Here is a 1,150,347-nt window from a genome sequence, read left to right on the forward strand (position 1 = left end):
GAAACCACCGACCGAACCCTTTCGCCCGTGCTCATCCAAGAACGACATGATTAATTAGGCCCCGTGGCATACGCCTCACGAGTATTAGGCCCAGTCAAGCATGGATTTTCTGCCTGCGAAAGGCACCTGCTCGCAGTTATTTTGGGCAGTACAATACTTCGCCTACATTACAGGACTCAACCCCATCACCATTTTAACTGAGCACACCCCAACACAACTCCTACTTGATGGCAGACTTAAGGGTGGCATAGTTCGCCAGATCCATGCAGCCCGTTGGACCATTCTCTTACAGGGATGGGACATCACAGTAAAGAGGACAAAAACACACACTTTCCTCGCTGATAATTTACACTATGCCGGCATCCCACATGAGTGTGAAATCATCTCCACTAGACACAAGGACCCTTTATACCTAAGTCAGCTCCCCCGAAACCAGGTACTACACCCCAGAGACCCCAGCCCTCAGACGCGGGCGCACCCCTTAGAATCTATGTGGATGGCTCCTCCACAGTTTTAAACGGAAAAAGAATTACCGGTTGCGGTATTTATGTAGAGGACGCGCAGGTACACGCCTTGGAAGAGATTTCATTAAAATTTCCAGAACATTTAGACTCACAGGCAGCAGAACTAGCAGCCTTAGTATACATTGTAGACCACCCTGACTCGTTCCCGACCCCAGCCGACATATATTCTGACAGTTTATATGTCTGCAACAGTTTGACCGAATTCCTACGCCTGTGGGAATCTAGAGGATTCGTTTCCGCAGACGGAAAGCCCCTGCCCACAGCCCCATTACTCCAGCATATCCTAAAGACAGCTAAAGTAGGAAATTTGGCATCATCAAAGTTCGTAGCCATCATTGTTCTTCCTCCCCCCCCCCCCCCCCCCCCCCCCCCCCCGGTAACGTTAAGGCAGACGCCCGAGCAAAGGCAGGTTCCAGACATGGTCACTTTTGGGAACCCCCCCCCCAGAGAGCACCCCTATACAGGCGGTTCAGGTCTCACAGACCAACATTCAGGATTTAACAAAGGCCCAATCTGAAGACGCACAGCTCAGGGAAGTTTTAAAAGGCAACTTCCCAACCCCTATGATAAGTACAAAAACGCGTTGACAACACATGACGGTTTTATTTTAAAAGATGGAATTTACGTAGACCCCAGCCAGGACAGGAATCAGATTATTTGTCAATTCCATGACAACAATGGACATCAAGGCATAGACGCCACCCTAGCCCACCTCAGACCTCTCTGCTGGTGGCCTGATTTAAAAACTAATGTGACTCACTACGTTGAGGACTGTTTAATCTGTGCCCAGAACAATCCGGACAGATACGCAAAGAAAGGTCAGCTGAGTCACACCAGCCCCGTTAATGGCCCCTGGACGAATTTGCAAATCGATTATATAGGACCCCTAACCCCCTGCAGGAATGGTTTGAAGTATGTGTTGGTGGTCATCGACACCTTCTCAAACTGGGTGGAAGCTTTTCAATCCAGACAAACACAACCAAAACGACAGCCAAAATCCTCACTCAGCACATTTTTACAAGATGGGGTCTTCCATGCAGTATAGAGACCGTTCAGGCACCCATTTTACAGGACAAGTGATGAAAAACGTCCTTACAATTTTCGGAATCAAACAAAAATTCCACATTGCATACCACCCCCAATCAAGCGGCATAGTAGAAAGAATCAACAGAACTTTAAAAGCGACCCTCAGAAAAATGGTGCAACAACACAACAGTACCTGGGATACAGTTCTCCCGTTTGCACTAATGTTCATAAGAAACACGGTATCCACGTCCACAGGATACACCCTCCACACCCTCATGACCCGACGGCCCATGAAAGGGACCGAATATTTGTCAGGACTGGATTTGGCCAGCCCCACAGTCACTACCCTCACGCATGAGAAAGCAGTTCAACAGATTTTAGAAAATGTGAAAGCAGCCCAGTTTGCAGCAGCTGTGAGACTTGGGACACGCAAGAAGCAAAGCAAAGTTTGCTTTGATAAGACAGTACACGCCACAGAGTTTGTAGTAGGACACCAAGTCATGCGATCCCTCTACAACTCCAGTTCATTCCTTTCCCCAAAATCTGCCAGACCGTACTCCATCTCTGATAAAGTCAGCCCCTCTGTATTTCAAATCACATATCCTAATGTCAAGTCTGCGTGGTTCCACATAAACCAACTTAAGGCTTATGGCTCGCAGAACAACCATGCACACCACATCTCGCTTGCAGCAGCAGATGAGCACGCCTCACCCACGAACGACATATTCCTACCCTCCCCCAACCTGTCCAGTCATCCTCAGACACAACTATGACTCCACCCACAGAGGCACCACTCCGCCTCTCCCTTCCTCCAACCGACAGCGACAGTGATAGCGACAGCCCCAGCACACCATGCTACGATTACACCCCTGCACCAGGCCCCACTCCCAGCGACTCCGAACATGATTCCAGCGACCCCTTTGAAATAACGTATATTAAAGCCCCTGATCCAGACCCACCGCCCGACGATTATGGACTAACCCCTAGCAGCTCCAACCTCCATACAAAACACTGGCACCAAGACAATTCGTTCAGCCTCATTCGGAATGATGAGATGAACTCCAATTCGCCCCAAACAGCTTTAGCATGACTACTCCAGTCACGAGTATGGCAACCGGGAGAAGATGATGGCATAGAGTCTGACTCCCACCAAACGAATCCCTTTGTGACTCTGTTCACTATTGAGCAATGAGGTGTCCAGATGATGGTAAAAAGGAACCAATGGAGAGTTACGGTGTCCTTTCTGATGGAACCTGCACCATGTTTGTTATGTATGTTTGTTTGTTACTGTGAATGTTAAATGTTGTTTGTTAACTCAAGGTTTTCATGGCCACACGCCACCACTCTTTTAATGCCGCTGGCAGTTAAAGGAACTAGTTTGTCCGCAGACAACCGATCATAACTGTTCTTCAGCTTTGAAGGTAGAAGATAGCAACAAATGCAACCCCCACGACGATCACAAATTCTTGCCGGTCGCTCAGGCAGTGGAGAAATGGCACTGGTCCCCGCCCTGCCTGAGGACCCCCCTCTGGTCAGCTACGCTCGGGTAGAGCACATAAGGCACTGCTCACCGTCCTACCCGGGGATTCCACCCATTCTTACCCACCGCAGCCCATATGCACCCCATTTGGCACTTTTACTTCAAAACTCTTTTGTTTGTTTTATGGCGACCCTTAGGTTGCTTTCCATGTGCTATTTACATCCTCAAACACTGGGATGGTACATTCTCCGCATCGATAGAACAGGCTGCGAGACTGCTCGCGCTGTGTTAGTATTTCCTTCTCGGATGTCGTGTCCCAAATATTTGGTTTTTAAAAAAATGAGGGAGTCACAGATGGTGACCAATTATAATGAGTAATTGGCAATAAAAGGACAGACAGACAGACATACGAGATCTTAAACAAGATAATAACAGAAATTATGCTTGTGTCCACAGAACTCCGGAACCACAGAAGCTTCAAGAAGACTATGAAAGGAAGAAGAAGAACATGAAAACAGCCATCATGCTCGACAGTTGGATCTTTACGGGATCCCTACAATTGCACGCGGAGGCGGCCCCCCTGACCCCTACCACACAGGCCGTGAATGTTTCCCTGCCATACACTGTACCCAGAGATAGTAACCGATACACCGACCTGGTGTCACAGGTTCATCACCTGGTATTCCGTCCTAAGCTGTAGAAGCACTATTAGTAATTGCGATACCCTGCAGTGTCATTCAGACCCTAAGACTTAGGAAATGGCGGAGGAAAGCCTCCTACACTCCGGTATACACACTCATATCCCCTATTTTCAGACTTCAACAAACCCCCAACCCCCTTTAAGTGAATTCAAGTGAATCAGTTTTTTTGAGTTTGTGCTAATAAAAGAAATTTAAAATTCTGTGCTTGACTGCCAAGCCAGAAAGACCTGTGTTGCTGCTACTGTACAGTTTAAAATGTTGTAAATTCTTTTGATTGATTGAGAATAGTTTCAATCAAGGACAGTTAAAGGTACCAGGGTTTTTGTTTTGTAATGCATGCCTGAATGTCATAGCGTCCCATAGAATTTTATAATTGTGTACATAAAGTAATTTAGGTAAAAGTTCCAATCCATAGGACAGTGTGGCGTAGAGCCTATCCTTGCTTCTGGGTGCCCGACTTAGAAGGAGAACGAAGAAGATGCAGTAATTTGATCCTTCACGCTTCGCGTTGAGGATCACAAGGAGGGAGTGTAGCCATCTGGGATGGCCACTTCCAGAATACAACAGGTGCCTTGACTGCTCAGAGGAGGTAGCACACACAGAGGCACGAGTTGGGCTGCCGGTCCTGACACTGGCCGGGCTCATTGGGGGATGGGCCACCTGGGACACTCAAGCAGTAGCTGGGCCATTCAGTCCCGGTCGCCCCAAACAACAGCCGCTAAAAGTTCGCAGTGCGGAAACCCAGCAGGCCACCTCCAATATCTGATGTATCACCTCGGGTTCCACCGAGGTGTTGCGTTAGCGCCCGTAAGGCCAGAAAGGTAGACACCAGTTAAGTTGGCACAGGTGCAGGGCATAGTTTAGCGGTTGATCAGCTGGTCTGGGCTGGCTCGCAATGAATGTAGGGAACTATGGACAATGTGTTAGGAAAGCAAGCAGGCACAGAGCCTGTATGCGTATTGGGACGGCAGCTCCCAGATGAGACAAACTGCAGGTCAATTAACATATTGATGGCCCATCTCTGGGAACAAAGGAAAGACACTCAAGCAACCGATGAAGCTCCAGACCCCCGGCGCCAGTTCCCCAAACCAGAAGCACAACAAAACCCAGGCCAACGGCCACCAAAGACACGCCCAGCCATCAGGGCACCCACCCCTTTATTGGCCAAGATCAATACCAGTGATCAAGAAGCAGCCCAATTAATTGGGGCCAAGTTTAAGGCCCGCCCAAAAGCGCACGAAGCCCCTCCGGGTATAAGATGAAACCTCCGAGAGAGAATCGCTCTCTTGGATTTGGCTCTCAAAGCGGAGAGACCCATCCATCAGCTGCACCAGAAACAAGTAAGTCCAAGGTCAACGCTCGCTACCAGATGGACGACCTTAGCTGTTCTCCTGTACACCCTTTGAACCCAGCAACCTCAGATCCGATCAAAGGCCATTGTTTCTCTGACTGAGTGGGTACCCGAAGCTAAGTATAGGCGTTAGCGTTAGAGATAGTTTCATTCGTAGTACTTTGTGCATGAGTAGATATTACTGTGTGTGTAAATAAATAGTATTCAGAGAATTTACAGTGCAGAAGGAGGCCATTCGGCCCATCGAGTCTGCACCGGCTCTTGGAAAGAGCACCCTACCCAACCCCACACCTCCACCCTATCCCCATAACTCAGTAACCCCACCCAACACTAAGGGCAATTTTGGACACTGAGGGCAATTTATCATGACCAATCCACCTAACTTGCACATCTTTGGATTGTGGGAGGAAACCGGAGCACCCGGAGGAAACCCACGCACACACGGGGAGAACGTGCAGATTCCGCACAGACAGTGGCCCAAGCCGGGAATCGAACCTGGGACCCTGGAGCTGTGAAGCAATTGTGCTAATCACTATGCTACCGTGCTGCCCATATTGACTTTGAACTAACTAACTGGTGTATTGGCTCTTTGATCAGTATTCGGGTTTGAACCTTGTGGTGGTATTGAGAGCTAACTGGCGACTCCAAAGCAAACATAATTAGGATTAAGGAAGACGACCATATTGACTGCCATATTCATAACCAGAAAAACACGGGCAGCACGGTAGCATGGTTTCTGCACTTAAATTGAGGGGTAATAGATATAGGACAGACGTCAGAGGTAGGTTTTTTACGCAAAGAGTGGTGAGGCCGTGGAATGCCCTACCTGCAACAATAGTGAACTCGCCAACATTGAGGGCATTTAAAAGTTTATTGGATAAGCATATGGATGATAATGGCATAGTGTAGGTTAGATGGCCTTTAGTTTTTGACTTCCCATGTCAGTGCAACATCGTGGGCCGAAGGGCCTGTACTGCGCTGTATCGTTCTATGTTCTATGTCTTGAGTGAGTATTTTGAAATCTCCGTATTCCTTTGAGAACTGAGAAACCCTCAGATTGAGGTTTTAACACCAAATGGAAAGAACTCCAGTTGCCCAGTAACCAAGTCACTGGCCACCATTCCTCAATCCCTTGAAGCCGATTTGATTTTACAAAGTCTCTGTTCAATGCCTGCCAAGCAGTCTAGAAGCAGAAAGCCCATTCTGCCACAATGTCCTTCATTTCCAGCATTTTTGTGTGTTGCTGTCTCCAACCAGGACCTCATCTGGACTGAGTTCCACCACAAAGGGTCTGTGCTGACTCAATGGGCCGAATGACCTCCTTCTGCACTGCAGGGATTCTATGAACAAGTTTAGATTCTCTCCCCTTTCTGCGACAAAAGGAAACCTTCAAATGAAATCTGGACAGGATATTTCCTGCCTGTTTTATTTATTGCCACATAAGCAGGATGGCCCAAATTTTCCAGCCTTTCCCAGTGGCAGGATCTTCCTGTCCCGTCAATGGCAACCACCCCCCACAGCGAATTTCCCGGCGGCAGAGTATGAGGAGTGTGCAAAACCCTGTGAACACCAGCGGGACCGGAAAATCCTGGGCAGGATTCTCTGATCCTGAGGCTACGTGTTGACGCCGTTGCGTTTTACAACGGCGTCAACAAGCCCCCAGGAGCTGCGTTCCTGCACCCGGCGGGGCCAGCACAGCACTGGAGCGATTCACGCAGCTCCAGCTGCCAATACCGGCATCAAACGGGCGCCGCGAGTCTGCGCATGCGTGTTGTGGCCGACGCGAACTCGCACATTCGCGTTACGACCGGTGCGAACTCGAGCATACGTGCTAGTTTCCTTCTCTGTGCCGGCCCTGACGCAACATGGCGGAGAGTTATGGGGGCCCGGCGTGAAGTAGCCAGCCCACTGAACGCGGACCAGGCCACGGTGGAGGCCCCCCCCCCTTCCTGGGTCGGGCCCCCCTCCCCCCCCCAACCAGGTTGCCCCCCCGCAGGATGGATGCCGAGGTCCCGCCGAGTAGGAGCATCTGTGAATGGCGCTGGCGGGACTCGTCCTATCTCAGCGTCCACTCGACTCACCCCGCGTGGAGAATCGCCAAGGGGGGCTGCCGATTCTCTGGTAACTGGAGAATCGGCAGACCGACGTCGGAGCGGCATCATGCAAATCGTGCGTCCTCCCCAGCGATTGCCCGGCGTTAGAGAATCTCGCCCCCGCCTCCAGCCAATGGCAGGCCGCCTCCGCCAATAAAAAATACGTCAGCCAATCTCCTGAAAACATTCCTGAGAGGCCTTCTTATACCAAGTGACTAAATATCATAACCTGAATGACACAGTAATATTTGAAAACAAACTCACACCGTTAGCATTTGCAATACTAGTTTATTGAGAGCCTGTCAGGAATCTGATGAAAGTCATTAAGGAATTCAGCGTTAAGAAAAAATTATTGTCAGAAATCCCTGGTATGATCAGTGATTAATAATATATATTTTTTTTTAATTTAGAATATCCAATTCATTTTTTCCAATTAAGGGACAATTTACGGTGGCCAATCCACCTAACCTGCACATCTTTGGGTTGTGGGGGTGAAACCCACGCAGACACGTGGAGAATGTGCAAAGTGATTAATAATATTGCCCTTACACCAAGCATTAAATGTTGTAAATTGGTCCTTTCATTGAATATTGGGATTATATGAATTTCTGCTTGCTGTACGTTGCATCCAATTGTCGGTTGTACTAGCAAGAGACACACATGACAATGTGGCTTGTGTTAACGGTAGAAGATCAGGACAGCTGCTTCTGTCACTGCCTTAGTTGCACTCCACGATTTTCCTGTGCCGTAGCCATCCCAGTCAAATGCTGCAAAATCTCCACACTGCCTTGGAGAACCCTCGGGAAAGTATCCTCCACCTCCAATACAGACCTAGACATAAATAATTTTAAATAAATTAACAGTCAAGTCCAGTGACATCCCGATGGACAAAGGCACCCAGTTACTGTACTATTGAGGCATAGGCTGAACTGTGCTGATCAAGAAAGCTGCAGGCACAAGCAGGAGGAGTTTGTTACTCCCATTTGGGTTGGGACAGTGTTTGGTTAGAAAGAGGAAAATTAGCCTGGATCGTTTCCTGGTCCTTGGATCGTGATTTTTGCTGTGTGATCTGTGTGTGGATTCTTTTTGCCTTTCCTTAATTTCCATTTGCTCACCCGTACACCCACTTGCATTCACTCCTTTATCATCCCTTTCAACTGCAGGCCCCTCACTTACATGTTCCGAATTGCAGCCTTTGTATTTCACTCCAGAACACATGGCTAGTGCTGCCCTTTCATTGTTGAACACTCTGAATTGCACAAAGCCAGGGTCAAATTCACCTGCAAACACACAAAAGAAAATCACAAAATTATTTAGATATAGAAATTAGGCTTCTACAGCTCTGGATATCACACTTCAATGGATTATCATTGCACAAAATTGATAATATCGATATTTGTATACCATTTTGAATAATTAATTGAATCCCTACAGTGCAGAGGGAGGCCATTCAGCCCACCGAGTCTGCACTGACCCTCCAAAATAGCACCCTACCACGGTCCACTGCCCCACTGAATCCCTGTAACCCGACCTAACCTACACACATTTGGGCACTAAGAGGCAATTTAGTTTGGCCAATTCACCTAACCGGCATATCTTTGGATGAGACTGGTCTAAAATACTTTGGCCTCCCCGCGCAGGGTGTTTCTTGGCGGTGAGAGGCTGCCTGCCATTGGCTGGCAGTGGGATCTTCTGGTCCCGCCATTGTCAATAGGATCTCCCATTGAACACAGCCGACGCTACCAGGAAGTCTGTGGTGGGGGTGCGCCATCGGCAGGACGGGACGTCCCCACTCAACATGTCTGCGCTTATTTGATTTATATACAAACGTACCAATTCGGAGCAGGAGTGGCCAGTTGTCCCTCGAAACAGACACGCAATTTCCCCCCTTCTTTTTTTTTCATTTTTGGAAGAAATATTAAAAAACAGTCATAGAAACAGATACTCTTCATTAACAATATCCAAAAGTTTCTGTGAACTAGCCCCTCTTATTGTAAAACAGTCTGGCAATTGATAGCCACTGTTGACCCATTTAAATTTTGCTCCTCCTCTGTCCAACATCTTTGCGATGTCTATCCTTAATCTTTTCTCATTGACACTTTTTGTACAGTGCTTATTTTCCCACAGGGATTTATTGTCAATGTGATATTCAATAGGTAAATTTCCCAAATCGCCTAATCCCAACATTTCTGACACTGTCTGAGATATATAAAAGGCTGTATCCGCCGACTCTACAAGGCTTAACGTCTCAGCAGCCAAAGTGCTTTTGACCACTCTCCTTGTTTTCTTTGTTTCCCACACAAGAGGGCAACATTTACCATTGATGCTCAAAAGGAAAATTATAAAACCTTCTGAACTTGAAACCCCATCACATAAATCTGCACAGAATGCATCACAATAAACTACGAGTTTCATTTGCTTAAGGTCACCTAAAACAGGGAACCTCAAAACACACTCCTGCATTTTAGTTTGACCAACACTTTATTTGCTCTTATTATGCCATCCACTTTGGGATCATTCATGTTTGTCCTCAACTCTAAGACATTAAAACTCACGTCCAGTTTAGTCTGTCTACCTAACCAATTCAGTTGCCTAATTGAACTTCACAGTTGCTCTTTTTCCAGCTTTGAAAGCATTGTGTCTTTTTGTGAAACCCGGCCATGACTAATTGCTATTGGACTAATGCTTTCTGAATAAGATTACTGATGTAAAGTTGCCCCTAACTTAGTCTGTCTGATTTCCAGTCCAATATATTTAATGCACCGGAAGCCTGACTTCCGTCCCTGAATTCTTTCCTCAAACCAGAGATTACAATAGCTTTGAAATTACTAGTCCCACCCCACAAAAAATCATCGACATGAATCATAAAGATGCCAGAAAGATTTCCTTTATAGTGCCAGTAAAGCATTGCCGGATCTGCTTTCAACTGGCAACAGCCTAATTAACAAAAATGACCTTACCAAAAAATACCAGACTCTAGATACATAATTTAATCCATATACACATTTGTTCAACATCCAGAGTACCCCTTCTGTGTTAGCTGCTTCTTTAGGAGGACGGAGAAAAATGTCTCTCTGGAGCTGATGCCCCTGCAAGAAGGCAGCTTTATTATTTATAGATTTGCATTCCCATGCCTTTTTGGCTCATAGAGCCAGGAAGATCTTTAAAATAACCTTTCCCACCGTAGGTGAATCTACCCTTAAATTCTGATCTTCTAAGTTTTCTTCAAATCCCCTTGCCACAAGCCTGGCCTTTGCCTTATAAGTTCCATCCGGCCAGAAAGAACTTTTCCGTGCAAATTGGATTGGATTTGTTTATTGTCACGTGTACCGAGGTACAGTGAAAAGTATTTTTCTGCAAGCAGCTCAACAGATCATTCAGTACATGGAAGAAAAGGGAATTAAACAATTCAAGAAAATACATGAGAATACATAATGGGGCAACACAAGATATACAATGTAACTGCATAAGCATTGGCATCGGTTGAAGCATACAGGATGTAGTGTTAATGAGGTCAGTCAATAAGAGGGTCCAATCCATCTGTGGGACAGAGCTCTTTTTCCCAATCCGGTACTTTTGTATATACCCCAAATACATTCCAACTATGCAGTTCTTGCTTTTTGGCATCTTTGATAACTTTTTCATCTAATTTATTGGAAGCCACCAAAATCTCACATGCATGTGGGCTTCTACTCCTATTAGTATTCGTAGTCTTACTCATGTTCCGAGATCTTGATAAACTACGTTCCCTCTCCTGCCTGGCATCTTGTTCTGTACTGCTGCTGCTTGATCTTTCCCTTCTGCTGTGGGATGTACTTTCAATAGTTCTCGACCTTTTCCTGCGGACCTGTTCACTATCTGATGTAATATTTGAACTGGCACTGCATTTCTGTTCCCTCCATTTTTGAACTTTGTGTTCCCATTCCATTATCTTGACTCCCTCCACTGAATGCTTTACATTCAACCAATATTTATACTTTCCAGTGGCCTTCCCTGCTCTACTAATAACAGTTGCATCCTTCCATTGACTAGACCCTTCAGGCAAGTATGTCACTTTTGTACCGACTTTTGGCAGTTGTCCTTTCGGGAAAATGGCCTGTTCTAATTCATCAGAGGTGTTGTGTTCCTCTACAGAAACCCTGTCTATATCAATTAACTGGTCCTCATAGTTCTGTAACATGCGTGTACCAGTTTACCCTAGTTCCTCTTCATGTCTGTCTGCTCTTTCTAACTTTGAAAATATGTAATCTGTACCCATTATCCTTTATGAATGTACCCTAACAGTTTGATTGCCATGTTGCAAAATAATTGTTTTTCCATCTATGTCTATGATCTTCCCTGGGCCTTTCCATTCATTAGAATTGTCTCTCTTATAGTATACTATGTCTCTTTGCTGAAAAACGTACTTGATGGTCGTACATTATGCCTTAAAGCTCTGTGAATTCTTTCAGAGACAATACTGTCCACATGCCTGGATGCGTGCAGCTCTAACATCACTCATGAAGATTGACATCATCCAGGACAGAGAAGGCCGCTTGATTGCCACCCCTTCCACAAATATTCACTCCCTTTACCACTGAGAAACAGCGATAGCCATGTGTACCATCTATGAGATACACTGCAGGACCTCACCAAGGCTTCTTAGGCAGCATCTTCCAAAGCCATGACCATTACCATCTGGAAAGACAGGAGCAGCAGATACCTGGGAGCGCCTGGGAACTTCCCCTCCAAGTCATTCACCATCCTGCCTTGGAAATATATCACCGCTCCTTCACTATTGCTGGGTCAAAACCCTGGAATTCCCTTCCTAACAGTCTCTGAGTCATAGAACATAGAACAGTACAGCACAGAACAGGCCCTTCGGCCCTCAATGTTGTGCCGAGCCATGATCACCCTACTCAAACCCACGTATCCACCCTATACCCGGAACCCAACAACCCCCCCTTAACCTTACTTTTATTAGGACACTACGGGCAATTTAGCATGGCCAATCCACCTAACCCGCACATCTTTGGACTGTGGGAGGAAACCGGAGCACCCGGAGGAAACCCACGCACACAGGGGGAGGACGTGCAGACTCCACACAGACAGTGACTCAGCCGGGAATCGAACCTGGGACCCTGGAGCTGTGAAGCATTTATGCTAACCACCATGCTACCGTGCTGCCCCATCTTCCCTAATGGAACTACAGTAATTCCAGAAAGCAGCTCACCATTACCTTCTGAAGGGCAACTAAGGATGGGCGATCAATGCTGGACTTGCCAGAGATGCCACATCCTGTCAATTAATTTAAAATAATTTTTGGATACATGACGTTTTCTCCCACATTCATCATGTTAGATCAGAATTGTCAACGGTACTCTGGATGCCGGCTGGCTGGCACCAGCTTCAGTATAACCTCTATGGATCTGAACGTAATTTCTTTAGCTGCATAACCTAATATCTTATTTGATTTGTTTATTGCTGACTCACATTTTGTACATCATGGAGGGTGATGTCCTTAAATGTTCCCCTTTTATCCCCATTCATGGAGTATATATGTCTTCTACCTTTTCCTCAAAAATGATCTTGAACACATCCAAAGATTGTTGGAAGCAGATTCAGTATTAACTTCCAATAGTGAAACTGATGTATACTTGAAAAGTTAAAATTTCCAGACCATGGGATAAGAACAGGAGAGTAGGTGCAAGTGGATATGGCAGGATGTCACGTGCAACCTTGTACTTCTCCGTGTGGAATTGCATTTCCAATCAGTCTGCCCAAAAAACAATTCTGTTAACATCTCTTTAGCAAATTTTGTATTTGGCCAATTGAAAGGCATTTAACTGTGACTTTCACATCAATTGTGCGGCTGATCCTTTATGGATAACAGACTCCAAAGGAGAAAACTCTTTGCTTTTTCCAAACTTTGCAGTGAGCTCTAAGCAATCATTTTAAAGACACGGCACTTTAATGCGAGATAAAGAGAATATTTTACATTTACCATGAATAATAGGCCCATAAAAACTTTTTGTCTTCTCCGCATTACCAAAGTCGTAACTGATAGGACTTGAAGGTCCATTATCATCTGGACATTTCCCTTTGTTGTATTCGACAGGGTATTGCTGAAATGAAGCATATTTTTCACAGATTGAACGACCACCTTCACAGACTTGTCCTCCTATGACCCTCCTCTTCCTGTGTCCACTTCTCTGACTTTCTCTGAACTTTGCAATTCCCCCCTTACCAAGTAACATCTTCCTGCTGTAACTGTATAGGACCTGGTGAAACCACATCCAGAGCACAGTGGGCAGTTTGGCTCCCTTATTAGAAAAATGATTTAAATGTGTTGGGAGCTTTTCAAAGAAGGTTCACTTGACTCGTTACTGGGATGAAGGGCTTATCTTTTAAAGAAAGGTTGAACTGGTTAGGTCTATATCTATTAGAGTTCAGAAGAACAAGAGATGATCTTATTGAATCCTATAAGACCCCGAGGCGGATGCCGGGAGGATGTTCCTCGTGTGGGAGTGACCAGAATGAGGGGACACAGTTTAAGAATAAGGGATCTCCCTTTGAAAATGGAGATGAGGAGATTTTCTTTCTCTGAGAGTGGCATTAGTCTGTGGAATTCTCTTCCCAGAGAGCACTGGAGGCTGCATGATTAGTATATTTATCCAAGGCTACGTTGAATGGATTTTTTGGACACGAGAATCCAGAGTTTCAGGGGGGACAGGCAAGAAAGTGGAATTGAGACCACCACCAGGTCAGCCATGACCTTATCGAATGGCGGACCAGCCTCAAGGGGCCAAATCCACTTCTATGTTTAAGAGTGATTTTCAATGATTTTATGTAATGTTACCCACAGGGGAAGAAATGAGTACTCCTGTTAAAATGCTTGTTTTTTGCAGTTAAACCCATGTTTAGCTGCATTTATAAAACTACTGTAGATTACCACTCCTAAATACATCACGGAATATTTCAATAAGAGAAAACAATAATACTCTTTTAAAATGCCCAATTGCCCTTGTTCGAGGAAGATTTTAAAGTTTATGGCAGTGCAAATGAATTTTGAACTGTAGCCTGACCAACTCATGTTTGAGCCCCTTTTAGATGCAATTTCCCAATTTCACGCATGGCCAAAATCCCATTCCTTTTTCAAAAGTTACAATGAAATTGAGGAAATGCTGAAACACTCACTTTGAAAAGCTGATGCAGATTTCCCCCGTACCCTTGCAGGAAGCTGGTTTCAGTGTGATAGCGGAGGATTGCTGCATCTTTCCAGTTCCTTACGGGTGTGTCATTGGGCACGTGCCAAACAGATATGTCTGAAGCCGTTATGTCGTAGTAACCTGGATTCTGTTTGGAAACAGACACAGTTAGCCAGAGCAGACTTCAGGAGCATCAAAAGCATCAGTAACTAAGGGCGACCGCTTTCAAAGTCACATACTGCTGCTGAGTGTGGAGTTGATAATACAATCAGAGGATGGCTGCAGCATAGAAACAGGCCAATCAGCCCATCATTTTCACACCAACTCTCTAAAAGAACACATCAGTTATCCCTCGTCCTCCACCCTTTCATCAGAGTCCAGTATATATTTTCTCTTCAGGTGTTTATTGAATTCCCTTCTGAAAGCAACAATTGAATCTACCTCCACCACAGTCTCTGGCAGTGTTTGGATTGGATTGGATTGGATTTGTTTATTGTCACGTGTACCGAGGTACAGTGAAAAGTATTTTTCTGCAAGCAGCTCAACAGATCATTCAGTACATGGGAAGAAAAGGGAATTAAACAGAATTCAAGAAAATACATGAGAATATGTAATAGGGCAACATAATATATACAATGTACTACGTAAGCATTGGCATCGGATGAAGCAGACATGGGTGTAGTGTTAATGAGGTCAGTCCATAAGAGGGTCATTTAGGAGTCTGGTGACAGTGGGGAAGAGGCTGTTTTTGAGTCTGTTCATGCATGTTCTCAGACTTCTGAATCTCCTGCCCGATGGAAGAAGTTGGAAAAGTGAGTAAGCCGGGTGGGAGGGTTCCTTGATTATGCTGCCTGCTTTCCCCCGGCAGCGGGAGGTGTAGATGGAATCAATGGATGGGAGGCAGGTTCGTGTGATGGACTGGGCGGTATTTACGACTCTCTGAAGTTCCTTGCGGTCCTGGGCCGAGCAGTTGCCATACCAGGCTGTGATGCAGCCCGATAGGATGCTCTCTATAATGCATCTATATAAGTTGGTAAGGGTTAATGTGGACATGCCGAATTTCCTTAGTTTCCTGAGGAAGGAAAGGCGCTGTTGTGCTTTCTTGGTGATAGCTTCGACGTGAGTGGACCAGGATAGATTTTTGGTGGAGTAGGGGGCTAAGTACGCAGCCTTGCGGGGCACCGGTATTGAGGACTATTGTGGAGGAGGTGTTGGTGTTCATTCTTACTGACTGTGGTCTGTTGGTCAGAAAGCCAAGGATCCAGTTGCAGAATGGAGAGCCAAGTCCTAGGTTTTGGAGCTTTGATATGAGCTTGGCTGGGATTATGGTGTTGAAGGCGGAGCTGTAGTCAATAAATAGGAGTTTTCCAGTTTCCAACCACTTGCTGTGGAATAAATAGGAGTTTTCCAGTTTCCAACCACTTGCTGTGGAAAAAGCTTTTCTCATATTGTTTCTGTTACCAAATGTTGCAACTAAGAGTGTTTCTTGTGGCCTTGCTGGCATCAGCAGAGGGGCTCCCCATCATGTACAGAGATCACTGGCTCAAAGGAGGCAGCTGCAACCCTGTGACATTCCACAGACCATAAGAGACAGAGGTGGGATGCCTCAGTGACTATGGGTATGAGAGGCCATGATCAACACATTTCCACTGTGGGTTCCCCCTGTGCTTTGATTGGCCTATCAAATGACATCCTTGATACTTTTTTAATGAACTTCCAGTCTTCAGAGATGTGAGGCGGGTGCGTTCAGAGGCTTCTCCCAAATCTCTCGCCATTATTCATGTGTTTTACTTCTTACTTCCCAGTCACTCACTCGTTTACTCCTTCACATGCAGGGGGACATTGCAACATTTCAGTGTAACCCAACTAACCTTTTTGTACTTTTGTGCTTAGAAGGAACTGGGCACCCTGTAGACATCATCATCCCATAATGGGCGGGATTTACCGGCTGTTGATGCGGGCGGGGCTTCCTGGCGACGAGGCGTGCTTTTAGCAGGAAATCCTGTTGACAATGGCGAGATCACTAGATCCCACTAGCGGCCTCTCTGCCCAATATTACTTGCCCTGCTATGTCTATCCACCTTTTTTCATGTTTTTTATTTCAGATTTCCAGGGTCTGCAGTATTTTGCTTTTCTATTATTGGCTCTTATTTATACTCCAGCACTTCAGTTTTATTCATTTTACCCAGGTCCTCTATATACCCAATCCAAGCTAACTGAACATCCAATTTCTTCATTCCTCTAAACACTTTCAGAACCTTATTCCTGCCTCACCTTTTTCCCGGTGGAAACAAATCAATTTTGGTGAATCTCTTGTGACTCACTCCTAAATTCCACAATCATTACAGAAATTCTGCCCTAATGCTCTCCAGCACTCCAATATCCTTTTAAAGGAAGTACTTGTGTGTCTAGTTCCATAACCTACACAGATTAGAAATATTTTTTTCACTTCACAATTGAATCCATTCCAGTCCGTGCCTATTTGGGCGGGATTCGAGGGTCTAAGCATTCCAGCCAGTGGAGAATCGGAACATTTCATGTTGCTGCTAGGAGCACAAGGGATACGCGATTCCATCTCTGCAAATGGGCCACCAGGCTGCCCACGTGCATCCTGCCCGAGTCCAGATTTTTCAGGCATGTGATTCGCTGAGGTCAGGAATCCGATTGAGAAGCTGGAACAACTTTTAAATGCTCCACTCATCCCAGACGCTCATTGCAGCCAAGACGATGGCTGCCAAAAGTCACACTTCCTTGATGCGGACATCCATAGGATGTTGGACGCCATTGAGGGAAGGAGGGACACTCATTTCCCCAGGGTGGGGTGGAGACAACAGCGGGTTGTTATGAATAAAGCCTGGGATGATGTGGCAGATGTGGTGAATGCTGGCAGGCTGACCAAGAGGACTGGCATACACTGCAGGAAGAAGAGGAACAACCTCCTTCAAGCAGCTCGGGTAAGACACTATCTGTGTGACCCTGGCATCACTCCCGTCCTTGACCCCTGACATCGGGGTAGCACAGTAGCACAGTGGTTAGCACTGTTACTTCACAGCACCAGGGTCCCAGGTTCGATTCCCAGCTTGGGTCACTGTCTGTGGGGAGTCTGCACGTTCTCTCGGTGTCTGCGCGGGTTTCCTCCGGCTGCTACGGTTTCCTCCCCGAAGTCCCGAAAGACGTCTGTTATGTAATTTGGACATTCTGAGTACTCTCTCCGTGTACTCGGAATGTGGCGACTGGGGGCTTTTCACGGTAACGTCATTGCAGTGTTAATGTAAGCCTACTTGTGACAATAAAGATTATTATTATCATCTGCCCCCAAATCCTTATATGCCAGTGATACTCCGCCTACCAGCATATCCCTCAGGACCCTCCCTCCAGGAACCCCCAACACATGCCCTCCTCTCCTTGGCCAGGCACCTTGTTCCCATTTACCACCAGCTCAAAACTGCCCCCCCCCCCCCCCCCACCCCCCGATAAATCTGGTGTGCTGGGATCTCACTGTGTTGTTTCTGTGTCCCCGAGTATAAAGCTGGGCATCATTAAAGGGAGTGACAGAAGACGGATGGGGACATGCCCGACATACGGGTCCACACGGGCCATGGAACTTGTGGGGGAGACGGGGGGAAAGCCGTGGCTGACATGGAGTTCAGAATGCACTGAAGAAGTGAAAATCCAATTTAACTTTATTCAGATGTCTTATTCAAGTACGTTTTTCATCTCCCACAGCCCGGTCCTCCCCAACAGCTGACCCCATGTCCTTTGTCTTTCAGGTTCCCCATCAGACAAGGCTGGGCCGTCCAGGGTCGTAACCTCCCTCCAGACCCTCAGAAGACTCCAGCGCAGACCACTGGGGAAGACACTGACTTCATGGCACAACTTTCACCAGCACAATCCACCAGTGCAGAGACTATCACTTTGCTGGGAAATGTTAGCAGTTCGGCTCCTGGGTCACCCCCTGGGCAGCACCACACACACATGCCCCCCCCCCCCCCTGGGCAGCACCACACACACATGCACCCCCCCCCCCCCCCCTGGGCAGCAACACACACACATGCCCCCCCCCCACCCCCCCTGGGCAGCACCACACACACATGCCCCCCCCCCCTGGGCAGCACCACACACACATGCCCCCCCCCCCCCCCTGGGCAGCACCACACACACATGCCCCCCCCCCCCGGGCAGCACCACACACACATGCCCCCCCCCCCTGGGCAGCACCACACACACATGCCCCCCCCCCCCTGGGCAGCACCACACACACATGCCCCCCCCCCCCCGGGCAGCACCACACACACATGCCCCCCCCCCTGGGCAGCACCACACACACATGCCGCCCCCCCCCCCTGGGCAGCACCACACACACATGCCCCCCCCTCCCCTGGGCAGCACCACACACACATGCCCCCCCCCCCCCCGGGCAGCACCACACACACACGCCCCCCCCCCCCCTGGGCAGCAGCCCCACACACACATGCCGCCCCCCCCCCCCCTGGGCAGCACCACACACACATGCCCCCCCCCTCCCCTGGGCAGCACCACACACACATGCCCCCCCCCCCCCTGGGCAGCACCACACACACATGCCCCCCCCCCCCCCCTGGGCAGCAGCACCACACACACATGCCCCCCCCCCCCCCGGGCAGCAGCACCACACACACATGCCCCCCCCCCCTGGGCAGCACCACACACACATGCCCCCCCCCCCTCCCCCTGGGCAGCACCACACACACATGCCCCCCCCTAACCTTACTTTTTAGGACACTACGGGCAATTTAGCATGGCCAATCCACCTAACCCGCACATCTTTGGACTGTGGGAGGAAACCGGAGCACCCGGAGGAAACCCACGCACACACGGGGAGGACGTGCAGACTCCGCACAGACAGTGACCCAGCCGGGAACCGAACCTGGGACCCTGGAGCTGTGAAGCATTTATGCTAACCACCATGCTACCGTGCTGCCCTCAGGTGATCACATCAGGTGGATGTAGGAACATCTGAGGGAGCAACTGGTTGGAGGGCTGCCCAATCCCAGGGAGCAGCTGCCCCAAATACAGATGTCGCGCTTCTGGAAGAGGTTATCCCATCAGTGGTGCCGATATAAACTCAGAGCCAGAATGTACAGGATGGGGTGTCAGCTATATTCCAGTGCCTGCAAGTACAACTGGAGGAGTGCAATCGCCTTCAGGCACAGGAGATGTTGCCGACAATGCATGGCACCCAGGCCAACACTGAAAGGGGCAAGAAGTCAGAGCCTTGTGTCAGGACGTCCAAGGCTTAGGACTGTGCTGTCCATGGCTGAGGCACAGGACAGAAGGGCCCAGCCACAGGTGTACATGTCCCAGGCGCAGAAAAATGAAAATGAAATGAAAATCGCTTATTGTCACGAGTAGGCTTCAATGAAGTTACTGTGAAAAGCCCCTAGTCGCCACATTTCGGCGCCTGTCCGGGGAGGCTGGTACGGGATGGACAGATGGACATTGCGGATCACCAGAGCTTGGCCCATTCACACAGGGTCATGGCTGAGGGCATCTGGAGCATTGGCCGGGCACTGACTGACCTTAGCCAGTCACAGAGGGATATGCCCGAGGCAATAGGGGGACATGGCTCACTCACAGAGGGGCATGTCCCAGTCACAGAGCACCATGGCTGAGGGCATCAACACCATGGTTCAGATGAGAGTGGCACTCCAGGATTGGCAGTGCCAGATGATGCTGAGGCCTCTGGAGCTCACTACGGCTCCCCCTCTGCCCCATGGAGGAGCCCAGAGTCCAGCAAGCATCCCGAGGGAGGAGGAAGTGCTGGGGCCCATCAGGAGGCCTCTCGCAGGGGAGGCAATGGAACACTGCAGCTCTTCTGAATCCTACCCCCCTGACACTGGTGCATCTGATGGGCAGCAGGCAGAACAGGGCAACATATTGTCACCTGTGACACTCAAAAGTTGACTAGGCCTATCCAGGCCCAGGCCCTCCAGAGGACAGCCGCCAAGGGCCTCACAGGACAGAGGGCAAGACAAGCAGCTGGCCGACCCCACTCCTGATGTGTAATCTGGGGGAAATCTTGAAGGAGCGAGAGGCCACGGACGATCAGGGAGATAGATGGCACTTACGTTGGCTCAGGTGAAGTTGAACATAGTGAGTTGGGGAATGTCACCAAATCTGTAAATAGCCCCATTAAACACTTTTCCACCACCAGTCCGATCTGCCTCTCACTGTTGTTCCACGGGTGGGAAGGTTGGACTGGGGCTGGGTCTTGGGCTCTGACGATTGGGGGTGGGAGGGGGTTCAGCTCACTTTGGACCCATGGATGTCCCACAGGCATCCAACCCTCACCAAGAAGTGACAGGCCATGGGACTGTGAGACTGCCTGGTATGACAGCTTCCCCAGTCTATGAGCCCAAACCGTGCCCAAGCTCCCCGCCCCCTCCCCCCCACCGTCCCGAAAATAATGTGGCCCATGAGAAGGTGTCCTCACTGCACACCCATGGATGATCCAGGTGGATAGGGGTATGTTAGCTAAAAGACAGGAGTCAGACTTTGTCAGACAATAAGGAGCACCAGAGATCATCTCACAGTGAGTCATCAGCATCCTCCACCCCGCAGACTCACGCTGCTGATACTACCAACCCAGGCCCAGTATCCTGTTGTGCTGGTCATGGGAAGAGGTGAAAGGCTCAGGGGGAGGTGGGGTGAAAGGCTAAGGGGCAGTTGGGGTGAAAGGCTAAGGGGCAGGTAGGGGGAAGGTGAGTTATGAGACAGAAGGGACTGAGGGTGGTGGGGGTGAATGGTGAAGGTAGCCAGTGAACAATATACCTCCTTGTGCCCCCTCAAAGTTCATGGTGCCAGAATCCAGTTTGTAAATACTTGCACCAATTCACTCCCGAGTGACTCCCAGCTGGGAGCAGCATATCGGGGTGGGGGAGGGTGGTGCTGGAGATTTGGGCTTCCGGCCCATTAATCATAATCAAATGTATGCAAAGGATCTGTTTGCAATGTTCCCGCCACTGCCGGGTGGGAATCCCGCTATGGCCGGCGGGGTGGAACTGGATTTAGCCGGCTGGCACCGATCCCATTTTTCAGCCAACACAGGATTCTCCGCCCAATCAGCATTCCCGATCTTAGCAGCAGGAAACGCAGAATCCTGGCCATTGCTTCAGTCAGAGATCAGTACTTACATTTCTGTATCATCTTTGTTCCTTTGTTAATTCACTTCCCTTTATCTTTCATTTACTTTGTATTTACCTTTCTACTTTGTAGAACTTTATGTCCACATTAAAAACCATCTGCCCTCTCTTAGTCCATATATTAATTATCAATTTGACTTGTCAGGTTCTTGGTCACATTTGTTCAATGTCATCAGGAAATTACTGAGATGACTTTCCCCCTTCTACTTGTTAGGAGCGTGAACTTTCCTTATTTCTAACCCCTGGGAGGGCATCAATTCCTCGTTTACTTCATTTGATCAAAACACAATTTGTTTTAATGAAGTAACTTTGGGGCCTTTTTCTTCTTCAGAAGACTTCACTTGCAACATCAGGAACTTGCATTGGAATAACAGCCTTTAATAGGCAGTGGATTGTGTCAGCACTCGCCACCCACATTGTCATCTCATGGAGTCAAATAGGAGGGAATTTTCTGCACAATTTCTCTTCCTAAGAGATAGTCAATTAGTGAATCAGCAAGACTACAAGAGGCAAGTGAAATGAGCCAATTGGGCTGCAGAACTGAATGGGACAGTTCAATAGATGTCCTTCCTCTTTTATTACAAAGCTCAGCTCCTCCAGTTAGAATTCCCATTCTTTCCACATTTGTCTTCATTGTTTCAACTCTGTTCAGCTGTCCCATTACCATCAGCCATTATGAACCATGTATTTTTTAAACAAAGAGATTTTACAAAAGCTTATTACCTTGAAGTCATCACTAGTTGCTCCTTCTGGTGAACCAAACGTTGCATAGTTGGCCCATGACCTTTCTCCTGCTGGGTTATTAGCATTATTCCCTTGTTGGCTGGACCAGCGGTCCCCATTGGTGCATTTCCCGTACATGTTGTTCTCGTGGATGCTTGCAACAAGAGTCCAACCACCTCCATTACTGGTCATGTCACAAAAGGCTTGGTAGAATTCACCATTGCTGCTTACCAAGGGTTGAATACCATCTACGGTGAAAAGGATAATATTTGGGCAAATAAGTTGAATCAGAGTGTTGGAGAGCAGACATGGCTCAGTACATTAAATATATTTTTTAATTCATTTTTTGGGAATAGGGCATCGCTGGTTAGGCCAGCATTTATTGCCCATCCCTAGTTGCCCTTCAGAAGATGGTGGTATGTTGCTTTCTTTAACCGCTGCAGTCCTGAGGGCTGCCAGCCAGAATCATTGTGGATTACCGCTCCCACCTCATTTCACATTAATATACTTGTTGTGGTACCTGTTATTGCCTCGGCACAAAACTGCTAGAATGCTGTTATTGCACCTGTAAGCATTGAATCACCTGAAGAAAATCAGGTGGGAGCATTGAGTTCACATTTCTTTTTAATTTTTCCAATTAAGGGGCAATTTAGCATGATCAATCCACCTAATCTGCACATCTTTGGGTTGTGGAGGTGAGACCCACGCAGACATGGGGAGAATGTGCAAATTCCACACAGAGACAGTGACCCGGGGCCGGGATCAAACCTGGATACTCTGTGCCCTGAGGCAGTACTGCTAACCACTGCCACCGTGCCGCCACCCCCCCCCCCCCCCCCCCACCACCCCCGCCGACAGATTTTTAAGGGCACAGCAATGTTAAACGCAAGGCTTTTCCAAATTACAGGAGGGAAACTCGAAATATCTGGGGCTGGATTCTCCATTACACAGTGCCAGAAACGCGAATGGCGATCTTGCAGAAAAGAGCACCTGATGATTTTCGAGGTCTGCACCAGACGCCAATTCCAGCACTATGCTCCGGTCCCTCCCTCTTGGCGAAATTGAAGTGCGTGTCCCATGATGGCGGATCCATGCAAAACTGTTATTTGCACGGATCTTAATATCATTAGCGGGTTGGATACATATGCCCAACTTTTCCACAGTGCCAAAGGAAAAATGTTGGAAAATCTCAGCAGGTCTGGCAGCATCTGTAGGGAGCCAAAAGAGCTAACGTTTTGAGTCCAGATGACCCTTTGTCAAAGCTAAAGATAGAGAAAGTGGGAAGTATTTATGCTGTGGAGTGAGAATGAAAGTTGATCCGCCCACCTCAGGGAGAGGTCCTCCGGAGAGCCTGGAACTGGATGGGCCCTGCCAACCATCGGGTATGACAGGTGACAATGTGCCACCCTGTTCTGTCCACTGCCTATCAGATGCGCCAGTGTCAGGTGGGAGGTACTTAGAAGCTCTGAGGTGATCCAGCACCTCCCCTGTGGGGTGCACCGGGATGGGCCCCCTAACTCCTTCTGTGACTGGCCAAGGTCAGTCAGTGCCCGGCCAGTATTCTTGATGCCCTCAGCCATGGCCATTTGTGACTGGGCCAAAATCTGGAGCGCCACAGTAATGTCCATGTGGGCCCGGCCAGGTCTGCCTCTGATGGGCTCCCATGTCCTGCCTGTCAGCCACCGACTGCACAGTGTCGCCCAAGCCCTGGACATCTTGACCTATGGCTCTAAACTCTTGCCCCAAGGTACCACTGTGGATGCCACCTGGTCAGTGTTGGTCTGGGTACCATGCAATGTTGGCACCATCTGCCATGCCTGACGCGGTTGGACTCCTCCAACAGCATCTTCAAGTACTGAAACGTTACTGCCGCCCCTCCTGTAGATCCTGGTTCTGCATCTGCATCTCCATCAGTGATGGGATCATACCTTCAAGATGCATCTGCCAGGACTACAGCTGTTTCCTGTGATTGGACAGCCCTCCAACTGCCCGCTCCCACGGGAGTCCCGACCTCCACCTGATGTGCTGCAGCATGTGGGAAGTGCGCACCAGAAGGTGACCCAGGAGCTCTTCACGATTCCATTAATCTTGATTAATAATGGGATCGGGGGTTACAGGGTTAAGGCAGGAGAATGGGGATGAGAAACATTTAAGCCTTGATCAGATGGAGGAGCAGACTTGATGGGCAAGGACCCACTTGTAGGTGAGTTGGGGCTTTGGGGATTGTTCAGGGTCTGGTCTAGGGGTTGGCCGATCAGGTTGCCATTTTTATCTATCCCTGCACTGAGGTGTTCTGACAAGCGGGGTTGCTCAGTGCAGGAAATGGGACTAAGTCCGGCCTCGGCCACACGTTCTCCGCTGAGGGGAACCGAAATCTAACCGATGTCGTGTCAGATAGCGCTGTGTTTCTCGGTGCTGCTGAAGATACATGCAGCGGAAGGCGCTCGCTATGGGATATAGTTTCCATTTGGTCTCCCCAACAGAGGATTCCGGCCCTGCTCACAGCTGTAATTTTGCAATTTGGCATAATGTGAGGAAATATGTGAAAACCAGAGAAGGGTGGGCGGGATTCTCCGTTAGCCAATGCCGAAATCAGGAATGGCGATCGGGCGGAGAATGGCTCCCGACGCCAACATCGCGGCAGGGGCAGGTTTGACGCCGGGTCGTGAGGCTCCGCCCCCTCCATATCGGCATCATTGGGATGCGCGCCGTGCGCCGTCGCAACCGTTTGCATATCATTATCGGGCCCAATGGCAATGCTCCACCTCCAATGGGCCGGGTTCCCGAAGAGTCGTGATCTTGGCATGGCGGCTGCAGAGAGAGAGAGAGAAGGCGTGCAGTCGTGATCTTGGCATGGAGGCAGCAGAGAGAGAGAGAGAGAGAAGGCGTGCGGACAGTCTCCAGCACCGCCATACTCCGCCAACAGCCATGCCACTTCCCGGGGGGCTTCTGCTAGGGCTGAGGGGTGTAGTGGAGGTAAGATTATGGTGAACAGATACCCGGGCCAGCACAACCAGCACCATCTTTTTGGGCGCAATCAGTGCATGTCTGGGGCTGTAGGTGTGTACGCGCGGCTGCGGCTTGTCAGCCTTGCATGTGTCCATTTCAGATTCGGCAATTCTCCCACCATTTTTCACCCCGGTGCTAACCCCTCACCGGCAGCCGAATTGCTGCAGGTGTGGCACCAAATTTCCGTCTTGGAACCCCAGGGATCCTCTGTCGGCGTCAGCACTCAGACACAAAAACGGAGAATCCAGCCCGGGTGTCTTTCTGATGATTTTAAATAAAACAAATGTTTATCAAACAATGACATACACAACAAGAACGTCAACTCGAAAGATGCTCAACAACTCAATGTCTACACACAGTGGCCGGAATTCTCTGGGATCCTCTTTTCCCGCTGGCAGAGTAACCCCACCTGTGGTTTTCCCGGCAGGATGGTGTGCCTTCAATGAGAAATCCCATTGATAAGTGTTGGGAAGAGAGAATCCCGCTGCCGATTAAAAAGAAATATGGACTCAATGTTCCCACCTGATTTTCTTCAAGTGATTCAATACTTACAGGTGCAATAACGGCACTCTAGCGGTTTTGTGCCGAGGCAATCTTGGTGCGCTGCCGAGAAATATACGGTTGGGGGACTGGTGAATCCAATGTCCCTAAATTTACCGAGTTCCAAACCTCTTTATTTCCCTAACTTCAGAGCTGATCCTCCCCAAACAATACCCGATTGGATTTTAAAAACTACAGCAAAATCTAGTAATATTTAACACATCAGCATTTCTGCTGACGTCAGGCAGTACAGCTGGATGTTGAAGCAGGCTTTTCCACAGACACAGCTTTCTGGGATTCAACACAGCTTTTCCTGCTGCAGGCTGAGGTCATGAAACAGGGAACCAGCATACATTGAAATTGCTCCTGAGACACTGTTTTCCGTTTTAATCTTCCCTTATCTGAATGAGCTTCCTCAGAAATCCCCCTTAATTACCTTAACTTTATGAGTCTATCTTTTACAAAGTCATTGTTAACTTCACTCCTCGTCTCCTTCTTTGAATCGCTAACACCTTACTCAAACAAACACACAACTTTCTATTCTCCATTGTTACCAACTTGCTTTAGGTAAACATTTACTTACAGGGTTGCTGTGCTCATCAACATATCAAAAGCACGAGTTCTTTCAATCCAGCCAAACTGCCACGACAGCGTTTCCATTTTAAATAGTTTTTAACAATAAAAGCATATACCCAGCAGAACACGTTCGAAATTTATTTTATCACAATTCCCTGAGAGGATGACATACGTAATTTCAGATTAAAGTACTGAGTTAAAGAAAACCAGGCAGAGATACCCTCATAATAAAGGAATTAAATGTATAAAGTATCTTTCATAGCCCTAGAATCTCACAAATCTCCTCATAAGTGTAACATAAGTGTAAGAAACCACCTTTGCCACAACCAACCCTTCATCCACATGTTAATTCCCCTGATGTGTCTGCTCCTTTGCCAATTTGCATGTGGCTCTGGCAATAATCCAGAGATTATTTCAAAGTTTTGCTTTTTAATTCCTCAGCAGGACCTCCTCCCTTTTCCCTCTTGATGACATTTATTTCAACATGGACCACAATGACTGGATTTTCTCCCTCCCTTTCCATGTTAATCTCAGCCATGACATATCCCTTACCCTGATACCAGGTAGGCAACACATCAGTTGGAATTATTGTTCTTGGTGCTGAGGAAGTGACTATGAAGTGTTCAATCACTACCACATTTCCATTCTGCTCTTGCCCATCTTGGACAGCTTCCTGAGCCATGATGCCTTGGTGTGTTGTGGCTTTCGGTGCTGCAGGTTTTCACCATATCCTCACAGGTAGTGAGCACTTTGTGTGTTTGAGAGTAACAGTGTGTGTGGGATTCCTTCTCATCCTCTCCTGAATGTTCGCCTGCCGGATCCCTCTAAATCGCACCCTCCCTTTCCTGAACATGTATTTCCATTGGGATGTCGCTATAGTCTAGATCAGGGGTGGGCAAACTTTTCCGTGCAAGGGTCACATTCAGAAATTCACAATTTTAAAGGGCCGCATAGTATATTAAGTAAAATAATTACTTCACCCGGTTATGATTCTGGGCGCCTCATATAGAACATAGAACAGTACAGCACAGAACAGGCCCTTCGGCCCTCGATGTTGTGTCGAGCAATGATCACCCTACTCAAGTCAACGTATCCACCCTATACCAGTAAGTAACCCAACAGCCCCCCCCCCCCCCCCCCCCCCCCCCCACCATTAACCTTAAAAAAAAATTTTTTTTTAAAAAACTTTTTATGACTTGGTGGGCCGCATAAAGACCTTTGGCGGGCCGCATGCGGCCCGCGGACCGTAGTTTGCCCACCCCTGTTTTAGACCTTTTAGTGGGTTAGATTGCAGTTCAGTGTGGGGAAGAAGACCCCTCGCTGCGTCAACAGTTCCCTTCCAAGCTCCAAAAGCTAGTGATTCCAAATAAACCTGTTGGACTTAAACCTGGTGTTGTCAGACTTCTTACAGGTATAAAAACACAGCAGAGAATCCTTGGAACGGCGCACCCCTTAGCATAGTAATGCCAAGCTGTCTGCAAGAGTTCTGATCATCCTTGGATTGCTTTCAAAATCTCAGACTTATACACAAAAAAAACACCTTGATTGATCCATGACTACCACATGGCACTCATTTTAATAGGGGTCTGGTTGCTCCTGAATATATCGATGTATATGTTTTACTATTTAATATTGCCATATTCAGTTTAATTACAAGGCGGGTAGTGATTCTCTCCCCCCTCAAAAAAAACTATTCATTTCAATATATATGTCGGTTTTCACAAGTGGTGTTAAAACCACAATCATTTCTTTTCTTGGGGGAATGAACCTATGGCGGCTACACTGTCAGAAAACAAAATGAAGGAAAATCCAAAAATGCCGCCCGGATGAGACAGGAAAAGGAAAATAGTGAATTTTATTAACTGACAAAATTATTGCCACTGCCATCTGGAACAGCCTCCCAACTGGACAAAGCCTCCATGATTAGACTGACAACCAGCTACTTAAAAATGAGACTGGTTTTTTAAATCTTTTTTTTAATGACTTGGTGGGCCGCATAAAGACCTTTGGCGGGCCGCATGTGGCCCGCGGGCCGTAGTGTGCCCACCCCTGGTCTAGATAAAACTGTAACAAAAGTCTTTCCTCTCCTTTACATGTCAAGAGTTTCTCCAACTAACTTCCCAGCTCAATGATTCTGAGCCAGAGAGATCTGAGATGGAGAAATCTGCTGGAGACGTGTTTGTTCCGATCAGTCTCGCCATCTACAAACTCCCAGTCCGGACACACAACGTGTTCTGTCATATCTCTGGCCATTGGGATTCTCTTTTCCTGATGGGAGTGCACCTCCATCTGCGGTATTCCCTGTGGTATGTGGTAGCTTCAATGGGAAAATGGCGGGAAGAGAGATACCCGCCACCAGCGAAGGCCGCGCTGTCGAGAAACATGCAGCTGGGTGATGGGAGAATTCAGTATCCCTAAATTTACCGAGTTCCAAACTCCTTTATTTCCCTAACTTTAGAGCTAATCCTCAACCAAACAATATCCGATTGGAATTTAAAAACTACAGCTAAAATCCAGTAATATTTAACACACCAACATTTCTTCTGACGTCAGGCAGTACAGCTGGATGTTGAAGCAGGCTTTCCCACAGACACAGCTTGCTGGGATTCACACAGCTTTTCCAGCTGCAGGCTGAGGTCACGAAACAGGGAACCAGCATACGTTGAAATTGCTCCTGAGACAGTGGGCGGGACTCTCTGAGCTCGTGCCGGGTCGGAGAATTTGCGGGGTGGCGTGCGAATCCCGCCACGCCGCTCTGATGCCGGGCCACCAATTCTCCGGCAACCGGAGAATCGGCGGCAATCGCACCAGCACGGTTGCCATGGCGCCAGTCGGGGCCGTTGAAAGCGGCGCCGGTTCTCCGCGTTTCACGGGCTGAGTCCCGTCGGCGTCATTTGCCTATGGTCGTACCCTGCGGGACCTCAGCATTCTGGCTGCTGGGCCGTTCTGGTGGGGGGGGGTCAGGGGGAGCCGACTCCGGGGGGGGGAGGGGGGGTGCTCCACGGGCAGCCAGGCCTGCGATCGGGGGCAACCGATCGGCGGGTGCGCTCATGACAATAAGCGATTTTCATTTCATTTCATTCTGGGGGTGGCCTATGTTCCTCTGCGCCGGGCCCCTGTAGAGATCCGCTATGTTGTCCGGGGCTGGCGCGGAGGCGGCTGTGGCGTGCATGCGCGGACCCGTGCCGGCCGTGTAGAGCCAGCTTTTGGCCCCGGAGCAGCACACAGCACTCCATCGCCGTTCTGGTCCCCGAGGAAGGGTAAAATGACTGGGCCTGGAGGCCCGGTTAGTGTTTTCCCTTTTAATCTTCCCTGATCTGAATGAACCTCCTCAGAAATCCCCCTTAATTACCTTCATTTTGTGAGTCTCCCTTTTACAATGTCGTTGCACATTTTACAAAGTTCACTCCTCATCTTCTCCTTTGATTCTATCACACCTTACTCAAACAAACTCATGACTTTCTATTCTCCATTGTTACCAACATGCTTTAGGTAAACGTTTATTTACAGGGTTTCTGATCTCATCAACATATCAAAAACACGAGTTCTTTCAATCCAGCCAAACTGCCACGACAGAGTTTCCAGTTTTAAATAGTTTTTAAAAATAAAAGCATGTACCCAGCAGAACACATTCAAAATTACTGAATTCCCTTGATTTTTCATTTTATCACAATTCCCTGAGAAAATAACAATGGTAATTTCATATTAAACTGATGAATTAAAGAAGAGCAGGCAGAGACACCCTCATAGTAAAGAATTTACATGTATAAATTATCCTTTATGGCCCGAGAATGTCACAAATCTTTTCACAGTTAATATAAGTGTAAGAAACAATTATATTTCAACATGGGCTACGATGACTGGATTTTCTCCTTCCCTTACCATGTTCATCTCAGCCATGATATATCCCTTAGCCTGGTACCAGGTAGGCAACACACCTTTTGAAATTATTGTTCTTGGTGCTGAGGAAGTGACTATGAAGTGTTCAATCACTACCACATTTCCATTCTGCTCTTTCCCATCTTTGACAGCTTTCTGAGCCATGGTGCCTTGGTGTGTTGTGGCTTTCGGTGCTGCAGGTTTTCACCATATCCTCACAGGTAGTGACCACTTTGTACGTTTGAGAGTAACAGGGCGGATTCTCCGACCACCATCGGGATCGGAGAATCGCCGGGGGCGGCGAGAACCCCACCCCCATTGGCTGCCGAATTCTCCAGCGCCAGGGATTTGGCGGGGGCAGGAATTGCGGCGGTCGGCGGGCGCTGGCAGCGCCCCCTGCCGGCATATATTACACAAGGTATTTGCCGGCAGGACCTGACTGCGCGAGCGGCCTCCGGGTTCCTCGGGGGCGGGGGGGGGGGGATCTGGCCCCGGGGGGTGTCCCCACGGTGGCCTGGACTGCAATTGGGGCCCACCAATCCGCAGGCGGGCCTGTGCCGTGGGGGCACTCTATTGTTCCGTGTCAGCCGCTGTGTTCCTCCACGATGGCCGATGCGGAGATGAACACCCCCTGCGCATGTGCTGGGATGATGCCAGCACACGCTGGCGCTCCAACGCATGCGCCAACTCGCCGCCCTTCGGCGCCAGTTGGAATGGCGCCAAGCCCCTTCCCCGCCGGCCTGCATGAAAAAATGAAAATGAAATGAAAATCGCTTATTGTCCCGGGTAGGCTTCAATGAAGTTACTGTGAAAAGCCCCTAGTCGCCACATTCCGGCGCCTGTCCAGGGAGGCTGACACAGGAATCAAACCGTGCTGCTGGCCTGCTTGGTCTGACTTAAAAGCCAGCGATTTAGCCCTGTGAGCTAAATCAGCCCCAGCATGGCGCAAACCACTCCGGGGGCCAGTCTAGCCCCTGAAGATCTGGAAGATTCCACACCTTTGGATGGCCCTACGCCGGAGTGGTTCACGCCACTCCTCAGCGCAAGGGCCTCCCGCCCTGCCGGGTCGGGGAGAATCCCGCCCACAGTTTCTGTAAGATTTCCTTCTCATCCTCTCCTGGATGCTCAGTACCCGGCTCACTATAAATCACACACTCCCTTTGCTGAACATGTATTTTCCATTGGGATGTGGCTGTCATCTGGATAACACTGAAAAGAAACTCTTTCCCCTCCTTTACATGTCAAGAGTCTCCCCAACTAACTTCCCAGCTCAATGATTCTGAGCCAGAGATCTGAGATGGAGAAATCTGCTGGAGACGTGTTTGCTCCGATCAGTCTCGCCATCTACAAACTCCCAGTCTGGACACACAATGTGTTCTGTCATATCTCTGAATGGACTTTAAAAAAAAGTATTTTGTGTCTTTAATCAACAATCACTTGCGGTTAAATGAAGCAGATTAACTAGTTAAACCATAAACATAACACAGTATTTACACCTTTTATACCTACCCAGCTCTAGTTTGAAGTACTGCTCTGGTTTAGAGAAAGACTTACTGACCAATCACCGACCTGCTTCCCTAATTAATGCCTCTGGACTTGGTCTTCAGCTTTCTCTCTCGGACCACTCCTCGTTCTGTAAAAGGGCCCCTCCTCCCTCACTGTGCAAAATTCCCTCGTCACCAAATACCCAGAGTTTAATATTTACTCAGTCTAGCAGAACTACAGTGAACTGGACTCAATGCTACATTAACCTCGCATACTTTTCCATACGTACCTTTCCATTTTTCAAACAAAAAATCATCAAGGAAATGTTTTTGATTCGATCTAAGAATTTGAAGACATTTTAATTGACACTTCAGCGTAATATTGAGTGAACTTTGTGTTGACAGAGGTATTGTCCCAATGTTTACAGAGATGGCGAGGGAGGGTATGAGTGAGGGTCTAACTGGCCAAAAAGCCAAGTGACACACAGATGTGGAGGCCTTCCAACCTTCATACCATAACCATAGCAACAGTTTTCAGTCTCAATTCCTGCCCAGGAGCCTGGATGGTGCAGGAATAAACACGGCCACAACTACAGACTGGGATCTGAAAACCAGGAGACCAGAGAGATCATGAATGAAGTGTGGTGGGAAACCTTTGATCAGGAGGATGGAGGGACGGAGCTCCTTGATTGAAAGAGGGGGGAGATGATGGGAGCCCATGTCAAAGTTTAGTGGGCCATTATCGAGAGGGGGCAGAGATCAGGAGTGGGGGAGATAGCACGTAATCAGGTGTGGGGAGCTGAGATAAGCTTCACAGTTGAAAGTGATTAGAGGCCACAGTTGGGATGGGGAACCTAATTGTGACCACAAGGGCAAATGGAGCCTGTGATTGGGAGGAGTGAGAGGTTAGTGAAGTGGAGATGGGAGAGATCTGCAACTTGGAGTATGGACAGGGCCAACAGTTGAGGCAGGAAGGGGTGGAATGATTGGCTCGACTGAGAGGCCCATGGTCGATGTGGGGAGAAAGCCACAATTGGAAGAGGGAAAGGCTGAAATAAGAAGGGGTGGGTGCTTGTGATGGGGAGGGGGAAGTCCTGTGGTCAGGAGGGTGGAAGTACCCCAATCAGGACAACGGATTGGGAGGGGGGAGGGGGGGGGGGTAAGACTTAGTAGGGTGGAGAAGGCCAGGATTGCTACAAGTGCAGAGATCTGTGATTGGGAGAGAGCTGGTTAAAGGTTTATTTTTGCAGCCAGGGAAGGCACACCTGTTCCTCCTGGTCCTAGTTCCTGCTTTCCTTTCACTATTAAATTTCCTGAAACTTGGAGTGAATAACTTTAAATTGGCTTCGTAAATACCTGGCAGGAGCTTGATTTAAACAAGTTAATTAAGTGTCCTGCTTCTCCACAACGACATGTGTCACTGAGGGAGTGTGTGCAGCATTTTGAGATTGTGTTCAAGATATTTCGCTCTTTAAACTCTGCCCTGACCACCTTCCCCTATCATGGGATGTGAGGCGGTGTTTGTATCAAGACCATTAACATTATGAAACAATTTCATTTGTTCTTGAAAACATTTACCTTGGGTGATGTGATATTTCTCCTTGAGCTCCTTGCAGCTTCTTGTTAAATTGCAGTGCTGATTGGTTTTATCTCCACAGCCACAATCCTGTACCTCTAAGTTGCCAAGTACATTGAGAATTGCAATGTCACGCTTTCCAGTGTCAGCTTCACCTTAAACCAAAAAAGGATATATTTTGTATCATTTGATAGTGTGAGATAGAGAACGAAAGAGAGAGGCCTGTTGCAATGTGGTGATGACGGTGAGGGGGATGTTACAGAGAGTGACAGACAAACTGAGAAAGGGACAGAGGAGCAGATACAGAGAGGGACACAGACACAGAGATTGGATTCAGGGGGGAGGAGAAAGAGACAATGTCAGGGACCATGAGACAGAGAGAGAAGACGTGTCGGTGAATCAGGAAACAGAGAAAAAGACAGATGCCGAGAGAGACAGAGATATTGACAGCAAGAGATTTCCGGGACATGGAAAAGGAAAAGGATAAAGAGAGAGACAATGTGACAGATGTACAGAGCGACTGAAAAGAAATCGGTGCATTGATGGTGAAGGAGACAACAGAGCCAAAGATAGAGTTAGAATCTGAGAAAGAGTGGGTGAGAGAAGGGAGAAACATCCAGATTGAAAGAACCACACGTGCTGACATGCAGAAAGAGTGGAACAAAAAAAGAGAAGTCAGAACCACACAGGCCGAAGGACAAAATGGAGGGAGAAGGAGGTGTCCATTCAGAGGCTCTACAGTTCAGAGGCTCTACTTGTCTTCTGGACATTGCTGAGTTGATTGTTCTTCTGGTGTGAATACCACACAGGTTCTCTCCAGAGAGCCAACACTCTCCTCACCCAATGACATTTCAATGATCATCTGACAAGAATGTCTGCAGGAATATGAACTCTGGATTGCATGTCCCTTCCCAAGCTCTGGGGTATAAGGACACCCAGGCTGAGAAAGGATCAAATGGTAGAGACGTCGATCCAACTTGAATTGTACAGTCTACCCACTGCCTTAGGAAACCAGTTTCAATTCATAAAGCAAACAAAGGGTTAAATATGATGGCATCGTCACTCACCTTCTACATTTTGAGCAGGGGATTGTTCAATATTGGTAATGACAAAGAGGAGAAGGAGGACGGCCTTCATGTCTTCACAACAGCTTTTCTGTCGCTAGCTATAACTCTGGAAAAGTTAAATCAACAAGGGCCTGATTAAAAAAGTATGTTAATTGCAAACATTTTGAATGTTGTATTAACTCATTAATTCTACATATTGACATGATCATAGAGGATCATAGAGTTTTATAGCATAGAAAGAGGCCCTTCGGCCCATCGTGTCTATGCCAGCCATCAGACAATCCCTGCAGTGCAGAAGGAGGCCATTTGGCCCATCAACTCTGCACCGACCCTTGGAATGACCACCCTATTTAGGTCACACCAAATCCGTAACCCCACCTAACCTTTGGACACTAAGCAGTAATTTAGCGTGGCCAAACCACCGAACCTGCGCATCTTTTGGACTGTGGGAGAAAACCGGAGCAGATGGAGGAACCCACTTAGACATGGGGGGAAAGTGCAAACTCCACACAGACAGTGACCCAAGGTCGGAATTGAACCCGGATTCCTGGCGCTGTGAAGCAGCAGTGCTCACCACTGTGCTGCACTGCAGTAACTTGCCAATTTTCCATTGACAACATCTTCAAACCTGTAATCTCCACCATCTTGAAGCTGCAAGTTTGTTTCGAAGTCAGACACCATCTATATTGCTGTTCTACGCCTGTGGCTGGGTCAAAAACCTAGTCTTCGATTCTAACAGCACTGTGTATTTACCGTCAAGTCAGGTCCAAAAAGAAATATAGAGGAAAGGAAATATCGGGTTCAGAGTTAGAGATATAAAAATAAAAAGATATATATTTTAATATAGGTATCCAAACAGCGTCCCCATACCATGAAAGAATAAAACTCCAGACTTGTGGCAAAGAGGTTGAGTGACCATAACGTACACTTGTCACATTTTCAAAACGATATTTCGACTTAAAATGGCTTAATTGCCAGTGTCAAATTTATTTTGTATTCATGTTTAATTATCAGAAATTAATATCACTCAATGCAATTAAAGGTGGAGCCAGACAGCAAGGCCAGGAAGTTAATTAGGGCACAACTCCAGCAGCAACCTTTTGACTTCTGTATTTAACCTTGACGCCAGTTCCTGTGGGATTTATGCTGAAATAGCAGCAAGGACTATCAGCTGCAAATTGACAGCAAAACGTAGGCCATTATAATTTATAAAATTAACACCTTTCAAAGTTCCAATACTTGGTACATACTATCAATAACTGGTACATGAACATCGATATTTAACGCTCCCACTCCCTGAATTAAAACTCTGTGGAAACAAAAAGAAATGCACTTTTCCAGATGCCTGATTTTAGAAATTCCTACCTGTCTCGACAACTTGACGACAAATGCAACTACACAACTGACACAGGGGGGACTATTATACTGAACAATCAAGTGACCCCCCTCAATCTAACAACAGGTGACGGATAGATGGATTTTTGAAAAGTGACAGCAGTTAATTGTACTGTAGGTATCCTGATATAATTAACAGGATATCGAAGACAAAGAGAGAATTGTTTCTTATCTCTGTATCTGAGCACCGAGGCAGGTTGTAACAGTGTGACCGGATTTTTAATGTTTACAAATGTATACATATCCGTGCCCTAGCCTTTATCGCTATTTTGTGTCCTGCCAACTTTATTTTAATAAATTTTGAGTACCCAATACATTTTTTTTCAAATTAAGGGGCAATTTGGCGTGGCCAATCCACATACCCTGTACATCTTTGGCTTGTGGGGGTTAAACCCATGCAGAAAAGGGGAGATTATGCAAACTCCACACAGACAGGGACCCAGGGCCGGGATCGATCCCAGGTCCTCAGTGCCGTTACCCATGCCAACTTAACTGGTGTCTAACGTTCTGGCCTTATGGCCCTAATGCTACATCTAGCTGGATCCCCAGATGGTACAACAGGAGTGGAAGAGGCCTGCTGCGATTCCCGCCCTGCAACCTCAGCCGTCTTTTAGGGCGCCCCGGCCTGGGTGGGGCCAGCTGCTGCTCGGGTGTCCCAGGTGGTGTGGTGCAGCCCTGCTCTGCCTGCTGCCTACCAAATGTGCTAAGGACAGGAGGGTGGGAGTCCGAGGTGCTGCGGTGTTCCGGCACCACCCATGCAGGAGTTACTGACACAGACCCCATCACCTCCTCCTCCCTAGGTGTGCGCGATGACCCCCGGATATTCCATGGATAGGGATGTTTGGGGTGCTAACCCCTAAGGCCATTCCTGGAGGACCACTCGACATGGGTCTTCATGCTCGCAGCCATGGAAGCACAGGGAGTGGACCATCTCCATCTGAGACTGTGCCACATCATGCTACGACTGTGCCAGACCTTCTTGACCTGTGTCACATGGGCCAGTGACCGCACCATCTCCATCTGGGACTGGGCCACCTCCCTCTGCCTCGGTGCCACGTCGGCCAGCACCTGGCAATGCCACCAATGTTCTCAGCCATAGCCCACTGTGACTGGACCATGCTCAGCAGGGCCGTTGTACTTTCCAGGTGGCTCTGGCACAAGGCTGCCCGTGAGAGGTCAACCCTGTCCTGGGCCTCAGCTAGCGCCTGCACAGCATGCCCTAGGCCCTGGACATGCTGACCTTGCCCCAAGGCCTCCACCGTGGATGCAACCCATGCAGTGTTGGTCTGCATGGCACCCATGGTCGGCACCATCTCCTGCTCCTGCACGCGGTTGGATTGCTCCACTTGCACTGCAACCCCTAGCCGACAACCAACAATCCCTCGCCTACAACCCCTCATGTAGCCCCTGGCTCTGTGACTGCATCTCCACCCTAGATGGGACTGTTTGTTGCTGAAGCCCCAAACCCTTCTGGGCAACAGCTAGTCCCTGGGGACAGCACACCCTCTGACCGTCCACACCCTCTGGAGTTCTTACCTCTGTTATGGGCGAGCATTTAGAAACCCTAAAATATTGGACTTCGGGTTGCGGCTATGCGGAGCTAAGCCGCACGTTCGGCAGCTCCCGCTAGAAACGGACTTTGAGGCTCTTTTCAGGGCCCCCAACCGAGCTTTTTCGACGATTCCTGATGTGGGAAGGGGTCTGCAGTAGATCCCCAGGGTTCTATGGTCCGGACCAGGAGTGGGGTGAGCAGTAAAGCAGTGGAAGCGCCCCTGGAAAAGTGGGGGAAGGGAAACAAAATGGCGGCCGGCGGAGCCCTCGAGGAGTGGAGGCAGTGGGCGCAGGAGCAGCAGGAGACTCTTCGGCGCTGCATCCAGGAGCTTAAGGTGAAGCTGCTGGAGTCACTGAAGGCTACCACCAGTAAGCTGCTGGAGACTCAGACAGCCCAGGGGGCCGCAATCCGGGAGCTGCAGCAGCAAGCCTCCGAAACGGAGGATGAGGCCACGGCCCTCGAGGGGAAGGTGGAGATGTATGAGGCGCTCCATAAAAAGTGGCAGGAGCGGTTCGAGGAGCTGGACAACCGGTCGAGGCGGAAACATTTACGGATCCTGGTCCTCACGGAGGGGCTGGAGGGGTCGGACCTGACGGCCTATGTGGTCATTTTGCTGAACTCACTGATGGGAGCTGGGTCCTTCCAGGGGCCCCTGGAGCTGGAGGGGCCCACAGAATACTGGCCAGGAGGCCCAAGCCGAATGAGCCGCCGCGGGCGGTGCTGGTGCGGTTCCACCGGTTTGTTGACCGGGAGTGCATGCTTCAGTGGGCCAAGAAGGAGCAGAGCAGCAAGTGGGAGAACACGGTGGTGCGATCTACCAGGACTGGAGTGCGGAGGTGGCTAAGCGGAAGGCCGGGTACAACCGGACGAAGGCGGTGCTCCACAGACAGAGTGTGAAGTTTGGCATGTTGCAGCCGGCGCGTCTGTGGGTCACGTACAAGGACCGTCACCATTATTTTGAGTCCCCGGAGGAGGCATGGGCCTTTGTGCAGGCCGAGAAATTGGACTCAAACTGAGGGTCAGGGATGGGGGTTTTGTATGTAAATGCAACTGTGTCTAATTTTATTTTGGAGGGGGGGGTTCTCTGTTTCATGCAGGATGTGTGTTGGCTTTAGGGTGGGTGGAGCGATGTCTTTATGTCTTTTTGTATGGGTCTGGTGGACGGGTTCGGGCAGGGAGGTAAACTGGGAGTGCGGGGAGCTGGTGGTGGGGACCGGCAATGGGAGCTGCCCTAGAGGAGGCGGGGTTGGGCAGGGCGAAAGCGCGGGCTTTCCTCTGGTTTCCCGCGCTGCGGGGTGATGGGGGCGGGGTCGGGGCTGAGAAGTGCGGGCCTTTGCTGGTTGTTATTTTCCCGCACAAGAGCGGGGGGGGGGGGGGGGGGGGGGGGGAGAGGGCGAGCCTGCTGATGGACATGGAGGAGGAGGAGTAGCCCCACGTGGGGAGGGGTCGGAGGTGTGGCGGGAGTCACCGGGGTCAGCAGAAGTTAGCTGGCTCACGGGACTGCTATTGGGGGGGGCTCAGCTAGGAGGGGTCCTAGTCTGGGGAGGGGGGGGGGGGGTGACGGGTTGCTGCTGAAATGGCCAGGAAGGAGCTGGAGCATGCAGGGGGTGCTGGGGGTGGGGGGGTGGGGGAGTTGCCGCCGTGGGGAACAGGCCGAGCGGGGGGCGCTGGCCAGTGGCGGGCAGGGGATGGGTTATGGCTAGTCGGCAGGGGAGGGGGGCAGGGAGCCCTCTGATCCGGCTGATAACCTGGAATGTGAGGGGGCTGAACGGGCCAGTCAAACGGGCCTGGGAGTTTATGCACTTGAAGAGGCTGAAGGCGGATGTGGCCATGCTCCAAGAGACGCACCTGAAAGTGGCGGACCAGGTTCGACTGAGGAAGGGATGGGTGGGCCAAGTATTTCATTCAGGGCTCATGAGAAGAATCGGGGGGGGTGGCGATCCTGGTGGGAAAGAGGGTGTCGTTTGAGGCGTCAAATGTGGTGGCTGACAGTGGCGGGAGGTATGTGATGGTGAGTTGCAAGCTGCAGGGGGAGCGGGTGGTGCTGGTGAATGTCTATGCCCCAAACTGGGACGATGCATGATTTATGCGGCGCATGTTGGGCCGCATTCCGGATCTGGAGGCGGGGGGCCTGATCATGGGGGGGATTTCAACACGGTGCTGGATCCCCCATTGGATCGATCCAGGTCCCGGACGGGTAGGAGGCCGGCGGTGGCTAAGGTGTTGAGGGGGTTTATGGATCAGATGGGGGGGATGGATCCCTGGAGGTTTGCGAGGCCAAGGGCCAGGGAGTACTCATTTTTCTCCCACGTGCATAAGGCCTATTCCAGGATTGATTTTTTTGTCCTGAGCAGGGGGTTGGTTTCGAGGGTGGAGGATGTGGAATACTCCGCCATTGCCATTTCAGATCATGCCCCGCACTGGGTGGACCTCAGGACTGGGGGAGGAGAGGGACCAGCGCCCGCTCTGGCGTTTGGAGGTGAGGCTGCTGGCAGACGAGAAGGTGGCCGGGAGGATTCGGGGGTGTATTGAGAGGTACCTTGAGGCCAACGATAATGGGGAGGTCCGAGTGGGGATGGTCTGGGAGGCATTGAAGGCGGTGGTTAGATGGGAGTTGATTTCCACCCGAACCCATAGGGAGAGGGGGGAGCAGAGGGAGAGGGAGAGATTGGTGGGGGAGATGGTGAGGGTGGACAGGAGATATGCGGAGGCTCCGGAGGAGGGTTTGCTGGGGGAGTGGCCTAGCCTTCAGGCCAGGTTCGATCTACTGACCACCAGAAAGGCAGGAGCTCATTGGAGGAAAGCACAAGGGGCGGTTTATGAATACGGGGAGAAGGCGAGTAGGATGCTGGCACACCAGCTCCGAAAGCGAGACATGGCCAGGGAGATTGGGGGAGTGAAGGATAGAGATGGGAAGGTGGTGCGGAGGGGGGTAGACATTAATGGGGGTCTTTCGGGACTTTTATGGGGAATTGTACCGGTCTGAACCCCCGGTGGAGGGGGGGGAATGGGGCGCTTCTTGGACAAGTTACGATTTCCGAAGGTAGAGGCGGGGCAGGTGGAGGGACTGGGGGCGCCGATTGAGCTGGAGGAGTTGGTTAAAGGGATAGGGAGCATGCAGTCGGGGAAGGCGCCGGGGCCGGATGGGTTTCCGGCCGAATTTTTTAACATGTATGCGGACCTGTTGGGCCCCCTGTTGGTTCGGACCTTTAACGAGGCAAGGGAGGGGGGGGCTTTGCCCCCAACTATGTCACGGGCGCTGATTTCCTTGATCCTAAAGCGGGACAAGGACCCTCTGCAGTGTGGGTCATATAGGCCGATCTCGCTGCTAAATGTAGACGCCAAGCTGTTGGCAAAGATCTTAGCTACAAGGATAGAGGATTGTGTGCCGGGGGTCATTCACGAGGACCAGACGGGGTTTGTAAAGAGAAGGCAGTTGAATACCAACATACGAAGGCTTGTGAATGTCATTATGATGCCGGCTGTGGAAGGGGAGGCGGAGATAGTGGTGGCATTAGACGCGGAGAAGGCCTTTGATAGGGTTGAGTGGGGGTATCTGTGGGAGGTGCTGGAAAGGTTTGGGTTTGGGTAGGGGTTTGTCTGTTGGGTGAGGTTGCTTTATGAGGCCCCGATGGCGAGTGTAGCCACGAATAGGAGGAGGTCGGAGTACTTTCGACTGCACCGGGGGACGAGACAGGGGTGTCCCCTGTCCCCCTTGCTCTTTGTGTTGGCAATTGAGCCCCTGGCCATGGCGTTGAGGGAGTCGGGGAACTGGAGGGGCCTGGTGCGGGGTGGAGAGGAGCATCGAGTGTCGCTTTATGCGGACGACCTGTTGCTGTATGTGGCAGACCCGGTGGGGGGAATGCCGGAGGTGATGAGGATTCTCAGCGAATTTGGGAGCTTTTCTGGGTATAAGCTCAACCTGGGTAAGAGCGAGCTGTTCGTGGTGCACCCGGGGGATCAGGAGGAGGGGATTGGTAGGCTCCCACTGAAGCAGGCAGGGAGGAGATTTAGGTACCTAGGAGTCCAGGTGGCTAGGAGCTGGGGGGCCCTGCATAAGCTCAACCTCACAAGGTTGGTGGAGCAAATGGAGGAGGAGTTCAAAAGGTGGGACATGTTACCGCTGTCGCTGGCGGGTAGGGTGCAGTCCGTCAAGATGACGGTGCTCCCGAGGTTTTTGTTCCTGTTCCAGTGCCTTCCCATCCTTATCCCGAAGGCCTTTTTTTAGGAGACTTAACAGGAGTATTACGGGATTTGTATGGGCGCATGGGACTCCGAGGGTGAGAAGGGTGTTCTTGGAGCGGAGCAGGGATGGGGGGGGGCTGGCACTGCCCAACCTCTGTGGGTACTATTGAGCTGCCAACGCAGCGATGGTGCGTAAGTGGGTAATGGACGGGGAAGGGGCAGCATAGAAGAGGATGGAGATGGCGTCCTGTTTGGACACGAGCCTGGAGGCGCTGGTAACGGCGCCATTGCCGCTCCCTCCAACGAGGTATACCATGAGCCCGGTGGTGGCGGCTACCCTCACAATTTGGGGGCAATGGAGATGGCATGGGGGGAGGTGGGGGGCTTTATGGAGTCCCCGATACGGGGGAACCACCGGGTTGTTCCAGGGAGCATCGATGGCGGATTTCTGGGCTGGCACAGGGTAGGGTATTAGGAGGTTGAGGGACCTGTTTGTGGATGGGAGGTTCGCGAGCCTGGGGGAGTTAGAGGGGAAGTTTGGGCTCCCCCCGGGGAACATGTTTAGGTACGTGCATGTTAGGGCATTTTCCAGGCGGCAGGTGGAGGGGTTCCCTCTGCTGCCCCCACGTGGGGTACGGGACAGGGTGCTCTCGGGGGTGTGGGTTGGAGGAAGGAGGATTTTGGACGTATACCGCGTAATGCAGGAGGTAGACGAGGCCTCGGTGGAGGAGCTGAAGGGTAAATGGGAAGAGGAGCTGGGTGAGGAGATTGAGGAGGGGACGTGGGTGGATGCCCTGGAGAGAGTGAATTCCTCCTCTTCCTGTGCGAGGCTTAGCCTCATACAGTTCAAGGCTGCACAGGGCCCACATGACTGGGATGAGGATGAGTAGGTTTTTCGGGGGCGAAGACAGGTGTGCTAGGTGCTCGGGGAGCCCAGTGAACCACGCCCATATGTTTTGGGCATGCCCAGCGCTGGGTGAGTTTTGGAAGGGGGTAGCAAGGACGGTGTCGAGGGTGGTGGGATCCAGGGAAGCCAGGCTGGGGACTCGCAATTTTTGGGGTTGCAGTGGAGCCGGGAGTGCAGGAGGCGAAAGAGGCCGGTGTTCTGGCCTTTGCGTCCCTAGTAGCCCGGCGGAGGATCTTGCTTCAATGGAAGGATGCGAGGCTCCCAAGCGTGGAGGCCTGGATCAATGATATGGCGGGGTTCATCAAATTGGAGAAGGTGAAATTTGCCCTGAGGGGATCAGTACAGGGGTTGTTTAGGCGGTGACAGCCTTTCCTGGACTGAACGGTAGGGAAATAGGCCGGCAGCAGCAGCAACCCGAGGTGGGGGTGGGTGGGAAGGAGAATTGTGTACATGGGTTTGTTCGATGTGGCGGGTGTTATCTCTTTCCTTTTTGTTGTTTGCTTCTTTTGTTTTAGTAGTTGCTTTTGTAGTTGGGTGGTTGTTGTTCTTGGGTTTTTACCATGGTTGTTTTGTTAGTATTGTTTGTTTGTTTATATTTTGTGAAAAACTTAATAAAAATTATTTTTAAAAAAAGAAACCCCAAAATATATTATGAAGTCAACCTGACCTGCAACCTTTATGTTGAATTTGGCTAGGATGAGCACAAAAGCCTTCCCTTCAGGTGTGATTCAACAGTCATCCAAGACACTTAAATCAAAACAAGCTTTAGTCCAAGAACTTAGTTAGCATTTATATGTATATATATACAGCAGGAATTCTTATCACCATGTTTTCTAGAACTGGGATTTTTGCTCAGTAATGATAACAATGAGTTTATTCTGCAGCATGGCCTTGTAGTGTGTAGTCAATTTTCTAACTGACTTCTGTATCTGATCCTTTCCCATGCTCTCAGCATTTTCTGCTGTCATGGCCAATATATGACTTTTAATAGTATAATGTCACTAAATCATTTCTTCCTTTAAACTTTTATTACCTATAAGAAAAGTAGATTTCTATCAGTCTGACTGCTGTGGACTCAGGGAACAAAAGTGTTTTTTTCTGTCTTTCTATGTTTTTATTTGAAAAGGTTGTTCCAGTAAAAAACCCATTGATTATAGCTACCTGCTTTGTCGCGTAAAAATATAGAGTTTGCTTTCAGCAAGTGTTTAAACCTGCTGGTGAGGCAGGTTCAGAATCTCAGGGAAAGCCAGTCTTCATCAAATGAGAAGGCAGAGTACTGAGCCACGCCCTTGAAAAGGCATTTTTGGTTTATTGGATTTTGTTTTTGAATTGGAACAGTTAAGGGAGGATTCATTAAGCGTTATACATAGATTACTGTAGCCGTGGGATAACTTTATGTTTGTAATTGATAAAAATTCCCAAGTCCACATAGGCACCTACGACATAGGTACGAAAAGGGATAGGGGTGTAAGGCAGGAATTCAGGGAGCTAGGGTGGAAACTTAGATCCAGGACAAAGAGGGTTATTATCTCTGGGTTGTTACCCGTGCCACGTCCTAGCGAGATGAGGAATAGGGAGAGAGAGCAGTTGAACACGTGGCTAAAGGGATGGTGCAGGAGGGAGGGTTGCAGATACCTGGATAATTGGGGCTCATTCTGGGATAGGTGGGACCTCTACAAATGGGATGGTCTACACCTGGATCAGAGGGGTACCAATATCCTGGGTGGGAAATTTGCTAATGCTCTTTGGGAGGGTTTAAACTAATTCAGCAGGGGCTTGGGAACCTGAATTGTAACTCCAGTGTACAGGAGGTTGAGAGTAGTGATATCATGAGTAATGTTTCAAGGTTGCAGGAGTGTACCGGCAGGCAGGAAGGTGGTTTGAAGTGTCTCTACTTCAACGCCAGGAGCATCCGGAATAAGATGGGTGAACTTGCAGCATGGGTTGGTACCTGGGAGTTCGATGTTGTGGCCATTTTGGAGACATGGCTAGAGCAGGGACAGGAATGGATGTTGCAGGTTCCGGGTTTTAGATATTTCGGTAAGCTCATGGAAGGTGGTAAAAGAGGGGGAGGGGTGGCACTGTTAGTCAAGGACAGTATTACGGTGGCAGAAAGGACGTTTGATGAGGACTCGTGTACTGAGGTAGTATGGGCTGAGGTTAGAAACAGGAAAGGAGAGGTCACCCTGTTGGGAGTTTTCTACAGGCCTTCGAAAAGTTCCAGAGATGTAGAGGAAAGGATTGCAAAGATGATCTGGATAGGAGCGAAAGTAACAGGGTAGTTGTTATGGGGGACTTCAACTTTCCAACTATTGACTGGAGACGCTATAGATCGAGTACTTTAGATGGGTCCGTTTTGTCCAATGTGTGCAGGAGAGTTTCCTGACACAGTATGTAGATAGGCCAACAAGAAGCGAGGCCACATTGGATTTTGTACTGGGTAATGAACCAGGACAGGTGCTAGATTTGGAGGTAGGTGAGCACTTTGGAGATGGTGACCACAATTCAGTTGCGTTTACTTTAGCGATGGAAAGGGATAGGTATATACCGCAGGGCAAGGGTTATAGCTGGGGGAAAGGCAATTATGATGCGATGAGGCAAGACTTAGGATGCATAGGGTGGGGAAGGAGATTGCAGGGGATGGGCACAATTGAAATGTGGAGCTCGTTCAAGGAACAGCTACTGTGTGTCCTTGATAAGTATGCACCTGTCAGGCAGGGAGGAAGTGGTCAAGCGAGGGAACCGTGGTTTACTAAAGTAGTTGAATCACTTGTCAAGAGGAAGAAGGAGGCTTATGTAAAGATGAGACGTGAAGGTTCAGTTAGGGCACTCGAGAGTTACAAGTTAGCTAGGAAGGACCTAAAGAGAGAGCTAAGAAGAGCCAGGTGGGGACATGAGAAGTCTTTGGCAGGTAGTATCAAGGATAACCCTAAAGCTTTCTATAGATATGTCAGGAATAAGGGAATGACTAGGATAAGAGTAGGGTCAGTCAAGGACAATAGTGGGAAGTTGTGCGTGGAGTCCGAGGAGATAGGAGAGGTGCGAAATGATTTTTTTTTGTCATTGTTCACGCAGGAAAAAGACAATGCTATCAAGGAGAATCCTGAGATACAGGCTACTAGACTAGAAGGGCTTGAGGTTCATAAGGAGGAGGTGTTAGCGATTCGGGAAAATGTGAAAATAGATAAGTCCCCTGGACCGAGATTGCTGATCCTTTGCCTTTGATCTCTATGTCGTCATTGTCTACAGGAATAGTGCCAGAAGAGTGGAGGATAGCAAATGTTGTCCCCTTGTTCAAGAAGGGGAGTAGAGATAACCCTGGTAACTATAGACCAGTGAGCCTTACTTCAGTTGTGGGCAAAGTCTTGGAAAGGTTTGTAAGAAATAGGATTTATAATCATCTAGAAAGGAATAATTTGGTTAGGGATAGTTAACACGGTTTTGTGAAGGGTAGGTCGTGCCTCACAAACATGTTATTTTTTGAGTTCTTTGAGAAGGTGACCAACAGGTGGAGGAGGGTAAAGCGGTTGATGTGGTGTATATGGATTTCAGTAAAGCATTTGATAAGGTTCCCCACGGTAGGCTACTGCAGAAAATACGAAGGCATGGCATTCAGGGTGATTTAGCAGTTTGGATCAGAAATTGGCTTGCTGTAAGAAGACAGAGGGTGGTGGTTGATGGGAGTTCAGTTACTAGTGGCGTACCACAAGGATCTGTTTTGGGGCCACTGCTGTTTGTCATTTTTATAAATGACCTGGAGGAGGGCATAGAAGGATGGGTTAGTAAATTTGCAGATGACACTAAAGTCGGTGGAGTTGTGGACAGTGCGGAAGGATGTTAGAGGTTACAGAGGGACATAGATAAGCTGCAGAGCTGGGCTGAGAGGTGGCAAATGGAGTTTAATGCAGAAAAGTATGAGGTGATTCATTTTGGAAGAAGTAACAGGAATACAGAGTACTGGGTTAGTGGTAAGAATCTTGGTAGTGTGGATGAGCAGAGAGATCTCAGTGTCCATATATATAGATCCCTGAAAGTTGCCACCAGGTTGATAAGGTTGTTAAAAAGGCGTATGGTGTGTTAACATTTATTTGTAGAGGGATTGCGTTTCAGAGCTATGAGGTCATGTTGCAGCTGTACAAAACTCTGGTGCGGCCGCATTTGGAGTATTGCAGTTCTGGTCGCATTATAGGAAGGATGTGGAAGCATTGGAAAGGGTGCAGAGGAGATTTACCAGGATGTTGCCTGGCATGGAGGGAAGATCTTATGAGGAAAGGCCGAGGCACTTAAGGCTGTTTTCGTTAGAGAGAAGGTTAAGAGGTGACTTAATTGAGGCATACAAGATGGTCAGAGGATTAGATAGGGTGGACAGTGAGACCCTTTTTCGTCAGATGGTGATGGCTAGCACGAGGGGACATAGCTTTAAATTGAGGGGAGATAGATATAGGACAGATGTCAGAGGTAGGTTCTTTACTCAGAGAGTAGTAAGGGCGTGGAATGCCCTGCCTGCAACAGTAGTGGACTCGCCAACATTAAGGGCATTTAAATGGTTATTGGATAAACATATGGATGATAAGGGAATAGTGTAGATGAGGTTTAGAGTTCGGTGCAACATCAAGGGCCAAAGGGCCTGTACTGCGCTGTAATGTTCTATGTTCTATGTTTGATCACACCATATTATGGAATTAAAAAACATTACCAAGAGCAAATGGTCCCTTGGAAATATAAAGAGAGTTTGGGGGGAATCTACCCGAATATTCCTTCAGCGTATGAAAGGTCATAACAAATTACAGAGAGGAAAGTTGGCAAAGCCGTCAAATCTGTTTTTAAAACCTCAGCTATATCTCAATTCTCCAAAGCAAACAACTCCGCCACAGGCGAAAGCAGAAATAATTCTAACCAAGACCGCACCGGTATCAGTTCCGGCATTGCTACAAGCCACTGCTGACATAACAACTACGAATAATCTGATAGAGACTCCACAAGGGAGGTCTGGCCAACAAGACTATATGTCCGTTCCGGGTTCAAGGGCCCTTGTCCCCGAGGATGAGCTGCTATCTCACATTGAGGCCGACCATAACATGCTGCAAACCCCAGGCTCCGAGATTATCACTACACGAGGCTCCAAACAAAGGAATCTAGTTAACTTGAAAGATAATAGTGGCATAAAAGATGAACCTAGTGGCAGGGCAAGTGTTATACGACTCACCCCATGAAGCACCAAACAGTTTAAAGTTAAAGCGACAGAAACAGCTGAAAACTATGTAGTAAGATTCAACCCACCTAAAACTGACTGAGGCACAGCAACCCCAGCAGAAATTACTCCTCCTCCTCCGGTAACACCAACCCTGACCAGTGTTCTTATTCTGCTAGACAATTCCAGAACAGAGAGGGAATGTCTTTTTTGTGGTGAAGGCGGCCATTTTGCAAATTCATGTCCTTTCAGATTGCAGGGGTTCAGATTACATGACTACAAAATGGATTCCTATGACCAAGACCCGTCCCAAGTCACGTATCAACAGGATACGTACAGGGGTCTACATAGTGACAAATTTGATGACAATGACGCATTGATCTACATGTTTTAAAAATTAACCAAAGAACAGTAGAGGGCGCATGTTCTCCAGGCCATAAAATAAACAACTGGAGCCACACACAATTTGGGCAAAGGACAAAAATAATTGTGGCCTATTCAACATGGAACCAACATCACCAGTTTTGAAAGAAACTAATTTTTACTTGCACAAAGCAAACACCGTAATTCCATCATCTTTGCTCCTTGGGAAAGAGCAAAAGGGGGGGGAGAAGATGAAAAACATAATTATGTGGAAGTAACAGAGGCAACTTCAGCCAGGAAGGCGACAGCCAGCCAACACAATAGTTCCCTGCCAGGAACTATTGACTTAAGAAAGCCAGACAATGATGCTTTACTTAGTTATTGTCAAAAATTAACAAATGTTGTCAGTTCTGCTTCTCACCAGGTTTTGGCGGCCCGGCGAATCCATCTACAGGGAATGTTCTTATTTGAAGTGCGCGTACCAAAATCAGAAACAGCAGAATGGTATATTTTTCATTTACTGGAAATGAAATACAGGCTTGTGCCTCAAAGGAAAACTCAGCTTGTGAAACAGCATTTTTGCAAACTTTAAACCAAGGCCATTCAAAGTTGGTAAGGACAAGTACAAAGAAGCTGCCCTAAGCATTCAGTAGGCAACCCATGTTTAGGTCAGACTGTTCCAAAACAAATATAATACGAATTTGGCAGCAATACAATTTTAACTCCCCAGTCCATTTGGGTGATAAAAAAACGTTGATCACGTAGAGAGACGCAGATGGCATCATTCCATGTTCTTCGCCCACTCTCCACCCCATTTGCTTCTGTAGGGACGTTAACAATTTCAGCAGGCATGTTGATCTGTTAGGATGGCACTTGACAATTTGCTAGCCAAAAAGGGTGGCACCTGTGCCCTGATTGGTGCAGAGTGTTGCACCTACATCCCAGATAATACAGAAGATGTCAAAGACTTGGCAATACACATCCAAGATGGAGTTAAAAAACCTTAGCCAATCCTCTGATTACACTCTTTGGGGATGGCACAGGAATTAACATCATTCAGGGACTTTTCCTATTTATGCATATTTGGATTTATCATTTATGTACTGATATTGCTGATCAGATACTTTGGCTAATGCATGCCTACCCATTGTGCTCCACCAATCCACATGGTTCATAATAATTAATAAGCACCATCAACCAATAACATCAAAATGATCAGTTTCTTTTGAACTATTATTTACTGCATTATTAATCATTTTATTATTGAATTATATAATCAATTTTAATATTCATTTTACCAATTATTACTAAATCATTTACTCAACTTCAATTATTAATGATTTGCTCTTTTACTGTATAATCATTTACTTTGTATACATGAAATAATACCAGAATGTTTGTAACGCTTTGCAAAGCTTTGCCCGCTCCATTGTTGAAGGCTGGTCTCAAACAAATGAACCATTAAAGACAATGTGAATGAGTTCCTGTACACGCTTATCTCTATTCTATTGCATTTCTTCCTTAATTTCTATTTTATTTTGATTCATCTCATTTAATCTTTTGAGTAATCAAAGGTTCCCTCCCTGTCCGTGCTCTTTATTGAAGTCCTGCCCCTCTCTCGCGCTCTTTACTGAAGTCTCGCCACTCTCTCCCCACGCTCTTTATTGAAGTCTTGCCTCTCTCTCCGCGCTCTTTATTGACGTTCCACCCCTATCTCTCCCCGCGCTCTTCATTGATGTCTCGCCCCTCTTTCGCCGCTCTTTATCAGTGAGGTTCTACTCACTCACTATTAACTTGTTGTTGTGAGACTTTAACCATTCAGGCAATAGGGGACAATCTAGTGATATAACACAGGAAAAGTTTATTAAATAACAAAAGTAATACTTGACAAGCTAAGCAGCAGCTTTCCTGGATAGACTTGTTTTTTTTTACATATACGGGTAGTTGTGCAGCCCACAACAGGTTTATTTATTTCTCTAAATCACCAAACCAGTAACATGGGTGTCCCTGGCAAGCATGATAGAATCATAAAATCTAACAGCACAGAAGGGGACCAAAGGACCCATTGAAGTATTTTAAAAGGCCGACAGACCGAATAGCATACCCCTACACCTTCCTATTTTCCTCAACTCTCTTATTTATCGGACACTGCCAGCAGATCAGTCAGCATCTGAGAAGGCAACAGATGAGTTCACATTTTGCGGAAGGACTCTGTGTCGTGATCCACGCGTGAAGTATCGTCTCATCCGCCCTGTGCAATTCCTGCTGGGTGCTGCCTGTTGTTGCACATTTCCAACATCTGCACATTTGGGGATTTTTGTTTTGTCTTTTTACTTCCCTTTCAAATGTATTTTACTTCCTGACTCATTTTCAAATTCATCACACCTGGCAGCTCAAAGATTCCACTTTTTTAACTCTTTCCAAACCACAATCCATGTTCATGATCAGTGATGGTTTGAATCCTGATTGGCTCAATCAGTACCTGATCAGTCACTGATTGGTTTTGGTGGTGCATGATCAGTTTGTGACTGGTTTTGATGGTGCATGATCAGTTTGTGACTGGTTTTGATGGTGCATGATCAGTTTGTGACTGGTTTTGATGGTGCATGATCAGTTTGTGACTGGTTTTGGTGGTGCATGATCAGTTTGTGACTGGTTTCTCGAGTGTGAGGTTAATATTTTATATAATCAGTCTATATTCTTTTGATGTAATCTCTTGACTGGCTCTCTATTGTGGTCAATTACTTGTCCCTCTCATGATAGCTTTATTTGTTATTTCATTAACTTTTGACTTTATGACTTCCGACTGAGATAACCAGGGTCTGTAAGGTTATTTTGGTATCCACTTTTTTGAAATGAGAAAGCATATGATGTCTAGCTCCATTGATTAACATTTGGACTCATTGTCCCAAGTGTCTTATTGATGTTTTAGTGTCTTGTAGAATTCTAATACGATTCGGCACCTATCAATATGTTTTGGTAATGAGAACCGCTTCACTGTTAAATGATTTTGCATTATCTGCCTGTGCTTGGCACAAATTAATAAGAATAAAAATATTCCCTGAGAGGGTCGGTGCAGGGGTTTTTCAGGCGATGGCAACCCTTCCTAGACCTCTTGGATCAGAGATAGAAACTGAGGCCGTGACAGCAGCAACCCGGGAGGGCGGGAGGGAGGGGGGGGGGGGGAGGGGGGACAAAGACGAAGGAAGTACGGTAGCGGTGGTGGCACGGGCAAGGCCTGCCCGAGGACGCTGCTAGAAATGATAAGTTGGTCTGACTGTCGGTTCGCGGGGGGGGGGGGGGGGGGGGGGGGGGGGGGGGGGGGAGGGACGTGCGAGTAGGGGGGGGGGGGGGGGGACTTTTTTTTTCTTTTTCTTGTTAAGTAGGGGGGTTTGATTTTGTTTTGTTATAATTTAAATGTAAATGTAGGGGGGGTTAAAATGTTTGTATTTTGAAAAATTTCTTCAATAAAAATTATTTAAAAAAAAAAGAATAAAAATATTAAAAGAGTACAGAGAGGTGCATTGCAGAAATTACATAAAATGCATATAAAATCAGATGATTTGTGTTGAAGTTGAAATACCAAATACAAGAATAACATATTACATATTCAGAAAAATAAACTCAAAAATAGTGCCACGTTGTGAAGGAAAGTGACTGTTTCTTCTCTTAAAACATTACAAGTTAAAACAACACTAATTTAGTGTTAAACACATCTTCACACAATAAGCTTTCTGAATCTCAGGGCATACAAACTAATAAGTTTTGACTGCTAGGGAGTATGATGGTCCCAGACCAGAGCTACTCCACTATGACATCCTTGCAGTAGCACCTGGGAGCCATGTGGTGTTTCATACTTGTCAAGTGTGGATGTGACTGCTAACAAGGACATAGTCATTTGACATACTAGTGTCCTGCATTGACTCCAATTCAGCAGAATATTTTTACATATTTTACATAGAATTTACAGTGCAGAAGGAGGCCATTCGGCCCATCGAGCCTGCACCGGCTCCTGGAAAGAGCACCCTACCCAAGATTAACACCTCCATCCTATCCCCATAACCCAGTAACCCCACCCAACACTAAGGGCAACTTTGGACACTAAGGGCAATTTATCATGGCCAATCCACCTAACCTGCACATCTTTAGACTGTGGGAGGAAACCGGAGCACCCGGAGGAAATCCACGCACACACGGGGAGGATGTGCAGACTCCACACAGACAGTGACCCAAGCCGGAATCAAACCTGGGACCCTGGAGCTGTGAAGCGATTGTGCTATCCACAATGCTACCGTACTGCCGTGATTATATTGGATCAATTGTTATGCCACTCTGGGCAAGTGCGCTTTCAATTGCAACCCCACGTGCCCCACAGTCACAACACAAGTGAATTTGAAATTCCCAAAATCTTTGGACCTTGGCTGCCCAGTAATTCCAGTCACCAGGTTTGTAAGTTGAAACACAATTGCTATTAATTTATAACACAATTAACGGTGAAATATACAGCAGATACAGTTGGTTAAATATTAATAAGTACCTAACTCCTACTCTAACTTGCCTCGCCACCCTCTGTACAAACATGAAAGACAGACAAACGCAGAGGGGGAGGGGAAAATGTAAGTGAAAGAGAAAAAAGTATTTGCGTCGGATGAGTCCCTACAGGCCTGCTTCCCAGTAAGCTTGGGAGTCACAGTCCTTGCTTTCCACCCTGTACTCTCAATTTTCCTGGTGACACAGAGTTCCTGTTCCATCAGGCGTTGCTCTCAGCTAGGGGCCTGCCTTCATGCCATGTTTTCAGGAATACAACACTCACAAGATTATTGGAGAGAGAGGGAGAGTTAACTGGATCTTATTTTGAAGTGACTTTGCAGCGGTTTTCTGGAAAGGATTTTTCTGTATCTTTCACCTTTACTGCTAGAACCAAAAGTGAAACTAAAGTGGAACCACATGGCTCTGAGAAACATTTCAGTGGGATAATATCCAATCATCACCCGTTACCGGGCAGAGCGCAACTTTTTGGCCCCACCAGCTACATCAATCAAACCGAGTCATCCCTGAGGCCCGCTAATTCCAACCACCAGTCTAAAACAGCACAGTCTTTTGCATCCTGCTGTTTCAATTAAAGGAACATGCCAACGCCTCCTTCTGCATGAATTAAAATGGCAGGGTGCCTTGAAGACATATGTGCATAAATTATCCATGGATCAAAAATGCAATGGCAAAAATAAAAGAAAGAGGGAAAGAAGTGAATAGACAGGGAATAAACAAGAAGGAATAGGAAGGGCCCTTATACACCCCCCCCCCCCCCCCCCCCCCCCCCCCCCCAAGAATGAAACTTCAAGACACGGCATTTCATTCTGACGTATGCAAGACTTACATCACAAACACATATCCATCCCCAGTAAACAAGTTTCCTCCCCGGTCTCTATATTGGTAACTAGTCAGCCCTCAAACTGTGACAAAACATCCGCAGCCACGTTATCCTTTCCGGGAATTAACATTGAACTGTTATAGTAATAAACTCCAACAAAATAATCTTGCATTCCAAGTCTTAAACCTCTCTATTAGCATAAGTGGATTATGGTCTGGAAAATTCTGGGGCGGCCAGCACTGGTTTGTCCTCCAACATGACCGTCAAACTTTCAATCTCTAAATGGCATTCCGTACCACAACGGTTTTGTTTATTTCTGCAACATGTCCAAGATGCATTGGGTTTCAATCTCTAACTGAGCCAGTCATTGTGGTTTTAGTCGAGATAGATGGGGCTTTAGTGGTTCAGAGTTTCTCATGTCTACACTATGAGTAGCTAACAGAGTTCTTCCTGCGTGTTTTCCTATATACTCTTTCAGTACCTTTGTTAGTCTTTTCTGATTGTCCAAAGAATATTTAACCAAATTTCGAGGATCTTCTACAGTCAAGCAACAAGCAGCGGTGTCAATACTGAGAGAAATATTGGGTTTATTGTTAAGCGATAACCATTCTTCAACCCTCCAGCTTTACATTCTCTTGTGGCCTTCACATGGTTACTGTCAGCAGCAAGTGCACCTGAGGGTTCTCCGAGTTGTTTGATTGTACATGCACCGTTCTTTGTGTTACATCTTTTACCTCCTCATCAGCCCTCATCTCTACTTAGTAATACAGACTGAAACAATTAGTGCTTTCCAGATTTGAAGAAAATGAAATGAGATTTCAACTCTTCTTTACTTTCAGAATCAGAGGATGGCATGTTATTGACTCCATGAACTTTCTGGTTTTTGGTAATGGATGCGGTGTCAGAACTACCACATGGTCTCCATCCACCTTCCTCTTAATTTTTAAAAGGAATTGATTACTGATTACCACATCCCCTTTGCTATCTGTTTCCTTAACCTGGAAGAGGCACTGTGAACCTTCACAAGGACGTGGGTTAACCAGCCGTTTGCTTGGTATCGCATCACAGTCTGAACTGTCCTCGTCCTGACTAACTGATGTCTTGCTATCATGTATACCTTCCTTCAAAGCAATCATGTTCTCTCTCAAATATTTGCACCTGAAATGAATGGCAATGGGTTTACTACAAAAGGCTGTAACAAATTACTTTCAGAAAAGTCCAATTCACATTCTTCTTCTGATTTGCTGTCTTTTTTACTAGCTTTGGAAGAATTACTTGCAAATTGTTCAAGATTAGTTAGTGACAAGTCTATTCGGTACCAACTGTTTATCATTACTTCATAATCGGCACTGAAATTGAATTCACAACAGGCATCTGACTCTTCAACACTGTCATTACTATTAGATTCGGGCTCCTCTTTCCTAGGGTCACCTCCAGTCATAGAGTTCTCAGAATCTGGCTCTCCATTAGATTTTATCTTTGACAAATCTCTGTGAGGAATAATTCTCATAGAGATAATTTCATCAGTCACAGCCGAATCAGATTCACTACCATTGCCATTTGATATGTGATCAATGTCTTTCAACATTTCTTTCTTTGAGTCACTTACTGCCCAATGGGTTTTCCTAATGAGTTTTCCGCCCATGAGGGGCGTCAAGGTAGCAGTGGTTAGCACTGCTGCCTCACAGCGCCAGGGACCCAAATCAATTCTGGCATTGGGTCACTGTATGTATGGAGTTTGTACATTCTCCCCGTATCTGCGTGGGTTACTTCCGGCTGCTTCCGCTTTTTCCCACAGTCCAAAGATGTATGGAGTAGGTGGATTGGCCATGCTAAATTACGCCTTAGTGCCCAGGGATGTGCAGGTTAGGTGATGGGGTTGCAGGGATAGGGCAGGACATGGATTGGTGCAGACTCAATGGGCCGAATGCCCTCCTTCTGCATTGTAGGGATTCTATGATTCTATAACTCCTACATGACCTACCATTGGTATCTCATGTGCGATCTGCAGTACTTATCCAACTCTCTGTAATCATGGGTAAAGCTACAATCTTCACTCCTGCCAAATCATTCCTCAAAAGTAAGTCATTCTTCCTTCCACTGGGAATTCCTTAACCACTCTACAACTATTGGACCTGACACTAAATCACACTCCAATTGTACAATGGAACCAGAATGCATTCTCCACCTATCCCCATCACTAATACCTCCGCTTCCATTGAGCTCTCTGGAGGGAAAATCAGATCTTTCTCCAGTACGAGAGTTTGAGTAGCATGTCCCGTAGTATTTTTCAAACCCTTTTGCCCGGGACCCATTTTTACCAACCAGCCATCCTTTGGGACCCACACCAGCCGACCCTCGCGATCCATGTCGGCCGACCTTCGTGACCCACCATTTTATATACGCATATCGGGTGCATAGTTCAGCCGGTTCCTTTGTGCTGTCTTCATTTTTGTGAGGACAGAAAATCCAACCTCGCACATGTAAGTCGTTGCTTGCGACTTGTGTCGTGTTTTAATGTGCTGTCACAGCTGAGGCGCAGAAGTTCAGTTTCTTCATTTGAAGTCAGCTGCAAGTTAATAATTGATTCTGGGTTCTCAAACTCAAAGGGATTTTTCACCCACCTCTTCTCTCTCAAAATCTGACATTTCTCCTCTGGAAAGTAGTGACAAAAGCTGTTGATTAGCGCAGCCAGGTGTGACTGAGTAAGGCTTGCCAGTCTATGGACAGTTCCCTGACTAACACTGTTTTCTGCGATGTATCGTAGCAGTGTGGGGAACATATATAGTTTTGGCTTTGCATTCGCAATTGCCAAACTTTCAATTGCTTGGAAAGCTTCAATTTCTTCACAATGCTGAAAGCAATGATCATCCTTCCCTTGCAATTTGAGGTTCAGTTCATTTAGAATTGAAATGGTGTCTGCAAGGTAAGACACAGTTAGCATCCATGTTTCATCAGCAAATGAATCAGCCAGAGGGGACAATTTCTCAAGGAGTAAAGCCTAGAATTGAATCCTCAGTTCGTAAACTCTGACTAACGCCCAACCCCTTGACAGCCAATGTACTTCTGTGTGGAACAATAAATGTGTGTGCTCAGTCCCCATATCAGAACACAGTCTCAAAAAGCCTACTTTTGAGTGCTCTGTGTTTTTTTTTAAATTAGAGTACCCAATTATTTTTTCCAATTAAGGGGCAATTTAGTGTGGCCAATCCACCTAGCCTGCACATCTTTGGGTTGTGGGGTTGAAATCCACGCAAACACGGGGAAAATGTGCAAATTCCACACGGACAGTGACCCAGGGCCGGGATCCGAACCCGGGTCCTCAGCGCCGTAGGCAGCAATGCTAACCACTGTGCCACCGTGCTACCCCTAGAGTGCTCTGTGTTTAATTAAATTCACTTTCACAATTCCTTTCAACACCACTTCAAAATCGAATGGAATTCCTTTCGATGCCAATACCTTATGGTGAATAAAACAATGATTCCAAACAATGCCCAGACCAGCTGCCTCCTGAGTCCTTGTTATAACTCCGTCCTTTTTCCCAGTCATGTTGGCTGCTCGATCGCTTGCGATTCCTCTGTAATGAACCTCATTGAGCCCGCACTTTCCAACCACGTAACTATTCAATGCTTCATAAAACTAGTGGTAGCATTGTTTTTTCACAACGTCAGGACCCGGTTTCGATTCCCCGTTTGGATCACTGTCTATGCGGAGTCTGAACGTTCTCCCTGTGTCTGCGTGGGCTTCCTCCGGGTGCTCCAGTTACCTCCCACAAGTCCCAAAAGACTTGCTTATTAGATTAATTGGACATTCTGAATACTGCCTCAGTGTACCCAAACAGACGCCAGAGCGTGGCGACTAGGGGCTTCTCACAGTAACTTAATTGCAGTGTTAAAGTAAGCCTACTTATGACACTAATAAAGATTAATATTAGAAATGCTGGCGTGGTGGCAAATAGATTTCTCTCTTTCTTTCTCACTTCAAGGGTTTCTGCTGCCACCTGCTGGAGATAGCAGAGACACAGCACAGTCAAGTTAGATTACGTTTCACAGAGTCCATCATAGAATAATAGAATTCCTACAGTCCAGACGGCCCATCGTTTCTGCACCAACCCTCCAAAAGAGCATCCGTCCTCGGCCCATGCCCCAGTAACCCCGTAACCCCACCTAAACCCTTGGACACTATGGGCAATTTAGCATGGCTAAGCCATGTAACCTGTGTTGTGTATGTAATTTGGAATAACACAAGCTCCCACTTGGTGCAGTCTTGAGTAAAAGATGCTCCAGGCTTTGAAGTGAGTTCAATGTGTTTTATTGAACTGTTAGCACAGTTCTCAATAAGTTCTACTCTCTGCTAATCTAAATGTAGTAATTCAGTCTAACTGAACCAGCCTTGCTCTAAGCCACGTGCTGGGGTGTGATGCTGAGGATACACCATGTCTCACTCTGTAGCTGTTGGTCTGTGGAAAGAGGCAGGGTGTGAGTGCCTCATCCCTTTTATCGTGAGATACCACCCCTGAGTGTGCTGACTGCTCATTGGTCGTGTCCTATTCTATGTGTTCATTAGCTGCATGTTTTCATATCATGACAACCTGCACATCGTTGGACTTTGGGAGCAAACTGGGGCACCCGGAGTAAAACCACGCAGACACGGGGAGAATGTGCAAATTCCACAGACAGTTCTCCAAGGTTGGAATTGAACCCAGATCCCTGGGGTTGTGAGGCAGCAATATTAACTATTGTGCCACCGTAACACCCCATAGTCTCATCAAAGATGTGACACTAGTACAATTCCCGGTACAAGACATTCTTAAGCCTATTAAGATGGGATTTCATAACCATACCTAAAGAACATGTCTTTTTTATTAGTGGTTCATGGGATATGGTGTTGCTGGCTGGGCCAGCATATATTGTCCATCTCTGAGGGCATTTAAGATTCAACCACGTTGTTGTGATTCTGGAGTCACATGTAGGCCAGGCCAGGCAAGGACGACAGATTTCCTTCCCTAAAGGACATTAGTGAACCAGATGGGTCTTTACAATAATTGACAATGGCTTCCTGGTCACCTTTAGGCTTTTTAAATTCCAGATTTTTATTTTATTCAAATTTCACCATGGCAGGATTCGAACCCAGGTCCCCAGAGCATGACTCTGGGTGTCTGGGTTACTCATCCAGCAATAATGCCACTACGTCGCTGCCTCTCCTATTTCTGACTAAGATTTACAGGATGCCCTAGTCAGAGGTGGACCGGGGCTGGAGTTAGGGAAGATGAAACACCTACCTTCCCCCAGAAATAAACTAGATAAACAGTCACTCAGGAGGGGAAAAGTACATAGGTCAAAGGAGAGCTTTATGGATCCATTTTGCCTTTGGTCTAAAATAATGGTTAGTTCAAGAATACCGAGGACAAAAGAGATAGTCACTGCCAGCTGAGGAGATCAGCATCACTTTGCTTTTTCTCCTCATCTGATGCAAGATTGAAAAACCGTCTCACCTAGCACAAGTCACTCATCTTCTGTATCTATTCTGCTTCTTAGTTCCATTTGAACTGTCGCTCCTCAATAAACCACTTCAAACCTTTGAACTAAAATGTTTCTAACTCCTCAACTTGTTTGATTAATCTGTTACTGCTGACCAAATTTTAACCCCAGGGTAACATGCAGAATTCAAGGTCTTCGTCCTGGAGTCGGACAGGTGAAGAGATGCTACGGCTCCACAGGGGTGGGGCGTTGGAGAGGAGGGGCGGGTTTGTTGGGTGGGAGGGTTCCAGGAGGCTCACTAGGACCACCCATTGAAAGGATTGGGAGTTCCTAGCCATAGAGGTGAATTCCTACAGCCTGGCCCTGAGAGTCTGGCACCAAGTGTCACGAGAATTCTAATGGCCTCACATGGATAGTCAAGGTGAGAGAATACATCTTCACATGACAGCTCCTATGCAACCCAGAATAAAACTCTCATGCTGCTCAATGCACCACACGCACAGGTAAGGCAAGAAATGTATTTTCATTAAAACTCAGGTGAAGCAACCAGAGCATTGACCTTTTGGAGAAACCAGCACCTTCTTTACAGCCCCACACACTTTCCGATGGACAACAGAAGCTCCTGCAATTGCTCGAAATATATTGTTGACCTTATCCTGTGTGAGAAGGAATACATACATTGACTGGGAGAGAGTGGGGAGCAGTGAAAATGCCCAAGCCTTCGGATGTTGAAGCCCCCAGCATGATCAGAAAGAGGTGGAGCTGCTGAGGAGCCACAATGCTGAGGTTGTGGCAGAAGTCGAGATGGATGGGGAGAGTCCACAGGCAAGTGGGAACCAATCCCTTGTCCATTCATCAATACATTCCAGGATGGTGACAGAAAATTGCTATTCCTTTCCCATCACCTCTCCTCCCCCGCAGCAAGCACAAAGATTCTAATGACCTGGTTTACTCCAAACAGGCAGCAAGATGAGAGTGAAGGTTACTACTTTGAAGTAGTCCGATTGGGACAACCCACAGAGAAGGAAATAGAGGAGAGTTCTCTGTCTGGGAAAGTGAGGTGGAGCATCCTCGGCAGGATATGGGGGGACAGGATCCTGGTTTCAGAATCATAGAATTTACAGTACAGAAGGAGGCCATTCGGTCCATTGAGTCTGCATCGACTCTTGGAAAGAGCACCCACTTAAGCCCACACCTCCACCCTAACCCCGTAAACCAGTAAACCCACCTAACCTAAGGGCAATTTTTTTAGCATCGCCAATCCACCTAATCTGCACATCTTTGGACTGTGGGAGGAAACCGGAGAACCCGGAGGAAACCCACACAGACACAGGGAGAACATGCAGACTCCGCACAGACAGTGACCCAAGCTGGGAATCGAACCTGGGACCCTGGCGCTGTGAAGCAACTGTGCTAACCGCTGTGCTGCCGTGCCGCTGTTACCCTACGTACTAGAAAGGCTTGGCTCCTCCATAACTCTCCTTATGGGGAATGCAACCTCAACCATTAAGGCAGAGACAGGGTCAACTGAATCTCCTAGTGAATGGGAGCATGGTGGGGAGAGATGCTGTGGTTGTTGGAACCTGATCAAACAGGTTTCCATGGGCCTGGGAGGTGTGAAAGGTGGGGGAAGGGATCGAAACTGGGAGAGGTGTTTGTGAGAGGAAGTGGCTGGGGGGGGATTCTGGGTGGGGGGGGAGAGAGATTTGACATTAACAAAAGGATGGGGCCGGCCAATCCAAAGACGTTGGGCCCAGATTATGATTATAGTGGATAGGAGGGAAGGAGGTGAGAAACCCCCGGTCAGAATAGTGACGTGGAACGTGAGGGGGTTAGGGGGCCCAGTGACGAGATTAAGAGTTTTTGCGCACTTGAAGAGTTTAACGGTTGATGTGATGATGCTGCGGGAGGTCCATTTGAGGGTGAAGGATGAGATGAGGCTTAGGAAGGGTTGGGTGAGTCAGGTGTTTCAGTTGTAGGGTTTGATAGTAGGACTCGGGGGGGGGGGGGGGGGGGGGGGCGGGGGGGGGGGGGGGGTGGTAGCGATATTGTTGGGAAAAAGGTTGAGGTTTCAGATGGAGAAGGTGGTTGCTGATCAGGGGAGGCAGGTACGTGGCAGTGATGGGTGCACTAGATGGGAGGTTAGTGGCTCTGGCAAGCGTATATGGCCCCAACGGAGATGATGCAAGTTTTGTGAAGAGGATGCTGCGTGTCATCCCGGATTTGGATACCCATGAGCTGATAGAGGAACATAGTGTTGGAACCAAAGATGGACAGGTCCCAGCCGCGCTCATTGACCCAGTCACTGGGGGGCGGGGGCGATGGCGTTAACTGGACTCATGAGGGAGATGGAAGGAGAGAACCAGTGGAGCTTTTTATATCCAAGGGATCGAGAGTATTTGTTTTCCTCCCCGTTGCACAAGGTGGATTTGAGGATTTACTTTATTGTGCTGGGAAAGGCGCTGTTGGCTGGGGCTAAGCGGTGGGAGTACTCGGCAGTTGTGATCTCGGATCACGCACCGCATTGGATGGATGTGGTTTTGGAGAAGGGGGCAGCCCAGAGGCCAGGGTGGAGAATGGATGTGGGGTTATTGGCGGACTGGAGCTTCTGTGACAAGATTGGGAAGGTGACTGAAGGCATATAGGGTTTAATGGCACAGGAGAGATCTTGCGGTCAGTAGTCTGGGAGGGTCTGAAGGCAGTGTGAGGGGGGAGGTGATCTTGTTTAAGGCTAAGGTGGATAGGGAGGAGAGGGAGGAATGCCAATGACTGATCAAAGAGATTTTGGAGAAGGATCGAAGGTATGTGAGGGGCTCCGGTCTCCTGACAAAGAGGAAGGAGTTGCAGGCAAGGTTTCATCTATTGTCCACAGGGAAAGCAGTGTGCCAGTTGAGAAGGATGAGGGGAGCTGTGTGCGAGTATGGGGAGAAGGCAGGACGTTTGTTGGCCAGTCAGTTTTGGAGGGAGGCCACAACAAGGGAGATAATTTGGGTGCGGGACAGGACGGAGAAGTTAGTGGTGGCTCCGGATCAGATTAATAAAGTGTTCGAGTAATTTTATAGGGTCCGGTCTAGATCGGAAGTACTGGAGGAGGAGTGGGGGATGAGGGAGTTTCTACGTGGACTGGAGTGACTGAGGTTGCAAGGGGCAGAGACAGCAGGGTTGGAGGAGCCTGTGGAGGAGTAGGAGATGAAGGTGGTAATTGGGAGGATGCAGGCAGGCAAGGCAGCAGGACTCAATGGGTTTCCAGTCGAATTTTATTCAAAATTTAAGGACAAGCCGGCACCGTTGATGGTGGGAATGCTTGAGGACATGATGGGTAGGGGTGTCTTGCCACGAACAATGGGGCAGGCTTCCATCTCACTGTTGTTAATGGGATGAGAGAAGAGCTAGCTAAGGTAGACTGGGAGCAAAGACTTTATGGTGAAACAGTTGAGGAACAGTGGAGAACCTTCCTAGCGATTTTTCACAGTGCTCAGCAAAGGTTTATACCCACAAAAAGGAAGGACAGTAGAAAGAGGGAAAATCGACCGTGGATATCTAAGGAAATAAGGGAGAGTATCAAATTGAAGGAAAAAGCATACAAAGTGGCAAAATTAGTGGGAAACTAGAGGACTGGGAAATCTTTAAGGAGCAACAGAAAGCTACTAAAAAAGCTATAAAGAAGAGGAAGATAGATTATGAGAGTAAACTTGCTCAGAATATAAGTTTCTACAAATATATAAAATAAAAAAGAGTGGCTAAGGTAAATATTGGTCCTTTAGAGGTTGAGAAGGGAGGTTTAATAATGGGAGATGAGGAAATGGCTGAGGAACTGAACACGTTTTTTGGGTTGGTATTCACAGTGGAAGACTCAAATAACATGCCAGCGACTGATAGAAATGAGGCTATGACAGGTGAGGACCTTGATAGGATTGTTATCACTAAGGAGGTAGTGATGGGCAAGCTAATGGGGCTAAAGGTAGACAAGTCTCCTGGCCCTGATGGAATGCATCCCAGAGTGCTAAAAGAGATGGCTAGGGAAATTGCAAATGCACTAGTGATAATTTTCCAAAATTCATTAGACTCTGGGGTGGTCCCGGCGGATTGGAAATTAGCAAACGTGACACCATTGTTCAAAAAAGGAGGTAGGCAGAGAGCGGGTAATTATAGGCCAGTTAGCTTAACTTCGGTAGCAGGGAAGATGCTGGAATCTATCATCAAGGAAGGAATAGCGAGGCATCTGGATGGAAATTGTCCCATTAGGCAGACACAGCATGGGTTCATAAAGGGCAGGTCGTGCCTAACTAATTCAGTGGAATTTTTTGAGGACATTACCAGTGCAGTAGATAATGGGGAGCCAATGGATGTGGCATATCTGGATTTCCAGAAAGCTTTTGACAAGGTGCCACACAAAAGATTGCTGCATAAGATAAAGATGCATGGCATTAAGGGTAAAGTAGTAGCATGGATAGAGGATTGGTTAATTAATAGAAAGCAAAGAGTGGGGATTAATGGGTGTTTCCCTGGTTGGCAATCAGTAGCTAGTGGTGTCCCTCAGGGATCAGAGTTGAGCCCACAATTTGCATCGATGATTTGGAGTTGGGGACCAAGTGCAATGTGTCCAAGTTTGCAGACGACACAGATGAGTGGTAAAGCCAAAAGTGTATAGGATACTGGAAGTCTGCAGAGCGATTTGGAAATTTAAGTGATTGGGCAAGGGTCTGGCAAATGGAATACAATGTTGTCAAATGTGAGGTTATCCATTTTGGTGGGGAAAACAGCAAAAGGGATTATTTTTTAAATGATAAAATATTAAAATATGCAGCTGTGCAGAGAGACCTGGGTGTGCTGGTGCATGAGTCGCAAAAAGTTGGTTTACAGGTGCAACAGGTGATTAAGAAGGCAAATTGAGTTTTGTCCTTCATTGCTAGAGGGATGGAGTTTAAGACTAGGGAGGTTATGCTGCAATTGTATAAATTGTTAGTGAAGCCACACCTGGAGTATTGTGTTCAGTTTTGGTCTCCTTACCTGAGAAAGGACGTACTGGCACTGGAGGGTGTGCAGAAGAGATTCACTAGGTTAATCCCAGAGCTGAAAGGGTTGGATTACAAGGGGAGGTTGAGTAGACTGGGACTGTATTCGTTAGAATTTAGGAGGATGCGGAGGGATCTTATAGAATCATATCAAATTATGAAGATAATAGATAGGATAGATGCAGGCAGGTTGTTTCCACTGGCGGGTGAAAGCAGAACTAGGGGGCATAGCCTCAAAATAAATGGAAGTAGATTTAGGACTGAATTTAGGAGGAACGTCTTCACCCAAAGGGTTATGAATCTATGGAATTCCTTGCCCAGTGAAGCAGGTGAGGCTCCTTCATTAAATGTTTTTAAGATAAAGATAGATAGTTTTTTGAAGAATAAAGGTATTATGGGTTATGGTGGAGCTGAGTCCACAAAAGATCAGCCATGATCTCATTGAATGGCGGAGCAGGCTCGAGAGGCCAGATGGCCCACTCCTGCTCCTAGTTCTTATGTTCTTAGGTTAAAGAAGGACAAGGATCCGGTGGTGTGGGTCATATAGCTCATATCTCTGCTGAATGTAGATGCCAAAATAATAATAATATAATTGTAATATATTATAATTATAAATTATAATTATAATAATATAATATAACTTGTGTCACAAGTAGACTGACATTTCATTAACATTGAAATGAAGTTACTGTGATGAATGTTTTGCCGTGATTTTTGTTTGCATTTCAATATCTGCCAGTCTTTTTGCCTGAGGCTTTTTTCAGAGGGTGGACAGGTTGATTTCCATTTGTTTCAGGGGAAGGTGGCCAGGATTAGGAGGGTGATACTGCAGAGAGGACAGCAGCCGGAGGGCTGGGGGGGGGGGGGGGGGGGGGGGTACGCGCGCAGCTGGGGGGGTTAGGCCTCCCAAATTTCTTATATTATTATTGGGCGACAAATGCAGAGAAGGTGAGAGACTGGAGCAGGGACGGAAGGGGGTTCTGTGGGTAACGATGGAGGTGGTCTCATGCAGAGGGTCAGGTTGCAGGAGCTGGCAATGGCACTGCTCCCGATGGCCCCAGGGAAGTATATGGTGAGTCCGGTGGGGGTGACCATGTTGAAGATATGGGGGTGGTTTAGACAGCACTTTAGGCTGGGGGCTGGGTCGGGGGGATGATGATTAGGGGGAATCATACATTCGAGCCGGGGCGTATGGATGCGAGGTTGCTTGGATGGGAAGTAAGGGGATTAAGGAAATCCGGGGCGTATGGATGCGAGGTTGCTTGGATGGGAAGTAAGGGGATTAAGGAAATTAAGGATCTGTCCCTGGGAGGCGATTTGCGAGTTTGGAGGAGTTGGGCGAGATGTATGGGCTGGCGTGGGTGAAAGGTTTTGGGCATGTACAGGTGCGGGGCTTTGCGAGGAAAGTCTTTCCAACCTTCTCGAGAGCGCCTGCCTCCTCCTTGTTGGAGGCAGTGCTGTCAGTGGGGCGATTGGAGAGGGGGTCGTCTTGGTGATTTATGAGGAGGACGTTAAGGCTATGTGGGAGGAAGAGCTGGGGGCAGCGCTGGAAGAGGGATTGTGGTGGGAGGTGCTGCAACTTGGTGCGCGAGGTTGGGGCTGATACAACTGAAGGTAATATACAAGGCGCACCTGACCAAATCAAGAATGAGCCTGCTGTTCGAGGGGGTGGAGAATGTCTGTGAGTGATGTGTCAGGGGCCCTACGAACCTTTATAATATATTTTGATCCTGACCGAAGCTGGAAAGGTTTTGGAGGAGGTGTTCAATACAATCTCGGTAGTCTTAAAAGTAGATGTGGAACCCAGTCCCCTGGAAGCAATACTCGGGGTGTCTGACTGGCCATGGATGCAGCCAGATACAGGGACAAATATTTGAGCCTTCGCCTCGCTGATTGCTCGCAGTAGGGTCTTGTTGGGGTGGAGGTCAGCTTCTCCACACTGTGCCTTGGCGTGGCTGCAGGGTCCTGCTGGAGCTTTTGGCTCTGGAGAAGGTGAGGTTCGCACTGACATGGCGAGTGAGGGGTTCTACAATTGTAGGGGTTTGTTCATCATGCCCTTTCGGGAGTTGGTTACCATTGACTGCTGAGGGAGGGGGGAAGAGGTTTGGGGGTGCTAGGAGTTTTTGTGTGGGGTTGTTTTGTATTGTAAAATTGGTGAAAATTTGCTGTATAAAAGTACTTTTTAAAAAAGCTGAATCTCCTCAGCCTGGCCCCAGCATAAGCACAGATAGCTAGGCTCAGAGAGAAATTCCAGGTTGTGATAGCACCCGGGCATTCGAGTGCATGTGAGTATTTACAGCTACACAACAGAGCACAATGTTCAACCCCTCTTCTCCTCTTATGCCCTATAAAATGAAATTAACTCACCAGCCCTTTAGAACAATGAATCAATCAGATCAACATCTGTTAGATACTGTCCCTCATCATTCCTTGACTAAACACAGTGGGTACCTGGTTCAGAACTGTGGTGACCATCACCTCTGATGCAATATGGGTTCTTTAGATGTCTCAGTGATAAGTTCTTGAGACTTGAATATTTGAACATGGGCCATTTATTATTAGTCTTTAACTATTTTCAGATCCCAGATTACTGGCATGCATGATGCTGCTTCTCGAGTGTTTACTCCAGATTGTTCTCTCAGTCTATTACCATGTGGCTCTATACATCATACTGTGGGTGGTGCTATTTTCCAGCCAATTTGATTCACTCCACATGAAATGGATGAAGGCACTGGATACTGCAAAGGTTATGGGCCTGAGCAGTATTTCGTCAATAGTACTAAAGACATTTGCTCAGGAACTTGTTTGCCACAAACCAGCTGTGTTGGTGTAAACGTTCTGCTTTGGTAATGTGCTGGGATATGAATTAATGCCTGCTTATTTTCTGCTTTGGCAGTGTATGATGGGATACTTGGCTATCTGAATTAATGCTTGCTTTTAAGTTGCTACATTGTGTTTTCTGCTGAGATGGTTAACTTTGGACTAAGTGTGACTCTAACTGATGTATCCTCCAAAAACAATGGGTCAGTGATGACCAGTGCTCTATGGACTGCAGGAGCTGTTATTCCAAGCTGTCAAAACAGATGCGAGAGGAAGGGGGGGCCTCTAAATCCACATCCAGGACTAGCAACTTATGACCTTATGACTGGCGACTCATAACCTTAAGACCTTGTGTAATCACGAGCCCAACATATTGATTGGACGAATGTAACATACTGTATTATGTAAAGAATGATAACTATATATGGTAAGAACTGCGATACTAAGCAAATTGATTGGCTGTATGTAAATGAGAATGCAAACTAATTCTGCTTTTGAAAGTGTATATTAATCCAGTTTAAGCCCCAGCTCAGAGAGAAAGTGTGCCGGCAAGATCGAGGGGTCTAGGACCTTTCTCCCAGAGCGCTGCAACAATAAATTGCTTCTTTTGCTCACGTTAAGGTCTACTTGTGAATATTTTCACGCAACAAGCTGTTACAGTACAGCTACAACACTAGCATCTACCCAGCAATGTGCAAAATTGCCCAGGTATGTCCTATACATTAAAAAAACAGGACAAATCCAGCCTGGCCAATTACCTCCCATAAGTCTATCGATCATCAATAAAGCGATGGAAGAAGTCATCAACAGTGCTTTCAAGCAGCACTTGTTCAGCAATAACCAGCTCACTGATGCTCAGTTTGGGTTCCACCAGGGCCACTCAGCTCCTGACCTCATCACAGCCTTGGTCCAAGCATAGACAAAAGAGCTGAACTCCAGAGATGAGGTGAGAATTAGTGCCCTTAACATAAAGACAGCATTTGACCAAATGTGGCATCACGGAGCCCCAGCAAAACTGGAGTCAATGGGAATCAGGAGGAATAATCTCCACTGGTTAAATTCATGCCTAGCACAACGGAAGATGTTGCGATTGTTGGAGGTCAATCATGTCCAGTTTCAGGACATCACCGCAGGAGTTCCACAAGAGTGTCCTCGGCCCAACCATCTTCAGCTGCTTCATGAATGACCTTCCTTCCATCATAAGGTCAGGAGTGGAGATGTTCGATGCTGATTGCAACATGTTCAAAACCATTCACAACTCCTCAGATACTAAAGAGTCCACGTCCAAATGCAACAAAATCTGGATAATGCCCAGCAGCAGTAACAAGTGGCAAGTAACATTCATGCCACTCCCGTGCCAGGCAATGACCATCTCCAACAAAAGAGAATCAAACCATCACCCCTTCACATTCAATGGCATTACTATCACTGAATTAGCTGGTTGCTTGTAGGTGGTGTTGTGTTCCATGTTCGTTGTATAGCAAGGAATTTACCAAACTATTTGTAACTTGTCCAAACCAGGATCTTTATTAAATTAACATTCTAGTGGCTACCATTGAGCAGAAACTGAACTGGAGTAGCCATATGAATACTGTGGCTACGAGAACAGGCCAAAGGCTAAACATCTTGTGGTAAGCAACTCATCTGCTGACTCCCAAAATCTGTCCACCACCTACAAGGCACAAGGCAGGTGTTTGATGGAATACTCTCCACTTGCCTGAATGAAATGAAAAATGAAATGAAAATCGCTTATTGTTACGAGTAGGCTTCAATTAAGTTACTATGAAAAGCCCCTAGTCGCCAAATTCCGGCGAGGCTGGTACGGGAATCGAACCGTGCTGCTGGCCTGCTTGGTCTGCTATAAAAGCCAGCGATTTAGCCCAGTGAGCTAAACCAGTCCCTGAGTGCTGCTTCAATAATTCTCAAGAAGCTTGACACCATGCAGGACAAATCAACTCACTTGATTGTCACCCCATCCACAAACATTCAATCCCTCCACCACTTTCCAACTACAAAATGTACTGCAGGAACTCACCAAGGCCAATAATTCTAGGCTTGAGATGGTTTTATCTGGGATGTTTGTCTGGTTTCCCTGCAGACCCAGCACATTTCAGATTCACAGCAAAGGATGTGCCAGGCACTCACTGATTTCAAAACATTAGAACAGTTCTTTCACTTCAGCAAACAGGAGAGAGAGAGGGAGAATTCCTTTCACTTCCAAGGTCTAAACACTTCTGCTAAGTTCTCTCAGAAAGCATCACGCAGGAAATAATCACTGATGGTTGTCAGGCAGAACACTGTCCCTGGCCAACCCACCGGTTGTCAGTTAACCAATCAAACTGACTACCTCACGAACCTGATTCCTAAGATCCACTCGGTGCCGAAGAATCTGGCTTCTCCATCCCAAAAATAAAACCTGGGAACACAGTGTCCTGGCAAACAGGCTATTTCAACAGAGTCATCTGCTTAAAGGCACATCCCAATTATGGGTCCACGGACTAAAACCGTAAGATAAAATAAAATAAAATAGGAACAAAGAAAATAAACAAGAAGGACCCTTACAATGTTTAAGGGCAGCACGGTAGCATGGTGGTTAGCATAAATGCTTCACAGCTCCAGGGTCCCAGGTTCGATTCCCGGCTGGGTCACTGTCTGTGTGGAGTCTGCACATCCTCCCCGCGTGTGCATGGGTTTCCTCCGGGTGCTCCGGTTTCCTCCCACAGTCCAAAGATGTGCTGGTTATGTGGATTGGCCAAGCTAAATTGCCCGTAGTGTCCTTAAAAGTAAGGTTAAGGGGAGGGGGGTTGTTGGGTTACGGGTATAGGGTGGATACGTGGGTTTGAGTAGGGTGATCATTGCTCGGCACAACATCGAGGGCCGAAGGGCCTGTTCTGTGCTGTACTGTTCTAAAAAAAAATGTGATATTAATTGGAAGTTCCCATTGCTGTCAACCATGTTGTAATATGAGTTATTTCGATGTTTCAATGATGAGAACTTGAGACTTGTATGTTTAAACATGAACTGTTTATTGTTAGTCTTAACTATTTACAGATCCCTGGTTACTGGCAGGCATGGTGCTGTTGCCATGCAGGTGGGCTCTTCCTAGAGTGATCACTCTAGACTGCTTTCTCAGTCTATTACCATATGATGCTATATTTCATACCATGGGGGTGGTGCTGTTCTGTTCTCCAGTCCCAAGTTAATGCGCGTTCTGCCGAGCACCTTTACATTATAATGGTATGCAGCCAAATAATACAATAACCTCCACTGTAATGGACCTGCTGATTGTGGGCCAAGGCTTGAGATCATCCCACAGCAGGTCACACAGTCAATCAATTACACCTTTACTGAGGTGCAGGCAGTACATGTCCAGCCTCTCTAACATCTCCTTGGAGGTCATCTGGAGTCTGTATAAACTGTGGCGGGGGGGGGGGGGAGGAACCTTTTTTAGTCAGCCTAATTCTTTGTCCTTTGGGTCTCCAGAGCTCCTTTTCCTCCTCCTCATCGTCCTCCTATAATCAAACAGACGAATAAGATTGTCATAAAATGGTCATTCTTCAAGTTCAGCAGAAGTTGATTTAGCAGATATAACTTGCATGTGAGTAATAAGCTCTCAATATCAGTCAACATGTTTTTTGCTACTGCACAGAATAGGGAAGCACAGACTGATCCAAAGAGAGCTTTGTGAATCAAGTGCTGAGTTGGGAATTAGGTGCAGAGTGAGAAGGAGGTACTGCTTTTTATTATTTTTGTTTCACTTCCAGTAGCTGGTGAGTATTGTATCAAAAATATTGCTATTACTTTAGCTAACTGAATAACTACTTAAATAGATAATGTTAGACAGACAACTGATGCTGTGCCATGACTGCAATATGTGTGAATCTGTAGTCCCGGACAACCATTGCTGCTGTAAGCATTTGCAGCTTGACTATTTTGGATCAGCATTGCTAAATTGGAGTCTGAGTTGCAGACATTGTATGGGACTGGAAGGAGGAGAGCTACCTGGTCACCTTGTTCCAGGGCAGTCACTTTTGCTGTGGCCTAGCACTGATCATTGCGGCATGTTACTAGTTACAACTTGCTAACTTGAAATTGTCCCATTTAGTCATTGTCTTTGCCTTCTGTCCTTTAACCAATCCTCTTTCCATGCTGTTACATCACCCAACTCCATGACCCTTTGCCTTGTGATTTAACCTTTTGTGTAGCACCTTATCAAACGCATCAATCGGTTCCCCGTTGACTATCATACTCGTAAAATCATCAAAAACCTCTGATAAATTTGTATGTCCCTTTTGTAAAACCATGCTGATTAGTTCTAATCATACAATACTTTCTGAGCGCATTTGACAAAAGATACCAGCAATTTCCCACTGACCGATGGGTTAACAGGCTGTATTTTCCGGTTTTCATTCTCCCGTCTTTCTGGAATAGCAGTGTTACATTTGCTAACTTCCAATGTACAAGGATTGTTCCAGAATCTCGGGAATTTTTGAAATCACAGTCAGGCACCCACTATCTCTGCAGCTAAGTCTTTTCGAACCCTAGGATGGGTCCTCGGGATTTGGAAGATTTTAGTTTGTTGAGTTTCTCCAATATTTCTTCTCTGCTGATAGTTATTACCTTAATTTCCTCACTCTGGTTAGCCCCGAGGTCACCCTCTATTTCTGATATACAACTTGAGTTCCACATTGTACTTGGAAGACACATACTCCAATCACAAACAAGAAACTTAAAATTAAACAAAGCCAATTACATTGGCATGAGAGAAGAGTGTCTAAAGGTAAATCGACTAAAAGATATGGCTGCAAATGAACAGTGCAAAACAGCTGGTTTAGCACAGTGGGCTAAGACAGCTGGCTTATAGTGCAGAACAAGACCAGCAGCGCGGGTTCGATTCCCATACCGGCCTTCCAGAACAGGCGCCGGAATGTGGCGACTAGGGGCTTTTCACAGTAACTTCATTGAAGCCTACTTGTGACAATAAGCTATTACTATTTAAATAAACAGTTTAAAATGTTCAACAAAATCCATTCCATTGAAAACCAAAATAATCAGCGAGAACGATCCATCCATGGCTCACTAAGGAGTTTAAGGGTGTATTTTGATTAAAAGGTTATAATATTGCAAAGAATAGTAGCATACGCCAGAAATCAGCAAAAGGCAACCAAAATGTTGATCAGCATAAAACAGATAGAATGTGAGAGTAAACTAACCAGGAATATAAAAACAAACTGTAAGGGCTTTTCTTTGTATATAAAATGGAAAGTAGCTGAAGTAAACATTGGTCCCTTGGTGACAGAGAAGGAGAAGTTATCATGGGGATTCAGGAAATGGCAGATACATTGCACACATACTTTGGGTGGAATCTACCAATTTTGTTTCAAATGTCAGCTTGGATGAGGAAAGCGCTGCCAGCAACGTCGGCTTTTGAAAGATTGGCGCACTCTTTTTAAAGGACAGCCCGATTGAAAAAGTATAAATATAAAGGAGGAACACCCATGGAACCCCCAGGCAATGCCAGGGGCAGTTCCAGGGGGCAGTGCCCCGGCAATGTCAAGGGGCCATGCCAGGCCAGTGCCAGGGTAGTGCCCAGGCATGACCATTTCACGCCTTGTGCACCTTCGGCCGAGTTCTGTTTACCTGTGGCACATTGTGGGAGACATGTTGTGATTCACGTTGATGTGCCCTCATGTCAATGTGAATGGACAGTCCAGCTTCATAGAATTTACATTGCAGATGGAGGTCATTTGGCCAATCAAGTCTGAACCGGCTCTTGAAAAGAACAGCTTACTTAAGCCGTAGACCTCCACCCTATACCTTTAACCCAATAACCCCACCTTACCTTTTGGACACTGAGGGGCAATTTAGCGTGGCCAATCCACCTAACCTGCCTTCTTTTGGACAGTGGGAGGAAACCGGAGCACTTGGAGGAAACCAGGCAGACACGAGGAGAAAGTGCAATCTCCACACAGACAGTAACCCAATGCCGGAACTGAACCTGTGACCCTGGAGCTGTGAGGCAGCAGTGCTAACCACTGTGCCACCATGCCGCCGATGTGCTTGATATGCATAGTCAATTAGATGTAAATGGGGATCCAGAATTTTAAAGTTGATGTGGTGAGTGCAATCGAATGGGGAAATCCCACCGGCTTAAAGCCGTTTTGGGTCACCTGTTACCCCTGCCGCCCTTCCTGCCTCTCAAGAACGGGGAAGGAAAATCCTCCCACTTTGTGTCTGTCTTCACAGTAGAAGACACAAGTTACATACCAGAAATATTGGAAGTTAATTGGAAGTTGATTGGAAGGGATAGAGAAATCAGGGAACAGGGAACTACAGGGGCAGCAGGGTAGCATGGTGGTTAGCATAAATGCTTCACAGCTCCAGGGTCCCAGGTTCGATTCCCGGCTGGGTCACTGTCTGTGTGGAGTCTGCACGTCCTTCCCCTGTGTGCGTGGGTTTCCTCCGGGTGCTCCGGTTTCCTCCCACAGTCCAAAGATGTGCGGGTTAGGTGGATTGGCCATGATAAATTGCCCGTAGTGTGCTAATAAAAGTAAGGTTAAGGGTTGGGTTACGGGTATAGGGTGGATACGTGGGTTTGAGTAGGGTGATCATGGCTCGGGCCATTGAGGGTCGAAGGGCCTGTTCTGTGCTGTACTGTTCTATGTTCTATGTACAGGCCAGTTAGCCTGACATCAGTTATCAGGAAATGCTTCTTCTTATAATCTTATATTAAGAAAGTCTTAACAAAGCACTTAGAAGATTATGGTATTAATATACAATGTCAACATGTATTATGAAAGGAAAATTTATTGCATCTTTTTAATAACATAATGAGTTATGATAGATGAAGGGAAACCAGTAGATGTTGAGCTGGATTCTCCAGTCCCCCAGCCACATGTTTCTCGACGTCATGCCGTTGGCTGCCGGCGGAATTCTATACTCCTGCCCCTTGTCCATGGGATTTCCCATTGAAGCCTCCCCATACTTTGGATGGGGTGTACTGCCGGCGGGGAAAGTGAATCGCAACAGTTGGAAAATTCCGTCCGTAGTATACTTGAATTTCCAAAACGGTATTTGATAAGGTACCATAAAAAAGGCAATAGCCAAACAAAGGGCTTATGAATTTGTGGATAATATATTATCATGGATAAAGAAAATAAAGTCGCCATAGTCCCAGATGGCCATAGGCTGCTATCTCCTTTGAGGTGGAGAGCTGACTGGTGGTGATTTAACCTGAGGATCACCACACTTCAGGCAAGGGGCAAGGGTTAGAAGGTGGACCTTCAAGAATAACCTCAGCCAGTGCAGGAATTGAACCCACACTGTTAGCTTCACTCTGCATTACAAATCAGCTCTCCAGCCAACTGAGCTTACCCAGAGAATTGGCCAATTGACAAATTAAAGAGTAGGGATAAACTGGCCATTTTTAGATTGACAGGCTATAACTGGTGTATTTCCCCATGAATGAGCATTACAGGCTCAGCTATTTATAATCTGTATTAATGCAGAGAGATGAAGAACCGAGAGCACTATAGCTAAGTTTGCTGATGATACAAAGCAGAGGCTGTAAATAGATATAGAGGTCAAGTGAGTTGACAACAAGGTGGCAAATGTAGTGTACTATGGGGAGGTATGAACATATTCACTTTGGTCGCAAGGTATAGAAATGCAAAATATTTTTAATAGCCAAGAAAATAATGTTCAGAGGGGTTTAGGTATACTCATACCAAGGAACACAGAAATTGAATATGCTGCAAACAATACCTGGAATACTTTGTGCAGGTTTCGCAAACTGGACATATACCCTCTGGAGTTTAGAAGAATGGGAGGTGATCTCATTTAAACTAGATTCTGAAGAGGCTTGACAGGGTAGATACTGAGAGACTGTTTCCCTGGCTAGGGAAATTAGAACACAGTGGCACAGTTACAGGATAAGAGACCAATCATCTAGGACTGAGGGGAGAAATTGCTTCATTTAAAGAGTTCTGAAGCTTTTTAAAACCCTAGCCCAAAGGGTTTAGGATACTCCATTGTGTAATATATTCAAGGTTGAGATAAAGTTTTGGTCTCTCAGAGAACAAGGGATCTGAAGAGTAGGCAGGAAAGTCAGTTTGGAGCTTAAGATCCGCCATGATTGTATTGAATCATGGAGGAGGCTCAATGGACCCATACTCTCTATTTTCTCCAGCTTTACATGTGTTCTTATAACTATGCAGCAGTCCTATGTCTTCAAGTAACTTATGGTCAGCTGATTATCTCTAGATTAATGTGACCTCAACTGCCTGTGTGTGAAAATCTGGGCACAATTCAATGAAAACAACACAATTGGAAAAAAATTGCCTTTCAGTCCTTGGGGTGTGCCCAGTTTGGGGAATTGGTTTGATCAAAGGTTTCAATAGGCAAATTCAAAAGACCATGAACATTTGGGCACATTCTATTCACTGCCATGACTCATTTAGGTCTAGCATTCCACTATTTGACTGTTTGACTGGGTTCTGTCCAAATTAAGCTGTTATCTGTGCAGAAATCAGGCGCAAGTTCAGTGTACAGATTTAATGCTGTCTGCCATCACAGAGGTTGTGAATGGGCGAAAGAGAGGTAGTAGAGAAATTGACCCTCTATCAACAGCATGGACACCATGGGCAGAATTTTACGCTGCCTCAAGGTGGGTTCAGAGGTGAGGAGAGCAGGCGGGAAGCGGAAAATTTAATGGACAGGATCTCCCCCATGCACCCCCCACCCTACCAGACCCGCCCACCCAAACCCATGGCCTTGGCCTGGAAACCCGTCATTTTACCTATTCTTGCCACTTAAAGGCCTTTTCCCACCCAAACTAATTTTTTAGGCTGGCAGGAGCAATTGCGGATAGAGTGGGAAGCAAGGAAAAAACTTTCTCTATCTTGGGCTGGAATGGTGGGGTGGTAGGTGGAGTGTGCCTCAAGGCCCGTTCAGAGTTGAGGTGCTCTCATAGAATCAGAGAATCATAGAATTTACGGCCCATCGGGTCTGCACTGGTCCTTGGAAAGAGCACCCCACTGATGCCCATGCCTCCATCCTATCCCCGTAACCCAACCCGACTCAAACTTTTGGACACTGAGGGAAATTTAGCATGGCCAATCCATCTAATCTGCACATCTTTGGACAGTGGAGAAAACCGGAGCACCCTGAGGAAACCCACGCACACACGGGGAGGGCATGCAGACTCCACACGGACAGTGGAAATAGTTCCCTCCGGGACTTTGGAGCTCCGGGCCTCTCTCCCCATCTAGCCTATCCCCCAATGCCGCGATTAGCCTACTCCCGATCCCCCAGGGCATCCCCTAACCTCCTGTCCCTGGGATTCTCAGACTTGCCTTTCCAACAGTCCCTAGACTTGGTCCCAGGCAGAGCACTGCAGGTACCACTTCTGGCCAGTGTAGCGATGTTTCCTGAATTCTTGAATCATCTATCTGTAATAATAATAATAATAATAGTCTTTATTGTCACAAGTAAGCTTACATTAACACTGCAATGATGTTACTGTGAAAAAACCCTCATCGCCAAATTCCAGTGCCTGTTCGGGTACACGGAGGGATAACTCAGAATGTCCAAATGACCTAACAGCACGTCTTTTTATTTTTGTGTGTTTAAAGTGATTTATTTGTGCTTATGCTTTTTTTCCATGTGCTTGACTTTTTTATGTATTGTTTGATATTTTGTTTCTAGGTTTTAATTCAGTTCTTATTCAAGTGTATTCAAGTGAACAATTAGCAATAAAGTTGCATTTTTGACACCTCCCACCAACCGGAATATTGATTCTTATTAGATGGTAAAATAAGAAATAATGTCAAATAAGAAAAACAATTTGGCGAGCAAGCCAGGAGTGTTAGAAGGAAGAGACCGAACACCACACTGAGGCATCGGGAAGTGGATCGGCAGAACAGAGGTAAGAGACCCTCACTTCTCCGGCCATTTAGAGTTGAATGACCTCTTACGCACCCCTTACAAAAATGTCCAGGTTGAAATTGGCCCACGTCCCAGTAACAGACAGGCGTCTGATGATGGTATAGATATATACTGTATGGCGTTATAGATATATATTGTGATCCCCCCCCCAACTAGACGATAGTCTACGACTTGAGGCCTGGGGTTAGAAAATACTATTTTGGAGTTGAAATGGCAGCTGGAAATCTGCTTACAACTTCTAGGGGCAGCCAAGCCCCATCAGATATTTCTGCAGAATAAATGTTCCAGATAACAAAGACTCATACGGAGCAGCGATTTGACTTGGCTGAAGCCAGTACAGCGATTGAGGAAAAGTATAGTACCTCCACGGGACAATTGTCTTGGGAGATATTAAAAGGGTCTGGGGAAAAAAAAACATATATGAAAGACCAATTGAAAGCACTGCGTGGACATATCCAGGCAAGGATCATAGGCTTGCAGTTTAGCAGCGATCCAATTTGAATTCTTCAAAACAAGCCAGGTGTTAATTATTTCAGCAGGCAATTGATTGATTTTTAAATTGCCTAATGTGTCTAAATTACTCAATATAAGGTTTAAGTGTTGATTTATGGGAACTTAATGACGCCAGTTAAAAGCAGAATTTTTTTTTTTAAATAATTCTAATTGAAAATTTTTTACAAAATATATAACAACAAACAGTAACAAACAATAATAAACCAACATAATAAGCATAACACCCCCAAGACCGTAACAACGCATATGTCGAGCCCCCCCCCCACACCCCAAACCCTGTAAACAAGAGAACTTGAAAATAAATTAAATTAAATAAACATAGTCAACACCACCCCCCCCTCCCCCCCCGGGTTGCTGCTGCTGCTGACCTAGTTCCCTATCGTTGAGCCAGAAAATCGAGCAAAAGGCTGCCACCGCCTAAAGAACATCGCGTACAGCCAGTTCCCTGTGTTCAGCCGCAGTAACCGCTTGGTAATTACAGTCATTGGACAAATTATTGAGTTCCCTTTAGAAATTTGGCGAGAGGGCGGCACAGTGGCAGAGTGGTTAGCATTGCTGCCTACGGCGCTGAGGACCCGGGTTCGAATCCCGGCCCTGGGTCACTGTGTGGAGTTTGCACATTCTCCCTGTGTCTGTGTGGGTTTCACCCCCACAACCCAAAGATGTGCAGGGTAGGTGGATTGGCCATGTTAAATTGCCCCTTAATTGGAAAAAATGAATTGGATATTCTAAAATTTAAAAAAAAGAAGAAAAAAAAAAGAAATTCGCCGAGTGATTCTGTAGGCCGCTGGCGGCGAGTCGTGAACACATGGCGAGCGTAAACTTCATTAATAGGCCTTACATATATTTTATCGAGAACTGCTAGCGCCGCAGTATATGAACTGGCCGAGTTTAGTTGCGTCGAGTTTCTGTGGCTCACCCTCATGTGCAGTAGACTTAGCTTCTGATCCTCTGTCGTTTCATCTGTGCTCGCTTCTGCCAGGTAGGCCTTGAAGCACCGGATCCAGTGGGAGAAGATTTCTTTAGCTTCTGCATCCTGCGGGTCGAGTTCCAGGCGTCCAGGCTTGAGGGCCGATTCCATAATCGATCTTTACTGTTCTTAAGTCGATTAAATTGATGGAACCATCAATTCACCAGACACGTGTTTCCGATGTGAATCTAGGCTTTAATCGACTTACTTCAGAGCCAGCCTGTTACCCGTTGATGAACTCATAGTGAACTCAGGCTGACTCTGGACAAGGGTATTTATACAGCTGCACTAGGGGGAGGAGTCGTGGGCGGAGCCAATGGTGGAGCCCAGTACAAGTTCCTGAGTACTCCCAGCGCTACTCCCCCTAGTGGTAGGATAGCGCTACAGTGGTAGGATAGTGCTTCCAAAGACAGTGTGAATTATCATATATATATATATTACATTCACCACAGTTGTGGACTATAGTCAGACCATTAATCGGTTTACGCTCCAAGATGCTTACCCCCTCCCCAGGATTGCAGACATGGTGAATCAGACCACCCAGTATCGTATTTTCTCCACGGTGGATCTGAAGTCTGCATACCACCAGCTCCCAATCCGCCCGGAGGACCGCCACTACACGGCGTTCAAGGCCGATGGCCGCCTCTTCCATTTCTTCCGGGTTCCCTTAGGCGTCACGAACGGGGTCTCGGTGTTCCAACGAGCACTGGACCGAATGGTGGACCAGTACGGGCTGCGGGCCACGTTTCCGTACTTGGATAACGTCACCATTTGCAGCTATGACCAGCAGGACCACGATGCCAACCTCCATCGATTTCTCCAGACGGCCCAGAAACTCAACCTCACTTACAACACGGAGAAATGCGTTTTCCACACGACCAGACTAGCCATCCTCGGCTATGTCCTGGAAAAAGGAGTCCTGGGCCCCGACCCGGACCGTATGCGCCCCCTCTTAGAACTCCCCCTCCCCCATTGTCCCAAGGCCCTCAAACGGTGCCTGGGATTCTTTTCATACTATGCCCGGTGGGTCCCTCAATATGCGGACAAAGCCCGCCCACTATTTAAGGCCACACTTTTCCCCCTGTCGGCTGAGGCTCGCCAGGCCTTCAACTGCATCAAGGAGGACATCGCCAAAGCGGCCATGCGGGCGGTGGATGAATCCGTCCCTAAGCACAAGCCATTGTGGAGGCTGTCCATCACTGGAGGCACTGCCTCGCAGGTAGAAGGTTCACCCTCATCACCAACCAAAGATCAGTTGCCTTCATGTTTGACAACTCCCAAAGGGGCAAAATAAAAAATGATAAAATCCTGAGGTGGAGGATCGAACATTCCACCTACAAATACGATATCATGTATCGACCGGGGAAGCTCAACGAGCCCCCAGATGCCCTGTCCTGCGGCACGTGCGCTAGCATGCAGAGCGACTGCCTGAAAGCCATCCACAATGACCTCTGCCACCCGGGGTCACCCGGCTCGCCCACTACGTCAAAGCCCAAAATCTGCCCTTCTCCACTGAGGAGGTAAAAGCCATCACCAGGGATTGCCCGATCTGTGCGGAGTGCAAATCGCACTTCTATAGACCAGACAGGGCCCACCTGGTCAAGGCTTCTCGGCCCTTTGAACGCCTCGCCATCGATTTCAAAGGGCCACTTCCCTCGAATAATCGGAATGTGTACTTCCTGAATGTCACCGACGAGTTTTCCCGCTTTCCCTTTGCTATCCCGTGCCCCGATATGACCTCCCACACAGTCATTAAGGACCTGCATAGTATCTTCACCCTGTTTGGTTTCCCCAGCTACGTACACAGCGACCGGGGTTCACCCTTCACGAGCGACGAGCTGCGTCAGTACCTGCTCGACAAGGGCATCGCCTCGAGCAGGTCTACCAGCTATAACCCCAGGGGGAACGGGCAGGTGGAGAGGGAGAATGCGACGGTCTGGAAGACCGTCCTACTGACCCTCCGGTCCAGGAATCTCCCGGTCTCCCATTGGCAGGAAGTCCTCCCCGAAGCGCTCCACGCTATTAGGTCTCTCCTATGTACAGCCACCAATCAGACCCCTCACGAGCAGCTCTTTGTTTTCTCCAGGAGCACTACCACGGGGGCTTCGCTCCCAGCATGGCTGAAGACAGCGGGCCCGGTCCTCCTCCGGAAGCACGGCAGGGCACACAAAACTGACCCACTCGTAAAGAAAGTGCTTCTACTACGCTCAAACCCCCAATATGCTTTCATAGAGTACCCTGACGGCCGTCAGGACACTGTATCCCTCCGAGACCTAGCGGCGGCAGGATCGAATCCCACCACTACCACCGCCGAGGTACCCCTCACACTACACCCCACCCAACTCGTCGCGCCCCCGCACCTACCTGGTCGCTACACATGTTCTGCGCACCCGCGCCCACAAGCTTCCAGCGCCCCCAGTCCCCAGTCGAACCAGGCGGGTACGAAGCTCGGACAGAATCACCCGCGGAGTCCGCCATCGTACCCCAACCAACCGTGATCGTCCAGCCACCAGAAGAGGCTGCAACCCCGGTGCTCCGCCGATCACAACGGACAACTCGACCACCGGACAGACTCAATTTGTACGCCATCACCCCCGCCGGACTTGATTTTTTCACAGGGGGTGAATGTGGTGAATTATAAACACGAATAATCCACACTGTATTGTACAACATGTGTTGAGCTTGTACCTTGTGCTCGATCATGTGTAGTTGCGCGGCTCTACCCATAGGGGGAGATGAGGAGCTTGTACTGGGCTCCACCCTTGGCTCCGCCCATGGCTCCGCCCATGGCTCCTCCCCCTAACCGGAAGTATAAAGGTTGCTGTTGTGAGCCTGCCTGCCATTTCATCAGGAGTTCATCTTGTCACAGGCAGGCTCTGCGGTAAGATGATTAAAACCACTGTTCGCTTCTAACCACGTGTCGCATGAATTGATGGTCTCATCAGGATGGAAGATGATGCGGGAGGATTTAAGGGTGACAGTGGGAGGTTAAATGTGACACCTAGGGTCAATGGTTATGGGGAGGGAAGGTATGGTGATGATAGGAGGGGTAAAGATGTTGGACTCAACTTCAAATGTTACTCACAGCTGAGCAGCGCCTCATGGTGGCAAACCTGAGATGCTTCATGGGAGTTGGGTCAATGGGGGTAGGCGGAGTTGCAGGCCGGCTTATCTGGACAACTGAAGGGGAACCCCAGCATGTAGGGCATTGGGGCAGATGAGTGTGTGAAGGGAAAAGACTCAGTATGCACAGGAGCTTTCTTGTACATGGCTTGCAGGGGGTGGAAAGTGATTCCAGAGGGAATTGGGGTGTCCCTCAAAAGATGTGGTGGGTGGTGGGGGGGGGGGGGGGGGGGGGGGGGGGAGGGGGAGAGGCATGCACATGCTTAAAGGCTATCAGGAGAAAAACACAACAGACATGATTAAAGTGCAAACGAACTATATTTACAGAAGTGCAATAAATTTAACAAGATAGTGCACCCGTGCAACCACTTGTGAAATCAGAACTTCCTCATTTTCATTTCCCCACCAAGTCCTCTCAGTGTTCCCCTGACACCTGCAAGAGGGATGGAGGCAGTCTGTCCATCAGTTGGCCCTGTTTCTTTGGATGACTTTGGTGACTGTCCTCTGGAGGCCCGAGGCTTGGAGGGCCCTGGCTTCCATTGGCGACCCTGCTTTTGTGGAGCTGTAGAAGCATAGTGCTGCCAGGGCACAACTGAGCCCGGCTATTGTACAACCACCAGGGCCCAGGAGACCGGGTTGCAGGGGTTTCCAAACACCTAAACCATTAACCGAGGATTTAATTGAGTGTTTTGACTTTTTTTTTGCACTCTTCTTTCCCCATCAACTTTACACTTTAATGCTTTGGCATTAACCTCAAAACGTTTTGTGAGTGTCACGATCGGTGAAGAGGTTTCGTGAGGGTGCGTTCAGTCGAGCAGGGCAAAGAGAATGAACCTCACTCCCCTCTTTTTAGTGCTTTAAATTTCCTGGGCTATTTTAATCAGACGCATTTTGTTTCTTTCTATTTGAAAAAAATTCCTTGGGCTGGATTCTTCGATTTTGAGACTATGTGCCGACACCGGCGTGGGAACTGTGGCGTTTTACGGCAGAGAAAATGACGCAACTGCTGCACCAATTAAGCTACTTTAAAATGGTGCCGCATTTGCCGGGTCTGTGATTGGCGCACATGAGGGTCACACGCCGCAGCTGCACTTAAACAATCCCTCCCCACGCACACCGTCCCAGCCAACAAGATGGCTGCAAGGAGAGCAGCGCCACGGTTCAGGGGCGCTAAGCTGGTCACCCTCCTGGATGATGTGGGGGAGAGGCGGATGACCCTGTACCCTGGCCCAGGAGGAAGGCCATCAGGTGTCACCGTTCACCGTGCCTGGGCGCAGGTGGCAGAGGTGACCAGCGCCGCGGGCAACGCCGCCTAGACTGGCATGCACTGCAGGAATAAACTCCATGACCTCAGAGTCGGCAGCGCTGTGCTCCTGGCACTAACCTTCCCCCACCCCCCACCCCACACACACACACCTGCAACCCAGTCCCTCCCACAGAGGGACGGCTTAACCCCTACCCTGCCCCACATGCCAGCACCCATGCCAGCTGCCATGGCCGGGTGTCCTGGCCACTGAGGCCACAAACTACCCAACCCCTGGGCCGCTTGCGTCGGAACTTCTAACTGTTGTGCTGCTTTTTTCTAACCCCCCCACCCAGGAGAAGGCCGCGTACAACCGCCGGGAGCTGGAGATGACTGGAGGGGGACCACCAGAACAGCAGCCCCTCACCATGCCCGAGCAGAGGGCACTGGACATGGTCGGCGGAAAGGGAGGTAGCCGAGGTGGAGTTCGGCGGCGGGAGAGCAAGTGAGACCCTGCGTAGTTACGGATCCCCATGACACATCTGTGCTGCCCCCCCCCACCCTCACCCCCACCCCCTCCACACCCCATCAACCCACACCCCCTCACCTCCCTCACCTCCCAGCCCCCTCACCCCACACACCCCCAACCCGCATCTCCCTACCTCCCTCAGCATCCCCAACACCAGCCCCCCCCCCCCCCCCCCCCCCCCCCCCCCCTCTAATGATACAGGTCGTCTTGTGTCTTATAGGACCTGCTGGAGATGGTGCCGGTCCATCCGGAGCCCCCCCCGCCCCCAGCCTGTGCCAGAGCCGGTGCCCCAAGACAGTCGTGCAATGACGGGGAGTGCAGCCCAAACACCAGCCCTCCACCCGAGACTCAGGACACCCCGGAGGTCGGGTCGGAGGAGGACATGGACTTCGCGTCACAGCTGTCTCCCACACCCTCCACCATCCCAGAGACTATCGGTTGGGCACATTAATGAAGAGGCTCCTGGGACATTATCTGGTTTGCACCACACATCGCATCCGGTACAGCAGGTGGCGGTAGGAGCAGCCGAGGGCTGGACAGTTGGAGGGCAGGCTGGCCCCAGGAACCAGCTGCCATCCAGACGGGTCACTTGCTGCTGGAAGATCCAGTCCCAGCCACAGTACAGATGCAGTCAGAGACCCAGGGACTACAAAAGGGGCAGCCAATACCTATGGGCACAGGTGGAGGAGTCTGCATGTAGGAGCAGGGTGTGGTGCCAGTCATGCGTGCCACCCAGGCCGATACTGGGTGGCATCCACGGTGGAGGCATTGGGGTAACAGTTTCGGCTATGGGTCAGCGTGTCCAAGGTCTGAGGCGTTCTCTGCAGGCACTGGCCGAGGCCCAGGACAGGGCTGCCCTCTCACAGGCAGCCATGTGCCAGAACCATCTGGACATCGCAGCGCCGCTCCTCAGCATGGCCCAGTCACAAGAGGCCATGGCTGGGAACATCAGCAGCATTGCCCAGGCGCTGGCCAGGGTGGTGGAGACACTGGGCAGGGTTGCCCAGTCCCAGAGGGTGGTGGCCCAGATCCAGAGAGAGGTGGCCCAGTCTCAGAGGGAGGTGGCCCAGTCATTGGCTGATGTGGCACAGATCCACAGGATGGTTGCACAGTCGCACCGTGATGTGGTGCAGTCCCAGATGGAGCTGGTCCCTGAACCTGGTCGAGACCAGAGAGGGCCTCCAGGACTGGCAGCTCCAGGTGGCGGGTGGGTGCCTCAGAGGATAGCTCCGCTCGCAGCCCCATCCCATGGAGTAGACTGGGGGCCGTTGGGCACTCTGAGGGGGGAGGAGGTGATAGGGCCCATGTCAGTGATTCCTGCAGGGGAGGTGCCGGAACAGCACAGCACCTCGGACTCCCAGCCTCCCAACACCCCCCCCCCCCCCCCCCCCTGTCCCTGGTGCACCTCGTGGGCAGCGGGCACAACAGGGCGACACACCACCGGGGACACCCCAACAGCAGCCGGGCCCATCTAGGCTGGGTCACCGCAGGAGGCGCACGCCAATGGGGACCCTTGTCGCAGGTCAGGAGTCACAGCAGCCCGCCTCCACTCCTGCTGTACTAGGAACCACCTATATGTAGTGTTGGGGTTCGTAAGGCCAGAAGGTTAGACACTAGTTAGGTTGGCATGGGTGCAGGGCACGATCAGTCATAGGCGTTAGGGCACAGACTGTATATATTTGTCCACAATAAACACCTGTTAACACGGTTGAAACCTGCCTGTCTGATGGGTGTGGGGGTGGGCTGGTCCAGGCTGTGGGGGTTGTGGCGGGGACCAGTGCAGGCCCTGTGCCCCCCCCCCCTCCCCCCACCCGGTGCCCCGACCTTCCCCAGCACCCCAGCCCAGGGATTTGACGGGACCTTGTGATGGACTGGCCAGCTCGCATGCAGGGATCACCCAGGTGGAAGGTACTACTGTGGACATGAGTCAGACATTGTCATACGATGTTGGGCACCAGAGCTCATCGCAGAGCGGGTTGTCATCATCCTCCATCCCATGAACCCAGTGCCCCCAGCTTCAGGCACTGCAGATATGTATAACGGAGGGGTGCGCAAGCAGGCAGTTTGACAGTATGTGAGGTGAGAGAGTGGGGTCTGGGATGTGGTGTCCATGCCCCTGGCCAGCAACCCCCGCTCTCTCCACCCCCATTCAAATCGAAGAAATTGAGAAGGTTGGCCCTCGCTCCTGTGTCGAGCTTGCATTTGATCAATGTGGCATTCAGCATCACTGAAATTGTCCATCTGTCTTCGATGGTATGAGCATCACTATCACTATTGCTGCAGCTGGTAAGTCTTCTTCACTCTTCATATACAGGCTATCGTGTCCTTAGTCAAAATCAACGAAAAACAGGTCTTCAATGGACATCTCATCAATCGAGTTGACTGGTCCTGCTTTGTCCTCTGTTGGATGTGAAAAGCATTGCTTCGCAAAGTGATTTGTTCTGCCACACTTGGAACACACCTTCCCAAATGCTGGACATTGGCATGGCCCATGTCGATTGCCACATTGCTGGCATAAAATGGCAGATCCGGTCAGCTGCTTAAATTGGGCGTCTGCACTGTGCCCACGTTTCTTATTCGACTGAGTCATAATGCTTATGGCGCTGGCGTCTTCTTCCAGATTGGCACCAAAATATTTTAGGTTGAGCGTACTAATCTCCTGTGCAGCTAGCTCGCTTGTATGGCAAATCTTGATCACGCTTTCCCGAACACTATCTGATCACTGATCATCGACGAAGTTAACATATTAAAATTGCATGCCTGCATCTTCAACTGCAAGTTGATTAAAACGATCAAAAGATTCGCCTGCCTTCTGGGTATGTGTACAAAATATATAACGTTCAAACGTTTCATTTTTCTTCGGGGAGCAATGCCAATCAAAACATTTTATTACTTCATCAAAGCTCTTGCTATCCTCTTCGCTGTCGAATGCAAAGGTGTAAATTTTGATGGCTTGAGAGCCTGTTACCGTGAGCAGCAATGCAATACGCCTCTCGTCAGGCTGTGCCTACAGACCAAGGGCTGCAACATAGTCTGAATTGCTGCTTAAAAACATGACAATTCTCATCTACATTACCGGTGACTTGAAGCTGATGAGGTGCCTTCAGACCTTCCATTTCTAACTTCACAGTCTTTCCGTGCATTGAGTTCCAGTTGCCCATAGTTTACCAGATAGGTGGAAAATTTTGTTTCTTTCTTCGACCTGTTTAGTCACCTCTTCATCTTCAATTGTTGTATATTCTTGGTACCATGTTATGTTCTGTGTTGTGGCCGTGGTAAAGATGCACACAGAACATCTAGTTCTTTGACCAGTAAGATAGTTTATTTACAAAATGAACACGTGGAAAGATAACTAACGAACGATAATACGAACGGTAACTAATAATTGAATTCAGCGGATTCTCCTGGAGTTACTTCTCGTGTGACTGTCCTCTAGTATGACTTACTACCAACTGCCGGGTCACTGGAGTCACATGGTGGATCTCTATTACCACCTGCTGATCGGAGGTCATATGGACAACTATGTACATTGCTATGCATATGCATATCACCACATCTAGCCCTGTGTGGACTGATAAGGTGTCAATGAGATGACTGATCCAAACTAACTCTGGCCTCCAATCTCTGGTGTGGCACACTAAAGACTAGTCAGTTGTTCACGTCAATGAGTGAATACCTTCTGTCCCGTTATAAATTCCAATTCTGGTGAATACGTGACTGGCCTTCATTGATGGAATGCCATATATGATGCAGCTTTGCCTCCTTCACTATTGCCGGTATTCTTGCGTGGAACTCTTGAAATGCAGTAACTGTGATGTGGAGCCACTGAGTTGTGATGATCCCTTTAACAGTGCTAATGAAAGCATTGGCTTTCTTTCCAAGGTCTTCCTCTTTTCTAACTAAGGTGACTCCTGTTCAGTCCTGCAGCACCAAAAAGTTAGAAGGTGTCCCCAGAAGGGGCTCCTTAGCCCAACAGTGCACTCCTCCCAAACTGCTTCATTTGGCAGGGAAGGCACAGTGGCACAATAGTTAGCACTGCTGCATCACAGCGCCAGGGATCCTGGTTCGATTGCGACCTTGGGTGACTGGCTGTGTGGAGTTTGGATTGGGTGGGTTCCCTCCGGGTGCTCCGGTTTCCTCCCATAGTCCACAATGTGCAGGTTGAGTAGATTGGCTATGCTAAATTACCCCTTAGTATCCAAAATGTTAGGTGGGGTTACCGGGGGGGGGGGGAGGGGGGGGGGGGGGGGGAGTGGGCCTAGGTAGGGTGCTCTTTCAGACGGTCGGTGTACACCATCTTGCTGCACCACAGTAATGACGCTGGCTCAAAATGAAATCATAAAATCCCTACAGTGCAGGAGGTCATGCAGCCCATTGACCCGTAGAATGTGCACTCTACCCATGTTCACCCTGCCCTATCCCCCAACTGAACCTGCACATCCCTGGACACTAAGGGGTAATTTAGTATGGTCAATCCACCTGACCCGCACATCTTTGGACTGTGGGAGGAAACCGCAGCACCCAGAGGAAACCCACACAGACACAGGGTGAGAGTGCAAATTCCACAGTGACCCACGGCCGGAATCGAATCCGGGTCTCTGGCATTGTTTTAATAGTGAGCCTCCTGGAACCCTCCCACCCAACAAACCCGCCCCTCCTCTCCACCGCCCCACCCCTGTGGAGCCGTAGCATCTCTTCACCTGTCCGACTCCAGGACGAAGTCCTTGAATTCTGCATGTTACCCTGGGGTTAAAATTTGGTCAGCAGTAACAGATTAATCAAACAAGTTGAGGAGTTAGAAACATTTTAGTTCAAAGGTTTGAAGTGGTTTATTGAGGAGCGGCAGTTCAAATGGAACTAAGAAGCAGAATAGATACAGAAGATGAGTGACTTGTGCTAGGTGAGACAGTTTGCCAATCTTGCATCAGATGAGGAGAAAAAGCAAAGTGATGCTGATCTCCTCAGCTGGCAGTGACTATCTCTTTTGTCCTCGGTATTCTTGAACTAACCATTATTTTAGACCAAAGGCAAAATGGATCCATAAAGCTCTCCTTTGACCTATGTACTTTTCCCGTACTGAGTGACTGTTTATCTAGTTTATTTCTGGGGGAAGGTAGGTGTTTCATCTTCCCTAACTCCAGCCCCGGTCCACCTCTGACTAGGGCATCCTGTTAATCTTAGTCAGAAATAGGAGAGGCAGCGACGTAGTGGCATTATTGCTGGATGAGTAACCCGGACACCCAGAGTCATGCTCTGGGGGCCTGGGTTTGAATCCTGCCATGGTGAAATTTGAATAAAATAAAAATCTGAAATTTAAAAAGCCTAAAGGTGACCAGGAAGCCATTGTCAATTGTTGTAAAGACCCATCTGGTTCACTAATGTCCTTTAGGGAAGGAAATCTGTCGTCCTTGCCTGGACTTGCCTACATGTGACTCCAGAATCACAGCAATGTGGTTGAATCTTAAATGCCCTCAGAGATGGACAATATATGCTGGCCCAGCCAGCAACGCATCCCATGAGCCACTAAAAAAAAAGACATGTTCTTTAGGTATGGTTATGAAATCCCATCTTAATAGGCTTAAGAATGTCTTGTACCGGGACTTGTACTAGTGTCACATCTTTGATGAGACTATGGGGTGTTACGGTGGCACAATAGTTAACATTGCTGCCTCACAGCCCCAGGGATCTGGGTTCAATTCCAACCTTGGAGAACTGTCTGTGGAATTTGCACATTCTCCCCGTGTCTGCGTGGTTTTACTCCGGGTGCCCCAGTTTGCTCCCACAGTCCAACGATGTGCAGGTTGTCATGATATGCAAACATGCAGCTAATGAACACATAGAATAGGACACGACCAATGAGCAGTCAGCACACTCAGGGGTGGTATCTCACGATAAAAGGGATGAAGCACTCACACCCTGCCTCTTTCCACAGACCAACATCTACAGAGTGAGACATGGTGTATCCTCAGCATCACACCCCAGCACATGGCTTAGAGCAAGGCTGGTTCAGTTAGACTGAATTACTACATTTAGATTAGCAGAGAGTCGAACTTATTGAGAACTGTGCTAACAGTTCAATAAAACACATTGAACTCACTTCAAAGCCTGGAGCATCTTTTACTCAAGACTGCATCAAGTGGGAGCTTGTGTTATTCCAAATTACATACACAACACAGGTTACATGGCTTAGCCATGCTAAATTGCCCCATAGTGTCCAAGGGTTTAGGTGGGGTTATGGGGTTACTGGGGCATGGGCCGAGGAAGGATGCTCTTTTGGAGGGTTGGTGCAGAAACGATGGGCCGTCTGGACTGTAGGAATTCTATTATTCTATGATGGACTCTGTGAAACGTAATCTAACTTGACTGTGCTGTGTCTCTGCTATCTCCAGCAGGTGGCAGCAGAAACCCTTGAAGTGAAAAAGAAAGAGAGTATCTATTTGCCACCACGCCAGCATTTCTAATATTAATCTTTATTAGTGTCATAAGTAGGCTTACTTTAACACTGCAATTAAGTTACTGTGAGAAGCCCCTAGTCGCCACACTCTGGCGTCTGTTTGGGTACACTGAGGCAGAATTCAGAATGTCCAATTAATCTAATAAGCAAGTCTTTTGGGACTTGTGGGAGGTAACTGGAGCACCCGGAGGAAGCCCACGCAGACACAGGGAGAACGTTCAGACTCCGCATAGACAGTGATTCAAACGGGGAATCGAAACCGGGTCCTGGTGCTGTGAAAAAACAGTGCTACCACTAGTTTTATGAAGCATTGAATAGTTACATGGTTGGAAAGTGCGGGCTCAATGAGGTTCATTACAGAGGAATCGCAAGCGATCGAGCAGCCAACATGACTGGGAAAAAGGACGGAGTTATAACAAGGACTCAGGAGGCAGCTGGTCTGGGCATTGTTTGGAATCATTGTTTTATTCACCATAAGGTATTGGCATCGAAAGGAATTCCATTCGATTTTGAAGTGGTGTTGAAAGGAATTGTGAAAGTGAATTTAATTAAACACAGAGCACTCTAGGGGCAGCACGGTGGCACAGTGGTTAGCATTGCTGCCTACAGCGCTGAGGACCCGGGTTCGGATCCCGGCTTTTGAGGAATGATTTGGCAGGAGTGAAGATTGTAGCTTTACCCATGATTACAGAGAGTTGGATAAGTACTGCAGATCGCACATGAGATACCAATGGTAGGTCATGTGGGAGTTATAGAATCATAGAATCCCTACAATGCAGAAGGAGGGCATTCGGCCCATTGAGTCTGCACCAATCCATGTCCTGCCCTATCCCTGCAACCCCATCACCTAACCTACACATCCCTGGGCACTAAGGCGTAATTTAGCATGGCCAATCCACCTACTCCATACATCTTTGGAAAAAAGCGGAAGCAGCCGGAAGTAACCCACGCAGATACGGGGAGAATGTACAAACTCCATACATACAGTGACCCAATGCCGGAATTGATTTGGGTCCCTGGCGCTGTGAGGCAGCAGTGCTAACCACTGCTACCTTGACGCCCCTCATGGGCGGAAAACTCATTAGGAAAACCCATTGGGCAGTAAGTGACTCAAAGAAAGAAATGTTGAAAGACATTGATCACATATCAAATGACAATGGTAGTGAATCTGATTCGGCTGTGACTGATGAAATTATCTCTATGAGAATTATTCCTCACAGAGATTTGTCAAAGATAAAATCTAATGGAGAGCCAGATTCTGAGAACTCTATGACTGAAGGTGACCCTAGGAAAGAGGAATCTGAATCTAATAGTAATGACAGTGTTGAAGAGTCAGATGCCTGTTGTGAATTCAATTTCAGTGCCAATTATGAAGTAATGATAAAACAGTTGGTACCGAATAGACTTGTCACTAACTAATCTTGAACAATTTGCAAGTAATTCTTCCAAAGCTAGTAAAAAAGACAGCAAATCAGAATAAGAAAGTGAATTGGACTTTTCTGAAAGTAATTTGTTACAGCCTCTTGTAGTAAACCCATTGCCACGTGCAAATATTTGAGAGAGAACATGCTTGCTTTGAAGGAAGGTATACATGATAGCAAGACATCAGTTAGTCAGGATGAGGACAGTTCAGACTGTGATGCGATACCAAGCAAACGGCTGGTTAACCCACGTCCTTGTGAAGGTTCACAGTGCCTCTTCCAGGTTAAGGAAACAGATAGCAAAGGGGATGTGGTAATCAGTAATCAACTCCTTTTAAAAATTAAGAGGAAGGTGGATGGAGACCATGTGGTAGTTCTGACACCGCATCCGTTACCAAAAACCAGAAAGTTCATGGAGTCAATAACATGCCATCCTCTGATTCTGAAAGTAAAGAAGAGTTGAAATCTCATTTCATTTTCTTCAAATCTGGAAAGCACTAATTGTTTCAGTCTGTATTACTAAGTAGAGATGAGGGCTGATGAGGAGGTAAAAGATGTAACACAAAGAACGGTGCATGTACAATCAAACAACTCGGAGAACCCTCAGGTGCACTTGCTGCTGACAGTAACCATGTGAAGGCCACACGAGAATGTAAAGCTGGAGGGTTGAAGAATGGTTATCGCTTAACAATAAACCCAATATTTCTCTCAGTATTGACACCGCTGCTTGTCGCTTGACTGTAGAAGATCCTCGAAATTTGGTTAAATATTCTTTGGACAATCAGAAAAGACTAACAAAGGTACTGAAAGAGTATATAGGAAAACACGCAGGAAGAACTCTGTTAGCTACTCATAGTGTAGACATGAGAAACTCTGAACCACTAAAGCCCCATCTATCTCGAATAAAACCACAATGATTGGCTCAGTTAGAGATTGAAACCCAATGCATCTTGGACATGTTGCAGAAATAAACAAAACCGTTGTGGTACGGAATGCCATTTAGAGATTGAAAGTTTGACGGTTATGTTGGAGGACAAACCAGTGCTGGCCTCCCCAGAATTTTCCAGACCATAATCCACTTACGCTTATAGAGAGGTTTAAGACTTGGAATGCAAGATTATTTTGTTGGAGTTTATTATTATAACAGTTCAATGTTAATTCCCGGAAAGGATAACGTGGCTGCGAATGTTTTGTCACAGTTTGAGGGCTGACTAGTTACCAATATAGAGACAGGGGAGGAAACTTGTATACTGGGGATGGATATGTGTTTGTGATGTAAGTCTTGCATACGTCAGAATGAAATGCCGTGTCTTGAAGTTTCATTCTTGGGGGGGGGGGGGGGGAGGTATATAAGGGCCCTTCCTATTCCTTCTTGTTTATTCCCTGTCTATTCACTTCTTTCCCTCTTTCTTTTATTTTTGCCATTACATTTTTGATCCCTGGATAATTTATGCACATATGTCTTCAAGGCACCCTGCCATTTTAATTCATGCAGAAGAAGGCATTGGCATGTTCCTTTAATTGAAACAGCAGGATGCAAAAGACTGTGCTGTTTTAGACTGGTGGTTGGAATTAGCGGGCCTCAGTGATGACTCGGTTTGATTGATGTAGCTGGTGGCCAATGAATGGGGCCAAAAAGTTGTGCTCTGCCCGGTAACAGGTGATGATTGGATATTATCCCACTGAAATGTTTCTCAGAGCCATGAGGTTCCACTTTAGTTTCACTTTGGTTCTAGCAGTAAAGGTGAAAGATACAGAAAAATCCTTTCCAGGAAACCGCTGCAAAGTCACTTCAAAATAAGATCCAGTTAACTCTCCCTCTCTCTCCAATAATCTTGTGAGTGTTGGATTCCTGAAAACATGGCATGAAGGCAGGCCCCTAGCTGAGAGCAACGCCTGATGGAACAGGAACTCTGTGTCACCAGGAAAATTGAGAGTACAGGGTGGAAAGCAAGGACTGTGACTCCCAAGCTTACTGGGAAGCAGGCCTGTAGGGACTCCTCCGACGCAAATACTTTTTTCTCTTTCACTTACATTTTTCCCTCCCCCTCTGCGTTTGTCTGTCTTTCATGTTTGTACAGAGGGTGGGGAGGCAAGTTAGAGTAGGAGTTAGGTACTTATTAATATTTAACCAACTGTATCTGCTGTATATTTCACCCTTAATCGTGTTATAAATTAATAGCAATTGTGTTTCGACTTACAAACCTGGTGACTGGAATTACTGGGCAGCCAAGATCCAAAGATTTTGGGAATTTCGAATTCACTTGTGTTGTGACTGTGGGGCACGTGGGGTTGCAATTGAAAGCGCACTTGCCCAGAGTGGCATAACAATTGATCCAATATAATCACGGCAGCACGGTAGCATTGTGGATAGCACAATCGCTTCACAGCTCCAGGGTCCCAGGTTCGATTCCGGCTTGGGTCACTGTCTGTGTGGAGTCTGCACATCCTCCCCGTGTGTGTGGGTTTCCTCCGGGTGCTCCGGTTTCCTCCCACAGTCCAAAGATGTGCAGGTTAGGTGGATTGGCCATGATAAATTGCCCTTAGTGTCCAAAGTTGCCCTTAGTGTTGGGTGGGGTTACTGGGTTATGGGGATAGGATGGAGGTGTTAACCTTGGGTAGGGTGCTCTTTCCAGGAGCCGGTGCAGACTCGATGTGCCGAATGGCCTCCTTCTGCACTGTAAATTCTATGTAAAATATGTAAAAATATTCTGCTGAATTGGAGTCAATGCAGGACACTAGTATGTCAAATGACTATGTCCTTGTTAGCAGTCACATCCACACTTGACAAGTATGAAACACCACATGGCTCCCAGGTGCTACTGCAAGGATGTCATAGTTGAGTAGCTCTGGTCTGGGACCATCATACTCCCTAGCAGTCAAAACTTATTAGTTTGTATGCCCTGAGATTCAGAAAGCTTATTGTGTGAAGATGTGTTTAACACTAAATTAGTGTTGTTTTAACTTGTAATGTTTTAAGAGAAGAAACAGTCACTTTCCTTCACAACGTGGCACTATTTTTGAGTTTATTTTTCTGAATATGTAATATGTTATTCTTGTATTTGGTATTTCAGCTTCAACACAAATCATCTGATTTTATATGCATTTTATGTAATTTCTGCAATGCACCTCTCTGTACTCTTTTAATATTTTTATTCTTATTAATTTGTGCCAAGCACAGGCAGATAATGCAAAATCATTTAATAGTGAAGCTGTTCTCATTACCAAAACATATTGATAGGTGCCGAATCGTATTAGAATTCTACAAGACACTAATACATCAATAAGTCACTTGGGACAATGAGTCCAAATGTTAATCAATGGAGCTAGACATCATATGCTTTCTCATTTCAAAAAAGTGGATACCAAAATGACCTTACAGACCCTGGTTATCTCAGTCGGAAGACATAAAGTCAAAAGTTAATGAAATAACAAATAAAGCTATCATGAGAGGGACAAGTAATTGACATAATAGAGAGCCAGTCAAGAGATGACATCAAAAGATTATAGACTGATTATATAAAATATTAACCTCACACTCGAGAAACCAGTCACAAACTGATCATGCACCATCAAAACCAATCACAAACTGATCATGCACCATCAAAACCAGTCACAAACTGATCATGCACCACCAAAACCAATCACAAACTGATCATGCACCATCAAAACCAGTCACAAACTGATCATGCACCACCAAAACCAGTCACAAACTGATCATGCACCACCAAAACCAGTCACAAACTGATCATGCACCATCAAAACCAGTCACAAACTGATCATGCACCACCAAAACCAGTCACAAACTGATCATGCACCATCAAAACCAGTCACAAACTGATCATGCACCACCAAAACCAGTCACAAACTGATCATGCACCACCAAAACCAATCAGTGACTGATCGGGTACTGATTGAGCCAATCAGGATTCAAACCATCACTGATCATAAACATGGATTGTGGTTTGGAAAGAGTTAAAAAAGTGGAATCTTTGAGCTGCCAGGTGTGATGAATTTGAAAATGAGTCAGGAAGTAAAATACATTTGAAAGGGAAGTAAAAAGACAAAACAAAAATCCCCAAATGTGCAGATGTTGGAAATGTGCAACAACAGGCAGCACCCAGCAGGAATTGCACAGGGCGGATGAGACGATACTTCACGCGTGGATCACGACATAGAGTCCTTCCGCAAAATGTGAACTCATCTGTTGCCTTCTCAGATGCTGACTGATCTGCTGGCAGTGTCCGATAAATAAGAGAGTTGAGGAAAATAGGAAGGTGTAGGGGTATGCTATTCGGTCTGTCGGCCTTTTAAAATACTACAAGGGGTCCTTTGGTCCCCTTCTGTGCTGTTAGATTTTATGATTCTATCATGCTTGCCAGGGACACCCATGTTACTGGTTTGGTGATTTAGAGAAATAAATAAATAAACCTGTTGTGGGCTGCACAACTACCCGTATATGGAAAAAAAAACAAGTCTATCCAGGAAAGCTGCTGCTTAGCTTGTCAAGTATTACTTTTGTTATTTAATAAACTTTTCCTGTGTTATATCACTAGATTGTCCCCTATTGCCTGAATGGTTAAAGTCTCACAACAACAAGTTAATAGTGAGTGAGTAGAACCTCACTGATAAAGAGGGGCGAGACATCAATGAAGAGCGCGGGGAGAGAGAGGGGTGGGACTTCAATAAAGAGCGCGGAGAGAGAGGCAAGACTTCAATAAAGAGCGCGGGGAGAGAGTGGCGAGACTTCAGTAAAGAGCGCGAGAGAGAGAGGGGCAGGACTTCAATAAAGAGCACGGACAGGGAGGGTACCTTTGATTACTCAAAAGATTAAATGAGATGAATCAAAATAAAATAGAAATTAAGGAAGAAATGCAATAGAATAGAGATAAGCGTGTACAGGAACTCATTCACATTGTCTTTAATGGTTCATTTGTTTGAGACCAGCCTTCAACAATGGAGCGGGCAAAGCTTTGCAAAGCGTTACAAACATTCTGGTATTATTTCATGTATACAAAGTAAATGATTATACAGTAAAAGAGCAAATCATTAATAATTGAAGTTGAGTAAATGATTTAGTAATAATTGGTAAAATGAATATTAAAATTGATTATATAATTCAATAATAAAATGATTAATAATGCAGTAAATAATAGTTCAAAAGAAACTGATCATTTTGATGTTATTGGTTGATGGTGCTTATTAATTATTATGAACCATGTGGATTGGTGGAGCACAGTGGGTAGGCATGCATTAGCCAAAGTATCTGATCAGCAATATCAGTACATAAATGATAAATCCAAATATGCATAAATAGGAAAAGTCCCTGAATGATGTTAATTCCTGTGCCATCCCCAAAGAGTGTAATCAGAGGATTGGTTAAGGTTTTTTAACTCCATCTTGGATGTGTATTGCCAAGTCTTTGACATCTTCTGAATTATCTGGGATGTAGGTGCAACACTCTGCACCAATCAGGGCACAGGTGCCACCCTTTTCGGCTAGCAAATTGTCAAGTGCCATCCTAACAGATCAACATGCCTGCTGAAATTGTTAACGTCTCTACAGAAGCAAAAGGGGTGGAGAGTGGGCGGAGAACATGGAATGATGCCATCTGCGTCTCTCTACGTGATCAACGTTTTTTTATCACCCAAATGGACTGGGGAGTTAAAATTGTATTGCTGCCAAACTCGTATTATATTTGTTTGGAACAGTCTGACCTAAACATGGGTTGCCTACTGAATGCTTAGGGCAGCTTCTTTGTACTTGTCCTTACCAACTTTGAATGGCCTTGGTTTAAAGTTTGCAAAAATGCTGTTTCACAAACGGAGTTTTCCTTTGAGGCACAAGCCTGTATTTCATTTCCAGTAAATGAAAAATATACCATTCTGCTGTTTCTGATTTTGGTATGCGCACTTCAAATAAGAACATTCCCTGTAGATGGATTCGCCGGGCCGCCAAAACCTGGTGAGAAGCAGAACTGACAACATTTGTTAATTTTTGACAATAACTAAGTAAAGCATCATTGTCTGGCTTTCTTAAGTCAATAGTTCCTGGCTATTGTGTTGGCTGGCTGTAGCCTTCCTGGCTGAAGTTGCCTCTGTTACTTCCACATAATTATGTTTTTCGTCTTCTCCCCCACTTTTGCTCTTTCCCAAGGAGCAAAGATGATGGAATTACTGTGTTTGCTGTGTGCAAGTAAAAATTAGTTTCTTTCAAAACTGGTGATGTTGGTTCCATGTTGAATAGGCCACAATTATTTTTGTCCTTTGCCCAAATTGTATGTGGCTCCAGTTGTTTATTTTCTGGCCTGGAGAACATGCGCCCTCCACTGTTCTTTGGTTAATTTTTAAAACATGTAGATCAATGCGTCATTGTCATCAAATTTGTCACTATGTAGACCCCTGTACGTATCCTGTTGATACGTGACTTGGGACGGGTCTTGGTCATAGGAATCCATTTTGTAGTCATGTAATCTGAACCCCTGCAATCTGAAAGGACATGAATTTGCAAAATGGCCGCCTTCACCACAAAAAAGACATTCCCTCTCTGTTCTGGAATTGTCTAGCAGAATAAGAACACTGGTCAGGGTTGGTGTTACCGGAGGAGGAGGAGTAATTTCTGCTGGGGTTGCTGTGCCTCAGTCAGTTTTAGGTGGGTTGAATCTTACTACATAGTTTTCAGCTGTTTCTGTCGCTTTAACTTTAAACTGTTTGGTGCTTCATGGGGTGAGTCGTATAACACTTGCCCTGCCACTAGGTTCATCTTTTATGCCACTATTATCTTTCAAGTTAACTAGATTCCTTTGTTTGGAGCCTCGTGTAGTGATAATCTCGGAGCCTGGGGTTTGCAGCATGTTATGGTCGGCCTCAATGTGAGATAGCAGCTCATCCTCGGGGACAAGGGCCCTTGAACCCGGAACGGACATATAGTCTTGTTGGCCAGACCTCCCTTGTGGAGTCTCTATCAGATTATTCGTAGTTGTTATGTCAGCAGTGGCTTGCAACAATGCCGGAACTGATACCGGTACGGCCTTGGTTAGAATTATTTCTGCTTCCGCCTGTGGTGGAGTTGTTTGCTTTGGAGAATTGAGATATAGCTGAGGTTTTAAAAACAGATTTGACGGCTTTGCCAACTTTCCTCTCTGTAATTTGTTATGACCTTTCATACGCTGAAGGAATATTCGGGTAGATTCCCCTCAAACTCTCTTTATATTTCCAAGGGACCATTTGCTCTTGGTAATGTTTTTTAATTCAATTTCCGCATTTGCTTCGGACAAATCAAATTGTTGATTAATAAGAGATTTGAGATCTCTGAAGAAATTTTCAGTAGACATAACTGGTGGAGCTCGGCTGCCCCTCGAGACCAAGGGAAGCTCTGCAGCACCCTTGGAAGCAATGGGGGCTTTTTTAGGACTATTGTCCCCCATAACTCTTCCGCAAAACTTAGAAGGAGTGGGGACCTTTTTTTTCCGTCCCCTTTAACACTTCCACACAACTTAGAAGCAGTGGGGACTTTGTACTATTGTCTCTTTTAACTCTTCCGATAAATAACTGACTAAAGTACTTGCAACCCCCCCCCCAATATCTCAGCCTTTTCTTCTAAGGTTCTTCTGTCGGTAGGGGAAGTTCCACAAGCCGCTGCGGCTTGAGACTTTAATTCAGGTAAAGTTGATGTCTTACCTCAGTCGAGCCGATTTTCGGATCGAAGTCGTCCGGTCTGCGATTTTGCCTTCGGGCCGCGCCATTATTTGGGGGCCTCTCCAGTGCAGTCTGCCTTCAGGCCATTTCGTTCTTCCTCCGTTCGTCCGACTCCATCAATTCTTCCCTCTACCATTTGCCGACTACTCCAATTGATGGATCTGTACTTTGTTATTATATTTATGTGTGCCGTACTATATATTAATCTACAGAACTCAAGACTGAGCTTCTTGGGAGAAGTCAAGTATAGCTTTATTTGTGTCAGTTTTAAAGTCTACTGATCAAGTCAAATTTTATGCGAGTACAGAATCTAGAAAGTTTCTTTGTCCAACGCAAATACAGATGGTTGAGTTGAATTCAAAATACAATTCAGTTTGTGGTAATTTCTTCAGATCAAAATGCACAATACAAAAATGAAACAAAAGGAAATAGCGGTTTGCAAAGCAAAGTAAAAGAATGGGTTTCAAAAGTTAGGTTAAAGATCATTTCGGAGAGAGCAAAAAAGGTTCTCTCCCGGTCTCTTAAGGAAATCATAATGTTTTAAGGTTCTATCCCCGATCTGACTGTGATTTGGTTAAAATAATTATAATTCATCAAATTTAAAGAAATGTCTGTCTATCAAATTTTAAGAGATAATGTGTGCTGAGAATTTCTGTATGTTTCCATAATATGGTGTGATCAAACATAGAACATAGAACATAGAACATTACAGCGCAGTACAGGCCCTTTGGGCCTTGATGTTGCACCGAACTCTAAACCTCATCTACACTATTCCCTTATCATCCATATGTTTATCCAATAACCATTTAAATGCCCTTAATGTTGGCGAGTCCACTACTGTTGCAGGCGTGGCATTCCACGCCCTTACTACTCTCTGAGTAAAGAACCTACCTCTGACATCTGTCCTATATCTATCTCCCCTCAATTTAAAGCTATGTCCCCTCGTGATAGCCATCACCATCTGACGAAAAAGGGTCTCACTGTCCACCCTATCTAATCCTCTGACCATCTTGTATGCCTCAATTAAGTCACCTCTTAACCTTCTTCTCTCTAACGAAAACAGCCTTAAGTGCCTCGGCCTTTCCTCATAAGATCTTCCCTCCATGCCAGGCAACATCCTGGTAAATCTCCTCTGCACCCTTTCCAATGCTTCTACATCCTTCCTATAATGCGGCGACCAGAACTGCACGCAATACTCCAAATGCGGCCGCACCAGAGTTTTGTACAGCTGCAACATGACCTCATGGCTCCGAAACGCAAGCCCTCTACAAATAAAAGTTAACACACCATATGCCTTCTTAACAACCTTATCAACCTGGTGGCAACTTTCAGGGATCTATATATATGGACACTGAGATCTCTCTGCTCATCCACACTACCAAGATTCTTACCACTAACCCAGTACTCTGTATTCCTGTTACTTCTTCCAAAATGAATCACCTCATACTTTTCTGCATTAAACTCCATTTGCCACCTTTCAGCCCAGCTCTGCAGCTTATCTATGTCCCTCTGTAACCTGCAACATCCTTCCGCACTGTCCACAACTCCACCGACTTTAGTGTCATCTGCAAATTTACTAACCCATCCTTCTACGCCCTCCTCCAGGTCATTTATAAAAATGACAAACAGCAGTGGCCCCAAAACAGATCCTTGTGGTACACCACTATTAACTGAACTCCCATCAACCACCACCCTCTGTCTTCTTACAGCGAGCCAATTTCTGATCCAAACTGCTAAATCACCCTGAATCCCATGCCTTCGTATTTTCTGCAGTAGCCTACCGTGGGGAACCTTATCAAATGCTTTACTGAAATCCATATACACCACATCAACTGTTTTACCCTCCTCCGCCTGTTGGTCACCTTCTCAAAGAACTCAAAAAATAACTTGTTTGTGAGGCACGACCTACCCTTCACAAAACCGTGTTGACTATCCCTAACCAAATTATTCCTTTCTAGATGATTATAAATCCTATTTCTTACAAACCTTTCCAAGACTTTGCCCACAACTGAAGTAAGGCTCACTGGTCTATAGTTACCAGGGTTATCTCTACTCCCCTTCTTGAACAAGGGGACAACATTTGCTATCCTCCAGTCTTCTGGCACTATTCCTGTAGACAATGACGACATAAAGATCAAAGGCAAAGGCTCAGCAATCTCGGTCCAGGGGACTTATCTATTTTCACATTTTCCCGAATCGCTAACACCTCCTCCTTATGAACCTCAAGCCCTTCTAGTCTAGTAGCCTGTATATCAGGATTCTCCTTGATAACATTGTCTTTTTCCTGCGTGAACAATGACAAAAAAAAATCATTTCGCACCTCTCCTATCTCCTCGGACTCCACGCACAACTTCCCACTACTGTCCTTGACTGACCCTATTCTTATCCTAGTCATTCCCTTATTCCTGACATACCTATAGAAAGCTTTAGGGCTATCCTTGATACTACCTGCCAAAGACTTCTCATGTCCCCACCTGGCTCTTCTTAGCTCTCTCTTTAGGTCCTTCCTAGCTAACTTGTAACTCTCGAGCACCCTAACTGAACCTTCACGTCTCATCTTTACATAAGCCTCCTTCTTCCTCTTGACAAGTGATTCAACTACTTTAGTAAACCACGGTTCCCTCGCTTGACCACTTCCTCCCTGCCTGACAGGTGCATACTTATCAAGGACACACAGTAGCTGTTCCTTGAACGAGCTCCACATTTCAATTGTGCCCATCCCCTGCAATTTCCTTCCCCATCCTATGCATCCTAAGTCTTGCCTCATCACATCATAATTGCCTTTCCCCCAGCTATAACTCTTGCCCTGCGGTATATACCTATCCCTTTCCATCGCTAAAGTAAACGCAACTGAATTGTGGTCACCATCTCCAAAGTGCTCACCTACCTCCAAATCTAGCACCTGTCATGGTTCATTACCCAGTACAAAATCCAATGTGGCCTCGCTTCTTGTTGGCCTATCTACATACTGTGTCAGGAAACTCTCCTGCACACATTGGACAAAACGGACCCATCTAAAGTACTCGATCTATAGCGTCTCCAGTCAATAGTTGGAAAGTTGAAGTCCCCCATAACAACTACCCTGTTACTTTCGCTCCTATCCAGATCATCTTTGCAATCCTTTCCTCTACATCTCTGGAACTTTTCGGAGGCCTGTAGAAAACTCCCAACAGGGTGACCTCTCCTTTCCTGTTTCTAACCTCAGCCCATACTACCTCAGTAGACGAGTCCTCATCAAACGTCCTTTCTGCCACCGTAATACTGTCCTTGACTAACAGTGCCACCCCTCCCCCTCTTTTACCACCTTCCATGAGCTTACCGAACTATCTAAACCCCGGAACCTGCAACATCCATTCCTGTCCCTGCTCTAGCCATGTCTCCAAAATGGCCACAACATCGAACTCCCAGGTACCATCCCATGCTGCAAGTTCACCCATCTTATTCCAGATGCTCCTGGCGTTGAAGTAGAGACACTTCAAACCACCTTCCTGCCTGCCGGTACACTCCTGCAACCTTGAAACATTACTCATGATCTCACTACTCTCAACCTCCTGTACACTGGAGTTACAATTCAGGTTCCCAAGCCCCTGCTGAATTAGTTTAAACCCTCCCAAAGAGCATTAGCAAATTTCCCACCCAGGATATTGGTACCCCTCTGATCCAGGTGTAGACCATCCCATTTGTAGAGGTCCCACCTATCCCAGAATGAGCCCCAATTATCCAGGTATCTGAAACCCTCCCTCCTGCACCATCCCTTTAGCCACGTGTTCAACTGCTCTCTCTCCCTATTCCTCGTCTCGCTAGGACGTGGCACGGGTAACAACCCAGAGATAATAACTCTCTTTGTCCTGGATCTAAGTTTCCACCCTAGCTCCCTGAATTCCTGCCTTACACCCCTATCCCTTTTCCTACCTATGTCGTTGGTGCCTATGTGGACTTGGGAATTTTTATCAATTACAAACATAAAGTTATCCCACGGCTACAGTAATCTATGTATAACGCTTAATGAATCCTCCCTTAGCTGTTCCAATTCAAAAACAAAATCCAATAAACCAAAAATGCCTTTTCAAGGGCGTGGCTCAGCACTCTGCCTTCTCATTTGATGAAGACTGGCTTTCCCTGAGATTCTGAACCTGCCACACCAGCAGGTTTAAACACTTGCTGAAAGCAAACTCTATATTTTAAGCGACAAAGCAGGTAGCTATAATCAATGGGTTTTTTACTGGAACAACCTTTTAAAATAAAAACATAGAAAGACAGAAAAAAACACTTTTGTTCCCTGAGTCCACAGCAGTCAGACTGATAGAAATCTACTTTTCTCATAGGTAATAAAAGTTTAAAGGAAGAAATGATTTAGTGACATTATACTATTAAAAGTCATATATTGGCCATGACAGCAGAAAATGCTGAGAGCATGGGAAAGGATCAGATACGGAAGTCAGTTAGAAAATTGACTACACACTACAAGGTCATGCTGCAGAATAAACTCATTGTTATCATTACTGAGCAAAAATCCCAGTTCTAGAAAACATGGTGATACGAATTCCTGCTGTATATATATACATATATACATATAAATGTTAACTAAGTTCTTGGACTAAAGCTTGTTTTGATTTAAGTGTCTCGGATGACTGTTGAATCACACCTGAAGGGAAGGCTTTTGTGCTCATCCTAGCCAAATTCAACATAAAGGTTGCAGGTCAGGTTGACTTCATAATATATTTTGGGGTTTCTTTTTTTAAAAATAATTTTTATTAAGGTTTTCACAAAATATAAACAACCAAACAATACTAACAAAACAACCATGGTAGTTGTTAATGGCAAAATATAAACAACCCCTATCATTGATCCAGGCCTCCACGCTTGGGAGCCTCACATCCTTCCATTGAAGCAAGATCCTCCGCCGGGCTACTAGGGACGCAAAGGCCAGAACACCGGTCTCTTTCGCCTCCTGCACTCCCGGCTCCACTGCAACCCCAAAAATTGCGAGTCCCCAGCCTGGCTTCCCTGGATCCCACCACCCTCGACACCGTGCTTGCTACCCCCTTCCAAAACTCCCCCAGCACTGGGCATGCCCAAAACATATGGGCGTGGTTCACTGGGCTCCCCGAGCACCTAGCACACCTGTCTTCGCCCCCGAAAAACCTACTCATCCTCATCCCAGTCATGTGGGCCCTATGCAGCACCTTGAACTGTATGAGGCTAAGCCTCGCACAGGAAGAGGAGGAATTCACCCTTTCCAGGGCATCCACCCACGTCCCCTCCTCAATCTCCTCACCCAGCTCCTCTTCCCATTTACCCTTCAGCTCCTCCACCGAGGCCTCGTCTACCTCCTGCATTACGCGGTATACGTCCGAAATCCTCCTTCCTCCAACCCACACCCCCGGGAGCACCCTGTCCCGTACCCCACGTGGGGGCAGCAGAGGGAACCCCTCCACCTGCCGCCTGGCAAATGCCCTAACCTGCATGTACCTAAACATGTTCCCTGGGGGGAGCCCAAACTTCCCCTCTAACTCCCCCAGGCTCGCGAACCTCCCCTCCACAAACAGGTCCCTCAACCTCCTAACCCCTACCCTGTGCCAGCCCAGAAATCCACCATCGATGCTCCCTGGAACAACCCGGTGGTTCCCCCGTATCGGGGACTCCATAAAGCCCCCCACCTCCCCCCCCCCATGCCATCTCCATTGCCCCCAAATTTTGAGGGTAGCCGCCACCACCGGGCTCATGGTATACCTCGTTGGAGGGAGCGGCAATGGTGCCGTTACCAGCGCCTCCAGGCTCGTGTCCACACAGGACACCATCTCCATCCTCTTCTATGTTGCCCCTTCCCCGGCCATTACCAACTTACGCACCATCGCTGCGTTGGCAGCCCAATAGTACGCACAGAGGTTGGGCAGTGCCAGCCCCCCCCCCTATCCCTGCTCCGCTCCAAGAACACCCTTCTCACCCTCGGAGTTCCATGCGCCCATACAAATCCCGTAATACTCCTGTTAAGTCTCCTAAAAAAAGGCCTTCGGGAACAAAAACCTCGGGAGCACCGTCATCTTGACGGACTGCACCCTCCCCGCCAGCGACAGCGGTAACATGTCCCACCTTTTGAACTCCTCCTCCATTTGCTCCACCAACCTTGTGAGGTTGAGCTTATGCAGGGCCCCCCAGCTCCTAGCCACCTGGACTCCCAGGTACCTAAATCTCCTCCCTGCCTGCTTCAGTGGGAGCCGACCAATCCCCTCCTCCTGATCCCCCAGGTGCACCACGAACAGCTCGCTCTTACCCAGGTTGAGCTTATACCCAGAAAAGCCCCCAAATTCGCTGAGAATCCTCATCACCTCTGGCATTCCCCCCACCGGGTCACCACATACAGCAACAGGTCGTCCGCATAAAGCGACACCCGATGCTCCTCCCGACCCCGCACCAGGCCCCTCCAGTTCCCCGACTCCCTCAACGCCATGGCCAGGGGCTCAATTGCCAACACAAAGAGCAAGGGGGACAGGGAACACCCCTGTCTCGTCCCCCGGTGCAGCCGAAAGTACTCCGACCTCCTCCTATTCGTGGCTACACTCGCCATCGGGGCCTCATAAAGCAACCTCACCCAACAGACAAACCCCTACCCAAACCCAAACCTTTCCAACACCTCCCACAGATACCCCCACTCAACCCTATCAAAGGCCTTCTCCGCGTCTAATGCCACCACTATCTCCGCCTCCCCTTCCACAGCCGGCATCATAATGACATTCAGAAGCCTTCGTATGTTGGTATTCAACTGCCTTCTCTTTACAAACCCCGTCTGGTCCTCGTGAATGACCCCCGGCACACAATCCTCTATCCTTGTAGCTAAGATCTTTGCCAACAGCTTGCCGTCTACATTTAGCAGCGAGATCGGCCTATATGACCCACACTGCAGAGGGTCCTTGTCCCGCTTTAGGATCAAGGAAATCAGCGCCCGTGACATAGTTGGGGGCAAAGCCCCCCCTCCCATGCCTCGTTAAAGGTCCGAACCAACAGGGGGCCCAACAGGTCCGCAGACATGTTAAAAAATTCGGCCGGAAACCCATCCGGCCCCGGCGCCTTCCCCGACTGCATGCTCCCTATCCCTTTAACCAGCTCCTCCAGCTCAATCGGCGCCCCCAGTCCCTCAATCTGCCCCGCCTCTACCTTCGGAAATCGTAGCTTGTCCAAGAAGCGCCCCATTCCCCCCCCTCCACCGGGAGTTCAGACCGGTACAATTCCCCATAAAAGTCCCGAAAGACCCCATTAATGTCTACCCCGCTCTGCACCACCTTCCCATCTCTATCCTTCACTCCCCCAAACTCCCTGGCCGTGTCCCGCTTTCGGAGCTGGTGCGCCAACATCCTGCTCGCCTTCTCCCCGTATTCATACACCGCCCCTTGTGCTTTCCTTCACTGAGCTTCCGCCTTTCTGGTCGTCAGTAGATCGAACCTGGCCTGAAGGCTAGTACATTCCCCCAGCAATCCCTCCTCCGGAGCCTCCGCATATCTCCTGTCCACCCTCACCATCTCCCCCACCAATCTCTCCCTCTCCCTCTACTCTCCCCTCTCCCTATGGGTTCGGATGGAAATCAACTCCCCTCTAACCACTGCCTTCAATGCCTCCCAGACCATCCCCACTCGGACCTCCCCGTTGTCATTGGCCTCAAGGTACCTCTTGATACACCCCCGAACCCTCCCGGCCACCTCCTCGTCTGCCAGCAGCCTCACCTCCAAACGCCAGAGCGGACGCTGGTCCCTCTCCTCCCCCAGCCTGAGGTCCACCCAGTGCGGGGCATGATCTGAAATGGCAATGGCGGAGTATTCCACATCCTCCACCCTCGAAACCAACCCCCTGCTCAGGACAAAAAAATCAATCCTGGAATAGGCCTTATGCACGTGGGAGAAAAATGAGTACTCCCTGGCCCTTGGCCTCGCAAACCTCCAGGGATCCATCCCCCCCATCTGATCCATAAACCCCCTCAACACCTTAGCCACCGTCGGCCTCCTACCCGTCCGGGACCTGGATTGATCCAATGCGGGATCCAGCACCGTGTTGAAATCCCCCCCATGATCAGGCCCCCCGCCTCCAGATCCGGAATGCGGCCCAACATGCGCCGCATAAACCCTGCATCGTCCCAGTTTGGGGTGTAAATATTCACCAGCACCACCCGCTCCCCCTGCAGCTTACCACTCACCATCACATACCTCCCGCCACTGTCAGCCACCACATTTAACGCCTCAAACGATACCTTCTTCCACACCAGGATCGCCACCCCCCCCGATTCTTCTCATCCAGCCCTGAATGAAATACTTGGCCCACCCATCCCTTCCTCAGTCGAACCTGGTCCGCCACTTTCAGGTGCGTCTCTTGGAGCATGGCCACATCCGCCTTCAGCCTCTTCAAGTGCATAAACTCCCGGGCCCGCTTGACCGGCCCGTTCAGCCCCCTCACATTCCAGGTTATCAGTCGGATCAGAGGGCTCCCTGCCCCCCTCCCCTGCCGACTAGCCATAACCCATCCCCTGCCCGCCACTGGCCAGCGCCCCCCGCTCGGCCTGTTCCCCACGGCGGCAACTCACCCCCCCCCCCCCCCCCCCCCCCCAGCATACTCCAGCTCCTTCCTGGCCATTTCAGCAGCAACCCGTCACCCCCCCCTCCCCAGGCTAGGACCCCTCCTAGCCGAGCCCACCCCCAATAGCAGTCCCGTGAGCCAACTAACTTCTGCTGACCCCGGTGACTCCCGCCACACCTCCGACCCCTCCCCACGTGGGGCTACTCCTCCTCCTCCATGCCCATCAGCAGGCTCTCTCCCCCCCCCCCCCCCCCCCCCCCCTTGTGCGGGAAAATAACAACCAGCAAAGGCCCGCACTTCTCAGCCCCGACCCCGCCCCCATCACCCCGCAGCACGGGAAACCAGAGGAAAGCCCGCGCTTTCGCCCTGCCCAACCCTGCCTCCTCTAGGGCAGCTCCCATTGCCGGTCCCCACCACCAGCTCCCCGCACTCCCAGTTTACCTCCCTGCCCGAACCCGTCCACCAGACCCATACAAAAAGACATAAAGACATCGCCCCACTCACCCTAAAGCCAACACACATCCTGCATGAAACAGAGAACCCCCCCCCCTCCAAAATAAAATTAGACACAGTTGCATTTACATACAAAACCCCCATCCCTGACCCTCAGTTTGAGTCCAATTTCTCGGCCTGCACAAAGGCCCATGCCTCCTCCGGGGACTCAAAATAATGGTGACGGTCCTTGTACGTGACCCACAGACGCGCCGGCTGCAACATGCCAAACTTCACACTCTATCTGTGGAGCACCGCCTTTGTCCGGTTGTACCCGGCCTTCCGCTTAGCCACCTCCGCACTCCAGTCCTGGTAGATCGCACCACCGTGTTCTCCCACTTGCTGCTCCGCTCCTTCTTGGCCCACTGAAGCACGCATTCTGTGGGCCCCCTCCAGCTCCAGGGGCCCCTGGAAGGACCCAGCTCCCATCAGCGAGTTCAGCAAAATGACCACATAGGCCGTCAGGTCCGACCCCTCCGTGAGGACCAGGTTCCGTAAATGTTTCCGCCTCGACCGGTTGTCCAGCTCCTCGAACCGCTCCTGCCACTATTTATGGAGCGCCTCGTACATCTCCACCTTCCCCGCGAGGGCCGCGGCCTCATCCTCTCTTTCGGAGGCTTGCTGCTGCAGCTCCCGGATTGCGGCCCCCTGGGCTGTCTGAGTCTCCAGCAGCTTACTGGTGGTAGCCTTCAGCGACTCCAGCAGCTCCACCTTAAGCTCCTGGATGCAGCGCCGAAGAGTCTCCTGCTGCTCCTGCGCCCACTTCCACCACTCCTCGAGGGCTCCGCCGGCCGCCATTTTGTTTCCCTTCCCCCACTTTTCCAGGGGCGCTTCCACTGCTTTACTGCTCACCCCACTCCTGGTCTGGACCATAGAACCCTGGGGATCTACTGCAAACCCCTTCCCACATCAGGAATCGTCAAAAAAGCTCTGTTGGGGGCCCTGAAAAGAGCCTCAAAGTCCGTTTCTAGCGGGAGCTGCCGAACGTGCGGCTTAGCTCCGCATAGCCGCAACCCGAAGTCCAATATTTTAGCGTTTCTAAACGCTCGTCCATAACAGAGGTTAGAACTCCAGAGGGTGTGGACGGTCAGAGGGTGTGCTGTCCCCAGGGACTAGCTGTTGCCCAGAAGGGTTTGGGGCTTCAGCAACAGACAGTCCCATCTAGGGTGGAGATGCAGTCACAGAGCCAGGGGCTACATGAGGGGTTGTAGGCGAGGGATTGTTGGTTGTCGGCTAGGGGTTGCAGTGCAAGTGGAGCAATCCAACCGCGTGCAGGAGCAGGAGATGGTGCCGACCATGGGTGCCACACAGACCAACACTGCATGGGTTGCATCCATGGTGGAGGCCTTGGGGCAAGGTCAGCATGTCCAGGGCCTGGGGCATGCTGTGCAGGCGCTAGCTGAGGCCCAGGACAGGGTTGACCTCTCAAGGGCAGCCTTGTGCCAGAGCCACCTGGAAAGTACAACGGCCCTGCTGAGCATGGTCCAGTCACAGTGGGCTATGGCTGAGAACATTGGTGGCATTGCCAGGTGCTGGCCGACGTGGCACCGAGGCAGAGGGAGGTGGCCCAGTCCCAGATGGAGATGGTGCGGTCACTGGCCCATGTGACACAGGTCAAGAAGGTCTGGCACAGTCGTAGCATGATGTGGCACAGTCTCAGATGGAGATGGTCCACTCCCTGTGCTTCCATGGCTGCGAGCATGAAGACCCATGTCGAGTGGTCCTCCAGGAATGGCCTTAGGGGTTAGCACCCCAAACACCCCTATCCATGGAATAGCCCGGGGGTCATCGCGCACACCTAGGGAGGAGGAGGTGATGGGGTCTGTGCCAGTAACTCCTGCATGGGAGGTGCCGGAACACCGCAGCACCTCGGACTCCCACCCTCCTGTCCTTAGCACATTTGGTAGGCAGCAGGCAGAGCAGGGCTGCACCACACCACCTGGGACACCCGAGCAGCAGCTGGCCCCACCCAGGCCGGGGCGCCCTAAAAGACGGCTGAGGTTGCAGGGCGGGAATCGCAGCAGGCCTCTTCCACTCCTGTTGTACCATCTGGGGATCCAGCTAGATGTAGCATTAGGGCCATAAGGCCAGAATGTTAGACACCAGTTAAGTTGGCATGGGTAACGGCACCGAGGACCTGGGTTTGATCCCAGCCCTGGGTCCCTGTCTGTGTGGAGTTTGCATAATCTCCCCTTTTCTGCATGGGTTTAACCCCCACAAGCCAAAGATGTACAGGGTATGTGGATTGGCCACGCCAAATTGCCACTTAATTTGAAAAAAAATTTATTGGGTACTCAAAATTTATTAAAATAAAGTTGGCAGGACACAAAATAGCGATAAAGGCTAGGGCACGGATATGTACACATTTGTACACATTAAAAATCCGGTCACACTGTTACAACCTGCCTCGGTGCTCAGATACAGAGATAAGAAACAATTCTCTCTTTGTCTTCGATATCCTGTTAATTATATCAGGATACCTACAGTACAATTAACTGCTGTCACTTTTCAAAAATCCATCTTTCCATCACCTGTTGTTAGATTGGGGGGGGGGGGGGGGGGGGGGGGCGGCGGCACTTGATTGTACAGTATAATAGTCCCCCCTGTGTCAGTTGTGTAGTTGCATTTGTCGTCAAGTTGTCGAGACAGGTAGGAATTTCTAAAATCAGGCATCTGGAAAAGTGCATTTCTTTTTGTTTCCACAGAGTTTTAATTCAGGGAGTGGGAGCGTTAAATATCGATGTTCATGTACCAGTTATTGAAAGCATGTCCCAAATATTGGAACTTTGAATGGTGTTGTTTTATAAATTATAATGGCCTACGTTTTGCTGTCAATTTGCAGCTGATAGTCCTTGCTGCTATTTCAGCATAAATCCCACAGGAACTGGCGTCAAGGTTAAATTCAGAAGTCAAAAGGTTGCTGCTGGAGTTGTGCCCTAATTAACTTCCTGGCCTTGCTGTCTGGCGTCATCTTTAATTGCATTGAGTGATATTAATTTCTGATAATTAAACATGAATACAAAATAAATTTGACACTGGCAGTTAAGCCATTTTAAGTCGAAATATCGTTTTGAAAATGTGACAAGTGTATGTTACAGTCACTCAACCTCTTTGCCACAAGTCTGGAGTTTTATTCTTTCATGGTATGGGGACGCTGTTTGGATACCTATATTAAAATATATATCTTTTTATTTTTATATCTCTAACTCTGAACCCGATATTTCCTTTCCTCTATATTTCTTTTTGGACCTGACTTGACGGTAAATACACAGTGCTGTTAGAATCGAAGACTAGGTTTTTGACCCAGCCACAGGCGTAGAACAGCAATATAGATGGTGTCTGACTTCGAAACAAACTTGCAGCTTCAAGATGGTGGAGATTACAGGAGAATACAGATGGAAGAGCTAGACAGCCAGGGGCTGTTTAGCTCACAGGGCTAATCGCTGGCTTTGAAAGCAGACCAAGGCAAGCCAGCAGCACGGTTCGATTCCCGTAACAGCCTCCCCGAACAGGCTAGGGGCTTTTCACAGTAACTTCATTTGAAGCCTACTCGTGACAATAAGCGATTTTCATTTCATGTTGTCAATGGAAAATTGGCAAGTTACTGCAGTGCAGCACAGTGGTGAGCACTGCTGCTTCACAGCGCCAGGAATCCGGGTTCAATTCCGACCTTGGGTCACTGTCTGTGTGGAGTTTGCACTTTCCCCCCATGTCCAAGTGGGTTCCTCCATCTGCTCTGGTTTTCTCCCACAGTCCAAAAGATGCGCAGGTTCGGTGGTTTGGCCACGCTAAATTACTGCTTAGTGTCCAAAGGTTAGGTAGGGTTACGGATTTGGTGTGACCTAAATAGGGTGGTCATTCCAAGGGTCGGTGCAGAGTTGATGGGCCAAATGGCCTCCTTCTGCACTGCAGGGATTGTCTGATGGCTGGCATAGACACGATGGGCCGAAGGGCCTCTTTCTATGCTATAAAACTCTATGATCCTCTCTGATCATGTCAATATGTAGAATTAATGAGTTAATACAACATTCAAAATGTTTGCAATTAACATACTTTTTTAATCAGGCCCTTGTTGATTTAACTTTTCCAGAGTTATAGCTAGTGACAGAAAAGCTGTTGTGAAGACATGAAGGCCGTCCTCCTTCTCCTCTTTGTCATTACCAATACTGAACAATCCCCTGCTCAAAATGTAGAAGGTGAGTGATGATGCCATCACATTTAACCCTTTGTTTGCTTTATGAATTGAAACTGGTTTCCTAAGGCAGTGGGTAGACGGTACAATTCAAGTTGGATCGACGTCTCTACCATTTGATCCTTTCTCAGCCTGGGTGTCCTTATACCCCAGAGCTTGGGAAGGGACAGTATGCAATCCAGAGTTCATATTCGTGCAGACATTCTTGTCAGATGTTCATTGAAATGTCATTGGGTGAGGAGAATATTGGATCTCTGGAAGAACCTGTGTGGTATTCACACCAGAAGAACAATCAACTCAGCAATGTCCAGAAGACAAGTAGAGCCTCTGAACTGTAGAGCCTCTGAATGGACACCTCCTTCTTCCTCCTTTTTGTCCTTCGGCCTGTGTGGTTCTGACTTCTCTTTTTTTGTTCCACTCTTTCTGCATGTCAGCACGTGTGGTTCTTTCATTCTGGATGTTTCTCCCTTCTCTCACCCACTCTCTCAGATTCTAACTCTATCTTTGGCTCTGTTGTCTCCTTCACCATCAATGCACCGATTTCTTTTCAGTCGCTCTGTACATCTGTCACATTGTCTCTCTCTTTATCCTTTTCCTTTTCCATGTCCCGGAAATCTCTTGCTGTCAATATCTCTGTCTCTCTCGGCATCTGTCTTTTCCTCTGTTTCCCGATTCACCTCCATGTCTTCTCTCTCTGTCTCATGGTCCCTGACATTGTCTCTTTCTCCTCCCCCACTGAATCCAATCTCTGTGTCTGTGTCCCTCTCTGTATCTGCTCCTCTGTCCCTTTCTCAGTTTGTGTGTCACTCTCTCCAACATCCCCCTCACTGCCACCACCACATTGCAACAGGCCTCTCTCTTTCGTTCTCTATCTCACACTATCAAATGATACAAAATATATCCTTTTTTGCTTTAAGGTGAAGCTGACACTGGAAAGCGTGACATTGCAATTCTCAATGTACTTGGCAACTTAGACGTACAGGACTGTGGCTGTGGAGATGGACACAATCAGCACTGCAATTTAACAAGAAGCTGCAAGGAGCTCAAAGAGAAATATCACATCACCCAAGGTAAATGTTTTCAAGAACAAATGAAATTGTTTCATAATGTTAATGGTCTTGATACAAACACCGCCTCACATCCCATGATAGGGGAAGGTGGTCAGGGCAGAGTTTAAAGAGCGAAATACCTTGAACACAATCTCAAAATGCTGCACCCACTCCCTCAGTGACCCATATCGTTGTGGAGAAGCAGGACACTTAATTAACTTGTTTAAATCAAGCTCCTGCCAGGTATTTACAAAGCCAATTTAAAGTTATGCACTCCCAGTTTCAGGAAATTTAATAGTGAAAGGAAAGCAGGAACTAAGACCAGGAGGAACAGGTGTGCCTTCCCTGGCTGCAAAAAGAAACCTTTAACCAGCTCTCTCCCAATCACAGATCTCTGCACTTGTAGCAATCCTGACCTTCTCCACCCCACTAAGTCTTGCCCCCCCCCCTCCCTCCCCCCTCCCAATCCGTTGTCCTGATTGGGGTACTTCCACCCTCCTGACCACAGGACTTCCCCCTCCTGATTACCAGCACCCACCCCTTCTTATTTCAGCCTTTCCCTCTTCCAATTGTGGCTTTCTCCCCACCTCGACCATGGGCCTCTCAGCCTTGCCAATCATTCCACCCCTTCCTGCCTCAACTGTTGGCCCTGTCCATACTCCAAGTTGCAGATCTCTCCCATCTCCACTTCACTAACCTCTCACTCCTCCCAATCACAGGCTCCATTTGCCCTTGTGGTCACAGTTAGGTTCCCCATCCCAACTGTGGCCTCTAATCACTTTCAACTGTGAAGCTTATCTCAGCTCCCCACACCTGATTACGTGCTATCTCCCCCACTCCTGATCTCTGCCCCCTCTCGATAATGGCCCACTAAACTTTGACATGGGCTCCCATCATCTCCCCCCTCTTTCAATCAAGGAGCTCCGTCCCTCCATCCTCCTGATCAAAGGTTTCCCACCACACTTCATTCATGATCTCTCTGGTCTCCTGGTTTTCAGATCCCAGTCTGTAGTTGTGGCCGTGTTTATTCCTGCACCATCCAGGCTCCTGGGCAGGAATTGAGACTGAAAACTGTTGCTATGGTTATGGTATGAAGGTTGGAAGGCCTCCACATCTGTGTGTCGCTTGGCTTTTTGGCCAGTTAGACCCTCACTCATACCCTCCCTCCCCATCTCTGTAAACATTGGGACAATACCTCTGTCAACACAACGTTCACTCAATATTACGCTGAAGTGTCAATCAAAATGTCTTCAAATTCTTAGATCGAATCAAAAACATTTCCTTGATGATTTTTTGTTTGAAAAATGGAAAAGTACGCATGGAAAAGTATGCGAGGTTAATGTAGCATTGAGTCCAGTTCACTGTAGTTCTGCCAGACTGAGTAAATATTAAACTCTGGGTATTTGGTGACGAGGGAATTTTGCACAGTGAGGGAGGAGGGGCCCTTTTACAGAACGAGGAGTGGTCCGAGAGAGAAAGCTGAAGACCAAGTCCAGAGGCATTAATTAGGGAAGCAGGTCGGTGATTGGTCAGTAAGTCTTTCTCTAAACCAGAGCAGTACTTCAAACTAGAGCTGGGTAGGTATAAAAGGTGTAAATACTGTGTTATGTTTATGGCTTAACTAGTTAATCTGCTTCATTTAACCGCAAGTGATTCTTGATTAAAGACACAAAATACTTTTTTAAAAAGTCCATTCGGAGATATGACAGAACACATTGTGTGCCCGGACTGGGAGTTTGTAGATGGCGAGACTGATCGGAGCAAACACGTCTCCAGCAGATTTCTCCATCTCAGATCTCTGGCTCAGAATCATTGAGCTGGGAAGTTTGTTGGGGAGACTCTTGACATGTAAAGGAGGGGAAAGAGTTTCTTTTCAGTGTTATCCAGATGACAGCCACATCCCAATGGAAAATACATGTTCAGCAAAGGGAATGTGTGATTTATAGTGAGCCGGGTACTGAGCATCCAGGAGAGGATGAGAAGGAAATCTTACAGAAACTGTGGGCGGGATTCTCCCCGACCCGGCAGGGCGGGAGACCCTTGCGCTGAGGAGTGGCGTGAACCACTCCGGCGTAGGGCCATCCAAAGCTGTGGAATCTACCAGATCTTCAGGGGCTAGACTAGCCCCCGGAGTGGTTTGCGCCATGCTGGGGCTGATTTAGCTCACAGGGCTAAATCGCTGGCTTTTAAATCAGACCAAGCAGGCCAGCAGCACGGTTCGATTCCCGTGTCAGCCTCCCTGGACAGGCGCCGGAATGTGGCGACTAGGGGCTTTTCACAGTAACTTCATTGAAGCCTACTCGTGACAATAAGCGATTTTAATTTCATTTTCATTTTTTCATGCAGGCCGGCGGGGAAGGGGCTTGGCGCCACGCCAACTGGCGCAGAAGGGCCGCGAGTTGGCGCATGCGTGGGAGCGCCAGCGTGTGCTGGCATCATTCCAGCACATGCGCAGGGGGTGTTCATCTCCGCATCAGCCATCGTGGAGGAACACAGCGGCTGACACGGAACAATAGAGTGCCCCCACGGCACAGGCCCGCCTGCGGATTGGTGGGCCCCAATTGCAGTCCAGGCCACCGTGGGGACACCCCCCGGTGCCAGATCCCCCCCCCCCCCCCCCCCCCCCCCGCTCCCGAGGAACCTGGAGGCCGCTCGCGCAGTCAGGTCCTGCCGGCAAATACCTTGTGTAAGATATGCCGGCAGGGGGCGCTGCCAGCGGCCGCCGACCGCCGCAACTCCTGCCCCTGCCAAATCCCCGGCGCTGGAGAATTCGGCAGCCAACGGGGGCGGGGTTCTCGCTGCCCCCGGCGATTCTCCGATCCCGATGGGGGTCGGCGAATCCGCCCTGTTACTCTCAAATGTACAAAGTGGTCACTACCTGTGAGGATATGGTGAAAACCTGCAGCACCGAAAGCCACAACACACCAAGGCACCATTGCTCAGAAAGCTGTCAAAGATGGGAAAGAGCAGAATGGAAATGTGGTAGTGATTGAACACTTCATAGTCACTTCCTCAGCACCAAGAACAATAATTTCAAAAGGTGTGTTGCCTACCTGGTACCAGGCTAAGGGATATATCATGGCTGAGATGAACATGGTAAGGGAAGGAGAAAATCCAGTCATCATAGCCCATGTTGAAATATAATTGTTTCTTACACTTATATTAACTGTGAAAAGATTTGTGACATTCTAGGGCCATAAAGGATAATTTATACATGTAAATTCTTTACCATGAGGGTGTCTCTGCCTGCTCTTCTTTAACTCATCAGTTTAATATGAAATTACCATTGTTATTTTCTCAGGGAATTGTGATAAAACGAAAAATCAAGGGAATTCAGTAATTTTGAATGTGTTCTGCTGGGTACATGCTTTTATTTTAAAAACTATTTAAAACTGGAAACTCTGTCGTGGCAGTTTGGCTGGATTGAAAGAACTCGTGTTTTTAATATGTTGATGAGATCAGAAACCCTGTAAATAAACGTTTACCTAAGGCAAGTTGGTAACAATGGAGAATAGAAAGTCATGAGTTTGTTTGAGTAAGGTGTGATAGAATCAAAGGAAAAGATGAGGAGTGAACTTTGTAAAATGTGCAACGACATTGTAAAAGGGAGACTCACAAAATGAAGGTAATTAAGGGGGATTTCTGAGGAGGTTCATTCAGATCAGGGAAGATTAAAAGGGAAAACACTAACCGGGCCTCCAGGTCCAGTCATTTTACCCTTCCTCGGGGACCGGAACGGCGGTGGAGTGCTTTGTGCTTCTCCGGGGCCAAAAGCCGGCCCTACACGGCCGGCACGGGTCCGCGAATGCACGCCACAGCCGCCTCCGCGCCAGCCCCGGACAACATAGCGGATCTCTACAGGGGCCACCCCCAGAATGAAATGAAATGAAAATCGCTTATTGTCATGAGCGCAACTGCCGATCGGTTGCCCCCGATCGCAGGCCTGGCTGCCGTGGAGCACCCCCCCCCCCCCCCCGCCCCGGAGTCGGTTCTCCCTGACCCCCCCCCCCCCCCCCCACCAGAACGGCCCAGCAGCCGGAATGCTGAGGTCCCGCAGGGTACGACCATAGGCAAATGACGCCGGCGGGACTCGGCCCGTGAAACGCGGAGAAACGGCGCCGCTTTCAACGGCCCTTGACTGGCGCCATGGCAACCGCGCTGGTCCGATTGGCGCCGATTCTCCGGTTGCCGGAGAATTGGTGGCCCGGCATCAGAGCGGCGTGGCGGGATTCGCACGCCACCCCGCAAATTCTCCGACCCAGCACGAGCTCAGAGAGTCCCGCCCACTGTCTCAGGAGCAATTTCAACGTATGCTGGTTCCCTGTTTCGTGACCTCAGCCTGCAGCTGGAAAAGCTGTGTGAATCCCAGCAAGCTGTGTCTGTGGAAAAGCCTGCTTCAACATCCAGCTGTACTGCCTGACGTCAGAAGAAATGTTGGTGTGTTAAATATTGCTGGATTTTACCTGTAGTTTTTAAATTCCAATCGGATATTGTTTGGTTGAGGATTAGCTCTGAAGTTAGGGAAATAAAGAGGTTTGGAACTCAGTAAATTTAGGGACATTGGATTCACCAGTCCCCCAACCGTATATTTCTCGGCAGCGCACCAAGATTGCCTCGGCACAAAACCGCTAGAGTGCCGTTATTGCACCTGTAAGTATTGAATCACTTGAAGAAAATTAGGTGGGAACATTGAGTCCATATTTCTTTTTAATCGGCAGCGGGATTCTCTCTTCCCAACACTTATCAATGGGATTTCTCATTGAAGGCACACCATCCTGCCGGGAAAACCACAGGTGGGGTTACTCTGCCAGCGGGAAAAGAGGATCCCAGAGAATTCCGGCCACTGTGTGTAGACATTGAGTTGTTGAGCATCTTTCGAGTTGACGTTCTTGTTGTGTATGTCATTGTTTGATAAACATTTGTTTTATTTAAAATCATCAGAAAGACACCCGGGCTGGATTCTCCGTTTTTGTGTCTGAGTGCTGACGCCGACAGAGGATCCGTGGGGTTCCAAGACGGAAATTTGGTGCCACACCTGCAGCAATTCGGCTGCCGGTGAGGGGTTAGCACCGGGGTGAAAAATGGTGAGAGAATTGCCGAATCTGAAATGGACACATGCAAGGCTGACAAGCCGCAGCCGCGCGTACACACCTACAGCCCCAGACATGCACTGATTGCGCCCAAAAAGATGGTGCTGGTTGTGCTGGCCCGGGTATCTGTTCACCCCAATCTTACCTCCACTACACCCCTCAGCCCTAGCAGAAGCCCCCCGGGAAGTGGCATGGCTGTTGGCGGAGTATAGCGGTGCTGGAGACTGTCCGCACGCCTTCCCTCTCTCTCTCTCTGCTGCCTCCATGCCAAGATCACGACTGCACGCCTTCTCTCTCTCTCTCTGCAGCCGCCATGCCAAGCTCACGACTCTTCGGGAACCCGGCCCATCGGAGGTGGAGCATTGCCATTGGGCCCGATAATGATATGCAAACGGTTGCGACGGCGCACGGCGCGCATCCCAATGATGCCGATATGGAGGGGGCGGAGCCTCACGACCCGGCGTCAAACCTGCCCCTGCCGCGATGTTGGCGTCGGGAGCCATTCTCCGCCCGATCGCCATTCCTGATTTCGGCATTGGCTAACGGAGAATCCCGCCCACCCTTCTCTGGTTTTCACATATTTCCTCACATTATGCCAAATTGCAAAATTACAGCTGTGAGCAGGGCCGGAATCCTCTGTTGGGGAGACCAAATGGAAACTATATCCCATAGCGAGCGCCTTCCGCTGCGTGTATCTTCAGCAGCACCGAGAAACACAGCGCTATCTGACACGACATCGGTTAGACTTCGGTTCCCCTCAGCGGAGAACGTGTGGCCGAGGCCGGACTTAGTCCCATTTCCTGCACTGAGCAACCCCGCTTGTCAGAACACCTCAGTGCAGGGATAGATAAAAATGGCAACCTGATCGGCCAACCCCTAGACCAGACCCTGAACAATCCCCAAAGCCCCAACTCACCTACAAGTGGGTCCTTGCCCATCAAGTCTGCTCCTCCATCTGATCAAGGCTTAAATGTTTCTCATCCCCATTCTCCTGCCTTAACCCTGTAACCCCCGATCCCATTATTAATCAAGATTAATGGAATCGTGAAGAGCTCCTGGGTCACCTTCTGGTGCGCACTTCCCACAGGGTGCAGCACATCAGGTGGAGGTCGGGACTCCCATGGGAGCGGGCAGTTGGAGGGCTGCCCAATCACAGGAAACAGCTGTAGACCTGGCAGATGCATCTTGAAGGTATGATCCCATCACTGATGGAGATGCAGATGCAGAACCAGGATCTACAGGAGGGGTGGCAGTAACGTTTCAGTACTTGAAGATGCTGTTGGAGGAGTCCAACCGCGTCAGGCATGGCAGATGGTGCCAACATTGCATGGTACCCAGACCAACACTGACCAGGTGGCATCCACAGTGGTACCTTGGGGCAAGAGTTTAGAGCCATAGGTCAAGATGTCCAGGGCTTGGGCGACACTGTGCAGTCGGTGGCTGACAGGCAGGACATGGGAGCCCATCAGAGGCAGACCTGGCCGGGCCCACATGGACATTACTGTGGCGCTCCAGATTTTGGCCCAGTCACAAATGGCCATGGCTGAGGGCATCAAGAATACTGGCCGGGCACTGACTGACCTTGGCCAGTCACAGAAGGAGTTAGGGGGCCCATCCCGGTGCACCCCACAGGGGAGGTGCTGGATCACCTCAGAGCTTCTAAGTACCTCCCACCTGACACTGGCGCATCTGATAGGCAGTGGACAGAACAGGGTGGCACATTGTCACCTGTCATACCCGATGGTTGGCAGGGCCCATCCAGTTCCAGGCTCTCCGGAGGACCTCTCCCTGAGGTGGGCGGATCAACTTTCATTCTCACTCCACAGCATAAATACTTCCCACTTTCTCTATCTTTAGCTTTGACAAAGGGTCATCTGGACTCAAAACGTTAGCTCTTTTGGCTCCCTACAGATGCTGCCAGACCTGCTGAGATTTTCCAACATTTTTCCTTTGGCACTGTGGAAAGGTTGGGCATATGTATCCAACCCGCTAATGATATTAAGATCCGTGCAAATAACAGTTTTGCATGGATCCGCCATCATGGGACACGCACTTCAATTTCGCCAAGGGGGAGGGACCGGAGCATAGCGCTGGAATTGGCGTCTGGTGCTGACCTCGAAAATCATCAGGTGCTCTTTTCTGCAAGATCGCCATTCGCGTTTCTGGCATTGTGTAATGGAGAATCCAGCCCCAGATATTTCGAGTTTCCCTCCTGTAATTTGGAAAAGCCTTGCGTTTAACATCGCTGTGCCCTTATAAATCTGTCGGCGGGGGTGGCGCGGGGGGGGGGGGAGGGGGGGGCGGCACGGTGGCAGTGGTTAGCAGTACTGCCTCAGGGCACAGAGTATCTGGGTTTGATCCCGGCCCCGGGTCACTGTCTCTGTGTGGAATTTGCACATTCTCCCCATGTCTGCGTGGGTCTCACCTCCACAACCCAAAGATGTGCAGATTAGGTGGATTGATCATGCTAAATTGTCCCTTAATTGGAAAAATTAAAAAGAAATGTGAACTCAATGCTCCCACCTGATTTTGCTTCAGGTGATTCAATACTTACAGGTGCAATAACAGCATTCTAGCAGTTTTGTGCCGAGGCAATAACAGGTACCACAAGTATATTAATGTGAAATGAGGTGGGAGCGGTAATCCACAATGATTCTGGCTGGCAGCCCTCAGGACTGCAGCGGTTAAAGAAAGCAACATACCACCATCTTCTGAAGGGCAACTAAAGATGGGCAATAAATGCTGGCCTAACCAGCGATGCCCAAATCCCAAATAATGAATTTTAAAAAATATTTAATGTACTGAGCCATGTCTGCTCTCCAACACTCTGATTCAACTTATTTGCCTAAATATTATCCTTTTCACCTTAGATGGTATTCAAAGCTTGGTAAGCAGCAATGGTGAATTCTACCAAGCCTTTTGTGACATGACCAGTAATGGAGGTGGTTGGACTCTTGTTGCAAGCATCCACGAGAACAACATGTACGGGAAATGCACCAATGGGGACCGCTGGTCCAGCCAACAAGGGAATAATGCTAATAACCCAGCAGGAGAAAGGTCATGGGCCAACTATGCAACGTTTGGTTCACCAGAAGGAGCAACTAGTGATGACTTCAAGGTAATGAGCGTTTGTAAAATCTCTTTGTTTAAAAAAAGAAGAAAAAGGCCCCAAAATTACTTCATTAAAACAAATTGTGTTTTGATCAAATGAAGTAAACGAGGAATTGATGCCCTCCCAGGGGTTAGAAATAAGGAAAGTTCACGCTCCTAACAAGTAGAAGGGGGAAAGTCATCTCAGTAATTTCCTGATGACATTGAACAAATGTGACCAAGAACCTGACAAGTCAAATTGATAATTAATATATGGACTAAGAGAGGGCAGATGGTTTTTAATGTGGACATAAAGTTCTACAAAGTAGAAAGGTAAATACAAAGTAAATGAAAGATAAAGGGAAGTGAATTAACAAAGGAACAAAGATGATACAGAAATGTAAGTACTGATCTCTGACTGAAGCAATGGCCGGGATTCTGCGTTTCCTGCTGCTAAGATCGGGAATGCTGATTGGGCGGAGAATCCTGTGTTGGCTGAAAAATGGGATCGGTGCCAGCCGGCTAAATCTAGTTCCACCCCGCCGGCCATAGCGGGATTCCCACCCGGCAGTGGCGGGAACATTGCAAACAGATCCTTTGCATACATTTGATTATGATTAATGGGCCGGAAGCCCAAATCTCCAGCACCACCCTCCCCCACCCCGATATGCTGCTCCCAGCTGGGAGTCACTCGGGAGTGAATTGGTGCAAGTATTTACAAACTGGATTCTGGCACCATGAACTTTGAGGGGGCACAAGGAGGTATATTGTTCACTGGCTACCTTCACCATTCACCCCCACCACCCTCAGTCCCTTCTGTCTCATAACTCACCTTCCCCCTACCTGCCCCTTAGCCTTTCACCCCAACTCCCCCTTAGCCTTTCACCCCAACTGCCCCTTAGCCTTTCACCCCACCTCCCCCTGAGCCTTTCACCTCTTCCCATGACCACAGCTCCCATTCCTACCCTGAGGGTCCTTTCAGCACAACAGGATACTGGGCCTGGGTTGGCAGTATCAGCAGCTCGAGTCTGCGGGGTGGAGGATGCTGATGACTCACTGTGAGATGACCTCTGGTGCTCCTTATTGCTGACAAAGTCTGACTCCTGTCCTTTAGCTAACATACCCCTATCCACCTGGATCATCCATGGGTGCGCAGTGAGGACACCTTCTCATGGGCCACATTATTTTCGGGACGGTGGGGGGGAGGGGGTGGGGAGCTTGGGCACGGTTTGGGCTCATAGACTTGGGACGCTGTCATACCAGACAGTCTCACATTCCCATGGCCTGTCGCTTCTTGGTGAGGGTGGATGCATGTGGGACGTCCATGGGTCCAAAGTGAGCTGAACCCCCTCCCACCCCCAATCGTCAGAGCCCAAGACCCAGCCCCAGTCCAACCTTCCCACCCGTGGAACAACAGTGAGAGGCAGATCGGACTGGTGGTGGAAAAGTGTTTAATGGGGCTATTTACAGATCTGGTGACATTCCCCAACTCACTATGTTCAACTTCACCTGAGCCAACGTAAGTGCCATCTATCTCCCTGATCGTCCGTGGCCTCTCGCTCCTTCAAGATTTCCCCCAGATTACACATCAGGAGTGGGGTCGGCGAGCTGCTTTTCTTGCCCTCTGTCCTGTGAGGCCCTTGGCGGCTGTCCTCTGGAGGGCCTGGGCCTGGATAGGCCTAGTCAACTTTTGAGTGTCACAGGTGACAACATGTCGCCCTGTTCTGCCTGCTGCCCATCAGATGCACCAGTGTCAGGGGGGTGGGATTCAGAAGAGCTGCAGTGTTCCATTGCCTCCTCTGCGAGAGGCCTCCTGATGGGCCCCATCACTTCCTCCTCCCTCGGGATGCTTGCTGGACTCTGGGCTCCTCCATGGGGCAGAGGGGGAGCCGTAGTGAGCTCCAGAGGCCTCAGCATCATCTGGCACTGCCAATCCTGGAGTGCCACTCTCATCTGAACCATGGTGTTGATGCCCTCAGCCATGGTGCTCTGTGACTGGGACATGCCCCTTTGTGAGTGAGCCATGTCCCCCTATTGCCTCGGGCATATCCCTCTGTGACTGGCTAAGGTCAGTCAGTGCCCGGCCAATGCTCCAGATGCCCTCAGCCATGACCCTGTGTGAGTGGGCCAAGCTCTGGTGATCCGCAATGTCCATCTGTCCATCCCGTACCAGCCTCCCCGGACAGGCGCCGAAATATGGCAACTAGGGGCTTTTCACAGTAACTTCATTGAAGCCTACTCGTGACAATAAGCGATTTTCATTTCATTTTCATTTTTCTGCGCCTGGGACATGTACACCTGTGGCTGGGCCCTTCTGTCCTGTGCCTCAGCCATGGACAGCACAGACCTATGCCTTGGACGTCCTGACACAAGGCTCTGACTTCTTGCCCCTTTCAATGTTGGCCTGGGTGCCATGCATTGTCGGCAACATCTCCTGTGCCTGAAGGCGATAGCACTCCTCCAGGCACTGGAATATAGCTGACACTCGGTCCTGTACATTCTGGCTCTGAGTTTATATCGGCACCACTGATGGGATAACCTCTTCCAGAAGCGCGACATCTGTATTTGGGGCAGCTGCTCCCTGGGATTGGGCAGCCCTCCAACCAGTTGCTCCCTCAGATGTCCCTACATCCACCTGATGTGATCCACCTGAGGGCAGCACGGTAGCATGGTGGTTAGCATAAATGCTTCACAGCTCCAGGGTCCCAGGTTCGATTCCCGGCTGGGTCACTGTCTGTGCGGAGTCTGCACGTCCTCCCCGTGTGTGCGTGGGTTTCCTCCGGGTGCTCCGGTTTCCTCCCACAGTCCAAAGATGTGCGGGTTAGGTGGATTGGCCATGCTAAATTGCCCGTAGTGTCCTAATAAAAGTAAGGTTAAGGGGGGGTTGTTGGGTTGCGAGTATGGGGTGGATACGTGGGTTTGAGTAGGGTGATCATTGCTCGGCACAACATTGAGGGCCGAAGGGCCTGTTCTGTGCTGTACTGTTCTATGTTCTATGTGCTGCAGCATGTGTGTGTGGTGCTGCCCGGGGGGGGGGGGGGGGGGGGGGGGGGCATGTGTGTGTGGTGCTGCCCAGGGGGTGCCCCAGGAGCCGAACTGCTAACATTTCCCACCCAAAGTGATAGTCTCTGCACTGGTGGATTGTGCTGGTGAAAGTTGTGCCATGAAGTCAGTGTCTTCCCCAGTGGTCTGCGCTGGAGTCTTCTGAGGGTCTGGAGGGAGGTTACGACCCTGGACGGCCCAGCCTCGTCTGATGGGGAACCTGAAAGACAAAGGACATGGGGTCAGCTGTTGGGGAGGACCGGGCTGTGGGAGATGAAAAACGTACTTGAATAAGACATCTGAATAAAGTTGAATTGGATTTTCACTTCTTCAGTGCATTCTGAACTCCATGTCAGCCACAGCTTTCCCCCCGTCTCCCCCACAAGTTCCATGGCCCGTGTGGACCCGTATGTCGGGCATGTCCCCATCCGTCTTCTGTCACTCCCTTTAATGATGCCCAGCTTTATACTCGGGGACACAGAAACAACACAGTGAGATCCCAGCACACCAGTTTTATCGGGGGGGGGGGGGGGGGGGGGGGGGGGCAGTTTTGAGCTGGTGGTAAATGGGAACAAGGTGCCTGGCCAAGGAGAGGAGGGCATGTGTTGGGGGTTCCTGGAGGGAGGGTCCTGAGGGATATGCTGGTAGGCGGAGTATCACTGGCATATAAGGATTTAGGGGCAGATAATAATAATAATCTTTATTGTCACAAGTAGGCTTACATTAACACTGCAATGACGTTACCGTGAAAAGCCCCCAGTCGCCACATTCCGGTGCCTTTTCGAGTACACGGAGAGAGTATTCAGAATGTCCAAATTACGTAACAGACGTCTTTCGGGACTTCGGGGAGGAAACCGTAGCAGCCGGAGGAAACCCGCGCAGACACCGAGAGAACGTGCAGACTCCCCACAGACAGTGACCCAAGCTGGGAATCGAACCTGGGACCCTGGTGCTGTGAAGTAACAGTGCTAACCACTGTGCTACCCCGATGTCAGGGGTCAAGGACGGGAGTGATGCCAGGGTCACACAGATAGTGTCTTACCCGAGCTGCTTGAAGGAGGTTGTTCCTCTTCTTCCTGCAGTGTATGCCAGTCCTCTTGGTCAGCCTGCCAGCATTCACCACATCTGCCACATCATCCCAGGCTTTATTCATAACAACCCGCTGTTGTCTCCACCCCACCCTGGGGAAATGAGTGTCCCTCCTTCCCTCAATGGCGTCCAACATCCTGTGGATGTCCGCATCAAGGAAGTGTGACTTTTGGCAGCCACCGTCTTGGCTGCAATGAGTGTCTGGGATGAGTGGAGCATTTAAAAGTTGTTCCAGCTTCTCAATCGGATTCCTGACCTCAGCGAATCACATGCCTGAAAAATCTGGACTCGGGCAGGATGCACGTGGGCAGCCTGGTGGCCCATTTGCAGAGATGGAATCGCGTATCCCTTGTGCTCCTAGCAGCAACATGAAATGTTCCGATTCTCCACTGGCTGGAATGCTTAGACCCTCGAATCCCGCCCAAATAGGCACGGACTGGAATGGATTCAATTGTGAAGTGAAAAAAATATTTCTAATCTGTGTAGGTTATGGAACTAGACGCACAAGTACTTCCTTTAAAAGGATATTGGAGTGCTGGAGAGCATTAGGGCAGAATTTCTGTAATGATTGTGGAATTTAGGAGTGAGTCACAAGAGATTCACCAAAATTGATTTGTTTCCATCGGGAAAAAGGTGAGGCAGGAATAAGGTTCTGAAAGTGTTTAGAGGAATGAAGAAATTGGATGTTCAGTTAGCTTGGATTGGGTATTTCGAGGACCTGGGTAAAATGAATAAAACTGAAGTGCTGGAGTATAAATAAGAGCCAATAATAGAAAAGCAAAATACTGCAGACGCTGGAAATCTGAAATAAAAAACAGGAAAAAAGGTGGATAGACATAGCAGGGCAAGTAATATTGGGCAGAGGGGCCGCTAGTGGGATCTAGTGATCTCGCCATTGTCAACAGGATTTCCTGCTAAGAGCACGCCTCGTCGCCAGGAAGCCCCGCCCGCATCAACAGCCGGTAAATCCCGCCCATTATGGGATGATGATGTCTACAGGGTGCCCAGTTCCTTCTAAGCACAAAAGTACAAAAAGGTTAGTTGGGTTACATTGAAATGTTGCAATGTCCCCCTGCATGTGAAGGAGTAAATGAGTGAGTGACTGGGAAGTAAGAAGTAAAACACATGAATAATGGCGAGAGATTTGGGAGAAGCCTCTGAACGCACCCGCCTCACATCTCTGAAGACTGGAAGTACATTAAAAAAGTATCAAGGATGTCATTTGATAGGCCAATCAAAGCACAGGGGGAACCCACAGTGGAAATGTGTTGATTATGGCCTCTCATGCCCATACTCACTGAGGCATTCCACCTCTGTCTCTTATGGTCTGTGGAATGTCACAGGGTTGCAGCTGCCTCCTTTGAGCCAGTGATCTCTGTACATGATGGGGAGCCCTCTGCTGATGCCAGCAAGGCCACAAGAAACACTCTTAGTTGCAACATTTGGCAACAGAAACAATATAAGAAAAGCTTTTTCCACAGCAAGTGGTTGGAAACTGGAAAACTCCTATTTATTGACTACAGCTCCGCCTTCAACACCATAATCCCAGCCAAGCTCATATCAAAGCTCCAAAACCTAGGACTTGGCTCTCCATTCTGCAACTGGATCCTTGACTTTCTGACCAACAGACCACAGTCAGTAAGAATGAACACCAACACCTCCTCCACAATAGTCCTCAATACCGGTGCCCCGCAAGGCTGCGTACTTAGCCCCCTACTCTAGTCCCTGTACACACACGACTGGATGGCAAAACTTGGTTCCAACTCCATCTACAAGTTTGCTGACGATACGACCATAGTGGGCCGGATCTCGAATAACGACGAGTCCGAATACAGGAGGGAGATAGAGAACCTAGTGGAGTGGTGCAGCGACAGCAATCTCTCCCTTAATGCCAGCAAAACTAAAGAGCTGGTCATCGACTTCAGGAAGCAAAGTACTGTACATACCCCTGTCAGTATCAACGGAGCCGAGGTAGAGATGGTGAGCAGTTTCAAATTCCTAGGGGTGCACATCACCAAAAATCTATCCTGGTCCACTCACGTCGACGCTATCACCAAGAAAGCACAACAGCGCCTATACTTCCTCAGGAAATTCGGCATGTCCACATTAACCCGTACCAACTTATACAGACGCACTATAGAGAGCATCCTATCGGGCTGCATCACAGCCTGGTATGGCAACTGCTCGGCCCAGGACCGCAAGGAACTTCAGAGTCGTGAATACCGCCCAGTCCATCACACGAACCTGCCTCCCATCCATTGATTCCATCTACACCTCCCGCTGCCGGGGGAAAGCAGGCAGCATAATCAAGGATCCCTCCCACCCAGCTTACTCACTTTTCCAACTTCTTCCATCGGGCAGGAGATTCAGAAGTCTGAGAACATGCACGAACAGACTCAAAAACAGCCTCTTCCCCACTGTCACCAGACTCCTAAATGACCCTCTTATGGACTGACCTCATTAACACTACACCCATGTCTGCTTCATCCGATGCCAATGCTTATGTAGTACATTGTATATATTATGTTGCCCTATTATGTATTCTCATGTATTTTCTTGAATTCTGTTTAATTCTCTTTTCTTCCCATGTACTGAATGATCTGTTGAGCTGCTTGCAGAAAAATACTTTTCACTGTACCTCGGTACACGTGACAATAAACAAATCCAATCCAATCCAATCCAAACACTGCCAGAGACTGTGGTGGAGGTTGATTCAATTGTTGCTTTCAGAAGGGAATTCAATAAACACCTGAAGAGAAAATATATATTGGACTCTGATGAAAGGGTGGAGGACGAGGGATAACTGATGTGTTCTTTTAGAGAGTTGGTGTGAAAATGATGGGCTGATTGGCCTGTTTCTATGCTGCAGCCATCCTATGATTGTATTATCAACTCCACATTCTGCAGCAGTATGTGACTTCTAAAAGAGGTACATCGTGGAGGGTGATATCCTTAGTTACTGATGCTTTTGATGCTCCTGAAGTCTGCTCTGGCTAACTGTGTCTGTTTCCAAACAGAATCCAGGTTACTACGACATAATGGCTTCAGACATATCTGTTTGGCACGTGCCCAATGACACACCCGTAAGGAACTGGAAAGATGCAGCAATCCTCCGCTATCACACTGAAACCAGCTTCCTACAAGGGTACGGGGGAAATCTGTGTCAGCTTTTCAAAGTGAGTGTTTCAGCACTGCCTCAATTTCATTGTAACTTTTGAAAAAGGAATGGGATTTTGGCCATGCGTGAAATTGGGAAATTGCATCTAAAAGGGGCTCAAACACGAGTTGGTCAGGCTACAGTTAAAAATTCATTTGCACTGCCACAAACTTTAAAATCTTCCACAAACAAGGGCAATTGGGCATTTTAAAAGAGTATTATTGTTTTCTCTTATTGAAATATTCCGTGATGTATTTAAGAGTGGTAACCTATAGTAGTTTTATAAATGCAGCGAAACATGGGTTTAACTGCAAAAAACAAGCATTTTAATAGGAGTACTCATTTCTTCCCCTGTGGGTAACATTACATAAAACCATTGAAAATCACTCTTAAACATAGAAGTGGATTTGGCCCCTTGAGGCTGGTCCGCCATTCGATAAGGTCATGGCTGACCTGGTGGTGGTCTCAATTCCACTTTCTTGCCTGTCCCCACTGAAACTCTGGATTCTCGTGTCCATCAAAAATCCATTCAACGTAGCCTTGGATAAATATACTAATCATGCAGCCTCCAGTGCTCTCTGGGAAGAGAATTCCACAGACTAATGCCACTCTCAGAGAAAGAAAATCTCCTCATCTCCATTTTCAAAGGGAGATCCCTTATTTTTAAACTGTGTCCCCTCATTCTGGTCACTCCCACACGAGGAACATCCTCCCGGCATCTGCCTCGGGGTCTTATAGGATTCAATAAGATCATCTCTTGTTCTTCTGAACTCTAATAGATATAGACCTAACCAGTTCAACCTTTCTTTAAAAGATAAGCCCTTCATCCCAGTAACGAGTCAAGTGAACCTTCTTTGAAAAGCTCCCAACACATTTAAATCATTTTTCTAATAAGGGAGCCAAACTGCCCACTGTGCTCTGCATGTGGTTTCACCAGGTCCTATACAGTTACAGCAGGAAGATGTTACTTGGTAAGGGGGGAATTGCAAAGTTCAGAGGTAAGGGGGGAATTGCAAAGTTCAGAGAAAGTCAGAGAAGTGGACACAGGAAGAGGAGGGTCATAGGAGGACAAGTCTGTGAAGGTGGTCGTTCAATCTGTGAAAAATATGTTTCATTTCAGCAATACCCTGTCGAATACAACAAAGGGAAATGTCCAGGTGATAATGGACCTTCAAGTCCTATCAGTTACGACTTTGGCAATGCGGAGAAGACAAAAAGTTTTTATGGGCCTGATACTCATGGTAAATGTAAAATATTCTCTTTATCTCGCATTAAAGTGCTGTGTCTTTAAAATGATTGCTTAGAGCTCACTGCAAAGTTTGGAAAAAGCAAAGAGTTTTCTCCTTTGGAGTCTGTTATCCATAAAGGATCAGCCGCACAATTGATGTGAAAGTCACAGTTAAATGCCTTTCAATTGGCCAAATACAAAATTTGCTAAAGAGATGTTAACAGAATTGTTTTTTGGGCAGACTGATTGGAAATGCAATTCCACACGGAGAAGTACAAGGTTGCACGTGACATCCTGCCATATCCACTTGCACCTACTCTCCTGTTCTTATCCCATGGTCTGGAAATTTTAACTTTTCAACTATACATCAGTTTCCCTATTGGAAGTTAATACTGAATCTGCTTCCAACAATCTTTGGATGTGTTCAAGATCATTTTTGAGGAAAAGGTAGAAGACATATATACTCCATGAATGGGGATAAAAGGGGAACATTTAAGGACATCACCCTCCATGATGTACAAAATGTGAGTCAGCAATAAACAAATCAAATAAGATATTAGGTTATGCAGCTAAAGAAATTACGTTCAGATCCATAGAGGTTATACTGAAGCTGGTGCCAGCCAGCCGGCATCCAGAGTACCGTTGACAATTCTGATCTAACATGATGAATGTGGGAGAAAACGTCATGTATCCAAAAATTATTTTAAATTAATTGACAGGATGTGGCGTCTCTGGCAAGTCCAGCATTGATTGCCCATCCTTAGTTGCCCTTCAGAAGGTAATGGTGAGCTGCTTTCTGGAATTACTCGGGTAAACTGGTACACGCATGTTACAGAACTAGGAGGACCAGTTAATTGATATAGACAGGGTTTCTGTAGAGGAACACAACACCTCTGATGAATTAGAACAGGCCATTTTCCCGAAAGGACAACTGCCAAAAGTCGGTACAAAAGTGACATACTTGCCTGAAGGGTCTAGTCAATGGAAGGATGCAACTGTTATTAGCAGAGCAGGGAAGGCCACTGGAAAGTATAAATATTGGTTGAATGTACATCATTCAGGGGAGGGAGTCAAGATAATGAAATGGGAACACAAAGTTCAAAAATGGAGGGAACAGAAATGCAGTGCCAGTTCAAATATTACATCAGATAGTGAACAGGTCCGCAGGAAAAGGTCGAGAACTATTGAAAGTACATCCCACAGCAGAAGGGAAAGATCAAGCAGCAGCAGTACAGAACAAGATGCCAGGCAGGAGAGGGAACGTAGTTTATCAAGATCTCGGAACGAGTAAGACTACGAATACTAATAGGAGTAGAAGCCCACATGCACGTGAGATTTTGGTGGCTTCCAATAAATTAGATGAAAAAGTTATCAAAGATGCCAAAAAGCAAGAACTGCATAGTTGGAATGTATTTGGGGTATACACAAAAGTACCGGATTGGGAAAAAGAGCTCTGTCCCACAGATGGATTGGACCCTCTTATTGACTGACCTCATTAACACTACATCCTGTATGCTTCAACCGATGCCAATGCTTATGCAGTTACATTGTATATCTTGTGTTGCCCTATTATGTATTCTCATGTATTTTCTTGAATTGTTTAATTCCCTTTTCTTCCATGTACTGAATGATCTGTTGAGCTGCTTGCAAAAAAATACTTTTCACTGTACCTCGGTACACGTGACAATAAACAAATCCAATCCAATTTGCACGGAAAAGTTCTTTCTGGCCGGATGGAACTCATAAGGCAAAGGCCAGGCTTGTGGCAAGGGGATTTGAAGAAAACTTAGAAGATCAGAATTTAAGGGTAGATTCACCTACGGTGGGAAAGGTTATTTTAAAGATCTTCCTGGCTCTATGAGCCAAAAAGGAATGGGAATGCAAATCTATAAATAGTAAAGCTGCCTTCTTGCAGGGGCATCAGCTCCAGAGAGACATTTTTCTCCGTCCTCCTAAAGAAGCAGCTAACACGGAAGGGGTACTCTGGATGTTGAACAAATGTGTATATGGATTAAATTATGTATCTAAAGTCTGGTATTTTTTGGTAAGGTCATTTTTGTTAATTAGGCTGTTGCCAGTTGAAAGCAGATCCGGCAATGCTTTACTGGCACTATAAAGGAAATCTTTCTGGCATCTTTATGATTCATGTCGATGATTTTTTGTGGGGTGGGACTAGTGATTTCGAAGCTATTGTAATCTCTGGTTTGAGGAAAGAATTCAGGGATGGAAGTCAGGCTTCCGGTGCATTAAATATATTGGACTGGAAATCAGACAGACTAAGTTAGGGGCAACTTTACATCAGTAATCTTATTCAGAAAGCATTAGTCCAATAGCAATTAGTCATGGCCGGGTTTCACAAAAAGACACAATGCTTTCAAAGCTGGAAAAAGAGCAACTGTGAAGTTCAATTAGGCAACTGAATTGGTTAGGTAGACAGACTAAACTGGACGTGAGTTTTAATGTCTTAGAGTTGAGGACAAACATGAATGATCCCAAAGTGGATGGCATAATAAGAGCAAATAAAGTGTTGGTCAAACTAAAATGCAGGAGTGTGTTTTGAGGTTCCCTGTTTTAGGTGACCTTAAGCAAATGAAACTCGTAGTTTATTGTGATGCATTCTGTGCAGATTTATGTGATGGGGTTTCAAGTGCAGAAGGTTTTATAATTTTCCTTTTGAGCATAATGGTAAATGTTGCCCTCTTGTGTGGGAAACAAAGAAAACAAGGAGAGTGGTCAAAAGCACTTTGGCTGCTGAGACGTTAAGCCTTGTAGAGTCGGCGGATACAGCCTTTTATATATCTCTGTCAGAAATTTTGGGATTAGGCGATTTGGGAAATATACCTATTGAATATCACACTGACAATAAATCCCTGTGGGAAAATAAGCACTGTACAAAAAGTGTCAATGAGAAAAGATTAAGGATAGACATCGCAAAGATGTTGGACAGAGGAGGAGCAAAATTTAAATGGGTCAACAGTGGCTATCAATTGCCAGACTGTTTTACAATAAGAGGGGCTAGTTCACAGAAACTTTTGGATATTGTTAATGAAGAGTATCTGTTTCTATGACTGTTTTTAAATATTTCTTCCAAAAATGAAAAAAAAAGAAGGGTGGAAATTGAGTGTCTGTTTCGAGGGACAACTGGCCACTCCTGCTCCGAATTGGTACGTTTGTATATAAATCAAATAAGCGCAGACATGTTGAGTGGGGACGTCCCGTCCTGCCGATGGCGCACCCCCACCACAGACTTCCTGGTAGCGTCGGCTGTGTTCAATGGGAGATCCTATTGACAATGGCGGGACCAGAAGATCCCACTGCCAGCCAATGGCAGGCAGCCTCTCACCGCCAAGAAACACCCTGTGCGGGGAGGCCAAAGTATTTTAGACCAGTCTCATCCAAAGATATGCCGGTTAGGTGAATTGGCCAAACTAAATTGCCTTAGTGCCCAAAGATGTGTAGGTTAGGTCGGGTTACAGGGATTCAGTGGGGCAGTGAACCTTGGTAGGGTGCTATTTTGGAGGGTCAGTGCAGACTCGGTGGGCTGAATGGCCTCCCTCTGCACTGTAGGGATTCAATTAATTATTCAAAATGGTATACAAATATCGATATTATCAATTTTGTGCAATGATAATCCATTGAAGTGTGATATCCAGAGCTGTAGAAGCCTAATTTCTATATCTAAATAATTTTGTGATTTTCTTTTGTGTGTTTGCAGGTGAATTTGACCCTGGCTTTGTGCAATTCAGAGTGTTCAACAATGAAAGGGCAGCACTAGCCATGTGTTCTGGAGTGAAATACAAAGGCTGCAATTCGGAACATGTAAGTGAGGGGCCTGCAGTTGAAAGGGATGATAAAGGAGTGAATGCAAGTGGGTGTACGGGTGAGCAAATAGAAATTAAGGAAAGGCAAAAAGAATCCACACACAGATCACACAGCAAAAATCACGATCCAAGGACCAGGAAACGATCCAGGCTAATTTTCCTCTTTCTAACCAAACACTGTCCCAACCCAAATGGGAGTAACAAACTCCTCCTGCTTGTGCCTGCAGCTTTCTTGATCAGCACAGTTCAGCCTATGCCTCAATAGTACAGTAACTGGGTGCCTTTGTCCATCGGGATGTCACTGGACTTGACTGTTAATTTATTTAAGATTATTTATGTCTAGGTCTGTATTGGAGGTGGAGGATACTTTCCCGAGGGTTCTCCAAGGCAGTGTGGAGATTTTGCAGCATTTGACTGGAGTGGTTACGGCACAGGAAAATCGTGGAGTGCAACTAAGGCAATCTCAGAAGCAGCTGTCTTGATCTTCTACCGTTAACACAAGCCACATTGTCATGTGTGTCTCTTGCTAGTACAACCGACAATTGGATGCAACGTACAGCAAGCAGAAATTCATATAATCCCAATATTCAATGAAAGGACCAATTTACAACATTTAATGCTTGGTGTAAGGGCAATATTATTAATCACTTTGCACATTCTCCACGTGTCTGCGTGGGTTTCACCCCCACAACCCAAAGATGTGCAGGTTAGGTGGATTGGCCACCTTAAATTGTCCCTTAATTGGGAAAAAATGAATTGGATATTCTAAATTAAAAAAATATATATATTATTAATCACTGATCATACCAGGGATTTCTGACAATAATTTTTTCTTAACGCTGAATTCCTTAATGACTTTCATCAGATTCCTGACAGGCTCTCAATAAACTAGTATTGCAAATGCTAACGGTGTGAGTTTGTTTTCAAATATTACTGTGTCATTCAGGTTATGATATTTAGTCACTTGGTACAAGAAGGCCTCTCAGGAATGTTTTCAGGAGATTGGCTGACGTATTTTTTATTGGCGGAGGCGGCCTGCCATTGGCTGGAGGCGAGGGCGAGATTCTCTAAAGCCGGGCAATCGCTGGGGAGGACGCACGATTTGCATGATGCCGCTCCGACGTCGGTCCGCCGATTCTCCGGTTACCAGAGAATCGGTGGCCCCCCCTGGCGATTCTGCACGCGGGCCGAGTCGAGTGGACGCTGAGATAGGACGAGTCCCGCCAGCGCCGTTCACAGGTGCTCCTACTCGGCGGGACCTCGGCATCCATCCTGCGGGGGGGCAACCTGGTTGGGGGGGGGGGGGGGGGGGGGGGGGGGGGGGGAGGGGGGGCCCGACCCAGGAAGGGGGGGGGGGGGGCCTCCACCGTGGCCTGGTCCGCGTTCAGCGGGCTGGCTACTTCACGCCGGGCCCCCATAACTCTCCGCCATGTTGCGTCGGGGCCGGCACAGAGAAGGAAACTAGCACGTATGCTCGAGTTCGCACCGGTCGTAACGAGAATGTGCGAGTTCGCGTCGGCCACAACACGCATGCGCAGACTCGCGGCGCCCGTTTGATGCCGGTATTGGCAGCTGGAGCTGCGTGAATCGCTCCAGTGCTGTGCTGGCCCCGCTGGGTGCAGGAACGCAGCTCCTGGGGGCTTGTTGACGCCGTTGTAAAACGCAACGGCGTCAACACGTAGCCTCAGAATCAGAGAATCCCGCCCAGGATCTTCCGGTCCCGCTGGTGTTCACAGGGTTTTGCACACTCCTCATACTCTGCCGCCGGGAAACTCGCTGTGGGGGGTGGTTGCCATTGACGGGACAGGAAGATCCTGCCACTGGGAAAGGCTGGAAAATTTGGGCCATCCTGCTTATGTGGCAATAAATAAAAAAGGCAGGAAATATCCTGTCCAGATTTCATTTGAAGGTTTCCTTTTGTCGCAGAAAGGGGAGAGAATCTAAACTTGTTCATAGAATCCCTGCAGTGCAGAAGGAGGCCATTCGGCCCATTGAGTCAGCACAGACCCTTTGTGGTGGAACTCAGTCCAGATGAGGTCCTGGTTGGAGACAGCAACTTACAAAAATGCTGGAAATGAAGGACGTTGTGGCTGAATGGGCTTTCTGCTTCTAGACTGCTTGGCAGGCATTGAACAGAGACTTTGTAAAATCAAATCGGCTTCAAGGGATTGAGGAATGGTGGCCAGTGACTTGGTTACCGGGCAACTGGAGTTCTTTCCATTTGGTGTTAACACCGCAATGAGGGTTTCTCAGTTCTCAAAGGAATACGGAGATTTCAAAATAGTCACTCAAGACATAGAACATAGAACGATACAGCGCAGTACAGGTCCTTCGGCCCACGATGTTGCACTGACATGGGAAGTCAAAAACTAAAGGTCATCTAACCTACACTATGCCATTATCATCCATATGCTTATCCAATAAACTTTTAAATGCCCTCAATGTTGGCGAGTTCACTACTGTTGCAGGTAGGGCATTCCACGGCCTCACCACTCTTTGCATAAAAAACCTACCTCTGACGTCTGTCCTATATCTATTACCCCTCAATTTAAGGCTATGTCCCCTCGTGCTAGCCACCTCCATCCGCGGGAGAAGGCTCTCACTGTCCACCCTATCTAACCCTCTGATCATTTTGTATGCCTCTATTAAGTCACCTCTTAACCTTCTTCTCTCTAACGAAAACAACCTCAAGTCCATCAGCCTTTCCTCATAAGATTTTCCCTCCATACCAGGCAACATCCTGGTAAATCTCCTCTGCACCCGTTCCAAAGCTTCCACGTCCTTCCTATAATGAGGCGACCAGAACTGTACACAATACTCCAAATGCGGCCGTACCAGAGTTTTGTACAGCTGCAACATGACCTCATGGCTCCGGAACTCAATCCCTCTACCAATAAAGGCCAACACACCATAGGCCTTCTTCACAACCCTATCAACCTGGGTGGCAACTTTCAGGGATCTATGTACATGGACACCGAGATCCCTCTGCTCATCCACACTGCTAAGAATTTTACCATTAGCCAAATATTCCGCATTCCTGTTATTCTTTCCAAAGTGAATCACCTCACACTTCTGTACATTAAACTCCATTTGCCACCTCTCAGCCCAGCTCTGCAGCTTATCTATGTCCCTCTGTAACCTGCAACATCCTTCCACACTGTCTACAACTCCACCGACTTTAGTGTCGTCTGCAAATTTACTCACCCAACCTTCTGTGCCCTCCTCTAGGTCATTTATAAAAATGACAAACAGCAACGGCTCCAGAACAGATCCTTGTGGTACGCCACTCGTAACTGAACTCCATTCTGAACATTTGCCATCAACCACCACCCTCTGTGGCAATTATTCAATACAAATGAGCATAAGTGCTGCTTTGTTTATGCAAGAATCTGTAAATAGTGGTTACACTAATTGTTCAAGTTTTGTTTTATTGGAAACTCCCTTCCTCATCAGTAAATAAATGCACAAATATGCCACAAGAACAATGGCACATCTGAACAACTCCAGAATCACACAATATTCAGATGTGGGGTTCAGTGAAGATGGCAGGCAGCTTCATTAAGTAGCTTGATCAAGGTTGGATTGGCCACTCTGCTGAGGTTCCATACAGGACTGTTGGTATTGTGAGATGGCATCAAGTACGAGCCAAGCACATTCCCACAGCAGGACAGCAATGAAAAATGAAAGAGTCAGAGCAGACTCGCACTTGCATTTCTCCTGACAGTTGGTGATGAACTTGGTATTCATAGAACTGGAGAACAGATAAAATAACCCAGTGCAAGGTGACAACTGTGGATTAAAAAGGTCATGGCTTCCAAAAGAAATTTCAAACCACTTCCATTAACAAAATGTCAGTATATTGTCAGTATGATTGCCCTTCTTTAGCAATCATTAAGTCGTTAATTTCCTTCGATTAAATACATTAAAATATCAAGTTATAATACAATACTATCACCTTATTACCCAACAATTGATTGCAGTGGATTCCAATTTAAATCACTGCTTGCAACCCTTTTATACTTGTGAAACTATTTAAAATTAGATTCCAGCCTCATCAGCTGCAGCCTCATTTAACCCACTAACGTGCAACATTTCCAAATGCAAGATGTTTCTGGTATAAGGTGTTGCAGTGGTCACTCTTAAGCAATGCACAACAAAATCTACAAAGAGCTGTTACAGCACTGCAGACATCCCAGACCACATATAACAAAAAGACAAATCCGGATCTTCTCCTTGAGATGCTGGTGCAGCAATGTGTATTACATCATTGTGTATGCCAATCAGTAAAGAGTATTATGGTTCCTCCTATTGCACTTTGCTCTTGCCCAGTGTTAACTGAATTAGGTGTGCAAATGCTGAAGCAATGAAAAATATCCTGTGTCCTGGGAGATTCCAGAGGACATGGGCTGATGTATCTTATTTCTTCTTGTTTGGTGGACGGTACTTGGATGTTCTGTGCTCTTTTCTCTCAAATTTGTCATGTCCTTCCCTGTGGAGATAAATTAAGACGATAATTGTTTTAAAGTTACTCTATTCTGTTAGGCTCAGGGGCAAGATCCAAATGTAGAAATAAATGCCGAATGTCTCATGTTAAATATAAAATAGTTTACAGGTTAGTGTTATTTGTCACCTTCTAACCAGTCAAATTGGCCCTCGGTCTCTATTGCAAAGATCTCTGTAGGCATGGTTAAATTCTAGTGCAGGCAACTAAAGCATAAGCAAGTTGAAAAGTATTAAATAGAAATTATAACACAGAGGTAGACCATTTTGCCCAGCCAATCTTCATTTGTGTTTAGTTTCAATGAGCGGTAATAGCTCATATAATCCCATTTCATTTTATTCTCCCTCTCCTTCACCCATCTCACCTATTGTAAAGTGATGACAATCTGTTTCAATTAATGCATTTTACAATAATAAATGTCGCCACAGTCCCAGAGGCTGCTCTCCCCTTTTGCAAGATGACTGGAGGTGGTGATGTAACCAGAAGATCACCACACCTCAGGTGAGGGGCAAGGTTGAGAAGGCGGGGCATTCGTGAATGACCTCAGCCGGTACGGGAATTAAACCCTTGCTGTTGGCATCACTTGACATCACGAACCAGCTGTCCAGCCAAATGAGCTAACAGACTCCCTTTATTATCCCTGTATATCCTTAAAATAATTTTACTGCTCTGTGCTAAATCTCGTCTTTTGTCTGATATCTATGGCTTCTTGTTCTATACCTCGTAACCATGGTAAAGTTTCTGGTTCTATCTATTTTGTCTCAATCCTTTATCATTTTAAACATCTCCAGTTGGGATCATGCTGTAACCTTCTAAAGAATCCGGGAGATTTGTTTTAGTGTGGCTAGGTGTGGAGAATAATCAGTGGCAGAGGCGTTACTGATGGTGGTGGATTTGTGAAACGCTCCAAAAACTGAGGAAGCACCTGGAGATGGTCAACTGGAGAAAGACGGCACGGTGGCTAGCACTGCTGCCTCTCAGCTCCAGGGTCCTGGGCTCAATTCCGGCCTCGGTGACTGTATGGAGTTTGCACTTTCTTCCCCTGCCTGCGGATTAAGGGGATAGGGTGGAGGTATGGGCTTACATAGGGTGCTCCTTCCAAAGGCTGGTGAAGACTCGGTGGGCTGAATGGCCTCCTTCTGCACTGTAAATTCTATGATTCGAAGCTGTTAGTCAACCAAACGGGGATACGGGATCCATTGGATTCTTGGAGCAATGTAGACTATTTTCCATTAGTACTGTGATTTTGTGGGAATCTGTTGTGTTAAGTATAAAATGGGAATGAGCATCTATATTTAAAATATAAGTTTCTACTAAAATAAAATAGTATTCAGTCTCGTATAGCACTTTTAGTCATTTGTTACAATAAAAGTTTAAAATGTGAAATCTCAATGGGTCATCGTTCACCTAGTAATCGGAAGCTCTAATCTTTTGAAAAATTGTTGGTCTGTTTGGAAATCTTAACACTATAACCCTAAACTTGGTCACATGAGCCGGTTAGTAATTATGACTTAACCGATTATTAAACTCTCATTAACTGTGTTTTAAAGACAACTGAAAGGTAAAATATCACAAACTCTAGCTTGTGGCCCTTCACTACGTCACTTTTATTTCATTTGTGCATCTGCAAACAGGAATGAACATAGTGCTGAAGGTGCGAACTGAACAGAATTCTATACAGCATTTCATCATGGCTTTGACTGAATTGCCAACATGCATTAAGATTTGGTTTTCATTTTGCTGGCACTGGGTATGTTAAATCTCTTTAAGCTCTGCTTCTTCAATGTTCATTAATCCCAATCCCCCCCTCGTCTCCCAATCCCCCCCCCTCGTCTCCCAATCCCCCCCCTCGTCTCCCAATCCCCCCCCCTCGTCTCCCAATCCCCCCCCCTCGTCTCCCAATCCCCCCCCTCGTCTCCCAAACCCCCCCCCTCGTCTCCCAAACCCCCCCCCTCGTCTCCCAATCCCCCCCCTCGTCTCCCAATCCCCCCCCTCGTCTCCCAATCCCCCCCCTCGTCTCCCAATCCCCCCCCTCGTCTCCCAATCCCCCCCCTCGTCTCCCAATCCCCCCCCCCCTCGTCTCCCAATCCCCCCCTCGTCTCCCAATCCCCCCCTCGTCTCCCAATCCCCCCCTCGTCTCCCAATCCCCCCCTCGTCTCCCAATCCCCCCTCGTCTCCCAATCCCCCCCTCGTCTCCCAATCCCCCCCTCGTCTCCCAATCCCCCCCTCGTCTACCAACCCCTCTCGTCTACCAACCCCCCTCGTCTACCAACCCCTCTCGTCTACCAACCCCTCTCGTCTACCAACCCCACTCGTCTACCAACCCCACTCGTCTACCAACTCCTATTTTTTTCTTTTATGCAGTATTTTGTGCTTATTGATGTTCAATTTTGCCCACCATGGTTCTAGTGACTTGTAAATATACCTACAACTAACGCACTGTAACCTCTCCAATCTGGAACTCTGAAATTTGCAAACATTGGTTGTCCAGAATTTTTGTAGCAGGTCCCCACAGCTCTCAAGACAAGCTAACCATTACATCAAAATTGCTCTGGACCCACTGGATCAATACCGCCAACAGCAAATGGAGTACGGTGAGCCAAAAGTGCTCTTTAATCTAGAAAACATCTTTATCAATGGACCTGGAATGTTTGTGCACAGGCCAAAACTGTGACTGACTAATGTGCCCAGAGAGGAAAGAATGGAAGTTCATGCAGATGAACTGGGAAGGTGAATGACGGCTTCAAACTTTGCTGTGTTTCTGCTCCTGCTCTGTAGGTTCATTACCCAGAGTTGGCCACTCTGCTTTGCAAGCACCGCCAAAAGTCGAAGAGAGGTGTGTACACGTGTGTGTTGTTAGTGTGATGCAAAACGTTAAATGGTTTCGGTTTCATTTTTGGCTGTTATGAGCTTTGGTGCCTAGAAGTCTAAGTGGACCCATGGCTGAAAGATTATGTATCTGTGGGCACATAATATATAATGCACATTTTAATGAGATTTTACAACCCCTGAAGTTGAGAGATGTTGAAGAAAAAACAAAACATAGAAAAAAAACTGGAATGTTGCCGAACGACAATGGTCAAGTAACATAGATACACAGAAAAAGACAGAGAAAGCTCAGTGTGTGCCAGAGTGAAGACAGGAATTTTTCAGCTCTCTGAGAAAAGTGCAAGGCTAGTGGGGCAGTGATTAACTACAGTCAGTTTATAGGACTCAGTAACATGATCAGTTTAGCGGTGATGTTACTGAAATAGTGAGCTTAAAGTGCAGTCTCGAGTGGGACACATGTTGGATGAGAATCATCAAGTGAATGGTCAAGAATTCAAGGGAACCGCTTGCTTGTGTGCCAGTCCCAAGCAAGAAGCCTTTGTGTCAAGCTAGTGATAACACTCATTTGTGTGTCTGTGAAGATATTGCTGGGCAGAGGAATACTGGGAATTTAAATTATCTTATTGTGCTTGTACGTCTACCTTTCCAATTTTTTGCCTGGTGCAATATGCTTCTTTCCTACTTTAATAAATAGTTTATTCTTACTGTGAGAAAGCTCATCAACTCACTCCCGTGAATTTGTTCAGTAACTTGCCTTCACAGTTTTCAAACAAAAAGTAGGATCTATCAAGCAAGGTTTCACTCTGGGATTTGACTTGTTCAGTATAACACCAGCTGAGATTGTAACAGTGTGTGTATATGTGTGGAGCTGTTTATGCGTGTTAAAATGAGGTCACATTGGAAAATAGTTGGGAAGTAGCGATGTAGAAGGTACAGATTAGCTAATAACTTGAGATAACAGCAATAATCTTCAAATTCATACTGAGAATACATTACGATTTACAAGCTTCAAAGAACATTTCTAAAGGAATGCGTTGCTTAACAGTTGACGATGCTCAATTATTTCTGGGCCCCTGGGCATTAGCTCATATTTTTAAAGCCATGATGTGGAGATGCCAGCGTTGGACTGGGGTGAGCACTGTAAGAAGTCTTACAACACCAGGTTAAAGTCCAACATGTTTGTTTCAAACACAAGCTTTTGGAGCACTGCTCCTTCCTCAGGTCAAACATTCACCTGAGGAAGGAGCAGTGCTCCGAAAGCTAGTGTTTGAAACAAACATGTTGGACTTTAACCTGGCGTTGTAAGGCTTCTTACCATATTTTTAAATGAATGGTTTTGAAAACATGCACCGTGGTCACTTTACATTAGTTTTGGCATTTTTTTTGGTCTCAGTTTCCCATACTTGCGGCTAGATATTCTAACATTTTTCTATAATCCAGAAAATTCTAAAATCGAGAAATGCGTCGGGTCCCAAGCATTCGAGACTGGAGAAGTTGCAGTGTAATTCCTCAGCTGTTCTACAAAACCTGACCATACCACAACAACCCTCATCCCAATTTTGCATAATCTACTGAACTTTACAAACTTGCATTGAATTCCACATCTAGGTTGTTTAAGCAGACTAGAAACATTAAGGCTCTCAGGACTGAACCCTGGACATTCACGAAATACATCTCCAGTCTGACATCATTCCCTAACATAACCTCTCATTTGCACTCTTATTTTCAACCAATTTCCTATCCTCCTCAGAGTTTTGCCAAAGATGCACATTGTGTTAAGATAGTACAACAATCCTTTACCAAAAGCTTTCTGACATATATCATGCAGTATTTCAATGACCACTTGGGGTGTCACTTCCACACAAAAAAATCCATACAGCAGATAAATTGAAAGTTTATTTTCCAAAAACATGCGGTTGACACACCAGATTATTTTCCCTATGATTAATTCTATTATTTTATTGGTTCCACCTAAGCATATAGAGCTGTGTCAGCACATGTATTGTACACACACAGTTGGCACTGGTTTATTTTTTAGCCAACTGAAAATAGTTTTCAAAATAGTCAAAAAAATAAAACATTTTTTGAAATAATAAGTATTCCAGTATCAAAACTCTGTTGTGAAATATATTATGTTGGGATACTTAAACACATTGCTGTATGGCAAAATGCAGAGATGCATGCCTTCATTTATTTGATCAGCCTTTAAACTTTGTTTTGGTAGTGGACAAGACCCCAAAGCATGTTAGGAAACTGGATGAGAAGCCCCGACCATATTAAAACAAACAAACTTTATTTTTAACACAGGACCAATTACATTAACATCACAGAAAATAGCTTACAATCAACAGTTAAACAACTCTTGACAATAAAAGGAAATACTTTAACTTATACTTTCTCTATCTTCAATTAAGCAAAGCCCATTCCAGGTCAAAAAACACTTGTAAATAAAGTTAGCAAACACAATGATACTTGCCATCCTCCATGTACAGAGTTATTTTCAGCAAAAGAGAGACCTTTTCAGACAAGTTACAAGTCCTTCTGTCATGAGCAGACTAAAAGCTAAATCGCCTGCACAGATCTGGCTCTTCCCATTAATTACATTATCGCGATCCCACTAACTGTCTTATGCCATCTCACCAAGGCTAAGCACCCCCGTCCATTATCTAAACCCTACGGAACCTTGTTTCTATAAACAAAAGCCCATTAATCCTATACAGGCAAACAGGGAATGCAGCAAAGGTTTACCAGGCTGATTCCTGGAATGGCAGGACTGTCATATGAGGAGAGACTAAATCAGTGAGGTTTATATTCATTGGAGTTTAGAAGAGTGAGAAGGGATCTCATAGAAATTTACAAAATTCTAGCAGGGTAGATTCAGAAAGAATGTTCCCGATGGTGGGGAGTCCAGAGCTTGGGGTCATAGTTTGAGGATAAGGGGTAAACCCTTTAGGACTGAGGCGAGGAGAAATGTCTTCACCAGAGAATGGTGAATCTACCACAGAACGTAGTTGAGACCAAAATGTTGTGTAATTTCAAGAAGGAATTAGATATAGCTCTTGGGGCTAAAGGGATCAAGGGATATGAGGGGAAGACAGGATCAGGGTATTGAACTTGATGATCAGTGAATGATGGAGCAGATCGAAGGGCCAAATGGCCTTCTCTTGCTTCTATTTTTCTATGTAATTAAATGGTTAGAATCAAGACAACTTTGAATTACATCCCAGCTGGTAAACTGGTGTTCCTACCTAAAGCATCTCTGGCAGTAGAGGTCTCCATCACAATCACGACAACGGAGCACAGCATCACTATTGCAGATACAGCACCAAGGTAGTTCCTCATCACTGTCTGATGGCTCAGCAAATGGCTCAGTGGATGGAGAACGTAGCTGACAGACACAAATTGTAATTTCACATTTAGTAAACAAATTTGATACTTTTAGCATTAGAAAACATACAAAGGCACATCACAAGAATGCTATCAAACAAAATCTGGCATCAAGTCACACAAGGCATATTAGAATAGATGACCTAAATCTGAGATGTAGGTTTTAAATAGTGTCTTAATGAAGGGGAGGGGATTCAGAGACAGTGAAGTTTAGGTACGGAATTATAGAGCTCACAGCATAAACGACTGCCAATTATGGAATGACCAAAATCAGTGATCCAAAAAAGGATGGGAGTTGAGAGGCACAGACATTGTGAAGAGTTATAGGGTAAGAGTTCGGGAGGGTCAAGGCCATGGAGAAAATTTGAAGCAAGGATGAGAATTTAACAGTGGGTAAGATAAGTAGCACAAAAGACATATTACTTCAAAAAATAATAGTATGCACCATATTCATTTATTTAACAATAGAGCTGTTCTATACTTTGCTTACACCATATTTAGAAGATCAGAGCCGGGATTCTCCTTTCCAGGGACTAAGTCCCCATTCCGGCAGGAAAACCGGCGCCAACAACTCCGGTGTCAACGGGCTCCCAAGGTGAGGAATTCTTACCTGTTTCGGGGGCTAGGTGGACGCTGGAGGGGTGGGCGCCACTCCAGCTGGCCCCGAAGGGACTGCGTAAGTTCACGCATGCGCGGAACAGCCGTCGTGATCTTGCGCATGCGCAGAACGGCCGACGTGATTCTGCGCATGTGCAGACAGGCCGTCATATTTAGGCACATGCGCAGGGGGTTCTCTTCTCCACGCCGGCCATGGCGGAGCCCTACAGGAGCCGGCACGGAAGAAGTGCCCCCACGGAACAGGCCCACCCGCAGATCGTGGCCCCCACCGCCTCCGGGTCGGATCCACCCCCCCCCCCCCCCTCCCGGAGGACTGCCCACGCCGACTTACCTGCCAAGACCCGCCACATGGGACCATGCGTAATCCACGCCGGCGGGACTGGCCAAAAACGGACGGCTGCTCGGGACCTGGAGAATTGCCAGGGGTGCTGCTGCCAATGGCCCTCGACCGGCATGGTGTGAGGCCCACCCCACCCGAAAAACGGCGCCGGTGAATGCGGCAGCCGGCATCGGGGTGGGATTTGCGCCGCCGCCCCCCCCCCCCCCCCCCCCCCCCCCCCCGGGATTCCCCGACCTGGCCCGGGGGGGGGGGGGGGGGGGGGGGGGGTCGGAGAATCCCACCCCGTATGTTAATGAAAGGAATCTGTTGTGAGCAATTTTTGCCAGTGTTACACAATTAAGCAGTAAGAGTTCCTGGTAGGAGCCAGGAAGGGTACAGTCTTCATTTACAATCATAGATTTAACATACAGATTATCCTGCAGGACAACATTTTTCAAAATTGTTTATGATTTGCTCCAGGTTGGAAAGGCTCAATTCTCTCTTTTGTCCGGGGAATTGCTAATACAGCCAACTTGTCTGTCCACTGGAATTTGAAGATGGATTCTTCAAGTCATTTAATAAGATTTGCTACTTGGACTGGTAGATTTCAAATTTCACTCAACATGCACACCTAAAAGTGATCTGAACAAGCTAATGCATCAAAGTAAGTGCAACAGTTAGGTTGGAAGGGATAAGCAACGCACCGCACCTGAATCAAATTTAATGTGCTGGACATGCATTTATAAAATGTAATTATCCCTGGTTTATTCATTGTTCAGAAACTACTAGCTTGTATGGCATATATTTTTACATATTTCCCTCTTTCCTCCTATCACTTCACATCAGACAGTAGGCCAGGCTGACACTTGCTTCCTCACCTCTGTAGTGCCAAGGATGACACTCTCAACCCGACAGGGGGCTCAGTGACTCTTTTGAAATGACATATATGACTTGGGGGGGGGGGGGCATGGTAGTCAGATGCCTACATTCCATCAGTTACTTATAGGGTCTTTAAATATTTAATTCACTAAAAAAAATTAAAAGTCTAAGTTAAATCGTTAAAGGGTAAAAATACTCAAAATCGTGTGATAGAATAAAGATATTATTTTATACATGATACTGTAAGTTAAGCGAGTCAAGACTTGGGTTGCAAATCAGACAGTGAAACTTGAAATATGTAAAAAGAAATTGTAAAAAAGATAATATTTGGTCCATAAAAGTGTCAGTTATCAGTTGTTGATGTGTTCAACAGGAGCTGAAGGATCTCCTACAGGGCTATCTGTGTAACAAGGCATCCTATTAATCTTTTCATTCTTGTTGGCCAAACCTACTGCACTTTTCCCTTCTTTTTCACTGTCCCCATACCACTCATTCTGGCCCTCTGGTCAACACTCAAGAGCCACTTAATGGAAGGACATCTGATCACGACCTCAAAGAATAAGGTTTCATTCTAGTCAGAAATCACACAATGGCCAAGATTGGGAAATGCACAAACTCGATCATTCCTTGAACCCTTAATTATTTTCAATTGATAAAATAAGTCCTCGTGGATCAGAATGGAAAATGATTTAAATGTCACATGCTATTTCCAGAAGTTCAGGAAGGGAACCCATGTCCTTAGAGACAATGTTTGGTCCACCTGAGAGACTACATGATTTCTGTGAAATCTGCTGTGTTCAAAACTGCTGTGTGAGCAGTTAGCAGAATTTGGTTCATGGTTACCATTCACCAACATCTAATGTGCAGCAAATCAATTAAATAATGGAAATTCTGGGCAGCCCGGTGGCACAATGGATAGCACTGCTGCCTCACAGCGCCGAGGTCCCAGGTTCGATCCCGGCCCTAGATCACTGTCCGTGTGGAGTTTGCACATTCTCCCAGTTTTTGCCTGGGTTTCGTCCCCACAACCCAAAAAAGATGTGCAGAGTAGGTAGATTGGCCACGCTAAATTCTGGCCACATTAAACTGCCCCTCAATTGGAAAAATTAATTAGATGCTCCAAATTTATTTTTTTGAAAAATAATGGAAATTCAATTAGGGAGAACATCAGTGAAGAGATAATTGACTAAGATCCATGGTTGCCAAACATTGTGATCAAGGACTGGAACCAGTTGGATCTGTGGCACCCCCTTTCTACGTCCTCCAGAAGACACTTGGTATTGAGAAATTGGATTTGTTTTTTTTTAAACCCCAAAAAAGGGAATTCAGTACTTGGATAAGCAGTTATTTGATAAATTTGAGGAATGGAAAATAGGTGAATTTGCATGTTCAAAGTAGGGACTTAAAACTGTTCCCATATTTAGAGCGAGTGCTAGCAAATATTGTAGGTCTACTATGCCGCAAGAACAAGCCTCAACTCCAACACAGAGGCACATGCACTACTGCAATAATGTGCCCTAGCCTTTTTTATACCAGCTTCAAATTGCAAATGCTAAAGGAGAAAGGAAAGGATTTGCATTTATATATCACCTTTTGCAACGCAAGAAATGTTTGATGATTGAGTGATAAATATTGGCCACAAAATCTCCTGCTCTAGTTTTAAATCGTTAAAGGAGCATTGTCCACTAGAGGGCGAACAAGGCCTCAGTTTAATCTGACTGATGGCACGCCTCCAATAGTCCAGGACTTCCTCAGTACTACGCTGAAGCCTCAGCCCAAATCATGTGCTGGAGTCTTTACAACAGGGTTTGAACCTGTAACTTCTAAATAAGAGGTGGAAGAGCTAAGGCTATCACCTTCGGAGTAAGAAGAGATGTTGGATTTATTACCCCCTCGGTGAAATAAGAAACGTCAGAGTAAATTACCAAGAAAGTTAATTAAATTGGACACTACAAATGGGTTAAGGATCAATTGGATGAACTATTATAGAGAAATACAGCACAGAACAGGCCCTTCGGCCCACTATGTTGTGCCGAACTTTTGCCCTAGGTTAATCATAGAATTTTGGACACTAAGGGCAATTTTTCATGGCCAATCCACCCAACCTGCACATCTTTGGACTGTGGGAGGAAACCGGAGTACCCGGAAGAAACCCACGCACACACGGGGAGGATGTGCAGACTCCACACAGACAGTGACCCAAGTCGAAATCGAACTTGGGACCCTGGAGCTGTGAAGCAATTGTGCTATCCACAATGCTACCGTGCTGCCCTTAAGAAGAAGTTAATCTACACTCCATTATTCTACCCTAATCCATGTACCTATCCAATAGTCGCTTGAAGGTCCCTAATTTTTCCGACTCAACTACTTCCACAGGCAGTGCATTCCATGCCCCCACTACTCTCTGGGTAAAGAACCTACCTCTGACATCCCCTCTACATCTTCCACCATTTATCAAATTTATGTCCCCTTATGATGGTGTGTTCCACCCGGGGGAAAAGACTCCGACGGTCTACTCTCTCTATTCCCCTAATCATCTTATAAACCTCTATCAAGTCGCCCCTCATCCTTCTCCGTTCTAATGAGAAAAGGCCTAGCACCCTCAACCTTTCCTCGTATGACCTACTCTCCATTCCAGGCAACATTCTGGTAAATCTCCTTTGCACCTTTTCCAAAGCTTCCACATCCTTCCTAAAATGAGGCAACCAGAACTGCACACAGTACTCCAAATGTGGCCTGACCAAGGTTTTGTACAGCTGCATCATCACCTCACGGCTCTTAAATTCAATCCCTCTGCTAATGAACGCTAGCACACCATCGGCCTTCTTCACAGCTCTATCCACTTGAGTGGCAACTTTCAAAGATCTATGAACATAGACCCCAAGATCTCTCTGCTCCTCCACATTGCCAAGAACGCTACCGTTAACCCTGTATTCCGCATTCATATTTGTCCTTCCAAAATGGACACCCTCACACTTGTCAGGGTTAAACTCCATCTGCCACTTCTCAGCCCAGCTCTGCATCCTATCTATGTCTCTTTGCAGCCCTCCTCACTATCCACAACTCCACCAATCTTTGTATTGTCTGCAAATTTACTGACCCACCCTTCAACTCCCTCATCCAAGTCGTTAATGAAAATCACAAACAGCAGAGGACCCAGAACTGATGCCTGCGGTACGCCACTGATAACTGGGCTCCAGGCTGAATATTTGCCATCCACCACCACTCTCTGTCTTCTATCGGTTAGCCAGTTTGTTATCCAACTGGCCAAATTTCCCACCATCCCATGCCTCCTTACTTTCTGCACAAGCCTACAATGGGGAACTTTATCAAATGCCTTACTAAAATCCATGTACACTACATCCCCTGCTTTACCTTCATCCACATGCTTGGTCACCTCCTCAAAGAAGTCAATAAGACTTGTAAGGCAAGACCTACCCCTCACAAATCTGTGCTGACTATCCCTAATCAAACAGTGTCTTTCCAGATGCTCAGAAATCCTATCCCTCAGTACCCTTTCCATTACTTTGCCTACCACCGAAGTAAGACTAACTGGCCTGTAATTCCCAGGGTTATCCCTATTCCCTTTTTTGAACAGGGGCACAACATTCGCCACTCTCCAATCCTCTGGTACCACCCCTGTTGCCAGCGAGGACGAAAAGATCATTGCCAACGGCTCTGCAATTTCATTTCTTGCTTCCCATAGAATCCTTGGATATATCCCGTCAGGCCCGGGGGACTTGTCTATCCTCAAGTTTTTCAAAACGCGCAACACATCTTCCTTCCTGACAAGTATCTCCTCGAGCTTATCAGTCTGTTTCACACTGTCCTCTCCAACAATATGGCCCCTCTCGTTTGTAAATACTGAAGAAAAATACTTGTTCAAGACCTCTCCTATCTCTTCAGACTCAATACACAATCCCCCACTACTGTCCTTGATCAGACCTACCCTCGCTCTAGTCATTCTCATATTTCTCACATATGTGTAAAAGGCCTTGGGGTTTTCCTTGATCCTACCTGCCAAAGATTTTTCATGCCCTCTCTTAGCTCTCCTAATCCCTTTCTTCAATTCCCTCCTGGCTATCTTGTATCCCTCCAGCGCCCTGTCTGAACCTTGTTTCTTCAGCCTTACATAAGTCTCCTTCTTCCTCTTAACAAGACATTCAATCTCTCTTGTCAACCATGGTTCCCTCACTCGACCATCTCTTCCCTGCCTGACAGGGACATACATATCAAAGATATGCAGTACCTGTTCCTTGAACAAGTTCCACATTTCACTTGTGTCCTTCCCTGACAGCCTATGTTCCCAACTTCTGCACTTCAATTCTTGTCTGACAGCATTGTATTTACCCTTCCCCAATTGTAAATCTTGCCCTGTTGCACGCACCTATCCCTCTCCATAACTAAAGTGAAAGTCACAGAATTGTGGTCACTACCTCCAAAATGCTCCCCCACTAACAAATCTATCACCTGCCCTGGTTCATTACCAAGTACTAAATCCAATATGGCCTCCCCTCTGGTCGGACAATCTACATACTGTGTTAGAAAAGCTTCCTGGACACACTGCACAAACACTACCCCATCCAAACTATTTGATCTAAAGAGTTTCCACTCAATGTTTGGGAAGTTTAAGTCACCCATGACTACTACCCTGTGACTTCTACACCTTTCCAAAATCTGTTTTCCAATCTGTTCCTCCACATCTCTGCTGCTATTGGGGGGCCTATAGAAAACTCCCAACAAGGTGACTGCTCCTTTCCTATTTCTGACTTCAACCCATATTACCTCAGTAGGCAGATCCCCCTCAAGCTGCCTTTCTGCAGCTGTTATACTATCTCTAATTAACAATGCCACCCCCCACCTCTTTTACCATCCTCCCTAATCTTGTTGAAACATCTATAACCAGGGACCTCCAACAACCATTTCTGCCCCTCTTCTATCCAAGTTTCCGTGATGGCCACCACATCGTAGTCCCAAGTACCGATCCATGCCTTAAGTTCACCCACCTTATTCCTGATGCTTCTTGCATACACACTTCAACCCATCTCCTTGCCTGCAAGTACTCTCCTTTGTCAGTGTTACCTTCCCCACTGCATCACTACGTGCTTTGGCGTCCTGAATATCGTCTTTCTTAATTGCTGGACTACAAATCCGGTTCCCATTCCCCTGCCAAATTAGTTTAAACCCCCCCGAAAAGTACTAGAAAACCTCCCCTCCAGGATATTGGTGCCCCTCTGGTTCAGATGCAACCCGTCCTGCTTGTACAGGTCCCACCTTCCCCAGAATACGCTCCAATTATCCAAATACCTGAAGCCCTCCCTCCTACACCATTCCTGCAGCCACGTGTTTAACTGCACTCTCTCCCTATTCCTAGCCTCGATATCACATGGCACCGGCAACAAACCAGAGATGACAACTCTGTCTGTCCTGGCCTTTAACTTCCAGCCTAACTCCCTAAACTTGTTTATTACCTCCACACCCTTTTTCCTACCTACGTCATTGGTACCAATGTGCACCACGACTTCTGGCTGCTCACCCTCCCCCTTCAGGATCCTGAAGACACGATCCGAGACATCCCTGGCCCTGGCACCCAGGAGGCAACATACCTTTCAGGAGTCTCACTCGCGACCACAGAATCTCCTATCTATTCCCCTAACCATTGAATCTCCTATTACTATTGCTTTTCTATGCTCCCCCCTTCCCTTCTGAGCCCCAGAGCCAGACTCAGTGCCAGAGACCTGGCCGCTGGGGCCTTCCCCCGGTAGGTCATCCCCCCCCCAACAGCATCCAAAACGGTATACTTGTTTTGAAGGGGAACGGCCACGAGGGATCCCTGCACTGTCTGCCTGTTAGTTTTCTTTCCCCTGACTATAACCCAGCTACTCTTGTCCAGTACCTTGGGTGTGGCTACCTCTCTGTAACTCTCCTCGATAACCCCCTCTGCCTCCCGGATGATCCGAAGTTCATCCAGCTCCAGCTCCAGTTCCTTAACACGGTAACATTGGAGAAAGATTAATTGAAAAACATGTTGAGAAGCCAGGTTAGTAAGTTTAGTTTATGAAAAAGGGAATGTGCTTGTTCTAAAATCTCTGGTTCTAAGCACATTCTGTAATCAAACTTGAACTGTCAACAGATGACAAGTTTCATGCAGTTGACACATTCCTACCAGGCACTGTCTTGAAATTGCCCAATCTCATTTTACCCAGCACTATTTCTAGCTGTTAGAAATGTTTCGCATGCCAGTGTTTTTTGACCTAGGCGGTATTTACCAACCAACCCGCTGCGTGTTTTCATTTTTTATAAATTTATTTTATTCCAAACATATTCAAAAGTACAAAAACTTGAATCAAAAACATGATCAACACCCTCACAGTTCGTGCAAAATTTTCCTCTTTTCACCCTCTCCCCTCCTCCTCTCTCTCTCCCCCCCCTCCCCCACCGCAACTTAAACAATTTCTCAAACATGGCCCCCACTGTGTCTCAAAGCCCTCCGCTGATCCCCTCAAATCAAAACTGATCTTTTCCAGCCGGAGGAAATCGTACAGGTCCCTCAGCCAGGCGCAACTCCTGGCGGCATTGCCGATGGTCAGTCCAACAATATCTCCCACCGGGCAATGGGAGGCAAAGGCCACAACATCGGTCTTCCTCGCTCCCAATCAACTTCGGCATTTCCGATACTCCACAAATCGCCACCATTGGGTCCGGCCCGACCTATACCCCTATAATCTTCGGTTGTGTCCCGAATATCCCCTCCCAGTACCTCTCCAACTTCCACAGCCCCAGAATACATGCATGTGATTTTCTGGTCCTCGCCCACACTTCTCGCACTCGTCTGCCACCCCCTGGAAGAACCCACTCATCCTCGCCCGAGTCACATGCACCACCTTAAATTGAACCAAACTCATGGGTTGTATTTACCCAAGGTATCACCTCATTCCATAGTCCCCATCCTATCTCCCCCCAAGCTTCTCCCATTTATTCTTAATCCTCACCACCTGTGCTCCCCCAGTCGCCCAATATATCACCAATCCTGCCCTCCTCTTCCACATGCGGAAGCAGGAGCCTTTCCAATAGGGTGTACTCCGGCAGCCTGGGAGACCATCTCCATTCCTTCCACCCAAAGTCCCTCACTTGGAGAAACCTGAACTCGCTTCCTCCACTGTCTCTCGCAGCTCTTCCAGATCTTCAAACCTCTCCTCCAGGTACAAATCCCTCGCCCTCACCAACTCCAACTCCCTCCACTTCCTATATGTGCCATCCATCTCCACCGACTTAAACCCATGGTTCCCACACAACGTTGTCAGCACCAATATCCCCTGAATCCTAAAGTGCCTCCTCAACTGATTCCACACCCTAATTGTGGTTTGCACACCAGACTCACTGTGTACCTCCTCGGCACCAGCGGAAGCGAAGCTGTCACCATGACCCTCAGGCTGGACCCCCAACAGGATTCTTCCTCCATCCAAACCTGCTCTAACCCCCTCCTTCCCACCACCACCTCACCTTCTCTGCAATCGCCGATCAATAGTAATGCAGCAGGTCTGGTAGTGCCAACCTCCGTTTCTGCCTATGTAACAGGGCGGCCCCCTTTACCCTAGGTATCTTCTCGCCCATATAAACTCTAAATTCACTGTGTCCGGTTTCCGGAAAATGGCCTTCGGGATGAAGATTGGGAGGGTCTGGAATACAAACAGGAACCTCGGCAGCACATTCACTTTAACCACCTGGACCCTCCCCGCCAATGTCAGATGTAACATCTAAAATACCCCCTAATCTCCTCCACCAACATTGTCAGGTTCCATTTGTGCATTGTCGCCCATTCCCCCAGATACCTGAACATGTCCTGGCTACCCTAAATGGCAATACCCCCAGATTGGCTCCCTGATCCACCACATTCACCGGAAACACCTCACTCTTACCGACATCCAACTTAGAACCTGAGAAGGCCCCGACCTCTCCAGTATATCCATAATTCTCCCATTCCCTCCATCAGGTCTGACACGAAAAGCAACAGGTCGTCTGCGTATAGCACACCCGGTGTTTCCTATTCCCTCTCACAATCACTGCCACTCTACTGACCCCCTAAGGGCCATCGCCAAGGGCTCTATCGCCAGCGCGAACAACAATGGTGACAGCAGACACGCCTGCCTCATTCTCCTATGCAGCCCGACACTACCACATGTTTTTCAGCGGCAGAGGCGGCCCGCCAGGGGGATCTGATGATGCCGCCGTTGTCAACAGGATTTCCTGGTGACAGCACCCAATGTTCCAGGAAACCAGTGCGCTGGCGTGGAATCGGAATTTTCCGCCGGCGTAAACAGCCGGTAAATCCTGCCGGTAGTCTTAGCTGAAAACATGTCTGAAGTATCAAAAGTAGTTGGAACACGGAATTAACACTAGATGATCATCATAAAAATTATCAGCATCCACTTGTTTACTCTGATCTCCAATTAGAGACATTGAGCGCAATTTAACAGAAAGGTGTCCAAGTGTCATTTCAGGCGGGTTTGGCTGGAAGTATCTCCCTGGCTCTGTCGGCGAGTTCCACACCGTTATCTAATCACACGTAGACACTTTTTCAAATCCTGGGGAGTTTATCCCCAGGCTCGCCCACATTTAGAATTATTTTTACTGGAGAGCCAAACCCGATGGCCAGACTGGCTCCTCCGAGATCGCGATGCCATTTTGAAATAGTGCCCAATACCTAAATGAGCTTGAGTGTCTCCAATTCTTGGGAAATGCCTCCCCCAACACATATGAGCATTACCCCACATACCTCAAGTGAGGACACCTTGCAAGGGGTCACTGGGGAGGTGGTTAGATCATGGGAGACCGTTAGATCGGGGCTTTTCCCGTTAATGATATGGAGATTGGCCTTAATTGGTGATTATTGGTCTCTTGCCGTGTCTGGGCGGGATCTAGATCACACTAACAGGAGCACATCGGTTAGATCAGAAACCGATCAGCACCTGGCGTGGATTCCAATTCTGCCTGCTCTCGCCATATAGCCGGTTTGCCCGATCCGCGCAGGGTGTAACATGGCCATTAAATCATGCCAAATACCTTCTTCCTGGTCGGTGTGGGCTGGGCTGGTTTAGGGGGCTCCACGGGGATGTTGTAGCCACTTGCTTCATCCAGGGCAATTTCTTCATTAACCTAGAAGTACAAGTATTGCAATCAGTCTCTGGAGGATAGCATTGTAACGGGAGCTGAAAATCTATCGTTAGATTATAAGAAACAACTGATAAACAAATGTACCTGTTCAAATAGTACCTATCAATCAATCATAAACAAAATATTATTCTGTTGTTTAAAAAGTTGAAATAAAAACTAACGGGCAACAGTCACATGCCAATGGTGGCGCAATAAAAAACAGGGATGTGCAAGGTGCCACTATTGGAGAAGCACCAAGATCTGTGGGGAGAATGTTGTAGTACTACTGGAAAGAGGAAAGAAGTCATGGATGGATTTGAAAATAAGGAGAGGAAGTTTAAAATCTATCCCGTTACCTGTAACATTTATATGTTACCCACTTTAAGGAAAGATCTTGTAGTCATTTAGTATCTTTCACTATTGCCTCAGCGATCCAAACCCACTTCACACCCAGTGGCGTTCTATTGAAGTGTAATCACTGTTGCAAAAGAGGGAGATGTTTTGGGTACAGAATAATCCCTCAAACAGTAATGAGATAAACAACCATCTTATCTATTTTTGTTGTGATTGGTTGAGGCCAAATGTCAGTCAGAACTCAAGGAGAACTCCTTTGATTTTCTTCAAATTGTGCCATGAAATCTTTTATGATAACCGGGCTTTGGTTTCATACCAGTTGAACAGAAATCTGATAGAATCCCTACAATGCAGAAGCAGCCATTCAGCTCATGAAGTCTGCACCGATCCTTCAAAAGAGCACTCTACCCATGTCCACTCACCCACTCTGCGGTGGCATAGTGGTTTTGTCGCTGGACTAGTCATCCAGAGAGCCAGGATAATGATCTGGGGACACGTGGTTCAAATCCCACCACGGCAGGTTATAGAATTTGAAATTCAATAAAATATCTGGAATTAAAAGTGTAACGATGACCAGGAAACCATTGTCGATTGTTGTAAAATTCCATCTGATTCACTAATGTCCTTTGGGGAGCAAAATCTGCCGTCCTTACCTGGTCTGGTCTCCATGTGGTTAACTCTTAACTGGCCCCTAAAGGGCAATTAGGGATGGGTAATAAATGGTGGCACAGCCTGCGATGCCCACGAATAAAAAATAATCCACGAAGCCCTATCCCTGTAACCCCATAACCTAACCCACACATAACCTGGACATGAAGAGGCAGTTTATCATGGCCAATCCACCTAACCAGTACATCTTTTGACTCTCAGTTCTTGTTTATATTGTAGGTGGGCTTATGTGAGAAAATTTGGCATTCCAACCAAAACTCCATTCACTCTCAGTGGCAACAGAAAAATCCCAGCTGTGAATGAGAACGGAAGGTTTCAGCCTGAGCAAAGAGTGACATTACTATATGCAACAAATTAAGGAAAGTTCATTGTGATCTACTCAGGCCCCCAATTCATCTAAAAAGCCAACTTCTCAAATCATCAGTTGGCAAAACAATAGAAGTTAATTTTCTCTCCCTGGGTTTTTAAATATTATGCAGCAATTTGGAGTGTTTACAAAGGAATACATCTTCATAAATCAATTAGCTTCCAACTAAATGGCTCAGTAAACTGATCGCTATTCTGGGATTGAATTTACCCTTCCCCCGGAAGAGATGGGTGAGTGTGCAGGAGTGATGGAAGTCAACTATGTGGAAGAGGAAAATATAATTTTAAAAAGGATAAAAAGTCCCCATATGGGCAGGAAAGTTTCAACTTCCATGGTGCATCCTTCTCATTACGTTGCATTCCTCAAAGTCTGCATCTTTGCTGGACCAAACACAGACCGTATTAAAATTCCCTCTTAAAATACTGCAGATCAGACCTGTTTAAGAATTCGCTTGGTGAGCAGCTCTTCATTTTCTTCATCGCTGTCCAGCTCAGTATCTTTCCAGTCATCCACAGCTGCTGTGAGAACAGAAAGTAGAAAAGTAAACTTTTCAACACATCTGTTGCATTCTCTCTCTCTCTCACCATTAACACTGGGCGGAATTCTCTGACCCCCCGCCGGGTCGGAGAATCGCCGGCGGGCCGTGCGAATCACACCATGCCGGGACGTGATTCTCCTCAGAGCGGAGAATCGGTGCCACAGGGACCGGCGTTGTCGGCGCCGCGCCGGTCGGGGTATGCGACAACTCTCCACCCTGGGCCAACACGCTGATTCTCCGGCCCAGATGGGCTGAGGGGCCGTCACCAAAAAGTTGAGTCCCACCCATGCCGTTCTAACGTCCTCTAAGCTGGTGGGACCTCGGCGATGAAGGGTCCGGAGGCAGCCTGTGGGGTGAGGGAGGGTCTCCGTAGTGGCCTGGCCCGCAACTGGGGCCCACCGATCGGCAGGCCAGCCTCTCTGCCTCCTTTCCTCCGTGCCGGCTCCTGTAGCCCTGCGCCATTTGGTGTCGGGGCCGCGCGGGGAAGAAGGCCACTGCGCATCCGCTAGTTGGCGCCGGCCCAACTGCGCATGCACGGACCCCACGGCGCCGGGTTCAGGCCGGGATCGGCAGCGCTGTACTACCCCACTGTGGGCCGCAGAAGGGGGCCCAGGAACGGGCGCCGACGCCAGAGTAAAACACTCCCGTTTTTACACCGGCGTCGGCATTTAGCCGCCCAATGGGAGAATGGCACCCACTGTGTTTGCAAACATGTCCTCTAACACCAGTGGTGACACATTCATTAGCCCAGTGGGACAGACTCAATGACATATCATCTGGAGTGTGTTCATTTCACTGCTGACAAAATGACACAATTCAGAGAATGTCAACTTTACCATGGTATCTGTGCACTCAATTACAAATTCTGAATTACTGCAGCCTATAACTGGTATCTATTATTCCACATATAAACCACCTAAACCTCTCAATTAGATGCCAGCTTGCAACATTCTCAGATATGTGCAACATGCTATATATAAACGATCAGAACCTCCAAACCAGATTTCAGCCCTTAACACTCCCATCATTCTATTATATAAACCGCCTGAATCCCTTGGATTGATTCTAGACTAACTCCCAGGTATGCATATTCTATATATGATAAAAGCAAATTACTGCGGATGCTGGAATCTGAACCGAAAGAGAAAATGCCGGAAAACCTCAGCAGGTCTGGCAGCATCTGTAGGAAGAGAAAAGAGCTAACATTTCGAGTCCGATGACTCTTTGTCAAAATTAACAGACAAATAAAGTGGGAAATATTTATACTGTGGAGTGAGAATGAAAGATGAGTCATAGCCATAGAAACCCAGGGAAACCGGGTGCTAATGGCCACAGAAACCATGGGGAAAGAGTGGGCTAATGGCAGTAGTTGAAGGTCAGAAGGCTGTAGCGTGCCTAACTGGAAGATGAGATGTTCCTCCAGTTTGCGTTGCGCTTCACTGGAACATTGCAGCAGACCAAGAACAGATATGTGGGCATGGGAGTATGGTGTCTGCTGCAATGTTCCAGTGAAGCTCAATGCAAACTGGAGGAACAACATCTCATCTTCCGGTTAGGCACGCTACAGCGTTCCGGCCTGAACATCGAATTCAACAACTTCAGATGATCAGCTCTAACCCCACCTCAACCCATTCGTTTTCATCCCATTTCATTTTAACTGTCTTTTACCATTGCTTTATTTTGTAATATATATTTCATCCCCCCCCCCCCCCAATCTTATCCACCTTCCCTTCACCTTTCTCCTCTTTGCTTCCCCTTCCCCCACATCTACAGTTCATCCTCTGATGTTAGTTTCCCTGCTGTTTGGCCTTTCACACCTTTTGTTCTCCTTGGGGACTGTGTATAAACAGCAAACTTTGCAGCGAGGTTGCAAAGGAGATTCTGGCCTCTATCCATCACTCCCCAACCATCACTCAGATGCCAGACAACAGTAACTTGAAAGAAAAACAACCCGAGTCTTATGAAAGGTACTTATTCTCTGCATATGACTATCTTTTCCCTTCATAGATGCCGTTTTGGCCTTTTATGTATTTAAATGTTCTAATTTTATGTAAGGCTTTCAGCATTTGCTCAATATTAAATAATGATCACTTGGGCCTACCAAGTACTAATTGTTAGAAATTGAGACATGCACCAATTTCTTTTGTTTAAAAATTATTCAAAAAAAACCAAACTCTCTGAAACCCTCCCCCGTCCCTCCGTGCGACGCAACCCCCAACAGAAAGACACCCTACCCTAGTTGCCTGCACCCCCCCCACACACACACTATGGTCCCTAAAGGACAGGGCTTCAGTTCAATCTGCAGAATCAGCGACATGGTGCTAAAGAAGGAGACCCAGAACCTCACGAGCTTAGGACACGAACAGAACATGTGCACATGATTAGCTTGGCTCCTCCCACACTGCTCACACTCTACCTCCATGCCCGCAAAAAACCTGCTCACCCTGCATTTGGTCAAATGGGCCCGATGCACTACCTTCAACTGTATTAACCCTAACCTCACACATGATGATGTTGCATTCACCCTACACAGAGCCACGCACCACACACCATCCTCTAGCTCCAACCCCAACTCCTCCTACCACTTAGCCTCACCCCTTCCCTCCACAGACACTGCCTATTCCATCATAGTTCTGCCATAAATCCCCGATGTGCTCCCCTCCTCCGTCCTTGCCAGTGGCAAAATCCTCTCCAACAACGATGAAGGAGGTACCAAAGGGCATGTTGGGAAGACCTTTCATTGTTAAGTTGCGAACCTGTAGGTACCTGAAACCATCTGCCAATGAAAGCCCAAATTTCTCCGACAACACCTCCATGCTCGCAAATTGTCCCTCTAAAACCAAGTCCCTTGTCCCTTCCAACCCCATCTCCTCCCATCCCCTAAACTTGTAATCCAACCTCGCTGCCACCAACTTCAATACCTTCCTCAATTTAAAGTGCTGCTGAAATTGTCTTGATATCTTCAATGTGGAAACCACCACTGGGTTCGTTGAATATTTCTCTGGAGAAAACAGCATGAGGCCGTCACTAACACCGTTAACCCCGACCCCCTACATGACCCCGACTCTATCTGCACCCATATCCCCAAACCATCCCAGCACCTTCTCCGCATTCAGTGCCCAATAACAATACATCAGACTCAGCAATGCCAAGCCCCCTGACTGCCAGTCCCTCTGGAGGACTGTCTTCTGAATCCTAGACACTTTACCCGCCCATACATTCATACATTCCTTCCTTTTAGTTTGGAATTGAAGGTACAAATTCCCTCCTCCAAGTCTGGGAGCTAAAAATCTTTTGAGGTGTTCCTTTCCAGAGGAATTGCCGGTGTGTGACGGACCAGGTCACAGAATTGCCAGGCTGGTACGTTGGCTGGCGTTTCAAATAGTGGAGGCAGGGGAAAATATTTTCATTCATTGCATTCACCCTATCCATCTGTGTAACTATTCACCCAAGTCTCGTCAGTATATACTAGTTAAAATCTGCAAAGGGGACAAGAAGAATGCCTGGGAGCGGAAGCCTGTGGTACATACTGTAAATGAGAGTGTGAATATAAATACCTACAGAAAAATGTGTTAAGACTACCCCAAGGTCATACATCACATACAGGTTCCATTAATTTCAATCTCCCCTTTTACTGAATAACTGTTGGAAACACTATTGCCGGAAGGACATCCTCAAACGTACAGCATTGTTAAACCCCGCATGCAGTCTTCTGGATTGCAACTCAGAGGGCCACATTCAGTGCATCTTGGGCCTGCCTACTGTAGAAGGAGGGCCTCAGCAATGAGTAGGTTCCCACCATTCTCAGTACCATCTGAAGGACGTGGCATCCTTTTTCCATGCCCTTGCTCCTCCCCACTCTGTGACAAAGGGCAGCACTTCCCAAAACATGGGGAAATTAGGCTAATGAGAATGAGTGATGTTCAGCTCCCATCTGGAACTGGAGTAATATCAAGCAATCGGGGGCTCAATCTGGCAGGTTCGCTCAGCAAATCTGCCAATCCGCCCAAACGCAGCAAACCATTGGCTGACCGTGAAAGCCAAAGACCCCATAACAGGCAGGGCCATTCCCCCTCAGCCATAGGCTTCACCAGTAACCAGAAAGAATTGCACATTGTATGCTAAAATGAGCTAAATCAACACCTAACCAAGACTGTTTCTAGTGCAAGTAGTCAACCTGAATGCACCACTGTCCTCCAACAACAAGCACTGTGTGATCAAAACATACAAAGCTGTTATAAATGATGTAAACATACAGTTAAAGATACAATGGCTTCATAACTAAATCAGTGAATGTTCTTTTATTTAAAACTAAATAAAGAAATCATGCAGATTGTAGCTTTCCAGTTGGCTTTGTAACTTTGAGCTTCCTGCTTGTGACTTTACTGCAATGCAAGCCCAAGGTCCAATTTCCAGTTATTGCTGGATTAGTCGAGCTCAATCAGAAGTAGAGGGTGAGGCACAGGTAGTGGTGTGAGAAGCAACTGACAAACAGTAACATGAATTATTTTCAATTACACACTGAGAATTGCACATTGTATGATTGAATAGCTCAGTGTTTGGATTCACAAAGGTTTAGAGCCTCTTAAGCACAATGGAAAATTGGAAAAACAAGGGGAGAAAATATTTTGTTTCTGCACCACTAATATTTCACTGGCCTTCACTGTCAATGTGTTAAAAGTTTGCATTGTCACACCTATTGAATACCATTATGGGAACACCATCACTGCATTGCAGATATAAACAGCATTGCCAGAAGCACATTCAGATTTTTTTTTTTTTTAAATCCAGACATGCACTGGGCTCATCCAAAACGATCTGCACTCACCAGCATTTGGGTCCTCTCCTTTCAATGTGGCCAGTCTCTTAGATATCTTTAATACTTGCTCCTTATGTAAATTGTCCTGCTTCAGCTCAGCTGTCGCCTGGTGCAGCAGATTACTTTTCTCTTCCTCCAAGCGTTTGGTGTTATCGTCAGTGTCACTGTTGAAATTACGCGGATCGATTCCTTTATTCAGGTCATTCATTGGACCATCTATACTCAACACACAAAATGTTGTGCTTTGTTATGCGTTGCTTAGTGATATTGCGAGGTGAATTGGCCCATGTATCGCCTGTTCCTTTCAGTCAACACAGTCACCACATAAGGCTTGAAAATGGGGTCCAAGAGGTGCATGCACACTTCCAATGCAATGTCCATTACTATTTGCCTCAAATACCCTATGTGGCTCCATGTTCCTTTGGGTGACAAACTTTCTCCTGAATTACTTATTGGTTTTATTAATGATCGCCGAATATATATATTGGCCCTCTATTTTTTAAATTAAAGAACAGAGCTTCACAAAGCACAAAATAAAGGTACAGACCAGAGTGGAAGAAAGATCTTTTATACAACTTGCCTTCAATGCCAGAGCCGCATTTTTGGTCTATGGCTGCTTCTTCCGACATTTGTTTGAAGAGGTCATTGACTTGTTCCGTTTGAGTCCTGTTATCAGGAGCTTGATAATTCTACAGCAGAAAAACAAGGTTCAGCTCATCTTGTAACACACCTTTGCAGAAAGACCCCCCACCCTAGTTGCGTACGCACGCACGCACGCACACACACGCACACACTATGGTCCCTAAAGGACAGGGCTTCAGTTCAATCTGTAGAATCGGCGACATGGTGCTAAAGGAGACCCAGAACCACACGAGCTTAGGACACGAGAACAGAGAACCCTAAAGTGTATCATGGAGTTCACCTGACCCACAACTTTTACTAGATTGTGGTATGGGGAGCACACGGCCCACTCTACAGGTGTGGTACGCAGAAATGGAAAAGTTTTTTTAAAAGCAAAACAATGTTTATTCTATGAACTCAAGTTAACCTCTTTAAAAACATACAGTGAACATCTTAGCAACCATTAATTCAAATACAACCCCCCAAGACTACAACACTAAGTAAACCTTTAACCTTTCCGTTTTAAAGAAATGAAAAAATGAAAATTGCTTATTGTCACAAGTAGGCTTCAAATGAAGTTACTGTGAAAAGCCCCTAGTCGCCACATTCCGGCACCTGTTCGGGGAGGCTGGTACGGGACTTAAAATACGCCTTAAAAACAAAACCTTTATCAGAAGCACACAAGGTTAAAGTCACTACTGTTATTAGTTTTAAATCACCAAGATCGATTTACAGTCTTTAGATTACAGAGAGGGATTCATACACCTTCTGGCTGTGACTGCAGCTATCCAGCTCTGAAAACAAAACTAAAACACACCCTGCAGCCTGCTCAAAAACAAAAGTAAAAAGCTGACAGACAGCCCAGCTCCACCCACTCTGACATCACTGCAGTAGTAAACACCCATATCTTAAAGGTCCTCTCACTACAGATATTTATATACATACCCAGTTATAAACACCCATTTCTTAAAGGTACTCCCACATGACAGTAACTGAACTAGTGATGTGGTCGGCTACGCCTTCACATCCGGGAAAGAGGTCAAAACTAGTCCGGAATGCTGGGATGAAAGTTTCATTATGATTTATGGCTATATGGGTTTGAATTGAAAATGACCAGGCATTCTAATCCAGTTCTTGGAGTATGACTGTACAAATCAGCATTAATTTAATAAACCAAGAGAGACCATTGTCTAACTGTAGTGGGAAATGGGTAAATTAGCACAATTAAGCAGGAGGGGATCACTTAGGTCATAGATAATAATAATAATTAATAATCTTTATTATTGTCACAAGTAGGCTTATGTTAATACTGCAATTAAGTTACAGTGAAAATCCCCTGGTCACCACACTCCGGAACCTGTTTGGGTACACAGAGGGAGAATTCAGAATGTCTAATTTACCTATCAAGCACGTCTTTCAGGACTTGTGGGAGGAAACCGGAGCACCCAGAGGAAACCCATGCAGACATGGGGAGAAGGTGCAGACTCCACACAGACAGTGGCCCAAGCCAGGAATCGAACCAGAGTCCCTGGAGCTGTGAAGTAACAGTGCTAACCACTAAGATACTAATCCGGCACAACAGGTGGTGTTTTCCTCTGCTTCCAAATACGCCTGATCTACAAACGTGATGCTTCAGTGCAAATTGCAATATACTGCCAAAAAGAGCAATATATAGCTGAACTTCATTCTAAGTGGTATAACAAAGGATCTCTCTCAAAACTTTGTCACTGGAAGCAAGGTCATACTTAGGAGTAGCCAGGTTGAGGAAGGCTCGCTGCAAGTGATAAATCCTGATACATAGAAGTGCCTGGCCTTAGGCTTAATTCTTATCACAGCTGACATGTAAAAAGGACAAACTTCTCACAATGTCCCTCAAAGTGAACAAGGAAGTTGTTGGATTTCGCCTCAACCATGTTATTCATGATTGAAGACAGACACATAAACAATTTAAGTAACTAAGTATCATGGGAGTCTCTGGTTCTTGAATGGGTTAAGAACATTGTTTTGGGAAATTCACTTTTCTGTATTAATATTTACTAAACCGAAGCAAATATATGAACAGATTCAAAGCTCTTCATGTGACTCAATGCCTCAGAACATTGACCACTCTTCACAGGTAACAGGAGAAGGTTAAAGAGTAAATTCCTAGCATGTGCAGAGCCAAGCCGTTCACAGTCAGGGTATTAGTGAAGTTCAGGTTCAAGATCAGGGCCCAGTCAGTGACTTTCCAACAAATAGACTTAAATTTGGTCATTCAATGAGACCCTGGGGGACCGCCAGGAACCATATGGGATCCTCTCCATCCTGCATTGCATTTCCTGCTACTCTGGTATGCAAATCTTCAGAAATAGATCAAAGACAGCAGCATTCATGGAAAATTCACGATGTTAAGCCTAGTTCATTCATTTTTTCACTTTTTTCCATTTGTTTTCTGTCAAAATGTAGGCTTAGTTGTGTCTTTAGGCCAGGTACAAAACAAAACAAGCTGATAATCTGCATTTTCAGAACTGTACAAAGAAAGACTAGGTCCTTACAGGTTTGGGGGCCTGTGAAGGTGGTGTCTGGCCCTTTAACTGGGCTAACCTGTCCTCCATCTCCACCGTGGAAGGTATGGGTCGCAGGGGGTCCTTCTTCAGTGCTGCTAGTCGCAATTCAATCTCCCCCTGAGATGGTATAGATTCTGCAACATAAAAGAAAAGGTCTAACCAGGATGTAATCCACCCTATCCCCTGTCTAAGGTTGTAAATGTATTTTGACAATCCAACTAGGAACCAGCCCTGATAGATAAACCTTGGACCAACCGTAAGTTTTCATGTCATGACAACATTCCATATTGTTTCTCCAAATTGGTATTCTTGAATCTTGCACTCGGATTGGGGAAAAGAAAATACTTTTCAAGGCACTGTCAACAAACAGTCTATCTCAAGAATGGCACCAGGGCAATTTCCATTTCAACAGAGGGAATTTTAGGGTGATTTGCTGGTGTCATAACAGTGACTACACTTCAAAATGACTTCATTGCCTTTGGGACAACTCAAGAGCACAAAAGGTGTTATATAAAAGCAAGTTTGTTCCTTCTGATTTGATAGAGGCATTTAAAATCTCAAGGTGATTTGCTTCAACACACAAAATCTGTTGCACGCTGCTCTACCTGCAGCCTTAACCCCAATATTGGAACTGAATAAAATCTTTGATTGAATCAGTGTGTCACTATCATTTTCCACCTGAAGCATCTTTGAGGTTTCTCTGTGAGATTAATACTCTATTGAGGACAATTATTTATTGTGAACAGGCAGGCACCCTTGAGAATTAAACAGACACCACCCCAAAATACTGTCTTCCAGCCCTCAGGGACGAGGATAAGATCCTATTAATCTTGGGTTTATTTTGAGATCAACTCCCTGAGGTGAAAGGACAGTTTGCAATTTGCTGCTCTTTATAGCTTCAAGCACAACATTCCTCAATTTTGTTTTGAAACAACAAACAGACTAGAATCAAACATCTCCCTAATGTCACACAGAAAATTCTGTTTGGAAAGTTGTTTCTCAGTCTGTCCGACTGAGGTTTTCTTACATGGACTATACTGCACCTGATATAAAGCGGTTAACAGAAAACCAACTCAAAAAGGCAGAGAAACCGCTCAAAAAGGTAATGTTAGATAACTAAATTTAATCACTATAGAATCACGGAAAGAATCGACTTGGCTCATCATGTTGTGCTGATTCTTTGAAAGACTTGTTCAATTAGTCTCACATCCCTGCTCGTCCCCCAAAACCACTGTAAAAGTGTTCCCTTTAAGTATTCATACAATTCCCATTTGAAAATTATTATTGAGTCTGCTCCCAGCCTTTCAAGCATTGTAATCAGGGTCATAATAACTTCTGTTACTTTAGCAAATTACCTTAAATCTGTTTAAATCCTCTGGTTACCTACCCTTCTGACACTGGAAACAATTCCTCCTTATTTACTTTCTCAAATCCCTTCATGTCGCTACGAACCACAGTTCACAAACACCTACTGTGTTCTCCAAATCAGCATGTGTAAAACCTTGAAAGATCCACCAGTTCCAAAATGACATTCCAGGTTTGTTCACTTGTGCCCCTGTTGAGGACAGTGTTTTGTGAGCTGTTTTTCAAAAAATGTTAGCCTAATTATATTCCTTGTAAAATGTTATGATTTGTAAGTTTACAATTTGGATAGACATGGTTTCTATTCCTCCAGGCTTTTGATTCCTTATCCCTTCTGGTGGGATCTTATCTTGACAGTGTGTTCCAAGATGCCCAATACAGAGTAGGGAAAGATGACAAGCAAAAATCAGGGAGAGCGACTCTTGTGGGTCACAAGTCTCTGCTAAAGTATCCCTCTCTTACTACCCTCATCAACATTGTTAAAATGGCATTGCACACTCACACAAAAAGGTTTGAATCATACAGCACCTCACCTATTTGCTGAATACACAATCAATTCCTTTGAAGTGTAAGGAAATTGCAATCTTTTGATCCAGAGGTGAGGATGCACCACGCTTTGGGTTCTACAAAATACTGCATGCTTATCAAGATATCCAGAGTTTCTCTTGACTTCCAAAATATGCAATTAAATAATCCCAATAATTATCAATGGCACTTACTTGGTTTGGTTTCTCCCTTCAGCTTCTCCAGTCGTTCAGCAATGGCTCGGTCTTCTTTGGATAGACCTCTGTACTTTGAGGTTACGCTTGGTGCCTGACTGGTCACTTTGTGGGCTGCAGTTTGGTCCTGCTGTTTAGCCTCGAGAGCAGCCACTCGCCTAGATCAAAGGCCCAGAGAAAAGCTTCACAGGTTTATCATAAGAGAAATCGGCTGTAGAGTTTTTATTTGTTCAAGGGCACGTAACCCATTCATGAAAAGCTCAGGTTTATCAACAATTAGTAACAAAGAACTAATACTTGACTTGACGTTTTTGGCATCAGTGCTGTTACAATGTTCCTCTGGCACTTGGGCTTAACTAAGTAGTATTCAGCACAGAGTCTCACTCTATGCAGATGATCTGCTCCTCTACATCTCGGACCCACAAAGCAGCATGGACGGAATCATTGCGCTCCTGAAAGAGTTTGGAGCCTTCTCGGGCTACAAAATCAACATGAGCAAAAGCGAGATCTTCCCAGTACACCAGCAAAGGGGGGGGGGGCAGCACTAAAGGGGCTGCCGTTCAAACAAGCCCGACATAAATTCCGCTACCTGGGGATCCAAATAGCCCATGACTGGAAAGGGATCCACAAATGGAACCTCACCAGCCTGGCGGAGGAAGTAAAAAAGGACCTGCAAAGATGGAACACACTCCCACTCTCCCTCGCGGGGAGAGTCCAGACGATCAAAATGAACGTATTGCCCAGGTTCCTCTTCCTGTTTAGATCCATTCCGATCTACATCCCCAAGGCCTTCTTCAAAGCGCTGGACAAACTTATCATGGCGTTCGTATGGGGGGGGGGGGGGGGGGGTAAAAATGCTAGGATCCCAAAGAAGGTCCTACAGAAAACAAAATCCAGGGGGGGCTAGCCCTCCTGAATCTACAATTCTACCACTGGGCGGCAACAGCCGAGCGAGTAAGGGGATGGATCCAGGAGCCAGAAGCCGAGTGAGTGCATGCGGAGGAGGCCTCCTGCATGGCGACCTCCCTCCGGGCCCTCGCCACGGCAGCACTCCCATCCCCACCCAAAAAACACTCCAGCAGCCCAGTGGTGACAGCCACCCTCCAATCCTGGAACCAACTGCGGCAGCAATTTGGCCTGAACAAAATGTCGGACAAGGCTCCCATCTGCAACAACCATAGGTTCAAACCAGCACTGACTGACGCCACCTTCAAAAGGTGGTGGCAGGACGGGGGGACACTGACAGTCAGGGACCTATACACGGACGACAGGATCGCAACACTGGACGAACTGACAGAGAAATTTCGGCTAGCTGGGGGGAACGAGCTACGGTACCTGCAGCTCAAAAACTTCCTACGAAAGGAGACAAGGACGTACCCACAACCGCCACGACAGACACTACTGGAAGACCTACTGGACGCAAGTATCCTAGAGAAAGGGAACTGTAGCGACATGTATGACCGACTGGTAGAAAGGGACGACACCGTACTGGACGCAACAAGAAGGAAATGGGAGGACGACTTGGGGATGGAGATAGGGTGGGGACTCTGAAGCGAAGCACTGCATAGGGTCAACTCCACCTCCACGTGGCAAGGCTCAGCCTGACGCAACTAAAAGTGGTACATGGAGCCCACTTAACGAGAAACCGTATGAGTAGGTTCTTCCCGGAGGTGGAGGACAGATGTGAACGGTGCCAAAGAGGCCCAGCCAACCACGCCCACATGTTCTGGTCTTGCCCCAGACTTGTGGAGTACTGGACAGCCTTCTTCGAGGCTATGTCCAAAGTGGTGGGGGTGAGGGTGGAGCCATGCCCGATAGTGGCGGTCTTCGGGGTTTCAGACCAGCCAGATCTATTCCTGGGGAGGAGGGCGGACGCCCTTGCCTTTGCCTCCCTGATCGCCCGCCGTAGAATCCTGTTTGGCTGTCGGTCAGCAGCACCGCCCAAAGCTGCAGACTGGCTGTCCGACCTCTCGGAATCTCTCCAAATGGAGAAAATCAAATTCGCCATCCGAGGGTCGGACGACGGCTTCCACAGAACGTGGGAGCCATTCATGCAACTGTTCCGGGACCTGTTTGTGGCCAACGTACAAGAGGAAGAATAGTCGGGGGAAGGTAGCCGGGGGGGGGGGGGGGGGGGGGGGGGGGGGGGGGGGGGGGGGGGCTACGGGGAGTTTGATGGCTAGCTAAGGCCCAAAACCAAACTAAATAAATGCTAATAAACATGTGCCTCGGCCATATTGGGGAATGTAAAATATGTATGCCGGCTAAAGGGGGGAGGCCACAGTTATTATTACGAAGATGCTTACCTGTAAATATATATGTTAATTTTTGCGTGTTCTTTTTTTTCTCTCTCTCTAACAATTTGTAATTTGTTCAATATAAAACATGAAAACTGAATAAAAAACATTTATAAAAAAAAAACTAAGTAGTATTCTCTACAAAGTAGGAGAATTGCTAATACCTCTGATTTATGCTCAGTAAATGTGCAAGAACAGTTCTAAGGCCAGCTGTACAGTTTAATGGCAGGAAAAGTGAAGAAAGGATAATAGGGTAATGAAATTGACAGATGGACCAAGCTTTGAGCTTTCAAAGATAAATGAACAATGTTCAGCAACCCACATTGGGTAAACGTATCGCTTATAGCACAAACTGGGAAAGGTGACTTTAATTGTGAAGATACCATCATGGTCTCAGTATTCTTGAGCTCAGTGGCATGAGGAAGCCTACACAGTTTTTACTTCCAATTGTTATCCAATGATCTTGATGAATAGTTTACTTACGAGAATATATGAGGACAAGATTGTGCTCAGTTATGATGCCACCCATAGTCAAACTGCCTGCCAGACTCACCATCTGCTCATGTAGAAAGATTGGACAGAACTGTCACCATTAGTGGAACCGAACATCAGCAGGGATCATCATCACTTTCAGGAGAGAATGGAGATAGAAGGTTCTTTCTTTGGGTCTCCTAAACCAAGCACGTATCTATTGGTACCTTTGCAAAAGTGATTCATTATGGTATCAGCAGATACCTTGGCATGTGGAAAGATCAAAGAACCCTGCTGTCAGTGGACTATCTGTTTAACCACTGAACCCATATTGTATGAGCTTTTCTGTTCAGAGGATAGAATGGATGCGATGAGCAGAGAATTTTTTTTGTGATGAGCAGAGATAAGATGAGATTTTGATAAGAGTAGGTAGGGAGAAACTAATTCCACCGGTAGGAGGATCACTAACCAGAGGACATAGAAGTAAAATAATTAGCAAAAAGCCAGGGAGTTGGGTGGGAGGATCAAGAGAATGTTTTAGAATCAATCATCGCTTATTGTCATAAGTAGGCTTCAATTAAGTTACTGTGAAAAACATTTTTTACATAATTGAGTTTTTGTGAATTGGAATGCACTGCCTGAAAGGATGTGATGGAAGCAGATCCAATAGCAACTTTCAAAAGGGAACTGGACATATAGTATAAAAGGAAAACTTTGTAATGTTTGTAATGTTATTGAGAGCAGTGGAGTGGGATTAATTGCTAGTTATTTCAGTGAGCTGATTCAGGGATGGTGGGCTGAATAGCCTCCTTCTCTGGATTCTGTGGCTAGCTATGGAGGAAGACCAAGAAAAGGAAAAAAAGAAAAATAGTAAACTTGTACTACTTGTTTTTTTTTTCATATTTACAGGATGTGGGCTTTGCTGGCTTGGCCAGCATTTATTGCCCATTCCTAATTGCCCTTCAGAAGGTGGTGGTGAGCAGCCTTCTTGAAGTTATGCAGGCCATGTGGTGTAGGGAGGGAGTTCCAAGGTTTTGACCCAGCAACAGTGAAAGAACAGCGATATGTTTCCAAGTTAGGATGGTGAATTATCTGGGGGGGGGGGGGGGGGGGGGGGGGGAAGAAGAGAGAGAGAGAGAGAGAGAGAGCGAGGAGAGAGAGAGCGAGAGAGAGAGCGAGAGAGAGAGCAAGAGAGAGAGCGAGAGAGAGAGCGAGAGAGAGAGCGAGCGAGAGAGCGAGAGAGAGGGAGCGAGAGAGAGAGAGAGGAGAGCTTCCAGGTGGTGGCATTCCCAGGTATCTACTACCCTTGTCCTTGTAGATGACAGTGGTTGTGCATACAGAAGGTGCTGCCTGAAGAGCCTTGGTGAGTTCCAGTGCATCTTGCAGATGGTACACACGGCTGCCACTGTGTGTCGGTGGTGGACGGAGAGCATGTTTGTAGAAAGGATGCCAATCAAGCGGGCTGCTTTGCTCTGGATGGTGTTGAGCTTCTCAAGTGATGTTGGAGCTGCACTCATCCAGGAAAGTTGGGAGTATTTCATCACACTCCTGACTTATGCCTTGTTGGTGATGAACAGGCTTTGGGGAGTCAGGAGTTAGTCACCACAGGATTCCTAGCCTCTAACTTGCTCTTGTAGCCAGAGAATTTGTGTGACTAGTCCAGTTCAGTTTCTGGTCAATGGTAACCCCCAGGATATTGATATTGATAATTCACTGATGGCAATGCCATTGAATGTCAAGGAGTGACGGTTTGATTCTCTCTTATTGGAGATGGTCATTGCCTGGCACTTGTGTGGCACGAATGTTACTTGCCACTTGTCAGCCCACTTGTCCAGGTCTTGCTATATTTTGACATGGACTGCTTCAGTGAGTGAGGAGTCGCAAATGGCGCTGAACATTGTTTAATCATTAGCAAACATCCACATCTGACCTTATGTTGGAAGGAAGGTAATTAATGAAGCAGCTGAAGATGGTTGGATCTAGGATAATAACCCTGAAGAACCCCTGCAGTGATGTCCTGGGACTGAGATGATTGACCTCCAACAACCACAACCATCTTCCTTTGTGCTATGTATGACTCCAACCAGTGGAGAGTTGCACACTGTCTCCTGAGATTTTCATCCTTAATCCCACATGTCGCTGAGTTTCAACACCATTACGGAGAAGCAGCAAGGGAAGATTGGCTGTTGTCCCACAGGGTGGAAGGGAGAAACCACTGGTGCTAAATTGAGACATTTACATGTGCTCACACTTTGTCCATTTCCAACCTGAGGGGCTGTACCATTCTCATCGCAGTTACCCTGTTGCTCATGTTACTAATATAAACAGGATCCAGCTGAAGGCTGAAACTACAAAGCAAAATAAGTCGGTTGATGCTGTCAGGTCTGCTGAGATTGTTCAACATCTTCTGTTTTTGTTGCAGATTCAAGCATCTGTAGTAATTTGCTTTTATCCTGGTGTTGGGGAAATTGTCCTGCTACCTGATGTTGGAAATAGGTCTCAACATGAGACTGAATGCGTCTAGTTGTTTTATGTGATGCTAGCAGATTGTCCAAAGATGGGCGGCACGGTAGCACAGTGGTTAGCACTGTTGCTTCATGGCGCCAAAGACCCAGGTTCAATTCCCGCTTGGGTCTCTGTCTGTGTGGTGTCTACACGTTCTCCCGTGTCTGCGTGGGTTTCCTCCGGGTGCTCCGGTTTCCTCCCACAAGTCCCGAAAGACGTGCTGCTTAATGAATTGAACATTCTGAATTATCCCTCTGTGTACCCAAACAGGCGCTGGAATGTGGCGACTCGGGGCTTTTCACAGCAACTTCATTGCACTGTTAATGTAAGCCTACTTGTGACAATCAAGATTATTATTAAGTCTCACACCCATAAAGAATCGTGACCCGTATTCGCTGTCAAATTATTTTCTAATTCGTAGTTCCTTTTACCTAGCTTTTATCCATATCCCTGTTAATTGTTCAGTGGTAATGGATGAGTTGTGGACCCCAGCAAGGTGTGAATGCTGAAATTTTGAGAGTTTTACACAGTCCCACAAGGTATATCCCATCACTTCTCGCTGTCTTTGCTTTACATCATGTGTATAATTTATTTCAATAAGATAGATTTTCTTTAATTAGAAAATGTGTTTCTTTTAGTGCTTCAGAAAGTTGGCTCGTTTCTCTCAAAAATCTAACTAATAATTAATTATCTTTGGGTTTTATCCTTTGCCACTTTTTAACATTCTTGACTTCAATGTATTTTCTTGAATTCTGTTCAATTCCCTTTTCTTCCCATGTACTGAATGATCTGTTGAGCTGCTTGCAGAAAAATACTTTTCACTGTACCTCGGTACACGTGACAATAAACAAATCCATTGTCTCCTTTGATCTCTCTATTTCTAAAGCCACCTTCAGGAAACTGATTTGTCAGTATTTACTGCTCAACCACTCTTAAGTCTCGGGACGGCACTATGGCACAGCGGTTAGCACTGCTGCCTCACAGCTCCAGGGACCCGGGTTCAATTCCATCCTCGGGTGACTGCCATGTGGAGTTTGCACTTTCTCCCAGTCTCTGCGTGAGTTTCCTCTGGGTGCCCAGGTTTCCTCCCACAGTGCAGGTTAGGTGGATTGCCCTTAGTGTCCAAAAAGGTTAGGTGGGGTTGTGGGCTGAAGTAGGGTGCTCTTTCCAAGGGTCAGTGCAGACTCGATAGGCCGAATGGCCTCCTTCTGCACTGTAAATTCTATGATTCTAAGTCTGTCCAAAACTTGCATGCTATCTGAAGATGTTCTGCTCACACGTTTTACTTCCTAGACAAGTTACATGAAAAAAAGCTTGCATCCGAGGTTATTTCTCCCTCGTTATTTTCTTCCCTTCCCAAAATTGATTTTGCCCATTTCCTCTACAGTCGAGATTCTGAACTGAATAAGCCCTTACTCTTGCTCCATCACCCCACTCACAACAGCATAAATCTCATCCTATTTCCAGTTCTCTCTAGCTTTGACGAAGAGCTATCCAGACTCAAAACATTGGTCATGTTCTCTCTCCACAAATGCTGTCAGACCAGCTGAGACTGTCCAGAATTTTCTACTCACTTTTTGTAGTTCTCTGGTGGAGACCACCTGGCAGCACTGTCCTGTTTCCCAGGTCTGTGAAAGAATGAACAACAAATATTTTCTAAAAAATCCTCTTATTACCGTTTTCATACCCTCCCTTTTCTAAGTACTATTTCTCAGTTGGAAGGATGGGCAGTAGCCTTTCTCTTAGGAGTAAAATTAACCTTGTCTGCGTGTAAGGAAGTGTCTCCATCCTTTGCTGCTTCAAGACAAACCTTATAGAGCAGTCAGGGGCACTTGGTCACTCCGTGGTGCAGCACACTGACATACCAACCCAAAACACAGCTAGGTTGCCTGTAACAAGTAACACACGATCTAAGGGTAAACACGATTTACCTCATTCACAACACACTGTCATGCCAGTGACTCTGCAACATGAAGTTGAACGTGTTTCTTTAATTTGTGCCTATAGCGGTGGTTATTTGAAATGGAATCTTTAGCATTGACAAGCTGAGGCCACATTATTCCGTTCCTTGCTTTACCCTGTCTGTGCCATCAAGAGATGAGATTAATAACTCAATTTTAAGCTCCCAAGTTCAGCACAGTGATCTCTTTTCAGTTATCTCTCCGTCGGTCCTTCTCCTCTGCTGTGACGCCATTAGCGAGAGATCAGTTCTTTAACTTTGTTGACTGTTCAGATTTCATTTTGTAATGGATATATGTGATTGTTAGCACATGTGTGTGCTGCTCATGAACTCTTGAATACCTTGTGAGGGTTCCGTGGCACTGTCTGCAGACTTTTTGCTGAGTATTTCCACAGCGAGGGACCAAGGTGCTGTAGCTGAGACATGATGAACAATACGCATGGCCGCAGTTCTTGCATCCAAACTGCCAAAATAATTAACATTAACATTAGTTAAGTACCTTAGTTACAGCGATGGCATCAGAGGATTGGGGAATTACAAATGTTGTACCCTTGTTCAAGAAAGGGCATAGGGAGTGAGTCAATTAGACCTTAGTGTGGAAAGCATTTAGAAACAATAATACAGGACAAAATTAACAGTCACACAAACAAGTGTGGATTATGAAAAGCAAACAGGTTGGTTCAAGGCAAATCTTGGTCAACTAACTTGCTTGCGTTTTCTGAGGCTAATGAGGATAATGTGATTGATGTGGTGTACATAGGCCTCCAAAAGGAATTTGAAAAAGTACCACATTGTCAGGAAAGTTGAAGCTTATAGAATAAAAGGCACAGTGGCAGCAGGGAAAGGAAGTTGGCTGAGTGACAGGAAACACAGAGAGCAGTGATGAACACTTGTCTTTCAAACTGGACAAAGAGGAAGACAGTTCCCCAAGGGTCAGTGTTGGACCCCTGCTTTTCCTGATACATGTTCATGACATGGACATCAGTGTACAGGGCACAATTTGAAAATGTGTCGATAACATGAAACTTGGAAATATTGTGAAATGCGAGGAAGAAAGTATTGAACGTCAAGAAGGGATAGACAGGTTGCTAGAATGGGCAGACAAGAGGCAGATAAAATTTAATGCAGGAAAGTGTGAAGTGATACATTTTGGCAAGAACAACAATGAGAGGCAATATAAAATAAATAGTATAATTCTAAGAAGGTTTAGGAGCAGAGGGACCTTGGGTATATGTGCACATATCATTCAAAGTGGTAGGGCAGGTTCGGAAATGGCTAAAAAGGCATGTGGGCGTTGAAAATACAGTATAAAAGAAAGGATATTATGATAAACCTGTATAAGCACTGGTTCCAACAGCACGAGGGCAAGTTTTTATTACATGCACAGTTGTGATACATGAATGCAAATGGATTTATTTTCCCCACCTTCTCAACACTCCTTTACAAGATTATGAATGGGCAATTTACTCATTGGAGTATTATTAATACCAACCACAGTTAATGCCTAAATTTGCACAAAAAACAAATGTAAATATCACCGCAGTCCCAGAGGACAATAGGCTGTGCTCCCCTTTGAAAGCTGACTGGTGGTGACATAACCGGAGGGTCACCACACCTCAGGGGAGGGGCAAGGTTGAGAAAGCAGGCTTTTATGAATAATTTCAGCCAGTCCGGAATTGAACCCGTGCTGTTGGCATCACAAATCAGCTATCAAACCAACTGAGACACAGGCAGCAAAGCTGTCCTGAAGGCCCAAAGTTGATGTCCAGCAGAGTCGGATTGAAGAATATTTACAGCACTCGCTGTAGTAGACCAATTCAGTTAAAGGTCCATTGAAATTGACAGATGGGGGAGGAGAGACCGGGGACAGAACGGGGGAGGAGGGAGTCCTAAAGAGTGGAAGAGAGCCAGGGGGTCCTCAAGAGCGGAAGAGAGCCGTACCTTGGACGGTGGGTCTGTGAAGTTAGACCTTGGGGTGGGGAGGTGGTGACAGTAGTTGGAGATGGAATGACAAAGGGGTTAGACCTCAGTATAATCTTTATTAGTGTCACAAATAGGCTTACATTAACACTGCAATGAAATTACTGTGAAAATCCCCTAGTTGGCAAACTCCAGCGCCTGTTCGGGTATACTGAGGGAAAATTCAGAATGTTAAATTCACTTAACAGCACATATTTCAGGACTTGTGGGAGTAAACTAGGGCACCCAGAGGAAACCCACGCAGACATGGGGCGAACATGCAGACTCCGCACAGTGATCCAAGCTGGGAATCAAACCCGGGTCCCTGCCGCTATGAAGTAACAATGCTAACCACTGTGTTACCATGCCTCATAAGGGAGGTTTGGGCCTGCAGGGGGAATGGGAAGGCCAATCCTCTGGTATGTGTGTGGGGTAAGGGTTCTCCCTGTTTATTCGCTTATTTCCCCTTTTCTTTTATTTTTGCCCGTGTTCACTGTTGCGTGTTTACTGCCCGTGCTGGGAAAACATGAACTTGCCTCTTTCCTCAGGAGAGTGAATTTGGACGCGCAGCCGTAGCATCTTCCAGCCATCTTCAATCGGCGTTGCTGTGAACCTCTACAAGACGTAATATAATGTGTAAAGAAATAACCTGAATACTTTGAGTCACATTACATCTACCACCCTCCGATATACTGATAGAACGCGTCATCCGGTTGCGTCCATCAGTGAACTCAACCCTCTCTCTCCGTCACCAGGGCCACCGAACGGAAGCAAACCAATTCTCAATGCATGCCGGGCGATATAGTTTTACCTTCCCGCAGCAGACGCGCAAAGTCTCAGGAGTTGGAGTCGCGTGAACTACATATCCCAGCGTGCATCTCGGTTCATCAGCTGGGTGTCTGTCGGACTACAATCCCAGCGCGCCCCGCGAATGCCGTGGCTTCTTCTGGGAATTGTAGTCCTTTCTGGAGCGGGATTGCTACAGATTGAGCGACAAGACGGAACCTGGGGAACTACAATCCCGAAGGCATCGCAGCTCGCTAGGCCCTTGTGTTTGGGACTTGGGGTAGAGTGTGAATGTTAGAGGCCTGAACAGAACGTTTGCAATCGGGGTGAAAGGAAGAGCCAGAATCCGCTACCCGCCTCTTGGTTACTCTGAGTGAGTGTGGGAAAAATGGCAGCTAAAGAAATCCTGCAGTTAGACCTCTACTCGCTGCTGGAAGTCAGTGAGGACGCCACTAGTAAAGAGGTAAGGAAATGTCTGTTAATGGTTTGAAATCCCCGCCAACTCGGTTCAGTCACTGACTCTGAAGCCGGGTATTGTGCTGCCTGTCAGGAGGCAGCCTTTAAACTGCTCATTTTGTTGTAGCCGGCAGAGTCAGAATCACAGAATGGTCACATAACAGAAGGTCATTCGGCCCTTCGTGTCTCGCCGGCTCTGCGATTGAGCAATTTACCGAGTACCGCTGTTCCTTTCCAGGTATAATTTTCCAGTTCCCACTTGAGTGCTTCGGATTGAACCGATCTCCACCACACTCTCGGGCAGCACGTTCCAGATCTGAACCACTCAAGTGGGCGAAAATGTTTCTGCTGGTGCCTTCATTTCTTATTTTGCCAATTAGCTTAAATCTCCCAGTCTTGGCCCTTCCACCAGTGGGAACAGATTTCCCTTATCTACGATGTCCAGCCCCCCTCATGATTTTGAATACCATTATCCAATCTCCTCCCAGCCTTCTCCTCCCCAAGGAAAACAACCTTGACTTTTCTTTTTTTTTTGATTTTTGTTTTTAAATTTTAGAGTACTCAATTATTTTTTCCAATTAGGGGCAATTTAGCGTGGCCAATCCGCCTACCCTGCACATCTTTGGGTTGTGGGGGTGAAACCCACGCAAATACGGGGAGAATGTGCAAACTCCAAACGGACAGTGACCCAGAGCCGGGATTCGAACCTAGGTCCTCAGCGCCGTAGGCAGCAATGCTAACCACTGTGCCACCGTGCTGCCCAACCTTGACTTTTCTGACTGATCTACGTAGCTGAAGCACCTCATCGCTGAAACCATTCTCGTGCATCTTTCCTGCAACCTTTCTTAATACCTTCACATCTTTCCTAAAATGGGAAATCCAGAGCAGGATGTGATACTCCTGTTGAGGCTGAACAAGTCGTTTTATACAACCTCTTTGCTCTTGTACCCTATGCTCCTATTAATAAAGCTTAGGATACCGTATGCTTTATTAACCGTGCTCACAGTCTGCACCTTTGATGAGTTGTGTGCATATACACTCCGAGCCCTTTGCTTCCTTTAGAATTGTACCCTTTGTTTCTGTTGGCTCTCTATTCTTCCTAGTGGGGATGTGTGGACCTGAGGAAGGAGCAGTGCTCCGAAAGCTCGTGTTTGAAACAAACCTGTTGGACTTTAACCTGGTGTTGTAAGACTTCTTACTGTGCTTCCTAGTGAGGGTAGAAGTCAAGCATGTGGGGAGAATCCCAGGATGGGGGGTGGGGATGTGGGGAGAGTCATGTAGGGATCGGCATGAGTATTTACAATTGTTACCCAGAAATTAGAATAGGTTTTACTTTAAAAAAAATTAATTTAGAGTACTCAATTCATTTTTCCAATTAAGGGGCAATTTAGTGTGGCCAATCAACTTACCCTGCATATCTTTGGGTTGTGGGGGAGAAACCCACGCACACATGGGGAGAATGTGCAAACTCCACACGGACAGTGACCCAGAACTGGGATCGAACCTGGGACCTAGGCGCCGTGAGGCATCAATGCTAACTACTGTGCCACCGTGCTGCCCTTGAATAAGTTTTACTTCTAACTTTTCCTGGGTAGCCTTTGGTGTAACCTTGTGGAACCATCCGAAGTTTGTGATTTAAATTACATTTTGGGATGGCCCCCAATGTCGGGCAATTATCCAGAGAAAGTTTGCGCCTCTGGGCAATTGTCATTGAAACGCTTACCTGGGACCTCCGAGAGGGAGTCCACAGCAATTCTTTGGGGTAGCCCCTAAATCCAATGGTGCGTAGCTTGGAAGCACAGCCCAATATGTCATCTGCAGTATGTCTGCTTCCTTTAATTTGAAAAGCAAAGCGCTGACCATAAACAGCAGGTGCCACAACATTGATGAAGAGAAAAGACAGATTGTTGTTTCGGGTGGAGACTCATCGTCAGGATTAAGGTAATAAAGGGTACTTCAGTTTAAATGAGCTTGCAAAAGATGTTTGGTGAAGTGCAACGTAATTACTTGCCAGCACGGTTGAAACACATGGAATAAAAGAAACAGTGGGAATAAAAGAAACAGTGGGAGCATTGATACAAAATTGGCTGAGTGACAGGAAAAAAGGAGCAGCGGTGAACAATTGATTTTAGATCTGGAAGAAGGTGTTTCCTGGGGTTAGCACGGTTTTTCTTGATATATATTACTGACCTTGTATTCGATGCAGAGGGCAGAAATTCAAAATTTTCAAATGATGCATCTTAGAAAAACAGTGGACCATGAGGAAGATACGAATTAGGAGCAGGAGTAGGCCACCGGCTTTCAAGCTTGATCCATCATTCAATAACCTCATGGCTGATCTGATTGTAATCTCAGCTCCATGTTCCTGTCTAGCCTAGTAACCTATCATCCCCTTTCGAATCAAGAATGTATCCACCTCTGCCTTATAAATATTGAAAGACAAAAAGCAGAGAGTTCCAAAGACTCTCAACTCTCTGAGAGAAAAAGATTCTCCTCGTTTCTAAATGGGTGACCCCTTATTTTTAAAGAGTGTTCCCGCAGGAGGAAACTTCTTCACCCACATCCACGCTGTCAAGACTCCTCAGGATCATCTTGTATGTTTCAATTAAGTCACAAGCTTCTGAACTCCAGTGGATACAAGCCTAACATGTCCAACCTTTCTCCATAAGACAACTTGCCCAATTAACCTAGTAAACGTAGGAGGATAGTGATAGACGTCAAGTGACCATAAACAAGCTTGCAGAACGGGTGAACAAGGGGCCGTTGAAATATGCAGAAGTTAACAGGGATACATTTTGAGAATGAGAAAAGGTGAATTTAAACTAAAGGGTACATTTCTAAAGGTGATACTGTTAGGAAATAGAGACAGTTTAAGTGATCTATATTTAGTATTATAAAATAAGGTTTAAGTTTAATTTGTTTCTGTATTTGTGCGCTAAGAGAGGGTTAACATTTCAGTTTGCTTCATTTTTAAGAGAGGTGTCGCTGGCCAGGCCAGCATTTATTGCCCATCTCTGGTTGCTCTTCAGAAGGTGTTGGTGAGCTGCCTTGAACCGCTGCAGTGCCTGAGGTGTAGGAACACCCACAGTGCTGTCAGGGAGTGAATTCCACGTTTTTGACGCAGCGACAGTAGAGGAATGACGATTATATTTCCAAGTCAGGACGGTGTGTGAGTTGGAGGGGAACCTCCAGGTGATGGTCTTCCCAGGTATCTGCTGCTCTTGTCCTTCTAGATGGTAGTGGTTGTGGGTTTGGAAGATGCTGCCGAAGGAACCTTGGTGAGTTCCTGCAGTGCATCTTTCAGATGGTACATACGGCTGTCACTGTTCACCGGTGGAGGAGGGATTGAATGTTTGTAGAAGGGATGCCAATTAAGAGGACTGCTTTGTCCTGGATGCCGTTGAGCTGCTTGAGTGTTGTTGGAGCTAGACTCATCCAGACAAGTAGAGAGTATTCCATGACGGGTCTGATTTGTGCCTTGTAGATGGTGGACAGGCTTTGGGGTCAGGAAGTGAGTTACTTGCTGCAGGATTCCTAACCGTTGACCACAGAATTTATACGGCTAGTCCAGTTCAGTTTCTAGTCAATGGTAACCCACCGGTTGTTAGTGGGCGATTCAGCCATGGTAATGCCATCGAGTGTCATGGGACAATAGTTAGATCCTCTCTTATTGGAGATGGTCAATACCATGTTACTTGCCACTCAACAATCCAAGCCTGGATATTGTCCAGGTCTTGCTGTATTTGGACATGACCTACTTCAGTATCTGAGGAGTTGTGAATGGTGCTGAACATTGTGCAGTCATCTGCAAACATCCCCACCTCTTTCTTTTAAATAAATTTAGACTACCCAATTATATTTTCCAATTAAAGGGCAATTTAGAGTCGCCAATCCGTCTACCCTGCACATCTTTGGGTTGTGGGGGTGAAACCCACGCAGACACGGGGAGAATGTGCAAACTCCACACGGACAGTGACCCAGGGCTGGGATTCGGACCCAGGTCCTCAGCGCCGTAGGCAGCAATGCTACCCACTGTGCCACCGTGCTGCCCAAGAGCACCCTACTTAAGCCCACACCTCCACCCTATCCCCGTAAGTCCACCTAATCTTTGGCCACTATGGGGAAATTTAGCGTGGCCAATCGACCTCGCCTGCATATTTTTGGACTGTGGGAGGAAACCGGAGCACCTGGAGGAAACCCGCGCAGACACGGGGAGAAAGTGCAAACTCCACACAGTCACCTGAGGCCAGAATTGAACCCGGGTCGCTGGAACTGTGAGGCAGCAGTGCTAACCACTGTCCCACCATGCCACCCAATTAGGACTATCCAGGTAATCCCATTGTTTTGGCCTGTTCCTGTCACATGGAACTTATTTTTCCTCCTCACCTCTATTTCTTATCCCACTTGTCCAATCTCCTCTGACCTGTATCTTCAGCTCTTCTCCACGATCCCAACACTAACCACGAATCATTCCCAGTTTAATCGTCTTTTTTCACCACAGGTATTGTGTCCTTCACCACCTCCAGCCCACCTAAGCCCCGTCCTACCCCTTGCAGCCCCCCAGGACAGACTGACCACAAGAAAATAGCAGGTTTGATGAACCATTATTGGGCTGAAACATAAACTCTATAGATGCTGCCAATCCTGCTGAGTGTTGTCAACTTTGTCTGTTTTTATTATCCAAGATCTCTGCTTTCAAACCTTTCCAGTGTTTTTCTCCTTGTTCAATTTATCAAACTTTCTTGTAAATCCCCAGGGCCTGAGAATCTGCATCCCAGAATGCTTAAGGAGATGGCTCTGGAAATAGTGGATGCATTGGTGGTCATCTTCCGGGATTCTATAAGACTCTGGAACTGTCCCTGCAGATTGGAGGGTAGCACATGTCACTCCAATATTCAAAAAGGGAGGTAGAGAGAAAGCAGGGAATTATAGACCAGTAAGCCTAACATTGGTAGTAGGAAAAATGCTTGAATCCATTATCAAGGACTTTATAGTGGAACATTTAGAAAGTAGTGGCAGGATCAGGCAGAGTCAGCATAGATTTATGAAGCAAAAATCATGCTTGACAAATCTGTTGGAATTCTTTGAAGAGGTAACCAGTACAGTCGACAAGGGGAAGCCAGTCAATGTGTGAATTGCGCTTTCACGTATCTAATCGTCAGTCCAGAAGTAAAACACTCGAACACGTCAGTAACGAATATTCGTTTATTCACGGCCGGGACAAATCTCTAAGCAGTCGGGTAACCACCTTCGAGAAGTGCCAAAATCCCAGAATAAGGACTGTATTTTTATACATTTTACAGCTTAGGGGTGGTCCCCTTAAATTCCTAGATACACCTATGATTTGGCAAGGATCCAGAACATGTACATATATGGAATTATTCTTCGAGGTCGGGAGGTTATTTTTGACATAATCATTAGCACAAGTCACTATTAATATTATTACAAAGGTTTTTGTATCCCATGGCCATCTGGCTTAACTCATTCCAAAGCCCATTCCTCTTACATCTCAATGTTTATTTGTTTCAACTGGTCAAACGAGCTTAATTGCGCTATCTCTGCAATAAAGTAATGCTTCCCATTCATTCCATTCTTTGACTTTTTGACCTCTCTGCTTTCACAGATGCGGGTCAGAACATTAAATGGTACCAAAGCCATACTCCCCTTTTTCCATCCCATAACCTTCTGACATCTCTGCTTTCACAGATGCCGGTCAGAACACGCTCCCTTTATTTCATCCCTTGACCTGTTGACATCTCTTTCACAGAGCTTTTCAGAACTGTTATATTAACCCTATCAGCGAAGTTCCAAATGAAATCCACTTCTACATTCCCCCCTTTGATCATTCCATGATCACATAACACTCAGGATACTTTAGATGGAAATGAGAGCGAGGCGGAGGTACTCCTCCTCTACTAGGCTCCGGCAGGATGCCACTTCCTCATATAGGTCAGGGGTAGGTGGAACCAGTTTTTCTTTTTCGTCTAGGGCGGATCTCTGAAGCATCTGTGGTAATGCAGTGGCACCCAAACGGTTGCATAGGCATTTCACACCAGTAGCTATGATACAGAGCAACAAACAGATGGTAACGAAGATAATGAGCCCATGGAATAGGTAAGTGGCCCAAGAATTGGACCACATCCAGCTCCACCAGTCAGCCTGACCGGCGAGTCGCAAGCGCTGTACTCCATCTCTGATATGGGTTACCAGACGCGTGATATTCTCTGAACTGTCTGGAATATAACCCATTCAGCCGTCTGTTCGATCGAGAAAGGAACAGATATCAAGGGAATGCCTCCATGGGCATGGGTCGGGACCTGTGTACATACCCAGCAAGAGGAGACACCCACTTTCTTAGCATAGACATAGGACATACACAGAAATGAATTTGCCGTTACATGGTGCGTTGCCCGCTTCCTTCTGGAAGGCGAGTAGGGGTGAGTAGTCCTTGATGGTAAAATTTGTACCCTGTCCTTATCGATGCACCGGTGGTTCCACCTGCATGTGCGGCGATCGTACATTAGAACCATGTACGTAATCAGGAATCGGCGCTTCTGGTCGTCGGGAGGAACGGTGGTCGGGCAGGTTTTGATAGCGGTGGTGATCCATCGGAGATCTGTCGTTGTTCCACATCGTGGGGTTCCTTCCCGGCACATGGGTGGGTGTCGGCTTCCGTACAGGCATCTCCTTCTTTCGGATGCAGCGAGAGAGAGCAGGGTGGCGAGTATTGTGACGGTGAAGAGGGACTTCATCCTGGTACTCGTGTTCCTAGGACTTAAAGGAAAAGTTTAGAACATCATGGATACTTAATTAATTTACAATGGTGCATATGTACCCATGCGTTCCGGCCCTCCACTTTTACTGCAGTGGGGGTAGTGAGTAGAACCTGTAGGGGACCATCCCATCGAGGTTCCAAACCTTTACGTGTCCAATTTCGAATTAGGACATAATCCCCAGGGTTGATGGAGACGTCATGAGTAATGGATGGGACTTCTTCCTGGGTGGCACGAACTCGGGAGTGTAATCCTTTCAAAATTCTAGTTAGTGTTAATATATAATTAGCCATCTCGGTAGTCATGTAATGGAATTGAACATTCCGTGGAACACTGCTGTCCCCAGGCGTTCGAAAGGGTCTGCCATATAGTATTTCCGCTGGGCTTAGGCGAGTTTTTCCTGCGGGGGTGGCACGTAGCTAGAAGAGTGCTAAAGGCAGGAGTTTGAGCCAAGTGGCCCCAGTGTCTGCTTGTAGTTTAGCGAGTTTAGTCTTTAGAGTCTGATTAGCCCTTTCCACCACTCCAGCGGCTTGTGGTCTGTAGGCACAATGAAACTGTTGCTTTATTCCAAGCAGAGCACAGAATTCCTTATTGATTTGACCTATGAAGTGGGGACCATTGTCAGAGCTCAGCCGGGCTGGAATTCCAAATCGCGGAACAATTTCTCGCATTAACACCTTAACTACTGTCGAGGCCTTGTTATCCGTAGTCGGGTAGGCCTCGATCCATTTGCTAAAAGTGTCCACAATGACTAACACATATTTATAGCATTGACATCTTTCCAACTCAATGTAATCCATTTGTAGGGTCTCAAATGGACCCTCAGGTAAGGGGGTTGTGCCAGGATCACAGGGGACGGCCTTACCGGGGTTGTGCTGTTGACAGATTAGGCACCGACTGCTAATTTGTTGGGCCATTTCTTGCAGTCGTGGGTGCCACCAGCTTTTTAACAATATGTCCCCTGTGGCACGAGCTCCACAGTGAGTTGCAAAGTGTACACATTCGGTCACCCAGGCTGCTAATGCATCGGTCATACATGTTTGTCCTACCGGGGTGACCCACAGCTTATTTTCGATATCATATATACATCCTAAGTTTTTCCACATATTTACAGCAGTTGCAGGAGCGTCCTCCTGCATTTAGATTATGTCAGCAATGGTTGGCATAGGTTTTTCAGAGGGAGACTTTTCCGGGGGGGTTTTAGTCTGCCTCATCATTCTAGGCACCATTAGTTTGCCAGATTTAGAAATTTCTTTTGCCTTCTCGTCCGCTCTCCTGTTGCCCGTTTCCACCAGTCCCGTGCCTTTTGTATGCGCTGCGCATTTTATCACCGCTATCTTGTCTGGGAGCATAAGGGCCTGCAATAACTGGGTTACTAACTGCTGGTGTGAGATGGGTGTACCAGCGGAGGTTAGAAATCCTCTGTTTTTCCATAATTGCCCGAAATCATGTACTACCCCGAAGGCGTATCGGGAATCTGTATAAATATTAACCTTCCTCCCCTGTGCCACTATGCATGCTCGTATTAACGCAAACAATTCTGCCTGTTGGGCAGAAAAGGGAACTTCAAATGCTGCTGCTTCTACTACGTCACCGTCTTGATCGATGATTGCATAGCCAGATTGTCTATCCCCCCTTTCGCCGACGGAAGAACTTCCATCGGTGAAAAAGGAACAATCTGCACTTGGGAGGGGTATATCGGAGAGGTCGTCTCGAACCGAGGAGACTTCCTGCAACAGTTGCAGACAGTCATGAGTTGGGTCGAGCATGTCTGTGGGAGGATGCGTCAAAAAGTCAGCAGGGTTGATAGTGGTGCAGTGGGCAAACTGGACTTTCGGGTTATTAAGGAGAGCAATCTCATATTTGTTCTGACGAGCCATCGTGAGATGCTGAGTCTGTAGCTGTCCCAAAAGGGCCGTAACAGAATGGGAACTATAGACAGTGATATCTTGTTGGAGGGTAATATTAGCAGCCGATTGCAGGCTGTTGTAGATAGCTGCAAGAATTTGAGTACAGATAGGATAGCCAAGGGCTACCGGATCGAGTTTAGAGGAGTAGTATGCAACCGGGCGACAGCGGTCGCCGTGGCGTTGGGTCAGGACAGCTGTGGCGCAGTCGGCAAGGACTGTGCAATAGAGCTGAAAAGGGCGATCATATAAGGGTCGACCAAGGGCAGGGGCCTGGAGGAGTGCCTCCTTGAGGCGGTTCTGCTAGTGACTGTTTGTGATCACCGGGCACTAGGACCCTGCGGAGCCATGCAGTGTCAATTTCAACGCAGCAGTTTCGAAACTGCCCAGCACAAATTCTTTATCTGTTTATTCTGAGACCAATGTAGTTCTGAACATACTGAGTTACTCATAATACTGATCACATTCCAGTGGCGGAGGTGGCTGTGGGGGCTGTGGAGGCTGTGGGGGCTGTGGGGGCTGTGGAGGCTGTGGGGGCTTCTGACGTCCCCCGCAATTGAACAGAGGTTCCTCATCCCCATCGTCCCCCTCCTCCCAACCTTGCTTCGCATTGCTGACCGGCGCCGGGGTAGGAGTAGCATTCTTACGTTTCTTATATTCTTGACATTCCCTTTGTAAGACCTCTACTGTTTTAACAATTCCCCCTTTTGTGAGGCCAATACCCAATTTTGAGGCATTTGCCTGCCAGCTAGCCAGTATAGATGCATCTTTCACTAACTGACAGTATTCCCTCCACAAGGCAATTAATTTCTTTGCGGTGGAACCGCGATTGGTTTTCCAGATTACTTGTTCGGCCTCCAGGACAGGACCCAAATCTTTAGGTCCCCCCAGAGGCCATTTATCTTCGCCTAGGCTCTTATGGAGGGCCCCCGACAATTGTCGGAGTTGCTTAGAATGTTCAGGGTATTGTTCACACAGAGTTTGGAGCGCACTGCCCGAGTCATTACAAGTGTCTACCGTATTACCCATGGTGGAAATCTAATTCGGTAGACAATTGGAAAATTAAACGATTTGTAATCACAGAAATAAAAGTTAACTATTAAAACGAAAGCAATTTTTAAAATCAAATCTGAGAGGAGACGATATGCCTGAAATGAATAATTAGTTGTAGTAAGATGTTTACATCAAAGATACTTTTAAACTATCAAAGTGAAACAAGCCCATATACAATACAGTCGTTAAAACTTAATAACTCTTCGAAAGAGAATATAAACCCAGGGAGCAGAAGCAGCAGCACTCTGCAACAGCAACTGGAGAGAGAGAGAGAGAGAGAGAGAGACGCAGCCTGCTGGAGAAAGACAAGGAAAGCAGCCGAGTTTAAACAGCTAATACAACTCAAGAAGACCAGATTTTAAGTGGTTATTAGCTTACTTCACTTCCTTAATAACGCAGGACCCAGGACACCAATGCTATTAAGGGGTAAGTAGGTAAAATTCTTCGGTGAAGGTATGGGTTATACCGGGGGATAGGCTCCGAGAACCCCGCCCGTAACTTCCAGAGAACGCTGCCTGGAATCACGGCGGCAGTCCCGTCCGGAGCCCACAGCCCGGAATCGTCCCCTAGCAGTCCTGAGAACCCCGCCCGTAACTCCAGCGAACGCTGCCTGGAATCACGGCGGCAGGCCCAGGCTGCCCCTAGCAGTCCTGACAACCCCGCCCGTAACTCCAGCGAACGCTGCCTGGAATCACGGTGGCAGTCTCAGGCTGCCCCTAGCAGTCCTGGCAACCCCGCCCGTAACTCCAGCGAACGCTGCCTGGAATCACGGCGGCAGTCCCAGGCTGCCCCTAGCAGTCCTGACAACCCCGCCCGTAACTCCAGAGAACGCTGCCTGGAATCACGGCGGCAGTCTCAGGCTGCCCCTAGCAGTCCTGGCAACCCCGCCCGTAACTCCAGCGAACGCTGCCTGGAATCACGGCGGCAGTCCCAGGCTGCCCCTAGCAGTCCTGACAACCCCGCCCGTAACTCCAGCGAACACTGCCTGGAATCACGGCGGCAGTCCCAGGCTGCCCCTAGCAGTCCTGGCAACCCCGCCCGTAACTCCAGCGAACGCTGCCTGGAATCACGGCGGCAGTCCCAGGCTGCCCCTAGCAGTCCTGACAACCCCGCCCGTAACTCCAGCGAACACTGCCTGGAATCACGGCGGCAGTCCCAGGCTGCCCCTAGCAGTCCTGACAACCCCGCCCATAACTCCAGCGAACACTGCCTGGAATCACGGCGGCAGTCTCAGGCTGCCCCTAGAGACGATAACCGCAGGGTTCACTCACTTACCCTCTTTAAAACGGGTTCGCTGGACTGACCTGGATCTCGCAGAGGCTTCTCGACAAACCAACGGCAAGGCTGAGCAACGATCAAACTAGTAGTAGGCGAATACCAAGGTGGAATTAAATTTTTACTCACGTTGGGGGCCAAATTCGTCCTCTACTTTGAACGAGCTCAGTCGATTATGCCGGTTAGTTGCGCAGACCCCTCTGGAGATCCCCGTACGGGCCACCAAATGTGAATTGCGCTTTCACGTATCTAATCGTCAGTCCAGAAGTAAAACACTCGAACACGTCAGTAACGAATATTCGTTTATTCACGGCCGGGACAAATCTCTAAGCAGTCGGGTAACCACCTTCGAGAAGTGCCAAAATCCCAGAATAAGGACTGTATTTTTATACATTTTACAGCTTAGGGGTGGTCCCCTTAAATTCCTAGATACACCTATGATTTGGCAAGGATCCAGAACATGTACATATATGGAATTATTCTTCGAGGTCGGGAGGTTATTTTTGACATAATCATTAGCACAAGTCACTATTAATATTATTACAAAGGTTTTTGTATCCAATGGCCATCTGGCTTAACTCATTCCAAAGCCCATTCCTCTTACATCTCAATGTTTATTTGTTTCAACTGGTCAAACGAGCTTAATTGCGCTATCTCTGCAATAAAGTAACGCTTCCCATTCATTCCATTCTTTGACTTTTTGACCTCTCTGCTTTCACAGATGCGGGTCAGAACATTAAATGGTACCAAAGCCATACTCCCCTTTTTCCATCCCATAACCTTCTGACATCTCTGCTTTCACAGATGCCGGTCAGAACACGCTCCCTTTATTTCATCCCTTGACCTGTTGACATCTCTTTCACAGAGCTTTTCAGAACTGTTATATTAACCCTATCAGCGAAGTTCCAAATGAAATCCACTTCTACAAATGTGGTATATTTGGTCTTTCAGAAGGCGTTTGACAAAGTCCTGCATAAAAGATTATTGTGCTAAACTAAAGCGCATGGGATTGGGGGAAATGTATTGAAGTGGATAGAAAACTGGTTGGCAGAGAGGAAAGAAAGAGTAGGAATTAATGGGTCCTCTTCAAATTGGCAGGCGGTAACTAGTGGGGTACCACAGGGATCGGTGCTGGGACCCCAGCTATTCACAATATATATTAATGATTTGGATGAGTGAACAAAATGTAACATCTCAAAATTTGCAGATGATACCAAGTTAGGTGGGAGGGTGAATTGTGACGAGGATGCAGGGATCCTACAGCATGATCTGGACAGGTTAGGTGAGTGGGAAAATCGATGGCAAATGCAATATAATTTGGATAAGTGTGAGGTTATTCACTTTGGAAGCAAAAACAGGAAGGGAGATTACTACCTGAATGGTTGTAAATTGGGAGAGGGAAGTGTGCAGCGGGACCTGGGTGCCCTTGTGCACCAGTCACTGAAGGTAAGCATGCAGGTGCAGCATGCGGTAAAGAAGGCTCTTTGTATGTTGGCCTTCATTGCAAGAGGTTTCAAGTACAGAAGCAGGGATGTGTTGCTACAATTATACAGGGCCTTGGTGAGGCCACACCTAGAGTATTGTGTGCAGTTTTGGTCTCCTCTGAGGAAGGATGTTCTTGCTCTCGAGGGAGTGCAGCGAAGGTTTCCCAGACTGATTCCAGGGATGGCGGGACTGTCATATGAGGAGAGATTGACTAAGTTGGGATTGTTCTCGCTGGAGTTCAGAAGAATGAGGGGGATCCCATACAGACTTATAAAATTTTAACAGGACTAGACAGGGTAGATGCAGGTAAGATGTAACCAATGATGAGTGTGTCATGACAGCACTGGGAAATAAGAAAATTAAGGGTCCAGATTTAGGTAGGGATAGTAGATGGTGCATATTGTAGAAGGGGATTTGGAGGTGGTGATATTCCTGTGTTCTTCCTGTCCTTGTCCCTTTAGGTTGTAACGGTCATGAATTTATGACATGCTGTCAAAGACGTCTTGGTGAATTGCTGCAATGAACCTTCTAAATGGTATTACCATGCCAGTGATGGAGCGTAAGAATGGTTAATATGTTGAATGGAGTCAATTAAGTGAGTGCTTTTTCCTGGATGGTGTTGAGTTTCTTGAATGATATTGGAGCTGAATTTATCAGGCAAGTGAAGAGTATTCCATCACCTTCCTGGCTTGTACCTTGTTTATGGTGCACACACTTTAGGGAACCAGGGGGTGAGTGATTCACTACAGAATGCCCAGTCTCTAACCTGCTCTTGTGGACACAATATTCATGCGGCTAGTCCAGTTAGATTTTGCAACCTCCAGGATGCTGAGGGTGTGTGTTTGGCAATGATAATGCTATTGTATGTTAACTGAAGATGGTTAGATTTTCTCCTATTGGAGATGGTCATTGGCTGGAATTCCGTGGCGTGAATGTTAGTTGCCACTTATCATCCAAGACTCTATCTTGTACAAATCCTGGTGGAGGCTGACATAGACTGCCTCAGTATCAAAGGAGTTGTGAATGGAATTGAACACTCTACGACCATCCATGAACACCTCCACCTTTGACCTTATGTTGGAGGGACCATCTTGACCAAGCAGCTGAAGACGGTCAGGCCTTCAAAAACTACAACCATCTTCCTTTGAGAGTTTTTCCTGATGAAGCATTGATTTTCATTTTGCAATGGCTCCTTGATGCTATACTTGGTCAAATACTGCCTTGATGTCGAGGGCAATCACTAATTTCACCTCTGAAATTCAGCTTTTTGTCATTGTTTGGACTAAGGCTGTAATGAGGCCTGGAGCACAATTATCTCAGTGGAACTCAAACTGAGCGTCTGTGAGCAGGTGAGTAAATACCGCCTGATAGTACTGTCAATGACGGCCTCCAGCCGATGATTGAGTCGGGTGTTAGGGCGACAGTTTAATAAATTGAATTAGCTGCTTTTTGTGGACAAGACATAGCTAGACAACTTTCCATCTTGTTGGGTAAATGCCAGTGTTGTAGTTATATGGTAATGGCTTGTCAAGAGAGGTCTTCGGCACTATTGCCTGATTATTGTCGAGGCCTGTAGGCTTTGCTGTAAACTGTGTGTCTATCTGATTCTTGATATCACGTTGAGTGGACTGAATTGGATGGAGGCTGGATTTTGTGAGGTTGGGGACCTCAGGAGGAGGCCGAGGTGGATCATCCACTCGGCACTTTTGGTTGAAGGTGGTTCCAAGTACTTCTGCCTTGTATTTTTCAATCACATGCTGAAATCCACCTCTGTGGACCATGAGGATATTTATGGAACTTTTTTCTCTCAGTAATTGTTGAATGAACTAAAAACCATTCTTTTTTTAAAAAATTCCAATTAAGCAGCAATGTAGTGTGGCCAATCCACCTACTCTGCACATCTTTGGGTTGTGGGAGTGAGACCCACACAGGCACTGGGTGAATGTGCAAACTCCACACGGTCAGTGACCCGGGGTCGGGATCGAACCTGGGTCCCCGGCAGTGTACGGCAGCAGTGCTAAACATTGCCGACCTCTGACAACCATTCATGATTGGATGTGGCAAGACTGCAGAGCATTGATTGGATCTGTTGTATGTGCCATTGCATAGCTCTGTGTCTCGTATGCTGCTTTCACTGTTTACCATGTTTGTAGTCTCATGTTGTAGCTTCACCAGATTGTTATTCTTGGTATCTTTCTACACTTCATATTAAACCAGAGTTGAACCTCCTCTGGCTTGATGACTATGTTAGAGTGAGGGTTATACCAGGCCATGAGATTGCAGATTGTGGTAAAATACAATTCTTCTGCTGCTAAGCACCTACAGCCCCTCATGGATGCCCAGGTTTGAGTTGGTAAATCTGCTCTGAATTTATTTCATTTAGGACGGGGGTAGTGCCATTTAACATGCTGCCCATTGTGAAGCTGGAACATTGCCTCCTGAAGGACCCGTGGGGCAGCACAGTAGCATAGTGGTTAGCACAAATGCTTCACAGCTCCAGGGTCCCAGGTTCGATTCCCGGCTTGGGTCACTGTCTGCGGAGTTTGCATGTTCTCCCTGTGTGTGCGTGGGTTTCCTCCGGGTGCTCTGGTTTCCTCCCACAGTCCAAAGATGTGCAGGTTAGGTGGATTGGCCATGCTAAATTGCCCTCAGTGTCCAAAATTGCCCTTAGTGTTGGGTGGGGTTACTGGGTTATGGGGATAGGGTGGAGATGTGGGCCTGGGTAAGGTGCTCTTTCCAAGAGCCGGTGCAGACTCGATGGGCTGAATGGCCTCGTTCTGTACTGTAAATTCTATGAATCTATGAAATACTGCCTTGAACAAATGCAAATGGTGAGGAGGAGGTTAAATCGGTTCCTCCCTTGTGTTCGTTCTCTTACTGGTTTATGATTTTTCCAGAATTCCCTAGTTTCTAGAACAGTGCCAGCCAACTTGAAGTTAGCAAATATAACAACGTTATTCAAAGTAAGGAGGGAGAGAGAGATCTGGGATCTACAGACCAGTTACCCTGACATCAGTCATTGGAGAAAGTGTTGGAATCTATTATTACGAAAACCTTAACAATGTACTTAGAAAATCATCGTATGATCCAGCAAAGTCAACAAGGTTTTACAAAAGGGAAATCCTGTTTGACAGATTAATTCGAGTTTTTGTGTATGTATGCTGTAGGGATCCAGTAGACATAGTATACTTGGATTTCCAAAAGACATTCAATAAAGTTAATATGCAGCATAAAAAGATGGAGTTGAGGGTAATATATATATATATTTTAAATAATTTTTATTCAAGTTTTTCAATAACAAATTTTCTCCCCACAATTTAAAACAAACAAGGCGTGTTTCCACACCAACACAAGAAAATAACTCACCCCCTCAAAATAAATAATAACAAAAAACCAACAGCAATACAAGAAAGAAGAAAATAACAACATGGCAAACCCACCACTGCAAAAACAAACCCCCTAACCATCCTCAAACCCCCCCCCACCCCCCAAGTTGCTGCCAAGACCGACCACTCTCTACCCCTTCGCCAGGAAATCGAGAAAGGGCTGCCACCACCGAAACAGCCCCTATACCGACCCCCTCAGGGCAAACTTCATCCTCTCCAACTTGATGAACCCAGCCATGTCGTTGATCCAGGCCTCCGAACTCGGGGACCGCGTATCCGTCCACTGTAACAGAATCCCGTGCCGGGCTACTAGAGACGCAAAGGCCAGAATGCCGGCCTCTCTCGCCTCCTGTACTCCCGGCTCCGAAGCTACCCCAAAGATTGCGAGCCCCCAGCCCGGCTTGACCCTAGACCCGACCACTTCCGACAAAGTCCCCGCCATCCCCTTCCAAAACTTCTCCAAGGCCAGACAAGCCCAGAACATATGGGTGTGGTTTGCTGGGCCACCCGAACACCTCCCACACCTGTCTTCCCCTCCGAAGAACCGGCTCATCCTTGCCCCTGTCATGTGAGCCCCATGCAGCACCTTCAGCTGAATTAGGCTGAGCCGTGCACAAGAGGAGGAGGAATTCACCCTCTCCAGGGCGTCCGACCACATTCCATCTTCAATCTCTTCCCCTAGCTCTTCCTCCCACTTCGCTTTGAGCTCTTCTACTGAGGCCTCCTCCTCCTCCTGCATCAGTTGGTAAATAGCCGAGATCTTTCCTTCACCGACCCATGTCCCCGAAAGCACCCTGTCCTGCACCCCCCCTTGGCGGCAGCCGCGGAAACTCCTCCACCTGCCTCTTAACAAATGCCCTGACCTGCATATACCTAAAAGCGTTTCCAGGGGGGAGGTTCCACTTCCCCACCAGCTCCTCCAGAGTCGCGAACTTCCCATCCAGGAAGAGGTCCCCAAACTGTCTGATGCCTGCCCTGTGCCAGCTCCCAAATCCCCCACCCGTTCTCCCAGGCGCAAAACGGTGATTGCCCCGTATCGGGGCCCAAACTGAGGCCTTCACTTCCCCCCTATGCCACCTCCACTGTCCCCAGATTTTAAGGGACGCAACCACCACCGGACTTGTAGAGTACTTTGCCGGGGGGAGTGGAAGTGGGGCCGTCACCAGAGCTTCCAGACTCGTAACCGCACAGGACGCCACCTCCAATCTCTTCCATGCGCCACCCTCTCCTTCCATCACCCACCTGTGAATCATCGCCACGTTCGCCGCCCAATAATATCCACACAGGTTGGGCAGTGCCAGGCCCCCTACCTCCCTTCTTCGCTCCAGAAATACCCTCCTTACTCTCGGGGCCTTCCGCGCCTACACGAACGCCAGAATCAACTTATTCACCCTTCTGAAAAAAGCCTTTGGGATCAATATGGGGAGGCACTGGAAAAGAAACAAAAACCTCGGGAGCACCGTCCTCTTAATCGACTGGACCCTGCCCCCCAGCGAAAGCGGTAGCGCGTCCCACCTCCTAAACTCCTCCTCCATCTGCCCCACCAGCCTCGCGAAGTTAAGCATTTGCATGGCCCCCCCAGGTCCTAGCCACCTGGACCCCAAGATACCTAAAGCTCCTCTCAGCCCTCTTCAACGGGAGTTCACCTATCTCCCTCTCCTGATCCCCTGGGTGCAGGACAAACAGCTCACTAGCCCCCCCCCAATAATCCCCCTCCAACTCTTCGAGTCCCTCAGCGCCATGGCCAGGGGCTCAAATGCTAACGCGAAGAGCAGGGGAGACAAGGGGCACCCCTGCCTCGTCCCCCTGGAAAGCTGAAAGTCCGCTGACCTCCTCCCATTCGTCACCACACTCGCCACTGGGGAGCTGTACAGCAACCTCACCCAGCTGATGAACCCCTCCCCAAACCTCCGCAACACCTCCCACAGGTAACTCCACTCCACCCTATCAAAAGCTTTCTCCGCATCCATGGTCGCCACTATTTCTGACTCCCCAGCCGCGGCGCCATCATCATGACATTAAGGAGCTTCCGCACGTTAGCATTCAGTTGTCTCCCCTTTCCAAACCCCGTTTGATCCTCATGAATCACCGTCGGGACCACATCCGGGACAGCACCTTTGCCAACAACTTGACATCTACATTAAGGGGCGAGATTGGCCTGTAAGACCCACACTGAAGGGGGTCTTTGACCCGCTTCAGGAGCAAAGAGATAATTGCCCTGGACATCGTTGGGGGCCGAGCCCCCCCCTTCCCTAGCCTCATTCAGGGTCCTCACAAGCAGAAGACCCAGCAAATCTGAAAATTTCTTGTAAAATTCCACCGGGAACCTGTCAGGCCCCGGCGCTTTCCCTGTCTGCATACTTCCCAACGCCTCCACCAGCTCCTCCAACTCGATTGGGGCCCCCAAACCCTCCACCCGCTCGTGCCCTACTCTTGGGAACTCCAGCTTATCCAAAAAGCGGTCCATCCCACCTGCTTCCCTGGGGGGCACCGCCCGGTACAGCCCCTCGTAAAAGGATCTGAACATCCCATTGATGTCCTTTCCACCCCACACCAAGTTCCCTCCTGCATCTGTGGCTTCCCCAATTTCTCTAGCTGCCTCCCGCTTCCAGAGCTGGTGAGCCAACATACGACTTGCCTTCTCCCCGTACTCATATACCGTCCCCTGCGCCCTCCTCCACTGCGCCTCTGCCTTCCGGGTGGTTAAAATGTCAAATTCCGCTTGGAGATTGCGCCGCTTCCTCAAAAGCCCCTCCTCCGGGGTGTCTGCATACCTCCTATCCACCTTTACCATTTCTTCCACCAGCCTCTCCCTCTCGGCCCTCTCCCCCCTCTCCCTGTGCGCCCGAATAGATATCAGATCCCCTCTGACTACTGCCTTTAGCGCTTCCCAAACCACCCCGGCTTGCACCTCCCCGTTATCATTGGTTTCTAGATACTCCTCTATGCCCCTACGGATCCGCCCGCACACTTCCTCCTCTGCCAAAAGCCCCACATCCAACCTCCGCAGCGGGCGCTGATCCTTCCCCTCCTCCAGCTCCAGATCCACTAAATGTGGGGCATGATCAGAAATGGCTATCACCGAGTACTCCGCCCCCACTACTCTCGGGATCAGCGCCCTGCTAAGCACAGAAAAATCAATCCGGGAGTACGCCTTATGAACATGGGAGAAAAAGGAGAACTCCCTACCCCCCGGCTCCAAAAACCTCCAAGGGTCCACCCCCCCCCCCCCCCCCCCCCCCCCCCCCCATCTGATCCATGAACCCCCTCAGCACCGAGGCCGCTGCCGGCCTCCTGCCCGTCCTAGACTTCGAGCGATCCTGAGCCGGATCTAGCACCATGTTAAAGTCCCCACCCAGGATCAATCCCCCTGTCTCCTGTGTCCAGGTCCGGGATCAGGCCCAGAATACGCCGCATGAAGCCCGCATCATCCCAGTTGGGGGCATAAACATTAACCAAGACCACCCGCTCCCCCTGAAGTCTCCCACTCACCATCACATACCGACCTGCACTATCCGCCACCACTTTGGACGCAATGAACGACAGGCTCTTACCGACCAAAATTGCCACCCCACGGTTCTTCGCATCAAGCCCCGAGTGAAACACCTGTCCCACCTAACTCTTTCTTAGCCTCACCTGATCCGTAATCCTGAGGTGCGTCTCCTGGAGCATAGCCACATCCGCTCCCAGCCCTCTCAAGTGAGCCAAGACCCGGGATCGCTTCACCGGACCATTCAGCCCCCTCACGTTCCATGTGACCAGCTGAACCTGGGGGGGCCATCCCCCTACGCCGATCAGCCATAGCTCTTCCTCAACCCGCCACGCGCCCAGGGAACCCCCCAAGCCCGCTCCCCACGGCGGCAGAACCCCCCCCGATGCAACACAGCCACCAATCCCTCCCTACCACCTCCGGCGCGGGAAGAAAGCCCGCGCTTCCAACCCGAGCTCTGCCCCTCAACCCAACACGTGGGAAAAAGATGGACACATGACCCATCGGGACCCCAAACTACTCCCCAACCCACCAGTGGACAAAACAAAAAAGACACCACAGTAAATAAACAACAGCCCAGAAAATAACCCCGAAAAAACCAAAATAGCGAAAACGAACAGGCAACATCAATCAGCAAACACAGCCAATATAAACGACAGGATACCCTGGAGGGCAAAGCCCTCAGTGACCCAGAGGCAAGCCGGCTGTAGAAGGCCAAACTTCACCCCCTTCCTATGAAGCACTCCCTTCGCTCGATTGAAGCCAGTCCTTCTCTTCGCCACCTCCGCGCTCCAGTCCTGGTAAATCCTAATGTCCGTGTTCTCCCACCTGCTGCTCCTCTCCTTCTTCGCCGATCTCAACACGCACTCCTGGTCGACCAAGCGGTGAAAACGGACCAGTACCGCCCTGGGCGGCTCGTTCGGCCTCAGCTTCCGCTGCAGCACTCGATGGGCGCTCTCCAGCTCCAGGGGACCACGAAACGACCCCACACCAATCAGCGAGATCAACATTAGGACCACATTGGCCCCCAAATCTGAGCCTTCCAGCCCCTCCGAGAGGCCCAAAATCCGCAGATTCTTCCGGCGGGAGCGGTTCTCCATCTCCTCCATCCTCGCCAGCCATTTCTTGTGCAGCGCCTCGTGCGACTCCACTTTCACTGCCAGGCCCAAAAGCTCATCCTCATTGTCCGAAGCCTTTTGCTGCAGCTCCCGAATCTCCACGGCCTGGGCCGTCTGAGTCGCCACCAGCTTGTCCAGCGAGGCCTTAAACGGCTCCAAGATCTCAGCTTTGAGCTCCTTGAAGGAGCGCTGAAGCAGCTCCTGCTGCTCCCACGCCCACTGCTGCCACGCTGCTGCTGCTTCCCCGCCCGCCGCCATCTTGCTTTTTCTGCCTCTTGCCTTCCTCTGCTGTAAAGCCGACTTTTGGACCGCTCCACTGCGAGTCCAGTTCATCCACCAGCCGCTGGGCACACTGGCTGTGTTTACCCCCGGGGAAAAGTTAAAACAGTGCCGTTGCGGGCTCTTAAAAGAGCCCGTAAGTCCGAAAAAAGCGGGAGCTGCCGAACGCGCAGCTTAGCTCCGCATCGCCGCCCCCGGAAGTCTCAGTTGAGGGTAATATATTAACAGGGATAGAGGATTGGTTAATGGACAGAAAGACTAGGAATAAAGATTCAAGTTGGATGGTTGTAACTAGTGGAGTGCTTAAGGATCTTTGCTGGGGACTCAGGTATTTACAATCTATGTCAATGACTTAGATGAAGGAACAGATGGTAATCTCTAGAGGTTTGCTGCTGATACAAAGCTAGGTGGGAAGGGAAGCTGTGAGGAGGGCACAAAGCAATTGTAAAGAGATACAGACAGGTTAAGTGAAGGGCAACAATATGGTTGATGGAGGATAATGCAAAGAATGCCATGTCCATAATACTTGAAAGAGATTATAAGCTGTTTAAATGGGGCGGCACGGTGGCACAGTGGTTACCACTGCTGCCTCACGGTGCCGAGGACCCGAGTTCGATCCCGGCCCCGGGTTACTGTCTGAATGGAATTTGCACATTCGCTAAGTGTCTGCATTGGTCTCACCCCTACAACCCAAAAATGTGAAGGGTAGGTGGATTGGCCTCACTAAATTGCCCCTTAATTGGAAAAATTAAAAAATAAATAAACTGTTTGAATCGAACCTTAGTTTCTGCTTATGTAAAAGGACTCCAGGTTGACAACAAAACCTGCCTCAAGTCTAAACCTCCTCAAAGCCTGGTTTTCTGGAAGAATCCTGCCATACTATTAGGGGCAGCAGGGTAGCATGGTGGTTAGCATCAATGCTTCACAGCTCCAGGGTCCCAGGTTCGATTCCCGGCTGGGTCACTGTCTGTGTGGAGTCTGCACGTCCTCCCCCTGTGTGCGTGGGTATCCTCCGGGTGCTCCGGTTTCCTCCCACAGTCCAAAGATGTGCGGGTTAGGTGGATTGGCCATGCTAAATTGCCCGTAGTGTCCTAATAAAAGTAAGGTTAAGGGGGGGGGGGGGTTTGGGTTACAGGTATAGGGTGGATACGTGGGTTTGAGTAGGGTGATCATGGCTCGGCACAACATTGAGGGCCGAAGGGCCTGTTCTGTGCTGTACTGTTCTATATTCTATACTATATCTGTATACCAACCACATCTTGCTGCATCATCACCAACTTTGAAGGAATTCAGCAACTCCTGCTCTCAACTAGCTAAACTTGCCTGAACTTGAACTCCTACGTGAAGGAACCCTCACTGAACTCTGACACTCTGGACTTTTCACATGAATTAATATCTATACCTTTTGAGGTTTTTTTTTGTTTTTCAGTTATTCCTAGTGATAAAACTCTATTGCACCTCCTTGTGTGTGGTGTGTGTGTAGTTGTGACAATCATCCCCGGGTTTGAATGTATGAATAAACAATACTTCTGATTTAACGCTAGAGAGTTTGCTGCGATTCGCATTAAAATTACGTCACAAATAGAGGGTTTGGGGAAACACACCACAGCCTATTTCAAAAATGAAAACCCTTCTGATTACGGACATAGGGTTATAAAAATAAAGGAATTTAGTTTGCCCCCCCGTAACAGAAGTGGGAGATTATTAATATTCCTCATTAAAATAGGGAAGCAGATTACTTTATTTTTAAGAGGAATGGAAGTTGGAAAGGATGACCTTTAGGGGGACTTGGATGAATTTGTACAAGGAAATGGGAAAGTTAGCATTCAGGTACAAAATTCTTGCTACAAATGTTCAAGGCTTTGGTGAGACCACATTTGGAATACTGTTCACAGGTTTGATTTCCATATTAGAGGAAATATATACTTTCATTGGTGACAGTACAATGAAAGTTCATTAGAGTAGTCTCTGGGATGAGAAGGTCGTCCTATCATGAAAGGCTGACTAAATTTTTCCTTCATTCTCTGACGTTTTGGAAAAGTGGGAGGCACTCTATTGGAACATACAGGATTCTGAAGGGGCTTGGCATAAGAACATAAGAACTAGGAGCAGGAGTAGGCCATCTGGCCCCTCAAGCCTGCTCCGCCATTCAATGAGGTCATGGCTGATCTTTTGTGGACTCAGCTCCACTTTCCCGCCCGAACACCATAACCCTTAATCCCTTTATTCTTCAAAAAACTATCTATCTTTACCTTAAAAATATTTCATGAAGGAGCCTCAACTGCTTCACTGGGCAAGGAATTCCATAGATTCACAACCCTTTGGGTGAAGAAGTTCCTCCTAAACTCAGTCCTAAATCTACTTCCCCTTATTTTGAGGCTAGTTCTGCTTTCACCCGCCAGTGGGAACAACCTGCCTGCATCTATCCTATCTATTCCCTTCATAATTTTATATGTTTCTATAAGATCCCCTCTCATCCTTCTGAATTCCAACGAGTACAGTCCGAGTCTACTGAACCTCTCCTCGTAATCCAACCCCTTCAGCTCTGGGATTAACCTAGTGAATCTCCTCTGCACACCCTCCAGTGCCACTACGTCCTTTCACAAGTAAGGAGACCAAAACTGAACACAATACTCCAGGTGTGGCCTCACTAACACCTTATACAATTGCAGCATAACCTCCCTAGTCTTAAACTCCATCCATCTAGCAATGAAGGACAAAATTCCATTTGCCTTCTTAATCACCTGTGCACCTGTAAACCAACCTTTTGCGACTCATGCACTAGGACACCCAGGTGTCTCTGTACAGCAGCATGTTTTAATATTTTATCATTTAAATAATAATCCCATTTCCTGTTATTCCTACCAAAATGGATAACCTCACATTTGTCAACATTGTATTCCATCTGCCAGACCCTAGCCCATTCACTTAACCTATCCAAATCCCTCTGCAGACTTCCAGTATCCTCTGCACTTTTCGCTTTACCACTCATCTTAGTGCAGACTTGGACACATTGCCCTTGGTCCCCAACTCCAAATCATCTATGTAAATTGTGAACAATTGTGGGCCCAACACGGATCCCTGAGGGACACCACTAGCTACTGATTGCCAACCAGAGAAACACCCATTAATCCCCACTCTTTGCTTTCTATTAATTAACCAATCCTCTATCCATGCTACTCTTTACCCTTAATGCCATGCATCTTTATCTTATGCAGCAACCTTTTGTGTGGCACCTTGCCAAAGGCTTTCTGGAAATCCAGATATACCACATCCATTAGCTCCCCGTTATCTACTGCACTGGTAATGTCCTCAAAAAATTCCACTAAATTAGTTAGGCACGACCTGCCCTTTATGGTAGACACCGAGAGGTTGCTCCCCTTGGTTGCAGAATCTAAAACCTGGGCATAGACTCAGGATAAAGGGCCAATCATTTGGTTCTGAGATGAGAAATTTCTTCACTCAAATGATTGTTAAATCTTTGGAAATTCTCTCCCTCTGAGGGTTGTGGATGTTCCATCGTTGAATATATTTAATGTCGAAATGGACACATTTTTAATCTTTTAGGGAATCAAGGAATATGGGGAGTGGAGTTGAAGCCAAAGATCAGCCATGATTATATTCACTGGCAGAGCAGGCTTAATGGGCTGAATGGCCTACTACTGCACCCGTTTCTTCTGTTCTCCTGCTCTCACTACCTACTCCAAGTCCAGTGTTGTGTCCTTCAGCAGTGAGAGATCTGGTTCAGGGTAAGATATGGACAACAGTTTTTGCTAAAGTTCAAGAAAGACTAAAGGATTGGACGGCTGGCATTAAGGCCGTCAGGTTTAGAGCCTTGGATAAGGGTTTCAGCAGAATGGCTGAGGCGGGATTAGAGATTTTGTGCTGTTGAAAGATTGTAATTGCGATGATGAAGCTGAAATCAGCTCAAGAGTCGAATAGCCTGGTTCAAGCTGAAACACTGAATGTTGAGGTGGAAGTACATAGTGACAGGAATAGGCTATTCCTCGCCTCTACTCTCTTCTGCCATTCAGTTGGATCATGGCTGATCTGTACCTCAACCCCATTTACCCACTTTGATTCCACATCTCTTGAAACCCTTACCCAACAATCTTTGGACATTTAAAATTTATCCACAGCCTCAGTAGAGTTTTGTAGAGAAAGTTCCAGATTTCCACTATCTTTCATGTGAAGCAATACCTCCTGACATCACCTGTGAACAGCCGAGCTCAAATTTGAAGTTCATGTTCCCTTGCTGCGGACTCCCGTGCCAGAAGAAGTCGTTTCTCTCTATCATATCCTCAGGTACTGAAGAAGTCTCCGCCAATAGGCAGCAAGAACTGGACAGAATTCCGGCTTGGGCTGACAAGTGGCAACTAACATTGCCGTCACACTACTGCTAGGCAGTGACCATCTCCGGCAGTGACCACCTCCAACAAGAAAGAATATAACCATTCCCCCATGATATTCAATGACGTTGCCATCACGGAATCCCCCACGAGCAACATCCTGGGAGTTGGTATTGACCAGAAACTGAACTGGACAATATAAATAGTGTGGCTGGCTACAAGAGCAGGTCAGAGGCCAGGAAGTTGGAGACAAGTAACTCATTTACTGATTCTCCAAATCACATCCAGGACAAAGCAGACTGTTTGATTGTCACCTCATCCACCAACTGAAACTTTTATTCCCCCCACCAATGACGCACAGTGGTAACGGTGTATACCAGAAACATAGAGTATACCTACATTGAAGAAGGAAGCCATTCACCCCATCAAGTCTACACGGACCCTCCGAAAGAGCACTCTACCCAGGCTCACACCCCTGCCCTATCCCTGTAACTCCATAACCCCAGCTAACCTTTGGTCACTAAAGGACTATTCAGAATTGGCAGTTCACCTAACCTGCACATTTTTGGACTGTGATAGGAAACTTGAAGAAACCAACCCAGACTGGGAGAATGTGCAAACTCCACACAGTCACCCAAGGTTGGAATTGAGCCCGGGTCACTGACGCTGTGAGGCAGCAGTGCTAACCACTCTGCCATCATGCTGCCCCTATGATGCACTGCACCTAGTCACCAATGCTCTTTCAACAGCATCTTACAAATCCATGACCTCTACTCCTAGTAGAATGAGGGCAGCAGATTCATAGGAACACCAACGCCTGCAGGTTCGCTTCCAAGCCACACACCATCCTGACTTCGAACTGTATTGCTGTCCCTCCACTGTTGTGGGATCAAAATCCTGGAACACCTTCCAGCAACACTGTGGGTGTACCTACACCAGATGGACTGCAGTGGTTCAAGAAGAAGGCCCGTTACCAACATCTCAAGGGCAAATGTGGATGGGCACCAAGTGCTCGCCTTGCCAGCGATGACCACAAACCATGAAAAAATAATAAAAAGGATATAATTATCTTTAAGCACCTCAGTTAGATCATGCCTTAATTCTTCTCCACAAGGAATACAATGTACTGGATTGGGCTTGGCAGTCTATTCTATTTTTGAGTTTAAATGCAGCATACACTGATCAAAATCAACTCTCCTTTTCTGCTGGATCTTTTGGTGGTGAGTTTTGATGCTGCAGTGTGGCTCTAACTGGGCTTGAGCATATAGCATGAAATTATGCCTAATTTATGATTAACTGTTGCTGAAATGCACTCAATCTGAGAGGCTACTATTGAGCTGAATGAAACTATTTAAGCTGTAGTGGGAGTGTTTGATGTTGACATTGGGGACATGAAATGAGAAAATGTGTAAGCATGGAGCACAAAGTTCACAAAAAATGTAGATTTTTTAAAAATCTACCTTCCGAATAAATGTATTGCTCTGGTCTGTATGCAGTTCGACTGGATGAGAATTGGAAGGTTAGTGTTGTTTCTGGTGACGCAAAGTCCTGCAGATTGCAAATTGCGCTGACCATGGGGATAGCAGCTGGCCTACTGGCGAGAGCCCTTGATCTCAGAACTACTGTGCATTGGTTCTTGGTGCTTGGGCATCACCTTTATGAGGATCAGCCTTTTTTCTGAAGTTGTTCCATGATATACAAATTTCCACCCATACAAATTTGGAGCAGAATAATATGTCTGTACTTCTTGTGAAGGGTGTGGCTTGACGAGTATAATCTTTAGAATTCACTAAGCTCCCCCATGGAGCCTATTCCAGTATGATTTACAATCTGTCTGCCAGCTTTTCTTTCTTTCGAGACTGCCTTCACCGCTCAAGCTGGATGCTAACTTGTGCACTGGGAACTGATACTCTCCGATGCCTCTTGCCCACTCCATAGCACCATCAGTAGCACTATTGAGATTGGGAACTAGTATTTGACTCGGTGATTGAGGTGTATGGCGAACATGAAGAATCAAAAGCCGCATTGTGCTCAAGACATTTAAGACTCCATGTAGTCACGGCGCCGAGGTCCCAGGTTCGATCCCGACTCTGGGTCACTGTCCGTGATGAGTTTGCACATTCTCCCCGTGTTTGCATGGGTTTCGCCCCCACAACCCAAATATGTGCAGGCTAGGTGGATTGGCCACGCTAAATTGCCCCTTAATTGGAAAAGAAAATGAATTGGGTACTCTCAATTTATTTTTAAAAAAAGACTCCATGTAAAACCTCCATGCTTCTTCTTGCATTGTGACCTGGTTCTCTTTGTGTGTCAGCTTTGGTTCAGTTGGGAGCGCTCTTGCCTCTGAATCACAAGACTCCAGGTTCAAGTACTCCAGGTCTTGAGCACAAAAATCAAGGCTGGCACTCCAGTGCAGTTCTGAGTGGGCACTACATTGTTGGAGGTGCCATCTTTTAGATAACACATTTAAACCGAGGCCACATCTGCCTGCCTGGGTGGATGTAAAAGATCCCGTGACAGTATTTTGAAAAAGAGCAGTTGAGTTATCCTCAGCGTCCTGGCCAATATTTATCCCTCGTGATTATCATATTGGTGATTGTGAGCGATTGCTGGCTGCTGCTTTTCCTACATTATAATACTGATGACACTTATTTTTGAAAAAGTACTTCGCTGGCTGTAAAGCGCCTTGAAATGAAGATGCCATGAAAAGCACTATGCAGGTACTGGGCCCCTTATACAGCATCCTGAAATCTGGAAGGACCCAAAAACCAGCTGCAGTCAAAGCTGGAGCCCAGGGTAGCAATTTGAATCAAACTTTATTTTATCTGCAGGGTGGCATGTGGCGCAGTGGTTAGCACTGCTGCCTCGAGGTGCAGAGGATCCGGGTTCAATTCCAGCCCCGGGTCACTGTCCTTGTGGAGTTTGCACATTCTCCCCGAGTCTGCGTGGGTCTAAAGATGTGCAGGGTAGGTGGATTGGCTATGCTAAATTGCCCCTTAATTGGAAAAAAATAATTGGGTAGTCTTTATGTTTTAAAAAAACTTTATTTTAAGTACTATAAATACTAGGTCTGAGAAGCAAAATCTGTAAAATCCCCAAATCTGTCCGGTCCCAAGCATCCCAGATACGTGGTCCAGTATCTGTATAAGCAGGTCTTTCTTTCTGAATGCCCCCTATTCATACTCTGATGTTATTGACTTTTACAGAAATGCTAAGGGTGAAAGTCTATCCAAACCAACAATGTCAAAGGCCTATCATTGACCTGTTTGAGTGGGCAGAGTGTAGTGGAGACATGGCTTTGCCTCTGGAAATAAATTATTTTGTGAAGTGGTGCATCCCTCTCTCTGGGAACAACTTGCATATGTATATAGCATCTTTTATATCGGAAAACAGTCCCATGATTAAACAGGCCAAAGGAAGATTTACATAAGTGTCTCTTAACCAGATCAGGTTGGGAGTAATAAAGCTTCATGTCCAGCAGGTGGCACTGTAACACTGCAGTTCTCAGTTTCCTAAAGATACGTTTAATGCTGAGGCACAATGGTTCAATTAACAGCAAACTTCACGGAAAGCTGCAACAGTACTCCAGGGACTGCAAATTCTTCAAGTTAGAACTCATTTGTCATATAATTCTAATTAGTAGCAGCAAAATTACCATTTATCAAGATAACTGTTCACTATTATTTTGCTGTGCCCATTTATGAGCCAAGCAAGCTCAGTGCTAAAGGTTCATTGGTCTCCCTCGTCTTGGCCATCTCCCCTCCCCCCAACACACACACACAAACACAGCCCCCATGAGGCCCCAATGGCTTGAGTTTAAAAGTACCAGTTGTTATGGTAATAAACAATACAGATCAGAAGATTCCAGGTCCCACCCTTGGCATGTGTTGAGTTTGTTGGATCTCAGCCTGGGCACTGTTTGGCATACTCCAGTTACCCTTTAGGGGATATTTCACAGGAGAATTTTTGTGAGGACAGAATCAGACTTTGCCCGGTCTTCCTCCCTCCCAAGCACTGCTCTTTTCTCTCTTTCCACCAATCCCCTCCATTCCGTATCATCAGGAAAGGATTATAGGGCAGAATAAAATCTCAAACAGTGTGCACCCCATATGCTTTTATACCTCCAAGTTTTTAATCAGAGGATTGAGTGCTCAGTTATTGAGGGTCATGGATGTATCATTTTGAGCTTTGCTGGGAGTGTGTACTGCAGTTCTGTGAGTGCAACTTAAAGTTGAGAGTAATCTTTTTCACAAAAACAATTCTCTCTTGGGCAGCGCTCACAGTTCAGTTTCTCAGGGACGGGAACGTTAAACAACACCAAACAATATATCTGCCCACTGCTAAAATGGATGTTGTGAATCCGTGTCGGCCATATTTCAGAGGTGTCAACCTCATCAGTAAGCAGCCGCAGCAGTTATAAGAGAATATCCTGTATTTACATGTAAAATAGTGTATCCCAGGAGTGCATTAGAACCCTCATCCCCACAGTTCCTTGAACATGAAACTCTTTTTCATGTGTATTTATTCAGTCTCTCCAAAGGCAGACTGGGCAAACCCCAGATGAGATGAGACTCAGTTTGAATATTAAGCTTCTCTATTCTGCAGTACAAAACAGTAGTTTACAATCCGATTCAATCAATGTAACTTTGCTCCACATAACAACTTGAACACACAATATGCCACTCATTTAAAGAAACTCTTGCTGGATCGTCTGTCTGAGGAAAAGTGGTTAAAGAATCCTGAAACATGACTTCACGGTTTGGAGGAGTAATTTATGTTAAGACTGGTTATGGGTTATTTTGGCATGCGGTCAGAAGCTTTGCTTTGGTTGTTGGAAGGTCAGTTTATGAGCCTGCAGATATTGTGGCTGAGATACTTTATGTATTGTTTCTCTGTATCATTGTGTGCTTTTTCTCAGTTGAACATAAATTGACCTCTTGCCTTCTCCCTTTTTCTAGCCATCTCTCCTTCTGAACAAAACCTGCTCTCTTCCTCACATGTTCTCTCTTTCCCTTCATCGACTGCGTCTGTTCTCTATTCACCCGTGTCTTTAATGCTGCCTTTGGGAGTTGCACAGCAAGCTTACTGCACTGAAGGAGCTCATTTGCTTTTAGAGGAAGCAGTAAACAATGCAGGCTCTATATCTCGGCACAATTTGTAGCCAACTTGGTGAGCGATCCGTGATTGGAGCTGCAGATGTAGGTATTGTATACAGCAGCAGTAATGGGTTTCATATGCCTGCACTTCAGTTAACCCAGGGAATTTACCATGTGTGATGACAGCTGATTAGACTTTTATTATCAAATGAATTACAGCTTGTGCTTGAGGAGAATTTATGCAACCTGCTATTGTCGCATGTTAGAACCAGGCAGTTAAATTCACAAATGGATTTCTCCACCTCTGTCACGTAATACGGATATTGCCAATTTTCTTGCCTCCCTCTCATCAAGGCATTAATACCTGATCAGGTTATGGTACTAACTTGCTTAAGGCACCATTCATCCAGTATCAGTTTAAGTTTGTAGGGCAGGGGGAATATCGCAGCATCCTCTAATCCTGCCAGGGGTCTGGAATGTCCATCTATAGGCATCTTTTCCACAAAGCATACTGGACTACGATTGTGATGGGAAACCCTGGCTAATTTCCCATGTTCCCATCCCCTCTGCGAGCACAAAAGCACTTGTACATCAGATATTCTAATAGTGGCTCTCCCAACTGAACCAACTGGGACACTTTCAAATGTAAAACTCTGGGTTAATATGTGGAAAATAAACTGCGGCTGGGTGGGGGTGAGGGTTGGAAAACACATGAGGTGTGGGGATTCCACATCCCCAAGCAAAATGGTCAGTCTGACTGTCATGGCCAGTGGGCAGAGCCAGGTTAGACTGCTCAAGCAGTCTGTAGGTCCTCAGTATGTAAACACCGACGGTCTCTACATGCTTGCCACGTAACAAAGGATGGTCTAGTCACGTTGCTGCAGAACGATACAGTCAGTTGGACAGCGCGATACCACCTGCCCCTTGTGGAAAAGGTGTCTGGACTTCACACCCTCAGGGCTCTGGCGGGAAAAGAAGATGGTGGATCCTATCCTGAGTAGACTGTCAAAGCTATATGCCAGAACAGCTTATTGCCTTATAAGGTTTCATGAATAAAGTATATTTTTGGAGAAATAAAGATGGCCAGTCTGAGTGTAACAGCCAGTGGGCAGGGCAGGATTTGGCCAGTCTGTAACAGCCAGTGGGCAGGGCAGGATTTGGCCAGTCTGAGTGTAACAGCCAGTGGGCAGGGCAGGATTTGGCCAGTCTGTAACAGCCAGTGGGTAGGGCAGGATTTGGCCAGCCTGAGTGTAACAGCCAGTGGGCAGGGCAGGATTTGGCCAGTCTGTAACAGCCAGTGGGCAGGGCAGGATTTGGCCAGTCTGAGTGTAACAGCCAGTGGGCAGGGCAGGATTTGGCCAGTCTGTAACAGCCAGTGGGCAGGGCAGGATTTGGCCAGTCTGAGTGTAACAGCCAGTGGGTAGGGCAGGATTTGGCCAGTCTGTAACAGCCAGTGGGTAGGGCAGGATTTGGCCAGCCTGAGTGTAACAGCCAGTGGGCAGGGCAGGATTTGGCCAGTCTGCGCGTAACAGCCAGTGGGCAGGGCAGGATTTGGCCAGTCTGTGTGTAACAGCCAGTGGGCAGGGCAGGATTTGGCCAGTCTGTAACAGCCAGTGGGCAGGGCAGGATTTGGCCAGTCTGTGTGTAACAGCCAGTGGGCAGGGCAGGATTTGGCCAGTCTGCGTGTAACAGCCAGTGGGTAGGACAGGATTTGGCCAGTCTGTAACAGCCAGTGGGTAGGGCAGGATTTGGCCAGTCTGTAACAGCCAGTGGGCTGGGCAGGATTTGGCCAGTCTGAGTGTAACAGCCAGTGGGCAGGGCAGGATTTGGCCAGTCTGTAACAGCCAGTGGGCAGGGCAGGATTTGGCCAGTCTGAGTGTAACAGCCAGTGGGCAGGGCAGGATTTGGCCAGTCTGAGTGTAACAGCCAGTGGGCAGGGCAGGATTTGGCCAGTCTGTAACAGCCAGTGGGTAGGGCAGGATTTGGCCAGTCTGGAACAGCCAGTGGGCAGGGCAGGATTTGGCCAGTCTGTAACAGCCAGTGGGTAGGGCAGGATTTGGCCAGTCTGTAACAGCCAGTGGGTAGGGCAGGATTTGGCCAGCCTGAGTGTAACAGCCAGTGGGCAGGGCAGGATTTGGCCAGTCTGCGTGTAACAGCCAGTGGGCAGGGCAGGATTTGGCCAGTCTGCGTGTAACAGCCAGTGGGCAGGGCAGGATTTGGCCAGTCTGAGTGTAACAGCCAGTGGGCAGGGCAGGATTTGGCCAGTCTGAGTGTAACAGCCAGTGGGCAGGGCAGGATTTGGCCAGTCTGAGTGTAACAGCCAGTGGGCAGGGCAGGATTTGGCCAGTCTGTAACAGCCAGTGGGCAGGGCAGGATTTGGCCAGTCTGCGTGTAACAGCCAGTGGGCTGGGCAGGATTTGGCCAGTCTGTAACAGCCAGTGGGCAGGGCAGGATTTGGCCAGTCTGTAACAGCCAGTGGGTAGGGCTGGATTTGGCCAGTCTGAGTGCAACAGCCAGTGGGCAGGGCAGGATTTGGCCAGTCTGTAACAGCCAGTGGGCAGGGCAGGATTTGGCCAGTCTGTAACAGCCAGTGGGTAGGGCTGGATTTGGCCAGTCTGAGTGCAACAGCCAGTGGGCAGGGCAGGATTTGGCCAGTCTGTAACAGCCAGTGGGTAGGGCAGGATTTGGCCAGTCTGAGTGTAACAGCCAGTGGGCAGGGCAGGATTTGGCCAGTCTGCGTGTAACAGCCAGTGGGCAGGGCAGGATTTGGCCAGTCTGTAACAGCCAGTGGGTAGGGCAGGATTTGGCCAGTCTGAGTGTAACAGCCAGTGGGCAGGGCAGGATTTGGCCAGTCTGAGTGTAACAGCCAGTGGGCAGGGCAGGATTTGGCCAGTCTGAGTGTAACAGCCAGTGGGCAGGGCAGGATTTGGCCAGTCTGCGTGTAACAGCCAGTGGGCAGGGCAGGATTTGGCCAGTCTGTAACAGCCAGTGGGTAGGGCAGGATTTGGCCAGTCTGCGTGTAACAGCCAGTGGGCAGGGCAGGATTTGGCCAGTCTGAGTGTAACAGCCAGTGGGTAGGGCAGGATTTGAGATGGTCAATCTGACGAATTGGGGTAGGATCTGGTTAGACACTGGCAGTGGTGGGTCTGACTGTAATGGTCTGTGGACAGGGCCAGATTGGAGATTGGCTGTTGTGGTTCCTGGTGTTTTCTTTAGAACAGAAGGTATTACTAGATGAATTATGAAGTGGCGGGATAGTGTGAATAGAAACAGACCATTTCCAGTGATTGATGGGGTCCACAGTTTACAAGATAAAGACAAGGGTACAGGGAGTTGATTTTTACTCAGGGGGTTGAGAAGCTGTGGAATGTCCTTTCAGAGATGGTGATTGATGCAGAGACTAGGTCAACATATAAGGACGGATTATATAGATGAGGAAGAAAAGATGAATAAAGGGATACGACAGCTGGATGAGTACTTGGAATTGGGTCAACTGCTGATGTGAAAGATGAGCACCGACTGGACTGAACATGATGTGTTGTAATTTGTATGTAATATTACAAATTCAAATATTGTCATAAAACCTGGAGCAAATCAAAGTTGTCTAAATTTCTGGAGATGTGCCTGCCTTGAACATGCTCTCCTGCACCGAGGTCCTGTTTGTCTATTCAGTTGGGTGTAGAAGATCCTAAACATTGATGCAAAGTGGAGCATACAAACATATGTACGGGGATAAGAGATAGGAACAGGGAAAGGCTGATCGGCCACTCAGCCTCCTCCGCCATTCAACACGATCCTGACAGAGCTGATTGTGGCCTCAACTCCACATTCTGCCTACCTTTGATGATCTTTTGATTCCCTTGTTAGTCAAGAATCTAACTGCCTCTCTAGGAAAAATATTAATTTACGCAGTCTCCACCTCTCTCTTGGGAAGATAGTTTCAAAGGTTCATGTCCCTCTGACATAAAAGGTTTCTTCTCATCCCACTCATAACTGGGCAATGCCTTATTTTTAAACTGTGTCCCATAGTTTTAATGTCTCCCAAAAAGGCATCCACCCTGTCAAGTTGACTCAGGATCGTTTATGTTTCAATAAGATCACCTCTCAATCTTCTAAACTCCATGGACATAGGCCCAGCCTGTCCAAACTTTGGGCACAGGGGATTTCTCCCAGTGTCATGGTGAACATTCATCTGTCAGCCAAAAACAGATGAACTGCTCAACTAAATCAAAAAAACCGACAGAATTGCTATGGTGCCGAAGGAGGCCATTTGGATTATTATGTCTGCACTGGCTCTCCAAACAAGCAACTCAACCACATGCCATTCTGCCACCTTCTCCCTGTGACCCTACACATTCTTCCTTTTTAGCCAACTGCCTAATTCACTTTTGAATGCTTCAATTGAACATGCATCCACCACACTCTCCGGCAGGATGCTCTAAACCCTAACCATTCGCTGAATAAAAAGTTTCTTCCCGTATCCTGTTTGATTTTATTTACTTGTTACTTGAAATGTGTGCCCTCTTGTTCTTGGTCCTTTTACGAGTGGGAATAGTTCTCCCGATGTACTCCGTCCAGATCCTTCATGACTTTGAAAGATCTCCCCTCAACCTTCTCTCGAAGGAAAGCAGTCCTAACTTCTCCGATATATCTTCATAACTGGTTCCAGGTATGAGGAACTTCATTCTCATTAATCTTTTCTGTACCCTCCCCAATGCATTCACATCCTTCCTAAAGTGCAGTGCCTAAGGCCGTGCTAGTGACATATACAAATTCATCATAACCTTCTTGCTCTTCTCTCGATGCTCCTATTCATAAAGCCAAATATTATATACATCTTTAATTGCCCTCTCAACCTGTACAGCCACCTTCACTGATTTGTGTACAATGTATGTACAGGTCCCTCTGCTCCTGCAGCCCTTTTAGAGTTTTCCCCTTTATTTTACATTGTCTCTCCAAGTTTCTCCTTCCTCCCAAAACATGGTGGAGGAGTGTGGTGGAGGCAGGTTCAATCGAGTCATTCAATAGGGAATTAGATGATTGTTTCTATTCAAGTAATGTGTAGGGTTACAGAGGAATGGCACTAAGTCATAATGTTCAGTTGGAGAACTGGTGTGGACACGATGTGCTGAATGGCCTCCTTCTGCACTGTAACAATTCTGGGATTGGGTAAAAATTAATCGCTTCACATTTCTCTTCATTGAACTTCATCTGTCACCTGTCTGCCCACTCCACCAACTTCTTTATGTCCCTTTGAAGTTCTGCACTATTCTCCTCAGTTTACAATACTTCCAGATTTTGAATCAAACGCAAACTTTGAAATTGTGCACCATGGTCATTAATATATATCGGGGAAAGCAAGCACTAACACCCGGAGAAGTCCACTACAAACCTTCCTCCAACATGAACATCCATTAACCACTACTCCCGTTCTGTATCCATATTGCAACTATCTGTTTGGGGGACATTTCCCTGCTCAAATTGCCTGCATCACTTGCCGACAAAACAACATTGACAACATTCCAGAAGTAATTAATTGGCTCCAAAGTGTTGGGATGTCCTGATGAGGTGGAAATCGAGTCTAATTTTTTGATGGTGCGTGATTCCTGAAAATGTCACGCTTGCTTACTGTCTCACTTCAGCATGTTCTCTTATCACTGTGAGAAGTAACGTAGGAATTAAATATTTATATTTTGAGGTTTCTGCTGTGGAATTTGGAATGAACTTTGGTAGCATTTTTGTCTCCCAAGTTGGAAGGTTATATAGTTGAACCTCTCGCCAGTCAGAGCAAAGCTGAGAACTCCTGTCTCTGAACGCGAGGTTGACATCCAGCAGAATACCCGAGCCCGATGGGAGAAGAATGTGGCACTGCCATCACATCCAATTGGCTCACCAGGCAGAGGGTTGCAGGCCCGGCAGGCCAGCAACCTGTGCATGTAAAAGGGAACTTTATTATCAAAATAATATGGACACAGTGAAATATATGGGTTATTTTATGCACTGTGAGGCAGGGAAAGGGAAAGGAAGGCTGATGAATTTCACTTGTTTTCCTCAGTTGCAGTTCAGTGTCTTTCGTTATTTAGTCAAATTGATTCCACATGGCAATACTGTAATATTGAAAGGAGTCCTGTTTGGAATGTGCAGTACGCTTATAATGAAGGCTGGAGCTCAGTGCCATTACACTGGAACAATGGGTGTTTTACACTTTAAGCACTGGGCCTCATCCTAATAGGTATCAGCTTTTTGTAAAAGTAATTTCTCTTTGTTGAGAAACAATTCAACATTGTATTATTAAGTAATAGATGCACAAATAAGTAACCAGAGCAAATCTCTTCGAGTTAGCCGTTGCAAGATGACCTATGTTTGTTGCCGGTCTGGCAGTGCCTCAATTGTAAAATTCTCATCCTTGTTTTCAAATCCTTCCATGACTTCACCCTTTTCTTTCTTTCTAACTTCCTCCCGTCCTACAACACTCTGGGATTTCTGTGCTTCTCCAGTTTTGGCCTTCTGCTCCACCATTGACAGCCATGACTTTGGCAATCGAGGCAATTGGTGTCATTGTAAGTGACCATGAAGCAGTCAATTGCTGTAAAGTCTCAACTAGCTCATTAATGTCCTTTGGGGAAGGAACCTGGTTTTTCTGTGATTCCAGTCTCTTGCTACATGGTTGAAACTCGACTGGAATCATTATATTCGTTCTTTGACCACAAGAATATGACAGAAGCTGGCAATACTGTAGAGAGTGGCTCACCTTCTGACTTTCTAAAATCTCTCCAGCACCAATAAGGCACAATCCAGGAGTGTGGTGTAATGTTTTGCACTTGCCAGAATAAGTGCAGCTCCAATAACACCCGAGGGCAATGCCTGATTGACACTTCACCCATATTCCTGAACAACCTCCTCTCCTGTACCATGGTTACAGCGTGTAGTATCCACGGGGTTTACCACTGCAACTCATGATGGATTCTTTGATAACAACCCCCTAACTTGTGACCTCAACCACTTAGCTGTACCTGGACACCAAGTGCATGTAGAGACCAGCAGCTCCAAGTTTCCACCCAAGTCGCACATTACCGTACAGTGACCTTTCTTTCTTCATCACTGGATGAAAATCATGGAACTCCTACGAAACAGCCTAGCGCGATTTCCTCCACCCATACAGCCTACAATGGTTCAAAAAGGCGAGGACATATAGAAATGGAAAACCTTGACTGTTGCGCTCACATCACAAAGGATGGTTTTAAAATTGTGAACTAGTTGAGTTTCTTTTAAACAAAATCTAACAGCTTCTTGGACACTTTTACTGCTGCAAAAGTCTGACTGTGCAGAGCCTAAGCTGACACTATTTGATGCTGACACTCGAAATGTAGACTGTTCCATGTCTTGGCGCGAATGCCTCTCTTCTGCATGAATGTGAAATTCATCAAAAGATTCAAAAGAATATACCTTGCATTTCAGCATCATATGTGTGTGTGTGTGTATATTTTTAAGTTGGACTTTATTGCAAGTCACTGGCTAGTTGCCAAGCATATGCGTGTGAGCCCCAATACAGGAAATGTCTGCGTGGCATTCTGCAGCGTTATGTACTTTTACCCTGTTTTCCTGTATATTTCTCTGGGGCATGAACTGATCATTGTGATAAGAGGATCAGTGACATATTTAACCCCATCAATTCCTTATTACTCCTAATTAAACCTTGACAATCCTCTAGCTTGCCTTTGATTCTATGATTGACTCTATCGGTGGAATTTAGTTTCTTTGACGGAGTCCCCCCACGCACAGCTCTCCTGTTGGAGAACCTATGGGGGCCCCACACCCCTCCTGAAGTGGAGGCTCAATGCTATTGGAGTGCAGTCAGGCTCTTAAATGGCCAGCGTTGGGCAGGGGCTTGAGATCAAGGCCGCAGTTAGTGACAACAACCCCCTAACTTGAGCAGAAATCCTACTCCCGAAAGCTGCCAGCCAAGCAGAGCCTGGCAGCTCTCCATTGCTAACAGTGCCACCGGGAGTGGTGGCTGCTGCCAACAATGCTCTGTGGCCTTTACCAGGGATCATTGCTGGATCTTTAGAAATAGGAAATTGAGGTGGGAAGGAGGTCACTGCCAAGTGGGGGGAGGCAGGGTGTTTGCTTTACATGCATCCCTCCTCCCCTGCCGACCACTAAATCCGATGGGCTCAGGGATAACAGGCTAAAAATGAGCCTAACTAACATCCTACCGTCAGAGGACAGGATTTCTGCAATGGGCCTTTCTTGCCCTCCCACTAAATTAGGCACAGTTTTCTCAACGCTGGGAATCAGACGCCTACTCGAGGTATGTCATGCTATCGCCAAGTTTGCAGTGATACACAGTTGGGGAAAGTAGTTGCTTTTTTCAGTGATAAATCCCTTATGTAGTCTCAATCCATTGATTAAAACAGTAACCACTTCACCCACCAGGTACAGGTCTGTAATTACGAGTACTTCAACAGTGTTAAGTATCTCTGAAAATTCTCCACTTGCTGCTGAGTTGGCTATTTAGCTGTCACTATCAAATCTGAGTACAATTATATGAAAATAATAATCTTTCCCTTCCACTTCAATGAATGCCAATAATAATAATCTTTATTCGTGTCGCAAGTAGGCTTACGTTAACACTGCAATGAAGTTACTGTGAAAATCCCCTAGTCGCCACACTCCGGCAGCTGTTCGGATACTCTGAGGGAGAATTCAGAATGTCCAATTCACCTAACAAGCACATCTTTTGGGGTTGTGGGAGGAAACTGGAGCAGCCGGAGGAAACCCACGCAGACACTGGGAGAACGTGCAGACTCTGCACAGACAGTGACGCAAGTCGAGAATCAAAACCGGATCCCTGGCGCTGTGAAGCAACAGTGCTACTGTGAAGGACAGATACATAATTTACATCACTTTCTACCTGAAGACTATGCTTGGTACTCTTGTGTGCAAAGCTCTGGGAGTTCAATAAATATATACCAAGTCTTGTACATGGCAGTCATTTAAGTGAAGGAGAAGGGTCATACTGACTTGAAATGTTGACTCTGTTTCTCTCTCCATAAATACTGCCAGATCTGCTAAATTTATCCAAAATTTTCTGATTTTATTTGAGTGTCTTGTGTACTTTGTGTCACACTTTGAGAGAACCATAATTTTTTAAAATAAGCACAGCCTTAATCTTAAATCACCATGAGCAATGCTAGTTGCATTATAAATGTCACAAGCTCACTAGTACTCATCGCTGAATTCTGAGTAACTGTGTGCACTGCTGCAATGTTTTGAATATAACTCCAACCTATTACAACACCCTAGGCTAGTGTGCGGTCAATTCCAGCCCACTTGACCCGGAGTCACAACACAAGTCATTGGCTGACTGGCAGAAGGCAGAGAAAGAGGATAAAGAGATCTTTTTCAGGAAGGCAACCAGTGGTGTGCCTCAGGGGTCGTTGTTGGGGCCACAACGTTTTACAATACTCATTAGCCGTCTGGAAGAAGGAACTGAGGGCATTGTTGCTAAGTTTGCAGGTGATAAAAATATATGCAGAGGGACAGGTATTACTGAGGAAGCAGGGGGGTGGCTGAAGATCTTGGATAGGCTAGGAAAGTGGGCACAGAAGTGGAAGATGGAATACAATGTGGAAAAGTGTGAAGTTGTGCACTTTGGTAGGAAGAATGGAGTCATAGACTATTTTCCAAATGGGAAAAGGCTTAGGAAATCAGAAGCACAAAGGGACTTAGGAGTCCTAGTTCAAGATTCTCTTAAGGTTAATGTGCAGGTTCAGTCGGCAGTTAGGAAGGCAAATACAATGTCAGCATTCGTGTCGAGAGGACTAGAATACAAGATCAGGATATACATCTGAGGCTAGAGGGCTCTGGTCAGACCCCATTTTGAGTATTGTGAGCAGTTTTGTGCCCCGCATCTAAGGAAGGATGTGCTGGCCTTGGAGAGGGTCCAGAGAATATTCACAAGAATGATCCTTGGAATGAACAGCTTGTCATATGAGGTGCAGTTGAGGACTCTGGGTCTGCACTTGTTGGAGTTTAGAAGGATGAGGGGGGATCTTATTGAAACTTACAGGATACTCAGAGGTCTAGATAGAGTGGACGTGTGGAGGATGTTTTTACTAGGAGGTAAACCAGAACACGGGGGAACAATCCTTTAACACTGAGATGAGGAGGAACATCTTCAGCCATAGGGTGGTGAATCTGTGGAACTCTTTGCTGCAGAAGTCTGTGGAGGCCAAATCACTGAGTGCCTTTAAGACAGAAATAGCTAAGTTCTTGATTAATAGAGGGATCAGGGGTTATGGGGAGATGTAGGAGAATGGGGATGAGAAACATATCAGCCATGATTGGATGGCGGAGCACACTCGATGGGCTGAGTGGCCTAATTCTGCTACTATGTCTTGTGGTCTAAGTGAATTAACAAATAATTCTTAGAAAAAAACCCTGAAGTCTTTGGCATTTGGCGGTCTAATAATTACAGTCACCAGGTTTGTAAATGTAAACACAATTATTATTTATTTATAACAAGAACTATAATGAAGTGCAGAAAATACAACTGGTTGACTGTCATCTAATTTCGAATTCCTACTTTAACTTGCCCTCCCACTATTTTGCTTATATATATAGACACACAAGACAGGCAAGGGGTAAAAAAAAACATAAGTAAAAGAGAAAAAGAGTCTTTATTTCAGATGGTGGTCTCCAGCACCTTACTTTCCTTCAAACTTTGCTTTCAGTTTGTGGTTTGTCTTCAGGCCTCTGTAGTTTCAGAAATACAGCACTAACAGGCTTTCTGGAGAGAGAGACAGCAGGTTCTGGTCTTTGTTTGCAGCCTATAATGGTTTTCCTGTAGATTCATTCATTCAGGTTCTCTGCAAGTTCAGAAATACAGCAGTCACAAGCTTCCTGGAGAGAGAGTAGGGCAGCACGGTAGCACAGTGGTTAGTACAGTTGCTTCACAGCTCCACGGTCCCAGGTTCGATTCCCAACTTGGGTCACTGTCTGTGTGGAACCTGCACGTTCTTTCCGTGTCCGTGTGGGTTTCCTCCGGATGCTCCGGTTTTCCCCCACAGTCCAAAGATTTACAGGTTAGGTGGATTGGCTGTGCTAAATTGCCGTTAGTTTTTAAAAAAAGGTTAGGTGGGGCTAGGGTGTTGGGATAGGGTGGAGGTGTGGGCTTGGGTAGGGTGCTCTTTGCAAGGGCCGGTGCAGACTCGATGGCCTTCTTCTGCACTGTAAATTCTCTGATTCTACGACCTTGTCTCTGTGCTGCCAGGATCAAAACTGAAACTCTGAAAATCATTCCACTGGGATATGATCCAATCACCACCTGTTACTGGGCAGAGTATGGCCTTTTGGGCCAATTCATTGGCCACCAGCCAATCAATCAATCAGAGTCCCACCCCATCTCTCTTTCTCTCTCACTGGTGCTGACAGGTCTGGAGTTTCCTGTTCAAACTAGTCGCGAATTCTCTCCTGTAACTTCTGAATTCTGCTGCTTGAATTAAAGATACATATCCATTACTCATCTATGGATCAAAAATAAGAATGACAAAATAAAAGAAAGGGGAAATAAGGGAATGAACAGCAAGGACGCTAATAAACCTAAAAAAAGCCAACAGAGCATCACTGGTTACGATTGCACAACTTTCATTTTTTCATTTCTTATTTAAGGCCTGTAGAAATGGTTATTCCTTTAATATTTGCGACTGTGGGGGAAAATTGAATATGGGGACAAAGCAGAACAGTTTGAAAATAAATCATCCATGATCTTTCAAGACCTGCAGAGTGGAAGGAGAATGATTCACAATCTCCAATTTACCAAACCCCAGCGTCAGTGACACCACACTCCTCCAACATCGAGGGAATGCTCAGAACGGGGAGCCATCTAGCAAAAGGGAAAGGCAAGAAAATGCTCCCAAAAGGAATATCACCATTTTAAAAATAATTTTTCTTGCACCAAGAGTTCCCAAATTCAGGCAGGTTATTTGAAAGTTTTGAAGGGGGATGTAACCCTGGAATGAGGAAGCTCTTGCCATAAACTTGCCATCAGGACTAAGGGCAACATAAGCAGAAGGTTGGAAACAGTGTCAACTTACTTTCAGGGGTAGTGCTGCTAACCTTTGGGACAAAGTTGGAGCTGAAAAAAACATTGTATGCATATCTCTCTCTCTGCCTCTGCCTGAAGATGGTAGGGTGAGGTGTGATAAAATACTCTAAGTAAATACACCAGCTGATCTGATACTGAACCCTTTGGATCAGAAAGCCTCGGGTTAAGACCCTGATCTAGGCTGGTATTACTGATTTTAGCTTGGGCAGCCCCCCCCTTCCATATGCCAGGAAGCCCTGCTGGAAAGTGCCACATATGGGGCTCAGTGAATATGTGGGCTAATAGGGAGGGTAGGAACAAGCTGGACTTTGATGCTTTCACTTTTAATAGCCTGCCAGTATCCTGCTTTAAAATTCAGACATTGGAGAGCGAGCTGCTCATGGGGAACTGCACCTCAGAATCATCATTGCTGAGGAACAGAAGGAATGAATCAGAAGAGGCGGTAATTCTGACAAATGTTTCAAGACATTCACCATCTTTAAGAAAATAATTTTGTTTACGGAGTGCTTTTAAAAAAAAAAAAGTTAAAATTCCATTTGTGACTAGACATACTGTTAGCCTACACATGCATTTTCAACCATCCTTGACATTTTTTTAATGTATTGGTGCTATAGTGGTAAGGTTCATTCCCCTCAATCGATCACAATCGGACATGACGAAATAAATTCCGTTATGAATTTAGTTTATTGAGACGAAAGACAGGACAAACGTATGAGTGTAATAAACTCGGGCAACAATTTACAGTCTGAAGTGGGTCATATACTTCCCATTATTAGTTCTGGATGGAGGAGCATGCTTCTTTTGCAGCTTTTGGTCTTGCGTCTTTCTTCTCCCTCTGATTTTCTGTCCTCCGCTGTTTCTTTGATGTACTTGACCTGATTGGTGGGATTCCTCTTATCCTGGTCAACAAATAAATGGAAGTTCTTTCCTTTTGACAGAGTTAAGACTGATACTGAGCCAGCCAGTCTGAAACTGACACCTGGAAAAACACACATAGAAACATAGAAAATATGTGCAGTTATAGGCCATGCTGCCCTTCAAGCATGCACCACCATTCAATATGATCATTGCTGACCATGAAAATTCAGTATCCCACTCCCACTTTCTCTCCATACCCCTTTTTACATACATAGAATTTACAGTGCAGAAGGAGGCCATTCAGCCCATCGAGTCTGCAACGGCTCTTGGAAAGAGCACCCTACCCCCTACCCAAGGTCAACACCTCCACCCTATCCCCATAACTCAGTAACCCCACCCAACACTAAGGGCAATTTTGGACACTAAGGGCAATTTATCATGGCCAATCCACCTAACCCGCACATCTTTGGACTGTGGGAGGAAACCGGAGCACCCGGAGGAAACCCACGCACACACGGGGAGGATGTGCAGACTCCGCACAGACAGTGACCCAAGCCGGAATCGAACCTGGGACCCTGGAGCTGTGAAGCGATTGTGCTATCCACAATGCTACCATGCTGCCCTTGATCCCTTTAGCTGCAAGGGCCACGTCCAGTCCCTTTTTAAATATATCCAATGAACTGGCCCCAACAGCTTTGTGTGGCAGAAAATACCACAAGTTCACAACTCTCCGAGAGAAGATGTTCTTCTTCATCTCAGTCCTGAATGGCTTTGCCCTTATTCTTAGGCAGTGATCCTTTCCTGCATGTACCCTGTCCCGTCCCATCAGGATTTTATATGTTTCTATGAGATCCCCTCCCATTCTTCTAAACTCCAGTGAGTACAAGCCCAGTCGATCCAGTCTTTCTTCATTGGTCAGTCCTGCCATCCGGGACTAAGCCTGGTGAACCTTCGCTGGACACCCTCAATAGCAAGAATGTCCTTCCTCAAACTAGGAGACCAAAACTGCACACAATACTCAAGGTGTGGCCTCACCAAGGCCCTGAATAACTGCAGCAAGACATCCCTACTCCTATACTCAAATCCTCTCGCTATGAAGGCCAGTATGCCTTTCGCTTTCCTCACTGCCTGCTGTCCCTGCATGCCAACCTTCAGCGACTGTTCCACCATGACACCCAGGTCTCATTGCACTTCCCCTTTTCCTAAACTGCCAGCATTCATAAGACCATAAGACATAGGGCAACACGGTAGCGTGGTGGTTAGCATAAATGCTTCACAGCTCCAGGGTCCCAGGTTCGATTCCCGGCTGGGTCACTGTCTGTGCGGAGTCTGCACGTCCTCCCCGTGTGTGCGTGGGTTTCCTCCGGGTGCTCCGGTTTCCTCCCACAGTCCAAAGATGTGCGGGTTAGGTGGATTGGCTATGCTAAATTGCCCGTAGTGTCCTAAAAAGTAAAGGTTGGGGGGGGGGGGGGGGTTGTTGGGTTACGGGTATAGGGTGGATACGTGGGTTTGAGTAGGGTGATCATTGTTCGGCACAACATTGAGGGCCGAAGGGCCTGTTCTGTGCTGTACTGTTCTATGATCTACATAGGAGTGGAAGTAAGGCCATTCGGCCCATCGAGTCCACTCCACCATTCAATCATGGTTGATTTCAACTCCATTTACCCGCTCTCTCCCCATAGCCCTTAATTCCTCGAGAAATCAAGAATTTATCAATTTCTGTCTTAAAGACACTCAACGTCCCGGCCTCCACCGCCTTCTGTGGCAATGAATTCCACAGACCTACCACTCTCTGGCTGAAGAAATTTCTCCTCATCTCTGTTCTAAAGTGACTCCCTTTTATTCGAAGGCTGTGCCCCCGCGTCCTAGCCTCCCCTGCTAATGGAAACAACTTCCCTACGTCCATCCTATCCAAGCCATTCATTATCTTGTAAGTTTCTATTAGATCTCCCCTCAACCTCCTAAACTCCAATGAATATAATCCCACGATCCTCAGACGTTCATCGTATGTTAGGCCTACCATTCCTGGGATCATCCGTGTGAATCTCCGCTGGACCCGCTCCAGTGCCAGTATGTTCTTCCTGAGGTGTGGGGCCCAAAATTGCTCACAGTATTCTAAATGGGGCCTAACTAGTGCTTTATAAAGCCTCAGAAGTACATCCCTGCTTTTATATTCCAAGCCTCTTGAGATAAATGACACCATTACATTTGCTTTCTTAATTACGGACTCAACCTGCAAGTTTACCTTTAGAGAATCCTGGACTAGGACCCCCAAGTCCCTTTGCACTTTAGCATTATGAATTTTGTCACCGTTTAGAAAATAGTCCATGCCTCTATTCTTTTTTCCAAAGTGCAAGACCTCGCACTTGCCCACGTTGAATTTCATCAGCCACTTCTTGGACCATTGTCCTAAACTGTCTAAATCTTTCTGCAGCCTCCCCACCTCCTCAATACTACCTGCCCCTCCACCTATCTTTGTATCATCGGCAAACTTGGCCAGACTGCCCCCAGTCCCGTCATCTAGATCGTTAATATATAAAGAGAACAGCTGTGGCCCCAACACTGAACCCTGCGGGACACCACTTGTCACCGGTTGCCATTCCGAAAAAGAACCTTTTATCCCAACTCTCTGCCTTCTGTCTGACAGCCAATCGTCAATCCATGTTAGTACCTTGCCTCAAATACCATGGGCCCTTATTTTACTCAGCAGTCTCCCGTGAGGCACCTTGTCAAAGGCCTTTTGGAAGTCAAGATAGATAACATCCATTGGCTCTCCTTGGTCTAACCTATTTGTTATCTCTTCAAAGAACTCTAACAGGTTTGTCAGGCACGACCTCCCCTTACTAAATCCATGCTGACTTGTCCTAATCCGACCCTGCACTTCCAAGAATTTAGAAATCTCATCCTTAACGATGGATTCTAGAATTTTGCCAACAACCGAGGTTAGGCTAATTGGCCTATAATCTTTTTTCTTGTTCCCTTCTTGAACAGGGGGGTTACAACAGCGATTTTCCAATCCTCTGGGACTTTCCCTGATTCCAGTGACTTTTGAAAGATCATAACTAACGCCTCCACTATTTCTTCAGCTATCTCCTTTAGAACTCTAGGATGTAGCCCATCTGGGCCCGGAGATTTATCAATTTTCAGACCTTTTAGTTTCTCTAGCACTTTCTCCTTTGTGACGGCAACCATATTCAACTCTGCCCCCTGACTTTCCTGAATTGTTGGGATATTACTCATGTCTTCTACTGTGAAGACTGACGCAAAGTACTTATTAAGTTCCTCAGCTATTTCCTTGTCTCCCATCACTAGATTTGGAGCGGCCCAATGTCTACTTTTGCCTCCCGTTTGTTTTTAATGTATTTAAAGAAACTTTTACTATCATTCCTAATGTTACTGGCTAGCCTACCTTCATATTTGATCCTCTCCTTCCTTATTTCTCTCTTTGTTATCCTGTTTGTTTTTGTAGCCTTCCCAATCTTCTGACTTCCCACTACTCTTTGCCACATTATAGGCTCTCTCTTTTGCCTTGATGCATTCCCTGACTTCCTTTGTCAGCCATGGCTGCCTAATCCTCCCTCTGATAACCTTTCTTTTCTTTGGGATGAACCTCTGCACTGTGTCCTCAATTACTCCCAGAAACTCCTGCCATTGCTGTTCTACTGTCTTTCCCACTAGGCTCTGCTTCCAGTCGATTTTCATCAGTTCCTCCCTCATGCGCCTGTAATTACCTTTATTTAACTGTAAAACCTGTACATCTGATTCTACCTTCCTTCTTTCAAATTGCAGACTGAATTCTACCATATTATGATCACTGCTTCCTAAGTGTTCCCTTACTTTAAGATCTTTTATCAATTCTGGCTCATTACATAACACTAAGTCCAGAATAGCCTGTTCCCTCGTGGGCTCCATCACAAGCTGTTCCAAAAAGCCATCCTGTAAACATTCAATGAATTCCCTTTCTTTGGGTCCACTGGCAACATTATTTACCCAGTCCACCTGCATATTGAAGTCCCCCATGATCACTGTGACCTTGCCTTTCTGACATGCCCTTTCTATTTCGTGGTGCATTTTGTGCCCCTGGTCCTGACCACTGTCAGGAGGCCTGTACATAACTCCCATTATGGTTTTTTTGCCTTTGTGGTTCCTCAACTCTACCCACACAGACTCCACATCGTCTGACCCTATGTCGTTTAGTGCTATTGATTTAATTTCATTTCTAATTAACAAGGCAACCCCGCCCCCTCTACCCACCTCTCTGTCTTTTCGATAGGTTGTAAATCCCTGGATGTTTAACTGCCAGTCCTGAACCCCCTGCAACCATGTCTCTGTGATGCCTACCACATCATACCTGCCAGTCACAATCTGGGCCACAAGCTCATCTACCTTGTTCCGTACACTGCGGGCATTTAAATATAGCACCTTTAATTCCCTATTGATTGTCCCTTTTTGTTTTCTTAGTGTGGTGGACCTTGGTTTACTGAGCCTTTCCATACACTGTGTCATATTTTGTGAGATGGGGACTATCGTAACCTCTCCTGAGCTCTGTCTTTTCGTGATTTTTTGTAATCCTAAGCAGCTACGCTTCCCACTGATTCCTTCACCTCTTGGTTCCCTGACTTTCCCTTCCCCCCCCAATCTCTAGTTTAAAGTCCTATTGACCACCCTATTTACTCTTTTCGCCAGAACACTGGTCCCAGCTCGGTTCAGGTGGAGACCATCCCAACGGTATAGGTCCCCCCGTCCCAAAACTGATGCCAGTGTCCCATGAAAAGGAACCCCTCTTTCCCACACCACTCTTTCAGCCACGTGTTAACTTCCCTTATTCTTGCCTCCCTATGCCAATTTGCATGTGGCTCGGGCAGTAATCCGGAGATTATGACCCTTGAGGACCTGTTTTTTTAATTTGAATCCTAGCTCTTTATAATCTCTAAACAGGTCCTCTTTCCTAGACTTGCCTATGTTGTTGGTACCGACATAGACCACAACAACTGGATCCTCCCCCTCCCTCTCCAATATCCTTTCAAGCCGGTCAGAGATGTCCCGCACCCTAGCACCGGGCAGGCAACATACCATGCGGGACCCTCTATCCTGCTCACAAAGGATACTATCTATCCCTCTGATAATAGAATCCCCTACAACTACAACTTGCCTATTTACTTCCTCCCCTTGAATGGCCTGCTGAACCATGGTGCCTTGGTCAGCTGACTCATCCTTCCTGCAGCCCTGTTCGCCATCCACACAGGGAGCAAGTGCCTCGTACCTGTTGGACAGGGTCAAGGGCTGAGGCTCCTGAGTTCCTGACTGCTGGTTCCCTTTACCTGCCTGACTTGCAGTCACACCCTGCTGTCCCTGGCCACTGGCAGGATTTAAACTATTTACTCTGACAGGTGTGACTGCCTCCTGAAACAAAGTGTCCAGGTAAGCCTCCCCCTCCCGGATGTGCCTCAGTGTGTGAAGCTCAGACTCCAGTTCATCAACTCTGAGCCGGAGTTCTTCGAGCAGCCAACACTTACTGCAGATGTGGTCGCTGCAGCTTGCAATGGGATCTGCCAGCTCCCACATCAAGCAGCTTAAGCACATCACCTGACCAGCCATCTCTAATTAATTAATTTGTTTAATTTAAGTTTACGAGTTTTAAATTTGGGGCAGATTGGTTATCAACCAATCAGATCAACCAATCAACCAATCATTCAGATAATAATCTGCCTTCCTGTTTTTGCTGCCAAACTGGATAACCTCACATTTACTTTTTTTTAAAGTTTAGAGCACCCAATTAATTTTTTCCAATTAAGGGGCAATTTAGCTTGGCAATCCAGCCAGCCTGCACATCCTTGGGTTGTGGGGGCGAAACCCACGCAAACACGGGGAGAATGTGCAAACTTCACTGGACATGACCCAGAGCCGGGATTGAAGCTGGGACCTTGGCACCGTCAGGCAGCAGTGCTAACCACTGCACCGCCGTTCTGCCCGCTCCTTTTTGGCTTTAACACTATCCTTGATTCCCCTTGTTAGCCATGGTTGAGCCACCTTCCTTATCTTACGCTTGTGCCACACCGAGATGTATAATTGTTGAAGTTCATCCATGTGTTCTTTAAATATCTGCCACTGACACCATCAACCCCTTAAGTATCCTTTGCCAGCTTATCCTTGGCCAGCTTATCCTTGCCAATGCATGTCTCAAACCATTAAAGTTAGCTTCCTTTAAGTTCAGGACCCTTGTCTCAGACTTAACTGTGTCAGTCTCCATATTAATGAAGAATTCTACCATATTATGGTCATTATTCCCTAAAGGATCTTGCACCACAACTTTGCTAATTAATCCTCTCTCATTGCATAATACCCAGTCTAGGATGCCCGGCTCTCTAGTTGGTTCCTCAACATATTGGTTGAGAAAACCACCCCTTGTACATTCCTGGAAATCCTCCTCTATCGCAGTGCAATCAATATGCAGATTGAAGTCACCCATTATAACGGCTGTTCCCTTACTGCACACACCTCTAATTTCCTGTTGATGAGATCCCCAAACTCGCAACTACAGTTTGGTGGTTTGTACACAACTCCCACTTTTGCCCTTTGGTGTTCTGCAGATCCACCCATACAGATTCCACATTGTCCAGGCTAATGTCTTTCCTTACTATTGCATTAATCTCCTTTTTAACCAGCAATTCAATTCCACCCCCTTTTCCTTTCCTTTCCTTCTATCTTTGAATAGAATGTTGAAGACCCCTGGATGTTGAGTTCCCATCCTTGGCCACCCTGGAGCCAGGTCTCCATGATCCCAATTACATCATATTTGTTAATGATTGTCAGCACAGTTAATTCAAGAACCTTATTACAAATGCTCTTCTCTGAGACACACAACCTTCAGGCTTATGTTTTGACATTTATTACCCGTTTAGAATTACAATGTAATGTGACTCTTTTTGATTTTTGTCTTTGGGTTCTCTGCCTTTCACTTTTCCGCTCACTGCCTTTTGTTTCTGCCCCCACTTTACTTCCCTCCGACTGCCTGCATAGGTTCCCACCTCTGCCATATTAGTTTAACCCTCCCCCTCAGCTCATGCAAACACTCTCCCTAGGACATTGGTTCCGGTCCTGCCCATGTGCAGACCGTATGGTTTGTACTGGTTCCAATGTCCCAGGAATTAGAATCCTTCCCTCTTGCAACATCCCTCGTGCCACGTATTCCTCTTGGCTATCCTGCCATTCTTACTCTGACTAGCACGTGGCACTGGTAGAAATCCTGAGATTACTACCTTTGAGATCCTGCTTTTTAGTTTAACTCCTCACTCCCTAAATTGTAGGACCTCATCCCGTTTTTTTCCTTTTTTGTTGGTACTTATATGCACCACGTCAGCTGGCTGTTCACCCTCCCCCTCCAGAATGCCCTGCGGTCACTCCGAGACAACCTTGACCCTTGCACCAGGGAGGCAACACACAATCTTGGAGTTTCGTTTGCGGTTGGAGAAACTCCCGTCCAGTCTCCTTACAATTAAATCCCCTATCACTATAACTCTGCCACTCTTTCCTGCCCTCCTGCGCAGCAGAGCCAGCCACAGTGCCATGAACCTGGCTGCTGCCACCTTCCCTTTCTGAGCCACCCCCCCCCCCCCCAACAGTATCCAGGAAGATGGAGGAAGATGGCCGCAGGGGACCCCTGCACTGACTTCCTACTCTTCCTCTGTCTGGTGGTCGCCCATCCCCTATCTTCCTCGATAATCTTTATCTGTGGTGTGACCGACTTACTGAACGTGCTATCCACTATTTCCTTAGCAACACGGATGCTCCAAAGTGAATCCACCTGCAGCTCCAGAGCTGTCAAGCGGTCTGACAGGAGCTGCAGTTGAACACACTTCCTGCATGTGAAGGAGCCAGGGATACCGGAAGGATCCTTGAACTCCCACATCGCACAGAAGGAGCATAACATGGGTCTGGGATCTCCTACCATGACTTAACCTTTAAGTTAACTTTACAGCAACGCCAATAGAGAATAAGAGAAACTAAAATAAAAAATAAGAACGACTTACCAGTAACCAGCCAATCACTCACCTGCTGGCTGTGATGTCGCAGTGGCTGAGTTGACTTCTCCCAGAATCCTCTTCTGCCTCCTCTGCTGGACGGTAATTCTAAATAATTTTTTTGTGGAGGTGACAAAACTGATTGACGAGGGAAGGGCTGTGGATGCTGTCAACATGGACTTTAGTAAAGCATTTGATAAGGTCCCTCATGGCAGGCTGGTGCAAAAGATTAAATCACATGGGGGCAGGGGTGAACTTGTACAAGACATTAGTAAGACCACACATGGAATACTGTGTTCAGTTCTGGTCACCCTATTATAGGAAGGATATTGTTAACCTAGAAAGAGTGCAGAAGAGATTTACGAGGATGCTACCAGGACTTGATGGTCTGAGCTACAAGGAAAGGCTGGATAGGCTGGGACTTTTTTTCCATGGAGCATAAGAGGCTTGGGGGTGATCTGAGAGAGGTCTATAAAATAATGAGGGGCATAGTTCAGGTAGATAGTCAACATATTTTCCCAAAGGTAGAGGAGTCTAGAACTAGAGGGCATAGGCTTAAGGTGAGAGGGGAGAGATAAAAAAGAGACCAGAGAGGAAATTTCTGCACACAGAGGGTGGTGAGCGTCTGGAAGGAGCTGCCGGAGGCAGTGGTAGAGACGGGTACAATTTTTTCCTTTAAAAAACAGTTGGACAGTTACATGGGCAGCGAAAGGCAAAATGCTGGAAAATCTCATCAAGTCTGGCAGCATCTGTAGGGAGAGAAAAGAGCAGGGCTTTGACAAAGAGTCATCGGACTCGAAACATTAGCTCTTTTCTCTCCCTACAGATGCTGCCAGACTTGCTGAGATTTTCCAGCATTTTGCCTTTCGTTTCAGATTCCAGCATCCGCAGTAATTTGCTTTTATCCAGTTACATGGGCAGGGTGAGTACAGAGGGATAAGGACCAAATGTGGGCAAGTGAGACTAGCTTAGTGATAGAAACTGGGCGGCATGGACAAGCTGGGCCAAAGGCCTGTTTCCATGATGGAAACATCAATGACTCTATAACTAGCTGGATGGATCCAGAACTGGCTTGGCCATAGAACAGTAAGAAGTCTTACAACACCAGGTTAAAGTCCAACAGGTTTGTTTCAAACACGAGCTTTCGGAGCGCAGCTCCTTCCTCAGGTGAATGGAGGGGTATGGTCCAGAAACATTTATATAGACAAAGTCAGAGATGCTGGACAATGCTTGGAATGCAAGCATTTGCAGGTAATCAAATCATTACAGATCCAGGGAGAGGGATAATCACGTGTTAAAGAGGTGTGAATTGTCTCAAGCCAGAACAGTTGGTAGGATTTTGCAAGTCCAGGCCAGATGGTGGGGGGTGGATGTAATGCGACATGAATCCAAGATCCCTGTTGAGGCCGCACTCATGCATGCGGAACTTAGCTATAAGTTTTTGCTCGGCAATTCTGCGTTGTCGCGTGTCCTGAAGACCGCCTTGGAGAACGCTTACCCGGAGATCAGAGGCTGAATGCCCTTGACTGCTGAAGTGTTCCCCGACTGGAAGGGAACATTCCTGCCTGGTGATTGTCGCACGATGCCCATTCATTCATTGTCGCAGTGTCTTGGCCATAGAAGACAGAGGGTAGCAGTGGAAGGGTGTTTTTCTGAATGGAAGTCTGTGACTAGTGGTGTTCTGCAGGGATCAGTACTGGGACCTCTGCTCATTGTAATATATTTAAATGACTTGGAAGAAAACATAGCGGGTCTAATTAGCAATTTTGCGGATGATACTAAGATTGCAGGCGTTGCTGATAATGATGAAGATTGTCAGAGAACACAACAGGATATAGATAGGCTGCAAAATTGGGCGTAGATGGAATTTAACCCGGACAAATGCGTGATGATGCATTTTGGTGGATCCAATTCAGGTGGGAGCTATAAAATAAATGGCAGAACCATCAGGAGCATAGAGACAGAGAGAGATATCGGCGTGCGGGTCCACAGATCCTTAATAGTAGCAGTACAGGTGGAAATGGTGGCAAAGAAAACATAGATCATAGAATTTACAGTGCAGAAGGAGGCCATTCGGCCCATCGAGTCTGCACCGGCTCTTTTGAAAGAGCACCCTACCCAAGCCCACATCTCCACCCTATCCCCATAACCCAGTAACCCCACCCAACACTAAGGGCAATTTTGGACACTAAGTGCAATTTAGCATGGCCAGTCCATCTAATCTGCACATCTTTGGACTCTGTGTGGAAACCGGAGCACCCAGAGGAAACCCACGCACACACGGGGAGAACGTGCAGACTCCGCACAGACAGTGAACCAAGCCAGGAATTGAACCTGGGACCCTGAAGCTGTGACGCAATTGTGCTAACCACCATGCTACCGTGCTGCCCTATGGCAGCTTGTCTTCATAGGACCGGGTATCGAGTATAAAAGCTCGAAAATTATGTTACAGTTATATAGAGCGTTGGTTAGGCCACATTTGGAATACTGTGTCCCATTCTGGTCACTACACTACCAGAAGGATGTGGAGGCTTTGGAGAGAGTACAGAAAAGGTTTACCAGGATGTTGCCTGGTATGGAGGGTATTAGCTATGAGGAGAGATTTAATAAACTGGGATTGTTCTCCTTAGAGAGACGGAGGCTGAGGGGCGATCTGATAGAAGTTTAAAAAAAAAATGAATTTAGAGTACCCAATTCATTTTTCCAATTAAGGGGTAATTTAGCGTGGCCAATCCACCTACCTTGCACATCTTTTGGGTTGTGGGGGCGAAACCCCGCAAACACGGAGAGAACGTGCAAACTCCACATGGACAGTGACCTAGAGCCGGGATCGAACCTGGGACCTCGGCGCCGTGAGACTGCAATGCTACCGCTGCGCCACCGTGCTGCCCTTAGTTTACAAAATTATGAGGGGTATAAATAGGGTGAACAGTTGGAGGCTTTTTCCCAGGACAGAAATGACAATTACAAGGGGGCACCAGTTCAAGGTGAGGGGGGGGGGGGGGGGGGGGGGGGGGGGGGGGAAGGTTCAGAGGGGGGATAGGTTCAGTACTGAAATGTGAGGGGCAAGTGTTTTACACAGAGATTGGTGGTGGCCTGGGATGCACTGCCAGGTCAGGTGGTTGAGGGAGGTACGTGAGCAACCTTTAAGACTTATCTGGGTATGCACGTGAACAGGTAGCATATAGAAGGATATAGGTGATAGGCCTAGATAGGGCACATGATCGGCGCAGGCTTGAAGGGCCGAAGGGCCTGTTCCTGTGCTGTATTGTTCTTTGTTTCTTTATGACAGATCAGTATCTCACTGTTTAGATTTTAGCAGGCACAGTCCCATATCCCACGACTTGTGAAGTGGAGTGTTGGGCCTCTGGATGTTTGAGAATGTGGGGGGATCGTGTGCCCTTTACATGGGTACGTTCTTCAACTTAATGACACAGAGGGCAGATGGTGAGACCTTATCACTGGCTTTGACCAGCTGACTCAACAGAGATCCCAACCTCTGTGCTCTGTCTACAGCAGACAGCACGTGCATCTACAGCTTTTAAACGTTGTCCTTCACAACAGATTTGGTGCTCTGCTTAAGTATGTATATTCTAATTATATTTAATTGGCATCCGCGCGCAGTTAAATTGCTCAAATGAGTACTTTATGTTAGTTTTGAACTCCTCTGAAAGATGGCTTCCTACAAGCCACACTTTTTTCAAAATAAGAATTGAGCACAACTGAGCAATTTAGTTAATTGTATAGTGGATTATCTTTGGTTGGTGGTATCCTCGGTCCAATCATCTTTGGCTGCTTCATCAGTGATGTTCTCTCCAACATAAGGTCAGAAGTTGCAATGTTCATTGACTGCACACTGTTCACTATTTCTGACTCCTCAGATGCTGAAGCAGCCTGTGTCCATAGGTAGCAATACTCAGAAAACATTCAGGCTTGGGCTGATAAGTGGCAAGTAACATTTGCATCACACAAGTGTGAAGCAGTGACCATCTCCAATAAGAGAGAAATTAAACATCTCCCCTTGATAGTCAATGATATTACTATCACTGAATCCTCCACTATCAACATCCCAGGGTTACTATTGATCAGAAACTGAACTGGACCAGCCATATAAATACAACAGCAGGTCAGAGGCTGTGAATTTTGTGGAGATAAACTCACCACCTGACTCCACAAAGCCTTTTCACCATTTTCAAGGCACAAGTCAGGAGTGTGTTGGAATACTGCCCACTTGCCTGGATGAGTGCAGTTCCAACAAACTCAACACCATCTTGGACTCAGCAGCCCTTTTGATTGGCATACCATCCACCGCCTTAAACATCCACTGCCTCCACTGTTGGGATTCTAATTTTACCTTCCAATAAGAATCGGTAGACCGGTTGATTGGAAGTGTCAAAAATACGACTTTATTGTTAATTACTCACTCGAATATACTTGAATAAGAATCGAATCAAAACTTAAGAAACAAAATATCAGACAATACATAAAAAGGTCAAACACATGGCAATAAAGCATAAAAAGAAATCACTTTAACACAAACAAACAGGTAGATGATTCAAGAATTCAGGAACATAGGCCTCAACCACGAGGTTCTATTTTTAAGGGGATTCTTATCTCTAGTTTAACCCCTCATTTACTGTCATTGGCTTCTAATTCTCAGCTGAGAGCTGATGTCTGTTACTTAGAAGATGATTTGTTAATTAAACTTTGGACATTACTTAAGATTGACTGGTGCCTATCAAAACTAGTTTATTGTCTGTGTGTGCAATCTTAGGAAAATTACTGGCTGTGCTTCCCATACTTGCCATGTTACATAGCTCGGGGGAGATCTTGGTGTAACGGATTAGTTGATTAGAACAAGAACAATACATTCTTAGTGCTGAATACACTGGAATACAATGATTAATTCTTATGTGAAACAAGACTGGATTCCCACAGTCAAGACACTTTTAATAATTTTACCTCTCAGCTACATGTATTCAACTAGCATCTATATGAATAAAACTATGAATAAATCAATACTCTTTCATCCACCACTGATGCACAGTGGCAGCAGTGTATCATCCTACAAGATGCACTGCAGAAAGGCTCTTTTGACATCATATTCTAAACCCCTGACCTCGAACATCTTGAAGGACAAGGGCAGCAGGTGTATGGGAACAACAGCACCTGCACGTTCCTCTCCAAGTCACTCACCATCCTGACCTGGAACTATTTCACTGTTCCTTTGCTGTCACTGGGTCAGAATCCTCCCTAGCAGCACAGAGGATGTACCTACGCCAGATGGGCTACAGCAGTTCGAAAGGTAGCTCACCCCTACCTTCTCGAGGGCAATTAGGGATGGGCACTAAATGCTCATCTAGTCACAGACATCCATATCCCATGAATTAATTAAAAGAACATGCTTTTGGAACAAGTCCTCTCTTTGAGGTACCGTAATAGATAGATGTGATAGGGGTTTGGAAAGACGCCATCTACATTGTGCTGACCAGCCCAATGATTCACAAACTAGGTCTGTAGGCCCCTGAGGGTCCTCCGAGACCTTCCAAGGAGTCCGTGATGCAGGGCTAGCTTTACAGGTGAGCAACAACCCAGGGTACCTTGGTCAAGAGCAAGCAGTAAGCTAAATATGTTTCCTGTTAAGTGGGTAAACTAACTTGGTGGGTTCATGGTGACACTGATTCTATACTGTCATATGTATTTTTCTATGCACAGTAAATGTTTTATTTGATCTGGATATAGTTCAGCAAGTAGAGCTTCCTGAACCAAAGTAAGTGTTCTCTGTTTCTCAGTCATGACAGATGGGGCTTAATTTGAAACATAATTTGAGACTAATTTAAGTTGTTAGTTGACAGCTTGACTACTATGTTATAATCATTATTTCAGATTCAATTTTGAATTAAATATAGAGTTAGTATTGCTAAGTAAAATACTGTTAAATCGATAGTGTAGGAATTCATTGTAAAACATAATTAATTAATTACAACCAATTTCCAACATAGATTATTTAGTAAAACGCTCACTTTAAATGTCCATCCCTACCTTTGATAATGTTATTCCCACCATCTCCCATCAGTTTTTGTTTGCTACAATGGCCACTTTTTTCTGCTTATAGCTGAGGGCCATAAATGCACCTGGTTCGCATTCATCATCACAGGTTGCCAAATTCCCACCTGTTGCATAATTGCTGGATAGCAAAGACAACTGAAGCCCCCTTCTCTGTTGGACAAATCACTTCCTTGAACACTTTGTGCCCACACATCCAGCCTCGCCACCATTATGCGGAAAACATGTGTATATCTTCATCTCGAAAGCAAACGTGCATCCTGCTTTTTTCTGGCATGCACATCTCTCAATCCTCCTTTCATTTATCCCTACCATGCAGTATGTAATACTCCATCAGCAAAGAGGGGCCTAAATGTTTATCCAATTTTGAAATGCTGAGGAGAAATTGTTGATGATGGAGTTAGTTGGGTGGACTGAATTACCTTCTACCAATTTAGAGGTGGCTTTGAATGGCAGGAAATACAGGCCACTTTTAATTTAACGTGACCCAAATTGATTTATATTTTAGTTCCAATTGAAATGCCACAGGAAACATCTACTGTGCTCTTTCAAAGTTGTGAAACAGGATGATTGCATTCCAAAATGACTATGTTAACAGGAGTACAGTGTACTGGATTTGACTGAAAAAATTAAAATATTTGTGTGCTGTTCCCTAAATCTTATACAATACCTCAGTCAGATCACCATAATGTCTGTTACACTGGCAACTACATCTTTGGTATGGAACCTTCATTAGACCATATTACAGTATTGAACACTGTTCTTGGCTCCATAAAATTTGCAGATGACATCAAGCTTGATAGTAAGCTGAACTGTGAAGAGAATAGCGACAGATTTTAAGTGGACAGAGGAGATAGGCAGGCTGGTGGAATAGATGAACACGTGGCAGAAGGCAGAGAAGTGTTAAATATATATTTTAGTACGGAAGACAAAGGAAGGGACAACATAAAACAAATATGTCAATTCTAAAGGCAGTGCAGGAAAAGGGCGACCTGGGGGTATATGTGCACAAAGTGCTGAAGGCAGATTGAGAAAGTAGTTAAAAAAGTGGGTGGCATGTTGGCACGGTGGTTACCACTGCTGCCTCACAGCTAAAAGGACCCGGGTTCAATTCCAATCTTGGATGACTGTGTGGAGTTTGCATATTTTCCCAATGGGTCTGTGTGTGAGGTAGACAACGTTGGCTGCAAACAACAGTCTGTTGTTTGAAGGCAAGTTGTGGGGGTGTGGGAATGGTCTTGGCAAGATGTTCGTCTTCATCGATGACGTGTTGAAGGCTGCGAAGAAGATGCCGTAGTTTCTCCTCTCCGGGGAAGAACTGGACGATGAAGGTTTGTTTGCAGCAAACTTCCCAGCCTTCAGAACAGTGACCACGACACCACACAACCCTGCCATGGCAACCTCTGCAAGACATGCCGGATCATCGGCATGGGTACCATTACATGAGAGAACACCACCCACCAGGTACGTGGTATATACTCTTGCGACTCAGCCAATGTTGTCTTCCACATACGCTGCAGGCAAGGATGTCTCGAGGCATGGTACATTGGCGAGACCATGCAGACACTGCAACAACAGATGAACAGACATCGCGCGACAATCGCCAGGCAGAAAAGTTCCCTTCCAGTCGGGGAACACATCAACAGTCGAGAGCATTCCGCCTCTGATCTTCGGGTAAGCGTTCTCCAAGGTGGCCTTCAGGACACGCGACAACGGAGAATCACTGAGCAGAAACTGATAGCCAAGTTCCGCACGCATGAGTTTGGCCTCAATCAGGACCTTGGATTCATGTCTCATTACATTCACCCCCCACCATCTAGTCTGGGTTTGCGAAATCTTACCAACTGTCCTGGCTTGAGACAATAATTCATACCTCTTTAACCTGTGATCACCCCTCTCTCCAGTTGCACATCTGGAGCTGTAAAGACCTAATTACCTTCAAAGACTCGCATTCAAAGTATCATCTTGCATCATTGAATTTGTCTATATATGTGTTTGTGGAACGCACCTCTTCATTCACCTGATGAAGGAGCTGCACTCCGAAAGCTAGTGATTCGAACCCTGGTGTAAGACTTTTTACTGTGCCCACCCCAGTCCAACACTGGCATCTCCACATTTAGGAAGGATGTAAAGGCTTTAGAGAAGGTGCAGAAAAGAGTTGCAAAATTGGTTCCAGTGATTAGGAACTTTTATCACATGGATGGACTGGAGAAGCAGGTCTTGCTCTCCATAAAGAAGGAAAGATTGAAAGTAGATTTGATTGAAGTACTCAAAATCAAAGTGTCTAGATTTAGATTTATTGCATACAGTCCAGGCAGATCACTCCATACATGAAAACATAGAACATATGATAAATTTGAGGATATATAATGAAAATACATAAACATAGACAGAGGGTGAAGTATACATTATATAGTGCTGCAACTGTAGGGAAGATGCTAGTCCATAAGATCAATTCAGACCTAAGAGGGACATTCAGGAGTCTGGCAATAGTGGGAAAAAGCTGCTTTTGAATCTATTGGTACGTGTTCTGAAACTTCTGTATCTACTGCCCGATGGGAGAGGTTGGAAGAGAGAATAACCTGGGTGGGAGGGGTCTTTGATTATGCTGCTCGCTTTCTCAAGGCACTGGGAGGTGTAGACAGAGTTAGCGTAATAGACTGGGCTGTGTTCACGACTCTCTGTAGTTTCTTGCGGCCTTGGGCCTAGCAGTTGCCATACCAGGGTGCGTTGCAGTCAGTTAGGATGCTTTCTATGGTGCATCTGTAAAAATTGATAAAAGTCATTGTGGACAAGCCTAATTTCCTGAGGAAGTTAAGGCACTGTTGAGCTTTGTTGGTCGTAGCCTCGACGTGGTTGGACCAGGACAGATTGTTGGTGAAATAAAAAATGAAATGAAATGAAAATCGCTTATTGTCATGAGTAGGCTTCAATGAAGTTACTGTGAAAAGCCCCTAGTCGCCACATTCCGGCGCCTGTCCTGGGAGGCTGGTATGGGAATCGGACCGTGCTGCTGGCCTGCTTGGTCTGCTTTAAAGGCCAGCGATTTAGCCCAGTGAGCTAAACCAGCACCTGGTGATGTTGGTGATGTCTATACCTAGGAATTTTAAGATATCAACCATCTCCACCTCGGCACCATTTATGCAGACAGGGGCGTGGATGACACTTCGCTTCTTGAGGTCAATGACCGGCTCTGTAGTTTTTCTGACATTGAGGGAGAGATTGTTGTCATTGCAAGTGTAGGTAGAGAGAAGCTATTCCCATTGGTGGAAGAGTCAAGAACATGAGAACACTAATTGAAAGCGATTAGAAAAAGAATCAAAGGGATAGTAAAATATGTTGATAGTGATAGAAGGTGGGAGGAGGCTCGTGTTGAGCATAGACACCAGCTTAGACCCATTTGGGATAAATGGTCTTTTTCTCTATTGTAAATTCCAGGTAATTCCCACTTCTAATGTATTTTCCTCTCCAACTCTTGTTACAAATGTCAGGTTTTATAAATGATTACGTTTTGGGACTCTCTATAATTCACAGTAAAATGGAAGAATGAAGTGAATCAAGTGATTTGCGTCAAATTCTGCCCAATAACAAGGCTGGTTGGCATGATGTTCATACGGATAGGGAGGCCGAGATTGAGATTTACTGGGAGCAAGGTACGAAATGTTTACACCTGAAAACTTAAGGCAGGAGCATCTCAGCTATTTGTGGACAGACTTTCAATCATCATTGGAAACTGGGAGTGACTGTGGACTATCCCCGATAAAGGCTGTATTGTGTATGTGCATATAATATTTTATATGCAGCATGAGTTTCTTGGTCTTGTTAAGACATTAATAGGGGCTGTCCTTTCTGTAGTTGAGAACATTAGTTGCCTACTCAGTAATCTTTGGTTAATGTTGGTTTTAGTTCATTGGTTACAGTAAAAATCTTCAAACTCGTCATGCAAATCCTTTAAAGTTGGCCACGGGGAATTCAAGATTCCTCTTTAAATGTAAAGGTCACTGTAGGGAGCATGACAATCTTAAGTCTTCACTTGGTACATCATTCCTCAGCCAAGGAACATGTGGGCACAAGTACTGACAGGTTTCCAGCACTCTTGTTTCTGAACCTAAATGCAGTCCCATCATTCTCTTTGTGACATTAGTATGCAGGTTCCCCCTGCCCCCTCTCTCCCTGTACCCCTGACTGGAGGACAGCATTGTGAACTTCCTGTGTTGAGGTTTGGCAAGAGAATGTTCAAAATATATCCTGATGGTGCTTTTGAAGCCCTTGCGCTTGGATTTAAATTCTGTTTTTTCTAGCTGTGGTTGACTGATGGCAGACGATGCAGACAAACTCAGCATTGGAAACTCTCCAGCTTCTCCGTTCCACTTGAACCTTACTATAAAACAGGCACACTCTCTCTGTTCTCAAGCGAGGTATGCAGTGACCAGCCTGTGCCATCTGCCCCACAGCGCAGTGAACAGTTTCTCTGCGGTTCAAAACAAGCAAGGATAATAAACAAATAACACATGGAACACTGTTGGATTGCTGTGATTTCCTTATTCAAAACCACAATTGCAACCAGACTTCGCAGTTTCATTTCTTTAAAGTACAAATTTTAATTAGGTAAATCTGTGCTTGTTCATAGAATAAGAATAATTATTATTAACCTCCTTATTGCCAGAAGCTTAAACTTCTCAAAGAGAGGTTGCTCAGAATGTTACCAAAAGTAATATGCTAATTGATAGTTGAGTTAAGCAGTGAAGTTGCAGTTAGATTCAATTTCTTTAACTTGTTCACTTTCATTAACCTGCTCTATGATTACGAATACAGCCACTCAGTAGACACAGTATAGTCCCATGGATCCAAAAATGAATGATTTATTCTACACCTCGATATGAAACTTTAAAATGACCATCACACAACTCAGAGAATGCTCTTTACTGACCTCTTTATCTGCAACTCGACATTATTTTCTTGCTCCACTTGCCTGCTGCAGAGCGGCAAGAATATATTTTAAACTACACCACAGCACTACTTTTTGTCATTTTTTTTCTGTTCCTCCTAACAGGCTCAAATCTTGTTGTGCATACACTTTGCTAAAGTGGCCATTTATTTGTTAGTGGTTGTCACCAGGCTGCTTATAATCAATCCTGTCCATGTTGTTGAATGTTCCTGTAGGGGATCACTGGACAATGATCAGGAACATTTCCCAAACTGAGGCAAATTGTACTGTCCCTCCTGGACCTCTGCTGGGATGGCCCTGTGTCTTCAGAGTCGAAATGTACACAGGTCCACTTTGAGTTGTGATGCTGCCCCCACTCTTTATTTGGACTCCTGCTTGACTGTTCAGCATTCCTGTGTGCTTGAAGTCATATCACAGTATGGTTTGAAAATGAAATGAATTGCTCATTTCAGGAGAAAAAGGAAAAGATTTTAAATGTGGGGGAAGTGTAAATAGGATGATGTTTTCCCGAGTTCAGATTTTAACTGGCAGATGTTTTACTCCTTACTTTGGCATAATCTTTTTTATGTGTGTCTTTGAATTTACAGATTAAGAAAGCATACAGACAGAAGGCTTTGAAATGTCATCCAGACAAGAACCCAGACAATCCCAAAGCAGGTGAGCCTCTTTCCACTGGTGTCACCCCATTCATTTGGCTTGATATGTGGTGCTCTACTAAATAAGGCAGCTAGGCTGATAGGCCACCATTAATCAGTCCTGAAAACTCCCAGAGCTTTGTAGATTGACAATGAGTACATGGGTAATTTTAAAGGGAATAATATCAGAAGGATTGCCTTGACATGGCACACACTTGAAGATGAGATTTGATTCAATTTGAGTGGTATAGAATGCATGAGAAATGCAACAATGTTGGGAGATTCGGGAGCATGGGTGGGTGGGGGTGGTGTTGCTTCATATGCTGAGGATCACTTTAGAAATTAAAGAATCTGAAATTCAATCTCTTGTGAGATAACCGTGAGGTTGAGAATTGAGTTAAAAAGAGACTTGACATTGCAATCCAAATCAAGATGTTATTCTGGACACAGAAGAAGAAAGGGGAAATTGTAAGTGTGAAGGTAGATAAAGACACAGGACTTTACTTTAAAGAATGTGCAGGTCATGCAATGGGTACCTATTGTATAACCATTAGGACTTGCTCTTCTAATCACTCTTATTTCTTTTTTGTATTTGTAGTGGAATTGTTCCATCAGTTATCCCAGGCTCTGGAAGTTCTTACAGATGCAGCAGCAAAAGTAAGATTTTTATGTTCGCGTTCCTAATGACATTGGAATATATTTGTGGCCTGTCAACCTTCAACAATAAAAACACAGTTGTTCAATTCATTCTCAAGGACGCAATTTATCAGTGACTGCTACCTTTCCCCACCTATGATGAGGTAACTTGCCGGCAATTGTGATAGGTTATTGTGGGCAAGTGGACCATGGTATTGGTAAAACGCAAGAGTCGATAATGAAGAAGAGTTTTCCTGGCTTAAGCTGGAAAAGTTGATCTTTTCTTTACACCCTAGCTATGACTAACATTACATTCTGCAGTGTCCCCTATGTATGGTATACATGCAAGAAACAATACTTTCCACTGTATATTAATACATGTGACAATAATAAATTGTGTCAAATCATTGGATAGATGTGACAAGTATCCATTTGGAACATTGACTATCCAAATTGGAGTGAGATTTCTAATTTAAACCATTTTCTTTTCCATATTCTTATTACATATAGATTGAGGTAGATGGTTTCAACTTTGCGTACTGTAAATCGTGATTTTGTTCTTTTTTCTTCACATAGTGTTTTTCAGTCATTACTTTGCAGCTTTCACCACTGCGTGTACCACGATTCATGAATAAAAAGAACTATAATTTACAGCAGACGTTGGTTACAAGGATAATGTTTACAAGTGTTTGCCAGTTCTTTCCTAGTGAAGGCAACACACTTGGAAATGTTTTCAGAAGATAATTTGTTGCAAATTGGCATCACTATAAAGCCGACACTAACTTTCCCTGAACGGCTGCCCTCCTTTTGTTTCCTTTGATGTTTCTTGCCAGAAGAGAAAATACATCTTCACACAGACTGTCCAGTTGACACTTATTGTGAGACTGTGTGCTAGCTCTTGATTTAAAGAAAAAGAATTCTGTCATGCGATTCTGATTTAGAATTGAATCAAGTTTACAGAATCTTTTGCTCTAGTGTCATTTTGACAATTATTAATTTTTATTCTCCTGTTTGTTTAATTAATTAAACCACTGTCGGGTGCAGTGCTCGTCTGTGCAAACCAGAAGATCTTAAGTTTGTTCCTAACTTTGAATCAGATTAGTTGCTTTTATGCAGGACAGCAGATAGGGGTGGGAAAAGGACTGCAGTTGATCCTTCATTTATCGGCTATAGAAGGGAATATTCAGCTAGGCTTCTCAATCCTGATTATTGTCTCATGATCTCGTCTGAAAACCGCATGTTAATGAGGACTAAATCATGCTTGGCTACACTGCTTTGCACAATTTTGAAAGTTTGCCAGTGAACCCAGTCTCTATGCTCACATATAAAAAAACGGTAAGTTGAGGTGCTGGTATGCAGCTGGTATCTATGTCGCTGACCCCACAAGACCCATCACTTTCAGATGAAAACAGTCAAAAAGAAAAAGCATTGTTGGTGTTTTAACCCATCTGAGCAGTATTTCACTAGTCGCACTAACTCTGAAACCTACTCCATTATTTCATCAATCTCACTTTCCCATTCTGAAACTGTTGCTGGAATTCAAAACTAAACCACTTTTATCTGGCGTTCAGCACGGATGTGATATAATCTGAACACGTCAATGTGGGGTTTGTTGCCCACATGTTCTGATCTTGAACGTCAATATGGGATGTGCTGCACACATGTTCTGATCCTAAAGGACTGCCTTTAGCAGCTGTAAATGATTGCTGTTGTGCTATCCATTCTACAAGGTCAAACATGACAACAAGAATAGGGGATTACCACTTAATCACCAGTCACCCAGCCACTTTAATCATAGTCATTAATCAGCAGATGCAGCACCCCCCCCCCCCCCCCCCCCCCCACTTCCTTTCCCACCACAGCATCACTTTCCCACAGCGCAGCCTGCAATTACTATTCCGGTTTTGTGCTGCTGTAGATCTGTCTACCTTTTGGTCTCCATCCTGAGCACTGGATGTTCAAACGTACCATGGCCAGCCATAAGTGCAACTATGTGTAGAATGCAAAAATATTGATATTGGTTTCTCAACTTGCAACACAGGATGATATTCTACTTTGTACTATGTGAAAGCAGCACTGAAGCCGGGACCTAAGGCTACGAGCACTTCTTGCTTTTCTAATGTAGTGCACCTTCCACCTTATATTGGCCGATTGGAGGGCAAATGAAATTGAGACCCACGTTTGACGCTACCTCCACCGGCTCTTGGGAACCTGAAAAATAAGTTCAAGCTGTCAGAGGCATGAAATTATATCCCGGTGTCAGCAACACCGAATACTTCAGGCATGATGCGAATGGCAAATTATCATGGTCAAACTATCTTGGTTACATCTGTGACAGACATATTAACTTTCTCAATTTTCTTTTTAGGCAGCCTATGATAAAATCAGAAAAGCCAAAAAACAGGCAGCGGAGAGAAACCAGAAACTCGACAGCAAGAGGAAGAAAGTAAAGCTTGGTATGTGAAATAAACAGCATTACAAGCGATTGAGGTGGCAAATAAAGCACCAAGGGGTGTGACCTTTCACAGCATTGGAAAGTCCAGGAGAATTATATCTCACCTGGCCGCCAGGAAGTAACACCAAAGTGCTTAGTATGACCATCTGAAAGAATTGTAACCTACTCCAAAGCTTTTCTGTGGTTGACCTTGGAGCTTTTGACAGAACAGAAGGAACATTCATTTGCGCTTTCTTAGTGACTACCTATTTCCGATGGATGCAAAAAGTAGGGAACTGGTCCCTTGAAGCTCACACTGACAAACCTCTGAATTACAATTACAAACTTTCAACTCTTCCAAAAATCAGTACTGTATGATCAATGAATAAAATGGCATGATGCACTGAAGCATGAAATATGTTGCATTTAGTAATCAAAGCAGAGAAAAAAAGGTTCCCAAAGAAAATGCTTCTTAAAAATGAGAGTCAAAACTCGTAACATGTTTGCATAGTCATTTTCAGTCCTATTTCCCTTTCGCCTGTGGTCCTTGGTAGACATGCTGCTCCATCTGCCATAGCCTTCATTTACTGTCTGCCTGGATGTGAGATGTTGGCTAATGTGAACTAAGGTTCAGTATTGTTTCCTTTACCTGTCTCACTCTCCCAACAACGGACTGTTCTTGAAGAATTAGGGGTCATATATCCATACAGTAATTAAAAGAGTCCAGTTTAAATAGAACTGTAAAATCACAATGGAAATGTCCCATTAACCCCATGGTAAGGCACTTTGTTGCGCTCCTGAAAAGTAGAGAGACCTAGAGGTTGGGCTTTGTGAGCATCAACAAAATGTTATTTAACAGTACGAAACTGAAGGGACTGTTACCGACTCCCAGGTACCAGTTTTTATTGTGGGACTAGCATGAACATGTTGAAGCTCCCTAAGGTTTGATCTGTGCTAATGAGGTGTATATTTGATTTTACAATTCTCTCAAACACTGACTTAAATTTCAGCAGTACTACTATTCGGAAACGCCAGGTACCTCCGTAGAAGGTAGAAGGGTTAATCATTTGGCACCGCACTGTATACTTTCTATCAGTTTGGTGCACAATTGTACTGACTAGTCCTTAGAGCTTCTATAGCCAGGGTTAACACACTATATTTGAATTTAGAATAGACTGCTTGGGTAAAAGTTTCCTCTGAGACCTGCTGGCACGGATCCAGCATGAAATATCTTTTGTGTCATTTCAACCAAGCCCCTAATGTGTCACCATAGATCTCTCCTAATTAAATCTGTTAAAAGTAGTACTGCTCAAAGGTTACAGGACTCGTGGGCCGGAATTTCACCATGGAGGTGGGAAGCTCACATTGGGAAATGTCTCGACTCTGCAGATACATCTCCATGGAACCAAGAGTCACAGGCATGACTTTTGATTTGGGGGGGGTGGGGTTGTGATAGAGTTGGGCCTGCTGCCTTTGCAGGCAGCCATGGAGGTGAATGAGTGCCAAGGCGGTCTGGTTAAATGGCCCACTTCCGTTTTATTAAAGGCTATCGCTTACATCTATCCCTCATCTCCCTACCCATGCCCCTTCATACCCAAAAGCTCTCCCATCTCCCAGGCCACCTCATAGTCCTGACCACCTCATACTCCTATACCACTTCCATAGCTGCCCACTCAGTATCCTCTATGGGCAGGCCACAGAAACCACTCAAAGATTTTAAACCCCCTCAAGTAGTCAGTCTGTTACAAAAACAAACTTCTTTTCAGTAATTGATTCAAGAACAGCTAATCATTTAATAGCCTCTTGTAACTGTCAATCAAAATGTGAACTAATCTCCCCGATAAGTGGTTTTGTAGCAAATGAAGTGTGTTCCTTTGTACTGAATAACATCTTTTACCTCAATGATCACAAAATTTCAAATTAAAATCTGTAAACAGATCATCATGTTTGAAACTCCGTGCTGAGGAAGATGTGCTGAAATTTCCCTACCATTAGTTCTTGCTGGTAAGTTAATTTTATATGTCTTAAGCTCAGTCACCGGTAAAACTGTTGTTCAATTTCAGACTTGGAGGCACGTGAAAGAGAGGCCCAGCTCAACGAGGAAGAGGAAATTAAGATTGCAAAGAATTTAGATGAAGTGGTAAGTGCAAGATCAGTCAGAATTGTGTAACATGTAAACGGTGTGGAGTTTGCACGTTCTGCCCATGTCTATATGGGCTTCCTCCGGATGCTCCGGTTTCCTCCCACAGTTCTGAGATGTGCAGGTTAGGTGGATTGGCCATGGTAAATTGCTCCTTTGTGTCCAAAGATTTGCAGATTAGGTGGGATTATGGGGATAGGGCAGGGGAGTGGGCCAAGGTAGGGTGTTGTTTCGGAGGGTCAGTGCAGACTCGATGGGCCGAATGGCCACCTACACTGCAGGGTTTCCATGGAATGTATTAAATTCATATCACTTGACCTTCTGCCAAAAATCAACTTCACAAAAAATAGCAAGATCCTGTTGGACTGAAAATTGTATTTCTCGTGATAATTAGCTTTGCAACTTTTTGTCAGTAAAGGACAGTATAATCTATCTTTAAAGCTCAAGTGAAGCCATAAATGAGTCCCTCCACAAATGAAGCATCCAGTGATTTTTTAAAAAATCATACAAGTTATGAAGAATCATATTGGCCTCGATGTTAATTCTGTTTCTCTCTCCACAGATGTTGTCAGACCTGCTGAGTTTTTTCAGTATTTTCTGCTTTCATTCCAAATCTCCAGCATCCACGGGCAGTATTCCCCCCGGCCGGGTGAGAGAATCACCAGGGCGCCACGCAAGTTGCGCCACGCCGCCCCGACACCCGCACGCGATTCTCCCCCCCACCCCCGAAACCAGCGCCACGAGAATCTCGCCGGGCCGCTCAAAGAATCGCCGCAAACGGCGAGCGGTGATTCTCTAGGCCAGATGGGCCAAGCGGCCGCTCTGACATGACAGGTTCCTGCCGGCGCCGTCCACCCCTGGTCGCTGCCAGCGGGAACGCCTGGGGGGGGGGGGGGGGAGAGGAGAGAGGAGAGGGGGGCTCCTTCACCAGGGGGGGCCTCCGATGGGGTCTGACCAGCGATCGGGGCCCACCGATCGGCAGGCCAGCCTCTCCACCCCCCGACCTCCCACCTTCCGCGGCCGGCCCCAGAACACCGGGGCCACGTTGGTGAGGGGCCGGCGCACGTAAGAAGTTCCCCGCGCATGTGCAGGATGGCGCGGCGCCCATTTGGCACCGCATAAGGAGGCTGGAGCGGTGTGAACGATGGCGCGGGCACGTAGTCCCAGGAGCGGAGAATACCGCCCCACATAATTTTGCTTTTATTTTAACAATAAAGGCATTTTACTGGTACATTTTCTTTCAAATCAACCCAATTTATTCTTTGGCATTGATGCATCAAATTAATTGCTGCATAATTTCTGCAGTTTCATCCATGTGAGCTTTGACTGAGGAGTGAGATAAGTAATGGGGTCAGAATGGGAAGAATGTAGCCAGAGATTAGGACTGGATATGGAGAGTGTAATAATGCAATAGTTGCCTGGCTTGGAATTGTGCAGTGGAGCAATAAAGTCTGTGTGCAGGAAGTGAGGTAGGTGATGATTGGTGTCTGGGTAGGGATTGTGATGTAGAATGATGGTGTGTGAAGACTTATCTAGGGTGATAAGGGGTTGGGATAAGAACGATGACCTGAACCAGTAGGGTGTGGTTGCATTGATGTAGGAAAATGATCGTGTGCTGGTGAAGCGTGATGTGGAGCAATATTGGTGGCTTAGTGGTGAGAGTGCAGTTGGCTTTAGGGTCAAAACAACGTCAGATCAGAGTGACGGAGACAAGAGACTGAGTTAGATTTAGGGTCAGTTTTTGTTTTAGTGTATCTTCACACATTTTCCATTTGGGGAATAGTGGGGGAAATGATGTAAGGATTCCGAGGTATATTAGCCTGTTAAACTGCATTATGAATGCTCTTTTCATGGCCAACAAGACCTGGCGTTGGACTTGAACCCAGAACTCCTGGTCCAGGGATAGGGGCACTACCACCGTGCCATTAGGCCTCCTTGTGATCAGTGCTGTAGTGAGATAGGACCATAACAAGATTTGTGTCGCGATCTGAGGTGGGAGTGTAGGGTATGGGTGGAGAAATAGTCAAGGAGGGCTTTGGTTCCGAGTGCCGTATGGGATATCAGTGAAAGGATCATTTTTGTGGTGTGGCATGATGTGAGGTCGGACTTTAATATTACAAAGATTATTTTTGAGGGTTATGCTTTAATGCTCCAATGTTTTGAATGTTTTTCTTAATTGTATATCCCTTTGAGAAAGCTGAGACAAAATTGCAAAATTTGATTGCAATACCCAAGAAGAGAAAAATCATCCTGAATTCCATTTTAATTGCTGCCAAATGACCCTCACTGGAAAGTGCGTACAGATCAGGACAGGATTAGATTAAGTTGTATGATCAACAACTCCACAGTTTAATAATCTGCCAATACCTGCTCTCCTGTTCTGTGAATTACGAATGGAACTTGAATAAAGCACCAGAGGAGAGTTGATTCCATGAACAGCTAATGTCAGCTTTCCAAGACAAGGGGAGGAAATTGTCCAGGAAAGAGATTCATAGGATTGGATTTTACTTGATCAGAGTGGATCACCACATTTTGCGATAATTTTGAGAAATTTCCTTAACTTGGCTTGTGAAGTGAGGAGAATTGGTGCATTCTGGGCTCAGTAATAGATAACTCGTAATTTAAATTGACCATGATGCTACTGTAATCCCCTTGTTACATAAAAAAGTTTAGGCTGCCTGATTGATACCTTTTGCCTTGTAATCATATTCCATGCCGTATTGAGTTTGTGGTGTCACACCATTCAAAGACTTTTCATGAAATACAGTCCAGAAGTGTAATATTTTTACTGAAGTATTAAAACATTGTCCTTTTATCTCATACTTTGACTCAAATTTGGACCAGGACTCAGATGTTGGGCTCTTCAATGGCTAGCGTTAAAGGCCCTAAAGAAAATTGGTTAGGAAATTCCCTATTTACCTAAAAGCTGAAATAGATGCCATTGATGTACTCTGCAATTCTACAATTTTCACAAGGACAGTTATATGTGCAGGTACTGGTGCCTCTTTATTGCCCTTGTCATGTTGTACTGCAGGTTAAAGACAGCTTGGAAGCGGAAAGGCTTGCCCTGCTGTGTGTTGGAAGTTCCTTTTGTAACCTTACACATTGAGAACTAAACTCATGATTCATGAAATCACCAGTTGGACTGTCGCCATCCCAACACTTGGCTCCCAGATGAAGCTTGGCCACTTGGTTGAAATTCTAGTGATTGTCCTGTTTCTGAACCTTTGCCAGGCCGGAAGGAGCGGGTGGGGGAGGCAGGGAGATGGAACTTAAAAAGGAAGAGAATTCTGTGCAAGCTAGGCTGTTTCTAATCAGCAATACAACAGTTCCAAAGAACAGAATACCAGTTGGAGACAACAGAGGGGCACCACTAATAGCGCAGATGCCTCAGTTTATAACATCTGAGATTATAGGTTTGGTAGGATCTATTTCCTCATTTTAAGCAGTGGCATAATATTTGGTGGAATGAAAGAGATGAGCACTGCTTCCATACTGTGCACCTTGTTTTGTTCACTTGCATGATGAACTTTTTTTCTATTACTTTGCATTAAGTTTTTCACAGGTATTGTTCACTGACTGACAGCTCATCGGCAATATAATTTTAAGAGTCCGGAGGCGCTTGGAAGTGGAACAAAAATATTATAACCATGGTGTAGAAATTAAAGGCATTATGTAAAATTTATATATTAGTGCTTTCAAGGCAATACTTGAATTTCAGGATTTAGTGAAACCATAAAAGTTTTAATTCAAATTATTAGTTGACCTATTTCTGTATTACTTATGGATGCTGCATTGTGAGAGGTATTATCTTTTTGGATGAAGCATTAAATTGAGACCCACTCTTCCGACTCCGGTGCATGTAAAAACCACATGACACTATTTCCAGAAGAGCATGGGAATTTTCCCCATTGTCCTGGCCAGTATTTATCCCTAAACCGAAACAACCGATCTGGTCATTATCTTATTGCTATTTGTCAGACCTTACTCTGTGCAGATTGGCTACCGCTGTTTGCGTGTGCTCACTTTCACTCACTATCTTACTCTCTCTCTCCCATCTGTTCTCGCTCTCTCTCCCTTTCTTCCTTCTTTTTTTCTTCTTTGTAACTTATATATATGAGGTTGCCTCGGCACTGGACATGAATATTCTTCTTGAGATTGCGTCACTACTGGGTGTGGGAGCTCCCCTCAAAAGTTGCAGAATATTCAAATGCTGTTGAGACTGTGGCAGTGAAGTAATTTTTGGTATTCTAGAGAGCTCTTATAAACAAAGTTGAGGGGAAGGAAGCTTTAAGGGCGAGTAACAGAGCATCTGCCAACATATCCTCTTCCATGTGGTTTGTCTTTAGAAAAATCTAGCAGAGACAGGTTGTTAAAACATATTAGAACCAGAATTCTGCTGTTCCCAAACAAATCGCGGACACATTATAGGAATGATGAGGAACGCTGCCAGACCTGAAACAGGAGCAGAAAATGCTGAAAGTGCATAGCACAGTTCTAGCACTATCTCATCGAGGGCCTTGGACCTCCACCTTAGCTTCTTAAAGATGGTCAGCAGTTAAAAGTGAACATTAAGAAAGAAAAATTCCATTCTGTTTCAGAGGCTGATGGAATTGTGCTCATTCTCATCAAGTTCTATTTCTATGATAGTGGCATTGAGCTGGTCATAATGAATGGAATTCCTCTGCAGGCATACTGAGTTGTTCATGCAAGGAGTTGATGTTTTATATCGTGTTTAATCTAAGTGTATTAGAATAATTAAACACAGGATTAAGAGTAAGTAATTTATATCTGTAACTCAAATGTACAGTTCCCTTGCTCTTCTTGATGTCTTAATGAGTAATGATAATGTGCCCAATCAACTACCCTAAAATAGACTGAATGAAGTGGGGAAGAATTCCTGAAAAATCAATGAGAAGAGCTCATTATTTTACACGTATATTATTTGGATTTTACATTTTTGCAAACAATTCAATAAAATTACAAAATAAATACATTTCAGTAAGCAAGGAGAAAAATAGCTCAACATGTATGAATGCAGAGCTAATGTAACTCCACTATTTAAAAAGGGAGGTAGAGAAAACAAGAAATTATAGACCAGTAAACCTGACGTTGGTAGTGGGAAAAATTCTAGAATCCATTATCAAAGATTTTATGGCAGAGCACTTTGAAAACAGTGGCAGGATCAGACGGAGTTAGCATGGATTTATGATGGGGAAATCATGCTCGACAAATCTATTGGAATTCTTCGAGTATGTAACTAGTAGAGTTGACGAGGGGGAACCAGTGGATCTGGCATATTTGGACTTTTAGAAGGCTTTTGGCCCACATAAGAGTCCCGCATAAGAGATTAGCATGTAAAATTAAAGTGCATTGGATTAGGGGTAGTGTATTGAGAGGGATAGAAAACTGGTTGGCAGACAGGGAACAAAGAGTAGGAACTAACAGGTCTTTTTCAAATTGGCAGGCAGTGACCTGTGGGGTATCGCAGGGATTGGTGCTAGGACCCCAGCTATTCATAATAAATATTAATGATTTGTTTGAGGGAACAAAATGTAATATCTCCTAATTTTCAGATGACACCAAGTCGGGTGGGAGGGAAGCTGTAAGGAGGATGCAGAGATTCTTCCTATGATTTGGACAAGTTGAGTGAGTGGGCAACTGAATGGCAGATGATGCAGTATAATTTGGAGAAATAGGAGGATATCCACTTCGGTAGCAAGAATGAAAAGGCAGACTGTTATCTGAATGGCCATAAATTAGGAAAGGGGAATGTGCAGTGAGACCTGGGTGTCATTGAAGGTAAGCATGCAGGTCGAGCAGGTGGTAAAGAAGGCAAATGGTATGCTGGCCTTCATTGCAAAAGGATTCGAGTACAGGAAGAGGAATGTCTTGCTGCAATTATACAGGGCCTTGGTGAGGCCACACCTGGAATACTGTGTGCAGCTTTAGTCTCCTTATCGGAGGAAGAATGTTCTTGCTTTAGAGGGAATGCAGCAAAGGTTTATCCGATTGATTCTTGGGATAACATGCCTGACATATGAGGAGAGATTGAATCGGTTAGGATTGTATTTGCTGGAGTTCAGAAGAATGAAGGGGCATCTCATAGAAACCTATACATTTCTAACAGGACTGGACAGGGTAGATACAGGAAGGATGTTCCTGGTGGTGGGTGTCTCCAGAACAAGGGGACCGTCTGAGGATATGGGGGAGACTATTTAGGACAGAGATGAGCAGAAGTTTCTTCACCCAGAGAGTGGTGAGCCTGTGGGATTTGTTCCCGCAGGAAGTAGTTGAGGCCAAACCATTGCATTTTTTTAAGAAGCAGTTAGATATAGTATGTTATTATCCCAATGGAGGCCCCGAGATTAGGACTATACAGTTTCCCATGAGCACCGCAGAATATGAACTTCCCCTTTAAGGGGGTGGGGCTTCCCCTTTACAAGAAGAGCCCCAGCTCATAAAAACGAAGGAGACCTTTAGGGGAGTGGAGGAGTTTTGGAATTGTATTGTAATAAACCTCATTTGTATATTTCTACTATCGTCTATGTGTTCTGCTTACCGGATTCAACATAGCATTCAGGGCGAAGGGAGTCAAAGGATATGGGGGGAAAACGGGATTAGTCTATTGAGTTGGATGATCAGCCATGATCATGATGAACAGTAGAGACGGCTCAAAGGTTCAGATGGCCTCCTCCTGCTCCTATGTTCTGTGTTTCCAGGACTTGCAACACCCACACCCCAGCCGGACCTGCAACTCTCCAGCCACATTGAGGGCAGTGCACGGCCCCCATTTATACTGAAAAGAAAAAAGGATGATTACGCCAGGCCCAGCCGGGGAGACCCCATCGTAGAATAGAAGAATCATCAAGGCCCAACAATTGGGTGCCCTGGAACCGGGGCCCCCTCCTGAGCCACCGGACCAGGATTAGTAATAGCACCGTACTCACTAGGATGAAGAAAGGAAAGAGAGAAAAAAAAGGGGGAAGAATGCCTGGACTGATCTAAAAATATCAACCATCACCCAGCACTGTCCGCCATCACGGGAAGGATTCTAAGAATAATCTCACTCTTTAACAAACCAACCAAGGATTAACCAAACCCACCTCTGCCTGTGCACTACTCGTGACTCCCATTTGCGGAGCAAACAAGGACCCAGAGGAAAATCTCCAACTTCAAGCAAGAGTCAGAAGGAACCCAGTCCTCTCCAGGATACATAATCTGCCCAGACCATCGAAGGAGAAAGGCTCTGATTCTTAAATTCAAAATAACAGAAAACCAAAATAAAAAGCCAATATGGTTAGCCCTTACTGGTGAAGCTAACCTCAATCTCAGTGAGGACTTTACTAGCCCTACCATCCGACTCCACCACTATCCACCCATCACCCCACCCTGCTTCCATCCATTTTCATTACAAACGAGATAAGGAGTGTCAAAAAGGCACTCCTCTCCCATAACCACAAGAAATATAACACATAATGACAAAAAGGAGTAAAATTATGCACAGAACACATTTCACATAATGACTGATTTTTGCTAGAACAGGATAACAGACTACTCTCGTCCTCATGCTCATACATCTCACACGCAGGCAGAAGAAAAGACAGTAACTATAGGCCGGTGAGCCTCACGTCAGTAGTAGGTAAATTATTGGAGAGAATTCTCGGACAGGATTTATACCCATTTGGAAACAAATGGACTCATTAGTGATAGCGTGGTTTTGTGAAGGGAAGGTCGTGACTCACTAACTTGATCAAGTTTTTTGAGGAGATGATAAAGATGATTGATGAGGGGAGGGCGGTGGATGTTGTTTACATGGACTTCATTAAAGCCATTGACAAGGTGCTTCATGGCAGACTGGTACAAAAAGTGAAGTCACATGGGCACAGAGATGAGTTGGCAAGATGGATACAGAACTGGCTCGGTCACAGAAGACAGCAGTAGAAGGGTGTTTTTCTGAATGGACAGTTGTGACTAGTGGTGTTCCACGGAGATCGGTGCTGGGGCCTCTTTGTAGTATACGTAGACGGTTTGGAGGAAAATATAGCTGGTCTGATTAGTAAGTTTGCAGATGATGCCACGAATGATGATAGTGTTGATGATTGTCAGAGAATACAGCAGGACATAGATAGGTTGGAGACTTGGACAGAGAAATGGCAAATGGAGTTTAATCAGTCAAATGTGACGTAGTGCATTTTGGTAGGACTAACATAGAGATACAGTAAATGGCAAAACTCTTAGGAATATAGAAAGTCAGAGAGACCTGGGCAGACAGGTCCACAGATCTTTGAAAGTGGCAACACAAGTGGGCAAGGAAGTCAAGAAAGCATATGGAATGCTTGCCTTCATTGGACGGGGCATTGAGTATAAAAACTGGCAAGTCATGTTACAGGTGTAGCACAGTGGTTAGCACAGTTGCTTCACAGCTCCAGGGTCCCAGGTGCGATTCCCGGCTTGGGTCACAGTCTGTGCGGAGTCTGCACGTTCTCCCCGTGTCTGTGTGGGTTTCCTCCGGGTGCTCCGGTTTCCTCCCACAGTCCAAAGATGCGCAGGTTAGGTGGATTGGCCATGATAAATTGCCCATAGTATCCAAAACGTTTGGGTGGGGTTGGGCTGCAGGGGTGGAGTGGAGATGTGGACTTGGGTGCGGTGCTCTTTCCGGGGGCTGGTGCGGATGCGATGGGCCGGGTGGCCTCCTTCTGCACCGTAAATTCTATGAATAAGTTGTGTAGAACTTGTGTTGGTACACCCGCACTTGGAATATTGCGCATAATTCTGGTTGCCACACTACCAGAAGGATGTGGAGGCTTTGGAGAGAGTGCAGAGGATGTTAACCAGGATATTGCCTAGTCTGGAGGGTGTTAACTATGCAGAGAGGCTGAATAGACTGGACTGTTTCCATTAGAACAACGGAGGTTGAGGGGGAACCTGATAGCGATCTACAAGATTATCGGGGCATGAATAGAGTGGATGGGCGGGCATTCTTTCCCAGGGTGGACGGGTCAATCACTAGGGACATAGGTTTAAGGTCTGAAGGGCAAAGTTTAAAGGAGATGTGCGAAGCAGGTCTTTTTACACAGAGGGTGGTGACTACCTGGAACGTGCTGCCAGGGGAGGTTGTGGAAGCAGATACATTAACAACGTTCAAAAGGCATCTCAACAAATACATGGATAGGGTGGGTATAGAGGGAAGAGGGATACGACACTAGGAAGTGCTGAGGGTTTTAGCCAAGGGTGGCATCGTGACTGGTACAGGCTTGGAGAGCTGGAAGGTCTGTTCCTGTGCTGTATTGTTCTTTGTTCTAATCAACAACATAATCACAAGGGAGTAACATGAAGGAATATGGAAGAATGCAGGAAATTGACACCATCTATTTTGCTCGAGAAGGTTGATGTCAAGACAAGATCAACAAACATTTCTCAGGATTTCAAGGACTCTTATGAACAAAGCCATGCACGGCGCCCAAACAACCCACAGCCTAGGCCGGAGGGGGATGACAAATAATGGACAATGTGAGTGCATGAGAATAGATTCGCAAGCAAGAAAAAGGCAACCTTAAACTCTAATCAACATAGGAATATTAAAAGAGTAGTCAAAGGAAGGCTGTTGAAGTGTTGGGTGCTCTGGATCCGTGGAACACATACAGGCCACCAACACTTAAAATAGTACAACACTATTTTATTAAACTATAAACTGTTGAACGTACTCTTACTGTGGGTTAACACGATGTTAGATTAAACTAAAGACCTGTGCCTATCGTAACCAGTCTAATCACTCAGCACATGGTGAGGATCTGTGCTGTAAGCTGTAAGGTCTGTACTTCTGAAAGGCAGCATCCCGAATGAGCAGGAAAACTGATGCCCTCTGTCTTTATGGTGAGTGTGCTCTAACTGGTGATTGGCTGCGGTGTTATGCATGTTGATTGGTCCTACTGTATGTCCATCAGTGTGTGTGTCTGCACCATGATATACCGGTGTATATTATGACAGCTGTGGCCAACAAAGGGCGAAAAACAACAATATTCCATGGGTGAAGTAACGAGTAAATACTTAGCACCTGTTGTCACCAAAAAGGAAGGTGTTGCCGATATCCCAATAAAGGAAAAAATGGATAGGATTAAAAATAGATGAAAAAGGTGTATATAAAAAGTTGATCAAAGTGCTCAAAATAATTAAATCACCTGGTCTGAATAGGATGCATCATAGTTTGATGAGGAAATTTTGGAGGCTCAAAACCTTCTTCGATATGGGAGTGGTGCAATAGGGCTGCAGGATTGCAAATGCGACACCCATGTTCAAGAAAGGGAAGCGATAAACCCAGCAATTACTGACCGACTTGTTGTTGGTGAGAGAGCTTTTTGGCACATTAATCTGGGCAAAATTAATTGCCAGGCTCATAAAGGAAAGCCAACACGGATTTGTTAAAGGCAAATTGTGTCTGAATAACTTGATTGAGTGGTTTAAAGTAGTATTTTTCAAACCTTTTTTACCAACTGGCCGACGTGACCCATGCCGGCAGATCTTCCCAACCTAGATCCTCACGATCTCTCTTGCTTTGTCCTTCAATGTTACATTTCTGTTACATTCGGCTGACAATTTAAATTCTTGCCGTATCCTTTGAAAAAAATCAAGAGGTTTGTCCTCAAACTCAACGGGCGCGATTCTCCGCAAATGCGGCGAGTCGTAAAGGCTGCCGTGAAACTCCCGGGACCCGATTCTCCCCCCCCCCGGGCGGGGCTAGCAGCGGGGCCCCGTGAACCACGGCATCGCGGCCTTAGCGACCGTTGCTAAGTCCGCGCGCCAAGCGTCACGCCGGCTGACGTGCACGATGACGTCAGCCGCGCATGCGCGGATTGGACGGCTCCAACCCGCGCATGCGCGGTGCCGTCATCTCCCTCGGCCGCCCCGCGGACTGATCCTGCGGGGCGGCGGAGGGAGAAAGAGTGCGTCCGTTACGGACGCACTGCCCGCGATCGGTGGGCACCGATCGCGGGCCCATGCCCCCCTTGGCACGGCCGTGGTACTGCCGTGCCAATTGGGGCCCTGGATGCCCAGAACGGGCATGTTGCGGCCGTTTTTACGACGGCAGCAAGCAGGTGTGTTTGCTGCCGTAAAAACGGCCGTAAAGGCCTGGGAACTCGGCCCATCGGCCTGGGGAGAATCGCTGTTCGCCATAAAAAACGGCGAGCAGCGATTTGTGTCGTGGGGTTGCCGTAGGGGGGGGGGAGAGAATAGCGGGAAGGCGTGAAAAATGTCGGGGACGCCCTCCCGCTATCGCACCCAACATGTTTAGTCTTCAAATGCCTTTTACCTTTTGAGAGTTTTAAACTTTAATTTACTAGTACTTTCTTGCATATAACACACATGGGCTTTGCATTCTGATTTGCAGTGGCACATTTATCAAAATAACATCTCAAGAAATCACTTTTATACTGCTTTGTTCCTGATTTCACGGTAGCACAGTGGTTAGCACTGTTGCTTCACAGCTCCAGGTCCCGGGTTCGATTCTGGGCTTAGGTCACTGTCTGTGCGGAGTCTGCACATTTTCCCTATGTTTGTGTGGGTTTCCTCCGGGCGCTCCGGTTTTCTCCCACAAGTCCTGAAAGACGTGCTGTTAGGTAATTTGGACATTCTGAATTCTCCCTCCGTGTACCCGAATAGGCGCCGGAATGTGGCGACTAGGCGTTTTTCACAGTAAGTTCATTGCAGTGTCAATGTAAGCCTGTTTGTGACAATAAAGATTATTATTATTTCAGTTTCTTAATTGTTTGTTCACCAGAAGCCCTGGAGCTCAGGATAAATCGCACACCTGCTTTGTCCTGTCGTAGACCCTCCTGGAAACTCTCCAGATTCAGTTGTGAGATCCTGGCTTGTTTATGTCTCTGGCCCTCTCTTCCTTTACTACAGAATGATTCATCTTAAATTCTTCACATAGTCCTTTGCTTGTTTGCTGTAAGCTACAAAATGGAGGAGTCTCTCCTCCGTGATTTCACGCCCAGAGCACGTGACATCAGCGTATGGGGTGTGTGACCTGCTCTCTGCCGCCGCTTTACTATAGAAGACACAAAAAAGCATTTTAGGAACAGCTGTAAATTAGGAGGTGGAAGAGAGAAAGGAACTTGGTGAAATTACAATCACTAGCAAAGCGGTACTGAGCAAACTGATGGAGCTGCGGGCTGACAAGTCTGCAGGTCCTGATGGACTTCATCCTGGGGTCTTCAAAGAAGTGGCTAATGAGCTAGTATATACATTGGTGTTAATTTTCCAATATTGCCTAGATTCAGGATGGAAAGTAGCAAATATAAACCCTCTTTTCAAAAAGAGAGGGAGACCCAGGGCCAACATCAGGAGCCAAACCGGGGAGGGGGGGAGACATGCAAATAGTCATAAGGTTCCTTCTTTGATATGTATATTTTCTCTTTCTGTTTTGTACGTCTCTGCTCATTTCTCTGATGGAGCTCTGTAAATATGCAAGCAATAACCTTTCAGTGATTGGTGGACTATGTATCATTAAAAATATGAAAATCAATAAAAATATTTTTAAAACAAGAAGGGAGGGAGGCAGAAAGCAGGAAACTATAGGACAGTTAGCTTGATGTCTGTTGTGGGGAAGGTGCTAGAATTGATCAATACAGAGGTTATAGCTGGCACTTTAAAAAACTCACGGTAATCAGGAAGAGTTTTGTGAAAGGGAAATCATGTTCAACCAATTTATTGGAATTCTTTGATGTGGAAACATACTGTAGAGAAAGGGGAGCCTGTAAAAGTGCTGCAGTTGGAGTTCCAGAAGGCATTTGATATGGCGCCACGTCGAGGATCATTGCGAAAAATAAAAGTTCATGTTGTTAGGATGGGTAGAGATTGACTGTCTGACAGAAAACAGAGTGTGCATAAATGGGTCTTTTTCTGAATGGCAGGGTGGGATGAGTGTAGTGCCAGGCCTCAACTTTTTACAATTTACATCAATGACTTAGATGAGGGGAATAAAGGCATGGTAGCTAAATTTGCAGATACACAAAGATAGGTAGGAATGTATGTTGTGAAGAAGATGCAAAGAGGATGCAGATGGGTATAGATAGGTTGAGCGAGTGTTCAAAAATCTAGCAGATGGGGTTATAGTGTGGGAAAATGTGAAGTTGTTCACTTTGGCAGGAAGAGTGAAAGGGCAAAATATTACTTAAATAGAGAATGGCTGCAGAATTCTGAAAACGGCCTCCAATGCCACTACTACTATCCTCAAATAAGGGGACTAAAACTGCACAATACTCCAGATGTAGTCTCACCTATGCCGTGTATAGTTGCTGCAACACATGCTTACCTTAACACTATTCCATTGGCTATAAGTGCCAACATTCCATTTGCTTTCTTTATTATCTGCTGTACCTGCATGCTAGTTTTCTGTGACTCACAAACCAAGATACGACCATAAGACATAGGAACAGAATTAGGTCACTCAGCCCATAGAGTCTGCTCCACCACTCAATCATTTTCATATATTTCGTAGAATTTACAGTGCAGAAGGAGGCCATTCGGCCCATCGAGTCTGCACTGGCTCTTGGAAAGAGCACCCCTCTCATCCGCACACCTCCATCCTATCCCCATAACCCAGTAACCCCACCCAACACTAAGGGCAATTTTGGACACTAAGGGCAATTTAGCATGGCCAACCCACCTAACCTGCACATCTTTGGACTGTGGGAGGAAACCGGAGCATCCGGAGGAAATCCACGCACACACGGGAAGAACGTGCAGACTCCGCACAGACTCTCGAACCTGGGACCCTGGAGCTGTGAAGCAATTGTGCTAATCACTATGCTACCGTGCTGCCCATGGCAGAATATCATGGCTGATATTCTTCTCATCCCCATTCTCCTGCCTTCTCCCCATTACCCCTGATCCCCTTATTAATTAAGAATCTATCTATCTTTGTCTTAAAGATACTCAGTGATTTGGCCTCCACAGCTTTCTGCGGCAAGGAGTTCCACAGATTCACTCCCTCTGGCTGACCCCGAAGTCTCTCCGCATTTAGATAATAAGTTGCCTTTCCATTCTTCCGACCAAAATGCACCTCACACTTATTCACGTTCAACTCCATCTGCCACATTTTGGTCCACTTTCCTAACCTATCTATATACATTTGTAAAGTTCTCATTTCCCCATTGCAACTTACTTTCCCACCTATTTTTGTGTTGTCTGCAAATTTGTCTAGAGAACCTTCTATCCCTGCAGTAAATTATTTATATAGATTGAAAATAGCTGCGGCCCATGGACCAAACCCTGTGGCACCCCACTAGTTACATCTTACCATCCAGAAAAAGACCCATTTAACCCGACTCACTGTCTTCTGTCCGTCAGCCAGTCTTCTATCCAAGTTGATAATATCCCCTAATCCGATGTGATCTCACCTTGTGAATTAACCTTCTGTGCGGCACCTTATCAAGCTCCTTATTGAAATCCAGATACACTACATCTGTCGGATCCGCATTATCCACTTTGCTTGTTACTTTTTTTTGGAAATCTTTTTATTGGCATTTCTCATATGTATAAACAATTGTGTACATATACAGCACATTTTTCTTACCCGTGTTAATTTACTTTATTGTACAGAGAGGTTTATTTTGTCTTCCGTTTAATTGACTATATACATTTTGCCTCCCTCTGGATCAGACTATAGTCCCTCCCCCCTTTGGCTTCAGCTATGCCTTGCTTTTATTTTCATGGAAAGCTTCTTCCTTTTCTCTTCTTTTATGGTATCCCCGCCTCTCTTCCGTCTCTCCCCCCCCCCCCCTCCCCCCCCCCCCCCCCCCCCCCCGCGCGCGCGCGCATGCCGCGGCCCGGGTTGCTCAGTCCTTTGGTTCCTCATCTATCTTGTTTTTTTGTTCTTATCTTATTCCTTGTTGCTGGCCTCAAACAGGTTTTGGAACAGGCCGACAAACTGCCCCCATGTATCTAGGAAGCCTTCCTCCGACCCTCGGGTGGCGTACTTAATCTTCTCCAGGTGGAGAAATTCCGAGAGGTCAACGAGCCAGTCTGCAGCTTTGGGTGGTGCTGCTGATCGCCAGCCGAGCAGGATTGTCTGGTGTGCGATTAGGGAAGCGAAAGCAAGGGCGTTGGCCCCCTTCCCCATGTGTAGTTCTGGCTACTCCGATACCCCGAAGATTGCTACTATTGGGCATGGCTTCAACCTCACCCCCACAAGCTTGGACTTTGCCTCAGAGAAGGCTGTCCAGAACCCAGCATGTTTGGGACAGGCCCAGAGCATGCGGGTGTGGTTGGCCAGGCCCTTCTGACACGGTTCACATTTATCCTCCACCTCCGGGAAGAAACTGCTCTTTCGGGTTCTGGTCAGGTGCGCTCTGTGCACCACTTTGAGCTGCATTAGGCTTAGCCTTGCACAGGAGGAGGTGCAGTTAGCCCTGCTCAGTGCTTCGCTCCAGAGTCCCCACCCGACCTCTGTCCCCAGTTTGTCCTCCCATTTTTGTCTGGTCTCGTCCAGTGGTGTTCGAGCTCTGTCCAGTAACTGTTGGTATATTTTCCCACATAGCCCCCCCACTTCTTGCCACTTGTACCTATCAGGTCTTCTAGTAGTGTGTTTTCTGGGGCCCCGGGATACCCTACTCTCTCTGGGGAGGAAGTGTTTTATTTGGAGGTGTTGCATTTTCTCACCTTTTGCTGGTTTCCACTTCGTTGTCAGTTAGTCCAGTGTCGCTAGTCTATGCCCTACGTAGAAATCCCCGACCATCAGTGTGCCCCCGTCCCGCCTCCATCTTTTGTAGGTGGTATCTAGCATGGCTGGGGGGAATCTATGATTGCCGCAGATGGGGGCCATGGGGTACATTTTAGTTATCTCGAAGTGTTGTCTCAGCTGGGTCCACGTTTTCAGCATGGCCGCTACCACTGAGCTCGTTATGTATATTGTTGAGGGGGATGGGAGTGTTGCTGTGGTCAGGGCCCGGAGAGTCGTTCCTTTACAGGAAGCCTTCTCCATTTGTACCCAATCTGTGCCGGATTCTTGTACCCATCCACTCACCTTTTTGCAGTTGCTGCCCAGTGGTAGTATTGTAGGTTTATACTACATCTTTGAAGAACTCTAGCAAATTAATCAAACATGATTTGCCCTTCATAAAACCATGTTGACTCTGATGGATAGCTTTCTGACTTTCCAAATGTCTTGATGTTACTTCCTTGATTTTAACAATTTCCCAACAACAGATGTTAAACTAACTGGTCTGTAATTTCCCAAATTCTGCCTCCCTTTTTGAATAAGGGTGTTACGTTAGCATTTTCCCAGTCCACTGGAACCTTTCCCATGTCCAGGGAATTTCAGAATATTACAACCAATGGATCTACTACCTCCGCTGCCACTTCCTCTACAACCCTAGGATGTAGGCTATCAGCCCCTGGGGACTTGTCTGCCTTCCTCCCAATCACAATAGTTTGCTGAGTACCATTTCCTTAATGATGTTGTTGTTTTAAGTTCCTCCCTTTCTATGATCTCTGAATTGCCTGTTCCTATAAGAATGGTGCTAGTGTCCTCCACTGTGAAAACTGAGGCAAAGTATTGATTTCGCATCTTTGCCATTTCTGAGTTCCCTACTATTAACTCTCTGGTTTTATCTTCCAAGTGACCAACATTCACTTTCGTGAATCTCTTCCCTTTTATGTAGTTAGATTATGGTCTCGGTGGCTGAAGGCACAGCTGCTAATAATGGTGCAGAAGGTTGCAGTCAAAGAGACAGTTTGGTGTTATGGGTGTGTAGGGCCGAAGGCCATTATCTATAGAGAGAGGAGCGAGTCCCATGACGGGATCAGAAAAGAACAAATGGGTGAGAATTTTAAATTTAAAATGAATAGAGGTTGAGAGAAAATTAATGTAGGTCAGCAAGAATAAGTGTGATGAGCAGCAAGACATTTGTGCTGGATAAGTTTTTGTTTGATCTGCTGAAGTTGATGCAAAATGTGAAGGGATTGCATTGGAGTAATTAAAACTCAGGGGCCAGAGGCATGAATCAGGACTTGGTGGCAGATGGTATGAACCGCACGGTGTTATTGAGATAGAAGTAGGCAATTTTTGTACTTGAGAGGTAATGGTGTCAGAAATCAGCTTAGATTTCAACAGTATAACCAGCATGATGAATCCAGAGATAGTGGCCATGAAGGGGTAATGATGTGGAGATGCCGGCGTTGGACTGGGGTGGGCACAGTAAGAAGTCTTACAACACCAGGTTAAAGTCCAACAGTTTGCTTCGAATCACTAGCTTTCGGAGCACAGCTTCTTCCTCAGGTTCACCTTTGATAAGGTGCCGCATAAAAAACTGATCCAGAAGGTGAGATTGTATGTGATATGGGGTAGAGTTCTAGATTGGATTGAGGATTGGCTGACTGACAGAAAGCAGAGGGTCCGGATAAATTGGGTCCTTCTCTGCTGGTGAACTGTAACGAGGGGTGAGTCCTCGGACCTCCACTGTTTACAATTTATATAAATGATCTGCAAGTAGGGACAGAGTGTAATATAGCAAACATTGTGGATGATACTAAAATAGGTGGGGAAGCAGGCAGTGAAGGGTACACTGTTGAGAGTAGACAGGATCACTCTCTGCTGTGATGCCCTTGTGGTTGAAATGTCTATTGACATTTGTATACAAAGAAAGACACTTTTTTTTTAGGGGCCAGTTGACCTCTGGAACTACTGGAGAAAAATTGGAAGCTTCTATTGAGGAAGGGCAGCACGGTGGCAAAGTTAACACTGCTGCGTCACAGCTCCAGGGATCCGGGTTCAATTCCGGCCTTGGGTGAAGTTTGCACTTTCTCCCTGTGTCTGCGTGACTTTCTTCCGGATGCTCCAGTTTCCTCCCACAGCCCAAAGATGTGCAGGTTAGGTGGATTGGCCATGCTAAATTGCCCCTTAGTGTTCAAAAGGTTAGGTGGGGTGACTGGGTTACAGGGTGGAGGCGTGGGCTTAAGTGGGGTGCTCTTTTAAGGGCTGGTGTAACTCGATGGGCCGAATGGCCTCCTGCACTGTAAATTCTATGATAAGCACTTAAAACATAAACATTGTCCAGCAGTTTTGCTTTCATTTGTGAAGACATCTTCAATGGGATATAAATTGGTTAAGTGAGTGGGCAAAGATCTGGCAAACTGATCGTAATGTGTGAAATTGCCCATTTTGGCAGGAAGAATAAAAATGAAGCATATTATCTAAACGGCGTGAGATTACAGAGGAGGACCTGGATGTCCCAGTGAATGAATTTCAAAAAGTTAGTATGCAGACGCAGCAATTAATTAGAAAAACTAATAAAATATGATTGCTTACTGTGAGGGAAATTGAATACAAAAATAGGGATGTTATTCTTTAGTTATACAGGGCACTGGTGAGACCATTTCCGGAGTATTGTGTATAGAATTGGTCTCCTTACTTAAGGGAGGATATAAATGTGTTTGAAGCAATTCAGAGCAGGTTTACCAGACTAATACCTGCTAGATAGATTCTTGATGAGCAAGAGGTTGAAATGTTATTGGGGGTAGGAAGGGATGTGGAGTTGCGGTTACAAGCAGATCAGCCATGATCGTATTGAATTGCTGAGAATACTCAACGGGCCAAGCAGACTACTCTGGCTCCTAATTTTTATGTTTGTATGCTTCTTTTGTCAGACATAAACTTTCCTCCTTCGTTAATGGTATTGATCATTTCTGAGTTTCTTAGGAGCAAACCTTATTGCATTGTAAGACCCTTCTGTTTCCTTCCAGATTGCCAGGCTCAGGGAGGAGGGCTCCAGGCATTTAAAAGAACAGCAGAGGCTCATCAAAGAACAGATAACGCTGGAGAGAGAGCAGAGATTACGAGGTAAATTTGTGCCGGTTTATCAGTGTGCCTGTTATCTGGGAACTCTGGGGGCGATGCTCCAATATTGGGCCCAAGTTTTCGCACCATCGTGAACGCCGTCGCGTTTCATGATGGCGCGACCTGGGCCCGGTTACGTCCGATTCTGGCCCCCACAAGGCGCCAGCACGGCGCTGGAACGGTTCACGCCGCTCCAGCCTCCTTTTGCCGCGCATGCGCAGTTGGGCCAGTTGCATCCTGCGCATGCGCAGTTGGGCCAGCTCCATCCTGTGCATGTGCAGTTGGGCCACGCCATCCTACGCATGCGCGGGGGACTTCTTTAGTGCCCGGTCCAGACTCGAGATGGAGTCGGTGTTCAGGGGCCAGCTGCGCCAGAAAGTAGGCCCGGGGGGGGGAGAGCCCGGCCCGTCCCGCCGACCAGTGGGGCCCGATCGCGGGCCAGACCCCATCGGAGGCCCCCCCTGGTGAAGGAGCCCCGCACCCTCCCCCACAGGCCGCCCCCCCGACCGTTCTCGCAGAGTTCCCGCTGGCAGCGACCAGGTGTGAACGGCGCTGGCGGGACTCTGTCGTATCGGCGCGGCCATTCAGCTCATCCAGGTCGGAGAATTGGCGGCCCCACCGATTCCAGCGCCGCGCCAAACGCACTGGCGCAAATAGCTCCGATTCTCCACACCTCGGAGTATCGCCGCCGTCGGGGTGGGGTTGTGGCGATTCTCCAGCCCGGCGCGGCGCGGGGCTCGGATAATCGCCCCCTCTATTTCTCCCCTCCCTTTTTTCAGTCCTCTTCCTCATACACTTTCTTTACAGTGGCTGAGACTGGCTGTTGCCGAATAATGAACCTGACAGCCCAACCTCCATGCTGGCCATCCTGTAATTCTTTGAAGCGGTGAATAGACAGAAAGAACCTGATTTTTTATGTGGTATATATTTCTAAAATACTGTGTGCATTGTAAAATCCACAAAACTATACATGTGGGGCGAAATTCTCCCAGTGCCGACACCGGAGTGAAAACTGGAGTGCTCCTTGCCTCCTATTCTCCCACCCCCAGGGGGCTAGGAGCGGCGCCGCGTCAATTACGTCCTCCCCGCGGGCGTCCCGCAAGACATGGAGGAGTGATTTTGCGGGGCGGCGGAGGAAAAGAGTGCGTCTTTTAAAGACGCTGGCCCACCAATCGGTGGGCACCGATCGCGGGCCAGACCCCTACTGAGCGCCCCCCTGGTGCTCTATCCTCCCCCCCCCCCCCCCCCCCCCCCAACACAGGCTGCACACGCAGTGTTCGCGCGCTGTTCACGCCGGCAGTGACCAGATGTGGTTGGCTCCGGCGTGAACCCGTTGAATTGGGCAGGCCGCTCAGCCCATCCGGGCCGGAGAATCACCGCTCGACCGTTAGAAACGGCGAGTGGTGATTCTCCGAGCGGCCTGTCGTGAAACGCGGCACGCCGTTTTGGTGGGGGGGTGGTGGGAGAATCGTGTGCGGGCGGCAGGGCGGGAATCACCCGGCACTCAGCGATTCTCCCACCCGGCGTGGGGGTCGGAGAATTGCGCCCGTGGAGTGGTATAAATCATTTTGTGTTGATACAGGTGGGCTGTTTACACAATAAAGTATTACTCATGTTAGAATTAGCAGCCAATTTTTAACTCCCCCCATTCCAATCTGGTCATATTTTTAAAAGTAGAGCAGATAATTGAAGCTTTCCCATTCAGGTTGTCCTGTCTTACAGGATCCTCGGTAAAAGCCAAGAAATAATGTTCAGTGCGAATTGTTGATTAGGCCACAATTAAAATATAAGCCCCTGAACTCATAAAAAGATTAATTTAGATTAGGGTTTTTCAAAGTGCCACGGAAGAGTGATCACCCTTGTGGAAAATCGGACACGTGCAACCTAGACCAACGAACTGCAAACTCTGACTGCCAATTTACAAATGATGGAGAAAAGCCTTCCCTTGATGGCTCAAAGTCTCACTGCAATGCAGTTCCCACTCTTGGCTAACAGAAAAGTACAAATGATCCACCAGAGGGAATATGGAGAAAGGACACATATCTCAGGACTCATTTTCAAAGCAATCCCAATTCTCAACGCATGGCAACACCCCCACCTCACACACACTCATCCCAACCAACAGTGCCATGCAAGCTGCCTCCTGCCCTTATGTCTGAGACAGCCTGGCAGAAATGCAGGCGGTGCAATCTTTGGTAGGCTCTCATGGGCTCCATAGCAGCAGAGGGCAGCCCTCTCATATTCAGAGCTGGGAAATGAGCTGCCACAGTGTTAGAAAGCATAGGAGAAAGATGTCTTTATACACCGGCGGATTCACTTGGGTCCTGCTAATACTGTAGTATTGATGTTTCAATAATCTTTATTTCAATGAAAGCTTTACTTTATGTAAACTCTTCATTTTCATGGCGTCTACTTTGTGCATATCCCATTTTCCCTGGGAAATTTCCTTTGGTGGATGGTATGATTAGTGTTGACGAAGAGGGAAGGGGTGAGTGTGATTGAGTTGACTGTTTGAATGAGTTGTGTTGCTGGCCGGTGGCATTGGATTATTGATGGATTTGTGGATTTCTGCAAGCACACTTTTTAAGTGAAATGTGTCTGTATCATGGGCTTCTCTGGCAGCCAGGTGTGTCTCTGCAGGTACCATGGGAACATCTGGCACCTTCAAAGGAGGATGCTGGGTATTCTCCACCTTTTGTTCCAGTGCCAAACATTTTTGCAGCACCATGCTGTAAAGAGCACAGCCTGCTGGGACATTTTGAAGGTGCCTCTGGATCCATCCACTCGCCTGAAGCAGATTGTGAGCTGTGGAAATCCAGCCAGTGCTGAGTTTGGATGGCTCTTTGTGACAAGTGGAAACAACTTGCTGCCTTGGAAAACAAAATATCGGTGACCTAGGCAATGAAGTTGTGCACAGCGAACAGTGATATCCTGGAGGTGTCACCAGCAAAATCCTGCTCTTGGCAGGCACTGGAAGAATGTGGAAACTTGCTCATCATGGGCAGAGGTCTGCTTCCAGAAGGTTACAGATGCCTATCACAAGCCTGAGCCTGCTGAGACTCTGTTCTGTCATTCAGGAAGCTGAACCTCATTTTGTATGCCATGTGCTGAGGCTCTCCCACCTTTGACCTAGATCTCTCTGCCTATCATCCCCTTTAATCCCTGGATCTGCAGAGAAGACAGCTACTGCTGCTGGAGTTGCAGCTCTTGTCTTGCTGCTGTGGTATCTGAGGTGGCTGATCCTGCTGCTATGAGGTCCAAGCTACTATACTCTCTTCCACCTTCTTCCATCAGGAATAAGATACAAAAGTTTGAGGTAACGTACCAACCGACTCAAGAACAGCTTCTTCCCTGCTGCCATCAGACTTTTGAATGGACCTACCTCGTATTAAGTTGATCTTTTCTCTACACCTTGCTATGACTGTAACATTATATTCTGCAGTGTCTCCTTCTTTGCCTATTTACGGTATACATTGTCTGTATAGCATGCAAGAAACAGTACTTTTCACTGTTATCTAATACATGTGACAATAATAAATAAATCAAATCATAACAGCCTGCTCTCAAGTTGCTGTGAAGTGTGATAGTCAAGATATTAAGATATAGCTCTTGATAGTCAAAGCAGTTGAAAGTAAGCCCGCAAAGTTGCAGTTGCTTCTGAAACTATGATTTCTGCCTGACTGAACAAATCCTGTCAGCACAAGGCTTTGACTGTGGCTAACCACAGGTGTGTCAATTTCAGTCCTTAAAGCAGGTCAGTTTCATTCAACAAAGACTTCCCACTGTACCCTTGCCTACTGCACCCTGGTGAGATCAGAGAATCATGGAACCAATATATTTGACAGTATAAGTCAGAATGCAGTGTTATATGCAAAACGGGCTACGTTATAAAACAGACTTATGTCAGAGATTTCTTGTTCATCCTACGGCAGCGGATTAAAATATCAATTTTTTATGATAAATGACACAAGTTGGGTTCAGGTGCTTCACCGCTCTCAAGAGTGAAGTAAATCAGAGAATGAGCCACTCCATACTGACTGGCTTGAGTGGGCTTTAGGGACCCATGGAGAAAATATTGGGCCCATCTACATCGAGCCAGGGACAGACAGCAGGTTGGATAATCCAAGGAGGGAGACATTGTAAATTATAAGGACATGTTCAAAAATTAGAGAGAACGGTTAGTAGGCAGTCGTTTTGGGGAGGTCACATGCCAGGGAGGAGAGCATTGGGGGAGCTTGGTGCAGAGTGCATTTGGTGATGGGGAGAACAGTGGAAGGGCTCAGTGCAGGGGAGGGTTTTGGTGAGGGGAAAGCAATGTGGATAGAGAGGGTGGTATCAGTGAGAGGGACTCTGACAGAAGAATATAATAACGCAGAAATTTAAATGGTTAGAACTCCCATGTCATGGGGTGTTAAACTATTTTGGATTCATTCCATTTTGTTATCTTGAATTGGTTGCTCTAAATGTTTGCAGTTATCTCGATGTGCTGTAGAAGATTGGGCAACGTTAGCACATCATCCTATATATGTACTTGTTATTTTTGTGTAATTTAATGTTTTTCATTGCGATGTTCTAGGCTCTGATGTCAGAAGTGATTCCGAAAACAGCTCAACCCCTAAACTGAAAGTAAGTTTTTCCAATGAACTAGTTCTCACCGTGTTAATGTCCACAGAATGTAATTCCTATTTGGGTCTAAGTTGTTGGGATGTATGGGAGGCTTCTGAAGAGCAATGAGTCCAGGCAACTAAGAATCCTGAGGATTTTCACATGTAAGCAGAACCCGCTTTCTCTTTGGGCCCTAGACCTAAATCAGTTTTCCTGATTTTGTTTTAAATTGCATCATAATTCCCTTTATCCTCTGCTGAAGGCACAAACTCTTGCTGGGACAAGATTCCAATGGTGTCAACAACTATCCAGTACCTTAACAAGGGCATTTCTTAATGTATGAACCTTGGCACTGAATGATGACAGGCTATCCACTCTGGTGGCAGGACTGTGGCATCACAACCAACCACGGTCCTGCCATTATCATGGGCTTGGCTATCTGTGATAGAGATTAGGACCCCTCGCTGATTGTTTTTCTGCTGAACCCATTGAGGCCAATTGCAGTGTCCCAATTTACCCCTGGGTCTGATGACTCTCCACAGACCAGATAACCAACTTTCTATTTTGTTTATTAAGTAAATTTCAGTGATAGTGCAAATGGAGGATTGCCCTTCTAGGGGTAGTTGGTTTGAAACAATGGATGGAAAAAAATAATTGAAACTTCTTTTAGAATGATGTGGCACAGTTGATGTGATTTTTGATGCATTTGAATGCAGTTCCACACTGTAACCATGATGAGTTGCTGATTTCAGCCAGGGGGAACAGACAGAGTATCAAGTGAAGGCAGGATGCTGCCTGTTCAAGAGTTGTGAAGATTTTGAGTCAGCCCATTTTCTGTCAGTTTTTGTATAGAATGAAGGGATAGTAGGGTGGTGGGTAACGATAAAGAGCTGCCTTGTTGATCTGTTCCCTCTCTCTTTGGTAGCTGAAATGGAAGTGTAAGAAGGATGACGAATCAAATGGTGGTTACTCTCATGAATATCTCCTTTCAATTATGACAAAGGTAAGTTGTTCTCTGGAATTCTCCATTCACGAGGCTTTGAGGCCAACAGGACCAAGAGGCCTTCCCTCTCACGTTCCCCGATGCCGCTCCAAGCATTCGCCCATTTGTCAGTTAGGACAGCAACCCTCTTTTCATATTAAAAAAACCTGAATGACCTGTTCAAAGCAATTTAGCACTGGTCCGCTTCTTCAAGTTTTTAAATCCATGCGACTCGTCTGCAGTTACATGGAATGTGTACACTTAGCCATTTGACAAATCCGGCCCTTGCTGGTGTTAATTCTACTTATGAGGTTCTTCCCACCCATCTATCAGCTTATCCTTCTTTTCTTTCTTCCGCATGTTTATCCAACTTTTTTGATGCATCAAATATACTAATGAGACAGTAGTGTTATTCAAATAATCTGGCCATTTTACCCGATGCTAACCCACAAATAATCAGCTTTAAACTTTACAGCTTGCCTGGTACGATTTTGAATTCTCAACCTCTGGATTGCTAGTTCACCAATATAGCCTCTATCCTATCATGGAAACACAGAAAATAGGAGCAGGAATAAGTAATTTGGTCCTTCGAGCCTGCTCCGCCATTCAATACGATCATGGTTGATCCTCAATTTCTTAGCATTGCTGTCTCACGGCGCCGAGATCCCAGGTTCGATCCCGGCTCTGGGACACTGTCCATGTGGAGTTTGCACATTCTCCCTGTATTTGCATGGGTTTCGCCCCACAACCCAAAGATGTGCAAGGTAGGTGGAGTGATCAAGCTAAATTGCCCCTTAATTGGAAAAAATTAATTGGGTACACTAAATTTAGAAAACAAAATGGCTGATCCTCAATTTCAACACCATACTCCCGATTCTCCCCATATCCTTTGATGCCTTTAGTCTAGAAATATATTTCTTCCTTAGTGTTTTCAATGATTTGGCCTCCACGTCCTTCTGTGGTGGAGAAATCCACAGGTTCACCACCCTCTGAGTGAAGAAGCTTCTCCTGATCTCAGTCCTAAATGGCCTATACTAAGACTGCGCCACTTGTTCTGGAACCCTTCCCGACAATCCTGCCATCCCAGGAATCAGTATGGTGAACCTTCCCTGCATTCCCTCTGTGGCAAGTTTATTGTTTCTTAAGTAAGGAGACCAAAACTGCACACAATACTCCCAGGTGTAGTCTCACCAAGGCCCTGTACAGCTGCAGTAAGAAATCCTTGTTCCTGTACTCAAGTTATATAGAATCATAGCATTTACAGTGCAGAAGGAGGCCATTCGGCCCATCAAGTCTGCACTGACCCTTGGAAAGAGCACCCTACTCAAGCCCACGCCTTCAACCTACCCCATAACCCAGTAACCCCACTTAACCTTTTGGACACTTGGGGCAATTTAGCATGGCCAATCTACTTAACCCGCACAACTTTGGACTGTGAGAGGAAACCGAAGCTCCCGGAGGGAACCCACGCAGACACGGGGAGAATGTGCAGATTCCGCATAGACAGGGAAGCCGAGAATCGAACCTGGGACCCTGTAGCTGTGAAGCAACTGTGCTAACCACTGTGCTACCGTGCTGCCCCAAGTCCTCTTGCAATGAAGGCCAACATACCATTTGCCCTCTTAACTGCTTGCTGCACCTGCATGTTTGCTTTCAGTGCTGGTGTATCAATTGGTGGCAGTGCCGTAGGACAATTCCTGTTGTCTGTTAAGAGTTGGGGGGGAAAATCAGGGACTGGATTCTCCGTTCCTGCTTCTCAGTGCTGACACCAATGAAGGATCCGTGGAATTTCACAACGGTAAAATTGGCGCAACACCCATACCGGTTCCACTATCAGTGAGGGGCTCACACCGACGCCGTGTGGAACACCTGCAGAACATGCGAAACACAGTGGGAAAATGCCGGGTCCATGCTGGACACGAGATGGGCTGACGAGCTGCAGCCGCGCGTACGCTTACACCCCCTACAAACGCACCAATTGCGCACGAAAAGATGACGCCGGTTGTGCTGGACCGCGTATCCGTCCACCCTGACCCCATAAGCCACTTCCCGGCCAACCCCTGTGACCTCCTCCCCTACCCCCCAGCTCTGGCAGAAGCCCCCAGCCAGCGGCACAACTGTTGGCGAGGTATGCCGCTGCTGTGCACTGTCCGTATGCCCTCTCTCTCTCCCTGCAGCCACCACGCCAGGCTCACAACTGTTGAGACCAGACGTGGCCTGTGCCGTCAGGAACTCGGCCCAACTGAGGCGGAACATCGCGGGTGAGCCCGATAATGAGATGCGAACGCGCTCGCATCTACGCTTGCCGCAAAGATGCCGATTTGGAGGGGGCGTAGCATTGCAACCTGGCGTCAAACTGGCGCCTGCCACGATTTTGGCGCGGGAGCTATTCTCCGCCCGATCGCCATTCCCGATTTCGGTGTCAGGCAATGGAGAATCCCGCCCCAGATCTTTTATCTCAGCCTGAAATGCTGCAGCAATTATCACTTTATCCCTGTTCAGGGAAGATTTTTTTTTCTTTCTTTTTCAAATACTGGGAGCACTCCAATCAAACTACATTGGAGGCTGTCATTGAAACTAAAGTTCCCATCGACAGATTTGCGTTTTGCAGCCTTGTTTTAGTATTCAATTTCGATGATAATGCATTCATTGGCAGAAGCTTCCACAATCAATTCAATTGTTAAAATACTTGAATGCATGGCTCTGTGGCAAGCTCCATTTGGAAGCTAAAGTTTGTTTGGAGATTTTGGTTTTGAGATACAAAATATCAGAACGGCAAATTTTACCAGCCTTGAGGAATTGGTGCAGTATGGGTAAGAGTATGTCGCAAAGAGATTAGGATGGGCAGCATCATAAGCCCTCAGTTCCACCTTATCCCTGTAACCCAATAACCCCTCCTAACCATTTTGGTCACTAAGGGCAATTTACCACGGCTAATCCACCTAACCTGCACGTCTTTGGACTGTGGGAGGAAACCGGAGCACCCAGAGGAAACCCACGCAGACATGGGGAGAACGTGCAGACTCTGCACAGACAGTGACCCAGCGGGGAATCGAACCTGGGATCCTGCCGCTGTGAAGCCACAGTGCTAACCACTTGTGCTACCGTGCTGCCCGGTACAGACCATACAGAAACCATACAGAAAGTAGTTGAAGCCAAAGCATTGTATGTTTTCAAGAAGGAGTTGGATATAGCTCTTGTGGTGAAAGGGATCAAAGGATATGAGGGAAGGCGGGAACAGGCTATTTATGATCAGCTGTGATCATAATGAATGATGGAGCAGGTTCTAAGGGCCGAATGGCCTACTCCTATTTTCCATGTTTCTAAACTGAAATAACTCGATTCCTAGGATCTGGAAGTTATTTGTGAACAGAAAGAATGCAGGCCATTTAGTTCACATAAAGAATTAGTCTTTATCCAAGATGTTGGTTATCATGTTATAATGCTGCCTTGTAAGATTGATATATTGCTACAAACTGCAAGATGACATGTGTGTAACTGTCAGGCAAAGAATCTGTAACCCACCAAGGGATAGGGATTTTCATAATAGTTCGAGATCGGCAGTGCGATGGGCTTTAAAAATGCCCCCCGGCTATAAAAGGCTCATTCTAATGCTGAACATCTTGCAGCAAGCCACTCTGCAAGGAAATCACACTCAGATTTTTGTACAAGTTAATTTAATCTGTAAACCCGCGCCTCTAGTAAGCATTACCATTCCAGCAACTGTCTAAATGTGAAGCTTCTGACCACTGATTTTTAACGTCTGATTTCCAACTTGGCCTGATCCAAGCACCGTCTACCAACCTGTTTCTAATTGTCTGAAACGTACTCACTCTCAGAAACCTGGTCCTATGTTCAATGACCATATGGTGCAAGATGGATGCTTTCTTTGCTCACTGCTGGGTCAACACACTACATGCTGTTTTGCTGGGCCATTGACCACATGCTCAAAGAGAGAACTGGAATCGGACACTTCCCACATCTGCTTGTTGAAATTGTTTACATGTGGATAGTGGGGGAACATTATACCAGGCTCAAAAATGATCTCTCTGTAGTCATATGGTTTGCTGAATCTTCTTTAGGCACCAGATGGCATTGACTGCCACAAAATTCCACCCAGAGAGAGGCAGTGCTTAGAGAGGAAGGGAGAAATCCGACCAAATGTTTATGTCTAGAGTTGATATTCAAACCTTTCAATGTGGGGAGAATACCCTGCTCCACGGTTCCTTGTCCCTATGTTTGAAAGGCAGTCTGAACCATTCATTGCATAAAAATATCTGCTGTTATAGGACAAAGAAGCATACAAAAATAGGAGCAGGAGTAGGCCATTCGGCGTTTCAAGCCTGCTGCGCCATTCATTATGATAATAGCTGATGATCCATTATCCGTAACCTGTTTCCCCCCCATTTCCTTTGATCTCTTTAGCCCAAGAGCTACGTCTAACTCCTTCTTGAAAACATACAATGTTTTGGCCTCAACTACTTTCTCAACTGCAGAGAATTCTACAGGGTTACCAATCTCTGGGAGAAGAAATTTCTCCTCATCTTAGTCCTAACTGATTTATCCCAAATCCTTAGACTATGACTCCTGATTCTGGACACTCCCACCATCGGAAACATCCTTCCCGCATCTACCCTGTCTAGTCCTGTTAGAATTTTATAGGTTTCTATGAGATCCCCTTGATTCTTCTGCTCTCTAGCGAATATGATCCTAACCGACTCAGTGTCTCCTCATCCCATCCCAGAAATCAGTCTGGTAAACTCTAGAGCAAGAACATCCTTCCTTAGATAAGGAGGCCAAAACTGCACACAATATACCAGGTGTGGCCTCACCAAGGCTATGTATTGCAGTAAGACATCCTTTTATCGTTTGCTGAATCTGCAAGACTGAACATTAACATAACATCCCCTACTACCACCCCCCGCCGCCCTATCTCCTGATTACCCATATATTAGGTTCCCTGTCCTTGCCTTACACTACCATGCCTCCCATTTTCCTCCCCCCCCCCCCCCCCCCCCCCCCCCTTTACTGCTGACGTTCAATTTTCCTTATGGAAGTTGATCAACCGCTGCCACCTCCGGGCGAACCTCTGGGTTGAACCTCTCAAGGCGAACTTAATCTTTTCCAGACTGAGAAACACTGCCACATCGTTAATCCACACGCCCGACTTTGGAGGCTCTGAGTCCCTCCATCCCAGCAAAATACATCTCCGGGCCACCAGGGAGAAGGTCAGGACACCGGCCTCCCTCCCCCACTGGGCTCCCTGATCTTCCAATACCCCCAAATATTGTCATTTCCGGACTCTGAGTCACGCTCCCAGGACCTCTGGCATGATGTCTGCAAATCCCTGTCAGAATCCCCTTCGGACAGGCCCAGAATATATCTACATGATTCACCGGGCTTCCCCCACAGCGTCCGCACCTATCCTCCACTTCCTCAAAAAACCTTCTCATTCCAGCCACTGTCATGTGAGCCCTATGAACCACCTTGAACTAGATCAATCTAAGCCTGGCACACAACGAGGATAAACTAACTCTGCTCAAGGCCTTTTCCCATATTCCGACTTCCAACTCCCCTCTCAACTCCTTCTCCCACTTCCTCTTCACCTCCCCGATTGGGACCCTTTCCCTCCATCAATTCCTTGTACATCTCCGAGACCCTCCCCTCCCAATTCCCATTTTTGACATCACCTTATCCTGTAGCCCCCTTGGGGGCAGGCGAGTAAAACATGGAACCTGCCTCCGAACAAAGTTCCGTACCTGCAGGTACCGAAATCCGTTCCCACCTAGCAACTCAAATTCCTCCTCTAATATGGGGCCTCACGGTAGCATGGTGGTTAGCATCAATGCTTCACAGCTCCAGGGTCCCAGGTTCGATTCCCGGCTGGGTCACTGTCTGTGTGGAGTCTGCACGTCCTCCCCGTGTGTGCGTGGGTTTCCTCCGGGTGCTCCGGTTTCCTCCCACAGTCCAAAGATGTGCGGGTTAGGTGGATTGGCCATGCTAAATTGCCCGTAGTGTAAGGTTAATGGGGGGATTGTTGGGTTATGGGTATACGGGTTACGTGGGTTTAAGTAGGGTGATCATTGTTCGGCACAACATCGAGGGCCGAAGGTTCTGTGCTGTACTGTTCTATGTTATATGCCTCCAGGCTCGGGAAACCCTCCTCAATGACGAGATCCCCAAATCTCTCAATCCCCACACCCTCAGCGCTGCCACCACCACCGGGCTTGTGGAGTACAGAGCCGGCGAGAATGTCAGGGGCGCCGTTAGTAAAGCCTCTAAGCTCGTCTCCTTACAAAATGCCGCCTCTACTCGCTCCCAAACCGACCCCTCCCTCACTACCCACTCCCTGACCATCGATATGTTGGCCGCCCAGTAATAGTTAATGAACCTCAGGAGGGCCAAGCCCCACTCCCCGTGACCTCGTTCCAGGAGTGCCTTCTTCACCCTCAGGACCTTACCAGCCCACAAAAAACTCGAGATCACCGCATTCATTTTCCTAATAAGGGCCTTCGGGGCAAAAATGGGGAGACATTGAAAAAAGAACTGCAGCCTCGGGAGGACTGTCATCTTCATCGTCTGCACCCTCCCCGCCAGTATCAGCGGGAACATGTCCCACCTGCGGAAATCCCTTTTCATCTGATCGACCGCTCTACCCAAATTTAACTTGTGAAGCTGCCCCAATCCTTAGCCACCTGAATCCCTAGATACCTGAAACTCCTCCCCACCACTTTAAAAGGTAACTCCCTCAATCTCCTTTCTTGCCCCCGTGCCTGAATCGCAAACACCTTACTCTTTCCCATATTTAGTTCGTAGCCTGAAAACCGCCCAAATTCTTCCAGTGCCTCCACAATTCCAGCCACCCCCCCCCCCCCCCCCCCCCACCCCCCCCCCCCCCCCCCCCCAAACGGGTCTGTGACATAAAGGAGTAAACCGCCCACGTAGAGCGAGACCCTATGCTCCACACACACACACCACCCCACCCCCCTCACTATCCTCTGCCAGATATTCGATGACCCAAGGACCATTGCCAAGGGCTCTATGGCCAGGGCAAACAGCAGTGGGGATAGCGGACATCCTTGCCTTGTCTCCCTACGAAGACTAAAATATTCTGACCGGACCCAGTTGGTTCTTACATTCGCCAGCGGAGCCTGGTATAGCAACCAGACCCAATCCACAAATCCCTGTCCGAACCCAAACCTGCCTAGAATATCCCATAGGTACTTCCACTCCACCTGGTCAAAGGTCTTTTCTACATCCATGGCTACCCACCTCACCCTCAGTTGGCATCATTATAACATTTAAGAGCCGTCTAATGTTGGACGTCAGGCGCCTAACCATCACAAATCCCGTCTGATCCTCCAGGATTACCTCTGGGACACAGTCCTCTATACGTGACCAAGATCTTTGCCAGCAAGTTAGCGTCTATGTTCAAAAGGGAGATCAGCCTGTATGATCCACAGCTCTCTGGGTCCTTATCCCGCTTCAAAATCAGAGAGATCGATGCTTGTGATAACGTTGGGGGTGCACTCCCAACTCCTGTGACTCATTAAAAGCCTTAACCAGGAGTGGCCCCAGTAACCCAGAAAACCTTTTGTAGAACTCCACCGGGTATCCATCTGGTCCCGGGGCCTTACCTGACTGCACGCCCCCAATCCATCTATCGCCTCCCCAAGCCCAATTTGGCCCCCCAGGCCTTCCACCAGCTCCTCATCTACCTTCAGGAACTTTAGCCACCCCAGAAATCGCTTCATACCCTCCTCCCTGGCTGGGTGTTCTGATTTATAAAGTCGACTATAGAATTCCGGAAACACATCATTTACGGCCCCGGGTCCACCGCCATCTTCCCCCTCATATCCTTTACCTTCCCGATTTCCCTCGCCGCCTCCTGTTTCCTCAGCTGATGTGGTAACATCCTACTAGCTTTCTCCCCATATTCGTACACCACCTCTTTTACCCTCCTCAGCTTCCCTTCTGCCTTACCTGTGGACAGGAGCCCAAATTCCATTTGGAGTCTCTGCCACTCCTTCAGGAGCCCCTCATCCGGAGACTCCGCATATCTCCTGTCCACCTGTAAAATTTCCACTACCAGCCTGTCCAACTCCGCCCGTTCAGTCTCTTCCCTGTGGGCTTGAATTGAGTTGAATTACCCTCTCAAATCTGACTTCTGTGCTTCCCAAACCATCATTGCTCTTTATGGACCCTCTGATGGCCTCCCTCACCCGCTCACAGATCTCATCCTCCGCTAGCAGCCCTACATCTAGCCTCCATTGCGGACACTAAGTCTTTCCTGTGCACACTCGTAGGTCTACCCAGTGTGGGGCGTGATCCGACACCACATTGCTGAATATTCAGTGTCCGCCACCCCACTGAACAGCGTTTTACCCAGTACGAGAAAGTCTATCCTGGAATACACCTTGTGCACCTGGGAATAAAATGAATACTCCTTGCTCCTTGGCCTCCCGAATCTCCACGGATGCGCCCCTCCCATGCGCTCCATGAACCCCCGCAGCTCTTTCGCCATTGTTGACACATTTCCCAACCTGGAACTCGACCGGTCTAGTCTCGGATCCAGAACCATGTTAAAATCTCTCCCCATAATCAGCCAGTGCGAGTCCAGGTCCGGAATCTTCCCCAGCACCCTCCTGACAAACGCGACATCACCCCATCCCTCCAGCTTCCCACTAACCATAATAAATCTACCCCCCCCGGGTTTGCCTCTATCTTTCCCACCTCGAATGCCACCTTTTTGTTAACCAGAATTGCCACCCCACTTGTTTTAAAGTCCAGTCCCGAATGAAAAACCTGCCGGACCCATCCCTTCTGCAGTCTAACTTGGTTCAAATGCATCTCTTGCAACATGAACACATCCGCCTTCAGCTGCCTCAAGTGTGCGAACACACAGGCCCTTTTGACCGGCCCATTCAGCCCACATACTTTCCACGTGACCAACCTGGTCAGGGGGGACTCTATCCCCCTCCCCTGTCGATCAGCCATGACCTTGCCGCGGCCAGCCCTTGGCCCATGCCCCGCCCGGGCCAGGTCCTCTGTACACTCCCTGTGAACTTTGTGGTCAAGGAGCTCACCAACTGGTCTGTCGACCACAGCTGGCGAGGTCAAATGCATCCCTGCCATTGCCTCCCTCAAACTCTGGTCCTCACTTCCAACCAACTTTTGGTTCCTCCTTTTTCGATTTTTCCCTGAGTGCAGCTCCATAAACTAGGGGTCACCTCCTTCTCTTCTTGCTTTTACACCTTTATTTTGTAAAATGCCTGTGGAAATCCGGCTTAAAAGCCACAAAAAGACCATCAAGAGCAGGAGCTGCCAAATGTGCGACCTTTCACTCCTTCGTTGCCACTGGAAGTCCTGCATGCTTACTTTCAATAACGGATATACGAGGATTCCCAAGTCTCATTGCATATTTCCATCTCTTAATTTATAGCCATTCAGATAATAATCTGCCTTTCTGTTTATGCTGCCAAAGTGAGTAACCTCACATTTATCCACATTATATGCATCTGCCATGCATTTTCCCCTCACTCAACTTGTCGACATACCATGGCCGCGATTCTCTGGTCCGGGCCAGACGGCCGGCACCGGCGCCAAAACGGGAGTACAGGCTGCCACCGGACCCTTCAACCCAGACGTCCCGCCTGCCCAGAGCATGTTAGAACGGCGCCGGTGGGACTCGGATTTTTTCGGACGGCCGCTCGGCCCATCTGGGCTGGAGAATCGCAGTGCCACCAGAGGATCGCCGCTATAGCCATTTGCGGTGATTCTCCGTGCAGCCCGGCGACGTTCGCGCACTGCCGTTTTCACAGGGGTGGTAGAATCGCTTCCTGGCGGCACGGCGCAGCGGCGATTCTCCCACCCGGCGCGGGGTTGCAGAATCCCGCCCCATGTCTATGTTGGCAAACATAAAAATATGCTGAAATCTGATGACAGTTGAGAGACTGTTGGGCACCTGAGATCTAGTTTGGAAACTATGATGGGTAACAGAGGATCCCATCTCCAGCAACATAAATGAGATGTAATAATAGTAACCTAAGTGAACCAATGGATTACGTTTAAAGCCTTTCAGCTATTACAGAATTGCAAAGGCCCTGCTTTCAATTCACCTTCTAAACCCACATTTATCAGTCTCTAGGTAACAACAAAATTATTCTTCTCCCACGCTTAATCTTTCGTGTGTACATTGATTTTAGCAAGATGCGGTTTGCATTCTCAGGTCAAGAATTCCGAGGGGAACAATAATGAGCAGAGGTTTAGTGCTTAGAGAGCACAAAAACTAATTCATCAAATGACAGAATTCACCAAACAATCCCTCTCCTCCATCATGCTAAACATCCCTTTCCCTTTCTGCCCGACACGTTCCACAGTCAGATACCACCCTGGCACTAATGGTTTCCTGTGGGGGAAGCAAATTCAATGCTGATTATAACTTCATGGAAAGAATAATATAATATTTTAACTTGTGTTTATTTTTAAAAAATCTTTTTCTGTTTTTCTTACCATTTTTCACTCCCTCTCGTTCTTTGCCCTCCCCCTTCCACCCCCACCCCAGGTGAGCACAAGAGCAAGGTTATGACACCAATGCAAGCAGGAAGAAGGCACTAAGTGTAGGGAAATATGGAGTAGCAATGACTTCAAATCTTAACTTTAAAATTTAAAAATAATTGACAACTCAATCTTCAGACATTTACCTTTGCTTGAATAGGTGTTCAGTTTAACTGTTTGCCTCCCTGCATTTTTTCCTTGCATTGAGGTTTATGCTGCTTGAAAGTAACTTAAAGATGTGTACCGTTCATCAAAAGCTTTAACATCCAGTACTGGTAGAGGGCGCGGGCAGAGCTGGTGTGTCGTACACTGATCAAGGGATATTTCTTCCTGCAGTATGGCGAAGTTTTGAACTTGCTCATATCCAGTAAAAAGAAAGGCACCGCTATTGTGGAATTCTCCTCAGCCAAGACCGCCGTGAGTATTGCACCTCTCTTCTTTCCCACATGAAAGGAATATGTGTGGCTCCGCTGCAACTTCCCCATTCTCCACACTCACCAGAGACCTCAGTCAGATAGCTGTGCTTGTGTGCCTCCGCTGCAACATCCCCATTCTCCACACTCACCAGAGACCTCAGTCAGATAGCTGTGCTTGTGTGCCTCCGCTGCATCCCCATTCTCCACACTCACCAGAGACCTCGGTCAGATAGCTGTGCTTGTGTGCCTCCGCTGCAACATCCCCATTCTCCACACTCACCAGAGACCTCAGTCAGATAGCTGTGCTTGTGTGCCTCCGCTGCATCCCCATTCTCCACACTCACCAGAGACCTCGGTCAGATAGCTGTGCTTGTGTGCCTCCGCTGCAACATCCCCATTCTCCACACTCACCAGAGACCTCAGTCAGATAGCTGTGCTTGTGTGCCTCCGCTGCATCCCCATTCTCCACACTCACCAGAGACCTCGGTCAGATAGCTGTGCTTGTGTGCCTCCGCTGCAACATCCCCATTCTCCACACTCACCAGAGACCTCAGTCAGATAGCTGTGCTTGTGTGCCTCCGCTGCATCCCCATTCTCCACACTCACCAGAGACCTCAGTCAGATAGCTGTGCTTGTGTGCCTCCGCTGCAACTTCCCCATTCTCCACACTCACCAGAGACCTCAGTCAGATAGCTGTGCTTGTGTGCCTCCGCTTCAACCTCCCCATTCTCCACACTCACCAGAGACCTCGGTCAGATAGCTGTGCTTGTGTGCCTCCGCTTCAACCTCCCCATTCTCCACACTCACCAGAGACCTCAGTCAGATAGCTGTGCTTGTGTGCCTCCGCTGCAACTTCCCCATTCTCCACACTCACCAGAGACCTCAGTCAGATAGCTGTGCTCGTGTGCCTCCGCTGCAACATCCCCATTCTCCACACTCACCAGAGACCTCAGTCAGATAGCTGTGCTTGTGTGCCTCCGCTGCAACTTCCCCATTCTCCACACTCACCAGAGACCTCGGTCAGATAGCTGTGCTTGTGTGCCTCCGCTTCAACCTCCCCATTCTCCACACTCACCAGAGACCTCAGTCAGATAGCTGTGCTTGTGTGCCTCCGCTGCAACATCCCCATTCTCCACACTCACCAGAGACCTCAGTCAGATAGCTGTGCTTGTGTGCCTCCGCTTCAACCTCCCCATTCTCCACACTCACCAGAGACCTCGGTCAGATAGCTGTGCTTGTGTGCCTCCGCTGCAACACCCCCATTCTCCACACTCACCAGAGACCTCGGTCAGATAGCTGTGCTTGTGTGCCTCCGCTGCAACATCCCCATTCTCCACACTCACCAGAGACCTCGGTCAGATAGCTGTGTCATACAGGCAAAAAGATAATAGGCTTAGCGCCCAACCCCCACAAGCTGTGCTAAGACTTAACTGGTATTAAGCACTCAGTACAATGTTGAAAAGTTCCAAAAAGTGAAGTTTTGTTACAGTTATACAGTTGGTGAGACCTCATTTGGAGTACTTCGTACAGTTTTGGTCTCCTTACTTAAGAAAGGGGTTAATTGCATTTGAAACTGTTCAGAGAGGTTCACTTGACTGATTCCTGGGATGAAGAGGTTATCTTCTGAGGATAGGTTGGGCCTCGATGATTTACAGTGTAGAAGAATCAGAGATTGTCTTATCAAAATTTATAAGATCTGGAGGGGACTTGACAGAATGGATGATGGGAGGATGATTCTCCTTAGGTGAGAGACTAAGAATTAGGGGACACGGTTTAAAAATAACGGGTTCTTCTACTTAAGATGGAGATTATGAGAATTTATATTCTCTGAGGTTCATTAGTATGTGGAATTCTCTTTCCCCCAAAGCAGCGGAGGCACGGTCATTGAATGTTTTAAGGCCAAGTTAGATCGATGCTGGACTAACAAGGGAATCAATGGGTATATGAATTAAACAGGAAAGGATAGTTGAGGTCACCATCACAACAGGTATAATCTTATCAAATGGTGGAGCAGGCTCGAGGGGCTGAATGGCCTACAATTCAAATTTTTATGTTCATGTTGCCAGAAAATTAGTGGTGCCAAGTAGCTCAACTGAAACCAGTTGGTGCTCTTGGGAAAGGAGGGGGTGCAAATATAGTAAGAATGAATAGGTAGTGTTTTCGTCAGTGCACACTGGAAATACTTCAGATCAAGTGACTGCCAATAGGATGACTATATCAGAGCCTAGTGAGATGCAGGTCTTCAGTCAGCCTGCTATTTCCCTCTCCATGGTGCTGAGGGGCGGGCTAGAGGATATAAAATAACGTCATATCATTGCCCTTAGACCTTCCCCTCCTGACCTCTCGTACCTTGAGTTCTTGGTGTCCATGGCCCCTGGCCCTTCCTGACCCCTCCTCCTTCATCAAAGATGTGGTCCTGATCCTTCCTAACCACAATAGCTCACCCCCGTGTTTTAGTCTGAAAAGCCTACTTTGTGTTTTGATTGTTTTCAAACAAATATAACGAATAGCCATTTAGATATCCAGAATTTAATTGTTTTAAGGCGTATTGTAGACATCATTCTAGTCTGACATTATCATAATGCTCCTGTAGATAAGATCAGTTTCTAAATGTAATAAAATGAGTTAAAAAGACCATTTATGTATTAAACTTAAATAATGTTAAACTGTATCTATATCTATATAATTCCCTAAACAAGCCCATAATGACTAATTTTTACTGCTGAGTAATGCTTTATCCGAGATAGTTCTCCTGATTAGTAAAAGGAGAAAGCATAATCATCTTTAACAGAATAGTTATTGATGGCTCCATTGCAAGATGTCATTTTGCACAAGTTTACTCATGTCACTTTGCCGAGATTGTCTTAATATATTAGAAGCATCTGTCAGAGGAAAATTGATGAAATTATGAATTTCTGAGCCTGCAGCTGGAAGAGACGGTCAGAATTGTGTGCGATGTAATAGTGCAAGCAAGTGCTCAACAGTAAAGGACTCTTCATAAACCAGTCCACCACCCATGGCTGGATCAGTGATGGCCTCTCCTCGCTCGGGTCAGTGGTACTGGTTCCTCTTTGCCTGACAATTGGTTTGTAGAGTGCAAAAAGTTTGTGGCACATGCACACACTCCTGAAGCAAAATACCAGACACATTATTGGTGAGTGGTTAACTGAAGTGACAGGGGTCCGGAAACAGGAGAAGTGTGAAGGCTCATGATTTCCCTTCCTGGCCCTGCAGGGAAAATTCCACCTGTAAACTGCATTCCCATTAATTAATTACCTAGCCCCAATAATTCTCTAATATCACAAGCTGCTACTTATGCTCTGATCCACTGATTAGATTTTAGCACTATAAATAACCCTTTCAAAACCTCCTTTGTAAACTTCCGCACACATAAAATTCAAGCTGCACAAAGTTGCGTATCAAATATATTCAAAACATCTAAGACTGACATGTCTGGAACTTTGGGTACAGGACCAGTTTGCATGACCTCATAGGCAATTGGTTGGATACCCCTGCGCTAAATTAAATGGTGAGGAGACTCTCTCAGGTCCTCCCACACCTCCCAATTTGTTCTAAATGCACTGACTCTTGCTCGGTTACAGTTCTAAATAATCCTTTTGCAACTCATCCCAATGATAACTTCCATGTGTGTCTTTCATGTGTGTTTCGAAACAACAAGTGTCAACCAGCTATTTGCCTGTGGGTGACATCACTGCCAAGACTTACCTTGCCAACACCTGCACTTTGCTTTCATGAACATGACAGATCAGGTTAATGAGCACATACTGAATCCTAGTCTGCACACTTACCAAACAAGCTACCAGGGAGAGACCCTGTTTTAGATTTTGTGAAACCTATTTTTGCTATGATGCTATTTTATTTTAAAATCATAAGATCAAGGATGGAATGATTTTGTTCTTCGATCAAGTGAGTGAATATTTTGTCCTCTGCAATCTCCCCAATGGAGCAAATACAAAACAGAAGGGGACGGTAGGGTCAATTTAACAATTTACAAAACTTGGCTGAGTTGCCAGCCTCATGTTAAGCAATGTCCTGCAAATGTCACCTCTGCCTCATTGGGGAGGAAGAAAGTAATCTCTCTGGTGGAAACCTGAGCCTGTCACACTTGTTCATTGTGAGCCATGGTTGATTTATGACCTAGGGTGGAATTTGGGGTTAGGAACAGATACAGCATAAAGTGGAGGCCCCTTGATGGAAGACGATCAGAGATTGCAGCGCCCTTATTGCAGGCTTATTTAGGAGAAATGGTCAAATGCTATCAGCTCCAAAAAATCATCAACATTAACCAACCCGCTCTTCGTCTTAAACAGGAACTTGCATTTAAGAATGAAATGGGTCTAACCAGTAACCCCCTGAAGATCTCCTGGCTGGAAGGACCACCCCCTCCAAACACCACAAGCAACGCTGCATCCTCATCTTTGGAGTCGGGAACACCTAGCCTGTTCCAGGTAGGATAATGTCAGAGACATCCAAGTCTGACCTTTTATATCTGGCAGATGTTGTGTATGTGCAGAAATTGGATGGGGACAGTAATGATCTTGGCTGTATGACCCACATTAGTAGAATTACTGTGACATTTGGTTGTTAACTCAGATGGAAAATGGTCAATTAGGTGAGGTATTTGAGGAAGAGGAGCAGCATGGAACTAGATCTCAGCAGCACCTAGTGCCTTCAGGAGAGGAGAAAAGAAAATTGGACTATTTTCTTTTGCTTGAAAAATGTTGGGTAAAAATCTAAATGTCTGTGAAGTGCACAGGCTGCAAACACTTCAGTCAGTAGCTTCAGCTATGCTATAAACCTGATCAATGTATTCAAATTAGAGACATCATTTAAAAATGGAATCCATAGCCATTTTAGACAGGCCTCCTTTATGATTTAGATACATAGAAGATAGGAGCAGGAGGAGGCCTTTTGGCCCTTCGAACCTGCTCCGCCATTTATCACGATCATGACTGATCATCCAACTCAATAGCCTAATCCTGCTTTCTCCCCATAGCCTTCTTTGCCATTCTCCCCAAGTGCTATATCCAGCCGCCTCTTGAATATATTCAATGTTTTTGCATCAACTACTTCCTGTGGTAATGAATTCCACAGGCTCACCACTCTTTGGGTGAAGAAATGTCTCCTTATATCTGTCCGAAATGGTTTACCCTGAATCCGCAGACTGTGACCCCTGGTTCTGGACACACCCATCATTGATGACATCTTCCTTGCATATTCCTGTCTAGTCCTGTTAGAATTTTATAAGTCTCTATGAGATCCCCCCTCATTCTTCTGAACTCCAGCGAGAACAATCCCAACCTAGTCAATTTCTCCTCCTATGACAGTCCTGCCATCCCTGGAATCAGTCTGGTAAACCTTTGCTGCACTCCCTCGAGAGCAAGAACATCCTTTCTCAGAGAAGGAGACCAAAACTGCACACAATATTCTAGGTGTGGCCTCACCAAGGCCCTGTACAATTGTAGCAACACGTTCCTCCTTCTGTACTTGAAACCTCTTGTACTGAAGGCCAACATACCATTTGCCTGCTTTACCGCCTGCTGCACCTGCATGCTTACCTTCAGCAACTGGTGCACAAGGACACCCAGGTCCCGCTGCACACTCCCCTCTTCCAATTTATAACCATTCAGGTAGTAATCTGCCTTCCTGTTTTTGCTTCCAAAATGAATAACCTCTCACTTATCCAAATTATACTGCATCTGCCATTGATTTGCCCACTCACCCAACCTGTCCAGATCATGCTGTAGGATTCCTGCAGCCTCGTCACAGTTCACCCTCCCACCCAACTTGGTCTCATATGCAAACTTTGATATGTTACATTTTGTTCCCTCATCCAAATCATTAATATATATTGTGAATATATGGGGTCCCAGGACCGATCCCTGTGGCACCCCACTACTTACTGCCTGCCAATTTGAAAAGGACCCATTAATTCCTACTCTTTGTTTCCTCTCTGCCAACCAGTTTTCTATCCATCTTAATACACTTCCCCCAATCCCATGCACTTTAATTTTGTACAATAATGTCTTATGCGGGATTTTGCCTTCTGAAATGTTCAAAATGTTCCAAGAAAAAAGCCATCAGGCTGGCTGTTGATGGTAATGCATCGTCAGTGGAGTGTTCATTCCAACCCCACCCCAGGACTTAAACACATGATTGGAGCTGACAAGCTGAGCAATGTTATTACTGAGATGGTCTTCCTTACTTTGAAGGTCAGTGAGCTCTCTGGGTAGTTCTGTGCACAAGAATGTGCGTATCAGTGTATATGTTGGGTTCCTCCAGGAATGGCTACAGGCATTTGGTAAACCAACCTGGGTCTGATAAAACAATGCTTTTCTAAACACTAGGCTCTCAACATAAATGGCACCCCAGTAAAACCTTAAAGGCTGAGATATTATCACCCTTGAAAACAAAGTCAAATTGCAGAAGCTGAATAAGCATCCTATATTGAAGGCACTATGGAGAAGAATGGTCACATGACCCTGGACTCAAGACTTTTGAGCAGTCGAATATTACTTTTCTAAACTGTGCAGCCAGTCTGCTATTTAACAACCAATGGACCAGGTTGAACCATTGGCTCATCTAACTCTACTAGCATCACCACGTGCAGAACTGACTCCATCTCTGTGTACCTAGTCACATCTTATGATATCAACGTCACCTGACAAAGGAAATCACACAACTCCTGCCCCCAGCCAACCCACCATTGAATGCCCACATGAAATAATTTCTCATTGAACTCTGACTTTGGAACTCATGTGAACCAATATTAATTTTCTGTTTGGTCCTTGAACTATAAAACCTCCTTTTCTCTGTCCCTCCTTTTATTGTGTGAATGTGGAGTGGGAAGTTGTAAACACTCTTTTTTGCGGGAATTGAATGTGTGAAAATAAACTAACTTTCCGAGTTAATCCTTGTTTGCTGTGGGATTATTAGTAAAATTGACAGGATCCAGAATTCCTGTAGTGCAGAAGAAGGCCATTCACCCCATCGAGTCTGCACTGACCCTTGGGAAGAGCACCCAACATAGCCCCACTCTGTCTCCATAACTCATTAACCTCAACAAACCCTTTGGACATTAAGGGGCAATTTAGCATGGCCAATCCACCTAACCTGCACATCTTTGGACTGTGGGAAGAAACCAGAGTACTCGGAGGAAACCCACACCGACACGGGGAGAAAGTGCAAACTCCCCACCGACAGTCACCCGAGGCCGTAAGTTAAACCGGGTCTCTAGTGCTCAGGGGCAGCAGTGCTAACCACTGTGCCACCGTACTGCCCAAAATTGGATCACAAAAAAGCAAGGGATTGGGAAAAAAATTCACTGCTTCTTCTTTTAAAAAAATCTAACTTAAAACACCTTCTGTTTATGGGCATGTGGTACGAGGAGACAGTGCTGTTTGAACTGACCCTCTCCTGTCTGTAACACACACGTATCATATTCAGCTGATCTGTATTGTATCCCAGTAGTGGCGTACTTTACCGCATCTATGAGGTTCAACCTTATAGAAAAAGCCTCTTAATTAACCTCCATGAAATCAACTGATAGTAAATTTACAGTAGTGAGCCATCCACTGTACCCTGTAAGAGGCTCACAACTACACTTTACATGGTACAATGTTTTCATTTTATAAAACTAGCAATTTACAACATCTGGTCACCTACCAAATCTATCCACCATGCGCAATTTACCTTTGATTGGCTTGAAAATGATTTAGTCCACAACCCTACAGAGTGAGCAGTTGCCCGACAGAGAAAAGAAAGTTAATCGTTAAAACTTTTTTTTACATTTTATAAAAAAGTTTTACATTTTTACACGGTACATTGAGATGATTAGTTTACGTGTTGTTTATTTTCAGCATCCCCCTTCCCCCACCTACTTCCCTTCCTTCGCTGTTTCAGAGTCTTATCCTAGGCTCTTCACTTCACTGTGGGTGTTTTTTTTGTGTTTGTCTGTGGACAGTGCCCTCCTTCTCCCTTCCCTCTTCCTGCCGCCTGGCCTCCCCTCCCTTTTCTGCTCTTCGCATTCTGTTGTCTGCCTGCTTTTCTTTTGTGCGTGGCCTTGTGTTGGGCCCTCTTGTCCCGTGTCGGTCTCCCTCTGGCCTCCCCCTTGGTGCTTCCTCCGGTCTCTGCCCCCCTGTTTCCACCCTCCCTCGTTTCTGTCTGCTCTCTGGGGTCCCGGTGGCTCCTATGCGAACCCCACCCAACCCCTGCTCTATCAGTTGTTGGCTTCGAACAGGGCTTGAATCCCCAACCGTCAGTGCCCCCCCCCCCCATCCTGTCTCCATCTCTTAAAGGTGGCGTCTAGCATGGCTGGTGGAAACCTGAGGTTGCCGCAGATTGGCGCCATGGTGGACACTTCGGTTAGACCGAAGTGCTGCCTCATCTGATTCCTGATTCTTGGGTTGCTACTACCACTGGGCTGGTTGAGTCTTTTGCTGGCGGGGATGGGAGTGCTGTCGTGGCGAGGGCCTGGAGGGTTGTTTCTGTGCAGCGGGACTCCTCCATCCTCACCCATCCAGTGTTTGGTTCCTTCACTTATCCCTCACTCTCTCGGCTGTGGCTGCTCAGTAGAGATATTGAAAAGTTTGGAAGGGCCAGGCCTCCGGTTGAACGGACATTGCGCGATAATCGCCAGGCAGGAATGTTCCCTTCCAGTCGGGGAACACTTCAGAAGTCAAGGGCATTCAGCCTCTGTTCTCCAAAGCAGCCTTCAGGACGCGCGACAATGCAGAATCGCCGAGTAGAAACTTGTAGCCAAGTTCCGCACACATGAGTATGGCCTCAACCGGGACCTTGGATTCATGTCGCATTACATTCACGCCCACCATCTGGCCTGGGCTTGCGAAATCCTACCAACTGTCCTGGCTTGAGACAATTCACACCTATTTAACCTGGGGTTACCCCTCTCTCTGGATCTGTAAAGACTTAGTTACCAGCAAATACTCGCAAAGTATCGTCTTGCATCTTTGACTTTGCCTACATGTTTCTGGAACCTACCTCTTCATTCACCTGAGGAAGGAGTAGTGCTCCGAAAGCTAGTGACTTGAAACAAATCTGTTGGACTTTAACCTGGTGTTGTAAGACTTCTGTGTACTCACCCAGTCCAGCGCCAGCATCTCCACATCATGGCTACCCTTATCAAAGCCGGTCTGGTCCTCTGTGATCATCACTGGTAAGCAGTTCTCCAGTCTCTTGGTCAGGATGTTTGTGAGTATTTTCGCGTCCACACTGAGCAGTGAAATGGGTCTGTATGACCTGCTTTCCATTGGGTCTTTGTCTTTTGGGGTATCCGCGATATGGTGGCCTGTGTTAGCATTGGTGGCAGGGTGCCCCTTGCTAGTTAACATCTCCTGCAGGTGTGGGCGAGAGCTGGCGCAAATGTTTTGTAAAAGTGTGCCAGGAACTCATCAGGTCCCAGCACCTTCCCCAGTCCTGTTTGTGCTTAGAGCTCCCTCTGTCTGTTGTCCCGTACGATTGGCATGTCCAGTTAATCAAGGAACCGTTTCATCCCCTAGTCCCTGTCGAGGGGCTCGGAGTTGTATAGTCTCTGGTAGAAGACGTCGAAAGTTTTGTTGACCTTTTTTAGTTCGGCTACCAGTCTGCCTCTGCTATCCTTCACCTGTGCTATTTCCCTTGTGGAGTCAGCAGACAGCTAGAAGGTCCCCCATGCCTGGCGGAGTTGGTACACTGTCTTCCAGGTGGATAGCAGGTTAAAGTCCATTTGTAGCTTTTTCCTCTCTGCCAGAAGCTCTACATTCGTGGTCTTGAAATATCTTCTGTCGACCTCCAGTATGGAGTTGATCAGTTGTTGCCTGGCCACCCTCTCTTCCCTATCTCTATCAGCCTTGTAGGCAATAATTTCTCCGTTAATCACAACCTTCAGGACGGGTGAGAAGTCCCCGTTCCGATTGATCGTAATGTACTTGCCTATGGCCTGTGATGATTTCTGGCAGGAAACCTTGTTGGTCAAGATGGTCGTGTCCATATAGGGCATTGGGCACGGCCCGTCTCCAACCTCACATCCATGTAATGTGGAGCATGGTCAGAGGTTACAATCGGGGAGTACTCCGCTCTGACTATTTCTAGAAGCTCTGATTTCCCCACTCAAAGAGGTCGATGTTGGTGTGGACCTTGTGTACTGTTGAGGAGTGTTGAGAATTCCTTCTCACCTGAGTGCAGGAACCATCATGAGTTCACTGCCTCCATCTGCTCCACAAATGTTCTCAGTTCCCTAACCATACCGGCCGTTTTCCCCGTTCTGGGGTTTGATCTGTCCGTCAGTGGATCCTGTACACAACTAAAGTCACCCTCCCCCCACCATGATCAGTCAGTCCGTATCAATGTCGGGGATTTCTGCCATGGTCTTCTTTATAAATTCCGTGTCATTCCAGTTGGGCACGTACACATTTACCAGGACTACGGTGCCCCATCTAGGATACTGTTGACCATGATGTACTGTTCCCCTTGGTCCGTTATTGTCTTTGTTGCCATGAACAGCGTCCTTTTGCTTATCAAAATTGCTACCCCCTATCTCTCTTCCCGTAGCAGGAATGATAGGCCTGTCCCATCAGCTGTTCCTTACCCGCTGTCGGTCCTTCTCCCTCAGGTGTGTCAAGACTATGTCGGCTTTCATATTTTTCAGGTGAGCAAAGACTCTGGATCTTTTCAATGGGCCGTTAAGTCCCCTATCGTTCCAGGTGACTATCCTGGTTGCGGTTTCTGTTTCCCCCCACTTCCTGCAGGATCAACCATACTTACCTTGTGGATCATAGAATCATAGAATTTACAGTGCAGAAGGAGGCCATTCGGCCCATCGAGTCTGCATCGACCCTTGGAAAGAGCACCCTACCTATCGACACACCTCCACCCTATTCCTGTAACCCCACCTAACCCAACCTTTTTGGACACTAAGGGCAATTTAGCATAGCCAATCCACCTAACCTGCACATCCACCTAACCTGCGCGTCCGCAGTCCGGAGTTTCCCTTTGTTAGGGGACCCATCCAAAATGGCTTTGGTCACCTTTCTCACCATGAGGCTGGGCCCTTGCACTTCGGGGTTTCCCTTTGTCCAGGGGCCACCCAACATGGCCACCAACTATGTGTACGCCATGTGGGTGAGCCCCTGCACTCCGGGGTTTCCTTTTGTTCAGGGACCCTCCAAAGTGGCTGCTTACGGTGTCATCTTGTTCCATCTTTACGAACCTGACCTGCTGACCCCAGTCTAGAGCCCTTCCCTTCCATATCGCTATGTTCTCTCAACCCCGTGGTCTCGATTCCACGCTCTATTTTTCCCACTGCCCTCACCCGCCCCCTTCCTCCTGTGGCCCCCCTTCTATTTGCCCCCTACTTCTCCCCCCATCACTCTGGGAGATGTAGTGCGGCCCCCCTCTCTCATGCTTCCTAGCGCTAGCCTTCCCCACTAGTGTGGTGATTCCTCCCCCTCCCGGGGTTGCTCTGACCCCGTACTCCCTTCTACCCCCGTCCTTTGCCGTCCTCTCTGTCTCCTCCTCGCCCTCCCCCGCGCTCTGCTACTCTCGTCCCTTCCTTCCTTTGAGCTAGTTCCCTTACTCATTGCGAGGTAGTGCTCTCCCGTGCAAGCTTGTCCATGTGCATCACTTTTTCCCTCTACGTTCTCCTCACCGCTGCCTCGTTTACCTATTGTCCAGTCCGTTCATATAAATGGGTTAAATTGTGCCAGAAATGCCTCTGCCAGGGTGGGAAAGTAATGTTTTTTATTCTGATATGTCATCCAGAGCCTGACTGGGAATAACGTCCTGAATTTAACATTGTTTTTGTTCAGGGCTGACTTCATATGGTTGAACTCGGCCCTGCGCATTGCCAGGTCCGCCACAATGTCCTGTTATATCCTTATTCTGTGTCTTTCCTAATAATAATAATAATCGCTTATTGTCACAAGTAGGCTTCAATGAAGTTACTGTCTGGTAAGCTCTTGTCTGGATCGTTTTCCCCTGGGCCTCCAACCTCCTTCCCATCCCTCATCAGCGCCGTCTGCATGGCGCCCAGCGCCTCCGTTACCGCCACCCTGACCACCATTTGGATCTCCATTTTGGTCTCGTCTTTCATTGCGGTCAGTTCCTTTGTTAGGAATGTTTTCCAACCATCTCGAGATGGGGGCGGCTAGGCAGCCCGCCGTCCGGTCTCCCTCTCTCAGGGGTGGTGGGGGACCCCTCGCCTCGTGGCTCCTCCATCCCACTCATTGGCTGCTTCTACCCTTTTCTGCCTTTTCTGCCTTCCCTGTAGCCTCTCGAGCTACTACTTCCTGGCTTACTTTTCATCTTCTCTGTCTTTTTGTGGGTGAGAGGATGAATGAGTCCAATTTTCTGGGCTAAATTGAGCCAGAAGTGCCTGTTTTGCTGTGTTCTGGAGGAGAGCCGCCTGATGTGCGACTACTCAGCACATCCCCATCACCAGACTCTATTGTTAGAACATGCTCCAGACTCCCAGCCATGCAAGAAAAATCAGCTAGCTTTAAAAAGTGCATATATTGCAAAGAGAACACCAAAATTATGAGCTGTATTAATAAATAAACAGGGAAAATATTCTCACTGGTTGAGAAGCCCAGTTAATTGGAGAGCAAAAATTTACAGGCATCACCAGAATTAGAAGTAGTTTCACACAGAGGATTCTTAAAGAGTTAATGGAAATTAAAATCAGGTGGGTTCTATAACAAGCGGGCAATCTACTCTAACTGCACCACCCAAGCACTGAAGATGAAAATTTCCATCCGAATATCCGACAGAAGGCTATGTAAGCTTTTAAACAGAATGTGGCTAGATTAGTGAAAAATGAATCTGAGCGCTGGTGGGCCAATGACCTAATTCTTTTTGCTGTAATGTTATTTGATTTTGTGAACTTGTTACAGAATGAGATTCGGTAGGTGAATTGGACATTCTGAATTCTCCCTCAGTGTACCTGAACAGGCGTGGAGGCGACTAGGGGCTTTTCACAGTAACTTCATTTCAGTGTTAATGTAAGCCTATTTGTGACAATAATAAAGATTATTATTATTGTAGATACCTCTTTGGGTTCATTGGTATCAATCACTTCTGTGACACAGGAGTTAAACTTTCATTGTCAGGTACAGTCTTTCAAAACTAGCAATCTCAGGATCGAGGGCGTACCAGATTTCAGATTTTGCTGGATTTTGGGTCGGGCAGTTCAGGCCAAGTTGGGTCGGGCCAGTGGTCACTCGGAGCGTGGGAATAGATTGGCATGGGAAATGACCACGTCGATAAATAGTCAAGTCCCACAATGTGCCAATGCAGCAGCTCGACAAATATTCAGATAAGTTATATTTTACAATTAAAACTGATGCATGTTACATTATACAAATGTTTGGTGTTCAGACAGCTGAGATACTAGGCTGTATTTACTCGAATAATCCAGGATGGGTTTGTACAGGTGGATTAATCGTGGAGTAGAGCATAACTCGCTCAAATAAGTTTCATAATTCCAAAACATAATGAACCATGTCTCTGCAGTCTTCATTAAAGCACCCACTATATATTCCAGTAAGTAACCCAGCCCCAGAACAGGGAAAATCAAAGAACATTTTCCCTTTAAGGATCTTGACAGCAGTGATGGGTGGGTGATGACTGTACATCTTCCCTTCCTGTGCCCCACCCTGGCTCAGTGTTTCCTCTGTTCGTGTATCAGGAAAGGTTGCCCTGCATTTCCTTGTTTTCCTTTCAGAAATAAATTTGCTATGTTTATCGCTTCAAGGCAGAACAAAAATAGCATATCTGGAAGATGTTCAAAGTGCTTTCAAGTTTGTGTGCTGCACCAGCTGTATCTGTAGATTTCACACCAACATGTTCTGGCTTTCATCAAGACATATCACAGCCTCCTGCAAAATGTTCCCTTTGCAGTGCCACAAGGCAGCGTGAAGGTCACAAGCGACACCACCTGTCTTTAATTTAGGTACAGTGTGTCAGTTCCTCATTAGCCAGTTAAGGCATCTCCTCAGGATAAGAGCCTTCTCTTTGTCCTCATTTTTGTCTTTTCAACCATCCCTCCATCCCGTCCCCCACTGCCATCAACTGAAATATCGCAGAGTAAAAATGAAAATAATCTTTAATTTTTGGACAGAAATATCTTCCACCTAACCAGATCCTTCTTGACCAGCCCATCAGGGTACAATTAATGTTACTTAAAATTAAATGTAAATAATCTTTATTGTCCCAAGTAGGCTTACATTAACACTGACATTCGGGTACAGAGGGAGAATCCAGAATTCTCAGCTGGTTCGGGAATTGAACCTGTGCTGCTGGCCTAGTTCTGCGTCACAAACCAGCTGTCTAGCCCACTGAGCGAAACCAGCCCTATATCATCAAATTGATGAGGCATTCTTCCTTGGCCAGGTTGGCTGTCAACTTTGAGGCAGCCCACTGCACCATCCATACCTACATACTAGCATTAAACAGTTTACAACATCTTTGGAGTACAATCTTATCTGGTCAAAATGCTCATTCCTCCAACAATTCCATGTCAAAACAATTAGAACATAGAACATACAGTGTAGAAGGAGGCCATTCGGTCCATCGAGTCTGCACCAACCCACTTAAGCCCTCACTTCCACCCAATAACCCCTCCTAACCTTTTTGGACACTAAGGGCAATTTAGCATGGCCAATCCACCTAACCTGCACATCTTTGGACTGTGGGAGGAAACCGGAACACCCGGAGAAAACCCACGCAGACACGGGGAGAACGTGCAGACTCCGCACAGACAGTGACCCAGCGGGGAATTGAACCTGGGACCCTGGTGCTGTGAAACCACAGTGCTATCCACTTGTGCTACCGTGCTGCCCAAATAACAGCTAAAGAATCTGTACAACAGTGGTATTGCTGAAACAAAAAACAGGTGGGGCGCGTGTAGAGGTCTAGCATGGAACTTAAGTCATACTGAACAGAGCAGCAAGACTGAGTTCAATGTGCTGGGTTAGTCGGTGTCTCACCGGAATAACCCTTGGGTGCTGAAATCTGCCTCTGTCTTTCGGCTAGGGATTGGAAAATCAGTAAAGTTTCTGCCGTTGATTGCTATCGGGTTACTCTTTAGTTGGTCCGTGTGTTTTGAGGAGCAAAATTAACTCAATGCTGGTAAATATGTCATGGGTGATCACGGTGCTGTTTCACATTAAGAAGTAGATAAATGTGCAAATATTTGCATCTATATCAATTTACAGCCACTTACTACCCTGATTTAGAACATAGAACATAGAACAGTACAGCACAGAACAGGCCCTTCGGCCCTCAATGTTGTGCCGAGCCATGATCACCCTATTCAAACCCACGTATCCACCCTATACCCGTAACCCAACAACCGCCCCTTAACCTTACTTTTATTAGGACACTACGGGCAATTTAGCATGGACAATCCACCTAACCCTGCACATCTTTGGACTGTGGGAGGAAACCGGAGCACCCGGAGGAAACCCACGCACACAGGGGGAGGACGTGCAGACTCCACACAGACAGTGACCCAGCCGGGAATCGAACCTGGGACCCTGGAGCTGTGAAGCATTTATGCTAACCACCATGCTACCCTGCTGCCCCTTTATTTAAAGAATAAAACAACAAAGTTACAAAATTACACATCACCATAAACAAGAAGAAGAAAACTGCTTAACGTGAACACAAAATGGAACAGGCGAATGACTTCACAACTGGCACAATACAATCATTAGACAAAACTAGATACTCCTATAGTCCCACTAATAATAATCTTTATTAGTGTCACAAGTAGGCTTACATTAACGCTGCAGTGAAGTTACTGTAAAAAGCCCCTAGTCGCCACATCCTGGCTCCTGTTTGGGGACATTGAAGGAGAATTCAGAATGTCCAGTTCACCCAACAAGCACATCTTTTGGGACTTGTGGGAGGAACTGGAGCATCTGGAGGAAACCAACACAACAAGGGGAGAATTCCGCAAAGACAGTGACCCAAGCCGGGAATCAAACCCGGGTCCCTGGCGCTGTGAAGCAACAGTATTAACCGCTGTGCTACCGTGTCGCCCACTAGAGACCGAGGGACAAGCAGGCTAAGATAGTGAAAACATGATAAAATGTGCGCACCTTCGAAGCTGCACAAGCCCGCGATCATTATGAGAAATCAGGATAAATTTCCCAAGCCATGTTCGGGTGCACACCAATGTACATCCCCCTCAACTCAACAAGCCATCACAGCCTCCTCGTCCCAGATATCAGATCCAATTTTTTAATTCATTCATTGGATGTGGGCGTCGCTAGCTGAGCCAACATTTATTGCCCCATCCCTGAGGGCATTTAAGAAGCAACCACATTGCTGTGGGTCTAGAGTCACATGTAGGCCAGACCAGGTAAGGACGGCAGATTTCCTTAAGGACATTAGTGAACCAGATGGGTTTTTACAACAATTTACAATGGTTTCATGGTCATCTTTAAACTTGTAATTCCAGATTTTGTTAAAATTAAATTTGAATTGCACCATCTCAGTGAATGACTCTGGTTCCCTGGATTACTCGTCCAGCGACAGTACCACTACACCACTGCCCCCCATCTGCGTCCATGGAGAACCCAAGAAAGGATTCATCATACCCATCCTTACAAAAACAAAAAATACACAGAAACACCAGTTGTAAGGGGAGCTACATACATGCAACACAACGCAACCAAACCCCAATACCGGCCTAGGTCAGAACCAAAATAATTCCATACAATTGTAAAGAGAGGACTAACAACAACATGTTCAGATAATGATCAAATATTCAGGGCCCCCCAAGGGAGAAAATAAAGAAAAGAGCTAAAACTACCAGAACGAATCCACCAGATGACAAACCTTCAGGGCCTCCCAAGAGAGAAAAGGAGGAAAGGAGTAAAGCTACCAAAACTGACCCATCTGACAACAAAGGATCGGGACCCAACACAGACTCCATGCCTCCCTGAATCCTGCCCAGCATCCACCAGTGAAGAGGAGAACAGGCCACTCAGTCAACAAGGAAGGTGTCCCACTCCCGGGGCGGGCGGGGGGGGGGGGGGGGGGGGGGGGGGGGGGGGGGGGGGGGGGGGGGGGGGCAGGATATTCACCAAGGCACTGAACTCGGCCCATCCCCAGGCCTCCATATACCAGAGAAGCAAAACCTAGCCTACCAAGATGTTCATCTTTCGCCGCCCCCCCCCCCCCCCCCCCCCCCCCACCCTCCCTCACAAGCACCCTCAAAGAGGAACATCCTGAGGTCCTAGGGTCAACAGAGTAATATCCACGGCTTCGGGCCTAGCCCAGCACCAACCGACTCGCAAGAAACTATACCCCCAGGACCACCAGTACACCCCAAGAACCTGCACCGCCACCGAGCCTATTCCTTTGCAACCCCTTACAGGGCTACACACCATCCCCACACATACTAATAGAAAGAGGATCATTTTCCCAATCCAGGGGGAGGCCCACCCAAGAAAAAGAACCGTCAAGAAACCCAACAACTGGGAACTTTGGGAGGGAGGGATGATAAACTGCACCCCACCCCCCCAAACAACCGGACCAGATCAGGATAAGAACCAATAATCTGGATGAGGAGAACAAGAGAAAAAACCCCAAGGAAAGAACACACAACCTAACTTAAAACAGCCACCATAAAACCACAAGAATTAGGAACAGGGATGGGCCACTTGCCTCCTCGAGCCTGCTCCGCCATTCAGTCGATCATGGCTGATCCGACATTCCTCACATCAACTTTCCTGTCCTTTCCCCGTAACCCTTGATTCCCTCACTGATCAAAAACCTTATCTCACTGTTAAATATATGTACAACGACTCTGTCCCTACTGCTCTCTCTGGCAAGAAATTCTTCCTCATCTCAGTCTTAAATGGGCACCCCTTTACTCTAAGACTATGCCATCTAGTCCTAGACTCTCCCATGAGGGGAAATATCATCTTAGCATTTATCCTGTTGAGCCCTTTATATGTTTCAATGAGATCACCTCTCATTCTTCTAAATTCCAACGCCTAAAGTCCCAGCCTATTTAACCTTTGCTCATAAGACAATCCCACTGTAGCAGGAAGAAACCAAAGCAACCTCCCTCCTCAACAAGCCAGCCATAAATATCAGTCCCATCTCAGCACGTGCAAAATTAATCATCACATTCTGATAACTCAAGGGAGGAGTAAAGAGAGAGCCCCAAGCGGAGGCAAAGAAAACCTCAGCCTCGAGGAATCAGGAGGAACCCACTCCTCTCCAGGATACAAACTCTGCCCAGGCCAACGGAGGATAAAGACATGTATTCTTAAACTCAACTATAATTTTTTTTAAATTAAGCCCAAAAGGAAAACCCCAAAATGGATGCGCTCTAACTGGGGGGGGGGGGGCTATCCCCAATTTCAGTGAGGACTGAATCTACCCACACTTTATCCCGCCCCGGCTCCACTCGTTTTCTTTGTAACCAGAAGGAGTAAAACTGCACAAATCACACTTCCCATAATTGACTCAATATGATTTTGTGAGAACAAGATAATCAGCAACACAGGCCATCACGCTCACATTTCACACTCCCCTATAAGATAAAAAACAGCAGTAAATTATCAACAGTAAGTAATGTGAAGGTTTATAGAAGAACTGCAGGGTAAATTGCAGGGTAAAGACATCTTCCATGTTGCACGAGAAGGCAAAGAAAATAAAGCAGGATCAAGAAGCACTCTTCAGGATTTCTGAAGGATTCCAGCGATTGAAGCACGTGATACAATCACTTCCACCATGCTGTCTCTCCGATGCCCAGGTGGTCCACAGCTTCGGCTGCAGCCGGGAGGAATGACTCTATCTGCTCGGCCACCTCCAATCCCTCATGACTAGCATCGAGAACAGGAAGATACAAGATTAGTGATTGGTGGGACCAACTGACCCCAGGCCTTGAAGACAGGATACATTGTGCTCCATTGAATCTAATGTACCCAGCCTCAAAATCAGGATTACCAAAGCATGGAAGTCAATTTTCAAACTCAATTGGGAACTTGACTCCCAGCTCTTGCCAGGGACCGGGTTCAGGGACACACCCCACTTAGCCCCCATCTCCGGAACCCGTCAAGATTGATGACGCACCATCTATAGTAGAGTTTCGACCACGCGGTCCCTAAAAAGGAAAAGTGCTCTTTTGAGTGCAAGAACCCGCTCATGCAACTCCACCGTTCTTCTAAAAGCACCCTGCGATTCTTCAAACTGAGCTCCAACAACCTGCATCGCATAGCCGATATCGTCTGCCAAGACATCTTTGATGGTAACCATCATCCGATGCATGCAGCACCGCCGAGGCAAAAGGCCATTCAGTAGCAACTGCGCCACTGCAAACTAGGCCACATCCCAGCCCACTCCAACAGACACAAGAAAAAGAGGGATTATAGCATTTTATCTCTGCTCCTCCTTGCAAAAACACAATCAGGAACTTCCAGGGACACCATGTAGCCATGTAGCCCAAGAAAAATCAAATATGGAATGTGCAAATAAAATGAAGGATTAAATGATGAGCAGAGCAGGAGCTCGTGAAAATGCAACCGCTCCCACACTCGCATCACGTGACACCCCCCCCCCCCCCCCCCCCCCCCCCCCCAAGGAATGCCCATTTTAGCCAAGCTTGGGAAGAGCTCCCAGTTCACAGGGATGTGGACCACCACAGGAACTTAAGAGCAGGGGAAAGGCAAAGCACACATGCGAGCTGATTGCTAAAGTGGTGGACCCACATGAACATTCAGCAGGTCAAGGACATCTGTTGTAAATTCATTAATATTTCACATGCAAAAAATATGAAGGGCAGCCATCGTAAAATGAAATTGAGAGAAAGATGAACTCCTAAAAACAAAAGGAAAAATGCAAAGCAACCCATGAGCTAATGGGAAGGAGCAGCAACATCAGCTGTGCTGACTGATTCAAATAGAGTTGCTCCCCTGTGAGTTGCTCATTCATCCAAATTTTTAAAAAAGGTCAAATACTCACCTGACCTGGGTAAATATTGATTTTTTTTATTTTGGTTATTTTCTTTAAAGTCATTGAATTATGGGAATAATTCACAGTGTATAATAATTGAATTATGGGAATAATTCACAGCCTCACAGTGGGAGCTGAAAATCCAGACTTCATCATGTTTTTATTTCACAAATGTGTTCTGTGCAGGATATCTGATTATCTATTCAGCATCCCTTTTATTTTAAAAATGTGTTCCTGACCCAGCACGAAAGACAATGGTGTTTTTGATTTGATTTTGCAGCTGGTCTTTGGATTGTACTCGCTCTCTTCCAATTTAACCAAATTTAGTTCGCTCCATACAGTGCCAGTTCAATCACCACTTGATTGTAACTGAGGTGACCTTAATTGGGAATACAACAGCTTCAGTACCCTTTGTTACAGATTCATTCACAGTTGTGATCATTGTCTGGATTTCTCTTCCTGTGGATTATAAGTATATCCTAAATCATATATTTTTATTATACTTATGTAAAACTAATTGATCATTTGTGATTTTTGGACAGACCAATTGTATTATCCAGGTGAAATGAGATTAGAGGCAGCAGCAACAACTTGTATTTATACAGCTTCTTTAACATGGGAAAAATCCCAAGGGATTAATGAGAGTGTTGTCGAACAAAATTTGATTCGGAGGAGCATAGGACATTGGTGTAGATTGGTCAAGGAAGTAGGTTTAAGGAAGTGTCTTAAAGGAGGAAAGAGGGACAGCAGGTTTTGGGATGGAATTCCAAAACAGCCTTGGCAGCTGAAGACATGGTCACCAAGGATTGAGCGAATAAAATTGGGGCCTGTCATGTAGTAAGGGTATCCCAATTTGGGACACCGGTTCATAGGGGTAAAGTTTTTGTTTGGTGTAAGGATATAAGTGAAACCCCAGTGAGAATAAATTGCCCAGTCGTCATGTAACAATTATTAAAGACTATTTATTAAAGTAAAGACCAATACACACAAACAGGACGACTCTACTCTCACGCAATTCAGATATATGAATTATTAAACACACACAGTTTCTATAGGACGTACCCCCTGTTACACAATACACCTATGATACCAGAACTCTGTAAGACCTTGTTCCCCCAACAACATCCAAATTGAATAATCAGCTATAGTTGCCACACAGTACAGGAATGGTACTCAAATCTGGGAACCTTTCTCCTGATCCAGCGAAGATATTTTAAAACTGCCCTTAAGAAGGTTTACTGCACTTCGGGACTCCGGGCCAGTGCCCTGGGTGCACTATTTTCCTCCGTGTCTGCCACGGCCTCCGCCATGGCGGAAGCGGAAGAGAACCCCACATCGCGCATGCGCCGTCAGTGACGTCAGCGGCCAGCTGCCGCTGACGTCACTGTCGGCGCATGCGCCGACCGGCGAAAGCCTTTCGGCCAGCCCCGCTGCCGGGGGCGCCGGTTTTTTTGCGCCAGTCTTCTGGTGCCAACCGCTCCGGCGCGGGGCTGGCCCCCAAAGGTGGGGAGAATTCCCCACCTTTGGGGAGGCCTGACCCCTGAGTGGTTGGCGCTACTCCCCAACGCCGGCACCCTCCGTCACGCCGGGTAGGGGAGAATGCCGCCCCTGGTTTCCACAGTTATGGTTTCTGATCTAACCTATAGCCTCTACCAGGTTAAAAACATCAATTTATTTGTTCATGGACAGATTTAATTTCTGTGTAGGCGGTATTTTGATTTTACATATGTACAGCAAAGTGAAGGCAGGGAGGCGGAGTTCGTAATTCAGGCAACGTCCTCAAGTGAAAAACATTGGAGAAAACATGAGGTGGGTGGAAAGAGCTTGCATTTATTTAGCAGCTGGTCATAATGCACAGAGCAATCCAACAAATTATTAAACTTTAAATTATAGTTGAGTGTTAGGCAGGTAAATACTGCAATCAATTTATGGCAGCAAGATTCCACATAAAAGTAAATATGAAGGATGCAATGAGTTCTTGCTTGTTTAGGTTGACTAGGACATCAGGACAGCCCTTTACTCTCTCTGGGATGTTTAGTGACTGCCTGAACAGTTTTCAGGTCTCATCCAAAATGTGGCACCTTCAGAAAGCCCCCTCTACTGCACTGGAATATCTATCTGCAAAACATGCTCATCCTGTTCACATATATGCCCATTTAACCCGGAGGCTAAGAATTGAACCAATTGAGCAAGAAATATTGGTTCGCTTTTTTTTTAATAAGGAACTTGAGAGTTGTTGAGACAACTATGTTTTGCCCTAAGGCAAAAATTGAAGAGAAAACTGCACAGATGTTGAACCAACCACAAGAAAATAGAAGCAGAACGATTCAGTAGAAACAGCTGCATGACCATTAATATTAGCTACAGAGATAGAAAATGCCTCCCGGTGAGTTTCAGCAGTGCTAGTGAGTCTTATGTAGGATCAGCCAGCAAGAAAAAATAATGGAGAGGGCAGCTGAGGGCAGAAGCAGCAGGGATAAACTATAGTTTGGCAAACAAATATTTATGCCCGGAAGGAATCTTATTCCTCATCCCTCCCCTTCCTCCCCCAATCTGATTAACCTTTCGAGTGGACATGCCAGCTGGAGGATATGCCATGCCCTGCGAGTGGGGCAGGAAAACTCATACTGGTGTGATGCTGTTGCCAAGTGGATATTGTTGCCAAGTCATTATCATCTTCCTTTCAGCTGCCGGCTAAGAGGAAATTGGCTGTGCTCTGGAAGCTACGGTGCAGGAATTAAAAATGTATTGCCTTTTTGAATACATAACTCATGTCACCAACAATATTAAGCAACCAAAAGAATAAGTAGAAGGCACCTTGCCTTATCTTTGTTCCACTGTAACTGTGTAACTGCATTCAGAGCTTTGAATTCTTCACTGGTTCTGCTGCTTGCATTATCCAAAGAGCCCATAGGAATTACAATAATAATCGTTATCATTGTCACAAGTAGGCTTACATCAGCACTGCACTGAAGTTACTGTAAAAATCCCTGTTGGCAGCACCATTTTGGAAAGTGGTCAGAACAGAAGCGATGGAGGCAAAGGAACTGAGAGAATGGGATGGAGTCATACAGGATATGGGGTGTGAAGAGCTGTAGTTGAAGTAGCTTTTTTATAATAATCTTTATTGTCACAAGTAGGCTTACATTTACACTGCAAGGAAGTTGCTGTGAAAATCCCTTAGTCGCCACTCTCCGCCGCCTATTCGGGTCCACAGAGGAAGAATTCAAAATGTCCAATTCACTAACAGCACGTGTTTTGGGACTTGTGGGAGGAAACCGGAGCATCCGGAGGAAACCCGCGCAAACACAGGGAGAAGATGCAGACTCCGCACAGACAGTGAGCCAATCGAACCTGGGACCCACAACTAACCACTGTGCTACCGTGCCGTCAACCATTATAAAACCTTTCGCGGGTCATTGAGAAGTGGAAGTGATTGTCGGGTACTAATCTCACTTTGGAGTTCCCATTTGCTTTATGAACTGCAAGAGAAAAAACTCCAGTCATATTACAGTTATCATGCTGACCCCTCAATGCGACACAGTGAGCTATTCCTCTATTCTTTGCCTTCTATCATTTTTCATAATACACACATTGAAGTGCTTTATATTTTCTCAGCTAGTCTGTTCATGTGGTTGATCCACAGTGATGACTACCTTGATGGATATTGTATAAACATTGCCGGTTTATGACCTGGTTATAATGAACTGACAATTCTAGTACAGTACTATAATCCCATATAATAAAATGTTTTGTTTCTTATTGCTTTCGTTAGCAAAGACAATAAGTGACTCAACCACTGGAAGGCCCTCCGGAATGGCCTGGCCCGCGATCGGGACCCACCATTCAGCGGGCTGGCCTCTCTGTTGGTGGGCCTCCTTTCTTCCGCCGGAAAGCCTGGTTCCATGAGCCATTTTTGTGTGGGGCGGCCTGGGTGAGGACTAGTTGGCGCCGGCCCAACTGCGCATGCGCGGGACCCAAGGCGGCGCGTCTTTTATGCGGCGCCACATCTCTGATGCCGTGTCGAGACCCCGCCACCATAAATCGCACAACGCCCCTGCTAGCTCCACGGAGGGCGGAGAATAGAGGTCTGGGAACAGGCGCCGACGCCGGAGTAAAACACTCCGGTTTTTACTCCGGCATTGGCATTTAGATTCCCATTGGGAGAATCCCACACCTAAATGTTTGATAGATATAAAGGACATGTTGAAATACATGTCCCAAAGCACTTCAAAATGTACTCTGTGGGCAGGTAAAACAACCACTTGGCACACAACAGTGATCCACAAACTGCAGATGAGTAAATGAATAGTTAATTGGCTTTAGTTGTGTTGGCTGAGGGATGGATTTTGATGAGGCCACAATCATCTGGATTTTTGTTGTTTGGGAACTTTTTTTGTGTTTTCCTACTTGTCTAGACCTTAACACACAATAGGTTCTGGTGATCAATTGGCCTCCGTGTCCCAGGATAGGGAGGGGAAATATTTCCTCAATACAGATTGGTTGATTGCCCTTGCCCTGAAAGTGCTTGGTTCCATAAGCACCAACATTTCTCCAGTTCTTCACCCAAGTAACCTCTCTCTACATGAGGAGCCACGGAGAATTTGTATTGCAGTGTGTCATGGATAAATACATTAATCTACTGGCTGAAATACCTGGCTGAGTTGGTTGATGGGTTGACGGTTGACCTTTTCTAGTCACTTCCATTATATAGAATCCCTGTCACCAAAGCCCTTTCCCATTTATTTTTGTTGTATAGAATCTCTGCCAGCATGATTCCTAGTCAAAAGAAAGAACTGTCTTGAACCTTTCACAACCTCAGAATGTCCCAAATTGATTTGCTGCCAGCAAATTACTTTTGAAGTGTAGCCAGTGTTGTAATATAGGAAACCCAGCAACCAACGTATGCACAGCAAGATCCCATGAAACAGCCTTGTGATGATGACCAAGTGATCTCTCTGTTGGTGTTGATTCCCCACTCTCGAGCACCATCCACCCTGCTCTATCCCGCCTTCCCCTTTGGAATAGTACCATGGAACCTTTCATGTCCACCCCAGAGGGCAGATTAATGTCTCATCCATAAATCCGCACCTCCAGCAATGTAGCACTCCCACTCAGTGCTGTACTAAGCCCAGTTTCTGTGCTCCAGTCTTCAGATGAGGATTTCAGCCTGCAATTTCTGACTTGGAAGCAAGAGTGTTAGCCATTGAGCCACAGTTAATAGCTGAAGTAGAAAGTGAGCTCCATGGTGAGTCATTAAGTTTATCCAGAAACTAGGCAACGTCATATAAGTTAGAAGATTCCAGTTTAGATTTCCAGTCTGTGCTTAGTCAACTGATCTGATGTTGCCATCCTTGATTTAACTGAAAAAATCTGTCAAGTATCCTGTTTCTGATTACCCACTTCTGACCCCAGCTGGAATTGTGTATTCAGGGATATTGTGTGAGAGACTTAATTATGATGCACGTTGCAGTTGCATGCTAACATTCACAATGAAGCTAGGTGTTTGTGTATTGACTCCTTGGTCCCTTGTGTAGTATTTGCCCCTGGACTAAAGTCCCAGTGATGGAAGATGTTACTTTAAGGCTTGTGGGATAACTTTCATCAGTTTCTCTGCCCTTCCATAGAATTCTTACAGTGCAGAAAGAGTCTGCACCGACTCTCTGAAACAGAACCCTACCTAGGGCCACTCCCCCACCCTAACCCCATATCCCCACTTAACCTGCACATAACTGGCTCTAAGGGGCAATTTTAACATACCCAATCCACGTGACCTGTACATCTTTAGACTGTGGGAGGAAACCAGAGCACCAGGAGGAAACCCACACAGACACAGAGAGAAAGTGAAAACTCCACTCAGACAGTCACCCAAGGCAGGAATTGATCTTGGGTCCCTGGCACTGTGAGGGAACAGTGCTAACCACCATGCCGCCCCTCTCCTCACCTATTAGCCACAGTCACTCTATACTTGGTAACCCAGCCAAAATCAGTAAGGAACTGGACTGGAGAACATACAGTTGCAAATCTCAGCTGTGCAGCGATCGGTGGTTTACTATAGTACGGTGGTCCTCCCTGGGTCACGTAGCAGATTACTCTTCTGAATTTCCATCATAAGGTGCATCATCTTCAAATCGCCAAAGCACAGAGACCTGCTCAACTATACCCAACCAAATGGAAGACGGTTGCAAGTTGGTCATTAAACCACTGATACGCAAAGATTTGAGCTTTCATAGAACATACAGTGCAGAAGGAGGCCATTCGGCCCATCAAGCCTGCACCGACCCACTTTAAGCCCTCACTTCCACCCTATCCCCGAAACGCAATAACCCTTCCTAACCTTTTTGGACATTAAGGGCAATTTATCATGGCCAATCCACCTAACCTGCACATCTTTGGACTATGGGAGGAAACCGGAGCACCTGGAGGAAACCCACGCAGACACGGGGAGAACGTGTAGACTCCGCACAGACAGTGACCCAGCAGGGGATCAAACCTGGGACCCTGGCGTTGTGAAGCCACAGTACTTGCTACTGTGCTGCCCATTTCTCTGAGCATTTTGCCTGTGATGAAAGTGTCACAATTGCTTGCATTGCCATCAAATACCCTTACATTTTTTTTACTGTATTTTATTACAAACATGTATCGAAACAGGTTACAGCAAATAAATACCCCAGGACACATACTTCCCCATTACATGGTTACAGTTACAGTAATACCAAATAAGGATATATGCAGCTATAATTTAAATGAAAATTTGAAGTTCAAAAGTGTTTCCACATAAAATTAAGCATCAGAAAACTATTACATTAAGCCCATTTTTTTCTACTTTCCTGAAGACATTTGGGTCTTTGTTTAGAGTTTCAAAGGTGCTGGTCACTATCCAGTACCTCATTCACATGACCAATCTTCCTGTAAGAATAAAGGTAGTGAATCTGAGCAAACTACTTGACTTGAGGAAGCATCTGTACTTTCCAGCAGATATGAGCAGCAAGGTTTCGGAGCCCTGGCTGCTTTACTTCTCTTTGATCCTGGGCGTGAGTAATAATTGTATTGCTAGTTACTACCCAAATTGAGTTCCAGTAACTGTACAGTGCAGATCAAGGGGCTGTACCTGCAATCCCCTAAAAAATGAAAGAACTTGCATTCCTGTAGAACACGTCCCAAAACTATGACAGCCAGTGTATAAATTTTGAACTTTGGTCAGTGTTGTTACCGTAGGCATACATGGCATGCAATTTGTGTACAGCAAGTTCCCACGAAGAGCAATGAAATAAATGACAACATCATCTGGGTTGATGTATACTCCCTCAGTACTTTATGTACTTAACCTTTCTAGATACTTTCAATTAACCTGTCCGGTTTCTTGCTTTTTCTGCCTAGGTGGCTTCTTCCTTTTCCATTAGCTTGACACAGCTCTCCCAGCATCTGATTGTATCAAATGGTGATTGGGGGATTTGGATGTTGAGGTGGGTGGAGATTTAGAGGTCAGGGGGTGGGGAGAATTGGGGTTGGTCTGAAGGTTCGGGTGGGTCAGCGGTCGAGAAGGGGGTCGGATCTGTGGGTTTGAAGGGGCGGGATTGGGTGCGTGGGTAGGTCACTGAGGCAGTCGGGTCTGCAGGTCGGTGTGGGGAGTCAGGTCGGGTCAGGAGGTCAGATCGGGAATGCGGGTTGGGTCGGGCGTCAGATAAGGTCTACAGATCAGTTTGGGGAGGGGGGGGGTGGAGTTGTTGGGATGGGTCCGCGGGTCAGGGAACCCTTGGGAAGTTGGGACGGTGAGAACTGTGGGAAGAGGGGGTAGTCGGTGTCTGGAGGGTCTGCCTGGGTCTTTACAATAGTTACCCAGAAGTTAGAAGAGGTTTTAATTGTTCTAACTTTTTCTGAGTAGCGATTAGTGTAACCCTGGCAGAACCACCTGACAAGTTAGCGATTTAAAACGCATTTTTGGATGGTTCCCAGCACAGTTACCCTGGGAAGTTTCGCCTTCTCGGCAATTTTGGTACATTTACCTGTAAAGTTCCGAGAGGGAGTCCCCAGCACATCTTTACTGCACCCCACAAATCTGACACTGGGAAGCTTGGAAACTATATAGTCTCTTTGCAACTCCAAACACATTCTTACGCCATGACCTTCTGACTGGCCTGAACACTCTCGTGTATCATGATTTATCTTCACTTTATTTTACTTTTCTCACTTAGCTATTGACGTCAGGCTGTGGGGTTATCCTGTAAGAGAACAAAATATTGACAAGCCTGTGTTGGAAGGGCAGCATAGAAATCATGCCTGGCTTGTCACCTAACCAAAGATCTCTTTGTAATCTGTACACAACTTTCTCCAACACCGTTTGATGCTGGGTGATATGATGGCATTAGAATGTGCTTGACTCCATTCTTACTCAGAAATACTTCAAACTCTAATGGTGTAACTGTGTACTGTTATCTGACACCTTTGACAACCCATAAATTGCAAACCAACCTCTCAAAATCTCAGTAGTTTTGGCACTTGTGGTTTTGGGCATTGAATCAACATTTATCCACTCAGCAACCAAAACAAAGCAATCTTTCCTGTCCACTTCAAAGAAATCTGTGTGTCCTCATTCCCACGGTTTTCTTTTTGTTTGACCATAGAATGAAAGAAACCTTGATTGGATAATTTCTCATTGTGAGACATACTGCACACTTTTTCACCAATTCGTCAATATCTCTGTTACATTTAGACCCCAAAAATTGTTTTGTACTTTGGCTTTCATCCGGATTATCTATGTGTAGTCGTGATGAAGTTCTTCTAATAATCTCTCTAAACCTTAGTGGAATAATGGCTCGGATCTTCAGAGGAGAGGCAATCATCGATGATTTGCTCAGACGTTTTCTGGCTCGCCGTTGCTCCACATTTCTTGCTCGATCTTCCAAGCACAGCTTTCCCAGTTATGTGGAGTGCAGTATCCATTGGGGAACTCCATCGAAGTGCAGCAGAGTCAGGGAAGACAGGACGCTCCCACTTTTTGCAGTACTAACTGCTGTATGGTAAGTTTAAAGGTCCTGTTTGAATGTGTATGAGTGAGGTGAGTTGGGTGAGGAGTGGGTATGTATGGTGGGTGAGTGAGTTATAAACTACAGCACTAAGGTTGGATACAATAGCAGAGAAAGTGGTGTAGTGTAGTGGGAAGAGAAGTCAAGAAGGAAACATCAAAGGGAAGATAGTGCAGGAGGAAGGAGGGGGAGACCGGAATCACTGAAAATGGAAGAGAATAGCATCAAAGAATGAGGCAAAGTGTGGAGATCAGTGAAGGGAGCGAGAATCTAGTGTGAAAAGTTGACAGGCTTGGGACCAGTATAAAGAAAAAAACAGTACAGCCAAAAAGGCACTCCGGATTAGTGAAGAGAAAGCAGATGAAGAAGAAACAGAAACTGTTTTCTCCTTTCTATTCTTGGAGCTGTAGTAGTTGCAGAATGCAGAATTCAAATACAAGGAGGTTCATTACAACCTTCAGAAAGTCTGATCTGGACCTGGAAGTGCTGCTAGTCCTGGACGTCCTGCTAGTCCTGGTGATCTGGGTCATCAAACCAACCACAATACTTGAAAGAACTGTTTAATATTACACACAGTGGTTATTTTTCTCACAAATATTTGAGTAATAATAATGTTTATTAGTGTCACAAGTAGATTTACATTAACACTGCAATGAAGTTATTGGGAAAATCCCTTAGTAGTCGCCACACTCCAGCGCCTGTTCGGGTACACTGAGGGAGAATTCAGCATGTCCAATTCACCTAACAAGCATGTCTTTTGGGACTTGTGGGAGGAAACCGGAGCACCCGGAGGAAACCCACTCAGACACAGGGAGAACATGCAGACTCCGCACAGACAGTGACCCAAGCCGGGAATCGAACCCAGGTCCCTGGTGCTGTGAAGCACTGTGCTACCATACCGCCCTATAAAATCATTAAATGCTAGTGTTATGGATCTATTACTTTAAAACTTGAAGTTTTAACAAATTTATTTGACTCCTCAATTGTACATTGTATTAATATGAATGTTTAACAAATTAACCTGGTGTTGTAAGACTTCTTACTGTGCTCACCCCAGTCCAACGCCGGCATCTCCACATCATAACAAATTAATGACATTCTAAGTTTCTAGTGAGCTTTTATAAAGGATGCAGTAAACTAAAATGACCATAGGAGATATAAGTGGTTGGCAATTTAACAATTTTGTGTCCTGGCTTGTTGGCAATGGCAGCATCCTTCCATCCACAGGAATGATGACATGAACCAAATCCATTCGTAATGTAATAGTTTCATATGATTCACTGTTGTTGATGGTTGGAGAGGCCGATCTGGGCAAGGCAGGTTCTGCCACAAGTGGCGCAAAACAGGAGGTTATCAGGTTTTGTTGTGGGCTACTCATTTTGGTGTTGGCATCTGTTTTCAATCTGCTGTAGTCACTGATTATTTTGGTGGTCACTCAAGCCCACAGGAAATGTTGCTATTTCTCTCTGTGTTGGCTACCTCACCATTCAGAAAAACCTTGGGAATGGCATCTGCTCACTGAGTGCCAGCATGGTGCTTGCCTTTGAAAAGATGGTTGTGTTCATGATTTTGTCCTTCCGTGAGATGCTGAATAAGCAACACAGATATCGAAGATTATTTCTTAATAGTTGTAAGTCATCCATCAAGATCAAAGGTAGCTGAGAAATACAGACCTTATAAACGAGGCGGTGGACAGTCAGATCAGGTCAGGAGGTTGGGTACTTCGGTAGGGTGGGGGGTGGATAATCTGATTGGGTGGGGGATCAAATTGAGGGCTGGCTGGAGATGTGGGGAGGTTGAAGCTGCTCTGTTAATCATTGAGTTACACAAGAGATTAAACAGTGCAACAATTCTAAGGTAAGTATCTGGGTGAGTGTTGTGCATGTAGCACAAGTCTCCAACATGGAGTTTGGTGTAGGAGACATACATAGAAGTCTCAGGAAGCACAAATCAACCCATAGGTAGTTTAAACTTTCCAGGCAATTGCAGCACCTATATGCATCAGGACTTCTGATGGGTCCTAAAATGCAACAGCAGCAAACACCTCAATATTCACTGCTGTTAGCATTGAAAGATTTGGTCATATGTCCCATTCCCACAGTTCTTTGACCAGCGTTTTCTTGACGGTTATAGTATGGGAGACAACCTATGAGTGTTTGTAGCTGAGTTTCCGTGCCCTGGTACACAACTGGTTACTTGGTTGGAACAAGAAGCACTGATGAAGGATTGAGTGTTTTGCTGCAGTGACAGTTTAAATACCATTAGAGGTCCTCTGTGTGCTGTAGCAGAGTATGACATCTCCCACAGGGCTCATAGCAGTGTAGTGCAGTATAACCAGTCTAAAACAATATCTGCTGGCATTTTCAGTAATATCCTGTTGAATATTACATTTGTTACTTTCATCATTGTGCAAATCATGCCATTTCACAGCAGGTTAAGTAAACTTACTCAGTAACCTTGTTTAGTTTAATAGTACCAATGTGTTATGGGGAAAAAATACACTTTAAGCAATCACATCTCACTTTTGTGGCATCACTTACATCCTGCGCTAACCTCAAATTGTGCTTACCACTGGCAGCACCAGATCTATAAGGAAGTGCTTCACCTCGTGATGTGCAACTGAGACTGTTGTCTTCAGAAAAATCAAGTTGGGAGAGCTGAATCAATAATTACACCAATGAGTATTGTTCACATTGTAAATGAGATTGATGTAAGCACTTGAATTGAGTTGTTGAGTAGCAGACCCACCTATAAGCAAATAGATGGCCACCATTAAAAATGGGCATTGTTAAGTTCCTTTCTGGAAATAGTGGCTTTTTATAATGAATAGCCAGACACCGTAACCTGGCTCACTGTAAGCAGATAAACACCCCAGACATATAAAGCCTCTGGAAAATAATTTTTGTCACAACAGCACAATACTGGGATGGTGCAGCACTGTTTACAACCAATAGACTGCTAGTCATTGCTTATCTTATTGAGTGACAGCTCCTGTAAATCTAGCCACAATCATAACAAAGAATTAGACTTTGTAAGTTACACACACAGTGCAGTTCTGCCTATGAAAGTAATTGTATTTAATTGTAACTTCATGGAGATTAGCATAGTGTCTAAATACAGACAGTACGTTACATATATGCAGCCGAAATACCTTGAATCACAGTAGTGACTTTACATTAAAATGTGACTTGTGTGCTATTTCGAACAGAAGAGGAATAAATATTTCACATATTACAATAAGGTTTTGCTCCAGGAGCCCAGAGGAAGCCGATATTCCATTTCAGTCTGTCCCATTGTGAATCAACACTAACCTGAACACAAAATGAATGAGGTAGAAACAAAACTGTTTATGTTGTCTGTCCTGTTTATCTTTTTGAATATTTGAAAGGGGCTGTGGCTGGTAAGAGTCTGTCACCCACTCGTTTTGGAATGTGTCTTTTCATCCCGAGCAGTTCCTCCAGAGCACCTCCGAAACGCAGGACTCTGTAGCCTACAGGCTGTTCCCATGGATACACACCGCGATAAACATCAGATGCGGCTGGGAAGGCAGTGGCGCAGTGTTATTTTCACTAGACTAGTGATCCAGAAACCAATGGTAATGCTCATGGATCCACCATGGCAGATGATGAAATTTTAATTCAATAAAATAAAACCTAGAATGAAAAGTGGAATGATGACCATGAAACATTGTGGATTGCCGTAAAAACCCATCTTGTTCATTAATGTCCTTTAAGGTAGGAAATCTGCCATCTTTTCATGTTCTGGCCTACATGTGACTTCAGATCCACAGCAATATGATTGACTCTTAACTGGCCAAGCAAGCCGCTCAGTTGAAGGGCAGTCAGGGATGGGCAATAAATGCTGGCCCAGCCATCAATGCCCACATCCTATGAATGATTTTTTTTAAACTCTGAAAGACTGCCCAAAACATGTTGGTCCTCCAGTGCAAAGAATTGTCCACAATAGTGTTGCAGACTGGCATATTCCAAGGTCCAGGCTACGTGCTAAGGGATGCTCTAAGGCTTGGGGCAACCACCATCAAGACACAATAGGGAAAGGTGACTCTAAGGCCCTTCAGCCATAGTACACCAAAGGGCTGGAAACGCTGAATATTCCCTTTGGGTTCAATGTTTTACATATAATCAACATTGCAAATATTAACTGTCACTGTTAATATAGTGAGTAACATACTGTATCAGAAACTATCAGTTTTGCATTTCATATAACATCAAGTTTGGTCATATATTGTGCTTTAAGACATTTTACAACTAACGTACTTTTTGGAATGGAAAGATAGATAGAAAAGCAAGTTGCAAGGAGGAGACAAAGTCTGCAAAGGGGTTTGAAGGTCACCATAGTCCCCGAGGACCATAGGCTGCCCTCTCCTTTTGGGTCACCACACCTCAGGCAAGAGGCAAGGTTGAGAAGGAATATAGATAGGCTAACTGAGTGGGCAAACATTTAGCAGATATAATGTCGGAAAATGTGAGGTTCTCTACTTTGGCAGGAAGAATAGAAAGCAGTATATTATTTAAAGGGAGAGAGTTTGCAGAGTACTGCGATATGGAGAAGTCTGGGTGCTCATGTACATGAATCTCAAAGTTAGCATGTAGATACAGCAAATAATTAGGAAGGCAAATTGAACTTTTTCCTTTATTGCAAAGGGGTTGGAGTATAAAAGTAAGAAAGTCTTACTGTAACTGCAGAGGCCACTGGTGAGACAGCACTTTTAGTACTGTGCACAGTTTTAATCTCCTTATTTAAGGAGGAACACAGCATTTGAAGGTTCATTGGACTGATACCTGGGATGAAGGGGTTGTCTTTTGAGGAAAGGTTGAGCAGGTTAGGCTTGTACTCATTGAAGAATGAGAGATCTTATTGAGACATAGAACAGTACAGCACAGAACAGGCCTTTCGGCCCTCGATGTTGTGCCGAGCAATGATCAACCTACTCAAACCCATGTATCCACCCTATACCCGTAACCCAACAACCCCCAACATGTAAGATTCTGAGAGGGCTTGATGGGGTAGATGCTGAGAGGACGTTGCACCTTGTGGGGCAATCTAGGACTGGTGCACAGTTTAAAAAAGGGGTTTTCCATTTAAGATGGAGATGAGACATTTCTTCTCTCAAAGAGTTATTAGCGTTTGGAATTATCATCCCCAGAAAGCAGTGGAGATTGGTAATTGAATATATTTAAGGCTACAATCAACAGATTTGTGATCTACATGGGAATCGAAGGTTATGAGGTCATGCAGGAAAATAGAGGTAAATCTGATCAGCCGTGATCTTATTGAATGGCAAAGTAGGCTCGAAGGGTTCTTTTTCCATAGCCTTGCAATTTTCTCTCCTTTCAGGTAATTATCCAATTCCCTTTTGGTGGTACACTGAACTGGCTTCTAGCACCCTTTCAGGCAATGCATTCCAGATTATTGTAACTTGTTGCATAATACAAACCTCCCCATCCCTCCTCTGCTTTTGCCAATTACCTTAAATCTGTGACCTCTGGTTACTGGCCCTTCTGCCACTGGGAATCGTTTCTCCTTATTTACTCCCTTCAAACCCCATTGAATTTGAAAGTCTGTATTGAACCTCCTTTTGATTTTGCTGCTCTAAGGAGCATGTAACGGAAGTAACCCATTCCTGGTAACATTCTAGTCAATTTTCTTTGCATCTTTGATGCTTTGACATCCTTCCTAAAGTGTGGTGTCTGGAATTGGCCACAGTATCTAGCTGAGGCCTTATCAGTACTTTTGAGGGCTTAGCATAACTCCTTGCTTTTGTACTCTTGTGTCTCTGGAAACCCAAGGATTTCATACCATTTTAATATCCTCCTCAACTTGTGCTGCCACTTTCAAAGATGTGTACTTACACCCCCAGATGCCTTTGGTCCTGCACCCCCCCATAAAAGTGACATAGTTTACATTGCCTCTGCTCATTCTTTCAACCGAAATGTGTCACTTCACAATTTTCTGAATTGATTCATCCTATTCTGGTGGATTTCACCTGTCTGTCTATGCCCTCCTAAAGTCTACTAGTACTAGAATCATAGGATCCCTACAGTGCAGAAGGAGGCCATTCAGCCTATTGAGTCTGCACCAACTTTCCGAAAAAGCACTCCATCCCTGCCCTATCCCTGTAACCACTTAACCTAACCAATACATATTTTTAGACACTTAAGGGGAAATTTAGAATGGCCAATCCACCTAACCTTCACATCTTTGGACTGTGGGAGGAATACGGAGCACCCAGAGGAAACCCACGCAGACACAAGGAGAACATGCAAATTCTACACAGTTACCCAAGGTCGGAATTTATCCGGGTCCCTGGCGCTGTGAGGCAGCAGTGCTAACCACTGTGCCACCGGGCCGCCTATCCATGCTATCCACTACATTTTAGAATTTTCTATCATCTGTCAACTGATGGTCTGTATGTTGTATAGAGCATTGGTTCTAATATCAGTACATGTGTACACTGTATACCTCCTCTGTTCTGAGAGCATTAGTCTCTGCTTACTGTCTCTTAGCCAATTTCATATCCATGCCAACACCGCCCCTTTAGTCCTATGGGCTTCAATTTTACAAACAAAATATTGTCAATTTTATAAGAATACACAACTATTGTAGGGAATCCATCTTGTGCTTGCTGTTGAAATGACAGCAGTCTCACAAGGAATTGTATTGCCCGACCGGAGAACGTGACACTTAAGCTAATTGCTTGTACGTCATTCATAATTTAACCCTTTCAAATTAATCCATATAATCACCACGAAACCTCAGCCAAGTGCTATACAGTGCAAATTACAACAGTGACTACACTTCAAAGTTAATGCATTGGTTATAAAGCACTTTGCAAGCTCATCTAAATGCCATATTAGTGCAATAGTTTTTCTTTTTATAAGGTATCAAATGCTTTCGCTAAAGGCAAGTTTAAGGTGGCATTATCTATAGCTGCAGTGTTAAGTGTCTCTCACAGTGGGCATAGTCTATGATGCATCCTTCACCAAAACCTTTGCAGCAAAATGTGGCGTGATATTATTTGTATTACTTGCACTTTGATACAAGGCCAGATTTCGAAGGTTAACAGTCTGTATTGTGCAGAAGAATAAATTCTGACACTTGAGTGTGAAGTGTATGCTCCATGTATGCCGACAAATCACTCTGATATTGAGCCTCCCCTTTGCAAGCTAATAAAAGGATTCAAAAGAGTAAATCCAGATCTGCTGTTTCCTCTGATAAAGAAATCTCCCATGGATCTGTTTTCTGACCAATTTTGTTTAATGTCCAAAAATGATCCAGAACTAGGAGTCACAAGCACAAGGGTTAAACCTGCAGATTCTACAAAGATGGCATAAAGGTGGAAGATGCCAAAGCTCAATAGGATAAACAACAGGAGGGTGTGAGTATACCTGGGAAGTTAGGAAAGCCAGTGCCAGATTAAATGCAGGGAAATGCAAAGTACTTCACACTGGGGCAAAGAAATTCAGGAAGAGAATAGAAAGAAAATAACATGCTTGAAAAATGAGATCTGTGAGTCCTGCATGACAAATTGGAAGTTTTTGCAGTAATGCCAAAATAATGAAGTTATCCTGCCCTCTTTTAAATCTTTCATGTGACCGCACTTGGAATACTGTGTATGATTCTGACACCACTACAGATAGGATACTGTAGCTATTGAAAGCCTACGGAAAAGAGAAAAAGCACAATGATTGATGGTCTGGAGGAATTGGATTGTGCTTGTGCATATTGGCCATATTTCCAGTAGAAGATTTACAAGGTGATATGATTGCTGTTTTTAGGATTCTAAAGGGTCAAGATAAATGCAGAGCATGACCAGCAGTTCCATATTATCTTGAACCAGAGGAAGGCTCTTCACTCGAAAGGGGTAAATTTTTAACAAATTTGCAGAAACATTTCAGTGAGCTGTTGGCCAATCTGTATAATGAGCTTCTGAGGGAGATGGTGGAAGCAATTAAAAGAGTGGGATTTCTTTCATAAAACAATATTTTGGGATGCAAGTAATTTGAGGCATGACAACAGAATAACAGGTGACTATTGGTCTATAGTTTCTAACGATCTTCTCCACTGGGGTTTTCCTAATCTCGTGTCTGGGTCTGATGCAGATCAAATGACAGATTGATTACTCGGGTCAACGGCTTCTTAGCAATTTCTATGTCCTTAATCCAGAACAAAGGGGCACAGTCTTAAAATTAGAACAACTCCATTCAGGAGTGAGATCAGAAAACAACTGTCCACATGAAGGTTGGTAGACATCTTGAGCACTCTGCAACAAAGGGCTACGGATCTGAAATAATTGAAATTTTCAAGAATTAGATCAGTGTCGGCTCATCAAAGAATATGGTCTAACAGAAGGTAAATGGAGATACAATACAGATTCGCCATGTGGCCTGACAAGTGAGTTATCGGAGATGAGATCCAGATTAGCCATGATTTAATTGAATGGGTGAAAAGGTTTGAGGTATGAATGGCCTCCTCTTAGTCTTGTGTAGTTTGCAACATCATGTAAGATAAAGTTTTATGTTTGTGAAATTTATGTTTGTTAAATTATGTTGGGAAAAATCAATTATTTTTTGCAGAGTGAAGTAGTGTTAATGCTTTAACACAATGTATTGCTACTTGAGTGCACTGTGTCAGCAAATGGAAAAATCCTCAACAAACACACTGCCCAATTTAAAGTGGACTGAAGGGTCAAATTATGGAACTGACTGTCAGGGCTGAAATTGAGGTGTTTAAGATGATTTGATAGTTTCTCCATGTCCACCATCCTATCTGCTAGGGGAGTCTAGCAAAAGGTCCATAAACTTAAAAGTGGACCTCAGTCATTCAAAAATGTTGTCGGGGAGCGTTTCTTCACGCAGACGCTGGTGGAAATCTGTAACCCCCGCCCTCCTCTTTCCCTCCCACCTCAAAAATAACTATTGAAACTGTAGGTCCATTCAAAATTTCAAAACTAAAATTGACAAACTTTTGTTGCACAATGTATTAAGGGTTAGAGAACCAGTTTTGGTAGATGGAGTTAAGATACCAAACAGTTGCGATTAATTCAATAGCAGAAAAGGCTCACAGGGATGAATGGCCCACTTCAATGTTGCTATGTTGACAATGCCATCCAGAAAAAGATTCAAATAAAAGTCAGAAAACATTGGAGGATGACATTTTTCTCTCTACTTTCTCTTGGTAGCTCCATAAATTTGGGAATAATTAGATGCCACTTTATAGCTGGGAACATGAAACACAGGGGCAGCAGAGGTGGATCAAAATCCATTAAAACTGCTTCTGCTAGTTCTAAAAGCCCTGTGAGGCTCATTATAGATGAACATCAAGCTGCATGTTGCTCTCATTTCAGTGAAATAGAAGATCCCCCTGAGCCCATTTACTGCTGACCAATTGAAAATCTGGTTTGGTTTCATATATTTGTGATACTGCTCTAAGTCTAGCTACAATTTTCTAGCCTTGCTTATTACTAAATAATCACTAATAAACCACTTTTTGTGCCTTTGGTGACTGGGCGGTTCGGCTGCCCTTGGCCTGCCTAAGGCAAGTTGACGCTCTTGTACTCAATATACGAAGACTTTGTAATTAACTACCATTGCCTATCAGTTAATGGTGTAACTAGTGTGAAGTCTTAGGATTTGTGATTATCCATAACTTTGAGGATATCTTCCAGTATCGAAGGTCCCAAATCCACCTTAAATGAAAACATGGATTCTGATGGACCGAACAAAGATTCGTGCAACATTGTCTCAGTTGGGCATCGTTGGTCTTCAAAGTCTTCATTTTGTTGCTGCTTTTCATCAATTGTGTGACTGTTGTAGGGTAAAACTTGCAGTAAGCTCCCTGGTGCGATGTGCTGGAAGGTGGCTGATTGATCAATTGGTGGTTGACTATCTGGAGCTTCGGTGTTGGCAGGCATGGGATTGGCAGTTTCAGCAACTGGATCATCAGACTCTTCTAGGTGTAGTCGAGGTGGTTTTGGGGGTGCCCTGCTCTCTGAATCTTTTGATGTACTCAAGGTTGACAGAAGGTCACCCTGGCCCTGGAGGAAAGACACATCGCCGAATGTGTCACTCTCTCCACTCTTGCCAATGTGTGATCTGTGGCGAAAATCTCCAAGTGGGGGGCTGATCATGTCTGCTGACAGGACATCCCGCAGTTTCACCTTCTTGCTCTTTTTTGGAGAACCAGTTTTGAGGTAGATGGGTGTTTTGATAGACATTTTCTGATTATACTACAGCTTTTCCTTGCAAGCTTGACAGGTTTAATTAATGTAGAAAGGACTTTGAAAAGATGAAGTAGCCTCAAGGTGTGGCGTTTTGGCTTCTGGTGGATCAATCCTGTGTAAATGAAAAGAGAATTCTTAAATATGTGAGTTGTTATGACATGGCAATTGGCGAATAAGTAAATTCAAGATGAATTGAACTCGAGCATGTGCCTGACACTGTAGATTTCTGTCTGAAGGTGCTAACTCCTTGCTGGGCCATATGCGGTTCCCTGGCAGACAGCCCACTGCCCAGCCCAAGTGGTTACTCTTTATGTGCGGGCCTTAAACATGGAAGAGATCATAACCAAACCCAATGCTTAAAGCTTTTAAGTGAGAGTCAAGGATACAATCAGGAGCAGAAACCCTCGGCTGGATTCTCCATTTGGGAGACTGTGTTGATGCCGGCGTGGGAACAGTGACGTTTTACGCCCCAAAAAATGGCACAAAAGCTGCACCAATCCTCCGCCTGGTGGAGGGCAAGCAGGCATGCAGCATTGAGCTCACGCTTTAGCTGCAGATACGGCCGGAGAATTGCCGCACAGCACATTCTCCTCCTTTTCTGTTGTCTCAGGCTGTTGTACTTGACTTTGAGCTCAGCTTTTAGCACAATATCTACTCTCTTTCAAAGACCACCTATTTCCTCCCCAAGTAAAGATCTATAAAGACTTAATTACCTGCAAAGACTCGCATTCAAAGTATCATCTTGCATTATTGAATTTGTCTATACATGTGTTTGTGGAACCCACCTCTTCATTCAACTGATGAAGGAGCTGCGCTTGGAAAGCTAGTGATTCAAAACAAACCTGTTGGACTTTAACCTGGTATTGCAAGACTTCTTACAATCTCTTCCTAACCAGTCTTCCACCTTCCACTTGAGGGGGGACCTGACTGAGGTCTACAAAATTGAGAGGTATGGACAGGGTGGATAGCAACAAGCTTTTTCCAAGAGTGGGGATGTCAATTACAAGGGGTCACGATTTCAAGGTGAGAGGGGGAAAGTTTAAGGGAGATGTGCGTGGGAAGTTTTTTACGCAGAGGGTGGTGGATGCCTGGAACGCTTTGCCAGCGGAGGTGGTAGAGGCGGGCACGATAGCATAATTTAAGATGTATCTAGACAGATATATGAACGGGCGGGGAACAGAGGGAAGTAGATCCTTGGAAAATAGACGACTGGTTTAGACAAATGATCTGGATCGGCACAGGCTGGGAGGGCCGAAGGGCCTGTTCCTGCGCTGTCATTTTCTTTGTTCTTTTGTTCAAACTGACAATGTTGCATCCTAGCCACACAGATCCCATCATCCACCTAACATCCTCCTCCCTGACGTACATAGACTTCCAGTGCCTCCATTTTACTTTCTCATCCTCATTTTCATGTCTCTCCATGACCTCACCCGCCCCATCTCTATTACCTCTTCCAACTCTAACCACTTAAACATCCCACAACCTATTTGTCCCATAGTCTGCAGCCATGCTTCCAGCCATCTAGGCCCAACATTCTAGAATTCCCTCTCTAAACCTCTCGGCTTCCATCTCTGCTTTTTAACACCCTCCTTAAAAACCAGCCTCTTTGTCCACACTTATTGCCTTGCCTTCAAAGATTTCCTCATTTTGCCAGCTTTTTTTTGCCTGGTTAATCTTCTGAGAAGTGCCTTGATACATTTTCCCTAATTTAGAAGAGGCATTGAAGTGCAAGTGGTTGTCACTGCTGAATGTCTTCCTGCACTTCAAAAGCAATTCATTGATTGTGAAGCTCTTTGGCACTTCATGAAGATGCCAGAAGTGCTATATAAATGCAGATCTCCTTCTTACACTTTGAATCTAATAGCAAGGTTTAGAGAGAATGTACTCAGTTTTCACCATTGCTTTCTGATCCCTGAGATGAAATTTTAAGGTTTTTGATGGCTCACTGATATCTTTATAACATGTATACTACTTTCATTGTGTTTGGGTTTGTATACATTTTTGTCACTGCAATAACATTGCAACAACTTCGATTTGGAAAGAACCAGTAGCTGGTAACTAGGAAATTCAAGTCCACTATTTACCTTAATTTTGCTGTACTCCAAAAAATAATTTATATCGTGGAGTAGCTGCAATAAAAAGAACTGAATGATGGGAATCTAAAATGAAGGTACAAAATGAACAGAAGATCATTCAGTATGGGAGAAGCCTTAAAATGGAAGGTCTCATCTAAACTCAGTTCCTCCTGTCTGATGCAGCCTTACCTGCAAATAAATGTCTGCCATTTTCTGCAGTGTCATGTGGTTAGTCTTAATCATGGACAACTATATATTTCCGACAAATGAGTTTGTATATGGCTAATATTAATGAGGTTGCCATGGGCATGAGAAACTGTGTTGCTTTTTATCACTATCAAAGCATATTTGACATGTGTCCCCAGATGTAGGAAGTCAGGCAGCTGCTAATCTCAGGACATGACTTGGCTCGTCACTTTGGACGGACTGTCCCTGGAGTGATGTTACAATGGAGCAACTGGAAATGGACCTTAGACGTCAGGGTGGGGAGGAATATGTGACTCATCCTCCGTGGTCTGTGCTTACTGGCAACTTGCACCTTCAGACATAGCTGGTATCTTTTAGACAATTCATTCAGACGTGCGAGTCAACTAGTGGAGCTCATGATTTTAGTCTAGATGATGACGATGTTGAACTATATCAACTGTAATGCACAAAAACAGGCCATTTGGTTCGACCCATTTATGCTCCAAACAAGGCTCCTCCCACCTCTCTTCATCTCACCCTAACATAACCTTCTGATATTTTCTCCCTCAGTTGTTATCTAGCATCCATTAAATCCATCAACAAGATAAACAGAGAAAGCTAGTAACACCAGCTGAGCAACAGCGTGCACTGATCCAGGGTTGAATGATGCACTGAATGATATTCAGGCTCTGATACCATCACTACTTGCCAGCAGATCCCGATATTTCCATCACAAGATCTGTGTCAGTGGGAATGGCTGGATCTGATCAGACCAGGGCTGTGAATTTTAAATATCAGTATTTAACCTCTTACATTTTTGTATTGTTTGGGCTCATTTCCAGATAATTGATTGCAATTGAGGTCACTGAGAATTCCTCCAGCCCATCCCAGCAGATGCCGGAGGCAAAAGGTGACTTTCAACACTGAAAGAATGGGCCAAGCAAACTAAACCTATTTTAACGTTCCCAGACTATAAAACCTTTTCAATATAACACTGAACACATCAATACTGCAACAACACTGTATTTCAGGGAAAGAAATACTACCCCCCCTCCCCCCCCCCACACTGGCACTGCAGTACATCTGTCACATTAAAGGACAACAATTTTTAAAAAATACAAACTTTCCAATGCCATGGGCCATATTGTGCCAACATTTTCTAAAAACTAGAAAATTTCCAACAATTCAAACAACATAAATAGCCACACTAACCAACCTGCAAAATCAATAAATCCAGAGCGCTCACTTCAGGCACCCAACTAGCTGATGGGGGTACTGAATACTTACAAAATAGCAGATGCTCAAGCTGTGAGTTTGCACTGAGGCTGGTGCTGACACCTCGAATTGAAGCTGTGCAGTGCTGGTGCTGCAGAGCGTGCTTTACTCAGCTGTTTGGGAACCGTCATCTATCCTGAACAGTCATGAGGTCAGAGAAAAGCTGCCTCAGGAAATTCAATCTGTCCCTCTGCTTCTCTCTGCAGAACACCAAGTGATGTGAGAGAGATGGGAGTTGGTGAGCTTTCCATTTTAAGTGACTCCTTATGAGATCTATTGGGCGAGGGTAGCAGTGTCTTTTTTTATATTTTTGTCTTTTGCCCCATTGATCCTCCCACTACCCCTGCGCAAAGCCTGGGGAAGCTCACTGCTAGGTATCTGACCACACCCCTTTTAAGACTTGTACAAATGAGTGAAGTTATTTGTGGCCAACCCTTGCTTTTTTTTTAACCCTGCCTTTCTATTGTGAACTTCTGACCTTAGGTGAGCACGCCCAACATCAACCCGTTTGGGATTCAATGGCCTCAGGGATTGCCGTCACATTCTCCAGTCTCCACTCAGTAGATAGTGGGGCTTCTAAGCAATGCTTGTTTCTCTGCTTTTTATAACCTTCCAGGCCCTATCTTCTGACACATTAAATATCTAATCCTATATTGTGATGAGTACTGATATGTATAAATGTGCTGAAGTCATTCCCATTTATCTAAAGGAGATTAGAGCAGGTAGTTGCAACTCCAGAAATGAAACATCAGACCCTTTACATCCCACCATCCTCCACCCATCACACACAGGTTTTAAATACACAAGAAATGGTGCAAAATTTACACACACAATGATGAAGCATAACTGAAACATCTGGAAAGCAGGAAGAATAAAGGTTAGATAGAGGCCTGGGTATTGCACCCAAAAAGGACTGTAATTTGGGCACAAACCAGTTATGTGGCATAAAAGAATTACATGTAAATTTGGGCCTAAATGAGTTCGCAGTTAACCACATACACCCAGGTCTCTTTCAATTTTTCGCTTCCATTTATCAAACCCTTTGTCTGCAAAACTGGTTACGCATCGATTCTCAAACGCAAGTATATGCAATTTCACTTCTTCGAGAGGAGGTCTCTCAAAGCTGTGACTGGGTTTTCAGCTGCAGCAGGAATGAGTAATTTTTCTGATCTTTTAATTGCAAGTTTTGAGCATTGTTTAAACGTTTATCGTCACCGAGACCTTCTCTATGTTTTCTGTTTTTTAAATGGGTTTTTATGGAAAAGTATAAATCGCATTAACATTTGAAAGGCTTTAGGATTGTGGGTTCCTATGCTGTGCCTGAGGTGTGTGAATGGTAACTAAATGAATCTGAAATGTAAATTTTCGTACTTGAAGAAGAGCAATAAATGGTCTGAGTTTGGTGTTTTCTTCAGCCCTGATTATTTTTGCTGATTTCTCCCCATTTTGAGTTTGAGTATATTTTGATGGATTTGGGAGGGTAATTGGATTATCCTGACGACAACAAAGTGAGTGCCAAATTGGGTGCATTTGTGGATCTAATGTCAGGGTTACTCTCCAGGAAGAAACATAAGGCCGAGTAAAGTTCCTACTACATTGTTCCATCAAACATTCTCAGGGCAGGTACAGCAAGGGCTCGATTCAGAGGAAGGCTAATCTCCCATCGAGCAGTCACAGATCATAAGTTAAATATAGAGTAAAGTTCTTTCTTCACTGTCTTGTCATAATCTGCTTAGTTATAGCATAAAGTACCCACCCTCCCTTCAAGCAATCCCTAAATCAGATACAGTATAGCTAGATCAGAATAAAGCTTTACTTTATCTCGACTTGTCACAAGCACAGCCCCAGAAGGGTGCGTGCTACTGCACCAGTTTTTTCCATTTTCCAAACCAATCATCCAATTGGTGCTACTTTAATTGCCCGCAACTAATACATAACCAACTGGCGCAACTTAATGCACATTGTATCCTCACATGGACTACACAAATGAGACTTTCATCCAGTCAGCCTAGGATTGATTGATCCAGGAACCATAAGTGAAAGGTCAGTGACCAACACACACCACCACTGCAGTTCCACATATAATACTTATTTTGTAGTCAAAATGAATCTTAATAAAACCAGTTGGTGCATGCCAAAGTGCTATTTTAAAGTGCCATGCGCTGACTGTTTCTGTAAGATGTGCTATGTGATTCAATAAGACTCATTGACTGTATGATTCAATAACATGAGCTAACTGTGTAACAAACTTGTTTTCCTAGCCACTAATTCCATGCTTCTCCCTATCCACTGTCTCAGGCTCAACCAGACTATTCACAACCTTGGCATTGTCTTTGATAATCTCAGTTTCTGACCTCATGTTCTCTCTGTCATCCCAACTCTTCCTTATTTCAGTCCATTAATTGTTGAAAATCTTAACACAACTGTATCAAGGACTACCATTGTCCATCTTTTATACCTTCAGCTCATCCAATGTCCTGCCGCCCCTATCCTATGCTACTCACCCATAAACCCTGTGTTTGTTAACCTCAATATAACGTGTGAATATGAAGACAAAAGTCTGGTTATTGAATATTGTACAACAACCTTGTGAAACTGATAGAGATGTAGAGCATGAGACAGATAGAATCTTTTCTTAGCTGTCACCAGCTCCTTTGTCCAAAGTAATAGAACCATATTGTGGTATTTATGAAAACAAATAAATGAGAGAAAATGAAGAAACAGAAGAGCAGAAACCAAGAAAACAAATGCGGTTTAGTCAATTTTATTTATGTGTCTAAATATATATATATATATATATATATATATATTTATGTAATAGCACCACTTAGTTAGTGTAATTGTTTGTTCTTGAGATGTGAGTACGCTGGTAGATGTTGACCCAGTGCTACTGCTGAATTACATTATATATCCAAGTCAACATGGTTTGTATCCCGGAGGTGTTGATATTCCCATGACTGGTTAGCACCAGTAATTATTATCACCCGCTTGCCCTTGTATGTGGTAGAGGTCTCAGAGAGGAGGTTGCTGTTAAAGTAATCTTTGAGTTTCTGCACTGTAGCTTGTAGATTGTGCATACTCCAGCCACAGAGCACTGTGAGGGAAAGGGAATAGATATCAAGTACAGGAGCTGTGCCTCAGTTGGTGACACACTCCGCTCTTGAATCAGCAGATTGTGCATTCAAATTCCACTCCAGGGACTCTAGTAAAAATCTGGGTTGGCACACTAATGCAGTACTGATGGAGTGCTGGACTGTCGGGGAATTGGGGAAGCTGCCTTTCGGACAAGTCATTAGTCCAAAGTGGATGTAACAGATCCTAATGGCATTATTTCAATGAGGGGGGAGTTATACCCGGTATTCTGGCCAGTATTTATCCTTCAATTGGCATTACAAAAAACTACTATAGGCAGTCCTCCCACCTATGCCATCTTTGGTTCCTTAAAACCATGTTGTAAGTCGAAACATTGTAAATTGGAACTGATTTTACCAGAGGAACAATGGTATAAATGGGGGATTGGTCCCTGAATCACTGTTGGTACCAGAATCATCATGGGGTACCCGACGTGATAAATGTTCTCAATTCTTGCCCTGTCAAGTCGCTGTGGCGACGGTTGATGCCTGCACGCCTTGGCTCAAGTTACTTGGTTAGTGTTGGGGATGTAGTGAAGCCATTGATTATTGTCAGTTACCAATTTAACTGTGAACATACGAGTTTGAGCGCTTCTTACAATGTAAGCGTAAAAATGTATTAAAATTGCAACAGTTGTGCCAAAGAAACTTAACAGAATAAAACACTCATTTCCAACCTAATAAAGACGGTTCGACCTGTCCAGTCATACAGATGGGCAGCACTATCGCATGTATGACATGTTGGCATGCATTGCAAAGTCGAAACAGAGATCAAAAAGTTAAAATGGGGTGTCAATTTATAAAGATTGTAAGAGCCATTCGTCGTAACTCAAACATCATGGGCGGGATTCTCTCATCCCGCGTGAATGGCCCGCTCCCTGAATAATTCTGGCCCCTACAGGGGGCCAGCACAGCGCTGGAGCAGTTCATGCCACTCCAGCTGGCGCGAACTGGGCGCCACGGGATCTGTGCATGCACAGTGGCACCACGTGTGCATGCGCAGTGGCTTCCTTCAACATGCTGGCCCCGACGCAACATGGCGCAGGACTACATTGACTACTTCTGGTTTGTCGAGCTGATTGTCAGACATCCAGCTATGGGTGAACCATAATTTTCTCCAATCAAATATCTCTGCCCCTACCTCTCTCCCACTAACTCAGCCCAGTTGCTGCTGAATCCTCAGCCATACATTTGTTACCTATGCTGTTCCAATGTTGTCCTGGCCAGCCTGCAAATTTAAAAGGCAAATGGAATGTTAGCTTACATTGCAAAAGGCCTGGAGTATAAAAGTAAAGAAGTGTTGTTGCAATTGAATAGGGTTTTGGTGAGACCACATCTGGAGTATTGTGTCCAGTTTTGGTATCCTTATTTGAGGACAAATCTGGTGGTCATGAGCCTGGAGTCATTCAATGGTTTCAAGAAGGAGTATTTTTGATTTTTAAAAAACAGGTTAAAGGGATATGGACAACAGGTGGAGAGGTGGATTTGAGACCAGGATAAGATCAGCCATGATCTGATTGAATGGCAGAGCAGACTCGAAGAGCAGAATTGCCTATCTGTGCTCCTAATTCCTATGTTCCAGTTTGCAACTTCTGAAACCTTGAGCTCATCTAAAACTCTGCTACTTGTATAAATTGCCACCATAAAGTTCACTTATACTCGCTCACCTACATTGACTCTTCGTCTGTCAACGACAATTTTTTTAAATTCTCATGCTTGTGTTGAAATTCCTCCATAGCCTTACCCTTCCTAACTCTGTAACCTCACTTTCTCAGATCTCTGCAGCCCACCATTCATAGCTGTCTCTTCAGCCAGGTATGCCCCAAGGAATGGAATTCACTCCTATACATCTGGATCTTTTGCTCTCCTCCTTTATGACCCCCTGTAAAACATGCCTGTTTAACCAAGTTTTTGGTCATCCAGTCTTATATCTCCTTTTTAGCTTGATTCCAATTTCTGCTCATTTGCATTCCTGTAGAACACCTTGGCGTGTTTTCCAACGTTAAATGCATGATATAAATGTTATGTTGGTATTATCTGACCTCTGTAATTTTTAACTTCCATGCAAGCAATTACTTATTCTTGCAGATTTTAGATGCTGAAGTGCAAATGAGATCACTAAATTGTTCTATGTCATTAGTTATCTGACTGAAAAAAGTACAAAATAGCATTGAAGTTGCAATTATTGGTAGCCAATATAGTTAATGAGTGATGCTCCTAATTCTTCTTTTGAATTGTTCCCAAGTTTCCAAGCAGCAGAACTTCACCCTAGTGTTATGCAGAATGCTCTTCCGACACAAAATCCAATGCTGCCGACCTTCTTTTATGTGTCATACTTTGGGAAATTTTCACCCACCCGTTACTGAAATCTCAGTTACTTGGCTAGGCTGTGACTCTTTCTTATTACTGTCCAAGTATGTGGAGTTGAGAATTTCAAGCGTATTTGAAACTATTTGGTTTATTGGCTACAATAAACAGGCCTGGACCAGCTCTGGGTGTTGAAAAAAATCATGTCTGCGAGGCTGTCACCGTAACCTTGTACCATATTAAGGATAAACACTAAACAATGCCAACAAAATGCTTCCAAACCAAATGGAAATGTATTAAAATCACTGACCTGCTTTCAGCGTCCGTTGACTGCTGTGTCTGGTGTGTTGTGTCAAGGTGAATGGTGCTGCTATTTTGAGCTCACCGCTCCCAAAGCACACTGCTTTGGTGTCCTAACAACACGCTGGCTGTATTCTCTCGCTCTCCTTTTCTCCGACTACAGCTACAACACCAAAGTTACTGCTTATAGTTTTGCATTAAAGGGGTGTTGCTCAATGATATTGTGGTGAATCAAAGGCAATCAACCTCAGTCTCTGGAGCAACGTAAAGCAGGCAAACCAGTATAGTGAGAACCAGTTTTACACTTGAGTGTGTCTAATCAGGATGTTGCATAGAGACCTGTGAATCATATCTGATCCACCCACAGCTGATTGGAATAGCTCAGTCAATGATCAACTTTCACACTGCTAATGTCCAGTCACATGCACTTTGTTCTGTACACTTCGCAGAGAATGAAATATGGTATTGTTTAGGCTCAGCACTGTTCTGTAAAAGTAAAATGTCTGAAACATTGTCAACCCAATTTAGTCAGTTCTCTAATTAACATTGTGTTCTGGCAAATGCCTAATTTTACCCAGGGCCAGCAGGTTGTGCATTAGTTCTTTATTATGGTGGCAGTGTGTTCAACTCCATAGTTCAATCAGGTAGTTTTGAATCACTGATCAAATTGGATTGGGTCGTGTTCAACTCCAGATGGAAGGTATGTGCATGGGAGATATAAACACCTCAGAAATAGACACCAGTGTATCAGTTATTAAGTACAGTGTGACCTGCTGAGTTTCCAGTTCTATCTGATTTTTATTCAAGATTTCCAGCCTGAAATATCTTGTTTTTTCTCATAATGAAGCAAACTGAGGGCTATAATGCAGTGGAAAAGACAAACCTGCACTCATTGGATCCAGTAATGTAGATACAAGAACTGGGATTACGGTCCACAGAAGTACTGATTCAGGCCTCGGGCACTTCCCAGAACAATGCAGATACCATCCCAAGGTAGTACCCACAGCAATTAGATGCACACCCAAGGCAATGACCACAGCAATTTAGATACACACCACAGGCAATGCCCAAAACATTGTAGATACAAGCCCCAGGCAGTCCCACAGCAATGTAGATACAGACCCCAAGGCAGCACGCACAGTATTGTAGATGCACACCCCAGGCAGTGCCCACAGCATTGTAGGTACAAACCCCAAGCAGTGTTCACAGCATTGTAGATACGAACCCCAGGGAGTGTCCATGGCATTGTAGATACAAGCCTCAGGCAGTGCCCACAGCAATGTAGATACAAACCCCAGGCAGTGTTCACAGCAATGTAGATAGATACACCAGGCAGTGTTCACAGCAATGTAGATAGATACACCAGGCAGTGTTCACAGCAATGTAGATAGATACACCAGGCAGTGTTCACAGCAATGTAGGTACACACCCCTGGCAGTGCCCACAGCATTGTAGATACAAACCCCAGAGAGCGACTACAGCAATGTAGATACAAACCGCAGGCATTATCCATGGCATGGTAGATACACACACACCCCAGGCAGTGTCCACAGTAGATACTGGGAGGCACGGTAGCACAATGGTTAGCACATTTGCTTCACAGTCCATGGTCCCAGGTTCAATTCCCGCTTGGGTCACTGCCTGTGCGGAGTCGGCTCATCCTCCCCATGTCTGCATCGTTTTTCTCCGGGTGCTCCGGTTTCCTCCCACAAGTCCTGAAAGACATGCTGATTAGGTGAATTGGGCATTCTGAATTCTCCCTCTGTGTAACCTGAATAGGTGTCGTCGGAATGTGGCAACTAGGTGATTTTCACAGTGGCTTCATTGCAGAGTTAATGTAAGCCTACTTGTGACAATAATAAAGATTATTATTATTATTTTCATATTATATTACAAACCCCAGGCAGTGCCCACAGCAATGTAGATACAAATCTTGGATAGTGCCAACAGCATTGTACGTACAAAGCCCAGGCAGAGTTCACGGCATTGCACATACAAACCCCAGGCAGTGTCCATAACAATCTAGATACACACCCCAGGCAGTGTTCACAGCAATGTAATTACAAACCCCAGGCAGTGTCCACGGCATTGTAGATACACACCCCACGCAATGCTCACAGCATTGAAGATACACACCCCAGGCAATACCCACAGCATTGAAGATACAAACTCCAGACAGTGTCCATAACAATCTAGATACACACCCCAGGCAGTGTTCACAGCAATGTAATTACAAACCCCAGGCAGTGTCCACGGCATTGTAGATACACACCCCACGCAATGCTCACAGCATTGAAGATACAAACTCCAGACAGTGTCCATAACAATCTAGATACACACCCCAGGCAGTGTTCACAGCAATGTAATTACAAACCCCAGGCAGTGTCCACGGCATTGTAGATACACACCCCACGCAATGCTCACAGCATTGAAGATACACACCCCAGGCAATACCCACAGCATTGAAGATACAAACTCCAGACAGTGTCCATAACAATCTAGATACACACCCCAGGCAGTGTTCACAGCAATGTAATTATAAACCCCTGGCAGTGCCCACAACATTGTAGATGCAGACCCCAGGCAATGTCCACAGCGTTGAAGATACACACCCCAGGCAATGCCCACAGCATTGAAGATACAAACTCCAGACAGTGTCCACAGCATTATAGATACTGGTCGGCAAGGTAGCACAGTGGTTAGCACTGTTGCATCCAATCCAGGGCCCAGGTTCAATTCCCGCTTGGCACGTCCTCCCCTTGTCTGCATGGGTTTCCTCCGGGTGCTCCGGTTTCCTTCCACATGTAGATACATGTGGAAGGAAGCAGGGTAGCATGGTGGTTAGCATAAATGCTTCACAGCTCCAGGGTCCCAGGTTCGATTCCCGGCTGGGTCACTGTCTGTGTGGAGTCTGCACGTCCTCCCCCTGTGTGCGTGGGTTTCCTCCGGGTGCTCCGGTTTCCTCCCACTGTCCAAAGATGTGCGGGTTAGGTGGATTGGCCATGCTAAATTGCCCGTAGTGTCCTAATAAATGTAAGGTTAAGGGGGGGGGGTTGTTGGGTTACGGGTATAGGGTGGATATGTGGGTTTGAGTAGGGTGATCATGGCTCGGCACAACATTGAGGGCCGAAGGGCCTGTTCTGTGCTGTACTGTTCTATGTTCTATGTCTCAAAAGATGTGCTGGTTAACCGAATTGGACATTCTGAATTCTCCCTCTGTACCTGAACAGGTGCCAGAATCTGGCGACTAGGGGATTTTCACAGTGGCTTTGTTGCAGTGTTAATGTAAGCCTACTCGTGACAGTAATAAATATTATTATTATTTTCATATTATATTACAAACCCCAGCCAGTGTTCACAGCATTGTAGATACAAACCCCAGGCAGTGTCATTGATAATGTTGATACAAACCCTTGGCAGTGCCCACACCATTGTAGATACACACCCCAGGGAGTGCCCACACCATTGTGAATATAAACCCCAAGCAGTGCCCACAACAATGTGGAAAGAAACCTCTGGCAGTTTCACAGCATTGTAAATACAAACCCCAGGCAGTGCCCACACCATTGTAGATACAAAACCCAAGCAGTGCCCACAGCAATGTAGATCTAAACCTGGACAGTGTCCATAGAATTGTAGGTACAAACCCCAGGCACTGTCCATAGCAGTGTAGATACAATCCCCAGTCAATGCCCTTAGCAGTGTAGATACAAACACTGGGCAATGCCCACACATTGCAGGTACAAACCCCAGATCCTGTCCCTAGCCATGTAAATACAAACCCAGGCAGTGCTCACAGTAGTGTAGATCCAAACCCCAGGCATTGTGCACACATTGCAGATACGGTGTCTAGACAGAGCCCTAACAGTGACATGAACTGTGGACCATTCCCCTACCCTGCCCCTAGTAATGTAGATAGAATCCCCAGACAGCATGCACAACAACGTGGATACAAACCCGAGGATGAAGTAATAGCAGTGCAGATGCAAACCCTGGGTAATACCCACAATAAGGCAGATACAAACTTGGTCTGACCTCTCCTGTTGCCCAGAAGACGTGATATTCAAAACTGCTGCTCTGACCTTCCCCACGAAATTGGCTTCATGCAGAGCTGAACAGAAAGGGAGTTTTGAACCATTTTCTAGGAGATAGATAGCCGCTCAATCATTATTGGTAACGGTGTCAAGGCTTGGGCATTAAAACTCATTCTCCAAACTCCAACTGCTCTTTCTTTTCAAACAAATGCAAATTTAGTTTGTTTCGTAAAGCGGAACACTTTAGTGCAACTCTTTCCAAATCCATTCTGCGCAAATATGATCAGGAAATCCCTTTCAATATGACCAGCATTTTCTCATGCTCTTGAGTGTCCCTATGCAGTTTACAGCCAATGCATAACTTTTGACATGCTGTCATTGTTGGTTACCGAACGTGGCAAACGGTTTGTATTCATCGAGGTCCTGCAAATGAATGAGTGATCTCAGTTCATCTGTTCTGGTGTTGGTTGAGAGGGTGTGTTATCCACCCTTGAACTCTTTTTCCCGTAGTCCCCTGGGATCAGAGGTATATTGAATCTTTTAACTTGGAATCTGTGAGCCAGGTACTGATATTCTATTTCCAATAACTCATGTAAGATGATTTTTATTAATTTATCAGAAATAAATCTCCCATACTCCATCTCTAAAATGAAAACTGCACCTAGTTGTCACGAGGTAACTTTTGGAGCATCAGCCGTCTCTTTTAAAAATGAATTACAAGTAATAAGAACTCTCCAGCTTTTTTTGGTTTTGTTGAACCAATTTCAAGTTTCTTACTTCTTTTAAAAATCAGTGCTGAAGAGCAGATCAGGATACTAATATCCAAGGATCCATCTGTGCAATTAAGGAAATGCACAAATTAATGCTGCAGCACCAAGCTAACCATCAGATAACGAATAGAACATAGAACATACAGTGCAGAAGGAGGCCATTCGGGCCATCGAGTCTACATCGACCCACTTAAGGCCTCACTTCCACCCTATCCCCGTTACCCAATAACCCCTCCTAACCTTTTGGTCACTAAGGGCAATTTATCATGGCCAATCCACCTAACCTGCACATCTTTGGACTGTGGGAGGAAACTGGAGCACCTGGAGCAAACCTACGCAGACACGGGGAGAACGTGTTGACTCCGCACAGACAGTGACCCAGCGGGGAATTGAACCTGGGACCATGGCGTTGTGAAGCCACAGTGCTATCCACTTGTGATGCCCAGAATAGCACCTGATTCAGACCTGAACCCGCCCCAGCCCTCCCATTAACTAACACATCTGCAAATTTTCTTAATTTCTCACCTCCCTTCAAAATAACATCCTGCATACTCATCTGGGCTCTGTCTCTATAAAAAGTAACATTTGTGCTGCAGAAAATCCAGGCAATGACTATCTCCAACGAGATAATCGAACTATTGCCCCTTTACAGTCAATGCCGCATTACCATCACTGAATCTCCCACTATCAGCATCCTGATGGTTACCATTGACCAGAAACTGAACTGGAATAGACATACAAATACTGTGTTACAAGAGCAAGTCAGAAGACAGAAATCCTGCGATGAATCACTTCTATGGGGCAGCACGGTAGCACAGTGGTTAGCACAGTTGCTTCACAGCTCCAGGGTCCCAAGTTCGATTCGCTGTCTGTGCAGAGTCTGCACAATGTCCCCGTGGGTTTCTTCCGGGTGCTCCGGTTTCCTCCCACAGTCCAAAGACGTGCAGATTAGGTGGATTGGCCATTCTAAATTGCCTTTAGTGTCCAAAAGGTTTGGGTGGGGTTACTGGGTTATGGGGATAGGGTGGAGGTGTGGGTTTGAGGAGGGTGCTCTTCCCAAGGGCAGGTGAAGACTCGATGGGCCGAATGGCCTCCTTCTGCACTATAAATTCTATGATTCTGATTCCCCAAAGCTTGTCCACCATCTAAGGCAAAAATCGGGAGTGTGATGGAACACTTTCCTGGATGAGTGCGACTTCAACAACAATCAAGAAGCTTGACACCATCCAGGACAAAGCAGCCATTTGATTTGCACCCCATTCACATAGAACATAGAACACTACAGTGCAGTACGGGCCCTTCGGCCCTCGATGTTGCGCCGACCTGTGAAACCATCTGAAGCCTATCTGACCTACACTATTCCATTTTCATCCATATGTCTATCCAGTGACCACTTAAATGCCCTTAAAGTTGGCGAGTCTACTACTGTTGCAGGCAGGGCGTTCCACATCCCTACTAATCTCTGAGTAAAGAAACTGCCTCTGATATCTGTCCTATATCTATCACCCCTCAATTTAAAGCTATGTCCCCTCGTGTTGGTCATCACCATCCGAGGAAAAAGACTCTCACTGTCCACCCTATCTAACCCTCTGACTATCTTATATGTCTCTATTAAGTCACCTCTCAGCCTTCTCCTCTCTAACGAAAACAACCTCAATTCCCTGAGCCTTTCCTTGTAAGACCTTCCCTCCATACCAGGCAACATCCTAGTAAATCTCCTCTGAACCCTTTCCAAAGCTTCCACATCCTTCCTACAATGTGGTGACCAGAACTGCACACAGTACTCCAGGAGCGGCCGCACCAGAGTTATGTACAGCTGCAGCATGACCTTGTGGTTCCAAAACTCAATCCCCCTGCTTATAAAGGCTAGCACACCATATGCCTTCTTAACAGCCCTATTAACCTGGGTGGCAACTTTCAGGGATTTATGTACCTGGATGCCGAGATCTCTCTGTTCATCTACACTACCAAGAATCTTGCCATTAGCCCAGTACTCTGCATTCCTGTTACTCCTTCCAAAGTGAACCACCTCACACTTTTCCGCATTAAACTCCATCTGCCACCTCTCAGCCCAGCTCTGCAGCTTATCTATGTCCCTCTGTACCCTATAACATCCTTCAGCACTATCCACAACTCCACCGACCTTCGTGTCATCTGCAAATTTACTAACCCATCCTTCTACACCCTCTTCCAGGTCATTTATAAAAATGACAAACAGCAGTGGCCCCAAAACAGATCCTTGCGGTACACCACTAGTAACTGAACTCCAGGATGAACATTTGCCATCAACCACCACCCTCTGTCTTCTTTCAGCTAGCCAATTACTGATCCAAACCGCTAAATCACCTTCAATTCCATACTTCCTTATTTTCTGCAATAGCCTACCATGGGGAACCTTATCAAACGCCTTACTGAAATCCATATACACCACATCAACAGCTTTACCCTGATCCACCTGTTTGGTCACCTTCTCAAAAAACTCAATAAGGTTTGTGAGGCATGACCTACCCTTCACAAAACCGTGTTGACTATCGCTAATCAACTTGTTCTTTTCAAGGTGATTATAAACCCTATCTCTTATAACCTTTTCCAACATTTTACCCACAACCGAAGTAAGGCTCACAGGTCTATAATTACCAGTATTGTCTCTACTCCCCTCTTGAACAAGGGGACAACATTTGCTATTCTCCAGTCTTCCGGCGCTATTCCTGTCGACAAAGACGACCATAAAGATCAAGGACAAAGGCTCTGCAATCTCCTCCCTGGCTTCCCTGAGAATCCTAGGATAAATCCCATCTGGCCCAGGGGACTTATCTATTTTGACATTTTCCAAAATTGCTAACACCTCCTCCTTTTGAACCTCAATTCCATCTAGCCTGGTCGACTGAACCTGAGTGTTCTCCTCGACAACATTGTCTTTCTCCAGTGTAAACACTGACGAACAATATCCATTTAACGCTTCCCCTATCTCCTCTGATTCCACACACAACTTTCCACTACTATCCTTGATTGGCCCTAATCTTACTCTCGTCATTCTTTTGTTCCTGATATACCTATAGAAAGCCTTAGGGTTTTCCTTGATGCTATCCGCCAATGACTTTTCGTGTCCTCTCCTCGCTCTTCTTAACTCTCCCTTTAGGTCCTTCCTGGCTAACTTGTAACTCTCAAGTGCCCTAACTGAGCCTTCATGTCTCATCCTAACATAAGCCTTCTTCTTCCTCTTGACAAGTGCTTCAACTTCCTTAGTAAACCACGGTTCCCTTGCTCGACAACTTCCTCCCTGCCTGACAGGTACATACTTATCAAGGACACGCAGTAGCTGTTCCTTGAAAAAGCTCCACATTTCGATTGTACCCATCCCCTGCAGTTTCCTTCCCCATCCTATACATCCTAAATCTTGCCGAATAGCATCATAATTGCCTTTCCCCCAGCTATAATTCTTGCCTTGCGGTATATACCTATCCCTGCCCATTGCTAAAGTAAACATAACCGAGTTGTGATCACTATCACCAAAGTGCTCACCTACATCTAAATCTAACACCTGGCCGGGTTCATTACCTAGTACCAAATCCAATGTGGCCTCGCCCCTTGTTGGACATATATTCACTTCCTCCAACACGGACACACTGTGGCAGCAGTGTGTACCATCTACAAGATGCACTACAGGAACATGCCACGGCTTTTTAGACAGCAGCTTCCAAACCCACAGCTGCTACCATTTCAAAGGACAAGGGTAGCAGAAAAATGGGAACACCACTGCATGAAATTTCCTCCAAGGCACTCACCATCCTGAATTGGAAGTATATCACCACTCCTTTACTGTCCATATGCACCGCAGCAGTTCAAGAAGCCAGCTCTTCACCACCTTCTCGAGGGAAATTAGGGATGTGCAATAAATGCTGGCCAGGCCGGCGAAGCCCATATCCTATGAATGAATTGTTAAAAATCCTTGGCTCCCTCCTATTGCTCATCTCCGCATGCTGCCTTTCAGTGACATCATCTGAAAATACAATGATAGTTTTCATATGTGCACTGACATCTAGTTCCCCTCACCACCATCTCTCTTGACTCCTCCGCTGTTGCAAAATTATCAGACTGCTGCTTATCCAACATCCAGTTCTGAGTAAGCAGAAATTTCTTCCAATTAAATATCAGAAAGACTGAAGCTATTGTTCTCTGTCTTGCTACTATTCCCTCTCCTTGGCAACAGGTTATTATTAAAACCCAGGATGAACAGGGGCCTCAGATTCCTGCCATCACTAAGACTGCCTATTTTCACCTCTGTTACATCACCTAACTCCACCCCTGTTACAGTGAAACCCTCATTCATGTCTGTGTTATCTCTCGACTCAATTATCAACTGCACTCCTGGCTGGTCTGCAATACTCTACGTAAACTTGGGATCATCCAATACTCAGCTTCCTGTGTCTTTAAGTGCATCAAATCCAATTTGCATTGAGTCTTGTTGCCCTATCAGCCCAATGCTTATTGATCCATTCAAGCAATGTCTTGACTTTGAAATTCTTATCCTGGTTCTCAAATCCCTCCAAATCCTTGCCCCTCCCCACCTCTGTAATCTCCTCCAACCCCACAACCTTCTACCCTCCTCTAATTCTGGCCCCTTGAGCATCACCGATTTTAATCACTTCACCATTGGTGGCCCCACTTTCAGATGCCCACACCCCAAACTCTGGAAAACTCTCCCTACACCTCTTTGCCCTTCTATCTCACTTTCCTCCTTTAAGACTGTTTAAAGCCAAGCTCTTTGGCCAAGCTTTTGGTCATCAGATTTAATACCTCCTAATGTGTCTTGGTGTCACATAATGCTCCATTGAAGCAGCTTGGCAACTTTTATTATGTTAAAGGAACTATATAAATATTAGTAGTAGTTGTTGTAAATTATATAATGGGAAGAACTTCATTTAAACCCATATGTTTTGAGTAATTTTCCAGGTTGGGCTTTAGAACTTAAAACAAGAGGAACATTCAGACTGGCCAAGAGGAGAGTGAGCTCCAGCCCATATAGCTTAGATGTAGCTCGTTAAAGGCCATAAAAGTTTCAAATGCTGTGCATAAAATAATTGAGAACACGTCATAAAGCACCTTTGTATAGTATAGTTTAAACTGATTCTGAGTTTCTAGTGGTAAACTGAATGTGACCACATGTGAAGATTGAAACTCCAGAGGTGTATATATGTTTTGCAATCCTGAAGGGGTATCCTTGTTCAACTTCCAGATGGGCACAGCTGTCAAGCTGCTCATTTCCTGGTTTGCTCAGTAACGTGTGAAATTTTGTCTGAATACTACCCATGACAAACTTTCAAGTGTGTGATTATTGACTTGCTGGGAATATGCAAACCCAGCTTTTTGGCCAACAGAAACCCAGTTTTTTGATTCTCGAAGATGGATGGCGGAAATCCAAAGACAAAACTAAAGAGAAAGATGTTATCCTGATTTTTATTTACAAAGAAGAAAACATTAAGAAAATGAGAATAGATCAGAATAGGAAGAAAAATCAAAAAAGCAACTTAAAATGGAATAGCAAGAAGTCTTACAACACCAGGTTAAAGTCCAACAGGTTTAATTCAAACACGAGCTTTCGGAGCGCAGCTCCTTCCTCAGGTGAATGGCGAGGTATGTTCCAGAAACATTTATATAGACAAATATAGACAACCAGGGAGCTGGAGGCAATTGAGCAAGTAAAAAATTAGCATTGTTTAGCATTTATTTGAAGTTGTCCTGTGGAGGTGTTTTAATTCTGCAAGTATGTGGTGTTTCTGGCTTTGATTGGATTTACTAACTGTAATATTCGTATTCATTTCAGCATCACAGTGAGTGAGCCATAGACAAACAAAACTAGCTGACCCACAAAGACACTAATATCACTGGATCTAACGTTCATCTCTGGGTTAATGGTTTTGTTCTGTTAGGAAGTAAATGGTTGCATTAAAGGCATGTTTGGTGAGGCAGGAGTGTAGGTAGATGTTGGGCTACTGAGTGCACTGTGTCAGTATATCATAAACAATCAGTATTGTTAGTTTAAGCAGAGCCAATTATGGCACTGCTTTGGGTCCAAACAAAAAGACAACATTCCAGAAATTCTTTTGTAATACATGACTGAAGCAAACTGATGGGATGGAACTTTGGCCCACTGTAGGGGTGCTGATCACGAGCACTTTTTTTTTCTGTGTAATCTATAGCAATGGTCGACAGTTCATATGAGACTCATCCTCAGGCAAACATATTGAACGTAACTTTCTCGAAAGATAATAAATGCAGTCATTCTCACGAATGTGGTACAAATCAATCATTTAGGGCATTGGTCAGGATTTCTGTAAGACTGCAGATTTTAAAAAGAAGCAATTTTACTCATGATAGTATTTTGACTCTCTATGGGGACAGAACTTGTATTGCATCCCATTCTCCGCCTACACTTCCGAGTACGAGCTACCCAGGGGGCAGAGCTTCCTCCCAATTGGAGGAACTCCCCACAGGATATAAACCCTGGGAGCAGGTCAGGGAGGATGACCCTGCAGGGAGTGGAGAGGAGTGATTGCATCTAGTGATTGTGAGAATAAAGAGACTTGTATCCTGTCAGCCCGGCCACTTGTGGAGTTTTTGCCTCCGTCCACAACAGATAGGCTGCAGGATGGTCAATAAACACAGATTTTTGCAGCTTTTCGCAAAGGCCAACAGGGTAAAAACATTGCACAGTGTAATACGAATGGAGCGGAAGGTTCCTGGGCACTTCCACAACCAGCAATTGATGCCAGATAATTGTACATTTTAAATCTGCGTTTAATTGGTTTTTCTTAACCTAAGAAATTAAGGTCCGGTGGCCAAGAGGAATTGGATCGTAGGATATCCAAGACCACATTGAATGGCGAAGCACATTCAAGGGCTAAATGGCTTACCCCTGTACTATGATCCTATTTTTAATCTATGGTCTGTTGAGTTAATTGAGCTCAAGTGCAACAATGGACTTCAGTGAGTAGGCCAGAGATGGAAGTCAGGGAGAATTTCTGCTGGAAAATGCCAACATCATGAGGGTAAAATTGGATTAAGCTGTGATCTCTCTCCACTGTTGAATGATCTACCCACATTCTCATCCAGGTAGGCAGCTGTGGAACTGTGTTCCCAACAAGAGTTGGCTCTTCAGAAGGAGGAAAATGTGGGGCCCATTGGGAACAAGCTGTCCTGTTAATATGTCAGAGGTAATCCCTGGATGGGATTCTCCATCCAGCGACGCCGGAATCGCAAAACGCGATTGGGTGGAGAATCGCGCGAGCGGACAGTCATGGCTGGAGCCAGGTGCCCGACAGAAAGCCATGCTCCAGCGCCTCCACAGCGACATGAATGCATTCTACTCTGCACGCATAGAAAACGCTGTTGGCACATTAACCGTCCCAACCCAGAATTCTCCAGGGCTCCCGCGATGCTGTACCTCCGCCAGGACAAATTATCGACAGCGAGGTTCACTTGAGGTTTTAAAAATCAGGAAACAGGCGTGGTTACTGAGGAGAGAGAGAGGAGGTAGGACATATCCCTAGAGGCGCGACCGTGGGCTGCCGGTCCTGCTGCTGGGGCAGTAGAGGGATTGTCCAAGAGATGGACGTGGGGTCAGGGTATCCATGCATGCACCGCCACTGCCACGGCCTGCAAAGCTGCCACCTTGCTCCGTACCCCACTGCCCACCATGGCCTGTGGATGTGCAGACTGACACTGTATGGGTAGGGCCAGCCACTGGTACCCCTGCCGGCAGGGACAGGCACTGGTGACAGAGGCCCCGACAGGACCAGGGGTGCGGTGTGGAGGACAGGGTGCCAGGGAGAATGGCCACGGATGGGTGTGGGGATCGGGGAGGAGAGGGGTACATGCGGGAGCAGGGCCTGCAGTGCAGGCCAGGGCCACCGTGCAGCCTGTTGGACCTGTTTGGGCATGGGGATACGAACCATGCTAGCATGTCCGCCTTTCACCCCTGCAGACAATGGACTTCGGAATCCAGGAATAGTGTTCTTGGCCGCCGCCGCAGCACTGGGGGATGTACTGAGGCTGTCTGAGCAGGAGCTGCTCGGGAACGACCATGCAACAGCAGATCTTGCCACAGAGGAACAGGATCCAGCCGATGAGGGTGGTGAGCCGGACGCTCAACAGGCTGAGGAGGAGATGGGAAGGAGGCACCACATTAGGCCTCGTGTGTACCGGCAGCGCCTGTCATTCGAGGACCTGCTGGACGGGCATGTCGTCGAAGATTCCGGCTGAGCAGGGGGATCGTACAGCATATCTGTCAGATCATGATGCACCTGGCACTGCTGGGATATAAGGGAGGACACCCGCTCCCATTGGCTATCAACGTGAAGATCGCCCTGAACCTTTACACCACAGGGTCCTTCCAGGCGCCGAGTGAATCAGGGATCTCACAGACTTCGGTGCACAGGTGCACCCATGCCGTCACGGAGGCTCTGCATGCCCGGTTGGCACAGTATATCAAATTCAATGTGGACCGAGCCCACCAGGTAGCCCAGACAGCAGGGTTCGCTGCCATGCCCCAGGTCCAGGGGCACCGGCTCATGACTGGCTGGTCTTCACAAACCAAAAAGGGTTCCGCACAATGAACTTGTAGCCGGTGTGTGACCATGACATGCACAACATGCACATCTGCATCCAATACCCAGGCAATGTGCTTGGCGCCTTCATCCTGGCTCACCGGATGGTTCCCGAGTGAGGGGTTGGACCTTGGGCAACAGGGATTATCCGCTGTGGTCGAGGCTGATGACACCCATCCAGAGGCCACAGACCAATGCGGAGACCCGCTGCAATGATGCCCATACCGCTACCAGGGGCATGATCGAGCGGTGCATCAACTCCGGAAGATGGGGTTCAGGTGCCTGGACCACTTTGGACGGGCCCTCAGTACAGCGCCAGGAGAGTCTCACACTTCCTGGTGGCCTGCTGGTCCTGCACAACATCGCGCAGTAGAGAGGTGACATGCTGTAGGAGGGGAATGAATGCCAGGCCTTGTCTGACCAGGAGGATGCGTAGGAGGGCCAGGATGGGCTGGGCTTGGGGCCCGAACAGGTACAGGAGGCCACAAAATGTGTTTGCCAGGGCTGGCGCGCCTGGACGCTCTAATCCACCCCAGTTTCACCGACTAGGGGTCTGACCGGTGGCATGAACACACAAAGATATAGGAGAGGCCCTCAATGAATACTTTTCTTCAGTGTTCACAAAGGGGAGGGACCATGCTGTTGAGGAGGATAGTGCGATACAGGCTGGTAGGCTGGAGGAGGTAGATATTCAGAAGGAAGATGTGTTAGAAATTTTGAGAAGCCATTGGCAGGCTTCCACTGAAAAGGGCGGGGAGGAGCTTCAGGTACTTGGGGGTTCAGGTGGCCAGGGGTTGGGGGGCCTTGCATAAGCTTAACCTCACAAGGTTGGTGGAGCAAATGGAGGAGGAGTTTAAGAGGTGGGACATGCTGCCGCTGTCTCTGGCGGGTAGGGTGCAGTCAGTCAAAATGACGGTGCTCCCGAGGTTTCTGTTCCTGTTCCAGTGCCTCCCCATCCTTATCCCGAAGGCCTTTTTCAGGCGGGTTAACAAGAGCATTACGGGGTTTGTGTGGGCACATGGGACCCCAGGGGTGAGAAGGATGTTCTTGGAGCAGGGCAGGGATAGGGGGGCTGGCGCTGCCCAACCTCTGTGGGTACTACTGGGCTGCCAATGCAGCGATGGTGCGTAAATGGGTGATGGAGGGTGAGGGGGCAGCATGGAAGAGGATGGAGATGGCGTCCTGTGTGGGCTCGAGCCTAGAGGCGCTGGTAACGGCGCCGCTGCCGCTCCCTCCAACGAGGTATACCACGAGCCCGGTGGTGGCGGCTACCCTCAAAATTTGGGGGCAATGGAGACGGCATAGGGGGGAGGGGGGCCTCGATGGGGGCCCCCGATACGGGGCAACCACCGGTTTGTCCCGGGGAGAATTGATGGCGGGTTCCTGAGTTGGCACAGGGCAGATATCAGGAGGTTGAGGGACCTGTTTGTAGACGGGAAGTTTGCGAGCCTGGGTGCGTTGGAGGGGAAGTTCGGGTTCCCCCCGGGGAGCGTCTTTAGGTACATGCAGGTAAGGGCGTTTGTCAGGCGGCAGGTGGCGGAGTTTCCTCTGCTGCCGCCACGTCGGATCCAGGACAGGGCGCTCTCGGGGGTGTGGGTTGGTGAGGGGAGGATCTCGGCAGCGTACCAGGTGATGCAGGAGATGGATGAGGCCTCAGTCGAGGAGCTGAACGGTAAATGGGAGGAGGAGCTGGGTGAGGAGATAGAGGAGGGGACGTGGGCGGACGCCTTGGGGAGGGTGAACTCCTCCTCTTCTTGTGCGAGGCTTGGCCTTATACAGTTTAAGGAGCTGCATCGGGCTCACATGACTGGGACAAGGATGAATCGGTTCTTCGGGAGTGAGGACAGGTGCTCAGGGAGCCCAGCAAATCATGGCCATATGTTCTGGGCATGCCCAGCGCTGGGGGAATTTTAGAAGGACGTAGCAAGGACGGTGTCGAGGGTGGTAGGATCCAGGGTCGAACCAGGCTGGGGACTCGCAATTTTTGGGGTTGCAGTGGAGCCGGGAGTGCAGGAGGCGAAAGAGGCCGGTGTTCTGGCCTTTGCGTCTCTAGTAGCCCGGCGGAGGATTCTTCTTCAGTGGAAGGTGCGAGGCCCCCAAGCGTGGAGGCCTGGGTCAATGATATGGCGGGGTTTATTAAATTAGAGAAGGTGAAATTTGCCCTAAGGGGATCAGTGCAGGGGTTTACCAGGAGCTGGCAGCCATTTCTGGATTTCCTGGCAGAACGATAGGAAAAGGCCGGCAGCGGCAGCAGCCGGCGGGGGGGTTGTTTCGTTGTTTTGGACCGGAGGGACGGGCATAGTTGCTAATGACGGGCGTTGATTTATTTCTTTCTCTATGTATACACAGGGGGGGGGGGGGGGTTTGTCGAAGGGGCGGGCACGTGTTTTGTGCGAATGGCGGGTGTTAATTTACCTCTTCCATTGTGTATGCGCGGTGGAGGGGGTACTGTTTCTTCTTTTTTCTGTTCTTTGTAAAAACATTTTACTTTTTGTTGTTGGATATTTTATGAAAATTTTGAATAAAAATTATTATTTTTTTTAAATAAAAGAAATTTTGAGAAGCTTGAGGATAAATAAGTCCCCTGAGCCTGACAGGATATATCCTAGGATTCTTAGGGAGGCGAGGGATGAGATTGCAGAGCCTTTGGCTTTGATCTTTATGTCCTCACTGTCTACAGGAATAGTGCCAGAAGACTGGAGAAAGGCGAATGTTGTCCCCTTGTTCAAGAAAGAGAATAGGTATAACCCTGGGAATTATAGGCCAGTTAGTCTCACTTCGGTCATAGGTAAGTTATTGGAAAGGGTCCTGAGGGATAGGATTTATGATCATTTGGAAAGATACAGCTTAATCCAGGATAGTCAGCACAGATTTGTGAGGGGTAAGTCTTACCTCACAAGTTTGATTGTATTCTTTGAGGAGGTAACTAAGTACATAGATGAAGGTAGAGCAGTTGATGTTATATACATAGATTTTAGTAAGGCGTTTGATAAGATGCTCCATAGTCGGCTCATGCAGAAAGTAAGGAGCCATGGCATAGAAGGAAATTTGGCCGATTGGATCAGTAACTGACTATCACATACAAAACAGGGTGGTGGTAGATGGTAAATTTTCATCCTGGTGCCCAGTCACCAGCGGTGTACCACAGGGATCAGTGCTGAGTCCTCTGCTATTTGTGATTTTTATCAATGACTTGGATGATGGAGTTGAAGGTTGGGTTAATACATTTGCTGATGACACCAAGATTGATGTGGAGATGCTGGCGTTGGACTGGGGTGAGCACAGTAAGACGTCTTACAACACCAGGTTAAAGTCCAACATGTTTTTTTCAAACCTTAGCTCTTGGAGCACTGCTCCTTCTTCAGGTGAATTCTGAGGAAGGAGCAGTGCTCCGAAAGCTAGTGTTTGAAAAAAACATGTTGTACTTTAACCTGGTGTTGTAAGACACCAAGATTGGTGAAGGAGTGGATAATGTGGATGGCTGTTGTAGGCTGCAAAGAGACATTGATAGGATGCAGAACTGGGCTGAAAAGTGGCAGATGGAGTTTAACCCTGATAAGTGTGAGGTGATTCATTTTGGTAGGACAAATTTGAATGCAGATTACAGGGTTACGGCACGGTTCTGAAGAATGTGGAGGAACAGAGAGATCTCGGAGTTCATTCCATAGATCTCTGAAAGTTGCCACCCAAGTGGATAGACCTGTGAAGAATGCCTATAGTGTGTTAGCATTTATGAACAGGGGGATTGAGTTTAATTGATGTTATGCTGCAACTGTCCAAGATTTTAGTTAGACTACATTTGGAGTATTGTGTGCAGTTCTGCTCACCTCATTATAGGAAGGATGTGGAAGAATTGGAAAGAGTGCAAAGGAGATTTACCAGGATGCTGCCTGGATTGGAGGGCAGGTCTTATGAGGAAAGGTTGAGGGAGCTAGGGCTTTTCTCATTGGAGCGAAGGAGTATGAGAGGTGTCTTATTTGAGGTGTATAAGATGATGAGAGGGATATATAGAGTGGAAGTTCAGCGACTTTTTCCTCGGGTGGATGTAGCTGTTACAAGGGGACATGACTATAAGGGTCATGGTGGAAGATACAGGAGGGATGTCAGAGGTAGGTTCTTTACTCAGAGAGTGGTTGGGGCGCGGAACGCACTCCCAGCTATGATAGTGGAGTCGGACACTTTAGGAACTTTCAAGTGGTTATTGGATAGGCATATGGAGTGCACTAGAATGATTGGGAGTAGGTTGATTTGATCTTAGTTTCAGACTAGTTCAGCACCACATCGTGGGCCGAAGGACCTGTACTGTGCTGCACAGTTCTATGTTCCATACTGTGTTTTTAAGATTGGCTTCAAACACTCATTGTTACTTAGGCAATTTAATAACCTTATTTTGAATTTAGTTACTTGTGGAAAATTTGTGCCATATTTGATACCAAAAACATGAGCAAAATGCAGAATTGAAATACTCAGGGAGTCCGGTAAATACTCAGGGAGTCTGGTAATAATAGCTTCAGTGAGAATTTTGGAGGCAGTTTCACCAACGCTTCAGGTTGGGGGCAGGGTCAAGGGAAATGCCGATTCGGGGGAACTACAGATTTGAGCCAGGGAGGTAGGATGGAAATTTTTGGAAATGGGAGGAGAAGGGGATTAAGACACTAAAAGATTTGTTTCTTAGGGGTCGGTTTGCAGGACTGAAGGAGCTGGAAGCGAAGTATGGGCTGAAGCAGGGGGAAATGTTTAAATACATGCATAGAACATAGAACATAGAACACTACAGCGCAGTACGGGCCCTTCGGCCCTCGATGTTGCGCCGACCTGTGAAACCATCTGAAGCCTATCTGACCTACACTATTCCATTTTCATTCATATGTCTATCCAGTGACCACTTAAATGCCCTTAAAGTTGGCGAGTCTACTACTGTTGCAGGCAGGGCGTTCCACACCCCTACTACTCTCTGAGTAAAGAAACTGCCTCTGACATCTGTCCTATATCTATCACCCCTCAATTTAAAGCTATGTCCCCTCGTGTTGGTCATCACCATCCGAGGAAAAAGACTCTCACTGTCCACCCTATCTAACCCTCTGACTATCTTATATGTCTCTATTAAGTCACCTCTCAGCCTTCTCCTCTCTAACGAAAACAACCTCAATTCCCTGAGCTTCCCTGAACATGCAGGTTCGAGATTTTGCCAGAAAAGAGATACAGGGCTTCCCGGTGGAGCCGGCTTCCACATTGCTGGAGGAGGTGCTGACGACAGGGGACTGGAGGAGGGGATAATGTCAGTGGTGTACGGAGCTATTTTGGAAGAGGAGAAGGCACCACTGGAAGGGATCAAAGTAAAGTGAGAGGAAGAGTTGGGAGAGAATATGGAGGGGGGCTTCTGGTGTGAGGTGCTCCGGAGAGTGAATGCCACCACCTCGTGTGCAAGGTTGGGGCTGATACAGCTGAAGGTGGTATACAGAGCACACCTCACGAGAGCGAGGATGAGCCGATTCTTTGAAGGAGTAGAAGATATGTGTGAACGTTGCCGGATGGGGGGTGGGGCTAATCACGTTCATATGTTTTGGTTCTGTCCAAAGCTAGAGGATTACTGGAAGGAGGTTTTTAGGGTAATTTCTAAAGTGGTAAGTGGTGCATGTGAAACTGGACCCGGGTCCCTGGGAGGCCATATTCGGGGTGTCGGACCAGCCAGGGTTGGAAATGGGTGCGGAGGCAGATGTCTCGTTGTTCGCCCGAAGGCGGATCCTGTTGGGATGGAGAGCAGCCTCTCCACCCTGTGCCCTGGCGTGGCAGGGGGACCTGTTTGAATTCTTGACTCTTGAGAAGGTTAAATTTGAACTGAGGGGAAGGATGGAGGGGTTCTACAATTCATGGCCATTATTCATTATGCACTTTCAAGAACTGGATAACATCGAACATTAGTTGGGGGGGGGGGGGGGGGGGGGGGGGGGAGGCTGTGTGTGTTAATAGTGGCTATGGGTGATTCCTGATTCCTTTTTGTCATTTGTTTATGTGAACATGTGGGTGAATGTTTGGGGTTTTTTTGGGAGGTTGGGATCGTTGTTATTGTTATGGAGATTGACGTATTTGTTGCTGATTATTGTTTATAGATGGTGGGTGTAAATTTGGGAGAAAATGTGAAAAAGGAGGAGAATAAAAAAATATTTATTAAAAAAGAAAGAGGCAGAATTAAATGCCACCAGTATATCCAGGGATAACCAAGTGGGCCCATTAACCCATGGTAGCTTTTTCTAGATGGATGGTACATTTCAGTTCTTCAGAAGCACAAAGTTTCATGCTGATACTTGCATTAATATTTGGCATGAAAAATGTTACCCAATCATAATTGCCCTATTTCTCATTACATTGGAGTATTGTAGATACAAACCACTGTCCCTCTGTAGGTACTTTGACATGTCTGGTTTCTATATCTGCCTGAGAATGCAGATTGTTGGATGATTTTTAAATACAAGATGAGCATGGGGTAAATTATCATTGAAGCCCAGCAACTGTGGAAGTCATTCAAAAAGGGAATATTTCAGAACCAGTGCAAAATTAAAGGAGCGGTAACAGTACTGGACTAATAATCCTTGATGCCCCAGACTCATATGCTGGAAACATGAGTCAAATCCCACCAAGGCAACTGGGCGATTGTAAATTCAATTAATTAATAATTCTAGAATAAAATGCTCGTCTCATTAATAATGATCATGAAACTATCCGATTGTTGAAAGTACCCATCTTGTTCACCAATGTCCTTCAGGGGAAGAAATCTGCCGTCCTTACCAGATGTGGCGAGCAAGTGACTCCAGGGGCGAAATTCTCCCCTACCCGGCGGGGTCCCGGCGTAGCGGAGTGGCGCCAACCACTCCACCGTCGGGCCTCCCCCCAATTCCGCACCTTTAGAGGCTAGGCCCGCGCCGGAGTGGCTCCCGCTCCTCCGACTGGCGCGAACGGCCTTTGGCGCTATGCCGCCCGGCGTCTGGTTTGGCCGAAAGGCCTTCGCCGGTCGGCGTGAGTCCGTGCATGCGCCGGAGCGTCAGTGGCCGCTGACGTGGCCACCGGCGCATGCGCGGTGGAGGGGGTCTCTTCCGCCTCCGCCAAGGTGGAGGCCGTGGCGGCGGCAGAAGAAAAAGAGTGCCCCCACGGCACAGGCCCGCCCGCCGATCGGTGGGCCCCGATTGCGGGCCAGGCCACTGTGGGGGCACCCCCTAGGGTCCGATCGCCCCGCGGCCCCCCCCAGGACCCCGGGGGCCCGCTCGCGCTGCCAATCCCACCGGCACAGAGGTGGTTTAAACCACGCCGGTGGGAGAGGCCTGACAGCGGCGGGACTTCGGCCCATCGCGGGCTGGAGAATCGCCGCGGGGGGCCTGCCGACCAGCGAGGCGTGATTCCCGCCCCCGCCGATTCCCGGGTGGCGGAGAATTCCGGCCACGGCGGGGGCAGGATTTACGCCGGCCCCGGGCGATTCCCCGACCCTGTGGGGGGTCGGAGAATTGCGCCCCAGATGACAGCAATGTGGTCCACCCTTAACTACCCTCTGAAATAGTTTCACAATTAAGCCACTTGAGCAAACCACTATAGAGTAAAGCACTGTGGGTGTACCACATGGATTACAGTAGTTTAAGGTGGATAATTAATGATGAGAAATAAAGTTGGCTTTGCCAGTAATGCTCACTTCCCCCATGCTCAACTAAAATTAAACAGCAAGATTTTGCAATGAAAGTAAACTGATGTTTGTCTTCGATGCTTTGAAAAGTTCCTCACAAATTTGCTTTGCCGGGTCAGCCACACCCTTTAATGTTTCATTTGCATAAAAAATTGGAGAACAGAATGACACTGATCATTTAATGATCCATGAGACTGTGCATTAAATATGTGTTTCCTCCACAGTAGGAAACTTTTTTCTAGCTCCTAGTCTCCAGACTGTCTTTATGCCCTTGGGTTGTGGGTGCGGTGATGTCAATAGAGATGGATTCCAAGCATTCTGTTCTGATTGGGCATGTCATTGAGAGAGGAGCAGGTTTATGGTTTACATGTGCTAACAGACTTCCTTTGTATTCATTCGCTGAGTGTTGCTGGTGTTTTCAACATTTCTTACCCATCCTTGCTTGGCCTAAAAAGGGGGTGGTTGAACCGTGGCAATCTGTGGTGAAGGTACCCGCAACACTGTTTTTGGGTCAGGAATGGTCCTTCAGAGTAAGAGTCCTTCCTGTTTATCCCTTATTTTCCTCTTTTATTTATTGATGCTGTTATATTTTTGATCCATGAATGTTTAATGGGCCTGTGACTTTAAGGCAAAGCAGTCTGTACCTTTAATTCAAACAGAAGGATCCAGAAGGGGCGGAACAGTGGCACAGTGGTTAGCACTGCTGCCTATGGCACTGAGGACCTGGGTTTGATCCTGGCCCCGGGTCACTGTCTATGTGGAGTTTGCACATTCTCTCCCTGTCTGTGTGGGCTTCACCCCCACAATCCAAATATGCGCAGGGTAGGTGGATTTGCCACACTAAATTGCCCCTTAATTGGAAAATAAATGATTGAGTACTCTCTTTTTTTTTAAAGGACCCAGAAGGCAGTGCTGATTTAAATTAGTGATTGCTTCGGACCTGCACCAATGGCAGAGATTGGCCTGCATCAGTAATGTTTGATTAATTTTGCTGGTGGTCCATGAATTGCCCCAAAAGGCTCTTCCCTGGCCAGTAACAGGTGGTGATTGGATCTGCTCCCACTGGAGTGTTTCAGAGCTTATGTCACTGTACTAGTAATTCAGAGGCCCAAGTTAATACTGGGGACATGGGTGCAAATCCCACCATGGAATCTGGCATTAAAAGCTGGTCTCAGTAATAGTGTTGATTGTCATAAAAGCCCATCTGGTTCACTTGTATCCAACAGGAGGAAAATCTGCCATCCTTGCTTGTTCTCGCCTAGATGTGACTCCAGAGCCACAGCAATGTTAACAGCCCTCTGAAATGGCCATTTAGTTAGTTCAAGGGCAATTAGGAATGGGCAACAAATGCTGGCCTTGCACACCCCATGAGAGAATAGATTAAAATTAATCAGACAAATAATCTTAGCCTGTGTATGACTTGATGGCACGAATGGCCTAATTCTGCTCCAATATTCTATGGTATGAGATGATGTCCGGTTCACCTTTGGAAGTGGTGGTGGTATTGTTTAATAGCTCACTCACCCATACCAGCCTCCCCGACCAGGCGCCGGAATGTGGCGACTAGGGGCTTTTCACAGTAACTTCATTGAAGCCTACTCGTGACAATAAGCGATTTTCATTTTCATACTGCGCCAACCTCAACCCTATATAGTCACATGAGAGGTTTGTTCACCTTGGAATCTGGTGTTATGAAGTATGGTTCAGAGCGAGATCCTTCAAGGCAACTGGGTGGAGCAAAATAGCTACTGTAAGGGACAGCATCTTATGTGTTTACACCTTTGACATGACAAAGGGTTCATTTGTGGTTCAGGTTGCATCTCTATCTAAAGAATGAGGAAGATCATATTTCCCATTGGACATCTAACATTCCATGCCTTAATGGTTGGGCTGTTCTTCACTCAGTTACCTCCTCAAAAAGAATTCCCTCAATCTCTCCTCTTTGTGGCCTGGTACATCTCGGAGTTTCGTGCTTTTTAAACTTTATTTACATTTCCCAAATGTTATTTTTGTGTTACCCCTTTAGAACACAAACCAAGGTACTTATGTGTGGAATGGAAAGATGGAAATACTCTGTAATGCTGTAATCCCATAAAGAGTAATAAAAGAAGAAAATCTAATTTTGAGATCTGTCACTGCAAACAGAATGTGGTTGGACTAGGTCATTCCGATAATCTAACATTCCATCAGGTGCCGCGTCATCTTGGTTTTTTATTTGTTGATTGATCGTCAACAGGGTGCATGCAGGAACTTCACAGGATTTAAGTAATCGTTTCCAAATGTGATTGTGTCTATATATTGTTATGGGCCAGTACTTAGAAACTCCAAAATATATTATGACCTTCACCTGACCTGCAGCCTTTATGTTGAATTTGGCTAGGATGAGCACAAGAGCCTTCCCTTCAGATCTGATTCAACAGTCTTCCTAGACACTTTAATCAAAACAAGCTTTATTCTATAAACTTAGTTAACATATATGTATATATATATATAAACACACAGCAATTATTGTTATCAATTACAAACATAAAGATACCACACAGCTACAGTAATCTATGTATAACACTTCATGAATTCCCCTTAACTGTTCCAATTCAGAAACTAAATCCAATAAACCAAAAATCCCTTTCCAAGGGCGTGGCCAGCACTCTCACTTGAATATCTTGGTTTTCCCTGAGATTCTGATCCCATTTCACCAGCAGATGTAACTCCTTCCGGGAGCAAACTATATATTTTAAGTTACCAAAGAAGGTAGCTATAATCAATGTTTTTTTTTACCAAAACAACTCTTTAAAATGAAACAATAGAAAGACAGGAAAAAACACTTCTTTCTCCCTCTGAGTCCACAGCAGTCAAACTGAAAATGAAACGTAAAAACCTCACAGCCACAGCCCAGCCCCACTCTCAAAATTACATCACTGAAGCCATGTGACAAGACAAAAACTTTTCTTAAAGGGACACTCGCATGACACCTCCCGCCAAGAAAAAAAATCCATCAACTTCAAAGATGGATTCATTTTTCAACTTTTCAGTTGCCCATTCGTAACACTAAACATACATACATTTTAAAACATCAAAACAGGCAAACATATACAATAATACAGTCCATTTTTGTTCTTGACAAAGCATCTGCTATCATGTTTTTTCATCCTGCCACAAGTATAAGTTTTAAATAATTTCTGTAATAATAAACTTCATCGAAACAGTCTGGCATTTTTATTCTTGAATTTCTCCAAAAACGTCAATGGATTATGATCAGTATATATATATAATTGTTTCAGACGAGACTTCCGGTGGCGGCTATGAAGGAGTAAGACGCACATTTGGTGGCTCCCACTCTGGTCGGACTTTTGGACTTTTCCCCCGGACTTTTTTCTGGTTTTAAACGGTGAATTCGAAGGCTGAGGCAATTGGGCACCATTTCCACATCTTAGTGTATGGAGAAAAGAACCCGAAGTGCACGAAAAGGCAGAAATAGAAAGATAGGCAAGAGCTGTGCTGAAGCTGCAGCAGGAGACAGCATGGCCGAGGACCGGACCCCTGGGTGGCGGCACTGCGACTAACGGAGCAGTTGATGCAGGTCATCCAGGACGGTATTGCCAAGCAGAAGCAGGACTGTCTGGACCCGATTAAAGAGTCGATGTATCGGCTGGAGCCCAGATTGGACTCCCAGGATCGGGCGATCCAAAAGGTTGAGAAGGCGCTGGCTGAGCAGGGGGAGCATCAAACAGCAGTGGAACTGGAGGTTTGGATGCTTTGGGACCAGCAGAAAAGGCTTCTGGAGAAGGTAGAGGACCTAGAGAATCGTCCCGCAGGCAGAACTTAAGAATTGTCGGGCTCCCGGAGGGGCTGAGGGAGCGGATGCTGGGGCATACGTAGCGGGTATGTTCAAAAAGCTGCTGGGGCAGAGGGTATTCTCCTGAACGTTGGAGGTGGACAGAGCGTATAGAGCGCTTGCGAGGAAGCCGCGAGTGGCCCCCCCCCCCCCCCCCCCCAAGGGCAATGGTGATGAGATTCCACAGGTTCCTGGACAAGGAATGTATTCTTCGGTGGGCCAAACGAACGCGGAGCTGTAAGTGGGACAACAGTATCCTGCGGGTGTACCAGGACCTGAGTGTGAAGGTGGCGAGGAAGAGGGCAGGCTTCAACCAAGTTAAGTCAATCTCCTTCAAGAAATAGGTGAAGTTTGGATTGCAGTATCCGGCTCATCTTTGGGTTACATATGAGGACCAGCATCATTATTTTAAGTCGCCCGAAGATGCGCTGGACTTTGCTAAAAGAAAAGGACTGGTGGGGGTCTGACAACTCTCGAACTTTGAGGCAAATTGTTGGCCTATATTGGGCCCTTTTCTGTTTTAATTTGGTTTTGTCTCCTCTTATTGTTTTGTTTCTGTTTTTGAGTTCTGTTTAAGACGTTGGGGTCGGGGGGGGGGGGGGGGGGGGAATGTTTATTTTTCGCTTTCGGGTTCTTTTTTCCAGTAAATGTTGGCAATGTCTGTTTCGTTGATGTGCACTTTTCTGGTGGGGAGACGTGCTTGTTTGAGTTTCGGTGGGTGGTGTTTTTTCTTGCTGCTGGGAGTTTGTGTGGGGATTGTTAGATGAGGGAATTTGTTTGTACAAGCGGGGGGAGGGGAGCGAGGGAACAATAGGTGGGAGACTTTTTGGGGGCGGGGACACCAAGCTAGCTAGGTGAGCTAGCTCACGAAAGTGCAGTGGGGGGTGTGCACATGTTTAGTTTATTAGATGGGTTAGGTTTTAGAGTAGTGTTGCTGAGGGGGGAGGGGAGGCAAGTGGTTCTGTTGATGAGGGAGGGAATTCGGTGGAGGGACAGTGAGGAGGTCAGTGGTGGGGGCCGCCGAGGGGCGGGCCGGAGGAGGTGTGGCGCAGGGGCTGGAGGCGGCCCAAGAAAGGCAATGGCACTTTGCCCCCCAACTAGGCTGATCACCTGGAATGTTCGAGGGTTAAATGGGTCGGTTAAGAGGGCACGCATCTTCGCGCACCTGAGGGGACTGAAGGCGGATGTGGTAATGCTGCAGGAGACGCACCTTAGAATGTTGGACCAGGTTAGATTGAGGAAAGGCTGGATCAGTCAGGTTTTCTACTCGGGGGCTGGATACAAAGACTAGCGGGGTTGCGATCTTGATTAATAAGCGGGTGATATTTGAGGTGGGTAGAATAGTTTTGGATGTGGGGGAAGTCGATATATTATGGTTAGTGGTAAGCTGCAGGGGATGAAGGTAGTGCTGGTTAATGTATATGCGCCAAATTGGGATGACGTGGAATTTATAAAGAGGATGTTGGGGAAGATACCGGACCTGGACTCGCAGAAGCTGATCATCGGAGGGGACTGTAATGCAGTTATTTCTTTTTTCTCCCACGTACATAAGGTGTAATCTCGGATCAACTTCTTTGTCTTGGGTAGGGCCTTGCTGGCAGGGGTGGTGGACACGGGGTACTCAGTAATTACGATCTCGGACCATGCTCCGCACTGGGTTGACCTGCAGGTTAGTATGGATAGCAAGCAGCGCCCGCAATGGAGGTTGGATGTAGGGCTATTGGCCGACAAAGCGGTGTGCGAGAGACTGGGGAAGTGCATGTGGAATTACCTACGGGTAAATGATACAGGGGAGGTCTCGGCAGCAGTGGTCTGTGAAGCGCTGAAGGCAGTGCTAAGAGGAGAGCTGATTTTGATCTGGGCTCACTGGAACAGGACTGATAGGGCAGAAACGGACCGGCTGGTAAAAGAGATTCGACAAGTCGATAGGAGGTACGCGGAGATTCCAGAGGCAGGGCTTTTAAGGGAACGTCGGAGGCTACAGACGGAATTTGGCTTATTAACCACAGGAAGGGAAGTGGGACTCGGCAGGGGTGAGTAAGGCGTTCCGGGATTTTTACAGCAGGTTGTACAGGTCGGAACCCCCCTGCAGGGCCGGAGGGGATGAGGCACTTCCTGGAGGGACTGACTTTCCCGAAGGTGGATGGCGAGCTGGTAGAAGGGCTGGGGTCCCGATCGGGTTGGAAGAGATAGTGGAGGGCTTGAAGGCCATGCAGTCGGGTAAGGCCTCGGGACCGGATGGGTACCCAGTTGAGTTCTATAAAAAGTTCCCCGGGATATTGGGACCGGTGCTGATTAAGGTGTTTAACGAGGCAAGGGAAAGAGGGGTTCTGCCCCAGACTATGTCACAGGCCACGATTTCGCTTATCCTGAAACGGGACAAGGTTATGTGGGTCTTACAGGCCAATTTCCCTGTTGAACATAGACGCCAAACGGTTGGCCAAAATGTTGTCCTCCGGGATTGAGGACTGTGTACCGGACGTTATTGTGGAGGATCAGACGGGGTTCGTTAAGGGCAGGCAACTGGCGGCCAATGTAAGAAGGTTGTTAAACGTGATCATGATGCCCCCGGAGAGTAGGGAAGTGGAGGTAGTGGTCGTGATGGATACGGAGAAAGCTTTTGACCGGGTTGAGTGGGATTATTTATGGGAGGTTCTGGAGCGGTTTGGATTTGGGAGGGGCTTTATTGACTGGGTCAGGTTGCTGTACCACGCCCCTGTGGCATGTGTACAGATGAACAATACGACTTTGGATTATTTTAGACTGCACTGGGGGACGAGATAGGGATGCCCCCTCTCCCCACTGCTGTTTGCGCTGGCTATAGAGCCGCTGGCAATTGCTCTGAGAGCCTCGGGGGGGGGGGGGGGGGGGGGGCTGGAAGGCTGGAATGGGCTGGTTGGGGGGGGGGGGCTGGAATGGGCTGGTCCGGGGGGGGCGGGGTGGAGCACAGAGTCGTGCTGTATGCGGATGACCTTTCGTATGTTTCAGATGCAATGGTGGGGATGGAAGAAAAAATGGGAATTTTATGGGAATTCGGGAGGTTTTCAGGGTATAAGCCTAATATGGGGAAGAACGAGATGTTTGTGGTCCAGGCGAGGGGTCAGGAGAGGTGACTGGGGGAACTGCCGTTTAGAGTGGTTGGGGACAGTTTCAAGTACCTAGATATCCAAGTGGCGAGGTATTGGGACCGGCTGCATAAATTGAACTTGGCTGGTGGATCAGACGAAGATGGTTTCCGGAGATGGGATGCGCTCCCGTTGTCTCTGACGGGTAGAGTTCAAATGGTGAAAATGACCGTCCTCCCGAGAGTCCTATTCGTTTCCCAATGTCTCCCCATCTTCATCCCGTGGTCCTTTTTTAAATGGGTCAATAAAGTTATTGCGGGCTTCGTGTCGGGGGGGGGGGGGGGGCAAGTCCCCGCGAGTGAGGAGGGTAATGCTTGAACGGAGTCGGGGAGAGGGCGGGCTGGCGCTGCCGAAATGTAGCAATTATTACTGGGCGGGAAGTGGCTGGCGGGGGAGGGGGGGGGGGGTCGGCATGGGTGCATATGGAGGCGGCTTCTTGTAAGGGCGTTGGTAACTGCACCTCTGCCGTTCCTGCCGGCGCGGTACTCCACCAGTCCAGTGGTGGTGGCGGCTGAGAGTCTGGGCACAGTGGAGGAGACATGTGGGAGCAGAGGGGGCATCGGTCTGGTCCCCAGTCTGCGACAATCACCGGTTTGCTCCGGGGAGAATGGACGGGGGGTTCCGAATTTGGCGGAGAGCGGGGATTGAGAGGCTAGGGGACTCGTTTATAGAAGGGAGCTTTCCGAGTATGAGGGCACTGGAGGAAAAGTTTGCATTGGCGGGGGGGAAATTAATTTCGATATTGGCAGGTGCGGGACTTTCTGCGTAGACAGGTACCAACCTTCCCACTCCTGCCACTAAGCGGGATTCAGGATAGGGAGATTTCTAGAGGATGGATAGGAGAGGGGAGCGTCTCGGACATATATAAGGAGCTTATGGGATCGGAGGAGACGCAGACCGAGGAGCTGCAGTGAAAGTGGGAAAAGGAGCTGGGGGGAGAGATAGAGGAGGGCCTCTGGTCAGACGCGTTGAGTAGAGTCAACGCGACCACAACATGTGTCAGGCTCGGCCTAATACAATTTAAGGTTCCCTGGTAGCCCGGAGGCAGATATTACTAGCATGGAGGCACTCAAAGCCCCCGAAGTCGGAGGCCTGGCTATCGGACATGGCGAGCTTTCTCTGCCTGGAGAAAATTAAGTTCGCCTTGAGAGGGTCATCGTTAGGGTTCACCCAGAGGTGGTAACCAGTCATCAACTTCTTCGCAGAGAATTAACTGTCAGCAGAAAGGTGGAGGGTGGGGTGGGGAAGGGGGTAGGTTAGTGTAGACTAGAGGATTAATAATTGGTGGGACCTGTGGGAGAGGGAAGCGGTATTTGCACTATGTTAATATTTTTATGTACGTTTATATTGCTGTTGTTACAATGCCAAAAAAAAAATATCTCAATAAAATGTTTATTTAAAAAACAAAAATTGTTTCAGATGAATTGCTGGTAACATAAATGTGAAAATGTTGCAAAGCCGGCACCAAGCTCAAAGTCTCCTTTGCAATTGTTGAATACTTCCTCTGGTGATCATTTAATTTCTTGGGAAAATACCCAATAGGCCGCTCTATTCCCACCTCGACTTGTGGCAAGAGCACAGCACCTACACCCACATCACTCGCATCGATAGCCACCTTGAATGGTTTTGTGTAATTTGGGGTGGCCAACACAGGAGTAGTGGTTAACACAGCCTTCAGGCTCCGCTGTCCATTGAAATTTGCTGCGCTTCTTCAGTAAGCCTGTCAGTGGAGCAACAATGCTGCTAAAATGCAGCACAATTTACGGTAAAAACCACTCACGCCAAGAAATCTCATTATTTCCCTTCATGTCGAGGGTATTGGAAACTCCCCAGTAACGTTTGTTTTCACATCCCATGGGACCATTTGTCCATGACCAATTGTTTGGCCAAGGAATGTGACTTGGGCTTCCCAACCTCACTTTAGGCTAGGTTTGGGCAGCACGGTAGCATGGTGGTTAGCATAAATGCTTCACAGCTCCAGGGTCCCAGGTTCGGTTCCCGGATGGGTCACTGTCTGTGCGGAGTCTGCACGTCCTTTCCGTGTGTGCGTGGGTTTCCTCCGGGTGCTCCGGTTTCCTCCCACAGTCCAAAGATGTGCGGGTTAGGTGGATTGGCCATGCTAAATTGCCCGTAGTGTCCTAAAAAGTAAGGTTAGGGGGGAGGGTTGTTGGGTTACGGGTATAGGGTGGATACGTGGGTTTGAGTAGGGTGATCATTGCTCGGCACAACATCGAGGGCCGAAGGGCCTGTTCTGTGCTGTACTGTTCTATGTTCTATGTTTACCAAACCCGCCTCCTGAAGATGATGGAATAACTCCATCAGATGCTTCAAATGTTCTTTTCTTTCCACATCTGCCTAAAAATCACTAGATCGTCGATGTACACCGCACAATTGGGTAATCCTGAAATGACTTTGTTGGTTAACCATTGAAATGTGGCTGGGGCGTTTTTTCATGCCAAATGGCATAACTTTGAATTGGTATATACCATTTGGAATCACAAAAACTGAACTTTCCTTTGCCCTTTACTGCTGTGGACTCAGAGGGAGAAAGAAGTGTCCACTGCAGTCAAACTGAAAAACCTCACAGCCACAGCTCAGCTCCAGCCACAAAATGACATCACTGAAGCCATGTGATAAGGCAAAAACCTTTCTTAAAGGGACACTTCCATGACATTGTTTAGTTTTCACTCCCTTCCTTTTACCTTTCCCTCTCTTCCACTTTCTTTCTCTTCAACCTTCTTTCTCTTCAACCTCCCACTTCCTCATTCTATCATTCTCTACCCACAGCACTTCTAATTTATTCTCCCAATCTGCTGTATTCTCCTGCTCTCACTCTGGTATGTTCCACCCCATCATGTAACGTCTTGTCTCTCACCCCTGCACCCTTTACAGCATGGTGATTAGCACTGCTGCCTCACAGAACCAGGGACCAGCGTTCGATTCCAACCTTGGGTGACTGTGTGGAGTTTGCATTTTACCCCGTGTCTGCATGAATTTCCTCCGGGTGCTCTGGTTTCCTCCTACAGTCCAAAGATGCGCAGGTTAGGTGGATTGGCCATGCTAAATTGCCTCTTGATGTCCAAAGGTTAGGTGGGGTTACTAGGATAGGGAGGGGAAGCCTGGGTTGTGGTGCTCTTTCAGATGGTCGGTGCAGTTTCATTGGGCCAAATGGCCTCCTGCACTGTAGTAATTCTGTGATTCCTCCTTTGCCCCTACCCCTCGTCCTCTCCGAATTACACCTCTCCCCGGCACACTCTGCCCCTCTTGACATTAACGGTTTCCATTCATTTTCTCTGTCTCCCCTCTTTCTGGCCTTTTTATTCTTCCTTTCTCTGTCTTTTAACTAGTTTCTTTTCCTCTCTCACCTCAACTCTAAATGTCTCAAAAACTGTGATGATACATTTCCCACGCTTCACTATGGTTATTCCTTAATTTTCTTTTTATAAATTTAGAGTACCCAATTATTTTTCTCCAATTAAGGGGCAATTTAGCGTTGCCAATCCACCTAACCTGCACATCTTTGGGTTGTGGGGGTGAAACCCATGCAGAATTGGGGAGAATGTGCAAACTCCACATATGACCCAGGGCCAGGATTCGAACCCGGGTCCTCAGCGCCGCAGTCCCAGTGCGAACCACTGCACCACATACCGCCCTGTGCTTATTCCTTAATAACCTCCTGGCTACAGATACAATGGGGAATTATTACTGCTCTTGCACTGGTTTTATTTTACAGAGTTTCTAGATTTACAACATGCTATTATTGATAGACATACAAATCAGCATTGTTCAGGCTACCTGACGTATGTTGGCCCTCACTATAAATGATTATAATGTGATTTATACTTAAATTTCCTAATTATTTCCCCGCAAAGATGATTCATTATGATATGAGTTATTACAAAACAAGAGTACTGCCAGTACCGGGCTGTGCGGGAGCTGAGATAGTTGTGTAGTGAGGCCAAATGTAGGTTGAGGAGGGCTTGCTGTAAATGGCCCCTGTTTTATTTCAGTGAGGCGTTCCCACAGATTGTTGTGTTAGCCTGAGTTGATGTGCTGAAATCTTGCTCCAAGTTGAATAGAGTTCAAGCATTCCAGGAGGGCAGATTGTGTGTGTTTTAGAGTAAGTTGTTTCATTGCCTGCGTGTGAACCAGTCTTTCCTAGTAATTCACAATTGCTGCTTTATTGCTGTGTAGACGTGAGAACAGACCCCATGCAACTTGATTGGTTTCATCTGATGCTGGTAATGGTTGGAGCTGTAACATACCCAGTCCGACCTGAACCAGGTTTTTTTTTAAATATTTGCTTTCCTTAAAACATTGACTATTTCTGGTATATATCCCTTGGGTGCTACACTGCTCCACTATCTGGCTGTTCTTCATCTATAAGTCTAGTCAATGGATATTGTCAGACTGTTCAATCATGAAGGGCACTCCGACCCTCACTAATTTCTTTTTTTAAATATTTTTATTCTCCTTTTTCACATTTTCTCCCGAAATTACACCCACCAACAATAAACAATAATCAGCAACAAATATGTCAATCCCCATAACAATAACAACGATCCCATCCTCCCACCAACCCCAAAACACCAGCCCGCATGTTTACATAAACAAATGACAAAAAGGAATCAGGGATTACCCATAGTCACCATTAATATACACCCACCCCCCCCCCCCCCCACCCATTTCCCCCCCCCCCCCCCCCCCCCCCCCCAACTAATGTTCGATGTTATCCAGCATAATGAATAATGCTCATGGCTTGTAGAACCCCTCCGTCCTTCCCCTCAGTTCAAACCTAACTTCTGAAGAGTCAAGAATTCCAGCAGGTCCCCTGCCACTCCAGGGCACAGGGTGGAGAGGTTGATCTCCATCCCAACAGGATCCGCCTTCGGGCGATCAACGAGGCGAAGGCTACGATATCTGCCTCCGCACCCGATTCCAACCCCGGCTGGTCCGACACCCCGAATATGGCCTCCCGGGGACCTGGGTCCAGTTTCATGTGCACCACCTTGGAAATTACCCTAAAAACCTCCTTCCAGTAATCCTCTAGCTTTGGACAGGACCAAAAGATATCAATGTGATTAGCCCCCCCACCCCCCTGCAACGCTCACACACATCTACTCCTTCAAATAATCGGCTCATCCTCGCCCTCGTGAGGTGTGCTCTGTACACCATCTTCAGCTGTATCAACCCCAACCTCGCACATGAGGTGGCGTCATTTACTCTCCGGAGCACCTCACACCAGACCCCCTCCTCTATAACGTCTCCCAACTCTTCCTCCCACTTTGCTTTGATCCCTTCCAGTGGTGCCTTATCCTCTTCCAAAATAGCTCCGTACACCGCTGACACTACCCCCTTCTCCAGTCCCCTTGTCGTCAGCACCTCCTCCAGCAATGTAGAGGCCGGTTCCTCCGGGAAGCTCTGTATCTCCTTTCTGGCAAAATCTCGAACCTGCATGTATCTAAATATTTCTCCCTGCTTCCAGCTCCTTCAATCCTGCAAACCGTCCCCTAAGAAACACGTCTTTTAGCGTCTTAATCCCCTTCCCTTCCCATTTCCGGAAATTTCCATCCACCTCCCTGGCTCAAATCTGTGGTTCCCCTGAATGGGTATTTCCCTTGACCCTGCACCCAACCCGAAGTGTTGGCGAAACTGCCTCCAGATTTTCAATGAAGCTATTATTACCGGATTCCCTGAGTATTTCCCCGGAGCTATCGGGAGCGGGGCTGTTGCTAGTACTTTCAGTCCCGATCCCCTGCACAAACTCTCCTCCATTCTGACTAACTGAGAATCAACCCCTCTGACCCAGCTCTGCACCTTCTCCACATTCGCCGCCCAGTAGTAGTACCTCAGGTTCGGAAGACCCAAAACCCCTGCCTGCCTTCCCCTCTGTAACAGCACCTTTCTCACTCTGGCCACCTTCCCTCCCCATATGAACGAGGTAATCCTTCCCTCCCCATATGAACGAGGTAATCCTTCCCTCAATCTCCCTGAAAAAAGCTTTGGCAGGAAAATCGGTAGGCATTGCAAAATAAATAGAAATTGCGGCAACACATTCATTTTAACCGCCTGTACCCGACCCGCCAGTGACAGAGGGAGACCATCCCACCTTGCCAGATCAGCTTTCACTCTCCTCACCAAACTAGAGATGTTGTATGACCCTCACTAATTAACCATCCTGCAGGGAGCTCTGGGTAGTGCCCAGACGCAAATAACTGGTCGATCTACCATTCGCAATATACCATAATCAATTTCTCGCACTAGACAGTACTGAATGAAGATTAAATATTGTGTGTTCTGTTATATGGGGAGGTGAGTGCATCACCAGTTGCTGCTTGGCCATCAGGCACCACCAGTTGAGTCTTTGGTTCAAGCTGGCTTGAGAAAACTGGTGACTGAACTAATTTCTTTCAACTAATGGCTACTGCTGGCTCCTTAGCTGAAAAGCAGAAAGCAGTCGTGGTTCTTCCAGTCAGACGAGTGGGAAGCAGCTTCCTGCCAAGCCTATTATAAATCACATGCCTAGCCTATTATAAATCATTTGAATTCTCAAGCTCATTACTAAGCACGTTAAAATAATTGATAATCGTCTTGGTGGAACTGCGCGCCATCCTCTGCTCCATGGGATGGCAAGATGCACCACAAGGCCTCAGTCTTAGAAGAGGCTTTTGCAGAAAGGTAAACAGAGAGTCTCAACCTCTTTCCTAACCTAAGTGGGAGCCCAAACCAGGTGATCTGTCAGACCTTTAAACAGATCATAGAATGGTCCCAGCACTGTTTCTAAAGAGGATCAGAAGATTAAACTTAGTGCCTCAAAATTTCCACCCTTCTAGGGCAGCACGGTGGCCTAGTGGTTAGCATAACCGCCTCACGGCGCTGAGGTCCCAGGTTCGATCCGGCTCTGGGTCACTGTCCGTGTGGAGTTTGCACATTCTCCCCGTGTCTGTGTGGGTTTCGTCCCCACAACCCAAAAATGTGCAGAGTAGGTGGATTGGCCACACTAAATTGCCCCTTAATAGAAAAAATAATTGGGTAATCTAAATTTAAAAAAAAAAAAAAAAAAATTTCCACCCTTCTCAGTTCTCCGTACTTGGGTTCTCAGCATCCACCAATGTATCCCATCCATTCCTGGACACTTACTGGTTTTCTAATGCCTTCTCTTTATTAATTTTTAGCCTATCCACCACCTCAACTACCTCCTTTTCCACTATGATTTGCCAGCACCTTCTTCTGTGGTAAAGGCATATGCAAAGTTATCATTTAGTATCTCAACCGTGCCTTCTGCCTCCATGCATAGGTCCTCTTGTTTTGTCCCTAATTGATCCCATCTCTCCTCTTCTTACAATTTCACTACGCCTTTCCCCATAGAAAACCTTTGGAATCCCTTTTATCTCTTCTCATAGTCTCCTTTTGCCTCTGTTATTCTTTCTGAATGAGACTCAAATCTCAAAAAAGAGGGCTCTGACCACCTTATTAGTATGGTGTTTGGGCAGGAGAAATTGAAGCAGGATGAGAACAGAATTTCAGGAATAGTAGCGAAATCTAAATGAACAGGGAACGTGAGAAGTCAAATATTTTAATGGTGCACCTTAATAGTATAATGGAGTGAATGAGGCATTTGTTAACAAGAAAGTCAGGGTGACCATTAAAGGGTAAATGCCCACTGAACTCAAAGTGTGTCAAGATACAATAACAGGATTATAAATGTCACTTACATGGCTCTTGTCAGTATTTCAGTTTTTCCAGCCAACCTAGAAAGATTTTGCAAAATTATCCCATGATGTGATATTGCGAGATGCTGCAGAGGTGTCACAAATGATTGCGGAGACTGGACACTGGGAGCAAATTAGTTCTCTGGCAGCCTGTGCATTGGGAGTGATTTGGTTCACTGATCACCCTTGCGCTGGGTGTGATTTGGTTCACTGGCAGTCTGTGCACTGAGAGTGATTTGGTTCACTGGCAGCCTGGGCGCTGGGTGTGATTTGGTTCACTGGCAGCCTGGGCACTGGGAGTGATTTGGTTCACTGGCAGCCTGGGCACTGGGAGTGATTTGGTTCACAGGCAGCCTGGGCACTAGGAGTGATTTGGTTCACTGGCAGCCTGGGCACTGGGAGTGATTTGGTTCACTGGCAGCCAGGGCACTGGGAGTGATTTGGTTCACAGGCAGCCTGGGCACTAGGAGTGATTTGGTTCACTGGCAGACTGGGCACTGGGAGTGATTTGGTTCACTGGCAGCCTGGGCACTGGGAGTGATTTACTTTTCTGGCAGCCTGTGCACTGGGAGTGATTTGCTTTTCTGGCAGCCCTCGTACTGGGAGTGATTTGGTTCACTGGCAGTGTGCACTGGGAGTGATTTGGTTCACCAGCAGTGTGCACTGGAGTGGTTTGGTTCACTGGCAGTTTGCACTGGAAGTGATTTGGTTCACTGGCAGTCTGTGCACTGGGAGTGATTTGGTTCACCAGCAGTGTGCACTGGAGTGGTTTGGTTCACTGGCAGTCTGAACACTGGGAGTGATTTGGTTCACTGGCAGTCAGTACCCTGGGAGTGATTTAGTTCTTTGGCAGTCTGTGCACTGGGAGTGATTTGGTTCACTGGCAGTCTGTGCACTGGGAGTGATTTGGTTCACTGGCAGTCTGTGCACTGGGAGTGATTTGGTTCACTGGCAATCAGTACACTGGGAGTAATTTGGTTCACTGGCAGTCTGTGCACTGGGAGTGATTTGGTTCACTGGCAGTCAGTACCCTGGGAGTGATTTGGTTCACTGGCAGTCAGTACGCTGGGAGTGATTTGGTTCACTGGCAGTCTGTGCACTGGGAGTGATTTGGTTCACTGGCAGTCAGTACGCTGGGAGTGATTCGTTCACTGGCAGTCTGTGCACTGGGAGTGATTTGGTTCACTGGCAGTCAGTACACTGGGATTGATTTGGTTCACTGGCAGTCAGTACACTGGGAGTGATTTGGTTCACTGGCAGTCAGTACGCTGGGAGTGATTTGGTTCACTGGCAGTTTGCACTGGAAGTGATTTGGTTCACTGGCATCTGTGCACTGGGAGTGATTTGGTTCACCAGCAGTGTGCACTGGAGTGGTTTGGTTCACTGGCAGTCTGTACACTGGGAGTGATTTGGTTCTTTGGCAGTCTGTGCACTGGGATTGATTTGGTTCACTGGCAGTTTGCACTGGAAGTGATTTGGTTCACTGGCAGTCTGTGCACTGGGAGTGATTTGGTTCACCAGCAGTGTGCACTGGAGTGGTTTGGTTCACTGGCAGTCTGTACACTGGGAGTGATTTGGTTCACTGGCAGTCAGTGCCCTGGGAGTGATTTGGTTCTTTGGCAGTCTGTGCACTGGGAGTGATTTGGTTCACTGGCAGTCTGTGCACTGGGAGTGATTTGGTTCACTGGCAGTCTGTGCACTGGGAGTGATTTGGTTCACTGGCAATCAGTACACTGGGAGTGATTTGGTTCACTGGCAGTCAGTACACTGGGGGTGATTTGGTTCACTGGCAGTCAGTACGCTGGGAGTGATTTGGTTCACTGGCAGTCTGTGCACTGCGAGTGATTTGGTTTACTGGCAGTCAGTACACTGGAAGTGATTTGGTTCACTGGCAGTCAGTACGCTGGGAGTGATTTGGTTCACTGGCAGTCTGTGCACTGGGAGTGATTTGGTTCACTGGCAGTCAGTACGCTGGGAGTGATTTGGTTCACTGGCAGTCTGTGCACTGGGAGTGATTTGGTTCACTGGCAGTCAGTACGCTGGGAGTGATTTGGTTCACTGGCAGTCAGTACGCTGGGAGTGATTTGGTTCACTGGCAGTCTGTGCACTGGGAGTGATTTGGTTCACTGGCAGTCAGTACACTGGGAGTGATTTGGTTCACTGGCAGTCAGTACACTGGGAGTGATTTGGTTCACTGGCAGTCAGTACGCTGGGAGTGATTTGGTTCACTGGCAGTTTGCACTGGAAGTGATTTGGTTCACTGGCAGTCTGTGCATTGGGAGTGATTTGGTTCACCAGCAGTGTGCACTGGAGTGGTTTGGTTCACTGGCAGTCTGTACACTGGGAGTGATTGGTTCACTGGCAGTCAGTACCTTGGGAGTGATTTGGTTCTTTGGCAGTCTGTGCACTGGGAGTGATTTGGTTCACTGGCAGTCTGTGCACTGGGAGTGATTTGGTTCACTGGCAGTCTGTGCACTGGGAGTGATTTGGTTCACTGGCAGTCTGTGCACTGGGAGTGATTTGGTTCACTGGCAATCAATACACTGGGAGTAATTTGGTTCACTGGCAGTCTGTGCACTGGGAGTGATTTGGTTCACTGGCAGTCAGTACACTGGGAGTGATTTGGTTCACTGGCAGTCAGTACGCTGGGAGTGATTTGGTTCACTGGCAGTCTGTGCACTGGGAGTGATTTGGTTCACTGGCAGTCAGTACGCTGGGAGTGATTTGGTTCACTGGCAGTCTGTGCACTGGTAGTGATTTGGTTCACTGGCAGTCTGTACACTGGGAGTGATTTGGTTCACTGGCAGTCAGTACGCTGGGAGTGATTTGGTTCACTGGCAGTCTGTGCACTGGGAGTGATTTGGTTCACTGGCAGTCAGTACACTGGGAGTGATTTGGTTCACTGGCAGTCAGTACACTGGGAGTGATTTGGTTCACTGGCAGTCAGTACACTGGGAGTGATTTGGTTCACTGGCAGTCAGTACGCTGGGAGTGATTTGGTTCACTGGCAGTTTGCACTGGAAGTGATTTGGTTCACTGGCAGTCTGTGCACTTGGGAGTGATTTGGTTCACCAGCAGTGTGCACTGGAGTGGTTTGGTTCACTGGCAGTCTGTACACTGGGAGTGATTTGGTTCACTGGCAGTCAGTACCCTGGGAGTGATTTGGTTCTTTGGCAGTCTGTGCACTGGGAGTGATTTGGTTAACTGGCAGTCTGTGCACTGGGAGTGATTTGGTTCACTGGCAGTCTGTGCACTGGGAGTGATTTGGTTCACTGGCAATCAGTACACTGGGAGTAATTTGGTTCACTGGCAGTCTGTGCACTGGGAGTGATTTGGTTCACTGGCAGTCAGTACCCTGGGAGTGATTTGGTTCACTGGCAGTCAGTACGCTGGGAGTGATTTGGTTCACTGGCAGTCTGTGCACTGGGAGTGATTTGGTTCACTGGCAGTCAGTACGCTGGGAGTGATTTCGTTCACTGGCAGTCTGTGCACTGGGAGTGATTTGGTTCACTGGCAGTCAGTACACTGGGATTGATTTGGTTCACTGGCAGTCAGTACACTGGGAGTGATTTGGTTCACTGGCAGTCAGTACGCTGGGAGTGATTTGGTTCACTGGCAGTTTGCACTGGAAGTGATTTGGTTCACTGGCATCTGTGCACTGGGAGTGATTTGGTTCACCAGCAGTGTGCACTGGAGTGGTTTGGTTCACTGGCAGTCTGTACACTGGGAGTGATTTGGTTCTTTGGCAGTCTGTGCACTGGGATTGATTTGGTTCACTGGCAGTTTGCACTGGAAGTGATTTGGTTCACTGGCAGTCTGTGCACTGGGAGTGATTTGGTTCACCAGCAGTGTGCACTGGAGTGGTTTGGTTCACTGGCAGTCTGTACACTGGGAGTGATTTGGTTCACTGGCAGTCAGTGCCCTGGGAGTGATTTGGTTCTTTGGCAGTCTGTGCACTGGGAGTGATTTGGTTCACTGGCAGTCTGTGCACTGGGAGTGATTTGGTTCACTGGCAGTCTGTGCACTGGGAGTGATTTGGTTCACTGGCAATCAGTACACTGGGAGTGATTTGGTTCACTGGCAGTCAGTACACTGGGGGTGATTTGGTTCACTGGCAGTCAGTACGCTGGGAGTGATTTGGTTCACTGGCAGTCTGTGCACTGCGAGTGATTTGGTTTACTGGCAGTCAGTACACTGGAAGTGATTTGGTTCACTGGCAGTCAGTACGCTGGGAGTGATTTGGTTCACTGGCAGTCTGTGCACTGGGAGTGATTTGGTTCACTGGCAGTCAGTACGCTGGGAGTGATTTGGTTCACTGGCAGTCTGTGCACTGGGAGTGATTTGGTTCACTGGCAGTCAGTACGCTGGGAGTGATTTGGTTCACTGGCAGTCAGTACGCTGGGAGTGATTTGGTTCACTGGCAGTCTGTGCACTGGGAGTGATTTGGTTCACTGGCAGTCAGTACACTGGGAGTGATTTGGTTCACTGGCAGTCAGTACACTGGGAGTGATTTGGTTCACTGGCAGTCAGTACGCTGGGAGTGATTTGGTTCACTGGCAGTTTGCACTGGAAGTGATTTGGTTCACTGGCAGTCTGTGCATTGGGAGTGATTTGGTTCACCAGCAGTGTGCACTGGAGTGGTTTGGTTCACTGGCAGTCTGTACACTGGGAGTGATTTGGTTCACTGGCAGTCAGTACCTTGGGAGTGATTTGGTTCTTTGGCAGTCTGTGCACTGGGAGTGATTTGGTTCACTGGCAGTCTGTGCACTGGGAGTGATTTGGTTCACTGGCAGTCTGTGCACTGGGAGTGATTTGGTTCACTGGCAGTCTGTGCACTGGGAGTGATTTGGTTCACTGGCAATCAATACACTGGGAGTAATTTGGTTCACTGGCAGTCTGTGCACTGGGAGTGATTTGGTTCACTGGCAGTCAGTACACTGGGAGTGATTTGGTTCACTGGCAGTCAGTACGCTGGGAGTGATTTGGTTCACTGGCAGTCTGTGCACTGGGAGTGATTTGGTTCACTGGCAGTCAGTACGCTGGGAGTGATTTGGTTCACTGGCAGTCTGTGCACTGGTAGTGATTTGGTTCACTGGCAGTCTGTACACTGGGAGTGATTTGGTTCACTGGCAGTCAGTACGCTGGGAGTGATTTGGTTCACTGGCAGTCTGTGCACTGGGAGTGATTTGGTTCACTGGCAGTCAGTACACTGGGAGTGATTTGGTTCACTGGCAGTCAGTACACTGGGAGTGATTTGGTTCACTGGCAGTCAGTACACTGGGAGTGATTTGGTTCACTGGCAGTCAGTACGCTGGGAGTGATTTGGTTCACTGGCAGTTTGCACTGGAAGTGATTTGGTTCACTGGCAGTCTGTGCACTTGGGAGTGATTTGGTTCACCAGCAGTGTGCACTGGAGTGGTTTGGTTCACTGGCAGTCTGTACACTGGGAGTGATTTGGTTCACTGGCAGTCAGTACCCTGGGAGTGATTTGGTTCTTTGGCAGTCTGTGCACTGGGAGTGATTTGGTTAACTGGCAGTCTGTGCACTGGGAGTGATTTGGTTCACTGGCAGTCTGTGCACTGGGAGTGATTTGGTTCACCAGCAGTGTGCACTGGAGTGGTTTGGTTCACTGGCAGTCTGTACACTGGGAGTGATTTGGTTCACTGGCAGTCAGTACCCTGGGAGTGATTTGGTTCTTTGGCAGTCTGTGCACTGGGAGTGATTTGGTTCACTGGCAGTTTGCACTGGAAGTGATTTGGTTCACTGGCAGTCTGTGCACTGGGAGTGATTTGGTTCACCAGCAGTGTGCACTGGAGTGGTTTGGTTCACTGGCAGTCTGTACACTGGGAGTGATTTGGTTCACTGGCAGTCTGTACACTGGGAGTGATTTGGTTCACTGGCAGTCAGTACCCTGGGAGTGATTTGGTTCTTTGGCAGTCTGTGCACTGGGAGTGATTTGGTTCACTGGCAGTTTGCACTGGAAGTGATTTGGTTCACTGGCAGTCTGTGCACTGGGAGTGATTTGGTTCACCAGCAGTGTGCACTGGAGTGGTTTGGTTCACTGGCAGTCTGTACACTGGGAGTGATTTGGTTCACTGGCAGTCAGTACCCTGGGAGTGATTTGGTTCTTTGGCAGTCTGTGCACTGGGAGTGATTTGGTTCACTGGCAGTCTGTGCACTGGGAGTGATTTGGTTCACTGGCAGTCTGTGCACTGGGAGTGATTTGGTTCACCAGCAGTGTGCACTGGAGTGGTTTGGTTCACTGGCAGTCTGTACACTGGGAGTGATTTGGTTCACTGGCAGTCAGTACCCTGGGAGTGATTTGGTTCTTTGGCAGTCTGTGCACTGGGAGTGATTTGGTTAACTGGCAGTCTGTGCACTGGGAATGATTTGGTTCACTGGCAGTCTGTGCACTGGGAGTGATTTGGTTCACTGGCAGTCAGTACGCTGGGAGTGATTTGGTTCACTGGCAGTCTGTGCACTGGGAGTGATTTGGTTCACTGGCAGTCAGTACACTGGGAGTGATTTGGTTCACTGGCAGTCAGTACACTGGGAGTGATTTGGTTCACTGGCAGTCAGTACGCTGGGAGTGATTTGGTTCACTGGCAGTTTGCACTGGAAGTGATTTGGTTCACTGGCAGTCTGTGCACTGGGAGTGATTTGGTTCACCAGCAGTGTGCACTGGAGTGGTTTGGTTCACTGGCAGTCTGTACACTGGGAGTGATTTGGTTCACTGGCATTCAGTACCCTGGGAGTGATTTGGTTCTTTGGCAGTCTGTGCACTGGGAGTGATTTGGTTCACTGGCAGTCTGTGCAGTGGGAGTGATTTGGTTCACTGGCAGTCTGTGCACTGGGAGTGATTTGGTTCACTGGCAGTCAGTACGCTGGGAGTGATTTGGTTCACTGGCAGTCTGTGCACTGGGAGCTAAATATTGGTGAAAAGCCACTTGCTCTTCTTGAAACTAGGCCATGAGATCTTTTACGTTCAGCTGAGAAGGCAGACGTACCTTGGTTTAATGTCTCTTTTAAAGGTTGGCACTTCCCCAGTACTGCAAAGGAATGACGCCATAGAATTGTACTTATTTATCTGGAATGAGCATTAGCTTCCTCCTTGGAGAAAAGTGACTATGACTCCACCACTACAGTTATTCTCCGTTATTGGAAAGCGCAACTCCTTCTGAAACAACGGACTCTGGAGCTCAGATAGAGAAGACCACGTTCCTGTGGCCATAGCTAGGCCAGCATTCATTGTCCATCCCAAATTGCCCTTGAGAACATTGTGGTGAGCTGACTCCTTGTACTGTTACAGTCCATGTGGTGCTATTAGGGAAGAAGTTCCAGGATTGTGACCCAGCAACATGCAAGAAACAGCAGTATCATCCCAAATCAGGATGTTTGTAGTTTGGAGGGGAACTTGCAGGTGATGGTGTGCCCATGCACACCATCACCTGTTCCTTGTTCCTCTAGACGGTAGAGGTCTCTTGTTGGGTTGCAGAAGTTCATCTTGGTGAGTTGCTGCCGTTGTGCTTTGGTGGTGGAGAGAGTGAATGTTAAGATGCTGGATGGCTTGCCCATCACACAGGCTGCTTTCTTCTGGATGGTGTCGAGCTTCTCGATTGGAGTCATACATATCCTGGCAAGTGGGGAGTATTTCATCACTCTCCTAACTTGTGCCTTGTAGACAGTGGACAGGCTTTGGGAATCAGGAAGTGAGTCACCAATCACTGAATTCTCAGCCTCTTACTTGCTACTGTTGCCACAGTATTTATGCAGCTGGTCCAGTTTAGTTTCTGGTCAATGGGAATCCCCCGGATGTTAATAGTGGGGGATTCAGCTCTGGCAATGCTATTGAATGTCAAGGGGAGACATTCGGATTCTCTCTTGTTGGAGGTAGTCATTGCCTGGCAATTGTTAGGCATGACTGTTAGTTTGCTGCAAAGTGCTTTGAAATTTCCAGAGGTTGTGAAAGGCACAACATACATTAAAGTTTCCTCTTTCAAAGTACTGAGGCCCACAAAAAGGCTGAGAGACGGGCACAATACTGGCGATTTAGAAATTAGGTTGTCAAGAAAGGTTACCCACCGATTTGGGATAGTTTAGCCTCATCACTAATTTGCTGTCCTGCGCAGGAATAAGCTGTACAGCTAAACTAAATTAATCTGATTGTAACTGTTGCCTCGTCAGTGAAATCAAATTGCCAAATTCTTCATCAAGCCTGAAGTGTTTGTTTAGTCTGCCTTTGGAGAGATTGAAGCGGTCAGTTCACATGCAAAAGAGATGTTTAGTTGGCTCGGGTCACAGGGAGGTACTGTCGTTGCACCTCTGGGGCGAAATTCTCCGACCCCCAGCAGGGTCGGAGAATCGCCTGCGGCCGCCGAAAATCCCGTCCCCGCCGTGGCAGAGATTCTCTGCCACCCGGGCGGTGGCGGGAATCTCGCCACTCCGATCGGCGAGGCCCCTGCGGTGATTCTCCGGCCCGGATGGGCCGAAGTCCCGCCGCTGGGAGGCCTCTCCCGCTGCCGAGGTTTGAACCACCTCTGGAACGGCGGGATCAGCGGCGCGAGCGGGCCCCGGGGTCCTGGGGGGGCGGGGGGCGATCGGACCCCGGGGGGTGCCCCCACGGTGGTCTGGCCCGCGATCGGGGCCCCCCGCTCAGACTCTGGGCCAGTGCCCTGGGTGCACTCTTTCTCCTCCGCGACCGCTGCGGCCTCCGCCATGGCGGAAGCAGAAGAGAAACCCACATCGCGCATGCGCCGGTAGTGACGTCAGCAGCAGCTGGCCGCTGACGTCACCACCGGCGCATGCGCCGACCGGCGAAAGCCTTTCGGCCAGCCCCGCTGCCGGGGCTCTGGTTGTTTGCACCAGTCTTCTGGTGCCAACCGCTCCGGCGTGGGGCTAGCCCCCAAAGGTGGGGAGTTCTCCCCAGAGGCCTGACCCCGGAGTGGTTGGCGCCACTCCCCTACGCCGGGACCCCCCGTCATGCCGGGTAGGGGAGAATCCCGCCCCTGGATTGAGGTGTTACACAAGTACACATGGGCAGTGTGTCAACCTCCATAAGGGGAAGCATCTAGTTCAGGAGTGACTGACACCAGTGAACCCGAGAATCTACAGCAGGTTATCGTACCAGCCTCTCCAAACAGGCGCCGGAATGTGGCGTCCAGGGGCTTTTCACAGTAACTTCATTTGAAGCCTACTTGTGACAATAAGTGATTTTCATTTTTCATTTCATTTTCAGGTTTAAAGTTGCTATTTTGTGTGCTCAGTATTGACCGTGCTTCTTTTCTTTTCCAGAATACAGCACGCACAGAGCGGGATTATGAAAGCCTTGTGATGATGCGAATGCGACAGGCAGCAGAAAGGCAGCGGCTCATTGAACAACTTCAAGAGGATGATTCTTGAACTTGCCACTGGAGAATGCTTCACATTCCGTTTAGTATCCTCTGAACTGGAATAAATTCTCTTTATTTTTTATTCATCTGCATTCATTGTTCTTTGTGTGTGTCTGTGCCTAAGATAACCTTGTGGGCCAGCAAGGTTGTGCTGCAAGGAAATAGGTTAGCAGGTGATTCTTTGCCTTGTGAAATGTTGAGTGCAATACCAAGCTTCCATAGGGAAGAAGTACACTCCGCAAACAAGTCAGTGATCTCTTGTCTCTAACTTCTGTTCTCCCAGGTTACCCATCAGACTTTTAGATCGGACATTCAGCCCAAATATTAAACCATGGACCAAAAGGTTTGTCAGGGCTGTCTTATTTTCTCTCACCTGCACATCCATGAAATATCAATTTTTGTTTTTATAAATTTGGAGAACCCGATTCAATTTTTTCAAGGGGCAATTTAGTGTGGCCAATCCACCTACCCTGCACATCTTCTTGGGTTGTGTGCTTGAGACCCACGCAAACACAGGGAGAATGTGCAAACTCCACACGGGCAGTGACCCAGGGCCGGGATCGAACCTGGGACCTCACTGCACCACTGTGCTGTACTGAAATATTAGGGTTTTTAATAAATATTTTTCATTAGCAAAATGATCAACAGGTTCTCAGAAATATGAGCCAGGTAAATACAAAGCACCTGAATGTTAAACATGTGGGGCTGGATTCTCCGCACCCTGACGCCGAAATCACGGCCGGCGCAGGGGCGGAGAATCCATTTTCCCTCACTGAATCAGGACCGCCACCGGTTCCCCGATTCTACGGGGCCCGAAAAGCAGCGTACTCTCCGAGTACACTGCGCCGCCTAGGACCTACCTGGGGCCATTGCCATAGGCCTGTTCTGCCATTCGCCGTCCCCGACCGGACCTGGTCCAGCAGGTTGGGATACTTGCGTGGAGGCTGCGGACTCAGTCCGCAGCCGCCCTGGTCAGGGGAAGGCCGATTGGAAGGTGGGGGGAGGTCTTATTGGTGGCCGAAAAATGTTTCTGTGGGCGTTGAGGGTCGGGCGCGCGGCCGATCAGGGGGGTTTATTTTTAGGGTCCAGCTCTGCGATCCGAGTCCGCCATGGAGCACGTGTGCAGGCGCGGCCTCTGACCCGGAGGTGCCCTATCTGCAGCAAAAGCTGCTGGATCTATGCCGGGTCCCTGCTGGCCCCCTGCAGAGCTAGGAATATGTGGCCCATTCACAACGGTTTTTCTGGCTTGAAAGTTTACAGCTTTGACGCCAGTGTGGGGACATTGTCCCAATAACGGAGTATCCAGCCTCTGAAAAAAAAAAATAAAATAAGTAGTACTCAAAGCAGATCAGCATCTGAAATAACAGGGGAGTTGGTATTTGTGGGTGATCCTTCTTTGGAAGTGGCAGCATAATGCAACACTACTCCTTAACTCAGGATCTATGTTGGTATTGGAATTTAACTATTCTCACACTGTGTCCTCTTGAACCATAAAAAGTACCCAACAGCAACATTATAGCTGCTATTCTCCCAAGCTTGGTTTACAGGTCAGGGACGAGTATAATTGGGAGTGAAAGCATAGTGATTATGTTACTGGGCTGGCAATCCAGAGGCCTGACTGAATGGTGTAGATACATGAGTTCCAATCCCAACATGGCAGCTGGGGAATTTAAATCAATCTGCAACAAAAAGCTAGTGTCAGTAAAGGTTGTTGTAAAAACCCATTTAGTCCACTAATATAATTTAGGGAAGGAAACCTGCTGTCCTCTGCAAGTATATGAAAAGAAGAGGCTGAGGTCAATTTTGGATCTCTCAAGGAAATCATGTTTAACTAGCTGGAGTTTTGTGAAGAGGTAACCGAGGGGCTAATGAGGGTAATGCTGTTGATGTGGCGAACATGTATGTAGGCGGCACGGTAGCACAGTGGTTAGCACTGTTGCTTAACAGCACCAGGGTCCTAGGTTCAATTCCCGGCTTGGGTCACAAACTGTGTGGAGTTTGCACGTTCTCCCTGTGTCTGCGTTGGTTTGCTCCGGGTGCTCCAATTTCCTCCCACAAGTCCCGAACAACGTGCTGTTCGGTAATTTGGACATTCTGAATTCTCCCTCTGTGTATCCGAACAGGTGCTGGAATATGGCAACTAGGAGTTTTTAACAGTAACTTCATTGCAGTGTTAATGTAAGCCTACTTGTGACGGTAAAGATTATTACATGGACTTTCAAAAATCATTTGGTACAGTGCCACACAACAGACTTATAAGAAAAGTTATTGCTCATGAAATAAATATTGGCTGAGTAATAGAAACCAGAGAGCAATTGCCAATTGATACTTTTCAGGCTGAAGGAAGGTTTGTGGGAGTGTTCTAGGGATCTGTACTGGGACCCTTGCTTTCCCTGATAAATGATCTGGATCTTGGTATGCAGGGGACAATTCCAACATTTGCAGATGACACAAAACTTGGAAGTATTGTAAACTGTGAAGAGGGCAGTGTAGAATGTCAAAAGGACACAGACAAGTTGGTGGAGTGGGCAGGTCAGTGGCAGATGAAGTTCAATGCAGAGAAGAGTGAGGTGATGCATTTTGTTCGGAAGAACGTGGAGAGACTATATAAAATAAGGGGTACAATTCTTCAGGAGGTGCAGGAGCAGAGGGACCTTGGTGTATTTGTGCTTCGATCATTGAAGCTGGCAGGATAGGTAGAGTGATCAGTTCATAAAACAGTATCCTGGACTTTGTAAAGAGGGGCATTGAGTACAAGAACACTGAGGTTATACTGAACTTATATAAGATACTAGTTAGACCCCAGATGGAGTATTGTATACAGTTCTGGGTACAACATTATAGGAAGGATGTGAACGCATTGGATAAGAGACTTCAGTTCTGACGATAGATTGGAAAGAAGAAGACATAGCGCAGATTTGATTGAGTTGCTCAAAATCACGAGGGGGCTGGACAGTAGACAGGGAGAAACTGTTCCTATTCCTAAAAAGATCGAGAACAAGTTGGCACAGATTTAAAGTTATTTGCAAAAGAAGCAAATGCGATGTGAGAAAAATCTTTTTCACAAACCGAATGGTTCAGGTCTGGAATGCACTGCCTGGAAGTGTGGTGGAAGCAAGTTCATTCGGGTCATTCAAGAGGGCAGTGGATTTGAATGGGTTTGAATAGAAACAATGTGCAGGGGTACAGGGAAAAAGCAGAGAATTGCACTCAGTCATGATGTTCATTTGGAGAGCTGGTGCGGACACACGGAATTTTCCAAAATAATGACATGATCGATTTTGGTGAGAAATCAGGTGTGATTCCCGGCGATCCGGATCCCATTTTTCAGACGCTTCAAAAAATAAATTTTCCCCGTGTTAAGAACGTGGTGCAAAGACTGCCCTGAGGTTCACCTGAGCGAATCAATGAAGGTGGCGCTGCAGTTGAACGGCTCCACAGCACTTGCTTTCATTCAAGCCAGGAGAATGGCAGCTAGGAAACCAGTTCCTAGATTTACGAAGGAGACCCTCAGCACGGCTGGATGCCATGGAGGAGAGACGGGCTACAGTATACCCTTGGGCTGGCAGGAGATTCTGCAGCAGGGTGACGAATCCCGTCAGGAGACAGTGGCAGCTCTGGTCGGTGCCAGCAGCCTAACCTAAAGGACGGGCGTGCAATGCAGAAAAAAGATGACTGACCTACTCCGATCAGCCAGGGTAAGTGCTACCTGTCTCCTTTCTGCACACCATCCTTCCATCACCCCTCAGAATGTCATCTCGGTTACACATGCCGCCACCCCATGGGGCACTAGAATCAAACCTCCTACCAGAACCCTCCTCCCCCGCCCCCACCCCCCCCCCCCCCCCCCCCCCCCCCCCCCCCCGACCTCTCTACAGTGCTCCTTATCAGAACCCCTCCCTGGTTAGGCACAGTGCCCATATATGCCAGCGGTCATTGACCTTTGATCCACCAGGTATTCAGCTCGTATCATTTTCATTTGTCTTCCTGCAGAAGAAGCTCTCCCACAACCCCCACAGGTGAGAGAAAACGGGTGGTGGGATGCCCTAGCTGAGGATCCTAACTTTGTGTGAGGAGAGCGCCATGAAGCATGCGAGAGAAACGTCAGGAGCCACTGCACCTTCATCCAATTGACCTGGCTCAAGTGAAGTAGTCCAAACTCTTGACCAGGTCATGTACTAAAACCATGTTGCTTGCCTGGCAGGAACATCAACCAAAGAGCCAGGCCCGTCTGCCAGCAGTGTCGCACTGCCCACCCTTCACAGCATCTTGGAGTGGACACAGATGAAGCATCACAGCTATCACCCGCATCATCCACTATCGCAGTGATACATGCCTCGGTGGACAAAGGTAACAGGCAGGGGTCTGGGTCACTATCTGGTGAGCACCACAGGAGGAGGAAGGGCACCTCGGGCAACAGGGTGTGAAAGGCAGCAGGCCGTCCCCACCTCTTGTTATAAAATATTTTTTATTCTGATTTTTTCACATTTTCTCCCACATTTACACCAACCAACAATAAAAAATAATCAGTAACAAATATATCAATCCCCATATCAATAACAACAATCCCATCCTCCCACCAAACCCCAAACATTAGGGGCATCACGGTAGCATTGTGGATAGCACAATCGCTTCACAGCTCCAGGGTCCCAGGTTCGATTCCGGCTTGGGTCACTGTCTGTGCGGAGTCTGCACATTCTCTCTGTGTGTGCGTGGGTTTCCTCCGGGTGCTCCGGTTTCCTCCCACAGTCCAAAGATGTGCAGGTTAGGTGGATTGGCCATGATAAATTGCCCTTAGTGACCAAAATTGCCCTTTGTGTTGGGTGGGATTACTGGGTTATGGGGATAGGGTGGAGGTGTTGACCTTGGGTAGGGTGCTCTTTCCAAGAGCCGGTGCAGACTCGATGGGCCGAATGGCCTCCTTCTGCACTGTAAATTCTATGATTATCAGCCCGCATGTTCACACAAACAAATGACAAAAAGGAATTAGGGATCACCCATAGTCACCATTAACACACACAGTCCCCTTCCCCCCCCAACTAATATTCAATGTTATCCAGTTCTTGAAAGTGCATAATGAATAATGGCCATGAATTGTAGAACCCCTCCGTCCTTCCCCTCAGTTCAAACTTAACCTTCTCAGGAGTCCAGAATTCCAACAGGTCCCCCCGACACACAAGGGCACAGGGTGGAGAGACTGCTCTCCAATCCATCAGGATCCGCCTTCGGGCGATCAACGAGGCGAAGGCTACAACATCTGCAGTCCCCACCTCTGATGTTCATCTTGGGAACAAGACGCAGTGGGAGGGTTCGCAAATATAAGAAATTATAGATGCGCAGTATGGGCACAGGTGAAATTAGGCACAGGTAACTGGGTGTCATTATCATTTGTAGCAGGTCATTGGGCAGCACGGTGGCACAAGTGATTAGCACTGTGGCGTCACAGCGCTAGGGTCCCAGGTTCAATTCCCTGCTGGGTCACTGTCTGTGCGGAGTCTGCACGTTCTCCCCGTGTCTGCGTGGGTTTCCTCCGGTGCTCCGGTTTCCTCCCACAGTCCAAAGACGTGCAGATTAGGTGGATTGGCCGTGATAAATTGCCCTTAGTGGCCAAAAAAAGTTAGGAGGGGTTATTGGGTTATGGGGATAGGGTGGAAGTAAGGGCTCGGTGCAGACTCGATGGGCCCAATGGCCTCCTGCACTGTATGTTCTATGTACATCTTCACCACTGTAACGAAACACATTGATTGTATCTGCGAGGGTATCCCAACTTGGAACACTGGTACATGGGGGCGAATTAAAGATTATTTATTAAAGTATAGAACAAACAAATACACACGAACAGCACTACTCTACACTCAGATAATTACAGTATATAAATTACTAAAAGGATTAGGAGTTTCTGTAGAACATATCACTTATTCCAAAATATATCCACGATACCTGATTTCCGTAAGACTGCTCCTGTTCCCCAAACAAAATCCAAATTAAATAACCAACTATAGTTACCACACAATACAGGGATGATACCCGAATCTGAAAAACATCTTTTCCTAGTCCAGCAATGATATTTAAAACTGACGTTACAAAGGTTTTCTGCACTGCCATCACACTGAAGCTTGGAGACTGTTAGCTATAAAACTTGGACTTCAGGCTTGGCTGGAAACTAGCTTGCCTGCTAGATGCAAACTGGCCTGTCTGACTTCTGATTGTCTGGCAAATTAGACCTTTGTTCCTCTTTGATTGTACCTTCTATGTATTTGGCTGTCTGCCCCTATCAACTTTGTCATGTGAGAGTACCTTTAAGAAATGAATGTTTATAGATGGGTATGTATAGAAATATTTGTAGTGGGTGTACCTTTAAGAAATGGGTGTTTATTACTGCAGTAATGTCAGAGAGTGGGTGGAGCTGGGCTGTGTCAGCTTTTTACTTTCGTTTTAGGCTGTTTGCTGCAGGTTGTGTTTTAGTTTCGTTTTCAGAGCTGGATAGCTGCATTAAGTTTTAAGTATTAAGTTTTCCTAACTTCATTTTTCTGCTGTTGCTTGGCAAATTCATGACACCATTATAATGCTTCACATTCTTTAACCTTCTCCCAGTTACATAGCGCTCCCATCTGGACACAATTCTTCTAATTGGCTCTCAATATCAGGCAGATGGTTAGGCCCATTCATTGTGAATGTTTGTTTTGCAGTGATATCGTCGCCACTATTCCGCCTCTCGAGCCAAGGGACAAAGGAATGTAAGGCCAGACCTTTCTCAGACATGAGCCGTGGTGTGCTATCAGATAGGAGTCAGGCATAAGCAATAGCTGAGGAGCATCACAGACCATTCCTCACTGTGAGTCATCATCTCATTGACTAGGCAGCAGGCACTCGAGGACCCCAGACCCAGCACTCTGACGTAAGATCTCTGCAACCTCATCCCCTGGTCGCAGAGGGGTCACAACGTCCTGGGGTGGGGGAGGGGGGGGCAGGGGTGTTGCGATGTCAGACATGTTGGTCCATACTCTATGAAGCGGGGGTCAATGAGGGCATCCCTATCCAGCCTGCCTGTATGCACCCTTGCCCCCACCTGGCCTCCATTCTCTGGATCGTCAACAGCCTCTTCCTCAACTCCCTTCTGAATGTCAACCTCAGAGGACATGTGCTGCTTCTCCAAGTCTTCTTCATGAAGGTTATCGCTTTGCTACTGGCCCAGGTTATGTAAGGCACAGCAGACCACCATGATATAGGAGACCCTCTGCAGGCTGTACTGCAGCGCCCTACCGATCTGTCGAGGCAACAGAAGTGCATCTTCAGGAGGTCGATGTTCCGCCTTATCACAGATCAGATGGCACTGTGAGCCTCTTTGCACATGGGACTTGGCTGCAGTCTCTGGCTTCCCGCTCAGGCATTAGCAGCCAAGACCTCAGTGGATATCCCGTGTCCCCAACAAGCCATCTCTGAACCCTCAAAATAATCAGGGATCTGTAATTACCTGAAGATGTAACTATCATGCACGCTTCCTGGAAAATGTGTACGTATGTGCATGAATCACATCCGGTGGTCGCACACCAGCTGCACAGTGAGGGAATGGAACACTTTCCTGCTCATGAAGAGGACCCCCTGATGCCACGGGGTGCATAGTGCAATATGGGTGCACTTGATCGCTCCCCGCACCTGTGATAGACCAGTTATTGTGCTGACGCCCGTAGCCCTCTGGGCTTGTCCAGGTCGAAATAAATACTGTCCAAAGCCCTTGCATGGAATGTATCCGTGATCTCATGGATGCTCTTATTGATGGTGCCTGCGAGATGCCACACAGGTCACTCATGGAGTGCTGGAAGGACCCTGTGCATAAAGGTTGAGGGCTGCCGTGACCTTCATGGCCACAGGAAACAATGTCCTCTGCCACCACGTGGCGCAAGCTATGTGGCATAGGTACCGCATAGTCTCCCTGATGAGGGGGAGAATTCTACAGCACATGTAGTCTGACAGCTCCATAAAGGACACTCGAGTTCCATACACATTCGGTCTCCTTCTGCATCTTCATGCCCTCTGCACGGCTGGTGCAGCCTGCGGCCCACTGATCTCCTGCCACTAGTTCTTCCTTGGTTGCTTTGGCACATTTCTGCTGGAGTCTGTGCTCCTCCAATGCTGTAATGGGTAGAATATCCAGATCCACTAGCTCCATACTGACATTGATCGGTTACCTGTGAGGGATGAGAGGGACAGTCAGGTCGGTGCTGCAGCTGGAAAACATCAGTGCCTCCTCTGGCCAAATGGCTGGAAGCAGCCAGCCTCAGACCGTAGGTGGCGGCTACCACTCACTCACAGCTAAGATGTCCTCCCATTTCCATTGCAGGTCTGGCCCTGGCCTATTTCCTCGCCCAGTTAGCGTCACCTTTGGCCTCTCGTCTGGTTCTCCCTTCCCTTATTCTCTATATCACTGGAGCTTCTGACGGGAGGTTTGGATGGTCGCAGAACCCTAATGGACAGTGTCAAATGGACGGTGATGTGCACGTCGGGGGATAATGGTCCTCACTGGCAGGCATTGGGGACCAGTACATAAGCAAGCCCAGTTCCTCTCAATCTTGTGTACCCAAGCGTCCAGACTTGAACCCTGACTATTCATCCTACTCCTTGGTTTTGAGACTGTGGGCAGCTGACATTGTTTTGGGTTAATCCTTGATGGCAGTTGGCTTGACGAGCATGACTCTTAGGAATATTAGAGGGCACAATTGCCTTCTGCTACAGGATGGCAAAGCTACAATAAGGCTGCCTCATTCCAAGATCTTATTGCTACCATGCCTCTACACTTAAACCCCCCGGAAAACCACTCAGAGTTTTTCTCACCCCACCCCCCCAAAAAGGCTGGGCACAATGTTGCTTTCTCATTCGGGGTCTCATCCACCCAACTCATTAGGCTCGTCTCCTTGACTCCCATCACACCCCACCACCCTCTCCATATGGACCACTGCTGCCCCATACCCCAGACCATAGACATCAGATTTGCACCCACCACTACTGGCTTGAATGGCCTTCTTCTGTACCATAACGATTCTGTGAAGGAATCAAGTGAAATGGGGAGTGGACAGGAATGTGAACTGAGGCAGAAGGTGAGCCATGATCATAACGAATGACGGAACATGCTCAAGGAACTGAGGCTCGACTCCTGCTTCCATTTGTTTTATTTATATGCCCTTCCCCAGTCTGTTTACTGAGACTCCGGACCCATAGAATTGTGATTGATTCTTAACTGCCCTCTGAAATTGCCCAGAAAACAACTCAATTTTCAAAAATATAGCCCACCAGCTTCTCCAGAGCAATTAGGAATGGGCAATAAATACTGGCTTTGCTAGTGACACCAACATCCTGCGAAGAAAAGCATTTTAGTCAAGAACTCAGAGTACACACCTTTCAAAGTATCAGCTTAAATTCAATTTTCCTTGATACTGATACGCTAAATAACCGCATTGCTTGATTATGTGATGTGTATTGATGTGTAGACTGAATGTTATTATTGACTACGTGTTGACCAAGTTTCAGGAATCAATTGTCACTGTAAATTTTCAGTGAAGACATTTCCATTATTCCTCCTTTAATTTCATCCACGGCATTCAAAATCACCAAACTAATGTTCCCATTGTGATACAGACACACAAGGTGGCTTTGAATATCGGGAAGACATCATGCCAGTGAAAGTTTAAAATTCATGTCATATGATTCAAGAGATGAGCTTCATGCCATCGTGTCTATTGATCTCAATTACATTTAACATACTACTGTATCCAGTCATAACAAGATAGGAACAGGGGAGGTCATTCATTCCTAAAGTCAGTTTGATCATGGACAATTTGTAACTTAACTTCATCTGCCCATTTTGGTTCCATAGTTGTTTTCGTTGTGCTTTTATGGGATATGGGTGTTTTTTTTTTTTTTGAACAGTACAGCACAGAACAGGCCCTTCGGCCCTCGATGTTGTGCCGAGCAATGATCACCCTACTTAAACCCACGTAACCCGTATACCCGGTAACCCAACAATCCCCCCATTAACCTTACACTACGGGCAATTTATCATGGCCAATCCACCTAACCCGCACATCTTTGGACTGTGGGAGGAAACCGGAGCACCCGGAGGAAACCCACGCACAAACGGGGAGGACGTGCAGACTCCACACAGACAGTGACCCAGCCGGGAATCGAACCTGGGACCACTGGAGCTGTGAAGCATTGATGCTAACCACCATGCTACCGTGAGGCCCCACTTGTTAGCAAGGCCACCACTTGTTGCTCATCCGAAATTGCCCTTGAACCTAATTTCTTACGATGCCATTTCAGAAGGCATTTAAGGGTCAGCCATATTGTTATGGGTCTGAAGTCACATGTAGGCCAGCCCAGGTAAGGATGGCAGATTTCCTTCCCGAAGGGGCCCCACTGAACCAGGTGGGCTTTTTACAACAGTTGATAGTTTTGTGGTCAACATTACTGAGACCAGTTGGTAATTCTAGATTCATTAACTGAATTCCAATTTTGGCAGCGGCCTGTGTGGGGGGATTTCATCCCATGTGCTCCAGAGGATTACCCTGGGCCCTCTGGATTACGGGCCCACAGTGCTACTATGCCACTATCTTCCTTTCTTAACCCAAGCCAGGCAATGGTCTGTCAATCTCAGTGCTGAAATTTTGGGTGGACCAATGGCTTTTTTGAGGGATTTTTACCAGATTTTTACCTACCTGTGGGTGAGGAAATCATCTTGATATCACCCCTGAACAGCCTAACTCTAATTTTCAGGTTATGCCACCTTGTACTCGTCTCCCTGAACAGAAGCACCTCAATTAGATCATCTTCTAAACTACATTCAAGGAAACATCAGCCTGGTCTATGCAACCTGTCCTCTAGATATAATCCATTTAATCCTGGTATTATTTTGGTGAATCTTCACTGCACTGCCTCTAAGGCCAGTATTCCTTTCTTAAGGTGTGTCCTGAACTGATCACAGTCATCAGCACCCTGGCTGCGAATTGCATAAAAAGATTTTCCCCCACGGCAATTCTACCTGCTATTTCTTAAGAGTTTTACAGGCCGTGTTGCACGTGCAGTTAAGAACATTTATCCACGAGATGGTGTCTGAATGCTCACAAGCTTCATACTTGGTAGTTTTAGAGGCAGATGGAGGAATCTCTTTCCACCTCTCAGTTGACTGCAACAATTTAATAGAATTTGCATTCCAGTTCAGTGAGTGTTTAACAATGTAGGTGCAGACGGGTTTTCCTGTAACTTTTAAAAAAGGAAACCGTACTTATTGTACTCAACACCCAATATGTTAAAAATAGTCAAGTAAAAGCTCCAGCTCACCCACATAAGCATTCAAGAGGGTCACACAGACAAGTAAGTCACAACGAGGGAAGGGAGGTGAATGGTTTAATGCTCCCAAAAGGCAGTCAACTATATACAGATCCTATAGATTGATGACTTGGACGTTTTCAGTCTGGTTTCGGTGATCTTTCTAGATTCTGCATTGAAACAATTTGAAAAATGCTGATGGACGGCTTCTGCTTTTTCTTCTAGAATTATCACTTGTTTGTTTCATTTTGAAGACAGTGCCTGCACTACTGGACTGATCAGAATACAGGCAGGGCACGCTTGCAGAATGACTGGAGAGAAAGGGACCATGAGTCATCTTCTTGCTATTACCTACACAGGACCTTGTTGCACACTGACCTTAAAACAGAAAGGCTTGAATTACTTATCATGTGACCTCCTTCACAGCCTGGACCTGGACAGTTTCCAAATATAGTCAAGGCAAACTGGGGAACCCTAATTCCAGATCCACTGTTTGAAGTGTTTAGATTATATGGGTGGGGGAGTCTCCTTCTCAGCGGGCACCTTTTTCCAAAGTGATTGGATCTGATAGCTTGGTCCACACACCCCTGAGTACACAGATTAGGTCTAGTTGTTTTGCAAAAGGTTCAGGAGATGGGTCACTCACACTCGTTTAAGTGGATTGTCTCAGCTGGGTTTCTTTGGACTGCCTAACTTTTTTTATTTATTCATGGGATCTGGGTCTTGCTGGCGAGGCCAGAACTTAATGCCATTCCCTAATTATCCTCAAGAAGGTGGTTGTGTGCTGTCTTCTTAAACTGGTGCAGTCCATGTAGTGTAGGTATACCCACAAAGCTATTGGGAGGGATTTCTAGGATTTTGACTGAGCGACAGTGAAGGAACAGTGATAAACTTCCAAGTCAGGATGCTGTGTGGCTTGGAGTTGAACTTCCAGGTGGTGTTTCCAAGCAATGCGCGTCCCTGTGTGTCTTCTACATAAATTCCACTACCAGTTATTCTCTTTCTATTTTCTACCGTGCAGGAACCGTCTACATAAATCTTTAAAGCGTTGTCTAAGTTGTGTGGATTCTGCATTTTACTGCCTGCTCATGTGTGCAGTGACTTCTGAATAAAGGGTCCTGTGTGGTGTTGGGCTGCTGGGCTGCTATGATCTGGCACTCATGGGGTCACTGCATAATGAAGATTGCCTGCTAGAAATATGTGGGTCTTTGTACGTTTGACTGTAATGTCCCTTCCTAACAACAGTGTCCAGCGAGCTGCTCTGATCTGGCTGACTGAATCGTCCTTTAACTTAATCCAATTCAAGAGCGGACTATCCAATTCGAGAGCGGATTATACAGTCAATGGAAGAGTCCTGAGGAAAATTGATGTACAGAGAGATCTGGGAAGTCAGGTCCATTGTACCCTGAAAGGTCGATAGAGTGGTCAAGAAGGCATACAGCATGCTTGCCTTCATCGGACGGGGTATTGAGTACAAGAATTGGCAGGTCATGTTACAGTTGTATAGGACTTTGGTTAGGCCACATTTGGAATACTGCGTGCAGTTCTGGTCGCCACATTACCAGAAGGATGTGGATGCTTTAGAGACGGTGCAGAGGAGGTTCTCCAGGATGTTGCCTGGTATGGAGGGTGCTAGCTATGAAGAAAGGTTGAGTAGATTTGGATTGTTTTCGTTGGTGTAATGACCTCCAATTAGCATTATTGGTTGGCCAATTTGAGTGTGAGCTTCCTCAATAATAGCTCATTGAGGGGGCCCATATAAGCACCTGTGTAGGCTTTGTGATCCAGTCTTAAGTTGACTGGAATGCTAGCAGCACTGTTGGAGCTGCTCTTGTATATAGTTATTGGCAATAAATATTGGTGTGGTGACGGAACTCCTGCCTCCCGTGGATTACTACAGTGGCGACGAGGTAAACAAAGAACTTTGCGGAGACCAGCTGCTGCACTCGGAGGGTAAGCCTTGCTATTTCAAAAATGCCGTTTTTTGGGAGGTTAGATGCATTCGACCCGACTATTGAGGACTGGTCCCAGTATGTGGAGAGAATGTGTTACTTGTTCCGGGCCAACGATATAACTACGGACGAAAGGAAACGGTTTATCCTGCTGTCGGCGTGCGGACCCTCCGCTTTCGCCATTATACGTAGTCTAACTTATCCCGATGCACCGGACACGAAACCTTTCCAAGAATTAACGGAATTGGTGAAAGAGCACTACGACCCAAAACCACCCCTCATTTTGCGTAGGTAAAGATTCTACACAGCGAAGCGGGAAGACAGGGAGTCAGTCACGAATTTCTTGACCCGCCTGAGAAGGCTGGCAGAAAAATGTGAGTTCGGCCCGACGCTAAATGAAATGCTTCGGGACCGGTTAGTGTGTGGCATAAACGACCTCACAATACAGAAACGCCTGTTGGCGGAAACGGAGCTAGACTGCAGGCAGGCGTTACAGCTCGCACTGTCCCTAGAAAAGGCAGCAAGTGGGGCGCAGGAACTACAGGGCACGCCAATGGAGGTAGATATCTGTGAGAGGGACTACCACAACGGGTCCAGCTACCAGATAGCCGCTCTCAGGAAAAGCCTGAGGAATAGAGGGCCAAAGAAAAACCCCAGAACTGCCCCCAAGTCTACTAGGACTAACTGGAGACAGAGGGAAGTACCGGCTGAGGCTCCCCCAACAGAGAAGGACCGTTTCTGGCACCAGGCAGAGTGGGGTAACAGCGACAGAAACCCTAGAAGGAGGTGGCAAAAGAGGAATAGCAGGTGGGAACGCAGGGAAGTACACAACCTAGACGCCCCATCCTCCTCCGAAGGGGAACAATTATATAATATTGCGATGAAGAAAGCAGAACCTATTAAGATTACCCCACGGATGAACGGTCGGCCGACAATAATGGAAATAGACACGGGGCGGCCGTATCAGTAATGGGAGTGGCAGCATTTTTAAAAAATCAAAGATGGACTCCGGCCACTAACCCTAACAAAAACATCGACGAAACTTAAAACCTACACGGGGAAACCCCTGGAAGTTCTAGGCACGACTCATGTACCCGTGGAATATGAGAAACGATTGCTCAGATTACCGTTGACGATAGTAGAGGGCTCCGGACCTAGCTTAATTGGACGGAACTGGCTGAAAGACCTAAAATTAGATTGGATGAAAATTTTCCAGAGTGGAAGCGGGCAGTTGAGTGGAGTACTCCAAAAATACCCAGAGGTCTTCCAAGAAGGTTTGGGGGAAATCATAGGCGCCAAAGCAACTTTGCACGTGGACCCAGAAGCCCTTCCAAAATTTTGTACGGCCAGGGCGGTACCTTTCGCGTTAAGGAAGAAAGTAGAGGTCGAGATAGAAAGGTTACGGCGCGACGGCATTATCAGGCCAGTACAGTTCTCGGAACGGGCAGCGCCGGTGGTACCAATTTTGAAGCCAGACGGCTCGATACGTCTCTGTGGAGATTTCAAACAGACGGTAAACAAATACGCACTGCTGGACAAATACCCGATCCTGAAAATAGACGACCTATATGCCAAATTGGCAGGTGGGCTTTTGTTCACGAAACTGGACATGAGCCACGCCTACCTGCAGTTAAAACTGGACAAGGACTCCCAGAAGTTCGCTACGATCAACACCCTGAAGGGCCTTTTTCGTTATACTAGGCTACCTTTCGGAGTGTCATCAGCCTGCGCTATATTCCAGCGTACGATGGAAAATATTCTGCAGGGACTACCGCAGGTGGCGATTTATTTGGACGATGTCTTAATCACGGGTAGGACAAACAGGGAACACTTAAGGAACCTGGAGGAAGTGCTCAGGCGTTTCGCAAAGGCAGGCGTATGGCTTAAAAGAGAAAAATGTGTTTTTCTGGCCCCACAAGTGACGTACCTGGGATATAAAGTAGACGAGTCGGGCTTACACCTATTGGAAGACAGAGTAAGGGCAATAAAAGAAGCCCCAGCTCCCACCACGGTCCAGGAGCTACGATCATTTCTAGGGTTGGTAACCTATTATGGAAAATTTATTGAAAATAGGGCGTCCATCCTAGAACCCCTCGACCAGCTACTAAAAAAGGGGCAAGAATGGAAATGGTCCGCCCGCCAAAACCGAGCATTTAGGGACATTAAGGAACAGCTGTCATCCGAAAATGTCCTAGAGCATTATGACGCAAGGAAGGAGTTGGTGGTCACTTGTGACGCATACCCTTACGGGATAGGAGCCGTCTTAGCCCATAGAGGACGGTATGGGGAAGAACGGCCAATAGCCTATGCTTCGAGGACCTTGGCGATGGCTGAGAGGAAGTACGCCCAAATCGAGAAGGAAGGACTGGCGGTGATATTTGCAGTAAAAAAAATTCACTGGTATCTGTACGGGCGGAAATTCACCATAGTGACGGACCATAAGCCGTTAATAGGGTTATTAAAAGAAGACAAGTCAATACCCCCGATCGCATCAGCTAGAATCCAACGCTGGGCGTTGCTACTGGCGGCGTATAGATACGTTCTGGAGCACAGACCGGGAACACGAGTAGCAAATGCAGATGCTTTGAGCAGACTTCCCCTCCCGGACACTCCGCCGCAAATACCGAAAGTAGAGGAGACAGTAATGACTCTCAATTTTTTGGACACCCTACCAGTGGACGCACAACATATTCGGTTGTGGACGCAAAAGGACCCAGTTTTAGCCAAGATGAAGAATTTACTGCTAACAGGGGAACTGGAAAGACCAGGGGAGCCCCAGATGCACCCATACTGGAGCAGAAGGGACCAAATAACCGTTGAAGATGGTATCCTATTATGGGGAGCCCGGGTAATAGTCCCAGTTCAGGGCTGTCGGGCAATCTTAACCGAGTTACATCACGGACACCCAGGGGTGTCTAAAATGAAGATGCTAGCTCGAAGCTACGTTTGGTGGCCAGGATTGGACACAGACATAGCAGCCTTGGTACATCGGTGCCAGGAGTGCCAACGGGGCAAAGAGTGCCACCAGCTGCGCCATTGCACCCGTGGGAATGGCCAGGCAGACATTGGACCCGCCTGCATATTGACCAAGCCGGCCCTTTCATGGGCTCAATGTTTTTGGTGATAGTGAACGCTCACTCCAAATGGTTGGACGTCCACCAGGTAAACACGGCAAGCACAGCATCGACAATCGAAAAGCTCAGGGTCTCGTTTGCTACACATGGACTTCCGGAGGTATTGGTGTCGGACAACGGAACGGCATTCACAAGTGGGGAATTTGGAAAATTCCTAAAAGAAAACGGAGTCCACCACATCAAAACGGTCCCTTACCATCCAGCGTCCAACGGCCTGGCAGAGAGAGCGGTCCAGACACTAAAAGCGGGACTCAAAAAGCAGCCGGCAGCGTCAATGGACACAAAGCTCTCCCGCTGGCTGTTTGATTACAGGAACACAGTGCATTCCACAACGGGCATACCGCCAGCTGAACTCTTAATGGGAAGGTGGCTGCGAACGAGGCTGAGTCTCCTTTTCCCAAATTTAACGGGGAAAGTGGAGAAACAACAGGAGGCCCAACGCAGGGGGCATGATAATAGTCGGCAGCAGAGACATTTCCAGGTGGGGGCAGCGGTTTGGGTCAAGAATTATGGGAATGGACCAACGTGGGTCAAAGGCATGGTAGAGTCCCAAACAGGGCCCATCTCCTATGAAGTTTCGATAGTAGGTAAGGTGCTGAAGAAACACCTCGACCAAATAAGGGCAGCGGAACCACACCTGGAGGCAGGCGAAGCAGGACCGCCTCAAGCTGGGATAGCCCAGACGGAAAAGATACCCACACCCCAGCCCCGAGCAATTTCTCCAGACCCCGTCACCCAGTCGTCAAAGTCGGAGATGGACATGTTCGACGAGGCCGCCGCGACACCTCTCCCCGAGGAGGAGGAGGAGGAGGAGGAAGAACAACTTCCAAGGAGGTCGTCAAGAAAAAGACGGGCACCTATAAGGTACACCCCGCCCACATCAGAGAACGACCCGGCGGATGACACAGAGGTGACAGACCCGGACATGAGGAGCAGGAAGAAGCTCAGAGGAATGCTAGCTGGCAGGAATTCCTCGGACCTTGGGGGGGGGGGGGGGGGGGGGGGTGAAATGACCTCCAATTAGCATTATTGGTTGGCCAATTGGAGTTTGAGCTCCCTCAATGATAGCTCATTGAGGGGGCCCATATAATCACCTGTGTAGGCTTTGTGATCCAGTCTTAAATTGACTGGAATGCTAGCAGCACTGTTGGAGCTGCTCTTGTATATAGTTATTGGCAATAAATATGGTGTGGTGATGGGACTCCTGCCTCCTGTGGATTATTACAGTTGGAAAGACGGAGGTTGAGGGGGGACCTGATTGAGTTCTACAAAATTATGAGGGGTATGGACAGGGTGGATAGCAACAAGCTTTTTCCAAGAGTGGGGGTGTCAATTACACGTGGGTCGCGATTTCAAGGTGAGAGGGGGAAAGTTTAAGGGAGATGTGCGTGGAAAGTTTTTTACGCAGAGGGTGGTGGGTGCCTGCAACGCTTTGCCAGCGGAGGTGGTAGAGGCGGGCACGATAGCATCATTTAAGATGCATCTAGACAGATATATGAACGGGCGGGGAACAGAGGGAAGTAGATCCTTGGAAAATAGTTGACAGGTTTAAAGGATCTGGATCGGCACTGGCTGGGACACAGGCCGAAGGACCTGTTCCTGTGCTGTAATTTTCTTTGTTCTTACCATCTGCTACCCTTGTCTTTCTATGTGATAGGGGCAGCGGATTTGGAAGTTGCTGCCTTGGTGAGTTGCTGCAGTACATCTTGCAAATGGACACATTGTGCCACTGCGCATTGGTGGTGGATACGGTGAACATTTAAAGTGTGGATTAGCTACCAATTAAGCAGGCTGCTTTATCCTGGATAGGATTGAGCGTCTGGAGTTTGTTGGAATTGCACTTATCCAGGCAATTGGAGAATATTTCATCACACTCCTGACTTGTGCCTCGACGACAGGATCTGGTGAGTCAGAAGGTGAGTTATGCACCGCAGAAACCCTAGACTCTGACCTGCTGTAGTTATATGGCTAGTCCAGTTTCTGGTCAATGGTAGCCCCCCCAGGATGTTGACAGTGGAGGATTCAGCGATAGTTCTGCCATTGAATGTCAAGGGGGGGGGGGGGGGGGGGGGGGGGTTTGGATTCTCTACTGTTGGAGGTGGTCAATACCTAACCCTTGTGTGGTGCAATTGTTTTGCCACTTAACAACCCATGCTTGAATATTGTCCAGTCCTTGCTTCACATGGACATTTGACTGCTTCAGGATTCGTGAACGGTGCCAAACATGGTGCAACCATCAGTGAACATCCCCAGTTCCGACCCTATGATGGAGGAAAGGTCATTGAAGCAGTAGTTAAAGATCGTTGGGCTTAGGAACCCCTGCAGTGGTGCCCTGGGACTGAGATGATCGGTCTTCGTAAGCCAGACCAAGGATGTGGAAGTTAAACCACACCCATCTTCCCCTGGTCGCTGCCGGGTCGCTGCCAGCGGGAACTCTGCGGGAACAATTTGGGGGGGGGGCGCCTCTGATGGGGTCTGGCCTGTTAATCGGAGCCCACCGATTGGAGGGCCGGTCGGCCACACCCCCCCCCCCCCCCCCCCCCGGCCTACTTTCTGGCGCGGCCGGCCCCTGAACACCGACCCAATGTTGAGTCAGGGCCGGCGCGCGTAAGAAGTCCCCCGCGCATGCGCAGGTTGGCGCGGCCCAACTGCACATGCGCAGGTTGGTGCAGCACCCATTTGCCGCCACGTAAGGAGGCTGGAGCTCCAGCACTGTAGGGCCAAAATCTGTCGTGCCCATGCCCAGTTCACGCCGTCGTGAAACGCGAAGGTGTTCAGGACGGCGCGAACACTTGGGCACAATATTGGAGAATCGCTCCCTAGAACTATGAAAATTTCAACAAAATATAGCAATTTTAAGAAAAAACGACAGCCTGGTTTGTGGGGGGGTGTTAAAAGAGTGGGATTTTAAGATGCAGGAGAACGGTCAAAATCTAAAGTTGCAAAACTCGATTTTGAGTCCCAAAGGCAGAAGGCAGTGTGCCCAACCGGAAGATGAGATGTTGCTCCTCCAGCCTGCACCAGGCTTCACTGGAGCTTTGCAACAGGCCAAGGGCGAACATGTAGGCATGACAGCGAGATGCCGAGTTAAAATGGCATGTAACAGGAAGATTGGGGTTATGCTTGTGGACTGAGTGTAGGTGTTCCACATAGTGGTCACCCAGCCTGCATTTAGTCATTTAGTCTCCTCCAGTGTAGAATACAATAGACCAAATTGACAAAAGTGTAAGTGAAGCAATGCTTAACATGTAGGAGTGTTTGAGGCCTTGAACAGTGAGGAGGGAGGAGGTAAAGAGGCAGGCGTTGCACATTCTGCGATTGCAAGGGAAGTTGCCATGGGAAGGGGATGGGGAGTTGGGTGTGATGGAGGAGCGAACTAGGGTGTCACGAGAGGAGTGGTTCTTGATTTGATTTATTGTCACATGTACCGAAGTACAGTGAAAAGTATTTTTCTGCGGCCGAGGAACGGACACAATACGTACATAGTAGACATAAGAATAATCAACAGAGAACGTTGACAAATAGTACATCGACAAATAGTGATTGGTTACAGTACGGAACAAGGGGCTAAACAAAGCAAATACATGAGCAAGAGCAGCATAGGGCATCGTGAATAGTGCGGAATGTTGACGGGAGAGCGAGGAGAAGGTATTACTGAGTAAGTTCCTTTTGATAGCACAGTCAACAATAGCTTCCATCACTTTGCTGATAGCTTAGGTCTGATGGTTTTGTAAATGGAAAGGTGCAGTTGTGTAGATGTTTGACCATGGAACTGCTGTTCAGGTCACTTAAAACAGTGTTGTTCAGTCTTGATAAAACATATTTTGTGGCTTCAACCCACAAAATAAAGATTTTTTTTTAAATATAGAAGATTTTAAAGCAATGGAGAACATATAAGTACTCGTGTATAATAAGGCTACAGACCATCCATGAGCTCAGCTAATACTGGGACAGGAAAGCAGATGTTGAGTCCAGAGTATATGAACACATTTTTAATATTTGACAAAGTGCCATTTGTCTTTGTCTATTGATGGCATCAATATGTGGCCACTTCCCCCCATCCTTTCATTCCAATTCCATACATACACAAGCTGAGTAATAGAATTAGAAAAGAATTCCACAGAATGGAATCCCTACAGTGCAGGAAGAAGCCATTTGGCCCATCGAGTCTGCACCAACCCTCTGAAAAAACTCCCTATCTAGGCCCACTACCCTGCTCTATCCTAACCCCACCTCACCACATGTTTGGAAACTAAGGGACCATCTTGCATGGCCAATCCACCTCACCTGCACATCTTTGGACTGTGGGAGGAAACCGGAGTACCCGGAGGAAACCCACGCAGACATAAGCAGAAAGTGCAAATTCCATACAGTCACCCAAGACCGCAATTGAACCTGGTCCCTAGCACTGTGAGGCAGTAGTGCTAATCCCGTGCCATAATGAATGGGAACAGAAAGTCTTGAATGATGTTCCCCTCTCCTCCAAGGGCAATGAAGCCAACTTTAGTTGCCAAACTGCTGCATAGCTGAGATCAGTAAAGATAGCTGAGATTTGGGAAAGTTTCTCCACTTACTCATTTACTCCTTCACAACCAATCATAATTTTATCAAATCTCCTTTTAACTTTTTCTGCTAAGAACAATCACAGTGTCAGTCTACATTATTGTCATAACATTTTGGCAGAGTCATCCAGACTCGAAACGTTAGCTCCCTGTTCTCTCTCCACAGATGCTGTCAGACATACTAAGGTTTTCCAGCATTTTCTGTTTTTGTTTCAGATTCCAGGACCTGCAGTATTTGCTTGTATCTATTGTCATAACCTTGTTTTATAAAATTTTAATTAGTAGGACTGTAAATGAGCTGCAGTGGTTCTAATGATCTGTGGCGCATGCATAAAATGATAGACCATGCAGATTTGTACGTGATCACTCTCATTTAATAGACATTCACTCAAGAGAACATTATTCCATTGTGAAACTAAACAGTGAATGTCAGCAGAAAAGATAACCAAGTTTACATTTAAATGGTACCGTATCACATCAGACTCGCATACAATTCTTTACTTTGAAGTGCAGTAACTATAAAATGTTGTTCAACCACAAAGTGCATCATGTCCTCATTGAAATGAACTCATCCTCCCAACATGGTCACTGACTGATGAGTAAGAGTAGGAACTCCAGTTAGCCTTCTCACCTTCCCTCAGTGAGACCAACACAAGGATTGATTCTGGGAGTTTACTGGGCTAAACAGCTACTTTGTCTTTTGCCTCTGACTTCACGGTAGACGATTTTTAAAATTCCGAAAACTGCAGTTAATACAGAGAAACTTGGTGCAATAACCATCACTAGTGGGAAGATATTGAATAAACTAATGGGACTAAAGGCAGATAAGTCTCTGGAACCGGATGGCCTGCACCCTAGGGTATTAAAGGAGGTGGCAGCAGAGATAGTAGATGCATTGATTATGATAGTTCAAAATTCCCTGGATTCTAGAAAGGTCCCGGTGGATTGGAAACATGTTAGTGTGATTAGGGAGAGAAGCAAAAAAGAGGAGACTATAGACCGGTTAGCTTGATCTCTGTGGTGGGGAAGTTGCTGAAATCAATCATTAAGAAGATGACTGAACATTTGAAAAGATGAAGCTCGATCCACCATTGCCAGTGTGGTTTTATGAAGGGTAAGTCATGCTTGACAAACTTGCTCGAGTTCTTTGAGGATGTATCCAGCAAGGTGAATAATGGGGAACCTGTGGATGTGGTATATCTAGACTTCCAGAAGGCGATTGACAAGGTGCCACAGATCCAGAAGGTGAAATCGCAGGAGTTTGGGGTAGATTGGATTGAGGATTGGCTGACGGACAGAAATGGAATTTCGGAGTTTATTGCGAAAGAACTGGAGTATAACAGTAGAGAAGTGTTGTTGCAATTGTATAGCGTGTTGGCGATAACGCATCTGGAGTATTGTGTCCAGTTTTGATCTCCTTATTTGAGGAAGGGTGTGGTGACATTGGAGGCTGTTCAGAGGAGGTTCATCAGATTGATAACAGGGATGAAAAGGTTAGCGCATGAGAAGAGAATGAACAGTTTGGGTTTATATTCACTGGAGTTTAGAAGAATGAGAGGGGATCTCATCAAGGTATTTAAATATTAAGAAGGTTGATAAAGTAAGTGTAGACAAAATATTACCCTTTATAGGGCAATCTAGAATGAGAGGTCACGGATATAGGTTGTGAGGCAATGGATTTAAAACTGAGATAAGGAGGAACTACTTCTCGCAGAGGGTGGGGAATTTGTGGAACTTGCTGCCCCATAGTGCGGTGGAATCTGAGTCATTAAATGGTTTCAAGTAGGAGATGGATATATTTCTGATAAAATACAGATGAAAGGGATATGGGGAACAGACAGAGGTAGATCTGAGACCAGGAAGAGATCAGCCATGATCTAATTAAATAGCAGTGCAGGCTTGATGGGCTGAATCTGCTCCTAATTCTTATGTTCATCTTAGACTGGATACTTGAGTAAATTATATATCATTGTAACCCGGCCAGAGATCACAAGCTCTCTGTTACAAAAGGACTGCAGCAGAAATCACACTCCCGGGGGGGGGGGGGGGGGGGGGGAGAGGAGGAGCGTTATGTAGAATTGGACTCTCATTCCTTTTGAACTATGTCAATTTCATAGATTTCATAGAATTTACAGTGCAGAAAGAGGCCATTTAGCCCATCGAGTCTGCACTGGCTCTTGGAAAGACCACCCTACCCAAGCCCACACTTCCACCCTATCCCCATAACCCAACAACCCCACTCAACACTAAGGGCAATTTTGGACACTAAGGGCAATTTAGCATGGCCAATCCACCTAACCTGCACATCTTTGGACTGTGGGAGGAAACCGGAGCATCCGGAGGAAACCCACGCACACATGGGGAGAACGTGCAGACTCTGCACAGACAGTGACCCAAGCCGGGAATTGAACCTGGAACCTTGGAGCTATGAAGCAATTGTGCTAACCACTATGCTACTGTGCTCAAACTAATTGGTCAAGTGTACTGGTGGTGCCAGTTCCCCGGTGGCTCGGTGTTTATTGTATCTTACATGTGACAATAAGCCATTTGGATCTCTTGGGTTCAGTGAGTCACTGAGCTAACTGATCACAAGTGGTTCTCAGTGACAATACTTGGAGGGGGGAAAGGTTAGCCCGGAACCATGCTCTTGATCACTAGCCAGCATTGACTGCAGTATGCATTTGTGTGATGGCAGTAATGTATTCCACTGATCATACAGTCTACTAACACGTACCAAGGTGCACACATGAAGGATGGTTGTAGAATGAGGATATGAAATACTAATTATACCCAAAAAAGACTGCACTTTTTGGTGAAATGGAAAGAAAAAAGGAGTTGGAGGTCATCAATGTACCCTCCGATTTAAAAAAAATTCTAATGGAATGTAAATTGAATGCTAATCTCTAAGCAGTATATGTGATAATTGTGTTCTTGTCTTGAGAGCCAATAATCAGTCTCTGATATTGATGCGATGGTAGAAATTCTACCTGGCTAGGATTTATCCAGAGCTTTGTGTAGACACCAGACTAGAGTCTGCCCCAAGCCAGTCATGCTGATCACACTATAGCCAATTATCTCCAGTTTGTCCAGCACCATCCGTGGAGGGTATTTCACACGATATTCTGAACTGTGAATACAAATATGAATTAATTTCTTAAATCAAGTCATCAATTTATATTTTTTAAATCAATATTTCCACTTTGTAGAGATTTTGGTTATAAAATGCACTCAATGCCTAAGAGTTTATTTCCACAACAGATAGGTTGGTCACAGCTTTGGCAACCTATTTAGAATCATAGAATGTACAGAGCAGAAGGAGGCCATTCGGCCCATCGAGTCTGCACGAGCCCTTGGAAAGAGCACCCTACTTAAGCCCACGCCTCCACCCTATCCCGTAACCCCACCTAACCTTTGGGCACTAAGGGACAATTTAGCATGGCAATCCGCCCAACCTGCCCTTTGGAGTGTGGGAGGAAACCGGAGCACCCAGAGGAAACCCACGCAGACAAGGAGAGAAAGTGCGAACTCCACACAGTCACCCGAGGCCGGAACTGAACTCGAGTCCAAGAGCTCTGAGGCAACAGTGCTAACTATTGTGCTGCCTCATATCCACTCAATTACTAACATTGCCTGACTCTACCCCTACCTCAGTCCATTATTAACGACCTAATCAATGCCTTTGACACCTCGACCAATCAATCACTCTCCTGGCTGGTCTCCTAAACCTCAATCTCCACCTTCCATTAACCTCAGTTGCATCATCCCACATCCCACAAAATCCCCATGAACACCTCAAGTTCAAAAGTTCTTATCATCCTGTTTAACAACCCACCCCCTTACCCCCAACATGTCATGGCCTTGTCCATCCTTATCCCTTTAAGTGATCTAATGCTACAATTCCTGCATCCAAATTCTATATTTCTGAAAAAGAAATATGCTGTTGAAGCTTTACATCTTGTACTCATCAGGACAGATGCAAGAATTCTAACTCTCAAATAGAACAACAATTTCTACTGCAGCAGAAGGCGGCACTGATAGGTTGGCAAGGCAAGTGGACTGTGGTTGGTAGAGGCGTTGCCATGGAGAATGCACCAAGCTTTTGTTTAAATTCAGACCAGGCACACATGGCTGGGGGGCTGGCCAAGGAAAGGGGATGGCTGATCGGCAAAGGGGGGAGGGCGAAGTGCCCCCCCAACCAGGCTGATCACCTGGAATGTCAGAGGGCTAAACGGGCCAATGAAGAGGGCGCGGGTGTTCGCGCATTTGTGGGTTCTGAAGGCGGACGTAGTCATGCTGCAGGAGACGCACCTGAAAGTGGCAGACCAGGTTCGGCTCAGGAAGGGCTGGGTTCGTCAAGTCTTTCATTCGGGTCTCGACACCAAGACTAGGGGGGTTGCGATCCTGATTAATAAAAGGGTTCAATTTGAGGCGGAGGGTACAGTTGTGGATGGGAGTGGCAGATTTGTTATGGTTAAGGGTAAGCTCGAGCGGTGAGAGTAGTCTTGGTTGGTGTGTATGCCGCTAATTGGGACAATGTGGATTTTATCAAGAGGTTGCTAGGGAATATCCCGACTTGGACTCGCGCAAACTGATCTTGATTGGGTCTTTAACACAGTCCTGGACCCAAGCCTGGATCGGTCGTGTTCAAAAACGGGCAGGTTGCCAGCGATGGCAAAGGAACTGAGAGGGTTTATGGAGCAAATAGAGGGTTTATGGAGCACGGAGCTGATCCATGGAGATTTAGCCGGCCGTCGATGAGGGAGTTTTCGTACTTCTTCCACGTACACAAGGTGTATTCCCGAATTGATTGCTTTGTCATGAGTAGGGACTTGCTGGCCAGGATGGTGGGGGCAGAATATTCAGCAATTGCCATATCGGACCATGCTCCGCACTGGATAGACCTACAGATTTGTAAGGATAGCTTTCAGCGCCCACAATGGAGGCTGGATTGCTTGTGGGCGAGGCGGTGTGTGAGAGACTCAGGAAATGCATGCAGAATTACCTGCAGGTAAATGATACCAGAGAAGTCTCAGCTGCGGTGCTCTGGGAGGCACTGAAGGCAGTGGTGAGAGGGGAGCTGATCTCAATCCGGGCTCATAGGGACAGGACAGATAGGGCTGAAACAGACCAACTGGTTAAGGAAATTTTACATACGGACAGGAGCTACGCGGGGTCCCCGAGGCCAGAGTTACTCAGGAAATGACAGAGGCTGCAGGCCGAGTTTGGGGTGCTGACTACAGGCAAGGCCTTAGAGCAGCTTAAAAAGGCAAAAGGCGCGATATTTGAGCATGGAGAAGGCCAGCAGAATGCTCACGCAACAACTAAGGAAGAGAGAAGCGGCTAGGGAGATAGGAAGGATAGCGGATGGGGAGGGAAATCTGGTGGGGGACCCGGCAGGGCTGCTGAACAAGGTGTATAGGGACTTTTATAGTAAGCTGTACACTTCGGAACCCCCCCCAGGGGTCCGGAGGGTATGAGGCGATTCTTGGATGGAGTGACCTTCCCAAGAGTGGGTAGAGGGTTGGTAGACGGACTGGGGGCCCTGGTCAAGATCGAAGAGGTATTGGGGGGGCCTGAAGGTCATGCAGTTGGGTAAAGCCCCGGGGCCGGATGGGTATCCGGTGTAATTTTATAAAAAGTTTGTCGAGATAGTGGGGACGGCGCTGGTCAGGGTTTTTAACGAGGCAAGAGACAGAGAGGTTCTACCCCCGCGATGTCGCAGGCCACTATTTTGCTTATTCTGAAACGGTATAAAGACCCGGAGGCTTGTGGGTCTTACAGGCCTGTATATTTGATCAACATAGACGCTAAGTTACTGGCCAAGATCTTGGCGGCCAGAATTGAGGATGTAATTGCGGAGGACCAAACGGGGTTCGTAAAGGGTCGGCAACTGGTGGCCAATCTAAGAAGGCTGCTTAATGTGATTATGATGCCCCCGGAGAGCAGGGAGGCAGAGATAGTGGTAGCTATGGATGCGGAAAAGGCTTTTGACCGGGTCGAGTGAGACTATCTGTGGGAGGTGCTGGGACGGTTTGGGTTCGGTGTGGGGTTCATTGACTGGGTTAGGCTGTTATATCAGGCCCCAGAGGCTAGTGAAAGGACGAACAGAACGACATCAGATAACTTCAGACTGCACCGCAGGACAAGACAGGGTTGCCCTCTCTCCCCACTGCAGTTCGCGCTGGCCATAGAGCCCCTGGCAATTGCTCTGAGAGCTACAAGAGACTGGAAAGGGCTGGTCTGGCGGCGGGGGGGGGGGGGGGGGAAGTGGAACATAAAGTCTTGTTATACGCGGATGACCTGCTGTTATACGTACGGACCCAATGGCGGGGATGGATGGTATCATGGAAAACCTGAGGGAATTTGGCCGGTTTTCAGGATATAAACTGAACATGGCTAAGAGCAAGTTGTTCGTAATTCAGGCGAGGGGTCAGGAGAGTAGGCTGAAGGGGTTGCCGTTCAGGCTGGTAGGAGAAAGCTTCAGATACTTGGGAATACAGGTGGCACGGGACTGGGGCAAGTTGCATGAGTTCAACCTGCCCCGACTGATGGAACGAGTGAGGGAGGAGGTTCGTTGTTGGGATGCACTCCCGCTGTCACTAGTGGGAAGGGTGCAGACTGTTAGGATGACGATTCTCCCAAGATTCTTGTTCATATTTCAGTGTCTTCCCATTTTCATCCCAAGGTCCTTTAAGAGGCTGAATAAAATTATCCTGGGATTTGTCTGGGCGGGGAAGTCCCCGTGGGTGAGGAAGGTGATGCTCGAAAGGAACAGAGGGGAAGGGGGGCTGGCGTTGCCGAACTTCAGCAACTACTACTGGGCGGCCAAAGTAGTGATGATAAGGAAATGGATGGTGGGTGCGAATCGGTTTGGGAGCGGATGAAGCCTGCTTCGTGCAGGGGCACCAGTTTGGCTGCCCTGGTGACAGCGCCTCTACCGCTCCCGCCGCGCGGTACTCCACCAGCCCTATAGTGGTAGCGGCTCTTCGGATCTGGGGCCAGTGGAGGAGGCATATAGGGGAAGTGAGAGCATCGGTGTGGACCCCAACCTGCGGCAATCACCGATTTGCTTAAGTGGGAAGAGGAGCTCGGGGGGGGGGGGGGGGGGGGGGGGGGAATGGAGGACGGTATTTGGGCAGAAGCTCTGAGCAGAGTAAACACGACCGCAACATGCGCCAGGCTCAGTCTGATCCAGTTTAAGGTCGTGCACCGGGCCCACGTGACGGTAGCCTGGATAAGTCAATTCTTCGGGCTGGAGGACAAGTGTGCCAGATGCGCCGGTGGGCCGGCTAATCACGTGCACATGTTCTGGTCGTGCCCTAAACTCAGGGGGTACTGGCAGGGATTCGCAGACATCATGTCCCGGGTTTTGAAAACTGGGGTGGTAATGAGTCCTGAGGTGGCAATATTTGGGGTGTCGGAGGACCCGGGGGTCCAGGAGGAGGAGGCTGACGTCTTGGCCTTTGCTTCCCTGGTAGCCAGGCAGTGAATACTGTTGGCATGGAGGGTCTCAAGGCCCCCGAAGACTGAAGTATGGCTACCGGACATGGCAAGCATTCACGGTCTACAGAAAGTTAAGTTCGCCTTGAGAGGTTCACCATCGGGGTTCGCCCGGAGGTGGCAGCCATTCATTGACTTCTTTGCGGAGAATTAATCGGCAGCAGGGGGGATGGCTAGGGTAGAGTAGAGTAGGGGGTGGTTTAGGCAGGCCCTTGCGAGAATGGAGTTGTGGTTTGTACTATGTGTTATTTGCTTTTGTACAGTACTATACAATGTAATTGTTTTATTGCCAAAAATACCTCAATAAAATTGTTTAGTGAAAACAAAAATTCAGACCAGGCAAGTTTACTCTGGTCAACGCATTGCAATGGGGAATGGATGTTCCCTCAAGCGTTTGTTTAACTAAAAATGGTGCAATGTACGGACACCTCTTTGTTTGCCAAGGACAGGTTCCAGTATGTGAACATGTAAGTGTCTTCCCGCCAGCTTGACTAATAATCTTAAATTATTTGTTAATTTGATTCATGGTAACATTGGGATTGTTTAATAGTGCTGTCCAATCATAGAATCACATCTAATTTTGGACATCATGTTCTGAGATTTGCAAGCAGAGGCCGGTTGAATACAGTCAGTAATTTGCCTGTTGTGAACAACCAAAGGGATGTGTTGTTTGATATAATCCTCCCAGTTGTTGAAATGTATTGCCTACATACTTGGCATCACACTGGCACTGAAATTCATATACCTCACTACTGAATTATGTAGTAGGCAGAGTGTCACAGATTATCACAGAATTGTTGGTTTGGCGGCAGCATCCTGTTGGTGGAAAAAACACTTGGGCAAATGGCAAAAAATACTATGGGCAAATACCTGGCAAATACAATATAATGTGGGTAAATGTGAGGTTATCCACTTTGATGGCAAAAACAGGAAGGCAGATTATTGTCTGAATGGTGGCAGTTTAGGAAAAGCTGAAGTGCAACGACTCTTGCTGCAGTTATTCAGGGCCTTGGTGAAGCCACAACTTGAGTATTGTGCGCAGTTTTGGTCTCCGAGTTTGAGGAAGGACATTCTTGCTATTGAGGGTGTACAGCGAAGGTTCACCAGACTAATTCCTGGGATGGCAGGACTGGCATCATAGATTATCATAGAATTTACAGTGCAGAAGGCGGCCACTCGGCCCATCGAGTCTGCACCTGCTCTTGGAAAGAGCACCCTACCCAAGGTCAACACCTCCACCCTATCCCCATAACCCAGTAACCCCACCCAACACTAAGGGCAATTTTGGACACTAAGGGCAATTTATCATGGCCAATCCACCTAACCTGCACATCTTTGGACTGTGGGAGGAAACCGGAGCACCCGGAGGAAACCCACGCACACACGGGGAGGATGTGCAGACGTCGCACAGACAGTGATCCAAGCCGGAATCGAACCTGGGACCCTGGAGCTGTGAAGCAATTGTGCTATCCACAATGCTACCGTGCATATGAGGAAAGACTACATCAACTGGGCTTATACTCACTGGAGTTTAAAAGAATGAGAGGGGATCTCCTAGAAACATATAAAACCATGTTGGACTGCGGAGGTTAGATGCAGGAAGAATATTCCCGATGTTGGGGACATCCAGATCTCGGGGTCACAGCCTTAGAATATGGGGTAAGCCACTCAGGACTGAGATGTCAGAGAGTTGTGAACTTATGGAATTCTCTACCGCAGAAAGCTGTTGGGGTCAGTTCGTTGGATATATCCAAGAGGGAGTTGAACGTGGCCCTTGCGGCTGAAGGGATCAAGGGGTATGGAGAGAAAGCAGGAGTGAGATGCTGAATTTGCATGATCAGCTATGATCATATTGAATGGTGGTGCGGGCTCGAAGAGCCGAATGGCCTATTCCAGTACCTATTTTCTATGTTTCTATAGTAGCAGCATGAACTGGCTAGCTTCACCTGTAGCTCAAATTTCTGAGACACCTTTCCCTTCCATGGTAATCTGAGGCAGACTGGGCACTTTTCAAGATCAAAAGTGGCGGACCATTCATGAGTTTGCATGATATACAAAGAGCAGTGATCTGATTGAGGTAGCCATTGTCCTGCTGGATAGCTTTGCATCCTATTTCGACATCAAAATTGCACAGTGAATAAATGGCTCGGGTCCTTTTTACCAGGTTGCAAATAAGACCAATCTTATATTGTGTGGAACAATAGAAATCCCAGCACATATTAATCAGTGACGGTGGGCTTGTGGTAGACAGTGGAAGAGATCTCATTGGCAGATTTTTCAAGAAGCACATGGAGAAAGAGCTCATTTGACTGTTTCATTTCAAATATAAGCTGAGCACAGGTGTGTAAGGAAATTCTTGCATGCAACTGCAGATTCAAGTTAAGCAACCAGCTATTTACAATATATGTTAAGGACTTGGGTTCAGGTATAGAAGGTTCTATAGCCAAATTTGCAGATGACACAAAAATAGGTAGGACAGTAAGTTGCAATAAGGAAATAACCTTACAAATGGATATAGATAGGTTGGGAGAATGGGCCAAAATGTGGCATCTGGAGTTTAACGTGGATAAGTGTGAGGTCGTGCATTTCGGTCGAAAAAATGGGAAGGCAACTTTTTATCCAAATGGGGAGAGACTTTGGGGTGCTCTGATGCAGAGGTATCTGGGTGCCCTTGCGCATGAGTCACAGAAAACGAGCATGCAGGCGCACCAGATATTAAGGAAAGCAAATGGAATGTTGGCATTTCTAGCAAAAGGAATTGAGTATAAAGGTAAGGAAGTGTTGTTGTAATTATACAATGCATTGGTCAGACCGCACCTGGAGTACTGTGCACAGTTTTGGTATCCTTATTTGAGGAAAGGTGTAGTGGCATTGGAGGCAGTTCAGAGAAGGTTCACTCGGTTGATTCCAGAGATGAGGGGTTTGTTGTATGAGGAGAGATTGAACAGTTTAGGCTGATACTCTGTAGAGTTTAGAAGAATGAGGTGAGATCAAATTGAGATATAAAAGATATGGATAAAGCAGATGTGGAGCTGATGCATCCTCGTACGGGGCATTCTAAAACAAGAGGTCGGAATCTTAGAATAAGAGGTAGCAAATTTAAAACAGATTTGAGGAAAAACTACTTCTCCCAAAGAGTTGTAAATCTGTGGCATTCACTACCCCAGAATGCAGTGGATGCAAGGACAGTGTGTAAATTTAAGACAGATTTTTAATTGGTAATGGATTGAAGGGTTATGGAGAATGGGCATGACAGTGGAGTTGAGGCGAGGATGGGATCAGCCATGATCACATTGAGGATGTTTAGGTTAAATTGCCTACTCCTGCTCTGAGGCCATGTGTTCTAGGAAGGAGATACTCTGGCTGATATCGCAATCCAGCTCTTGGTCTGTATCATTGTAGGTAGCAGATGAGGAACATATCAGCCATGATAGAATGGCAGAGCAGACTCGATGGGCCGAATAGCCTAATTCTGCTCCTATATCTTATGAACTTATGAAACATGCCACCTATATCTTGGAAATATGTCGGGGACATTCTATCCAAGATGCATGTCCCTGGGAAACCAATGATGATATTAGTGAGCTGGCCTAGAGGGGATCTCGTGGCAACACCATCTCTGTGGGCACGCATGGTGTTATTAAACTGAACTGTGCGGGCTGCTGCATTCATTTGTTTTTTAAATTCAGAGTGCCCAATTATTTTTTTTCCAATTAAGGGGCAATTCACCTACCCTGCACATCTTTGGACTGGCTGGGTGTTGGGGAGGCGAGGGGTGCCAGAGTTGTTGGACCCCCTTATTGCGAGTTGGGGCTGCTTGGCGGGGGGTTCCAATTCTCACTACATGGGGAATTCTGATGACCGGAGCTCCTCGGTGCTGAAAACGGGGCTATATGCAGCAGCGGCTAGGTGTTCCCTGCTGGGATCCCCTATCTAACTGGGCCACGTTACATAGCAGGGTGTTTCTTGGCGTTGCAAGCGCCAGAAAACAACTGGCTAAACGAGCTTGCTATGGGACTTTGTTCCCATTGAGTTAAATTCCACCTAATTGATCTGTGAGTTTAAGTAAGTCCAACGTTCTTTCCTCACGGTAGCACAGTGGTTAACACTGTTGCTTTACAGCACCAGGGTCCCAGATTTGATTCCCGCTTGGGTCACTGTCTGTGTAGAGTTCGCATGTTCTCTCTGTGTCTGCGTGGGTTTCCTCCGGGTGCTCTGGTTTCCTCCCACAGTTGAAAGATGTGTAGGTTAGGTGGATCGACCATGTTAAATTACCCCTAGTGTTCCAAAAAGGTAAGGTGGGGTTACTGGGTTATGGGGATAAGGTGAAGGTGTGGGTTTAGGTAGGATGCCCTTTCCAAGGGCCGGTGCAGACTCGATGGGCCGAATGGCCTCCTTAAGCACTGTAAATTCTATGAAATCTATGAAACTGACGACCATTTTGTCGTGCTGTACTGAAGCGGTGGGAAATCTGCGGCCTGAGGGCCACATCTGGCCCATCTGTCTTCTGAGTGCAACCCACGAGACATTTTGTTGACCGTTGTCTGTGCACAAGGTTGGCACATTCCGCTGATTTCCATCCGTGTAGTTTTTCTCTTACACGTATGACTGAAGTGATACACACATAAAACAACGGCAAGTCAAGTGAGGTGCATGCTCACAACATTGACTGTGAGAACCGTTGCACTCCCTCGGTATCCAAGATGTAAATATTTATTTTGTTTATAGTGTTTGAAGTTGATAATCGTTCTACTAATATAAAAGGGATTAAGCGTTATTTTACAACTCGTTGTGAAATATTCAACGCGTATTAAATGTATTTAATCTTATTTGTGGGGTATGGTATTTCCAGGATTTTTTTTCATTCCTGAACTGTCTGTCCTGTGAATTTAAATTGAAGATTTGACAATCTCATACATCCTCCTTTGGAGGCTCTGCCTGCCTAAACGGACTCACCTTTCTTGTGAAAAAACTGCATCCCAGGCTGCAAGGATTTCTGCCAGACTTGTTCATTTTTGAGCACGGGTAATGGGTCTTTCTGGAAGTTTGGGAGTTCCTTAAACCAAACCGTTGTCATGGTGACACAGTGGTTAGCACTGCTGCCTCCCAGGGACTTGGGTTCAGGTCCAGCCTTGGTGACTGGGTGTAGTTTTCACATTCTCTCCGTGTCTACGGGGGTTTCTTCCGGGTGCTCCAGTTTCCTCCCACAGTCTAACGATGTGCAGGTTAGGTGGATTGGCTGTACTAAACCCAAGTTAGGTTGGGTTACGAGGATAGGGAGGGGGCCGTGGGTCTAGGTGGGTGCTCTTTTGGAGGACCGTTGCAGACGCAATGGGCTGAATGGCCTCCTTCTGCACTGTGGGGATCCTATGAATTACATTGCTAACAGGAAATCAGTTCCTTTTTCACATCACCTTTCACTTGTTACTGGTTGGATTTAGGAACCATAAATGATCTGTAGTACCCTCTAGTGGACAGGTGGAACAGACTCCCAGCAACAATTGGTTTAATGAATGTCAACAAGATTGAGATGAATATTTTGTTGGGGTTGAAGTTTATAGGGAGATGTCAAAGATAAAAAGACTTGTATTTATATAGCGCTTTTCATGATCAGACATCGCAAAGCTCTTTACAGCCAATTAAATACTTTTTGAAGTACAATCACTTGTAATGCAGGAAACACAGCAGACAATATGTGCACAGCCAGCTCCCACAAACAGCATTGCGATAATGACCAGATCATCTTTCCTTGCCATGTTGATTGAGGGCTAAATATTGGCCAGGACACCGGAAATAACACCCGTGCTCTTTTCCAAAAACGTACCACGGGATCTTTCACATCCGCTTGAGCAGGCAGATGGGGCCTCAATTTAATGTCTAATCTGAAAGAGGGCAGCTCTGACAGTGCAGCTCTCTCTCAGTGCTGCACTGGAGTATCGGCTGGAAAATAGCTCAAAACCACAGAAGTGTCATTCATAGACAGAGTGGGGTGGGGGGAGGTGTGGACTCCTGTCCCCTTCCCTTACCTTCCTTCTTCCAACCCCTTTCCCTCACATCCCCTACCTGTCAGTTTTCTGCCATCACATCTATTTGGGTATCAGTATCTTCTGCAATCCAGTCTGTCTCTGAGGCTGAGGCAAAACTGGTGTAACATCCACAAAGAGACGAGTGGAAGTGTATTTGAAGTTCAGAGGAGAGGAAGGTGTTTGCAGGAGCAGGATGGTTTAAATCAATGATTATTAAAATATGGTCAGTCCAGCAACACCAACTAGTTGACTACATTAGCCCATGGCAGACAGGAGCTACTCCAGTACTAATTTAAAATCATCAGTTATGGGTAACTCTCACTCACAGAAACAAACAGAAAATGTTTAACAAGGATTTTGATGCCAGTGCGGTCAGCATTGCTGCTTCACGGTATCAGAGACCCAGGTTTAATTCCAGCCTTGGGTGACTGTGTGGAGCTTGCACGTTCTCCCCATGTCTGCATGGGTTTCCTCCCGGTGCCCTGGTTTGCTCCCACAGTCCAAAAATGTGCAGGTTAGGTGGATTGGCCATGGAGATTAGGTGAGGTTATAAGGATAGGCAGGGAGTGGACTGAGGTAGGGTGCTCTTTCAGAGAGTTGGTGCAGACTCGATGGGAAAAACTGCCGCCTCTGCACTTTAGGGATTCTATGATTAATGATTTACAATTTGCCTTGTTCAACTGAATTCTAAGTCTCACAACGAACATTGTGCTGCTCTGGGAAGTAGCACAGTACCTAAAAGATCTTCTTTATATTAACTGGGCAGCAAACAGGCACATAGAATAGGGAGGAATTAGTGGATTAATGGATTGTGCCACGGAGTGTAGGAGCAAGATAGTATCTCCTGTGAAAAATTATGGTGTGGTAGAGAGCAAAGGCCTGACACAGCCTCCTCTCCCAGAGAAAGGGAAAATAAATCACCTACAACAGTCTCTCTCACACCAGCAGTGCTCTGCGGAGCTTGGCCATTAGCAGAATTTAGCAGTAAACCAGTTCACGGTTGAGATCTGGAAAAAGTCAAAACCTGGGGATAAAATGTATTAAAAAACCATAAGCAGAGGTACATATAAATGCCCTGTTTTGCAATTTTCTGATGCACCCTACTTACAAGTTATTTCCTAATGCAGTGGTTTTCTCAGCTCCAAGATATCTCATAAGCTCCTCGTCTGAATGCTCGTCCCCCACAATCGTGGGCCCAGTTTCCTGTAAAAGAGATACCCTGATTACTTATTAAACATTTTGGGACCTGGTTCATTTTCTCTCATCTCGCCAAGATTTCAGCCACGTTCAACTATGGGTGTAGCTTATACTGGTCAACCTACAAACCAAAACACAACCTCGCCCCTCCACAGTGCAAAATGTTTCAGACAGTTGCACTGGCAACCACATCTCTATGTAAAGCAAACAATCCAGATGCTCCCATCCCTACACTTTGGCAGCTGACAGTCATATTTCAACATCCCTATACTGTGCCAGTGACACCTAGGTGTCCAACCATTACAGTGCAATAAGTAGGGGGACATAAAGTCGTCATTACCAAAGAATGTAATGAGAAGTTAGGAGATTCTTTTTTAAATTCTATTCGGATATCCCAATTCCCAACCAGAGACAGTGATGGAAGCAGAACTCCAAAGCGCTTTCAAAAGAGAAGTGACAAATATAAAAAAGAATTGGGCAAGGGCAGAGAAAGGGAACTAAATGGACAGCTGGCAAAGGCAAAGAAGGCTGAATGGCCTCCTTCTGTGCCTAAAAGTCTAGAATTCTACATGCTTCTCCTACAATCAGATACACAACAGATGAATAACACTTGGATGGGAGTGGATCAGTTGTCCTCTGTGGTGTCGAGAGAGTGGTTTCACTCATGCTGAGGATTGTGGGTAAACCCTGCTTCCATTTGAGGAAGAGTAATAGATTTACCATATCCTCATGGATCCAGCGAGGCATAATTTTGCCTTTGGATGTGTCAGGCTTCTGTTTACAACCTGACTTCCTCCTGAGTGAGGGGTGGAAGTCCCGCCTACAGCGACTGAACGCTCATTTGAGCAGGAAACAACTGCAGGGTACTCGGAGTTGAAGGGGATGTGTTCCCTACTGACCCTACAGATAGAGGGAAGCAAGATACCACCATCCCAACAATACAGGCCACACAAACGTGCAGTAACTAACACTCCCGCAGGTGCACACAGATCCACAGGAACACAGGGCATACATTAAATGGTACAAAGGATTTTCACCTGGTTGTTTCATGCCTGATCTACAGATAACCAATCAACTAAACCATGGGTGCTCCAACACGGAACACCGTGCAATAGGAATCAACCCAATTATCAAATCAAACATTTATTTTATTCTTGCTTGGGATGAGTGCCATTTGCTGCCATTCTTAATTGCTGTTCAGAAGGTGGTCATATGCCACCTTCTTCAACTGCTGAGACCTCTATGTTGTAGATACAGCGACAGTGTTGTCAGGGAGTTCCAGGTTTGTGACCCAGTAACAGTGACAGAACAGCAATATAGTTCCAAGTAAAAGCAAAATGCTGTAGATGCTAGATATTTGAAATAAAAACAGGAAAATGCTTAATGTTTCAAGTCCATACCACCCTTATACAGGACTGAAGAGTGGAAATGTTATGAATAATATAGTTGGAGAGGCAGGTGGAGCAGAATAGAAGTACAGGGATAGGTTGAAGCAAAGGAGAGATTGACAAAGGTGTCATGGACATAAGACAGAGGGTGTTAATGGTGCCATTGAGGGCTGGAGAGTGCAGATAGTGGCAAAAGGTAAGATAGCAAAATGTGTTAATAGCAAAACAAAGGTCAGTCCTCATAGGGAGCAAAACTGTACAAGGCATAGGTGGCCATGTGGGGGAGGGGTGGGTGAGATTGTGTTGGGGCAAGTCAAGGGAACCGAAAATCAAAATGGTGGGGTGGGGTCATCATGATGGAGGGGAAGGTTCTAAATAAGGCTGGTGGATGGTGTATATTTGGAGGGGAATATTCAGATGCTGGTGTTCCCATGCATCCAATGCCCTTAGCCTTTCAGGAGGTCGTTTGCTGGTTTGGAAGGATCATTGTTGAGTTGGTGAAACGCATCTCTGGGACTTCAGCAGGTGGTGAGGTAACCAACGAAAACATACTTGACCTCATCCTCACCAATCTGCCTGCTACAGGTGCATCAGTCCATGACAGTATTGGTAGAAGTGACTACCTTACAGTCTTTGTGGAGACAAAGTCATGTCTTCACATAGAGGGTGCCCTCCATTGTGTTGTTTGGCACTACCACTACTACTTGTGTTAAATGGGATTGACTTCAAACAGATCTAGCAACTCAAGACTGGACATCCATGAGACGATGTGGGCCATCAGCAGCAGAATTGTATTCAATCACAATCTGCAACCTCATGGGCTGGCATATCACCCACTCTACCATTACCACCAAGCCAGGTGATCAACCCTGGTTCAATGAAGAGTGCAGGAGAGCATGCCAGGAGCAACATCAGGCATACTGAAAAATGAGGTATCGACTTGGTGAAGCTACAACACAGGACTACTTATGTGCCAAACAGCATAAGCAGCAAGTAAAAGACAAAGCTAAGCTATTGCACAACGAACGCATCAGATCTAAGCTCTGTAGTCCTGCCACATCCATGAATGGCGGTGGACATTTAAACTCACTGGAGGACGAGGCTCCACAAATATCCCCATCCTCAATGATGGAGGAGCCCAGCACGTATGTGCAAAAGACAAGACTGAGGCATTCGCAACAATCTTCAGCCAGAAGTGCCAAGTGGATGACCCATCTCGATCTCCTCCGGTGGTCCCCAGCATCACAGATGTCAGTCTTCAGCCAATATGATTCACTCCACGTGATATCAATAAACAGCTGAAGGCACTGGAAGGCAAAGAGTATGGGCCCTGACAATATTCCGGCAATAGTACTGAGGACTTGTGCCCCAGAACTTGCCGCACCCCTAGCCAAGCTGTTCCAGTACAGCTACAACATTGGCATCTACCCAGCAATATGGAAAATTGCCCAGGTGTGTCCGCTACACAAGAAACAGGACAAATGCATCCCAGCCAATCACTGCCCTATCAGTCTACTCTCCATCATCAGCAAAGTGATGGAAGGAGTCATCAACAGTGATATCAAGCGGCACTTACTCAGCAATAACCTGTTCACATTTATCAAAAACTTACATGGAAGAATAAAGAGCGGTTATAACCTTGGGCGCGATTCAGTGGCCTCATTATGCGCTCGCTGAAAAATGAGATACACGCCGGGCACCAGTTTGCGATGCAACCAGCCCGCTCCCGTAGCCAAAATCAGGATCTCGCCATAGCGTGGCGAGAGGTAATAGCATGGCAATTATTGCCACTTGAGCCCCATTTCCATACAATTAATGAGAACGACCACATATCCAACGGCCTCCCGTCATTCAGCGGCCTCCCGAACCAGTGCTCATGCTGGCGCCTGTTGTGTTCTGTGATCTTGTCTCTGCAATTAATCTACAGAACCGCTGGTGACCTAATTAGAATGATGCTTTATTGACGTACACGTGGTAAAGTAACAATGAGAATGCTATACAGACCAAGTTACTGACTGAGTTTCCTGGAACTACCCTTATGTGCGACTGTCCTGGTGTACGCCGTACAATCTTCTGCTGAGAGCCAGATGTCACATGGCTGATGGCTGGCGTCACCTGCTGGTCGGAGGTCGCACTGACTGCATGTAATATTATTCACAGGCATATCACCACATCCTCCTTCCTTTGGAGATTATTCATTTCTATATACAAACATTAATCAGCATCTTTACACATTTGGTTTCTGTATTAACTATCTTCACTTGTGTCTATAAACATGATATGCCTGCTAGGTGTGTGTACCTTGTGCACAGCTCATTGTGCCTCCCTCATGGGATCACCCTGTTGATCACTTGGGCTGTTGCCAGCCTTTTAAAAAACTGGTTTGCGTGCAGGTCTCTCGCTTCGTATCCTTCTAACACGATGCTTTCTGAATGCATGTATCCTTGTAGGCCACATCTGTGTCACCAACATTTTCTTTTTTTGTTTCTTTACACGACGCTGTTTGCTGCTGAATCTTTGTATATTCTCTGTCTCTGGTCTGTCAGCCACAACAATATCTTCGCTCCTGGTTTAATCAGTGGGATGCTCTGCCTCTCCCACTCTCCTTCTCTTCCTCTTTTTAACTTTGATGAAGTGCAGAAGGAGGCCATTTGGCCTGCTTCTCTGTTTACGTTTAGCAACCCCTGTCTTACTGTGGGTCTGCACCATGTGTGCAGATGTGTACTGATCTTAGTCGGGATTTCTCACGTCAGCGTGCTTCCGACGGTCTTTGCATTCATGATCAAGTCTGTGCCCCCAACTGGTGATTGTAGAACCTTGTAATCCGGTGCCTGGGTGGAAACAACATCTATCACATCAGATGCTGTCCCTTCCTGGCTTGTTGGAACATCTTTTGATGGCTCCTCCTCACTGGAAATTATGGTACAAACGTTCTGTTGCCCTGAAGATTCAGGCGATGGGTCATCCTGTTCTTGCACTAGTATGTATGTGTGATCCATCGAGCTATATAATGACATAGTCGTCAGCTCCTCTAACTCATCTTACACCGGAGTAACCTCGAGCAGCAAGGAGTCGATTACCGGAATCATTTCAGAGGCCTGAGACGGTTCACCATGTGCCTCTGGAGCCAGCTTCTTCACCGTTGGTTTTATGTCCAGTGATATCACCTCATCACGCCCTCGAAACCATCTTACCAGCATTTTATCATCGCCCTCCGCTGACTCACTCTCAGAGTCATCATTTTCACATTTTTTGTATGTGTCCTCATAGTCCTCATCCTCGGAGTTAATATCATTGTACTCCATCATCAATATCCTCGTACTCATCATTATTATCTTCCAAGGGCAGCACGGTAGCATAGTGGTTCGCATAGTTGCTTCACAGCTCTAGGGTCCCAGGTTCGATTCCCGGCTGGGTCACTGTCTGTGCGGAGTCTGCACGTTCTCCCCGTGTCTGCGTAGGTTTCCTCTGGGTACTCCGGTTTCCTCCCACAGTCCAAAGATGTGCAGGTTAGGTGGATTGGCCATGCTAAATTGCTCTTAGTGTCCAAAAAGGTTAAGTGGGGGTTAGAGGGTTACGGGGCTAGGGTACATGCGTGGGCTTGAGTAGGGTGCACTTTGTAAGGGCCGCTGCAGACTCGATGGGCCGAATGGCCTCCTTCTGCACTGTGAATTCTATGATTCTATGATGAAGTATTACACTGCTCACAGAAGTGTGTGTTCATGCAGGAATTGACGTATTTTCAAATCAGTAGTGAGTCTTGCCGTGGAACTTCCACCTAACACTCCACGTTTCGGAACCTCAGAGGGAGTGAAGAAATTGTAATAAAAGAGTTATTTAGCACAGTTGTCATGACTGATTTCTGAGTAGGCCGACCCTCATGCGACTGCTTCAGTCTAATAGTTTTCATTGTGACATTTCTTTCATTCTTCCAGTTGATGTGGCAGCCCGTGCACCCCGTAATTATAAATACGAAGACGCCTGCCCCATTAGGGCACGACTAAACATGGCATGTTTTTCCGAGCACTTCATTCGTGAAGTACTCTTTGATTCAAACTGGAACTCCAGAATGAAGCCCACTGGCTATCTGGGATCCGGAAAGTTTACTGCAAAGTCCTGTAGATGCTGTGAAATGGGCTCATCATGCTCCTGTATCATACGTCTGAGTATATTCTCATTCTTGAAGACAGATAACCAGGACTCTTGCTGCGTCCTTCGGATTCTCCATTTCTGTCCCTGGTTGATCTTTTTCCACTTTCACTATCACTCGTAGCTCATCGGATAATTTTGCCACTGTATCTGATTGCGAATTGCCTTAATGTTTTGTCGGTTCCCTGACTGGAACATACAACCTCAGGTCTCACATGCATCCGCCCCTAGGATGGATTCATGTTTCGTGTCCACAATGGAGAAAGGTACGCTGTGTCTTCTGTTTTGTACCCCAGCTTCTAGGACACACATCCCCAACGTCTCAAACTCATTCCCACTGTAGTCAACCGGCATTTTAGGTCAGGTTATGACTTTCGGCGGCACTTGCAGGCCGTGTAGATCACCCAAACTGAGGAGGTTTGCCTTAGCTTCTGTGTCAAGTTTGCATGTTATCAGTGTGTTGTTTACTATCACTAGAATAGTCCATCAGCATCAGCTGGATCGGAACCGTCGTTCCTAAAACGTCATCAAAACTTCTTTCTCTTTTGTCTTCGGACGCATTGTGTCTTTGGTTGAGGTTAGATCCACAAAAAATAATTCATCAAGGGTCATCTCATTAACTGCATTGATCAACTCCATCTGGTCCATTATAGGACGTGAAAAACCACAGTTTCACAAAATAGCATACATGGCCACATCTGGAACATACTTTTCCAAAGGCTGGACATTGCCGTGGGCCATGTCGGTTGCCACATTTCTGGCACAAGAAGACGGCTCCTGTTAGTCACCCGCACTGAGGCCATGTTTCTTATTGACCTGCGTAACAGTGCTAATAGCCCTGGCATCTTCCTCCATGTTGGTGCCAAAATGTTTCAAGCTGAGTGTGCTGATTTGCTGTGCAGCTAACTCACTCGCATGGAAAATCTTGATTGTTTGTTCCAATATCAAGTCTTCTTCCCACAGCAATCTCTCATGGAACTTGTCATTTGATACACCAAATAGAATTTGGTCGCAGATCACTGAAGATTTCAGACTATTGAAATTGCAGGATTGGGCCTTCAGTCTATTAAGTCTACCCACAAATTTACAATGTGACAAAGCATTCTGGCTCCCAGTATACACTTCCACTTATAGTCAGTTAGTCTCATGAAACAGGCGAAAAAAGATTTTAAAAACTAGGCCACTGCAGGGAAACATTAATAAAGGCGAGGGAAGACTGATGAGTGAACAAAAGGAGACATTTATTTATAAGAACAACTATTTACAAGGGGCCCCATTATACCTCATCTCTCTGTGTGTTGGTCAGTTCCTGACTGACCGACCGTTTGTACAACATGGTTATCAGCCCCGCAGGTAAAAAGGGAGCTCATACTCAAGCCACACGAGGAAAACAACTGATCACACCCAGTGTGTCCTGTGCAGGTTATTACAGAAAACAATTCTGGGAAATTCTCATTCGTCCCCACAAGCCAATCCAAATGAATTCCAGGCAACCACTGTGACCATGAGGTACATGCCATCTCACCTACTGTATAGAGAAATATTCGCCATCGCTTGGCCATGCTAACTGCTTTTTGAGATGTTGCAAATTAGCCAGGAATTTGTATCACGTGCCATGTGAAAAGTGAAACCTTACCTGACAAGAAACCTAGTCCTGTGCTTTACATATTTTATTCACATGACTCCCTTCTACCCTCTAACCTGTCTAGTTTAAATGGACTATCAGCATAGATAATAGAAAATGCTGAAAATACTGGAAATAGATCTTGCAACATCTGTGAAGAGAGAAACAGAGTTAACATTTCAGGTCTGTGATCTTTCATCATGGGCTGCATTTCCTATATTGCCACACTTCAAAAGCATTTCATAGGCTGCAAAGCATTTTGGGATGTCCGATGGATGTGAAAAAGAAAATCTTGCATTTATATAAACACTTTAAAAAAATTGAAATCCCAGTAACTGCCTCAGTTAAAAAAGAACTTGCATTGATATAGCACCTTTCACAACCTCAGGATGTCCAAAAGTGCTTTACAGCTAATAAATTAATTTCTGAAGCGTAGTTAGTCTCGGCAGAAACGTACAGCCAATTTGCACACACAAAGGTCCCACATACAACAATGGCTTAATGACCAAATAAAAAGGGAAAATGCTGAAAATACTCAGCGAGCCAGGCAGTGTTTGTGGAGAATGAAAGAGTTAACGTTTCATCATGAACCTGAAATGGTAGCTGTTTCTCTCTCCAAATTTCTGCCTGATCTGTTGAGTTAGCACTTCCAGTTTTTATTTAAATTTTCCAGCATCCACAGTATTTTGCTTTTGACCGGATAATCTGTTTTAACAATATTGGTTGATTGTCTATTAGCCTGGACAATGGGAAGAATTTCCCCACGCTGTCCTGGGATCTTTCACATCCACCTCGTAGGACTTTGGTTAAGTGTCTCATCGACAAGATAACAGTGCATTACTCCCTGGATACTGCATTGGAGGGTCAGCCTCACTTGTGTGTTCAAATGTAACTTTCATCCTTAAGTCAGAGGTGAGAGTGCCATCACTGACCAAAGGCTGAAACTCAACAAATATTAGCTCAGATCTAATATTTCCATGGGCAAAATATCAAATGGATTAGCTTCAAAGTAAAGTGTGTCAGCGACTTTATTGTAGTTTCTAAAGCACACATGAAGCAGCCACTCCGCTTTACCTGAAGAGATATTCATCCATTTCCATATTTCTAGTCCGTCATGCCCAAGAGCGTATTATTTATGCTCCAGCCTGGATTCTGTCAACCTATTCAAACATTCATTCTGAATCCTGTCCTCATTCAACTACCTCAGTGGTCACTGGACAGTAACCGATGGTAGGAAGTCTTTCCGATGTTTCCCTTCGTGTTGCAGGGGCACCGAGACCAACCGCTGAAATCAGAGAACTTGATGCAGACTAGAAACTGGAACTGGGACGATCCTGCTGTTTGTAGCTTATTGGATATCAAGCTTCAAACATAATCTCAATGAATGTTTCATCATGCAGTGGAGGAAAGAGACTTTTTAAGGGATATTACCATCACAGGGAGTAGGCACTTCATGTCATAAAAAGTAACATATTTACTGATGCACCATCAATTGGACTCGAGTCGTAGTGAAGTTCCAAACAACAGGCTTTAATACGCTAGATGTGAGCCCGGCAGTGGTCGTACAGAGAAAGGCCGACTGCCAGCCGGTACGAGTTCTTATACCCCGCCTTGTAGGCGGAGCTATCAACCTCTCAGCCAATCGGTGGGGAGTCACATGACTAGTCACAGCCAATTGGCGGAGAGGCACATGACTTGCCTGGGGCAATGGGCAGCGAGACTGCTGTACCAATGGCAGCTTGGTTCTAAGGTAATATGATCTCCCTAGTCATACTACCACATTCACCCCTTGTTGTGAAAGAAGCGGGGGGGAGTGGGAAGGAGTGGGGGGGGGGGGGGTGTCCCATAAGACTGGTAGTATGACTAGAGACCTTCTCAAGTAGCACCGAGGTAACTACGGCTGCCCACTGCCCTGCGACGAACGTGTAAGAAAAACCAACATACTATATACAGTGTACAAGAGAGAAAAAAACAACAATAACCGTAATAATAATAAAAAAACACAGGCAAGGAACATATGCAGAACTTAAAAGTCCATAAGGTCGATCAAATTGGCTCGATCCCAGAACGATACAAGATATCGTAGTTGTACGTGGACAACTTGATCCGCCACCGCAAGATCTTGTCGTTCTTGATCTTGCCCCTCTGTGCATTATCGAACATGAAGGCTACTGACCGTTGGTCTGTGAGGAGGGTAAACCTCCTGCTGGCCAGATAGTACCTCCAATGTCGCACAGCTTCGACAATGGCCTGTGCCTCCTTTTCCACCGAGGAATGGCGGAGTTCAGAAGCGTGGAGGGTCCGGGAGAAAAAGGCCACGGGTCTACCCGCCAGAGCTACAACGGACGCATCGCTCTCGACTTGGAATGGGTGGGACTCGTTGATAGCGCGCATCGTGGCCGTTGCAATGTCTGCTTTGATGCGGCTAAAGGCCTGGCGGGCCTCCATGGACAGGGGAAACGTGTTGGACTGGATGAGGGGGCGGGCTTTGTCGGCGTAGTTAGGGACACACTGGGCATAATAGGAAAAGCCCAGACAGCGTTTGAGGGAGTTGGGGAGGGGGAGCTCCATTAGGGGGTGCGTGCGTTCAGGGTCGGGGCCTATCACTCCGTTACGCGCTACGTAGCCGAGGATGGCTAGACGGTCGATGCTGAACACGCACTTATCGTTATTATAAGTGAGGTTGAGGAGTTTTGCGGTACGGAGGAATTTTCGGAGGTTGGTGTCGTGGTCCTGCTGGTCGTGGCCGCAGATGGTGACATTGTCGAGATACGGGAAGGTGGCTCGTAAATCGTATTTGGTCAACCATTCGGTCCATCTCTCTTTGGAAGACCGAGACCCCATTTGTGACACCGAATGGAACCCTTAGAAAGTGGTAGAGTCGCCCATCCGCTTCGAACGCAGTGTACTTTCGGTCACTCGCGCGGATGGGGAGCTGGTGTTAGGCGGACTTAAGGTCCACCGTGGAGAAAACTTTGTACTGCGCGATCCTGTTAACCAGGGCGGAGATACGGGGGAGAGGATACGCATCCAGCTGCGTAAACCTGTTGATGGTCTGACTGTAGTCAATGACCATCCGGTTTTTCTCCCCAGTCTTAACCACCAGCACTTGTGCTCGCCAGGGACTGTTGCTAGCCTCTACGACCCTTTCCTTCAGAAGCCTTTGGACCTCGGACCTGATGAAGATCCGGTCCTGGGCACTGTACCGTCTGCTCCTGGTGGCGACGGGTTTGCAATCCGGGGTGAGGTTTGCAAACAGGGAAGGGGGGGGGGGGCGACCTTGAGGGACACGAGGGTGCAGACAGTAAGGGGGGGGGGGGGGCGGGGGGCGGAATAGGGCCGCCAAATTTAAAAGTTAAGCTCAGCAGGTTGCACTGAAAATCCAGTCCGAGAAGTGCCGGTGCACAGAGGCGGGGAAGGATGATGAGGAAATTGTAGTTTTTAAAAACGCTCCCCGGACCGTGAGGTCCGCCACGCAGCACCCGGTGATTTGGACTGAGTGCGAACCAGATGCCAGAGCGATTTTGTGCTTTACTGGATGCACGGGGAGCGTGCAGCGTCTTCCCGTGTCGGGGTGGATGAAGCTCTCCGTGCTCCCGGAGTCGAATAGGCAGCTCGTCTCGCGACCATTGAGGTGGATCTGTGTGGTCGCCGTGGAAAGCGTGCGGGGCCGTGATTGATCCAGCGTCACCGAGGCGAGTCGTGGCAGGAACTCGTGGCAGGATGTCGTCATCCAATACGGAGTAATCGCTTGCGGGGTCCTCCGTGCCGATCCAAGATGGCGGCGTCCGTCGGCCGAACGTGGTGGGGGATGAGCAAGATGGCGGCGCCCGGGGGTCGCATGTGGAGTCAGGGACCCAAAATGGTGGCGCCCGCGGGCCGCACGTGACATCGGGGGCCAAGGTGGCGGCGTCTGTGAATCACTCGTGGTGGTGGGAGGTGGAGGCAGTGAGGTCCACACGGGGCCCTAGAGGAGTGCGGGGGGGGACCCGCGGTCGCTGTCCGGGACTATAGCGACTGACTTGGAGAGACAGACGGCCGCAAAGTGGCCCTTTTTACCGCAGTTCTTGCAGACTGCAGTGCGGGCCGGGCAGCGTGGGCGCTTGGCCTGACCGCAGAAATAGCAGCGGGGGCCCGTGGCCTTATCGGGGCGTCCTGTGGCGCAGGTCTGGGGGTCCGAGTCAGCGGGGGTGAGGGGGGTTGTGTGCCACGCTGCCCAAGGGGCCGTCATGCGGCCGGGGGGCATACGCACGCGCGTTGCGGTCAGCGACCTCCAAGGAGGATGTGAGGGTCCGTGCCTCAGTGAGGCTTAGAGTGTCTTTTTCTAAAAGTCTCTGACGTATTTGCGGGAAGGTACAATTCCTCCCCAGGACAATGAGGGCCCGATAGAATTCGTCGAGAGACTCACCGGGGAATTGTTGCCTTGTTGCCAGGAGATGCCGTGCGTAGACCTGGTTTACTGGCCTGATGAAATGTCCTTTTAGTAGATCCATAGCGACATCATAGTCCAGTTCGTCCTCTGTCACTGAGTAAATGGCGGTGCCCACGCACGAGTGGAGGATGTGGAGTTTCTGCTCCTTTGTTAGTCGATTTTCTGCAGTAGTGAGGTAGCTGTTGAAGCACGCGTTTGCAGCATGTGGGCTGATTCAGACGCATTCTGGCTTGATCCGTAGTTCCATTTTCAAAGTCTAGCATATTAAATTGATGCACCATCAATTGGACTCGAGTCGTAGTGAAGTTCCAAACAACAGGCTTTAATAAGCTAGATGTGAGCCCAGCAGTGGTCATACAGAGAAAGGCCGACTGCCAGCCGGTACGAGTTCTTATACCCCACCTTGTAGGCGGAGCTACCAACCTCTCAGCCAATCGGCGGGGAGTCACATGACTAGCCACAGCCAATTGGCAGAGAGGCACATGACTTGCCTGGGTCAATGGGCAGCGAGACTGCTGTACCAATGGCAGCTTGGTTCTAAGGTAATATGATCTCCCTACTCATACTACCACATTTATATTGCAGCTTTAACACAAGGCACTTCAAGAAGCATTGTAAAACAAACTATGACACCGAGCTACATTAGAAGATAAACTTGATCAAAAGATGTAGGTTTAAAGATTGTCTTAAAGGAGGAAAGTGTGGTGCAGAGGGGGTGTTTGGAGAGAATTCCAAGGCCGAGGGCTGAGGCAACCGAAGATGTTGCCAACAACAATGCAGCAATTAAGACTGGCAATGCAAGAGAAACTAGAATTAGAGGAGCATAAAGATATCACAGAGTTGTACAGCTGGAAGAGATTTAGAAAGATAGGGAACGGTGAGGCCATGGAGGGTTCTGAAAAAACTGGATGAGAGTTTTAAAATCAAGATGGTGCTTCACTGGGAGACAACGTAAATCAGCGAGAACAGGGCTGATAGGGGATCAGTACTTGGTGCGAGTTAAGACACAGGCAGTAGAGTTTTGGATGACCTCAAGTTTATGGAGGGTAGAATGTGAGAGACCAGAGAGGAGTACTTTGGAAGTAAGGTAACAAAGCAGCTAAGGTAGTCAAGAGATAGCAACGGATTGAATGAGGGTTCAGCAGCACATGAGTCATAGAAAACATAGAAACCTTACAGTGCAGTAGGAAGCCATTCAGCCCATCAGGTCTGCATCAACCCTCTGAAAGAGCACCCCTACCCAAGCCCCTGTCCTATCCACAACTTCACCTAACCCGCACATTCTTGTACACCAAGGTCAATTTAGCATGGTCAATCCATCTAACCTGCACATCTTTTTGGACTGTGGGAGGAAACCGGAGCACCCGGAGGGAGCCCATGCAGATACGGAGAATGTGCAAACTCCATACAGTCACCCAAGGCCAGAATTGAACCCGGGTCCTTGGCACGGTGAGGCAGCAGTGCCAACCACTGTGCCGTGTTGGAAGTCTAACGATGTTGTGAAGCTGGAAATAAATGGTCTCAGGATAATATGAATACAGGAGAGGTTTAATAATTCAAATTATTAAGGGTTTTGATAGATCAGGTAGAGATAAACTATTTCTGCTGGCTGAAGTGTCAGTAACCAGAGGATAGAGATTTAAGATATTTGGCCCAGAAAAAGCCTAAGGGAGATGAAGAGAATTTTTTTAATGTATCCAAGTGGTTACAATCTAGAATTGCGCTACGAGAAAGGAGAATGGGAGCAGATTCATCAGTAACTTTGGAGAATTGGCTAAATATTATTAAATAGAGAAATTTTCTGGGGAATGGAGAAAAATCAAAGAGTGGTATTACATAGTGGCTTTTTCAAAGAATTATTATAGACACAATGGATCAAATAGATTCCTTCTGCACTGTGTGATTCTATAATTACCATCAAAGTTCATTCATACCAACCACAGCATAAACTTACATTATGGGTGCGATTCTCCGGCCTCGTTGGGCTCTTGCTCAAGTGTAATGAGGCCGGTGAATAGCGAGAGGCCAAAAATGAGATCTGCGCCAGGCAGAAAACAGTTTGCGATGCAACCGGTCCGTTCCCATGTGCAAAATAAGGTCTCGCCGTAGCATAGCGAAAAACCAATGATTACTACTTAAGCCCTATTTCCATATAATTAATGTGAGCCACCCCATATCCAACGGCCTCCCATCATTCAACGGCCTCCCCAGCAAGTGCTCACACTGGTGCAGATTAGTACTCCTTTTGAAAAATGTGATCCTGGCGGATAGGCTACTGCAGGGAGCTTAGTGGCCAGGTTTGTTCAAAGGCAAAGAGCCCTGGGGTGTTGGGCTTGCCACCCCATTGCTCGGTGGGGGGGGGGGGGGGCGGGGACCCTTGGCTGGGGTTGGGAGCCCTCCGCTGGGGTGGGCCACCATGTTTGGGGGGGGGGGGGGGGGGGGACCGTGCACTGTGGGGTGAAACCACATGCCAACTCCTGGATCGTGTGTACTCATTCCGGGGGCAACCCCTGTCCTTGCCTGTCTGCCCCAACGACCACCCATAACCCCCACCGACTGCTAATTCCTCTGGCTGCGCGGCTGAAGGCTATCGCTAATAAGGAATTGGCAATCGTGGTTAAGTGAGCACTTCACATATGCCAAGTGGGTTGCCATGGGTGGGCGGGCCATATAGCATGTGGGAGTCATTGCCTAGCACCCCAATCAGACTGTGATGCATGGACAGTGTGCTTGACACTGCGGGAGGCAACAACACACGTGCAACATCCAAACACCCAGGAGATGGGACACTACTCCGGGGACATGTCCACGCCTGGAGGGTGGGTGAGCGCAATGGGAGAGGGAGTGCAGGAGCTGCCTGGAGAGATGGGCAAAGGGTCCGGGTGTCAGCCCGTATTGTGGAAGTGACAGAGGCATCATAATGGTTTTGCAAAAAGGTGTTGTATAACACCCAATTGTGCCGCCCCCCCCCCCACTACCTGCCATCGCCTCCCTATCCCTACCTACCACCGCCTTGCCCCGCCCCACTGTTCTACATCACGGACCCTCAACATGCTTTGCCCTCCTAGATCGGCCACCACGTCTTGGTGTTTCCCCAGGACACACATCTGAGGTGGAGGCAGCCTGCTACTTACCCAGTCTCATGGCCTTTGATGACCCCAGCGTGCATCCTCTGGGGGCTCTAGGGCCAGAGCGCCCTGGCTCACTTGCCGGCGGCACATGCACAGCCGTGCTGCCCTGTCCGGTGTGCTGACTGCGGGATGCGACCTTATTAGTGGGGTGGAACGCGGGGGAACTGGTGGCCAACATCCCCAATCCATGGGATGGGTCCAGCTTGGCAACCCTCCTCCCGATTGGTGCCCAAAGGGCCCTGGGGCCACCATGGGATGAAGGGACAGCTGGTTCGAGCCCCGGCTGCCACTGCATCATCTGGCTCTGCCAGCCCTGGCAGTTCCCCATGGTCTGCACCATTGTGTTGACACCCTCAGCGATGCTGCTCAGTTACTGGGCCATGCTCTGCAGCATCTCAGTCATGCCCACCTCTGACTGGGTCAAGCTCCGCAGTGCCTCGGCCATGTCCATCTGAGAGCGGGACGTGTGCAGCAGAACCTCACTTTTTCACATTCCCCACCGAGTTGGACATCCGACCGAGACCCTCAGCCATGACCGTCACCGACTGCATTACGCCTTGGACAACTTCACTCATGGTGCCGACATTGTGCACCAGGCTCTCCACTGCAGTCGTCACCCATGCAGTGTTGGCCTCGGTGCCACGCATTGCAGACGCAATCTCCTGCGCCCCTAGCCTCTGGGACTCCTCCCAGCGGCTATGGATCTGCTGGAGTGACGCTCAAATCTCTATCTGAATGTCCCAGTTGCTCCCTATCGTTTTCCATCAGCTCCGGGTACCTCTGTACCATATACTCAGCAAAAGGCTTGGACCCAGCTGGGTCATGGGATCCAGCAGGCCTCCGATTGCTGTCTCGCCTGGGGGTTCCTGCCTCCAGCTGATGTACACCATCAGCGATGTGGTGCTCACCAGATTGTGCCCCAGAAGCCTCACCACTAACATGCCGCCCCCCCCCCCCCCCCCTCCCCCTGGAGGTGTGTGTATCTGCGCTGGTGGGAGGTGGGAATAATAGGTGTGCTGCGACTACATCCTCGGAGTCATGAGAGAGGGCCGCCGGGATGGGCCAGCACCGTTGGCTGCAGAACCTGCGGGAGAATGGTCATGTGGTCAGTGGGAAAGATGAATCAGTCGGTAAGTCACCTATTCATGTTTGACAGGTCCTCCGGGTGGAGCCCGGTGGTTCCTCACCTCTGCCTCCCAATGGCTGATTGATCTGTCCTCAGCCACCCCTAGCCACCCCCAGGACCCGCTCGTCGAAGGAGGTGAGGAGCCTTAAGTCCGCATCCCTCCACCAGTCTGGGCCCTCTCCCCACGATAATGGAAGAGCTTTTCCTGAGAAGACACAGAGAGGGCACATGCGTGGTTCACAGGGTGGGAGGGTGTGTGTGAGGGAGGGGGGGGGGAAAGAGTTGGGGCTGGATGCTCCCTTGCAGCTGCGGGGGGGGGGGGGCTTTGGTCTCTACTCGCTCGTGCTGCCCGGTGTACCTCGTTGACCTTTTTCCTGCACTGAAGGCCAATCCTCCTGGTCAGGCAGGCCAACAAGGGTCGATGCCACATTGGATTTGGTACTGGGTAACGAACCCGGCCAGGTGTTAGATTTAGATGTAGGTGAGCAGTTGGTACTGGGTAATGAACCCGGCCAGGTGTTAGATTTAGATGTAGGTGAGCAGTTGGTACTGGGTAATGAACCCGGCCAGGTGTTAGATTTAGATGTAGGTGAGCAGTTGGTACTGGGTAATGAACCCAGCCAGGTGTTAGATTTATATGTAGGTGAGCACTTTGGTGATAATGATCACAATTCGGTTATGTTTACTTTAGCGATGGGCAGGGATAGGTATATACCGCAAGGCAAGAATTATAGCTAGGGGAAAGGCAATTATGATGCTATTCGGCAAGATTTAGGATGTATAGGATGGGGAAAGAAACTGCAGGGGATGGGTACAATCGAAACGTGGAGCTTTTTCAAGGAACATCTACTGCGTGTCCTTGATAAGTATGTACCTGTCAGGCAGGGAGGAAGTTGTCGAGCAAGGGAACCGTGGTTTACTAAGGAAGTTGAAGCACTTGTCAAGAGGAAGAAGAAGGCTTATGTTAGGATGAGACATGAAGGCTCAGTTAGGGCACTTGAGAGTTACAAGTTAGCCAGGAAGGACCTAAAGGGAGAGTTAAGAAGAGCGAGGAGAGGACACGAAAAGTCGTTGGCGGATAGGATCAAGGAAAACCCTAAGGCTTTCTATAGGTATATCAGGAACAAAAGAATGACGAGAGTAAGATTAGGGCCAATCAAGGATAGTAGTGGAAAGTTGTGTGTGGAATCAGAGGAGATAGGGGAAGCGTTAAATGGATATTTTTCGTCAAAGACAATGTTGTCGAGGAGAATACTCAGGTACAGTCGACCAGGCTAGATGGAATTGAGGTTCAAAAGGAGGAGGTATTAGCAATTTTGGAAAGTGTAAAAATAGATAAGTCCCCTGGGCCAGATGGGATTTATCCTAGGATTCTCAGGGAAGCCAGGGAGGAGATTGCAGAGCCTTTGTCCTTGATCTTTATGGTCGTCTTTGTCGACAGGAATAGCGCCGGAAGACTGGAGAATAGCAAATGTTGTCCCCTTGTTCAAGAAGGGGAGTAGAGACAACCCTGGTAATTATAGACCTGTGAGCCTTACTTCGGTTGTGGGTAAAATGTTGGAAAAGATTATAAGAGATAGGGTTTATAATCATCTTGAAAAGAACAAGTTGATTAGCGATAGTCAACACGGTTTTGTGAAGGGTAGATCATGCCTCACAAACCTTATTGAGTTTTTTGAGAAGGTGACGAAACAGGTGGATCAGGGTAAAGCTGTTGATGTGGTGTATATGGATTTCAGTAAGGCGTTTGATAAGGTTCCCCACGGTAGGCTATTGCAGAAAATACGGAAATATGGGATTGAAGGTGATTTAGCGGTTTGGATCAGTAATTGGCTAGCTGAAAGAAGACAGAGGGTGGTGGTTGATGGCAAATGTTCATCCTGGAGTTCAGTTCCTAGTGGTGTACCGCAAGGATCTGTTTTGGGGCCACTGCTGTTTGTCATTTTTATAAATGACCTGGAAGAGGGTGTAGAAGGATGGGTTAGTAAATTTGCAGATGACACGAAGGTCGGTGGAGTTGTGGATAGTGCTGAAGGATGTTATGGGTTACAGAGGGACATAGATAAGCTGCAGAGCTGGGCTGAGAGGTGGCAGATGGAGTTTAATGCGGAAAAGTGTGAGGTGATTCACTTTGGAAGGAGTAACAGGAATGCAGAGTACTGGGCTAATGGCAAGATTCTTGGTAGTGTAGATGAACAGAGAGATCTCGGCATCCAGGTACATAAATCCCTGAAAGTTGCCAGCCAGGTTAATAGGGCTGATAAGAAGGCATATGGTGTGCTAGCCTTTATCAGTAGAGGGATTGAGTTTCGGAGCCACGAGGTCATGCTGCAGCTGTACAAAACTCTGGTGCGGCCGCACCTGGAGTACTGCGTGCAGTTCTGGTCACCACATTATAGGAAGGATGTGGAAGCTTTGGAAAGGGTTCAGAGGAGATTTACTAGGATGTTGCCTGGTATGGAGAGAAGGTCTTACGAGGAAAGGCTCAGGGACTTGAGGTTGTTTTCGTTAGAGAGGAGAAGGCAGAGAGGTCACTTAATAGAGATATACAAGATAGTCAAAGGGTTAGATAGGGTGGACAGTGAGAGTCTTTTTCCTCGGATGGTGATGACCAACACGAGGGACAGAGCTTTAAATTGAGGGGTGGTAGATATAGGACAGATGTCAGAGGCAGTTTCTTTACTCAGAGAGTAGCAGGGGTGTGGAACGCCCTGCCTGCAACAGTAGTAGACTCGCCAACTTTAAGGGCATTTAAGTGGTCACTGGATAGACATATGGATGAAAATGGAATAGTGTAGGTCAGATAGGCTTCAGATGGTTTCACAGGTCGGTGCAACATCGAGGGCCAAAGGGCCCGTACTGCGCTGTAATGTTCTATGTTCAAACTCCCCCAGCTGACAGCTGCCACCATCCCATTCCAGGCAGCACTGGCTGCCTTACAAGATAAAGAAGCAGAATCAGGCCATTCAGCCCATCGAGTCTGCTCCCCCATTCTATCATGGCTGATATGTTCCTCAATGTTACCTACAATGCCACAGACCAAGAGCTGGATTGCAAAACCAGCCAGAACATCTCCTCCCTAGAATACATGACCTCTGAGCAGGAGTAGACAATTTAGCCTCCCAAGCCTAAACACCTTCAATGTGATCATGGCTGATCCCATCCTGGCCTCAACCCCATGTCCTGCCCGTTCTCCATAACCCATCAACCCATTACCAATTAAATATCTGTCTAACTCCTCCTTAAATTTACTCACTGTCCCTGCATCCACCCCACTCTCGGGTAGAGAATTCGATTGAATTGAATAGGATTGGTTTATTGTCGCATGTACCGAGGTACAGTGAAAAGTATTTTTCTGCGAGCAGCTCAACAGATCATTAAGTACATGGGAAGAAAAGGGAAAAAAAGAAAATACATAATAGGGCAACATAAGGTGAATTTTAAAAGTTAAGAAATATTGTAAGTAAGTTAAGAACGATTGTAAGTAAAAAGTTTGTCTGTTGGGGAGAGCTCGCAGAGAGTCGCCTCGCTCCAGCGCCATCTTCTGGAAGAAGATTCCATAGATCCACAATCTTTGGGAGTAGTTTCTACTCAAATCGGTTTTAAATTTACTGCCTCTTATTCTAAGATTATGACCTCTCATTTTAGAATGCCCCACAGGAGGAAGCATCTGCTCCACGTCTACTTTATCCATACTTGTTGGCATCCTGTACACCTTGATTTGACCTCCCCTCATTCTTCTAAACTAGAGAGTATAGCCCTAAACTGTTCAATCTCTCCACATAAGACAAAACCCTCATCTCTGGAATTATCTAGTGAACCTCCTCTAAACTACCTCCAATGGCACTACATCTTTCTTCAAATAAAGGATACCAAAACTGTGCACAGTACTCCAGGTGCGGTCTTACCAATGCATTGTATAATTACAACAACACTTCCTTCCCTTTACACTCAATTCCTTTTGCTAGAAATGCCAACATTCCATTCGTTTTCCTTTTTATCTGGTGCGCCTGCATGCTTGTTTTCTGTGACTCATGCACAAGGACACCCAGATCCCTCTGCAGCATCAGAGCACCCCGAAGTTTCTCCCCATTTGGATAATAAGTTGCCTTTCCATTTTTTCGACCAAAATGCATGACCTCACACTTATCCACATTACACTTCATCTGCCACATTTGGCCTACTCTCCTAACGTATCTATTTGTAAGGTTCTTATTTCCTCATTGCAACTTACTGTACCACCTATTTTTGCGTCATCTGCAAATTTGGCTGTAGAACCTTCTATCCCTGTATCCAAGTTGTTAATATATATTGTATAATAGCCCAAGGACCAAACCCAGTGGCACCCCATTAGTTACATCTTGCCATCCAGAAATAAAAACATTTATCCCAACTCTCTCTCCTAACCATCAGCCAGTCTTCTATCCAAGCTAATAAATTACCCCTAATCCCATGTGATCACACCTTGTGTATTAACATACTGTGCGACACCTTGTGACTGACTCTCCTTGACCCTCAGGGGAACAGGACATCCTTCCTGGCCTCCACAGTGTCTAGCAGCTTCCTCAGGTCAGCATCCCCGAATCGTGGGGCTGGTCTCCTTGGCGCCATTATTGCGAGCTGGCTACGCAAGTGCAGCTTAAGTGCTGCTCGACCTTGTTAACCAGGGGGCTGGCGAGCGTGGTTCCGACGCATCAGCCAGTGAGCCTTCATTTGCAACGAGAAACCAGTGAGGCTTCGTTAAGTGGACCAATCAACATTGGATTGCGCCACCGGCTCCGCTGGGCCGAGAGCCAAGAAGCTTGCGGTAATTCCCGTTCACTACCACACTCAGACGTTTTTACGGAGAATTGCACCCATTTCTGACAAGTTGAATAAATTTAAAGGCATGTTAGCATTCCTGCTGGGTGAATACACTATATCGTTTGGTCAATGACAGCACAGTTGATATCAGTCTAGCAGGAATTGGAATTAGGGGGAGAGAAAACATCAAGCTGGATTCTCCGGTATTGAGGCTATGTCCGGAGGTCTGGAGGAAGTGTATAGTTTTACAATGAAAAAGTCGGCGGCTCCCCCGCACCGATGCTCCACCCAGTGGGGTGCTAGCAACTGTGCCACGTCAAATTCCCGACGTTCCCGACATAAATGGCCGGGGAATTGCCGGGTCCATGACCGCGTATATATATATAGCAACGACCTGCAGCGGTCCAGCCGGACGACATGGCACCTGCCAAATAAAGATCCCCTGGACCACCCCCAGACCATCCCCCACCAGTCCCCCAGCCCTCGCTGAAGCCTCTGCTGCCAGCAGCAAGGATCCCGCCCGACTGTGGCGGCACTGGACACAGTCCACACGCGACCTGCGCAGTCAGGAACTTGCCCCATCTGGGGGGGGGGGGGGGGGGGGGGGGTGGACATCGGGGGTGGGGCCTCAAAGCAACTCGTTGATGCCGTCGCAATGGCATGCTGCGCACTCCTAGATAACGGAGATTAGGAGGGGGTGGAGCATCTGAAAAACTGTGCCAGCCCCGATTCGGTCGCAAATAGGAATTCTCTGCACAATCGCCGAAAGCAATTTCGGCATCGGGCAACGGAAAATTCCGCCCTTCATCTTGGACACAATGTCATTGGTTTCAGATCAGTGAAAACCACAACCAATGCATTGTATAATTCCACATTAAAAGCAAGCCCACCCCCAAATTTTCTAGATTTATAAAATCAAACTATTCCTTCTTTTGAAAGAAGGTGTATTAGTTCACTTAGTAAAACACAGAGCTAGTCAATTCCATGATTCAAACAGTAGAAACCAGTTAGACAGGCTTGTGATTCTGAATATTCACTGGGATAATGCAGTGGATGGAGGTACGGTTATTGATAAACCAGACACACACATCTGGCAATTGGACTTTGTGCTTTAGCGTTTTTTTCATCTGTTGCAATTTTTTTCTTTTATTTGCTTTATTTAAGTGGTGAGATCAATGGTAGAAATATTATTTCTATTTGAACATTACTGTGAAATTTGTATTTGAAAAATGCACCTTGTGAAGTAGTTTTTTTTGGTATGGCGGGATTGTACACAATACCGCCCCCACACCAGGATATAAAATTCCAAATATATGGGGAAGGGGGGTGCAAAAGCAATTGGGCATTAGGAGGTTCTTCATGAGTCTGACAAATATAACAAGGTGGTGAAGTGTTGAGAAAGCATTTTCAGAGCGAGAAGGTAAGGCAGATGCCTACCGTGTAGCAGTGAAATAGGGATACATGCAGTAAACCAGAGCTAGAAGAGGGAATGAAGCAGGTAGGAATATAACACCGTAATGTTGCAAGGGTTGGGAGCAGAGAGGCAGTGGTGGGATTTGAAGAGAAAGACAATATTTGCACTCCCAAGTCTGGGAGCCACTGAAAGTTGAAGGATGGAAAGGTTCACCTGGAAGTAGTGGCTCAGGCTAATGACTGTCCACATAAAAAAGGGTTGTAATAGAAGCAACACAGCACAATTTCACTGCATGGCAAAGCAGTGACATTTGACATGGAAGAGGAAGAAAATAATAGGGAAGCGAGACAAGCAGAATATAGTTCAGAATTCATAATCTAGCTGAACTGCAGCATTTAAGAAAAATCAAGCCTGCGAGTAAGTTATGAAGGGGTATTTCCGCAGCAATGGGAGTGAGACAGATGCAGACAGAAACAATTGTCAATTTAGCGATGAGCTGGCGATGTTGGCTGCAAAGTTCAGGTCAGGGTCGAGTAGGGCCTGAAGACTTCCATGTTTGAGTGGATATCAAGGGGGACTGCGATTGGAGGTCAAGTTACGATTGCCAATATCGGGAGTAGCTCTGGTTTGCCCAGTACTTCAGAATTAGTCTATCGACATGGCAATAGTTCTGGAATACGATAGAAGGCAATAGTTCTGGAATACGACAGAAGGCAATAGTTCTGGAATACGATAGAAGGCAATAGCCTCTCCAGCCAGGGATTTGTTTCTGCTTTGCAGATTCAATTTCAGTTGGTAATACCACTCCGCCACCCGAGTCCTTGCAACGTGACGGGATCCCAACAAAAAATTCCTGTCGAAACAATTCGGAAATTGGGATCAACTTCGCTCAGTTAATTCGAGGCTAAGAGGATACTTTCGTTTTTGGTGGAAGGAAATCCCTGGGATTCACATCAGACACGATCTACTTCCCGTCGGATCCTCCCATTCCTGGGTGTAAATGGGATATTGCACACTGGACACAGGGATGTACTAACCTGGGCCAATAAATGGCGATGGAGGCGGTTTTTACAGGCTGTGGACGAGCGGGGGATGAGTGCCCGGGGATGACCCCGAAGCTCGCGGTGTAAATGCCTCTCCCCCAGCGCGCGCGCTCACACAGCTGAGACTGCGGACATTACTCACCAAGCGGATCTGAGTGCTGATGAGGACGTAAGGCATTGTTGCCAGCCGGGTGCTGGGCAGCGCTCACAGCTGTGCTGATCTGTCAGTCCTCGGTCTCTCCGCGGTCCGGGACAGAGGGTGCAACTTCCTCACTCGCCGCGGCCCAATCGCACCCTACCTGAGCGCACGCAATAACTCTTAAAGAGGCAGCCACCTCCTGGAATTGGCTCACAAGCTGCACAACCGCAGCCTCTCTGGGGAATGGACCCACCTCTTGGCATTTTATGTCATCCCATGCGTCAAACAAGTTTATCGCTTTATCTTTCATTAATAAGTCTTTCAGAATCAAATTTAACCCGACCGGGGGGGGGGGGGGGGCTTTCTGCTGTCTGGTCGCACTCATTCCTGGTATGATTTGGTGAACCCTGCACTCATTCCAAGGCCAATGTGTTACTGCTGCAGACTCATAATCCCCCCCCCCCCCCGCCCCCTCCATGATCATATGATTGAATTTAACATTCAGTTTGAAGATGAGAAGAGGGGGTTTAAGACTTGTACTTAAATTTAAATACGGGCAATTATGGAGGCCTGAAGGCAGAGCTAGCAAAAGTGAACTAGCAATTTAGGTCAATAATAAGCTTTTTTATTGTCACAAGTAGGTTTACATTAACACTGCAATGAAGTTATGGGTGATGTACCATCAATGACCACGCGTCGAATGGTGAACTATTGTGGCTTTATTGTGCTAGATGTAAAGCCTCCTGCAGCTGGACCCAAGAATGGGGGCAGTGCAGGAGAGCGTACACTTTTATACAGACCGGAATTTACTGTAATAACTGGAGTACAATGGCAGTGTACCATAATACATGTATGTTCAGTGGTTTACCACATTCACCCCCTGTTTAAAAAAGAGTCCAGCGGGGATGAAGTGAAGTTGCATGTTGAGTCTGTCAGGGGCTTTGACCTTCCGCCACGATTGCCTCAGCCCTGGCTGTGGTGTGGGCACCGATGTGAGTACCTGCGACTCCGGGAGCGTGTTGTCCTCTCCTTCATCCAGTAGTTGAGCCGGTGGGGGGACGGGTGCTGCAGGGGTGGCGGTGATAGTCGCTGGTGGGGTGCAGGGGTGGCGGTGGTCGCCACCAGAGAGGGAGGAGACGGTACCAGGTGGGGGGTGGTGGTGATGGTGGATGGGGAACCAGCGGGTGCCAGGTCCCGGAGGGAGACTGTGTCCTGCCACCCATCATGGTGTGCCACGTAGGCATACTGTGGGTTTGCATGGAGGAAGAGGACTTTTTCAACGAGTGGGTCTGATTCATAGCTCCTCGCATGCTTCCGGAGGAGGGCGGGCCCAGGAACTGTCAGCCAGGTCGGGAGCGAGACCCCGGAGGTGGACTTCCTGGGGAAGGCAAACACACGTTCATGAGGGGTCTCATTGGTAGCAGTGCACAGGAGTGACCGGATGGAGTGGAGTACATTGGAGAGGACCTCCTGCCAGTGGGAGACATCTAGACCAAAGGGCCAGCAGGACGGCCTTCCAGACCTTCGCGTTCTCCCTCTCCACCTGTCCGTTTCCCCGGGGGTTGTAGCTGGTCGTCCTGCTTGAGGCGATGCCTTTGCTGAGCAGGAACTGGCGCAGCTCATCACTCATGAACGAGGAGCCCTGATCACTGTGGATGTAGGCTGGAAACCGAACAAAGTGAAGAAACTGTCTAGGGTCTTGATGACAGTGGCAGAAGTCATGTCAGGGCATGGGATGGCAAAGCGGAAATGGGAGTATTCATCAATGGTGTTGAGGAAGTACACGTTGTGGTCAGTGGAGGGGAGGGCCCTTTGAAATTGATGCTGAGGCGCTCAAAGGGACGGGAGGCCTTCACCAGATATGCTCTGTCCGGCCGGTAGAGGTGTGGTTTGCACTCCGCGCAGACCTGGCAGTCCCTGGTCACGGTCCTGACCTCCTCGATGGTTGCAGACCTTGATAAAGTGGAAGAACCGGGTGACCCCCAGGTGACAGAGGTCGTTGTGGAGAGTCCGAAGTCGGTTTACTTGTGCGCTGGCACATATACCATGGGACAGGGCATGTGGGGATTCATTGAGCTTCCCAGGGCGATACAAGATCTTGTAGTTATAGGTGGGGAGTTTGATCCTCCACCTCAAGATCTTGTCGTTCTTAATCTTGCCCCGCTGTCTGTTACTAAACATGAAGGCAACCGACGGTTGGTCAGTGAGGAGAGTGAATCGCCTGCCGGCCAGGTAATGCCTCCAATGTCGCACTGCTTCCACAGTGGCTTGGGGTCCCTTTTCGACAGAGGTGTGCCGAATTTCGGAGGCATGGAGGGTACGGGAGAGGAAAGCCACGGGCCTGTCCGCCTGGTTGTGGGTGGCGGTCAGAGCCACGTCCGATGCGTCACTCTCCACCTGAAACGGGAGGGGCTCGTCGACTGCGTGCATTGTGGCTTTGGCAATGTCTGCCTTGATGTGGTTGAAGGCCCGGTGGGCCTCAGCCATCAGGGGAAAAATGGTGGACTTGATAAGTCGGCGGGCCTTGTCTGCATAATTAGGGACCCACTGGGTATAGTATGATAAGAATCCCAGGCATCGCTTCAGAGCCTTGGGACAGTGAGGAAGGGGGAGTTCCAGTAGGGCGCACGCGGTCAGGGTCGGGCCCTAGGACTCCATTTTTCACAACGTAGCCAAGAATGGCTAGGTGGGTTCTGGGGTAAATGCACTTCTCCTTATTATAGGTAAGGTTAAGGAGTTAAGCGGTATGGAGGAATTTCTGGAGATTAGCGTCATGGTCCTGCTGGTCATGGCCGCAGATGGTGACGTTTTCCAGATACGGGAACGTGGCCCGCAGCCCGTACTGGTCACCCATTCGGTCCATCTCTCGCTGGAAGACCGAGACCCCATTGGTGACGCCGAAGGGAACCCTATGGAAATGGTACAGGTGGCCAACTGCTTCGAATGCAGTGTACTGGCGCTCCTCCGGGCGGATGGGGAGCTGGTAGTACCCGGATTTTAAGTCAACAATGGAGAAGACTCGATACTGCGCAATCTGGTTGACCATGTTAGATATGCGGGGAAGTGGGTACGCATTGAGATGCGTGTATCGGTTGATCGTCTGACTGTAGTCGATGACCATCCGGTGCTTCTCCCCAGTTTTAACAACCACCACTTGAGCTCTCCAGGGGCTGTTACTGGCCTCAATGACCCTCCCACAGAAGTCGCTGGACCTCCGACCTGATAAAGGTCCTGTCCTGCGCACTGTACCATCTGCTCCTCGTGGCAACAGGCTTACAGTCCGGGGTGAGAATCGCGAAGAGCGAGGGTGGATCAACCTTAAGGGTCGTGAGGCCACAGACGGTGAGGGGGGGGGCTGGAGTCCGCCGAACATTAGGGTGAGGCTCTGGAGGTGGCACTGGAAATCGAGACCCAGTAACAGGGCAGCGCAGAGATGGGGGAGGACGTAGTGTCTGAAGTTACTGTACTCTACGCCCTGTACCGAGAGAGTCGCGACGCTCGGATCTGTACGGAATGGGATCCAGAGGCCAGGGAGATTTTCTGGGTCACGGGGGGAACCAGGAGGGAGCAGCGCCTTACTGTAGATGGGTGCTCCCGTGCTCCCAGAATCGAAGAGGCAGGTTGTCTCGTGCCCATTGATCCATACGGTCATTGTGGACTTTGCGAGGCCGAGACTGGTCGAGGATGATGGAGGCGAGCTACGGAAGGTGGTCGGCGGTATCGGCGGCCAGCGTATGGCCAGGTGAGCAGGGGTCCTGGGGTGCGTTCCAAGATGGCGGTGCCCACAGGGCGCACATAGCAGGCGACATCGAAGATGGTGGCGCCCACGGGCCGCACGTGGCGGCGAAGATGGCGCTGACCCTGGATTGCACATGGGGGATGTTGCGGTAGCGATGCTGGGCCTAGAAACGCCAGCGACCGATCGGGCCTGGCAAACGGTGACGAAGTGGCCCTTCTTGCCACACCGTTGCAGGTTGCGCTCCGTGCTGGGCATCGTTGTCTGAGGTGCTTGCTCTGGCCACAAAAGTAGCATTTGGGGCCTCCAGAGTTAGCCGGCTGCTGCGCGGCACAGGCGTGTGGTGCACGCGGGTCGGATGATAGCGGGGCCCACGACGCCCACGAGGGTGCAGTATGGTCGGAGGTGTAGGACTCCAGGTTGCAGGAGGCCACTTCTTAGGAGTTCGCGAGCTGTACTGTCTCTGTGAGGCCGAGTGTACCCCCTTCTAATAAGTGCTGGCGGATGTAGTTAGACTTAGTGCCTGCGACACAGGCATCCCTGATCAGCAGCCCTGTGTCTTGGATGGCCGACACCGCCTGGCAACTACAGTTTCTGCCAATTAGCCACAAGGCATGCAGGAAATTGTCCTGAGACTCCCCCGGGAGTTTCTGTCTCGTGGCCAGGAGGTGCCTGGCGAACACCTGATTTACAGTCCTGATATACTGTCCTTTCAATAGTTCTATCGCCTCCGTGTAGGTGGGAGCGTCCCAAATGAGGAGGAAGACTTGTGGGCTCACCCGTGCATAGAGTAGTTGGAGCTTCTGTGGGTCTGAGAAGACATCGGTGGATACTGCAAGATATCCTTCAAAGCAGGCTAGCCAGTGCTCGAAAGTCGCTGTGGCGTCGGCTGCATGTGGGTTCAGCTCCAGGCGATCCAGCTTGATTAAGACATTCATCTTCAAAATTCTAGCACAATAAATTGATATACCATCAATGACTACGCAACGGATGTGGCTTTATTGTGCTAGATGTAAAGCCTCCTGCAGCTGGATCCAAGAATGGGGGCAGTGCAGGAGAGCGTACACTTTTATACAGAGCCTGCTGGGCGGAGCCAGCAGGCCGGGATTTACTGTAATAACTGGAGTACAATGGCAGTGTACCATAATACATGTAATGTATGTTCAGTGGTTTACCACAATGGGATAGATCAATAAAGATGCAATGGCAGACATTTAAGGGGATATTTCAAAACACAGACTAGATACATTCCAACAAGAAAGGAAAATTCAAAAGGGATGATCCACCATCGGTGGTTAACTAAAAATGTTAAAGATAGTACCAAACTTAAAAAAAGCATATCATTGGGCAAAGATTGGGTGGCAGGTCAGAAGATTGGACAGAATATAAAAAAAACAGCAAAGAATAACTAAAAGATTGATACCATAAGAAGTCTGACAACACCAGGTTAAAGTCCAACAGGTTTGTTTGGAATTACTAGCTTTCAGAGCACAGGTCCTTCATCAGGTGAGTGATAAGGAGGGAAAAATTAGGCAATGAGAACTTCCTCCCATTGGCAGATAGCCAATTGGAGAAAAAGTTACGAACTTACCTTGGTTTTAAAAATCCTGATCAAGCTCCCGATCAGAGCACAGCCTTCGGCCTACAGGAGACAGTCTCCGTGGACCCCTGCGCAGGAGTCTAGACATGCCCCCTTATGAGAGGCAAGAATGGCAATGCCCATTAAGGTCATGCTTTGAAATAACAGTTTTGTCTTGAAGACAGAGAGCAAATAGATTCCTTGCTTTTATAAAGGTATCTTGAAGGTTTAAAAACATTTTTTTTCTTATTTCTTTTAATAATAACCTTTATTGTCACAAGTAGGCTTACATTAACACTGCAATTAAGTTACTGTGAAAGGCCCCGAGTTGCCACATTCCGACACTTGTTCGGGTACACAGAGAGAGAATTCAGTACGTCCAAATTACCTAACAGTACATCTTTCATAACTTGTGGGCAGAAACTGGAGCACCCAGAGGAAACCCACGCAGACACAGGGAGAACATGCAGTCTCCACACAGATAGTGATCCAAGCCGGGAATCAAACCTGGTACCCTGGAGCTGCAAAGCAACAGTGCTACCCACTGTGATACCGTGCTGCCAATAGCGAAAGAATCTGTGGCCATCACTTTAAGGAGCTTGGGACTGTGGAAGGGAATAGTAGGTGGTGGGGTGTGGTGAAATATAGAGTGCCTCTGTACGCAGACAATTTATTATATGAATCAGAGCCGAGTGCATCATGGGGAACATAATGGAACTTCTTCGAAGTTTGGTATCTTTTTCAGGATATAAATTAAACCTGGAAAAGAGTGAATATTTTGTGATGTCCTGGCCAGGAGTGGGGGTGGGAGTGGGACGGCTGCAATTTCATAGAGCAGCAACCCACTTGAGGGGCGCGATTCTCCGACCCCCATGCCGGGTGGGAGAATCGCGGGAGTGCCGGGCGATTCCCGCCACGCCGCCCTGGCACCCGCGCACGATTCTCCCCCCACCCCCAAAACAGCGTGCCGCGTTTCACGACAGGCCGCTCGGAGAATCGCCGCTCGCCATTTCTAACAGGCGTGCGGCGATTCTCCGGCCCGGATGGGCCGAGTGGCCTGCCCAATCCGACGGGTTCACGCCGGCGCCAACCACACCTGGTCGCTGCCGGCATGAACAATGCACGAGCGCTGCGTGTGCGGCCTGGGGGGGGGGGGGAGGATCGAGCACCAGGGGAATGCACAGTAGGGGTCTGGCCCGCGATCGGTGCCTACCGATCGGCGGGCCGGTGTCTCTAAAGGACGCACTCTTTTTCCTCCGCCGCCCCGCAAGATCAATCCTCTATGTCTTGCGGGGCGCCCACAGGGAGGACGGCAACCGCGCATGCGCGGGTGATGCACCGCCGGCCGCATCATTTATGCCCAGGGAGCGAAATTGACGCGGCGCCGCTCCTTGCCCTCTGGGGGTGGGAGAATAGGGGGCGAGGAGCCGCCTCCGACTCCGGAGTGAAACACTCCAGTTTTCACTCCCGCGTTGGCACTTAGTCTCCCGTTGGGAGATTTGCGCCCCAAGTATTTGGGGGTGCAGGTGGCGTGGGACTGGAAGGGGCTGGGGGCTCTGTAGGTACAATTTTACTAGCTTGGTGGGGTGCGTGAAACCGGATTTTGCAAGGTGGGATAGCCTCCCTCGGTCATTGGCAAATCGGGTGCAGGCGATTAAAATGATTGTTGCCGCAATCTCTGTTTCTATTTCAGTGCCTACCAATCTTTTTGCCAAAGGCATTTTTTAAGAAAGTGGACAAGTCGATCACTTTGTTTATCTGGAGGAGGAAAGTAGCTGGGGTTAGGAAGGTGGGCCTGCAGAGAGGGTGGCAGGCAAGGGGGGTTGGGTCTCCCGAATGTATTATATTACTATTGGGCGGCGAATGCTGAAAAGGTGAGGAGCTGGGTTAGAGGGGGGGGGGGGGAGGGGGGACTCCCAGTGGGTGAGAATGCTGGAGGGTCTGTGTAGGCAATTGGGGTTGAGGGCACTGGAAACAGCGTCACCCCTGATGGCCCCGGCAAGTATTCTGGGAGTCCGGTGGTGGTGGAAACAATGAAGAATTGGAGGCAATTGAGGTAGCATTTTAAGCTGGGGGCTGCGTCAGGGGAGATGCCGATTATGGGAAACCATGGGTTTGAGCCAGGGAGGCTATACGGGAGATGGGAGGAGAAGGGGGGGGGGGGGGGGAGGGGAGGGGGGTATTAAAAGACATGTTTCCGGGGGGATGTTTTGCGAGGTTGGAAGAGTTGGGGGAGAAATATGGACTGGGGCCAAGGGAAGGGTTTAGGTACATGCAGCTCCGAGACTTTGCTAGGAAGGAGGTTCAGAGCTTCCAGATAGTACGGGGTTGTCTCATTGTTGGAAGAGGTATTGATGGCAGGGGGAAGGGGTGTCGGTGATCTAAGGGAGGATTTTGTGGTATGACAGGGTGTCCATGGAGGGGATCAAAGCCAAGTGAGAGGAAGAGTGGGGGGGGGGGGGGCGTTATGGAAGACGGTTTGTGGTGTGAGGTGCTCCGGAGGGTAAACGCCTCAAGCTCATGCATGAGGTTGGGGCTGATACAGCTAATAATAATAATCATCATCTTCATTATTGCTTATAATGTAAGTAAGCTTACAGTAACACTGCAATGAAGTTAAATGTTGTGTTTATGATGCACTTCACAATGGCGAGGATGAGCTGACTCTTTGTGGGAAATGGAGGATGATGGATTTAACCATTCGGTTACCAGCAGCACTTTGCGATTACTGGAACTCAGTAGAAATTTGAGTTAAAGCTTGTCAGGTGCAAATAAGAATTGTTTTATTTGTCTTCTATTGATTCATTTTAAAGTCCAGCCATCACATGGCTCACCAAGAGGCAATTTGTAGACAACTGAACTTTCAAACAATCCCGATAAAAAAAATTCTTGCTTAGGCAAACAGCTAGACAATAACTTTTAAAGTTAAAGTCTAAAAATGAAATATGAATACAGGGAGACAGTGAATAGTTCAGATCAAAGTATAGATGATTCAAAAAGAGAGAAAGAAATCCAGCTAATCTTCAGCTTCTAACCAACGCCACCAACCAACTAACTAAAACTAAAAAATGGCGGAACGAAAACTTACAGCTATACTGTTTCATATCTGTCTTAAGCCATCTACTCACACCCCAATATAATCCTAATTGGTTTGGGTTAGACTCAAACACATCTGATTTGACAGCAAGCCATCCATCTTTAATATGCAACATTACTTCTAATTGTTTCGTATCTGCATACTTGTGTATGTTAAAGAATGCGATATTGTGCTTTATCAAGGCCAGTAACATGGAGCCTTCATGTTATCTTGTCAGGCAATGCTGTTGCTATGGATCCTGCTCTGTCCATGGACACTGGCTTGAAAAATGTATTCATTAAATCAGTTAAACTGTCTGTTTTAATCTAGTAAGTGAATTATGCTGCTTCTATGAAACGGTTATGTTTTGAGAGTGTTGAAATCCTTAATTTAAAATGGGTAAATCTGGGGCTTAATATTTACACTAAATAGCTATCTTTTACCTATATTAGATGTTTTAGAAATAGTTGGCTTCTACAGAGGACGTATGTGAGCATTGTGGGAGGGGCAGGAGCAAACCACGTATATATGTTTTGCTCCTGTCCGAAGCTGGAGAAGTATTGGAGGGAGAGTTTTGGTGTCATCTCGGGGGTAGTGCACATGAACTTGGAACCAGGGTTCCTAAAAGCCATTTTCGGATGTCGGACCGGCTGAGTTGCAGGCAGATGCAGGGGCAGATGTTTTAGCCTTAGCCTCGCTGATGCTGGAGATAAATTTGGGCATCTAACTAATTTGCTTTATTTCTTGTACCAAGCAAAATCATAAATAGATTTGGACAAGTGTTCCCTTTGTGCTCTAATTGTGTATTTTTCAAAATTGTTTACCTATCACGCTTTTGGTTGCTGATGTTGTGCATATTGCAAAAAAAAGTAAAATATGTTTTTATATTTTATCACTCCTGCTTTATTTGTAACATAGAACCTAGAACATAGAATGATACAGCGCAGTACAGGCCCTTCGGCCCACGATGTTGCACCGACATGGGAAGTCAAAAACTAAAGGCCATCTAACCTACACTAAACCAATGTTGATTTATTACTTCCAAAATCTTCAGCATATGTATATATTCCCTTCATCTCTTTTCATAACCTGACCTTTGTTAATCCCCCTTTTTATCTTATCTTTGAAGTTATTATTATTTGTTTGGTAGTACAGAATTTGAATATTGCTGAAAAAAGAGACAGGTCAAAGTTTTCCGTCTTGCTCTCATGAGGATACTTCGCAAGCATACCAATATAAGGGGAAGGCAACAATTTATATTGGATGTGAAGCGAGTACTGATTGGTTGGCAAGTGGATTCTGATTGGTACAGACATTACCATGGACAATGCACCAGTTTATAGTGACTGACAGTTAACTGCCAAGTATTGTTTGAAAATTAAACCAGGCAGTTTAAGCCTGATTGATCAAGTAATTGCTCTGAGAAGTGAGCCAGCAAATGGCTGTTATTTGTTTTGTTTAGCTGAAACAGACACAAAGGGGGCAATTTTAAGCCCGCATTAGCCATCGTAAACAGCGATGCGGGTCCAATAACACAAGAGTCAGGAAACGAGATTCTAGTCGGCAAGATCTTGTTTCCCGATGTTCCACCTTGCCGTGACATGACGTTTCAATAAATTTAAATAAATTTAAATATAGCTAATAGGCTTCCCTGCAATATATTCCCCCCCCCCCCCCCCACTGAATATTCATACCTTGCAGGCACGATGTGACGTTGGTGAGATTTATAAAAAGCTATTTAAAACTTGAGCCAGTTGAGAGGAACCCACAGGGGGCACAGAGGTAAGTAAAGCTGCTGAGGGGATATAGAGGTGCCTGGTACCTGACAGTGCCAACCTGGCAGTGCAAACCTAGCAGTTCCAGGTGCAGGCCCTCTGGGACGCCCCATTCACGGGTTCTCCTTTTATGTGCCTTGATGTGCTTGTGCTGGGGAGGGAGTCACCCAATGCCTGTGAGGATCTGGGGCTCGAGGCCTGTGATGGGAGGGGGTGCTCTGAGGCTTGTGGAGAGTGTGGGAGGGTTTCCCCAAAACTTACCTGGGGAGTCCCGGGGAGTGAGGGGTGACTGGGGAGAGTGACTGGGGAGTTTATTTCACACTTAGATCAAGGCACCTTTTTTAAATATAGTACCCTGATCTCTCTGCTACCGTCATTGCCAGGCCCTGCCAGAGTGACGGTGCAAACAATGCCCCAGATTCTCTGTGCACGAGTACCAGAGAATTTTGAGACAATTCTGGCTGCGCAACTGGAGAGCTACACTTCAGTTTTCTCACTGAACTGACAACTCTGAAAAAATATTGGAAGATTCCGCCCAATGTGTGTACATATACTTTCTATCTGCAAAGAACAGGGCTTTGTGTCTCAATATATGTCGCTTTCAGCACACACAACTACGTCATACTCTGAGCCTGACTGACAAACTTAAATTGGTTGTCTGTGTAATTGTTCAATCGCGGAATCACTTCTAATGTTGGACGCTTGTGTTTTCATTTCTTTTTCCATTGCAAACTGTGGCTGCGACATGCTGATTGATACAATGCACCAGTCTTTGAGAGGTACAGCCTACATACAGAGCATCGCACTAGTACTGAAATTCATATATCATGTTATTCAATTGTGTGATAGACAGAACATCTTATTGGCTTGATGGCATCTTCCTATTAATGGCGAATGCCACTCACATTGCTATTGCACAGTACCAGTGTGAAATTGCTATCCTTACCCGTTGCTCACATTTTTGAGATATAATGCCCTTCCAGGCTAATCAAAGGTGGACTGGGCACTTTCAGGGCTGAACATGATGGCCTTAGGCCTATTCATGTATACGTGATATACAGCGCAATACGATGTGATTAGGGTAGCTATTATCCTGCAGGATGTCTTTGATGCTCCCTATTTCAGCATCAAGCTTGCATGATGAGCAAAACTGGCCATTTGGACTGGAAGCTACATATATGAATACACAGGACCCTGTTCTTTGAAGACAGAAAAACATGACACCTGTTTCAGACACTCAAAATAAGTGACAGCCATTCGCAAATCAATGCTTTGACCAATCAGGGTCAAGCTACCTGGCTTAAATTTTGAACAGCATTCAGCAGTTAACTGTCAGTCACCACCATCAACTGATGCATTCTCCATGGCAACACTCTCACAATCAGAATCCACTTGCCAATCAACCAGTATTCTCTTCTCATACAGTGTAAATTGCCATTTCCCCCTTTATATTGGTACTCTTGCCAAGTGTCCTGATGAGTAATAGACAAAAAACTACAATAAACTAAAAACTAGAAAAAAAAGGCACATCTCCTCGTTCAGTAATTTTTATTATTTTCTCTCATACCTGTCTCTCCCTCCCCCTTCCCAACCCAGCTTTATTGGCTTTAAATAGAACTGAGGAAAATACTTTTTCTTTCACTAGGTTTATAACATTAGCTCGATTCCGCTGCAGCCTGCTCCAATCATACAGTTCCTTCCTGTCCTGGTCCTGATGCCAGTGACCCATGAAACGGAACAACAATTAACAAATGGATCAGGTAGTAATCCCAGGATTCCAACAATCAAGGTTTTGTGTCTTCATTTAGTAACTCATTCAAGATATCTCCTCAGCAGGATCACATCCTTATTCTTTCCTGTGTTGTTAGCCCCTGCTTTTCCAAGTTCTCTTCCAGCTGCTTTGGGATAACCTGTATCCTAGTAGTAGGGTGGACAGCCCACCTTCATGAACTCACAATTGTGACTGCAGAGGATATTCTCTACTGCTCTCATTATTAAATTCTGCATAATAACCTTTCTATTCCTTTTACTTTTTAAAAATAAATTTAGAGTACCCAATTATTTTTTTTCAATTAAAGGGTGTGGTAAATGTATTCACCATAGTATAAGCTGTCTGTGTAGCACTGTGGCCCAATGGTAATGTGATCTCCTTACAGATATTGTACTGGAACCTGGTGGGCTCCACTTCTGGCTCCACCCCCCTCGGACAGTATATAGACCAGCCGCCTGGGGGTGGCGCTCATTTGTACAGCAGACACAGGCAGGCAAGTTCTCGGTTAGTAAAGCCTAAGTCTTGCAGTGAATTAATGGTACATCAATTTATTAACCAAAGACATCACTATGGAAGCCGTTCTAAAGCCTGATAAACTGGAACTTGGCACACGAGCAGCAGAAGCTAAGAAAATCTTCTCCCACTGGCTCCGCTGTTTTGAGGCCCACCTCAACTCCTTCGAAGCGCCTCTCTCCGATGCCCTCAAGCTGCGCATCTTCCACGGCCGGGTGAGCCACCGAATATCAGGTATGACTCAGGACGCGGCCACGTACGAAGTGGCGGTGTTCGCGCGGCACCTCCCCACTACCCACCATCAACGTGCCGGGGAATCGCTGCACGAATACCTAGAGAACCTGACGCTACTTACCCGCAACTGCAACTACAAGGATGTGCCGGCCGATGAGCACATGAAACTGATGATCCAGGACACCTACGTGGCTGGGGTCCAGTCTAACTACATCCGGCAGCGACTGCTGGAAAATGGTGCCACTGACCTACAGGACACGGTAAAAGTAGCCATCTCGTTGGAGGTGGCTTACCAGAGCCTCAGCGCATTCCTGGCAGACCCAGCAAACCCCTCATGGGCACGGCCGTCATCAGACCCGACTACGTCTCAGGCCTGTGCTGCGCGGCTGCCCGTGCAGCCTGGGGCACCGTCGTGCTACTTCTGCGGGCAGGGCCAACACCCCCAGCAACATTGCCCAGCCCCCACCGGGACATGCAGCGACTGTGACAAAAAGGGACATTTTGCCAGAGTCTGTCTGGCCCAATCCAAAGCCCCGAGGTCGAAAGCTCACCGGGCCCGATCCACGGACTCACAGGCCCACAGACCCCACAAGGTGGCTGCGTGCCCTGCCGGTACCGCCCCCTTCAGACGCGTCACCCGCCTCGGGCCCCATCTTTAACTCAGCCTGACATGTGCGACCCATATTGGCCGCCATCTTCACCGCCAGCCGACATGTGCGACCGATGGGGGCGGCCATCTTGGTTGCCACCTTCGACTCAGCCGACACATGCGACCCGTGGGGGCCTCCACCTTGTAACCTCGATTCCTCAGACCACGCAGACTACCCGCAGCTCGGTGCAGTAATCCTCGACCAGTCGCGGCCAAAGCATCTGAGGAATTTGATGATGGCCGTCCGGGTCAATGGGCACGAGATCCCCTGTCTTTTCGACTCCGGGAGCACAGAGAACTTCGTCCCTCCCGACACGGTAAGGCGCTGCTCCCTCCACATCTACCCCGCATCCCAGACAATCTCCCTTGCCTACGGATCCCATTCGGTACAGATTCCGGGATACTGTGTTGCGAACCTCGCGATACAGGGCGCTGAGTGCACCCAATTTAAACTGTATGTCCTCCCTCACCTCTGTGCACCCCTACTGCTTGGACTCGACTTCCAATGCAGTCACCGAAGCTAAAGTTCGGCAGACCCCTACCCCACCTCACTGTATGCAGCCTCGCGAACCTTAAGGTCCCCCCCCCCCCGTCGCTCTTTGCGAACCTCGCCCCCGACTGTAAGCCCGCCGCCACCAGGAGCAGGCGGTACAGTTCACAAGGCATGATTTTTATCAAGTCGGAGGTCCAGCGACTCTTGAGGGAGGAGATCATCGAGGCCAGCAACAGCCCCTGGAGAGCACAAGTGGTGGTCGTCCGGACCGGGGAAAAGAATCGGATGGTTGTGGGCTACAGCCAGACCATTAACCAGTTCACGCAACTTGATACGTACCCCCTCCCCCGCATAGCGGAGATGGTCAACCAGATCGCACAGTACCGGTTGTTTGCCACAGTCGATCTGAAGTCTGCCTACCATCAGCTCCCGATCCGCCCGGAAGAGCGCCACTACACTGCTTTTGAAGCAGCCGGCCGACTCTTCCACTTCCTCAGGGCCCCTTTCGGCGTCACTAACGATGTCTCGGTTATTCAGAGAACGATGGACCAAATGGTGGACCAGTATGGGTTGCGGGCTACATACCCGTACTTGGACAATGTTACCATCTGCAGCCATAATCAGCAGGACCACGACGCCAACCTTCAGAGTTTCCCCCAGGCCGCCCAATCCCTCAACCTCACATATAACAAAGAGAAGTGTGTTTTCTGCACTATCAGGCTATCTATCCTCAGCTATGTCGTTGAAAACGGGGTCCTGGGGCCCGACCCCGACCGCATGCACCCCCTCATTGAACTTCCATTTCCCCACAGCCCAAGGCCCTCAAACGCTGCCTGGGGCTATTCTCCTATTACGCCCAGTGGGTCCCCAACAATGCGGACAAAGCCTGCCCACTTATCAAAGCCACAACATTCCCCCTGCCGGCTGAGGCCCGCTCGGCCTTCAGCCGCATCAAGGCAGATATTGCCAAAGCCGCGATGCACACAGTGGACGAGTCCATCCCTTTTCAGGTAGAGAACAATGCGTCAGACGTCGCTCTGGCCACCACCCTCAACCAGGCGGGCAGGCCAGTAGCCTTCTTTTCTAGAACCCTCCACACCTCCGAGATTCGACACTCTGCTGTCGAGAAGGAAGCGCAAGCCATTGTGGAAGCTGTGCGGCATTGGAGGCACTACCTAACCAGTAGGAGGTTCACCCTCGTCACCGACCAGCGGTTGGTAGCCTTCATGTTTAACAATGCACAACGAGGCAAAATAAAAAATGACAAAATCTTGACGTGGAGGATCGAGCTCTCCATCTATACTTACGATATCAAGTATCGTCCTGGGAAGCTCAACGAGTCCTCAGATGCCCTGTCCCGTGGCATGTGTGTCAGCGCACAAGATGACCGACTTCGGGCCATCCACAATGGCATCTGTCACCCGGGGGTCACCCGGCATACCCACTTTATTAAGGCCCGCAACCTGCCCTACTCCACTGAGGAGGTCAGGGCCATGACCAGGGACTGCCAAGTCTGCGCAGAGTGCAAACCGCACTTCTACCGGCCAGACAAGGCCCACCTGGTAAAGGCCTCTCATCCCTTTGAGCGCCTCAGTATCGACTTCAAAGGCCCCTCCCTTCCACCAACCGTAACGTATACTTCCTGACCATCATTGACGAGTACTCCCGCTTCCCCTTCGCTATCCCATGTTCCGACATGACCTAGGCCACCTTTATAAAGGCACTGCACAGCATCTTCACCCTGTTCGGTTTCCCTACATACGTCCACAGTGACCGGGGCACTGCTTTCATGAGCGATGAGCTGCATCAGTACCTGCTCAGTAAGAGCATCGCCTCGAGCAGGACTACGAGCTACAACCCGCAAGGAAACGGGCAAGTGGAGGGGGAAAACGCGACGGTATGGAAGGCCATCCTTCTTGCCCTTAGGTTGAGAAGTCTCCAGATTCCCCGCTGGCAGGAGGTCCTCCCCGACGGGTTCCACTCCATTAGATCGCTCCTCTGCACTGCCACGAACGAGACCCCTCACGACCGTTTGTTTGTCTTCCCTAGGAAGTCCATGGTCTCGCTTCCATCCTGGCTGACGACTCCAGGACCTGTCCTTCTCCGGAAGCATATGAGAGGGTCCAGCTGTTGCACGCCAACCCCCAATATGCCTACGTCGCGCAACAAAACGGACGGCAAGACACGGTCTCCCTCCGGGACCTGGCGCCCGCTGAGTCCCAGGCCAACACTCCCCCCCACCACCACCACCTATCGCCAACCCCCCAAATCCCTTACACCCCCCCAGGGCTCCTGTGCTGTCCCGAGCCTACAGTGCCACCATCTACCACCCCCCTGCCTACCCCCACCCCTCAACCGTCGCCGACACACCAGTCCCAAGCTCCAGACAACACGCTCTCGAAGTCAACAACTGCAACGCCCGTACCAGCCGCACCACCAGAGCTGAGGAGGTCCAAAAGAACAGTCCGGCCTCCAGACAGACTGAACATATGATGATCCTACTTCACCCCCGCTGGACTTCATTTTTTTAACAGGAGGTGAATGTGTTTCATCAAAGTATAAGTATAAGCTGTCTGTGTAGCACTGTGGCCCAATGGTAATATGATCTCCCTACAAGTATTGTACTGGAACCTGGTGGGTTCCGCCTCTGGCTCCTTGGACGGTATATAGACCGGCCGCCTGGGGGTGGTACATCAAAGTACATTAATGGTACATCAAAGGGCATTTTAGCGTGGCCAATCCACCCAGCCTGCACATCTTTGGTGCAAACACAGGGAGTATGTGCAAACTCCACACGCACAGTGACCCAGAGCTGGGATTGAACCTGGAACCTCGGCGCCATGAGACAGCAGTGCTAACCAATATGTGTTTTCATCCAAAATCCTATTAAAGATGGGAATTCCAATCGGAATGGGAGCAGATTTAACCAGGTGTCACATTTTCATTTCATACTGGCCTTTCATCCCACAGTTATATTGCTGTTCCCCTTTAAGAGTTAAAATGCTGTGCAGCTTTATGTCTGATATTATGAAGGTTTAGATTCAATATGCTGCCATTGATTGATACCCTCAACTAGATAAGATCTTTAATATCCGCAGCTCCCTGTCTTGGATAGATATTGGTTTATTTATCTTTTTGTCCTGGGTTTCATTAAAAACATGTCACATTGGTAGGTGATTTATTAAAGAGTTCAGAATATAATTACAAAACAAAATATGACAAAGATCTTAATCACATGAGAATGAAAATTGTGGCCTGACCTTAGCAATGTAATGCTCAACCTATTTGGATTTTTCCAGAAAGATTTTGAAGTAGCAGTGACAGCCATGTCTTCAGCTGTCCAGGCTCCAAGCTCTGAAATTCTTTCCCTAAAACTCTGCACAGCTCCACCCCAAACCCCTTCCCCCCCAACCCACCCACCCACACAAACACACACACGTAATGTTCTTTGATTATGCTGATGTTGAATCGTGATGTGGTAGTGGTAACAAAGAACATTAGACTTTGTTTTGCAACAAAAGTATTTATTACTAACACTACTCTAAAGGATTGCTACGGTTGGAAATAATGGTCTAACTAACTTACACTAAGATACTACAGAGCTACTCCAATATGTGACTACTATGAAAATGAAAATGAAAATTGCTTATTGTCACGAGTAGGCTTCAAATGAAGTTACTGTGAAAAGCCCCTAGTCGCCACATTCCGGCGCCTGTTCGGGGAGGCTGTTACGGGAATCGAACCATGCTGCTGGCCTGCTTGGTCTGCTTTCAAAGCCAGCGATTTAGCCCTGTGCTAAAACTGCTTACTAACACCATGTCGTGTAACACATGGGTCATCCGGGTCTCGTGCCTGCATACTCGCACCACCTGCTGGTCGGATGCTAGAACTACAACAGTAAAACAGTAACTTATAATACACATTCAGATGATGATTATCGGAGAGAGGTGTTGCCTTCTGATCTGCCTGATGCAGAGTCCACAATTTTCCTACAGTATGAAGTCTTACAACACCAGGTTGAAGTCCAACAGGTTTATTTCAAATCACTAGCTTTCTGAGCACAGCTCCTTCATCAGGAATTCACAAATAACTCCTGGAGCAAATCATTCTTTCGGCACACTTTCAAATAAACTAAAATATTGGGGTTTTGGCACTGTTGGGGTCTGGTCTGGGAACGCAACAAGTGCCCCGAAGATTGTGTGGGGGTTCCCCTGATGCTTATGGGGGCCCCTTGTCTGTGGGGGTAGTTTCTTTTCAACGCAGATTGGAGTGCCCTCTAAAGGTGGCACCCTGATCTCTGTGGAGCCAGCATTGCCGGCTCTATCAGGTCCCGCCCCACCACAGTGGCACCAAAAACTATGGCCATTGTTTATACTCGCTAACCCTCTTACGCCACCCCGCACCTCTCCAGTATGGTAGTTGGCTCAAGTCCCTAAACAGACATCTGAATTTTGGCAGTATGCAGGTTAGATGACATCCTATTGGCATTCAACACGGAAGAACAACATGGACAAGAAGTCCATACCATGTTGGACCACCTCCTGAGAGGACACAAAGCCAGCATGGCCAAAACACAAATTGCCCAACAAGTGGTTGAATACCTGGGACAAAATATTTCAGAAGAGAGAACTTACCCAGGCTAGAACCACAGCCATGCGGACAGCCAAACAGCCCATTACTATACAAGAACTCAGATCCTTTTTGGGTTTGTGTAACTTTAACCAAAATTGGATTGACTCCTACACACAGCTGGCTCAACCACTGAATGACCTTTTGAAGGGAAAGTGAAAATCCAAAGAAGCCATTGCCCTCACAGCAGAAAAGCTAGAGGCCTTCGCGAATCTAAAAAAGGCCTAGAGTTCACCACCGGCTCTGGGAATGCCCGACAATGCATTTCATTTACCCTGTTTGTCCATGAGAAAGAAGGATACATGACAGCAATACTGGCACAAGAACATGGGGATAAACAGAGACCCATTGGGTACTATTCGGGAAAACTGGACACAGTAGCCTTCGGATGGGGAAGTTGCCTGAGAACCATGGAGGCCACATGCCAGGCTGTAATGGCTACTGTGGGTCTAGTCCTAGACCCAAAGTTATCTGTCACGTGTCCCCCACGCTGTACACATTCTGTTGTCTATGAATAGAATATTACGGGTGACTGCCGTCAGATGGACAAGATGGACAAGAATCCTGGAAGCCCCTAATTTTCACATTGTCCGGACTAGCCCGGTGAACCCATCATTTATGCTCCCGCTTCCTGAAGAGCAAGAGGGGGGAGGAGAAGGGCATGACTGTGTGGAGATCTTAAACAAAATCGAGGAATCAAGCTTGGCAGCAGAAGAACCATTGCACAACCCAGACCTGATCCTATATACAGATGGCTCCTCCTTTGTTGACAATGGTATCTGAAAAGCAGGACGGGTAGTCACAAGCCGACTCGAGATTGTGGCAAAGGGTTGTTTGCCCTCAGGTACGTCAGCCCAACAGGCTGCGTTACGGATGGAAGCATGCCAGATAGAAAAAGGACAGACAGCTAACATCTATACAAACTCAAGGTACAACTTTGGAGTTGCTCACGACTTTGGCCAGTTATGGCGGAGAAGAGGGTTTCTCACTGCTGCAGGTACACTATCCAAAATGGTAAGGAGGTATGAGACTTACTAAAAGCCATACAACTACCACGTGAAGTGTCCATTTTGAAGTTTATGGCCCATACGAAGTAAAATACCACAGAAGCACAAGGAAACACCCTAGCCGACAAGGCAGCCAAAGAGGCCACCTCACAATACACTCCTCCAGAAGAACCAGCACAAACAAGCAGACTGGGAACAATCAGCCTAACTCAAGACCTACAGTCAATGCAAGTACTCGAGAGGTAAAGTGGACATGAATTGAAGCAGAAATGAAGCTAGATGATGAAGGCATCTGCAGATAAAAAGAGGAATCGACAAGCCAGTCACGCCACAAGCATTGATGCTCTATTTAGCCCAACCGATCCATTCATGGGGGCTCCTGGCTCCACAACAGGTGACAGCACGATTCCAAAAAAGTTGGTGGGGTCAAGGATTCAAGAAACACGCCCAGTTGGTTACAGACCCCTGTGTGATCTGCCTGAAGAACAATCCCTGGACCTATCACAGTTATGCCCCAACTGAGGTCCCCTGCTCCAGAGGGACCATTCCAGCATTTGCAGGTTGACTATATCTCCCTTCCTCCATCTCTAAGATACACCAACATTCTTGTGGTGGTCAACAAGTTCTCAAGGTGAGTGGAAGCCGTTCCAACTAACAGGGCACTGCCAGTCACACGGCCAATTACATTCCCCGATGGGGCATCCCAACCAGCATTGACTCTGACCAAGGAACTAATTTTACGGGTGCTGTCTGCAAAGAAGTCTGTTGACCACTAAACCTCCCCTGGGACTTGCAGTGTCCTTATCACCCACAATCTTCATGGCAAGTGGAAAGAATGAACAGAACTCTGAAACAGCGACTTGCCAAACACCATCAGGAAGGAATGCCATGGCCCCAGGCATTACCAATAGTCCTGTGCAGTATTAGGGCAACCCCTCACAGAACTACGGGTCTGAGTCTGTTTTAAATCATAACAGGAAGACCCATCTCCCTGTCAGGAACAATTGATTTGTGAAAAGCCGATTGTCATTTAATGAGTGATGCCTTATTGGCATATTGTTAGAATCCAACAAATGCTATTTGAGTTTCCCAACAGGAACTGGCAGCCTGAGAGACCCGCTAGAAAGAGAACACAACATTGTTTTGGCATTTGGGTTTGCATGACGAATGTACAAAAGGAACTCCTCGATGCTAAGTGTGGAGGACCCTATCAAGTGCTCCTGACCGCCCAAGCAGCTGTTAAAGTTAAGGTAAAGAAAGCTTGGATTCACGCATCTCACGTTAAATGAACACACCGTGATTAAAAAGACAATTTTTACTCCCATCTTTCGAAAGGACAATTCTTGCAATTTTTGTTTTACATTTTGTTTTGCCAATATGTTTGACGATATTAAGGTATCCTTTGTTTGCATTTTCAGTTTTTGCATTCCTGGTCTTCTCTTGACCAGCCAGTCCAGCTATGCCAAGTTTAAACAGGTTCCGAAGGAGCTAAATGTTAACACCTTCCTTTACATGTCCTAAACTTATGCCAAAGGTGCCAACCTCTCCAGCTGTTGCGTATGTATTCCCACTTACTCCAAGGGAGGCATTCTCTTGAGACCCATCCCCTTCAACGCGTCGGAATTAGCCGCAAATTATTTTCCAGAGCATCTCCCATTCATATGTGTAGGGAATAACTGATCAACGTAGCAGATGGGCGGCACGGTAGCGCAGTGGTTAGTACTGCTGCCTACGGTGCTGAGGATCCGGGTTCGATCCTGGCCCCGGGTCACTGTGTGGAGTTTGCACATTCTCCCTGGGTCTGCGTAGGTCTCATCCCCACAACTCAAAGATGTGCATGATATGTGGATTGGCCACACTAAATTGCCCTTAATTGGAAAAAAATTATTGGGTACTTTTTGTGAGGGCCACGAAGAATCCAGCATGAGTCTTCAGGATACAAAGAAATAACTTTTATATACAATAACACATATATATATATATATATATACACGACAGCAGCAGCAACTTCCCTAGCAGCTAACTCCTCTCTCTCTCTGCTGGTCCCAAACTGGCCAGCTTTATTTATGCAGGGAGTCTGCTAATGATTTCTCCGCCCCCCCCTCATTGTGGAAGCTCATACTCCCACAGGATTGTGGGATTGTCATTAGTCCCCAGCCAGTGGCAAGCAGGCAGGTTATAACATCCCTCCCCCCCAAAGTCCAACGAATCTACCGAAGACCCTGGCGAAGGAGGCCGTCGGACTCGTTTTGCCGCAGGCCGGATCCCATTTGCACGAGGCGCTGGATCGGGCGGTGTGTAACGAGATGGAGACCGGCGCTTCCGTGATGAATGGCGCAACGGTTGTCCATCCACGACCCGTGGGCCCGAGGATTTCCCCTCTGAGGTGTCTTGTGTCTCCATCTCGGAGTCAGAGTCTGCTGCCTCCGTCATCTCGGCGTCTTTATCTCCACGCGGTTCTGTCACGACCTGCGCAGGATTTGAGTGAGGCACCAGAGGAAGATTGGGAGGAATACTTTCCATTGTGTCTGGTCTCTGCAGCTGTAGGAATGAGCTCCTGGGGCTGGGAATCTTTGGAAGTGATAGTGTTCTGGACCAAAGATGGTCTACATGTTTACGCTGGAGACGACCCTGGGCTTGCACCTGGTAAGGGGCGAAAGATTACGCCAGGGACCCACTGGGCACCACCAGCAAAATTCCAAACGGACACTGGGTCACCGGGTGTAAACTGCCGAATCGGCCGATGCCGAGAAACCATGTCCCTGCCGTTCTTGTGTGCGGCGTACTTTTGCGCCAATGTCCGGGAAAACCATGCTAAGGCGGGTGCAAAGTCTCCGGCCCATTAGGAGTTCTGCGGGAGCTACCCCAGTCACCGCATGGGGGTGGTCCTATAGGAAAACAAAAAACGAGCCAGTCTCGTGTCCATCGACCCGGAAGACTGCTTCTTGAGGCCTCGTTTGAATGTCTGCACTGTGCTCCGCCAACCGATTTGAAGCTGGGTGGTAACGGGCAGTGCGGATGTGGCATATGCCGTTCATCTTCATGAACCTCGCAAACTCCTCACTTGTGAACGGCGTGCCGTTGTCCGTGACCAGCACCTCGGGGAGGTCATGCGTACTGAAAGACAAACGCATCTTCTTGATTGTTGCACAGGACGTTGTGCCTCCCATCTTATGCACCTCTAGCCATTCAGACTGGACGTCAATTAATAGCAGGAATATGGATCCTTGAAAAGGGCCAGCGAAATCCGCATGCAAACGAGCCCAAGGCCGCCCTGGCCATTCCCAGTGATGTAGGGGCGCGGCTGGTGGAAGCTTCTGATGCTCCTGGCAAATAGAGCAGTTTTGGGCCACCTTCTCAATGCCGGTGTCGAGGCCTGGCCACCAGACATAACTCCGGGCCGGGCCAACATTTTCATTTTGGTCACACCTGGATTCCCATTGTGCAAGTCTCTCAGCATCAGCTTCTGTCCTTTTTCCGGGACAATCAAACGCGTCCCTCACAAAAGGATGCCGTCTTCCACGCTGAATTCGGACAGCTTGAAGGAAAATGCCCGCAACTCGCCTGGGAGCTGTCTATGCTGCCCACCATACAGGACTATGTGCCGAACCTTTGACAGGATTGGCTCCGTCTGGGTCCACTCACGGATCTGTGACGCCGTGACAGGCAAGGTGTCCATAAAATTTAGGGTTGCAGCCACCTCACCGGTCGTGGGGGTCGACATGGGGCCGGTCGATAAAGGCAATCGGCTCAGTCCGTCGGCATTCCCTATCTGGGTTCCTGGTTTGTGTTCCAGAGAATACTCGTATGCAGCGAGCAACAAAGCCCAGCGCTGGATCCGTGCGGAAGCAATGGGCGGTATTGGCTTATCCTCTCTGAAAAGACCCAGGAGAGGCTTATGATCAGTCACGATAGTGAAGTGGTGGCCATATGCATACTGGTGGAAATGATTCACCGCAAAGACCACTGCCAGGCCCTCCTTCTCGATGTGCGCGTACTTTTTTTCCATTGCAGTCAGTGTGCGGGAGGCGAAAGCTATCGGCCGCTCGGCCCCGTTCTCCATCTTGTGGGACAGGACAGCCCCAATACCATACGGGGATGCATCACATGTGACGAGCAAAGGCTTTCCAGGATCATAGTGGGTTAGTAACCCAGACGACGACAATTGTTGTTTTACCCGCCAGAAAGCGGTTTCTTGCGGCTGATCCCAGACCCAGGTGTGATTCCTCTTTAGCAGAAGGTGCAGCGTAGTTGCCAGATTGGGGAGGAACTTTCCGTAATTGTTTACGAGGCCGAGAAATGAACGAAGATGCAAAGTGTCAGTCCGAACGGGGGCCTGTTGAATCGCGCGCACCATCTCTGCGACGGGATGCAAACCTCACGGTCCACCCGATAACCCAGGTAGGTTACTTCCTTCACCTGAAAAACGCACTTTGTGCGACGTAAACTGACTCCAGCCTCCGAAAAGCGTTGAAGGACAGCCTCCAAATTTTCCAGATGTTCCTGCTCCGATGTCCCTGTGATCAAAACGTCATCCAAGTAGACAGCAACACCGGTAAACCTTTCAAATACCCCTCCATAATGCATTGCAAAATAGCGCAGGCAGAGATACTCAAAAGAGCAACGTGTATATTCATACAACCCCGGTGTGGTATTAATCGTTACATATGGCCGGGAGGCAGGGTTAGCTCCAACTGCAGATAGGCGTGACTCATATCTAATTTTGTGAATGAGAGTCTGCCTGCAAGCTTCGCGCAGAGTTTCTCTATGCGAGCCATTGGGTATCGGTCGAGTCGGGAAGCCATATTCACTGTAAGTTCATAGTCGCTGCACAAGCGCACTGTGGCATCTGGCTTCATTACAGGTACAATTGGTGCTGCCCAGTCAGTGAAACGGACGGGCCTGATGATACCCAAAGTCTCCCAAACGCATGAGCTCCCCTTCTACCTTCTTGAGCAAGGCGTTAAGGCACCGGGCTCCCGCGCCGGAAACGCCTGGCGTGGCTCCTGGTTCGCGGGCTACAGCCCCTTTTATTTTCCCCAACCGGGGTAGAATACTCTGGGTATCGTCCTAGCACCTCAGTCAACCCTCCAGAACTGTTTGGAGGATGTGCTGCCACTGCAACCGCAAATGGAGCAACCAGTCCCGACCCAACAGGCTGGGCCCATGGCCACACACCACGATAAGTGGGAAACGCCCCTCCTGGCCATCATAAACAACAGGGGTCTCGTAGTTCCTGCAATGTCCAATGGTTCCCCCGTGTAGGTGGCCAACCTGGCCTGTGTGTCGGGTTAATGAAAGGGTCTGTATACCATGCTTAATGCAGTCGAATGTCCTCTGGGCGATCACGGAGACCGGCTGCGCCAGTGTCCAACTCCATCTCAAGTGGGTGACCATTGACCGTACTGTCACTTTAATGGAGGCCACACGGGAGCTGCCACACAGTGCAGCTGCAGGTAGTCGTCCTCCGTCTCCGCGTCCTCAGGAGTAGTCGCCACAGGTTCATCCAAATGAAAGGTATGGCCCCTGGGCTGGCCCCAGTTTCGGACGGAACAAAGGCATCTCTGGCACCCCCAAGATCGGCGTCCGCAATGGGGTCGGCGCCTACAAGTCTGATACGGACATGGCTCCTCATCCATTGGTTCTGAAGAGGGCTCCCCTTCGGGGAGGAATGTCCGACGGCCACTGGCGTCGATCCGGACGTCGCCTCGCCCAAGGTACCGCAGGGGTGCAGGGGGATGCTTTCGGACGGAACGGGTTGCGCCCCAAGGCATGCACCTCCATTCCCTGTAGTTCCTGCACTCCTTGTTCTGCGCTCTCTCGGGACAATACTATTTGAATGGCCTGCTGAAAAAAGTCAATGTTGGCTCAGCTAACAACTTTCTCTGGGTGGCCGCATTGTTAATACCGCAGACCAAACGGTCGCGTAACATTTCTGACAATGTCTCACCATAGTCACAGTACTCCGCAATCATGCGTAGCCTGGATAGAAAGTCGGCAAGGGATTCTCCTGGGGTCCTCTCAGCGATATTAAACCGGTAACACTGGACTATCGTGGATGGGGTTGGGTTAAAATGTTGCTCCACTAAGTTCACAAAGTTCATCAAACGTTTGGTGTCCGGCGTGGCTGGGTACATAAGCTCTAATAACCCCAAACGTATGTGGGCCGCAGGCGGTGAGCAATATGACCACCTTCCGCTCCTTTTCGGTGGATATTGTTTGCCCAGAAATAGTCATGCATCCTTTGTGAGTACTGGTTCCAGCTTTCCAGCGCAGCATCAAAAACATCCAAACGTCCATGCAGAGGCATGGTGTGATAGAAAACAACTTCCACCTGTATCCAACAAAATTCCAGGGAGGTGGCTGCAGCAGTGTAGACAGCTATTTACTTTAAACCCTCGTCGCCAGTTTTGTGAGGGCCACGAAGAATCCAGCACGAGTCTTCAGGATACAAAGAAATAACATTTATTTACAATAACACATATATATATATATATATATGTACAACAGCAGCAGCAACTTCCCTTGCAGCTAACTCCTCTCTCTCTCTCTCTGCTGGTCCCAAACTCTGGCCAGCTTTATTTATGCAGGGAGCCTGCTAATGATTTCTCCGCCCCCCTCATTGGGGAATCTCATACTCACACAGGATTGTGGGATTGTCATTAGTCCCCAGCCAATGGTAAGCAGGCAGGTTATAACAGTACTCTAAATTTATTTTTAAAATCATAGCAGATAACATCAGGAACGGTACACAGCAGGTATCCCTTTGACCGCTTTCTTTGGGGGGTATCAGCCCAGTTACAATCGGAGCCGTGGACCCCCATATGTAGAATTTCCTACCGCCTCGAGACAGACAGGATCCATATGAATCACTAGCAACGTTTGAGGGACTCAGAGCTAGGATACAGCAATTGCAACCACTATTTTGATATGAGCAAGGTAATGAAATGCTTTACAGCTCATGGGCAAACAGTTACTAAGGTACGGTTCGAACGATGCCTCTCTTTGACAGGTCTTGCAACATGACGGGCAGGAAGCAACTTTTCACCGTAGGCATTGGCATCGAGAAGATTCCATCCGATCTTGGAAGTGGTGTTGGAAGAAATTGTGAAAGTTATGAATTTCATTAAAGCAGTGCACTCAATACTAGACTTCTTTGAGACTGTGTGTTCCGATATGGGGCCGAGCACACACATTTATTGTTCCACATAGAAGTACATTGGCTGTCAAGGGGTCAGGTATTAGTCAGAGTTTACGAACTGAGGTATCAAATCCACGCTTTCCTCCTTGAGAAATTGTCCCCTCTGGATAATTTGTTTGCTGATGAAACTTGGATGCTATGTCTTACCTTGCAGACATCTTTTCAATTCTAAATGAACTGAACCTCAAATTGTAAGGGAAGGATGGTGATTGCTTTCAGCATTGTGAAGAAATTCATGCTTTCCAAAAGTAATTTAAAGTTTGCCAAGTGCGAATGCAAAGCCAAAACTACTACATGTTCCCCACACTGCTACGACACATCGAAGAAAACAGTGTTAGTCAGGGAACTGTCCATAGACTGGCAAGCCTTACTCAGTCACACCTGGCTGCGCTGATCAACAACTTTTGTCACTACTTTCCAGAGGAGAAATGTCAGATTTTGAGAGAGAAGAGTGGATGAAAAATCCCTTTGAGTTTGAGACCCGGAAATTGGTTATTAACTTGCAGCTGACTTCAAATGAAGAAACTGAACTTCTGCGCCTCAGCTGTGACAGCACATTAAAAACATGCCAACAAGTCAATGAGGCTGTCAGCATTCTGGAGTAGTGTCTCCGAGGAGTATCTGGAGCACAGTGAACAGCATTTTGAGGCTTTGTCCTTCACAAGGACCTATATGTGCGAGGTTGGATTTTCCTTACAAATCTGAAGACAGCACAAAGGCACCATCTGAACACTGCATCCGATATGAGCATATCCCTCTTCTCCTGTGATCTGATTGGAGTGAGATTGTGAGATTGGGAGGGCCAAACAGGCTCATCTGTTGCATTAAAGGTAAGAGAAAATGGTGGGTCATGAAGGTCGGCTGGCATGGGTCGCGAAGATCGGCCAGCATGTGTCACGAATGATGACCGGTTGGTAAAATGGGTCCCAGGCAAAAATGTTTGAAAAACACCGATTTAGACAGGACTTCTAACTGTGTGCTATGTCAATGTTGGCCCCAATCTTTGGGACCATCATTTTGTGCCAGTGGGTTTGGATTTTTCCTTTGGGGCTTGGAAGGAGGAGGGGTTGGAAAGATTTAGGGATCAGTTTGTTGATGGTAAATTCTTGAGTTTCAGGAGTGGCTGGAGAGGGGTGAGCCCACAAGTTTCACTGTTACTGGGTAAAAAACTTCATGCGCAAGGAGATTGCTTCCTTCCCTTTGGCTCCCCCTTCCTCGTTGATGGACAAAGTTATTTCTGCAGCAAGTGTAGGGGAGGGAAGGGTGCCGGAGATCTACAGTCGGCTGCTATCATCGGATGAGGTCCTGTTGGACAAAATTAAAAGAAAATGAGAGGAGCACTTGAGCCAGGAATGTAAGAATGGGGAGGGAGTGATGGTCTATAGTCAACTTACCTCTTTGTGCACTAGGCTCAGTTTGATACAATTTTATGTGGTGCATAGGGTGCATTTGACCAGGGCCCGAATGAGTGGGTGTTTTGCAGATGTAGGGGATAGATGCGAGCGATGGTCTGGGGGCCTGCCTCTCACACACACATGTTCTGATGCTGCCCTAGACTCGTGAACATTTGGGACTCCTTCTTCAGCAACGTGTTGGGCATTCTTGTGATCAACTTAGAGCCATGCCCTAATAGCCGTGGCTATTTCTGGGATCTCAAACTTGCAAGAGTTACAGACAAGGGCAAATGCTCCTGCCTTTGGTTCTTTGATAGCCCGCAGGCAAACCTTGTTTAGCTAGAGGTCCTCGTCCCCGCCCAGTGCAGCAGCTTGGCTCAGCGACCTTAGAAACACTTAGAAAAAAATCAAGTACCTAATGAGAGGGTCAGCTGAAAGATTCTCCCTCGGGGCAACCATTTATTTCCTTTTTCAGAGAGTTGGTCACCATCAGATGTTCGGGGGGATGGAGAGCATTGGGGATTTGTTGTTATTTCTTTTGGGTTTGTGGGGGGGGTGCATGAAAAAGTTGGAATGCTGTTAACTGTTGTACAGAAATGGTTGTATTGGTGTTATTCTGGAAAACTTAACAAAATAGTATATATTCTTCATTGGGGGGACAGGTCGGGTGACGTGGGATATTTTTTAATCTGGTGAAATATTTTATATGTTTGTTAACTGAAAATTTGAATAAAAATATTTTTTTAAAGTAAAGATATCGAAGAATATAAAGCTACGGCAGGTCAATGGAGTTGGGGTGAATATGAGCCATGATCTAATTGAATGGCGACATAAGCTTGAGGGGCTAAATTACACTCTTCTATTCCTAAAGAAAAGCTAATCTTCTGAACGATTCTTGTGATTTAAGGATACATTTTGTTTCTCTAAAAACTTGAACCGTGTTGCTCTGTCTGAGAAGGTTGCAGCCTTATTGACAGTGAGTTATAAATTTTCAAATTGTGTAACTTTGGGTTTTCTTTCTTCTATAATTGGAAGCATATGTAATTGGTTGTACTGCTGAATTATAATTAAAGGGTTAATTCTAGGATGCAAAGAGAGAGATGAAACACAATAAGTCACAATATTGATTTCAACAAAGGTGGAATATAAATTGAGGATTTAACAAGACATTACAATCAGAAAATGTTTCTTGTCATAACTTAGACATCAAAAGAATGAATTGATAAAGTTCATCTGTAATCAAATACTTGAAATAATATCATATGTGTTTTCCCTTAGAAGAATCAATGCGGCAAAATGTATCACTTTAGTTGCTCATGAATAATCATATCTACCTAAAAGATATTGCTGGGTCTGAAAATAAACTCTGGGAATTACCTTGGGTCTCCTCCGCCAGTAGAAGAACATACGGAATAGGAGCAGGAGGAGGCCATGTTTTATAGGTGAATATCCATTTACCAAATTAGGCAACAGAAGACATTCTGATGATTCACAACTGTTTTATTGTGATACACAGTTCAGCACAAAGCTACTCTTCCCTTCTGGAACTATTTTGGGCCAATTACTAATTAGACTAAAAATAAGTACAAACTCAGGATCAAATTAAAAGGGGCAGCTCCTGATAGAACTCCAAACAAACAAAGAGCAACGTAAACTTGACAACCATTAAATCATAGTACGGTTAAGAAGATTGATAAAACACTCCAGCCCCTGCGGTGACCACCGGGCACGGAAGGCTCGATGGTGTCCGTGGACATCGCAAGCTCTCTCTCTAGAGGACACCCGGCTGCATAAATAGCAAGGAAGAGGGACAGACAGTCCGGTCCGGACGACCCCCTCAGTCGCCCGCTGCCTGGACCTATTAATGGCAAGTTTTGCCAGCCTAGGAACAGTTTCACGAGGAGGTCCTCTGCTTTGCCTACACTGGGTGCCGGAGATCAGGAGCATGGGACTGAAGTGGAAACAATAGTTGATCAAAAGATTTTTCAAGAAACTAAAAAGGAGTTGCAGCCTAAAACATTCAACATTGACACGTACTCCACAAGACCGCACAAAATGACAGGGTTCTTGGGAGTCCGTAAACCAGTGCAAACGGTGATTGCATGACACTGCTACATGCATCACCCTCCGCCCCAGGTCCCCAAGATTGAGGGACGTGGACAACTCTGTTGAGGGACCTACAGTGGGGACCTCAGTTGCCGGATGGCGAATGGTATGCAAGGAGTGTCTGGACGAGGGCAAGGACAAAGGAGGTGAAGGGTATGAAGCAGCAGCCCATACAGGAAACCCCTCTGCATAGTGTGAAAAGGCACAGAAGGCGTTTCTGGTGGGGCGGCCAGGATTTTGGGGCACCGGCTCCCGAGGGAGGGTTCAGGGTCTGGCCAATGTGTAATTCTGTCCGACGCAGGGGTCCACTCAGACAGGAACTCCACCGCACAACAGCACCCGCTGAAGACCATGAGTGCCATCGGGTCCAAGCACGACCATCTTTCTTGAGGCCCTCGGATGACATCTGCCGCAAGCCTGCACTCACGGCGTCGCACTGAGCCAACTCATGGGGCGTCATCTCCCCCTTCTAGAACCTGTCCCTGTCCAGAGGCTGGGTTAGTACTCAGCACTAAATTACTTCAGGCTTCAATGAGCATCACCTGTTCTCAATTCACTCTGATTTTAAGACCTTGTTTACTCTTAAAGGGACCTGCCTTTCTAAGATTGTCAGGCCACTCAGCCCCTCAAGCCTGCACTGCCATTCAAGGATCAATGCTCATCTAATTGTAACATAGAAACATGGAAATAGGAAGAGGAGTAACCTCCCTCCGACACCGATAGCTATTAACCCCCTGTTTCTCAAGTATTCAAAAACTTTGCTCCCACTCCCTTTGAGGAAGGGAATGCAAAGAACTCACCACCCTCGGAGAGAAAAAAATTCTCCCCAACTCTGTCTCAAATGGACATCCCCTTATTTTTAAACACTGACCCCAAGTCTGGATTCTCCCTTGAGGGAGACATCCTGGGTGGGATTCTCCGTTCCCCGACTCTGATTTCGTATTCGGTGATCGGGCAGAGAATCCCTTTTTACAACCGAATCGGGGCAGTGCCTGTTTTCAGTTGCTCCGCCCCTCCAAAACAGCATCATCGAGAGCAAGCCGCACGCCGTTGGGACGGCCTCAGGGCTTTACCTGAAGGCCCTCCCCCGATGCTCTGCCCCCGATGGCCGAGTTCCCGACTGAACGATTGACTCATGGTCCAGTGGTTGGAACCCGACATGGCGGCTGCGGACTGTCTCCAGCACCGCCAACAGCGGGCGGGAGCCATGCTGCTGGCCGGGGGTGCCTTCAGTGAGGGCTGTGGGAACTGGTGGGGGTTGGCCCGGGGTGGCGAGAGGGCGCCCAGGGGGGCACTGTCTGGCAGGTCGGGTCCGCGCACGGCTGGCGCCAATGTTGTACGGTGCGAACCGCTGCAGGCCGTCCCATGCGCAAGCGTGACCACGGACCAGCAATTTCTACAGGCGTTAATATCGGAAAGGCCATGCGTTTATGGGCGCAGCTGCTAGCCTCTCACCGGTCGGAGGATCGGTGCTGGAGGCCACGCGATCTTTTCCCATGTAAAACGCCATGGATTCTCCAGACATAGCCCCAACATCGGAGAATCCAGCCCCCTGTTTGTTTTTCTTGACAGATGATGACTGATTTCTATGCATTTCCAGCAACTGCAGTTTTTTATCATTTTTTCTTACATGTTAGAGGGTTCAGTAGATGGGTTTAGAATTCCTACAGTGCAGAAGGAGGCCATTGGCCCATCGCGTTTGCACTACTCTCTGAAAGAGCCCCCTACCGAGGCCAACTCCTTCACCTTTTCCCCATAACCCCACCCTAACGTCCCACATCTTTGGACACTAAGGGGCAATTTAGATTGGACAGTCCACCTAACCTGCACATCTTTGGTTTATAAAGGCTTTGAGAGAGAACATTTGGAGACCATGCTCAGTGGATCAATTACTAAATGAAAATTGGAAAATTTAACTTGAGAGAATGTACTTGTGCATCACGATTATGATTTTAAAACATTTTAGAGTACTCAATTCTTTTTTTTTCCAATTAAGGGGTAATTTAGCATGGCCAATGCACCTACCTTGCACAGCTTTTTGGGTTATGGGGGTCAGACCAGTTACATTTTCCTCCAAATCATTTATATGTACTACGAACAGCAAAGGTCCCAGCACTGATCTCTGTGGAACACCACTAGTCACAGCCCTCCAATTAGAAAAGCACCCTTCCATTGCTACTCTCTGCCTTCTATGACCTAGCCAGTTCTGTATCCACCTTGCCAGCTCATCCCTGATCCCGTGTGACTTCACCTTTTGTACCAGTCTACCATGAGGGACCTTGTCAAAGGCCTTACTGAAGTCCATGTAGACAGCATCCACTGCCCTACCTGCATTAATCAACTTAGTGAACTCTTCAAAAAACTCTATCAAGTTAGTGAGACACGACCTCCCCTTCACAAAACCATGCTGCCGCTCGCTAATACGTCCATTTGCTTCCAAATGGGAGTAGATCCTGTCTCAAAAAATTCACTCCAGTAATTCCCTACCACTGATAAGGCTCACCGGCCTTCGTTCCCTGGATTATCCTTGTACCTTCTTAAACAAAGGAACAACATTGGCTATTCTTCAGTCCTCCGGGAACCTGAGACAAATGAGGATCCAAAGATTTCTGTCAAGGCCTCAGCAATTTCCTCTCTAGCCTCCTTCAGTATTCTGGGGTAGATCCCATCTGGTCCTGGGGACTTATCTACCTTAATATTTTTCAAGACGCCAATCACCTTGTCTTTTTGGATCTCAATGTGACCCAGGCTATCTACACACCCTTCTCCAAACTCAACATCCACCAATTCCTTCTCTTTGGTGAACACTGATGCAAGTATTCATTTAGTACCTCACCCATTTCCCCTGGCTCCACACATAGATTCCCTGTGCCTATCCTTCAGTGGGCCAACCCCTTTCCCTGGCTACCCTCTTGCTTTTTATGTACATGTAAAAAAGCCTTGGGATTTTCCTTAACCCTATTTGCCAATGACTTTTCGTGACCACTTCTAGCCCTCCTGACTCCTTGCTTAAGTTCCTTCCTACTTTCCTTATATTCCACACGGGCTTCGTCTGTTCCCAGCCTTCAAGCCCTGACAAATTGCCTCCTTTTTCTTTATGACAAGGCTTTTTGATAGTATCCGTCTCAGGCTACCAGGGAAGCAAAGGCCAGAATGTCTGCCCCTTTCTCCTCTGGATTCCCAGGTCTTCTTGACACCCCGAAAATCACTACCTCTGGACTCAGCGCCACCCTTGTTTTTCACACCGTGGACATGATGTCCGCAAATGCCCGCCAGAATTCCCTAAGCTTTGGACAGGTTCCAAAACATGTGGACATGGTTCGCCGGTCCTCCAGCACATATTGTGAACCTGTCCCCCACCCCAAAGAATCTGCTAATTCGGGCCACTGTCATGTGAGCCCGATGAGCAACCGTAAATTGTATCAGGCTGAGCCCGGCACATGTTGCGGACGCGTTGACTCTACTCAACGTGTCCGCCCATAGACCATCCTCTATCTCTCATCCCAGCTCCTCCTCCCACTTGCGCTTCAGCTCCTCGGTCTGCGTCTCCTCTGACCCCATAAGTTCCTTGTAAATGTCTGAGACATTCACTGCTCCTACCCACCCTCTGGAAACTACCCTGTCCTGAACCCCACTTAGCGGTAGGAGCTGGAAGGTTGACACCTGTTTATGTAGGAAGTCCTGCACCTGCAGATACCTGAATTCAATTCCCCTCGCCAACCCAAACTTCTCCTCCAGCGCCCTCAAACTCGGAAAGCTCCCCTCTATAAACATAATCCTCCATCCTCTCAATCCCCGCTCTCCGCCATAACCGGAACCCCCCCCCCCCGTCCATACTCCCTGGGGCGAACCGATTATCACAGATTGGGGTCCAAACCGATGCTCCCGCTGCTCCCATATGCCGCCTCCACTGGCCCCAAACTAGGGAAAATCTGTTTAAGTAGTATATGTACTAGGTTACGTATATTATACTAATATCTTCTGATTAATCTATTCATCATTCTGTTTACATATTTGTAAATATTTATTTTACAAGTGGAGGAACTTTTGAACAATATATCTACCAATCTATTTACTATAGTGACAAATGTTTGCGATGTTTGTTTTCCTGAATAAATCCTTGATAGTTCTATTGTCATTGTGATGTCACTAAAGCCAAACTACATGTGCATTTCTTAGCACAATGGGGCAGAGTGCGAGGAAGTGAGAAGTCCTTGAAAGGGTGCCGAGATGATTTACCAGAATGGTTTCTGGGATGAAATTAACTAGGTTGATAGAGCTGGCAATGCCGGCTACACAGAGGTCAGGACACTCTTTTAAAATTGTGTTCCAATCAGTGCTTAGAGAAATGCACGCCCCCGCCCCCCACCCCGTGGATAAGGCTCCACAAACATCCCCCACAAGCATGAGGGCAATTCCCCCCCACTAAGCACTGAGGTCAAATTGCCCCCTCATGGGATCCCCCCCCCCCCCCCCCACCAAACAAAGAGGGATGCCCTTGGCACTGGCCGCAGAATGCCATATGTCTCTCTCCCCTGGAGCACATCTTACGGTGTGCGCTCCCAGTGGGCCATACCCATGTGTTTCCTTTGCCTAATTCACATTTTTCAAAAGCTGTTGTGAAGCTCGCCACATGGCCTCACGTCAGCGAGGGGGAACCTCTAGTGTGGGGGTGGGTGGGGAGGGGAGGTGACATATGGTGGAGGAACCCTTTAATTATATTATAATGTATGGAAATGAGGGTGCCAAACCCTTTTGGTCAGGAGCCTTGTTATGTCACCAGAAAGGGATGGGGAAAATTGTAAAATGAGCATCTCGCTGTCGAGATTCTTGTTTTCCGCAGTGCCATAAGATTTTGCGCAAACGCGACGAACACGGGTTGCAAAAATCCCTCCTAAGAATGGCTGACCATAACCCTCACTAAACTATACTCAGGTTGTTCAGAAAACTATCAATAGTGATTTTAGATGTAATGTTTGCAATCAGATCTGCACATCAAGATTTGGCTTAACATCACAGATGAGACGACATCAACTTAGGTAACAATTTACTGGTCTCCTTCAGTAAAATTAAAAACATTTTTTTAGGTACCCAGTTCATTTGTTTCCAATTAAGCGGCACTTTAGCGTGGCCAATCCACCTACCCCTGCACAATCTTTGGGTTGTGGGGACAAAACCCATGCAAACACCGGGAAGAATGTACAAACTCCACACGGACAGTGACCCAGGCCAGGATCGAACCTTGGACCTGTCGCCGTGAGGCAGCAGTGCTAAACTCACGTGGCACTGTGCCACCGTGCTGCCCTAATTTACTGGTCTCCTTGCTGAACACTTAGCCATGAAGCAATGGCAGAATCCATGATCATTTTGATTGGTCAATGGACAGATATAGTTTCAAGTTATATTGCCATATTTAAAAAAGAATATTCAAACACAGGAGAGGGTGGAAAAAATATAATAAGAGTAATGCCAGAATTGTGAGGTTATCACAGGGTACGAGGCAGGGGTGCCCGCTGTCACTATTGTTTGTACTAGCTATAGAGCCATTGGCGATGGCTCTCAGGGGGGGTCGGCGGAGTGGCAGGGGATTATGAGGGGACAGAGAGAGCATTGGGTGTCGCTCTATGCCAATGACCTGTTGGTGTATGTTTTCGGATCCGTTGGAGAGTATGGGAAGGATTATTGGCCTGCTGGGAAGGTTTGGAGGGTTCTTCGGGTATAAACTGAATGTAGGTAAAAGCGAAGTTTTCCCAGTGAATGAGCTAAAAGCAAAACGGTTAATATTTATGCTGATTCTCAATATACTTCTCAATAAAAACAGGGGATTCATAACTTCCTCCGGCCAACCTATTAAACATGCTAAATTGGTTATAAATTTAAGAGATGCTGTTCAGCTGCCCAGCAAGATAGCCGTTTTAAAGTGCGAAGCACATACTACCGCAGACGATGAAGTCTCCTGCGGTAATAGATCCGCTGATAAAATTGCCAAAGAGCGGCTCTTAAACAGCAACCACAACTGCAAACTGCTGCAGTTGAACCCCCTTCCGCCATAACAGAACCAACGATTTAAAACAGGCACAGGAGCAACCCTCTTGCCTAAGAGCGGGTTGTTATCAAAACAACATCAAATCTGGATCCACCCAGATACCCGAGTAGTATGCCCCGAGTCTGTTCGTGCCACTGTGCCGCCTTGCCCATGGGTAGGCTCATGTGGGCAAAGGAGGGATGATACACGCCATATGTCAACAATGGTATGCTCCAGCTATACGGTAACAGTTAAAAAGTAGCCCGCACAGGTATGATTGTCAGAGGAATAATCGGGGTAAAAACACCCGCTGTCTTTGATCATCTCCCACAGCCTGAATGCCTTTGCAAATTGCAATAGATTTTGCACACATGCCGATGGCTAAAGGATTCAAATACATGCTGGTGATAGAACATAGAACATAGAACATAGAAAAATACAGCACACAACAGGCCCTTCGGCCCACGATGTTGTGCCAAACATTTGTCCTAGATTAAGAACAAATTGATCTACACCCCATCATTCTACCGTAATCCATCTACCTATCGTAGAGTGGACATGTTTTCGCAATGTTTTCCAACCAAAAAAGGGGAGATGATGGTAGAACAGTGGAAAATATTCTGTTAAAGGAAATAATACCTAGGTTTGGAATACCAATGGGTATTAGCAGTGACAGAGGAACTCATTCACTAGCAAATTGACCAGAGCCCTAACAGAAGCCATGTGATTTGATTGGTGATGTGACCATCAATTCACAAGACACGTGATTGGAAGTGAACAGTAGTTTTAATAATCTTACAACAGAGCCTGCCTGCGACGAGATGAACTGGGAGCAGGCTCACGACTGCAGAGCTTTATACTTCCGGGTTAGTGGGAGGAGCCATGGGCGGAGCCAAGGGTGAAGCCCAGTACGAACTTCCTAATCTCCCCTATGGGCAGAGCCACGCAACGGCTCGTATACAGAGCCCACAAGGACACAATACATATAATAGAACACAGTGTGAATTACTAGGTTTATAATTCACCACAATGGAAATTGCATATACCATATCAGCCACAATCTTCAGGAATGGTGGAAAGGGCGGATGGAACAATTAAAACTGCAGGAACAAAAGTGTGTCAACAAAATGGGCTGCTATGGCCAGATGCCATACCCATAGTAATGTATGCCCTGAGAAATCAATAATCACACCACGGGCTTAAGCCTGTATGAGATATTAATAGGACGTCCCATGACATTGGAAAACTCCCAATGACTCCAGCGGCAGTAGCCTTTAATATGGACAGATGAGGCATCACTAAAATATGCCACGCCATGTGTGAAACCGCTGGAAAAATACAGTGAGAGTACGACAGGCTCAGATGCAACCAAAAGAGGGAAATACACACCTCTTTAAATCTGGAGATCAAGTATATGTGAAAGCATTAAACAAAGATTATTTTTCTCCTAGGTGTAAAGGACCTACCCAAGTGCTGCTAAAACTCGAACAGCCATTAAAGTAAAGAAAGCTAGATTGAATCCATGCAACTCGTGTAAACTACATCATACGGAACTTTGAGGAGTACTAGCGAAACGTTGACCTGAAGGGAATGAAGGCTGTTCTGCATATTCTCATATTGTTCAAATATCATGTAGGAAGTTAACTGCATACTAACACCTTAATATACATGTCTCCTCGTTCACCAAGAGGGTAAATAATTCCAGTTGTTGGGTTCGTACACAGATTCCCAGATGCCTCGGGGGAGGGCATCCCTGTGCGACCTATCCCAATTACTAGTGACGAGATAACAGGATGAGTTCTAAGAAGAAATAATACATGACGTGGTGGAGATACACAGGATATGTTAGATTGGAGATCAGGTGGATACTGATATGAATAGGTTTGCGGGGATAGTGGTGGCCGAGGTTTAATGTAACACGTCAATCTCCCTGTTTGATCCTTCACAATTACACTGGAGTCCCAAAAGGAAGTATATGCTTTAAAAAACAGAAAACCTATGGGACCCACCCAGTAGGCATGAGTCAGTGTGATCAGGCCTTGAATTGACAACCCCATGTTCCACCTTACAGCTAAAGGACTCTTCATCTTGATTGGTCAAGAGTTGAAAACAAAACTAGTGGAGGCTCCTGGGAAGGCGATCCAATTAGAGTAATGAGACTGTAAATAAAGGAAACTTACAATAGAGTAATCTTTATTGTCACAAGTAGGCTTACATTGCAATGAAGTTACTGTGAAAAGCCCCTAGACGCCACATTCCGACCCCTGTTCGGGTACACAGAGGGAGAATTCAGAATGTCCAAATTACCTAACAATGAAATGAAATGAAATGAAAATCGCTTATTGTCACGAGTAGGCTTCAATGAAGTTACTGTGAAAAGCCCCTAGTCGCCACATTCCGGCGCCTGTCCGGGGAGGCTGGTACGGGAATCGAACTGTGCTGCTGGCCTGCTTGGTCTGCTTTAAAGCTAGCGATTTAGCTCAGTGAGCATGTCTTTTGGGACATGGGGGCGGAAACCGGAGCACCCGGAGGAAACCCACGCAGGCACGGGGAGAACGTGCAGATTCTGTACAGACAGTGGCCCAGCCGGGAATCAAACCTGGGACCCTGGCATTGTGAAGCCACAGTGCTAACCACTGTGCTACCGTTCTGCATAAAAGTAAAGTAGCCTTAGTCCAGGTGACCATAGGATGCTTCCCCTTTGAGGGGGAGAGCTGACCAGTGGCGGATTTAACCTGAGGGTCACCACACCTCAGGCAAGGTGGCAAGGTTGAGAAGGCGGGGCCTTCAAGACTAAACCTCAGCTGGTATGGAATTGAACCCGCGCTGTTGGCCTCGCCCTGCATCCACGAACCAGCTGTCCAGCCAACTGAGCTAAACCTGACCGCATATAACGGCACGTATTTTATATGTGGCCTTAAGGTGTATCCTTGGTTACCAGAGAATTGGAAAGGCTCCAGTTATTTTGGATACATAGTCCCTTAGGTTAGGATCATCCCCATTACAGGACGAAACAAAGTGTTATGACATGGGCACAAATGCTAGGAATAATGATACCATTATTAGGAGTAGTAACTAATACATACGAAATACTGGAACTATGGGATATCCTAGAGCAGGTAGCAAATGATACTGCAGAGACCGTTAAACAGATAGAAACTGAGATGGTTGCTATAAGAGCAGTTGCCCTGCAGAATAGAATGGCCCTTGATTTCTTGTTAGCTGAAAAGGGAGGTACTTGTGCCTTTATTAGAAGTGACTGTTGCACATACATCCCTGATAACTCAGAATAAATTGGTGGATCACATTTGTAAAGAATAACAGATTTCAAAGAAGATGAAGGATGGGACTTTGGCTTTGGGTGGTTAGGATCGTTAGGATAGAAGATTGTGTTCTGGATTATAATCGCCATTATAATCTTAATTGTCGTATGGTTACTGTTTAAATGTTGCGCTGGGTATTATACGAACATGGGAACAACATTGCCTCCTTGGTACCAGCCTCATAACACGCAGTGAAGCACCCTTCTCTACGGAGGAAATAATAATGTACTAAAAGGTGTTGATCAAAAGATCAACAAGGAGGAATTGTGGAAGGAAAGTTAATGTGAGGATAAGTTGCCCGCTTAGAGAATACATTAATATTAGTCGTTATTAAAGGCACTTGCTAAAGCATGATGGGAATGTTTGACTGTATTTTGACACTGCCAGGTCGGGTAATGTAAACAAAATACTGCTGCGAAACAGCGAAAACCTTATTCTGCTGATGTTTCAGAGTTGTTTTAGCAAGGGCAAGAAATAAGTACAAGATAATGAACCAAGAGCATTCTCAAGGTTTGTTTCACATAAACATGGCCAGCCAGGTGCTGTTTACTTTAGAATTGTTTATTTCAGAGTATAAAGAGTATGGTTTCTGCTGTGTAATTTCAGAGTCCCGTGAAGTGGCTATTTTATTAACACAATATCGTGGCTACTGCAGACACTCCACGATATTGTCAGAGATGACGATACTGAGTACTTGCACTTCCTTATACTTTATAGCAGGAACAAATACTAATGGTCGTAGACACAAAAGCACTTAAAGGAAACTGGCTGAGATCATCTGAAATTTGTGCAAAGTAGCTTTTTATTGACTCTTTAAATTAACTTTGTTGCATATACAGATCAGTCCATATTGATCCTGGATGTCCAAGACTGGAAATTTAGATTTCTATCCACTGCTTTGGTCTGGTAAAGCCAAACTGCCACAGGGGTAGTGGAGATGGCGGCTGGGGCCAATGGAGCCACATCATGGAAATCTTCCCAGGGGAATACAGGAGTAGCACCACGCCACTTATGAAGAGCCAGCCAGGTCAGAAATTGAAATGAAATAAAAATTGCTTATTGTCACAAGTAGGCTTCAAATGAAGTTACTGTGAAAAGCCCCTAGTCACCACATTCCGGCGCCTGTTCGGGGAGGCTGGTGTGGGAATTGAACCGTGCTGCTGACCTGGCTTGGTCTGCTTTAAAAGCCAGCTCTTTAGCCCTGTGCTAAATCAGCCCCAGCTAATTCAATGCGGCCATTCAAGTGATTTTATTGACATATAGCTGAAATATTGAAAGGTTTCAATCGGACCTTCCACCATCCATCCATCTACCAAACCAGAAATGCAGCTGCTGCACAAGATTGGTGGAGATCCAGTGCGATGGCTTTCCAATAAAATTTTCCCTATTAACTATTGCCCAATTTCTATCCTCCCAAAAACCTGAGTGTTTGGAAAAATCTGTGTTTATAATGTGTTAGTACTGGTGGGAATATGGAGAAGGAATGGAGGAACTTGGTGAAACAGGCCCAAGAACAGTATTAAAAGCAGATGCTTGACTGAGTTCTAAAACTGAAGGAACAATGATGCTATATCAAGCCAGCAGCTGCAAAGCCTAAAATCAACCAAGATAAAAGCTTCACTGGTTGAGATCCAGAGCAACAATGTAATTCTGAGAAAAATGGTCATCAGTTTGGAAGGAGAATCCAGTGGTGAAATTTAAATGGCACGTGTCATGAATTGTGGGAAATATCAGGAAATTAGCTTGTGGTCTTGGCTCAGACAGCAGTGCCAGTGGGTCAGAGACTGATGATCTAGACATACGACCAGCTGGAAAATTTGGCTCAGTGTGCAAATACTGAATTTTAGAAGAAACATTCAGCACAGCTGGTGGTTGCGATAAAGTGATGGGCTCATTACAGTGAGCCAGCAATGAACACAAAGTGGGGGAATGGGGCTTCCATCTCCAGTTGTATGGTGCTTAGAATGAGATTAAACCAAATTTAGAAAATAATATTTTAGGGAAGAAAAGTGCTTTGTGGATCATTTTCATAACTGACACATTGACTGTGACAGAATTCCAGATAATTGCATGTCTGATCCAAATGGTCACAATTTGGGAATTGTATTAAACAGTTTGAACTCTCAATGGCCTCCCAGAAACCCACAGCTCTTTCAATTATCTGCCCCTTTTTAAGGGCAGATAGAAATGAACAGTAAATCAAAACCTGTTGTAATGGGAATATCCTTTTGAAAAAATTTTAAATGTAGCTGTTAATGGAAAGATATCAGATGAATCTCAAAAGAATATTAATCATTGACCAAATTACATCAATCAATAATTGGCTCACAATAGAGTGCTGAGTGAAGTTCAAATTAACTTTCACTGGCCAAAGTAAGAAAGGAGAGATACATTGCTAAAACTCTTTCATTTAAATGAAATTGTAATGATGCATTCCTTTCCATCATGTTACATATAGATGATTATAAGAAAGGTAGTTTGAATGTTAAAATAAATTGGTGTTTTTATACCAATTAAATTCTCTTTAATTTCAATACAGAAAAGGCAAATTTCCAAATTCACAGTTCAAATATAGATACTGGACGGGATCTATCGTCACGTTGCGCCTGAAAATCAGCGCGGTGCAACGCGTGCGATAGATGCCAGGAGCTCCCACTTCTGGCATCTACCTGGCTCACCACGTCTCGCGAGATCACATTAGATCTCGTGAAATGTCACAATGTGAATCCTGCCCCTTGTGGCGGGATCACTTTCTGGTGTCATGGGAGTGTCCTGTTAAGAAAGGTTTTTGTCTTATCACATGGCTTCAGTGATGTCATTGTGTGGGTGGAGCTGGGCTGTGGCTCTGAGAGTTTTTTTGATTTTGGATGCTGTGGACTCAGACAAAGAACAGAAGCTTTTTTTGGCCTGCCACTCAATCTTCATTTTAAAAGCTTTTCCAGACTGTTTGGTAACTTAAAAGAGATAATTGCTTTCTGGAAGGAATTCAAATCTGCTGTTTGAAAAGGGGAATCAAGTATAAGTAACAACAGTCTTATACAAGTGAGAATGCAGTGTGCTGGGCCACGTCTTTGAACAGGGGTTTCTACTTTTACTTGGATTTCGTTACTGAATTGGAACAGTTCAGGGGGAATTCATTAAGGATTATGCATAGATTACTGTAGTTGTGTGGCGTCTTTATGTTCCTAATTGATAAAAATTATTGCTGTGTGTGTTTATACAAATGTTAACTAATTCTTAGAATAAAGTTTGTCTTTTTTGATTAAAAGCGCCTATGAAGTCCATTGAATAATACCTGAAAGGCAGGCTCTGGTACTCATCCTAGCCAAATTCAACAAAAAGTTATAGGTCAAGTGAACTCCATAATATACTTTGGAGTTTTTTAAACCCTGGCCCATAACACTGGCAAATTTGCATATTAAAGTGAAATATCTAGTCTCATTCTAATATGCATTCCCGAGATCTAACCAAGGCATGGGATCCAACTCCCTCACCTTGGAGACCTCGGCGAGCATTGTTCAGTGCTGGTCTCCACAAACGGGGAGCAGATCCAATGGCACTCATGGAGGTCTTACAGGGGATTGGAGGCCCTCTGGGCATGGTGGCACCCTGGCACTTCTGATGCCACCTGGGAACATTGGTACTGCTAGCCTGGCACTGGCAGCCTGGCACTGCCAGAGTGTCCAGGTGGCACTTCCAGTTGGCCGGGGCCTGGGGAGCACCTCGGGGATGCCCTTATAGTGAGTTGGGGCTTGGGGGGGTTCAGGGGGTCATGTTAAAAATTGTGTCCCAATCTCTTGCTACACTGAGGAGTTCTAGTGAGTGGAGCTCCTCAGTGCAGAATACTGAGACTAAGTGTGGCCTCGTCGGGAAGTTCCATGCTGAGGCCCCCGATCTACCTGGATGGGCATTAATTGGACTCTGTACAATTAGCATTAGACTACAATTTAGTATTGCCAATACACCTAACACATTCGAATAAATCATGCCCACTGTGACTATTTCCTTTCACTACAGCCAATAGCATTTCATCTACATCTTGCATTTATAAAGTACCTTTATTGCAGCAAAGCTTTCATAGGTGCTCCACAGCAGTGTTTTATCAAACAAAATTTGATGCCGAGCCATGTGATAATAGGCGAGCAACTTGGTCAAAATAGTCTTAAAGGACGAGAGATATGAAAAGATGTGGAGAGGTTTAGGGAAGGAATTCCACAGCATTGGGTCTTGGCAGCTGATCATACAGCCATCAAGTGACAGATCATGGAATCCCTACAGTGCAGAAGGAGGCCATTCAGCCCATCGAGTCTACACCGACCCTCTGAAAGAGCACGCTACCTAGCCCACTCCCTCACCCTATTCCCCATAACCCCACTTAATCTTTGAACACTAAGGGGCAATTTAAGATTGCCAATACACCTAACCTGCACATCTTTGGACTGTGGGAGGAAGCCGGAGCACCTGGAGGAAGCCCATGCAGAGCACGTACAAACTCCACACAGTAGTTACCCAAAGTTGGAATTGAACCCAGGTCCCTGGCACTGTGAGACAGCAGTTCTAACCACTGTGCCACCACGCCAATATCACAGAAGATGTTAGGGCTGGATCACAGAAGATGTTAGGGCTGGAAGAGTTACAGAGATGGGAAGTGGTGGGGCCATGGAGGGACTTGGAATGATGAGGATTTTTAAACTGAGGTGTTGCTGAACCTGGAGTCGATGTTGGTTCATTGTGTAAATTGGGAGATTGGTCAGAAAGGGCACTGGAATAGTTAGGCCAAGAAGTAAAAATGGAATGGATGATGGTTTCAGCTGCCGATGAACTGAGAGTTTTGCAATATTAGAGGTGGAATGATAGCACAAATATGTGGTCAAAAGCTCACTTAAGGTCAAATAGGACATTGAGGTTGCAAACAGTCTGGTTCAATCTCTGACCATTACTTTTTTTAAAAATGTATTTTGTTACAAACGTGTATCAAAACAGGTTACAGCGAACAAACACCCCGGGAAACATTATTCCCAACAATCAACTATACAGTCTGTACAAAGTTTTCCTCTTTTTCACCACCCCCCTCCCCCACAATGAACAGCCCCTCAAACACGGTCACAAACATCCCCCACCTTTCCTCAACCCCTCTGAAGAGCCCCTTAACTCATACTTTATCTTCTCTAATCACAGGAAGTCGTACAGGTCACCCAACCAAGCCGCTAACCCCCTGAAGGAACCCACTCATTCTCACCAGAGTTATATGCACCCTATACACGACCTTAAACTGTATCAGGCTCATCCTTGCACAAGAGGAGGACCTGTTTACCCTACGCAGTGCCTCACTCCATACTCCCCAATTGATCTCCCATCCCAATTCCGCTTCCGATTTCTCCTTGATCTTCACCACCCGCTTGCCTTCCTGCTCCCCCAGCCACTTATATATATCCCCAATTCTTCCCTCCCCTTCCACATCCGGAAGCAGCAGTCGCTCAAGAAGGGTGTATCCCGGCAAACTAGGGAATCCCCTCCTGGCCTTTCGCGCGAAGTCCCTAACCTGCAGATACTGAACTCACTCTCCCTCAGCAGCTCTACCATCTCCCTTAGCTTCTCCAGACTGGCAAATCCTTCCTCCAAATACAGATCCCTCACCTTGACCAGCCCCATTTCCCTCCCGGCTCAATCTCATGATTCTCGCACAGCGGCGTTAGCACCTACATCTCTTCCACCCTGAAATGCCTCCTCAACTGATTCCATGGCCGGGATTCTCCCTTCCGGGAAAACCGCGCCAACGACTCCGGCGTCAATGGGACCCCAAGGTGAGGAATTCTCACCTGTCTCGGGGGCTAGGTGGATGCCGAAGGGGTTGGCGCCGCTCCTGCAGGCGCCAACCTCCCCCCCCCCCCCCCCCCCCCCCGACCTACCTGCCAGGTCCCGCCGTGTGGGACCGTACGTAAGCCATGCCGGCAGGACTGGCCAAAAATGGATGGCCGCGTCGGCCCATTGGGGCCCAGAGAATCGCCAGGGGGGTCGCTGCCAATGACTCCCGAGACCGGCATGGCGGTAACGCTGCCCCTGCCCGAGAAATGGGGCCGGAGAATAAGGCATCTGGCGTCAGGGCGCCGGGGCAAGATCCGCGCCGCACCCCCGGGGATTCTCCGACCTGTATCTTCACTGTGGACTGCACCACCGGGCTCCTTGAATACCTACTCGAAGCCATTGGCAACGTTGCCGTCACCATAGCCCTCAAACTAGACCCCTTACAAGATTCCTCCTCCATCCTAACCCATCTAGCCCTTCTCATTCCCACCACCGCCAGAACTTGTCCACATTCGCCGCCCAATAATAATGAAGCAAGTTCGGCAACGGCAACCCCCCCTGCTGCCTCTGCCTCTGCAGCAGGGTCCTCCCCAACCTCGGCACCTTCCCCGCCCATACAAAGTCAGAAATGATCATATCCACTTTCCGAAAAAAGGCCTCTGGTGTAAAGATCGGGAGAGTTTGAAAGATAAATAAGAACCTCGTCAGAATATTCATTTTTCACCACTTGGGCCCTCCCTGCCAACGTTAAGTGCAGTGTATCCCACATCTTAAGGGCGGCGATTCTCCACTCCCGCGCGGCATCGGGACGGCCGTCATGAAGTCGGCCGAGTTTCACGACTCGGCCGCTCCTCGCACCCTATTCACCCCCTCCTCGCACCCTATTCACCCCCCCCCCCCCCCCCCCCCCCCCCCCCCCCCAGTGGGCTAGGAGCGGTGTTCCGTAAATCTCGGCCGCCGGGCCTTGACGCTTGTGGAGAATCGCGCCCCAGAGTTTTCGCCCACCTGAAAAGTATGAAAGCCGACAGTCTTCCTCCAAGAGCCACACCTGAGCGAGAAGGACAAACTGCGGGTCAGAAAGGGCTGGGTGGGACAAACATACCATTCTTGCTAGGGACGAGAGCCAAGGGGTAGCCATACTGCTTAATAAGAGGACAGCATTTACCACAATGAGGAAGGCTATGGACCCAGGAGGGTGGTACATCATATTTAATTTAATTTAATTTAATTTAATAATCTTTATTGACTCAAGTAGGCTTACATTACAATGAAGTTACTGTGAAAAGCCCTGAGTCGCCACACTCCGGCGTCTGTTTGGGTACACAGGAGATTTCAGAATGTCCAATTCACCTAACATCACGTCTTTTGGGACTTGTGAGAGGAAACCGGAGCACCCGGAGGAAACCCACACAGACACAGGGAGAACGTGCAGACTCCGCACAGACAGTGACCCAAGCCGGGATCGAACCCGGGACTCTGGCGTTGTGAAGCAACAGTGCTAACCGCTATGCTACCGTGCTGATACATGGTCAGTGGTGTAATGGAAGGGGCACCAGTGGTCCTGGTTAATGTGTACACTCCCAACTGGGACGAAGTGGAGTTTATAAAAAAGACCATGGCGGAAATCACCGACATAAATACCCACCGACTAATCATGGGCGGATGGGGTGGGGGGGGTTTAAACGTGTACAGGTCCGATCAAACCGCAAATCGGAGGGATGTCAAATATGGCGAAAGAACTGAACCAATGTATGGAGCAGATGGGGGCAGTGGACCTATGGAGGTTCACACACCCAGAGGAGATGGAGTTCTCCTTCTTTTCCCAAGTACACCGGGTGTACTCACGCATTGACTTCTTTGTTGCAGGGAATTCAGTGTTTCCAGGGATAGTAAGAACGGAATACTCCGTGATCGTAATCTCCGACTACATTGATGTAAAGTCGGAGACGGGCCTGGCCCAAGCCACATTATGAAGGTTAAACATGACTCTCCATGCAGATAAGGCATTTTGCGAGAAAATATCATAGGCCATAGACGAGTACATCACCAACACCAGAATAGGGAGGTCTCACCCTCCGTGTTCTGAGAGGCGCTGAAGGATGTAATTAGAGGTGAGATAATTGCTTATAAAGCATGCATAGACAATCAGGAGAGGGTGGCTGGGCAACAGCTGGTTGACTCCATACTGGAGGCCCCAACTGTAGAGATTCTGGCGGAAGGAAAAAGTTACAAGTGGACTTTGGTCTACTCTCCACTAGGAAGGCAGTGCACCAGCTCCACCAGACATAAGGGACCTTATAAGAACACAGAGACAAAGCCAGCAGCCTGCTGAAACACCAGCTGAGAAAGCACGCAGCCATGAGGAAAAGAGCTCAGATCAGGGACAACAATGGCAAACTAGTAACCGAGCCTAAAAAGATGAACAAGGAATTCGAGGCCTTCTACTGGTGAATAAAGCAGTTCCTCGATGTACTTGCCAGTCGTGGGGGAGGATACAAAGCAGCGGCTGGAAGCACCACTAGAACTGGGAGAAGTTATGGAGAGCATCCATTCTATGAAGCAGGGAAGGTTCCGGGACCAGACAGATTCCTGGCAGACTTCTACTAAACATTCGCACCAGCACTGGCCCTGCACTTCTGGGAGATGTTCACAGACTCGCTAGTAAGAGGCACTCTGCCTCCAACTCACTGATACCAAAGAACGACTAAGACCTGACTGAATGCAGGTCCTACAGACCCATTTGCTCCTCAATGTAGACATAAAAATACTGGCCAAACATTTGGAAAACTGCATGCCAAAGATGGTCACAGAGGATCAGACAGGCTTTGCTAAGGGTAGGCAGCTAACGTCGAACATCAGGCGCCTGCTGAGCGTGATAATGATCCCACCAGCGAAGAGAACATCAGAGGCCTTTGACAGAGTCGAATGGAAGTACCTCATAGAGGTACTGAGCAGTTTGGGCTTGGAGAAGGGTTCACGGCCTGTGAGAAACTCCTGTACTGGCAAGCGTGCAGACTAACACCACCAGCTCCAAATACTTCCAGCTGCACAGGGGCACAGCAGGGATGCCCGCTGTCCCCACTCCTATTTGTTCTGGCCATCGAGCCACTGCCCTCAGAGCGGCGAAGAATTGGAAGGGGATCCAGAGAGGGGGCCGAGAGCACAGAGTCTCACTCTATGCAGATGACCTGCTCCTCTACGTCTCAGACCCCCAAAGCCGCATGGAATGGATCATGGCACTCATGAAAGAGTTCTGCATCTTCTCGGGCTGCAAACTCAACTTGAGCAAAAGTGACATTTTCTCAGTGAACCCGCAAGGGAGAGGGACAGAGCTGGAGGGATTGCTGTTTAAACAAGCCCAAAACAACTGCCGCTGCCTAGGGATCCCAATTGCCTACGACTGGACACAGATCCATAAATGAAACCTGATGAGTCTGCTGGAGGAGGTAAAGAAGGACTTGCAGAGGTGGGACACACTCCATTCTCCCTTGTGGGGAGGGTGCAGACGATCAAGATGAACGTACTGCCCAGGTTCCTTTTCCTCTTCAGATCCATACTGATCCACATCCCCAAGGCCTTCTTTACCACAATAGACAAAATGATGATGGTTTTTGAGTGGCGGGGGCAACCATAATGGACACACCACCTTTGTGGAGACAGGACAGGGGGCAGTTAGGGACTTGAACTGATGACAAACTAGCGATATTGGAGGAACTGATAGAAAGGTTGCAACTGCCCAACAGGAACGAAGTACATTATTTACAAATCAAAACTTTCCTCCTAAAGCAGACGACCAATTACCCAGGGATACCAAGACACTCAATGATAGAGGAACTGCTGGACACGAGCGACTTAGGTGGGGCGAACTGCGGGGACATGTATGGATGACTGTTAGAAGAGGAACGTTCCCCGCTGGATGAGACACGGGGAAAAATGGCAGGAAGTACTAGGGATAGAAATAGGATGGTGACTCTGGAGTGAAGCACTGTGCAGGGACTCCACCTCCACATGTGCAAGGCTAAGCCTAACGCAACTAAAAGTGGTATACAGGGCACACCTGACCAGAACCTGAATGAGTAGGTTCTTCTTGGGAGGTGGAGAACAAATGTGAACGGTACCAGGGAAACCCGGCCAGCCAATGAAAGTACACAGCCACTGAAGAAAGATGAAGCAAGCAACTGTAAATACGTACGGCGGACCGAGCCTGTTGTCACTCGGGTGAACGTGGTTGATTTTCTTCTTTTTTTTTCATTATCATTGTTAAATCTCTTCTTTTTCTTATAACATGTATCTCTTTTGTATTTGTTTCCCTTTTATAAACTAGCACCTGGTTTACTTTCTGTAAAATATCACTCGCGGGTACCATACCTGTAACTTAACAGTCAGCTAGAAATATGTAATATAAAACAAATTGTGAAATATATAATGTGAAAATCCAATAAAAACATTTCAAAAATAAATAAATAAATTAGGAAGGGAATATGCAACGAGACGTGAGTGACCTCGTACACCAGCCATAAGGATAAGCATGCAGATTCAGCAGGCGGTAAAGGAGGCAAATGGTATGTTGGCCTTCATCGTGAGAGGATTCAAGTACATGAGCAGGGATGTCTTGCTGCAATTATACAGGGCCTTGGTGAGACCACCCTGGAATATTGTCAGCAGTTTTGGTCTCATCTGAGGAAAGATATTCTTGCTACAGAGGGAGTGAAAAGAAGGTTTATCAGACTGATTCCAGGATGGCAGGACTGATATATGAGGAGATATTGTGTCGGTTAGGATTGTATTCACTGGAGTTCAGAAGAATGAGGGGGAGAATCTCATAGAAACCTACAAAATTCTAACAGGACTAGATAGGGTAGATGCAAGAGGTGTTCCCGATGCTGGGGGTGTCCAGAATCAGGGTCACAATTTTAGGATACAGAGTAGACTTCTTCACCCAGAGAATGGCCAGCCTATGGAATGTGCTACCACAGAAAGCAGTTGAGGCCAAAAAACTATATGGATATACACAGACACTTGGGGCGAATATATGTTGGGGGTGGGGGGGGTGAAATCAGGCTGTTCAGTTGGATGATCAGCCATGATCATAATGGTAGAGCAGACTCAAAGGGTGAATGGTCTCCATCTTCTCCTATTTCCTATGTTTCTATGAAGAGAAAATAAGGAGCCTACAAAGGGACATAGGTTGAGTGAGTGGGCAAAGGTTTGGTAAATGGGGTATAATGTGGGCAAATGCAAAGTTGCCCATTTTGCAGAAGAAATAAAAATCAGATTATCTAAATGGTGAGAAATTGCAGAACACTGAGGTTCAGAGGCATCTTGGTATCCTCATGCATGAATCACAAAAGGCTAGTATGCAGGTACACCAAGTAATTAGAAAAACAAATAAAATGTTCTTGTTTACTGCTCAAGGAATTGAATATAAAGATAGGGAAGCTATGCTTCAGTTGTACCCTGCAGTGCTTCACACTGATCAGTAGATATTTTCTCCAATTAAACATTGGGAAAATCAAAGCCATTATCTTCAGTCCCTGCTACAAACTCTGTTCTCCACTGCCTCCATCCTCTCCCTGGGCACTGATAGATAGATAGAACAGTACAGCACAGAACAGGCCCTTCGGCCCTCGATGTTGTGCCGAGCAATGATCACCCTACTCAAGTCAACCTATCCATGTAACCCAACAACCCCCCCCATGTGGGTTCTTGAACTCCATGTGGCAGACAGTCTCTTTTTGTCCTGCAAAGATCACAATCTGACGATGAGGGAAGGATTAAAAATTCCTTAGCCAAACAAATTTGGGTTGGAGAAGCTTCCAGCAAAGGAACTTGAGAGGTTTTTTTGGTGTAAAGTAGACTTAAAAATCCAGTCTTAAAGAAAATAATAATAATAATAATAGTCTTTATTGTCACAAATAGGATTACATTAACAGTGCAATGAAGTTACTGTGAAAAGCCCCTAGTCATCACACTCCGGCACCTGTTCGGGTACACAGAGGGAGAATTCAGAATGTCCAAATTACCAAATAGCACCAAATTACCGGAGCACCTGGAGGAATCCCACATAGACACGGGGAGAACGTGCAGACTCTGCACAGACAGTGACCCAAGCCGGGAATCGAACCTGGGACCCTGGTGCTGTGAAGCCATAGTGCTAACCACTATGCTACCATGCTGCCCAAATGGATGGTTGTACACATGGGTGGACAGACTTTTGAAGATGGCTGCATCAACAGGTCTTAGTGGTTGACTGACTGAGTCTTCAGTGAGTACACGCAACTGCAGTGGATGTTTTTCCACTGTTAATAATACTCTTAATGATCCTGTTAATCTGGCTGTTAATTAGGTAGTGGGAGAAAGGAAAAGGATGATATTTTTGATGGAAGCAGGCCCAAAGTGTTTGAAATGGTCAAGAACTTGCTCACCACTACTAAGCCAAAAGTCAAGTCAGTGTCAGACATTTTAGGAATGATTCACCCCCAAGAATTTCTAAGTTAATTGCGGTGGGTTTTTCGGGGAGTTTCCTCCGGCTCTGCTGGCAAGTTCCCCTCCACTATTCAATGACACTTAGTCACTTTTTTGGGCCTGTAGAGTTTCTCATCGGTTTAGCCCACACTTAGGGCTAAACTCGTGCTCAAGCGAAACGAGGCCAGTGAATTGCAGGAGAGGCCAAAAACGGGAACTGCGCCAGGCGCCAAACAGTTTGCTCCCGTAGGCGAAATCGGGATGTCGCCGTAGAGTGGCGAGAAAAACAATCATCATCACTTAAGCCCCATTTCCATACAATTAACGAGAGCCATCCATTATCCGACAGCCTCCCGTCATTCAGTGGCCTTCCCCAGCAAGTGGTCATGCTGGCGCCAATTAGTACTCCATTTTTAAAATGTGAATCTGATGGGAGGGCTTCTATAGGGAGCCAAGGAGGTTAGTAGGAACCTTTGCTCACAGGCAAAGAGCCCAGGGGTGCTGGGCTTGCTGCCCCGTGTTCGCTGGGGGATGGGGAACCTTCGGCCCGCGATGTGAGACCCTTCACAGGGGTGAGCCGCCATGGGAGGGGGGGTCTCTCGGGGGAGCACCGCCATGCCAACCTCTGGATCCGAGTATGTACCCATTCCGGAGGAAACCTTTGTCCCTGCCTGTCTACCCCCAGACCACCTATAACCCCACCGACTGCTGAAGCCTCTGGCTGCGTGTCTGAAGGCTATAGCCTCTTGGGAATTGGTAATCATGGTTAAGTGAGCACTCACACAACCCAAGTGTATTCTGTGGGTGGGCGGGCCATGTAGCATGCGGGAGTTATTGCCTAGCATCCCAATCAGACCGCAGTACCTGGACTGTAGCCAGAACACGATTGGAGGCAACCACGGATGCAGCAGCCAATATCCGAACACCCAAAGGATGGGACACAGCTCCAGGCGACATGTCCGCAGCTGGAGGGTGGGTGAGTGCCATTGGGAGGGGGCCAGCACCCGGTCCGGTTGATGTTATCATAGAATTTTCATAGAATTTACAGTGCAGAAGGAGGCCATTCAGCCCATCGAGTCTGCACCGGCTCTTGGAAAGAGCACCCTACCCAAGGTCAACACTTCCACCCTATCCCCATAACCCAGTAACCCCACCCAACAATAAGGGTAATTTTGGACACTAAGGGCAATTTTAGCATGGTCAATCCACCTAACCCGCACATCTTTGGACTGTGGGAGGAAACCGGAGCACCCGGAGGAAACCCACGCACACACGGGGAGAACGTGCAGACTCCACACAGACAGTGACCCGAGCCGGAATCGATCCTGGGACCATGGAGCTGTGAAGCAATTGTGCTATCCACAATGCTACCGTGCTTCCCAAATGTTGTGAGCGGGTGTCGGGATACAGGGTCTGGGACCCAGTGAGGGGGACCCGCTGCGGCCTGGAGTCTGTTGGGAGGGAATTCTAGAGTGGGGGATGGGGAGGATCAGTGGGGGAATGGAGGGATCCTGGGTCTGACCCACCACTGTTTGTCGGTCTAACACCCTCTCCCAATGCCTTACAGATATTGAACGTTACCATAGAATTTACAATGGTGTGCACCGACCCTTTGGAAAGAGAACCCTACTCAAGACCACACCTCCACCCGATCCCCGTAACCCTAGTAACCTCACGTAACCTTTTTGGACACTAAGGGCAATTTAGCATGGCCAATCCACCAAACACGCACATCTTTGGACTGTGGGAGGAAACCGGAGCATCCGGAGGAAACCCACACAGACACGGCGAGAACGTGCAGACTCCGCACAGACAGTGGCCCAAGGCGGGAATCGAACCTGGGACCCTGGAGCTGTGAAACAACTGTGCTAACCACTGCGCTACCAGTCGCTATGGCAGGGATGGTGGATGCAGAGGTTGCCCTTGTGGTGCTGGCAGATGCTCGTGGCAGCGGCCCATGTGCCGGACCCCACCCCACACCCTGTGGACCCGGCCACCCATCAGGCTAGGCAGGGACCCAGAGGGGTATTCCACAATGGCCCAGGGCGTACAGGTCTTTTGAGCAGATGACGGAACCCGTATGCCGCAGGAGGCTCCGTATCAACAAGGAGACAGTGTGGCACCTGTGCTCGGTGACATGGCACCATGTGGAGGAGGAGGAGGAGGACACCGGCTCCCGGTGGCCATCAAGGTCACTGCAGCCCTGAACTTTTATGCCATGGGATCATTCCAGGGCTTGAGTAGGGACCTGTGTGGTATCTCTCAGACCACAGGTGCATCCGGCTGGTCACAAATGCCCTGTATACTCGGCCGGAAGACTACATCGTCTTTTAAATGGACCTGGCCCAGTAGGATTCCCGGGCAGGTTTCTCCGCCAGAGCTGGAGGCCCCAGGTCCAGGGAGTCATAGACGCCATGCACGTTGCCCTGCATTCACTGGACCATCTGGGGGTTCCCCGTGTTAATTGAAAGGGGTTCCATTCCCTCAACATACAGCACGGGTGTGACCAGCAGATGATGCTAATGCACGTGTGTGCCCACTTCCCGGGGTGTGTGCACGACAGCTACCTCCTGGGACAGTCGGTCATCCCTGCCCAGTACGAGGAGCACCCCAGGATGGCCGGTTGGTTCTTGGGGGATAAGGGATATCCGCTGAGGACCTGGCTAATGATGGCAGTACGGAGGCCGGAGACTGAAGTGAAGACCCGCGACAACGAGGCCCATGCAGCCACCCAGGTTGTCATTTAGTGGTACATTGGACTCCTCAAAATGAGGTTCTGATTCCTTGCCCGCTCCAGAGGGACATTGCCTGGTGGGTCTCCTGCTTTGTTGTGGTCTGCTGTGTCCTCCACGGCCTGACACAGCAGTGGAGCGATGAGCTGGAGGTTGGTGATGAGGAACATCTGACCGCCTCGGAGGAGGAGGAGGGGGACGGGGGTGATAAGGAGGTGCTGGACCAGCAGGGGCTGGAGGATGAAGCGGGGGAGGAACCTGAGGACCAGCCAGAGACTGCAGGCCAGGTGGCTGCGGTGAGGGTCCAGCAAGCCCGGAGGGCCAAGGAGGCCATCATACTCGCTCGATTCACTTAGCACGTGGCCTGGTCCATCGTCGCATCCTTTCCCACTCACCACCCCTATTTCCCACCCTCCCAAGGTATGTGTCACATCTCTCCATGGTGCTGGCACTGTGTTGGCACTGTCCGCGGGTCACTGTCGAGGGCAGGGGGTGATGATAACCCGCAGAGAGCTGGGTGCCGGTGCTCCTCAGTCTATGCCATGGTCTGACCCCTGCATGTCTGCTCACATCCATCACCTGCACGCGGTGATGTATTGCGGAAAAAGTGACAGAGACTTTCTACTGGTTGTGACAAGAGTGTTTATTGTTCACTATAGGTCCCCACTCTGCCGATGATGCAGGCCCTCGTCGCCACTGTTGTGAGCTGTCTGGGGTTGTCTGAGTGAGGTTGTCTGCTTTAGTGCTGCTTGACCTTGTCAGGGGGCTGGTGAGCGCGGTCCCGGTAAATCAGCTAGCAAGCCAGCATTAAGGGCGAGAAGTTAAGTGGACCAATTAACATTGAATAGCACTGCCGGCCGCGCTAGGCCGAGTGCCGGGAAACTCGCAACAATTCCAGCTTGCTAGCCCAGTTTGAAATTTTTCCTGAGAATTTTTTTTAGCACTTGGGAGCTGAACACAGACATTAGGCCGCCATTTTGAAAGGGTGCCCTGATCTCTAAGTAAGCTTGTGGGTGCCCTACATCCCACGCCCATGGACAATGTCACCTCCTACACACATGGACATTATCCTGCACGCCCCAAGTGAGGACACCCCGCTATAGGGCCCCTGCCCCCCCCCCCCCCCCCCTCACTCTTCAGGCTCCCTGAAGTTCCCTTACGCACCCCTTCCGTTCTGGGACCACCCATCAGCCCCCAACCTCCTGATGGCCCCTACTTATCTGCCCTGCACAGCCCCATCCTTCAAATTATAAGATGATCAGGGGAATAGATAGAGTAGACAGTCAGAGACTTTTTCCCCGGGTGGAACACACCATTACAAGGGGACATAAATTTAAGATAAATGGTGGAAGATATAGAGGGGATGTCAGAGGTAGGTTCTTTACCCAGAGAGTAGTGGGGGCATGGAATGCACTGCCTGTGGTAGTAGTTGAGTCGGAAAATTTATGGACCTTCAAGCGGCTATTGGATAGGTACTTGGATTAGGGTAGAATAAGGGAGTGTAGGTTAACTTCTTAAGGGCAGCACGGTAGCATTGTGGATAGCACAATTGCTTCACAGCTCCAGGGTCCCAAGTTCGATTTCGACTTGGGTCACTGTCTGTGTGGAGTCTGCACATCCTCCCCGTGACTGCGTGGGTTTCCTCCGGGTACTCCGGTTTCCTCCCACAGTCCAAAGATGTGCAGGTTGGGTGGATTGGCCATGACAAATTGTCCAAAATTCTATGATTAACCTAGGACAAAAGTTCGGCGCAACATCGTGGGCCGAAGGGCCTGTTCTGTGCTGTATTTCTCTATCTCTATCTTTCTCTATCTATCTATCTAAATCGCCCCATCATCCTCATTTCATGGGCATGACCCCACTTGACCCCTGATCCTTGGCAGTGCCACCCTGGCACTCAGGCACCCTTGCAGTGCCAAGGTGCCAGCTGGGAAGTGCCAGTGCCCATGTTCCAGGTGGAGGGCCAGGGGCCATCCTGCATTTACCCTGCCCAACAAGGGCACCCTTCTCCAGCCCTATAGTTTAAGACGGAGTGATGAATCAAATTTTGTAAGGAATTCAGGGAATGTTCTGCATACTTATTTCAGCTGCCAGCAGTCAGACCCATGATGAGGTACTGAAAAAGGTACTCCAACAGTTGAAAAAGCATGGAGTTTGGGTGAAGGCACACAAATGTGAAATCTTTTTGGGCCCCAGGGGTCTCCGCGGCCGTTCTGCCTGGTCCACGTTTGTGTGGACCAGCACCAATCAGTGTCCGGCTAAAGAATCGACGGAGGCCGATGGATACCATGTGAGTAGGTTGTAAGCAGGTTTACGACCGCCCATTTGGGGTGGGGTTCTGACTCCGATGTCTCACGGGACTCCGGAGAATCTCGCACGGTGCGGAGCCTGTCAGGAGGCTTGCTGGAGGGCTTTCCCGAGATTCTCCCGTTGGGTTGTGCTCTCGCTTCAGCGCAACACGGCCGGAGAACCACGCCCTTGGTGCAGGCTTGAGCAGCACTACAATCCCAAACCTGTTGGAGATAGCTGAAAGCTGTTGGTTTGTAACAAGGAATCAGTTGCCTAGTGAGGACACTGGACACTTTATTGAAGCTTTCAAAAAGCTGTCCATTCATTGTAAATTTGGAGAATTTCCAGAAACACCATTTGGGGACAGATTTGTTCGGGGCTTAATGGTACATTCGTAGTAGTGACTGACATTGCCAAACAGCATTGTTCATGGACTTGGCAGAATTTGACTCTAGAGAAGTTGGAGTGAACAACCACCAGTCATCTGCTAAAGTAAAGAAGCTGCAGCTGAGCTAAGCTGAAAGGCCCAACAAAGGCAATTAATACTCGCAGTGGTACTACAAAATCCTGTTTGCAGTGCTTAGGCTAACATCGGGCCCATTTCTGAAAGCAAAGTTCTCCAGATGCAAGAAGGGTCATCTTGCCAAAGCCTGCTGAAAGAAGATAAATTGAGAAACCGCTGGTTGTCAAACTGCAGCAGGTCAATGAGGTGTCAGTTGTGATCCATGCCACCTGAAGCACAAGGATGTCTAGTGGAAATTTGCAAGGCATCATGGTTCAAGTAGCTTTAGGTGGAGGTTGATGCAGAAAGATTGAGTCAATATCAGCTGGAGAAATCGTGCAAAGAGTTAAAGTATGGAAGAGAGAAAATTCCCGTGGTATTACCACCCACATGCTAGCATGGCACTGCCAGGGTGCCCAGCCACGGTGCCAGTGCTAAGGTGTGGTGAATCATAATCCTAGTAATTCACACTGTGTTATATTATATGTGTTGTGTCTTTGTAAGCTCGGTATACAAGCAGTTGCGCAGCTCTGCGCATAGGAGGAGATGAGGAGTTTGTACTGGGCTCCACCCATGGCTCCGCCCATGGCTCCTCCCACTAACCGGAAGTATAAATATCTGCAGTTGTGAGCCTGTTGCCAGTTCATCTCGTCGCAGGCAGGCTCAGTTGTAAGACTATTAAAACCACTGTTCACTTCCAATCACGTGTCTTGTGAATTGATGGTCTCATCAATTTAATAGTCTTAGGAAACTTGAAGAAAACGACTATGGAATCAGCCCTCAAACCTGATTGACTAGAACTCGACCCGCAGGCTGCAGAGGCGAAAGAAATCTTTCTACACTGGCTCAGATGTTTCAAGGCCTACCTGGCTGAACCAAACACATCAGAAACTACAGAGGAGCAGAAACTCAGCCTACTGCACGCAAGGGTGAGCCACCGTATCTCTACTCAACTTAACAGTACTACCTCGTATACGGAGTCCCTAGCCATGCTAGATCGAATGTACGCGAGGTCTACGCGTGCCACATTTTTACGACCCGCCGCCAGCGCCCCGCAGAGTCGTTGGATGAATTCCTGCGCGATTTAAAAGCCTTAGCTCGGGACTGTAATTATCAAGCTGTATCAGCCGAACAGCATATGCAGTTCGCTGTCCGAGATGTGTACGTGGCAGGGCTCAGGTCAAACTATGTGCGCCAGCGGTTACTTGAAAAAGGGGCCCAGAACTTGGAGGACACTGGACAATTGGCTACCACCATGGAGGTCTCGATCCGCAGCCTCACCTCGTTCCCCGCGGACCAAGCGACCCCATCCTGGGCCCACGACCAGTGACTGCCCCAGGCCTGCGCCTCGTGGCCACCCACCCACTACCCCAGGGTGCCATTTTTGTGGGCAGTCCCAACACCCACGGCACACTGCCCGGCCCGCAACGCAACCTGCAGCAGCTGCGGTCGCAAGGGACACTGTCCGGGTGTGCCTGGCGAAGAAATCCCCCTCTCCTGCAGCCCAGAGCAGTCGTTTCCAAAACTCACAGGCCCGCAGGCCCTGAAATGCTACGGCCTGTACTCCGACTCCGCCCCCACCCAACACATGCTACTCATGGGGGCCGCCCTCTTGGCAACCCTCCTCCACGCGGCCGGCTACGAGCGACTCATGGGGGCCGCCATCTTGGGCGCCATCTTCCTCGCCGCCCGCCACATGTGATCCACGGGGGTGGCCATCTTGAGATCCATCCTCTTCAAACTCTGAAACTCACCTCGAAGACTACGACCTCAGCGGACAGTCATCACGGGGCCACTCCAGCACAGCTGATCGAGCCTCCGACTACCCGCAACTCAGCGCGGTCACGTTGGACCAGTCGCGTCCGAAACACCTCCGCAACTCGATGATGACTGTTAAAATCAACGGGTACAGGACACCGTACCTCTTTGACTCCGGAGCACCGAGAGCTTCGTACACCCAGATCTGGTAAGACGCTGTTCGCTCCCTATCTTCCCTGCACGGCAAACTATCTCCCTCGCTTCGGGCTCACACTCTGTTCACCTCCAAGGGCGCACCGTCGCGACCCTAACGATTCAGGGTGCTAGCTACTCGAACTTCCAGCTATACGTACTCCCCGAACTCTGCGCCCCACTCTTACTGGGACTTGACTTCCAGTGCAACCTCAAAAGCCTCACCCTCAGCTTCGGCGGGCCCCTGCCCCCACTCACTATCTGCAGTCCAGCGACGCTAAAATTCGACCCCCCTCCACTCTTTGCCAATCTCACTCCGGACTGCAAACCCGTAGCCACTCGCAGCAGGCGATACAGCCTGCAGGACAGGTTGTTTATCAGAACCGAGGTCCATAGGCTTCTACGTGAGGGGATCATAGAGGCCAGTAATAGCCCCTGGAGAGCTCAGGTGGTGGTCGTCAAGACCGGGGAAAAAAACGAATGGTAGTGGTCTATAGCCAGACCATTAATCGGTTCACGCTCCTCGATGCATACCCCCTCCCCAGGATTGCAGACATGGTGAATCAGATCGTCCATTATCGCATCTTCTCCACGGTGGATCTGAAGTCTGCATACCACCAGCTCCCAATCCGCCCAGAGGACCGCCACTACACGGCGTTCGAGGCCGATGGCCACCTCTTTCACTTCCTCCGGGTTCCCTTTGGCGTCACGAATGGGGTCTTGGTGTTCCAACGAGCAATGGACCGAATGGTGGACCAGTACGGGCTGCGAGCCACGTTTCCGTACTTGGATAACGTCACTATCTGTGGCCATGATCAGTAGGACCAGGACGCTAACCTCAATCGATTTCTCCAGACTGCCCAGAAACTCAACCTCACGTATAACACGGAGAAATGCGTTTTCCGCACGACCAGGATAGCCATCCTCGGCTATGTCATGGAAAACAGAGTCCTGGGCCCCGACCCGGACCGTATTGTAAGAGTATGCGCTCTTACAACTCCCTCTCCCTCATTGTCCCAGGGCCCTCAAAAGGTGCCTGGGATTTTTCTCGTATTATGCCCAGTGGGTCCCTCAGTATGCGGACAAAGCCAGCCCACTATTCTTCCCTCTATCAGATGAGGCTCGCCAGGCCTTCACCTGCATCAAGGAGGACATCGCCAAAGCGGCCATGCGGGCGGTGGAAGAATCCGTCTCCTTTCAGGTAGAGAGCGATGCCTCAGAGGTCGCTCTCGCAGCCACACTAAGTCAGGCAGGGAGGCCGGTCGCCTTTTTCTCCTGAACCCTCTCCGCTTCGGGACTTCGACACTCCTCGGTCGAAAAGGAAGCACAAACCATCGTGGAAGCTATTCGTCACTGGAGGCACTACCTCGCAGATAGGAGGTTCACCCTCATCACCGACCAAAGATCGGTAGTCTTTATGTTTGACAACACACAAAGGGGCAAAATTAAAAACGCTAAGATCCTATGGTGGAGGATCGAACTCTCCACCTACAAGTACGATATTATATACCGACTGGGGAAGCTCAACGAGCCCCCAGATGCCCTGTCCCGCGGCACGTGCGCCAGCGCGCAAGACGACCGCCTGAAAGCTATCCACAATGACCTCTGCCACCCAGGGGTCACCCGGCTCGCCCACTACGTCAAAGCCCGAAATCTGCCTTTCTCCACCGAGGAGGTAAAAGCCATCACCAGGGATTGCCCAATCTGTGCGGAGTGCAAACCGCACTTCTATAGACCAGACAGGGCCCACCTGGTAAAGGCCTCACGGCCCTTTGAACGCCTGAGCATCGATTTCAAAGAGCCACTCCCCTCGACCAATCGGAATGTGTACTTCCTAAACGTCATTGACGAGTTCTCCCGCTTCCCCTTTGCTATCCCGTGCCCTGATATGACCTCCCACACAATCATCAGGGCCGTGCATAGTATCTTCACCCTGTTTGGATTCCCGAGCTACGTACACAGCGACAGGGGTTCGTCCTTTATTAGCGACGAGCTGCGTCAGTACCTGCTCGACAAGGACATCGCCTCGAGCAGGACTACCAGCTACAACCCCAGGGGGAACGGGCAGGTGGAGAGGGAGAACGCGACGGTCTGGAAAACAGTCCTACTGACCCTCCGGTCCAGAAAGCTCCCGACCTCCCATTGGCAGGAGGTCCTCCCCGACGCGCTCCATGCTATTAGGTCCCTCCTATGTACAGCCACCAATCAGACCCCTCGCGAGCGGCTATATGTTTTTTCCAGGGGCACTACCACGGGGGTTTCGCTCCCAGCATGGTTGAAGACACCGGGCCCGGTTCTCCTCCGAAAGTATGTCCGGGCACACAAAACTGACCCACTCGTTGAGAGAGTGCTCCTACTCCACTCGAACCCCCAACATGCGTTCATCAAATATCCTGACGGCCGTCAGGACACTGTTACCCTCCAGGACCTGGTGCCTGCAGGATCCAACTCCAACACTACTACCACCGAAGTACCCCTTACACTACACCCCACCCAACCCCCCGCGCCCTGCGCCCCCATGCCTACAGGTTTACTGCCTGTGCTCCGCGCCTATGGGTATCCGGCGCTCCCCGTCGCTAGTCGAACCAGTCGGGTACGAAGCTCGGACCGAATCACACCCGGAATCCGCCATCGTGCCCTCACCGGCCGCCACCACCCAGCCACCAGAAGAGGCTGCAACCCCGGTGCTCCGCCGATCGCAGAGGACGACTCGACCGCCGGACCGGCTCAATTTGTAGACCCATCACCCCCGCCGGACCTGATTTTTTACAGGGGGCGAATGTGGTGAATCATAATCCTAGTAATTCACACTGTGTTATATTATATGTGTTGTGTCTTTGTAAGCTCGGTATACGAGCAGTTGCGCGGCTCTGCCCATAGGGGGAGATGAGGAGTTTGTACTGGGCTCCACCCTTGGCTCCGCCCATGGATCCTCCCACTAACCGGAAGTATAAAGATCTGCAGTTGTGAGCCTGCTGCCAGTTCATCTCGTCGCAGGCAGGCTCAGTTGTAAGACTATTTAAACCACTGTTCACTTCCAATCACGTGTCTTGTGAATGGATGGTCTCATCATAAGGTGCCCATGTGGCATTTTGCCCACACTTGGGATTGAGCCCGGGTATGCCCTGCCCTTAAGAACTGGGGTGCAGGGGACTCAGGGACTCCCCAACACGTGAGATGGGGTGTTGAGGTCCAGAGGTTGAGAGATCAGGGCACCATTTTTAAAATGGTGGCCCAATCTCTTCCTGCGCTGAGGAGCATTTGCTGTTTCTCCAACGCTATAGTTTAATAAGGAATGGTGAATCAAATTTTGTAAGGAATTCAGGGAATGTTCTGCAAACTTATTTCAACTGCAAGCAGTCAGACCAATGATGAGATACTGAAAAAGGTACTCCAACAGTTGAAAAACCATGGTGTTTAGGTGAAGGCACACAAATGTGAAACCTTTTTGGGCCACAGGTAGTCAAAGATGGGTTCCATCCAGTTCAAGCAATAAGAAATGTGCCATGCCCTCAGAATGTTTCTGCACTCAGATCTTTTTTGCACCTAGTAAATTTATACCAAATGTGGCAACCTGATTGCATCCGTTGAACAAACCCCCGGTTAGACAAAGAGTGGGAGAAGACATAGAAGAGTGTGACAAAACGTTCAAGTTGTGTAAAAATCTGTTGTAGGAGGTCCAATGCTAGTGCATTACTATGTTCCCAAAAGGATTAAGCTAGCATGTGATGCCTTTCCAGATGGAGTAGGTGCTGTGGTTTCTCATGTTGGATAATGGTGAGGATTTGCCTCACACACCCTCAGTGCCAGGGACTGAAATTATGCTCAGATGGAACATTGTCTTTGATTTTGGAGTAATAAGATTATAATTTTTTTTACAGTCGTAGTTTCACATTCAAAACTGATTATATGCCACTGACGGCCATTTTGTCTCTAAAGTCTCTAGTACCCACTTTGGCTGCACCCCAAATGAAGAGAATGGGCTTTGATTTTGCCTGCTTATCGATGGGGCATTCAAGTACAGACGATCGGAAGATACATTGTAATGCTATAATGCCCAGATTACCGCCCCCATGAGAGGTAGAGCCCAATAAGGAGATGTATTTTTCTTTTCACATGTAGCTGATTTCCAGCAGATGACACTGATAGAGTGATAGAACAACTTGCAGTGCTATGACTAGGATGGGAGGAGTACGTTGATTAGCCCCAGTACTCTCTTTAAAGGTTTAATTCACTCAACAGAATGGCTAATTATTTATCTTCGTCACTGTTACACCCAGAACAAAAGGGACTTTAACCAGGCTTGTTTCAATAACCTCAGAATTAGAAACTAAAATTTATTTAAAAAAATAAGTTGCAAGAACTGGTTAACACACATTTGTACTCTGGAAGAAAACTATCCATCCCTTTAAAAAAATATCCCAGCACGTGCACACACAAACAAAGAACAAACAGATAGGATCTTTTCAGAGTTGGGCTTTGGAGGATGGACTTTGAAAAATAAAGAATAAAGTTTGATGGTTTGGATGCTGTCAATCTCGAGCTCCCTTGTGTGAATGAATGAATGTAGCTGAAGGAATGAGTGAAGCTGGTCCCAGCAAGATGCCTGGACGTTCTCACCAATGGAGCTTCAGTGTGGAGGAGAATGCAGATGGATCAATCTCTCTTGTCTCAACCTTTCCAAAGACAGACAAGTTCCAATGAGCTGAGGATTCATCATCAGGTATTGTCAATCACTTTTTTGTCAGGGTCAGAAGGTGAGCTGAGTAGCTTTTTACTTTCTCAACCAAAATTCAACTCAGAACACAAGTTCAAAATTTAAAGCTCATCCCAGTCATGTGAATTTCAGTAAATCATTAGTCTTGACCTTTAAACCAGTTTTTTTTCCATCAGTTAAAAAATTGCAGTGCAAATAAACAAACAACTTTTCCCTGTCAAGTTCCATGCTAGTCAGTTGATTTCTTGAGAAAGGCATTGTTTCTCCCAGACCAAAGGTTTATTTAAAAATGATTTTTATTCAAATTTTTCAACAACCAATTTTCTCCCAACAATAAAATAAACAAGGCGTAGAAAAAACAGAAACAAAAGCCCCTCCCCCCATACAAAGCAATAAATTAACAAAAAAAGTAACATAGAACATAGAACGATACAGCGCAGTACAGGCTCTTCGGCCCTCGATGTTGCACCGACATGGAAAAAATCTAAAGGCCATCTAACCTACACTATGCCCTTATCATCCATATGCTTATCCAATAAAATTTTAAATGCCCTCAATGTTGGCGTGTTCACTACTGTTGCAGGTAGGGCATTCCACGGCCTCACCACTCTTTGCGTAAAAAACCCACCTCTGACCTCTGTCCTATATCTATTACCCCTCAATTTAAGGCTATGTCCCCTCGTGCTAGCCACCTCCATCCGCGGGAGAAGGCTCTCGCTGTCCACCCTATCTAACCCTCTGATCATTTTGTATGCCTCTATTAAGTCACCTCTTAACCTTCTTCTCTCTAACGAAAACAACCTCAAGTCCATCAGCCTTTCCTCATAAGATTTTCCCTCCATACCAGGCAACATCCTGGTAAATCTCCTCTGCACCCGTTCCAAAGCTTCCACGTCCTTCCTATAATGAGGCGACCAGAACTGTACGCAATACTCCAAATGCGGCCGTACTAGAGTTTTGTACAACTGCAACATGACCTCATGGCTCTGGAACTCAATCCCTCTACCAATAAAGGCCAACACACCATAGGCCTTCTTCACAACCCTATCAACCTGGGTGGCAACTTTCAGGGATCTATGTACATGGACACCGAGATCCCTCTGCTCTTCCACACTACCAAGAATTTTACCATTAGCTAAATATTCCGCATTTCTGTTATTCTTTCCAAAGTGAATCACCTCACACTTCTCCACATTAAACTCCATTTGCCACCTCTCAGCCCAGCTCTGCAGCTTATCTATGTCCCTCTGTAACCTGCAACATCCTTCCGCACTGTCTACAACTCCACCGACTTTAGTGTCGTCTGCAAATTTACTCACCCATCCTTCTGCGCCCTCCTCTAGGTCATTTATAAAAATGACAAACAGCAACGGCCCCAGAACAGATCCTTGTGGTACGCCACTCGTAACTGAACTCCATTCTGAACATTTCCCATCAACTACCACTCTGTCTTCTTTCAACTAGCCAATTTCTGATCCACATCTCTAAATCACCCTCAATCCCCAGCCTCCGTATTTTCTGCAATAGCCGACCGTGGAGAACCTTATCAAACGCTTTACTGAAATCCATATACACCACATCAACTGCTCTAACCTCGTCTACCTGTTCAGTCACCTTCTCAAAGAACTCGATAAGGTTTGTGAGGCATGACCTACCCTTCACAAAACCATGCTGACTGTCCCTAATCATATTATTCCTATCTAGATGATTATAAATCGTATCTTTTATAATCCTCTCCAAGACTTTACCCACCACAGACGTTAGGCTCACCGGCCTATAGTTACCGGGGTTATCTCTACTCCCCTTCTTGAACAAAGGGACCACATTTGCTATCCTCCAGTCCTCTGGCACTATTCCTGTAGCCAATGATGACCTAAAAATCAAAGCCAAAGGCTCAGCAATCTCTTCCCTGGCTTCCCAGAGAATCCTAGGATAAATCCCATCCGGCCCCGGGGACTTATCTATTTTCACCTTGTCCAGAATTGCCAACACTTCTTCCCTACGCACCTCAATGCCATCTATTCTAATAGCCTGGGTCTCAGCATTCTCCTCCACAATATTATCTTTTTCTTGAGTGAATACTGACGAAAAGTATTCATTTAGTATCTCGCTTATCTCCTCAGCCTCCACACACAACTTCCCACCACTGTCCTTGACTGGCCCTACTCTTACCCTAGTCATTCTTTTATTCCTGACATACCTATAGAAAGCTTTTGGGTTTTCCTTGATCCTACCTGCCAAAGACTTCTCATGTCCCCTCCTTGCTCGTCTCAGCTCTCTCTTTAGATCCTTCCTCGCTTCCTTGTAACTATCAAGCGCCCCAACTGAAACTTCACGCCTCATCTTCACATAGGCCTCCTTCTTCCTCTTAACAAGAGATTCCACTTCTTTGGTAAACCATGGTTCCCTCGCTCGACCCCTTCCTCCCTGCCTGACTGGTACGTACTTATCAAGAACATGCAATAGCTGTTCCTTGAACAAGCTCCACATATCCAGTGTGCCCAACCCTTGCAGCCTACTTCTCCAACCAACACATCCTAAGTCATGTCTAATGGCATCATAATTGCCCTTCCCCCAGCTATAACTCTTGCCCTGCGGGGTATACTTATCCCTTTCCATCACTAACGTAAAGGTCACCGAATTGTGGTCACTGTTTCCAAAGTGCTCACCTACCTCCAGATCTAACACCTGGCCTGGTTCATTACCCAAAACCAAATCCAATGTGGCCTCGCCTCTTGTTGGCCTGTCAACATATTGTGTCAGGAAACCCTCCTGCACACATTGTACAAAGAATGACCCATCTAATGTACTCAAACTATATCTTTTCCAGTCAATATTTGGAAAGTTAAAGTCTCCCATAACAACTACCCTGTTACTTTCGCTCTTTTCCAGAATCATCTTCGCCATCCTTTCCTCTACATCCCTAGAACTATTAGGTGGCCTATAGAAAACTCCCAACAGGGTGACCTCTCCTTTCCTGTTTCTATCCTCAGCCCATACTACCTCGGAAGAAGAGTCCCCATCTAGCATCCTTTCCGCCACCGTAATACTGTCCTTGACTAGCAGCGCCACACCTCCCCCTCTTTTGCCCCCTTCTCTGAGCTTACTAAAACACCTAAACCCCGGAACCTGCAACAACCATTCCTGTCCCTGCTCTATCCATGTCTCTGAAATGGCCACAACATCGAAGTCCCAGGTACCAACCCATGCTGCCAGTTCCCCTACCTTATTTCGTATACTCCTGGCATTGAAGTAGACACACTTCAAACCACCTACCTGAACACTGGCACCCTCCTGCGAAGTCAAATCTGTGCTCCTGACCTGTATACCCTCAATCTCCCGTACCCCAAAACTACAATCCAGGTTCCCATGCCCCTGCTGAATTAGTTTAAACCCCCCCAAAGAGCACTAACAAATCTCCCCCCCAGGATATTGGTGCCCCTCAGGTTCAGATGTAGACCATCCTGTCTATAGAGGTCCCACCTTCCCCAGAAAGAGCCCCAGTTATCCAGAAATCTGAATCCCTCCCGCCTGCACCATCCCTGTAGCCACGTGTTTAATTGCTCTCTCTCCCTATTCCTCATCTCACTATCACGTGGCACGGGCAACAACCCAGAGATAACAACTCTGTTTGTTCTCGCTCTGAGCTTCCATCCTAGCTCCCTAAAGGCCTGCCTGACATCCTTGTCCCCTTTCCTACCTATGTCGTTAGTGCCAATGTGGACTACGACTTGGGGCTGCTCCCCCTCCCCCTTAAGGACCCGGAAAACACGATCCGAGACATCACGTACCCTTGCACCTGGGAGGCAACATACCAAACGTGAGTCTCTCTCGCTCCCACAAAATCTCCTATCTGTGCCCCTGACTATTGAGTCCCCAATTACTAATGTTCTACTCCTTTCCCCCCTTCCCATCTGAGCAACAGGGACAGACTCCGTGCCAGAGGCCCGTACCCCATGGCTTACCCCTGGTAAGTCGTCCCCCCCACAAGTATCCAAAACGGTATACTTGTTACTCAGGGGAACGACCGCAGGGGGTCCCTGCACTGACTGCTTCTTCCCAGTCCCTCTTACAGTTACCCATCTATCTCCAGTCTTTGGCGTAACTACTTCCCTGAAGCTCCTATCTATGACCCCCTCTGCCTCCCGAATGATCCGAAGTTCATCCAGCTCAAGCTCCAGGTCCCTAACACGGTTTTTGAGGAGCTGGAGTTGGGTGCACTTCCCACAGATGAAATCAGCAGGGACACTAATGGCGTCCCTCACCTCAAACATTCTGCAGGAGGAGCATTGTACTGCCTTCCCTGACATCACCTCTAGATTTAAAAAAAAAACAAGAAAAAGAAAAAGAAAGGAAGAGCTTACCTGATATTACCTCAAACCCTGCTCCCGCTGAAAGGTAAGCAAATTTAAAGGCACTCACTCACCTTCACGACAGGCCCCTGCTCCCGCTTCCCAACCACCGTGGGGTGGGGGGGTTGGTTAGAGGAGGAGGTAGGGTGGAAAACACTCACGAAGTGTTTCGGGTTTAACTGTCACTTGCCAACAGCCTCTCCACAAACCACCTTCAACTTAGGCTGACCGCACTGCACGTATGCAAATTTCCCCAGAACAGCTGATCAGTAGCTCTGCTCTGCTGCCCTCTGCTGGATGATTGCCTTCACTCAAACTCCTCGGGTCTCCTTCGCAGATTCACCTTCAACTTAGGCTGACCGCACTGCACGTATGCAAATTTCCCCAGAACAGCTGATCAGAAGCTCTGCTCTGCTGCCCTCTGCTGGATGATTGCCTTCACTCAAACTCCTCGGGTCTCCTTCGCAGATTCACCTTCAACTTAGGCTGACCGCACTGCACGTATGCAAATTTCCCCAGAACAGCTGATCAGTAGCTCTGCTCTGCTGCCCTCTGCAACAAATAGTTGCAAAAACAAACCCCCTTAACAGATCCATAATCCACCCCCCCCCCCCCTCCACCCTGCTGCTGAAATTGACCACCCTCTAACACTCCGGCAGGAAATCAAGAAAAGGCTGCCATCGCCGAAAAAACCCTTGCACCGACCCCCTCAGGGCAAACTTGACACTCTCCAGTTTGAACCCAGCCATGTCGCTGATCCAAGATTCCGGGCTCAGGGGCTTCGCGTCCCTCCACTGTAAAAGGATCCTACGCCGGGCTACTAGGGCTGCAAAGGCCAGAATACCGGCCTCTCTCGCCTCCTGCACTCCCGGCTCCGATGCTACCCCAAAAATAGCAAGCCCCCAACTCGGTTCCACCCTGGAACCAACCACCCTGGACAGGATCCCCGCCATCCCCTTCCAGAAACGCTCCAACGCCAGACACGCGCAGAACATGTTGGTGTGATACGCTGGGCCTCCCAAACACCTCCCACACCTGTCCTCACCCCCAAAGAATCGGCTCAACCTGATCCCAGTCATATGCGCCCTTTGCAGCACCTTCAGCTGAATTAAGCTGAGCCGAGCGCAATAAGAGGACGAATTCACCCTCCCCAGGGCGCCTGCCCACGTCCCCTCGTCGATCTCCTCCCCCAGCTCCTTTTCCACTTCACTTTCAGCTCCTCCACCGAGGCCTCCTCCCCCTCCTGCATCACCTGATAAATTGCCGAGATCCTACCCTCACCGACCCACATCCCCAAGAGCACCCTATCCTGCACCCCCCTTGGCGGCAGTAGCGGAAACTCCGCCACCTGCCGCCTAACAAACGCCCTAACCTGCATGTACCTGAAAGTATTCCCGGGGGGAGACCCCACTTTCCCTCCAACTCCTCTAAAGTCACAAACTTCCCGTCGAGGAAGAGGTCCCCCATCCGCCTGATGCCTGCCCTATGCCAACTCAAAATATCGGGGTCCAGATTGAGGCCTTCACTTCCCCCACTATGCCGCCTCCACTGGCCCCAAATTTTGAGGGAAGCCACCACTGCTGGACTCGTATAATACCTTGCCGGGGGGAGTGGGAGCGGGGCCGTCACCAGTGCCTCCAAAGTCTTTTTTTTTTAAAATAATTTTTATTGGAATTTAAAAAAAATACATATCAACAAAACAATAATAACAATAATAATAATAAACACCCCCCGGCACCCGTAACAACGCATATAACAAACCCCCCCCCCCCACCCCCCCCAACCCCAATAAACAACAGAATAAATTAACAATAAGCAAATTAACTTAAACACTATCCCCCTAAATCCCCCCTTCCTTTCCCCCCTCCCTCCCTTCCCACCCTCCTTTCCCCCCCTCCCTTCCCCCCTCCCTCCCTTCCCTCCCCCCCTCCCCTCTCCCCCCCCCCTCCCTCCCTTTCCCCCTCTCCTCTCCCCCTCCCTCCCTTTCCCCCTCTCCTCTCCCCCTCCCTCCCTTTCCCCCTCTCCTCTCCCCCTCCCTCCCTTTCCCCCTCTCCTCTCCCCCCTCCCTCCCCCCCCTCCTCTCCCCCCTCCCTCCCTTTCCCCCCCTTTCCTCTCCCCCCTCCCTCCCTTTCCCCCCCTTTCCCCCCTCTCCTCTCTCCCTCCCTTTCCCCCCTTTCCCCCCTCTCCTCTCTCCCCCTCCCTCCCTCCCTTTTCCCCCCTCTCCTCCCTTTTCCCCCCTCTCCTCCCTTTTCCCCCCTCGCCTCCCTTTTCCCCCCTCGCCTCCCTTTTCCCCCCTCGCCTCCCTTTTCCCCCCTCGCCTCCCTTTTCCCCCCCCTCGCCTCCCTTTTCCCCCCTCGCCTCCCTTTTCCCCCCCTCTCCTCCCTTTTCCCCCCCTCTCCTCCCTTTTCCCCCCTCTCCTCCCTTTTCCCCCCTCCCCCCCCCCCGGGTTGCTGCTGATGCTGACCTAGTACCTTATCGTTGAGCCAGAAAGTGGAGGAAAGGCTGCCACCTCCTAAAGAACCCTTGTACCAACCCCCTCAGGGCGAACTTGACCCTCTCCAACTTAATGAATCCTGCTATGTCATTAATCCAGGTCTCCACACTCGGAGGTCTCGCATCTTTCCACTTCAGCAAGATCCTCCGCCGGGCTACTAGGGACGCAAAGGCCAAGACATCGGCCTCTTTCGCCTCCTGCACTCCCGGTTCCACCCCAACCCCAAATATCGCGAGTCCACAGCCTGGCTTGACCCTGGATCCCACCACCCTCGACATCGTCGCCGCCACCCACTTCCAGAACTCCTCCAGTGCCGGGCATGCCCAGAATGGGCATGGTTCACTGGACTCCCCGAACACCTGACGCACCTGTCTTCGCCCCCAAAGAACCTACTCATCCTAGATCCGGACATGTGGGCCCGGTGTAGCACGTTGAACTGGATGAGACTAAGCCTCGCACATGAAGAGGAGGAGTTCACCCTCTCCAGGGCGTCCGCATGTCCCCTCCTCAACCTGCTCCCCCAGCTCCACCTCCCACTTAGCCTTCAGCTCCTCTACCGACGCCTCCCCCACCTCCTGCATTACCTGGTAGATGTCAGACACCTTCCCATCCCCGACCCACACCCCCGAAAGCACCCAAAGGGAACCCCTCCACCTGTCGCCTAGCAAACGCCTTGACCTGAAGGTACCTGAACATATTCCCCGGGGGGGGGGGGGGGGGGGGGAGCTCAAACTTCTCCTCCAGTTCACCAAGGCTCGCGAACCTCCTGTCAATAAACGGGTCTCCCAACTTCCTAATGCCCGCCCTGTGCCACCCCAGGAACCCGCCATCCATGTTCCCTGGGATAAACTGGTGGTTCCCCCGCAGCGGGGCCTCCACCAAGCCCCCCACTTCCCCCCTGTGTCGCCTTCACTGCCCCCAAATTTTTACGGTGGCCACCACCACCGGGCTTGTGGTGTACCTCGTTGGAGGGAGCGGCAACGGAGCCGTTACCAGTGCCTTCAGGCTCGTGCCTCCGCAGGACGCCATCTCCATCCTTTTCCATGCTGCCCCCTCCCCCTCCATTACCCACTTGCGTACCATCGAGACATGAGCCGCCCAATAGTACCCAGAGAGGTTGGGCAGCGCCAGCCCCCCTCTATCCCTGCCCCGCTCCAAAAAGACCCTCCTTACCCTCGGAGTCCCATGCGCCCAAACAAATCCCAGAATGCTGCTGTTCACCCTCCTAAAAAAGGCCCTCGGAATGAAAATGGGGAGGCACTGAAACAAAAACCTTGGGAGCACCGTCATTTTAACGGACTGTACTCTACCCGCCAACGACAACGGCAGCATGTCCCACCTTTTAAATTCCTCCTCCATCTGCTCCACCAACCTAGTAAAATTGAGCTTGTGCAGAGTCCCCCAGCTCCTAGCCACTTGAACCCTCAGGTACCTTAAACTCCTCACTGCCCTCTTTAGCAGGAGCCTACCAATCCCCTCCTCTTGATCCCCCGGGTGTACGACAAACAGCTCACTCTTGCCCAGGTTCAATTTATATCCCGAGAAACTCCCGAACTGAGCAAGAATCTCCATCACCTCCAGCATTCCCCCCCACCGGGTCTGCTACATACAACAGCAAGTCGTCCGCATACAGCGACACTCGGTGCTCCTCCCCACCTCGCACCAAACCCCTCCACCTCCTCGACTCCCTGAGAGCCATGGCAAGAGGCTCAATTGCCAGCGCAAAAAGCAAGGGGGACAGCCCTGCCTCGTCCCACGGTGGAGCCTGAAGTACTCGGACCTCCTCCCATTTGTCGCTACACTCTCCATCGGGGCCTTGTACAGCAACCTCACCCATTTAATAAACCCCACCCCAAACCCGAACCTCTTCAACACCTCCCACAAGTACCCCCACTTAGCCCTATCAAAGGCCTTCTCCGCATCCAATGCCACCACAATCTCCGCCTCTCCTTCTGCTGCCGGCATCATTATCACATTTAGCAGCCTTTGCACGTTAGTGTTCAGCTGCCTCCCCTTCACAAAACCCATCTGATCTTCATGTATCACCCCCGGCACACAGTTCTCTATTCTAGTGGCCAAGATCTTCGCCAGCAACTTGGCATCTACATTCAGCAGTGAAATCGGCCTGTATGAACCGCACTGCAAGGGGTCCTTATCACGCTTCAGGATCAGGGAGATTAGTGCCCGAGACATCGTCATGGGCAGAACACCCCCCTCCCATGCCTCGTTAAAGGTCCTGACCAACAGGGGGCCCAGCAGGTCCGCATATTTCTTATAAAATTCAACCGGGAACCCATCCGGTCCCGGCGCCTTCCCCGACTGCATGTGGCCAATCCCACTAACCAGCTCCTCCAACTCGATCGGCGCCCCCAGTGCCTCCACCTGCTCCTCCTGCACCCTTGGAAATCGGAGCCTGTCCAAAAAATTCTCCATTCCCCCCTCCCACCGCCGGCGGCTCCGACCGGTACAGTTCCCTATAGAAGTCCCTCATTGACCTCTGCCCTATGCCGCACCACATTCCCATCTCTATCCTTCACTCCACCAATCTCTCTAGTCGTGTCCCGCTTACGCAGCTGGTGCGCCAGCATCCTGCTCGCCTTCTCTCCATACTCATAGACCACTCCCTGCGCCTTCCTCCACTGCGTCTCCGCCTTTCTGGTGGTCAATAAATCAAACTTGGCCTGTAAGCTACGCCATTCCCCCAGCAATCCCTCCTCCGGGGCCTCTGCGTACCTCCTATCTACACTCAACAGCTCCTCCACCAGTCTCTTCCTCTCCCCCGTCTTCCTATGGGCTCGGATGGGGATCAGCTCCCCCCTAATCACTGCCTTCAGAGCCTCCCACACCATCCCCACCTGGACCTCCCCAGTATCATTGACCTCGAGGTACCTCTCGATACATCCCCGAACCCTCCTACACACCTCCTCATCAGCCAACAACCCCATGTCCAGACGCCAAAGCGGGCGCTGGTCCCGCGCCTCCCCCATCTCCAGATCCACCCAATGTGGAGCATGGTCCGAAATCGCGATAGCCGAATATTCGGCCTCCTCCACCCTCGGGACCAGTCCCCTGCTCAAAACAAAGAAATCAATGCGGGAATAAACCCTGTGCATAGTGCCTCCAAAGTCGTGTCCACACAGGACGCCGCCTCCATCCATGATGTGGAGATGCCGGCGTTGGACTGGGGTGAGCACAGTAAGAAGTCTTACAACACCAGTTTAATGTCCAACATGTTTGTTTCAAACACTAGCTTTCGGAGCACTGCTCCTTCCTCAGGTGAGGAAGGACTTCTTACTTTGAATGCCCAGTTAGCCATTTTGGCCTTGATTGAAGAATGAAGGTGAGCGCTGAGACCGCGAGAATTCCCCTCTTCTCCTCACAGTACCATGGTATCTTCGACGACCAGAAGTAACAGCCAGAACAAGCAGATGATGCCTTGGTTCACCGGTTCCGATGAGGATTGGCACTTTCGAGAGTTTAGCACTCCCTGGACACTGCAGTACCAGTACACTCGGTTGTTGGATCCAGAGGCTTCAAACGAACCCACCGACTTCCACAATTAAATTAATCCAGGATCTAAATGTTTAAACGTAACAAATTACATTTTTCTCACCCCTTTTCAAGTAGCGAAGTGCACGGGCGGAGAGAGATCCGGAACTCACGCTGGTGCGCCGATGGTTCCGGGGGAAGCGCGGGGACTCTTTATTCCGTAGTACAAAGGTGTCCGTTCACAACAAGAGCCGGCGTGAGCTCGGGAGGACGGGTACCGGAGATGACAGGAGGGAGGGCGAGTGAGTGAGTGAAATAAGGGAGACCAAAGCCAAAAACAGGCATCACCAATAAAGGAAACTGTACCAGTTCATGAAGGATTCACTAGTAGGGCTGGAGAAGCGAAGGATGAAGCAAACCCCGCAGCTGACAGTTGTTGCCCAGCCAGAGCGAGACGGACTGTTGGGGATTTGAACAGGGGACTCGTCCCCTGGCATTCTGAGCTCGAGACTGCTTCACGTGAGGAGAGGAGGGGAGGGGAGGGGCATCAAGAGCCAAAAGCTGGTGCAAAAGTTGGCATCTTCCCGCATCAGGAAGACAAAGCCTGCTCAAAGCAACAAGCTCCTTCATGTGATGTCGCATACATACTACAGAAGTACCAGTTGTCACTTCTGTGTGATGCAGAGTAAGCCGAAGGAATCAAAACAAGCCTTGAGAGGACAATGAGTGGGGATCTTGGTGGGTCCCGGGTGACTCTGGGGTTAGGTCTGGGGGCAGCGGCGAGTCTCGGTCTATTGTATCTAGCCTACAGTAAGGGATGGGGGAAGAAGACCTGTCAGAGCAAACAGGAGGTGTTTACCTCCAGCCAAGTGAAAATCAGAAAGCCAGTCGTGCAAAGCAAGCAAGGTGAGCCATAACATTAGGTGGCATAGTGTTGCTGTGACTTCATTTATACCGTGGAAAGTTTAACCCATCAGGGTGCACGCCCTTCCGACTCTATGCCACTTAGCTTATACTGTGCGGTGTTTAACCCATGTAATAGTTTTACTGTTTCCAGGTATTGCCATTTGTTCAGTTGGGTGTTTAATCCATCACAATGCTGCATGGTAGCACAGTGGTTAGCACTGTTGTTTCACAGCGCCATGGTCCCAGGTTCGATACCTGCTTGGGTCGCTGTCTGTGCGGAGACATTCTCTCCATATCTGCATGGGTTTCCTCCGGGTGCTCCGGTTTCCTCCCACAAGTCCTGAAACACGTGCTTGTTAGGTGAATTGGACATTCTGAATTCTCCCTCGGTGTACCTGAACAGGTGCCAGAGTGTGGTGACTAGGGGAGTTTTACAGTAACTTCATTGCAGTGTTAATGTAAGTCTATTGTGACAATAAAGATTATTATTATTCATTTTCCTTGCCCCATTGCCCTTTAATTTATATCATGGAGTGTTTAACTGATGATAAACCCTTCAAGCCAACATGTTTCCCGGATTCTATTCTATTTTAACTTGGGGCTGAAGTCAACACCATTAACACTAACACATGAACTGATGGGCTGAATCAAGGAATTTTAATGAATAGATCTTAGTTGTTAATAACGATGAGGAATATTGTTTTACAAATGTAGTGTTGTCACCAGGTTTATCTAGGATATTTCCCTCTTTGCAGCAGTGATGCACTTCCAAATATTAACTGTCAAGTGTCTTGAGGTGTTCTTGAGGTTGTGAAATGTACAGTATGAATGCAAGTTTGTTCTTTATGTTACCAATTTGCAATATGTTTAAATCCCTGATGCGTTTAATTAATCACCTCAAATTCTCACACCACTACCAATGTCAGTGACAATCCTATAACCACCACTAATGCTTCAGCCAGCACTACAAAATATATATTAAGAGCATGACTTGTGTTGTCATGTTGATTTAATTTTACAGTGAATACATTGCACATTGTTGTACGATCTGTGTACAAAATACATTGTATCTCCGATCCAGGAATTCAAAATTACTGAAACATGTGATCATAGTGTTAGCAGGCAGCCAGAGTTTAAAAACAAAAAATAAAAACAGAAAATGCTGGGATTATCAGTGGAACGAGAAACCAGGTTTTAGCAATTCAGGTCAATGACTTTTCATCAGAACTTAGTTCTGTTTGTTAGAACCTTTGGCAGGCTTGCCATCATTGGCCAGCCTTACATCTTGGGACTGCAAACAGGAGCTTGGTGCTGATGCCCAAGGTATGTAAAGACATGTTGCTTCAGTGCAACTATAACACTGACATTTATTTATCAGACAATTTGGAAAATTGTTGAGATATTCCACACCACAAAACCTGTGCAAATACCAGACAATTATCAGCATTTTATCCTCCTGATTAGCAGAGGCACAGTGGTTAGCACTGCTGCCTCACAGCACCAGAATCCCAGGTTCAATTCCGGCTTTGGGTGACTGTGTGGAGTTTGCACTTCCTCCCCGTGTCTATGTGAGTTTCTTCCGGGTGCTCCCACAATCGCAAAGATGTGCATGTTAGGTGGATTGGCCATGATAAAATTACCCCTTAGTATCTTCGGATGTGCAGATTAGGTGGGATTATCAGGAGTGGGCCTATGTAGGGTGCTCTTTCAGCGGGTCGGTACAGACTCGATGGGCCAAATGGCTTCCTGCATTACAAGGATTCTATGAAAAATTAATTGATTGTGCCACGAAGCAGCAACTACTTAACAATAATCTTCTCGCCCACACCCAGTTTCGGTTCTGCCTTAATCATTGAGCTTCAGACTTTGCCATCGTCTTTATAGAAAAACAGATATAGGAACTTAACACCAGAGCAGACTACAATCCCTCAATATCAATTAGTAGTTGAATTAGTAAAGCACCAAGGTGCTGCACTATTTCAACAGTAATTTGTATAGCACCTTTAACATAGTAACCATCCCGACTTCCCGGTGATGATGTGCTGAGCAGATGAACATCAGGTGGCTCTCCTCCAGAACATTGCCAAGTAGGCACCTTTAGTCAAAATTAGCCCGAAGATTCGGTCGTATCTCACCCACAATTAGGAAAGGATAGAATCATCATGCCAGCAAACTGGAGCTTGAGAGGCCGCAGAGATGGCAGAAGATGGAAATTGATGGACTCGAGAAGAAGGTGGAGGCACAGGGAAGATGATCCTCGACCTGGAAAAGGTGTCGATGGACCAGAATTACAAGAAGGGGAAAGTTGAGGAACAGGAAAATAGATCCTGATCGTGTGCCTGCCAGAGGTGATCGAGGACAGGGGCCCAATGGACTATGTGGCCCAAATGCTGACAACTTAGTTGGGAAGGACAGCTTCCCCAATCCACGGGAGATCAACAGGGCCCACAGATAGCTCTGACCGAAGCCCAAAGCTGGGGAACAACCAAGGGCGATAATTGCAAAACTGCAGCGTTATCGGGATCGAGAGAGGATCCTACAATGGCAGACAAAGGCGAGCAGCTGGGAAGGACATAGAATCCAGGTCTCCCAGGACATTGGGGCAGACTTGGCAAAGAGCAGGGCTGAGTTCAACCAGGTAAAATTGGCCCTGTACAGGAGTGGAGTGAGATTTAGAATGCTGTTCCCAGCTAGACTCTGGGTCACATTCTAAAATAAAGAACATTATTTCAACACCCTGGCTGAGGCTCACAAGTTTGTTCAGACGTCTGGCCTGGATAAGGGGCAGGCAAGGAAATGCTGAGGGCGAAGCAGAGAAGGAAAGAGGGGAGAAAGAAAGAACTATGGTGGGCACGCACACTGTTTGCGTGGCACTGTACTGCCTCGCTCTGATCAGAAAGATCAGACCACCGGTGGGAAGAGAGAGCAGTGGAATGCAGGACTAGGTGAGGCAGAGACAAGGAGAACAGGTATTTAGCGGGTGTGGGAAAGGGATAAGACCAACCACAGGAAGGGGGGGGGGGGGGGGGGGGGGAAAGCACCACACTAGCGGGGAAAGCTAGCGCAGGATGAATGACAGCAAGGGGCACCACAGGAATACTCCGCAATTGCAATTTCCGACCATGCTCCACATTACATGAATGTGTGTTTGCAGACGTATATGCCCAACACCCTGTATGGAGGTTGGACACTGACCTCTTGGCCAACAGGGCCTTCTGCCAGAAAACATCACAAGCCTTAGGTGAGTACATCACAAACAACCAGAATGGGGAAGTCTCCTTCCATGTTCTGGGAGGCACTGAGGACGGTGACTAGGGGAGAGATTATAACCTACAAAGCTCGTAGAGATAGGGAAGAGAGGGCAGCTAGGCAACAACTGATCGACTCCATCCTGGAGGTCGACAGCAGGTACTCCAGGACCCCGACCATAGGGCCTCTGATGGAGAGGAAAAACTTCAAATGGACTTTCACCTGCTATCCACCAGGAAAGCAGTGTACCAACTCCACCAGACACGGGGAACCTTTTATGAACACTGAGAGAAGGCGAGCCACCTGTTGGCTCACGATCTGAGAAAGCAGGCAGCAACAAGGGAGATAGCCCAGATAAAGGATAGCAGAGGCAGACTGGTAGCCAAACAAAAGGTCAACTGAGCACTTGAGGTCTTCTTCCGGGAACTGTATACCTCTGACTCTCCCAGCTGGGTCTCGGGAATGAAACGGTTATTTGATGGACTGGACATGCCAGTTGTGGGGAGCGATAGGCGAAGGGAGCTGGAAGTACCAATAGGACTGAGAGAAATCATGGATAGAATCAACACCATGCAGGTGAGGAAGGCGCCGGGACCCGATGGGTTCCCGACAGACTTCTACAAAATAATTTGCACCAGCTCTGGCCACGCACCTACGGGAGATGTTCACAGACTCGGTAGCAAGGGGCTCCCTGCATTCCACACTAACACAAGAAAGACAAAGACCCGACACAATGCGGATCGTATAGATCCATTTCACTGCTCATCTTAGATGTGAAAATACTTGCGAAGATCCTGGCCAAGAGACTGGACAACTGTATACCAGAAGTGGTCGCAGAGGACCAGATGGGCATTATCAAAGGTAGACAGCTAACTGCGAACATCAGACGGCTGCTGAATGTAATACCAACCCCACCCGGGGAGAGAACACCAGTGGTGATCGTCTGCCTGGATGCAGAAAAGGCCTTTGACAGAGTCGAATGGAAATACCACATAGAGGTACTGGAGTGGTTTGAGCTAGAGACAGGCTTCACCTCGTGGGTGAAACCCCTGTACAACGCCCCCAAGTAGAGCGTTCAGACCAACACCAGCAGCTTTAAATACTTCCAGTTCCAAAGAGGCACCAAGAAGCGATGCCCACAATACGGCACCTGTTTGGGTACACTGAGGGACAATTCAGAATGCTCAGTTCACCTAACAGCAGGTTTTTTGGGACTTGTGGAAGGAAACTGGAGCACCCAGAAGAAACCCACGAAGACACTGGGAGAACATGCAGACTCCACACAGACAGTGACCCAAGCCGGGAATTGAACCCGGGTTTCTGGTGCTGTGTAACAACAGTGTTAACCACTGTGCTACTATCCTTCCATCTGTTGTAAGATTAGGAATGGGGCTGTTGCTGACAATTCCAAAACATTGAACTTGATTCATAGCTCTTGCTTCATAATTATGCAGCTCGTGCAAGTTTACAAACCGACAACAGGATATGGAAAAATTCAGATTTGGGGGGCTCATATGTGGCAGGTAATATTTCTGCCACATAAATATCAGACGATGGCCACACCCAACGAGAAAAAACACCAACCACCTCCCCTGACATTCAATGGCATCACCATTGTCAATGTTGTGCGAGTTACCATTGTTCAGAAAATTAGAACAATCCACCCATATCGTCCATGCATGCTGGAACGAGGTAGAAACTGGGCATTCTATCAAGTGGCTCATCTCCTGACTTCTCAAAACCCCTCCACCATTTACAAGACTCAAGCCAGAAGTCCACTGGAAGTTGTGCACCTAACTGATGGGTGCAGCTGCTATAAGAATCAAAAAGCTTCATCACCAATAAGAATGAGAGTATTGTCATGGAAACCGTGTCATGTTCAAATTTCCCATCTTCAGTTGCACATCATTCTGACCCAAACATATATTTCTGTTTCTTTGCCATTACTGGATCAAATCCTGGAATCCCCTCTTGAATATTATCATAGGAGCTCTGTCAACACAACAACTGCAGTGACTCAAGAAGAAGGTCTTCTAGCACTTCAGTGAAGATAGCCTTAATAACATCACACACTCAGATCAGATATCTTTAAAAGAAAATAGGATAACCACCACTAAGTACTGAGCCTCCTTCGGGAGGAATGGAGCAGAAACCAACATTATAAACAGGATTCACACTTGCCTTTTGAAAATTCAGTGACCGCGGTGAGGCCGCAAAATTGGAAATTTTTCACGATATATGACAAGCTGCAAGAAATCATTTGCTTATGCATGATACGTCTTTACCAGTAAAGGGAGCATCATAGAATAGAACCATAGAATTTACAGTGACATTCGGCCCTCGAGTCTGCACCGGCTCTTGGAAAGAGCACCCTACCCAAGCCCACACCTCCACCCTATCCCCACAACTCCACCCTATCCCCACAACCCAGTGACCCTCCCAAACACTTGAGGGCAATTTTGGACACTAATGGCAATTTAGCATGGCCAATCCATCTAACCTTTAGACTGTGGGAGGAAACCGGAGGACCTGGAGGAAACCCACGGTAACACACAGGGAGAACATGCAGACTCCACACAGACAGTGACCCAAGCGGGGAATTGATCCAGGGTCTCTGGCTCTGCGTAACAACAGTGTTGACGACTGTGCTACCATCCTTCCATCTGTTGTAAGATTAGAAATAGGGCTGTTGCTGACAATTCCAGAACATTGAACTTGATTCACAGACAATGACCCAAGTCGGGAATCGAAAGTGGCACCCTGAAGCTGTGAAGCAATTGTGCTAACCACTATACTACCATGCATCGTAGAAGACCAGTTGGGATGTTGAGCAAAAAGCTACTTTAATTGGAACTGACATACCTCTACTACTAGACTACAGTCTCCAATTCCCCAATTATGATTGCTGAACGATACTGCATTATTGAGTGAGGCAGCGACATTTACATTGCTCTAGCCAAAGGTTGGCTTTCAGAGTAGGGTTAAAATGTTGACGTTGGAATGATTAAATAAAGAAGAATGTACAACTCTCATTCAAGTAATTTGAATGAATCTTATTGGCAGAGGGAGTTAATGATGACTTTAAAACTTTTTAACAGTGAACTTTGAATCTCATCTGAACGCAATTAGCTCAAGACTCTTGCTACTAATATTGTAAACTGTTGGCTGAAGGCAGAAATGTGCTATTAAATAACCTTGCGTTATCTTGCTGCAAGGAACTGTCCTGGACAGGATGACTTCCTGGTAAAAAAATTATAAAGCATTGCATTGCATACTACCACTGCTTTGTTCAGGAGAAAGTCTGTGAAAAAAGAATGCTGTGGCCATTGTAGGAGCTGCAGCCTGGCATATATCCTTCTTGAATGTGAGCGACAAGGTCTTGGTCACAATTCTCATGGTAAATTATATACCATCATCCTAAAGTATTTGAACCAAACTAAATCAGTTTTATTGCACAGCAATTGTCAGGAAATAGGAGCAAGTGTTCAGCCCATCGATCTGCACTGTGGGAGGAAACCGGAGCACCTGGAGGAAACCCACGCAGACACGGGAGAACGTGCAGACTCCGCACAGACAATGACCCAGCCGGGAATCGAACCTGGGACCCTGGAGCTGTGAAGCAACTGTGCTAACCACTATGCTACTGTGCTGTCCCTAACGTTCATCTAACCAAATAATCTAACCTGCAAATCCCTGGACACTAAGGGGCAATCTATCTAATCCGTACATCTTTGGACTGTGGAGGAAACCAGAGCACCGAAGGAACCCCATGCAGACACGGCGAGAATGTACAAACTCCACATAGACAGTGACCCAAGCTGGAATTGTACCTGGGTCCTGGGCGCTGTGAGGCAGCAGTGCTAATGACTGTGCCACCAAATCTCCTCCCTCCATCTGCTCGTTAGACACCTGGGGCAACTGGAATGAGTGCCAAAAGCCTCAAAATCAACTGGCATGGACAGTCCTGGATGCCTGCCATTGTCTGCACCATGCATTTTAAGCCCTCAACCGTCGTCCTCAGGACTTGGCAATGATTACCCCTCTCGCTGGATCTGTAAAGACTTAATTACCTGCAAATGCTTGCATTCAAAGTATCGTCTTGCATCTTTGACTTTGTCTATATATATGTTTCTGGAACCTACCTCTCCATTCACCTGAGGAAGGAGCAGTGCTCCGAAAGCTAGTGATTTGAAACAAACCTGTTGGATTTTAACCTGGTGTTGTAAGACTGATCGTCCTCCGGGACAGAGCTACGCTTCTGAGTTCTCCAATCAACCTCTTTCTCCTGGCTTTCCACTGCAGATGTCATCCATGCTGTGTTGTCCTGGGTACCAAGCATTGCCGGCATCATCTTCTGCCACAGAAAACATTGGGATTTTGTCATTTGGCCTTACAATCGCAAGAGTGTCGTTGACAGCCCCACCTGGTATTCCTGGTTCTGCCTTTACATCTCCAGCAGCTGAGGGATGTAGCAGAGGCACAATACCTGGCTGGGTCACAGCTCAGTCTTGGGATCCAGCGGATCCAGCAGATCTCTGACTGTCTGATCCTTGGGACGTACCTGCCTCCACCTGATGTGCACCAGAAGCTGTGTGGTTCTCACCAGACCTTGACCCAGAAGCCTGCCTGCTTTGGTTTGTCCACCTAACTTGGTCTCTGTGATGGTAGTTGGTACGGGTGATAACTGTGGTGCTTCATCCATGTCATCCTCTGTGATATCCTCCTTGAGGTGGTATTGAAGGGGGTGGTGGGACACTGCTGGTAGATGGGCAGCTCCCCTCGGGTGATGCCCCTACAATGTAATGGACATGCCTTTAGTACAGGGCCTTGTCAAGGGTTTGGACTACACAAAACTCACTTAGGACTCTTCATTTGGATGAAGGTGCAGTGGTTCCTCACTTTTCTCTCGCAGGCCCACCTTGCTCCCAACAAAGGCCCACTGTTGCTCGTTCCTGCAAGCTTCACGGCTCTCTACTCATATGGAGTCAGGCATCAGTCATTCAACTCAGGCATCCCTTTGCTAATTTTCTCTTGCTTGTGTAAGTTGTGGGTGAACATCTCGGCAGGGGCGGTATAGTGTCACAGTACTTAGCATTGCTGTCTTACAGTGCCAGGAACACCTTGGGTGACTGTGTAGAGTTTGCAAGTTATCCCAGTATCAGATTGAGTTTTCTCCGGGTGCTCTGATTTCCTCCCATAGTTCAAAGACGTGCAGGTTAGGCAGATTGGCCATGCTAAATTGCCCTTTAGTGACCAAAGATGTGCAGGTTAGGTGGAGTTATGGGGTTTGGGCAGGGAAGTGGGCCTAGGTAGCGTGCTCTTTCAGAGGGTCGATGCAGACTCAATGGGCCAAATGGCCTCCTTCTTCACTATCGGGAGTCTATGGAAATTCTCCCGTAGGAATGCAAATGGACATAATGTGAGCTGGATGCCTGGTCGATGAGATGTCAATGACACCTGACGTGTGGGCACTGCGCTTATAGAATCATAGAATTTGCAATGAAGGAGACCATTTAACCTATCGAGTCTGCTCCAGCCCTGGAAAGAGGACCCTACTTAAGCCCACACCTCCTACCTGTCGCTGTAACCCAGTAACCCCACCTAACTTTTTTTTAAAGACACTGAGGGCAATTTATCATGGCCAATCCACCTAACCTGCACATCTGTGGACTGTGGGGGGAAACTGGAGCACCCGGAGGAAACCCACGCAGACACGGCGAGTACATACAGACTCCGCACAGACAGTGACCCAAGCTGGGGATCAAACCTGGGACCCTGGAGCGGTGAAGCAATAGTGCTAACCACTGTGCTACCGTGCCGCCCAGGCTTAAGCAGGGAGGAGTTCTGATGACGGATTCTGGGGGGGCGTTTGTTACATAAGTGAGATATTAAGAACTTGGGTCCAGAAATGAGATCTAAGGTTTAGCAGGCAAACTAGGGGTTAAACAGACTTGAGGGGAAAAGTATCTGCTTGCACAGAGTCAGGGGGATACGCCTACACCTGGCCAAGTTACATTGTGCCAGTTAGACTTCAACTCATTAGTGGGAATACACAGGGTGCCCTTGACCCATTGTCCTTTGGGATACTTCTCTCTGACCAGCTATTAACCCATTACAGTGTTTGATGGCCTCTTTGTCTGCCAACGGGAGATTAGTTTAATATCAATAGCATGGCTCTGTTCTTGTGTATAAATGGGATTGGGCAATAAAATAGCCAAGATAACGATGATGGGTTCTAGTCTAGAAACCCCAGAGAACCTTTGTTTGAGGAACTGGGCAGAGCTTCGAGAGAAAAATTATCCTGTTGTGAACAGACAAGAGAAGGCTTTGGAAATCGACCGAGAGATGTCATGAAGGGCACTGAGGCAGGCTTTGGAAAAGGGTTCTGTACGAATGTCCCTAACAGAAGAAAAATTGCTTTGTAAATGCAAGTTTTGTCTTTGTCTGCCTCTGTAATTGGCCATGAGAGCTGCATGTTCTGTTAAAGTGTTGCTTAATGGGAACTACTGTGTTCAGGTTAAGAAACTACATGTAATATGCTATTGTTAGGATTGAAATTAAAAATTTTAATTATTGTTTGCTTTCGTTTTGTTTCAATAAAGTTTGTTTATAAAATAATCAAGCCTATTTCTTCTTCTATTATCATTCCTGTAATTAATCGATCTTTCTGCGCCACATTAAAATTTTAAAGAGTTGTGGCTCTGGTCCAGTGTCTTGAGAGCTGACCAGGAGTCTATAACAGTTTGAGGATGCTGGTGGGAGGTCGGGTGCTGGTGCTCGGCATGTGGGATCAAGGTGACATTCCTGTATGCCCAAAGGGTAGTTGGCAGAGAGGAGACGGGGAGCACTTAGCTTGGCTGATCGGAGTAGGTCATTCATCTTTTTTCTGCATTGCATACCTGTCTCTTGGTCAGGTTTCTGGCACTGACCAGTGCTGCCACAAGTCTCCCAGGCGGGAATCGTCACCTTGCTGGAGGGCCTCCTGCCAGCCCGAGTGTATATTGTAGCCCCCTCTCCTCCACGTCACCCAGCAGTTGGCTGAGGACCCCCTCCGTAAATCTAGGAACTGGTTTCCTCGCTGCCATTCTCCTGGATTGAATAAGAGCAAGTGCTGTGAAGCTGTTTAAATGCAGTGCCCCCTTCATTGAAGAGCTCTGATAACCCCCCCCCCCCCGGGTGAGTAAATCAGATGCTTAGCACCTCTGACATGCCATTTTTTAACGTGGGATAAAGAAAATTCTTCTAAGTGCCTGAAAATTACTGTCTGGATTGCGGCGTCGAGGCCGGTGGGAATCGCATCAATTTTCCTGCCAAAATTACACTTTGTCATTATGTCGAAAAATTTTGCCCATAATGTATTTAACAACTTCAGCAATAAGATGGCAATCAAACAAGGTTTTCTTGAGTAAAAGAAAAAGCAAGAGTGGTTAGCATTGCTGCCTCACAGTGCCAGGGAACTGGGTTCAATTCCAGCCTTGGGTGGCAATCTGTGCGGAGGTTGAACGGTCTCCTCGTGCCTGTGTGGGTTTCTTCCGACAGTTCAAAGAAGTGCAGGTAAAGTGGATTGGCCATTCTAAATTGTCCTGTAGTGTCCAAAGGTTAGGTGGGGTTACAGGGATAGGGCGGGGCGTGGGCCTCAGTAGGATGCTCTTTCAGAGGTTCGGTGTATACTCAATGGGCTGTATAGCTACCTTCTATGCTGTAGGGAATCTGTGTTTCAAATTTATTAACCACTCAACCCAAGGGGGAAAAAAATGTGATTTCACACCTACATGTATCGGAAATAAGGCAATTTAGAGTCCAAAAAAAACTTAAAAGAATATACAGTTAAGTATCCTTTGATTGTCCTTGGGGTCTAGATTTTTTAATGTTGCACCCCATTTAGATTAGCTGGTTTCTTGGATGAGGTCAGATGTAGAAGATGTTCCAATTATTACGAGATCTCAGTTTGTTGGTAGGTTTCTAGTAATACTGGCTTCTGAACTGGTTACTACACCAGTTTGAAAGAGAAAGCGAGGGAAAGAACTTTCCGCCTGTCCCTTCTGCTGAAGTCTTTCTTGCAATCCCTCTGCAGTGGCTGCAACCTGGCCTATTATACTTATTTCAAAGGGGCTTTAGGTGGGTTTGTCTGTGGCAGCCACTGTTTCAATATCCAGCACATTGCATTTTAATATCTCTTCCTTCATGATGAGTTTCAATGGGTCTCTGAATGATAGGAAATGTTTCTTTCTTCATACTCCCCTTAGCCTGAGTTGTTTGCTTTTTAACATCACCCTGGAAGGTAACCCTGCATTTTGTTCCATTTCATTTCAAATGCAAAATTTCCAGTCAATTGAAAGTATAAATCATATTTTCAAGTAAACGGGCATGGCCTAGTGACAATAGCCTAGTCAACAGTGTCCAAAACCACCCACAACTAGTAAAGTCGCCATAGTTCCAGATGACTATATCTCTTGTCTCATTTTCCCTTTTGAGGGGTGGCACGGTGGCACAGTGACCCGGGTTCAATTTCAGCCTCAGGTGACTGTCTGTGTAGAGTTTGCACTTTCTCCCTTTCTCCCTCTGTCTTTGTGGGTTTCCTCAGGGTGCTCCAGTTTCCTCCCACAGATCTACAGGTTAGGTGGGTTGGCTATGCTAAATTGCCCCTTCGTGTCCAAAAGGCTAGGTGAAGTTACTGTAAATTCTATGAGGGGGAGAGCTGACTGATGTGATTTAATCTGAGGATCACTACACCTCGGGCAAGGCTAGATTGAGAAGGCGGGGCCTTCATGAATAAACTCAACTGGTCTGGGAATTCAATCCACGCTGTTATACTCATTCTGCATCACGAACCAGCTGTCCAGCCAGCTGAGCTATTGTGTGCATATATGAAGCTGCAACCATTCCCAAGATTTGAATGTGTGAACAAACTATACTTCGCATTAATCCTAAAGACCATTAGAGTCACTTGCTCACAAACAGGGTTTATGGAAACATGCCACAGCCTATTTCAAAAATTAAACCAGCTCTGCTGCATGAAATGAAATGAAAATCGCTTATTGTCACAAGTATGCTTCAAATGAAGTTACTGTGAAAAGTCCCTAGTCGCCATATTCCAGCGCCTGTTCGGGGAGGCTGGTACGGGAATTGGACCGTGCTGCTGGCCTGCCTTGGTCTGCTTTCAAAGCCAGCGATTTAGCCCAGTGTGCTAAACCAGCCCCAGTGTGGTAAACCAGTTTAAGGACAGGCAGTGAGAAAATAAAGGAGTTCAGTTTTGCATCTCACCCTGTCCGTATCTATAATAAAAGCTGAAATGAATCAAAGAGTCCATGATTGTCTTGAGTCTGCAACTGTGCAAACTCCATACATGAAATAAAAGCAACCAAAAGTATTTTTTAAAATAGAAATTGTTACTTATTTTACTAGGCTACACATATACTGTAAAATGTACATTGTAAAATACTGTAAAATACCATTTATTTCATTGTATGTACTTTTTAAATTAATGTCTACAGTTCCTTGTTTGCTTACAATAAAGGATAATTACAAACTCAAGAGCAATTAAAAGTTTTTGAAATAATAAAATTGATTTTTTAAATGCTCAACCTTAAAAAAAGCATTCACCGACAATCTTGCAAGACTATCTTCCATCAGTAATCTCAAACAGGCACTTCACCATGCCTCTGCCCCTTTGTTGCTCTCTTTATGGGTGGCTGTGTGCTGCAGCTAGGACATAGTTGAAAAATGTAAGATCAGTTTGAATCACGGTCAGCATCAAACACCCCGGCCTCACCACTGATTGGAAATTCTGGATCATTACATTTAACCAGATATTTAAACATTTACTTTTCTTTTATTTAGAACCAAAGGAAAATAAAACACAGGTGTCACATGATTGTAGCAGCTTGGAAGAATTGAAGAAACAGCAGATGGAGATATGGGAACAGTTAGACGTTATACTTCAATGTGTGAGAGAGCTGAAAGGGGAAGTGATCGAACTTCGGGAATGTCTAAATGGAATGTCAGATCAGATTGTTGGAGATGTCAGGTAATCATTTTCCTGTTGCATTTGGCCCTTGGTTATATATTATACATTAGTTATCTTTTTAAAAATGTTTTTATTAAGGCATTTATATTCATACATCAAACACAACCAAATTCAAAAAGAGAACAAACAGGAAATCGCTTTACAAATAAAAAAACTAACACCCCACCCTGGCTGCCGTTCCCCTCCACCCACCATGCCCCCATTTTTGTTAAGCCAGTGTCCCACTCACCCTGTTGACATCTTAACTCTCCTTGAAGAAGTCGATAAACTGTTTCCATCTCTGGGCAAACCCCTCCACAGACCCTCTCAAGACGAACTTTAAGTTTTTCCCAATCTAAGGAATTCCACGAGGTCATTCACCCACACCCCAGGCTTCAGCGACCCCGGGTCCTTCCATTCCAACAAGATCCGTTCTCCAGGCAACCAAGGAGGTAAATGACAAAACATTGGCCTCTCTCGCCCCCTGGACTCCCAAGCCCCCGACACTCCAAAAATTGGCACGTCTTTACTCTGGACAACCTTCACCCTCAGCACCTCAGGCATAACGTCCGCGAACCCCCGCCAGAATCCCTCCAGTTTCAGACAGGCCCAAAACATGTGGACATCGTTCCCACACCCACCCCGAGCACTGTCCACACCTATCCACCACCCCCTCAAAAAACTGCTCATTCTGTCCACCGTCATATGCGCCCTATGGACTACTTTAAATTGATGTGGAGATGCCGGCGTTGGACTGGGGTGGGCACAGTAAGAAATCTTACGACATCAGGTTAAACTCCAACAGGTTTGTTTGGAGTCACTAGCTTTCGGAGTGCAGCTTCTTCATCAGGCCTCCAAACCGCTCGATCTCCGCTTGCCGCCACCTGCGGAACCCCGCATCCAGAACCCTCGGAGCAAACCTGCGGTTCCTGCAAATTGGTTGCCCAAACCGAGGGACCCTACGGCCTCCGGTGCTGCCGCCACTGGCCCCACACCTTCAGGGCCGTCACCACCACTGGGCTTGAGGAGTACCTGGCCGGCGAGAACGGCAGAGGCTCTGTCAACAGTGCCCCTAAGCTAGTGCCTTTACACAAGACTGCCTCGATCCGCTCCCACACTGACCCCTCCCCCACTACCCACTTCCTGACCATGGCTATATTCGCTGCTCAGTAGTAGTTCATCAAATTTAGCAAGGCCAACGACCCCATCCCCGTCCCCGTTCAACAACACCTTCTTCACCTGAGGAGCCTTCCCCACCCACAAAAATCCGTAGATCAAAGCATTAATCTTGCTAAAGAAGGCCTTTGGAATATAAATCGGAAGGTTCTGAAACACGAATAAAAACCTCATGAGTACCGTCATCTTCACGGAGGAGCACATCCCATCTAGAATCATAGTCATAGAGGTTTAGAGCATGAAAATAGGCCCTTCGGCCCAACTTGTCCATGCCGCCCAGTTTTGGTCATTACGACCCACACTGCTCTGGGGATTTATCCTTCTTCAAAATCAAGAGTATTGAGGCCTGCGATAACATGGGGGGGGGGGGGGGGATCTCCCCTTCTCCATTGCCTCATTAAATGCCCTTACCAGCATGGGCCCCAGGTCCACCAAAACTTTTTCTAAAATTCTACCAGGAAGCCATGAGGGCCCGGAGCCTTCCCTGCCTGCATCATCCTCATACCCTCCAACACCTCCACCAGCCCAATGGGTGCCCCCAACCCCTCTACCAGGTCATCCTCCATCTTGGGGAACTCCAACCTGTCTAGAAAACACTTCAATCCCTACCCCGCTGCCGGGGGCTCCGATTCATATAACCTCTGGTAAAAGTCCTCAAACTCCATTCACTCCCGTCGGGTCTAAGACCACTCTTCCCCTGCCATCTTTCACCTTTCCGATCTCCCACTCCGCCTCCTCAGTTGATGAGCCAGCATCCTGCTCGCCTTCTCCCCCATACCCCATACCTACTTATCGCACTTCAGCAGTCCCCCCCCCACTCTGAAAACAATCCCAACCCCCCAGCATGCCAACTACCAGCTCACCCCCCACTGCACTCTATGAATGAAGTCACCCAGCTAGCCTGGCAGCCCCCGCCCATGGCACCCACCCTCCCCAAAGAACAATAACAATAAGAAACAAAAAGGTGCACTTACCCAACACGATTCCCCAGCCTCCCACCAGAGACCCCCACAGGAAAGAGAAATGATCCCTGAGTGAAACGAGATTCTCCCCTGACCGTCGCCCCAAATGAAACAATGCAATAAAAAAACAAAAAATCAAAAAGGGACAGAGAGAACCAACATCTGTCACACCTCCCTCTCCTGCCAGTCCATTGTCTCTCACGAACTCCATCGCCTCCTCCGATGCTCCAAAATAATACTCACGACCGTTGTGGGTCACCCAGAGGCATGCCGGCTACATCATCCCGAACTTCACCCCCTTCTTATAGAGGACAGCCTTGACTCTATTGAATTCCGTTCTCCTCTTGGCCAGTTCCGCACCCAGGTACTGGTATACCTGGAGTTCATTACCCTCTCGGGTATATCTCTTTGCCTGCCTGGCCCATCTCAAGATTTTCTCATTATCCAGGAATCTATGTAACCTCACCACCATCACACTCGGTGGCTCGTTCTCCTGCGGCTTCCTCATCAGTGCCCTGTGTGCCCGATCAACCTCAGAGGCAGGTCAAAGGCCCCTCCCTCATCAATTTCCCCAACATTTTGCTACAGAAGAGCCGACGTCCGCTCCCTCAATGCCCTCTGGCATCCCCAGAATTTAAAAATTTTGCCTTCGGGATCGGTTCTCCAAATCCTTCACCTTCTCCTTCAGCCGCTTCTGAGCCTGTCGCACATCCCAGTCTCAGTCAACAGCGAGGTAAGCTGCCCCCGTTCTCCCCCACCGCCTCCTCCACCTTTTGGATGTGCCTGACTCTGGGTCTCCAGCCTCAGCTCCACACAGTTGATCTCCACTCTCAGCGGGTCTACCACCTTCGCCAGGTCCTCCAGAGCCTCCCTCCTCTGCTGACTGAACTTTTCGTTCAGAAAGTCAACCAGCTGCTCCATCGACCATTAGGTTGGTAAGGCCGACCCCTTGCTCTCCGCCATCTTTCCCTGTGTCGCACAGAGAGCTTCTGGATCTTGCAACTCCTTTCTTCTAAACCCCCTTCTGATCCACAAATCCATTCACTGGTAGAATAAAGTCTTCCTCCGCCTCCCCAGCACCCTTTTCCTTCAAGATATCCATCCGGCAACTGGGGAAAAGTTCCGAAAAACCCGACTTGAGCGGGAACTGCCAAATGTGTGACCACTTACTCCATGGCCACCACCGGAAGTCTATACATTAATTCTTGTATAGTTTACGTGATACATTTTGATGATGGGTATGTTTTACTGAGTGACAGGTTAGCATAAGAATGGGTACATTCTTATGTTTCTTTCCAGCACTTCAGTAATAATACATGCCCATTGAAATTTGTAGCATTGCTCTATCAGTGTTCCTAAGACATTTGCCCGAGATTTTCCAGCTGTTCCCGCTGGTGGGATATTTTGGTCCTGCTGATGGTGAACCCCTGAGGCAGGTTTCATACAACATACATGGGGTGCATACAACAGGGAACCCTATCTACAATGGTGGGACCAGAAGATCCCGATGCCGCCCAATGGCAGGCCCCCTCCACCACTGGGAACCATGCTGTGCATTGTGTGGAAAATACTGCCCATACGGTTCCACTTTGCTGTGTGACTTCCATTTTCCTTTTGTATCAATTGATGTCTTTTCTGGGCTATTGGTTCTGAATTTTATAGCTTTGAAAAAAGGGCTTTATTTCTGGAAGTGTTGAAGCTTCAATGTAATTCAAAACTGAGTTAGCTGTCTCTTAACACCAACAAAAAAAAACTTTTGTTTATATTATGTCTTTAACATAATGAAACATCTCGAGGTGCTTCACAGGAGCATTATAGAACAAAGTATAACACCGAGCTGCACAACAAGATACTAGGACATATGACCAAGAGCTTCGAAAAGAGATGGGACTGTTTCAAGGAATGTCTTAAAGCAAGAAAGTGAGGCAGAGGGGCAGAGAAGTGAGGACAGTAAGATGTCTTACAACACCAGGTTAAAGTCCAACAGGTTTGTTTCAAACACGAGCTTTCGGAGCGCAGCTCCTTCCTCAGGTGAATGGAGAGGTATGTTCCAGAAACATTTACATAGACAAAGTCAGAGATGCCAGACAATGCTTGGAATGCGAGCATTTGCGGGTAATCAAGTCATTACAGATCCAGAGATAGGGGGTAATCCCAGGTTAAAGTGGTGTGAATTGTCTCAAGCCAGGATAGTTGGTAGGATTTTGCAACTCCACGCCAGATGGTGGGGGGTGAATGTAATGCGACATGAATCCAAGATCCCGGTTGAGGCCGCACTCATGCGTGCGGAACTTAGCTATAAGTTTTTGCTCGACAATTCTGCGTTGTCGCCTGTCCTGAAGTCCGCCTTGGAGAACGCTTACCCGGAGATCAGAGGCTGAATGCCCTTGACTGCTGAAGTGTTTCCCGACTGGAAGAGAACATTCCTGCCTGGTGATTGTCGCACGGTGCCCATTCATTTGTTGTCACAGTGTCTGCATGGTCTCGCCAATGTACCACACTTTAGGACACCCTCTTCGTTCACCTGAGGAAGGAGCAGTGCTCCGAAAGCTTGTGTTTGAAACAAGCCTGCTGGACTTTAACCTGGTGTTGTAAGACTTCTTACTGTGCTCACCCCAGTCCAACACCGGCATCTCCACATCAGAGAAGTGAGGGGCAGAGAAGTGTAAGGAGAGAATTCTTAGGTTGCCTTAAGTTGCCTAGGATCCAAGCTCTAGAATCCTCTATTTACACTGGAAGTCCCTGACCTGATCCATTCACAATGGTGGAACAATTATACAGGTCATGTATCCTTTATCTGAAAATCTGAACCAAAAATTGTACTTTTTTTTTTAAACCCGATTGACCATTAACATGGGAAGATCCTGACCCAAACCCGACACAACCCAAGGCAATACAAACCTTGCTGACCAGACCCGACCTTTAGCACAGGAAGTTCCTGGTCCAATCCAACACTAACCTTGCCAACTGCACCCTACCTTTAGCACAGGAAGTCATGTTGTTTGCCTTCATATTGACAATCTGAACCCTCTCCTACAAGCAAAATCATGGATAGTGCGTGGAGTGGTAACTTATTCTGTCTATTATTCAGTGATACATCTTGCTTTCATAACCATTTTATTTACTTTTGAGTATAGTTAGCCTAGGCATTGTAAGTAGGCCTAGTCCTATATACAGTATCCAAAACCAAAATGATCTGAAATCCAATCACAATTGTCCCATGGATTTTGGACAACTGATACTCCACCAGTAACCGGGAATACACAAGGGGGCCAAAAGGAAATACGAAGGCCTTCCATCGGCATGCTAACGGTGAAGGGGAGCGGTGGACCTCATTCAGAATCAAAATGATGTATTGGTGGAAGCAGAAAGCATAGAAGAGATAATAAATGAGTATTTTGCATCTGTGTTTTCCAAGGAAGAGCACTTTGCAAAAGCTATGGTTAGCAAAGGAGGTTGTCAGATACTGGGTGAGATTTTTAAAAAAGGTAAAGAGAAGGTCCCAGAAAGTTTGGCAGTACTAGAAAGTTGGTAAGGCACTGTGTTCAGATGAAATGCATTGTAGTTTGCAAAAGGAAGTGAGGCTAAAAATTGCAGAAATGCTTGCACAATTTTCCAATCTTTCTTAATTATAGGGTTTGTGTCAAGAGAACTGGAGGATTAAAAATATTATACCCTTGTTCTGAAATGTGGTGAAAGATTAACCTGATATTCCAGTTAACATTGTGGAATGGAAGTCTTTAGAAATAATTATCTGTGAGAAAATTAACAGCCATTTGCAGATGCATGAAATGATAAAGGAGAGCCAAAATGAATGTACTAAGGGCACACTTGACAAATTTATTTTTTATTTTTAAAACATTTTTTATTGGCATTTAACGAATGGTGTACCTGGTATATACATGTTGCACACCTCCATGTGAAGATATCCCCTATGGGGTCCCTGGGGGTCCCCCTCTACAGGCCCCCCCAAGTCCACACCCACTTACAGCACCCCCACCCTTCCAGGACCATCACCCATCACCCCTCCCCCCTACCTTCCAGAGGCCCTTATTTGCCTTCCCTGCACTCCCCTGGCCCTTGGCAATGCCACCCTGGCACCTGGGCACTCTTGCACTGGCACCCAGGCAGTGCTCCTGGCTTTGCAGTGCCACCCAGGCACCTTGGTAGTGCCAGGGTGATAGTGCCACGGTGTCAGCATTTCAGGGTGAGGGTCAGGGAGCCACCCTGCACCTTGAGCACCCAGGAGTCTCCGATGGTCTGGGAGACCCCCTGGGTGCCGTTCCACTGGTCAGCTTTGACAAAGAGTCATTGGACTCGAAACGTTAGCTCTTTTCTCTCCCTAGAGATGCTGCCAGACTTGCTGAGATTTTCCAGCATTTTCTCTTTCGTTTCAGATTCCAGCATCCGCAGTAATTTGCTTTTATCCAGTTTTTTGGTGAGATGGTGATACAATGAACACTGAAGTCTGGTGGGTGCTGAGAAATGTATAGCATTCACCTTCATCGCAGCTGCTATTTATCGTTCATTGTGTTCGACCACAGTTTGCCCGTTAATTCACATGTACCTCAAATTAATTATTAATGTTAGTGTATAAGATAGATAATTTAAATTGTTCCACTTTTCTGACTTTGTAAAGTTTATTTTGGTTTGTTTGAAACTGGAATCCTGTGGCTTTATCCCCTTAATAATCAAAAGTTACTAGCTCCTAACCAGATCGTCCCAGTATTTTGGGGAATCTGGTCCAGGATCATATCAATATGGACTTTTAAAATATGTTTGATGGAGTTTCACAGATTAGGCTTGTTAGCAAAATTGAAACACATGGGATTAAAGGGGCAGTAGCAGCATGAATACAAAATTGGCTTTGGAACAGAAAGCAAAGCTGTGGTGAATGGCTGCTTTTCAGACTAGAAGGAGGTTACGGCGGACTATCCCAAGATTCAGAACTAGATCCATTGCTGTTTTGATATACATTAATGACTCAGAATCGGAGGATACAAGGTACAAATTTGCAGATGACACAAAACTTTCAAGTGCAGTAAACATGAAGGAGATGTAATAGATTTCATGAAGGTATAAACAGGCAGATGAAATAGCTATAGACATGGCGGGAGAATTTCAACATTGAAAACTATGAGGTGATCCACTTTCTTAAAAGGAGGAGAGCCAACACATAATAAGAGGTGTAATTTTAAATGAGGCATTTGTGTACACATATTTGAAGGTGGGAGGACTCGTTACCAAAGCAGATAATAAACATATGGGATCCTGTGCAAATTTATTGTTGCGCATGACCAATTTTTTCAATGTGCATGCCCCTTTAACACAGAACCAAGTTGCACTGTAGCTTCTAGGTTGATGTGTGGTCTTGTACGCATGCAGCTTGGTGACACCATTGATCCTGGACTTGGAGGCACAGAATACAAAAGTCAGGAAGTTATGTTAAACCTGCATAAACATCTGTTCATCCACAGCTGAAGTAATGTGTCCAATTTTGGATGTGAAGGTTTTGGAGAGGATACATAAAACTATTGCAGGTTTTAGGGGTGAGGAATTACAGTCACTGTAAAAACTGGAGCTGTAGAGCAGAGAATTCTAGGAGGAGATTTTATAGAAGTGTTTAAAATCATGAAGGGATTGAACAGAGTAAATAAAGTGAATAAACTGTTTCTTTTGACTGAAGGGTCAATAACCAGGGGGCACACACTTAAACTGATTGGCCAATGAACCAGAATGTTGTTGAGGAATAAACTCTATTATGATTATGTAAACATTTGGTAAGCATTCCATGACTGGGTAGTGGATACCAATTCATTAGTCGTCTTCAACAGGGAATTGGATAAAGACTTGAAGGACCATGTGGTTCCTTCTGTACTGTATTAATCTGTATTTCTATGAATGCATTTTTCCCTGTTTATTAGGAATGGATATTTAGATGCAACATTTCCTTGCTCAACCATAGCTCACAGCACTCTGCTCCTTACAATTTTCAGAGAAACACCCGTTAGGTGTTAAAGCCCCCTACTATGCTCCTTATACACCTATGACTGTGGCTAAATTCCCCACCAACTCGATTTTCAAATTTGCTGATGACACCACCGTAGTGGGTTGGATTTCAAACAATGACGAGACAGAGTACAGGAATGAGATAGAGAATCTGGTGAACTGGTGCGACGACAATAATCTCTCCCTCAATGTCAACAAAACGACCAAGATTGTCATCGACTTCAGGAAGCATGGAGGAGAACATGCCCTATCCACATCAATGGGAAGGAAGTAGAAAGGGTCGAGAGCTTCAAGTTTTTAGGGTGTCCAGATTACTAACAACCTGTCCTGGTCTCCCCATGCCGACGCTATAGTTAAGAAAGCCCACCAACGACTTTACTTTCTCAGAAGACTAAGGAAATTTGGCATGTCAGCTAAGACTCTCACCAACTTATAGATGCACCATTGAAAGCATTCTTTCTGTTTGTATCACAGTTTGGTATGGTTCCTGCTCTGCCCAAGACCAGAGGAAACTACAAAAGGTCTATAATTCCCGTTGCCTCGGAAAGGCAACCAGCATAATTGAGGACCCCACGCACCCCAGACATACTTTCTTCCAGCTTCTCCCGTCAGAAAAAAGATACAAATGTTTGAGGTCACATACCAACCGACTCAAGAACAGCTTCTTCTCTGCTGCCATCAGACGTTTGAATGGACCGACCTTGTATTAAGTTGATCTTTTCTCTACATCCTAGTTATGACTGTAACATTACATTCTATAGTCGCTCCTTCCTTACCTATGTACGGTATGCATTGTCTATATAGCATGCCGGAAACAACACTTTTCACTGTATACTGATACATGTGACAATAATAAATCAAATCAAGAAAAATAATTCTCCAGCTTGAATATACAGCAAAGCTGAAGGCTTTGTTCGAAACTTTGGTTACTGTGTATGAACTTGTGTGGAATAGGTTTCAGATAGGTTTATAGGTGGGATATTTTGTGCAAATAATTGATGATTATGACAAATAAATGCTCATTCATTGTCAAGATATTTTTCGTTGCATAAATTCCCAACAAGATCATTGTTATTTGGATTATTTAGTACAATATTCAAGTAAATGGGATATGGTACAGCACAGGGTGGGTAATTTTAAGTGAAACATTTTCTTGTTAATTTCCAACCCTTCCTTTCATAGCTAACTCAGGTGGAAGGATTCTGTTGGCTTCTGGTTTTGTGCAGCTGCTGTTTTCAGATTGAATCCAGATTTGGCTTCCCAGGAGTTTTAATCTGGACATTGGATCCAGATTGTGGAAGTTAAGAGTTTAGGCACTTTGGGATCTGCTTGGAAAGAGTAGAGGAAAAGTGTTCCAAGCATGCTGTGCTATGTAATTTAGCGGATAACAGTTGTTTAAGATATTGCTCCTATCACTTATCTAATATTGATGTTCAAGTTATAAATCCAACTGCAGACAAAATTAGGTTTCAAGTGGGTGTCAGATTGCCGAGATGAGCCATTGCTGTCAAGAGTTGCCTGGATTGCTTTTTCATTTGATTGTGGTAGAATACTGATGTAAGCCTAGATGTTCTAAGTTGTAGGGGGCAAATTTCAGCCCGCATTAAGCAGCAGCGAGACGGACTGCAAGGATGGCGTAGTGGTTAGCACTGCTGCCTCACAGCATTGAGTACCTGTGTTTGATTGTGGCCCCAGGTCACTGTCCATGTGGAGTTTGCATATTTTCCCCTTGTCTGCGTGGGTCTCACCCCCACAACCCAAAACTGTGTTGGGTAGGTGGATAGGCACGCTAAATTACCCCTTAATTGGAAAAAAAATAATACTCTAAATTTAGGATACTCTAAATTGATTTAAAAAACATTTTTTTAAGAAAATGGGCAGCACGGTAGCATGGTGGTTAGCATAAATGCTTCACAGCTCCAGGGTCCCAGGTTCGATTCTCAGCTGGGTCACTGTCTGTGTGGAGTCTGCACATCCTCCCCGTGTGTGCGTGGGTTTCCTCCGGGTGCTCCGGTTTCCTCCCACAGTCCAAAGATGTGCGGGTTAGGTGGATTGGCCATGCTACATTGCCCGTAGTGTCCTAAAAAGTAAGGTTACGGGGGGGGGGGGGGGGGGTTGTTGGGTTACGGGTATGGGGTAGATACGTGGGTTTGAGTAGGGTGATCATTGCTCGGCACAACATCGAGGGCCGAGGGGCCTGTTCTGTGCTGTACTGTTCTATGTTCTATGTTAAACCATCAGCGAGAATGGTGACACAGGTGAAAAATACGGTGAGAATCAGGAAATGCAATTCTCACCAATGAAATCATGTGTCCTGACTTTCCAGGCCTTTCTGGAGAGGAACCTCATCTAAACATATCAATATATCATTAGTGAATCCACCCACCCCAAAACTCTAAACCCCACCACCATCCCCCATCATCTTGTGGGGCGGGATCGCTCATTTTTAAAGGGGTCTGGCAGCTGGTTTACAGGAGGTGTTGCTTCCCGTATTCTCCTTGCTGGACTTGTGGCACGATCACTGCTGAGAGATAGGCCTTCTAGAATGGCAGCTGAAAAGTGGGTGTATCCCTAACCTTCTTTGAAGTTCACACTGTTTGATAATTTTTGAGTATTTATGATACAGTTTATAAAGCTTGACAGGTACATGCTTTAATCATCTTAGATATTCCCATCCTGAAATACATGTTAGCATTATTTGACCATCTTTCCTGGGCTTAGAGTTGTACTTTAAGAAAATGAAATCTTTGAAATGCAGAAGCTTCATTCTATCAAACTGTTTTTATTGCAGAATCTTTTTGCCCTGAAAGCACAATTCTGTCCTTGCTAAGAGCTACCACTGCCCCATTAGGTTTGCATAAGAAGGGGTTGACTCCATTTAGACCATTTGTTCATGGTTTTGGATCTTAATGTGAGAAAATTTTAATGCACTAATTTATATTTTGTTTAACAAAGGTCAAGTATGCAACAATGCCAAAAAGCAGCAAGAAAGAAGAAAATGGGATTTCAAAGGGAAAGAAGTCATTCTGCTGAATCAAACGCCATCTATTTCGGGGCCAGCACTGGGAATAAGAGCAGCGCTGAAACAGAGAGTGAAGGAGGGTAAGTAGAGTATTCAGCACTAAATAGTGATCTAAAATAGCACCATATTTTTGCATGTAATATCTTTAAAAGCTATGAGAAATTAAAAATGGCCCAATAATATAGTATTGAGTACTCCTAGGTCATGTGTGATTAAATGATTATGAATGATTCAGATTTCAAGCAACATAAGCATCTAAATTTGGAATTTGTTTCTGCTTTTACCTCTCTCAAAAAGAAACCTGTGTTAGCAAAGGAGCTGTACTGAGCTCCAGGAATAACTCAGTTGATGAACTTGCAAAGACTTCTTGCAATGGATATTGTTTCCTAACTGATAATGTTTTGAAAAAAACAAAAGCAAAATAATACAGATACTGGAAATCTGAAATAAAAACAGAAAATGCTGGAAGACATTCAGCAGGTTTGGCAGCATATGTAAAGAAGGTTTCCCAACCTTGCTGGGATAATTGAGAGTCTACCGGAATCTTGTCTTCCTACCTTGAGCATTCCTCAGCAACCCAAGAGATCAGTGGTTTAAATCCTCATCATGGTGCACTCACGTGAACTACAAACTATTGATTGACCAGGATTGAAATCCACTAATGATATACATGGGCTTGGTGGATAGTAAATTGTCAGGTTCTGTAAATAGTGAGAACTGATTTCCTGGCATTGGGTAGCAGAATGAGGTTAAACTGCATTTATTTAAAAAGGATAATTTATCTGCATTTTCAATGGCGCTCATCACCGGCTGTTGCTCTAACCAGTAGCTGCAAAGAGCGACAGCATTTCGGAACATCCACCATTTAGAGTAACCATTGAGATCAATCGAAATGCAAATTGTGCACTTTCTATAACGTGTGGCTGGTCCACAGTACTAGTTTTATGCCTTGACAGTAAATTGAAATCGTTCCACCTTGCCTATTTGAAAAGTATCAGTAAATAAGATTGCTGCAACCTTTCACTCCTTGATTCCCTGCATTAATGCAAGAAGACTGCAAATTGTCAGTGTTGTACCTTTACAACAAAACTGAGTAATTGATTGAGGAGCAGTATGCAATAGAAATCATTTAATGCTGGTGCTGGGCGTAGCAAGAGTGCCTTTGTGCCGACACAAGGTTTAAAAAATGAAATAACAAGCAATATAGAAAAACAATGGTTCCTAGCAGCACGAAGTGAGCAGAAGAAAGTGCACCCCAGGGGGCTCTTCCACCTTTTAATTGGCATCAGTGGCTGACTCCCATCAGTGCTTGTATTATCCTGTTCACTTATCTCTTTGCAACCCATCCAGTTGTGCATGGTTGTTTTGCTTCTCCGTTTATAGGAAATAGTGAACGAAAGTGAAAGGATGAATTTTCCTGTATCTTTACCCATAGGATGCTGTTTGTGGAGCCCAACCTTCTATTTCTAACCACCTACTTTTTTAAAATTAGCTTTTGGCTAATGGTGTGAAAAGCAGAAAATGGTTGAAAAATCTAATAATTTAAAATATCCTTTCTAACTTTGGTAAACAGGATGGGAATTAGAGCCTAGTTGTGTCTTAAATAAGTTTCACACAGTCACAACTGAAGAACATTGCAGGATGTTATCAATTAATCTATTTTATTGCTGGAACCATTGAACTATAAATGTTTTAATTTGGTTTTCACAGAAGCTTAAGAAGGGATTCAATTTTCTAAAATAATTGTTTTGACATGGTAACTATAGGGGAAGGCTATTTCCTCTGGTTGAGGTCAGAGGTAAGAGATCATTGATTTTAAATTTTCAGAGTGAATGAGGCTAAGAAAATTTCTTTGCACAAAAGAATGTTGAACATAGATCATTGTTGCACAGTTGAGGCAGCACTGTATCAATTAAGTGGAAGCCAGAATATAATCCAGGTTATGGAAAGAGAACAGGATATTGGGAATGATTTTGAATTGCTCAAGAAAAGATCTACTATACATTGGGTTTAATTAATCTCCTTCTGTGCTGTAAACTTTGGTTCTACAATTTTTGCTAATCAATCAAGTGTAGTTGAAAGATTATCAGAATGTCTATTTGTTTGGAGCTCGATCCATGTCACCATATATATTGTCTATTTTTCCGCACTGAAGTTAATGAGGGATGTCGTTTGATTCTTTTATTGCTGTACATCTCATTAACACTGATATTACAAGCATAAGGAAGAGAGGCAGTATTTTGTCTCTGTTTGGCCGGTTATAATTAGCAGTGTCCTACAAGAATCAGTGCATAGGCTTGAACTATTTGCAATTGATACCAATGACTGAGGGGAATAGAATGGTATGTATTAATTTGTTTATGATATGATTTGTGAACATGCTATTCTGCCAGATATCTTGAATTTTAAAGTCTTTTCTTTTGCTTTCATAAACTGTCCTTCTGGTGTCTCCCGTTAAACATAATATTTACAATGGGAATTATGCCAAAGGATCTGAGGCAGGTGGAAAAAATATTGGTTTCAAAGTTTGAGCTAAATCATGAATTCAAGGTGATGAATAAAGTACCATCTGACAAATCCCCATTTGTTAAGCACTCGGCCTTCAGCATTTCTTATTTCTGGCATGATTGGTTTTGATCTCCCAAAACCATGGAGTGGAAGGCAGTAAATATAACTCTGCCGTTCAGAAAGGCAGGAGGGATAAAACGGGGAACCAGCGACTAGCCTGATGTCAGAAGTGGTAAATGTTGGATAATATTTTTAGGGTGACAGGGCATTTACAAAATTATAATATTGATTAGACAGTCAGTATGGCTTTAAGAAGTGAAATCATATCTGATAATCTGTTGGAGCTTTTTCATTGAATCCTTACAGTGCATAAGGAAGCCATTTGGCCCAACGAGTTCGCACACACTCTCTGAAAGTGTACCCTATCTAGGCTCACTCCCCTTAATCCCACCTAACCTGCACATCCCAAGACACTAGAGGATCATGGCAAATCCATCCAACCTGCACATCTTTGTGACTGTGGGAGGAAACTGGAGCACCCAGAGGAAACCCATGCAGACGCGGGGAGAAAGTGCAAACTCCACACAGACAGTCGCCCAAGGCCGGAATTGAATTCTGGTGCTGAGGCAGCAGTGCTAACCACTGTGCCACTGCTAATCAGGAGGATGAAAATCTGATAATTGTCTGGTATTTGCATGTGTTTTTGTGGGAGGGCATATCTCAACAATTTTCAAAATTATCTGGTAAATAAATTTCAGTGTCATAGTTGCACTGAAGCAACATGTCTTTACATGCCTTGGACATTAGCACCAAGTTCCTGCTTGCAGTCCCAAGATGCAAAGCTGACCAATGATGGCAAGCCTGTCAAATGTCGAACAAACAGAACTACGTTCTGATGAAAGGTTGTTGACCTGAATTGCTAAAACCTGGGGCAGGATTCTCCCTTCTGGGGACTAAGTCCCCACGCCCGCTGGAAAACGGGCAGGAATCACTCCGGATCTTTTCCTCGAACTTCCGGGATGATTCTCCATCTTCAAGGGGGCGAGCAGGGCCCCGGTGTGCGTCCTGCAGCACCGGCTGCCGTCAGGGCCCTGCAGTTGAGCCTGCGTGGCCGCATGTGCGCACGGCGGCCGGCTGCGGGTCTGCACATGCGTACGGACATGGCTGAGCCCAACAGGGGCCTGGCGCGGAGGAACATAGACCCCCCCCCGGGTGGGACCACATATGGACCATGCCGACGGGACATGGCGGGCACTCGGCTCGTCGAATGCTTTCAACGGCCCCCAACCGGCGCCATGTCGATCATGCAGAGAATCGCCTGCCGGTGTGGGAGCCTCTTTTGGGTAATTCTCCGCCACAAATTTCTCGCTCCACAGATAATCCCAGCATTTTCTGTTTTTATTTTTAACTCTGGCTGCTTGCTAACATTATGATCACATGTTTTAGTAATTCTGAGATCCTGGACCAGAGATAGAGAGCGCGATACTCCAGAAAGATTTCTAAGTGTGGGAGCAAGCAGGAACTGCCGCGACCTTTCTGGAGCTTGGCCTGGCAAGGCCGGGAATGCTATTCAATGTTAATTAGTCCACTCAACGAGGCTCCACAAGCTTCACGCCATAAATGAAGGCTCGCCAGCCGATTTGCCAGGACTGCACTCAGCACCCCCCCCCCCCCCCCCCCCCCCCCCCCCCCAAACTCAGCCCGCAGCCATGACGCTGAGAGGTCTGGCCCCAAGATTTGGAGATGTGGACCTGGGGAGGCTCCGCGATGCGGTGAAGGCCAGGAGGGATGTCCTGTTATCCAGCGGGTCCAGGAGAGCGATTGACAGGGCAGCCAGTGTCTTCTGTGCCAAAGTGCTAATGGCCATCAGCTCGGGAAATGTGACGAGGAGGACTGGCCTCCAGTGCCGCAAGAAGGTCAATGACCTACACCAGGCAGCACGGGTGAGTTGACACCAATGCGCCCCCGCCCAAGACCTTTCCGCCCCCATATCTGCATCCATCATCAACAACCCTCAATGCAGCCCCCAACCCTCCCTACAAACCTTCCTTCACCAAACCCCTACCACTGGAAAACATGCGTGCGGCTAACGATGCCCCCTCTGTATCATTTCACAAGTCAGAGGTGCATCTGACAGATCATGGATGCCCTGTTTGCCCGGGCAGAGAACTATACAAACATTTGACATTGACCAAACCCAGCAAGATGCCCGGGCAGCAGGATTCTCTGCCATCATTAGAATACCTCAGATCCAGGGGCTGATAGACTGCACGCAGGTCGCCTTGCTCTCACTGGGCCTTCTGGGATTGCCCGACATTAACGGGGAAGGTATTCCACTCCCTGAACATGCAGCTCGTGTGTAACCACCAGATGAAGATCTTCATTTAGGATGTGACCTTGTCCGTCATTGCTATCCCACCCAAGCCCCCCCACATTTCACACACAGGTCCCCACTTGAGCCCTGGAATGATCCTGAGGCATAAATGTTCAGGGCTGCAGTGACATGATGGGTGTCCTCCTCCGTGTGGTGCGAAGTCCGTGAGGTGCCACACCGTATACTTGTTGAGGCAGCACCTCCTGTGGAATGAGCTGCCCGTCATTTGTTCAAAGGACCAGAGACGCCTGTACACGGTGGGCCATCATGGGCCTAGACCTTTGGGTCTCCCTGTCCTGATGGGCGGCCGGGTCCTCGGGGTATGGGGCAGATCCCTGCACTTGGGCCAGCGTCTCGAGCCTATTCAGCCACTGCTGCCGCTATCTCCCAGTTACTAGCAGCACCACTAGGGCCTGTTCTGCGGGTTCCAAAATACCGTCCATAGCGTTCAATACCTGTTCGAGTGTTGACTGCTGCATCCATTTAAAACATTTTTTAAATTTTCCAATTGAAGGAAATTTAGTGTGGCCAATCCACCTAACCTGCACATCTTTGGGTTGTGGGGGTGAAACCCACGCAGACATAGACATAGAATTTACAGTGCAAAGAGCATCCTACCCAAGGTTAACACCTCCACCCTATCCCCATAACCCAGTAACCCCACCCAACACTAAGGGCAATTTTGGACACTAAGGGCAATTTAGCATGGCCAATCCACCTAACCTGCACATCTTTGGACTGTGGGAGGAAACCGGAGTACCCGGAGGAAGCCCACGCACACACGGGGAGGATGTGCAGACTCTGCACAGTGACCCAAGCCGGAATCGAACCTGGGACCCTGGAGCTGTGAAGCGATTGTGCTATCCACAATGCTACCGTGCTGCCCGTGCATGGGGAGAATGTGCAAATTCCACACGGACAGTGATCCAGGGCCGGGATTCGAACCCGAGTCCTCAGACTGCTGCATCCATGATGTTGTGTCCCGCAGTGTTCAGGTAGTATCCAGGCATCGCGGTCTGATTGGAATGACTCCCACATGCCACATGGCCCACCTACCCATGCAAATCCGCTTGGGTTGTGTGAAGTGCTCACGTAACCACAATTGCCAATTTCCTATTAGCAATAGCCTTCAGCCGCAAGGCCAGAGGCCTCGGCAGTCAGTGGGGGTTCTGGCTGATTGGTGGGGCAGACGGGTAGGGGCTAGGGTTGCCTCCAGAACGGGTACACAAGATCCAGAGGTTGGCATAGTGGAGCTGCACGTGGTTCCCCCCCCCCCCCCCCAATCCCCCACCAAGCACTGGGAAGGCAAACCCAGCGCCCCCGGGCTCTTTGCCTGTGAACGAAGATGGCTACTCCCCTCCCTGCAGAAGCCCTTCCGCCAGGTTCACTTTTTTAAAAAAGGAGTACTAATCGGCGACAGTGTGACCACTTGCTGGGGAGTCCGCTAGGATAAGGGGTCGCTCCCGTTAGTTGTATGCAAATAGAACTTAAGTGGTGATAATTGGTTTCTCGTCACACTTCGGCGGGATCCTGATTTCGCCTACGGGAGCGGGGCAGTTGCACAGCAAACTGTTTGGCGCCTGGTGTGGTTCTCGTTTTTGGCCTCTCCCACTATTCACCGGCCTCTTTTCACTCGAGCAAGAGTGCAACTAGGCCGGAGAATCATGCCCGCAAGTTGTTTTCAACTCTGGCTGCCTGCTAACATTATGATCACATATTTCAATAATTCTGAGTTCCTGGATCAGAGATACAATGTATCTTGTGTACAGATTACATAACGTACACAATGTGTTCTTTGCAAAGTTGAATCAACATATCAACATCGCTGTGTTAATATATGCTTTGTGGTACTAGATTTAAGCATTGGTGGTTGTCACTGGCATTGGTAATTTGATGTGGTGAAGTAAACGCATCAGGGATTTAAATATATTGCAAGTATATGGTAACTTAATAATGTAATTGATGGTAGATGAAGGAGAACTAGTGGGTATAGTACAGGGTTTTTCAGACGCAGGGTCACGACCTGCGGGTGCGTTGTGGGTAGGTGTCGGGGGGGTCGTTGAGCAGTCGGTCGTGGTGCTCCCGGTTGTGGGAGAAGCACCCAACAGCCGCGATCGACTTTTAGGTTGAAAATGCCGGCTGCATCTGCCACAGCATTTTGTTTTGCTCCATCCGATTGGCACCCAGATTATCCATTGGGTGATTAGCTTTCCTAACGTCACATCCAACGTCTAATTGTTCCGCTGCCCAATAGGAGGAGGCAGGGGCGGTATTTCCGGCTGTTGGAGCTCGGGGCCTGTGAAGAGTGGCCGAGTGACATTTGTATGAGGGGTGAGGGGGTCACAGGTCAGCACCAGTTCACTGGCTTCCACAAGTACTTTAATGCCTACACCACCACAGGAAGGAGGAATTATGTGATAGCTCCATAAACAGGGATTGCAGTAATTTGTTTGTTCTTCAAACTGAGATCCAAGAAGAAGGCACCAGCAGCAATCACAGAAAAGAAAATATGTGTGATTTTCTTAGGACAGGTGGAATTTAAAGCATGTGAAATTTGTTTGAATGTTTGAAACCTCTGCAATCGTGTCACTATAATAGCGTATTATACGTTTTCAGTCTTCACAAATAAAATTCAACGGACACCATGCGCTGTTGAAAAAAACCGAATGGCACCCACATGCATGCCTGCTCAGGCAGTGCAGACTGCCACCTCCTGACATCACCACGCTATCCCAGTACTGTCTCGTCCTAACGTCAGCGTGCTGTCCCAGGACAATATTTATTGTTAAAAACAGCAGAGTCTTCACACCAGAAGTGATGAGAGAGAACAGGTCCCACGCCTGCATGTACACTGATATAACGTGATCCATGCTTTGGCTGCAAAATCCTGAAGGAGAGGTTCCACCATTTTGTAGCTGCCAGCAAGCAAGCAACAGGAATGTGTGAACAACTGAAGATGGATCAGTTTGTAATAAGGAAGAGAGGGCCAGAGACACAAACAGGCCAGTATGTCACAAGTGAGTCTGTTGGAGAGAGCTTCTCGGGAGACTCCATGGGAGGACAAAGAAATGCTGGCGTGAGCTCCAGAGCCTCTGATGAACAACCCATTAAGAAGAAGCTGAAATCGGAAACAAAGCAGTATATGATGATTTCTTGAGATATGGCTTTATTAATTGTGCCAGTGCAAATTAGGATGCAATGCCCATGTGCATTATGTGCAGGGAAATACTTGCAAATGAAAGATTAAACCCTCAAAACTTCAAAAGCATTTGAGGACTAAGCATGGCGCGTTCGAGGACAAGCTCTAGATTTTTTTCAAAAGAATGCAGCGAGAACTTAAATCATCAACTGAAGTCCTTAGCAGAAATGTAATACTGAATTACAAAGCAAGTGGGATCGTGAGGACTAAGCAGGTCACGAAGTTCAGGCATGAAGGTTGGCCTGCGTGGACCGCAAAGGTTGTCTGGCCAGCGTGGGTCCCAAAGGATGGCCTGTTTGTAAAAATGGGACCAGGGCAAAAAGGTTTGAAAAACACTGGTATAATATATATAGAGTTTTAGAAGGTAATGAGGTGCCAGATAAGAATAGGGCTCAATGGGGTTGAGGACTGTTTTAAAAAGAAAATCAATAAATGGGTTCTTTTTGGGTTGGCTGCTTGTAACTATTTGTGCACCACAAAGATCAATACTGAAGCCTCAGCTATTTACAATTTATATTAATGGCTTGGTTGAGGGTCTGGAAATGCACTATTTCCAAGTTTACTGACCACACAAATGTAGAGTAGAAATAAGCTTTGAGGAGGACACAAAGAGGCTTTTAGTTGCGCGCTCATCAGGACAGATACGCAATTGTAAAAAGGGCAACGGTTTATACTGCATTAGAAGAGAGTGTTGATAGGTTAGCAAGTGGACCCTGATTGGCAGAGGCTTTTGCTTAAATTCAAACCAGGCAGGTCAACTCTGGTCAAGGTATTGCCATGGGGAGTGAACCAGGAATGGCTGCCCCTCAAGCTTTTGTTCAGTTGACAAAGGTGCAATGCATGGATATGCTCCATCTGTCTGCAAAGATCAGGGCATTGTGTGTGAATATATGTAGCTTCTATCACATGTAAATGAGCTACACTGCAAGCCCGACTGGTTGGGTACAGTCAATAAAGATTATTATTATTGATGTGTTATTTGATACTATCCGCCAGCCGTTGGAACATACGGGCCTGCATTATACCTAGCATCGCAGAGGTACTAAAATTCCTACACCACATTACTTAGTTGTGTGAGAATATCTTTTTGGCTTGATGGCAAGATCCTGTTAATGGAAAATACTATTTGTGTTGCTACTGCATATGGGATAATATCACCATGAAACAGTTAGCTTCACCTGTTGCTCAAAATTTTGGTTTGATCCATAACTGCATATAAGAATTTTCTAACACACCTTTTATTTAAATGTATATTTATTCCAAATTTTCAACATTTTAATGATTTACAACAAACACAAAACCCAACCAACACATTAAACCCCCCCCCCCCCCCCACACACACACACCTCCCTCAGCAGTCAACGGAAATCGGCAATCAACTCTCCAAAATGCAAAATGAAGAAACCCCAACTGTAAGACACACCCCCAATCTTAACGGCAGCACCTTTGCCAATAACTTGGCGTCCATATTCATCCAAGATATGGACCTTTTTGACCCATTCTCCACCGAATCCTTATCTTTCTTTTTTTTAAATTAATTTTAATTAAGATTTTCAAATACATATCAAAAACATAAAATAATAACAAGAAAACCATATTAACAACAACAAGAAGAAAAAAAACACAATAACCCCCAAAACCAACCCCCCCCCCCACTCAGTAACTACAAAACGAAGAAATAGATAAGCACCCGGCATATTCAATAAACACATATACACATATTCCTACCGTTCTGCCAGGAAGTCCAGGAAAGGCTGCCACCGCCTAAAGAACCCCTGTACTGATCCCCTCAGGGCAAATTTCACACCCTCTTTTTTTTCAATGAACTCCGCCATATCATTGATCCAGGCCTCCACGCTTGGGGGCCTCGCATCCTTCCATTGAAGCAAGATCCTCCGCCGGGCTACTAGGGACGTAAAGGCCAGAACACCGGCCTCTTTCGCCTCCTGCACTCCCGGCTCCACTGCAACCCCAAAAATTGCGAGTACCCAGCCTGGCTTGACCCTGGATCCTAACACCCTCGACACCGTCCTTGCTACCCCCTTCCAGAACTCCCCAGCGCTGGGCATGCCCAAAACATATGGGCATGGTTCGCTGGGCTCCCCGAGCACCTAGCACACCTGTCTTCGCCCCCGAAAAACCTACTCATCCTCGTCCCGGTCATGTGGGCCCTGTGCAACACCTTGAACTGTATGAGGCTAAGCCTCGCACAGGAAGAGGAGGAATTCACTCTCTCCAGGGCATCCGCCCACGTCCACTCCTCAATCTCCTCACCCAGCTCCTCCTCCCATTTACCCTTCAGCTCCCCCACTGAGGCCTCATCCACCTCCTGCATGACGTGGTACACGTCCGAAATCCTCCCCCTCCAACCCACAACCCCGAGAGCACCCTGTCCCGTACCCCACGTGGGGGCAGCAGAGGGAACCCCTCCACCTGCCGCCTGGCAAACGCCCTAACCTGCATGTACATAAACATGTTCCCCGGGGAGCCCAAACTTCCCCTCTAACGCACCCAGGCTCGCAAACCTCCCATCCACAAACAGGTCCCTCAACCTCCTAATACCTACCCTGTGCCAGACAAGAAACCCACCATCGATGCTCCCTGGAACAAACCGGTGATTCCCCCGTATCGGGGACTCCATTGAGCCCCCCCCCCATGCCGTCTCCATTGCCCCCAAATTTTGAGGGTAGCCGCCACCACCGGGCTCGTGGTATACCTCGTTGGGGGGAGCGGCAACGGCGCCGTTACCAGCGCCTCCAGGCTCGTATCCACGCAGGACGCCATCTCCATCCTCTTCCATGCTGCAACTGCCCTGTCCATTACCCACTTACGCACCATCGCTGCGTTGGCAGCCCAATAGTACCTACAGAGGTTGGGCAACGCTAGCCCCCCCCCCCCCCCCCGCCCGCTCCAAAAACACCCATCTCACCCTTGGAGTCCCATGCGCCCATACAAATCCCGTAATACTCCTGTTGACCCTCCTAAAAAAGGCCTTCGGGATAAGGATGGGGAGGCACTGGAACAGGAACAAAAACCTCAGGAGCACCGTCATCTTGACGGACTGCACCCTGCCCGCCAGCGACAGTGGCAACATGTCCCATCTTTTAAACTCCTCCTCCATTTTCCCCACCAGCCTTGTGAGGTTAAGTTTGTGAAGGGCCCGCCAGCTCCTAGCCACCTGGACTCCCAGGTACCGAAAGCTCCTCCCTGCCCTTTTCAGTGGGAGCCTACCAATCCCCTCCTCTTGATCCCCCGGGTGCCGACGAACAGCTCACTCTTGCCCAGGTTGAGCTTGTACCCAGAAAAGCCCCCAAATTCCCTAAGGATCTTCATCACCTCCGGCATTCCCCCCCACTGGGTCCGCCACATACAACAACAAGTCATCTGCGTATAATGACACTCCGTGCTCCTCCCCACTCCGCACCAGACCCCTCCAATTCCCTCAACGCCATGGCCAGGGGCTCAATTGCCAACGCAAAGAGCAAGGGGGACAGGGGACACCCCTGTCTCGTTCCCCGGTACAACCAAAAGTACTCCGATCTCCTTCTATTCGTGGCTGCGCTCGCCATCGGGGCCTCATATAACAGCCTCACCCAACTGACAAACCCCTCCCCGAACCCAAACCTATCCAGCACCTCCCACAAGTACCCGCACTCAACCCTATCAAAGGCCTTCTCCGCGTCTAATGCTACCACTATCTCCGCCTCCCCTTCTACCGCCGGCATCATGATGACATTCAGAAGCCGACGTATATTGGTGTTCAGCTGCCTTCCCTTCACAAACCCCGTCTGGTCCTCATGAGTGACCCCCGGCACACAGTCCTCTATCCTTGTGGCCAAGATCTTCGCCAACAGCTTGGCATCCACATTTAACAGCGAGATCGGCCTATATGATCCACACTGCAGGGGGTTCTTGTCCCGTTTAAGGATCAAGGAAATCAGCGCCCGTGACATAGTCGGGGGCAAAGCCCCCCCCCCCCCCCCCCCCCCCCCTCCCTTGCCTCGTTAAAGGTCCTAACCAACAGGGGGCCCAGCAGGTCTGCGTACATTATAAAATTCAACCGAAAACCCATCCAACCCCGGCGCCTTCCCCGACTGCATGCTACCTATCCCTTTGACCAGCTCCTTCAGGTCAATCGGCGCCCCCAGCCCCTCCACCTGTCCCTCCTCCACCTTCGGAAATCTCAGCCTGTCCAAAAAGCGCCCCATTTCCCCCCCCCCCCCTCCACCGGGGGCTCGGACCGGTACAATTCCCCATAAAAGTCCCTGAAGACCCCATTAATGTCCACCCCCCCTTTGCACCACATTGCCTCCCCTATCCGTCACTCCATCAATCTCCCTGGCCGCGTTGCACTTACGAAGCTGATACGCCAGCATCCTACTCGCCTTCTCCCCATATTCGTACACCGCTCCCTGTGCCTTCCTCCACTGAGCTTCCGCCTTTCCGGTGGTCAGCAAGTAGAACTTGGCCTGAAGGTTACGTCGCTCCCTCAACAGTCCCTCCTCCGGAGCCTCCGCGTTTCTCCTGTCCACCCTCACCATCTCCACCACCAACCTCTCCCTCTCTCTTTGCTCTCCCCTCTCCCTATGGGCTCGGATGGAAATCAACTCCCCTCTAATCACCGCCTTCAATGCCTCTCAAACCGTCCCCACCCGGACCTCCCCATTATCATTGGCCTCTAAGTATCTCTTGATACACCCCCGAACCCACCCGCCTACCTTCTCATCCGCCAGCAGACCCACCTCCAGGCGCCAGAGCGGGCGCTGGTCCCTCTCCTCCCCCAGCTCAAGGTCTACCCAGTGCGGGGCATGGTCCGAAATGACTATGGCCGAATACTCTGCGTCCTCCACCCTCGGAATCAGCCCCCTGCTCAGGACAAAAAAATCGATCCGGGAATAGGCTTTATGCACGTGGGAAAAAAATGAATACTCCCTGGCCCTCGGCCTCGCGTACCTCCACGGATCCACCCCTCCCATCTGGTCCATAAACCCCCTCAACACCTTAGCCGCCGCGTGCCTCCTGTCCGTCCTGGCAATGGATCGATCCAATGGGGGATCCAGCACCGTGTTAAAGTACCCCCCAGTATCAAGTCCCCTGTCTCTAGATCCGGAATGCGGCCCAACATGCGCTGCATAAAACCCGCATCGTCCCAATTTGGGGCATAGACATTCACCAGCACCACCCGCTCCCCTTGCAACTTGCCGCTCACCATCACATGCCTCCCTCCACTGTCAGCCACCACCTTTGACGCCTCAAACGACACCCTTTTTCCGACAAGAATCGCCACCTCCCCCTATTGTTTTGCATCCAGCCCCGAATGAAACACCTGGCCAACCCAGCCCTTCCTCAGTCTAACCTGGTCCGCCACCTTCAGGTGCGCCTCCTGGAGCATAGCCACGTCCGCCTTCAGCCCCTTCAGGTGCGTAAACACCCGGGCCTATTTGACTGGCCCATTCAGCCCCCTCACATTCCAAGTTATCAGCCGGATCAGACGGCTCCCTGCCGACTAGTCCTAACCTGTCCCCTGCTCACCCCAGGCCAGTGCCCCCCGCTCGGCCCCTTCCTCACGGCGGCAAACCCCTACCCCGGCGCCCCCTGCATACTCCAGCTCCTTCCTTGCCATTTCAGCAGCAATTCGGTACCTCCCCCTCTCCCCCCAAGGCTAGGACCCCTCCCAGCCGCGTTACTCCCTCCGTAGCACTCCCGTGAGCCAGCTAACTTCTGCTGACCCCGGCAGCTCCCGCCACACCTACGACCCCTCCCAATGTGGGGCTACTCCTCCCCCAGACCCCCCTCCTACCCCTCCCGCTCTTGCGCGGGAAGGAAGCCCGCGCTTCTCAGCTCCGACCCTGCCCCATCCACCCTCAGTGCGGGACCCTCTGCCCGACCCCGCCCCCGCAAAAAAGACAGCACCCCACCCGCCCCAGAAACAACACAGGATCACCGCCTTTGTCCGGTTGTACCCGGCCCTCCGCTTGGCCACCTCCGCACTCCAGTTCTCGTAGATCCGCACTACCGTGTTCTCCCACTTGCTGCTCCGCTCCTTCTTGGCCCACCTAAGCACGCACTCTCGGTCAACGAACCGGTGGAACCGCACCAGCACCGCCCGTGGTGGCTCATTTGGCTTGGGCCTCCTGGCCATTATTCTGTGCAACAATAGTAGTATTCTCCACTAACAGGATGCTGCCATCAAGCCAAAAATACGTACTACTATCTCACAAATGAGTAATGTGATATATTAATTTCAATGCCGGTATGATGCCCGGTACGTAGGCAGTACATCTTAATGATTGTCAGATTGTATCAAACTGTACATCCCTTCAGCTGTTCACAACAGGCAAAGTTTAACATCTCCAAGTTTGCAGATGATACCACTTTGGGTGGGAGGGTGAACTCTGATATGAGGCTTTTTTCTGTGTGGAGAGATCAAGTAGAATTGACCTTTATTCTCATAGTTTTAGAAGACTGAGTGATGACACATATAAAATACCTAAAGAACATAACAAGGTTGGAATTGAGAGGCTGTTTTACTATGCTGGGGAATCTAGAATTGGGATAATAGTTACAGTAAAATGGACCAGCCATTTAGTACTGAGATGAGAATAAATTTCTTCACTGAAAGGGTTGTGGATCTTCAGAATTCCATCTCAGAGAGCTGTGACTTCTCAGTCGTTAAGTATATTCAGGACTGAAATTGATAGATTTTTAGGCACTAAGGAGGAATCAAGGATTTGGGTGTTGGTGTAGAAGGTCAGTCTTATTGAATGGTGGATGAAGGAACTTGGGATTTGAAGTAGAGCTTCAATTCAAGGTTACCGGTTGCTCTTGTACATTACTGAAACTCAGTAGAAATTCAAGTTTAAAAATTTGTCAGGTGCAAATAAGAATTGTTTTATTTTGGAGTTCATTAGTTACAACTTGAAAATCATTTAAAAGGTAGTTTGTAGACAATTTGATTTTCTTCAAAGAATCACAGGAATTATCTTCTGAGACAATAGCCCGAACACAACTTTAAAAGTCAAAGTCTGAAGTAAAAGTCTGAAAATGAAATATGAATACCGAACTCTTTTCTAATTCTCTTCCTTTACTTCCTTTCTCTCCTCTCTTCTTCTCTACTCTTTCTCTACTCCTTTGTCTCTCTTTCTCTCCATCTCTCTACCTCTCTACAAAATGTTGGCCAAATCGTCCATGGATATACTATTTCATATCTGTCTTAAGCGATCCGATCACACCCCAATATAATCCAAATTGGTTTGGGTTAGGCTCAAACACATTTGATTTGATAGCAAGCTGTCCATCTATTAATAACAAGGCAACACAGTCTAAAATGTTTCAGCTCACATAATCATGGAATGTAATTTACCCTAATCTCAAATGGCGTGAGTATCATGCAATGCTTCGTTCTTATTCCTCGTTGCCATGGATTCAACCCTTGTCCTTGGGAAAAATGTAATGTTCTTATCAGACTTCTGTGTTTTGCAAATTCATGACTGAGTTTGGAAATTATATGTTTCTTTCATTTTAAATCTGGGAATTAATATTTATGCTTTAAGAAGCTTTTTACCTATATTAAGTGTATTTAAAATACCTGGCTTCTACAGTGGAGCCGACTCTAGAGTCTATCTGGTCTATCCCCCCTGCTATTTCTTATATACTGCAAGGCAAATCATCCACGTTTCAAAGAACCAAATGTATTGTAATCATTACAGGCAAAAAAGATCACAACACCTCCAAAGTACTTCATTATATGAAGCATTTCTAATGTTTTCAGACATTGTGTGGCACAACACAAATGAAGTTATTTCAATTATTTAACTTTTCACTGTTTAATAATTTCATTTTGAGTTTCACCAATTTCTATAATCAATTAATACAGGAAGCAAAATATATCCTTGTTTTAGGCAACTTTCCACTTTGGCCAAGTAACATAAGCAAATTTTGGTATGCAATTCATTATTACCTACAACAAATATGAAGAAACAGCTGCTAGTTTATCAACAATTATATCATGGAATCATCTAATTTTGAGTGAAATATTTATGCAGTTGACAACAGATTTTTACGTATTATTGGGAACTGATGTCCGTACCATCAGTTCACCAGCCAATGCCTGAATGTTAATCACTTTGAGTTGACATGAATTGGGATCAATAGCTGATGCATTTCTGCTGGTGAAAAAGAAAACTAGCACAATTGCCTCCTTTGCGCCGATCCCTCCTCCACTACCCACTTCATAACTGTGGTTATATTCGCTGCCCAATAGTAGTTCACGATATTTGGCAAAGCAAGTCCACCCTCCCTCCACGATCCCGTTCTAACAGCACTTTCTTCACCCATGGAGATTTCCCTGCCCACACAAACCCCAAGATCAAAGCATTAATTTTTCTAAGAAAGACCTTTGGAATAAAGATTGGGAGGTTCTGAAAGACAAATAAGAACCTTGGGAGTATCAACTTTATGGTCTGCACCCACCCCGCTAGAGACAACGGGAGCCCGTCCCACCTCTTAAAGTCCTCCTTCAATGGCTCAACCAACTGTGCCAAGTTCAATTTGTGTAGTTGTTCCCATCCTCACACCACCTGCATGCCCAAGTACCTGAAGTTCGTCCCCACCACTCTAAACGGCAGCTCGCCCAACCTACTCTCCTGCCCTCTTGCCTGGATCAGAAAAACCCCCTGAAAGTCAGCCGAATTTATCATAGAGTTTACAGTACAGAAGGAGACCATTCGGCCCATTGAGTCTGCACCGGCCCCTGGAAAGAGCACCCTACCCAAGCCCACACTTCCACCCTATCCCCGTAACCCAGTAACCCCACCCCACCTTTTTTGGACACTAAGGGAAATTTAGCATGGCCAATCCACCTGACCTGCACATCTTTGGATTGTGGGAGGAAACCGGAGCACCCGGAGGAAACCCACGCAGACGTAGGGAGAACGTGCAGACTCTGCACAGAAGGTGACCAAGCTGGGAATGGAACCCGGGACCATGGAGCTGTGAAGCAACTGTGCTACCTTAAAGATGTTCATGATCTCCCCGCAGATGTTCATGATCTCCCTGATACTTCCCAGTGGGCCCGATATGCAAAGCAACAGTACGTTTGCATACCTTGTGCTCTCTCTCTCTCTCCTCCCCCCCCCCCCCCCCCCCCCCCCCCCCCCCCCCCCCCCCCCCCCCCCCCCGCCGCATTTTCCCGGTCCCAACTCTTTGACCCTCTAAGCGCCCTTGCCAGTGGCTCTGATCGCCAAGGCAAAAAGCAACAGGGAGAGTGGGCACCGCTGCCTTGTCCCATGGTGGAGTCCAAAATTTCCCGAACTCATCTAATTCCTCCTTACACCCACTACCGGCGGCCTCATAGAATAGAAGACCTGTTGTCATAGAATCCCTACAGTGCAGAAGGAGGCCATTCAGCCCATTGAGTCTGCACTGACCCTCTGAAAGAGCCCTGCCCTATCCCCATAACCCAGTAACCCCACCTAATCTTTTGGATACTAAGAGGCAATTTAGCATGGCCAATCCACCTAACCTGCATCGTTGGACTGTGGGAGCAAACCGGAGCACCCGGAGGGCAGACATGGGGAGAAAGTGCAAACTCTACACAGACAGTTACCCGAGGCGGGAATTGAACCAGTGTCCCTGGCGCTGTGAGGCAGCAGTGTTAACCACCGTGCCACCCTATACAACAACTGGACCCAATTCACAAGCTCCTGCCCGAACCATCCCAGTACTTCGCACAGATATTTCCATTCTACCCAATTAAAGGCCTTTGCCGTATCCATAGCCACCTCCTCATTTTGTCCTTCCGAAGACATCATTATTACGTTGAATAAGCACCTAACACTCGCCAACTGATGCCTCCACTTTATAAACCCTGTCTGGTCCTCCCCTATCACCCCTGGCATACAATCCTCAATCCGTGAGGTCAAGATCTTTACCAACAGCTTGGCATCCACATTTAGAGCGAGATCGGGCGGTAAGACCCAAATTTCTCCCAGACCTTATCCTTCTTCAAAATTAAGGATATTGAAGTCTGCGATAACATAGGGAGAGGCTCCCCCTTCCTCCCTTACCAGCAGGGGCCCCAGATCCCCTGAAAACATTTTATAAAATTCTACCGGAACCCATCTGGGCCCAGGGCCTACTCTGCCTGCTTTGCACCCCATACCCTCCATCATGTCCACCAGCACAATGGGTGCCCCCAGCCATTCTACCAGGTCTTCCCCCACCTTGGGGAACTCCAACTCATCCAGAAATTGCCGCGTTCCACTTTCATCCCCACCAATGTCCCGCTCACCATCACAAACTTTTCCCCGAATCTGCCACTATGTTCCCCATCTCAAACGCTCCCTCTTATTTATTAACACCGCCACTCCCCGCGTCTTCATATCTAAACCTGAATGGAAGACTTGCCCTACCCACCCTTTCCTTAGCCTAATCTGGTCCCCGATCTTCAAATGTGTTTCCTGTAAAAATACCACATCCGCCTTTAAATTCCTCAGGTGCATAAACAACATGACCGTTTGACTGGCCCATTCAGCCCTCTCACATTCTATGTGACCAACCTAGTTAGGGGGTACACCCCCGTTCACCGTCACCAACTCGCTCCTATTGCACCACCCCCGACATCAGTTATTGCACTTCGCCAGCCCCACCCCCGACATCAGTTCTCCCCCCCCCCCCCCCCCCCCCCCCCCGAACAATACAACTATTTCACTAACCACTAACCCTCTATTTCACTAACCACCTGCTCACCGCACCGTACGCTTCCGTGAACTAGCTAGCCTGGCAGCACCTGCCCATGGGGCAAACATCCTATGCTCCACTGTTTCCCCCCCTCCCCCCCGCTCACACATTTCCATAGTGCAAACAACAATATCAATGAGAAAGAAGGTGCACTCGCCCTCCACAGTCCTCCAGCATCCCACCAAAGAACCTCACAAGAGAGAAAAAGAAAAATGACCCCTGAGAGAAATAAGGTTCTCCCCTAACAGTCGCACCAAACAATAAGGCAAAAAAGGCAGAGAGAACCAGCATTTCCTCACTTCTCCTCCAAAGTTTAATGTCCTCCCTCTCCTGCCAGTTCATTGTCCCTCAAAAATTCCATTGCCTCCTCCGGTGTCCCAAAATAATGCTCGCAGCCGTTGTGGGTCATCACCCAGAAGCAGGCCGAGTACAACATCCCGAACATCACCCGCTTCTTAAAGAGGGCAGCCTAAAAACAATTGAATCCAGCTCTCCTCTTGGCCAGTTCTGTGCCACGGTCCTAGTATACCTGAAGCTTGTTGCCCTCCCAGGTACATCTCCTCGTCTGCCTGGCCCACCGCAAGGCCTACTCTTTGTCCAAGCACCGATGTAGCCTCACCACCATCGCTCTCAGTGGCTCATTTGCCTGCGGCTTCCTAATAAGTGCCCTATGCAACCGATCGACCTCCAGAGGCTGGTCAAAACACCCTACCCCATTAGTTGCTCCAGCATTTTAGCTACATAAGAGCCAGTGTCCACTCCCTCAATGCCCTCTGGCATCCCAACTATTCTCAGATTTTGCCTTCAGGAGCGATTCTCCAAATCCTCCACTTCCTACTTGAGCAGCTTCTGGGTCTCTCTCAACATCCCAATTTTTGCTGCCAACGAGGTAAGCTGCTCCTTGTGCTTCCCCCATCGCCTCCTCCACCTTCTGGATTGCCTGGCTCTGGGTCTCCAACCTCAGCGCTACCTGGTTGATCCCTGCTTTCAGCAGGTGTTCCACCTTCTCCAGGTCCTTCTGAGCTTTCCTCCTCTGCTGACTGAACTTTTCGTTCAGAAAGTCCATCAGCTGGTCAGTCAACCATTGGGCTGGTAGGGCTGATCGCTTACTCTCTGCCATCTTTCCCTGTGTCGCACAAAGAGTTTTTTGCTCTTGTAGCTCCTTCCTTCGAGACCCATTTCTGGTTTGTGGATCCATCCACGAGCCTCACCGGTGAAATATAACTTTCTACCACCACGCCTGCACTCTTCTTCTGAAACATCCACCTAGTAACTGGGGAAAACGCCATGAGCAGGAGCTACAAAATGTGCGACCACTCACTCCATGGCTACCACCAGAAGTCAGCTGACCCTCTTTACATACATGAGTATAATTAACTAATCACTACCCAACATATGTTTACCTTATTACCTTACGCTACTAGGTACTTAATATCCTTCATCAGAACCTAATAATCGGTCCCTATTAGCACTCCACTAGCTGTTCTCTCACTAAACTGTTCCTGTGTAGCTATAATTGTGAAATCTACCAGACATTCAGGAAAATTGTCCATAAAAGCAGGTCAAATCCAAACAGGCCAATTACTGGCCTATCATCCTACTATCAATCAATAGCAAAGCGATGGAAGGAATTACCAATAGTATTATCCATAATCTGATCACCACTGCCCCCACCAACACTGCTTAGCTCTTGATATATTTATAGCCTTAGCTCAACTCAGAAATAAATTGAATTCAGTATTGAAATGAGAGTTGTTGCTTGGACATCAGAACAGCATTTCATTGAATGCGACACCAAGGCACCTTGTTGAAATTGAAGTTAACGTGGATTGTGGGAATATTCTAGTGCTTAAAGACATACCGAGCGTAAAGGAAAATGGTTATGGTCATTGGGAGGTCAATCATCTCGGTCACAGACCAACCATCTTCAGTTATTTTCACAATCATCACCCATTGTTAGATCAGCAGTGGGAATCTCACAGTGTTTTTTCACAGTTCTTCAGATAATGAAGCAATTTATTCCTACATGTAACTAGACATGGACAATATCAGGTTTGGGCTAGAAATAGAAAATGCTGGAAATATTCAGCAGGTCCAGCAACATCTTTTGGAAGAGAAACAGGTCAACATTTTGGGTCGATGACCATTCGTGGTGTTCTGATGAAAGGCCATTGACCTGAAATGTTTTTTTAAAAATAATTTTATTCAATCTTTTAACATTTTAACATTCTAAATATACAACACAACAAAGTGTAACAGAAAAACCTCAACCCCCACCACTTCCATCCTCCAACACCCCAGTAACTCACGGCAGCCAACTCTTTAAAGTGAAAAATAAACAGACCCATCTCTTGTGGAACCCCTCACTTGCCCCCCTCAAAATGAACATTTTTCTCCAAGTACAGGAACTCCATCAAGTCCCCCAGCCATACTGAGGTACAGCACAAAGGCTGACCTTCACACCAACAGGACCCGCCTGCGACCAATCAGCGTGGCGATGGCTGAAACACCTGCCCCCGCTCCCGTCTGCAGCTCCGGCAAGTCTGACACCCCAAATATGGCCCCCAGGGGACTGGGCTCCAAATCCACATGAAGGATTGCCGACCATGGTGCGGCAAAACAACCTCCAAAATTTCTCCAACTTCAGGCATGACTAGAACCTATGTACATCATTGGCCAGACTCCTTCAACGCCATTCACAAGTGTCCGCCACCCCTTCAACCAATTGGTTCATCCACGGCTTTGGCAGGTGTTCTCTATGTACCACCTTTAGCTGTATCAACCATAGACTTGCACGCAAGGCTGAGACATTCACCCTCCGCAACACGACACACCACAACCTCTCCTCCAGCATTATACCAGCTCCTCCCACTTAGCCTTGACCCTCTCCAATGATGCCATATCCTCCTCCAAAATCCTCCCATAGATCGCTGTGATGATTCCCTCCCTCCAGCCCTATCACCAACAACACCTCCTCCAACAATGAGGAGGGTGGTGCCACCAGAAAATCTTCTTCTCAAAATCCGGCACCTGGACATACCCAAAGGCCCCCCCCCCCCCCCTTCCCCGCCCACGGAACCCCAAACTTCTCCATCAACTCCTCCAAACCTCACTTCTGGAAATAAGTCCTTCATTAATTCATCCCCAGCTTTCCTTCCATCTCCAGAACCTAGCATTCTGCCTCATTGACTCAAACCCGTGATCCCCTTGGATTGGCGTCAGATTCGATCCTGTTGAACTGTTGCCGAAATTGCCTCCGTAGGCTCAATATGGCCACTAGCACCGGGCTCCCCAAAAGTTTCTCTGGGGCAAATTGGAGAGGCACTATTACCAGCGTCCATAACCACGAACCCGTACAAGAGCTTTCCTCCATTCCCACCCACATAGCGTCCGTTTCCCTACTCCAATCCCTCCCATTCTCAGCCACTCAATAATACTAAAACAGGTTGGGAAGGGCCAGACCCCTCCCCCCCCCCCCCCCCCCCCCCCCCCCCGAATGCTGCCCTCTCTGAAGCACCATCTTCCATAACCTTGCTCCCTTACCTGCCCAAACAAACGACAAAATCAACCATTCCACTCTCTTAAAGAACTCTTTCAGCAAAAAGACTGGTAGGCACTGAAATAAAAATTAAACTTTGGCAAGATATTAATCTTTACTGCCTGCACCTAGCCTGCCGATGAGAGGGGACGGTTGTCCCATCTCAACAAATCCACCTTGACACCGCCCACTGTCGAGAAATTAAATTTACAAAGCCGGGCCCAGTCTCGAGACACTCGCACCGCCTCCCCCCAGTACCTAACGTGGGTAGTCCATCCAAAACAGCAATCCCTCCAAGCCAGCTCCTGCCCCTAGTGAAGATACCAAAAACCACTTACTCTTTTCCAGATCAAACTTATAGCCTGAAAAAGCCCTGAATCTCCGGAATGGCCCTATTTTATCCCCCACCATGGAACCCGGGTTGGAGATATACAACAACAAATCATCGGCATACAAAGACGCACTATACTCCACCTCCCCCTCCCTATCCCCCTACACATATCTGAGCACAATGGCCAAGGGCTGTATCGCAATGCAAGAAGGCGGGGGGAAATGGGGCACCCTTGCATCGTTCCCCTGAAAATACCCAAATACATCTCATTTGCATTCATAGAACATAGAACATTACAGCGCAGTACGGGCCCTTCGGCCCTCGATGTTGCGCCGACCTGTGAAACCATCTGAAGCCTATCTGACCTAGACTATTCCATTTTCATCCATATGTCTATCCAGTGACCACTTAAATGCCCTTAAATTTGGCGAGTCTACTACTGTTGCAGGCAGGGCGTTCCATACCCCTACTACTCTCTGAGTAAAGAAACTGCCTCTGACATCTGTCCTATATTTACCACCCCTCAATTTAAAGCTATGTCCCCTCGTGTTGGTCATCACTATCCGAGGAAAAAGACTCTCACTGTCCACCCTACTAAACCCTCTGACTATCTTATATGTCTCTATTAAGTCACCTCTCAGTCTTCTCCTCTCTAACGAAAACAACCTCAAATCCCTGAGCCTTCATCGTAAGACCTTCCCTCCATACCAGGGAACATCCTAGTTAATCTCCTCTGAAACCTTTCCAAAGCTTCAACATCCTTCATATAATGTGGTGACCAGAACTGCACGCAGTACTCCAGGTGCGGCCGCACCAGAGCTTTGTACAATTGCAGCATGACCTCGTGGCTCCGAAACTCAATCCCCCTACTGATAAAGGCTAGCACACCATATGCCTTCTTAACAGCCCTATTAACCTGGGTGGTAACTTTCAGGGATTTATGTACCTGGATACCGAGATCTCTCTGTTCATCTACACTACCAAGAATATTGCCATAAGCCCAGAACTCTGCATTCCTGTTACTCCTTCCAAAGTGAACCACCTCACACTTTTCCGCATTAAACTCCATCTGCCACCTCTCAGCCCAGCTCTGCAGCTTATCTATGTCCCTCTGTAACCTATAACATCCTATAGAATATCCTATAGAACATCCTGTATTAGTGTGGACACTTGTCTTTGGTTCCCTATATGACAATTTAACCCTTGCCAGAAACCTAGGCCCAATCCCAAACGTCTCCAACACTGCAAACCAGTAACTCCACTCTACATGGTCGAATACCTTCTCCGCGTCTAGTGCCACCACCACATCTGGCTCCCTCCCCACACATATCCAATACCGAAAAACCAACGTAAAGGACCCCCCACATCCAGTCCTTTTGAACAACTCAACATAACAGACCCCCAAACAAGGGAAACAAACCTCAACATATTACCCTAAAGTCTGAGAACCTTCCCTTCCCACTAACCGCATAAGAAAAAAAGTCCAAATTCAGTTCAGACCCAGTCCTTCAGCCTTCATGAACGCCTCTGTTTTCTCTGCCATGTCAAAGTAATAGTCCTTGAGTTATCTGTAACTCTCAACTTCACCGGGTAGACCACCCAAACTGCACATTACTCTTGTGCAAGTGCATGGGGCAGCACGGTAGCACATTTGTTAGCACTGTGGCTTCACAGCACCATGGTCCCAGATTCAATTCCCCGCTGGGTCAGTGTCTGTGTGGAGTCTGCACGTTCTCCCTGTGTCTGCGTGGCATTCCTCCGGGTGCTCCGGTTTCCTCCCACAGTCCAAAGACATGCAAGTTAGTTGGATTGGCCATGATAAATTGCCCCGAGTGTCCAAAAACACAATTCCACATGAGGTCTTGGTACATATGAATACTACTGCCTTCCCACCTCACCTCGGGATTCTGTTTCACCCATCTCAGCATCTTCTTTATCTGGTAGCTTTGAAAGCAGACTATCACAGCTCTTGGTTCATTCGCCTTTGGCTTCGGCCAGAGTGACGAGTGAGCTCCATCCAGCTCAACGAGGGAGACATCCTCCTCCTCCAACAACTTAGCGAACATCTCCTCAAAGTACTCCGTAGGCCTCTGGCCCTCCAGCCCCTCGGATAGTCCCACAATTCGCATATTCTGCCACCGTGATCTGTTCTCCTGGTCCTTCACTTTAGCTCTTAGTCCTTTGTTGCTCTACTCCACCCTCCGCAGCTCCTCTCCCTTCAAGGCGCGCTGGTCGCTTTCCCATGACAATTCCTCCTCTAACCCTTTCAGTACCTCTCTTTGCTCATGCACCACCGTCGACATCTTTCTAAGAGCCTCCTTTATGGGAGCCAGCATATCATGCACCAACTGTTTGAGTGTGGCCATCATCTCCATTTCATGCCGCACACTATGCTTGGTGAATTGCCGCTCAAACTCCACCGCCCGTCACCTCAGCCAACTTATCCACCGTAATCGGCACAGCCCCACCTAGCGAGCTTGCTCACACCATCTTTCCACCAACAGAACTCCGCACAAAACCCGAGCTCCAGGTGGACTATCACTCGCTCCTTTTCGTCCCGTATTTTTTCGTTGAGTTTTCGACATTGTTTAGTTTAGTTTTCTGGAGATCAATCATGATTTCCCGGTAAATCTGCGTGAAAAGGGCTAATAAAGCAAAAGCTCTAGCAAGAGCCACCCGATGTGTGACCTCCACATGGTCGCCACTGGAAGTCCCTCATTGCCCTGAAATGTTAACTGTTTCTTTTTCCTCAAATGATGCCTTACCTGCTGAGTATTTCAAGCATTTTCTGTTTCTATTTCAGATTTCTAGCCTCTGCAGCACTTGAATTTTGTATCAGTTTCAGACTATTGTGTGGCACAAATGTTACTTGACACTGAAGTGTCAGGCAATGACCATCTCCATCAAGAGAGAGGCTAACCATTTTCCTTTAATTTTCAAATGTGTAATCATCGCCAGAACCCCGACCATCAACATCCTGGGGTCACACATTGACCAAAAACTGTATTGGGTCAGTTACATAAATGCTGCGCACGTGCTGGGCGGCATGGTAGCACAGTGGTTAGCACTGTCATTTCGAAGCTCCAGGGTTCCAGGTTCGATTCCCGGCTTGGGTCAGTGTTTATGCGGAGTCTGCACGTTCTCCCCGTGTCTGCATGGGTTTCCTCTGGGTGCTCCGGTTTCCTCCCACAGTCCAAAGATGTGCAGGTTAGGTGGATTGACAATGCTAAATTGCCCTGAGAGTGTCCAAAAACACTAAGTTGGGGCTGATTTAGCACAGGGTTAAATCGCTGACTTTGAAAGCAGACCAAGGCAGGCCAGCAGCATGGTTCAATTCCCGTACCAGCCTCCCCAAACAGGCGCCGGAATGTTGCAACTAGGGGCTTTTCACAGTAACTTCATTTAAAGCCTACTTGTGACAATAAACGATTTTCATTTCATTTTCAAAAGGTTGGTGGGATTCCTAGGTTATGGGAATGGGGGGATGGGATGGAGGTGTGGGCTTGGGTAGGGTGCTCTTTCCAAGGGCCAGTGCAGACATAATGGTCCAAATGGCCTCCTTCTGCACTGTTGATTCTATGATTGTTTGGGTAGTTCTGAGGAATTGGATTACTCCTGACTCCTCAAAGCTGCCCTCAGGCACAAGGAGTGTGTAATAATCTCGCCAAGGCCAGCCTTCCAATATCATAGCCTTTTATTTACATAACGGAAAAGGCTACATCCATGACTTACAGCGCACAAGTCTAAGCCCGGGCCCTGCAGAATACCAGTCCGGGTTGGAGCAGCAGGTTTTAAACTCACGCTGCTCATTTCTCATTGGGAGAGCACCCGCCAGCTCAATAAAGAAGTTCATGCTCCATGAAGCCCACAGGGAGATCTATTGATGATCCACTGTGTCCTTCATAGCCAACATAACAGACTGTGATAGAATACTTTCTACTTGCCCAAATTCTGCAGTTCCAGCAAAACTCAACACCATCCAGGATAAAGCACTCCTTCCACTAGCTTAAATATCCACTACCTCTGCCATTATTGTATCATGACTGTAGAGTGTACTGTCAATGTCGATGGAATGCACTGCAGCAACTCAGTAACACCTCCCAAATCTTCGATCTCTGCCACTTCAGGCAAGGGCAGCATGGGAATGTCATTATCCCCAAGGTATACACCATCTGAGACATTTTCCAGCTATTCAATTTTCTTAATTGGTACAATTACCATTGACCATATAGTCCGCTCTTGAATTTGATCTTCAAAAATGCATCACCTCGCATTTGCTTGGATTGAACTCCATCTGCCATTTCTCTGCCCATCTCTCCAATCTATCTATATTTTGTTGTATTCTCTGACAGTCCTCCTCGCTATCTGCAACTCCATCAATCTTTGTATCATCTGCAAACTTGCTAATCAGACCACCTATACCTTCCTCCAGGTCATTTATGTAGATCACAAACAACAGTGGTCCGAGCACGGATCCCTGTGGAACACCACTAGTCACCCATCTCCATTTTGAGACACTCCCTTCCACCACTACTCTCTGTCTCCTGTTACCCAGCCAGTTCTTTATCCATCTAGCTAGTACACCCTGAACCCCATACGACTTCACTTTTTCCATCAACCTGCCATGGGAAACCTTATCAAACGCCTTACTAAAGTCCATGTATATGACATCTACAGCCCTTCTCTCATCAATTAACTTTGTCACTTCCTCAAAGAATTCTATTAGGTTTGTAAGGCATGACTTTCCCTGCACAAAACCATGCTGCTATCACTGATAAGTCTATTTTCTTCCATATGTGAATAGATCCTATCCCTCAGTATCTTCTCCAACAGTTTGCCTACCACTGACGTCAAGCTCACAGGTCTATAATTCCCTGGATTTTCCCTGCTACCCTTCTTAAACAAAGGGACAACATTAGCAATTCTCCAGTCCTCCGGGACCTCACCCATGCTCAAGGATGCTGTAAAGATATCTGTTAAGGCCCCAGCTATTTCGACCCTTGCTTCCCTCAGTAACCTGAGATAGATCCCATCCGGTCCTGGGGACTTGTCCACCTTAATGTCTTTTAGAATATCCAAAATTTCCCCCTTCCGTATGACAACTTGACCTAGAGTATTTAAACATCCATCCCTAGCCTCAACATCTGTCTTGTCCCTCTCCTTTGTGAATACCGATGCAAAGTACTCATTAAGAATCTCACCCATTTCCTCTGAGTCCACTCATAAATTCCCTCTTTGGTCTTTGAGTGGGCCAATCCTTTCTCTAGTTACCCTCTTGCTCCTTACATACGAATAATAGGCTTTGGGATTTTCCTTAACCCTGTTAGCCAAAGATATTTCATGACCCCTTTTAGCCCTCTTTACTGCGCGTTTGAGATTCGTCCTACTTTCCCGATATTCCTCCAAAGCTTCATCAGTTTTGAGTTGCCTCGATCTTATGAATGCTTCCTTTTTCATCTTGGCTAGTCTCACAATTTCACCCGTCATCCATGGTTCCCTAATCTTGCCATTTCTATCTCTCATTTTCACAGGGACATGTCTGTCCTGCACTCTAATCAACCTTTCCTTAAAAGACTCCCACATTTCAAATGTGGATTTACCCTTAAACAGCTGCTCCCAATCCACATTCCCTAGCCCCTGCCCAATTTTGTTATACTCTGCCTTTCGCCAAATTAGTACTCTTCCTTTCCGACCACTCTTGTCCTTGTCCATCAGTATTCTAAAACTTACGGAATTGTGATCACTATTCCCAAAGTAAACGCCGACTGAAACTTCAACCACCTGACCGGGATCATTCCCCAATACCAGGTCCAGTATGGCCCCCTCCTGAGTTGGACTATTTACATACTGCTCTAAAAAAACGCCTGGATGCTACTTACAAACTCGGCTCCATCTACACCTCCAACACTACACTAATCCCATTCAATGTCGGGGAAGTTAAAATCTCCCATCACAACCACCCTATTGCTCCGACATTTTTCTATAATCTGTCTGCATATTTGTACCTCTACTTCATGCTCGCTTTTGGGAGGCCTGTAGTAAAGTCCCAACAATGTTACTGTACCCTTCTTATTTCTTAGCTCCACCCATATTGCCTCAATGCTCGAATCCTCCATCGTGCCCTCCTTAATCACAGCTGTGATATCATCTCTGACGAGTAATGCAACCCCCCCCCCCCCTTCTACCTCCCTCTCTATCCCTCCTGAAGCATCTATACCCTGGGATATTCAGTTGCCAGTCCTGCCCTTCCCTCAACCAAGTCTCAGTAATACCAATAACATCATATTCCCAGGTACTGATCCAAGCCCTAAATTAATCTGCCTTACCTGCTACACTTCTCGCATTAAAAAAATGCACCTCAGACGACTTGTCCCTTTGCGTTCATCAACTCTTCCCTGTCTAATCTTCCCCCTAGTCACATTAAATTTATTAACTCGTACCTTACTGGCGTTAGTTGCTGTTTCTTTACTGACCTCTAACTTCCTAATCTGGTTCCCATCCCCCTGCCACATTAGTTTAAAATCTCCCCAACAGTGTTAGCAAAAGCACCCCCTAGGACATTGGTTCCAGTCCTGCCCAGGTGTAGACCATCCGGTTTGTAATGGTCCCACCGCCCCCGGAACCGGTTCCAATGTCCCAAAAATCTGAACCCCCTCCCTCCTGCACCATCTCTCAAGCCACGTATTCATTCTGACTATTCTTGAATTTCTACTCTGACTGTCCCGTGGCACTGGTAGCAATCCTGAGATTACTACCTTTGAGGTCCTACTTTTTAAACGTATCTCCTAACTCCCTAAATTCTGATTGTAGGACCTCATCCCTTTTTTTACCTATATCGTTGGTGCCTATATGCACCACGACAACTGGCTGTTCACCCTCCCCCTTCAGTATGTCCTGCAGCCGATCGGAGACATCCCTGACCCAAGCACCTGGGAGGTAACATACCATTCGGGAGTCTTGTTTTCGACCACAGAAACGCCTGCCTACTCCCCTTTCAATTGAATCCCCTATGACTATAGCCCTGCCAGTCTTTTTCCCGCCCTTCTGTGCAGCAGAGCCAGTCATGGTGCCATGAGCCTGGCTACTACTGCCTTTCCCTGATGAGTCATCTCCCCCAACAGTATCCAAAACGGTATACCTGTTTTGGAGGGAGATGACCGCAGGGGACACCTTCACTGCCTTCCTACTCTTTCTCTGCCTTTTGGTCACCCATTCCCTATCTCCCTCAGCAATCCTAACCTGGGGTGTGACCAACTCACAGAACGTGCTTACATCTCTTACAAGAGAGGATCTAACCACTGCCCCTTGACATTTAGTGGCATTACCATCGCTGAATCCCCCATAATCAGCATCCTGGGGGTTACCATTGATCATAGAACATAGAACAGTACAGCACAGAACAGGCCCTTCGGCCCTCGATGTTGTGCCGAGCAATGATCACCCTACTCAAACCCACGTATCCACCCTATACCCGTAACCCAACAACCCCCCCCCCCAAACCTTACTTTTAAGGACACTACGGGCAATTTAGCATGGCCAATCCACCTAACCCGCACATCTTTGGATTGTGGGAGGAAACCGGAGCACCCGGAGGAAACCCACGCACACACAGGGAGGACGTGCAGACTCCACACAGACAGTGACCCAGCCGGGAATCGAACCTGGGACCCTGGAGCTGTGAAGCATTTATGCTAACCACCATGCTACCGTGCTGCCCAAAACCTATCAAAAACTGAACTGGACTAGCCAAATTAATTCCGTGACCAGGGCAGATCAAAGGCTAAGAATCCTATGGCGAGTAACTCGTCTCCTGACGCCCCCAAAGCCTGTCCACCATCTATCTACAAGGCACAAGTCAGGAGTGTGATTGAATACTCTCCTCTTGCCTGGATGAGTGCAGCTCCAACAACACTCAAGAAGCTCAACACCATCCAGACAAAGCGGCCCTCTTGAACGTTTCCCCTTCCACCAACTTCCAAACCCTCCACCACTGACGAACAGTGGCAGCCTTCTGTACCATCTACAAGATGCACTGCAGTAATTCACCAAGGTTCCTTAGACAACACCTTCCAAACCCACAACGATCTAGAAGGACAAGAGCAGCAGATACGTGCGAACCCCACCATCTAGCGGTTCCCTTCCAAGTCGCTCACCACTCTGTCTTGGAAATATATCTCTGTTCCTTCACTGTCGCTGGGGCAACATCCTGGAATTCCCTCCCTAACAGCACAGTGGATGTATCTACAAGGACTGCAGCAATTTCAAGAAGGCAACTCACCACCACTTACTGAAGGGCAACTAGGGATGGGTGATGAATGCTGGCCTAACCAGCGACACCCACATCCCGTATATGAATTTAAAAAAACTTCAGTTTCAGAATTTGAATGCTGTCAGTCTTCAAAATTGTTTAACACTTCCAAACTGTCTTGCTGAACCAAGATTTATGCAAAGTGTTTTAAGTTCTGGCACGTTGTTCTCCCATGCAAGCTTATTGTTAAGTGGGGTGATGAAACCATTAATCAGCAGACATTGCAGTGACAAATGAAAATTGTGTTGTTAATTGATATAATTGATCTTTCTAGATACACTACAGCCAATGCAGAGTCAGATAATGACCGTGAAGAAGCAGCAGGTCAAATAGATCCAGTTTCCAAATGCCAGACTCCTGGAAATTTAGATGAATTCACTCAGCTTTTATGTACAGCAGATAAGTTGCACGGTGGCACAGACGAAGACCAAAAGAAAGGATTTAAATTGCTCTTAGAAAACAAACCCAAGGTAATTTTTAAAAATTTATCTACACATGCTGTTTTTGAGAATGATCACTGCTCAATCCTGTCTTCCTTCCCTTGACCAGAACGATGCAACATTACAGTCTGTAGAATATGATTGATTGATTGATATTTATTGTCACATGTACCGAAGTACAGTGAAAAGTATTTTTCTGCGGCCAAGGGAACGTACACAATATGTACATAGTAGACAAAAGAATAATCAACATTGACAATCGTACATCAACAAATAGAGATTAGTTACATGTGGAACAATGGCCAAACAAGAGCAGCATAGGGCGTCGTGAATAGTGTTCTTACAGGGAATAAATCAGTCCAAGGGAGAGTCGTTGAGGAGTCTTGTAGCTGTGGGGAAGAAGCTGTTTCTATATCTGGATGTGCGGGTCTTCAGACTTCTGTATCTTCTGCCTGATAGAAGAGTCTGGAAGAGGGCAAAGCCTGGGTGTGAGGGGTCTCTGACAATGCTGTCCGCCTTCCTGAGGCAGTGAGATGTGTATACAGAATCAGTGGGAGGATGGCAAGCTTGAGGTAGCTCACGTACCTCATTGATATTGCCCTTTTCTTATCACATACTTGAACTGCCCCTGTTACGCAATTAAATAAATGCCATTGAAATTCAAGTCTGCAAATCAATTTGCCATTCTTTACCAGAATATACCATTCTGGCATGAAACAGTTGACTATACAATGTTAACACCATACTTCCTGTGCAAGCCTTTGCGTGGTAAATTTCACAGCTTGAGCGCACCAAAATTATGCTTCTTTGTCATCCCCTTTTTTAAAAAATATTTTTATTCAAAGCATTTTCTTATATATGCACAAAATAACCCCCCCCCCCACTTACTCATCCCTCAATTCTCTTGAAGAACTCATTAAACGGCTTCCATCTCCAGGTGAACCCTTCTGCTCACCCTCGCTCATCCACTCACCTGTCTTCGGCAGCTTTGAATCCACCCTAACAAAATCAATTTCAGGGCTATCAGGGAGGCAAAGGCCAAAACATCGGCTTCTCTCACCTCATGGACTCCCGGATCTTCCAATTCCCCAAATATCGGCACGTCTGGGCTCTGAACCAGCCCACCCCCACCCCCAACAAATTGGACATCACATCTGAGAACCCCTGCCATAACCCCTCAGTCTTGGACACGCCCAGAACATGTGGACGTGATTCGCAGACCCCCCCCCCCCCCCCGTGCACCGCCCACACCTATCCGCTACCCCCGCAAAGAACCTACTTGTCTTCGCCACCGTCATAGGTGCCCAATGACCCAGCTTAAACTGGATGAGGCTTAACCTCGTCCATGACAAGGATGCGTTCACCCTCAGCTAGATCTGCGCCACGTCTCGTCCCCCACCTCCCCTCCCAGTTCCTCCTCCCATTTGCGCCTAATATCCACCACCAAGGCTCCCTCCCACTCCATCAACACGGCACCTCTTTCCTCACGAAGTCCTGAACCTGCATATATCAAAAGCTATTCCCCCTGGGAAACTCGTAAACTTCCTGCATGTCCTCCAGGCCCGCAAACATGTCCCATATAAACTAGTCCCCAAAGCTCTCGATACCCGCCTACCGCCACCCCCTAAACTTCGCATACAGCCTCGCTGGCGCAAACCTATGGTTATCGCAGATCGGTGCCCACACTGAGGCACTCTCCAGCCCCAAATGCTGCCTCCAGTGCCTCCACACCCTTAGGGCCGACACCATTACTGGACTCGTGGAGTACATGGCCGGTAAGAACGGTAAAGGTGCCAACAACAAAACCTTCAAACTCGTTCTCCGACATGATGCCGCCTCCACCCACCCCCACACCAACCTCTTCCCCCAAGGCCCATTTTCTTAACGTTGCAATGTTCGCCACTCAGTAATAATATATCATATTCGGCAACGCCAGTCCCCCCTCTGGCATTAATTGGGAACACCTCACTCTTTCCCATGATCAATTTACATACAAAATTCTTCCCCCCCCCCATCCCCTGCTCAATCCCTTTCCAATCCCTCGATGCCCTAAGCGCCATTGCCAACGATTCTGTCGCCAAGGCAAAAAGAAACGGGGAGAGCAGGCACCCCTGCCTCGTCCGCCGTAGTAGCCCAAAGAGCCCCAAACTCACTCGGTTGGTCCGCAAGCTCTCAACCTGCGCCTTGTCTGGCAGCCGGACCCAATCCACAAATCCCTGCCCAAACCTGAACCATCCCAGCACCTCCAGCAAATACGTCCATTTCACCTGATCAAATGACCTTTCCGCGTTGCCACAGACGTTTTATAAAACTCTCCCCGGAACCCGTCGAGCCCTGGGGCCTTACCCACATGCATCACCCCCATACCATCCATTACCTGCACCTTTTGCCCTCAAATACTACATCATTCAGGCAGGGAAAGACTGCAAAAATCCACCTTGAACGCATCAAATGTGCGACCACATTCCATGGCGGCCACCGGAAGTCGTCATCCCCTCCTTTTCTTTCCCCCCTCTTCTTTGAAGTGCACTGAATTCTTCTGGAGACTGGCCCCACGAGATCTGGTAGCACTTTAGTATTTTCATATTTGTACCTAAATCTGTACCCAGTGTTGATCGGTTATCAATTATAAATGAGTTCACGACTGAATTCAGCAGCTTTCAGTTCTCTCTTCCCTGTTGAGGCAGAAACATTTTAAGCAGAAGTCATTTGATAATGATCAGGATTGAGAACCTGAATGGTTTCGACCTCTTGACACTCACTCTTTGGATATGTTCCATCTTCATCTTTGGACACTAAGGGGCAATTTAACATGGCCAATCCATCTGACGTGCACATCTTTTGGACTGTGGGAGGAAACTGCAGCACCCTGAGGAAACCCATGCAGACTCAGGAAGAACATTCAAACTCCACACAAACAGTCACCCAAAGCTGGAATTGAACCCGGATACCTGGCACTGTGAGGCAGCAGTGATAACCACTATTCCACCATACTATTCTTGTTTATATATGTTTGAAATAAAATACAATTTTTTAAAAGTTATGCAGTACATGGCAACTCTTCTCCCCCCCCCCCCCCCCCCCCCCCCCCCCCGAAATAGGTTGCAGCTATTTCTTTTCTAGTCCAGAAGCACTGTTACTAAGCAACTGAGAGGCAGGGATGGGTGGTGGGTGGGTGGGGGTCCATGTAATTGGGTGGGTTGGCACAGAGTGGAGAACAGTTCACCTCCCTGACATCATACTCCACCATCCCGACCAAGACAGGGGAGGGAAAGTTTGAAGTTGGCCTTCCCGGCCTAGGCCAATCGAGGGCCCTAAATGGCCAATTAAGGATTTTATCCTGCCGCCATTCGCATTCTATTAGCAGCAGAGTGCTGAAGGGTGGCCCATACTTCATAGGAAGGCCACTCTATGGTGTCAGGGAGGGGGCACTCCAGATCTGGCACCCTTGTTCTCCATGGTCGTGCCCCCCTCTCCCACTTCACTCTGATCCTCCGCGGCAAGAATCAGCCTGCTGGTAAAACTCCTGCTGCCCTCCACCAACCTCCTCCCTGCCTGACTAGCTGATTGGCTCTTCACCTTCAAAAGCCCGGTAACCCAGACAGTTGACTGCCTTAACAGGCAGTTAATTCTGTGATGGATCGCAGAATTATCCAGTGCAGGATTGTCGCTGTCTTTCTGGCCAGTGATCAGGGACACCAACGTAGCGCTTAGATTCAGTATTAATTATGACACATAAAGGGGTAACTGTGATTAAATCAGCCATAACTCTTTGGCTCAGTTCTCCATTTTTGTGATAAACCCAAGTCTGGTGATTGTTCTTCTGTTTCCATTTATCATATAGGCATTTATTTTAATCTTTTCTTTGGCATGTGCAGGCTATTTTAAGTGTACAGCAGCTTTAATTTTTTTACATAATCGCGCACACATTAATTTAAAGATGCCAACTACGTGCCCAAGCTGCTCAGGAACATTTGGGTTGCCACAAAGCCTGCAACCTAAAGGGAACATTTTTCCACAGCAATTGTTTACTTGTCCCATTATCGCCCGCCTTTTGTCTTGCACATTCATCCATTTTGTAATTTAATCACTTCTATCTTCCACTCTATCATAAACTTTCTCCTTTGCCTTAGTTGACCATCTTTCCTTTCTCATGGCTCCGTAAAGTATGTCTTCATTTAAAATTGTAATTACATTCCTGAAAAGTGCAACTTTAAGTGAATGACTAAGCAAATTCGATTTTCTCATGAAAACAAACGCAATAGCTTTAGGTGATGTCGGAGCTATCTCATCTGAAAAAAGTGTTGAAATGCTTTACATTGCTAAATTCCTGCATTGGTAAATAAAATAACTTTAAAAAATAAATTTAAAAAAAAATATTTAATAAATGTGCTAATTTTGCTGATCCTAGTTTCCAAACCAACCACCTTCCATCTATCCCGCACCCTGACTCTCCTTGGTGTCACAATCCGGTTCATGGCCTCTGCTACTCTCTTGCCCTCTCAATCACTTTAGATCCCTCGATCTTGCAGACCCTGCCAACCTCAAGACTACCATTCTCTGCCACTCCCTGGCCCTCCCTCTCCCTGCTGATACTCCAAGCTCAGGGTCTGACCCGCTCTTTAAACCTCACTTTCACTGCTGACCCTCCGGATTTGCGTTCTCTGGCCCACCATATCACTGCTGACCCTCTGGGCCCGTGACCTCTGACAGCTGGGAGGAGGTGGCACAGTGGTATTATCACTAGACTGGTGATCCAGAGACCCAGGGTAATACTATGGGACCCGGGTTTGAATCCAACCACAACAGATGGTGGAAATTGAATCTAATAAATATCTGTAATTAAAAGTCTAATGATGACCATGAAACATTGTCGTTAAAAACCCAGCTGGTTCGCTAATGTCCTTTAGGGAAGGAAATCTGCAGTCCTCACCTGGCCTGGCCTACATGTGACTTCGGATCCACTAGCAATGCAGTTTACTCTTAAATGCCCTCTGAATTGGTCCAGCAAGCCACTCAGTTGAATCAAACCGCCACAATGTCAATAAAAAGAATAGAAAGTGGATGGACCGGCATTGATCTGGGCACTGGAAATGACAACGGCAAATGGCCCTATCGACCCTGCAAAGTCTCCTTCCTAACATCTGGGGAGAGCTGTCTCACAGACTAATCAAGCAACAGCCTGACCTAGTCATACTCACAGAATCATACATTACAATCACCATCCCTCAATATATCCTGGCCCACCGGCAGGACAGACCCAGCAGAGGTGGCGACACAGTGGTAGTCCTGGCAATATCCACAACATCGACTCTGGACCCTATGAAGTCTCATGGCATCAGATCAAGCATGGACAAGGAAACCTCTGATTACCACGTACTGTCCATCCTCAGCTGATGATTCAGGGCTCCTCCATGTTGAACACCACTTGGAAGAAACACTGAGGGTAGCAAGGGCACAGAATGTACCCTGGGTGAAATCTTTGTCCATCACTAAGATTGGCTCAGTAGCACCACTACTGGCAAAGCTGGCTGAGTGCTAAAAGACATAACTGTGAGACTGGGACTGCAGCAGGTGGTGAGGGAGCCTACAAGAGGGAAAAACATAATGGACCTCATCCTCACCAACCTGCCTGCTGCAGATGACAGTGTCGGTAGGAGTGACCGATCACTACAGAGTCTTTGTGGGGACGAAGTCCCGTCTTCACATTGATTAAATTGTCCATCATGTGTGGCACTCGCATCGTGCTAAATGGGATAGATTCAGAACGGATCTAGCAAATCAAGACTGTGTATCCATGAGGTGCTATGCACCATCAACAGCAGCAGAATTGTACTCAGTCACCATCCGTAACCTAATGGCCCAGCATATCCCCCACTCTACCATTACCACCAAGCCTGGGGATCAGCATTGGTTCAATGTAGCGTGCAAGACGGCATGTCAGGAGCAGCACCAGGCATACCTAAAATGAGATGTCAACCGAGTAAAGCTACATCAAAGGACTACTTGCATGCCAAACAACATAAGCAGCAAGTGATGGACAGAACTACGCAATCCCACGCCAACGGATCAGATCTAAGCTCTGCAGTACTGCCACATCCAGTCGTGAATGGTGGTGGACAACTAAATAAGTCACTGGAGGAGAAGGTTCCACAAATAACCTCATCCTCAATGCTGGAGGAGCCCAGCACATCTGTACAAAAGACGAGACTGAAGCATTTGCAATAATCTTCAGCCAGAAGTGCCGAGTGGATGATCCATCTCGGACTCCTCCAGACGTCCCCAGCATCACGGGTGCAAGTCTTCATCAATTCAATTCACCCCACATGATATAAAGAAAAGACTGAAGGCACTGAATGCTGATAAGGCTATGGGTCGTGCAGCATTCCGGAAATAATGCTGAAGACGTGCTCTAGAACTTGCTGCATCCCAAACCAAACTGTTCCAGTACAGCAACAGCACAGGCATCTACCTGGCAATGTGGAAAATTGCTCAGGTATATCCTGTACATAAAAAGCAGGACAAATCCAACCCGGCCAATTACCACCCTAACGGTCTACTTTCAATCATCAGTAAAGTGATGGAAGAGATCATCGACAGAGTTATCAAGTGGAACTTACTTAGCAATACTTGCTCACTGACGTTCAGGTTGGGTTCCACCAGGGTCACTCAGCTCCTGGCCTCATCTTGGTTCAAACATGGGCAAAAGCGCTGAATGCCAGAGGTGAGGTGAGAGTGACTACCCTTGATATCAAGGCAGCATTTGATCGAGTATGGTATCAAGGAGCTCTAGCAAAACTGGAGTCAATGGGAATGAGAGGGAAAACTCTCCACTGGTTGGAGACATACCTGGCACAAAGAAAGATGGTTGTGGTGGTTGGAGTCCGTCATCTCAGTCCTGGACATCACTGCCAGAGTTCCTCAGGGTAGTACCCTCGGCCCAACAATCTGCAGTTGCTTCATCAATGACCTTCCCTCTAACACAAGGTGTTGCGCCATCCTGGGCAAGTGCGTAGTCAGTTCCAGCCCACGGGCTCCAGAGTCCCACCACAAGTGAAATAACCAATAATTCTTATAAAAATTCCCGAAATCTTTGGCCCTTTGCTGCCAAGTGGTTATAGTCACCAGGTTTGTAAGTTGAAACACAATTCCTGTTTATTTATACCAGGAACTATCAGGAAATATGCAGTAAATACAATTGGATGATAAGCTAATACCTACTACCCCCTTTAACTGTCCCATCCTCTATCCACACTCACAAGACCGACAAACACAGAGGGGAAGAAAAGGATGAAACAATAATAAAGATGAAAGTCAGGTGGTGGTTCTTTAATATTAAAGTCCTCAGTTTGCAGCCTGTAATGATTTTTTCTGTAGTTTAGAAATATATTACTCACGGCTTTTCTTCGATGGGCCCCTTTGCCTCATCTCAAACTTTGCTTTCAGTTGGCGGTTTATTTCCAGGCCTCGGGAGAGAGAGTTTGTTGATTCACATCAGCCCTTTCTGCAGAGAATAGGTTAGTTATGGATTCTGCTTGGATAGCCTGTAATGGTCTCCTGTACATAGATTCATCCAGGTTCCCTGCCAATTCAAAAACTCAGCCCTTTTGGAGAGAAATGGAGAGGGGAGAGGACCGCAGACCTTCCTCAGGAATGCCAGGATTCAAACTGAAACTAAACTCGGCCCTTGAAGTTCTGAATAACATTGCAATGGGATCAGATTCAAGTACCACTTGTTACTGGACAGAGCCCAGCCTTTTAGACCAATTCATTAGCCACCATCCAATCAATCAAACCAAGTCCCAGCCAATCTCTGTAATTGGTGCCAGTCAGATTACAGCTCCAATTTGAACCAGCACAGTAATCTCTCCTGCTGCTGAAATCCTCTGCTTGAATTAATGGCACAGGCCACTTGCCTTAAAGAAACATGTTAATTAATTATCCATGAATCAAAAATGTAACAGCCAAAATAAAAGAAAGGGGAAAGACGGAAACAAATAATGACTCTTGCAAAGATCAGAAGTGGGGTTGTGTAATCATCAGTGAACAATGTTCAGCACCATTCACGACTCCTTAGACACTGAAGCAGTCCACATGCAAATGCAAGAAGACCTGCACAATATCCAGGTTTGGGCTGGCATTCATGCTACACAAGTGCCAGGCAATGACCATCTCCAATAAGAGAAAATCAAAAAATCGCCCCTTGACATTTAATGGCATTACCATCGCTGAATCCCCCACAATCAACATCCTGGGGTTATAATTGATCAGAAACTGAACTGGACGAGGCATATAAATACTGTGACAATAAGCACGGTAGCATATTGGTTAGCACAATTGCTTCACAGCTCCAGGGTCCCAGGTTTGATTCCCGTCTTAGGCCACTATCTGTGCGGGGTCAGCATATTCTTCCCGTGTGCGTGTGGGTATCCTCCGGGTCCTCCAGTTTCCTTCCACAGTCTAAAGATGTGCAAGTTAGGTGGATTGGCCATGCTAAATTGCCCTTAGTGTCCAAAACTGCCCTTAGTGTTGTGTGGGATGACTGGGTTATGGGGATAGGGTGGAGGTATGGGCTTGGACAGAGTGCTCTTTCCAAGAGCCGGTGCAGACTCGATGGGCCGAATGGTCTCCTTCTGCAATGTAAATCCTATGATTCTATGATAAGCTGGTTAGAGGTCAGGAGTCCTGCGGCGCGTAACTCACCACCTGACTCCCCAGAGCATGTCCACCACTTACAAGGCACAAGTCAGGGGTGTGATAGAATACTCCTCACTTGCCTGGATGAGTGCAGCTCCAACAGCACTCAAGAAGCTGGACACTACCCAAGACTCTCGTAACCCCCACGGGGACCACAAGGAAACCATCATTAATCTTCCTGTGGGGCTTGTGGAATATGAGCTCCCCAGATAATGGGGATTGTTATGTATTACGGTAATTAAAAGCTGGCCCAAAGCTGATGTGGTTAGTTCTCCCAGCAAGAACTGTACTGGAAGCAATATGCTGCTTTGAACAAAACTTTATAAATAATTTCATAAATTAATGTTCATTTACCACCGGCATCCTCCAAGTTACTAAACTGGTGACAAAAATTAAAGGAAACTCCAGACTCGCTCATAGAACCACCTGACCGCCTGAAGTTGCTCTTTGGGGCATGACGTTGTGACCATTTAAGATGCTGTTGTTTGGAAAGTTGGAAGCCTTTGATGCAGGCTTGGAAGATTGGAACCAGTATGTGGAGAGCATGAGGTACTTTTTCCAGGATTTTGAGGGAGGACCAGTAGATGGTGATCTTCCTGACTGCTTGCAGGGCCCAGACATTTGGGATTGTAAAGAGAATGACTTATCTGGTGGCGCCAGACTCCAAATCTTTTGATGAGCTAGTCGCATTGGTTTCAGAACACTGGCCTTCTGTAATTATGCAGCGGTATCGTTTTAACACAGCATTGCAGTCTCTAGGCAAATCAGTTACTGACTTCTTGACCCGCGTAAGATCTCTGGCTGAACACTTGAGTTTGGGCCATCCCTCTCTGTGATGCTGTGGGAACAAGACGGTATCAACAACATGGTCACATGGAGGAATCTATTGGCGGAACCCAGCCTGGATTTGAAACGGACGATTGCATTTTCGCTATCTTGAGAGCACTTGGAGAAAGGACTGCAGGGGTCCATAGACAGTGGTATCAATAGTTTGACTCTCCCTTCCTTACCAACCTCTTGGAATCTAGGGATAGTGGTGGTCTGGCCAGATTTCCTCCAAAGGGGCAGCCTCAGAGACAATTTCGCAACAGGGTTAGGATCTTGGTTGTTACCGCTGACCTGTAATATACCTCCCCTGAGAATGATGGGGACAGCCAGCCTGATTGCCAATTGTGAGGGAGGCGGACCCGTGATGGTCAGGACCACCAGGTTCGCGCAGAGAATGGCGTTCACGACAACCAACCAGATTGCTATGAAATAGGGCTTTTTATGTGGACACCCTGTTAAGGAGGACTGTTTAATACAATTAAACTGTCACTGTTCAAAAAGGTAGCACCGAACCAGGTCACACGACAGGTTAATGGTCATCCGGTGACTATGGAAATGGAAATTGGTGCTGCTGTCTCCATTGTGGACCTCCACATATTTCAGTGGCTTCATGCAGGATTCATGCCACTGACGATTTGCGATACCAAAGTGAGATTGACTACTTACATTGGGGAGCCTTTCAGATAGTAGTGACCACCATGACTCGTGTTTCGCATGGGCAGCGGTCGGTTCTCCTTCTGTTGGTTGTGGTGCAGGGACCGGGACCAAATTTATTTGGGCGCAACTATTTTAGAGACCTCCGTTTCGACTGGCATCAGGTCTTTCGAATGGGTACTGGAAGTCTGTGCGACATGCTGGATAAATACCATGAGGTTTTCTCGGAGGGCCTGGGTAGGATAAATGGGGCCAAAGACCATATCTATGTCGTTCTGAGGCTCAACACCGATATTTCAGGTCGAGGCCTGTCCCTTATGCTTTGCTGCCGAAAGATGACGAAGCACTTCGGTGACTGCAGGACCTGGAGGTCATATGTCCGGTTCAGTTTGCAGAATGGTTCATGCCTGTGCTGCCAATAATGAAACCCGACAAAACTGTCCGTCTCTGCGGTGATTTTTTTTTTTTTAAATAATTTTTATTGAAAGAGTTTTTCCATACAGACATTTACCCCTACTAATTTTTAAATTATTTACAACACAATCCCTCTAGGCAAATGTCCCTCCCTCGCCCGCCCTCTCGCGCGCACCAGTCCTCCCCCCCCCCCCCCCCCCCCCCCCCCCCGGCAACCTTAACAACCAAGGCAGCCTACAGTTTCAGACATGAGCAGCGAGCAGGCTTGCCCGCGTTACAGTCGTGCGTGTCCCCCCACGACCCTTGCTGCCCCCCCCCTCCCCTCCCCCCCCCCTCCCTCCCCCCCCCCCCTCCCCCCCTCCCCCCCCCCCCCCCCCCCCCCCCCCCCCCCCCCCCCGGGTTGCTGCTGCCACGACCCCGAACGTCTATCTCTGATCTAAAAAGTCAAGGAAAGGTTGCCACCGCCTGGCGAATCCCTGTACCGACCCTCTCAGGGCAAATTTGATCCTTTCTAGCTGAATATAGCTAGCCATATCGTTAATCCAAGTTTCAACGCTTGGAGGCCTCGCGTCCTTCCATTGAATTAATATCCTTCGTCGAGCCACTAGGGACGCAAAGGCCAGTATTCCGGCCTCCCTAGCCTCCTGTACCCCCGGTTCTACCCCGACCCCAAAGATCGCAAGCCCCCATCCTGGTTTGACCCTGGACCCCACCGCCTTCGACACCGTCCTTGCCACCCCCTTCCAGAACCCTTCCAGCACCGGACATGCCCAGAACATATGCACATGGTTCGCTGGGCTTCCCAGACATCTGACACACCTGTCCTCACCCCCAAAGAACCGGCTCATCCTTGTCCCCGTCATGTGAGCTCTATGCAGCACCTTAAATTGAATGAGGCTCAGTCTCGCACACGAGGAGGAAGAGTTGACCTTCTCCAGTGCATCCGCCCACGTCCCGTCTTCTATCTGCTCTCCCAGCTCCCCTTCCCACTTGGCTTTCAGCTCCTCCCCCGATGCTGCTTCCGCCTCCTGCATTATCTTGTAGATGTCTGATATCTTCCCCCCTCCGACCCAGACCCCCGAGAGCACCCTATCACTCGCCCCCTTACTGGGGAGCAGGGGAAACCCCTCCACCTGCCGCCTAGCAAATGCCTTCACTTGTAAATATCTGAACATGTTTCCCGGGGGGAGCTCAAACTTCTCCTCCAGCCCTCCCAGGCTCGCAAACCTCCCCTCTATAAACAGGTCCTTCAGCTGCCGTATGCCCACCCTGTACCAGCTCTGAAATCCCCCGTCGATGTTCCCCGGGATGAATCTATGGTTCCCTCTTATTGGCGCCGCCAACAGACCTCCCATTTCACCCCTATGTCGCCTCCACTGTCCCCATATCTTGAGGGTGGCCGCCACCACCGGGCTCGTGGTGTACCTCGTGGGGGGGAGCGGCCATGGTGCCGTTACTAGGGCCCCCAGGCTTGTGTTGCCACAGGACGCCCTCTCCATTCGTTTCCAAGCTGCCCCCTCCCCTTCCATCATCCACTTGCGCACCATTGACACATTTGCCGCCCAGTAGTACCCCGAGAGATTGGGCAGCGCCAGCCCTCCACTGTCCCTACTCCGCTCCAAAAAGACCCTCCTCACCCTTGGGGTGCCATGTGCCCACACGTAGCTCATGATGCTACTCGTCACCTTTTTGAAGAAGGCCCTAGGGAGGAAGATGGGCAAGCACTGAAATAAAAACAAGAACCTTGGGAGGACCGTCATTTTGATTGACTGCACCCTCCCCGCCAGCGACAACGGTACCATGTCCCACCTCTTAAACTCCTCCTCCATCTGTTCCACCAGCCTGGAAAAGTTCAACTTGTGGAGGGTCCCCCAGTTCCTTGCCACCTGCACCCCTAAGTACCTAAAGCTCTTTCCTGCTCGCTTGAAGGGGAGTCTCCCAATACCCTCTCCCTGGTCCCCCGGGTGTATCACAAAAACCTCGCTTTTGCCCAAATTTAATTTGTACCCCGAAAAGTCCCCAAACTCTGCTAATAGTTCCATTATCTCCGGCATTCCCCCTTCTGGGTCTGCCACGTACAGCAGTAGATCATCCGCATACAGCGATACTCGATGTTCCTCCCCTCCCCTAGTCAGTCCTCTCCACCCCCCTGAACCCCTCAGTGCCATCGCCAACGGTTCAATCGCCAGTGCGAAAAGTAGGGGGGATAGGGGACATCCCTGCCTGGTCCCTCGGTGGAGCCCGAAATACTCCGACCTCCTCCCGTTTGTCACTACACTCGCCGTCGGGGCCGAGTAGAGCAACTTCACCCACTTAATAAACCCTTCCCCAAACCCAAACCGTTTCAACGTCTCCCACAGGTTCTCCCACTCCACCCTATCGAATGCCTTCTCCGCGTCCAGCGCTACCACTATCTCAGCCTCCCCCTCCACTGCCGGCATCATAATTACATTCAGCAATCTCCGCACGTTCGTGTTGAGCTGCCGCCCCTTCACGAACCCCGTCTGGTCCTCATGGATTACCCCTGGCACACAATCCTCTATTCTAGCTGCCAGGATCTTTGCCAGCAACTTGGCATCCACGTTCAGAAGCGAGATAGGCCTGTAGGACCCGCACTGCACGGGGTCTTTATCCCGCTTCAATATCAGGGAGATCAGAGCCTGCGACATTGTCGGGGGCAGAACCCCCCCCTCTCGCGCCTCATTAAAGGCTCGTACCAGTACCGGTCCCACCAAGTCCACATTTTTCTTATAGAATTCCACCGGGAACCCATCTGGCCCCGGCGCCTTCCCCGCTTGCATCTGACCTATTCCCTTGACTAGCTCCTCTAGCCCTATTGGCGCCCCCAGCCCTTCTACCAGCCCCTCCTGGACCCTTGGGAACCTCAATTTGTTTAGGAAGTCCTCCATTCCCCCTCTCCTTGTCGGCGGCTCAGACCGATACAACTCCTTGTAAAAATCCCTGAAGACCCCGTTCACTTCTTGCCCCTTCTGCACTACCTTCCCGCCCCTCTCCTTCACTCCCCCAATCTCCCTAGCCGCATCTCGTTTGCGAAGCTGGTGTGCCAGCATCCTGCTCGCCTTTTCCCCATACTCATAGACCGCGCCCTGTGCCCTTCTCCACTGCGTCTCTGCCTTCCTGGTGGTCAGCAGGTCGAACTTGACCTGCAGGCTGCGCCGTTCTTCCAGCAGCCCCTCCTCTGGTGCCTCCGCATATCTCCTATCCACTTCCAATAGCTCCCCCACCAGCCTCTCCCTCTCCTGCCTCTCCTTTCTTTCTCTATGCGCCCTTATGGAGATCAGCTCTCCCCTGATCACTGCCTTCAGGGCCTCCCAGACCATCCCCACCTGCACCTCACCCGTGTCATTCAAGTCCAGATAGCTCTCAATGCTCTTCCGGACCCTTTTACACACCTCGTCGTCCGCTAACAGCCCCACATCCAGCCGCCACAGCGGGCGCTGGTCCCGCGCCTCCCCCATTTCCACATCCACCCAATGCGGTGCATGATCAGAGATCGCAATGGCCGAGTACTCAGCTTCCCGTACCCTCGGGATCAGCCCCCTGCTCAACACGAAGAAATCGATTCTGGAGTACACTCTATGGACGTGGGAGAAAAAGGAATACTCCCTCGCCCTCGGCCTACCAAACCTCCATGGGTCTACTCCTCCCATCTGCTCCATGTACCCCCTCAGCACTTCTGCCGCTGCCGGCCTCCTATTGGTCCTTGCGCTCGATCTGTCTAGCCCGGGGTCCAGCACTGTGTTAAAGTCCCCCCCCATGATCAAGCCCCCTGCCTCCAGTCCCGGAATGAGGCCCAATAGGCGCCTCATAAAACCCGCGTCATCCCAGTTCGGGGCATATACGTTGACCATCACCACTTTCTCCCCCTGCAGCTTACCCTTCACCATCACATACCTACCCTCCTTATCCGCCACCACCTCCTCCGCCACGAACGACACCCTCTTTCCCACCAGAATCGCCACCCCCCGGTTCTTTGCGTCCAATCCAGAGTGGAACACCTGTCCCACCCACCCCCTTCTCAGGCGAACCTGGTCCACTACCTTCAAATGGGTCTCCTGTAACATTGCTACATCAGCCTTCAGTCCCTTCAGGTGTGAGAATACCCTTGATCTCTTGACCGGCCCATTCAACCCCCTCACGTTCCAAGTGATCAGCCGGGTCGCGGGACGACCCGCCCCCTTCCCCTGCCGATTAGCCATGTCCTGTTCCCTGCTCGCCCCGGGTCGACCCTCCCCTTCTGACCCGCTCCCCATGGCGATGTCCCCCTCCCCCCACCTCTCCAGTCCTCCACTTCCCGTTTCTGGTCTTTTCAGCAGCAACCCGGTGTCCCTCCCTAACCCCCCTCCCCCCCCCCCAGGCTAGGACCCCTCCTAGCCGCGATGTACCCTCCATCGTACTCCCGTAAGTCAGCTGGTTCACGCTGACCCGGCTGCTCCTGCCCCACTCCGACTCCCCCCGGCTCGGGGGGGGCCTCCCCCCCCCTTGCCACTCCTCCCTGGCCCCGCTCCAGCGCGGGAAAGGTCGCCATTGCTAGCCACGCCCCGCACTCCTCCCCTCCCCCCTCCTCTGCCCCGCGCGCGGGAAAACAGAGGAAAGCCCGCGCTTTCGCCCTGCCACACCCCACCCCGCCATCTTCAGTTCCACCCCCGTCCCCGTCCATGCCTGTAAAAGAACCCCCCCTAGGAGCCCAAATCCCCGATCTGCTCTCCCCCCCGTCCCACCTCCCCAACTTAACATTATAAATAACAGATAAATAACAAATAACAATGTACTTAACAGTCGCCCTCTACCAAACAGCATAAATAACCATAAATAACCATGAATAACCACAATAACAATAACTAAGGGAAGTTGGCAAAGGGGGAAAAAACATCAGAAGAAAAACCACAGCAAGAGTTCAAAATCCAAACAAAGAATTCAGCTGAAAGTACCCGAGCGGCTACGGCCGCCAAGTATCCCCTGGGTCTAATTCGAGTCCAGTTTCTCTTCCTGTACAAAGGCCCACGCCTCCTCTGGGGACTCAAAATAGTGGTGTTGGTTCCTGTAGGTGACCCACAAGCGCGCTGGCTGCAGCATTCCGAACCTGATCCGTTTTGCATGTAGCACCGCCTTCGTCCGGTTGTACCGGGCCCGCCGCTTTGCCACCTCCGCACTCCAGTCCTGGTAGACCCTCACCGTCGAATTCTCCCACTTGCTGCTCCTTTCCCTCTTGGCCCACTCCAGCACTCTCTCACGGTCGCTGAGTCGCTGGAACCGCACCAGCACCGCCCTCGGGGGCTCATTTGCTCTTGGCCTCCTAGCCATGACCCTGTAGGCCTCTTCCAGCTCCAGGGGCGAAGGGACGGCCCCTGCCCCCATCAGGGAGCTCAGCATTTCTGCTACATATCCCGGGAGGTCTGACCCCTCCAGGCCTTCTGCCAGGCCCAAGATCCTCAGGTTCTTCCGCCTCATTCGGGTATCCAGCTCCTCAAAACGGCTCTGCCATTTCAGGTGGAGTGCCTCGTGCACCTCTACCTTTCCCACGAGGACCGTGGCCTCCTCCTCCCTCACAGTCATCTCCTGTTGCAGCTCCCGAATCGACGCCTCTTGGGTCGCCTGGGCTCCCATCAGCCTGGTGGTCGTCGCATTCATTGACTCCAAGAGCTCCATTTTCAGCTCCGTAAAGAAGCGCAGGAGAGCGGCCTGCTGCTCCTCCGCCCATTTCCTCCATTCCTCGGGTGCTCCACCGGCCGCCATTTTGGTCTTCTTCCCCCGCTTTTTTTTGGGAGCTGCTGTTGCTTTCTTTACCACCCCACTCCGGGTACCGACCATAAAGTTGGTCTGGTTCTCTTCAGGGAGCCTTCCCCCACCGGGATTTGTCCTTACAGCGCCGTTGGGGCCCTCCAATCGGCCCGAAAACACCTTTGTAGCAGGAGCAGCCAAACGTGCGACTTAGCTGGTCATAGCCGCAACCGGAAGTCTCTGCGGTGATTTTAAACTCACAGTGAACAAGGCCTTGTGACAGGACCGCTCCTGCTGCCCTGGGTAGAGGATTTATACACAAGATTGGCTGGAGGATGCTCCTTGACGAAGCTGGACATGAGCAATGTTTATCAACAGATGGAGCTAGACCAGAGTCTAGAAAGTTTGCCACCATTAATACTCATCACGGGTTGGCTTAGTACTCATGCCTCCCATTTGGAGTTTCATTGGCCCTGGCAATCGGGTGATGGAAAGTATCTTGCAGGACATACCGAAGGTGGCCATCTATTTCGATGACGTGCTCATAATGAGACCCACATAGAAGATACATATGGATAACCGACAGGAAGTGCTCCGGCTGTTTTCCCATGTAGGTGCCCGGCTGCAGAGGATCAAGTGTGTGTTTCATGCTAGAACGGTTGCAGGGTGAACAGTAATGGTTTACACCCGGTGGAAAATGAGGTTCGAGCAATAAAAAGAGCCCCAACCCTGAAGAACATGACTGAGCTCCGGTTATTTTTATACCTAGTCGATTACTATGGGAAGTTGGCCACTTTGTTGGCTCCGCTCCAGCGCTATTGAGGAAGGACCAGGAATTTGTGCTGGGGCCCTTCGCAAGAGAAAGCATTTGTTGCTATTGAGAAGTGTCTGTCGTCCACGCAGCGTCTTGCACATTATGATCCGGCTAGGTCCCTAATCTTGATATGTGATGTTTCCCTCTACCGCATCAGGACGTTTGTCGTCCATGGATGGGGCAATGGCATGGAATGCCCCATTGTGTTCTCTTCGAGAACTCTGGTGAACACAGAGCGACATTACACTCCGATAGATAAGATGGCTTGGTGGTCATCTTCGAGATAAAAAAGTTCCACCAGTACGTTTATGGGCGACATCTTCTCATTGTAACCACCATAAGCCGCTGCTTGCCCTCTTCAGCTAGGACAAGGGAATCCCACCAATCTCATCGGCTACGATCCAATGTTGGACGCTTCTGCTCGCTGCATACCAGTACTCATTCCAGCACCACCCAGGCACGCCAATTGTTCATGCGGACACCCTCAGCTGTCTGCCACTGCCTGTGAGTTCCCCGCCCCCGTACACTTCGTCTGTGACGACTGCTCAGGTGGGCAGACGTGGGATTGGCAAAACACCACCTCCTGCTATTGAGCGGCAGGAAAAAGGAGGCCCTTCCGGTAACCCAGGAGAAGCTCCAGGATCTGTTGCCCAGAGGTTCGATGAGCTCAGTGTAGAAGACAGCATCATCTTGTGGGGAGCATCATCGACCCCACAAGGTCAGGAAGCCCTGCTCCAGGACATTCACAGTGGCCACATGAGAGCATCCAAATTGAAAATGTTGGCCCGCAGGTATGTCTGATGGTCTAGTATTGATGGGGTCATCAAAAGTGTCATGTGCAGCTGCCTAGCATACCAGTAGCATCAGAAACCCCCACCGGCAGTCTCCCTTCATCCTTGAGTACACCCGAGGTGCCCATGGGTACACGCAGGTTTTGCAGGACTGTTTATGGGCTCCATTTCCCGTGAGCTTGTGGATGCTCACTTGAAGTGGCTAGAGGTGTGTAAGATGGCCTCCACAATGTCCAGGGTCATGATGGAGAAGCTCCAAGGCATTTTTAGCACCCATGGAATCCCTGAAGTCCTGATGACAGCTAATGGGACACCATTCACCAACAAAAAATTTGCCGTATTTATGAAGTGGAACTGCATTTGGCATATTCTAACCGCTCCGTATCATCCCTCCTTCAATGGTCCAGCAGAAAAAGCAGTCCAAACCTTCAAGAGGAATTTAAAGAAGAAATCCACCGGATAGATGGACGCACAACAGGTGCGTTTCCTTTTTATTTATTGCACAGCGACCCATGTGATGATGGGAATCACCCCGGCATTGCTATTGTTGGTTCGCAGATTCAGAACCTGACTGAGTCTGACGTTTTCAACTCTCGGCAGAAAGGTAGAGGTACAACCAGAAATGCAGAAAAGCCGCCATGACTTGAGGACGCCTGGGCGTACATTTTACTCCAGGGATGCGGTCTACCTTCGCAGTTGCGGTAATGGAGAATTGTGGTTCCCAGGAGTAGTCCTAGAACGGATGGGTCCAGTCTCTTATAAGGTCTGATTCAAGGGAAGATCCACTGCAAACACTTGGGCCACCTAATGAAGGGGATTCCCACACAGCTCGACACCCGGCCGGCAATATTGGCGTCTCCATTACGTCAGGAACCACCCCTCAGCCTGGGTACCCAGCCATCTGGGTCACAATGCCCAAGAGCAAGAGGAGGACAACTCCAAGTCCAACATGGACGCTGAGGAAGCCTTCCGGAAGACGACAGTGTGTCGCGGACTGGGGTCTCAGCGGTAACAATTTGCTGGTTGGCAAATTGATAGACTCCACCCGACCCAGAGCCGCAACTGCCGGAAGCCCAGCCGCGGGCAAAGTGCCCCAGAAGACCCCCACCATTGGTGGCTAAAGGGGCACTTTCTGACTTTGGGAGGGAAGGGTGTCATAACTCCCAAGGGGAAACCATGATTGATCTCCCCGTAGGGCTCGTGGAGTGCGAGCTTTCCAGATAGGGGCTGGAGGCCACCCGCCTGGATCTTGTTATATACTAATATAAAAGCTGACCCAAAGCAGGACCTGGTGTGGTTAGTTCTCCCAGTGAGGACTGTACTGGGAGCGATATGTTGCTTTGAACAGAACTCTATAAATAGTTAAATAATTTAATGTTCATTTACCACCGGCACCCTCCAGTTACTAAAAGAACACAGCATCCTGCTTGATTGGTACCCTTTCCACAAGCATTCATTCCTTCCACCACCGATGTACAGTAGCAGCAGTGTGTATCATCGACAAGATGCACTGCAGGAACTCATCGAGGCTCCTCAGGCAGCGCTTTACAAACCCACAACCACTACCTTCTAGAGGACAAGGGCAGCAGATACATGGAGACACCACCACCTAGAAGTTCCCCTCCAATCACTCATCATCCTGACTTGGAAATATATCACTGGCGCTGGGTCAAACTCCTGGAACTCTCACTCTAGTAGCACAATAGGTGTACGTATGCCACATGGACTGCAGTAGTTCAAGAAGGCAGCTCACCACCATCTTCTCACAGGCATTTAGGGATGGGCAATGAATGCTGGTGTAGCCAGCAAAGCCCACATCCTTAGATGTCCACCGTCATCACTCCCTTTCCAACTGTGCCACAACAATCACATCCTTGTCAGCAGCCCCCCCCCCCCCAAAACAAACAACAGCCCCATCGCCCTCCCCTGCACTGACCACCCCACCCTGTGCTCCCATTAACTAGCCTGCTCAGCTAGCCTGGCAGCTCCTGCCAAGGCCTCCAAGGCTCCTACCCCCCACTGATTCACCCCATCCCATTTGCACTCCCCCACGAAACATAGAAAAAGAAAAAAAGGTGCACTCACCTTGATGCTCCACAAGCATCCTGCCACCAAGCCCAACAAATCACCTCGAAGAAGAAAACTCTCCAACAATCACCAAAAGGAATACTTCATACCTCCTCAAAAGTTCAAAGTCCACCTTCTCCTGCCAGTCCGTTATCTCTCAAAAATTCCGACAACTCCTCTGGAGTTCCAAAATAATATTCCTGATTCTGGAAGGTCACCCAGAGGTGGCCCTGGTACAACACTCCAAACATCACCCCCTTGTTAAAGAGGGAAGCCTTGACCCAGTTAAACCTGGCTGCCCTCTTCGCCAGTTCTTCGCCCAGTTCTGGTACACCCACAGCTTGTTCCCTTCCCAGATGCCTTCATTGTCTGCCTCGCCCATCGCAAAATCTTTTTCATGTCCAGGAAATGGTGCAGCCGCAGCACCATCGCCTTCGGTGGCTCACTCACCTGCGGCCTCCTTATCAGCACCCTGTGCACTCAGTCGACTTCCAGGGGCCGGTCGAAGACCCCCTCCCTCATCAATTTTTCCAACACCGTAGCCACATATGTGCCAGCGTCCACTCCTTCAATGCCTTCGGGCATCCCCACAATCCGCAGGTTTTGTCTTCTGGAGCAGTTCTCCAGATTGTCCACCTTCTCCTTCAGCTGCTTTTGGGTCTCACGCATCACACCCATCTCGGCCACCAATGAGGCGAGCTGCTCCTCATGCTCCCCCACTGTCTCCTCCACTTTCTGGTTCGCCTGGCCCTAGGACTCCAGCCTCTGCTCCACGTGGTAAACCCCCACTTTCAGCAGCTCTATCACCCTGGCTAGGTCCTCATGGGCTTCCCACCTCTGCTGGCTAAACATCTAATTTAAGAAGTCCACCAGCTGCTCCATTGACAGGCTCTTTACCCTCCGCCATCTTGACCTGCGGCCCACGAAAATTCAACTGCTTCACCAGCTCCCTTCTTTGCAACCAACTTCTGGTCCGTGGATCCATCCACCAGCCACACCAGTGGAGTCTCACTTTGTTCTATTACTCCTGCACCTTTTTCCATCCAAACTTCCACCCTACACTTGGTCTTGGTCTTGCCCCAAGCTTGTTAGTTTCTGCGTCTCCTTTTTTGATACAATGTATGGGATTTTAGGGCGTTCAGCTGGAACCGCGCTGTTGGTGTCCACTTTTTGAGTTTCGGACTCGTTGGTGCTGCAGACAAGGACAAAGGCAGTTATTCTAGACTTTGCCTCCCTAATAGCTCAGAGGCAGGTTCTGATTGGGTGGGGGTCCCCAGTGCCGCCGAAGGCTTCGGCTTGGTTTGGGGACCTGATGAAATTTTTGCTGCTAGAGAAAATCAAGCATACCAGTAATTTTCAAACTCAGGTTTGCAATCCATGGGCGGGTCGCGGGTGGGTGTTGGGTGGGTTGCAGAGCGATCGATCGTGGTGTTCCCGATCGCAGGAAGAAGTGCCCAACGGCCGCGACCGCCTTTTACAAAGGCCGGCCATGACCTGCTTTCAAGAATGCCTGTGCATGCGTGCCCCCTTAGCTGGATCTGGCAGTCCGCAGGCCCAGGGCCCAGCTAGGCAGACTGCCTCCTCCTGACATCATGCTGTCCCAGGACCAGATTGTTTTTTCAAATTGATGGAATTCTCCGCCGGAAGCGGCAGCAGAGAGCAGGTCACGTGCCCCATACACTGAGGTCATGTGCTCTGGGCGCGAAATCGCAGAGAAGAGATTCCTCCGTTTTGTAGCTGCCAGCAAGCAAGCAACAGGACTGTGTGAAGAACTGAAGATGGATCATTTTGTAATGAAGGAAGTGAGGACCAGAGACACAAACAGACCAGGATCTCAAAACCGAATCTGCTGGACAGAGCTCCTAAGGAGAGCCCATGGCAGGACAAAACAGAGCTGGTGTGAGCTGTATCCAGAGCTCCAGAGCCTCTGGTGAACAAACAATTAAGAAACTGAAATCAGGAACAAAGCAGGAGAAAGATGATTTTATGAGGAATGGGATTGTTAATTTTGCCAGTGCAAATCAGGATGCAAAGCCCATGTGTGTTATATGCAGGGAAGTACTGGCTAATTAAAATTTAAAACCCTCAAAACTTCAAAGGCATTTGAAGACTAAGCATGGCAAGTTCAAGGAAATTGTTGCATTAAAGGTAAGCAATAATGGTGCGTCGCGATGGTCGGACAGTGTGGGTTGAGAAGGCCGGCCAGCGTGGATCGTGAAGGTCAGCCGCCTTGAGTGGCAAAGGTCAGTCAACGTGGATCATGATTGTCGGCATGGGTCCCAAAGGTCAACCGTTTGGTAAAAGTGGGTCCCGAGAATAAAAGTTTGAAAACACTGAAGTATAGCATGAGGGGTCAGTGGAAGGGGTCCACTCGAGGTGGCAGCCTTTCATCTCCTTTTTCAGGGAACTGGTCACCGTCAGCTATTAGGTACGGGGATTTTTCTTCTCAGTTGGGTTAAGGTTTTGTTTACTTTATGGTGGGTTGGGGGCAGGGAGATTGGAGGACTGGGTAGCTGTATTTTGGGAATAAGGTGGAGCTGGGGTTGGTTGTATTGTTATGTTATAATGAAAATTTTGTTTGAATAAAAATATTTTAAAAAAATATGGTTGTGTAATGCAATGAGCAGGGAAGTAAGCTGAGAGTTTTTTTATTCTTTCATGGTGATATTCAATCAGTGCTACTTTCATGACTAGCTTTATATTCCAGATTGATTATTTAATTAAATTAACATTTCTACCATGGTGGAATTTGCACCCATTTCCCGAGAGCATGAGCCTCTGGAGTACTAGTCCAGTGATATTAGCACTATGCCACCACCTCTCTGTATTGTTCAAATAAAATAATTACTCTATGCTTTAAAAAAAGAGAGAACTTGCTTCTCCTCTGATTGTGACTTTTATAATTTATAATAGTCAAATATATACTTTATATCTTGCCGGTAAAATTCCTGTTTCAGCCCATGATCGACTGCTTTTTTTCAACCAAGTACCTTTCTATTGGTGCTGATTAGCCCTGTCAACATCAGGAACTTGTTGACTGCTGAAGTCGAGTTCTATTAGTGTCTAGTCAACCAATGGAACATATCATCAGTTTTTGACCAGTAAGTATTAATTTATGCAATTAGTGCACAGATCGATGTGTATCCTTGCTTTATTTTTTACAGTATCGTTCAAAGCCTGATTTCTGCTGGCGACTGGCTCGTGCATACTGTGACATGCTGGAGCTATCGAAAGATGAAATGGAGAAGAAGTCCTATTTGGTTAGCGGTAAGCCAGTTCTTTGCTGTAATTTGTGCATTAGAAGGCATTCAGTGTGGCTTCCTACAGGAACTTTGCTGGTTAAGTTAGTGAATAATTGAACCATATTACTTGGTGAGCAGGGTTACTGGTGGATAATCTGAGACTGGAACCGAGTAAAAAGTCAATATCTTAAGGATAGGAGCAGTGTGCCAGAAAACATTGTACGGTTTGAGGAGGCATGAGGGGAAGACGATGTGTGCGTGGTATTTTTATATCTGTTCTTTAAGCTTGTTTGCTGCAGTAAGTATTAATTCTGTCATGCTATATATTTTAATTTGATCTATGTAAGCTTTAAGAATAATAGAAGTCAAACAAACAAAATATTTTTAAATGTAAAACCATTTCTCTTCAATGCCAATCTATTAATGCTGTTGGTCAAAATTTTAAACTTTGTATGAATTGATCTAGATGTTGTTTATATCAGGTTTGCACATAAAGATTTTTTCTTTGCTATTTTCAAACAACAACAATAGCAGCATATTTATATAGTGCCTTTAATGAAACATCCAAAGATGTTTCACAGGCACGTTATAAAACTTAGTACGACACTGAGCAAGAAACGTTTGGTCAGAGAGGTAGGTTTCAAGAAGTTTCTTATTGGAGGAAAGTGAAGTGTAGGGGGGGCATTCCAGAATTGTGGGTCTCGGCAACTGCAGGCACAGCCACCGTTGGCAGAGCAATTATGACTGCGAATGCAGAAGAGGTCAGAATTAGAGGAGCATAAATCCCTCTGAGGATTGTGAGACTGGGGGAAATGACCGAGAATAGGAGGAATTTAAAAACCAGAATGAGAATTTTAAAATCAAACATTGCTTGACTGGGAGACAATGTAGGTCAGCGAGCACAGGAGTGATAGGGGAACGTCACTTGGTGTAAGTTAAGATGAGCAGAATTTTGGATGACCCCAAGTTGATGGAGGACAGAATGTGGGAGGCCAGCCAGGTGTATGTTGCAATAGTTGAGATTAAAACTTCCTGAATTACTCAAGTAGTCTTTTGACATTATATGGAATGGTTCATGGAGATATTGAGTACTACGGAAACAAGATTTTACCTATGGATTCAAGGGATATCAGACCGAACAAAAGGCAGGGGAATGGAGGGGACCGACATATAACAGTGGCCACTCAGTTCCTCCCAATTGTTATGGAAACAAAAGAAGGAACTTCTCGCATGAAGTTAACTGAAGTTTTTACTGGAATATAATATTTCACATTTTCAAAACATTTTAAGATTTATTCATCTTTATTATTGCTATTGGGGCAGCACAGTGGCGTAGTGGTTAGCATTGCTGCCTCAAGGTATTGCCTTTTTCTTTTCCTAAACTCTTTTACTCTGTCTTTTCTGTGGCTCTGTTCCAGTTATGGCAATCAGTAAATTTGTCCTTCTTTCGATGTTATGTACGTACTAATGCTTAGAGTCGGCAGGTATCGAATGACACCACCACAAGTTTCAACCTGCTGTCGATCAAAGAGCCAAACACCAGTTAGTTAGTTCAAGGTCAAGGGTACTTTATTTACACACAATTAGTCATTCAACATAAACACTACTAGTTAACTACACCTATTACTAAGACAACCTGTACTTAACTTCGGGCACCCGGCTTAGGTCAGAAAACAGTGGCCACTGTGCGATTCTGGATCTATCGAGTCTGAAGGAGTAACTGCTGCTCAGCTAGGCTGATCCGTCTGGTAGCGAGCGTTGAACTTGTACTTTCTTCTGGTGTTGCTGCACTTGGAGATGGCCGTGACCGGGGTACCAGGACCAAGAAAGAGCGAACATATGGCGGACTCTTCCTCTTATACTTAGGGGTTTTTGCGCTCTTTTGGGCAGTCCTTCGGTTTGGGCCCTACTAATTGGGTGATCCCTGATCACTCCGTTCAATTCCTTAACCAATAAGTGGGCGGGGAACTGGATGGCTGGGCGTGTCCCACGCAGTCACTGACCCCGTTGTTTACGTTTCCCTTGAATAGGGAGCTGCGCCGAAATGTCTGGGACTGTACAGGTTGCTTGAGTACCAGTCCTTTGTTTTGGTGAAGATGGGCCATCAAATGCTAATTGGCTCCATTAAAATGCTAATTGGACGGAGTTTCGATACCTGCCTGAGTCTTGGCTTGTCCATTTTACCTGCTAGGCTTTGCGAGTTTCTCTGTACCTAGTTGGAAGTGGCCATCACTGATGGCTATAACAGCGCCGAGATCCCAGGTTCAATACCAGCTCTGGGTCACTGCCCATGTGGAGTTTGCACATTCTTCCCGTGTTTGCGTGGGTTTCACCCCACAACCCAAAGTGTAGGTGGATTGGCCACGTTAAATTGCCCCTTAATTGGAAATAAGTAATTGGGCACACTAAATTTTTAAAAATATATATTGCTATTGGAGGAAAAGAGCAGTCATCTCTCCTTGTCAAGATCATAATCCCTGTAGAGAAAGTCTGTTGTTCAAATTTATTAATTTTACCTTTCGTATATGTTTAACAGAAAACTTCAGTCTTCTCATTTCACTTAAGCTCCTGAACACTTGACCTAACATACAGTAATAATGTAAATTTGAATCATAGAATAAAATCACAGCACAGAAGGAGTAGGGGGCAGCACGGTAGCATGGTGGTTAGCATAAATGCTTCACAGCTCCAGGGTCCCAGGTTCGATTCCCGACTGGGTCACTGTCTGTGTGGAGTCTGCACGTCCTCCCCGTGTGTGCGTGGGTTTCCTCCGGGTGCTCCGGTTTCCTCCCACAGTCCAAAGATGTGCGGGTTAGGTGGATTGGCCATGCTAAATTGCCCGTAGTGTAAGGTTAATGGGGGGATTGTTGGGTTACGGGTATAGGGTGGATACGTGGGTTTGAGTAGGGTGATCATTGCTCGGCACAACATCGAGGGCCGAAGGGCCTGTTCTGTGCTGTACTGTTCTATGTCTATGTCTATTTGGCCCACTTGTGCCTCTGCTGACTCTTTGAAAGCACCATCCAATTAGTCCCTTTTCCTACTCTTTTCCCATAACAATTAACATTTTTCATTTTCAAGTACCTATCCAATTTCCTTTTGAAAGTTATTATTAAATTTATTTTCCTATCCTTTCAAGCAGTGCATTGCAGATCACCTTGATTCTCCATATTTTTTTTATTTATGTTGCCTTTTGTTTTAGATCTGCGTTGTCTGGTCACCAACCCTTATGTCACTGGAAGCTGTTCACTCTACCAAAGCCCTTAAGCTGGGGTTTAATCAGTGTTTCCTGAAGGTTTCTATTGTTTTTGTACTCTACATTTACATATCCATAGATAAAGTGCAGGATGAGTTACGGGGATAGGGTGGAGTCGTGGGTTTAAATAAGTGCTCGTTCCAAGGGCCGGTGCAGACTTGATGAGCCGAATGGCCTCTTTCTGCACTGTAAATTCTATGATTCAATGAGAGAATTCAGAATATCCAATTCACCTAACAAGTACGTCTTTCAGTACTTTGTGGGAAGAAACCGGAGCACCCGAAGGGAACTCGCGCAGATACTGGGAGAATATGAACAGTCACTTGGACAAGTGCAGTTTTATTAGCGCTAATCACTGTCCAAGAGTAGGCACCATCTGGGCTGGAGTGGAAGAGATTGTGATGGACCGGGGCTGGTGGCAGAGTATTGCTGTCCATTTTCCCGCAGAAAAATGGATGATCTAAGTAAAACGTGGAAATATTGTGAACAGAAATTAAGCTGCTGATGGATTCAAGGCGGCATAAACAGGTTGGTGGAATAGGTTGACTGATATGTTTGACTGTTGAAATTTACCGCAAAGAAGTGCAAAGTGATACATTTTGCTGAGAAGAATTTGGAGGGGCAACATAAACTAAAGAGTACAATTCTAAAAGGGGTGCAGGAAGGGACAGATCTGGGGTTACGGTAAGTCCTCATTTTAATTTCATATTACATTCCAGGAAATCGTGACATTAAGTGAAACAGCTTAATGTGAAGCATGGGTTCACGTGGGAATAAAGTTTAAATCTGAAATTAGGTTCCGTTGGATATTCTTCGCCTGTAGAAATATTGTACCATACGTGTGGAACGCTGCATTCCTAGCTGGAATAGCTTGCAAAATAAAATCAGTCACTAAATATAAAAGTTATTATAAATCCTGTATAATTTCAAATTAGGAAACTAGAATTAGAAAATCAAAGTTTAAAGGAAATGGTAGAAGAGACGGTTAATGATGATGGCTTTTGTAGCCCTCTAAAATGGACACCAGTCTACAAAATGGAGAACTGCTAAGACTGCAGGGAAAAACAGCCATAGTAAGGACAAACAGCTTGCAGTAGCTTTCAACAGTGAGACACTCGTAAAAACCGGTTTCAAGGCAGGTGCAGAGACTCAGCCAAAGGTGCAAATAGGAAAGCAATCTGCATACTAATGAGATGATACCGGCCCAGTCCCAGATACAATAGAAACATTTTAAGTATCGATTTATACTTTCTATAGCTACCCAGCCAGAATGGCGCCAGAGAACCCAGGTCAATGACCCCTAGGAACCGTCCCCGCCATCGAGGAACGACTCCAGGATAGGGGAATTCGAATGATATCGATTGGGAAAGACCCAATCGATACCTAGCAGGTGAAAGAGCCCGCCCCAAGGGGCACGGACCTCTGGGACCTATAAAAAGAAGGTCAAGCACATGATTCAGTCTGTTGCTTCCAGACTCCGGCCTAGGCTGTTGCATCCTGACTCCGAACCCAGCCTCCAGATCCTGTCTTTCATCACCGGCCGTTGAGCATCAGCCATCTTTCAGTAAGTGCCAAAACAACGATCGCTACGTGACCCAGGCATTGCTTATACTCTTGCCGACTATTAGTGAACAGAAGGTGTAGTCCAGAAAGGAACAAAGGCCTTGTCCCCTGACCTTGCTGGTTCCTACTTAGATAAGTATTTAGTCGTTTAATAGTAGAAATAAGTATTAGTCTTTTAGCGTGTGCATGAGTATTTATTATATCTGTTATAATAAACACTAATTGTTTAAACTTACTGATCGGTGTTAAGACTTATTGCTTTGAACTTGACCTTGATAACTTGTGACGGTGTCTCTGTTACGGCACCTGGCGACTCCTGAGCATAGATACAGATACAGAGCCAAACCAGTGTTAAGCACATGTCCTTTAAATGGAGGCGTGTTAATCACACTAACAGTAGAACGAGCAACGCTTTCAACTAGTTAAAGGGGCCGAGGGCTCAGGAGTGGTTAGTAAAGTTTCCAGAACACATAATAGAACAGAGAGTCTAGAAGGTGGCCGGAACCTTCAAGCAGAACAAAAACAGGGACAAGTATGAGAAGGGAGATGGTCAATGCAGGATTTCAGGATGTTGTACCTAAATACACGCAGTATACGGAACAAGGTAAATGAGCTTGTTGTGTACACTGAAATTGGCCTGTACGATGTTGTGGGCCTCACAGAGACATTGCAGCAAGGGGATCAGGGCTGGGATCTAAATATCCAATGATACATGTCCTATTGAAAGGGCAGGCAAATGGGCAGAAGGCTGTGGGGTTGCATTATATTAGTAAGAAATTAAATTAAATCAACAGCGATATAGAATTAGAAGGCATAGAATCTGTGTGGATAGAGTTGAGGAATCACAAAGGAAAAAAGACCCTGATGGGAGTTATTTACGGCCCTTGGCAGTAGTTGGGATGTAGGGCAGAAAATAAATCGGGAGGTAGAGAAGGCACATAAGAAAGGCAATATTACAATAATCATGGGGGACTTCAATATGCAGGTGAACTGGGAAAATCAGGTTGGTAGTGGATCCCAAGAAAAGGAATTTGTCTACAAGATGGTTTTTTGAACAGCTTGTGACAGAGCCTACGAGGGAACAGGCAATTCTGGATTTGGTGATGTGTAATGAGGCAGCCTTGATTAGGGAACTTAAGGTGAAGGAACTCTTGGGGAGCAGTGTCCACACTATGATAGAATTTACCCTGCAGTTTGAGAGGGACAAGCTAGAATCAGATGTAACAACATTTATATTGAATAAAGGTAACTACAAAGACATGAGGGTGGAGCTGGCCAGAGTTGATTGGAAGGGGAGTAAAGCAGGCAAGACAAAAATGGCAGGGGTTTCTGGGGGTCATTCAGGAGCACAAAAGAAATTGCACTGTAGCACAATGGTTAGCACTGTTGCTCAGCACCAGGGAACCGGGTTCGATTCCTGGCTTGGGTCACTGTCTTTGCAGAGTCTGCACATTCTCCCTGTGTCTGCATGGGTTTCCGCTGGGCATTCTGGTTTCCTCCCACAAATTGCAAAGGACTTGCTTGTTAGGTGAATTGGACATTCTGAATTCTCCCTCTGTGTACGTTCTCCCTCAGGCGCTGAAATTTGGCAACTAGGGGACTTTCACAGAAACTTCATTGCAGAGTTAATGTAAGCCTACTTGTGACACGAGTGAAGATTATTGTTATAGTTATTATTAAATTCATCCCAAGGAGGAGGAAACATGCTCAGGGGAGAACAGGGCATCCATGGCTGACAAGGGAAGTCAAGGACAGCATTAAAACAAAAAAAGAAAAAGCATACAAGGTGGTGAGGTTTAGTGGGAAGCCAGAAGATTCGGAACCTTTAAAAGCGAGCAGGTGACAAATGGTGTGTCTCAGGGGTCAGTGCTGAGACTACAACTTTTCACAATACACATTAACAATCTGGAAGAAGGAACTGAGGGCACTGTTGCTAAGTTTGCAGATGATGCAAAGAAAAGCACAGGGACAGGTGGTATTGAGGAAGCAGGGGAGGGACCGTAGAAAGACTTGGACAGGCTAAGAGAGTGGGCAAAGAAGTGGCAGTTGGAATACAATGTGGAAAAGTGAAAGGTTATGCACTTAGGAATGGAGGCATAGACTATTTTCTAAATGGGGTAACGTTGAGGAAATCAGAAGGACAAAGGGACTTGGGAGTCCTTCAAGATTCTCTTAAGGTTAGCGTGCAGGTTCAGTCGGCAGTTAGGAAGGCAAATGAAATGTTGGCATTCATGTCGAGAGGGCTAGAATACAAGAGCTCGGATGTACTTCTGAAGTTGTATAAGGCTCTGGTCAGACCCCATTTGGAGTATTGTGAGCAATTTTGGAAGCCCTGTCTAAGGAAGGATCTGCTAGCCTTGGAAAGCGTTCAGAGGAGGTTCATAAGAATGATCCCTGGAATGAAAAGCTTGTGATATGAGGAGTGGTTGATGACTCTGGGTCTGTACTCGTTGGAGTTTAGATGGATGAGGAGGATATCTTATTGAAATTTACAGGATACTGCAAGGTCTGGATAGAGTGGATGTGGAGAGGCTGTTTCCACTAGTAGGAAAAACTAGAACCAGGGGGCCCAACCTCAGACTAAAGGGACGATCCATCATGAGGAGGAATTTGTTCAACCCGAGGGTGGTGAATTGTGGAATTCTTTGCTGCAGAAGACTGGAGGCCAAACCACAGTCTTTACGACAGAGATAGATAGTTTCTTGATTAAGAACGGGATCGAGGGTTATGGGGAGAAGGTCGGAAAATGGGGATGAGAAGAATATCAGCCATGATTGAATGGCAGAGCAGACTTGGTAGGCCGAGTGGCCTAATTCTGCTTCTAAGACTTATGGTCTGATAGGACAACTAAAGAAGCAATAAACGGGGAGAAGATGAAATATTAGTGTAAGCTAGCTAGTAATATAAAATAAGATAGCAAGAGGTTTTTTTTTTCAATATGTAAAAGGTAAGAGAGGCAAGAATAGTCATTGGACCACTGGAAAATGTATCTGGAGAAGTAATAATAGGAAACAAAGAAATGGCAGAGGAACTGAATAGTTACTTTGCATCAGTCTTCATGGTGAAAAACACCAGTGGGACACCAAAACTTCAGGAGAATCAGTGGGCAGAGGTGAGTGTAGTGGCCATCACTAAGGATTCTGGGGAAACTGAAAGGTCTGAAAGATAAATAACCTTGACCGGATTGACTACACTCCAGGATTCTAAAGGAGATAGCTGAGGAGATTGTGGAGGTATTGGTGACTTTCAGGAATCACTGGAGGCAGTGAGCAACCAAGAGGACTGGAAAATGGCTAATGTCTTACCCCTGTTTGAGAAAGGAGGGAGGCAGATGACGGGAAATTATAGGCCGGTTAGCCGCCTGACTTTGGCCATTGGTAAGATTTTAGAGTCCATTATTAAAGCTGAGATTGCGGAGTACTTGGAAGTGCATGATAAAATATGATTGAGTTAGCACGGTCGTCAAGGGAAGGTCATGTCTGACAAATCTGTTAGAATTTTTTGAGGAGGTAACAAGGAAGTTAGACAAAGGAGAACCAGTGGACGTGATCTATTTAGATTTCCAGAAGTCCTTTGACAAGGTGCCATATAGGAGGCTATTAAATAAGTTAAGAGCCCATGGTGTTAAAAGTAAGATACTGGCATGGATAGAGGATTGGCTGACAGAGTGAGTAAATTCTATGAGAGAAGGCAGAGCGTAGAGATAAAGGGGTGTTTTTTCAGGATAGCAGCTGGTGTCTAGTGGCATGCCGCAGGGGTTGCAGGTGGGATCACAACTTTTCACAATATACATTAACAATCTGGAAGAAGGAACAAAGGCATTGTTGCTAAGTTTGCAGATGATGCAAAGATATGTAGAGGAACAGGTAGTTTTGAGGAAGCAGGCGGGCTGAAGAAGGACTTGGACAGGCTTGGAGAGTGGGAAAGGTAGCAGCAGATGGAGTACAATATGGAAATGTGTGACGATATGCACTTTGTAGGAAGAATGGAGGCATAGACTATTTTCTAAATGGTAAAAAGGCTCAGGAAATCTGAAGCGCAAAGGGACTTTGTGATCTCTTACGGTTAAATTGCAGGTTCAGTCAACAGTTAGGAAGGAAAATGCAATGTTAGCATTCATGGCGAGAGGGCTAGACTACAAGAGAGCAGGGATGTACTTCTGTGTCTGTATAAGGCTGTGGTCAGACCCCAGTTGGAGTATTGTGAGCAATCGTGTGCCTCATATCCAAGGAAGGATGTGCTGGCCTTGAAATCCTCAGACTGGAGGGACGATCCTCTCAAATAGAGATGAGGAGGAATTTCTTCAGGCAGAGGGTGGTGAATCTGTGGAATTCTTTGCCGCTGAAGACTGAAGGCCAATTCACTGAGTGTCTTTAAGACAGAAATAGATAGGTTCTTGATTAATAGGGTGAACAAGGTTTATTGGGAGAATCAGGAGAATGGGTATGAGAAACATATCAGCCATGATTGAATGGCGGAGCAGACGTGATGGACCAAATTGCCTAATTCTGCTCCTATGTCTTATAGTCTTTGCAGCAGCATGTAGGGACACTACCAGCACCTATTGACTTACTGGGTATTTTTGGCTCATGTTTAAAAGTAATTTGAAGCTCTCACCACAGCAGGTACTCCTGATACTCAACATTTAAAACAAGTTTAAATCCAACATTTTATTGGAAAATAAAATCTGGCTTTGGACCATCTTGTCCATGCCAGCCAGAGGACATCCAGATGCCCTTTCTAATCCCAGCTTCCTGCACCCAGCCCATAGCCCTGTAGCTTACAGCTCTTAAGGTGCAGATTTAGGTACTTTTAAAAGAGTTTTGGGTCTCTGTTCCCAACACCAACCTGGGCAGCAAATTCCAGGCATCCATTACCCTCTGCTAAAAAAAGTTATTTCTCGTGTCCCCTCCACACCTTCTGCCACTTATCTTGAATCTGTGTTTCCTGGTTCTAAAATTCTCCACCAAGGGAAACAATTTTATCCTTTCCACTCTATCGCTTCCCCTCATAATTTTGTAAACCTCAATTAAGTCACCCCTCAGCCTTCTTTGTTCCAAGGAAACTAACCACAACCTATCCAATCTCTCCTTGTAGCTATACTTTTCTAGCCCTGGTAACATTCTTGTAAACTTCCTCTGCATTTTCTCCAGAGCAATTACATCCTTCCTGTAATGTGGTGACCAGAACGTCTCACAGTGCTCCAGTTGTGGCCTCACCAGTGTTTCTTAGTGTCTTAAAGAAAAACATAACGTTGCCTCGACTTAGCAATGACGCTGATTGGGTCACAAGACCCAATGTTGCATGAAGGGACCCATGCGCAGTAGTGTGCACTGCATGATATTAACAGATGGCAATTACACAATTGTCAATGAAAACAGATGACAATGAAGACACGCAGCAATGATGCACGATCATGGTCGTACAGTGAGAATGGACAGTGATGTTGCGAGGAAGGCAACGATGCAAAGTGACTTAGACAGGGATAATGGACCTAGAACAAAAGTGACTTTAAAACAAAGTGACTTAAAACAAGGACTTACTGTGTAGGTTTAAAATCGGTGAAGACATAAACATGTAAATATGGCATGTTTAAAATAACATGCGTAATCCTGTGCTTTATATAAGGAGACAGAGAGTACAAAAGCAAGGAAGTTATGATGAATTTTCATAAAACATTGGTACAGCCACAATTGGAATATTGTTTCCAATTCTCAGCTGTACACTTAGGAAAGATGTGACAGTCTTCGAGAAGGTGCAGAAAAGGTTACTAGAATGATTTCGTAGATGGTTGGATTTCATGTATGTCCTGGGATTGATCTCCTTTGAGCAGAGGTAGAACTGTACGAAATCATGAGGGATCGGACAGAGTAGATAGGAAGAAACTATTCCTCTTGGTGGAAGAGTCGAGAACTAGAAGACACAATTTTAAGGTGATTGGCAAGCGAAGCGATGGTGACATCAAGAAAATCTTCCTTGCACCACGAGTGGTTAGGATCTGAAATGCACTGCTAGTTAGTGTGGTGGAGACAGATTCAATTGTCTTTAAGAAGGGATTGGTGAAGCACTTGAAGTGAAAAAAAAAATCACACCTATGGGTAAGTGGAGTTGGCTGAGTTGCTCTTTCAAAGAACAGACATGGACTTAAGGAGCAAAGTGGCCTCCTTCTATGTTGTAATTGCTCCATGAATTTATGATCAGTGTATTCTCGTACTGAATTCCAGACCAAAGCCCCAACATTCCCTACTGAGGTAGTTCCAATTGCTACCTGAATATTTCACCAAACAATATAGACCACCTTCTGACAGCTTGGTCCTTGCTAGCAGCGTGAAGGACTGACCATGTTCTTCCTTGTCCATCTAAAATTCATTATGATCCAGTATAGCTGTTTAAATCTGGGCAGTCACAAGATTCCTTTAAGTTACTTGTCTTGTGAATGAATAGCTTATTTTTGCAAGCTACTGTATGAATATTTCTCTACCAGTGGCATTCTTAATTTACTTCTGTTCTTAAACCAAATGCCCTGGGGCTAATTCTTCATCGCTTATATTGTTATTTTAACATTTCCTTCATAGGCTTTTCCTGTAAATGTTCCTTTTGTGAAAAGAAAAGTGGTGACAAGTTGTATGCAAGCACAGTGTATGCATGAAATAGAACATTGCCCAGTAACAATGTATAAAGCTTCCATCCTAAGCTGCCCTATGAGAGAAAAGCACTATATTAGTATAAAACCAGAAACACTTGAAAGGGCTAAATTCAATTACCGGTTTGTGCTGGCCTCACCTTTAGCAGCAGAGAAGTTACAAGTAATCTTAGCTAAGTAGTGGCAAAACCAGCCAAAGATTTTGCTATCCAATGACCGTGAATTCCTGCCACAGATTTCCTGGCGACGTGTGGTCCATACAATGGAAAACCCCATTGACAACGGCGGGACCAGAAGATCTTAAGTCGTAGTCCACATTGGCACTAACGACATAGGTAGGAAAGGGGACAAGGATGTCAGGCAGGCCTTTAGGGAGCTAGGATGGAAGCTCAGAGCGAGAACAAACAGAGTTGTTATCTCTGGGTTGTTGCCCGTGCCACGTGATAGTGAGATGAGGAATAGGGAGAGAGAGCAATTAAACACGTGGCTACAGGGATGGTGCAGACGGGAGGGATTCAGATTTCTGGATAACTGGGGCTCTTTCTGGGGAAGGTGGGACCTCTATAGACAGGATGGTCTACATCTGAACCTGTGGGGCACCAATATCCTGGGGGGGAGATTTGTTAGTGCTCTTTGGGGGGTTTTAAACTAATTCAGCAGGGGCATGGGAACCTGGATTGTAGTTTTGGGGTACAGGAGATTGAGAGTATAGAAGTCAGGAGCACAGATTTGACTTCGCAGGAGGGTGCCAGTGTTCAGGTAGGTGGTTTGAAGTGTGTCTACTTCAATGCCAGGAGTATACGAAATAAGGTAGGGGAACTGGCAGCATGGGTGGATACCTGGGACTTCGACGTTGTGGCCATTTCAGAGACATGGATAGAGCAGGGACAGGAATGGTTGTTGCAGGTTCCGGGGTTTAGGTGTTTTAGTAAGCTCAGAGAAGGGGGCAAAAGAGGGGGAGGTGTGGCGCTGCTAGTCAAGGACAGTATTACGGTGGCGGAAAGGATGCTAGATGGGGACTCTTCTTCCGAGGTAGTATGGGCTGAGGTTAGAAACAGGAAAGGAGAGGTCACCCTGTTGGGAGTTTTTTATAGGCCACCTAATAGTTCTAGGGATGTAGAGGAAAGGATGGCGAAGATGATTCTGGAAAAGAGCGAAAGTAACAGGGTAGTTGTTATGGGAGACTTTAACTTTCCAAATATTGACTGGAAAAGATATAGTTCGAGTACATTAGATGGGTCGTTCTTTGTACAATGTGTGCAGGAGGGTTTCCTGACACAATATGTTGACAGGCCAACAAGAGGCGAGGCCACATTGGATTTGGTTTTGGGTAATGAACCAGGCCAGGTGTTAGATCTGGAGGTAAGTGAGCACTTTGGAAACAGTGACCACAATTCGGTGACCTTTACGTTAGTGATGGAAAGGGATACGTATACCCCGCAGGGCAAGAGTTATAGCTGGGGGAAGGGCAATTATGATGCCATTAGACATGACTTAGGATGTGTAGGTTGGAGAAGTAGGCTGCAAGGGTTGGGCACACTGGATATGTGGAGCTTGTTCAAGGAACAGCTATTTTATGTTCTTGATAAGTACGTACCAGTCAGGCAGGGAGGAAGGGGTTGAGCGAGGGAACCATGGTTTACCAAAGAAGTGGAATCTCTTGTTAAGAGGAAGAAGGAGGCCTATGTGAAGATGAGGCGTGAAGTTTCAGTTGGGGCGCTTGATAGTTACAAGGAAGCGAGGAAGGATCTAAAGAGAGAGCTAAGACGAGCAAGGAGGGGACATGAGAAGTCTTTGGCAGGTAAGATCAAGGAAAACCCAAAAGCTTTCTATAGGTATGTCAGGAATAAAAGAATGACTCAGGTAAGAGTAGGGCCAGTCAAGGACAGTGGTGGGAAGTTGTGTGTGGAGGCTGAGGAGATAAGCGAGATACTAAATGAATACTTTTCGTCAGTATTCACTCAGGAAAAAAATAATGTTGTAGAGGAGAATGCTGAGACCCAGGCTATTAGAATAGATGGCATTGAGGTGCGTAGGGAAGAAGTGTTGGCAATTCTGGACAAGGTGAAAATAGATAAGTCCCCAGGGCCTGATGGGATTTATCCTAGGATTCTCTGGGAAGCCAGGGAAGAGATTGCTGAGCCTTTGGCTTTGATTTTTATGTCATCATTGGCTACAGGAATAGTGCCAGAGGACTGGAGGATAGCAAATGTGGTCCCTTTGTTCAAGAAGGGGAGTAGAGATAACCCCGGTAACTATAGGCCAGTGAGCCTCACGTCTGTTGTGGGTAAAGTCTTGGGGAGGATTATAAGAGATACGATTTATAATCATCTAGATAGGAATAATATGATTAGGGACAGTCAGCATGGTTTTGTGAAGGGTAGGTCATGCCTCACAAACCTTATCGAGTTCTTTGAGAAGGTGACTGAACAGGTAGACGAGGGTAGAGCAGTTGATGTGGTGTATATGGATTTCAGTAAAGCGTTTGATAAGGTTCCCCACGGTCGTCTATTGCAGAAAATACGGAGGCTGGGGATTGAGGGTGATGTAGAGATGTGGATCAGATATTGGCTAGTTGAAAGAAGACAGAGGGTGGTGGTTGATGGGAAATGTTCAGAATGGAGTTCAGTTACGAGTGGCGTACCACAAGGATCTGTTCTGGGGCCGTTGCTGTTTGTCATTTTTATAAATGACCTAGAGGAGGGCACAGAAGGTTGGGTGAGTAAATTTGCAGACGACACTAAAGTCGGTGGAGTTGTAGACAGTGTGGAAGGATGTTGCAGGTTACAGAGGGACATAGATAAGCTGCAGAGCTGGGCTGAGAGGTGGCAAATGGAGTTTAATGTACAGAAGTGTGAGGTGATTCACTTTGGAAAGAATAACAGGAATGCGAAATATTTGGCTAATGGTAAAATTCTTAGCAGTGTGGATGAGCAGAGGGATCTCGGTGTCCATGTACATAGATCCCTGAAAGTTGCCACCCAGGTTGATAGGGTTGTGAAGAAGGCCTATGGTGTGTTGGCCTTTATTGGTAGCGGGATTGAGTTCCGGAGCCATGAGGTCATGTTGCAGCTGTACAAAACTCTGGTACGGCCGCATTTGGAGTATTGCGTACAGTTCTGGTCGCCTCATTATAGGAAGGACGTGGAAGCTTTGGAACGGGTGCAGAGGAGATTTACCAGGATGTTGCCTGGTATGGAGGGAAAATCTTATGAGGAAAGGCTGATGGACTTGAGGTTGTTTTCGTTAGAGAGAAGAAGGTTAAGAGGTGACTTAATAGAGGCATACAAAATGATCAGAGGGTTAGATAGGGTGGACAGTGAGAGCCTTCTCCCGCGGATGGAGGTGGCTAGCACGAGGGGACATAGCCTTAAATTGAGAGGTAATAGATATAGGACAGACGTCAGAGGTAGGTTTTTTACGCAAAGAGTGGTGAGGCCGTGGAATGCACTACCTGCAACAGTAGTGAACTCGCCAACATTGAGGGCATTTAAAAGTTTATTGGATAAGCATATGGATGATAATGGCATAGTGTAGGTTAGATGGCCTTTAGTTTTGACTTCCCATGTTGGTGCAACATCGTGGGCCGAAGGGCCTGTACTGTGCTGTATCGTTCTATGTTCTATGTTCTATCTTGCTCCCGGCCAATGGCGGGCAGGCTGTCTCCGCCGCCAGGAAACATGTGGAAAATCCTGCCCAATGGGTGCTAGTAAGACCTGTGAACCCTGGATGTCAAGGGACATACAGGTCAGGATTAAGGAAGAAAAAAAGGGAATCGCGGATACCGATGGCTCAATATGGCAGAGTTCCTAGAGGAGTATAAAATGGTCTAATGGGGAACTTGAAGTGAAATTGGGAAAGCCAAGAGAGTGTGTGAAACAGCTTTGGCTGGTAGAATAAAGAAAAACCCAAAGGGTTTTTAAAATATGAATAGAGCAAGAGAATAACTAGAGAAAGAACAGGGCCAATTACGAAAACATATAGGTAATCTGTGTGTGGCTCCGGAAGATGTGGATACAGTCCTTAGTTAATACTTAGCATTGGTCTTCACAATGGAAAAGGACAATACAGGTGTGGACATCAGGGTGGAGGACTATGAAATATTATCAGAAGTTAACATAGAGAGAGAGGAGGTATTAGCAGGTGTAGAAACCTTAAAAGTGGTTAAATCTGCAGGCCCAGATGAGTTGTATCCCAGGCTGTTGAGGGAGACAAAGGAGGAGATATCAGGGGCACTGGCAGTAAATGTCAAACCCTCTCTGGCGACAGGTGAAGTGTAAGAGGGCTGGGGGACTGCTAACATTGTCCCATTATTAAAAAAGGGAGGTGAAGATTGTTATGTATTATATGTTATGTTAGGGCAGTGTCCCTTTAAGAGGTGAGTCACGTGAGCATTGGTGACATCATCAGTCAGATGCACAGTTCCAGTGCTTTAGGTCCGGTCTTTGTATTTAAGCCTGTGAGAATGTTCAACATAAGATAAATAAAAACCCTACCTGTTGTGTTACAGAAATCCATGGGCGCGATTCTCTTCCCCCCCCCCCCCCAACGCCGGGTGGGAGAATAGCGGGAGGGCCTCCCGACATTTTCACGCCCTCCCGCTATTCTCCCCCCCCCCCACGCCCGACCCACGCCACGAATCGCCGCTCGCCGTTTTTTACGGCGTGCGACGATTCTCCGAGGCCGATGGGCCGAGCGGCCGGGCTTTCACGCCCGTTTCAACACGGCAGCAAACACACTGCTCGCTGCCGTCGTGAAACGGGTGCCAGGTGCCGGTTTGGGGCATCTGGGGGCCCGATTGGCACGGCAGTACCACGGCCGTGCCAAGGGGGGTATAGGCCCGCGAGCCGTGACGCACGGGGCCGCACTCCTAGCCCCGCCCGGGGGGGAGAATCGGCCCCGGAAGTGGGCGTGAAGACTGCCGTGGGTCACGGTCTGTCCCACGGCAGCCTTTACGATTCTCCGCATTTGCGGAGAATCCCACCCCAAAAGTTTGGTTTCGCTGTTGTCCAGTAAATGGCCCAGCACAGAATAAAAATAGACCAGGAAATTGTAAGCCAGTCAAATTAACCTACATGATGGAGGAGGTTCTTAGAAAGAATTCTGAAATACAGGAAATATCTGCACCTGGATAGATACTGATTAATCAGGGATGGTTAGCATGGATTTGTTATGGGAAGATCGTGTTTGACAAATTTCATTAAATTTGTTGAGGAGATGAACGGGAGTGTTGAATGAAATGAAAATTGCTTATTGTCACAAGTAGACTTCAAATGAAGTTACTGTGAAAAGCCCCTAGTCGCCACAGTCTGGCGCCTGTTCGGGGAGGCTGGTATGGGAAATTTTGCTGAGGGTGATGCATTTGAAGTGGTCCATATGGGCTTTTGTAAGGTTTTTGGTAGACTGGTGAAGAAAGTAAGGGCCCATGGGACCCAAGGCGAAATGGTACATTGGATCTAAAATTTGCTGAGAGGAAGGAAGCAGAGGGGGGTGGTAGTGGGTTGTTCTGTGATTGGAAGTCTGTTTACAGTGGGACTCTGTAGTGCTTGGTGTTGGCACTCTTGCTATTTATGGTGTACATTAATGATTTGGTCTTGAATATAGAGGGTACGATCAAGAAATTTGGAGATGATAAAAATTGGTCAGGTGATCAGAGCAGTGGCAAATAGAATCCAGCCCAGAAATGTATGAAGTAATGTACTTGCGGGGGGCAAACAAGGCAAAGGATTACACCATGAATGGTAGGCCCTTGGAAATTACTGAAGATCAGAGTGACCATGGAGTGCATATCCTCAAATCCCTGAAGGTGGCAGGGCAGATAGCTAAGGTGGTTATGAAGGCCTATGGGATACTTGCCTTTAATAGTCAACGCATAGAATACAGGAAGAGGGAGGTCATGCTGGGATTGTAAAAACGCTGGTTATGCGCAACTGGAAAACTGTGCAGTTCTGGTCACAACATTATAGGAGGGATGTGATTGAAGTGGAGGGTACAGAGGAAATTTATTAGGATGCTGCCTGGGCTAGAGAGGTTGAGCTATAAGGAAAGATTTGATAAGCTGGGGCTGTTTTCCTCGGATGTAATTTGTGAGTTAGAATAAAACCATTTTAGTGCTGTGGCGGAGTTCAGACATGGAATTGTAGGAGAGATGGATATGGCTTTGGGAGGTGTCAACACGTTTAAGCATTTTAGGACATTGAAGAAGAAAAGTCATTTGCAAATGAAATGAAATAAATCGCTTATTGTCACAAGTAGGCTTCAAAATGACGTTACTGTGAAAAGCCCCGAGTCGACACATTCCAGCCCCTGTTCGGGAAAGCTGGTACGGGAATTGAACCGTGCTGCTGGCCTGCCTTGGTCTGCTTTCAAAGCCAGCGATTTAGCCGTGTGCTAAACGAGGTGCTATTTTGCAAGAAATAAATTGTTTTCAGAGGAGGAGGGTTATGGCAGCATATTTGAAAGTATATCTCAAGAGAGGGTATATAGTTTAACATCTCATTCAGGACAGCACCTCTTCTGTCAACGTCAATGTCAGCTGACATATGTTCAAATCTTAAGGTGGATTCTTCTGACTAAGTGGTGTCCCAAAACCTATCAAGTTGGGCTCTATTCCTTGCGCGGAATTTTGAACCTGTGTTAGCCATTTGCATAAATGGCTTTGCGCAAGTCGAGAAGACACAGCCGGAGTGATGCACATCCAGAGTGGGAAGTTAAAACTTGGTAATTTGGTGCAGTGAGGTAATCAGGAAAGGGAGAGAACCAGGGAGCATCTGAGACCCTGGGTGAGTTCTCACAGTGAGCCAGAGAAGACACAACCAGAGTGAGGCACAACCACGAGTGAGTTTGGGAATTTGAAGCTAGATAGGAATTCAAAGCTGAGTGGGGAGGAGGTGCTTTTTAACCCTGGTAAGTAACTGGTAAGTAGTTTTTCTTTTCATTGTCTAATTTATTTATTTTTCTTTATTTTTTTTGTAATTGTAGTTGTATAAGTTTACCTAAGGTTAAGACATGGTAGGAGATCCAAGACCTGTGTCATGCTCCTCGTGTGCGATGTGGGAGCTCAGGGACACGTCCACTGTCCCTGGCTCCTTCACGTGCAAGAAGTGTTTTTAGTTGCAACTCCTGTTAGACCGCTTGACGGCTCTGGAGCTGCGGATGGGCTCACTTTGGAGCATCTGCGAGGCTGAGGAGGTCGTGGATAGCACGTTTAGTGAGTTGGTCACACCGCAGGTGAAAGTTACTGAGGGAGATAGAAAATGGTTGACCAAAAGACAGAGCAAGTGTAGGAAGGCAGTGCAGGTGTCCCCTGCGGTCATCTCCCTGCAAAACAGATATACCGCTTTGGATACTGTTGAGGGAGATGGCTCACCAGGGGAAGGCAGCAGCAGCAAGGTTCATGGCACCGTGGCTGGCTCTGCTGCGCAGCAGTGCAGGAAGAAGAATGGCAGGGCTATAGTGATAGGGGACACAATCGTAAGGGAAATAGACAGGCGGTTCTTCGGACGCAATCGAGGCTCCAGGATGGTATGTTGCCTTCCTGGTGTAAGGGTCAAGGATGTCTCGGAGCGGCTGCAGGACATTCTGGGGGGAGGGTGAACAGCCAGCTGTCGTGGTGCACATAGGCACCAACGATATAGGTAAAAAACTGAATGAGGTCCTACAAGCTAAATTCAGGGAGTTAGGAGTTAAACTAAAAAGTAGGACCTCAAAGGTAGTAATCTCAGGATTGCTACCAGTGCCATAAGCTAGTCAGAGTAGGAATGTCAGGATAGATAGGATGAATTTGTGGCTCGAAAGATGGTGCAAGAGGGAGGGATTCAAATTCCTGGGGCATTGGGACCGGTTCTGGGGGAGGTGGGACCAGTACAAACAGGACGGTCTGCACCTGGGCAGGACTGGAACCGATGTCCATGGGGGGGGTGTTTGCTAGAGCTGTTGGGGAGGGTTTAAACTAATGTGGCAGGGGATAGGAACCGATGCAGGAAGTTGGAAAGTAGTAAAACAGGGACAGAAGCAAAAGGAAGTAAGGAGGAAAGTGTAAGGCAGGGAAGCAATAGTCAAAAATCAAAAAGGGCGACAGTACAAAGTACAGTAACTGAGGGGAGCTCAGTGAATAGGCCCAGTAATACTAAAAGGAATCAAACTGGAAGTAAAAACATTAATGGTAAGCGACGCGGCAGGTTGTTACATGAAGATATGGGTTCAACGACAAGGAAAATTAGGAGAAAAGTTAAGAGGAAATATAACTTAGGAGATGTTACTGATCGAGATATTAAGATTCAAAACAGAGGTAAAAAAACCAACGTAAGTGTACTTTACCTGAATGCTCGTAGTATTCGGAATAAAGTAAATGAGTTGATGGCGCAAATCATCGTGAATGACTATGATTTTGTGGCCATTACTGAAACATGGTTAAAGGATGGTCACGACTGGGAGTTAAATATCCAAGGGTATCAAACTATTCGGAAGGACAGAGTGGATGGTAAGGGAGGTGGTGTAGCTCTGTTATTTAAGGATGACATTCGGGCAATAGTAAGGGATGACATCGGTGCTATGGAGGATAAGGTTGAATCCATTTGGGTGGAAATCAGGAATAGTAATGCAAAAAAGTCACTGATAGGAGTAGTCTATAGGCCACCAAATAGTAACATTATGGTGGGGCAGGCAATAAACAAAGAAATAACTGATGCATGTAGAAATGGTACAGCAGTTATCATGGGGGATTTTAATCTACATGTCGATTGGTTTAACCAGGTCGGTCAAGGCAACCTTGAGGAGGAGTTTATAGAATGTATCAGCGATAGTTTCCTAGAACAGTATGTAATGGAACCTACGAGGGAACAAGCGGTCCTAGATCTTGTCCTGTGTAATGAGACAGGATTGATTCATGATCTCATAGTTAGGGATCCTCTCGGAAGGAGTGATCACAATATGGTGGAATTTAAAATACAGATGGAGGGTGAGAAAGTAAAATCAAATACTAGTGTTTTGTGTTTAAACAAAGGAGATTACAGTGGGATGAGAGAAGAACTAGCTAAGGTAGACTGGGAGCAAAGACTTTATGGTGGAACAGTTGAGGAACAGTGGAGAACCTTCCAAACGATTTTTCACAGTGCTCAGCAAAGGTTTATACCAACAAAAAGGAAGGACGGTAGAAAGAGGGAAAATCGACCGTGGATATCTAAGAAAATAAGGGAGAGTATCAAATTGAAGGAAAAAGCATACAAAGTGGCAAAGATTGGTGGGAGACTAGAGGACTGGGAAATCTTTAGGGGGCAACAGAAAGCTACTAAAAAAGCTATACAGAAGAGTAAGATGAGTATGAGAGTAAACTTGCTCAGAATATAAAAACAGACAGTAAAAGTTTTTACAAATATATAAACCAAAAAGAGTGGCTAAGGTAAATATTGATCCTTTAGAGGATGAGAAGGGAGTTTTAATAATGGGAGATGAGGAAATGGCTGAGGAACTGAACAGGTTTTTTGGGTCGGTCTTCACAGTGGAAGACACAAATAACATGTCAGTGATTGATAGAAATGAGGCTATGTGAGGTGAGGACCTTGAGAGGATTGTTATCACTAAGGAGGGAGTGATGGGCAAGCTAATGGGGCTAAAGGTAGTCAAGTCTCCTGGCCCTGATGGAATGCATCCCAGAGTGCTAAAAGAGATGGCTAGGGAAATTGCAGATGCACTAGTGATAATTTACCAAAATTCACTGGACTCTGGGGTGGTCCCGGTGGATTGGAAATTAGCAAAAGTGACACCACTGTTTAAAAAAGTAGGTAGGCAGAGAGCATGTAATTATAGACCAGTTAGCTTAACATCAGTAGTAGGGAAAATGCTGGAATCTATCATCAAGGAAGAAATAGCGAGGCATCTGGATAGAAATTGTCCCATTGGGCAGATGCAGCATGGGTTCATAAAGGGCAGGTCGTGCTTAACTAATTTAGTGGAATTTTTTGAGGACATTACCAGTGCAGTAGATAACGGGGAGCCAATGGATGTGGTATATCTGGATTTCCAGAAAGCCTTTGACAAGGTGCCACACAAAAGGTTGCTGCATAAGATAAAGATGCATGGCATTAAGGGTAAAGTAGTAGCATGGATAGAGAATTGGTTAATTAATAGAAAGCAAAGAGTGGGGATTAATGGGTGTTTCTCTGGTTGGCAATCAGTAGCTAGTGGTGTCCCTCAGGGATCAGTGTTGGGCCCACAATTGTTCACAATTTACATAGATGATTTGGAGTTGGGGACCAAGGGCAATGTGTCCAAGTTTGCAGACGACACTAAGATGAGTGGGAAAGCGAAAAGTGCAGAGGATTCTGGAAGTCTGCAGAGGGATTTGGATAGGTTAAGTGAATGGGCTAGGGTCTGGCAGATGGAATACAATGTTGACAAATGTGAGGTTATCCATTTTGGTAGGAATAACCGCAAAAGGGATTATTATTTAAATGATAAAATATTAAAGCATGCTGCTGTGCAGAGAGACCTGGGTGTGCTAGTGCATGGGTCACAAAAAGTTGGTTTACAGGTGCAACAGGTGATTAAGAAGGCAAATGGAATTTTGTCCTTCATTGCTAGAGCGATGGAGTTTAAGACTAGGGAGGTTATGCTGCAATTGTATAAGGTGTTAGTGAGGCAACACCTGGAATATTGTGTTCAGTTTTGGTCTCCTTACTTGTGAAAGGACGTAGTGGCACTGGAGGGTGTGTAGAGGAGATTCACTAGGTTAATCCCAGAGCTGAAGGGGTTGGATTACGAGGAGAGGTTGAGTAGACTGGGACTGTACTCATTGGAATTTAGAAGGATGAGGGGGGATCTTATAGAAACATATAAAATTATGAAGGGAATAGATAGGATAGATGCGGGCAGGTTGTTTCCACTGGCGGGTGAAAGCAGAACTAGGGGGCATAGCCTCAAAATAAGGGGAAGTAGATTTTGGACTGAGTTTAGGAGGAACTTCTTCACCCAAAGGGTTGTGAATCTATGGAATTCCTTGCCCAGTGAAGCAGTAGAGGCTCCTTCATTAAATGTTTTAAAGATAAATATAGATAGTTTTTTGAAGAATAAAGGGATTAAGGGTTATGGTGTTTAGGCCGGAAAGTGGAGCTGAGTCCACAAAAGACTCACCAGGGATTCCAATGGAGAAGGACATAACTCATTTGAGGAGAGGACATGGTGGAACAAGCTAGTTCATACTCTGGGAAGGGATGGGGTTGAGTCCCGGCTGTTTGAGGGGGTGCATTGGTTGCTGTTCGCAGGCCTTTGCAAGTCTCCTTTATTGTGGTGCTCATTATCTCCAAGCAGTCTGGCGCTTGGTGGGGGTTGACCCTAATTGAGGACTTTGTGCATCTTGGTTCGCCTTTACTGGGGTTTAAGCAATAGTTCCGAGGGATTGCCTTTCTGGCGTGTCAGCTGGAAGTGAGTGGGAGTGGGAACATGCACTGGTCCAGCACAGTGGGAGGCAACAATGCGGTCCTGAGGTGAGGTGGCACTCCAGGTCAGATGGGTAATATGGGGGATGATGGCATATGGTAGTGAGTAGCTCCTTGAGGGCAATAGGACCCTAACACAGGGGGCGACAAGGCCAGTCACGTTTCCCCCCTACCCTCTGGCTGCAATAGACAGCTTTAGGATATGAGCAATGTGGATGGGCACTGCCTATGGTTGTCATGGGTAGCCGGGTGTACAAGATGTAAGAGCTGGATGGGTGTACAAGAGCTTTGCCAAAGGGTCATCTGGACTCGAAACGTTAGCTCTTTTCTCTCCGTACAGATTCTGCCAGATCTGCTGTGATTTTCCAGCATTTTCTCTTTGGTTGTACAAGATGGAAGGCTTGTATGGTCTGCTGCCAATGAGAGCTGGGTACTGCAGGCTAACGTGAATGATCAAGCTGAGTGTAATCTGGAGGCTTGAAATTAATCAGATGCCATAGGAGGTTTATTTTCATGAAATTCAAATTTGACCATCGACCATGGTGGGATTCAAGGCTGGAACCCAGAGCATTGCGCTAGGTTCATGGTTTACCCTATTCTGTGCAAAACTAAGTAAATAAACTCAAATAAACTGATGGACAAATTAAAAGGATAGCCTCTTTAAAAGGATACTGCCTGACCCACAAACAAATCACAAATGAAACTTTAAACATCAAACCAGAAAATTTGTTGTCAGCTCACCCATACCTGTCACAGGACGATTTTACCATCTGCTGTGATGGGATTTGTGCCTGGAGCCCCAGAGCATTTCTCTAGGTTTGTGGTTTACCACTATTTTGGGTTAAAGCAAATAACTATGTGAACCAAATCAAATAAACTGAGGGAAAAAGTAAAGGGACAGCCCCTTCAAGAGGTACTGTCTTAAATAAAAACGTGATTAAGATGGTCGATAATGTACCCCAGTCCCCGTGGTGCCCACTGGGCATGGAAGGCCTGGACGGTGCCGGTAAACTTGGTGTGCTCACTCTCCAGGGACATCCAGTTGCGAATGTAGTCATGGTAGAGGGACAGATGGTGGGGTCAGACAACCCACTTGGTTGCCCGCTGCCGGACCTGTTGATGTTGAGTTCGGCCAGTCCCAGGAGTAGGTTCACGAGGAAGTCCTTCCCCGTCTCTCTCCACACTGTAGATCAGCAGCGTGGGGCTGACGTGCAAACAAAATGGTAACAAAAGGCTTTTTAAATAAGTAAAAAGGCAATGAAGTCTGAAGCAACCTGAAAAAGCATGGCCCACGGACTTCACAAGGCCAGAAAATGGGCAGGCGGCATCTTGAGACTCCATGAAGCGATGCAACCTGTGGTTCTATGAGACTGCTGTGTGCAACACCATTCACCCCAGGTGCCAATGAGTTCACTCACTTCCCTAATGCCATCCCCGACCCTTCTGTCACTATTGTAATAAATGATTCTGTCACTGATTGGCACCCACGAGTTAACCCTTTGGGAGCTGACACCCATGCATTGAACTCCAGCTTTCACTCAGCTCTCGATATGAGAGAGGTGGCACTGGCAGCCCTGATACGACAAGTGTTGTGGCAGTGTGTCCAACCCCCACCTACTTCCTTCCCTCCTGGGATGTCAGTACATAGAGCAAGTCAATGTACACAAGTCCATCAGTCACCCTTGGGGGAGTTCCGCAGGCTACTAAGGTTATCCAAGAAAGATGCCCATCTGTCACACGGAGTTAGGAATGACTTGTGTGGGGACATGGCTGTTCTGTGTGAGAGTAAGGGAATGAAGCTTATTGCAAAAGTGCTCCCATAAGGGAATGTGCATGCTTGGATGTCCCATGTCTTGATAGGGCAGTGTGTCAGGGCATTGATAGGACTCCTTACTGCTCACAGATCTGTTTCCTCCCTTTCAGTTCTTAGGAGTAAAGATTATGGTACCAGTGGAGTTGGTTGTTTGCTGATAGCCATGGACCAGTAGAAAGGACGTCAACATGCGGCTGCACATTGACGAGACCTGGATCCTGGAGAGGAGGGGTTGGCAGAGCCTGCTGAATTACTGGGGGCAGGGCCACATATTAAGTTGGCTCAAAGTCAACACTACCGGGCACGGACATATCAGAGGAGAATGACATACCTCCAGATGACGGAGAACCAGCGCCGCAATGACTGCATCAATCCAGAGGGACGGTGGGTCACCTATGCCAGTTCATGCAGGAGTTGTATCACATTGGCCAGAATATCACGCATTGCCTATGGCCCCAATGGTAATAGCCGTGCTGAACATTTATCCGTGGCTCATTTCACAGCTGCACAGAGGATCTCTGTGGCATCTCCCAACCGCCACACATAAGTGCATAAGGGAGGTGACCGATGTGCTCTTTGTGAGGGCACAAAACTACATAAACATTGACTGCTACCAGGCTAGCTAGGTTGCCAAGGCCATGGGCTTCGTCGAGCATAGCTGGTCTGCCCCAAGTGCAGGGTCTCATTGACTGCACGCACATGGCTCTGTGTTCCCCATGGCGGCATGGAGTGCCCTTCATGAATTGCAAGGGATTCCCCTCCCTCAGTGTGCATATAATTTGTGATAGCACCAACCACATTATGCAGGTGTGTGTTCAATTCCCGGGGACCATCCATGCTAGCTACATCCTTGGCCGCTCTATGGTCCTGGCACTCTTTAAGGGAAAGCAGCGACTGCAGTGACAGCTCCTCAGCGACAAGGGTTAACCCCTCAGGAGGTGGCTGATGAATCCAGTGCGGAGGCCACAAACAACCGCTGAGGTCCATTATAATGAGGCTCATGCTTCTACGTACACGCTTGTGGAGCAGATGATTGGCCTGCTGAAGATGAGATTCCAGTGCCTGGACCAGTCGGGGGTGCCCTCCAGTACAACCCACAGAGCATTTCGAGCATGTTCGTGGTATCCTGCACCCTCCATAACCTAGTGCAGGGCGAGGAGCTGGATGAAGACGAGATGGGGGGGCGCCACGTCTCCTCAGGCGAAGGGTAGCCCACAGAGAAAGCGGAGAAGGACTGAGGGCAATGATCAGGGCGCGAATAGAACATAGAGCTAAGGACACCCTGATAGCCGCTCACTTTGGCAATGGGCAGGACTAGGGTGGCCAGATATGTCCCCCTCTGGGTTTGTGAAGTTATCATTCATGTGCTGTCAGTGGGAGACTTCCTTGCTCTTAACTCCTTTCATGGGCAGGACACAGGAGCCCAATAACCAGACGGTGCAGGAGAATGATGATGTCTTGTAGTGAGGTCCTGTGCACAATTTTGTATTTAGTTGTCTATCAATGTCCATAGCTATCTATACGACCTCCAACCAGCTGGTGGCGCTAGAGATCTACCATGTGACTCGAGATATCCGGCAGTTGTTAGTAAGTCATACGAGAGGACAGTCGCACTAGAAGTAGCTCCAGGAGAATTCACTGAATTCATTTATTTTGTATGATAGTTTGTTAGTTATCTTTCCACGTGTTCATCTTGTTAATAAAACTATCTTACTGGTCAAAGACCTCGATGCTCTGTGTGCATCTGTACTGTGGCCACAGCACAGAACAAAACAGTTCTCACAAGCTTTCAGCTGGTGTCTTCCTCATGCTGAAAGAATGCTTCCACAGATGAAAGGCCTGCCCATTGGCCTGGGTTGTGAGGGGAAACCAGGATAACACCAGCATTACTGCGTCGTTCCAGTGGGAGTGAGGACAACCATTAAGTTGTCATCCTCTCTGAGAGGGGATTTAGGATATGCCAGCGTTGCACGTCCAACCTAAAAATGGGGTTGGCTGTTCATGCAGCGACAAAATGATGGCAGGGAGACATTTTAAAGGTACATAACGTGAGTTTTGATAGATTAAATGGTGCTGTGTTGAATGTACTAATTTCAGATATATTATAGTTATATATAAATGGTATAGTAAGGGTTAAAAGGCTTAGTTAATGTATGTTTGATTGCTGCAGTAGTGTTTTAAAAATTCCTGGTTTGCAAGACATCTAAGCTTTATAGGAGCCAAAGATGCAATTAAAGCATCCTAAAGATTTGGGCTCATGGATTTTTGTTTATATATATATATTTCCAAATAAGGGCAATTTAGCGAGGTCAATCTACCTACCCTGCACATGTTTGGATTGTGGGGGTGAGACCTACGCAGACATGGTGTGCAAAGTCCACACGGATAGTGACCCAGGGCGGGATCGAACCGGATCCATGACACTGTGAGGCAGCAGTGCAAACTACTGCACCACTGTGGCACCCAATTTTTGTTTGTGTTAAGAGGGTTCCCTATAGAGTAGTTAATTAGAAACACTGGCCGTGATTTAATGACCGCGTTGCACTTAGGTGAGAACGCGACAAGGCCATTGAATCGCAGGAAAGGCCAGAATCGGGAACCACACTGGACGCCGACCCGTTCGCGATCTAACCAGCCCGCTCCCGTTGGCAAAATCAGGATCTCACCTCAGCGTGGCAAGAAACCAATTAATCATCACTTCAGTCCAATTTCCATACAACTAACCTATCAAATGGCCTTCTCACTTCTCACACATCCCAAGTGAATCGCCGTGGATAGGCATGCCATGTAGCATGTGAGGGTTATTGCCTAGCATCCCAGTCACACAGTGATGCCAGGACACTGTGCCTGAACACTGCAGGACGCAACAGCACGGACGTCCAGGCAGACAACCATATAAACCTTGACATGGACCAGGCCCAAAAGATGCCCTGGCAGCAGGATTCCCCGCCGTCGCCAGGATACCCCAGATCCAGGGACTAATAGATATCACGCATGTCGCCTTGCACTCATGGGGCCATCTGGGAGTGCCTTATAGAACATAGAACATACAGTGCAGAAGGAGGCCATTCGGTCCATCGAGTCTGCACCGACCCAGTTAAGCCCTCACTTCCACCTTAACCCCGTAACCCAATAACCCCACCTAACCTTTTTGGTCACCAAAGGCAATCATCATGGCCAATCCACCTAACCTGCATATCTTTGGACTGTGGGAGGAAACCGGAGCACCCGGAGGAAAACCACGCGGACATGGGGCGAACGTGCAGACTTGCACAGACAGTGACCCAACAGGGAATCAAACCTGTGACTCTGTCGCTGTGAAACCACAGTGCTATCCACTTGTGCTACCTATCAACAGGTAGGGGTTCCACTCCCTGAACATCTAGCTTGTGTACGACCGCCACATGAAGATCATGCACGTGTGTGCATGCTTCCCAGGGAGTATGCATGACAGCTACACCCTGGAGCACTCTGACATCCACAGCCTCTTCGAGGACCATCCCAGAATGGCCAGTTGGCTCTTGGGGGTTAAGGGGTTCTTGATGAGGACCTGGCTAATGATGCCAGTACGGAGATTGGTGACCGATACGGAAACCCGATACAACAAGGCCCATTCATCCACCTAGGCTGTCATTGAGCAGTACATTGGACTCCTCAAAATGTGGTTCCGATGCTTTTACCACTCTGGTGATGCACTGCAGTACACCCCCAGAGAGTTGCCCGCTTTGTGGTGCTCTTTTGGACTCTCCACAACCTGACACAAAAGTGGGGAGATGTGCTGGAGATGGAACGGGAGGAATATGTGGCCATCTCCAAGGAGGACGGGGAGGACAAGAAGCCGCCGGACTGGAGGATGAGCCCGGGGAGGACCTGCAGGACCAGCTGAAGGATGAAAGGCAGGCAGAAGTGGAGTGTGTCCGGGCCGCATCCTCACCCGCTTTACATAGGATGTGGCTTTGTCTACCATTCCCCCTCTCCCCACCCTCCCTCCCCTTTCCCTCTGCCTTCCCCCTCCCCTTCACCATTCTTCCCACCCCATTCCCACCCTCTGGGTAACATCATTCCAGGGTGATGGGACTGTACCAGCAGTCAGCTGGTCATGGTCAAGGGCAGGCGGGTGATAACCTGCAGAGAGCTGAGCACTGGAACTCCTCATTTAATGCCTGCCTGCTTGCTCACACCCATCACCTGCACATGCTGTGTCATGTGGTGGGGGGATTGAGGTGAGCGCAGGACCCCCATGAAGGGGCATCATGCTGATCGTGGCCAATAGACTTTAATGGTTTACACCAGAGTCCCCAACTGCCCCACTCTCCCAGTGGTGCCGCCCTACTCACCCCGCCATTCGTGGACCCCCCCCACACCCCCACTTACCCCCACCCCATTAACCCCGCCAGTGCCCTCTCAGTGATCCTCCACCTACTTAGCCATCCGTGCTCTGCATCTAGGTGTGCTGCCAGGATGCACATTAGAGGTGGAGGCAGCCTGCTGTTTACCACGGCTCGTTGCCCTAGATGCCCCTGGTGGGTTTGCCCCGGGGGCTCTGGGGCCGGAGGGCCCTTGAGCACTTGCCAGCAGCACATGCCCCGCCTTGCCACACTGTAGCAGGTGCTGACTGCGAGATGTGCCATTGTCAGGGGGGTGGAACTTGGGGGAGCTGGTGGCCGCCATCGTCGCTCCGTAGGATGGCTCCGGGATGGCATTCTGCACCCCTTTTCCTCCCAGCCGGTGCCTCAGGGCAGAGGGGCAACTGGATCGAACCCCAACTGCCCAAGTGTCATCTGGCTCTGCCAGCCCTGGTGGCTCCCAATGTCTGCAGCATTGTGTCAATGCCCTTAGTGATGCCCCTCAGAGCCTCGGATATGCTCTGGAGTGCCCTGGCAATGCTCACCTGTGACAGGGACACATCTTCCAGCAACCAGGACATGTTCAGCAATGCCTCGGCTATGCCCACCTGACATCCTCCGCAGTACCTCATGAAGGTTCACCTGGTACTGAATGACGTCTCCCAGCGACTGGGACATGCTATTGAGACGCTCAACCATGGCCGTCACTGACTGATCCATGCCTTAGATGCCTGCACTCATGCTGCCTAAGTCGTCTGCCAGGTTATCCATTGCGGTTGCCACACTAGCAGTGCTGGCCTCAGTACCATGCAATGCCAACGCCATCTCCTGTGCCCGTAGCCTCTGTGACTCCTTCAATCGGCTCTGGACCTGCTGGAGTGTCGCAAAAAACTCACTCTGAATCTCACAGTCCCACCCTATCATCTGAATCAGCTCTGGGTAAACCTGTTCCAGAGGCTCAGCTAGGTTCTGGGATACAGCAGACCTCCGACTGCTGTCTCACCTGCACGTTCCTGTCTCCACCTGATGTGCATCTGCAACTGTGTGGTGTTCACCAGAATGTGCCCCAGATGTCTGTCCACCACTCTCACCCACCAAGGTATGTAACACTGTGCTGGTGGTGGGTGGGGATGACTGGTGTGGCACGGTTATTATGGTGGCATCCTCGGAGCTCTCCTCTAAGGTGTTCTCTTGGGAGGCAGGAGTCTGGGTGCGGGTGGCTGGTGCCATTGGCTGCAGGTCCTGCGGGCGAATGAACATGTGGTCAGTGGGAGAAATGTCTTAGTTTGTATGGCATTAACAACTCATGTTTGGCAGGATATCTGGGTGGGGGCTGGTGGATCCTCACACCTGCACTGTGCACTAACCTCTACCGTGGTCACTGCTCTGTCCTCAACCTCCCCTGCAATGTTCAGGATCCGTTCCTGATAGAGGGTGAGGACTCTGATGTCCGACACCTCACCACCATCTGGGCCCTCTCCTATTGGTTATGGGCCAACGTCTCCTTGGGGGACACCTAGGGGTCACCGTTAGCTGCACACATGCTTAATTGTGGGGGGTGGGGTGGCTTGGGGATGTGAGAGGGTTCAAATGGAGATGGGCTGTATGGGGAGTATGTAGGGTGGAGAGTGTGTGGGACGCAGCGGCTGGTGTCTGGGAGTTCAGTGCAATCACACCCGAGTGGCCCAGTGGAGGTCGTTGACCTTCATGCTGGACTGGGTGCTGGTCCTACTGTTCACGTTCCCTGAGCTGATGGCCACTGCCACTTCCTCCCAGGTGGTTGTGGCTGACCCTCCGGGACCCATGGGGGAACAGGGCATCCCCTCTGGCCTCCACCTCGTCCAACAGTCTGGTCAGATCGGCATCGTTGAATCGTAGGGCTGGTCATTTTGGTGGCATGGCTGCGAGCTGAGTGGGGTTCGCTGTACAGGATCGGTTTAAGTACTGTTGTCCCTTGCTGGCAGGGGCAGGTGAGCGCTGTCCCACTGAATCAGCTGGTGAGACCATGATTTGCATCGAGCCGCCCGTGGGGCCTCATTAAGTGCGCCAAGTAACGTTTTATAGCGGTGACAGCCTTGTGGGGCCGGGCGTAGTGGTATTGTCGCTGGACAAGTAAACCAGAGCCTCAGAGTAATGCTCTGAGACCTAGGTTCAAATCTCGCCACTGCAGATGGTAAAATTTGAATTAAATGAAAATCTGGAATTACATGTCTAATGATGACCATGAAACCATTGTCCATTGTTGTAAAAACCCATGTGGTTCATGAATGTCCTTGAGAGAAGGAAGTCTGCCATTCGTAATTGGTCTGGCCTACATGTGACTCTAGACGCAACAGCAATGTGGTTGACTCTTAACTGCCCACTCAAGGACAATTAGGGATGGGCAATAAATGCTGGCACAGCTGGCGACGCCCACATCCCATGAACTAATAATTTTTAAAAGGTTCCTGCTTGCTACCACACTTAGAAACTTTTTGGTTAAATCGCACCCATTGTTTTCAGTTAGTAAGATTATGTAGTTAATGGGAGGGGCCAGGGTTGAAGCAGTCATGTGTTGAGGTTCAGAGTTTTAGTTTTGTGGTTGAAAGGCAAGCTGAGAAGGTTCTGAAGAAATACAACATCCTGCTCTACACTAGTTGCTGAACCTGTAATGCCTGAATTTCAAAATCCACACCTTTGGTTTTAAATCCCTCCTCTATGACTTGTACCACCCCGCAAGCCTTTCCAATCTCCAAGCAGCTCCGGTGCTAGTCTCTTGCACATCCCCGATTTTAATCGGTCTAACATTGGCAGTAGTATGTTCAGGTACCTCGGCTGTCTTCTCTCCCTAAATCCCTCTCTTTCTCTACCTCTTTCCTGCTATAGGGTGCTCCTTAAAATCTTCCACTTTGACCAGTTTTTGGCCGTCTGTCCCAGTATCTCCTTTTCTGGCTTTGTATCAAATAAATTCCACCGATAACACTCTTAAGTGCCTTGGAAGGTTTTACCATTCAAAGGGTATTGTATAAATGCAAGATTTTAATATTGAAGAGATCAAAAAGTAATTTAAGATGGACAGGAAAATGACAATGACAAACTAGAAACTGTGTCTAGATAGATTCTCTTGTGCATGTCAAAGAAGCAAAGGAAGTGATAAGTGAAACTACTAGTATCTGCATAAAAATTCAGTAAAAAAGGGAATAATGCCACAGGGCTACTGGAAAGCCAAGGTTATTGCTATATTCAAAAAAGGAAAATAGAATATATGCAGTGAATCCAGTTATATTAATGTCAGTGGTAAGATCATTATTGAAATCATGCCTCAAAGATGTAAGAGAACTAACCATGCAGAAACTGAAAATAAAATGAAGAATAGTTAGTATAGATTACAAATGGAAAGTTCTGCATTACCAACCTTAGTGAATTCCTTGAACAAGGAATGAAAATAGTTGGCTTATAATGTATTAGATGCAATATATATGCATTTTCAAAAGGCATTTGATACTTGGTTCTTGACATAACGAGAAACCCACCATTATATATTTAAACACTTTATTTTTATTCTCTTTATTTTTAAACTGATCTTTTTCTGCTGAACAAAGAATCTAAGATGGCTGCTACATGTCACCTGATCACAGGATTGGCTTTCTGTCTGGTACTTTCCCCAGGAGTTTCAAGGACAATAATAATTACTGCGGTTATGCCTAGACAGTTACTAACAGACTCCCATCATACCTGGAGCTGTTTAGCCACATTTCAAAGGAACCTACGGGGATGTCATTTGCATTTGATGAGCCAACCTTGCTCGTGCAGTCTATGGGTCTGCTGAGATAATTACATCCAAAATGCTAGACCCTCAACATCGATGGCACTCTTTCAACAACTAATGACTGAGGTATTATCAATCCTGAAACCAAAACCAATTCCAGATGCTGGAATCCCTTTTGAATTCATTGTAGAGAAAGGAGGTCCCGTAAACCAAGCCTCTGACCTTTTGGGCAGTTTAATATACTGTGGTGTTAACATCAACTGGATAGAACTCCAGCAGCCAACTGGGTAAGTCATCTCAGCTCCTCCAAGCCTGTTTGATTCTAAAAGGCACAGATCAATGCCTGCCAAGTGGTCTAAACACAGAAAAGCCCATTGTACAGCAGCATCATTAATTTCAAGGATTTTTGAATAATTTAACCAGCCAAAAGCACATCAGAAGGAAGCCCCACCATGAAGGAAATGCCCCTTGGGCTCTGACTTTGGACTCTGGAGCTCACGTGAAATAATATTCATTTTTCTGTCGTCCTTGTATTGTAAAACTCCTTTTATCTATCCCCTTTTACCGTTTGAATGTGCGGAATGGGAAGTAGTGAATACTCCTTTTCGGGTTTTGAATATGTAAAATAAACTAACCTTGAGTTAATCCGTACTCCAGTTTGCTGTGGATTATTAGTACAATTGGATCATAAATAAAACTGGGAACTGCTTATTCTTTGGAAAAATAAACTGACTAACTGCCTCCTGCTTACGAACAGGTGATGAGAAGTAAATCAGTGCAATTTGAACCTTTTTGTAACCTTTGTATCTCTCTCCTATCCATAACTACATTTAGTAGACTCATGACTAAGGTTTGATCTTGTGGCATCGGAGACAAGTAAAGATTGATAGCAAACACGCTCAATAAAAAAGAAACAGTAAGCGTTCATGATAGTTAATCTCACTCACAGAAGGTTGGAAATGTTTCACACGACTCAATGTTGTGACCACATTATATAAATAATTTAGAATTGTAAATCAGCGATACAATATCAAAATTTGTAGATAGGAATAGACTATCAATTCCTCAAGCCTGTTTCACCATTTCATAAGGTCATCTTTGATCTATCTACTAACCCTATCCACATGTCTTGGCTACATATCCCTTAATACCCCTGGCTAGGAAAATCTGTCAATCTCAGATGTTAAATTATTAATTGAGACAGCATCTACTGCTTTTATAATAGACCCCTGTGTCACAATATTTATGGCTCCAACTGATTTATTATAAACCTTCCAGGTAAATGCAGAGATGTGATCTCCATCAAATTCGACAATCCTGTATTTCAATGGGAACTGGGGAGCACTCTAGATACAGCAAACAAGGAAAATGTATGCCTCAGAAAGAGACTATTTGTCCCATAATGTCCTTACTGATATATTTTTATCTGAATCAATGTCTCCAAGCATGAAAATCTCTGTAACCAGTAAATTAAACAATGAGTAGAACTGCTTTTGATAGTTTGTTATTTGAGGAAAGCACCACTAAATAACAGTGCTTTTACCTTTGGAGCAGGGAGAAGCTCAGTTGATTAATTTTTTAAGGGATTTTTATTCCGCAAATTTTCAAACTTTTTTACAATTTACAACAATCCCACAAACCCCTGACCCATTAAGCCTCCACCCCTCCCTCGACAGTCAACTCCCCAAAATGCAAAATAAATAAACCTTAACTATTGTAGAACCTACCACTCGCCCTGTTTAGGGCGAATTTCACTTTTTCCAGGACCAAAACCTCCAGCAGGTCCCATTGCCACGTCGAGGCACAGACCTCCTGTGAACAATCAGCGAGGTGAAGGCTAAAACATTCTCCCCCGCACTGCTTGCAGCTCCGGCCGGTCCGACACTCTGAATATCGCTTCTGGGGACTATGGTGAATGTATAATGCTTAATTCACACTATATATCATTGTGTCCTTGTGGGCTCTGTCTGTGAGCCGTTGCGCGGCTCTGCCCACAGGGGGAGATGAGGAGCTTGTACAGGGCTCCACCCTTGGCACCGCCCATGGCCCCTCCCACTATTGGAAGTATAAAGTACTACAGTCTTGTGAGTCTGCCCTCAGTTGTTCTGGTCGCAGGCAGGCTCAGTTGTAAGTCTATTAAAGCCACAGTTTACTTCCTCTCGTGTCTCGAGTGAATTGATGGTCACATCAATTTAATAGACTTAAAAAACCACCATGGAATCAGCCCTCAAACCTGATCGACTAGAACTCGACCCGCAGGCTGCAGAAGGGAAGGAAATCTTTCTACGCTGGCTTCGGTGCTTCAAGGCGTACCTGGCTGCGTCGACTACCTCCGCTACTACTGAAGAGCAGAAACTCGGTCTCCTGCACGCACGGGCGAGCCATCACATCTCTATGCAACTCAATAGTACCGACTCATACACCGAAGCCCTCGCTATATTCGACCGACTAAACGTGCGGCCTGTAAATGAAGTCTACGCGCGGCATATTTTCACTACCCGCCGCTAGCGCCCCACAGAGTCGCTAGAGGACTACCTGCATGACCTGAAAGCTCTTGCACAGGAATGTAACTTTCAGGCTGTAACTGCCTCCCAGCATATGGAACTCGCTGTCCGTGATGTGTATGTTGCAGGGGTCCGGTCTAACTACGTGCGCCAGCGTCACCTCGAAAAAGGGGCCCAGAACTTGGAGGACACTGTAACGCTAGCAACCTCACTGGAGGTCGTGTTTCAAAGGTTGAACTCGTTCCCCGCTGACCACGCGACCACATCGTAGACCCCCGACCAGAGACTGCCCCAGGCCTGCGCCGCGCAGCCACCCACTCACTATGGAGCGCCATTGTGCCATTTTTGCGGTCAGCCCCAACACCCACGGCAGCACTGTCCGGTCCGCAACGCGACCTGCAGCAACTGCGGTCGAAAAGGACATTGTGCTACGGTATGTCTGTCTAAATCTAAACCCTCTAACTCTCCCGCTGTCCAGAGCAATCGCTCCCCCAACTCGCAGACCCCGCAATGTTGCAGCGTGTCTGCCGGCTCTGCCTCCACTCGACATGTGCGACTCATGGGGGCCGCCACCTTGGCAATCCTCCCCCACGCGGCCGGCCATGTGCGAGTCATGGGGGGGCGTCATCTTCCTCGCCGCCCGCCACGTGCGATCCACGGGGGCGGCCATCTTGGACGCCATCTTCTTCATCACCCGCCACGTGCGATCAACGGGGGCCGCCATCTTGGCCATCACCCGATGTTCATCTCGACGACTACGACCTCCGCAGACAGTCATCACGGGGCCACTCCAGCACTGCTGATCAAGCCACCTACTACCCGCAACTCAACGCAGTCACTTTGGACCAGTCGCGGCCAAAGCACCTCAGGAGCTCGATGATGTCCGTTCAGGTCAACGGGTACAAGACACCGTGCCTCTTCAACTCTGGGAGCACCGAGAGCTTCGTGCATCCAGACCTGGTAAGACGCAGTTCGCTCCCAATCTTCCCTGCACGGCAAACTATCTCCCTTGCCTCGGGTTCGCACTCGGTTCAAATACAAGGGGGCATCGTTGCGACATTAACAATACAGGGCGCCAGCTACTCTAATTTCCAGCTGTACGTGTTCACAGGCCTCTGCGCCCCCTCCTACTCGGGCTCAATTTTCAATGCAATCTTAGAAGCCTCACACTCAGCTTCGGTATCTCACTATATGCAGCTTAGCGACTCTACAAATCGACCCTCCTCCACTCTTCGCTAATCTCACTGCTAACTGCAAACCCGTAGCCACTCGCAGCAGGCGGTATAGCCTGCAGGACAGGGTAATTATTAGAGCCGAAGTCCAGCGGCTCCTACGTGAGGGAGTCATAAAGGCCAGTAATATCCCCTGGAGAGCTCAGGTGGTGGTCATCAAGACCGGGGAAAAGTTCCGGATGGTGGTTGATTACAGCCAGACCATTAACCGGTTCACGTGTACCCCCTCCCCCGAATTGCAGACATGGTCAACCAGGATCGCCCAGTACCGCATATTCTCCACGGTGGATCTGAAGTCTGCATACCACCAGCTCCCAATCCGCCCGGAGGACCGCCACTACACGCCGTTCGAGGCAGATGGCCGCCTCTTCCATTTCCTCCGGGTTCCCTTTGGCGTCACGAATGGGGTCTCGGTGTTCCAACGAGCAATGGACCGAATGGTGGACCTGTACGGTCTGCGCGCCACGTTTCCGTATCTGGATAATGTCACCATCTGCGGCCATGACCAGCAGCACCACGACGCCAACCTCCACCGATTTCTCCAAACCGCCCAGAAACTCAATCTCACATACAATAAGGAGAAATGTGTTTTCCGCACAACCAGACTAGCCATCCTCGCCAATGTTGTGGAAAACGGAGTCCTAGGGCCTGACCCGGACCGTATGCAATTCCCTCTTACAATTCCCTCTCCCTCATTGTTCCAGGGCCCTCGAGGTGCCTTGGATTTTTCTCCTATTACGCCCAGTGGGTCCCCCAGTACGCGGACAAAGCCCGCCCACTATTTAAGATCACGCTCTTCCCACTGTCAGCCGAGGCCCGGCAGGCCTTCAATTGCATCAAGGAGGTCATCGCCAAAACCGCCATGCCGGCGGTGGATGAATCCGTCCCCTTTCAGGTGGAGAGCGACGCCTCAGAGATCACTCTCGCTGCCACTCTGAACCAGGCAGGAAGACCAGTAGCTTTCTTCTCCCGAACCCTCTCCGCTTTGGAACTTCGACATTCCTCAGTCGAAAAAGAAGCTCAAGCCATTGTGGAAGCTGTACGGCACTGGAGGCACTACCTCGCAGGTAGGAGGTTTACCCTCATCATGACCAGAGATCAATTGCCTTCATGTTCGACAACTCGCAACGGGTCAAAATAAAAAACAATAAAATCTTGAGGTGGAGGATCGAACTCTCCATCTATAATTATGACATCATATATCGGCCGTGGAAGCTCAACGAGCCCCCAGATGCCCTGTCCTGTGACACATGCGCTAGCGCGCAAGACAACCGATTACAGGCTATCCACAATGACCTCTGCCACCCTGGGGTCACCCGGCTCGCCCACTACATCAAAGCCAGAAATCTGCCTTTCTCCATCGAGGAGGTAAAAGCCATCACCAGGGATTGCCCAATCTGCGCGGAGTACAAACCGCACTTCTATAGACCAGACAAGGCCCACCTGGTAAAGGCTTCCCGGCCTTTTGAACACCTGAGCATCGATTTCAAAGGGCCCCTCCCCTCGACGAATCGAAATGTGTACTTCCTCAACGTCATAGACGAATCCTCCCGTTTTCCGTTTGCTATTCCATGACCCAATATGACCTCCCGTACAGTCATCAGAGACCTGCACAGTGTCTTCATCCTGTTCGGCTATGTCCACAGCGACAGGGGTTCGTCCTTCATGAGCGACGAGCTGCGTCAGTACCTGCTCGACAAGGGCACCGCCTCGAGCAGGACTACCAGCTACAACCCCAGGGGGAATGGGCAAGTGGAGAGGGAGAACGCGACGGTCTGAAAGACCGTCCTACTGACCCTACGGTCCAGGAATCTCCCGACCTCCCACTGGCAGGAGGTCCTCCCCGACGCGCTCCATGCTATTAGGTCCCCCCTGTGTACGGCCACTAATCAGACCCCTCACAAGCGATTATTTGTTTTCTCTAGGTGCACTACCACGGGGGCTTCACTCCCATCTTGGTTGAGGACACCGGGCCCGGTTCTCCTCCGGAAGCACGTCCGGACACATAAAACGGACCCAATAGTAGAAAGGGTAATACTGCTACACTCCCACTCTACGCCTTTGTAGAACACCCCGACGGCCGTCAGGACACCATTTCCCTCCGGGACCTTGCGCCTGCAGGATCCACCACCACCACCACCACCACCACCACCACCGCTGAGGTACCCTCACACTACACCCAACCAGACACCTCCCCCCCCCCCCCCCCCACAGCCTGCGCCCCCACGCCTACAGGTTTCCTGCGCCCCCCTTCGCCCGTCGCACCGGTCAAGAACGAACCTCTGAACGAACCACCCCCGGAGTCCACCCTCAGATCCACACCGCCCGTCAGCACACAGCCATCCGAAGCGGCTGCAACCCCAGTGCTCCGCCGATCCCAGTGGACGACTCGGCCACCAGACCGGCTCAATCTGTAGACCCGTCACCCCCACCGGACTTGATTTTTTTTACAGGGGGAGAATGTGGTGAATGTATAATGCTTAATTCACATTATATATCATTGTGTCCTTGTGGGCTCTGTCTGTGAGCCGTTGCGCGGCTCTGCCCACGGGGAGATGAGGAGCTTGTACAGGGCTCCACCCATGGCTCCGCCCATGGCCCCTCCCGCTACCGGAAGTATAAAGTGCTGCGATCTTGTGAGTCTGCCCTCAGTTGTTCTGGTTGCAGGCAGGCTCAGTTGTAAGTCTATTAAAGCCACAGTTTACTTCCTCTCGTGTCTCGAATGAATTGATGGTCACATCAGGGACCCAGCTCCACCTCCCCCGAAATGTTGCTGAACACCATCCTCCAAAACTTTTCCAGCTTTGCACAGGCCCAAATCATATGCATATGGTTTGCAGGGCCCTGACCCCCATCACTCACAGACATCCTCCAATCTTTTCGAACAGCTGGCTCATCCTACAGTTTGTAAGGTGTGCCCTGTACATTACCTTCAGCTGTATCAGCCCCAACCTCGCACAGAAGGTCGAGGCGTTTATCCTCTAACACCTCACATCACAACCCCATCACCAGTGCCATCCCCCAACTCTTCCCTCTACTTCACCTTAACCCCTCTATGGACACCACATTCTCCTCCAAAATCCTCCATAAATCGTCGAGACGACCCTTCTCTCCAACCCTACTGCTGACAGCACCACCTCCAACAACAATGGGGCAAGCGCTATTGGAAAGGTTGGGAAGATCTTCCTCTCAAAGTCCCGCACCTGCTTTTCCCAAAACTTTCACCCCACGCCAGCCCCCTGGCTCACTCCTCCAAACTCCTAAACCGCCCTTCCAGAAACAAATCCTCCATTTCCTTGATCCCCCCCCCACTCTTCCCATCCCTGGAACAAAGAACAGTACAGCACCCTCAAATGCCTAAAGTGCGACGCTGCCAGATGAAATGGCAGCCACCCGCATCCCTCCTTCCACTGCCAGGAAAGAGGAATATAAAATACTCAATTTTCCCTAAATCTGGACCCTGAAAAAGTTCCAAATCTCTGAAGCAACCTCATAATGCTCCCAACTGAAGACCACGCCTCCGAGATATACAACAACTTTTCAGTGCATTTGAATGCTATAGTGACTGAGGGATATTGAGGGTTCATTTTTATCTAAAGTCTAGTCTTTCCTTTATTTAGTTAATTAACTTAAAAGTTGCTGTTTGGTTTAGAAGAAGGTGAATTTTCAATCAGCTTTAAACAAAGGTTCTGCTTGCAGCTACTTGCAGCTGGAGCTTGATAATTAGTTAATTGGATTAGGCCAGTTTTCAGAGGCGAGAGTCACAGTATAAAGGTGAGCCAGCTACAGTGCAGACTTTGTTAGGAGGGAGCAAGGTGCTCCTTTCATTTCATTTCCTCAAAAGAGCGAGAAAGGAGCCGGGAGTTTACAGAGTGTGCAGCTGACTGGGAGCAGAGTCGGAGGGCGGAGTTCCAGTTGGTCCACAGGGCAGCTACATTCTGGAGGGTAAGAGGGGATGGAGGCCAAGGCAGTTGCATGCTCCTCCTATAGGATGTGGGTGGTGAGGGATACCATCGGTGTCCCCACTGACTACACCTGTGGGAAGTGCACCCAACTCCAGCTCCTTAGAGACCGTGTTAGGGAACTGGAGCTGGAGCTGGATGAACTCTGGATCATTCAGGAGGCAGAGGGGGTAATAGAGAAGGGTCACAGGGAGGTAGCCACACCCAAGGTACAGGACAAGAGTAGCTGGGTTATAGTCAGGGGAAGGAAAACAAACGGGCAGACAGTGCAGGGATCTTTCGTGGCCGTTCCCCTTCAAAACAAGTATACCGTTTTGGATGCTGTTTGAGGGGGATGACCTACCGGGGGAAGGCCCTAGTGGCCAGGTCTCTGGCACTGAGGGTGACTCAGAAGGGAAGGGGGAAGAACAGAAAAGCAATAGAGATAGGAGACTCAATGGTTAGGGGAATGGATAGGAGATTCTGTGGTCGCGATCGAGACTCCCAGAAGGTATGTTGCCTCCCGGGTGCCAGAGCCAGGGATGTCTCGGATCAAGTCGACAGGATTCTTAAGGCGAAGAGTGAGCAACCAGAAGTTGTGGTGTAGATAGGCACCAACAACATAGCTAAGAAAAGGGATGAGGATCAAAAAAGTGATTTTAGGGAGTTAGGTTGGAAGCTAAAGAGCAGGACAAGCAGAACAGTGATATCAGGATTGCTACCTGTGCCACGTGCAAGTGAGGCAAGGAAAATAGAACGAGTCCAGCCGAACATGTGGTTACAGGGCTGGTGCAGGAGGGAAGTCTTCAGATATGTGGATCATTGGGATATCTTCTGGGGAAGGTGGGACCTGTGCGTGAAGGACGGATTGCAGCTAAACTGTAGGGCACCAATATCCTGGGTGGGAGGTTTACTGGAGCTCTTCAGGAGGGTTTAAACTAGTTTGGCAGGGGGGGTGGGAACCAGAGTTATCGATGAGAGGATAGGGTAGCAGTTGAACAGGCATAAATAGTATGCAACAAGCCAGTGAGGAAGGATAGACAGTTGATAGGGCAAAGTTGCACTCAGTGGAATGGGTTAAAGTGTGTCTGTTTCAATGCAACGTGTCAGGAATAAGGGAGATGAACTTAGAGCACGGATCAGTACTTTAAACTATGATGTTGTGGCCATTACTGAGACATGGATTTCACAGGGGCAGGAGTGGTTGTTAGAAGTTCCAGGGTTTAGATGTTTTCAGCAGAATAGGGAGGGAGGTAAAAGAGGAGGGGGGGTGACACTGTTAATTAGGGAATGCACCACAGCTGCAGAAAAGGAGGTAGTTGACGAGGGTTTGCCGACTGAGTCAGTATGGGTGGAATTCAGAAACAAGAAAGGAGCAGTCACTTTATTGGGAGTTTTCTATAGACCCCGCCAATAGCAGCAGACAGATAGAGGAACAGATTTGGTGGCAGATCTTGGAAAAGTGCGGAAGTAACAGAGTTGTTGTCATGGGTGACTTCAACTTCCCTAATATTGACTGGAACCTCCTTAGTGCAAATGGTTTGGATGGAGCAGATTTTGTCAGGTGTGTACAGGAAGGATTCCTGACTCAATATGTAGATAGGCTGACTAGGGGGGAGGCCATATTGGACTTGGTGCTCGGCAACGAACCAGGCCAGGTGTCAGATGTCTCGGTGGGAGAGCATTTCGGTGACAGTGACCACAACTCCTTGACCGTTACCATAGTCTTGGAGAGGGATAGGAACACACAGTATGGGGAGATATTTAATTGGGGGAGGGGAAGTTATACTGCTATTAGACAGGAGCTGAGGAGCATAAAGTGGGAACAATTGTTCTGGGGAAATGGACAACAGTAATTGAGGATTGTTTAAGGAGCACTTTCTGCGAGTGCTGAACAGTTTTGTCCCACTGTGACGAGGAAGGAATGGTAAGGTGAAAGAGCCTTGGATGACAAGAGAAGTGGAGCTTCTAGTCAAGAAGAAGAAGGAAGCTTGCGTAAGGTTGAGGAAGCAAGGATCTGACTCGGCTCTAGAGGGTTACAAGGTAGCCGGAAGGAACTCAAAAATGGACTGAGGAGAGCTAGAAGAGAGCATGAAAAAGCTCTAGCGGGAAGGATTAGGGGAAACCCCAAAGCGTTCTACACTTACATGATAAATAATAGGATGATCAGAGTCAAAGTAGGGCTGATCAGGGATAGTGGAGGGAACTTGTGCCTAGAGTCTGAGGCGATGGGGGAGGCCCTAAATGAATTCTTTGCTTCAGTATTCACTAGAGAGAGGGATCTTGTTGCCCATGAGAACCAGGTTAATAGACTCGAACAGGTTGATATTAAGAAGGAGGATGTGCTAGAAATTTTGAAAAGCATAAGGATAGATAAGTCCCCTGGGATACACCCAAGATTACTATGGGAAACGAGGGAGGAGTTTGCTGCGCTGTTGGCGATGATCTTTGCGTCCTCACTCTCTACTAGAGTAGTACCAGATGATTGGAGGGAGGCGAATGTTGTTCCCCTGTTCAAGAAAGGGAATAGGAAAATCCCTGGGAATTACAGACCCATCAGTCTTGCGTCTGTGGTGAACAAAATATTGGAAAGGATTCTGAGAGATAGGATTTATGATTATTTAGAAAAACATAGTTTGATTAAAAATAGTCAGCATGGCTTTGTGAGGGGCAGGTCATGCCTCACAAGCTTCATTGAATTCTTTGAGGATGTGACGAGACACATTGATGAAGGTCGGGCAGTGGATGTGGTGTATATGGATTTCAGTAAGGCATTTGATAAGGTTCCCCATTGTAGGCTTATTCAGAAAGATAGGGGGCATGGGATACAGGGAAATTTGGCTGTCTGGATACAGAATTGGCTGGCCGAAAGAAGACAGTGAGTGGTGGAAGGAAAGTATTCGCCTGGAAGTCGGTGTCCAGTGGTGTCCCGCAAGGATCTGTTCTGGGACCTCTGCTCTTTGTGGTTTTTATAAATGATTTGGATGAGGAAGTGGAAGGGTGGGTTAGTAAGTTTGCTGATTACATGAAGGTTGGTGGAGTTGTAGATAGTGTTGAGGGTTGTTGCAGGTTACAACAGGACATTGACAGGATGCAGAGCTGGGCTGAGAAGTGGCAGGTGGAGTTCAACCTTGATAAATGTGAAGTCATTCATTTTGGAAGGTCAAATTTGAATGCTGAATACAGGGTTAAAGGCAGGATTCTTGGAAGTTTGGAGGAACAGAGGGATCTTGGGGTCCACGTACATAGATCCCTCAAAGTTGCCATCCAGGTTGATAGGGTTGTTAAGAAGGCGCATGGTGTGCTGGCTTTCGTTATGTGGAGATGCTGGCGTTGGACTGGGGTAAGCACAGTAAGAAGTCTGAGGAAGGAGCAGTGCTCCGAAAGCTAGTGTTTGAAACAAACATGTTGGACTTTAACCTGGTGTTGTAAGACTTCTTACTTGGCTTTCATTAACAGGGGGATTGAGTTTAAGAGCCGTGAGGTTTTGCTGCAGCTTTATAAAACTCTAGTTCAGTGTTCTTCAAACTTTTATTCCGGGAACACATTTTTAGCAACCGGCCAACCTTCAGGACCCACACCGGCCGACCTTCGCGACCCACGCCGCCCGGCCTGGGCGAACCATCATTTTCGCTTACCTTGTTTGCTGCTGACAGAAATGGAGGAAATGGTTTTGGGTCCCTTTGGCCCTCGTACACGCTCCTCCAATGGAACCTGTTGGATGAAGGTGAAGCCTTCCGGTGTCGGAAAGTATGGAGTCTCCATCAGTCCAAAGTTCTGCTTTTTTTTCCTGTAAAATTTTATCAAATAAAACGAACTTGTAAAAATATTTTTTTTTAAATGAAGAAAATAAATGACAAAATAAAATAAAATAAATAAATTAAATTAATAAAGCCCCCCCGAACTTGTAAAACAAAAAACTTCGACTGTTTAAAAAAAAAAGCGGCCGCACTGCGCATGCGTTCCCGATCATCGGCGTGCATGCGCATAGTTTTGCGCATGCAAGCCAATGATTTGGCACGCATGCGCAGTGCAGCCGCATTTTTTTTACATGTTCGCGGCCAGTTTGAAGGCCTCTTGCAGCCAGCGTTATTAACAGCCGGCTGCTACAGTTGTTGGCGCAGATTTGCGCGAACGGGAGCGCCGCGACGGGCAGCTCCGCGCCCCGCCCGCGAGCCACCCGCGGGTAGTTTCCCCGAGTTAGACAATGCCTGCTCTAGTTCGACCATACTTGGAATATTGTGTCCAGTTCTGGTCGCCTCATTATAGGAAGGATGTGGATGCTTTGGAGCTGGTACAGAGGAGATTTACCAGGATGCTGTCTGGACTGGGGGGCATGTCTTATGAAGAAAGGTTGAGGGAGCTAGGGTTTTTCTCACTGGAGCGAAGAAGGCAGAGAGGTGACTTGATAGAGGTGTACAAGGTGATGAGAGGCATGGATAGCCAGAATGGAAATGACTGTCACGAGGGGACATAATTTTAAGGTGATTGGAGGAAGGTGTAGGCGAGATGTCAGAGGTAGGTTCTTTACACAGAGAGTGGTGGGTGTGTGGAATGCACTGCCAGCAAAGGTGGTGGAGTCTGAGTCATTAGGGACATTTAAGCGACTCTTAGACAGGCACATGCACAGAAGTAAATTGAAGGGGTGTAGGTTAGGTTGATTTTAGATTAGGATAAATGGTTGGCACAACATCGTGGGCTGAAGGACCCATACTGTGCTGTACTGTTCTATGTCTATGTTCTAACAAGCCATCAGCATACAAGGACACCCTAAGCACCACCCTACCTCACTATCCCCTTCCTCAACTGCGAGATCCTCAGCACAATGGCCAAGGGCTGTATAGCCAATGCAAACAGAAGGGGGAACCATGAGCCATCTCTGCATCATACCCCGGTGCAATACAAAGTACCCTGAATTCATTTTTTTTTTAAAATAATTTTTATTAAAATTTTCACATTTCCACAAAAACGAAAACAATAACAGAAAATTCTAAGAACAAATAAAAACAGAACCCCCCCCGCCGTAAATACAAAAGAGAAACAATAATTTAACGCCCGTCATTGGCAAAAAGCAGATATTCAACCCAAAACAAAAACAAAGAGACAACCCCCTGGGTTGCTGCTGCTGCTGACCTTTTGTTTTTACCGTTCTGCCAGGAGATCTAGGAATGGTTGCCATCTCCTGAAAAAACCCTGCACTGACCCCCTTAGGGCAAATTTCACCCTCTCCAATTTAATAAACCCCGCCATATCGTTGACCCAGGCCTCTACGCTTGGGGGCCTCGCATTCTTCCACTGAAGAAGAATCCTCCGCCGGGCTACTAGGGACGCAAAGGCCAGAACACTGGCCTCTTTCGCCTCCTGCACTCCCGGCTCCACTGGAACCCCAAATATTGCGAGTCCTCAGCCTGGATTGACCCTGGATCCTACCACCCTCGATACCGTCCTTGCTATACCCTTCCAAAATTCCCCCAGCGCTGGGCATGCCCAGAACATGTGGACATGGTTTTCTGGGCTCCCTGAGCACCTAATACACCTGTCCTCGGTCCCAAAAAAATGGCTCATCCTTGTCCCGGTCATATGAGCCCTATGCAGTACCTTAAACTGTATGAGGCTAAGCCTCGCACATGAAGAGGAGGAGTTCACGCTTTCTAGGGCATCCGCCCACGTCCCCTCCTCAATCTCCTCACCCAGCTCCTCCTCCCATTTATCTTTCAGCTTCTCCACCGAGGCCTCGTCTACCTCCTGCATCACCTGGTACACTTCCGAGATCCTCCCCTCTCCAACCCATACCCCCAAGAGCACCCTGTCCTGAACCCCACACGGCGGCAGCAGGGGGAACCTCGCCACCTGCCGCCTGACAAACGCCCTTACTTGCATGTACCGAAAGGTGTTCCCCGCGGGGAGCCCGAACTTCCCTTCCAGCTCACCCAGGCTCGCAAACTTCCCGTCTATGAACAGGTCCCCCAGCCTCCTGACACCTGCCCTGTGCCAACTCAGGAACCCGCCATCAATTCTCCCCGGAACAAACCGGTGGTTCCTCCGTATCGGAGACCCCATCGAGGCCCCCACCTCCCGCCTGTGCCGCCTCCATTGCCCCCAAATCTTGAGGGTAGCTGCCACCATCGGGCTCGTGGTATACCTCGTCGGAGGGAGTGGCAGCGGCGCCGTTGCAAGCGCTTCCAGGCTCGTACCCACGCAGGATGCCATCTCCAGCCTCTTCCATGACGCCCCCCTCCCCGTCCATTACCCACTTACGCACCATCATAATACCCACAGAGGTTGGGCAACGCCAGCCCCCCCCCCCCCCCCAATCCCTGCCCCGCTCCAAGAACACCTGTCTCACCCTTGGAGTCCCGTGTGCCCACACAAACCCCGTAATGCTCCTGTTAACCCGCCTGAAAAAGGCCATCGGGATAAGGATGGGGAGGCACTGGAATAGGAACAGAAACCTCGGGAGCACTGTCATCTTGACTGACTGCACCCTACCCGCCAAAGACAGCGGCAGCATGTCCCACCTCTTAAACTCCTCCTCCATTTGCTCCACCAGCCTTGTGAGGTTTAGCTTATGCAAGGCCCCCCAGCTCCTGGCCACCTGAACCCCCAAGTATCTAAAGCTCCTCTCCGCCCTTTTCAGTGGGAGCTTCCCAATTCCTCCCTCCTGGTCCCCCGGGTGTACCACAAACAGCTCACTTTTCCCAAAGTTAAGCTTATACCCTGAGAAATCCCCAAATTCCCGGAGAATCCCCATCACCACCGGCATTCCCCCCACCGGGCCCGCCACATACAACAATAGGTCATCCGCATAGAGCGACACTCGGTGCTCCTCCCCACCCCGGTCCAGCCCCCTCCAATCTCCCGACTCCCTCAGCGCATTGGCCAAGGGTTCAATTGCCAGCGCAAAAAGTAGGGAGGACAGGGGACACCCCTGCCTCGCCCCTCGGTATAGTCGAAAATACTCCGACCTCCTCTTATTCGTGGCCACACTCGCCATCGGGGCCTCATAAAACAGCCTCACCCAACTGACAAACCCCTCCCCAAACCCAAACCTTTCCAACACCTCCCACAAGTACCCCCACTCGACCCTATCAAAGGCCTTCTCCGCATCTAGCGCCACCACTATCTCCGCCTCCCCTTCCACCGCCGGCATCATAATAACGTTCAAGAGCCTCCGTATATTAGTGTTCAAGTACCCTGAATTCATATCATACATGCGCATGCTCGCCATTGGCGCCTTGTACAACAGCTACACCCATGTCACCAACTACGGCCCAATCCAAAATTTCTCCATCACCGACATCAGATAACTCCACTCTTGATTATACGCCTTTTCTGCATCTAACGCCACCACCACCTCCGTCTCCCTACCCTCTACCAGCGAAAGCACCACATTCAACAGCCTACTCACATTCGAGGACAACTGTCTTCTTTTTACCCTGTTTGGTCCTCCCCAATCACCTTTGGAAAGCACCGCTCCAACCTTAACGCCAACACCTTTGCTGATATTTTGGCGTTTACATTCAGCGGAGACGTGGGCCTGTTTGACTCGCACTCCACCGGATCCTTGTCCTTCTGAAGTAACAATGAGTTGGAGGCCTGCCCCATCATTTGCAGCAAGATGCCCTGTCTATCACGTCCTCGAACATTCCCACAATCAATGGCCTATCCTTAAATCTTTTATAAAATTCGACCGAAAACCTATCTGGTCCTGCCGCCTTCCCTGCCTGCATCCTCCAGATTGCCACCTTCACCTCCACCACCCCCATTGGCTCCTCCAACCCTGCCTTCTCCACCTCACCCCATCACCCAACCTTGGGCACTCTACTCCACCCAGAAACTTCCTCATCTCCCATTCATCCTCTGGTGGCTCTGAATTATACAAGTCCCTACAAAACTCCTCAAACACCTTATTAATCTGTTCCAGACTGCCACCAACTCCCCTGTCCTGTCCCGCACCCTAACTAACTCCCTCGCTGCGACCGCCCTATGAAGCTTTCCTGCAAGCATATAACCTGCCACCTCCCCATACTCGTAAACAGCTCCCTTCACCCATTTCAACTGATGCACTGATTTCCCTGTGGACAATAGGTCAAACCTCACCTGCAACTCTTCTTTTCCACAAGCCCCATGTCTGGGTCCCCCATGTACCTCCCATTCACCTCTAAAATCTCTCCTGCCAATCTTTGGCATCCTCCCTCTCCTCCCTATCCACCTTGGCCTTAAACAAGATCACCTCCCCTCTTACTACCTCCTTCAGAGCCTCCCAAATCACCAACGCGAAACCTGCCCTGTGCATTTGAAACCCACATACTCCTCGATCACTTTCCGCATCTTGTCACAGAAGCTACGATCCACCAACAACCCTACACCCATCCTCCATTCCGGCTTTGGAATGCCCCCTTCTCCAATACCATGTGCAGAGTGTGATCCGAAATCACAATTGCCGAATACTCTGCCCTCTTCACTCCAGCTAACAGTGCCTTTCCCAAAAGAAAAAGTCAATCCTTGAGAACACCTGAAAATCGCTTATTGTCACAAGTAGGCTTCAAATGAAGTTACTGTGAAAAGCCCCTAGTCGCCACATTCCGGCACCTGTTCAGGGAGGCTGGTGCGGGAATTGAACCGTGCTGCTGGCCTGCCTTGGTCTGCTTTAAAAGCCAGCGATTTAGCCTTGTGCTAAACCACCTTGTGCACCGGGGAGAAAAATGAATACTCCCGGTCCCTCCGGTGTAAAAATCTCCATGAGTCAAACCTCCCCCAATGCCTCCAAGCACCCCCCCTCCCGCGACAGGGTCAGCGAGCACGGCTGGGACCCATCCACCCTCGGTGCCAGTACTGTATTCCAATATCCACCCCCCACACCCACTATCAACTCATGGGTATCCATATCCGGTATGGCACCCAACGTTGTCTTCACGAACCCTGCATCAGTACCGAAAAGCATGCTGTTAGGTGAATTGGACATTTTGAATTCTCCCTCTGCGTACCCGAACAGGCGTTGGAATGTGGTGACCAGTGGATTTTCACAGTAACTTCATTATAGTGTTCATGTAAGCCTACTTGTGACAATAAAAGATTATTATTATTATATTATTACTTGTGACACTATTAAAGATTTACCTGTCCGCCCTCTAACACATCTGTAACAATCACGTACCTGATCCGCCACCACCTTCTCCATCTGAAACCTCACCAGCTTACCCACCAAAAACTCCATCCCCTGAGCCCTACTGTCAAACCTGGAATAAAACACCTGGATCACCCCCACCACGCCCCCTTCAGAAGCCTTATCTGATCCTTCGCCTTGAGATGCGTCTCCTGCAGGATCACCACGTCGGCTTTTAAACTGTTCAAATGAGCAAAAACTCTCGCTCTCTTCACCTGTCCCTGAGCCCCTTCACGTTCCACATCACCATTCTGACCGGGTGTTTCTCAGCCCCCCACCCCACCTGTTCCTTCCATCTGCCATCACTGTTACCCCAGGCCTCACCCATCCGGCCAGACCCATCCCATCCTTTTGTTACCATCAAAGCTGCCCGTCTCAGAGTCCCTCCCTCTTCCTCTTGCAAGCTCTTCACTCAGTATCGATCCCCTCCCCCACCATTCACACGTCCCAGGTCCATCAAAACCTGATCGGCCAGGCTCCAAATGACTACGGACCCTCCCCCCACCACACTTCCGTTCACTAGCCAAACTTGGTTTGCTAATGCAAATGACCCATGCCAGAGCTTCCCCCTCCTCCCCACCCCCTCATCAGTAACCTGGCCCCAAGTGCCCAAATCCAACCTCCCTCGAAACAAGAGACAAAAAAGAACCGCACCCATAAAAAAAAACCAAACATGTGTAAATAAGACCCCTCCCCCCACCCCCACTATTTAAGAGACAGGAGCAAAACCCCAATTCAAATAGAAAACGCTGAATAAGAAAAACAATCCCCGTCCCCACCAACCAAGTCCAAACCTAAACTCTCATCTCAATCCCACTCCTTCAGCTTTAACAAATGCCTCTGCTGCCTCCACCGTCTCAAAATAAAAGTCCTTTGAATTGTAAGTCACTCTCAGATCCGCTCTCCGAATCTCACTCTGCTGCCGCGCAATGCCACCTTCACCCATCTAAAGGCCGCCCACCTTCTCGCCAACTCCGCCGTCAGATCTTGGTATGTTTGTATACCAACTTCCCACTTCACATCTCGTCTTTGCTTTGTTCAGCTCAAAACCTTCTCCTTCACGTGATAGCTGTGCAAGCAACCTATAACCGTCCTTGATGGCTCATTCGCTTTAGGCTTTGGTCTGAGTGACCAATGTGTCCTGTCCAACTCGTAGCGAGAGGGTTTTCATCCTCCCACATCAACTCAAATGAACATCTTTGGAAAGTACTCAGTCGGCCTCGGGCCCTCCACCCGCATGGTCAGGCCCACAATCCTCAAATTTTGCCTCGTCGACCTGTTCTCCAGGTCCTCCACCTTGGCTCTGAGCCCTTTATTAATCTTCAGCACCCTCTGCAGCTCCTCACTCATAGAGGTCAACTGGTCGCTGTATTCTGAAGGTGCCTCCTCCACCCCCTTCAACTTATCTCCTTGCTCCCGCACCTCAACTGACGTTTTCATCACTGCCACCTTTACTGGGGTAATCGTCTCCTCTACCCACTCTTTAAGCGAGGCTGTCATCTCTTCAAATACTTGGCAAACAACCTCTCAAACTTCACCGACATCACCTCGGTCAGAGTTTCCACCATGAGGGGTGCTGCCCCACCTGATGACCCAGCCCCTGCCATATTTCTTCCTGCAGGACTCACGGCAGCTCGCTGGTGGGCGTTCGTTCGCCCCCCTTCTTTCTAGTATCTTTCTTCTGGGACTTCGACATTCCTCAACCTCCCTATGACTTCCCATATCAACCCATCCAAAAACTAGTCCGAGACCGGGCATAAAAGTCCAAAAATCAGAGACTCCAGCAGGAGCCACCTAACATTGTGATCTCCACCTACATGACGCGACTGGAAGTCAGCGCAGTTGATGAATTTAAACTACACATTTTTTAAACAAAACAGATGTTGCCCATTACAAGGCTGTTTTGGCATCGGTAGAAATAAGCTCCATTTTTACCTTACCATTTTGCTCAGTCTTACATTATCAGTGATTTAGCAGTAGTGGGATTGAAAGCAAAGGGAGCCTTTATTCATGAAGCAATAAAAAAATTGATCTTTTTGTCACATGATCAGTTACGTTTATGGTCCACTATTGGGGGCTGCGATACTCTGTGGAATTAAATGAGTTTAGGAATGGTGAGTCGGCTGGTACACTGTTACTCTTCTAATAATTGTCTGCTGTCTTGTTTTTTTCTCTTAGGAAAAGAGGAGGCTGAAACTGGCCTTAAAGAAGATGATACAAATGCCGAGTGCCACAAGTGGTATGTACTAATCTCTCTGCACTGGGGGAAAAGAATATTCAATGGCATGTTCAACATTCATGAATCAATCTCTAATAAGTGCTTCTGTGCCAGTTTAGGACAGCTGCATAACATGTAGTTTTTATAAAAGACACAACATTATCTGCGGTTTGAATTCCATTTCGTACCACAGTTTCACAAAGTGACTTCCTGATGAGAGTTTGTCAAATCCCAGATTCCGACACAGTTCATAGGTGTCACGTGTGTCTCTTATGGCTCTGAAGTGTGTGAAAACAGTTGGCTTTTCCATTAGTGGGATACAGTACATGATTGATTTATTGCAAGGGTTTTGTTGAATATAATTACTAATCTTCTGGATAATTTTAAATGATTGTTTCATCAAGCATGAGTGTGTGCATTTTTGAAAAGTTGATTTATTGTAGGATGAGAAGACATTAGCTACACATTCTTTTCACTCTTTACCCCACCCGCCCCCACCCCCACATTCTCACCCCATTTGCTTAAAATATCATAGGTGTTTCAAATTGAATATAGGGAGGCATACACCTTTGAATTCCTTTGCCACAGCTTTGTGAAAAACTGACATTTGAGACTAGCAGCTGGAAAGAGGTGCTTAGTTGAAAGCAGTTACAGATCAATCCATGCACCATTCTGTAGAGTCACTATCCTTTTCATCCCTAAGAAGACGATATTGAATTATAAGCATTTTTAAAACAGGAACAGCACTGAGAGTACCCTATAATGCATATTGTGTATTGGGACTGTTAATTTGCAACAGTACTGACATTTAACAACTACCTGGTCTTTTCTACAATATTTAATTATTATGCATAACTGAAATCTGCCATCTCTGAATAACTATAATTGCAGCATTTTAAGTGTTTCATATCAGTCCAATCTCCTGTATGTAAGTGTATGTCCATCAACAAAACAGTGCTCATAACGCGTTTGGTTTTTGATGTAGCTGAACATTGTCTCTGAAGTTTGCTTTCCGTTTTTCTTGGAGTTTACCATATGTAATTGATCTATAGCTGTTTCTTTAATAGGGCAATACAGATTACCAGATCAAACATTGTACCTTGTTGCACGTACCATTGATTTGAATCTATGTATTTCAGGATGGGTTTGTATTTTTTTTTTGTGATACCATGTTTAATTTTGGAATTTAGTTAGTTTTAAATCAGATTTGGTGTGAATTCAAAGTCAGAAAATGGGTTGTGGCAGGGAACATCTGACTTCACACATGCCAATTGGATTCATTTCTGTTTGTTCATGTTATATATTAAAATAAAAAGGATATGATCTTATCAAAGTCCAAGTTTATTTAAACATAAAAGTTATTTGGCAGAGTTACTGCACACTCTATTGCTTATTCATTTCCCATCAATCCCCAAGTCTGTTGTTTGCTATTCCTGACCGTTTTTGTTGGCAAGTGCAGTGTTTTCCCCTTTGTGACTCTGACTCTGTGTGGTTATTTCCAGAATTAAGATTCAGATCTATAGCGTGTGGCCAAATTTCACTCTGAGCAAAGAGGGTCAGTTCTCGAGCAAAAAGAAGCAGCAACACATGCTGAAACTCATATAGTTTATAGAAAACACATCTAATACTTCTTGTTGGATCAGTACTTCTGATACTGGGTATTGTAGAATACTAATTGTTTTTTGCCAATCTATTCTAGCTTTTTTCAGCTGAAAAGGCCCGTTCCCACTACTTTTCATTATTCTCCAACTTTTCAGAAAGCCTCTTTAATGATTACTTACATCATACAAAATAAATCAATTTTCACGGTGCCACAGCCAATTGAAGCTAGATAAAAAATTGCATGACCAAAAAAGGCTAAATTTACATGAATGGTTTGTGTATTAACTGCCCTATTATGGAAGTCAGGTATTTTATCTGTTCAATTGTATAACCTGCCCCTTACTTGTTCAACACTATTCAGGGACTTTATCACTTCCACTTTTAGCCATTTTTTAAACTCAATGGCGGGATCTGCATATCATTGACAAAGCCAGCAGATATTGCTCATTTCTAATTGCCCTTGAGAAGATAGCAGTGAGTCACCTTCTTAAAAGGCTGTTCTGTGTGGTGAAGGTATATCCTTCGAGAGTTCCAGGATTTAACCCAGTGGCAAGGGATGTTAATATTGTTCCAAGTCAGGATGGTGTGTGGTTGGGGGATGGTTGTGTTCCCCGTGTCATGCTAGGTTGAAAAAGGTGCGGGTTTAGGTGGGTGCTGTTGAAGAAGCCTTGGCTAGGTTCTTCAGAGAATCTGCAGATGTTACATACTGATACCATGGTGCATCAGTGGAGAGGAAGCAGGTGGATGGAGTGTTGATCAAGCCAACTGCTTTGTCCAGGATTGTGTTGTGCTTCTTAAGTGTTGTTGGAGATGAGCTCATCCAACCAAAGTGCAGGATATTCCAATTCACTCCTAATTTGCGCATTGTAGATGATGGGGAGTCTTTTAGGAATTGGTAGATGAGTCATTTATTACAAATATCCAGATTTTTGCTGGTTCAAAGAGCCACAATATTCCTGTGGCTGGTCCAATTAAGTTCTGGTCAATGGTAACTCCCAGGATGTTGATTATGAGGGGATTTTAAATTGGCCATGCCATTGAATATAAGGGAAGTGGATAGACTTTCTTGTTGAAGATGGCACTTGTGTGACATGGAGGCTGCCATTTATCTGCGCAAGCCTGGATGTTGCCCAGGTCTTGTTGCATGCAAGCATGGATCACTTCATTATATGAAGAATTGTGAATTGAGCTGAACACTGTACAATCATCGTGAATATCACATTTTAACCTTATTCTGAAGGGAAGATCATTGATTGGGAACTGGAAATGGTGGTGCCCTGAACAAAATCAACCACAACCATCTTCCTTTGTGCTCGGTGTGTGATTCCAGCCAGTAGAGAATATTCCTTCTGTTTCTTGTTGACTCCAATTTATTAGGACTCCTTGACGCCACATAGAGTCAAATGCTTGATGTCACATGCCTCACCTCTTTCAGGAATTTGGTTCTTTTGCCCATGTTTGGACCAATGCTGTAGGGAGTCCTGCAACAAAGTGGTGCTGACAGAACCCAAACTGAGTATAGGTGAGCAGGTAATTTCATTCAGAGTTTGATCCGTGCAATGATGCCTTGCAAAGTGACTCAGGATGTATTCGCTGACCTCTTTGCATTAGATGCCGACAGTGATGAATTTGATGATTTTTTTAAAATATCATTGTGGTTCAAACTATCATCATAGAATTATTTCATTAATAAAACGTGACATCTTAATTTAATTTGAACAGATGTTTTTATCTCACATTTCAAAATAGAGACAACCTCTCTGCAGCTCACATTTTATATTTGGCATCCAAGTTGAATATCCAGTTTTGGGAGTTTTCGAAGCTTTAAAGATGGACTTTGTTATTTAATTATCCACCATTATTCAAAACCGGATGTAACAGAATTCCAGAGCTTTTATCTGATCTCTAGTTGTGGAGTTGCTCAGATCAATCAATGTATAGTCTGCTGCATCTTCTATTTGGCATGCACGTGGACCCATGTTGCAGCCTCACTAGGTTGGCATCTCACTTGCAGATAAAAATGGTGTTTTGAGAGAAATGCTGGTCCGTGTGGTTACAGATTGCAGTGCGTTACAATTCTGCTGCTGCTAATGGCCCATGACAATTGGATGCCCAGATTTTAATTGCCAATCCTGTTTGAATTTAACATGATCCCACAGAACACAATGGAGGTGTCCTCAGTGAAGACGAGACTTAATCTCCACAAGAACTATGAAGTTACCACGTCTACCAGTACTGTCATGGATAGATGCGTCAGAAATAGGTAAATTGATGAGGATGCCAGGGTTGTTCTGCTGACGGGAGAGGGACTTGAAATAGGCACTGGAAAGGAGGTCGAGGGTGGAGGCAGCTATAGGGCGGGCCAGGAAGGGCGCGACGCACGGGTCAGGGGCCGGCCCGAGAAAGGCTATGGCTGACCGGCGGGGTGGGGGGGGTGGGATGTGCCCCCCGACCAGGCTGATCACCTGGAACGTCAAGGGACTGAATGGGCCGGTTAAGAGGGCGCGGGTGTTCGCGCACTTGCGGGCCCTGAGGGCGGACGTAATTATGTTGCAGGAGACACATCTGAAAGTGTCAGACCAGACCAGGCTAAGGAAGGGCTGGATTAGCCAGGTCTTCCACTCGGACTTGGACTCGAAGTCCAGAGGGGTGGCAATCATGATCAACAAGCGTGTGCAATTTGAGGCAGAGGGCATATCCGCAGACAGGGGGGGCAGATACCTGATGGTACGGGGCAGGCTGGAGGGGAGAAGAGTGGTGCTGGTGAATATATATGCCCCGAACTGGGATGACGTGGACTTCATTAAAAGAGTGCTGGGGAAGATCCCGGACTTGGATTCTCGCAGGCTAATAATGGGAGGGGACTTTAACATGGTCCTTGACCCGACTTTGGATCGGTCGTGTCCCAGAACGGGTAGACTCTCAGCAATGGCAAGGGAGCTGAAAGGGTTTATGGAGCAAATGGGGGCAGTGGACCCCTGGAGGGAGGGACAGCCAACAGGAAGGGGCTACTCGTTTTACTCGCACGTCCACAAAGTATATTCCAGGATAGATTTCTTTGTGCTAAGCAGGGACTGTAGGGGGGAGGTAAAGAACACGGAATACTCAGCAATTACCATTTCAGACCATGCCCCGCATTGGGTGGACCTGCAGTTAGGGGGAGCGAGTTATCAACGCCCGCAATGGAGGCTAGATGTGGGATTGCTGTCGGAGGAGGGGATCTGCGAGAGGCTTCGGAAATGTATAAAAAATTACCTGCAGGTGAATGACACTGGGGAGGTCTCAGCGGCGACCGTGTGGGAGGCGCTAAAGGCAGTAGTGCGGGGGGAGCTGATTTCAATTGGGGCCCATAGAGCCAAGGCAGACCGGGCAGAGATGGATAGATTGGTCAGGGAAATGGGCCGGATAGATGAAGATGAGGATCCCAGGATGTTATTGTCTCAAGTTGGCTCTCTTACTCATCCGGTAGCTGTATCCTGCAGGAAATGGCCAGCTTGGTCAACAGTGTTACTACTAAACCATTCATGGTGATGGACATAGAGGTCCCCGACTGAGATTACAGTGTTCTTGCTGCCCTCACTACCTCTTTCAAATCATGTTGAACATGGAAGAAACCTTTTTTTAAAATTTAGAGCACCCAATTAATTTTTTCCAATTAAGGGGCAATTTAGCGTGGCCAATCCACCTACCCTGCACATCTTTGGGTTGTGGGGGTGAACCCACGCAAACACGAGGAGAATGTGCAAACTCGACACGGACAGTAACCCAGAGCCGGGATCGAACCTGGGACCTCAGCGCCGTGAGGCAGCAGGGCTAACCCACTGTGCCACCGTGCTGCCCGAACATGGAAGAATCCTGATGCTTCAGTTGGTTGTCCTAGAATGATTAAATTGGGTCTATATTCTCTGGTGTTTCGAAGAGTGAGGTGATCTCATTGAAAATGACAAGATTTCGAACAGCTAAAAGCAGAGAGTGCTGGAAATTCTCAGTAGGTCTGGCAGGTCTGTTCTTTCTCGGTGAAGAGAGAAATAGAGTGAATATTTTGATTTGAATGTTACTTTACTTCTTCAGAAGGGGCTCAATAAGATGGACACAGAGTTGTTTCCCCTGGCTGGGGAATCTAGAACATAAGGTCACATTCTCAGGATAAGGGGTCAGCCATTTAAGACTGATCATAGAATCATAGAATTTACAGTGCAGGAGACCATTTGGCCATCGTGTCTGCACCGGCTCTTGGAAACAGCACCCGACCCATGCCAACACCATCACTCTATCCCAGTAACCCCACCCAACCTTTTTGAACACTAAGGGCAATTTGGTATAGTCGATCCACCTAACCTACACATTTTTGGACTGTGGGAGGAAACCGAAGCACCCGGTGGAAACCCACGCAGACACGGGAGGACATGCAGACTCCGCTCAGACAGTGGCCCAAGCCGGGAATCGAACCTGGGACCCTGGAGCTGTGAAGCAACTGTGCTAACCACTATGCTAGCGTGCTGCCCTGAGATGAGGAGAATTTTTTCACTCAAAGAATTGTGAAGTTTTGGAATTCTTTGCCCCAGAGAGTTATGGATACTCCATCATGAATATATTTAAGGCTTGGATTCCCTGAGAAAGTAAAAATCGAAGGATATGGGGAACAGACCGGAAAGTGGCCTGAATGCAGAAGCCATGGTTACATTGAATGGTAGAGCAGACGTGACAGTGGTAATCAGGATGTTACCTTATCCATATTTGACCTGATGCCATGTGATGAAGTTTAGCGTCAGTTTTTAGAACTCTGAGAGCCACTCCACTGCACACCACTGTTCCTCTCTGTTGATCTGTTGTGCCAATTGGACAGTAGCTAACCAGGGATGGTGAAGGAGAAGTCTGGTCCATTTGGCTGAAAATGATAGTTGTGGCTGGACAAGTCTGTGGGACAGCTCTCCCAATTTTGACACAAATCCCCAGATGTGAGTGAGGAAATATTTGCAGGGATCACAGGTGCTTTTGTTGTACTTTAATCCAGTGCCTCTGTTAAAACCCAATCGTCCATCTAGCTTTATAATTATACTTCTTTCTAGTGGTTTGATACATTAAGTTGCTTGCTGGGTCATTTCAGAGAACATGACATGATGGACTGAGTGACCACCTTGGCCATAAATGTTCTGTTTCCCACCACATTGCTAACAAGTAGGTCAGCGCAGGTAAGGAATGGAGGTTTCCTTCACTGAGGGAAATTATTGCATCAGTTGGGTTCAACAAAACATTAACCTATCTTAACCTGTTCAAATACTAATTGACTGGCTGTGTATTTCTATAACTTTGAATTTCTATTTCATATTTCTAATGTTTGCAGCTTTTTATTTATACAAATTATTGTCAGTTGTACTTGATTTCTGCCACTAGGTGCCACCAATGCACTATGTAAATATATTGGCATCACCTGGTGTCAGGAATTGCTCACTACACCTGCTTCATAAAATATCTTTGCCAGTTAACTGACATTTTCCATTAAACTGTGGCCTGGACTTCAGGGCAGTAGAATTTTCAACCCCTATCCATTCCAGATTTGAGAAAAAAGGTAATCCATTATTTCCTTTCATATAAATGGTTATAGAACATACAGTGCAGAAGGAGGCCATTCGGCCCATCGAGTCTGCACCGACCCACTTAAGCCCTCACTTCCACCCTATCACCGTAACCCAATAGCCCCTCTAACCTTTTTGGTCACTAAGGGTAATTTATCATGGCCAATCCACCTAACCTGCACGTCTGGACTGTGGGAGGAAACCGGAGCATCCGGAGGAAACCCACGCAGACATGGGGAGAACGTGCAAACTCCGCACAGACAGTGACCCAGCGGGGAATCCAACCTGGGACCCTGGCGCTGTGAAACCATAGTGCTATCCACTTGTGCTACCATGCTGCCCATAATTCACTACAGAGTTTCATTGCAACATCACCTGTTTGAGCTTGCATAGATTGTGCCAGCTTAGTGGTAGTATAATATTTGTTTGGGACTACGGTTGATTATTTAGTGAGCAGTTCAGTTGCTTTTTTAAATTGCGAAATCAAGCACTTAGGAGGAATTTGCATGTCTTCAAGCATAGCTACTGTCTTCATGCAAAATCAATTTTGCTCAGATACTGTTAGAATGAAGGTAAGATTGAAAGGACGAGAGAACTCCCCTACTCTTCCATGAAATAATACCAGGTGATCTTTTATGTACACCTGAGAGGGCAGATGGAGACTCAATTTAACATCCCAACAGCGCAGCACTCTCCCATTATTTAACGAGAATGTTAGCCTGGATTTGTGCTCGGGCTTCTTGTGGGACTTGAATGCATAACCCTCTGGCACTTGTGTATTGGCACAAATACTGATTTGCGTGCAGTCCCAGTTTACAAGATGCTGTATGTGCAGCTTTCCTGTAATCTTCTGCAAATTGTTTCCTGTTAGTAACATTGAAATTGGACCACTAAAAGACATTAAAACTCTCTTGTGACATACTTGAACAGTCCAGATAACAGTAAACAAGAGAGGATAAAAATATAAAATGAAAGGAGTGAGTGATTTTACAGCTATGGTTAAAACCTGTGGTTTGGACAGCCTATCCAATTTCTAGTAGGTATAGGCACTAAACTAAGAAATTCCCTTGGAGAGGGTCAAAGACAGATGGAAGAAAAAGCCGATAGTGCTATTCGGAGGGAGCTTGACTGTTGAAATCGTTAAGACGCAGACTCTACTGATGCAAATAAAGTGCACTAAATTTCATAGGCATTGTAACTTGCCTCGAATCACATCTGAACGAAAATTACAGTGGCCAGACAAGGAAATATCTGTGACACTAACTTGGGCATCTTTCTTCAGTTTGACTACACAAATATTCTTGTCACACGCAGCCTTGCTAAATTATTTGGTATTCTGTATACGGAGCATATTATGTCTCAATTATATATGTGAGATCAAACTACCTGCAACATCAATCCCATGTATGATAGTCTGCCGTTTATTTGAAATGGAACTTTCAGCTTAGGGAATAGTATGTTAAATGTATATCTTTAAAAAGACATGAGTAGAAATATGTAAAAATCCTATTATCGAGCATGGGAACTGAATGATTGCATGTTTCTGACCTGTCACCTGCACGGTCCTAATATAGTCCAGAAACAAGGCTGTTATTTCCCTGTAAATCAAAAGTTTATTTCTGGTAGGTACAGATAGTCCCTCTGTAACAGAAAAACCAAGGATAAATGGCCAAATCTGTACAGAATTAATTGATGTCGGTTGCAGTGGGATGTAAATTATCAATGCACAATGCCAAACCATACCAGCAAGTCCTGGCTCCCATAGCTATATAACTAATGTGAGTGCAACATTTGGTGTTCAAACAGCCATGATCATAATGATCGGTGGAGCAGGCTCAAAGGGCCAAATGGCCTGTTCCTTCTCCTATTTTCTATGTTCTAATAATTTTGAATGGATAGAATGATTTAAAGTTTATATTTGTGGAAGAGGAACAATTAGAGCCTGGCGAAAGATAAATAATAAACATGATCCGTTCTACTTGGACTGAGGGGTCATCTTCACTGGGTCTGATGAAACTCATTGCAACAATGAGTTGTTTTTAAAAAAAGAGGAAGGCACGCATTAGACATAAATTTCTAAAGGGGAGCACTGCAAAGGTGCCTTTGGTGTGGACATTGTGCACATAGAGGACAGGACTGTGCTGGAATGGCTGCCAAGGTCAAATAGCCCGTTTGTGCTCAAGAGTTCACAATGAAAAAATGCTGTCTGAACAAGGGTACTGGATGATTTCTGCCCTGAAACCGTACCATACCTAAGCATGACACACTGTCATCAGAACAGGAGGATTAAAGGAAGACAGTAAGAGCATTGGAAAAAATATTGGGGTTGACTTTGTCATGTCCTCAGAAAACCTTGATACATGGGTGTAAACTGTAATCACAGAAGTGATGACTTTAATACTATAATTTATTTAAAGTTCTGATGTTGCATCTCGATTGGGCCCGCTTTCGACTTCAATTTGTTATTGTGAAAATGTTGTGTTAATTACAAAAATGTTATTCGTTAGGATTTTTAAATAAATTAAGCATTCGAATCATAGCACACATTCAGGTTGTGTACATGATAAAATTCTTTGAATTTGGAAAATAATATGTTTTATTCATATCTGTGGAGGAATATTAATGTCCAGATAATGCAGACATTGGTTATAAAAATAATAGTAAGTCCACTCTTTCAATCACCTCATTTAATGTTGCTTCATTTTAAAGTTGTTTATTTTCTAGGGTCTATTTTTCTAATTTGTGTCACCATTTTCGTCAGCATTGGAGTTGTATGTTGGCAACAGAATTGTGTGTTGGCATTGGAGTCGTGCACCAGAGTTGTGCATCGGCATTGTAGTTGCGTGTCGACATCAGAATTGCGTTTTGGTTGTGGGGTTGTGCGTTGGCATCAGAATGTGAGTTGGAGTTGTGCATTATCATTGCAGATCAGCATACAGTATGTGACTAGAAATCCTATTGACATGAATCTGTGGAAATTCAGGCAAAGAATATTGGAATTTCACCTGAAGATGATTGAAGGTCTTGGATAACCATCTCTAACGCTGGATTAAATGTTTTCTTCAAAGAGTGAAAAATTCCGAGGAAGAAAATCATTAGGTACCTGAGCGCAATGTGCAGAGATAAAAAGAGAAATGAAAATGTAATGCAGCAGTTCATGAATTAAAGGTTGGCAAAAGACTTTTCAAAAATGCATTTAGCTGTAAAACTGGAAAAGCTGCAGAGGATAGAAGAAAGCACTTGGGGATTTGAACCTTACTGAGGAAAATGTGGCAGAAACTTTCTGTGAAGTTTAGGGGAAGTGTCAGAGGACCAAACTTAGGGGCGTCTCTTCAACTTCTAATCATAGAATAATCAAATTTTGCAGTCCAGGAAGGAAGCCATTCAACCTATCATGCCTGTATTGGCTCTTTGAAATAGCTGTCCAAAATCATGTTGCACTGTCCCCAAAGACTGGCTGTATTTCCCTTCAATTTACACCGTATTTATTAGAGACTTAGTGACTTATTGTATTTTGCAAGTTATTTCAGCTTGGAATTCACAGTGATAGAAATGTATGATATAGCATTTGAACTCATTTTTCCAGGCAAGAAATATCTGAAGGAACCTAACTCTGGTTTTAATATTAATTCCTATGGGAATTCACGATTCACTTAAAGTCATACTTTTCAGAAATGCAGCTACAACTTTAAGTGAGGACTTACTGCATTATGTGGATTTTCTGTCTGGTGTTCAGTTTAAAAACACTTTCAGTGTATTGCTCATTTACCAGTCATTTAAATCGATGGGTGCCATGCCTGGAGTATTTTAGTTGGAGTATTCCACCCTGACTTATTTAGATTTCCTGAATTGCCACAATGTAATTTTTCTTCTAACAGTATTGGATAAATCAGTTCATGTATAAAGCTTACACTTCAACATTGCCTGTTCAGTTGGAATGATGTCCTTGGGGAGACTTTACACAAGAACAGTGAGTCAGCAGTTACATTGTTTTAATCAAAGTAACATCATAAAACCCAGATTCTTGAAGAGAAATTTAACAAATGGTTGAGAAATTTTCAGCGAAACAAGGCTGAGCAATAAGAGGACTCAATCTATGACTGGAGATCTGCTCCCCTTCAAATATCTTTGTCAAAACAAATTGCCAACTTTTATGGGTACATTCCTCTCACTTCATCCCGCTGAGTAAATTTGAGTCCCCCCCCCCCCCCATATTATGTATTGTTGTGGAGGGTTGTATATCCACAAGCATATATTTTACTGCAAAAGAAAATTTGCTTCCATGTTTTCGGTAGTCAGAAAAAGAGAAACAGGACCTTGCAGACCACAAAGTCCCATGGAGTGGTTTGTGTCTTTACAAGTTGGAAGTTAATTGGGTCGTTTGGCAATCAGATTAGAAGATTCCATTGAAATATTACTTTCTTTCAGTGTTGCTCCAAACATCTAATTGCTGCTAGTTTCTCGTCCATTTATCGCTCTTCCAGTCTGAGCTCACTAGCTTTACTACAACAGCCATGATTGATTTTCCCCATCACTTTATTTCAAATCCACCTTGAATACAGTTTCTATCTGCTCTGCACAAAACTTTTCAACATTTACAATGTTAATTGCATTTTCCACGAGAGGCAAGAAATGATCATGAACTTAAATTTTTTTTTAATTTAAAGTGCCCAATTCTTTTTTTCCAACTTGAGGGGCAATTTAGCGTGGCCAATCCACCTACCCGGCACATCTTTGGGTTGTGGGAGTGAGACCCATGCAGACACGGGGAGAATGTACAAACTCCACATGGACAGTGACCCGGGGCCGGGATCGAACCCGGACCTGGGTGCCGTGAGGCAGCAGTGCTCATCACTGCTTACCATGCTGCTCTCATGATCATGAACTTTTGATGGAAAGTTGACAGGTGAGTGAATGTTTGGTCGAAGAAAAGAGTGGATAATTCAGATCTTTCAGTTTTGAAGAGAAACAACCGAGAATGATCTCTTGAAGGAGTAAAAATTAGCAAAGCATGTGGAATATTACCTCAGATTAAGCTGTGGCAGTATGATGGAAAGGCACACATTCAAAATAGTAAAATGAAATTTAGACTGATGTCAGAAAGTTGGCCACATAGGGTGAAGAGCACAGGGAATGTACAAGTAGACTAATGAATATATTTTGAAACGCAGACAGTTGTTGAGTGCCAGAGGGATTTATAGAACCACTTCAACTGAGGCAGAGCTAGCTCTTAACTGTGCCAACATGAGAGTAGAGGAAGCTGTGTACACAGAAGGCGAACACCAAAGTAGTGGAAGACCTTGGTGCTAGTTGGAATATAACAACATAGGAAATAAGAGCAGGAATAAACAATACAGCTCCTCAAGCCTGCTCCACCATTCAGTATAAGCATGGCTGATTATCAACCATAACTCCACTTTCCCTCCTGCTCCTCATATTACTTGATTCCCTGATAGCTAAAATTTGTCTATTGGAGCCTTAAATACATTCAATGGTAGAACATCACAACCTTCTGGAATGGAGAACTACCCTTTTAACAACCCTTATGAGTGAAGAAATGTTTCCTCATCTCAATCTTAAATGATCAACACCTTTATCTGTGTTCCTGAATTTTAAATTCCCATCTGATCAAGTCTCTTCAGAATCTTGTAAATTTCATTGAGATCACCTCTTGTTCTTCTAAATTCCAGAGAGCATCATCCCAATTTACTCAGTCTCGCATCATAAGATAACATTCTCACCCACAAACCAATCTTGGCTGTAGTACTTCCAATGCAGATATATCCTTCCTTGAACATGGAGACTAGAAATGTGTACAGTTCTCCAGGTGTAATTCCTGTACAATTGTAGCAAAATGTTGTTATTCTTAGCACTCCAATTCCCTTGCAGTCAAGAGAAATGTACCATTTGTCTTCCTAATGTCTTGCTTGTCTTCCTAATGTCTTGCTGCACCCTACTGCTAACTTTCGGTATTCCTTGAATGAGTACATTGCTGATGTAGGCCAATTGGCCAGTAGTTTCTTGTTTGTTCTCCAACTCTATCTCCGAACTACCTTTTCTACAACTTCAGGATGTAGGCCATTAGGTCCTGTGACTTTGGAGGATTTTAGTCCCATAAATTTCTCCCAAGAATTTTTCTCTACTCATATTCATCACCTTCGCTTTCCCACTCAGTTTCGCCCTATGGTTACCATTTCTTTCTGGTATATGACAGACCAAAATATTTTTTTTAAGTCTCTGCCTTTTCCTAATTTCCCACAATCATTTCTCTTATCTGTGCCTCAAAGGAACTTTAATTACTCTCCTCCTCTTTGTATACTTGTAAAAGTTCTTGCAATGTGTTTTTAATGCTCCTGGCTAGTTTACACTCATTCCATTTTTTCTCTTTTTATCAAGTTTTTGGTGGTCTCTTTGATTGCTAAATTAACCCAATCCTCAGGCTTTCCAATGTTCTTTGTAAAATCCTAAATATCTAATTTTAATGTAATTTACCCTCAACTTTTCATTTTTAAATGGAATATATTTTTGTTTAACATTTTGATTTATTATTTTAATTTTTGCCCATTGTTTGTTTATTTAGTGCATCTATTAGTATATTTGCCCAATTAACCTTACTCTGCTCTCTCCTTATCTATGTAATTGGCTTTGTTTCTTTCAAGATTTTTGTTTTGTACTGGAATTTGTCACTTAATATGGAATTCAGTTGTATGGTGATCACTTTTCCCCCACTGATCTTCCACCACAAGACTACGAAGTAGCCCTGCCTCATTGTATTGAATCAAAACTTGTTTAATTCCTGATTAGTTTGGCAACATTAAGTGGGAGGCAAGGGCAGTTTTAAAACCATTGGTCTAAGTGCACTCTGACCACAGCACTGAAAGCACACACTTCTATTCTACTGATTTAACTCTGTAGTGAAGTGTTCTATTTGCTTTGTTAATTGCTGCTCCATTATGACAAACATTCAAATCTACAAATTCATCAGGGACTCTGTCACTCTCAGCTATTTCAGTTTTATTCAAGGAGTACATATGCTGCATGTTTTCTTCTATACCTGTCCGTAGTAAAATTCTGTTGTCACTGTTCATACCACTTACATATTTTTCTAACTCGTTTTGCCATGTTGGGCTTACTATCTCCAATTTGACCTTCCTTCCTATATTGGCATTGGTGCAAATTTGACCAGTTTTTCTGGAGCTCCTACATCCAAGCTCCCAGCATCAATTTCCACAACACTCGATCTATACATCTTCTAACCGCAACATTCTTCTCCGAGGTAAGTATTCACTGCTGCTTACAGTTAATTTCTTATTCATTCCCAGGCCATTAATACATCTAGACCGTACTAATTTAAAGTTTTCCTGGGTCCGTCTTCTGCTCTCTGTAAACGTGAGCCCACCCAAAATTCTGCTGTGCATCTCACTCCAAGGCCCATTCATCTATTTCATTCTTTTTCTTCCAAGTCCCTCCATGGCTTATCATATCAAAGCTTCAAAACCTACGACTTGGCTCCTCACTCTGCAAGTGGATCCTCGACTTTCTGACCCACAGACCATAATTAGTAAGAATAAACAACAACACCTCCTCCAAAATAGTCCTCAATACTGGGGCCCTGCAAGGCTGCGTAATTAGCCCCCTACTATACTCCCTGTACACACACGACTGCGTGGCAAAATTTGGTTCCAACTCCATCTACAAGTTTGCTGTCGATGCGACTATAGTGGACCGGATCTCGAATAACGATGAGTCAGAATACAGGAGGGAGACAGAGAACCTAGTGGAGTGGTGCAGCGACAACAATCTATCTCTCAATGCCAGCAAAACTAAAGATGCACCATAGAAAGCATCCTATCTGGCTGCATCACAGCCTGGCCTGGCAACTGTTTGACCCAAGACCGCAAGAAACTTCACAGAGTCGTGAACACAGTTCAGTCCATCACACGAACCTGCCTCCCATCCATTGACTCCATCCACACCTACCGCTAACTGGGGAAAGCAGGCAGCATAACCAAAGACTCCTCCCACCGGGCTTACTCAATCTTCCAACTTCTTCCATCGAGATACAGAAGTCTGAGAACACGCACAAACAGACTTAAAAACAGCTTTTTCTCCAGTTACCAGACTCCTAAACGACCCTCCTATGGACTAACCTCATTAACACTACACCCCTGTATGCTTCATCCAATGCCGGTGTTATGTCATTACATTGTGTACCTTGTGTTGCCCTATTATGTATTTTCTTTTATTTCCTTTTCTTTTCATGTACTTAATGATCTGTTGAGCTGCTCGCGGAAAAATACTTTTCACTGTACCTCGATACAAGTGACAATAAACAAAATCCAAATCCTTTGCCCTTCCATATCTCTACAACCTCCTCTAGACCTGCAATCCTTAAAATATCCTAACTCTTCCAATTCTGGCCTCGAATGCATTCCTGAATTTTTTTTTGCTCTGCCATTGGTAGCCATAGCTCTGCAATTCCATCCCAAAACCTCCCCAACATGATATTTGCTACTCTTTCTCTTCCTTTAAGGCGCACCTTAAAATCTGCCAGCTTTGACCATGGTCACCTGTCCTATTATCTGCTGATGTGACTTAGTGTCAAATTTTGTTTGCCACGTAATGACAAAGTACCTTGGGATGTTTTGCTATATTAAAGGCACTGGGCGAAATTCTCTCCCCCCCACGACGGGTGGGAGAATAGCGGGAGGGCCTTCCCGACTTTTTTGACGCCCTCCCGCTATTCTCCCCCCCCCCCCCCCGCCGAAATCCCGACACGAATCGCTGCCGCCGTTTTTTTACGGCCGGCAGCGATTCACAGCTGTTAGAAGGGCCGAAGTCCCAGCCCTTTACGACCTTTTACGAACGGCAAACACACCTGGTCCTGCCGTTCGTAAAAACGTCGTGACCACCTGGAAAAAAATAACCATGGCACCGATTGGCACGGCAGTACCACGGCCGTGCCAAGGGTGCCATGGGCCCGCGATCGGTGCCCACCGATCGCGGGCAGCGGGCCCGATGCCCGCGCACTATTTGTCCTTCCGCCGCCCCGCAGTATCAATACGCGGGGCGGCTGAGGGGCAACCCGGACCGCGCATGCGCGGGTTTCGCGCAAAAACGCGATGACGTCACCCGCGCATGCGCGGGTGGAGTCTTCCCACCTGCGCATGCGCGGCTGACGTCATATGACGCGTCAGCCGGCGCTAAGTCCGACAAGCGGGCTTAACGATTTTCGTTAAGCCCGACTTGTCGGAGCCTCCGACGTCGGGCTGCTAGCCCCGACGGGGGACCAGAATCGGTCCCCCGTCGGGAAGGGGCGCGATGCCGTAAAACCCGCCCGGGTTTTACGGCAGTTTGACGATTTCTCCCGTTTTGGGAGAATTTCGCCCATAATATATTAATACAAGTTGCTAATTCATGATATTTTACCTTGGATTCATGCCACTTTAAGCAGAAGCCATTTGTGCAAAACTTGATGGGGCTTTTTGAAAGTTTACCATGCTCCCTAGCTTTTCACAGTCAACTTGGGGGTGCCACTACCCCAAAACAAATTTAAGAAGTTCAGCCTTTTAAAACAATCTATTTATGCTCTTGTGTTGGTTCCAGTTTACTAGATTATCCCCATACAGATATTATCAAATTTTCTGTTTTTAATGCTCGTCACTATGTTCTCATTCTCTTCCTCATGAACTTTAAACTTACAAGATTATAGTGAATGAAAAAGATAAACTGTTTTACTTGCAGTAGAAATTCTTTCTTTAAAATTAGTCTATGGATCTCAACCATGAGGTGAAAAATTTGCCATTGACTTCCAATTCGTTAGTGCAGTATTTCACTGTAAAGTGGAGAAATGTTTGATTTTTTTTTTCGATTGTTAAATAACTATAGCTTCTAATTTCAATATTAAGTCAAGGCTATGATGAATTTGATGAGCTGTGCCTCCAAATTGACTGGTGCTTGCACTTATTCTATGGTGCAGTATGATGTAAGCGCGGCTTCCATGGGGCATTCCTCGCTGAGGCCAAAATAAATTGGCAAAGTGTCATTAGATAGCACCGAGAAACACCCCGCTAAACGCGCTTGAAACGGGACTGTGTTTTGTCCCGTTAAATCGCACCCCTCATGTTACATTCTGTCCCTTTCTCCATTCTTAAATATGTGTCTTCAGGAACTAACCCTCCTGCCATTGGAAACGATTTGTTCTTATTCAGTCATGATTTTGAACACCTCAATTAAATTCCCCCTAACCTTTGCTGCGGGCAACAACACCAGCCTTTCCACATAAGTAAATCCCTCATCCCTGGTAATATTTAGTGAATCCCTTCTGCAGCATTTCCAAGGCTATGACATAATCCCCTCTGCAGCCTTTTCAAGGCCATGACATCCTCCCTGAAGTGTGTTGCCTAGAATTGGATACAATACTCCGGTTGGATTATAAAGGGTCTAATGTTACCTGTTTAACAATGCACAAAAATATTAAAACATATGAGAGTAGACAATAATCATTTGTGCTTTTGTAGTAGAAAAATTTATAGCATATCATGAGTATTTTAATTGATTATTTCCCTCTTTGATTTCAGAGTTACAAAGCATTCCTACTGTGAATACACAGTGGTGTAAAGGTTCCCTCCAGTTACTGCAGACTTCAACTGAATAAGGCTCATTCCCGGAGTCCAGAATAGGGACACTCCCTTCCCCGCAATAATTCAGCATTGCATTGATGTACCAGGCATTCCCTTAACTCCTGATAGCTTTAGTTAAGTACTAGAATTGAATAAATTCTGATGTGAAAGCCTGTGAATTTTTTCTATATGTCTCTTTAATCGCTGTATATCTGAATGGATGACTATTAATTGTACTATTTTCTTTCTTCTTCTGTGCAACGGGAGGCTGCACTTCTGAATAAGGTGGAATAAGGTCTAGTTGATTTACAGCAACTAAATTTCATAAAGGGAGAACGTAAGCGCAGCTGTATTTGGTTAATATTGCTGATCTGCTAGTACTACAAATTGGTTCTCTTAAAAAAATGTTTTAAAGCAGAATAAAAATTTATCTGTTTCCAGAAACATTACCAAAATTTAAATGTAAACTTCCAAACAATGTGAAAAGTCAAATATGTAAACCAAATCAGAACCCTGCTTCCTTTTCTGGCTTTGTCCGAGCAATAATAAACTTCCTTCAATTAGTATATAGCTTGTCTCTGGAGAAGCCTCATTAAGTCTGGATGACGGATACCGAGCACAGTTTTAAGCTATAACTGATGGTCTTGGCATAAGCTCAAAGTACAGACTGTAAATTCAACAGGCTGGGGTCTGTTAATTCCTCCAGTTATTAAATATCTGAGGACTTGGTTACATTTTTGACACCATTATTTTCTTTATGAATATAGAGAGATTGAAGGGATAACAATTTGAAACAAAAGTCTGGATTTTCACCGCTGCTGTCTGAATGATAATCTAACGACACGAATCACAGGCCTTTTTTATACTCACCCAATTTTCCTACAATTGAAACCAGTTGGGTTCTGTCAAGAGTGGGAAATCTGCTCCACCCAGATGGCGGGAGACAAATTTACTCTCGTTGTCTTAATGATGGTGAGTTAGCGTAGCAAATTCAGATGTCTTACTTGGTAGAAATCCTGACAACATCTATGACGGCTGCTCAGATTAGGGCATTATCTCTCAGTTCCTATTTTGCTTAGCTTCCTGAATAGCTAGTGTGCCAGTGATGAGGAAGCTCTTAAAAGCCACAATTTAATTTTTTTTTGGGCATGCATGCAAATCGAAAAAGTCTGCCAGCACAATTCCTCTTTACAGAATGATCCCCGCCACTGCCCAATCTCAAAATTTGGCAAATAGTGAAGAGAGCTGGAAAAGACTTAAGACAAGGGTCAGCAGTATGTTGCAGACCCATGCAATTTATGAAAGAGTATGAGGTACCTCATTTTACGAGGGAAGTCAATAAATATAAATTCAATGTGAAAAGAGTTTCAAATGTATGATTTATTGGGAGTAAGACTGTGAATAGATAAAGGCCATATAAGAAGCTAATGACATTTTGTACCTATAAATTGGGGCATAGAGTGATGAGTATTTTGTATAGGAACGGCTAGAATATTGCTTGCATTTTTGGGTGCTCCATTACATGAAGGGCTGTGTCAGTACATTAAAGTGAGCAACATGGCTTCACCTGAATGATGCCACGAATGGAAAACTGCATATAGTTACAACGACTTAGATGATGGGATAGAGAACCATATAATCCAAGTTTACTGATGACACATATTACGATCCCAGAGCAAATCCCAACAGTGGCTAGGATACTGGACAGAAATCCAATATTTTAATTTTGTAAGACCGAGAGGAAAGGATACTTCGCTCCAGGAGTGATTGCACGAAGAAATAGGAAAATAATATATTAAAACAAACTTTATTAGACACAGTATTCAAATCTTTAACATCACACCAGAAAATAGCATACAATTACTTTTTACTCTTTTGTGGGAAGCGAGCGTCGCTGGTTAGGCCAGCATTTATTGCCCATCCCTAGTTGCCCTTCAGAAGGTGGTGGCGAGTTGCCTTCTTGAACCCCTGCAGTCCTTGAGGTGTAGGTACAACCACTGTGCTGGAAGAGAGGGAGTTCCAGGATGTTGCCCCAACGACAGTGAAGGAGCGGCAACATATTTCCAAGTCAGGATGGTGAGTGACTTGGACGGCAACCTCCCAGGTGGTGGGGTTCCCAGGTAAATGTTGCGCTTGTCCTTCAAGATGGTAGTGGTCGTGGGTTTGGAAGTTGTCTGGGGAACCTTGGTGAGTTACTGCAATGCATCTTGTAGATGATACACATGGCTGCCACTGTTCGTCAGTAGTAGAGGGTTTGAATGTTTGTGGAAGGGGGAGGAATCAGACAGGCTGCTTGTCCTGGATGGTGTCTAGTCTTGAGTGTTGTTGGAGCTGCACTTATCCAGCCAAGTGGAGAGTATTCCATACACTTCTGACGTGTGCCTTGTAGATGATGGACATGCTTGGGGGGGGGGGGGGGGGGGGGGGGAGGATCCGAGAGGTTATTTACTCACCTTGGGATTCCTAGCCTTTGACCTGCCCTGGTAGCCACAGTTTAACGTGGCTAGTCCAGTTCAGTTTCTAGACTTGCCCTGAAGCAATATTACTCAATACAGTGAGTACAATGCCTTAAATTGCTATCCTTATTCCCACTTAACCAACAAGAAAATAAACCATCTTGGCTCATAATCCACCTTAAATACCAAGGCACTGAAGAATACTTGCTTTACAGAGATATTCTTTCAGAATTAGATTGTTTAATACTGCTTTATAGAAAAGACCTTATTCCTGTCAGAAACTTTGGCTGTATGTCTTTAAAACTTGTCTCAACTGGCTTGTTTCGACTCTCCCTTGTCCTCAGATAAGACTGCACTGCTTTAAAGACTGTTCATCTCTTTTTAACTAAACTGTAGAAAGCAAAACCTGACTTGCAGGCCCAGTTTCATCCAGAACAGAACTGAACTGAAAATGCTTTTTGAAAAAACCTTGATGCCATAGCACTGCCCAGCAATACATAATCTCACTGAGCTGAAAACTAATCAACTCCCCAGGGAATCCCCTTAATCAAAACAAAGTTGCATTAGCCCAAAATTTGTTTTAAATATTTTTATTCTCCTTTTTCACATTTTCTCCCAAATTTACACCCACCAATAAACAATAATCAATAACGAATGTAATGTCAATTCCCATATCAATAATAACGATCCCATCCTCCCACCAAACCCCAAACATTACCCGCATGTTAACATAAACAAATGACAAAAAGGAATCACCCATAGTCACCACTAACACCTGCAGTCCCTCTCGACCTCCCCCGCATGTTCAATGTGATCCAATTCTCGAAAGTGCGTAATGAATAACGCCCATGAATTGTAGAACCCATTCATCCTTCCCCTCAGTTCAAATTTGGCCTTTTCAAGCATCAAGAATTCCAGCAGGTCCACCCGCCTCGCCAGGGCAGGGTGGAGAGGTTGATCTCCACCCTAACAGGATCCGCCTTCGGGTGATCAACTGCTTCTGCACCCGTTTCCAACCCCGGCTGGTCCGACACCCCGAATATGGCCTCCCGAGGGCCCAGGTCCAGTTTCACGTGCACCACTTTAGAGATTACCCTAAAAACCTCCTTCCAGTAATCCTCCAGCTTTGGACATAACCAAAACATATGAACGTGGTTTGTAGGCCCGCCCCGCAACATTCGCACACACATCTTCTACCCCCTCGCCCTTGTAAGGTGTGCTCTATACCAGTGTTCTTCAAAGTCGGGGGTGCGACCCGCGGGTGGGTCGCAGGAGGGTCGCGGAGCCGTTGTCCGTGGCGCTCCCGATCGCGCAGATCCCGGCGCAGAAGCCGGCTTTTCATAACGCCGGCTGCCAGTGGCCGTGAACATGTGGGGAAAAAATATTCGGCCGTATTGCGCATGCGCGCACGATCATCGGCACGCACGCGCATTGCAGCCGCTTTTTTTTTAAACGGTTGCAGCTTTTTATTTGGTTTTTATTCACTTATTCATTTATTTTATTAATTTTTTTCATTTATTTTATTCTTTCTTTTACAAGTTTGGGGGGGTTTATTCATTTTTTTCATTTATTTTACTCATTTTATTTTACAAATTCGGGGGGGGGTTTATTCATTTGTTTCATTTATTTTACTCATTTTATTTTTTTATTTTTTTACAAGTTCAGGGGGGTTTATTTGATAAAATTTTACAGGAAAAAAATTCAGAACTTTGGACAGATGGAGACTCCATACTTTCCGACACCGGAAGGCTTCACCTTCATCCAACAGATTCCATTGGAGGAGCGTGTACGAGGGCCAAAGGGACCCAAAACCATTTCCTCCATTTGTCAGCAGCAAACAAGATAAGGGAAAATGGTGGGTCGCGCAGGTCGGCTGGCGTGGGTTGCGAAGGTCGGCCGGCATGGGTTGCGATGGTCGGCCGGGTTGGGTCCTGAAGGTAGGCTGGTTGGTAAAATGAATTCCCGGAAAAAAAGTTTGAAAAACACTGCTCTATACACCACCTTCAGCTGTATCAGCCACAACCTCACACACGAGGTGGAGGCGTTCACCCTCCGGAGCACCTCACACCAGAACCCCCCCTCCATACCCTCGCCCAATTCTTCCTCCCACTTTGCCTTGATCCCTTCCAGTGGCGCCTTCTCCTCCTCTAAAATAGCCCTGTAAACTGGTGATACTACCCCCTTCTCCAATCCTCCTGTTGTCAGCACCTCCTCCAGCAATGTGGAAGCCGGCTCTACTGGGAAGCTCTGTATCTCCTTTCTGGCAATGTCTCGAACCTGCATGTATGTAAATATTTCCCCCTGCTCCAGCCCGTGCTTCGCTCCCAGCTCTTTCAATCCCGCAAACCGACCCCCAAGAAACAAATATTTTCGTGTCTTAATTTCTTTATCCTCCCATCTCCGAAAATTTCCATCCCACTTCCCTGGCTCAAATCTAGGGTTCCCCGAATCGGCATTTCCCTTGACCCTGCCCCCAACCCGAAGTGCTGGCAAAACTGCCTCCAAATTCTCAACGAATATATTACTACCGGACTAATCCAAGATTTTATGATGATTAATCGCACCTCTGGCTCCTAAAAGCTTTGTTATCTTTCATCCCAAGATTCTTTTAAAACATAACTTCAGCAGTCAAACACACGCTAACCCAGGCTTTTAACCCTTACTTCACCAAATACTTACAATATAGCTGAAATTTCTGAATTGGAAACATTGTATGCAGTATAGGCAGACGCATAAAATTGAAATAGACATTAATAGATTAGTGGAATAGACAAAACTGCCAAATGGCTTGTTATGTAGGCAACTTTGGGATCATCCACTTAAGACCTACAAATTATGTATCAGAGTACATTCTAAACAGTGAAACATAGAAACAATAAAGGTCCAAAGTTATTTGTGCATAGATTGTTAAAATGTCATGGACAGAAATTTACCAAAAGACTAATGGGATGCTAACTTTTATTTCTAGAGGACTGGAATACAAATGGGTAGAAATTATACTACAGCTATACAAATCCCTATTTAGATCACCCGGAGTACTTTTCTGGCCACTCACATTTTAGAAAGGATATTTGATTTTGAAAGGAGTGCGGGGCAGGTATACCATAATGATACCAAGCTTCTAAGGGTTAAATTACAAGGAAACATTTTAAAAACTAGGGTTGTATTTTTTGGTGTTTAGAAGGTTAGGCTGTGATTTGATAAAAGTTTTCAAGATATTAAAGGGAACTGACAGGGTAAATAGAAAGAAACTTAATTCTACTGGTTGGAAAATTAAGCAACAAAGTCAATACCTACAATTTGGAGCCAGGCCTTTCAAGTGTGATGTTAAGAAACACTTCTATTCATTAAGGGTTGTAGAGGTTTGGAACTCTCTTTCACAAACAGCAGTTGGTGCTTTCACGGTTCGATTCCCGTAACAGCCTCCCCGAACAGGCACTGGAATGTGGCGACTAGGGGTTTTTCACAGTAACTTCATTTGAAGCCTACTCATGACAATAAGCGATTTTTATTTCATTTCATTTCAAATGAGAGATTGAAAGATTTTCGTTAGCCAAAGGCATTAGGAATATGGGGCAAAAGGGTTGGAGCACAGATCAATCTTGATTTTATTAAATGGGGAAACAGGCTTGTGGGCCTTGTCCCTGAACGTTTGTAATACTTGGGATATTTCCACTGGATTTGAGAAGGCCAATGGGAGAATTTAATGCTGCAAATTCAGGAATACGTGGGCAGGTAAGGCGTGGGAGGTGCCGCTTCCCCATGTCATGAGGGAATTGGACAGATGACATAGGTTTGACCGTTGTATGTGCCTAGAGAGGTTGAAAGAACAAGATTGTGTTAAAGGGCTGATGCAATTTACTGATTCTAAAAGTAGTCACCAAATGTGCAGGGAAAGCCTTCCTTATTCACCCTTGAAACAGACAAAAATTGGAAGCAAATTGGTCATGTTCTGGGATTATTTAAAGGGCAATGCAACCATAATAATAATAATAATCTTTATTGTCACAAGTAGGCTTGCATGAACACTGCAATGAAATTACTGTAAAAAGCCCCTAGTCACCACATTCCGGCACCTGTTCACGTACAGGGAGGGAGAATTCCGAATGTCCAAATTACCTAAGTCTTTCGGGATTTGTGGGAGAAAACTGGAACATCTGGAGGAAACCCACGCAGACATGGGGAGAACGTGCAGACTCCACACAGACAGTGACCCAAGCTGCGAATCTAATCTGGGACCCTGACTCTGTGAAGCAACAGTGCTAACCACTGTGCTACCGTGCTGCCCAGTTGCATCTGAAATGCTTTTGGCTTATTGTGCCCAAGCAATGTTGGTGGAAGCTCTATGGTGAATTTCTAGAGGAGTTTGAAAGTTTCTGCTAACTACAGAAAGATAGTCTATACCATGAGTAGGGCATGCAGAGGAAGAGGCAGAGAGGAGAACCTCTGCAAGGAGGGAGGAAAAAGGGCTCTCCTTAGAAGTCCTTACCCTGAGAGGATTTTTCATTAAGCACCAGTTCTGTGTTAGGATGAGTCAGGAGCAGTGCCTAAGGTAGCTTTGTTTCACTAAGAAAGTAGTAACTGTGTTGTGTCACCTCTTTCACGAAGTCCCAGAGCCTCTACACAAAGCCAGGTCACCCCTCCCAACAAATGTGAACATCACCATTGTCTTTTTATTCTTTGCAACTGAATATTTCCAGATTGGGGTTGATGACATTAACTACATGCTGGAATTCACTGCACATAGGAATCCTTGGGAGGTGACAGAGGTAGGATACAGGAGGAAGAGGACTTCTTCACCTTCTCCCTGAGGAGAGAAGACCAGGATGAAAGGCATATGTCCTTCAGCAGAATCACATTTGGTGTTGGACATTGAGCTTTGCAAGTACTGGCTGGCTGGCTGGGTACAGTCTGTACCGTGCTTGTTATGTGGCTGGAACATGCTAGTTGTTACAGTCAGTCAGCTGTTGGGATATACGGTCTACATCCAGCACCTCACTGACATGAAATTCATATACTACTTTATTCATTTGCATGATTGTCAGGATGTTTTTTTTTGACTCGGCGGCAGCACCTTGCTAGTGGCACAAATCACTTGTGTTGCTACTGCCTTTCAACAACATGAAACAGTTATTTTCACCTATTGTTCAAATGTTTTGAGATACCTTGCTCTTCCAGGGTAATCTGAGGTAACCTTGCACTTTTCAGGCCTGAAAGTGACTGCTTTAGGTCAATTCATCAGTTTGCATGATGTACAGTGCAAAATGATTCAATCAGGGCAGCCATTATCCCACCCGAAGCCTTTGTTCCCTTTATATTCGATATTCTTGCAAATTGTCCCGATAAATGCAAGCCAAAAAGCTTTGATGGAAGAAAATGTGTTTTTTTTTCAGCGATACTCCCTTGTCAATGTTTGGACCAAATTAGTAATTAGGTCTGGAGCGTAATGGCCCTGGTGAAACCCACACTGAGTACTGGTGAACGGGTTAATGCTATATAAGTGACATTAAATAGCACTGACCATTACTTTTTCCAACACTTTGCTGATTATTGATCACCTGGTAATTGGCCAAATTGTATTTTTCTTGCTTTTTGTGGACAGAAAAGTCCTGGAAAATCTTTGACATGGTTGGGTTGATGCCAGTGTTGTAGATCTACTGGAACTGCTTAGCTAAGGACCCGGCTAGATATGGAGCATCAAGTATTCGGTCCTGCAGCCGGGAATCTTTTAAGGGCCCGTAGCTTATGCTGTATCCAGTGCTTTCAGCCATTTACTGATATCACCTAGAGTGAATCAAATTGTTGTTAGGCTGGCAACTGTGATGGTGGGGTCCTCATGAGGAGGCCAAGATGGATCATCCACATGGTACTTCTGGCTGAAGACCATTGCAAATGCTTCAGCCTTGTCTTTTGCATTGACTGCTGTGCTCTGCCATCTTAGAGGATGGGGTTGTTTTTATAGTCTGCCCGTTTTTTTTGTTTGTTTGTCTACTACCATTCACACCTGGATGCAGTACAGTTTTGATCTGATCATCGATTGCGGATTGCTTAACTCTGCATATAATCTGCTGCGTCCACTGTTTAGCATGCATGTGATCCTATGCTGTAGCTTCAACAGGTTGTCATCTCACCTGCAGGTATGCATGGACAGCTATGGTTCATCAATGTCTTCCTATATTAGTCCCAATGTGGTCATCATCTGAGCCCCCTTCAGCCCACATGATCTTACCCAGTCCCTGGCTTGCCTGCAGCCCACTCTGGACCACATGCAGATCCCGACTCTAAGCTGGCTTCTGATGTCTGCGCAGTGTCAGGATCTCCGCTGTTAGGTCAAATGATTGTGCGTTTTCCTTCCTCATTCTTCTCGCTGTGAGGGTGCAAGGCTGAGCGACCTGCAATCTATGTGTTGTAAAGAGTTTGTGTTGCCAGCGCCTGCAATCTCGACCCCCTACATAAATCCGCCTCCATCCTTACCCACAAAACCTCCGCATCACTATTCCAACCCTGTTCCTTCTCTGCGTTCACCACCCAGTAATAATATATCAAATTCTATAATTCTAATAGTGTTAAGGGGATAGATAGGATGGAATTTGTTAAGTGTGTTCAGGAAAGTTTCCTCGGGCAGTATGTGGAGGGTCCTACACAGGAAAAGGCAAATCTTGACCTACTCTTGGAAAATTGGCAGGGCAAGTCACTGAGATGGGAGACCACTTTAGGATCAGTGACCACAGTTGTATTCATTTTAATACAGTTTAATACAGTTTTGTAAAGGGACAAAACTGGTCCACAGGTGCAAGTTCTAAATTGGGGCAAGGCAAATTTTGATGGAATTAGACAGGAGCTTGCAAGGGTTGATTGAGTATGCTTTTTTGAGGTCAAAGGGAACTCCAGCAAGTGGGACGCCTTTCAAAGTGAAATAGCTAAGAGTTCAGGGTCTATATGTTCCTGTTAGGGTGAAGGTCAAGGCTGGCAGGAGTAGGGAACCCTGGATGTCAAAACATATTGAGGTTTTTGCCAGGAAATAAGAGGAGGCATGGCTCAGGTACAAGCAGCTGGAATCAAGGGATTCCCTGGAGGTGTACAGGAGGTGTTAGGAGATACTCAAAGAACAAAGAACAATACAGCACAGGAACACGCCCTTCGGCTCTCCAAGCCTTCGCCGATCACGTGTCCTATCTAGGCCAACCGCCTGTGTCCTTCTATACCCTGTCTGTTCGTGTGCCTATCCAGATAAGATTCAAAGGTCACTAACGTATCTGCCTCAATCATCTCACTTGGTAGTGCATTCCAGGCCACCACCACCCTCTGTGTAAAAAACTTCCCCCGCACATCTCCATTGAACCTTTCCCCCCTCACCTTGAACTTGTGCCCCTTTGTAATTGTAATTTCTGCCCTGGGAAAAAGCCTCTAACTGTTCACCCTATCTATACCCCTAATAATTTTATAAACTTCTGTCAGATCGCCCCTCAGCCTCCGTCTCTCTAGGGTGAACAATCCCAGTTTATTCAATCTCTCCTTGTAGCTAATAACCTCCAAACCAGGCAACATCCTGGTAAACCTTTCTATACTCTCTCCAAAGCTTCCACATCCTTCTGATAGTGCGGTGACTAGAATTGGACACAGTATTCCAAATATGGCCTAACCAATGTTCTATATAATTTTTGAGCTTTTATACTCAATACCTCATAAGGCAACACCACATGCTTTCTTTACCACCATTTCCACCCGCGCTGCCACTTTTAAGGATCTGTGGACCTGCACACCTAGATCTTTCTCTGTCACTATGCTCCTGATGGTTCTGCATTTATTTTATAGATCCCATCTGAATTGGACCTACCAAAATGCATCACCTCGCATTTGTCCGGGTTAAATTCCATCTGCCATTTCCCTGCCCAATTTTGCAGCCTATCTAGCTCCTGTTGTATTCTCTGACAATCTTCATCACTATCTGCAACTCCTGCAATCTTAGTATTATCCGCATACTTGCTAATCAGACACACTACGTTTTCTTCCAAGTCATTTATATATATTCCAAAGAGCAGAGGTCCCAGAACTGAGGTCCCTGCGATACACCACTAGTTACAGACCCCCATTCGGAAACACATCCTTCCACTGCTACCCTCTGTCTTCTATGACCAAACCAGTTCTGGATCCATCCAGCTAGTTCACCTCTGACCCCATGTGATCTAATCTTTTGCAACAGCTTGCCATGAGGGACCTTATCAAATGCTTTACTAAAGTCCATGAAGACAACATCCACAGCCTTTCCCTCGTCAATCATTTTTGTCACCTCCTCAAAACACTCAATCAAATTAGTGAGACATGACCTCCCTCGTACAAAACCATGCTGTCTGTTGCTATAAGACCATTCACTTCCAAATGTGCATAGATCCTATCCCTGAGAATCTGTTTCAACAATTTCATTATCACTGACGTCAAGGTCACTGGCCTATAATTACCCTGATTATCCTTGCAATCTTCTTAAATAATGGTACAACATTGGCTATCCTCCGATTCTCTGGGATCTCACCTGTGGCCAATGAGGACACAAAGATTCCTGGCAGAGGCCCAGCAATTGCATCGCTTGCCTCCCTCAGTAATCTGGGATAGATGCCATCAGGCCCTCGGGATTTGGCTACCTTAATGCTTTTTTTTTTAATAAACAATTTTATTGAGGTCGTTTTTGGTTTGTAAACAGTTACAGACATCAACAGAAAGAAAGCAAAAAATGCAAAAATGTGCAAACATCCACGCACATTCAATACTTCAATCGTACCATACTGCACAAGCCCGCTCCTCTCCCACCGGTACTACCCGCCATTTTATTCCTCCTACTCTACTCTACTCTTTCTCTCCCCCCCCCCCCCCTGCTGACGCTCACTCTCCCGCACAGAAGTCAATAAATGGTTGCCACCTCCAGGCAATCCCCTGTACAGATCCCCTCAAGGCAAACTTAATTTTTTCCGTACCCAGGAAACTCAACATGTCCGAAAGCCACAACTCAGTCTTCGGGGGCTTTGAGTCCCTCCACGCCAATAGTATTCGTCACCGGGCTATCAGGGAAGCAAAGGCCAAAACATCGGCCTCTTTCTCCCCCTGGACACCCGGGTCTTCCGAAACCCCAAAAATTGCCACCCCTGGACCCATCGCCACCCTTGTTTTTAGCACCCGGGACATGACGCCCGCAAATCCTTCCCAGTACCCCCTAAGCTTAGGGCATGCCCAAAACATGTGAACGTGGTTCGCTGGTCCTCCCGCGACCTAGCGCATTTGTCCTCTATCCCAAAGGATTTTCTCATCTGAGCCACCGTCATGTGGGCCCGGTGAACGACCTTAAATTGAATCAGCCCGAGCCTGGCACATGTCGCGGTCGAATTTATCCTACTCAGGGTCTCTGCCCACAGCCCGTCCTCCACTTCCCCGCCTAGCTCCTCCTCCCATTTACGTTTCAGTTCCTCCGTCTGGGACCCTTCCTCCCTCATGAGCACCTTATAAATATTAGAGACTCTACCCTCCCCTTCTTCCCCCCTAGAGACTATTCTGTCTTGGATCCCCATTGGTGGGAGGCGTGGGAAAGATGGGACCTGTCTACGAACAAAGTCCCGCAACTGTAGGTACCTAAACTCATTTCCCCTTACCAGCCCAAATTTCTCCTCCAAGCGCCTCAAACTCGCAAAGCTCCCTTCCAGGAACATATCGCCCACCCTTCCCACCCCCACCCGCTGCCATGCTCGAAACCCCCCATCCATACTCCCGGGGGAAAACTGATGATTGGCGCCCAAACCGACACCCCCGTCTCCCCCACATGCCTCCTCCACTGGTCCCATATCCGCAGGGTCGCCACCACCGGGCTGGTGGAGTACCTGGCCGGCGGCAGCGGTAGAGGAGCCGTGACCAGGGCTGCCAAGCTGGAGCCCCTGCACGAAGCCGCCTCCACCCGCTCCCAGATAGACCCTGTACCCACCATCCACTTCCTTATCATAGCGATGTTGGTCGCCCAGTAATAATTAATCAGACTCTGCAAAGCCAGCCCTCCCTCACTGCGGTTCCTCTCCAGCATCGCCTTCTTCAGCCGCAGGGATTTTCCCGCCCAGACAAAGCTCATGATCATCCTGTTAACTCTTTTGAAGAAGGACTGTGGGACAAAGATCGGGAGGCACTGAAAAACAAACAGAAATCTAGGGAGGATTGTCATCTTTACAGTCTGCACCCTCCCTGCCAGCGACAGCGGGAGTGCATCCCATTTCCGAAACTCTCCCTTCATTTGCTCCACCACCCTGGCCAAATTTAACTTGTGCAGCCTGGATTCCCAAATACCGGAAATTTTCCTCAACCAGCCTAAACGGTAGCCCTCTCAATATGTTCTCCTGGCCCCTTGCCTGTACCACAAACATTTCACTCTTGGCCGTATTTAATTTGTATCCTGAAAACTGGCCGAACTTCCTCAACATTCCCAGTATACCTCCCATCCCGGCCACTGGGTCACACACGTAGAGGAGCAGGTCGCCTGCGTAAAGAGAGACCCTATGTTCTACCCCGCCCCTCACCATCCCCTTCCATCCCTCTGCGGCTCTCAGCGCAATCGCCAGTGGCTCTATGGCCAGCGCAAACAGCTGCGGGGAGAGCGGGCAGCCCTGTCTGGTCCCTCGGTACAGCCTAAAGTACTCCGACACTTCTCTGTTAGTCCTGACGCTGGCCTTCGGGGCCTGATATAATAATTTGATCCAATCCACCAGTCCCTCCCCGAACCCAACCGTCCGAGCACCTCCCATAGATAGTCCCACTCCACCCGGTCAAAGGCCTTCTCGGCATCCATAGCCACCACTACCTCCACCTCTCTACCCGCCGGGGGCATCATTATCACATTAAGTAATCTTCTCAGGTTGGCCGCCAGCTGCCTACCTTTCACGAACCCAGTTTGGTCCTCCCCAATCACCTCCGGTACGCAGTCCTCCATTCTAACCGCCAGTACCTTTGCCAGGAGCTTGGCGTCAACATTAATCAGGGAGATTGGCCTGTAGAACCCGCACGCCTCCGGGTCTTTACCCCGCTTCAATATCAGTGATATAGTGGCTTGCGACATTGTCGGCGGCAGGGTCCCTCTGTCCCTTGCCTCGTTGAAGACCCTCGCCAAGACCGGGCCCATCAGTTTAGAAAACTTCCTATAAAACTCTACTGGGTATCCATCCGGCCCCGGGGCTTTCCCCGACTGCATGGCCTTTAGGCCCCCCAATACCTCCTCCACTCTAATCGGGGCCCCCAGCTCATACACTCGCCCCCCACCTACTGTTGGGAATGTTAACCCGTCCAGAAATCTTTTCATCTCCTCTGGTTCTTCCGGCGGCTCCGAAGTATACAGCTTGCGATAGAAGTCCCGGAATACCTCATTCAATCCTGCCGGGTCCTCCACTTTGCGCCCCTCCCCATCCATCACTACTTATTTCCCTGGCCTCCTCCCTTTTCCTAAGTTGCTGCGCTAACAGTCTGCTAGCCTTTTCCCCATGTTCGTACACCACGCCCCTCGCCTTCCTAAGCTGTTCCACAGCCCTACTCGTGGATAGTGCCCCCAGTTCTGCCTGTAGTCTCTGCCTCTCCCTGAGTAAAACCTCCCCCGGGGACTCCGCATGCTCTTCATCTATCCGACCCATTTCCCTGACCAATCTATCCATCTCTGCCCTGTCTGCCTTGGCTCTGTGGGCCCCAATTGAAATCAACTCCCCCCACACTACTGCCTTTAGCGCCTCCCACAGGGTCGCCGCTGAGACCTCCCCCGTGTCATTCACCTGCAGGTAATTTCGCATACACCTCCGAAGCCTCTCACAGATCCCCTCTTCCGACAGCAGTCCCACGTCTAGCCTCCATTGCGGGCGTTGGTAGCTTCCCCCCCCCCCCCCCCCTCCCGATCTGCAGATCTACCCAGTGCGGGGCATGGTCTGAGATAGTAATTGCCGAATATTCCGTGTTCTTTACCTCCCCCATACAATCCCTGCCTAGTACGAAGAAATCTATCCTAGAATATACTTTATGGATGTGCGAGTAAAACGAGTTGCCCCTTCCTGTCGGCTGTCTGGCTCTCCAGGGGTCCACTGCCCCCATTTGCTCCATAAACCCTTTCAGCTCCCTTGCCATTGCTTGGAGACTACCCGTTCTGGGACACGACCGATCCAAAGCCGGGTCAAGGACCATGTTAAAGTTCCCCCCCATTATTAGCCTGCGAGAGTCCAGGTCCGGGATCTTCCCCAGCACTCTTTTAATGAAGTCCACATCATCCCAGTTCAGGGCATATATATTCACCAGCACCACTCTTCTCCCCTGCAGTCTGCCCCGTACCATCAGGTATCTGCCCCCCCTGTCTGCGGCTATGCCCTCCGCCTCAAATTGCACCCGCTTGTTGATCATGATTGCCACCCCCCTGGACTTCGAATCCAAGTCCGAGTGAAAGACCTGGCTAATCCAGCCCTTCCTTAGCCTGGTCTGGTCAGACACTTTCAGATGTGTCTCCTGCAACATAATTACGTCCGCCCTCGGGGCCTGCAAGTGCACAAACACCCGCGCCCTCTTAACCGGCCCATTCAGTCCCCTGACGTTCCAGGTGATCAGCCTGGTCGGGGTCAGCCATAGCCTTTCTCGGGCCGGCCTCCGGCCCGTGCGTCGCGCCATTCCTGGCCCGCCCTTTGACTGCCTCCACTCTCGACCTCCTTTCCAGTGCCTATTTCAAGTCCCTCCCACGTCAGCGAACCCCCCCCCCCACCTGGCTCCTTTGACTAGCCAATCTGCTAGCCCGGTGACTCAACACTCCGGCGCCTTCCTGTCTCATTCCCATTGTTTCCCCATCCTCCTCCCCGGCGCCCCATCCCCCGCTCCAACCCACTGGAGCAAACTCACTGGCACAGGAAGGCATGGACGTCAACAAAACAACAACAACAACAAAAAAAACCGCATCCCACGTCCTTGACCCCCCTTGCTGACCGGCCCCCCTTCGTTACCGTGCCGGCTCCAGTGTCCTCCGCGAGTTGCACAAAAAGTACAAATCCGCCCATAAAGGAAAAAAATGAAAAAAGAGGAAAAAAAAACATAAGAGAAATCACAAACAAAAAAAAAACCCAAACCAATGTCCATGAACAAAGGAGAGTCCCAAATGTTCCGCTTGGCACCTTTGACCCAGCAAACCATTGACCAGCAGTCCAGGCCCATTCACGTACCTTCCTACGGTAGTCCTCGGGCCCTAATTCGCATCTGTGGGGCCTCTTTTCGGGACCAGCCCCTGATTCCTCGCAAAGTCCATCGCTTCTTCAGGCTCGGAGAAGTAGTGGTGCTGACCCTGGTGCGTGACCCATAAACGAGCCGGGAACAGCAGACCAAACTTCACATACTTCTTGAACAGCACCTCCTTGACATTCTTAAAGGCTGCTCGCCGCCGAGCCACCTCCTGGCTTAGGTCCTGGTAAATTCGGAGGACACTGTTGTTCCACGCGCTGCTCCTAGCGCTCTTTGCCCACCGCAGCACCCACTCCTTGTCCACGAACCTGTGGAACCTAATCACCATCGGGCGAGGGGGGCCCGCCTGGCCGCCCCTGCCTCGCCTGCACTCTGTATGACCCCTCCAGCTCCGATGGTCGCGGAAAGGCTTCGGCCCCCATCAGCTGCATCAATAGGTCTGCTACCACTTCCGGTGATGGCGATGACGTAGGAACCCGCACATTTGGGAGCTCCCGTTTCAAACAGAAAACGGAAATTTTTCGACGTCTCCCGGTGGGAGAAGGTGTGCTGATCGACTTTCTCCGCAGTTCATGACTCGAACTCGGAGTGGAAAGGGGGAAAAAACGGCAGCAGCACCCCAGGAATCCAAGATGGCGGCCGGCGCAGCTCCAGAGGAGTGGAAGCAGTGGGCCCTGGAGCAACAAGCTGCTCTCCTGCGCTGTTTTGCAGATTTCAAGGCTGAGGTACTGAGCTCTCTGCAGGAAACAAACAAAAGGCTCTCGGAGATTCAGACGACCCAGGGTGCTGCCATCAAGGCGTTGCAGATGCAGGCCACTGAACGAGAGGAGGAGGCCGTGGTCCTCATGAGTAAGGTGGAGCGGCACGAGGCACTCCTCAAGAAGTAGCAGGACCGCTTTGAGGAGCTTGATCACCGCATGAGGCGGAAAAATCTGCGGATCTTGGGCCTCGCGGAGGGACTGGAGGGGTCGGACCTGACAACCTACGTGGCTTCGATCCTGAACTCGCTAGTGGGGGCCGGGTCTTTCCATCTGCCCCTGGAGCTGGAGGGAGCCTACAGGGTACTCGCCAGGAGGCCTAAGGAGAATGAACCCCCGCGTGCGGTGCTGGTGAGGTTCCACCGGTTCAGTGATCGGGAGTGTGTGCTGCGCTGGGCCAAGAAGGTGAAGAGCAGCAACTGGGAGAATGGGGTAGTACGGATCTACCAGGATTGGAGTGCGGAGGTGGCTAAGCGGCGGTCCGGGTTTAATCGGACGAAAGAGGTGCTTTGCAAGAAGAAGATAAAGTTCGGAATGTTGCAGCCTGCGCGCCTGTGGGTAACTTATTCGGACCGGCATTATTTCGATTCCCCGGAGGAGGCCTGCGTGGGCCTTAGTGCGGACGGAGAAACTGGACTTGAACGAGGGGTTGGGGGTTGCGGGGTCGGTTGTAATGCTTTATTGCTGGTTTCTGCTGTTGCTGTGTTCTCTTTTTCTGTACTTTTGCAATTTTGATATGGTTATTTATGGGGGTGTTCTGTTTTTTTTTTGCTGTGGGGCATTGTTTGAGTTTTGTATCTTGCGGGGAGGGTTGGGTGGGTTTGTTGTATTCTATGTCGGGTTGGGGGTATGGAGTGGGGCTGGTATTGGAGCTGCGTCAGAAGGGTGTGGTGGGGCAGTGCGAAAGCGCGGGCTTTCCTCTGCTTTCCCGCGCTGCGGGGCTGGGGGGGGTGGAGACGATGACGGGGGGAGGCGGGGCCACAACTGGTTCTTCCCCACGCTGGAGCGGTGCCTGGAGGAGGGATAGGATGGGGGATGATCCCACTTTGGGAGGGGTCGGGTTATTGGCGGGTGTTTCCGGGTCAGCAGAAGTTAGCTGACCCTGGGAAGTACAATGGAGGACGGTTCGCGGCTAGGAGTGTTCCTAGCCTGGGGTGGGAGGGAGGGGGGGAAAGGGGAATACCAGGTTGCTGCTGGCAGGGTCAGGAAGGAGCTGGTGGGGGCCGGGGGGACAGAGGTGAGGTGTTGTCGCTGTGGGGACTGGGTCAGGCGGGGGGTGCTGGCCTGGGGCGGGCAGTCGACGGGCTATGGCTAGGTTGGTCACTTGGAATGCGAGAGGATTGAATGGGCCGGTGAAGCGGTCGAGGGTACTTGCTCATCTGAGGGGGCTAAAGGCAGATGTGGCAATGCTTCAGGAGACCCACCTGAAGTCCTTCACTGGATTGGTCCAGCTCTAGGACGGGTAGGAGGCCGGCGGCAGCCAAGGTACTGAGAGGGTTTATGGACCGGATGGGTGGGGTGGATCCATGGAGGTTTGTGAGGCCGAGGGCACGGGAGTACTCTTTCTCCTCCCACGTACATAGGGTCTACTCTCGGATAGACTTCCTCTTGGTGAGTAGGGGACTGATTCCGAGAGTGGAGGAGGCCGAGTATTCGGCCATTGCAATCTCCGACCACGCTCCGAATTGGATAGAGTTGGAGATGGGGGAGGTGCGGGACCAGCACACGTTGTGGCGGTTGGATGTGGGGTTGTTGGCGGAGGAGGAGGTGTGTAGGAGGGTCTGGGCAAGTATTGAGGGGTACCTCGGGGTGAATGATACGTGGGAGGTTCAGGTGGGGGTGGTCTGGGAAGCCATGAAGGCAGTGATTCGTGGGGAGCTGATATCCATCCGGGCACACAGGGAGAGGAGCGAGAGGTATAGACTGGTGGGAAAGATGCTGGAGGTACACAGAGGCACCAGAGGAGGGACTGTTGGGGGAGAGGCGTAGCCTGCAGGCTAAATTTGATTTGCTGACCACTAGAAAGGCGGAGGCACAGTGGAGGAAGGCACAAGGGGCAGTGTACGAACATGGTGAAAAGGCGAGTAGGATGCTGGCTCATCAACTCCGCAAGCGGGATGCAGCTAAGGAAATTGCTGGAGTGAGAGACAAGAGTGGGAATGTGGTGCGGAAGGGGGTAGAGGTGAATGAGATCTTCAAGGACTTGTACGGGGAACTGTACCGGTCGGAGCCAACGGGGGAGAGGAGGGGAATGGAGAGGTTCCTCGACGGGCATTCTTTCCCGAAGGTTTGTGGACCTAGTGGGCCACTTGCTGGTGCGGACACTTAATAAAGCGTGGGAAGGGGGGACTTTGCCCCCGACGATGTCGCGGGCGCTGATCTCGTTAATCTTAAAGAGGGACACGGTCCCCCAGCAGTGTGATTCATACAGGCCCATATCTCTCCTCAACGTAGATGCCAAGGTGCTGGCAAAAATCCTGGCCACCAGGATAGAGGACTGTGTGCCAGGGGTTGTACACGAGGACCAGACAGGGTTTGTGAAGGGAAGGCAGCTGAACACGAATGTGCGGAGATTGTTGACTGTCATCATGATGCCGGCGATTGAGGGGGAGGCAGAGATAGTGGTGTCGCTGGATGCGGAGAAGGCCTTCGATAGAATGGAGTGGGGGTACTTATGGGAGGTGTTGGGGAGGTTTGGATTTGGTGAAGGGTTTATTAGATGGGTGAGGCTGCTATATGAGGCCCCGATGGCGTGCGTGGCCACGAATGGGAGGAGGTCGGAGTACTTCCGGCTTTACCGAGGGACCAGGCAGGGTTGCCCCCTGTCCCCCTTGTTGTTTGCATTGGCAATCGAGCCGCTGGCGATGGCGTTGAGGGATTCAGAGAGGTGGAGAGGTTTGGTGCGAAGTGGGGAGGAACATAGGGTGTCGTTGTATGCCGATGACCTGTTACTGTATGTGGCGGACCCGGTGGGAGGGATGCCGGGGGTGATGGAGCTGCTAGCTGAGTTTGGGACCTTTTCAGGTTATAAACTAAATTTAGGCAAGAGTGAGGTGTTTGTGGTGCACCCTGGAGATCAGGAGGAAGGAATTGGTAGGCTCCCGCTTAGGCGGGCAGGGGAGAGTTTTAGGTACCTGGGGGTGCAGGTGGCCAGGTACTGGGGGACTCTTCACAAACATAATTTCACCAGGCTTGTAGATCAGATGGAGGAGGAGTTCAAGAGGTGGGACATGCTGCCATTGTCGTTGGTGGGGAGGGTGCAGTCCGTTAAAATGACGGTGCTTCCGAGGTTCTTGTTCCTCTTTCAGTGCCTGCCCATCTTCATCCCCAGGGCCTTCTTTAGGAGAGTGACTAGCAGTATCTTGAGCTTAGTGTGGGCACATGGGACTCCGAGAGTGAAGAGGGTTTTCCTGGAGCGAGGGAGGGATAGAGGCGGGCTGGCGCTGCCCAACCTTTTGGGGTACTATTGGACGGCCAATGTGTCAATGGTGCGTAAATGGGTAATGGAGGGGGGAGGGGCGGCGTGGAAAAGAATGGAGATGCCGTCATGTAGAGGTACAAGCCTGGGTGCCATGGTAACAGCGCTGTTGCCGCTCTCCCCTAAGAGGTATACCACGAGCCCGGTGGTGGCGGCGACCCTAAGAATCTGGGGACAGTGGAGACGGCATAGGGGGGAAACAGGGGGCTCGATGGAGGCTCCATTGGGTGGCAACCATCGGTTCATCCCAGGGAACAAGGATGGGGGATTTAGGGGGTGGCAAAGGGTGGGCATCAGTAAATTGAGGGACCTGTTTATTGGCGGGAGGTTTGCGGGTCTGGGGGAACTGGAAGATAAATTTGGGCTTCCCCAAGGGAACATGTTCAGATACTTGCAGGTAAAGGCGTTTGCTAGGCAACAGGTAGAGGGATTCCCTTTGCTGCCCTTGCGGGGGACGATGGACAGAGTGTTTTCGGGGGTGTGGGTCGGAGAGGGGAAGGTGTCGGACATCTATCAGGTAATGCAGGAGGTGGAGGAGTCGCCAGTGGAGGAGCTGAAGGCTAAATGGGAGCGGGAAAATGGGGAGCAGATAGAGGACGGGACTTGGGCGGATGCCTTTGAGAGAGTCGACTCTTCCTCTTCATGTGCGAGGCTTAGTCTCATCCAATTTAAGGTGCTGCACCGGGCCCACATGTCCGGGACTAGGATGAGTAGGTTCTTTGGGGGTGAGGACAGGTGCACCAGATGCTCGGGGAATCCAGCGAGCCATGCCCATATGTTCTGGGCATGCCCAGCACTGGAAGAATTCTGGAAGGGGGTGGTGGGGACGGTGTCGAGGGTGGTTGGATCCAGGATCAAACCAGGGTGGGAACTCGCGATTTTTGGAGTTGCGGTGGAGCCGGGAGTGCAGGAGGCGAAAGAGACCGGTGTTTTGGCCTTTGCGTCCCTAGTAGCCCGGCGGAGGATCTTGCTGCAGTGGAAGGATGCAAGGCCCCCAAGTGTGGAGACCTGGGTCAATGACATGGCGGGATTTATAAAGTTGGAAAGGGTCAAATATGCCTTGAGAGGATCAGTACAAGGGTTTTATAAACGGTGACAGCCTTTTCTGGACTTCCGGGCTCAAAGATAGGTATCTTGGTCAATAGCAAGGGGGGGGTGTTCCTTATTATTGTTTAAATTTTTTTTTTCCGCTACAATTATGTAACTTAACATTGTGTTAATTTAAGTTGTTGTTAATATGTTGGGTTGTTCATTGAGGAGGGGCGAAGGTTCATGATTGTTGTCATTATTGTTACTGTTGGTATTTTAGTATGGTTGGATGTTGTTGTATAAATTCAAAATTTTTCAATAAAAATTATTTAAAAAAAAATATAGGTCTGCTACAAACGCTGTGGCATCAGCTCCCTCAGCCCCCTACGGGAGGACGACCATCCTCGGGTTGTTCCTTCACGTCCCTATTCTCCAGCTCCTCCACTCTGTCCAGCAGTCTTCTCTGCCGCTCCTTCAGCCCGTCAACTTCTAACGCCGCAACCGTCTGCGCATCCGCCTGCTCCTCCACCGCCTCTCCCAGCTCCTTAACTTTAACATCTTGCGCATCCAGCCTCTGGTTCAGCTGATCCACCGCTCTCTGGATTGGGTCTAAGCTGTGCCACTTCAGCGCTTCAAAACTGGACTTCATTACCTGGAGCATGTTATCCAGCGCCTGCTGGATTGCTGAGACCTTAATGCTTTTTAACACACCTACCACTTCCTCCCTCATAATAACAACCTGTTCTAAAGTGTTTACACATCCTTCAGAGACACCACCAAATCAGCATGTCCCTCTCCTTTGTGAATATCAATGCAAAATGCTCATTGAGGACCTCACCTACTTCCTCTGGTTCTATACATAATTTCCCTCCATTGTCCTTGAGTGGGCTAGCTCTTTGTCTAGCTACCCTCTTGTTCCTAATAGAACATAGAACACTACAGCGCAGTACGGGCCCTTCGGCCCTCGATGTTGCGCCGACCTGTGAAACCATCTGAAGCCTATCTGACCTACACTATTCCATTTTCATCCATATGTCTATCCAGTGACCACTTAAATGCAATAAATTTCCTCAAGAAGGAAATTAGTGGGACAAAAAGGGGCATGAGGTAGCTTTGGTCGAGAGGTTTAAAGTAAATCCAAAGGGATTCTTTAAAAGTATATTAAAGGAATAAGAATAACTCGAGAGAATGGGATTCCTCAAGGACCAAGGCGGACACAAATGCGTGGAACCGCAGGAGATGGGCGAGGTTCTCAATGAATATTTCTCCTCTGTGTTTACCGTGGAGAAAGACATGAAGACTTGGAAACCTGGGAAGGTTAGTGGCGATATATTGGGGACAGTTTGCATTACTGTTGAGGAGGTAATGGATGTATTAAAATGTCTGAAGGTGGATAAATCTCCTGACCCTGACCAGGTATATCCAAGAAAACTGCGTGAGGCTAGAGAAGAAAGTGCGGGAGCTCTGGCTGAGATATTTGCATCATCGTTAGCAAGGTAAAGTACCAGCAGACTGGACTCTAGCAAATGTTGTGCCCTTATTTAAAAAGGGCTGCTAAGAAAAACCTGGGAATTATAGACCGATAATCCGTGGTGGGTAAGTTACTAGAGAGGATTCGGAGGGATAAGATCTGCAGGCATTTGGAAAGACGGTTTGATTAGGAGTAGTCAGCACAGCTTAGTGCATGGGAGATCATGCTTTACAAATTTGCTTTGATGAAGTGACCAGGAAGGTTGATGAGGGCAGGGCATAGTCTATATGGACTTCAGTAAGGCTTTGATAAAGTTCCACATGGAAGGCTGCTCTGGAAGGTTAGATCACATGGAATCCAGGGACAGCTGGCAAATTCAGTATGCAATTGGCTTGATGGTCGGAAGCAGAGGGTATTGGTGGAAGGATGCTTTTCGGACTGGAGGCCTGTGTAGTCACAGTGGTCAGCACTGGGCCCATTGCTGTTTGTTATCCATATCAATGGTGTGGGTGAGAATGTTCAAGGCATGATCAGTAAGTTTGCAGATGACACTAAAATAGGTGATATTGTAGACAGTGATGAAGGTTATCAAAAATTGCAGCAGGACCTTGCAGCTGGGGAAGTGGGCCGAGAAATGGCAAATGGAGTTCAATACAGGATAAGTGTGAGGTGTTGTATTTTGGAAAGCCAAATCAAGGTGGGATTTTCACGGTGAATGGTAGGAACCTAGGGTGTATCGTGGAACAGAGGGACCTTGGAGTTCTGGTGCACGATTCTCTAAAGGTGGAGTCACAGGTAGATAGGGCAGTGAAGAAGACTTTTGGCATGCTGGCCTTCATTAGTCAGGACATTGAGTATAGAAGTTGGAAAGTTATGTTGCAATTGTACAGGACGTTGGTGAGGCCGCACCTGAAGTATTGTGCTCAGTTTTAATAATAATTTATTGTCACAAGTAGGCTTACATTGCAATAAAGTTACTGTGAAAAGCCCCTGGTCGCCACATTCCAACGCCTGTTCGGGTACACAGAGGGAGAATTCAGAATGTCCAAATTACCTAACAAGAACGTCTTTTGGGACTTGTGGGAGGAAACCAGAGCACTGGAAGGAAACCCACACAGATACAGGGAGAACGTGCAGACTCCGCACAGTAAGTGGCCCAGCCCGGAATCGAACCTGAGACCCTGGCGCTTAGTTGGGCTTTTTGGTTGGCATGAACCCGTTTGGCCGAAGGGCCTGTCTCTGTGCTGTAGATTCTATGAAATTCGTGAGCCCAACACCGCGACTGCTGTCCCCTCTGTTGCACCACCTTCCTTACCCTGGCCACCTTCCCCGCTCAGACAAACAAACAAATCAGCACGTGCGTCCCCTTGAAAACTGCCTTGGACAAAAAGATCAGCAGGCACTGAAATAAAAACAAAAATTGTGGTAAAATGTTCATCTTCAGGCTTCCCGGCCCATCAACGGCAGAGGAAGATTATCCCACCTCAACAAATCTGCCTTCACCCTCCCCACCAAACTTGAGAAAATCAACTTCTGAAGACCTGCCCAGTCCCAAGCCACCTGTACCCCCAGATACCTAAAATGAGATGCTGCTAACAAAATGGCAGCCCCTCTACCCCGAACCCTGTCCCAGGAGAGGAAACTACAAAATACTTGCTTTTCCACAAATTCAGCTTATAACCTGAAAACGTTCCAAATCTTTGAAGCAAACCCATTATGTCCTCTGGCGAAGTGCCTGACTCCGAAATGTATAACAGCAAATCATCTGCGTACAAGAACACCCTATGTTCCCGCAACTATTCCCTTCCACAACTCCGAGCTCCTCAGCCCAATGGCCAAAGGCTCTATTGCCAAACAGAAGGGAGAACATGGGGCATCCCTGCCTCATTCTCCGGTGCAACGAAGAATACCCTGAATTCATATCATTCGTGTGCACACTTGTCATCGGCTCCTTGGACAGCAACTTTACCCATGCGACAAACCTAGGCCCAAACTTCTCCAACACTGCAATCAGCTAGCTCCACTATCCCGATCAAACGCCTTCTCCGCATCTAATACCACCACCGCCTTCCCACTGCCGGAGAAAGCACCATATTCAGCAGCTGCCATGCAGTTAATGACAAGCGTCTGCCCTTAACGAACACCATCTGATCCTCCCCAATCACCCTCAGAAGGCACACCTCCAACTTTAATGCCAGCACCTGTGCTAATTTCTTGGCCTTTTACATTCAGCAGAGATATGGGCCTATATGACCCACACTCCACCAGGTCCTTTTCCTTCTTTAACAGCAACTGGATGTCGGCAAACCCCACGTAATCTTGAGCATTTCCCCCAGCAATGGCACCTGCTTATCCTTAAATTTCTTGTAACATTTCATCGGGAACCCATCCAGCCCCGCCGATTTCCCCATCTGCAACTTCCCAATTGCCGCAATCACTTCCACTATCATCACTTTCCACAATGACTTCTCCAGCCCCACCTTCTCCATTTTACCCACCCTCGGGCACTCTAACCTCCCCAAAAACTCTCTCATCACCCCTTCATCCTCTGGTGTCTCTGACTTTGACAAATCCCAATAAAACTCCCGTTCTATCCCGCTCGAACTATCTCCCTCACCGCAGCTTGCTTATGGAGCTGACCTGCCAACAAACCGTCTGCTTTCTCCCCATATTATAGACAACCCCCTTGGCCCTTCTCAGCTGATGCACCGCTTTCCCCATGGACAGCAGATCAAACCTCGCCTGCAACTCCTTCCTCTTCATCAGGAGCCCCAGGTCTGGGTCCCCGTGTACCTCCCGTCCACTTCCAAAATTTCTTCTATTAGTCATTGGCATTTCCCCCTCTCCTCCTTATTCATCTTAGCCTTGAACAAAATCACCTCCCCCTCATCACTGCCTTCAGAGCCTCCCAAATCACCGATGGCGAATCCTCACCCATACTCTTCCATCATCTACCCCATCCGATCACAGAAACTCTGGTCTTCCAAGAACCCCAAATCCAGCCATCACCCCAGCTACTGAACAAACCCTTTCTCCAAGATCACGTCCATCCAATGTGGTGCGTGATCCAAAATCATAATTGTTGAATAATCTGCCGTCTTAACTCCAGCCAACAGCGCCTTCCCTACTGCAAAAAAAATCAATCCTCGAGAACACCTTGTGCACTGGGGAAAATAATGAATACTCCCGAATCTTCAGGTGTAAATACCTCCATGGGCCAACCCCTCCCATGGTATCCAGATTGGGGTACCAGCGTTTTCTTCACAAACCCCATGTCATCCCAATTGGGGGCATATACGCTAACAAACGGCACCAACCTCCCCTCCAGCACGCCCGTTACAATCATGTACCTGGCCCCTGATGCACCACCACCTTCTGTATCTGGAAACTCACCCCCTTGCCCACCAAAATCGCCACTCCTGGGCCCTGCTATCAAACTCTGAATGAAATACCAGGCTCACCCAACCCTTCCTAAGCCACATCTGGTCCTTCATCCTCAGATGGGTCTCTAGCAGCATTAACATCATCAGCTTTCAGATTCTTCAAGTGCCAGAAGACTCTCGCTCTCTTCACCGGTCCCCCAACTCCCTGACAAACACACCAATACAAAGTTTTTAAAAAAGCACATTTAAAAACCCCAGTGGAAAAAAAAATCAAAGAAAAATTATCTCAGTCCACAACATCCAAGTTCAACTCCCAAAACTCATCTCAGTCCCAATCCTTCAGCCTTAGCGAACACTTCCGTCTCCTCTACTGTCTCAAAATAGAAGTCCTTTGAATTGTGCGTCACTCTCAGTTTTGCTGGGTAGACCACTCCAAACCTCACCCCGCTGCTGTACAATGCTGCCTCCACCCGTCCAAAGGCTTGCCTCCTTCTCACCACGTCTGCTGGAAGATCTTAGTATATACATATACCAATGCCTTCCCACATCATGTCCCGCTTCTGTTTCACCCATCTCAAAATCTTCTCCTTCACATGGCAACTGTGGAAGCAGATTATAACCGCCCTTGGAGGCTCATTCGTTTATAGACTCTGATCGGAGCGTCCATTGGGCCCTGTCCAGCTCATAGAGGGAGGGCTTTTCCCCCTCCCCCATCAATTTGGTGAACACGTCCACAAAGTACTCGGTCGGCCTCTGGTCCTCCAACCCCTCGAGCAAGCCCATCCTCCTCAAATTCTGACTCCTCGACCTGTTCTCCAGGTCCTCCACTTTGGCTCTGAGGCCTCTGTTGACCTCCGCTACCCTTTGCAGCTCCTCATCCATCACGCTGAACTGGTCGCTATGCTGCAATAATGCCTCCTCCACCCCCTTCAGCTTCTCTCCTTGCTCCTGTACATCCATTGATGCCTTCGTCAATGCAGCCTTTATCGGGGCAAGCGTTTCCTCCACCCAGCCTTTGAACAAGGTCATCATCTCCCATCTCTAAATGTTTGGTGAACAACCTTTCAAACTCCCCCAATACCATCTCACTCAGAGTTTCAACCGTGTTTGGAGCGGCCTCACCCAATGAACCACCACCTGCCATCTTGCTCCCTGTTGCACTCACAGCAGCACTCGCCGGCGGACTTTCGCTCGCCTCCTTCCTTCCCGATCCTTCCTTCTGGAACTTCGACATTCCACCGATTCCTTAGAACTTCCCACACCAGCTCATCCAAAAGGTTCCCCTGAGACCAGGCATAAAGATCTGAAAAATAAAGACTCTAGGAGGAACCACCAACCGTGCAACCTCCATCTACATGTCACTGGACATCCCATACCTACTACAGTAATTGATTGGATTTTACATGTATTTGATTCAGATTTATTCCAGAGTGCAAAGAATAACATTTCCTTATGCCTTGTGAATACATTATTAGGTTTTCTCTAACCAGTGCAACAAAGAACAGAGCAGAATAGATGTTGGTAGGAGGAACAAAGAAGAAGAAAAGAGAGACTTGCATTTTATAACACCTTTCGCAAGTACTTTGAAGTTCAGTCAATATTATAGTTGAAGAAACCCGACAACCATTTAGGCAGAGGAAAGTCCCACACAAATGAAATACATGAGCAGTTTACCTATTTTGTTTTTGAGGAATAAAAGTTGGCCAGAGACGAACTTCCCAGCTTTCCTTAGAATTATACAATGTATGCTTCTTACATATCATCTGAAATATGGCACCTCCCGCAGTGCAACACTCCCTCAGTGACGCTGACGTGTAAACGTAGATTGGGTGGGATTCTCCACAACCCCCGCAGCAGCGGGATCTTTTGTCCCACTACCTGCCAATGTGGGTCTACTGTTGTATGCAACACCTCACCGCTGGAAATACGTGGCTGGGGTTCACCATCGGCGGGGCTGGAAGATCTCACCAGCTGGAAAATTCCAGCTTATTTGTTCAAGACACTGAACAAAGAACAAAGAGAAGTACAGCACAGGTACAGGTACTTCAGCCCACCAAGCCTGTGCCGATCATGATGCCCTAACTAAAAACAAAATACTCGGTCCATATCGCTCTATTTCCTACGTATTCATGTATCGATTCAGATGCCTCTTAAATATTGCTAATGTGCCTGCTTCCACCACTTCCACTGACAGCATGTCCCAGGCGCCCATCACTCTCTGTGTGGAAAAATTTACCCCGCACATCTCCCTTCAGCTTTCCCCCTCTCACCGTGAACCTGTGCACCCTTGTAATTGACACTTCCACCCTTGGAAAAAGCCTGACTATCCACCCTGTCTATGTCTCTCATAATTTTGAAGATATCTATCAAGCCTCCCCTCAGCCTCCGTCTTGCCAGTGAAAAAAATCCTAGTTTATTCAACCTCTTCTCATAGCCAACACCCTTGAGACCAGGCGACATCCTGGCGAACCTTCTTTGCACTCTCTCCAAAGCTTCATGACCTTTTGATAATGTGGTGACCAGAATTGCGTGCTAACTAAGGTTTTATACAGCTGCAAAATGATTTCCCAACTCCTGTACTCAATGCCATGGCTGATGAAGGCAAGCATGCCATATGCCTTCTTAATCACCTTGGCCACCTGTGTTGTCATTTTTAGGGAACTGTGGACCTGCACGTCCAGATCCTATTGTATGTTAATGTTCCAAAGGGTTTTGCCATTTACAGTATAATTCATACCTAGTTTTGATCCTCCAAAATGCATCATCTCGCATTTGTCCGGATTAAAATCCATCTGCCATTTCTGTGCCAAGTCCCCAATCTATCTATATCCTGTTGTATCCTCTGACAATCTTCAGCATTATCAGCAAATCCACCAATCTTCGTGTCATTTGCAAGCCTATTAATCAGACCACCCATATTTTCCTCCAGATCATTTACATATACGACAAACAACAGAGGTCCCAGTACTGATCCCTGCGGAACATCACTAGCTACAGATCTCCATTCTGAAAAACACCTTTCCACCGCTGCACTCTGCCTTCTATAATCAAGCCAGTTCTGTATCCATCTAGCCAGCTCGTCCCTAATCCCATGTGATTTTAGTTTTTGTACCAGTGAAGTGGGATGTTAACCCACAACTAGACAAAAACGTTATCACTGAGTCAAGGCTTAACAATTCTTAATGAAATCATCCAAATACTGTCAGAAAACTTTGGAAAACAGTGGCTGGCTGCAATGCTTCTCACAGCTCTGAAAAGCCCTGATGTTACAAGTATATGAAATCAATTTGCCCAATTCTTGGCCACACTCCTATAGTAAGCTAACAGACACAACACGTGTCTGGACAAATACTCAGTGCAGTCTGAGCTTCAATGTGCCAATTTGAACAACTTGTTCCTTTGAAATTTTGAATTCCAATTTGAGAAAGAAGATCATACTGTGTAGCTTATAAGATGCTGTACCTCAAGCGGTGAGGCATTGCTGCCAACCACTGTTGTCCAAAGCAATCTGACACATGTCTGGAACATTTCTTGATGAATTTGCAATCCTTTATGACGCGTCTGTATGTAAATGCAACCCATGCTGTGGCACTGGCCCCACACAGAGAAAAATAAGTCCCAGGTTCAAGGCTTTGTCTGTGCTAAATTAGCCAATCTGAGGTTGAAGACCTTTTGTTTTTGAAGTGCTATAGTTTGCCCCGGGGGTTTTCATCCAGGGAGGGGTGTAAACTCAGCCAGCGTTTTCAGTTCTGATTGCTGTTCACTGACCCTTGCTGAAGGGTGACATCTGTTGATGTTTGGGTGGACAGTGTCAGGCAAAGCTGTGATGTTCCCTCTCCCCCCAGTACTTTTAGATTTGGAGTACCCAATTCTTTTTTTTCCAATTAAGGGGGGCAATTTAGCGTGGCCAATTCACCTACCCTGCACATCTTTGGGTTGTGGGGGTGAGACCCACGCAGATACGGGGAGAATGTGCAAATCTCATGCAGACAGAGACCGGGGCCAGATTCGAACCCGGGTCCTCAGTGCCGTGAGGCAACGGTGCTAACCACTGCACCACCGCGCTGCCTTTTCGCACCAGTACTTAATGGCCAGACTATCGTATGAAAAGTCACCACTTAGTCAATGACTGAGGACCTAATGAGAGCACCATTTTCACTTATGGAGCACAATATGAGGTGTGGACTTTCGGCAAGGGAGATGTGAAAGGAGAGAATTGGTGAAGGGAAAAAACATGTTTATTGCAAAGGTAAATATGTTCCATACATTAACGTGGAACTGCCAAAAGTTTGACTCTGTGGTATTGAACAAATGAATAGTTAAATGATTCACTTTTGTTTATTTGGAACGGAATCAGCTGCCTGCAGCATTGGCATTAATTATAAGGCGGTTCGGCCACCAACCTCCTTTAGGCAATAATTTATTTAATTCTGGCAATAATTAAATAAATTATTGCACTGTTCCTTAATAAATGGCTTCCTGATGCTCAAGGAGTTTGGTTAAATACAGGAGCACTGCTGGAACTGGAAAGGTCTGGTTCTTTTTATAGTGGAAAATGTGATGAAAACTACTGATAGACAAAGATAAATATGAAAAAAATGAATGAAACCAGTAGCCACTCTGCAAATGGAGAGCTTTTAAGTTTCATTTTGGGTTTGCTTTATAACTTAAGTGGCAGTTACCTGCTTTTGTCAACCTTGTTTAAGTTAAATTAAAATACCATTTTGTAACCTGGGCAATGAAAGAACCTAATATCCTGTGTCACAGAATGGTTGGACATAGATTCATGCTCTTGATTTCCTACCAAGTTCCCAGTCTCCACTATGCCACTGAATGGAAGGAGGAAGGATCACACTTCTGTTCTTCAGCATTAGGTTTCAGAGCAACATCACTGGAATCCAGGACCAAATTGGGAAGAATGCAGCAATGTAACAAATCTATTCTTTTTATTTAAACATATAGGGCGGGATTCTCCCATTCGGGGACAGAGTGTCCACGCCGCTGGAAACGCGTCATGTTTCACAACGGTGTGAACGGGCCGCTAGGAGTACCGATTCTGGCCCCTACAGAGGGCCAGCACAGCGCTGGAGCGGTTCATGCCGCTCCAGCCTCCCATTCCGGTGTGAACTGTGCGATGCGCCAACCTGTGCATGCGTGGTGGCCTTCCTCAACGTGCCGGCCCAACGCAACATGGCGCAGGGGTTCAGGGGCCGGCGCGTAAAGAAAATAGGCCCGGTGAGCGAGAGACCTGCCTGCCAATCGGCGGGCCCCGATTGCGGGCCAGGCCCCATCAGAGGGATCCCCAGGGTCGGAGCCCCCCCCCCCCCCACAGACCGCCCCCTGACCCTACGCACAGAGTTCCCGCCGGCTGCGACCAGGTGTGGACGGCGCTGGCGGGACTCTGCCTTTTTAGAGCGGCCACTCGGCCCATCCGGGCCAGAGAATCGGCGGCACGGCCTACGACTGACGCCGTGTCAAACGCGCCGGCGCCAATGGCACCGATTCTCTGCTCGGAGGAGAATCGCGTGCCAGCGGCATGGCACGGTTGCAGGGATTCTCCGGCCTGGCGCGGGGCTGGGAGAATCCTGCCCATGGTATTTTGCCACAACTTTATACTTAAAAAAGAGAGAATATAATTTGTTTTTTAATATATTGTTTTTAGTGAGTAATCATAATCTGCATATTTTAATTTATTTTTAAGTTCTACTTCAATAAATTAAGCCCCAACATAGCTTTCTTATATGAAATAGGAAATGATTTGGTTGGGGGCCCAAGTGATTATTGTAGGTGACTGTTACATGTAGGTGATACTTGATGACTTTTATTGTTGTTCATTCACTAGACACTCAATAGTGCTATAAACAACTCAACAGTGAGAAACTGATTAACCAGTCTCTCTCCCTGTTGAATTTCTGTGAATATTAATATACTTATTTTGTTCTATTTTCAGCTGATTGTGGTCACTGAGTGCAATGCTTGCTCAGTTGTTTAAAATTACAGTGATTGTTAAGCAGTATTGCACTCATACCTCAGGTTTTGAATTGACTATGATGAATGAAGCAAAGTGAAATCACCATTAGTCTATCATCTCATGCCAAGGAGGAGATTTTGTTTCATTAACTAGAATCACGTGCAGTAGTGAGCGCGACTTGCCGGGTGCTTCCTGACGACCGACCTGGCGAGACTGCGACCTGAATCTAACCTAAATTAAGGCCGGCAATGATCTTCAACAGGCTTCATGATGGAAATGGCTGTCCCGCCAGCTGATTCGTCAAGACTGTGCCCGGTAGCTCCCCACTAATGAGGGGCAGCAGCACATAAACCACACCCTCCAAGCAAACGCCAGGCTGCACGCACCCATGCCACCGCCAGACCAGCCCCACAGTCAGTGATGCTGACCTGGCCCGACTATTGGAGGTGCATGAAGCATGCAGCTCGCAATGTCCTCTCTTTGTTTGCAGCAGGAGACGTTGGCCGTAACAGGCGGGAAAGTGCCCAGGCGAATGGCTGGGTGCCGTACATCAGAGTCCTTGCTTCCTATTAAGAACGGGTCCTGATCACAGGGGTGACCGAGGACAGAGTGGTCACTGACAGCGAGGTTGGTCTGCGCTACAGCACTGAGAGTCCGCTGTCCCCCACCGAGGTGAGCTGTCACAAGTGAGTTTTTCATGTCAGAAAAAATGCTTCTTCCCTCTCACTGACCACATGTCCATTCTCTCGCATGAACTCTATTGGATGGTGCTGGCGCCTGGAGTGCCTCCCGCCTTCCAAGAGAGGAGGAGAGCTCTGAGGATGTCACCATCAACGCACCCCCTCCCTCCCTATCTGCTATTTGCCTCGAACAATTGAACAGATTGATGAATAACACCTATGCTTTGTGGAAGCACTCGTCCGACCCGCAGATGGTGTATTTGATCTTCTCCCGATGGAGAAATTCTGCCAAATCTGCCAGCTAGTCTGCAGCTGTGGGTGGTACTGCTGATCGCCGGCCAAGCAGGATTCTACAGCATATGATTAACTAAGCAAAATCCAGGACATCGGCCCTCTTCCCCATATATATTTCTGGCTGGTCCAAAACCCCCGAAGACTGCCACTTTTGGGCATGGCTCTACCCTCACCCCCACAACCTTGGACATTGCCTCGAAGAAGGCTGCCCAGAATTCGACAAGTCTGGAGCAGGCCCAGAACATGTGGGTGTGGTTGGCCAGGCCTCCCTGGCACCGTTCACACTTGTCCTCCACCTCCGGGAAGAATTGTTCATTTGGCTTCTGGTTAGGTCTGTTGTGCATCACTTTGAACTGCATGAGGCTTAGCCTTGCACAGGAGGAGGTGAAGTTGGCCCTGCTCAGCGCTTTGCTCCAGAGTCCCCACCTTGCTTCCGTCCCTAGTTCCATTTCTGTCTCGCTCTGTCAAGTGGTGTCCTGGCCCTTTCATCTGTAAATATCCCCACAGTTCCCTATTTCCACACTGTCCAGCACTTCCTCCAGCATTGTGTCTCTTGGGGTCCTAGGGTACCTCGTCGCCTCCTTGTGGAGGAAGTTTTTGATTTGTAGGTTTTGGAAGTCCAGTCTTTCCATCAGCTCGTCCAGGGTTGCGAGTCTGTCCCCATATAAAAGTCCCTAATCGCTAGCATTCCCCTGTCCTGTCTCCACTTCTTAAAAGTGGTGTCTAGCCACAATCATTTTATCTATTCTTGGAAAATGGCCTTGGGGGTGACGATCAGTGTGGATCTAACCAGATAGCAGAATCCTTATTGTCTGCCACTTTAAATCTCTGTAGATCCTTTTAAACTTCCTCCGCATAGTCTGTCGGGTCCCTGCCCTTGATCCCTTCTGACAGGTCCATGATCCGGATATTCTGGCGTTGGGACCTATTCTCCTGGTCCTCAACCACCATCAACATCCTGGGGGTTACCATTGATCAGAAACTGAACTGGACTAGCCACATTAATACTGTGGCTACCAGGGCAGTCAAAGACTAGGAATCTTATGGCAGGTAATTCACCTCCTGACCCCCTAAAGCCTTTCCATCATCGACAAGGCACAAGTCAGGAGCGTGATGTAATACTCTCCACTTGCCTGGATGAGTGCAGCTCCAACAACTGAAGAAGCTCAACACCATCCAGGACAAAGCAGCCCGCTTGATTGCTCTCCCTTCCACAAACATTCAAACCCTCTAACACTGACGAACAGTGGCAGCAGTGTGTACCATCTGCAGGATGCTCTGCAGTAACTCACCAATGTGAGCTGGGCGGAACGGTAGCACAGTGGGTAGCACTGTTGTTTCACAGTTCCAGGGTCTTAGGTTAGATTCCCAGCTTGGGTCACTCTGTGTGGAGCCTGCATGTTCTCCCTGTGTCTTCATGGGTTTCCTCTGGTGCTCCAGTTTCCTCCCACAAGTCCCGAAAGACGTGCTGTTAGGTGAATTATCTCTCTGTGTACCCGAACAGGCGCTGGAATGTGGCGACTGGGGGCTTTTCACAGTAACTTCATTGCAGTGTAAATGTAAGCCTATTTGTGACAATAAAGATTGTTATTAAATAAAGATTGTTATTATGTTCCTTAGGCAACACCTTCCAACCCCACAACCACTACCATCTGGAAGAACAAGAGTAGCAGATACCTGGGAACCCCACCACCTGGAGGTTCCTCTCTACGTCATTCACCACCTGACTTGGAAATATATCGCCGATCCTTCACTGTTCCCTCCCTAACAGCACAGTGGTTGTACCTACACCTCAAGGATTGCAGCTGTTCAAGAAGGCAACTCACCACCACCTTCTGAAGGGCAACTAGGGATGGGCAATAAATGCCGCCCTAACCAGCAATGCCCACATCCCGTAAATGAATTTTTTTTTTAAAACTTTCCCCATCAAGCTCCCCTGGGTCGCCATGAACCTTTTTGAGGGGGTGTGGGGGGGAGGGCGTTGTTTGGATTGTTGATCTTACTCTCTCCAGGGTGGCTGGATATCCCTCACCTTGTGGGTCTGCCGATTTGTCCACCCTCTGATCATGACCTTTTCCTCTGCTCCTGCCATCTCTCGAGCTCTCATTTGTTGGCATGCTGATTCTGTCCTTTCCCTTTCTTAATTGTGGGTAAAATAAGACCAAATTTTCGGGCTAGTTTCGACCAAAAGTGCCTATTTGATTGTGTTCTGGAGGAGAACCACCTGATGTTCATCTGCTCAGCACATCACTGTCACTGGAAGATGCGCCCTTTGTAATTTTGAACACTTGTATCCGATCTTTCTCCAAATGGAAAGACAGCTCGTTAACAGTTTAAACAGTATTAGAAAACATGAGTTGAAATTCCAACATTCAACTCGGCTAAGGAAAAATATGCACAATTAATATATATGTGGATAAAATTATATAAATGTGTGATATCGAGTAGTGTATCTGCATGGCTACTATAAGTGGTAATCACTCAAATCATTAAAACAAACTGATTATCTTTGATATCTGTTGTCATTGCTCTTTTCCTCCCAGCCCAAAATTTCACTGGAAATGCATTGTACAAGAAGGATGAGTACAAATAAAAGCATGTATAGTTTCAGGAACTGTAAATGTAAATATGGAAAATTCTCAGTGTTCCATGCAAATTCAGGAGTGGGAAATTAAGCTTCCTGATATGGGGTGATCTGAATGCCAGTGATTCCAAAGAAATGGCTTTTCTAACACAAGTTTGGAAGCAGGTTACGTGCCAACTTTATTGGCAAGGAATGAATATTCAGCAGAGGGACAGTTTAAAGAGAGACAAAAACGCTTTATTTAAAATGAGAAAAGGAAAATGATGAATATTTGTGCTGAAAGATCTTTTTTACAGTTTGTGTTTAAGATACCAGTGGTTTACATCTCCACTCAATTATCAGCTTAAGTTTTTGCAAACCAGCTGCTCCAGACACATAACGCTAATATGTTTATGTTATAAAACTTTTGCTTTGAAAATTTTAAATGAATTGTTAGTTATTTTTTCATGAATTTCACATGCCATCACTCTGTGGGCCATCCAATAGTCTATTCTATATTTGCTCTTTCCAATTTGAAAAATTAAGCATGTTTATTTAATTTATTTTACAAGTGTGCTTCTTAAAAACATTTACTGGAAGAATACATAATCCACAAGGATTTGTGCCTTGCACAAAGAATGCTAATTCTGCAGTCAAGGTAACTCATTGGTAGTTTCTAAGTTATATGCCAAGTGCCAGTCGAGATTTAATTTGTGGAATGCAAGCATCCCTGAACATGCATCCTCTACATATCACAAAATGTAAAAGTGTTGTATACTGATGACAGATAACATTTATTAATTATGTTTATGCTTGACCCTTAGTTCACAATCACATACATGCACACCTCACTGAAGTGAGGCTGTCTTCACTGTATTTTACTTCTGGAAAAGTTGCAGGAAGCACTGCCCATTTAAGATGCTAGTTATTGTGACTTCCGTTGGCAGCCATGTAGTAGGAGGTCGCGCATTTGGTAGCTCCTGCTCGTGACAGACCCTTTTGACCTTTTCCCCCGTCTTTTTTCGAATTTTATTTGAAAAATCGGGAGTGGATGGGATGGTGAGGAGGAATCCCCCACCAGTATATGGAGAAGTGGACCGGAAGTGGTCGTATAAGAAAGAAAAATCGAGCAGAGAAGGCATGTGTAAAAGCCACAGCACAGAAAAGCGTGGCAGATGTGCAGGGTACTGGCTCAGCAGCCCAGTGGTCAATGGAACAGCTGGTGGGGCAGCACGGTGGCCTAGTGGTTAGCACAGCTGCCTCACGGCGCTGAGGTCCCAGGTTCGATCCTGGCTCTGGGTCACTGTCCGTGTGGAGTTTGCACATTCTCCCCGTGTCTGCGTGGGTTTCGCCCCCACAACCTAAAAAATGTGCAGAGTAGGTGGATTGGCCACACTAAATTGCCCCTTAATTGGAAAAAATAATTGGGTAATCTAAATTTTTTTTTTAAATGGAACAGCTGGTGAAATTTATTCAGGAGGGTTTCGCCAAGCAAAAGGAGGAAGGTCTATACCCGATCAAGGCATTGATCGACCGGGTGGAGCAGGGGCTTGAAGCCCAAGGTCGGGCATTCCAGAAGGTTGAGGAGAAGGTGGTCGAGCACGAGGGACACCTAACTGTGTTGGAGTTACAGGTGGGGCTGATGAGGGATCAGCAGAAAAGGCTGCAAGAGAAGGTGGAGGTCGTGGAGAACCGGTCCCGTCGACAGAACTTGAGGATCGTTGGCCTCATCCGAGGGCTGCGAGGGAACGGACGCATGGGCCTATGTGGCGAATATGCTCGAGAAATTAATGGGTGATGGGGCGGTTGCTCGACCCTTGGAAGTGGATGGAGCACACAGAACGCTTGCGAGGAGACCGCATGTGAACGAGCCATCGATGGTGGTATGAATGCACCTGTTCCTGGATAAGGAACAGATTTGGCGGTGGGCCAAGCAGACATGGAGCTGCAAGTGGGTGAACAGCGAGCTGCGCATCTACCAGGACCTGGGTGCGGAATTGTCCAAAAAAGGGCGGGAAGAATGTGAAGTTAAGGCTGCTATATCCAGCTCGTTTATGGGCCACCTTTGAATGTCATGTGAGAGTACCTTTAAGAAATGGATGTTTAAGCAATGTACCTTTAAGAAATGCAGCAGCTCATATTACTGAAGTGATGTCAGAGTGTGGGTGGAGCTGGGTTTTTAGCTCAGCCATTTTGCAGTGTTTAGGTTTCAGTTTGAGAGAGAGCAGCTGAAAAGTGCCTGGCTGGTTTCCTGTGAGTTGTTTTGAAAGGAGAAAGCCGGTTTGAGGAAAAAACTGGGAATGTTTATGTGTTTTGCAAAAAGCTGCAAGAAGAAAACACAGAACTAGTCTGTTGATGTCTGAAAATCCAAAGACGATAAGTATATTGAATGTAACCTCATGCCTGTTGTTAAAGGTGAAGTTTTTTGGGGTTTGAAGGAACATTTTGAGGGATTATTTAGTGTTGTATTATTTTTGGGGTTATCTTTGAAGTAAGGGGTGTTAAGAGATCCAATGTTTATTTTAAAAGGTTAAAAGGTTAATTTGAGTTCATGTAATAAACAGTGTTTTGTGTTTAAAAACCCATGTGTCCACAATTGTAATACCGCACCTGGAGACCAAGCCGTGTGCTTCAAAAGCAACAATACATTAAAGGGAGAGGTTGGTTGAACTCCATGATCCTTTTTGGGGTTCTGAAAACGCCGCTCCCATAACATGAAGATCAGGACCTCTATTTTGAGTCGCCGGACGAGGCGATGGACTTTATTAAAAGTAAAGGGCTGGCAGGTGACTGAGGACAGTGAGCTCTTGAGACAGGTAATGCTGCATCGCTTTTGTTAGAGTTATTGTCTCTTTTGAACTGTATACAAAATGTTTTTTAATGTTGATTCTTGGGCTGTTGCTCAGTTTTGTAAGTTAACGTGGTCCTGGTGGGTGAAGGGTGGATGGATCTTCTTTGTCTTTTCTTTGTGTTTGGTTGGAACTGTGTTTTGTGAATATGTATGTCCAAGCGGGGAGGGGGGGGGGACAATAGTGGGTGGGATGTTTGGCGCAGTGGGGGGGGGAGCTACCAGGCTAGCTGGGCGGGCTAGATCCCGGAAGAACAGTGGGGGGTGAGCAGATGATAGATTTCCTAAAGGGGGTTGGAATTGTTGTGTTGTTAATGGGGGGGCGGGGGTGGGGGTGGGGGAGGATTGCTCTGCTGTGTTGCTCGTTCTGGGTGAGTGTGCTTAACACTCAATTTGGCTCTGATTCTTTGGAGTTGCCAGGTATCGTTAAGATACCACCACAAGTTTCAAGGTCAAGTTCAAAGCAATAAAACCATACACCAATTAGTAAGTTCAAACAAGACACGTTTATTATATTACACTAATCTACCAATCATGCATATAAACTATAAGACTAGACTAATCCTACCACTACTAGGCCAAATACTTATCTGGATATGGGGGCTGCTGGATCAGCGAACAACAGCTTCTAGCTTGGTCCAAGGTCCGCAGGCTTCCAGTGGTTATGGTCTAAAGGGGTCAGGAGTGTCTATTCCCATAGCGTGCGTTGTGACACTCACTTGTTGGCGGCTGCTTTTCCAGACCTATCCTCCTCAAGGTTCTTCTGCTGCAACGGTGTTCTGCTGGGAGAGCTAGCTGGTCAAGGAGAGGCTGACTGAGAGCTGGTCGAGGAGAGGCTGGTAGAGAGAGCGAGCTGGGTCGTGTTCTCTGTCTTATACTCCTCTCAGGGTCTTGCGCCCACCTGGGCGGACCCTCTATACTCTTGTAATCGATTGGGTCTCTTCCCAATCGATTGATTTGAATTCCCCAATAGCGGGGCAGTTGCTCGATCACTGGGGCGGTTCTTGGGACTCATTGTTTTGGGCTTCTTTTGCGCCGAAAAGTCTGGGCTTCCATTCAATGTATCGGTTAGTGTTAATTTGTGTCTTTTGTGCCTGGGGATCGCCCGGTATCGCCTCATTAATATGCTAACTGTTTCTTTTCATAGCGTTGTCTGGTTTCAGCAACAGCCAAACTGGTTTCTGTAGCAGTCCAAATATACAAGCACTCTGCAAGCTGCTTGCTTTTTACAACCTGTCCAATTTTCCCTGCATTCCTTGCAATCTTCCATTTTGTGTTTGGGCAGTGGTCACCCCAGGTGGCTACAGCTGGCAGGGGAGGGATTGTTGCTGGGAGACAAATGGGAGGTCAAGGACAGAGGATGCCGAAGGACGGGCCTACGTGGGCACGGGGCGCGAGCTGGAGGCTGGCTTAAGGATGATGGTTGATTGGCGGGGGTGGGGAGGAGGGCGAGATGCCTCCCGGTCAGGCTGATCCTGAGGAATGTTAGAGGGCTGAATGGGCTGGTTAAGAGGGCTCGTGTGTTCACGCATTTGAGGGGATTGAAGGCAGATGTGGCAATGCTCCAGGAGACACACCTGAGGGTAACAGATCAGACCAGATTAAGGAAGGGGTGGGTCGGGCAGATATTTCACTCGGGGTTGGATTCCATGACTAGGGGGTCGCGTTCCTGATTAATAAGCGGGTGTCAATTGTAGCGGGAAAAATAGTTACAGATATGGGGGGCAGGTATATCGTGGTCAGCGGGAAGTTGGGGGGACATCTGTGGCGCTCGTGAATGTCTACGCACCAAATTGGGATGATGCGTTTATAAGACTGGTGTTAGGGAAGATCCTGGACCTGGGTTCACCCAAGCTGATCATGGGGGGGACGGGACTTTAATACGGTCATTGACCCAAGGTTGGACTGGTTGAGCTCAAAGACAAGGAGGGTGCCAACAATGGCGAAGGAACTAAAGGGGTTCATGGAGCTGATGGGTGGGGTAGACCCATGGAGGTTTAGTCGGCCAAGAGCGAAGGAGTTTTCTTTCTTTTTGCATGTACATAAAGCATACTCCTGGATCGATTTTCAAAATTCTGAACAGGGCTCTCCTTGCGGGGATGGTAGATGCCGAGTATTCGGTGATTGCTGTCTCAGACCATGCCCCACATTGAGTGGATCTACAGGTATTCAAGGAGGGGGGCCAGCGAACGCAGTGGAGATTGAACATAGGACTGTCAGCGGACGAGGGGGTGTGCGGGCGTGTGAGGGAGTCCATCTAGAACTATCTGGAAATAAACAACACTGGGTTAGTCTCGGCAGCAATGGTTTGGGAAGCGCTGAAGGCAGTGGTTAGAGGGGAGCTAATATCGATACAGGCCCACAGGAGGAAGGTGGAGAGAGCAGAGATAGATAGGTTGGTTGGGGAAATACTCCAGGTAGACAGGAGATACGCGGAGGCCCCAGAGGCAGGGTTATTGAAGGAGCGGCAGAAGCTACAGATGGAGTTTGGTCTGTTGTCTACGGGGAAGGCAGTGGCGCAGCTGTGGAAGGTGAGGGTGGCGATATGAGTATGGAGAGAAGGCCAGCAGAATGCTTGCACACCAGCTAAGGAAAAGGGAGGCGGCCAGGGAGATAGGTAGAGTGAAGGACAGAGCTAGGAACACGACCTTGGACCCAGCAGGACGAGGTGTTAAAGGAGTTTTATAGCAGGCAATACGAGTCGGAACCCCCAGCTGAGGTAGAGGGGATGAGGCAGTTCCTGGGTGAGTTGAAGTTTCCGAAGGTGGAGGAAGGGTTGGTGAAGGGGTTGGGAGTCCCGATTGGGATTGAAGAAATAGCAGAGGGGCTGGAGACCATGCAGTCGGGTAAGGCCCCGGGACCGGACGGGTAACCATCGGTTTGTACCGGGAAGGCTAGATGGGCGTTTCGGAGATGGCAGAGAGCAGGGATTGAGAGGATGGGGGATCTATTTATAGATGGGAGCTTTCTTTGTTTTAAAGATTTCGAGGAGAAATTTGAACTGCCAGCCGGAAATGGATTTGGATATCTGCAGGTACGGACTTTTTTGTGAAGGCAGGTTTCAACCTTTCCGTTCCTTCCGCCACGGGGGATACAGGACAGGGTAGTTTCCAGAACGGGGATGGGAGAGGGGAGGTTTTGGATATTTAAAGAACTCGTTGAGTCGGAGGAAACGCAGACAGAGGAGCTAAAACGCTTGTGGGAAGATGAGCGGGGGTGGTGGGGGGGAGATAGAGGCAGGTCTTTGGGCGGATGCGTTAAGCAGAGTTAATGTGTCCTCATCATGTGCCAGACTCAGCCTGATTCAGTTTAAGGTTGTCCACCGGGCACACATGATGTTGGCCCGGATGAGCAAGTTTTTTGGGATGGAGGACAGGTGTGCGAGATATGTGGGAGGGCCAGCAAACCATGTCCATATGTTTCGGGCATGTCTGAAGCTTAGGGGATTTTGGCAGGGTTTTACAGAGGTCATGTCGATGGTGTTAAAAACAAGGGTGATGCCGAGTCCAGAGGTGGTGATTTTCGGAGTGTCGGAAGATCCAGGAGTCCAGGGGGTGAGAGAGGCTGAATTCTTGGCCTTTGCCTCCCTGGTAGCCCGGAGACGGATATTGTTATTGTGGAGAGACTTGAAGCCCCAGAATTCAGAGATCTGGCTTTTGACATGGACTAGTTTCTCAGACTTCAGAAAATAAAGTACGTCCTAAGAGGGTCAATATGCTAGGGTTCATCTGCAGGTGGCAGCTGTTTGTCGACTTCTTTGGAGAAAACTAACTCAGCGGTGGTGGGGGGGAGGGCGGGGAGAGTTAGATTATTGTCCAGAGGATTTGGGACTTTGAGGAAGGCGGTCTTTGCACTATGTTTATATTTGTATTTATACTGTTTACTGTTATTATTATAAAATTATAAATGCCTTAATGAAATATTTTTTTAAAAACAAAGCTAGTTATTATGATGTCATGAAGTCACTGCCCACCTCTTTTGGTCTTAGTTTATCTAAGGTGAAATGTGATCCAGATGGATTATGTATTATGGATTATGTCCCGTAACAGCCTTCCCGAACAGGTGCCGGAATGTGGTGACTAGGGGCTTTTCACAGTAACTTCATTTGAAGCCTACTTGTGACAATAAGCAATTTTTTAAGGGGCTGTTTAGCTCACTGGGCTAAATCGCTGGCTTTGACAGCAGACCAAGGCAAGCCAGCAGCACGGGTCGATTCCCATAACAGCCTCTCTGAACAGGCGCCGGAATGTGGCGACTGGGAGCTTTTCACAGTAACTTCATTTGAAGCCTACTTGTGACAATAAGCGATTTTCATTATTTTCTTTTTTTCGCCAAGAAAACATCTTGCCTTTATGTCATTTACTGAATGACAATTTTTCCTGTTGTAGCCAATATTATTTTCCCTTTCTACCTCCTTTATTTGAAAAACTGCAAGGTGTGAAACTTTGCTGCAATGTGAGAGAATAGTAATGAAGATTGGCATACACCGTTTCCCCAGCACACAGGAATTTAAGAATGGAAAGTTGTTCAGCTCATCAACTCTGTTAAACCAGTCAGTTAGATTGTGGCTGATGTGTGCCTCAACTCCATTGATCCACCATTGTTCTATATCCCTGGGCACTCTTGTCTGATTTTTAAAAAAATTTGTTAATCTCAATCTCAAAATTTAGGGAGAAGCATTTTATACTTCCTTCGTGTGGAAATATTTCCTCCTGATTTCATTCCTGAATAGTACAGCTCAACTCTGTTGGATTCTTTAAACACCTCAATTACATCAATCCTCTATACTCAAGGGAATGCAGCATACCTTCATCAAAGAACCCTTTTAGACATAGTACTAAACTGTACCCTTTCAATAGAAAATATGTCCTTCATGTGGTGTGGTACCCAGAATGAAAGCAGTGCTCCACATGGAGCCTGATTAGGGTTCTGACCAACTATTGTACTGCAAACCCCTCGAGATAATATCCCATAGTCCATTAGTTTTTTTCACTATATTTTGTACGTGTGCATTAACTTTTAGTGACTTATGTACCTGGACACCCAAATCCTTTGTTCCTCGCTAGTTTGAAATTATCCTGAGTTATCTGTCTCGGTCTCACATTTCCTCACAATGAACTCAATCTGCCTGAATTTAACCCACTCACTTAATTTGACTATGTCTTTTTATAACTTCCTTCTCCCTGCTGCACACCTTACTGTTCCAATTAACATATTGGTATCTGAAAATGTACACCTTCCTTGATTCTTTTTTCCAAATCATTAATGTTCATGGTGAACTGCTGAGGCCCCAATACAAATTCCTCAGGAAGATACAGTTCCATTAGAAACCATTTCCTTTATCTCTACTCTTTGACTCCTACCTCCCATCAATTGCCTTGCACTTTAACAATCTCTAGTGTCAAAATCTTTTGTGCCTTCTGGAAGACCATGTCAGTAATATCTGTAGACAAACCTTCAAAAATTCAAATAGATTATTCACGTGACCTATCCTTTGGGAAATCCCTACTGACCCTAAAAAAGTTCTGTCACTCTGGCCTGCAATGTCGTGGAGTCATGGAAACTATGACAGAAGGGACCCAGATCCAGATGCCTTACCCCCATTTCTGACAGATTCAATTTTTGCCGGTAAGGGGAACGAGGCAAGGCATGACTCATAGAAACCTGAACTCAGCAGGGCCACTTAATCTAAGTGCTGAGTTTCGGTGTAGCAAGTGCTTTAATCACAATGTGGGAGTTACAATTTTTAAGTTGTCATAAATGTTTTAGAAGGGTGGATAAGGCCTATAGAACTGTCAAGGTGTGAAGTGTTTTAAAAAATCATCGGTGTGAGTGGTGCAAAATAAACTATTCTCGTAGTTGCGATAGCTGTTTGTTGACATTACCCAAGGGTTATCATTATGTTATTAGTTATGTTAGGTTGTGGAAAGCAGCCAATCAGAATCTTAGTTGGGGATCCTAAGTGCAAATTTTGATTGCCACCTCATCGACTTTATTACAGGATTAGCTTTTCATTGGGGTTATGGGGGTTATGAATATAAGTCTGTTTTTATAAAGAATTAAATACTTGAGGGATTTAACATTTTTTGAATGGGCTTTCATGAATGGGACAATTTATTTACTACAGTAAAGCTATCATAAAGGAGGCAATTTCTTTATTACAGTAAAGGCTGTAATAGATATTTAGACCTTTATTTTACTTCATCTCGGCATGGCTCCCGAAGTCTATCCACTGTGGATACCGGGTGAGTTGGCATGGAGGGTGTAAGGGCAAAGGTTGGTTGGTGGTTGGCATTAAGTTGGCATGGGGCTATGAGGGGTGGAGGTGTGAGATGTGTGAGGGCTGATATCTCTCACAGTAGGTATGGTAAGCCAGGAGATTTCCAACTCCTGTTACCCAAACTTGGAACAAATCTCTGAGTCACTGTTTCTGGTCATTTCTTGCAGTAACTTGCCCATAATTGACGTTAAACTGACAGGCCTATATCATTCTGATCTGTTACCCCCATCCTATCTTAAATAATAGGTTGCAAATAGGTTTGCCTGACATTTGTAACCAGATCTAGCAGGAAACGTTTTCATGTACTCCAGAGAATCTTGGTATTACAATCTCAGTTGATAGTATAGCTGGGCGGAAAGATCCAAGAATGGAACAATGGATCAAGAGATCATGGGCTGGATTCTCCACTGTCGGAATTTCCCGACAGCATGGGGCATCCCACAATTGGAAATCCCATTGACCGGCTGACGGGACCGAGAATCCCACTGCTGACGGGGGGCGCGCCGCAACAGAAAAATGGTATGCTGGAATAGAGAATCACGTCCCATAATGTTTACTTTGTTTTATAAAATGTGGAGGAACTGAGTCATGGGACCGCTGAGTAGTTTTAACAACAAGAAAGAAGCATTTATACAGTAATCCTTTACACCCTTGGGTGACCTGTACGCCTTCCTTTGGGTGACCTGTACGATTTCTTTTGGGTGACCTGTATGACCTGGACGAATTCCTGCGATTAGAGAAGATAAAGTATGAGTTAAGGGGCTCTTCAGTGGGGGGGGGGGGGTTGAGGAAAGGTGGGGGATGTTTGTGACCGTGTTTGAGGGCTGATCATCGGGGGGGGGGGGGGGGGGGGTGGAAAAGGGGAAAAATCTGTACAGACTGTATAGTTGATTGTTGGGAAGTATGTTTCCCGGGGTGGTTATTCGCTGTAACCTGGTTTGATACATGTTTGTAATAAAATACATTTAAAAGAAAAGTACTCCTTTACACCCCCCTTAACACATATTTTAAGATGAACATGGATTACAAACTACATTGAAAGCTATAACGGTCTCATTAACATACAAAATCCCTTTTAAGCACACAAGGTGACTGTGGAAAGACATACCACTTGCCAAATCCAAGTGAATGATATCTCCTCACATCCCCCTAGATGATTCTTATACCATGAGCCACCTTGTCTCACTGAATTCTGGATTCCACATGAGTGATTTCAAATTAGGCTTTCAAAAGTCACATTTATAAATCTTTTAAATTATGCTTTCCCTCTGCTGCTTCCATCAATGTTTTGCTTTCAGGTTTTATACCTCTCTCTTCAGGTTTCCTTTGTCATAAAGGCTTTTACACAAACTCCAAGTTCTAGCCACCAAGTTCCACAATTATTTAAAATAAGGTCTCCCAAAATGTAGTAATTTCTCACAAGCCTTAGCACTATTGCATGTATTGTTCTGGAATCTCACCACCCAATGACTTTTCAACTCTGTTACTTTACTGAGTAATCTGTTCTAGTTCTCAATTCCCTCTGTTCCGTTAACTCCAGACTTCTTAGAAACTTCTCTTTATTTCTCTAGTTTCCTTAACTAGCTTTAGGTTTCTGGCATCTGCTTTCTTAACTGTTATTCCATAGTATGACTTTTCTTCTTGCAAGGTTGAGAGAGATGTTCACTCCTTAAGCCTTCTAAAGTCAACTGCTTCTTGCAGGGCTGTGAGAGATGCCTTGTCTCTCACTATCTACCTTCAATTGCAATCAAATTAGCCAAACTAAAACTTAAAAGCTTCTTACCTTACAAAACCCCAGTTGCTGAGCAACCACTGATGGTTTATTTACTCTTCACGCTGTAGCCCTCTATAAGTATAATAAACACACAGTTGGAACTGAAAAACTCCCCACAGATACAAACACTATTGTCCAGCATGAATCTAGCTATAGATTGTACACTTCCAAGCACAGAAACATAAAATTAAACCAACTTAATTTAATCATACCTTATTTCTAATGTTAACCAATACAAATATAAATCCTTTAAAATTATCTAACACTTGGAAAAGTTTATCCAATGAAAATCAAAGTACCATCCCTATCGGCAGTTTGCACGCAGGAGAATCCGTAAGATTCTCCAGGTGACTTTTCTACCACCCCTCTGACTGTTACCGAACTGCCTACAATGTAAGTGGGGCATCAAGTGCTATGGCACTGCCTGGCATTGCTCCAGTTGAAGCTCTGAAATATCAATTATTGGCCACTCATCATCTGGCCTCAATTTTAAGACTGTTGGGAGGAATTCAGGGTCAGGGGAGAAGCCTGGCAAATCACCCTATTCAGGCCCAGTTAGGGAAGGCCCCTTACCACATCAGCTACCCCTGCAGTCATCGACAGCTCTTCACACCCCCCAACCCCACCACTTCCAACATCCCAAGATTAGGTTCCCACCCGCATGTTCTCCCTTCTCTCTGGCCTCAAGACCTCCACTTTCCACTCCCCACTACCCCTGAACCTCATGTCTCCACAGAGACCCCTCACACTTACCTGGCCCAGAAACTTGGAATCTTGGGACGGCTGGTGGTACCAGTCCATATCATTGATGCTGCTGGGGCAATTGACCCACTGACCAATCAGATTGACCGGCAACTTTCTCAGGCAGGACCTCCATCCGAGAGAGGGCAGAAATCCCATCTCCAGTCAATTAAACCCCTTTGGAGCATTAAATGGCTTTTGGGTTATTGTGATTTGTGGAGATGCATTCCCCACCAATTTTTCAGGTGATGAGGCACAAGTCTAAAAACTGCCTGGCCATTGACTTGGGATGTTAGATTGTCTGGCCGGAATTCACGGCCGTTCATGCTGGTGGAATGTTCCAGTTCCATCAACGTCACACCCTCGCCGTGGGTTTCCCGACTGCAAGCGGTAGATTCAACAAGGAATCCTGTTGACAACAGCAGGACCAGAGATCCTGCCGGCGGCCAATGGTGGGCCACCTCTTCCACCACGAAACACGTGGCAGGTTGCTCTGTTTAATCCAGATACAACCCTCCATCGTAAACATTTACTCCCTCCAGTGCTAATGCACAATGGCATAAGGATGTACCATCTACAAGATGCAGTGCAGCATCTCATTAAGGCTCCTTTGACAGACCCTTCCTAACAGCGGCCTCTACCACCTAAAAAGACAAGGACGGCAGATGCATGGGAACACCACCATGCACAGGTTCCCCTCCAAGCTACATACCATACTGACTTGGATCTATATCACCGTTCCTTCACTGTCACTGAGTCAAAGTCCAGACACTCCCTTCCTAACAGCATTATGCATGTACCTGCACCAGATGCACTGCAGTGGTTCAATAATTTGGCTCACCCCAGGGGCAATTGGGAATGGACAACAAATACTGGCCGAGCCAACAATACCATCCCATGAAAGGAGAAAAAACTTTAAAAAAAAAAATAAATGGCTAGAAATGTGATCCATAACTTCCCAGAAGTTCAGCAGAAGTCCTTTCCAGATGGATGGAGAAAAGTGCCATTGCAATGTGATTTCATAGCAATCTGCAAGTTGATCTGGAGTTATGGAACCCTCAGGAATTACACTACTTGCTAGACATGCAATGGATCCAGTCAGGAGCTTGGTTTCTCAAATCTAGTGGCTCTGAATTGGCTCTCAGGATGGACGAGTTTTCAGTTCCATCGCTTTCAGTGGAGTTATTCTGGGCGGCCTTTCCTAATGATCACACAAAGTAATGGCTCTGGCGGGGAGAACATCTCCAGCTGAGGAATTCACATAAACCGACACAAGATTCATGTGAGCCATATAAAACTGGCGCAAGATTCTTATAAACCAATGTTTTTAATTCCTTGTCATTTTTTGTCAATTTATATTAGGGTGCACTTTAAATCGAAATGCTGTAGATGTCTCTAGCTGAGGAATTTACTTAAAACAACCCAAGATTATTGTATGTCAATGTAATTTTTCCCGCAGTATTTTCTTTTATAAATTTTATAAATTAATTTTTTGCAATTAAAGGGCAATTTAGCTTGGCCAATCCACCTATCCTATGTTATATTACTTTACATAATGCATATTTACTCTTTTGAACCAGCCGAGATGTTGAAATGAGCAGTAGTCTTCTTGTAAAAATTTACTTATTTATTGAGTAATGTAAATAAACATTGTGAGTTCTTTTACTTAATACTCAACTAGTAAAATAAAGAAGCAATTGTAGAGATAACTAATTAAATTATACGATACAATGCTTTAATAACAAATAATTTCTTCTCTAGCTTTACTATGTTCTCTCTGCACTGCTTTTAAAAAAAACGTAGAGTACCCAATTCATTTTTTCCAATTAAGATGCAATTTAGTGTGTTCAATCCACCTAGGCTACACATCTTTGGGCTGTGGGGACGAAACCCACGCAAGCATGGGGAGAACGTGCAAACTCCACACGGACAGTGACCCAGAGCCGGGATCGAACCTGGGTTCACAGCGCCGTGAGGCAGAAGTGCTAACCACTGTGCCACCGTGCTGCCCCTCCCGCACTATTTGTATTCAGTGTATACAAGGGGGTACTTTCAATTTAATCCTCACAACGTTTCTTCCCTTCCTCTTTTAATTTTTATTTTAACTGTTCAGATTCAGCTCTTAAGTGATGGTTAACTGTGCACTGCCTCAAATCTTTGCTAATTTTTATGTGATCCTTGTAGAAACCCTGATTCAAGCATAAAATTTCTTGACTCAGTAATTGTGCTTCCATTGAGATTCCACAATCTGCTACAAGTGCAACCCAAAATAAATGAGTCTGTTCAGACATAGCCAGCTTGTAAGAGCCAGAGAAAGCCATTTAGCCCTCAAGCCTGCTCTGCCATTCAGTTAGATTGTAATTGCCTTGATTCTCTAATCCCGACTACCCTTCCCTAATCTGTTGTACGTTCCATTAATCAAGCCTCAATAGATTTTTGAAGTAGAGAGTTCCATGTTTCTGCTACCCTTTTAGGAAGCGCGATTGAATAACATAGAAATAATCTCAATACATGTCACTCAGCGTGGCTGGGACTGTGTTACAGATGCCTGGTCAGCTCTCAACAGTGGCTAAGAGATTGGATCAGATGCCATAACTTTTTTAAGTTTTAACGGGGTACGGAAAGATCAATTTGTTCCAGGAAATATAATATAAAAAATAGGGCTTGGTTATTTTATAAACAAACTTCATTAAAATGAAAGAAAATAATACAATATTTAACCTTTTACTTCAGCACCAGGACTAACAATTACATGCAATATCTTAACTGTAACATATTAGTTCCCATTAAACATCACCCTAAATAACCACACCGCACTCATGCCCCTTACACAGGCAGGCCAAGGCAATAATTGCATTTACAAAGCAATGTTTTCTTCTGTTGGGGACATTTGTTCAGAACTCTTTTCCAAAGCCAGTCTCGGTGACAACTTTGATGACCTCTCTGGTAACTGGTCAAAACAACATACCTGATTTTCGATTGGAGGTTGGAACTACAAGTCCCTGCCTGCTCCGAATGTTTCCACGAATGCGTGGTTTGACAGCAGGTGACGCATCTGCATCCAGTGTTTTAGAGTTCCTTCGCCCAGGGACAAGTGTTCCGCCTGTGTGGTGAGAAACGGTGCAAAAACCCGATCACAGGACCCCGGAATAGGATGCCATAACAGAGGAGTCCCCAGACAAGGAGAGGTCCCAGAGGGAGACAGAAAATGGGGAAGGAGCCACCAAGAGGAGACCACCGGGAGGAGGAAACCACCCCGAGGAGACCACTGGGGAGAGAAACCACTAAGCAGTTGAACAAAGAAAGAGGCTTCAAGCAGTAAAAGTGGTGTGGTTGATAGAGTCCAAGTAGAGAGTGTTGGGAGAAGTCCCGGAGAACTGAGAAGGTGGCAGATAGTAGATGATTCCGTGCTCTGGGCCATTGGAGGAGTTCTGTTCTGTCTGGAATGAATGAAGAGCTGGAGTTGTCTGTGAGTTGATGATGGAGTGCAGACTCTGGAATCCAAAGGGACATACTCTCAGGGGAGAAGACTGAAACCCTGGCCGGTGAGAAGTTGTTGAGGGAGCCCCAGTCGGAATGCCTTTTGGAGGGAATGCCGACGTTAGATCTTTGAAGTTGGATACTGGAAATTCCTCATCAGAGAGACAGAGTTTTAATAAGATTGTGTAATTCTCAGTGCACACTGACATCTGGTTAGGCTGTGAAGAAATCTGTGGGATTTGGCCTGGTCGCATCTGCCAGATGTTGTGCAATGTAATATATTTGACCACGGTTTGCTTATTAATTCACATGTACCTCATGTTAATTCTGAATGTTGGCATATGAGGCAGATATTGTGAATTATTTTACTTTACTGACTTTGTATAATAAAAGTTGATTTTGTTTGTTCAGAAGCCATGAAATCGTGGCTTTGTTCTCATGGTAAGTATGTTGGATCTCAAACTTTGTCTTCTTTAAATGTTACTGGTCCCTAACTGGATCACGCTGAAGACTTGGGGGTCTGGCCCAGCATCATATAAGTGTGCAAGTCTGCTAGAAGGCAGTATAGAATATACTAACTAACTGTAGTACGTATTTTTTTTATATTAATGACCCTTGCCATTTCATTCCTCTCAATGTAAAATCTAGCTTCAACACACATTGACTTTTTATGCCTTCAAATATAATTAATATCAATAAAGCTTGAAGTATTTGAAGAGAGCGGCACAATGGCACAGTGGTTAGCACTTCTGCCTAACAGCACCAGGGACCAGGTTTGATTCCGACCTCGGATTGCTGTCTGTGTGGAGTTTGCACATTCTCCTTGTGTCTACGTGGATTTCCCCGGGTCCTTTGGTTTCCTCGCACAGTTGAAAGATGTGCAGGCTAGGTGGATTGATCATGCTAAATTGCCCCAAAGATTCGATGGGATTGGGCCTGGGTAGGGTGGTCTTTTGAAGGGTCGGTACAGACTCGATGGGCCGAATGGCCTCCTCCTTCACTATAGGGATTTTATGATTCTTACTAAAGAACAGTCTTACAATTTGACAGTGATTTATACAGTGAGTCTTGCAGGAATTTAGTAAATTGGTCCATACATTTTACTTTCCTACAATTGACTCCACTTCCACTGTCTTCAAGTTTCATTTTCTGTTGCAGTGCCAGGCATTATTTTAACAATAGCAAGGTCACTTGGTTATACTATCTGCAGAAATTAGTGAGTGATGTGCAAAACTATCCACTTCCAATCACTGTGGGGGTGTGTTACACTATTAATTGGGGCACTATCTGCTGTATTTCCTGAAAAATGTGTTAGACTATCTCTTGTAATCATTGCGGAATATGACATTATCTGTTGTATTCTGCTGTGTGACACTATTTTTTCTAATCATTGTAGGAAATACTACATTATCCACTATGTGGAATTTGTGACATTATCTGTGGAATGTATGACAATATCTTTAGTAGTCCGCGGAATATGTTATGCTGTCTGCTATACTCCACGGGAATATTTTATTCATTCATGGGATTTGAGCGTTGCTGGCTCAGCCATCATTTATTACTCATCCCTAAATGCTCTTGAGAAGTTGGCAGTGAGCTTCCTTCTAGAACCATTGCAGTCCATGTGGTATTGGTACACCCACAGTGCTGTTAGGGAGGGTGTTCCAGGATTTTAACCCAGCAACAGTGAAGGAATGGCGATATGTTTTCACATCAGGATGGTAGTGGCTTGGAGGGGAACTTGCAGGCTGTGGTGTTTCATTATCTCTGCTGCCCATGTCCTTTTTAGATAGCAGAGGCCATGGGTTTGGAAGGTGCTATTTAAGGAGGCTTGTTGAGTTCCTGCAATGAATCTTGTAGATGGTGCACACTGCTGCTACTGCGCTTCTTTGATGAGGGAGTGAATGTTTGTTGCTGAGGTGCCAATGAAGCGGTAGCTTTGTCCTGGATGGTGTTGAGCTTCTTGAGTGTTGTTGGAGTTGCATTCATCCAGGAAAGTGGAGAGAATTCCACCTAATCCCAGACTTACGCCTCGTAGATGGTGGACAGGCTTTGGGAAGTCAGGAGGTGAGTTACTTGTCACAGGATTCCTAGCTTCTGACCTGTTATTGTAGCCACCATATTTATATGGAGAGTTCAGTTCAGTTTAGGTCAATGGTAACCCCCCAGGATGTTGATATGTGGAAATTTAGTAATGGCAGTGCCATTGAATGTCAAAGGGTGTTGGTTGGATTCTCTCTTGTTAAAGATGGTCATTACCTGGCACTTGTGTGGTGCAAATCTTACTTGTCACTTATCAGCCCAAGCCTTGGTTTTGTCCAGGTTTTGCTGCCGGTCATGAACTGTTTTAATACCTGTGGAGTTGTGAATGGTGCTGAATATTGTCCAATCATCAGCGAACATCCTCGCTTCTGCCTTTATGATGGAAGGAAGGTCATTGATGGAGCAGCTGAAGATGGTTGAACCTAGAACACTCCCCTCAGGAATTCTTGCAGTGCTATCCTGGAACTGAGATGATTGACCTCCAACAACCACAGTCATCTTCCTTTGTGCTAGGTATGACCCCCAACTAGCAGAGAGTTTTTCCTCTCATTCCCATGGGCTCTAGTTTTGCTTGGACCCTTCATAGAGTATCATAGAATTTACAGTGCAGATGGACGCCATTCGGCCTATCGCGTCTGCATCGGCCCTTGGAAAGAGCACCCCACTTAAGACCCACACCTCCATCCTATCCCCTTTATCCCCGTAACCCCACCTACTCTTTTTGAACAGTAAGGATAATTTTAGAATGGCCAATCCACCTAACCTGCACACCTTTGGACTGTGGCTGGAAATCGGAGCACCTGGAGGAAACCCACGCACACACGGGGAGAATGTGCAGACTCCACACAGACAGTGACCCAAGCCGGGAATCAAACCTGGGGCCCTGGAGCTGTGACGCAACTGTGCTAACCACTGTGCTACTGTGCTGCCCTTAATACCACACGGTGTCAAATGGTACCTTGATGTCAAGTGTGACACTATCTGCTGTATTCTGCAGAATGTCTGACGCTACCTCGTATATGCTGCAGGACGTATTTCTGTAGTTTGTAAAATGTGTTGCACGGTAGCACAGTGGTTAGCACTGTTGCTTCACAGCGCCAGGGACGCGGGTTCAATTCCCGGCTTGGGTCACTGTCTGTGCGGAGTATGCACGTTCTCCCCATGTCTGTATGGGTTTCCTGTGGGCGCTCCAGTTTCCTCCCTCAAGTCCCGAAGGATGTGCTATTAGGTGAATTGGACATTCTGAATTCTTCATCAGTGTACCCAAGCAGACCCTGGAATGTGGCTACTTGGTGATTTTCAGAGTAACTTCATTGCAGTGTTAATGTAAGCGTACTTGTGACAGTAATAAAGATTGTTATAATATTGTACAGAATGTGTGAGACTTTCCATAGTCTGCAAAATGTGTTACACAATCTGTTGAAATCATTGTGGAATTATTACACTATCTGCTATATTCTGCAAAATGTCTGATACTTTTTGTTCTATTCTGCCGAATCTGTGACACTATCTGCTGTGCTCTGTGGGATGTGTGACACTATCTGCTGTACTTTGCATAATATATGGTACTGCCTGTTTGTGAGATATGACGCTATCTGCTGCATTCTGCAAAATGTGTGACACTCTGCCGTGGCCTACAAGATGTGTGATGCTATATCTGCAGGATGAGTTACATGATCAGCTGTAATCATTGTGACAATTATGATGCAACCTGCTATTACGCTATCTGCTGCAGTCTGTGAGATATGCTGCACTATCTGCTATAGTCTATAGATTATGTTACACTATCTGCTATACTCATTGTAGAACATTAAATTGTTTGCTGTAAACACCGTGTAGTGATCTCTGTATGTAGTAATACATGATCAAGTAATGTAAAGCAAGTTTACAGGCAAATAATCACTAGATGGCAACACGAACAATACCTATAAAAGGGTTTCCCCACTCTTTCCTCAGAGTATGTGTAAGGAGTGTGGAGAGAGAGTACAGAAGGGAAACTTCTCTGTTAACAGATCATAGTTTAATCTTATTTGTTTGTTTACTAGTTTAGTATTGAAGTGAAAGAACTCACTAGTTTATTATGTATTACTGAATAAAAATGTTGTCATTTTCTGGAAGGCTAAGACCATATTTCAACAGAATTCAACACAGCTCGGCAGGACAAAGAGTAATATTTATATTACAAAACAATAATATAACATGGTACCAGGTCAGAACAAGCTTTAAGAAAGACTAGTAAGTAAATTAGAACAAAGAAGATAAAGTTCCGTTACCAACTATTCGACTGGTAAAGTCATCACAGCAAACGAATTATCGACAACGAATCGATTCGATGGACCAAGTGCAGGCTTCCAGACATCTGAAGACAACCTGTAATCTAAATCTAAATTGGAAGTTATTTTACCGACAATTCCAGCTTTATCCAGAAACTAACGATTTAAATACAGCTTCAGAAGCTAGATGCATCGCTTTACTTCTGTCCCTAGCAGGACTGCAAGCTATTGAAATCTATCATTCATTTATTTTTGCTGCAGGCAAAGATAAAACTATATTTGAACTGATAGTCGTTAAATTTGATGATCACTGCAGAATGCAGACAAACAAAATATTGGAGCGATTTAGATTTCACAAGCATGTACAAAAGAATGGCGAATCTGTTAATAACTTCATAACTGATCTGAAACTCATAGCGCAGATCTGTAATTATGCAGATTTGCACGACTCTAGTGAGAGATCAAATCGTCTATGGCATAACAGACGAATCCTTAAGAGAAGCCCTATTACGCCAAAATGATCTAATGTTGCAAATAGCAATTGAAAAATGCATCTCCAGCAAGCAAAGTAAAAATCAATACTTAGAATTTTATTCATGGGAAAAAGGCGCGAGAGTCCACCACAAGGTTGAGAAAATTAAAAAGGTGTCGCAGGCAATTGAAAAAGATGAAAAAGTTAAATCACCGCAAGATTTTTCCTAAGACGATGAAACTTTCTCCTTGGAAAATGCATTCTTTGTTGGAGTGATTGAAGCATCAATGAAGACGGATCTTCAAGCAACTAAGAAAGCTCTTCAAGCAACAAAGGGCAGCATGGTGGTTAGCATAAATGCTTCACAGCTCCAGGGTCCCAGGTTCGGTTCCCGGCTGGGTCACTGTCTGTGCGGAGTCTGCACGTCCTCCCCGTGTGTGCGTGGGTTTCCTCCGGGTGCTCCGGTTTCCTCCCACAGTCCAAAGATGTGCGGGTTAGGTGGATTGGCCATGCTAAATTGCCCGTAGTGTCCTAAAAAGTAAGGTTAAAGGGGGGGTTGTTGGGTTACGGGTATAGGGTGGATACGTGGGTTTGAGTTGGGTGATCATTTGCTCGGCACAACATTGAAGGCCGAAGGGCCTGTTCTGTGCTGTACTGTTCTATGTTCTATGTTCTAAGTCAACATCATTGATAATGAATGGATGACAACAGTGTGTATCAATGATAGCCCAATCATCTTTAAGCTAGATACAGGCGCTTCAGCAAATTTACTCAACTCTAAGGACTTACAACATAATACCTGCGGAATGCTCACTCAAGGATTACAATGGAAATCAAATCATATCGCATGGTTCATGTTATCTGACAGCTAGCAATAGGGACAATCAAAGAAAACCAAGATTTGAAATAGTGGATGATCACATCTTCATTATTAGGTGTTCAGGCATGCAAAGAGTTACAGTTGATTCAAAGAATCCCCATGACCACTTCTGAGACATCTACATTAGAAATTGATATTCATCAATTATTAAAAGAATATTCTGATATTTTTCATGGCATGGGCACATTTCCGTATCAATATAAAATTCTTCTAAAAAAGGATGCCAAGCCAGTTATACATCCACCCTGAAGAGTATCAGCACCTCTAACAGAAATTGAAAGCAGAACTCATAAAATTACTAGCTCAAGGGATAATATCCAAAGTTACACAACCAACAGACTGGGTTAGCTCCCTAGTTTGTGTAAAGAAACCGTTAGGAGACATAAGAATATGCATGGATCCAAAGGATCTCAACAAGAATATTCGCCAAAAACATTATCCGATACCTAAAAGGGAAGAAATATCCTCAGAAATGGCCAATGCCAGAATATTTACAAAATTGGATGCTTCACAAGGATTTTGGCAGATGCAGCTTGACGACTCAAGCAAAGCTCCTCTGTACATTCAACACACCTTTTGGAAGGTACTGTTTCAATAGGATGACTTTCGGGATAATTTCTGCATCGAAAATATTTCATCGCATAATGAAGCAGAGAACATTGAAGGTGTTTGTGTTTATGTTGACGACATCATCCTTTGGTCTACCAATGAAGAAGGTTAAGAAAGGTATTTAAACGTATACATAAATATGGTTTAAAGTTCAACCAATCGAAGTGTATGTTTGTCACGTCCTCATTAAAATTTCTTGGTGACAACATAACAGCACATGGTATCAAACCAGACGAAGATAAGATGAAGCCATTAAACAAATGCAGCAACCGACAGATAAGAAATCTTTACTAAGGTTTCTTGGTTTTGTGAATTTACCAGGGAAGTTCATATCCAATCTTTCATCCAGAACCACTGCAGTATGTTAGCTAATCAAAAAAAAACACTGAATTTGAATGGACTCAACATCACAATAAAGAATGGTAGATCTTAGCAACAGCTGATTCAGGCACCAAGCTTGACCTTTTATCGATCCGACAAAGCCCACGAAAATATCGACTGACGCCAGTCAAAATGGCATAGGTGCAGTTTTGTTACAGCAAGACAACCCCGACAGAGTTCGAATTGCGTATGCATCCAGAGCCACGACATCGACTCAGTGCAGATATGCGCAAATTGAGAAAGAATGCCTCAGACTTGTTACGGGAATTTCAAAATTTCATGATTATGTATATGGTTTACCTAAGTTTACTGTGGAAACAGACCGTCGTCCTCTTGTTAACATCATTGACCATAACCTCAATGATATGACACCTAGATTGCAAAGACTCATGATTAAATTGCGAAGATATGATTTTAACCTTATCTATACTCCAGGTAGAGAGCTAATCATAGCACACATTCTTTCAAGATCGATTGACACAGATACCAAACCAATAGAATCAATAAATGATATTGATGCTCATCTATAACTGTTTAGAGAAACACTTCTTGCGTCAGATCACAAACTACAATAGATACGTGAAGAGACACTGAAAGGAGGCAACTTTAAGCAGAGTAATCCATCATTTACAGAATGGATGGCCAAAAGGACATTGTCCACAATACCAAAGTACACAGGCTGAACTGACGATTTTGGATGGTATTTTACTGAGAAATAACAGGCTTGTCATTCCAGAAAGTCTTAAGTCAGAAATGCTAAGCAAACTTCATGAAGGACATTTCGGCATCGAGAAGTGCAAATGTAGAGCGAGGCAAGCTGTATATTGGCCGGATATTAATCAAGATATCACAGACATGATAATATTATGTTCTACATGCCAGAAACATCAAACTCATCAATGTAAAGAGAAATTGCAGCAGCATGTCATTCCCACTTCACCATGGGTGAAAGTAGGTATCGACCCGTTTCATTCGTATGGCAAAGATTACATTCTAGTCATTGACTACTATTCTAACTTTCCAGAAGTAATGAGACTAACTGATCTCACGTCCACTGCTGTAATTAAAGCATGTAAAGACATTTTTGCGAGACATGGAATACCGCAAACTATTATGTCAGATAATGCTCTGTGTTTTACTGGCTGGGAATGGATGGAATTCGCAACATCGTACAACTTCTGCCATATCACATCAAGCCCTCGTTTCCCACAGTCTAATGGAAAGGTTGAAAAAGATGTTCATATTATCAAACAATTATTAAGTAAGGCTAGAGACTCACAATCTGATTTCTACTTTATTATCTTTATTATCTTACCGAGCCTCTCCATTGAACTCAGGATTATCACCAGCACAAATGTTGTATAATCGCGACATTAGGACAACATTACCTCAGTTGTCGGTGTCGAGGGTGGTGGGATCCAGGGTCAAACCAGGATGGGGACTAGCGATCTTTGGGGTTGGGGTGGAGCCGGGGGTACAGGAGGCGAGAGAGGCCGGAATACTGGCCTTTGCGTCCCTAGTTGCGCGAAGAAGGATACTGATACAGTGGAAGGACGCGAGGCCTTCAAGCGTGGAAACTTGGATTAATGACATGGCAAGCTTTATCCAGTTGGAAAGGGTCAAATTCGCCCTGAGAGGGTCGGTACAAGGGTTCTTCAGGCGGTGGCAGCCTTTCCTCGACTTTTTGGCTCAAAGATAGGGTGCAGAGGTCGCAGCAGCAGCAACCCGGGAGGGGGGGGGGTGGCAACAACGGGTGTGGTGGGTTATTTAAGGTTGTAATGCGGACAAATTTGTTCGCAGTTCATGTTTGATGTTAATTGTTGCTTTGTTTGTTTTTTGGGGGGGGGGGGGGAGGGGGGGGGAGGGACAGCGCGGGCGGGGGGGGGGATATCTGTTAAGAGGGAATATTGTGTAATAGTCTATGGTTAGGGGGGTAAATATTTTCATGTAAAAAATCTCTTCAATAAAAATTATTTAAAAAAAACATTACCTCAGTTGCATGTTGATGATCCTGATCGACATGATGTTGTAAATAAACTTCATCAGCAACGTCAAACAAAGAGAGTACTACAATCAACATGCTGAGAATCTGAAACCGGGACTTCCAGTGGCGGCGATGATGTAGGAAGCCGCACATTTGGGAGCTCCCGTTTTAAACGGAATTTTCGGCTCTTTTTAGAGCCCAAAACGGAAATTTTTCGACGTCTCCCGGTGGGAGAAGGTGTGCTGATCGACTTTCCCAGCAGTCCATGACTCGAACTCGGAGTGGAAAGGGGGAAAAAACGGCAGCAGCTCCCCAGAAAAAACGGGGAAGGAATCCAAGATGGCAGCCGGCGGAGCTCCAGAGGAGTGGAAGCAGTGGGCCCTGGAGCAACAAGCTGCTCTCCTGCGATGTTTTGCAGACTTCAAGGCTGAGGTACTGAGCTCTCTGCAGGAAACGAACAAAAGGCTCTCGGAGATTCAGACGACCCAGGGTGCTGCCATCAAGGAGTTGCAGACGCAGGCCACTGAACGAGAGGAGGAGGCCGGGATCCTCGTGAGTAAGGTGGAGGGACACGAGGCACTCCACAAGAAGTGGCAGGAACGCTTCGAGGAGCTTGATCACCGCACGAGGCGGAAAAATCTGCGGATCTTGGGCCTTGCGTAGGGGCTGGAGGAGTCGGACCTTACAACCTACGTGGCTACGATGCTGAACTCGCTAGTGGGGGCCGGGTCTTTCCATCTGCCCTTGGAGCTGGAGGGAGCACACAGAGTACTGGCCAGGAGGCCTAAGGAGAATGAACCCCCGCGTGCGGTGCTGGTGAGGTTCCATCGTTTCAGTGATCGGGAGTGTGTGCTGCGCTGGGCCAAGAAGGTGAAGAGCAGCAATTGGGAGAATGGGGTAGTACGGATCTACCAGGGTTGGAGTGTGGAGGTGGCTAAGCGGCGGTCTGGGTTTAATCGGACGAAAGAGGTGCTTTACAAGAAAAAGATAAAGTTCGGAATGTTGCAGCCTGCGCGCCTGTGGATAACTTATTCGGACCAGCATTATTATTTTGATTCCCCGGAGGAGGCATGGGCCTTCGTGCGGACGGAGAAACTGGACTTGAACTAGGGGTTGGGGGTTGCGGGGTCGGTTGTAATACTTTATTGCTGGATTCTGCTGTTGCTATGTTCTCTTTTTTTGTACTTTTGCAATTTTGATATGGTTAGTTATGGGGGTGTTGTTCTGTTATTTTTTTTTGCTGTGGGGCATTGTTTGAGTTTTGTATCTTGCGGGGAGGGTTGAGGGGGTTTGTTGTATTCTATGTCGGGTTGGGGGTATGGAGTGGGGCTGGTATTTGGGAGCTGCGACAGAAGGGTGTGGTGGGGCAGTGCGAAAGCACGGGCTTTCCTCTGGTTTCCCGCGCTGCGGGGCTGGGGGGTGGAGACGATGACGGGGGAGGCGGGGCCTTAACTGGTTCTTCCTCGCGCTGGAGCGGTGCCTGGAGGAGGGATAGATTGGCGGATGGGGGCTGGGGGGGCAGAGGTGAGGTGTTGTCGCTGTGGAGACTGGGTCGGGCAGGGGGTGCTGGCCTGGGGCGGGCAGTCGATGGACTATGGCTAGTCGACGGGGGAGGGGGGGGCGGGACGCCCTCTGATTCGGTTGGTCACCTGGAATGCGAGAGGATTGAATGGGCCGGTGAAGCGGTCGAGGGTACTTGCTCATCTGAAGGGGCTAAAGGCAGATGTGGCAATGCTTCAGGAGACCCACCTGAAGGTGGTGGACCAGGTCCGTCTGAGGAAGGGATGGGTGGGGCAGGTTTTCCACTCTGGGTTGGATGTGAAGAACCGGGGTGTGGCGATTCTGGTGGGGAAAAATGTGTCGTTTGAGGCATCGGAGGTGGTGGCGGATAAGGGGGGTAGGTATGTTATGGTTAGGGGCAGGCGACAAGGAGAGAAGGTGGTACTTGCTAGTGTGTATGCCCCAAATTGGGACGATGCGGGCTTTGTGAGGCGTATGTTGGGCCAGGTCCGGGATCTGGAGGCGGGAGGTCTGATCATGGGGGGGGGAGAGGGGGGGGGGGGGGGGGGGGGGAGAGACTTCAATATGGTGTTGGATCCTTCACTGGATCGGTCCAGCTCTAGGATGGGTAGGAGGCCGGCGGCGGCCAAGGTACTGAGAGGGTTTATGGACCAGATGGGTGGGTTGGATCCATGGAGGTTTGTGAGGCCGAGGGCATGGGAGTACTGTTCCTTCTCCCACGTACATAGGGTCTACTCTCGGATAGACTTCTTCGTGGTGAGTAGGGGACTGATTCCGAGAGTGGAGGAGGCCGAGTATTCGGCCATTGCAATCTCCGACCATGCTCCGCATTCGATAGAGTTGGAGATGGGGGAGGTGCGGGACCAGTGCCCGTTGTGGCGGCTGGATGTGGGGTTGTTGGCGGAGGAGGAGGTGTGTAGGAGGGTCCGGGCAAGTATTGAGGGGTACCTTGGGGTGAATGATACGGGGGAGGTTCAGGTGGGGATGGTCTGGGAAGCCCTGAAGGCAGTGATTCGTGGGGAGCTGATATCCATCCGGGCACACAGGGAGAGGAGTGAGAGGGATAGACTGGTGGGAAAGATGCTGGAGGTAGACAGGAGGTACGCAGAGGCACCAGAGGAGGGACTGTTGGGGGAGAGGCGCAGCCTGCAGGCTAAATTTGATTTGCTGACCACTAGAAAGGCGGAGGCCCAGTGGAGGAAGGCACAAGGGGCAGTGTACGAACATGGTGAAAAGGCGAGTAGGATGCTGGCTCATCAGCTCCGCAAGCGGGATGCGGCTAAGGAAATTGCTGGAGTGAGAGACAAGAGTGGGAATGTGGTGCGGAAGGGGTAGAGGTGAATGAGGTCTTCAAGGACTTTTACGGGGAACTGTACCGGTCGGAGCCAACGGGGGAGAGGAGGGGAATGGAGAGGTTCATCGACGGGCTTTCTTTCCCGAAGATGCAGGAGGAGCAGGTGGAGGGGTTGGGGGCGCCGATTGAGCTGGAGGAGCTAGTTAAGGGGATCGGGCAGATGCAGTCAGGGAAGGCACCGGGGCCGGATGGGTTCCAGGTGGAATTTTATAAAAAGTTTGTGGACCTAGTGGGCCCCTTGCTGTTGCGGACACTTAATGAAGCGTTGGAGGGGGGGACTTTGCCCCCGACGATGTCGCGGGCGCTGATCTCGTTAATTTTAAAGAGGGACAGGGTCCCCCAGCAGTGTGATTCATACAGGCCCATATCTCTCCTCAACGTAGATGCCAAGGTGCTGGCAAAAATCCTGGCCCCCAGGATAGAGGACTGTGTGCCAGGGGTTGTACACGAGGACCAGACAGGTTTTGTGAAGGGAAGGCAGCTAAACACGAATGTGCGGAGATTGTTGACTGTCATCATGATGCCGGCGATTGAGGGGGAGGCAGAGATAGTGGTGGCGCTGGATGCGGAGAAGGCCTTCGATAGAGTGGATTGGGGGTACTTATGGGAGGTGTTGGGGAGGTTTGGATTTGGTGAAGAGTTTATTAGATGGGTAAGGCTGCTATATGAGGCCCCGATGGCGTGCATGGCCACGAATGGGAGGAGGTCGGAGTACTTCCGGCTTTACCGAGGGACCAGGCAGGGTTGCCCCCTGTCTCCCTTGTTGTTTGCACTGGCAATCGAGCCGCTGGCGATGGCGTTGAGGGATTCAGAGAGGTGGAGAGGTTTGGTGCGAGGTGGGGAGGAACATAGGGTGTCGTTGTATGCTGATGACCTGTTACTGTATGTGGCGGACCCGGTGGGAGGGATGCCGGGGGTGATGGAGCTGCTAGCTGAGTTTGGGACCTTTTCAGGTTATAAACTAAATTTAGGCAAGAGTGAGGTGTTTGTCGTGCACCCTGGAGACCAGGAGGAAGGAATTAGTAGGCTCCTGCTTAGGCGGGCAGGGGAGAGCTTTAGGTACCTGGGGGTGCAGGTGGCCAGGGACTAGGGGACTCTTCACAAACATAATTTCACCAGACTTGTAGATCAGATGGAGGAGGAGTTCAAGAGGTGGGACATGCTGCCATTGTCGTTGGCGGTGAGGGTGCAGTCCGTCAAAATGACAGTGCTTCCGAGGTTCTTGTTCCTCTTTCAGTGCCTGCCCACCTTTATCCCCAGGGCCTTCTTTAGGAGAGTGACTAGCAGTATTTTGAGCTTTGTGTGGGCACATGGGTCTAAGAGAGTGAAGAGGGTGTTCCTGGAGCGAGGGAGGGATAGAGGCGGGCTGGCGCTGCCCAACCTTTCGGGGTACTATTGGGCGGCCAATGTGTCAATGGTGCGTAAATGGGTGATGGAGGGGGGAGGGGCGGCGTGGGAAAGAATGGAGATGGCGTCATGTAGAGGTACGAGCCTTGGTGCCATGGTAACGGCGCCGTTGCCGCTCTCCCCTAAGAGGTTTACCACGAGCCCGGTGGTGGCGGCGACCCTAAGAAGCTGGGGACAGTGGAGACGGCATAGTGGGGAAACAGGGGGCTCGATTGAGGCTCTATTGGGTGGCAATCATCGGTTCATCCCAGGGAACAGGGATGGGGGATTTAAGGGGTGGCAACGGGTGGGCATCAGTAAATTGAGGGACCTGTTTATTGGTAGGAGGTTTGCGGGCCTGGGGGAACTGGAAGATAAATTTGGGCTTCCCCAAGGGAACATGTTCAGATACTTGCAGGTAAAGGCGTTTGCTAGGCGACAGGTAGAGGGATTCCCTTTGCTGCCCTCGCGGGGGACGATGGACAGAGTGTTTTCGGGGTGTGGGTCGGAGAGGGGAAGGTGTCGGACATCTATCAGGTAATGCAGGAGGTGGAGGAGTAATCAGTGGAGGAGCTGAAGGCTAAATGGGAGGAGGAACTCGGGGAGCAGATGCCTTGGAGAGAGTCAACTCTTCCTCCTCATGTGCGAGGCTTAGTCTCATCCAATTTAAGGTGCTGCACCGTGCCCACATGTCCGGGACTAGGATGAGTAAGTTCTTTGGGGGTGAGGACAGGTGCACCAGATGTTCGGGGAGTGCAGCGAACCACGCCCATATGTTCTGGGCTTGCCCAGCACTGGAAGAATTCTGGAAGGGGGTGGCGGGGACGGTGTCGAGGGTGGTTGGATCCAGGGTCAAACCAGGGTGGGGACTCGCGATTTTTGGAGTTGCGGTAGAGCCGGGAGTGGAGGAGGCGAAAGAGGCCGGTGTTCTGGCCTTTGCGTCCCTAGTAGCCCGACGAAGGATCTTGCTGCAGTGGAAGGATGCGAGGCCCCCAAGTGTGGAGACCTGGTTCAGTGGCATGGTGGGATTTATATAATTGGAAAGGGTCAAATTTGCCCTGAGAGGATCAATACAAGGGTTCTATTAAACGATGGCAGCCTTTTCTGGACTTTCTGGCTCAAAGATAGGTATCTTGGTCAATAGCAGCAGCAACCTGGGGAGGGGGGAGGGAAGGGGGGGTGTTCCTTATTGTAGTTTCTATTATGTATCTTAATATTGTGTTAATTTGCGTTTTTATTAATATGCTGTGTTGTTGATGGAGGTGGGGCGAATGTTTATGATTGCTAATATTATTGTTATTTTTGGTATTTTATTATGGTTCATAGAACATAGAACAGTACAGCACAGAACAGGCCCTTCGGCCCTCAATGTTGTGCCGAGCCATGATCACCCTACTCAAACCCACGTATCCACCCTATACCCGTAACCCAACAACCCCCCCTTAACCTTACTTTTAATTAGGATACTACGGGCAATTTAGCATGGCCAATCCACCTAACCCGCACATCTTTGGACTGTGGGAGGAAACCGGAGCACCCGGAGGAAACCCACGCACACAGGGGGAGGACGTGCAGACTCCACAGACAGTGACCCAGCCGGGAATCGAACCTGGGACCCTGGAGCTGTGAACCATTTATGCTAACCACCATGCTACCCTGCTGCCCCATTCGTTGTATAAATTCAAAAATTTTCAATAAAAATTATTTTTTTTTAAAAAAGAGAATCTGAAACCTCTTGAAGCAAATGATACTGTTCGCATCAGACTTCCTGATGGAGGTTGGTGAGATATTGCTCTGATTTTCAGACAGATTTCACCTGGATCATACCTGATCAAAACTTCAGACAATGTACTCATTAGAAGAAATCGACGTGATCTTCTACAAGTTAAGGTTCACGTACCACGTTTTTACTGATCTTAATTTAAATCAATCCATATCAAGACATGTTCAACAACACTGTTCTATCAGAAAGCCAGAACATTAAAGTTTCTACCTCACCGCTAAAATTGAGAAGATCTACCAGAAGTAGATGCACACCAAATGGACTGAATCAGTTAACTTTAATGTGATTTATTTATTTGCTGTACTATGCATATCAGAATACTGCATTTCTAATGTACAATTTTCTTTTGTGTACACAAGAAGAATGTAACACAAAAAAAGGGGATGTAGTGATATCTGTGTGTAGTAATACATGATGAACTAATGTAAAGCAAGTACAGGCAAGTAGTAATCATAGATTATTATAGAATATCATAGAATTTACAGTGCAGAAGGAGGTCATTCGGCCCATCGAGTCTGCACCGGCTCTTGGAAAGAGCACCCTACCCAAGGTCAACACCTCCACCCTATCCCCATAACCCAGTAACCCCGCCCAACACTAAGGGCAATTTATCATGGTCAATCCACCTAACCGGCACATCTTTGTGACTGTGGGAGGAAACCGGAGCACCCGGAGGAAACCCACGCACACACGGGGAGGATGTGCAGACTCCGCACAGACAGTGACCCAAGCCGGAATCGAACCTGGGACCCTGGAGCTGTGAAGCGATTGTGCTATCCACAATGCTACCATGCTGCCCCTTAATACATGATCAAGTAATGTAAAGCGAGTACACTAAGTAAAGCAAGTAATGTAAAGCAAGCACTGGTTTAGCCCACTGTGCTAAACCAACCCCAAAATAGTAATATAGCATGCCATTCAGTCAGCTTTGTTAGGATTAGATGTAGAATTCTTTCAAATGAGCTGTGTTATTAGGTTAAAGTATATTTTAAAGAAAGATATAGCTTTATCATACAGACATTTGTCACAGCAGGATAGACTGCGAAGCAGGAATCTGTTGATGAAAGAATGTTTCTTTTGCTAATAAATTGCTAATCAAAGGCATTATGCAACAAATCGTTACAGCTAATAGCAGCTATAACAACACATTGCAAAGAAGTAGTAATGTCTACTTAATTTCACATAGAAAATACAACAACATTTTGAAGAATTTCAAACTACTCTTCCTGAGGTTAGCGTAACGAGCAAGGCTGGCAACCTGATGAAGCATCTTTTGAAAGTGAATTATAGTCACTAGTAATCTCTTATGTATTATTTGTGAGATTATGTTTTATTATACAGTTGACTAGATTTAATGAGAAATATTTACAGATAGCTCCTCATCCTCAAACCTACATGAGAGATAAAGGACATAAGACATAGGAGCAGAATTAGGCCACTCGGCCCATCAAGTCTGCTCTGCCATTCAATCATGGCGGATATTTTTCTCATCCCCATTTTCCTGCTTTCTCCCCGTAACCCCTGATCCCCTTATTAATCAAGAACCTATCTATCTCTGTCTTAAAGACACAGTGATTTGGCCTCCACAGCCTTCTGCGGCAAAGAGTTCTACAGATTCACCACGCTCTGGCTGAAGAAATTCCTCCTCATCTCTGTTTTGAAGGAACGTTCCTTTAGTCTGAAATTGTGTCCTCTGGTTCTAGTTTTCCTACAAGTGGAAACATCCTCTCCACGTCCACTCTATCCAGACCTCGCAGTATCCTGTAAGTTTCAATAAGATCCCCCCTCATCCTTCTAAACTCCAACGAGCACAGACCCAGAGCCACTCAAATAGCTTTCCTGAGGAGAGTAGTGAGCCTTTTATTTAAATCAGTTTATTTGAAGACATTGTTGGCTGGTGGGTGCTGACTCTCTGACCTCAGGCTGGGCTGATTTCTGCCTGGCTACAGACCATGTCATGCAGAGGGCAAGTATGGTTAAAGATAAGACTTGATCCATCTGATCTCCTGGACCGATTTCATTTGCCTAAAGGTGGCAGAGAGGCATTTACCTGAATATCTCCTTCCCCTTATTGGCCTGGCATTGTTTTCATTGACATATGACCATATGTTATAAATACTCCGCTTTAGGACATTGGGAGTATACAACAATTTCCTAAATAACCACAATGCCCTAATTACTATGAAATTTGTAACTGCTTTAATCACTATGGATTGTGGCACACCGTCTGTTTGCCCTAAGCACTGCTGCATTGTTTGCTGTGATGTGATTCTGCAGGTTGTGTGAAAACCAGAGTTGCAGATTTAAAGTCAAGCTTACTATAACGGTAATTACATTGTTGCTGATGAAAAGTTAGACTTGAAAAGCTGGCTGATCATTTCAGCACACCACTAGTGCTAAAGGAGCAGTTTAAAAAGAGTCATAATACAAAAGCAAAAAAATAGAGGGACAAACACAGGACTGCTGGGCACGATCTGCCTGAAAGGCAGCTAGAAGCGGTCGGTAGATGCCAGGAAATTCCCCTTCCGGGATCTATCCGGCTCACCCAGCCTCGTGAGATCTAGCACGTAAAATCATGTAAAATCCTGCCCATTGTGTGCAGATCATTTTTTAAGCAAATCTGCATATTAGAGCGAGACAGCTAGTCGCACACGAATATGCATACCCACGATTTACCCAAGGTATTGGGATCTACCCCTTTGTCTTAGGGACCTCACCCGCGTGCCTTTCAGTGCTGGTCTCCACAAACAGGAAACAGATGGAACTGCACTCGTGTGGGTCTCCCAGGGGATTGGAGGCCCACAAGTCCTTTCTCTCTGGGCAGGGTGGCACCCTGGCACCTTGGCAGTGCCAACCTGCTGCTCTGGCAGTGCCACCTTGATACCAACCTGCCGCTGCCAAGATGCCCAGGTGGCACTGCCAGGGTGCCTGTCCTGTGACAGGGATCGTGTCTGGGGGTGCACTATGCGGGTGCAAGGGGGGGGGGGTCTGAGGACCCCCTTATAGGTCAGTTGGGGCTTTGGGGGGGGTTCAGGGACCGCGTCCGGGGGTCGAGCGGACCTCCTTGTGTAAGAAACAGGACTTAAAAGTGGGCTCGTCGGGAATTCCCTGCTGAGGCCCCAAATCTACCCGAATGGGAACAGAGTCCCGTTCGATAGTGTGGGCTTTCTCGGCACTCCAAGCGCCGGGAAACACCCGGCTAAACGCGTTCGTTATGGGACTCTGTTCCCATTTGAGTAGATCTCTCCTGTGTGCAAAGTTTCCAATTCACTAATATTCCGTAGCTATTTCTTTCAAATCCAAATTAATACTAGATTTGAATGCACAACATACCCAAACTATGCATTCTACTGCTGGGTTTCACTTCAAGACATTTCAGAAATAGAAGCATGTAGAAGGGTGGTAGCATAGCCCAGTGGTGCTCTGGAGGTACATGCCACGATGTGCTTGAAGATGAATTTATTGTGCTTTCCCATGCATCAGCTTCCTGTTCTTTGACTATGCTGCCAGGCAAGATCACTGGCCCAGGAGTCGGGAACTTCTCCAGAGGGTTAGGCAATCGCATGGCAACTGCCTCAGACTACATACTTGCAACTTATGGTGGCTGTCTAAAATGGGGCAGAGGACAAGTCAGGATGTTTTGATGGCTACTGCAAACAAACCTTCTTTTATTTCAAGACCTAAAAGGGGGGCTAAAAGCAGCAAGGTATTTTCCTTTGTACAATCAGTTTATTTGAAGACTTGTTCAAAAGTTTTCTGTTATTATTTAACCTCGATGAATAATTAAATGGCCTGTTTTGAATCTGGATTTTATATGCGAAACATTTCTTGGAAAATTATTTCGGCCTTTATGATTTTACCTCAGTAAGAACTGAAAGGAAGAGTGTGCCAATTCTTAAAAAAAAAAATGCTTGCTCCTCAAGGGGATTTTTTTAAAAATCCCTGTGCTTTAGAAAGTTAAGTGTCTACTTGGCAAAGGTTGTAGCACTTTCATTATACTCAGATGTTTGTGGGGGTCAGCCCTGACTCTAGGACTTGAAACATAGGGCCGTACATTCCGGCTTGTGGTGGGAAGCCATGGGCTGCTGATTCTAATAGGGAAATGTGCGCACTTACCTACGCTCGGATGATTCGTCCAACCTTTCTTCCTCTGCAGCAGCCTCGGGCCTCCAACGCCACAGTCTGCGCAGACTCCAGCAAAGCACAGGAGGAGTGCAGTCCCGCCCCCTTATAACACGGCCAGCTTGGGAACGCTCATTGAGGGCATGCATTTAAGCAGTAGATTTATATTGAAGAGAACCGGCAACTATTTTAACAAGTGTTTTTAAGATATGTGGAAGTTTTTTTAAATAGTTTCTTTTTTCACTTTCTTTAAAACAGGCATTACTGTAGTTGATTCTTATAAAGTAATTTTTAATTTTATTTTTCATGGTTAATGGTGATTATTTGTAAGTGAACATAGGTTTGGTTATTTGTTTTAAATCTGTGAAACTATTTCAATCTGCACTATATTATTGTATAAATTTCCATGTGGCATGCTTAACATTATGTTTTAATTTAGATGGGCGGCACGGTGGTGCAGTGGTTATCACTGCTGCCTCACAGCGCCGAGGACCCAGGTTCGATCCCGGCCCCAGGTCACTGCCGTATGGAGTTTGCACATTTCCCCCGTGTCTGCATGGGTCTCACTCCCACAACCCAAAGATGTGCAGGGTAGGTGGATTGTCCATGCTAAATTGGAAAAAATAATTTGGTACTTTAAATTTATTTTTAAAATGTTTTAATTTAGATTATGGTCATAAGATTTTAAAACGCCCCAGGGCTTTTTGCTGTCAGTGTCCTTATAATATGTGATTTTTTTTTTTGATTTGTGTTTATAAAATTGTAGTACAGAAGAAAACCATTAGGCCCATCAAGTCTACGCTGGCACTCTGAAACTGCACCCTACCCAGGCCCTATCCCCATAACCCCACCTAACCTTTGGACACTAAGGGGTAATTTAGCAAGGTTAATCCATCTAATCTGCACATTTGTGGACTGCGCGAGGAAACCAAAGTACCCAGAGAAAATGGTGGCACAGCTGCCTCACAGCACCAGGGACTCGCATTCAATTCCGGACTTGGGTGGCTATCTGTGTGGACTTTGTAAGCTCGCTGCGTGGGTTTCCTTCAGGTGCTCTGGTTTCCTCCACAATCCAAACATGTACAGTTAAGGTGGATTGGCTATGCTATGTTGCCGCTTAGTGTCTAGAGATGAACAGTTTATGTTCCAGAGATAAGGCGGGGAAGGGTACTTAGGGAGTGTACCCAATGAGCTGAATGGCCTCCTTCTGTACAGTAAGAATTCTATGGTTCTATTCCAAGGTTCTTGAAAACCCATGCAGACATGGGGAGAATGTGCAAACACCGCACAGTCACCCAAGGTCCGAATTGAATAAGAGCCCCTGGTTTGAGGCAGTGTTGCACACTAGTGTACCACCATGTTACCTGTGTTGAATATGTTTCTACCTTGTTTACTTCAATTATCTTATTCATTTATAATTATCTCATAATTAAATGTTGGGCGCGATTCTCTTGTCATGTTGCACTCGAGTAAGAGCACAACGCGGCTGGAGAATCCCAGGAGAGCCCTCCAGCAGGCCTCCACTCCTCACAGGATTTGCCCAAGCCCCATGAGATGCCGGAGTCGGAACTCCGCCCAAAAAGGGAGGGACCAAATGAAGTTTGTGGAAGTAGGGGGTAGTGCCCATGTGTGTGGGGGGTGACATTGCCCATGAGTAGGGGGTGACATTGCCATGGGTGGGGACAAGCTCACTTAGAGATCGGGACATCATTTCAAAATGGTGGCCTGATCTGTCAGTTCAGCTCCTCAGTGGTTAAAAAAAACAAATTCTAAGGGTGCAATCTTCCGGCCACACTGCGCTGGAAAAGAGGCTCGCCGCGACACAGTGTGGCCAGTGAAAGCTGGGAGAACCCACTCCCGGGATCTACCTGGCTCGCAACACCTCGCGAGATTCCGTACAATCTCGCGGGATATTGCAAAGGGAATCCTGCCAACAACGGGCGGGATCAGTTTTTGACAAATCTGCGAATTAGAGGGAGGCAGTAAGCCAAACTCTAATGTGTAGATTCCCAAGGTATCTGATGCTTTTGAATTCAATCCCTTCGCCTCGGGGACCTCAAGCGAGCGCCATTTGGTACTGGCCCCCACAAACGGAGACCAGGTGGAATGGCATTTCTGGCAGTCTCCAAGGGGTCGGAATCCTCCAGCTGCATGCCCTTTGGGCAGGGTGTTGCTCTGGCAGTGCCGGTGCCACATGGGTACCCTGGCAGTGCCACCTGTGTGCCAGCCTGGCACTGCCAAGCTGTCTAGGTGGCACTGCCAGCTGGCAGAAACACTGGCAAAGATGCCAGGTCGGCACTGCCAAGGTTCCAAGCTGGCCATTTTTGCGTGCCCGCGATCAGGCCGAGGTTGCCTGGTGTTGGGGGAGGGGAGGCTGGGGGACCCTCACGTGCTGTGTTTGGGCTGGGGAGAGATTGGGATTTTTTTTTGTGGGCCTCTGAGATCGGGATGGCATTTTTAAATGGCATCCCAATCTCTCGCTACAATGGGGAGCTCCGGCAAGAGGAGCTCTCCATTGTAAAAACAGAGCTCTGTGTGGCCTCGTCCGCGTGTTCCCTGTTTAGGCCCCTTATTCGAAGCAAGTCACGTTGAATAGCCACCTGTTTCTCGGCACTGCGAGTACTGGGAAACACGTGGCGAAACATGCTTGCTCGGGAACATTGTTCCCTTTTGGGAAGATCGTGGCCTAAATGTGGACTAAACCAATGAGAAACTCCACAGGGCTCCAAAAAATGTCTAAATGTTATTGAATAGCGGTCGGAAACTCGTGGAAAAACCCACCACCAATGAACTCAGAAATTGTTTTGAGAATCATGCCTATTGTGTTTTTTCTTTATAAATTTAGAGTACCCAATTCATTTTTTCCATTTACGGGGCAATTCTAATGTGGCCCATCCATTTACCCTCACATTTTTGGGTTTTGGGGTGAAATCCATGCAAACATAGGGAGAATGTGCAGACTCCAGATGGACAGTGACCCAGAGCCGGAATCGAAGCTGGGACCTCGGTGCCGTGAGCCAGCCGTGCTAACCACTATGCCACCGTGCTGCCCAACTGCCTATGGTGTTTTGATGTTGAAGCTTGTAAAGATTAATGTAAAGCATTTATTAACAAAAATAATTTCATAAATACAAAACCTTGAAACCAGTTAACATTTAACGTAAAGTTTATCTTTTATCAGCTGAACAATGACATAAAACTACTTCAACATATAGAAATTTCTTGCAATAAAACATATTTCCTCACTTAAACACATCAGTTTTTTCTATCTGTACTGGGGACAGAGGAAAAATGGGAGGGCGAGGGGAAGGAGGGAGGAAGAGGAGAGTTTTGACGTATCAATTGTCAACGTTTGAAAGCAGCAGCTGCTGAAGAGCAGTAGACTGGCACACATAGGGTGGGCAATTGATTTGTTTCCTCGCCAGGTGGCGATGTAGCCTGACTACAGATTTTGAATCTGCACTGGATTCTGCAATACCTGTCAGAGAGATAATTCACATTAGCTTACAGGAGGCTTGCATACATTAGCTGAGGCATTAACCGTTGTTAAAGCATTTGAAGTAATCACTGGGGCATGTGAGGATGAACATTATATTAGGGAGACTCTAAAACAACACAGCTCAAAATTCAAATGTACTTTAGCTGTAAATCAGCTGGGTGGACCGGCGTACTAAAGTTAGTGTCCTTGAAGGAGTCAGTGACACCAATATCGAGGCCATGATCATCCAAAACCAACTCCGCTGGGCCGGACTGCCGATGCAAATCTTCACCCAACACAAGGAGGATCCCCAACAAAAGGAGGACAAAGGAAGCTCTTCAAAGACACCTTGAAGGATTATCTCAAGAAATGGAACATGGACGTCAATGCCTGGGAGACCTTTGCCCTGAAGAGACCTACTTGGAGGAACCTCCTGACTGAAGCGTCACAAAACTAGAGGAGGCCTGGGAAATGAGCCTGAGAAGGACATAATGGTGAACTAGAGTTCAAGGACTGATCCCACCTTGTGGAAACTCCTGCCAAGTGAGTGATTGAAGATGCAGCTCCCGGATCGGACTCATCAGCCTCGCAAGGACCCACAGAACCTATGGCCAGTAATTTGGAGAATCTTAGGTGGACTGTTTGTGGGGACTTTTCATGTACATGGTGGAATTACGTCTGTTCTTGCCAATGTGATCAGATAAGCTTGATTTCAGCAAGTTGAAGCAAATGTTATTTTATATGGTTAGGTATTATATAATTACACTGCTGCCTCATGGCACCAGCCCCGGGTCACTGTCCGTGTGGAGTTTGCACATTCTCCTCATGTCTGCTTGAGTTCCGCTGTGTGGCACTGTGTATACATTCAATAAATAGATCCGGAATATAAAGGCAGTCTCAGCAATGGTGGTCATGACAACCATCATCGATTGTTGTAAAAGCCTTCTGGTTCACTAATGCCTTTTAGTGAAGGAAATCTGCTGTCCCCATACCCTGTGTGGCCTACATGTGACTACAGACCCATAGCAATATGGTTGACTCTTATAATGCCTTCAGAAATGCCTAGCAAAGTTCAAGGGCAATTTGGAAGGGGTAACAAATTCTGGCCTTGCCAGTGATGCCCACATCCCATGGAAGAACAAATACAAAACGTAAGTTTTGAGAAGGTAGGACTGTTTTCTTTGAAGAAAAGAAGATTGAGTGGAGATTTGATTTGAGGTATCCAAGATCACTAAGGGTCTAGACAGAGTAGATAGTGAGAAACAGTTCAATTGGTGAAAGTATCGAGAACGAGAGGGCACAAATTTAAGATAATTGACAAAAGAGGCAATGGTGAAATGCAGCAATCAGTTGGAATCTGGCCCTGCTTATGAGTGTGATGGAGGCAGGTTCAATCGAGGCATTCGAGAAGGATTTTGGTTATTATCTGAAAAGGAAGAATGGAAAGGACTTTGGGAGAAGGCAAGGAACAAAGCTAGGGGACAGCTCCTTCAGATAACCAGTACAGGCACAATGGGCCAAATGGCCTCCTTCTGTGCCGTAACCAATGGGCCAAATAGAACATAGAACATAGAACGATACAGCGCAGTACAGGCCCTTCGGCCCTCGATGTTGCACCGACATGGAAAAAAACTAAAGGCCATCTAACCTACACTATACCCTTATCATCCATATGCTTATCCAATAAACTTTTAAATGCCCTCAATGTTGGCGAGTTCACTACTGTTGCAGGTAGGGCATTCCACGGCCTCACCACTCTTTGCGTAAAAAACCCACCTCTGACCTCTGTCCTATATCTATTACCCCTCAATTTAAGGCTATGTCCCCTCGTGCTAGCCACCTCCATCCGCGGGAGAAGGCTCTCGCTGTCCACCCTATCTAACCCTCTGATCATTTTGTATGCCTCTATTAAATGGCCTCCTTCTGTGTCGTAACCATTCTGTAATTCATCCCTTTAAGGTTATAAGATCTAATTTCTGTAAGTAGGTATATCCTGAGGTCGATTAGCTAATTCTTGGAACGTAAGCCAGCAAAATTCACTGTTTTGCCAGTTTCATAGAAAGATATTGGGCGGGATTTTCTCAGCCCGGGGCCGGGCCGGAGAATTGCCACGACCGGCGCGAATCGTGCCACGCCACCCCGATGCTGGGACGCGATTCGCCACAGAGCGGAAAATCTGCGCCATGGGAGCCGGTGCGGTGCCAGTCGGGGTCCGCTCTACGGATTCTCCCCGGCGATTCTCCGTCTGGGATGGGGCGAGTAGCCGTACCGAAAAACCCGAGTCCCGTCCGCCATTTTAACCGGCTCTTCACTGCGGGACCTCGGCGTGAAAGGGCCCAGGTGCGGCCTGTGGTTGGGGCGCCGGTGCCTCCGCTGTTGCCTGCCCCCGCTATGGCCTGCCCACGAACAGGGCCCACCAATCGGCGAAGGTCGCTCCAGTGCCGTGCTGGCCCCCTGTAGGGGCAGAATTGCTGATCCTGAGGCCATGTTGGCGCCATCGGGAAACGTGACAGCGTTTACGATGGCGTCAACACTTAGCCTCAGGATCTGAGAATCCCACCCATGATCCTTCCACAAACACTGACCTAAATTTAGTTTGTTCTGGGTTAAGAAGCTTGGGCAAGTTAGCTATGATATACAATAATCTAGCAAATCCACATTTCCTATGTGTTCCTTATTTTCAGGTTTGTCACATATGATTCTGTTTAGCTTATTTTGTATCAAAATTATATGGATATGCTCACCATATGATGGCTGATTATATATTCCAGGCAGCTGAAGCACAAACGTTACAATAATGTAGAGATGGAAATATTTATACTCCTGAAGAAAAAGTGATGTGGTTTTCAACTTGTTTACAAACCAAATGTTTTTAGTATGTGCGCAATCAAAATATAAGGAAATGTAAAATACAAATGAACGCAAATAGAATTGCCTGATGTTGTTTCTTATAATCTACTCGAAGAATATATTAAAGTGAAGACTCGATCATTGTTGCATTATGAGTTGCACAATGTTCAGAGGTCAAGAAAATGGTAAGTGATGTGGAATAAGAGGTACATGAGATTCACTTGTTCTAAAAGATGACTTTAAAGTCAAGTCAACAACAACTTGCATTTATATAACACCTTTAACACAATAAAATGTTGCCAAGCATTTCACATGAGTGTATTATAATAAAATTTGACACTCGGCCACATAAGGAGATACTAGATGACCGAATGCTTGATCAAAGAGGTAGATTTTACGACCCATTTTAAAGATGGAAAGAAATGTAAAGAGACATGGGAGGGAATTCCGCTGCCTCGAACACAGGTAACTGAAAGCACGGCCCCCAAAAGCAGAGAGATTAAAATCAGAATTTACCAGAAGAATTGAAAGAGTGTAAACATCTTGAAGGGTTACAAAGCTGGAAGAGGTTAAGGAGATAGGGTGCAGATTTAGGGAGAGACTGGAAGAGAAGTTTCCACAAAATAAATATTGGGAAAACCAAAGCCTTTGTCTTCAGATCATGTCACAAACATTATTTCATATTCACCGACTCCACTTTCCTCGGCAACTATCTGAAGCTGAATCAATCTGTTCACGACTTAGGTAGCTTGTTTGATCCCCAAATTAGCCTCTGGCAACATATCTATGCTATCAATAAAATTGTCTATTTCCACCTCCATAACATCACTCAACTCCTCTTCTGCCTCAGTATTACATTTTTAAAAAAGTTTAAAGTATTCAATTCTTTTTTTCTAATTAAGCGGTAATTTAGCGTGGCCAATACACTTACCCTGCACATCTTTTTGGGTTGTGGGGATGGGACCTAGGCAGACAGGGGGAGAATGTGCAAACTCCACATGAATGGTGGCCCGGAGCCAGGATCGATCACGGGCCCTCGGCGCCGTGAGGCAGCAGTGCTAACCACCGCGCCATCGTGCTGCCTACATTTTATATTTTTTCATGTTATGTGGGTGTTGCTGGCTAGGTTAGCATTTTTATTCCCATCCCTAATTGCCCTTGAGAAGGTGGTAATGAGCCGCCTTCTTGAATCGTTGCCGTTTATGTGTAGGTGCACCCTCAGTGTTGTTTGGGAGGGAGTTCCAGGATTCTGATCCAGTGGCAGTGAAGGGATGGAGATTTATTCCCAAGTCAGGATGGTGAGTGGTTTGGAACTGGTGCTGTTCCCATGCATCTGCTGCCCTTGTCCTTCTAGGTAGTATAGGACCTGTGTTTAGAAGGTGCAGTTGAAGGAGCTTTGGTGAGTTACTGCAGGGCATCTTGTGCTGCCCGCTTTCCCAGGAGCTTTGGTGAGTTGCTGCAGGGCATCTTGACGATGGTCCACACTCCTGCTACTATGCATCAGTGGTGGAGGGAGTGCATGTTGGAGGTTGTGAATGGGGTACCAATCAAGCTGACTGATTTGTTTTGCACTGTGTCAAGCTTCTTGAATGCTGATAGATCTCCACTCATCCAGACAAGAGCATAATAGTATTCCATCACACTCCTGATTTGTGCATTTTAGATGGTGGATAGGTTTTGCAATGTCAGGAGATGAGTTACTTTCTGTAGAATTCCAAACCTCTGCCCTGCTCTTGTGGGCACAGTATTTATATGGCTGGTTCAGTTAAGTTTCTGGTCAATGACAACTCCCAGGATATTGCTACTAGATCTAATTTTTAATCCAAGCCAGCGTCTCGCATTCCACCATCCTTAATCTTGAGGTCATCCAATACTCTACTGTCCATGTCTTAACTCTCACAAGGTCTGTTCACCCATCACCCCAGTCTTTGCTGTCCTTTTAAAAAAAAAACAAAATTCCAATTAATGGCCAATTTATCATGGCCAATCCACCAATCCTACACATCTTTGGGTTGTGAGGGTGAGACCCACACAGACACGGGAGGGAATGTGCAAACTCCACACAGACAGTGACCCGGGATCAAACCCAGATCCTTGGCACCATGAGGAAGCAGTGCTAGCCGCAGTGCCGCCCATCTCTGTCCTAAAGGCACTCAGTGACATGACCTCTACAGCCTTCTGCGGCAATGAGTTCCGCAGATTCACCACCTTGCCGCCCCCTGTGCTTACTGCCTTTGTTGTCTCCTTGATGAGCAACTTTAAAAGTCTTGTGCCTGCTTTCAAATCGCTCGATGGTCTCGCTTCTCTGTATCTCTGTAATCTCCTCCAGCCATAAAACCCTCCTTTTCCATTCCTGCAACTCTGACTCCTTTACTGTCCACATTTTTAAACACTTGCCATTGGTGGCTGTCTTCAGATGTCAAGGCCCTAAGCCCTGAAAATCCACCCTTAACCTCTCTATCTCTCATTCTTCCTATCAAGGTGCTCCTTAAAACCTACCTGTTTGACCTACCAGCCAAGACTTTGGTCACCTGCTCTAACATCTCTTTTTGTGCTTAATGTCAAATTTTGTTCAATAGCAGTCTTGTGAAGTAACTTGGGACATTTCACTACATTAACGGCATGACAGTTTCTGTTCTGGAAACGAGGATAAAAATAGCATCACTTCATTTCATCTTGAAACTTAAATGATGAATTTGACCATTAACATGTGAAAGACATGAATCTTGTCCTCAACGGCACTTTCACTGTATAGCAATTTTTGTTTATTTTTTCTTTATTTTTTTATATTTTCCTTTTTGATAATGAATGGCAGGAAAAGGCTAGCTGGTCCATCAAACCTGCTCCACCTCATGATGGTTGGAGTATCATGACTAGACTGTTCTAACTTACATCTCATTGTCAAGTAATTTCCTGGGAAAAGCAAAATTAAGAGGGTCAATAAAGGAAAAAAATATTCTGGAATTTTTTCTGTGACCCCCCTTAAGTGAAGAAGATCAAATGGACCAAAAAGTTTGGATTTGTTTATTGCCACGTGTATCGTGGTACAGTGAAAAGTGTTTTTCTGCGAGCAGCTCAAACAGACCATTTAGTACATGAAAAGAAAATAAAATAAAAAGAAAATACATAATAGGGCAACACAAGGTATACAGTGTAAATACATAGACGTGGGCATCGGGTGAAGCATACAGGAGTGTAGTATTAATCAGGTCAGTCCATAAGAGGGTTGTTTAGGAGTCTGGTAACAGTGGGGGAGAAGCTTTTTTTGAATCTATTGTGCGTGTTCTCAGACTTTTGTATCTCCTGCCCGATGGTGGAAGTTGGAAGAGTGAGTAAGCCGGGTGGGAGGGGTCTTTGATTATGCTGCCCGCTTTCCCAAGGCAGAGGGAGGAGGTGTAGATGGAGTCAATGGATGGGAGGCAGGTTGTGTGATGCGCTAGACTGTGTTCACGACTCTCTGAAGTTTCTTGCGGTCTTGGGCCGAGCAATTGCCATACCAGGCTGTGGTGCAGCCCGATAGAATGCTTACTATGGTGCATCTGTAAAGGTTGGTACAAGTCAGTGTGGACATGCCGGATTTCCTTAGTTTCCTGAGGAAGTATAGATGTTGTTGTGTTTTCTTGGTTGGTAATAGTGTCGACATGGGTGGACCAGGGCAGATTTTTGAAAATGTGCACACCTAGGAATTTGAAACTGTCAACCATCTCCACCTCGGCCCCGTTGATGCTGACAGCGGTGTGTACAGTACTTTGCTTCCTGAAGTCAATGACCAGCTCTTTAGTTTTTCTGGCATTGAGGGATAGATTGTTCTCGTTGCATCACGCCACTAGGTTCTCTATCTCCCTTCTGTATTCTGATTCGTCGTTGTTCGAGATCCGGTCCGCTATGGTCGTGTCATCAGCAAACCTGTAGATGGAGTTGGAAACAAATTTTGCCATGTAGTCGTGTGTGTGTTGGGAGTATAATAGAGGGCTAAGTATGCAGCCTTGCGGGGCCCCGGTATTGAGGACTATTGTGGAGGAGGTGTTGTTTATTCTTACTGATTGTGCTCTGTGGATCAGAAAGTCGAGGATCCAGTTGCAGAGTGGGGAGCCAAGCCCAAGGTTTTGTAGCTTTGATATGAGCTTGGCTGCGATTATGGTGTTGAAGGTGGAGCTGTAGTCAATAAATAGGAGTCCTTGTTGTCGAGATGCTCTAGGGATGCGTGTAGGGCCAGGGAGATGGCATCTGTTGTGGACCGGTTGTGGTGGTATGCGAATTGCAGTGGATCTAGGCGTTTTGAGAGTATGGAGTTGATGCGCTTCAAGACCAACCTCTCGAAGCACTTCATTACGATTGATGTCAGGGCCACCAGAGGCACGTTGCCTGGTTCTTCTTTGGCACCAGTATTATGGTGGTCTTCTTGAAGCAGGTGGGGACCTCGGAGCGGAGTAGGGACAGGTTGAAGATGTCTGCAAACACATCTGCCAGCTGCTCCGCGCAGGCTCTGAATAGATTCTCCATAGTTACGTATTAAAACATCATGTTCATTTTTGCCATTATTAAAGGGAAAAATTGTAAATGAAAATATATTTTCTATTTTTTGTTGTTATTTGGAGGTCTGAATAACTTGTAAGAAAATCTCTGCACAGATCAATATGCGAGACCTTTGATCACAGACTCCTGAGTTTTTTAAAGGGGGAATAAGGAAATTCTTGGAAACATGCCTGGATTTTGGGCTGATGGGGAAGGGAAGAGACTCAACATTGATTGCAAAGTCAGTCTCACTAACAGAGTGACTGGTCTCAGAAAGTGAACGGAGAGTGGCTCCCCATTTTAATTATACATCAAACCTCTTATGCACACACAGCATAACTTTAAGCATAGATCTGATTGACAAGGTTAAGAGTAACTGAAACTCAACAGACATCAATGAGATTAACTGTTGCAGAAATTGAACCAACACTGACAACGTTAATGGTAGCAGAAATTCAAAATTAATTGACAATGGTAACAGTGGCAGACATTAAACATATAACCAATTCAGAATGTTAATCCTGAAGTCGGTTTCTTTGTGTGATCATTGACTCCGTGCTTCCTGTGAGCTGTATTTGAACAGATGCATTTCCCCCCTGACAGGGCTGGATGGAGTTCCCTAATCCACACCCGTCGCCTCAGAGCTGAGTTCAGAACGGGGCAAATATAAATCAGCTTTGTGGCAATGGACCAATTGAAAGGTGGGGAGATTCCCACAGGATACACAGGAATTATCTGCTAGATCCTGTGTACGGGAGTATTCCGGCTATGACTGACTGACTGGGGTATTTGTGTAGACATATTCCAGTCAGCAGTCACTTGGCTTAGGGTGGAAGATGCAGGCCTGGAAAAAGAAAGAGCGCGGAGCACTGCTAGAAACTAACTTTATGCAGAAGGAGTATTTGTAGGAAATAAATTTAAAGATAATTTTTTTTTTTCTTTTAAACTCTTCAGTTGTAGGTACAGTTGCTGACTAACCTGGATGATCAGCTGCTGCAGAAACTGGAGTGGCTGCTGGAGGCTGTGATGGTGGCGGTGACTATAACAGTGACCCAGTGGGACAGAATGTCCACAGCACCAGCCTCTACATCAGCCTCATGTGGCCTAACACTGCCCTAGCAAGAATTCACCCAGGGAGGGAATGGGAAAAATGGTCAGGCGATCCTTGGAGATCATTTTTGGAGACTTTTGGCGACCCATTTTACATCATCCTGTCACCCACCTGCGGGTCGTGACCCCAACTTTGAAAAACACTGATTTAGATAATATGAAGATGGTATCTTTGACTACACTGAAATTTCAGTGCAGGTTAGATAAAGGCAGAATAACTGGTGAGGTTAACGGCATCTAATTTTGAAGTGATTAAGCACTATTGTTTACAACAGAATGTTTGTGTACACAGCTGTGCTGATTTCTGTAGCAGCAGAACTCATTTTCAATAGCTTGAGTGGACAAACACAATTAACCTATGAATCCAACCAGCAAAACCTCTTGCAAAATTCAAGCTGTTACACAGGAGTCATGATTACCTAGCACTGAGCTGCTGTTTTGGTCATGTCCTAAATTGCTTTGTGTATTCTGTAAGTGCTGAAATAATACAAACACTAACCTGGCCTGAGCCAAGTCTCTCTCGGCTACTTATCAGACAGTATGCCTAACAACGTTGTTAATGCCCAATAATCCGACAATCGTGTTTAAATGGTTAGCAAAAGCCCGAAGAGAGGATGCTGAGACAGTGCAATCTGGAAGGGATTCTATCGTTGTCTGATGCAGAGCAGCTTTATGAGCCACATTTCACATGACAAGAGGGTTCAAACTGTGTTGCATCAAGATAGCATATTGGTGCCGTGAAATTCGGGACCTTTTAATTTTAATAATCTTTATTGTCACAAGTAGGCTTACATTAGCACTGCAAGTTACTGTGAAAAGCCCCTAATCACCACATTCCGGCGTCTGTGCTGGTGGAGAATTCAGAATGTCCCATTAGTTAGTTATTTGTGGATTGTGTTCGTAATCACATGATGGTTAACTTTTCTCTTAAATCATCCTAACACATTTAGGAGGCTTTATTATTTTTTGGATCTCAATAGATAAGCTTAATCACAGCAGTCAGTGTTTACTATAAACACTTTGCTTTTGATTAAATCAGCAGGATAGCAACAGCAATTTATATTTATTTGGCACCTTTATTGTAGTAAAATATCCCAAGGCATTTCGGAGCATTGTAAAACAAAATACGAAAGCAAGCCAAATAAAGAGATATCAGAGTTGATGACCAAAAGTTTGATCAAAGCAGTACTCTTAAGGAGTGTCTTGAAGGAAAATCCATAAAATCACTACAGTGCAGAAGGAGGCCATTTGGCCCATCAGTCTGCACTGATTCTCTGAAAGAGCACCCGCTTTGGGCTCATTCCTCCACCCTGAACCCCACCCAACCTGCACATCTTTGGACTGTTGGAGGAAATAGGAACACACAGAGGAAACCGACGCAGATATAGGGAGAACATGCAAACTCCACACAGTCACCTAAGGCTGGAATCGAACCCCGGACCCAGGCAGCAGCACTAACTACTGTACCACCGTGACACCCAGAAAGTGAGGTAGACATGCAGGGAGGTCGAGGCAGCAAATTCCAGATCATGAGGCCGAGGCAACTGAAAGCACGGTTGCCAGTGGTGAAGGTGTTAATAGAGAGGATTCACAAAACACCAGAATTAAATGAGCACAAATATCTCGGAGGGTTGTGGGGCTAGGGGAGATCACTTCGATACGGACGAGATGAATGGAGGGAATTGAAAACAAGGATGAGAATTTTCAGGTCCAGGTCTCTTGACAATGTAGGTTACTGAGCAAAGGGATGATAAATGAATGGGCTGGTTACGAGTAAGGGCACAAGCAGCAGTGTTTTGGATGACCTCAAGTTTACAAAGGGTGGAATGGAGGGGACCAGAAAGGAGTGCATTGGAATATTAAATATCGAGGCAGCAAAAGTCATAAATTACAGTTTCAGCAGCAGAAGAGCTGCATGGGATAATGTTATGGAGGTGGAAAGAGACGTTCTGGTGGCGGTATGTATGGGGAGGAGGTACACGAGGTTGCTCCCACTAGGGTACTGTTCTTTTCGCCCTTTTCGTCCAGCTTTGGGGGTATTTTTGTATAAAAGCCCACTTGATCAGTGGAATAAAGTGCCCACATAGGGGAAATGCCCAGAAGGACAAAGGGGAAGAAACGTGAAAGCAGAAGATCATCAACGGAATTGAAGGCTTCTCGGGGCTCAATGGCAGAGGCAGTTTCTGTGACTATCGCCACTCCATTAACACCCAAAATGCTTACTGGCAACTTGACGGCGGAGTTTGAGAAGCTAAGAAGAATTTGGAGACCTCTGAAAGTCGATGGAAGAGATCCTGGCTCCCACTCGGTTGGCATTGGAACAGACCAAAGAGACGGTAAAAGCATATGGCGCTGTGAAGGGCAAGGAGGTGGTACTTTCAGGGCAGAGTGACTTGAGGGGAGAGACTTTTTTTTTGATGCAGCATGGGCTGGGTGTGGGTTGATTGGATGTTCGGGGTTGGCATGTGGCTATCTGAAGTTGTTGGGGTTCCTTGTTCACATTTGCATTTCTTTGTTCTTGTGTGGGTTAAGTGTTTTGAAAGTTGGACTTGGGTGGGGGATTTAATGTTATGGAAGAGTTTTGCTCTACTTACTATAACTTATGAAAATATATAGTTCCCCATTGGAGTACTATGTTTTAAGGTTTTTTTATATTTTGTGGGTGTGATCTACCTGAATGGCAACAGAGTTCTGTAACGCTCACACGATTAGCCGGTTAGCCGGATGTTTCCCTGCACTGGGAGCATCAAGAAACACCCCACTATCAGGTAGATCAAAGGCCTAAGTGGGGAATGTGCGGCCAAGGGCGCAATTAGCCACGTTCCCTGCACTGAGGAGCTCCTCCGTGAGGCAAGAGATCAGGATGCCATTTAAGATGGCGTCAAAAACTCTCGAACCCCCAATGTGACGTCCCCCAAGCAGCTCATTATAAGGGGGTACTTGGCCCCCCCTCGCACCCCTACACACCCGCGGTGGGAATCCACTGGCCCAATCTCTACAGTGCAAAACAAATGCCAGTGCCCTGCCAGCTGGTGGGGCCAGCAATGCCAGGGTGCCAACCTGCCCAGAGAGCATACACCTAAGTGCCTCCAACCACCTGGGAGACCCCCATGAGTGGCATTCCATCTGGTCCCAATTTGTGGACACCAGCAGTGAACAGCGCTCGCCCGAAGGCAAGGGGGTTAGATCCGATGCCTTGCTTAGATCTCGGGAATGCATAGACTGAGTCTAGCTGTCTCACTCTAATATGCAGATTTGGCAGAAAGTGATCCCACCCATAATGGGCGGGATTCATATTGCAACATCCCACGAGATAGCGTTAGATCTCGTGAGACGTGCCAAGACAGGTAGATCCCGGAAGTGGGATCTCCCGACACTACCGGCTGCAACATGCTGTTTTCCAGGTGCATGCGGCTGGTAGATCGCGCCCTGTGTCCTTTCTCTGTTAGCATATTTCTTGCTAACGGGGCAGCACGGTAGCATGGTGGTTAGCATCAATGCTTCACAGCTCCAGGGTCCCAGGTTCAGTTCCCGGCTGGGTCACTGTCTGTGCGGAGTCTGCACATCCTCCCTGTGTGTGCGTGGGTTTCCTCCGGATGCTCCGGTTTCCTCCCACAGTCCAAAGATGTGCGGGTCAGGTGGATTGGCCATGCTAAATTGCCCGTAGTGTCCTAAAAAGTAAGGTTAAGGGGAGGTTGTTGGGTTACGGGTATAGGGTGGATACGTGGGTTTGAGTAGGGTGATCATTGCTCGGCACAACATCGAGGGCCGAAGGGCCTGTTCTGTGCTGTACTGTTCTATGTTCTATGTTTACTCTGGATGGGAGTCACCCTGCTAGCCGAAGTGCTAGCTGATGGGAGTGGACTGGTGGGAGTGACTGCAGCTCATTATATTAGTTTTTTTTTTAGATTATGAGCATGGTGTTTTTGTTCTGTTCGGGGTTAGGTTTATTTGAAATAGGTTTCAGTGGTTTTTGTTCAACTTACTGTTTTTTGTATATATGTGTGTGTGGTACAGTCTGGGTAGGAGTTTGGAGGACAGCTTTCTGACGGTGACTGCAGATTTTTTTCTTGTTTTGTCTTGCTCGTGGGTTCGGCGGCCATCTTGGGTGGGCCTGATGGTTGTACTTTCTATGTAACTATTGGATAATCCCTCTTCATGGAAATGGCTGACTCCTGATCGAGGGGGTATGGGAGGCTCCCAGTTCATTTGGTCACCTGGAATGTAAAGGGGTTGAATGGCCAAGTGAAAAGGTAGAGCGTATTTGCTCACCTTAAAAGTTTAAATGCTGATTTAAATGTTTCTGCAGGAGACTCATTTGCAGGTTAGGGACCAGACAAGGTTGCGGAAGGGGTGGGTGGGACAAGTTTTACATTTGGGCTTTGATGGTAGGGCCTGGGATGCTGCAATTTTGATCAATAAAAGGGTTTAATTTTCTGCCACTAAGATCTTGGCGTACCCTAATGGTAGGCATGTGATTATTATTGGGCCCTTTACGGTGATCCTGGCTAATGCTTTTGCTCCAAATTGTGACGGTATGGATTTTATTAACTGCATTAACTCCATTCCTGATTTGGACTCGCATCATCTAATCTTGGGGGCTGGCATAAACTGTCCTGGATCCCAGGAAAGATCGATCCAGGCCAAAATCCCTTACTCCATCAGGAGTGGCAAAGGGATTGGTGGCTTTCATTGAGCAGTGGGGTGTTTTTAGCACGAGAGGGATGAAGGTTTTTCTTTTGTTCTCCCATGTCCACCAGCTATACTCACGTATGGACTTCTTTGTGGTGGGTTAGGTTGTTCTTTCCTTTGGTGGAGAGGGCAGGGTATTCGGCGATTTTGATTTCAGACCATGTCCCACATTTTGTGGATTTGGTATTAGAATCTGGACCTTCCCCACGTCCTCCGTGGAGGTTGAATAGGGTATTGGTAGTGAACAAATTATTTTGCAAACGCATGTCCACCGCCTTGGTGAGATATATTCAAATTAATAAGAGTGAGTTTATCTCACCTTCTATGCTGTGGGGAGCCCTTAAGGTGGTTATCGGGGGGAAATAATTTCCTACAAAGCTCACATGGAAAGGACAGTGGGGTTAGAGCAGCAGAGGCTGGTGAACTCCATCCTCAGTACTCGCTTGCCCCAACCCCTAAGTTGCTTACAAGCAGATAAAAGCTGCAGACACAATTTGAATTACTATCAACAGGTAAAGCAGTGGGCCAGCTGCAAAGTTTGAGGGGTGTATTTTATGAACACTGGGAGGAGGCCAGTCGTCTTTTAGCTAGTCAGCTGAGGCGGCAGGCAGCTTCCCGGGAGATTGTGCAGATAAGAGACTCAAGTGGAAGTTTGGTTTCCACTCTGCCTAAGGCCAATGCAGCTTTTAAAACATTTTATCGGGATCTCTATAGATTGGCATCCTCTGCAGAGAGTTCGGCCATGACGGAGTTTTTGGATGGGTTATCCATCCCAGTGTTGGAGAGGGAGAGGCGGGAAGAGTTGTAATCCCGTTGAGCCCTGAGGAAATTATGAATGCATTGGGTTGATGCAGACGGATAAAGCTCCAGGACCTGACGGATTCCCCATCACGTTTTATAAGAAATCTGTGGGACAATTGACCCTTCTAACCTTAGATATGTTTAATCATAGAATTTCCAGTGCAGAAGGAGGCCATTTGGCCCATCAAGTCTACACCAGCCCTTGAAAGAGCACTCTACCTATGCCCACACCTCCACCCTATCTCCGTAACCCAGTAACCCCACCTAATCTTTGGACAGTAAGGGGCAATTGATGTGGCCAATCCACTTAACCTGCCCATCTTTGGACTGTGGGAAGAAACGGGAGGAAACCGGAGCAACTGGAGGAAACCCATACAGAAATGGGAGAACTTGCTGTCATTCAAGGCTGGAATTGAACCCGGTTCCTTGGAGTTGTGAAGCAGCAGTGCTAACTACTGTGCCATCATGCCGCCCTTAATGACACTTTGTCCCATGATTTGTTGCCAGTTACACTTGCGTAGGCCTCTATTTTCCTGAACCTTAAAAAAGACGAGAACCCAATGGAACGTGGGTCGATTTGGCCCATTTTGGTTTTGAGTGCGGAAGCTAAATTTGTCGCAAATGTGCTGGCACTGTAGTTGGAGTCCTGCCTCCCAGAGGTGATCTCGGGCTCCGTCAAAGGTCGGCAATTGTCGGGCAATATACATCAGCTATTAAATATCATCCTTTCCCCCTCTCCAGTGCTCGAACCGGATGTAATTGTTTCCCTGGATGCTGAAAAAGCGTTTTGATCTGGTGGAATGGGAATATTTCTTTGAGATTCTTGGAAGGTTTTGTTTTGGGCAAAAATTTATATTCTGGATTTGTTTACTGTGGAAGAGCCCCCACTACTAGTGTTTGCTCAAATGCCTTGAATTCAGGCTATTTTCCACTGAATAGGGGTACGAGGCAGGGATGTCCATTATCTCCGCTCCTATTTACTTTAGCATTAGAACTGCTGGCCATAGCGTTAAGATCGTCCAATAACTAGAGGGAGATAAGTTGGGGAGGGAAAGCTTCCAGGGTATCTTTGTACACAGATCATCTGCTCCTTTATATTACATCTCCAGACCCACTATGGATAATCCATATATGGATAATCTAGCCTGGGTGCATTAGTAACTGCCCGCTGCCATTCTCTCCTGCAAGATTTTCTTCGAACCCAGTAGTGTTGTCCACCCTGCAAATCTGGAAGCATTTAAGACAGCATTTTAAATTTAGCTCCGTGTTTTTCCTGGTCCTATCTGCAATAATCACCTCTCTTAACCAGCACGTTTAGACTCGATGTTTAGGTCATGGGAGGAGAGGGGCTTGAAGAGGCTTAGGGACTTGTTCGTGGAGGGAAGATTTGCTAGCTTTGTGGAGCCGTCGGAAAAATGTCAACTTCCTGGTTTCAATCTGCTTAGTTATTTTCAGATTCTCGATTCTTTGTGTAAGGCTTTTCCTTCTTTTCCCTTGGCACCACCATCCTCCCTGTTGAAAAGGATTTTGTCTTTGGCCGGGTCTGCTGGGGGGAGTATTTAGTGTATTTACGGTCAGATCCAATCGACAGAGTCAGCTCCATTGAACGAGGTAAAGGTGATATGGGAGGGTGAGTTGGGCCCCATTCTGGATGATGAGGTATGTAGCGAGGCACATCACAGGATCAACTCCACATTCTCATGTGCTCGGCTTAGTCTGATCCAATTCATGATGGTGCGCAGGGCTCATCAAGGCGAGGATGAATGGATTTTTTTTTTAATTCATTCACGGGATGTGGGCGTCACTGGTTTTCGGGGATTGACTAACCACAGTCCTATCTTCTGGTCTTCTACCAAGTTAGTAAGCTTTTGGATATTTTTCTTCAACACCATATCAGAGATTCTTAATGTTGATTTGGAGCCACATTCACTGTAGGCCATTTTCAGGGCGTCAGACCCGCCGGTGCTGATCATGGGGGTGAAGCTGGATGTTCTCGCCTATGCCTTGTTAATCGCCTGGAGACGAGTTCTACTCCGCCCAGTGCCTCGGCATGGGTAGGTGACCTTGTGTCATTCCTACATTTGGAGAAGGTCAAGTACACCATTGGGGGGGGGGGGGGGGGGGGGGGGGGGGTCAGTAGAAGGGTTCTATCTAAGATGGCAGCCATTCATTTCCTTTTTCAGAGACTTAATCACTGTCATTTGTCAAGGGGGTTTACTTTCATGTTGGGGGTGAGTAAGTTAGTGCAGTGGGGTTCTTGATTGTTGATTGTGTTCTTTTTGCATTGAAAGTTGGGTGGGAGGGTGAGCTGTGAGGAGGATGCAGAGACGCTTCAGTGGGATTTGGACAGGCTGAGCTAATGGGCATATGCATGGCAGATGCAGTATAATGTGGATAAATGTGAGGTTATCTGCTTCGGTAGCAAAAATAGGAAGGCAGATTATTATTTGAATCCTTGTGCATCAGTCGCTGAAAGTAAACGTGCCAATACAGCAGGCGGTAAAGAAGGCAAATGGTATGTTGGCCTTTGTAATGATCTCTGTATATTAATATACATGATCAATATATGTAATGCTAGTACAGGCAATTGAACACTAGATGTCTCACTCTCAGGGCCTATATAAATAGCTTTCCCACTCTTTTTGAAGGCGTGTGTATCAGGAGTGCAGAGAGAACAGGCATAGGAAAGCTAGAGAGAGAAGTTATTAGTTATCAAAGCATTGTATTGTATAATTTAATTATCTCTACAATTGTTTCTTTGTTTTACTAGTTGTGTATTAAGTAAAAAGAACTAAATATTTATTTTTATTACTCAATAAATTAGTTTATCTTTACAAGAAGACTACTGTTCATTTCAACAACTCGGAGGTCTTTTACATGCACCCAAATAGGCAGATTGAGCTTTGGTTTAACATCTCCGAAAAACGCACCTCTGACAATGCAGCACTTCCTCAGTCAACTTTATCTTTGTGTTCAAGTCCTGAAATGGGTCTTGAATCCGGGATCTTGTGACTCAGAGGTGAGTGTGCTACCAACCGAGCCATGGTGTAGTGCTAGGTGGCAAAGAGAGGGATGATACTGGCAGAGTTAAAGGAGAGAGGAACGACACCTGAAGTGAGAAAATCATTAACTATATCAGCTAACGTGGGGATCAGCAGGGGGAATTGGGTGATCAGCAGTTTAGTGGGAATAGTGTCAAGTGGACAGAAGGTGGGTCTCATAAAGAAGATAAGTTCTGAGAGGACATGAGGGGATGCTGGAGAGAAACTAGAAAAAAATGTCAACTCGGCTGGAGCAGAAGGGAACTTTTGAGGATGTTTGACTTCATGGACAATGAAAGGGAGGGATGTGGTGGAGTCAGCTGATAGGATGGACTTGATCTTAAATGGAGGGGCTTGTGGGTCATCTTGGAATTCCAGGGTGATCATTGAATATTGAACAGTTTTAATAGATGGGAGCAAGTCCCAATCGTAGTTTATGTCAGATTTTTCAAACTATGAGTTGTGACCCGAGGGTCGTGGGCGGATGTCAGGAGAGTTGCAGAGCAATCGGTCATGGCGTTCCAGATCGCAGGAGAAGCGCCCATTGGCCGCAACCGGCTTTTAAATTGAGAATGGTGGGCACAACCGGCTTTCAAAGAGAATGATGCAGTCTACCAGCCAAAAGCGGCGGCAAAGAGCAGGCCACCCACCTGGAACTTACACTGACATCACGTGCCCTGCACGTCCGTGCTTTTGGCGCGAAATCAAGGAAGAGGGATTCCTCCATTCCTAGCTGCAAGCAAGCTAGACAACAGGGCTGTGAAGAACTGAAGGTGGATCGTTGTAAACAAAGAAAAAGCTGAAATTGGGATCAAGGCAGTGATTTCTTGAGGTATGGCTTTAATAGTGGCAAAGCAAATCAAGATACAATGTTCATGTGTGTTATATGCAGGGAAGTACTGGCAAATGAAAGTTTAAAACCCCCAAAACGTCAAAGGCATTTGAAGACTAAGCATGGCAAGCTCAAGGACAAACCTATTGATTTATTTCAAAGGATGCAACAAAAATTTAAATCATCAGCTGAAGTCCTTACAGAAATGTAACATTGAATGACAAAGCAAGCGAGAATTTTAGGAACAAGTGGGCTCATTGTTGCATTAAAGATAAGCGAAAATGGTGGGTCGCGCAGGTCGGCCAGAGCGGGTCGCGAAGGTAGGCTGCCATGGGTTACGAAGGTCGGCCGGCAGTTCGTAGAAGTGGGTCCCAGGGAATATAAATTTGAAAAACACTGGTCAATGTAGTCCAGCCCAATCTGACAGTGGATGACTAAAGTGGAACTCCATCTTTCCTTTTATGCGAAATTCGTAATTTTAATATCTATGCTTGTAACTTCACTCATCATTCCGGCATGTCACATTGTTATACTCAACAATTCAGTTGCGTTAAAAATATATATTTTTAAGAAAGGCCAACGATGGTCTGATTGCCTCATCAAATTAAGAAAACAGGAACATTTCCTAATCGTCTGAGGTTGGAATATTTTAATGCTGATGTTATTGGGATAATGAGCAAGGCATTGGGATTTATGGCAGCGTGGGCTTTGGATCAACGTGTTGATCTTAACTGGCAGGGGAGTTTGAAGTAATCCAGGCTCTGGATGTAGAGATTTTTCAGGCGGAAGGATTGCTCAGTATAAGTAGTGCCATGTAGAGTTCATGCAATCAAAGCTGGAGGCGTTGAGGTCATGAAATCTGATGCATCAAAGGTCCAGTGATGGTAAAACATCATGCTGAGGTTTGGGGAGTATTTCCCAGCACCGATGTAATCATTCAACCTTTGGGAAAGAAAAGCATTTTGAAGGGCTATTTGACCGCAGTCCTGTTTAGCTAAATTGATAGAAACAGCAAATAAATGGCACCCATGTGGACTTTCTACTCCTTTCTATTTCCTGGAACCTATCACCTATTGAACTTTTAGTATTCTATTAGCATACAGTATGTTTTGATTGGCTTCTAGCCAGCATAGCAAAGTTTGACACACTGAGGTCATTGGAGCTTGACTGCATGCAGTTCAGTCTGTGTTTTGTGCCCACCATCTGCCAGGTTCTCTGTTATCAAAATAAACCTGGAGTATTCATACAAGTAAATTCCCAGTTTGCATGTGGGGCCATTTTAAGGAATTTGACAGCATCTTTTAAAAACACATCCTACTAATAGGATCCTGCAGTGAATCCACAAATGGATTGACAATCAAAAATGTTAATAAGGTTCATCGATCAATGTGAGAACTGAATAAGGACGTCTGAAGAGTGCATTGCAGTCCTATTATTAGCAGAAAGTATATCTTGTATTGTGTTCTTGTAGATAACATATCTTTAGAAACCTTCCCTCTAAAACATAAGTCTCACATACAACTAAATTAGCTCTAAACCATAAGTCAATAAAGAACAGTCCAATATCAGTGATTGTGAATATATCAATGTCATATCATTCCTTGACTTGTCTCCATTGTTATTTCAATAGTCAACTTGCACTGACTATAAGCTTAGTTTCAGTTGGTACTGAAGCTGAGGTGAATCTTGCTTTGGAATCCTCTCCAAGCCATCGCAGAGAGACTATGACCGGTGCTAGACCCAGACAACTCCATTTCTTTAACAGTTAGAATTTTGTTGCAGACAGCTGCAGGTTATCTTGTGTTCTGTGGGTCCTTTGCAGTTTTCTAATATTTTTCTGCACATTCACACAGTAGACAAATAAAAATGTTTGTGCAAATGTCTTACAAGTAATGAATTATTGAAAAGTTAATGTCCATTCAGGTGAGAAATGTTAGTTCTGGAGAATTATACAACTTCCATTTTGAATGCCCACTGTCAACATTAGGGAATCCCAGGTCAAGCTCCACTGCCCAACAATACACCACAGTTCTCACTTCAGAAGAACATCTTCATTTGCACCAATTCTCAACACCAGCAATGCAACATCCTGAGTGAGAGTTTGAAATAAGGGTATTGAAGTTTAATAACAGTTATTAAAAAGTATGGCATCAATTTTAGAGCTGAAAACACTTTTGTGATGCTGAACAGAGACAAAGCTGTCAACATATTACTGTGTAAATGAAATTAGAACCAATTTGCCAAATTAAATCATTATCAGTGGTTAGCACTGCTGCCTCAGTTCCAGGGACCCAGGTTTGATGCTAATCTCGGGTGACTGTGTGGAGTTTGCACTTTCTCCCCGTGTCTGTGTGGGTTTCCTCCAGGTGCTCCGGTTTCGTCCCACAGTCCGAAGATATGCAGGTTAGGTGGATTGGCCATGATAAATTGCCCTTAGTGTCCAAAGGTTGAGTGGGGATACAGGGCTAGAGCTGGGATTGGGCCTAGATAGGGTGCTCTTTCGAAGCGTCGGCACGGACTTGATGGATCAAATGGCCTCCTTCTACACTGGAGGAATTCTATGATTATATAAATTGTCTCTACCCGGGCGCCGGAATGTGGCGACCAGGGGCTTTTCACAGTAACTTCATTGCAGTGTTAATGTAAGCCTACTTGTGACAATAAAAAAAAGAAGAAAACACTTCCATATACTATCAGTATAATTTCAATAGCTTGCATCAAACATGTTCATGTTCTTGGTTGGCTTCAAGCTCTAGCACCATTCCTCCGTCGTGATGATTGTGGTAACTTATTTGGATGTCTAGTTTTATATTACTTCAGCATTTTATTTTATCCAAATTAACTTTGCTGAGCAGGCATTCCATCAGTTCTCATCTGACAGGACGCGAAAACTTGATTAGTTTTGGAAAAGCTACTAAGATATGATACATTTCTGGAATTTCATATCTCTGATGAACTTTGACACTGAAAGCAGGATCAGTGAGGAACATTTGTAATTACGCCAAAATATTTAGGAAATGTGTAATAATTTTTGTAATGTTTACAAAGAGTAGGTTTCACATGTTAAAAGATCAGAACACCTGGCTTCCCTGATGTCTTCACATCTCGGAGGATCCACCCAAGTGCTGCGAGACATCCAAGTCACGATCCAGCCCACAGGGGGCGGGACCAAATGGCGTGCGCCAAAGTCGGTTTTAAACTGATTTTGGCGAACTTACCCGGGATCCATTGCCATTGTGGGATCCGCCATCCTCCAGTGAGGCCGCAACCCATGCTGAACGCCACAAACGTGGACCAGGCTGAATGGCACTTGTGGGGGTCACCCAGGGCATCAGAGACAGCTGGGTCAGGGATAGTGCAGAGTGGCCCCCTGGCCCACCCTTGGAATGTGGGCACCTTGGCACTGCCCAGCTGGCACATTGACACTGTTAACCAGGCACTGCCTAGGTGCAGAGTGGCATGACCAAGTCAACAGGAGCACTGCCCGGGTGCAGGGTGGCAGAGCAAGGGTGCTCAGGTCCCAAGTTGGCACTACCAAGGGTCAGGTCCTGAGAGGGGCCATTTTCATGAAAGGATTGTGGAGGGGGAATTTGAAGGGAGGGGATGTACAGGGCAGGTAAATAGCCTCAGTAAGGTTGGGGGGGGGGGGTGATGGGTGGAGATCCTGGAAGGAGAGGGGCCTGTAAGTGGGTGTTGGGGTCCTGAAGAGGGATGACCCCCAGGGACCCCATAGTGAGGTGTCCTCACTTGGGGGTATCGGGTAGTGCCCATGTGTGTGCAGGGTTACATTGCCCATAGTTCAGGGTGTTTGGGGCACGCTTTCAAAATGGAGGCCCGATCTCTAAGCTCAGCTCCCCAGTGCTAAAATACATTCTAAGTGTGTACTAAACAAGTGAGGAACTCCCGAGGTCCCAAAAAAGTGAGTAAGTGTCATTGAATAGCGGTTGAGAACATGCTGGCAGAGCCGGCAGGAAACTCCCTGAAAAACCCGCCACAACTGAACTTTTTTAATTTGGGGTGAGAATCGCGCCCACTGTTCCAAATTACCTTGTGTCCCTTGACCTGGAAGCAGTACCAACAGGAAGGCAGTTAAAATGCAGAAACCATGTGGCCTGACACAAGCAGTAGACCGGAGAGGAAGTGGGAAGATTGCGGAAGGAAGGGTGGCTTACAGGGCAGATTTCATGGGTGGAACCATGTTTATGTGGATGTTGCTGGCTATGGAGAATCGGCTAAGTCCTTGAAGGAAAAGGACTGGAACTTGACCTGGAAGACCTACATGCTTGAAACTGGGGTTATTCAAATGGAATGGGCTGCCGAGAAAATCTGTCTATCTGTAATTTCCACCTTGTACAGACTTTGTTACTGTATGTTTAATTTACTTTGATTCTGATGCATGCAGAAGTAAAAGTTTACCTTTTTTTCTGTAATATTTTTCATTTCGAGGTTGGCCGATAAATTTGCTTGTTGTAGTTTTTGGGTCCCCATCAGGGAATTGATCCTTAGATAAGTTATTTTCCCCAAGTGTCATCATGTTTTCCCTTTTTTGATTTTTTTTCCTTTATTATCCAGCTATCATCTTTTTTGTCATCATAAACTCCATGCCCTAAGCACCATCTCTATTCATCTCCCGATCACTGTGTGGCTGAACCAGACATTTGCCACTTCTTTCATCCTATTTGACCAAAAGCTGAGCTTCCCAACCCCATAGTCATTTCATCACTTTGACCACCTGCTTTACCTCCGTAGAAACCCTCAACCATATATCTTTTATGCCCAGATTCAACTATTCCAGTGTTCTTCTGGATGGCCTCCAACCTTGCATCATGGGGTGGCATGGTGGCACAGTGTTAGCACTGCTGCCTCACAGCTCCAGGATACCAGGTTCAATTCCAGTCTTGGGTGACTGTGGGGAGTCTGCACTTTCTCCTCGTGTCTGTGTGGGTTTCCTCCGGATGCTCCGGTTTCTTCCCACAGTTCAAAGATGTGCAGGTTAGGTGAATTCGACATGCTAAATTGCCCGTTAATGTCAAAAAGGTTAGGTGGGGTTACGGGGATAGGGTTGAGGCATGGGCCTAAGCTTAAGTAGGGTGTTCTTTTTATTATTTTTTAGAAAATATTTTATTGAAGCATTTGTTGAAGCATCCCTGCCTTGTCCCCCCGCAAAGACTAAAGTATTCTGACCGAACTTGGTTAGTTCTTACATTTGCAACCGGGGCCTGGTACAGTAGCTGGGCCCTTTCCACAAATCCCTGCCCAAACCCAAACCTGCCTAAAATATCCCATAGATGCTTCCACTCCACTCGGTCGAATGCCTTCCCCAAGTCCATGGCAACTACCACTTCAGCCTCGCGCCCCTCTGCTGGCATCATAATTACATTAAGAAGCTGTCTAATGTTGGATGTCAGGTGCCTGTCCTTTACAAATCCCGTCAGATCCTCCCCAATTATCTCTGGGACACAATCCTCTATTCGAGTGGCCAGGATCTTTGCCAATAATTTAGCATCCACATTCAAGAGGGAGATTGGCCTGTTCGATCCACAGCTCTCCGGATCCTTGTCACGCTTCAGGATGAGAGAAATTGATTCCTGTGATAATGTTGGGGTTAGTACTCCCAGCTGCTTGGGCTCGTTGAAAGCCTTAACCAGGAGCAGCCCCAGTAACCCAGAGAACTTCTTAAAGAATTCCACTGGGAACCCATCAGGTCCTGGGGCTTTACCGATTGCATCACCCCAGTCCCTCTATCACCTCCCCAAGCCCAATCGGGCCCCTCAGGACTTCCACCAGCTCCTCATTTACCTTCGGGAACTCTAGCCTCCCCAGGAATTGATTCATGGCCTCCTCCCCAATCGGGGGTTCCGACTCGTATAGCTGGCTATAAAATTCCCGGAACACTTCAATCACCGCCCCCGGGTCCATCTTCCCACTCAAATCTTTTATTTCCCCTATTTCTCTCACTGCCTCCTGTTTCCTCAGCTGATGCGCCAGCATCCTGCTAGCTTTCTCCCTATGTTCATATATTGTCCCTTTTACCCTCCTCAGCTGACCCTCCGCCTTTCCTGTGAAAAGGAGCCCAAACTCCATTTGAAGTCTCTGACGCTCCTTCAGGAGCTCCTCATTTGGAGACTTTGAATATCTCCTGTCCACCTGTAAGATTTCCCCTACCAACCTGTCCAGCTCCGACTGCTCAGTTTTATCCCTGTGGGCTCGAATCGAAATACATTCCCCTCTAATGACCGCTTTCAGTGCCTCCCAGACCACCCCAGCTGCAGTCTCTCCCGTGTCATTGATCTTTATGTACCCCCGAATGGCCTCTCTCACTCGCTCACAGATCTCCTCATCCGCTAACAGCCGTGTATCTAGTTTCCACAGTGGGCGCTGGGACATTCCCGTGTCTGCCCTTAGGTCTATCCAGTGTGGTGCATGATCTGAGACCACAATTGCTGAATACTCAGTGTCCTCAACCCCTGCTAACAGTGTTTTATCTAACACAAAGAAATCTATCCTGGAGTACGCCTTATGTACATGGGAGTAGAATGAATATTCCCTACTCCTTGGTCTCCCAAATCTCCACGGATCCACCCCTACCATGCACTCCATGAACCCCCACAGTTCCTTTGCCATTGCTGATAGCTTCCCCGACCTAGCACTCGACCGGTCCAACCTCGGGTCCAGGCCGTATTAAAGTCACCCTCCCCATGATCAGCCGGTGCGAGTCAAGGTCTGGGGTGTTCCCCAGCACCTTCCTGGTAAACGCGACATCATCCCAGTTTGGGGCATATATGTTCACCAGCACCACTGCCATTCCCTCTAGCTTCCCGCTAACCATAATAAATCTGCCTCCCGGGTCTACCTCTATCCTCCCCACCTTGAATGTCACCCTTTTATTAATCAGGATAGCCACTCCCCTTGTTTTAAAGTCCAGACTTGAATGAAACACTTGTCCGGCCCATCCCTTCTTTAATCTAATTTGGTCTCCCAGCTTCAAGTGTGTCTCCTGTAACATAGCCACGTCCGTTTTTAACTGTCTCAGGTGTGCGAACACACAAGCTCTGTTCACCGGCCCGTTCAGTCCATGAACATTGCATGTAACCAGTCTGTCAAGGGGGCTTTTGCTCCCCTCCCTTGTCGGTCAACCATGACCTTTCCTGGGCCTGTTCCTAGCCCGTGTTCCGCACCTCACTTGATCCGCCCCTCGGCGACGACTGCCATCTGATCTCCATCTCCAGTCTCCTAACTGTCCCTTACCCGTCAGCTGTGCCCCCCTCTCCCCCCCCCCCCCCCACTTTGTCTTTCCTCAGCTCTCCCCCCACTTTGCTCCTGTGAACCAGCTATCCAGCTAGCTCAGCATCTTCAACCCTCTGGCGTCGATTCTGTCACACCTAACAATAACACAAGCACTCAACACAATAACAACAATCCCAAAAATCAAACATACCATCCCCCAACGCGCAGGCAACGAGGCAAACCCCTCCCCCTTTAAACAATTCTTGTCAGTCCCATCACCTTCAAACAGAATCAACCACAAAAGAAGAAGCTTCAAGCAGCTTAAGCGAAATTATGCATGCAAGAATCAACCATCCTTCTTGCAGAAACTAAAACATCCCATTGCATCTTAAAAGTTCTTCCCTCTATCCAGTACACAAAAGGAAAGAAAAAACAAACCAAAACCCTTTTCTTCCCGAACAACGCAACTTAACTCAGAATTAAAAGACCAAAATTTTAAACAAGACATAACAAAACATAGAACCATTTTTCTCACCTCCCCGCCATCCTGTCCCTCCCCCTAAACTCAGACCACCACAGTTTGAATTTAAAAGTCGTTACTCCAGATTGCCAGGTTCTACCCTTCCCCCTTTGACCAATTCTTACCAGTCACATCACCTTCAAAGAGAATCAAACACAATAGAAGCGTCAAGCAGCTTAATCAAAATTGTGCATGCAAGAATCAACCATCTTTGTTACAGAGAAAAAATCTAAATCAAATTACACAAGACGAGAGAAAAAAAAAGAAAGAAAAACTTTTTTCTTTAAATAAAACATCCAAACCCTCTTCTTCCCGATCATCACAACTTAACTCACAGAATTAAAAGACTGACATTTTAAACAAGACAAAGCAGAACACAGAACCATTTTTCTCTCCTCCCCGCCATTCCATCCCTTCCCTCAAAATCAGCCCACCACAGTTAGAATTTAAGAGTCCTTAAGCCAGATTATTGACTTTCATGAAAATAACCACCTCTTCCTGAGAACTAAAATACAGCTCCCAGTTCTCATAGGTCACCCAAAGAAGCACCGGGTATAACAGTCCAAATTTAATGTCTTTCTCAAACAGGGCCGCCATAACTTTGTTGAATCTTGCTCTCCTCTTTGCGAGTTCTGGTCCCCAGTCTTGATATACCCGGATCACTGATTCTTCCCACATGTACCGTTTTGTCTGCCAGGCCCACTTCATGATATGCTCCTTGTCAAGGAATCGATGTAGCCTCACCACCATGGCCCTCTGGGGCTCACGACGCTGGGGCTTGCGTACGAGACCCTGTGAACCCGGTCCACCTCCAGCGGCTTGTCAAACACATCCGCCCCGACCATCTCCTGCGACATCTTCCCCACATACGCTCCCGCATCTGATCCCACCTTCCTCTCTGGCAGCCCGACAATTCGGATATTTTGCCTGCGAGACCAGTTCTCCAAGTCTTCCACTTTATCTAGCAGTCGTGTCTGGCCAGCCTGTAGTATGATAATTTCCAAAGCCATTGCAGTGGACTCCTCCTCTTGTTCAGTCGCCAGCTCCTGCAACTTTAGAATCTCCTGTCCCTGGGTTGTCATTTTCTCCTCCACCGGATCAACCACCTCCTTAATCGAGGCTATCATCTGGGTTACGTCTTCTGTACACTCCTTGCGATGCTGGGTGAACTTCTCATCCAGGTACTCAACCCATTGCTCCATTGATCAGTGAGCTGACGTGGACACGCTTTGTCTCGTTACCATTGAGCTCGATGACCTCTGATTCTTGCTTTCACTCATCTTTTGGTTTCTCCCTTTTCGAGTCTTAATTGGACACAATTCCATAAATTGAGGGTCACCTCCTTTTCCTCTCCCTTCGTTCAACTTATGGTGAGAAAGTTTATGAAAAATCCGGCTTAAACACCATTTAAAAAAAACACTCAGGCGAGAGCTGCTGTATGTGCGACCGTTTACTCCATGGCCGCCACGGAAGTGGCTGTTCTTTTTAAGCGCCGGTGCAGAATCGATGGGCTGAATGGCCTCTATCTGCACTGTAAATTCTATGATTCTGTCATTTTGGGTGCATAGAAAACTCTGCTGTGCATATCCTAACTCATCCTGATGTTCACTGTTCTCTGTTGCCTCCTGGTTTGGCAATGCCTCGATTTTAAAACTTTCATCCTTGTTTTCAAATCTTTTTAGCCTCACCCCGCCCTATCTCTGAAAGTTCCTCCTGCCCTACAACTGTCCAATATAATATGTCCGTGCTCCTCCAGTTCTGGCCACTTTCACATTACCAATTTTCATCATTCCACAATGGCCTCCATTTTGCTTTAGCTTCAGTCCTGAAATTCCTTCACTAAACCTGTCTACTTCTCTGCTTAAGACAGGACAGTCCTTAAACATCTTTGACCAAGGCTTTAATCACTTGTTCTGATACCTCCTCGGTAATTAGGTGACAAATTTGTCGAATAACACTCTTGTGAAGTGCCATAGGATATGTTGCTAAATTAAAGGTTCTGTATAAATGATTGTTGGAGTTGGTCTGCCTGAGCTATGATATTAACAGCCAATCAGTTAAAGGTCAGAGTTTTCATCTGAACATGTTGACAATATCTTCTACTGGAAGAATGTTATGGGTATAAAATTCAAAAATTTGTAACTCGAGACTTTGGTGAAGCAGGACCTCAAATTATGCTTTGCTAATACAATGTTATGGGGCAGCAGGTTGTCTATATTCATTACCATTTGTCTCCTATTGTCAGCTTGCTTAGAGCAAGCTAGCTGAAAACCTCCATAGGAATGTGCAGTGACAGAGTTTAAATATCTTTGGTCCAATACCAAGGCACTATCTCTCAGGTTGGAATAAAAAAATAAGATGAAGAGGGGAGAGAGAGACATAATCCACGAACATGAAAAATGACCTCCCAAGTTGTTCAAATATTCCTTCTTGTGGTTCCCCACTGACAGGTTTGGCAGAATTAGAGAAAATGTGACTGAGTCACTGATGATTCATTGTAAACCTTTTCTATAAGTCACAGCTAACTTCTGAACCAAATTTACAAGATATGTGAGCATGTCGATTCAGCAAATAATTAGGAAGAAAAGTAATATATTGGCTTTATTGTAAGGGGATGGAGTATACAAACAATGAAGTCTTGCTAAAGTGTGCAGGACTTTGGTGAGATGACACCTACTGCATGCCATTTTGGTCTCCTTATTTCAGGAGGGATATACTTGTATTAAAGGTAGTTTGGTGAGGGTTCACTAGTTTGCCTTCTGGGATGAAGGCATTGTCCTTCGAGGAAAGGTTGAGAAGCATGGACCTCACTGAACCTTAGAACAACAAGAGCTGATCTTATTGAAATCTTTAAGATTCTGAGGGTGCTTGACAACATAGATGCAGAGAGAATGTTTCTTGCTCCTCATGGGGGAATCTAGAAGCAGGGAACATGGTTTGTGAATGAGGGTCATAAAACTTTGGAATGCTCTATCACAGAGAGCACGAGATGCTTGAGGTCGACTGGTTGAGATGGACAGATTTTTGAACTATAGAGGAGTCCAGGATTTTGGGGAACAGGCAGGCAGGGGGATTTGAGATCTCAAGTCAAATTAACCATGATCTTATTGGATGGCAAAACAGGCTTGAGGGGCTGTATCATCTCCTCTATTTCGTATATGCTTATGACAATAAAAAGCTCTGAATTCTATCCTGTTGTTGCCAAAAATTAAAACTACTCAATTGGTCCCCTCTTCAATTACCTAATTGTCATTTAAAGTTTTCTACATCATCTACCCAGACTGCCTGTCTGTATAGTCCATTCCATGTTTTAAACCAGGGGCTGGTTTAGCACAGTGGGCTAAACAGCTGGCTTGCAATGCAGAACAAGGCCAGCAGTGCAGGTTCAATTCCCGTACCAGCCTCCCCGAACATGGCGCCGGAATGTGGCGACTAGGGGCTTTTCACAGTAACTTCATTGAAGCCTACTTGTGACAATAAGCGATTATTATTATTATTATTATTATTATCATTATTATTATTATGTGTTCACCACCCTCTGTGCAACATAGATGAACTAAAACTAAACATTCTAGTTACATTTGTGCCTCTTGTTTCCTGAGAGGAGGTAGCTATGTGAGAGAGAAAAACTCTTCGTTTTTTTTCTTGATATTCATTTGCCCATTCCTAATTGTCCTTTAGAAAGTGGCGGTGAACCACCGTCACAATCTATGATCCATGTGTGAAGGTGCTTGCAAAGCTGCTGTTCAGTCAGTATTTTCAGAATTTTGACCCAGTAGCAACAAAGGTACAGTGATATATTTTTAAAGTCAGGATAGTGAGGAACTTAGAGTTACTGTTGTTCCCATGCATCTACCCGCATCCACCCAGGTGGTAAAGATTACAAATTTGGGAGATTCTGTCAAAGAGTTGCTGCAGTGCATCTTGTAGTCAGGTCAGAGTTGGACAGAATGAATGTATTCCTCTTGTAGTTCAGCATATGATTTTCTGAATGCTCAGTGATTGACCTGAGGGTGTTTTAACTCTAGAGCTACAGAACGTCTGTTTTTTTCAAATCATATAGAAACTAACCTCGCGTCAAATTCCAGTAATCTATTCCCACTGCTTTGGCCCCAAAGGGTTCGCTCTGTATTGGTATGCAAACCTAATTTTGATGGAAAAGTTGGACCATACCTCATCCGTGCAATTAATCTAGTAGACAGACTGGTAACTAGATCTCAAGGGCATGCGGGGTATAAAGGAAGTTCTGTTGAGATTAGTAGCTTAAAGCAACTTTCTAGCATGTTTTGAGTATCTTGGGGAAGCTGAAATGCTTCATAAATTAAGAGAAATCCCAAATGAAACCACTTCAAGGTTTATTCTTCAGCAGCAAATGTTGGTTTGTGATTGCTCTGGGCATGATTTAACTCATACCCGCCCACATAGAGACGCCAGGATATTCATTGCCAAGCTGATTAAGTCCCAGCTGGAATATGGTGGCCAATTTTGGACATAATACTTTGTGAAGGATGTCAAAGCCTCGGAGAAGGTTCAGAGGAGATTTACTTGAATGGTGTGAAGAATAAGGAACATCAGTTATGGAGAGGCATTGGAGAAACTTGGCTCCTTCGAACAGAGAGGGTTAAACGGAGATATAATCGAGTTGTTCAAAATCATGAAGCGTTTTGATGGGACTAAATAAAGATTCCAGTGGCAAATGGGTCAGTAATCAGAGATGACAGATTTACTATAATTGTCAAAAGAACCAGAGATATGATAAGGAAAAATATTATTATCTAGTGATTTAGGATGATCTGGAATATACTCCCTGAAAGGATGGTGGAAGCAGATTCATTATTAATTTTGAAAAGCAAATTGGATAAATATCTGACAGAGAACCTAGGACCTTAAACTAATGATCTGGTATGAATAAAGTTCTCGGGCGGGATTCTCCACGAACTGGCGGGGTCCTCCGCACCTTCGGGCTAGGCCGGCACCGGAGTGTTTGGCGGCGCGCCAGCCGGCATTGAAGGGCTTGGCGCCACGCCAACCGGCACCTAAGGGCCTCCGCCGGCCAGCGCGAGTTGGTGCATGCGCAGGAGTGCCAGCGTTATCCCAGCACATGCGCAGGGGGGTTCTTCCCCGCACCGACCATGGTGGAGGTTGACAGCGGCCTGTGCGGAAGGAAAGAGTGCCCTCACAGCACATGCCCCCTGCGGATCGGTGGGCCACGATTACGGGCCAGGCCACCGTGGGGGCACCCCCCCCCCCCCCCCCCCCCCCCCCCCCCCCCCCCCCCTCCCGAGGACTCTGCACGCCACCCATGGAGCCAGGTCCTGCCGGAAAGGACCTGTTGTGATTTACGCCGGCAGAACCGGCCGAAAATGGGCGGCCACTCAGCCCATCGCGAGCCGGAGAATCGCTGGGGAGACCGCTGCCAACGACCCCCGACCAGCGCGGTGCGATTCCCGGGCCTGCCAAAACCCCGGTGCCGGAGAATTCAGCAGCCGGCGGGGGCGGAATTCATGCCGGCCCCCTGCAATTCTCCAATCCGGCGCGGGGGGTCGGAGAATCCCGCCCCTTATCTCTTTTTCACACTCTCTTTCTCACTGTCTCTCACTCTCATTCTCGCTCTCAAATCCTCTCATTAACTCTCCGTCTCTCACACTTTGTGGCTATTTCCAGCTTGGGACAGAATACCACTTCTGAATACTTGGACGGAACGTTGAGGAGCTTCAATCTCCTGACATTGTCACTGACCCTTTTTCCAGCAGTAAGTCTTTGAAAGTTAATTTGTGTATGGAAAGACACAATTATAGTGCTATATGAAATAAAAGGGTTCACTTCACTCTTCAGGCATGGTAGGAGATCCACTGAAACCTCATCACTTTTTCTGTTCAACATCTGACTCAATTAAGATGTTTAGATAAATTGAATCCTAACTCCGTAATTTAGCATCACCTGGAGATGTTTATACAGGCAGGATTATGTGAAGATCAATCTCTCAGCAGTCTGACGGAGCAAGTACTAAGCATTTGCTTCAAAACATAAGACAATTGAGTGATTGTATCTGATGATTACTCAATATGTTGGTGGGGGTTTCTAATATGCCTCTGATTTTCCTCTTTCATAGTAAATATTGTTCAGAACAATTATCCCGGTGAATTTATATTAAACAAGGAAAGCTTTGAAACTTTTGTCTGTAGATCTGTTGGATATGGCCACTGACAAGCACATAGTTGCTCCACAAAGACAGAACCCAAAAATCATTGGTCAAGAGTATAATTTACACAGCTCTCCTCAGCATATTTGATTGCTTGGTTATGGAAGGAATTTTTGCTCCTGTTATACTTAATGAATTTGCACCTCAAATGACTCCTATGTTTGAAATAGTAAGAGTGTAAAAACATAAAGACTAGGAGCAGGGGTAGGCAATTCAGTCCCTCGAGCCTGCTCCGCCATTCAATACAATTATGGCTGATCTCATCTTGGCCTCAACTCCACTTTCCTGCCCCGGTCTCCATAACCCTTCAATCCATTACTTGTTTGGTGACAGTGGTGTACAATTACATATGTGATATCGTAACATAACTCTTTTCTAACATTTTTTCCCAAGGTTTCTTCACCAGTTAATAGTATAAAATGCTGCTATTATAGCTTGTGGTACAAAAAGCAATTGGAGAAATATTTTGGTATATCTGTTCATGAAATTTGTTTGGTAAATCCAAAACATTGATAGACCAGAAGTAATCAATAAGGTTCTTTCTTGTTATTTCAAGTTCGAGTTTCATCTATGTAAACATGATGTGGAGATGCCTTGAAAGGAGCAGTGCTCCGAAAGTTAGTGATTTGAAATAAACCTGTTGGACTTTAACCTGGTGTTGTAAGACTTCCATTTATGTAAACAAATGGGGCGGGATTCTTCGTCCCGCCGCACCCATTTTCTGGTGCGGTGCGGCCCTGTCAGCAGCGGGATCCTCCATCCTGGCAGCCGGCTAATGGGGTTCTCATTGTGGGCACCCCCACGCCGATGGGAAATCTGCGGGCGTGAGTGCGTTGCTGGCGAAACGGAGGATCCCGCCGACAGAGAATCCAGCCCATGATATGAGATTTTCTCTTTTTTAAATTTATTGTTCTGTCTTTATTTCTGCTTGCATCAACAGTCAGTTTTATTCTCTAAACAAAGATTCCCATTGCATTCTCTGCTCAGATATGACAGTTCTGTAGGCATGCCCAAAGCCTTTGGGAAGCTATTATTTTGGGAAATTGAACTTCAGGATTTTGTCTAACCGTACATATGAACATACATATGAATTAGGATCAGGAATAGGTCATTCGGCCCCTTGAGCCGGCTCCTCCCTTCATAAGCTGATTTGAATGCCGCCAAAACTTCACATTCACCTTACTTCTATGCCAAATGGGGGACCCCTTAATTTTAAACTGTGTCCCCTAGTTCTTGTCTCTCCAACAAGGAGAAAGATCCTTTTCGTGTTCACCCTATCTCCTCAGGATTTTATATATTTCGATAAGATCCCCTCTCAATCTTCAAAACTCCAGTGGATCAGGACCAGCCTGTCCAACTTTTCTTTGTGAGGTAATCCCGCCCTCCCATCTAACCTATCAGTCAAGTCTGAACTGCTTCCCCTGCATTTATATCCTGTACATGTCATCTGTGCATGGGAAATATTTAATAAAAATTTAATCTTTTGCTTTTTATATAGATAAAAGTAAGGATTGTCCACCTATTCAGAATGCTTGGTAATGGCAAAATGAGAAATAGAATGCATCACTCTTTAATAGCTGGTTGAGTACCATTACATTGAAAGTGTAATCTTCCTCTACTTGCTATTCATTTTTGGACCAATATAAACAAGGCTTTTTGATTCTTATGTATCAGGTACCTCATGTACATGGGTGAATAAATAAACTTTTATAAAGCAATATTGCTTTCATAGAATCATAGAACCCCTACAGTGCAGAAGGAGGCCATTTGGCCCATTGGTTCTGCACTGACCCTCTGAAAGAGCACCCTACCTAGGCACACTCCCCTGCCCTATCCCTGTAACCCCACTAACCTGCACACTTGTGGACACTAAGGGGCAAGTTAGCATGGCCAATCCACCAACCCTGCACATATTTGGACTGTGGGAGGAAACCAGAGGAAACAGACACGGGGAGAACGTGCAAGCTCCACATAGACAGCCACCCAAGGCAGGAATCGCACCCAGGTCCCTGGTGCTGTGAGGCAGCAGTGCTAACCACCATGCCACCCATTTATCTACTATGAAACACCAACTTCAAAATGTTATTGTCCCTATTTCTATGTAACGAGAGTGACCATAGCAAGATATCCATTTATTTTCATAGATCTTTGATTTCCAGAACTTCTTCCAATTTTCCGTTGTACAGTACAGGATTTGGACCCATTATCTCTAAACAATAAGTTACCTTGATCTTTATTCCAAAATTTGAGTTGTTTAATAATGTGCTAGCAAAGTTATTGCACGTTTTCATCCACTCATTATACTGACAGTGTTGGGAACTAGGTGCAGGTTCAGTTACAAAATTGCTTTGTGTTTCATTTTCTTGTACAGCTCCATTAAGTACATAGTTAAATATAAATCTTGAATCAATTTCTGGAATTTTTGTACTTTGTCAGTCTGATTAATTTATAGCTGCCAGTAGTTCTTAAGAATGAACCTGAGAATGAAGGAACCTTGGCTCCAATCCAGCCCAAGATAGGGCTGCTGTGAGGAATGTCCACAAGGCCTCCCGATGGCCCAACAACTTAATTAAGTTAATGATTGAGCTATATAGACCTGAAGGAAGTTGATATCCCAACAATGGGAATTTGTGGCATAGTGGTGTTACTGATCTCGCAGACCTGGGTTCAGTTCCCACCATGGCAGATGGTGAAAATTGAATTCAATAACAAAGAATATGGAATTAAAAGTGTAAAATTAAATGTCGAATCAAACCATTGTTGATTATTGTAAAAATACGTCTGGTTCACTAACGTCCTTTAAGGAAGGAAATCAGCCATCCTTACCTGGGGTGGGATTCTCCCCTACCCGGCGGGGCGAGGGGTCCCGGCGTAGTGGGTGACGCCAACCACTCCGGCGTCGGGCCTCCGCAAAGATGCGGAATTCTCCGCACCTTTAGGGGCCAAGCCCTCGCATTGAGGGGCTAGGCCCGTGCCAGAGTGGTTGGCACCACGCCGACTGGCGCCAAAACCGGCCCCCAAGGCCTTTGATGCCCGGCACCGGGGCTGGCCGAAAGGCCTTTGCCGGTTCGTGCATGTGCCGGTGCGTCAGCTACCGCTGACGTCACCACTGGCGCATGCGCGCTGGGGGATTCTCTTCCGCCTCCACCATGGTGGAGGCAGTGGCGGCGGTGGAAGAAAAAGAGTGCCCCCACATCACTGGCCTGCCTGCCGATCGGTGGGCCCCGATCGCGGGCCTGGCCACCGTGGGGGCACCCCCTGGGGTCCGATCGCCCCGCGCCCCCCTCCCCCCCCAGGACCCCGGGGGACTGCCCACACCGCTGATCCCGCCGCCACCCAGAGGTGGTTCAAACCACGGCGGCGGGTTTGGCCTCTCAGCCGGAGAATTGCCACAGGGGGCTCGTCGATCGGCGCGGTGTGATTCCCGCCCCCGCCAATTCCTGGGTCTCGGAGAATTTCGCCCCTCGTCTTCATGTGTCTCCAGGTCCACATAACATGGTTCATTCTCAAATGCCATCTGAAATGAAGGGCAGTTAGGGATGGGAAATAAATGCTGGTCCAACCAGTGAAGCCCATATCCCGTCAATTAAGTTAAAAAAATAATATACTGAGCTGGATGATCTTAGGTTGGGGGTAAGTATTGATGCACAGTGCTTCACCATAAAGTGGATATACCTTCCATGTCTGGCCACGTTCCCACATTTAATTTGATGAATTTAGGCTTTCTCCATCACATACTTTTTACTAATGGAATCTGTTTTCCTTATGAAGTATTAATTAAAGTTTCACAGATCAACAGATCAAAATGTTCAATAATTAATTGTACAATTATAATATTATCTCAATCTTGCACAATCGCAGCTTTCTTCAACATTGATGATTTATCATTGTTTGCTCTATAATTAAGCATCAAATGTTGCCGCCCCACGTATAAAGTTCAGATGGATGGTATAGTTGAGGATTGGAAATTGCTGAGTGCACTGCTAAATTTCTTGCCAATAATCCTGATGAACCATTCCTATTTTGGAATTTCTATTTTCAAAATATCTTGCCAAATTCAAGGTCTGGTCTCCTAATAACATCCAAATATGAGGTGGTAGTGTCCTACCTTTGCAGAACGTTTAGAGACCTGAAACTGTGATGAACATCTTTAGCCCAACCAAATTATTTTCTTACATGTTATGTGATACCCTATAATTTGGCATTGGGCTCTGAAAGAGAACGAAACGGTAATGTAACGCAGAGGCATTTCATCGCAGTCATCTGGAAAATATATTGATGTATTTATTGATAAATATGTGGAAGAAGCATTCTGTAAAATTCTTTTAGTACATACAGCTTAAAGTTGCATTTTACCACAATTTAAAATGAAATTTCACTACCACTTGGAGAAACAACAGTAGTCATTGGACAAGATTTACCGGCTGTGTTGTGCTCAAAAGGCGCATGGTGTAACACAACCGGTAGGTGCCGGGTGATCCTTCTTCTGGGATATTACTGGCTCGCCACACCTTGTGAGATCTAATACGATCTCGCAAAAACGTTACGATGTGAATCTCGCCCATTGCGGGCGGAATCACTTTTTGGCAAATCTGCAGATTAGAGTGACAGTCCCACGATATACCCAAGGCGTGGGATCTAAGTCCTTTGTCTTGCAGATCTCGGGCGTGCGCCATTCAGTGCTGGTCCCCACAAATGGGCACCAGACTTACCAATGCCTTATGAAATTGTACAAAGATTCCTTTATTCTTGCATTCCAAGCCTTTTGCAACCAAACCTAACATACAATTTGCCATCCTAAATGTTTGCTGTATGCCTGCTTGTTATATAGAATATACAGTGCAGAAGGAGGCCATTTGGCCCATCGAGTCTGCACCGACCCACTTAAGCCCACACTTCCATCCTATCCCCTGAACCCAATAACCCCTCCTAACCTTTTTGGACACTAAGGGCAATTTAGCATGGCTAATCCACCTAACCTGCACGTCTTTGGACTTTGGGACGAAACCGGAGCATCCGGAGGAAACCCTCGCAGACACCGGGAGAATGTGTAGACTCCGCACAGACAGTGACCCAGCAGGGAATCGAACCTGGGACCATGGCGCTATGAAGCCACAGTGCTAACCACGATGCTACCGTGCTGCTTTTTTACTGTTATGTTTCTGTGATTCATGTACCAAGGATCTGCAATCACTTGGGACCTTTTAAATACAAATGTTTCCCAGCCTTTTACCATTAAAATAATATTCTGCCTTTTTTTAATTTTTCCCATTAAAATTAAAACTTCATACTTCACCACTTGTATTCCATCTGTCACGTTCTTACCTATTCACTCAGCATGTCTATAACTCTCTCCAACCTCATTGCATCCATCACATCCTTACGTTGTACCATCAGGAAACTTGGTCCATTACACTTGGCCCACTCATCTAAATCATTAATATAGATACGAACATACAATGTTTTTTAATAGAATCCCGACAGAGCCGATGGAGGCCATTCAGCCCATCAAATCTTCACTGACCCTACAAAAGAGAACCCCATCTAGGCCCTCTCCCTGCCCTATCCCTGTAACCCCACCTAACCTACACATTTCTGGACACTAAAGGGCACGTTAGCATGGCCAATCCAACTAACCTGCACATCTTTGGACTGTGGAAGGAAATCGGAGCACCCGGAGGAAACCCACGTAGACAGAGAGAATGTGAAAACTCAACACAGACAGTCACCGAAGGCCGGAATTGAACCCATGCCCCTTGCGCTTTGAAGCAGCAGTGCTAACCACTATGCTGAGGAGGCTACTCGGCCCCTCTAGCCTACTCCATCATTTCATCAGATCTTGGCTGATCTGATTGTATCCTCCACTCCACATTCCTGCCTCCCCTCAATAGCCTTTCACCCACTTGTTAACCAGTAATCTATCTAGCTCGTCCTTAAAAATGTTCAAAGATCCTGCTTTCACTGTCTTTTGAGTTCCAAAGACTCCTGGTCCTCTGAGGGAACATTTCTTACCTAATCTCGGTCTTAAATGAGTGACCCTTTATTTTTAAACTGTGATAACTTGTTCTAGATTCTATTACAAGAGGAAACATCCTCTCCATATCCATTCTGTCATGATCCCTCAGGATTTTAAAGGTTTCAAACAAGTCATCCCTGTCTCTTCTTGTCTGCAGTGGATATTAGCCTAACCGTCCAACCTTTCCTCATAAGATAAACCGCTTATTCCAGGTATTAGTCTATAAACCTTCTCTGAACCACTTCTAATGAATTTACATATTTCCTTAAATAAGTTTTTTTTAATAAATTTAGAGTACCCAATTATTTTTTTCCAAATTAAGGGGCAATTTAGCCTGGCCAATCCACCTAGCCTGCACATCTTTGGGTTGTGGGGGAGAAACACACGCAAACACGGGGTGAATGTGCAAACTCCACACGGACAGTGACCCAGAGCCGGGATCGAACCTGGGACCTCGGCGCCATGAGGCACAGGGCTAACCCACTGCACCACCGTGCTGCCCACCTTAAATAAGTTAACCAATGCTGTGCACGGCGTTCCAGATGTAGTCTCACTACCAGTGCCCTATACAACTGAAGGATAACCTCCCTACTTTCATAATCAATTCCCATCACAATAAACTGTAACATTATATTAACTTTCCTATTTACTTCCCGTGCTTGCATATTAGCTTTTTGTGATTCATGCACTAGTACACTCAGGTTCCTCTGAATCTTAGAGCTCTCCAATCTCTCTCTATTTAGATAAGTTGTTTTTTATTCTTCCTGTCAAAATGGACAATTTCACATTTGCCTATATTATGCTCTATTTGCCAGATTGCTATCCACTCGTGACCCTGCAGCAGATGGAAATGCAGTGCATCTTATATATGGTACGCATAGCTGGTACTGTGTGTTAGTGGTGGAGGGAGTGAATATTTAAGGTGGGGTGGGGTACCAATCAAGTAGAGGAAGGAGCAGTGCTCCGAAAACTAGTGTTTGAAACAAACATGTTGGACTTTAACCTAGTGTTGTAAGACTTCTTCATATTTCTAGCTAGCTTTCTCCCATACTCCCTACTTATTCATCTTTTTGCCATTCTTTGCAGTTTTCTATACTCTGCCCAATCTTCTGTCCTGCTGCTGATCGTTGTGTATTTGTATGTTTTTTTCTTTAAGTTTGATACTGTCTTTAACTTTTTTAGTTAAACACAGATGGTGGCTTCTCCTCTTCGAAGTTTTCTTTCTCATTGGAACGTATCTATTCTCTGCATTCTGAAATATCCGTTTAAAAGTCAGCCACTTCATATCTATGGACCGATCCCTTAAAACTCATGTGTTCGTTTGTAGCTGAGGTCAAAGCACTGATCCTTGCAGTACCCTGCTAGTTATAGCCTGCCAATCCAAAAAGTCCTATTTATTTCTGCTCCCTGTTTGTTTTCTGTCCGCTAACCGAACCTCAATCCATACTCATATTATACCCTAAATCCCATGAGTCTCGTTTTGTTACTGAAAACAGATTGAAAATCCAAATACACTATCCACTGCTTTCCTCTTCACCTTACTGGTTGCATCCTCAAAAATTCTAACAAACAGAATTTCCTTTTCATAAATGTGCACTAATGCTGACATGATTTTCTAAGTGCCCTGTTACAGTGTCCCAAACAATAGATTGCACAATTTTGCCTTTCACTGATGTTAGACTAACTGGACAATAGCTCTCTGTTTTCTCATTTCCTTTCTTATTTAGTGGGATTATGTTTGCTATCTTCCGATCCGTGGCATAGTTCTAGAATCTAAGGAATTCTGGAAGATCAAAGCCATTGCGTCTACTATCTCTGAAGCTACCTCTTTTAAAGCCTTAGGATACAGATCATCAGACCCAAGGGATTTCTTGTCACTTAGTTCCGTTAATTTCTCCGGTACTGTTTCTTTACTTCTACTGATTTCTTTAAGTTGGAACCATTGAATCATAGAATTTACAATGCAAAAGGAGGCCATTTGGCCCATCAAGTCTACACCGGCCCTTGAATGAGTATCCTACTTAAGCTCACACCTCCACCCTATCCCCGTAACCAGTAGCCCCACCTAACCTTTGGACACTAAGGGCAATTTAGCATGGCCAATCCACCTAACCCACACATCTTTGGACTGTGGGAGGAAACCGGAGCACCCGAAGGAAACCCACGCAGACATGGGGAGAACGTACAGACTCCACACAGACAGTGACCCAAGCCGGGAATCAAACTCAGTTCCCTGGTGCTGTGAAGAAACAGTGCTAACCACTGAGCTATCACGTCTCCTTATTCTCTTATTAAGTTCCTTATTCTCACTTGACCACTCATTCCCCTTTTATTTTGGGAATAACTTTTGTATCTCCTACCATGAAGACACAGTATTTCTTTAATATTTCCATATTCACCATTATAATTTGGGGCAGCACGGTAGCATGGTGGTTAGCATAAATGCTTCACAGCTCCAGGGTCCCAGGTTCGATTCCCGGCTGGGTCACTATCTGTGTGGAGTCTGCACGTCCTCCCCGTGTGTGCGTGGGTTTCCTCCGGGTGCTCCGGTTTCCTCCCACAGTACAAAGATGTGCGGGTTAGGTGGATTGGCCGTGCTAAATTGCCCGTAGTGTCCTAAAAAGTAAGGTTAAGGGGGGGTTGTTGGGTTACGGGTATAGGGTGGATACGTGGGTTTGAGTAGGGTGATCATTGCTCGGCACAACATCGAGGGCCGAAGGGCCTGTTCTGTGCTGTACTGTTCTATGTTCTATGTTCTAATTTCATCTGCCTGTTTTAGTTCACATTTACTAATTAGTCCACATTTACTATTTTAATTAATCTCATCCTATTTACATAGAAAAGTTTATAATTTGTCTTTTATCTCGTGTTCATGCTCCAATATCTTGTACTATATTGAGTTTGAATTTCTTTCTCAAAGCCCATGGATTTCTTGTACTATTGCTCAAGGCACATCAATAGGTTTTCTAGTGTTGCTAATTTGTGCTAAGTGTGCTTTACACTTAATTTGCTCTGTTTAATCACCTTGCTCTAGAGTCTCCAGGTATCTTTATGATACCACCATGAGGTTCAAGTTCAAGTGCTGATCAATAACTCAATACACCAGTTCGTAAGGTTCAAATCAAAGCACATTTATTATATACACAGTCAATCGCTACTCATGCATAAAAGACTATTTCTAACACTAAAAGGCCAATACTTAGCTTTGGAAACTGGCCCATCAGGTCAGGGGAACAAATGGCCTTTCGTTCGATTTTGAGTCTGCAGGCTTCCAGCTGGTATGGACTAATGGTTAGGAGCGCCTATCTCGTAGCGTGCGTTGACTGGACACTTACTTGGTTGGTGCAGCTGCTAGGCAAGTCTCTCCGAGTTGAGAGTCACGGTCAAGAGTTCTTTGAGAGCTGCCAAGAAGACCGAACTGAACTTGGGGACTCTATTTTATAGTCCCCAGGGGCTTCGCACCATTTTGGGCGGTCCCGTACCTGGTTCCAATTGATTGGACCATGTTCCAATCAATTGATTTGATTTCCTCAATACTGGGGCTGTTCCCTGATCGGTTCCTAAGTGTCCGTTGGCCTTCCTTTGTCTTGGCTCCCGCTGGCACCGAGTAGTCTGGCTTGGCCTCGATTATCTTAAATGTTTCCAATTGTTCCCGGGGATCGCTCATCAATATGTAGATGATTGTTAGTTTCAGTGCTGTCTGGGTTTCTGCAAGTTCTAATATACAGGAGATTTTGCACCTGCTTGTTTTCCTGCATTTGGCCATTTCTCCCTGCATTCTTAACGGATCTCCATTTTAAAGTCGGGAAGTGGCCAACCCAGGTGGCTACACTAGCAACAGGTTTCATATACCACGTTCTGCTCAATGCATTGAATGACGTTTGGAGTACCTGTATATTAATATTTCTAATCGAAAGTCAGTTGGTTTTTCAAAATGTATTCTCTTTTGGGATGTGGATGTGAAGACAAGGCCAGCATTTGTTACCTATCCTTATTCAGCCTTGAGGAGGTGGAACTGAGCTGCTGCCTTGAACAGCTGCAGCCCAAGTGGGGTAGCTGTTGCATAGGGACCTTCAGAATTTTGACCCAGCGACAATGAATAACATTGTATTTCCAAGTCAAGATGGTGTGTGCCTTGCAGGGGAACATATAGTTGACTGTGTTCCCATCTGCTGCAGGGTCACGATTTTGGAAGGTGCTATCGAAGGAGGCTTCATGAGTTGCTGCAGTGCATCTTATATATGGTACGCAGAGCTGGTACAGTATGTTAGTGGTGGAGGGAGTGAATATTTAAGGTGGGGTGGGGTACCAATCAAGTAGACTGTGTGTCCTGGGTGGTACGTAGCTTCTTAATTGTTGTTGGAGCTCCACTCAATTGGAGAGTATTTCATGACTTGTGCCTTTCAGATGGTGGACAGGCTTTGCGAAGCTTTCTGCCCTCTGACCTGTTCTTATAGCCACAGTATCTATATGGCTGGTCCAGTTAAGTTTCTAGTCAGTAGTAACTCCCAGCAAAAATAATGCCAATGAATGTCTGGACGAGATGCTTAAATTCTTTCTTATTGGAGATGGTCATTGCCTGGTATTTCTGAAGTGTGAATGTTATATGCCACTCATCAGTCCAAACTTGAATGTTGCCTTGAATATTTCCTCTTATGAACACGGATTGTTTCTGCCAATGAGAAATTGCAAAAGATAATTGTGCAATCATCAGAAAACATTCCCACTTCTGACCTAATGATGGTGTTGCAAACTTGTGGTGACCTGTAATGATTAAAGAACATTTGAACTCCTAGTTATTAACTGAAAGAACTGCACCACAAGATTTCACATTTAGAATCGTAGATTTACATTGCAGAAGGAGCCCATTCATCCCATCAATTCTGCACCGGCCCTTGGAAAGAGCACGTAACTTAAGTTCATACCTCCACCCTATCCCCATAACCCAGTAATCTAACCTATCCTTTTTGGACATTAAGGGGCAATTTATCATGACCAATCAACCTAATCTGCACATCTTTGGACTGTGAGAGGAAACCGGAACATCCAGAGGAAACCCACGCGGACATGGGGAGGAAGTGCAAACTCCACACAGAGAGTCACCCGAGGCCGGAATTGAACCTGGGTCCCTGGCGCAGTGAGGCAGCAGTGCTAACCACTGTGCCACCGGCCGCCCCCAGAAAATATTATTGTACAAGAGTTAAGCAAAGCAAGTACTGCTAATTTGACACTATATTTCATAAACATTTATACTTTAAATCCAAAAACCTCAACAAAGCACTCCTCATTCCATTTTTTATTCCACAAAGAGTTCCCTACACTTCACAGGCTCTTGAAGTTCGTTCACCTGGGCCTGAACCAAGGTGCGCCACAGCTTTCAGGAATTCACTTTGATTCTCCTCAATTTTCCCCTAATTCTCTGAGATATGTGATTTGTTAGGATCCTTCCACTAATAGCTGGCTAGGCAAACCCACCAACTCTCCATCAGCACTTCTCGATTGTGCACTCCTCAGATTACGTGTAGGTCTCACTGCATTTTTGCTTAGTGAAAGCAGGAAACGCCCTTGGTTTCTGAATGGTTCCAGCAGCTTCCACGCACCAACCCCATCTGTGAGAAATCACGGAGGTAAATCCAAAACAAAAGAGTAGCTCCCAATATAATCAGTTTCTGTAAGAATGTGGTGATGGGATACTCCAGACAGAAATGTAAAATAATTATCTCCAACTCTGATACTTTCCCAAACATATGAATAATTTAAACCACTTTTTGAGGTAGCTGTAGATTCTGTCCCAGAGAGATGTCACCCATTGTTAAGTGATTTCCCACTTCCAGTTCTGAAAAAAAGTATGGGCCAGCCTTTGAATTGCAATTATGCTAGGTTTGTTTATCAGCTTCTCAAACTGAGAGTTTTTATTTATCACATTTTAAAAATTCAATCCCCGATCTGAAAAGTACATTCCTAAAACAAATGAATGGTAACATTATGGGCGCGATTCTCCGGGAAAATTTTGAAATTCATTTGTGGCGGATTTTTCAGGGAGTTTCCCGTCAGCTCTGTCGGCGTGTTCCCCAACGCTATTCAATGACACTTTTTTGCGGCCCTGGGGAGTTTCTCACTAGTTTACCACCCAGGACTCTCTGATTTCACGGGAGACACCCCCAGGTGTTGTTTCATCTGGTCCACACAAGCGTGGACCAGTGCTGAACGTTGCCGAACTGCGGCTTCCCTGGGGAGGCCAGAGAGACAAGGGAGGCTGGTGGATCCCAGGCAGGTGGGTCATAAGTAGGTTTAAGATCTACTTCCGCGAGCGTCATTTGGTCCTGCCCCTTTTGGGTTGATTTCCAACTCCGATGTCTGGATGGACTTGGTCAAATCCCACGAGGTGTGGAGGCTGTCAGGAGGCCCGCTGGAGGCCTCTCCTAGGATCCACCAGCCGCAGTGTGTGTGCTCACCCGAGCACAACACGGCAATAGAATCGTGCCCTATATATCCATAACATTGAAGGGAATGTCATTGATGAAGCGGTCGAAGAGTCTAGGATACTACCCAGAGGAACTCCTGCAGCAATGGTTCTTTGATGCCACACTTGGTCAAATGCTGACTTGATGTCAAAGGCAGCTAATAACACCTCACTTCTTGAGTTCAACTCTTTGTCCATTCTTGCATTAAGGCTGTAATAAGGTCAAGAGTCAAGTGTTCCTAGCGGAACTCAATTCGAACTTTAGTGAGCAGGTTATTGCTGCATAAGTGCCACTTGGGCAGCACAGTAGCATTGTGGATAGCACAATGGCTTCACAGCTCCAGGGTCCCAAGTTTGATTCCGGCTTGGGTCACTGTCTGTGCGGAGTCTGCACATCCTCCCCGTGTGTGCGTGGGTTTCCTCCGGGTGCTCTGGTTTCCTCCCACAGTCCAAAGATGTGCAGGTTAGGTGGATTGGCCATGATAAATTGCCCTTAGTGTCCAAAAATGGCCTTAGTGTTGGATGGGGTTGCTGGGTTATGGGGATAGGGTGGAGGTGTTGACCTTGGGTAGGGTGCTCTTTCCAAGAGCCGGTGCAGACTCAATGGGCCGAATGGCCTTCTGCACTGTAAATTCTATGATCTATGATTGATTGCACTGTTAGTAACACCTTCCACTTTGCTGATGATCGAGAGTAAACTGATGGCCATTAATTGTCAGGTTGGACTTCTCTTGTTTTTTTGTTGTTGGGACATACCTAAATAATAGTTGTCAGATGGCTGCGAGTGTTCATAGAATTTACAGTGCAGAAGGAGGCCATTCGGCCCATCGAGTCTGCATCGGCTCTTGGAAAGCGCATCCAAGCCCACGCCTCCACCCTATCCCAGTAACCCCACCTAACCTGGACACTAAGGGGAATTTATCATGGCCAATCCACCTAATCTGTACGTTTTTGGACTGTGGAAAGAAACCAGAGCACCCGGAGGAAACCCACACAGACACTGGGAGAACGTGTAGACTCCGCACAGTGACCCAAGCCGGGAATCGAACGTGGGACCCTGGAGCTGTAAAGCAACTGTGCTAACTACTGTGCTACCGTGCTGCCCCACGAGTGTTGTAGCTGTACTGGAAAAGCTTGGTTAAGGGTGTGGAATGTTGTCAGGACCTATAGTCCCTGCAGTATCCAGTGCCTTCAGCCATTTCTTGATATATGATGGAGTAAACCAAATGGCTGAAGACTGGTATCTCTGATGCTGAGGACCCCAGGAGGAGACTGAGTGGATCATCCACTTGCCATTTCTAATGGAAGATGGTTGCAAATACTTCAGCTTTGTCTTTTGTGTTCGGCTCCCACACCATTGAAGATGGGGATCTTTGTGGAGTTTCCTGCTGCAGTTAGCCGTTTAATGTAAATTCTATGTTTCTATGAATTGTCCACTACCATTCACGACTGGATGTAGCAGGACTGCAGAGCTTAGATCTGATCTGTTGATTGTGCGATTGCTTAGTTCTGACTATTGCATGCTGCTAGTGTTGTTTGGCACGCAAGAGTCCCATGTTGTAGTTCATCAGGTTGCAACCTAATTTTTAGGTATACATGGTGCTGTTAATAGCATGCTCATCTGTACTCTTCATTGAGCCAGGGTTGATCCCTGGTCTTGATGGTGAGGATCGAGTGAGGGATGCGTATAACCATGAGGTTAAATACAATTCTGCTGTTGCTGATGGCCCTCAGAGCCCAGATACATTTGAGTTATGAGATCAGTTCTAAATCCATTCCATTTAGCACAGTGGTAGTGCCATGCAACGTGATGGAATGTATCCTAAATGTGAAGATGTGGCTTTGTCTCCACCAGGACCGCGCGGTGGTCATTCCTACCAATACCTCATGGACAGACGCATCTACAACAGGTAGATGGTGAGGACAGGATGAAGTGGGATTTTCCCTCTTTTTTGGTTTCCACACCACCTGCCACAGCCCAAGTCTAGCAGTTATGTCAGCCATCTTGATCAGTAGTGGTGCTACTGAGACACTGAAGGCCCCCACATTCTGTGTACCCTTGTGACCCTCAGTTCCTCTTCCAATTGATGTTCAACAGAGAGGAGTGATTGATTAGTGGCAGGAATGTGGAATGTCAACAGAAGGAAGTTTCTTTGCCCATTTTGACTAAATGCCTAGAGACTTCACGGGTCCACAGTCACAGTTGTGAACTCTCGGGGAAATTCCAGCCCAAATATATACCATTATGCTGCCACCTCTAATGGATGGTGATGTCCAGGACATTGTTATTGCCCAGTAGCACAAGTGGATAGCATTGTGACTTCACAGCACCAGGGTCCCAGGTTCGATTCCCTGCTGGATCACTGTCTGTGTGGAGTCTGCACGTTTTCCCCGTGTCTACGTGGGTTTCCTCCGGGTGCTCCGGTTTCCTCCCACAATCCAAAGATGTGCAGGTTAAGTGGATTGGCCATAATAAATTGCCCTTCATGACCAAAAAGGTTAGGAGGGGTTATTGGGTTATGAGGACAGGGTGGAAGTGAGGGCTTAAATGGGTCAGTGCAGACTCAATTGGCCGAATGGCCTCCTTCTGCACTGTATTTCTATGTTCTATGTATATCTTCTATTGTCTGTAAAGTGTGATTCAGTGTCTGTAAGAAGTGATTCGATGATCAAGTCAGGTGTTGCTTAAATAGTCTGGGGGACAGCTCTCCCACTTTTGGAACAAGCCCTCAGATGTTAGAATGGATGACTTTGTAGAGGTAAACGATCTGGGTGTACCATAGTTGTTTCCAGTGCCGAGGTTGATGCCAGTTGTTCATCCGGTTTCATTTTTCCGAGGGGGGGGGGGAATTGCGGGGGCGCCGGGGGAGGGTGTAAAAAATGTCGGGAGACCCTCCCGACATTTTTTACACCTCCCTTGGCGCCCCCAGCGATTCTCTTTCCCCCCCCCACCCCGGCTTGGAAAAATCGCCGCTCGCCGTTTTTCACGGTGAACGGTGATTCTCCGAGCCCGAGCAGCCGGCCCTTCACGCCTGTTTCACCACGGCAGCAACCACACCTGGTCGCTGCATTCGTGTAATGGCCGCCAGATGCCCGTTTGGGGCATCTAGGGGCTGGATTTGGACGGGAGCACCGCGGCTGTGCTCGGGAGGGGACAGGCCCGCAATCGGTGCCCACCGATCTTCGGGCCAACGTCCAAAACGGACGCACTCTTTCCCCTCCGCCGCCCGGCAAGATCAAGCCACCACGTCTTGCCGGGCGTCGGTGGAGAAAGACGGCACCGCGCATGCGCGGGTTCGTGCCGTCTGCGCGATGAAGTCATCCGCGCATGCGCGGATTGGAACCGGCAACCCGCGCATGTGCGGATGACTTCACATTCTCGGCGCGACGAAGTCGCGGCCGGGAAAGATGGAGGCCCGCTTCTAGCCCCCCAGGTGGGGGTGAATTAGGTGCGGGGAGCCGGCTCCGAGGCCATCGTGAACCTCGGCCGAGTTCACGACGGCATTCACGAATTCGGCCCCCTGCGGAGAATTCCGCCCATTGTCTTTGACATTCAATGCAAATAGTTCATTGAATTTATTCCTGGCAACACTTTGGCTATAGCACCATCGTAAGGTTCCCATTCTGGATCATATGTGTTGCTTCACTCTCAGAATCATCCCTTCAAAACAGACCAGCTTCCTCTATTTCCATTGAATTCGACATTCCGCAGTTTTAGAATTATCTGATGACAATTTTTGTACTAATAGCATCCCACAATTTGATGGTGAAACATCACCTGCCTGTCACCTTAAAATCTCTTAATGTGGTTCTGTGTACGATTGTTAGATAATGCACCTGAGAAGCACGATGGAACATTTTACTATGTTAAAAATGCTAGATAAATGAAAGTTGCTGTTAATGCTCAGAATAATACTGACTATGTTTTCCTTTCAATTCTGATCATTATAAGTTATATCATTGTCCACATTGGCCTCCAAAACCAATGGTATACAGCCAAGGAGAGTGAAAAATATGTTAAGTAGGTATCTTGAATTTATGAACAATAAGACATTTCTTTCTATGCAATTTACTTTATATCATTTATTTCTGCAACTGAGTGCTTCATGTTCTGATGTTGATGTTTGCCACAATGGTAATGGCAGTGATTGGAAACTCAGCTGTATAGGAAAATCATCCACAAACACCACTTTGTGTTGCATTGGAGACGCCGAGTATCCAGCAGCTTTGATGAAATGCAATGCTCAAGCAACAAGTTTCTTTAAACTATACTGTCAGCAGCCCTCAGTAAAACACTGAGCTTCTGATTGCTGTAAATCTGTACAAAGTTACACAACCAACATGCATGCTGAATGAAAAATTTAACACGTAATGTCTTGGAATCCACATAGGTCTTGACGTTAGATTTTAGAATTTGCTTGAGCAGAATGGGCATATTAGTTGTGTCCGGACAAGCAACACTGTCAAATTAACTTTGTTAAAATGATAGCTGACGGCTAATTACTTAGCAATAATTAATTGCAATAGTGTTTTTCATTTTGCTTCTGAATTCTTTCATCAGAATTAATTTGTGACCAGCTCAGAGAGTGGCCAACTGGCACTGAGCCCTGTGGTCATTAGCTTCAATCAAACTCCATGAATATTGCGAATTACTAATTGTCAGAAAATTTAGCCATTGCATCATATCCCCTTTTATTGAAGGGAACATTCAGAGAATTTTTTTAAATTATAAATTTAGAGTACCCAAATATTTTTTTCCAATTAAGGGGCAATTTAGCGTGGCCAATCCCCCTAACCTGCACATCTTTGGGTTGTGGGGGTGAAACCCACGCAGACATGGGGAGAATGTGCAAACTCCATACGGACAGTGACCCAGGGCCAGGATTCAAACCTCGGTCCTCAGCGCCGTAATCCAGTGCTAACCACTGCACCACATGCTGCCCTCGAAGATTCGGAGAAATCACATTACAAGGAAATGTTGGAGGTACAATTTAAAGTTAAATCCAGTAAATGATGGTCTCCTGCACACAATTTTTATATTGGAGAAGCCAGTTGAGTTTGATTTGCTATCTGGACTTCAAGCACTACATGTTTGACTTGCAAGCATTATAATCTAACCTTTCTTCTACTACAGGTATTCCTCATCTTTCTATTGTAATTTATGCTGAAAGATGTATTTAATCCATAATCTGTTGTTGCAGAAAACTTTATAACACGGCGATATATCAAGTGCTGCATTATTTCTCCAGGTTCAACATTAGAGTGTACACCATTTGCCCTTTAACCATGTCATCCACTTATAATCCACAGCTGTGCTTTTTATTATAAACTGGTAAGAAATATAAAGTCAGATTTTAATCCTGCCAATTTTATTCCTGCCGACTGCACACTCCTGCTACATTTTAAATTAGCACAGCACCAAACACACCATTGAATCATAGCATGAAGCAGCAACGTGGCTGGAAGAGGCAAAAGTAAGAAAATGTTTAAATTTCTGGAACTGTATCTTGGAACAGGACTCTCCTTCAAGCACAGGGAATCCACGTCCCAGCCCCCCCCCCCTAAATGATTGTGGCATGTACAAAGTATTTCTCCTGATAATTGTTTATATTTTTAAAAAATCAGGAATTGGAAGTGAAGATCTTATTACATATACAGTAGTAGGGAGAGGTGCACAATGCATTATAACCTGAATTTTCTGTGTCTGGGGCAGGCACGTGCCGAACCCAGAAGTGTATAAAATTACACAAGACATCGGAACGCTTCCCAACTTGGCTGTTGGCGGAAGTGTGCGTGAATTAGACGCATGCCTGCCAACAATTGAAGGGCCAATTAAGGCCACCAAAAGTCCAATCTGCAGGGCATGGGGGTAGCAGTAATGGAGGATTTATCCCTGGTGGTGCGGTTTGCAAGTCAGGAGGAGTTAGCGGAAAAGTACGGCTTTGTGCAGTCGAAGGCATTCAGATACTTGAAGGTTCGGAATTTTCTAGGAGGATTTTCCGAACTTCCCAGTGTTGCTGCCATCAGCATTACTGGAGAAGGTACTGTCATTAGCAGTGGCGGAGGAGGGGAGTACTTAAGGGATTTGTGTTTGTTTTGGGGTGTTTATTTGGTTTGTATTTTTGTATTTATATATAAAAAAAATTCAATAAAAATATTTTAGAAAGAAAAGTGCAATCTGCAGGGATTTTATGCTGCTTGTGTGATTTTTGGCTCATCGCACGGACAAAACTGGTGGGCACTCATTATGATTTCTTAATTTCCTCACCTGAGGGTGGGATAAAGGGCTCCCAGAGCAGCAGCAATTTCTCTGTGATAGAGTGTGTACCTGTAAATGTATACGGTTTAGTTTGAGTTTCCTTGTTATTGTGTAGTATTCGATGTGTCAGGACTTCCCTCGAAGGTTTAATTGAGGACATTGTTCCATCATTTGGACGTCATTCGTCCTCTGCATCTGCTATAATGGAGGTAATGTACTTTGCTGGGGGGGGGGACCTCCTCTGAGGAGGCAGAGAGGGGCAGATGGGAGAGGAAGCTAGTTGAGTGCAGGCAGCATCCCTTGCAGAGGCTTGTAAGAGGAGAGGCAGGAGGGGGAGGGCAAGGCAGGAGGGGACTCTGAATGCGCCACTACCCAGTGGCTAAAGTATACAGACAACTACCTGAAAATATGAGGTCCTGTGCCACAGGACGCTACACCTCTCCAGGGACACAGTGACAACCTTCTGCGACATGATAGGTCCTGAAATTGCCTTCAACTACATGGGGTCACCCCATGCTGGTGATGTTGAAGGTCACAGTAGCCCTCAACTTCTCCACCTTCAGTTCATTTCACTGGGGGATCTGAGTGGTGTCTCACAATCAGTGGCACACAGTTGTGTCAAGCTAATGATCGATACCATCTTCAGACATGCTCCCATTTTCATCAACTACTAGACAGATGAGTGAAGTCAGGCAGAGAGAGCATGAGGAGTGCAGCAATGACTGGGTTTCCACACATCCAGGGTGTAACAGACTCCATGCATGTGACAGTGCCCCAGCAGGAGAGCCAGGAGCTTTCATCAACAGGAAGGGGTACCACTTGATGAATGTGCAGATTGTCTATGACCACAGGACACAGAATTTGTAAGTCATGTGCCCGTTATCCAGGGAGCTCCTATGATTCATATATCTTGTGGCACTCCCAGGTACCAAGGCTTTTTCTGGCTCTTGCAAGATTGGATGGATGGCTCCTGGGTGCCTAGGGCTATCCCTTGTAGAGCTGGCTGATGACCCCACTCCTTCACCCGTGAACTGAGGCAGAGGAGACATATAACAGGAGTCATGTATCCACAAGAGTGATGGTGGAGAGGACCATTGGGCTGGTTAAGATGCACTTATAATGCCTTGATCAGTCCATGGGATCATTCCAATATCTGCCAGAGCATGTTTCCCTCATAGTTGTCACATGCTATGCCCTGCATAATCTAGCTCTGACAAGGGGGAGGGGTAAATCAATGGAGGCTGAGGAGAACGACGCAGGGCCACAGGCCAGAGAGGATGACTCCAGTGATGGGTCGGAGGATGAACATGGGGATGCACATGGTGAGGACTTTGAGGCAGATGATAGTAACATTCAGGGGGCAGCGACATGAGGGATGCATTGATCCAGTGGACCTTCAGCTAGGCCATTGTCAGAAGGACAGAGGAGCTGCTACCCACATCTGGAGCACCCTGAGTGGAGCCTACAGAGATGACAGTGTGAGGTGCATTTGGACCTACTCCATCACTACTGATGGAGCACCCCCAAGGTGCAGGGTGAAAGGGGTGCAGTAGCGACCTTGTCAAGAATCCCTCTAATGTTTCCTCTCTCCCTAAAGTTGTTTTGAATATTCAATAAGGTGTGGATCACGTAATCAATAATATGTAAATCCACTCTAATGTATTTAAATGAACACGGGAACTTTGCTACATCGCCGGCGAGGGGCGGGAAAATTGGGAAACAAGATCCCGCCGGAGAGAATCTCATTCCCCGACTCTCGCGTGATTTTGTGGCATGTCGCCATTCTCACTGACTGTGAACGTGGGTGCAAAATTCACCATAAAGGCAGATAGGCAATTTAAATCAATTACAAAGCGTCTGCAGTAATTTGTTTTTGTCTCTTGTTCAACTGAGGCCAACAGCAGAAGCTGTGTTCCACTCCATTTTGATTGCTTGTGTCCTGATGGGCATGTTTTACACTGCTGAGTATCTGGCTGAAAATAAGGTGCCAAAGGTTCTATCAAGACAAATGCAAAAGCAAAGAAGTTATGATGAACCTTAAGAAAAAACTCATTGAGCCTCAATTGAAGCATTGTGTCCAATTCTGGGTAATACACTTTAGGATGATGAACAAAGGAAATGAGGACCCAGCAGAGAGTATCCTCAAATATGTTTACGTTCAGGCCAGATAAATATCAACGGGATGCCTGCAAGAGAATTCAAGTCACGATCTCCACCTGAATCAATAGCCTCTTGAGTTCACACGCTGTCACATCAATTTTGTATATTTCTGCATTTGTGGCTTTTCTTTTATCTCCGCTTTGATGGCACTTTTGTAAATACAGAAATATTCAACTTAGGGCAACTCATTGTGGATCTCTATTTTGTAGACATGCTTCAAGTGTTTGTAGTTTGATTTTAAGGCACAACGACTGGTGATTGGTAGAAAGATTAGAGGCAACATGAGGAAAAGCTTTTTCACTCAGAGGGTGGTGGGCATCTGGAGTGCACTGGCTAAGTTGGTGGTTGAGGTTGAAACACTCAACTCATTTAAAAGGTACCTGGATCTGCATCTGAAGTGCTGCACCCTTCAAGGCCAAGGACCAGATGCTAGAAACTAGGATTAAAATGAGAGGCAAGTTTTTTTTTCTCCTTTTTGGCTGGCACAGCCAGGATGGGCTGAATGGACTTTTTCTGCAGCGTAACCTATCTATGGTGCTATGGCACAGAACTAAATACATGTTTTGGATAATTTTACTGTGTATTCAGTGATTTCACAAAAATGATTTATTTGATTTGCTGATGGTTTGAAAATAAATTAATGTTGAATTCTCAGTATTTTTTCTCCCCAGTTGTGAAATTGTATCTGACTTAATAGACTTGGCAATCCTGTTTGACAATTTTCTAGGAAAAAAATCAGAGAGGCAGTCATTAAAGTGTATGGCAGCCCTGCTGTGCAGATTAATAATTTTGTGTTTCGTGAAAGCATTTAAACAGAACAGTCTTGACGTCAGCAGTAGGCGCATGGTGATACTTCTATCGGCACGACTGAAACTTGGGTGTTCTCAAATACTTATATACGAACAAATATTCCCAAGTATTTTCTCAGCTGTGAGATCAATAAAAGCAGAATTGCCTCACAGCATGGCAACATGTTTAGCCTGCACCTAGCTTTGAGTCTGGAATCAACATTCCCTGTGCTGCAATTGGTCAGCATTTGAAACCATGCTGTGAAAATTTAAAAGCATGGGCTGGTGGGGGCACAGGGGTGAATGCTGAATTTTGTACAGCAATGAAAGTGCCTCTGCAATCTTTTGAATTAGCTGAGGACTGACTGTGGACTCTTCTTGCATGGCTGCCCCTTCACCTTCCTCAGTTCCTCCTTCTCAATTAATGGGACAGTGTCCAAACTCCCCAACATTACCGGATTTAATTTGATGAAAATCTATGCAAATACATCACAGTTATTAAGGAAAATACCTTTTATGTATCACTCCCCTATGGTCATCCAAAATGTCTTCACAGAATATTATTTATATAGGTTAGGCATAATTGTTTATTTTGTATGTGCAACTGTCTATAGAATTCCTACAGTGCTGAAGGAGGCCTTTCAGCCCATTGAGTCTGCACCGACCCTCTGAAAGAGCATCCTACCCAGGCCCACTCCCCCACCCTATCCCCATAACCCCGTTTAACCTGCACATCTTGGGACACTGAAGGGCAATTTAGCATGGCCACTCCACCTAACCTGCACATCTTTGGACTGTGTGAGGAAACCCAAGCACCCAGAGGAAACACATGGGAGGAAGTGCAAACTCCACACAGTCACCCAAGACTGAAATTGAACCCGGGTCCCTGTGAGGTAGCAGTGCTAACCACTGTTCCACCATGTTGTCCGCTGTCTCCCGAACGCTGCCATTCACAGGAACTCTTGTTTTTTGATGCAGAATATTGAAGCCAACCATCACCAGTGCAAAGTTTTTGTTGTATTTCTATCAGGGGTTTCCCAAAAATTATGCTATATCACAAAAAACACATGGCCCCTTCTACAGCTGGCTAAGAATGATTCTCTGCCTCGCAGATTGCCCGTTCAGCTCCTTCCTGATGATGCTGCTGCTCCAAACCTTCCAAAGAATCAACTTTGCTGCCTGCAGAAAATAGAGATTCACAATCTCACAAATAGATTTGAGTGGCCATGAATTCCTCCTCAAGGATCACTCATGTTCAATCACCTGGAGCAGCAGCGGTATCAGGTAGGAGCTATGAGTGACGACAAGGGGTTTAGAGAATGGTTGCCAGCATGATCTAAAGAAAGAGAGAAAAATCCCAATTTGAATTTGAGGAGGCTGAGTAAAATGCCAGAAAGTATATGGACAAAAGCGTGTCAATGTGAACTGGGGAAAGGAAGTATGCCAGCATGAAGGAAGGGTAGCAAACAGAGAAGTGTGTTCAAGTCCCACCATTTGCGAATTTGAAATTCATTTAAAAATCTACATCAGTGGAAGTGGTGTTGAAGCTTTCAAATGTAAACTGGGGGAGTGTGAATTGGATTCTGAATAATTTTGCATGCGATAAAACAATTTTAAAATCGATTCAACAACCAGAACAACAGTAGCAATATTTCAGTAGAGAGGCGTTGGCATAGTGATAATGTCACTGGATTGATAATCCTAAGGCTCAGGCTAATGCTCTGGGGGCACGGGTTCATCTGGAGGAATTTAAATACAATTAATAAATCTGGAATTAAAAGCTAGCCTCGATGTTGACCATCGTCAATTGTCGTAAAAGGTCATTTATGTTTATTTTAGGGAGGGAACTCTGCCATCCTTACCTGATCTGGCTGCCTGATAACCTACAACAGTGTGGTTTACTCTTAAATGCCCTCTGAAATGGCCTACCAAGACACTCAGGCACTGAACCGCTACAATATGGCAGGGCTGCAGAACTTTGCCTGATCCATTGATTGTGGGATCACTTAGCTTTCAATCGCTAAGCACTGGAAATGACATTGGCGTATCCAGCCTTGTCAACGATGCAGAACCCTCCTCTTGATCTTGTGCCAAAATTGCGAGAGCTGTCCCACAGACTAGTCAAACAATGGCCTGACATAGTTATACCCATCAAATCATAGCTTACAGACAATATCCCAGACACCACCATCACCACCCCTAAGATTATCCTGCCCCAGTGGTAGGACAGACCCACCGGAGGTGATGGTACAGTGGTACAGAGTCAGGAGGGAGTTGTGCTGGGGGTTTTAACATTGACTCTGGATCCCATGAAGTCTGTTGGCATCAGGTCAAACATGGGCAGGGAAACATTCGGCTGATTACCACCAACCGCTCCCCCTCCACCACCATCGCCACTCAGCTTCAGCTGCTGATGAGATGAAACAGGGCTCCATATTTAGCACCAATTGGAAGAAACATTGAGGTTGACAAGGTCATAAAATTTAATCTGCGTGGGGGACTACTATGTCTATCACCAGGAGTGTCTCGGTGGTTCTGCTACTGATCAAGCTGGCCAAGCTCTACAGGACCATAAATGTTAGTCTGGGCCTGTGACAGGTGATGAGGGAACCAACAAGAGAGAAAATCCTACTTGATCTCGTTTTCACCAGTCCACCTATCGGAGATGCATTTGTCCTTGACAGTATTGGTAGGAGTGACCACTACACTGACCTTGTGGAGATGAAGGCCCAATTTCACATGGAAGATAACCTCCACCATAGTGTGTGGCATTATCACTGTGTTAAATGGGATTGATTTAGAACAGACCTAGCAACTCAAAACTGGACATCCATGAGGCACTGTGGATCATCATCAGCAACAGAAATATATTCAAACACAATCTGTTACTTCACAGCTGAACATATCCCTCACTCTATTATTATCATCAAACCAGAGGATCAACCCTGCTTCAATGAAGAACCAGGAGCAGCACCAGGCTTCGCTAAAAATTAGGTATCAACCTGGTGAAGCTACAACACAGGACTACTTGCGTGCCAAACAGCAGAAGCAACATGCGATTGAAAGCTAAGTGATCCCACAATCAATGGATCAGGCAAGGCTCTGCAGCCCTGCCATATTCCGTATTGAATGATGGTAGACAATTAAACAACTAATCAGAGGAGGAGGGTCAACAACTATTCCCATCCTTAATGATCAAGGAGCCCATCATATGAGTGCAAAAATCAAGGCTGAGGCATTTACAGCCATCTTCATCCAGAAGTGCCAGGTGGATGATCCATCTCAGCATCCTCCTGAGTTTTCCAGCATTACAAATACTTCAGCTAATTCGATTAGAACCTGGTGTTCCCCGACTGGAAGGGAACATTCCTGCTTGGCGATTGTCGCGTGATATCCGTTCATCGGGCAGAAATGGACATTGCGGATGAACGGACATCATGCAACAATCGCCAGGCAGGAATGTTCCCTTCCAGTCAGGGAACACTTCAGCAGTCAAGGGCATTCAGCCTCTGATCTTCGGGTAAGCGTTCTCCAAGGCGGCCTTCAGGACGCGCGACAACGCAGAATCGCTGAGCAGAAACTTATAGCCAACTTTCGCACACATGAGTACGGCCTCAACCGGGACCTTGGATTCATGTCGCATTACATTCACCCCCCACCATCTGGCCTGGGCTTGCGAAATCCTAACAACTGTCCTGGCTTGAGACAATTCACACCTCTAACCTTTAATTATCCATCTCTCCAGTTGCACTGTATGGACCTGTAAATACTTAATTACCGGCAACGACTCGCATTCAAAGTATTGTCTTGCATCTTTTTAAAAATAAATTTAGAGTACCCAATTATTTTATTCCAATTAAGGGGCAATTTAGCATGGCCAATCTACTTAGCCTGCACATCTTTGGGTTGTGGGGGCGAAACCCACGCAAACACAGGGAGAATGTGCAAACCCCACACGGACAGTGACCCAGAGCCGGGATCGAACTTGGGACCTCGGCGCCATAAGGCACAGGGCTAACCCACTGCACCACCGTGCTGCCCCTGGTCTTGCATCTTTGACTTTGTCTATATATATATGTTTCTGGTACCCACCTCTTCATTCACCTGAGGAAGGAGCAGTGCTCCGAAAGCTAGTGATTTGAAACACACCTGTTGGACTTTAACCCGATATTGTAAGACTTCTTACCATAAAAAAGCAGGAAAGGTCCAATCTGGACAATTAACGCCCCATCAGTCTACTGTTGATCTTTAGCAAATTGATGCACAATGTCATTGGCAATGCTATCAAGTGGCACTTACACAGCAATAACTTGCTTTCTGACACTAAGTTTGGGTTCTGCCAAGGCCACTCGAGTTCCTGACCTCATTATAGCCTTGATCCATATACGTACAGATGAGCTGAACACAAGAGATGAGATCAAGGCAGCATTTGACCGAATGTGGCATCAACAGGGCTAAGCAAAATTTAAGTCAATGGGAATGGGAGGGAGGGGGGGGAGGGAGGGGGTACGGCGACGGGACTCATTGATTGGAATCATAACCAGCACAAATGAAGATGGTTGTGGTTGTTGAAGGTCTCAGTTTCAGGACATCTCTGCAAGGTATTGTCCGAGGACCAACCATTTTCAGCTGCTTCATTAATTACCTTCCTTTCCATCATGAGGTCTGAACTGTGGATGTTCACTGATGGTTGTGCAATTTTCAGTCCCATTTCAGTTCATGGCTCTTCAAATACTGAAACAGTCCATATCCAAATGCAGCAAGTCCTGGACAATATCCAAGCTTGGACTAACAAGTAATATGCACACCATACACATGCCAGACAATGACCATCTCCAACAACAGAAAATCTAACCATCTCCACTTGAGATTCAGTAAAATATCCATCACTAAATCACCCACTATCACCTCCTCCCCCCCCCCCCCCCCCCCCATCCTGAGGGTTACCATTGACCTGAAACTGAACTGGACCAGCTAAATAAATACCGTGGCCTCAAGAGCAGGTCAGAGGCTGGGAATTTGGTGACAAGTAACTCACTACATGACTCCCCAAAGTTTGTCCACCATGTACAAGGTATAAGTCAGGAGTATGTTGGAGTACTCTCCACTTGCCTGTATGAGTGCAGTTCCAACAACACTCAAGAACATCAACACCATCCGGGCAAAGTAGCCCATTCGAGTGTCATTTCATCGACCAAGTTAAAAAACATTACTCCCTCTCCGACTGATGCAGATTGGCATGCAGTGTGTATCATTTACAAAGTGCACTGTAGCACCTGATTAAGGCTCCTTCAAAAGCATCTTCCGAACCCACAACCTCTACTTCGAAGGACAAGGGCAGCAGATGTAAGTGAACATCGCCATCTGCGGGTTCTCCTAAACCACACGCCATCCTCACTTGGAACTGTATCACTGGGTCAAAATCCTGGCTATCCCTTCTTAAGAGCACTGTTGGTATACCTACATAACATAGACTTCAGTGGTTCAAGAAGGTGGCTTATCACCACCTTCTTAAGGGCAGTTAAGAATGGCAACAAATGCTGGTCTAGCAAGTGATGCCCACCTCCTGTGAAGTGTATAATAGATGTAAGGCATTTGGGGATATCCTGAGGTTGTGAAAGGCGCTGCATAAATTCTAGTTATTATTTTGGAGACTTTCTCAACTTCAGTTTAATGTCAGTTTTTAATGCGGATTCAGGCTGCATTTCCATAGTCTGTGACCGCAAAGCCAACATCATATTAGCTATGAGGATGATTTTCCTGCCACAGCCTTATGATCACAGCATGTTGATTTAATGGCTGCCAGTGTTGTACAGGCTTGTCACCATGTTATATGATGAATGAATACAATTGAGTTTCTCATTTCATTTCCAGATAGATGTTGTAAAATGAGTGACATCATCTGCATATGTTGCTAATATCCAAATGGTTAGAAAGGATGCTGATCAGCTCAAAGATTAATGTATTTCATTAAAAAGATTGGCTGCCCTCTTAATGGGTGACTGCATTGCTGAATCTGTATGTGTGTGAGCTGAACTAACATCCATAGAGATTAGGCACAACTCTCATGCTTCAAAATAGTTTTCTGTTTTTTGCAGTTGGCTGTAAATTACATTGTGTTGGTTCAAAAGGAAATACTTCAAGCACAACCATGGGATGTCCCAAATCCTTTACAGTCAATCAAGTACAAATATTGGGAGATTAGATATTGTCTTAAATATGGTTCTTGTTTCTTTTCTCCGAAAGTAACAAACTTGTACTTTTAAGAGCAAACTAGACTTGCATGTATGTGTAATAGCTGTAATGATCTGATGGGATTTCAGTTAAAGTCGCATTTTGGGGCAACACGGTTAGCACTGCTGCCTCACGGTGCTGAGGACCCGTATTCAATCCCGGCCCTGGGTCACTGTCTGGAGTTTGCACATTGTCCCCATATCTGCATGGGATTCACCCCCACAACCCAAAGATGTGAAGGGTAGGTGGATTGGCCACGCTAAATAGCCCCTTAATTAGAAAAAATAAATTGGATATTTTAATTTTAGAAAAAGCCGCATTGTATATTTCCTTCATTAGACTAACCACCTCAAATATTGCAACTGTCTGTCAGATCCAGCAGTTGCAGCTCCATCAAATTAATAAGTCAGTGAATGCTGAAGAGGAATTTCACTAGCATAACTCTCACCTGATTTTCTTTTGTTAAAATCATGGGCTCATTTGAAACCTATTAATGGATGCAGCCATCTGAACTGATTTGTGAATATTGAGAATAACGGATGCAAAAGACTAATTTTAAGGCCACTATCCAATGGACGGATTTAAATTACATACCAGGCCCTATGAGAACACAGTTGGAATGCTTTATAACTAATGTTTGAATGACTCAATTAGATGATTGGTTTCAAATTAGTTCCGGGTACTGATTATATATTTTACTTATGATATATTTGTTCTTGCGTTTCTGACATTTTTATTTTTATGTTGTGCCTTCCTTTGCTACAAAGGTTTACTTCCTTGCTATTCTCAAGGCACTGCCGTCTACTGGGGTATTGCACCAATTATATGGATGGCTTCACAGAAGGTCCATCCCCTGCCTTATATTTAGCATTCACATGCATACATTTGTCAGCAGAGGTCACCCCAATCAATAGTGGGGACCTGAGCTGACTTTATGGGCTGAATTCTCCCAGCCCTGTCGTGGCATGGTAAGTGGTGGAAGCCTCATTGCATCAGCTCCTTGATGCATTTCCTGCTGCTGGCCTGGGAAGTGGATCAACCAAAAGTGTCCAAAGATGTGCGGGTTAGGTGGATTGACCAGGCTAAATTGCCCTTAGTGTCCTAAAAAATAATGTTAATGGGGGTTGTTGGGTTACTGGTATAGGGTGGATACGTGGGCTTGAGTAGGGTGATCATTGCTCGGCACAACATTGAGGGCCGAAGGGCCTGTTCTGTGCTGTACTGTTCTAACCGGCGACTGCCACTTTACATAGTTAAACCCCAATTAAGGGTGATTTTGAGTCCTGATTGACATTTTGTTGGTGCCAGAGCAGCCCCCCACAATATGCGGACATCGCTACTCATTGGAGGCGGCCTCCCTGCGTCACACTGTGGGTGCAATGGCACCCAGAGACTCCATGCTGTAAAAGATGGGGCTACAACAATGAAAGATCATAATTGCTGAACAAAAGCAATTCAGAAGGTGGGTTTCTCCTCTAGCCTGTTTCACATATCTGTCTGGATTTCAATTATTTGATGCTTAATGTGCAGACCAGCAAGAATGCTCCATGGTTAATGGAATGCCTCAGTCTTTCCCACTGGGGCTGTCCAGGCTCCCGGGTTGCTAGCGTTGTACTTGGGCCAATAGTACAGGGAACCTGCCCATTATCCTTAATAGGATGTCATGCATGGAGATAGCTAATTAGGAGATTTGCACCTGAAAGAATGTGAAATCTGTCTTGCTGGCGGCAAGTGCAGTCTCAAGACCTCAATTTGATCATGAGGAGGGGGTTTTAAAACAAAGAACTGTTCGCAAGATGTGGACATCACTGGCTGGACCAAAATCTACTGCCCATCCCTAATCACTCTTGAGAAGGTGGTGGTAAGCCATCTCCAGGAGCAGATTGTTTATGTAACAAATGGTTCTGATCAGAATGAACATCTTGGGAATGCACTGGAGGCATTTTAAATAATTTCTTTCAAAACGGAATTGGAACAGACCTCGGTGAAAGAAATTAAGGGCCTATCAGCAGAGGCGGACTTAGAGTGAAACGCACCATGCCCAGGCATAGGGCCCTGACCAGCCTGCGTTGGCCGATGCTTTGGGTAACCAATCCGATTGGATGAAGTGATGTCAGCTGGCAAACGGAACAGGCGATGCGAGCAGAATTGTGACTCGACCAGGGCAGGCCAGCAACAGTGAGACCCTGAAATCAAGTGACCACAAGGTGAGGTCAGCCACTGAACAGGCGAGTCGACAGGTTTGCAACTCGACCAAGGCAGGCCAGCAACAGTGAGGCACGATGTCCCGAATCAAGCCTTAGCCACGAAGAGATGATGGGTGAGGCAGGAGGCTGCCTTGAAGACCCCAGGCAAGCGAGGTCAGTGAGATTCTGAGAGCGTGAGGGGTGGGGGGAGACTGTGAGAGGATGGGGGGTCGGAGGGGGAGAAAGAGTGTGAGAGTGTGGGGAAGGAGAGTGTGTGTGGGGTGATCTAACCACTGTATATATGTGTGCTTGCAGTAGGGGGATGTGTGGCCGTACCTGTATTACAGGTTTCTCTGGTAAGCCCTTGCCGGCTAGCTCCGCCCACCAGGGAGCAGTATAAATATTTGTAAGTTTCACTGAGATGCCATTCTACAGCTACCGCTGGAGGAATAGCATCTCACTGTAATATAGCCTCTCTTGTACTACACTTGAGTCTTTGTGTACAATTGTTAGCGCCACAGTTGAGGGGGTTAGCCAGGGCTGCAGACTTGTAGGGAGGGAGAATGTGTGAAGGCTGGGTTGCATTTTGTATATTTTGGATGCTGTAAAATATACTGAATGTCAGAATATGATTGGTGTATTTGATCCTACACTGGCCTTTGCTGCAGTGATGTCATCGGCTGAATTTTCCATCTCATTGCTTATCAGCAAGTTCCATGTTTGCTCGCCTCAAGACTCACATCGCAATATTAACCACCTTTACCATCATTCAGACAAGAGGTCACCTTGGATTCCAATACAACAATTATTCATACAGGTGTGTTTTTACATTTAAAAAGTAGTTATCAATTTGTGTATTTTTGGCTTCCGCCTTTGCATTCTGCGGGGCAAGGGTGGGTGGAGGGCAGAAACGAAGGAGAGCACAGGGGCTCCACGAATGGTAAATCTGTCTCTGCCTATGGGAAAGGGTGCTGGAGTGGGAGTAGCAAAATTGCTCTTGCAATGAGCCGGCACTGGCTCGACAGACCAAATGGCATCCTACTGTGCTATAACTATTCTATGATTCCAACTAGAGACCAGTCAGCCTAATATCAATGTTGGGAAAACTTTAAAGAGACGATAATCTGGGACCAAATTAATCGGCACTTTAAAAAATTTAAATCAATAAATGAAAGGCAATTTGGATTTGTTCAGGCAAATTTTGTTTGGCTAAAAAATTGAATTCTTTGAAGTATCGGAGACAGATGATGAGGGTGATGGAGTTAATGCTCTGTTTATGGACTTTAAATAAGTATTTGCCAAAAGTGCCACATCGTTTTTTTTAAAATTACTTTTAATAGACTTGTTAGCAGAATTGAAGCCCGTGAGATTAAAGGGGTAGTAGCTGAATGGCTTTACAATTAGTTAAAGGACAAAAGAGGCGCGTGTTGAACAGATGTTTTTCAACCTGGAGGGAATTGTGCAATGGTGACTCCCAGGGGTCAGTGTTGGGACCATTGCTTTTTTGATGTTTACGAATGGTCTGTGCTTGGTTGTATGTGGTACAATTCTAAAGCCCACAGATCACAAAAAATCAGAAATGTAGTAAACAGTGAGGAGGATAGTAATAAATTTCAGAAAGAGCACCCTACTGAAGCCCATGTATCTACCCTACCCCGTAACCCAGTAACCCCCACCTATCGGGAAAGAGCAGGGGAATGAAACTATGGAACCTCTACTAATGAGCCGGCACAGGCATAATGGACCAATTGGCAGTACAGTATTGTTCTGTGACAGGATGAGATTCCATTTACTGAAGGAGCACTACAGCATTATGTGCTGTCCTTTAGGTGAGGTGTTAAACTAGAAGCACTGTTTGCCGTTTACAGTGACACTATTTGTAGAAAACCTGGGTGTTCCAGAGAGCGTTGCTTTCGCAACCAAATCAAGAAGCTGGTTAACTGATATTATTGGTGTTTGTGGTATCTTGCTGTGTTCAAAACACTTGTCTTCACAACAGTTACTCCAGTTCAAAGTCATGCTTTCAGATGTTTCTAAGAACTCAAGTTAAGGCACAATATAAAAGTGTTGATTTTCTGTGTCTAAGTTTGGAGTAATCACAGGCCTGCAAGAGGTTAACGGAAATCAGTGCCATATCCATGGAGTTTGAAAGCTGTATTGTACTTCTTTGGGGATCAAGTGCATTTGTGTATTTGTTTTATAGAAACCTATTTTTTACTTTGTGATTGTTGGCGGTTCATTCTGGCAGCTCATGTGCATGGTGATACACAAGATTTACTGAAAAAGAGGAGGCTGTTGTTTCCCTTGGCAGAGGCCAGCGCTGCTACCTTGGAGGTGCAAGACTATGGAGAGCAGTATTTCTTACATTTGGGCAGTCCATGGGGTGCACTAAATGCGATCAGAACCAGTGTAAAGGGAGTCAGCCAAAGTACAAGACTATTGTATCCGGTACTGTGGGATTTCAACTGTGCAGACAGGCTGGCTCCTGCCTCCCTCCCCCTAACCCAATCCTCTGTATCATCCTCTTGCAAAATAAAACAGAGCTAAAGCCTCCTCATTCCTCCCTTTCACCAAGTAGCACCACCTCACCGCCAACAAAACACTTTTGCACTGAACACCACACAAAGTAATCAGAGTGCCGGGGAAGTGGAGTTAAGCTTTCCAAATGTGAACAGCCAGAGAGCAGAACATTTTAAACAGAGATGTTTCCAAATGACATGACGCTGAACTGTATCTCAAAACTGAACATTGCCGGAGCTTTCGTGATTTGGCGCCCCAATATAAATGACAAATAACATGAGGTTGAGCCATAGTTGTGTACTTTTGTAGGTCAGGGACAGCTTAGTAAAGCTCTTAATCAATTTAACTTTACGTGTCTCCTGAGAAGTGATTATTGTTTTTGGAAGTGACTGGATTATCAGGGCTGGGGGAAGAGTAATTTTATTTCTGCGTTTTATGTATTCATTTATTTTAATTGGAATACTTCAAATCAACGAACTTGTCATCGTATTGAGCATTTCTTGCTGTCCAGCTTGAATGTTTTGCCCTTTCTACAACTTGAATTGCCCATTCACCCACCCTTGTGGTGTATGTGTATATTAATAAGAGTACAGGCAGGTTTATATATTTAAATCTCCACCAACATTTGATGACTTGTAATTTAATTACATCTAACCATGTGGCACACATTTACTATATGTCAGAATTCTGGCTAACTTTCAAGTTTTCAATTTGAATGTGAAATTTGGATACCCTGTGGGTAATAAATTTAATATTAATGTAAAGCAGTATTAACTCCGGTCTACTCCAAAAGCTAGAACAAACCAAAGTCCAGGTTAAAATTGAAAGGCAACTTGTAGAAGTCAAGAAATTGCAGCCTTTGCAACAAAAAGATAAGATAAAGTCGCCATAGTCCCAGATGGCCAGAGGCTGCTTTCACTTTAAGGGGGAGAGCTGACAAGTGGTGATTTAACCTGAGAATCACCACATCTCAGGCGAGGGCCAAGGTTGAGAAGGCAGAGCCTTCATGAATAACCTCAACCGGGACAGGCGCTGCTGACCTCGCTATGCAGCATGACCCAGCTGTCTAGTCAAATGAGCTAAACAACTCAAGGCCACTCTATCTTGCTAATTGAGAGATATTTCAGGGAGTTGTCTTTTGGCTGGCTGGTTTATTTTAGGGCATTAAATGTAGAAAGAAAATTACTCTCCTCTCAAACCAAAAAAAAATTGTTTCTCAGGATTCATGTAAAGTGAAATTGACCATTACCAAACTTGCGCTAACCAACAAATGTACACAACTACTTATGTTACTTGTGTTACTTTTGGTTCTTGGGCTACTTATGTTATTTTTGGTTCTGTTGGAAGTGAGGCATCAAGACAGATTCTAGTGATGCTAATGCAAGAAGATGTTGGAGATCTTCAAAAACCATAAACAAAATCTTGGGGAGTTACCAGAATGGCATAAAGGAGGAGGTTTTCCTGTTGAAAGAGATACCAACCCTTTTACAGAAAGGGACAGCAATTCAACTAGCAATGTTTCTGATTTTGGCTCGTGAGATGAGTTGGTAAGCATAACATGGTGTCTAGGTTACATCGATGTGTACGGTTGTGGGCAAAGATTGAGGGACCGGGTAGTTGAGTTTTTCAACTATGCCAGAGCTTCAGTGACTTTGGCTGGGATTCTCCGGTATCCGGCGGTGCGGGCTGTACCGGCGCCAAGGAGTGGCGTAAACCACTCCGGCATCGGGCCGCCCGGAAGGTGCAGAATCCTCCGCACCTTCAGGGGCTAGGCCGGTGCTGGAGTGACTGCCGCTGCGCCAACTGGCACCAAAGGGCCTCCACTGGCCTGTGCGAGTTGGCGCATACGCAGGAGCACCAGTGTGTTTCCAGAACGGCCGGCGTGTTTCCTGCACATGTGCAGGGGGTTTCTTCTCCGCGCCCGCCATGGCGGAGCTTTACACAGGCCAGCGCGGAGGGAAAGAGTGCCCCCACGGCACAGGCCTGCCCGCAGATCGGAGGGCCCTGATTGCAGGCAAGGACCATGGGGACCCATGGCCAGATCCCACCGTGCCCCCCCCCCCCTCCCCGAGGACTCTGCAGGCTGCCCTCAGAGCCAGGACCCGCCGGTGCGGACCTGGTATAATCCACGCCGGCAGGACTGGCCAAAAACAGGTGGCTGCTTCGCCCATCGGGGACCGGAGAATCACCAGGGGGGCCACTGCCAACAGTCCCCAACCAGCACGGCGCGATCCCTGCCCCCTCCAAAAAACTGGCGCCGGAGAATTTGGCAACCGGTGTCGAAGCAGCAGGGCGGGATTCTCGCCCCCCCCCCCCAGCCAGCGATTCTCTGACTCGCCGGGGATTCGGAGAATCCCGCCCTTTATTTCCAAAACTAATTACCATTAACAATGACCAAGTGAAATAGGAGATTGATATCTCATGATCATAGAATCATTACAGTGCAAAAGAAGTCCATTCGGCCCATCAAGTCTGCACCAACCCTCTGACGGTAAAAGTCTTCCCTCTGATGCTTGGAAACCTTTGTAGTGCTTTTTTCATATTCAGTTTAATTCCCCTTTAACTCTGTTAAGCCTCTGGGCTTGTTGAGAAACCTAAAAGTTTGAACTGCATTGTTTACATTCAAGTCCACAGTCCATTACCTTTTCAAGCTTCTTATTGCCAGGCCCAGACTATTTCAAAGGAGGGTTAGTTTTGTTCGTTTTTTTTAGCACTTCATGGTCCATTAACTCTGAAATGCTTCCTCTTTTGAGCAGGTATTGTTTCTAACCACAGGTTGTTCATGGAGGCTTTTACTTTGTTCTGAAGTGCTTCCTAGAAAGGGCAGATGTTCTTTCTAACCATATTTTTTTCTGCTGGGGTTTCTTTTTTTTTAAATTTCCAATTAAGGGCCAATTTTGTGTGGCAAATCCACCCTACCCTGCACACCTTTGGGTTGTGGGGGTGAGACCCATGAAGACACGGTGAGAATGTGCAAACTCCACACAGACAGCAAGTCGGGGTCGAAACCGAGTTCTCGGCGCGTGAGACAGCAGTGCTAACCATTGCGCCACTGTGTCGCCCTGGTTTCCTCTGTTCTGAAGTCCTGGCTAGAAAGTGCAAGATTTGAAAGCGGATTTGAAGTGCAAGGATTCCTCAATGAAGACCTTCTCACAGCCACCGTTGAATTCTCTGAATAGACGTGATGACCATGCCGGGGAACTCGGAATCTTTGTAGACTGGTCATTGAAACGATGATTTAGCCCAAATAAGTTAGTATGATTTATTTCTCACTTGTACATCAAGGCCTTGGGAATGACCTTGAGAAGCAGCACTCCCAATGTTTACTAGCAGCATTTGAGTTGGTTTAGTTCAGCATCAATTTGTGGAAGTTTCATTATGGCATGGGGCTGTTTAACTCACTGGGCTAATCGCTGGCTTTGAAGGCAGACCAAGGCAAGCTCGCAGCACGGTTCGATTCCCGTAACAGCCTACCCGAACAGGCGCCGGAATGTGGCGACAAGGGACTTTTCACAGTAACTTCATTTGAAGCCTACTCGTGACAATAAGCGATTTTCATTTCATTTCGATATGACTTTGATCAGAAAAACTGAAAGATATCTTTAACTCCCTCAATTCTTTTTCTAGTGTGTGCTTCTGCAGACCAATTCCACTTGCTAGTTCTGAGTGTGCATGAGCCTAGAGTTTTAATATTAGCACTGTAGAGGGTGAATTCTTCTGGACGTTACCTTCTGAAGCTGTATTATACTGCTAATTGTTACAGTTCAACCCACTTTGTGGTGCCGTTTCTCTAAGATTTACCGCGCTTTCCAGAAAAGTATGTAGGTGCAGGAAAGATAAAGAGAAATCTGGAAATCCACATGGAAAGTTTCTTGTTTCCAATCCATTGAAAAATTGAACTGACTGCAAAAAGCAGGCATTATAGAATGTGCGAAACAGAATAGCAAGGATATTGTACCCTAACAGTGCTAACAGGAATCAACATTTTAGCAATTTTTCATCCATATATCCCACTATAAAAGTGGTTCAGTTAATCACAAGTGCATTTCAAATCTTTTGTTTCCTCTCGCATTCACATAGCTATTATTTCCTGCTTTCTTGCTGCATTTCTAATTGTTTGGATGTTAATACTTAATAATCTTTAGAGTCACAGGTCGGCTTACATTAACACTGCAATGAAGTTACTGTGAAAAGCCCCTCGGATGTGAAGGGGAAGAAAGAACAGGCAATCACAGGAAAAGCTGTGCAGTTTCTAGAAATCCAATGTGTTGAGTTCAGTGCTTGTAAGTTGCTCAGTTCCAGCCATTGACATCACATCAGACTATAATCATACATTGAAAGATAGTGCTTGTTAGAAAATTGTTTTACATAGAGCTGTAATATCCAATACAGCATGCAAACCAAGTGTAAGATCATAAGTGATAGGAGCAAGTGTCAGCCAGTTAACCCTGCTCCACATTCAATAAAATCAATGATGCTCTGATTGTGGCCTTAACTCCACTTTTATGGAGGCCCCCATAAGCTTAGTGTCACTTATAGATCAAAACATCTATCTAACTGAACCTTGACTATATTCAGTGAACCAGCCTCCTCCTCTGCTCTTTGGGAAAGGGAATTCCAAAGATTAATGACCCTTGAACAGAAACTATTTCTCCTCATCTCTGTCTTAAATGGTAGACCCCATATTTTTAAACTCCAGCCACCCAGTCAGGGATGAAACTATTTTTTGAGGGTTCTTCTTGAAATTTGCTCTCGGGCTACTTTTTATTTTTCATTAACATTTTTGTTCAGAGATGAAGTTTTTTTATTCACAGATGAAGTTATGTAATAATTTTACCTTTTGTATTTGTGTTTTTTTAGGGTTTACTTCTTTAGACAGATATATTTATATATTTTAACTTGGAATCTGTATGTAAAATGTTTTTGTTAATTTTTTAAAAATATATCTTCCATTCCCCATTTCCAGAATGAAAATTCTGACTGCTTGGCAATTAGCACCCTGTATCTTTCTTTAGTTTTGTTCTGTCAATTTCACGTGTCTTTCCTCTCAACACTTCAGTTTAAAGTGAGTGCCAGCAAACATGTCAGGATACCAACTTTCAAAAGTCCAACTGTGCAACAAAGGGAATACACAAAAAATAATTCTGCAGCTCCAAGCTAATCATCAGATAATGAATGGTTTAATATTCATATACTTCACACTTCAGTGATTTGTTTTTTCCCAAACTAATACACCTTATCGTATGATCATTTTTGCTTTAATGGGTCATAGATTGGAACCCCTTGGCATAAAAGCACCCTCGTTACATTTAAGACACATACCACTTTATCAAGATAGCTACTTCATTTACCGTTACACCTCCACACACACACACACCTATGCCAGAACATTGAAGGTCTGTGAAGGTCTTCACAATTGTAGTGCTTGTAATATCTCTTGATAAATTCTCCCAGCCTGACAGACCAGATGAAGCTATAATCTGGTTACTATACTTAGGTTTTACGAAAAAACAACTTTGAATTCAGCAATGAATTTTATCTTCAAATCAAAGGCACTGCCAAGGGTGAGCAATTTGCCCCAGCCTATGCAAACACATGCATGGCAGAGTGGAAAGAATGTATTTAAAAAGTGTTCCAGCCTTCCTATGTGTGACTACAGATATTTGCAAGCCATATGGAGTATTTGAACTTGCACAGAAGCTTAAACAGAAGAATGCATCAATATCCTCAACAGCCATCTCCCCTCCATTAATCTTAAAGCCACAACACACAAGGAAAGTATTAATTTCCTAGACACAAAATTATTTACATTGGCACAAGAGAACAACAGACATGAACTATCAAAAGTTTTGTTTCAAAATAACTGTCGCACGCACATTTTTATACACAAAAGCCATCACCCAAACACATCTTCTGTGGACTGGTTGGGACCCGAGATGGAGGGAAGGGAAAAGGTGCAAGTTGCACCGCCTGCGCTTGCATGTGAAGGTGTCGTAGGAAGTTTATACGGTCTATTTTTCTAAAAATAGATGTTTTGTAGAAAGGATCTGTCTCGCATGCGGTCTACTGCATGACTGATTGACATTCCATTTTCACTGTCTATAGATAAGTTTATGATACAGAGGACTACCTGTCTGTGCTCCTTAATTAATTCTGCCTTTCCTTTGGAAAGCTGTTTTGAAAATGTAGCCTTTGACAGAATTTCCAGCAAGTTATCTGATGGCTATATTGGTCCATAACAAAATAAAGGCAATTTCTAATATTCTGTGTGAAATTGAACACTTCTGAGTAAAAACAGGATCTACTGCAATCATCAAAGTAGATGGAACACATTCTGCTTTGCTGAAATTAAGTTGCCTGACGCTGATCGTCTTTAGTTTCCAATTCTGCTCATTTTATTGAAAACTGCTCATTTCATAAAGCACTTGTATATTTAGTAAATAGGCACAGACTTTTTATTGGATTGGACAGCGGTGCAGGAAGAAACTCGCACAATTCTGATCTTCACTGTGTGTGGATTTGCATTCAAAATTCACCAGCAACCTCGCTGGACCAGCTGAAATCAGCTCAGACCAACTAGAGCTAGCTGTTGTCTTGTGACCGGCAAATAACAGTCGTTAAGAATGCAGAACTGGACAAAGGTATCTCAACTTCTAATTTGGCAAATGCCATTAAGTGAGTGCGTAATACCTGGTTGATCAAATTTCTGTGCTATACATCCCTTAAATCCATCTGCTGAAATATATTTTAAAAACTAGGCTTGCTCGGCAAAATGGGGAGAACGCATGGGGAGAACAGAATGGGAAGAATGGGGAGCTTTTATGGCAAGGTGGAATTAATGTCTTCCCTGACTCGCAAAGATCATTCAGAAAACAAAACTAAAGACAATGCAGCAACTCTATTGCCCCACAACAAAAGCCAATAACAGAACACTGTGTACGTGGAGATGAGCTTTACAGGGTAAAACAGATTTGGCCAAGCCCAAAAGGTCTAAGAATCATTTATCTAATGAAAAATGGATGCTTATTGAAATGATCAGTGATGGTGGCAGTGAGATCAGCCACAATAACTGCTCCCGCTTCTCCAATCACAAATTCCCTGGAGGAGCAGCAAGAACAGGAGAGGTAACCTGTAATTGGAAGGGCTGGAGTAGTCTGTATTGGAGAGACAGAACCTGCGACTGGAGGAGCAGCTCCTCGTGGATTCTGTCACTTTCCCCCAAGGGGGTAATTTTTCGCTCATTGGTCACCCTCATCATTGAATTTTCCCTTTGATCAGAAGATCCCGTTGGCCAACGACGGGCCACCTCCCACCATCGAGGCACATGCTCTGTTTGGGCACGGAAAATCCCCCCACATTGTTTGTGAAGGGGTGAAGTTGCCAAAAGGGTGTAGAGAAAGTTGTGGACGCCCATATCCGAACCTCCGGGAGTTGCAGCTGGTTGCAGGAATGGGGAGGGGGTGGGGGGATGGTGAAGACGCGATAGGCCAAATGGCTTCCTTGTGCATTGTTGGGATTCTACAAAACTGCTTGCAGATCCGATATTGGTAAATGTTTGAGATTATGTATTGTATACTCTAAAAACATCATAATTATTTAATTAAATTCTGACCTTGGTGTGTGTGTGAAGGACAGGCAGGAAGGTTGTAACTTTTAGTCCGCCTTCTAATGTGAAACCTCTAATGCTGTACATTACATTTTAGTCAACGGAACAGAAATAAGCCATTTGGCACAATTGTGTTGAGCTGTTTTGACTCTGCCCAAGTGTCTTTGTACAGCTCTTCATCAAACATTGTTGGCATACCCTTCAATTTTTCTCACCTTTATACTTGTAACTTCCCCTTAAACACATCTATTAACCTCAACTACTTCATGAGGTAGCAAGTTCTATATTCTTGGCACTCTTTGAGTGATGAAGTTTCTCCTGAAATCTCAATTCAATTTGACAGTGACTATTTTATAGCTGTGGCATCTAGTTTTTGAAGCCCCTTTAGGTGGAAACATATTATGTGTGCTTTGCCTGAAGGCCAGTCCTTGTATCATTGTTTGCTGAAGCTTCATTCTGAGCCATTTACTCAGCGTTTTTTGTCAGCAGTTTGCCATTGCCTTCCATTTTCAGGGACAGGTTCAGGAGGCACGTTCCTGATTCCTAAGTGCAAAGCGTAAACGTAAATTATGACCAATGGTGGTCACAGCATGGATCCTTGTGGAACACCACTTCTCACCTTTGACAAGCCAGAGTAGCTAACCTTAACCTCTACTTTCTGTTTTGTAACCATTGTCATTCATTCTGCTACCTGCCCCTAATAAATGGCGGTAGAAATGAAGTTGTTGGCGTGGCTGGGACTGTGATAGCTAATAATCAATAGGGTTTCTAAGTGTCCAGGAATTGAGAAACAATCTTCAGCACACTGCTGTGTGCAAACCTGGAGAAAAATCAGCAGAACATGAACAACCATTTTTTGTCATTTTCTTAGAACATTTCTCCATGCCAGATATAAACTTCTTGAAAATGGGAAGTCAAACATCATAGAAACGTTACAGCACTTAAGGAGGCCATTCGGCCCATCTTGGCCATGCCTCCACCAATGCGGGCACGAATCTCAGACACCCACTACCCTCTACGTAAAAAGGTTCTTCCTCATGTCCCCTCTACACCTTCTGCCTCGTATCTTGAATCTATTGCCCCTGGTTCTAGCTGGTTCTAGAATTCTCCACCAAGGGAAACAATTTGATCCTGTCCACTGCATCTCTTCCCCTCATAATTTTTTACACCTCAATTAAGTCACCCCTCAGCCTTCTTTGTTCCAAAGAAAATAACCCAACCTATCTAATCATCCATAGGTAGGCAATGCATCACAAGGATGGATGTTGGTGGCTAACGACAAGAGCATGGAGCAGGTCATGTGATGAAACCGGCTAAGACTACATTTAATCACAGTCGGCAACCCTGATAATTAACTGCACACTTAATAGCAGGAAACCATGTAGAGGTGGCCCTAGTGACATGAAATTCAAAGAAGGTGTGTGCTGTAATATCACTGAAGGGTCCCTTGTCTCTGCTATTGCTGTCTTGTGCTTTCCCTCCCTAGCCCTGTTTCTCTTATTCTTTTCATGTCTCCTTCGATTCTTCCTCTTCTTTCCTTTTGAAAGGGTGGCAGACTGGTGCAGTAACATAATGAACAACAGTGAAAGGCTGCATTTGCAGTGGGTTTGAAGGAACAAAAATGATCTCATAGAATCCCTACCCATCCCTTTCCCCAATCATGAGTACCTTCACCACCACATGGCTCCCATTGTGTTAGCTAACTCTTCACCCCGCCATTAGCACTTTGAACAACCCATTCAACCCTTGCCTATCCTCCCAATCACTATTTCCTTCGCTATGTATTTCCCACAAAGAGAGAGTTTCAAAATCCAACTTGGCACACAATCAAATTAGAAACAAGGAAGAAACTCTCCGGCTGCTTTTCTCTCCATATTTGTCACTCAACATCCCTCTTCCAATTTTTCTCAGACATCTCTTTTTAAAAAAACAATTTCTCTCTCAAGTCTTTCCAAATTCTCTCTCAAGTCTCTCCAACTCAATTCTCCCTTTGAGTTATAAATATTATAAATGAGATTATCCAAATCACAGTTTTAAGCAATTCACATTATCAACTTTCAACAAGAACAAGATGGTTGTCTTTTATTATTGATTATGACCAGTACTTTCAGCTGCTTTGACTCCAAGCTCAGGAAATTCCTCCCGAAATATCCTTGTCTCTTTCTCCTTTTTGTGAGGGCTACGAAGAATCCAGCATGAGTTTATAGAGTTGCACAGAAAGTAAGCTTTATTTACAACAATATGTACACAGTAGTAGTTCACCACTGCTTCCTTCTCTAGTCGGTACCGCACTGGCCAGCTCTATTTATGCAGCTCAACTTCTATTGATTTCCCCCCCCCCCCTCATTGGGGGAGTTCATACTCCCCCAGAGTCATGGAATAACCAATCATCCCCAGCCAATAGGATCCAGGCAGGTTATAACATATCTCTCCCCAAAAGTCCCAGAAATACGCTGAAGACCCTGGCGAAGGAGGGCTTCAGACTCGTTTTACAGCAGGCAGGGTGTTATGCACATGAGATGCTGTATGGGGCAGATTATAACATCCCTGGGTTTACACCTGGTAAGAGATTGGCCCCCTTCGGTGAAGGATAATATCGGGGACCCACTGGGCACCACCAGCAAAATTTTGAACAAACACCAGATCTCCAGGCACAAACTGCCTGACCGGCCGATGTCGAGAAGGGCCATGCCCCTGCCGTTCCATATTTCGGCATCCTTTCGCGCCAATGTCTGGGAAAACCATGCTAAGGTGGGTACAAAGTCTGCGGTCCATTAGGAGTTCCGCTGGAGCTACCCCAGTCACCACATGAGGAGTGGTCCCAGAACAAAACAAAAAATGAATGAGTCTGGTGTCCATGGACCTGGAAGACCATTTCTGGAGGCTTGGAAGTCAGGTGATATGGAGCGGTGCGAATATGTTTGCAGGATCATAGTGGGTTAGTAACCTAGACAACAACAATTACTGAAAAGCGGTTTCTTGCAGCGTCCCCAAACCCAGGCGTGATTCTTGTTCAACAGAAGGTGCAAACAGAACGACTGCCCCTCCGACCCGGCCAGGACCGGCATCCACAAGCCCTACACCAACACAGCTCCTCATCCATTGGTTCTGGGGAAGGTTCGCTTTGGGGAGGAATGTCTGATGGTCACCGGCATGGGTCCTTATTGCGTCCCGCCCAAAATACGGCAGGAGTACAGGGAAGACACTTTTATCGGAACGGGGCGTGACCCAAGGCATGCACCTCCATTCACGGTAGCTCCTGTTCTGCGCTCTCTTAGGACAACACTATCTGGATGGCCTGTTTTAAAAAGTCAATGTCAGCTTGGCTAACGGTTTCCTCTGGGTGGCCACATTGTTGATGCCGCAAACCAAACTGTCTCATAACATCTTCGACAAAGTGTCACCATATTCGAAGTACTCTGCAATCCTGCGCAGCCGGGATAAGAACTCAGCAAGGGATTTTCCAGGGGTCCTTTCTGCAGTCTTAAACCGGTAACGTTGCATTATCCCTGATGGGTTGAGTTAAAATGTTGCCCCACCACAGTCAAAAGTTCATCAAATGTTTTACTGTCAACTGCGGCTGGGTACGTGAGGCTTCTAATGACCCAAAATGTACGTGCGCCGCAGGCGGTTAGCAAAACGTGTTGTTTGTTCCTACTGCTTACATGTTACTTTTAATAAAGTTGTTCTGTAGCTTATGCTGAATCTTAAATACATGAAAGTGTTCATTCTACCAAGGACACATCAGGGATCATCATAAACCTGGTGGGCTGAATTTCTGTTCAATCCTGATTTGCTATGTCACCAAGTATTGTGTCAGTTATGGCTCAGTTAATAGCACACTAACCTCTGGGTCAAAAGTTCGTAGATTCAAGCTCCACTTTAGAGACTTGAGCACAAAATGCAGGCTGATATTCCAGTGCCATACTAAGGGAGTGCTGCACTGTCAGAGGCACTATCTAGGTATTCAACCTAGACTGCCCTCGCAGAAGAGCACAATCAATTCCAAAGTCCTATTTTAATGAAGAAGAGTTCCTCCCCCAATATTTATTCCTCAACCAACTTCACTTTGAAAATGACTTTCTGCTCTTATTGCTTTTAGTGGGAGCTAGCTGTGCACAAATAGAGCTACTGTGTTTCCTACATCCCAAAGGTGACTGCACTTCAAAAGTGCTTCATTGGATGTAAACCATTTTGACATATTTTATGGTTGTGAAAGCTGCTGTAGAAATATGTATTTTTTTTCCAATCTTTTTATTGGCTTTTCTCATATTTATAAACAGTTGTTACTTATATACATTACATTTTTCTTGCCCGCGCTAATATGCTTTATTTTACAGAAAGGTTTGTTTTGTCCTTCATTTGACTAACTGTATGTATATTTTGCTGCCCTCTGGATCAGTCTATGATATCCTCTCCTTCCTTCTCCCCCACACCCCCATTGGTTTCAGCACTGTTCCTCTTCTCTTGTGATTTCCCCCTCTCTTCCCCCCCCCCTCCCGGTTGCGCAGTCCTTTGGTTCGTCATCTTTTTTTGTTCCCTGGCTTACTCCTCGTTGCTGGCCTCGGACAGGTTTTGGAACAGGCCAACGAACTGCCCCCAAGTATCCAGGAAGGCTTCCTCCGACCCTCGGATGGCATACTTAATCTTCTCCAGGTGGAAAAATTCCGAGAGGTCAGCGGGCCAGTCTGCAGCTTTGGGTGGTGCTGCCGATCGCCAACCTAGCAGGATTCTCCGGCGTGCGATTAGGGAAGCGAAAGCAAGGGCATTGGCCCCCTTCCCCATGTGTAGTTCTGGCTGCTCCGATACCCCGAAGATTGCCTCTATTAGGCATGGCTTCACCCTCACCCCCACAACCTCGGACATTGCTTCGGAGAAGGCTGTCCAGAACCCAGCAAGCTTGGGGCAAGCCCAAAACATGTGGGTGTGGTTGGCTGGGCCCCTCTGGCACCGTTCACATTTGTCCTCCACCTCCGAGAAGAACCTGCTCATTCGGGTTCTGGTCAGGTGCGCTCGGTGCTCCACTTTGAGCTGAATTAGGCTTAGGCTTGCACAGGAGGAGGTGGAGCTCACCCTGCCCAGTGCTTCACTCCAGAGTCCCTATCCCACCTCTGTCCCCAGTTCGTCCTCCCATTTTTGTCTGGTCCCGTCTAGTGGTGTTCGGGCTCTGTCCAGTTTTTGATTGTGCTTGTGCAATTGTTCCCTTTTTTGAAGAATGTAAGGAAACTGCATAACATCACAATAAGGTGCCAAGGAAGGGAAGGAGTGTGGGATGGGGGGCAGGATAATGGAGAATTATTTCAGTCCCCAAAGGCTTTAAAAAAAAATTTAGAAGGCTTCATTTCATGGCTGAGCAAAAAATGAATAGAATTTAAAATTGTATGATTACTGCATCAAGACATTTGCAGATCGCTCCCTATGTTTGTAATTCCACCCCATTGTACCCCTCTACATCATTTGCTTTCTTTACTGCCTGCTGTACCTTCGTGCTTGCTTTTAGCGACTGATGCAGGAGCACACCAAGGTGTCACCAAGTATCCACCTCTCTCAATTTACAGGTGACTCGAGACAAAGTCATTTTGATAGGTGGCGCAGTAGCACAGTGGTTAGCACTGTTGCTTTACAGCACCAGGGACCCGGGTTCAGTCTGTGCTGAGTCTGCACGTTCTCCTCATGTCTGCGTGGGTTTCCTCCGGGTGCTCCGCTTTCCTCCCACAAGTCCCAAAAGACTTGCATGTTATGTCAATTGGACATTCAGAATTCTCCCTCAGTGTACCTGAACAGACGCTGGAAAATGGCGACTTGGGAATTTTCACAGTACATAGAGCATAGAACGTACAGTGCAGAAGGAGGCCATTCGGTCTATCGAGTCTGCACCGACCCACTTAAGCCCACACTTCCACTCTACCCCCATAACCCAATAACAGTAACTTCATTGCAGTGTTAATGTACATCTACTTGTGACCATATTATTCTTATTATTAATTTACACTCATTCAAATAATAGTCTGCCTTCCTATTTTTGTTACCGAAGCGGATAAACTTACATCTTCGGGCAATCTCATCTGTTTAGCTATTTTCTCAAAAGCACAAAAAATGTTTCAGCATCTCTCTCATCGGATTTTGGTGGAGCTTGTACATATCGGAACACTAGGTTCGCCACCAGGTTCCCTTGTAGAAACATCTTACTCCGTCTGCTCTAGCCTTTCAGTTGCTGCCACCAATATGTGAAGTTGGAAGTCTCTCTCTCTTTCTCTCTTTCCTCCCGTGCAACTCTCTATTTCCCTTTTAAACTCTCTCTCACTCTCTTGTTTCTGGTGAAACGCTCTCTCCCGTTTTCCTGCATCTCCCACTTCTTAATGTCTACATCTCTTTGTAATTGAAGCTTCACTTATTCAAAATCCTCACTTCTCGAAATTTTGGGTCTGGCTAACTCTTCTCATATATTTAAATGCGTTACTAGGTTTTCAATTATTTCAGCCTTCTTAGCTCCTGTAGACAAGACTACTTCCCATTTATCTGCCAATTCTCTCAATTTAGTTTTAGGTAGAATTTTCAAAATTTAGCCTGTTTCTTTGTCCATGTCCGGATAAGATTGGGTCGGATGACGAGCCATTTTTCTGCAGCATTCTTACTTAATATAACAAGTTCTTACTTGATTCCATTTGTTTCTCTCTCATTGAGTTCAAAAGTCAAAAATTCCCTACACCCAAGGAATTAAGCCTTTTTAAAATTCCGGACATGAAGACCCAATTTTCTGTCATGAAGCACGCTCGTGTTATCTGCGAGCAACTTGGAACACCAGTTCATGGGGATGTAGAGTTTTATTTTGTTTTGGTGTGACGAGCCAAGTGAAACCCCAGAAAAAAAATAGCCCAGTCATTGGGTAACAATTAGTAAAGTCTATTTTTTAAGTAAAGCAAAAACAAATGCACACAAACTGGACTGCTCTGCTCTCACGCAATTTAAGATGTATGAATTATTAAACATACAGTTTCTATTTGGGGTGTCAGACCTGCCACAGCTGCAGACTGGGGCAAGGGCAGATGTCTTGGCCTTCGCCTTGCTGATTGCTCAAAGGCAGGTGTGGAGGTCAGCTTTTCCACCCAGTGCCTCAGTGTTGCTAGTGGATCTTATGAAATTTTATATCTCGAGAAAGGTAAGAGGCATTTGAGGGGTTCTACTGGAGATGGCAGCCTTCTATTGAAGATACCCTGTTTACAAACTATAACTTTGATATCTGAACTCTGTAAGGCTTCCCCTGTTCCTCAAACAACATCCAAATTGAATAATCAGCTATAGTTATCACACAATACAGGGATGATACTCAAATCTGGGAACCACCTTATTCCTGGTCCAGCGATGATTTTTAAAACTTGTTACAAAGGTTTTCTGCACTGCTTTGGCACTAAGACCTAGAACTTATTTTGCTGTAAACCTTGCCTTCAGGCTTTGTGGCTGGAGACTGGCCTGTTTACCTTCTGAGACTGCTAGATGATAATTGCCTCTCTGGTTTTTCAGGATCTGGGCAATTATACTTTTGTTCTTTGATTATACCTTCTGTGTATTTGACTGTCTGGGAATTTCAAGGACCTTCCCAATTGTTTATAATCTGCTTCTCCTCCATAAACCATTATTATCTAAACTGCCGTTCCAAACTCACCCCTGGAGACACACATACCAGTTGAGGCCCTTTGAACACTGTCTATGCTGGCTCCAGGCAGAATCATGACAGGTGTCAAATTTGATCCTGAGATGAGCTTCCAACCTCATAATCATGCCATCTCTATGACCGCCTATTTCCAAATCCATAACATCACTCACAATCTCCCCAGTGCCAGATAATCAGCTGACTCCATTTTCTCTAAACCCCAGTATTCCAGTGCGTTCCCATCTGACCTCACATTCTACTTTCCATAAACTTGAGGTCATCTAAAACACAATGTCAATGTCTTAACCAGCAGCCCCATTCCCCTACCACCCAGTGCTCATTGACCTACACTGTCTCCCAGTCACGCAACAACTTGATTTTAAAATTCCCATTCTTGTTTTCAAATCCCTTCATGCCCTTTCTCGTCCCATCTCTGTAATCTTCTCCAACCCTACAAGCCTCGTAGTTACCCTTGTAATTCTGGTCTCTTGGCATTCCCAGTCATAATTGTTCCACCTATGGTTGTCGCGCCTTCAGTTTCCAAGACCCCAAACTCTGGAATTCCCTCCCTAGATCTCTCTGTCCCTCGACCTAGCTTTCCCTCTTTAAGATATTTCTTAAAATCTACCTCTTTGACACAGCTGTTCAGACCTCTGATCTAACACCTCTTTATGTGGCTTGGCATCGTACTTTGTTTTATAGTGCTCTTGTAAAACGCCTTGGGTCTTTTCATTACATTAAAGGTGCTATAAAAATATAGGTTGATATGGGGATGAGAACAGAGGCAAATATTTGCATTGTTTCACGCCACCAGTTTGCCAGAACCATCCCAGACCGAAGTCAGTTTCCTGGAGGCTAGATTGGGGGTGAAACAATCACCGCCCACAAAGCGGCAAGTAGTTCGTTGAGGTAATTCAGAGGCCGATTAAGGCAGTTGGTCAGAGGCCAGCAGGAATTTGGATGTCAGCCTGCAAGCCACCCTCATTGCCAAATTCAACAAGGACATAGTCCTCTAGCACTGCTCTGAAAGAGATAAAAAGCACTTTGATCTTTGCCATTTTTCTTCAGCAACGCCACCGGGAGTTGCAGCCTGATTGGGTGACTTGTATGACTTTCTGCAGCTGGAAAAAATAAAGTACGAGCTAAGGGGTTCAGCAGAGGGGTTTGAGGCAAAGTGGGGGATGTTTGTGACCATGTTTAAGGAGTTGTTCTTCGTGGGGTGGGGGGGAGTGAAAAAAATTTGTATAAACTGTATTGTTGATTGTTGGGAAGCCTTCACGGATTGTTTATGTGTTGTAACCTTTTTTTCTCTATGTTTGTAATAAAATGCATTTAAGAAAAAGAGAACAACCTGGTAAATTTGTTCTGCATTGTCTTGGAATTTCCATTCCCCCAACATCTTTTATATTCCAACTGGAATTTGAATGTTTGCTGGTAATGTCACTTTCTTTTCGTACAGCTTCTAACATTCATTTTAGTTGTTCTGTGTTCACTTTTTCTGCATCTGTACTTTGCAACCATTATTTTTTGGCTTGATGAACATCCCAAATCCTTCCACATATGTTTCTGCAAGCAGAGTGGTGTTCTGTTATATGTTTGGTATTTTGGTTTGTAGTAATTCTAAGCAGAGCTCTGACATTCCTGTTTAAACATAACCTCTTTAATATTCAAATTATGTTTCTCGTAACATTGTGGTATCAGATGATTCACAGTATAATTTGTGCATGTTTTAGTACAGATGTATCATTATTGTGTCTTAATTTCTTGATCTCGTGTATGTATTTTATACATTCCCTATATAATTTATTGATACTTCAGTCATTTTCTATTAATTTCAATAAATGTTCTGTTAATTTAAAATTCAAACATCAGTTTAATTAATAAATTAATTGTACGAAGGGTAGGCTATTAGTGTACGTCATTTCACTATACAATGTATATATATATGGAGACTACATAATACAATAAAGACAGTAATTGAACTTTCAGTAGTTTCCATCATACATCATATTCTATACTTGGCATATATCTTATGGCAAAGCCGCTTAGTCATTTAAGTATGTCTCTAATTTGCAATAAGTTTGGAAAATAGAACAGGGCAGGGTGAGTAGGAGAAAAGCAAATCTTTTGCTTTAAATGTTTGAAGAATTGTGGCTAGTCAGTTGCAACTGAACTTTCCCCCAGAGTTATGTGCAAACGAACATCCAAATTTGAAGCAGGAGTCGGCCATTTGGCCCCTACTACTCCCTTCTCCAGAGAACAGTAGGGGCTGGGAATCGAATATATTAAAGGCTGAGGTGGATGGATTTTTGACCGACAAGGGAATCCACAGTTATGGAGTGGAGGGCAGACTGGAGGGTGGAGTTGAGACCACAATCAGGTCAGCCATGATCTTAACGAATGGTGGAATAGACTCAAGGGGCCAAATAGACCACTCCTGCTCCTAAGTCTTGTGTTCTTGTGTATTTGATAATATCTTTAACTTACTTAATTAGCCATGGGTGTTGCATCCCTTTCCATAGAACCATAGGAATGATAAAACACAGAAGGGGACCATTTGGCCCATGTCCATGCCAACCCAAAGACATCCAGGTGCCCTTTCTAGTCCCATCTTCCTGCACACTGCCCATAGCTGTGTAGCTTACAGCAGATCCAGGTACTTTTAAAAAGAGTTTAGGGTCTCTGCAGCTACCACCAACTCAGGCAGCGAATTCAAAACACTACTATCCTCTGCGGAAGAAGGTTTTTACTCACATGTCTTCTAATCTTTCTACCACTTAGCTTGAATCTATGACCCCTGGTTTTTGAACACTCTGCCAAGGGAAACATATTCCTCCTGTCTACTTCATCTCTACCCCTCACAGTTTTGTATACCTCAATCATGTTACCCCTCAGCCTTCTCTGTTCCAAGGAAAAGAACCTCAATCTCCCCCCGTAGCTACAATTCTCCAGACCTAGCAACATTCTAATAAATCTCCTCTGCACTCTCTCCAGACCAATTACGTTGTTCCTATAATGTGGTGACCAAAACTGTGCACAATACTACTGTTGTGACCTCACCAGTGCACATGCACGCCAAGATCTCTCACTTCATCTATCCATTCAATATATTCCCGTTTATTGTGTATTGCCTTTCACTATTTGACCTCCCGAAATTCATTATCTCACACTTTCCTGCTCACTCCACCGACTCATCTATATTATTTTGGAGCTTCCAGCTATCATCTAAACTATCCACTACAAGGGCAATTTTTGTGTCGTCTGCAGATTTTCTAATCATGGTCCAAATCTTTAATATATAAAACACACAGCAGGGGTCCCAATACCGAGCCCTGCGGAACACCACTTGAAACAGTTTTCCATTTGCAAGGACAGCCATCGAGCTTTGTTTCCTGTTACTCAGCCAACTTTGGATCCACTTTGCCACATTACCCTGTATCCATGGGCTTTTACTTTTTTGGACAGTCTGCCATGTGGGACCTTGTCAAATGCTTTACCAAAATCCATGGGCTGGATTCTGCAGTCCTCCAGCCGCATGCTTCTTGGCCGCGCGCCTTTCACTGCGGCGGAATTCTTCCCGTCGCCTGTCAATGGTATTTCCCATTGAAGCCACCCCACACTGCTGGGAAACCCATGGGCATGAGTGCACTACCAATGGGGAAAATGAATCACAACGACCGGAGATTTCCAGCCCTTTAGACCAATGCAGTACCCTCATCAATCCTCCTCGTCATTTCCTCAAAGAATTCAATCAAATTTGTACGGAATGATCATCCCTTAAAAAAGCCATGCTGAATATCACGGACTAGTGCACGCCTTTCCAAGTTTATCTGATCTCTCAGGGTTGAATTTAACAATTTACCCACCACCAAAGTAAGACTAACCGGCCTCTAATTGTTTGGCATTTCCTTCGTACCCTTTTTTAAACAGCGGAACCACATTTGCAGTCCTCCAATCATCCGGCAGCTCCCCTGTGCCTAGTGAAGATTGGAAAATAATCCACAGAGCATCTGCTATTTCCTCCCTGACCTCCTTTAACATCCTAGGAAACAATCCATCCAGCCCTGGTGGTGACTTATCCACTTTCAAAAATTCTGACTCCTATAACACTTTGAGCACTTCCTCTCGTTATGATTATTTTATCCAATATTTTACACTGCTCCTCTTGGGTTACTATATCCACATTGTCCCTTTCCTTTGTCAATACAGAGATAAGAAATTTGTTTAAAGTCTTCCCATATCCTCTGCATCTTCACACAAGTTGCCTTCTTCATCTTTGATAGGTTCCACTTTTTCCTTAAATATCCTTTTGCTCATTATGTACTGGTAAAACATCTTTGGGTTTTCCTTAAACTTGTTTGCTAATATTTTTTCCTGCCCTCTCTTAGGTTTCCTTTTTTAAAACATGATCTCTGTGCTTTCTGTAGTCCTCTATACCAGTAATTTTCAAACTCAAGGTCGCAACCTGCGGGAGGGTCGCGGAGTGATCGGTCGCAGCGCTCCTGATCGTGGGAAGAAGTGCCCAACGGCCATTTGGCTTTTAAAAATGGTCATCACCTGCTTTCAAGAATGCCGGCCATCCTGAACATGCGTGCTCCCTCAGCTGGATCTAGCAGTGCGCAGGACCAGGGGCCAGTAGGGCCTCCTTCTGACATTGCGCTGTCCCAGGACCAGATTTTTAAAAATCAATGGAGTCCTTTCACCAGAAGCAGCAGCAGAGAGAAGGTCACATGCCCTGTACACTAACATCATGTGCTCTGGGCATGAAATCACAGAGAAGAGATTCCTTAGTTTTGTAGTTGCCAAGCAAGCAAGCAACAGGACTGTTTGAAGAACTGAAGATGGATCATTTTGTAATGAAGAGAGGGCCAGAGATACAAACAGACCAGGAATACATAACTGAATCTGCTGGAGAGTGCTCCTCGGGAGAGCCCATGGCAGGACAAAGCAGAGCTGGTGTGAGCTGTATCCAGAGCTCCAGGGCCACTGGTGAGCAAACAATTAAGAAGAAATTGAAATCGGGAGCAAAGCAGGAGAAAGATGATTTCTTGAGATGTAGGACTGTTAATTTTGCCAGTGCAAATCAGGATGCAAAGCCCATGTTTGTTATATGGAGAGAAGTACTGACAAGTGAAAGTTTAAAACCCTCAAAACTTCAAAGGCATTTGAAGACGAATCATAGCAAGTTCGAAGACGATTGTTGAATTAAAGTTGAGCAATAATGGTGCGTCACAAAGTTAGACAGACGTGGGTCGAGAAAGTCGGCCAGCATGGGTCATGAAGGTCGGCCGGCTTGGGTCGCAAATGTCAGCTAACATGGATCGTGAATGTCAGCATAGGTCCCAAAGGTCAACCGGTTGGTAAAAGTTAGACCTGGGAAAAAGTTTGAAACACACTGGTTGAGACTGTCTGCAGTGTTGAGTTTTTTGTGACTATCGTGAGCTCCATCCTGGGTGCCGCATGTGCAAAATGCCAGCTTGGCACCTTGGCAGTGCCAACCTGGTACCCTAACAGTTCCCCTGCCAGTGCCACCTGGGAACCTTGGTACTGCCAGGTTAGCATCCAGGTGACACTGCCAGGGTGTCCAGGTGACAGCAGCAGTACCACCCTTCCCAAAGGGTAATCTATGCCACAATTGATAAAGGCAAGTGTATCATATGACTTCGTCACCACCCTATTAACCTGCACTTCTGCTTCTGAGATCTATTTACAAACACGCCACATTGTCATCTGAGTCATTTATATAAATGACGAATAATAGGGGAGCCAGCACAGATAGCTGTGGTACGTCACTGGCCACTGGCCTGCAGTCTCTAAAGAAGCCATCAGTCATCACCCTCTGTTTCCTACAGCTCAGCCAGCTTTGAATCCACTTTGAATCAAGTTCCCCTGTATACCATGTGCATTTGCCGCCTTTAGAAGTCTCCCATGTGGGATCTTGTCAAATGCTTTGATGAAATCCATCCGACAAAGCCATGCTGACTATTCCTGATCAAACCTTGCTTCTCCAAGTGGAGATAGATTCTCTCCTTCAGAATTTTCTCCATTAGTTTCCCCACCACTGAGATGAGATTCACTGGCCTGTAGCTCCCTGGCATATCCCTACAGCCTTTCTTAAATAGTGCTACAACCTTTCTTATTAGTACATTATCCCTTCTCACAACTGTATTTGATCCTTTAACCAATAATGCTACCCCTGCTCCTTTATTGGCACCCTCTATCCTGCTTGAAAACTCTATATCCAGGGATATTGAGCTGCCAATTTTGCCCATCCTTTATAGCAATGACATCCTGCTGCCATGTGTCTATATATATGTCCTTAGTTCATCTGCCTTGTTTGTAATACTACTTGCATTGAAGTATAAATAGTTCAACCTCATCAATTTCCTTTGTTGGACACTTTTTAAGCCCTACCTTAAGCTAAAAATATTGTTTCTTTTGACTTTCCGAATTGCTGACTACATCATTAACTAATGTTCTACCACCTGTTTCCTGATCTGAATCTGACCCAGCTAAGCCTACCTTGGGTTTCGATCTCACTACCTTAATAGTTTAAAACCTCCCCAACAGAACTCGAAAAGGCCCCCGCAAAGATGTTTGTCCCAACTCTGCGCAGGTGCAACCCGTCCAGATAGTATGGGTCCCACTTTTCCCAGAACCAGCCCAATGCCTCAGGAATGTAAATCCCTCCCTGGTACACCATTGCTCCAGCCATGTATTTATCTGACCTGTCCTGTTGTTCCTGCTCTCCTAGTGCATGGCACTGGGAGTAATCCTGAGATTACTACATTTGAGATCCTGCATTTTAATTTTATCTCCGAACTTCCTATATTCAGCTTGCAGATCTCATCCATTTGTTTACCTATGTAATTAGTACCTATGTGTACCATGACCACTGACAGTTCACCCTCCCCCTCCAGAATGTCCTGCAGCCGCTTTGTGACATCCCTGATTCTGGCATCAGGAAGCAACACATCATCCTGGATTCATGTCTGCGGCCACAGAAGCAGCTGCCTGTACACTTTAGTATTGAATCCCCTATCTCTATAGCCCTGCTGCTCGTTTTCCTCCTCCACTTCTGTGCAGCAGAGCCCGTGCCATGAACTTGGCTGTTGCTGCTTTCACCTCCGAGGCGATTCTCCCCAACAGTATCCAAAGCAGTTTGACAGAGGAATCACCAAACGGGACTCCTGCATTTTTTTTTCCTAAGCCCTTTTCTTTTCTGTCACCATTCCCTTTCTGCCTGATCAATTCTCACCTGCAGTGTGACCACCTTGCTAAACATGCTATCAACAAGGTTCTCAGCATCGTGGATGCTCTACAATGAGTCCACCTGCAACTCCAGCTCCGAAATGCTGTTAGCCAGTAGCCAAAGCTGGACACACGTCCTGCACACATGGCCATCGGGGACACTGCAAGTGTCCCTATTTCCCACAATATGCAAGAGGAGCACACCACGGGTCTGAAGTCTCCTGCAATGACTCCTCTAAAATAGATTAAGCTAGTTACTCCCTTAAAGAGAATTTAACTAAGCTAGGGATCTTTTTTTGTTTCAAAACACTTCTGCTGTAACTGAAAGGCCCTACCTTAAGCTAAAGTATTATACTTTAAAACATAAGAAAGTACTCTGCAGGTCTCATTTACCAATCAGCTGTTTCTATTGGAAGCATGCCACTTTCTGAACTGTAATGTTACCTCCGAAAGCTGCTATCGGTGGCTCTGATGGTCCCTGATGAACGTTCGCTCCTCTTGCTTTTCTCATTCCAACCCAAACAGCAACCTTTAGTTAATTATAAATTAAGGAAAGACTAGACTTTAGATAGAAATTAACCCTTAAATTTGATCAGTCACCAAACTCCAACTTAAGTATTCTACTGCAAACAAAACCCTCCTAGAGTCTTTCTTTCTTTGCTGAGTGTTCTGAAATATCTCCTTAAATGTTTGATACTGCGACTCTACTGTCCTATCCTTTAAACTAATTTCCCAATTCAGTGTAACCAGCTCTGTCTTCATACCGTTGTAATTGTCTTTATTTAAGTTTTGAACACTAGTATTCGACCTACTTTTGTCACCATATTTTACCCTTGTCTGAAAAATGGTTGCCTAAAAACTCTGCCAGCATTATATGCAGTATGGTTTTAAATGATAGTCTTTCAGAATTGTAGCTGTTTGCATCTTTGACCCCACTAATTGTCACCTGATTAGATCAGAAGTGATCTGAGTTAATGATTCCCTTTTGAAAATTCTAATCATACATTTAAAAAGGTAATGATACTTTAATGCCTAATGACTCTTAAACTATAGTTTTTAATTTAGCATCTCATAACTACCATTTAAAAAACATTGAATCATACAAATTTAACTTCAATTGGTTTCCAGTGAATTGGAAATCATTTCTTATTCTGGCATAAGTATAATCTTTGCATAATGCTCTCCTCTGCAATAGGTTGTTGTGAAATGTAACTTCTCTTACCAGTAATTGTTTTGCTTTATCTGCCCACAAATGTACTGTGACTGGTGTCTGTCGCTTGTGTTAAAACAAAACTCTGTTATTTTGGTTTGGCACCAAAAAGTCTTTATCAAATGCTTGTTTGGTATTGGCAACTGAACTCCTGCTATAAGAAATCCGCATAATGTATGTTCTTAACACGGATGATTAGATGCTCCCTCTCCAGATCTGTAAAATGTATTTTTCCAGCCAACTTATGGTGGTTTCAACTTTGAGAAATCAAATTCGTTCCCAACAGCTTTTTTCTGGTTTTATTTGTATTCCTTTTGTGAGGGCATGTTTTCACACTGCCAAGGGCATTGCCCTTCTTCCACTTTCTGGACATTTGGCTTTGTCGTTTTTCCAACTGGGAAAAAATCTGGAAAGTCAGCCTGTTCTCTCGAATGTTGGGATGTCTGACAGTTTTAGACTATGCTTGACTATGCTTGATAGTTTCATATTCTATTCATTTCAGAATGTCACACACGTGTAAAATTACACTGATTATACACAAAGGTTAAGGACAGGACAAACCGTACTGTAGGGCAATACTTTCCTGAAGGCATTTTACACATATTGAAATCTAGGTGAAAGGGTAATTTCCCTCATAGCAACTCTTGATGCATTATGTTGTATCTGCTCTCTTTGGTGCAAAGAAAATATACATGTTTGGAAACAGTGCAGAGGAAAGCTGTCTGCTTCGAGATGTATTGAGGAGCGGCTAGGTGGAAAAATAAGAAAAGCTTAAGATCTACAACTTTGAAAGAAGATTATTCAAGAAGAACTCACGAGGTATACAAAATAAGAAATATAACCTCTGCAATATTGAACCAGGGACAGGAACATGATTGGTGAGAAATAGTTTCAAAACATATATTTTCTTTTACAGTGGTAAATTATTGAAACAGTCTGCTGGATCATGGAGGGATGAGCTTTCATGGATCAACTGGCTCTGTCTCCTCCTAAACTTTATGTTCATAATTGGAGTCTAGGTTAACTATGCAAAAAGCGTGGAATCTGTTTGAGTATCTTGAGTTTCTCTCATGTTGATTATCAACCCCTCCAAATGTGCACATTCTACAAATGAGCAAACTGAATCCAGGTCAAGGAAAGGCACAGGGTGAACCAAGCGAAGAGAAAGGCATGTTATGTCTTTTTCAGTGCACTTGACATGGTGCCCTTGTATTTCAGGTATGCTGTCCTATGTGGCCGACAGGCTGACAATGAAACCATCCAGAATCGTATTAAGGCTGGATTCACTTTTAAGGTAAGCCAAATTCACAGAGCTGTTAACCTCAATATGAGGATTATTATTAAAAATATTGTGGCAGGGTACTTGGAAAAATTCAAGGAAATCTGGCAGAGTCAGCATGGTTTTGTCAAAGGGAAATACATTTAGATTTATTGTCACGTGTACTGAGGGGGTACAGCGAAAAGTATTGTTCTGCATAAAGTCCAAACCGATCGTTCCATACATGAAAAACATAGGACATACAATAAATACACAATGTAAGACGTAGACATCAGGTGAAGCATACGGAGTGTAATGCTACTCAGTAGAGAGGATGCGTGGTGAGATCAGTTCAGTCCATAAGAGGGTCATTCAAGAGTCCAGCAACAGCGGGGAAGAAGTTGCTTTTGAATCTCCTGCCCGATGGAAGAGGTTGAAAGAGAGAATAACCTGGGTGGGAGTGGTCTTTGATTATGCTGCCCGCTTTCCCAAGGCAGCGGGAGGTGTAGACAGTCAGTGGATGGGAGGCGGGTTTGCGTGATGGATTGGGCTATGGCAGGGGTGGGCAAACTTTTCCGTGCAAGGGCCACATTCAGAAATTCACAATTCACAAAGGGCCGCATAGTATATTAAGTAAAATAATTACTTCACCCGGTTATGATTCTGGGCGCCTCATATAGAACATAGAACAGTACAGCACAGAACAGGCCCTTCGGCCCTCGACGTTGTGCCGAGCAATGATCATCCTACTCAAGTCAACGTGTCCACCCTATACCAGTAAGTAACCCAACAGCCCCCCCCCCCCGCCCCCCCCCCCCCCCCCCCCATTAACCTTTAAAAAAAAAAAAATTTTTTTTTTAAACATTTTTTTTTTTTTTAATGACTTGGTGGGCCGCAGAAATACCTTTGGCGGGCCGCATGCGGCCCGCGGGCCGTAGTTTGCCCACCCCTGGGCTATGGTCACGACTCTCTATAGTTTCTGAGGGTCTTAGGCCGAGCAGTTGCGATACCAGGCTGTGATGCAGCCAGACAGGATGCTTTCTGTGGTGCATCTGTCAATGTGTACATGCCAAATTTCCTTAGTTTCCTGAGGAACTAGAGGTGCTGTTGTGCTTTTTTGGTCCTAGTGTCGATGTAGGTGAACCAGGACAGAATGTTGGTGATGTACACACCTAGGAATTTGAAGATGTCAAACATCTCCACCTCGGCACCATTGATGCAGGCAGGAATGTGTACGTTACTTCGCTTCCTGAAGTGAATGACCAGCTCCTTGGTTATACTGACATTGATTGTTGTTGTTACACAATGCCACTAGGTTCTCTATCTCTCTCTTGTTCTCTGGCTCATCTTTGCATGAGATCCAACCCACTACGGTTATAGAACATAGAATATAGAACAAAGAACATACAGTGCAGAAGGAGGCTATTCGGCCCATCGAGTCTGCACCGACCCATCGAGTCTGCACCGACCCACTTAAGCCCTCACTTCCACCCCATCCCCATAACCCAATAACCCCACCCAACCTTTTTGGTCACTAAGGGCAATTTATCATGGCCAATCCACCTAACATGCACATCTTTGGGCTGTGGGAGGAAACCGGAGCACCCAGAGGAAACCCACGCAGACACGGGGAGAACGTGCAGCCTCCGCACAGACAGTGAACCAGCGGGGAATCGGACCTGGGACCCTGGCGCTGTGAAGCCACAGTGCTATCCACTTGTGTTACCGTGCTGCCCGTCATCAATAAACTTGCAGATGGAGTTGGAGCCAAATTTTGTCTCACAGTCATGTCTGTATAGGGAGTATAGTAGGGGGCTAAGTATGCAGGAGTCAAGTCCTAGGTTTTGAAGTTTTATAATGAGTTTGGCTGGGATTATGGTGTTGAAGGCAGAGCTGAGGCCAATGAATAGGAGTCTGATGTAGCAGTCCTTGTTGTCGAGATGCTCCAGGGATGAATGTAGAGCCAGGGAGATAGTGTCTACTGTGGACCGGTTGAGGTGGATTGAGGCATTCTGGGAGAATGGAGTTGATGGTGAATCAAGACCAACTTCTCGGAAGCACTTCATAATGATAGGTGTTTATCATCACTTTTAACCAATTTATTGGAGTTCTTTGAAAGAGTCACATGCGCTGTGGATAAAGAGGAACCGGTGGATGTACTGTACTTAGATTTTCAGAAGGCATTTGATAAAGTGCCACATCAAAAATTATTGCGGTAAATAAAAGCTCATGGTGTAGGGGATAACAAAAAATCTGGAAAAATTAATAGTCAAAAGAGGACTGAGACTTAATACAATTAATGTAAGTACAGCATCAGTAACGAGGAAGTTAATGGAACTAAAGAGTGACAAATCTCCAGGACCTGACAGTTTCCGTCCGAGGGTGTTTGAAGGAAGTAGGGAACACACATTGTAGATGCCCTAATTATAATCTTTCACAGACAAGGGAGCTAACGTTTTGAGTCTGGATAACTCTTTGTCAAAGCTTAGATGTGTTGTTAGACCAGCTGAGATTGTCCAGTATTTTCTACTTTTGTTTGAGATTCCAGCATCTGCAGTAATTTGCTTTTATAAACTTTCAGAGTTCCCGAGATTCAGGAGTAGTCCCTCTGGATTGGAAAATTGCACATATCACTACACTTTTTTAAATGGTGAAAGGGGGAAATAAGAGAATTACAGACCAGTCAGCCTAATATCTGTGGTGGGGAAATTGGTGGCGTCTATAATTAAGGATGGAGTAATGGAACACTTGTAAAAATTTTGGTTAATCGAGGAGAGCCAGCATGGATTCGTGAAGAGAAGGTCATGCCTGACTAATCTTACTGAACTTTTTGAAGAGGTGACTCAGGTAGTGGACAGGGGAATGACTGTGGATGTTATTTATATGGACTTCCAGAAGGCATTTGATAAAATCCCACTTAAGAGACTATTAACTGAGATGGAAGCCCATGGAGTTGAGGGCAAATTATTGACATGGTTAGGAGATTGGTTGAGTGGCAGAGAACAGAGTGGGGATAATGGACGAGTGCTCTAATTGGCAGGAGGTAACTAGTGCTGTACCACAGGGATCTGTGTTGGGGTAACAATTATTCACATCATTCATTAGTTCTTGAATGATGGCATAGAAAGTCATATATCCAAATTTGCTGATGACACAAAGTTAGGTGGCATTGTAGACAGTCTGGATCAGGAATTGTCAAATTCGGGGGCGCGACCCATGGGCTGGGTCACGGGCGGGTGTCGGTAGGGTCGCGGAGCCGTCCTTAGCGGTGCTCCCGATCGTGCAAATCCGCGCGCAACAGCTGCAGCAGTCGGCTTTTAACCATGCCGACTGCGAGCGGCCTTCAAAATGGCCACGAACATATAAAAAAGATGTGGCTGCACTGCGCATGCGTGCCTGATCATCAGTGCGCTTGCGCACCAATGATCGGGCACACATGCGCAGTGCGGCCGCATTTTTTTTATATTGTAAAAAGGCCGCTCGCAGCCGACAACGTTAAAAGCTGACTGCTGCTCGCTCTGCATGGTTCGGAAGTGCTCGGTTCTTCTGACCGAAGCTAAGGCCGAGTTTCCCCATGGAGACTAGCACCATCAGACCCACCCGCAGAGATCCAGCGCCATGGCCTCCATCTCGGAACTCGCCTGTATCTGCAGCGTGCTCATCCTGCACGATGATGAGGTCACTGTCACCGAAGGCAAATTCAATGCCCTGATTAAAACAGCTGGTGTGACCATTGAGCCTTTCTGGCCTAGTCTGTTTGTCAAGGCATTGGCTAAGGGGCAGCACGGTAGCATTGTGGTTAGCACAATCGCTTCACAGTTCCAGGGTCCCAGGTTCGATTCCGACTTGGGTCACTGTCTGTGCGGAGTCTGCACATCCTCCCCGTGTGTGCGTGGGTTTCCTCCGGGTGCTCCGGTTTCCTCCCACAGTCCAAAGATGTGCAGGTTAGGTGGATTGGCCATGATAAATTGCCCTTAGTGTCCAAAATTGCCCTTAGTGTTGGGTGGGGTTACTGGGTTATGGGGATTGGGTGGAGGTGTTAACCTTGGATACGGTGCTCATTCCAGGAGCCGGTGCAGACTCGATGGGCCGAATGGCCTCCTTCTGCACTGTAAATTCTATATCTATGTAATATTGACGTCAATAGTCTGATCTGCAACGTTGGTGCTGGACATCGTGCTCCAGCTGCTGCAGCAGTTGTTTCCACCGCTGCCCCCGTTGCTGCTGAAGACAAAAAGGAAGAGAAGAAACAGGAAGAATATGAAGAGTCTGACAATGACATGGGCTTTGGTCTCTTTGACTAAACGTGCTGTGTGCAACAACATTGTTACAATTGACAAAAAAAATAAAAATTGAATATAAAAGCCGGCTGCTGCGGCTGAAGACCGCAAATTTGCGTAATCGGAGATGCAGAATATATTTTTTTTAATTCTATGTAATCTTCCTGCCTGAGCGAGGCAGAGAGCCGGTCACGGCCTCCAAACGTCGCCACCACGTGCTTTGGGCACGATTGCAATTCCTCCATTTTGTCAGCAGCAAACAAGGTAAGAGAAAATGGTGGGTTGCCAAAGTCAGCCGGCATGGGTTGCAAATGTCGGTCAGCGTGGGTTGCGAAGGTCGGCCAGCGTGGGTCCTGAAGGTCGGCTGGCATGGGTCCCAAAGATAAACTATTTCCATTGGTAAAAATGGGTCCCGGAAAAAAGTTTGAAAAACACTGGTCTAGATGGTAAAATTGCAAGGAGATATTGACAGACTAGAGGAATGGACAAAATTTTGGCAAATGGAATTCAATGTATGCAAGTGTGAGGTTATCCATTTTAGACCACAAAATGATAGAGCAGAGTACTTTCTAAATGGGAAGCGGTGAAGTACAGTGGGTGTCCAAAGAGATTTAGGGGTTCAGGTGCATAGTTCCTTAAAATAATTAAAAAGGCGAATGGAATGCTTGCCTTTATATCTAAAGGATTGGAGTATAAAAACACAAGAAGTTATGGTGCAGCTACACAAACCCCTGGTTAGACCCCCACTTGGAGTACTGTGAACAGTTATGGGCACCTTAGGAAGGAATGCAATGTAGGTTTACAAAAATGATACCTGGACTTATAGGAGTTAAGTTACGAGGGGAGATTACACAAATTAGGCCTGCTTTTGCTAGAATTTAGAATGTTAAGGGCTAATCTGATGGAAGCATTCAATATATTAACAGGGAAAGATAGCGTAGATGAAGATAAACTGTTTCCACTGGTTGGAGATTCTAAAATAGAGGGCACAGTCAAAAGATTAGTGCTAGACCATTCAGGAGAGATTTTTAAAAAATAAAAATATTTTATTAAACTTTTTGACATTTTGACATTTTTACAATCTACAAACCCACCGCCAACATCACCCCCCCCCCCCCCCCCCCCCCCCCACACACACACACACAACACCCCATGACAGCAACCAGATCCCCAAAATGCAAGACAAACAAATACCATCTCTGGTGGAACCCCTCATCTGCACCTCTCAGAGCAAATTGCACCTCTCCAAATACTGGAATTCCATTAGATTCCCCAGCCATGCCAAGGCACAGGGGGCAGAAGCGAACCTCCACCCAACAGAATAATAATAATAATAATAATCGCTTATTGTCACAAGTAGGCTTCAATGAAGTTACTGTGAAAAGTCGCACATTCCGGCGCCTGTTCAGGGAGGCTGTACTTGAATTGAACCCGCGCTGCTGATCTTGTTCTGCATCACAAATCACCTGTGAGTAATGAACGAGGCGAAAGCTAAAACATCTGCCCCGCACCCATCTACAGCTCTGATATGTCTGACACCTTGAATATGTTCTCCAGAGAATCCGGCACCAAATTTACATGCAGAACCTCGACATGGTGCTGAAAAACAACCCCCAAAATGTCTCCAACTTTGGGCAGGAACGTAACATATGGACATGATTGGCTGTACCCCTCCCACATCGTTCGCAGCTATCCTCCACCCACTCCAACAGCCGACTCATCCTCACCTTCATGAATTGCGCCCTATACACCACTTTTAATTAAATCACCCCAGCCTCTCACACAAGATCGAGGCGTTAACCCTTGGCAGCATTTCGCATCATAATTCTTCTTCCAACACCCCCCCAACTCTTCCTCTCACTTGGCCTTAATCCCTTCCATGGACTCCTTGTCCTCCTCCATAATCCTACCGTAGATCGCAGAAACGACCCTACTCTCCAGCCCCCACATTGACAGTAGGTCCACCACCAACGAGGAGAACAGTGCCACCAGAAAGCATTCAGGAGGATGTTAGGAAGCACTTCTTCATGCAAAGGGTGGTAGAGGTTTGGAACTCTCTCCCACAAACTGCAGTTGAAGCGAGAACAGTTGTTAATTTTAAATCTGAGACAGATCGATTTTTGTTAAGCCAAGATATTAAGGGATATGACCCAAGACAGGTATATGGAGTTAATAATAATAATAATCACTTATTGTTACAAGTAGGCTTTAATGAAGTTCCTGTGAAAAGCACCCAGTCGCCACATTCCGGCACCTGTTCACATTAAATGGCAGTACAGGCTCGAGGGGATGCATGGCCCCATCTCCTATGGACATGGATAGAAGATTGGCGAAATAACAGGAAACAGAGAGTTGACATAAAAGGGTCTTTTCGTGGTTGGCAGGGTGTAATGAGTGGTGTACCACAGGGATCAATGCTGGGACCTCAACTTTTTACAGCTTATATAAATGACTTTGAATGAAAGGACTGGAGGCATGGTGGCAAAACCTGCTGACGACACAGAGGTAGGTAGGAAAGTAAATTATGAAGAGCACACAAGGGAACTTCAAAGGGGCACAAATAAGTTACGTAAGTGGGTAAAGATCTGGCAAATGGAGTATAATGTGGGAAAATATGAAATGTTCCATTTTGGCAGGAAGAATATAAAAGAAACTTATTATCTTACATGGTGGCACAGTGATACAGTGGTTAGCAATGCTCTCTCAATGTGCCAGGGACCCGGGTTCTATTCCAGCCTTGAGTGACTGGGGAGTTTGCACGTTATCTCCGTGTCTACATGGGTTTCCTCCGGATGCTCCGGTTTTCTCCTGCAGTCCAAAGATGTGCGGGTTAGATAGATTGGCCATGCTAAAAAATTGCCCCTTAGTGTCCAGGGATGTATAGGTGAGGTGAGGTTCTGGGGATAGGGCAGAGAAGGTTTCCTAGGTAGAATGCTATTTCAGAGGTCGGTGCAGACTCAATGGGCTGAATGGCCTCCTTCTGCACTGTAGGAATTCTATGATTCTATAGGGAATTGAAAGTAGGGAGAGTATGCTTCAGTTGTACAGGACACTGAAGTGAAATCACATCTGCCGTCCTGTGTACAGTAATGGTCTCCTTATTGAAGGAAAGATGTAAATTCTTTAGAAGCCGTTCAAAGAAGATTTACCAAATTAAAACCTGGAATGTACAGGTTCTCTTATGAAGAAAGGCTGGAGAGTTTAAGTTTGTATCCACTAGAGTTTAGAAGAGTAAGAGGTGACTTGATTGAAACTTTTAAGATCGTGGGGGGTCTTGACAGGGTGGATTTGGAGAGAATATCTAGAACTAGGAAGCAGAGTCTTTGAATATTTTTAAGGCAGAGCTAGATAGATTCTCGATTAATCTGTGGGTGAAAGATTATTGCGGATAGACAGGGATGTGGTATTAAGATTACAATCAGATCAGCAATGATCTTATTGAATGGCAGAGCAGGCTCGAGGGACCGAGTGACCTATTCCTGTTCTTAATTTGCAAATTCATATGATAAATGAGACTTCCCTTTTGTTGAAACGGTGCTCTGAAAAACCCCCGTTGTGACAGAGTACTCCAGTCATATTTAGCAGGCAGCAGACAAAACTCATATGTTGCTGCTGGGTTTGGTACTTTCCAAGGATATTACAACTGCAAACGAGGCGAGGATTGCTCAATTGCATGCAAAAATCTCTACTTTATAACTTCTCAGAGATGTGGTCAAGCTGTCAAAGACAAGAGCCTTGCATCAGAAGTTTCTAGAACTTAAGCCAGACGCCCCCTCCCATGCCAAGAACTATTGCAGCTGTACTTCTCTGTCAGTTGTTGCATAAGTTCCAATGAATTAATTTTTTAAAAAGGATTGTAACTTCTCATGGCACAAAATTATTTTTCCTCATGTTATCTTTGGTTCCCGAACCACTCACCTTAAATCCATATTGTCTGGTTCTCGACCCTTCCACTAAATAGACTATTATTGAAGATTATTATTGCCTGGCACTTTTTCTTTCTTAATAGCTTTTTTATTAACATTTTTGAGGTATTAACATTTTACAAAGAATAAAACGAACCCCAAAATTTCTCCAACTTTGGGTAGGACCCGAACATATGAACATGATAGCTGGGCCGTTCCCGCACGGTTCCGAGCTATCCTTCACCCCCTCAAACAGCCGGTTCATCCTCGCCTTTGTTAAGTGTGCCCTGAGCACCACTTTTAATTGAATCAGCCTCACGCATGAGGTTAAGGCATTAACCATCATACCATAATCGCACCATAATCCCTCCACCATCGCCATCCCCAGCTCCTCCTCCTACTTGGTGTAGGAGCGGTTTCAAGACCTGTGTATTGAGTTCTTCCACGTGGGGTTATTCCCTGTGGCTCAGCTCAATCCAGAGAGAAACAAAAACACCACAACCGGGACATGATGGCTATTTAATCAAGCTTGTTACGTGTACACGGAGAACAGACTGGATATCAGCAAAGACCTGTTCTACCGAACAAAAAGCCGAGCACAATAATTATACAACGTTCAAAAATCAATTGCCCACCCCAGTTGAACGCGATCCAATCCCTGAAGCTGCTTCTTTTAAACTTATCCAATAGAATTGCAAGCACTGTTTCAATTTCACCCGATAGAGTCGCAAGCAGCGCATGATTGATCATCATCCTGATAGCTGCTACAATCCCAGCAGCTTGCTGACTGTGAGAAACAGAACAGAAAGACAAGGGGCGGGATTCTCCGACCCCCCGCCGGGTCGGAGAATCGCCGGGGGCCGGCGTTAAACCCGCCCCTGCCGTGTCCCGAATTGTCCGGCACTGGAGATTCGGCGGGGGCGGGAATCGCTCCACGCCGGTCAGAGGCCCCCCTCCCCCCAAGTGATTCTCCGGCCCACGATGGGCCAAAGTCCCGCCGCTGTCAAGCCTCTCCCGCCGGCGTGGATCAAACCACCTACCTTACCGGCGGGAGCAGGTGCGCAGGCGGTCTCCGGGGTCCTGGGGGGGGGGTCGAGGGGCGATCTGGCCGCGGGGGATGCCCCCACAGTGGCCTGGCCCGCAGTCGGGGCCCACCGATCGGCAGGCCGGCCTGTGCCGTGGGGGCACTCTTTTCCTTCCGCCTTCGCCATAGTCTTCACCACGGCGGAGGCGGAAGTGACCCCCTCCCCTGTGCATGCGCGGGGATGACGTCAGCAGCTGCTGACGCTCAGGCGCATGCGCGGACAAAGTCCCTTCGGCCCTGGCTGGCATGGCGCCAAAGGCCCTCAATGTTAGGGCTTAGCCCCTAAAGGTGCTGAGACGTCCGCACCTTTGGGGCAGCCCAACAACGGAGTGGTTCACGCCACTCCGTCACGCCGGGACTCCCCGCCCCGCTGGGTAGGGGAGAATCCCGGCCCAGATGTCAGAAGTAAATGTCCTTTTGGTCAAGTGAGCTATCCTAAATCCCATTTGAGTACTTATTACTGCTAAGTCCTAAACATACATGTTTAATGGTTAATAATGATTACCTCAGTCCTATAATTCATCCCAATCCTTAATGAAACAACTTATGTAAAACTACTCATGCTAACGATTCAGTTTCAAGAGACTCACTTGGCTCTAATCCATTCCGGACCGTTAGGAAGACCTTTCTCTTGAAGTTCTGCACCTGCATATATCTGGAGCCCAAACATTACCCCCAACTCCTCCAAGCTTGAGAACCACCACTCCAAAAACAAATCCTTCATCCCCTTCACTCCTCACTACTGCCATCCCTGGAACCTCACATCCATCCTCCCTGGCTCAAACCCATGGTTCCCTCTTATCGGCCTCGAGCCTGCCCTCAACCTAAAATGCTGCTGGATTTGCTTCCAAATCTTCAGCGTGGCTACCACCACAGGACTCCCAGAATACTTTCCAGTGGCAAATGGTTGCCAGCACCTGCAACCCCGACCCCTTACAGGAACCTGCCTCCATCTGCACCCATATGGTCTCCATCTCCCTACACCAGCCCCACACCTTCTCTGCATTCGCCGCCCAGTAATAATATAGCAAGTTCGGAAGGGCCAACCCCCTGACTGATGACCCCTTTGGAGCACCGCTTTCCGTATCCTAGCCACTCACCCTGCCCATACAAACGCTGAGACCAGCCTATCCACCCCATAAAAAAATGACTTCACTAAGAAGACAGGCAGACACTAAAACAGAATGTTAATCTTCCCATCTCCACCCGGCCTGCCAACAACAAGGGGAGACTATCCCACCCCAACACATCCTGCTTCACCCTCCGAATCAAGCTCGTGAGATTGAGTTTGTGAAGCCGTAACCAACTCTGTACCACCTGCACCCCCAGATACCTAAAATGAGTTGTCACTACCCGGAATGGAAACCTCCCACTCCGGCTCCTGCGTCTAGAGAAGACATCACAAAATACTCACTTTTCCACGCCAAATCTCCTTAGTAACCCCATTATATCCCTCACCGAAGAGCTTGAGTCCGAGACTAACAACAGCAGATTGTCAGCATAGAGAGACAGCCTATACTCCACCTCTCCCCCTCCCTATTCCCTTCCATAAGTCCAAACCCCCAGCACAATAGCCAAGGGCTCTATTGCCAGCATGAACAGAAGGGGGGACATGGGGCATCCATGCCTCATTCCACAAAATGGTGTAGAAATTCCCCCAAATTCATATAATTTGTTTGTACACATGCTGTCAGATCCTTGTACAGCAATTTCACCCCATGCCACAAACATAAGCCCAATTCCAAATTTCTCCAACACCGCAAACATATCTACTCCACCCTGTCAGACACTTTCTCCGCATCTAATGCCATCAGCACCACCTCCAACTCCCTTCCTTTTGCTGGAGAAAACACCACATTCAGCAGCCACTGGAGATTCGCCGACAGCTGTCTGCCCTTAGTGAACCCAGCCTGATCTTCAACCACAATTGGAAGACACTGCGCCAACCTCAACGCCAACACCTTCGCCAGTATCTTAGCATCGACATTCAGTGAAGAAATGGGCCTGTACAACCCACACTCCACCACTCGTTATCCTTTTTAAGTACTATTGAGATGGATGCCTGCCCCATCATCTCTGGCAGTACTCCCCAAACCGTTACGTCCTCAAACATTTCTACTTTCAGCGGTGCCGACTTTTCCTGAATCTTTTATAAAATTTCCACCGGGAACCCATCCGACTCCGGTGCCTTTACCCAACTGCATCTTCCTTATCACTGCCTGCACTTCTTCCACCCCCATTGGTTCCTCCAGTCCCGCTATCTCCTCCGGACATCCAGTTGCTCCAGGGACTCCTCATATGCGACGTATCCTCCGGCGGCTCCGACTTATACAAGTCCCTATAAAAGCCTTCAAACGCCGTATTCACCTGTTCCAGTGCCACCACCAGCCCGCCTGTCCCATCTCTAATCCGCACAATCTCCCTCACTGCTGCCTGCCCACGAAGCTGGCCTGCCAGCAGTCGACTGGCCTTCTCTCCATATTCATAAACAAACCCCCTCCCTCGCCTCAGCTGCCGAACCGCCCTCCCTGTGGACAGAAGATAAAACTTTGCATGTAACTCCTTCCTCCTCACCAAACATTCTGGTTCCGGATCCTCCGCATATCTCCCATCTACCTCCAAAATCCCTTCTAACAACCTCTGCCACTCCTCCTGCACCTCCCTATCCACTTTTGTCTTGGATAAAATTACCTCGCCCCACAATACCGCCCTCAACGCCTTCCAAACTACCAACGGTGAATCCCCCTCATTCCGGTTAAACCCCACATACTCCTCAATCACATTCCCCATTTTAATACAAAAATTCGATCTGCCATCAAACCAACATTTTCTTCACAAACTCAGCATTTTCTCAGTTCGGGACATATACGTTAACCAGCACCACCATCTTCCCTTCCAATGCACCTATTACTATCACGTATCTGCCGCCCCCCCCCCCCCCCCCCCCGCGCCCAGTCTGCCACCACCTTCCACCTTCTCCATCTGGAACCTCACTCATTTGCCCACCAGTATCGCCACCACCTGGGCCCTGCTGCTGAAGCCCGAATGAAATATCTGGCTCACCCAGCCCTTCCTCAGCCTCATCTGGTCCTTCACCCTCTGATGGGTCTCCTGTAACAGCACCATTACCGCTTTCAGGCCTTTCAAGTGCAACCCCCACTCTCTTCACCAGTCCCCCCAACCTTCACCACTCTGACTGAATGTCTCTCACCGCCCCCCCATCCTCACTATCCATCATAACCATCACCCAGGCCCCGCTTAGCTAGCGAGACCCAGCCCTAGTCACCGTCACCCCACTACCCTCACCCACCTTTCCCTGAGTCTCCCCCCCCAACCACTTCCTCTTAAAAACACCTCACCCAGTACCTTCCCCATCCCCAAACCTTCACACCTCCCAGGCCCATCGAACCTGCCCATACAGGTTCCAATGACGGTGGCGCTTCAAACCCCCCCCCCCCTCGCCTCGCTCCCGTTCACTAGCCAACATTGAGTAAGCTAGTGTGGCAGTCCCTGCTAGAGCCCCCTCCCCCACATCGAAAAAACACACCAACACAACAAGCTCCGAAACCCAACAAACCACAAATCCAAACCATCACCCCGAACTGCCCCAGCCCAAACACCTCTAACACAAAACAATTAAAGATAAACGGCCATAAAGGGAAAGAACAACATAAAGGAAAACCAGAAAAAAAACCCGGCAAAGTCCAAACTCAGTCCACTCCCTGGCCTTCACAAACGATTCCGCCTCTGGCACCGTCTCAAAATAGTAGTCCCTGCCGTTATGTGTGATGCTCAGCTTCGCTGGGTAGACCACACAAAACCGCATGTTGCGTTGGTACAGCGCCTCCTTTGCCCAACCAAAGGCCGCCCTTCTCCTCGCCAGCTCCGTCGTAAGATCCTGGTATATACGTATACCATTCCCGTCCCACTGCATCTCCCATTTCAGCTTCGCCCACCTCAGCACCTTCTCCTTTAACTGAAGCAGACGAGCACAGCTCTTGGCAGTTCATTCATTTTTGTTTTCAGCTGGAGTGACCAGTGGGCCCTGTCCAATTTGTAGTGGGCGGGGTCAACTTCGCGAACATCTCAGCAAAGTACTCTGTAGGCCTCTAGCCCCTCAGGCACACCCACGATCCTCAAGTTATGCCTTCGTGACCTCCTCCACTTTGGCTTGCAGCCCTCTGTTGCTCTCCACCATCCTCTGCAGCTGCTCACCTATCGAGGTGAATTGGTCGCTGTGCTGCGACAATAAATGCTCCACCCCTTTCATCTTCTCTCCTTGCGCCCGCACCACTAAAGTCTTCACCAATGCCTCTTTCATCGGAGCAAGGGTCTCGCCCACCCACTTCTTGAACAAGGTCTTCATCTCTGTCTGATGCCTGCCGAAGTGTTTTGAAAACAGCCGTTCAAACTCCCCGGCCATCAACTTCGGCTATCTTTTCCACTGTGATCGGCACGGCCCCAACCGGCAAGCATTCTCCCGCCATCTTTTCCCCCGCTGAACTCCGCACCACGTTTGACAGTGGACTTTTGTTCACTCCCTTTTTTTCTCCTGGTTTTTGACATCCTTGAAATGCCAACTTCTCACACAACTTTCTTTCCAACAAACTGGGTGTAAAGAACCCCAAAATGATGACTGGCAGGAGCCCATCAACATGCAACCTCCACCTACATGCCGCATCTGTAAATCCCATTGCCTGGCACTTGTGTGCCATGAATGTTACTTGCAAGATTAAAACAGAAGATAAATCTTTTATGTGTTAAAATTAAGTTAAGTTCTCATTGTAAAGTCATCAGAGTTGCAAGATTGGAGCAAGTCAACCAGTGCCAAACCCATCGTACTCGGCCTTTAAGCATGGTAGCTACTGTTCAGTTGGCCTCAAATTCTATTTAAAACCAAAATGATTTAAATTAGCTTTGCTTATCAAATTATACCTTATCTCAACTTTCCAAGAAGGCTCAGACTAAGCAGATAAATATGAAACATCTGTGGAATTAAGTGAAATAAAGGTAACATTAGTTTCCTTTACCTAGTTCATAGAGGACCTCTTGTGGCACAAACCTGAATTACCAAATTGGCAGAGGCAACAAGGCCCAGATCAGAGAATCATAAAATGGTAGAATACATTTTGCCTGTGCCAGTTCTTTGAAATATCTGCCCAATTCATCCCACTCCTCTCTTTCTCTTTGCTCTTTCTCTCTAGTCCAGCAAATTTCTCCTTTTCAAGTATTTGTCTAATTCCAACTACACAGAGCATGGCATTTTGCTGAGTTTTTTTAATTCCTCACGTCACCTCTGGCTCTTTTGTCCTCTGGTTACTCTTATGCCACTGGAAACAGTTCTTTTCTGATATATAAAAGAAAATTACTGCGGATGCTGGAATCTGAAACAAAACAGAAAATGCTGGACAATCTCAGCAGGTCGGACAGCATCTGTGAAGAAGGGACGGAGCTAACTTTTTGAGTCTGGATGACTCTTTTTCAAAGCTGTCCAAGTTTTTTTCTTACTTGCTTGATCAAACCCCTTGACGATTTTGACACTTTCACCCTTGAACCTTTTCTTCCCTGAGGAAAATAACTAGTTTCTCAGGTTTCCCCATACAACTGAAATTATAGACTTAGTAATTTGTCAAAAGCTGCTCTCTGGTTATGCATGTTACACCCAAATTGGAACATGGAGCATGCATTATCACAAGAGTAACTGCACAATCCAGATACAATTAAGTTATTCAAGCTCCATCATTCTGGTACAGAACTAAAATACTGCAGATCCTGGTAATCTGAAAATCAAACTGAAAATTCTAGAAATAGTCTACAGTTCAGGCAAGATCTTTGGAGACAGGAATAGAGTTATGAGGTGCGATTTCACCACCACTTGCGCCCAATGCAGCTCGGGATGCACTGGAGAAAGGCCAAAATCGAGGTTCGTACCAGGTGCAAACCGTTTTGTAATTCATCTGGCCCGCTCCCAATGGCGAGTTCTACATCTCGCCCAAAAATGGTGATGATATCATTAACACTCATTTGCATTTATTTCAATCTCATTAGCAAGTTTAAGTCGAATGCTGCAGCCTCCCGGGAATTACCCAACTTCCCAGCAAGAAATTACGCGGGTGTCATTTAGTACTCCTTTTTAAGTCTTCTGAGGAGAAGGGAGGAGGTGAGTGCTATTTCCATTTTCTGACATGCAGCTCAAGGGCACTGGAACTGCTGCCCCAGGGCTTGGGGGTGGAGAGGGGGAGGGGGGGGGGGGAGAGAGCTGCTCTCCTGAAAGTCAATTTCATCCCCTTGGACTGTGAGCAGCCTCTAGCCTCACAGATGAAGGCTATTTCAAATTAGCCTTGTTAGTTGTGATAGTACTTCACACTCTCAAGTGCCTCCTTGAGGGCACACTGCCATGCCTCAGAGGATAATTAGTGCACAGCATGTCAAGCAAACATTGATGCCTGAACTCGAGGAGCACCAACACCATAGAGGCAGCTGCCAACAATCAAACATTAAAGAGCAGGGCTTCAGCACTGTGGATCTTCCCGCGACCAAAGGGTAAGTGTGTAGAGCTGGGGAGGGCACCTGAGCACGGCCTCTATCATGCTCCCGGCAGAGGTCTGGGATCTAGGGGGTCTTGATGTCATCGGGAGTGAGTGTGCAGAGCAAGGTTTGCCAACTGGCTCACTGAATGGCACTCTGAGAGAGGGAAGGTGGGTCACCTAAGGGAGGCTTGGGGGATTTGAGAGTCCGGGATGGAAGCCCTAACTGATTGTCGGTCTCTCTCCTTCTCCAATTCCATTCAGATACAAAAAATGTACGCTGGCGTTGATCCCATAGAAGCTGCCCTTGAGTTGCTGGTGGCAGCCGAGGTGGGCAGACGCCAGAGAAGGCAGCAACGAGAGCGCATGCTGGAAACAGCACCTGATGTGCAGAGGGCATGGCATACCCTGAAGACAGGGCCGTCCATCAGGCTGAGGAGGGAGCCAGTGGGAGAAGCCAGAAAAAGCCCAAGGTGTACAGGCGTCATTGGCCATTCAATGAGCTGACGTACATCATGTGCCGCAGAAGGCGGTTTCTCAGCAGAGAGACAATGTGGCACCTATGCCATGTCCTCTTGGCACCACATGGAGGAGGAGGACACCCAGTCCTGGTAGCCGTGAAGGTCACTACAGCCCTCAGCTCTTATGCCACCAGATCATTCCAGGGCTCAAGCAGGGGCATGTGTGGCATTTCATAATCTATAGCCCACAGGTACATTCCGGAGGTGGCGGATGCCCTGTATGTTCGGGCATCCAACTGTATCACCTTCAACCTGGACCAGGCCCACCAAGATGTTCGGGATGCAGGATTCTCTGTCATTGCTGGGATGCCCCAAGCCCAGGGAGCGAACAGAGACATCAGACAATGCCCTACATTAACAGGAAATGTTCCACTCCCTCAAAGTTAAGATTATGTGCGATCACCACTTCTATAACATGGGCGCGTGCATGACAGCTACATCCTGGGGCACTCGGAGATCCCCGGTGTCTTCAAGGACCACCCCAGGCTGAAGGGTTGGGTCGTCGGGGACAATGGATACCCACTGAGGTCATGGCTGATGACACCGGCGGAGACCTGAAACTGAAGCGGAGACACGCTATAATGAGGCCCACATTGCCATCCATACTGTTATTGAGCGGTGCATTGGACTGCTGAAAATGCGGTTCTGATTCCTGGACATCTCTGGTGGTGCCGTGGAGTACATCCTCTAGAGGGTCTCCCGCATTATGGTGGTCTGCTGTGCCCTCCAAAACCTGGCACAGCAGCGGGGCAACATACTGGAGGAGGAGGGACATACAGCCTCGTCTGAGGAGGAGGCGGACCAGGAGAGTCTGAAGGATGAGCCCAAGGAGGAACCCGAGGGTGGAGGACAGGTGGCGGCGACAAAGGTCCCAACATGCCAGGAGGACCAGGGAGGCCCTCATCATCTCCAGATTCTCATAGGACGAGGCAGCGTCCATCAGCTCAACCCCCCCCCCCTTCTCATTCCCCCCCCCACCATTTCTCTCCCTCCCCCACCTCCCCATTTCCCTCCCCAATCACTCTCCCCTCATTTCCTTCTTTCCCCCTCCATATTTCCCTCCTTACCCCCAAATCCCTCCTCCCCTCATTTCTCTGCTTTCCACCCAAACCCCCCACCCAATCCACCCCACCCCTCAATCTTCCCCAGTCCCCCCCATCACTCTGCCTCCTCTCCGCCCACCATGTTCCACCCTCCAGGGTCTGTGCAACATCACTCCAGGGTGATGGATCTGTGTTGACATTGCCAGTGGGTCAATATTCAAGGCAGGAGAAATGATGGGCGGGATTCTCCCGTACCCGGTGGGGCAGGGGGTCCCGGCGGGACAGAGTGGCGTGAACCACTCCGGCGTCGGGCCGCCCCGAAGGTGCAAAATCCTCCACACCTTCAGGGGCTCTGCCCGCCCCAGAGTGGTTGGCGCCCCGCCGGCCGGCAGAATAGGGGCTTGGCGCCACACCAACCAGCACCGAAGGGCCTGCGCCGGCTGGCGCGATGTCGGGGCATGCGCGGGAGCGCCAACACATGCTGGCGTCATCCCCGCGCATGTGCGGGAGGGTTCGTCTCCGCATCGGCCATCGCGGAGGACCGCAGCGGCCGATGCGGAGAAACAGAGTGCCCCCACAGCACAGGCCCGCCCGGCGGATCGGTGGGCCCTGATCGCGGGCCAGGCCACCGCGGGGGCACCTCCCGGGGCCAGATTCCCCCCCAGGAACCCCGGAGTTCGCCTGCACCGCCAGGTCCCACCGGTAAGGGACCTATTCTAATTTACGGCGGCGGGACAGGCTCTAGACGGGCGGGACTTCAGCCCATCGCGGGCCAGAGAATTCGGGCGGCCAAGGCACCTTTGAGTCGTGCCGGACCCCGCCATTCTCCGAGACGGGTGGTGCGACTCACGCTGGGCCGTTTTTTGGGGGGGCGGGAGAATTGGGGGGACCGCGGGGGTGGGATTCACGCTGACCCCCGGCGATTCTCCCACCCGGTGGGGGGGGGTCGGAGAATCCTGCCCGATAACTCTGTGAGGAAAGCTCTGGTGCATGTCAGTTTCTGCAAAAGTCTGACTCCTGTCTTTCTGATGATGGCACGCTCACACCCATCCTGGATGAACGGTGTTTACATCGGGGACTTTTGATCCTAGACCATCGTGCCCAGGGTGGCGAGGGGTGGTGGGAGCAGAGGGCAACAGGCCTTGGGGGTGCAGGTAGGCCTGCTGCAAAGATTAGCATCCAAGAGGTTTGTTTGGAGTCACTAGCTTTCGGAGCGCAGCTGCTTCATCGGGTGAGACCTGATGAAGGAGCTGCGCTCCAAAAGCTCGTGACTCCAAACAAACCTGTTGGACTTTAATCTTGTGTTGTAAGACTATGCCCACCCTGGTCCAACAGCAGCATCTCCGCATCAAGATTAGCGTGACAGAGACTTCACATGTATCTGGTGTAACATGTTTTAATAATGAACATTTTACACTTCCATTCCCCCTAGCTACAGACAGTGAATGCCTCTGTGCCCACTCAGTGTGCTCACTCTTGACTTTTCGTGGCCTACCTACTGCTACGTCTAGATGTGTGCCCAGGATGTACATCAAAGGTGAAGGAATTACACCCTGTGGCCTTTGACGCCCTTGGCAGATGTCCTCTGGAGGGCCTGGAGCCTTGGGCCCTTGCCAACCTACCGCTGTCACTGACATTGTTGTGCCACCCTGTTCTGCCAGCTTCCCTTGAGATACGCCAGTGTCAGGATCGCGGGGGGGTGGCAGGAATCAGAAGAATTAGAGACTTCCGTTGTCTCCTTGATGGTAGGCCATGGGTTGGCCTCCAGTGCCGCCTCCTCCCTGATGGTGCCTGTGGGGCCTGGGGTACTCTATGGGACAGACGGGTAGCTGGACTAAGCACCGGATGCCTCTGTGTCATCTGGTTCTGCCAGTCCTGTAGGCTCCTCATTGTCTGCACCATGGTGTCACACCCTCAGTGATGCTCCTCAGTCACTGGGCCATGCTCTGGAGTGTCACAACACAGTCAACATACAAGAATGGCAGCTTGCAGACTTGCTCCTTTGGTGCAAGCCACGGGAATCAGGCATCTGAGAATGCCTGAACAGACTTGAGGCGCCACTGCCCCAAAGTGCCTTCACAGACTTAGGCATCTGCCACCCAGTATTTCAACAGACTTTTATTTTTATATCATTTATATATAGTCCTTTTTTGCATTAGGATTTTATATTGTCTTGCTTTCTTGCCAGTAAAATACTTTATCTGGTTTTAAGTGTTTCTCTCGCCACTGAAAATACTTTGTTTAATATGTTTTTCTCACCCACCAAAATATATTGTTTTATCAGAGTTACCACCGGCCTGAACTCTAACCGATTTTCAGGATGGTAACGGAAGGTCAAAAAGCCAGTCACAATTGCCGTTAAAAGCCCTTGTGGACTTCCAAAAGTTCATAGAGAAGGCCTTTGATTTGAAATCGGATTCTGTCTCCAGGTCCTCCTCTATCTCGTTCTTCTACGTGCTATTGTCTGTCTCCAGGTTCTCCTCTATCTCACTCTTCCTGGGGCTATTGTCTGCCTCCAGGTTCTCCTCTATCTCACTCTTCCTGGGGCTATTGTCTGTCTCCAGGTTCTCCTCTATCTCACTCTTCCTGGGGCTATTGTCTGTCTCCAGGTTCTCCCATATCTCACTCTTCCTGGGGCTATTGTCTATCTCCAGGTCCTCCTCTATCTCGCTCTTCCTGGGGCTATTGTCTATCTCCAGGTTCTCCCTATCTCGCTCTTCCTGGGGCTATTGTCTGTCTCCAGGTTCTCCTCTATCTCGCTCTTCCTGGGGCTATTGTCTGTCTCCAGGTCCTCCTCTATCTCACTCTTCCTGGGGCTATTGTCTGCCTCCAGGTTCTCCTCTATCTCGCTCTTCCTGGGGCTATTGTCTGTCTCCAGGTTCTCCTCTATCTCGCTCTTCCTGGGGCTATTGTCTGTCTGCAGTTTCGCCTCTATCTCACTCTTCCTGGGGCTATTGTCTGTCTCCAGGTCCTCCTCTATCTCGCTCTTCCTGGGGCTATTGTCTGTCTCCAGGTTCTCCTCTATCTCACTCTTCCTGGGGCTATTGTCATCTCCAGGTTCTCCTCTATCTCGCTCTTCTAGGTGAAATTGTCTGTCTCTCGGTTGTCTCCAGGTCCTCCTCTTCACAGTAACTTCATTGTAGTGTTAATGTTAGCCTACTTGTGACACTAATAAATATTATTATTACCTCACTCTTCTGGGTGCTGTTGTCAGTCCCCTGGTGCTCTATCCCATTGTTTTCGGTACTTCTGTCTGTTTCTGGGACCTCTTACCTCTGTTCTGTTAGCTGCTGGGGTCTGTCTTTATGTCCTCCCTCTCTCCTCTTTTAGGTGCTGCTGCCTGTCGCCGGGTCCATTGTCCTCTCTCCATTGTCTCCAAAGGGTAAAGTTCAGAACGCTGTACGAACTCTGGATTTAAATAGCTCATCCAAAGTTTACACAAACATGGTAGATGAAAATGTTAAAGTGTCCCTCTGCAGCTGTCCAATAATCACTTAGTTTTTCAGGCCTCTGTTGTGACATTGTATGCATAATGTAAAGGTGGTTGGCGGAGTAAGGGTTAACATGGGACTGGAGAATGGCACCGCCCAAGGTGTGATGTGTAGAGTCACATGATAATAGATTCTGAGAGAACAATCCAGAAACAGAACTCTGCTCATCGCTTATTGTCACAAGTAGGCTTCAATTAAGTTACTGTGAAACGCTCCAAGCAGGGCCGGTTTTAAGCCTATTTGACCAATTTCATCAAATTGGGCCCCGCACCTTAAGGGGGCCCCGTGCCAGCGGCGACAGAGTTACCGTTTGAAGCCTTTTCTGTATTCTAAGAGGAACTATAGGGTAGTTTTTACTTTTGGGGAACGCACCGCATTACCGTCGACAAATCCTTCAGCCCTGCGCCGCCAAATCCTTCCGCCCGGGTAAGTAAGTTTCAAAATTTTTTTGGTTAAAGACGAGCATACTACACGAAATATAAACATACATAAATTTTTACTTTTGTAGAGTAGGGGCCCCGCCATCACTTTTCTAATTGGGCCCGCAATTCCTAGCACCGGCCCTGGCCCCAAGTCACCACATTCCGGCGCCTGAGCTTGTCTGCATCTAGACAGGAGCTCCATGCATGACTATAAACTGGAATATCTGAACAGTTAAAGACTACCAATAAATGGATCATGGTTAAACATACAAGTCTCAAGCTCTTTTCACTGTGACACCTCCACAGTAATGAGACACCATATTATAACATGGTATACAGTGATGATACAGGGGCTGGTTTAGCTCACCAGGCTAAATTGCTGGCTTTTAAAGCAGACCAAGCAGGCCAGCAGCACGGTTCAATTCCCGTACCAGCCTCCCTGGACAGGCGCCGGAATGTGGCGACTAGGGGCTTTTCACAGTAACTTTATTGAACAATAACTCGTGACAATAAGCGATTTTCATTTCATTTCATTCATATTGGCAGTGATGACCAATGGCAACAGTACCATGGTGGTCAGCGGTTGTCATCAACAGCAGTAGGAAAGGTGGCAATTAAATGCATGAACCCACAACCCAAGTTATGAAAAACTGAAGCTTAATTAGAGAGATGTGCACCTAAGAAGAAAAATGGTAAGATCTCTGGGTGAAAGACCATAAAACAAGTGATCAAAAGTACACAAAAAGAAGCTGCGCTTACTTTATAGAATAGGTAGCAATCCCAAAGGTGCTCAGTACATCGGAGAAGCTGGAATACAGCAACAAGTAAGAAAAACAACCCTGTGCAGGCAGAACAGATGAAAAACTGCAAAGAAAAAACCTGTAGAGTATAACAAAAGTTAAATAAAATGCACTTTAAGGCAAGCTGAGTTCACAGAAAGCAGTGCTGCAGATTAATTTTTTTTTAATGGGCTTATATCAGATCATAAGCCAACTAAAAATCACACAATGGGAAGAAAAACAGAGAGCTTTGGTGGGAGAGAGGAAGAAAAGAGATAAAAACACCTGCAGAGTAAAAACAGAATAAATTGCTTCTGTGGCTTTCTTTAAAAGCAAGAAAGAAGTTTTAAAAAAACAAAGCAGCCCACGATCCTGGGGATCCTGGAAAGCGTGGGAAAAGCACAGAGCCAGAACCACCAGCTCACATCTTTAAAGGGAAGCGCAGTCGCCAAGCTCCAGAAGTGCTCCCAAAGTACACAACAAAGAAAACCGGCAGAGTTTAAAGGCAGCAATCACTGTGATGGTTTGTTTTTAAATGAAAAAAGTCTGAACAGTACAGATAACTTAACAGAAACAACAGCATCCCACGACCGCCAAATCCCAAAACGTACAGAAAACTTGCAAGCAAAGAAAGCCAACAAGCTGCTGGCAACCTGAAGTTTTTTTAAAAATGGTTACTGTCTTAAAGAGACATTGTTTAAAGCAGTAAATACAAGTACAGTCATGGACAGAAAATTAGAAAAGCCAGGTACATTTGTGATAAGGAAATAGCTGCACCAGGCACAAGAATGGTCTAGCATACTCCTAATAAAGCACTTGAGGTCAACAAGAGACCCGAAGAGAGAGCAATCCTGCCAAGGGCAATAAGAGACCCCAGAGAGAGAGAAGCTCTGCCAAGGGCAACAAGATATCCCACAGAGAGAGTACCTCCACCAAAGACAGCAAGGCCCCAAAGAGAGCACAGTTCTGCCGAGGGGAGCAAGAACCCCCAGAGAGAGGGCAACTCTGCCGAAGGCAACAAGAGACTCCAGAGAGAAAACAACTCTGCCGAGGCCAACAGGAGCTCCCAGGGAGAGGACAATTCTGCCAACGGCAACAAGAGACCCAAGACCCAGGGCAGCACGGTAGCATAGTGGTTAGAACAGTTGCTTCACAGCTCCAGGGTCCCAGGTTTGATTGGGTCACTGTCTGTGCGGAGTCTGCACGTTCTCCCCATGTCTGCGTGGGTTTCCTCCGGGTGCTCCGGTTTCCTTCCACAGTCCAAACATGTGCGGGTTAGGTGGATTAGCCATGCTAACTTGCCCTTAGTGTCCAAAACATGTTCAGTGGGGGTTACTGGGTTACGGAGATATGTTAGATATGTGGGCTTCAGTGGGGTGCTCTTTGTAAGGGCCGGTGCAGACTCGATTGGCCGAATGGCCTCCTTCTGCACTGTAAATTCTATGATTCGAAAAAGGGCAACTGTGCCAGAAGCAACAGAAGACCCCAGAGTGTGGGCAACAAAATAACTCAGAGATTCGTCAACAAGAGCCCCAGAAATAGGGCAACAAGACACTTCAAAGCGAGACAGTGAGGAAATAAACAGTTGAAAGAACTGTTAATTATCCTTCAAGATCAAATGCAAAAGGAATGTTTGATCATTCAAAATGAAGAAATTAAGTCTGGTTTGAATAGTAGAATGGAAGCACAACAGAAGTAACATTGAGCTGAATGAAAAGATTCATAGACTTGCAAAACGATTTGAAAATAAAACGCTAAACAAATGTTTGGCTGGAAAAGGAGGTTCCATTTGTGAAACATACGGTCAACAAGAACATGGCAGAAACCTTGGGAAAGAAAATTCAAGTCCACTCGAGGAACAAACGGAGTGCAAATTTCTGGGACAAACCTATCGTGTCAGAAAAAAAGAAAAACGCAGCTCGAAGGAGTGCAAAAAGCGAATCAAATAGAGATAGCCATGTGCTAGAAAGACGGAGTACTGCTACCATTCCTCCACAGGAGACAGACTGAAAATTAGAAGAACTGGGACTTCAATAGTGGCCATGGTGTGAGTGGTCACACACAGGGCAACTCCTGCTTGAAGGCACAGAAAAGAGCTCTTTGTACCTGAAATCGGGTGTAATTACAATGCAAAAGTATAACTTGGAGGAGAGGTTTCCCCTGGGAGTGGCATGTCTGCTGGTTATCAAAACTGGCAGAAGAAGGTGAAAGACCTGGCCAAGTAGTTTGAAAAGTCATGCGGGCAGCAGCTATTGCAAAGGTGGCGGAGGGGGAAGGGTCAGCACAAGTTGGAAGGCCCCAGATGGAACAGTTGATGGCCTTCATCAGGGAAGAGTTCCACCAGCAGAGGAAGGAGATGCAGGAGGATCAATCAAAGGCTATTGAAGGGCCTGTGGCACCCCTGACATGCTCAATGGAAAAGGCGGAGTAATGTCTGAAGGAACAGGGGTCGCAAATCTGAGAGATGGAGAGGATGATTTCGGAACACAGCGATAGAGTGTAGCACTGGAGGCAGAGATGGGGCTCTTAGGAGACCTTTGTAAGACGCTGAGAGCAAATGTGGAGGAGCAGGAAAACAGTTCGAGAAGGCAGAATCTGCGACTACTCGGCCTGCCTGAAGGAGTGGAAGGTGCAAGTGCCATGAGGTATGTTTCGAGGATGCTGGTGGGGCTGGGGGTGGAGGAGGTGCTAGACAAGGCTCCGGAGGCAAAAAGAGCGCTCAGGTCTCTGAAGCAGAAGCCAAGAGCTGAGGATCCATGGCAGGCAGTGAACGTGAGACTCCACAAGTTTGTGGACAAAGAGAAGATCCTGCAGTGGGGTTGGAGAAGCGGAAATGCGAATGGGAGGGGAACAAGGTCCGAATATACCAGGACATTGAAGCTGAACTGTCAAAATGGTGTGTGGGGTTCAACAGGACCAAGACGGTGCTGCATCAACGGCAGATCAGGTGTTCTACCCGACGAAACCATGGGTGTCTTATGAAGACCGGGAATATTATTGTGAGACCCCAGAAGTGGCCAATGACTTTATCAAGGAGCATAAAATGGGGGAGAACTGAAAGGTTTTGGGAGACGGGGTTGCTGGCCCTCTGGAGTATTGGAGAATACGGGTAGAGGGAGGGTTTGGAGGGAGGGGGGGCTTTCCCCCCCCCCCCCCCTCCCCTTGCTAAATTGGCCTTACTAAATTGCCCTTGGTGTCCAAAAAGGTTGGGTGGGGTTCCTGGGTTATGGGGATAGAGTGCTCTTTCCAAGGGCCGGTACAGACTCGATGGGCCAAATGGCCTCCTTCTACACTGTAAATTCTATGGTGAGAAATGCCCTTCTAAAATCTTCATCAATTAATTGTAGGTCTTATCTCCTGGCCCAGTTTTGCAGTAACTTAAAAGTTTTACGCCCTTCCGAACTGAGAAATGTTGCAAACTTTAGGTCCTCTGGTGATTGATTAGCTATGAAATAAAGTTGAATTCTTCCTCATACAAGTTCCAAGTCTCACCATCTTCATCAGATGCATCAATGGTGCCACCTTTGCCTGCCATTTCGTACACAGGTTCCCAAGATCGATATCTTTTTTCATCCTTCCTCCCTTCCTTTTCTTTTTGTGTATGAAATAAGAGGACTCCTAATCCACAATGCAAAATCTATATTTTTTCTTTTGCCAGGACTGTGGTTTGTTGAATTTGAGTAGTAGCTTGCACAGAATCGGAAAGAATTTTGAATCCCCGTTCCCGCAGCCTGTTTCACTTCATCACGTGCAATGCCCCTGCAGTCTAGAGTCTACCCACTTCCAACGGCAAGCCAGTTTTGGAAACTTTTGTTCTCCATACTCATGGTTGTGCCTCGTTTTATTCAAACCTTCCTGCATCGCCGGCTCTTTCTTCGATTAACATTTGAGTCCGGTCGCGAGAGCCTTCTCTGCTCTGGTCACCGTTTTCATTTTTATTGTCAACAATTTAGTGACTCACCCATTTTCTCTTGCTTCAGTCTTCCTCACCAATTTTCTCTTTTGTTACATTCTCAATATGCCGTAAAGAGAAAATGTTGCCATAAACTTGGGCTTCTTCCAAACACGATGCAAGGTTTATTCAGGAGATGTTGATCACGCAGTACTAAGATGGAGAACTAAAGTCCGTGCAATCACTCTGCTGATGTCACGACAAATCACGTTACATTCCACCAGCAGGGATGTATTACTTAAATACATAACAAGTATCATAATGTGTAAATAATTAAAAACATAAAATGTGGCAAATGCTCAGCAAATCTGGCAACATCTGTGGAGAAAAACATAGTTTTCTTTTTATTTTTCAAATTAAGGGACAATTTAGTGTGGCCAATCCACCTACCTTGCACACCTTTGGGTTGTGGGGATGAGACCGACACAGACACGGGGAGAATGTGCAAACACCACACTGACAGTGACCCGGGGCCGGGATCGAATCTAGGTCCCCGGTGCAGTGCAGCAGCATGCTAACCACTGCGCCATCGTGCCGCCCTGAGAGAAACAAAGTTAATGGCCTGGATTCTCATACTCAAGGCAGGTAATGGGAGTTGGAAAATTCCTGGCCCGGCCCGCCCACATCGGGAGAAAATGCTCTGGGAGCAGCAGTTTCAAAAAACATTGATACAATGTCCGCATTCTTAGCCAGGTCTCTTTATTTATTCCTGGCTAAGAGCCCAGAGAGCTATTATAATACTAGAACACTTGCTTCCCAGAGGATACATTGTTTGATTGACATCTCAGGCTTTTTGGTCTTGTCAATTTTGTAATGTTTGTTTACACATATTAAGTGGTTTCCAGGCTTTGTGGTATTTGGTACTTCAAAGGCCCTGGATGATTGACAGTTCTATCAACTTGTAGTGCAGGCTATTTTTCAACATAGGAGAATATTATTAGTTTTCTTCAAAGTTTTTTTTATATATACCACTATTCACTATGGGGTTCTGATGCACCATCAATTGGACTCGAGTCGTGAAGAAGTTCCAAATAACAGGCTTTAATGCACTAGTTGTGTGCCCGGCAGTCGACTTACAGAGAAAGGCCGACTGCCGGCTGCTACGGGTTCTTATACCCTGCCTCGTAGGAGGGGCTAACAGCCTCTCGGCCAATCGGTGAGCAGTCACATGACTAGCCTCAGCCAATTGGCAGAGAGGCACATGACCTGCCTGAGCCAATGGGCAGCGAGTCCTTTGCACAAATGGCAGCACTACTCTGCGGTACCTCCTAGTCATACCACCACATTCACCCCTTGTGGAGAAAGAAGCCGGGGGGGAGAGGAGGAGAAAAAAAAGGGGGGGCCGTCGAACTGGTAGTATGACTAGAGAGAACGAGGTGTACCGAGATATCTGGTCCCACTGGCCCGCGACAAATGTGCAAAAGAGAACAACAATACTGCACACAATGTACTTATGAACAACGAGGAACAAAAGAAAAAAAAACGAAAATCAACAAACACAAAGAGTCCGATAAAGTCCAGTGGAACATCAAATCGACTTGATCAGTCTGATGGGTGCCTTCGATGTCCTGCTGGACCATCGCAGCGGTGCCGGTGACGTCGGATTGGTGGTCGTCCGTGACTCCGGGAGCGGCGGTCGCGGTCCTGTGTCCGTACCCCTGGTCGGTGCTAACGAAGCTCTGGCCGGGGGAAGGGGGTTCCTGTGCGCTGGGTTGCGGGGGCGGTTGGGACTGGAGGGGGGGGGTGTTGGTGCTGGAGGTTGTGGCCGCACGCCGACGGTTGCCAGGTCCCCAAGGGAAACCGTGTCCTGTCGTCCGTCGGGATACTCCACGTACGCATACTGCGGGTTCGCGTGGAGTAACTGGACTTGTTCAACCAACGGGTCGGACTTGTGCACCCGCACATGCTTCCGGAGCAAGATGGGCCCGGGGGTGGCCAGCCAGGTCGGGAGCGAGGAACCTGAGGACGACTTCCGTGTCAGGGTGGACAAAACTCTCTGTGCTCCCCGAGTCCAGTAGGCAGCTCGTCTCGTGTCCATTGAGGAGGATTTACGTAGTCATCGTGGAGAGCGTGCGGGGCTGCGATTGGTCCAGTGTTACTGCAGCGAGTCATGGCAGGAGCTCTGAGTCATCTTCTTCCATGGAGTATTCACTGGTGGGATCCTCCATGCCGACCCAAGATGGCGGCGCCCGTCGGCCACATGTGGAGTCGGGGCCCCAAAATAGCAGCGTCCGTGGGTCACTCGTGGTGGCTGGGAGCGGGGGCAGGGAGGTCTGCGGGCCGCACGGGGCGAGCGCGGGGGGGGGGGGGCGATCTGCGGTCGCTGTGTGGAACAGCAGCGACTGACTTTGATTGGCAGACCACGGAGTAGTGGCCCTTTTTGCCGCAGCTCTTGCAGACTGCGGAGCGGGCCGGACAGCGCGGGCGGGGGTGCTTGGCCTGGCCACAGAAATAACAGCGGGGCACCGTGGGCCTATCAGGGCGTCCCGCAGCGCAGGCCTGGGGAGGTCAGAATCGGCGGGGGTGAGGGGAGTTGCGTGCCATGTTGCCCAAAGGGCCACTGCGCGGCCGGGGGCATATGCGCAGGCGTTTTGGTCGGCAACCTCCAGGAAGGATGCGAGGGTCCGTGCCTCAGCGAGGCTCGAAGTGTCCTTTTCTAGGAGGCGTTGGCGTATATGAGAGGAGTGCATGCCCGCGACGAAGGCATCCCTGATTAGCAGTTCAGTGTGCTCCGCCGCAGTAACTTGCGGGCAGGCACAATTTCTCTCTAGGACAATGAGTACCCGATAGAATTCGTCAAGGGACTCACCGGGGAATTGTTGCCTTGTTGCCAGGAGGTGCCGCGCGTAGACTTGATTTACTGGCCTGAGAAAATGTCCTTTTAGAAGATCCATGGCTGCGTCATAGTCCTGTTCATCCTCTATCATCGAATAAACGGCGGTGCCCACGTACGAGTGGAGGATGTGGAGTTTCTGCTCCTTTGTGGGTTGATTGTCTGTAGTGGTGAGGTAGCTGTTGAAGCACGCCAGCCAATGTTTAAAAGTTTCTGATGCGTTTGTAGCATGCGGGCTGATGCGGAGGCAGTCTGGCTTGATCCAAAGCTCCATTTAAAAATTCTAGTACATTAAATTGATGCACCATCAATTGGACTCAAGTCGTGAAGAAGTTCCAAATAACAGGCTTTAATGCACGAGTTGTGTGCCCGGCAGTCGACTTACAGAGAAAGGCCGACTGTCGGCTGCTACGGGTTCTTATACCCCGCCTCGTAGGAGGGGCTACCAGCCTCTCGGCCAATCGATGAGCAGTCACATGACTAGCCTCAGCCAATTGGCAGAGAGGCACATGACCTGCCTGAGCCAATGGGCAGCGAGTCTTCTGCACCAATGGCAGCACTACTCTGAGGTACCGTAAACCTCCTAGTCATACCACCACATTTTCATTGGTTCTAAAAAGTGTACAGTGGGTCAGTGGGCATGCAAGTGCCATAGCTTGGCATAGGGGTCATGAGAGTCCATAAGTAGTAGGTGGAAGGACAGAGCTTGACATGGGGAGCATGAGGAGCCATGGGTGTATGCAATTTAGCATGGGGGCATGAAGAGGACCTTTGAACTTTTGAAGATTTTAAAAATTTCCCCTCATGCATACTAAGGTTCCTGACTCCTCAGAGGAACTGTGAACCACAACTGTTTAAAAACCTGGCCTGACACCATGAAAATTGTGGAGGAGTAGGACGTACCTCGCAATGGAGCTGAGCTGGCCATGTCAGGAATGTTGATGCATGCTTTTGACAGGAACTAGACTCCACCCATTAAAGGCTCTCCTGAAAATAAAAAAGTCTGGGAATGGTGTTTAGAATCCCGGAGTTGAGACCCATCCATCGTTTTAAAGGTCAACCCGACGTGGTGAAAATCCAGGCCAAAGTTTAAGGCCTTTGATGCTCTGTTTCTCTCTCCACAGATGCTGCCTAGAAGTGCTGAGAACTTCTCGCATTTTCTGTTTTTATTTCTGATTTTCAGGATCTGTAGCATTTTGTTATTGTATTTATATCCCTTGATGAGTGCAAAAAATGTGAGGAAACCTCTAATAAAACAGAAGCGAGCAGAGTGTGGTGCAGACATACTGAGTGATTGCTCACTACCATTACATACAATAATTGCTGAACTGTGATTTTATTTTTCCCTACAGTGAGCAGATTTTAGTCCTTGACTTTTATTCTGTAGCTCATTCATTTAAGGCCAAGAATTCTTGTTTTCCTTTCAAATAATGACTGGGCTGGGTATTCATGTTGAACTGCTGCAGTCCGTTCCTGAGCAGGGCAAATGGGCTAGGAGAATGTGGGTGTGTTAAATTTGGGATCAGGCGGACACGGACAAGCAGAATGGGTAGAAATTAAGGATTCAATTTCAGGAAGAGCACGGACCAACTTTACTTCACTGCTCTGGAAATTATGGAGATCCCAGGGAGAAGGAGGGTAGCAGAGTTAAAATGACTGATTAATGTATTCCTCACCAATACCCTATTTAGTTGACCTTCCACCAAGCAGCTCAGGTACGCACCTGATTCAGGAGGGAATCTTGGGGGGGATTCTCCGGTCCCCAGCCATGTGTTTCTCGGCGGTGTGCTGTTTGTTGGCAGCAGGAATCTCTTTCCGCTGCTTGTCAATGGAATTTCCCGTTGCCAGTGGGAAAAGAGAATAAAAAATAGCCGGAGAATTCCGGCCTTCATGACTGTGTGTGGGAGTCTGATGAGGAACGCTGCACCCTAGTGCAATTTCAAGGGACGTGTGGGGGAAACTTGCACCGAGTGCACAATGCTTTCACCTCCAAGCTAGCCTCCTTCCAGTTGGATCATTCGCTGGTTTATCCAATATTGGAAGCTGCAGCTGGATCTTCACCTGGAGAAAGATTTCCAATGAAAGTGGTACACGGATCAGTTTATTGCTCTTGACCCAGGCCCACCAAGGATGGGGTCAGTTCAAGAACACAGAGGAAAGAGGAGCACGTCCAACACAATAACAGGAAGAAGACTGTTGAGGAATTCATCATTCAACCTCAGGATCACAAAAGATCATTTCTAGAGCCTTAAAAAATGTGAAACAGAAAATGGCCATTCAGCCAATCAAACTCTTGCTTAGGAGCTGTGTGCCACCTGCACTTTCGCAAGCTCTAAAGGACCCATTTATTTATACATATTTACTTTCAGCCTTTCTTGGTGACGAACAAGCTGGGTCTGTGTAAAAGGGGAAGGCTGAAGGCTGACCTGCGAGAGGCCTTTAAGACCTTTGATAGGGTAGAAATCGAGAAAAGTACCCCATTTATTCAGAAGTTCGTAACTAGGGGTCGTGATATAAGGTGGTCACTGTTAAATACAATAATGAATTCAAGAGAAATTTCTTTATTCGGAGAATAGCAAGAATGTGGAACTTACTACTATATCGTGTGTTTGAGGTAAATGACATTAATGGATTAAGAGGAAGTTAAATAAGCACTTGAGGGAGAAAGGAATAGAAAGATATGCTGATAGATCAGATGAAGAGGAGTGGGAGGAGTTTTGTGTGGAGCACAAACGCCAGTGTAGACCAGTTGGGTCGAAAAGCCTGATTCTGTGTCTATAATTCCATGTAAAAGAGATGAACAGGTCATGGCTGCTGCATTAACTAGATAATAATGGCTACACATTAATAGTGATAAGTGAAGTGTATTTGGATGTTTCTCCCAATATGGTAAGGTGTTTTATAAGTGCAAGTCTTTGTTTTTATTAATTTGGATTGTGTCACTCAATAAATGGCTCACAAATTGAGCCTGTCTGCTGTGCTGTTATTTGTTTTATCAGGGAACCATGGGGAATAATCATAGCTTGCAGATCAGGGTCAGATGTGACTTGTATTTTTTGGCTTGTCGTTTTGATCTATTTTTCTGTGTGTACATGGATGTTGTTTTTGTCCTTGTTTTTTGAGTTCAGTCACACAGAAAATATTCTGGTCCAAGTTTAATCCTTGTAACGTTTGCAGTCATGTCTTTTTTCTCTGTTTCTTTTTTAGCTCCCTTCAAAGTTACATTGCTTTTTCTTTCTCACTCTCCCTTTCCTTCCAATTCCATTGGATTTTCTTTCAACCTCACCTTTGTTCTTCCTTGCAACCTGTTCTTGGGTCCAAGCCGCTGCTAAATCAACCCTGTGATGATGCAAATTGCAATCAATTAGCTTGTTCTGAAAATTAGCAGCATGTCTAGAAAATCTGATAAGTAATTTCAGAACTTTGCCTGTCAAAGAAAGCATGTTTGTGCAAATTATTTTTGGTTTAGGATTTCCGTAAAATACATTGGGCGCGATTCTCCCAAAAGGGAACAATGTCCCCTAGCGAGTACGTTGAGTGGCGTATTTCTTGGCACTCGCAGTGCTGAGAAACACATGGCTATTCAACGAAACTCACGTTGCACAAGGGGCCTGAACGGGGAATGCAAGACCACACATCGCCCTATTTTGTACAATGTAGTGTAGTGAGAGGCCCCCAAAATCATCCCCAACCTTCCCCGACCAGCTCAAATGAAGTATGGGAGGGTCCCCGCATCCCCCCAACACCCACACCAGGCACCCCCGGCCCGATAGCATCCTGGCAGTACCACATGGGCATCCTTGCTGTACCACATGGACACCTTGACCAATCTGGCACTTTGGCAGTGCCTGTGCCAACTGGCCATGCCAGGCTAGCACCAAGGTGGCACAGTGCTGGAAAACCTTGCTCAGCACACTCACTCCCGGCCATATCAGGAGCCCCTCGACCCCAGACCTCTGCCGGGAACATTGGGGAGACTGTGCTCAGGTGCCCTCCCCTGATCCCTTTGGTCATGGGAGGATCTCCTTTACTAAAGCCCAGCTCTTTGTGTTTGATTGTTGGCAGCTGCCTCTAAGATGCTGATACTCCTAGAGTTCAGGCCCACTGTTCAGGCTTCAAAGTTTCCTTGAAATGCTATGACTAATCATTCCCTGAGACATGGCACTTGCACCCTCATGGAAATACTTGAGAGTTGAGAATATTTTGTTTATTAAACAGTCAACAGTACCAAAAATGTTTTAATCAACTACGTAACATTCCACATAGCACACTAACCATTAAACAACAAGGAAACATCACCATTCCAAATTAGTACCAATACAAAGCTATATCAGCTCATTTTCGCAAAGAAAACAAACATACGGTACCACCCCTCGCAGGTTCCTCAACAGAAACAGAGGATAAGCCTGAGAATGTGCTATCATGTCCAGAACTTTGTCGTAGAAATGATCTCTCCATCAATGTGTTACTTGTTCCAAATATCAGTGCCGTTCTCCTTTCAGAAGCCACAGCTGTGTAGATCCATCCACACAGTCCAATCTCACTGCATCCAAATCCTGACGTCCACATATTCCACCAGTGCTCAAGGTAAAATTGCACTTCCTTGAACTCCAGCATGTTTAACCCACTGTGAAGTGCCAGTTACATGCAGCACACCAGCAACAAAAACATCAGCAATCTGCGAAAGCATTTCTTCAACAGCGTCATCAAGTGGCCCATATGTAACATTGTCGCACACCAGGCCCCGCAATGTCTTCTTGCTTCAAACCGGATTGCTTTCTGAACTCGTATGTCCCCTGAGCCCAGTATTTCACGACCCAGGTTCTCTTACAAATAATTGTTCTTCTTTCCAGCTATAGAAAAGAAAGGAAACGGCAACAACATCCTCCAGGCATCTACAGCCGCAAGCAGCAAACACAACCTGCAAATATTTTAGTTTATTGACAATATCAAATTATAAAGGACAATACAGTGCTGACACCAATCACTTGGCACCCATGCCAATATCAGTGTATAACAGATAATACAATGAGGACACCAACCACTTGACACCCAGAAACTACCCCCCCCCCCCCCCCCTTCCCCCCCACCCCTGCAGCCCCTACAGTGGACCTGCATCAGTGGAAAGCCACATGGTAAGCCAACCACCAGAAAATCTCACTGACCTGGAGCATAGCGGAGGAGGCAGAGAAAGTGAAAACCCCCTCTCCAGCACTGAGCCCTGGCAGCATTTTCCAACAACCCTCAGGCCACAAAGGCAGGAGGGGCCGCACTGGCAAAAAATATAATCCACAAATACACAGGTACATAGTATCCAGCATACAATTCCCGCCTCCCAACAAACATAGAGCAAAAGGAAACCAAGGAACACCTGCACAGCTTCCATAACAGGAGCAGCAGATGGCTACTGAACATAAAAAGTCACCAGTAGTCCATGAAAGTGCCCCGGCACAATCTCCGCGCTGCGCAGTCGAGCTGGGCTGCCCTCCTCTCCACAGGCCACAAGGCATTAACAGGTGGCCCACAGCTCCAGAACAGAATGCACAGTCAACACACAAAACAGACATTTAAAAATGTCTACTCAAGCAAGTCTTCCTGCATCCTCAACCCGGTAGTAGGCCCACCAAAATCCTCCCCTCCCTAAACTCCAGGTAAAAGAGACAGAAAGGCAACCAGCCTCTTTCCTCCTTCTTCTCATCCAGAAAGCAGCAAGTAATTCCAAGGGGGAGAGGCAGCAGGCAGCAGAAAAGGCAGCAGCAAACAGCAATAAACTCAGCTGAAGCCTTCAGGCATTTGTAGCCAAGCAGGTGCAAGCAGCAAACACAACCTGCAGCTGGGAAATGCTCTCACAACTAATTTATCATTTGCAATCGCCTTCAGCTGTACAACTAGAGGCTGCTCACAGTCAAAGGGAATGAAATTGACCTTCAGCATTGAAGCCAAAGCAGACCATTGTCCTGGAAGAGTGTGGTACTACATGCTGCTTGAAGGCCTCACAGACGCAACACCCCACCCCCCCGGGCCCAAGGGGTGACCCCCTACCTGAGACGCTTCAGCCTCCCCTCTTCCCGACCAAGCCCAAACCGCGACCCCCCAAAAGAAGTACTAAACAACACCCATGTAACTTCCCACTGGGGAATCAGGTAATACTTGGGAAGCTGCTGCATTCAACTTCAATCTCAGTAATGAGATTCATGTGAATGCAAATGAGGGTTAATGATATGCTCGCCACTTTGGGGCGAAATCTGGAACTCGGCGTCAGGAGTAAGCTGGGTGAATTTCAAATCGGTTCACGGCAGGGGCAAATCTCGATTTTTGGCCTTTCCTGCTATTTACCCAACGCACCCAGATCTGCGCCAGGCACACCGCAGTGGTTACATTGCGCCCTTTATCTCTGATAAGGGAGTCAGAGATCAGAAAAGTTAGAGGAGATGGCTTTTTAGAGAGTTGTCAGACAATGGAATACTTTGCCACAGGAAAACAGTGAAGCAGAAATAATTGATTCTTTTAAGGGAAAAATGAATAAATATTTGAAGAGAGAAAGAAACAAGGCTGTAGGAGGGAATAGGGAGATTAGATTAATTTTGTGCTGCTGTAAAACTAGCACATAGGATGGGCTTAACAACCTCCTGCTCTACTGGAATTTTCCAGCTTAATGCACAACCTTTAGCTTCAGAAAAGATATGTAGAAAAAAAGAAAGAACTTGCATTTGTATATTGAACTTTGAGTGTTTCAGAAGCAATGAATTACTCTTGAAGTGTAATTGCTGTTGTGTATCCAAACACTGTAGCCAAATTGCGCACAGGAAGTTATGGCAAGTAACAGTGAGATAAATGATTAGTTAATCTGTTCAAGATGTTGACGGAGGGATAATAATTGGCTCGGTGTTGCTCTTCTCCAAACAGTGTCATGGGATCTTTTACATCCACCTGAACAAGCAGACAACCTCAGATTAACATCGCGTACAAAATATGGCACCTCTAGCAATGGAACACTTGCTCAGCACCCCTTGGATTTTTGTAGGGGGTTCATGGCGAGAGGAAAAATAATCATATTAGAGCAAAAGAAAGTACAAAAATAAATATGTTGGCCTGAACTATACTTTCAGGGTTTGGATGTGTATGCATTAGTCTGTAGAGTAATCAGATCATATTCTGCTGACTTCTCAACTGCTGTATTAACAAGTTTACAATCTAACTTTGTTTCTTGCTATTTTTCTAGGAACACCTCGATAAGGCCATTGACCTGAAGCCAAATGATCCTTCTTTATACTACTTGTTGGGCAGATGGTGCTATGAGGTAATAATAAGTTGTGTATAAAGAGGAGTGGGTTGCTTTCATGGTATATCTTATGTAATACAAAGTTGGTAGTAGCTGGTTACGTTTGACGATATATTTCCTTGGCACTGAGCTCCTAATCATGTGTTGCTGAAAAAAAGTATGAATCAAGGCTCTTCATTTCCAGCATGCCTCATGCTTTTTGCGTGTATATTCTTTTTGAACTCTTCAACCACATCTGTGTGCATAGGATGAAATGTGACACTCCGCTTTGTAAGATAGCAATGCTTGTTCTGTCATTACTTAGCTTACATACTTCATGTTGTCTCTTTCCTGTTTCATAACTCTTTACAGTGCAGAAGGAGGCTATTCAGCCCATTGAGTCTACACCCAAACCTCTGAAAGAGCACCCTACCTAGGCCCACTCCCCACCCCATTGCTGTAACCCCATAACCCCACCTAACCTTTGGATACTAAGGGACAATTAGTCAATTCACCTAACCTGCTCGTCTTTGAACAAAGAAGCATGGGTTGGATTATATAGGGGTGTTTAGGCTGATAGCGCTCCCATGTCTTTGTAAAATAGGGCATCATTGATGTGTTGGGCGCTCTGGATCCGTGAAACACATACAGGCCACCAACACTTAAAATAGTTCAACACTATTTTATTAAATTGTAAACTGCTAAACATACTATTACTGTGGGTTACACGATGCTAGAGACCTGTGCCTGTCCTAACCAGTCGAATCACTCAGCACGTGGTGAGAGTCTGTGCTGTAACTGATAAGCTCTTGTGCTTCTGAGAGGCTGCATCCTGAATGAGCGGGAAGAGTGATGCCCTCTGTCTTTATAGTGAGTGTGTTCTAACTGGTGATTGGCTGCAGTGTTTGGGCATGTTGATTGGTCCTAGTGTATGTCCATCAGTGTGTGTGTCTGCACCATGATATACCGGTGTATATTATGACAATCATAATAGCAGAAGCCTGCGCCCTTCACAAAACAAGTAGTTAGCTGATGGTTCAAATAATTAAGCAAATATTGACTGATATTTTACTTTGCCCGTTCCATTTTGTGGGGTGCACACAAGCCAAATAGGGTGGGAGAGGTGAAGGCAGAGATTTCTGGCAGCTGTTCTGGGCAACACAAGAACAGTAGCGAAGCTGGAAACAGAGCAATTCTGAGAGTGTGGATGTAGCAGCTGAGTCTGCTGCTAGAGGAAAGCATGTTAACTTGTGGATCATTGGACATATTTGTGAGCCACACCAGTTTAAAGAAGGATATGTAAACGAGTGAGAGATCAGGAAGCCTAGAAAAAGGAGGATCCCTGAAACAGAAGGCTCCAATGGGAGTTCAGAAGTCAATGTCCCCATGGAAATTGTGCAGTCTGGAGGAGGCTCAAGGAGGACAGGAGAAGGAATGATAGGATGGCAAATTGCCAGGCGCAGCTATGCCCTGCTGACTCTGTGTGAGGATCCTTGTGTTGCTCAAAAGGACAGAGCCCAATGTCACCAAGGAGAAGACCTTACATTGCACGCACAGTTTAAAGAGGATGAACTACCTCCTGTTGTCATAGCATCAGTGTCTTTGCAGAATAATCTCTTCTGAGGGCAGTATGGTGGCGCAGTAGTTAGCACTGCTGCCTCATGGCGCCAAGGACCCAGGTTTGATCCTCGCCCCAGGTCACCATCCGTGTGGAGTTTGCAAGTTTTCCCTGAGTCTGCATGGGTCTCACCCTCACAGCCCAAAGATGTGAAGGCTAGGTGGATTGGTCACGCTAAATTGTCCCTTAATTGGAAAAAAACTAATTGGATACTCTAAATTTACCAAAAAAAAGAATAATCTCTCCTGGGAAACATTCCAAGATGCTGGCAGGGGTGATTAGATAAATGTTTGTAGGTGGACGCCTGATGCCTACAACTTTGAAGTAGACCGTGGTCTTGAACATTTATGCTACAGGTTCATGCCAGGCATCAGCTGGAGCATTTTGCAGGCTGCAGCATATCATTGCATCAAGGAGTGATGGATGCACATTTTAGAAGAGAGGGTGACTTCATCACCTACACCACAGATGAGGTTGGACATGTCAACAGAGCCAGATGATTTAGTTGCATAGCAGTATTCTCCAAAGTTCAGGAAATGATGGACTGACCATTAAGGCTCATAGTGGGTCAGTCAGGGGCATTTGTGAGCTACAACGGACTTCACTCCCAGAATGTGCAACTTGGTTGTGGACATCGCCTTAAATGATGAATCTGTACAGTATTCTGAAGACAAAGCGGAGGAGCCTTGCCGACCAGTCTCAGCTCCTGAGGTACCGCTGTGGGTGCCAGAGAAACTCGCATAACTCTTCAGAAATGTGCTCCCACATCAGGGATTTTCCACTCGCCCTTTCAGAACCAAGAAAGTCGTACAGCACTGCAGGCAGGTCCTCCAAATGATCCCATAGCAGGTGGCCACCTCTGCCACCTCCATCCAGGCTGGTTTGTTCTGGCAATTAGGCCTCCTCGCCCATCCTGCAGCATTAGATACTCCAGCCAATCGGTCTCAGCAAGTAGGAGGTCATGCAGGGAGTCATCATCAAACGGTAGGGCTGTCCAGCCTTTTATATCCCCCATTTTACCTGGTAACCACTGCAATGGAGTGGGTCACTCTGATCCAGTGTGGGGGTGCCATCTGGGCCACCAGGATCTAAGGCACACTTAGTACAAGAGTCACCAGATTGACAACAGATTTTCTGCCCTAAACATTCTTAACTCCTTAATTCTCTGCAATCAAATTGCCTTGCCTTAATTATGACAGTCTGCCAATTAAAGGTTACTGCTCCCTGAACATGTCTTCACATAATGAAGAAAAGTTGAATCGGTTGAGCCAATTTGAGTTGACAATAATGAGAGGTGATCTTATTGAAACATGAAAGACCCTGAGGAGATTTGATCGGGTGGATGCCTGGAGAATGTTTTCTCTTGTGGGTTGACCAAAACTAGTAGACACAGTTTAAAAATAAGGGGCGGAGGGGGTCGGAGAATCGTCCGGGGCTGGCGTAAATCCCGCCCCCGCCGTGGCCGGAATTCTCCGCAACCCACGATTGGGGCCCACTGATCGGCGGGCAGACCAGTGCCCGTGGGGGCACTCTTTTTCTTCCACCACCGCCACGGCCTCCACCATGGCGGAGGCGGAAGAGAGCCCCCCTACCGTGCATGCGCCGGTGGTGACGTCAGCGGCCGCTGAAGCACCGGCGCATGCGCAAACCGGCGAATGCCTTTTGGCCAGTACCGGCCGGCGGGCGAATTCCGCACCTTTGGGGAGGCCCGACGCTGGAGTGGTTGGCGCCACTCCGCTATGCCGGGACCCCCCGCCCCGCCGGGTAGGGGAGAATCCCGGCCAAGGTCTCCCTTTTAAGGCAGAGATGAGGAGGGTTTTTTCTCTGAGAGTCATTAATCTGTGGAATTCTCTTTCCCAAATAGCAGTGGAGGCTCGGTCATGAGTTTATTCATGGCAGTGATAGATTTTTGACAGACAAGGGAGTCGAGGGATATGGTGTCAGGAGGCAAAGTCAAATTGAGACCACAATAGATATGCCATGATCTTATTGAATGGTGGAGCAATCTTGAAGGGCCGAATGGCCTACTCTTGTTTCTAAGCCTTATGTTCCACTGTTCCTATGCCCTCCTGAAAATTCGGCAGCCCTTGAAATCAATTGCCTATTTCCAGTTCACGGCCTGACCCCACTACCGTAGGGACCATAGCCCACAATTGATGAGGACCCCACTGGCACAGCACTAATTAGTCGGTGGTCCTGCTAGCTGACCATTAATTGGCTAGCTGATGCTTTATTGTGCCAGAAACATTAACATGGGTGGGAGCAGGCCCACTGTGCTCTTTCCCTTACATCTCTGAAGTCACCGGGATCTGTTAAAAACAGCCCGTTTGTCTCTTACCTCATGGAGCATATCATGGCGGGTACAATGTCCATCCGGGATTCAGTTATGCTGTTCAATACGATCGCAGCTGATCTTCCACCTCAATTCCATTTTTCCACCTGATCCCCATACCCCTGGATTCCTGGAGGGGCCATACATCTGTTTATTTCAACCTTAAATAAACACAACCTTCTGAGTCCTAAATATTCAGCCCCTTATCCTGAGACTGTCTCCCCATGTCTAGCCCCTTCAGGATTGTAGTTAGAATTAATTTAACATTTACACAAAATAATCGGCAAGTTCAAAATTTTATGACTTAAAGGAAAAACCTGAACAAATTTTGAAGATCTGACGTTCACAATTTTTTACTGAACGATGATCATTTTGCTGGTTAGGTTATAAAGTAAGGATTCTGACTTCCGGTTGCGGCTATGACCAGCTAAGTCGCACGTTTGGCTGCTCCTGCTACAAAGGTGTTTTCGGGCCGATTGGAGGGCCCCAACGGCGCTGTAAGGACAAATCCCGGTGGGGGAAGGCTCCCTGAAGAGAACCAGACCAACTTTATGGTCGGTACCCGGAGTGGGGTGGTAAAGAAAGCAACAGCAGCTCCCAAAAAAAAGCGGGGGAAGAAGACCAAAATGGCGGCCGGTGGCGCACCCGAGGAATGGAGGAAATGGGCGGAGGAGCAGCAGGCCGCTCTCCTGCGCTTCTTTACGGAGCTGAAAATGGAGCTCTTGGAGTCAATGAATGCGACGACCACCAGGCTGATGGGAGCCCAGGCGACCCAAGAGGCGTCGATTCGGGAGCTGCAACAGGAGATGACTGTGAGGGAGGAGGAGGCCACGGTCCTCGTGGGAAAGGTAGAGGTGCACGAGGCACTCCACCTGAAATGGCAGAGCCGTTTTGAGGAGCTGGATACCCGAATGAGGCGGAAGAACCTGAGGATCCTGGGCCTGGCAGAAGGCCTGGAGGGGTCAGACCTCCCGGGATATGTAGCAGAAATGCTGAGCTCCCTGATGGGGGCAGGGGCCGTCCCCTCGCCCCTGGAGCTGGAAGAGGCCTACAGGGTCATGGCTAGGAGGCCAAGAGCAAATGAGCCCCCGAGGGCGGTGCTGGTGCGGTTCCAGCGACTCAGCGACCGTGAGAGAGTGCTGGAGTGGGCCAAGAGGGAAAGGAGCAGCAAGTGGGAGAATTCGACGGTGAGGGTCTACCAGGACTGGAGTGCGGAGGTGGCAAAGCGGCGGGCCCGGTACAACCGGACGAAGGCGGTGCTACATGCAAAACGGATCAGGTTCGGAATGCTGCAGCCAGCGCGCTTGTGGGTCACCTACAGGAACCAACACCACTATTTTGAGTCCCCAGAGGAGGCGTGGGCCTTTGTACAGGAAGAGAAACTGGACTCGAATTAGACCCAGGGGATACTTGGCGGCCGTAGCCGCTCGGGTACTTTCAGCTGAATTCTCTGTTTGGATTTTGAACTCTTGCTGTGGTTTTTCTTCTGATGTTTTTTCCCCCTTTGCCAACTTCCCTTAGTTATTGTTATTGTGGTTATTCATGGTTATTTATGGTTATTTATGCTGTTTGGTAGAGGGCGACTGTTAAGTACATCGTTATTTGTTATTTATCTGTTATTTATAATGTTAAGTTGGGGAGGTGGGACGGGGGGGGAGAGCAGATCGGGGATATGGGCCCCTAGGGGGGGTTCTTTTACAGGCATGGACGGGGACGGGGGTGGAGCTGAAGATGGCGGGGTGGGGTGTGGCAGGGCGAAAGCGCGGGCTTTCCTCTGTTTTCCCGCGCGTGGGGCAGAGGAGGGGGGAGGGGAGGAGTGCGGGGCGTGGCTAGCAATGGCGACCTTTCCCGCGCCGGAGCGGGGCCAGGGAGGAGTGGCAAGGGGGGGGAGGCCCCCCCCCCGAGCCGGGGGGAGTCGGAGTGTGGCAGGAGCAGCCGGGTCAGCGTGAACCAGCTGACTTACGGGAGTACGATGGAGGGTATATCGCGGCTAGGAGGGGTCCTAGCCTGGGGGGGGGGGGAGGGGGGTTAGGGAGGGACACCGGGTTGCTGCTGAAAAGACCAGAAACGGGAAGTGGAGGACTGGAGAGGTGGGGGGAGGGGGACATCGCCATGGGGAGCGGGTCAGAAGGGGAGGGTCGACCCGGGGCGAGCAGGGAACAGGACATGGCTAATCGGCAGGGGAAGGGGGCGGGTCGTCCCGCGACCCGGCTGATCACTTGGAACGTGAGGGGGTTGAATGGGCCGGTCAAGAGATCAAGGGTATTCTCACACCTGAAGGGACTGAAGGCTGATGTAGCAATGTTACAGGAGACCCATTTGAAGGTAGTGGACCAGGTTCGCCTGAGAAGGGGGTGGGTGGGACAGGTGTTCCACTCTGGATTGGACGCAAAGAACCGGGGGGTGGCGATTCTGGTGGGAAAGAGGGTGTCATTCGTGGCGGAGGAGGTGGTGACGGATAAGGAGGGTAGGTATGTGATGGTGAAGGGTAAGCTGCAGGGGGAGAAAGTGGTGATGGTCAACGTATATGCCCCGAACTGGGATGACGCGGGTTTTATGAGGCGCCTATTGGGCCTCATTCCGGGACTGGAGGCAGGGGGCTTGATCATGGGGGGGGACTTTAACACAGTGCTGGACCCCGGGCTAGACAGATCGAGCTCAAGGACCAATAGGAGGCCGGCAGCGGCAGAAGTGCTGAGGGGGTACATGGAGCAGATGGGAGGAGTAGACCCATGGAGGTTTGGTAGGCCGAGGGCGAGGGAGTATTCCTTTTTCTCCCACGTCCATAGAGTGTACTCCAGAATCGATTTCTTCGTGTTGAGCAGGGGGCTGATCCCGAGGGTACGGGAAGCTGAGTACTCGGCCATTGCGATCTCTGATCATGCACCGCATTGGGTGGATGTGGAAATGGGGGAGGCGCGGGACCAGCGCCCGCTGTGGCGGCTGGATGTGGGGCTGTTAGCGGACGACGAGGTGTGTAAAAGGGTCCGGAAGAGCATTGAGAGCTATCTGGACTTGAATGACACGGGTGAAGTGCAGGTGGGGATGGTCTGGGAGGCCCTGAAGGCAGTGATCAGGGGAGAGCTGATCTCCATAAGGGCGCACAGAGAAAGAAAGGAGAGGGAGAGGCTGGTGGGGGAGCTATTGGAAGTGGATAGGAGATATGCGGAGGCACCAGAGGAGGGGCTGCTGGGAGAACGGCGCAGCCTGCAGGTCAAGTTCGACCTGCTGACCACCAGGAAGGCAGAGACGCAGTGGAGAAGGGCACAGGGCGCGGTCTATGAGTATGGGGAAAAGGCGAGCAGGATGCTGGCACACCAGCTTCGCAAACGAGATGCGGCTAGGGAGATTGGGGGAGTGAAGGAGAGGGGCGGGAAGGTAGTGCAGAAGGGGCAAGAAGTGAACGGGGTCTTCAGGGATTTTTACAAGGAGTTGTATCGGTCTGAGCCGCCGACGAGGAGAGGGGGAATGGAGGACTTCCTAAACAAATTGAGGTTCCCAAGGGTCCAGGAGGGGCTGGTAGAAGGGCTGGGGGCGCCAATAGGGCTAGAGGAGCTAGTCAAGGGAATAGGTCAGATGCAAGCGGGGAAGGCGCCGGGGCCAGATGGGTTCCCGGTGGAATTCTATAAGAAAAATGTGGACTTGGTGGGACCGGTACTGGTACGAGCCTTTAATGAGGCGCGAGAGGGGGGGGTTCTGCCCCCGACAATGTCGCAGGCTCTGATCTCCCTGATATTGAAGCGGGATAAAGACCCCGTGCAGTGCGGGTCCTACAGGCCTATCTCGCTTCTGAACGTGGATGCCAAGTTGCTGGCAAAGATCCTGGCAGCTAGAATAGAGGATTGTGTGCCAGGGGTAATCCATGAGGACCAGACGGGGTTCGTGAAGGGGCGGCAGCTCAACACGAACGTGCGGAGATTGCTGAATGTAATTATGATGCCGGCAGTGGAGGGGGAGGCTGAGATAGTGGTAGCGCTGGACGCGGAGAAGGCATTCGATAGGGTGGAGTGGGAGTACCTGTGGGAGACGTTGGAACGGTTTGGGTTTGGGGAAGGGTTTATTAAGTGGGTGAAGTTGCTCTACTCGGCCCCGACGGCGAGTGTAGTGACAAACGGGAGGAGGTCGGAGTATTTCGGGCTCCACCGAGGGACCAGGCAGGGATGTCCCCTATCCCCCCTACTTTTCGCACTGGCGATTGAACCGTTGGCGATGGCACTGAGGGGTTCAGGGGGGTGGAGAGGACTGACTAGGGTAGGGGAGGAACATCGAGTATCGCTGTATGCGGATGATCTACTGCTGTACGTGGCAGACCCAGAAGGGGGAATGCCGGAGATAATGGAACTATTAGCAGAGTTTGGGGACTTTTCGGGGTACAAACTAAATTTGGGCAAAAGCGAGGTTTTTGTGATACACCCGGGGGACCAGGGAGAGGGTATTGGGAGACTCCCCTTCAAGCGAGCAGGAAAGAGCTTTAGGTACTTAGGGGTGCAGGTGGCAAGGAACTGGGGGACCCTCCATAAGTTGAACTTTTCCAGGCTGGTGGAACAGATGGAGGAGGAATTTAAGAGGTGGGACATGGTACCGTTGTCGCTGGCGGGGAGGGTGCAGTCAATCAAAATGACGGTCCTCCCAAGGTTCTTGTTTTTATTTCAGTGCTTGCCCATCTTCCTCCCTAGGGCCTTCTTCAAAAAGGTGACGAGTAGCATCATGAGCTACGTGTGGGCGCATGGCACCCCAAGGGTGAGGAGGGTCTTTTTGGAGCGGAGTAGGGACAGTGGAGGGCTGGCACTGCCCAATCTCTCGGGGTACTACTGGGCGGCAAATGTGTCAATGGTGCGCAAGTGGATGATGGAAGGGGAGGGGGCAGCTTGGAAACGAATGGAGAGGGCGTCCTGTGGCAACACAAGCCTGGGGGCCCTAGTAACGGCACCATGGCCGCTCCCCCCCACGAGGTACACCACGAGCCCGGTGGTGGCGGCCACCCTCAAGATATGGGGGCAGTGGAGGCGACATAGGGGGGAAATGGGAGGTCTGTTGGCGGCGCCAATAAGAGGGAACCATAGATTCATCCCGGGGAACATCGACGGGGGATTTCAGAGCTGGTACAGGGTGGGCATACGGCAGCTGAAGGACCTGTTTATAGAGGGGAGGTTTGCGAGCCTGGGAGGGCTGGAGGAGAAGTTTGAGCTCCCCCCGGGAAACATGTTCAGATATTTACAAGTGAAGGCATTTGCTAGGCGGCAGGTGGAGGGGTTTCCCCTGCTCCCCAGTAAGGGGGCGAGTGATAGGGTGCTCTCGGGGGTCTGGGTCGGAGGGGGGAAGATATCAGACATCTACAAGATAATGCAGGAGGCGGAAGCAGCATCAGGGGAGGAGCTGAAAGCCAAGTGGGAAGGGGAGCTGGGAGAGCAGATAGAAGACGGGACGTGGGCGGATGCACTGGAGAAGATCAACTCTTCCTCCTCGTGTGCGAGACTGAGCCTCATTCAATTTAAGGTGCTGCATAGAGCTCACATGACGGGGACAAGGATGAGCCGGTTCTTTGGGGGTGAGGACAGGTGTGTCAGATGTCTGGGAAGCCCAGCGAACCATGTGCATATGTTCTGGGCATGTCCGGTGCTGGAAGGGTTCTGGAAGGGGGTGGCAAGGACGGTGTCGAAGGTGGTGGGGTCCAGGGTCAAACCAGGATGGGGGCTTGCGATCTTTGGGGTCGGGGTAGAACCGGGGGTACAGGAGGCTAGGGAGGCCGGAATACTGGCCTTTGCGTCCCTAGTGGCTCGACGAAGGATATTAATTCAATGGAAGGACGCGAGGCCTCCAAGCGTTGAAACTTGGATTAACGATATGGCTAGCTATATTCAGCTAGAAAGGATCAAATTTGCCCTGAGAGGGTCGGTACAGGGATTCGCCAGGCGGTGGCAACCTTTCCTTGACTTTTTAGATCAGAGATAGACGTTCGGGGTCGTGGCAGCAGCAACCCGGGGGGGGGGGGGGGGGAGGGGGGAGGGGGGAGGGGAGGGGAGGGGAGGGGGGAGGGGGGAGGGGAGGGGAGGGGAGGGGGGGGCAGCAAGGGTCGTGGGGGGACATGCACGACTGTAACGCGGGCAAGTCTGCTCGCTGCTCATGTCTGAAACTGTAGGCTGCCTTGTTTGTTAAGGTTGCCTGGGGGGGGGGGGGGGGGGGGGGGGAGGACTGGTGCGCGCGAGAGGGCGGGCGAGGGAGGGACATTTGCCTAGAGGGATTGTGTTGTAAATAATTTAAAAATTAGTAGGGGTAAATGTCTGTATGGAAAAACTCTTGCAATAAAAATTATTTAAAAAAAAAAATAAAGTAAGGATTCTGCACATTTATGAAGAGATCTGAAGCATTGAAATCGCACTGGAGTAGGCGTCAGACCACAGACCCTGCTAAATGCCACAGTAGCATTACAAATGCAGCACTAAAGAGGTTTTAGGGATGTGTTTTTGTAATGTAGTAACTATTAATATCAATGGGATCAAATATTGATTATTGTAAAGCTAATTGTTTGATAATGTGGTTAATTCTGTGTTTAAATTAAAGTTTGTTTTAACATAAAAGATAACTGAGGGGAAGCATCCTTTCCTCAGTTTTATGAATAGAGAAATTGTTTGTGGTCTCACCCGGTACCCTAACAAATTCAATGCCTTTTTCCCCACATTATCCCATATCCCTTCACGTCATTGGCATTTAGAAACCTACGTCAAACACACTCAATGACTGAGCTTCCATGGCCCTCTGGGGTAGACATTTCCAAAGCTTCTCAACACTTTGAATGAAGGAATTTCTCCTCATCCCAGCCCTAAGTGGGTTCCCCCTTATCTGTGTACCTGGATCTAGACTGTCAAACCAAGGAAAACATCTTACCTGCATAGACCTTATCCTTTAGATATTTTGTATGTTTCAATGAGATCATAAAATTTACAGTGCAGAAGGAGGCCATTCAGTCCATCATGTCTGCACCGACCCTTGGAAAAAGCACCATACTTAAGCCCACGCCTCCACCCTTTCCCAGTAACCCCACCTAACCCTTTGGACACTAAGGGGCAATTTAGCATGACCAATCCACCTAACCTGCACATCTTTGGACTGTGGGAGGAAACCGAGAAAACCCACGCAGACACAGGGAGAAAGTGCAAACTCCACACGGGCAGTCACCTCAGGCTGGAATTGAACTCGGTTGCCTGGAGTTCTGAGGCAACAGTGCTAACTACTGTGCCACCATGCTGCCCTCAACTTTCATTCTTTGAAATTCAAAAGAATACAGGGCCAATTTCCCCAATCTTTCTTATAAGGACAGCCCTATCATCCTGGGAACAAATCTGGCACTTCCTTTATGGCAATAATGGGCGGGATTCTGCGTGAACCGACTCAGGCTCCGAGGAGTGGCATGAACCACTAAGGCGCGGGCCACCCTGATGGTGCGGAATCCTCTGCACCTTCAGGGGCTAGACCGGCGCCAGAGTGTTTGGCGCTGCGCCAGCCAGGCGGTAGGGCTTGGCGCCATGCCAACCAGCGCCAAAGGGCCTCTGCCGGCCGGTGCGAGTTGACGTGCGGGAGCGCCAGCATGTGCTGGCGTCATTCCAGCGCATGCGCAGGTGGGTTCTTCTCCGCACCAGCCATGGCGGAGGGTGACAGCGGCTGGTGCGGAGGGAAAGAGTGCCCCCACAGCACAGCCCGCCCGCGAATCGGTGGGCCCTGATTGCGGGCCAGGCCATTGTGGGGGCACCCCCTGGGCCAGTTCTCACCCCCCCCCCCCCCCGAGGACTCTGCAGGCCCCCCAGTAAGGCTCCCCTGCCGGTAAGGACCTGTTGCGATTTACGCCGGCGGGACCGGCCGAAAGCAGGCGGCTATTCGGCCCATCGCGGGCCGGATAATTGCCAGGGGGGCCGCTGCCAACGGCCCCTGACCAGCGCGACGCTATTCCCACCCCCACCAAAACCCCAGCGCCAGAGAATGTGGCAGCCAGCGGGGGCGGGATTCACGCAGCCCCCCGGAGATTCTCTGACCCGGCGAGGTGTCGGAGAATCCTGCCCAATGTCTTTACTAAGGTATGGGGACCATACAGCGCTATCTAACTGAGGCAATTGAAGCAAGACCTCACTGCTGCACTTAAATCAACTTGTGATAAAGACCAACATACCATTAGCCTTCCTAATTGCCTGCTGCACCTGCATGTTAGCCTTCAGTGACTTATACATCCAGGCTCATTTGTACATCTATATTTTCAAATCCCTTCCCATTTAAGAAATACTCTGCAGGTCTGTTCCTCACACATGTTTCGACATATTCCATCTGCCATGTTCTTATCCACTTACCAAGATTGTCCAAATCCTCCTGTAACAGCTTTGTATATGCCCCACAACACAAATTCCCACCTAGCTTTGTGTAATCTGCAAACCTGGAAATATTACATTTGGTTCCCACATCCAAATCATTGATATATATTGCAGACAGCTGAGGCATAAGTACAGATCCTTGCGGTACCCCACTAGCCACAGCTTGGCAACTCGAGAATGACCATTTTATTCCAACTCTGTTTTCAGCCTGTTAGCCAATCCTTAATCCATGTCAGTATATTGCCTCCTATCCCATGTGCTTTAATTCTGCGAACCAACTTCCTGTTAGGAACTTTATCAAATGCCTTTTGAAAATCCAAATTTTTAAAAATCTATTTATGGGATGTGGGTTTGTTGGGCCAGCATTTATTGCCCATCCCTAGTTGCCGTTCAGAAGATAGTAGTGAGTTGCCTTCTTGAACCGCTGCAGTCCTTGAGGGAAAGGTACACCCACTGTGCTGTTAGGGAGGGAGTTCCAGATGTTGCCCCAGTGAAAGTGAAGGAAAGGCGATATATTCCTAAGTCAGGGTGGTGAGTGACTTGGAGCGGAATCTCCAGGTGGTGGGGTTCCCAGGTATCTGCTGCTATAGTAAGTCCACCGACTCCCCTTTATCAGTTCTGTAACAATAAATATTAGAAGCAGTGATGATAAGAGACCATGGGGTCTGATATTAATAGAATGAGTTCTGAATGTCTGATGGTAATAGGATAAGGAGTAGTTTTGTAACCCAGGGCTAGGTTGTACCAGGAGGGAAGCTTTGTTGCTCTGGGAACATTGTATAAGGGCTGCTTTGAGAAGTCTGGTACAAATCCTGAGATCTGGGATCACTAGACCATGATTTCTGGAATTTGGAGCATTGGAGAAGGAGGTCCAAAGTCCTGGAATCTGAGATCGTTGGGAATGCATTATGAGGATTTGTGAACAGTTCATGAATTTGTGAGTTAAGAGAAAGTTTTATCCAGCAGGAATAGACAGGAGCTAGGAAGCGTTGGAAAAGAATCTAGCAGGTTTGGGACTTTCTGAAAACTCATGGTACTGTCCGGCAGCCTAGTCATCTTATCAAAAGCCTTATTATTGTGACCACCGTTGTCATTGCCCCTTATTTCTGCAATGAAGCAATGAAAATAATCCAAATTTCTCCTAACGAACCCAATACTGACCCCTGGGGAAAATCATTGTTTACATCCCTCCAATTTGAAAAACAGCCATTAACTACTGCTGTCTGTTTTATGTCCTCAAACCAACTTCCTCTCCAATGCTGCCAGATTCCCTTTAATACACAATTTTATCAGAAAGCCTTTTATTTGGCATCTTTTCAAACACCTACTGAAAGCCAAATATACAACATCCACTGTTTCCTTTATCAATATATTGTTATTTCCTCAAAAAATTATACTACCTCTGTCAGATATGGAGCGTATTTTGCAAAACCAAGCTGCTACACTTAGTTAATCTCAGTCCTTCAAAGTGAGTACTAATTTTATTCTGTATTATGGTATACAGAAGCTTTTGTGCTGCCGTTTAAAGCTGACTATAGTTATCTGGGTTAATCTCCTTCCGGACAGAGTTTTTACATTGGCAACTCTCCTGTCCTCTGGCACAACTTCCATAATCCAAGGATGTGGTGAACGCCTTTGCTATTTCCTCTCTGACTTCCCTCAGGGCCCAGTGTGCTTCGATATTGAATTCTATCCTTTTTTTCAGTGCCACTCCTATAGTAAACCTATGTCATTGCTCAATGCCCTCCTCTTGTTCCCACTATCACATTCCTGTGTGAAATTAAAATATTTAACTAAATTTAACGTGGGTGGCAGAGATCGCTCTGGAACAAAACCTGGTGCCATGCCCGCCGACCTAATTTCCAGGAGGCCCAACAGAATAAAGTGCCTAATTGGCATCAAGAGCTCTGCTGTCCCACCTTTCAGCTACAACGTGGACATTTCATCACACCATCTGGTGTGGGACAGATCCTGCTCCTAAGAGCTGCTGACCAATTGGTTGCATACTGACTGTGTCTGTATATTAGGACCAGGTGAGAGGGGGTGAACTGGCTCCCCTCTATTCAACCTCCTCGGCTGGTCACAACAAAGGTTTAAGTTTTGTTTTCACAAGGATATGCTTTTTTCAAATCGGAATGTATTTCATTATTTAAGCTGTGAGCAAAAAGGGCCAATCAGACAAAGTTTTCTTCAGTCACAGAAAGAGCTATTTTATTAACCACTAAACCTGAGTAAAATAATAAAAACTCAACGTCAAGCATTCGGTCTTCATGCAGTTATTTGGACCCACACACACTGGTATCAGAAATAAGGGAAGTTCGAGTCCAATAAAAAAAGGTAAAATAATATATGGTTAATGTCCTTTGATTGTCCTTGAGGGATAGATTCTAAACGCTGCAGCCAATTTAGGTTAATTGATTTCTTGGATATGGTCAGATATTGAATTTATTGCAATTATTATGAGATCTCAGTTCACTAGTTGGTCGAGTTGTCTTCTCAAAACGGGAACATACTTATTCCAAAAGGGAGAGAGAGCAACCTTCAGTCTGTTTCCTCTGCTGAAGACTTTCTTGACACCACATGTGTCAGTTACAATCTCTCTCGAGTGGTTGGGATGCCTTGCCTTGAAATACTTCACCCATTGTGTCCTTCCGAGGCTTTGGGTATATCTGCCTGTTGCAGCCATTGTTTCAATAGCCAGTACTTGCATTTTTAATCATTCGATAGTTACGAGTTTTGATGGGTGCCTGTATTCTAGGAAATGTCTCTGTCCTCAGTCTCCTGAGGGTGCTTTGATCACCTGGGAATGCTCTGTGTTTTCAAGCAGTTTTCTCTGTCTCAGTTCAAATTGCAAAATTTTCAGTCAGTTGATGGTTTTTAAAATTACATTTTTAAAACTAAAGGGGCACGGCCTTGTGACAAGTACTACACTTGTCAATGGAAACCTCAGAGATGTAAAAGGGTGTGGGTCCAATGGAGGTGCCAATTGAGGGGGCTTCGATGTAAAGGGCAGGGGGTGGCTTCCTGCAGCCCATGCCCCTGCTTCGCAATGCTGTATCCCTCAATCAAATACGGATTGTCTGAGAATGAGGGACCCCCCCCCCCCCCCCCCCCCCACTATACCGTCCGCAGATTTGCGGTTGGCCCACGTAATGAGGCCCCTGCCCACAGCTGGTAGAAGTCCAACAATGGAAAAACAAAGCCCTTAAATAGCCCCGATATGGCTACTTAAGGGCTTCAATTGGTCTGCAGGTGGGAAGGCCATTCTGTTCTCATTGAGCATCTCTGCTATTCTTTATGAACTGACTTCCTTCTTCATCTTCATTTTTAATTCTTCTGGTTTTTATGTTTATAAAATTCTTTAATAAAGTCTCATTTTAATTTGAACTCATGCCAGGATTTTCTGCACTACAGTACTTAGCAAGAGAAAGAGACTAATCTTTTCCATTAATCTGGTCTTCAAAGGCCCTCTTTCCAAAACTTACTGAAAGAGATTTCAATTAAAGCACTATATCATTTTCAGACTGTGAAATATTTCATATTTACCATGTTCCTTTAAGTTAAAGGTAAGAGAAAAAAAGTGCACACCTTCTCAATTCCAGTAATTTAACACTGTGGTACTTTGATTATCCATTCAAACACGTATTTTCAATAAATACAATAAAGTACCAAGTAACTGAAGGCAGCACTAAGGATATGACATCAAGGATGTGATTTAGCGGGCCCATTAGCCACGGGCGCAAATCCCATCATGGTCAGTAAATATCACGGGAGCCTAAAATTGGGATTTGTGAGATTTTAGAACACGATCTCCCAGAGTCCTCCCCAATGACATGATCAGGTTCACGCCAAGGTTAATATGAACCTGATTAATATGAATTTGAACCCATTAGCATGTGATCAGCAGGGTTAACATTGTATCGTCAGCCCTCATCGATCCTTCCCACACACTAGTGAATTACTGATGCTTTTTAAAAACGGAAACCAGGCACCATGACCTCCTAGAGGGAGGAAGGAGGTGGGCACCAATGTCTCTATTGGGCACCAGGGAATCCAAGGGTTAAGAGGACATAGACAAGCCCTGGGGGGAGGGGTTGGGGGTTTCTAGGGCGGTCGGGGGCCGGGGGAGCTGAGAGAATGAGGAGGGCAGCTGGAGAGGCCATGAGGCTGTATTCGTGGGGCGGGGTGGAGGTCATGGTTGTTGTCAGTGGTCCTGAAGTCTGCTTTTAGTCCTGTGCATATCTGCTGTCTGCGCTGAGCAAGTCTGCAATCTGTGCTGAGCCAGTCGGCTGTCTGCGCTGAGCAAGTCTGCAATCTGTGCTGAGCAAGTCTGCAATCTGTGCTGAGCCAGTCGGCTGTCTGTGCTGAGCAAGTCTGCAATCTGTGCTGAGCCAGTCGGCTGTCTGCGCTGAGCAAGTCTGCAATCTGTGCTGAGCAAGTCTGCAATCTGTGCTGAGCCAGTCGGCTGTCTGTGCTGAGCAAGTCTGCAATCTGTGCTGAGCAAGTCTGCAATCTGTGCTGAGCAAGTCTGCAATCTGTGCTGAGCAAGTCTGCAATCTGTGCTGAGCCAGTCGGCTGTCTGTGCTGAGCAAATCTGCAATCTGTGCTGAGCCAGTCGGCTGTCTGTGCTGAGCAAGTCTGCAATCTGTGCTGAGCAAGTCTGCAATCTGTGCTGAGCAAATCTGCAATCTGTGCTGAGCAAGTCTGCAATCTGTGCTGAGCAAGTCTGCAATCTGTGCTGTGCATTCCTGCTGTCTGTGCTGTGCATTCCTGTTGTCTGCGCTGTGCAAGTCGGCTGTCTGCGCTGAGCAAGTCGGCTGTCTGCGCTGAGCAAGTCGGCTGTCTGCGCTGAGCAAGTCGGCTGTCTGCGCTGAGCAAGTCGGCTGTCTGCGCTGAGCAAGTCGGCTGTCTGCGCTGAGCAAGTCGGCTGTCTGCGCTGAGCAAGTCGGCTGTCTGCGCTGAGCAAGTCGGCTGTCTGCGCTGAGCAAGTCGGCTGTCTGCGCTGAACAAGTCGGCTGTCTGCGCTGAGCAAGCCGGCTGTCTGCGCTGAGCAAGTCGGCTGTCTGCGCTGAGCAAGTCGGCTGTCTGCTCTGAGCAAGTCGGCTGTCTGCGCTGAGCAAGTCTGCTGTCTGCGCTGAGCAAGTCTGCTGTCTGCGCTGTGCAGGTTTGGGATGGGGGTAGCTGCAGGGTACATGGTGCGGCTTGGGGGGGGCAGGTGATGAGAGTCAAGGAGCTGTGCCTAAAAGGCTGAGTAGCTGAAACCCCAAAAGAGAAAACAAAATGATGCCCACCGAGGAGGGGGGCCTAAGGGATGGAAGTGGGGGGAAGCTAACGGATGGGAGTGGGGGGGGGGGGGGGGGGGAATCTAAGGGATGGGAGTGGGGGGGGGGGGGGGGGAAGCTAAGGGATGGGAGTGGGGGAGTGGGGGGAAGCTAAGGGATGGGAGAACCAGGCAGGAGGCGAAAGGCGAGTCTTGAGTGAGCAAGGGCATAGGCCAGTCCTGTGTTGGAGATGGGAGTGCACCTGAGCAGTGAGTGACTGGTCCAGGTCGGTTATGGTCTCAGACTGGCTGCTTCTCGGTCCTGAAGTGGGTCAGCGGAGGTAATGATGGTCAGCAGCTGCGACACCAACCTGATTGATCCCTTGCAGGAGTCCAATCAATATCAACATGGAACCTGTGCAGCTGACCATCCTACTAATAACAGCGCTGGAGGAGCACAGAGTGCAGCAGCAATGTGCAGCAACTCCGAGGGAAGACCCTGAAAAATGTGATCAGGGAGCACAGGACAGGCTTGGGGGCCATGCCATGCAGTGAGCACGAATGCACCAAAGGAGACCAAGGGTCTACAGGACTCCTGTCTCCTTCATGAAGCAGGTGGACACCATCTTCCGTCGAAGACTCCGCCTCACGAGGGCTTCTTGCAGCACCTGTGCTACATCCTTGGTGTCATGTGGTGGTAGAGGTCACCAGCAGCTGTGGCCATCAAGGTCACAGCAGCCATAAACCTCTACTACACGGGGTCCTTCCTGGTCTCCACGAGGAACCTTTGAGGAATATCACAGGCATCCACCCACAAGTGCATTCCTGAGATGAAGGATGTACTGTATGCTAAGGCTGTCAACTACACCCACTTTGACCAGGACCAGGTCTGGCAGGGTGAGAGGGCTACAGGCTTCGAGCACATAGCTAGTCTGCCACATGTTTAGGGTGCAATCAACTGCACCCATGTTGTTCCCTGTGCCACCTGGCACCAGGAAGTCCACTTCATCAATCAGGAGGAGCTCCACTCCCTTAATGTCCAGCTGGTGTGCAATGCCCTAATCCGATTCATGCACGTATGTGCCCATTGTCCAGGGAGCGTGCATGACAGCTACATCCTCGGCCAGTTGCAGATCCATGGAATCATTGAGGGACACCTCAGGCTGCAGGAGTGGCTCCTTGGGACAAGGGATAGCCCCTCAGATCGTGGCTGAAGACGCCAGTGTGGAGGTCACAGACCGCAGCGGAGGTCAGGTGCAATGAGACACAAAGTGCGACATAAGCTGTCATCGAGCAGTGCAACGGCCTGTTGAAGATGCAATACAGTTGCCTTGACAAGTCCAGTCGGGCCCTATAATACAACCCTCAGAGGGTCTCCCGCATAGTCATGGTCTTCTGTGTTTGCACAATATGATCATGTAGCAAGGCAATGAGATACCTTTGGATGACCTCAAGTAGCGGAACGTGTCCTCAGGCGAAGGCATCAAAGAAAAGCCCGCTGAGGATCCAGAGGATGGAGGCCAGGTGAGGGTGCGCCCTCATCGTCTCCGCTTCATGGAGGAGGACTAGCTCTCTGTCCAACAGCGTGACCTCCAAAGGCGTCGTGACCCCTCTAACCAGTGGATGAAGGTGGCCAAGATATAGAACATCAGGGTGCTGGAGCAGGCAATTGCCTGCTGCCCGGTCACTGCAGGAGTTGATGGCGACTAACAGTGAAAAATGGCCTGTGATGCTCCTCAGGTACTGCTCAAGTGTGGTCAGCACACTGACTCCACGGTTCACGGCTCAGTGAGGTTATGTGCTACATTCCTTTGTCCCTTTGCTGTAGAGGGGGATTAATGCCGAGGGTCCAGTGTTCACTGAATCATGCCTGAGCCCTTTTAAATATCCGCACTGAGGGGGCCTAACCATCAGGCGGGCATGGAGCCCCAGTGAAAAAAACTGTCCTGATGGAGAGAAGTGGCATGCCACTGGGAGGAGGGTTATAATAATAAGAAGAATAATCTTTATTGTCACAAGTATGCTTACATTAACACTGCAATAAAGTTACTGTGAAAATCCCCTCGTCGCCACATTCCGGGAGAGGGAGAATTTAAAATGTCCAATTCACTTGACAGCCCATGTCTTTCAAGACTTGTGGGAGGCAACCAGAGCACCCGGAGGAAACCCACGCAGACACGGGGAGAACATGCAGACCCAAGCTGGGAATGGAACCTGGGAACCTGGCGCTGTGAAGCAACAGCGCTTACCACTGTGCTATAGATTCTGTAGTGGCCAACAATAATATTTAATTCAGTTACACATTAAAATGTTACAAGGGCAATATCCCCAACTGTTAGTGCCTAACTTCGGGGCCTCACGGTAGCATGGTGGTTAGCATCAATGCTTCACAGCTCCAGGGTCCCAGGTTCGATTCCCGGCTGGGTCACTGTCTGTGTGGAGTCTGCACGTCCTCCCCGTGTGTGCGTGGGTTTCCTCCGGGTGCTCCGGTTTCCTCCCACAGTCCAAAGATGTGCGGGTTAGGTTGATTGGCCATGCTAAATTGCCCGTAGTGTAAGGATAATGGGGGGGATTGTTGGGTTTCGGGTATACGGGTTACATGGGTTTAAGTAGGGTGATCATTGCTCGGCACAACATCGAGGGCCGAAGGGCCTGTTCTGTGCTGTACTGTTCTATGTTCTATGTTCTATGTTCACCTGTGCCCACACTGTGCTGCTAGAATTCCTTACATGTGCATGAGTTGCGCTGGCCTCAGGATTCATATGGAATCATGGAATCACAGTACAGAAGGAGGCAATTAGGCACATTGAGTTTACACCGGCAGGGAGGTGTTCAGATGAGGAGTGCCTGGGTGTGTGGGAAAGCTTATGGGAGTTTGAGTGCTGGGGCCCTGCAAGGTGGCAGCATGTGGGATCGAGGTGCCGTTCCAAGGGATGATGGCAGAGTGAAAGTCAGAGATGAGTCGGGGAGTACTTACCCTGGCAGAAAGGAGTATGTCATTCATCTTCGTGTGGCAATGCACCCTCATCCTCTTGGTTAGGTTGCTGGCACTGACCAGTGCTACCACCATCTTCCAGGTGAGGTTCATTGCCTTACTGGAGGATTTCCTGCCAACCCGAGGGTGTATTGTTGCCCACCTCCCCTCCACGGCATTCAGCATATAGATGAGGGTCCCCTCTGATGAATCGAGAAACTGGCTTCCCGCTGCCATCCGCCTGGCTTGAATGAGAGCAAGTGCTGTGGAGCCATTTAAGTACAATGCCTCCTTGATTAAAGTGCTCTGATGACCCCCGAGGGTGGCAAAGCAGACACTTTGTGCCTCAGGCATGGCGTTTTTCACGTGCGGAGAAAAAACATTTTCTACGTCCCTGAAAATCACAGTCCGGGTGGCACCTCCAGGGTCGACGGGAATCATACTGGGTGATGCCTCCAGGCCCAGCGGGAATCGCACCGGCTGGTGCTTCCAGGGCCGGCGGGAATCGCACCGGCTGGCGCCTCCAGGCCCAGCGGGAATCGCACCGGCTGGCGCCTCCAGGCCCAGCGGGAATCGCACCGGCTGGCGCCTCCAGGGCTGGCGGGAATCACACTGGCTGGTGCCTCCAGGCCCGGCGGAAATCACACCGGCTGGCGCCTCCAGGCCCGGCGGAAATCACACCGGCTGGTGCTTCCAGGGCCGGCGGGAATCGTACCGGGTGGCACCTCCAGGGCCGGCGGGAATCGCACCGGCTGGTGCCTCCAGGGCCGGCGGGAATCGCACCGGCTGGCGCCTCCAGGCTCGGCGGGAATCGTACCGGGTGGCACCTCCAGGTCGACGGGAATCGTACTGGGTGATGCCTCCAGGCCCAGCGGGAATCGCACAGGCTGGCGCCTCCAGGGCTGGCGGGAATCACACCGGCTGGCGCCTCCAGGCTCGGCGGGAATCGTACCGGGTGGCACCTCCAGGTCGACGGGAATCGTACTGGGTGATGCCTCCAGGCCCAGCGGGAATCGCACTGGCTGGCGCCTCCAGGGCTGGCGGGAATCACACCGGCTGGCGCCTCCAGGCCCGGCGGAAATCACACTGGCTGGTGCCCCCAGGCCCGGTGGGAATCGTACCGGGTGGCGCCTCCAGGGCCTATAGGAATCGCACTGGCTGGCGCCTCCAGGCCCGGTGGAAATCACACCGGCTGGTGCTTCCAGGGCCGGCGGGAATCGCACCGGCTGGTGCCTCCAGGGCTGGCGGGAATCGTACTGGGTGATGCCTCCAGGCCCAGCGGGAATCGCACTGGCTGGCGCCTCCAGGGCTGGCGGGAATCACACCGGCTGGCGCCTCCAGGCCCGGTGGAAATCACACCGGCTGGTGCTTCCAGGGCCGGCGGGAATCGCACCGGCTGGTGCCTCCAGGGCTGGCGGAAATCACACTGGCTGGTGCCCCCAGGCCCGGTGGGAATCGTACCGGGTGGCGCCTCCAGGGCCTATAGGAATCGCACTGGCTGGCGCCTCCAGACCCGGCGGGAATCACACCAGGTGGCGCCTCCAGGCCCGGTGGGAATCGCACCGAGTGGTGCCTCGAGGCCCGGCAGGAATTGCACCGGGTGGTGCCTTGAGGCCCGGCGTAAATCGTACCGGGTGGCGCCTCCAGGCCCGGCGGGAATCGCACCGGCTGGTTCCTCCAGGCCCGGTGAGAATCGCACCGAGTGGTGCCTCGAGGCCCGGCAGGAATTGCACCGGGTGGTGCCTTGAGGCCCGGCGGGAATCGCACCGGCTGGTTCCTCCAGGCCCGGTGGGAATCGCACTGGCTGGTTCCTCCAGGCCCGGTGGGAATCGCACTGGCTGGTTCCTCCAGGCCCGGCAGGAATTGCACCGGGTGGTGCCTCGAGGCCCAGTGGGAATCGGACTGGCTGGAGCCTCCAAGCCTGGCGGGAATCGGACCGGGTGGTGTCTCCAGGCCCGGCGGGAATCGCACTGGGTGGTCCCTCCAGGCCCGGCGGGAATCGCACTGGGTGGTCCCTCCGGGTCCGGTGGGAATCGCACCGAGTAGGGCCTCCAGGCCCGGTGGGAATCGCACCGGCTGGTTCCTCCAGGCCCGGTGGGAATCGCACTGGCTGGTTCCTCCAGGCCCGGTGGGAATCGCACTGGCTGGTTCCTCCAGGCCCGGCAGGAATTGCACCGGGTGGTGCCTCGAGGCCCGGTGGGAATCGCACTGGCTGGTTCCTCCAGGCCCGGCAGGAATTGCACCGGGTGGTGCCTCGAGGCCTGGCGGGAATCGCACTGGCTGGTTCCTCCAGGCCCGGTGGGAATCGCACCGGCTGGTGCCTCGAGGCCCGGTGGGAATCGGACTGGCTGGAGCCTCCAAGCCAGGCGGGAATCGGACGGATGGTCCCTCCAGGACCGATGGGAATCGCACCAGGTGGTGCCTCCAGGCCCGGCGGGAATCGCACTGGGTGGTCCCTCCAGGACCGATGGGAATCGCACTGGGTGGTGCCTCCAGGCCCGGTGGGAATCGCACCGGCTGGTTCCTCCAGTCCCGGTGGGAATCGCACTGGCTGGTTCCTCCAGGCCCGGTGGGAATCGCACTGGCTGGTTCCTCCAGGCCCGGTGGGAATCGCACCGGGTGGTGCCTCGAGGCCCGGCGGGAATCGCACTGGGTGGTCCCTCCAGGACCGATGGGAATCGCACTGGGTGGTCCCTCCAGGACCGATGGGAATCGCACTGGGTGGTCCCTCCAGGACCGATGGGAATCGCACTGGGTGGTCCCTCCAGGGCCGATGGGAATCACACCGGATGGTGTCTCCAGGGTCGATGTGAATCGCACTGGCTGGTGCCTCGAGGCCCGGCTGAATCACACCGGGTGGTCCCTCCAGGGCCGATGGGAATCACACCGGATGGTGTCTCCAGGGCCGATGGGAATCGCACTGGCTGGCGCCTCGAGGCCCGGTTGAATCGCACCGGATGGTGTCTCCAGGGCCGATGGGAATCGCACTGGCTGGCGCCTCGAGGCCCGGTTGAATCGCACCGGATGGTGTCTCCAGGGCCGATGGGAATCGCACTGGCTGGCGCCTCGAGGCCCGGTTGAATCGCACCGGGTGGTCCCTCCAGGGCCGATGGGAATCACACCGGGTGGTGCCTCGAGGCCCGGCGGGAACCGCACCGGGTGGTGTCTCCAGGGCTGGCGGGAATCACACTGGCTGGTGCCTCCAGGGCTGGCGGGAATCACACTGGCTGGTGCCTCCAGGGCTGGCGGGAATCACACTGGCTGGTGCCTCCAGGGCTGGCGGGAATCACACCGATTTTTATGTCGGAAATGACACTTTGTAATTTCTTTGCAGAAAATGTCTTCATCTCTTTTGTCAAATGCACTGTCGATCCTTTTTCTGTATAGTATATATAGTACATATGACCAGATTTAGTGTTACCCACATCTAATTTCTTTGGGTGATATAATCAATGTTTTAATTGTTCATATTATCCCAAAGGATGAGGATTGCAGTCAAGTCTGGTAGATGTCTGCGCAATGTGTTCCACAACTGATTCTGTTGCCATCACTCTGAACAATTATTTACAATAAACAATTCTAAGAGGAAAAAGAATTTTAAACAGTTTAGAATTGACAGAAATGTTGGGCTGGATTCTCTGTTTTTTGGGACTATGTCCCCATGCCGTTGTAGGGCCTAGCAGTGAACCATTGTGAAACGAGCAGCTTTTGCTGCAGTTACGGGCCCCCACACTTCAGTGTCGGAGGCCGCGCATGCGCACGGCGGCAGCCTCCAGCGGCCACGGCGTGCTACATGGCGAACTCAGACTGCGGAGCTGGACCTTCCAAACAGTGCCCCCGATCAGCCGCGGGCCCGACCCAAACTGCCCGCCTAAAATTAGCATGGTGCCGCATAAGGCCCCCTTGCCCGCCAATCGGGCCGCTCCCGACCATGCCGGCCGCAGACTGAGTCCGCAGCCACTATGCTAGTATCCCGACTGGCAGACCATGTTAGATCCATGGCGGCAGGAGTGGAGAATGGCGGAGCGGGCCTCCAGCAATGGCCGCAGGTAGGCGATATGCGGCGTTTTTCGGGGCCAGGAGAATCGGGGAACCGGCGCCGGTCCTGATTTCATGCGGGAAACTAGATTTTCCACCCCGGCGCCAGCGTGATTTCAGCATCAGGGCACTGAGAATTCCGCTCATTATGTTTTACAATTATCTAATATGAAAAGTAGGGATGTCCTCTAATTGGAAGGAAATGACTCAACATGTTCACAAAGATCTGTGCTGCCATTGAATTATTCAGTGTATGGTATTTATTAATGATTTAGATAGCAAAGTAATTTACACAGAATTCAACAGTGCAGAAGGAGGCCATTTGGCCCATCACGTTTGCATCATCCCTTTGAAAGAGCACTCTACTTAAGCCCACTCCTCCACCCTATCCCAGTAACCCGACCTAACCTTTTGGACACTAAGGGGCAAATTTGCATGGCCAATCCAACTAACCTACACATTTTTAGACTGTGGGAGGAAACCGGAGTACCCGGCAGAAACACATGCAGACACGGGGAGAATGTGCAAACTCCACAGTCACCAGAGACTGGAATTGAACCCAAATCCCTAGAGCTGTGAGACAGCAGTGCTAACCACTCTGCCATCCTGTCACCCATGCGGGACGAGCGCATTTATCCAAGTCTGCCAATTACACAAAGATTAGTGGTACGCTAATCTGGTACTGTAGTGGTATTGTAGTCAGAGGTTGCTCAAGCGAGAACGCTACAAGGCCGGTGAATAGGGGAGAGGCAGAAAACGAGAACTGTGCCAAGCGCCAAAAAGTTTGCGATGCAATCGGCCCGCTCCCGAAGGCGAACCCGGCGTAGCGTGGCGAGAAGCCAATTATCACCACCTAAGCCCTATTTCCACACCAATTAATGGGAGCCACCCCATATCCAATAGGCTCCCATCATTCAGCCTCCCCAGAAAATGGTCACCCTGGCGTTGATTAGTACTCCTTTTTAAAAACGTGAACCAGGCGGAAGGGCTTCTGCGGGGAGCCAAGGAGGTGAGTAGCCATCTTTCCACACATGCAAAGAGCCTGGGGCGCTGGGCTTGCCGCCCCAATGCTCAGCCGGGCGGGGCACCCTCAGCTGGGGTGGGTCGCTGCTGGGGAAACCGTGTGCGGCTCCATCCTGTCAATCCCTGGATCGTGTGTACCAGTTCCAGGAGAAACCTTTGTCTCCACCCATCTGCCCCACCGACCACCCATAACCCCCACCAACTGCTGCGGCCTCTGGTCGTCCACTTTGTGGTGGTCTGCTGTGTCCTCCACAACCTGGCACAGCTGCAGTTTGTGGTGGGGGATTAGGAACATGTGTCTACCTCCAAGAAGGAGAATGAGGATGATCAGGAGGCACTGGACTAGTAGATATTGCAGGACGATCCTGGGGATGAACCAGAGGACCCGCTGTAGACTGCAGGACCGGCAGCAACGGCAAGGGTCCGGCAAGCCCGGAGGGCCAGGGAGGCCCTCATACACGCCAACTTCACTTAGGACATGGCCTGGTCCGTCATCCCTACCTTCCCCAACCCTCCATTTCCCATCATCCCAGGGCATGTGTTACATCACTCCAAGGTGCTGGGACTGTGTTGGCAGAGGAGTCAGGGATGTTGCCTGAAGAGATGCGCCAAGGGTTGAGTAGTTGGCCTGCATTGCAGAAGAAAATGACAGAAGCATCATACTGGTTGTGATGAAGGATTTGTAATGTTTCACAGGTGTCCAACAATGCCCCACACTCCCTATGCTGCCACCCCACTCTCCCCACCATCCTTCACCTACCTACCCATTCCCCCAGTGCCCTCAATGATCCTCAACGTGCTTGACCTTCCTAGCTCTACTGCCAGGATGCACATCAGAGATGGAGGCAATCCGCTGCTTACCACGTCCCGTGGCCTTCGATGTCCCTGGCGGGGTCCTCTGGGGGCGGAGGGCCCTGGTGCACTTGTTGGCGGCACCCTATCCCATGTGTTGACTGCGAGAAGCAGCCTCATCAGGGGGGTGGTACTCTGGGGAGCTGATGGCCACCATCCTCACTCCATGGGACGGATCCGGGTTGGCACCCAGCACCCTCTCCTCCCGCTCAGTGCCCATAGGGCCCTGGGGTTCACCTCGGGATGGAGGGGAGCTGGTTCAAGTCCTGACTGCCCCTGCGTCATCTGACTGTGACATCCTTGGTGGCTCTCAATGTCTGCACCCTGGTGTCAACGCCCCTGGCTATGCTCTCAGTGATTGGGCCATGCTCTGCAGTGCCTACCTGCGACTGGGATAAGCCCTGCAGGACCTCGGCCATTCCCATCTGAGAACAGGACAAGTCCCGCAGCACCTCATTAAGGTCAACCTGGTACTGGGTTACATCCCCCAGTGAGTCCCTCAGCCATGGCCATCCCCTACTGCGCCACACCTTAGATATCTTCACTAATGCTGCTGACGCTGTGTACCAGGCTGTCCACTGCGGTCGCCACCCTAGCAGTGTTGGGCTCAGTACCATGCATTGCCGGCGACCCGTAACCTCTGGGACTCCTCCATTTGGCTATTGACTGGTGGAATGTCACTGACATCTCCCCTGAATGTCCCGGCCGCTTCCTAACGTCTCTATCAGCTCCGGGATAGCCTGATCCATAGCCTTAGCATCTGGCTGGGACCCAGCTGGGTCCTGGGATCCAGCAGATCTCTGACTACTGTCTTGTCTTAGCGTTACTGCCTCCATTGATGTACATCAGCTCACCAGATTGTGCCCCAGAAGCCTGAACATTAATGTTGCCTACTGAGGTGCGTGTCTCTACGCTGGTGGAGGGTGGGGATGACAGCTGTGATGTATCGATTGTGGCATGCTCAGAGCTCTCCAAGGTGGTCTCATGGGAGGCAGGGGAGGGGGCCACCCCGGATGGGCTGGCGCCGTTAGCTAGAGGACCTGCGGGAGAATGGACATGTGGGCAGTGGGAGGGATGGATCAGTGTGTATGTCAAAAACAACTTGCGTGTGACAGGTCCTCCGAGTGGGGCCAACCTCTGCAATGGTGACTGCTCTGTCCCTGACCAGCCCAGTCACCTCCAGGGCCCATTCCTCGAAGGTCGTGAGGATGCTTATGTCCGGCACTCTCCGCCAATCTGGGCTCTCTCCCAGGAGAGATTGTGGGAGAGCTTCTCCTGCGGAGATGCAGGGAGACCACTGTTAGCCATACCCATGATTCACAATGGTGGGGGTGGTGAAGGAGGGTTAAAGGGAGAGGAGGGTGAAGGAAGGGCTGGGGGTCCCATGGTGGGTTGGAGGATGGTTACTCGCATGGAGGTGGAGAGGTCACCGGGGGGGAGGGGGGGGGGGGTGCGGTTGCGCTGTCTGAATGTAGGTCATTGACCTTCTTGTGGCACTGGAGTCCAGTCCTCCTGGTCACGCTTCCTGAGCTGACGGCAGCTGCCACTTCGTCCCAGGCGGCACTGACTGCCCTGTGGCTCACCCTCAGGGACCCTCGAGAGATCCCTCCTGGCCTCCACCTCATCGAGGAGCCTCTCGAGGTCCAAGTCTCCAGACTTTGGGGCCGGTCGTCCCTGCGCCATGGCTGCGAGCTGAGTGGAGTTGGCTGTGCCAGTGGTGTTGAAGTGCTGCTCGAGCTTGTTAGCGGGTGACTGGCGAGCGCAGTCCCGGCGATTCGGCTGGCGCGCCTTCATTTATAGCGTGAAGCACATTGGGCCTCGTTTAGTGGTCCAATTAACATTGGATAGTGTTGTACCTGCAAACCTCTGATACATTCAACCAGTTTTCTTAGTCAAAAGTTTTACTCAGGTGTCCTTGTTTACGAGATGAACAAAGGACAAATCAGGTTCACAGTTTAACACAATTTTATTCACAATTCTATTACTCACCAAATATGACTCGGACTCACAGCTGAGCTTTGGGTTTTACCCACACTTAGTGAAGGAGGCTGGCAGGCTGCAGTCACTCGATGTTGATGTTTCTCTGGGTTCAAAACCCAGGGTCCTTTCTTCTTACAATGGTTGTGCCTGGGACTCCCAGGTTTGGATTGGATTGGATTTGTTTATTGTCACGTGTACCGAGGTACAGTGAAAAGTATTTTTCTGCAAGCAGCTCAACAGATCATTCAGTACATGGGAAGAAAAGGGAATTAAACAAATTCAAGAAAATACATAATAGGGCAACACAAGATATACAATGTAACTACATAAGCATTGGCATCGGATGAAGCATACAGGGTGTAGTGTTAATGAGGTCAGTCCATAAGAGGGTAATTTAGGAGTCTGGTGACGGTGGGGAAGAAGCTGTTTTTGAGTCTGTTTGTGCGTGTTCTCAGACTTCTGTACCTCCTGCCCGATGGAAGGAGTTGGAAAAGTGAGTAAGCCGGGTGGGAGGGATCCTTGATTATGCTGCCCGCTTTCCCCAAGCAGCGGGAGGTGTAGATGGAGTCCATGGATGGGAGGCAGGTTCGTGTGATGGACTGGGCGGTATTCACGACTCTCTGAAGTTCCTTGCGGTCCTGGGCCGAGCAGTTGCCATACCAGGCTGTGATGCAGCCAGATAGGATGCTTTCTATGGTGCCTCTGTAAAAGTTGGTACGGGTTAATATGGACATGCCGAATTTCCTTAGTTTCCTGAGGAAATATAGGCACTGTTGTGCTTTCTTGGTGATAGCGTCAATGTGAGTGGACCAGGACAGATTTTTGGTGATGTGCACCCCTAGGAATTTGAAACTGCTCAAGAGCTGTTTGATGTTCCTTTCTTTGTACTGGTATGCTAAGATTGAGTCATAGGTATATGCCCACCACTCAGCCAGGCCCCAACGTGTTAATGGGAAAGACACAATGCTCCTGTTTATCCATGGTGATTCAATCAACACCCATTGTCCTCTCAAGCTCCCCTTGTCTGACCAACCATCGTAAGAAGTCTTACAACACCAGGTTAAAGTCCAACAGGTTTGTTTCAAACACGAGCTTTCGGAGCACGGCTCCTTCTTCAGGTGAATGGAAAGGCTTGTTCCAGAAATGTTTATATAGACACAGTCAGAGATGCCCGGAATGCGAGCACCTGCAGGCAATCAAATCATCAAAGATGCAGAGAGAGAGGTAACTCCAGGTTAAAGAGGTGTGAATTGTCCCAAGCCAGTTCAGTCGGTAGGCCTCTGCAAGTCCAGGCTTGTTGGTGGGGGCCGAATGTAATGCGACATGAATCCCAGATCCCGGTTGAGTCCGCATTCATGCGTGCGGAACTTAGCTATAAGTTTTTGCTCAGCAATTTTGCGTTGTCGCGTCTCCTGAAGGCCTCCTTGTAGAATGCTGACCCGGAGATCAGAGGCTGAATGTCCTTGACTGCTGAAGTGTTCCCCAACTGGAAGGGAACAGTCCTGCCTGTTGATAGTCGCACGATGCCCGTTTATTCGTTGTCGCAGTGTCTGCATGGTCTCGCCAATGTACCACGCTTCGGGACATCCTTTCCTGCAGCGTATGAGGTAGACTACATTGGTCGAGTCGCACGAGTATGCGCCGCGTACCTGGTGGGTGGTGTTTCCACGTGTAATGGTGGTGTCCATGTCGATGATCTGGCATGTCTTGCAGAGATTACCCTGGCAGGGTTTTGTGGTGTTGTGGTTGCTGTTCTGAAGGCTGGGTAATTTGCTGCAAACAATGGTTTGTTTGAGGTTGCGCGGTTGTTTGAAGGCCAGTAGTGGGGGTGTGGGGATGACCTTGGCAAGATGTCCATCCTCGCTGATGATGTGTTGGAGGCTGCGAAGAAGATGTCGTAGTTTCTCCGCCCCAGGAAAGTACTGGACGACGAAGGGTACTCTGTCAGTGGTGTCCCGTGTTTGTCTTCTGAGGAGGTCGGTGCGGTTTTTGCTGTGGCGCGGTGGAACTGTCGATCAATGAGTCGAGCGCCATATCCCGTTCGTACGAGGGCATCTTTCAGCATCTGTAGGTGTCTGTTGCGCTCCTCCTTGTCTGAGCAGATCCTGTGTATACGGAGGGCTTGTCCATAGGGGATGGCTTCTTTAATGTGTTTCGGGTGAAAGCTGGAGAAGTGGAGCATCGTGAGATTATCTGTGGGCTTGCGGTAAAGCGAGGTGCTGAGGTGACCGTCCTTGATGGAGACGAGTGTGTCCAAGAATGGAACTGAATTTGGAGAATAGTCCATGGTGAGTTTGATGGTGGGATGGAACTTATTGATGTCATCGTGTAGTCGTTTCAGTGATGTCTCGCCGTGGGTCCAAAGGAAAAAAATGTCATCGATGTATCTGGTGTATAGCATCGGTTGAAAGTCCTGTGTGGTGAGGAAGTCCTGTTCAAACTTGTGCATGAAGATGTTGGCATATTGAGGTGCAAATTTGGTCCCCATGGCTGTTCCGTGCGTCTGGATGAAGAATTTGTTGTCGAAGGTGAAGACGTCATGTCGCATTACACTCGGCCCCCACCAACAAGCCTGGACTTGCAGAGGCCTACCGACTGAACTGGCTTGGGACAATTCACACCTCTTTAACCTGGAGTTACCTCTCTCTCTGCATCTTTGATGATTTGATTGCCTGCAGGTGCTCGCATTCCGGGCATCTCTGACTGTGTCTATATAAACATTTCTGGAACAAGCCTTTCCATTCACCTGAAGAAGGAGCCGTGCTCCGAAAGCTCGTGTTTGAAACAAACCTGTTGGACTTTAACCTGGTGTTGTAAGACTTCTTACTGTGCTCACCCCAGTCCAACGCCGGCATCTCCACATCATGGCGACCAACCATCAGTTCATTATGGATTCTGATGGCTTCTTTTGTCTGTTTTTCGTCCTGCTGCAAAGTTGATCATGTGTGACTGGAAGTTACATATTCATAGCATGGTCTTTTCTTTGGAGTGGGTGATCACAAAATCCATATAGCAATAACAAGTTTATGCCTTGACTTGAGTGCTTTTGCAGATGGCCAGTATCGATTCCAGCCAGAGTCTCATGAGACAGTTTCTGTTCCTGGCCTATGTGTATCTTCTCAGCCTGTTTTCAATACCATAATAGTGTTGCTGGCCTTGCCGAGCAGAGCACTGGGAAGCTGGCAGCAGTTCCTGCTCGCTGCCACACTTACCAAATCTTACCAGAGAATCGCATCCATTGATGAAGTAACTCAGAAAGATGGATTTCAATTTAGGTAAGTATGAAGTAATCGATTTTTGTCCAAAAAGATAAATGCTGAAAATGTAAGAACAGTGAAAGTCGAAAGCAAATTAAGGGTCCATGTATGTAGATCACTAAATTGTTGTGGTTAGTTCCAAAAAATAGCCAAACAGCTCATGAAATCTTAGCCTTTGTAATTAGAGGGCTAAAATATGAAGGGCAGGAAGTTATATTATTGCTATAACTCTTGTTGGTTAGATCACATCTGGTGTACTGTGTACAGTTCTGGGCACTGCACCTTAGAACGGATATATTGACCTTGGAAAGAGTGCAGCACAAATTCACAAGAATGTAACCAGAGTTCCAAGGGATAAATTATGAGAATAAATTGCACAACTAGACGTGTATTCCCTGGAATATAGAATTTTTAAGAGGTGCTTTAATTCAGGCTAGGATGTTGAAGCAAGTTGATAGGGGTAGATGGGGTAAAATATGTTCTGCTCAAGGGGGAGGGGAGTCTGGGGCAATGGGTCATAAATTTAAAATCAGAACAAGGGCGTTTAGGAGAAAAGATGCAGAACACTTTTCACAAACGATGGTGGAAGCATAGAATTCTCTCACCAAACGAAATAGATGCTAACTTAATGAATAATTTTGAAACTGAGATTAATAGATTTTTCTCGGGCTGCAGTATTAAGAAAATTGAGCCGAGGTGGGTGGATGGAGTTAGGATACAGGTTAACCATGATCTTATTGAATGGAGAAAGAGCCTTGAGGAACTGAATGCCCTACAAGTTTCTACTTTGATTGTTAAATTGCCAGTCTTTCTTTGTGAATCTACACCACCTTTGCCTCACCACAGCTGGCAGGGCCGTTATTTATTTTTTTAAATTTAGAGTACCCAATTCTTTTTTTCCCAATTAAGGGGCAATTTAGCTTGGCCAATCCACCTAGCCTGCACATCTTTGGGTTGTGGGGGGTGAGACCCACACAGACATGGGGAGAATGTGCAAACTCCACACAGTGACCCGGGGCCGGGATCGTCCTCAGCAGTGCTAACCACTGCACCACCGTTCCATCCAGGTGGCAGGGCCTTTAGCCTACTCTTTGAATTTCCTGCCTAAACGTCTCCACCTCTCTCTCCTTGAAAAACAAACCCACCTCCAAACCCATAATTTTAACCATGCTCTTGTTACCCCTCTCAACCTGAGTTTTCTTTTCTTCAGTGCCCATTTCTCCTTGTGCGTACATTCAAGACGCTGTATAAAATAAAGTTGTTGCTGCCATGCAAGGTGCTTAGTGGAGGCCAAGGTCCTTACCACAAAATTGGCAGAAGTACCTGATGGGAAAATGGATCCCAAGCTACTGTTGTAACATATTATCCCTGCCCCACTCTAGCCCTTCCTGCTCCCAGCACCAATCTGGACTACCATTGGCGAGGAATTGTTTGCAGTGTGTGGTGGTATGACTAGGAGGTTTATGGTACCTCAGAGTGGTGCTGCCATTGGTGCAGAGGACTCGCTGCCCATTGGCTCAGGCAGGTCATGTGTCTCTCTGCCAATTGGCTGAGGTCAGTCATGTGACTGCTCGCCGATTGGCCTTGAGGCCGGTAGTCCCTCCTACGAGGTGGGGTATAAGACACCCGTAGCAGCCGGCAGTCGGCCTTTCTCTGTAAGTCGACTGCCGGGCACACAACTAGTTCATTAAAGCCTGATATTTGGAACTTCTTCACGACTCAAGTCCAATTGATGGTGCACCACAGTGACCTCTGGCTGTGGGAAAAATTGCAAGTTAGTCGGGGAAGGTCCTGTCAGTAACACTCACCACCTCAGCACACTACCTTTTTCTGTCATAGGTTTTAACTTTTCTACAGTGCAATTCAGTAACACCAGCAGCAATTAAGTTAGAAATAAAGATATATTGACGCCCGTCACCCGAAGCGATGGAGGAGAGGACCCAGACCACTTGCATGCATTTCATTTTGGCAGGTGATAATTTAAAGTTTCCACAATGCTCGGCACAGAATGCATATCTTTTTTGGGGGCTAATGTAGAAGGGTAACATACACTTAAGCTGGGAGGGAATTGAAAACTGAAAATTACATTTTTAAGTATCTATTTAAAATGAAGAAAATGATCAACATTGTGTGATTGATTGTAAAGATTGATTAGGTATTGGGTTCCGCATAAAAGAAGCTTACTTGTTACCACAATGAAAATATTAAGTTTCCTTTTAAAAAAAACAAACAAAAGTTGTAAATTGAGTTTGTTGCAGATGTGATTTTATTTTTTTGGCAAATTCCAATATGAAGCTTAACCATATTAACTCAATAATATTCACATTGAAATAAGAACATAACATAAGAACATAAGAACTAGGAGCAGGAGTAGGCCATCTGGCCCCTCGAGCCTGCTCCGCCATTCAATTAGATCATGGCTGATCTTTTGTGGACTCAGCTCCACTTTCCGGCCCGAACACCATAACCCTTAATCCCTTTATTCTTCAAAAAACTATCTATCTTTACCTTAAAAACATGTAATGAAGGAGCCTCAACTGCTTCACTGGGCAAGGAATTCCATAGATTCACAACCCTTTGGGTGAAGAAGTTCCTCCTGAACTCAGTCCTAAATCTACTTCCCCTTATTTTGAGGCTATGTCCCCTAGTTCTGCTGTCACCCGCCAGTGGAAACAACCTGCCCGCATCTATCCTATCTATTCCCTTCATAATTTTAAATGTTTCTATAAGATCACCCCTCATCCTTCTAAATTCCAACGAGTACAGTCCCAGTCTACTCAACCTCTCCTCATAATCCAACCCCTTCAGCTCTGGGATTAACCTAGTGAATCTCCTCTGCACACCCTCCAGCGCCAGTACGTCCTTTCTCAAGTAAGGAGACCAAAACTGAACACAATACTCCAGGTGTGGCCGCACTAACACCTTATACAATTGCAACATAACCTCCCTAGTCTTAAACTCCATCCCTCTAGCAATGAAGGACAAAATTCCATTTGCCTTCTTAATCATCTGTTGCACTTGTAAACCAACCTTCTGTGACTCATGCACTAGCACACCCAAGTCTCTCTGAACAGCGGCATGCTTTAATATTTTATCGTTTAAATAATAATCCCGTTTGCTGTTATTCCTACCAAAATGGATAACCTCACATTTGTCAACATTGTGTTCCATCTGCCAGACCCTAGCCCATTCACTTAACCTATCCAAATCCCTCTGCAGACTTCCAGTATCCTCTGCACTTTTCGCTTTACCACTCATCTTATTGTCATCTGCAAACTTGGACACATTGCCCTTGGTCCCCAACTCCAAATCATCAATGTAAATTGTGAACAATTGTGGGCCCAACACGGATCCCTGAGGGACACCACTAGCTACTGATTGCCAACCAGAGAAACACCCATTAATCCCAACTCTTTGCTTTCTATTAATTAACCAATCCTCTATCCATGCTACTACTTTACCCTTAATGCCATGCATCTTTATCTTATGCAGCAACCTTTTGTGTGGCACCTTGTCAAAGCTGGCTGTCATTTGCCAGACAGCTCTGTATAATAAAGTTACATTGTGTTACTGTTGGAACTGTTAGCTGAGATTTATATAGAAATGTTGAAAACTGACAATATTCCTGTTGTGGGCCAAGAGAGGTCCATAAAACGGAGCACCACTTGACTCCGCTCCTTCATTGTGTAAGCTGACAAATCGTAAATTTAGAATCATTTCTCAAAGGATGTAAAATTATGTTGTTCTCAGAGGGCAAAAATTCTGCAGAGACGTGTAATGGATCAGCTTTTAGACTTGTGGCTGAAATCATTCTCCCTGGTCATGAGAATCTGGAGATTACAGCTGTGTTTTCTCTGGCCTGCACACTGGTTTTGACAGTGCTCTAAAGCCTATAGAGAAAAGAAATTTAAAACTGCAGTTTCTGTTAATTGAAATAGTAATGGTGTACTGTGATGGTTATTTCTCTGAAGTGAAAATCCAACCTCCGCACTTCATGTTCATTAATCAAATGTTACTAATCTTGTATTAGTGACATTTCATTGAATAGTTCTTGTTGTAGCATCTTTTTTCTGAAAGTGGAGCTCCTACCTCACCATTATTGAAGCTGCATCCAAGAAAACCAGGTCCTTCTTTCTTAGCAAGCACATTTTCTATAAATTCTCTATAAATTCCCACGGTCTTCGCGTACCTCTGCCATATTCCTGAACAAGGCAGAAGAAAACGCTTGTCAACTGATCACTTCAATGCTGAGTTAAGGCTGACAGATTCTTCATTGACAAGGGGGTCAAGACTTATGGGATCAGGAGGAAAGCAGAGTTAAGGTCTCATCAAGTTGACCATGAACTTATTGGTTAGCAAAGCAGGCTCGAGGAGCCAAATGGGTAACTCCTATTTATTATGTTCCTAAATTCTTTTGTTATTTTCCCACTACCATGGCCAATATCTTTAATCTCTTCATCGCAACCAATTTTGTTGCATTGTTTCCTAATCCTGGTTTGGTGGGTGCTCTTGTTAGCTTTTTTTTAATGTGGTTATTAAGCTCAAGATATGCTGCTCCATTTCCCCCTTTTTCTCCATATTGAAATCGAGACCCGCCACCCAGTCTACTCCTCGATCCTTGGGCCTCTAAACTGAAAGCCCTGATCTGCCTTGGTCATTCTCTTCCTTTTGCACTGATTTAGCGTTTAAAACCTGCCACGACCTGATAACTTTTAACTGCTTTCACCATAGTGTGCCCCTGCCCTGAATCAACATAAACAATGTTTAAGAGTTTTTAAAATATGTGTTTATGCTTTCATGGGATGTGGGCAGCATGGGCTTCGCCAGTATTTATTGCCCATCTCTACTTGCCTTTGCGGGGGCATTTAGAGTCAATCACATTGCTGTGAATACGTCACATGTCTTGAAATCTTGCATTTTGGACCAAATCTTGCATTTGGTCTTTACTGCTCTGTTGCAGTGAAAATGCTACCATTCCAAATTTGTAGAATTTGTAAATGAGTGAAAATAGTTGAAAAAGTTTTTGTGTTTTCATTTCTTGACTTAATTATCTTGGGTTAATTAATTAGTGCTGGTACTGATCATGCATTTTAGTGTGGAAATGAAGCAAAGGGGAAGTGTGATAACCAAAGATAAAAATAGTAGACTGACGTCTGCCTCTTTTTGATTCCAGTAAGAAGTCTTACAACACCAGGTTAAAGTCCAACAGGTTTGTTTCAAACACGAGCTTTTGGAGCACTGCTCCTTCCTCAGGTCATCTTTTTGATTCAACCAGAGGTTTTTTTTATATTGAGAAGCTTAGTACCCTTTTTCAAAGGGACACCACTGATAGACTGCAACAAAAACGAAAACTCTGAATGAAACTGAGTTAATTAAAATGGTATCCCAAAAGTGATGGTGCACTTTTCTGGTGCCCAACTATCACAAAAGGTCTCAAACATGCTAGGTGACATTGCATGCTCCTTTCCAGGGATCCTGGGTGCAGACATGACCAAGGAAAAGAACATTGTGTGGTCAAAGATGAACGTGTAGCCATTTGAGGTTTAGAAAACTATGTATTGTAGAACGTGGGTTTGAGGTCACAATTCCCCACATGCTGACATTTCAGTCGTGGCACAGCTGTGGTCCTGAGCTCTTTTGCACCGAAGAGGAAATGAGAAAGTAAACTTTTCCCACGGACTTCAGCTATGGACCTCATCAATTGGAAGTTGGAGGGTTACGATCAGGGTACATGCCTGCATACCTTCCCAGTCAGAGAACAATACGAGAAAATGTCTAAATTGGAACATACAAACAGCATATGTATTAGTACAAATGATCAGTAAAGGATGGCACCTCTTTTTTTGCCAACTTTGCAGAGTGAGATTGACAATTGCACTATGTTTACACAATTTAAAAAAAAACTTAAACATAATGAGTTGGGTTACATGGCTGCTTGTTGTCAAACAGCTGTGCAGGGTCCATCAGCAATACAAGTTTTTTTAATGTTTTTGAGCAGTTTCATGCCCTACATATTTGACACTTGTGTCTTTTTGTGGTAAATTACAAGGCCAGATGGCATCCCCAGGGATTACCATGAATCAAGCATGTGTAACTAGTGCATGTGTGGCAATGCCAGAGCTCCTTAGACCAGTTTAAAGGGATTATTATTCCTGCACCCTGGAGGCCAGTTAATGTGAGTATGCAGGGATTGCTAACTCTCCAGCTTCCAGCACCAGTGATATGGTAGAATTTCCCCACATAAAGCATGCCGATAAATCTTTTTGAGACTCTCCTTTCAAACTGCAGACTTGCATGTTTTGCAAACATAACTATTCTGCAGGTACTCGAATGGCGTGTTGTATGATTAATCGTTGTAACAGCAACACCAGAAATCATTAGTATTCGCAACAGTGGCATGAATTGGTTTGATTTTATTTAAATGGTAGAAGTTAAGTTTCCGAATGGTGCAGTGAGTATTATGCATTGTGTAGAATTGACATGCAAGATGAAAAGATTGGTCTGTCCTGATCTCATCATTTGAGGTTGGCTGCAGCATTTTGGTCTCTGCAGGGAAAGAATCAGCTGAGCTTCTAGCTACGTGTAGATGTGGGCTGCACGGTAGCATAGTGGTAAGCACTGTTGCTTCTTACAGTCATGGTCCCAGGTTCGACTCCCGACTTGGGTCACTCTGTGAGGAGTCTGCACATTCTCCCACTGTTTGGGTGGGATTCGGAGGCTTGTGAATCTTTGAAGTTCTCCACAAGACCATTCGGCCCATAGGGTCTGCTCTGCCATTCCATCATGGCTGATATGTTTCTTATCCCCATTCTCCTGCCTTCTCCCCATAAATAGTCGTAGGGCATGTAGAGCAGTGATTAGCACTGTTGCTTCACAGCGCCACATCCTCAGGTTCAATTCCTAGCTTGGGTCACTGTCTGAGCGGAGTCTGCACATTCGCCTTGGGCGGGATTCTCTCAGCCCGGGGCTGGGCCGGAGAAACCCCGCAATCAGCACGAATCGCACCCCGACGCCGGCACGCGATTCTCCCGTCGTGGTTGGTGCGGCACCAGTCGGGGGCCGCACTACGCAGCCGGCCCGCCGATTCTCGGCCCGGGATGGGATGAGCGGCCGTCGTAAAAACGCCAATTTCTATCCACACCTGCTCTCAGCCGGCGGGAACTCGGCCTGCGAGGGTCGGGATTTACTGTGGTGGGGGAGGGGGGGTTCCAACTCCGGGGGGGGGGCGATGTGGCCTGGCCCGCAATTGCAGGCCACCGATCGGTGGGCTGGCCCCTCTGGCTGGAAGCCTCCTTTCTTCCGTGCCAGCCCCTGTAGTCCTGCGCCATGATGCGTCAGGGCCGGCACGTTGAAGGAAGCCACTGCGCATCCGCGCGTTGGCGCCGGTGCCATTGCGCATGTGCGCGTTGGCGTCGGTGCCACTGCGCATGCGCGGATCCCATGACGCCCAGTTCACGCCGGGATCAGCAGCTGGAGTGGCGTGAACTGCTCCAGTGCCGTGCTGGCCCCCTATAGGGGCCAGAATTGCTGATCCTGAGGCCATGTTGACGCCGTCGAGAAACACGACGGCATTTCCGACGGCATCTACACTTAGCCTCAGGATCACAGAATCCCGCCCCTTATGTCTGCCTGGGTTTCCTCCGGGTGCTCTGGTTTCCTCCCACAAGTTTAAAGACGTGTTGTTAGGTAATTTGGACATTCTGAATTCTCCCTCTGTGTACCCGAACAGGTGCTGGAATATGGCGACTAGGAGCTTTTAACAGTAACTTCATTGCAGTGTTAATGTAAGCCTACTTGTGACAATAAAGATTATTTATTTTTTATTTATTTAACCCCTGATCCCCTTATTAATCAAGAACCTATCTATCTTTGTCTTAAAGACACTCTGACTTTGCCTCCCCAGCCTTCTGCAGAAATGAGTTCCACCGATTCACCACCCTCTGGCTGAGGAAACCCCTCTCATCTCTGTTTGAAAGGATCGCCCCTTCAGTCTCAGGCTGTGCCCATGGCCTCCTGTTTCTCCTATCCCAGGGAGTTGTGAAAACTCCATCAATGAGTTTATCTCAGCCTGAAATGGATAGATTTCTGGTTACTTGGAACCAAGGAATATCGGAAGTAGGCAGGAAAGTCAAGTTCAGGCAGAAGGTCAGTTGTGTTTGTAGTGAATGACAGAACAGACTTAAGGGGCCTCCTATTTATGATGCTCTTATGAAGTGGCACAGCTTTGACTGTCTCCACATTCGAATTGTCTGCAAACGCTCTTCTGGACTCTCAGTATGGATGGTCACTCAGGCAACATGAAGGGACTTGTGCCTAGTAAGAGAAGGCACTTTCAAGAGAGATAGTGTTGTAGGGGAATCTCCAGAAGTATTGAAACTCTAACTCGATGGCCATAAACTAGTCAAAAAAGCCCATTGTTAGCTCAGTACCACAACATTTTGCTGCATATAACATATCCCAATTGAAAGGCGGAAGAGATTTCAGAATCACAGGCATAGGGAAGGGAACATCAGCAGGAATTCATTTTCTGATGATTGTCTATTGACAGCTGTTGGAAAGCAAACTTTAGTTAGACACTATCAAGGTAGTGGGATCATTAACCACCACATATCCTGCCAATATACCACAGCGTGGGACTGACTGGTGCTCAGCATCCATAGATTTGTACTCCAGCCACAATTGAGTTAAGAAAAAGGTCAACAATGTGCATACATGAATTTCTCTGAACAATTTACTTGTTTTGTTTGAAGTTGGTATATTTTTTACCAAAGGGATGTTTGTGTCATTATCTTTCTTTTGAAATGAATGGATTTAAAGTTCTCACATGGGTTTGAATAAAGTAAAAGCAGCTGTTAATTGCCATCATTGCACACTGGTCACTCTAAGACTATTAACACAGGCATTTATTTCTGATTAGGAGATCACAATTATGCAAAGCACTGAGTTGTTAAGTATCTTGGCATCAAAACTGTCACGCATTAGAATCAGTAAGAAGTCCAACGCCGGCATCTCCACATCACGCATTAGAATGACACAATATGAAATACTCAGAGTATATTGGATTCCAGCCAAGCATACTCTTGATAGAGCTTTCTAACTTTGTTTAACCATTGCTTTGATCTGATCAGGGTTCAGTGTATAACTGAACTGTCCCATTTTTACTGCATGTTACAAGGTCTGCTTGGTGGACATTTTAAAATGGTTTAAGTATAGTTGCACACATGGGCACTTTTTTCTTGTTTGTCTTGGCACAGCTCATGTTGAGACTGTGGTGAATTATACTGTATTGTAATTCACACTGTATTGCATTATATTATGTCCTTGTGGGCTCTGTATGTGAGCCGTTGCGCGGCTCTGCCCATAGGGGGAGATGAGGAGCTTGTACAGGGCTCCACCCTTGGCTCCGCCCATGGCCCCTCCCACTACCGGAAGTATAAAGTGCTGCAGCCGTAAGCCTGCTCTCAGTTCCTCTGGTCGCAGGCAGGCTCAGCTATAAGACTACTAAAACCACAGTTTACTTCCAATCGTGTGTCTAGTGAATTGATGGTCACATCAGAGACTAAGGTACACAAAACAGCAAGTAACCCACAAAATGTCTGCCTCGCAATTTGTCTCATTTTGTGAAACCTACACCAACATGGATTTGATTTATATCAGGGGAAAAAATGTTCCCCATTTACACTGGCAATCAACAGTCAGACTTGGAGTCATCAAACCCTCCTGACCTCCAGTCAGTGTAAACAAGTCATAAGAGATAAAGTTGAAAGATGATGAGCATATTATACATCCATTACAATACTGGCCAGGGCTGAGGGGTTTCTGGGATGCTGTCAGTTTAAAAAAAAATATTGGGTGGCATTTTACAACAGCAAGCTTATTTAAACACATAGCACTATGTGAATATTTGAGTTTGACTAGGCAATTCAAACCTTCAAGCTTCAACCATCGCCATGGTTGCTCTGGATATCAAATCATTTTTCAGCCATATCTCTTGACACCCTCATCTAACAATAATCTGTTGATCTCAAAATCTTAAAAAATTGAATTGTCCCAACATAATTGATGACCTTTAAGAGTTCCAAATTTTGCGCTGTCGTCTTATGAAAATATACTTCCTGATTTCACCTTTAAATAAGTTAACACTAATTTTAAGATTGTACTATCTTATTCTGGACCCCAAAAGAAATAATTTATTATTTTATCTATCCTATCACATTCTTTTGTTTATCATCATCATTTATTTATCTGATGAATTTGTTGTTTCTATTGCTAATTTAGTATGTTTAGCTATTTCTGCATGGAAAATTTATAGTTTTGGGCAAGGTTGATAGTTTAGGATCTTGCCCTAGTTTCTTATTAATTTTAAGCAGCCCCTTGATTTGCTATATTGTTAAAATTAGAGTGTGGGTAAATTATTGACCTTTTATTCCTCAGTTTCAGCTGTCCATCCTGTGTTGTCTAAGGTGTAAATTGTGATATTCCTTGTATAGTTCTCCAAGATAGCTAAAAGTCGTAGTGTTTACAAAGAACATCAAGCTATATATTTAAAATGAAGCTAGTTGATTTTACACTACTTTAAATGGTTCGCACACTCTATTAAGTAAGAGCTAACAAAGTAACAGTATTGAATCTATGTTAATATATTATGTCTCTCTAATGCAACCAACACTCAATCTCAACCTCACACTATCCTTCTCCATAAGCTTCTCCCAAATGCTTAGAGACGCAGCCTTTTATAAGACTACTCAGTGATGCCAGCCAGTGTTGAGATACATGAACACCATCTTCTTAACCCTTTACACTCCTTAGATTATACATATCATTACATAAATCTTTCAAATTCTTCTCAATTTTGTTTCGACCTTGCTGCCACCTAAATCCCTGCACTGTTTAAATTCACTTTGGGCCTCTTCTGCAATGTTACTCTGTGGTCCCTGCAATGTTCCACTTGGGTTCCCCACACTCTTCAAATTCACTCCAGGCCTCATCAACAATATTCCTCTAGGCTTCCTTGCACTGTTTATTGTCACGTTTTACCTCATCCACGATACTCCATAATCCTGATGAAAAGTTCTCTTTGTGACCTGGCCAATATTCAGCATTTAACAAGTCACCAAAAACAGACTAACTTCATTCACATCAGTACTGTTTGTATGATCTTATTGGGTGACATGGTAACACAGTGGTTCGATTCCCATCTTTGGTCACTGTCTGTGCGGAGTCTGCATGTTCTCCCTGTGTCTGCATGGATTTCCTCCGGGTGCACTGGTTTCTTCCCACAAGTCCCGAAAGACGTGCTGTTATGTAATTTGGACATTCTGAATTCTCCCTCTGCGTACCCGAACAGGCGTCAGAATGTGGCAACTAGGGGATTTTCAGAGTAACTTCATTGCAGTGTTAATGTAGACCTACTTGTGACACTAACAAAAATTATTATTATTATTATTAAATAAATATACAGCTGTTAATCCAGTTTAAAATTAGCAGGGCATAGAGTAATACTTATTTATAAAACAGATTTGGCTCCAGTTGGACTACAGCCCCACAGACGCCAATGATGGAGCAATGGAAATCAGGGATGCAAAAGAGGCCGAATTGGAGAAATCAGAGATCTTCGCGGGTTGTAGGGATTATAGATAATAATCAGAGCACAAGACCAAAATATAAAAACTTTGCATAGAAAATTTCTATAGCTTCCTTAAAACATTCCATTTCCGCCATGTAGCCTTTAGCACCTATTGCTTTGGTCCTGCAGAATGAGAAATAAACAGTCTGCCTGTTACCTTAGAGTCATGAACTGGAGTTTCAAGACACATGTACATGCAAAAAGGTTATGTTTAATTCACAGCAATATTATTTCTTGCATTAATTCCATACATGTTTATGAAATAATTTCCATTTCAGCTGTTCAGTTTTTCATTCATTATGCCACAGGTTCCTTTGTAAAATAAGTAGTTTATGTTACACATGATTATATCTTTACATAATGTTGCAAAACACTACTCGTGACAATAAGCGATTTTCATTTTTCATTTTCACTTCAATTTTCTTTTGCAGGTGGCACAGTTAAGTTGGATCGAAAAGAAGGCAGCCTCAACTTTCTATGGAACACCTCCAAGTTCCACCATTAGTGAGGCTCTGAAAAACTTTTTAAAGGTAAGATCTGGTTTGAATCGAGCATTTCTATAATGTATCTCTTATAAATTGCAGGTACTAAGAGTGGGGAAAGAACTGTTGCTGATTATAAGTATCTAAAAGTTATGAATGACTGAGGCAAAAAAACCATAGGACATTACAGGGGCAGCAGGGTAGCATGGTGGTTAGCATAAATGCTTCACAGCTCCAGGGTCCCAGGTTCGATTCCCGGCTGGGTCACTGTCTGTGTGGAGTCTGCACGTCCTCCCCCTGTGTGCGTGGGTTTCCTCCGGGTGCTCCGGTTTCCTCCCACAGTCCAAAGATGTGCGGGTTAGGTGGATTGGCCATGCTAAATTGCCCGTAGTGTCCTAATAAAAGTAAGGTTAAGGGGGGGGTTGTTGGGTTACGGGTATAGGGTGGATACGTGGGTTTGAGTAGGGTGATCATGGCTCGGTACAACATTGAGGGCCGAAGGGCCTGTTCTGTGCTGTACTGTTCTATGTTCTATTGCTGTCTACTTAAGATAATGGGCGTGATTTGACAAACATTTCTGAGTGTCATTTTGGGCACGATTTGCCCCATTGGCGACATCGTAACTACATTTTGAGAAATCTGATGCACCGCTCAATGACAATACGAGTGGTCACATGGGCCGCCCTTGGTATCCGGCCTCCGCACTGGCATCATCAGCCAGGAAGTCAGCAGTAACTTCTCATTCCCCAAGAGCCAACCCATCATCCTGGGGTGGTCCAAGAAGATGCCAGGGATCTCCGAATGTCCCACAATATAGTTGTCATGCATGCTCCCGGGGAGCTTTCACCACCTCCCCATCCTCGCGTGTCCCACCCTCTCTCAAGAGTGCCATCCAGCAAGCCATATGTACTGGAAGACCTCATTCTGCACACTCATCCACGGCTGCAGCAGGAGCCCCTAGACCCCAGACCCCTGCTGGGAACATTCGGGAGACCGTGCTTAGTTGCCCACCTCTGATCCACACACTTACCCTATCTTCACAAGGATATCCCTAGTGCTGAAGCCAAGCTCTTGAGTTTGATTGTTAGCTGCTACCTCTATGATACTGACCCTTCTGGAGTTCAGGCAAACTGTTCAGATTTCAAAGTTTGATTGAAATGCAGTGCAATAATCGTTGTCTGAGACATGGCACATGTACCCACAAGAAGCCACTTGAGCTCTTTTGAAGTGCTCACACAACTAACCAGGCTAATTTCTCATCAGCAATAGCCATCAACTGTGAAGCTGGAGGCTGTTCACAGTCAACGGGAGTTAAAGGAACCAAGAGCAGGGCTTTGTCCTGAAAGTGTTTGATAGGATAGACAGGCAGCAGGTGTAGTTATCTCTGTTATGGGTATCCACAATATTTAAAGATGCCTTGAAGGCCTCACAAAAAAGCCCTTGACCCCTGACCCCCCCGGCCCAGGGACGAATCTCAATTTTGGCCTTTCCCACTATTTAACCAACACGCCCGTATCTGCACCGGGTGCAACACGGTGGTTAAATCATGCCCAATGTCTTTGGAGGTAATATTTTCCCTATAACTTTAAAAATGCTGATCATTTTTATTTTTTTATATTCATGGAAATAAAGTATCATTGAACAAAAGGTCTTTTCTACTTGCTTTGTTTCTGTTCTTTGTGAAATAGAAATTGTTAAGTCTCAGGTGGATAGTTGTTGAAGGTTATAAGAACAGAATGTAAATGCTCAAATACCCTTGTGAAATATGTTGATGAATATGTGTTGATGGCTAGCTGCATTAGCCATGCAGAATAGCCCTTAGTGTCCAAAAATGTGTAGGTTTTGTTAAGAGGTTATTGGGATAAGGCGGGGAAGTGGGTTGAGTGGAGTGCTCTTTCAGAGGTTCATGCTGACTTGAGGAGTCGAATGGCCTTCTGCACTTTAGAGATTCTATCCATTTATATATGCAACTGGTCAAGATGTAATGGTGTATGTTATAACGTTGGCCTTGTATTCATGGCGAACCGGCTGGAATCTCTGTCAGTTCCATGGGGGAGACCCAATAGTACTAAAGTGGCCAACGTCAGGCATTACCCGGGATTCAAGACTCCGTAACCCTACCTGCAAGAGCTGACGGTCAATCAAAGACCAGCAGCTCCATATTACCATTAGTGCCACTGGGAAAGGTGGAAGCCGCCAGATCCAGGATTGACGAGGGATGCCAGGCCAAAGGTGAGTGAGGGTTGGAGTCTAGGCTAGAGGACTGGCTTTTAGGGGCTCCCCCTCCACCATGCTGGGTCCCTTGATCAAACACAGAATGCCTGTAGAGGAGTGAAGAGATTTAGGGATCCAAATGCAGGGGACTTTGGTGACGGCATTTAGGGAAGGTCGCACATTGGGTGGCTCCTGCTCAAGGCTCTGGTTTTTGGATTTTAGGGGTAGTTTTTGAACGAGTTGGTGTGGGAAGGTATAAGGAAGGCAGGGAATGTCGAAGGAAGCCACTGAAAAGAAGGGGGCGAGCGAAAGTCCACCGTTGAGTCTGGCAGGAAGAAAGATGGCAGAGGCTGGCTCGCTGGGTGGGGCCGCTCCCTTCACAGTGGAAACTCTAACCGAGGTGATTGCCGTAGAATTTGAGAGGCAGTTCATTAAGCACATGGAGGTGCTGCAGAAGGAGGCAATGTCTGCGACGAAGCAGTGGGTAGAGGAGGCGATTGCTCCAGTGAAGGCGGCGGTGATGAAGGCGTCGGCCGAGGGGTGAGGAGGCCATGTCGCAGCACATTTGACTAGTTCACCTTGATGGGTGAGGAGCTGCAAAGGGTGGCGGAGGCTAACAAACGTTTCAGAGCCAAGGTGGAGGACCTGGAGAACAGGTTGAGGCAGCAAAGTTTGCATATCACAGGCCTACCTGAGGGGGTGGAGGCTCCGAGGCTGACTTGAGTACTTTGCGAAGTTGTTGGCCGAGCTGTTGGAGGAGGGGGAAGAACTCTCCCGATATAATAATAATCACTTATTGTCACAGGCTTCATTAAGTTACTGTGAAAAGCCCCTAATCGCCACATTCCAGCGCCTGTTCGGGGAGGCCGGTCCGGGAATTGAACCCGCGTTGCTGGCCTTGTTCTGCATTATGAATCAGCTCCTATGAATTGGACAGGGCACATCAATCGCTCAGACCCAAGCCGAAAGCAAACAAGCCACCAACGGCAGTTATAATTTGCTTCCATAAGTTTCACGTTAAGGAGAAGGTCCTGGGTTGGGCGATTCAAAGGCGTGCAGTGAAGTGGGAAGGCATCGGTATTTGAATATACCAAGACTTTTTTAAAAAATATTTTTATTAAGGCATTTATATGAACAATAAATACAAACAAACACAAGAGCAAGAACAGACAGAAACATCATAAATAAATAACTAATCAACGCCCCAATCCCGCTGCCATCCAGTCCTCCTGCCCTGTCTTCCCCACGAATAGGGACTTGGCAGTGGAACTGGCGAGAAGGCACGTCACCTTCGAAAGGCTGCACCCTATAGCAATGGTGTGAGCTTTGGCGTGGTTTACGTGGCGAAGCTGAGGGTGGCCTACAATACGAGGGACTGCTACTTCAAGACAGTGGAGGCAGCAGAGGCGTTCGTGAAGGCGAGAGTATATGGCCCCAACTGGGATGATGCCGGGTTCATGAGGAAGATGAGAGGAGTGGATCCGCGGAGGTTCTTACACCTGAGGGAACAGGAATATAAATTTTTCTCCCCGGTGTACTCAAAGGTGTACTCGAGGATAGACTTTTTCATGGTGGGGTAGGAACTATTGGCTGGGGTTAGGAGGTCGGAGTACTCAGAAATAATGATTTTGGGCAGGGCAGCACGGTGGCGCAGTGGGTTAGCCCTGCAGCCTCACGACGCCGAGGTCTCATGTTCGATACCAGCTCTGGGTCACTGTCCGTGTGGAGTTTGCACATTCTCCCCATGTTTGCGTGGGTTTCGCCCCCACGACCCAAATGATGTGCAGGGTAGGTGGATTGGCCACACTAAATTGCCCTTTAATTGGAAAAATTAATTGAGTACTCTAAATTTAAAAACAAATAATGAATTTGGGCCATGCTCCACGTTGGTTGAATGTGGTTCTGGAGGAGAGGACAGCCCAGAGGCCTGTGGAGAATGGACGTGGGGTTGTTAATGCGCCGGAGCTTTTGTGATAAGATTGAGAAGGTGATCAAGGAATATGTGGGGTTTAATTGCACGGGGGAAGGTGTCGCAGTCAGTGGCTTGGGAGGCTCTGAAGGCAGTAGTGAGGGAGAAGGTGATTTTGATCAAAGTTAAGGTGGACAAGAAGGAGAGAGAGGAAGGCCAAAATCTGATAGAGGAGATTCTGATAGAGGAGGTATTCGGGGGATCCGGACCTGGGTCTCCTGGCCAAGAGGAAGAGGTTGCAGGTGAGGTTCGACCAATTGTCCACAGGGAAAGCGGTGCGCCAGTTAAGAAGGGTGAGGGGGGCTGTCTACAAGCACGGGGAGAAGGCAGTACGTATGCTGGCTGGCCAGCTCTGGAGGGAGGTGGCAAGGGAGATGGTTCGGGATAAGATGGCGAAACTGGTGGTGGCACCGGAGCAGATTAATCAAGTATTTGAGGAGTTTTATAGGAATCTATATAGTTGAAATTTATAACAAATTGAAGGACAAGTTGGGGCAGCACAGTAGCATAGTGGTTAGCACTGTAGCTTCACAGCTCCAGTGTCCCCAAGTTCGATTCCCCGCTGGGTCACTGTCTATGCGGAGTCTGCACGTTCTCCCCATGTCTGCGTGGGGTTCCTCCGGGTGCTCCGTTTCCTCCCACAGTCCAAAGACGTGCAGGTTAGGTGGAGTGGCCATGCTAAATTGCCCTTGGTGTCCAAAAAGGTCAGGAGGGGTTATTGGGTTCGAGGGATAGGGTGGAAGTGAGGGCCAAAGTGGGTGGGTGCAGACTCGATGGGCCGAATGGCCTCCTTCTGCACTGTATGTTCTATGTTCTAAGTTGACGCTGTTAATGGTGGGAATGTTTGAGGATGCGATAGTTAGAGGTGTCACAAACGATGGGGCAAGATTCTATTGCATTGCTGCTCAAGAAGGATAAGGATCCAGTGGAGTGTGGATCGTACAGGCCATATCTCTGCTGAATGTAGACGGCAAGATATTGGCAAACGTGTTGGCATTGATGTTGGAAGGATGTCTCACGAAGCTCATTGGGGAGCATCAGACGGGGTTCATGAAGAGAAGGCAGTTGTTGACAAATGTGAGGAGGTAGTGAATGTGGTCCTGTCTTTGGCGGAAGGAAAGATGACGGAGGTGGTGGTTGTACTGGACGCAGAGAAGGCGTTAGATCGGGTACAGTATGGTTACTTGATTGCAGAATTGGAGAGATTTGGAATTGGGCCAAGGTTTGTGGCGTGGGTGCGGCTGTTGTATAAGGACCCGATGGCGAGTTTTCGCACTAACAGCATATACTCAGGTAACTTTGCACTGCGCCGGGGTACAAGACAGGGATGCCCCATGTTCCCCCTGTTGTTTGCATTGGCTATAGTGTCCTTGGCCATTGTGTTTAGGATTTAGGTGCTGTGGAAAGGGATAGTGAGAGAGGGGAGTGGAACATAGGGAAGATACGCTGATGATCTGCTGCGATATATCTCGGAACCGAGCACGTCGGTGGGGAGTACAATAGAGCTACTCCACAGAGATTTGGAACATTCTTGGGTGTAAATTGAATTTCGGCAAGGGTGAGTATTTTATGGTCTCCCCGCAGGAGTAGGGGCAGGTGGGCATGAGGGTGGGGTAGGGGGGGCTGCCATTCCGCTTGGCCACAACCCACTTTAGATACTTGGGGGTGCAGGTGGCCGAGATTGGGGAGGGCTCTGAAAATATAATTTCACTAGCTTGGTGGAGAGGGTGAAGGCCGATCTGTCAAGGTGGGACAGTCTCCCTCTGTCGTTGGCGGGTTGGGTGCAGGCAGGTACAATGAATGTTTTTGCCACGATTCTGGTTTTTATTTCAGTGCCTAATGGTCTTTCTTATCAAAGATGTGGAGATGCCGGCGTTGGACTGGGGTGAGCACAGTAAGAAGTCTTACAACACCAGGTTAAAGTCCAACAGGTTTGTTTCAAACACGAGCTTTCGGAGCACGGCTCCTTCTTCAGGTGAATGGAAAGGCTTGTTCCAGAAATGTTTATATAGACACAGTCAGAGATGCCCCGGAATGCGAGCACCTGCAGGCAATCAAATCATCAAAGATGCAGAGAGAGAGGTAACTCCAGGTTAAAGAGGTGTGAATTGTCCCAAGCCAGTTCAGTCGGTAGGCCTCTGCAAGTCCAGGCTTGTTGGTGGGGGCCGAATGTAATGCGACATGAATCCCAGATCCCGGTTGAGTCCGCATTCATGCGTGCGGAACTTAGCTATAAGTTTTTGCTCAGCAATTTTGCGTTGTCGCGTCTCCTGAAGGCCTCCTTGTAGAATGCTGACCCGGAGATCAGAGGCTGAATGTCCTTGACTGCTGAAGTGTTCCCCAACTGGAAGGGAACAGTCCTGCCTGTTGATAGTCGCACGATGCCCGTTTATTCGTTGTCGCAGTGTCTGCATGGTCTCGCCAATGTACCACGCTTCGGGACATCCTTTCCTGCAGCGTATGAGGTAGACTACATTGGTCGAGTCGCACGAGTATGCGCCACGTACCTGGTGGGTGGTGTTTCCACGTGTAATGGTGGTGTCCATGTCGATGATCTGGCATGTCTTGCAGAGATTACCCTGGCAGGGTTTTGTGGTGTTGTGGTTGCTGTTCTGAAGGCTGGGTAATTTGCTGCAAACAATGGTTTGTTTGAGGTTGCGCGGTTGTTTGAAGGCCAGTAGTGGGGGTGTGGGGATGACCTTGGCAAGATGTCCATCCTCGCTGATGATGTGTTGGAGGCTGCGAAGAAGATGTCGTAGTTTCTCCGCCCCAGGAAAGTACTGGACGACGAAGGGTACTCTGTCAGTGGTGTCCCGTGTTTGTCTTCTGAGGAGGTCGGTGCGGTTTTTTGCTGTGGCGCGGTGGAACTGTCGATCAATGAGTCGAGCGCCATATCCCGTTCGTACGAGGGCATCTTTCAGCATCTGTAGGTGTCTGTTGCGCTCCTCCTTGTCTGAGCAGATCCTGTGTATACGGAGGGCTTGTCCATAGGGGATGGCTTCTTTAATGTGTTTCGGGTGAAAGCTGGAGAAGTGGAGCATCGTGAGATTATCTGTGGGCTTGCGGTAAAGCGAGGTGCTGAGGTGACCGTCCTTGATGGAGACGAGTGTGTCCAAGAATGGAACTGAATTTGGAGAATAGTCCATGGTGAGTTTGATGGTGGGATGGAACTTATTGATGTCATCGTGTAGTCGTTTCAGTGATGTCTCGCCGTGGGTCCAAAGGAAAAAAATGTCATCGATGTATCTGGTGTATAGCATCGGTTGAAAGTCCTGTGTGGTGAGGAAGTCCTGTTCAAACTTGTGCATGAAGATGTTGGCATATTGAGGTGCAAATTTGGTCCCCATGGCTGTTCCGTGCGTCTGGATGAAGAATTTGTTGTCGAAGGTGAAGACGTCATGTCGCATTACACTCGGCCCCCACCAACAAGCCTGGACTTGCAGAGGCCTACCGACTGAACTGGCTTGGGACAATTCACACCTCTTTAACCTGGAGTTACCTCTCTCTCTGCATCTTTGATGATTTGATTGCCTGCAGGTGCTCGCATTCCGGGGCATCTCTGACTGTGTCTATATAAACATTTCTGGAACAAGCCTTTCCATTCACCTGAAGAAGGAGCCGTGCTCCGAAAGCTCGTGTTTGAAACAAACCTGTTGGACTTTAACCTGGTGTTGTAAGACTTCTTACTTTCTTATCAAAGTCCTTCTTCAGCGGGGCGACAAGTTGATCTCCTCGATCATTTTGGGGGGGGGGTCAGGATTAGGAGGGTGGCTCTGCAGAGAGGACGACAGGTGGGGGGGGGGGGGGTTAGGCCTCCTAAACTTGCTGTATTATTAGGGCGGCGAATGCGGAGAAGGTGCGGGGTTGGATCAAGGAGGGGGAGGCTCTGTGGGTAAAGATGGAGACGGGCTAGTGTAGGGGGTCGGGAAATCCGGGCGCTGACAACAGCGCCGCATCTGATGGCTCCAGGAGAGTATTCGGTGTGTCCGATGTGGTGGCCACATTGAAGATCTGGAGGAGTATAAGCAGCATTTTAAGCTCAAGGCTGGGGCAGGGATTTTGCCGATTAGGGGGAATCATGTGTTTGATCCGGGGGTGGGGGGGGGGGGTGGAGGGTGGATGTGTGGTTTCGGAGATGGGGCGAGAGGGGCATAAAGGAAATTAAGGATTTTCTCCTGGGGGGGGGGGGGGGGGGGGGGCGTGGTGACTCACAAGCCGAGAGGAGTTGGGAGAGAAGTATGGGTTGGCGCAGGGGGGAGGGTTCAGGTACATGCAGGTTCGAGACTTTGTAAGAAAGGTTTACCCGATAGTACCGACCTCTTCGTTGTTGGAGGCGGTGCTATCAGCCGGGGGGCTGGAGAGGGCGATTGTTATAGCGATCTACGGGAGGATAGCACGGTAGCATTGTGGATAGCACAATGGCTTCACAGCTCCAGGGTCCCAGGTTCGATTCCGGCTTGGGTCACTGTCTGTGCGGAGTCTGCACATCCTCCCCGTGTGTGCGTGGGTTTCCTCCGGGTGCTCCGGTTTCCTCCCACAGTCCAAAGATGTGCGGGTTAGGTGGATTGGCCATGATAAATTGTCCTTAGTGTCCAAATTTGCCCTTAGTGTTGGGTGGGCTTGCTGGGTTATGGGGATAGGGTGGAGGTGTTGACCTTGGGTACGGTGCTCTTTCCAAGAGCCGGTGCAGACTCGATGGGCCGAATGGCCTCCTTCTGCACTGTAAATTCTATGATAAATCTATGATCCTGGAGATGGATAGGGTATCCATGGAGGGGATTAAGGCAAAGTGGGAGGAGGAGCTGAGGGGTGGGGGCGGCACTGGAAGAGGAGTTGTGGTGTGAGGTGCTGCAGAGGGTGAATGCCTCGATGTCATATGCGAGGTTGGGGCTGATACAGCTGAAGGTAGTATTCAGGGTGTACTCACAAAATCAAGGAAACAGGAGTATTAATTTTTAATTGTCAGCTATTCAAGGGGGTGGAGGACATTCGTGAGTGATGGGGGAGGGGCCTCGTGAACCATGTCCATATGTTTTGGTCCTGCCCAAAGCTGGAAAGGTTTTGGAGGACGGTGTTCAGTACAATCTCTGGAGTCTTGCATGTGAATGTGGAACCCGATCCCCTAAAAGCCATATTCAGGGTGTCGGACCGGCCTGAGTTGCAGGCAGGTGCAGGGGCAGATGTCTTAGCCTTCACCTCGCTGATCGCTCAGAGACAGGTCTTGTTGGGGTGGAGGTCAGTCTCTCCACCCTGTGCCTCGGCGAGGCAGGGGGACCTGCTGAAGTTTTTGGCCTGGAAGAAGGTGAAGTTTGAGCTGAGGGGGGTAAAGGAAGGGTTCTCCAATTGTTGGGTTTGTTCATTATGCACTTTCAGGAGTTGGTTACTGTTGACTGTTGATGGGGGTGGGATTGTGGGGTTTGGGGGAGTTTCCTACATTTGGGTGGGATTGTTTTTATATTGTTGGGGTTGTTCTTTTTTTGTATGGTGAAAATGTCAAATAATCATTTTTTTTAATAAAAAAGAATCCAAATATATGAATTATTTTATACAATCAAATAGGCCTGTAAATTTTTGCCTTTGTCTTAAGGGGGTTGGAGCACATAAGGATGTGAAATCCATGCCAGGGCTAAGCAGATTTTCTCCTTGGACTGTAATTATCATAAACAAAACTACATTTGGGAAGTCTCTTCGTGGGGATGGCTCCAGTACAAAACTGTCCTTAATTCAGAAGCCAAAGTAAAAATTAAAAACATTGACCCATCGGTTGCCTGTGATTGGAGCATATTATTTCATCATTGTCTACACCAGGGTTGTCAAACTCAGGGTCAACCCCCACGGTGGTTCGCGGACAGGTTTCACAGCGTTCTCAATCGTGGCAGAAACGGCCAATGGCCGTGGTCAACTTTTTAAAATGCCATCTGCGACGGACTTTTGAGATTGCCGGACGTCCCACACATGTGCGACGGATCAAGCAGTGCACAGGTCCGGAGGCCAGCGAGGTGGACTACCTCCTCCTGACATCAGCAAGTTGTCCAGGGTCAGATGTTTTCAGCAAACAACGGAGTTCTCCCGCCAGAAGTGGTGGTAGAGAGCAGATCACCCGCCCATACGCTGGCATCATTGTTCTGGGCGCAAGAGAGATTTCCCCCATTTTACAGCTACATTCTGCAGAACAAAGCAGCATAAAGATGATTTCTTGAGGGATGGGGTATTAATTGTTCCACTGCAAATCAGGTTCAAAGTTCATGTGTGTTATATGCAGGACAGCACTGGTAAATGAAAGTTTAAAACCCTCAAAACTTCAAAGACACTTGAAGGCTAAATATGGTGAGTTTGAGGATAAATCTCAATTTTTTTCAATGGATACAGTGTGGGTCACAAAGCTCACCGGCTTGGGTCCTGAAGGATGGCCAGTTGGTATAAATGGGCCCCGGACAAAAAAGATTTGAAAAGTGCTGAGCTACACCTTGCGATTCTTGTCACAATGGTCATACAAGGTGAAAATAATGGCATTCACATCTGACTTTTTTCATTTTAATGGGTTCATTAGTAAAAATAAGTTATAGTCACAATCCATAAAAGATCATTTACTGTAAGTAAACAAAATTTGTTACTCTGACCATCTAACTTACAGGCTGAAGAATTGAAAAAAGGATACTCCAAAGCCAACTCTGTCTACATTGCAAAGGTACTTTGGCTGCCAGTATTCTGGGTAGTTCCCAGTCAGGTAACCTAAGGGGCTTTGGGGCGGCAGCTGCTTAAAGCCTAAAATTACTGCTCTCTCTTGTAAAGTTGAGCATTTCCAAATGCATTCAAAACAAAGATGATAAAAGTAGACGTGGAGCGGATACTTCCTCTTGTGGGGCATTCTAGAACGAGAGATCATAGTCTTGGGATAAGAGGTAGCAACTTTAAAACAGAGTGAACGAGATACTACTTTTCCCAAAGGGTTGTGAATCTGTGGAATTCGCTACCCCAGAGTGCAGTTGATGCTGGGATAGTGAGTAAATTTAAGGAGGATGTAGACAGAATTTTAATTGGTAATGAATTGAAGGGTCATGGAGAATCGGGAGGACGATGGAGTTAAGGCCAGGATGAGATCAGCCATGATTGAATGGCAGAGCAGACTCAATGGGCCAAATGACCTGATTCTGCTCCTATATCTTATTAACTTATGAACTAAGCAACTGACTGTGGGCTATCAAGAAACGCACAATATTTACTATGATGATGATCTTGTACTGTCCTGTTTTCAGCCATAGTGTCAATTTTCACAAGAGCCTTGAAGGAATGTATATGCTAGACCTTATCTGTTTCATCAGATTGCATTGATCAGAAAAAAAGGAAAACTAAGCATGCTTCCTGCATCCTTCTATCACACATCCTGTCTAATTTTACAGAAGTGATATTAGCAGACATGTCTACAGGAGGTCACATATTCTCGCCTTTCCATTACCTTTCTAAGTTTCCACAGCAATACAGTGAAACCAATAATGCCTTTGCTTATGTTTAATTATTCATCAAAAGATGGTATTGTCTCTGTAGGGCAGTGGTGGGCACTGCATTGAGCCTCAATCACCGGGCCAAAAAGATTAACCAGAGTTGTCACTCTGATCATGAAGTACCAACATTGGTTCAGTGGTAGCACTCTCATGTCACAGTCAGAATGCTCAAGACCCACTTCAGAATACTTAATCTGGGTTGACACTTCAGTGCAGTACTGAGAAAGGTGCTGTGTTTTAGGTGAGCTGTTAAACCAAGGCCACACTGCTCAAACAAGTAGATATAAAATATCCTATTGGCAGAAGAGTTCTAATAAGCTATCAGCCTCTCTGCTTCATATTATCGACCAAGCAGAAATATCACCTGGGTTAAAGCTTAAATGTGGCAGTTACTCTGACTGGGAGAGTAGAAAGTGAGATAAAGCCTAGATCTGCCAAGATTTCACCATGTCAGAATACTTCAAATGGCAAGCAATAATCTAATAATCTTTGTTAATGTCACAAGTAGAGTTACATTTAACACTGCAATTAAGTTACTGTGGAAATTCCCTAGTCACCACACTACCCAGTGCCTGTTTGAGTACACTTTGGGAGAATTCAGAATATCCAATTTACCTAACAAGCACGACTTTCGGACTTGTGCAAGGAAACCGGAGATCCTGAGGAAACCCACGCAGGAAAGGGGAGAATGTGCAGACGCTGCACAGACAGTGTCCCCAGCTGGGAATCGAACCCGGTGCTGTGATGCAACAGTGCTCACTACTGTGCTACCGTGCCGCCCCCACTGTGCTACCATACCACCACAGAACTGCCAGGCAATGACCATCTCCAACAAGAAAAGATCTAACCATCACCTCTTGACATTCAGTGGCATGAATCTCACTAAATCCACCACTCCCCTGCCCACTGCCAAATTCTGGGGATTACCATTGACCAGAAACTGAACTGGACTAGCCATATTTATACTATGATTTCAAAAACAAGCCAGAGACTTGGCATTCTGGGGCAAGTAATTCACCTCCTGACTTCTGGCCACCATCTACAAAGCCACAAGTCAGGAGTATGCTGGAATATCTGCCACTTGCCTGGATGAGTGCAGCTCCAAAAACACTGAAGAAGCTCTACACCAACCAGGCCAAAACAGCCCTCTTGATTGGCATCCCTTCCACAAATATTGACTCCTTCCATCACCGACGCACAGTAGCAGCCGTGTGTTCCATCTACAAGATACACTGCAGGAGCTCTCAAAGGGTTTTGTGGCAGTGACGTCTAAACCCATGTCCACTAGCATCTAGATGGTCGAGGGCAGCAGATACCTGGAAACACCTCCACTTGGATGTTCCCCTCCAAATCACTCAACAACTTGGAAATATATCGCTGTTCCTTCACAAATGTTGAGTCAGAATTCTGGAGCCCCTCCCTTATAGCACTGTGGGTGCATCTGTGGCTTCATGGTAGCACTCCCACCTCTGAGTTATTATGCAGTGAATTCAAATCTCATTATGGAACTTGAGCATGAAATCTAGGCTGAAACTCCAGTAAAGTACCGAGGAAGTCTTGCACTGTTGGAGCTGAAATATTAGACTAAGGCCCCACCTGTCCTAAACAATCCGATGACATCAATCAGAGGTGGACTGAGGAACCATCTGTGTCCTGCCTGACATTTGTCCCTCAACCAGCATCATCCAAGCAGATTATCTGGTTATTTACCTGTTGTGGGATTTTACTCTGTGAAAATTGGCTGTAGTTTTCCCTTCCATTAAAATTGTGACTGTACATCTAAAGTACTGAATTGGCTGCAAATCACTGATTTTCATTTCATTTTCATGAATGTCCTGAGGTGCTAGTTCTTTTTATCCACTAACCCCTTCTCAGAGTCTGCATGTGTGGATGTTGGGCAATTATCAGGCTGGGCTGTCTACACTTCTGTTTAAAAGATGATATGTCATTGCTTGGGTGACAGAAAGAAGAGAATGTTCCGAATTATCACAAATATTTAAGAAAAGAGAGTTTAGCACAGTAATATATTGAGGGTACCAGAATTTAACTGCTCTTCAAAGATTGTAAGTGCTGGGCGTTCGCAGCAGTAAGGACATAAACCTCATCTCATAATTGTATTCCCACAATAAATTCAGTTAGGCTTAATCTTTATGCGCCTCAGACCAGTATAGAAAAGCAAGACTGGAAATTTCAGTGCATTAGTTTTGCACAAAAAACTTGCCAGTCAAATCCAGAGCAGATACCAATCAGAATTATTTCAGAAGACTGTCAACCAGTGAAATGGTTTTGGAAATGGCAGTTGTTGCGGTTTACAACTAATGTAAGGGACATGTGTATGTGGCTAAACTCAGTGGAAGAAGTAAGCCTGAAGACCCAGCAAGAAGCCAGGAATTGTATCACATAATTAATGGCATTTTTGGCCAGCCTCTTTCTCAATTCATGTGGTACAGGAGTCCAGAATATCCAATTACATAGTGTGGATTTGGAAATGCATAACAAATCATCTCCTTTTAATAAAGACTTTTACTGTACACTGACAGTTTCCCCTATTACAGTTTGTCAACTAGTTAGCTTAATTTTACAACCTCTTATTGAAAGTTTCCATTGTGGTAAATGAAAATTCGATTTATCAAAAATAAAAAATGAAAATACTGGAAAAACAGTGGGGCAATCCGCATCCATGAAGAGAAAATATAGATTATGGCATTTTGGATGCACCCTTTATCTGTTGAAGGTTTCACACCTCAAGCCTGTGGGTATTCTGTACAGATGCTGACTGACCAGTTGTGTTTTTCCAATATTTTCTGTTCCTATTCCAGGGTTCTTTTTCTTTTTTCCATACTATAATGTCTGCCTTACTTGTTTATTTTTCAACTCAAGTTTAGGTTTGTGGGTATCCAAGTAAATACGAACTGCATTTTTTTAGCTGCAGCATTCACTTAAAAGTCCATGCCACTCGATGTCACTAATATTCAGCTGTTCTGGTATTCACAGTGCTACAGGGACCTTGGGAACTACACAACTGCGCAGCATTGGCTCAAATTAGCATCTGAGTTGCCGATCAGCTCTAAAGAGGTAAGAATAATTCATTACAGGACTAGCATCCTGTTTGTGTGGTAAAACTCTTCATGTTATTGGAGTTGGACAGAATATAGGCCAATCATAATATCATTGTTAAGCTTTTCTGGACAGTTTTGCAATGTTGAACTTCATTTTATTCTGACTCCTCATTTGAAACCATTTTTGAAACCCTTAACACTTTCCTTGAATTCTCCAGTTATTTTTCATTGTGCTTAATCAGTGGAAGCACCATAAAGAAATATTGAGCATTCCTCTCACCCTTCCTGAAGGACAGTAATCTGTGTTCTCACCACTTCTAGCGGTGCACTAGCAGAGACGTGAAAAAGGCTCCCCTGTCCAAGGACTGATGCTTATCACATGCTTAATTAAGGATGTTTACACTTCAACTGATGTTGAACAAAATGTTTGAACCAAATAACATAGATCAGGAACATTCAGCCTTGATTTGTGCCTGGTGAGCTGTTTCATCGAAAACATGCAGAAAAAAGGTTTGCTATAACATCATGTGCATGACAATAACAACAGCTGCTTATGGGCGGGATTTACCGGCTGTTCACTCCAGCAGGAAATTCCGGTCCCACTCCGGCGCACGGATTTCCTGGCGATGAGGGGTGCTGTCAATGGGAAATCTCTTTCACAACGGTGGAACCGGTAGATCCCGCTGGCGAGCCGCAGGAAATTCCGGTCCCAGGCTGGTGCACAGATTTCCTGGCGATGAGGGGCGCTGTCAATGGGAAATCCCTTTGACAACAGCGGAACTGGTAGATCCCGCTGGCAAGCCACCTCCCCGCCGAAAAACACACGGCGGGGTGGTCGGTAAATCCTGCCCAATATTTACATAGCATCTTTAACCTAATACAACAGGAGATAGCCATTTAGCCCCTCAAATCTGTTCTACCACTCAGTGAGATCATGACTGATCAATATCCTAACTCCATCCACCCACACTTTGGCTCCATATTCTTTTATATTTTTGGCTAGAAAAAATCCAAAATCTAAGACTTATTTAGATTTTAAACTATTAAAAGTGCTAGCATATCTGCCGCCTTTTGTGCACAAGAGTTGTACACAAATGTTTCCTAATTTTCCCTAGAACGCCAGGTTCTGATTTTAAACATATGTTTCCTTCTTCTAGACACCACCACCAATGACAAAAGTTTTTTTCTGTCCACCTTATCAATTCCTTCCAAAATCCTAAAAGCATCAATTAAATCACCCCTTAACTTTCTCGACTCCAAGGAGAGACTAGATCAGTCAAGGTAGCCCCTCCTAAGACTTTACAGTGACTTTTATTAGAAGTTTCTGTAGATGTGGGAGGCAACAGTTGCGATTTTTCAACCGCTACATACCGGGCCCGGGTCACTGTCCATGTGGAGTTTGCACATTCTCCCTGTGTCTGTGTCGGTCTCACCCCCACAACCCAAAGATGTGCAGGGTAGGTGGATTGGCCACGCTAAATTGCCCCTTAATTGGAAAAAATAATTGGGCACTTTAAATTTAATAAATAAATAAAGTATTATATTAAATAACCAGCAGTAAATGGCATCACACACACAGTATCCTGATATTGAAGGGCTGTATTACCATAGAATCATAGAATAGTTACAGCTCAGAAGGAGGCCATTCAACCCTTCATGTCTCTGCCAATTCTTTGCAAGCAAGCACAACTCAGTTAGTCCCAATCCCTGCCCTTCCCTTCCCCATAGCTGTAAAAACTTTTCCTCCAGATTATTATCCAATTTAGTTTTGAAATCTGCCTCCACTGCAGTCTGGGAGAGTGCATTCCAGATCCTAACTACTCATTTTTCCTCTCTCTGGAGGGGGTTAAGGCCAAGTGGGCAGAGGAGCTGGGATGGTGCTGGAGGAGGGACTGTGGTGTGAGATGCTGCGGAGGGTGAATGCCTCAACCTCTTGTGAGCGGCATGGGAGGGGCCCAGCAACCACGTAACATGTTCTGATCCTGCCCAAAGTTGGAGAGGTTTTGGAGGTTGTTCTTCAGCACCATGCTGGCAATTTTACATGTGGACTTAGAGGCAAATCCCCGGGGAGCCATATTCGGGGTGTCGCACTTGCTGGAGTTGCAGATGGAGTTGGGCGATTGTTTTAGCCTTCGCCTTGTTGATTGCTCAAAGGCATGTCCTGTTGGGTAGAGGTCAGCTTCACCACCCGGTGCGTTGATATGGCTAGGGAATCTAATGGAATTTTTGTATTTGGGGAAGGTGAAATTTGCTCTGAGGGGGGTGAGTGAGGGCTTCCACAAGAGATGAGGTTTGTTTGTATTACATTTTGGGGAGCTGGTTGCCACCAACTGCTGGGGGGGAGGGGAGGGATGGGGGGCCTGGGCTTTTGTTTTATTTTGGATTGGTTTATTTTGTAAATGTTATGTGTTTTATATGTTTAATTGTTAAAATTTGAAGATTTTTCAGAAAAATTTGTTTTTCCTCATGTAATGATTAGTTACTTTGCCAATCTGCAAGCCTCCTTCAAAATTTTCCAAACCCCTGACGTCAACCACATAGAAGGACAAGGACAGGAGATACATGAAAACTGCAACACTTAAAAGTTCCCCTCTAAGCCACACACTATCCTGACTTGGGACTATATCATCATTCCTTCGCTATTATTAGGTCAAAATCCTGGAACTCTGCTAACATGTCTGTTGGTAGTACCTTCACCACATAGACTGCAGCAGTTGACTTCGCCACCATCATCTTGAGGACAATTAGGATGGACAACAAATGCCTGACTTGCAAGTCACTCCGACTTCCCATGAAACAATTTTTAAAAAATATATTTTTATAAGGGGTCGGCGCGGCGGCGCAGTGGTTAGCACTGCTGCCTCACAGTGCTGAGGACCTGGGTTCGATCCTGGCCCCGGGTCACTGTCCGTGCGGAGTTTTCACATTCTCCCCTTGTGTGCATGGGTCTCACCTCCACAACCCAAAGATGTGAACCGTACGTGGAGGCCACACTAAATTGCCCCTTAATTAGAAAAAAAAATTGGGCACTATCAATTTAAAAAAGAAATAAATAAAATATTTTATTAAATGTTTTAAATAAATACAAAACCAAAAAACAAAACAAGCAATCAAACACAACAGCATCAAACCCCCTCCCCTTAACTGCTGATGGTAACTATATCTTTAAAGAACAATAAAAGGTCGCCATTTTTTGTAGAACCCCTCAATTGCACCCTTTAATGTGTATTTAACTGTCTCAAGATGCAAATACTCAATTAGATCCCCCAGCCACACCAAGGCACTGGGTGGAGAAGCTGACTTCCACTCCAACAGAACCTGCCTGTGAGTGATCAATGAAGCAAAGGCTAAGTCATCCGCCCCACGCCTGACTGCAACTCTGGCAGGTCTGACACCCAACTGGGGGACTGTGCTCCAAATCCGTGTGTAAAATCTCCGACTAGGCACTAAAGAAGGAGACCCAAAATCTCACCAGCTCTGGACACGGCCATAACATATGCACATGGTTTTCCGGGCCCTTCTCGCAGTTCTCACACTTATCTTCCATCCCTTCAAACAACCGAGTCAACCTAGCCCTAGTTAAGTGTGCTTGGTGTACCACCTTCAACTGTATCAACCCCTTTTCATGCACGGTGAAGTGGCGTTCACCCTACACAAAGCCTCACACCATACCCACTCCTCTAATGCCACCCTCAACGTCTCCTCCCTCTTGACCTTAATCCCCGCCTGGGGCACTGTATCCGCCGCCATTATTCTCCTGTAAATTCCCGAGGTACTTCCCTCTTACAAGCGCCAATTCCTTTTTCAACAGTGAGGTTGGCGGTGCCTATGGAAACAACGGTAAAGCCTTCCTGCAAAGTCCATCACCTGCAAATATTTAAAGCTATCCGCCTGCGCACACCTGAATTTTCTGACAGCTCCACCAGGCTTGTGAACTGACCCTCCAGAAATAAGTCCCCATGCCATCCATCCCCTTATCCACCCAGCCCTGAAACCTGGCATCCAGTCCTGGCGGCTCAAACATATGATTATCGCAAATCGGCACCCTCTTCGACATCCTACCTAATTTAAAATGCTGCCAAATTGACATCAGATTTTCCAAGTCGCAATCACCACCGTATTCCACATTTACTTACCTCAGTATCCTCGAATGCATCCCATCCAATCCTGCTGACTTAACAACTTTAAGTACCACCCAACCTCTTCATCAACTTTTAGCCAATCCAGTATCTCAACAACCGCTTCTTTCACTATGACTTTGACACATGTAAAGTATGCCTTTACTCCCTCAGCCATGCCCTTTGCAACAATACATGTATCTCCTTTTTGGTCCCGAATCAGTCAAACCCGTCCTCTTACTTTCTTTTTACTATGTATATGCCTACAGCAGACTTCTGGATACATGTTTATATTAGCTGCTAGTTTCTTCTCATACTCTTTGCTTTTCTTTTTCCTTCACTCACCCCCTCTGAATTTTCCATATTTAACATGGTTCTCAATTGTATTGTCAATCTCATATTTCATATGCACCCTTTCTCTGCTTCAACTTTCCCTCCATCTCATTTGTCATCCAAGGATCACTGGCCCTGGTTGTCCTCTCTTCCCTCCTCATATTATAATCCTGTGAAGTTACGGAGGATGGTGGGGGCAGTGTTTGATATGACATTGTCCTCTGGTATCCAGTCTTCCAAGTGCCACTCTATCTTATGAGGAAGCACCTGCCCTTTGCTTTCCCACTCTTTTCCCTTTGCTAAGTGTAAGTTAAATCAAAGTAGTCAGTCTTCTGCCATGCCAAGATCTACTTTGTGTGTCTCCAGATGTCACAGTCCTGTTCTTTCTCTTGATCTAGGATGCAGAAGCACAGAATGAACTGGAAGAAATGCAGAATGTCCTCAATCAAAGCAGCTAAGCACTGTCCTTTTAACCAGAAGGAGCTTAGAAGGCCGCTGTTCCACAACAGAATGTCCTTGTGTTACGTAAACAACTTTGAATCCAACCTCCTGCTATTCTGGTATTTTATTTTGTTGCTAAATAACCACAAAAATATTATAAATCAAGTCAGCTTGATGGTCAGAGGTTGAGAATTTTCTCCAAGTCACAAAGAGATCAATCTTTTCTCAAACCCCTACAGTACAGGGGATACTCATTGGATCCCAATGAGTTGACATTTTATTTTCCTTTGGCAGCTGAGATTTCCTTTGCCGTGTGAAGAGACTGGCCTTTCTACATTAAAAAAACACTTATTTTCCATTGCTCTTATTCACATTCTTTTAACAAGAGCTTCAAGTGGGCTAATTTTAAGGTTATTTCCTGCAATTTATTTGGATAAGCATACGTAATGTGCACACACAGATAGAAGGAAAGCATTGATATTTTCAAGGATATACTCACTGCGTACAAGATTCCAGAGTCCCAGAATTGGTGTTTCAGAGGCCTCTGTAACTTTGAGAGTTTATTATCGTGTATTTGCCTCATCCCCAATTGTAGTGCTTGTGCATCTTTTGTGATGAACAAAACGACTGTTAAGCAGCATGATGAAGTGTGCTCCCCTTGGCTCTCAGCAGTGAGATCATAAAAATATTCAGAGAGATGGAAATTGTCCAATGGCCATTTGGCAAAGTGAATGTGTAGCAATTATTTGAAGCCAAGCAATCCAGGTTAGATTCTCACTCTGTTGTAATTAACTAAGCTCAGATCCAGCAGTAGTTAAGCCACAGCTGGCCTTGAGGAGAGGAGGAATCAGTTAAGGTTTACGCTGATGATCAGCCCTGGAAGAGTGCATGTGTCTGGACAACTGGTGAGAACAAGGTGAGGATTAGACCACCCTGCCCTGGGTTTGCCAGCTCTTACTATCTAAGTATATTTGTGAAGTCTGGCCATGTAGGAGAGGTATGGAATGGAAACTAGTGCCTAAGTCAATGCTTTCAGGCATGGAAGGGAGACAGTGGCACAGAAGAGAGGGAGAGAGATGTGCATTTCACAACAAAAATTATTACCTTACACTATTCTACTTAAACCATTAACTAACACTTGCTGCAAAATTTAGATTTAACTTAAGTATAAGATTGATTTGTTACATTATTCAGTCTTTTTATCATAACATGTCACTGAAATAAAATGGTCCTGGCTGATACAATTTCATAATTCAGCCATCTGCACCAGCTCCACGATGGCGAAGCAGATACATTTTCAAAGCCTATTACCTTGAGCATAGTGAATGATTTCTGTTTACCCTTCAAATATATTTGAAATGTGGCACGTTTATTCTAAGCACCAAGAAAGTTAATATGTGAGTACTAAGTGCTCTTTGCAGCTGTTCAAACTTGCATCCGTCACATAATATCTGCAAATTAGTAAGTTAGTGTTAAGAGTAGTGTTAAGGGGGGGGGGGGGGGGGGGGGGGGGGGGGTTGTTAGGTTGCGGGTATAGGGTGGATACGTGGGTTGAAATGAAAATGAAAAATGAAATGGGTTTGAGTAGGGTGATCATTGCTCGGCACAACATCGAGGGCCGAAGGGCCTGTTCTGTGCTGTACTGTTCTATGTTCTATGTTCTATGAGTTCGTAATATTCTACAGAGATCTCAAATTTACAATAAAGTAATTCAGCAGCAGGCCTGACATCAATCTGCAACATTTATATTGAATAAGAAATTCTACTGTTGCTGTATCGGCAACAATAACTAGGCCAGTTGTTACCTGATGGAGAAATAATACAGAACATGTCCATTTTGGAATGCTTCAAAGGCACTTTAATTTGTAAAACAATAATGAATGATATATAATGTGACAGCCGCTAAAAATACAATTGAGACAAAGTATATAATCCAAAGATCTGTCTGGTATGTTGGATTTCTGCTCTGTTCAATTTATCTCACACACATGATCCCAAAACACACGATTTACACTGACTTGCCACAACTAATTTTGTTATAACTTCTCCTAAAATGTAGCAATGCTAACTCACAGCAGCTGCTGTTTATATGAATTTGTTAACTATATCATATCCCTCCCGGCTCTGTATTTGGCAAAATTGTTGGCCCACTTGTTTAAAAGGTCCACCAGAACATATTATTATGAAATGGTTGTCGCTGGAGAGGGCGAAGAACATTGCAAGTCCGTTTCACTGTCTGAAACTCCTTATTGGATTACAAAGTCTATTTACGTATTTAATACTTTTGGCACTTTTGGATTGGTTCAGTATGGTATTTATACCCCAGATTTCTCATTTTTCCAGTGCTTCTGGTGTGTAAAACAACCAAGTTAAGAAAAGTAGGTTTTGATGTCCAGTTTTGTGATTAATCCCTGTAGCACACAATAAGCCAGTCATTTACAGGGGAAAATAAAGTTGCATTGTCTGCAGCTGTCTTTGCAACTCTCTCCCGACATCAAGTGATTCACTAGCCATGGAAGAATGCAGCTAAGTGAAAGACTTAGCAAATTGTTTTTCTTTCTCTGTAAAACCCAAAAAGACATTTGCAGCCCTCTGAACACACCACTGTTTGTCTTTTTCTCCCCTGGGTAATGTAAACTTCCCAACCACTCACTTTCTGGGTTTCTTATCGGAAAGATACATGCTAGTTCCACTTGGAGTATGCCCGGCTCCCCATGCTATCCTTGTTCCCTGTTCTCTCCTCATGTATCCTTCTGTCTTCTAAGCCTTAATATTTCAGCATACATTTGCCACCCTGCTTCATCCCTGTGTTCTCGTTTGTTCCTAATCCTCTGCTCATCCTGTGAGCAAGGACACAGAGGACATTAGCGTCGCAAGTAGGCTTACATTAATACTGCAGTGAAGTTACTGTGAAAATGTACTAAATACATGTAAAATTGCATACATTGTATCAGCATCCCACATTTAGCTCACCCTTTCAAATTCTTTCCTATGTAATGGAAATTAGCAGGCCACAAACTTCTGTGCAAGATAGCATAGCCTTACTGAGAAGAGTACAAGGTAGCTGTGAAAGGAGCCATCAGAATGTAATTTTTACAACTTAAAATAAAAGCACAATCATGCCATTCCTCTTGGTTGCCAGTCCTCAGTGACCAGAGTACTGCCATTGGTTTAGATTACTTGACTATTTTGAGTCAATGAGGCACAAAATAACAGTTAAAACTAACCACCCTCGTCTTCATCTTTACCCTCATAAAGTTGTCCTCACACATAACTTGTTATTCAAACAAGCTGAGTAACGTGAGTGATTGTAGGATTGTAGGATACATGGGGCCTAGGCTGTATACAGAAACTAAATGTGATGATGTTAAGGTTGGTACATTAAGCTAGACTGGACCCCACTGAGCAAATGATGGATATCACTCTCAAGAGTCTGATAGATGCATTCTGAATATCCAGGTCAAAGGGAAAACAGGAGGTAGTTCACAAAAGGAGACCATAATATGTTTCAAATTGCTGTGCCATAAGTTAGTGTACAGAATGAAAACCATTTATGGGTCCTTTAGCCAACTGACATATTTCTACATACCAAAGTTGTTGCAACTTGTCTAAGTAACAAATGAGTTAATATTCTGAAGGATAGATGAACTTATCTGTGATGTATGGTATAAAAGAAATAGTCTTTTGGACAAAGAGATGTAGATTGATACGGCATTTAAAGGGATAGTTTTTCAAAAGTGTTTCAAGCCAACTCTCTGGCCTAGCTGTCCAGCTAAAGCTTCTTCTGTGTAGAAACATATGGAACTCTCTGTGTAATGACAATAGTCAACTCTGTGGCAAAACTCTGATGGTTTGACAAACTTTTGTTTGACTGAAGCACAACAAACTGTTAGCATGTTGTCTCAGAGGTTAGTGCAACAGGAATTCTCTTTCAAAGGTCCCCCACAAGGTAAGTTCATTCTCTTAGCTAAGCCAATGGAGAAAGGGAGCAAACCGAACAAGGGCGGGAAAATTCAGAGCAAGTTCACACAATACACCATCTTACTGTCTGATGTAAGAGCACCTGTAAATAGATAGTGCTTTGTGGGAGACTAGAGGGGAGGATCTTAACAATTTAGGATAAATTAATTTGAAATTTCAAGGAAATTTTTTTAAGTGAAAATTCCAACTTTAAAAATATTTGACGGAAGATTAATCACAGTTTATTAAATTAGGAAAGGAATGTCTTAATGAAGAGTCTAATCGCTATCAGTTGTCTAACAAGAAGATGCTATTCAAGTGAAATAGTAATATGCAACTTAATTATTTATTGAAGTATTGGGGTAAGTAATGCATTGCCATTACCAGGACTGCAAGGATAGATTCTAACTCTGAATTGGAAGCGCTGCTACATTACAACCCAAAGCGGTTCTAACATTTAAATAAACTGACAAAAGAGCAGAACTAACCATATACACAAGATACTGTGGATAACATGCTACTTATTCAGTAGCATTGCAGTTGTGATGGAATTGCTGAATTGTTATATTTACATCAAACAGACTATTTTTGTTTTGCAGGAATTAAAATTAGTGTCAAGTATTTGAATTTCCACTTATTGTATCATTTGGGAGTCTGTCTAGAAATTGAAGCTGTATATGGTCTAATTTGTAATATACTGGGAGTTTTCACTGGCATTTGAATAAAGGAAATTGTGGAAGCGATGGAGGTGCAATTTCCACAGTTTATTCGTGTATATCCAACTTGTGCATTTATGGGTTTTGCTCTTCCATACGTGTGTTGTGCTTGGGCAGAGCAATACTGGGGTGAATTACTTGTAGCTGAAGTACAATATGTTGGTATTGTTCAGCTTACATTGTACTTTATTAAAGCACTGCATTATAACCCATCACTCTGTCTATAGAGTTCTCTGAACAATGATCATCCTTTTCAGAGTGTAGATCATTGTGAGACTCTGCCCCTAAATTCAAATCTACTGGAGTGATTATTTAATTAATTTAGAAACGTAAACCCGAAGGCGATAGTGAGCACATCACTTCATATTTAACACCACCGAATGATTTAATCCCTTCTCTTTCAAGCACAGAATCTGTACATTTCTGTTTCTTTTAAATAAATATTTCATTATTTGATGATGAAAGCAACAGATTGCGTATTAATATCCTTAGCCAGTCTCCAGATCATGTTCAAATGGAGATTGCATCTTTCCACTGTTCAAACACAACGTTTCTATTTGCAAATGAAGCTGGAACTTTTCGCCTCAACCAAATAAAATCTTGATTAATGTTTCTTTTTAAAAAGGTTTGAAGTTCTTTTTGAAAGTAATTTACATTCCACCGTCAGCAAGAATGTTTTTTGTGACTGTTTTATATTTATCCAAGTTTTTGGATCTTTCAAAGCTGTATTTAAAATTAATGTTATGCGTCTTGTTGTGTATGTGATTTTTTTTTCTGTATAATGTCCTCACTAACTGGTGCTACTACATTGGGGAATATTCTCATTCAGATGGAGAAAACCTGTTTTTATGTCATAAGCGTTGAGGAAGCAGGAAGAAATTTCTGAACACTTGCAATTGAATATTCTAATACTTGTTTGTGAAGTTTCAGGACATCGTGCCTATCTGATCCCTGTTCTTTTTTAACGCACAACAGAATTATTACACTCCTAGGGCGGAATTCTCCGACCCCCCGCAGGGTCGGGGAATCGCCCGGGGCCTTCGTAAATCCTGCCCCCGCCGTGGCCGGAATTCTCCACCACCCGGGAATCGGCAGGGGCGGGAATCGCGCCCCGCCGGTCTGCGGGCCCCCCACGGCGATTCTCCGGCTCGCGATGGCCCGAAGTCCCGCAGCTGTCAGGCCTTTCCCGCCGACGTGGTTTAAACCACCTCTGTGCCGGCGGGAGCAGGCGGCGGGAGTGGGCCCCGGGGACCTGGGGGGAGGGGCACGGGGCGATCGGGCCCGGGGGGGTGCCCCCACGATGGCCTGGCCCGCGATCGGGGCCCACTGATCGGCGGGCGGGCCTGTGCCGTAGGGGCACTCTTTTTCTTCCACCGCCGCCACGGCCTCCACCATGGCGGAGGCGGAAGAGACCCCCTCCACCGCGCATGCGCCGGTGGTGACGTCATCGGCCGCTGACTCTCCGGCGCATGCGTGGACTCACGCCGACCGGCGAAGGCCTTTCGGCCAGCCCCGTTGCCGGTCGGCGTGGCGCCAAAGGCCGTTGCCGCCAGTCGGCTGAGTGGGAGTCACTCAGGCGCGGGCCTAGCCCCTAAAGGTGCGGGGAATTCCGCACCTTTGGGGAGGCCCGACGCCGGAGTGGTTGGTGCCACTCCGCTACGCCGGGACCCCCCGCCCCCTGGGTAAGGGAGAATACCGCCCCTAATCACCAAATCCTTCATTTTTTCAAAAAGATTTTACTTGTATTAAAGGGTTGGTTAGCTCAGTTAGCTGGACAGCTGGGCCATGATGCAGAGCAAGGCCAACAGTGTGGGTTCAATTTCCATTCCGGCTGAGGTTATTCATAAAGGCCTCGCCTTCTCAACCTTGCCCCTCGCCTGAGGTGTGGTGATCCTCAGGTTAAATCACCACCCAGTCAGCTCTCCCCTCAAAGGGGAAAGCAGCTTATGGTCATCTGGGACTATAGCGACTTTGATTTTCATTTTGGAAATTAACCATCCAATCCTTTAGTTTCCTTAAGAATATTTTTAATAGGATCCTTGATTAGTGAGTGAGGAGATCACACAACTTGTTTAATAACAGCTGCAGGCATAACTCTTGCCAGCATTAAATCCTGAGAAAATATCCTACTTGTCTTCCCCTCAGTGAAAGTACCTGTAATGCACAGAGATAGCAATTAACATACACTGTGTACCCAAACTTAATTTTAATTTTACTGGTGTGGTCTATTTCAATTTACCATAGTCGTTGGAATAAAAACATTGAACCAGACTTCCATTAAAATCATCTGTATGTCGAAGAAGTCTGTGTGGATTAGTTACTTTATCAACAGGTACCGCGACTTTTTCTCAGATATTTAATTTGCCTTTGTTTTGTTTAATCCACAATTTTATATGAACTTTATTGCTTCCTGGCAGTACTCTGTGGAATATCGTTGAATAAACTTGGTGATCACATCCAGATTGATAGTCCTTCAGTATGAATATGGTCCTGCATCACCAACACAAAGAGCTTTAAGAATTCACCAATGCCCATTTTCAGGCCAAGAAAACACCCAAACCTGAGGTCTACAACCTGCCTGAAATTAGGACTCCATCATTATTAACATTCTGTGCCTGAGCTGGCAACATCCCTCATGCATTTGTGGAGTTTGAATGTTGGCCTTTTTGCCTTGTGCCCAGGATGGGATGGAGTTGGCCAATGTTGGTGGGGGGTGGGCTAAAGGAACAAAATCTGATATTTTATTGAGGCATTTATAATTTTAACATTTTAAACAAAGAGAAATCCAACACACGCAAAAACCCCACAATAACATATCCAACTATAACATACCCAACTTCTCCCAACTAAACCCTAACTAGCCATACATTAGATTCCCTGCCCTTATTCGTCACTTCCATGCCTCCCCATTCCCCTCTTGCTGATGGTCAATTTTCCTTGAAGAAGTCGATGACCGGCTACCACCTCCGAGCAAACCCCTGTAATGAGCCCCTTAAGGCAAACTGAATCTTCTCTAGCCTAAGAAACCCTGTCAAGTCACTGACCCACACCCCCGACTTTGGAGACTCCCCGAGTCCCTCCATCCCAGCAAAATCTGTCTCCAGGCCACCAGGGAGGCAAAGGCCAAAACGTCAGACTCTCTCCCCCTCTGCGCTCCCGGATCTTCCGACACTCCAAATATTGCCACCTCTGGACTCAGTCACCCTCCCTTCCAGAACCTCTGACATGACATCTGAAAACCCCCGCCAAAATTCCCAAAGCCTCGGACAAACCCAAAACATGTGCACATGAGTCACAGGACATCCCCCACACCTCCCACATCAGTCCTCCACCTCCTCAAAAAACCTGCTCATCCAGGCCACAAGAGCCCTGTGGGCCACCTTGAACTGGATCAGGCTAAGCCTGGCACATGACGAGGATGCATTGACTCTCCTCAGGGCCTTCTCCCATAGTCTGACTTCAAACTCCCCTCCCAACTCTTCCTCCCACTTCCTCTTCACCTCCCCAATTGGGACCCCTTCCCACGCCATCAGTTCCTTGTATATTTCTGAGACCCTCCCCAACCCCTGTTTTAGACATCACCTTATCCTGTTGTCCTCTTAGTGGGAGGCGAGGGAAGCTCGGAACCTGCCTCCGAACAAAATCCCATATTTGCAGGTACCTGAACACATTCCCCCCTGGCAACTCAAACTCCTCCTCGAGCTCCTCCAGGCTCGGGAAAGTCTCCTCAAAGAAGAGATCTCCAAATCTCTCAATCCTTGCCTGCTGCCACCTCCTGAAGCCCCCGTCAAGCCCTCCCGGAGCAAACCGGTGTTTATCACAGATTGGTGACCACACCGACACCCCCTCCAGTATCATGTGCTGTCTCCGTTGCGCCACACTCTCAGGGCTGCCACTACCACTGTGCTTGTGGAGTACCGGGCCAGCGAGAACAGCAGAGTTGCCGTTAACAAAGGCTTCAAACTCGTGCCCTTACAAGACGCCGCCTTCACTCGCCCACACACCAACCCCTCCGCCACTATCCATTTCCGAACCATTGATATATTAGTCGCCCAGTAATAATTAATAAAGTTCAGAAGGGCCAAGACCCCTCAACGCACCCCTGTTCAAGAAGGACCTTCTTCACCCTCAGGGCTTTCCCGGCCCATATAAAACCCGAGATCGCCGCATTCATCTTCCTCAAAAATACCTTGGGGGTGAAGATTGGAAGACACTGAAACATGAACAGCAAACACGGGAGGACTGTCGATTTCACATACCCTCCATGCCAATGACAGCGGGAGCACGTCCCACCTACGGATGTCCTCTTTCATTTGCTCAATCACCCTGCCCAAATTTAGTTTATGAAGCTGACCTCAGTCCATCGCCACTTGAATCCCCAGCTACCTAAAACTCCTTCCCATCACTTTGAACGGCATCTCCCTCAGTCTCCTCTCCTGCCCCCTTGCCTGGATCGCAAAAAGCTCACTCTTGCCCATATTCAGTTTGTAACCTGAGAACCGGCCAAATTCCTTCAGTATCCCCATAATTCCTGCAATTCCCCCCAACGGGTCTGTTGTATAAAGGAGCAAATCATCCACATAGAGCGAGACCCTATGTTCCAAACCCCCCCCCCCCCCCCCCCTCACTATCCCTTGCCAAATGCTTGATGCTCTCAGCGCCTTTGCCAAAGGCTCTATGGCCGGAGCAAACAGTAGAGGGGAGAGTGGACACCCCTGTCTTGTCCCCCAGCACAGGCTAAAATATCCTGATCGAACCCGGTTTGTCCTTACATTCGCCACCAGTGCCTGATATAGCAACCGGATCCAGTCCACAAATCCCTGTCCAAACCCAAACCTTCCCAGGACATCCGACAAGTACTTCCACTTGACTCGATCAAAGGCCTTTTCTGCATCCATGGCCACCACCACCTCGACCTTGCGCCCCTCCGCAGGCATCATTATTAAATTTAGGAGCCGTCTAATGTTGGACGTCATGTGTCATCCCTTAACAAATCCTGTCTGGTCCTCCCCATTACCCCTGGAATACACAATCCTCTATACCTGTGGCTAGGATATTTGCCTGCAATTTTGCATCCACATTTAGCAGGGAGATTGGCCTATACGAACCACAGCTCTGGATCCTTATCCCACTTCAACATAAAAGAAATCAATGCCTGCCATAACGTCGGGGGGAGCATTCCCAGCTCCTTGGACTCATTAAAGGCCTTAACCAGGAGTGGCCCCAACAGCCCAGAAAACGTTTTATAAAACTCAACTGGGTACTGATAACATTTCAATTGACTGCTGTGTAACGAGCAGACTTGACATCTTTCCGACTCATTGCAATCAAATTTCTGTTCGAGGCCCTAAAAGCAGGTTGGGCCCATCATTTAATTATTTAAAGGACCAAACGTTAGGGGGCCGCCGGCTACCTGAAAAATGAACCAATCCGATTGGAGATCGAACAGTTTTCAGGCTTACTTACAACACAGTCCTGGAAAATGAAGAAGAACCAACATAGAACTTAATGAGAAACAAGTTTTTAAATTTCTGACCATCACCTGCAGTTCAGGCAGGATGGACAGACCACAAGTGTCCCTCCCTGGGCTGTGCTGACTTGGTTGGTCGCAGTGAAAGTGGAAATAAGGACATTAAGTTGGTCACAGTCACCCTGAAGGCAATTGAGTATCAGGATGTCTACTCCTGACTACCATCTAGTCCCCCTCACTGGGAGTAGTGTACATACTGGCTTTGGGCTGAACAAGTCATCAGAGACTGTGCAAATTCCAATCCCACCACTTTGTTCGCTACAACGCTAATGAAAGTGACCATGAAGCTGTTGTATTGTCATAAAAGCCAAACAAGATCACTAATGTTCTTTATTATATCCTATGTGGTTGCACTATGTTAAACTATCCCTTTTCATTCTTCTTAACCAGTCTGCATACCCTTTGATACAGTTGACCATGTGGTTCTCCTCCAGTGTCTGTGCTCTGCTATCCAGCGCCGTTTGGTACTGGTCCCCACAAACGGGGACCAGATGGAATGGCACTCATCCTCCAAGGGGATTGGAGGCCCCCAGCTGCATGCTCTTTGGGCAGAGTGGTGCCTGGCATTGCTGGTGCCACTTGGGTACCCTAGCAGTGCCAGCCTGCACCTTGGCAGTGCCACCTGGGTGCCAGCCTGGCATTCCTGAGGTGCCAAGGTGATGCTGGCAGTGGAACTGCCAGGTTGGCACAGCTAAAGTGGCATTTTCTGTGTGTGCATGATTGAGCTGGGGTTGCCTGGCATGGGTGTGGGAGGTGCCAGGGGGACCCTCCCATGCTGCGTGTGGACTGGGGGGAGGTAGGGGATTTTTATGTGGGCCTCAGAGATCAGGACAGCATTTAAAAACGGCATCCCAATCTCTCGCTACAACAGGGAGTCATGTTGTAAAAAAACAGGGCTATATGCTGCCTCGGCCGCGCATTCCTGTTTAGGCCCCTTATTAAAAGCGGGTAGCGTTGTATAGTCATGTGTTTCTCGGTACTGCGAGCACCGGGAAAAACACGGCAAAACATGCTCACTCGGGGACTTTGTCCCCTTTTGGGAAGATCGCGCACATTTTGGTGTGAATGGCCATATCAGAAACATTCTTTACCAGACCAGAGATCAGTGGAGCTATACAAATGATAATTTCTAAAGGCAAGGAATTTGAGAGAGGTAGACAGCAGAATCCAGAGAGGGGAATATCAAAGAGACTAAACAGTCTAACAGTGAGCACCCTCATTGGGGAGACACGCTAGTTTGCCATCCAACAGCCAGACAAGTAGGTTCCATCTGTGATCCGAGCCACAGAGGATTCTTCCATCTGACATTTCGAGCCATCGCAGATTGCAGATATTCTCCTCTAAAAGATGCAGGGATGGATTCTCCGTTTCAGCGGCTAAGTGCCGGTAGAAAGGGAGAATTCCAGGGCGATTTACGACGGCAAAATTGGCACTGAGCCCTCATCGAATCCGGGACCGGTGAGAGGCTAGCAGCGGCGCCGGGTAAAACTCCCGGCTCCCGCATCACAAATGGCCGGGTCCGTGGTCGCGCTTGCGCACGGCGACGACCTGCAGCGGTTGTGCCGTACAACATGGTGCCAGTCCTGGAAGCCCACTCTGGTCTCAACCAAGGGTCTGCATGCTCACGGCCATGGAACACAGGGAGTGGACCATATCTCCCCTGGGACTGCCCCACATCATCCATTGACTGTGCCACCACCTTCTGGGTTTGTGTCACATCAGCCAGTGACTGCGCCATCTCCCTCTGTCACAGAGCAGACACCTCCCTCTGTGCCATGGCGGCCAGCGCCTGGGCAGTGCCACCGACATTGCATGGCCTGCGGTGACTGGGCCATGCTTAGGAGCACTGCTGCGATTTCTAGGTGGCTCTGGGACACAGTCGTCTATGAGATGGCAACCCTGTCCTGGGCCTCGGCCAGCGCCTGCACAGATTGGCCCAGGCCTTGGACATGCTGATCCATAGCCAAAACCGTTTCCCAAAGCCTACGGCACGGACACCACCCATGCAGTGTTGGCCTGGGTAGCACGCATGGTTGGCACCACCTCCTGCACCTGCACATGGTTGGACCCCTCCAACTTCACCTGCAGGTGCTGGATGTTCACCGACAACACCTCATGTAGTTCCTGGCTCTGCCACTGCATCTGCACAATCGATGAGATTGTCGGTTCCAGAAGCCCGAAATCTGTCTGGAGGGCAGCTAGTTCCTGGGGTCGGCCTGCCGCTCAGGTGTTCCTACTTCCACCTGCTGTACCGGATCAACTGTGTGGTGCACACCAGATGGTGTCCCAAGAGCCTCTCCACTGAAGTGCCCAACTGACGTGAGTATCTCTGGGATGGTGGAGGGTGTTCGAGACAGCTGTAATGGGAAGTCATTGTCATCCTCAGAATCAAGCTGAGGTGTCCTGCGTCTCGGATCGAGGGCTGCTATCCGGCCTACTCTCGCCGTCGGTGCTCGGCTAACGGGGGGAATCTGGCTGTGGCACTTGTGACATTATACAAATGTACAGCATGTGAAGAATTTCTGTTATGTTAAGCGTAGCCACTAGAGGGAGCTATGGGACAGTACTATAGATTGCACTGGCTCTTGGGCTTGGGGAGATTAGATTTGGAGCTGAAGAAGATAAGATTCATAGTCTATTGCAGAGTTAGTTAAGATACGATAGTTATAGTTAGTAGATAGAGTTAGTGTTAGTGACTGTAGTTTAATTCTTACCTGTATGTTTGCTATTCAGAATAAGTGTCAAACTCAAATTTAGTCGTGTTAATAAAATTAGTTTAGTTCTTCAAAAGAGCTTTGTGTATATTTGTGATCACTACGCCTTCCATCCTGGAAACCCCTCACCAAGATCACCACAGCACCGGCTGGGAGTGGGGGCCAGCAGATAGCCCGCCCCATCTCCAAGAAGATGCATGATTAGACCATGGGCCGGGGGGGGGGGGGGGGGGGGGGTGCAGAGGCGATGAGGTTGGGATTGAGGGTAAGGCTGGGCTTGAGGGGGTGTTGAGGGTGGGGGTGATGGTGAGGGAGGTATAGGGGTGCAGGTGGGGGTGAGGGTGGTGTGGGGTGGTGTTTGGGGGGGGGATGTTGACACATTTGTCACGGTGAACCTCATCTCAGCAGGGTCTCACTTTCTCGCCCTTGGCCGAGCTCCACCAGGGTGACCTCCCTTTCCTCCGGGCCATGACCAAGGCCCTCTGCTCTGCCATGGTCAGGGTGCGCAGGTCCTGCAGTGCCCTCCAGTCTTCTCCTGCTCCCAGCGGTTATGGGCGGCCTTTTACTGTGGAGGGGGGAAGGGAAAATGACAGTGTTAGGCAGTCCAACGCAAGCAGCCCAGAGGGTGGGTAACTAGTGGCCTCAGCGGCCAGGGCACCCAGCCATGGCGGCCAGTATGGGTACCGGCATGGGGTGCAGGGTGGAGGTTCTGCTGCCCTATGGGTTTTGGGGAGGTCGGATCACAGGTGTGTGGGATGTGGGTTAGTGCCAGGGGCACAGTGTTGCCAACTCACCCTGGCCGCCCTGAGGAGGTCGTGCAGTTTCTTTCAGCACTGCTGGCTGATCCGAACAGTGTTGTCCATGGCGCTGACCGCCGAGACATGATGAATGGCGGTGGCTGGCAGCCTCCTTCCCGGCCAGGGTACAGGGTCATCCACCTCTGCTCCACCGAGTCCAGGAGGATCTCCAGCTCGGCATTGGTGAAGCATGGAGCTGCTCTCCTCGCTGCCATTTTATTGACTGGGATGGTGTGTGTGGGGAGTGAAGTGTGTATATGCGGCTGCAGCTTGTCAGCCTCCTGATTGTCAATCACAAAACCGGCGAATCATTCACTGTTTCTCATTGGAATCGATTGCGTTTCATGTGGTGCCGGTGCTAGACCCTCAACGGTCGCTGAATCAGTCCAGGTGAGGCACCGGTTCTGCTTTCATGGAACTCCACAAATCCTGCGGCAGCGTCAACATTTAGTCACAGAAATGGAGAATCCAGCCCTGTTTCTCAGGCTTTGTTACCTAAGCAGTATGGTGTGTTAACCATTAACTGGATTTGACTTATAGAGTTACTAACACGGGGCAGCACGGTAGCATGGTGGTTAGCATAAATGCTTCACAGCTCCAGGGTCCCAGGTTCGATTCCCGGCTGGGTCACTGTCTGTGTGGAGTCTGCACGTCCTCCCCCTGTGTGCGTGGGTTTCCTCTGGGTGCTCCGGTTTCCTCCCACAGTCCAAAGATGTGCGGGTTAGGTGGATTGGCCATGCTAAATTGCCCGTAGTGTCCTAATAGTAAGGTTAAGGGGGGGAGTTGTTGGGTTACGGGTATAGGGTGGATACATGGGTTTGAATAGGGTGATCATTGCTCGGCACAACATCGAGGGCCGAAGGGCCTGTTCTGTGCTGTACTGTTCTATGTTCTAATATTGGATGTTGCTTGGGAAAGGGGGTGACTCAGTGAGTTCAGGGAACGGGGGTATATTTTGGGAACAAGGGGTAACTTCAGATAACTTGATGTGTTTAGTTATTCATATACTTATGTGTCATAGTGTATTTTGTGTGCTTTTTTTCTTTTCTTTTTCTTGAATACATATTCTATACTAATTGTTTACACACTGACTGGACTGGTTCCTCACTGGGTTGTACATTGATTTATTCCAAATAAAAATACACCACCAAGAACCAGTGTTTTTGAGACAGTCGCAGGTAACAATGTCCACTATGACATCCAACTCTACCTCACCACCGATTCTCTCGATTCCTCCACTATCTCTATAATGTCAGACTGGATAACAGGAAATTTACTTCAACTTAATGCGGGGAAGAACAATGCTGGCTGGTCCAAACAGTATTCGCCATTTCAGAGACCAAGGGCAGGAGTCTCAGTTGGCTGACGACAAAATCGTGAAACGCAATTGGCAGGAGAATAGGTTCCAGCGGCGCCAATGCATTCCAGAATGCACCTACAGTAGACACCATTTGCATATCATTTGCGGGCCTGACCCGGTACTATCCAGGGCCTCCGCGATGCTTCGCCTCCGATGGGCCGAGTTCCCGATAGCGAGGTTCAATTGTGCTTTTAAAAGACGTGGAACTGGCATCGTGGCTGCTGAGGGAGAGAGAGGGGGTATGGAAAGTGTGCAACATCACCATAGTTTGCTGACAGTTGTGCTGCTGGCTGGGGGCTTCTATCAAGGCCGAGCAGAGTATAAATCTTTATTGTCACAAGTAGGCTTACAGTAACACTACAATGAGGTTACTGTGAAAAGCCCCTAGTCGCCACATTCTGGCGCCTGTTCGGATACACAGAGGGAGAATTCAGAATGTCCAAATTACCTAACAGCACATCTTTTGGGACTTGTGGGAGGAAACCAGAGCATCCGGAGGAAACCCACGCAGACACAGCCGGCCTATCGGCTGTATGGATGCGCTCCAGCACAACTAGTGCCACCTTGTTGTCTGGGACGGTGTGTGTGGGGAGTGTAATGTGTATGTGCGGCTGCAGCTTGTCAGCCTCCCGAATGTCAATCGCAGACCCGGTGAATCCCACACCGTTTTTAAATTAACTGACCATGTTCCAGTTGCTGAATCGGTCCAGGTTCAGCACCAGTTTTGCTGCCATGAAAGTCCACGAATTCTGTGTCGGCGTCGTCACTTAGTCTCAGAAACAGAGAATCTCGCCCGAGGTGTTGGTGCCAGGACTGAATCGGTGGACTTCCATGACAACGAATTTGGCGCCAGTCCCGGAGCAAATCATGATCTGTAAATGGGCTAGCACTGGTACCATGTGAAACTTGATTGGCTCCAATGAAAAATGGTGTCTGATTCCCACTCGACTCTACTCCCCACACACACTCATCAACTAACAACAAAATGGCAGCACGGAGAGAAGTGCCCGGTTTGCAGACGCAGAGCTGGACACCGTGGAGAAGCGGCGGACCACCCAGTTCCCTGGGGTGGGAAGGAGGCTGCTACCCACTGATGTATACTCGGCCTGGGTGCAGGAGGCTGAGGCCGTGAGCGCCATGGGCCCCACCGCAAGGACCAAACAGCAGTGCAGAAAGAAGCTGCACGACTTCAGGGCGGCCAGGTTTGTGCCCCTGGTACAAACCGCACCCACCGGAAGTGGACACGCTATCCACCTTGCACCACATGCCAGCATCCATACCGGCCACCATGGCCGCGTGCCCTGGCCATGAAGGATACCTGCTGCCCATCGCCTGTACTCCCCGTGTCCAACAGTCTAGCACTGTGCACTTTCTGTGTCACACCCCCCCCCCCCCCCCCCCCAGGGGAAGGAGGCACATAACTGGAGAGAAAGAGAAAGATGAGAGGGGTACCGGTGGATCTGCGGCCCCTCACTGCTGCAGAGCGGCAGGCACTAGACCTGGTTGGTGGGCCTGGAGTGAGATCAGTTGCCGAGGCTGAGATCGGCATCGTGAATCAAGTGAGGCAGCGTTGCGTGGCAGTTTCCCATGGCGGGCATGGCCTGACCCCCAGCCCCCACACCACCCCAACCCATGATCCAATCATGCGTCACGTCTTGTGTGTTGCAGGACCACCTGGTGACCTTGGCCTTGGTTCTCCGAATCTTCCAGGATTCCTGACATGCCAAGTGGCTGGTTTTCTAAGGAGTGAATATGCGCTTCAGCTGAGGAAGCAACATTTTCGATGTTCAGGATTCTTTCCTCCGTTTCACCAAGCCTCTTATTAGTATTCTGCAGCTCGATCTCATGAGCACTTAGATTCGGTGTCAACAAGCCAAGTCTGACATCCATTACTCGGATAACTTTCGCAGTCATCATTTTCAGCACTTTAGAGAGTGCTGGGTTGAGAGGATCAGGTCGCCATATTGAAAAGGCAATGCCACCACCGTCGCATCCAGCTGCACATTTTCATTACAAGGTTTTTTCGTGTCTTTGGTATGTTTCTCCAACAATTATCCAAAAGTCTTCCAGGGACATACTACGTTGTATTAACTCATAGATTAGGCAAGCATTACCAGGCAAACAGGATAAAAGACAGATTATAAAGCAAGTGGCACCAGAGCCTGCTATTCCTGCGCCCGCATCATGTGGTCCCCATACCGTATAAAGTTTCTTGTCTGTTTTGGATTTGCATTCTTGAGAAATGTCCTGCTGAGTCCAAGACAAAAAACTTTGACAAAAAAGTCTTGGGTTTTTTCAGAAATGCTCAAGTTCTGCCCTGCCAAACAACAATTAATAACTTGACTTTATGCTGTACAGATGCTGCTGACTTGCTGTTTCCATTTCCTACTTTTTATCTAACTCTCAGCCTTCTCAGAATTTGTTTTTAATCTCTGTAATTCCAGGGAAGAATAAAACACACATTGGTCTCTCTGTTTTCATATGTACAAAGAAACCTTGGACTTCAGGTGACCTTTAGGAATTGTTTGAATTTTACTTTGTTATTCAGAGTGCATTAATAATGAACTTTCAACCCAGTCTTGTGCTCAGTTGAGGCTTGCTGGGTAATCAACAGATGTGGCCTCTTGCCCTATCTATCTTCCGGAAAAAAGCCTCTGATACAAAAATCGGAAGCGTCTGAAATATTGTTATGGGCCAGGGCTTAGAAACTCCAAAGTATATTATGGAGTTCATCTGACCTACAACCTTTATGTTGAATTTCAGGTGCGATTCAACAGTCTTCCTGGACACTTTAATCAAAACAAACTTTATTCTAAGAACTCAGTTAACATATATATATTTATATATATATGTAAACACACAGCAAGAATTTTTATCCATTACAAACATAAAGATATCCCACAGCTACAGTAATCTACGTGCTTAATGAATTCCCCCTTTACTGTTCCAATTCAAAAACATAATCCAATAAACCAAACACTTGTTTTCAAAGGCGTGGCCCAGCACACTGTATTCTCACTTGACTAAGGCAGGTCTTGGTCGCTGCGATTCTGATCCGGTTTTAAACTAGAAGATTCAAATTCCTTTCCGGAAAGCAATTATATTTCCAAAGCCACCACCAAGGTGATTTTTACAGGAACAGATATTTAAAATAAAACCAGAGACAGACAGAGAAAATACTTCTTTTCTCTTTCTGTAGTCCACAGCAGTCAAACTGAAAGTGAAACTGAAAAAACCTCACAGCCACAGCTCAACACCACCCAAAAAATGACATCACTGAAGCCATGTGATAAGACAAAAACCTTTCTTAAATGGACACTCACATGACAATATGAATAGGAACCTTGGCAGGATGTTCATTTTGACCACTTGGACTCCCTGCCAGAGTCAGATGCACCGTATCCCATCTCTTAAAATCCACCCTAATCTCCTCCACCAGCTTTGTGCAGTTCCATTTATGCAATGCCGCCCAATCTCCTGTTGCCTGGATCCCCAGATATCTGAACCTGCATCTGGCTACCTTGAATGGCAGCCGGCCCAATTGTCCACTGAGAACATCTCCCTTTTCCCTACTTCTGCTTGTACCCTGAGAACACCACTAACGTCCCTAATAGGCCCATGATCCTCCCCATGCTCCCCAGCGGGTCCGACACATACAGTAACAGGCCATCTGCATGTAGCGATATCCGATGCTTCCTGCTCCCCCTCCTAATCCCTTGCCACCCTGCCGACCCCTAAGGGCCATTACCAGGGGCTCTATGCTAGCACAAACAGCAACGGCAACAGTTGGCACACCTGTCTCGTTCCCCTGTGTAGGGTGGCACAGTAGCACAGTGGTTACCCCTCTTGCTTTACATCTCCAGGGCCCCAGGTTCGATTCCCGGCTTGGGTCACTGTCTGTGTGGAGTCTGCACGTTCTCCCTGTGTCTGCGTGGGTTTCCCCAGGTGCTCCGGTTTCCACCCACAAGTTCTGAAAGACATGCCGTTAGTTGAATGGGACATTCTGAATTCTCCCTCTGTGTACCCGATCAGGAGCCAGAATGTGACGACTAGGGGCTTTTCACAGCAACTTCATTGCGGTAATGTAAGCCGACTTGTGACAATAAAGATTATTACTATTATAATTAAAACATGGGATTATGATGTCATTGCTGTCACCGAGACATGATTGAGAGAAGGGCAGGATTGGCAGCTCAATATTCCAGGATACAGGATCTTCAGGCAACATAGGGAAGGAGGTAAAAGAGGAGGAAGTGTCATCATTTTGATCAAGGCATCATTTACTGCAGTAAGGAGGGATGACAACGTAGAAGGCTCTTCAACTGAAATCATATGGGTAAAACTTAAAGACTAAAAAAGAGTAATCCCATTGCTGGGAGTGTTCTGTAGTGTCTTTCAAACTTTTTTCCCGAGGACCTATTTCTCCCAACCGGCCAACATTACGCTGGCTGACCTTCGCGACCCATGCCGGACGTCCTTCACGACCCACGCCGGCTGACCTTCGCGACCCATGCCGGCCGACCTTTGCGACGCACGCCGGCCAACCTTCCCGACCCACCATTTTTTCTTACCATGGTTCCTGCTGACAAGATGAAGGAATTGCAATAATTTGCGGGCAGCAGCCGCAGCAGCGGCTTTTAACCTTCTTTTGTTGTATTCCCAATTCTCGCCTCTTGTGCATTATTTCCTTTGCTTCACAATTGGCTGCTATTGCCCCAAACTCTGGAAAATCTTCCTTGAACCACTCTGCCCATTAACTCTCTGTCTTACTTTCTTTAAGCCTCTCCGCCCGTCGCGACGCTCCCGATTGCGCACATTTGCTGTTAAGAGCCGGCTGTTGCGCGCACATTTGCGCAATCGGGAGCGCAGCTACAAGACCCTCCCGACACCCGCCTGGACCCACCCGTGGGTCGCGACCCCGACTTTGAAAATGCCTGTTCTATAGCCCCCCTAATAGTCCGAGTGAAATATAAGAGCAGGTATGCAGCCAAATTTCAGAGAAGTGTAAAAGTAATAGGGTAGTGATAGTGGGGGATTTCAACTTCCTCAACATTAACTAGGATAGTCATAGTGTGAAAGGTTTAGAGGGAGAAAAATACTTAAAATGGATCCAGGGAACTTTTTAAGCAGTACCTAGAAGGACCTACAAGAGAGGGGCTGTCCTGGACTTAATTTCCAGGCATGAAGCTGGGCAAATGTTGGAGTATCAGAGGGGAGTATTTTACGGACAGTGATCATAACTCCGTTAGGTTCAGGATTATTATGGAAAAGGACAAGGATGGACCTGAAATCAAAGTTCTAAACTGAGGGAAGGCCGGTTTCAATAAGATCAGATATGATTTGGCCAGAGTGACTGAGGGCAGACACCTTTAGGTAAATCTGTGGCAGAACAGTGGGACGCATTCAAGAAGGAAATACGGAGAGTGCAGGGCCAACATGTTCCAATTGAGGAAAAGGGTGGGACCATCAAATCCAGTGAGCCCTGGGTATCGATGGATATACAGCATTGGATAAGGAGAAAAAGGGAGGCTTATGGCAGATATCGAGGGTTCAAAACAGCAGAAGCTCTGGAGGCATATAGAAAGTGCAAGAAGAATCTTAAAAAGGAAATTAGGCGAGTAAAAGGTGACCTGAAAGCATACTGGCAGGTAAAATAAAGGAAAATCCTAAATTGTTTTACAAGTACATTAAGGGTAAAAGGATACAAGGGAAAGAATAGGGTCCATTAATGACCATAGTGGTAATTTGTGTGTGGAGACGGAGGATGTAGGCAGGGTTCGAAATGAATACTTTGTGTCAGTGTTCAGTCTTGAGAGGGACAGTGTGCATATGGAAATCAGGGAGAAGGACAATGGTAAAATTAAAGAGATTAACATAGACAAAGAGGACGTTCTGAGTGGTCTGGCAGACTTAAAAGGAGACAAATATCCAGGGTCAGAGTGAGGCAAGGGAGGAAATAGCAGGGGCGCAGGCAATAATTCTCAATTCCTCTCTGGCCACAGGGGAGGTGCTGGAGGGCTGGAGATTAGCCAATGCGGTATCATTATTCAAGAAGGGATAAACCAGGAAACTACAGGTCAGTCAGCCTAACCTTTGTGGTGGGGAAACTATTGGAAGCAATTCTGAGAGACAAATTTAGCCTGCATTTGGAGAGGCAGGGATTAATCAAGAGCAGTCAACATGGTTTTGTCGGGCAGCACGGTGGCGCAATGGGTTAGCCCTGTTGCCTCATGGTGCTGAGGTCCCAGGTTCGATCCCGGCTCTAGGCAGTGTCCGTGTGGAGTTTGCACATTCTCCCCGTGTCTACAAGGGTTTCACCCACCCAAAGGTGTGCAGACTAGGTGGATTGGCCACGCTAAAATTGCCCCTTAATTGGAAAAAATGAATTGGGCATTCTAAATTTTAAAAATGTTTTTTTTTTAAAAACAGAAAACATGGTTTTGTTAGGGGAGGTCATGTCTGACCAACTTGATTGAATTTTCTGAAGAGGTGACCAAGTGTGTAGATGCCGGGAAGGTATTTGGCATAGTCTACTTGGACTTCAGCAAGGATTTAATAAGGTCCCACAGGGGAAACTCATAGAAAAGGTTAGAGTCCATGGGATCCAAAGAAATTTAGCCAATTGGGTCTAAAACTGGCTAAGTGGCAGGAAGCAGAGGGGGATGGTCGAAGGACGTTTTTCTGACTGGAAGCCGATGACCATTGGGATCCCCCAGGGATTAGTGTTGGGGCCTGCCTGTTTCTGATTTATATAAATGATTTAGATATGAATGTAGGAGGGTTGATTAGTAAGTTTGCAGATGATACAAAAATTGGTAAGGTGGTAAATAGTGAGGAGGATGGCCTTCGATTATAGGAGTATACAGACAGGCTGGGCAGATGGGCTGATCAGTGGCAAATTGAATTTAAACTAGCTACGTGTGAGGTGATGCACGTGGGCAGGATTAACAAGGCAAGGGAATACATGATAAATGGCAGAATCCTGGGAAGCACCAAGGATCAGAGGGAGCTTGGTGTGCATGTACACCCGTCCCTTAAGGTAGCAGAACAGGTGGATACAGTGGTTACCACGGCACATGGTATTCTTGCCTTTATGAGCCAAGGCATAGAGTTTAAGAGCAGGGAGGTTATGCTGGGACTTTATAAAACGTTGGTTAGGCCATAGCTACAGTATTGTATTTACATTAAATGAGGGTGTGATAGCACTGGAAAGGGTGCAGAGGAGAAGTGCCAGGATGGTGCCTGGGCTTGAGAGTGTTAGTTATGAAGAGAGATTGGAAAGACTTGGATTATTTTTCTTGGAGCAGACGAGACTGAGTGGGACATTATCGATAAGTATAAAATTATGAGGGATGTAATGTCCTTATCTGATGGCCTGATTTACATTTCAAGAACATTGTAGCTAAAGTTATAAATGACTTATTAGTATTAACTGTGGGTAAAGAATATACAAAACAACAGATGAATAACAATAAGACCAAGCGGAAGCAACCTTTCTCCAGCTTCCTCCAGCCAATCTGAGGGGCCACCTGACTAGTGAAACTTCTAGTGGTCAGTCGGTGAATTACAACACAACCATGATATCACTACATCCCTTTCCTTTGAAGGAATAAGTTAGTACATTATCATCAATATATTTACATGTGATATCGTTAACCTGTAGATTCAATGTTCTCCATGACATTCTCATGCTCAGGAACTCCTGAACTATCTGACACTGCCTTAATTTATGCCTTTGGCTCATCTTTTACACAGAAATACTTTGTCCTGATCTTTAACTTGTTTGTTGGTGTGCGAGGAGCTGCAGGAACTTTCCTGCCTTTTTTGGGAAGTTTCCCACCTTTCTTGAAAAATGGTGGCAACCGGGGTGTTTTCCTCCAAGAAGATGCCACCATTGCTGAGAAACATTTTAGAATGCTATGCTGCTAGCTTATTGAGCCTGCAAATTCACTGCCCAACACAAAATGGAAGATTACAAGGAATGCAGGGAAAATGGACATGTTGCAAAAACAAGGAGCTTGCAAAAGCGCTTGTGTATTCTGACTGCTGCAGAAACCAGTTCTGACTGCTGCAGAAACCAGACAGTACTGTGAAAGAAACAAGTTAGCATACTAATGAGGCGATACCGGGCGATTCCCAGGTACAATGGAAACAAGTTAACTCAAATCGATACATTGAATGGAAGGCCAGACTTCTCGGCGCCAAGAGAAGTCCAAAACAATAAGTCCCAAGAACCGCCCAGTGATCGAGGGACTTCCCCGTTATTGGGGAATTCAAATCAACCGATTGGGAAGAGACCCAATCGATTGCAAGTGTATAGATGGTCCGCCCAGGTGGGCGCGAGACCCTGTGAGAGCTATAAGACAGAGACTGCAACCCTTGCTCTCTCTCTCTCTGCCAGCCTCTCCTTGACCAGCCAGCCCTCCCAGCAGAACACCGTTGCAGCAGAAGAACCATGAGGAGGAGAGGCCTGGACAGCAGCCGCGAACACGTAAGTGTCATACAATGCACGCTACGAGAGTAGACACTCCTGACCCCCTTTAGTCCATAACTACTGGAAGCCTGCGGACCCAGGACAAAGCTAGAGGCCATTGTTCCCTGATCCGGCAACGGATCCAGATAAGTATTTGGCCTATTAGTGGTAGGATTAGCCTAGTCTTATAGTTCATATGCATGATTAGTAGATTACTGTAATATAATAAACGTGTCTTGTTTGAACTTACTAACTGGTGTATGGATTTATTGCTTTGAACTTGAACTTGAAACTTGTGGTGGTATCTTAACGATACCTGGCGACTCCACAGCTAAGGAACGAAACAGAGCCAAATTCAGTGTTAAGCACACTCACCCAGAATGAGCAACAGTTTGTTGGTGTGCGAGGAGCTGCAGGAACTTTGGCGGCAACTTTGGTGTTTTCCTCCAAGAAGATGCCACCATTGCTGAGAAACATTTTAGAATGCTGTGCTGCTAGCTCATTGAGCCTGCAAAACTTAACCGTTTGTTCCAAGGACAGCTCCGATTCCCTCAGCAATCATTCCCTCAGCTTATTGTCATTCACAGCAAACACAATCTGGTCACGAATCATGGAAGATTCCACTGCAGAATAATTACAGGTTTTTGCTTTTCACTTTAAATCGGTGATGAAATGATCTATAGACTCTCCTGACTTCTGTAAATGTGATCTAAACATGTAGCGTTCATAAATTTCATTCTTTCTGGGCTCCAATGTGCATCAAATCTTCGAATTACTTTGTTAAAGTCTTTACTATCTTCATCATTTGCAAATTTAAACATATTAAATACAGCAATTGCTTCGGGCCGTGCCACTGTAAAGAGCATTGCTCCCTTATGCAAACAGATTGATCTTCTAAATTTACTGCAGTAAGAAACAGATTAAATTGTTGTTTGAAAACACGGTAGTTGCGGTCCATGTTTGCATGAAATCTGAGACTCGCTGGTGGCTTCAACGACTCCATGCTGTTAATTCTGCAGTCTGCAAAATCTTTAATTATCTGCGGACCTCATGGCAGGCTTTCTCAGTGTTTAATACCATCCATTCCTGGTACCATGTGATATCCTTTTCGGATGGCCTGATTTATATTACAAGAACACTTGTAACTGAATAAAAGTAAGATCTAGCAAAAGCAACCTCTCTCCAGCTTCCCCAAGCCAGTCTGAGGGGTCACCAGACTCTAACATTCACTTATATACTAGTGAGACTCCCAGTGGCCAGTTGGTGAATTACAACACAACCATGATATCTATCACTACAAGGGGCATAGATAGCATAGACAGGAAAAAACTTTTCCCCTTAGTGAAAGGATCAATGACTGGGGCATAGATTTAAGGTGAGGGACAGAAGGTTTAGAGGGAACGTGAGGATAAATGTTTTTACCCAGAGAGTAGTGGGAGTTTGGAACTCACTACCTGAAAGGGTCGTGAAGGCAGAGACTCTCACAACATTTAAGAAGTATTTAGATGTGCACTTGTGATTCCAAGGCATCCAAGGCTATAGGCTAAGGACTAGAAAATAGGATTAAAATGATTAGGTGTTTTCTTTTAAATAATAATCTTTATTGTCACAAGTCGGCTAACATTAACACAACATGAAGTTACTGTGAAAATACTCTAGTCACCACATTCTGGTGCCTGTTCGGGTACACAGAGGGAGAATTAAGAATGTCCAAATTACCTAACAAGCACGTCTTTTGGGACTTGTGGGAGGAAACCAGAGCACCCAGAGGAAACCCATGCAGACACGAGGAGAACGTGCAGGCTCCGCACAGGCAGTGACCCAAGCCAGGAATCGAACCTGTGACCCTGGTGCGGTGAAGCGACAGTGCTAACCACTGCGCTCCCATGCTGCCCATATTGACCAGCGCAGATTCGATAGGCAGAATGGCCTTCTCTGTACTGTATGACTCTATGACTCTGTGTATTACAGGCCTCTGCCTCCCTCTGCTGTCCAGGTTGTGCATTACAAAACATCCAATTCGAATAGGCATTTAAGGAAAGAAATGCAACAAAAGTTAATATCAGAACAATAATAATCTTTATTAGTGTCACAAGTAAGCTTACATTAACACTGCAATTAAGTTATTGTGAAAATCCCCTAGTCGCCACACTTCGCGCCTGTTAGGGTACACAGAGGGAGAATTCCGAATATTCACCTAACAGCATGTCTTTCGAGACTTGTGGGAGGAAACCGGAGCACCTGGAGGAAACCCATACAGACACGGGGAGAAGATGCAGACTTCACACAGACAGTGACCCAAGAGGGAATCAAACCTGGAACCCTGGTGCTGTGAAGCAACAGTGCTAACCACTGTCTGCTACCGTGCAACCCATAAACACACAACTTCTGACATTTCAAAGGTTATGAGTTTTATAATATTGTACAAGCTGGAATATAAGAATTAATATTTTTGTGTAATCTGCACAAAGCTTAAACTCTCCTATTAACTAGTTTTAAAATTGAACTTCATGTTACTTGATCAATATTGCTGCATTTAACTGATTTCTTCCTAATCTTTTCTAACTTGGCACTCTCCTGCACTACAGGCCTTGACCTCTCATCTGGGTCTCCGTTTGCTGTTGTGTCTGTATATTACCAAAGATACCTGCTGTTACTTAATATATTGGACCTCCACCCCAGAGGCTGGGAATTCAGCTCCCCAACAGCAAATAATAAATTTAACTGTCCCCTCCTTCATCCTTCAAGATACTCCTTCAAACTTACCAGTCCGCGGAAGATGATAACTTGTGTTTCCGTACAAAGAGAAACAGATAGTTAAATATAAAGGATTGTAATGTTGAATTTAACTTCATTTATAGAGGTATTTGAAATTGTAATGGGTTTTGAGAAGTGTTGGTCAGGGAAACCTTTTAGACTGGTGGGTCTGTCATGCCCATTCAGGAAATTGACAAACGAACCAGGGAAGATAAAATATTTTTAATATACGCAGTAAGGTCTGGAATGCACTGCCTGGAAAGTTAATGAGAGATGATTCAACTGTAAATTTCAAAAACAAATTGGCTATTCCGTATATGTGAAAAGGAAACATATGTAGGGTTTGCAGCGCAGTGAGACCCATTGAATAGTTCATACAAGGTCTTTGGAATTACATCACAAGAGACCATTCGGCATACACACAATGGGCCGAATAGTCTCCTGTGATGTAATTGCCTTTAATATGTACAACCTCCAAAATGTAATGCACTACCCTGTGTTACATGGTCCATAACAGATACAATGTGAAATGGCATTGGGACAGCATGCAGTTCAGGATTAGTGTTGGGTAGATAGATACTGTGGAGTAGATTGACAGGTAGAGCAGTCTGGTTACCAGATGGATCAACCAATTAGGAGCCAGCAAAATGAGAAGCGCTGACCCATGGAGAGGATTATGGGTGGCACGGTTGCACAGTGGTCAGCACTGTTGCTTCACAGCACCAGGATTTGGGGTTCAATTCCTGGCTTGGGTCACACTCTGTGGGGAGTCTTCAAATTCTCCCCGTGTCTGGATGGGTTTCCTCTGGGTGCTCCGGTTTCCTCCCACAAGTCCCGAAAGATGTGCTTGTTAGGTGAATTGGACATTCTGAATTCTTCGTCTGTGTACCCGAAGAGGTGCCAGAATGTGGTGACTAGGTGTTTTTCACAGTAACTTCATTGCAGTGTTAATGTAAGTCTACTTGTGACACTAATAAAGATTATTATTATTAATTGAATGGATACCAATTACAGAGCATTAACAGCTTATGTGAGTGGCTGGTATGCCTACATCTAATGGGGCAAGGGAACAAGGGACAGACAGATTCTCTGGACAGCTAACAGGGCAGATTAAATAAAGGGCTAAACTCATTATTGTTCAATGTAATTGACAATCCAAGGGTTAAATTACTGCCTCCTACCTCCTAAGGGTTTCAATTCTGTATATTTACGATTCTTGCACAAATTATTCTGAACTTGAGGGAGGGAAATTTTTGATGAGTCTTTTGATGAGTAATCTGTTGCAGATAAACCCTGAATGATGTTCTTAATCAAGTATTTAGTGTTGCTATAACTTCTTCAAGTGTGCTTAGGGATAACTTGTCCCACATGACAGTGGTGCAATTAAATCATAGATTATATAGGAATTCCACAGTAATTTTGATACATCCAAGAGAAGTTCAAGTGTTTCCAAGTTAACCTGCTGCCTGAACAGTGATCCTCTGAGTAAAAGCTCAAATCCTTCATTGAGTTGTACACCTGATCCATCATTAAACTGAACACTGATTGTAGGAATTACACGTCCACACATACTTGGGGAATAACTGGTAAACCTGAACTGTTGGTACATGTATATGAATGATCCACATGTAGGATCTCAGGGAATAACATTCGGGGCAGCAGGGTAGCATGGTGGTTAGCATAAATGCTTCACAGCTCCAGGGTCCCAGGTTTGATTCCCGGCTGGGTCACTGTCTGTGTGGAGTCTGCACGTCCTCCCCCTGTGTGCGTGGGTTTCCTCCGGGTGCTCCGGTTTCCTCCCACAGTCTAAAGATGTGCGGGTTAGGTGGATTGGCCATGCTAAATTGCCCGTAGTGTCCTAATAAAAGTAAGGTTAAGAGGGGGTTGTTGGGTTACGGGTATAGGGTGGATACGTGGGTTTGAGTAGGGTGATCATGGCTCGGCACAACATTGAGGGCCGAAGGGCCTGTTCTGTGCTGTACTGTTCTATGTTCTATGTTCTAACATAATGACAACAAATTGAGATTATGGAAAGTTGCGAGGCTGAGGATAATTGAAAAGGTTAGAGGAGGAGAGAGACCAGCAGGATGGTAGCGGATGGGGCAGATGAGTGGTAAGACTACAAGGCCATAAGACATGGGAGCAGAATGAGGCCATTCAGCCCATCGACTCTGCTCCGCCATTCAATCATAGCTGATCTGTTACGCATCCCCATTCTCCTGCCTTCTCCCCATATCCCCTGACCCCTTTATTATTCAAGAATCAATTGATCTCGGTCTTAAAGACACTCAGTGACTTTAAGATAGATGTGTTCAATGCAGAAAAATACCATGAAATCCAATTTATCATCAAGAATAGGAAAAGGAGATCCACCTTACATGTCTAGATTTTAGTACTAGGGTTGCAAGGAACTTTGATTTGTAGAAACGTAGGTCATTAAAGCAAGAACAAAAAAACAAGCTTAATTAAATGACAAATGATTCTTTAGGCCATCGTAAACAAAAGGAAGGAGTACTGTATTGTTTGTGGAAGACCTTAGTTCATCTGAATTTGAAGCACATTGGAACTCATTATAGATTTGACATAAAAGCAATAGAAAAAGTGCAGCTCTTCACACAAACAAGGGATTTTTGGTAATGAAGAGATACTGAAGAAGGTTTAGCTTTTCTCAAAGCATTGCAAAACTTAACTTATTCATTCTTGGGATGTGGGCGACACTGGCTAGGCCAGGATTTATTACCTATCCCTAATTGCCCATCAGAACGTGGTAGTAAGTTGCCATCAAAAGAACCATGTGGTGTAGGTACACCCACAGTCCTGTTAGGGGAGGGGTGGTGACTTCCAAGATTTTGACCCAGCGACTGTGAAACAAGAGCGATAGAGAAAATGCTGGAAAATCTCAGCAGGTCTGGCAGCATCTGTAAGGAGAAAAAAGAGCTAATGTTTCGAGTCCAGGTGACCAGATGACCAGCTGACAGCTTTGACAAAGGGTCATCTGGACTCAAAACATTAGCTCTTTTCTCTCCCTACAGATGCTGCCAGACCTGCTGAGATTTTCCAGCATTTTCTCTTTGGTTTCAGATTCCAGCACCCGTAGTAATTTGCTTTTAAGCAAGAGCAATATATTTGCAAGTCAGGATGGTGGATGGGAACTTCCAGGTGATGTTGTTCCCATGTGTCTGCTACGGCTAATCTTCGGTGGCCTTCCAACATTTCAAAGGGCTAACTGATCCCATGGGCAGCATGGTAGCATAGTGGTTAGCACAATTGCTTCACAGCTCCAGGGTCACAGGTTCGATTCCCTGCTGGGTCACTGTCTGTGCGGAGTCCGCACGTTCTCCCCATATCTGCATGGGTTTCCTCCGGGTGCTCCGGTTTCCTCCCACAGTCCAAAGATGTGCAGGTTAGGTGGATTGGCCATGCTAAATTGCCCTTAGTGTCTAAAATTGCCCTTAGTGTTGGGTGGGGTTACTGGGTTATGGGGAAGGGGTGGAGGTGTGGGCTTGGATAGCGTGCTGTTTCCAAGAGCCGGTGCAGACTCAATGGGCCGAATGGCCTCCTTCACACTTTAGATTCTATGATACTTATGATATAGTAAATGGTGACAAGATTGTTTCCACTGGTCGCCAAGAATTCTCAAAAAGAGTTAAGAGGATGTGTGAAAAACCTTTTTTTGGCAGAAGGTGATTTGAAGGTGGAATTCTCGGCACAGACTGTCACTGAAGTAAAGGCAATAAGAGGTTAGTGAGTAGATGAGTGGGATTAGACTGGACTGCTCACATGGAGTAGAGCACATGTGCACTCAGCTCCATGGGCCAAATGACCTGATTCTATGCTGCTGGTATACGCTTCCCAAATGTTGTAACAGTGACAGATGATGTCAGACATGCAGATGCACCATGTTACATGACATGATATTGCTCTAAGTAAGGGCAAATTACTGCTGCGTTTAATCATCCTATCCTATTAGAGCAGCACGGTAGCACAGTGGGTAGCACTGTTGCTTCACAGTTTCAGGGTCCCAGGTTCGTTTCCCGGTTTGGGCCACTGTCTGTGCGGAGTCTGCACATTCTCCCCGTATCTGCGCGGGTTTCCTCCGGGTGCTCCGGTTTCCTCCCACAAGTCCCGAAAGACGTGCTGTTAGGTAATTTGGACATTCTGAATTCTCGCTCCGTGCACCCAAACAGGTGCCGGGATGCGGCGACTCGGGAATTTTCAGAGAGTCATAGAATTTACAGTGCAGGACGAGGCCATTCAGCCCATCAAGTCTGCACCGGCCCTTGGAAAGAGCACCCTTCTTCAGGGGATTCCCCGTAACCCAGTAACCCCAACCCACCTTTTTGGACAATAAGGGCAATTTATCATGGCCAATCCACCTAACCTGCACATCTTTGGACTGTGGGAGGAATCCGGAGCACCCGGAGGAAATTCACACAGACATGGGGAGAACATGCAGACTCCGCACAGACAGTGATCCAAGCCGGGAATCGAACCTGGGACCCTGGAGCTGTGAAGCAACTGTGCTAACCACTGTACTATTGTGCTGCCCACTTCACAGTAACTTTATTGCAGTGTTAATGTAAGCCTACTTGTGACAATAAAGATTATTATTATTATCTTGGTTTTCTCCTCTGCTGTATTGAAGGCACTATCTCTTGCTGAGGTCCACTTTCAGAGGTTCCTTTCTTACCTCATCCAAACGAGGTAATTCTTTCATGTACAAATCTTCACAGTAAGTATGAGAATGATTTGGGGAGGGAGAAATGAGGTGAGTTGTGGGGGAGTATGTGTTAGATTTGGGACACAGCCGAGGCACATTCTGTTCCCACAGTAAGTCAACATGAGTGGGCAGAGGACACGGAGTGTGTGGAATGTTGGCTGGCTGATTTTCGCAGGCACCAATACAGCCACCCAAACAGAGGTTAGCCAATTCACCAAGGATCCACCCTCCAGCTGTGTTGTCCAGGACCACGACAGGCAGAGCACAGATGCACCAATCTATCCACCCACCAAACGTTTGACCCCATCAAATGATTGATCCATCAAACCACTGACCCACCAAACTATGGAGGAAGGTGGTTGATTATAGTCAATGACAGAAATATATTTACAGACCCATTATTTACTATAGGAACCTCTCTGCTTACTTAAAAAAAGACACATGAAAACCATGATATAAAAATACATTTGTGTTATTAGTATTCATGGTGGGAGTACATTAATAGAATATATTGAGTAGAATTTACAGTAACAGTCACAGTCAATTATATGTAATATATATATAGTATATAATATCAATCTGATACAGTATTTAAGAAGCAGTGGAACTAAATTCAAAGTGAAGCAGACAAAACACAAATTAACAAGTTTGCAGAAGGCAAGGAAGTGTGAAGGTACTTAAGGATCACACCCTGCTCATCTGTACATCTTAATCATTGTATTGACTTCACAGCATCGAGTGGGGGTCAGGCACACCACAGAAATGGTGATTTTGCTCGTGGTCTGCATTTATATCAGTGTGTATGTATGTTTGTGTAAAACCAGACAAAGATGGGAATACAAGGGCCAGCACGGTGGTGCAGTGGTTAACACTGCTGCCTCATGGCGCCGAGGTCCCAGGTTCGATCCCGGCTCTGGGTCACTGTCCGTGTGGAGTTTGCACATTCTCCCCGTGTTTGCATGGGTCTCACCCCCACAACCCAAAGATGTGCAGGGTAGGTGGATTGGCCACATTAAATTGCCTCTTAATTGGAAAAATGAATTAGTTACTTTAAATTTACTTTTTAAAAAATGGGAATACACAGCATGCCCGTCAAAGTTGGGAATAAAGGAATTAAACCAATTCAGTTTTCAGGTGCAGTCCATGATCAGAAATGAAGTTACGATGAAGGGTTTACACCTCTTCCATGTGCTGATGAGCTTCTCACAATATTTTTTGGGATTATTTCAATTTCCATGTTTACATTTTCTTTGCGTGTATGTGTCCGCGCCTGCACACTGTGCTAGTAGTCCAGAGGAGCAGGCTAATGCTCTCAGGACATGGGTCCAAATCCACCACCAGAGTTGATGTAATTTAAATTCAATCATAAGTCCGGAATATTAATATTATCTTGGGCGGAAGGGCGGCACAGTGGTTAGCACTGCTGCCTCACGGTGCTGAGGACCCAGGTTTGATCCCGACCCCGGGTCACTGTCCATGTGGAATCTCCCCGTGTCTGTGTGGGTCTCACCCCCACAACCCAAAAAAGATGCGCAAGATAGGTAGATTGGCCACGCTAATTTGCCCCTTAATGGGAATTTTTTTTTCAAAACGCTTGTCTCAGTAATGGCGACCATGACAAATATCATCGATTGTTGTAAAAACCTTTCTGATTGACTAATGTCCTTTAGTGGAGGAAATCTGCAGCATTTATCTGGTCTGGCAACTTGTGATACCAGATTCACAGCAATGTGGTTGACTCTTAACTACCCTCAGTTCGAGGGCAGTCAGGGATAGGTTACAAATGCCAACCTTACTCGTGATGCCCACATCTCGTAAAATATTTTAAAAATGTGTAATATATGTGGTAGCACAAGTGGATAGCACTGTGGCTTCACAGCACCAGGGTCCCAGGTTCGATTCCCCGCTGGGTCACTGTCTGTGCGGAGTCTGCACGTTCTCCCCGTGTCTGCGTGGGTTTCCTCCGGGTGCTCCGGTTTCCTCCCACAGTCCAAAGACGGGCAGGTTAGGTGGATTGGCCATGCTAAATTGCCCTTAGTGACCAAAAAGGTTAGGAGGGGTTATTGGGTTACAGGGATAGGGTGGAAGTGAGCGCTTAAGTGTGTCGGTGCAGACTCGATGGGCCGAATGGTTTCCTTCTGCACTCTATGTTCTATGTATAAAATGCAGACACAGGGTATACATCTAGCAATGATCGGGCTGAAATGCTGACAGCTGCTGTTTATTTTTTCTGGCCCTAGGCTGATGTATGTGCCAGTTGCTAGTTATTCGGATGACCACAGTACAGGTCGGGAACACACAGGTAGAACTGGACGACCAACGTTTACCAATTGTCAAATCAGGAGCTCTGGCCAGCCTTCCACTACCAGTGGCATTAGTTAAAGTTGGCTAATGCAAAACTTTATTTTAATGTGTTGTCACAGGCAGTTCAGCAGGGTCATTTGAAGACAGCTGAAGCTATTCCGTATTTCAGACGAGTCAAAGATCCGTGCACTCATTTGAAAAGAGCAACGAGTCGGATCCCTGGTCGAGCCTGAATGTAAGCCGAAACATCAGTCAGCACAGAGCAAGGCACCAAAATACCCTGCTACCCTAAACTCAAACAGAAGGAACACACAGAGAAGGCAGCCTCTCGGCCTCTGCTACAGGGCAGTCCCAGCAAGGAGATCGCGGACACGACACACAAAGAAACTATCCGCAGAATTGTGTGTGGGGTGCTTTAAACTGGCGTCGTTTGCAGCCGGATCGGATCACAGTTCAGGATGTCAGTCCCGCAGAACAGTAGCTACCGCGCTTCCCAGTTCACAGATATCACAAAACATGTTACTTAACAAACACACTTTCACACTGCATCATTTTACAATGAACTGTTTCACGGTTTGTGAAAAGGCAGCAGCATCTATTGCCAGTGTCCTGGAAACACAGTGCAGCCAGAAAGCAGAGGGAAGCCGGGTTGCTGGGGGAAGAGCAGCTTCTCTGACTGGATAACAATGCCAGGCAGCGGGTTACCAGGTTAATGCAGAATTCCCTCTCTCTGAGTGTCATTATCTGATTAATATCGCATCATTTATTTCAAATACCTTTGCAGCCAGCCTGGTGGCTATGGAGAGTTGGGAAGGGAAGTGAGCCCCGGCTGAAGGTGTTTCCCTGGCGGGAGAGGCTGGATCTGGTGATATGCCATTCATTGGCCGGTGCCTCTCTGTGTCCCTCTCTGTCTGCCATCAGGCTGGGGAGACGATGCCGCGGTATCTGTCCCTCAGCCTGACCAGCACGGTGAAGGACACCGGCTTGATGGTCAGTCCGTAAGAGCAGTCGGTGCTCAGCTGCTCCGAAGGGTTGGCCTCGAAGGTGCACTGGTGCACCAGGATGGCGGTGAAGAGGAACATCTGGATCTTGGACAGCTGCTCGCCGATGCACCTGCGCTGGCCCACCGAGAAGATCATCACACTGTTGGTCAGGTCCCTGTTTAAGCTGCCGTCCGGGTTGAGGAACCTGCCCGGGTGGAAGGTGCCAGGCTCCCTCCACTTCTGCTGGTCGTGGTTCACCGACCACTGGTTGATGAAGACCACCGTGTCCTTGGGGATGTGGTAGCCGTTGATGTCCACATGGGCGGTGGTGGCATGGGGGATGGTCATGGGCACGAAGCTGGTGAACCTGAGCATCTCATAGATGAAAGCCTCCAGGTAGGGCAGGCTGGCTTTGTCCTGTAGGCTGGGTAGCCTGTCCCTGCCCACCACCTTGTCAATGTCCTGCTGGAGCCGCCTCTGCAGCTCGGGGAACTGGATCAGGTGGAAGAGGATCCAGCTGAGGGCTGTGGATGTGGTGTCCTGTCCAGCCCCCAGGATGTCAGTCACTGAGCCCTCTACATGCTCCTTGGTCAGGCCACCCTCTGCCAGCTCGCCGTGCTCGATCACATTGATGAAGGCGTCGCTCATGTCCCTGGTGGTGCCCGGCTGGTAGGTGGCTCGGTGCTGGATGATCTTGTCCTTGACAAACTCGAAGAACTCGCGGTTGAGCTGCTTGAAGTCCTGGTAACCGCTCCTGACCGGGTTGGGGAAAGCCTGTAGCCAGGGCATGGCATCTACCAGGCTGCCTGCCCCCACTGTCTGCCCAAACTTGTCATTCCTGCCCAGCAGCTTCCTAAACTCCAGGTCGTCGTGGCTGTAGCGCCGGCCGAAGCACAGGGCACACATCACATTGGCTGTGGCCACCACCAGGTGCCGGGAGGGCTCGAAGTGCGAGCCGGCTGCCCCCAGCTTCAGGAAGACCTGGATCAGCTGGCAAGCCTCGCCACTCACATGCTGCTCGAACAGCTTCTTGGTCTGGCTGTTGGCCGTGGAGAAGGTGTTGACGGTGGAGTGGGCGAGCCGCCGGTGTTTCTGCCACTGGCTGCTGTACCTGCCGAAGGCCATGCTCTTGCCCCCGGACACCAGGCGGAAGGAGGCGAAGTCGGGTCTGCCCGCGAACTGCGCCCGGTGCTGCAGCAGCGCCTGGCGGATGGTCGCCTCTCCGTTCAGCACCACGATGGTGTGGCTGCCCAGGCGGATCTGGAAGAGGTCCCCATAGCGCCGGGCCATCTGCGTGAAGGTCAGGTGGGGCGAGCTGCCCAGCTGCATGGCATTGCCCACCAGCGGCCAGGCGAATGGGCCAGGGGGACTCCTTCCCGGCTGCCTCCTGCACCCCCTCAGCCACCGGCAGCCCTCCAGGCAGAGCAGCAACAGCAGGGACAGTAACAGGGCAGGATGCACCTGCCAGCTCTCAGCCAACCCCAACACACTGCCCATGGCTCAGCACACCTCCCCCTGGCTCCTCTCACTGTCTTCCCCAAATGCCAAATCCTTCCTCTGCAGCCTTCACACTCTGTTTGCCCAGCTCCTCTCCTGCTCGCAAACTTGCTCCAACTTTAATCCCTGTGTTTAAACATCAGGATCAGGCTGTGCACAATTGCTCCTGTCCCCTTTCCAGTGTTGCTCCCTTTGCCTTCTGTCCGGATTGTGTTATTTTGGTTGCAGATTCCCAGTTGTCCTTGAGGTTGCTGCTGGAGCTGCCTTTCCCGGAGCTGGAAGGACAGTTTCTGCTGCCAGTCCCTTCCCGAGCCGGTCACAGTTCCGCTCCCAAGCGCTCTGGGTTCCTGGCGGAGTTTTCCCATTTATAGAAGTGAGGGGGGCGCGGATTCCCCTCCCTTTCAAACTGTCCAACTTCATTCATCCCGTTCGGTGATGTCAAACCAATGGGATTAACCCGGCTCTGGGCTTGAGAAATCCATTCCTGAAAGGCAGGCGGGCAAACTCCCCTTTCTCCCCAACATCAGCGCGATCACTTTTGGTTGTGATCCTGCAGAGAGGGAGAGAGTTCCCTCCTCTTAAAGAGGCTACACCAGGGTACCGCCAACTTAAAGCGGCAACAGCGGCTACGGAGCACACACCAGTCCGCTTCGCCCTTAAACAGGTCAAAACAGGGGGGAAATGACCATTTGCCCTATTGTGCAAGATAAAACTGTACAGGGAGCTAGGAACGCCAGACAGCAACATTTAATCCATGTCCTCAATTCGCTGGAGTTAATTCTGGCAAGTCCTTTTTCAGACAAAACATGTACTTACAGAGTGACATTTCACAACTTGGGGATTTATTCACAGCCAATTAAGTATTTTTGAAGAGTTGTCACTGTTGTAATGTAACACACACACACAAAACAAACTCCCAACAGCCCTGTGATAAACAACAGTTAATCTGTTTTGGATAAAGGCAGGTCTATTTGAGATGCTGATTGCGGATACATGTTGCCCAGGGCACCGGGTATAATTCCTATGCTCTTCTTGGTGATGGGGTTGAGAGGATATAAGTTGAAGGTCTCCTTTGAAAGCCAGTACCAACAGTGCAGCACTGCCTGAGGACTAAACTGGCTGGTCAACCTGGATGTTTGTGGAGTGGAAATCTGTGTGTCAGCTGTGGTTTAGTTGATAACATTCGAGTTGAAAGGATTCTCCTGGTTTTGAGGACAAAAATCAGGACTGCCACTTCTGTGTAGTATTGAGGAGTGCCACACTGTTGGAAGAGTTGTCGTTGCCACGAGAAGTTAAATGGAGACCCCATTTGCTTTCTCATGATATAAATGATCCTGTGGCACTATTTTGAAGAAAAGTAGGGCAGTTGTTCCTGGTGTTCTGGTCCAATTTTTATCCCTCAAATCAATATCATATCCCCCACTCTACCATTAACTCCCAAACCCTGGGTCAATGGGTGCAGGAGAGCGTGCCAGGAGCTACACCACGCACACCTAAAAATGAGGTGTCAATCTGGTGAAGCTACAACACAGGACTATATGTGTGCCAAACAGCAGAAGCAGCAAGTGATAGACAGAGCTCAGCGATTCCACACATGACAGATCAGATTTAAGCTCTACAGTCCTGCCACGTCCAGCCATGAATGGTGATGGACAATTAAACAACACATCGGAGGAGGTTCCACAGATATCACCAACCTCAATGATGGGGGAGTCCAGCACATCAGCGCTAAAGATAAGGCTGAAGTATTCACTTTTGGACTGTGCAAAAGGCAAGGTTGAAGCATTCATAATAATCTTCAGCCAGAAGTGCCGAGTGGATGATTCATCTCGGTCTCCTCTGGAGGTCCCCAGCATCACAGATGTCAGTCTTCAGCCACTCAGCCAACTCTGGATCTTATTTGTCAAATTCTCTTGGATCCCATGGGCTCTTACCTATGACCTCCCCCTTAACATAACCACACTGACTATTCTTGATCAAGCCCTGCCTCTCCAAATGCAGATTAATTCTGTCGCTCAGAATTCCTTCCAGTAGCTTCCCCACCATTGAGGTTAAACTCACTGGTCTATAATTTCCTAATTTATCCCTTCCTTCTTTCTTGAATAATGGTACAACATTGGCTATCCTCCAGTCCTTCGGCACCTCTGCTGTGGCCAGAGAGGAATTGAAAATTATTGCCAGCACCCCTGCTATTTCTTTCCTTGCCTCACTCAACTGCCTGGGATACATTTAGAACATAGAACATAGAACAGTACAGAACAGGCCCTTCGGCCCTCGATGTTGTGCCGAGCAATGATCACCCTACTCAAACCCACGTATCCACCCTATACCCGTAACCCAACAATCCCCCCATTAACCTTACACTACGGGCAATTTAGCATGGCCAATCCACCTAACCCGCACATCTTTGGACTGTGGGAGGAAACCGGAGCACCCGGAGGAAACCCACGCACACAGGGGGAGGACGTGCAGACTCCACACAGACAGTGACCCAGCCGGGAATCGAACCTGGGACCCTGGAGCTGTGAAGCATTTATGCTAACCACCATGCTACCGTGCTGCCCCAGATTTCATCTGGTCCTGGAGATTTATCTACTTTTAAGACTGCCAGACCACTCAGAATCTCCTCTCCATCCATGCTAATTTCTTCACTTTTATCACAGTCCTTCTCCTTGATTTCTATATCCTGCAGCTCCATATATAAATTACCACTGTGGTCCTTAATGGACCCTACTCTTTCCCTAGTTACCGTTTTACCCTTAATGTATTTGTAATACAGCTTAGAATTCTCCATTATTTTACCTGCCTAGATTCTTTTATGTCTCATTTTTGCTCTCCTAATTTCCTTTTTAAGTTCCCTTTTGCACATTATATACACCTCGAGGGTTTCTACTGTTTTGAACCCTCGATATCTGCCATAAGCCTCCCCTTTTCTCATTATCCAGTGCTGTATATATCTCGATATCCTGGGTTCACTGGATTGTTGGTCGTATCCTTTTTCTTGATTGGAACATGTTGGCCTTGTACTCTCCCTATTTCCTTCTTGAATGCGTCCCATTGTTCTGTCACAGATTTACCTAAAAGCGTCTGCTCCCAACTCACTTTGGTCAAATCATATCTGATCTTATTAAAACCAGCCTTCCCCAGTTTAGAACTTTGATTTCAGGCCAAACCTTGTCCTTTTCCACAGCAATCTTGAATCTCACTGAGTTATGATCACTGTCTGCAAACATTGATACTTCAACCACTTGCCCAGCTTTGTTATCTAAACTTAAGTCCAGGACCGCGCCCTCTCTTGTAGGACCTCCTACGTGCTGGCTTAAAAGGTTCTCCTTGATGCATTTTTAGAATTCTGCTCCCTCCAGACCTTTCACTCTATGACTACCCTAGTTAATGTTGAGGAAGTTGAAATCCCTCACTATCACTACCCTATTACTTTTACACTTCTCTGAAATTTGCCGACATACCTGCTGTCATTTTTCTCTTGGGCTGTTAGAAGGCTTATTGAACAATCCCAGCAATGTGATTGCTCCTTTTTAATGTTTAGTTTCTACCCATATAGCTTCATTTGAAGAGCCTTCTCAGACATTTTCCCTCCTTACTGCTGTAATTAATTCTCTGATCAGAATTGTTACACTCCTCCTCTTTTACCTCCTGTTGCCTGAATATCCTATATCCTGGAATATTGAGTTGCCAATCTTGCCCCTCTCCCAACCATATCTCAGTGACAGCAAATATAAACCCCCATGTTTTAATTTGTGCCCTCAACTCATCTGCCTTGTTCATCAGACTCCTTGCATTAAAACAAATACCATCCAATCTTGCCAAACTCCTTTGTGACTTAACTGCTCTAGAATATCTATGCCTTCCTGACCCACTTGCTATCTATTCTAATTTTTTTTTTAACATAGAATTTACAGTGCAGAAGGAGGCCATTTGGCCCATCGAGTCTGCACCAGCTCTTGGAAAGAGCACCCTACCCCCTGCCCAAGGTCAACACCTCCACCTTATCCCCATAACTCAGTAACCTCACCTACACTAAGGGCAATTTTGGACACTAAGGGCAATTTATCATGGCCAATCCACCTAACCCGCACATCTTTGGACTGTGGGAGGAAACCGGAGCACCCGGAGGAAACCCACGCACACACGGGGAGGATGTGTAGACTCCGCACAGACAGTGACCCAAGCCGGAATCGAACCTGGGACACTGGAGCTGTGAAGTGATTGTGCTATCCACGATGCTACCATGCTGCCCATGCTAAGTATCTCCCCCTGCTGAACCTTCTCTCAGGATCCTGTCAAGTTTGTTTCAACCTTCCCCAACAGCACTTGCACACCTCCCTGCAAGGACAGTGGTCCCATTGATAGCACTCTTGTCTCTGCGTCAGAGGTTATGGGCTCAAGTGCTACCCCAGAGACTTGACTGCTAAATATTTGCTGGCCGTTTAGTGTGGGGCTGAAATTAGGACAAAACGTTAAAACCAAAGCCACGCCTGTCCTCTCAGGCATAGGTGAAAGATACCATGGCATTATTCAAAGGAAAGCAGGGAAGTTATATACCCCAACTAACATCACAGGTTTTTGACTTCACACCCAACTTTGGGGTGTTATTTTTAAAATTTAGAGTACCCAATGGGCAAGTTAACGTGGCCAATCCACCTAACCTGCACATCTTTTGGTTGTGCAGGTGAAACTCATGCAGACACAGGGAGAATGTGCAAACTACACACAAATAGTGACACGGAGCGGGGATCGAACCCAGGTCCTCAACACCGTAGGCAGCAGTGCTAACCATTGAGCCACTGTGCCACCCGTCCTTGGGGGTGTTTATTGTTGTTGCTGGTACAGTCCTAGAGGTAATGAGCACAAAACATCAACAAATAAATTGCTTGCATTGCAGTGATTCCACTGCTGATCAGTTCCTAACCTCAACGGTCTCATTACAATGGGGAGAGAGTGGCAAGCAGCACTGGTTACATCCTCCTAGGAAACCCATGCCAATCAATCTGGGCTGCTGCCACATACTCTCCAGTGGCTGGTTATGCGGCAGCATTGGCAGAGACAAGCAACTAGGCGGTCACCTATTTCCTGAGACAGACCAGGGCCCACCCTATCTGGGAATTGAATCCGAAGACGGGAAACAATGTAAAATTAATCAAAACTTTACAAGACAAAAAATAAAGTAGAAGACCCAATGTGTTGAAATGGGAGGAAAGTGGTGACACTGAACAATGTAATCTTGCCCATGATCACACACCATGAAATCTTTGATATCCAGATGCATCACATCAGGGAGATGCCAATTAGAAAACTGATATCTCGACACAGGAAGGGAAGACAACGTTCGGAACATCTCTCAATAGGCTGTTTAAGGCACTGCTGAGGGAAGGCATAGATCATGTGCAGATTGGGAAAAGACAAGAGGGCACAAAGTAACTTTTAAAAAAAAGAATAATGTGAGATGAGAATAAAGAATGTTTAAAGTTAGACTAGGGTTTAGCCGGGATGGATGATATGTATGTGTGCAGTCTTGCCACGACTGGAGACGGGTCACAAGATTGATGGCCTTAACCTTCTGTCTTGTGCCTGAATAGTCCAGCCTCTCTTCAACTTGGCAAAGAAGTACACACGCACATCCATTTTTACTTCAATCTCTCACTCTCTGGGGATGAGATGGCTGTCTGCTCATTCCATCAGATAACTTGTTGCCCAACTTCCACTTGCTTCTTGGTCCCCAAAGGGGTTTATAACACGATCACAATTTGGAAAAGCAAACACAGTGAGCCCAGTGGAAAAAAAATGAGAAAATAGTTATGGGAAAATTGTCTCTAAAATCTCCAGCTATTATTTTGTAAGTTTCCAATACACACCTACAAACGAATGTGTGTGTGTGAGTGTGCTTATATGTATATGTCTGTGAGTCTTTGCGTTTGTGTGTGTTGATATTACTATCAATATGTTTGGGTCTGTCTGTGAGTGTGTTTGTGTGTGGTAGTGTAACCAAGAGTGTATGTCTGTGAGTGTGTACATGTGTGCATTTATGTTTCTATGTCTGTATTTGAGTGTGTATGTGTCTATGTGAGTGCCTATGTGCAAATCTGTGAGTATTTGCACATGTGTATGTTTTTGTGTGTTAATATGTGGGGATTGGTGTGTGTGAATGTGCATGGATCTGTCTGAATGAGAGTATGTGCGTCAGTCTGTGTGCTGGTGTGTGTGAGTGTGAATATATGTGTGGATGAGTGCGTCTTTATGTTCATGTTTCCGTGTATGTATTTCAGTGTGCATATATCTGTGTTAATTTGTGTGGTATCTGTGTATTAGTGCATGTGTGTGCTTATGTATGTGAAATGTGGCTCAGCATGTTTGTTTTTCTATGTTTGCATATGCATATGTGTGTTTGTGAGTGTGACTGTGTGTATAATGAGTGTGAGTAAATGTATGTGTGAATGCATGCCTGTGCAATGGGTGAATTTTATCAAAATGACCCCTCACAGGGGGAGGTTGGAAAATGGGTTGGGAACTTAGGCTTTGCTGTGACTCTAAAACTCACCACAGTATTAGCATCCAACTTCTATGATTTCCAAACAATCAGAGTGCAGCCCTGATGACAACCGAGGCAGTTGGATAGAATTGGGAACTAGGTAGAGCTTTTTGGAGCAGGAAACAAGGATGATGGTTTCAGTATTCTCAATATTTTGTTTAATTTTTGCGCAGACATATTGTCATGTGAGAATACCTTTAAGAAATGGGTGTTTATAAATGGGTGGGTATATAAGTATCTGTAGTGATAGTACCTTTAAGAAATGGGTGTTTATTACTGCAGTGATGTCAGAGAGTGGGCGAAGCTGGGCTGTCTGTCAACTTTTTACTTTGGTTTTAGGCTATTTGCTGCAGGGTGTGTTTTAGTTTCGTTTTCAGAGCTGGATAGCTGCAGTCACAGCCAGAAGGTGTATTAGAATCTCTCTCTGTAATCTAAAGACTTTAAATCGATCCTGGTGAATTAAAACTAATAACAGTATTGACTTTAACCTGATGTGCTTCTGGTAAAAGGTGTTTTAAGTCTTATGGATGTTAAAAGGAAAGCTTAAAGGATTACTCAGTGTTGTATTCTTTGGGGGTTGTATTTGAATTAATGGTTGCTGAGATGTTCACTGCATGTTTTAAAAAGGTTAACTTGAGTTCACAGAATAAACATTGTTTTGCTTTTAAAAATATTTTTCCATTTCTGCTGTACTACACCTGTAGAATGGGTCGTGTGCTCCTCATACCACAATATATTAAAAGTTGTGGGTCAGGTGAACTCCATGATACACTTTGGGGTTCTCTAAACCCTGGCCCATAACAAATTGGGGGCTCAAGGGGGCTAAATGATTATCTATTGGATTGGCTTAGTGAACTTAAAGACAGTGAGGGGTGAGCATATTGTAGTTGCTTTTCAGGTGTGGTATTTCAGTTTAAGTGCAGAGTGTGTTGCGGACAATGGCTCTTTCAGAGGCTTTGAAGTTTTTGGGGGTGGAGATGGTGACATGCAGTACCTTACGGACAGAAACTAAAAGCAGATTGTTAGATTTGGCAAAAACATTGCAGTTAACATTACCTGACAAAATGTGAAAAGATTAGGTAATTATGGCGGTGGCTAAGCATTTAAAGTTGCCTGAGATACAGTTTGACTAATTGGAAATGGCAAAAATTCAGTTACAAATTAAACAAAAGGAACATGAGAAAGAATTAAAGCAGCTTGAATACGGAAGAGTGAGAGGGGAAAAAGAAAGAGAAAGAGAGAGAGAGGAAAAAGATAGAGAAGAAAGGAAATCAGAAAGAAAACCCCTAGTAGAACAAAAAGAAAGAGGAAGGGAGATACAGATCAGAGAAAAAGATAAAGAGAGAGAGTTTGAACTTCAGAAAATGGCCATGAAACATGACAGTCAGTTAAAATTGGCAGACGTAAAGGGAAACCTACAGTTGGATGAAAGTGATGAGGATAGTGAGAAAGCATCATAGTCGAAGGCTTGGTGGGAATCTATTTAACTATGTCCAAGCATTGCCAAAGTTTGATGAGAAGGAGGTAGAAGCCTTTTTCATTTCATTTGAGAAGGTGGCTAAACAAATGAAATGGCCACAGGACATGTGGGTATTACTGTTTCAAACAAAGCTGGTAGGTAGTGAAGTGCTTGCATCACTACCGGAGGAGGTATCTGGGATAAATAAGGAGGTGAAAAAAATCCATTTTAGGTGCATATGAACTAGTGCCTGAAGCCTACAGACAAAGGTTTAGAAATTTACGGAAAGAATTTGGTCAAACTTACATGGAGTTTGAAAGGCTCAAACAAAGTAATTTTGATAGGTGGATAAGGGCTTTGAAAATAGACCAAACGTATGAAGCTCTCAGAGAAATTATACTTTTGGAGGAGTTTAAAAATTCAGTTCCTGATGTAGTGAGAATTCATGTGGACGAGCAGAGGGTTAAAACTGCGAGATTAGCAGCAGAAATGGCAGATGATGATGAATTAGTTCATAAATCAAAGCTTGGTATCCAACATCAGTTCCAGCCTGTGAGGGATAGAAACTTGAGACATGAGAAATACTCAAGTGGGAAAGGTAAAGGTGATCTGATGGGAGATAATACGGAGTGTACCTCAGATTAATAAATAAATCCAGGAGGGTGGAAAAGAAATGAAAAATGTCAAATGTTTTCACTGTAATAAACTAGGCCATGTAAAATCACAGTGTTGGTGGTTGAAGAAAAGCACTGGGAAGGCTGATATGGTAAAACAGGATAAGACATTGGGGTTTGTTAAAGTGGTAAAGGAAGGCCCAAGTGAAGCAAAGGAGGTGCAAAAGATTGTCCAGCCTGATCAAGAGGTGATTGATAAGAAGGTGCCAGATCTCTTTAAATAATTTACTTGTGTGGGTAAAGTTTACTCATGTGTATCAGGAGGAGTAGGTAAAGAAGTCATAATTTTAAGAGATATGGGAGCTCGTAAATCTTTAATGGTAAGAGATGAGGAGTTATGTAGTCTGGGAAGAATATTGCCAGAAAAGGTGGTAATATGTGGAATTCAGGGTGAGAGGAGTAGTGTTCCATTATATCAGGTAAGGTTGGAAAGTCCAATGAAGAGTGGTGAAGTGGTAGTAGGAGTAATAGAGAAACTATCTTGTCCGGGAATACAGTTTATCTTGGGTAATAATATAGCTGGATCGCAGGTGGGAGTGATGCCTACTGTGGTTGATAAGCCAGTGGAAAATCAGACAACTGAAGTGTTGAAGGATGAATAGCCTGGGATTTTTCCGGATTGTGTAGTAACAAGGTCGCAAGGTCCCAGGTTAAGACAAGAGGAGAAGTCAAAGAGTGTAGATGACGTTTAAATGCACTTATCAGAAACGATTTTTGATCAGATGGTTGAAAAAGAACAAGAACAGGTGGAGGATGAGGCGGATATTATTAGTTCAGGAAAATTGGCGGAGTTCCAACAAAAAGATACAGAAATAAAATGGATGTATCAGAAAGCATACACAGAAGAGGAATCTGAGTGTATACCAGAGTGTTATTACCGTAAAAGTGATGACTTGATTAGAAAATGGAGACCTTTACATATGCAGGCAGATGAAAAGTGGGCAGAAGTTCATCAAGTAGTATTGCCAGTAGGGTATAGAAAGGAGGTGTTGCAAGTTGCACAGGAGGTACCAGTGGGAGGTCATTTGGGAATAAGGAAAACTCAAGCTAAAATCCAGAAACATTTTTATTGGCCTGGACTACAGAAAGATGTAGTTAAATTTTGTCAATCATGTCACACATGTCAAGTGATAGGGAAACCTCAAGCAGTGATAAAACCAGTGCCCTTAATATCCATTCCAGCATTTGAGGAACCTTTTACAAGGGTCCTAATTGATTGTGTAGGACCGCTTCCTAAAAAAAAGTGGGAATCAATATCTTTTGACAATAATTAATGTGTCTACTAGATTTCCAGAAGCCATTCCAGTACGTAATATTACAGCTAAAAAGATTGTGGAGGAGTTACTGAAGTTCTTTACTAGATATGGACTACCCACAGAAATATAATCAGATCAAGGATCAAATTTTACCTCAAGGTTATTAAAAGAAGTTATGGATAGCTTAGGAATAAAACAATGTAAATCAACTGCATACCATCCAGAATCGCAGGGAGCGGTAGAAAGGTGTAATCAGACATTAAAGACAATGTTGAGGGCACGATTACCCCGAGGATTGGGAGAAAGGAATTCCATTCGCACTGCTTGCAATTAGGGATGCACCTAATGAATCAACCAAATTTAGTCCTTTTTAACTAATTTTTGGTCATGAGGTAAGAGGACCACTTAAATTGATTAAGGAAAAATTGGTGAGTGAGAAATCGGAAATCACATTATTGGATTATGTGTCAAATTTTAGGGAATGATTAAATAGAGCAGGTGAATTGGCTAGACAACATTTAAAAGTTGCACAAAATGTGATGAAACGGGTAGTGGACAAGAAATCCAAAGTTCGTACTTTTGCCAGTGGAGATAAAGTTTTAGTGTTGTTACCAGTGGGAGGTGAACCTTTAAAAGCAAGGTTTTGTGGACCTTATCAGATTGAAAGGAAATTAAGTGAGGTGAATTATGTGGTAAATACACCAGATAGAAGGAAAACTCACTGAGTGTGTCATGTGAATATACTTATAAGGTACTTTGAAAGGGAAGGAGAGAAAAAGGAGGAGATTTTAATGATTCTAACTCAAAGTAACAAACCAAATACAGATGACTGTGAATTTGACGTACCTCGAATTAAATTGGAAAACAAGGATGTTCTTAAAAATTGGGATAAATTGTTGAGTTGCCTTCCAGACGAAAAACGGACTGATCTACAAGAGTTATTGCTGTCACACGGGTAGGTTTGTAGAGATAAATTGGGAAGTACTAAAATGGCTATACATGATGTAGATGTGGGAAATGCTGTTCCAATCAAACAACAGCCATACAGACTGATGTACCATCGATTGCACGCGAGGCGAGTGATTTACCAAAGTCTGGCTTTAATTAACTAGAACACAGCTCTGCGATCGTCTACAGTGGAAAGGGACGATCGTCAGGCGTTTGAGCATTTATACCTCATTAATAGAGGCGTGGTTAACTCAGCCTCTCGGCCAATCGGTCGAGAGGCACATGACCGACCAGGGCCAATGGTAAGCCGACGTTCTGGCCCAATGGCAGACGAGTATGCAGATCATATCATCACACAGACGTAACCCTTTAAAATTGGCACAGGTTAACAAAGAGGTTGAGAGTATGCTTAAAATGTGGCATAATTGAAGTGGGTTGCAGCCAATGGAACTCACCCATGGTGATGGTACCAAAACCAGATGGTACCCAACGGTTGTATGTGGACTATAGAAAGGTTAATGCAGTTACAAGAACGGACTCTTATCCTATCCCACGTTTGGAAGATTGCATTGAGAAAGTGGGACAATAAGCTTTTATTTCCAAACTGGATTTACTTAAAGGTTACTGCCAGGCACCTTTATCCGAAAGGGCTAAGGAGATTTCAGCTTTTGTGACTCCAGATGGTATATACCAATTCAAAGTTATGCCATTTGGTATGAAAAGCGCCCCAGCCACATTTCACCGGTTAACTAACAAAGTCGTTTCAGGATTACCCAATTGTGCGGTATACATTGACGACAGATATGGAAAGAAAATTTAAAACATCTGATGGAGTTATTCGGTCGATTTCAGGAGGTGGGTTTGGTGATAAACCTGGCCAAAAGTGAATTTGGAAAAGCCCAAGACACTTTCCTTGGCCATACAAATGAAAAGGGCTGAATGGTCACACGGGATGTGAAGACAACAGTTATTGAGAAGTTTCCGATATCCTCAAGACGAAGGGAAATCATGTGATTTCTTGGCATGAGTGGATTTGATTGAACATTTGTGCAAACTTTTTGTGGGGTGGTTGCTCCACTGATGGACTTGCTGAAGACACGTCAAATATTTCAGTGGACAGCGAGCGGACTTTCAACAGGCATGTGACTGCCTGAAAGCTGTGATCACCAATGCTCATGTGTTGGAGAATTACAAGGGAATCTGTGATCAGAAGTGGTCGGAAAGTATCTGACTTTAAGAGAAATGCCGAGGCATAGAGAAATGTATGGATCGTGCAGAGACTTCTTGTTCAAAGAGACTGTCAACCGAGAAGTATTTCAGTTGGAGGAAGACGAACAAAAAAATGGACTATATTATTATACCTGTTTGCGTGTGTTGTTTTTTTTAAACGATAAAGTATATTTGCTGTGTGCATTTCTTAAAGGATGTTGAAAAGGTGAAAAATGAAACCATCTTGAAGTTGATGGTTTATTTTTTATTCTTGGGGGGAGGTGTCATGTGAGAGTACCTTTAAGAAACAGCTGTTTATAAATGGGTGGGTATATAATTATCTGTAGTGAGAGTACCTTTAAGAAATGGGTGTTTATTACTGCAGTGATGTCAGAGAGTGGGTGGAGCTGGGCTGTCTGTCAATGTTTTACTTTCATTTTAGGCTATTTGCTGCAGGGTGTGTTTTAGTTTCGTTTTCAGAGCTGGATAGCTGCAGTCACAGCCAGAAGGTAATTTAGAATCTCTCTCTGTAACCTAAAGACTGTAAATCGATCCTGGTGATTTAAAACTAATAACAGTAGTGACTTTAACCTGATGTGCTTCTGGTAAAAGGTGTTTTAAGTCTTATGGATGTTAAAAGGAAAGCTTAAAGGATTGTATTCTTTGGGGGTTGTATTTGAATTAATGGTTGCTGAGATGTTCACTCTATGTTTTAAAAAGGTTAACTTGAGTTCACAGAATAAACATTGTTTTGCTTTAAAAAATACTTTTCCATTTCTGCTGTACCACACCTGTAGAGTGGGCCATGTGCTCCCCATACCACAATCTATTCAAAGTTGTGGGTCAGGTGAACTCCATGATACACTTTGGAGTTCTCTAAACTCTGGCCCATAACAGTATACACTAACAAATACACTCACATGCACACACACACATATACTAGCACACATATATACACACATACAAATACTCACACATGTACACACACACACAGTCACACTCACATACACACACATAGACACACAACAGAGGTTATACAGTCGGGTGGAAAAATAGGGAAATCACAACAGTAACGACACAGTATACAACTAAAGGTAAGTGGATGTTAAGACTTATTATGGCTAGAATTAAGAAACAGAAAGGATTTAAGACTGTGGTGGGATTTGTGTATAACCATTCTTCAGAGTGGTTTTAATCGTGGGTTTTAACTTTTGCATCTCAGAAATGTAGTGAATTTCTCGAGTTTGTGGGTTGGTTTTCTGCAGCAATAAATCATAGAGTCAACAAGGGGGCATGCCATATTGGATTTAATAATAAGGAGTAAGCCAGATTTAATTAACAGCCTAACTGAATGGATCATTATCAAGTAGCAATCATTATAATGTAAAGTCGCCACAGTTCCAGATAACCATAAGCTGCTTTCCCCTTTGAGGGGGAGAGCTGACTGGGTGGTGATTTAACCTGAGGATCACCACACCTCAGGCGAGGGGCAAGGTTGAGAAGGCAAAGCCTTCATAATATGATCAGGTTCAATGTAGTGTTTGGAAGGAAGAAACATAAAGCAGCTGCTCAGATTCTAGATTTAGGTAAAGCTGGCTTCAATGGGTCGAGGCAGAGACTATCCACAGTAAACTGGACAAATGCATTATGGGTAAATCAAAAGAAGATCAGTTGGGAGGTATTCAAAGAATAATTTCATGTCATACAGGGCTTGTCTGTACTTCTAAACGGTAAGAGTTCTACCTGCCAGAAAAGACAGCCATAGGCAACTGCAGAGATAAAAGGCCACATAAAACTAAAAGAAAATTCCCACAGAAATGCAAACTATAGCGTAGATACTGGTAAGTGTAAAAGATTCGACAAACAGCAAATTGTGACAAAACACATAGGGTGGGATTTTCTGGTCCTGCCAAAAGTGACCCTCCCTGGCCCCCCTGTGGTGGGTTCTCCCGTGGCAGGACGGTCAAGTTGCATAAAATGCCGTCGACATCATTGGAACCGGAAGATCCTGCTGACAGCCACCACCAGAAAATATGCCATTGGGGGGGAACCAGTCCAATGGTAAGAGTTACAAAAAGCAACAAAAGAACACCAGCAAAGGATATAAAAATCGACACAATTCATTTTTACAATAATTTTCCAAAAAAAGGCATGGTCAGGAGAAATGTGGACCCTTTAAAAACTGTTAGCGACAATATTGTGAATGAAAATAAAGAAATGGCAAACTTTGCATCAGTATTAACAATTGAGAAAGAGATCGGCATGCCAGACAGTCCAAGGTAAGTAATACTGAATTAGAGACAGGGACCAAAACCTAAGTATACAAAATAACAGTAATGAAGAAAATAATGGCACTAAGGAGTGACAAATCCCCAGGACCAAATAGTTTCCATCCCAGGATTTTAAAGGCAGTATGTGAGAACATTGCAGATGCTCGAACCATAACCATCCAAAATTCTCTTGATTTGAAAATCATTCCTTGAGATTGGAAAATTGTGCTTGTGTCTCTGCTGTTTAAGGAAACTGATAAAGGGAAACCATGAAAATATAGACCAGTTAGCCTAACATCTGTTGGGACATTATTGGCGTCCATAATCAAGGGTAGGGTGACTGAATGCTTTGAAAATTTGCTGATTAGAGACAATCAGCGTGGATTTGTAAAGAATAGTTTGCGCCTGAAGAATCTGATTGACATTTTTGAAGAGGTGACTAAAGTAACAAACAGAGGAATGTTTATGGTTTATTTATCCAGACTTGCGGAAAGCATTTAATAAAATCTTTCAAAAGAGATGGATGGCTAAAATTGAGACTAATGTAATTGAAGGCAAATTATTGACTCAGTTGGGAAATTCGCTGAACGGAAGGACACAGAGTAGGAATACTGGACAGGTACTCTAATTGACAGGATGTGACTTGTGGTGAACTTCAAGGATCTGTGATGGGACCTCAGCTACTCAACATATTTATCAATGACTTATTTGGTGAGATTGAAAGCTGCATTTCCATAATTGTATTTGACATATAGAAGAGCAGCATAACATTACAAAGAGATAGCATAGGTTAAGTGAATGGACAAATGGATTTCAATGTAAACGTGAACTCATCTAGAGAGTCATAGAATTTCTGCATCACGGAAAGAGGCCCTTTGGCCAAGCGTGTCCACGCCAACATCGAGCGACTATATACTCTAATCCAATTTCCCAACACTTGGCCCATAGCTTTCTATGCTGTGGTATTTAATGTGCTCCTCTGAATACTTCTTAAATGTTGTGAGGGTTCCTGACTATACCACCCTTTCAAGCATTGAGTTCCATATTCCAACCACTCTCAGGGTGAAAAGGTTTTTCTTCACATCGCCTCTAAACTTCCTGCCCCTTATTTTAAGTCTATGCCCCCTGTACCCCTTAGTTATTGACCCATTCACTAAGGGGAAATATTCCTTCCTATCCACCCTATCATAATTTTATACAATCAGGTACCCACTCAGTCTGCTCTGTTCCAAGATAAACAACCCTAGCCTATCCAGTTTCTCATGTTAGCTGAAACGCTCCAGCCCAGGCAACTTCCTGGTGAATCTCCTCTGCACCCTCTTCAGTGCAATCACTTCCTTCTTATAGAGGGGCAATTAGAACTGCACACAGTACTGCTGCTGTGGCCTAACCAATGCTTTATACAGCTTCAACATAACCTCCCTGCTCTTGAATTTTATGACTCGGCTAATAAAGGCAAGTATTGTTAATATGCTTTCTTAACCACCTTATCTACCTGTCCTGTCAGGGATCTATGGAAATGCACACTAAGGTCCCTCTGATCCTCTGTACTTCCTCGGGTCCTACCAACCATTGTATATTCCCTTGCTTCGTTAGTAGCCCCAAAATGCAATCTTTTCAGGGTTAAAATCCATTTTCCACTGTTCTGCTATCTAACCAGCTCCTCTATATCATCCTGTAATCTAAGGCTTTCCTCCTCACTATTTACCATACCAGCAACTTTTGTGTCATCTGCAAACTTACTGTTCTTACCTCCTCCATTCATGTCCAGGTCACAAATGTACACCACAAACAGCAAGGGACCCAACACCGATCCTGTGGAACATCAGTGGACACAAGCTTCTAGTCACAAAAATTACCTTCGACCATCACCCTCTACCTCCTGCCACAAAACCAATTTTGGATTCAATTTGACAAATTACCCTGGATCCCATGGGCTCTTATCTTCTTGACCAGTCTCCCACATGAGACCTTGTCAAAAGCTTTGCTGAAGTCTTTGTACATTTCACATCAACTGTACTGCCCTCATCTACACACCTAGTCACCTCCTCGAAAAATTCAATCAAATTTGTAAGACACGTACTCCCTTTGACAAAGCCATTGCTGACTATCCTTGATTAATCTGTGCCTCCCCAAATGGAGATTAGTTCTGTCCTCAGAAGTTTTTCCAATAGTTTTTCTACCACTAAAGTTAGAATCACTGGCCTGTAATTTCCTTTTATATTCCTACAACCCTTCTTGAATAATGGAACAGCATTAGCTGCCCCCGCCCCACAGCAGCCTGGTATACAATTCATCTGGGCCTGGGAATTTATCCACATTTAAGCCCGCTAAAACTTCCTCTTACCCAATGTTAATTTGCTCAAGTACATCATAGACCCTCTCCCTGATTTCTATACCTACACCACTCTTCTCCAAAGAGAACACAGATGCAAAGTATTAATTTAAAACCTCATCTATGTCTTTTGGCTCTGCACACACATTTGGACGGCACAGTGACTCAGTGGTTAGCACTGCTGCCTCACAGCACCAGGGGCCCGGGTTAAATTCCAGCCTTGGGTGTCTGTGTGGAGTTTGCATGTTCTCCCCCATGTTTGCGTGGGTTTCCTCCGGGTGCTCCTGTTTCCTCCCACAGTCTAAAGATGTATAGGTTAGGTGGATTGGCCATGATAAATTGCCCTTCGAGCTCAAGAATGTGCAGGTTAGGTTATGGAGTTATGGGATAGGGTGGGTTGCCGGGGAGTGGACATGGGTAGAGTGATGGGCCAAATGGCCTCCTTCTGCACTGCAGGGATTCTATGATTCTATGATTACCACATTGGTTCCTAATGGGCCCTCCTCTTTCCCTGGTCATTCTCTTGCCCTTAAAATACTTATAAAACTCCTTTGCATTTTCCTTTATTTAATCCACCAGTGTTTTTTCATGCCCCACCCCCCCTTCACTCTCCTAAATTCTTTGGATCTAAAAGGGATAGAATAGGTTTTTTTTCTACATGCTGAACAATTAGAAACTACAATTGTGGCATTACTAAATTTGGGGGTGAGTGGGGGAGGGTGCAGGGGAGAGTTGTTTTTCCTCCTAGAACCATAGGATGAGTGCTTGGAGAGACTTGATGTGAGAACATTTCCGCTAGCTTTGAAGACCTCAGCTGAACATCATTGGGGCTGTAGGCCTTCTTTTATTTGTATCTGTTTTATTGCTTGCTGAAGTTCTCCTATTCTTCCATAGGATGCTGGGAAACAACCTGGAGAGTATCAGCTGCCACTGTGGTTTCAAAGGAATTCTTCAAAATGTTCTTTCCAGAGGTGATGGAGGACACAGTCATTCTTAAATGACACCATCCTGGGAGTGAAGGGGATTTTGTTCATTTAAGCTTTGGTCTATAGGTGGCTTTGGTTACTTCAAAAAGGCTTTGTATGGAATGATGATCAGCATATCATTAGATCTCTTTGGGCTTTTGCTTCCGACCACAAGTCCTTTCTCTTCTGAATTTGTCTTTGGGCAACAATTTGTTGCAATGCTTAACCTGCGACCTTGGCTGCTCTGACAATGAGAGTTTTTATTCCAGAAGGTCACATATTGCTGTATGGTTTTCACTGAACTTGTTCCAGTGATAACAATGCTTCAGCCCAATGGTCTGGACACAGGAGTTTAGTTATGGATGACTTTATTCAACCCCATTCTTTTAGAATTGATTTGGATGCGTGAAGATTCACCAGTTCAGTCATGAGCTGCACTTGGAATTCCTTCAGTTGGGCTGCTTTAGAGCTTTAGGCATCTTTGACCCAAACAATTACATAATCCAGGAGGTGCCAGTGCTTGCTTTTAAACTAAGAAACCTGCACGTGGTTTTGTATTTATCCGTATAGCGTAAGAGGGCATTTGTTATCTTGAGCCCAAGCTGAGCACATTTAGCCAGTGTTACAACTGGACGATTTTAGAAATGTTGGACTCTTAAGCATTGGGCAATTTAAGTGTTAAAAGCCTGCAGGTTGAGTGTGTTTGACTGCAGTGGTCATGTTTTTAAAAAGGCAATTCTGGTTTGCAGGGCTGGGTGCTTTTAACAGCCAGAAGATGAAATTGACAAAGGAATGTGATTTTTGGACTAATGACTAATGGACTGTTCTCTGGCTGGGAGAAACTCCCCATTAACTGGGGAGTTAATGTGCTTTGCAGCTTGCAGAGAAAAATTGTTTTTTAGCTTGGAGAGATGAGGCCACTGCTAGGTGGAGCCAAGGAATGCAGAGAGACATTTTGAAAAGTTTTAGAGAGGCAGGTTTTAGAGAAAGTTTTGGAGAGAGGAGTAGAATTCTGATCTGCCTGATGCTGAATCCACAATTTTCCCACAATAAGATAGATTAAGAGCTGCATGTTTCTTTTCTTGTTGTTCAATGGGAAATTGAATAGTAGTGTTTAAGGGGTAAGCTGTTCTTTTCTGATGTGAAGTTTAATTTGTATCCATAATGAAGTTTTGTTTTAAAATACCCAAGCCTTATTTCTTCATGCATTCACCCCTGGAACGAATCATTCGTTCAGCACAAGTCTTACAAATGAACTAAAATATTGGGGTTTCAGTCCAGTATGCCCCTCGCCACTGTTGGGGTTTGGTCTGGGATCGTAATATCAGCAGGAGGACGTCATTTAAATTAACTTTTCCCACCTCACTTTCCCGAATGGTTCTGCTACAGATGTCAGAGTCACGGTCAGCCCCAATATTAAAGGCCCCCAGAAAAATGATACTTTCTTCTTCTGGGATGGTAGTGAGGACTTCATCAAAGTCAGAAAAGAACTTTGCATTCAACCACAGAAAGTCTTTGTTAGAACACATCTGGAGTACAGTGAGCAGTTCTGGGTACCAAGCCTTTGAATGACATATTGGTCTGGGAGGGATTGCAGTGTACACTTACTGGAATGATACCTGGAATCCAAGGGTTAAATTACCAGGCAAGGTTACACAAATAGATTTGAATCCCCTAGAATTTTTAAGATTAAGGGGTGACTTGATCTAAGTTTTCAAGAAATTGAGAGGAACGAATGAACAAAAACACAAGAGATAAGAGCAAGGGTAGGCTATATCATCAAGTCTGCTCTGCCATTTAATACAATCATGGCTGATCTTGGACTTCAACTCCACTTTATTGCCTGCTCCCTATCCATTGATTCTCTGAAAGACCAAAGGTCTGTTTAACTCAGCCTTAAATATATTCAAGAATTGAGTCATTCAAAGCCCTTTGAGTAAAGTAATCTCCCTCATCTCCATCCTAAATAATCATCCCATATCTTAAGACTGTACACCTGTGTTCTCAACTCCCTAGCCAGAAGAAACAATCTCTCACTATCGTTATCCCTTTCACCCCTTCAGAATCATTTCAGTGTCAATAAGATCACCTCTCATTCTCTAAACTCCAGAGAAAAAGGCCCAGTTTATGTTTTACTCTTTCATGGAATATTGGCATTGCTCATCCCTAACTGCCCTTGACCTCAGTGACTTGCCACACCATTTCAGAGGGCAGTTAAGAGTCAATCACATTGTTTTGCATCTGGAGTCACATGTAGGCGAGACCAAGCAAGGACGGAATAATTCCTCCCCCAAAGGACATTACTGAACCAGATGAGTTTTTACGACAATCAACAATGGTTTCATGGTTATCATTCCTGATACTAGTTTTTCAATTCCAGATTAATAATTGAATTTAAATTCCACCAGCTGCTAGATTGGGATTTGAATGTGTGTCTCCAGAATATGAGCCTGTGCTAATGATATGTTAATTATCTTGCTAAGATACATAGATGAAGGGCATAGTTTGATTAAGTACTTTGAGCACATAAAAATGGGGGGGGACAGCTGGGACATTGGGTGTGAGAGGATTGTTGAGACTGAACAAATCTCTCAGTTATGAAAAGCTCTGTGTCTTGGTTTTGACTTCACCAACTGGCATGGATTTTGTTAACATTGGTAGCAGAGAAATGTTGACCAACAGAAGTATCTGGATATGATTTTCCACCATTGTTTTGTGAAGCCGAACCTTATCACAGATTATCACAGAATTTACAGTGCAGAAGGAGGCCGTTCGGCCCATCGAGGGTGGAAAGAGCACCCTACCCAAGGTCAACACCTCCACCCTATCCCCATAACCCAGTAACCCCACCCAACACTAAGGGCAATTTTGGACACTAAGGACAATTTATCATGGCCAAACCACCTAACCCGCAAATCTTTGGACTGTGAGAGGAAGCCGGAGCACCCGGAGGAAACCCACGCACACACGGGGAGGATGTGCAGACTCCGCACAGACAGTGGCCCAAGCCGGAATCGAACCTGGGACCCTGGAGCTGTGAAGCAATTGTGCTATCCACAATGCTACCGTGCTGCCCTAATGATCAATGGAAGAATGATGAGGGTACATGGATATGGGTTATGCCCGTTGCAAAGAAAAAGCAAGGTGTGGCCTTGGCCCTTACACTTCCTGCCAGAAGATGGATCAGCTGGAAAATAAAGGCCGTAGTTGGACAAGTAAAAGGACCATACAACAGGATAGGAATGCCACTAGAAGTAGAAGCCCTCATGATCAAGAGGTTTTAGTCGCTATTAACAAATTTGAAGGTAAGTTAATAAAGGATGCCAAACTAAATGAGTTGGAAAGTTGGAAAAATATGATGTATACACTGAAATAACGGACAGGGGATAGCTGGTCTTACATCACAAGTACATAGCCACAGAAAACGTGTTTCCTGATGGCACATATAGTGCTAAAACTAGACTAGTGGCTTAAGGTCTCAAAGAGAGACTTGATGATCAAAATGTCATTGTAGATTTCCCCCACTGCAGGAAAAGTGAGCTTGAAGATTTTCTTCAATCAATTACCAACATACTCCTGAGAATGGAAATTGACTGGTATTATTGTATTTAGACAGGATGAAATATTTCAAAGAGGAATATTCATCTAAAGAAGTTGGTGATACAGGAGGGGAATTGAATGATGCATCAAGGGTGTAATATTTTTCAGTTAGTCATATTCAGCTAAAAGACATTCTAAAATTATTTTTATAATTTTTACAGGTAATGTACCTGTGGTCATTTTAAAATCATACTGCAGTCAAACCTCAGGAAGTCTGTTGTCCGTAGCACAGATTGAGCCAGAGTATCTACTGTCACGTTATATGGGAACAGCTCATATGCAGACCACACCACCAGAGATGGGACATCTGGGGCGGGCTCAGGTGGCCTGTCAAACAGTCATCAACCGGACTATTGGCTGCTGGGACACCCCTCCCGAGGCCTCATTGGCTGGACACCAGAGTGGTGTCTGGAAAAGCGAGTGGAAGTGAGATAAAAGTAGGCATCTCAGAGACACCAGAGGCAGAAGGAGCAGAGCAAGTGGAAGAAGCAAAAGAGCAAGCAGAGCAAGCAAATGAACCAGAAGGAGCATTCACATCCAGCATGAGTGAATGTGGTAGCCGCCTCTCAAAACGTACTACTCTTTTTGGCAGATAGACCCCCAGACATTCTTTCTTCGGCCTCAGTTCTCCAAATCTTCCAGGAATTCTGACAAGCCACGTAGCTAGTTTTCCAAGGACTGAATGCAGTGCCAGCTGAGGAAGCAACATTTTCGATATTCAGAGTTCTTTCCTTTGTTTCATCAATCCTTTTATTAGCATTCTGCAACTCGATCTCATGATCACGTAGTTTCTGTGTCAACAAGCCAAGTCTGTCATCAGGTTCTCTGATGTTTGCAGTCAACGTTTGTAGTGCTTTAGCAAGCACTGGGTCAAAAGCCCACTCGAGGATCACACTGCCATATTGAGAAGACAGCTCCACCCCAATTGCATCTGACGGCTCCTTTTTATCGCCAGATTTCTTTGAATTCCTCGACATCTTTTCCCCAATATTCCTCAATCTTCTAGGGCCATACTACAGAGTATTAGGCAAGCATCTGCTGCGAAAACAGGATAAAAGAAGGATTATGAAAAGAGTAGCACCAGAGCCAGTGGTAAAGCTACTATTCCTGTGCCTCTATCATGTGGTCCCCCTGCAGACCTTGCTAGCTAGGCCAGCATTTATTTCCCATCCATAGTTGCCCTTGAGGAAGCAGTGGTGAAGTGCCTTCTTTCCATCCACCAATGTTCAATTGGAATCACAAGGAGAAAGTAGCAGGCACCTTTATGATGCATGATTTTCTTTGGGGATGATTTGCAGGTCTTGAGCAATGGCGTTAGATAAAATAAAGCTGATGTTTAAGATTGGTTTTAATGTATTCATCTCTGAAGATTTTGTTGACCCCCCATTGTGCAATAGATTCTAATTATGAATGCTTGGCTAGGGCAGTACGGTGGCGCAGTGGTTAGCATTGCTGCCTCATGGCGCTGAGGTCCCAGGTTCGATCCCAGCTCTGGTTCACTGTCCGTGTGAAGTTTGCACATTCTCCCCGTGTATGCGTGGGTTTCACCCCTGCAACCCAAAGATGTGCAGATTAGGTGGATTGGCCAAGCTAAATTGCCCCCTAATTGGAAAAAATGAATTGGGTACTCTAAATTTATTTTAAAAATTGAATGCTTGGCTGAGCTCCAATCCCTCTAATGGATTTGACTCAGCAGGGTTTGTTGACATAGCTCTTGAGGGGACTGAGATTGGCTATTTTGACAGTTTCATAAGATTCTAATAGGGTTTCATTTTCTTCAAGTAGTTTTTGACTGACTGTTTATCGTGACATTTTTATGTTTCTCATAAGATTGTCATATTCTAAGTGATTTTTGCATGACCATTTATTTTGACAGTTTCATGAGCATTTCAAAAACTTCCCTCAATGTTATAATAGGCCTCAAAAGTTCTGTACCAAGTTTTGATCTGTCTGTGAAAGGAGCAGTTTCTCTCAAAACAGTGAGTTAAATATGTGCCTGTGAATAGGACAGGAGCTATATCTCAAAGGCTGTCAGGTTAAACGGTACTCTGAGACAAACGAGAATCTGTAGGCTGTTTCCTGACCAGACTCCTCTCTCCCCAATCAGTCTTTTAAAAGGATCTCTGGAAAGCAAGTATTCCTGGATATGCTAACTGTATTTAAAAGTGGATTTTGACCTGAGTTGCATGTTTTTTGAGCGGAGGTAGAATACAGTTAGGAGTTATTGTTTCATAATATTGTTAAGCATTGTTTAATGGGTAAGCTAATTTCTCTATGATGCTAAAGTTAGTAATACTATGTTAGTAATAAAGTTTGTTTTCCTGTACTATATCCCTGTTCGTGTATGGAGTCACTCCAGGAGCGAAGTGTCCTCTCCTCACATTCTTGCAAATTTAGTCAAATATTGGGGTTTCTGTCCAGTATCCTAGCAACTGTTAGGATCTGGTCTGGGATTGTAATATCAGCAAGGTATGAATATTTACTGAGGGGAACGCATGTGGCGGGGGCCATCTCTGGCTGGTCCGTCCTGTCCCTGTGCGCCCAAACCGATATAAACTCCCCCTGACCGCTGTCTTAAGCGCCTCCCATAGCATGGGGGCCGATACCTCACACGTGTCATTCAGCTCCACATACCCCCAGATGGAAGCTCTCACTCACTCACACACCATTCCACATCCAATCTCCATGCGGGCACTGCCGACCCAGTGCGGTGCGTGGTCAGAAACCACAATCGCTGAATACCCCTGAATACGCCCTGTGCACATGGAGGAAATAAGAACATTCCTTTGCCCTCGGCCTCCCAAATCTCCATGGATTTGCACCCCTCAATGCGCTCCATGAACTCCCTCCTTCGCCACCCTCCCCGATCGCGGACTCAACTGGTCCAATCTCGGCTCGATAACCGTATTACAATCCGGTTCAACTCAAATCATGATCAACCGGTGTGAATACAGAGCCGGAATCTTCCGCAACACCGACCTCCTAAATTTGCATCATCCCAATTTGGGGCATAAACGTTCACCAGGACCACTGGCATCCCCTCCAATTTCCTGCTCACCATCACAAACCTTCCACCCGATTCTGCCACTATATTCCCCACCTCAAACGCTACCTGTTTATTTATCAGCACTGCCACTCCCCTCGCTTTCATATCCAACCCTGAGTGAAAAGCCTGTCTTACTCACCCTTTCATCAGCCTAATTTGGTCCTCAATCTTCAAATGCAGTTCCTGTAGAAATGCCACATCCACCTTTAAGCTCATCAGGTGTGCGAACATGCGCGACCATTTGACCAGCGCATTCAGCCCTCTCACATTCCATGGTTTCCAGCCCGGGGGGGGGGGGGGGGGGGGGGGGGGGGGGGCCCTGCCCCCCTGCCCCCCTCCTCTGCCGATCAACCAGACCCATTCTTGGGTCAGCTCGCATCCCACAACCAGCCAGGTCTGCCGTCAGATGTCCACCGTCACCAACTCATCCTTATTGCACACCAACAGCCCACCCCCTCCCCAAAGCAACACCACAATCCCATCCCCCTCTGAAACTCTGACCACCTGATCACCCCCATTGATTTCCACCCCCCCCCCCCCCCCCCCCCCTCCATCCTTGCTCACACACTACCATAGTAAAAACAGCAATAACAATGAAAAGAAGAATAAAAGGTGTCTTCGCCCTCCGCAGTCCTCCGGTCTCCCACCAAAGAACCCCATGAAAAAGCTAAACAGCCCTTAAGAGAAGAGAGGTTCTCCCCTGGCCATCACCCAAAAAAGAACATGGAGCAATGCCACAAAAAGAGGGTCAGGCAGAACCAATACCACCTCACACTTCCTCCAAAGTTCAGTGTCCCCCATCTCCTGCCAGTTCATTGTCTCTCAGAAACTCCGTTGCCTCCTCCGGTGTTCCAAAGTAATATTTGCGGTCGTTGTGGGTAACTCAAAGGCGTGCCGGGTATAGCATCCCGAACTTCACCCCCTTCTTATAGTGGGCAGTCTTGACCTGGTTGAATCCAGCTCTCCTCTGTTCCGCGCCCAGGTTCTGGTATACCCCGAGCTGTTGCCTTCCCAGGTACATCTCCTCATCTGCCTGGCCCACCGCAAGATCTTCTCTTTATCCAAGAACCGGTGTAGCCTCACCATCCTCGCCCTCGGCGGTCATTCTACTGCGGCTTCCTTATCAGTGCTCTATGCTCTTGATCGACCTCCAGGGACCGGTCAAAGGCCCCCTCCTTTATTAGCTGCTCCACATCTTGGCCACATAAGAGCCTGCGTCTGCTCCCTCGCATCCCCTCTATTCTCAAATTCTGCTTCCGGGAGCAGTTCTCCGAGTCGCTTCTGGGTCTACCTCAGCATCCCAACTTCAGCTGCCAACGAGGTAAGCTGCTCCCCGTGTCCCCCCACCACCTCTTCCACCTTCTGGATGCCTGCCTCTGGGTTCCCAGCCTCAGCTCCACCTGGTTGATCCCAGCCTTCAGTGGGTTGATGCACAATCAATGGACACGAAACGTAGGTGTAGTCCGAATTGAAAGGCTTTAATCAGCGAGAGGTGAGCCCAGCAGCAGGAGTACAGAAATGGCCTGGCTGCTGGGGCCACGGGTTCTTATACCCCACCTCTTAGGCGGGGCTACCTTCCTCTCGACCAATGAGAATACAGAGTACACAATACTTGGGCCAATGGGCAGCGAGCCCTCTGCACCAATGGCAGCTCACACTCCCAGGTACCGTAATACCCCTAGTCATACTACCACATGGGTCGACCACCATCGCCAGGTCTCCCCTCCTCTGTTGGCTGAACTTTTCATTCAGAAAGTCCACCAACTGCTCCGTCGACCGTGGGGCTGGTAGGGCCGACCCTCTACCCTCCGCCACCTTCCCCTGAGTCGCACAAAGAGTTTCTTGCTCCTGCAGTTCCTTTCTTCTGGACCCACTTCTGCTCCCCGGATTCATCCATCAACCTCACCAGTGGAGAAAATCTTTCCTCCACCACCTCTGCACCTTTTTTTCTCCAAAACATTCACCCGGCAACCGGGAAAAAGGACTGAACAAAACGCCTCAAACGGGAGCTGTCAAATGTGTGACCACTCAATCCATGGCCGCCACCGGAAATCCGTGTTGCAATTAGTTACACATATCTGCTCTTTTATTACAGCCAGACAAATCTTCCCTTGTTAGGCGTATGTACAATTTCCTATTGAATCTACGATCATTTCAAACAGTGCATTCCAGGTTGAAATGAGTTGCCGTCTGAAACTTCCTTTCCCTGTTTTTTGCCTCCCCAAAATATACTCCCTTCCGAGAATTTTGGAAAAATGACATTCCGTAATAGTTCAAATTGGACACTTACTGAAAGTACAATAGTTCAAATTCTTTCTATACAGCATGTGACATGCTGAAAAGACTCAGTACAATCAAAATTACATGTGGCCCGAGAGTTTATGTGCTCATTCGCCATGGGTGCAAATGCCGTTATGGACGCTAACAATCACAAAAGGGCTATAATGGGATTTGCGGCATTGAGATCTCAGTTTGAGATAATCCACACTGGCGACATAATGGGCATGAACTTGATTTTAAATATTCTTAACCGGCTTAATGCCATTGCTTCTAGTGTTGTCAAATGTTCCCCCTCCCTTCTCCCCATGCATGTGATGTCATGCTGGCAGGAATTACTACTGTTTTCCAAAAAAGGAAACCAGTCATGATGGCCATGCCAAAGGTTCCGAGGTGAGTATAGCCCCGGGTGCTGAGAGACATGGCTGGGCAGTGCTCTCGCACAGTCCCCTGGCACTGCCAGAGGTAGAGCCAGGGCTGGGGTCTTTAGGTAACCCTATGGGGGGTGTTCCCATTATGTGGGGGGTGCAGCTGCGATGTGGGGGTGGGGGATGGTGACCCGATACCGGTGATGATGGGGGGGAAGGGGGTGGGAGAGGATGCCCCAAAGCCGGTGGTGATGGACTGGGGATGGTCGGATCACCCTGATGACTCTAATTAGAGGTTCACTCTCATATGCAAATTTGCCAAATACTGATCCCGCCCAGATCGTGACGTCCCATGTGATCCTGTTAGATCTCGCGAGGCAAGCCGGGTAAATCCAGGAACAGGCCTCCCCGGCATCTACCGGCCATGTTGAGCCCCCGTTCGGGCGGGATGCGGTCGGTAGATCGCACCCTATGTCCCCATAACGATCTTTGTATAGTGGATAATTTCTATTATAAAACCTGTTTAATTGTTGACTTTTAATTGGATAAATGGATGGATATTTAGGAATTGTAGAGAAGCGCTTAGTCCCTGTACAGCTGCATTAACAGTAGTTGAGAGCTCAGGACAAGTACTGGCTCTGGACCAGAATCTCTCAAATTCCAGGCCCATGACCAGCAATTTATTCCCAGCCTGTGCCCTGTAACCCAGGGAAATTGTGGTGTTCAGTGACACAGCACCACCATGTGGTGTGATGTGCAGAGAAGCTCATCCTGACAGAAAATAAAAGAATAGTTATAAGAGCACGGGAGTTTGGAAATGAGTCTGGAACATTGTCGCTTATGAAATTTATTGTCCAAATTAGGATATTTTCAATTGCTGTAGTTCTTTATATCCTTACATCAGGGTTAACCGAGTCCTACTGGGTTGTTTAGCCCATTCCCTCTGTGATCCCTTGGTAACTCCAGTCTGAACCTTCCTGCCTTTCCGTCAGGAACACCAGCCTGTCCCTTCTTCTCTGCAATTCCCAGTAACCCCACTGGATCTCAGTGACCCTCTGTAACCCCAAAACATTTCAACTTTACAGTGACCTTCAATAACTCCAGCCTGCCCCTCCCACTCTCTGACCCTCAGTAAACCCAGTAATCTCTCCCCCTTTCTGTGACTCCCCCTCCCCCCCCCCCCCCCCCCCCCCCGTAACTTCAACCCCACCTCCCCTCCGACTCGCTGATCTTCGGTAACTCCAGTAATCCCTCCTATCCATTCTATGATTTGATCTTTGTTGCTGTTGTCTGGTGTTGGTGGAACGTATTTGACACCATTGTTAAAATGGATTGTCTGCCCTAATGATGGCATCATAGATGCAGCGTAAAGTTTTAAAGCACAGGACTTGACTTCCGGGCGGCGAGCGAGGAGGTCGCAGGGAGAGGGGCTCCCGCAAGCGGTAGACAACAAGAAGAACAACCCCCCCCCCCCCCCCCCGACAGGCCGGACGGCGGAGGAGGAGCGCCGGCAGAGGAGCCGGAGTGGGAGCCGAGGAGCCGGAGCCGAGGAGCCGGAGCGGAGGAGCCGAGGAGCCGGAGCGGAGGAGCCGAGGAGCCGGAGCGGAGGAGCCGAGGAGCCGGAGCGGAGGAGCCGAGGAGCCGGAGCGGAGGAGCGGAGGAGCCGGAGCGGGAGCCGAGGAGCCGGAGCCGAGGAGCCGGAGCCGAGGAGCCGGAGCGGAGGAGCCGAGGAGCCGGAGCGGAGGAGCCGAGGAGCCGGAGCGGGAGCGGAGGAGCCGGAGCGGAGGAGCCGGAGCGGCGACAGGGGGGCCCAACAGCAGCAGGTCCATCCCCTCTCCCTCCCCCCCCCCCACGCGGGCCAGGAGCGGTGCGGCGGCGGCGGCGGCCCCTCTTCTCTCCCCCCCCCCCCACGCGACCCAGGAGCGGTGCGGCGGCGGCGGCCCCTCTTCTCTCCCCCCCCCCCCCCCACGCGGGCCAGGAGCGGTGCGGCGGCGGCGGCCCCTCTTCTCTCCCCCCCCCCCCCCACGCGGGCCAGGAGCGGTGCGGCGGCGGCGGCCCCTCTTCTCTCCCCCCCCCCCCCCACGCGGGCCAGGAGCGGTGCGGCGGCCCCTCTTCTCTTCCCCCCCCCCCAGCCAGCAGCGGGGACCCCCCCCCAGCCAGCAGCGGGGACACAACCACCCCCCCCCCCAGCCAGCAGCGGGGACACAACCCCCCCCCCCAGCCAGCAGCGGGGACACAACCCCCCCCCCCCCAGCCAGCAGCGGGGACACAACCCCCCCCCCCCCCCCCAGCCAGCAGCGGGGACACAACCCCCCCCCCCCCCCCCCGCCAGCAGCGGGGACCCCCCCCCCCCCCAACCAGCAGCGACCCCCGGCCCACTCGCCCCTCCCCCCCCCCCCAACTGCTGTGACCACCACGTGGCAAAGACAAAGGGACTCTCTCTCCTGGTTGAGTGGGGAAAAAAGAAAAAAGAGACTTGTATTTCTGTTCTTCCCAAAAGAAAACTGGTAAAGAGAAAAGGGGTAGGGGAAATAAATTAAAAAAAAAAAAAAAAATATATATATATATATATATATACATATATAGATATATAATAATAAATAAAATAAAAATAGGGTGCGGAAAAGGGGGAAAAAGAAGAACAAGGAGAGAAGAAAAGATGAAGGGGAAGGGGGAGAAAAAAGTGCCAGAAAGGAGCCAAGAGAAAGGGGGCACCGGAAGTAGACTGGGCAAAGGGAAAGCCAGCTCGGGCGAACGAGTCAACACGCGAAGCGGCGGGAAGGATGCTTCGCCGCATCCAGAAGAGCTGGACGGGCGGGCAACCTCTCCCCTGGGGTTAGAGGGGGGCGTGAATTGGAAGGAAGCCTTTGCCGAGGTGGTGAGGGAGCAGCTGCAGGCATTCAAGGCAGAGTTAAAAGCAGACGCAGAGGCCGCAGCACAGGCAGCAGTGACCAGGGCCATGTCAGGGGTGCAGCAGGTTCTGACCAGATTGGAGAAGAAAGTGGATGCCCAAGGGAAGATACTGGAAGCCCAAGGGAAGATACTGGAAGCCCAGGGGGCAACCATTAAAGAGCTGGAGAAGGCAGCGACTGACGTGAGCGACCGGGTCATATCCCTGGAGAGGGGAATGGTGAAACTGAGTGCAACACAGGGGAGCCTGAAGGGCAGGGTAGACGACCAGGAGATCAGCTCGAGAAGGCAAAATATCAAGATAGTGGGCCTGCCAGAGGGGATAGAGGGTAGAAATCCCACAACATTCGTGGCTGCGATGCTGGGCTCCTTAGTGGGGCGGGAAACTTTTCCCACCCCACCGGAAATGGACAGAGCTCATCGGTCACTGCGCCCGAAGCCCAAGGAAGGGGAAAAACCGAGAGCAGTTATAGCCAGACTGCACCGGTACCGGGATAGGGAGACAATCCTGCGCTGGGCCAAGGAGAATAGAGCCTGCAATTGGGACGGGCACGCCATCCGAATTTACGAGGATTTTGGAGCGGACATAGCTAAGAGACGGGCGGAGTTCAACAGAGCGAAAGCAGCTCTCTATAAGAACAAAGTACGTTTTGGTATGCTGTACCCAGCAAAACCCTGGGTCACATACCAACACAAGGAATATTTCTTTACAGCCCCTGCCGAGGCGAATAGATTCGTCGAGGAGCACGGGCTGGAAAAACGCCATGGGAAGTAGGGACGAGGGGCCCATGGCAAGGAGACACGTCATGCCGACGGGGGGGTGGGGAGGGGCGAGGCAAAGCCAGCCCCCTCCCCCCTGGCAGGAACTCCCAGAACGGAAAACAACCCAATGCCCTAGGGCCCGCTCCAGGTGGGAGGCCAGGCCCCGGCACGAGGGAACGGGAGTACTGGAGAGGGGAGAGGGGAAGCGGGACAGCAACCTCCGAGAGGGGAGCCACCGTGCTAGCAGGAAAGCTAGCGAAGGGGGCGCGCAACAGAGCAGGGCCGCAGCGCACCCCCAACAGGGGGGAAGGCGCCAGGCAGGGGAGGGGGGGGATCACCCATCAAAGGTGGGAGAGCAAATGGGGACAGGAATGGGGGAGAGAGGGGCAATGGAGGGGTACACAGGGGTATCCCCGAAAGGGATAGAGCGGGGGGGGGGGGGGCACCCGGGGGGCGAGAGACCAGGGAGGGGAAACGCAGGGACGAAGGGACAAAAGAGGCCAGTAAGGGAATAGGGCCACAAAGTGCCACAGACAAGGGCTCGAAACAGGGAACTGCTGCAAGCACCCACCCAGTACGGTCTGTGGGTGAAGGGGCCCCCCGGAGTGCAGGGGACTACCCGCGTGGCGGACACAAAGTGGACGGCCATGGCGGGTGTCCCCGGGACAAGGGGGAACCCCGGAGCGCAGGGACCCGACCGCATGGGGAGAGCAGTGATAGTGGACATCCTGGACGGCCCCCTAACATAGGGAAACCCCAGAGGGCAGGGGCGCGTCCACCGGACAAATATGGTTAACCCCACAGGAGCAAGGGGGCAGAAGCCCCCCACCAGAATAGTCACCTGGAACGTAAGGGGACTTAACGGCCCAGTGAAGAGATCTAGAGTCCTCACCCACCTTAGAAACATGAGGGCCGACATAGTCTTCCTCCAAGAGACGCACTTGAGGGAGCAGGACCAACTGCGGGTAAGAAAGGGCTGGGTGGGACAAACCTATCATTCCTGTTATGGGGCAAGGGCCAGGGGGGTGGCGATCCTGATTGGCAAGAGGACAATGTTTAGGGCGACAAAGACGGTTACGGACCCAGGGGGACGGTATGTCATGGTCAGCGGGGCCCTGGATGGGGCGCCGGTAGTTCTAGTTAACGTGTACGCGCCCAACTGGGACGACACGAGCTTCATCCAAAAGACCATGGCAGAAATCCCGGACATAGCGACGCACCGACTAATCATGGGGGGGGACTTCAACTGTGTACAGGACCCAACGACGGACAGATCAAACCCCAGAACGGGGAAAACCTCAAACATGGCAAGGGAACTCAGCCACTATATGGAGCAGATGGGAGCAGTAGACCCCTGGAGATTCGCCCACCCGGGGGAGAAAGAATTCTCTTTCTTCTCCCCAGTACACAACGTGTACACCAGAATTGACTTCTTTGTGGTGGGGAAAACGGTGCTTCCAGAGATAGACAAGGTGGAATACTCCGCAATTGTGATATCAGACCACGCTCCACACTACATGGATGTGCGGATAGAGACGGGAAGGGCCCAGCGCCCCAAATGGAGGTTGGACGGTGCCTTACTAGCTGACAAGGCCTTCAGCGAAAGGATAGCGCAGGCCATAGCGGAGTACACTGAGATCAACCAAAACGGGGAGGTCTCACCCTCCACGTTCTGGGAAGCGCTTAAGGCCGTACTAAGAGGGGAAATCATAGCCTACAAAGCGCAAAGAGATAGGGAGGAAAGGGTGGCTAGGCAGAAGCTGGTCGACTCCATACTGGAGGTAGACCATAAATACTCCGAGGCCCCGACTGTAGAACTCCTGGCGGAGAGAAAAGAATTACAAAGGAACTTTGACCTGCTCTCCACCAGGAAAGCAGTACACCAACTCCGCCAGGCACGCGGGGCCCTATACGAACACGGAGACAAAGCCAGCCGCCTGTTGGCCCACCAGCTGAGAAAGCAGGCAGCCAGCAGAGAAATTGCGCAAATCAGAGATACCAGAGGCACGTTGGAAACAGAACCAGAGAAGATTAACAAAACCTTCAAGGCCTTCTACCAAGAGCTGTACACCTCAGAGCCCCCAACGGGGAAGGCTGGGATGAACCGGTTTCTTGACGGACTGAACATACCAGTTGTGGGAGAGGGCAGAAAACGGGATCTGGAAGCACCACTAGCACTGGGAGAGATCATGGAGAGCATTAGCTCCATGCAGGCGGGGAAGGCGCCGGGACCGGACGGATTCCCGGCGGACTTCTACAAAAAATTTGCGACAGCGCTGGCCCCGCACATGCGGGAGATGTTCACAGACTCGCTAGCTAGGGGCACGTTGCCACCCACGTTAGCACAGGCCTCAATCTCGCTGATACCTAAGAAAGACAAAGACCCAACGGAATGTGGGTCATACAGACCCATATCTCTGCTGAATGCAGACGCCAAAATACTGGCCAAAATCCTAGCCAAAAGGCTAGAAGACTGTGTACCTGAGGTGGTCACAGAGGACCAGACGGGCTTTGTCAAAGGTAGACAGCTGACCGCGAACATCAGGCGCCTGCTGAACGTGATAATGACCCCCTCCGGGGAGAGAACACAAGAGGTGATCGTCTCCCTGGACGCAGAAAAGGCCTTCGACAGAGTCGAATGGATATACCTCATAGAGGTACTGGAGCGGTTCGGGCTTGGAACAGGGTTCACAGCTTGGGTAAAGCTCCTGTACAACGCTCCCATGGCGAGTGTACAGACCAACAATACCAACTCCCAATACTTCCAGCTGCACAGGGGCACCAGACAAGGATGCCCACTGTCCCCGCTGCTGTTCGCACTAGCAATCGAACCGCTAGCAATCGCGCTCAGGGCAGCAAAAAATTGGAGGGGGATCCGAAGGGGAGGTAGAGAGCACAGAGTCTCACTCTATGCGGATGATCTGCTCCTCTATATCTCGGACCCACAAAGCAGCATGGACGGAATCATCGCGCTCCTGAAAGAGTTTGGAGCCTTCTCGGGCTACAAACTCAACATGAGCAAAAGTGAGATCTTCCCATTACACCCGCAAGGGGGGGGGGGGGGGGGGGGGGGGGGGGGGGGCAGCACTAAAGGGGCTGCCGTTCAAACAAGCCCGACATAAATTCCGCTACCTGGGGATCCAAATAGCCCATGACTGGAAAGGGATCCACAAATGGAACCTCACCAGCCTGACGGAGGAAGTTAAAAAGGACCTGCAAAGATGGAACACACTCCCGCTCTCCCTCGCGGGGAGAGTTCAGACGATCAAAATGAACGTACTGCCCAGGTTCCTCTTCCTGTTTAGATCCATTCCGATCTACATCCCCAAGGCCTTTTTCAAAGCGCTGGACAAACTCATCATGGCGTTCGTATGGGGGGGTAAAAATGCTAGGATCCCAAAGAAGGTCTTACAAAAAACAAAAACCAGGGGAGGGTTAGCCCTCCCGAATCTACAATTCTACCACTGGGCAGCAACAGCCGAGCGAGTAAGGGGATGGATCCAGGAGCCAGAAGCTGAGTGGGTGCGTGCGGAGGAGGCCTCCTGCATGGGAACCTCCCTCCGGGCCCTCGCCACGGCAGCACTCCCATCCCCACCCAAAAAACACTCCAGCAGCCCAGTGGTGACAGCCACCCTCCAATCCTGGAACCAACTGCGGCAGCAACTTGGCCTGACCAAAATGTCGAACAGGGCTCCCATCTGCAACAACCATAGGTTCAAACCAGCACTGACCGACGCCACCTTCAAAAGGTGGAGGCAGGACGGGGGGACACTGACAGTCAGGGACCTATACACGGACGACAGGATCGCAACACTGGACGAACTGACAGAGAAATTTCAGCTAGCTGGGGGGAACGAGCTACGGTACCTGCAGCTCAAAAACTTCCTACGAAAGGAGACAAGGACGTACCCACAACCGCCACGACAGACACTACTGGAAGACCTACTGGACGCAAGTATCCTAGAGAAAGGGAACTGTAGTGACATGTATGACCGACTGGTAGATAGGGACGACACCGTACTGGACGCAACAAGGAGGAAATGGGAGGACGACCTGGGGATGGAGATCGGGTGGGGACTCTGGAGCGAAGCACTGCATAGGGTCAACTCCACCTCCACGTGCGCAAGGCTCAGCCTGACGCAACTAAAAGTGGTACATAGAGCCCACTTAACAAGAACCCGTATGAGTAGGTTCTTCCCGGAGGTGGAAGACAGATGTGAACGGTGCCAAAGAGGCCCGGCCAACCACGCCCACATGTTCTGGTCCTGCCCCAGACTCGTGGAGTACTGGACAGCCTTCTTCGAGGTAATGTCCAAAGTGGTGGGAGTGAGGGTGGAGCCATGCCCGATAGTGGCGGTCTTCGGGGTTTCAGAACAGCCAGATCTATTCCTGGGGAGGAGGGCGGATGCCCTTGCCTTTGCCTCCCTGATCGCCCGCCGTAGAATCCTGTTTGGCTGGCGGTCAGCAGCACCGCCCAGAGCTGCGGACTGGCTGTCCGACCTCTCGGAATCTCTCCAAATGGAGAAAATCAAATTTGCCATCCGAGGGTCGGACGACGGCTTCCACAGAACGTGGGAGCCATTCATGCAACTGTTCCGGGACCTATTTGTGGCCAAAGTACAAGAGGAAGAATAGTCGGGGGAAGGTAGCGGGAGGGGGGGGGGCTACAGGTTCGTTACGGGGGTTCGATGGCTAGCTAAGGCCCAAAACCAAGCTAAATAAACATGTTGAGGGGGGGGGGGGGGGGGCGCAGTTACTACTACGAAGATGCTTACCTGTAAATATGTATGTTAATTTTTGCGTGTTTGTTTTTGTTTGTTTTTTTTTTCTCTCTCCTAACAATTTGTAATTTGTTCAATATAAAATACGAAAACTGAATAAAAACATTTATAAAAAAAAAAAGTTTTAAAGCACAGAAAGAGGCCTTGCGGCCTATCGTGTCTGCGCCGTGCCATCAAGCATCTATTTGCACTCATTCCGTTTTCCAGTACTTGGTCAGTAGCGTTGTATGCTATGTCCTTTCAAGTGCTTATTTATGAAATGAAATGAAAATCGCTTATTGTCACGAGTAGGCTTCAATGAAGATACTGTGAAAAGCCCCAAGTCGCCACATTCCGGCGCCTGTCCGGGGAGGCTGGTACGGGAATTGAACCATGCTGCTGGCCTGCTTGGTCTGCTTTAAAAGCCAGCGATTTAGCTGAGTGAGCTAAACCAGCCCCTGGTTTAAACACAGTGGCTGCAGCACCAAGAATCACCTCGTTATTCAACAGCACTTTGCCGTTTTTTTAAGGCCTCGGGAAGTTCCTCTCCGTTGAGGCCACAATTGAGAGAGATTTCCTGCGGGCGAGCTGATCTTGATTGACCACCCCACCCCCCATTCAGGCCCATTCACTTTATTGACCACCCTACTCCTTCATCCTTCAACCTTGTACAGGCTCCTGGGAGCCACACCTCTCCCCTGCTCCCCCCCCCCCCCCCCCCCCGGCCCAAATGCTGGCAGTGCCAAAGTGCCCTGGTGTCAGGGGGAATGTGAGGGTACAACCCAGCCTTGTCTCCGATCATCCAGGGGTCTTTAATGGCCTGTGAGACCCCCCCAAGGTGCCATCACTCCTGGCCCACGTTTCTGTGGACCAATACTAAATGGCGAGCTCGCGCAGGAGCAGCTGCTTTTTCCCGGGAACCAGGTGAATCTGGCGTCAGGATATTTAAATTAGCCTAATGGCTCACTTAAATATGCTGATCAGGATCTTGCCCTCGCTGGATGGAGTGGGTCTGGTGATTTTTAAAAAAAAACAAGAAAACCTAATATGAGGAAGTGGTGGTCTGGTGGTCACTGGACTAGTAATCCAGAGACCCAAGGTAATGATCTGGGGACCTGGGTTCAAATCCCACCATGTTAGGTGGTGGAATTTAAACTCAATAAAAAACCTGGAAATAAAAATCCTGGAATGAAAAGTCTAATGATGGCCGTGAAACCATTGTCGATAGTCGTAAAAAACCATCTGGTTCACTAATGTCCTTTTAGGGAAGGAAATCTGCCATATTTACCTGGTCTGGCCTACATGTGACTCCAGACCTACAGCAATGTGGTTGACTCTTAAATTCCCTCTGAAATGGCCTAGCAAGCCACTCAATTGTATTCAACTGTTATAAAAATCACAAGAAAATAACTGAAACCGACGGACCACCCAGCATCAAACCAGGCACAGGAAACTACAACGGCAAACCAAGCCCTGTTGACCCTGTAAAGTCCTCCTTACTAACATCTGGGGGCTTGTGCCAAAGCTGAGAGAGCTGTCTCACAGACTAGCTAAGTAACAGCCTGACTTAGTCATACTCACAGAATCATACCCTTCAGACAATATCCCAGAAACCACTATCACCATTCCTGGGTATGTCCTGTCTCACCGGCAGGACAGACCCAGGTGGCACAGTGGTATACCGTCAGGAGGGAGTCCTCAACATCGACTCTGGACTCCATGAAGTCTCATGGCTTAAGGTTAAACATGGGCATGGAAACCTCCTGCTGATTACTACATACCAGCCACCATCAGCTGATGAATCAATGCTCCATGTTGAACCACTTGGAGGAAACATTGGGCGCGATTCTCCCAGACAGGGAGAAATCGTAAGGCTGGCGTCAAATCCGGGCGGGTTTGATGCCAGCCTCCCCCTCCCCGACCGGGAACCGATTCTGGTCCCCGGTCGGGGCTAGTATGCCGCGGCCGTGAACTCCGGCATCGCGGGCTTAACGAATTTCGTTAAGCCCGCTTGCCAGAGTTTGCGCCGGCTGACGCGTCACATGACGTCAGCCGCGCATGCGCGGATTGGAAGACTCCAACCCGCGCATGCGCGGATGACGTCATCGCGCATTTGCGCGAAACCCGCGCATGCGCGGGCCGGGATACAGTGATACAGCGGGGCGGCGGAAGGACAAAGAGTGCGCGGGAATCGGTCCCGCTGCCCGCGATCGGTGCCCACCAATCGTGGGCCCATGGCACCCTTGGCACGGCCGTGGTACTGCCGTGCCAATCGGTGCCATGGTTTTCAAAATCGGGACTTTACGGCCGTTTTTACGAACGGCCAGACCAGGTGTGTTTGCCGTTCGTAAAAACGGCCGTAAAGGGCTTGGAACTCGGCCCATCGGCCAGCTGAGAATCGCTGCTGGCCGTAAAAAAACGGCGGCAGCGATTCGTATCGGGAGTTGGGCGTGGGGGGGGGGGGGGGGGGGGGAGAATAGCGGGAGGGCGTCGGACTAGCGTGGCCGTAAAAATTTACGAACCCCGCTATTCTCCGCACCGTCGTGAGTGCGGAGAATTGCGCCCATTGAGGGTGGCAAGAGCGAAGAATATGCTCTGGGTGGGGGACTTTAATGTCTGTCACCAAGAGTGGCTCAGTAGTACCACCACAGACAGAGCTGGCCGGGTCCTAAAGGACATAGCTGCTCGACTGGGACTGCAGCAGGTGGTGAGGGAACCAACAAGAGGGAAAAACATACCTGACCTCATCCTCACCAATCTGCCTGCTGCAGATGCATCTGTCCATGACCGTATCGGTAGTAGTGCCCACCACACAATCTTTGTGGAGACAAAGTCCCGTCTTCACATTGAGGATACCCTCCATCGTGATGTGTGGCACTACCACTGTGCTAAATGGGATAGACTTCGAACAGATCTAGCAACTCAAGACTGGGCATCCATGAGGCACTGTGGGCCATCAGCAGCAGCAGAATTGTATTCAACCATAATCTGCAACCTCATGGCTCGGCATAGTCCCCCACTCTACCATCACCAGCAAGCCAGGGGATCAAACCTAGTTCAATGAGTGCAGGAGAGCGTGCCAGGAGCAACATCAGGCTTTCCGAAAAATGAGGTGTCAACCTGGTGAAGCTACAACACAGGACTATATGTGTGCCAAACAGCAGAAGCAGCAAGTAATAGACAGAGCTCAGCGATTCCACACATGACGGATCAGATTTAAGCTCTACAGTCCTGCCACATCCAGCCATGAATGGTGATGGACAATTAAACAATACATCGGAGGAGGCTCCACAAATATCCCCAACCTCAATGATGGGGGAGTCCAGCGCATCAGTGCTAAAGATAAGGCTGAAGTATTCACCACAGTCTTTTGGACTGTGCAAAAGACAAGGTTGAAGCATTCACAATAATCTTCAGCCAGAAGTGCCGAGTGGATGATCCATCTCGACCTCCTCCGGAGGTCCCCAGCATCACAGATGTCATTCTTCAGCCAAGACGATTCAATCCACGTGATATGAAGAAATGGCTGAAGACACTGGATACTGCAAAGACTATGGGCCCTGACAATATCCCAGCAATAGTGCTGAAGAATATGCTCCAGAACTTGTTGCACCCCTAGTCAAGCTGTTCCAGCACAGCTACAACACGGGTAATTTCCCACATTGCCGGGTAGATGCAATGTGTGTCCTGTACACAAGAAACAGGACAAATCCAATCCAGCCAATTACCGCCCTATCATCTACTCTCCATCATCAGCAAAGTGATGGAAGGAGTCCTCAACCGTGCTGTCAAGCGGCACTTACTCGGCAATAACCTGCTCATGGACCCTCAGTTTGGGTTCTGCCAGAGTCACTTGGCTCCTGATCTCAGTACAGCCTTGGTTGAAACATGAACAAAAGAGCTGAATGCCCAAGGTGAGGTGAGAGTGACTGCCCTTGACATCAAGGCAGCATTTGACCGAGTATGGCATCAAGGAGCCCTAGCTAAACTGGAGTCAATATAAATCAGGGTGAAAACTCTCTGCTGGTTGGAGTCATACCTGGCACAAAAGATGTTTCTGGTGGTTGGAAGTCAATCATCTCGGCTCCACGACATCACTGCAGGAATTCCTCAGAATAGTGTCCTAGGGCCAACCATCTTCAGCTGCTTCATCGGTGACCTGTCTCCACCCCATACGGCTGGTGTCACTATGCAGAGCCAGTAGCCAAGATGGGTGGTCAGCAAGATGGCCGCAGTAATGGCAGTGTGTGCCTGGGCCCGCCCCAGTCCCACGGGAGGAGGTCACCCCGGCCACTCGGCCTGTTCCCCTGTCCATTCCCTTACCCGGCTCTGGTAGGCCCTCCATCTCCCCCACCCCAGCCAGTGTCGGGCCTGGCAGCCCACACTTGCTCATCTCTGTGTCCTACCTCCTCTCTCTCCATTTCATCAGCCCCCCCAGTTTCACGATTTTTAAAAGCACAAGTGAACCGCACCATCAGGAACTCGGCCCATCGGAGGAGGAGAACTGTGGAGGCCCCGGAGAATACCAGATTGGTCCCACTGATGATATGCAGCGGTGTTTACAGTATGTGCATTCCGGTACGCATTGACGCCGCTGTCGAGGTGAAGGAGAATCGCAATTTGGCCTCAAATCGGTGCCCGCCACAATTTTGGCGTCGGAACCTATTCTCCACCCAATCGTGTTTCGCGATTCCAACGCTGGAAAACGGAGAATCCCGCTGGTTGGGTTTACACTGCATGGGGTGGGAACATGTTGGGTGCCAGGTCCAATGGGTTTCTCTGAAGAGTGCTGGGTGTCCTGGTGGAGGAGGTCATTGCCAAGTGGAAAATTAGTCCATAAGACCATAAGATGTAGGAGCCACTCAGCCCATTGACTCTGCTCCACCATTCAATGAGATCATGGGCTTATCTGGTGTCATCCTCAACTCCATTTTCCCACCTCAGCCCCATAACCATTGATTCCCTTACTGATTAAAAATCTGGCTATCTCAGCCTTGAACATACTGAACAACCCAGTCTCTGCAGCTCTCTGAGGTAAAGAATTCCAGATTCACCACCCTCTGAGAGTAGAAATCCCTCCTCAAGCCCGGAGGGCCAGGGAGGCTCGCATCCTCGTCCGCTACATAAAGTACTTGGCCTCGCCCGTAATTCCCCCTCTCCCCAACTGCCCTCCCCTCCCCCACCCCTCAGCCTACTCCCATTCCCCACTCCCCCTTTACCCTTGACCACCATCCCCGTGCCCCCATTAACCATTTCCCACACTCCCAGGGTCTGTGTAACATCACTCCAGTGTGATGGGACTGTGCTGGCACTGTCAGCAGGTCACTGTCGAGTGCAGGAGGGTGAAGATAACTCACAGAGAGCTGATGCTCCTCATTCAATGCCCTAATTTGATCCCTGCGGTTCTGCTGAATGCTTGGTCACACCCACCACCTGCACGTGGTGTACCGGGTTGGGGGCTGGGTGGGAAGAGGCATCCAGGACTATCATGACCGGGAAGATGGGGCATGGGATTGGTGCTTGGTGCGTAGGGTGGCTCCGGGTTGGCACCCATTGCCCCATCTCCCGGTTGGTGCTCATGGGGCCCTGGGGTTCACCTCGGGATGGAGGGCAACTGGATCGAGCCCTGGATGCCTCTTCATCATCTGGCTTTGCCACCCTTGGCATCTCCCCAATGGTATGGTGTCAACGCCCTCGGCGATGCTACTCAGTGACTGGGACATGCTCTGGAGTGTCCCGGCAATGCCCACCTGCAACTGGGACACGCCCACCAACGACAGAAACATGCGCTGCAGTGCCTTGGCTATGCCCACTTGAGACAACATGTGGTCAGTGGGAGGGATGGGTCATTCTGACCCAACTTATGTGTGACAGTTCATCTGGGCCAGTGGACCCTCATCTCCGCGCCGTATGCTGACCTCTACATTTGTGACAGATCTGTCCTTGGCCACCCGCAACCTCCTGGGCCTGTTTTTGTAGGGGGTGAGGACTCTGAAGTCCGGCACCTCGCTGCCCAACTGGACCCTCTCCAGTCTTCTAGAGGCCAACATCTCCTGCTGAGACACAGAGGGGGAATCATCAGCCCCATACGTCGCCCATCGATTGAGGCGGGGGGGGGGGGGGGGGGGTGGGTTCGGTGTGACGGTTTTGGCGGGGTAGGGGAGTATGGACGGGGAGGGAATGGGGAGTATGGGGGATGGGGAGTTGGGCCAGCATGGGCGGCGCTCCTGGACATGGGTGGGCCGTGGCGCGGAACGGCGCTGGGTGGGGGCTGTACCAGGTGCATTCTCCTTGGGGGGGGGGGGGTGTTCAGTTGCAGCCCACCCATGTGACCCATTAGAGCTTGTTGATCTAACGGCACTGGGTATGGTCTTCCTGGTCACTCTCCCCGAGCTGACAACCAGTGCCACTTCCTCCCAGGCAGCACTGGCTGCCCTGTGGTTGACCCTCTGAGACCCTCAGGGGTACAGGGTTTCCCGTCTGGCCTCGACCACGTCCAATAATCTGTCCAGGGCAGCATCCTTGAATCGTAGGGCTTGTCTTCTCAGAGGCATGCTACAAGAGGTGTGGGTTTGGCTGTGCAGGGGCTGTTTGTGCTGGTCTCCCTTGTTGAGGGGGGGGGGCTGACACCAGCAGTTCCAGCGAATCAGCCGAGGGATCATCATTTCCGGTGTGAAGCCCGTGAGGCCTTGTTAAGTGGACCAATTAAAGTTTTATAGCGGTGACGGCCTCACTGAGCCGCACATCAGAAAACTCGTAGCAGTTTCCGCTCGCTACCATGCTTAGAAACATTTCCATTAAATTGCGCCCTGAAAAACGTTTTCGTTACTCCACAAGCCCGGTGGTAGTGGCGGCCCTGAGAGTCTGGGGGCAGTGGAGGAAACATGAGAGTGGAAGGAGCATCGGTCTGGGCCCTTATTTTAGTTCCAGGTTTTTTTTAACTAAATGTAATTCCTTAAAAACATCACAGGGAAATTTGAACTCACAATCTCTGGATTGCACAGCCCAGCAATGTAACCAGCACAGTTCATACACATCAGCTTCATGTCGCGTTCATTGTTGAGGCTGCCATGGTTAAATAGTTAGTGCAGCTCACTGCCTACACTCAAAATAGCCACTTGGGCAATGTACTAGTGCCCAGAAGGATTCCACATTTTCGGTTGAGAAGTAGAGCATTCATAGAAAATAAAATCTCAGCGCTGGATAAAAACAGACCCTGCGAGGGGCGGCACGTGGTGCAGTGGTTAGCACTGGGACTGTGGCACTGAGGACCCGGGTTCGAATCCTGGCCTTGGGTCACTGTCCATGTGGAGTTTGCACGTTCTCCCCATGTTTGCGTGGGTTTCATCCCCACAACGCAAAGATATGCAGGTTAGGTGGATTGGCCACGCTAAATTGCCCCTTAATTGGAAAAAAAATAATTGGGTGCTCTAAATGTATATTAAAAAAATAGATCCTGCTGTCCATTGCTGCCTACCCGCTTCCAATTGTCTGGGCTGATCTCAGGGAACAAGAATTCAAACAAAAAATAAGCAGTTTAAATTTTAATTCCATTGTGCCCTTTCTCCTCAGCTTTCTTGCTAGGCTTTTGCTAGCCTATGTTTACATGGGGAGGAGATTGCACAGTGATATTGTCGCTGGGCTAGTAATCCAGAGACCCAGGATAATGATCTGGGGACACTGGTTCGAATCCCACCATGGTGATGGAATTTAAGCTCAATAAAATATCTGGAATTAAAAGTCTAATGATTGTTCGGAAAAACCCATCTGGTTCACTTTAGGGAAGGAAACCTGCCATCCTTGTCTGGCCTACATGAAACTCTAGATCCGGTTGACACTTTAACGGAAACGACAATGCCAAATCCCAACCCTGCAAAGTCCTCCTTACTAAGAGGAGGTCTTGTGCCTAAGTTTGGAGAGCTGTCTCAGAGACTAGTTAAGCAACAGCCTGACATAGTCATACTCACGGAATCATACCTTACAGACAATGTCCCACGATCAACATTCCTGGGCATGGCCTGTCTCACAGGCAGGACAGACCCAGCAGAGGTGGCGTCACAGTGGTACACGGGAAGGATTGCCTTGGGAGTCCTCAACATCGACTCTGGACCATGAAATCCAGAATTCAGGTTAAACATGGGCAATCCTGCTGATTACCACGTACCGGCCACCATCAGCTGATGAATCAGTACTCCTCCATGTTGAACACCACTTGGAGGAAGCACTGAGGATGGCAAGGGTGCAGAATAGGTGGTGATGTCCATCACCAAGAGTGGGGTCGGTAGTACCACCACAGACCGAGATGGCCGGGTACTAAAGGACGTAGCTGCTAGACTGGGACTGCAAAGGTGGTGAGGGAACCAACAAGAGAAAAAAATCATACTTGACCACATCCTCACCAATCTGCCTGTGCAGATACATCTGTCCATGGCAGTATCGGTAGAAGTGACCACCGCACAATCCTTGTGGAGACAAAGTCCCGTCTTCACATTGAGGATACCCTCCATCGTGTTGTATGGCACTACCACTGTGCTCGGGGCAGGCACGGTAGCACAATTGGTTCACAGGATCTCAGATTCGATTCCCGGCTTCGGTCACTGTCTGTGCGGAGTCTGCATGTTCTCCCCATGTCTGGATGGGTTTCCTCCGAGTGCTCCGGTTTCCTCCCATAGTCCAAAGAGGTGCAGGTTATGTGGAATGGCTATGATAAATTGCTCCCTGTGTCCAAAAAGGTTAGGGGGGTTTATGGGGATAGGGTGGAGGTGTGGGGATAGAGTGGAGGTGTGTGCTTGGGTGGGGTGCTCTTTCCAGGGGCTGGAGCAGACTCGATGGGCAGAATGGCCTCCTTCCACACTGTAAATTTTATGATTCTATGGTTACAATCAGCCCTCTGTTCCTTTGTCCAAGTAATTATTTTTCCCGGTATGGTCCTGGAGCAGTTGAGTTTTGGGTAAGCCAGGCATCACAACCAAACCCGACCTCATCTATCAATGAATTCATCTTCCAGCTGGGATAGGGATCCGGAATAGGTACCCAGATTATCTGCTCCCTTTCCCAGGCTTTTAATGACAATGGTAACACACACTTTGGTGCCTTTGACTGGGATCACAGATGGGAATCAAATCCTGGGTCTTCCAACGCAGGTTCACATCAAGTGCCCTCGTGAAGTTTCTTACAACAGCACGTTCTGGAGATGGTGGCGTAGTTATTATCGCTGAACTGATAATCCAGAGACTCAGAATACTGCTCTGGGGACACAGGTTTGAATCCTATCATGGCCGATGACAAAATCTGAATTCAATAAAAATCTGGAATTAAAAGTCTAATGATGACCGTGAAACCATTGTCGATTGTTGTAAAAACACATCTCTTTCACGAATGTACTTTCGGGGAGGAAATCTGCCATCCTTACCTGGTCTGGCCTGCATGTGATGCCAGAGCCACAGCAATGTGGTTGACTATTAACTGCCACTCAGTTCGAGGGCAATCAGGAATGGACAAAAAATGCTAGCCTTTCCTTGATCAACTGGAGGGGTTTATTTTTCTTTATTCTTTCATGGGACGGGGCATCGCAGGAAAGGCTAGCATTTTTTGTCCATTCCTACTTTAAGTGGCTCTTTCATGAAGATTTTGGTCACATGTGCTAATATTTCTTCCTTTGGCTCAGCATCAATTTTTGTCTGATTATGCACCTGTATAGCTTCTTGAGACATTGCACTGTTTTAAAGGTGCTATATAAATGCAAGTTGTTATTGTTAGTGAGGGTATATACTGGTCAGAAAACTAAGAGGATTCCAAGAGTTAGTAGAGGCTGGCTGTGGAAATCTCGGGCGGAATTCTCCGCAAGGCCCGACGCCGTTGTGTAACCCAGAGAGGTTCACGACGGCGTTGGAGGCCACTCCTGGCCCCCTATTCTCCCCCCCCCCCCCCCCCCCCCCCCCCCGGGGGGCTAGGGGGGCCGTCCCGTAAATCTCAGCCGCCGGGCCTTGTCGCTGGCGTCAAGGCCTGGCGCGCCGAGAATGACGCGGCCGGTGCGCCTAATGACGTCAGCCGCTCATGCGCGTTTGCCGTCTTCCCCTCCACTGCCCCGCAAGACGTGGTGGCTTGATCTTGTGGGGCGGCGGAGGGGAAAGAGTGTGTCCCTTTAAGACGCTGTCCCGACGATCGGTGGGCACCGATCGGGGGCCAGTCCCCTCCCAAGCACGGTCGTGGTGCTCACTCCCCTCTCCGCCCCCCACAAGCCACAAACCAGGTATTGGCACCATGTTCACGCCGGCAGTGACCAGGTGTGGTTGCCGCCGTGTGAACGGTCGTGAATGGCAGGCCGCTCGGCCCATCCGGGTCGGAGAATCGCGGGCCGCCGTCAAAAACGGCGGCCCGTGATTCTCCGAGTGGCGTGTCCCAAAATGCGACATGCCATTTTTGGGGGGATGGGAGAATCGCTGGGGGTGCCAGAGCGGCCCTCCCACCCGGTGTGGCTGCTGAGAGGCTGTTGTATGTTAGACCACACATTATGCACATGTAATTTACCAGGCAGACTCTTTTGTCATCTGGTCACCATTTAGTTATGTAGTCAATCCAGCACTAGCTATTCAGTACCCTCCCCAAGGGTTGTCACTTCAGGCCTCACAATAATAACTCCCTCATATTGCAGGGATATTGCTGTCTTCTCTCTTCACACAGTCAGGTATTTGGCCTGCTTCACTCTGGTTTGCCTCCCATTTGTCTCAGTAAATTGACAAGCAGTTATTAAACATCTCAATTTACAAGTCTCTGTCTTCACTAAATACCATTTAAGCAGAAGGCTTGTGTAATACTGAAACCAAGCGGAAGAAGTGGGGGACGTGGTTTATTGTTTGTTGTTCTTTTAGGGGGTATTTTTTGCATCGACCCGCACGGTTATTTTAGAAATGTCAACATGTTAAATTGTGAAAATTACAAATGCTTCAACAAAATATTTTCTAAAAAAAAAAATACTGAAACCAAAATAACCTCTGATTTACTTAAAGTGAAAATAAATTTGGAGCTGAACTTTTCAATTTGTAGGAATGATCCTGACTTATCGAAGGTTTGACTTTTATGTAACATTTGGCATTGAAAGAAATTGACAATTGCTGAGATATATTGCCCCAGTTGTAATTTTCCCCAAATTACTATTCTGCTTTGCAAGCCCAGATAATTAATGCCCAATGTGGAGTGTAACTGCTCAGCATGGGTCTGTTCCACCCTTCCATTGGAGAGGGTCACTATGTAAACCTGAAGGATGAGAGGTTTCTCTCCCAGATTCAGCTGACCCAATTGTGACAGACCCACTGTTGCTTCAACCAGGAGATCAGATGAACCTGAGGCCTTCCAAAGTACTTCTGTGATTCTGGAGGTTGGTTCATTCTGGCGCAACAAGGTGCAAGAAATGTCAGAACTGAGAAATGAAACTATTCTTTACCCAAAAATGTACACACTGATTAATCATGCGATTAGGGCAGCAGTGCTTCCATAGTTTGGCCTAAATTCAGTTTAGAAATTACTTCCCTTCTGTGAGAATGTAGGGTTAATTAAATACACTAGTTAAACATTTAGTAATTTTTTTTGCAGTCTAGTTTCATACATGGGAAGAGAGAGTCACTTGAGATTCCTTTGGGGAAGGAATGGGTATGATTGCCTTAGCTGCAACACTGTGCTAATGGCCCTAATGGAGGATAGTCAAACATGTCTCCTTCATAATCTCAGAATGTCCCAAAAGCACCTGAGCCATATATATCATTTTGAAGTATGGTCACTGTTGTAATGCAGGAAACAGCAGCCAATCGGTGCTCAGCAAGGTCCCACAAACAGCAACGTAATAAAGGCCAGATAATTTGCTTTAGTAATGTTAGTTGAGGGGTAACTATTGGCCGGATTACTAGATGAAATCCCTCACTCTCTTCTGAATAACGTCATGAGATATTTTATACCCACTGGAGAGAGCTGTTTAATACCTATTCTGAAAGATGGAAACTTGTACAGTGCAGTGCTTAGTACCTCACTAGAATGTCAGCCTGGATTACGTGTTCAGGTCTCTGGAGTGGCACTTAATCCATGGGTTCTGTCATGATATGCAGACTGCAGATAATGATATACATACAGGCACAGACAGGCAGCTAATGAACACAGAGAACAGGACATGACCAATGAGCAGGCAGGACACTCAGGGGTGGTATCTCACTATAAAAGGCACGAGGCACTCACACTCCACCTCTTTCCACTGATGAACATCTACAGAGTGAGTCAGGGTGTATTTAGAGTATCACACCTCCAGCACGTGGCTAAGAGCTAGTCTGGTCCAGTCAGACAGAGTAACCACACTTAAGTTAGCAGAGAGTCAAACTCATAGAGAACTGTGCTACTGGTTCAATAAATCTGATTGAACTAACTTCAAGGTCTGGAGTATCTTTTGGTTCAAGCTGCATCCAGTTGCAGCTGTGTTAACCTAGAGTACATAACACAACAGGTTCCAGCCTCAGGAGTGAAAGTGCTACAAACACAGACACTTAAAGGGTGCGGGTCTTATAAGATCGTCTGAAAGAAAAGGGAGCAACCCAAAAATATTCAGAGTGAAGCTGACAGTCTCATCCTAAATCCCTCAATCATATTTCCTAACTAAGGAGCACCTGTGATGCTATCTATGGAAACTGTCTATCTGCACAACAGTGCCAAGTACAAAGGGAGCACAGGGCAAAGGCTTTACAGGAAAGTAAGTAGGAAGGTTGTGTGGAGTTAAAAAAAGAAAACCAGACTGACTTTCTTGTTGAGATTTTTAAAAACTGCAGTTGCCAGAGAATTGTTTTATAATCTGACAGTGAATTACAAATGTCAACAACATGGTGGATTGCAGAGAAATAACAGTCTCTGGAATCCATCAGATAAGATTACAGCATGTTTCCTCAGATAGAGGAGTGCAGCCACATCACAGATCTTGACAGGGTGGTACTGTCGGGGAGGATGAATAGAGTGTGGCAAAGTGTTTACAACTGAGTCACTGTATGGGAAGCACAAGCTCTTGCCAAACTAACAAAAACTCTTCCACCTTGGATTCCAAGTGCCGAGGAATGTTAAATATAAAACACAACTCTCCAGGCAGCTGAGAAAATGAACAGAAGGATCTTTGCCCTTTTAAGGGGATTTCTAGCAGCTGTTGAGCAGTTTTGGGATAGACAAGATTCCCTGATGCGTGAGATCACAAAGGCTGTGGCTACTAATTTCCATCATTTGTTCAAATGAAATAGTGTCTATCTCCACTTCGCAGAACATGCTTTTCTTGCAACATTTTTCATTCATTTTAGAGCCAGGTTGTGGCCAACATCCCTGTGGAATTATGATCTGCACATAGTACATAAATATATGATTATTCCAACCATTTCCCTTTCATTTTGCTACATAGTATTGGATTAATCTAAAATTTCCTTTTTTAAATGGGTAGGACTCTTGTCTCTGTCAGAAATCTGCATGTTCAAACCCCACTCCAAAGACTTAAGCCACAGAAACATAGGAGTAGGCTATTCAGCCCATTGAGCCTGCTCTGCCATTCAATAAGATCATGGATGATCATCTCCTTCAATGCTTTCTCCTCAGATTTTCTCCATTTCCCTTTTTGCCATTGGTATTTAGAAATCTGTCAATCTCTACTTTCAAAGAGCTCAGTGACTGGTGAAGAGAAACCCAAAGGTTCACAACCCTCTGAGTTAAAAAAATCACTCTTCTCCTCCTTCCTATGTGACTTCTCCATTGTTTTGAAATTGTGCTTCCAGACTCCCCAACCTGGGGAAATATCTTACCTGTATCCACCTTCTCTATCCCTTTAAGTATTTTGTAGGTGTTAATGAGATCACCTCCCCCATAATCCAGGTTGGGGAAGGTGCCATCTTTGGATGAGACATCAAACTACGGGCATGACTGCCACTTTAGGTGGATGTAAAAATCACATGGCATTATTTGAAAAAGAACAAAGGAGTTCTCACAGGTGTCCTAGCCAATGTTGATTCTTCAACCAACAACCAATACAGATTTGGTTATTTATAAGATTGCTTTTGATGGAACCTTGTTGTATACAAATTGGCTGCCATGTTTTCATATACAAAGGTGACTACACTTCAAATGATTTCACTGGCTGGAAATCGCTTAGGAATGTCCTGAAATTGTGGCAGATCAATGTCCACTTCATGGAAGATGTGGCTGCATCATTCTGAATATTGCCAATTAATACGTTAGTGGCCTCTTGGGTATTTGTACTCATTCTCTTTATTGGAGATAGTGGCCGGGATTCTCCGATCCCGCACCGGGTTGGAGAATCGGCGGGGTGGGGGGGTGCAAGAATCACGCCACGCTGCTGCGAAAACGGGCTGCCGATTTTCCGGCGCCTGTGGGGTTGCCGCTGCGCCGGTCGGGGGCTGTTGAGTGCCCACCGAGTTGGGCCGAGAACTGCCGGTGTGGGTTACGTATGGTCCCACCCGGCTTGACCTCGGAGTTCTGGCTCAGGAGGCCATCCTGGTGGGGGGGGGGGGGGGGGGGGGGGGGAGAATCCGATTCCGGGGGGGGGCCTCGACGGTGGCCTGGCCCGCGATCAGTGGGCGGGCTCATTCCATGGGGGGGCCTATGTTCCTCCGCGCCAGTCCCCTGTAGTCTCTGTCATGTTGCCCGGGAGCCAGCGTGGAGACAGGAACCCACGCGCATGCGCGGACCTGCGGCGGCCGTGGCGCGCATATGCGGACTCGCGCCAGACATGGCATGCTGGCTTTAGACCGCCGGAGCAGCAAGACACCACTCCAGCGCCCTACTAGCCCCCTAGGAAGGGGTGAATACCTGGACCTGGAGGCCCATTGACACCGGAGTGGCTCGCGCTGCTTTTGACGGCGGCATCAGAACTTGGCCGCAGGATTGGAGAATCCCAGCCAGTGTCTGTATTGGGGAAGAAGACATCCCAATGGGCCAAACAACCATGTTTTTCTTTCTGTGCTCTCTTGTAGCTATAAATGACAAAGGGAATGTAAAGAAGGAAGAAAAGAGAAGACAATCGTGCATTTAGCTGCCTCAGAATTTAATTGTCGTGGTATGAGGACCCACTGATGTTCTTAGATTCTGAACCTTATGACCAGTGGAAGAAATAAATGTGAACAAGGGTCATGTCCTTATCAAAGAGGAAACAAAGTATTGCTTTGGTATTGTTGCTTGCTAACAGAAGTAAAATCAGAAGCAAAGGGCGCGATTCTCCGCTCCCCACGACGGGTGGGAGAATCGCGGGAGGGCCCCCCGACAAATTTCAAGCCCCCTGCGATTCTCCCCCCCCCCCCCCCCCCCCCCCCCCACCGCTCTGAAGAATCGACGCTCACCGTTTTTCACGGCGAACGGCGATTCTCCGACCTGGATGGGCCGAGCGGCCTGCCGTTCGCGCCCGTTTCACAACGGCAGCAAACACGCCTGGTCGCTGCCGTTGTGAACCGGGTGAGATATGCCCGTTTGGGGCTTGTGGGGGGAGTACAGGGGAAAGAGCATCACGACTGTGCTCGGGAGGGGATATGCCCGCGATCGGTGCCCACCGATCGTCGGGCCGGCGTCCAAATTGGACGCACTATTTCCCCTCCGCCGTCCCGCAAGATCAAGCTGCCACGTCTTCCGGGGCGGCTGAGGGGAAAGATGGCCACCGCGCATGCGCGGGTTCGTGTCGTCAGCGTCATAACGTCAGCCGCGCATGCGCGGGTTGGAGCCGGCCAACCTGCGCATGCGCGGCTGACGTCATTAGGCGCGCCGAGAGTTACGGAGCGCTGCTCCTAGCCCCGCCGGGAGGGGAGAATAGGGGGCGAGGAGCGGCCTCCGAGGCCGTCGTGAAACTCGGCCGAGTTCACAACGGCCCTCCCGATTTTTCCCGGGAGCGGAGAATTCCGCCCAAAGTATTCTGAGATCTGGAAGCCCATCAGTTGGATAATGAAGAAAGTTTGCCTCTTCAATGAGGTTTTATGGGTGAAAATTACCAGGAAGATGATCTATTGGATGTCCACAAGGCATGGTGGGACTTTGAAAAATAGTGGTCATTCCATAGAGGAATATATCATTAACTTTTTATTTAAAAGGGGCAATTTAGCATGGCCAATTCACCTACCCTGCACATCTTTTGGGTTGTGTGGGTGAGACCCACGCAGCCACGGGGAGAGTGTGTAAACTCCACACGGACGGTGACTGGTGGCCGGGATTGAATGCGGATCCTCAATGCCGTGAGGCAGCAGTGCTAGCCACTGTGCCACCCCTTTATATAGTATGAACTTTAACAGACTGTATAAAAGATTGCAAAATTTTAATTTGGAGATTCCTTGGTCAGTGCTTACACGTACATTTCTAGCTTGTACTAGTGTTGCATACGGATAGGCTCCTGGCCTTAACTTGGATTCAGTTCTCAGAAAGAGATACCCTTTTGGAGAACATGTTTGCTACCTTGAAAAGTCCTGGGATAGCAGTCATTTCCAGCAGCTTTGGTGGCACAAATGGGACATTCTGAGGTGTCACAAAGATGGAGGGCTCAATGATGAAAAAATGAAATGAACTGAAAATCATTTATTGTCACAAGTAGGCTTCAAATGAAGTTACTGTGAAAAGTCCCTAGTCACCACATTCCGGCGCCTGTTCGGGGAGGCTGATACGGGAATTGAACCGTGCTGCTGGCCTGCCTTGGTCTGCTTTCAAAGCCAGCGATTTCGCCCTGTGCTAAACCAGCCCCTGCAGCACTTTGAGGTCATCCAGATGCTGGAGACTTGTGGCAGAACAAGGAAGGTGTTATAGACAGAAGGAATGAGCATGAAATGCTTTTAGCAGATGACAGAATTGGAGCGGCAATACTGGGTGAATGAATGCACCCCCACCCCGCCCTCCCCCAGGAATGCAGGGGAACATTTAACAGGTGCTTTAGTTGTGACTGAAAATAATATTATGTAATGAACTGTCCAAAGCGGAACAGCGGGGTTTTTGAAGCAATGCAGGACACAAAAAATAGGCTGAAGGTGATAACAATTAGTCTGAAGGAATTGTACCAGCCACAAGAAGCTTTAGTGCAATGATAAGTGAATTAGTTGTGGATTTATTTAACTGTGCAATATTAGATAATGGTTGCAATTCAGATTAGCTAAAGGTTTATCCAGATTCATTCAGTAACAAGGATCAATGTAAAGTCAGGAAGTATGAAAGTTCTACTTGTTTTATACTTGTGGCGGATGTCAACACATTGAAGGAACAAAAAAAGAATGGTGATTCCAAGCAAAATAGCTGGAGCAAGCCATTGTTTTAATACTGATATCGTGAAATACCTTTATTGTTAGGTAAGCCTCCGATGAAAAAGGCACAAGTGAAACTGGTTATGGAGCATGATAAAACAATTGTTTTAGGTAAGTCATTGGATCTGCATTATTGTATCCCTTCTAACTTGGTGTTTCTAATTAGAATGTTAGAGAAGTACCAATAGCATCAGGTGAGAAGGGGGGAAACCAGGGCCGGCTCAAGGTGCCGGCAACTCGGGCAGTCGCCCGGGGCGCCATGTGCTAGGGGCGGCGCGTAAAAGACTCGGGTCCCGCGCATGCGCAGTTGGGCCGGTGCCAACCAGCGCATGCGCGGTGGCCGCCCTCCCTCAGGCAGCCCCGCAAAAACATGGCGGATGGATCCAGGCTTGCCGGTGGACACTCCGGCCCCCTCCCCTCCGGCTCCCCCCTCCTCCGGCCCCCCCCCCCCCCCCCGAAGGGCACCGAAGTTCAGCTTGCCCGGGGCGCCAGCAACCCTAGGGCCGGCGCTGGGGGAAACTGCAAGTTTTCTTAAAGCTATCTAGACAATTTGCTCAACTTTTTAGTCGAAGAGGCAGATATAGTTGCTCATCACATTTTTAAAAATATATATTTTTTAATTTTTCCAATTAAGGGGCAATTAGCATGGCTAATCCACCTACCCTGCACACCTTTGAGTTGTGGGCCTGAGACCCACTCAGACATGGGGAGAATGTGCAAACTCCACACAGACAGTGACCCAGGGCTGGAATAGAACCCAGGTCCTCGGTGCCATGAGGCAGTAGTGCTAACCCAGCCACCGTGCAGCCCCTCAAGGCTCATCAATGAGATTAGTGGAAAATACTAAATCTGTAAGACATACTGGACAATTTTGCCACGTCCTATTTGAAACCTTCCATTGGCATATAGCTTTAATAAGGTAGTTTCCATACATCTAAAAGTATGGGACAAAGACAAGGGGCGCGATTCTCTGATGTCACGGCGGTTGGGAGAATAGCGGGCCGCGCCAGTTTTTCACGCGACGCAGGTCCGACGCGCTCCAGCTATTCTCTGAAACGTCCAAATCTGTTCCGTCGTGTTCCGCGTGCCAAAACCTGGAGAATCGCCCGATGCACCCAAAATGGCGATTCTCCGGAACCTCAGCTATTCTCCGGCCTGGATGGGCCGAAGTCCCGACGGCGTGACCCCAGTTCATGCCGTCGCCGTCCACACCTGCTTTTTAAAGTTGTCAGCCAGCGGTGAGAGGACCGTCCCGGAGTCTTCGCAAACTGGGGAAGGCATCCCCGAGAATGCAGCGGCCAGTGCAGGGGGGGGAGAGAGCGAGTAGTGGGGGGGGGGGGAAAGAACGAGTAGTGGGAGGGGGGAGAGTGAGAAGTGGGGGGGGAGAGGGAGGAGGAGGGGGGAGAGGGAGTAGTGGGGGGGGAGAGAGCGAGTAGTGGGAGGGGGGGAGGGAGTAGTGGGGGGAGAGAGCGAGTAGTGGAAGGGGGAGAGAGCGAGTAGTGGGAGGGGGAGAGCGAGTAGTGGGAGGGGGAGAGAGTGAGTAGTGGGAGGGGGAGAGCGAGTAGTGGGAGGGGAGAGAGTGAGTAGTGGGAGGGGGGGGAGAGAGGGAGTAGTGGGGGGAGAGAGGGGAGTAGTGGAGGGAGAGAGCGAGTAGTGGGAGGGGAGAGCGAGTAGTGGGAGGGGGAGAGAGTGAGTAGTGGGAGGGGGGGAGGAGAGGGAGTAGTGGGGGAGAGAGGGAGTAGTGGGAGGGGAGAGAGCGAGTAATGGGGGGGGGAGAGAGCAATTAGTGGGAGGGGGGAGAGAGCGAGTAGTGGGGAGAGAGGGAGTAGTGGGGGGGGGGGGGAGAGGGAGTGAGTGGAGTGGCTGCAACATCTCAGCCGCCCTGCCATGGCGGTGATGAGGACACGGCTGCTGGTCGCCCTGTGGCTGATGGGCACAGCCCACTGACGCACCGGTGAGGAGGACGTTGTTAACTGCCCGTTGGACGCAGAAAGTGACCAGGGGTTAGGCTGGCCACGTGTCAGCAGCGCGACCCTGCCACCGGGACACACAGGTATCCCGTGGCAGACGGCTGCCGAGGTGTCGAATAACCTCCGTCTAACATGTTGTTTCTCTGCCCCCCACCACCCTTCTGTAGGTGACCATAATGTATTCGAACAGAACGGCTATGTTCAGCGCAGTGGTTGGGGCCGCTGCACTGCAGTTGGACATCCAGCAGCGTTCACAGCGACATCCCACAGTGGATGCAGGGACAGCTGCAGCAGCAGAGGGAATGGCCACGGAGTGGCCCGTCGCCGCCGTACAGGCCGCAGGCGCTCATGGCCGGCATGTCCAGGGGGATGCCATGGGGAACATTGACCCCCAAACGCTGAGGATGGCACAGGATGCGGGCACAGATGTCGAGCAGCATGGGGGAGAAGGAGGAGACACTGATGGTGGAGCCAGGGCCCCAGAGGCGACGATCGAGGCCTAGGGTATTCCGTGCCCGGATCTCTTTCGAGACACTGCCGGACACCACCTGCAGGAGGAGATTCCGGTTCAGCAGAGAGACGGTCACACATATCTGTCACCTCGTGGCGCACCTCGCCCCACGTGGAACGGGAGGAGGACACGCGTTACCAGTTCCCATCAAGGTGACAGTGGCACTTAACTTTTATGCTACCGGCTCCTTCCAGTCTCCGAGTGGGGACCTATCCGGGATATCGCAGGCATCGGTGCACAGGTGTATCGGGGATGTGACCAACGCTGACCGCTACATCACCTTTCCCGAGGACTGAACAAATCAAGAAGCACAAGCCCGTGGATTTGCCAACGTGGCCGGGATAACGATGGTCCAGGGAGTGATTGATTGTGTTCACATCCCCATGCGCCCGCCTGCAGGCAATAGGGAAATGTTCATTAACAGGAGGGGGACATACTCTATGAATATCCAGGTGGTATGCGACCCCCACATGAAGATCATGCACGTGTGCACAAGGTTCCCTGGGAGTGTGTATGATGCATACATTCTTGCACAATCATTCATCCCTGCTCTGTTTGAGGGACGGCCCCCCCGGCTGAGGGGCTGGTTGCTGGGTGACAGGGATTATCCACTGAGGTGTTGGCTGATGACGCCCATACGGAGGCCTCAGACCAACGCGGAGACCCTTTACAATGAGGCCCATGAAGCAACCAGGGGTGTGGTGGAGCGCTGCTGTGGTCTTCTGAAAATGAGATTTAGGTGCCTGGACCGCTCCAGAGGGGCCCTGCAGTACCAGCCTGAGAGGGTCGCTCGCATTGTTGTGGTATGCTGTGCGCTGCACAACATTGCAATGCAGAGGGGAGATGCCCTGGTGGAGGAGTCAGAGGGAGAAGCCACTGGCAGTGGTGCCAACACGGAGGAGGGGGAGGAGGAGGAGGAGGAGGAGGAGGTGGAGGAGGTTGGTGGTGCGTCGGGCGCAGCACACACATACGACCCGGGTGCTGGTAATGTCCTGGAGGCTGCACGGATGCACCGGTGAGGACAGCGGGCACGCGACGCGTTGGTGGCTGCAAGATTCACGCGTCGTGTGCGACGGCATCGCTGAACACTACCACTACCACCTGCATCGCCAGTCGTGCAGACGGTCAGCACACAACTCCCACCACCACACCCCCGCACCCCGCTCCGTGTACGCTGCTCCACTTCGAGATAACCCTTACCACTGCGGCAAAACGGTATGGCACGACATTCATGGCTGTGTCAGCGGGTGTGATCAGTGCCATGTTGAATGATGGCATCCCGCTCTGCGATGAGCTGTGAGCTCAGAATCGTTATACAAAGTCTGACTCATGACAATAGCTGAACCATCCATCTCGGTGGCCACTGAGTTCGTCAGGGACTCTCCATCACGTGCCCGCGAGGGGTAGCTGGCGTCGGAGTGCCAAGGACTACGGTGTCCGACTGTGGGAGGGGGGGTGGGGAAGGGACTGCACACCCGGCACCGAAGTTTCACCGCTCGTCAACCCCAGCGACACTCGGTCACCATCGCGATCCCCGTGGCAATGGAAAAATCACACAGTCTTACAAGTTAGATGCAAAAGTGAGTTTAATGGTAAATATTAAGTACAGATGGCCTAGCCCCTACAACTAAACTGTGCCCTTCACCCGTGCCAACTTACTATGTGTCCCTATTCATTGCCTTACGGGCCCTACCACTACATCTAAGTGAATCCCCAGATGGTACAGCAGGAGTGGAGGCGGACTGCTGAGAATCACGCCCCGCGACATGTCTCCCCGTCGGCACACGTTCCCTGGGGCGACCCGGCCTTGATGAGCCAGGCTGCTCCGCGGGCATTTCGGATGACATGGTGCCATCCTGCTCTGCCTGCTGCCCACCCAATGCACCAGTGATGGGACGGGGGGAGGCCGAGCGTCCCGGGACGTCCCGTGATGGAGTTAATGGGATGGGCCCCGGAACCTCCTCCTCCCTCGGGGAGCCCGGTGGCCCCCGGGCCTCACTGTGGGATGGAGGTGCGAGCGGAGAGGTGCCCCGTTGCCCCACCGACACCTGGCGCTGCCAGTCCTGGAATGGTATTGACCAGGGTCCGAACGTTTGCAGAGACGGAGTCCAGGGAGTGAGACATTCCCGCCAGGGACTGTGCGACCTCAACCTGTGAGTGCGCGACGCCATCCAGCACGTGCATCAGGCGGTCGATGCTCTCCGCGACTGACTGCTGGGACTGTGCCATGGCCTTCTGGGACTGTGCCATTGCGTGCTGGGACTGGGCCATGGCCTGGTGAGACTCGGCCAGGGCCCGTAGCGCGCCGGCAATGTCAGGTTGGCTCTGGCACATTGCTGCCTGTGAAAGGGTAACCCTCTCCAGGGCCGTGGATGACACGTGCACATGAAGCCCAACGCCTTGCAGAACCTGACCCATGGCCAAAACCATTTCACCCATTGCCTCGACCGCGGATGCCACCCGTGCGGTGTCGGCCTGGGTGGCTGCCATGAGCGGCACCACTCCCTGCTCCTGGACGCGGTTTGACTCCTCTAACTGCGTCTGCAGCTGCTAGAAGACGGCTCTCATCTCGTCATTGTGTCCCTGGGTTTCAAAATGCATCGGCTGTCTAGGTGGGTCGAGTAAATCCAGGAACCCGGGAAACGTCTGGCCGCCAGCTGGATGCTGGGCCTGGGCTGCCCTCCGACCATCCAGCCCCTCGGCTGCTCCGACCTCCACCTGCTGTACTGGCTCAGCTGTGTGGTGCACACCAGACGGTGACCCAGGTGCCTCATCACTTAATTGCCCAACCGAGGTGATTGTCTCTGGGATGGTGGATAGTGTGGGAGACAGCAGTGCCACAGGCTCTAGCTCCTCGTCCATCAGAAATTCAGGAGTGTCCTGGTCCCAGTCATATCCCAGCGCAGGGCGCACGCGGCCCATGTCTGGTTCAGCATCAAGTGAGTCCATTGACTGTGTCGCCATCCTCTGTGCGTCTGGGTCCACTGACCCTGTCCTGTCTCACGGCCCGACCTTCGGGCAACGCACAGCCATGAAAGTCGTCACTGTCCGTCCTCTGTACGTCCTGCTCGAGTCCTGGATTTTGAGGATGGCACTCCTGGCCGACCTTCTGCCACTCTCTGGCGTGCGGTCCTGGGTGCGGTGGTTGTCGTAGATGGTCACCTGTGTATGGCAGCAAACGGCCCTGGACATTCGTCAGTACGCCCTAGGGAACATAATAATACGGGGTTAGTTAGACACGCTCGGCCGGGCGTAGGAGGGTCCAGTGGGTAGAGTGTGAGGGGACAGAGGATGGGGGTCCAGTGGGTAGAGTGTGAGGGGACAGAGGATGGGGGGTCCAGCGGGTAGAGTGTGAGGGGACAGAGGATGGGGGGTCCAGTGGGTAGAGTGTGAGGGGATAGAGGATGGGGGGGTCCAGTGGGTTGAGTGTGAGGGGACAGAGGATGGGGGGTCCAGTGGGTAGAGTGTGAGGGGACAGAGGAAGGGGGGTCCAGTGGGTAGAGTGTGAGGGGACAGAGGATGGGGGGTCCAGTGGGTAGAGTGTGAGGGGACAGAGGATGGGGGGTCCAGTGGGTAGAGTGTGAGGGGACAGAGAATGGGGGGTCCAGTGGGTAGAGTGTGAGGGGACAGAGGATGGGGGGTCCAGTGGGTAGAGTGTGAGGGGACAGAGGATGGGGGGTCCAGTGGGTAGAGCGTGAGGGGACAGAGGATGTGGGGGTCCAGTGGGTAGAGTGGGGCACCCTTGTGGCACTTACCCTGGCAGCCCTGGTGTGGTCGTGGAGCTTCTTGCGGCATTGCTCCCCAGACCGAGGGGTCTGCCCCACAGCACAGACTGCCGTGCCCACCTCACGCCAGGCCCGTCGCACAACGCTGGAAGGGTGGCGTGCCCTCATCTTGGGCAGATGATGCCCCTGCGCTGCTCCACCTCATCGAGGAGGGTCTCTAGGTCCGTATTGCGGAATCTCGGGGCAACCCTCCATGGCTCCAACATTTGCCCCCCCCCCCTTTGTTATCGTAGATCACGCCCTTTTACGACGCGGAGCGGCGTCATTCGGGCGTCGCACACTTCCGCCGTCACCCCCCCCCCCCCCCCCCCCCCCCCCCCCGTGTTTCGCGCGGCCCCGATGCTAGCCCATTCCTGGGGCCAGAATAGGTCGCGATTGGGGCCATTTCGCGCCGTCGTTGAACTCGACCGAGTTCACAACGGCTTTCCCGATGCGGAGCAGAATCGGAGTATTTTACCAATATTTTAATTACCAGTATTTTAATATAACACTCAATAGATATGGCAACCAGATTTAATCTTTCTACATGGCAAGGACAAAAGTATTATTGTAGATAAAGTCATGGAGAAATGGATAGGGAGTGGACTTAGACCATAAGACATAGGAGTAGAAGTAGGCCACTCGGCTCATTGATGCTGCTCCGCCATTCAATCATGACTGATAGTTTTCTCATCCCCATTCTACTGCCTTCTTCCCATAACCCCTGATCCATTTATTATTAATGAAGAACCTCTCTATCTCTGTCTTAAAGACACTCAATGATTTGGCCTTCACAGCCTTCTGCGGCAAGGAGTTCCATAGATTCACCATCCTCTGGCTGAAGAAATTCCTCCTCATCTCTGTTTTAAAGGAGCGTCCCTTTAGTCTGAGATTGTGTCCTCTAGTTCTAGTTTAACCTACAATTGGAAACATCCTCTCAACATCCACTCTATCTAAGCCTTGCAGTATCCTGTAAGTTTCAATAAGATCCCCCCTCATCCTTCTAAACTCCAACGAGTACTGACCCAGAGTCCTCAACCGTTCCTCATACAACAATCTGTTCATTCCAGGGATCATACTTGTGAACCTCCTCTGGACCCTTTCCAAGGCCAGCACATCCTTCCTTAGATACGGGGCCCAAAATTACTCACAGTACTCCAAAAGGGGTCTGACCAGAGCCTTACATAGCCTCAGAAATACATCCCTGGTCTTGTATTCTAGCCCTCTCAACATGGATGCTAACACTGCATTTGTCTTCCTAACTGCCGACGGAACCTGCACGTTAACCTTAAGAGAATCGTGAACAAGGACTCCCAAGTCCTTTAGCCCAAGAGAAAATTCTGGAAAATCTCAGCAGGTCTGGCACCATCTGTAGGGAGAAGAAAGAGCGAACCTTTCGAGTCCAGAATACTCTTTGTTAAAGCTATAAGACAGAGAAAGTGGGAAATATTTATACTGTGGAGTGAGAATGAAAGATGAGTCATAGCCACAGAAACCCAGGGAAACCGGGTGCTAATAGCCACAGAAACTACGGTGAAAGAGTGCTAATGGCAGTCCCCAGAGAGAAGAAAAGATGTGAAAGGTCAAACAGCAGAGAAACTAACATCAGAAGGTAAACTATGACAGATGTAGATGTGAGGGGAGGGGAAGGAGGAAGCAAATGGGAGAAAGGGTAAGGGAAGGTGAATAAGATGGGGGCGGGGTTAAATATATATAAAGAGACAAGAGAGAAAGAAATGGTAAAAGACAGTTAAAATGAAATGAGACAAAAACAAATGGGTTGGGGTGGGGTAGAGCTAATCATCTGAAGTTGTTGAATTCGATGTTGAGACCGGAAGGCTGTACCGTGCCTAACCGGAAAATTAGATGTCGTTCCTCCAGGTTGCGTTGAGCTTCACTAGAACATTGCAGCAGGCTAAGGACAGACAGGTAGGCATACAAGCAGGGTCTTGTGTTAAAATGGCAAGTAACAGGAAGAGCAGGGTCCTGAATACGCACAGAATGAAGGTGCTCAGCAAAGCAATCACCCAACCTGCCTCACAAGTCCCTTTGTGCTTTTGATTTCCTAAACATTTCCCCATTTAGAAAATAGTCTGTGCCTCTTTTCCTCCTTCCAAAGTACATAACCTCACTTTTCCACATTGTATTTAATCTGCCACTTCATTGCCCACTCGCCTAGCCTGGGGCACTGGCTAAATTTCTGACAGGTAATGGAGGGAATTTGCTTATGATGAGTTTAGAGGACATGTCTGAAAGCATTTGTGGTCATTAATACTACAGCCAGCCATCTTTTCAGCAGTGGGCTGAATCATGCAGTAATAGTTGAAATGGTGCTTAAAACCGTAGTAAATCAAACTAACTGCAAGTTGACAACATGGGTGGTTGATTCAAAAAAATGTTTTTCGATGTTGGGAGGATACAGGCCCTATCAATTGATCTTTGCAGAAATCCAAAATTATCTTAGGTACTGGGCAACGGTCCCCTTGCCCCAAAGGGGACTACAATTAATCCTATTTTCTGCACATGCATTACATGCAGGGAGAAGGGTTTACACCAAGGCTGAGATCTCAGAGCAAATTCGGAGAGCTCTAAGGTATTGTAAGAGACTGCCCAAGATAGACTTTAATTCTGGGATATAGGGCATGATACAGTGACCACATTGCGGCCGGTGGTGAATAGTGCAATAGGGCAAAATTGAGATTTGCACCGGGCCCGATCCATTTTGCGATTCACCCGGCCCACTCCCGATGGCGAATTCCGGATATCGCCCAAACATGACAAGAATGTCATTACCCTCACTTGCATTCATTGCGATGTCATTAATGAGATTGAAGTTGAATGCAGCGGCCTCACGGTAATTATCGATTCCCCACCGGGAAGTCATGCGGGCGTCATTTAATACTCTTTTTCAAAAACGTGAATCTGACTCAATGGCTACTGAGGGGAGGTGAGTAGCCATTTCCATTTTCCAGCTTGCAAATCAAGGGACCAGAGCTGCTGTTCCAGTATTCGGGGGAGGGGGGCTCCTCGGGAGCGTTGAGCTTGGTCAGGGGATGAAACATTCCAGGTTGGGGGTCACCCCTGGGCCATTGGGGTTACATAAATACATAGAACATACAGTGCAGAAGGAGCCTATTCGGCCCATCAAGTCTGCACTGACCCCCTTAAGCCCTCACTTCCACCCTATCCTCATAACCCACTAACCCCTTCTAAGGGCAATTTAGCATGGCCAATCCACATAACCTTGCACGTCTTTGGACTGTGGGAGGAAACCGGAGCACCCGGAGGAAACCCATGCAGACACGGGGAGAACGTGCAGACTCCGCACAGACAGTGACCCAGTGGGGAATCAAACCTGGGACCCTGGCACTGTGAAGCCACAGTGATAGCAACGTGTACTACCATGCTGCTCTTGAGGGGTTGAGCGGCTTTGCATCTGTGAGACTTTCAAGCCATCTTTAAATATTGCGGAGACCCATAACAGGGGCAGTCACAGCTGCAGCCTGTTTCTCGTATCAAACACTTCCAGGACAGAGCCCTGGCTGTGGCTTCTATCCTGCAATTCAATTTCACTCCCTATGAGCAGCTTCTAGCTTCACAGATGATGGCTATTTCAAATGAGGACACACATGCCAGGTCTCAGAGGATGAGTAGTGAATTTCACGTCCAGCAAACTTTGATGTCTGAACATTGTGCCTGAACTCTCGGATTGTCAACACCATAGAGGCAGCTGTCAACAATTAAACACTAAAGAGCATGTATGAGTTGTGACATGTTTTAATAGTGAACATTTTACTGTGACACATTTCCATTCGCCCTAACTACAAATAGTGACCTCACCAGTCCCATTCAATGCTCCTCACTCTTCTTGGTCTTTTGTGGTCTAGTGCTCCATCTAGATGTGTCCCCAGGATGTACATCAGAGCTGGAGGCATCCTGCTGCCTTCCGCGCCCTGTGGCCTTTGTTGCCCATCCTATGGAGGGCTTGGAGCTGGGCCTAGTCGACTTATTGGTGTCACTGGCATCACCGTGCCACCCTGTTCTGCCCGCTGCTCTTGAGATGCGCCAGTTTCAGAAGGGGGGGATGCAGAAGAACTGGAGATCGGCGTATTCACCTTGGTGGCAGGCCCCGGTTTGGCCTCATTGTTTTGACGCCCTCAGCAATGATCCTGAGTGACTGGGCCACGCTCTGGAATGCCTTGGCAATGCCCGCCTGTATCAAGGACATATCCCTTGTCGACTGGGACATGATGTCGAGGCCCTCAGCCATGGCTGTCACAGACTTGGATATCACTACTTAAGACATGGACGTCGTGCTCCAGGTTTTCCACTACAGTCACCACCCTAGTACTGTTGGCAACAGGGCCACACACTGTCGGCAACACCTACTGCACTGCAGCCTTTGGGACTACTACAATCGGCATTGCAGTTGCTGGAATGTCCCTAACACCCCCACCTGAATCTCATATCTGTGTCCTATCATCTGCATTAGCTCTGGGAGAACCTTGGGCACGATTCTCCGAGCCCCGCGCGGGCCGGAGAATCGCCACAACTGCGTCACGATCCGGGCGCGCGATTTTTGACACCATTTGCACCGCCGTGTATGGCGCGACAACTGTCGCGGGCCGCTGGAATCGGCGGGGCCGCCAATTCTCCGGCTCGAATGGGCCGAGCAGAAATGGCAGATTCCCGCTGGCGCCGTTCACCCCTGGTCACTGCCGGCGGGAACTCTGCGCGTAGGACAGGGGTGGCAGCTTGTGGGGCGGGGGAAAGCGCTCTTTCACCAGGGGGGGGACTCCGATGGGGTCTCTCCCCCTGCCAGGCCTACTTTGTTGCATGGCCGGCCCCTAAACCCCCACGCCACATTGCGTAGGGGCTGGCACGCTTGGCCCAACTGCGCATGCGCGGGTTAGCGGGGTGCCATTTGGTGCCGGGAAGGGAGACTGGAGCGGCGTGAACCACTCCAGCACCGTGCTGGCCCCCAGTGGGGGAAAGAATCGGTCATCCCTGCGCCCGTTTCGTGCCGTCGTGAAATGCGATGGCTTTCACAGCGGCGCGGACACTTAATCTCGAGATCGGAGAATCGCCCCCCCCCCATGTTCCTGCCTCCACTGATGTGCATCAGCAACTGTGTGGTGTGGTAAACCACTGTTACACCTGTATTAGGTGATGTAAGGTAGGCCCTGTACTACAGGTTTGCCGGTAGCCCCTGCCTGCTGGCTCTGTGCGGAAGGAGGAGCGTGTCCTCTATTCAGCAGCCATTTCGCCAGCTGCTGTGGGAGGCCACACATCTTACTGCAATAAAGCCACAGTTGTATCCAACCTTAGTCTTTGTACAATTGATCGTGCATCAATTTATTGCAGTAAGATTTTTAAAAAGATGGACCTCCAAATAAAACCAGATCGCCTGCAGCTGGATCCGCACTCAAGCGACGCCATAAAGGACTTTAATCACTGCCTAGCTTGCTTCAAGGCCTATATCAACTCAGCAACCACCCCTCCGACGGAGGCTCAGAAGAAACAGATCCTGTACTCAAGGTTGAGCTCCAACGTGTTTCCGCTGATCAAGGACGCCCTGACCTACGCAGACACCATGGCGCTCCTCACGCACAGAAAACGAACACACTCTTCATCAGGCACGTACTCGCCACTCCTCTCAACTCCCTGGTGAGTCCATAGAAGACTTCTGGCAGGCCCTAATCCCACTTGTCCGGCCACCGAACATTCCAACCTTCTTTTGCACGATGCGTTTGTAACGGGGATTGGGTCAGACCTCATACGCCAAAGACTGATAGAAGGGGCCACACTCGACCTGGCTGAGACTAAAAAGCTAGCACTCTCCATGACAGTCGCCTCACGTAATGCTCAGGCCTACTTCTCCGGCCGTGCGGTCCACCCGTCCTATCCGTCGTGGACCCCACAGACGGCCGCTCCAGCTGGGGCTTCACCCAGCCAATACGCTTGCGCCACACGCCAACCCGCGCACCCCGAGGGTCCCCGATGTTACTTCTGCGGCAAGCAGAAGCACCCCCGCCAATGCTTCCCGGCCCTCACTGCCATTTGCAAGGCTTGCGGCAAAAAGGGGCACTTCGCCGCGGTGTGCCAGGCCCACGCAGTCGCCACTATCGCCCCCTCCCCTCTGACCTACATACAATGGGCGCCGCCAGTGGGCGCCGCCATCTTCACCTCCCGGGGCCGCATGCGGCCAGTGGGCGCGCCATCATTCCCCCCTCAGTCCACGTGCAGCCCATGGGTGCCGCCATCTTGTCTAGCCCCTGCAACGTGCAGCCCATGGGTGCCGCCATCTTGTCCAGCCCCCGCAACGTGCGGCCCATGGGCGCCGCCATTTTGTCCCCCGCAGGGTCTTCAGGCGCCGCCATCTTGTCTTCCCCACGGGGTATGGACATGAAGAGCATTCCATGACCTGGGCCCCCCACACTCTCCACCTTCTGACGCCAGCGACGACCAACCGCAGCTCGCCTCAGTGACGATCGACCAGTCAAGTCCGCACAACCTGGCCACCGCTTCGACCAGTGTGAGAATCAACGGTCACGTGACCTCTTGCCTGCTGGACTCCGGGAGCACCAAAAGCTTCATTCACCTGGATATGGTAAGGCGCTGCTCCCTCGCGGTCCACCCCGCCAATCAAAGAATCTCCCTGGCCTCCGGATCCCATTCCGTCGCGATCCGGGAGTTCTGCATGGTCACTCTCACGATCCAGAGGGTAGGAATTCAGCGGCTTCTGCCTCTACGTCCTTCCTAATCTCTGCGCTGTACTATTACTAGGCCTGAACTTCCAGTGCAATCTCCAGAGCCTTACCCTCAAGTTCGGCGGGCCCCTACCACCCCTTACTGTGTGCGGCCTTGCAACCCTAAAGGTCAACCCATCCTCCCTCTTTGCCAATCTAACTCCGGATTGCAAATCCGTTGCCACCAGGAGCAGACGGTACAGCACCCAGGACAAGACCTTCATCAGGTCCGAGGTCCAGCGGTTGCTTCGGGAAGGCATCATCAAGGCCAGCAACAGCCCCTGGAGACGCCAAGTGGTAGTCATAACTGGGGAGAAACACAGAATGGTCGTAGACTACAGCCAGACCATCGATCGGTACACGCAGCTCGACAGGTACCCCCTCCCACGCATATCTGATATGGTCAATCAGATTGTGCAGTACCGGGTCTTCTCAACGATAGACCTCAAATCCGCCTACCACCAGCTTCCCATTCGTAAATTGGACCGACAATACACTGCTTTCAAGGTGGACGGTCGTCTCTATCACTTCCTCAGGGTTCCATTCGGCGTCACTAACAGGGTTTTGGTCTTCCAAAGGGAGATGGACCGAATGGTCGACCGGTACGGTTTGCAGACCACCTTCCTGTACCTAGACAATGTCACCACCTGCGGCCACGATCAGCAGGACCACGATGCCAACCTTGCCAAATTCCTCCACACCTCATTCATGAGTGATCAGCTGCGTCAGTTCTTGCTCAGCATCAGGATGACCAGCTATAATCCCGGGGGAAACGGGCAGGTAGAGAGGGAGAACGGGACGGTATGGCGGGCCGTCCAGTGGCCATACGGTCCAGGAACCTCCCAGCCTCTCGATGGCAGGATGTCCTCCCTGATGCACTACACTCCATCTGGTCACTAATGTGCACCGCTACGAATAACACACCCCATGAACATCTTTATGCCTTCCCCAGGAAGTCCACATCCGGGGTGTCGCTCCCCACTTGGCTCGCAGCTCCAGGACCGGTCCTGCTCCGTAGGCACGTCCGACTCCACAAGGCGGACCCGTTGGTGGATAGGGTATACTTGCTCCATGCCAACCCCCAGTACAGTATGCCTATGTGGCGTACCCCGACAGCCGCCAAGATACTGTCTCCCTCAGGGACCTGGCACCAGCAGGTTCCAACCAAACACACTTCTCCGGCCCGGCGCCACCCTCTCCTCCCCCGGCGCTCTCAACATTTAACCCCACCAGGACCATCCCTCCTTCCCCTGCCCACACCAGAGGATGAAGAGGATTTCGGCACACTCCCGGAGTCATCCAACATCAGGCCAACATCGACATCGCTAGCATCGACATCGCCGTGACCGCTACGTCGCGCCCAGCAGAACGTCAAGGCACCAGACCAGTTGAATCTCTAACTGGCACTGGACTTTCAAAGGACATTTTTTTTTTCTTTTCCCTGATAAAACACTGTACATAAATATACTACTGTATATAGTTCTCCACCACCCCAGCTGGACTCATTTTTAACAGGGGTTGAATGTGGTAAACCACTGTTACACCTGTATTAGGTAGGACCTGTACTACAGGCTCGCCGATAGCCCCTACCTGCTGGCTCCGCACAGTAGGAGCGTGTCCTCTATTCAGCAGCCATTTTGCCAGCTGCTGTGGGAGGCCACACATCTTACTGCAATAAAGCCACAGTTTTATCCAACCTTAGTCTTTGTACAATTGATCGTGCATCATGTGGTGCACACCAGATATGCCCCATGAGCCTGTCCACTAATGTCGCCCATTGAGGTGGTGTCTCTGCGCTGGTGGAAGGTGCGGGTGGCAGCTGTGAAGCCTCGCTGGTGGTCTCCTCTGAGCTCACCTCTGAGGTGGTCTCTTGGGTGGTGGTGGTGGTGTGGGAATATGACACAAGATGGACCGGCCTCATCAGATGGAGATCCTGTGAGACAATGGACATGTGGGGCGGGATTCTCCCCTACCCGGCGTGACAGGGGGTCCCGGTGTAGGGGAGTGGCGCCAACCACTCCGGGGTCGGGCCTCCCCAAAGGCGGGGAATTCTCCGCACCTTTGGGGGCTAGCCCCGCGCCAGAGCGGTTGGCACCAGAAGACTGGCGCAAAAAACCGGCGCCAGCGGCAGCGGGGCTGGCCGAAAGGCTTTCGCTGGTCGCCGCATGCGCCGGTCGCCGCATGCGCCGGCGGTAACGTCAGCGGCCAGCTGCTGCTGATGTCACCACCGGCGCATGCGCGATGTGGGGTTCTCTTCCGCTTCCGCCATGGCAGAGAAAGAGTGCACCCAGGGCACTGGCCCGGAGTCTGAGCAGGGGGCCCCGATCGCGGGCCTGGCCACCGTGGGGGCACCCCCCGGGGTCCAATCGCCCTGCGCCCCCCAGGGCCCCGGTCGTGCCGCCGATCCCGCCGCCACCAGAGGTGGTTCAAACCTCGGCGGCGGGAGAGGCCTCCCAGCGGCGGGACTTCGGCCCATCGCGGGCCAGAGAATCGTCGCAAGGGCCTCGCCGATCGGAGTGGCGAGATTCCCGCCGCCGCCATTTCCCGGGTGGCGGAGAATCTCTGCCATGGCGGGGGCGGGATTTTCGGCGGCCCCAGGCGATTCTCCGACCCTGCTGGGGATCGGAGAATTTCGCCCGTGGTCAGTGAGAGGGAAGGATCATTTTGCCTGACATGAACAACTCATTTGAGGCAGGTCATCTGGGTGAGGGGGAGAGGATCCTTAACTCTCTGATGCAGGCCACCTCATTGTCGATGGCTGCTCTGAATACTTCATAGAAAACTATTCCTTATGTGTTATTGTTCACGCTACAAAAAGTAGAGGACAATAAGATTAAAGACACCCCTTACTAAAGAAAAAAACAGAAATCTCCAAGATGAAATGTTTTGACGCAAGCCATTGTTTCATGAATATGGTTTAGGGATGCTTGTACTAAAACATTGGGGTTCCTACAAGAAGGGTGTCTTGTGATGTAATGCCTTGTAGAAAATATGGGAAATCATTTTTTATTTCTTTTGAAATATAATTTGATCAGTTTTATTTTTAAAAGGGAAAAGAAAACCTACCAATTGCATAAATTAAGGTTATGTGTGTACAGGTGGAGAACACTCATAGAACATAGAACAGTACAGCACAGAACAGGCCCTTCGGCCCTCGATGTTGTGCCGAGCAATGATCACCCTACTTAAACCCACGTAACCCGTATACCCGTAACCCAACAATCCCCCCATTAACCTTACACTACGGGCAATTGAGCATGGCCAATCCACCTAACCCGCACATCTTTGGACTGTGGGAGGAAACCGGAGCACCCGGAGGAAACCCACGCACACACAGGGAGGATGTGCAGACTCCACACAGACAGTGACCCAGCCGGGAATCGAACCTGGGACCCTGGAGCTGTGAAGCATTGATGCTAACCACCATGCTATCGGACCCCGGGGGGTGCCCCCGCGGTGGCCAGGCCCACGATCGGGGCCCATCGATCGGTGGGCAGGCCAGTGCCGTGGGGGCACTCTTTCTCTTCTGCCGCCGCCACGGCCTACACCATGGCGGAAGCGGAAGAGAATCCCCCAGCTAGCATGCGCCGGTGGTGACGTCAGTGGCAGCTGTCACTGACGTCACCACCGGCGCACGCGCGATCCAGTGAAGGGCTTTCAGCCAGCCCCGGCGGCGGGCGTCAAAGGCCGTTGGTGCCGGTTTTGGCGCCAATTGGCGAGGTGCCAACCGCTCCGGCGCGGGCCTAGCCCCCAAAGCTTGGGGAGGCCCGACGCCGGAGTGGTTGGCGCCATTCCGCTACGCCGGGACCCCCCGCCCCGCAGGGGAGAATCCGCCCACGAAATATCATGCCCCTTTCACCATTTCTGTCTGCAGCAAACATGGGTGCAAAATCCCTCCCTCCCCATAATGAGCCATTTGTGAATAGATCTGAACCTGAGTAAAGATGGATTTCAGATCTCCTCTTTCACAAACTGGCTGTAAGAAGTTAATATAAGGCAGATTCAAACTGACTCTCAGGTCATAGCAAAGCTACTAAATTACTATTGTGCATCAGTTTGACAAAACGCTCTGGCGAGGTGAATAAATTGATTAATTTATTTTCTACTCCTGAGGTTGGTTATGACAGTTTGAATTTTAAAAGTTGTGTTGCGGGATTCTCCGTCGGTGGGATCCTCCGTCCTGCCGGCAGCCCGTGCGTTTCCCGATGGCGTGGGGTGGCCCACAATGGGAACCCCCATTGGCTGGCTGCTGGAACGGAGAATCCCATTGCCAGCAGGGCGCGTCGTGTCTGAAAACGGGGCTGGTAAGACAGAGACTCCCGCCCACCAACTTTTACAATTCACTATGGCCGCGATTCTCCCAAAACGGGAGAAATCGTAAGGCTGGCGTCAAACCCGGGCGGGTTTGACGCCAGCCCCCCCCCTTCCCGACCGGGAACCGATTCTGGTCCCCGGTCGGGGCTAGCAGCCCGACGCCGCAAGCTCCGGCATCACGGACTTAACGAATTTCGTTAAGCCCGCTTGCCGGAGTTAGCGCCGGCTGACACGTCATACGACGTCAGCCGCGCATGCGCGGATTGGAAGACACCAACCCGCGCATGCGCGGATGACGTCATCGCGTATCACGTCATCGGTGCCCACCGATCGCGGGCCCATGGCACCCTTGGCACGGCCGTGGTACTGCCGTGCCAATCGGTGCCATGGTTATAAAAAGCGAGTTGTTCCCGCCGTTTTTACGAACGGCCAGACCAGGTCTGTTTGCCGTTCGTAAAAACAGCGTAAAGGGCTGGGACTTCGGCCCATCGAACAGCTGTGAATCGCTGCCGGCCGTAAAAAAACGGCGGCAGCGATTCGTGTCGGGAGTTGGGCGGAGGGGGGGGGGGAGAATAGCGGGAGGGCGGGAAAAATGTCGGGAAGGCCCTCCCGCTATTCTCCGACCCGTCGTGGGGGTCGGAGAATTTCGCCCTATGTACTTGATCATCTGAAAAATGAAGCCAGCCAGACCTCTTCAATTAACAAGTAAGCAGTTAGTTTTATTGTTAAAGCTCACTCTGGTAAAAGTATAAGATATATTAAAAAGATTTTTAAAATTCCCAGATCCCGCCCGGAGGCAGAACTTGAGAATTGTAAGGATGCCTGAACGCATCAAGGGAGCAGACACTGCCATGTGTGTGGCTGGAATGCTGGAAAAGCTGATGGGAGAGGGGGCCTTTGGCCGGCCCCTGGAGGTTGATCAAGCGCACAGGGTGCTAATGAAGAGACCGCAGACGAACGAGCCGCCAAGGGCAATGGTGGTGCGTCTTCACTGGTTCCTTGACAAGGAAAAGATCTTGAGATAGTCGAGGCAGACGAGGAGATGCACCTGGGAGGGGAGTGAGCTGCGAGTATATCAGGACCTGGGCTCGGATTTGGCAAAGAGGAGGGCCAAGTTTAATTGGGTGAAAGCTGCCTCTTTAAAAAGGGGGTGAGGTTCGGGATGATCTGGGTGACCTTTAATAATAAAGAGCACTATTTTGTGACACCAGAGGAGGTGAGGCAATTTGTGACAGACAATGGACTGACAGGTGAAGGAGGACATTGAACTGTGGAGGAGGTGCATGGAGATGAATGTGGTTTCTTTTTTCCTGTTCTTTAGTAATTGTTGTATTTTTTGTTTAGTTGGTGGTTGGGGAACTCTTCTCCTCCAGGATGTTTTGAGGCGAAAAGGGAGCGGGTGCACCATTTAGATTATTGGTTTTCTTTTTGTCCCTCTTCTGTTTTTTATTGCTGCATTGTTGGTTGCGAGGTGTGCGAGCAGGGGGGAGGGGCATCAGTGGGAAGGGGTAGGAGGCTGAGGCGCCTTGGGCAAGGGCTGCCAGGCTAGCTGGGCAGGCTAGTTAACGGGAGTGGAGTGGGGGAGGGGGGGTGATCAGGTGGTAGTGTAGCAGAGGGGGATGGGGCTGTTGGTTTGTTTAGTGGAAGGGGAGGAGGTCTGTTGACGAAGGGGTTGTTGATATGGCGTTATATGAGAGGAAGTTATGGAAGGCCAGTGTATGGGTACAGGGAGAAGGCTGGCAAGATGCTGGCCCACCAGCTCAGGAAGCAAGAGGCGGTGAGGGAGATTGGCAGGTTGACGGCTGGCAAGGGTGGAGTGGTATTGGATCCGGTGGAAGCGAATGGGGAGTTTAAGGAGTTCTATAGGCGGCTTTATGAATCGGAGCCCCCGACCGGGGAGGAACTGGGGGAGGGAATGCAGGATTTTTTGGATGGGTTGGAATTCCCCAGGATTGTGGAGGCCCTGGTAGAGGGTTGGGAGCTCACATTGGATTGGTGGACGTGCTGGAGGGCATGGGGACAATGCAGGCAGGGAACATCCTGGGCCTGGACATCCAGGGGTGAGCATTCACGGTCACGTGGCATGGGCAGGGGTATGGCCTAAGAACGGGTATGGTTGATCGGCTTGGGGGAAGGTATGGGGGGGGGGGGGGGGGGGGTTTGGGCATGAAGGAGGAGTGAGCAGAGATGTCAAAGTTGGTGGATGAGATCGTGTGAGTGGACAGAAGGTACACGGAGGCCCCGGAGGCAGGATTGTTGAAGGAGAGGCAGAAGCTCCAGATGGAGTTTGGAGTGGTGTCCATAGGAAGACAGTGGTGCAGTTATGGAGGGCCAGTGTATGGGTACAGGGAGAAGGCTGGCAAGATGCTGGCCCACCAGCTCAGGAAGCAAGAGGCGGTGAGGGAGATTGGCAGGTTGAAGGCTGGCAAGGGTGGAGTGGTATTGGATCCAGTGGGAGCGAATGAGGAGTTTAGGGAGTTCTATAGGTGGCTTTGTGAATCAACAGTTACATCCTGGAGCAGTCAGACATCACCGTCCTCTTTGAGGACCATCCCAGGATGGCTGGTTGGCCCATGGATGATAAGAAGTACCTGCTAGGGCAGCACGGTGGCCTAGTGGTTAGCACAACCGCCTCACGGCGCTGAGGTCCCAGGTTCGATCCCGGCTCTGGGTCACTGTCCGTGTGGAGTTTGCACATTCTCCCCGTGTCTGCGTGGGTTTCACCCCCACAACCTAAAAATGTGCAGAGTAGGTGGATTGGCCACGCTAAATTGCCCCTTAATTGGAAAAAATAATTGGGTAATCTAAATTTATTAAAATTTTTTTTAAAAAGAAGTACCTGCTGAGGATCTGGCTAATGACACCAGTACGGAGGCCGGTGACCGATGAGGAGACCCGGTACAACGAGGCCCATGTGGCCATCTGGGCTGCCATTGAGCGGTGCAGTTCCGATGCCTCAAACGCTCTAGTGGTGCCCTGCAGTACACTTCCTGCAGGGTTGCCTGCTTTGTGCTCTATGTGACTTTCACAACCTAGTACAGCAGCGGGGTGAAGTGCTGGAGGCAAAGGGGAGGAACGTGCGGCCATCTCTGAGGAGAAGGAAGATGAGTCTGATGAGGTGGTGCTGGACCAGGTTGGAGGATGATCCTGGGGAGGAACCGGAGGACCAGCAGGATTCCTCCGCTGCAGGATAGGCGGCAACAGCGAGAGTCCGGCAAGCCCGGAGGGCCAGAGAGGCCCTCATACTCGCCTACTTCACACAGAACATGGCCTGGTCCTGTCTTGTTATGCTCTTGGCATCACATAAGCTGCTTCCTTGATGTTCACTCTGACAAAGGAAGGTTCAGATGTGGAGATAACTTCAACACGTTTATTAAACTATTAACAATTCTCCTACTCGGATTCGCCTCTACTGTTAATCCTTCTATAGCTACTCAGACTGAAGAACCAATCTGCTACAATCCACGTGGTGGGTGTGATGTTGAATCAACCCTGTGTCTGTACTCACTGAGTGGCTCCACTGGAAAGAGGAAGATCATGTGTGCTGTGTCCTTTATATATGGGTTGGTGTAATGCCCCCCTGTGGTAGTGTCACCTCTGTGTACATCGTGAATGCCCATTGGTCGTGTCAATCTGACTGACCTATTGGTTGAGTGTCTGTGTGTCATGTCTCTGGTGCTCCCTCTAGTGTCTAGCTAGTCTACGTGTACTTACATTAACCCCTTGTGTATCTACAGTGATGCATATCACCACAGGTCCATCTACACTACCCTTACTCCCCTCCCCACCAATTTTCCACCCTGCCAGGGACTGGGTTGCATCACTCCAGGGTGATGGGACTGTATCAGTCCTGTCAGTGGGTCACTGTCGAGGGCAGGGAGTTGATGATAACCCACAGAGAGCGCTGGTGCTCCTCAATCTATGCCATAATATTTTTAAAAATATCTTTATTTGCTATATTTTCATCATACAAAAGAAGAACAGGAACAACCCCAACAATATGTAAAAAGAAACAATCCCAACCAAACCCACAAATCCCCCCTCTGATCCCCCACTCAACAGTAACCAACTTCTGGAAGTACATAATGAACAGACCCCAACAATTGTAGAACCCCTCTTTCGCCCCCTCAGCTCAAACGTCACCTTCTCCAGGGTTAAAAACTCCAACCGGTCCCTCCGCCACGCTGAGGCACAGGGTGGAGAGACTGACCTCCACCCCAACAGGACCTGCGTACGAGCGATCAGTGAGGTGAAAGCTAAACCATCTTCCCCGCTCCTGCCTGCAACACAGGCCAGGCAGACACCTGAATATGGCTTCTAGGGTTCCAGGCTCCACATTCATGTGCAAAACCCCCGAGATTGTGCTAAATACCCTCTTCCAAAATCTTTCCAACTTCTTTTTTTAAGGAAACATTTTATTGAAGTATTTATAATTTTAACATTTAAACAGTGTGGTGAGACACATGCAACATCACAATAACATACCCAACTCCCCCCCCCCCCCCCCCCCCCCCCGCCCTACCTCCTGACTGCCCATATATTAGATTCCCTATCCTTATCCTACAATGCCATGTCTCCCTCTTCCCCTCCCCCTCTTCCCCACCTCTGCTGACGGTCAGTTGTCCTTAAAGAAGTCGATGAACGGCTGCCACCTCCGAGCGAACCCCTGAATTGAACCTCTTAAGGCAAACTTAATCTTCTCCAGCCTGAGAAATGTTGCCATGTCACTGACCCACACCCCTGACTTTGGAGGCTCCGAGTCCCTCCATCCCAGCAAAATCCGTCTACGGGACACCAGGGAGGCAAAGGCCAGAGCGGCGGCCCCTCTCCCCACCTGGTCCCCCGGACCTTCCATCACCCCAAATATTGCCATCTCTGGACTCGGAGTAACCCTCCCTTCCAGGACCTCTGACATGATGTCCACAAATCCCTGCCAGAATCCCCTCAGCTTCGGACACGTCCAAAATATGTGTATGTGATTCTCCGGACTTCCCCCGCACCTCCCACATCTGTCCTCCACCTCCTCAAAAAACCTACTCATCCGGGCCACAGTCATATGAGCCCTGTGGGCCACGTTGAACTGGATCAGACCAAGCCTGGCACACGACGAGGATAAATCGACTCCACCCATGACCTTTTCCCATAGTCTGACTTCCAACTCCCCTCCCAACTCTTCCTCCCACTTCCTCTTCACCTCCCCGATTTCGACCCCTTCCCTCTCCGTCAATTCCGTATATATTTCCGAGACACTCCCCTCCCTAACCCCTGTTTTTGACATCACCTTATCCTGTAGTCCCCTTAGAGGGAAGCGAGGGAAACTTGGAACCTGCCAAAGTCCCGTGCCTGCAGGTTCCGAAATCCGTTCCCACCCGGTAACTCAAACTCCTCTAATCTCTCCAGGTTCGGAAAACCCTCTTCAATAAAGAGATCACCAAATCTCTCAAAGCCTGCCCGCTGCCATCTCCTAAAGCCCCCGTCCAGCCCTACCGGAACAAAACGGTGGTTCTCACAGATCAGTGACCACACCGACGCCCCCTCCAGTCTCATATGCTGCCTCCATTGCCCCCACACCCTCAGGGCTCCACTACCACTGTGGAGTACCGAGCCGGCGGGAATGGCAGAGGTGCCGTTAACAAAGCCTCTAAACTCACACCCTTACAGGATGCTTCCTCTACTTGCTCCCACATTGACGCCTCCCCCACTACCCACTTCCCAACCATGATATATTCGCCACCCAGCAATAAAAATACGGAAGGGGCAAGCCCCCCACCCGCTCCCCAGAAGGACCTTCTTCACCCTCGGGGCCTTACCAGCCCATACAAAACCTGAGATCACCACTTTCATCTTCCTGAAAAATACCTTAGAGATAAAAATTGGAAGACATTGAAACACAAATAGCAATCTCGGGAGGACTGACATCTTCACAGTCTGCACCCTCCTCGCCAATGACAGCAGAGAATGTCCCACCTGCGGAACGCCCCTTTCATTTGCTCAACAGCCCAGCCCAAATTTAACGTATGGAGCTGACCCCAGTCCCTTGCCACCTGAATCCCAAGGTACCTAAAACTTCTTCCCACTACTTTAAACGGTAACTCCATCAGTCTCCCCTCCTGCCCTCGTGCCTGAGTCACGAACACCTCGCTCTTACCCATGTTTAATTTGTAGCCTGAGAACCGACCAAATTCCTCCAATATCTCCATGATCCCAGCCATCCCCCCCAACGGGTCTGTTATGTGAAGGAGCAAGTCGTACGCGTAGAGTGAAACCCTATGCTCCACCCCCTGCCCTCTCACTATCCCCCGCCAGATGTTCGGTGACCTAAGTGCCATTGCCAAGGGCTCTATGGCCAGGGCAAATAATAGTGGAGAGAGTGGGCACCTCTGTCTTGTCCCCCTACACAAACTAAAATATTCTGACCAGACCCGGTCGGTCCCTACATTCGCCATCAGTGCCTGATAGAACAGCCGGACCCAGTCAACGAATCCCTGCCCGAACCTAAACCTTCCCAAGACATCCCACAGGTACTTCCACTCTACCCGATCAAAGGCCTTTTCTGCATCCATGGCTACCACCACCTCAACCTCGCGCCCCTCCGCTGGCATCATTATCACATTTAAGAGCTGTCTGATGTTCGACGTCAGGTGACGTCATTCACAACCCCCGTCTGGTCCTCCCTTATCACCTCCAAGACACAATCCTCTATGCACGTGGCCAAGATCTTTGCCAACAATTTTGCATCCACATTTAAAAGAGAGATTGGCCTATACGATCCACAGTTCTCTGGATCCTTACCCGCTTCAAAATAAGGGAAATTGATGCCTACGATAACGTTGGGGGGAGCACTCCCAGCTCCTTGGACTCATTAAAAGCCTTTACCAGATGCGGCCTCAGCAGTCCAGAAAACTTTTTGTAGAACCCGACCAGGTATCCATCAGGTCCCGGAGCCTTAACTGATTGCATCGCCCCCAGTCCGTCTATAATCTCCCCAAGCCTGATTGGGCCTCCCAAGCCTTCCACCAGCTCCTCATCTATCCTTGGGAACTCCAATCCCCCCCAAGAATTGCTTCATTCCCTCCTCCTCGGCTGGGGGTTCTGATTTGTATGGTGTACTATAAAATTCCCGAAACACATCATTCACCCCCGCCGGATACACAACGACCTTCCTCCCTATATCCTTTACTTTCCCAATTTCTCTCGCCGTCTCCTGCTCCTCAGCTGATGCGCCAACATCCTGCTGGCTTTTTCCCCGTTTTCATACACCACCCCCTTTACCCTCCTCAGCTGCCCATCCGCCTTACCTGTGGACAGGAGCCGAAATTCCACTTGCAGTCTCTGACGCTCCTTCAGAAGCTCCTCATCCGGAGACTCCGCATACGTCCTGTCCACCTGTAAAAGTTTGCCTACCAGCCTGTCCAACTCCGCCCGTTCAGCCTTCTCCTTATGGGCCCAAATCAAAATAAGTTTCCCCCTGATAACCGCCTTCAGTGCCCCCCATACCACCCCTGCCGAGACCCCACCCGTATCATTGATCCTTATGTACCCCCGAATGGACTCCCTCACCTGCTCACACCTCGTTCTCCGCTAGCAGACATACATCTAATCTCCATTGCGGCCACTGGGCCTTTCCTTTGCCCACTTGCAGGTTTACATAGTATGGGGCGCGGTCCGACACCACTATTGCTGAATATTCAGTAACCACCACCTCCGCCAGCAGCGTTTTGTCCAGCACAAAGAAATCTATCCGGGAGTACACCTTATGCACATGGGAGTAGAATGTAAACTCCTTACTCCTTGGCCCCCCAAATCTCCACGGGTCCACCCCTCCCAGGTGCTCCATAAACCCCCATAGCTCTTTTGCCATTGCTGACCTTTATGACCTGGGACTCAACCGCTCCAGTCTCGGATCCAGGACCTTGTTAAAGTCTCCCCCCATAATCAGCCGATGTGAATCCAGGTCCGGGATCTTCCCTAATGAACTCGACATCATCCTAGTTTGGGGCATATATATTCACCAATACCACAGCCATTCCCTCCAGCTTCCCACTAACCATGATGAATCTACCCCCGGGTCTGCCTCTATCTTTCCCACCTCGAATGCCACCCATTTAAAGACCAGGAATGCCACCCCCCTCATTTTAAAGTCCAATCCCAAATGAAACACCTGTCCGACCTATCCCTTCCTCAACCTAACTTGATCTCCCACCTTCAAGTGTGTCTTCTGCAACATGGTAACCTCCGCCTTCAGTTGCCTCAAACGTGCGAACACACGGGTCCATTTGACCGGCCCATTTAGCCCGCAAACATTCCACATGACCAACCTAGTCGAGGGGCACCTCAACCCCCTCCTCTGCCGGTCAGCCATAACCTCTCCTATGCCAATTCTTGGCCCATGCCCCGTGATGGAACCATCAATTCAGCGAACAAGTGTAGTTGGATCTGAACAGAGGCTTTAATACACTTACAACAGAGCCAGCCTATTCGTCGTTGAACTTCAGATGAACTGCAGGCTGGCTCTAAGGCACTGATCTTTATACATCGGTCCCAGGGGGAGGAGTCCTTGGTGGAGCCAAGGGAGGAGCCCAGTACAAACCCTCGCGTACTCCCAGAGTGACTCCCCCTGGTGGTCGGATAGTGCAACTGCACTTACAATGGTGGATAGTGAACATATATACACGGAGTAATATTGGCAACTATATACAGCATTGATCTACAACGGGTAGATAACGAACATATATACATGGAGTGATATTGGCAACTATATATAGTGTGAATCACATTCACCACACACCGCATCTCACCTGGCCCGCCCCCTGGCAGCTACCACCATCAGCTCTCCTCCTCCACCAATTTAAAAATTCTCTCCCCCTCAGTAGTCTAAATCCCCCCCACATTGGACTTCAGCTCAGACCCCTGTTTTGCTTCTGTGAACTAGCCCTCGCAGCTAGCCAAGCAGCCCCTGCCCCATGTGCCTAACATCTTACCCCCACTCTGGTTCCCCTCCCCCACCCCCGCTCTTAGTGCAAACAATCAAAACAATGGCAAGAAGCAAAAACAAACAGTCCCTCCCAATGTCCGAGCTCAAAGGCCCACACCGCCTCCCTTAACAAAGTACTATCTGTTAACCTAATCCCAAACAGAACCGAAAGAAAAACGGAAAAAATACGTGCAGAACCTCCAAAGTCAGCCTGAACATCGCAAGTCAAAGGTTAGCAGTTTGACAAAACGTGACTCAGTTCCCCACAGTCAAGATTCAAGTTCTTTCTTCTCTCATCAGTTTATTATGTTTCATAAAGTCCACCGCTTCCTCCGCCGAGCCAAAGTACAGCTCCCGACCCTCATAGGTCACCCATAGGCGGGCCGGGTTCAGCAGGCCAAACTTTATTCCCTTTTCATACAGGGCCGACTTGACCTTGTTAAAACTCGATCGCCTCTTTGCGAGTTCTGCTCCCAGGTCCTGGTACACCCGGATCTCAGCATCCTCCCACGTACAGCGCTTCATCTGCCTGACCCACCTCATAATGCGTTCCTTGTCCAGGAATGGATGCTCTCCCCCCCCCCCCCCCCCCGGGGCTTACGCATAAGTGCCCTGTGGGCCCAGTCCACCTCCAACGGCTTATCAAATGCAGCTTCTCCCAGAAGCTTCTCCAACATCCCCGCCACATACGCACCAGCATCTGATCCTTCTTTTCCCTCCAGCAGACCCACAATCCGAATGTTCTGTCTCCGAGAACGGTTCTCCAGGTCCTCCACTTTCTCCAGCAGTCGCTTCTGCTGGTCACGCGGCAGCCCTATCTCTGCTGCCATTGAGGTGGACTGCTCCTCATGCTCCCCCGCCAGCTCCTCCAGTCTTTGGATGCACATCAGAGGTGGAGGCAACCAACTGCTTACCACTTCCCGTGGCCTTCGATGTCCCTGGCGGGCATCCTCTGGAAGCTCTGGAGCCTGAGGGCCGCGGTGAACTTTATGGTGCACATGTACAGCCGTGCCACCATGTCCCGGGTGCTGACTGCGAGAGGCATTGTTGTCAGAGGCTAGAACTCAGGGGACGTGTCCAGATTGGCACCCATCCACCCAGTGGGTGATAGGGCCACAGGGTTCACCTTGGGACGGGGTGGCAACTAGTTTGAGCCCCGGCTGCCCCTGGGTCATCTGGTTCTGCCAGCCCTGGCATCTCCCCAATGTCGATGCCCTCGGAGATGTTCCTCAGTGATTGGGAATGCTCTGCAGTGCCTTGGCAATGCCCACCTACGACTGGGACAAAATACACAGCATCTCAGTCATTCTCATCTGAGACGGACATGTCCACAAAACCTAATCAAGGTCCGTCTAGTACTGGGTCACGTCCCCCATCACGTCAGATAGTCTACCAAGGCACTCAGCCATGGCCATCACTGACTGTGCAATGCTCTGGACACCTCCATTAACGCTGCTGACGATGTAAATCAGGCTCTCCACTGCGTTCACCACTCTAGCAGTGTTGGCCTCAGTGCCATGCATTGCCAGTGACATCCCCTGCGCTTGCAGCCTCTGGGACTCCTCCAATCGGCTTTGGACCTGCTGGAGGGTCGCTGACATCTCCTTCTGAATGTCCCGGCCATACCCTAACGTCTTCATCAGTTCCGGGTAAACCAGTTCCAGAGGCTCAGCATCTGATTGGGATGCAATGGGACCTGGGATCCAGCAGACCTCCGAGTACTGTCTTGCCTGAGCATTACTGCCTCCGCCTGATGTGTATCAGCAACTGTGTGGTGCTTACCAGAATGTGCAACAGAAGCCTGTCCACTAACGTTGCCCACCCAGGTGCGTGTCTCTGCGCTGGTGGAGGGTGGCAATGACAACTGTGACGCATCGATGGTGGCATCCTCGGAGCTCTCCTCCAAAGTGGGCTCATGGGGGGTAGGGTGGAGGATGGGCTGGCACCATCGGCTGGAGAACATGTGGGAGAATGGACATCTGGTCAGTGGGAGGAATGGGTCATTCAGTATTGCACTAACAACTCACGTGTGACAGTCCATCTGGGTGGATCCCGGTGGATCCTCACCTCTGCGGCATGCACCAACCTCCGCATTGGTGACCGCCCTGTCCTCGGCTACCCCGTAACCTCCAGGGCCCGTTCCTTGAAGGAAGTGCGGATTCTAATATCCAGCACACCGCGGCCTGTCTGGGCCCTCTACGGACAATTGTGGGACCGCTCCTCCTGCAGAGACGCAAAGAGAGTATTGTTAGCCGCACGTGAGGTTCAGTCCGGTGGGAGGGGGGATGATTCTGGGGGGTTGGAGGTGGCATGGTTGGGGAGGTGGGTTGGGGAGGACATTTCCAGGAGGGTTTTGGGGAGGGAGCAGCATGGCCGGGACACGGCAAGCCACGTTGCCGGTGGGTGCCAGGTGCAGGCTCATGGTGGATTCGGGGTGGGAGAGCAGGGGCCATGGTGCCAACTCACCTGTGTGGCCCGACTTAGGTCGTTGACCTTCTTACGGCACTCATACTTCCTGAGCTGACAGCCGCTGCCACGTCATCCCAGATGGCACTGGTTGCCCTGTGGCTCACCGTCCTGGAACCTCGGGGAACAGGACATCTCTCCTGGCCTCGACCGCCTCCCCGGGTCTGCATCACATCATTGCACCAGCCAATGAAATTAATGATTATTTTGCACATTTCACACAACACATTGCCATGACAATCAGTCTATACTTCAAAAATGAATCCTTATGTTTCAGATTGGTGGGCGGTGGGGGTTTGCTGTTCTGCATTGAATTCCATCATTTATATTAAAATGGACAGTAACGTTTTGTGAGGAAAGCTCAAAATTTATATGGCACAAATCATAGAGCCATTATGGCACAGAAGGCTGCAGAGATAAAGCAGGGTGATTAAAGATTTGGGACAGATCTTCTGTGAGGCCCTTGTTGTTTCTATTGCTGCAAGTAGCTACACTCCTTATGAGTATAGATAGTCTATAGTTCAAATAGAGTCTAGGATGGCTGCCTTAGACTGGAAGCTTCTTGATGCTAAGATAAAAGCAAATTACTGCAGATGCTGGAATCTGAGATATAAACAGAAAATGCTGGAAAATGTCAACAGGTCTGACATAGTCTGTGGGGAGAAGGGAGCTAACATTTCGAATCTGTATAACTCTCATCAGAATCATCCCAACTCAAAACATTAGCTCCCTTTTCTCTGCGCAGATGCTGTCAGACCGGCTGAGATTTTCCAGCATGTTCTGTTTTTGTTTCAGCTACTTGATGCTATCCTTTGTAGCAAATTAAGGGGCAAAATCAGAGTCAGGGAACTATCCTTGGCATCTATTATTGGGTAAATGTTGCAAAGGATCATAAGAGAGACTCATTATGATCACTGGAAAATTAGAAATTCCCAACAGAGTCCAACAAATAGTTGTTACATAAAGTTTTGGTAAGCGACCTCAAGTAGGTTTCGGCACAAAATAGCATCTAGGGGCATTAGTAGAGGGATAAAACCCTGGATTTGGAATAGACTCCAATCCACAACCAAATGTTCCAGTTTACAAATGTTGTCCGGCCTACAGGTATGTTCTTAGTTATGTCTCCCAGAATCAGTTCTGATTCCACTACTTTTTATGGTTTTTATTAAAGATTTGGGAAGCAGTGTTGGAAGTATAGTAAGTAAACTTGCAGAGGAAACAAAAATCAATGCAAGGGTTAAGATGCTGGAAGAATGCAATCAAATTCAAAATGAATTAAATGTGCTAGGGAAGTGAACCAGACTTGGCAAATGACATTTAATTTAGATAAATGTCATGTTAGGCATATTGGTACAGCCAATGTAAAATAAACATATAATTTGCAGGAAACATTAATGAATGTTGAGAAAAATAAAGATCTTGCAGACATTACTAAAGGTTCATGACCTATGTCGAGAAACTGTAACTATAGCGAACAGGTTATTAATATCTCCTTTCAGTATAGCACAAAAGACAATAGTTTGACACTAAAAAGGTTACTGATCATACCTCATCTGGAGTATTATGTCCAGTTTTGGTTCCCTACATGGTGGGTGATTTGTCCTTCTGAAGGACTACACCAGAGTTACTAGGGTGATTTTCAGCTTCGAGAACCTAACTACGCAGATTGGTTTAAGGACCTTTAGATCAACTTAGATTTAGAGGTGACCGATTTTTGGTAGTTCAGGTTTCCCCAGGAATACACTGCCAGCTGATAGGAGAGTTTCTGACTTACCCTATGTTTCTGAGAGCAAGCTGGACTGGTTCTTGGCTAGGGTAGAGATTGCATCATATAAAAGTTGTGTCTTTATACAGAACTCTTGGCTCACCAGATCTCCAGGAACTGTTTTTGATTTTCCAAGGGATTCTGAGAGAGTTTTTCACTCATTGGTTCTAGTTATTTTATTTTTGCATCTTCTGGGTGATTACATGACTATGGGGGTAGGTGTAAGTCACAGGTGAGTAGGAGTGTGCTTTTGTGTGGATTTGGGGAAGGGTGTGGTGGTGAGAGGGAAGAGTGTTTAACCATGATGTTCTGGTCATCATACAGTGGACTGCTATTCACCTGCCCATCAATTTTTGAATCACTAATGTTATTGAAGTGCCTTTATTTCTAAGCTTCTAACCAAAGATAAGGCCAAGATTATGTATTATTTGGAGGTTAGTTGTCAGAGCTGAATGTATAGCATGGAGGGCACAAAAGATACATTCTGGTACAACATATGTACTGGGTGTCAGTATCCCAACTGTGTAGCATGGTTATCTTTTACGGACACAGACAAGGACCTTTATTGTTAATTCATTTATGGGATGTAGACATCAATGAAATGCTGCTATTTATTACCTGCCCCTAAGAGGCCTCAGAAGGTGTTAGTGGGTTATCCTCTGAACCGCTGATATGGTGAATCTTTCTGTTCTGCATTAGCAGTATGAAGGAACCATCAATTCACCAGACATGTGTTTCCGATGTGAATCTAGGCTTTAATCGACTTACTTCAGAGCCAGCCTGTTACCTGTCGATGAACTCGTAGTGACCCAGGCTGACTCTGGACACGGATACTTATACAGCTGCACTAGGGGGAGGAGTCGTGGGCGGAACCAAAGGTGGAGCCCAGTACAAGTTCCCAAGTGCTCTCAGCGCTACTCCCCCTCGTGGTAGAATGGCGCTACTGCGCTTACAATAACAGTGTGAATTAGTATATATACATTCATATATTACATTCACCACATTCACCCCCTGCAAAAAAATGAAGTCTGGCGGGGGTGGTGGTCTAGTCTATAACGTCAGTCTGTCCGGCAGTCGGATTGTCCGCTGAGACCTGCGGAGCATCGGGGTTGCAGCCTCTTGCGGTGGCTGGACGGGTGTAGTGTGTTGGGGTACGATGGCGGACTCCAGTGAGGGTTGTATTCGAGCTTCATACTCTCCTGGTTCGACCGGGGATTGGGGGCGCTGGGGGCTGGCCGGCGCGGGTGCGCGGGACTGGTGGAGCGAGCTCGTGGGCTCGGGAGCGCAAGGGGGTGACAGCATGGGGTGTAGGGTGAGAGATCCTTCTGTGGGGGCAGAGGGGGCGCTGGATCTGGCGGGTGCCAGATCCCGGAGGGATACAGTGTCCTGACGGCCGTCAGGGAACTCGACGAATGCGTACTGGGGGTTGGAATGGAGCAGGCGCACCTTCTCAACAAGGGGGTCGGTTTTGTGCCCCCTGACGTGTTTCCTCAGGAGTACGGGGCCCAGCGTCCTCAGCCATGCCGGAAGTGAGACCTCCGTGGTAGTGGCCCTGGAGAAAATGAAGAGCCTCTCGTGAGGGGTCTGGTTGGTCACCGTACACAAGAGAGACCTAATAGCGTGGAGCGCATCTGGGAGGACTTCCTGCCACTGGGAGACTTGGAGCTTTCTAGACCGGAGGGTCAGTAGGACGGTCTTCCAGACCGTCGCGTTCTCCCTTTCCACTTGCCCGTTCCCCCGGGGTTGTAGCTGGTAGTCCTGCTCAAGGCAATGCCCTTTTTGAGCAGGTACTGACGCAGCTCGTCGCTCATGAAGGACTTACCCCGGTCGCTGTGTACGTAGCTGGGGAAACCAAACGGGGTGAAGGTGCTATGCAGGGCCCTAATGACTGTGTGGGAGGTCATGTCGGGGCACGGGATAGCGAATGGAAAGCGGGAGAACTCGTCTACGATGTTTAAGAAGTAGATGTTCTTGTTAGTTGAGGGGAGTGGCCCTTTGAAATCAATCGCGAGGCTTTCAAAGGGCCTAGAAGCTTTGACCAGGTGGGCCCTGTCTGGTCTTTAGAAGTGCGGTTTGCACTCCGCACAGATCAGGCAGTCCCTGGTGTCCGCTTTTACCTCCTCGTTGGAGAAAGGCAGGTTTCGGGCCCTGATGTAGTGGGCGAGCCGGGTGACAGAGGTCATTGTGGATACTTTTTAATCGGTCGATCTGCGCGCTGGCGCATGTCCCGTGGGATAGGGCATCCGGAGGCTCGTTGAGCTTCCCGGGTCGATATTTGATATCGTAATTGTAGGTGGAGAGTTCGATCCTCCACCTCAGAATTTTATCGTTTTTTATTTTGCCCCTTTGGGAGTTGTCAAACATGAAGACAACCGATCTTTGGTCGGTGATAAGGGTGAACCTCCTACCTGCGAGGTAGTGCCTCCAGTGACGGATAGCCTCCACAATGGCTTGTGCTTCTCTCTCGACTGAGGAGTGTTCTGAAGTGGAGAAGGTACGGGAGAAAAATGCAAAGGGTCTCCCTGCCTGATTTAACGTGGCTGCAAGAGCTACCTCTGAGGCGTCGCTCTCTACCTGAAATGGGGTGGATTCATCCACCGCCCGCATGGCCGCTTTGGCGATGTCCTCCTTGATGCCGTCGAAGGCCTGGCGTACCTCGGCTGACAGGGGAAATCGTGTGGTCCTAAAGAGTGGGCGGGCTTTGTCCGCATATTGAGGGACCCACTGTCGTAAGAAAAAAATCCCAAGCACCGTTTGAGGGCCTTGGGACAATGAGGCATACGGTCCGGGTCGGGGCCCAGGACTCCGTTTTCCACGACATAGCCGAGGATGGCTAGTCTGGATGTGCGGAAAACGCATTTCTCCTTGTACGTGAGGTTCAGTTTGTGTGCCGTCTGGAGAAAACGGTGGAGGTTGGCGTCATGGTCCTGCTGGTCATAGCCGCAGATGGTGAAAATGTCTAAGTACGGAAAAGTGGCCCGCAGCCCGTACTGGTCCACCATTCGGTCCATTGCTCGCTGGAACACCAAGACCCCATTAGTGACGCCGAAAGGGACCCGGAAGGAAATGGAAGAGGCGGCCATCGGCCTCGAATGCCATGTAGTGGCGGTCCTCCTGGCGGATTGGGAGCTGGTGGTATGCAGACTTCAGATCCACCGTGGAGAAGAGCCGGTACTGGGCGATCTGGTTTACCATGTCTGCAATCCTGGGGAGGGGATACGCGTCGAGGAGCGTAAATCTATTTATGGTCTGACTGTAGTCGACCACCATACGGAATTTTTCCCCAGTCTTAACGACCACCACCTGAGCTTTCCAGAGACTATTGCTGGCCTCTATAACCCCCTCACTGAGTAGCCTTCGGACCTCTGCTCTGACAAATACCCTATCCTGCAGGCTATACCGCCTGCTACGAGTGGCTATGGGTTTACAGTCCTTAGTGAGATTGGCAAAGAGAGGAGGGCGGGGGGGGGGGGGGGGGGGGATTCGCAGCGTAGCGAGGCTGCAGATCGTGAGTGGGGGCAGGGGCCCTCCGAAGCTGAGGGTGAGGCTCTTGAGGTTACACTGGAAGTCTAGGCCTAATAAGAGTGGCGCGCAGAGTTCGGGCAAAACATAGAGTTTGAATTTTGAGTAGCTAGCGCCTGGGATTGTGAGTGTCGCGGCGGTGCGCCCCTGGATCTGGACCGAATGGGAGCCTGAAGCGAGCGCAATAGTTTGGTGCGCGGGGAAAACGGGGAGCGAACAGCGTCTTACCAGGTCTGGGTGTATAAAGCTCTCTGTGCTCCCGGAGTCGAAGAGGCATGGCGTTTTGTACCCGTTGATATGGACCTCTGCCATCGAGTTTCGTAGATTCTTTGGTCGAGATTGGTCTAGGGTGACCGCGCTGAGTTGCGGGTAGTCGGCGGCTCGATCAGCTGTGCTGGAGTGGCACCGTGGTGACTGCCCTCTGAGTTTGTAGTCTAATTCGAATTCCTCCGCTGAGTTGTCCAAGTGCGGAGATGCCGATCGGGCTCGTGGATCGCACGTGGCAGGCGGCGAGGAAGATGGCATCCAAGATGGCGGCCCCTATGAGTCGCACGTGTCGGGCGGCGAGGAAGATGGCGTCCAAGATGGCGGCCCCCATGAGTTGCACGTGGCCGGCCGCGTGGTGAAGGTTTTCCAAGATGGCCACCCCCATGGATCGCACGTGGCTGGAGGGGGCGGAGTCGGGGCATAGGCCGCAGCGTTTCAGGCCCCGCGGGGCTGCAAGTGAGGGGAGCGATTACTGCGAGTCCCTGGGGAGTTGGAAGCTGGGACCCTTTTTGGGAGGCACACTTTTGCGTAATGCCCTTTTCGCCCACAGCTGCTGCAGGTCGCGTTGCGGGCCGGGCAGTGCTGCCGCGGGTGCTGATTCTGGCCACAGAAGTGGCAGGCTGGAGCGGCATAGTAGCTGGCTGGAGCAGCATAGTGGCTGGCTGGGGCAGCATGGTGGCTGGGCGGCCGCGTAGCACAGGCCTGGGGGAGTCGCTGGTCGGGGGCCCATGATTGGGTCGCGGGGTCCGCAGGGAATGAGTTAAGGCTGCGGAAGGAAACCTCCATCGTGGTAGCAGCTTCCACAGTCGTTTCTAAGTCCTGGGCCCCCTTTTCCAGCAGCCGTTGGCGCATATCGTTAGACCTGAGGCCCGCTACAAAAACATCGCGTACCGCCAATTCCCTGTGTTCAGCCGCGGTAACCGCTTGGTAATTACAGTCATTGGACAAATTATTAAGTTCTCTCAGGAATTCGGCGAGTGATTCCGTAGGCCGCTGATGGCGAGTTGTGAACACATGGCGAGCGTAAACTTCATTAATGGGCCTTAATTCGAGAACTGCTAGCGCCGCAGTATACGAACTGGCCGAGTTTAGTTGCGTAGAGATTCTGTGGCTCACCCTCGCGTGCAGTAGACTTAGCTTCTGATCCTCTGTAGTTTCGGCTGTGCTCGCTTCGGCCAGGTAGGCCTTGAAGCACCGGATCCAGTGGGAGATTTCCTTAGCATCTGCATCCTGCGGGTTGAGTTCCAGGCGTCCAGGCTTGAGGGTCGATTCCATAATCGATCTTTACTGTTCTTAAGTCGATTAAATTGATGGAACCATCAATTCACCAGACACGTGTTTCCGATGTGAATCTAGGCTTTAATCGACTTACTTCAGAGCCAGCCTGTTACCTGTCGATGAACTCGTAGTGACCCAGGCTGACTCTGGACACGGATACTTGTACAGCTGCACTAGGGAGAGGAGTCGTGGGCAGAACCAAGGGTGGAGCCCAGTACAAGTTCCTAAGTGCTCCCAGCGCTACTCCCCCTAGTGGTAGGATGGCGCTACTGTGCTTACAATAATGAAATGAAAAATGAAAATCGCTTATTGTCACGAGTAGGCTTCAATAAAGTTACTGTGAAAAGTCCCTAGTCGCCACATTCCGGCGCCTGTCCGGGGAGGCTGGTATGGGAATCGAACCGTGCTGCTGGCCTGCTTGGTCTGCTTTTAAAAGCCAGCGATTTAGCCCAGTGAGCTAAACCAGCCCCTAACCAGTACCTAACAGTGTGAATTAGTATATATACATTCATATATTGCATTCACCACACAGTACAGTACAGAAGGTAGCCAATCGGTCCATCAAGTGTGCACCGGCGCTCCAAAAGAGCACCCTAACTCAGCCTACTTCCCCGTCATATCTCTGTAACCCTACTTAGCTTGCACATCTTTGGACACTAAGGGGCATTTTTAGCATGGCCAATCCACCTGGCCTGCACATCTTTTGTCTGTGGGAGGAAACTCGAGCACCCAGAGAAAGCCACGCAGACATGGGGAGAACGTGCAGACTCCACACAGTGACTCAAGATCGGTATTGAACCCGGGTCCCTGGCGCTATGAGGCAGCTGTACTAACCATTGTGTCGAGGAACTTACTATACCACCCTGGGCTTCGTCACCAATGAGCAGTCTCGGAGTGTGGAGCAGCAGAGCGGTGAATAGATAAAGTAATTTACCTCGGGATTCGCGGCCTAGTCTCCTGGGAGTAGTCTCAGAGGGCGGAGCATCGGAGCCGTGAGTATATACAGTAATTTACCTCGGGGATTCGCGGCCTAGTCTCCTGGGAGTAATCTCAGAGGGCAGAACATCGGAGCAGTGGGTATATACAGTAATTTACCTCGGGGATTTGTGGCCTAGTCTCCTGGGAGTAGTCTCAGAGGGCGGAACATTGGAGCGGTGAGTATATGCAGTAATTTACCTTGGGGATTTGCGGCCTATTCTCCTGGAAGTAGTCTCAGAAGGCAAAGCATCGGAGCGGTGAGTATATACAGTAATTTACCTCGGGGATTTGCGGCCTCATCTATTGGGAGTAGTCTCAGAGGGCGGGGCATCGGGGCTGTGAATATATAAACTAACTAGCCTTGGGGATTCGCGGCCTAGTCTTCAGGGAGCAGTCTCGGAGGGCGGAGCATCGGGGCGGTGAATATATACAGTAACTTACCGCGGGGATCCGTGACCTAGTCTCCTGGGAGTAGTCTCGGAGGGCTGAGCATCGGAGTGGTGAGTATATACAGTAATTTACCTCGGGGATTCGTGGCCTAGTCTCCTGGGAGTAGTCTCGGAGGGCTGAGCATCGGAGTGGTGAGTATATACAGTAATTTACCTCGGGGATTCGTGGCCTAGTCTCCTGGGAGTAGTCTCGGAGGGCTGAGCATCGGAGTGGTGAGTATATACAGTAATTTACCTCAGGGAGTCGCGGCCTAGTCTCCTGGGAGTAGTTTTGGAGGGCAGAGCATTGGAGTGGTGAGTATATACAGTAATTTACCTCGGGGATTCGTGGCCTAGTCTCCTGGGAGTAGTTTTGGAGGGCAGAGCATTGGAGTGGTGAGTATCTGAAGCTGAAAAAAACGGAAAAGTTGACGTCACAGAAAAACTGTGACCCGATTGGCTGGTAGGGAATCTGTGCAAAATTTGAAAACAAAACACTGGAAATCGAATTAATTAATTAACTAAGTAGAGATGACTGGGCAGACAATGTGCTGCAGCTGCATGACATGGGAGCTGACCGATCCAATTGCGAGCTGCAGTACATCTGCAGCAAGTGTTTGTTTCTCGAGAAATTTATGCTCAGAATTGATGAGCTGGAGTCTGAGCTTCAGGCACTGCGGCACATCCGGGAGGGGGAGAGTTACCTGGAAGCTTTGTTTCAGGAGCCGCCACACTCTGTAGATTAAGTACTCGGTGATCTTCTTACAGGAGACGCACCTCCAAGTGAAGGGCCTGGATAGACTGAGGAAGTGATGGGTGGGACAGATATTCCACTCTGGGTTTGACTCAAAGTTTTGGGGGGGGGGGGGGGGTGGTTGGCCGCTTTGTTGAACAAAAGAACAAGGTTTGTGGTGGCCAAGGAAGTTTGGGACCCGCGGGGAAGGTATGTGATAGTGAGTGAGGCGCTGGAGGGGACGCTGGTGGTGCTCATATACGTATATGGGACAATATAGGGTTTGTGAGGGGTTTGTTGGAGTGATCCCGGATCTGGATACACACCAATTGATTACGGGTGGAGATTTTAATTTGCCTGATGGAACCAAGAACAACAGGTCGAGCCCCAAGTCAATGGGAAGGTTAACGATGGCAAAGGAATTGGGAGGGTTTATGGACCAGATTGGAATGGTTGACCCGTGGATGTTTAAGAATCCGGGATGGTGGGAGTACTCCTTCTCGCATATATATAAGGTGTACTCGAGAATTGGTTTCTTTGTGGTGAGCCGAGGGGTGTTGTTGGGGGTGGATTACGTGAGGATTGTGATATCCGATCATGCTGGTTGTGAGGTTCAGCGAGGGGCAGGTGCAGAGGCTGGGTTGGAGGCTAGATTCCGGTTTGTGGCAGATAAGGGGTTCTGTCAAAAGGTGAGGCAGGCGATCAGGGAGTAAGTGGAAATCAATCGGAACGGGGAGGTGTCGACGGACAAATTATGGGAGGCGTTGAAGGCGTTGGTCCGAGGGGAGACTACCTCGTTCAAGGCACACAGGGACAGGAGGAGCACGGACGGCTGTTGGAGGAGATAGTCGAGGTGGATAGAAGATACACGGGGGCCCTCACTAAAGGGTTCTGACGGAAAGGAAGAGGTTACAAGGGCAGTTTGGTAGGTTGATGACGGGAAGGGCAGTGGGGCAGCTAAGGAGAGCAAGGGCGGGTGTAATATGAATATAGGGAGAAGGTAAGCTACATGCTGGCCCACCAGCTGAGGAAGTAGGCTGCGTCCAGGGATATTTTAAAGGTGCAAATGGAGAAGGGGAGGTAGTGTCAGCGCTGGGGAAGATATCTGAGGTGTTCAGGGGGTATTATGAAAAGTTATACAGGGTGGAGCCGGGTGGAGGGAAAGGGAATATGGGATGGTTCCTGGATGGATTGGAGTTTCCAAAGTTGGAGGGAGAGGAGGCAGGCATTGGAGAAGCCGCTGGGGCTGAGGGAGGTGATTGACAGCGTTCAGGGGATGAAGTTGGGCAAGGCTCCGGAGACGGATGGTTTTCCAGCCGAGTTCTATAAGGCGTTTGCAATGTAGTTGGCACCGCATTTGTTGGGGATGTTTAGTGAAGCATTGGGGAAGAGGGATCTGCCAGAGACACTGATGCAGGTATCAATCATACTAATCCTGGAGAAGGGGAAGGATCCATTGGAGTGTGGGTCGTATGGACCCGTTTTGTTGCTGAACACATACGTGAAAGTGCTGGCTAAGCTGGTGGTGGGAAGGACGGAGGGATGTGTGCCAGGGGTGCTGCGGAGGACCAAACGGGTTTTGTAAAGGGCAGGCAGCAACATCAGGAGGCTGTGACTCTGTCGGCGGGGCGGGTGCCTGAGGTCATTGTCACTATAGATGCAGAGAAGGCTTTTTATCGGGTGGAGTTGAGGTATTTATTTGAGATCTTGGGTAGGTTTGAGTTTGCCCGAAGTTTGTGGCGTGGGTGCGCTTGTTATATGTAGCTTCGCTAGCAAGTGTATATACAAATGGGACGAGTTCACGGAGTTTTGGGCTGCACAGAGGTACGAGACAGGGGTGTGCGCTGTCGCTGTTGCTATTGGCGCTGGCGATGAGCCCTTGGCAATGGCCCTCAGGGGGTCAGTGGAGTGTCAGGGGATTGTGAGGGGGAGCAGGGAGCACCAGGTGTTTTTGTACGTGGACGATCTTGTTGTTTGTGTTGGACCCGCTGGGGACTATAGGTAGGATCATGGGAATATTGGAGAGGTTTGGGGTCTTCTCCGGGTATAAGTTAAATGTCGGGAAGAGTGAGGTGATTCCGTTGAATGTGGCGGGGCTGGGGGCCAACTCAGGGGGTGTTGCCCTTTAAGGTACCTAGGGAGAGGTTCAAGTAATTGGGGATTCAGGTGATGAGGGAATGGGCTACAATCCACAAATGGAATTTGACAACGTTGGTGGAAGAGATTAGGGGGGATTTTAAGAGATGGGACACACTACACCTGACATTGGCAGGGAGGTTGCAGGTTGTGAAAATGAATGTGCTGCCAAGTTCCTGTCTGTTTTCCAGACCCTTCCAATCTTCCTCCCGAAGGCCTTCTTTCAGAAATTGGAGATGGTGATTTTCGAGTTCATATGGGCGGGGAAGGTGCCAAGGATAAAGAGGGCCCTGCTACAGAAAGGGAGGTTGGTGCCCCCAAACCTGCTGCACTACTATTGAGCAGCAAACGTGGAGAAGGTGAGGCGATGGTGGTGGTGGTGAGGATAGGGGGAGGGCTGCGGAGTAGGTTAGAATGGGGGAGGTGTCCTGTAGGGGATCCGGTTTGATGGCCATGGTGACAGCTCCGCTGCCGTTAGCTCCAGGGAAATATACAGGGCGCCCAGTGATACAGTCACTGGCCAGGGTGTGGAATCAGCAGAGGAGGCACTTTAAGTTGGAGGGGATGTCGGTGTTGACACCACTGTGCGGGAAACATAGGTTTAAGCCCTGGGAGATGGATGGGAGGTACGGAAAGTGGAGGGAGGCAGGGCTGGTTAGGGTGAGGGATTTGTATCTGGAAGGGCAGTTTGCGGGTCTGGATGAGTTGCGGTAGAGGTTTGAGTTGCCGAAGGGGAGTGAATTTAAAATAATGCAGGTGCAGGACTTTATAAAAAAATATTTCTTTATTCTCCTCCTTTTTCGCATTTTCTCCCAAATTTACACCCACCAACTATAAACAATAACCAGTAATAAACAATATTCAGTGACAAATATGTCAATCTCCATATCGATAACAACGATCCCATCCTCCCACCAAACCCAAAATATTCACCCACATGTTCACATAAACAACTGACAAAAAGGAATTCGGAATCACCCATAGTCGCCATTAACACCCATTCTCAAGAGTCAAGAATTCCAACAGATCCCCCCGCCACGCCAGGGCACAGGGTGGAGAGGTTGCTCTCCATCCCATCAGGATTCACCTTTGGGTGATCAACGAGGCGAAGGCTACAACATCTGCCTCCGCACCCGTTTCCAACCCTGGCTGGTCCGACACCCCGAATATGGCCTCCCGGGGACCCGGGTCCAGTTTCACATGCACCACTTTAGAAATTATCCTAAAAACCTCTGATGTGTTGGGTAAGCTGGGTCTGCGAGGACTGCGTTTACTGCAGTGGTGAGAGAGACAGGCTTCCAACACTTGAAGAAATGCAACTCGATTTTATTGAACACTTAACTATCATACATGCTTTAACTGTGGGTTGACACGATGCTGACTTGACTGGAGACCTGAGGCTAACCTGACCAGACCATCTTCCTACCACATGGTGTTTGTTCTAGTAGCTGCTCATAGGCTCCAACTGTCTCAGAGGCGGCATCCCGAGAGAGCGGGAAAACTAGTGCCCTCTGGCTTTATAGTGGTCGTGTCCTGTCTGGTGATTGGCTGCTGTGTTCTGTGTGTTCACTGGTCATCCTGTGTGTCAATCACTGCCTGTCTGCACTCCATCATATACCTGGATGTATATTGTGACAACCTCCTTCCAGTAATCCTCTAGCTTTGGACAGGACCAAAACATATGAACGTGGTTAGCGGGGTCCCCCCTGCAACGTTCACATATCTTTTACTCCTTCAAAGAATCGGCTCATCCTCGCCCTCGTGAGGTGTGCTCTGTATACCACCTTCAGCTGTATCAGCCCCAGCCTCGCGCACAAGGTGGATGCATTCACTCTCTGGAGAACCTCACACCAGATCCCCTCCTCCATATCCTCTCCCAACTCTTCCTCCCACTTTGCCTTGATCCCTTCCAGTGGTGCCTTCTCTTCCTCCAAAATAGCTCTGTAGACAGCTGACACAACCCCCTTCTCCTGCCGTCAGCATCCCCTCCAGCAATTTGGAGGCCGGCTCCTCCGGGAAATTCTGGGCGCGATTCTCCACAACCACGATGGGTGGAAGAATAGCAGGAGGACCATGCGTCAGAAGCCTCTCCCGGCCCCCTATTCTCCCCTCCCCGGGGGGATAGGAGGGCCGTACCGGGAAACTCGGTATTCTCCTCCCGCTATTCTCCCACACCCCCCAAAATGGTGTGTCCGGTTTTGCGACACGGCGCTCGGAGAAACGCGGGCCGCCGTTTTTCACGGCGGCCCGTGATTCTCCGGCCCGAATGGGCCGAGCGGCCTGCCGTTCCCGACGGCGGCAACCACACCTGGTCGCTGCCGTCGTGAACATGGCGCGCCAGGTAAGTGTGGGGCCTGTGGGGGGCGGATCGGGGATCGAGCACTACGACCGTGCTCGGGAGGGGACGGGCCCGCGATCGGTGCCCACCGATCGTCAGGCTGGCGTCTCAAGGGGACGCACTCTTTTCCCTCCGCCGCCCCGCAAGATCAAGCCGCCACGTCTTGCGGGGGGGCTGAGGGGAAAGACGACAACCGCGCATGTGCGGGTTTGAGCTGCCCAACCCGCGCATGCGGGGCTGACGTCATTAGACGCCGCCGTGGCATCATTCTTGGCGCGCCGGGCCTTGAAGCCAGGGACAAGGCCCGGCGGCCGAGTTTCCCGGTACGGCCCTCCTATCCCCCCGGGGAGGGGAGAATAGGGGGCCGGGAGAGGCTTCCGACGCATGATGCAGAGGAACTTGGGGCAATAACCATCACTAGGGAGGCGATATTGAAGAAACTAATGGGATTAGAGACAGATATGTCTCCGGGATCTGATGGCCTGTACCCTAGGGAGGTAGCAGCAGAAATCGTTGATGCATTGGTTATGATATTTCAGAATTCCCTGGAATCTGGAAGAATTCCGGTGGATTGGAAACACCCTAATATGTCACCCCTATTCACCCCTCTGTGGTGGGAACGTTGCTGGACTCAATCATTAAGGAGATGACTGAGCATTTGGAAAGATAAAGCTCAATCCACCATGGTCAGCATGGTGTTATGAAGGGTAAGTCATGCTTGACAAACTTGCTTGAGTTCTTTGAGGATGTATCCAACAAGGTGGATAATGAGAAACCTGTGGATATGGTATATCTAGACTTCCAGAAGGCGTTTGACAAGGTGCTGCATAAAAGACTGACCCAGAAGGTGAGATTGCAGGGGATTAGGGGTAAAGTACTTGATTTTAGAAACGGGTTAAAGGGAAATGGGGCACAGGTAGGAAGGTAGATTTGACACCAGGAAGAGATCAGCCATGATCTGATTGAATGGCGGAGCAGACTCGAGGGGCTGGATTGCCTACTGCTGCTCCAAATTCCTATGTTCCGAAGTTTAGAGAGCAGTTAAAAGTCAACCATGCTGGTATGGAGCTGGAATCACATACAAACCAGACAGGCAAAGGGTAGCAGGTTTCCAGGTGGATTTTTACTACAATCTGATTGTTTTATGACAACTTTTACTAATACTAGTTTTAATTTGCATATTATTTTAAAAAGTGAATTCAAACTCTTCGATTGCAATGTTAAGATTTGAAATTAAATTCTCTGGATTGCTAACCATTAAAGTACTGCACCAATAAGGAGGGATATGGGCATTGATATAAGGGAGCTCTGGGATCTCTTTGTCCCTTGGAGAATAGGGTTCAGGTTTGGGTTAGCACTGATATGATGGCCTGGAATTATGGTCTGTTTCAGTGCTGCAAAATTGCGTGTATTTCTGTGATGTACTGCTGCGTAATATTACTAAGAGTAGGGAGAAAGTTCTATGCCCTTACTGATATAAGGGTGTACTGAACAGAGACGTTCAAAATTAAGGCACTCAGGGTCAATGCACTAATTTTGGTACTGGCACCAAGACTAGCCAGCTAGTCATGTCGCCATGAAACAGAATTTCAAAAAGCAAAATTGAAGTATTAATTCAGTTGCAATGGACGAAAAGTGAGGGGGTGGAGTGGCGAGGGAAATCAGCACAGCACTGATAACAGATGGACTGTATTTTACTTGCAATAAGTATGGAAACAAGCTGGTCTATATCTGGACAGTGTAAATTATTGACCATTTTGCATCAATTTAAGAATATTATGCTTTCCAATTTTCCAGACAGGAAACTTTGCATCCATTAAAATCACATGAAACAGCTGCTTGCAAAGAGGGAAGGAAAGGGAAGTGCAATGACAGTAAACAGCTGGGGCGAGGAATTTGATATTTATTTCAAATATCTGTTTGTGATAGACAAACATATACACCAAGCTGAATTAAAATCTGAGTGGATTCATTGACGCTAACAATGTGTAGCCGTGTTTATTGTTTCCAATCTGATCTCAGTGCAGTCAACATGCAAACTGGCAATGAAAACTGTGTTAGACTTTCAGATTTACAGCCAGACCTTTATCGCATTATTCTGCTTCTCGTGCTGGTCCAAGTAGAACTGCTGAGAGTCGCAGTCATATATAACTTAATCTTTTTTGGAACCAGAATTTGTTCCCAGTCACAGAATCTTAAAATTCAGAAGGAGGCCTTTCAGTCCAGCATACCTCTGCAGTTCTTTGAAAAGTTATCCAATTTGTCCCAACAACAGTCCGCCACTATTCCTTGACACGTTGTATCCATGCTGCTACTGTCTCCTTTATTCCAAAGGCTTCAACTTTGCTGGCAAGTCTATTATGTTATCAAATGCCTTGAGGCGGTCTATATACACAAGTGGTGGAATTTAACCAAAAGATTTCTAATTGTCATTTTGGGCGAGTTTTGTGGGGTGTTTCTTGCCAGTATTTTGGGTGAGACTCACACTGCTATACACTGAGCCCGGGATTTAACTAAATGGGAACAAAGTCCCATAGCGAGCACGTTTAGCTGTGTGTTTCCTGGCGCTCGCAGCAGTGCCAGGCTGTCAGTACCAGGGTGCCTGGGTGGCAACAGCAGTGCCAGGGTATCACCCTGCCCAAAGGGCTTGCAGCTGGGGGTCTCAGATCCCTTGGGAGACCCCCACAAGTGCCGCTCCATCAGGTCCCCATTTGTGGAGACCAGAACTGAGCGGCGCTCGCCCAAGATCTCCGAGGTGAAGGAGGTAGATTCCTTAACCCTGCCCCCCCAAACCTTTATGGTGCCCCCTTCATACCCGCCCTTCATTCCTCCACCCTTCATAGCCCACTTCATCCACCATTTCATGGGCATGGCCCCCTTCAGGCCCTGAGCTTTGGCAATGTGCGCCGGGCACCCTAGCAGTTCCACCTCAGCACCCTGGCACCCAGTGCCAAAGTGCCAGGCTGGCAGTGCCAAGGTGCCAGAGAGAGAGCCAAGCGCTGACCAGAACACTGACACTCACTTACCAAAGCCCTAGTCTGGAGTGCGCTCGCACGGTGATCAAAGGAAATGTTACAAAGACAATCTGAAGGCTTCACTTAGAAATTTTGATATTGACTACAAGTCCTAGGAGAAGCTCAACCAGGATCAGTGCACCTGGCACAACAAATATAAAATTGTGCAGAATCCATCAAAAGCATACACATATCAGAAACAGAGAGAACTGCAAGCAGAGGAAATCCTGAGCCAGCAACCCAGGCAAAACTCAATCGTCTGGGGTATCCCATCCTATTTGCAGCAGAACCCTCCGGGCACAGATCGGCCTTAGCTGTCACCTACGTACCTACTGAAAACATACCAAACACTCCAGATGAATATGGTCATCTTCACCTCAACGGACGAACAAAAAATTGTGATAAATACTGCGGACACTGGAAATCTAAAATAAAAACAGGAAATGCTGGAGAAACTCAGGTCCGGAGCATCTGTGGAGAGAGAAACAGAGTTAATGTCTCGAGTCTGAATGACTGCTTTGGAGCTAAAGAGAGGGAGAAATATGATGGCTTTTATTGTGTGCAAGAGCTGGTGGAGCGAAGTAGAAGGTCAGTGATAGATGGGACCTAATAGAGGTTGCACAAGGATGTGTAGGGCACAAGACAAAGGTAGTTAATAGCAGTGTGATGGGCAACAAAAAGACTGTGACTGATCCACGTCTCAACTTCATTTTCTGCCTTTGTTCTAAATCTCTTTATATCTTTACCTAACTAAAAAAACAGTGATCTCTTGAGTTGTGCGACTTCTTTGATTTTTCCTCCTGCGATTCACATATCAGGGGATCTCCATTCCTATCTAATGCAGTTTTCATAAGAATATCCAATGGAATGCTTAAATCCATAGAATAATCCTCCTCCTCCTTCGGGTACCATGACGTAAGGGAGCATTTGGTCAAGTCCTGAAATAGAACTTGAACCTAGAGCTTCTGGCCCAGGGGTAAGACACTACCACTGCGCACAACCTCCCCACAGAGTAATAGATGGGTGGAATAAGTTACCAGGAAAGGCTGCGAAACATACAATATAAAGTTGCTTCTAGAGGTGGTTAGGGAAGTTTTTTTTGAAAGAATCTTCCCTTTCTCCACAGATTTGTGGAGTCTCACGATCACTGCCCGTAGCGGCTTCCCAGCTCTAGGCTTCTGCCTCAGGAACCTCTGCGCTCAGTCCACTTCAGGCACCTTATCCAGCACCCCTTCTGCCACCAGCCCCACCAGCATCTTCGAGACATACTGTGGTGATATGATTTGCATACCTGTCTGCCATTGGGGCAGAACACCGGCTTACCATTGGCCCTGGTCGGTCATGTGCCTCTCGACCGATTGGTCGAGAGGCTGAGTTAACCACGCCTCCTTGCCGAGGTATAAATAGTCAAACGCCCGGCGGTCGTCCATTTTATTGTAGACAACCGCAGGGCTAAGTTCTAGTTTATTAAAGCCTAACTTTTGTAAAGCAACTCGTCTCTCGTGCAATTGATGGCACATCACATACCTCGTGGCACTCACACCTTCCACTACTAGGGGCTTTTCACAGGAACTTCATTGATGCCTACTTGTGACAATAAGCGATTATTATTATTATTCACAGTTTCTGCCTTCTCAAGGCATTCTCCTGCTCCTCGACCTTTGCCCTCAATGTTTTACACAGGTCCCCTAGGAGCCCCACCTCCGCCTCCAGAGCCACCACACGATCGCTGTGGACCGAGGTCACTCCTTCGAACTCCCGAATCTGCGACCCTGCACCTCCAAACACCTCTCCACCTGTTCCAGAGAACTCTTCAGGTGTGCCACAGCTCCTTGATGGCCTTTGAGCGATCCTCACGCATTTCCTCAGTCTGCCGGCAGAATTCGTCTTTAATAAATCGCATCAGCTCCTCCATCTGGGGCCTTCCAGCTTGAATCAGCCCTTCCACCGCCTGCATGTTTACAATGGCTGCTGCAGCAAAGGCTCCCTCCAACTTTTCAGCCAACTCTCTCACTGTTTTCTGTTGGGTCTGATAGCCCGGGGGAAACTACTCTTCCACCATTCACCTACGCCTTTTCATCAAAATTCAACCCAGTATCAGGTAAAAAGAGCTCTTTTCTGTACCTTTAAGCAGGAGCTGCCCTGTGTATGACCACTCACTCCATGGTCACAACCGGAAGTCATTTTTTTGGAAGAAAATATAGCAGTTGGAAGGATATCTATGGTTCATGAGCGAAGGATGGAGTACAATCAGTGACAGGCATTTACCAGGCTGTCACTCACCTGTCAGCGATATTTTTTCCTTTCTTCTTCTGCTTTAATATGACCAAAAGGTCAGGCCGGCTGAATAACTACATTCGTGGAGCTAACATTCAGCATAAGGGCGTTACCTTTTTGGGTTGATTTCTAAAGTGCCTCCCTGGTGTAAAACAGGCATTGTGAATTGGCCGCCCATTACACCATCCTTTCGGTTTACATTCCAACCTGTAATGTCAGAATTTTACTTGGCTGGCAAGCTAGAAAATTTATCCACTGTATCCAATTCACGTTGATGTTTTTTAAATTTACATTTTTTTGTTTAATTCAAAGTACCCAATTATTTTTTTCCGATTAAGGGGCAATTTAGCATGGGCAATCTACCTACCCTGTACATCTTTGGGTTGGTGAGACCCATGCAGACACGGGGAGATGTGCAAACTCCACACGGAGAGTGATCCGGATTCGGGATCGAACCCAGGTCCTTGGCGCCATGAGGCAGCAGTGCTACCGTGCCACCCCCAATTCATGTTAAGTTAGGACATTTGTTTAGAGTCTGTAAACTGATCGCTTGATGGTAACAGTTGTTCCTTCTGCTCTAACACCGCACAAAATATTCACTGAAATAGCTAATTGACTGAAGCAGTTTATTAAACCAACCCAAAGTGACACTCACTGGACCAAGGACATGCCGAGAGAAATTGACTCAAAGCAAAAAAGTAAAATGCAGTAATTTCAGCATCATAGTAAGCACATCTATAACTTCTTTATAAAAGGCATAAATTGGTTGGCACAGTAAATGGAAGTGGCATATAGACCTCTGAAGGACGATGGAGTTAAGACACACTGCCATTGCAAAATAAAGGTGATTTTTAATTAATTTTTGGAATGTGAGCATCACTAGCATTTATTTCTCATTTTGAGCTTTTCATGCAAAGGTGATTGCTACTCGTCCGAAAATTTGGCCCTTAAACTCAGCGCTTACAAAATACGACAGCTAGTGTCATAAAGAGAGTGTCCCATCCTATTTGCAGCAGAACCTTCCGGGCACATACCTCTATTTGCTCCCATCAAGGTTTCCTGCACTGTGCCAGTACTTCAGGATCCTCCTCCATTGGAAGACTGTCCTAAAAAATCTGAGGAAGGTAAGTGTGCAGTTTCTTATCTGCTCAGGGTTGGTAATATGGGTTCTGACCCTAAACAGAAGATTCAGGCCATTATATTTCATTTCTTCATCTATATAATTTTCAAACTGGATGTTAGCAGTCTGCTGATTTAATAACAATAGCACACTGCTTTTAAAATGAAATGCATCAATTAAAACCATAATTTCTATGCAAAACTATCTATGTATAACCAGTACGTCTATGCACCTATTTCTATCTATAACTTGTTAAAAGCTTGGTATATAGTGCAAAATTCCATGAAAAGTTGCACTTGGCTCCTGCAACGTTCCATCCATTACTCATTTCCCCTCTTTCAAATTCACTACATGCAATGTCATGTCTGCTAAAATACATCAAAAGCTTTGGTGGAATGCTCATAGTAAGCTGGATATAAACTGACTGTAAGGGCAGGGGTCTTATATCATGTATGTATTAAGGTGAAGCCGTGTTCCATTGTCACAAAACTGTTAAATGCAAATTCTGGTCAGAAGTTAGTTACCTTGATGGTCAGAGAACTTTGTAGATCAGAATGAACACATCAGTTTCAGCATACCTCATCTTGTTTTGGTGATATGTTAAAAGTAGCTAGCTTTGATGGCCTTAAACTTTATTCTGCTTAAGTCTCCATGTCCTGATTCCCAGTCACCGCAGCACAGTGGCCCCATGCCTTGGACATCATGTCCCATGGCCATGAAGGCTTCCACCGCAGATGCCACCCATTTGGTGTTGACCTGGGTAGCACGCATCGTTGGTACCACCTCCTGCTGACAGTTGAACTCCTGTAACTGCACCTGAAGGTGCTGGAAAGTTGCAGACACTCCCTCTTGAAGATCCTGGCTCTGCATCTGCATCTGCAACATTGATGGCACTGTACTTTCCAGAAGTGTGAGACCCATCTGGACTGCAGCTAGTCTCTGGGGTTGGGTCACCCTCCAACTGTCCGCAACCTTGGAGGTTCCTACCTCCACCTGATGTACCACAGTATGTGTGACGTGCACACCAGACAGTGCCCCAGGAGCCTCTTCACTAAAATGACCCACTGAAGTGAGAGTCTGTGGGATGGTGGAAGGTGTGGGTGACAGCAGTGACGAAAAGTGGTGTTGTCCCCGGACTGGTGCTCTGGGGCGTTGCATGGTTGCAGCAGTGGGCGAGATATACCGAACAGTTCAGCCCCGCCTGATGGTGATCCTGTACGACAAAACACATGGTGAGATCTCGGGTAGGCGTAATGACTCACTTGCCATAAGGACATTGCAATTCATTGGGGGCTCACTTAGTTGCCCCATACCAAACTCCGCCTGGGGGACAGCCCACTCTCCCATCTCCCCGACCAGCTCCAATGCCCACTGCTTTGCAGCAGTGAGATCCGGCAGGCCCCCTCCGATCTTTTCCCTTTCCCGGTGGTTGTGGGCTGTCTTCTGCTGGAGGGCGGAGGTGGGGGGAGGGGGTGAAGTCAGATAATGCAGTGTAAGACACAGGGGGTCTGTAGATACTGGCCTGTGTGTGCTAGGAACCCGGCTATGGCGGGCAGATGTTGGCGTGTGGTGCAGGGTAGCACAGTGGTTAACACTGTTGCTTCACAGCTCCAATGTCCCAGGTTCGAATCCCGGCTTGGGTTACTGTCTGTGTGGAGTCTGCACGTTATCCCTGTGTCTGCGTGGGGTTCCTCCCGGAGCTTTGGTTTCCTTCCACAAGTCCTGAAAGATGTGCTGTTAGGTAATTTGGACATCTAAATTATCCCTCAGTGTACGCGAACAGGCGCCGGAATGTGGCAATAAGGGGATTTACACAGTAACTTTATTGTAGTGTTAATGTAAGCCTACTTGTGACAATAAAGATTATTAGAAAGATTATTATAGGTGGGGTGCAAGGGGGCTGATGGTGGCTGGGGTTTGATCACCTTCTGGGGGACGGGGGGGGTCATGCATGGTGTGGGGCAGATGTGATGCCAGAGGCGCAGTCATGGTGGCACACCTGGCTGGCCGAGGGAGAGGTTGTCCATCCTCATACAGCACTGCCAACCCATCCACCTGATGGAGAGGGGTGATGCCAGGGGCAAAGAGGTGGCCGCACACCTTGGCTGGGCTAGGGGGGCTGCCCATCCTCATCTCCACCCAGGCCCAGTTGACGTCTGCGGGTGGTAGCCTCCTGTCCAGCCTGGGGAACAGGGTGTCCGGCCTCTCCTCCACAGCCTCCAGCAGCATCTCCAGCTCAGTATCCGTGAACCTTGGGACCGCTCTCCTAGGTGACATCTTCCTGGCCTGGCTGGAATGCGAGTGTGTGCAGCATCAAATGCTTATATGCAGCTCCAGCTTTCCAAGCTCTTCAGTGTCAAATCCAGCTCCTGCGAATCTGACGCCGGCGTTAGTTGAAATTGCACAACTTTTGCGTGGGCAGACTGCTGGCCCATTAGCATGTCCTGAATGTCTCCAGGACTGTGGCCCCTAACGGGACCAGGGATCTCGATCCTATCAACTCAACCACACACTTCTTAATTTGATCCAATGATAAATGAATTGGGGCATTTGAAATAGAGTAAATTCTGCTGTAGAGCTAAATTTCATTTTCTTGTCAATCCAGTATATTTTTTAAAATTACGAAACATTACACACCTGTCAAAGTTATAATAATAACCTTTATTAGTGTCACAAGTAGGCTCGCATTAACACTGTAATGAAGTTACTGTGAAAATCCCCTAGTCACTACACTCCGGCGCCTGTTCGGGTACACTGAGGGAGAATTCAGAATGTCCAATTCACCCAACGCACGTCTTTCGGGACTTATGGGAGGAAATGGGTGCATCTAAGGAAACCCACGGAGACCTGGGGAAAACATCCCGACTCCACACAGACAGTAACCCAAGCCGGAAGGCTCCCTGGCGCTGTGAAGCAGCAGTGCTAACCACTGTGCTGCAGTGCCGCCCTACACTGGCATGGGAGGTGTTATAACCCGACAGGAGGCCCATGGACCTGCAAACTCAAAGATTCCCTGTGGCCTCACCTGAGTATGATCTGCTCAGATAAGTGGGGCGGATCTACCCCCTTAAACCAGAGATTACTGGGACATAAATACCCAGAGGCAAGTATGGACGGCGTGGTGTAAAAATATAAGGAAATAAACCTAACATTTTCTATAGTCATCGCTTCCGCATTATCGCTTGACTGAGACTTTACAGGAGGCAACAGCTTGGAGGAGGTTTACAGCCTTGTTTCCAACAATAAATGCTCAGTTTACTAGAGAAAGCAAGACAACAGATGAAAGGACATTCAAAGGCTTTTGCACCAATAGCCTTTCCTTTTTCTTCAGCTCCTGGCTATTAGTAATTTATACTGGTTGCTAAATATTTCTGAAATTATTGATTGGAACTTTTCATCATTGCCTCCTACACATGGATTGTTTTGTTCTTTGTCTATTTATTTGTGATTTCCAGCTTTTTTTATAATTATGAAATTTCAACTAATCAGATGCAAGTGTGACATTGAAATTTTGTGAATTCTGCAGTACCATGTTAAAGCATGTAAATGGAAACTTGACAGAGAAAGCAAGTGAGGTCACACCTGGAGTATTGTGTTGTTTTGGTCACCTTAACTGAGAAAGGATGTACTGGCGCTGGAGGGTATGCAGAGGAGATTCACTAGGTTAATCCCAGAGTTGAGGGGGTTGGATTACGAGGAGAGGTTGAGTAGACTGGGATTGTACTCGTTGGAATTTAGAAGAATGGGGGGGTGGGGGATCTTATAGAAACATATAAAATTATCAAGGGAATAGATAGGATAAATGTGGGCAGGTTGTTTCCACTGGCGGGTGAAAGCAGAACTATGGGGCATAGCCTCAAAATAAGGGGAAATAGATTTAGGACTGAGTTTAGGAGGAACTTCTTCACCCAAAGGGTTGTGAATCTATGGAATTCTCTGCCCAGCAAAGCAGTTGAGGCTCCTTCATTAAATGTTTTCAAGATAAAGATAGATAGTTTTTTGAAGAATAAAGGAATAAAGAGTGGGAAAGTGGAGCTGAGTCCACAAAAAATCAACCATGATCTCATTGAATGGCGGAGTAGGTTTGAAGGGCCAGATGGCCTACTCCTGCTCCTAGTTCTTATGTTCTAAATGCTTCTGCAAGACGTATTCAAAGAAGACAGATTTGTGTCTCAAGAACACAGCTACCATAGGGAGCCTTCCTCACATATCTCCCAATTTAGTCTTTTACTAATTTGAACCTTTATACCACTTAATGACTGAATCAAGGATAGATAAAATTCAAAAGTGAAAACAAAGTGCTGAAAAACTCAGCAGTGGTCTGGAAGCATCTACGGAAAGAGAAACAAACTTAACTTTTCAAGCCAAATACGATTTCTTCTGAACTGGGATAGATAAAAGTCACCCTGAGAGTTTCTGCTGTGTGTTCTCATGGGACTAAGTTATCTTTGCACGTCAGGACCAAAAATGTGTCCATAACCATTCAGTAGTTGTAACTTCCAAGTATCAGTAGTTAGAACACAGGAACCCCGAAAAAATAATTTAAACAAGCACTTGTTAAAAGAAATGCCTTCAGGTACAGCAAGTCTTTAACCACATTGAAGAAAGAAAACACTTAAGAGAAATTTTGTTTTACGAGTTTTAAAAAGGGTTCTCCCATTTTTGTACAGCCATTTGAAGTGAATTGACCCTTAGATAACTAAGGGTTGGCATAATATTTAATCTCCTTCACTCTAAAACGTAATACGCATTTTAAGCAATTTTTTCCTCCCTGCCTTAATTCTACTATTCTAAAAACCACACTTAATTCCTGACCAAGACAAGCTGTTCTCTGAACTCTGCCAATATTGTCTGTAGTTATGAAGAGGCATGTAAGAGTCACTGAGGTTGACACACACTCACTTCTTTTCTTGCTCAAAAGAAAGAAAGGGAGGGATGATGGCAATAAAAGCATCTTATAATCAGCTCAATCTCACACTCTAATGGCACAACAGAGAAGAGAAACTCACCCTGTGGAGAACCGTTAACACAACCCGGGATTCTTGTCGCTCTGTAACCAACAAAGTTGTTCCAGTGAAATGCTGAACTATTAGGTCAACATACAACCATTATCCTAGCTGCGCAGTAAATAACAAATGTTTTTTTGGGTTGAATTCTCATTTATTAAGGTTGGGAGGATGTTGTAGAATGGCACACATGTAGAATGTTATTAAATCTTGGATTTCATATATGGCTGAGATGTTATAACCCCAGAAAGGAAACACTTCCTGCACCAGCGCAATGCTTCCATACCCTACACCAGCTAACCTGGTGCTTGGTGAGTGTTAATATTGAATAATATTAATTAATACCAAATTATGGGTTGTGCTGTGTTTTAGGCTATCAGGGGTTTGATTAGGACTGCGCCAAACTAATGTCACATACATTCTTGGAGTCAGCTGAGAGATTCTGAGGCTAAGTGCGGAGGATCCATGATGTTTTACATGGAAAAAAATCGGTGGCACCCCCTCACCGATGCTGCGACCAATGAGGGGCCGGCAGCCACGCCACTTAAAACTCCCGGCCTCCACGAAATAAACGGCTGGAGAATGGTCAGGTCCGTAGTCCCGCATGCGCACGGCGACGACCTGCAGCGGTTGCGCCATACAACATGGCGCCGGCCGTGTGCAGACCCGACCTGCTAGATAGTGCCCCCCTGGACACCTCCTCGCCACCCCCACCATTCCCCCCGCCCTCGTGAAAGCAGCACGACCTGCAGCACGGCCCCCATCCGACTGTGGCGGTGCTGTACATTTTCACTCCAATAGCCTAAAAACACAAAGTTGGAGTCAACTAATTCCTGTTCCTTGTACTTTACCTCTTCTCTTTTACTATTTTTTTCTGAATTTGGTGATGTCCTGCACTATGCCCTGGACCTTGTTTTCTCAAGTTAGAAAAATTCCAAGTACCGCCTATAATCTCTTGACACTTCCAACTGGTTTCAGCAAAAATTGGTTCAATTCCAAGAAAGACTGTAGATAAGAAGCTTATTTTTTCGGTCAAACTGACATTCTTATATGGCCAGTATCCAGTTTGAGACGGAGCCACTCAGCCCAAAATGTTAATTTCCGACATTTACATTTCAGAATTCCAATCTAATTTTTGTTGAAAATCATATCAAATATTTAGTTTCATTTGAATAAATATTAATCTAGTTCTGTTCATACACACAAGACATCATCATATGTCCTTGATCCTCCACGTCTTACCCTATTCTGAACGAATGCTCTAAATTAGTACCCAAGATTGGCACCAATATATTTTCCCACGGATGCCTGTTACATGTTACAAAATATTGGCATATCCAAAACTTTAGAAATCACGTGTCTTTGGCCAAGAATATAGCAATCTCAAAAAATACTCCCTTGAAACACGCTGCCCATATTTATTGAAACTATTCAAACTCTTTTGTGGTTATAGAACAAAGAACAAAGAAAAGTACAGCACAGGAACAGGCCCTTCGGCCCTCCAAGCCTGCGCCAACCATGCTGCTACATTTCCGGGGTCCGTATCCCTCTATTCCCGTCCGATTCATGTATTTGTCAAGATGCCCCTTAAACATCACTATCGTCCCTGCTTCCATCACCTCCTCTGGCAGCGAGTTCCAGGCACTCACTACTCTGTGTAAAAAGCTTGCCTCGTACATCTCCTCTAAACCTTGCCCCTCGCACCTTAAACCTATGCCCCTAGTAACTGACCCCATTACCCTGGGAAAAACTGACTATCCACTCTGCCTATGCCCCTCATAATTTGTAGACCTCTATCAGGTTGCCCCTCAACCTCCTTCATTCCAGTGAGAACAAACCAAGTTTATTCAACCTCTCCTCATAGCTAATGCCCTCCACACCAGGCAACATCCTGGTAAATCTTTTCTGCACCCTCTCTAAAGCCTCCACATCCTTCTGGTAGTGTGGCGACCAGAATTGAACACTATACTCCAAGTGTGGCCTAACTAAGGTTCTATACAGCTGCAACATGACTTGCCAATTTTTATACTCAATGCCCCGGCCAATGAAGGCAAGCATGCCCTATGCCTTCTTGACTACCTTCTCCACCTGTGTTGCTCCTTTCAGTGACCTGTGGACCTGTACACCAAGATCTCTCTGAATGTCAATACTCTTGAGGGTTCTACCATTCACTGTATATTCCCCACCTGTATTGGACCTTCCAAAATGCATCACCTCACATTTGTCGGAATTAAACTCCATCCGCCATCTCGCCACCCAAGTCTCCAAACGATCTAAATCCTGCTATATCCTCTGACAGTGCTCATCGCTATCCGCAATTCCACCAGCCTTTGTGTCGTCCGCAAACTTGCTAATCAGTCCAGTTACATTTTCCTCCAAATCATTTATATTTACAACGAACAGCAACGGTCCCAGCACTAATCCCTGCGGAACACCACTAGTCTCAGCCCTCCAATTAGAAAAGCACCCTTCCATTGCTACTCTCTGCCTTCTATGACCTAGCCAGTTCTGTATCCATCTTGTCAGCTCACCTCTGATCCCGTGTGACTTCACCTTCTGTACCAGTCTGCCATGCAGGACCTTGTCAAAGGCCTTACTGAAGTCCATATAGACAACATCCACTGCCCTATCTGCATCAATCATCTTTGTGACCTCCTCGAAAAACTCTATCAAGTCAGTGAGACACGACCTCCCCTTCACAAAACCGTGCTGCCTCTCGCTAATACGACCCCTTGCTTCCAAATGGGAGTAGATCCTGTCTCGAAGAATTCTCTCCAGTAATTTCCCTACCACTGACGTAAGGCTCACCGGCCTGTAGTTCCCTGGATTATCCTTGCGACCCTTCTTAAACAAAGGAACAACATTGGCTATTCTCCAGTCCTCCGGGACATCACCTGAAGACAGTGAGGATCCAAAGATTTCTGTCAAGGCCTCAGCAATTTCCTCTCTTGCTTCCTTCAGTATTCTGGAGGAGATCCCATCAGGCCCTGGGGACTTATCCATCTTAATATTTTTCAAGACGCCCAACACTTCGTCTTTTTGGATCTCAATGTGACCCAGGCGATCTACACACCCTTTGCCAGACTCAACATCCACAAATTTCTTCTCTTTGGTGAATACTGATGCAAAGTATTAATTTAGTACCTCGTCCATTTCCTCTGGCTCCACACATAGATTCCCTCCCCTGTCCTTCAGTGGGCCAACCCTTTCCCTGGCTACCCTCTTGCTTTTTATGTACATGCAAAAGCCTCCTGACTCCTTGCTTAAGTTCCTTCCTACTTTCCTTATACTCCACACAGGCTTTGGCTGTTCCCAGCCTTCTAACCCTGACAAATGCCTCCTTTTCCTTTTTGACGAGGCCTACAATATCCCTCGTTATCCAAGGATCGCAAAATTTGCCATATTTATCCTTCCTCACAGGAACATGCAGGTCCTGAATTCCTTTCAACTGACATTTGAAAGCCTCCCACATATCAGATGTTGATTTACCCTCAAACATTCGCCCCCAATCTATGTTCCTCAGTTCCCACCTAATATTGTTATAATTAGCGTTCCCCCAATTTTGCACATTCACCCGAGGACCACTCTTATTCTTGTCCACCAGCACTTTAAAACTTACTGAATTGTGGTCACTGTTCCTGAAATACTCCCCTATGAAACTTCTACCACCTGGCCGGGCTCATTCCCCAATACCAGGTCCAGTACAGCCCCTTCCCCAGTTGGACTATCTACATATTGTTTTAAGAAGCCCTCCTGGATGTTCCTTACAAACTCTGCTCCGTCCAAGCCCCTAGCACTAAGTGAGTCCCAATCAATATTGGGGAAGTCTCCCATCACAACAGCTCTTGCTTTTACTGCTTTCCAAAATCTGTCTACCTATCTGCTCCTCTATCTACCGCTGGCTGTTCGGAGGCCTGTAGTAAACCTGCAACATTGTGACTGCACCCTTCTTAGTCCCGATCTCTACCCATATAGCCTCGCTGCCCTCTGAGGTGTCCTCCCGCAGTACAGCTGTGATATTCTCCCTAACCAGTAGCGCAACTTCTCCGCCCCTTTTACTTCCCCCTTTATCCCGCCTGAAACATCTAAATCCTGGAATGTTTAGTTGCCAATCCTGTCCTTCCCTCAACCAAGTGTCTGTAATGGCAACAACATCATAGTTCAAGTACTAATCCAAGCTCTAAGTTCATCTGCATTACCTGTTATACTTCTTGCATTAAAACATATGCACTTCAGGCCAGCAGTTGCGCTGTTTTCAGCAACATCTCCCTGTCTGCTCTTCCTCAGAGCTATAGTGGCCCTATTTCCTAGTTCTCCCTCAATTTTTTCACCTTCTGACCTATTGCTCCAGTACCCACCCCCCTGCCATACTAGTTTAAACCCTCGCGTGTGACACTAGCAAACCTCGCGGCCAGGATATTTATGCCTCTCCAGTTTAGGTGCAACCCGTCCTTCTTATACAGGTCACACCTGCCCTGGAAGAGCTATCAGTGGTCCATATAACTGAAACCCTCCCTCCTACACCAGCTGTTTAGCCACGTGTTTAGCTGCTCAATCTTCCTATTTCTAGCCTCAGTGGCACGTGGCGCAGGGAGTAATCCGGAGATTACAACCCTTGAGGTCCTGTCTTTTAACTTTCTGCCTAGCTCCCTGAACTCCTGCTGCAGGACTTCATCCTCCTTCCTGCCTTTGTTGTTAGTACCAATATGTACCACGACCACTGCCTGTTTGCCCTCCCCCTTCAGGATGCCCGCTACCCGTTCTGAGACATCCTGGACCCTGGCACCAGGGAGGCAACATACCATCCTGGAGTCTCTTTCATGTCCTCAGGGGCCTATCTGTGACCCTGACTATAGAGTTTCCTATGACTATTGCTCTTCTGCGCTTTGACCCTCCCTGCTGAACATCAGAGCCAGCCGTGGTGCCACTGATCTGGCTGCTGCTGTTTTCCCCTGATAGGCTTTTCCCCCCCCCGACAGTATCCAAAGGGGTATATCTGTTCGAAAGGGGGACAACCACAGGGGATTCCTGCACTGACTGCCAGCCCCTTCTGATGGTCAACCATTTCTCTGCCTGCACCTTGGCTGTGACCACATTTATATAACTGCTATCTATGACGCTTTCCGCCACCTGCATGCTCCTAAGTGCATCCAACTGCTGCTCCAACCGAACCATGTGGTCTGTGAGGAGCCCCAGTTGGGTGCACTTTCTGCAGATGTAGCCATCCAGGATGCTGGAAGCCTCCCGGACCTGCCACATCTCACAGTCAGAGCACTGCACCTCTCTAATTGGCATTGCATTAATTAATTAGTAAATTAAATTTCCAATAGATAGAACGATACAGCGCAGTACAGGCCCTTCGGCCCTCGATGTTGCACCGACATGGAAAAAATCTAAAGGCCATCTAACCTACACTATGCCCTTATCATCCATATGCTTATCCAATAAATTTTTAAATGTCCTCAATGTTGGCGTGTTCACTACTGTTGCAGGTAGGGCATTCCACGGCCTCACCACTCTTTGCGTAAAAAACCCACCTCTGACCTCTGTCCTATATCTATTACCCCTCAATTTAAGGCTATGTCCCCTCGTGCTAGCCACCTCCATCCGCGGGAGAAGGCTCTCGCTGTCCACCCTATCTAACCCTCTCATCATTTTGTATGCCTCTATTAAATCACCTCTTAACCTTCTTCTCTCTAACGAAAACAACCTCAAGTCCATCAGCCTTTCCTCATAAGATTTTCCCTCCATACCAGGCAACATCCTGGTAAATCTCCTCTGCACCCGTTCCAAAGCTTCCACGTCCTTCCTATAATGAGGCGACCAGAACTGTACGCAATACTCCAAATGCGGCCGTACTAGAGTTTTGTACAACTGCAACATGACCTCATGGCTCCGGAACGCAATCCCTCTACCAATAAAGGCCAACACACCATAGGCCTTCTTCACAACCCTATCAACCTGGGTGGCAACTTTCAGGGATCTATGTACATGGACACCGAGATCCCTCTGCTCATCCACACTACCAAGAATTTTACCATTAGCCAAATATTCCGCATTTCTGTTATTCTTTCCAAAGTGAATCACCTCACACTTCTCCACATTAAACTCCATTTGCCACCTCTCAGCCCAGCTCTGCAGCTTATCTATGTCCCTCTGTAACCTGCAACATCCTTCCGCACTGTCTACAACTCCACCGACTTTAGTGTCGTCTGCAAATTTACTCACCCATCCTTCTGCGCCCTCCTCTAGGTCATTTATAAAAATGACAAACAGCAACGGCCCCAGAACAGATCCTTGTGGTACGCCACTCGTAACTGAACTCCATTCTGAACATTTCCCATCAACTACCACTCTCTGTCTTCTTTCAACTAGCCAATTTCTGATCCACATCTCTAAATCACCCTCAATCCCCAGCCTCCGTATTTTCTGCAATAGACGACCGTGGGGAACCTTATCAAACGCTTTACTGAAATCCATATACACCACATCAACTGCTCTACCCTCGTCTACCTGTTCAGTCACCTTCTCAAAGAACTCGATAAGGTTTGTGAGGCATGACCTACCCTTCACAAAACCATGCTGACTGTCCCTAATCATATTATTCCTATCGAGATGATTATAAATCGTATCTTTTATAATCCTCTCCAAGACTTTACCCACCACAGACGTTAGGCTCACCGGCCTATAGTTACCGGGGTTATCTCTACTCCCCTTCTTGAACAAAGGGACCACATTTGCTATCCTCCAGTCCTCTGGCACTATTCCTGTAGCCAATGATGACCTAAAAATCAAAGCCAAAGGCTCAGCAATCTCTTCCCTGGCTTCCCAGAGAATCCTAGGATAAATCCCATCCGGCCCCGGGGACTTATCTATTTTCACCTTGTCCAGAATTGCCAACACTTCTTCCCTACGCACCTCAATGCCATCTATTGTAATAGCCTGGGTCTCAGCATTCTCCTCCACAATATTATCTTTTTCTTGAGTGAATACTGACGAAAAGTATTCATTTAGTATCTCGCTTATCTCCTCAGCCTCCACACACAACTTCCCACCACTGTCCTTGACTGGCCCTACTCTTACCCTAGTCATTCTTTTATTCCTGACATACCTATAGAAAGCTTTTGGGTTTTCCTTGATCCTACCTGCCAAAGACTTCTCATGTCCCCTCCTTGCTCGTCTCAGCTTTCTCTTTAGATCCTTCCTCGCTTCCTTGTAAATATCAAGCGCCCCAACTGAAACTTCACGCCTCATCTTCACATAGGCCTCCTTCTTCCTCTTAACAAGAGATTCCACTTCTTTGGTAAACCACGGTTCCCTCGCTCGACCCCTTCCTCCCTGCCTGACTGGTACGTACTTATCAAGAACATGCAATAGCTGTTCCTTGAACAAGCTCCACATATCCAGTGTGCCCAACCCTTGCAGCCTACTTCTCCAACCAACACATCCTAAGTCATGTCTAATGGCATCATAATTGCCCTTCCCCCAGCTATAACTCTTGCCCTGCGGGGTATACTTATCCCTTTCCATCACTAACGTAAAGGTCACCGAATTGTGGTCACTGTTTCCAAAGTGCTCACCTACCTCCAGATCTAACATCTGGCCTGGTTCATTACCCAAAACCAAATCCAATGTGGCCTCGCATCTTGTTGGCCTGTCAACATATTGTGTCAGGAAACCCTCCTGCACACATTGTACAAAGAATGACCCATCTAATGTACTCGAACTAAATCTTTTCCAGTCAATATTTGGAAAGTTAAAGTCTCCCATAACAACTACCCTGTTACTTTTGCTCTTTTCCAGAATCATCTTCGCCATCTTTTCCTCTACATCCCTAGAACTATTAGGTAGCCTATAGAAAACTCCCAACAGGGTGACCTCTCCTTTCCTGTTTCTATCCTCAGCCCATACTACCTCAGAAGAAGAGTCCCCATCTAGCATCCTTTCCGCCACCGTAATACTGTCCTTGACTAGCAGCGCCACACCTCCCCCACTTTTGCCCCCTTCTCTGAGCTTACTAAAACACCTAAACCCCGGAACCTGCAACAACCATTCCTGTCCCTGCTCTATCCATGTCTCTGAAATGGCCACAACATCGAAGTCCCAGGTACCAACCCATGCTGCCAGTTCCCCTACCTTATTTCGTATACTCCTGGCATTGAAGTAGACACACTTCAAACTACCTACCTGAACACTGGCACCCTCCTGCGAAGTCAAATCTGTGCTCCTGACCTCTATACTCTCAATCTCCCGTACCCCAAAACTACAATCCAGGTTCCCATGCCCCTGCTGAATTAGTTTAAACCCCCCCAAAGAGCACTAACAAATCTCCCCCCCAGGATATTGGTGCCCCTCAGGTTCAGATGTAGACCATCCTGTCTATAGAGGTCCCACCTTTCCCAGAAAGAGCCCCAGTTATCCAGAAATCTGAATCCCTCCCGCCTGCACCATCCCTGTAGCCACGTGTTTAATTGCTCTCTCTCCCTATTCCTCATCTCACTATCACGTGGCACGGGCAACAACCCAGAGATAACAACTCTGTTTGTTCTCGCTCTGAGCTTCCATCCTAGCTCCCTAAAGGCCTGCCTGACATCCTTGTCCCCTTTCCTACCTATGTCGTTAGTGCCAATGTGGACTACGACTTGGGGCTGCTCCCCCTCCCCCTTAAGGACCCGGAAAACACGATCCGAGACATCACGTACCCTTGCACCTGGGAGGCAACATACCAAACGTGAGTCTCTCTCGCTCCCACAAAATCTCCTATCTGTGCCCCTGACTATTGAGTCCCCAATTACTAATGTTCTACTCCTTCCCCCCCTTCCCTTCTGAGCAACAGGGACAGACTCCGTGCCAGAGGCCCGTACCCCATGGCTTACCCCTGGTAAGTCATCCCCCCAACAAGTATCCAAAACGGTATACTTGTTACTCAGGGGAACGACCGCAGGGGGTCCCTGCACTGACTGCTTCTTCCCAGTCCCTCTTACAGTTACCCATCTATCTCCAGTCTTTGGTGTAACTACTTCCCTGAAGCTCCTATCTATGACCCCCTCTGCCTCCCGAATGATCCGAAGTTCATCCAGCTCAAGCTCCAGGTCCCTAACACGGTTTTTGAGGAGCTGGAGTTGGGTGCGCTTCCCACAGATGAAATCAGCAGGGACACTGACGGCGTCCCTCACCTCAAACATTCTGCAGGAGGAGCATTGTACTGCCTTCCCTGACATCACCTCTAGATTTAAAAAAAACAAGAAAAAGAAAAAGAAAGGAAGAGCTTACCTGATATTACCTCAAACCCTGCTCCCGCTGAAAGGTAAGCAAATTTAAAGGCACTCACTCACCTTCACGACAGGCCCCTGCTCCCGCTTCCCAACCACCGTGGGGTGGGGGGGTTGATTAGAAGAGGAGGTAGGGTGGGAAACACTCACGAAGTGTTTCGGGTTTAACTGTCACTTGCCAACAGCCCCTCCACAAACCACCTTCAACTTAGGCTGAGCGCACTGAACGTATGCAAATTTTCCCAGAACAGCTGATCAGTAGCTCTGCTCTGCTGCCCTCTGCTGGATGATTGCCTTCACTCAAACTCTTCGGGTCTCCTTTGCAGATTCACCTTCAACTTAGGCTGACCGCACTGCACGTATGCAAATTTCCCCAGAACAGCTGATCAGTAGCTCTGCTCTGCTGCCCTCTACTGTTAACTATGTTTCCCAGCACTAGATTTCTACTACAAATGTAAATGCTAAATACAGTACTCTCTGATCTCTGGCTTAGGTACCCCTCTAAATTATGATTAAGTAATTAATTAATTATGTTTAATTAGTTCAGCAATGTTTAATTTTTTAATTTAGTGCAGATTCCCTATCAGCCAATCAGGTCACAGCTTTTCTGTGACGTCACTTTTCAGATTTCTCACCCCCCTGTAGAAGCCCAATGTTTTCTAATACATCTGTCATGTGAAAGTGCCTTTAAGAATTGGATGTTTAAGAAATGTACATTTAAGAAATGAAGCTGATCATATTACTGATGTGATGTCACGGGGGGAGGGGAGCAGCTGAGCTCAGTTCTGCTTTTTGGGAGTTTTAGTTTCAGTTTGAAGAAAGCTCGGGTGTGGCTATGAGCTGCTTTGCTGGTGATCTCTGCCATGAAGGACTATCTCTTAATCCTTTGGTGAAATCGGAAATGTAAAAAGGTCTCAGTATTGAATATAAATCTAATGTTTGAAGGATTTGTCTTTTGGATGTGTAAAGGAACAGTTTGCAGGATTGGGTAGTGTTGTATTATTTTCGGGGTTATCTTTGAAGTAAGGGGTGTTAAGAGATCCAATGTTTATTTAAAAGGTTAATTTGAGTTCATGGAAAAAACATTGTTTTGTTTTAAAAGCCACGTGTCCATAATTGTAATACTGCACCTGGGGAACAAGCCGTGTGCTTCAAAAGCAACAATCCATTAAAGGTGGGGGGTTGGTTGAACTCCATGATACATTTTGGGGTTCTGAAAACACCTCTCCCACAACACATCTAATAGATAAAAGTGATAGTTCGAAAGATAGCTATTTAGTATTGAGGTCCTGGTCTATTGAATCACTCATAACCTCAGGTCATTTAAAAACACACATTCAGCATTTCAAGAACAGAGCAGCAAACAGAAATACCTACTCAGCTAACAAATATATTTGCAAGATAAAGTGACCAAGGACAGGGCAGTCTCCATGGCAATGCCACAGGAACCTAAAGGCACTATTGTATTTGGTAACAAACCAATTCAGGTCATTTGCGATAACAGCATTCCATAACTCATACAGGAATTCATTTCAGGTTCATGTTGCATATTAAAGATGGACGGCTTACCATCAAATCAAGCGTATTTGAATCTAACCCAAACCAATTAGGATTATATTGGGGTGTAATTAGATGGCTAAAAACAGATATGATACAGTATAACTGTGAAGTTTTGGTCGGCCATTTTTAGCTGGATTTCTCTCTTTTTCCGGAATTAATCTATACTTTGACTGAACTATTCGCTGTCTCCCTGTCTTCATATTTTGTTATTGTGAGCTGTTTGCCTAAACAAAAAAATAATTTCTGTGATTCTTTGAAAGTTTCAATTGTCTACGAATTGCCTTTTAAAAGACTTTAAATTGTAATCAATAGAAGACAAATAAAACTATTCTTATTTGCACCTGAGAAATTTTAACTTAAATTTCTACTGAGTTCTAGTAGTCGCAAAGTGCTACTCGTACCGCATGATAAATCTATCACCCCCCGAATCGGATCACTCAGAATAGCAGAATATCTATCACTTACCTGTTCCCAAGCTGCTCCCCGGGTCCCTCTCTCTCTTGCTCCCGAAAATGAAGGCCGCTGGAACCTGGGGCTAAGATTTTATATCACCTACCTTCCCAGGGTGCTCCTTGTTTTTCACCCTGCTTCCCGGAATGCACTCTGGATCTCTCCCTGCTGATTACCAGTTACAAAGCCAAACGAAGGAAACAGAACAAAAAGGGAAACAGCACCTCCTCCACTCCGCGCCAAATTACCACACTGCCCAAATTACCAAATTTCAATTCCCACTCTGGCTCTGTCTCACTCACTCAGGCTGTGTCTCCTTCACATGCGCAAAGCTTATACTCTCAAATGATTTAATATATTAATGTTATGTAGCAGATGAATCCTGTCTTCCTGCTGAAAAAATTCTGGGGCGGGATTCTCCGTGCAGCAACACCGGAATCGCGAAACATGACAGGGTGGAGAATCGTGCGTGTGCCAAAGACCGTAGCCGGCGCCATGCAAAATCGCCAGCGACATGAATGCATTCTACTCCCACGTAGAGTAACCACCGTTGGCATTAATGGGCCTGACCCGGTATTGCCCCGGGCTCCCGCGATGCTCCGCTTCCACCACGATGAATTACTGAAGGTGAGGTTCACTTGTGGTCTAATAAAATCGGGGAAAAGGCACCGTGGATGCTGAGGGACAGTCAGGAGGTAGGACATGTTCCTGGAGGCGCAACTGTGTGCTGCCGGACGTACCGCTGGCAGGGCTGACTGGAGGGTGGGGGAGGGGGGAAGAGAGAGAGAGGGTGGGGGACCGGGCTGCCCATGATCAAACTGCCATTGCTGCGGCCTGCAAAGCAGTCACCTTGTTGCGCATCCCACTAACCGCCAACTATGGCCTGTTGTTGCGAAGAGTGACACCAGCCATATGGGTGTCTCCACCCCACTCTCACTCAGACTTCCCCTCCACCCAACGAATCTCACTCACCCCCACACAGAACCAGCACCGCAACCCACCCAAGGGCAAAGCTCACAATAGCCCCTCCAGGGCGCATGTCGGAGAGTGTACCTCTGACTTGGGTAGGGCCAGCCACAAGTACCTGTCAGCAGGGGCAGGTGCTGGGGCCAGAGGCCCCCGCGGTGCTCGACACCGATGGGGCACGGGTGTGGGGAGGAGAGCAAAGTGCCAGGAGAATGGCCATATGTGGGTGTGGGCATGGGCAGGACTACAGTGCAGGCTGGGGCCACCATGTAGCCCATTGGACCTGATTGGGCAAAGGGATACACACCATGCAAACAATGGACTTCAGAATCCAAACAGGAATGGTGCCCTTCATCCGAGGCGACACAGCCCTGGAGGATGCACTGAGGCTGTACGACCAGGAGCTGCTCAGGGAGGACCCTGCAGCAGCAGAGCCTGTCCTAGAGGAACAGGAAGCCACACAACAACCAGGGGCTGGGCCAGGCTTGACCCGGCCATTACACGGGTGGACGGGGGCCTCTGGATGGCAACCTCTGGCACGGCACACAACTCTGGGCCAATTTTTCAATGCCACCATCTGTTCCAGGCCACCAAACGTAACTGCGGGACAACATCTTCATTTTGGAAACACCCGGGTGCCCATTGTAAGAGGGGACCATGCCCACGTTCCGGAACCACAACTCATGTTCCCCACATGATAATGCCGTCCTCGAGACTCAGCTCTCGGATTTTGGTCATATAGGTCCTCAGGTCACCTGGCAAATCATCGTTTTGGGCCCGATAAGGTAATGTGCCTGACGTGGGACAGATAAGGGCACGTCTGGATCAAAACCCGAATGCGACATGCTGTTATGGACAAAGAGTCCATAAAATGCAACGTGACGATGACTTCGCCGGCAGAGGCAGGCGTCAGCAGTTTGGTAGGGAGGAGTCTTAATGCATCTGAGTGGGGAAATTCGTCCCCAAACAGTGTTCCGGTATGTACCCGTACGCGGCCAGCAGCAGGGTCCACCAGTGTCGGATTCATGCGGATTCTATGGGGGTGAATCCTTCCTAAACAGACCCAACAAAGGCTTGTAGTCCATGAACACCGTGAATGCATGTCCATAAACATACTGGTGAAATTTCTTCACCTTGAAAACGTCTGTTCTGCGTCAACGAGTGTTCTGGAGGCGAACGCAATGGGGCGCTCCAACCCGTCATCCGTGTGGTGGCTGAGGAGAGCCCCAACTCCGTAAGGAAATGTGTCACATGTCAGTATGAGCAGTTATTCCGGGTCGAAATGGGTCAACAACCGGAATAATGAGAGCTGCTCTTTTACCTAGGAGAAAGCCACTCCATCTCTGTGGTACAGATCTTCTCGGTCGAGTGGGGGAGACTGCTCGACGGCCCTCCGACCTCTGTGGCAGCGGTCTGCATCCCCGCAGTAACGGCCCCAAGGTCAGGAGTATGTCTCTTCAGGCCTTGGAAAGGCTGCATGGCGCTCGTTCGGGATGCCTAGGTTCTAGACCGCCATGTCTTAAGTTTCTGTTCAACTCTTTCATGGGAGATGGCTATCTCAACCGCCTGCTGCTGATCCAAGTGAGTTTCCGCTAGGAGCTTCAGTTGAGTTGCTGCGCCGTGGATTCTACAAACCAAATGGTCCCTCAGGGTTTCGTTCAACGTCGTTCCAAACTCACAGAACTCAGCAAATTTTCATAAACAGGCCAAAGAGTCAGTAATGGTTTCTCCCTGATTAAGTATTGGCGTGTGAAATCGAAAACAGCGGACAATTAATAATAATAATTTCTATTGTCACAATTAGGCTGACATTAACACTGCAGTGAAGTTACTGTGAAAAGCCCCTAGTTGCCACACTTCAGTGCCTGTTCAGATACACTGAGGGAGAATTCGGAATGTCCAAATTACAATTATTGGTGGCTTGGGGTTAAAATGTTCCTCGATTAAATCCACTAAAGACTGCGATTCTCCATTGGCCAACGTCAAAATCAGGAAATGCGATTGGGCAGTTTTGACGCCACAATCGTGGCAGACGTCGAGTTCATGCCAAATTGCAATACTCTGATATCTTGACAGCGGCGTCTATTCGTTCCACTCTGCATATACAGTAAACAGCATTTGTATATCACTAACCGACCTGAGCTAATATTCTCCAAGGCCTTTGCAATTCTCCGCCTCCACTTGGGGGAATTCCTGACGGCGATGTTCACTTGTGCTTTTGAAAATTGTGAAACAGGTGCCATGGCTGATGAGAGAGAGAGAAGAGGTAGGACACACACAGGCACAACAGTGGGCTGCCAGTCCTGACACTGGCCAGGCTTGAGGGGCGGGGGATGCCTGGCAGGGAAGGGGTGACTGAGGATGGGCCATAGGATCAGGGAGACCACCCCTGGGACTGGGGTGCTGTCCAGGCACGGGTATCTTTCTGCGCAACCCACTGACCACCCACCGTGGCCGTGGTCCTGCAGCGTGACACCGGCTGTATGGGTTCTCCCACCCCACAACCCTTGGACCCCAGGTCCCACCCCACCAAGCCCGCAACTAAGCCCCCACCTCCTCGCCCACACCCCTGCACCCTACTCTTTGCCATACCACTCCCAACCGGCAGCCACCCACCAGCTGGGCATCACGTGGCCCACCCAAGGGCAATGCTTACAGTAGCCCCCACAGGGAGGCATGGACACGGGCTGCGGACTGTATTGCTGCCCGTGCCTGGATACCACCCCAGTCCCAGGCTGCCCCGCTCCCTCAGCCGATGATAAGCTTGGCAGCAGATGGGAACGAGGGCCAGAGGTCTCCAGAGGATGGGGAGGGGGAAGGGGACATGCGAGGGCAGGATCCGCAGTGATGACCAGGCCCACCGTGTAGCCCGATGGACCTGGTTGGGCACAGGGGGACACACCATGCTAACATGTCAGCCTTTCACTCCCTGCAGACCATGGATGTTGGAATTCAACCAGCAATGGTGGCCTTCCTCCTTGTTGCCGAAGCCCTGGCGATGCACTGCGGCTGCACAAACTGGAGCTGTTCGAGGAGGAGGAAGCCGCAGCAGCAGAGCATGCCCCAGAGGGACAGGACGCAGTTGGAGAGGATGGAGAGCCAGTCACCCAACAGGCCAAAGAGGATGAGGAGGGGGTACAAAGGAGGCGTCGTATACGGCCTCCTGTGTACCGCCAGCGACTGTCATTAGAGGACCTGCGGACCAGGCATGTCGTCGAAGACTCTGGCTGAGCAGGGGGTCAGTGCTACATAACTGCCGGATCATGGTGCACCTGGCGCCGTGGGGAAATGGGGGAGGGCACCCGGTCATGGTAGCCGTCAAAGAGACTGAACGTGTACACCATGGGGTCCTTCCAAGCACCGAGTGGGGACCTCTCGGGAATCTCACAGACCTCAGTGTGCAGGTGCATCCACTCCATCACGGACGCCCTATATGCCCAGTCAGCACAATTAATCTATTTTAATGTGGACCAAGTCCACCAGGATGCCCAGGCAGCGAGATTCGTTGCCATGGCCGAGATGCCCCGGGTCCAGGGGTGATTGACGAGATGCATGTCACCTTACGAGCACCTGAAGATGACAGGCCGATCTTCACAAACCAAAAGGGGTTCCAGTCGATGAATGTGCAGCTGATGTGTGACCATCAACTGCGCATCATGCATGTCTGTGCCCAATGCAGGCAGTGTGCATCCGAGCACACTCGACGGTTCCTGGCCTTTTCGAGGCGCATTCCCAGATGGGTGGTTGGCTCCTGGGCGCCAGGGGTTATCCATTGCGGCTGTGGCTGATAACACCTATCCGGAGGCTGCAGACTGATGCGGAGACCTGCATTGGCATCCTGAAGATGCGGTTCAGGTGCCAGCACCGTTATGCAGGGGCCCTCCAGTATAGTGCTGGGAGAGTCGCCTTCACCGTGATGGCCTGCTGCATTCTGTATAACATCACGGGGCTGGTGAGGATGGGCAAGACATGGGCCCGGAATGCACGGGTGGTCGCAAAATGTGTTCACCTCCAACTAGGTTCACTGACTTTTGGGGCGGTGGAGAACTGGTCAGGTTTGATGTGAAAATATATACAGGTTTGTGCCCTCATCCCTATTGCTAAACTGTGCCCTGCACCCATGCTAACTTAACTGGTGTCTACTTTTCTGGCCTTACGGGTCCTAATGGTACACCTAAGTGGATCCCCAGATGGTACATCAGGAGTGGAGGCGGCCTGCTGCGAATCCCGTCCTGTGACCTGGTTCCCTTTTGCGGCTGTGTTATGGGGCAACCGGGCATGGATGGGACTGGCTGCTGATCGGGTGTCCCAGGTGGCGTGGTGCTGTCTTGTTCTCCCCACTGCGTATGTGATGCACCAGAGATTGGAGGAGGGAGGAAGACCGAGGTGTTGCGGTGTTCCGGCACCACCCCTGTGGGAGTCACCGGCACGAGCTTAGCTTCATCACCTCCTCCTCCCTCAGGGGGCCCGGTGGCACCCAGGCTACTTCAGGGGTTGGAGATGCAAGTGGAGCTAACCCCTGACGCTCCATTGCCAGCTGGTGCTACCAGTGCTGGAGGTCTTTGTTCTAAAAATGTAGTTAACATTTGTATAAACACACACAGCAAGAATTTTATCAATTACAAACATAAAGACCCAACCCAGCTACAGTAATCTACGATAACTCTTAATGAATTCCCCATAACTGTTCCAATTCAACAACAAAATCCAATTATAACTAGAAACCCCTTTTCAAAGGCGTGGCCCAGAACACTGTATTCTCACTGACTAATACTGTTGTTACTGAAACTAACTCTGTTCCACTTTTCAACCATCAGATTTGAATTCCTTCCAGAAAGCAATTATATCTCCAAGCCCACCACCAGCAAGGTGATTTTTTTTACTGGAACAGTTTGAAAAAAAATAAAAACAGAGAAAATACTTCTCTCTTTGAGTCCACAGCAGTCAAAATCAAAAGCGAAAGTAAAACTCACAAGCCACAGCCCAGCTCCATCTACACAATGACATCACTGAAGCCATGTGAAAGGACAAAAACCTTTCTTAAAGGGACACTCCCATAACACCCATTATTGGGGACGTTCATACTCTGTAGTGGTCACAGGGAACCAAATGATCCACATCCCATGACCTCCGCGGGAGTTGTAATAAGAACAATGATTTATGAGGAAATATTATGGGAATACAAATATGTTCCATGTTGCATATCATGGAAATTGGTCATCACTTCACTTGGGAGGTGTAATTATGAGTATATTTTGTCTGTGATTAGACTCAACAAGCACTCTAAGCAGTCAGCAAATTCTGTTACCTTGAATCCACAAAATCTGGACAACTCACTGCCACAAAAAAAAAGGCTCAATAATTTCCATTCCAATGTCGACAATAGGGGTAGCGGGGTAGCATGGTGGTTAGCATAAATGCTTCACAGCTCCAGAGTCCCAGGTTCGATTCCAGGCTGGGTCACTGTCTGTGTGGAGTCTGCACGTCCTCCCCCTGTGTGCGTGGGTTTCCTCCGGGTGCTCCGGTTTCCTCCCACAGTCCAAAGATGTGCGGGTTAGGTGGATTGGCCATGCTAAATTGCCCGTAGTGTCCTAATAAAAGTAAGGTTAAGGGGGGGGGGTTGTTGGGTTACGGGTATAGGGTGGATACGTGGGTTTGAGTAGGGTGATCATGGCTCGGCACAACATTGAGGGCCGAAGGGCCTGTTCTGTGCTGTACTGTTCTATGTTCTATGTAATACATCCTTGGCATCACATAGGAAGACAAGGTCACCACTGAAGCAGTACTTTCTAGGATAAACATTAACTTTGCTAGTACATGCAGTAAGATCTGTACAGTTCTGAGTGTTTTATAGTTTAACAGTAGGTGTTTATTAACTACTCATAACTATATAAATATATGCAGTATCTAAACTAGGAGCTATCTCAATGTTTGCCTCTACACACGTATCTGTCCTGTACAAGACTGCCCTCTAGACTCGGGTCATGTGTGGGCAGTACTTCACCCAGTGCCATGTAATCATTCCTAATCCAGACCCTGACACTACACCTCCCCCCAAATTGTTTTCCAACGTATTTACAATGATCTGAAGATCAAAACATTAAATCCTGTTTCTCTCTCCTCAGATGCTGCTGAATTTTTCCAGTATTTCGACTTTTTATTTCAGATTTTCAGCATCTGTAGTATGCAGTATTTAGTTTTTATTTTAGTATTTGCAGTGCATTCCTGTTTACCCAACATATTCACATTACTTCTACGACCCCTTTCTCTCCCCCCCCCCCCCCCCCCACCCATCCCCCACCACCACCCCACTCCCTCCAAGGCTTTGTATTTACATGTTCAGGCAGTCTGGAGGCTTTATAATTCTTCCCGATGTCTTTACAATGGTTGAAGGAGTGCTGGACTCCATTGTACAGGGTAAACCTTGCTGCATAGGAGGTTACATTGAATGTGGTCATTCTAGCGTTTGGTCGGTTGATTTTAATTCTCCTTTCCCTATCTTTGGAGTTGAATGGCCTGCAAATGCCTGGTACTGGCGGACTATGAAAAGAAGAACTTCAAAATGCCATTCGAGATCTGCAGGAAATACCAGGAGCGCATCGCACAGGTGACTCAGTTCCAGAGGAAGGAGACTCAGCTACTCCTTCTCCCTTCATACACAAGCTTTCTAAAATGGAGGCCACCCTGCAGGAAGCACAATGCAAAATATTATCGCAGGATGAGGTGTCAGCAGCACTGAAGAACTGAAGAACCAAGTTAACAACATGAAGAAGCTGCTGCTGTTCTGTAAACAGATTTGGGATTGCCTTACAATCTGAATGGCTTAAATCATCTTGAGCATGAAGCACGTCTGAGAGTTCATTGCCCATCACTCCCAACAACAATTCTGCCCCTGATTAGCCCTGAGTTCAGGTCACAGTAATCACAGACTTCACCATTCTGTACAGCTCATTATTCTAAATCATCGAATTCCCCCAACAGTGCAGAAGGAGGCCATTTAGCCCGTTGAGTTTGCACTGACCCACCGAAAGGGCAGCCTACCCAGGTCCACTGCCCCACCAACCCTGCCTTATCCTCATAACCTAAACTGCACATCCCTGGAGACTAAGGGGTAATTTAGCATGTCCAATCTACCTATCCTGCACGTTTTTGGACTATGCGAGGAAACTTGAGCACCTGGTGGAAACCCACGTAGACACAGTGAGAACATGCAAACTCCACAGCCAAGGCGGGAATTAAACCTGGATCCATTGTGCTGTGAGGCAGCAATGCTAACCACTGTGCCGACCATAATGAAGGAGTCAGCAGATTCTTCTGGCTGTTGGACACATTTGTCAAGCTTTGCTTTCAAGGATCGTGTTCATAGATCAAAGAATTTACAGTGCAGAAGGAGGCCATTCGGCCCATTGAGCCTGCACCAGCTCTTAGAAAGAGCACCCTACCCAAGGTCAACACCTCCACCCTATCCCAATAACCCAGTAACCCCACCCAACACTAAGGGCAATTTTGGACACTAAGGGAAATTTATCATGATTACCTCATTTTTATGGGAAGGGAGGTGGCTAGAATTAGGAAGGTGCTGTTGCAGAGAGGATGGCAGTCAGGAGAGTTGGGTCTTCTGAATTTACTATATTATTAATGGGCGGCGAACGCGGAGAAGGTGAGGAGCTGGGTTAAAGTGGGGTCTCCCAGTGGATTAGAATAGAGGAGAGTCTGTGTAGGGGTCAGGGCTGAGGACGTTGGCAACAACGCTGCTCCCGATGGCTCCAGGGAAATACTCAGGGAGTCCGGTAGTCCTGGTGACGCTGAAAATCTGGAGGCAGTTGCGCCAGGACTTTAGGCTGGGGGTGAGGGTCAAAGAAAATGCCGATTCGGGGGAATCACAGATTTGAGCCAGGAAAGTGGGGCGGGGGTTTTCAGAGATGGGAGGAGAAGGGAGTAAGGGCATTAAAGATTTTGTTTCTAGGGAGCCGGTTTGCGGGATTGAAGGAGTTGGGGTGAAATATGGGTTGGGGCAGGGGGAAATGCTTAGGTATATGCAGGTCCAAGATTTCACTAAGAAGGAGATACAGAGCTTCCTGGTGGCACCGGCCTCCACACTGTTGGCGGAGGTGCTGACGGCAGGGGGAATGGAAAAGGGGGTGGTGTCGGCAATTTATGGGACGATTCTTGGAGAAGAGAAGGCACCGCTGGAGGGGATTAAGACAAAGTGGGAGGAAAAGTTGTGAGAGGGCATGGAGAAGGATTGTGGTGTGAGGTGCTCCAGAGGGTGAATGCCTGAACTTCGTGCGCGAGGTTGGGGCTGATAAGCTGAAGGTGGTGTATCGGGCGCACCTCACAAAGGCGGGGATGAACCGTCTCTCTTTGAGGGGGTAGAGGATGTTTGTGAACTTTGCGGAGGGGCCCTGCAAATCACATTCATATGTTTTGGTCCTGTCCAAAGCTGGAGGGGTATTGGAGGGATGTTTTCAGGGTAATTTTGAAGGTGGTACAAGTGAGGCTTGAGCCAGGTCCTCTGGAGGCCATATTCGGGGTATTGGACTGTCCAGGGTTGGAAGCGGGTGCGGAGGAAGTTGTCTTAGCCTTTGCCTCGCTGATCATCTGAAGGCGGATCCTGTTGGGGTGGAGGTCCGTTTCTCCACCCTGCACCCTAGCGTGGCAGGGAGATCTGTTGGAGTTTTTAACACTCGAGAAGGTGAAGTTTGAGTTGAGGGGAAGGGTGGAAGGGTTCCAAATTCATGGGCTTTGTTTATTATGCACTTTCAAGATTTGGATGACATTCAACATTAGGGGGGAGGTGTTGGCGCGGGGGGTGGGGGGGAAGAGTGTTGACTGTGTATGTTGTTGGTGACTATGTATGGGTGGATGGTGGATTCCTGATTCCTTTTCTTTGAATTTAAAATGTTGAGGATAGTTTGGGGGTTGGTGGGAGGAAGGAATTATTGGCCAGGGGATTGACATTGTGTTGTTGGTGGGTGTAAATTTGGATGAAAGTGTGAAAAAGGTGGAGAATAAAAATATATATTTTTTTAATTTACTTCAGCTTTCACACTAACAAATTACACTAACACTAATAGCCCATGCCAAAAGACCAGCATTGTACCCAAAGCGCCAATTCAAGGATGCTGTCAAAAGACCACATAAAAGCCCTCATCAATGACAAAAAGTGGGAAACACTATCTGATGATTTCTGCAAATGGTGACACCAGTTGTGAACCTCAAAGTGGTTTCAGAAACTCCACAGCAAACTTCTGCCCTGCAAACCCGGTGTCAGTAGAGATCATCCTGCACCATTGCCAAGGGACAAGTTCATGCTTGGCATCCAAAGTGCAACAGAAGATCTCATCTGATCTCACCAAAGTTCTGAGGCTACATTCCCATCATCCAGTGTAGATGGAAGGACATCAATCAAGCACTTAAGAGGTTGGCAGGTCTGAATTTGTAGTCAGAAACTCAGGGGGCGGGTCCAATCTGCTTTTAAAAACAGAAAATGCTGGAAAACCCCAGCAGGTCTGGCAGCATCTGTGGAGAGAGAAACAGAGTTAACATTTTTAGTCTAATATGACTCTTCTTTGAAACTGGCAGCTCTGAGGAAGAGTTATTTGGACTTGAGATAGTAACTCTGTTTCTGGCTCCACAGATGCTGCCAGATCTGCTGAGGTTTTGCAGCATTTTGTGCTTATTTTTCAGATTTCCAGCATCTGCAGTATTTTTCTTTTATTTTAGCGTCCAATCTCCTTGTTGTCTCTTCTTACCATAACTCTGTATGCAGAGCTACAATGTATTTGGAGACCTTTTTGAATTTTGTTTATTGACCTAACATTCAGAGGTACAATGTAAGAACATATGTCTACTATAAGGTGGAGGGAAAGTGAATGAAAGTCCAATAATTAGTCCGGACAAAGGGACAAAGGTTGGAGTCAAAGAGGCAAAACTGATCAAAACGCAAATTCAGCACTGTTGGCATGATCAAGTTTATTACACAGTTGTCAGCATATGCAGTAGATTTCTGGATGAGGTGGTGTAAATTGAATCTGGGCAGCACGGTAGCATTGTGGATAGCACAATCGCTTCACAGCTCCAGGGTCCCAGGTTCGATTCCGGCTTGGGTCACTGTCTGTGCGGAGTCTGCACATCCTCCCCGTGTGTGCGTGGGTTTCCTCCGGGTGCTCCGGTTTCCTCCCACAGTCCAAAGATGTGCAGGTTAGGTGGATTGGCCATGATAAATTGCCCTCAAGAGTCCAAAATTGCTCTAAATCTTAGTGTTGGGTTGGGTTACTGGGTTATGGGGATAGGGTGGAGTTGTTGACCTTGGGTAGGGTGCTCTTTCCAAGAGCCGGTGCAGACTCGATGGGCTGAATGGCCTCCTTCTGCACTGTAAATTCTATGATTCTATGAATCTCTGGGGTCATTTATGAAACAGATATTGGGAAAATGTGTTATTGATGGTGGGAGAAGGGAAGAGTCTGGTGCGCAAACCATTCAGAAGTGTGCAGCACATGAAACCCATGCTGCCACACAAAATGTAATAGAGCATGCTGAAACAGCACTTCTGCTGACTGGACCATTCTGCAGTACACAGGAGAGTCGGTGTTAAGAGTCCTAGGCACCTGCTGCATGCTGTTCAATCTTCCTATCATGAAGGCACAGCCCTTGCTACTGGGTATATAGAGAGCAATTGAGCAGCAGAAAGATCTCAAGAAAGAGGAATGAAAGATGCAGTCAAGTCAGGACAGCCCTTTTCCAGCCTGGCTGCCCATGAATGACTCATTCAACTGCAATACCAGTAAAAGTAATTCCAATTCTTCATTTATCAACAATCCCACAACATCTTCACTCTGTTGCTGACCATCGCTTGGTCACTGCAAAAATAAAAGCCAACACAAATTAAACATCCCAAAACAAATTTATTGATCAGACCATGTCATATTGAATACAGACATTAACCAATTACCCTTGTGTATTCCCTTAGAGTCTGTCTTTGAGCTTCCAAGCTCTCCGACCCCAGTGGCTGCAGCATGGCTGGTGAAAGGTGTGACTTTTAGTGGGAGAAACTGCAGGTGCCTCAAGTAGCAAGGGCACGAGTAGCTGAGATACCACGCGTTAATGCTGGGTTTGCACGTATGCTGAGAGAGATGGCCACCACTTTCCATGCTGGAAAGGATGGACTCTGAGCTCTGTGCAAAGCACTGTACAGAATTGCTGCCAATCTCCCTCACCTCCTTGGCATTGAATACATGCTTTCTGTCAGACTTGTCAAAGCACCAAGCATTTCATTGTGCATGCTCATCATGCTTCGTCTGCAGCTCAACCTATCATAGTGTTCAATGGGTTCTCTGCAGAACCTGTGTGCAAATTCATCCTCTGGTGACCTAGTACTCTTGCTTCTACCCTGGCTGTATGTCACTCTTACTAGTGTCTCACTACATGCAGATTCCACCTCTGTACTATCCCCTAAAGTATACATAGTGTCAGTATCTGAGCGGGTAGCTGCAAGTTTGAGATTGAGCGACAGCTCCTCTTTTTAAAATTGTCTTCCTGTTCTTCCATATGTTGTTCTCCCAGCATTGTTTGTCAAGGTCACAGTTCATGGGTATGTGAAAGGAATAAGGGTAGGATTGTTGGGAGGATGTGGTGGGATGAGTGGAATGTGAAGAGGAAGATTAGATATCAGGATGATTTCAACCCCACTACTGATCACGGCCTCTGTAATGGCTGCTAAAACACTTTCTCCTCCATAGGGGTAAGGTCATATAGTTGTACCTGTCGATTAGGTCCTGCTGCCTCTGGTTATGTGCCACCTTGTCTTGCAAGAGAGAGAGAGGTATATCCGATGGGCAGTGCAGTATGTTTGGGTTCTAGAGGAGTCATAGTTGAATAGCTGAGAGCGTGTGCAATCATGGGCAGCATGGTAGCACAGTGGTTAGCACAGTTGCTTCACAGCTCCAGGGTCCCAGGTTCGATTCCCAGCTTGGGTCACTGTCTGTGCTGAGTCTGCACGTTCACCCTGTGTCTGCGTGGGTTTCCTCCGGGTGCTCCGGTTTCCTCCCATAGTCCAAAGATGTGCAGGTTAGGTGGATTGGCCATACTAAATTGCCCTTAGTGTCCAAAAAAAAGATTGAGTTGGGTGACATTACTGGGTCACAGGGTTAGGTTAGAAGCGTGGGCTTAAGTACGGTGCTCTTTCAAAGGACCGGTGCAGACTCGATGGCCTCCTTCTGCATTGTAAATTTTATGATCCTATGAGATGGGGGTTGTCTTCCAGCAGTGCGAAGTTTGTGAGTTGAGGTGACACTGTGAATGTGAAGTATGGGTTATGTTTGGCAGCTGTTGTGCAGAAGAGTGTGTGAGGCTAATGGTGAAGTTGGTGATGTATGACCCTTGAGCATGGATTCATGGATCTTGACCACTCTTGTGAAGCTATTGACATCTTTGCGGCATTGCATCAGGTCCTTGGGACTCAGTCCTAGTAATGAGCCTCCACGGTTATCTGATCCCACTGCCTTTGCAAAGTATTCCCAGAGAGCCTTCTGTGGATAGATCATATATCTTCTCCTATCCACCTCCTGCACCAAGGGGTCTAGTGCAGCAGCAGAGAACTTTGTAGCTCTCCCATTGTACCATAATTTACTCTCATCTTTGCTCAGACTCTTTTACAAACAATTTCAGCACTTGCTCAGCTGGAATGGATCTCTCTTGCAGAAAGCTTGGCTTACAGTTGAGCCATACTGCCACTCAATAGTGCATTTAGCACTTACACGTAATCATGCAAATTAGTAGGCAGCACAAAATTGAAATACTGCCTACATCTGAAGTAACGGACAACATTAATCGCACGTTGCAATCCCTGTGCTCGTTTTCAGGAGCTAGAAAATTTTGACCTGTTTGTTTTTAAAAGACTTTGCACAATTATGGCTCTGGGGCAAAAAAAGCACATACCTCAGCTAACCTATACGAATTGTAGTGGTAACCCTACAGTATTCTATAACTGATTTTCATAATAGTTTCACAATATTACGCAAGTCACCAGCCCAGAGCATCAAATATTATGTCTGGAACTAGCAATATAAATATTAAATGTTAGGCAAGAAGCAGATGTCTGGAAAATAACTAAAATTACAGTTCTTTAATAAAAACATTTGAAATATGATTTATTGGAGTTGTGTGCGAATATAATAGAGGTGGTGAACAAATCATTTAACACCCTTTCTCAGGAGTAAGCAGCTACAAAAGGAAAGCAGCAAGATATAAGAGGTTTCAGTAAATTAGCTAAATAAGAAACAAAGATAAGACTTGTGATCATTACCGTTCGCAACATTTGAAATAGTCTGTGTTACAAATCAAATTTGTATTTTAAAAAATATATTCCTGGTAAGAGGGACATGAGAAAGTAGGATACATTCAAGCTCCTGAGTCAAGATGGTATCTTGGTATCTTGTATTGAGAGAAATATAAATGATTGGTCCTCTCTCTCATGCTTGTTAGGGGCTGGTTTAGCACCATGGGCTAAACAGCTGGCTTGTAATGCAGTCCAATGCCAGCAGCGCAGGTTCAATTCCCGTACCAGCCTCCCCGAACAGGCGGCGGAATGCGGCGACTCAGGGCTTTTCACAGTAACTTCATTGAAGCCTACTTGTCACAATAAGCAATTATTATTATTATTTTCATGTTTGACAAAAGTTTGCATATAGACAAATGAGACATATAGCAAAGTGTGCCAAGTAAAGTATGTGTCATCATATGCACTCATGTTCATAATGAGATTGATAGGCAGTGAGGGTCACACACAGGAACCAATCACCACACAGAATACCTGAACAACCAATCACCAGGCAGGACACTACAGGGTACATTACCAGTATAAAACACACAAGGCAAGAAGGTTCGGCCTCTTCATACTGGTGATAGCTGTAGCAACAGTCAGGGTGCAATGTACAGTCAGCACCTACTACACATGGCACAGGGCAAGTCTGGGCAAGCCAGACCAAGGTTAGCAAGCTTAGATTGATAGAGTGTCGACTCACAGCGAACTATGTACATTGCTCGGCCAGGTCAATAAAACAGTGTTGAACCATCTACAGTGTTGAAAGCCTGTTTTCAAGCGATACTGCATCGAGTTGCAGTCTGTGTTAATCCAACACAGATAACACATCATGGTACCAGGAAACTATCAACTCTAATGGACCTACCTCGAGTAAATCTGAAACGACTGGAGAAGCAAGTAGCAAACAGCCAGCGGTATGGAAAAGATCCAGGCCCCTCCGCAGCCCCGGATCTCCGGCAACCTCGGCGCCAACTGGAGGGTCTTCAGATAGACGTTCCTCCTACACCTCACAGTATCCAACCTTGAGGAAGCATCAGATGCCAGGAAAATCTCACTGCTCCAGGCGACGGCGGGGGATCACGCCATCCACATCTTTAACTCGCTCACATTTGCCTAAGTACGAATAGCGCGCTGTCGTTAAAGTGAATCAGCGCAGAATCCAATTCAAACTAGACACTGGCGTGTCTGCAAACCTGATATCCCAGGCAGACCTCGACAGTATCCGAGACCAACCCAAAATTCTTCCACTAGCCTGCCAGCTCCTTGACTACAATGGCAATGCCATAGCTGCTAGTGGATCATGTCATCTAGTTGTATCCCACAAGGCAATCACGGCCTCGTTAAGATTTGAGATTGTCAGGCCTGACAAGGCATCCCTGCTCCGTGCTCGTGCATGTAAACTCCTTAATCTGGTACAGCGAATCCATGCTGTGTCCATTGCACCTCCGACTGCCTCATCTCATGTGAATCTATAGGCTGACACAGACGACATCCTCACGCAATATCCCGATGTGTTTGATGGGACTCTCCCGTATCGCTACAAAATACTACTCACGGTGGATGCACCAGTCATTCACGCACCATGCCGGGTGTCGGCTCTTCTAAAGGATCGCTTAAAAGCGCAGCTGCAAGAGCTCCAAAGCCAGGGCATCATCTCAAGGGTCACGGAACCAACAGACTTGGTCAGCTCCATGGTCTGCGTGAAGAAGACCTCAGGCGAAATACGAATCTGTATCGATCCCAAAGACCTCAATCGCAACATCATGAGGGAGCACTACCTGATCCTGAAGCGGGAAGAATTAACCTCTGAGATGGCACACGTCAAATTCTTTACCAAGCTAGACGCTTCACGTGGATTCTGGCAAATACAACTGGACGACTCCAGCGGGAAGCTCTGCACGTTTAACACTCCGTTCGGCAGGTACTGTTACAACTGCATGCCTTTCGGTATCATTTCAGCCTCCAAGGTCTTTCACCGCATAATGGAGCAAATGATGGAGGGCATCGAGGGTGTGCGAGTCTATGTGGATGACGTGATAATCTGGTTCATGACCCCCGAAGAGCACACAGATCGACTCAAACAGGTCTTTAAAAGGGTCCACGAGAATGGCCTCAAGCTAAACAGGGCCAAATGCTCATTTGGTCTGTCTTCAATCAAATATTTGGGTGACCAAATATCCCAGCAGGGTGTGCAACCTGATTCCAACAAAGTAACGGCAATCAATGCCATGAAGACCCCAGAGGTCAAAAAGGCGGAACTATGCTTCCTGAGGATGGTGAACTTTCTGGGAAAATTCATTCCTGACATGGCATCCCAAACCACAGCCCTCCGGCATCTAGTAAAAAAGACCACAGTATTCCAGTGGACACCAACACATCAAGCGGTGAGGATGGAGCTCAAGGCAAAGCGCAGCACGGCCCCAGTCCTGGCTTTCTTTGACCCGGCCAAGGAAACTAAAATATCCACAGATGCAAGCTAGGACGGCATTGGTGCGGTGCTCCTCTAGAAAGATGACTCCTCGTCCTGGGCTCCAGTGGCATACTCATCCAGGGCCATGACGCCGACCCAGCAAAGGTACGCACAGATTGAGAAGGAGTGCCTAGGGCCAGGAGCTGGGGGGCCCTGCATAAGCTTAACCTTACAAGGCTGGTGGAGCAAATGGAGGAGGAGCTTAAGAGGTGGGACATGTTGCCACTGTCTCTGGCGGGTAGGGTGCAGTCAATCAAGATGACGGTGCTTCCGAGATTTCTGTTCCTGTTTCAGTGCCTCCCCATCCTTATCCCGAAGGCCTTTTTCAGACGGGTTAACAGGAGCATTACGGGGTTTGTGTGGGCACATGGGACCCCGAGGGTGAGGAGGGTGTTCTTGGAGCGGGGCAGGGATAGGGGAGGCTGGCGCTGCCCAACCTCTGTGGGTACTATTGGGCTGCCAATGCAGCGATGGTGCGTAAGTGGGTGATGGAGGGGGAGGGCGCAGCATGGAAGAGCATGGAGATGGCGTCCTGTGTGGGCATGAGCCTGGAGGCGCTGGTGACGGCGCCGCTGCCGTTCCCTCCAACGAGGTATACCACGAACCCGGTGATGGTGGCTACCCTCAAACTTTGGGGGCAATGGAGGCGGCACAGGGGGGAGGTGGGGGCCTCGATGGGATCCCTAATACGGGGGAACCACCGGTTTGTTCCGGGGAGAATTGATGGCGGGTTCCTGAGTTGGCACCGGGCAGGTATCAGGAGGTTGGGGGACCTGTTTATAGACGGGAAATTTGCGAGCCTGGTTGAGCTGGAGAGGCTCCCACTGGGGAACGCCTTTCGGTACATACAGGTGAGGGCGTTTGTCAGGCGGCAGGTGGTGGGGTTCCCTCTGCTGCCGCTGCGTGGGGTCCAGGACAGGGTGCTCTCGGGGGTGTGGGTTGGGGAGGGGAGGATCTCGGCGGCGTACCAAGTGATGCAGGAGATGGACGAGGCCTCGGTTGAGGAGTTGAAGGGTAAATGGGAGGAGGAGCTGGGTGAGGAGATTGAGGAGGGGACGCGGGCGGACGCCCTGGGGAGGGTGAACTCCTCCTCTTCTTGTGCGAGGCTTGGCCTCATACAGTTTAAGGTGCTGCACAAGGATCACATGACCGGGACAAGGATGAGCCGGTTCTTTGGGAGTGAGGACAGGTGTAGTAGGTGCTCTGGGAGCCCAGCAAATCATGGCCATATGTTCTGGGCATGTCCAGCATTGGGGGAATTTTGGAAGGGTGTGGCAGGGACGTTGTCGAGGGTGGTAGGATCCAGGGTCAATCCGGGCTGGGGGCTCGCAGGTTTTGGGGTTGCGGAGGAGCCGGGAGTGCAGGAGGCGAAAGAGGCCGGTGTTCTGGCCTTTGTGTCCCTGGTAGCCCGGCGGAGGATTCTTCTTCAGTGGAAGGACGCGTGGAGGCCTGGGTCAACGACATGGCAGGGTTTCTCAAGCTAGAGAAGGTGAAATTTGCCCTAAGGGGATCAGTGCGGGGGTTTTTCAGGAGGTGGCAGCCATTCCTGGACTTCCTGGCAAAACGATAGAAACAGGCCAGCAACAGCGGCAGCCCGGGGGGGGGAGGGAGGGGGATGTTTTGTTGTTTTGTACTAAAGGGACGGGCATAGTTGTTCTGTGACAATGTCGGGCATTAATTAATTTCCTCTTCTGTGTATACGCGGGGGGGGGGGTTCTGTCCTGTCTATTGACAGGACGGGCAGATGTTTTGGGGGAATGATGGGTGTTAGTTTATCTCTTCCGCTGTGTATGCGTGGGGGGGGGGGGGGGGGGGGGGGGGGGACTGTTCTTTCTGTTCTTTGTAAAAGAAAAAAAATTCTCTCCTTTTGTTGTTGCTACAGTACTATGCAAAAATTTGAATAAAAATTATTTTTTTAAAAAAGAGGAGTGCCTAGGTCTCCTAACAGGAATCGTTAAAGTCCACGATTACACATACGGTCTGCCAAAGTTCACAGTGGAAACAGACCACAGACCCTTAGTCCACATCATCCAGAAGGACTTAAATGCCATGACGCCCCGGCTACAGCGCATTCTTCTGCGACTCCGCCGATATGATTTCGACTAGGCAAGGAGCTGATAATCGCGGATGCCCTATCCAGATCCATCACCACGCCCTGCGAACATGTAGACTTCATCCGCCAAATCGAGGCACAGGTGCAGATGTGCGCCAGCAACTTCCCGGCCACTGGTGAACGTGTCATCCAGATACGAGCAGAAACTTCCAAAGACCCTCTGCTGCAAAGGGTAATGCATCAACTCGCAAATGTGTGGTGCAAGGGGCAATGCCCCCAGTTTTTTAATGTCAAGGATGATTTGACGGTTGTTGAAGGGATCATTCTGAAACTGGATCGAATTGTTATCCCCCCACAGCATGCAGGCCATGGTGTTCAAGCAGATCCATGAGGGTCACCTTGGAATCGAGAAATGCTGACGCAGAGCTCGACAGGCAGTTTACTGGCCTGGGATCAGCCAGGATATCTCCAATATGGTCCTCAATTGCACCACAAGCCAGAGATTCCAACCATCTCAGCCAAGGAGTTGTTCCAACAACATAAGTTCGTGACCTCTCCATGGTCCAAGGTGGGAATAAACCTCTTTCACGCAAATGGGCGTGACTATGTACTTCTGATCGATTACTTTTCAAACTACCCAGAAGTTGTGAAGCTGTCAGACCTCACGTCAAAATCAGTCATCAAGGCCTGCAAGGGGACGTTTGCCAGGCACAGTATACCACTCACAGTGATGAGCGACAACGGTCCACGTTTCCACAGCCAAGAGTGATCCAACTTTGCACAATCCTACCACTTCAAACATGTCACATCCAGTCCCCACTACCTGCAGTCAAACGGGAATGTGGAAAAAGGGGTCCACATTGTCAAGCAGCTGCTCCGCAAGGCTGCAGACTCTGCATCTGATTTCAACCTTGCACTGTTGGCATACAGGGCAACCCCCCTGTCGACTGGTCTGTCTCTGGCTCAACTACTCATGAATTGCAACCTGCGGACAACTATTCCAGCCATCAACGTTCCAGACCTTGATCACCTCCCGGTGCTAAGAAAAGTGCAGCGACTCAGGGACGAGCAGAAGATCACGTATGATGCTCACACCACTGATTTGCCTATGCTGGATCCAGAAGATGTTGTTCGCATCAAGCTGCCTGAGGGAGGTTGGTCAGCCCCAGCTGTTGTTCTACGACAGGCTGCCCCCAGGTCTTTCGTTGTTCGCATGGCTGATGGCTCCATTCTCAGGCGCAACAGAAGGGCACTGCGCAAAGTTGCCCGCCCACCACCACCTGACCACACCCCTCTGTATGTCGAGGCGCCTCCTCCGGACATTTCAAGCTACAAGCCCGCCAATCTGGCAGCAATCACGCCTGTCGAGACTCCGGCATCCCCCTGCCACCTCTGAGGAGGTCGACAGGAATCTGCCACCCACCACAAAGACTGGATTTATAGACTTTAACTGTGTTAATTTTGTTCACATTTTTCTGTATATGTACGATAGACACCTTCCCATGTATATACGTTCACTCACTCACCATTTTGCACATAGTCACACATGTAAATACAAGCACACAGCCACAAGCATCGAAAATGTATTTAAAAAGGGAAGATGTCATAATATGCACTCATGTTCATAATGAGATACAGACAGGCAGTGAGGGACACACACAGGAACCAATCACCACACAGAATACAGAACCAATAACCAGGCAGGACACTACAGGGTACATTACCAGTATAAAACACACGAGGCAGGAAGGCTCGGCCTCTTCGTACTGGTGATAGCTGTAGCAGCGGTGCTATGTCTTTTCGTCCGACGTCATTTCGTCCAACGACACTTCGTCCACGTCTTTTGGTCCAACGTCTTTTTGTCCGCACTTCTTTTGGTCCAACGTCTTTTTGTCCGATGATTTTTTTCGTCAAAGACTTTTTGTGACTTGTTACGTTTTTTTGTCGGATGATTTTTTTTGTCAAAGACTTTTGTAACTTGACTTTTTGTAACTTGCTTAGTAGCACTCCACTCCACACATTAACTTTTTGTAAATAGAAATCTTCTCTAATGCACATAGCAAGGTATAATATGCAATAAAGGATTTTTATTACCGGTCTCTTTCCTTTAACGAGCCTCGTTAAAGGATAGTTATTATCGTTCTCTTTCCTTTAACGAGCCTCGTTAAAGGATAGATATTATCGTTCTCTTTCTTAATTCGCCCATCCCGAAATGGCAAAGTTCATTGTGTCAACGAAGAGTAAAAGGAAGGTAGCTGATGGAAATAACTATATCTACGATTTTCATTTGAGCAGTCCAAACCTAGGAAAAGAATACTGGAGATGTGAGAAAAGAAGGCTGTGTTCAGTGCAGATTCACACGGTAACGGAAAACAATGAGCCGAAAATTATTTATTTCTCTAATGAGCACCTTCATCCAGCTGATGTTGATTTGTTAAATGCTAGAAAAGCAGTTGCAGAAATAAAGCATGAAGCAGTGGAAAACATAGCAGCAAGTTCGCGTAGCATACTAGCGGCCAAGTTTACGCAGCTATCAGAAAATACCTGCTCTCAACTCCCTAGGTTGCCTGTCGTCTGAAGGACTATTCAAAGGTGCCGACAAAAAAATTCTGGATTTCCCGCTAATCCAGTGGCTAGACACGGTTTTGAAATACCTGACAAATATTGTAAACTTGACAATGGCGAACAGTTTCTGAGATACGATTCGGGCGCCGAGGATCAACAGCGCTTACTAGTATTCGCATCAGAAAGTGCTCTTCAGGATTTAGCATCATATCGTCATTGGGCATGCGATGGGACATTCAAGATTGTGCCACAACAGTGGTTTCAACTGTTCTGCATTCATGTACAAGTTAAAGGAAGCAGTTTTCCACGGGTCTTTGCATTACTGCCGAATAAAAGAAAGCAGACATACGAATTATTCTTTGACCAATTGAAAATTATGCAACCTAATGCAGATCCGATTGATATCATGGCAGATTTCGAAGTTGCAATTCACAAGGCAATTAATTCATCATTCCTTAATTCATCTGTCGTGGCATGTTTGTTTCATTTGAGCCAATCTGTGTTTCGAAAAATTACCGATTTAGGCCTCAAAGAAAAATACAATACAGACTCTGAATTCTGTCTTAAAATTCGATGTTTTTCAGCATTAGCTTTCCTCCCCGTTGAAGATGTCGAAGAGGCTTATGAAGATTTGATAGACGATGAAGAAATACCTGCTGAATTCATCGTTTACTTCGACTTGACTTACATAGGCATTGTGAGAGGACGTGGTGCCAGACGAAGGAGAGAAACACCTACATTCCCGACAGCTGTATGGAATGTTAATCAGCGTGTTCTACAAGATCTACCGAGAACAAATAATGCTGCTGAGGGGTTTCATTCTGCGATAAAGCGTTCGGCGGGTGGAGCTCATTTGAATATCTGGAGGTTAATCAAAACTCTGAAGGAAGAGGAAGGGTTCATAATAAGCAAAAAGGCTCAAATCTTCGGGGAGATCAGTCGACTTCATGTACGCGATATAAGAAAATAACTGAACGCCTCAAAAGATTGGTCGTTGAATATGATTCTACAACAAAAATTGATTTCTTGAGGAATGTTGCTTACAATTTACATCAATTTTAAGTAATTTCGGGAATTTTAAGTAAATAGTAAACTTTTAGATTTTTTAACTGCATTTTTAGATTTTTTAACTGCATTTTTCAACTTGCATTTTACTTGCATTTGATCAATTACTTGCATTTTAGCAATTAAATTCACTTGCTGTATTGTACTTGCATTTTATCAATTAAATGGTTTTATACGGAGTTAATTTGTAATTGGATAATTGGACAAAAAGACATTGGACCAAAAGACGTGCGGACAAAAAGACATTGGACCAAAAGACGTGGACGAAGTGTCGTTGGACGAAGTGACGTCGGACGAAAGGATGCGACACGGTAGCAGCAGTCAGGGTGCAATGTACAGTCAGCACCTACTACACATGGCACAGGGCAAGTCTGGGCAAGCCAGACCAAGGTTAGCAAGCTTAGATTGATAGAGTGTCGACTCACAGCGAACTATGTACATTCTCGGCAAGTTCAATAAAACAGTGTTGAACCATCTACAGCGTTGGAAGCCTGTTTTCAAGCGATACTGCATCGAGTTGCAGCCCGTGTTAATCCAATACAGATAGCACATCAGTATGCACCAAGAAAGCACAAACAGAATGGGCGAAATCCTGTTGCACCTCGAATGTACTGACAGCAGAATCCGAGGTGACTGGATCCTCCACTCGGAGGCAGGATGATTAGCCATGTGCATTCATGCGACAGCCAGCTGTCGACGGCCAAGGGGCAAGGCCAATTGTGCGGCGGGAGTAGGCAGGAAGTCATCAACCCTGCCATTTCCTCACAGTGGTGTAAGGTATATGCGTCATATTCAAACAGCACCTGGGCAGGCATCCATTCCCTGCAAGCCAGCAGGATCATTCTATCTGAGAGGAGGATTTTGAACGTAAACTGCCACACTTGGAGTCCTGCAGCTGCAAGCCATCATGGTTTGATATCCCCTCTAACATGCTTGAGAATTAGAGATTAACCTCATCACTTTTGTCAAAATCTCTCCCTCTGTCCCCTGCAACCCTTTTCAAGGCTGCCACAATCTGACCTCCCTTCCTTGGAGAACCATGCCACAACCTCCCTGGATAGCCAACCTACGAGCTCAATGTAACAACTCAGCCTGCTCTCCCTGGTCCAAGAAAGTAATCCATACTAGAAAAGCAATTCCTACTCACTCCAAAACAACCAAGAAGGCTTCCTCACCTGCTGCCACCTTTAACCAGTTGAGAATCTGAAGGTACCTGCTCTTCTTTGCTGCTGACCTAATCACAAAGGTACAATTTAATATCGTGACTATGTGTTATAATGAGCATGCATGGCATGCTAGTGTGTTGAAAATAGGTTCTCAACACATGCCATTGATAATCACGACCATAGAACCATATAATTTAGTGTGAAAGGAGGCCATTCAGCCCATCAAGTCTGCATCAGCCCTTGGAAAGAGCACCCTACCCAAGCCCTATCCCCATAACCCAGTAACCCCACCTAACCTTTTGGACACTAAGGGGCAATTTAGCACGGTTAATCCACCTAACCTGTACATCTTTGGACTGTGGGAGGAAACCAGAGCACCCAGAGGAAACCCATGCAGACACGGGGAGAACGTGCAGACTCCGCAGACAATTGTTACATTACTTTGTATAATATAGTATATTACTCTTTTGAACCAGCCGAGTTGAGGAAATAAACAATAGTCTTTCTGTAAAGATCAACTAATCTATTGAGTAATATAAATTATATTTGTGAGATCTTTTTATTTAATACTCAACTATTAAACAAATAAAATATAATAAGGATAACTAACAAACTATACAATATAATAATGAAATAACTTATAACTTCTCTCTCTAACTATTCTATGTCTTGTCTGCTCACTCTCCTAATGCACTCTTTCAGAAAGAGCGGGAAAGTCCTTTTTATATCACCTGACAGTGAGACATCTAGTGTTGAATTGACTGTGCTAGTTTTGCATACATTGATCATGTATACTGATATACAGAGATCACTGCAAGTCACCCGAGACTGGAATTTAATCCGGGACCCTGGAACCGTGAGGCAGCAGTGCTAACCACCGTGACATGTGTGATTCATCTTTAATCTGCCATTAACTTACTTCCCAATTTTTATTCTGCTGTCTGGAAGCTGCCATTTGGCCTCCCAGACAAAGTGTCCCTGTCCGCCTTGTTCCACACTCCCACGAGCTTCACCAGATACAGAAATACATATGCACATTTACAATCTATATAAATGATTTGGATGAAGGGACCGAATGTATTGTTGATAAATGTATAGCAAAAAGTAAATTATGACGAGGACAGAAAGAGTTTACAAAGAGATTTAGATAGGTTAAGTGAATGGGTGAAAGAGCTTGCAGATGGAGTCTACTTTGGCAGGAAGAATAGGAAGGATGTATGTTATTTGAATAGAGAATGATTGCAAAACCCGACAGCACAGAGATCAGGGTGGATAGGGACATGACCGCAAATGATTAGAAAGGCAGCCAAATGTTTATTTCAAGGGAAATAGAATATAAAAGGAGGGAAGTTTTGCTACAATTACATTCGGTGTTGGTGAGACCACATTTGGAGTAGTGTATTGTTTGATCCCCTTGCTTGAGAAAGGATAAATAATAGCATTATTCAATAGGTTTACTCAATTGAATCCAAAGATGAAGGGTTAGCTAATGAGGAAAGGTTGTACAGGTTGCACCTGTACCCATTGGAGTTTAGAAGAATGACAGGTGATCTTATTTAAATATAGAAGATCCTGAGAGGAATCAACAAGGTGAATGTTGAGATGATGTTCCCTCTTGTTGTGAAGATTAGAACTAGAGGACAAAGTTCAAAAATAAGGGGCTGCATTCTCTGATTCTGAGGCTATGTCCCCACACCGGCATGGAAACGGTGGCATTTTCCGACCGAAAATTTGGCTTAGAACACCCACCGATCCTCCTTTTGGCTGGAAGCTAGCAGCCGAGCAGCATAGAGCACCACCTACAGGTGGCGTCAGACATCAGTCATGTGACACCCAGCTACACGGTAGCACAGTGGTGAGCACTGTAGCTTCAGAGCACCAGGGTCCCACGATCGATTCTCAGCTTGGATCACTGTCTGTGAGGAGTCTGCACATTCTCCCCGTGTCTGCGTGGATTTCCTCCGGGTGCTCCAGTTTCTTCCCACAAGTGCCGAAAGACGTGATGTTAGGTAAATTAGACATTCTTAATTCTCCCTCAGTGTACCCGAACAGGCGCCGGAGTATGGTGACTAAGAGCTTTTCACAGTATCTTCATTGCAGTGTTCATGTAATGCCTACTTGTGACAATAATAAAGATTATATTATTATGTTATCCTTCCACATGTTAACTAATAAAACATCATTCTAAGTAAGTCATCAGCAGTTCTGTATGAATCAATGCAAGGATAAGACAACAGAACACAACATGGTACCAGGCGTTTTGAAGGAAACAGCAGAAAAGACAAAGGGAACCCGGCTGTAGAACGAAACAGAAAAAAGAAGATTCTTCAACCGACCTGGTAAACTACGGAGTGACGACTCAATGCAATAAAAGACAATGAAGCTCGAGATGGAATTTAAAGGCAACCCACCAGCTTCAAGTGTCAGGTAACATAGACGTAAACTGGCGCGTTTTCAAACAGCAGTTTAAGCTCTATGCCTCAGCCCTTGGCCTGCAGGCACAGTCTGACGAGAGGCACATTACATTGCTGTTCACGAGGGCAGGTCCACAACAAATAGAAATCTACAATGCATTTTCTTTCAATAGAGAAAAGGAAAGCAAGATATATGATCAAGTGATAGAGTACTTTGATCGGCATTGCTCTCCCGAAAAGAATGAGACATTTGAAAGATATATTTTTCGTATGCGTACCCAGAAAGCTGGTGAATCGTTCCACAATTTTGTCACTGACTTGAGGCTGAAGGCCCAGACCTGATATTTCAGTAATCTGAAATTTTCAATGATCCGCAACCAAATAGTATTTGGCATATCAAATGACAAGTTCTGTGAGAGATTGCTGCGGGAAGGAGATTTGATATTGGATAAAGCAATTAAGATTTGTCATACAACTGAGTTGGCTGCACAATAAATGAGTACACTCAGCTCGAAACATTTTGGTGCCAACATAGTGGAAGACTGCAGTGCCATCAGCACTGTGACGCAGTTCAAAAGAAATGTGGTCTCAGTGTGGGAGGCCATTTAATGTGGATGACAGGAGCAGCCATTTTGTGCCAGAAATGTGGCAACCAACATGGCCCACAGCAGTGTCCAGCCTTTGAAAAAGTATGTTCCAGGCTTGCGAAACAATGTTTTTTCTGTCCTACAGTGGGCCAAATAGGGTCAGTCAATGCAGTTGATGAGATGACTCTTGATGAATTATTTTTTGTTCATTTAATCTCAATCAAGGACATAATGAGTCTGAAGACAAAAGGGAAAAAAGCATTAATAACCAGTTGGAACAACAGTGCTAATCCAGCAGATAGCGTTGAAAACAGATGGACCATTCTAGTGATGCTCAAGGACACACTGACAAAATGCAAACTTGACACGGGAGTGAAGGCAAACCTCCTCAGTCTGGGTGATTTGCACAGCCTGTGAGTCTCGCAAAAACTCGGAACCCGACCAAGAATGCTGATCGACTACAGTGGGAATGTGTCCAAAAAGCATGGGTACACAACAGAAGACACATCATGCCATTCTCCATTGCGGACACAAAACGTGAGTCTATCCTAAGGGTGGTTGCGTGTGAGGTCCTGAACCTAGTGGATCGGCTGTATGTCCCAGTCAGCGAGGCGACTCGCAACTCGATACAATGGCGCAATTATCCGATAAGATTTGAGCGATAAGAAAAGTGGAGGAAGATCAACCAGACACAGAGATGGAGGATCCGAAGGACACTGCAGCGTTCTGGTTAGTGGTCTTCGAAAATGAAGATATGCTCAGCCGGATGATACAGGAGCATGATGAGCCCATTTTTAAGCATCTACAAAACATTGCAATAAACTTCTCAGATCCCAGACAGCCAATGGGCTTCACTCTGGAGTTCAAGTTTGAATCGAATGAGTACTTCACGAATGCCGTGCACATAAAAACATACCATATAAAGTGGCAGCATGATGGGGCAGGCGTCTTCATATTTACAAATACGGGGTGCACAGGCTGCCACATCGACTGGAAGGAAAAAATGTCACAATGAAAACTATTAGACTGAAGAAGTTGCATGAGGGTCGGTCTACTCAGAAAGCAGTCAAGAAAATGGTACTGATTACTTTTTTCAACTTTTTTGCATTTCCACAGCATTGAATGATAAATACATACTATCACACGATGAGGATGAGTCCCCACCGGGCTATCTGAAAATGATGAAGTGTGCATAGTGATATCGTGATGAGGATCCATCACTTGGGGCTCAAGCACAAGATGAAGGCGCAGCGCCCAGTGCTGACAATGCTAATCCTACGCAGACACCAGAATGTGAGGCAATCCAGACACCAGGGGGTAATCCATCCCAGATACCAGAGGATGAGGCTCCGCAGCTGGTCGCTGAAGGTGCTGACTTAACTACAATCGTGCAGTCCCTTGGCAGCATGCCAACACGAGACATCTCTGCAGATGACCCACAACACACTGATTCCATGGCACAGGCCAGTGACAAGATGGGTGCTCCCAGAGCCAAACCAAAGACGAAAAGCACTCAAAAGATAGCTCGTAAAAAATATAATAGGAGCAATCGCAAATTGGCATTAAAACACTAAAGAGGAAGGGAAGGAGAGTCCCACCAAGGACACCAAGAAAGGAGACATCGACAATGTGACTGATAGGCCGGATGCCACACAACAGAGCATCGCAAGAGCACGCAGCAATGCAGCAGCCAACAGCATTGAGCACAGAAACAGAAGAAGCTGAAGACACCAGAGTGGACTACAAGAATACCAAGGCGCATCGTCATAAAAGGCTAAAACATAAAAGATTTGCACAGAAAACAGTCTTCGAAAAAGCTGACAAGAGCCCAGACGACCAGCGGGGCAATCCCGAGAGGGAAGAGCTGTGCACAAAGGACACACATCTAGCAGGCATACCATGTCTATGGATGCATTAGTTAAATCTGTCTATCCATCAAACACATGTGTAAAGATAGTAATCATGTTTGTACATAAAGATCAAAAACTCCAAAGGAAGGGGATGTGGTGATATGCCTGTGAATAATATTGCATACACTCAGCAATGCGACCTTCCACCAGCAGGCGGCGTCAGAGAGCAATCATGTGACATCCGGCTAACGTCAGTTGGTAGTAAGGTGTACACAAGGACAGTCGCACATTGGGTAGTTCCAGAGCAATCCAGTCTGTATAGCATTCTGTATGTTATCCTTGCATGTGTTAACTAATTGTTTTTCTAAATTCACCTATATGTTTTAGAATTCCCCTTATACCAAAGACCTTAAGGGCCAATATTCTAAAACGGCGAACAGGGATTCTTCCTCCCTGACTCCAGTACAGGCCTCTGTGAGTGCTATTCGGGTCAAACTCTCCTTTCAAGTTATCCCCCGGTATAACTCATACCTTCACTGAAGAATTTTACTTACTTACCCCTTAATAGCATCGATGTCCCGGGTCCTGCGTTCTTAAGGAAGTGAAGTAAGCTAATAACCACTTTTTCAGGTTAAATTATTTTATTATTAACATACTCTTTTCTATCTCATTAAATTAAAAACATTATTTACTTTTGGATGTTGTCTGGTTGGTTGTTGAGGCCTTCAGACTCTCTCTCTCTCTCTTTCAATTCTCCTGGTCATCTCTCCTGGTGCTGTTTTCTCTTTTTCTCCTGGTCTTCTGTCTTCATTGGCTGCTGCTCCCTCGCATTCTTGTCCTGGGACGTCTGCTCTTGGGTCTCTCCTGCCGCTGGGCCGCTTCTCTCCTGGGCCTTCCCTCTCCTGGGCCGCTCCGCTCCTGCTGCTGCTCCTGCTGTCCTTCTTCCTTCTTCTGGTGCCGCTGGTGTTCTGGTCCTGGTCCCTTTGTTCCTGCTGTTCTGCCTCGTGGGGAGAGAGAGAGGAGGAGTCCTGGAAGCCCGCGCTGGCTGATCTCTTTGTTCCTGCTGTTCTGCCTCGTGGGGAGAGAGAGAGGAGTCCTGGAAGCCCACGCTGGCTGATCTCTTTGTTCCTGCTGTTCTGCCTCGTGGGGAGAGAGAGAGGAGGAGTCCTGGAAGCCCGCGCTGGCTGATCTCTGGCGCGAGATCGGGACCTCCGATAAGGATCGGACTTCGGGTCTTAAAGGGGCAGTCCATTAAATTTTTCAACAGCACAAAGAAATTTTTTAAAACTTTTTTCTTTTCCCTTTCTCCTGCTGCAGGTTGTAATAACCATTCTGACAGGCTGAAATTGCTGCCCAGTTTCTGTGCTCTTCAGCTGCCACCAACCTCTTGTGGGATCTTTCCCTGCACTCTCCCCGATCAGATATTGGCAGACCTCTATGTTTCAAATGACACATTCTGTATTTTCCAGAACACCCCGTCTTGACATTTGAAACATTACTATAATTTGGTTTATTGTCCCCCCATCCAATTGTACTAACATACATCCCTGATCATTGTCATTTGTATGCATATCACAGACCAGTGTCAATACGAGTCTTGTCTTCCGTTCCAGTCCAACTTGTTTTCCATTTCTGATTGGACTGTGGTAACTGTGATATCTTGTACCCCCCACTGATCCCCTTGTCTTATTAATTTAAAATGTTCAATTGATCCTGCTTGTATTCCTAACTTCCCCATTAATGTCTAACATTGTCGTGAATCATGTAAGTCTGCCAACCCCTGGTTTACATGAGAGAACATCTTTCTGACAACGTGTATATTTTTCATTTCAGCATTTACAAAACCGCATTGAACCGTCTCTTTTTTTTTCTTCCCAAACAAATTCTCCCTATTGTTCTATACATAGTAAAATTTTTATCTTATCTTAACACCTTATTCATTACCTAACCAATAGACTGTGTGTTACACTTTACATATTTTCAACTGTTAACAATTTAATATCAATATCGAAACATCGCTTCTTGGCTTTTGGAACAATAATTATTACATACTAAACTAACCCTCTATTAAAACATTCACAGTTTAGAAATGCGGATCAAGTTATTTAACGACACACATACCCCCCTTATCATATATATACAACAGTCCCTATCAATTTACATAAAAATAAAAAAAATTTTCTTATCAACGATTATAGCTCTTCAATGCAATATTGTTTTGTTGCATTGGTAACAATTTTCCCGCCGTAGTATCAAGCTACTAAAATTCTTAACCTATTATCATTTATCATATTGGGGTTCCTCGTCAGTCGCTGCTATCTGCTGCCGAGACCTTAATGATTCCACTGCGTAGTACATACCCCATGGAGACCACAGATCATCCATCAACTAATGTCCAGTTAGAGATGTCTGACCGGGGGTTTCACTGTCCAGTTATAATTTGATATTCTAATTTGTTTCTAACCCGTAAAGTTTTCCTCCGGGTTCTGTCATTTAATTCCCTCAAATTTGTAGCCAATTATATCATTAGTTTCCCCCCAATCCTGTCGAACAGATTCTTCTCTGGAGTGTAGTTCTCTTCCTTCTTGCGAACTGGTTTGTTATTGGAGTGTAGTTCTCTTCCTTCTTGCGAACTGGTTTGTTATTGGAGTGTAGTTCTCTTCCTTCTTGCGACCTGGTTTGTTATTAATTTTTTCCACCTGAAAAAGCAAATGAACAGATCAAGGGTGGAGAGGGCCCTATTCTTTAATTCGGATTATCCCAGAAGTGCCCTCTCCAGGACTTCCGGATTCCTTTTGCCATCATTTCTTTTTGAACTGGTTTATATTCCATATCCTTGATGTAGTCAAGCCTCCTTCTGTCATTGCACCCCTGAGTGAGATTCGAAGAATCTCAAACTCCTCTGATGCTCACTGGGTCGTGTGTTTCAAGCGTGACACAATTTCTTTTGCTCCAGACACCATGCTTCTCTAATTCAATTGTATGTGTACCCAGAATCTGAACAATCTTGTCTTTACATTTTACAGTCTCACGAATGATTTTCCCCGCAGTCTTAGTTGGTAACTTCACCCAAACTTCGTCTCCTACTTGATAATTCCCAGATTCACTTGGGTCTCCTTGTCCCTGGGGGACAGAGGTTCCAAGATTGCTATTAAGATCAAATACTATTCTTTCAATGTCTTTATCCCAGCCTTTATTATTCTGATTCTTTATGATCCAATCCTTTACTTTTCTTACAGACCTCTCAGCCATTCCATTACTCTCAGGTGCATATTTCACGGCCCAATTGATTGTTATTCCTCTGTCAGCACAAAAGTTAATAACAGTATTGTTTCTAAAGTGTGGCGCGTTGTCCATTCGGATCGATTCTGGTCTACCTCTGGAGGTCATCATTTCTGCCAATACCCTTTTGGTTGTGGCTCCATTTGCTTTGCTGGTTGCTCTAAGGTCAATTTCTCCCATGCAGCTATCAGCTTTGACTAAAAAATACAAATTACCTTTGCTGCTTCTGGGAAAAAGTGGTCCTGCATAATCTAATGACCATTCCTGCATCGGTTTCTCAGTTTTTATGCTCCCATGTTTTATTTCCTCTCTGTCCTCCACAGGCCATACATCTCTCACATTTTCTCCTTACTGCAGTTAAATGTTGTCTCCAATAGGCTATTTTAATTCCCAACTTCTTCAACTCCCTTGCGACTACAACATGACCCCCATGTCCTGTGGCTTCATGTACTTGCTTAATTATCATTTGATGGTCGGCTGCTGAGTTCCCAAGAGTCCCCAAGATTATTGTCCTAAGTCTGGCTAATTCATCCACTTCCTGATTCCCCTTACACAGTTCCCCAATTCCTTTTGTGTGTGCTTTTTGATGAATTGTCTGGATCTCCATATCGGCTAAAATTTTATCTATCTCTTCCCACTGTTCTTTCTGTTCCAGTAGTTTATTTCTACCGTTCGTCCAACCGTTTAGTTTCCAAAACTCCAAATCTTTCTCCAATCCTTGCTGCACGAAAAAGCTGTCGGTTACAACGGTAACTTCCTGCAGCTTTCGCTGGTGACACTCCTTTAACCCTTGCAATACTCCCTCTACCTCAGCTGTCTGAGCTGATCCAATGATTATTCCCTGTTCCTCCACTACTATGTTTCCTGAATTTTTTAAAATGAATGCCCATCTGGCTTGTTCTTCGTCCTTCTTGACTTTACTACCATCAGTATATAATACCCAAGCATTCACCAACTCCGTTTTACTAACTGGCTCATCAAGTTTCTGTCCCTTTTGAATGTTATGAACAAACATTAAGTCAGGGTTTAGAAGAATGGTTTCCCATCTTTCCCATCGAGCTGTATTCGCGCCTTGCTGGCAAATCTGTCTCTTGGTTAGCTCCTTTAACTCCAAAAACTCAGTTGTGACATAAATTTTCTTACCACCCGACAAGTTTTCTATCTCTGCTATTCTCTTTGTTATAGCTGCTAGACATTTCTCGATGTTTGAAAACTTTTGTTCAGCTCTCGACCAGTTTCCTGTCAGATGTTTGATAGGTGTCTGATTGCTAAGATTAGCAAGTACCATACCATATCCATTTTTATATATGTCTAATTTAATGCTTAAATCATCCTCTTCTTGTCTCCCAACTAATGACCCCGATATCGCAATTGCTGTCTTTAACTGATCTAACCCTCTCTGGGCCTCGCTGGTCCAAATAAAATCCCCTTTCAAGGTTTGATAAATGGCTTTAGCATAGAGACTGAAGTCCTTCACTACTGGCCTTAGATATCCCAACATTCCCATTATTTTTTGAACCCCTTTTTTCGAAACAGGCGCAGTAATTTCAGCTATCTTCTTCCTCATTTCAATACTGGCCTCTCTACCTTCCTTCGATACTGAATAACCCAAATAGTTGACTTCGCTTCTCCCAATTTGACATTTCTTTAGCCCTATTTTAAAGCCTGCTTCACTAAGTGTCTTAATGATCCTGGCCACTCTTTCCACATGTTTGTCCTGATCGTCATCTCCAATTAATATATCATCGATATATACCAAAGCCAAATCATCTTTAATCAGCTCCCTGATTATTGCCTGAAAGTGATTTGGAGAATTAACATATCCCTGTGGAAGTCTACAATATACATAATGCTTAGTTCCAAAGGTGAATGCTGTTTTCTCCCTGCTGTCTGGGTCTAATGGAACACTCCAGAATCCATTCGCCAAATCTATACTAGTTAAGTAAGTTTTTCCCGCGACTTGCTCTAAGGTAGCTTGTGGATTTATTAAATATCTCTTGTCCTTCTTTGTGACTTTATTTAAAGCTTTGTAATTTGTTACCATTCTAAATGTACCATCTGGTTTTCTTACTACCTGAAGTGGACTATTTGTTGAGGCATATGTGACCCCTTGAATAATCCCCTGCTGCTCCAATTCCTTGATTATTATCTCCAGCTCGCTCTTAGCTCCTCTAGGCAAAGGATACTGTTTTTGAGGTCTGTGTTGTCCCCCGTGAATTGTGTGTTGAAATTGCTGGCTAATCAAACCTGTGTCATTCTTACCTATCGCTAGGTTTGCTCATCAGTACTTCTTCCATCTTCTTCCAAGCTTCGTCATTTAAAATACTTTTCTCTTTCTGTTTCCTTATTTCCTCCATGTTATCAATTGGTTTTAATATCCTTATTTTTCCAGTATCTATTTTTATTAAATCTTTCCCTGCCATCAGATTATCAGTTCCTGATATTGCCAGTAATTCTCCCAATCTAACTTCTGGTCTAATATCCTTATTCCCTAATGCTCCTTCTACTATGTATTTCTTTCCTGTCGGATTTCCAGCTTCTTCCCTTATCATTGATATCTCAGCCCCTGTGTCCACTATACATCTTTCCCCCTTGTATACTACTACTAATTCTCCTTTGTCTGTTTCTGTTGTTAGATTTTGTATAGCCTGTTTAAGGGGAGAAGCCGAATCCTGTCCATATATACCGGGGCCTCCTCCTCGGAATCCCCCTCGCGAGCGTCCCGGATACCCTTCTGGTGGTTGATATCTACCTTGCTCAATCCTCCCCTGACCAGCTGCTCTTCTTCTCCTATCCTCAATGAATCTGTCTCTTTCCTCCCGACTGAGGGCTAGGAATTGTCCCCTTGGTAAATAATCTAGATTTTGTGGTGGAGGTGGCCCTTGTGACCGCAAATTATACCCATGTTGTGGCATTGCTGGTTGTGCTGGATTCTGTTCCGATTTGTCAGGTATCTGTCGGTTTGGTGGTCTAATCTGAGCATTTTGTGTTGAAACATTATTTTGGGCAGCTGCTCTTTTTTGTTCCCCTTTTGTGTGTTTATCCTTAAATGCTTTGCCTGCCAAATCCAATTTAACCAGTTCTCTTCCTATTTCTCTTCTAGAGGTCGTTAACAGTATTGTTGAGAGGCTTTTTCCTCCTGGAATCTTGGGTCCTAATTCCCTCAGGAATCTGACTACATCGACCCCCTCTTCCTTATTAACCTCATATATTCGGTCGATATATGGTGTGAGGTGTTCCCCTGCATATGCTGCCTCTGTCATCTCTTTCATTAAATTAGCTCTCTCATTTCCCAAATCTAACTCGTTTATTAAATCTGAGACTTCGCCTGTAACTATTTCTCCCACTGTATGTAAATCAATCAATTTGGTGGATTCTCCTGATGCCCCCATTTTCTTCGCTAACTGTTTTAACCTCTGTGAATACTCAACTCTACTCTCCCCATGTTTCTTTGGGCCTGCTGTCTTCATTACGGCTGCTACTATTTTATACGGTACCATGCCTCCCTGTCCTTCCTCTGGACCTGGTGTAAATGACTGAACTATTTTCTCACTTCTGGGGCATGGTGTTCTCAAAGGGGCACCTCTATCTGGGTCCCTATATTCGGAGAAATGTATCCGTCGTCGTACCGGTTCTTCCTCAAAATAGGGGGTACTATGTTGTGCAAACTCTTCCACCGATTCTATATATTCTTCAAACCTTGCACTTGGTACCTGGCTATCTCGTGGAGCATAACTTGCCCTATCCATTGGAGTAGGAGCAGTTTTTTGGGGTCTTGGACGATTCTGTATCCTTTCCTGTGGTCTTAGTGCTGCTATTATCTGGCCTTGTGTTTCTGTGCTGTTCCTTACCCTACTCATGGCTCTTCCGAAACTGTCATACCCTTTGCTCATTTGCCAAATTTTAGCTTTGGGGGTAACGTTTGGTAATTCTAGTAATTTCGTAGAATCAATTTGTTGACTTCCGCCTAATATTTCTCCTATTTTAAGTCCCCTAGCTGTAACCTCTCTTTCCCATCCTTCCTGATCTCTATGGTGTACCATTTCTGCTTCTGGATTATAAATATAATACGGTACATCCTTATTTACTGGTTGATAAGTGGAAGGTTGTTGGTGTTTCCAGTGATCGCTATAATCCCCTATTTCTAATGGTTTAGAATTTTTTCTATTCCCTATTCCTCTCTTTTGTTTGACTATTTCCTCATTCTCGGATGAGGATGATAATTCTTCCTGTCCCATCACAGGAGGCGCCATAATCCCAACTATGCCTTGTTCCTCTTCACTTTCTTGTGGTTCAAAGAAATGATCGATAAACGCTTCTTTCTTATGTGTGGCAGATTGCTGAGGCCAATTTTCTTCCTGAAACAGACTTGGCTCTGGGTATTGAAAATTGTATCCCGTTGGGAAATTTTCACAGGGGTCCGAATTCTCTCGGCTATCTGATTCTAGGCCTGATTCCTCGTCACTTTCCATTTCTAATGGTTCATTTTTCTGCAGTTGTTTTATATATTTGCCTACCACTTCAGAGTTACTTTTGTGTTTACTAGGGATCTGTATTATTTCTGTCCTGTTTACTCCGTCAATTATTTAAATCAGTTTGGAACACACTTTGCCCACTTGAGCAGCTGCATGCTTCTGTCTGTGTCCAAATACGATTAGTGATTCAGCTCGCTTTTCAAATGCAAACTGACAAAGTGCTTTAAGGACCCTGACTGAATCTGTATATTGCAGGGCTTTTGGCACTCTAACAAAGAGGGAGATATCTCCGTCTGGATACATATCTCTTGTCCAGGATTTCTTTTGCTCTTTTAATTTCTTCCATTCCCTTTTCATTTCTACATTTCTCTTGACCGTATCCCAGGGCATGAGAATTACCCTAATTGCCATTTTCGGATTTTTAGTTCTGTTCCTGGTTGTCCCTTTCAGGTGCACTCTGAAATTAAGGATAAGTACCCTTTCTGGGCCCTATCCAAGGCTGACCAAGGCACTATCTTCCTGCTTTAGTTAAGGGTCGATTGATTATTGGTTTCTGAAGATAAGCGTCCCTATTTTCCAGAAAATGTCCGCACAATCTGCCTTACCCTGAGGATGATTTATTCTTTAGCCCCTTTTACCAGTAATGGATGCAAGATTTTAGTGCTGTCACCAAAATGTCTTGCAGACTTTTTCTCAGGGTCAGTATCTTCTAGTCTACTGATTTTCACACCCAACCTGAGCTTCAGTCCCCTCGATCCACAGAATATCCTTACAAAAGCCAATCACACATGACTTTCCAGACTAAACTCGGCAGGTAAAGTCTGACTCACACATAGACTAGAAACTTCTAATATTCTAGCCTTTGTGCCGGTTAGAAACTTCTAATATTCCACCCGTTTCTTGGGAACTAGAAACTTCTAATATTCTAGCCCCTACTCTGCTTAACTAGAAACTTCTAATATTCTAGCCCCTACTCTGCTTAACTAGAAACTTCTAATATTCTAGCCTCGCTTTACCTAGAAACTTCTAATATTCTAGGCTTACTTTACCTAGAAACTTCTAATATTCTAGGCCCCACGTTGGGCGCCATGTTTTTCTAAATTCACCTATATGTTTTAGAATTCCCCTTATACCAAAGACCTTAAGGGCCAATATTCTAAAACGGCGAACAGGGATTCTTCCTCCCTGACTCCAGTACAGGCCTCTGTGAGTGCTATTCGGGTCAAACTCTCCTTTCAAGTTATCCCCCGGTATAACTCATACCTTCACTGAAGAATTTTACTTACTTACCCCTTAATAGCATCGATGTCCCGGGTCCTGCGTTCTTAAGGAAGTGAAGTAAGCTAATAACCACTTTTTCAGGTTAAATTATTTTATTATTAACATACTCTTTTCTATCTCATTAAATTAAAAACATTATTTACTTTTGGATGTTGTCTGGTTGGTTGTTGAGGCCTTCAGACTCTCTCTCTCTCTCTTTCAATTCTCCTGGTCATCTCTCCTGGTGCTGTTTTCTCTTTTTCTCCTGGTCTTCTGTCTTCATTGGCTGCTGCTCCCTCGCATTCTTCTCCTGGGCCGTCTGCTCTTGGGTCTCTCCTGCCGCTGGGCCGCTTCTCTCCTGGGCCTTCCCTCTCCTGGGCCGCTCCGCTCCTGCTGCTGCTCCTGCTGTCCTTCTTCCTTCTTCTGGTGCCGCTGGTGTTCTGGTCCTGGTCCCTTTGTTCCTGCTGTTCTGCCTCGTGGGGAGAGAGAGAGGAGGAGTCCTGGAAGCCCGCGCTGGCTGATCTCTTTGTTCCTGCTGTTCTGCCTCGTGGGGAGAGAGAGAGGAGGAGTCCTGGAAGCCCGCGCTGGCTGATCTCTTTGTTCCTGCTGTTCTGCCTCGTGGGGAGAGAGAGAGGAGGAGTCCTGGAAGCCCGCGCTGGCTGATCTCTGGCGCGAGATCGGGACCTCCGATAAGGATCGGACTTCGGGTCTTAAAGGGGCAGTCCATTAAATTTTTCAACAGCACAAAGAAATTTTTAAAAACTTTTTTCTTTTCCCTTTCTCCTGCTGCAGGTTGTAATAACCATTCTGACAGGCTGAAATTGCTGCCCACAGTTTCTGTGCTCTTCAGCTGCCACCAACCTCTTGTGGGATCTTTCCCTGCACTCTCCCCGATCAGATATTGGCAGACCTCTATGTTTCAAATGACACATTCTGTATTTTCCAGAACATAATAAATCATCATTCTAAAGTAAGTCATCAGCAGTTCTGTATGAATCAATGCAAGGACAAGACAACAGAACATAACAAGAAGCATACATTTTAAAAAAAAAAGTTTTTATTGGGTTTTTGATATACATAGCACAATATAATTACACTCAGAACGATAGGAATTTTGAAAGGGTGGGGGGGGGGGGGGGGCTGGCTGGGTGCTGCCCCTAATGTTATTTACATTAAGGTCAAATTTTGCTATTTACATGGGTTTATTTCATTGTTTCTTCTTTTCACTCTTTTGTTTTGTTTTCCCCTTGCCGCGTGCTGGGGCCATTGTTATCCCGTGTCTCCTTTCCCGTCTCTATTTCCCTCTCTTATCTCCCTCCTGGCTCCCATCGTTGTTGTTCCCACCCTTCCCCCCCCCCCCCCCCCCCGCCGGCTGTCGTGCTGGGTTCAATTGCACTTTCTTGTTTCTCCTGGTCCTCCCACCTCCCTCTTTCTTATGTGTCTTGGCTACTTTCTCTTCATCCCTGGCCACCTAATTGTTGACAACAAACAGATCCCAGAACAGCTGGTGAATGGCTCCCATGTTCTGTGGCAGCCCAAAATGCCTCCCAAAACTCTCCCAAACCTAGGCGGGACGAATAACAACGCAGTGGAAAATAAGATGCCGGCAAATGGCAGCTCAAATCTGGGCAGCACGGTCGCATTGTGGATAGCACAAATGCTTCACAGCTCCAGGGTCCCAGGTTCGATTCCGGCTTGGGTCACTGTCTGTGCGTAGTCTGCACATCATCCTCGTGTGTGCGTAGGTTTCCTCCAGGTGCTCCGGTTTCCTCCCACAGTCCAAAGATGTGCACGTTAGGTGGATTGGACATGATAAATTGCCCTTAGTGTTGGGTGGGGTTACTGGGTTATAGGGTGGAGGTGCTAACCTTGGGTTGGGTGCTCTTTCCAGGAGCCGGTGCAGACTCGATGGGCCGAATGGCCTCCTTCTGCACTGTAAATTCTATGTCTGGTCAGGTTCCATTTCTGATTTGGATCCCCAGGTAGTGGAATCTCTACCTGATTTGTTTAAATGGCCGTCCCACCAGCTCTGCCCCTCCCCCATGAAGGTTCACCGGGAAAATCTCGCTTTAACTCATGTTAAGTTTGTAGCCCGAGAAGGCTCCAAACTCTTTCATGAGTGCAATTATTCCTTACATGCTGCTTTGTGGCTCCGAGATGTAAATGAGCAGGTCATCATCGTAGAGCGAGACTCTATGCTCTCTGCCCCCTCTTCGGATTCCCTTCCAGTTCTTTGCCGTTTTGAGCACACGCACATCAGCTGGCTCTCCTCCCAACCAGACACAAAATAGTGAATCTTCTGAGATTTTTGGCCCAAAATGCCTCCCAAAACTCTCCCAAACCTAGACGGGACGAATAACAACGCAGTGGAAAAGAAGATGCCGGCAAATGGCAGCTCAAAGAGCCGACGAGAAGAAGAAGGGGCGGAAAGGGGCAGGTGCAACGGGCGGACAGACCAGCCGACAGAAGAGACGAGGCGCAAGTCCCGACAAACAAGGAGCAGGGAAGATCGGCAACGCAAACGGCGGAACCAGAGCGAACGTCAACGTCTCCCCCCACTCCAGGGTCGGTTGGAAGACTTTCATAAAAAAGGAACTGGCCGCCATGAGGGAGGTGATTAAAATAGAGTTCCAGGTGGTGGTGAAGAAGGCGGTGACGGGAGCGATGGCCTCCCTCCAGCACACAATAGACGGCCTGGGAAAGAAGGTGGAGATGCAGGAAGGAACGATCCTGGACCTGGAAAAGACGTTGTCGGATCAGTGCGACAGGAGCATGGCTCTGGAGGCAGAGGGGTAGTGGTTGATGGCAACCCAAAGGAACTTCAAGGGGAAGGTCGAGGACAGCAGGGTAGCATGGTGGTTAGCATAAATGCTTCACACCTCCAGGGTCCCAGGTTCGATTCCCGGCTGGGTCACTGTCTGTGTGGAGTCTGCACGTCCTCCCCCTGTGTGCGTGGGTTTCCTCCGGGTGCTCCGGTTTCCTCCCACAGTCCAAAGATGTGCGGGTTAGGTGGATTGGCCATGCTAAATTGCCCGTAGTGTGCTAATAAAAGTAAGGTTAAGGGGGGGTTGTTGGGTTACGGGTATAGGGTGGATACGTGGGTTTGAGTAGGGTGATCATGGCTCGGCACAACATTGAGGGCCAAAGGGCCTGTTCTGTGCTGTACTGTTCTATGTTCTATGACTGGGAAAACAGTTCCCAACGCCAAAATGTCCATATCGTGGGTTTGCCAGAAGGCATCAAGGGAAGGGACCCAACAGACTACATCGCCCAAATGCTGGGCAACCCAGTCGGGAGGGACAGATTCCCCAGCCCCCCAGAACTCGACAGGGCACACAGGTTACTCAGGGGAGCAGGTGTGGGCACTCATCGTGAAGTTGCACCGGTAAAGGACCAGGAAAAGATCCTGAGGTGGGCCCAACAAACAAAGTCGCGCTCATGGGAATGACACAGAATCAGAGTCTATCTATAAGAACGGGGTGAGGTTCGGCAGGCTGTTCCCAGCCAGACTCTGGGTTACATATCAGGGGAAGGAATACTACTTTGGCACCCCGGCGGGGGCCGACGTGTTTGTCCGAGCAAACAATCTGGAGTAGGAACAAACGATGAGGGCGCGCTGGAAAAAAAGACTGCAATGGGAAGAGAGAGCGGGACCAGAAACAACTGTGAGGACTCGTTTGCGCGGGACTGTGCTGCCTCGTTCTCAGTTCAAACTTGGAAGACAGAGAGAAGGGAGCGAGGACAGGGAAGCAGATGAGGGGGCGAGGAGACGAATGGAGGCAGGCAGACATAACGGATACAAGCCTAAACTAGCCCGGGGAGGGGGGTCACCGTATTAGCAGGGAGGGCTAGCACGGCAAGACAGACAGTAAGGGGGGGCCGCAGTGAACCTGTCAGGGGAGAGGGAGCATCTAACCAAGGGGGGACGGGGGCAAGGCAGAAGGGAGAATACAGGGGGGAGACAAGGAGCAGGGTGGGGGGGGGGGGGGAACGAGGACAGGGGGAACTCACAGAACAATCAGGGGACAGAACTATAGGAAAGGCCAGCAGCAAGATAGACACAGGCGTCGACGGGAACGGAGCAGGCCGAGAAATCAAGATGGCGCCTCAGCAGACAGTTTGGAGGGTCAAAGAACAAAGAGAACAATGAAAAGTACAGCACAGGCCCTTCAGCCCTCCAAGCCTGCGCCGACCATGCTGCCCGTCTAAACTAAAATCATCTACACTTCCCATCTTTTATTCCCTCTATTCCCATCTTCATCATGTATTTGTCAAGCTGCCCCTTAAACTTCCCTATCAACCCTGCTTCCACCACCACCACCAGCAGCAGGTTCCTGGCACTCACAACCCTCTGTGTAGAAAACTTGCCTTGTACATCTCCTCTAAACCTTGTCCCTTACATCATAAACCTATGCCCCCTAGTAATTGACCCCCCTACCTTGGGAAAAAGTCTCTGACTATCCACCCTGTCTATATCCGTCATACTTTTGTAGACCTCAAAACCTCCGTCGTTCCAGTGAGAATAAAATGAGATTATTCAACGTCTCCTCATAGCTAATGCCCTCCATACCAGACAACATCCTGGTAAATCTCTTCTGCACCCTCTCTAAAGCCTCCACGTCCTTCTGGTAGTGTGGCGACCAGAATTGAACACTATACTCCAAGTGTGGCCTAACTAAGGTTCTATAAAGCTGCAGCATGACTTGCCAATTTTTATACTCAATGCCCCGGCCAATGAAGGCAAGCATGCCGTATGCCTTCTTGACTACCTTCTCCACCTGTGTTGCCCCTTTCAGTGACCTGTGGACCTGTACACCTTAGGGGCAGCAAGGTAGCACAAGTGGATAGCACTGTGGCTTCACAGCGCCAGGGTCTCAGGTTCGATTCCCCGTTGTGTCACTGTCTGTGCGGAGTCTGCACGTTCTCCCCGTGTCTGCGTGGATTTCCTACGGGTGCTCCGGTTTCCTCCCACAGTCCAAAGACGTGCAGGTTAGGTGGATTGGCCATGCTAAATTGCCCTTAGTGGTTAGGAGGGGTTATTTGGTTATGGGGATAGGGCGGAAGTGAGAGCTTAAGTGGGTCGGTGCAGACTCAATGGGCCGAATGGCCTCGTTCTGCACTGTATGTTCTATGTGTCTATAAGATCTCTCTGACTGTCAGCACTCGAGGGTTCTATGATTCACTGTGTATTCTCTACCTGTATTAGACCTTCCAAAATGCATCACCTCATATTTGTCCAAATTAAACTCCATCTGCCATCTCGCCACTCAAGTCTCCAAACAATCTAAATCCTGCTGTATCCTCGGAGAGTCCTCATCGCTATCTGCAATTCCACCAACCTTTGTATTGTCCGCAAACTTACTAATCAGACCAGTTACATTTTCCTCCAAATCATTTCTATGTACTTCGAACAGCAAAGGTCCCAGCACTGATCCCTGTGGAACACCACTAGTCACATCCCTCCAATCAGAAAAGCACCCTTCTATTGCTACACTCTGCCTTCTATAACCTCACCTGTTCTGTATCCATCTTGCCAGCTCACCTCTAATCCCATGTGACTTCACCTTTTGTACCAGTCTGCCATGAGGGACCTTGTCAAAGGCCTTACTGAAGTCCATATAGACAACATCCAATGCCCTACCTGCATCAATCATTTTTGTGACCTCCTTGAAAAACACTCAAGTTAGTAAGACACAACCTCCCCTTCACAAAACCGTGCTGCCTTTCGCTAATACGTCCACTTGCTTCCAAATGGGAGTAGATTGGGTCTCGAAGAATTCTCTCCAGTAATTTCCCTACCACTGACGCAAGATTCACCGGCCTTGAGTTTCCTGGATTATCCTTGCTACCCTTCTTAAACAAAGGAACAACATTGGCTATTCTCAAGTCCTCCGGGACATCACCTGAAGACAGTGAGGATCCAAAGATTTCTGTCAAGGCCTCAGCAATTTCCTCTCTTGCCACCTTCACTATTCTGGGGTAGATCCCATCAGGCCCTGGGGACTTATCTACCTTAATATTTTTCAAGACACCCAACATCTTGTCTTTTTGGATCTCAATGTGACCCAGGCTATCTGCACACCCTTCTCCTGACTCAATATCTACCAATTCCTTCTTTGGTGAATACTGAGGCAAAGTATTAATTTAGTACCTCGCGCATTTCCTCTGGCTCCACAGAGATTCCCTCCCTGTCCTTCAGTGGGCCAACCCTTTCCCTGGCTACCCTCTTGCTTTTCATGTAGCGTAAAAAGCCTTGGGATTTTCCTTAACCCTATTTGCCAATTACGTTTCGTGACCCCTTCTAGCCCTCCTGACTCCTTGCTTAAGTTCCTTCCCACTTTTCTTATATTCCACACAGGCTTTGTCTGTTCCCGGCCTTCTAGCCCTTTGATCCGGAAGAGGTGAATGGGGTCTTCAAGGCTTTTTGAGAAGTTATATCGATTGGAACCACCTAAAGATGAACGCAGGATGGCAGAGTTTTGGGGAGTCTGGAGTTTCCCAGAGTGGGTGGCAGGCTCCATGAGGAGCTGGAGGCGCTGCTTTGTTTGGAGGAGATCCAGGGAAGATGCAATCAGAGTTCTCATTGGAGTTTTATAAAATGTTTATGAATCAGATAGGTCCATTGTTGTTGGGAATGTTTAAGGGCTCTTTGGAGCAGGGTGCTCTCCTGGGGACATTTGGACAAGCGTACTTTTTGCTGCTTTTGGAGGAAAACTACCCCAAAGTGCGTGGGTCATAATGCCTGAAATCCCTGCTGAACCTAGAAGCCAAATTACTGGCCAAAATCTTGCTTTTAAGTCTGGAGTCGCCGATGTACATGGTGAATAGTAACCGATGTATATAGTTTCTATGTATGTTCACCTTCATCTTTGTTTTGTAAAAAATGACAACCTCGAATAAAAACATTTTTTAAAAGACAGGAGTCGGTCCTCCCAGAGTTGCTAGGGGAAGATCAGGCAGGGTTCATGAAAGGGGGGAGGCAGTCAGTGAATAATAATAATCTTTATTAGTATCACAAGGAGGCTTACATTAACACTGCAATGAAGTTACTGTGAAAAGCCCCTAGTTGCCACATTCCAGCGCCATTTCGGGTACACTGAGGGAGAATTCAGAATGTCCAAATCACCTAACAACATGACTTTCGGGACCTATGGGAGGAAACCAGAGCACTCAGAGGAAACCCACGCAGACACGGGTAGACTCCGCACAAGCAGTGACCCAAGCTGGGAATCAAACCTGGGTCCCAGGCACTGTGAAGCAACAATGTTAACCACTGTGCTACCGTACCGCCCATTGTGCGCCGGTTGCTTAATGCGGTGCTTTTCCCTGCGACCGGTCCGGTACTGGAGATTATTGTATCTCTGGACGCAGAGAAGGTGAAGTGGGGATACCTCTTTAAAGTGTATTGGAGAAATTTGGGCTGGGTCCGCGATTTGTGTCCTGGGTGCGGCTGCGGTATGCGGGTGCCGCATTTGCGAGTGTTTGCACTGATAACATGACCTATGAGACCTTTCAGTTACATCAAGGCACAAGAAAAGGATGTACCACCCATCTGCGCCAATCACTTATTCGAACCTGCAAGGCTGGATGCCACAATTAGTGCTTGGAAGGAGAGACGTTGGAAAAGGTGGGAGATCTATTTTTGGAGGGGCAGCTCGCTAGCTTGGAGGAGTTAAAGGAAAAATATGGGCTTTTGGACGCAGATGGATTTCAGTACCTTCAGGTGTGGAGCTGAGTTCAGCAGTGTTTTCCGGACAGAGCCACCTGGGAGAGGCCGAGAGATGCAGGAAATTCTGGATTACCGAGATTAGGGGAGGGGGACAGGGCTACATTAGAAGGGGCGATAGTGGAGCAGGAGATAAAAGATGTGATTGGAGGAGGCAGTCAGGGAAGGTGGATGGGTTTCTGGTGGAATATTATAAAAAATTCAAAGATAAACTGGTACCGCTGATGGTGGGGATTATTGAGGAGGTGATAGGGAAACGGGTGTTACCACAAACTTTGGGGCAGGCATCGATTTCCCTGTTGCTTAAAAGAGATAAGGATCCGACGGAGCGTTGGTTGTAAAGGCCCATATCACTTTTAAATGTGGACACAAAGATATTGGCGAAGATACTGGCTGGTAGGCTGGAGGAGTGCCTTCCGAAGGTGATTGGTGAAGATCAGACGGGGTTTGCAAGAGGGAGGCAGCTCTTTTTGAACATTAGGAGCGTGTTGAACATGGTGATGGCAACAGCGGAAGGGAAGAAAACAGGTGGTTGTGGCATTGGACGGCGAGAAAGCGTTTAACCGGGTAGAAGCGGGGTACTTGATGGCAGTTCTGGAGCGGTTTGGGATTGGACCAAGATTTGTGAACTGGGTAAAGCTTCTGTATAAGGAGCCGAGGGCGATTATCCGCACAAATAGCATCAGCTCGAAATACTTTCCTCTCCACTGTGGGACTCGGCAGGGATGTCCTATGTCCCCCCTGCTGTTTGCTCTCGTGATTGGGCCATTGGCCATCGTGTTAAGAAGTTCAAGGGTATGGAAAGGGATAGTGCGGGGGCGGAGTTATAGAGAATAGGGTGTCCTTATATGCCGATGACTTGTTATTATACGTGTCGGAACCGAGTGTGTCAATAGGGGGAATACTGGAGCTGCTTCGGGTGTTTGGGACATTCTCGGGGTACATGTTAAATCTAGACAAGAGTGAATATTTTGCGGTGTCTCAGCCAGGGGTGGGGGCTGGCATTCCGTAGGGCAGGGACTCACGATAGATACCTGGGGGTGCAGGTTCCTCGGGATTGAGGGGGCTCCGTAGGTACAACATTTCTAGTTTGATGAAGAGGGTGAAAGCTGATCTGGCAAGGTTGGATGGTCTCCCTCTGTCACTGGTGGGTCGGGTATAGGCGGTTAAAATCAATGTGTTGCCGTGATTTCTGTTTATTTTCCAATGCCTGCCGCATTTCCTGCCAACGGCATTTTTTAGAGAGATTGAAGGGATGATTACCTCGTTCAAATGGGGAGGGTAGGTGGCCAGAATTAGGAAGGTGCTACTACAGAGAGGAAGGCAGGCAGGGGGTTTGGGTCTTTCAAACCTGATGTATTATTACTGGGCGGCAAATCTGTAGAAGGTACGGAACTGAGTCAGAAGGGTTGACACCCAGTGGGTCAGAATGGAGGAGTGTTTGTGTAGGGGGTTGAAGGCGCGAGCAACAGTGCCACTCCCGACGGCCCCGGGGGAATACTCAGGGAGTCCGATAGTAATAGCTTTGTCGGATTGGGGGCAGGGTCAAGGAAATGCCGATTCGGGAGAACCATAGGTTTGCGTCAGGGAAGTGGGATGGAAATTTTCAGAGATGGGAGGAGAAAGGAATTAGGACACTAAAAGATTTGTTTCTTGGGGGCCGGTTTGCAGGATTGAAGGAGCTGGGAGCGATATGGGCTGGAGCAGGGGAAAATATTTCAATACGTGCAGGTTTGAGACTTTGCTAGAAAGGAGATTTCCTTGGGAGTTTCCCAGTAGAGCCGGCCTCTACATTGCTTGAGGAAGTGCTGACGACAGGGGACTGGGGAGGGGTAGTGTCGGCACTTTACGGGACTATTTTGGAAGAGGAGAAGGCACCGCTGGATGGGATCAAGGCAAGGTGGAAGGAAGAGTTGGGAGAGCGTATGGAGGAGGGGTTCTGGTGTGAGGTGCTCCTGGGGGTGAATGCCTCCACCTCGTGCGCAAGATTGGGGCTGATACAGCTGAAGGTGGTATACAGAGCACACCTCACAAGGGCGAGGATGAGCTGGCTCTTTGAGGGGGTAGAAGATATGTTTGAACATTGCAGGGAGGTGGCCCGCAAGCCACATTCATATGTTTTGATCCTGTCCAAAGCTAGAGGATTACTGGAAGGAGGTTTTTAGGGTAATCTCTAAAGTGGTGCATGTGAAACTGGACCCGGGTCCCCGGGAGGCCATATTCGGGGTGTCGGACCAGCCGGGGTTGTAAATAAGGCAGATGTTGTAGCCTTTGCCTCGTTGATTGCCTGAAGGCAGGTCCTGTTGGGATGGAGATCAACCTCTCCACCCTGTGCCCTGGCATGGCAGGGGGACCTGCTGGAATTCTTGACTCTTGAGAAGGTCAAATGTGAACTGAGGGGAAGGATGGAGCAGTTCTACAATTCATGGGCGCTATTCATTATGCATTTTTGAAAATTGGATTACATAGAACATTGGGGGGGTGGGAAATTGTATGTATTAATGGTGACAATAGGTGATTCTTGATTCCTTTTTGTTATTTGTCTATGTTAACATGCGGGCTGCTATTCGGGGGTTTGGTGGGAGGATGGGATTGTTGTTATTGATATGGGGGTTGACATTACATTCGTTACAGATTATTGTTTACTGTTGGCGGGTGTAAACCTGGGAGAAAATGTGAAAAAGGAAAATAAAAATATTTATAGTCAAGCAGTTTTTTCCGGCTGATGTCCTGGCCTTTGCTTCGTTGGTGGCTCAGAGGCTTATCTTATTGGGCTGGAGGATGGTGGCACCGCCAAAGGCTTTGGCGTGTTTAGGTGATTTGATGGAGCTTGTGTGTTGAAAATGTCAAATACATGGTCACTGCTAGAGTTTAAGGAGGGGAGGGGGGTTTACATGTTCACACGGGGGTTTGCTCAGGTGGGGCAGAGAGACGGGGGTGGAGGGGAGAGTCTAAAGTATTTGTTGATGGAGTCTGGTTGAAGAATGTTTGTTATGGTTCATGTCTTTTATATTTTTTTTTAATGAATTGTGAAAAATGTTATTAAAATTAATTCCAAACAAAATTGCATGAACATAGACATTAAGTTTAGGGCGTTTTAGATTGGCATCAATGGACACACATGTTTGAACAGCTGACTGACACATTTTTTCAGTTAGGTTTGAAGTCTGATCATCTTGGTGAGGCACTGTGGAACCAAACTCCTAGTAAATGACCACGTTCATTGGAAGAGAAGTGCAAATAAAATTTAGTAATGGGACCAATTATGCAAACTCTCCCAGTCAAAATATTTATTATTTTTTAAAAAAATAATTTTTCTTGAAATTTTTGGAAAATGTATAACAACAGAACAATAATAATAACAATAATAAACACCCCCGGACCCGTAACCACGCATATAACGACCCCCCCCCAAACCCGATGAACAACAAATTAAATTTAAAATAAATTTAATTAACATAAACAATACCCCCCTGAAACCCCCCCCCCCCCCCCCCCCCGGTTGCTGCTGCTGCTGACCTAGTTCCCTATCGTTGAGCCAGAAAGTCGAGGAAAGGCTGCCACCGCCTAAAGAACCCTTGTACCGACCCCCTCAGGGCGAATTTGACCTTCTCCAGTTTAATGAATCCCGCCATGTCATTGATCCAGGTCTCCACGCTTGGGGGTCTCGCATCTTTCCATTGCAACAAGATCCTCCGCCGGGCCACTAGGGACGCAAAGGCCAAAACACCGGCCTCTTTCGCCTCCTGCACTCCCGGCTCCACCCCCACCTCCAAATATCGCGAGTCCCCAGCCTAGCTTGACCCTGGACCCTACCACCCTCGACACCGTCCTCGCCACCCCCTGCCAGAATTCACCCAGTGCCGGGCATGCTCAAAACATATGGGCATGGTTCGCTGGGCTCCCCGAACACCTAATGCACCTGTCCTCACCCCCAAAAAACCTGCTCATCCTCGTCCCGGGCATATGAGCCCTGTGCAGTACCTTGAACTGGATGAGGCTAAGCCTCGCACATGAAGAGGAGGAGTTCACCCTCTCCAGGGCGTCCGCCCATGTCCCCTCCTCAATCTGCTCCCCCAGCGCCACTTCCCACTTAGCCTTCAGCTCCTCTACCGACGCCTCCTCCACCTCCTGCATCACCTGGTAGATGTCAGACACCTTCCCATCCCCGACCCACACCCCCGAAAGCACCCTATCCCTTACCCCCCGCGGGGGCAGCAAAGGGAACCCCTCCACCTACCGCCTAGCAAACGCCTTGACCTGAAGGTACCTGAACATATTCCCCGGAGGGAGTTCAAACTTCTCCTCCAGCTCACCCAGGCTCGCAAACCTCCCGACAATGAACAGGTCTCCCAACTTCCTTATGCCCGCCCTGTGCCACCCCAGGAACCCGCCATCAATGTTCCCTGGGACAAACCGGCGGTTCCCCCGCAGCGGGGCCTCCACCGAGCCCCCCACTTCCCCTGTGTCGCCTCCACTGCCCCCAAATCTTGAGGGTAGCCGCCACCACCGGGCTCATAGTGTACCTCGTTGGAGGGAGCGGCAACGGCGCCGTTACCAGTGCCTTCAGGCTCGTGCCTCCACAGGACGCCATCTCCATCCGTTTCCATGCTGCCCCCTCCCCATCCATTACCCACTTGCGTACCATCGAGACATTAGCCGTCCAATAGTACCCAGAGATGTTGGGCAGCGCCAGCCCCCCTCTATCCCTGCCCCGCTCCAAAAAGACCCTCCTCACCCTCGGAGTCCCTTGCGCCCAAACAAATCCTGTGATGCTGCTGTTTACCCTCCTAAAAAAGGCCCTTGGAATAAAAATGGGGAGGCACTGGAACAAAAAAAAACCTTGGAAGCACCGTCATTTTAACGGACTGTACTCTACCCGCCAACGACAGCGGCAGCATGTCCCACCTTTTAAACTCCTCTTCCATCTGCTCCACCAACCTAGTAAAATTAAGCTTATGCAAAGTCCCCCAACTCCTAGCCACCTGAACCCCCAGGTACCTAATACTCCTCACTGCCCTTTTTAGTGGGAGCCTACCTATCCCCTCCTCCTGATCTCCCGGGTATACAACAAACAGCTCGCTCTTGCCCAGGTTCACCTTGTAGCCTGAGAAACTCCCAAACTCAGCAAGAATCTCCATAACCTCCGGCATTCCCCCCACCGGGTCTGCTACATACAGCAACAAGTCATCTGCATAAAGTGACACTCGGTGCTCCTCCCCACCCCGCACCAGATCCCTCCACCTCCCCGACTCCCTTAGTGCCATGGCCAGAGGCTCAATTGCCAACGCAAAAAGCAAGGGGGACAGGGGGCACCCCTGCCTCGTCCCACGGTAGAGCCTGAAGTACTCGGATCTCCTCCCATTTGTCGCGACACTCGCCATCGGGGCCTCATACAGCGACCTCACCCATTTAATAAACCCCTCCCCAAACCTCTCTAACACCTCCCATAAGTACCCCCACTCAACCCTATCAAAGGCCTTCTCCGCATCTAATGCCACCACAATCTCTGCCTCTCCTTCTGCCGCCGACATCATTATCACATTTAGCAGCCTTCGCACATTAGTGTTCAGCTGCCTCTCCTTCACAAAACCCGTCTGATCTTCATCTATCACCCCTGGCACACAGTCCTCTATTCTAGTGGCCAAAATCTTCGCCAGCAACTTGGCGTCCACGTTCAACAGTGAAATTGGCCTATATGATCCACACTGTAAGGGGTCCTTATCTCGCTTCAGGATCAGGGAAATCAGCGCCCGTGACATTGTCGGGGGCAAAACTCCCCCCTCCCATGCCTCGTTAAAGGTCCGAACCAGCAGGGGGCCCAACAGGTCCGCGCATTTTTTATAAAATTCAACCGGGAACCCATCCGGTTCCGGCGCCTTCCCCGACTGCATGTGGCCAATCCCTCTAACCAGCTCCTCCAACTCGATCGGCACCCCCAGTCCCTCCACCTGCTCCTCCTGCACCCTTGGAAATCGCAGCCTGTTCAAAAAGCTCTCCATTCCACCCCCCCCCCCCCCCCCCCCCCCCACCGGCGGCTCCGACCGGTACAGTTCCCTGTAGAAGTCCCTGAAGACCCCACTGACCTCTACCCCCTTCCGCACCACATTCCCACCCCTATCCTTCACTCCACCAATCTCCCTAGCCGCGTCCCACTTGCGGAGCTGATGCGCCAACATCCTGCTCGCCTTCTCTCCATATTCGTAGACCGCTCTTTGTGCCTTCCTCCACTGTGTCTCTGCCTTCCTGGTGGTCAGTAAATCAAACTTAGCCTGCAGGCTATGCTGCTCCCCCAACAATCCCTCCTCCGGGGCCTCCGCATACCTCCTATCTACACTCAGCAGCTCCCCCACCAGTCTCTCCCTCTCCCTCCTCTCCCCCCTCTCCCTATGGGCTTGGATGGAGATCAGCTCCCCCCTAATCACTGCTTTCAGAGCCTCCCACACCATCCCCACCCGGACCTCCCCAGTATCATTGGCCTCGAGGTACCTCTCAATACATCCCCGGACCCTCCTGCACACCTCCTCATCAGCCAACAACTCCATGTCCAGACGCCAAAGCGGGCGCTGGTCCCGCACCTCCCCCATCTCCAGATCCACCCAATGCGGAACATGGTCCGAAATCGCTAGAGCTGAATATTCGGCATCCTCCACCCTCGGGACCAGCCCCCTACTCAGGACAAAAAAAACAATATGGGAGTAAACCTTATGCACGTGGGAGAAAAAAAAGAGTACTCCCGAGCCCTCGGCCTCCCAAACCTCCAGGGATCCACCCCTCCCATCTGGTCCATAAACCCCTCAACACCTTGGCCGCCGCCGGCCTCCTGCCCGTCCTAGAACTAGAACGATCCAGTGGGGGATCCAGCACCGTATTGAAGTCCCCCCCCCCATGATCAGGCCCCCCGCCTCCAGGTCAGGAATGCGGCCCAACATACGCCTCATGAAACCAGCATCATCCCAATTAGGGGCATATACATTTACCAACACCACCCTCTCCCCCTGCAGCTTACCGCTCACCATCACATATCTGCCGCCACTATCAGCCACCACCTCAGACGCCTCAAACGCCACCCTCTTCCCCACCAGGATCGCCAACCCCCAGTTCTTCGCGTGGAGCCCTGAATGGAAAACCTGCCCCACCCACTCCTTCCTCAGACGAACCTGGTCCGCCACCTTCAGGTAAGTCTCCTGAAGCATGGCCACGTCCGCCTTCAGCCCTTTCAGATGCGAAAACACCCGGGCCCGCTTATCCGGCCCATTCAACCCCCTCACGTTCCACGTGATCAGCCGGATCAGGGGGCACCCCACCCCCCCCTCCCCCGCCTACTAGCCATAGCCCATCGACTGCACGCCCCTGGCCAGCACCCCCCACTCGGCCCGTTTCCCATGGCGATAAAACCACACCCCAACCGCTCCGCCCCGCACCTCCCTGGCCAATCCAGCAGCAACCCGGTATCCCCCCACCCCCAGGCTAGGACCACTCCTAGCCGCGACACTCCCTCCATGAGCCAGCTGACTTCTGCTGACCCCGGCAGCTCCCGCCCTATCTCCGACCCCTCCCGATATGGGGTCACCCCCCCCCCCCACCCCCCCCCCCCCCCACCCCCCCCCCCCCCCCCCCCGCAGCAGCTCTTTGGCACCGCTCCAGCGCGGGAAAACTGAACTGATATCCACGCCCCTTGCCTCCAGCTTCACCCCCCTCGTCCCGCAGCGTGGGAAACCAGAGGAAAGCCCGCGTTTTCACACTGCCCCACCCCACCCCCTCAACGCAGTTCCCAAATAGCAGTCCCAACCCATCCACCAACCCCGTACAAAACAACAGACCCCCAACACCCCCCTTAAAACACAAAACCATAACCAACACCATCCGAAAGCAGAAAAAAAACCCAGAATAGCCAGCAACGCCATAAACAGTGATACAAAAAACCCCCCACAGTCCTCAATCCCTAGTTCGAGTCCAACCTTTCAGCCTGCACAAAGACCCATGCCTCCTCCGGGGACTCAAAATAGTGATGCCGGTCCTTGTAGGTGACCCACAAGCGCGCAAGCGGCAGCATGCCGAATTTCACCTGCCTGCTGTGAAGCACCGCCTTCGTCCGGTTGAACCCGGCCCCTCCGCACTCCAGTCCTGGTAGATGCGCACTACCGAATTCTCCCACTTGCTGCTCCTCACCTTCTTGGCCCATCGCAGCACACACTTCCGGTCACTGAACCGATGGAACCGCACCAGCACCGCCTGCGGGGGTTCATTCGCCTTAGGCCTACTGGCCAGTACTCTGTGGGCCCCCTCCAGCTCCAGGGGCAGATGGAAAGATCCTGCCCCCACCAGCGAGTTCAGCATCACGGCCACATAAGCCGGCAGGTCCGACCCCTCCAGCCCCTCCGCGAGGCCCAGGATCCGCAAGTTCTTCCTCCTGGACCGAAACTCCATCTCCTCAAAATGATCATGCTACTTTTTGTGGAGCGCTTCGTGCATCTCCACCTTCCCCACGCGCTCAGAGGCCTGCTGCTGCAACTCAAGGATCGCTGCACCCTGGGTTGTCTGGGTCTCCAGCAGCTTACTTGTCGTAACCTTCAGAGAGTCCAGCAACTCCACTCCACTCAGTAAAGTAGCGCAGAAGGGCCTCCTGCTGCTCTTCCGCCCACTGCCTCCACTCCTCGGGGGCTCCACCGGCTGCCATTTTGTCCACCTTCCCCTGCTTTTCCAGGGGAGCTGCTGCCGTTTCTTTCCTCGCCCCACTCCGGGTCTGCACCATAAATCCCGGGGGGTATTACTCCAGACCCCTTTACACACCGGGAATCGTTGAATCAGCGCCGTTTGGGGCCCTTAAAAGAGCCCACAAGTCCTACCAAAGCGGGAGCTGCCGAACGTGCGGCTTAGCTCCGTTTTGCCGCCACCGGAAGTCTCAAAATAATTATTAAAACACACTGAAACATTGTTGTTTTTTGCCGTATTACCAAGCGACTTCAACACCCATCACAAAGGTGAATTAACTGATGGTTCTGAAAAAGTAATTTAGAATTATATAGAATCACACAATGTCCCTCAGTACATCCCAAACAATTTCACACTCAACTACTTTTGGAGTTCGTGTTGACTCAGTTAAGCACAAAAGCCAAGCTGTAAACTGCACAATTCCACACAGCAAATGAGATGAATGACCAGTTATCTATTTTCAGTGGCGTTGGTTTAGGGTGGAATTTTGGCCACATGTGAGAACACACTGCTCTTCTTCATCAGTTGCATGTGGTCTTTTACGCCCTTTTACTAAATTACTGGAACAGGCACACCCTGAATACTACACTGAAGTGACAGCCAAGATAATGTAACCCTATATTGGGATTTGAACCCATAACCTTCTGACTCTGGCAAGAGAATGCTACCAACTAAGCTAAGCTAACGCTCATATAAGGATTATGAAATGAAAATTGTGCAAGGTACATGGTGAGTAGACATATTTTACTGCTCAACTGTTCAGGTCCTAGTCAACAGCAAAGAACCCAATATTATATACTGCATCATTGCGTGGTGGGGTTTACGATTCAGAAAATGTCCACATACCTTAAATACTGAAACTCATGAATCAAATTAAATGTTTCAATTTAGCAAACCTATCATCGGACTGGATTTGTAACTCAGCAGCTATTTCCTCAGTTTCACAGTGCTACTTTTCTTTTTCAACTTTACTCCCACAAAAGTGGAGAGGGAAAAAAGAGCCAACTGCAAATAGAAACTGATGCACGATCAATGACTACTAAAGTGAGGTTGTAGTCCAACTGAAGGCTTTAATAAGCTAAATGTTTCCCCCAGCAGCTCAGGTACAGAAAGGGAGCTGCTGGGGCAGCATGGGCTCTTATACCCCGCCTTGCAGGGCGGAGCTACCATACAGGCGCGACCAATTGAAAGCATACATTATCTACCAATGGTGTTCCAGCATTACGAGGTACCGTAATACCTCTACACAGACTACCACATTCACCCCTTGTTAAAAAAGAGTCTGGCGGGGGTGGTGGCTTGGTATTACAACATGGTAGAAGTTATGGTTATGGAAGTACCGTAATACCTCTGTACAGCGTTTTGCCTTATTAGCGTAACTATTTACAATTTTACAATTAACTATATACACGTTAAAATGAAGCAATCAGTCGATCGGGGGCCCGGTCGTCCTCTGTGATCGTCGAAGTTTCGGTGGTGACGCCGGTGGAGGTTCGGGCGTCTGTGACTCCCAGGAGCGTGGTTTTGATCTCTGTGGTAGCTTCAACACCCCTAGACGGGGCTGGTGGGGAAGCTGATTGACCTGGGAAGGGAGCGTCTGCGGGGTGCGTCGGTGGGCGGGGGGGGGCATAGACGGGGCTGGCGGAAGAACCGATCCTCCTGGGAAGGGGGCAGCTGTACAATGCACTGGTGGGATGGGGGGTGGGACTGGTGGCGGGGGTGTGCGCGGGGATCCGGATGGCGCCAGGTCTCGTAGGGAGACCGTGTCTTGTCGGCCGTTGGGTAATGCCATGTAGGCGTACTGGGGGTTAGCGTGGAGAAGATGGACCCTCTCGACCAACGGGCCGACTTGTGCGCCCGCACGTGTTTTCGGAGCAGGATGGGTCCAGGGGCTGCCAGCCAGGTCGGGAGCGAGGTCCCAGTGGTGGACTTCCTGGAGAAAACAAGGAGACGTTCGTGAGGTGTTTGGTTGGTCGTGGTGCAGAGCAGTGACCGGATGGAGTGGAGGACTTCCTGCCAGCGGGAGACTGGGAGATTCCTGCTGGCTGTCCTGACCTCCTCAATGGAGTAGGGCAGGTTGCGGGTCTTGACAAAATGGAAGAAGCGAGTGACCCCCGGGTGGCAGAGGTCCTCGTGGAGGGCTCGGAGGCGGGCCACATGTGCCGCGGGATAGGGCAACAAGAGGCAGGCAGCACGGTGGCACAGTGGTTAGCATTGCTGCCTACGGCGCTGAGGACCCGGGTTCGAATCCCGGCCCTGGGTCACTGTCCGTGTGGAGTTTGCACATTCTCCCCGTGTCTGCGTGGGTTTCACCCCCACACCCCAAAGATGTGCAGGCTAGGTGGATTGGCCACGCTAAATTGCCCCTTAATTGGAAAAAATAATTGGGTACACTAAAAAAAAAAGAGGCTCGTTTAGCTTCCCGGGACGATACAAGATCTCGTAGTTATAGGTGGAGAGTTTGATCCTCCACCGCAAGATCTTATCGTTTTTTATCTTGCCCCACTGTGCATTATCGAACTTGAAGGCGACCGACCGTTGGTCAGTGAGGAGAGTGAATCTCCTGCCGGCCAGGTAATGCCTCCAATGCCACACAGCTTCTGCTATGGACTGGGCCTCCTTTTCGACTGAGGAGTGGCGGATTTCGGAAGCATGGAGGGTGCGTGAGAAGAAGCCACGGGTCTGCCCGCTTGGTTGAGGGTGGCCATCAGAGTTACGTCAGACGCGTCTCTCTCGTCCTGGAAGGGGAGGGACTCGTCGATGACGTGCATCGTGGCCTTTGCAATGTCTGCTTTGGTGCGGCTGAAGGCCTGGCGGTCCTCTATCGACAGGGGAAAAACTGTGGATTGGATCAGAGGACGGGCCTTGTCTGCATAGTTGGGGACCCACTGGGCGTGGTAAGAAAAAAAACCTAGGCAGCGCTTCAGGGCCTTGGAGCAGTGAGGGAGGGGGAACTCCATAAGGGGGCGCATGCGTTCAGGGTTGGGGCCTATAACTCCATTTCGCACTACGTAGCCGAGGATGGCTAGGCGGTCGGTGCTAAACACGCATTTATCCTTGTTATACGTAAGGTTAAGGATTTTCGCGGTCTGGAGGAATTTTCGGAGGTTGGTGTTGTGGCCGCAGATGGTGACATTATCGAGATATGGGAATGTTGCCCGTAAACAGTATCGGTCAACCATTCGGTCCATCTCTCACTGGAAGACCGAGACCCCGTTAGTGACATTGAAGGGAACCCTTAAAAAGTGGTAGAGCCGCCCATCTGCCTCAAAGGCAGTGTACTTGCGGTCACTCGTGCGGATGGGGAGCTGGTGGTAGGCGGACTTAAGGTCCACCGTGGAGAAGACCTTGTATTGCGCGATCCTGTTTACCAGGTCGGATATGCGGGGGAGAGGGTACGCGTCCAGCTGCGTAAACCTGTTGATGGTCTGACTGTAGCCGATGACCATCCTATTCTTCTCCCCGGTCTTTACCACCACAACCTGAGCTCTCCAGGGACTGTTGCTAGCTTCAATGACTCCTTCCCTCAGTAGCCATTGGACCTCTGACCTAATAAAGATCCGGTCCTGGACACTGTACCGTCTACTCCTGGTGGCGACGGGTTTGCAATCCGGGGTGAGGTTCACAAACAGGGAAGGCGGATTGACCTTGAGGGTCGCGAGGCTGCAGACAGTGAGAGGGGGTATAGGGCTGCCGAATTTGAAAGTTAGACTTTGGAGGTTGCACTGGAAGTCTAACCCTAGGAGTGTGGCCGAGCAGAGGTGGGGAAGGACGTAGAGGCGGTAATTTTTGAACTCCCTTCCCTGAACCGTGAGGTTTGCTACACAGAACCCCTTTATCTCTACTGAGTGGGAACCGGAGGCCAGGGAGATTTTTTGATTAACAGGATGGACGGGGAGAGAACAGCGCCTTACCATGTCGGGGTGTATGAAGCTCTCCGTGCTCCCAGAGTCGATTAAGCAGGACGTCTCGTGTCTGTTGATTAGCACCGTTGTTGTAGCAGTTGAGAGTATTCGAGGCCGAGACTGGCATGATTCAAGGCTAATCATGGCAGCAGCTGGGTGTTTTCGTCGGGCGGTGTGTGGTCATCTGCACCGAGGTCCTGGGAGTCCATCCAAGATGGCGTCGCCCACTGGTCGCATGTGGCTGTGGGTGCACAAAATGGCGGCGCCCATCCATCACACGCGGCGTCAGCGGAACAAGCAGGCAGCGCCCGGAGGCCACACGTGGCCCTGGAGGAGGAAGATGGCGGCGTTCGCTGGCCGCACGTGGCCCTTGGAGAGAGTTGCAGTGGCGGTCTGCATTCGCTTCCGGAGACCGCAGCGACCGCCCGGGCCTGGCATACCGCCACAAAGTGGCCCTTTTTGCCGCATCCTTTACAGGTGGACGAACGGGCTGGGCAGCGCTGTCGGGGGTGTTTGGCTTGCCTGCAAAAATAGCAGCGGGGCCCCCCGGGGTTGCCGGGCCGTCTTGCATCGCAAGCGTGTGGGAGGATGTGGGGCATTGCCTCGGAGTCGGCTGCAGAGGGATTCCATGCGGCCCAGGGGGTTACCGCGCTGTTGGGGGCATAGGCGCGGGCGTTTCGGGAGGCCACATCCAGGGAACCGGCAAGGGCCCGTGCCTCCTTGAGGCCTAGTGTTTCTTTCTCCAGAAAACGCTGGCGGATTTGAGAGGACAGCATATCCGCAACAAAAGCGTCCCAAATCAACAGTTCAGTGTGGTCGTTTGCTGAAACTTGCGAGCAGCTGCAATTTCTCCCCAACACTAGGAGCGCACGGTAGAATTCTTCCAGTGACTCACCAGGAATTTGTCGCCTCGTCGCTAGTAGATACCAGGCGTAGACCTGATTTACAGGGCGAATGTAATGTCCTTTCAACAACTCCATCGCGGTATCGAAGTCGTCCGCGATGAGTATGTAGACTTCTGGGCTCACCCTCGAGTGCAGGATCTGCAGTTTCTGTTCTCTTGTGCCGTTCCGAGGTAGCCGTTGCAGCACGCCAGTCAGTGCTTGAAAGTTGCCGCCAAGTTTACTGCATGGGGGCTGAGTTGCAGACACTCCGGCTTGAATCGGAGCTCCATTCTTTAAATCTAGCTTATTAAATTGATGCACGATCAATGACTACTAAAGCGAGGTTGTTGTCCAACTGAAGGCTTTAATAAGCTAGATGTTTCCCCCAGCAGCTCAGTTACAGAAAGGCAGCTGCTGGAGCGGCACGGGCTCTTATACCCCGCCTTGCAGGGCGGAGCTACCATACAGGCTCGACCAATGGAAAGCATACATTATCTACCAATGGTGTTCCAGCATTACTAGGTACCGTAATACCTCTACACAGACTACCACAGAAACCCTTATATCTCATCTGCTAAGAATGTTTAGATCAAGATATTGACTCGTTGGACCACAGTGTACACTGTGGAAACTCTTTAAGTGCAGGTTGGTAATCTAACTGAACATAATCAAACTGCCTATAACAAGAGTATATGCAGTATGGGGCAGAGGAGGCATCAATGACTGAGGTTGGTAATATCCAGTGTTCACAAACACTTTGTCAAATGTGGTTTAACCTTCATAATTAGGACAGTTGATTGATCTTTCACTTCTCTTTCAATGTACTTACAAGCCATTCTCACCAAAGCAAAGCACTTCATTGCCTTGTGCACATGCCAATTTTTTCAGGCATGTATAAAGTCATTTTGAATACTGACCTCTAATAATAGAGAAATGTTTGGAGGACAAATAAGAAGAGCTTGGGATTCGTCAGCCTTAAAAAGAGTCAAATGAAAGGAGACTTACAAGATATTAAGTAGCTTAAAAATGTTTCAAGTTAATCTTTAACTGTGGGACAATGGGACATAGCTGTTAAAAGGCAAGTTCAGGATTGAAGTAAAATACTTATTCACACAAAGTGATTAATAGCTGGAATGATGTTCAAGTAGGATAGTGTAGGCCAAGTCTTTGGTGTCTTTCAAAGGGCAGTTAGAGAGTGAGAGGGAAAACTATATTCCCTCTGAATTGCTTCCCTTCAAGAGTGCAGATCTTTACAAATGTATGAACTAGCTGAGCTGAATGACTTTCTCTCCATACTTTGTGATTATGAATGCACATGTGCGGCCACGGACCCGGCAATTCCCTGGGCCAAATCGGCAGCTAGAGCCGGGTGCTCTACGCTGCCTTGATGCTAGCCCCCAGCCAAACGGAGGATTGATGGCTGTTTTTTCTGTCATAAAATACCACCGTTCCCACACCGGCGTGGGGACATAACCTCAAAATCGGAGAATCCAGCCCAAGAGGTGGGGGAGTTGCATTGCTGATTAGGGAAGGTCACAGCTATGTTGAGGGAGGACACATTGGAGGGATCTTGTGAGGCATTATGGATGCAGCTCAGGAATAAGAAGGGTGAAATCACAATGTTGGGAGTGTACTATAGACCTCCCAAAAGCCCACAGGAGACAGAGGAGCAGCTGTGTAGTCAGATACTGAAACGGTGTGAAAAAATCAGGGTAGATGTGATGGGTGACTTTAACTTCCCCCATATTGACTGGGAATCCCTTACATCCAGGGGCTCGGGTGGAAAGCAATTTGTTAGATGTGTCCAGGAAGGCTTTTTGATACAGTATGTTGACAATCCAACCAGGGAGGGGTCCACACTAGAGTTGGTATTGGGAAACGGACCAGGCCAGGTGATTGATGTTTTACTGGGAAGAGCATTTTGGGCTTAGCGACCATAACTCCATAAGAGTTTGGGTAGTCAAGAATAAGGATAAGAATGGCCTGCAGGTGAGGGTGCTTAATTGGGCATGGGCTAATCACATCCAAGTAGATAGGAACTGGGGAATGCGCATTAGGAGCAGCTATTTGAGGGCAAATCCACATCTGACATGTGGGAGGCTTTTAAAGGCCAGTTGATTGAAGTGCAGGACAGGCATGTCCCCGCAAAAATGGAGGATAGAAATGGCATGATTCGGGAACCATGGTGACAAGGGAAATTGTAAGCTTAGTCAAAAGGAAAAAGGAAGCATACGATAGATATAGGCATCTAAACACTGATGAAGTCCTTGAGGAGTACAGTGAAAGTAGGAAGAAATTTAAACATGGAATTAGGAGGGCCAAAAGGGGCCATGAAATGTCTTCAGCAAACATGATGTAGAGATGCCGGCGTTGGACTGGGGTGAGCACAGCAAGAAGTCTTACAACACCAGGTTAAAGTCCAACAGGTTTGTTTCAAATCACTAGCTTTCGGAGTGCTCCAGAAGCTAGTGTTTGAAACAAACCTGTTGGACTTTAACCTGGTGTTGTAAGACTTCTTACTCTGTTCAGCAAACATGGTCAAGGAGAATCCCAAGGCGTTTAATGCACGTACTGTATTAGGAGCAAGAGAATGAGTAGGCCCACTCAAGGACAATGGAGAGAAGTTATGCCTGGAACCACAGGAAGTGGGTGAAATCCTTAATGTGTACTTTGTATCGGTATTCACCAGGGAGAAGGACATGACGGATGTTGAGATCAGGGATAGCTGTGTGATCGCTCTTGAGAATATCAATATCCGCGCGAAGTCCCTTACCTGCAGGTAATGAAACTCACTTCCTCTCGGGAGCTCTACCCTCTCCTTCAAGTCATCTATACTGGCAAACCCTCCAGATACAAAGCCCTCACCTTAAGCAGCACCATTTCTCTCCACTTCCTACATTTGCCATCTATCCACCCCCCCCCCTCCCCCAATCAAACTCGTGCTTTTCACATAACGGCGTTAACACTGACATCCCCTCTATCCTAAAGTGCGTCCTCAACTGGATCCAAATCTTCACTGTGGACTGCACCACATGGCTGCATGAGTACCTTCTTGGCGCCATTGGCAACACTGCCATCACCATTACCCTTAAGCTGGACCGCCTACTGGATTCCTCCTCCGTCCGAACCCATTCGATCCCATCTCCTTCCCACCATTGCCTCACCTTCTCTACATTCGCCGCCCAAAAGTAATGCGGCAGGTTCGACAACACCAACCCTCCCTGCTGCTTCTGCCTCTGTAGCATGGTCCTCTTAACCCTTGGCACCTCCCTGCCCATACAAAGTCTGAAATAATTGTGTTCAATTTCCAAAAGAAGGCCTTCGGTATAAAGATCAGGTGTGTCTGGAAAATGAACAGGAACCTCAGCAGAATGTTCATCCTCACCACTTGGTCCCTCCCTGCCAAAGTCAAGTGCAGCGTGTCCCACCTCTTGAGATCCTCCCTAACCCCTCCAACAATTTTGTTAAATTCCATTTGTGACGCATCGCCCATTCCCTCGCTACCTGAATCCCCAGGTACCTGAACCTATCTCTAGCCACCTTAAATGGCATTACCCCTAAATTGGCTCGCTGACCCAACTCATTCACCAGGAACACTTTGCTTTTCCCTACATTTAACTTATATCCCGAGAACGTCCCAAACAAGCCATGGTCCTCTCCATGCTCTCCGAAACATACAACAGTAGGTCGTCAGCATAGAGTGACAGCCTCCGTCCCCTCGTAATCCTTTGCCCCTCTGCCGACCCCCTAAGAGCCATTGCCAGAGGCTCTGTAGCCAGAGCAAACAGCAGTGGCAACACTGGACATCCCTGCCTTGTTCCCCTGTCTAATTCAAAGTTCCGTGAACCTTTGCCATTCGTATCCTACCCATTGACCTGTGGCACGACCTTTCCACCCCCTGCCCTCGGACACAATTAAACTCTCTTCCCATAATCAACTGGTGCATGGCCAAGTCCGGGATTGCTGTCAAAAACCCCCTCATAAAAACTTACATTGTCTCAATTCGGTGCATACACATTCAGCAACACCACCTTCTAATACCCCACTCACAATCACATATCTCCCACCCGGGTCCCTCACTTTCTCTCAAACTCATCAAAATTGTCACCCCACCCCCTCCCGAGTGGAAAACCTGACCCACCCACCCCTTCCTTAGCTTAACCTGGTCCTTCGCGCAGAGGTACGTCTCCTGCAGAAAGACCACCTCCACTTTCAAGCTCCTGAGGTACGCATAGACCGAAGATATTTTAACAGGTCTATTGAGCCCTCACACCTTCCACGTTATCAGCTTTATCGGGTGCTTACGCCTTCATTCCTCTCTACCGTCCGCATTCCTCCCCTTTTGGCTCTAGCCCTGTTAATTTCACCCTATACCTGCCTCATTCCAAGATGACCCCTTTCTCCACCCCTGACCAGGTTTCTTCTCCCACCTCGTCTCGTCGCGTCACCCTCCCCCTCCCCCACTACGGCCACCTCTCTCGGCCTTCTCCCCAACCTCATTTCTGTTCACCAGCATTATTTGCCAGCGTGGCAGTTCCTGCCTAAAAGCTTCTCCCACTGCCCCCCACCCCCTCACCTCTCTGCTCAGTGAAAAGGGCTCCCCACTGACCTTGCCCTCCCCCACTCAAACAAAGAATCACCTTGAATCACAGGTCACCTTTCACAAGAGCAAATAAGCCAGTTTAGCCTCAGGCAGCAGGAGGCGAATGGGGACAGCCATCACATATAAACATTTAACCCTTGCTACCCTTTGTCAACCCAACAGTAAATAAAAAACAAGAAAAAGTCCCTCCATATCAAAGGAAAAGAAAACCCCCCACTCCCTATCCCCACTCTACGCATATTCCCAATTATTTCAAAGTGCCAGCACCTCAGTCTCCCAAAATTGTTCAGTTCAGATCTTCCCCAGTTTATGCTCCTTGATAAAGTCCTCAGTCGATTTTGGGGTCTCAAAATAATATTCCCGGCCTTCATGCGTCACCCATAGTTTCGCCGGGTAGAGCACCCCAAACCTGATCCGCTGTCGATATAGCACCGCTTTGGCCTTGAACCCTGCATGCCGTTTCGCCAGCTCGGCTCCAATGTCCTTGTATATTCAGAGCTTGATGCCCTCCCATTCACAATTCCGTTTCTCCCTGGCCCACTGCAAAATCTCTTAATCCAGAAATTTATGGAGACTCACGATCACCGCCCGTGGCGGCTCCCCCACTCTAGGCTTCTGCCTCAGAGACCTGTGTGCCCTGTCCACCTCAGCCTTATCTAGCACCCCCTCCGTTACCATCCTCAGCCAGCATCCTCGAAACGTACCTTGTGGCACTAACAGCTTCCACGTCTCCAGGCAGGCCCACTATCCGCAGATTCTGCCTTCTCAAACTATTTTCCTGCTCCTCCTTCATTCTCAACCTCTTGCAAAGATTTCCTCAGAGCTCCACCTCCGCCCCCAATGCCACCACCCAATCGTTGTGGCCCGACATCGCCCTCTCAATCTCTCGGATCTGCGATCCCTGTGCCTCCAAGCATTTCTCCACCCTCACCATCGAGCCTTTCAGGGGTGCCACAGCCCCTTCGAGCGATTCTCCTGCATCTCCTTCCTCTGTTTGCGGAACTCGTCCTTGATGAAGGCCATCAACTGTTCCATCTGGGGCTTTACAACTTGCACAAGCCTTTCCCCCTCAGCCATCTTTCCACTGGCTGTTGCGCCACACGTCTCTTCCAACTCCTTGACCAGATCTTTCACCTTCTTCTGCCGGGTTTGGTAACAAGCAGACATACCACTCCCAGGGGGAACCTCTCGGCCAACCTTCAACTACACTTTTCTGTTAAAGATGCACCCAATTCCATGTAAAAAGAGCTCATTTCTATGCCTACAAGCAGGAGCTGCCCTGTGTGCAACCACTCACACCATGGCTGCCACCGGAAATCGGATCCCATAGGTTCTTACCTTTGCTATCAGTCTCGCACGTGGCACCTTATCAGCCATGCTGAAGTCCGAGTAGAATACATCAAATGCATTTCCCATCTGCTGCACACCTGGTCACCTCTTCGACAAACTCAATCAAGTTGGTCAGACATGACCTCCCCTAACAAAATCATGCTGATTGTTTTTGATTAATCCCTGCCTTTCCAAATGCAGATTAGTTCGGTGTCTCAGAATTGCTTCCAATAGTTTCCACACCACTGAGGTAGTTTCCTAGTTTATCCCTTCTTGAATAATGGTACCACATTGGCTAGCCTCCAGGCCTCAGGCTCCTCTCCTGTGGCTGGGGAGGAACTGAAAATTGTTGCTAGTGACCCTGCTATTTCCTCCCTTGCCTAACTCAACAACCAGAGATACATTTCATCCGGCCCTGGAAATCTGCCTATTTTTAAATCCACCAGACTGCTCAGAACCTCTTCACTGTCAATGTTAATTTCTTTAATTTTATCACAGTCCTTGGGCGAAATTCTCCGATCCCCAGCAGGGTCGGTGAATCGCCTGGGGCCGCCGAAAATCCCGCCCCCGCCGTGGCAGAGATTCTCCAGCACCCAGGAAGTGGCGGTGGCGGGAATCTCGCCACTCCGATCGGCGAGGCCCCTGCGGTGATTCTCCGTCCCGGATGGACTGAAGTCCCGCCGCTGGGAGGTCTCTCGCGCCGAGGTTTGAACCACCTCTGGTGGCGGCGGGATCGGCGGTGCGAGCGAGCCCCGGGCCCCGGAGCGGGTCCTGGGGGGGCGGGGGGCGATCGGACCCCGGGGGGTGCCCCCACGGTGGCCTGGCCCGCGATCGGGGCCCTCCGCTCAGACTCCGGGCCAGTGCCCTGGGTGCACTCTTTCTCCTTCCGCGGCCGTCACGGCCTCCGCCATGGCGGAAGCGGAAGAGAAACCCACATCGCGCATGCGCCGGTGGTGACGTCAGCGGCCACTGCCGGCGCATGCGCCGACCGGAGAATGCCTTTCGGCCAGCCCCGCTGCCGGGTGCGCCGGTTTTTTGCGCCAGTCTTCTGGTGCCAAACGCTCCAGCGCGGGGCTAGCCCCCAAAGATGGGGAGAATTCCTCACCTTTGGGGAGGCCTGACCCCGGAGTGGTTTGCGCCACTCCCCTATGCCAGGACCCCCCGTCACGCCGGGTAGGGGAGAATCCCGCCCCTGATCTCTGATTCACGAGTGGACACTGGCACAAAATATTCATTTAGAACCCTACCTACATCCTCCTGGTCCACACACGAATTACAACGAATTACCTCATTGGGCCCTATGCTTTCTCTAGTTATTCTTTTACCCTTAATGTACTTGTAAAACTTAGGTTTTTCTTAGTTCCCTCATGCACATTCTATACTCCTCTTGGGCTTCTACTGTTTTGAGTCCTCGATATCTGCCGTAAGCCTCCCTTTTTATCCTGATCCAATGCTGTATACCCCTCATTATCCAAGATTTACTGGATTTGTTAATCCTACCCATTTTCTTGATTGGAACATGTTGACCCTGTATTCTCCCTATTTCCTTCTTGAATGCGTCCTACTGTTCTGTCACAGATTCACTTAAAAGCGTCTGCTCCAAGTCCACTCTAGCCAAATCATATCTGATCTTATTAAAATCGGCCTTCCCCAGTTTAGAACTTTGATCTCGTGCCCATCCTTGCCCTTTTCTATAACAATCCTGGATCTAACGGAGTTCTGATCACTGTCTTCAAAATGGTCCCCACTGATACTTCAACCATTTGCCCAGATTTGTTACCGAAAGTTAAGTCTAGGACTTCTCGTCCCCTCTCTTGTCGGTCCTCCTGGATGCAAAGTTCTCCTGGATGCATTTTAAGAATTCCGCTCCTGTTAAACCTTTCACACTATGGCTACTCTGGTTAATATTGGGAAGTTGAAGTCCCCCACTATCGTTACCCTATTAGAATCATAGACTCCTACAGTGCAGGAAGCCATTCAGCCCATCGGGTCTGCACCGACCCTCTGAAAGAGCACCCTCGTCCGGCCCACTCCCGCCCTATCCCTGTAATCCAACCTGTACATCCCTGGACAATGGGCAATTTAGCAGGGCCAATCCACCTAACTAGCACATCTTTGGATGGTGGGAGGGAACCGAGCACCCGGAGGAAACCTACACAGTCATGGGGAGAATGTGCAAACTCCACACAGTCACCCAAGGCCGGAACTGAACCTGATACCCTGGTGCTCTGAGGCTGCAGTGCTAAACACTATTCCACCATGTCACCCTATTACTTTTACACTTCTCTGAAATTTGCCTACCTATCTGCTCTTCTATTTCCCGGAGACTGTTAGGAGGCCTAGAGGACACTCCCAGCAATGTGTATGCTCCTTTTTTGTTTTTTTAGTTCTACCCTTATGGCTTCAGTTGACGAGCCTTCTATGATGCCATCCCTCCTTACTGCTGTAATTGATTCCCTGATCAATATTGTGACATCACCTCCTCTTATACCTCCTTCCCTATCTTGCATGAAGATCCTGTATCCTGGAATATTGAGCTGCCAATCATACCCCTCTCTCAACCATATCTCGGTGACAGCAATGACATCATACCCCCATGTTTTAATTTGTGCCCTCAATTCATCTGCCTTATTCATCAGACTCTTTGCATTAAAATACCATTCAATCTTGCCAAACTCCCATGCGACTTAATTGGTCTTGACATTCTATGCCTTCCTGACTCACTTGATGTCGCTTTCAATTTTGGCCATGCATCTATCACTGCTGAAGCTTCTCTCAGGATTCCAGGCCCCTGCCAAGTTAGTTCAAATCATCCCCAAGAGCACGTGCAAACCTCCCTGCAGGACACCGTGTTATGGGCCAGGGTTTACAAAACTCCAAAGTATATCATGGAGTTTACCTGACCTACAACTTTAATAGATTTTGGTTATGAAGAGCACAAAAGCCTACTTTCCAGATGTTATGCCACAGAGACCTTAAGTATTTTTAAACAAAACAATGTTTATTCTATGAATTCAGTGAACATGTTATCAACACACAGTAAACATTTTATCAACTACCAACACAACTATCCCCCACAGATACAGTACTCTATATGTAACCCTTAATAACATTCCTAACAACATCCATAAGCCAAACCCCCCTTTTAACACAGCAGTAGGTATAAATTCTTTAAACAAGACAGTTATCACTTTTAAATTATCAAGTGATCTGGACACTTTTTAATATGGAGAGAGATAAAATGAACTTTCCTTGTCTGAATTCAGCTTCCAACTGCCTAAAACGAAAGTAAAACACAAAGCCACAAACAGCTTCCAGATCAAAACGAAAGTAAAAGCCAGAGACACAACCAAGCTCCACCCACACAATGACATCACTGCTGCTATTTGATAAACACCCATTTCTTCATGGTACACTCCCATGTACAGGTCTTAAAAAAGGTCCCACTGTGCCAAAAATACGAAGCCCTCCTTCCTGCACCATTTGTCCAGCCATGCATTCATCTGGACGGACCTCCTATTTCGAAACTCACCAGCACGTGGCACCGGAGGTAATACAGAGATTGTACTACCCAGGTCCTGATTTTTAATCTACTCTTAGCTCCCTAAATTCTGCTTTCAGGACCTCAACAATTTTTCTGCCTACATCATTGGTACCAATGTGGACCACAATATTTTTCTGTTTGCCCTCCCCCTTCAGTATGCCCTGCATACCAGAAAATATGTTTTAATGTTGGTTTCAGAATCAATATTGCTCTTCTCTTTCAGGTTAAGAGAACAGGTGGAGGTTGAATAATGATTCATTCAAATGACGGCACCTTTGATTTTGCAGCATTGAAGGTCAGCCTAGATTTTCTGCTGAAATATCTGGCATGAAACTTCAAACAATGCTTCGCTAACTCCTATGCAAGATATCACGGGAATAGAGAGTAACAACGATTTTGATGAGATTATCATCAGATTGGCTGGCTGTTCTCAAAGGCGCGACTTCCTCCCAAATGAGAGGCAGAAATCCCGCCTGCAGCCCATTAATGTTCAAGTACTCTAAATTGACCACGGGGTAGTCGCAGTCAGCAGGGATGTGTTCTCCACTGATTCTGGATGGTGGGAGGTGAGTTCCTGCCATCTATAAAATTAAGGTCCATGTATCCACAGCAACTCTGACTCAGAATGAAATATAACAAACTACCACTGGAGGAAAAAAAACAGCTTTTATAGCTTTGGAGCGCTTCAGTTAAAGGTGCTCAGGAAATAAAATTGTTCTTGTATTAAAAAGCAAGGTTTAATGGGAACTTTCAAAAATATTGGGTCAATTGAGACCATAAGACATAGGAGCAGAATTAGGCACTCGGCCCATTGAGTCTGCTCCGCCATTCAACCATGGCTGATATTTTCTCATTCCCATTCTCCTGCCTTCTCCCCATACCCCCTGATCCCCTTATTAATCAAGAAATTATCTATCTCTGTCTTAAAGACACTCAGTGATTTGGCCTCCACAACCTTTTGCGGCAAAGAGTTCTGCAGATTCACCACCCTCTGGCTGAAGAAATTCCTTCTCATCTCTGTTTTAAAGGATCGTCCCTTTAGTCTGAGATGGTGTCCTCTGGTTCTCATTTTTCCTACAAGTGGAAACATCCTCTTCACGTCCATTCTATTCAGGGCTTGCAGTATCCTGTAAGTTTCAATAATATCCCCCCTCATCCTTCTAAACTCCAACGAGTACAGACCCAGAGTCCTCAACCGTTTCTCAAAAGACAAGTTGTGCGCATCTGGCAGATAGTACATTTGAGCTGGGCTGGAGCCAGAATATTTGGGGTAAATGCAGGACGAACTTGTAGCTGGCTAGAACTCTTCAAGCAGTACAGCGAGCCAGTAGAAACCCAGGAGGCCAGAGATAAAACTGAAGTACCATGCCAATTAAGCTGAAAAAGAAAGTGGATCAGTCATAAGGTGCTAAGACTGTTCAAAGGAGTTTAAAAATCTGCCAAATCCATGTTTTTTGCATTATATGTTTGCCATGCACTGATTAAATTCCTGGATGAGTAAGAGATTCAGAATTTGAAGCTCAGTGAGAAAATGAGGAACAGGATATGTGGTGCCCAGAGACCAGATTACTAGAAAGTATCAAACCATCTAAAAATGTTTTTGAAGATAGATTTATAGGTTAACCCACAAGCCAATGGCAAAATCATTAAACTTTCCAAATCCAGAAAAAATATCTGATTAATTATATAATCTTGGAAACATTGCTTGTCTTTGTAAGAGACCTGAGGAAACATTACCTCTTCAAAGAAGATATAGTCCTACAATAATTGTTTCCAATGTAAATAGATGTTAGCCCTTAAAAATGACACATTTTCCCCTGTATTTTTATGCTCAATCTCTTTAACCTCTGCAACCATGACATGTATAATCAAACCCCCTCCAAATATTTTTCTGATTACCCAGGTCAATGGGACTGTCATCGCCTGATTCAGCCTTGCCCAGCCAGCACATCTAGAGCAGTGGCTTCCCTTCCTGACGACCCAGCCAGCTCTGCAAAACTCCCAAGGATCCAGGCAGAGCCTCTCTGCTTCCTCATTTACAAGTTGCCCATTGGTGATTTACTCCAAAGGCATAGGGTCACCTTCCACATGTATGATGAATTGAGGAAAATGTATAAAGATCCTTGATTTTATGAACAGGCAGTCTGTGGAATACAGCAGAATCAATCTTAATTTTCAAAAGTAAATTGGATAACTATACGGGAATGTGACGAATAGGGGCTTTTCACAGTAACTTAATTGAAGCCTACTAGTGACAATAAGTGATTATTATTATTACTTGAAGGGAAAAACGTTACAGAACCATAGGGAAACAACAGTAGGGTGTGACTAATTAAGATAGCTTTCAAAAGCCATGCACAAGCATAATGGGGCAAAAGGCCTTCTGCTGCCTTCATAGAATTTTTGTTTTACAGTACAGAAGGAGGCCACCCAGCCCACTGAGTCTACACCTGCCCCTGAAAGAGCACCCCACTCAACCCACACCCTCCCTCCCTCCCCGCAACCCCGCCCAGCCTTTGGACACAACGGGCAATTTGGCATGGCCAATCCGCCTAACCTGCACATCTTTAGACTGTGGGAGGAAACCGGAGCACCCAGAGGTAACCTATGCAGACAAAGAACGTGCAGACTCCGCACAGACAGTGACCCAAGCCGCGAATTGAACCCGGGTTCCTGGTGCTGTGAAGCAACAGTGCTAACCACTGTGCTACTGTGCCCTCAGCCCACTTGCTACTGAAACTTGCATCTATATCAATGTTCCACTCTCGACATACTCTAAACTTATGCTTATCCAAAGCCTGTATCCAATCCCACATTAACTCCCAGTTACCCATCACCGCTGTCCTTCATTCTCCTATGGCCATGCAATGCCTCCAATTTAAAGTTCACATGTTTTAAAATCCCTTCATGTCCTCATCCCTCGCAAGCCCTGTAACATACTTCTGCCGAACAACACCTTCTCCAGACCCCTCTCTTCCTGCAACTCTGGTCTCTTCTGCCTTCTCACAAGGACATACAAGAACCACAAGACATAGAAGAAGGAGACCATTTGGCTGATCTTGGGCTTCAACTCCACTTTTCAACCTGTTCCCCGTATTCCTTCATTTCATGAGACCCCAAAAATCTGTCTATCCCAGCCTTAAACAAATTTGGTTATTGAGCATCCATGACTCTCTGGAGTAGGAATCCAAAAATTCACACCCCTTTGAGCAAAGTAATTTCTCCTCCCCTCATTGCTAAATAATCAGCCCCTTATCCTTAAACTGTGCCCCCATCTATTAGATTCACTGACCAGTGGAAAGAAATTTCTCATCTTTTCACGCCGCTTCAGAATCTTGAATGTGTTACGATCCGAGTTAATGTTACTAATGGGATGGGAAGGTCCCAGAATAGAACCCTGGTTCAAATGACCATGGGCGGGATTCTCCTTCCACTGCATCAGTTTTCTGGCAGCGGGATTCTCCGTTCCGCCAGCCGGCCAATGGGGTTTCCCATCGTGGTCAGCCCCATGCTGTCGGGAAATCCCTGAGCGTCGGTGCGCTGCCGGCGCAACAAAGAATCCCGACAGTGAAGAATCCAGCACCACAACATTTACTTTCTTTTTCGAAAATGTGGATGACCAGAAAAAAAACATTTATTAAACATGAAAAGTTTGACTATAATACAATACACCTTCATTCCCACCTAGCCCCACAAATTTTAAGAACTCAGGGTAAAGGATATATCTTATTTTATAGTCAGAAGCAGAACAATGGCGTGATAGGCAAGAATGCAAGTCCCAGAAACTAAAGGGCAGTTAGTTCTAGAAACCAGGGAATGAAAAGAGAAGTTCCAGGAAACTGAAGTTAAAGGAAAAAAGAAACTAGAAACTGAACAACGACACTGTTCATCGAAGTTTAGGACAGAGCTGAATAATGTTGAACACATGGGGCTGGTCTCGCTGGTCGGCAAAATAATATTTGGTGAATGACCGGAGAAACCCGGGTTCCGGACAAAATCGGGGTCGGCGCCACTTTTGCAAAGCTCCGCCCCCTCCAAAGCGTCATACTCTGTGAGTACGCCCTGCAACGAATCGACGGCCTTAGGACATTGCCTGAGGCCCGACCCCCGACTGGCCGGGTTCCTGACGGTGTGGGTCTCTCATGGTCTCACCCGTCGGGAACTCGGCGTGGTGGCTGCGGACTCAGTCCAGCGCCGCCACAGTTGGGGTAGGGCCGATCCACGGGCGGGGGGGGGGGGACATTATTTGGGGCTGGGGCACTGTGGCGTGGTGGTTTGGGGCGCGCGAGCTGGCCGAAGGGAGGGACTATTTTGCGGGCCGGATCCGCGAGTGGCCTCCGACATGTAGCATGGCACGGCCGCTGCCGTGTGCAGCCACGGACCCGGAAATTCTCCAGGCTGTATCGGCAGCTACAGCCGGGTGCTCTAGGCTGCCGTCCTTCTAGCCCCCAGCAAAACGGGGAATCAATTGCCTTTTGCGTCATTTTTTCTGGTGTAAAATGCCGGCGTGGGGACATAGACCCAAAATCAGAGAATCCAACCCATGGTCTCTGTAATCCACCAGGTTAATTGTGGTCAGACACACGCTACTCTAAAACCACCCAATCGAACCTCTGTAGATTTCTCCTCAAATCCCTCCAATTATAACACTCTGAGCCAACTGATCTCACTGGACTCCGGCTTCCACACAAGTGTTTCCAAATTCCACTTTTGAAAAGGCACACCTTTGAACCTTCTTTCAAACAATATTTTCTCTCAATGTTTCCAGCACGGATCCACTTCCAGGATTTCTAATTCTCTTTTCAGTAATTCATTTGTCTTGAATAGCCACGTGCCTTTAAATTATCACACAATCTCTCAGGGGTCCAGCCACGAGTTGTTTTGCAATTACTTCACAGGTAGGAAGATGTCACCATCCTTATGATTATTACAGATCTCTGGATTTTCATTAGCTGACTTCACCAGGTCAGCATTTTTCAGCTCTGTCCTGAACTTTGATGAACAGTATCGTGGGCAGGGTTGTTGGGTGTGGGGATCAATGGGGGAATAGAAGATCCCGATGTGGAAGACACAGCTGTTTGTCAGTCTCACACCCTCTCCCAAATCCTTACAGATATTGATTTTCATTAATCTAAATCTATTTACAAGAAAGTGTCTTCCCTACAACTGTAGCTGTGGCCACCCTTTAGACGGTATACATAATTTACAATCTTCAATATGGCCAGAGCACGTATTTAGAATTGTCTATTTACAGTTTGTTTTGGGCCTTAGCTTGCCTTCGAACCAGTCCCCTAAAGCTTTGTCCCTCGGGTTTTTTTGCGTGCCTTCACCCCCCCTCCTTGCCGCCCTTCCCTCTCCTCTTTCCTTTTCCTCTGTCCCGTTGCCCAACCGTGTCTCTACCCCATCAAACCACCCCCCCCCCCCCCACCATGCCTTCCCCTACTGCCCCCCCCCCCCCCCCCCCCCCCTTACTCTCTTGGCTGCTGACTTGAAACATGTTGGTGAACGGCTTCCACATCTTGTGGAAGCCTTCCTCCGACTCCCAGATGGAAATTTGTTTTTCTCAAGCCTGAGAAATTCCGCCAGGTTGGATAGCACCCTGCAGCCTTGGGGAGTGCTGCCAATCGCCAGCCGCGCAGCATTCTCCAGCGGGCGATCAGGGTTGCAAAGGCTATGCCATTGAACCCCACCATGAAGAGCTCTGGCTGATCGGATACTCCCGCTTGTGGGCATGGCTCCACCCTCACAACCCTGGACAGTGCCTCAAAGAAGGTCGTCCAGTAACCAAAACCTCTGGGGCATGCCCAGAACATTGGGTGTGGTTGGGCGGCCCTTCCAGGCACCGTTCGCATTGGTCCTCCACCTCTGGAAAGAACCTACTCATTCGAGGTCTGGTTAGGTGCGCTCTGTGCGCAGACACGGGACAATGTGCAAACTCCACACTGACAGTGACTTAGGGCCGGGATTCGAACCCGGGTCCTCAGCGGCGCAGGCAGCAGTGCTAACCACTCTGCCATGTGCCACCCCCTGTTCCCGCTTCCTTAACTCAACCCTTTCTGGGTTGGTCGCCCAATAGGTTCGGAAAGGCCAGGCCTCACTCGTTTCTTCTCCTTTGTAGGACCTTGTGCTAACCACTATGCTACCGTGGCGCCCTCAGTCGGCCAGGATCCATCTGGCCAAGGCGCCTTACTCGCCTGAATGGACTTGATACTCTCCATGACTTTCCCCAGTTCTAATGATGCTTCCAGGCCCAGTCTTTTACCTACCCCCCACGACTGGCAAGTCCAGTTATTTGAGGAATTGGTTCATCTTCGAATCCCCCTCCGGGGGCTCGGAGGTGTATAGGTAGAAGGTTGCAAAAGCTTTGTTGATCTCTTCTGGCGCAGCGACTAGCTTGCCGCTTCGGTCTTTACCCTGAGCTAGTTCCCTTGTGGCTGCCTGCTTTCTCAGCTGGTGAGCCAGCAGGTGGCTGGCTTTGTCTCCATATACTTAAAAGACTTCCGTGTCTACGGAGCTGGAACACTGCTTTCCCAGTGGACAGCAGGTCAAAGTCCACCTTTTGCTTTTTCCTCTCCAACAACTGTGCCACAGTTGGGGCAGAGGAGTACCGCCAATCCACGTCCAGTATGGAGTTAACGTGTTGTTGTCTAGCTGCTCTCTCCTTCCTACCTTTGCGTACTTGTACACAATAATTTCCCACCTTATCACAGCTTCAGTGCCTACCAGAATGTGAAGGGTGAGACCTCCCCATTTTGTATGTTGGTAACGTACCCGCCTATGGCCTGTTATATCCGTTTGCAGAGTGCCTTATCAGCCAGGAGGGCAGTGTCCAGCCTCCAAGGGGGGGGGGGGGGGGGGCGTTGTGCCTGGCCTGTTTCCAACCTCACATTGACTAGTGTGGAGAGTGATCAGAGATTACAATTATACTATTCCTGGAAGCACCACTTTCCCCTCTACGAAGAAGTTGATCCTGGTGTATATCCTGTATGTACCGGGTGTTGGTATGTTCTGTGTTGTGGCCTTGGTAAAGATGCACACGGAACATCTAGTTCTTTAACTAGTAAGATAGTTTATGAACAAAATGTACACGTGGAAAGATAACAAACAAACTATAATACAAACGGTAATGAATAAGTGAATTCGCCTGGAGGTACTTCTAATTAGACTGTCCTCTAGTATGGCTGACTACCAACTGCCCAATCTCTGGAGTCACATCCCCACCTGCTGGTTGGACGTCTTATATCTAACTATATATATGCATATCACCACCCCCCCTTCCTTTGGAAATGTGAAAATTTAACAAATATAACTGTGCCCGACCAAACATGATATGCATATCAATTTCAAACATACAACATATACAAACATAACTGCTCTACAAAACATGACATTTTAAAACAATTTTAAATGTGTCCCAGTACACAGTTCATTACAGGTTGAGTCTTTCAGGTTAATGGCATCTTCTTGTTGGTCTCCTGAGCACTGACTGAATACATGATCTTGCTTCATTTTTCGAAAGGCCGGTTATCTGTCTGGCTAGTCTTTGAGTCACCAGCTCTTTCAGCTTTTTGAAATGATGCTTCCTATTTCGTGTGTTCTTGTACATTGCCCTTATTGCCGATGCTCATGTCTTCGCTGTCATGGCTGCTACCCGGCCGACAGACTGTTTCCGCCATTCTTCTCTTACCGTTCATTTATTTTTACATAATCAGCTCTTTCCTTCTCCTTTTCTTCTGAGCTTTAGTGGCACCTCTTCACACAAAGTGATGAACCTGTGGAATTCATTACCACAGGAAGTTGTTGATGCTAAAACTTTGAATATATTCAAGAGGCGGCTGGATATAGCACTTGGGGAGAATGGGATCAAAGGCTATGGGGAGAAAGCAGGATTAGGCTATTGAGTTGGATGATCAGTCATGATCGTGATGAATGGCACAGCATGCTCAAAGGGCCAAAAGGCCTCCTCCTGCTCCCATCTTCTATGTATCTATGTATGTATCATCCGTGAAGTTGGTGCGGCCCACACTCACATCTGCCTGTGCACCTAGAGCATCATTCTTGCTACTGGTCTCGGCTAAGGGAATTAGCTGTTTTTGGGTCCCTTGCTGTAATAGCTGCTTCTGGATCTTCTGCTGTAGTTGTTTCTGGCTCTTCTGCTATAATGGCTGTTTCATGAGCCTTCACTGGATTGAGGAATTTTGGTTGATCCATGGTGCTTGCGCTCGAACACTGTACTGCATGCCCATCAACTGGTGAAGCATCTAATGTCGGCATACTTTTGGACACTTCTGAAGTTGCAAGTGACTTGCATTCCGGTATCTTGAAATCCTTGCATTCTTAGCTCGATCAATGTCCTCAACATTAGACATTACTAGGGCAGCACGGTGGCCTAGTGGTTAGCACAACCGCCTCACGGCGCTGAGGTCCCAGGTTCGATCCCGGCTCTGGGTCACTGTCCGTGTGGAGTTTGCACATTCTCCCCGTGTCTGCGTGGGTTTCACCCCCACAACCCAAAAATGTGCAGAGTAGGTGGATTGGCCACGCTAAATTGCCCCTTAATTGGAAAAAATTGGGTAATCTAAATTAAAAAAAAAAAACATTAGACATTACTTTTCGTGTACGTAATGAAGACTGTCAACCAGAATTCTGGAATGCCTTTTGGCTCCGTCTTTTCTTCACCTCGTTGCCATTTGCATTCATTCTCTGTCGCATTGCTGTCTGGAATGTACAGCCGCTCAATGAACTCAAGTACCTCACATGTTTCCGCTCCTGTGATAGACTCGCTGATAGATTACAGATTAATTGATTTACTTATTGCTTCATTGATTTATTTGGGACATTTAAGAACTGATGCAGTATAATTTTTAAATTCAGTACTTGGACAGAAAATAGAACATCCACAAAGCCATACTCACGGTTTCAGATAGAAATACGAGAATTGCTGGTCAAAGCTAATATTGTTTCAGAAGACACTTTCATAAGGCATGTCCACAATGACTCTTATCAACCTTTACAGTGCACCATCGAAAGCATCCTATCTGGCTGCATCACAGCCTGGTATGGCAACTGCTCGGTCCAAGGCCGGAAGAAACAGATCAGTCCATAATAGGGTCGTTTAGGAATCTGGTATCAGTGGGGAAGAAGTTGTTTTTGAATCTGATAGTGCGTGTTCTCAGACTTTTGTATCTCCTGCCCGGTGGAAGAAGTTGGAAGAGTGAGTAAGCCAGGTGGGGGGTGTCTTTGATTATGCTGCCCGCTTTCCCAAGGCGGCGGGAGGTGTAGACAGAGTCAATGGATGGGAGGCGCGTTCGTGTGATGGACTGGATGATGTTCACAACTTTCATGAATAGATCATTGTTTAGTAATAAAAATGTATCAAAAACAAGGTTAGTGCAAGCCCCTTATCTGTGTAGAAATGGCATACATGGCAGATGCACGTAGACATTTAATTAATTTGATGGACATTGATGAATTTTAAGTAATGACCAATGCCTGGATAACAAATCATGTTGTAAGTGACGGTTGAAAATCTCAGCTGAGAATTAGAACCAATGAAACTAAGTAAGGGCCTAAACCTAGGTAAGGATTCC

General features: G+C 47.4%; 9 protein-coding genes and 1 long non-coding RNA gene across 17 annotated transcripts; 5 read left to right on the forward strand and 5 right to left on the reverse strand.

Annotated features, from left to right (window-relative positions):
- Positions 1 to 7,569: 7,569 nt before the first annotated feature.
- LOC119956282 (intelectin-1a-like) lies at positions 7,570 to 35,780 on the reverse strand. Its single transcript, XM_038783365.1, has 8 exons — positions 35,763 to 35,780; positions 34,398 to 34,503; positions 33,333 to 33,485; positions 22,267 to 22,514; positions 14,352 to 14,510; positions 13,159 to 13,279; positions 8,352 to 8,455; positions 7,570 to 8,006 (listed from the first exon to the last, which is right to left on the reverse strand). The coding sequence occupies exons 2-8, from the start codon at positions 34,465 to 34,467 to the stop codon at positions 7,854 to 7,856; spliced, it is 1,008 nt and encodes a 335-aa protein (XP_038639293.1). The 5' UTR covers positions 34,468 to 34,503; positions 35,763 to 35,780; the 3' UTR covers positions 7,570 to 7,853.
- A 75,938-nt stretch (positions 35,781 to 111,718) lies between these two features.
- LOC119956290 (intelectin-1a-like) lies at positions 111,719 to 134,090 on the forward strand. The gene is made up of 7 exons (XM_038783376.1): positions 111,719 to 111,821; positions 112,735 to 112,887; positions 120,827 to 121,074; positions 128,195 to 128,353; positions 129,455 to 129,575; positions 133,278 to 133,381; positions 133,727 to 134,090. Exons 1-7 carry the CDS (start codon positions 111,752 to 111,754, stop codon positions 133,877 to 133,879), a joined length of 1,008 nt encoding a protein of 335 aa, XP_038639304.1. The 5' UTR covers positions 111,719 to 111,751; the 3' UTR covers positions 133,880 to 134,090.
- A 2,701-nt stretch (positions 134,091 to 136,791) lies between these two features.
- Positions 136,792 to 177,012, reverse strand: zfyve19 (zinc finger, FYVE domain containing 19). Of its 2 annotated transcripts, none has more exons than XM_038783396.1 (11): positions 176,793 to 177,012; positions 174,639 to 174,760; positions 173,912 to 173,965; positions 167,065 to 167,222; positions 164,972 to 165,117; positions 162,397 to 162,505; positions 161,826 to 162,032; positions 156,895 to 156,974; positions 154,980 to 155,072; positions 143,962 to 144,101; positions 136,792 to 137,872 (listed from the first exon to the last, which is right to left on the reverse strand). In XM_038783396.1, the coding sequence occupies exons 1-11, from the start codon at positions 176,844 to 176,846 to the stop codon at positions 137,800 to 137,802; spliced, it is 1,236 nt and encodes a 411-aa protein (XP_038639324.1). In that variant the 5' UTR covers positions 176,847 to 177,012; the 3' UTR covers positions 136,792 to 137,799. The 2 variants fall into 2 exon arrangements, with proteins under 2 accessions (XP_038639324.1, XP_038639316.1); XM_038783388.1 differs by having other exon boundaries at positions 156,895 to 156,977; positions 176,793 to 177,011.
- Positions 177,013 to 177,212: 200 nt separating this feature from the next.
- On the forward strand, positions 177,213 to 374,721 carry dnajc17 (DnaJ (Hsp40) homolog, subfamily C, member 17). 3 transcript variants are annotated; one of them, XR_005458622.1, is made up of 12 exons: positions 177,217 to 177,505; positions 240,299 to 240,368; positions 240,945 to 241,003; positions 243,351 to 243,438; positions 245,480 to 245,556; positions 264,304 to 264,400; positions 268,974 to 269,023; positions 269,928 to 270,005; positions 280,878 to 280,958; positions 285,289 to 285,426; positions 309,751 to 309,966; positions 374,532 to 374,711. XR_005458622.1 is itself a non-coding variant. In XM_038783420.1 (11 exons), exons 1-11 carry the CDS (start codon positions 177,431 to 177,433, stop codon positions 374,637 to 374,639), a joined length of 918 nt encoding a protein of 305 aa, XP_038639348.1. In that variant the 5' UTR covers positions 177,213 to 177,430; the 3' UTR covers positions 374,640 to 374,721. The 3 variants fall into 3 exon arrangements, 2 of the variants coding, with proteins under 2 accessions (XP_038639348.1, XP_038639338.1); XM_038783420.1 differs by lacking the exon at positions 309,751 to 309,966 and having other exon boundaries at positions 177,213 to 177,505; positions 269,931 to 270,005; positions 374,532 to 374,721; XM_038783410.1 differs by lacking the exon at positions 309,751 to 309,966 and having other exon boundaries at positions 177,221 to 177,505; positions 374,532 to 374,721.
- LOC119956316 (cdc42 effector protein 2-like) lies at positions 318,963 to 382,143 on the reverse strand. 4 transcript variants are annotated; one of them, XM_038783454.1, is made up of 2 exons: positions 382,104 to 382,143; positions 318,963 to 320,327 (listed from the first exon to the last, which is right to left on the reverse strand). In XM_038783454.1, the coding sequence occupies exon 2, from the start codon at positions 320,207 to 320,209 to the stop codon at positions 319,619 to 319,621; it is 591 nt and encodes a 196-aa protein (XP_038639382.1). In that variant the 5' UTR covers positions 320,210 to 320,327; positions 382,104 to 382,143; the 3' UTR covers positions 318,963 to 319,618. The 4 variants fall into 4 exon arrangements, with proteins under 4 accessions (XP_038639382.1, XP_038639367.1, XP_038639372.1 ...); XM_038783439.1 differs by lacking the exon at positions 382,104 to 382,143 and adding an exon at positions 329,500 to 329,772; XM_038783444.1 differs by lacking the exon at positions 382,104 to 382,143 and adding an exon at positions 323,764 to 323,829.
- Positions 382,144 to 397,936: 15,793 nt separating this feature from the next.
- On the reverse strand, positions 397,937 to 507,948 carry gchfr (GTP cyclohydrolase I feedback regulator). 2 transcript variants are annotated; one of them, XM_038783508.1, is made up of 3 exons: positions 507,684 to 507,948; positions 410,234 to 410,328; positions 397,937 to 398,726 (listed from the first exon to the last, which is right to left on the reverse strand). In XM_038783508.1, exons 1-3 carry the CDS (start codon positions 507,702 to 507,704, stop codon positions 398,591 to 398,593), a joined length of 252 nt encoding a protein of 83 aa, XP_038639436.1. In that variant the 5' UTR covers positions 507,705 to 507,948; the 3' UTR covers positions 397,937 to 398,590. The 2 variants fall into 2 exon arrangements, with proteins under 2 accessions (XP_038639436.1, XP_038639427.1); XM_038783499.1 differs by lacking the exon at positions 507,684 to 507,948 and adding an exon at positions 433,575 to 433,865.
- A 79-nt stretch (positions 507,949 to 508,027) lies between these two features.
- On the forward strand, positions 508,028 to 919,550 carry rmdn3 (regulator of microtubule dynamics 3). The gene is made up of 12 exons (XM_038783476.1): positions 508,028 to 508,783; positions 521,873 to 522,059; positions 533,141 to 533,287; positions 564,480 to 564,675; positions 587,817 to 587,919; positions 639,720 to 639,780; positions 819,622 to 819,697; positions 855,721 to 855,798; positions 899,508 to 899,606; positions 910,376 to 910,429; positions 914,238 to 914,318; positions 919,152 to 919,550. Exons 1-12 carry the CDS (start codon positions 508,600 to 508,602, stop codon positions 919,209 to 919,211), a joined length of 1,326 nt encoding a protein of 441 aa, XP_038639404.1. The 5' UTR covers positions 508,028 to 508,599; the 3' UTR covers positions 919,212 to 919,550.
- LOC119956358 lies at positions 651,199 to 658,127 on the forward strand. Its single transcript, XR_005458634.1, has 2 exons — positions 651,199 to 651,843; positions 657,518 to 658,127. It is a non-coding gene; the product is annotated as an uncharacterized LOC119956358 (long non-coding RNA).
- Positions 823,280 to 823,965, forward strand: LOC119956338 (60S acidic ribosomal protein P1-like). The gene is made up of 2 exons (XM_038783487.1): positions 823,280 to 823,434; positions 823,791 to 823,965. The coding sequence occupies exons 1-2, from the start codon at positions 823,280 to 823,282 to the stop codon at positions 823,963 to 823,965; spliced, it is 330 nt and encodes a 109-aa protein (XP_038639415.1).
- A 32,862-nt stretch (positions 919,551 to 952,412) lies between the features above and the next one.
- Positions 952,413 to 955,539, reverse strand: LOC119956364 (cytochrome P450 1B1). The gene has a single exon (XM_038783527.1). The coding sequence runs from the start codon at positions 955,003 to 955,005 to the stop codon at positions 953,443 to 953,445; it is 1,563 nt and encodes a 520-aa protein (XP_038639455.1). The 5' UTR covers positions 955,006 to 955,539; the 3' UTR covers positions 952,413 to 953,442.
- Between the last annotated feature and the right edge of the window lie 194,808 nt (positions 955,540 to 1,150,347).

Source organism: Scyliorhinus canicula, chromosome 2, assembly GCF_902713615.1.
Source record: "Scyliorhinus canicula chromosome 2, sScyCan1.1, whole genome shotgun sequence".
In the NCBI taxonomy this organism is placed as follows: domain Eukaryota; kingdom Metazoa; phylum Chordata; class Chondrichthyes; order Carcharhiniformes; family Scyliorhinidae; genus Scyliorhinus; species Scyliorhinus canicula.

Coding starts and splice junctions, on each gene's coding strand:
- gchfr (XM_038783499.1), bottom strand. CDS start 433,610: ATGCCTTACGTCCTCATCAGCACTCAGATCCGCTTG. Junction 410,329..433,574: donor TCAGCACTCAGATCCGCTTG/GTGAGTAATGTC, acceptor TCTCTTTTACAG/GAAACTGGGCCCACGATTGT. Junction 398,727..410,233: donor ACTGCATTAGGAAATAACTT/GTAAGTAGGGTG, acceptor TTGTATTCACAG/TTCAGAATATCGTGTGAAAT.
- LOC119956290 (XM_038783376.1), top strand. CDS start 111,752: ATGAAGGCCGTCCTCCTTCTCCTCTTTGTCATTACCAATACTGAACAA. Junction 112,888..120,826: donor GAAATATCACATCACCCAAG/GTAAATGTTTTC, acceptor TTTTCACCTTAG/ATGGTATTCAAAGCTTGGTA. Junction 133,382..133,726: donor AAGGCTGCAATTCGGAACAT/GTAAGTGAGGGG, acceptor ATTTATGTCTAG/GTCTGTATTGGAGGTGGAGG.
- LOC119956364 (XM_038783527.1), bottom strand. CDS start 955,005: ATGGGCAGTGTGTTGGGGTTGGCTGAGAGCTGGCAGGTGCATCCTGCC.
- dnajc17 (XM_038783410.1), top strand. CDS start 177,431: ATGGCAGCTAAAGAAATCCTGCAGTTAGACCTCTACTCGCTGCTGGAA. Junction 240,369..240,944: donor CCCAGACAATCCCAAAGCAG/GTGAGCCTCTTT, acceptor TTGTATTTGTAG/TGGAATTGTTCCATCAGTTA. Junction 280,959..285,288: donor TCTCCTCAGCCAAGACCGCC/GTGAGTATTGCA, acceptor CGTCTTAAACAG/GAACTTGCATTTAAGAATGA.
- LOC119956338 (XM_038783487.1), top strand. CDS start 823,280: ATGGCCTCCATCTCGGAACTCGCCTGTATCTGCAGCGTGCTCATCCTG. Junction 823,435..823,790: donor CTGTTTGTCAAGGCATTGGC/TAAGGGGCAGCA, acceptor TCTATATCTATG/TAATATTGACGTCAATAGTC.
- rmdn3 (XM_038783476.1), top strand. CDS start 508,600: ATGAGTGGGGATCTTGGTGGGTCCCGGGTGACTCTGGGGTTAGGTCTG. Junction 533,288..564,479: donor GAAACAGAGAGTGAAGGAGG/GTAAGTAGAGTA, acceptor TGATCTTTCTAG/ATACACTACAGCCAATGCAG. Junction 899,607..910,375: donor CTCTGAAAAACTTTTTAAAG/GTAAGATCTGGT, acceptor TCTAACTTACAG/GCTGAAGAATTGAAAAAAGG.
- LOC119956282 (XM_038783365.1), bottom strand. CDS start 34,467: ATGAAGGCCGTCCTCCTTCTCCTCTTTGTCATTACCAATATTGAACAA. Junction 22,515..33,332: donor GAAATATCACATCACCCAAG/GTAAATGTTTTC, acceptor TTTTCACCGTAG/ATGGTATTCAACCCTTGGTA. Junction 8,456..13,158: donor TTATGGGCCTATTATTCATG/GTAAATGTAAAA, acceptor GTGTGTTTGCAG/GTGAATTTGACCCTGGCTTT.
- zfyve19 (XM_038783388.1), bottom strand. CDS start 176,846: ATGGCTGGAAGATGCTACGGCTGCGCGTCCAAATTCACTCTCCTGAGG. Junction 162,033..162,396: donor ATGCGGCTCTGGCATTGAAG/GCAAGTTGTATA, acceptor TGTTGAGTATAG/ATGGTCCAATGAATGACCTG. Junction 137,873..143,961: donor TACTGCCAGAGATGCTTTAG/GTAGGAACACCA, acceptor TTATCTCCACAG/GGAAGGACATGACAAATTTG.
- LOC119956316 (XM_038783454.1), bottom strand. CDS start 320,209: ATGTCTATCAAAACACCCATCTACCTCAAAACTGGTTCTCCAAAAAAG.